This window comes from Cololabis saira, chromosome 16, assembly GCF_033807715.1.
Source record: "Cololabis saira isolate AMF1-May2022 chromosome 16, fColSai1.1, whole genome shotgun sequence".
NCBI classification, from domain to species: Eukaryota; Metazoa; Chordata; class Actinopteri; order Beloniformes; family Belonidae; genus Cololabis; species Cololabis saira.
Window position 1 is genome coordinate 26,491,480 of NC_084602.1, and position 1,153,433 is coordinate 27,644,912.

At 41.1% G+C, this 1,153,433-nt stretch overlaps 30 protein-coding genes, 1 long non-coding RNA gene and 2 other non-coding genes across 52 annotated transcripts; 12 read left to right on the plus strand and 21 right to left on the minus strand.

Moving 5' to 3' along the window:
- Nucleotides 1-8,008: 8,008 nt before the first annotated feature.
- Nucleotides 8,009-13,843, minus strand: zbtb8os (zinc finger and BTB domain containing 8 opposite strand). Its single transcript, XM_061743103.1, has 7 exons — nt 13,679-13,843; nt 13,428-13,452; nt 13,197-13,318; nt 11,410-11,492; nt 8,923-8,975; nt 8,612-8,648; nt 8,009-8,517 (listed from the first exon to the last, which is right to left on the minus strand). Exons 1-7 carry the CDS (start codon nt 13,758-13,760, stop codon nt 8,431-8,433), a joined length of 489 nt encoding a protein of 162 aa, XP_061599087.1. The 5' UTR covers nt 13,761-13,843; the 3' UTR covers nt 8,009-8,430.
- An 809-nt stretch (nt 13,844-14,652) lies between these two features.
- Nucleotides 14,653-21,457, plus strand: LOC133462779 (histone-binding protein RBBP4). 2 transcript variants are annotated; one of them, XM_061744215.1, is made up of 11 exons: nt 14,653-14,780; nt 16,516-16,663; nt 16,751-16,896; nt 18,140-18,313; nt 18,408-18,532; nt 18,696-18,856; nt 18,952-19,078; nt 19,188-19,265; nt 20,379-20,513; nt 20,605-20,715; nt 20,878-21,457. In XM_061744215.1, the coding sequence occupies exons 1-11, from the start codon at nt 14,765-14,767 to the stop codon at nt 20,938-20,940; spliced, it is 1,284 nt and encodes a 427-aa protein (XP_061600199.1). In that variant the 5' UTR covers nt 14,653-14,764; the 3' UTR covers nt 20,941-21,457. The 2 variants fall into 2 exon arrangements, with proteins under 2 accessions (XP_061600199.1, XP_061600200.1); XM_061744216.1 differs by having other exon boundaries at nt 18,408-18,523.
- LOC133462781 (syncoilin-like) lies at nt 20,810-24,018 on the minus strand. Its single transcript, XM_061744217.1, has 5 exons — nt 23,917-24,018; nt 23,240-23,716; nt 21,954-22,364; nt 21,752-21,876; nt 20,810-21,678 (listed from the first exon to the last, which is right to left on the minus strand). The coding sequence occupies exons 1-5, from the start codon at nt 24,004-24,006 to the stop codon at nt 21,612-21,614; spliced, it is 1,170 nt and encodes a 389-aa protein (XP_061600201.1). The 5' UTR covers nt 24,007-24,018; the 3' UTR covers nt 20,810-21,611.
- Nucleotides 24,019-26,454: 2,436 nt separating this feature from the next.
- LOC133462778 (uncharacterized protein KIAA1522-like) lies at nt 26,455-60,693 on the plus strand. 3 transcript variants are annotated; one of them, XM_061744212.1, is made up of 8 exons: nt 26,455-26,692; nt 35,781-36,105; nt 52,998-53,165; nt 53,317-53,360; nt 54,355-54,490; nt 54,923-55,033; nt 55,161-59,528; nt 59,762-60,693. In XM_061744212.1, exons 2-8 carry the CDS (start codon nt 35,805-35,807, stop codon nt 59,773-59,775), a joined length of 5,142 nt encoding a protein of 1,713 aa, XP_061600196.1. In that variant the 5' UTR covers nt 26,455-26,692; nt 35,781-35,804; the 3' UTR covers nt 59,776-60,693. The 3 variants fall into 3 exon arrangements, with proteins under 3 accessions (XP_061600196.1, XP_061600197.1, XP_061600198.1); XM_061744213.1 differs by having other exon boundaries at nt 52,998-53,141; XM_061744214.1 differs by lacking the exons at nt 26,455-26,692; nt 35,781-36,105 and adding an exon at nt 51,925-52,066.
- Nucleotides 60,694-61,643: 950 nt separating this feature from the next.
- LOC133462162 (zona pellucida sperm-binding protein 3-like) lies at nt 61,644-67,362 on the minus strand. Its single transcript, XM_061743303.1, has 9 exons — nt 67,347-67,362; nt 65,353-65,684; nt 63,332-63,444; nt 63,137-63,243; nt 62,852-63,026; nt 62,649-62,763; nt 62,501-62,580; nt 62,322-62,410; nt 61,644-62,227 (listed from the first exon to the last, which is right to left on the minus strand). Exons 1-9 carry the CDS (start codon nt 67,360-67,362, stop codon nt 61,644-61,646), a joined length of 1,611 nt encoding a protein of 536 aa, XP_061599287.1.
- LOC133461953 (sodium-dependent lysophosphatidylcholine symporter 1-B-like) lies at nt 67,184-79,775 on the minus strand. The gene is made up of 14 exons (XM_061742989.1): nt 79,639-79,775; nt 74,781-74,909; nt 74,269-74,393; nt 73,145-73,268; nt 72,999-73,077; nt 72,774-72,919; nt 72,583-72,673; nt 71,820-71,938; nt 71,621-71,704; nt 70,136-70,219; nt 69,828-69,940; nt 69,596-69,739; nt 68,532-68,708; nt 67,184-68,395 (listed from the first exon to the last, which is right to left on the minus strand). Exons 1-14 carry the CDS (start codon nt 79,711-79,713, stop codon nt 68,362-68,364), a joined length of 1,524 nt encoding a protein of 507 aa, XP_061598973.1. The 5' UTR covers nt 79,714-79,775; the 3' UTR covers nt 67,184-68,361.
- A 9,700-nt stretch (nt 79,776-89,475) lies between these two features.
- LOC133462652 (protein L-Myc-1b-like) lies at nt 89,476-93,913 on the plus strand. Its single transcript, XM_061743993.1, has 3 exons — nt 89,476-89,763; nt 90,226-90,799; nt 92,482-93,913. Exons 2-3 carry the CDS (start codon nt 90,274-90,276, stop codon nt 93,117-93,119), a joined length of 1,164 nt encoding a protein of 387 aa, XP_061599977.1. The 5' UTR covers nt 89,476-89,763; nt 90,226-90,273; the 3' UTR covers nt 93,120-93,913.
- A 16,410-nt stretch (nt 93,914-110,323) lies between these two features.
- Nucleotides 110,324-121,212, plus strand: LOC133462032 (cytosolic 5'-nucleotidase 1A-like). The gene is made up of 6 exons (XM_061743128.1): nt 110,324-110,763; nt 112,653-112,820; nt 113,016-113,145; nt 118,712-118,834; nt 119,027-119,211; nt 119,888-121,212. Exons 1-6 carry the CDS (start codon nt 110,647-110,649, stop codon nt 120,257-120,259), a joined length of 1,095 nt encoding a protein of 364 aa, XP_061599112.1. The 5' UTR covers nt 110,324-110,646; the 3' UTR covers nt 120,260-121,212.
- A 3,187-nt stretch (nt 121,213-124,399) lies between these two features.
- On the minus strand, nt 124,400-127,897 carry LOC133462463 (cytosolic 5'-nucleotidase 1A-like). The gene is made up of 6 exons (XM_061743718.1): nt 127,779-127,897; nt 127,599-127,694; nt 127,339-127,459; nt 127,084-127,209; nt 126,765-126,946; nt 124,400-125,354 (listed from the first exon to the last, which is right to left on the minus strand). Exons 1-6 carry the CDS (start codon nt 127,794-127,796, stop codon nt 125,046-125,048), a joined length of 852 nt encoding a protein of 283 aa, XP_061599702.1. The 5' UTR covers nt 127,797-127,897; the 3' UTR covers nt 124,400-125,045.
- Nucleotides 127,898-134,367: 6,470 nt separating this feature from the next.
- On the plus strand, nt 134,368-136,102 carry LOC133462719 (cytosolic 5'-nucleotidase 1A-like). The gene is made up of 6 exons (XM_061744107.1): nt 134,368-134,500; nt 134,652-134,747; nt 134,904-135,024; nt 135,154-135,279; nt 135,445-135,629; nt 135,716-136,102. Exons 1-6 carry the CDS (start codon nt 134,483-134,485, stop codon nt 136,022-136,024), a joined length of 855 nt encoding a protein of 284 aa, XP_061600091.1. The 5' UTR covers nt 134,368-134,482; the 3' UTR covers nt 136,025-136,102.
- A 10,012-nt stretch (nt 136,103-146,114) lies between these two features.
- On the plus strand, nt 146,115-149,367 carry LOC133462460 (cytosolic 5'-nucleotidase 1A-like). Its single transcript, XM_061743714.1, has 7 exons — nt 146,115-146,488; nt 147,562-147,643; nt 147,795-147,890; nt 148,040-148,160; nt 148,290-148,415; nt 148,577-148,761; nt 148,849-149,367. The coding sequence occupies exons 2-7, from the start codon at nt 147,626-147,628 to the stop codon at nt 149,155-149,157; spliced, it is 855 nt and encodes a 284-aa protein (XP_061599698.1). The 5' UTR covers nt 146,115-146,488; nt 147,562-147,625; the 3' UTR covers nt 149,158-149,367.
- An 18,525-nt stretch (nt 149,368-167,892) lies between these two features.
- LOC133462505 (interferon alpha-inducible protein 27-like protein 2A) lies at nt 167,893-169,029 on the minus strand. Its single transcript, XM_061743783.1, has 4 exons — nt 168,898-169,029; nt 168,722-168,751; nt 168,433-168,594; nt 167,893-168,019 (listed from the first exon to the last, which is right to left on the minus strand). The coding sequence occupies exons 1-4, from the start codon at nt 168,971-168,973 to the stop codon at nt 167,934-167,936; spliced, it is 354 nt and encodes a 117-aa protein (XP_061599767.1). The 5' UTR covers nt 168,974-169,029; the 3' UTR covers nt 167,893-167,933.
- A 335-nt stretch (nt 169,030-169,364) lies between these two features.
- On the minus strand, nt 169,365-170,432 carry LOC133462553 (interferon alpha-inducible protein 27-like protein 2A). Its single transcript, XM_061743850.1, has 4 exons — nt 170,332-170,432; nt 170,210-170,230; nt 169,920-170,087; nt 169,365-169,786 (listed from the first exon to the last, which is right to left on the minus strand). The coding sequence occupies exons 1-4, from the start codon at nt 170,354-170,356 to the stop codon at nt 169,683-169,685; spliced, it is 318 nt and encodes a 105-aa protein (XP_061599834.1). The 5' UTR covers nt 170,357-170,432; the 3' UTR covers nt 169,365-169,682.
- A 53,188-nt stretch (nt 170,433-223,620) lies between these two features.
- LOC133462696 (interferon alpha-inducible protein 27-like protein 2A) lies at nt 223,621-229,925 on the minus strand. Its single transcript, XM_061744078.1, has 4 exons — nt 229,913-229,925; nt 229,736-229,765; nt 229,429-229,590; nt 223,621-223,836 (listed from the first exon to the last, which is right to left on the minus strand). Exons 1-4 carry the CDS (start codon nt 229,920-229,922, stop codon nt 223,748-223,750), a joined length of 291 nt encoding a protein of 96 aa, XP_061600062.1. The 5' UTR covers nt 229,923-229,925; the 3' UTR covers nt 223,621-223,747.
- Nucleotides 229,926-296,797: 66,872 nt separating this feature from the next.
- LOC133462527 (uncharacterized) lies at nt 296,798-298,345 on the minus strand. Its single transcript, XR_009784255.1, has 3 exons — nt 297,698-298,345; nt 297,512-297,573; nt 296,798-296,889 (listed from the first exon to the last, which is right to left on the minus strand). It is a non-coding gene; the product is annotated as an uncharacterized LOC133462527 (long non-coding RNA).
- Nucleotides 298,346-327,674: 29,329 nt separating this feature from the next.
- On the minus strand, nt 327,675-331,057 carry LOC133462601 (interferon alpha-inducible protein 27-like protein 2A). Its single transcript, XM_061743924.1, has 4 exons — nt 330,980-331,057; nt 330,806-330,835; nt 330,508-330,669; nt 327,675-327,934 (listed from the first exon to the last, which is right to left on the minus strand). The coding sequence occupies exons 1-4, from the start codon at nt 330,999-331,001 to the stop codon at nt 327,849-327,851; spliced, it is 300 nt and encodes a 99-aa protein (XP_061599908.1). The 5' UTR covers nt 331,002-331,057; the 3' UTR covers nt 327,675-327,848.
- Nucleotides 331,058-364,266: 33,209 nt separating this feature from the next.
- LOC133461869 (interferon alpha-inducible protein 27-like protein 2B) lies at nt 364,267-365,992 on the minus strand. The gene is made up of 4 exons (XM_061742837.1): nt 365,980-365,992; nt 365,803-365,832; nt 365,553-365,663; nt 364,267-364,523 (listed from the first exon to the last, which is right to left on the minus strand). The coding sequence occupies exons 1-4, from the start codon at nt 365,987-365,989 to the stop codon at nt 364,438-364,440; spliced, it is 237 nt and encodes a 78-aa protein (XP_061598821.1). The 5' UTR covers nt 365,990-365,992; the 3' UTR covers nt 364,267-364,437.
- A 3,771-nt stretch (nt 365,993-369,763) lies between these two features.
- On the minus strand, nt 369,764-371,971 carry LOC133462163 (basal body-orientation factor 1-like). Its single transcript, XM_061743304.1, has 5 exons — nt 371,876-371,971; nt 371,708-371,788; nt 371,428-371,507; nt 371,004-371,139; nt 369,764-370,784 (listed from the first exon to the last, which is right to left on the minus strand). Exons 1-5 carry the CDS (start codon nt 371,969-371,971, stop codon nt 370,293-370,295), a joined length of 885 nt encoding a protein of 294 aa, XP_061599288.1. The 3' UTR covers nt 369,764-370,292.
- A 7,429-nt stretch (nt 371,972-379,400) lies between these two features.
- On the minus strand, nt 379,401-383,854 carry LOC133462164 (basal body-orientation factor 1-like). The gene is made up of 6 exons (XM_061743305.1): nt 383,797-383,854; nt 382,535-382,613; nt 382,389-382,434; nt 382,054-382,306; nt 380,780-380,845; nt 379,401-379,490 (listed from the first exon to the last, which is right to left on the minus strand). Exons 3-6 carry the CDS (start codon nt 382,430-382,432, stop codon nt 379,401-379,403), a joined length of 453 nt encoding a protein of 150 aa, XP_061599289.1. The 5' UTR covers nt 382,433-382,434; nt 382,535-382,613; nt 383,797-383,854.
- A 3,101-nt stretch (nt 383,855-386,955) lies between these two features.
- On the plus strand, nt 386,956-393,435 carry LOC133462867 (galectin-8-like). The gene is made up of 8 exons (XM_061744334.1): nt 386,956-387,088; nt 387,258-387,346; nt 390,156-390,366; nt 390,469-390,588; nt 390,688-390,714; nt 391,049-391,137; nt 391,976-392,141; nt 392,249-393,435. The coding sequence occupies exons 1-8, from the start codon at nt 387,023-387,025 to the stop codon at nt 392,396-392,398; spliced, it is 918 nt and encodes a 305-aa protein (XP_061600318.1). The 5' UTR covers nt 386,956-387,022; the 3' UTR covers nt 392,399-393,435.
- Nucleotides 392,965-450,670, minus strand: zdhhc14 (zinc finger DHHC-type palmitoyltransferase 14). 4 transcript variants are annotated; one of them, XM_061744332.1, is made up of 10 exons: nt 450,241-450,670; nt 448,708-448,997; nt 430,174-430,334; nt 417,656-417,808; nt 408,443-408,580; nt 407,022-407,070; nt 405,091-405,193; nt 404,137-404,246; nt 399,530-399,635; nt 392,965-394,881 (listed from the first exon to the last, which is right to left on the minus strand). In XM_061744332.1, exons 2-10 carry the CDS (start codon nt 448,941-448,943, stop codon nt 394,408-394,410), a joined length of 1,530 nt encoding a protein of 509 aa, XP_061600316.1. In that variant the 5' UTR covers nt 448,944-448,997; nt 450,241-450,670; the 3' UTR covers nt 392,965-394,407. The 4 variants fall into 4 exon arrangements, with proteins under 4 accessions (XP_061600316.1, XP_061600317.1, XP_061600314.1 ...); XM_061744333.1 differs by having other exon boundaries at nt 392,965-394,836; nt 450,088-450,670; XM_061744330.1 differs by having other exon boundaries at nt 450,088-450,670.
- Nucleotides 450,671-454,895: 4,225 nt separating this feature from the next.
- Nucleotides 454,896-462,818, minus strand: LOC133462103 (interferon alpha-inducible protein 27-like protein 2A). Its single transcript, XM_061743236.1, has 4 exons — nt 462,685-462,818; nt 462,546-462,566; nt 455,882-456,052; nt 454,896-455,359 (listed from the first exon to the last, which is right to left on the minus strand). The coding sequence occupies exons 1-4, from the start codon at nt 462,692-462,694 to the stop codon at nt 455,274-455,276; spliced, it is 288 nt and encodes a 95-aa protein (XP_061599220.1). The 5' UTR covers nt 462,695-462,818; the 3' UTR covers nt 454,896-455,273.
- Nucleotides 462,819-471,622: 8,804 nt separating this feature from the next.
- arid1b (AT-rich interactive domain 1B) lies at nt 471,623-696,067 on the minus strand. 9 transcript variants are annotated; one of them, XM_061742836.1, is made up of 22 exons: nt 695,972-696,067; nt 637,924-638,127; nt 619,394-619,576; nt 602,727-602,831; nt 543,565-543,865; nt 512,910-512,996; nt 510,118-510,297; nt 500,972-501,281; nt 498,342-498,488; nt 491,732-491,856; nt 490,264-490,367; nt 487,562-487,744; nt 486,756-486,971; nt 485,404-485,629; nt 480,907-481,048; nt 479,664-479,833; nt 478,668-478,800; nt 478,430-478,549; nt 478,240-478,315; nt 475,623-476,358; nt 475,298-475,428; nt 471,623-475,165 (listed from the first exon to the last, which is right to left on the minus strand). In XM_061742836.1, exons 2-22 carry the CDS (start codon nt 638,116-638,118, stop codon nt 473,357-473,359), a joined length of 5,679 nt encoding a protein of 1,892 aa, XP_061598820.1. In that variant the 5' UTR covers nt 638,119-638,127; nt 695,972-696,067; the 3' UTR covers nt 471,623-473,356. The 9 variants fall into 9 exon arrangements, with proteins under 9 accessions (XP_061598820.1, XP_061598814.1, XP_061598813.1 ...); XM_061742830.1 differs by lacking the exon at nt 695,972-696,067 and adding an exon at nt 659,444-661,153 and having other exon boundaries at nt 619,394-619,573; XM_061742829.1 differs by lacking the exon at nt 695,972-696,067 and adding an exon at nt 659,444-661,153 and having other exon boundaries at nt 487,562-487,741.
- A 7,330-nt stretch (nt 696,068-703,397) lies between these two features.
- LOC133462579 (kelch repeat and BTB domain-containing protein 11) lies at nt 703,398-708,697 on the minus strand. The gene is made up of 2 exons (XM_061743886.1): nt 708,243-708,697; nt 703,398-706,953 (listed from the first exon to the last, which is right to left on the minus strand). The coding sequence occupies exon 2, from the start codon at nt 706,858-706,860 to the stop codon at nt 704,935-704,937; it is 1,926 nt and encodes a 641-aa protein (XP_061599870.1). The 5' UTR covers nt 706,861-706,953; nt 708,243-708,697; the 3' UTR covers nt 703,398-704,934.
- A 3,983-nt stretch (nt 708,698-712,680) lies between these two features.
- On the minus strand, nt 712,681-766,009 carry arhgef10 (Rho guanine nucleotide exchange factor (GEF) 10). 2 transcript variants are annotated; one of them, XM_061743012.1, is made up of 29 exons: nt 765,867-766,009; nt 756,387-756,511; nt 751,665-752,048; nt 749,530-749,874; nt 748,866-748,902; nt 748,512-748,600; nt 748,131-748,187; nt 747,360-747,547; nt 746,700-746,816; nt 744,379-744,490; nt 744,132-744,244; nt 743,930-744,007; nt 743,669-743,848; nt 742,861-742,977; nt 742,444-742,536; nt 741,759-741,929; nt 740,876-741,021; nt 739,762-739,946; nt 736,180-736,295; nt 734,001-734,128; nt 731,466-731,566; nt 731,111-731,232; nt 729,556-729,642; nt 729,130-729,356; nt 728,795-728,952; nt 725,385-725,527; nt 723,065-723,239; nt 715,717-715,839; nt 712,681-714,221 (listed from the first exon to the last, which is right to left on the minus strand). In XM_061743012.1, the coding sequence occupies exons 2-29, from the start codon at nt 756,421-756,423 to the stop codon at nt 713,716-713,718; spliced, it is 4,335 nt and encodes a 1,444-aa protein (XP_061598996.1). In that variant the 5' UTR covers nt 756,424-756,511; nt 765,867-766,009; the 3' UTR covers nt 712,681-713,715. The 2 variants fall into 2 exon arrangements, with proteins under 2 accessions (XP_061598996.1, XP_061598997.1); XM_061743013.1 differs by lacking the exon at nt 746,700-746,816.
- Nucleotides 753,201-753,273, plus strand: trnaf-gaa (transfer RNA phenylalanine (anticodon GAA)). Its single transcript has one exon. It is a non-coding gene; the product is annotated as a tRNA-Phe (tRNA).
- Nucleotides 756,157-756,230, minus strand: trnai-aau (transfer RNA isoleucine (anticodon AAU)). Its single transcript has one exon. It is a non-coding gene; the product is annotated as a tRNA-Ile (tRNA).
- Nucleotides 766,010-767,179: 1,170 nt separating the features above from the next.
- cln8 (CLN8 transmembrane ER and ERGIC protein) lies at nt 767,180-771,149 on the minus strand. The gene is made up of 3 exons (XM_061743133.1): nt 771,022-771,149; nt 769,402-770,030; nt 767,180-769,060 (listed from the first exon to the last, which is right to left on the minus strand). The coding sequence occupies exons 2-3, from the start codon at nt 769,939-769,941 to the stop codon at nt 768,734-768,736; spliced, it is 867 nt and encodes a 288-aa protein (XP_061599117.1). The 5' UTR covers nt 769,942-770,030; nt 771,022-771,149; the 3' UTR covers nt 767,180-768,733.
- A 9,036-nt stretch (nt 771,150-780,185) lies between these two features.
- Nucleotides 780,186-944,496, minus strand: dlgap2a (discs, large (Drosophila) homolog-associated protein 2a). 2 transcript variants are annotated; one of them, XM_061743414.1, is made up of 13 exons: nt 944,419-944,496; nt 898,497-898,529; nt 858,767-859,914; nt 838,277-838,491; nt 818,429-818,576; nt 815,637-815,853; nt 808,336-808,395; nt 800,620-801,005; nt 788,584-788,672; nt 787,992-788,431; nt 787,791-787,882; nt 781,970-782,122; nt 780,186-781,280 (listed from the first exon to the last, which is right to left on the minus strand). In XM_061743414.1, the coding sequence occupies exons 3-13, from the start codon at nt 859,844-859,846 to the stop codon at nt 781,074-781,076; spliced, it is 3,087 nt and encodes a 1,028-aa protein (XP_061599398.1). In that variant the 5' UTR covers nt 859,847-859,914; nt 898,497-898,529; nt 944,419-944,496; the 3' UTR covers nt 780,186-781,073. The 2 variants fall into 2 exon arrangements, with proteins under 2 accessions (XP_061599398.1, XP_061599397.1); XM_061743413.1 differs by lacking the exons at nt 898,497-898,529; nt 944,419-944,496 and adding an exon at nt 820,366-820,434 and having other exon boundaries at nt 858,767-859,509.
- An 81,710-nt stretch (nt 944,497-1,026,206) lies between these two features.
- On the plus strand, nt 1,026,207-1,034,659 carry LOC133462425 (glutamate-rich protein 1). 3 transcript variants are annotated; one of them, XM_061743666.1, is made up of 6 exons: nt 1,026,207-1,026,490; nt 1,027,059-1,027,196; nt 1,027,285-1,027,431; nt 1,029,943-1,030,341; nt 1,032,158-1,032,352; nt 1,034,463-1,034,659. In XM_061743666.1, exons 1-6 carry the CDS (start codon nt 1,026,472-1,026,474, stop codon nt 1,034,561-1,034,563), a joined length of 999 nt encoding a protein of 332 aa, XP_061599650.1. In that variant the 5' UTR covers nt 1,026,207-1,026,471; the 3' UTR covers nt 1,034,564-1,034,659. The 3 variants fall into 3 exon arrangements, with proteins under 3 accessions (XP_061599650.1, XP_061599651.1, XP_061599652.1); XM_061743667.1 differs by having other exon boundaries at nt 1,029,946-1,030,341; XM_061743668.1 differs by having other exon boundaries at nt 1,027,294-1,027,431.
- A 2,206-nt stretch (nt 1,034,660-1,036,865) lies between these two features.
- Nucleotides 1,036,866-1,040,323, plus strand: zgc:193593 (uncharacterized protein LOC564090 homolog). Its single transcript, XM_061744046.1, has 2 exons — nt 1,036,866-1,037,068; nt 1,037,784-1,040,323. Exons 1-2 carry the CDS (start codon nt 1,037,018-1,037,020, stop codon nt 1,038,075-1,038,077), a joined length of 345 nt encoding a protein of 114 aa, XP_061600030.1. The 5' UTR covers nt 1,036,866-1,037,017; the 3' UTR covers nt 1,038,078-1,040,323.
- A 2,915-nt stretch (nt 1,040,324-1,043,238) lies between these two features.
- On the plus strand, nt 1,043,239-1,063,458 carry si:ch211-195o20.7 (cytospin-B). 2 transcript variants are annotated; one of them, XM_061744045.1, is made up of 12 exons: nt 1,043,239-1,043,593; nt 1,044,120-1,044,248; nt 1,047,428-1,048,027; nt 1,048,227-1,048,279; nt 1,056,444-1,056,982; nt 1,057,357-1,057,453; nt 1,057,545-1,057,611; nt 1,060,473-1,060,533; nt 1,060,737-1,060,833; nt 1,061,977-1,062,093; nt 1,062,201-1,062,260; nt 1,062,347-1,063,458. In XM_061744045.1, the coding sequence occupies exons 2-12, from the start codon at nt 1,044,209-1,044,211 to the stop codon at nt 1,062,434-1,062,436; spliced, it is 1,821 nt and encodes a 606-aa protein (XP_061600029.1). In that variant the 5' UTR covers nt 1,043,239-1,043,593; nt 1,044,120-1,044,208; the 3' UTR covers nt 1,062,437-1,063,458. The 2 variants fall into 2 exon arrangements, with proteins under 2 accessions (XP_061600029.1, XP_061600028.1); XM_061744044.1 differs by having other exon boundaries at nt 1,043,239-1,043,589.
- A 154-nt stretch (nt 1,063,459-1,063,612) lies between these two features.
- cd109 (CD109 molecule) lies at nt 1,063,613-1,086,055 on the plus strand. The gene is made up of 33 exons (XM_061743306.1): nt 1,063,613-1,063,630; nt 1,065,418-1,065,485; nt 1,065,613-1,065,767; nt 1,066,439-1,066,467; nt 1,066,577-1,066,810; nt 1,066,894-1,067,016; nt 1,067,116-1,067,155; nt 1,069,789-1,069,870; nt 1,069,942-1,070,047; nt 1,070,135-1,070,261; nt 1,070,348-1,070,457; nt 1,070,551-1,070,742; nt 1,071,028-1,071,132; nt 1,071,218-1,071,280; nt 1,072,341-1,072,511; nt 1,072,915-1,073,067; nt 1,074,654-1,074,723; nt 1,074,850-1,074,955; nt 1,075,062-1,075,179; nt 1,075,314-1,075,427; nt 1,075,548-1,075,766; nt 1,075,842-1,075,983; nt 1,079,093-1,079,269; nt 1,080,286-1,080,367; nt 1,080,478-1,080,709; nt 1,080,844-1,081,015; nt 1,081,686-1,081,876; nt 1,082,037-1,082,192; nt 1,082,349-1,082,414; nt 1,083,730-1,083,869; nt 1,084,035-1,084,191; nt 1,084,553-1,084,655; nt 1,084,828-1,086,055. Exons 1-33 carry the CDS (start codon nt 1,063,613-1,063,615, stop codon nt 1,085,028-1,085,030), a joined length of 4,224 nt encoding a protein of 1,407 aa, XP_061599290.1. The 3' UTR covers nt 1,085,031-1,086,055.
- Nucleotides 1,086,056-1,153,433: the final 67,378 nt, after the last annotated feature.

A 1,153,433-nucleotide genomic window follows, 5' to 3' on the forward strand; every position in this document is an offset into this window, starting at 1 on the left:
TCCTATCTCAAAAAATTAGAATATTCTGGGAATCTTAATCTTAAACTGTAAACCATAATCAGCAATATTAAAATGATAAAAGGCTTGCAATATTTCAGTTGATTGTAATGAATCCAGAATGTATGACATTTTTGTTTTTTTAATTGCATCACAGAAAATAAAGAACTTTATCACAATATTCTAATTTTCTGAGACAGTCCTGTATTATACCCAGTACTAGAGTTGTAAGGCAAGGCAAGGCAAGTTTATTTATATAAAGACTTTTGAAAGTCTCCGTACAGTGCTGGCCTACAGAAGCTACGGGTCTGTACTAAATATGGGTTTTCATTTGATATATTGTTCAATTCTAAAAAGAGTGTTGTCATGATTTGCAAAACAAAGGACAACCAGAAACTTATCTTTCCCTCTTTTTCTTTGGCAAGAGAAGTATTAGAGGTTGTAAAGAAGTTTAAATACCTGGGCCACATAATCAGGGATGATTTCAGTGACGATGATGATTTGCAGCGTCAGTGCTATAAACTATATGGCCAAGCCAATATGCTGGCACGTAAGTTTCACATGTGTACGGATAATGTTAAAACAGCACTGTTTAAAACATATTGCACTCCGCTATACACTGCTCACTTGTGGTGCCATTATACCAGTGCTAAAATGAAAAAGCTACAGGTGGCATACAATGATGCTTTTAGAATTTTTCTAAAACTCCTTAGATGGACAAGTGCAAGTGAAATGTATGTGACCAGTGATGTACCCACTTTCCATGCTGTACTGAGGAATTTTATGTTTAGATTTATAATTACACTGAAAAAAATAAATCTAAGCGCATGTAAATATAACATATTTAAATCTGTGATATTAACAATTAGAAATGAAGTTTGTTGCTTTACATGGATACATCTAGTTTTGAACTTAATCTGCATTTGTTCAAAAAACAAGACAATGTGCATTTTTTCCTTAACAAGCAGTATTTATGTAATCCCAGGCAATCTTTTCATTTACACGCAAACAACAAGCAATGATCTTGTTCTATTTACCTTTCCTTAACAATTTTAATCTACTGGGCAGATTGACCAACGTTTAGATGAAACATATCTTGCTTGATCTACTTAAAAAAAAATGACAGCGACTTTTTCGCATGAGATTTTTATGTAGATCAAGAAAGACTAGTCTTTGTATAAACTTCTTCATTTTTAGCTTGTACAAAATTCATTAGCAAGTAAAGTCAACTTCATTTTTTTTTTTCCCTTTTTCTCTTTTTTCCTTTTTTTCTTTTTTTTCTTTTTATTCTTTTTAAAGTCAACTTAATTTTGATAAAGTAAACTTAACACAAATAAGTTGACTGTACTTGCAAAATGTATTATTTACATACATACAATTAAGTAGTTTATACAAAGACTAATCTTTCTTGATCTACAAAATAATCTCATGCAAAAAGTTGCCTTAATTTTTTTAAGTAGATCAAGCACAATATTTGTATCAGTGTATAGCCAGTACTCGAGTTGTAAGGCAAGGCAAGGCAAGTTTATTTATATAGCACAATTCAACACAAGGTGCTGCAAAGTGCTTTACATTCACATTAAAAGCAGCAAGACATAATTAGACAGTAAATAACAAATAAAATGAAATACAATTATGAGAAAAGAAGGTAAAATAATAAAAAGCACAAGTTGCTGATTTAAGAGTACGCTTAAATAACAAATAAATGAAATAAAATGATAAGAAAAGAGGTAAAATAATCATATTTGACAAACCAACAAACATGAAAAACAAAGGGACAGTCCTGATACCATCCCCCGGGACTGCACTCACATTCCCCAGTTCCATTCCTAGGGGCTGGAGCCTCTCCACCACTTCACACCCCAGAGGCCCCAGAGGCCCCCTCCTCCACCCCCCACACCACTGCGACGCCCATCTCTATCCTGGAGAGGGACGTTAATAAAATATTCAAAAAACTGAACCCCCTGCAAAGCTTTACATGCGTTACTCATCTAAAGATAAACAAGAGATAGGATTTGTGAAGATTCTACACGTGGTTACAGTTCAAACCGATGATTTCCACCTCAGGTCATATATCAGTCATATATCCCTCCACCCAACAGCTCCTACACGTGGTTTATTCTACATCCAAACGTTTTAGTTTTGACTATTGTAGAAATTGTCCGATATCTCATCAAAAATCACACTTAAAATTGTATCTTCTTCTTAGAGTCCTGCTGGCCACCAGCAAGATCTTTATGCATGTTAGCATTGACTGTTTACTAAATAACCGTATTCCTCTGGGTTTTAGTTGTCCTTTTGAAAGATTTACTCACGTTACTCTAAAGATAAACCAGATTCAACATGTGGTTACAGTTCAAACCGATGATTTTCACTCCTCAGGTCAGATATCCCTCCATCCAACAGCCCGTCCAGGTGGTTTATTTTACATCTAAACGTTTAAGTTTTGACTATTGTAAAAATGGTCCGATATCTCACCAAAAATCACACATTTTCTTTTCTTCATCCGCTCCCATTACTAACCCTTAAATCCCCTCATTTATTTATAAAACTCTACACAACTCTTTCACAGCAAGATGCGGCTCACATGATGCTTCTGCATTAATAACTATATGTGAAGTTATGATTATGGTACTGGCTCAACCCTCAGAAGAAACAAAACTACACTGTGGTTTCAATACTTTACCACCTTTTATCGGAGCAACATTTTTGCCATCGATAACATTTTCCTTAAATGTCTTGGCCCTTTAGAGAAAAAGGTTTAATTCTTCCACTTCTGAGCACAGCATAGTATTCACTTTGTTTGACCCCAATGAATTGAGAGGTATTGTCATCCTGAGATCAATCCTCAGTCCAGGAAGGTCAGATGATCTTTCTGATCAAGTCTGAGCTGGTTATCAATGAGCCTCTCCTTTGAACGGACTTGGACACCAAAACACAAAGCTCCTTAGAGGCACATTCTTCCCCCGTCAGTATTTGCATTTTACATTAAATTGTCAAAAAATACAGGAATATACCTACACACACACCTGCAGCCTCTCCACCACTTCACACCCCAGAGGCCCCAGAGGCCCCATCCTCATTCCCCCACGCCACTGCGACGCCCCTCTCTATCCTGGAGAGGGACGTTAATAAAATATTCAAAAAACTGAATCCCCGCAAAGCAGCAGGACCGGACTCTGTCTCCCCAACCACCCTGAAGCACTGTGCCGATCAGCTGTCTCCGGTATTCATGGACATCTTTAACACCTCCCTGGAGACATGCCATGTGCCAGCCTGCTTCAAAACCTCCACCATCATACCTGTCCCCAAAAAAACAAGGACCACGGGACTTAACGACTACAGACCCGTCGCCCTGACCTCTGTGGTCATGAAGTCTTTTGAGCGCTTTGTGCTGCCACACCTCAAGAAAATCACCGACCCACTACTGGATCCCCTGCAGTTCGTCTACAGAACCAACAGGTCTGTAGACGATGCTGTAAATATGGCCTTGCACTTCATCCTCCAGCACCTGGACTCCACAGGAACCTACGCCAGGATCCTGTTCATGGACTTCAGCTCTGCCTTTAACACGATCATCCCATCTCTGCTCCAGGACAAGCTCTCCCAGCTGAACGTGCCTGACTCCACCTGCAGATGGATCACTGACTTCCTGTCTGACAGGAAGCAATGGGTGAAGCTGGGGAAACATGTCTCTGACCCTTGGACCATCAGCACCGGATCCCCTCAAGGCTGCGTTCTCTCTCCTCTGCTCTTCTCCCTGTACACCAACAGCTGCACCTCCAGTCATCAGTCTGTCAAGCTCCTGAAGTTTGCGGACGACACCACCCTCATTGGACTCATCTCTGATGGTGATGAGTCCGCCTACAGGTGGGAGGTGGACCAGCTGGTGACCTGGTGCGGTCGGAACAATCTAGAGCTCAACGCTCTAAAGACAGTGGAGATGATTGTGGACTACAGGAGGAACGCAGCCCCACCTGCCCCCCTCACCCTGTGTGACTCTCCAGCAGACACTGTGGAGTCCTACCGCTTCCTGGGGACCACCATCACCCAGGACCTCAAGTGGGAGCTGAACATCAACTCCCTCACCAAAAAAGCCCAGCAGAGGATGTACTTCCTGCGGCAGCTGAAGAAATTCAACCTGCCAAAGACAATGATGGTGCAGTTTTACACGGCCATCATTGAGTCCATCCTCACCTCCTCCATCACCATCTGTTAGCTGCTGCAGCGGTAAAGGACAGGAGCAGCTGCAGCGTATCATCCGCTCTGCAGAGAAGGTGATTGGCTGCAATCTTCCATCTCTCCAGGACCTGCACGCCTCCAGGACCCTGAAGCGTGCAGGAAAGATTGCGGCAGACCCCTCCCACCCCGGACATAAACTGTTTCAGACTCTTCCCTCTGGCAGGAGGTTACGGTCCATCAGGACCAAAACCTCACGCCACAAAAACAGTTTTTTCCCTTCTGCAGCTGTCCTCATCAACAAGGCCCCGGTCCCCCCTCTCCCCCGTCTACCACGGACTGCCCCCCCATCCCACTCTACGTTACATTAACGTAAATATCCCAACCCCGTAACATTTGTACAGACTCACATCCGGCACCTTAAAAACCCCATATTGTACATTTCTGTTTATATTGTACATTTCTGTTTATACATTTTATCTGTCATCTGTCATCCTACGTCTCTTTTTGTAAAGACTCATATCCGGCACTTTATAACCTCATATTGTACATTTCTGTTTATACATTTTATTTTATTCTATCTCTTATTTTATCTATATATATTTGTCTGTTTTTATATTTTTATTTTTATTGTATTGCACCAATCACCACAACAAATTCCTTGTGTGTGTTAACAAACTTGGCAATAAACCCCTTTCTGATTCTGATAAATGTTGAAATAGCAGTAAAACCACATTCATTGATGAAATGACATAAGGGATGGAAAGGGGGGGTAGCAGTTTTACAGGGGGGATGATTTTGACCATTTTTATTTCAGGGGGGATGCCATCCCCCCTCATCCCCCCTCAACTCGAGCACTGGTGATACACTAGGCCGGATTATCCATATACTGAAACAGACGAGGGCCCAGGGGCACCAGCCAATGAGGGGGCACCAAATCAAATGACTAACTGAATGAATGAATTGTCTTTATTTCGGTCATTGTACAAGTTATTTTACAAAACAAAATGAAAAAAATTAAATAAACATTGCTTTTGCCTAAAAGGTGAAAGCTGAAGCCGTTGTTTATAGTGCCTACCCTTATTGTGATCAGCTTAAATCTGAAACATTAGCATTAATCCGTGGAAACAAACAATGCATAAAGAAGACAAAAAATAAATAAGCCAAAATATAAAATTGATGTTTCACATTCTAGAATGTTTTTTGATTATATACTTTATAGTTATAGTGTTTTATATTTATTTACAATATTTTCTTTAAACATTTTCTGAAACTTGTAGATAGAACTGCACATTTTAGGTCGTTGTCACAACTATTCCATATTTCTCTTGCCTTAATTGATGTACATCTCTTTTTAATATTGGTTCTTGCTGTCGTCATCTCAAACATGAGTTTCCCCCTCAGGTCATAGCGGGTTTCTTTTATTTGGAACAAATCCTGCAGTTTGGAAGCAGTTTCTGCTGGGCTTTAAAGGCAAACAAAACAGTTTTCTGCTCTACTATATCATGGCATTTTAGAGTATTATATTTAATAAAGAGATTATTTGTTGGTTCATAATAGTCAGATCTATTAATTATCCTTAAAGCTCTTTTCTGTAATAATAAGAATAACTGGACCATATATGTCATATTTTGTTATTTTCTCTATATATTTGCTGGAAGAGGAGCAAACAGGTACAGCAGTAACCAATGATATAATAAAAATACATGAAAATAATAATAATAAAATAAAAAGAATTGTGTTTGAGTGAGTGAGTGCCCACACATCAATCCCATACTTAAATCTCTCCACTGGCTCCCGGTTTCATTTAGAATACAGTTTAAAATCCTCACCCTCACCCACTGACCTACTGGAACTGTATTTACCAGCTCGCCCGCTGAGATCAAATATGCAGAACTTACTGGCTATTCCTCGCACTCTCTTTAAGACTCGTGGTGACCGAGCTTTCAAGGTTGTGGCCGCTAAATTTTGGAATGCTCTGCCTGGACCTCTTAGATCTAGTTATTTTAGATCTCAAGTTATTTTATGTTTTTTCTTTTCTATCATGTATTCCATGTATTTTATTGCACTAAACTGTTTTTATTCGGTAAAGCACTTTGTGACAAGTGTCTGTGAAAAGCGCCATATAAATATACTTTACTTATTTAACAACTTAACAACCTTACATCTAACAGCCTACACATTGCTATTTTATTAATGTGCTGTTCCCTACCTTCACATCAGCTCATTCACTAGGCCTGTCTGATTGTTTATTTGATATGTTGTAATAGTTTTGCATGTAGTCCTCAGACAGGCCATACATGATGGAAATCATGATAACGTGTGGTGTTACATTGGCATGTGAGTTGAATTCTGATTGGAGCCTCAGTTTAGTATGGCATTTGTAGACTCATGTTTTTCTGTGCTGTTACTCTTAGTTGGTTGCTTGTCTTACATTTATTTGTAGTATGAGTGTTGAGCATGTACTTCAGCAATATGTTCATGTAAATCTATGGTCTTTATAACCATAGTAATTTTCCCGTTTTTAGCGTAAAATGTGAGAGGAGGGGGGCACTTCAAGTGTGGTCACCCTGGGACTTCCCGCAAAACCAGCTTCTCAGCACCACATCGTAGTAGGTGATCAGCATGGGTGGTGGATAATTGGGGATTTAGTTTGAGAAATATGAATAAACCAATACTATTTCCATATTAAATCGAGGTGGTTTAGGAGAAGCAGAAATATTCTATCTGGGTTTCTACTTGGACAAATGCCTGGGCTGGAAATACAACGCTGAAACATTGAGGTTATGGTCTTTTAATATTTGCAGCTAAATGTTGCAGATCTAAGCTGTGACAGAGTCCAATTTTATTTACAATCATTTGCTGGAGCAGTAGCATCAGAGCCAGTGATGCAAACAAACTGAGCGCACTGATGAATATGACTGGCTGGTACCCTGAAGCCCCTTAAACTGATTGTGGAAAGAAGAATGTCGCATCATTTGTAAAATATAATGCATAAAACTGCAATCCTCTCCACAATATACTGATTATACAACAAACTGTCTTCAGCTTTAGGCTTTTCAGGCTCTGCTTCAATAAGGACCTATCCATGATCTATTCCTGTTTATTTTAATTAAGGGTCATAGGGATCTGCTGAAGCCGACCCCCCCCCTCTTTGGGCAAAAGGCAGGATTACACCTTGGACAGGTCACCAGATCATCACATGACCACATAAAGACTGATTTAGAAGTAATAACATTAAATTATAACCCATGCTCAGCACAGATTTAGCTGTTCTTTAACACTTTCTCTGCCACTTGGTTGCCGAGTTGAACAATACCTTATTTATTCCCCAAATGTTATTCTATTGTGGCAATATAGAATATAAATACAGTTTAAAATGTATAAATAATTAGAATCAGTGAAGAAACATTTAGAAAATGGAAGTGCAGCAGAGACCAGGGACTGAAATCTCCAATGACCACAGTGAGGACATTGAGATGGTGCATTTGTTGCCTTGGCAACAATTGAGCTGATGTGGTCACAGCCATCATCATCAAATAACACCGGGGAACTCTATCAGTAGAAAACACAGACAGAAGCTTACAACCAACAGTTCAATAGCTGGATGCAGAGATGCTGCTTTACATGTCCCGTGTTATCTTGCATAATACCATGTCCCACAATGCAAAAGGCCACTACAGGAAAAACCGGTCACAGCGATAACTTGACCACCTTCTGGTTATGTCACAGAATAATATTAGGAAAATATTCTTTTATTACTGGGGTATAGTTAGTATCACTTACATGGGTTATGGATTAATGCTTGTTAAATCAAGCCATGGAGCCCACATAAAAAAATAATAACCATTTATTCATTTTCAGATTTTGAGGCCATTAAAACAATTTCAAATTCATCATAAATTACAAAAACAATATTAATAGTAAGTTAAAATGGAGTGAAAAAAAACATAATATAATTCGCAATCAATGATTTTTGCAATGATGACTTAAAGTAAACACTCAAGTTGTTCCTATGAAATCCACCTTCCCGCATATCAATGCCAGTCATTTATTGATGGTCTAAACATGAAATGATTTTGATCAGAATGGTGAGTCTCATGAAATATCAAAGTCTTTTAAATTATGAAATCCTTTGGCTAGCCAGTAAACAATATAAACAGATTTACATAGTTATTAATCTGTGCTTTATATGAAAAAGGCCACGTAAATAGTAGATTTTCCACTTCCATTAAACCAGGGTGTGAGCTGCCGTCAGATATCAATGATGGCAAATATTTCTGGTTTTTCTTTATCGTGGATCTGCATTGCAGAGTATGTGATAGCTTTCACCTCAGTTCCCTTTAAAGACAACAAAAGACATAAGACAAATTAATTATGGTCATTCTTTTTCAATCACTTTTCAAGTATACATGTACTTTCTTCACTGATGTACCTGTGGATGCTTGGCTAGAGAGAATTCTTCACCCCATCTTTATAAAAACACCAAAAGAATAAGTTGTTATTGTGCAACAGGAGGGAGAAATGATAGCGTAACTATCAAAGTTTTAAATCTGTGGAATAGGAATACATCCAAAACTCAATAACTTCTTCTACATACTACACTGGCATAAACAATACATCTTCCATCAGCCTCTAAAATACACTGAAAAGCAAAAACTTTGCCATATACTTGAACAATATTGCAATAATTCTATGTTTTCAGTAATAACATTCAGGTTATTGATAAAATGTACCCAAACGTACCCAATGGAGCGAATCCTGAAACGCATTCTGTCGATTGACAGAACTTTCACCTCCTATGAACAGATATAACACAAGTGTGAGCCCATGACATAACAAAACTAAAGACGGACAATATTAATAAATAAATAAATAAAAATGAGGTGGGAGTCTTCAGGACTGAAACAAAGATGAAGCTATTTATGGAGCTTCTACATCCCAGTTTTTTAAATTTGTGGTTAAAGGACATTGGTCATGGATTTTACAAGTGGCTGTTGGACATTTCATTACACACACCCAGATTATATATATGGTTCTAATAATAATAATAATAATAATAATAATAATAATAATAATAATAATAAGCTTTATTTGTATAGCACCTTTCCAAACACAGTTACAAGGTGCTTTTACAAAGCAGAATTAAAAGGCAGAATCCAATAAAATAACAAAAATATAAAAACATAAGAACATAGAAATACAATAAAACATTAGAAAATAATAACATTGGATATTATAGAGTACATTATTAGATGTTAAGTAAAAGCACATTTAAAAAAGTGTGTTTTTAAAAGAGATTTATAAATGGACAGAGATGTGGCTCGCCTGATCTCCTCCGGCAGGTCATTCCAGAGCGACGGGGCCCTGATAGCAAAGGCCCGGTCGCCCTTAGTTTTTAGTCGAGATCTTGGAATCTCTAATAGGGACCCGCCGGAGGATCTCAGGCTACACCTTGGCTCGTATGGGACTAAGCAGTCTTTGATGTACTCCGGGGCCAGTCCCATCCGGGCCTTAAAAGTGATCATTAAAATCTTAAAATCAATTCTAAAACGCACAGGTAGCCAGTGAAATGAAGCTAAAATCGGGGTTATGTGTACTCTTTTATTTGAATTTGTGAGGAGTCTGGCAGCAGAATTTTGGATAAGCTGAAGTCTGGAGAGATTATGTTTACTTAGGCAAGAGTAGAGTGAGTTACAGTAATCTAAACGGGATGTGATGAATGCATGAATGACAATTTCCAGGTTCTTGGGAGACAGAAAAGGACCGGATTTTGGAGATTCTGCGTAGTTGAATGAAACAAGACTGGACAGTTGCTTTAACATGCTGATTAAAGTTGAGATTACTGTCGAAGATGATACCAAGATTTCTGCAGCTGGGGGTAATACTGGTGGAGAATAAGCCAAGTTGTGGTGAGATGTGATTGTGTGTGGTGTCTGGGCCTATGATAATGACTTCGGATTTGTCCGGGTTCAATTGAAGGAAGTTATTAGACAGCCAGGTTTGTACTTCATTCAGGCATACTTCTAGAGTGTGTATTTGATGGTTGATGGTAGGGTCGAAAGAGAAATAAAGCTGTGTGTCATCTGCGTAAAAATGGAAACTAATATTGTGTCTGCGGATTATGTGACCTAGAGGTAACATGTAGAGTGAGAAGAGCAGCGGGCCAAGGACTGACCCCTGAGGTACTCCACAAGACAGAGATGCTGTGGAAGATCTGCAGTCACCAATAGCAACATTAAAAGTCCTATTGTGGAGATATGAGTAAAACCAGTCTAAAACAATGCCAGAGATGCCAACCCACTTCTTGAGACGTTCCAATAAAATCAGGTGATCTACGGTATCAAAAGCTGCAGTGAAATCTAAAAGGATTAACTAATGATCTGGCTAATGATCTGGCTGATCTGATCCCAGTAACTTACCATAACAACAACTTCTTACAGTTACATGGTTTTATGTGTCAGGACATTATAAAAATCCTGACAGAAATTTCAGCATGCTTTGTTATGTAATAGCTACTATGTTTCAGTGTTATCCTCTGCTTTTAACCCATCACTCGTTAGACTGGGAGCAATGGGACAGGTTAACCCTAACCCTAACCCTAACCCAGCTATTAGGTTTTAGTTATTAGGGTAAAGGGCCTCGCTCAGGGGCCCAAAGTGGTTTATCCTGGGGGCTTAAACCTGGGTCCTCCAGACCCAAACCAACCTCTGTAACCACTAGACTACCACTCCCCGTGTAAGGATGTTTGAGGAGAAGAAACAGTTGTGCCTCAGCTTAAAACATGTAGTGTCGAGGAAGCAAAGGGTTTTACTGGGATCTGCAGGACAGATCTGAATCAAAGATCACAGTTGTTTTGTTCACTGTCATAGTAGAAATGAACAAAAAGTGGGGATGCTTTCTCCAAATTAAACATCTTGTGTGTTTACACTATGATTTAAAAAAAAAAAAATTTTAATGGAAAAAAGAAAAATGATAAAATACCAATTCTCTGGCCGAGAAATCCACATTCAGGGGGGTTGTGTAAGATCACATCTGTTGTTTGAGCTGTGATCAACTTAGCCTGGAAGCATCTTAGTACCACGTGTGAACATTTTGGCGTGTGTGTTACTTTCTGTGTAATCACAGCATGCACTGGCACTAAGCAGGGAAAACTCAGGTCTGAATAGTTTTAAGACATTAATTCAAGGCTGTGAAAGGGTCACAGACTCCACGAATGGCCAGTGTACTCACCCTGGGAACAAAGAAAAGCTCTGCACTAAACTTGTATAACCAATCGTCTAAGAAGTGGAAGAGAAGAGATTCCATATCTTCACCTTTTGAAAAAGAACAAGGACACAAAGTGTTTAGTGCAGCAGGAAAATACACACCAACTGACCACAATTCTAAAATTACTTACAATTAAAGTGATTTAATTGTATTATGAAATTATATGATAACAAACACACTTGTTAAAAGCTACAAAGGAGTTATACACAAGCATGAGGAGCTGAGCTACTTTTACGTGATGATGGCCACAACATTTAGTTTGAAAATCTGTATAGCAGGGGGTTCTCAATATGTTCTGGGTATACAGCTGTTAATACATGTCAAAAGAACAGATCGAGCAGGGACAAGGTAATGAGGACCCAAGGCTCATTGATATCATGGGAAGCAAATACCTTGATAATGAAGTGTGTGAAAACAATGCATTGTACCTTGCAGGTTTTGGGGCTGTGTTGCAACCATGGTTTGGAGCAGAGCTAACTTTTATTGACATAAGGTGGGAGTGTGACGTTGTTGGCTTGCTGAGCAACATGGCTGTGAAAAACGGGCTTCAAAACTGGTCTTCAGAAACCAATGGGTAACGTGACTAACTGACTCCGTCCTTTGTCATATACAGTCTATGGTTGCAACATGACGTATGCAGACATGCTGACCTGTAGCGGAGCAAGAGGGGGGGCGAGGGGGCGGGCGCCCCGGGGCCCACAAGCTCATAGGGCCTAATGATAGGGCCCCGTTTTGTGTGATAGGTTCATATATAATCGTAAATTGTAGGTTATAATTACGATAAAGTGTGCATTGTGCGGCCAGTGTAGGCTAATTCTTACTTTACAACTGTCCTGAACGCATCAGGGCTGTAAGCCAACGCTGATTGGCTGTAAAGCCTGAATTATGGTTCCACGATAAATCGCCGCAGAGCCTACGTCGTAGGGTACGCGGCGACGCGCAACGTACGTGCGCATCGCCGCGTATCCTACGCCGTAGGCGCTGCGTTGGTGTAACGCGGAACCATAAATCAGCCTTAACAGTTACAGCCAATTTGCCGACTCTGCAAATTTGCTGACATGAAGGAGATGAGCGCTAAACTTTAAAAGAGGACTAAGCATGTACAAAGTTTTATGGAAGAGTCAACTGCCATTGGTGAGTGAGTGTAACCTTCATAAATAATGTCTTTATCAGAATGTTGTGGTATTCTTGACCACCTGCCTATTTGAATGAGCTTTGTGTTGTTGTCAACTAGACCGCCGAGTCTAATCTGTTATAGAGCTCAGAAATGATGTTATAGACCGCTGTGTCTATATCTACCTAAATAGATTGTGTAATTTTAGACCAGTTATGTTTTTTATTGTATTTAAGCTGTATCAAAGATGGAACTGAGTCAGTCCGTGACTATCTGTGATTGACAGCTGTCAGGCCGATGTGTGTGTGTGTGTGTGTGTGTGTGTTCTTCTGCTTTTTGCAGTATAGGCCTATAGGCTTGCTTGGCTCAAAAAAGTGAGAATAAATGTTGATTGATGGGTAGGATGAGGTGTTGTTGAACGTTAAAATGACTATCATAAGGGCCCATGGAGAATGCTCCGCCCCCTCTGTACTGAGACCCGCGCTCTGCCACTGATGCTGACCTTTGGCTACATCCCCCCACAGAGGTCATTGTGATGCTCCGGACAATGTCCTGCCGGGAAACCTTGTATCCAAACATATGACATTTTCAAAAGGACAGAAAACAGGCATTAGCTTGAATCACGTTGTTTTCTCACCTTCTGACTCCACGTCAACAGTGTCAAGTGGTTCCACCGTCTCTGTGTCTGTCATATAACCAAACATCCCCATGGCACACTGCTCAAAAGCTTCCTCCAGAGAGTCTCCCCAGGAGTGAATTCTTGAAAGAGAGAGGAAAGAAAAACAATATTTTAATTAATTATCAATAATGGTTACTAGAGAACAACTGACAAAAACAGGGGTTTACTTAAACAAGACAACACACTTACTGCACATCTGCTGTGTGGTCCAGGTCTGAAATGACAGGCACATAAACTGACATGAGTTTGCTGGAAAACTGAGCTGATTGTTTTTAACCAAGATTATAAATGACAATGAGCTTCATTCAATTACTGATAGGATTAATCTAAGTATTAAGATTATGACAACGAGCGAAAGTTGAGCAATAACACTGACACTGTATATATAGCTGCAATGAACGAGCCAAGCTACCAATTTTTGACCACAACATCAGACTTACATTCATATTTCTTATTGATCGGCGGGTATTTTGATTTGGTGACTTCCATTGCCGCTGTGAGGTCTAAGGGACGGTCGCACATTGTAGCTGTAAACTTGTTTTAAGTTTAAAATGGAGAACCACCATGTCGCTCCTGCGGCTCCACGAGAATACAAGCCGGCCACTGCTGCGTTCACGGACCTCACGTTATTATCGAGCTCTGCGCCCAGTTTAATACATTAACTGCGGGGAAAAGCACTTATGTCTTCAGATTTATACAGGACTGTCTCAGAAAATTAGAATATTGTGATAAAGTTCTTTATTTTCTGTAATGCAATTAAAAAAACAAAAATGTCACACATTCTGGATTCATTACAAATCAACTGAAATATTGCAAGCCTTTTATTATTTTAATATTGCTGATTATGGCTTACAGTTTAAGATTAAGATTCCCAGAATATTCTAATTTTTTGAGATAGGATATTTGAGTTTTCTTAAGATGTAAGCCATGATCAGCAATATTAAAATAATAAAAGGCTTCCAATATTTCAGTCGATTTGTGATGAATCCAGAATGTTTGACATTTTTGTTTTTGTAATTGCGTTACAGAAAATCACAATATTCAAATTTTCTGAGACAGTCCTGTAATTGAGGGGAGGTCTGCCTGCATAAGCCTGTTGGCTTTTTGACCTCTCCTGTCACATTTATTTTACTATTTTGATTGCAAGTGTTACTTTTATTGTGTGCAAACTAATAAAATAAAAAAATAAAATGAAATATATTTTTTTCTCATTTTCCTAATCTTTTCCACTTTTAATTCCTTTAGGATAACGTGATTGAGAATAACTGAAGGAAGATATTGCATAAGATGCCAAATTCCGACATCCTAGTGGTACTTGAGCGCACCACACCACTACCACGCAAAGAAGGAGGTGACGGATGTCGTCACGTCCTGTGGGCGTGACTTCCTGTCGGCTTTGCTCAAAGCTGATTGGTCGGTGGCGTTCTATGGAGTTGGCGCCATTGCGAGGCTAAGAGCTGTCTTCGGAGCGCTATCCCAAGAAACTGCTCATTTTTTGACAGTATTAGCAGTTTAACTGCGGAGCTATGGCGGATAAAGATGGTAAGGACCTCCACCGCTTAGAACCGGGAGATTAAGCCCAGGTGCTGCTGGTGTGGGGCGGTACAGAGCGTGTTGTGGATGCAGCGCTGCGTTGGCGCGCCAGCTCTGCGTCTCTTTCATTGTTAAGACCAGGGCTAGCTGCTAGCCGCTAGCTCCCGGCTACGGGGGATAGTTTTAAAGTATTCACGTGAAATGCACAGCTCCGTTTGGAGTCATGCGTGTCTGTTTCCACGATGCTGGGATGTGATCAGAAATATGATAAATAACGCCAGCCATAAGGGCTTCATCAGGGGAAAAACACCCACATCTGACAGAATCAGAAAAGGGTTTATTGCCAAGTTTGTTAAACACGCACAAGGAATTTGTTGTGGTGATTGGTGCAATACAATACAAATATGAAAGCAAATATATAAAGAGATACAATGTATGAACAGAAATGTACAATATGAGATATGAGCTTCAGTACTGTTAAATTCAGGTGCATCAGAATCAGGTTTATTGGTCAGGTCAAACAAGACAGGGAATTTTACAGTGAATGGATAAATGACAGCTCTTATTAATAAATATGTACACACAACTACAAAAAAAAGTGAAAGGTGCAGCAGTATGAGGTAGACATGGCTATTGAAAGGTGCATTATTACAGCATATGATTGTGGTTATTATTATTATTATTATTATTATTATTATTATTATTATTGAACAGTGGTTGATTACTGAGAGTCTATGAGTGATGAGCAGAGGTGGACAGAGTACTCGACCCCAGTACTTGAGTAAGAGTACAAATACTACTGGTCAAAATTTACTCCGTTACAAGTAAAAGTAGCCCAGTCAAAATATTACTCGAGTAAGAGTAGAAAAGTACTTGCTTTTAAAGGTAATTAAGTATCCAAAAGTAAATGCTTTTAAATGTACTTTTAGTAAAAGTAAAAGAGAGTAAATTTCTTATTTTCCACATCAGTAAATTACTATATTTTTTCTAAATTAATTTAAGTTGTAAAGTTTAAGAGTTAAATGTCTGTGGTTTGTCTGTGCCCTCGTTTTTTACTCTGTCGAACTCAAACATTGAGTTAAGATAAGGCCAAGGATTTTGTGAAAGTCCCTGCTCCGAGTCCGACTCCTTTGACAAAAACAGCTTGTGTCCAAAAGGATTTTAGGGAAGAAGAAAAAAGAGCAGACTTGAAAGTAACGAGTACTTTTCAGCCTTCCTAGAATTTTACTCGAGTAAAAGTAAAAATATTTGTCTTGGAAATGTATTCAAGTAAGAGTAATAAGTAGCAAAGAAATCTAATACTCAAGTAAAGTACAAATCCTCTGGATATGTACTTAAGTACAGTACTCGAGTAAATTTACTCCGTTACTGTCCACCACTGGTGATGAGAGTTCATCAGAGCAACAGTTTGGGGGAAGAAACTGTCTCTGAGTTTTAAATGCAGAGCTCTGTAGCGCCGTCCAGAGGGGAGGAGTTCAGACACTGTCCTGGGTGTGAGGGGTCTGCAGAGATGATACCTGCCCGTTTCCTGGTCCTGGACCGGTACAGGTCCTGGATAGATGGGAGGTTAGTCCCAATTATCCTCTCTGCAGACCTGATTGTCCGTTGCAGTCTGTGCCTCGCTAGTTTGGTGGCCGATCCGAACCAGACAGTGATGGAAGTGCATCACTGTCATGCTTGTTTTAGATGTAAACCAAACAAAGCTGTATTTTTGACTTTTTTTAATTTATATCTATCTATCTAGCTGCGTTTGATGATGCGGTGGAAGAACGGGTGATCAATGAGGAGTACAAGATCTGGAAGAAGAACACTCCTTTCCTTTACGACCTGGTTATGACCCATGCCCTGGAGTGGCCGAGCCTCACAGCGCAGTGGCTGCCAGACGTCACAAGGTGAGGAGAGCCGTCACTTCTTCACCGTTGCCCATTCCTGGTGAGGGGTAGGAGGGATTTGTGTAAATATCACATCCTTCTCCACAGACCAGAGGGAAAGGACTACAGTGTACACAGACTGGTTCTGGGGACACACACCTCTGACGAGCAGAATCACCTCGTCATTGCCAGTGTCCAGCTCCCAAATGATGATGCTCAGTTTGATGCCTCGCATTATGACAGTGAGAAAGGAGGTAAGAGAGGTCACATGTTGTACAATGTCTTACTCCATCATCTTAAAGCAGTGGTAACCGATCCTGGTCCTTAAGATCTACTGTTCCGCATATTTTGGATGTTTCCTGGCCTCAGCCCACCTGATTCAAATTAGGGATGTTAACAATCAATCGATTTTCGATTAATTGCCGTTATGAAATTACCCGATTTAAAATTAACGATTACAATTAATCTATTTATTTATTTATTTTTTTCGTTTAATTTCACCAGCTGGTATTACGCCCGGACCACATTTAATGCGACACTGCACGCTGCACATAAATAGAAGAAAGAGACGGCGGATATGTTTGGTTTTAGTAACATCATGCTCAGGCAATGAGTCTGCAATGGCCCAGACGGGAGAGACATGTAGCTCAGTGCTTAACTTTTATTTTTAATCCACTCTATATTCTTCTTGTTGTTCTCCGATATGTTCCCCTAAAGCCTGAATTATGGTTCCGCCTTAAATCGACGCAGAGCCTACGCCGTAGCCTACGGCGTAGGTTCTGCGTTGTTGTAACGCGGAACCATAAATCAGCCTTCACCCGGTACATACATAGGTTCCTCTAAACTTCTGTTCCCGCTACAGTTTTAACTAAAGAAAATGTGCTCCAATACAGCAGGTCTCATCATTTTATTTTGAACACTGCCAAAACTCTAACTTAAAACGTAACTAGAACTTAAAATTTGCTTGACACAAATGACACTATTATGGCTGCTGCTACTACTAATAGCCTTGAAGTGCACTTTATATTATATTCCTTGTGGTACAAAAATGTCTTTTTGTTACTTTTGTATCAAATAAATATTTGATTAAGGAATACATTAAAATGTCCTTTGTATTTTATATAAGCAAAAAAAATTATGTTTGTATCTCAGATGGGGGAAAAACGCTGTTTATCAACTAATCGATGATCGATCGATAAGGTTATCAACTGTCAATTAATGAAATAATCGATCATTTGCATCCCTAATTCAAATTAACCGTCCTCACCACTTTGTTATCAGGGTCTGGACAGTTCTCTTGTTGACGCAGCTCCTTGTATCACGGTGTGCTGAAGCAGGGTAGCATCTAAAACATGCAGGACAGTAGATCTCAAGGACCACTGTCTTAAAGGGAATGATGGATGACACAAGTTCTTGAAAGTTATTGGGGTTAGATGTGCATTTGACATGTATATTTTCCCCATTCATCTTGTATAACTTTACTTTCATTTATTCCAGAGTTTGGAGGCTTTGGGTCTGTCAGTGGAAAAATAGAGATTGAAATCAAGATCAATCACGAGGGAGAGGTGAACAGAGCTCGTTACATGCCTCAGAATCCTTGCATCATTGCCACCAAAACTCCTACAAGTGATGTGCTAGTTTTTGATTACACAAAACACCCCTCCAAACCTGGTAAGATTGCAGGCAAAACACTCATTTTTAATAGTCTACAAGGAGTGATATTACAGCCGAAGCTCTTCAAATTCTTAATTTGCTTTTGTTGAAGACCCTTCCGGAGAGTGTACCCCAGACCTGCGCTTAAGGGGCCACCAGAAGGAGGGATACGGCCTTTCCTGGAACCCAAACCTCAGCGGATGTCTCCTCAGTGCTTCTGATGACCATGTAAGAAATGTCTGAAAAGTTCTTCTTCCTTTTTTAATTAAATTGATTGTTAAACCATATTCAATTCTAAATCTTTCAAATATATTCTGTTTACACTGTAGCAGTCAAATATGGCACGTGTGGAAAGTGTGTCTTTCTTTAGAAAGTTTTTGTTCTTTATTTATTTTGTCAGACCATATGCCTGTGGGATATCAGCACTGTGCCAAAGGAAGGGAAAATTGTGGATGCCAAGACAATCTTCACAGGCCACACTGCTGTGGTGGAAGATGTCTCCTGGCATTTACTCCATGAATCTCTGTTTGGATCAGTGGCAGATGACCAGAAACTCATGATGTAAGGGTGCTTAGAAGTGACTCCTGAATAACAAATCTGCTTATTTTCCCACTTTTTCCTGAACAATTGGTACTGTTGTGTGTTTTTTGGAACAGCTGGGACACGCGGTCCAACAACACCTCCAAACCCAGCCATGCAGTGGACGCCCACACCGCTGAGGTCAACTGCCTGTCTTTCAATCCCTATAGTGAGTTCATTCTGGCCACCGGCTCTGCTGATAAGGTGCGGATACTGTCCGAAGAACTTTTTTTCATAGCACTTTTGCTGTTTGGATGTTGCATTTCCTCAAGTTTTGAACTGAATCCATTCATGGTAACTGCTTGCTTTATAGACTGTGGCTCTTTGGGACTTGAGGAATCTGAAGTTGAAGCTTCACTCGTTTGAATCGCACAAAGATGAGATCTTCCAGGTACAAAATGAAGTTATTTATATTTAATGCTTGTAGCTGTTTACGTCAGATTGTTATTTTTGACAAGCTATGCATAAATATGTGATCTTGCTTCACAAATGGAGTTGAAAGTCCTTGTTCTGCTCTGTGGCCTCAGTAGGTGGGGTACTGCAGCAAATAAACTCCACCTGTTGTAGGTAGGGGTGGGTATTGGGAAGGACCTTACGATACGCATCACGATACTTGAGCCACGATACGATACACATTGCGATATCCCGATTATGCGATATCCCGATTATTATATTCTACATAGTACACCGAAAAATTTTAAAATGCATTACACATCTTAAAATCCAAGTTGTATATATGTACATCAGATGATAGTGATGGATCTTAAAATCCGAGTTGCACGTTCATCAGATTATAGTGACAATTCATGGGACAAACTGAGTCAAAACAATGTTTTATTATAACTATACAAGCTAAAGTTACAACATATTTGTATATGTTTTTCATATTATTTACATCATATGAAATTAACATTAAATTTAGTATGAGGTTGCTTTAATTATGTGGCAAATGATAATAAACACAAGAAAGATGGTACTAAAACCAAGGACAGGCACAGTGATCAGTCAGTATAGATATAAATCCATAAATAAATAAACCTCTGTCCATTATTTTTCATTTTTTAAGGACAGGCAATTGTGTTATATAAAAAATAAATTATAAAACGTGAAATAAAACCGGAGCTCAGTGCAGGGACCTCCCAGGGTTGGTAGAGAATGGCAATGCCCAGGACTGTTAGGTACGAGCACTGGGTGATATAATGGGGAAAAAAACCGGGGATAAAAAATATATTTAAAAAAAAATAAAAAAATCGATATTCAAATTTTGAATATCGATATTGAATCGGCTGGAAAAGTATCGCCATACATTGCCATATCGATATTTTTGCCCACCCCTAGTTGTAGGTTTTGTTACTGGTTCAAATATGAGCAGAACAAGGGCTTTTTGTACCATGTGTCCTCCTTCATAGTCGAGTCTGTATGTTGGACAAGAAGTAGTTGATTGACATTCAGAGCTTTTACAACAATGACAGGAAAAATAACACCATTTGTTTATTCATTACAGGTTCAGTGGTCTCCTCATAACGAAACCATCCTCGCCTCCAGTGGTACCGACAGACGGCTCAACGTCTGGGACCTTAGTAAGATCGGAGAGGAACAATCGCCAGAAGATGCTGAGGATGGCCCTCCTGAGTTGTTGGTGAGTTATTATGGCTTGTGCTTACACTTGGTGTCTCTTTTTAAATGAAACCGTGTATGGCCTTCTAATTCCCATTTTAATTTCTCTTCAGTTCATCCATGGTGGACACACGGCGAAGATCTCAGACTTCTCCTGGAACCCCAACGAGCCCTGGGTCATCTGTTCTGTATCAGAGGACAACATCATGCAAGTCTGGCAGATGGTAAGAGCTTTACTGTGGTCGTATCACACCCTGTGACTTATAAGGAATCAAATATTAAGTTGGTAATTATGTTAATCAGCAGACATGGATGGGGTGAATTTTTACCACTGTACATTTATTATCCTGTAGATTAACAGTGAATTTTATTTCCGTCTTCCATAGGCTGAAAATATCTACAACGACGAGGACCCAGAAGGTGCTGCAGATTCTGAGGTCCAGGCATGAGTCCCGCCTTCGTGTCTCTTCTTTTGACCTGCTTGTTAAAAATGGATCAGTTTCCCAGCACTGCATATTTAAGCAGTAAAAACCTTTTTGAAATACATTTTGGGTTAACTGAAAGAAACTGAAAGAATAACATGCTGTCTCATTGTGTCATGAGACATTCAAAGTAATGTCTGGTTCGTTCAGGTTTTTAGATGTTTTAGTTTTTCAAACTCAACTTTGACTGGTAATAATACAATCAGACATGTCTGTCATCTTTCAGGTTTGTATTTTTGATGGGTTTTATTTTTTTTCCATTAATTGTGCTAAGACATTTCTATGGAGATCCATTTTTAATACGACTGTACATACTGTAGTTTTTTTTTTTTTTTTCATTTGCTTGATATTTGTAGTGTGAATCTTCCATATTGTGTTGTCACTTGTATGTGTTGTGCTTTTATTTTTTTCCCTTTGTCTGTGCTACATCTGATCTCTGAAGTACCTAAGTATATTCATAATAAAAAAAAAAATATTTACACTAGAGCTGTTTGATTCTTAGAGGTTGCAGTGGATGGAGGAGTGTGTTGTGAAATGCATAAGGATACATGGGTCTGTAGTGCTAAATGTATATATTACACCAGGCTGCAGAGTAGTGATTATGGGGTTGTTGGTTTTTTTTTTAAGTAGCTGCAAATTCAGTGCTGGGGCTTTGTCTCTTTGTGTTGCTCTTTCTCTGTCTTGCCAGTGGCCTCATTCTTGCCTCTGTAAGATAAAGCATTGGTTAGACATCAACTGAATTGCAAGGTAAAACTGAAACGACTGGAATAAGTTTTACCTTAAGAATGTTAGCTCTGTTAGAAGGCCCTCTTTAAGTTCCTCCAAACCCCTCTTGGATTTCCTTTGAACGTCAAACTCCAAATGTAGCTCTCTCAGAATCTCTCTTAATTTTTCGACGGTCACCTGTGCAACAGTTTATTTATTTTTTTCAATGTTCCTGCACATTTTTAGTCTCCACTCTTATGTGACTTGATTCATACCTTGTGCTGTGCAATGCTCTCCTCCTGTTCCGTCTCCATGAGAGTAATCCTGTTCAGTAGACAGGATCTCTGCACCACCAACCTCTGTGTGCACTCTCTCAGGGGCCCCAGCTTGGCCCTCAGGTCCATCGCCTGCTCCCTGTAGTTTCTCAAGGCCGCCTCCCCAGTCTGTCTCCTCTTCAGCTGAACCAGGAGACGAGGCTCGTACCAGCCCTCCAGTGCCTTCACGCTGCCGCTGAGCCTGCGCTGCAGCCTGATGGAAGCCTGCCGACACTGGCCCACATCACTCATGGCCCTGGGCCTGCAGAGCTTAGAAGTCTGATCCCTGATGGAGTTGAGCTGATTCCGATGGGAATCCTTTAACTGGGATAAATCCTCAGTTAGACTTTGGATTTGGGCCTGCAGCTCCTCCTACAACAATAAGCAGAGATATGACTTTTGCAGAAGTAATGCAGAGAAGAGCTCTTGTAAGAGGTGGGAAAAAGCAGTGTTTTCAATAAATGTTAATTAAATTAAAAACAAATGTATTTTATTGTGCAGACAAACATCAGAAAATGCCTCTAACTTGGGACTGCAGAGGCACGTAAGCAAGCATGTTAATGTGTTTTGTTTTTTCCTCTTAATCTCTTAAGACTCCTGATGATTCAATTAAAGTGTAGCATTACAACGATGCTTGCTTCATCCACAATCTTGACACCATCCCAGGAGTTAAAAATAATTTACTTAAATCGAAAATAAATGAAAAAAATTCACATATTTCATTGAAATGTGTTAAAACATCCATACTAATAACACAATCTCAAGATGTATTAAATATTTCATTTATGGCAGGGATTTTAGCCTTTGGTAGCACGTTTTGCATAACTGGAAAAGTTTATTATATATTTATATTAGTTATATGCAATACATCTTTTATAGCATTATATGATCATGAACTGGGTCTTTATAAGTGAACATTTGAAGTTAAGCTATACTACTCGCAACATGGTGGCTATTTCATATGTTGCCAATATAATGTATTCATTTATTTTCCCTTTATTCTTGTTCATGGTCATGGGGGTTGGAGCCTGTCCCAGCTGTCCCCATGTAAGAGGTGGGGAACATCCTTGACAAAGTTTTTTGCAAAACTTGCAAAAACAAACTTTCAGGGATTTTCTACTATCTATCTCTTTTTATAACACATTGTCCATCCTCTTTTTGAAAATGGAAATAAATCTTCACAAAAACAAGCAAATGGCACGAGTCAAGGACACTTAAGCAATGAGAGTAAAGCCAGAAGTGCGTACCTGTGTAAGGGCAGACTGAGCCACCTCATACTTCTGTGTGGCCAGCGTGACTTGGCTCTGTATACAGTCTCTGGCTGTGGCAAACAGTTTACTCTTCACCTGTTGCACGTCCTCATAAACAGTTATATAATCCAGCTGGGCTAGTGTGAGCAGCCGGCGTGTCGCCGACAGCCTCCCCCTGAGGTGCTGCACCACCCGCAGCATGGGGTCCTGCATGCTGAGCAGCTCCTGGATCAGCTCGTCTCTCTTCTTCTCCAGAACAGACACTTGCTGGATGCAGTGCTCGAAAAGTTGCCCCAAAGTGTCCACGTCCATCTGGTCCTCCTGCAGTGCATGCTGTTGTGTGCCCTCAGTGTCTGTTTCAGAGTCGGTGTGTCTGTCTTCAGAGATGTCGTCCACATGAAAATCCTCAACAGATGACCTTTCTTTCCTGGTCTCTACTAATCTTTGATCGTCCATGGTTAACAAAAGACCAATCTAGAAGGAAACAAGTTCCCATTAATCAAAATACCAAAGTGGATACCAGTTTTGATCATCTGATCATTGTTTTATATATTTTGCATAATTAACAGTCACATTTCTGCTTGGTGACAACCTTAAAAAGACTGTCATTTGATATTCAAAAGTTAAATCTCGTAAAGATGATGAGTAACAGCCCATATCATTATCTTACTTACGTTTCTGGACACAGATGTTTTAGCAGCTATGAGCACAGGTTGGTTTTTGCTTGTTGCTGTTCTTGACTGTGTCTGTCTCCAGGAAAACATAGGCGCACTTTCTGTTTATAAATAACACTGTTAGCACGGACAGAAATTCTATCTAAGACTCTCAAACACCCCCCATCGGATCATAAACTGTGTCAGTGCTGGGTGCAGATCGGCCTACATGCTCTGGATGCATTAGTTAGCGCATGTCTGGACCAGTTTGGGTGCCAGAGAGAACTATTTATACAGCTTGACAGCCTAGTGTGGTTTTATGTGCATCTAAGTAGATGATGGGAATATCAGGAGCATGCCTGCAGGGTTGAGTTTAGCTTCCAATAAAGTTTGCATAATCCATGTAAGATATTTGTACATGGATGTCTCACAGACAAATGGACGCAGCAACACAGTAAATAGAAGCTTATAAATAGCCAATATGTGAGCATTTATATTTAATCTGTAACCCTTTAATGCCTGACATTAAAAGGTTATGTAAAGTGACAAATATATATTGAAATATAAAACATTTTCAATTTTGTATTTAACAATTTCACCAACCCAAAACATCTTATTATGCATAAATTAGGTAAATTCATGTATTTTTTTATGTAGCAATTTTATTGTTTTCGTAATTTTTTGGTTTGGATAAAACTTTTTTTCCCCCTTTTTTGATTATGGCTTGGCCCAATGGTCTTAGAAATTATTGCATCTGATATGATATATCTGGTTATATAGGGTTAAAAACTCCAAAATCCACATCAGCAACTGACAGCAAAACAGCTTATTTGAGGTATTTATAACAAATTCCCCATACAAGTTATGAATAACTCAAAAATCAACAGGATACAAACAAAGTCAAGTGTGCCAGTGCTCCCAGCACTGACACAGATACACCACAGTTAAATCTTTTGAAAAATATGTTCCACATATTTTTACATTTTAAGGTTCACCAGGTTTATAGTTTTCACAGGATGACACACATTCAAACTTTGTTTCATCATGGATGTTGCTAGGATTTTGAGCTGTTTTGATATCTGTTTTGATAAAAAATAAAGCAAGACAGTATCTACGCACATGTATGATTAAAAAACAAACTGCTGTAATTGAGATGTAGTCCCTATTTTATTTACTTTTAAATTACACTTATTAGGTCATACATATTTCTAAGATAAATAAAGGAGATCGGAACCGGGAATTGTGTCACATTTGAGCTGTCCTCAGTCCATTTGTAAAGTTGGAAAATGAATCTTTTCAAAAGTGGGCCCAGCAGTTGCACTGCACACATAAACAATAGGCTATAGTGAAAAAAACAAACAAACAAAAAAAAAAAAACAGTATAGTGAAATGTTCACTGATGCATATGAGTTAATATGATTAAAGTATGTCAGGATTGCTAAGAAATGTAAAGAGAGCTCAGTCTTTACTTTGCAGAGATTCATCATAGACACGTTAAATTCTAATATAGGGTAAAAGAGGTTTCACCAACTTTTCGAGTAGGATTGTGACTTGTGTGGATTCCAGACAAATCCACAAATAGGACTCGAAAATTCTGACTTCCGAGTATAAATGCAACGTATCTTAATCAGTGGCGGAGCCAGAACGCGGCTAATGAGTGGGCCTGGAAAAGACCGCATGGGCCTATTTATTAGCACCTCTGCACATGAGGCACAGCCTCATGTGCAGAGGTGATAATAAGTGCATTGGTTGTTTTTTTTGTCTGTTTACAATTTAATTCAAAGGTTTATGAACAGATTTTGAGGACATTTTCAGGATAGGTTACCAATGAGGCAGGGCAGAGGCCAATTGAACGGATGTTGGTGATGATCCGGATTGCTGTCTGGATCCAAGAATTTTTAGAAGGGGGAATGGAAAACTGAGCTTATTGGTGGAGGTCTGTGCTTTTCAACAGCACGATTGTTTTGCTGCTATTTGACGGGAGACATGTTTTTCTCAACACTCACAGGGGTCTGCTGGACCCTATCCCAGCTACTTTCAGGCGAGAGGCAGGGGTTACACCCTGGACAGGTCGCCAGCCCATTGCAGGGTACATTCTTAATGTTCAAGAAAATAAAAAAAAAACACAATGAAACTTTTACAACAAAGTAAATTTAGTAAGAAATATATTTAAAAAAAACTCATGACTCTCACTGGGTGAGCAATCTGTCAATCTGGGTGGGCCTGTGCACATTCAGGCCCACCCATAGCTCCTTTGGTGTAATGCAGAACCATAAATCAGCCGGCCCTTTATTATTAAGATTCTTAATAATATTATTAAGATTATTAATAATAAAGGCTGATTTATGGTTCTGCGTTACACGATTTAACGCGGAACCATAATTCAGGTTTAAATGGTTCACCCTGCTTGCTCCAATCCTCTTGCAGTTCCGCGCTTCCACCACTAGATGTCGCCAGCGCAGCGGCCGGAGCCGCTCCCACCTGAGTGAGCGCAGCCTCCTCCAGGTGGGAGCTGCAGGTCACAGGCGGACACTTTCCCTTCATTCTTGGTGAGTTTCAGTGGAGTGTTCACTGAAACCCCAGCACCCGAGAGCAGAGACCCATATCTGCTTGTAAATCTTCAAAATCCAAGTGGAACCGACGCAGACAAACAAATCCACAAGTTTTGGTGAAGTGCGCCGAAGTTTTCACGGAAATGCTTCACCTGAAATCTTCTCTCGGGAGCTGAAAAGTTTGGAGTCGGAGAGCGAGGACGCAGCAGGGAGACGCTGCAAATGGATCTGTAAAGTTTAACAAGGTATGCCCAACTTTGTTCTAGTTTGTAGTTTTTTGTAACGTAGTTAAGTAGATGTATACTTGTATACTGGTTAACTTTTGATAAGGAACATTATGGGACACATATAAGCTGCCTTTTTAAAACAGGTAAACGTATCTATAATTCAGCATTAAGCACGTTCAAGTTCAATTGTTCAATTATTCGGTTTAGTCAAGTTTAGTCCGAAGTCCAGAGAGCAGTTTTCACATGTAGACATCAGTGACCAACTTGGTAATCAAATAAGGATGTAAAGTGAATACATGCAGTGAAACATGTAGGTGTGGGAGACTGGTTGGATCTGCCACTGGTAATTCAAGACTTGAAGTGTTGATTTTTTTTCCCCCTCTCAGCTACAGATCTTATGACAATAGACTACACTGATTTGGGGGGGGACTGCTGGATAATGCTCAGATACATTGTTTAATCTATCTCTGACCCTTCATATGTGGATCTAGGGCTGTTCGATTTTGCCCAAAAATAAAATCTCGATTTTTTTTCTCTCAAAATCCGATTTTCTATTACGATTACGATTATTTTGTGAATTGACAAAAGGCAAAGAAATTATTTCAAATATGCTGTTTTTTTATTGAACATTTGCCCCATTGGGCTTTAAGTGCAAACTTTGCTCTTATTAAACCAAAAATGAATGAATAAAGTGCAATACTCTGTAAAATAAGTTGAAAAAAAGTTTTTAAAAATATAATAAAATATAAAGTTTTATCTCTGAAAAAAAATCAGCAAATCAGCACTTGCAAACATACAGTAAGTTATAAAAAAAAAGAAGTTTTTACGAGTTTCACGTTTTAACATCGTTCTAATTACATAATCGCGATTACGATTTAAAATAGATTAATCGAACAGCCCTATGTGGATCTGCTGCCTACTGATAAGCCTGACATGGTTCAAAAGGACCATATTAGGAGGGACTCCCCCTTTCTGTTTTCCTCCCTCATCTCCTGGACTTTGGACCAGGGTCAGCTCCAAAAATCGAAATCTTTCTGGAAACTTTGCAGCGCTTCCAGTGACTGGGGGCTGTTTTTTTTTATTTTTTTCATTTCCTTGGCTGCAGCTTAACTTCTTGCACCCTCCGGTAGGTGAGGCTGAGGCCGGGCCATTTGTTTAGAAAGGGTGTGTCACATACTGGTGCTCCTTCTTCACCCAGTTGCCAAGTCTTGTACCCATGGAGATTACAGGTGTGTTATGCAAGCGCTGCTATGGAAGCTCCTGGAGAAGATGATCCAGGAGAAGATCAATGCAAGTATTAAGGCACATAAGGGCAGGAGGGTTGTGACGGAGGAGGAGGGGAGTGGACAGGATGAGGAATATACCAGAAAAGTCTAAAAATGCGTGATTGAAACAGTTTGGATTAGTTGTGTTCACTGTGAGCACTCAGTGGGGGAAAGGTCGAAACTGTTGGTTCAGGAGACACAACAAGAGGAACTATCAGTGTTGTGATGGACACATGACAAACTGGGTGATAAGTGTGTGTCATCCAGGCCTGTAGCGAGGAAATGCCTGAGTCATGAGTGGCAAACAGTGTGCTATTAATCAGAGGGGATAGCTGATGAGTAACTCTTCAGTGGGTCCTTATTGACACTTTTGTCTGTCGGGAGTGAAGAAGTTGGTGTTGCATTTGCACTATTTCCCAATTCAATTGCACCCAAAGACTCCTTTTTTTCTTGTCGTGTTAAGAGTCCTTATCAGTTCTACTTTTAATTCAGGACTTTTTTTTTTTAACATGCCACATTTTTGTCCGACTGTGGGTCACTCAGGCAACCCTCAGACTGACGAGTCCCAGTTTTAAAGGAAAATGTTTTGGACCAGGGAGACACACAGAAAGGTCAGGGTGTATTTTTAAACCCTCTGTTTGCCTTTCTCTGTGAACTGGTCACTAGTTCTGCACAGCAGTTTCTTTATATCCAAGTCTGACCTTCCCGTTCAGAGGTCTTAAACCCCACAGATGCTGCAGTCCAAAGCTGTGACTCCTGGCAACCTCTGGAAGCAATGCAGAGGACACGCTTTACCACCAGTGTTTCTGCTGGCTGTCATCTCTGATTCACTTGAGAGTAAATTGAATATTCCCCTTTTATTTTAAACCCCTACTCTGTGATTTAAGAAAACCTCTACTTTACAACTTAGTTGAGGATATTTACCAAAAATAAATGGTAAATTTGCCTACCCTCAGTCCCATTTGTGACCGTATCTGTCCCATTTCCAAAGAGTTAAAAATTCACACATGCACAATGAACACTAATAACCCATCTACACGCAGACACACACAACCGCATACAGTATTATAATGTTATCTCAAAATGACTCCCATGTGCCAGCCATTATCCCTTTTCCTGACTCTGTTGGCCTCTGTATGAGCCCTCTGTGGTAGTGAGAGGGGTGTGGGGTGGTGGGGAGACCAGGAGCAAGGGTTGAGGGATGGAGGATGTGTGTACGTGTGTTTAGGGGAGGGGTTGCAGATTTGGAAAGAAGAGTTCTTCAGACGGTAATTATCAATCTCTGAGGAATGCAGCTGCCACTCTTAAGAGGCAAGCTGCTGCATGGCTGCAGCCGTTTCAGAGCACACCAGCTTACATTACCCCATCACAGATCATCGTTCTCTCTCTCTCTCTCTCTCAAACACACACTCAGACTGAACACATTTATCCTCTGAGAACCCGGTAAAACTTCACTTTGTTTGTATTCTGTTTGTCTCTCAAGGTTTGTTGTGTTTATTTTTTATCGCTCGTGATCTACATGGTGTTTCTCTGAAACTCTACCTTTCGAGGGCAAACAGAAGTACCGCATAATGTCAGTGAGGGATTATCTTTCATTCCAAGTCCTTTGACGCTACATGTTTCTGCTGATGTGTTTGTAGGAAATCAAGCTCCAGGAAACTTCGGGCCACCCTGGACATTGGGTGTTGAAGTGAAATTGTCAAAAACCCTTTTGGGGTGTTTTCTTTTTTGGTATCTGTATTCTTTAAAAGATTGAAAAACCAAGGCACTCAAGAAGTTTAGAAAAATATAAAAAGCCTTTATTAAATCATGGCTTAGAAAAAGTTAAACTTTTTTTTAAAACTTTTTCTAAGCCATGATTTAATAAAGGTTTTTTATATTATGCTAAACTTCTTGAGTGCCTCGGTTTTTCAATCTTTTGAATCTTTTGGATCCCCATGCCGAAGAGCACCTGAAGTATACTCTTTATACACCCAGCAGCACTCCATGCGTTTGTAGTTGCACTATCTGTATTCTTTGTTTAGTATGCTAAGAAAAAAGAGGGCATTTCCTTTTTAAAATGGGAAATCCTATCATCTCCATTAAATCTTCCTTAAAATGTCCTCATTCATAAATTCTTATGAAACTTCCTCATATTTCTGGGAACTGAGTGCTTCTAGTTTTTCTCTTATAAGTAGCACTGCCATCCATCACGGCGCATGTCTCATGCATTGACTGTTTGCAGATGAATGTGCAGAGCTGTGGTTCAGACAGGGTTACTCAAGTTTGCTCTTGAGTAGCACTGCTCTCGCCTTTGTTTGATAAAGCCTAGAGACAACGCCCTGACTGATGCCTGCAGGTGCTGCGCAGGAACACCAGTTTTGCTTAATACTTGTAAAATGTAAAAAAACAAAAAACCCAACAAACTGCTATATTCCTCACCAGTAGTTCTTTTAAAGCTGACACCCCTGGTTTTCTGTGAGATGACTGGAATGGATCCAAAACATCCTTCCACCTCCTTTGAAGGAAAGTGTTATCCTGCTAATCTGTCATTTCTCTCCTCTTGCTTAGACTAACCTCGCTCAGCCTGATCCCAGACTTGCTCACTGCCGGCTATAAGAGTCCTGTCATGAGAAACTGACAGCTTAGGCATACATGTGAATGGCCTAATGGATAAACTGAGCCAGTCCTAGTTCAAACAAAGGTGCCTGTCCGTATCGCTGCCACTCCTTCTGGTCTTATCCTCCATGAGGCAGCACTATCTGTCCCGGCTGCTTCCCTGTGTGACTCAGTGCAGTCAGAAAGTTGCATTTCATTGGAGACCCCTCCTTTGTCCCCTGGGCCACTTACTACCTGTGAGATTCAGACTGCTGGCGCTTGCCACAGCTGATAAAATTACAGTTTAAAATGAGCATTGTGCAATCTCCCTGTAAGCTCTGAGGGGCTGATATGTATTTATTTATTCATTTATTTTCTCCCTCTCTGAGACTTTAAAGTTTTTATTCCCTGTGATTGGATCAAATATTGTTTTAACCTGCGTTGCATGACATGTTTGGGCCAAGTTCTTCAGCTCTTGAATTCAATTTGTTGGCTGAGAAGTTGAAACAGGAGTGGAGTCACTTTTGCAAAAGTCTATTAAATTGTGTACATTTGCCCTTTTAAAGGCACGTTTTAGATACACTGCTGGGAGTTGCTGTATTTGCAGTTCAGCAAATGTATAACATCCAAGTTTTTTAATTTAATTTTCATCTTTCCTTTTTGCATTTGTTTGTCAGTGACGGCTACAGTCTTAGAAGGGGATATTTATTTTGCACAGTAACTTGTGCAGCAGCACCTTGCTTCAGGGAAGGCAGGTGTTGATGCTCCACATGGCTTTTGCTTTGGTGGCTGCACTGATAAAGAAGAGAGAAAACCAAGATTTCCTCTGGAATTCATTTCCTCGAGCTCCAGCACATATAACTGTCAGACGTACAGCATTTGTACGCTCTGTTTCCAGATACCCCGAGTCAGAGTCTGAGTATCTCTGACATCACTGTATAAACTGTTCTCGGTTATAGTTTACTTCACGTCATTGAGTGCTCAACACCATCAATGTCAGCGTTTCTTTACAGTGATGAGTTGAGGTCTGTGGGCTGCAGCGGTATCTCTTGTCCGATGTGAAGCCTGATGTCTTTTGTAAATGGTAGGTAAGGAGCAAGTCGAGGCACATGCCGGCTCCAGCAGCGCTGGGGCGTGGCCTGAAGCCCACAGCAGCTTCAGTGTTTGGGGATCAGATAGAGCGAGGACACACAGCTGGTTAGTTATTAAAGCGCCAGATGACTTCATCAGGAACATCCTGATGATATGCTTAAAAGTTTGGTCAGACGTTCGGACGGTGGATTTTCCTTTTTATGTCTGAGGTGCAGATAGGTTATGTAATCCCTAGGACAATGAAACATCTCTGTAATCAAGATAGTGCTTTAGTTGTGGAAACAGAATTTGAGTACAGAGCTTGTTTGTACGGTAGACGACTACAACAATGACTTCTCAAAATCCAAATAACAACAGGGTAAAGCTTAAGCCTAATTATAAAGCCAAAAAACAGCTCATTCAGCTGATGATTTTGGAGAATTTCATAGGGTTCTCTTCAATATGATGATGCTTTGTGCGTCACCATATTGAATTTGTTTGCAAAACTGAAAATTACCGGTTGTTTTGTGTGGTACCGCACCACCAGTGGCATGAGTCACCACCTTGAAGACGAAACTACAGATGTCCTCTGGGTGGTCTTCGCCACAGCCCAGCGTTCGCTGCACAGCTCTCGTCCTCCTGTGATTGAACTGACATGTGGAGTTGTTGGACTCTCTGCAGCATGTGGGCTGAAAGTATAAACCAGCCTTCTTCTCCCGAAAGTGCCATCTGATTATTGGCGGGCTGTATCCAGGACTGGTGCGGGTCTTAGTCATGCCTAAATGACTGTAATTTGGAGCAGGAGAAACATGGAGCTAAGTGCAGGGAGAGGCCTGGTACTTTCTGGAGAAGATGCATCCTCTTCCCTGTTATTGGTGTTTCACTGCAGCTTACTGGTTTTTAATGTGTCTGGTACATACTAAGCTACATTTGCAGCAGCAGTGGATAACAAGTTAAATTTGTGTGCAATAAGGTAACAAGTTAAAAATACCCACATTTGTTTAGAGCTTGGATGAGCCTGATGTGAAGAATGTCTGTGTTGTGTGAGGACAGTGTTCATTTTTACCATGGAAATGTTACTTGATGCAGAATGATGTTTACATGTGGTTACTTTCAATTTACTATGCGTTTCTGCTTTACACAGCTAGACCCTACGATTAAAACTTTTTTTTTTTTTGAGTAAGGTTTTCTTGTGCAAAGTGGGAACAGATTATGTAGTTAAAACCCCAGACTGTTTAAATTCTGGGTGTTGTTGGTTAAAAGGAGGCAATTCAGGCAATCATTTTGTAATGTGCAACATTTCAGACTGAAATATCTTTTGATATCGAATGGGTTGTTCACAGATTTTATGTGTGTATGAGAGCGGGAGAGAGAGAGAGAAGTTAATTAGCACCTGTGAATTCAAGACAAAACAATATTTGACCATATTTGCATTTTGTGTGTGCAATTTCAGCACGGATGAAAAAGCAGCACATGCTTAAAATTTACATATTTAAAAGAGATTAAAGTACCATTTATGACTTTGGAAAGGTATTATCAATAATATGTGCAGTATCAGGAGACGGCGCCCTTTTCTTATGGAGGGAAACAATGCTGTTTCTGAGGCTCCTATTTAAGATTGATTATTTTCAGGATCTAAAAAAAGTATTCTGTCCTTCTGCATATAAAATGAAAAAGTCAAATTAGTTGTGGTTCGTTCCAGTAAAACTTCTTCCAGCGTGGACTGAAATATGTGGTCGATGCTTGACCCTTACAACACAAGAATGCATCCATATCACTGCAGAAACATAACTTTTCATCTTTGTAGCTTCAGTGGTTGAGCCTGTCTTTGCTTGCGTCTGTTGACAACCAGCAAAACTCAACAATCCAGGTGTTTCCAAGGAAACGGCAACAGCTCAGTGATAGAGAACCGCTGTTGTGTCCTGCTTGTGTGACAGCAGCAGAATCATTGTTTTGGATAATTTAGCTTTCTTTTCATTGTTCAAAAAGAAAACAGAATTAAATTGGTGAATTTTATATAGGCTATTTTTATAATTAATTAAGGCTTTCTTTAATCTGGTCCTGTGTTAGTTTGCTGATTGACACTTGCGTAGGCTGATGTAATGACTAATCGGTAGTGCAGTATTCAATCATCTATGAAGTTTTCTTCAGAAGTCTTGGGTTTGCCATGTCAGCCTTTCTGGAGTTGGAAGTGATAACATTTTGAGAGGAGGATGAGGCTGAAGAGTGTTTGTTTTTTTAAGCTGATTGGAGATAAATGTTTCTTTAAATGCTTGTATCTACTAGCAATAGACATTTATTTTCAGAAGGACCACAAGCAAATGGTTTTGTCCATCTTTTATAGAGTCAACAGATTTTGTGAGGCAGAATTCAGATGCAGACTCCAAAAGTCCTTCAAGTTTCCAGCCTCCATGTTCACTTCACAAACAGCATTTTCCTAGAACTGCAGCCTCCCAACTGATTATATCAACAACCCTTTCACAGAACAGGGATAAGATTGCTGTCTGGTTCCTCTGGGTTTAGTCTTCAGTTCTACGGTTCAGTACCAACATATGCCTGTGCCATTAGATAGGCTCTAAATGAGACATCGTCGGCCCGTCTCTACCCCGTTGTGCTTGGTTTGGTGGGTTCTGTACTGTTAATCAGACCCAGTCAATGGGTATGGCTTGCAGATTTAATTTGATTGACTGTTTTTGACTTTTTTTTAACTCCAACTGTGAAATTATGAGTTTTTTGATTTCGTCTGAAACTTTTTTTTTCATCACCAGTGCACAGAACATGAGGACTTGGGTGCACATCTGCTTAACAATCTCCCCAATCAGAGTGCTCTTACTTCACATTATAGCTCCCTTTGTTAATTACATCAAGCTGTCAGAATGAGAGCTTTTTTGGAAAAGCCTCTTTTGTAATCTTGAGGGAACAGGACATGGCTTTTTGTGGTTTAGTTGCACATCTCAGCGTACGACAGCAGTGTTCCCACAGATTGAAACATTGTTTGGTCCTATTTTTCACACATTACTAAAAGCAGCTTGCAGTGTTCCTCAAGCATGAGTGAATAGCTACACTGCTGCCAAATCCCTTTTATAAACTTTTTCCACATCACAAGGGATTTATAATTCTTTCATTTTTGACTGGATTCCCACCCTGCTGCAGTCTTACAAGCCTTGATTCTTGTCATCTTGAGAGCTTGTTCCTACATTTAGCCTGTGATTTGGAGATAAATATCTAATAAAGTGCACAGCTGGAAGACGCTCAGTGTAGGCTACGCAGCCCCAGGAGCAAGGCTGGGAAATCTGCCTCATAGTATGGAAGTTTAGTAAGGTGAAGGGTGGGTCGAGAAAGGAAGCAAGCATAGGGAGGGAGATGAGCTCATATGACCAGAGGTTACAAAGAAAAAAGGGGGGGGGGAGAAAAATGAGGCAAGACAATGAAACAAGAAACAGAGACGGCGTGGATATATGAATGCTTCAGTACATGTTGATGTTTATTTTTCTCGTCTTTAGTTCCTGCAGGGTACTGCTGTGCCAGTGTGTAAAAGTGCAGAAGCTTATGGGTGTGGCCTTGGGAGTTATGACTCCACGTTATGGAATGAAGGGAGCGTTGCCAACTCTTTCTTTGAAGAACTGTGGAGTTTGGTTGAAAGGAAGAAGTGAGGTCTGTTGGCTGCAGAGGCTCACCAACCCACCGTCACGCAGTGGAGTCATCCCAGAAATGTGACGCGCATCTGATTTTTGTGTTGCATCTTTTTAATTTTGAGCGGAAAGGCCTGTTAATCTTGTACTTTCGAGGCTTTCTCAAAAATCATGCAAAATTTAAAAATGAAGCAACAATATCCACAATTTTGGAAGCATCTTCATTGAAGAAAGTTTCTTTTTTTTTAATGGAAAACTAGACTTGAAATATCGGATGTTATTAATGGAGTTCTCTTCATTCCCTTTCCTGCTTGCACACAACACCTTAACTCTGCCAACAATAAAGTGATCACTTTGTATATGTGGTCAATGGAAGCAAGCCTCAAGTCCGTGAGCTGGTTTTATTGTCAATATAGATTATTTAAAAAAGGTGAACGCTGAAGAAATTAGATGGCATTAACAAAATACATTTCTAAGTCTTAAGTCTAACCTTCAGTGAAATTAAATCTTTTCTCCCATCTTTTCTCTATTTTCATCCTTTTTTCTTTTTTTTTTTTTCAGGGCGTAGCTCCAGTGTGAGGTGGCATGTCAAACCGTGACTCACTGGGGTTTGGGGACCTGCTTCCCCAGGATGTGGTTGAAGTGTTCGCCCAGGAGAAGCACGGCAAAAGGGGGCTGAAGAAGCGCAGCCGTTCCCTTGGCCGAGCTTTCAGCTGGTTGAAGGGAAGGAGAAAGAAGAAGAAGAAGAAGCTCTGTTCTAACGGGCAGAGCCCCGGTTTAGGTCCTGCACTAGACCTGGCCTTGGATAGACCCTCTGCTGGGCATCAGGGTGGACACAAGGGAGGACAGAAGTCGGGAAGGCAGACTCCGCAGGGGAATAGTCATGGTAAGAACCAACACAGTCCTATTTATCTTATTTTGAATCTTCCCTAGTCTTTATTTTGATCTCAGTCCTATTCAAACACCAATGCTGTTGATGGTTGGAGCTTCATTTTTCAAAGCATTGTTTGTTTTTAACAGCTTCTCAAATGTGTAGGTTTTCATTTACATTGTCTTATATAATTTTTGTCTTTTAGTGCATTTCTTTAAACTTATAATGGTCCTTTTTTTTTTTTTTTTTTTTACTGCGTTAGCACACATCGCCACTTCTGTCCTGCTAATTCCTTTAGGGAAGCACAAAATAATTTCTTCCACGAAAAAGGAAAAAAATATAATATTGGCAGTTTTTTCACTTTCTGTGAAGCATAAAAAAAAGACTATTTATTAGTCTGTTAGAATTATAAAGTACGGTACATTATTACCAAAGAATATTGGTGGTATTGTTATGAATAGAGAAAAAATTAATAGATTCATTTTCTTACGACTAAACTAATTATAGTTTTTCCAACAGGTGAATTAATTTCAAAGACTTTTCTTCTGTTCTTAATCTATCTTTTAACTTTTTGAAAATGGGTTGTTAAGATGGGACGTACTGTAAATGAATCGGGGAGCTTTTTATCTCAGAACACAAGAAATCCCCAGATTTCCATTGACCCTGGCTCTGGAAACTGGAAACAATTAGGATGGGGACAGCCTGTCCCCTAAACCACGACAAACGTTGCTCCAACCAATCACCGACAGGACAAAAGGTTTGTGCTCATGCACCTGAAGTCTGGGGGGAGAGTCTTGGGAAAGTTGACGATGTGACGTGTTCTGTCACATGTGGCCCTGGGGCTCGTAAGGAGCAGAAATATCGTGGTCTGGTTTTGCAGGGGGTTTGCGCTGCGCTCAGGTCCTGCTGGAGGCGTTTTTCAGAAAGTACAGCGCTTCTGATGAATTTGTTAGATTACAAGGTTACCGAAAGGTTTTGAGGTCTTGTGACAATCATACAGTTAATACCTCCCTTAGAAATGCGCATTTCTTAAGTTTTGTTCTCTTGAGAAATATAAAAAGGATGACTAGTGTCAAATTATTTATGCCATTCTTGTGTCCGACTTCCTGGCAGCTCCATCTACTGTGCATACATGTATGTGGCTTAGTGACGACTGGAGGAGCTCAGACTTAATGTGTTATGTTTTTATGCTTTATGTTTCTATGTCAACTAGACGGAAAGGGAAGGGAAGTTCTGCGTTGAGGTTCATGCATCAAAGAGCGCAGGGAAGCATTGCCAAAATGCTGGTGCGTTTGTATTTTCAGGAAGGATTTTTCGTGACCTCATGTGAAACTCAATGGTTTAGTGTTTACCTTCCTATTGTGCTTTTTTTTTAATGAGCAAAGGCATAATGGGAGTTGGAACTGATGGATGTGGAGCAGCAAATGCTTTTATTTTATCGTGGTCTGTACGTCTTTTGAACGAGTCTGGCAGAAGAGCCAAAGCGGAAAAGCTAAGTACCAGAAATGACGCAGTACAGCTGACCAATCACAGCGTCTGTGGCCTCAGGCACCTGTCCACCCATGTCCTATGTTGTTTGTTTGTTTAGTTGTTCTCTTGGACGGGTTGTACTGGAATTATTTGCTCTTCAGGGGTAAATAAAGTTTATTGTATTAAATTGACTTGCATCGATGCATAGTCAGAACATTTTGTCGTTTTTTTCAAACTTTTTTTCAGTTTTTTTTTGTCTGCTAAATGATGACAGTAGTAGTAGTAGTGACGGCGTCAAACTGAGACCTCCTCAGATGTTCATTTATTTACAAGATGAGTCAGAATGAGGTCCTTTGAACCAGTTTAAGTGTCTTGCTCTTAAACTCCCAGGCTCGTTCTTGTTTGAGCACCAGCTCCTTTCTTTCCTTTTGACCTACAGCTCACTTTGTTTGCTTTTCAGAAATCTCTGTCCATCGTGTTCTGTTTTACCATCGCTGACTCACCTGATCCTCGGATTAATTAGAGGAATGAGTGCTGTACTCTTGTTCTGTTCTCTACAGGGTGAGCAGGAAGAGTATGATGCCTTTTAATTTATGTTTACTTATGCACCCCAAGTCCTCAACTAAAGTACAAGTGAACTCGTACACAGTGATTGCGTAGACCTTTCCCAGAGTCGCAGGCCGTGTTTGAACTTGCAGAGGTGCAGTTACATATCAGCAGGCTGCATTATACCAACCCTGTTCCTCTTTGTGAACACATTTTTCCACTGTGGTGCAATGTGAGCTAACAACACAAGCTTTTATTCCCAGATTGATCAGACTTAGACGTAGTAGAACACGAAACACAGAAACATCCCTCAAATAAAAGAAACCTTGTTTTAGTTGAGACTAATGCAAAACAACAGAAGTAGAAACTGTTGTGCAGCTCGGGGCTGTTTTTCAGTATGTTTGTCTGGCAGTACTTATGGCTTTGGCTGAATGCTTTAGAGACAGAGGAGGCTCAGATTGTTTGTTTTGCTGCGTCTTCTTGTTGTGGAAGCTTAGATCTCTGGTGGGAAGGGTGTTGGGGATTTCCACGGGATCCAGCCTCGTTTGGTCTCCCATCGTTGTCAGTTTTAGTCGACGATGAATGCAAACGTGTCAGTCTTGACTAAACCATGTGTCAGTGGGCACTGTTACACAATTGTACTTTATTCACACTTTAGTCACAACAGCTGAGGGTTGTTTGAGCAAGTAAACTATGAAGAGAGATAAGATCTTTTTTTCCTATGCCAAAGTTGGCTTAGAGGTGAACTCCCACACTGGCCAGAGGTCAGAAATCCTCTTTTTCAAACTTGTGTACTCAAGCAGAAAGAACAGTGCAATTTTTCTGGATTTTCTTCTTGTTTTTTTTTTTTTAGAGTTGGAAACAACAGATGTGATGACCGCTGCATTAAATATATCCTTATATTGCATATAATAAACCTTAATGTTACAGAAATACTGTATATCACTGCAAAGCCTAAAGTGCTGATTATGATCACTGGGTTATCTACCAGACATGCTGCTATTCAGGTCTCACTAATAATCAAGTTGTGATGCAGAGGTGTCAAAAGTATTCACATTCATTACTCAGGTAGAAGTATAGATACTAGAGTTTAAAAATACTCCTCTAGAAGTTGAAGTATCAACTCAAGTTTTTTACTCAAGTAAAAGTATAAAAGTACTGGTTTCAAAAGTACTTGAAGTATAAAAGTAAAAGTAATGTAAGGGGGAAAAAGGCCATTAAGGACAAAAGCCATTGAAAATGAATGCATCTTAGTATAATGCAAATATATTAAAGAACCATATATGTGTACTATTGAGCATTAACATGTGTTTCAGGGAGCAGAAGATATGATGACTAGTTGCCTATAAGTATTTTAATGGTGCAAAAAGTCAAACTTCAGAGGCATGTTATCTTTTATCCTAAACTTTATTGGAATGTACATCCAAGTTTAGTTGCAGGAATCTGAGGGAACGGATGTAAGAACAAAACTGGACAAGAACATCTGAAACAACCACAACCAAATTCACTCTATCTGGATGGAGCAATTTAACTGGATAGTTTTTTTTTTAAAGGCCCAAATGAAATAGAGTAACAAGGCTGTTTTTAAAATGTAAGGAGTAAAAAGTACAGATAATTGCGTGAAAATGTAAGGAGTAAAAGTAAAAAGTCGCCTGAAAAATAATTACTCCAGTGAAGTATAGATAACCAAAATTTCTACTTTGTTACTTGACACCTCTGTTGTGATGATACTGCCTAGCAGCGCAGAACGCTCCTCACTTGATGCTTCCTCTCATTAAAGAAGCAGCTGAGCAACTCTACTGTTACAGGACCAAGACGAGGCGAAGTGTAACCCTTGCCCAGAAAACTGAATACCTGCAGCTGAGCCCCTGATGATGATCTGTATCGATGCAAGTGGGCCTCCTTCCCACCAAAGGCACAGTGCCAGTTAAATAAAAAAGCCATGCCAGGACCTTCGCAGTTAGGCAAGAACAAAGACGTGTACAGTCCTCATCGCGCTGAGACGCTGGTACACAGAGTCTCGGGTGGAGTATGTGAACGTATGAGAAAAGGAGGATATTGGTCTGGCTATTGAAGGTCTTCACATCGTGGTGAAGGTGAAACATTCTTATCAGGGGGACTTGCTGCCTTTCTTTTCAATAAGTCACACAGGTGGATGCTGGTAAACAGAAAAGCAAAATCAGTGGTCTTGATTTTTTTCAGCAATTTTGTATTGTCACTTTAAAGGAGCTGTATGTAAGAGCAATAATAAAACGAATCATAAAATGACCCCGATATGTCAACAGACATTTAAAAATCATGTTCATTTCAAATACTTATGTCACTGACAACAGCACTCAAGCCAGGATATTCCAGTTTAAAAAGAGGAGTTGCAGCCCTCAACTGATGTTTATGTTGTCATTTTTTGTTTTGGCCTGAAGCTCCACCCTCCACCTATCTCCCAATCACCAAGTCAGTATTGTTTCTGAAGCTCCACCCTCCACCTATCTCCCAATCACCAAGTCAGTAATGTTTCGGCATCCGGGTTGCCAGCTCGGCTCTAATTATCGCAGCCATGGCAGCCTACGTTCCTGCTGCATTCTGCAGCCTACCTGGCAACCTCTGGTCGGGGGGAGGAGGGGGAGGGTACACGCCGCTCAACAATATTTTGAAAGTGACTGCAGTACCAGTTTTGGCCATTTCTTACAGACAGCTCCTTTAAGCCCTATTATGTTTTGATAGGAACTTTCACTTTACACAGTGGGATTTATTCATATAGACAAAATCACACCCAAACAAAACGGAGAGCAATAACGATGTGTGTTGATTTTAGATCTTCTAACATTTCGACCTGCATATGCATATCACACGGTTAAAAACAACTACAAAGTAAGGCATTAAAGTATAGTTTGGCATTGATTGCAGAACTCAAGCTTTAAAATCGAAAATAAAAGCTTGTACTGATGTTCTCGGATTCAACGGATTCGACTCTTAAGTTGGAGGTTTAACCACAACACGTGAGAAACTCTAATCTGTTTTTAGTTTCACTTAAGGATGAGAGTGCAGGTTGACCGAGATTCTTTGTCAAGGGGAATATCCAAAGCGTTTATACGTTATCTACTCTTTTCCTTGATGGGAATTCACTTTTGCAAAAATGGAGTTTGACCCAAGAGGGAGTACAGCAGCAGGCTTTACACTGATAAACAATGGCCTCCTTGAACTGTCAGTGTGATAAACCTATTGATTGTACAGCTTCTTTTCTGAAACCTTGCTCTATTTAATCTGAATAAAAAAAACAGAGATCATCTGCTTTTGCAGGTTTATTCTTTCCCCTTTAATTATTTGATGTTCATCTCTACGTCAGAGACGTGTCCCCCTGTTGTGTTGTCGATTCGCATGATCCTGCGTGATAGTGAAAGGCAGGCTTCTCTTCTGCATCTCTGGTCTCTATCTTTCTCTGCTTTAAGAGGAATTTCACCATATTTAATTAGAAACAATCTCATTCAAGACTGATTAGGTCATACAATCCTAACAAGGTAGTCTCAGAAGGTCACCTGTTTGCTCAAAACACTCCCTGAGAGATTCTTCGCATTCCTGATCTTTTAGATATTTCTTTGAGGAAGCCAGAAATAGGGAGCTCTTTGTGTTTGTGAGACACTTTGTATTTGGCTTGCATGCCAGGCTCGGGCCATCTAAGGCAATTAAATAGACTTTGTTGTTGAATATTTAGTGAAAAACACTCATTGCGGCTGTAAAACCTGAAAGTAATGAAAGTATCCTCTGCTTTACAATGTGGTGTAAATCCCTGCCAGTCAAAGGTGTTTGTGGATCATTGGGAATCCTTGATGCATCCCTCAAAGACATTACATATCATTCAGTTGTCTGACATACATGAAGAAGTATTGAGTTCACGATTAGGTCAGATTCTAAATTAAATCTGCTAGATCGGATGAAAGTCATAACGGACGATCGCATTCTTAAATAGAAAGTGTCGCTCTGAAATATCAGAGGGAGACTTTGGTCACGGCTTCAATCTTTTGACAAAGGCCATGTGACTTTTGTAGAAATTGACCTTATTACCTTTTATTTTTCTTATATTTTTTGCAATATGAAAAAATGCACTAATTAGAGGAAAGTACTACCATTAATTAAACAGAGCTTTTTTTTTTCCAAAGAAAATGACCTTACCGGTTGACTCGGCATGAAATTTCTGATCTGTTGATTCAGACTAAAGTGGTAACACATACATGATGTACAATAGCTGTGAATCGAGATCAGATTTTTTCTGACAGAGATCTGTGGGGATGATATAAGGATTAAGCGAGTGAGTTGTGCCAACAAATTTTTATTTTAGTTTGTCTTTTCTGTGGCTGACAAACGTTTATGCAGCTTACAAAATCTGTATCAAAATCTGTCTTTTTCCTGTTTTGTTTATTTAATATGTGCATACAAAGCATAAATATCAAATGCAACTTGTTGCATTTTATATGATAATTTTATGATAATTAAAAAAAGGTTCAATTGGAATCAATTAACTCAGACAGACTTTCCTTTTATTCATTTTTGTGGCAAGCAAAAAATAAGCTGTAGCAAGATGTTTGGGTTGGTTTGGTGTTGTGATGCATCACTGTGGTCATCACCAAGAGGGGGCTACATTTGTCTTGCTAGACTGATGCCAACATGGAGGTGGTACTATGTGCGTTCCCCTGGATGACGATGAAGTCAACCACCATAGGCTTTACAGTAGCAATTAGTTTTGGAGAGGTTTTATGTCCATGAAAACTGTACATGAATGATTGGGGACTTTTTTTTTTTCATTTGAGAGTCCCAGCTAAATTGCAATCTATGGCAGTGTTTCCCAACCCTGGTCCTCGAGGCACACTGTCCTGCACGTTTTAGATGCTACCCTGCTTCAGCACACTGTGCAGTGTTGCCAACTTAGCGACTTTGTCACTAGATTTAGCGACTTTTCAAACCCCTATAGCGACTTTTTTTCCAAAAAGCGACTAGCGACAAATCTAGCAACTTTTTCTGGTGTTATTGGAGACTTATCTGGTGTGCAGAGCAGAGCAGAGAGGAGACCCTCACCACTCCGCGTCCAGACTGCAAATGAAATGCGCTTGTGCAAAGCCGCTGCTGGCTTGCAGAGCGGGATGTAAATGTAAACATTTCTTTTTTTCTTTTGGGTCACTTTGCCGGTCCCAAGCCCGGATAAAGGAGGAGGGTTGGTTGTAGAGCTAGCAGCCTACATAACAATCTTTTGATTAAATTTGCTGTTATAACATTTAACAATACAGGACAAAACTGATGTGTGTAATGTGGATCTAGACAAAGCATTAAAATCATTAAATGTTGTTAATGTTGAAATTATTTTTGTACATTTGTAGTTCTAAACATATTTAGGGTGTTTTTTACTCACTTTTGTCTCTCCCACGACGTTATTCCTCTCTCCTACAGCGTCCATTACAGTTATATGCAAATTGCCAATTATGCAAATTAGACGATGATGTCATTTAGCGACTTCTAGCGACTTTTAGGACAGCCAATAGCTACTTTCTTTACTGAGGAGTTGGCAACACTGACACCGTGATACAAGTACCTGTGTCATCAACTTTGTGCAGACCTTGATGACAAGCTAATTAGGACCATTAATTAGAATCAGGTGTGATGATGAAGGGAAACATCTAAAACATGCGGGACAGTGGGCCTCGAGGACCTGGGTTGGGAAACACTGATGTATGGTGTCTATAGCCAACTGTCATCACTTTAGCTTAGCATTATGGGAGCTGTGATTTACCAGCTTAGCGAGCATTATCCCTCGTATTTTAAAGATGATATGGCTTGTTGTGCTGTTAATGGTAGTCAGTTCTGGGTTCCGGCCCAAGCTGGCAGCCTTCCCACCAGGTCAAAGGTCACTAACAGGCTGGAGTCCCAGTGGTGAACACCGCCAGCCGCCTGCTGCTCCGGCCGAGCCGCCCGGCCAGGCCGCGGCTAGCCTGGGCCGTTCACCGAGTGACAGATGGCCATGGCTGCTCTGGTAGAGCTTGGATGGAACTAGGTGGTTCTCGTTTTGATGGATGCACAAAGCTGATCAGAATTAACATAAAATGAGGTTAGCATAATAGATTAACATGAACTAAGCTGAAATGGCTAAATTGTGGAGACTACTGTAAGGTGGGTGCAGTCCAGCTGATTGCCAGGCTTCTTCGCTTCTGGCCATTTGCCCTTTCTGGACAGAGTAATTCTTTAGCTTCTGCTTAGAAACGGGCAGAGCTGGGTAGAGTAGCCAAAGATTGTACTCAAGTAAAAGTACTGTTACTTCAGAATAATGACTCAAGTAGAAGTAATAAATAATACTTGAGTAAAAGTAAATAAGTACTTGATGAAAAAACTACTCAAGTACTGAGTAACTGTTGAGTAACGTCTGATTTATTTTTTTAATGCAACCATTAAAACAGACAAAAGTACAAAATAATCATCTTCAGGCAAATTAAATCAATAAAATAATAAAATAAATTAAAATTAATAAAAAATAGCTTAAATTAAAATAATCTTAAAAGTAAATTCAAGTACTTTAATACATAATAAAATAAATAAAATAATAACAGAATAAAAAAGAAATTAAGCACAAGTAGCACAAAATTTCAAGCCTTTGTACTTTTCTTTTTTAACCAGGCAGAACTAGAACAAGCCCATGAACTCGTATAAATATAATGTGTGTGTTTGAGTCTGTGTATATGTGACAAAACATGCAAAAACAAAAATTTTTCCGAAAGAATCACTCAGTGATGTCATGAGATTGACGCGTACGCGGATAAAAGGGATAAAAGAAAAGTAACAGCTCAACGTAGCCTAATGTAGCGGAGTAAGAGTAACAGTTTCTTCTTCACAAATCTACTCAAGTAAAAGTAAAAAGTACAGTGATTCAAAACTACTCCTAAAAGTACAAAATTTCCCAAAACTTACTCAAGTAAATGTAACGGAGTAAATGTAACTCGTTACTACCCACCTCTGGAAACGGGTCTTTGAAATAATCAGGAACATGTGGATGGAGTCACAGGTCCAGTTCTTAAATAGTTCATGGTCATCACTATATCATATAGCCCTCACTGAAACCTCTACAATTACAAATACAATGGGATTGGAAGCATGAAGGATTATGGTCCGCCTGAAATCAGTCAAGTGTTTCTAAGGATTTCAACAATGACCGGATTTGATCCGACCCACCGGAGTAGACGTTTCTGCAAAGCCTTCACTAGCACACGTGGAAACCTAAATGGAAATGTCATTTCCTGCTACCAGAGTAAAGACGGCCAAATGCAACATCAGCCTTTGACAGATCGCAAGTTGATACGGCTGTTATAAAAAAACGAAACAAAGTACGACAGCCAGTGCTACTCTGGTAACTCGTATGACACAGTGACGATAAACGGCAGGAGAACAGGTTTTAAAAATTGACTTGTGGTTGAGTTTCACTCTCCTCATCTCATTGCAGAAATGAGGCCTGCTTTCTTTTACATTATTGCCTCAAGGGAAAATACCCTGTGAAAGATCCTCTCATTACCTTATTTCATGGGAAAGCAACTTTTTTTTATTTTTTTTTTTTTACATTTTTATTTTTAACGATGAAAGTGCAAAGGTTGAGCAAAGAGAGGTCCATTTTTGTGATACTTTGTCACCTAAAGAAAAAAATCAAAAAATCAATACCAGACTGAGAACAGCTGACACTAACACAATAAATAACAAACAAGTCACTAGAGGATGTAAGAACTGACACGTAAACATTTCCACATATATGCTCATTTATAATAACAGGTTTCTCAGAGCATTTCTTAGGATTTTGTTGCAAAACAATAGAAGTCACCACACCTACAGTAAATGGTAGGGGGGATAATATTTAGGACACTCAAATGTTGAAAGGTTTTCTAAAAGTGCCAGTTTGCCCTCTGGACCCAGTTGTGTGGCGTGCTTGAGTTTCATTTCATCGAGTTTTCTTTTATTCGTGATGGTGTTTGAGTGTTTGGTGTCAATGTTATCAAAACTAAGGCAGACAGTCAATAGCAACAGTGATTATTTGTGAAATCTTGTATTGTTTCATTGTGAAGATATGCAGATATGTTACCGTGGCTTTGCACCAGCTGCACTGACTATTCTCACGAAAGGAAAACGTTTGCCAAGGCTCTGTCCCAGGTCTACAAAGAGGCTGATAAATATGTGCCTGGAGTTTTGTGAGTCACCGCTCATGGCCTCTGCAGTTAAGCCAGACAGTAGACACTTGTGATAGTCTTGTTATAGATAACTTTGTTGGCGTTAATTCTCTAGTGAGGCCAAGTTGAGTAAAGCTGGACACAGTGTTGGATATTAATGCTGTTTTCTTCTCTGAGAACGCACTGTTCTCTTCGGTTTAATTCACAGACAAGAGCTGTTATGAGCCTGAGCTGTGTTTGTATATAATAGAGGTACTTACCCATTTTACATCGGCATAAACTACCGCTTTAGTGCAGAGGGATGTCGGGTTGCTTATAGCAAGCTCTACTTTCTTATTTATGTGAAAGACAAGAGGAGAAGAGCTTACTGGCATACTCTCTGCTCTGTGAGGCTTGTTTTAGATATGCTTACGCTTTGAACACAAATGAAAACCGTTTAAACCATTTTACTTTAGCTTGCTTTCATGTTAATATTTGCTTATAAGGAATAACCATGAAGTTAACCTGAGTAGTACTAATGTAACTAATGTTTTAATTGAACCAATTTCTTGAAACTTCATATGATGATTGATATGAGATTGATCAGTAATAAGTCAAACACCACCTTTTTTTTCTGCTTAAATTAGCAAAGTAAGTGTTTGGAACCATGCAAATACATTTTTATTTCTGACAAATAATGACTAATCATTTTTTACACACGCCGTTAATTATTTAAAAAAGCAAAAAAATTGATTTGACATCAGTTTAGAGAAAGTGTGTGAGCTGCTCCCTTCTGGTTCTTACATGACAGTCTACTGTATTAAAGGGAGGATAAGCAATTCTACACACTTTCCAGCCGGGTTACTTTATGTCACATGGAGTGAATATATCCTCACCATCCACCAGCTGTCCATCTTGTGAGTAAACCTGAAAGAAACCTGGTCTTCATACGAAGTCCTGGCTCCGTACACTGGAAACGAATTGTGTGGGCAGCATCCCCCAAAACAGTTGGAGGCTTGGTAGAGTTCATGATGGGCCGTGTTCTCCCAGGCACCGCTGGAGGGAGGGGGATTAACCAGCTTGCTCCAAGTGTTTTGTTGATGATTTGTTTTAAAAAAAAATCAACAGATCTAAAGTAATCCAGAAAAGTGCTTACCCTACCTTTTAAAAGTTGCCACTTTGACTTACTCACTCAAGGATCTTTACTCTTCTTCAAGCAAAAGCATCGTTATTTGAGGTATTAGCCATTCTGTCATGGATACAAAAATGTATTCTACATGAATGATCTTTAATGACCTTATGTGCATACATGTAATACCTTGAAGGCATTCTTTTCAAGTTTTGTGTGAATAAGTCTGGGCACACTTGGATGTAAAGTTCAGCTCGTCTGATTGGTAGAGGCATTCAGCCCCGAGGTGGTAATTTCTGTCTCATTTACAACACTTAAAAATCTGTCCTTGCTTACAGTTAAAGCCTATGGCAAACGGGTATGAGCAGGTCTGACACATTCCCATTTTGCCGCTTATTTTCTGTGGGTTTTATTTGCATGGCTAGACCCATTAAAACAAACTTTGATGTAAAAAAGCTGACTGAGTTAAAATTTTCCTTGATCTTGGATAAATTATTTGAAATGATAAATGAAACTGTTGGTTGTTTCAAGAGAATAAATATATGCAATGATATTAACTTTGGTGTTAAAAATGAATGCCAGTGGGCCGCTCGGTGGCGCATGTGGGTTAAGCAGCGGCTCATATACTGAGGCTACAGTCCTCCTGCAGCGGTCGCAGGTTCAAATCCCGGCCTGTGCACCTTTGCTGCATGTCATCCCCGATCTCTCTCTCTCTACCCCTTTCATATCTGCAACTTGAATAAAGGGCCACTAGAGCCCAAAAACAATCTTAAAAAAAAAAAAATGAATGCCAGCAAAATAATAAGTACGCTTTGTGTGCACTATCAATCCAGAGTATTTTTGGAGGAATTTGATACACACTGGTGTCGTGGTATGCCATTGGTGTCGTCTTACAGTGTAACCCTACATGCCTCATGATGCAGGTGTATCTGTTACCTGGGTAGTAGGTGCTTCCTTTTTTCCCCCAGCCCTGATGTTTATATTTAATTCAGTGAAATCCAAGGGTGTGACAACAGTCAATGGAGCAGACAAGTGCATTAACCAGGATGGGTGAACACGTGTGTCCAGTGCATGAAGGATATGCACGATTTGTTTTAAAAATGGAATGCTTTTTAAGCCTTTTCCACCATCATCTCAGGACATCTAGTTAGGCCCCTGCTGACTACAACGGCTACAACACCTGGCAGTCATCCCCCTCAGATCTGGAGCCTCTGCACGGTGATCTGCCAGACTGTGAAAAACAAGAGGAAGGTGGCAAGTTGGGACAGGGATGAGAGGTTTGTGTGGGCCAACGCTTGACTCCCACATCAATGTTTGTCAGTACCAAGGACTGAGGCAGACTACAGCATGTTACTCAGGTCTGCTGAGAACTTCATCAGCTGCCATCTCTCACGTATCTATACGCCCCTAGGACTTATTGTGGCATTTAAATAAATATTGTGGCTGATCCTTCTCAACTTCCACACAAACTTTTTGAGTCATTCCCCTCTGGTAGGGGACAATTGTCTGTCAAAATCAAAATCTCCTGCAAAACCTCCAGGGATAGTTTCTTTCCATATGCTCTGGATATCTTCAGTAAGCCACAAGTCTTAAGGTCTGTCTTAATTCACATGTTAACGCACATCTCTGAACCGTTATCCCACTGCGCTGTGCTTATCTTGGTCAATGAACCAATCAACATTCCTTGAGATATAAACCTGCTTATCTAAAAAGATAAATCTGTTTTGATATATGCATACTGGTTTATTTGAAGAGAATAGTTTTCCTGTTTCTAGTTAATTATGATAGAGTACATTGCAAAGCTGAGCAACTCACATTTTCGCGTCCTTTGATTTAACACACAGCAGTGTTTTCAAGCTTTTTTTTTTTTTTAAAGAAAATGATATCTTATTGAACAAACAAAAGATTCCACTTGGATAATATTTAGTCTTTCTTGTGAAATTCCTTATTTCTTGAGGTTAAGAAGACTTGATGTAGCTTAATGTAGCAATACCTCTTCTGGCCACATGGGGACATATAGACCTCCTGTTTTTATGGTGTAAATATAAACTAAATTGACAGCAAATGTTAGTTATATTTTAGCCAGTCTTTTTGGTATCAACAATAAGAAACAGATACAATTTTTTTTTTTGTCATTATTTTGGCAAATAAAAATTTGAGATTGAATTCCTGAAAAAACTATCTGTGCATCAACGAAATGAAGCATCCTATGAAGGAATGGTGTGAAGCTTGTTTGAATGAGCAATAAAGATAGTTAAAAACACAAATTGACCTTGCTTCTTGATAGATATAGTAATGTGCACTTTCTTTATGCACCTTGGGGGAATAAAGAATAAATAAAGAAATAAAAAATAAAGTTTTCTGTATTTCCGTTTGATTTAGTCTTCCTGATAGATTGAGTGTATGCAGGACGAAGATCTGATCAGATTAAACTTATTCTTCATTTCCGAACGACTTAAATGGCTCAGATTGGATTTTGTGTCATCTGTTTATTTTTCTTTTATTTAACAAATAATAATGTTGATACATTTTTGCCAGCATTTTTGTCCTTGTGCTTTAGTTTTTTAGTTATCAGCAACTGACCAGCACATAACGCATCCCATAATGCGGTGGGCCACTACAGTGGAATTCAGTCACATTAGTCCAAAGTAGTCGCTTTTATTGTGGTATTATATATTTACGACCGTCTTACCGGTATGCGTTGTAGGTTACTTTCCTTCCTCAAGCCTTGGCTGTCTGTTTTTTCTCTTTTGTAACCTGGAAAATTCTCAAATAGGTGGCGTTGTCTTTTTTAACCAAGTTAGCAAGTTGGGTGTTCAGCATTCTCAGCCATCCCAGACAGCCGTCTCACCGCTCGCACCCACCAACATCATGAGAGATTCCTACACTTTGTTTTTAAGGATTCATTTAAATGAAATTAAAAAAAGCTCATATAGGAGCAGTATGACAGAAGGTTTTATTGACTTCTAAACTGACTTTCTAAAATTGCTGTATACCTTCCAACCCAAAGGCCACCCGTGCCTTCAAAAGATTGCCTTCTTTTCTAGTCGTAAACATTCGTCATCACCACCACCAGTTTCAGTGGGTGTAATTTGTTGAGACTGTTTGTCAATTTGACATTTCTTGAACCCCCTGTCTCTGTTTACGTCCAGAAGACTGACCAGAAACAAACCTGACATTTGAATGACATGACCACGTAGCATCAAATCCTAGGATTAGTATCCAAATCAGAGATGTAAACAGCAGTTAAGAGTTCATGTTATTATAATTTCCAGCCTGATAATACGTTCAGATTCACACAATCCAGCAGCGACAGATGGTGTGATTAATATGGACACAATTACAAAGGGATTGCAGGACCAGTGGTAATGTGTCCCTTGTTAATGTTCAGTCATGCCCCACCCATCACTACAGGCTTCTCCGGTGAAGTGTGCACTGCCATGGTAACTAGCTAACTGTTGTTTTAGACCAACTTAACTTCACACATGCTCAGCAGCTCTCTGTTTACAAATGTGGGCAGAGGATTCAGCCTCAGCAGCCAGTTCTTTTAAACTTTTTTTTACTCATTACTATGTACCGAGACCTTATGCCATTAATTTTTTCCCCTCGCCCCCCCCTTTGTAAACTACTTTTGTCTGACTCACTCAGTAAGACTATAAACATGGGAATGTTTTTCATTTGCTCGGATGTCATACATTCCATGTCATGTCTGCTCAGCGCACCAGGAAGTGAACAAACCTCACGGTAGCAGCAGAAGTGATGATAAAAAGAAAAAAGAAGGGAAAAAAAAAGACAAAGTATTCTCTAAGGAGATTAAAACATGGTTGGGAGCTCTCTAGATCAGAAAAACCTACCACACATTTTCATTTCCTTTACTCCGCAAGCAAACTCAATGTTTCTGAAAACAAAAGAGAACATTTTTGTCCACATGTGTGACCATGTGTTCTGGAGCTTCAGGCCTCATGTTTTTAATCTTGCCTTAGAAGTAGGTCCTTTCTACGCACTTGTACCCCCTTGTGGTGAAATTGTAAACTTTTTAAGATTAAAGTTGGTCTAAAGTAGCACATAAGTTGATTCTTTTTAGAAGTCTGTTTTGTTTTGAAGATGTGTGATACAAACACAGCCATGAAGTGTTTGTTTACGGAGCTGAAGCTCTTGCTTGAGACATCCTTGATGTGCTCGCACCTCAAATCCCCGACTGTCCCTTGCTCTTCCTGTACTGTGATGTTTACATGTTTGATATTAGTTTGATCTCCATTCTGAGCGTCCAATCCCGGACGAGTGTGCCTGCAGATGGGGAGCAACAGTGAGATGCTGGGTATCTGTTTGACAGCAGAGAGATGGCAGGAATTAGGCTGCTGAGGATTAGTGTCTGAGCTCTGCTCGTCTATTGGCTGTGGACACGTTCACTGCTCTATGTGCACATCAACTGACAATAACAACTTTGTGAAAAACATTCTGATATCTGTGCAGGATGTTTATTCAAACAATGGACTGCAGACTACTTGTTTAACTTAAACAGCTTTTCAAGGCACCGTTTGAGTGTATTTTTGTTGGACTTTTTTTGGATTACATTTACAAGATTTAATAGAGACAATGGTGTTGCTTGTGTTGAGTAACTCCAGCTGTACTTGTGCCTTCTTTCCAACAGTTTTAAAGCGGAAAGGTGAGTAAATAGAAACCGTTAGATGCTGAAGTGGTCGGGTCAGACTAATTGATCCTTCCCTGAATACTGAAACATTTTTATCATGTAAAATCAGGACAGGCAGGATCAACAGGATTGGTTTGACTGTCAGTAAAACTGTTGCTTTAAACCTTGAAAATCGAGTTTCTGTCTGTTGCTGTTGTTTGCTCGGCTGACATATTAGGTAATGCTATTTATAGGTCATACAAAGAAACTTTATGTACACCAATAGATGTGTTTATTTTTTAATGTGTGTATCAGATGGAGGAAGAGAGTAAAAGTGAGCTGCTCACAAGGCTGACTCCCTCTTGTTGTTAGAGCGGCTGTGAGGACAGTAGAGCAGCTAAATGTAGAATGGGTCCCACTGTTGCGTAAAAGTGTTACAGAAGTGTTTCAGGTCGTTGATCCCGGGTTGTGGCATGGGAGCGTCAGGACGCTGCTAGTGTCCTGCCACATGCTAAACAGCATTTGCCCATGTTTATCTATTTTTTTTAAAACCTCAATTTTACACAGATGTAATTGTTTTTAACCTATTGGCTTTTAAATTTCAATCTCAAAGCCAACTCCTCCTCTTTTTTCTAAATCCTTGGTATTTCTATTATTTTTGTCTGTATGTAAACATGTTGGCATATGTTGCCAATGATCGCTTTTTGATACGATAATCCCCTCTGTAAGGTCTTTGTAAGAGTCACAGGAGTTTAATCCCCCGTAAAAGGAAGGGGGGGGTTCAGCCCATTTAACTCACACTCTCATGCATTAACCGTAAAACAAATGGACAGCTTTTGTGCTTAAATGTCCGTGATGAGGACCTGAACGTTCTCTTCTTGTCCACATGGCTCCCTTATGTGCCGCTGCTGTAACGCAGAGCCTTGAGTTGATCCAACCTGATCCCCCTCTCCCATTCTGCTTCCAGCAATCCCGAAGCGAGATGAAAACGACAAGCCCCCGGCTCCCCAGCTGTTCCCAGAGAATGTGTTCATTGAGAGCAGCAGGCCCAAGTACCTGGAGGACCTCCACACCGAGGCTCTGGCGGGGCTGAAAATGATGCAGCAGGAAGGTACAGAGCACACTAATTATACAGGTTGGACATCTGGGTAATAAATTACAGCGGCTCCACAAACATTGATAACCTTTTTCATGTTGCCGATGATGCTCTGCAGTGGAAAGATAAGATCACTGCTGAGACTGGTGAAAAATTGGACAGGTTAATGACTGACTCTGACTCTTTGCAGAAACTGGCAACGGAGTGGAGTACTTGGATAGTGAAAGCACAATTGTAAGTTCTGCACAGACGGTACATGCACAATTATAGTACAACTGATTTAAGTGGAAAAAGACATGTATATAAAATACATAATTTATATAAATACAAAAAGAAAATAAGTTCCTGGAGGTAATAATTGATGATAAACTTAGCTGGAAATCCCATATAAATAGTGTAAAATCAAAAATGTCTAAAACCCTAGCAATATTAAATAAAACGATTTTTTTTTTCTGTCACAGAGCACAGTTTTTGATGTATAACTCACTCATAGTTCCATACATGACTTATTGTGTGGAGGTATGGGGTAACACCTATAAAACAAATACAAACCCTATTTTCCTGTTACAGAAGAGAGCATTAGGGATAATTAATAGATCTGACTATTTTAAACCAACAAATAATCTTTTTATTAAATATAATACTTTAAAATTCCATGATATAGTAGAGCAGAAAACTGTTTTATTTGCCTTTAAAGCCCAGCAGAAACTGCTTCCAAACTACATTCAGGACCTGTTCCAGATAAAAGAAACCCGCTATGACCTGAGGGGGAAACTCATGTTTGAGATGATGACAACAAGAACAAATATTAAAAAGAGATGTACATCAATTAAGGCTAGAGAAATTTGGAATAGTTGTAATAGCAACCTAAAAATGTCTAGTTCTATCTTCAAGTTTAAGGAAATGTTTATATATATAATTATAAAGTATACTATCTAAAACATTCTAGAATGTGAAACGTCAATTTTATATTTTGTCTTACTTATTTTTGTCTTCTTTATGTAATGTTTGTTTCCACGGAGTAAAGTTAATGTCTCATATTTATGCTGATCATAAGAAAAAAGGGTAGGCACTATAAGCTACGGCTTCTGCCTACACCTTTTCGGCAAAAGACATTTTTTTTTTTTTTTTTTTTACCATTTCATCTTGTTCTGCAAAAAAGTGTGTACAAGCCGAAATAAAGATTCATAACAATAACAATATATACTTTTTTTTATCCTCCGACCAGTCAATAATGACTGTCCAAACAGATGGGGAGAGTGGAGGTTTTGTAACAGACAGCACCCTTCCTGACTCATCCTCCGTTGTCTCTATGCGCTCATCCGTCTCAACCAGATCATCTCGCTCCGGGATCACCAGGCAAGGTAACTCAACATCGGTTACACACCATTTACAGTCGGACTTATTATTCCAAATATTTCACACTTATATTGAATGTTTTTGACATTTAAAGCTTACAAAAAAACCTTTGAATTTATTTAAAATTCAAAACTTGAATGATTATTATCTCAATATTTAGATTTTAAGTTAAAGTTTAGTATAGTTTCCACATAGTAAAAAGATGACAAAAATACAACCTATAGATTTATTTATTTAATCTTTATTTATATTTATATAAATCTCTTTTACAAGGAAGTCTTGACCATGATTTTAATATGCATGTTCGAAATAAAGCTCATAATAATAATAATAATAATAATAATAATGTAAAAGCAGCATAACGAGACGGATTAAAAGCATGTACCCATTTTTTTTCATAGTCAATATTCTTTCTGTCTTATATTAATGTCATCCAGGATCATCGTTCAGGCCACTGAATTCTGGGAAAAAGTCAGAAAAAGCCAAAAGGAGGAGAAGACAGAGGAGGACCGTTGTTGGGATCCCACAACATGTACAGAAAGAGCTGGGTATGCAGCCAATATTTTAAATAAGTTTCTCTTCAAAGATCTTTGTGAAATACTTGATAAAAACACAAATTGATGGTTTTATCAGTTTGGTAAGAAGAGTTGTCTAATATTGTTTGTTTTCCATTAGGCTTGGACAGAACTGGCTGGATTCATCCTTTAGATGAGGAGCAGCTTCATAATGGCGAGACTGACAACAGCCCCAGCACTGACGGGCCGCAAGAGGCTGTAGAGTCCTCAAAGGAAGCCGGTACCAGCTTTAAAGCCAGGAACCCCGTCCAGCCCCTCAGCAAAGACATAATCGAGCAGCTCGGCGCTCCCCATGCTGGTCATAGGGACGACCTAGCCCTGCTGGACCGCCTGGCTCCAGACTTGGCGGGAGAACAGAGGCCTCGGAGCTTGGCAGTCCCGTGGATGACCACGGCCTCCAGCCTCCAGCAGCAGCCGCCCAGCCCCGTCATGACCATGTCACCCCAGGCTGCATACATGTCCAAAATCATTCCTAACGCTGTGTTGCCACCTTCCATTGATGTGGTGGAAATCAGCCGAAGCCGGAGTCGCAACAGTGTTCGCACTGTAAGCAAGAGCAGCCTGCTGCTGCCCAGTCCAGCTCCCTCCCGTGCGTCCTCTAGGGCCTCTTCTGTCAAGACCACGTCCTCCCACATCACCTCTGTTTCTCAATACAACTTTCCCAATATGTCCGACACCTCCTGTTGGAGCAATACTGATTCTTCAGAGACCTTGGTGTCCGACTCTTCAACCATCTCTAGCAGCAGCACCCCCAGGCAAAAGAGATCTCAGGATGGGGATGCTTCATCTAAGGAAGACAAAGTGAGCGTTATTTCCTCCAATTGCACGTCCAATAGCAAGCTCCGTATTAAGGGAGACAAGAAGAAAAATGGGCAATTTGTGAGAAGCCTGTCTGTCATGAAGTCCAAGCGGGCTCCGCCTCCCCCGAGGCGCTCTAATTCTCTCCACAGTAAGTCGAAACTACGCCCACGCGATCTGGCAGACGTGAGAGGCATTTCAGGAGAAGCCTCTCTCAATAGCACCTCAGTCCCAGGTGAGGAAAGTGAAAAAGACAAACTTGAATTATCTCAGATACCCTCCAAGACTGTAGACAGCCCTGGCTACCACGCAGACACGAGTTCTCTAGATGACTCCACTGGCTCGGCGTCATTTTCTTTCATCAAATCTCAGCTGCAGAAACCAAAGACAGAGGATGCCAAAAGAGAGACGGAAACAGTTTCCCCAAAAGCTTCACCGGAGAAGAAGGAAACACATGAGAAGAAGCTCAATAAAGTAATCTCCCCATCCAGTGGCTACTCGAGCCAAGATGCAACTTCCCCAAAAGTCTCTGAACATCCTCACAACAACAAGAACAAGAAGGGCATCTTGGCGAAGCTCCAAAGGTTATTTCCTGGGTCTACTTCTGCTGGTTCAGCTCTGCCCGCTCAGACACGGCCAGTACGTCCTGAAATAAAACAATCCAATGGGAAACCTAAACCTGACTCCACTGACGCAGTCAGCGCCAGCCCATCGGTACGGACCCTGAGAGACCTCTTCAACATCCCTCCTCCACCCAAAGTCCACGCTCCTCCACCTCCTCCCCCCGAGGTATGGGCTCACAACAAGCGTACATTTGAGCTGCTCTTAGGACCCCCGGCCCCTGAAAACACCTATGCCATCATAAAGAGGAATCCAAAGGACAGGAGACAACAGAGACAGTCTCCGTCCGTGTCTTCAGAGGGCTCCGTCAAGAGTTCGGTGCACGAAAGAAAGCACAAGAACCCAACAGTAGCTGTGGAGGCCGTAAATGGATCCCCATGTGTGCTGGAGGCGAAGAGATTTCAGGAAAATGGGGTATTGAATGGAGAAACTCCCAAAGAGAACAAGGAAAGATTAGCTGAGAATGGCGGTTTGAAAGAAAATAGTAAAGATGAGAAAGTTAGAGTATGTGATATGTTGAGTGGGGTGTTAATGAAGGCTGTCGAGAAACGTGAGGGACGACTGGCAGCGACGGAAGAAGGAGGTCAAAACACACCCACCCAATCTATAGACGCAAAAACTAACATGGACACGTTACCGGCCATTTCATTAAGACACATTTCTCCATCACCGACTTCAACTCCGGGACAACAGCGTCCTCAGCGGCCCACGTTACGGACCGCCGAACCTGCTTCCATCACATCAGTGCAGGCCGTATCCCCCGAGTCGTCCTGGCCCCCCCCGCCTCCACCAATGGTACCAGTGGGCGTTGGAGGGCTTGATGAGATCGACTACCCTCTTCCACCTCCGCCCCTGTTTGGAGAAGGAGGACTAGTGTTGCCTGTTCAGGTGCCACCAAAGGATCCTGGTTTTGGGGGGGAATTATCTCTAAGAACTGGGTTTGTTAAACCAGAGACAAAAGTAGAAAGTGTGGCCATCCCTCCTCCCCCAGCATACACAGCTCCCCCTCCTCCACCGTGTTCACCTCCCCCTCCTCCACCTACTACATCAGTCCAGGCTTCTTCTGCTGAAACAGTTTCTCTGAAAACAGAGGAGGTTTCGCCACTACCACTTCCTGTGGGGTCTGAAGAGTCCCCTATTTCCGTAGTTCAAGATGCCATCCCACCGATACCAGTAACATCTGCTTCACCAGCTAAAGAAGCCCTCCCTCCTCTGGTTGTAGAGACCTCCCCTCCACCTCCCGAAGAGGTTGCTGCTCTCCCCGCTGCAGAGTTCACCCCCAAACATTCTCCAGAAGATGCCGTTCAGCTTTCAGAAGATGCCGTTCAGCCTGCTGAAGATGCCGTTCAGCCTGCTGAAGATGCCGTTCAGCTTTTTGAAGATGCCGTTCAGCCCGCTGAAGATGCCGTTCAGGTTTCTGAAGATGCCGTTCAGCTTTCTGAAGACGCCGTTCCGCTTTCTGAAGACGCCGTTCCGCTTTCTGAAGACGCCGTTCCGCTTTCTGAAGATGCCGTTCAGCTTTCTGGAGATGCCGTTCAGCTTTCTGGAGATGCCGTTCAGCTTTCTGAAGATGCCGTGCAGCTTTCTGAAGATGCCGTGCAGCTTTCTGAAGATGCCGTACAGCTTTCTGAAGATGCCGTTCAGCTTTCTGAAGATGCCGTTCAGCTTTCTGAAGATGCCGTGCAGCTTTCTGAAGATGCCGTGCAGCTTTCTGAAGATGCCGTACAGCTTTCTGGAGATGCCGTTCAGCTTTCTGGAGATGCCGTTCAGCTTTCTGGAGATGCCGTTCAGCCTGCTGAAGATGCCGTTCAGCCTGCTGAAGATGCCGTTCAGCCTGCTGAAGATGCCGTTCCGCTTTCTGAAGATGCCGTTCCGCTTTCTGAAGATGCCGTTCCGCTTTCTGAAGATGCCGTTCAGTGTGTTGAAGATGCGCCACCTGAAAGTGAACTCCCTGCACCACAAAGTACTCCACCTCCACCCCCTTTGCCATCAGAGCAGAAGATTGATCCGCCACAAGAAAATGTCCCATTGAAACCCGAAACTAACACAGATACCTCTAACAGTATTCTCAAGCCCCCTGAAAGCATTCCACCCCCGCCTCCTGCCTCTCCTCTCCTCACACCTTCACATGTATCTCAGGCAACAGATAAACCAGTAATTGATGGGGCACCCCCGTCACCTCCATCTGAGTTCAGAAACCCGCCTTCATCAGAACAGGCTGAAGAACCGGCTTCTTCTCCAACTGTAACCATGTCTTTGCCTTCAACCTCACCAGAGGTGATCGACATTGAGGACCAGTCTAGTCCTCAAAGCCAAGAGGAGACATCTGCACCTGTTGTAGATGAGCAGCCCACCACCGATACCACACCCTCCCCCCCGAACGTGGTCAACGGCAGCCCTGAACCCCCTGAAGAAGCACAAGAGCAACCAGAGCCGGAGGTCCCAGCGGACCAACAGCAGCCCAGCGGTCAAATCCCAACCTGCTCCGCCACCAGTGAGGCTCCTCAGAAGCCCATCCGAAGATCTCTGATCGTGGCATGTCCCACATCTGCTTCTCCACCCGTTGTTGACGCTTCACAAATAACAGTACCCAAGTCCGTGTCTCCCGTGCTTCCACCCGCGCCTTCATCCGCAGGAGCTTGTCCTGTCAAAAAGTCCCCTCCTGCCACGACCAGCGCACCCTCCATGAACCTGCAGGAGGCCATCCGCCTGAGGACAGCAGCCAGATCCAGAGAGAGCTCCTCATCTCGCTTCAGCCTGTCACCTCCTTCCAAATCTCCTACCAGCACTGCAAGCTTTATCTTCTCTAAAAGCAACACGAAGGTCGTGATTGAGACCAAGCGAATGCCAGAAGATAAGGATACAAAACATAAGAAGCTGGAGGTTTCCTCTGCAACAAAAGTGATTAGTGAAGCAGAGGAAACAAAGAAAGGACCCAAGGTGCCGCCACCTGTTGCAAAGAAACCCAAAGCTACGGGAAAAGGGCTTGAGAGTTGTGAAGTTGTGGAGCAGACTGCAGGACAGGAAGCACAGCAAGAAAGTGTCCATGGTAAGAAAAGCTAAGTAAATAAAAAGAAAAACATACATTTACTTTTCAGCCTCAGGGGTAAAAATGCATTTAACATTTTGTGTCAATTCATCCAATAGCTGAAATATTTCATCTAACACTGACATTCCTAGAGCTATGCTGGCTAAAATTAAAATAATTTTACTGATTTTACCGTCGAGGCTTCTGCTCAACACAAATGTTTGTTTCTTCTTTTCCACATTTTCCAACTTCAGATGGTGTTGAATGAACAAATGGAGCAGCAGGTTCTGTTGAGGAGGGACGGCGTCAGTGTGTCGTCGAGACTGAAGGAGACCAGGGAAGGACTTAAGAATAACACTGAATTTTACTGCAAGTCTTTGTGTGTGCGAGACAAGAAACAGGATTCGGAGAGATGGGATGCTTAATTCAGAAGCTGTTTTGAATTTGATGATAATGGTGTGGGTCTTAATTTCCTGAAGTACTCATTTTGCATTTAACAGCGTAAATGGTGTATATTTTGTTTGCTAGACGCCCTCCTGAGTTTTACTGTTATAAGAGATGGGAATAAAGCACCCTCTAGTGTCAGTGATCGTACCACTCTAAGTATGTCCTGCTGAATCAAAGCTTTAGTCTGTAATTGTAATCAATGGGACTTTTGGGTGTTCATCTGTAAATATAGCAATATTTTTGTATATTTAACATATCTAGTAAGAATGAGTTTATGTATATTTTCCAAAAGAGTTTCCACACCAATTTATTTGTTTTGAAAATAAAATCTTTAAGTTATTATTCCTGTTGTGTTAACAGAAGGGTCTCCACAGACAAAGCTCTCTTTGCAGTCATTAAATCCTAACAGCATATAAATATCTTAGAAGCCACACGCAACTTTTTATGTGCATGGCAATTTCAGATACTAACACTCACATCAAGATGTGCTAGTTTTATAAAATCTGCTGTTACTTTTGGTTTCTGACAAAATGCAATGCCTTTACCCATTACAATTTGTCTTTTCATTTTTAATATGTCAATGGTTTTATAGCCTGTAATGGAGAAAATCATTTATGGTTAAAAAAAAATAAAGGTTCAAGGAGAGATCAAATTTAATTTAAACAGAAGTCTCTGTATTCCTTTTTTCAGGTGTCTCGATCCATTTAAACCTTATATAATAAACACTTTTATCCACCAATTCCCTTTTCACTTTGGTAGCAATAATCACAATATATGGTACAGACCTTTGTGGGCTACAACTGGGACTCGGATTGATGATCAAGACAAAAAAAATGCTTTAATGCAACACTGAAGTTAAAACAACCCTATGTCTATTATTAGATTGTAAGGAGTGTAAACTTTAAAAGAGATCGTATGAATTGAAACAGTTTTGAGTGATTTAAAAATATGGTTTTGCAGCAAAATGGCAATGTTGTCACTAAAGGCAATTGACCTACCGGTATGTCAAAATAAATTGCAATTTTAAACCTCTGAAGATGCAAAAATGCCATTCCACTTAAGGTACTTATAAGCATACCAAAGTAATATTAACTTAGTGTATTAATGGGAAAGTTTGCATCAATATAGTGTGCACCCTTTGATGTAGTCGACTTGTATGCCCTTCTCTCCCTCAAAACTAGCCAGCATTTATCCATGCTGGACCCTCCTATGTGATTTCTTGCTTGTATTCTCTCAGATGCGAGTTTGCTCTGGATAAAAGCGTCTAATAAAAAACAAAACAACTTACTAATTTCATATTGGTCCCCAACAAAACACCCACTACCATCCAATAATAGAGTTCCTTTAACTTCTTTCAACCAATACATGGCATGTGTCAAAACCGTGTTTCAAGTGAGGACTTCAGGCATTTTCTTTAGTCTTCACCCTTTACAGTCCATCCTCAGTTTATTAAGCTACAGTCGACAACTATTGGGGGAACATCAGAATTTCAAGTTTTGCATTTGGGAACAATATCATCCAACACGTAAAGAAAAAGGGTAATGTAGACAAAAGTATTGACACAACTGTAACTTTATTTGTAGTGTCTCAAATAAGAGAAAAAAACAGAATGGTAAGGTCAATGCAATCATATACATTTTATTGTGGTGAAATTATAAGTCAAAGAAAATACTCTATACATTGATTTAACTACCTCCATGGGAAATACCACGTCTTTTCCTCTCCATTTACAGTATCTGTCAGGCTGCTGTCATTCTTCAGCTGCACCTGAGAGTCCATCATCCTTCTACACTTGTTAGCTTTACAGTTATGCGTCCCCTTTTCTGACTCAGACGGATCCAACTGTGGTTCAGTCTGCGATGGTAACGTTTGCTCCAACTTCATCCAGCGGTGATTCATCTCACCTTCTTTCTCATTCATAGTGGTCGCTGGCTTTTCTGAGATCTCCTCGAACCTTACCTCAGCTTCTTCGGGCTGTGAAAACTCCTTCGTTCCATCTTCCCCAAATGTATTGATATTCCCCACTTTACTCTCAGTCCAGTCCTCAAATACCCTCTTCCTATAACCCAACTCATCAAGGTCCGGCTCCCTTCCAAGCTTCCGCTTCTCAATCTCAGCAGCATCATGCTTTTCCATATCTGCACTTTCCCAAATCTCACCATGATGCATCTCAGCATCTTCCTTTCTCTTGACTGCCGAAGGACCGACTGATAAGCTGTCCTCTGCAGTGTACAGATGATCCGAAACCAGTAACGGCCTACTACTGGCAGAGCCTTTGGGGATTTGGAGAGAATAAAGGATCAGATACCACTGTTTAGGCATATTCTAAGTTTAGAGTACAAAAATGTTCTCCATAGGCCGACAGACCTTCCATCAAGGCTCTCCGGGGTTTAGAGGTGACACATCTTGACTCGCAGCATTCACATATTGAGTCATCACCAGAGAGAGCTCTCCAGCTGTCAAAGCAGAGAAAAGTATATTCTTGAAAAATGACCAATTTATTGTGCAAAAATCCGCACTTTTGGCTTGAAAACCCAATCACTCACCTGTGGTCTTTGTAGGTGCAGGATTTGTGTGCCGGTCCTGGTCCTTCTGATGTAACTAGCACTTTGCAGTGAATGCTGACCTAAGATGCAAACAAATAAGCCACCGTTGCTCATGGTGACCACAAAAATGTAGGTTATCCACTCTCACCTCCGTGTCTGGATCAGCTGTGAACTGGAAGGCCTTTAAGGAGAATCTCACGGTATTGTGAGTCCGAGAAACAAACTGAGAGGCCCCTGGGTCCTGCTTGCTGTCCAACATACAACTGCGGATACAAATAATGACATCTACAGTAAAAAAAACAACGAAAAAGACCAAGAGACTTGAAGTGTCCTGCTGCCCACGATACATACCCACAGTTGTCTATGATGGTGTATTTAAGAGATGACTTGGAACCACTAGATGGTGTTGCATAGCAGCTATTGATGTACAGCTTTTCTTCGGAGAGGAGTTGAGGAGCAGAGACTTGGACATTGACTGTTTGTCCAAGCAGGTATGATTGAGTCTTGGCTGGTTCCTCCCATGAATCTAAGAATCATTTGGGCATTTCACAGCAACACAACGTTACTTAAAATGTATCCAAGCTGAAGAGAAAAGCAATGAATAAAAACAGCAAGTCTAAAAAATTATACACATACCGTCCGTCAATTTGATCAGGACACCCATTGGACGCCCTTTCAGTTTTTTGTGCACAATAACAGTTTGCCATGTGGGCTGCACTGCTAGTTGGTGCACAGAGTGGTCCCTGCAGAGTGGAGGGTTATCAAAGTTATACAACATCAACCAAGTAACACAAAATCTGGTGTTTTATATAGTATTGGAGCAAGTCTAACCTTTGATAATGGCATTCAATGTTGACCTCAAGCTGGTTCGCTCTGATCGGAAGTCGTTTTGCTGAAGGTTGATAATGCAATACGTTTTTGTAGACCACATAACCACCAGACAACTGTTTAGAAAAATAAGTGGCTAAGTCGCAGATTTCAAGATTTACAGCAGCATAATTTACCCATGTTAAAATACTGGTTTCTAATTTTATTTGAAAGAATATTTGGTTACTTTTTGGAAGAGTAATCTTGGTCCTAACATCTATCATCCCTGCAACTGGCAAACACACCAAAAAAGGTAACTCTGTGTTAGCCTTTGGGCCAATCACATCAAAATAAATTGACATTTTAAATCAGCAAGACATAAAAAGCATCATAAAACTGGACTGACAATGTGAATAGGATCTCTTCAGGCAAAGCAATGTAATTCTAACTTTGGACATGTACAGAAAGTGTATAAAAAGGACTTGTTTGTACAGGTATCCCTGTTCAATCGACCACCGCATGTATAAACGATGGACACAAGAAGAATGCATGCTCTCTGCTTCCATTGATATCTGCACTGGAAGCAGAGATCATGAACTCTGTTCATAGTTTGTAACATTTGTTAAATCAATGAGGAAGGACTGATGAGGTGGCAAAGAGGAGAAAAACACCCAAACAAACCAATCCATTTGATACACAAAGTAAAAATTACCTTTGTGTGGACCCTGACCACATTTTAGTGGAATGACATTTGGCCACTTGTCAGAGGTATAAAAGGCTTTATTTTGAGGTATATCAATTTCCCTAATATTAAAATTCCAAATTTTGCTCCAAAATCATAACCCTTTCCAACTCACAACTGCTTTCAAGCAATTTTGGTCCCCACAATGTTTTCTCTCTTAGATCTACAAACAAATCGATTGTTTTAAGTTCAGAAATAACACCAGCACACTGACAAATATTGTGCTTGATCTACTTAAAAAAAAATAAGTCTTTTTGCATGAGATTATTATGAAGATCAAGAAATACTAGTCTTTGTATAAACTACTTAATTTTTTGTATGTATATAATACATTTTGCAAGTACAGTCAACTTAATTGTGTTAAGTTTATTTTATTATTATTAGTTAAGTTTACTTTATTTATCAAATTAAGTTGACTTTACTTGCAAATTAATTTTGCACATACTAAAAATGAAGTAGTTTATACAAAGACTAGTCTTTCTTGATCTACATAAAAATCTCATAAGAAAAAGTTGCCTTAATTTTTTAAAAGTAGATCAAGCAAGATATTTTCTGTTCCGTTTAGATGCATGTTTCATCTAAACGTTGGTCAATCTGCCCAATAGATTAAAATAGTTAAAAGGAAAAATAAATACAACAAGATCATTGCTTGTTGTTTGTGTGTAAATGAAAAAAGTTTACCTGGGATTACATAAATACTGCTTGTTAAGGAAAAAATGCACAATTTCTTGTTTTTTTTTTAACAAATGCAGATTAAGTTCAAAACTAGATGTATTCATGTAAAGCAACAAACTTCATTTTTAATTGTTCATATCACAGATTTAAATATACGGAAGAGTATTAGGGCCAGGCAGGAGAAAAATAAAAATATTGGAGGAGGAAGATTTTTTTTTCATTATGCACTTCGAGAAAAAAGTCGAATTGTCGAGAAAAAGTCGAAATGTCGAGATTAATGTTGAAGTACAATTTCGAGAAAAAAGTCGAAATGCCGAGAAAAAAGTCGAAATTTCGTGAATAAAGTTGAAATTTTAAGAAAAAAGGCGAAATTTCGCCTTTTTTCTCGAAACTGTATTTCAACATTATTCTCGAAATTTCGACTTTTTTCTTGACATTTCGACTTTTTTCTCGAAATTGTATTTTAACATTAAACTGGACATTTCGACTTTTTTCTCGAAGTGTACAATAAAAAAACATCTTCTCCTCTAATATTTTTTCTCCTGCATGACCCCAATACTCTTCCGTATAAATATGTTATATTTACATGCGCTTAGATTTATTTTTTTCAGTGCATAATCTAATTTACCTCACGCGCTCCATCACACGCCCTGAGGGGATACTGGAAGAGCAGGTCTCCCTGGGGTTTGAGAACACCGTTGCTCTTGCAGCTCCTGCCTAACGTCAGCTCCTGCGCGTCCGCGCCCAGGCCGTAGAAGGCTGGTTTCACGCGCAGCACAAAGTCAGACGTGGAGCAGGTGACAGAGACGTCCGGGACATCGGCTATGTCGGACTGGATCCTTGCGTCGGGCTCTACGGGAGGCCTGGACGGAGGTGTCACCGGGACCGGGGAGTGAAAAGACGCCGGAGATGGAGATGCGCTCCCGGTCCCGGAGAGCCGCGGCTGGAGAGCTCGGTCTCCTGCAGCAGACGGAGGGACCGGTGCGCCCAATTTGAAGACGTTTTGCTTTCTACTGAACGAATATTCATTTGTGTCCGCTGCAGAGGCGAATGATGTAATAAAAATATACAAAATAAAGAGATGCCACTTTGTTTTCATCGCTACAGTCTGCTGTCCTTCTTCCTTCCACTTTCAGTCCGTGCGTAAAAACCACGCCGTCACGGCTGCAGCGAATTAAACTTAAATTATGGTTCCGCAGAGCCTACGGCGTAGGGTGCGCGGCGACGCTCAACGTACGGTGTGCTTCGCCGCGTAACCTACGCCGTAGGCTCTGCGTTGGTGTAACGCGGAACCATAAATCAGCTTTCAGAGGAGATTGAAACCCAGTCCGTCGTTAAAAGGCCAGGGGCCGGATTCACAAAACATTCTTAAGAAAAAAAATCTTCTTATGTGTCATTTTTTTCTTAAGTTCAGTCTTAAGAAGAAAAAAGAGAAGAAGTCATATTCTCCAAAAAAGTTCTTAAGTATTTTCTCAACTTTCTTAAGTTTTTTCTTAAGAAAAAACTTAAGAATAAATGGTATTCTTGAAATAAAAGTTCTCAAATTTGTTCTTGACTTTTTTCTTAACTTTAAGACAACCTTGACCTGTCTTAAAATTTCTTCTGTGAAAAGGTAAGACTAATATCACCTTTTTCAACACATTTTAGACAAGTTTAGACTAGTAGGTCATAGTTTGAGGATATACTTTGTAATTAATTACACAAAGAGCCTGTTAACTGTCAGTTAGCATGTTAGTTAGCGTGGTAGTTAATTATTATTAATTTCCCCCAATAGCATTTTTTTTTGTACATTAATCTCATCCACCATAACCTTGAAAAGTTCCTGCATCTCTTTTTCTCCTTCTCCATGTTTAGTGAGTGACTGACGGTTAAGACCAAACTACCTGTATAAATGTTGTTTGTTGGCGCGTGCAATGCAATTACATATTTTAAGAAGTTCTTAAGTAGGAAAAATAAGAAATTCGTAAGAAATGACAGTTCTTAAGACGGTTCTTAAGAAAATATTGAGGAATTGCAACTAAGAACTTTCTTATGAACTTCTTCATTTTAGATCTTAAGACATTTCTTAAGATCGTTCTTAAGAACATATTGGTGAATCCGGCCCCAGGATTGCATTTGGTTTGTTTGAATTTAGTCTTACAAGCATTTCTTTTCATTGGGATTTTACAACCGAATTAATAAATTACATCTTGACTCTCTTGACCGAAGAATTTAAAGGTCAATAATGGGGATAAATCGTCTCCAAGAAAACCCAAAACAACAAAGAAGCCACGTTTCCTCATGGCAGGGTGAACTAGGCTGTCTATACAAATCAATACCAATCTCTATAATCAAATATATCCAGCAACTAAGAAATAAATGTATGTATCATCTGAAACAGATGACAACGTATAACAAAATAAAAAGGAAAATATGCCCATTTCATTCACCAACTTAAACAGTACATCAAGTTATCTCTTTAGATTTCTTTATTTGTTATCATGATCAGAATTGGAAAGTTCAAACAATTCATACACGAGCCTGAGTTTGTGGATGAAAAGGACAAAACATAAATATTAGCGTCCTCTGATCATTCTGTGCAATTTCCACGCCCTGAGGAAAAATAAAAAAAGTAGCCTATACCAAGGCACAGAGTCATTTACAGCAGCATCATGAGGGGAGAAGCAAACAGGCATCCTGTTAATAGCATAACTTCTACTTTTCCTCAAAAACAACAACAAAAAATCTTTTCATAGTTTTACAATGTACTGAGTATACTGGACTCAAACATCACTTCATTCAGTCGTCAATTATCAAGCACTCATTGTTGATACAATTATACAGAGACAAATACAACATAATGAATCATTCATTTGTTCAACAAACGAATACTAAAATAATGCATTTTTGGTTCTGGAGAGGTAAAAGTAAGCTGACTTTGCTATGGCAGCATATTCAGGTGAACAGTTGAAGCCACAAGTTCAACAGAAAATCTCATTGCAGCTAAATATACAACACATGTTTGGAACGTTTGATTCAGACATCCTTCACACAGTAATATCAGAGATACAGGGCACGTTTCTCCTCAAGGAAAAACAAGAGCACTTTTAGTTTATATAATACAGTTAAGAAATATTGCACGTCAAACATAACATAACACCCTTGTGACAGGCAACTCCTGTGAACCAGTAAATAAAGGCTACCTAACAAACCATAGCACAAGTTACATCTGTAACCAGACATCGAGAATAAAGAGAGGTTACACAGGAGGAAAAACAACAGAAAGGAAGCTGGCAAGTACTTCCAAATACATAAAAACAAAACCAAACAAAACAAAAACAGTTAATGCCAAAGGTCTCTAAATCTTGCAATGTGTCTTTAGAAATGTGAGAGGTTCCCTACTAGAGAGATATACAAATATTTATGAATTAAAGCAAATATATTTAAAAAAAAGTTAGCCGAGCTTTGTCTTTATGCTCAAAAATGTGTGAATTTGTTTATGTTCTTCTCACCCCAGCCACCCACTAGAGGGAGCTGTAAACCTTTAGATTCATTGTTAGAAGCAGGTTAATGCTGAAATGTGACGTCGTCAGGGCTGATCTGCTGGCGTTTGTTTGGCAGGGAAAGTTGTGGTATGTTTGTAATGAAGCAGCAGTAGTTACGCGGGGCTGCTCAGTTCAGACTCACAATCCCTGTTAAAAGACACAAAGAGAGCCAGAAGTTACAAAAATCAACTTGGGAGTGACGAAACATGATTTCTAATAAATATTGTACAACTGAAATTATGATAAAGCCTGCTCTGAAATATATGTGGGTCTTATTTCTCACTTCATTTCCTGCAGTAGCTTGCAATTGCCTTTCCTCCTCTCTTCATTAATAGGATATGTCTTCAGTATGAGCAGGCCGACAGCGATAAGCACGATGGGGACGGGACAGATCAGCATCTTCAGGGTTAAATTGACCGTCTCAGGCTGCGAGCAGCTCCCAGTCACATAGCCGGCAAATCTGTTGGCAAAAAAGTGTACAAACAGTGAGGGGGGTAAAAAAAAAATCAGTTGAACTGCAGTTTAGCAAAGTGGGTCATTAAAAAATCTGTGATTGTTTACTACATGAGTAATTGAGGGAATCTTAAAAATTATATCAGTGCAGAAGTGTCAAAAGTATTCACATTCATTACTCAGGTAGAAGTATAGATACTAGAGTTTAAAAATACTCCTGTAGAAGTTGAAGTATCAACTCAAGTTTTTTACTCAAGTAAAAGTATAAAAGTACTGGTTTCAAAGCCACTTAAAGTATAAAAGGAAAAGGAATGTAAGGGGGAAAAAACCATTAAGGACAAAAGCCATTGAAAATGAATGTATCTTAGTATAATGCAAATATATTAAAGAACCATATATGTGTACTATTGAGCATTAACATGTGTTTCAGAGAGCATAAGATATGATGACTAGTTGCCTATAAGTATTGTAATGGTGCAAAAAGTCAAACTTCAGAGGCATGTTATCTTTTATCCTAACCTTTATTGGAATGTACATCCAAGTTTAGTTGCAGGAATCTGAGGGAACGGATGTAAGAACAAAACTGGACAAGAACATCTGCCACAACCACAACCAAATTCACTCTATCCGGATGGAGCAATTTAACTGGATAGTTTTTTTTTAAAGGCTGAAATGAAATAGAGTAACAAGGCTGTTTTTAAAATGTAAGGAGTAAAAAGTACAGATAATTGCGTGAAAATGTAAGGAGTAAAAGTAAAAAGTCGTCTGAAAAATAATTACTCCAGTGAAGTATAGATAACCAAAATTTCTACTTAAGTAAGGTAACAAAGTATTTGTACTTTGTTACTTGACATCTCTGCATCAGTGACACAAAAATCACCCCCATAAACCTACTTTAAGCACAGAGTAGAGACACCCAGAGACAATCCGGAGGAAAACTTGATGAAGAACACGTAGTAGGAGTAGAAAAGAGCTTCGTGGCCACAGATGCCTGGGTTTTGAACTTTGAAGTCATCGACTACATCGGGAAGCATTGACCTGAAAGAACAAGCGGCACTTAGAAGGAAGCTTAAGACATAAACCCCACATTTGAGAGGAGTGACTTGGTGGATGAACGTTTGCTCACCAAGGCAGGAGAAACGTTGATGCAACACTCACACCAGCTCCCAGGGAGGCCAGGTAAGAGACGGTCACGTTGCTCTCAGCAGAAACCAGCAGGATCATGAACGGCACCACCCACTGCAGGAAGAGGCAGAGAGGTGTCAGTGGTTCTGTTAAGAAATGACCCCCACCCCCCACACACACACCTCCAACCCCACTCCCACTGCTTGAGTTTTTAACTGAACTCACTTTTCTGACCTCTTCCTGTAAACAGAATTGATTCAAAATCTAGCTCCAACTTTGGTCTGTGAGACACAAACAGCTGATACGTACCAAGACACCAGAGTAAACCGCTGTCTTCTTCCCGAACCGGGTCAGAAACCACTGCCACCATGGGATGGCTATAGTCCCAGACAGCTAGAGGATTCATGACAAAGAGACATTAATGCTGCAATTCTCCTGAAGATAGAAAGATGTAAGGAAAAAAAAAACCCAAACCATTGAAACAAGGTTGACAAATATATTAGATTGATATGTTTTCCTTCTCTCAGATCCAGGAGAACCTGGTTAACAGGTACTAGATGGTCCAACTTAAGATGTGAACTTTCCTTTCTACTGAGACGGCAGCAAAGTTACCTTCCAACTAACGATGTTAGGAAAAAAGAGCCCTGACTAAAGCGTGAATTAGTAAATATTAATTGTCCTAAATGTAAATCCAGTAGCAGAAAATATGTTTCATAAATTGTTGAATGTATAAAGACAGCGTCACTTACGCTTAGTCTCATCACTTCAATACAAGAAACTACTTAATATGTAGCTGTATAGATTAGTTGGTTAAATATGGTGTAAGTGTGTTTACTTTTATTGCCATGCATCATCAATAATAATAGTAGTAATAATAATAATAGTTAATAATAATAATAATAGTTAATAATAAATCTCTACACTGCAACACCCTTCTCTCGACTGAGGCTCTGTGTATTTTATTGCTCGCTCCATTTGTATCTGCTAGTCCAAATTCCTGTGTAGAAGTTTTAACTTGAATGCCCTTAAAGTCGGAACTCAGCCTCACCTACCCCAACTCAGAATCCAACAAAAAATACTTAAATCAACAAAGTAGACACTCAATTTGATTTAAAAGAAAAAAAGAATAAGAAAAGATTGTTATGAATAGTCAAATAAACTGACAAAATAAGGAAGATATTCACATAGCAGTATTTACTTTTCATCCGTGGATGTTTTGCTTCACTCTATTTGGGGAAAGAAACTGAAAAAATAAAAAGACCATGTAGGGAGGAATCAAAATAAAACGTGTTTTAGGAAGGGGTTCTTGGCCAGACTTGAACCAGATATGGTATATTTGGCCTTATATAAAGCAGTTTATTAAAAACCAGAATAACTAACTTCATCTGGGAGCAAATCCCCTGCTCTTACTAATACAAGCTGGAGCCATTTCTTTAGTGCTCCAAGCCAGAAGGAAAACAGCAGAGCAGAGAGCAGCGTAAGGAGCACGGAAAAAAGAGCGCATAGTTTCAATGAACGGTTTGTCAGGCAACAGAAGCTGAACTGTGTGCCCGTCTCTCCTGCAGCTAACAAAGTTTGTGTGTGTAACATACAGCTCAGGGATCGTAATTGAGTCCTCCTTGGCCCTCCTGGCCTTAGAGCCATCTGTATGGAAAGGTCTCAAAAGAAGACCCAATAGCTATTTTCCTGAATCAGACATTACTGACGTCCTCTAAATCTCCCCATAAATCCCATCCTGATGAGAGGCGATACAGGATCATTCAGCCTTCTTTGAGGTGGTGGGGGAAATCTCACCATGATGACCAGCAGAATATTTTGGAAGTCTTTTCTTTGGCCGAGGGCATAGGTGATGAAAAGGGCAAAGTTTCCCTGCATCAGCTGTGAAGAAAAAGGAAATAAGATGAGAAACCCAATACAAGTATCTAATCATTTCCAATTATATGTCAAAAATATGTTCTATACAAGTCAATAGTACATGATAATGGACTATTACCATGAAAGCCAGAGACGTGAAGAGGAAACCAAAGATGAGCCTGATGTACGGTCCGTGACTCAGGATCATTAACAGGCCCCGACGGAAGCTGAGGGGCTCTGCCTCTTTCTGCCCAATCCCTACAATCCAACATGGACAAAGAGAAAGTATAACAAACGATAGAAAAGTGGAAATTTTTCCTGAGGCACAAAAACAACCATCATGAGGGCTAATGATCGGTTACTTTTCTGTCCACAAAGTTTCTATCTGGAAAAGTAAATGAAGTCCTTGCAAGCTTGTGGCCTTAAATGTCTTGATTCCTTTGAATAGTCATACACAATGTTTAAATCTTTAAATGAAAGTGATAATTGCTGTCACGGGTGGTTGTATGAGGACCCAGATGCAGGAGAGTGAGAGGCAGGAGTTCCAAAAAGTCTCCAGGGCAGAACACAAACAGGAATCCAAAAAGCTATGGGAGAACATGGAGGGAGCAAACAGTACGGACTGACAGGGAGCAGGGGATGACGAGACACAGGTGTGAACAATCAGGGCAGTGGGAAAACAGGTGGGGCAGAACAGAAACACAAACTGGGGGAAATGTCAAACACTGACAGTTGCATGACATTTAGAAAGCGATTTACACAGCAAAACTCTGCATGCTTTCTCACGGACGTGAACTGCAATGACAAATGCTCTTTCAATTCCAGCCACAGAAAGGCGATTGTCTGCTGTTGGGCCGAACCGTATCAGCTCTCATGACGGTTAGATTCTCATGGTTTCCTACCTTTTAGTTCCTTCACGCCCAAAAACAAGCCTGCAGCACACAGCAGGTAGATGATGCAGATGACTGCTGAAGCTAAGAAGTACGCTTGTTTCTAATGACAGAAAAGACAGGGTTGTCTTAAAATAACAGACTTGGATACGCACACCATTTACATGTCCCGGTTAAAGTGGGCTTTCAAAGATAGACTTTACCGTTTCATCCAGTGAAGCGATGGTCCCGTTCATTCTGGACGAGTTTGTGCTGTTGGTGTCGTCAGTGGGACAACTGGAGACGCGGCCAACGATCTGTCCCTGGATGGCGGTGGCCAGGACCGTGCCCAGCATCTCCACCGTCATGCCTGAGACAAACAGGGAGGGAGCGTCAACAAAGACGAGACAAATGGAGGGAAATTTACCAGCACAGGTGGTCTGACATACGATAGGCAGTGGCCGAGTCCCGCTCTTTCTGGTCACTGCTGATGAACATGGTGAGGGAAGAATACGGCACGTGGAAGCACTGCAAGCGGACACAAAATCAGGGCGATGTAAACGGCGTGACGCCGGGGACCGAATGAGGTACTGACCGTTAGCATCGACTGGAAGAGGCAGTACAGCACCAAGTACCAGATAACATTTGCTTCCTCAAAAGGAGGCACAAACCAGATCAGGAAGTATGTCAGCACCGCGAATGGAGTGGAGCCAATGATCCTGGGTGGACGGGAAAAGCAAAACACAGACAACAGCACATTTACAAAACAGTTCAGGGGTAAATGTGGTACATTATTTTCATCCTGTTTAGCCGCTGATCACGGTGTTGACAATTTCTCCGCTATAAGAGTGTGTTTAATAAATTCAGCATACAGTTTGTTGTTTTTTTTTTTGCATAAATTGTCTGAATGTTCCAGGACCAACATACATCAGGGACCTCCTGACCCAGTATGGACCTTCCAGAGCCCTCAGGTCATCTGGATCTGGTTTCTTATCAGTTCCCAGAGTCAGAACCAGACATAGAGAAGCTGCCTTGAGCTTCTATGCTCCACATGTCTGGAACAAACTCCCAGAAAACTTCTGATCAGCTGAAACACTCAGTTTATTTAAATCCAGGTTGAAGACCCACCTGTTCTCAGCTGCATTTGAATAAAGCTCAAAATCTGCACTGGTACGTTTGAATTTGAGTTTCAAAACGTCTATTGTTCTTCTTTTTTGTTTAACTTTTAAATCATACATTTTACTTTTACTATGTGATGTTTTCATGTCTTTTAATGCCCTTTGAATCACCTTGTTGTTGAATTGTGCTATACAAGTAAACCTGCTTTGCCTTTCCTATACAGATCACTTACAGTCACTCTTTTTTCTACCATCTTCCTGCTGCTTTTGTGAATAATACGCCAAATATTTACGTGTCAGTTTGTTTGTCAGGAAAACAGGAATGGGCTGATCCACTTCCCACTTGACTACACATCTAACTCTCTTCTCGGCTTTGAGATGACCCACTGAGGTCAGTCAACCGGTGCCACTTCAGCTGCAGGGAATAACACCTTTTAAATGTCCTTTCTTCCTCCTTACCATCCTCTTTATCCTTGCTGCTATGCTAAACTCACGAGCAGCTTATCAATCTGTTTGACTCGCACGTTTCCTCCACTCCACATCCTGGTCTTTTTATTTCTCAGTATCGTCTTTCCATTAAGAAACTGAACCAGAATTCTACCAGGGCATCATGCGGCCGATTCTGGTCCATCTGCTGCGGCACACCAGGAACCCCACGACTGGGTCGGTCACAGCATCCCAGGCCCTGCCCACGAACAGGATGATGGAGGCATAGAAAGGATCCAGCTAGAGGAAGAATAAAAATATATAAAACGTTTAAAAGCTAAACAACAACAGACCAAGTTTGACTGACAACTGTAGAGCAGAGGTAGATGAACTGACAAGAGGAGGAAGCTGGAAGTAAATCGGTGTGTGTTTCTACTGGGGAAATTATGTACTGATAATAAACCTAGCATACTTTAAATAATCTATTTCTGGTGATTAATCATACAGCTAATCTGATAATCTCATTTAATTTCTGGTTCTCATCAAAGTAGTTATGTAACCAGGCTGCCTTTATGAACCAGGAGTTTATAAATACTATTACCCAGGTTTGGATGATAATTACAAAGAATACAGGTGATAGTGATGGTGATTCCACCTGCGCACCATCCTCCTGTTTTTGTCAATCACCTGTGCCACATCAAGCAGGAAGATCTGGAGGAAGAAACCCAACACACAGCCCGTGATTTGGTATGGAGCTCCTCCTATGGCAAATGCCAATTTACTCCACACAGACAGCCGGGTTCTCTGCTCCATTGGCTGAAAGACAAAAATTTAGAGATTTAATGCCTTTAATTTGGCTTAGAAACAGTTTTCTATCTCTGCCTGGGAAAACTGGTTTTGCACCATTTGGGTTTTCAGGGCCCTCCTGGGTACCAAACCAACAGCAGGGTTTTAGCTGAACATTACTGTAGTGGGTGATAATGGAAACATACATAAACGGTCGGAGCTCCATGAAGACGACTCTAGATATCTGCTAATGGAAAATACAGCTTTTATATTAATAAAGTCCCAAACCTGGATAAATGTAGAGGTATGTAGCAGGAAGGGTGTTCTGACGAGTTATGCTATTCATCAAAAACCGCTGTCTAATGTGCGGATGTCTGCATTCATAATCGTAACAATACATACAACAAAACATTCCTACCAATTAAACAGCCTAACTTGAAGAGTTTGTGGATATTGCTTTAAGGTGGTGCAACAAAAAGTAAAAATGTTAAAAGCTGTAAGGCGTTGGTTTCTAATCAGTTTTTTCCAACACATAACACTTGTTAAATTAATTCAAATCTAAAACCATCAGTACTTTATTTTCCTTAAATAAAATGACAGGCATTTGGGAACAAACAGTTGGACGTGGCAGAATGTGTTTGTGCATTTGAACAAAGAATGACACAAAGGTCAAAAATCAAATTAATATGTGAAACACGATGATCCAAAAAAAACAACGCTCAAAACCATGATCGGTCTCCAAGGAGAACACCTCCCTACTTCCATCTCCAGAGATGTCCTTTTTCAGCCCCCACAGAAGCCTGCAGAGACTGATAGTTAGACATCGCTACCTAGTTTCATGAGCATTGATTGCTTCTGTCTGGTTTTTCGGTCTGATTCTGTATTAGATCACAGACATAAAAACCCACCTTGTTACCATACAAACACAAAAAACCCAGAAATAATTAAATGTGTAAATAAGTAAGTAAAAAAGCAAATAAATAATTTATGACCTATTCATTTTTATATTGAATTATGTAGGCACTGAAACTATTGCACACTTAGGTGTGTATTCAGCTCTTGCAGCAGGATCTTGAAATCAGGATGTAGCCAGCAGAGTTTCATCAGCTGCACACAATCGGAAAATCCATTAACACCACAGAACAACAAAATGAAATGCCACAAATGAACTATGTCCTCTAGTGTATTCTTTCCAGCCAAATCCTCAAAACATTTCATTACCAGACTGGATAACCCCATCCAACTAAAAAGGAAACTCAAGGTAAATAAAGACTCACCCACAATTAACCTTTGAGGGAAGATTCCCAAACTAAATGAACAACTCTGCATTTCAAGATGCACTTTGTCATTTTTACAACTTCAGAAACATAAACTGCTTTCTTTTCTTTTTTTTTACATGTTCAGCAATTCTAAGCCACACTATTTTCAAGTGTGTAGTTATACCAGCTGGACATCCTGAATCTGACCTGCTGGATCAGACCAAATAATGTTGCTGAAATGAATCAATTTCTGAATATAGCTGCAGATTTATCCTTGTCACCTGATCGGTTCAGCTCTGACGTTGTAATTAAGGTACTTTCTTTGTCAGAGTCCTCTTTAGAAGAATCCAAAACCAGTGTTTTTTTGTTTGCCTGTGATATTGCTCACAAAGAGCAATCATTAAGCAGCAATACTGTGGACTGGACATGTCAGCCAGTGGATAAAATACAGCACAGCCACACTTTTTCAGTCTAAATACCTGAAAGTGGAATGTTCTGAAAACTATTACAAACACGGCTGTTACCTAATGTGTCTAAATACGCAGAGACTGGTTTCCAACCAATTATTTTAACATTATCAATACCATGATTTAAAATGTGCTCTTATTCAGATACCGAAATGGTTTCTGCAGCACTCAAAATGACAATATCACATGGTCCCGTCCCTTTAAAACCAGTGTATCGGGCTCACCAAAACAGCCCGAGCCAGTGGAGAAGTCGGGGTAAAATAAAAAACTGAACACAGGAAATCACACAAAACTGAAGGCTGGGATCCCTCAATCAATTTAAATCAGTACCATAAGATTTGCTTGACAAATCATTTTTACAACTGAAGAAATATAAGCTGAACCCGAAGGTCAAGGTTAGGTCTTTAGCTTTGAAAAGGAATACATTTTTTTCAAAATAAAAGTTAATTAAAAATTATAGCATTTCAAATATCAACTTTATACATCATTTCATGTTTTACCTTTATTGTTTCAGGGACAGATTTTGTGTTGTAAGAGTCAGATATTTAAAAGGAAAAAGTACATATTTTTGAGACATTCCCTTTACATGTCTCCTTCAGGAAACCTGAGGAATGGAGCATTTAAAAATAACACTGATGATAAACCAAACCAAACTATACTTCGGGTTCCAACATTTTCCACCCCAAAAAAAGTACTGAACGCAGCAGAACATCAACATCAAGCTGGTGTCCTCTCCACGTTCGTTTTTTTTAATAAATACACTTAGGAATCATTACAAACATCTTAAAGTGGATTTACTTTTGTGATGTAGCGACATAAACAAAAGATTAATTCAATTAAAAGGTTTAACATGTTAAACTTTAAATATATGCAAGCTGCTTAGTTCTCACAAGTATATTTCTCAGCTGTCAAACCAGTACCAGTTTTAACTAAAATATATGAATATTGTGTTTAAGCTATGGGTTACTTCTTAAAAAAAGTCAGTGAAGTAACAGGATGGGATTTGTTTAACTTTGGAGGAAGTGAAACGAAGGAAAAGTTGAAAAGGGACTTTTCTCACCAACAAACTAACGGTGGAAAGTTTCCCCAAGTCTTGGGAAAAGACAAACCCTTGATGTGGATGACGTGCAGCAACACAGTGGCAGTAAAAGTACATGAACCCCTTGGACTTCACTGGTTTAATGCCGTATATGTGTTCTGATCTTCATCTAAGTCACAGTCATATCCAAACAATGTGCTTAAACTGATCATTCATTTATTAAACACAACCATTCAACTGGTAGGGAAAGAAATTGAACCCTTGGAATTGATAGCTGGTCAAACATCCTTTGCATCAATAACGTTAAGTTAGCCTTTTACTGACTATGTTCAACATTTAGGACATATTTCTGACCATTTCTCTTTCAAGAGCTGCTTTTGCTCAGCCACAATTGTATTTGTGGCTCTTGTGAGGTCATTTCCCACTTCTAGAGGTGGGGTTTCCTTTTTCTGATGACAATCTGAATTGGATTTTCATTGATGATTAAGGGCCTCATGCTGCTGCTTGTCTTTTTAGCTTTTTCCACTATGTTTGTCTGTTAGTGTGATGTACATGAATCACATGATACGGCAAATGAATGCAAAGAACCAGTCAAGTCAAGGGGCTTCCTATATTTTCTTCTGCTACCATTTGTTAATGGACTAGACCAGTGTTTCCCAACCTCGGTCCTCAAACTCCACTGTCCTGCATGTTTTAGATGTTTCCCTTCATCAACACACCTGATTCTAATTAATGGTCCTAATTAGCTTGTCATCAAGGTCTGCACAATTCTGTTGATGACACAGCCACTTGTATCACGGTGTGCTGAAGCAGGATAACATCTAAAACATGCAAGACAGTGGGCCTCGAGGACCAGGGTTGGGAAACACTGGCCTAGACAACTGAGATGCTTGCAGAAGTATGTGCAGATTCTTTTTCTTTTTTTGTTCTCTAGGGATCAATAAACTTTGGCTAGACTGTCAAGAGGCGGCAGTAGCTCAGCAGGTCGTCCAATGATCGAAGCATTGGCTGTTCAAACCCTGCTCACCCAGTCATCTGTGCTGTGTCCTTGGACAACACACTTCACCCTCCTTACCTCGCATTGTGGTTGCATTGGCATTATGTTGCTTTGATCAGCAGCTTTTCTTTTCTTTTTTGTTCAAAGTAACTTCCAGTGATATCAAAAAAAATGTACATTCAATTACAAATGAAGACTGCTCGGTTGCAGACAAACCATTCAAGTACCTTTACCATACTACAGATTGTACATTTGTTCACACAATACATACTATGTTCAACATTTTGAAAAAATCAGTACATAACCTATAGAAGTAGAGTCCATGTTTTGTTTTGGCCACAGCAAATATAGCTGTATCTTTCTTACTTTTCAATTTGCTGTCATGTCGTTCCACAACTTATGACTAACATTAAATTGTGATAAAATTATAGTACACATTCATCACTCAGGGGACCCTGCTCAACATCATCAGTTCACCACACACTTCTCTCTCACCAGACGAGAGAAACAGTCATAGCTGGAAGGGCACGCTGTGCAACACAGATCGGGGCATTAGCAGCACACCAGACTCTCCTTTAGTGAAACCGTCACTAGATATGAGTGGATGAACAGCGCACCTCTCACACAGTCCAATAATGTTCAGCCACTTAGGTCAGTCCACATTTACACATCCGGGATGAAAAATCTAAAATGTAGAGTGTATAAAACTGAAAAAAAAAAAAAATATATAAAACCCCAAATGAAGGAAAACTATGAAACACAAAAATCTATCCCCTTCACTCTGTATTTTTAAAAATCTTGAAATCCGCTTTTTGCGTTCTTATGTTTAAGATCAAAAGTTAACTTTCTTCAAATTCATTATATATATAAATATTGTATACATTATATATATATATATATATATATATATATATATATATATATATATATATATATATATATATATATATATATATAGAAAATCCAAAAATCCAGAAATCCAACGTATGGTACTTACCGTTTTGATATCTTCGTTTGCCAGTTTTGCTCCTGAAGGCGCATCGAGCTGCTCAGCCTCTCCCGCCTGAGGCATTTGGGAGCCGGATAACCCGCTGCTCCTCTCGGGGTCTCACTGCTGGCACAAGCGGAGCTCTGTGTTTAAACAGTCCCACGACGCTTCTTCCTCAATCTTTTATCTAGTTGGGTTGCAAACTTGTAGGTGCTTTGACGCCACCTTCTGTGCGAATCAGAAAGGAGCTCCTGCTGGCATCCACGACCACAGGACATGTTTACCACTCCTTTATTAGCAAAATCAATAGAAAGGTGGATGCATCTTGGACACAAATAAAATGAGAAACTTTAGTCAGTTTAAATATTTAAGACTGAATAATTTGAACGACTTCATTTAAAATGGAGAAATGTATGTTAATGCAACTATAACAGAAAATGTAGACCCTTCTGCGTGACTGTCGGTAGACAAGAGACAGGATGTGAGAAGTGAAACTGCAGCCACAGAACAAGAAGACATGACAAACATGGTGTAAATGACTGCAGTGGATGGATGGGGAGCTTTGAAGAGATGAGATTAGAGAAATTGTTAGATTTCTGAACCAACTGTTGGTTTGTTATGTCTGTTGTTTGACCTGTTTTAAAATAAGGAGATGACTCTGTGTGTCTGAACTATTTTTAGAAGCCAGGAACCCCCCAACCCTCCATCCCAATCCCCCAACCCCGGTTTGCTTTTACTTTCACTTCAGCAGTGCTGGATGCAGTGATGGTTTACAGGAAATCAGCAACCTTCAGTAACAGTGTTTAAACTGTAAAACCTCACAGTGACTCTGCTGAAAAATGGTTTCATGACTGTGTCTTGAAAAACAGTGAGGGGCTTTGCAACAGTAAAACTTTTGTCTCGCAGCATTTCAGTGACATCTGTTTTCCAGAATTAAAATGGGGTGATGACGCAGTTTCAACATGATTCAGCTTGTTTCCTTTGTCTTCTGTCGTGATAAACATTTACTTATTATTTAATGGTCTCCTTCCAACACAGGATTCCTTTCTTCTTTCTAAATATACACAAACATTTTAATTCTTAAAAAACCCAGGCATTCTTCTCTCACCTGACATTTCTTTTTCAGACAAAGTATTTTAAGATCCACTTAAATCCATAATGCTACAACCAGCATGAGAGATTGTATTTCTCCAGTCTTTTTGTTTGTGTTTATTAGCTCCTAATGAAATCCAGAACAGAGCTTCTGGCTCTTTTCTGAACATATAAAGCAGGAAAGGCCCAAGCTCATTCCTACCTGAAATAACTCATCGTCTCTTAGTATCCCCAACAAACTCCAGGTAAAAACCAACCTTTACTAGCAGTTCCTAGGGTTTCCAAAAATAAAAAAACAGAGGCAGAGCCTTCAATTATTAGGTTCCGCTCTGTGCAATCAGCTCTGTGCAACCATCCATTTATGCTGCTTTTTGCTCTGACTTCTGAGAGACCTTCCGAGGGATATTTGGCTCTTTTCTTATACTGTTCTTTCCCTCTTTTTGTCATTATCACTGAATTTGGCATCGTTCCCTTTGCTATTCACTAGGCAGATATTTCTGGTCTAATCTCTCCACGTTAGTTCGTGTCTCTTTCTTGTCCTCTCAGACTCCCGGTCAAGGCAGACGACAAACCTGAGTTTGGGTCTGCAGCTTTCTCAGAAAGGGCGATTACACCGAAATGAAGATTTGATGCAATGTGCTGGGGGCTTTAGGATGCTTTATGAATTGGTCTTATGCAAACTTTAAATGAGGACTCTGATGGAATTAAGTGGACTAACTTAATTACAATGAACTTGATTACTCTTAATTGGACTGTAGTGAAATTGTTTTCTGTATAAAGTGCCTTCAGATGACTTGTTGTGAAATAGCTTTAGGTTATGCTACTTCGACACAATTATTGCATACTGTTTTTGTTCAGCCTTGTAAAACCTGACAGGAAGGAACGGTACATATTGAAAATGTGTTTGTGGGGTCTCACTTTAAAAAGGTCAGATCTGATTAATTAAAATCTAATTTTTTTTAAACAAAGATTGTTAAAAGTCCTGTAACTATGGGTTGTAGTTCTGGCTGTAAGTTCAGTGCAGTGTAGAGCAGCTTCTTATATCTGTGTTCATGTGTATATGAATTATTCTTGCCATATAACGCCCACATGCACACCCACACACATACCTATGTTCATATGCAGTCAAACAAATAATACACACCATTGGTTTGTTGAACCATCGGTGCTTTTTGTTCCTCCCTTTGCAAACCTCCTCGTCATTAAACACATTTGAACTATATGACTGGAGTTGGCCCGTTCCTCCTGACCAAGGACGACTGAGCTGAAGCATGATCAGAAATCAGTGCAACATTATCTAATAAATGCATATGGAAGCGGTGCTTTTGAGGCACATGACCTTTTCACAAGGCCCTCTTTTGAAACTGATCGTAACTGTGTGACAGATGCTGTGGTTTACTTATCTCTTAGTCATACAGAATATTGGCACAGCTGCAGTGAAACCAAGGGCATACAATAAACTAAAATGTATTCCCTTTTAGTGAAAGTAAACGTGCCATAAATAATGACTTCACTCATGTGGATGACTCACAAGGACAAAAGGGCACTTTCACTTTTCATTGTACATTCTGCTTAGTCTTGATTCTGTTTTTAACAAGATTATAATAAATTAATCATCTGCAAAAGTCAAAACCTAATTATGGGTTTTGTGCAAGATCCACGAGGCTTTTCTTTACTGACTTTTAGTAAACATTGTGACAAGCCTTTGCTTCCCTAAACCACAGCTCCCCTGTATATACAAATGTATTTTGCTCTTGTGGCCAGAGGTGGACAGAGTACTCGACCCCAGTACTTGAGTAAGAGTACAAATACTACTGGTCAAAATTTACTCCGTTACAAGTAAAAGTTGCTCAGTCAAAATATTACTCGAGTAAGAGTAGAAAAGTACTTGCTTTTAAAGGTACTTAAGTATCCAAAAGTAAATGCTTTTAAATTGACTTTAAGTAAAAGTAAGAGTCAGAGTAAGAGTAAATTTCTTATTTTCCACATCAGTAAATTACTATATTTTTTCTAAATTAATTTAAGGATCTTTTAACTATTGTTTCTGAGAATTAACTCTTTGAAACCAGCTGCACTGATGTGCTGCTTTTAGAACCACAATGTTATATAAAACCTGCAGAAACACCAAAAACAAATCAAATGAATGGGATCATAAGAGGACAGCAGATGATGTAGAGTTTATTAACAATCATGAACTGAAACCAAATGAACCTGCACCATCCCACTAAGTCTGGATCCCCCTCAAAAAACTACATCTCTGCTTTCAATAACTCAATGTTGAAGTCACTTAACTTTACAGGAAGGACATGTACCAGTACAATATAGCAATATAGAGCATAACAAACTGTCTCCCAATGTCTGTTTTGTCTGTCTCCGTGCCTGTCTCCCAATATCCGTCTAAAAATAGGATTTTAGGGAAGAAGAAAAAAGAGCAGACCTGAAAGTAACGAGTACTTTTCAGCCTTCCTAGAAATTTACTCGAGTAAAATAAAAATATTTGTCTTGGAAATGTATTCAAGTAAGAGTAATAAGTACCAAAGAAATCTAATACTCAAGTAAAGTACACATCCTCTGGATATGTACTTAAGTACAGTACTAAAGTAAATTTACCCCGTTACTGTCCACCACTGCTTGTGGCAAACCTAAAATTTTATATTTATTACTACTCTGAATGCAGACAGATGCTTTAAGTCCTTATGAATTATACAAAATATATTTGCTGCATTTGAGAATATTGTTATATCATATATCATAATAGAGAAGACAGAGGTCTGAAATGCTGAAATAGTGGAGCAATAATTGTTGGTATTGTGCAGTGGTTCTCAATCCTGGTCCTCGTGGGCCCCGTGTCCTGCATGTTTTAGATGCTACCCTGCTTCAACACACCGTGATACAAGTACCTGTGTCATCAACAGAGTTGTGCAGACCTTGGTGACAAGCTAATTAGGACCATTAATTAGAATCAGGTGTGTTGGTGCAGGGAAACATCTAAAACATCTAAAACGAATAGGAGGTGAGTAATTGTGTTCATTTTACCAAACGTATTAATCATTAAAAACTTTGACTCCTGGCCAAAGATGAGAAAAATACACCTAGTTTGATTTAGGATACAACAATCTGTGAGTCTTCAAGCCCGGTAAAACAAACCTTTTAACAAAGCTGTAACATGGTGCCCTCTACTGGACAGTAATGTAGTGTTACAAGGGGAAAAAGAACTATGACAGCGGCGGGAGGTTCTTTCCATCAGCTCTGAGAAATGATATCCTCTCAGTCTTGTTGTTTTTCTTTATGACGGCTGGTCCCATTATCATGCATAAAGAAATAAGTCGTACTTTTGCTCAAATTGCTGTTTAACATAGACAAATTAATACGTTTTCAATCTTATGTTATACCTTACTGTTGGTCATAAAATTGCTGATAATTTGGTGAATGTATCTTACTTTTTTTTCTTTTTCTTTTTCATTTGGGTCAAGAAGGATTCCTGGGATTGAATTAAACTTAAATTTTTTTTAGGTATGTCTAAGTGTATATATATATATATATATATATATATATATATATATATAAAATGAATACACTTTTTTATTATCACTCAGCATCATAGTGGTACACGTTTTTTTAAATGGAGTAAAAAATAATATAATTAATAATATATTAAAATAATTTAACTGTTAATAAAATTGCTCTGCATGATGCATACTTGTATGAACTGTTCCTTGCTCTTAAAAAAAGACATTAATTCATTGCAGAGCCTGTTTTATTTGCACTTGCATGTGAGTGCTTCTGTTTGTCTCTCCATCTTCATCCGGCAGCAGTCAGCAGGGAGGCGCACTGATTCCTGCATTAGTTGCAGAAGACGACACCAGGTGGCAGCCTGAAACTGTTTCCAGCCGCTGTAGAGTAGCAGCACTCACACAAGTATTCACTGATACGCTCACATATATTGGCACATGTTTTAATTTATATAAACTGCTTATGTATTTTAGTTTTGTAAGGGAACCCGCTTGTTTGACTTTTAAACATTAAGTTAGTGAGCCCTAACCAACGATACACTTTTATTGCTGTGAAAAAACAAAAGTGTGCCTTATCGTAGTACTTTACTCTCTGCTGCAAAGGTCAGTTTAGGAACTTCGACATTGTTCATATCTAACCACCATTTTAACACTTTACTAAGGAAATGATGAGAGAAGTGATAAAATCACCCCTTAGAGCCTGGCGTCACGCTTGCTGCAACAGAAGTAGATTGTTGGTATGTGAGAGCTGCAAGCTGGTAAAACTGGAACCACACTGTTTAGGACTGTAGGGCATCGGAGGGGGTGTTTTAAGCACCAGGGGAGCAACGACATTCGTGTGGCTTATTTACGCGGCCCTGCTCTGCTGAATAACTTTTACTGGATGCCAGTTGACCGGTCACATTTGCAGACCTGCTACAAATTGCTTCTTTTTTTTGAAGTGGGAGGAGAAGGTCGCCGGCCAGGACCGGGGGTTGACCTGCAGGTCGTGGGGAAGAGAAGTGCGCCCTCTTGGTGGAGCACATGGGGAAAATACCTGAATGAAAATACAAAGATTCCTGCGCTGCATTCTTCAGGCTTCAGGGGTTACAAATCACACGGCAGGGCTCGCCTGAGGTGGATCCTGACACCAGACCCTTTTTTTCTTTTTTTTTACCACCCTCACACATATGCTAATATAACAATGAGGGACAATGGTTGGTACTTGAAGTTAAGCTGGGAAATGACTTGGGAGCTGGCTATTGTTGGTGTTAAGCATTGTTCCCCCAACAATGACTCTGCTGAGGACAGAATCTAATGAAGGGACAGAAAAGAAGAGGAGAGCAAAAGAGGAATACATCTCAGATTTATGGGAGCAGAGGGTTTTCTGTCTTCTTTTTTGGCAGGAAGAAATATTCTTAACTTAGAAAGCTGAGGGTTAGTTTGCTGTGTAATTATGGGATGTGAAGCTTCTGGATCTAAAGTCTGTGATCTTTGTTCTGTGGGTAAAAGCACTGCACAACCCCAATCGTGAAACTTGAAATAAGCTAAAGTATCCGTTTTATTTCTTTTCACTCTGTCTCTTTTTGCTTTGGAATAGTATTTTATGGACATTCAACTAATACTGCAAGGCTTTTGCAGTCACAGTTGTCATTTTTGCTTTATTTACAGAGGTTAAAGTCAACTTCTTCCACAAGTTGTGACCTGTGAGCCAACTTTAAGATGCTATAACAACAAAGTGAACAGGAAAAACGGTCTTAGTTTTTGTTTGATTCAATTTATCTTACATAAGCACATTCAGGCAGTCAGTTGTGATTAGGTCTCAAGTCTACAAAAGCCCTGAACTTTGATAATGTACAATTTTTAAATACATTATTTTTGAGCGAACAGGTAAAAATATCATCCATTTAATGGCAATAGATACAATTAAATCCTCTGAGTACCTCTTGTGAACAAACATCTCAGAGTTGTTAAATGCTTCAACATTCAATCTAAGGCTGACCAGTGAGACGTGATCACATGATCACACAATTCTTGGACAAGTGACAAGGCAAGTTTATTTCTATAGCACAATTCAACAACAAGGTGATTCAAAGTCATAGACATTAAAACACCACATCGTAGTTTTGAAACTCAAGCTTAAAAGTAACAGTGCAGATTTGGAGCTTAATTCAAATGCAGCTGAAAAAGGTGTCTCTTCAACCTGGACTTATGAGCGTTTCAGCTGATCAGAGGCTTTCTCGGAGTTTGTTCCAGACATGTGGAGCATAAACGCAGCTTCTCCATGTCTGGTCCATACTGGGTCAGGAGGTCCCTGATGTATTTGGATCCTGGACCCTTCAGAGCTTTATATTCCAGCATCAGACCTTTAAAGTCTGTCCTCTGACGGCATCTTTACAGGTCTAATTGACTTTTTAGGTAAACCTGTAAAGATGCTGTTACAATAATCAAGCTACTAAAGATGAATCCATGAACTAGTGTTTACAGGTCCTGCTGAGGCATCAGATCTTTTAACCTTGATATATTCTGAAGGTGATGGTAGGCTGACTCTGTTATTTTTTTGTTATTGAGTTAAAAAAAAAATTTATGTTGGAAGAGGATAAAAAAGCTCTCTGGTTGATTACCTGCTTTTGTGAAGAAATGTTTTACTGGATTGACATGCAAACTTTATCCTTATTTTTTTTTTAATTAAGTAAGTACGTTTGGACCATATTGACTAATCAGCCTGGGCATGTGTTCGGCCTCTCGCCGTCCACTGAAGACAGATGTCCACCACTAATTAGCGTCTATAGTTTGACCTGCGTTCGATCCAAGGTCCTGGACGTTTTGTTTCGTCTGCAGAAATGGTTAATTAAATAAGTAGAAATACATGCTATAGACCAAGCGGATCAATAAAAATATGTCAGGAGGAGGTGAAGGAAAGCGGTGTTGTATGATTGTGACATGCTGCTGTCAGATGACAAACTTTGATCTTCTGCGCTCCAGGCAGAGTAAGGCCATCAAAAGCATGCAACAAAGAAATGATAATTATATCAATGTTTGCATTAACACAATGACATTCTCTTGGCAGGTGTTATTTTTTTTACTCCAGTCAGGGTGCTGCTGAGGCCTATAAACAAGAATTAAAGAGCACATAGAGTAGCATTTACTTAGGACAATAACGTGGCTGCTGCTGTTGAAACTTGTTCTCAATTCACCAGCTGTTGTAGATGTTTTACCAGGTGAATCAGGTGAATTACCACACTTGTGCTCTTTCATGTTCAGATGTGGATCATTCAGAGTTTTGCAGTCTATCCAACAATGAGAAAATGCTTGATCGTTTAAAACAGAATACAATGATTATAGACTCTTTACCTGGTCTTTGTGAGGAGGCTGAGTATGGAAATGCAGAAACACCGCCTGAATTATGTCTTTTGTGACACAAATGAAGTGCTTCTTCTCTAAAGCAACAACACAGCTTCATGAAAACGCTTCATGAAAACACGTAAACTGATTAAAAAGGTACTGTCAACAATTTTCATAAAATGCATTGATTCCAGCTCTCACAGCAGAAACGGTTGGTCAATTCTCACTTCTGTTAATTTTAACAAGATTAGTGGAAAGTAGGTTAATCTTATAAGTAATCTTTGTTGTCGAGGCTGACACATGTTGGCTTTACATCAGAGGATCACGGTCTTGTGAACAATGAAGACGTCAAACCGCTCTTGAAACGACCCCCAACACAAATGTGACCATTCTGTCCCGAAACCATTAGAATTTAGTGTGAAACATTCATTTAACCGTATGTTGGCGTATCTTGTGTTCTCTTTTGGTGACGGTCCAGTGATGAAAAAGGCATTTAATTAAATAAAAATACTCAACTGGTCCCACTATTTTGATTGTTTTTCTAGTAAAAAAAAAAAGAAGACTTGAGCTACATGAAAAATATGGAACAAGGAAAGCATTGTGGAGACATGTGACTCCTAGTGGGCGTTGTAACATAATTGCTGCTATTACTGCGATTCATTCAAAATCATACAGGATTTTCTCAAAGTTTGATGAAAAATGAACACTCAAACAAAACCAGAAGGGTTTTATTTGGATATGTGATATTTGCTTCACAGTAAAAGAGGTTGATGGTCAGTTGAACCCTTTCTGTGTCCATCCATCCCATCATAGCCTACATACTTACACCTCAAAGCTGCAGATGCAGTGTAACTTGAAATGTAGCTTAGTTCATCATTATAAATAAATATATAATTATATGTGTATGTATGCATATGTATAAATAAGTGTGTGTATATGTATATATATATATATATATATATATATATATATATATATATATATATATATATATATGTCTGCCCAAGAGCTGCCTTGTCTTTTGTTTACAGACACGTATATATGTGTATATGTATATGTATATGTGTGTGTGTGTGCGTGTGTGTGTATATATATATATATATATATATATATATATATATATATATTATGTATGTATGTTGTGTATATATATATATATATATATATATATATATATATATATATTTGTACTTTATTTTTTTTACTTTTTTATATTGTTCTTTTTTAATATGCATATTCAAAATAAAGCGCAATAATAAAAAAAAAATATATATATATATATATATATAATAATAATAATAATAATACTGTTATTTAGCAGTGTGAGTACAGTGTGTGAGTATTTATAAATACGGGTTAAATGATTAGTGAATGGGGGTAGGATTAAATAAGTTTACACTTCTTCCTACTCCTTTTTTGCACATGTAAATTAAGATATCAAGTGTTAAAGGATGAAATTCTTTGTTTTGTTGTTTTGTTTTCTTAAACTTCTCTTGAAGTGTTGTTTTTTACATGTACAAAAATAAAATAAATCAAATCAAATCAAAAATAAAACGTGTGCTTATGTTTTGTTACGTGCCACCACCCCCAGACTTAAACTGCAGCAGTTGTCATTGACAAAAGTTAAACTGACATAACAAAAAAAAGCGTGTATTATAGTGAAGGCTGATTCATGGTTCCGCGTTACACCAATGCAGACCGTACGCCGTAGGCTACACCGTACCCTACGGCGTAAGCTCTGCGTCGATTTAACGCAGAACCATAATTCCGGCTTTAGCGTGGCTGGTGTTGCAGGGGGGAGGCGGTGCTCTGCGCCTTTTCCCCGCCTTTGATGCTAATAAAGGGGTTTACCCGGATCTACCTCTGCAGACATTTGGGAGGCTCCTCCCTGCAGCCTTTATCGCTTTATAACAGGATATCAGACTGGCGCGAAAAACGCAGAGCGTGGCTCTTAATTGTGGGGCGGATCTGGCCTCTGTTGTCCTCAGTCTCGGTGCTTTTGTCTCTTGACTCTTGTCTCCTGGTTTTTTTTTTTTTTTTTATTCGCCTAACCCCTGAAAACAAGTGTCTATACTGCAGTCTCGTCGGTGCATGCGGTGCCAAACCAGGACACTTTCAGCTCCGTGCGCACTGCTGCTGCTGCCGGCTGCAGAGGGGGCTTCAATGTCCTGAATTTCACACTTGGAAGTCCGCAGAAAAAAAGCCAGTGAGTAGTTACATTCTTGTTCGTGCTTGTGAAAGTTTCTCACGAGGTCGGTGGTGGAAATGTGCCGGTGGGGGTTTTTAGCCCACTTTCCTCCCCGGGAGGGTTCATGCGCCGCGGAACAAAGCGCTGCCTGTGTTTCAGGAAACGCTCCACTTTTACGCACAAGCAGTTTGTCTTCTCCTTTTTTAGTCAGAAGTTCTTCTGAATCATATTTATACCCAGTTTCGTGTAAGGTTTGCATACCCTTATTGTGAAATAGTCATAGCCTATGTGTGGTAACAACCCGGTGTCCACTGCAAAAGGGCGCATCCGCAAGATGCAATCAATTATTAATGCGTCCCATTTGTGGAAGCGGCTGTGTCCCATCAGATGGATATTTGGTATCTGATCATATAATGAGGAAGATACTCTTAAAGAGAACAGTGTTAATCATTCACATGTCCTTCTTTTGCTTCCTTACAGTCCTTTTGGGGTCATTTGCTCAAACTGGTGGATTTAAAGAGCCTGAAGATGGAGTTTGATTACCACCAGCCCTATTTTTTCGATGATTTCGACACGGAGGAGGATTTTTACAAGTCGACCGCTCCCAGCGAGGACATATGGAAGAAGTTCGAGCTGTTGCCGACCCCTCCCATGTCCCCGACCCGGACTCCGCTGCAGCTGTCCCCGGGAGACACGCTCAGCTGGCTCTCCAAGATGCTGGGCCAGGACGAGGAGTATGAGGCGCACTTCGTCCCTGACACGCAGGAACTATTCGGCAACCTCAACGCCCACATCATCCAGGACTGCATGTGGAGTAGTTTCTCCGCCAACAAGCAGCTGGAGAAGGTCGGGGGGGGGAGGCTGCTGCCCTCACTGCGACCCGCCAAGGCGCAGTGCGCACCGCCGGCAGCCGGCCTGCTCTCCGCCGCCGCGGCGGACTGCGTGGACCCGGCGGCCGTGCTCTCCATCCCCTCCAACATCCCCAACAACATCCCCACCAACATCCCCAGAAAGTCGGCCTCGTCTGGCTCCGAGTCTCGCTCTGATTCCTCTGGTAAGGAAACAAGCAGCATGCTCTGAAACTTGCCCCACCCTGCTCTGCCCTCGGGATTATACTGGCCCCACTAGAGCCGGATTTATGGTTCTGCGTTAAATCGACGCACGTAGCGGCGTAGGTCACGCGGCGACGCGCACCTTACGCCGTAGGCTCTGCGTTGGTGTAACGCGGAAGCATAAATCAGCCTTAACAATGGGGGTTATTTGGAAAGTTGGGCTGCTGTGATCCACGAGGGGGGGGAAATAATTCACCACCTTCAGCCACTTTAAGGGTGGATTTTATTTATTTATTTATTTTTAAAGGGGACCTATTATGAAAAACACGTTTTTTCTTGCTTTAACATACCGGTATATAAAGTGGTCTCCCCATAGTCTGCAAACTCAGAGAAGGAGGAAAGCAACCAAATTCTGCAGTGTCTGTACAGCCGCCCGAAAGAGCCGTCCAGTCTGATGTGGCTTCTACAAGCCGTTCAGATTCTGCTGATTTTCGTTACGTAACCAAAATGCAAACCACGCCCACAACTAAACACCGTGTCCTAACTGCATGCGAGCATCTGACTGTCGCACTGCGTGACGGACGCTCTCTGTCCATCTCCCTCCAGCAGCTGCCCCTTTATTGGGGTTTTTGTAGTGAAATGAGGAGGTATCTTAGAGATAACTTCTCATTTCAACTAACTGGATCAGTCGTTCCTCAGCCATGACCGTTTCCTACAGCGCTTTCAACCGGCTTTCAACGCGAGCAGCAGGAAAATAGAAGCAGGGCGTCCGACAAATGTTCAGCTCAAAACGGCGAGTCGCGCTGTGCTGCGTCGCTCGCTGCCAGTTAGGATAGTCCAATAGAAAATAAAGCAATGGAATTGATTTTGTCGCTGACGCTCGCATCGCATGCAGTTAGGACACGGTGTAAATCCGCCGGCCAGAGCTTCTGCCATATTTTTGTAGCGGTATATTGCGTAATGCAGGCAGAAAATCAGCACAGTGCCTCATTATCATAGCCTCCCCGCCCACTCAGAATCCTGCATAGAGAATGCGGTTAGAGAATGGGAAGATAAAGACATGGCTCAGAGGCTGAATTTCTAATTTATTTAGCAAAAATAATCAAAAGCTTGTCTTTAAGACATTCCAGGCCTGTTTAAAATAGGTATTAGATGCCATAATAGGTCTCCTTTAAGGGTGGATTTTTTTTTTTTTTTAAACTCTTGCTCAATGCAGCAGGCATGCTTGCTCTGCACACCCATGCTGTCTTTCAAAAACCGCGCCCATATCATTTTTTGCTTGAACCTCCCTCCCATCTTTTATCTTCTGCTGCAATACAATCAGGGTGCGGTATGAGGGGCGGGGGCAGTAGTCTTAATGATTTATTGCTACCACTACACACACATACTTTGACATGAAGGCAAACATTTACCAAAAGAGAGAGAATGCCAACTGCTCTTAGGTCCACTCTTTCCAATGCAGCAGCCAAAATCCAGTTCCTGCAGTTAACATCACTTCCTGCTTCGCCTCCATGGCCAGATGTGATTTAAAGAATGTACTTCCTTATTGTCGGTTTAGTTAAATTTCAATCCAGTTTACTACACTTTGGCGCTTGTGAAATACCATCTCAACGATGACATTGCAGGTTCTTCATGTGCAGCTTTTCTGAGTGTATTCATGAGATATTTTCCTGTGTGATGACAGATGAGGATGATGATGAAGAGGAAATCGATGTGGTGACCGTGGAGAGCAATCAGAGCCGGATGCGACTGGTAAATGTCAGAAAACCAGTCACCATCAGGGTCCGGGCAGACCCCTGCCCCAAACGCTTCCACATGTCCGTCCACCGGCAGCAGCACAACTATGCCGCTCCCTCACCAGACAGCGACGCCGAAGCCGAGGAGGAGGAAGATGAGGATGATGAGGAGGATGATGACGAAGACGAAGACGACGACGACGATGATTCCGATGAAGAGCCTCCGAGCAAGCGCTCCTGCACATCCGCCCGCCAGCAGTCTGGCTTTTCGGCCTGCACCTCTGAGCCGGCATCCCCGTCGGATAATTCCCAAAACTCGGACGTGGAGGACACGGACCGCCGGCGGAACCACAACTTCCTCGAACGGAAGAGGAGGAATGACCTCAGATCTCGTTTCCTCGCTTTGCGGGACGAGATCCCCGGCCTGGAGTCCTCCAAGACTCCCAAGGTGGTCATCTTGACCCAGGCGACTGAGTACCTCGGAGAGCTGCACACCAGGGAGAAGCGACAGCTTCAGGAGAAGAAGCGCCTCAGGTCCAAGCAGCAGCAGCTTCTCCGCAGGCTGTCCGAACTCAAGCGCTCTTGAGATTCAAGTGTGCAACAGAAATAAACTGCCTTATTCACAGACAAAACCTTTACCCTCAAATTACTCTCAAGATGGATTACAAAAGCTACCCTTTTATAATCCAACATGCCTCATGTAAATAACTGTGAATTGTTTTTTTTTTTTTTTTTTTTTAATAAAATCATACGGCTGTGGGCTTCCCTGTGAATTGTGCTGCCCTGTGAGCCTGTTATGGGGAGGAGCAGTTAGATCTGTGCTTTTTTTTTTTTTTTTCCTGTTTTCTGCACAGTTATTTTTTAGTTGTAAACGAGGGAGTTAATGAATTTTTTTTTCTCTTGTCAGGCAAAATTTCCTGTATATCTGTGACGTCATTGCTTGTTTATATTTTACCAGTGTGACAGAGTGCATTAGCAGCTGTTAGGATGAGTGGGGAATTTGGTTTGCATACCTTCATTTCATGATTGCACATGGAGTGTGTGTGTGAATGCCTTTCTGTATATATGAATCAATATGCCTGCATCTGGTTTGTTTGATTACTCTGATGTACAAATCACTCTGTAAATAATAGCTTATTGCTCCTGGTGAGGAAGATTGAAGAGAGAATTGTAACAGAGCTTTGCTCTCCTGTGCTCCCAGACTTCTATTTTGTTAAGAAAGTAGGAAAAAAAAAATGGACAAAAAGTGGAAAATTAGCACTGCTGTACTTTATATTCACATGTCACTTTCTAATTTCAATGCTTCTTTGATATTGGTTGTGTTTTGTTCTTTTGTAAAGCATGCTAACATCAACAGCATCATTAAATTTTTATACCTTATTTGCATTAAGAAAAGCACATTGTTTTTTTCCCTTCAGTTCAAATATTGCACAATGCTTTTATGTGGCAGTTGAATGCTGAGCCACGAGTTACTGTTCCAGTTATGAAATGAGAATCCCAGAACATATTGACCTTGGCATCAAAATGGATTTGCTCTCATTTCGGCTTCCATTGGTTTCCGTGGAAACAGAACTCGGGCTGAACTCACACCCGAGGAAAGGCGTAATGTAAAACGTTTATAGTAGAAGTTACAGTTTCATCATGCCACAAACTGACAGCCGGCGCTGGAGCCAGAATGACCCTGACATTCTGCTGTCCGTGCAGAAACGTGAACCCGGAATCAGCTTATAAATGAGGGAAGATCATCACACTTAGCCTACACAGCTAAATGTCTGGCGTCTTTCTTATATGTGAGCATTTCTCATGCACCAGCTGCTGATCCTCGGGGGGGTAGACTGAGGTTGTCCTTCAGACTTGTCCTTGAGGAGGGTGTGTGTGTGTGTGTGTGGATCCTCCCCTCTGCAGTGGTTGCTGCATGCTGGGCAGCTGATGTACTCTAAATTAGGTCACAGACTTAAATGCAGCCAGTATCTGTAGAGCAGTCCCCCGAGATGTGGAGTGCTACTTGGATCAAGCACAGGTGTGCAGTCAGGGAGGAGCCCTGCTCCATGCAAGTGGATGAAGTTTCCGGCTGCGGTCGGACAAAGAGTCGCTCTCAGCCATTTGCATTGTGTGTGAAGGTGGGTGATGATTTAAACTCCTTACATGCAGCTACTAGAAAACATATTTGTTAATGCTTGTCACAATTAACTCAGAGTTAAAGGCACAATTCTTACATTTATAGAAGAAAAAAGGAGTGTGAAAACCCATGTCACCTTCAACTTTGTCCCTCCAGGGCCTTTTCTGCTGAAGCGGTTCCAGTGCCTAATGTGGAACCAGTTATTTTATTAATTAATTTTATTATTTCATTCTTTTTTTTTGTTTTTTACAGCTATTTGTGAAGAAGCTACTGGTTCAGAGCCAAGAAAACCAGTGGTACACTGGCTCCAGCACTGCTGGGCTCAGTGCAGGCTGGGATTATGGTGACCAGCCGAAGCATTGTGATCAGCATTGTTAAGTCACGTCTGTGTCGAGCTCATAGAGAAAAAAACTCATGAAAAGGAATTAAGGAAGAATGGGCACCAAAATCAAGCAGCAGTTGAATGTGTGACCTTTGTGTCTCGTTGCCCTATGATCTTTGAGTAGTGTGACCAAATTTAACAGAGCATCCAGTCTGAATAAACATCTACAAAAATAAAAAACAAATAGAGCCATCACAGCCTTTAGTTTGCTTGATTCATAATAAAATAAGAGGCACTGTGTCCACAAAAAGCAACATTGGAAGAAGGTTTTTGCATATTCAGTAAACATTGGTGGGTGTTTCAGTATCAGGACAGCAGGTATATATCCTGCCTGTAGCAGTCAGCGTTTGCAAAAAAACTGGTTTTCAAAGCAATTAGTGTTCATTGATGCCAAATGTTGTTTACGACAACATTGGAAGAAACGTGACAAGCAACAACGTGGCTCCAGGGGCTCTGTACACGTGGAGAAAAGGACCAGTTCCTGAAAAATGGTCCAAAGTTGCAACCAAAGTCTCTGGCCTTCTTGTGGTAAAGTCAGCCACGTGCCAAGTGAGACACGGGCCTGAGAGAGCTGACCTGAAGCAGGATTGTCTCCCAAACGGCCCCCAGATGCTGGAGAGGAAGTGTGTTTGCTGAGGAAGTAAGCATTCCTGTGATGTCTATGCTGGGAATAGCTGGGAAAAGGGAGCCACTCATTCACCTTCCTTGCCATCTGCCAGGACTTCCCAGAACCAACCAAACCTGCACATCTGTGGTCTAGTTGAAGCATATCAACGGATGAATAAACGGCACCGGGACCAGAATAACTGAAAAATCTGGATCTTTCACGTAATTAAAAAACAAGAACACAGTATTTAATTAAAAAATTAATCTTTGTAGAAATTGTGGTAGTCAAAGCAGCCAATCTTTAAGGACTGAGGGTGGTGGTGGTTCTGGTGATAACATCTGCAGCAGCAACACAGAATAATTATAGCATTAGTTAAGACAGCAGTAGTATTGAATGGGAGTGATACAATAGAAGAAATTAAATGTTTAATTCCTTAATTAAATTTTGTCATCAGTGTACGCTGAATGTAAAAAGGAAGTGGATTAAGTTGTTTCTATATATTTTGGGTCCTGGTGAGAACTATTTAGTGGTGACATTTCTGATTACAATCAGCTGAATACCTCTGTCTTATCTTTCCATCAGATGCTGCGTTGGAGGATGTGCACTTTCTCTCACATTGTGTGACACATTAAACAAAAACACAAGTTAACTTTCCCATAAAAATATAGTTATGACTATTGTATTGGTGTCAATACAATATACATCCTATTGATCTTTTCACACTAGAACTATGAGCAGACTGTCAGCTTTCTTTCTTTGGATAAAACAGTCCTGAATCCCTAAAACTGAGTGACTTGACACATTTGAGTTTTATGATGCTGCAGTACTGGCGATGACCTCATCAATGACAAGTCCCTGCAGGCCTGGATGATTCAGGTTTTAGTTCCCATCGTTTGTTTAATGAGCTCAAAGCATCCATGCAGTTGAGGTAGTCGAGCCGGACAGACGAGGCTGGCACACCCTGAACTCCAACTGTCCTCCAACGCACTGATCCTTGTTTCTGCTGGGACTAGTTTGTGATCACTCTGTCCAGAGAGCACTGTTACCTGACACAAGTGAATAGGAATTATTTCATTTACTCTACCGATAAAACATCTTGAAAGGTTAAATTAAGAAGCTTACTTTTTCTTCGACTTTAGTATATAGTCTTTAGACCATTCTCTAAAGTTTCCTGCAGAAAGAATTCAAAACTTTCTATTTCTCACCTGATGACTATCAGATGACTCCAGAGATTATCATCAAATGTTGCACTGCTGCTTGAGCGGTACGCTGCATCAGGAAGTCAAAGCAGGTGTCATGTTTTGGAGCAGATAGGACAACATACATGATCTGTTTCCTGTAAACGTAAAGCCACAACATTAATGTGATTTAATTGCGTTAAAAGAGCATGAGATCCAATAATAATGCACCAAAACAGTCTCTCCCTTGCAGGTGTGCTTTGCATTTGACCTCATTTTCAACAAACAACAGCAACATGCAAAGTATTAAATATACTATGTGGTGCATGCAAATGCCAAAAGGTGGTTTTTCATATCTTATATGTTGTGAGCTCTTTTTTTCTTAATTGATCTTTCCCCACAGACAAGTTTAAGACACTTTTTTTATTACAATAGTTGCATGCTCACTGATACTGACAGTCAGTACGTTTACATGCACTAACAGAAAGTCCAATTGTTGCCTTAATCCGGCCGATATCAAACTTTTAAAAGCCATATATTCACCATAGTCAGGCTGTAGTCGAACCGAACTAAAGCTCTTGAGGTCGAGCTTTTAGTGCCAGATAATGCTTCCTAATTCGAGTTATTTTGGCATGTGTACGCAACCCACGCTTAACCGAGCTAGTGACCGCGCAGGACTCCCCCTTCTGGAAGTGACGACTCAGCGACAGCCAGAATATCAACACCGTAGAAGAAGAAGAAGACGAACAACAAAGAAGGAACCGGAAGAATGCCTACGCAAAAATGCGCCACCTAGTATCGCGGATTCGAACGCACCTCACTTAATAATCGATTGTCTTGTTGTGCATATATACTTGGATTTCTTTGAAACTCCAGTCCTTAGCTAGATTGTTGCAAATAGCTTGATTTCGATGTGCATGTAACCGCAGTTGGCAGTCTCATAGTTGGACAAGACTTTTTCCTGAAGCAAACAATGAGGTAAGAGGATCCATGTCCTGTGCGGTGCTCAGTGCCGCACTGACAGTTAACCTGCCAGACCTGATTTTCTGCTACAAGCAACTTCTGAGTTGCATATGTGATCACTTGTACACACAAGTCATCGTCTCCATTTGACAGATGTTTCATCCACTCAGATAAGCAGCTTGTACTCTTTTTCCATCACTTTATCAAGCCTTGCAGTCTTCAGGAGGAGCCTCCTATATTTTCAGTGTTTGTGAGTGCAGAGAGCCGCAGATTTGTCAGAAAGCTTTTCTGATGGTGAGATAAGAGTGTGTGATGTGTAGATTATTTGATTTACACACCGTCTCATATCAGTCCCATGCATCTTTCATTTTTTTGACTTAATTCATATTCGTTGTGATAATAAGGGATGCCACCAGGCCACCTGTCTGTCAGAATAAGATGTATCAACTGATATTTTTTATTAGATGAGAGAGAGCATGCAGAAAATTATCATCTGAGCTCTGATAAGAGGTTATGATAAGAATAATAAAAAAAATGCCCTGGAAAGGTCCAAGAACTCCAAGAACTAAAGAAATGAAATGCTCAAACTCTTTATCGACAGAATGAGAACATTTATTGTTTGTTGCGCATGTATTACCTCAGAACCAGGGACTCCACCTGCAAAGTTGGCAAAAAAAAAACAAACAAGCAGATGAGTACATCTTATCTCGGGCATGTTTCCCTGACAAGAAACACTACCAGTCACACTCGCTGCTCCAGAAGTTCTTGTGGATAAACGAGCAACAAGATAAACCAAGCAGAAATCTGTTACCTAAGCCGGCTTTTAATTGAGCAACAGAGAATTTTATCTGCATTCCTGGAAATAAGGATGGTGAACTTTCGCAATTGTTAACATCCCCTAGCTGTTGCTCTGAAGAATCTCCAACCTCTGCAATTTAAAAGAGAGAAAGAGAAAGAGAGAAAAACAGACTTATTGAGCAATATTTCCTTCATCCTCATCTGAGTGTGTTGTGACTGCCGGTTTGAAAAGCCTGTATACATTTGTGTTTACATAGTAGATCAGATAGGAAACAGACCAAAACCCTCTGCGCTGGTCTGTGGTTCCTGTGCATTGGTTGGACAGACCGCTCATTCCTGACCCACATGTTGGAGAGTTTGTAGGGCATATAATGCAGTCAGAGGAGAACCAGACAAAAAGGATAGCTCTCTGATCTCTTGTGTAAGAATGAGCCTCAGTGGACTTAAATAATCTCCCATTTGGTCTCAGGTTGTGTGGATAGATTTTGGGAGATTACACGCTCCGAGGGATTTTAAGTTATTCAAAGAGAGGAGAAGTGGACTCAGTGTCATCTTTTTCTTACTCAATACTCAACACACACCCTTCCCCTAATTCTATTTTCAAGTGGCTGACAGTCAAGAAAGATGTGGAAAACACAAGCGGGAAAAGACGCAGAAACACAAACACACATCTGGTCGTGAGAACGCACACAGATTCACTAACGCTGGTAGAAAACTTTCCCGGGCCGCATTTGTTGAAGTCTGCCTACTGACCTACATTCCAGCCTGGTTGTGTCACCGAAACGCACAACCAGACGGCCACACGGGTGAATTCAAATGAAGCCGTGCACCCAACGACAGACCACACGGACATGCTGGCATGCACAGAATCTTTCAGTTCTCCCTGTCGGCGGCCCGTTTCCCATGTTTTCCCCGTGTTTTCCCCGTCAGACCCCATCAGTGCGTCAGCCCCTCTCCTGCCCTCTCCTCAGGTGCTTATCTCCTCCATTTGCAGATCTGGGTCAGTCTTCTGCTTTAGGTCTCTGTCCCCCTCTGTGCTGCTCGCCCTCCCCACCCTACGGCTGCTGTTACATAACCATGATGATTCATTTGGAGCGAGCTTTATATGTTCCTCTCTGGATACATCTGTTCCCAGCTGACTGGTGTCAAACCAGGGGTTTTCTTTAAACCGGAGCCAGCCCAACAAATGCTCCTACCACGAAAGCGAATAAAGACACAAGACTTTTTATGTTTTTAAGTAGTGCAGCTAGTGTTGCCAAGATTTTGTTCTGACCTTTTTTTTTTTTTTTTAAACTTCAGCCTTTTCATTTGCACGTTCCTCAGAAAAATAAAGTCTACCTTGCTTATTGTAGTGGTTTAAACTCAAAAGGGTAATTATCTCATCTTGAGCTAATCCTAATCCTGTCAGTGTAAACTCTCGCGCCATCTGGGCCAGTAGAGCCGTGATTATAATGGACCGATCAAAAAGCCTTCAAACCACCTCACTGGCTGAGGCTAAACTCTGACCTGCTTACAACTGTCTACCTGTAAATGAGAAATGATAATCATTTTATGACACTGTGGTGGTATCAGCCATTTTTTTATGGAGTGGTCTGCTGGGGCAGCAACGTCACAGCTGCAGACGGAAGGAGGCTGGACAAAACCATCAAAAGGGCCGGCTCTGTCCTGGGTTGCTCTCTGGACACAGTGCAGGTGGTGGGAGAGAGGAGATGGAGAAGGACTCCCACCCCACGAAGGACACCATCAGAGCGCTGGAGAGCTCCTTCAGCGACAGGCTCCTTCACCCTAAATGTGTGAAGGAGCCGTCTGTTATCTATTTTATATACTGTACCAGTATTTTTTATTATCATTATTATATACCAGTACTGTTTATAGTGTTTCATACTCTGATATTATTATTGTATTATTGTTATTTTTATTGATGCCTCTTGTTTTGCACTATCCCCTTTGCTGCTGTACACTGTGAATTTCCCCGCTGTGGGACTAATAAAGGAATATCTTATCTTATCTTATCTTATAACTCATGATCGTAAAGTGAAAAGGTGAAACATTCACTGTCGGTGTTTCTCAAAGTGAAGGATCCTTAAGGTGTGCATGTCTAAGATATCTTACTGTGAGAAGCACAGGACTGCTACTTACTCCTTCATTCTGGGACATTAAATCATTCTGGGACATTTAAATCAGTGCAGTATGCTTTGAAATGTATATTTGCTTTCAGCATATTTATGTCGGCACTTCAATATGTTTCTTAGATGAATAAAAGTGTGAATTGAAACTATGAATGGCGGTATGGTAGTCAGCTAGAAGCCCGGATGATCCAACACTTATGTTAACTCTTTAACTGCTGCTTGTAGGTCATAATGTAACTCGGGATTCCTGCCGTGATGCATGCATGCCCATTTTGTACGACCGTTCATCCTGTTTTCCAAATCCAAGGAAGCAAGTACAACTTTGAAGCACACATACCACCACCAAGGAGGCATCCTTCGCTTTAGGATACAAGAGTTATCCATATCTGTTGGAAGACAGACGTAAGGTTGGTGAAGTAACCACGATATTGGTCAGTGGTATTAGTTGGGGGGAATCACCATTGACCCTCTATTTCTGCTCCACAAATGCTGTATATGTGTGGATGTGTGCACACTGAATCCATCCATCCATCCATCCATCCATCCATCCATCCATCCATCCATCCATCCATCCATCCATCCATCCATCCATCCATCCATCCATCCATCCATCCATCCATCCATCCATCATACCCACTTCATCAGCCCAGCCCACCCTTCCTTCAGACTATATATTAAAGTGAAAAAGCGGGGGCACGGTGGCGCAGCTGGTAGTGCAGCCGTCTCACAGCAAGAAGGTCCTGGGTTCGATTCCCGCCGGGGGACGCTGTGGGGGCTGAAGTGCGTGTTAGTTCTCCCATGACTTCAGCGCCCACACCCTGGGTGGGGTTGGAGAAAGGGCCTTTCTGTGTGGAGTTTGCATGTTCTCCCCGTGTTCCCCTGGGTAGCTAATGGGAGCTACCCTCACAAAAACATGCACACAGTCCTGGGCTATACATGCCCCCTCTGGCCAACCGGGGCGCCAGATGGGGTGGGGAGGATCTGGCCGGAATAACGTGATCCTTCCACGCGCTACGTCCGGCCGGAGAAACCCCACCCTGTCTGGTGAAAAGATGCGGCCTGCTCACTCCTCAGGTTAAGGAGGAGACCTGAGCTCAGTGCAGGGCCCTCCCGGGGTTGGTAGAGGATGGCAATGCCCAGGACTGTCAGTAGGTAGGAGCACGGGGTGGTAAAAATGGGAAAAAACCGGGATAAAAATAAGAAAAAAAAAAGTGAAAAAGATTACTTGCGTCTGAAAAACACAGAATTATCATATCTTTGAGCACTTAAACACATTTTAGCCAACTGTTTTACTTTTGTATTGGTTCATTCTCAATCTGGATTTGTACTGCAGCCACTCAAACTGCTCAAGGATGAATATATATATGTATGTACAGCTGTGAAGATGGACAACTGCAGACATCACACAACCGTGTTTTTAAATACAGTGTCCATGAGGCATCTGCATGACGGACCCTTATGTGGATTAGATCAGCATCTACAGGGAGAGAATCTGTAGAAAGTCTTCTGATATGTAACAAAAAGTCCTAAAAAATCAAAAACTCTTTCCTAGATTTTATGACTTCCAATTGATGATTTGTTTTCTATCAGGACCATTATTGTAACTTTGACTCTGTCTGAGAAATATTGTTTTTTATTAACACTATTGCCAGCCTATCTTTTTTAATTATATTGTGTTACTGACCAAACAGCTGCTTCTGGAAAGCACCTGGTAAAGGTACAAGTGTGTCAGCGTGAAAGCTGAGACTGTATTGAAATGTTAGTGAACATCAAGTTTAGTTTTATAACACAGTAGCCTGAAAAAAGGTTTGATGCTTGGATGTTGTCACACATGATTTGGATATTCAAGAGTCAGCGTTCATCTAAAATATTAAAGAATACAAAATAAATAAATAAAAAAATATAAAGTCAGCCGATCCATTCAGAGTTGCCTTAGGAAATGGAGTTACGCCAAGTATTTGTGTTGTTGGGAGTATGTCTAAACCTGTTGCCGCTGGTGAGAACAGAGGAGGCCTTCAAACTTGGCTGCTCTCGCAGCAAACGGCCGGCCTTTGTCAGCCAGCAGATGTTCCATTGTTCCTCCTGCGGTGTAAGGTTGCTTCAGTTGAGTTTGGGATTCTTTCTGCATCTTTTGAATTTATCCCTTTCAGTGTCGTCACCAGTAAACCCCCCACTCCCCTGACCCCTCATCTAGAAACCACTTGGAGAGGGGGGGTGTACCCATCCCCCCATCCCCTTTAACCCCTGAAAGACCTCGTGGTTGTTGCCCCTCCACCAACACGCAGATCCCTGCTTCTCTTTTGTCTCTTCTTCAGTCGGGGCCTTCACTAATCACACACCCACCTCTCACACTAGCCAATTTATTGACCAATTACTACACTGTGAGGACTTATTAGCATCAACATACTTTCAAATGCAGAACACAATTCACGCATATCCATTCAGCATGACTTCTCAGACTTATCAGATGGACAATCTTCTGCATACAGATGACTCTTTCCTTTTTCCTTGTTTGGTTAACTGCTGCTCGAATGTGACTGCCGTCGTTGTCAGGAGCTAATGCTGTAAAGCCTCAACAATAATCACTGCATCTGCTTTCCTCCATTGCAACAAAGGCTTGTGTGTCTGAGAGTGAAACACAAGAAAGCGGCAGTGTAATAAGACCTAGGAAACACACAAGCACCACAGGTTTCCTGTTTTTGTGTTCAACCCATTGGAGGCAGGAAGTGAGAGGAACTGCTGCTCTTTTGCTCTGTGACGGATGAATTTTTTGCCACACGAAAAGATAGTGCTCCGTCAGCTGGCATCCATTGATTAACACCCTGGATTTGGGAGGCTGGGCCGACTCTGGGATGCCGCGTCTCTGAAAGCTAATAGCAACAAACCCAATTACGTGACTTGATTGTGGCGTGGCTCCTGTTAATTGTCTAGAATGCTGCATCTGCAAATGACCTTTCTATGGGTCTTTCACCTTTGTGACTATTCTCAGCCAGAAATTTAAAAAAAAAGGCCTCAAGTAGAGATAATAGCATGTATGTGTGTGTGTGTGTGTAGCAGAAAAATGAGGCCGAGTTCAGGCCAAAACCAAGCAGTTTGAAGAACAAAGAATCTGGTGGTTGCAAACATGCCTGAGTGGCTGCTTTGAAGGGCTGATTAAGGTTATAATAGTCATCTGCCTTGCTCCAAGCCTTCAGGCTATGTGTTGGGGGGAGGTGCCTGATTAAGGGTAGGGGGTAGTCCAGGCTGTTACGCTCTTTGTTCTGTCCTGCTCCACTCATGCCTCCTTTTGTCTCCACCCACAGTCTACCACCGCCAGCTTTATCTCCCCAGCAGTCTCGCGCCAAAACACGAGGGACCGGCATGTTGGCTTTCCTTCCTGCTCTCTTTCACAACGTTCCTCCTCTAAGGTGCACTTCACACGTCTCCGAGACAACTGGCGGGAAAAGCGTAGGTGTGCTAAAACTGCTGGGGCTCAGCCTGTAAAACCACTTTTTTTAGCTCTTTTACTTTGTCTGTTTCCCTCCAGCATTTCCCGCCACTGCAGGGTGTACGAGGGAGGGAGGGAGGGCCGTGGTGTCACAGCCGGCATGAAGAAAGCCTGCCTCCTCTGAGCCTCGCGCCAAATGCCGGTGTTATTCAAATCAACCCAGTGGGTGCGGCCCAACTGTCTCCACGTCCTGTTAACCCCCCCAGAGCCACAGTTTTGAACACAAAGACAAGACACAAGTGTGCGCTTGGGTTTTTTTTTGCGACTTCAACATGTGACTGATGTTTTACCGAAAAGCAGAACATAAAGATTTTACGTTTCCAATAAATAGATAAATAATTGAAATAAGACAGTTTATATTCAAGTATCAATACCTGCTTATTGCTGTTCAGGGTCAGGGTTGCGAATTCAATCCCAGACTATCTTTTTTTTGAGCAATTATTAGATGAAGCTGCACAAGTTAAATTTAATCCTTTAAGACACTGTTCGTTATATGCGAACTAAGTCTTCTTTTTTTGTCATACAAACATTTTTACTACCCCAGGCACTGAACATCCCAATAAACAGTTGCATTGCGGTTACAACGCCCAAGTTTAAATGTTTGCAGATAATTAAATACGAAAGGTCTCGGTGTAACTTCCTCTCAAGCAGAATTTCTCTTTCACATCCTCTTTGTCTTTAGCGCTTCAAGGCATGAATGAATCGAGGTATTCAGAGCATGCAGAGGGGGAGAAGCTTATAAACCCTCTGCTACACTCTAGTGGATATACGAATCCAACGCAAAGACTGACAGAAGACACTTTCATGGAAAATGGACTGCATTTGTGCAGCACTTTACTAGTCATGTTGAGGATTTAAAGTGTTTTAAATAAAATAAACAAGGACATATTATACCTGCTTGCTGCATCCTTTAAAATAACACATACACATCAAATTCAGGACTGTTATTTATACCCGAGGACACTAAGGCCCTGTCCCAATACTCCCACTACCCCTCGTTTTCATCCCTACCCCTAAATTTTGCGCGTTCCCGTGAGGGTAGTGGTGTCCCAATTCCTCTTTCCACCTAGGGGTAGTGAAGAAAAGTAGTGTAGTGGCTATGAATCTTTCCCTACCGATGTAAGGATTTCCGATCCTCACTAGTTTTCTAAGGACAGAAACATTTCCCAGAATGCTTTTCGTCGTCATTTGCGGACTGAATAAAAAAAAAAAACATGGCGGACATTTCTTATTTTTTTGTGAATAAAATCAATATTTTGAGTTAGTTTCTGCATAAAAATGCGTTTTGATTACATTTCTAGCAAGAAATATATATTTTACTTTCATAATATTCACTCAGTGAATGTACATAATCACTAGTTTGCCCGTTTGCCGAAGATAATACCAGAATAAAGGCTGATTTATGGTTCCGCATTCCACCAACGCAGAGCCTACGGCGTAGGTTACGTAACCTACGCCGTAGGCTCTGCGTTGATTTAACACAGACCCATAAATCAGCTCCGGAGCCGGCAGGCAGAAATCTCAAAATTTTCGGAGCAAATTTCTTAACAGGCGTAGCTACAACTGTTAGATTTCATCTATTAAACCAACATTTATCTTCCTAAATGATTTATTTCAGCCAGCGGTAATTCTCAACAGAGCTGCAGGTTTCTCCCCGGGACGACGGCGCAGGTTGACCTGGCGATCATGTCTGTACTCCGGCTGCTGCTGCGCCCCGGACCGGTGGCTCTTCTCATCCCCGAAAACATCGGTTCAAATTTCTTAACAGGCGTTATTTGGATAAACTGAGCCCAGGTTGGGGATCTTAACGGTTACTTTTACGCCTGAAAACAGCTTTTGGCTCTCAGCTTCCTGATTAGTGGTGGTGCTGCAAGTAGGGGAAGTGGGAGTATTGGGACAGGCCCCTGGGAAGATTTCAAGTGCCCTAAAATCTGTCCCTTCTTTTTTAGGGGTAGTGAAAGAAAGTAGGGGGAGTATTGGGATTGGGCCCAGTGGATTCAAGAACCTAGAATGACCCTGGGAGGTGATGGTACTGAGTAATCAGGCAATGACAACTGTTGTGTTTCATGACACAATACAAATTATTTGGTCTACACAAGGTCTTAAAGACCTCAGACCCAGACTCAGGTCGCGGTCCGCCGCCGCGGGATCCCTGGCTGCTTCTTTCCGCGCCGTGGGGGCCCCGCCCGCGGGCCCCCTCGGCCGCCGCCGGGTGGGGGGGGGGGCCTCGCAGGCGGTGGGTTGCCTCCCTCCTACTTCTCCCCTCTGTGGGGTTGCCGGTGGCCTGGGTTCCGGGCTCTTCCTTGTCGGCCTCTGGTCTCGCGGGTGGCGGGGTTGCTCCCCCCCCTCCCCCACTATAGATACACTTCAGGTGGAGCTTTGTTTGGTTTATTACACACACACACACACACACACACACACACACATACACACATATAGTCATTTAGTCACATGCATACACACACACACACACACACACACACACACACACACACACACACACACACACACACACACACACACACACACACGCATGATCATATACATACACACACACACACTTAGACATACACACTGGCTTGTTCACCTGCATGCTGGCTCTCTAGTTTTTGGGTTTAGGTAGCGGTAGCGATAGCTTAGCTCAGACTGCGATCAGATCTCAAGATTTAGGTCGATTGCTGTTCGTGTTTTGGTTGGCTCCGTGCCGGTTTCGTGCTTTGTTTGTGGTTTTTTGTTGCAGATTTCCAGTGCTTGACGTGTGTCTCCGTGTGTTCCTGCTTCCTGGATTGGCAGTGGATGCTCCGACTGCGTGGAAGATTGTTGTCGTGACTTAAACCGGGCATACACTGTGCGATTATCGGCTCGTTTTGAGCCGATTTTCCAGTCGTGGTACTATTTTTTGGATCGGGCCGGATTTCGACCCAATCGTTGATCGTGCCTCGTACAGTATACCTGGGGTAACGACGAGAGATTAACACCTCACGACGAGCTCCCGATCACAAATCGTGTGCTCGCAAGAAAATCAAACGTGTTTGAAATCCTGGTCGTGCTACAAGCCCATTATCCTCATCCTTTCGCAGAGAACATGCGCAATCTCTGATGTCACGTCAAAAACTATTATTTGTAGTTTAAAGTGTTGCAAATTCACATTACAAATCATATTTTAATAGTAGAAAAAAAGACCGCATTTCCCACGTCTGCCCAGCCAATTCCTTGTCCAATCACGGCGTTGTCTCTTTTTTCATTTATCGCCTGACAGAACGGCACAAATTGCTAAAGGCTGATTTATGGTTCCGCGTTACACCAACGCAGCGTACAGTGCGTGTCGCCGCGTAGCCTATGCCGCAGGCTCTGCGTTGGTGTAACGCGGAACCATAAATCAGCCTTCAGTGTGTGCTCTGTGCGCTGTTTTGAACACTTCTGTGTTGTGCTCATTTTGATGGGATGCCGGGTCCCTCCACCGAGGCACAACTTTTGCGGTATGCGTTCATTGTTGTCTAAAAATGATGCGCAGTGCCCACCCTATCAGAAACGGTACAGATATTTTGTGATTTTTTTTTAATATATATAAAAAACGAAATTATAAAAAAATAAAGGATCCCCATAACCTTTGATTGGGTGGGCAGGACGCACGTTTGGGTGGACACAGCCCACCCCTGCCCCAAAACCGGCCTCGAGTTCCAGTAACAGAAGTCCGACGTGAAGATTATGATCGTATAGTGTGAGCAGACGGGTCGCATCCGAGCATCGGGTCGTACAGTGTGAGACCATAAATCGTGGGCTCTGAACTTTTGAACTCCGCGATCTAGTCGTGCAGTTTGAGATGGGGCTGACTAAAATATTGCACAGTGTATGCCCAGCTTTAGAGACGGGTAAAGCTACACCGCCAAACACGCGCGCGCTCGCGCTCGCATGCGCGCACATTTACACACTTTTTGGCCCCCGCACTTCTGAAATGAATCCGGCGCCCCTGACCCCAGGACCTCAGACCCGCCTCAGACCCGCCCCAGGACCCATGACCCGGCTCATCTTTTTAGAACGAAGATATTTTTCGGTGTGTCTAATATTTTACTAGCCTGAACAGGCCCGTCTGTTCGGAGGCTATGGTCTCCTGTGCAGCTGGCAGTGGTTCCAGCCCCTTCACTATAAATAAGAATGAAGAAGCTTTCTCATTACAACCCTTCAACATAAGTTATACCCCTTATGCATTAATGTAACTGTAGTGTCACGACCTTTAACATCATACATGCTAACTCAGGCCTTACTAGAGTCCGTGATGTTGGAAATTTAGTTTTTTCCCTCAGTACCGACCTTGGGTTGAACTTCCTGTTACGTTCAGTCTTGGGAATATTAAAAAGAGTCTTGAATGTTTCCCACTTGTAGATTTCACGATAAAATGATGGAAAAAAAATAGTTTGGAAATGACCTTATAACCCTTCCCAGACATGATGGGCAGCAACAGCTGCAGTATCTCTCTAAAATCATAGCTGATGTCTTTCCTCATTTGTGTTGCGTTAATTCAATTTTTCAATTCAATTTTATTTATATAGCGTCTATTATAACAGAAGCTGTCTCTAGGCGCTTTCCAGAGACCCAGAACATGACCCCAGAGAGATTATTACATAAACATAACATAAACAATGGCAGGTAAAAAACTCCCGAAAAACCTTAAGGTTAATACACCGAAAATGACCAGACCATTGTAAAAGTGCTGACACCTATCAAAGTGTATTTGATCTGCTACTTGATATCTCAATTCTGATGGAAGCAATAGTAGGGACCTTCTTTGCCTTGTACACATTCCTTTAACATTTTAACTTGGGTTTTCTTCTACCAGTCATAAACCTATTTTATATATCATGTTTTATTGTTCACCTGACAAGGACCAGATGATTTTCTGTCATGTTCATAAAACATCAATGTTGACTTCATTTTTTAAATGGTAAATGACTCATTGGCATCTGGCGTCATTCCACTTAATATGCATGTAATGTTTTTCAGCCTATGTTGCATTTTCTGTCTGCAGAAAATACAAACATGTAGGGCCACTGAGGTAGTTTAAATGCAGATTCAGGTCCAGGAGGTTCAGGGGTTTCCAGACTGTGAAAGACACATAATCCTCCAGCTGTCTCCAGCTTTTAGATAATCAATAAAAGCTCTTAGTGTCTGAGTAGCCTGGAGGAGAGGGAATGGTTAGTTACACAAACATTGGCCCATCGCTAATATGGGTACTATCAAACATTTCACTTGAGAGATAAGTTTAATCAGTTTTTATTCAACATATTTAATTCCCTGCATATCACAGGAAGTAAAAAAAAAATCAATTAGAATTCAATAGTTAGCATTTGCTTTCTTTTTGTTGCAAATTAAAAAGTTATATCCTTGATTTATGTACCGGTATTTGTTTTTTGGCTATATTTTTTCTTAATTTTTCTTTAGAGACTAGAAACCACTTGTAACGTGTAAATTGTCCCATATTTATGATAAAAGCAGACCTAATACTATTGATGATTAGTTTATGCCCTTCAAAGCCCAACATGCGCTTTCATCTCTGCTCCCTGCATCACCTCCTGCTTCTCGCTGCCACAGACGTTGTCCACTGAGCAAATCAGATCTTTTGTGGATGTCCACAGTTAATCTCACGTCCTGACTGTTGCCGAGCAACTGGGACTGACTGGCTGGCAACAGGCTTTGGGGGGTTACACCATGGATGTATTATTTAACCGGGTTACACGAGAGGAAAGCAAATGAGCCATTATAGACTACATTTCCCACAATGCTGAGCAGGATTATGTAATGGCAAAATATGTGAGAAAACACTGAACACGGTCCACCTTCAAATTAGCATCTAACAGGAAATAATTAGGACCCTTTCTGTAAACTAAAAATGATCTACAAGATGAATTTAATTCGGCTTTTACTCCAGGACAAATGAAGCATGAAGATGTTTCAGGCATCACGACACATGACACGCCGACTCACTCTGAGTGTCATAGAGTTTAAATCACCTGTCATAGATTTTAAATCACGTGCTCTGCTGTAGCTTCAGGGAGTCAGGCCAGGAAAGAGTTAAAAAGTGGGAGGACACAAAGCGGCTTTAAGTCAGTACAGTGTGTTCAAGATAGGACCACACAGCGAGACCAGCACAGACCAGCTGATCAAGGACTTTCATCCATATGATGCTAAAGCCGAGAGGACGAGCTTACAGGTTGAATTTAGTCTTTTTTGAGACTCTGCCTTAAGCATCCTGTAGCCTGCCAGCCCTCAGTCCTGCTCACCATTCTCATGGCATCTCTCCAAGTGCCTCTGCAGCTGCAGTCAGACTGATCTCATCACTTGAGTGCAGCAGTGACTGGGGATTTTGTTGGGAGCAGAGAAAAGTGGACCATCAGGGGGACACGCTGGGACTTGGTGTAAACCTGGCAAGGAGAGGTGAGCTGTTGAAATAAGATGAGCGTAAACAGCAGTCACACTCCCACCGTCAGTGGACAGGACTTGGTCAAGAATGGCAGCAACAGCAGTCGATCGGTTGTGAATCCCTCCACTCCCACTAAGAAACCTAAACCAGTGAGTATGCCTACAGCTTTTCCATCTATTTTCAGCTGCAGCTGCATGTCAGACATTACTGGCAGCCGAGAGGATCATTGTTGCACATGTTTTAAATGAAAAATAGTAACAGTAGTAATAGTTGTAATAGTAATTTGTAGTGGGGAAAACTGACAACAGCAACTAACAGAAAAATAAACACCTAACTCCATCAATATCCATCTTCAGTGAAAAAAGCAAAATAGATCAGGATGGTGAGATAAAAATTACTGAAAGAATAAAACAAGAGTTAAAACTGCAGGCGTATGGAGTTGCCTCAGAGCTTTTAAAAAAAAAATCCTGTCAAGTTTTTTCTGTCCAGGTAACATCTTATTTGGTTTAATCTCATTGTTTACATCTTTTCTCACTGGGGTCCACTGTCCTTGCCTGGAAAAACTAGACCTTGGGCATAACTACCTCTAAATACTTAAATAGTATACTTTCGTTAAATTTTCATAGTATTTATTCATTAATCCAATGACTTTTTAACTTCTATTCACAAAATAGAGGTAGACCACATATACAGGTATTTTAGATGCACCAAACGTAACATATATAGCATAACTTAACCAACAAGGAGACTTGGATGTAATATGTGTGATGAGAAGAGCCAGTTTCCCCTGACGTGGCAGCAGACCAGTTAATGGTAAATATAATGTTTTTATTAGTCCACATTCCCAAAGGTTTTTAGATAAATACTTATGTCAGAAAGATGTGATACTTTTTTAAAACATACTGTGTTTGTGTAGATGAATTTTGGACTAAGTTTAAATGTTCCATCATTTCTTCAAGGTTTGAATAAGACATCTGGCGGACCATTGTCTAAAACTAATGTTACATTCACTGATTTTTATTTCTATTACGTTGTGTGAGAATTTTAATGACAGTTTCAAAGACACTTGTCACTGATTAGTTGCTGTGATGCAGCTAGTTATTTCATAATTTCCAGTACTCAGGATATCAGAGTTTTTCAAATTTCACTGTGGTCCAGAGAAAAGTGTCTCTCCAAGAGATCTGTTGTGTTGCTGTTACCGATACTGATATTTTTCAGATGCAATTCTGAACAAATTGAGAGGTTAAAGTTGATCTAAAGCAGTGGTTCTCAAATGGGGGTACGCGTACCCCTGGGGGTACATGAAGGCACTACAGGGGGTACGTGAGATTTTAAAATATACATATATTTAAAAAGTAGCATCCATGCAAAAATCCTTTAAAAATAAATATTTCATAAATAATTGAGGAAAATATAAGTCTAAATTCATAAAATGAACTTATTATCCTAAAACTGCAGAGTATCCCCCACACCAGGATAGTTCCACCTAACCTGTCAAATGCCACCTGGCTTCACCTGTCAATCACTTGGACCAACGATGGAGTCGTGGTTGAAGCATAGCAGCAATATTTTTATGTTTCATAAATCATTTACTGATGGCACAGTGCTCTGTTTTAGGTCTTTTTTTTACAACCAAAAGTGCTTTGTGCTGGTAAGGGGGTACTTGGCTGAAAAAATATTTCACAGGGGGTACATCACTGAAAAAAGGCTGAGGACCACTGGTCTAAAGGATCAGCAAATCAAAAAATTATGTGCAAAAAGAAACTGCAGGAGCCCCCATAGAGACGGATCCATTCAAACAAGTGTCAGCCTCTGGGAGTCGTGCTCCTGTTGCATCTTCCAGATGAAAGTGTTTTATGTCAAGCTGTCACGTTTTCCACATCAGCTCACTCAGTTCACACACAATTAAATGTCAGGAAACAGAAAATTTCCTTTGCTCCTGTTCAGAGTAAGAGGTACCGTGACCAACATTCAGTTAATTCTGAACCTGATGTAATTATAACCACACGATCCTCTTTTTTTACCTGTCACCCTCCAGCCCAAACCGGAGAATGCCATCACCATTGCCGTGTCGTCCCGAGTCCTTTTCAACATGGAGAAGGAACAACAGATCTTTGAGCAGCAAGGCATGGAGGAGTACATCAAGTATCAGGTGGCGCACGAAACAGAGCCCTTCAGCCCCGGACCTGCCTTCTCCTTTGTCAAGGTCTGAGACTGAGGAGAAAGAGGAGGAAAAACAAGCACATACTTACTGTATATACAAGTCAGGACCAATGCGGTTCCTTGTCGTGACTGTGGAGGCAGTGGATCAAACAAGAGCGCTCACGCTTGTTACCCTCTCTGCAGCAATGCAGTGAGATTTTTTATGTTAATGCAAATCTGTCTTTGGTTGTGTTCCCAGGCTCTGGAGGCTGTCAACACTCAACTGAGGGAGCTTTATCCTGACAGCGAGGAGCTATTTGATGTTGTTCTCATTACAAACAACCATGCATATGTTGGCCTCAGACTCATCAATACCATCAACCATCACCGTGAGTTGCAAATACATACAAATATATACATCAAATATATACACAAAACAGTTATTCTCTGTCAAAAAGAACACTTCCTCTGAAATGCGTGAATTTGTAGTCGGATATTCAGATTTTTGCCTTGAAACCTTCTGTCTTTTGGCTACTTTTATAGTAATCCAGAGAATTCAGAAAAGGACTCCTTTAAAGCCACTGTATGTAGTAATGCTGCTACTACTGGCCACATGGGCTCATGTACCGTATTTTCGCGACCATATGGCGCACTGTGTGGAAAGGCGCACCCTCAGTTTTGTGTGTCATTTTTGGTTTTAAAACACACATATGGCGCACCGACCCAAAAGGCGCCGTCTACGGAGACTGAGCTGCACAGACACGCGTTGCAAAACACACACGCGCTAAAAATACAGCAGAAGCAAAACTTCGTTTGATATTTTATTTCACTTTTCACATCAATTAAACCCTTCAAAGGTTCATATTCTGTTTCTGCATTAAAGAATTTAAAAAAAACACCGGGTTGCTGCACAAACCTGTCTCAGCCACTGATCATCTCCTCATCCATCCAGCCCTTTTCATTTCACTCTGGCTGGAAAAGTCTCTTTAGGGAACGCTTTTCTTTTAAAAATCCCGACCGCGGCGGTCCCGGGTCCCGCTCCCCGTTTGCTCCCTCGCGCTGGACCGGGTCCCGGGTCCCGGTCCGCCCCCCCACCCCCGCGCTGGTCCCACGGCGGACCGGGTCCCGCGGCGGTCCCGGGTCCCGCGTCCCGGGACCCTCGCGCTGGACCCGCTCACACACACGCGCTGTCGGGGAGCCGGTACCGGGGTTTGTATCCGACAGGAGCTCCGTTAATTCAGCTGCGCCACCTTCTTGATCATCATCATCCCTTCATCCAGCCCCCTCTTTTCATTCACCCTTATAATGACTCCGGCTGGAAACCTCTTATGCAAAGTTTTTCTTTTAAAAATCACCATAAGTTTCTGTCCATCAGCTGCGCCAGTCCAGCACCACATAGCCTACACGAGAATCTGTGTGTCGCGCCGCGAATACACACACGCGCATGTCGGGATCCGGTACCGGGTTTGTAACCGACAGATTTGGCTGCAAATCTCGGAAAGTGAAGCTGATCTGACCTGAGACAGACCCCAGAAATCTCTGCTCTTAAAGCGGCCGGGAACCAGGTCATCGGACCCGCTTGGGGAACCAGGAAGTCGGCTGCAGCAGCGACCATCACCGCGCTGCTGCAGCCGCTGCTTTAACCGGGGAATGTGGACGGTTCCGACCGGCCGGCGCTGCAGAACACTCACACACAAGTGTGCTTATTTAAATAGAGCGGAGCAAAACTTAGTTTGATTGTATTTTATTTCACTTTACACATCAAGCAAATCCTTAAAAGTCTTTATCATCTGTTTCGCATTAAACAGCTCAGTGGATGGTCTCATTCAGCTTCACCCGCTGTGGGTACCAGATTGTATTTGGTGCATTTTTTCCCCGCGATGGTATTTTAGTCAGAAGCAGCAGATCATAGTGGAGGTAAAAGGGAGAAGAAACATATACAAGGAATTATCAGAATTATCAGTGATCTTACTGACATAGGCTAAAAAAAATATTAGAGTTAAAATATTTATTAGGGACTATTTTCATTAGACAATTGGAGATTCATCAGTGAGCTGAGAACAATAATAGCCTACTATATGTATAGGGTAAACAATCTTTTGCTTGCTGCAAAGCAGTAAGCAGTTAAATATTTTGATCTTAATAGACATTTTAAATTATCGATTTGCTTTATTACATTTATTAATCATCAGTTTTCACAAGACGGAACGTCATCACGTACGGTCAAAAGCCAATCACAAGACGAAACGTCATCACGTACGGGGAGCCGGGAAAAAAAAGCAGGTGGGAAAAAAAAGCACCGACACCGCCCCCTTCTCTTTTTACCTTCTCATGGTGGCCGACCTGACATTACCGTAATTCAGGTAATAGACACGGCGCACCGTTTCTTAAGGCGCCCGGCACATTTAAAAAAAAAAAAAAAAAAAAAGTTGCGCCTTATGGTCGCGAAAATACGGTAGATACGCTGTTTAGCATATCTTGTAATAAGACTAAAAGTACACCTATTATGTCTTAAGTCATCTTTAGGGCTGACACATGAAACTCATGTTGCATAAATTGGCTTTAAGAAACACGAATGACATGTTGTAGGCTGAGGACAGCAAGAAGAGCTAGCACAGCAGTTACCCAGAAAGTAATAAGTGTATTGGGTTCTTTAAATGTGTGAAATTTGGCTTTAAAATTTCACAAATTTTTAGTTGCATACTGTTTTGTGTTTGAATAAAAAAGACAAACCTGTGTTAAGTTGGTATTAAAATGTTCACCATTTGAGCATTAAAATCAGCCATTAACAATTTTCCAAGAAAAAATAGTCCTAAATAAATTAAAGACTATAAAGACAAAGACAATAAAGACTTTGTGCAAACCTGAAGTCCAACGTTTTATTTGAAAATAATAAATCTCTAAAATCACACTTCTCTTTTTCCTGCCCTTCACTTTGACCAATTTCCTGTGGTCCTGCAGGGTAATTAAATATTGATATTGCTTCACTCTGCTCTGCTTAGTAGACCACTTCAGTTGAGCAGGGTCACCCTTTGTCTTGCTTTTGAGCTCAAGTATTACTCTGTAATCTGAATGATAAATAGTAGCTTGAATTTCATTGGATAAAGTTCAGGCCAACAGGATGTAAGATGCCTGTGAGGAAAGGAGAGTTAGCTAGGTCATGGCGTTTCTAAATTGGATCCCGCTATCGCTGGATGATGAATGCCAGTTTAACGCACGTTGGTAATAAAAACGCAAGGCGTGTTATTTATCACCACGTCTGGACATACGCTTTAATGGCGTCCTCGACTCTGAGGCTGAGCAGCTCGCTGATCTCCTTGTCTTCCCAGTAACTCATCTGACAAATATAGGCACTACCTGTAACCTCCTGCTGCTGTTGTTACTCTTATCAGCTGTTTCCTTATTTTATAAAATAATGATAATAGTTAAAAAAGAAAAAGCTTCCATGGTGGGTTGTACTCAAGTTACGCGATCAACAAACTCCCTCCCTCCCTCGACCCGTCACCCCGCTTAAGTCCTGTTTATATTAAATATTCTCTGTAGTTGAGACTACCCTCCAAGGCGGGTTAATGAGGGCCAGATCAACACGCCACCCAGCAAGGACAGGCGACACGCTAGATCTGCGCTTTAAACAATGTAAAGGGGCTTGTGGCAGTGGTGCATCTGCTGTTTCCAGATATTTCTGATGAGAGTATGTTAAACTAGCAGAAAACTGAAAGCGCTGCTATGCTCAACGGAGAACTGCTGTTTGGGCAAGAAAAATCCTTCTACAGTTTTATCAGCGTTGCTTTTCACAAAATAATCCAATTCCTCTGAATCTCATTTTTATTTGTCTGCATTGTAAATAGAAAATCCAAATTCTTGCAAACAAAGGATATGCATATCTGTGATGAACCCAGCAGTCAGCCAGTTTACTGTATTTGTAGATACACAGCTAAGAGGCATATTGTCTTATATGAGGCTAAATAGGTCATAGTTGGCCTATTTTTATAATTACATTGTTTAGGGCAATGTCACATTTTGCTCCCCTTAAATATCTTCTCTGCCGCATCGTGAAGCCCACAATTTAGACTCAGTCTACAAAACCAAATCAGATTATCAATCTAAAACTTGAAAATTGTCTAATTTATACATGCACGAGTCATTTCTTTCCCAAGATTTTCTTTGTGCACCTGCTTAGTCATCTTAAATTAGCAGCACCTAGCTTGGCCCCCAACATTTGTGATGGTTATGTCAGGATTAAGAAAGAAAAGAAAAGCTAATGAATCAGAGCAGCGGTTTTCATTGTACGTACTTCTTGGCATACTTGTCAAGTTTTGGATTTAAAAATAAGGGACATTTTCCGTCGCTGTCCCACCAGCCCAACTGAGGTCCAGTATCCCTTACATTTTTTGAGACAGGTTTCCAAGAAATCTAAAATAACTACCTGTCAACCACTTACAAACTACAATTATGTGCTCAGAATCTGATAGTTCTACCTTTGTTGACGCTGAAATGCTGTGGACATTCCTAAGTATGTAATTATAATAGAGCCTAAATGAAAACACAAAAGGGAATTTAAAGCACATTTATTTACTTTAAATATTTTCAGCTTATCTGAAGTGAAACATTTACATTTTCTTTTAATTTGTAATTTTCACTTATGTGGCTCTCTGGCATTCATGATGATGACACAGTTTCTGTTGTTTCTGAGCCTCCCGTTGCTGCTGCTGACAGACATCAGTCCTCTCCCGTGAGAAACACTAACATTGCAGTTACACGTCTTTCAGAACGCATAACTGAGCCCCATTCTGTTCCTCTTTAGGAAAGTACATATTCTATCCCTGCTTTTTGGGCAGAAATGTCTTCTCTTTCGTTACATCCATCCATCTCTCTGATTTGTTGTTCCGAGTTTGTTCCCGTTTTGCCACTAACCTCGTGAGAACTGCCGCCCAGGCTACAGCAAGGGGCAGTTCTCGCAAAGCACATGACATTTCAGTTTGGAGAGGCACAGGGATGCTTTTAAAAAAATATATTATAAAACGGGAAATTTACAGGAAAATACTAATATGGGAGGACGGCGGGAAAATGGGATAAAATACGGTAGTTTCCCAGCCAAAACAGGAGACTTGACAGGTATGCTTCTGGTTGATAACAAACAAGACCAAACGGGCAGATCGAACTTGGATTGTTGATGCACTGATTGTGGCAGAGGAGGAGGAAAGATGGAGCTGATATGAACATTAAAGGATCTGACCTTAAACTCCAAAGAAGACAAAAATGGTCATACATAACATTCAGTGCAGAATGAGGATGGGACGGACTCCACAGCTGGTCCAGTCTGTTCCCACACTGTCAGTGACTTCATGACCTGAGCTCTCCCCAGATCACACGGACATCAAAGTGTGCACATGAAGTCAGCTCAATGCGTCACAGTATCCTCTGCTGACTAGATAAGACAAAAAGGGCTGGGGCTGTAACCCCAGAATGCGCTTCACTGTCGTCCTTCACTCTTCTCAGTTGAAGCTCTGTTTGCTCCTCTGTGAGGTCCTGAATATTGACAGACTCCAACGCCGCTCAGGGTCCCTGTGGATGAACTGGGACCGATGCTGGTTACAGTTGGAGCTTTCTCATGGTCTGCACACCACAATGTGACCTCCCCAAGAGTAAATGCTGGAAGTGGATGCTTCTCATTTCACGAGCCAACACTCACACATCTTCCACTAATGAGTGCAGCACCGACTCCATATCACATTTGCATGAGTAAAAACTGGAATCATAATCAGCTGCGATTGGCAGAGTTCATGGACAAATATGCCGACAAGGCAGACAGCAAGTATGACATAATTGTGGGAAAAGTATGACATCATTGTGGGAAAAAAAAGTTAATCGCTGACCATCTGAACTGAACATCAGCTGTGTCGAGTTTTGTGCACATCTGCTGCTCCTTGATCCTTTCACCACTCGTTTCTGCAGATTTGTTCATCGAGCGCTTCTGTATGACTGGAGGAAACAGTCCCATAGGCTACTTGAAGGCCTACCACTCAAATCTGTATCTGTCTGCTGACCCGGTGAAGGTTCGGGAGGCACTTGAGGAAGGTGAGTAAGAGAAAACAAAGACTCTGCTGCTACATAACTATATAAACTTAATAATAAAAAAAAAAGGTGAAATAAAGACTCCCAGGGCTGTGATATTCATGTGTCGAACACCGTCTGTCTGACACTGTTTATCTTGCTTTTTATGCTTATAATTGACCGAAATAAAGATAACTAACTAACTCTGTGACGCAGGAATAGCAGCAGCCACCATGTTCACTCCAGAGAAGATGAGGGCGGTGTCGGAGACTCAGCTGCGCGTTGCCTTTGATGGCGACGCCGTCCTGTTCTCGGATGAGTCCGAGCAGATTTTCAAGGCGCACGGACTGGACAAGTTCTTTGAGCACGAGAAGGCACATGAGAACAAGCTGCTGGATCATGTACAGTACACAGATAATCACCTGTCAATATTGTTTAGTACTTTTAGTAAAAAATAAGTTTGAAATTACTGCTGTTTACTTTGTATGAATGTTTCATACCAACATGTGTGGATGTAAATACACGTGTCAGTATTGTGCTAAAGAGTTGTGGCCTGAAGTCCAGGGGCCTCATTTATAAAAGAGTGCGTAGGATTCATACTAAAAGTGCACGTAAACCCAAAAGCCGAAAATGGCGGGCGCAAAAAAAAATCTGGATTTATAAAACCGTGTGCACGCAATGTTCGCTTTATAAATCACAGTCCAGCTGGAAGGTTGCGCAGGTGAATTCGCCTCATATCCCGCCCTCTACACGCCCACGTCATACCATAAATGGGCAATGCAAAGTAGTATTTGCATATGAATGAGCCTGCTGAGCATGCGCAGCGGCTTCCTGCAGCCTGTTTGGGCGTCAGGATGAATGAGACGCCAACCCTGACGTTTTTTCTTTTTAAATCCCAACCTTTGCCTGGAAGGTGGCTTGCGCATCTTTCAAGCCCTGTTTTGTGCGCAAGCAAGCTTTATAAATGAGGCCCCAGGTATAGTAGATGATTTTGAATGTATAATGGGCCTCAGACGAATGCAGCAACTGCAACCAAATGGACACTATTTTGCTGACTTGCGTGTATTCCTCTTTCAGGGACCACTGAAGGGCTTCCTGGAGGTTTTAGGAAAGCTGCAGAAGAAGTTTTACGCCAAAGGCCAGCGCATGGACTGTCCCATCCGGACGTACCTGGTGACAGCTCGCAGCGCAGCCAGTTCTGGGACTAGAGCCCTGAAAACACTGCGTTCATGGGGTCTTGAGATCGACGAGGCTCTGTTTCTCGCGGGAGCACCCAAGGGCCCGATGCTGGAGAAGATCAGGCCGCATATCTTCTTTGATGACCAGATGTTTCATGTGGAGGGGGCGGCAGAGATGGGGACGGTGGCGTGTCACGTGCCGTATGGGATCGGTCAGAGGCTTCCAAGGAAGGGAGGAAAGGACAAAGAGACCGCTCCCGCAGTCCAATAGCAGGGAAAAGATGCACAAAGATGCGTCTAGAGCAGCCATTCTCAACCTTGGCGGTCCCGACCCCAGTTTCGGGTTGCAAGATGATTTCTGGGGGTCGCCAAATCATTTTTGGAAAAATATAAATGCACAAAATTAATGTAGCTTCCGAGTGGACATTAGAAAGACGACAAGCGGTTGGTCTTAAACTAGCATTTTATTACTCAAAACCAGTTACTGTCGGCCATAACTAGGCTACACCAAAACAACAACAACGAACCTGTGCACTAGTCTCATGTCTGCCCTTGTCATTCACACATCACCGGAGCAAAAAGGTTGAGAAACACTGGTCTAGAGAGACGTCTAAGTTTGGCATTTAGCAGCATGTTGCAGTAACTACTGGAGAATGCAAACACTATTGAATAATAGTATAAAAAACAGATGATGTCTCTTATTTTTTTATCATTAAATTAACTAAAAACTTTATTACTTTGTAACTTTACTAAACTTGCCGGCACTTACTGTATTTATAGCTTTTTTCTTTTTTGTTTTATAGCTGTTAACGCTACATGCTGCAGCTATTTATATAAAAAAAAGATTTTCAGTGTCCTCAGCATCTTTAAGAAAATTGTTGTGAGATGTTTAATAGCGATGATTAGCCAGCAGTGATAACTGCATTATTTCCAGAAGACATGAACTCCAAATGAGAAGTTTCTGATAACGTTATATTTGTTTTCATGATTAGTTTTGAGTTTCTTTGATGATTTATTACATTTTACTGAAGTGAGCAGTTATAATTTATCTGCAAAGAACTCATGTGTTTAAACACCACAATGGAGAGCTTTTTATTAAAATATTTCATTTACATTTGGAAATTTACCTGATATACCAAAAGCTGATTTAATTTTTTGTATGAATATATTTTTCCTGATATTAAAAATAAAAAGCCCTATTCAACTAAATAATTTAGAAAAAGGAAATAAATAATAATAATAATAATAATAATAATAATATCTACATCTAATATCTAAATAGTTATCCAGGCATAATGTTGAGTGATTCTTTTTTTTATAAATCCCAATTTTTATGCAGACTTGTGGATTGTTGCATTCTACTGTGCAAGCAGTCAAGCTGGTGCCTTCGCTCATATTTTTTCCCCCTTAAGTTTATGCATGATGTTGATAAATGTAAGTTGTACATGTTTCTGATGGTTACTGTATATGAATGTATTATAAAATCACCAATAAAATATATGTTCCCTCGTGAGGGTGATGATATCCACCATCTGCAATTGTAATGTCTGCTGCTTGTTCCCAAACAGCCGAATGTTTACTCTTTCCCATATTATGGTCTGTCTGTCTGTCATAGGTGTTGGTATTGATCTCATTGCATATACTGTTGCGTTAAAGAATAAATATCACTTGTAATGTAAATGTAAGGTAAATTATCTTTATTTGTCAGTATAAATCTCACTGAAACACACTGAAATGAGTAGGGGCAGTGGGCTGCCATTTCTATGGTGCCTGGGGAACAGTGGTGGACAGTAACGGAGTAAATTTACTTGAGTACTGTACTTAAGTACATATCCAGAGGATTTGTACTTTACTTGAGTATTAGATTTATTTGGTACTTATTACTCTTACTTGAATACATTTCCAAGACAAATATTTTTACTTTTACTGGAGTAAATTTCTAGGAAGGCTGAAAAGTACTCGTTACTTTCAGGTCTGCTCTTTTTTCTTCTTCCCTAAAATCCTATTGGACACAAGCTGTTTTTGTCAAAGGAGGAGACCTATCACAGTGCACGCTCTCCACTGGGATGTACGTAAAGCGGAAATACGTCAAGCCTCCTCAAAACGATACCGCCAAAGTAGCCTGAGTTTGTCAAGACAGAGCCGCAACAAGTCAAGACATAGCCGCAACAATGGCTACGCCTGCGTCAGGAGAAGAAAGACAATCCGCTGAGTCGTCTGAGTCTGATAATGAGCCGGACTCGGAGCAGGGACTTTCACAAAATCCTTGGCCGTATCTTAACTCAATGTTTGAGAAAAATATAGTAATTTACTGATGTGGAAATTAAGAAATTTACTCTTACTCTTACTTTTACTTAAAGTAAATTTAAACGCATTTACTTTTGGATACTTAAGTACCTTTAAAAGCAAGTACTTTTCTACTCTTACTCGAGTAATATTTTGACTGAGCTACTTTTACTTGTAACGGAGTAAATTTTGACCAGTAGTATTTGTACTCTTACTCAAGTACTGGGGTCGAGTACTCTGTCCACCTCTGCTGGGGAACAATTTGGCTTAAGGGCCTTGCTCAGGGGCCCAAAGTGGTTCACCTCGGTTTCCATCCTGGGGGCTCTGTAAGAATTGGGAAAATGAGCAGTTGTCGTCTGTTTTATGTTTCAAAACTGAAGTCAAATTGAATTGTATTAAAAAAGAAATACTGGAGTTGTGGCCTGTATTTCATTCAATAAAAGAAGACATTTCGTAATTCCTAGCATAATGGAGTTGAAAGTCTTCATAATGATGAAAAATATAAGATTGAAACTGAAAATGAAATAATGCGTGAAAGCGATTTTTTTGTTTCACGGAGTGAACTGTGCTCTTTCCAAGAGGAGTGTGGGGTATAAAACATGAAATTAAATGCAACAATTCTGCTTCTTCACACCAGAGGGCGACAAAGACTAATGCAATACAGTCCGTCCATCCATCCATCCATCCATCCATCCATTATCTATACCCGCTTTATCCTTTGCAGATTCATGGGGGTCTGCTGGAGCCTATCCCAGCTAATATTCAGGAGAGAGGCAGGGGTTACACCCTGGACAGGTCGACATTGTTCATATGTTGGCATCATTGTCCTGAAAATCTGGATATGACTTGTAACAGATCATTCATGCCCAGCCAGTAGATACACTCTCTAACCCTTTTCAGACATCCTTCTACACCCAGGTGTGATGCGTGTAATCGATTTTTGACGTCTGCCCTGCACCAGGTATGACAGCACACACATTTCTGAAGATCGTGCCATCTTGGTGGCGTAACTCTCCTCTTTTCCTGTGGCAGACCTGATATCCTGTAGTCTGTCTGCTGAGATGAGATGTGTTGCTCCATGCTGACACTCTAATTCAGCTTCCACATGTGAACTCTCAGGAAGATCAGCTCTGCTCACAACATGTGTCTCCCTGCCACATACATGACATCAGTTGTATTTTGAATGGAGGCACACTTATTCAACTCGGTCTGTAGTTTACTGTATGTACCGTTAAATAACATTGCCTATATCTATTAACTTAATTTCTTAACTTTAATTTACCATTGCACAAAATGTAAAAGGCCCTGTTTTTCTGTGTTTTATTATGCAGCTATTGTATAACTGTAACTGTCACAGTTTCACAGTGTAGGATAGGGTTTTTTTACTGTTTAACTCACTCCCCTGTCTTTCCAGATCCTGCCACCCTAAATCCACTCATTCCCTTCACCTGTGCCTTCCCACACAGCTCCACACCTGGTTTCCCTCATCAGCAGTTCCCCTCATATACCGGCCCATTTCCACCTTCTAGTTTGCCACATTGTCGAGTGTTTATGCCTCGCTTTTCCAGCCTGATCCTGTTCTGTTTCTGCCTGCCTTCCTGCCTGCCTGCCTGTCTGCGAACCTGCCTGATTCCGGTTTATGGATTTTTTCCTGCCCCTTTGGTTTTGTTTGCCTGATCTGCCTGTCTGCCCGGTTTGACCCCTGCCTGCCTTTGATAAGATTAAAGCCTCTTGGACTCTGATTCTGCCTGGTGTTGTGTCTGAGCCGTGACAGTTACGTGTGTGCTACTGTATGTGTCTGCTGCTGTGACAAAACAATTACTCCTGCAGTCTGTACGGATGTCTGTCTGTCTGATGTTGCACTCACACAGTCAGCCACACTAGTTGGCCAGAGGCCATTGGCTGGAAGCACTTAGTGGAAGCTCCAACAGGGTTTTGGGGTGCTGTGTGGGATAACTGCACACTGGGTTGTGCCACGTTGCCAAAATGAACTATAGTTTGTTGACTTTGTTTCCATTTCCCTATTTGTATTTAATTATTTACTTGTATTTGCTCATAAGATTGTTGCATCTCATTATGTAGTCATTTCTACATAAGGTTGCTTCACAAGTCACAACATGTAAATAAAGACACTTTGGAGTTGTTTGGAAGTTAACTTTCAATTGCTTTGAGGTCATAAGATCATAAATATTCTTGGGCGTGGTGTGTGTTCAGTAGTGCATGATCCTGCAGAATGTCAATTTTCAAGTTTTTCAGCACAATGACGTGACACCAGCATCATATGTAAATATGTAAATAAAAACAAAGTCTGTGGATGCACTCTAATGCTAAGAACCACCATTTATTTTTAGTTTGTCTTGTAAACAGCAAAGTTCACTCTATGTTCACTCTGTTAAAGGACAACTTTGTTTCATGCAGTTTATTCTCTTGTTTTTCAATGTTACGTTTAATTGTCAGAAGATTTTTGAAGATTTCAGTTTTTTATCAGCAGAATAGCCAATTCTTTTTATTTAATAGAAAAATTACACATTAATCATATGTTTTTTTAAAAAGGAAAATTTACAGTTACTAATTTTTATGGTTACCAAGTTAAACTTAGCAAACATTGATTAAAATGATTCAAAGAGATGTGTAAGTATGTATGAATTTCAAAGAAGAATTTACGGGGAAAAATAAACAAACAAAAAAAACCCTCAGGCAACTGGCACTCCTCAGTGATTTGTACTCACTAGTTGTAACCTTTTTAAACATGCATTGCTTTGTGGTTAGTTTCAGTTATTAAGCACGTGACATGCCAGTGTGCCAACTTCTAATGCAGCCCTAACATGCCTCTCCTGATCATCGAAGAAAATATGTGGCCTGATTCTCTGCAGTGTGGGACCTTTCCCAGTTCCCCCTAGAAACACAGCCTCGTCCATCTCCAGGTCCCATCTGTGCAGAGTGTTCAGGGCTCTGTACCCATCACAGCCTGCACCACGAGATGTCACCAGGTAGGTACGGATCATGTTGTTTTTTAGGTCTTTATCACGTAACTTCTTCTTTAGTCTCTCTAAAGACTTCAGGAACCCCGTCAATGGCCCCTGAAGAACGGAGAAGAGAACATTATCATTTTTGATCATCTTTTTATTTGCCTGAGCCAGGGGCGATTCTAGGATCAGAGCTTTAGGGGTGCTGAGCACCCAGAGTGCCGGCCCACGAGGCAAGATATATTTCACTGTTTAGTACATTTTAACGCAATTCTGGACCATCATTGCCACATTTGTGAAAGAAAAGCATAACACATTATGGGTGGAGGAAACACTAAGTAATCCAATACAAAGTTATTCAATTGCTGAGTGACAGCAAAAGAGGAATGGATTGTAACTATAAAAGAAATCTATATCATATTTCACCAATTAATAGACCAGGTGTTTAATTTCCAAAATCAACTTGGACCCAGGCATTTAAAAGAACCAGGTAGTTATTCACTGCCTTTATGTTTACACTAGGGCATTATTGTGTTACTGTCCAACATATTTTTTAGTAAAAAAAAGTACTGTAAGGTATAAGGTAAACATATCTGTACATACAAATATTGCAAACTGTATGTACCGGTATCTAATCAATCGGTAGCCGAGGCATTTATATATTTTACAACTCCAAACTTAAATGTAGCGTCCTTCTTTTTATTTTTCTTCTCTTGTATGTTAAGGTTTATGTCCATGATGTGAATGATACATTCAAATGTGAAAGAAGACTTTCTGTCTGTGTCAATATTTTTGATACTTCAGTCATTTGTGATAATGCATATCTTTAACAGGAATACAGTGGAAGGTAACTAAACTATTCGGATTTTATCTAAATGACACGCTACTGGTAGGAAAAACTTTTTTTCATTTTTATAGTAGTACTTATTTTTATAGTTCTCGTTTATTATTTTCTTATTATTTTACCTAGGATCTTTTTTTAGTGATGGAAACAGCTTTTTCCAACACCAACAGCCGCTGCCTCAGTATACTTCTGACTTTAAAATAAATAGCTAAATAAGTGACTGATGTCTTGTTTTCTTAAGCTATCTAAAATACACAATGTTTTTAGATGCACATTAGGTGTATTCGTACAACGTGGTATCGGTATCGAATCCGTATCGCCGATACCAGGCTGAATTTTGCTCAATATCAGATCGGAAAGGAATTCGGTGGTATCGAACATCACTACTCTGAAGCGTTCAGATGCGGGACAGTCAAGGTGGGAGGGATGGGATGAATAAAACCATTTTCGAAACATGGGGGGTTTTGTTGTACTTTTTTTGTTGAAATATTACGTTTAAACCATATACTGTACATGTTTTTGACATTTCGTCAGCTTATTAAACATGGACATACAGCAAAAAATTAAAATCTCTTCAATTTTAGGGGGGCTGGGGTTCAATTTAGGGGTGCTGCAGCACCCACAAAAACAGGTTAGAAACGCCTTGCGCGAGCCCAATTTTGCTACTATAAATACTGTACCTGATGCATTGGATCTTCAACACGTTTCCTCTCGTGTTCAAGGAAGCCCGCAAGACCACCCTTGAAAACAAGCTCTGACTCATTGGAGAAGATGACCGCATCACCATCGAAGGCCACTCGCAGCTCAGTCTCTGACACTTCCTCCATCTGCTCTGGGATCTGAACAACAGCAGCAGCTATACCTGAAAAAACATTAGTTCAGAGTATCATACACAGACAGACTTCACACCTTAAATTTTCAGTGCTAAAAGGTTGTTTTGTGCAAACTTTAAAGCTACTAGCATGCAGAATAACAAAAAGCTCCTTTCATATAATCGACCTTTACTCAGTGCATCTTGAACCTTGGAGTTTTCAGTAGACAGGTACAGCTGGGTACCGTTTCTCTTTAGTTCTCTGAGAAGATTTTCTTCACTGACAGACAAAGGAGTGATGAGTCTTTCCAGTTCTGCAGACCAGGAAGATGGATCAGATGGAGCTCATTCAATATTTACACTGAAAATTGCATTTCATCAGCGTCTTACTGGTAAGTTTCTTTATGTAAATTTGCCAACAAAACTGCAAAACTCTTCCTCACCGTTATCTCTGATGGTAGATGTTAATGAGCCTGATGAGTTGTCACCAATAAGAAGGACTTTAAAAAGCTCTTCACTCTTTGGGTAATACTGTAACAAGTGACCATTCACTGCTTTCAGAGCCTAAAATTACCGCAAAAAAAAGGAATATATTTTATAATTGATCGAGGAGCAGAATGTGTGTGTGTATGTCCTTGTTTTGTCTATGAATGTGTCTGTTCAACATGTGCTTGTAGAGGCATGTTTCTTGGTGGCATCTCACCCTGATGAAGGAGAAGAGAGGACCAGGTCTCACTGAGTCGCTCTGCTGATCCATCACAAACACCAGGTCCGAAGACATTGCAATGGTCACGGGAATCTTCAGACATCAGAGTCCAAATGATGGTTAAAACAAATGCCAACATTTTGTAATATACCGTTAGATAAAACCTTTGTACATTACCTCTCTACAACGGTCCATTTTTTCTCTCTGGTCCTCTTTGTTTTAATTTCTCTCTTTTTTTCTTTTTCTTGGAGTCATGACCTGAACCAAACAGTGGTAGAAGTTTCTGACGGTCCTTGTTGTAACACAAATATTCCCACCACAAGTACTTATATGGAAATGAAGGAGTGTTTGCAAACCCACTTGGTTATGCCAGCCAATGACTATGTAATACGAGTCATCACTGTCAGACATATTTGGGTGTCCACTCCACCCTTGAGAGGAGTTGAAACCCTGTTTGATCTGGTTCTAAAATATTGAACCCTTCACAACCCGAAACTGATCAATGATCAGTTTAGATGTAAAATATTTCAAATTTGTTTGTTATTCAACTACTACAAAGAAGCAGCTGCCAACACACACTGTTTTTCGAGGTGCAGAGTTAGTTTTTTCTATTTTCCATGTCCTTATTTCTTGTACATTGTACAGCACAGGCGTTTAGCCTGTTTTTGTGGGTGCTGCAGCACCTCTAAAATGTAAGAGATTTTTATTTTTTGCTGTATGTCCATGTTTAATAAGCAGACAAAATGTGGAAAACATTTACAGTATATGGTTTATACGTAGTATTTTAACAACAAAAGTACAGCAGAACCCCCCCATGGAAATAGTTTCACGGCCCCGCATCTGACTGAACGCTTCAGAGGCCTGTGGAAATTGAAAGAAAGCTGGCCTAAGCCAGGATATGTGACACATTTCTTTACTTCTACCATTAAATACCAACAAATTATTATCATCACTGTTTTGTTTGGAAAAACAAACTAGACCCTACTGCGGAACACCGACCCAACTGAACGTTACTGGCTCACCATGGCAGTGAAACCAGAGAGCAGACATCCAGAAAGACAGGCGCCTACGTCTCCCCAAACCAACTGCTGTAGCACGCCAGTTGTAACAACAGCTGCGTTACCAGGGCAATGGAAACATATCAGTCACCAGTCCTTATTTCTGCTGCATTTAATCGTAGATCAAGTTTATGTTGTTAGTTGGGAGTTAGATTATGTTTTTAATTGCTAGGAAATGTTGAAAGTGGTCATTCAACCATTGTCCTCAATACAAATGTTTTTTTAGAAAAAAAAAAGAGAGACAGGTTCAGGTTAGAGTGTATGATTTCCCATTGAAAGCAAACATTAAATTAGAATGGTGTTGTAATTTGGATCAATTTATAGCATTTATTAGAAAAAAAACATTGTTTGGTTATTATTTTATATTTGGACGGTACAAAGAAAGAGAGGAGAAGAAAGGTCTTTATTAGTATTTAGGAGACATTGCAGGCCCAGGTAAGAAAACAGACAGAAAGTATTCACATCATGGACATAAACCTTAACGTACGAGAGAAGAAAAATAAAAAGCAGGATGCTACATTTGAGTTTGGAGTTGTTCATATGTTCATATGTTCATATGAGGGCCTTCATTTACATTTTGTGCAATGGTAAATTAAAGTTAAGAAATTAAGTTAATAGATATCGCCATTGTTATTTAACAGAACACATAAAGTATAGTTGAATAAGTGTACCTCCATTCAGAAATACGAAAGATGTCATGTATGTGGCAGGGAGACACATGTTGTGAGCAGAGTTGATCTTCCTGAGAGTTCACGTGTGGAAGCTGAATTAGAGTGTCAGCATGGTGGAACACATCTCATCTCAGCAGACAGACTACAGGATATCAGGTCTGCCACAGAAAAAGACAAAACATTGCAGCTTCTAACTTAAACAGTGAGGAAGAGCTGGCCTGAGGACAAGTCACAAGTACCGAGTGAATTCACGCCTTTCTTCTCACTACAAGAAGAGTTGAGCCACCAAGATGGTACGATCTTCAGAAATGTGTGTGCTGTCATACCTGGTGCACCGAGGGAAGACATCACAAATCAATTACACCCATCACACCTGGGTGTAGAAGGATGTCTGCAAAGGGTTAGAGAGCATGTCTACTGGCTGGGCATAACTAAATAAACTAATAAAGAACACAAAGAAACACTGATGTCACATGAAGTTCCATGCAGAAGTGGGCAAAGGTGGATGCAGATTTGTTTGTTTTTGATAATAATATCTTATCACTGAGGACTATTTCTCAAACTTTTAGGAAATACATTACCTGGCAGACACCAAATCGACCACAGTGACAAAGAACCTGAAAGCTTATTTTGCCTGCCAAGTTATTCCAGATTCAGTGGTTTCTAACAACCACCCACAATATGTGTCCCAGGAATTTCAATAATTCTGGAAACAATGAGGATTTCAGCATGAAACGTCATCACCAGGCTACAGAGACACAGCAAGGCCAGATTAGCTGTTGACACCCCCAAGTGTGTCTCCATTACACTGTAGTGCCTAGAAGATTGAGACAGAAAATAAAATACTGCATGAAAACGTTGTGTTGTTTCACGGAGTGAACTGTATCTTTCCAAGAGGAGATGGGGTATAAAACATGACATTATTAAAGGCAAAAACAATTCTGCTTCATTAGACCAGAGGGCGACAAACACCAAGGCAATCCAATCCATCCATCCATCCATCCATCCATCCATCCATCCATCCATCCATCCATCCATCCATCCATCCATCCATCCATCCATCCATCCATCCATCCATCCATCCATCCATCCATCCATCCATCCATCCATCCATCCATCCATCCATCCATCCATCTCTTTTTCTTCCTATGTAGGGTCCCAGGGATCTGTTGGAGTCGATCCCAGCTCTCTTCAGGTGAAAGGCAGGTGTAAACCTCAAACAGGTCACTAGTCCGTAGCAGCGCATCATATAGACATACAATCACTAGTATGGACAATTTAGAAACATCAATCTTTTTTAGACAAACATGTTTTGGACTGTAGGAGGAAGCTGGAGTACCTGGAGGAACCCCACACAAACCCAGGAAGAACATGCAAAACTGTTTCTACAGATAAACTATACAATATGTATTTCATATACAGTAACTATAGATAGATAATAATATATATGCCTTTTGTTTGATGGGCTGACGACTCAGTTTAAGTGTGACCTTAAGGTTTTTTTCATGTAATTTGCTTCCCTGCTGCAAATACGTTTCAGTTTTCTTGGAAAAAAAGAACCTGTTCACACGTTATGTTGGATAGATTGTCCTGAAAAACTGGAAATGACTTGCAACAGCCTCGTCCATGAACTAACATTCATCACATTCCATCATAAGATCAGAGTTAGTAATATTTTCCCTTAAAAAATTAAAAAATTAAAAGTTTGAGTTTCACTTGATCACATCTTGGTAGATGAGCTTTAATGGCTTTATATTTTATTTTATTCTTCTCAATAACTTACTTGTGAAATACCACAAAAAGATTTAAACATGTTCATCTTTGTAAATATGCTGCCATGATTATTACTAAAATAATGGGCTAGTTGTTACCAGAGGTTTGATATTACCAGTTGGTTTTAAAAAATATATAATGTACAAATGTGTACATAATCACACAAACTTGACGTTGGTGAAAGCATAGGAATGTTTTATGTTTTAAAGAAATAGCATGGATAGCAATCACTACACCCTCAACTTAATAGTTTGTTACAGTTCAGCAGCAGTCACTGCCAACTAGAGATCTCTGTAGCGCTCAATGAGATTTCTACTGTCAAAAGGTACTACTGTGCCCTTTAAACTTGAGTTAAGCAGTCATTTTGAGGGAACTGATTTAGTAGTACACTTGTTCTTGAAGTGATAAAGCCAATCAAATATCAAACTCACTTGTTCTCACTGCAATGCACAAATGTATTTTAAAACAGCAAATAAAGTACATTGGGATATTTTTAATAATAATAATAATAATAATAATAATAATAATAATAATAATAAGCTTTATTAAGGACACAAGGTCCATAGCACAACAGACAACAGGCAAAGGGTATCAAAAAATAAAGATAAAATCCACAGTAATCACATATCACATGACATTTACATAAAGGCTGATACGCCAATGATTCCAGATTCCGGAGAAGAACCTGACTGAGCTCTGTGCAGGGTTAGTCAGTGTGAAAATTATATTGTTCCCAGAGTCCGACAACCTGCACATACATCTATGCATAAGGTTACGCAGTACAGCAGTGCAGGTGGGCACACCGACACTGAAAAACAGCTGACTTGCACTGCCCCAGCGTGGCACCTTGAGCAACAGCCTCATCCCATCATTGTAGGCTACATAAAGTTTCTGCATACTGCTCTTTTTATAGTGACGCCACAAGTGAGCAGTATACATGGGGGTAATAGCCTCTAAAAAGTGCAGCCTTCACAGGTACAGAGCACACACCAAATTTGCGTACAAGTGTGTTCGCTTGCGCATACAATGCACGACGCTGTCTATAAATGTCCCCATCATCGGACAGGTCGTCATTAATGTAGTGTCCGAAGTATTTGATCTCATTGCACACTTTGAGGACAGTGCCAGACAAAAAGAAGTCAGGAAATGACAGTTTGCTGTCCTCTTTGGTCCTGACGATCATTATGTTGCTTTTCTTTGCATTGTAGAGAATGTCAAAGTCGAGGTCATATTGTGAGCAGACCCTCAGTAGCTGTTGAAGACCAGCACTATATGGTGAAAAAAATTACTAAATCATCAGCGTACATCAGGTGGTTGATGATGGTGTTACCAACCACGCAGCCTGTACCACAGACACTGAGCAGCTTGGATAATTCATCCATATAAATATTAAATAAAAATGGAGACAAAATGCTACCCTGTTTAACTCCATTGCATACTCCAAACGGAGCAGACATAAAGTTACCCCACCTTATATGCATTGCCTGATGAGCATACCAAAAAACCAGAATCCTTAAAAGATACTTGGGAACACCTCTGCTGTGCAATTTATAAAACAATTTTTCATGGTTTACACGATCAAAGGCTTTAGAGGCATCAATAAAACACAGAAACATTGTGGAATTATGCCTGTTATACAGATCTAAAATCTCCTTTAGAGCAAAAATACACATGTCGGTCCCATGTCTGGGTTTGAAACCAAACTGGTTATCAGATGTGAGGACAAACCGTTCTAGCCTATTCAGTAAGGTCCTCTCCAGGATTTTGGATAAAAATGTACCCTCATACATATAAATTGAACTATTTACAGTTTACTGATATCCAGCAACATGTATATTGTATATACACTTGCAATATACTTGTATATTGTATATATATATATACAATATACAAGTATATTATTACTTTTGATAATTTTGTTTGCTGTCAATTCATTGCTTTAGGGCTGTGCATTTGTTTCAGTTTCCTATTAAAGAACCTTTGATGCCGGTTTCACATTTGATGCCGGTGTCACGTCATTGTGCCGAAAAACTTGAAAATTGACATGCTTCAGCACCACGCACTACTTTCAGTTTTCACTTTCAGTTTCTTGGAAAAAAGAACCTGTTCACACGTTATGTTGGATTGATTGTCCTGAAAAACTGGAAATTACTTGCAACAGCCTCGCCCATGAACTAACATTCATCACATTCCATCATAAGATCAGAGTTAATAATATTGTCCCTTAAAAAATAAAAAAATAAAAGGTTTGATATTTACTTGATCACATCTTGGTAGATGAGCTTTAATGGCTTTAGATTTTATTTTATTCTTCTCAATAACTTACTTGTGAAATACCACAAAAAGATTTAAACATGTTGATCTTTGTAAATATGCTGCCATGATTATTACTAAAATAACAGGCTAGTTGTTACCAGAAGTTTGATATTACCAGTTGGTTTTAAAAAATATATAATGTAAACATGGAGGGAATTTTACAGTTTATAAGTCCAATTAAAAAAAAAAACATTTATTTTGTCAGTATGGACGGTTCCCCATGGATTTGCTCTTTAAAAAGGCAACAATAGAGAAAACCTTCTACCTTTGTCTCCCTGATGCTTAAACATTTGAAATGAAGATTAATTGCTTTTAAAAAGACTCAGAATCTTTGTGTTATTCTCTGTGTCATGGTGTTGCAGAGCTACAATCCAGAGCTGTACAATCTACAAGAAACAAGGAAATGGAAAACAGAAAAATAAACTCTGCACCTCGACAAACTGGATGAGTTAGCAGCTGCTTCTAAGTAGTAGTTGATTAACAAACAATTTTCTTTTAAGATTTTGTGGCTCTAGTAGCCTTTATTCAGAGTCCAGACAGGAAGGGGGTAGAGAGAGAGAATGGGGATGACAGGCAGCAAAGGGCCGTAGGCCAGGACTCAAACCTGCGACCGCTGCAGGAGGACCGTAGTATCAGTACAGGGGCCGATTGCTTTAACCACTGTCTCACCAAGCAGCCACATCAACAAACACATTTTATTGGTGATTAAGAGATAGAAGATTCAAATATAAGATCAAGAGGGTTGTAAAGGGTTCAATATTTAGGAATCAGACCAAACAGGGTTTCAACTCCTGTCAGGGTGGAGTAGACACCCAAATATTTCTGACATTGATGAATCGTGTTAAATCGTCATTGGCTGGCATAACCAAGTGGGTTTGCAAACACTGGTTCATATCTATATAAATACTTGTGATGGGAATTATTGTGATGGCAAAAAGGAGCGTCAGACACTTCTACCACTGATTGGTTTAGGTCACTCCAAGAAAAAGAAAGAAAGAGAGAAATTAAAACAGAGAGGACCAAAGAGTAATAACAGTAGACACCGGTCTCCCAGACAGAAACAATGGACCGTGGTGAAGAGGTAATGTACAAAGGTTTTATCTATATGACAAAATCTAAACAAGATATTATTAAAATAAACATTTTAAGTATTTCCTAAATTTGACATAAAAGTAACCACATGACTGTGCTGGCATTTGTTTTAACCATCATTTGGACTCTGATATCCCAAGACTCCCGTCACCATTGCAATGTCTTCGGACCTGGTGTTTGTGAGGAATCAGCAGAGCAACTCAGTGAGACATGGTCCTCTCTTCTCCTTCATCAGGGTGAGATACCACCGAGAAACATGCCTCTACAAGCACATGTTGAACAGACACATTCATAGACAAAACAAGGACATACACACAAACATTTACCTCCTCAAATCAATATAAAATAAGTTCTGTTTTTCTTTAATTTCCTGATTCTTGTTGTAATTTTAGGCTCTGAAAGCAGTGAATGGTCACTTGTTAGAGTATTATCCCGAGAGTGAAGAGCTTTTTAGAGTCCTTCTTATTGGTGACAACTCATCAGGCTCATTAACATCTACCATCAGAGATAACGGTGAGGAACAGATTTGCAGTTTTGTTGGCAAATTTAAATTAAGAAACATACCAGTAAGACGTTGATGAAATGCAATTTTCAGTGTAAATATTTAATGAGCTCCATCTGATCCATCTTCCTGGTCTGCAGCGCTGGAAGAACCCATCACTGTCTTGTCTGTCAGTGAAGAATATCTTCTCAGAGAACTAAAGAGAAACGGTACCCAGCTGTACCTGTCTACTGAAAAATCAAAGGTTCAAGATGCACTGGGGAAAGGTAATGATTGATTATATGAAAGGAGCTTTTTGTTATTCTGCATGCTAGAAGCTTTAACGTTTGCACAAAACTACCTTTTAGCACTGAAAGTGTAAGGTGTGAAGTCTGTTCTGTTGTATGTGGCACCATGACTGTGTGTGATACTCTGAGCTAATGTTTGTGCAGGTATAACTGCTGTTCATGTTCAGATCCCAAAGCCAATGAAGGAAGTGTCAGAGACTGAGCTGCGAGTGGCCTTTGATGGTGATGCGGTCATCTTCTCCAATGAGTCAGAGCTTGTTTATTCCAAGGATGGTTTTCAAGCTTTCATTGAACACGAGAGGAAACATGCTGAAGATCCAATGAAAGAGGTATTTATTATAGCAAAATTGAATTTTTGGGCTTGCGCAAGTAAAAGATGATCAAAAATGATAATGTTCTCTTCTCCGTTCTTCAGGGGCCATTGACGGAGTTCCTGAAATCTTTAGAGAAACTAAAGAAGAAGTTACGTCATAAAGACCAAGGAAACAACATGATCTGTACCTACCTGGTGACGTCTCGTAGTCCATGCTGCCCTGAGTACAGAGCCCGGAACACTCTGCAGAGTTGGGGGCTGGAGATGGACGAGGCTGTGTTTCTAGCAGGAGCTGGGAAAGGTCCCACACTGCAGAGAATCAAGCCACATATTTTCTTTGATGATCAGGAGAGCCATGTTAAGGCTGCATTAGCAGTTGGCAGAATGGCATGTCAGGTGTTTAATAACTGAAACTAACCAAAAAGCAATTCATGTTTAGAAAGGTTACAACCAGCGAGGACAAGTAAATCACTGAGGAGTGCCAGTTGCCTGAGGGATTTTTTTGTTTGATTTTATAATTGCTTTATTTTCCCCCCTAAATTTTTCTTTGACATTCATGTATACTTACAAATCTCTTTTAATCATTTTCATCAATGTTTGTAATCTGTACAAGTTTGAACTTATGGGTGTGAAATGTTATATATAAATAAACATATAAATAAATGTGCCTTGGCTGGTATTGATCCCTTTTCACATTCAACATAACACATTACAGTAAGACACACTAAATGTTGCATAGTTTAGCTTGACTACCATAAAAATGTATTTTATTCTGTATTCTGAAACAGAAATGAGGGAAACAATAAGAGGACCAGACATGAAGTTATTTGGAGGAAGCTTGTGCATTAAAGAAATCAACAACAAAAGAAATCGGCTTATATTTACCAGCAGATTAATTTTCAATCATCATTACTGTAAAACACTGCTGTTTTAATCAACAGACAAAAATAAATGATGACTCTTTAGTTAGAAATTAAACTTTAAATATACAAAGATTAATCCATCTCAAGTCTGCTGTACTAAATATAACAATGTCAACTTTCTTAGAAGATGAAGATTTGAAAAATCCCCCTTAAGATTAGTAGAAACACAGACGTGGACCAATGCATGGATACCTTTCCACAGAAAACAAAGGTATGGTGTCAAAAGGTATTTTGATTCTTTCTTCTTTAAAAAAAAACATGCTCTACATGGCTCAGGTTTAAACTGTGCCCTTTAAACCTAAGTTAAGTAGTGATTTTGAGGTTAAGAACTGATTTGGTGGTTCACTTGCTCTTGAAGTGATGAATCCAACAATAAAATGTCATTATTCTCTGTGCAATGCAAACATTTATTTTAAAACAACAAATAAAGTACAGTGAAATATTTTTTATATACCCTCATACATATAAAATTGAACTCTTTAGAGTCAGTGTCAGTGTTATTGCACTTACTTTTCACATGAGGGATTGTGAAGCAGCTATGTGTTGACGAGAAAAATTGCTAGTGCTGGAAAAAGGAAAAAAATTGAAAATGAAAAATTTGTAACTGTAAAATTTACTTTTGAAAAAACATATATGAATAGCTGTCTGTAATTTGTCTATATATATTTCTATAAAAAAACTGAAAATCTCCAAAAGTTTCTGACAATTAAACATAAGATTGAAATACAAGAGAATAAACTGCATGAAACAAAGTTGTCCTTTAACAGAGTGGACATAGTGAACTTTGGTCTTTACAAGACAAAATAAAAGTGATAGATGATAAACCATATATATGTATATATATATATATATATATATATATATATATATATATATATATATATATATATACATATATATATATATATATATATATAAGTATATTGTTACTTTTAATAATTTGGTTTGCTGTCAAATCATTGCTTTAGTGATGCACATAAGTTTCAGTTTCCTATTAAAGAACCTGTTCACATATAATGCTGGTGTCGCGTCATTGTGCCGAAAATTGACATGCCGCAGGATCACGCATTACTGAACACACACCATGCTCAAGAAGATTTATGATCTTATGACCTCAAAGTAATTGAACGTTAACTTCCAAACAACTCCAAAGTGTCTTTATTTACATGTTGTGACTTGTGAAGCGACCTTATGTAGAAATGACTACGTATAATGAGATGCAACAATCTTACGAGCAAATACAAGTAAATAATTAAATACAATTAGGGAAATGGAAACAAAGTCAACAAACTATGTGCAGTTATCCCACACAGCACCCCAAAACCCTGTTGGAGCTTCCACTAAGTGCTACCACTCACAGTAGCGGACACATAGCACACACATGACAGTTTATATAGTAGCTGCATAATAAAACACAGAAAAGAGGGCCTTCATTTACATTTTGTGCAATGATAAATTAAAGTTAAGAAATTAAGTTAATAGATATTGTCGTTATTTAACAGTACATACAGTAAACTACAGACCGAGTTGAATAAGTGTACCTCCATTCAAAAATACGACAGATGTCATGTATGTGGCAGGGAGACACATGTTGTGAGCAGAGCTGATCTTCCTGAGAGTTCACCTGTGGAAGCTGAATTAGAGTGTCAGCATGGAGCAACACATCTCATCTCAGCAGACAGACTACAGGATATCAGGTCTGCCACAGGAAAAGACAAAACATTGCAGTTTCTAACTTAAACAGTGAGGCAGAGCTGGCCTGAGGACAAGTCACCGAGTGAATTCACGCCTTTCTTCTCACTACAAGAAGAGTTGAGCCACCAAGATGGTACGATCTTCAGAAATGTGTGTGCTGTCATACCTGGTGCACCGAGGGAAGACATCACAAACTGATTACACCCATAACACCTGGGCAGTAGAAGGATGTCTGCAAAGGGTTAGAGAGCGCGTCTACTGGCTGGGCATAAATGACCAGATCTACAACTAAATAAACTAACACAAAGAAACACTGATGTCACATGAAGTTCCATGCAGAAGTGGGCAAAGGTGGATGCAGATTTGTTTGTTTTTGATAATAATATCTTATCACTGAGGACTATTTCTCACACTTTTAGGAATACATTACCTGGCAGACACCAAATCTACCACGGTGACAAAGAACCTGAAAGCTTATTTTGCCTGCCAAGCTATTCCAGATTCAGTGGTTTCTAACAACCACCCACAATATGTGTCCCAGGAATTTCAATAATTCTGGAAACAGTTGGGATTTCAGCATGAGACGTCATCACCAGGCTACAGAGACACAGCAAGGCCAGATTAGCTGTTGAGACCCCCAAGTGTGTCTCCATTACACTGTAGTGCCTAGAAGATTGAAACAGATAATAAAATACTGCATGAAAACGTTGTGTTGTTTCACGGAGTGAACTGTATCTCTCCAAGAGGAGATGGGGTATAAAACATGACATTATTAAAGGCAAAAACAATTCTGCTACTTTACACCAGAGGGCGACAAACACCAAGGCAATACAGTCCATCCATCCATCCATCCATCCATCCATCCATCCATCCATTTTTCTTCCTATGTAGGGTCCCAGGGATCTGCTGGAGTCGATCCCAGCTCTCTTCAGGTGAAAGGCAGGTGTAAACCTCAAACAGGTCACTAGTCCGTAGCAGGGCCACATATAGACATACAATCACTAGTATGGACAATTTAGAAACATCCATGTTTTTTAGACAAACATGTTTTGGACTGTAGGAGGAAGCTGGAGTACCTGGAGGAACCCCACACAAACCCAGGAAGAACATGCAAAACTGTTTCTACAGATAAACTATACAATATGTATTTCATATACAGTAACTATAAGATAGATAATAATATAAATGCCTTTTGTTTGATGGGCTGACGACTCAGTTTAAGTGTGACCTTAAGGTTTTTTTCATGTAATTTGCTTCCCTGCTGCAAATACGTTTCAGTTTTCTTGGAAAAAAAGAACCTGTTCACACGTTATGTTGGATAGATTGTCCTGAAACACTGGAAATGACTTGCAACAGCCTCGTCCATGAACTAACATTCATCACATTCCATCATAAGATCAGAGTTAGTAATATTTCCCTTAAAAAATTAAAAAATAAAAAGTTTGAGTTTCACTTGATCACATCTTGGTAGATGAGCTTTAATGGCTTTATATTTTATTTTATTCTTCTCAATAACTTACTTGTGAAATACCACAAAAAGATTTAAACATGTTCATCTTTGTAAATATGCTGCCATGATTATTACTAAAATAAAGTTTCTGCATACTGCTCTTTTTATAGTGACGCCACAAGTGAGCAGTATACATGGGGGTAATAGCCTCTAAAAAGTGCAGCCTTCACAGGTACAGAGCACACACCAAATTTGCGTACAAGTGTGTTCGCTTGCGCATACAATGCACGACGCTGTCTATAAATGTCCCCATCATCGGACAGGTCGTCATTAATGTAGTGTCCGAAGTATTTGATCTCATTGCACACTTTGAGGACAGTGCCAGACAAAAAGAAGTCAGGAAATGACAGTTTGCTGTCCTCTTTGGTCCTGACGATCATTATGTTGCTTTTCTTTGCATTGTAGAGAATGTCAAAGTCGAGGTCATATTGTGAGCAGACCCTCAGTAGCTGTTGAAGACCAGCACTATATGGTGAAAAAAATTACTAAATCATCAGCGTACATCAGGTGGTTGATGATGGTGTTACCAACCACGCAGCCTGTACCACAGCCACTGAGCAGCTTGGATAATTCATCCATATAAATATTCAATAAAAATGGAGACAAAATGCTACCCTGTCTAACTCCATTGCATACTCCAAACGGAGCAGACATAAAGTTACCCCACCTTATATGCATTGCCTGATGAGCATACCAAAAAACCAGAATCCTTAAAAGATACTTGGGAACACCTCTGCTGTGCAATTTATAAAACAATTTTTCATGGTTTACACAATCAAAGGCTTTAGAGGCATCAATAAAACACAGAAACATTGTGGAATTATGCCTGTTATACAGATCTAAAATCTCCTTTAGAGCAAAAATACACATGTCGGTCCCATGTCTGGTTTTGAAACCAAATTATCAGATGTCAGGACAAACCGTTCTAGCCTATTCAGTAAGGTCCTCTCCAGAATTTTGTATATATATATATATATATATATATATATATATAAAGTATATTATTACTTTTAATAATTTTGTTTGCTGTCAATTCATTGCTTTAGGGCTGTGCATATGTTTTAGTTTCCTATTAAAGAACCTGTTCACATTTGATGTCGGTGTCACGTCATTGTGCCGAAAAACTTGAAAATTGACATGCTTCAGCATGCACTACTTTTAGTTTTCGCTTTCAGTTTCTTGGAAAACACGTTATGTTGGATTGATTGTCCTGAAAAACTGGAAATGACTTTCAACAGCTTCGCCCATGAATTAACATTCATCACATTCCATCATAAGATCAGAGTTAGTAACATTGTCCCTTCAAAATTAAAAAAATAAAAAGAATGAGTTTCACTTGATCAGGTAGCTTTAATGGCTTTAGATTTAATTTTATTCTTCTCAATAACTTACTTGTGAAATACCACAAAAAGATTTAAACATATTGATCTTTGTAAATATGCTGCCATGATTATTACTAAAATAACAGGTTAGTTGTTACCAGAAGTTTAATATCGTTTGGTTACTTTGTAACCTTGGTTCTCTGAGTGAGAGACTATCTCTCCACTCCGTTACATATTCCATATGTACGGGGATTGACCCCCCTGCTGTCAAGGTACGTGGATATTTCTTTAAGACACACCGGCTTGCCCGGCCACGCCCCTAGGTCCACCTATAAAGCACCTGTGCTGGCGTGTAATCAGTGATAGTTTGATCGAAACATGTCTCCGAGCGGCCTGAAAGCTGGAGAGATAGTCTCTCACTCAGAGAACCAAGGTTACAAAGTAACCAAACGTTCTCTATCGTATCGAGACTATCTCTCCACTCCGTTACATATTCCATATGTACGGGGAACCCTTTAAGACACCCCGTGAGGAGACGGTGCAGTTCACAAGCCCAGTACACTGAAAGGTGACACTTCTACACACTTTACATACCAAACAGGACAAGGCCCCACGGACGCAAAGGCCAAGCCTGAGAGGCAGACGGGCCGCTCAGGACAGTCTGCAACCTGCAAGACTGACCAAGAACCCAACAAGAAGTCAAGAACGAAGCGGCCGCTCAGATCGGCCTGCAGACGCCAGGCTGACCGGAGGAGTCAACAAAGGATGTAGCCGCCTACCGTTGAGTCACATCCAGCACCCGCTCACCAAAGGACGGGCTGGCCGTAACAGTCAGGCGGTAAAACCGCAAAGACGTGGACCGAGACGAGCATGTGGCTGCCGCACAGATGGTAGATGGAGAGGCCCCTTTTTACAAGGCCCATGAGATGGCCACGTGTCGAGTGCGCCCGAACCCAGGACGGGACAGGCACACCCGAGAACACATAAGTCTCCTGAATAGTGTCCGGAATCCAGTGGGACAGTCGAGACTTCGATAAGGGTCCGCCCACACAGCTCGCTAGTTGAATCAAAATAAAAAGCCGATCAGCCTTCTGATGGCCTGTGTGCGCCGTACGTATTCTGTCAAGGCCCTGACAGGGCCTAGCATGGGCAGGAGCAACTCAGTTGTCTATCCCACCTCAGAAGGGGACAGTGACCGCAGCCCAACCGTTTGGGAAAGATAGAACCCAGACAGAACCTCAGGCAGGAATGCTGGGTCGGGGCGGAAAACAACCCCCGAGCCATCCGGCAGGAACCTGCAGCAGTCACAGTGACTGGACAGTGCAGGGAGCTCGCTCACCCTGCTGGAAGAAGTCACAGCCAGCAGAAACACGGTTCCAAATGAAAGCCATTGCAAATCAGCAACCCAAGGGCTCAAAGGGGGGATGCTGAAGTGCACCAAGGACGATATCCAAGTCCCAAGGAGGGACTGAAGGTCCAGTCCTACGAACCGCATGCCTCTGGGGACCCTTAAGGAACTGGGAAATCAGGGAGCAGACATCGAGAGACAATGCATGCTCACCGACACGAACTGCCTTTACAGCTGCCACCAAACCTTGCAGGGCGGCAGCAGACGTCCCAGCCTCCCATTGGGACTATAAAGAATCTGACAGGACGCCCCGGGCAATGACTTAACGGGGATCCATCTAGTGGGTCCCACACCAATTGGTAAATACCCCCCCTCGGTATGAGTAGGGCCGCTTGCACAGTCCCCGTGCAAGCCAGGAGCCCGTCCCTCTCAGGGGCCAGGCCACCAGTCCGAGCCCCCGCTGGGGAGGGACGGAACAGGGCTCCGCCCGCCTGGGACAGCAGGTCCCGCCGAAGCGGGAGAACCCATGCTGTGCCGACCAGGAGAGGTGGAATCGCAGGAAACCACAGCATGTCGGGCCAAAAGGGGGGGGGGGGGGGGGTTGGGCACTAGAATCAGCCTCACCCTTTCCACCTAATCCCGTGAAGGAGAGGCTGGAAAAGAGTGAACGGAGGGAAGGCATAGAGAAGACCCTGAGGCCATGGGTGCGCCAGCGCGGCCCATCCCAGGGGGGGGAGATCGTTGCAGACTCCCCTGCCCGTTGATATAGGCCGTTGCGACTGCGCTGCCGGTCCTGACAACGACATGGTGACCTCTCAGTCTTGGCAGGAACTGTCAGAGTGCCAAAGGACAGCTGTCAGCTCCAAGACGCTTATGTGCTGGGACATCCAGCGACCGCTCTAGCGGATGTCGACCCCACAGCCTTCGTGGACAGCGCCTCGGCCTATTCGGGATGCGTCTGTAAACCAGTCGGCGATACACCACCGGTCCCAGAGCACTCCTGTTCGCCCAATTGGCCGGATCCACAACTGTGATCTGGCGGGACATCTGTGGACACAGGCCCAAGCTCAGCAGGCACCATTGGACAAGTCGCATATACAGGAGGGCAAGAGGGACAACCTGCACCATGGCTGCCATCAGGCCCATGAGATGAAGGCAGATACCCCCAGCCGACCCGAGACTGCTGCAAGCGGCCGAGGCAGGCCGAAGCTTGCCATGCTGACTCTCCAGAGTCAGCATGATAGCTGCCCTCCTAGAGTCCAAAACTGTACCCAGGAAGGTCGTCACCCGAGAAGGCCGCGAGCTCGCTCTTCACGTGAGCCAAGCGCAGACCCAGGGTTTGAATGTGCCCCAGAAACAGGGCCACATGGTGGCGGTAGAGCTCCTCCGAGACCGCACAGACCAGCCCATCGTCGAGGTAAATGCGGATGCGGAGCCCCTGCAGCCTCATGGGTGCGAGGACCGCATCCATACATCGGGCAAATGTCCGGGGAGCCAGGGATATCCCGCCTGGCGATCCCTGCACTCCACCTCCCTCATGGCGAGCTTCTCCAGAAGGGAGGACAACTCCTCCCGCAGAGCCTCTGCATGTTGAGAGTCAATCACAGTGGCCAACCTCGCCAGAGGGAGTCCGTGAGAAACTGAAAGTGGTAGCCATGGGTCATGGTGGAAACAACCCATGGGACCGCCCCCAAAGCCGACCACACGTCCCTGTAACGGCCCATCGACAGGGGCCGCCGGCAGGCTGGGGTCTGAGAATAGTCAGGAGGCAGGGGGGGGGGGGGGGGGGGGGGTGCTTGGAGGCAGTCACGCCTACGAAAAGCCTCCAGCTGGGGCTTGAGGGGCCCCCGTTCCCCACGTTGCGGCCTCTAGTGGAGGGACGGCCTCTCTTCTTTCTCACTTTTCTGTGTTCTTGGCCGCCAGAAGCCCCTGGAAGAGCACGACGCCTCCTGTGCAGTGCGGCGACTGGCCGTGCCCGCTGCAACGACTGAGCTGCATATGAACCAAACATGGCTGAAGGTTCCACCGGCAACCCAACCAACAGTCCCGCTCACTTTGCTGGAGCCGAGACTGGGACAGCCGTAAGTGGCGTCCACCAACCCAAGGGGATGCTAAGGCACTGCCTGTAGCCACCCACCTGCTCCTTCGTAATCAAATAGAGGGACTGAGGAAGCAGACCGAAGCTCACAGCAACATCGGAACCCCCAGGACCCCCCCTGCACCTCTTTGGACAGGCCAAAAAGGTAGAGGGACATAGCAGCCCCTGAATTCGTCAGACGGGTCTGAGTAACCATAGCCCTGTGCAGCTTAGCAAGCAGGCTATCCATGACTCCTGCTGGGACAGGCCCACGAATGTGCCGGAGGGAGAGGGGAGCGGACACGCTGCCGTCACCATGAATGTGCCGGTGGGAGAGGGGAGTGCCACGCTGCCTTCACCACAAACGAACCAGTGGGAGAGGGGAGCGGACACGCTGCCTTCACCACAAATGTACCGGTGGGAGAGGGGAGCAGACACGCTGCCATCACCACAAATGTACCGGTGGGAGAGGGGAGCGGACATGCTGCCGTCACCACAAATGTACCCGTGGGAGAGGGGAGCGGACACGCTGCCGTCACCACAAATGTACCGGTGGGAAAGGGGAACGGACACGCTGCCTTCACCACAAATGTGCCGGTGGGAGAGGGGAGCGGACACGCTGCCTTCACCACAAATGTGCTGGTGGGAGAGGGGAGCGTACACGCTGCCGTCACCACGAATGTGCCGGAGGGAGAGGGGAGCGGACATGCTGCCTTCACCAAAAAAGTGTCGGTGGGAGAGGGGAGCGGACACGCTGCCATCACCACGAAAGTGCCGGTGGGAGAGGGGAGCAAACACGCTGCACTCACCACAGGGTTTTGCCAAAGCGGAGTCGGAGGGAGAAACGAGAGGAGAGAGAGCTGGATCCATCTGAGGGAGAGGCCCGCAGGCAACACGCCCCCTGTCATCCATGGTCGAAATCTGAGACACGATGCAGACTGTGTGCACAGCTTCCGGTCGAAGTAAACCGTTCGCACACCAGTTCCCCAAAGTCAGGTAGGAGGGGCACCCGTACCGGTACGGGGCAAACATCCCCGCCCTCTTTAAGCCGAGAGGGCGCCATAATGGTTGCCGCGTCTCCTCTTAGGAAGAGGGGAACTTCTTCTCTTTTTTTTTCTCTTTTTTTTCCCTGCTTTTCACTGGCTTATTATTTTTTTTTTTTTTAAACAGGGATAATGCACAAAAAAAAAACCCATTAATCTTGTAAACAAGAAGAGATGCTTTGAGCCAGGTTATAGCAACAATTGCTAATTTCCGCCTGTAGTCCCTTAGAAAAGCTCTACAGCGGGCCTCACTGGTACGTGCAGACAAATTAAAACAAGTCATGCACGGCCGTGGCTCTCTGTGGCCAAAGAATGCGTGCTGAGGTCGCCATGCGCCCATCACTCCATGATTGCCCAATCACTCCATTATTGCGCAATCACTCCATTATTGCGCAACCACTCCACGATTGCGCAATCACCGACTGCGCAATTGCTCCGCTCCTTCGCCTTTTTTCCTTCTCCCTCTCTTTCCGGCCAATATGCGAGGCTTTGCTCAGATAGCCTAGTTCCTTGTTTTTTTGTTTGCACTTATAACAAAAAAAGGAGGAGAAGTCCGCTGTCAGCCGACCCGGACCCGGCCGGCGCTTAACACGGACTACCACTCTCACCCCGGCGTCTCCTCACGCGTAGCGGAGGCAGACGGGTGTCGGCTCGACTGGAGCCGCGTCTTCCCACCCGCTGTCAGCCGACTTAAACAGTCTGCACACCACGCGGGCCCCACCGAGCGTGTCAACTCATCAGCAACATGAGCAATACGCTGGAGGGAGAATCACGGTCGCCTGACCGGAAGACCAGCACGGATCCAACCGGGCGCGTCAATTCACGGGGCATGAGCGATACGCCGGAGGAGAACCGGGGATCAGCACGGGTCTCTGTGTGTTTTCCGGAGAAGAAGAAGGGAAACAGCAATCCAGGGAGGCTGCCCGCAGACAGACGCCCGACCACAGCTACGGCTGGGTAAGTGGACTCACACTGCACCCACACACACTTCTCTGTAACATAGATCGTTCATCTTCACGTTGTACCTTGAACTCAGGTGGAGATCAAACAATCACTGATTACACGCCAGCACAGGTGCTTTATAGGTGGACCTAGGGGCGTGGCCGGGCAAGCCGGTGTGTCTTAAAGAAATATCCACGTACCTTGACAGCAGGGGGGTCAATCCCCGTACATATGGAATATGTAACGGAGTGGAGAGATAGTCTCGATACGATAGAGAACATCAGTTGATTTAAAATATATATATAATATACACATGGAGGGAATTTTTCAGCTTATAAGAAGATTAAAAAAAAATCAACATTTATTTTGTCAGTATGGGCGGTTCCCCATGGATTTGCTCTTTAAAAAGGTGACAATAGAGAAAACTTTTTACCTTTGTCTCCCTGATGCTTAAACATTTGAAATGAAGATTCATTGCTTTTAAAATGACACAGAATATTTGTGTTATTCTCTGTGTCATGGTGTTGCAGAGCTACAATCCAGAGCTGTACAATCTACAAGAAACAAGGAAATGGAAAACAGAAAAATAAACTCTGCACCTCGACAAACTGGATGAGTTAGCAGCTGCTTCTTCGTAGTAGTTGATTAACAAACAATTTTTTTTTAAGATTTTTTGGCTCTAGTAGACATGCAGCAAAGGGCCGTAGGCCAGGACTCAAACCTGCGACCGCTGCAGGAGGACCGTAGTATCAGTACATGGGATGCTTGCTTTAACCACTGTGTCACCAAGCAGCCACATCAACAAACACATTTGACAGAACCATTTGAGAACTCTCTATTTTATTGGTGATTAATAGATCATTCAAATACGTGATCAGGAGGGTTGTAAAGGCTTCAATATTTAGGAATCAGACCAAACAGGGTTTCAACTCCTGTCAGGGTGGAGTGGACACCCAAATATTTCTGACAACGATGAACCGTGTTACAACACTCCTTCATTTCTCTATAAGTACTTGTGATAGGAATAATTGTGTTGGCAAAAATGAGCGTCAAACACTTCTACCACTGTTTGGTTCACGTCTTAACAGAAATTAAAACAGAGAGGACCAAAGAGGCATTGGAGTAGACACCGGTCTCCCAAAGAGAGAAACAATGTACCGTCCTAGAGGGGTAATGTACAAAGGTTTTTTCTATATTACAACATTTTAACAAGATGTTATTAAAATAAAAATTGTAAGTATTTCTTAAATTTGATATAAAAGTAACCACATGACTGTGCTGGCATTTGTTTTAACCATCATTTGGACTCTGATGTCTGAAGATTCCCGTGACCATTGCAATGTCTTCGGACCTGGTGTTTGTGATGGATCAGCAGAGCGACTCAGTGAGACCTGGTCCTCTCTTCTCCTTCATCAGGGTGAGATACCACCGAGAAACATGCCTCTACAACCACATGTTGAACAGACACATTCATAGACAAAACAAGGACATACACACACACATTCTCCTCCTTAAATAATTGTAAAATAAGTTCTAATAATTTCCTGATTCTTGTTGTAATTTTAGGCTCTGAAAGCAGTGAATGATCACTTGTTACAGTATTACAAAAAGAGTAAAGAGCTTTTTAAAGTCCTTCTTATTGCTGACAACTCATCAGGCTCATTAACATCTACCATCAGAGATAACGGTGAGGAACAGTTTTGCAGTTTTGTTGGAAAATTTACATTATGAAACATACCAGTAAGACGTTGATGAAATGCAATTTTCAGTGTAAATATTGAATGAGCTCCATCTGATCCATCTTCCCGATCTGCAGAACTGGAAGAACTCATCATTGCTTTGTTTGTCAGTGAAGAAAATCTTCTCAGAGAACTAAAGAGAAACCGTACCCAGCTGTACCTGTCTACTGAAAACTCAAAGGTTCAAGAAGCACTGGCGAATGGTAAAGATGATCGATTAAGATTATATAAAAGGAGCTTTTTGTTATTCTGCATGCTAGTAGCTTTAAAGTTTACACAAAACTGAAAATTTAAGGTGTGAAGTCTGTTCTGTTGTATGTGGCACCATGACTGTGTGTAATACTCTGAGCTAATGTTTGTGCAGATATAGCTGCTGCTGTTGTTCAGATCCCAGAGCAGATGAAGGAAGTGTCAGAGACTGAGCTGCGAGTGGCCTTCGATGGTGATGCGGTCATCTTCTCCAATGAGTCAGAGTTTGTTTTTGCCGAGCAAGGTCTTCAAGCCTTCCTTGAACACGAGAGGAAACATGTTGAAGATCCAATGAAAAAGGTATTTATTGTAGCAAAATTGAATTTTTGGGCTCACTCAAGTAAAAAGATGATCATAAATGTTAATGTTCACTTCTCCGTTCTTCAGGGGCCATTGACGGGGTTCCTGAAGTCTTTAGAGAGTCTAAAGAAGAAGTTACGTGACAAAGGCCTAAAAAGCAACATGATCCGTACCTACCTGGTGACATCTCGTGGTCCAGGCTGCGCTGGGTACAGAGCCCTGAACACTCTGCAGAGATGGGACCTGGAGATGGACGAGGCTGTGTTTCTAGGGGGAACTGGGAAAGGTCCCACACTGCAGAGAATCGGGCCACATATTTTCTTCGATGATCAGGAGAGGCATGTTGAGGATGCATTAGCAGTTGGCACACTTGCATGTCAGGTGCCTGATAACTGAAACCAACCACAAAGCAATTCATGTTTAGAAAAGTTACAACCAGTGAGTATGTAAATCACTGAGGAGTGCCAGTTGCCTGAGGGATTTTTTTGTTTGATTTTATAATTGCTTTATTTTTCCCCAAAATGTTTCTTTGAAATTCATGTATACTTACACATCTCTTTTAATCATTTTCATCAATGTTTGTAATCTGTATAAGTTTGAACTTTTTATGGCTGTGAAATGTCATATATAAATAAACATATAAATAAACTTGCCTTGGCTGGAATTGATCCCTTTGCACATTTAACATGATAACACTTTACAGTAAGACACACTAAATGTTGCAAAGTTTAATTTGACTACCATAAAAATGTATTTTAATGGGAAAAAAACTGCCTTAGAAACTCAAATAAGAATAAAAATAAACAAAGTAAATAAAGACATGAGAATGAAAACACAAAAAGCAGATAGTCTATCACCTGAAACAGAAATGAGGGAAACAATAAGAGGACCAGACATGTTATTTGGAGGAAGCTTGTGCATTAAAGAAATCAACAACAAAAGAAATCGGCTTGAATTTACCAGCAGATGAATTTTCAATCATCATTAAAACACTGCTGTTTTAATCAACACACAAAAATAAATGATGACTCTTTAGTTAGAAATTAAACTTTAAATATACAAAGATTAATCCATCTCAAGTCTGCTGTACTAAATATAACAATGTCAACTTTCTTAGAAGATGAAGATTTGAAAAATCCTCCTTAAAAGGAACCCTGGCTATTAAGACATGTAGTCCCTAATTAGTCACAATTGTTCTCTTATACTAAAATATGTTGTTAGAAACACATAAAATAATCTAATTGCTTTAAAAATCTACAATGTTTATCACATATTTTGACCTGCGGGAGGCGCCATGTTTTACCTGCGCAATGCATTCTGGGGGCGATGACGTAGAGCGGTGGCTCTGGGAAGATAAACCGCGTTAGTTTAACTGGGACAGGTATCTAAAACATAGATGAGCAGCACTCTCCCGGCCGTGGAGGCTGACGAGGGAGCCCATAAGACGTCTCGGTTCAGGGAAACTGGATCAAAGGTCTGTGATGCACGGGAGATCTGCAAAAATGATCAATGTCGTGCGCATCTTACCAGTGCATCAGGCTCCTGCGTAGACGGCGTAGCCTACGGCGTAGACGGCGTAGGCTACGCCGTAGCCTGCGTAGCCTACGCCGTAGACGGCGTAGCCGGGGCTTTAGAGCCTGCAGCGCACCACCATCCGCTCTCCGCCATCCGCTCTCCGCTCTCGCCGCCGCCGGGATGGAGACGCCGGTGGGCAAGATGCACGTTTGGGTGGGCATAGCCCACCCCTGCCCCCCCCTAAAACCGGCTTCGGTGCTGGGTGATGACAGACCAGAGGCTGAGGGGACTGGCCCGGGACTTTGACGAAACGGGAGGCGCAGACTTCGCGTCAAATAGGCAAGAACATCTTTATTTAATTTAATGACACCAGATCTGGCTGGGGTTTTTATTGTAGCATCGGCTATCTGCCTGCTGAAACGTGTGGTCGGTTAGTCTATCTGAGTTTTATGGTGTTTTTGTAGTTCATGCTGTATGGTGCGGCACTTTTTTTTTTTTTTTTTTACTTTTTTGTAGGTGCGCCGTCAACTTAATGTTTAGCTGTGTTTTGATCTGTGTTTCTGGGTGTCAAAACAGTGGACGGGGGTTAGCAGGTGCAACCGTCTGACGTCACTACCCAGAATGTAAACAACAATGGCGACCTACGAGTTAAATTATATTTTCAAATTTTATAAAAACGAAGACATCAAAAAGGTTTTTTATATCACATTGTTATAATTGATACCAACTTTTATCTTTTAAGACCTACATGTCTTAATAGCCAGGGTTCCTTTTAAGATTAGTAGAAACACAGACGTGGAGCAATGCATGGATACCTTTCCACAGAAAACAAAGGTATGGTGTCAAAAGGTATTTTGATTCTTTCTTCTTTAAAAAAAAACATGCTCTATATGTCTCAGGTTTAAAGTGTGCCCTTTAAACCTAAGTTAAGTAGTGATTTTGAGGTTAAGAACTGATTTAGTGGTTCACTTGCTCTTGAAGTGATGAATCCAACAATAAAATATCAACATTCTCAGTGCAATGCAAAAATGTATTTTAAAACAACAAATAAAGTACAGTGAAATATTTTTAATGTACCCTCATACATATAAAATGTAACTCTTTAGAGTCAGTATCAGTGTTATTGCACTTACTTTTCACATGAGGGATTGTGAAGCAGCTATGTGTTGACGAGAAAAATTGCTAGTGCTGGAAAAAGGAAAAAAATTGAAAATGAAAAATTTGTAACTGTAAAATTTACTTTTGAAAAAACATATATGAATAGCTGTCTGTAATTTGTCTATATATATTTTTATAAAAAACTGAAAATCTCCAAAAGTGTCTGACAATTAAACATAAGATTGAAAAACAAGAGAATAAACTGCATGAAACAAAGTTGTCCTTTAACAGAATGGACATAGTGAACTTTGGTCTTTACAAGACAAAATAAAAGTGATAGATGATAAACCATATTTATATATATATATATATATATATATATTTATATATATATATATATATATATATATATATATATATATATATATATATATATATATATATATATATATACATATATATATATATATAAAGTATATTGTTACTTTCAATAATTTGGTTTGCTGTCAATTCATTGCTTTAGTGATGCACATAAGTTTCAGTTTCCTATTAAAGGGGACATATTATGGCATTTAATGTATATTTTAAACAGGCCTTGAATGTCTTAAAAACAAAGCTTGTTTTTTCTACATAAATCATAAATCCAGCCTGTGGGCCCTGTCACTAGTTTTACCGCTTCTAACCCTTTTTCTGTGCTCCATTCTAAGGGAAGGGGGGGTATGATAATGAGGCTCTGTGCTGATTGGCTCCCTGAATGACGTGTAGCAGGGGAGGAGAATAAACCTCGCTCCACCAGAGCAGCCCGAGCCTGTAAATAAATCACAACACTGAATTTTCACAAATGGCAACTTTATTGTTAAAAAAATAAAATATGAGTTGTATATAAATAACATTTATGCACTATTTCAGCCGGATCTGCCCGGCGGATGCTGAACGCTGGCCCCGGAGCCACGCCGGGCGCCCGGCGTGGCTCCAGGGCGCATCGCCCGTTACCGGTGATCAAACCGACAGATTTCGCTGAAAATCTCGGAGGGTGAAGCTGATCCAGCCTGGGACGTACCCCAGAAGTCCCTGCTCCCAAAGCGGCTGGGAACCTGGACAATTTAGTCGGATGGATCCCGCTTTGGGAACCAGGAAGTAGGCTGGAGCAGCGCGCATCACCGCGGCTTTAACCGGGGAATATGACCGGTTCCGACCGGCCGGGACCGCAGGAACCCGCCTGGACTGGTAGCAGGGACTCCCGGGGACCGACCAGCGGAATTTCAGCCGGATCTGCCCGGCGGATGCTCCGCGACGGGCACCGCAACCCCACGGCAGGCGGCCGGCGCACAGATCGCCTCCGGGGCGCATCCTGTGCGCATCGCCCGTTACCGGTGATCAAACCGACAGATTTGGCTGAAAATCTCGGAGGGTGAAGCTGGTCCGACCTGGGACGGACCCCCGAGGACCCAGCTCCCAAATCACCCGGGAACCTGGATGATTTAACCGTTATCCGCTCCGCCGCGGCGCCGCGTCCGACTGGCTCAAGGAAGGACCCCTCCAGCCTGCGGAGAGAGCTGGTTGTGGGCGTGGTTTCAGCAGCGGAGGCCGACCTCTGCGCCTCGGGTGACGTCACCCTAGGCGCAGATTTTAATCGGCTCAAAAATAATCACGTGACACTGGGGGACTCTGTAAGGCGGGGGTCAGAGACCTTGCAGAAATTCATGGTATTTTGTCTCCCCTCTGCTGGCAGGGTGAGGGGAGACCACTTTATATATGTTAAAACAAGAAAAAACGTGTTTTTCATAATAGGTCCCCTTTAAAGAACCTGTTCACATATAATGCTGGTGTTGCATCATTGTGCCGAAAATTGACATGCCGCAGGATCACGCACTACTGAACACACACCATGCTCAAGAAGATTTATGATCTTATGACCTCAAAGCAATTGAAAGTTAACTTCCAAACAACTCCAAAGTGTCTTATTTACATGTTGTGACTTGTGAAGCGACCTTATGTAGAAATGACTACATATAATGAGATGCAACAATCTTACGAGCAAATACAAGTAAATAAATACAATTAGGGAAATGGAAACAAAGTCAACAAACTATAGTTCATTTTGGCAACGTGGCACAACCCAGTGTGCAGTTATCCCACACAGCACCCCAAAACCCTGTTGGAGCTTCCACTAAGTGCTACCAGTCACAATAGCGGACACATAGCACACACATGACAGTTTATATAATAGCTGCATAATAAAACACAGAAAAGAGGGCCTTCATTTACATTTTGTGCAATGATAAATTAAAGTTAAGAAATTAAGTTAATAGATATAGTCGTTATTTAACAGTACATACAGTAAACTACAGACCGAGTTGAATAAGTGTACCTCCATTCAAAAATACGACAGATGTCATGTATGTGGCAGGGAGACACATGTTGTGAGCAGACAGCTTGAGCAGAGCTGATCTTCCTGAGAGTTCACCTGTGGAAGCTGAATTAGAGTGTCAGCATGGTGCAACACATCTCATCTCAGCAGACAGACTACAGAATATCAGGTCTGGCACAGAAAAAGACAAAACATTGCAGCTTCTAACTTAAACAGCGAGGCAGAGCTGGCCTGAGGACAAGTCACAAGTACCGAGTGAATTCACGCCTTTCTTCTCACTACAAGAAGAGTTGAGCCACCAAGATGGTACGATCTTCAGAAATGTGTGTGCTGTCATACCTGGTGCATCGAAGGAAGAAATCCCAAATCGATTACACCCATCACACCTGGGTGTAGAAGGATGTCTGAAAAGGGTTAGAGAGTGTGTCTGCTGGCTGGGCATAACTAAATAAACTAATAAATAACACAAAGAACGTGAAGTTCCATGCAGAAGTGGGCAAAGGTGGATGCAGATTTGTTTGTTTTTGATAATAATATCTTATCACTGAAGACTATTTCTCAAACTTTTAGGAAATACATTACCTGGCAGACACCAAATCGACCAGTTTCAGTTTCAGTTTCAGTTTATTTAAAAAAGGACAGTACACATTAATCAACATTACTGTAAATGCGCCAGTTTTAGCCAACTGGCTAATTCGCAACTGTAGTCCTTTTGGCAAGATGTTATAAAACTGTAAGAGACATACAGAGGATCACGGTGTTTATTTGTGCGTGTGTGTGAGGGGGGCGTTTCCCACGGGAGTAGGTGTGTGTGCGTGCGTAAAGGTGCGCTCTCACCAGGTGTTTGAGATGAGATGAGAGAGAGTCAGGGTTGGCAGCCGTAATTTTTGTTGACCGCTTTGTCATTTTTATTCACTCATTCATCACCCTTTTTGTTATCAGTTAAATCCACTGGTTTCTGTTCCTACCAGTTACCATTTTTGTTGCGCTGTGATAGCCTGATGTTTTAAAACAATAAATGCACGCAAAAGGCATCCTGGATCTCAGCTCATGTGTCACCATAACTAGCGCGTCATACAAATATGAATAAGGATCCAACCTCACACTCTCCGGCGGCTAAGGAAAATGTTTGTAGCCGCAACATTTTGTCAACAAAAAAGGCGTTTAATGAAAATCATCAAGCCGCACTAGAAATAACTAAGTCACCACGCACCGACTAGCCCGATAAAGGAGGAACCACAGATAAGTGTCACACCACGCCATCCACTCACCTGGGAACAGGTAGGACCAGGGGTGGACTGGCCATCGGGCATACCGGGCATTTTCCCGGTGGGCCGATGGGGATGTTGGGCCGGGCTGGGCCAAAAAAAAAAAAAAATAATTTTTTTTTTTTTTTTTTTTATGGCCCGGGCAGGCCTATCGGCCCATTTGAATTTGTTTTTTACCTGACAACAACTGGTACCACTGGCCGATTGGTTATGATGAGTTTGTTTGATTGGTTATGGGCTGGAGTCAGGGCCGCCGCAAGGGGTGTGCGAACCGTGCGACCACACGGGGCCTCACGCCCCAAGGGGGCCTCGCGCCCCAAGGGGGCCTCGCGCCCCAAGGGGGCCTCGCGCCCCAAGGGGGCCTATGGGCCGTTTTTTTTTTTTTTTTTTTTTTCCAAATTTTTTTTTTTTTCAAATTTTTTTCGTTTTTTCCTTTATAAATATCAACAGTCACGTTCCATTACAGACCTAAATGTGTACTAGTCTGAGCATATCAATAAATATATGTGCAATGATGCGCGTGTCTGTTGTTCAACACAACTGATCAGACCAAGCGCAGACACAAGCTGCTCTGATCCAGACGATGGAGTTGGAACAAACTGTCACACAATGTCGAGAGAACGAGACAGATTCAGGAAATTTCCATCAGGGGATGAAAAAAGAAAAAAACTAAAGAAAATGGAAGAGTTTAATGTCTCTCTGAAAGGCTCGTTTGATAAATTTGTTACAAAAATCACAGATCCGACCGGGTCTCAAGCAGCCGTGGGGCCCCGCGTCGAGGCAAGCCAAATGATGATGAGGCAGGGGAAGGTATCCAGTATTTTGCTAATTGGAGAGTTAAAATTGCACATATAGACACCCGATCCGACCCGAAAAACCCCAAAAAATTTGGGGCAAGGGGCCCCCCGGCCATTCCACACAGGGCCTCGCAAATCTCCCAGGCAGCTCTGGCTGGAGTAGTCACAACATTAGAGTGCGTGGCTTATTATTGATATTATTATTGATAGGCTACTATTTGAAGAATGATGAGTTCATATTCAATATCTTATATATTCTATAAAACTAAATTAGCAACTCCAAATTTAAGTTGCTTTTTTGACAGGGACAGTGGTGTTTGGATTCGTGATTGTCACTAAATTTTAATAATGCTGTGATTATTAGTGGGTGGGTGAAATAATACATCAATCTTTTTGGAGAAATGTTTACCTACAGTGATGCCATCGCAGCAAAGACTTTGTGTATATATACATATATTGGAAGAACCCCACTGTTTAGGCAATTCATAGTCATTAGTTAGTAAAAAAAGAGGCAGGGCTGCATTCCCCCTGTTTAAAATGGTCAAATATGATGATGTCAGCCTGAAAATCACAGGACTTATCTGTGGTGGTGAAAGAAGTCAGCAGTATGAATTTGAAAGATGTGTGAGCCTCCTTTCATGATAAACAGAGGGGGAACGCATTCTGACAGCAGTATTTCACGCTGTCAGAATGCGTTCCCCCTGTTTAAAATGGGTTAATATATCATTGTAGAAATCTGAAATGTTCTTTTTGACTAGGAAGAATTGAATTACAGATATCTGCAACACATATCCAGTCTAGCTATTAAATGTTAAAACGGCTTGCCATACAAGTTTGCTGGTCTACTCAGAAACAGTACTAAGTACATCTATAACGGGACTGGGGGGGATGGTGTAGGTTTAGGTTTATTAGACAAGAACATACACACCAACAAGACAGTGTACAAGCGGTGTCACAAGAACGTTTGTTTTCATTCATAGGCTTCATTTTCTTTCCATCAATACCTGGTGGGCCGGTCTAGGCTCAAAATGCCCGGGCCGATTTTTTGTCCCAGTCCAGCCCTGGGTAGGACTGAACCTGTAAATGTTTGTGGATTAAGGAATCCGCCTCGATTGGAATGCATCATGAAGACGATGTATTAAACGGATGTTGCTGGCTGGATTGGCGCATTGAGGTGGCGCAGATTTCTCCGTGCTTTATTGGATTCTGATGTCGGGACTTTGTGGCATAAATAAGTGGCGGCTGATGCTGTCTGAAAGCCTAATGCTTGTTGAAATCTTCGGATCAATTTGCTCTGTCAATGAGTCAAATGCAATGTCTATGGATGAACTTTGAATGCGTTGATCTTTAATGCAATGTGATTGTTTTGCTTCGTACAAAATACAATCTAAAGGAAATGAGTCAAATAAACGCTGTTGTTGAGTGTTCAAACATGGAAAAGGAAAAAAGGCAAGTCAAAGTGACGGCCAAAGCTCTGGAAAATAAAATTGAACGGTTGCAACATGAGCGCAAAAGTGCCGTTAACAAAGTAAAGGCACTTATTCCGCAAATAAAAGCGCAAATGAAATCAAAGGGATACGCAAATGAAATTCCCTCACAACTGTACAACTTGAATGCACTGTGTAAAACGGCCACTGACTTACACAATGAATTAATGCCACTGCTTCCTGATGATGAAGAGAAAAACCAAAACGAGTGGTTTTCTAGCATTATGGATTACAGTGATGCGTTCAAGGAACAAGTGGAAAAATGGATAAATGAAAATTTGCATAAATCACCACTTCAGACAAATACCTCTGAGCAACCACCAAAGGAAATGAAACATGTGGAACAAGTAACTGATGGAAAGGGAGAAGATTTGTCTGTTGCTCATCCTCCAGTACCTGTTCCCACTAAAGGTCCTCAGGATGAACTACAGCCCTGTGACAGTGTCTCAAACACAACCAACAGATCATGCTCACATTATTCCTCATCCTTAGCCTCACGTTCTTCTGCTCGTTTAAAAACAGAAGCAAACCTTGCACTTTTGGTAGCAAAACAAAAGACATTAAAGGAAAAGCATGCATTGGATGAAGAGGAGTTAAAATTACGTAAAAGAAGGGAACAGCTTTTACTGGAAAATACAATCGCTGAGGAAATGGCAAAACTAAGTGTTATGAAATCAAAAGGCAGCGTTGGCAGTAAATCAAGGTCAAAGGTTTCAGATGGGATGAACTCATATTGTGAAAAGACGTGTTCAAAACAACTAGATGTCAACGCCACAGAATTTGTTTCATCAATGCCAGTTAAACCAAAATCCAAAGCAATTGAAACCACACGGACAGATGTGAAGCCAAAGGTCACCCACTTACCTGATAAAGGACATCTCCCAGGTCCATCTTACATGCTCCAACGTTATTTAATGGCTCCTGGAGATCCAGTGACCAATGTTACACAAACTGACTCATCACAAAATGACAGTGTGCTAGACATAATGCGAAAACAAAATGAAATTACAACACTCTTAATACAACAACAATGCCTCTCAACACTCCCAAAAAGGGAAATTCCCATTTTCGATGGCAATCCACTAAAATATCATTCTTTTATTAAAGCTTTTGAAAATGGAGTTGAGCAAAACACCCACAACAACTGTGACAGACTTTACTTCCTCGAACAGTACACCAAAGGGCATGCAAAGGAGCTGGTGAGGAGCTGCCAGCACATTGAGTCGGACAGAGGATACCTGAGGGCCAAGGTCCTATTAAAAGAGCATTATGGTAATGAGCAGAAGGTGGCAGCAGAATACATGGAGAGAGCTCTGGTATGGCCCACTATCAAAACGGAGGATGTGAAGGCCCTGCAGGAGTACAGCCTCTTTCTACGTGGATGTTGCAATGCCATGGAGGATGTGCAGTATTTAAATGATCTGGACACACCCACAAACATGGTGGAAATCATCAGAAAACTGCCTTACAAACTCCGTGACCGCTGGAGGTGTCACGCATGTGACCTACAGGAAAGGTACAATAGGAGAGCACGGTTTGTGGACATTGTCAACTTTGTCGAAAAACAAGTGAAAATCTTGACAGACCCTGTGTTTGGAAACATTCAGGACACTGTTGTATCAACCAAACAAATCAAACACAAACCTCATCCTCGATCCAGCGTCAGGGGAACCAGCTTCGCTACCACAGTAAATCATGTGGAGAAAACAGCTCAATCTGTAAATAAAACCATGGACACAAAACCTTCAGCCAAAAAGATCTGTCCCTGCTGCACTGGAGGACACACATTGGATGTGTGTGCGCGGTTGGAAAAAATGGCACACAAAGACAAAATTGACTTCCTGAAGGAAAATGGTGCTTGTTTTCGCTGCCTGTGCATAGGGCGCATCAGCAAGAATTGCCAAAGGAAGATTTCCTGCTCAAAGTGTGGCCAAAGACACCTGACTGTGCTCCATAAGGATAGTGTGGCAGAACCGGCTGAGAGAAGCGTCCAGGTTACAGTGGACGGTACTTTGGTTTCCAGTGGGCTTACAGGGGCTGGTGAGATGGATTGCAAGCTTCCTATTGTGCCAATCCAAGTGAAAGCGAAGAAGGGCAATAAAATCATTTTCACGTATGCCTTTTTGGACCAGGGAAGCACTGCCGTTTTCTGCACTGAGAGTCTGAAGCAGAAGCTTAATTTGTCTGGAAAGAGAGCCAACATTCTTCTCAGGACCATGGGGCAGGAGAGGGTGGTCAGTAGTTACATCGTCCCAGAGTTGGAGGTAGCAGCACTTGAAGATGACCGTTTCATCGAGTTGCCAAAAGCGTACACTCAGTTATCAATGCCAGTACACAAAGCAAACATACCCACAAATAAGGATCTGACAAGGTGGCCATATTTAAAACACATCTCCTTACCACAGATTGAGGCTGGAATTGAGTTGCTGATAGGAACAAATGTCCCACGAGCCATGGAACCGCTGGAAGTCATCCGCAGTGAGCATAATGGACCTTACGCTATAAGGACGGCACTGGGCTGGACGATAAATGGACCGCTAACAGGAAATAGTGGAGAGGCCAATTATTGTGAGCAGACAGTGAATGTGAATCGTGTGTCCATTGTAAATTTGGATGAACTGTGGCAAAAGCAATTTAAGATGGATTTTCCAGAATCTGCTGTGGAGGAACAAGTGGGTCCGTCCAGAGAAGAACTGAGGTTCATGGACATGGTCACAAAGTCAGCTAAGCACATCAATGGTCATTACCAAGTCGCCCTGCCTTTGAAAAGGTCAACTGTCAGCATGCCAAATAACAGGAAGGTAGTGGAGCAGCGTCAAAGCCATCTGAAGAGGAGGTTCCAGAGGGATCCAGTGTTGTACAAGGAGTACATCACCTTTATTAATGATCTGCTGGACAAAGGCTACGCTGAAAGAGTTCCTGATGCAGAGCTGGAAAGAAGTGATGGCAGGGTCTGGTACATACCGCACCATGGGGTTTACCACCCAACAAAGAAAAAACTCAGAGTTGTGTTTGATTGTGGTGCCAGTTACAAAGGACAATCTCTGAATGAAGAGTTGTTACAAGGGCCCGATCTAACCAGCTCACTAATTGGGGTTGTGACCAGGTTCAGGAGGGAACCTGTGGTCATCATGGCTGATATAGAAGCTATGTTTCATCAAGTGCATGTGCCCCCAGATGATGCTGACCTGCTGCGATTCCTCTGGTGGCCACAAGGAGACCTTACCCAGGAACTACATGACTATAGGATGAAGGTACATCTTTTCGTAGCTACATCCTCCCCTAGCTATGCCAATTTTGCCCTCCGTAAATGTGCAGAGGACTTTGGTCATGAGCATAAGAAGGAGACAGTGGACAAGCTGCAGCACTGCTTTTATGTGGATGATTGTTTGGTGGCTGTGGCAACAGAAGAGGAAGCACTGACCCTCTGTCATGAGCTCATGTCTCTGTGCGCTAAAGGGGGATTCTGTTTGACTAAATGGTACAGTAACAGAACTGAAGTGCTCAATGCCATTCCAGAGTCCCGCAGAGCTAAAAGTGTGAAGCAGTTGGACCTGGACCAGGAGCTTGTGCCCATGGAAAGAGTGCTGGGTGTAGAGTGGTGTATCAAGTCGGACACCTTCAAGTTCAAAATTGTATGGCAGGATAGACCACTCAACCCCAGGGGCATCCTTTCTACTGTGAGTTCTATTTATGACCCTCTTGGCATGTTAAGTCCCCTTGTTTTGACGGCAAAAAGGATCTTGAGGGATTTGTGCAGAAGAGGAATTGGCTGGGATGATCCCATACCAGAAACTGTCTCCAAAGAGTGGCGTAAGTGGGTGCAAGGGCTCCACCTGCTGAACAACTTTGAACTGCCCAGATGTTTAAAACCTCTGGAGTTCAGAGACGTTATTACCGCGCAACTACACCATTTTTGTGACGCTTCTGAGGAAGGTTATGGTACAGTCACTTATTTGCTGTTACAGAATGATGACCTCCAAATGCACAGTGCTTTCATCATGGGAAAGTCTCGTGTCGCCCCACTGAAGACAGTTACAATTCCAAGAATGGAACTGATCGCTGCAACAATGGCCAGTCGTATGGATTTCCTATGGAAGAAAGAGCTCCAAATGAGTCTTCAGGAATCTGTGTTTTGGACTGATAGTGCTTCTGTGTTGAAATATATTAACAATGAAAGCTCCAGATTTAAGGTGTTTGTTGCCAATCGTGTGTCAGAGATACTGAAATCATCTCACCCTGCTCAGTGGAGGTACGTGGATACAGCAATAAATCCAGCAGACGCAGCATCCCGAGGGGTAACAGTGGAGGCATTTTTGCAAGACAGACTCTGGCTAATGGGTCCTCTGTTTCTTTGCCAACCTGAAACAGAGTGGCCTGTGAACCCTGAGCCTATGAGATATCTCTCCCAGGAAGACCCAGAGGTGAAGAAAAGTGTTACTATTAACACTGTACAAACTGGAGAGGATCCCACTACTCACCTGATCCATCATTACTCCTCATGGATCCGATTAAAGAAAGCTGTGGGATGGTGGTTGAAACTAAAGGAATGGTTGTGGTCTTGTATCAACAAGAAGAAAAAGACAGCCAATCAGAGTGAAGAGAGCACGACGCAACAGAGAATGAAGGAGCAGAAAAGGTGCATCTTTAAAACCACAACTGTTCTGGGAGCTCTTACAGTGGAGGACATTGACAAGGCTGAGTTGGCCATAATTCAGTTTTGTCAGAGAAGAAAATTTATGGAGGAGTTCTCGTGTCTGGAAAAGGAACAAAATATCAAGAAAAGCAGTCGCCTGTACAAGTTGTGTCCAAGGCTGAAGGATGGAATCTTGCGAACTCCAGCTGTACACGGAGCTGTGTCATGAGATGACGTCATGAGTTCAGAGGTCTTGTTTACAAACGGATTTATTTATTTTATTTATTACACAGACAGCGCCACAATGTTACAACAGGTCCTGGAAGCAGATCTAGTGATTCATAAAAGAAATGAAGAGTTTCGCGGCAATCATGTGTTATTTAGACGCTGCATCGTGTGCAAGGTGTGTTTGTTGCTGGAGAAGGAGGAGGCAGCATGAGGACGTTGCTGACCTCTACAAGGATTTTGTGTTTTCCAGACTGAGCCGGACTCTGCCTTATCGGTCATGGAGACAACCAGAAGAAGGAATACTTTTGGACTTGAACAATTTTTTGGACATTTTTGCATTTGATGACATTGATATGATGATTTATTATGTCTCTTATTGTATTTGGAAATGTGAATTGTTATGTGGGACCTAATAATTAGGGGCTGGTGTGTAAGAGACATACAGAGGATCACGGTGTTTATTTGTGTGTGTGTGTGTGAGGGGGGCGTTTCCCACGGGAGTAGGCGTGTGTGCGTGCGTAAAGGTGCGCTCTCACCAGGTGTTTGAGATGAGATGAGAGAGAGTCAGGGTTGGCAGCCGTAATTTTTGTTGACCGCTTTGTCATTTTTATTCACTCATTCATCACCCTTTTTGTTATCAGTTAAATCCACTGGTTTCTGTTCCTACCGGTTACCATTTTTGTTGCGCTGTGATAGCCTGATGTTTTAATACAATAAATGCACGCAAAAGGCATCCTGGATCTCAGCTCATGTGTCACCATAACTAGCGCGTCATACAAATATGAATAAGGATCTAACCTCACACTCTCCGGCGGCTAAGGAAAATGTTTGTAGCCGCAACAAAAACATTACACCTATAACAGAAGCATTAAAAGTAAAACACAATATTTACAACACAATCCAAAATAATAGTATAAACAATAATACAATACACAATTAACTGATTACATGTGGTCACATGTTTGATTTGTTAATAGCCAGGTCTTGAGTTTTTTTGTAAAGGTGTGGTAGGTAGCACAGTATCTTATATCAGTGGGTATGATGTTCCAAAACTGATTGGCTCTGACTGAAAAACAGGATTGACTGAAGGAGCTGGACCTAAACGGCATAGTACAGTCCCCCCTCTGGGAACATCTTGTGGACTTATTATGAGATGTTTTTTGTTTGACAAAAGTACTGAGAGGTGGAGGGGCCTTACCATTTAAAATTTCAAACAGTAGGCAGGCATCAGTGAATTTTGTCAGGTTTTCCCAGCTGAGGATTCTGTACTTGCTGAGGATGCAACAGTGGTGGTATACGGTTTTCGGTCCAGCACCTTGAGAGTCTGCTTGTACAGAGAGAGAATGGGTTTCATGGTTGTGTTTTTTGCATGGGTCCAGATAGTCATACAGTACATGAGATGGGAGATGATCATTGCGTTCATATAGAGAATTGCAGCAGTAGATGTTAAACAATTCCTCGTGTATCTGAAATTTGACAAGTTGTATCTGGCAGTCTGTATTACTCCTTTTACCTGCTTTTTGAAAGATAGTGTAGAGTCAAGGATAATGCCAAGATATTTAAAATGCGAGACTATTTGGATTGGCTCTCCAACAACAAACACTCCAGGATTACCAGATGTTGAATTTGATTTTGTGAAGTACATACAAACTGTCTTCTGCACATTAAGACACAGTTGAGACTCTGTAAGCCAGTTGCTGACATTCACTATTGCAGCGTTTAGTTTAACAGCTGCCAGTTCTTTCGTTTTTGCATGAATATAGATAACCGTGTTGTGGCAGGGTGGAGAGGTTGATGGGACACACGCACCTGTGTCCCATCTGCCTGAGTGGCTGCCGCTCTCCACCCTGCCGGCCTTATAAGGCAGAGCTGGACAGCAGCGAGGGTCGGAGGAGCTGCTGCTGGTATGCTGATGTGCTTGTGCACGTGTTGGCAGTGATTTGTGGCTAAATAAAAGGGTCTGCATAAAACTCTGTGTCTCTCCATCCTGTCGGTCGGGCCCCGTGGCACTCACACTGCTACACGTGTCATCAGCATACATTTGAACCTCACACTCTGTGCAAACAGATGGAAGATCATTTATAAATAAACTGAATAGGAGAGGCACGAAGATGGATCCCTGGGGCACACCCATTTCATTGCTCAGAAAGGGTGATGTTTCACCTCTGACCCTAACACATTGAATTCTATCAGGAAGACAAGACTTAACCCACTTCAGTGCGCCAATGGAGAAATTATAGTTAGCAAGTTTGCAAAGGAGTATCTGATGACTAACAGTGTCAAATGCCTTCTTAAAATCTAAGAATATGGCACCGACAACACCTCCTTTGTCCATCTTTTGTTTAATATTCTCTAGGAAGAAGCAGTTGGCTGTCTCGGTGGAGTGGTTGGTCCGACCACAGTGACAAAGAACCTGAAAGCTTATTTTGCCTGCCAAGGTATTCCAGATTCAGTGGTTTCTAACAACCACCCACAATATGTGTCCCAGGAATTTCAATAATTCTGGAAACAGTTGGGATTTCAGCAAGAGACGTCATCACCAGGCTACAGAGACACAGCAAGGCCAGATTAGCTGTTGAGACCCCCAAGTGTGTCTCCATTACACTGTAGTGCCTAGAAGATTGAAACAGATAATAAAATACTGCGTGAAAACGTTGTGTTGTTTCACGGAGTGAACTGTATCTTTCCAAGAGGAGATGGGGTATAAAACATGAAATTATTAAAGGCAAAAACAATTCTGCTTCATTACACCAGAGGGCGACAAACATCAAGGCAATACAATCCATCCATCCATCCATCCATCCATCCATCCATCCATCCATCCATCCATCCATCCATCCATCCATCCATCCATCCATCCATCCATCCATCCATCCATCCATCCATCCATCCATCCATCCATCCATCCATCCATCCATCCATCCATCCATCCATCCATCCATCCATCAGTTTTTATTCCTATGTAGGGTCCCAGGGATCTGTTGGAGTCGATCCCAACTCTCTTCAGGTAAAAGGCAGGTGTAAACCTCAAACAGGTCACTAGTCCGTAGCAGGGCCACATATAGACATACAATCACTAGTATGGACAATTTAGAAACATCCATGTTTTTTAGACAAACATGTTTTGGACTGTAGGAGGAAGCTGGAGTACCTGGAGGAACCCCACACAAACACAGGGAGAACATGCAAAACTGTTTCTACAGATAAACTATACAATATGTATTTCATATACAGTAACTATAAGATATAAGTAAGTAGAAGTAGAAGAAGTAAGATATAAGAATAATATAGATGCCTTTTGTTTGATGAGCTGACGACTCAGTGTAAGTGTGACGTTAAGCTTTGCTTTCATGTAATTTGCTTCCCTGCTGCACATAAAAGAGCCTGTTCACACGTAATGTTGGATTCATTGTCCTGAAACACTGGAAATGACTTGCAACAGCCTCGCCCATGAACTAACATTCATCACAAGATCAGAGTTAGTAATATTGTCCCTTCAAAATAAAAAAATAAAAAGATTGAGTTTCACTTGATCAGATCATGGTAGATTAGCATAAATGGCTTTAGATTTTATGTTATTCTTCTCAACAACTTACTTGTGAAATACCACAAAAATATTTAAACATGTTGATCTTTGTAAATGTAATAATGTGAAGTGGATTTGGAATGTTAGAGTGCCTGCCCTCAGGGAGGCAGTAGTGTTCCTTGCAGTTGGAGCTTTTGACAAGGCTGAGAGGAAGTCAGTTCAGTTTTTACTAAGAGTGCAAAGCAAGCGGTGATGCTGTTGTTGTTCTGAAGGTGGAATAAATGTTACGCTGTAAAATAACCAAGTAGTCCATGAAGTTAATACAGTAAATATGCTGCCATGATTATTACTAAAATAACGGGCTGGTTGTTACCAGAAGTTTGATATTATCAGTTGGTTTAAAAATATATATAATATACACGTGGAGGGAATTTTACAAGTCCAATTAAAAAAAAAAATCCTACATTTATTTTGTCAGTATGGACGGTTCCCCATGGATTTGCTCTTTAAAAAGGCGACAATAGAGAAAACTTTCTACCTTTGTCCCCCTGATGCTTAAACATTTGAAATTCAATTCAATTCAATTCAATTTTATTTATATAGCGTCTAATACAACAGAGTTGTCTCTAGACGCTAGAGACAACTCTAGCAATGAAATGAAGATTCATTGCTTTTAAAATGACTCCAAATCGTTGTGTTGATCTCTGTGTCATGATGTTGCAGAGCTACAATCCAGAGCTGTACAATCTACAAGAAACAAGGAAATGGAAAACAGGAAAATAACTCTGCACCTTGACAAACTGGATGAGTTAGCAGCTGCTTCTAAGTAGTAGGCAATTGACCTTTTGAAGATGGGGTGGGAGGAGACCTATGTTTGTTTAGCAGCAAGAAGACTTTGTAGCACCATTAAACTATGAAAAATATAACTACGAGTCAGTTTAAATCACACAGACTTAGTGGAATAAACAAGGTTAATTATTTCCAGCAACAAAACACAAGCATGAGTATGTGTAAATAAATGCAAGTTCAGTCAGTGTGTAACTGCTTACAGTACTTCAAGCTGTTTACGGTTTAGTTTTATTGTACTACATACACACTACTCTCAAGTTAAATGAAATCCCAGCATGTAAGATGTTTGTAAATTTAAAAAAAAACATTATTTACTCTACAGGTTTTGTTATTTTTTTTTTTTATTTCTGAAGCACACTAGATTTCTGTTCACCATGAAAGCCAGCATGTCACTTTAGCCCCAGAGTAACATGTCACAGACCTGTGGTGAAACTAGTGAGGACACGTGCCAAGGCCGGATGCAGCTGCCCAGGGAGAGTTTTCCACTGTTGTCTGAAAAGCATGTGATATTGAAGTGCCCTGGCCTCAACCCAGCCCAAAGATTACTCACTTGTGGACTGTCCTTAGATATATTTGTTCCCCATTTAAAGTTGGAAAGGGTACTACCGTGCATTGTAGTATCTTTTTGCAGCTGTGTATTTTTGTTGAAGTTTATAATGAATGCTGATCTTTTTATAATTAATTTTAGTTATAAGGAAGGAAAAATAGTGTAGTGTAGGAGTTTGGGAACAAACTTTTTGGCCACTACAGAAGTACTCAATAAATAAATATGATCTACATGTTAAGTGTAGTGTATACTGATTACTTAGTAATATTTCTCATTTTAATTATTTGGCACATGAAATTAAAAAATGGCTGCAAGCAGTTGTTTGTATATGCTGGAAGCGTCAAGAGTGGTGTTTGTATTTTACCATTTTGACAAAAAGGGTGCAAGGTTTCAAAACGTGTATGAGCAATGGAGGAAAAGCTTTAGGTTTTGTTTCTTCAGAAGCGAAACTACTCTACAATCTGAACAGAAGATGGCGACACAGAGTCGGGGATTCTCTTGTCTGAGCTGTGAGGAGGCTAAAGGTGTAAACTGGAACATCAGAGACCCCACCCACACACACCCCTATTTCATTAGTAAATTTAACTAGTAGTGTTCAAACTGAGTAAACATTTCCTTCTTTTTATTTTCAGACAGAAACACACAAATAGACTTGCACTTTTTTTTCAACTTCCACTTTATTCTTTAAATTATTCTTCATTTGACAAAATTTTTTACCCAAATATTAAAGTGTAGTTGGCTTTGTAAACTCATCTATTTTACTGATTGTATGTCTGCCAACTGGAAGAAACTTGTAACATTTAGCCAACTCCACGTGTGTTATTCCTTCATGATCTTGGTCATGTGAGTCTCAGACGAGAGCAGCCACCAGTCCACCCACAGTCCCTCCAGCACTCGCCACAGCTGCAGTGGCAGCACCTGACATACCTGCCATACCTGCAGGGAAACAACACGTAAATCATTTGTTTTCTCAGCTCTCTGTTTGATTTTGTCACTTGTCAATCACATACACAGTATTCATGCTCTTAAGTGAGCCACAAGCTCCAGCCAACTGGTCCCTTTTGTATATACACTCAACTATTCTGACACTACAAGATCTCTTGATAATTCACTGCAAGTTAACATGCTGTTTAAAGGGGACTGTTTACAAATCACCCTGCAAAAGTGGTATTTTTCTGTATCAAAGGTGCTTATCTAAGCTATCGCCAAAGTACAGGGCCTGTATCTCTGACTGGTGACATTTATTTACTCATGAGCACATAAGATAAAAGTCTGGCACACACAAGATGGATAGATATGGTGCACACATACATACATATATATACACACAATATATTTCCTGTTTTTACCTGCTGACTGCAGAAGAGCCACCGCACTCCCTGCTGCCACTCCTCCTCCATTGGCTATAGCTGCAGTCGACATCATGCCTGCAGCGTAGGATCCAGCTGCTATCCCAACTGAAGTGAACCCTGCAGCCCCCAGCACAAAAGGAGCACTGACTACTGCTCCTCCTATTAAAAATAAAACGATGTGGAAATGTTTTAAAGAAAAGAGAAAGTTAACAAATGTAGACGTTTTCCATTAGTAAAATGAAAAAAAAAAACCAAGTAAGTCAGAGCTTTTCTGTAGTGTTCTTACCTGCTCCTGCAGCCACGGCAATGTATGTCACTGAAAATACAATAATAAAAAAAAAGAAGCGTCATCTAAATGCAGTTCAGCTGGCATGATCAAGCATTTTCTAAAAGCATAATTGTAAAGGATGAATATGCTGAATATGACTGCAGTCATGCTGACAGCAGCTCAGCCGTACTTACAAAGTCCCATGGTTCCTCGTATCCAAGAATGAGAGTCTGGAGCTGAGACTGAGCCTTGTATAGACCCTTTATACATAGGGTCGTTTCCTGAGAAACGAAACTTAGCCAGAGGATTGCTGACCAGGGCTACTCTGCTGCCCTCCACTGATCAGATGTGGCAGCTACTATCATTTCCCGAGAAATTAAAGCTATTGTCAGCCACTCCCTTCATCCTCCTCAGTAGGATGTTGAATAGGAAGAGCTGAAGCTTAGGGTTTATATCATTATCTGCTGATCTCATCATAGCAAGGAAACACTGTCTTTGACACTATTGCACTTTACATGAATCATTAAAAATATCAGCGTTGTAGAAAAAGTTTTTTAATTCCTTTTTATCCATTAGTGTTTTCATTTTCTGAAACCCTCTGCAGCTTTTAACTTAAAATGTTTGTAATAATTAAATTTAAATATTAACGACACAAAAAACATTATTCATGTTGCATGCATTTTATTTTTGCTTCATACACACACACACATATATATAAATATACATATATACATACGTTTTTGTCTTAAGAACAATGCATTGACACCTGCACAAGTCATTTTATTAAGATAACATGATAGAAAAAATTGTAATATCAGTGATTTTAGATGTGTCATGTATTCATATTTGAATCCCTATATCACACATTATACTGAGTGTGTAGTAATCATGAAATAATTTGTCAAAGGATAAAAACAGTAACTGTAGTTAGTCGGAAGAAGATATAATAGGGGTGGATATCAATGCTGCTGATCATGAATTACGGAGTTGCAGTCTGGTTACAAATAGCTGATAGCATCCATCCCATTGAACCTCCAGCACCTGTCAACGTCCCAATTCCTAACCATGAGAAACCGGCCATACCTGCAGAGAGATTTGATCAGCAAGCCAACTTTACATACTCTTCTAAAATATTTGAATATTCTTGTTTTTCATTGACAGAATGGAAACAGATTAACATTGTGATAAAATATGAAAACTAAACGTTGAAGTTTACCAATTGACTGCAAGGTTGCTACCAGACCACCAGCTGCAACCCCTCCTCCATTAGCGATAGCAGAAGCCGCCATCATTTTGGCAGCAGCAGACCCGGCTAATATCCCGGTGGAGGTGAAACCCAGCGCAGCCAGAGCAGCCAGAGTAGCAGGAGTCAGAAGCAAACCTCCTGCACAAGAACAGAGCCAAGGTAACATTTGCAGACCTAAACTATTCTCTAAAACTCTGAGAATTTGATTGTATACAGGATGCAGTGTGTTATGCTGTGTCATGTTTCACACGATTCCCTACCTCCCACGACGAAAGCCTTGCCTGTTAATGACGTGAGAATAAGACATTTATACATATTTCCCCAAAGCTGATATAGTTGAAGTATAAAGTATCAAAGAAAATATCATATAGCCTATACTTACATATTTCTTCCATATTAACGTCCATGTCTATATGACATCGGCTGATGTTGATGTTAACCTGTAATGTAGATCCGGTGATGTTGTTCAACTTTTATTAGGAAGGATGAGTGGGAGTGGCTTCACAGGAGAGCTTTGCTTTCCGTATTTACATTTGATCGGTCAGTTGATAGCAGGAGAGGAAACCTGACTCCCCTCAACAGGTGTTGTATTTAATGAGCAACCTTTAAAGTATTCTTCTCAATGAATTAATATATAATGTCCTCTTCTTCTATTGATTATAGATACGTTTTTGAGGATGTAATGAGTCGTGTGACTTTGGTCAAAATACCCCAGAGCAACAACACAAAACTTATGTGTGATTCTGTATAAACTAAACAGAAACCAGACTGAACACTACTACCTCCATAAGTAATTTAGGTTGTCCTCACAACGCTATTTAATGTGCAATGTGTTATGAGAAAAAGCAAAATAAAGACATAAAACTGCTGCAATTTCTTCACATAATAAACAAAGAATATGGTGATCACTTATAGCGCAACACTTCCATCTAGTGGCCATCAAGTTATGTGCAGGTTATGAGTGTCGATACTGCAGCAGGCAGCTCCTACCAGCACCAGGCCTGAAAGTTTTGTGGGTCTGAATGAAAGGACTATGATTAAAAGAAGATTTTGCACTCTGGAAGCTTGCCACCGGCTCGAGTATCGGAGCATTGGACACCTTTTTGGAGTCAGCATCAGCACTGTGTGCAAGTGTGTGTCACACAGGTTATGGAGAGCCCAACATGCCAGCACCATAGTTTTGATTAGCTGGATATCAGCATCATTCCTTTTCAGGAGGCAACGCCACCTCCCCTTCAGTCTGCCAAAAGCATTTTCAACAACAACCCGTGCACGACCAAATCTTTTGTCGAATATGTTTATGAAGAATCAACCAGTGACCATTTTCATCTGCCTTGTGGGAGATAACCTGACCTCTGAAGTTTTTTTAGGAGGATGGCGACTCCTGCTGACCTTGAAGTGCCATGGCTGAAGAAGGCAAAATCTCCCCATTGTTTAGACCAAAATAAAGTATCCTCACTCTTGGAGTGAATTTCTTGAAGAAAAATAATATTTGCATTTTTCCCTTTACAGAATAAAAAAAAGCTTTTTCTTTTTGTCATGTCTCTTGGAACCCTTGCATTTACAGAAATGAGAAATATATCATTTTTTAGACTAAACATAGAACACAAAAAAATCAAAGATAACTGAACTGTTGAAGAACACGAAAAATATAGTATCTGCTAGTAGTTACTGAACTTTATAGTAACAGAACCATGAGTATGTTTTCTATTTATAACTCACTTGTTTTGAGAAAAAAAACCTCCCTAGTTTGTAGGTCTATTAGCTGGGAGGGAATCTGTAAAAACAAGTTTGACAAGTTTTTGATATTTGGCATGGTGTTAGTTATGGACATAAGGTTTTCAAAAACCACCGCAAATAAATTGGGACGCCCCCTAGTGGCCGGTTTGCAGGAAATTCCAAATGGCTCCCGCCGAAAAGACCAAAGGTCATATCTCAGCTTCCTAGATTGTTGTATATCGTCACTTTCTCTACTTTCTTGGTGCCACGAATTCAATTCTGAAATACATTTCCTATTTCAAGGTCATGTTGAAGTTCTAATTTAATTTTCAAGGTAATTTTTTGCCCAAAAAACACCATATCTCTAGAATTAAGTCACATAGAAAGATAGGGCTCTAGGCACCTATTTTCACCCCCAAGGAATGCAATTTTCTGTTTATTGGACAGTAGTGTCAATAATCTCACTGGGTGAAAACAGTGACCTTCATTCAGGGTTAAGATGAACAGAACCTCAGAACTAAGGGTGCTTTCACACCTGTCCCGTTTGGAGCAGTTGTTCCGGAACAGGGAACGTTTCCCCCTAAAGATTGGAACGTTTGGTATATCTGACACAGCAATCGCGCTCGGAAACGGCACAAAACAAGCGAGAACCATTAATCAGCCTAAAGCCGGCTGTGGTCTGCGCTGCGCTGAAAGGGGCGTGTTGTTTATCCCGAGGTGCGGAAGAGGAAACTCCTTCCGCGTTCATTTGACCAATCAGAGAGCAGCTGGTTCGCGCATGGCATTTGTTATCAGCTTTGAACCGGTACAGACGTTGCCTTGAGAACACAAACCCCACGAACGAGAAACGAAACAACTGTATCGATTTAGCCCCTGAATCGGAACAAAACAAACGGGCCACAGGTGTGAAAGCACCCTAAAATAACACACAAAAAACATCAGCTGTGCATGTTTAAACTCACTTAACACCTACAATGCCTGCCTCTATCGCCTCGCTTATTGATTCATTTTGAATTTTCTGGGGGATGTCCCAATTTGTTTGTGGTGGCCAAATATCAAAAACTTGTCCCCAAGTGCACGATTTTCATGAATTCCCTCCCAGCTATATCGTGTGACTCTGTCCCTTAATGAACGCATGCAGGCCACGGAACACAGTCTTCGGACTTGCCTTCCTCGCTTGCTCAACTTTCGGCCATACAGCTTACTTGCCTCCCTGTCTTCTTTGGTAAGATCTTCAGCGAAGCAGACATTGAGATTCTTACAGATTGGGTGAAGTTTGGTGGTTCGCCAGAGTTCATCCCTGAAGTGCCTTCCAGTGAACTGCATGATGATCTGACAAGGGCAGCTGTTGTTGTTCAGACCCAGGCGGTGCACAGAGTCCAGGATGAGATCAATCTTTTCCTTCCAGTGTGGAATAATCTTGCCAATGATTTCAGCGATGAGCTGTCATGTATTTACCTCCTTTTCTTCTCCCAGATCTGTCTTAAGTTCCACCTTCTCTTGTAGAATTCCACTTCTGTAGCTCTATTTTCCACTTCTGCAGCTCTCTTTTGCAGCTCTGTATTTTTCACATTGAGTTGTTTTATTTCTACCTCCAGCTCTTTGTTTTTATCCTTGCAGTCTTTGATTTCGGCCGAGTTAAACTCGACCGCTTTTGCGATGTTAGCAGTGGTCAGTGTGTTTTATTTTAGCTCCGTCTTGAGCTCCTCCATCATGTCACGGAGGATACCGATAGCGGCTAAGATAGCATCATTCAAGGTGTCGTCGGTAAGGACCTGGGGCCTCATCTATAAAGCTTGCTTGCGCAGAAAAAGTGCCTGAAAGTTGCGGAAGCCGCCATCTACGCAAAGCCTCGGATCTAAAAAGAAAAAACTAACCGAAAAATCTGCTTATCTTTACGGCAACCCTCACCCTCCCGTAAGAATTTACTTAAGACACGGGGAACTGGCGACGCAGGCTGTGAGGTGGTGAAATGAAGCCAGATTCATGTCATACTCTTAATAATGTCATCACATATCAGACTTATAATATAATAGCGCTGATCGTGTTCCTCTGTGTTTGAAACACAGCGTCAGTCAGGACTCTGGTGCTGCTGCAACCTCCTCTTCACCCACCGCTTTAGGACAGAACAAATGAAGGGCTTCGTAGAGCGTTTAGGGGCTCCACGGAGCCTCTCATTTCTTCCCTAAAGGGACACAGATTTTTTTATATATATATAATGAGTTTTATGCGCGCGTGAAACCTTTAGGTGCGGGTGTAAGCCTAAATTATGGTCCCACGTTAAAACGACGCAGAGCCTACGGCGTAGGGTACGCGGCGACGCGCACCTACGCCGTAGGCTCTGCGTTGGTGACGCAGAACCATAAACCCGCCCTGAGCAGCTCTGAGGGGAGACGGGAGAGGCGGAGGGGGAGCGGGGGGTGAAGCGGGGCTGCCAGGCCCTTCGCACAGGGTGGGATTTGCAGTTAATGGCTGATCCTACCGTTAGTTTTTAAACTATAAAAAGTGGGGGGGACAAAAACATGATTTTGAAAAGACGGGGGGCATGTCCCCCTGTTGCGCCAGGGCACTCACGGCGTTCCGCGCAGCAACGGCGTGCTGCCACTCACTCGCTTTATTTTATACTATTTATTTTTCTACTTTTACTGTGACCACAAAATAATGTCGTTTTCCTGTCCTCCACCTCATCCACAACATCTAGATCTCAGATCTCAGTGAAATTCAGTGGCACCGTGCTCGACACCCTCATTCATTCTGAAGCCAAACAGGTTGCAGGAAGCCAGTGCGCATGCTCAGCAGGCTCATTCATATGCAAAATGATTCCATTTTTGGTAGAAAGTGGGCGTGTAGAGGGCGGGATACCAGGCGGATTCACGTGCGCAACCTTCCAGCTGGACTGTGATTTATAAAGAGAACCTTACGTGTGTTGAGGAATTTACCAAAAACCAGTTCAGAAGTCCGCTCGTGGTATAGAGAGTTTTTAATCAGTAAGCCGGCGGTGGACATGACCAGCACAGATCTAGTCTGTAGTTGGTGTGCCGACCCAAATTGGTTGGTTCAAAGGGTTTTTATACAAAAGTTACAGGAATAAACCAGCCCAGTGAGAGCCAGTCAGAGGTGGGACCCTTTAGCTTTGGGACCACCCCTGAGGGATCAGGAAGTCCGTATATGGTCTTTGTCTCTGTGGGGGCTGGAAGTCTCGGCAGGGATGCAAGACGCCGGACCTTGCGTGACAATGTCCCGGCAGGGGTCTTCAGGAACTGGAACCTGCATGTCTATGTCTTAAGGGGACATGAGGCCAAAAGCAATCTGCAAGGTGTCGTTGTGTCCCTGCAGGGGGGCCAAACTGTAACAATGCTTCATCAATTCACAATTTTTTTTTTTTTTTTTTTTATAGTGGAGTACATCATTTTAGTAATAGTTTGAGTGATACATATGTTTGCAAGTAAACCTTAGACATGTGGTCGGAAACCAAATAACAACAAGCCAACAAAGCAAATTCAAATATCAAGTAACCAACGTGTCCTAACTGTTCTTTAAACCAGTCAACGAGGGCACCAAAAAATCTTGTCCATGGTGTTTGTGTGTGTGTGTGTACAATTCTCTTCTGACAATGTGAACGATTCTCATGGCTGGTACCGCATGGCCCAGACCACATATTCCAGACCAACCGTTTGGAAGATATTCACAAGCCTTCACGCCACAAATCCAGTAAACATCCTTTGGTAGAGGTATGGAACAGCGATTAACCATTGTAGCAAGGTAGCTATAATCCTCAATGGAATCGGGCAGTGGATTTTGGCTTGTTTTAGGCTTAACAAGCGGTTCTTCAGAAGGAGAGCATGTGGAGTCACATCTCGATGCTACACCATAATTGTCTCGCTTGTGGGGGTCTGCGGGGCCTGCGCTGCTCCTCTGCTCCTCCGCTCCTCCGCTCCTCCACCAGTCGTGGAGGTCCTGGGTGTTGGAGCTCAGCTACTCCTGGGCTTTCCCTGCCCGCGTTGCTCCCCTCAATGGCTCCGACGAGGCGCCACAGAAAGAAGAAGGAATCGGCTGGTCTCCGGTGTATGGTCGAGGAGCTGTGCTCCCGCAGTGGGACGCGTGGAACCAGGCCAGCACCCCCACACTTGAGTGTCGGTGGCGCAGGACGTGCTGAGCCCTGGACCAGCGAGGTTTTCTCTGACACAAACCCAGTCTCTGGGTTGTGGCATGGTTTGCCACTAGGAAGAGACTGGACAGCTTTTACTTTTCTGTGGATTGACTGAACAGCAGAAGTTAAGAGTAGAACAGAATGATATCATGGATTCATCCATGGCATGGAAGTCCATCTTCTTCATATATACAGAACTGAATTGCTTGGTATGGTCATAGGTCTACCCATAATCCTTTCATGAGGCGTGAGTTTTGTGCTTCCTAATGGGTGTTAACAGGTGCCAACATTGTCCATTTAAGTCCAGTTTAAAATTCTCTGCACATACAAAAACATTTTCATACAAGAACATTTTCATACAAGAACAATTTCATATCCCTCACATAATGTCTATTTGCAGAGCTTCAAAAAAGTCACGGTGGGGGCGAAGTGTTGATAATGTTTGCAATACTTTTATAGGACGCAAATCTTGGAGCTTATCAGTCTTGTCTTTCAACACTATCTGACACATTCCCCCTTTGCTCATCTGTGATTGCTAACTGTGATCAGCTATGCGACATGCATGCTATTCACGGGTACAAGCAGTGCTTAATTTGTCCATGAAGAGGTCCCGGAACATCGGGGGGGTACCGGGGGGGGGGGGGTCCCCGCGAAATTTTTTGAGCATAATGCATTTAAATGCATCAATCTGGTGCACTTTGGAAAGCTAGAATAACAATAATAGGGTGTCTGCTGCTTTAACTTACCTTGGAAACATATCCTCTCCGGAGCTTCTCTACCCGGCTAAACTAATATTAACTGAATAATTAATAACTAATATTCTCCGCTCCTCTGTTTGTGTGTGAGCACAGCGCGTGCACAGCCTTCACCGCTGATTGGCTGTTTCCCGTGCCTGTCTCTGTGTGTAACCAATCAGATGGTGCTGTGGGCGGGACATTGCTGGACACAGTGCAGTGACGGCAGGCAGAGAGATGCAGCTGCATCTGGTCGGGGGGGTCGGGGGCGTGGTTTGCTGGCCCATCTTTTCATTGCATCAACAAATCTCCGACTCTTTCAAATTACGTTAAATCTTTATAAACAACATGAAATGCTTGTTCTGTAAATGAATTTATGCATATTATTATTTTTTATACATTAAAAAAAAACTTTTTTATATTATTATTGTTTTATATATATACGAGAGGTGCCGGATCTGCCCAAATAAGTCCCGGAACGCAGGGAGGCCAAAATCGAGAGGTGCCGGATCTTGTTCCGGCAGGATCCGGCACAAATTAACCCCTGGGTACAAGGATGTGGGTTTCACAACGCGGCCGTCGTTGCTGACCCACAAATTATTTACATTTTTACAACCATGGGAATGCTACAATCCGTTTTTCTTCACCTCAGTAGTCTCTTGTAGGAGGGCTACATCATTAGGAGAAACCAGGTTGTTAGCGGGTATAGAAGGGCAAGGTTTTACATAGACAGGTAAGCCAAATTTGGCAGTTTCTTTTGCTGCATGGTCAGCTGAAGCATTGCCTAGTGAAACAGGGTCCTTGGTGTGGGCTTCACATTTAACAAAGCAATAGATGAAGGTAGTTGACAGGTTTGTAACAGTTCACCAATCAATTAACCACATTTAACGGGTGTCTCCGAGGATGTGATAAATCCTCGGTTCGCCCACAATATATAAAATTGTGTACACAACCAAAAGCATATCTGGAATCTGTATAGATTGTAACAGTTTTACCTTTTGATCAGTGGATATAGTTTCATCTACTTGGGTGGAGCTGGAGGAGGGCAAGGCGGCGCTTTCAACAATTAAGAATTATCACAAATTGTATAACCTGCGTATGGTATTCCATTTTTATAAGCAGAGCCGTCAGTGAAGAAAACAGGAAAGGTCAGGACGAGTGTTAAAGACAGAGGTGTCAAAAGTATTCACATTCATTACTCAGGTAGAAGTATAGATATTAGAGTTCAAAAATACTCCTGTAGAAGTTGAAGTATCAACTCAAAATCTTTTCTCAAGTAAAAGTATAAAGTACTGGTTTCAAAACTACTTAAAGTATAAAAGTAAAAGTAATATAAGCGGGGAAAAACCATTAAGGCTAAAAGCCATTGAAAATGAATGCCTCTTAGTATAATGCAAATATATATTAAAGAACCATATATGTGCATTATTGAGCATTAACATGTGTTTCAGAGACCAGACACGTACAAACCAATTATGTTTATACTTCTCATCCAACAACAACCAAATTCACTCTATCCGGATGGCACAATTTAACTGGATAGTTTTTTAAAGGCCGAAATGAAATAGAGTAAGGCTGTTTTTAAAATGTAAGGAGTAAAAGGCACAGATAACTGCGTGAAAATGTAAGGAGCAAAAGTAAAAACCATCTGAAAAATAATTACTCCAGTGAAGCATACACAACCAAAATTTCTACTTAAGTAAGGTAATGAGGTATTTGTACTTCGTTACTTGACACCTCTAGTTAGAGATTAGTTTTACATGCATTCAGAGATGTTATAGTTGGCTCACAGACAGATTTCCATGCAATTAAATTATGAAGTTACCATAGGCAGGATAAGATTATGTAAATTGGGATGCTCTGATTTGGCTCACCACAATGGGAGCCGTTCCCATTTTCTTGGTTTGAGACGTGTGTGACATGTGGATTGGTGTGAATGATCATTGGCTGGCTCCTCTCCGCCTCCTCTCAGCGCTCAACCTGTGTAGGAAACACTTTTTAAAAAAAAACATTAGTATTTTCATACATTTCAGATTCCTTTTTTATTGCGTTATCTAGCCCTACCCTTTGTTGAGGGCAATTAGCAAATATATATTTTGCATGTACCCTGGAGGAAATCCATCAATCTGATCTCGTGACAGACCACAATTCTCTTTTGCTGTCAACATTATTTTAGCATAAAGTTCCCTGGGATTATCATCTACTTCCCTATGAACTGTTAAGGCAATGAATATTATAAAAGGTCTGAGCTTGCTCGGTGTGATTTTGGCAACAGCTGTGGGATTAAAGAGAATTCTTCAAGCATCAAGTACTTTACTTTTCAAATCATGTGGCAAAGTTAGTTTAACAGCTGTTTCCTCTAGCCATTTTTGTTTATTTATTTAAAATCTCTTACTATTATTTGGCTCCAAATTTTGTAGGCAACAGATCTTGGATTTTTGTAAAATCTAGTCGTCATCAGAAGTGTCATCGTCACTTGATTCTTTAATCAGTTTCACCGGATAAAGGTTTTGATTTTATCATTTAACTGGTTCTCTAATTTCATTTTTGTCTGCGTTGTGTTTTTAAATCCTTCTAGTAGAGCCATCAGCTTTTTTATTTTGATCAGTAAGCGAAGCTATTTGGGATTCTGCATTACGGCGTCTACTTTCATCCCTCCAAAAATCTGAGGGAGTTTGAAGTGCTTTTTAGTTATTTTAACAATATTTAATACTAACTAAGTAACAAACAAAACTAACAAATAAAACTATCGGTACCGTGATTACCATACATGTATTTAAAGAACTGAAAAACTTCCCAAAAACTTTCCAACTATCAGTCTACTTGAGCATACAAATCATTCGGCTTAATGTAAGGAGAGCGAGTCGATTCTTACTTAAATGAAATATACCCCAAGTATTTGGGAGAGCTAGTCATCCCCATTTATAAAATAAAAAACAGTTCCTCTACATACAGTATATGTCTATTTCTCACAAATATATCAGTGTTCCAACACTTACGGACACCAAGTCCTGCATATGCTATAAGTCCCTCACTGGACTACTCTTGGTACCAACCATGGCACTCTGGCCATTTCTCTCTTTAATGTTACCCGAGATATTAAACCTTTTTAGAAGAGCGAGTCAGATTCTAGGGCAGGATAAGCAAAGCATTCTCGCAACACAATCAAATTCAAGTGTTATGAAATTGTCAGCATTCCTAAACATCTCTACAATAACTTTTCCCAATAACACAAAATAATAAAAAATAACCCTCACAACCACACAGCGGACTTACCTATCATTTCAGGATAACGTCAACTTTCTCTGGCACTCCAGTTCACAGACTTTCGACAACAGCCCAGCAACAATAATTTTGGATTTTGTAAATGGACCCCTTACCTCTGATTAATTTAGATAGAAGTCGCTGGTTGTGTCGTTGGTCTGGAAAAAGGAGTTCCCATCGAAAGTCTATTGTTATCCGGGTCAACGGCACCAAATTGTTGAGGAATTTACCAAAAACGAGTTCAGAAGTCCGCTCATGGTATAGAGAGTTTTTAATCAGTAAGCCGGCGGTGGACATGACCAGCACAGATGTAGTCTGTAGTTGGTGTGCCGACCCAAATTGGTTGGTTCAAAGGGTTTTTATACAAAAGTTACAGGAATAAACCAGCCCAGTGAGAGCCAGTCAGAGGTGGGACCCTTTAGCTTTGGGACCACCCCTGAGGGATCAGGAAGTCCGTATATGGTCTTTGTCTCTGTGGGGGCTGGAAGTCTCGGCAGGGATGCAAGATGCCGGACCTTGCATGACAATGTCCCGGCAGGGGTCTTCAGGAACTGGAACCTGCATGTCTATGTCTTAAGGGGACATGAGGCCAAAAGCAATCTGCAAGGTGTCGTTGTGTCCCTGCAGGGGGGCCAAACTGTAACAATGCTTCATCACGTGGAAGTCTGCGTGCACGCGGTTTTATAGATCCGGATTTTTTTTTGCGCCCGCCGTGTACGTGCAATTTTAGTATGACTCCTACGCACTCCTACGCAAGCCACCAGGCCCCTGGTGGCTTGATGTTTGACGCGAGAATAAGACATTTATACATATTTCCCCAAAGCTGATATAGAGATGTTTGGGTGTTTTTTGTGCCTTTGGCATTTGTGTCCATGTTCTCTGGGGCATAGTAGTCATGCATTTGGAGAGACTTTAGCTTTGCGCTAGCTTTAGCCATTTGTGTTTACTGCGTGCTTTAGAAGGTAACCGGAATGATATACTCAGGCTGCATCCGAAATTGCATACTTCCACCCCAATGAGTATGCAAAATGAGTATGTGAGATTTTTTAGTGCGTCCGAAACATTAGAACGTACTCAATAGTATGCTCTATCCATACTCATTCAGGAGAATTTTTTTAGTGTGGATTGATTGACACTAGCCGAGCAGAAACTTCCCACAATGCAATGCGGTGTTTGGTTGCTAAGTGATACGTATATTCAATTTAATTCAATTCAATTCAATTCAATTCAATTCATACTTTATTAAAGACACATCTTGAAAAGAGGTCCATAGTACCATAAAAAATTATACATATAACATACACGATATAAAAGACAACAACCTATGATATAAAAGACAACAACAACAATAACAAAATAAACACAATACAGAAGACTAAAAAACAACAGTGACACAAAAAGAAAACAGTGTCAGGCGCAAGTGTAGAGACATGAACGCCAGTGGTTCCACAACGTAGATGTGAACCTGACTGAGCTGAGTGCAGGATTCGTTAAGCAGGTGATAATGCTATTTAAAGAGTTAGATACTCTACATATAAATTTGTACATCAACTTCCGTAGCACAGCAGCACAGGTTGGTACTCCAACACTAACAAACAGATGACTAGCACTACAGCTCCTTGGGACTTTAAGAAGCAGCCTCATGCAGTCATTATAAACCACAGTGAGCCTCTGCATGCTGCTTTTCTTGTACCGACACCACAAGTGGCCAGTGTAAAGGGATGTACAATATGTTTTAAACAAAAACATTTTAATATCCACCGAGCACATGCTGAATTTGCGCAGCAGCATATTAGCTTGGGCATACATCCTTCGACACTGTCACTGTCACTGTCTCTGTCATCAGAGAGATCCTTAGTCATAAAATGACCGAGGTAATTCACCCCGTCACACTCGGTGAGAGCAGAGTCTGCCAGAAAGAAGTCAGCAACAGCAAACTTTCTATCTCCCCGGCTACGGACAATCATCACATTAGTCTTCTTTGTGTTATATTTAATGTCGTATTCAGACCCGTACTGAGAACATGTCCTCAGCAGCTGCTGGAGGCCAGCACTATGGACTGAAAATAACCAGATCATCCGCATACATTAAGTGGTTGACAAGTACATCACCTATCATACAGCCTGTTCCACACTTATTCAGCTGCACAGAAAGGTCCTCCATATAAAAATTAAACAGGACCGGTGACAAAATCCCTCCCTGCCAAACACCATTGGTAACATGGAATGGAGCAGATACAGAGCTTCCCCACTGAACTCTCATAGTCTGCTGTGCATATCAGTACACCAGAATTCTGACCAGGTAACCAGGAACACCACTCACACTCAATTTTCTGAATAGCTTTTCATGGTTAACACAGTCAAACGCTTTTGAGGCGCCGATAAAACACATAAAAATAGTGGAGTTTAGTTTCCTATATTTATCCACTATTTCCTTTAAGGCAAATATGCACAAATCAGTGCCATGATCTCGTTTAAAACCAAATTGGTTATCAGATGTTAAAATATAGAGTTCCAGTCTATTCAATAAAATTTTCTCCAGAATTTTAGATAAAATACTAACTAAGGCAATAGGCCTATAGTTTTCTGAGCTATCAAGTTTACCCAATTTATCCTTAAAGTTATTCTATGCAACTTCCTAGAGCTAGCAATAATTTTGAAAGAGGCACCTCTAAGCCCCCCCCATTCGGTCCGAATGATACGGATTGGTCCAGGTCCAGGAAGGGAAAGAACCAATCAGATGTCTTCATTTTAAACCACGACCCCCCGCCCTGTCCCATGCGCGCACTCGCTTCCAGCCGCCCGTGTCCACTTCCCACGGGTCCTCCTGGGCTCACGGTGTCCCAGTGTAACCCCCCTCCCTCGGAGGGGCCACGGAGCCCAGTAGTTATTTCCAGAGCGGCTCGGTCCCGCTGTGTGAGAGCGGGGAGCAGAGCAACGGTCCGGGCTGCTGCTGCTGCAGCAGCTCCTGCAGCAGCAGCAGCCCGCCGGGACACGAAGCTGTATGGGGTCCCGAGCTGCCGGGACCCCATACAGCTCGGAAGCTGTATGGGGTCCGTGGGGATGTAGGCGTCTCCATCACGGCGAGAGCGGAGAGCGCCGGTGCACGGCACGGCACCGCAGCGGCTGGCGGAGCGCTGCGCCAGCCGGGGACGCGGCGGGAGCACACACACACACACGTATCCACAGCTACGCCGTAGGGTACGCCGTAGGGTACGGCGTAGCCGTGGCTTTAGAGCCTGCACCGCAGCGCTGCCGTGCCGTGCACCGGCGCTCTCCGGGTTGGAGACGCCGTTGGGCAGGACGCACGTTTGCTGTAAATGTGCTGTCCAAAATGTTTAATAATCGTATGCGCGTTCGTGTTTGTGGGGGCGTGGGGGGCGGGGCTTAGATGAGGCGCCACTTTCAAATCTTGCTAGCTCTAGGAAGTTGCATAGAATAACTTTAATGACAGGCACTAATAAAACAGATAAAATAGAATCAGGTAAAACACCGTGTACTAGGAATCCAGTGAAACATATAGCAAGCAAGACATAAAGTTTTTTACCAGAAAATTTAAGATGCACGGCACTGATTTTGTCTAAGCCACATGCCTTATTACAACTTAACCCCATTGCTGCTTCCTCTACTTCTTGAGGGGTAACGGTCACATTAGCATTATCTTCTATTTTACACAATTGAAACACATTACCTTTCAGGCAGTTAAACAACTCATGGTACTGCTTCTGCCATAGCTCACATATACTGTATTATCAGAACCACTCACACCATCAATATCAGATGGGAGAGGCAGTTTACAATTATTTATGGCCCTGATTTCTTTCCAGCAATCATACACATTCTTGCTTTTCATTTTTCTAGCCAATGAGTCAGACCTCAACATATTCTTATGCTTTTTAATGTAACGGAGAGCATATTTAAAATTAGCATTAGTATATTTCTTGTATTCAAATATTTCTCCATGCTTTTGTCTACCTGAATCAATCCATGATTTAAAAGCCCTACGGGCCTCAGCATGCAGCTCTTTAACATAATCGTTCCACCCTGGCTTACAACTGGACACCGATTTAGATTTAAATTTAGACCTACAAAAGGGCTTATTGGCCCATATGTCATAAGTATAATATTAAGTATAATAATATTATGATATAATATTAATATTATAATATTCGTATATAATAATGTAATGTAATGTAATCTTGTTTCGGCCAGAATAAATTGGAAAGAGCGGAGCGGAGCGGAGCGGAGCGGAGCGCTGCTACCGGTGCTACCGCTGCTACCGCTGCTACCGCTGCTACCGCTGCTACCGCTGCTGTGACGCCCCCCCCCCCCCCACCTACGGCAGGAAGAGACGTGTGCGCTCTTAATAGTACGTCCGAATTAATGCACAGTATACTTTTTAGTATATACTTTTTAGTATGGCATTTCAGACACACCGTCAGTTCCAAAAGCAAGTCCGATAGATTCCAAACTGTACAAAAAGAGTTTCATGTGAGTTTTTAGTCCAAGTTTGTCGGTTTCAGGGTTCGTTATGATAAACTGTTTATGCCGCGTCCGATCCCTCTGCCATCTGCCCCTCCCGCCTCTCCAAACTGAAATGTCACGAGCCTCACAAGAACTGCCACCTGCTGTAGCCTGGGTGGCTGTTCTCGCGAGGTAATAACAGGAACAAACTCGGTGTAGCAACCCAAGATTTTGAAGGAACAGGCTTGGAGTGTTTCCAGATGGGTGTAGTTTATTGAAGATTTGTGCATAGCACCAGAAATTTAAAGTGACAGTGCTCAATAAACACAACTCACGGCCACTTACACTCCCACCACTCATGTTATACAGAATGAAGACATGGAGCTTCCTGACTGAATGGGTATACATGAGTCTTATGCCTACGTGATTTGCAAGTAAGTACTTCACGCAAGATTTAAGGTATAGACTACCAAACTTATCATTCACTCTCAAGGAGGATAACTAGTTTCTGAATGGGCCTTTCTAAGATCAAAGGTTTAGTTGAATGGTTTTGTTTTCCTAATGTCTTGTCTCCTACTAACACTCTAAAGGCCTTGACACACCAACCCGACTTCCCCCGCTCTCTGCCGACTGCGAGTTGGCTCGCGTCGGGCTGTGTTGGGCTGTGTCGGGCTCTGTCGGGCTCACTAGACACATCGCAAATACAACACCTGACGGCGAACTACACGTACGTTCTGCGCATGCGTGAGAGGTAATCCCTCCATACCAGCAGGCAGCGGTAGTCTGTATTCAGGGGCTCAAGGAGGGGGACATCTTTTTCAAAGCTTTATTGAGAAAACACAAGTGCAGATAAACAAAACTCTGACCAGAACAGATCTGATCAAAACAGACAAACAAAACTCTGTGTAGAATTACTGCTGGCTGAAATAAATCATTTAGGAAGATAAATGTTGGTTTAATAGATGAAATCTAACAGTTGTAGCTACGCCTGTTAAGTAATTTGCTCCGAAAATTTCGGGATTTTCTGCCTGCCGGCTCCGGAGCTGATTTATGGTTCCACGTTAAATCGACGCAGAGCCTACGGCGTAGGGTACGGCGTATGGCGCGCGTCGCCGTGTAACCTACGCCGTAGGTTCTGCGTTGGTGTAACGCAGAACCATAAATCAGCCTTTATTCTGGCGCGGTTTGAAAAAGACAAGCGAGTGATTATGTACATTCACTGAGTGAATATTATAAAAGTAAAATATTTATTTCTCGCTAGAATTTTTTTTTTTTTATTCAGTCCGCAAATGACGACGAAAAGCATTCTGGGAAATTCTGGGAACAGCCAATCACAGAGTGAGTTGTTTGACCGACGACCGACGCCGATTCATGTCGAATCGGCTGAAAAGCTCCCGACGGGCGCCCGACCTGTGGCGACGTGCGGGACACACCGGGGAAACTATGCCGACAGACGAGCACCGACGCTCACCGACGGCCCGACGGCCGATTTTTGGCTTGGTGTGTCAGCCCCTTAACACAGGGGTAGGCAACCCTGGTCCTCGAGTGCCACTGTACTGCATGTCTTAGATGCTATCCTGCTTTTAACACACCTGATTCTAATTAATCATCGTCATCAGCTTGTCATCCAGGGCTGCACAATTCTGTTGATGACACAGGTACTTTTATCATGGTGTGCTGAAGCAGGGTAGCATCTAAGACATGCAGGACAGTGGCATTCGAGGACCAGGGTTGCCTACCCCTGCTCTAGCACAACGCACATGTCCATCACTCTCTTCTGTGGTTCCAACCACTCGACCAAGATGCCATTGGTTTCTTGGGGTGTCTTCCTTTATGATGACCAGGTCATCCACCTTAAGTTTGCATCGAGTTGAGTGCCACTTCCGCCGTGTGGAGATGTTCATGAGATATTCTCTTTTCCACCGGCTCCAGAACTGTTCTACCAAGTATTGGACTCTTCGCCACCTTTTCGTTGCATAGACATCCTCCTTTTCAAACTTCCCAGGGGGTGGGAGGGCGATCTTGGACTTAATCATTAGGAAATTGTTTGGCGTTAGAGGTTTGAGTGAGGTAGGATCGTTCACTCCATTGACAGTTAACGGACGGCTGTTCACAATGGCCATGGCTTCGTAGAACAGAGTTCTTAGGGGCGGATCATCAAGTCTGCTTGAGCACTGGCTGAATGTGGCATTCAGTACATTGCGAACAGTACGGATCTGGCGCCCCCCAGACGCCACCAGCGTGACATACGGAGGGAGCGTTGAAGACGAACTTGCATTGCTTTTCTGCGAAGAAGCTCTCGAGTGTCTCAGCATCATGTTGTTTCAGTGCTTTCCTGAACTCGTTACCGGCTCCCACGAAATTGGTTCCTTGATCGCAATGGAGTTGGCGAACACCTCCACGGAGGCTTATGAAGCATCTTAGGGCGTTAATAAAAGCATCCGTGGACAAATCCTCAAGCATCTCGACGTGCACAGCTCGAGAGGAGAGGCAGGTGAAGATTAAGCCATATCGCTTTTGCTCTTTACAGGCTTTCTTGGTGATGAATGGACCGAAGCAATCAATGCCGCAGTAGGTGAAGGGAGCAGAGACTTCTGTGCTCTCGGAAGCTCAGCCATGCGCTGTTCTTCTGATCAGGGGTCCCCAACCCCCGGGCCCTGGCCCGGTACCGGGCCGTGGGTCATCTGGTACCGGGCCGCACAGAGAGAAAAAATGATTTCTGTATCATCCCCTGATGATGGATGACTCTCAAACTGATGGTTCACAATGTTTTTATTCCTTGGATGTACAATAAATACACTGCAAACACACCGTAAGAGCTATAAAGGAATAAAATAAAATAGAGTTAGTCTTTCTACATTCATATAAGTTTCATTTAACTTAAATACAGACCGACGCAGCTGCTCGCTCGCTCGGTAATAACAGCTACACAGGCTGATTTATGGTCCCGCGTTACACCTACGCAGGGCATACGGGGTAAGGTGCTGTATGCTACGCCTTCGTTTTAACGCGGAACCATAAATCAGGGTAACCATGGCAGCCAAACTCAAGCTCGGCATAAATACGGCATAACATTTGCAAAGAAAACAAATCCTTATCAGCAGGTGCTTTTTGTGTCAGTTGGCCACCACTTCAGCATTCCCGACACTAGTTTAGTCTTTCAGACAAAGTTTTCTACTGCCGTTAAACTTTTACCATTAAAGTCCGAAGCCCCGGATATTTACAAGGTCTCGGCGAGACGCCTTCAAAATAAAAGCACTAAATATCGGTCTCCTTAATAAATAAAATAAAAGCCTGGCTTTAAATAAATTCAATGAGACATAAAAACATTAAAACACATTTATAGAAATACTCATATTAAAGGTAATTTACAATTTCCATTATTTTATTTTATTTTTTCGAAAATTATGTTTTATTATTATTCATTATTATTATTACTATAGAGAAAATACCACAGTTTTTAATGCCGATCTTGTCATTTTTTTAGTTTTTACCAACTACACCTTTAGATTGGGCCGTGAAAATATTGTCAGACATTAAACCACTGCGCAGGGGAGCGGAGTGGCCTAGCGGTTGGGGCTTCGAGCTCAGGATTCGTAGGTCGTGGGTTCGAACCCTGGCACTGGCGTCACTTTGTGTATCCTTGGGAAAGATGCTTCACTCTCAGCTTTCCTCACTTCTCCCAGGTGTATGAATGGGTACCTAGCTTTGCTAGGGGAAGTATCCAGCGATAGACTAGCGTCCTATCCTGGGGATGGTTACCACCTGTTCGTTTGCGCTACAGAATCCGGAGATAAACACCGGCTCTATGGGCCACAAGGCTCGAAAAGGACATACTACTACTACTACTATTATTCATTATTATTATTACTATAGAGAAAATACCACAGTTTTTAATGCCGATCTTGTCATTTTTTTAGTACACCTTTAGATTGGGCCGTGAAAATATTGTCAGACATTAAACCGGTCCGCGGTTCAGAAAAGGTTGGGGACCACTGCTTCTGATGGCCGTCGAAGTCTTCTGCATCTCACACAGCCGTGAATCAACTTAGCAACTGATTTGCTTCCACCGAGGACCCAAAACCCATTGGCTCGAAGTTCTGTTACAGTTTGACTTCGACCTTGGTGACAGATCTTGTCGTGGTAATGAGTCAGGATCAACTTGGTGATGTGTCCTTCTTTGGGTAGAATCACGGGGTGCTTGACTTGTAGACATAGGGACGACTGCTTCAGTCTTCCGCCGACACGAAGTATTCCCTCCTCTAGGATGGGATCCAGGCGAAACAGAGTACTGGAGTTTGGAAGACTTTCTCTGAAGTGTCTTCATTTCTTGGGAGAACGCTTCTTCTTGTACGAGCTGGATCACTACTACAGCTGCTGTCTCACGTTCTTCCAGAGTCACGAGTTCAGTTCTCTGAGCGAATGGATCGTTTCCACTCCCCGTGACGACCTCTAAGGGTGCTAATGCCAACTGCAGTGGCTTCCAATCAACAGTCCCACTTCGCAGTCTTTCAGTGGTGGAAGTTTCTTTGAGAGGTGCTTGAGATGAGGCCACTGCAAAGCTGTCTTTGAAGTCGGAATGTAGGATCTGTCGACTGGGATGAAGTCACGGGTGTACGCTTGACACAGCTGGATTCGTTTCTCAGACTGTAGTCCTCGGACTTGTAGACCAGCGAGATATCACAGTATCAACAGCTGTCATAGTACTAAGCTTCAGCTGTACTGCTTTGGTCTTTACGTTTAGCTCTTCAAGTAGGTCGTCCAAGATGAATGTCGAGTCGCTCTGCGTGTCCAGAAGTGCATACGTTAGAATTTCTTTCTGGGACTCTGTTGCATTAGACGTGAACTTGATTTCCTCCTGCATACTGCTGCCGTCTGTGGAAGTGGGCTTTTTCTCTGATGCTTCCGCAGGCCGGTTGTTTCTCTCTTCATGGAGGCAGGTCGGATGACGTCGGTTACACGTGCCACAAGTGTGTTGTTTTTTGCAGTCCTTGCTGCTGTGTCCCTTTCTCAGGCATCCGAAACAGAGGTTATTTTCACGTATGAAGCCCTTTTTGTCTTCCATCGATCTCGCTGCAAAGATGGGACATTTTGCAACGCCATGCGTTGCAAAATGTGCATCATCTTTGCAGGTTAGACAAGGTGGCTTTGGTATGGGGTTTGACATTTTTTTTTACCTTTACCTCTTCAGTGGAGTTGTTCTTTTCAGTGTTCGTATGAAGTGCTCGAGCTCTCTTGGGTTGTCTGTCGTCTGTCGATTTTATCAGAAATGGGGAGGTGATTGGATTACAGGCAATCCTCGCTTCTGTTTGGATGAATGCGGTGAAGTATGAGAAGCTTGGGTGTTCTCCGGATTCATCTAGACTCTGTGTGACGATTCTGCTCCATTTCCGGACAATCCAATCTGGAAGTTTTTTCAGCAGCTTATGGTTCTCTTAACAGTCGTCCAGGATGATCAATCCTTTCACATGAGGCATTGTTTCAACGCATCCTTGCAGGAAATCAGCAAACTCTCTGAGTGCAGCAGGATCACTTGTACTGATTTTGGGCCACTTCGATAGCTTGTCTCTGATAGCCTTCTGCACGATTAAGTTTTTTAGATAAAACATTTTTTCGTGAGCTGGTAGAGGCTGGCGGTCTATCACTGCCATGAAAGACATCTTCCAGTCTATATACTTCAGGGGCTCACCTGAGAACTTTGGTGGCTCGGGGGCAGGCAGACGATTTATACTGAGTGAAGCTATAAGTGCTTGGGTTAGGCTATATTTCTCTTGAGATATTGGCGCAGAAGTATGCGTTTATGGACGCTGGAATGTTTTAGCTGGAGAAGGCTGGTACATTTTTGCTGGTGTTTTGAACAAAGGGTTTTTTAATGTGGGTTCAGTTTCAGTTTCAATTTCAGTTTGATAAACAGTCCCTTTGATCCAGTCTTTGCTATCATTTTCAACGCTTTGGTCGCTGCTGCTATCCTCACTTCTTTTTTTTTTTTTTTCCCCCATTTTATCAGTGCTCCTTCCTAAGTAACAGTCCTGGGCATTGCCATCCTCTACCAACCCCGGGAGGGCCCTGCAGTCAGCAGGCCGCATCTTTTCACCAGACAGAGTGGGGCTTCTACAGCTGCACGTAGCACGTGGAAGGATCACGTTATTCCGGCCATATCCCCACCCCATAGCTCATATTGCTACCCAAGGGAACATGGGGACAAACTCCATACAGAAAGGCCCACAGCGTCCCCGGCGGGAATCGAACCCAGGACCTTCTTGCTGTGAGACGGCTGCCCTACCAGCTGTGCCACCGTGCCACCGGTCTCGTCTTTCTCTGAGCTTGACCTGAAGCGTGCACCCGGGAGTTACAAGACACGAGAAATTTAAAGTGACAGTGCTCAATAAACACAACTCACGGCCACTTACAATGCAACACACAGTCTCACTCCCAACTCGTCAAAAACCGACGCCTGGTCAGGAACCTTGAGCGACACCTACTGACGCAAAAGGTACCCATCTGCGTCTCTTTCAGACGCAAGTAGACTCCAATAGGGTCCAATGTAATCCCGTCTGCGGCTATATGTGACGCCAACCCAGTCTCACATAAAAACGTACCCTGCCTACGTTTCTCATTTTTTAGTGAAACAAATCAATATTTTGAGTTAGTTTCTGCATAAAACTGCGTTTTGATTACATTTCTAGCGAGAAATATATATTTTACTTTCATAATATTCACTCAGTGAATGTACATAATCACACGCTTCCTCGTTTTTGGGAAGTTGTTTCAGATCTCGCCAGAATAATGTGAAATCGCAACGTTTCAATAATGTGAAATTGCTAAATTTTGGTGCTGGGATACGTGGTTGTGATATATACACGGATTATTACATTTTTATGGTAAATGGCTTACACTTATATAGCGCTTTCCAGCTGTACTCCTACAACCGCAAAGCGCTTTACACTGTAGACTGTAGCTGCCACACACAACGGCGCTGGCCTGACAACCGGGAGCAGCTAGGATTATTACATTATTATTATTTATATGGGGAACGTTTGACAAGGGGAATTCCCTCTGGCAGCCCCCTCTACGACATAGTGACGAGGGGGATCCTGGACACGTGACAGATGCCCCGATCGTGTGCCGTTGACTAAACGGTTAAAATTTAAGATAATTAAGTTTAGAGTAACGTAACATGTCAGAAGTTAACATACATTTTATTTTTCTTGGAAAATGCAATATTTTTCAAGATAGTTTTGGCATTAAAATGCATTTTATTAAGGTTTCTAGCAAGAAATGTGTATTTTATTTACACAATCTTCATTTAGTGAATGTAGGCTATGTTTAGTTTGTCAGTTATTACAGAGATTATGGAGGTATTTCTATCGTTGCTATGGTGCTATGGATGCTGTTATAATAATAATAAATAATTATAAATAATTTGAATTAATTAACCTCCAGAAATTTATTAATAATTTATATTAATCATAATATTAATATTTATTATAATAATAAATACACCTGTAGGACAGGCCAGTGTTTATAGCCAACATTCAGAGACATTATCAGACAATGATTAATGACAACATAAGTAATGTGACATAAGTAATGTTAAGTATACTTAAATTCGGCACACTTTTGAGTAAATATCAGTAGTCTACATTAATTCGGACGTACTATTAAGAGGGGGGGAGTTGTTACCATGGTAACCTGTCACAGCAGCGGTAGCAGCGATCCGCTCCGCTCTTTCCCGTTTATTCTGGCCGAAACAAGATGACATTATGTAATATTATTAAATACGAATATTATAATATAAATATTATATAATAATATTGCATTGCGGGAAGTTTCTGCTCAGCTAGTGTCCATCAATCCACACTAAAAAATTTCTCCGGAATGAGTATGGATAGAGCACACTATTGAGTACGTTCTAATGTTTCGGATGCACTAAAAAATCTCGCACACTCATTTTGCATACTCATTAGGGTGGAAGTATGCAATTTCGGACGCAGCCATAGTTAAGCTTATAGTAACGTAACATGGTGTCAGAAGTTGATATACATTTTATTTTTCTTGGAAAATGCAATATTTTAACATAGTTTCGGCATTAAAATGCATTTTAATAATGTTGTTGGACCACCGTCCATATGATGATGAATTCATGTGTGATTATGGACTCAGAGTGATTATGAATTCATGACATATGTGATTGGGTGAACATTTCCGGGTCTTTGACCAGTAAAGGGCCAAAGCCAAGCTAAAGTTTCATGGTCAGTTTATGACACCTCCGGACTTCCGGTGACGTCATGATGGAGATAACAACCTGAACACGAGGCTCCCGTCTGAAAGTTTCAAATTGATCTTATAACTCGACTCTTTCTACATAAATTGGCTGTGGAAGATGAGCTCCACAAGCAAGCAAGGTAAAATCTCAAGTAGACGGGAAACTACTAGAGCAGAGGTGGAGAAAAGGAGATCTGTAACTCCGCCGGCTAGCCGCGCTAAAGTCAGCAGCGGCTCCTGCGAGGGAATGGAGCTCTCTGACATACTAGGTGAACTGAAGAAAATAAGACGTGAAAACCAAGATGGACACAGCCAAACCAAAACCTCTCTAGATAGGCTGGAGCTGTCGGTAGAGGATTTAAAAGACCAAATTAAGAACCACGAGGGGCGGCTGAACGAAGCGGAGAAGAGAATCGGGGAGGCGGAGGATGTGGGGATGAGACATGGGAGAGCGCTCCGGTACCTGCTGCACCGTGACATGGACCTCACAGCCAGATGTGAGGACCTCCAAAACCGGCTCAGACGCAACAATTTGAGGATCTACCAGGTGCCGGAGGACAGCGAGGGTCGGGATATGATCGGGTTTGTGAAGGACTTAATTTGCGGAGCGCTCCGGGAGCCGCCGGCGGCTGAGCTGAAGATTGAACGGGCGCACAGAGCACCTGTCCCCAAACCCTCCGATCCTAAGGCCCCTCCCAGGTCTATAATTGTGAGATTTCTCGATTTTACAACTAAAGAAACTGTGTTGCGCCTGGCATGGGGCCAGAAACGGTCGATGTTTCAAAATAATCCCATCTACTTTGATCATGACTACTCCCCGGATCTACAAAGGAAAAGAGCCCGGGTCCGCTATGTTATTAAACAGCTGAAGATGAAGGGAATCCGGGCAAAATGCCCATATCCTGCACAACTGAGGATAAGTTTGGATACTGGGGAGAAGTCGTTCTCAACGCTGATTGATGCGGCCCCGACGCTGAAGGAGCTGGGAATCGAGGTGCGGGTGGACGAGCGAGAGAGGCTGGAGAAGGAGCTGCAGGAGGGGGCGTGGTCGCAGACGAGAGGTGCGCGCAGAGGGGAAGCCTCGCTCTCACTCCGGGACTACAGCGCACTCTGTAAGGAGACATCCAACTGAGGATCGTGAATGGTAATACAGACTGGACAATAAACAGCATAAGGATACTATTGGAGTTACATAACATGATGCTCTGTGTACTCCGAGCACTGACTGTTGTAAAAAAAAAAAAAAAAAAAAAAAAAAGAGAAAAAAAGAAAGAAAAAAAGGTTTGACATAGTTGTAAGTGATATATAATTAATGAGAGTTGTTTATAATCAACGTTTTTGAGATCATAGACGGGTTGAAAGTTCGTGTTTAGTTTATCCCATGAGTGAAACACACTCACCCAGTGGCCTGTTCTTTGTAACAATGGCCACACTGGCACTTTGCCTTTACTTCCCAGAGATACTTCGTCACGTATCTCTGCCCTGTTACAACTGGGAGCTGGCCCTGTTGGGACCAGTTGGCAATTTGGAAGTTCTCATTTTTGTTTTGCATATTTTGATTTATTTTGGTTCTACCTTGACAGATGTTCTGGGCATACTAATGGTAATGAAGAGGCAAATACATAATATCTTGCTGGTTTTGAGTACTCTTGCAGATAAAGATATGGATAGAAAACAAATACTACTGGTAAAAACATGGTAATTTTAAAATGTGTAAGTTATAATATAAATGGGATTAATAATCCCATTAAGAGGAAAAAGCTCTATAACCAATTAAAGAGTCTGAGATGCTCTATAGCACTAGTCCAAGAAACACATTTGACTGAGAAGGAGCATTTAAAGCTAAAGCGTGAGTGGGTGGATCAGGTGTACAGCGCTGCTTGTAAGAATGGAAAGAAAAGGGGGGTCTCTATTCTCATTAGTAAAACAGTATACTACCATAATGAAGAAGTGTTTCAGGATGATGAAGGCAGGTATGTGATGATTGTTGGTACAGTAGGAGATGTGAAAGTGACTATATTGAATGTGTATGCTCCCAATGAAGACTCTCCAATTTTTTTTAAGAACATTGCTTCACTTCTGGCTGAAAAGAGTAGAGGAATGATTCTGATAGGGGGAGATTTTAATTGTATTATGGACAGGAGGCTGGACAGATTGCCCATGGATAATGGACCGAGGACGAAGAAAAGTGTAACACTGCAGGGAATGATTGAAGAACTGGGGCTATCGGATGTTTGGAGATTCCATCATCCAAGAGAAAAAGATTATACATTCATGTCTCAGGTTCATGGAAGCTATTCTAGACTAGACATGTTTTTCATTTCAAAAAAAGATTTATATAGAGTCAAGGATAGTAAAATTGAACCGAGCACCATTTCAGATCATGGTCCAGTTACATTAGAATTATGTGTGGGACCAGATGATTGCTTTAAATATTGGAGACTGAACGTGTCACTGCTGACAGACACAGTGCTTCGACAGGAAATACAAAAGGACTTGATGGACTATTTCTCGCTGAATGACAATGGTAGTGTTTCTCCCTCTATATTGTGGGAGGGAGCAAAAGTGGTAATGAGAGGGAAGATAATAGCCATATCTTCAAGGTTAAAGAAACAGAGGTTAAGGGAACAACATGACCTTGAGCTAAAAATAGGCAAATTACAAGAAGAACATAAACAGAATAGGGACAAAAAGACACTTAAATTACTCGAAGAAGCCAAACAGGACTTGGACATGATACTTACCTATAAAGCAGAGGGGGCGTTCAGATTTGCAAACAGAAAATACTACGAAATGGGCAATAGAGCAAGTAGGCTCCTGGCTTTTCAGCTGCGAAAGGCTCAATCAAATCGAGTGGTCCCCAAAATTAGACATCCCACAACCAAACAAATAGTATCACAACCAAATGAGATTGCAGATGCCTTTGCTTCATATTATACAACCCTTTATGAGTCCCAAAACCTAGAAAATAAGACCGAAAAGATACAAGAATTTCTAAAACCACTCAACTTGACAAAACTATCAGTAGAGGAGGCAGCCAAACTAGCTAGGCCCATAACAGAGATAGAAATAAAAGACACTATAGCTAGACTGAAGAATAACAAGTCCCCAGGAGTAGATGGCTTTTCTGGGGAGTACTACAAGACGTTCGTACATGAACTCACTCCAGTATTATGTAAAATGTTTAATTATGCACTGGAAACAGGAGACTCACCTAAAACATGGTCAGAGGCAGTAATAACAGTGATTAAGAAAGAGGGAAAGGATGCTACCCTCTGTGCAGGATACCGACCTATAAGTCTTTTATGTGTGGATCTGAAAATATTGACCAGCATACTAGCCAGTAGAATACAGAAATATATTAAAAAGCTTGTGAAGCCAGATCAAACTGGATTTATAGGTGGCCGCCAGGGCTCTAACAATATTAGAGCAGCATTAAATCTACAGTCAATAGCTATATCTAAAAGACAAACATCTATGTTCCTTAGCCTGGATGCTGAAAAAGCGTTTGACAGAGTAGACTGGGTGTATTTGATGCAGACGCTGCTGAGCATGGGCTTCGGAGACGAGTTTGTGAAATGGATCAAACTATTTTATCAGGATCCAAGATCCAGAGTGAGAGTTAATGGATATTGCTCAAAATTTTTTAAGCTCAAACGTGGGACAAGACAGGGAGACGCTCTGTCACCAGTTTTGTTTGCTCTGAGTATTGAACCTCTGGCAGAAGCCATAAGGCAGAATCCAAAAATACAGGGCTTATTAGACGAAAGAGGGAATGAATACAAAATGGAATTATTTGCGGATGACATTTTGTTACTCTTGCAAGATCCCCTATCTTCGGTTCCTCCGCTCATGGAATGTCTGCATACATATGGTTCAATCTCCGGCTACAAAGTCAATGAGAGTAAGTCTGAGGCGATGATGATTTCTGGGTCTTGGCCCCCCCAACTAAATAACACAGTGACATTTCGACATTCCCAGCAAGGGTTTCGGTACCTGGGTATTACACTTACTCCCATTCCCTCAGAATTATTTAAATTGAATTATGATAAATTATTAAAACAAGTAAAAGAAGATTTAGCGAGGTGGGATGTTCTCCCACTCTCCCTATTTGGCAGAATAGAAACAGTGAAAATGAATATATTGCCAAGGCTCCTATATTTGTTTCAGTCTTTACCCATTTGGGTACCCATGTCTACTTTCACCCTATTGGACAAGCTCATCTCCAGGTTCATCTGGCAAAATAAAAGACCCAGAGTAAGATTAAAAGTGCTGTGCTCATCAAAGGACAAGGGGGGTTTGTCACTACCTAATTTTAAACACTATTATTGGGCAAGCCAACTTACTGCCATAACCCAGTGGATATACAATAACCAAGACATCAGGTGGATTCAAATAGAGCAGAACTCAGTGCAGGGGATTGACCTGAGAGCCTTACCCTTTTTGAGTAAAAATTTGCAGAACAAGCTCAAGATAGACAATATATGGATTAGACATACTCTGCGGGTATGGGATGCTGTCAGGAAGAGACTAGGTGGGGCAGTTTCTCTGTCAAGAGCTATGCCATTGGCAGGAAACATAGACTTTTTACCTTCAGTGTGGGATAGTGGATTCAAACGCTGGGGCTGTAATGGCCTGAAAACAATTAACCAACTATTTGAAGGAAATGAATTCAAACCCTTTTCTCAGTTGCAGACTCAGTTTGCGCTACCACCAAAAGATTTTTTTCGATATTTGCAACTGAGACATTACATCCAGTCTCACACAGAGTGGGACAAGATTAGAAGAGACCCCACAAATGTGGAAAATTATTTTATTATGGTAATTGAGAAATGCCTACCAACCAAGAATCATCTCTCACATATTTATGGTAATATATCACATGATATGTCTGATAATACACTTGATGTAAAGGAGAAATGGGAGCTTGAGATGAATGTGATAATAGAGGATGGGGTCTGGGAGGACATGTTTTTGAATTGCCATTCAGGTATTAACAGTAACCTGTGGAAAGAATTCGAATGGAAAACAAAAGTCAGATTTTTTAGGACCCCACTAGTACTTTCGACATTTTATAAAGATTCAGTGTCTCCACTATGCTGGAGGAACTGTGGGTTGGTCGGTGATCATTCACATGTCTTCTGGGACTGTCCAGTACTGGAAAGGTTTTGGCGAGATGTGAAGGAGGAGATTGATAATATACTGAACATTGTAATTCCTATGGATCCTCTGCTATTTGTACTGGGAGTATTCCCGGACAATGTAACAAGCAGGGACAAGAGATATATATTACGTATACTCTTGATGGTTGCAAGAAAGACTGTAACTGTGAATTGGAAGAAGACACTCCCACCAACAAGAACTCAGTGGAAGATGAGACTGAAACAAATCTATGTTATGGAGCACATGACAGCTAAGCTGCAGATGAAAATGGACTTGTTCCTGCAAAGATGGACACCAGTGAAGGAGTATTTAAATGTATAATCAGTTAAGTGCTATCTTTAAAAAATGTGACTGAAAAGCCCTCTGTCAAGGATTGTTCGAAAATGTTTTGATTTGTCTTTTGAATAAAGTTCAAAAAAAAAAAAAAAAAAAAAAGTTTATGACACCTCCAACTTGGTCTGGAGAACAAAGAGGGGGTGGAAATTTCCGCAGCCCGAAGCAAGGACTAAAGTTTACAACACCGTGGCCACACAGCTTGGAACAATGGAAAAACCCCATTGACACCAGGATTTTCATATGTGGCCCTCTTGGTGATAAGGCACCACACTTTGATTGAACAAGTTCCTCAAGCTGCAGGAAGTAGCATGGACTTCCTGTGCGCAGCTATAAAAGAGCAAGCCCCCCCCTCTCTCGCCTTTTACTCTCCCCTACAGGTCTGCTGTAGCACCAGGGATCCAGCCAAGGGCCGCCCTCCTCCAGGATCGTTGACCAAAGGAGCGTCCGTTTTGCAGCGCTGCACGAGTGACCCACGAGGTTCAGAGCACCAGAAAGCCGAACCAGGGACGCTCTGCGTTGGTGTAACGCGGAACCATATTTCCCCCCTCCGTTTATAAAATAATTTGTATCCACATTACATCGTTTAAAAAAAAAAACCTTCCACACACATAACCGAAGATCTGCGTTTTCGACCACATTCATAAGCATTCCAAAGCTGTAGATGGCATTATTTCCGATTATTTCCCCAAATCCTACCCTGAATAGAAAAATTATCACGCCATTCCTCTGGGAGTACGACTTCAGTCTCGAAGTTTTCCCACCAGCTGGCAGTGCGTCCCGGTCTGACCCAAAAGCGGCGTCGACGATTACGGCGAGGTTCATGCCTAGGTGGAGTGTCTAAGAGGGGGTAAATTACCGGCCGCATCTTGTCCGTCGGCTGTGCTCTTGGAGCAGTAGTTGGGCGTGTAAAATAAAAGAAGTAAATAACGCCCGCACAATAATTAGAACCACCGCAGTTTTCAAGGCATTCATGCTTCTGTAGTTCTGTAGTAAACAAAGGTTGCACGTTAGAAGTCAGAGCAGATTTGTTGTTGTTTTGGCGCATAATGTGACGTTCGAAAACGCAAAACTCTGATTGTCTCGTCTACACCAGGTCTACACCAGAGGAGGCTGGTCCATAGAGGCAGGGGAGGCTGGTCCTCCTCTATTTTTGAAAGGCAAGAGGGAGATTAAAATATAAAAAAAAAAAAAAACAGTAACTGGTTGAAATAAACCATTACCAAATCTCAGTATCATTTATAAAATATTTTTTTCTCTCTTCTTTGGAAGAAAATCCATTTAAAAATGGTTCAACAGTGACACCTGCAGGCCACAGCAGGCAAAAGGAGAAAGAGCAGTCTGTGTGAGGAGAAGGGGGGTCTAAGGGAGGCTGAGGGGCTTCTGTCCTCCGGGGGAGGGTTCTCCTTCCATTGACTCAATGCATTAATTTTTTTTTCATGCTAATCTGTGATTGGCCAAAACACGTAAAACGACGCGCCAAGGGAGGCTAGCCTCCCTTACCAATCAACAACCAGAATACAAGTTTGACATGGTGTTAGTCCAATGACAGCTTCCAAATTTCATCTTCAAAATTCATCATCGACAACAGCCACTCTGCCTTGTGACTTTACAAGATCTAAAGAAAAGGTGAGTATTCATAGTTCAATTTAGTTTCAACTAGTTTTAGTTTTTCCAATCACTATCACGCCTGTTAAGAAATTTGACCCGATGTTTTGGGGGATGATAAGAGCCGCCAGCCCGGAGCAGCAGCAGCAGCAGCCGGAGTACGGACGTGATCGCGCTGCGCCTTCATCCCAGGGGAGAAACCTGCAGCTCTGTGGAGAATTACCGCTGGCTGAAATAAATCATTTAGGAAGATAAATGTTGGTTTAATAGATGAAATCTAACAGTTGTAACTACGCCTGTTAAGAAATTTGCTCCGAAAATTTCTGGATTTCTGTCTGTCTGCCAGCTCCGGAGCTGATTTATGGTTCCGCGTTAAATTTATTCTGGCGAGGTTGCAAAAAACTTAATGTACATTCACTGAGTGAATATTATGAAAATAAAATATATATTTCTCGCTAGAAATGAAATCAAAAAGCATTTTTATGCAGAAATTAACTCAAAATATTGATTTTATTCACTAAAAAATAAGAAATGTCCGCCATGTTTTCTTTTTGGATTCAGTCCGCAAATGACGATGAAAAGCATTCTGGGAAATTTTTTTGTCCCTAGAAAACTATTTTTTTCTTTTTTAAATCAGAGGGTGTTGTGTAAAATTCCCACTGTGACATACTGGGTGCCTTCACAGGGGTTGAACACTGGCCTGCTTCTTGTTACACCTCACATCCTTGATAAATACTGTAGTAGGCCTGTATGGTTCATCTGGAAACAACAGGATTGAATAAAATGATGTTGTTGTTAAGAAATCTTGTAAGCCATTCTTTTACTGCTTAATTTTTGTTGAATATAAGAAAATAGGAATAAGTAGTCAACTAATATAAAATAACATGACGCCGTGGGTTGGTTTTCCTCCAGTCCTCCTCAATTTTTTCAGTCACCAGCCGCCACTGGTCTAAAATCTTCACTTTGCCCGGAGTTTTTTTAAACATTCGTTTATTTGCGTTTTCATGTGGATGACAGGTCCAAACGTAGGAAAATATCTTTAGCAGATACTCGGCTACGTGTGTACAGGGCCTGAGGGGAGAGGGGAGGGGGGGGGAGGGGGAGCGGGGCTGCCGTGCCGTCTTCGCATCTCCTGCGCACAGGGTGTCTTGATGATTTGCAATTACAGGCTGAGCCTACCATTAGTTTTTAAACTGTAAAAGGTGGGGGGGGGGGGGGGGGGGCAAAACCATGATTTTGAAAAGTGGGGGGGGGGCATGTCCAGAGTGGGAAATACGGGGGGGTTCGGGGGGGTCGGACCCCCCCGATTAACCCTTGAGCCCCCCTGAAGGACTCAAAAGCCAAATTTAGGGGGGGTCTCAATGTTGTCAAAAAAATAAATAAATTAGGCTGTATAATATAATATGATAATTTGATTGTCACTAATGGTCAATTAAATATGTTTAAGAGATCGCCATATCAAGTATTCAAAATTCAAAACTTTTATTGGTTTAACACAAGTCCTGCATCTTTATGTATGCAAATTAGCCATGTGCGCCAGCACAGCGCAATGACCGGCTAGTTGAGATGCCACAATAACATGGCTAAGCGGAAGCTAACTCAGAGTCTGTCACTTACACACTTTGGGTTCACATCAAAAAAGGTGTCAGTGGCAGCCAGAGATGAGGAGAGAGACGATGTCACAACAGAGGGTCCCGTTCCTCTCCCACTCTCTGGTGAAGGAAGGTAAGTCGAGGCCGAGTGCTCCGGGGCAGATGCTACTGCGCCCCCGCTGCTAGCAGTGACTTGCTTTAACTTAAGGTAAGAGGCCAGCCTGCTCAATATGGCCTGAACCCACCTGAGAGCTAATGGTTTTTTTAAATTATTGTTATTATTATTTTGCGTTATGGCCTGTTATGAGTGTGATTTGTGAATGTGTAAGCTGCGTGAACCCGCCTGTTGAGAGCCATCATGTTTTTTTTCTTAATTTTGCGTGATCACCTGTTATGAGTGGAATTTGTGAATGTGTTCACAAAGCTGTGTTTAAACATAAATTCCTGGATGGTTACATAACGTTAAATAATCGGTCATCATTGTGCAGGCTGAGGATCTGTTTAAGTGCGCTGATTGCACGTCTTCGATAGTGGCATTTGTTGTTATTACTGTTATTTGAATGCACAATTCATTTTCATTGTATTTTTTTTATTTATCTAAAAAAATACATTAGCCTATTTTATTTGTTTATTCGTTTCTGCAATGCACTGGTCGTGCACCAGTGTCCTATACCTGGTATTTATTCATTAAGTGCACTGTGCACCAGTGTGGTGCCAATTAATGTCTTTTATTTATTTTAATTATCAGATTTAATTTGTAAATAACATTCTGCATCGTAATGCACAGTTTTGCCTCCTGTTTGTAAAACAACGTGCATCTAAAATGGTTAAAAGTGTGCATGTATTTGTCATAGGCTATAGTAGGCTGATTGTATTGGTTTATTGCATAGGGCCACACAACAAAAAACAAAAAAAAATGCGAGTTAGGGACCCCCCCCCCGAATATGGATGGGTATTTCGCACACTGGACATGTCACCCCTGTCCCCAGTGGAAATTGCGCCCTTGGTCTGCGGCACTCATGGCGTTTAGCGCAGCAACGGCGGGCTGCCACTCACTCGCTTTATTTTATAGCCTACTATTTATATACTTTTTCTACTTTTACTGTGACCACCAAATAATGTCGTTTTCCTGGCCTCCACCTCATCCACAACATCTCGATCTCAGTCTCCGTGAAATTTAGTGGCACGGTTGCCTGGCTGGACACGTCTCATTCATCCTGACGCACAGCACGAACAGGCTGCAGGAAGCCGCTGCGCATGCTCAGCAGGCTCATTCATATGCAAATACAGTCATGAACTACTTTGCATTGCCCATTTATGGTATGAAGTGGGCGTGTAGAGGGTGGGATATGAGGCGAATTCACCTGCGCAACCTTCCAGCTGGACTGTGATTTATAAAACGAACATTACGTGCAAGTGTGCGTGCACACGGTTTTATAAATCCGGATTTTTTTTGGCGCCCGCCATTTTCGGCTTTTGGGTTTACGTGCACTTTTAGTATGAATCCTGCACACTCTTTTATAAATGAGGCCCCAGATCTACAACTAAATAAACTAATAAAGAACACAAAGAAACACTGATGTCACATGAAGTTGCAGAAGTGGGCAAAGGTGGATGCAGATTTGTTTGTTTTTGATAATAATATCTTATCACTGAGGACTATTTCTCAAACTTGCAGACACCAAATCGACCACAGTGACAAAGAACCTGAAAGCTTATTTTGCCTGCCAAGCTATTCCAGATTCAGTGGTTTCTAACAACCACCCACAATATGTGTCCCAGGAATTTCAATAATTCTGGAAACAGTTGGGATTTCAGCATGAGGCGTCATCACCAGGCTACCCACAGAGACACAGCAAGGCCAGATTAGCTGTTGAGACCCCCAAAGTGTGTCTCCATTACATTGTAGTGCCTAGAAGATTGAGAGAGAAAATAAAATACTGCGTGAACACGTTGTGTTGTTTCACGGAGTGAACTGTGGTCTTTCCAAGAGGAGATGGGGTATAAAACATGACATTATTAAAGGCAAAAAGAATTCTGCTACTTTACACCAGAGGGCGACAAATACTATTAATACCAATCCATCCATCCATCCATCCATCCATCCATCCATCCATCCATCCATCCATCCATCCATCCATCCATCCATCCATCCATCCATCCATAGCTTCGTTGTAGATATGCTGCTATAGACCTACGCTGCAGAGCGGCACCAACATGATCCACTGTGCAGTGCCCAGCCATCACCCTTCCTTCTCTTCCTTTTTCATTTATTAATTATAAGTATTTCATAACCATCATTGTTCTCCATTGTTCTTGTACTGTAGTTTAGTTGTGCAGGTCTGCCCCCCCCCCCCTTCTCTCCTGTGCATGTTTGCAGGCCAGAGCTTCAGATTCCGCATGCTGACCTGCAGTCCCACCCTCTGACCTTCCCACTGCTTACTTCCACCTGTCCGTCATGCCTGTATGCATATGCATATGCAGTCCCTTGGTACAAATAAATACAGCTCTTCATTCTCTCTGTCTGTTTTCTTATTCTTATTATTCCTTATGAGCCAGGAACCCCATACAAACCCAGGGAGAACATGCAAAACTGTTTGTACAGATAAACTATAAATATGTATTTCATATACAATAACTATAAGATAGATAATAATATAGATGCCTTTTGTTTGATGAGCTGACGACTCAGTTTAAGTGTGACGTTAAGGTTTGTTTTCATGTAATTCACTTCCCTGCTGCACATATGTTTCAGTTTCTTGGAAAACAAAAGAACCTGTTTTACACGTTATGTTGGATTGATTGTCCTGAAAAACTGAAAATGACTTGCAACAGCCTCACCCATGAATTAACATTCATCACATTCCATCATAAGATCAGATGAGTGGCCTTCGATGGTGATGCGGTCATCTTCTCCAATGAGTCAGAGCTTGTTTTTTTTCCAAGGATGGTTTTCAAGACTTCATGCACGAGAGGAAACATGTTAAAGATCCAATGAATCCGGTATTCATATAGCAATATTGAATTTTTGGGCTAGTGCAAGTGAAAAAATGATAACATTTTTAATGTTCTCTTCTCTGTTCTTCAGGGGCCATTGACAGGCTTCCTGAAGTCTTTAGAGAGACTAAAGAGGAGGTTACGTGATGAAGACATAGGAAACAACATGATCCGTACCTACCTGGTGACATCTCTTGGTCCAGGCTGCGTTGGGTACAGAGCCCTGAACACTGCACAGATGGGACCTGGAGATGGACGAGGCTGTGTTTCTAGGGGGAACTGGGAAAGGTCCCACACTGCAGAGAATCAGGCCACATATTTTCTTCGATGATCAGGGGAGGCCGGTTGAGGCTGCATTAGAAGTTGGCACACTGGCATGTCAGGTGCTTGATAAATGAAACTAACCACAAAGCAATTCATGTTTAAAAAGGTTACAACCAGCGAGTACATGTTAATCACTGAGGAGTGCCAGTTGCCTGAGGGATTTTTTTGTTTGTTTTTATAATCGCTTTATCTTTCCTCCTAAATTTTTCTTTGTTTGTTTGCATAATGTTGCATTTGTTCTTTCTTTCTTTACACATCTCATTTTATCATTTTCATCAATGTTTGTAATCTGTATAAGTTTTAACTTCTTATGGGTGTGAAATGTTATATATAAATAAACATATAAATAAACTTGCCTTGGCTGGTATTGATCCCTTTGCACATTTAACATAACACATTACAGTAAGACACACTAAATGTTGCATAGTTTAGCTTGACTACCATAAAAATGTATTTTATTTTTTATATTTTTTCCAACTTTGGGGGGGGGGGGGAAGTTATTCTGCTCACAGCTTTTCTAATTAGTCCTCAGGTTCTTCATCAATGCTGAGTGAGTGAATGTGGTCAACAAAAGGTTGCCAAGTTTTGTTTGCTTCCGAGGACCCCCGACGGGTGAACCTAATCTTCTCCAGCTTAATACAGTATAGGATTTCATGTATCCACCTATTGTACGTGGGCGGAAGCATATGTGTCCATTTGAGGAGGATGAGCCCTCTAGCGAGTAAAGTTGTGAAGGCTATGACTCGTTTCACAGTGTTAGGCATCCCAGTTTGTCGTGGCACTCCAAAGATGGCAGTGAGGGTCAATTGTGCTACCCAAAACCCTCTCCAGCGTATCAAACAGCTCCAATCAAAATAAAGACAATTTCGGACATGACCAAAACATATGCATGTAATCTGCTGGTGATAGTTTACATCTGTTACAGGAGTCAGCCCTATCTGGGTAAATCTTCGCTAATCTTGCATTGGTGTAGTGGCTCCTGTGTAGGATTTTGCATTGAAGTAGACAGTGTCACATATAGAAGACGTGTGTACCAGATCTAACATGATCCCACTGATCATCAGTGATATCAGTCCCAATGTCCTGACTCCACACAGCTCGAAGTGAATCCAGTCTGGTTGGATTAACCGCAAAATTTTACTATAAATGATAGAAATCAACCTCTTAGAGTCTGTCTTCAGAGATAGAAACGGAGGCTGAGTTTGGAGGCTGATTAGGGAATTGCGGGTATTGATTTTGAGCAAAATGTCTAACCTGAAAATAACGAAACCGCTGGGAGTTTGGGAGAGTAAATTTAGCAGCCAGAACAGAAAATTGAGGGAAAATCCCATCAATGTACAGGCTACTGACAGAATGCAGACCTTTCTCATGCCAATCCCGAAATGTTGGATCTGAGTAAGAGGGGACAAAACAATGATTGCGGTAAATAGGAGCCAGACCTGACGATACATGTAAACCAAAGTGCTTTCTGAATTGGCTCCAGATTTTTAAGGTGTTAGTCACAATCGGGTTAATGGAGACCTTGAGCGGCAGAGGTAATTGTGCACAGACCACTGACCACTGTGAGTGCCTAGATGAGGATATCTCCATTTGAGCCCATTGAGGTAACCCAGCTTGTGCAATTCTGGAGTTCCAAAAGAGGAGTTTATTAATATTACACGCCCAGTAATAATGACGGAAGCTTGGTAGCGCCAGGCCACCCTCTGCCTTGGGGAGTTGGAGAATCTCCTTCCTAATACGAGCCTTTTTATCACACCATAGAAATTAGTTAATTATTTTATCAAGAGAGAAAAAATGAGTTGCGTAAGAAAATTGGAATTTGCTGAAAGAGATATAAAAATCGCGGTAGAGTAATCATCTGGATCAGGTTAGCACGTCCCATTAAACGCTCTTTGCAATGCTCAACTGAGGGATCAAAGTTCTTGACAGCTAGTTCTGTAAAGGATTTACTCACAAAGATACCCAAATATTTGAACCCTTCCGAGACTTTCCTAAAGGGAAAAATATTTTGAGGAAGAGCATTAGCCAGATCGTTAACTGGAAAATATTCACTTTTATGAAGATTAAGTTTATAACCGGAGATTTTCTTAAATACCTCTAATACGTTCAAAATTACAGGAAGGGAATTCGGGGGGTCCGAGATATATAGCAGGAGGTCGTCTGCGTACAACGACAACTTGTGGGTAAACCCTTGGCGCATGATACCGCCAAAACGATCTTCATTACGGAGCCAGATAGCCAACGGCTCCACGGCGAGCACAAACAGAGAAGGGGATAAAGGACAGCCCTGTCTGTTACCTCGCGAGAGCGGAAACGAGTTGGAGCGGATTCCATTGACATTGACTGAAGCAACCGGGGATGTGTAGAGTAATTGAATCCAGGAGATAAAATTAGCGCTGAAACCAAACCTGTTGAGAGCATAGAACATGTACTGCCACTCCACCCGGTCAAATGCCTTTTCGGCATCTAAAGAAAGAACGATTTCAGGAGAGTCCGCGGTGGGAGTGTAAATAATGTTGAATAACCGTCTGGTATTAAAGAAAGAATGTCTACCAGGGATAAAACCAGATTGGTCTGGATGGATAAGGGCAGGCAAAACTCTCTGGATGCAGGTGGCAAGGACCTTAGCCATTATTTTAAAATCCACATTCAGTAAGGATATGGGTCTGTAACTGCCACACAACAACGGATCTTTGTCCTTCTTTAATAAGAGAGAAATTGAGGCTTCTGTCAGGGTGGGTGGAAGTCGGCTTTTCTGGAAAGCGTCATTAAACATTCTGACCAGGATTGGAGTGAGTAAGTCTGCAAAAGCTTTGTAAAACTCTGTAGTGTACCGGTCAGGGCCGGGAGATTTCCCAGTTTGCAAAGATTTAATGGCAGTTGTTACCTCTGTTGCAGTCAGTGGTGCACCCAAATCGTCAGCGCTTTCCAAGTCAACTTGAGGAAATGTAAGGTCATCCAAGGGGCTACGGCTGTCCCAGTCCTGTGAAGAGGACTCGGAGGAGTAGAGTAAAGAATAGAAGTCGGAGAAAACATTACAGATATCGGTGGGGTCTGTTTTGATCTCACCCGTGGACGATTTTATATTAGGGATCAGTCTGGACGCGCTAGCCGAACGAGCCTGGTATGCAAGCAGTTTACCTGCTTTATCTCCCTGTTCGAAAAAACGTTGTCTGGTATGCAGTAGCTGTCTTTCAACTTTACTGGAGGCTAACACGTCATATTGCGATTGTAGCATAAGCCGTTTCTTATGCAGAGCCGCTGAAGGGTTTTCTGCGTATTGGGTGTCTAAGTTTCGGATCTCAGTCGAAATTTCTGCCATCTTAATCCGTTCAGATTTCTTAAGATGGCAAATGAAAGAGATAGCCTGCCCCCGAATATAAGCCTTGAAAGTCTCCCAGAGCGTGTCAGATCCGATGCCCGGCGTATCATTGGTCTCAAAGAAGAATTTAATCTGCGCAGTGAGGAAGAACTTGAATCCCACTTCTGAAAGCAAATGCGAGCTAAATTTCCAGTGTTTTGAGGGAGCTTTGCAACCAGAAAACTTAATGTCAACAGTGGTTGGCGCGTGATCTGAAATAACTATACTATGATATTCACTGGAGACAGCGTTATGTAGCAATTTACTATCCAGTAAAAAAAAGTCGATCCGGGAGTACGAGTGGTAAACATGTGAAAAGAAAGAGAAAGATTTGCTGGATGGAAATCTGGCCCTCCAGGGGTCCTCCAAGCCGAGCTGACTGGTGTGAAATTTTAAAGCTTTGGCAGATTTGGATAAAGACGTTTTTTTCCTTGATGATCTGTCAAGGTCTATGTCTTGAACCAGGTTAAAATCACCACCGATTATAATCTGGTGATCATCCAAATTGGGTATGGTGGAAAAGAATTTGGATATAAATTTGTCATCATCCCATGTTGGTGCATTAAGCAAAGCCAGAACCACAGGAGTATTCTGCAACTTGCCTGAAACGATGACATATCGGCCATTAGGATCAAGTACAGATGACTCAAGCTCAAAAGAAACGTTTCTATGAATAATGATAGCCGCCCCCCTGGCCCTCTCAGAGTACCTCGAGTGGAACAGGTGTCCCATCCATGGCTTCTTAAGACGGGACACTTCAGAGGTGCGAAGATGCGTTTCTTGAAGGAAGCACACATCGCCCCCAAGATGTACTAAGTGGGATATCACCTTATTGGCTTTAGAGACCTCATTCACTCCTTTGGTATTCCAGGAGACGAACCGGATATTCCTACCAGTCATTTATGACTTAGACCTGCCGATGTAAAGATACCTGAGCAGAAAATGAAGGGGGTGGTTGTAGCCACTCACACACAAATTCATTCAGGACGAAGGCAGACATAAACAAACCTAGTCCCTAAGGAAACGCTAGACACTTGTATCTTCTAAGATACAGAACTACCTGACTTAGTCAGTTATAAACTTCCCCTACAAAACCTCTCTTCCCTCAGTGCAAAGTAAATCCGTACAAAAGGTAAAACCCCCCAAGAATGTAACAACGTGGCTCGGGGAGGCATGAACTATAACAAGCACACTCATTTATGTGGTGCCGATGGTAATAAATCGACACTTTCTAATAATGCCAATCAGAGCAGTATGGAGGAAATGTGAAATAAAAACAGTCAAAGTAAACAATGACATGTGAATAAACTCGCAACACCACCTAATATGTTAAGCAAGGCATCTTAACTAGCAAGGATGCGGTAATAAATGAAAATTATCATTAATTGTCCAGAAGGAAAGCAAAAGTCCACGGGTAGGTGTCGGACCACGCTGCTCCACTTACAAATCAGACACCTCCGGGAGTGGAAGTGGTGTTCATAGAGCACAGAAAATATGCTGCACAGGTCGTCCCTTCATGGTGGCCCCGTCCAATGAGTAGTGGCAGTTGTCAAATAAAAAAATAAATAAATAAATAAAAAAATAAAATAAATAAATAAATAATGAAATAAATACGTAAAAAAAAAAATTAAAAAAATTAAAAGAATAATAATAATAATAATAATAATAATAATAATAATAATAATAATAATAATAATAATAAATGAATAAATAACTAAATAAAAATTCGCTTCAGGCAAAGTAATAAGAGTCCAAACCAAATGAAATGCGTGCTACCCAGCAAAGGCTCTTCATGATACAGTATGTCAAGATAAAAGTTAATAAAAAAAAATAATAATAATAATAATAATAATAAAAAAATAAATAAATAAAAAAATAAAAAATAAAAATAAAATACATTTTTTTTTAAAAGTGAAAAAAATTTAAAATTGTTCAAGGCACCCAGAGAGAGATCGCTTCAAAAGAAAAAAAAAACCTAATAGGTGTCCATACCAAAAGAAAAGGTGTGCTACCATCACAGGTTCTACATGACACAGCATGTCAAATTAAGAAAAAAAAAAAAAATTTAAATTGTTCAAGGCACCCAGAGAGGGATCGCTTCAAAAAAAAAAAAAAAAAGCGTAATAGGTATCCATACCAAAAGAAAATGTGTGCTACCCATCACAGGTTCTTCATGACACAGCATGTCAGGTTAAAAAAATAAATAAATAAATGAAAAATAAAAATTGAAAAAATTCAAAATTGTTCAAGGCACACAGAGAGCACCCCACGCACGGAGGTCCCCAGACAGTGCAACAAAATGATGTCCCGTGTAGTAAAAAAAAAAAAAAACAAATCGGGTCGCAACAACCAAAGAACATTCAGTTCAAGCACCGCAACAGGTGGCCAGCCCGGGCTGCAGCTCCAAGTGAAAAGTGGTAGAGGCTGCGCTAAAAACAATCTGTTGGCTCCGGGCCAGGCTGATGAGCATGTTAAAAGTACTGCTCAAGTTTAATTACCGTGTCTCAGGTGGTGTTGCGCTTGTCAGCGATGTATTTCTTGGCCTCCTGAACCGACGAGAGCCAAACCGTGCTCCCGTCCTCTGTGGTGATTCTCAGCCTGGCTGGATACTGTAAAGCCGGCTTGAGGCCCAGGTCGTACAGCTGTGACATGACTTCACAATACTCAGTACGGAGCTCAAGCACATCAGCAGGATAGTCCTCATAAAAAGCTATCGGCTTGCCCTCGTAGTGTAGCTTCCCTCTCCTCCGTCTGGCCTCACGCATCAACTTCTCTTTGGTCTGGAAACTGTGGAAGCACATGATAACAGTCCTCGGCTTCTCCGTCGACTGAGGCCTGGCGAATGGTATCATGTGTGCACGTTCCAGTTTTGGTGGTTTGGGAAGAACTTCCTCGCCCATCAATTTTTGCAGCAGAGTAGACAGAAAGGCGGTCGGACGAGGCCCCTCAGTCGACTCCGGCAACCCAATCAGCCGAAGGTTTGCCCGGCGGCTCCTCGCCTCGAGGTCCGAGGCTTTGGCCTTTAGCTTAGCGTTGCTAGCCTCTAGCTCTGCACAGGTAGTCTCCAATCCGGTTAGGCGCTCATCAGTAAAGTTGGCATTTGTCTCCAGCGAGCTGATGCGTTGACCATGGTCTGATACTGTAGCGTGCATCATGTCAATTTTGGCTTCCAATGAGGCCATGGAAGATTTAAATTCTGCCGAAAGGGCCGCCTTGTGGTCTGTAGCAACATTGTTAGCGCCGCCATGCTAACGTCGCTAGCAGCGGCTTCTTCCTTTTGCGAATTGTCCTTTCTTGGTCTCAAAGTGGACATTATGCTGAGCAAACAAGTTTTTAAATAATAAGCCCCATTAAGCGTCAGAAGAGCGGGATTTTAAAGTTTATAACACGTAGTTGAGGGAGCGAGAGAGAAGCGTGACCTCGTCACCCATACCGGAAGTCCCCATAATAATGTATTTTAATGGAAAAAAAAAACTGCCTTAGAAACTCAAATAAGAATAAAAATAAACAAAGTCAATAAAGACATGAGAATGAAAACACAAAAAGCAGATAGTGTATTGGGTAACGTATTGCGTCACGCATCGCGTCACTTCCTGGTGTTGCGGTCTGTGCTGCTGCCGTCTCACGGCGTTTGCAGGCTCAGATCTCTCCCGACTTTTTATCTAAAACTTAGACTGTTTTCTGGTAAAATAGCACTATATCTGGTACATTACTGTCTTTATTTCAACACTCGCTCATTTTCTCTTCCGTAACTTTCACTGTCACCAATCACCGATACATTTTCTGTCCGTTAGCCTCCGTTAGCATCTTAGCATGGCCGCTCCGGCTCCCACCGCTTCACCTCTTTCCTGCTCAGTGTGTGAAATGTTTAGTTATTCCTCTGCCTCCTTTAGTGAAGACGGTAAGTGCTTAAAGTGTAGCTTATTTGCAGGGCTGGAGGCGAGGCTCAGTCAGTTAGAGGTCCGGTTTGGCCAACTAAACCATAGTCCGAGAGCCTCCTCAGCTAACCAGGCTAAGCTAGCGGCGGACCGGCCCGTAGCAGCTGAGCGTAACCGCTCCCCTGCAGCTCCCGAGCAGCCGGCCAGGCAGGGCAGCTGGGTGACGGTTCGGAGGAAGGGTAGTCTTAAAGGGCTCACGGAACACCACCCGCTTCATGTGTCTAACCGTTTTTCCCCACTCAGCGACACATCTGTTGAGAAACAGACCCTGGTGATTGGAGACTCTATTGTGAGACATGTGAAGCCGACTCCAGAGACCTTAGTTAGGTGTATCCCGGGGGCCAGAGCGGGCGACATAGAAGCAAATTTGAAGCTACTGGCAAAGGGTAATCGTAAATATGGTAAAGTTATCATCAATGTCGGAGCTAATGACTCCCGTCTTCGCCAGTCGGAAGTAACCAGAATGAATATTGTCTCGGTGTGTAACTTCGCCAAGACCATGTCGGACTCTGTAGGTTTTTCTGGCCCCCTCCCCAATCTGACCAGCGATGACATGTTTAGTCGCATGCTCTCGCTCCGCCGCTGGTTGTCTCAGTGGTGTTCAGAAAACGACGTGGACTTTATTGACAACTGGAAGACATTCTGGGGAAAGCCCGGTCTGATTAGAAGGGACGGCATTCATCCCACCCGGGATGGTGCAGCTCTTATGTCTAGAAATCTGGCCAATGTTATTAGACACTCCCCCTGACAATGCAGGGTCCAGGCCAGGATGCAGAGCTGTAGTTTAACAGGGCTGGAGGCGAGGCTTAGTCAGTTAGAGGTGCCTAGCAAAATAGAAGTGGTTGCAGTTCCCCGCCCTCCAAAAGTTCACCAGGTGCAGCGTTATAGAGGCGTTAACCAAGATAACCTTGTAAAAATTAAAACCAATGTACATTTGGTACCAATTACAGACCTAAAAATTAGATGCGGACTACTAAATATACGATCATTAAGCTCTAAGTCTCTGTTAGTAAATGATATAATTACAGAGAGCAGGAGTGATATTTTCTGCTTAACAGAAACATGGTTACAGGAGGAAGAGTATGTTAGTTTGAATGAATCAACTCCGCCCGGCTACTTTAATCATCACATTCCTAGAAGCACGGGCCGAGGCGGAGGAGTCGCAGCAATTTATAACTCCGGTCTCGAAACAAAAATTGAACCTAAGTGCAACTATAATACATTTGAAAGCCTCATGCTTGGTCTGAAATTTCCGAGCCGGAAATCAGAGAAGCCAGTTGTGTTAGTGGTAGTGTACCGGCCCCCTGCTGGTGCGTATCTGGAGTTTTTGTCTGAATTTTCAGATTTCCTTTCTGGATTATTGATCAGCACAGATAAATTCATCATAGTGGGTGATTTTAACATTCATATGGATGTTGAAAGCGATAATCTTAAATTAGCCTTCGATTCTCTTCTAGAATCAATGGGTATCTCACAAAAAGTGGATAAACCGACGCACTGTTTTAATCATACTCTCGATCTCGTTCTCACCTACGGTGTTGAAACTGATGGTCTGTTGGTGTCACCTGTAAACTCCCTTTTATCCGACCATTACTTAATAACGTTTGAATTTAATTTTGTTGATGTTGAAGTGCAAAATAGGAGGTATTATTTTAGCAGATGTTTGTCTGATGAAGTTATTGTTAAATTTAGGGAGGCCATTGCTTATCTTACGACAGTGCGAAATAGTGATGTAGTCGAGGCCAGTGACCTGGGTTCTACCTCTGCAGATGTTGATTTCCTTGCCAGTAACACTGCTGATTTGTTGCATTCAGCTTTAGATGAAGTTGCTCCTTTGAAAAGGAGGGTTTCTAGCCACAGGAGCTTAACTCCCTGGTATAATTCAGATATCCGCATGTTGAAACAAAACGTGCGTAAAATGGAAAGGAAGTGGTACTCTTGTAGGTCTGTAGACTCTCATCGTGAATGGAAAGATATTCTAATAGTATATAAAAAAGCCATTCGCAAAGCCAGAACAGCTTATTATTCAACGTTGATAGAGGATAACAAAAGTAACCCACGTTTTCTGTTCAGCACTGTAGCCAGGCTGACAAAGAGTCACAACTCTGTTGAGCCGTGCATTCCTGCAGCTCTCAGTAGTGAGGACTTTATGGGCTTCTTCAACAGTAAAATCGCGAGAATTAGAGAAGAAATCAACCAGCCGGTTGTAGGTGTTTCTTCAGCTTTAGCGACTTCCCTAGGCTCTGACTTGTCTCTAGACTGTTTTGATCCTATAGACCTCCCTGAGCTGACTTCACTCGTTAATAGAGCTAAGTCAACCACATGTATGTTAGACCCCATCCCGACTCGACTATTCAAACATATTTTTTCTCTTATTGGTACGACAATACTGGACCAAATTAACTTATCCCTAAGTTTAGGATATGTACCACAGGTTTTCAAAGTCGCAGTAATTAAACCTTTACTTAAAAAACCTTCTCTTGACCCAGACACCTTAGCTAATTATAGACCAATTTCCAACCTTCCATTTGTGTCTAAAATTCTGGAAAAGGCAGTTTCAAGCCAGTTATGTGACTATTTGTATAGAAATGATCTGTTTGAAGTCTTTCAGTCAGGGTTCAGAATGCATCATAGCACAGAGACAGCACTTGTTCGAGTCACGAATGACCTCCTTATGGCCTCAGATAAGGGATTAGTGTCCATACTGGTTCTACTGGACCTCAGTGCTGCTTTTGACACTATAGATCATGGCATTTTACTGCACAGGTTAGAGCATGTTGTTGGGATTAAAGGGACAGCTCTATGTTGGTTTAAATCATACCTATCTGACAGGTTCCAGTTTGTTCATGTACATGAGGTTTCTTCAGAACAGTCAAGGGTCTGTTATGGTGTTCCGCAGGGTTCAGTGCTAGGGCCAATCTTGTTCAGTTTATACATGCAGCCGTTGGGAAGTATAATCCAGAATCACGGCATACAATTTCATTGTTATGCTGATGATACGCAGCTCTATTTGTCTATGAAGCCGGATGAAACAGAACCGTTAGTTAAACTTCAGGCATGTCTTAGGGACATCAAGGACTGGATGTCCAGAAATTTCCTGCTTCTAAATTCAGATAAAACAGAGGTTATCATTCTTGGTCCAGAGCATCTTAGGAAGGGATTAGATGGTGTTGCGATGGCTTCCAGTGCAACTGTGAGAAATCTTGGTGTTATTTTCGATCAGGATTTGTCGTTTAAACCATATGTCAATCAGGTTTGTAAAATAGCCTTTTTCCATCTCCGTAATATTGCAAAGATTAGGAAAATCCTCTCACAGAGTGATGCAGAAAAACTAGTTCATGCGTTTGTATCTTCTAGACTAGATTACTGTAATGTGTTGTTAGCAGGATGTCCAAGTAATTTGCTGAATAGGCTCCAGCTGATCCAAAATGCAGCAGCACGAGTACTGACAGGAATTAGCAGGAGAGACCACGTCTCTCCAGTGTTAGCGTCGCTCCATTGGTTACCCGTAAAATTCAGAATCCAATTTAAAATTTTATTACTTGCGTATAAAGCCCAAAACGGCTTAGCTCCGCATTATTTGCAAGACCTGATAGTGCCTTATGTTCCTGTCAGAGATCTCCGTTCTCAGAGTGCAGGTTTACTCGTAGTTCCTAGAGTATCTAAATGTAGATTTGGAGGGCGGGCGTTCTGCTATCAGGCGCCACTACTATGGAACCAACTTCCAATCTGGGTTAAGGGGGCTGACACCACCTCCACCTTTAAAACTAAACTTAAAACATTTCTGTTTAGTAAAGCCTATAGTTAGTGTTTAGTAAACCTCTAGCTGGTGTTGGTAAATCTCTAGGTAGTGTAAACTTTAGTGTGTCAGAGTCGCTCCTGTGGTTTCTTGTGCTGGCCCCCCCTTCTCCTCCCTTTTCTCTCTTTTGTCCATGTTGCAGCATCCTTTGCCGGACACCGGAACCTGCAGTGTGGGAGTGAGGGGGGCAGGGTAACGGCCCCTTTTGGGCGGGGGAGAATGTTCGTCCCTCAAGACTCCTCTCCCTGGCCCTGCCCCTTCTCAACCTTTCCCCGACCCTGCACCCCAACCTGGGACTTGATGATTGGGCCGGAGCTTCGGGAGCTGCGTGCTGGCCTGCGGTCCCCACCCCTGGTCATCCCGTTGCTGGCCCCCCCTTCTCCTCCCTTTTCTCTCTTTTGTCCTGCAGGTGGCCGTGGGTGGCTTGTAGCTTGCATTACGGAGCACAAGTCTTTTCCTGACCCTGCACCCCAACCTGGGACTTGCTGATTGGGCCGGAGCTTCGGGAGCTGTGTGCTGGCCTGCGGTCCCCACCCCCGGTCATCCCGTTGCTGCTTCCACCTGCCTGCTGTGCTGTTGCCGTCCCTGACCCACCAGTCTGGCCCTCGGCAGGAGGGTCCCCCCTGATGAGCCTGGTCCTGCTCAAGGTTTCTTCCCTCCTAAAGGGGAGTTTTTCCTTGCCACTGTTTGGCTTAAGGTTTTTCTCCCACTAGGGGAGTTTTTACCTGCCATTGTTTATGTAATAACTGCTCGGGGGTCATGTTCTGGGTATGGGTCTCTGTAAAGCGTCTAGAGACAACTCTGTTGTATTAGACGCTATATAAATAAAATTGAATTGAATTGAATTGTATCACCTGAAACAGAAATGAGGGAAACAATAAGAGGACCAGACATGAAGTTATTTGGAGGAAGCTTGTGCATTAAAGAAATCAACAACAAAAGAAATCGGCTTGAATTTACCAGCAGATGAATTTTCAATTATCATTAAAACACTGCTGTTTTAATCAACACACAAAATATAACAATGTCAACTTTCTTAGAAGATGAAGATTTGAAAAATCCCCATTAAGAATAGTAGAAACACAGACGTGGACCAATGCATGGATACCTTTCCACAGAAAACAAAGATATGGTGTCAAAAGGTATTTTGATTCTTTCTTCTTTAAAAAAAAAACAAAAAAACGTGCTCTACATGGCTCAGGTTTAAAGTGTGCCCTTTAAACCTAAGTTAAGTAGTGTTTTTGAGGTTAAAGGAGCTTGAGGCCGGATTGTGGCAGGATTTATGAAAAAAATCTGTATACATTTTAAGTTTTCTAGTAATAATGTCAGATGAAGCGAGAGAATTAGCTCTCTAGTGTATCTCTCCTTTGCCTTGAACAGGCTGTGTGCTGCAAAATGTGCTGCAATTCGGTCCCGAATTTCCCGCGCTGGGCTGCGGATGTGACGTCACATGACGCTGCATGCGCGTTCTCCCCGTTCTCCCGTGCCGGCTTCACTGTTGGCTGCAGTACCCCCAACGGCCTTCGTGGTGAAGGGTGGCGCTAGAGAGTCTCATTTCTTAAAAGGAGCCTCAAGCTCCTTTAAGAACTGATTTAGTGGTTCACTTGCTCTTGAAGTGCTGAATCCAACAATAAAATATAATTATTCTCAGTGCAATGCACAAATGTATTTTAAAACAACAAATAAAGTACAGTGAAATATTTTAATGTACCCTCATACATATAAAATTGAACTCTTTAGAGTTTGCTGATATACAGCAATGAAGGTTTCTCCCCGCTCTCAAAGTACCAAATAGTCTGATTCTGTCATGTCAGTGTTATTGCACTTACTTTTCGTGTGAGGGATGTGAAGCAGCTATGTGTTGAAGAGAAAAATTGCTGGTGGTGGAAAAAGTTAGAAAAAAAATTGAAAATGAAAGATTTGTAACTGTAAAATTTACTTTTGAAAAAACATATATGAATAGCTGTCTGTAATTTGTCTATTATATTCAAAAAATGGGCTATTCTGCCTATAAAAAACAAAAAATCTTTTGACAATTAAACATAAGATTGAAAAACAAGAGAATAAACTGCATAAAGCAAAGTTGTGCTGTAACAGAGTGAACATACTGTAGTGAAGACAAAATAAAAATGATAGATGATAGACCATATTTAAAAAAATATATATATATATATATATATATGTGTGTATAGAAAGTATATTGCTAAGTGATAAGCTAATCTACCTTATCAAGTGAAACTCAATCTTTTTATTTTTTTAATTTTGAAGGGACAATGTTACTAACTCTGATCTTATGATGGAATGTGATGAATGTTAATTCATGGGCGAGGCTGTTGCAAGTCATTTCCAGTTTTTCAGGACAATCAATCCAACATAACGTGTGAAAAGGTTCTTTTTTTTCCAAGAAACTGAAAGTGAAAACTGAAAGTAGTGCGTGATGCTGAAGCATGTCAATTTTCAAGTTTTTCGGCACAATGACGTGACACCAGCATTATATGTGAACAGGTTCTTTAATAGGAAACTGAAACATATGCACAGCCCTAAACCAATGAATTGACAGCAAACAAAATTATTAAAAGTAATAATATACTTTATATATATATATATATATATATATATATATATATATATATATATATATATATATATATATATATATATATATATATATATGTGTGTGTATAGAAAGTATATTGTTACTTTTAATAATTTGGTTTGCTGTCAATTCATTGCTTTAGTGATGCACATAAGTTTCAGTTTCCTATTAAAGAACCTGTTCACATATAATGCTGGTGTCACGTCATTGTGCCGAAAAACTTGAAAATTGACATGACGCAGGATCATGCACTACTGAACACACACCATGCCCAAGAATATTTATGATCTTATGACATCAAAGAGGTGGTTTAGGTCATAACTCCAAAAACAAGAAAGAAAGAGAGAAATTAAAACAGAGTCCTGGTGACATCTCGTAGTGCAGGCTGCGTTGGGTACAGAACCCTGAACACTCTGCACAGATGGGACCTGGAGATGGACGAGGCTGTGTTTCTAGGGGGAACTGGGAAAGGTCCCACACTGAAGAGAATCAGCCCACATATTTTCTTTGATGATCAGGAGAGGCATGTTGAGGATGCATTAAAAGTTGGAACACTGGCATGTCAAGTGTTTGATAACTCCAAGTGACACAAAGGTAAAAAAAAAATAGAATAATGTTAGGTGTCAACTGTAGTGAACCCCAGCCAGACAATGGTGAAGTGTACTTATGTTTCTCAAAAATAAAACTTTATTTATGTTCAGCCGTCATCCTTATTGTTTGAACACACCGTGAAACACCTTCAGAAAACACTGTAAGAGCAAGATAAAACAGATAAATAAATGCAATTAGCTCTTACAAACAAATAAAACTTGTATCACTGTTAGCTTGGCGGTCATTTTAAACACTTTACCTTGTTCACAATTCCAGCTAGGCGCTTAATAATCAGTAGCAGAACACAATGGCCGGGTTTCCCAGACCAGTTAAGAAGCTCTTAACAGCAAAAGGCTTCTTTCAAAGCTTCTTAAGGAGCCTGTGAAAGAAAAACGCGTTTCCCAGAGTTGTTCTTAGCTTAAGAAGCTCTTTCATTAAGAAGGAAATGTAAGATGCTGCTGACCCAGTCTTTACAACCTTCTTAGTGAACAAAGACTCACAGATCCAGGCGCGTCAGGTAAATCAATATTACACCAAGCAATGAGATATTAAAACAATGCACACCGCACAAATTTTGATCTATTTTATACTTTAGACTTTATACTTTAGATTTATATTAGATTTATTATTTGACCTAAGCCCGGAGGTCCAGTTACTGGCTGCACTGCGTTTTTACGTAGTGGGGAGCTTCCTGGAGGTGGTGGGGGACGGCACCGGACTGAGCAAGGCGTCGGTGTCACGGAGTGTGGCAGCCGTGACACCGATCCTCCTGCGCCATGCCCGAGCGCACATCAAGATGCCACCACAAGGGAGGAGATCCGCCAGGTCCACCAAGGATTCCACGCCATGGCTGGGATCCCCCGGGTGATTGGTGTATTGGATGGCACCTTGATCCCCATCCTCAATCTCTCCTTGGTGGACCCGTGCTGGATTGGGAGGAAGCACTTTTCTGCCATCAACACGCAGGCGGTGGACCACGAGGGCCTGATAACGGACATCGTTGCCAGGTGGCCGGGGGGCACCCATGACAGCTACGTGTTTGGGAATTAGTGCATCGAGGAGCAGCGCTGCGTGTCTCCACACACCCGCTGTGTCTCCAAACATCCGCAAATACAACGTTGATGAATGCAAGATTCTGCTTAATAGTGAAAAAGGTCAAGCAGCTAAATAAACTTCAGAATATTTTTTTTAGGTGAAGGATATTGTTTTACTAGTCAGGAGGATACAATGTGGTCCTATATGCTGATCGTTAAGTTAATTTGCCCTTTCATCCATCTTTCACATTAAAAAAAACAATACATTTCCTCATTATTCTCTACCAAGACTACTTCTTATTTAGTTGCAGTCTTTTTTTCATCATGAAAAAGGGTCATTAAAGTATATTTATCATCTTCGTTTTTCATTATAACACACATAATGCACAGTCAGCAGGTAATTAGTGCGTTAGGTAACAGTGCTGTGTGTGAAAATATGCTGATCGATTGATTTGTGCATTGTAGTACCTGCTGAAATGAAGGCAGGGGCATGAAATGGGAGCATTAAAAGTAATGTTTTCATTTAAAGTAACTAAAAAGTTACTTTTCATAGTAAGGCATTACTTTTTGGTCTAAGTAGCTGAGTTACTGAGTTACTTTTTAATGAAGTAACAGTAACTAGTTACTATTTTTCAGTAACTAGCACAACACTGGTGGAGGCACGCAGCGCCGCTCCTCAATGCACTAATTCCCTGTCATCACACATATAGGTGCGCTCGGGCACGGCGCAGGAGGATCGGTGTCACGGCTGCCTGGACAGCCCGGTCCGACAGCACGTCCAGGGAACTGAAGTGCTGACGCACGAATGCGTTCATATAAACAGTTCTGCTTCGCGCACGGCGACGCGGTTGATTTGCAGCGAGAATATGCTGTATAGCAGCCAAATTATCAAATAAATTATATTCATGATGATTGTTTTATTTGTGCGTAATGCATAAAGCATATACAGGAACACACTTGTTATTCCTTATTTTTCTTTTTTTTTCCCTTTGCTGTCACCAATGAATGCTAAACAATATAAATCTAAAGTATAAAATAGATCAAAATTTGTGCGGTGTGTATTGTTTTAATATCTCATTGCTTGGTGTGATATTGATTTGCCTGACACACCTGGATCTGTGAGTCTTTGTTCACTAAGATGGTTGTAAAGACTGGGTCAGCAGCATCTTTCATTTCCTTCTTAATGAAAGAGCTTCTTAAGCTAAGAGCGACTCTGGGAAACGCGTTTTTATTTCACAGGCTCATTAAGAAGGTTTGAAAGAAGTCTTTTGCTGTTAAGAGCTACTTAACTGATCTGGGAAACCGGGCCAAGGTTAATTATTTCCAGCAACAAAACACAAGCATGAGTATGTGTAAATAAATGCACGTTTAGTGAGTGTGTAACTGCTTACAATACTTCAAGCTGTTTATGGTTTAGTTTTATTGTACTACATACACACTACTCTCAAGTTAAATTAAATCCCAGCATGTAAGATGTTTGTAAATAAAAAAAAAACATGTTTTTTTTTTGTTTTTTTTTTCTGAAGCACATTTGAACTAGATTTCTGTTCACCATGAAAGCCAGCATGTCACTTTAGCCCCAGAGTGACATGTCACAGACCTGTGGTGAAACTAGTGAGGACACGTGCCAAGGCTGGATGCAGCTGCCCTGGGGAATTTTCCACTGTTGTCTGAAAAGCATGTGATATTGAAGTGCCCTGGGGTCCGTTTCACAAAGCAGGTTTAGTGAAAACTCTGAGTCTGTTAACCCTGAAATGAGGGAAACTCTGAGTTTTCCGTTTCACAAAGGGAGGTAACTCAAACCAGAGAAAGAGAGGTAACTCTAGCCTGTTTCACAAAGAGAGGTAACTTAAGCTCTCGGTCAGTTACCGTAGTAACAGACGCTCTGAACCTAACCTGGTCGGGACCAGGTTTATTTCAGCGAACCTGGAGTTTCTCTCCGTCTCCTCCCTCAGTGGCGTCAATTCAGCCAATGGGTCTTTACGCAATACGCATCCGTTTTCTGCACACCACGGACAGTAAGCGGCAGAGTTAGAGAGCAGAAAAAGCGTATCTGACAAACGCAATTTAACTCGTTCACTTCACTATGTCAGTACAACAATATCACAGGGACATCAGATTTTAACTTCAAACAGTTAAAGTCCAAATGCAAAAAGGAGAGGGAGAGTAAAAAAAAAGGCAAATATTTCCCTTAAACAGATGTATAAGAGGATTTATATCTTACTTTGAGATTAACTTGCATAATTAATCCATCAGTGGCTAACAGCCTCGTTAATATCTTCTGGACCCATCACTTGCCTTCTTTTCTTTTTTTTATTGCGTGGTTGTCTGCTTCCTTTTCATTTTTGTAAGTTAACACTGCAGAGCGCACTAAAAACCAGATTGATAGAGACCGCTGTCTTCAGGGACGCTGGGACATTTCAACATATGAGGGGGGTACAAGTGTTGGGAAAGATAATACCTAGTGAAATCCATCATGTTGTTCTGATATGCATTTGTAGTTATTTTATATGTATGAATTAATAGAATAAATCAATACAAATAGATACAGAGTAATTCCATAAATGTATTTAAAAAAGAAAACATTTACATTTTCCCCTGAAGCCTAGGTGTGGCAGCTGCCGTACCCAATTGACGGCCCATCTAAATGACAATAAAATTTCATTTTTTTTTCTCCAAAATATGCTCTCATACTCGCCATATGCACGTATTAACACTTCTAACTCCAGTGGCGTGAAGTATGTGGATCTTGAGATGCAAACTAATGTTTCCTCAAAGGGATTTTGTAAATTGAAAAGATAAATAAAGTTAAAAAGAAAAAAAAGAAAATGTATGTCGCTCTTTTGTGTCGCCGGTTGCCATGGTGAATCCTTGTTTCAGCGCTCTACTGATGATGGCTTTTGATTTCCCTCACCCACGCACTTAACTCCCGGTGAAACTACTTAGAGTTGAGTAAATTACTTAAAATCCGCTGTTCTGGAACCGAAAACTCAGAGTTTCCGATCTCAGAGTAGATCAACTAAGAGTTCAGGATTAGACTCAGAGTTTGTTGAACCTGCTTTGTGAAACGGACCCCTGGCCTCAACCCAGCCCAAAGACAAGGTTACTCACCTGTCCTTAGATATATTTGTTCCCCATTTAAAGTTGGAAAGGGTGCATTGTAGTATCTTTTTGCAGCTGTGTATTTTTGTTGAAGTTTATAATGAATGCTGTTCTTTTTATAACTAATTTTAGTTATAAGGAAGGAAAAATAGTGTAGTGTAGGAGTTTGGGAACAAACTTTTTGGCCACTACAGAAGTACTCAATAAATAAATATGAGCTACATGTTAAGTGTAGTGTATACTGATTACTTAGTAATATTTCTCATTTAAATTATTTGGCACATGAAATTAAAAAATGGCTGCAAGCAGTTGTTTGTATATGCTGGAAGCGTCAAGAGTGGTGTTTGTATTTACCATTTTGACAAAAAGGGTGCAAGGTTTCAAAACGTGCAGATGGCGACACAGAGTCGGGGATTCTCTTGTCTGAGCTGTGAGGAGGCTAAAGGTGGAAACTGAAACATCAGAGCCCCCCCCCCCACACACACCCCTATTTCATTAGTAAATTTAACTAGGAGTGTTTGAACTGAGTTAACATTCCCTTTTTTTATTTTCAGACAGAAACACACAAATAGACTTGCACTTTTCTTTCAACTTCCACTTTATTATTTAAGTTATTCTTTATTTGACAACATATTTTCTTACCAAATATTAAAGTGTAGTTGGCTTTGTAAACTCATCTATTTTACTAATTATATGTCTGCCAACTGGAAGAAACTTGTAACATTTTTTCCACGTGTGTTATTCCTTCTTGATCTTGGTCATGTCTCAGATGAGAGCAGCAACCACCAGAGCACCCACAGTCCCTCCAGCCTCTGCCACGACTGCAGTGGCAGCAGCTGGCAGACCAGCCATACCTGCAGGGAAACAACGCGTAAATCATTTGTTTTCTCAGCTCTCTGTTTGATTTTTTCACTTGTTAATCACATACACAGTATTCATGCTGATGAGGCATTGTGACAGCACCGTGGTTGACCTGAATGTCAGCTTCCTACCACCTGCAGAGACGGCAACTTGGAAGTAGTTCCAGCTTCCTACCCACCTGTAGAGACGACACCTTCCAAGTAGCTTCAACCCAGACTTGAATCACTAGAGCACCCTATGGGGTGATTTGGAACTTAGTGACAGTCATGCTAAATGCCCGATGGTGACATTTGGCCACAGATCACATCCGACTGTGAATTGCTTTTCGTCTGTCACTTGGCCTGTTGATTCCTGCCTTTTGTGCTTTGAATTTACTGTATAAAAGTCCTGTCGTCGAGCCACTCTGGGTCGGCATACCAACTTCAGACACGGTCTGTGCTTGTCTGCCCACCGCCGGCTTACTGAATAAAACTCTCAACCCCACAGTGGATTCCTGAACTGGATTTTATATTATTCTTCAACAATTTGGTGCTGTGGCCCGGATGACAATAGACCTTTGATGCGAACTCCTTTTTCCAGACCAACGCCACACCAGTGACTTCTATCTACATTTTTCAGAGGTAAGGGGTCCATTTACAAAATACTAAATTATTGTTGCTGGGTTGTTGTCGAAAGTCTGTGAACTGGAGTACCAGAAAAGGTTGACGTCATCCCAGAATTTTAGGTAAGTCCGCTGTGTGGTTGTGAGCAGGGGTTATTGGGAAGGTTATTGTAGAGATGTTAAGGACTGCTGGCAATTTTATAACACTTGAATTTGATTGTGTTGTGAGAATGCTTTGCCTCTCCTACCTTAGAATTTGACTCACTCTTCTAAAAAAGGTTTATATCTCGGGTAACATTAAATAGAGAATGGCCAGAGTGCCATGGTTGGTCTGGGTACCAAGAGAATAGTCCGGTGGGACTTATAGCATATGCAGGACTTGAGGTCCATAAGAAGTGTTTGGAACACTGAGATATTTGTGGAAATAGACATATATGTAGAAGAACTGTGGGGTGGGGATGATTTGCTCTCCCAAATACTTGGAGGTATATTTCATTTCAGTAAGAATCTGACTCGCTCTCCTTACATCAACAGGAATGATTTGTATGCTCAAGTAGACTGATGATTGGAAGAATTAGCAAGTGATTTGTGGGTAAAAGTAAGTGTAATTGAAGGTTTTTTGGAGGGATCTTACAGAAAGAAAAATGGGAAGTTTTTGGGAAGTTTTTTTTTCAGTAGAGAGTCAGAGAAAGAGTTGACTGGTCTTATTAAGTACATGTACAATAATTATGGTACCGATAGTTTTATTTGTTAGTTTTATTTGTTACTTAGTTAGTATTAAATATGGTTAAAATAACTAAAGCACTTCAACTCCCTCAGACTTTTGAGGGATGAAAGTAGACGCCATAATGCAGAATCCCAAATAGCTTCGCTTACTGATCAAAATAAAAAGCCGATGGCTAAACTAGAAGAATTTAAAAACACAACGCAAACAAAGATGGTATTGGACTTGTTAACTGGCTCCTCCACAATCACACGCTACAACTATTTATCCTGTGAAAGAATTGGAAGAACTTAAAAACACAACGCAGACAAAAATGAAATTAGAGAACCAGTTAAATGATCAAATCAAAAACCTTTATCCGGTGAAACAGATTAAAGAATCAAGTGACGATGACACTTCTGATGACGACTGGATTTTACAACAATCCAAGATCTGAGGACAAAAGCCAAGAGAATAGTGAAGAGGGGTGGATTATTATAAAAAAAGAGGAAAAATCAGTAAAATTAGCTCCACTGATCACAATGAGGAAAGATGTTGTCTACAAAACTTGGAGCCGAAAGAGAACTAAAAGTAATAGTAAGAGATTTTAAATAAATAAACAAAAATGGCTAGAGGAAACAGCTGTTAAAAATAACTTTGCCACCTGATTGAAAAGCAAAGTACTTGATGCGTGTAGAATTCCCTGTAATCCCACAGCTGTTGCCAAAATCACACCAGAGCAAGCTCAGACCTTTTTACAGTATTTATTGCCTTAACAGTTCAAAGGGAAATAGTACAACAGGTTGACTTTACTCCTCTCACAAAACTTAAACAAGGAAATATTGATAATCCCAGGAAGCTTTATGCTAAAATAATGTTGACAGCAAAAGAAAATTGTGGTCTGTCACAAGATCAGATTGATGGATTTCCTCCAGGGTACATGCAAAATATATATTTGCTAAGTGCCCTTAACAAAGGGTAGGGTTGGATAAAACAAAAAAAAAAGAATCTGAAATGTATGAAAATACTAATACTTGCCCAAGTGTTTCCTACACAGGTTGAACGCAAGAGGACGGGCAGAAGAACCAGCCAATTGATGATTCACACAACAACAAAGACCACACATCACACTTCTCAAACAAAGAAAATGGGAACGGCTCCCATTGTGGTGAGCCAAATCAAAGTGTCCCAACCTACGTAATCTTATCCTGCCTATGGTAATCCATCATGTAAGCACATTGAAATCTGTCTCTGAGCCAACTATAGTATCTATAAGCCTTTTACTACAAATACCACAAACAAGACCTATTACTTCATGTGACAGCTGTTACATTTTGAACTTCAATTCCTCTTATGAGCACTGCACCTGTCACAAACGAGACAATTATACTGTGACATCGAAATGTGACTCCACAGACTCTCCTTCTGAAGAACCGTTTGTTAAGCCTAAAACAAGCCAAAATCCACTGTCGATTCCATTGAGGATTATAGCTACCTTGCTACAATGGTTAATCACTGTTCCATACCTCTACCAAAAGGTGTTTACTGGTGTAGCACGGTGAGTGCCACGGGGGCCCGACCGACAGGATGGAGAGACACGGAGCTTTGTGAAGAACCCTTTTTATTAACTCAAATCACCCAGTGCACAAGCACCTCACGCCAGCAGCACCTCAGCAGCAGCTTCTCCATCTGACTGACCCCAGCTGCAGTCTCCCAGTCCTCCTTATCAAGGCTGCCAGGGTGGAGAGGCTGATGGGACACACCTGTGTCCCGTTAGCCTGAGTGGCTGCAGCTCCTCCACTCTGCCACACACCCCCAACGCCAAACTCGCGCCGGGGTCCATCCGGCCGAGCCTACTCCCCCCCCCCCCCCCCCCCCCCCCCACCGCGGAGCGGGAGAGGAAGCTGTCCGCGCCCCCAGGCCTTCCTGGTTCAGACGGCCGCCGAGCTTCGTCGGGAGGTCGCCCTCGGCGACGGGCCGACCAGCGGGAACGGTCGGGCGGCCGTCCTCGGCGACGGGCCGACCAGCGGGAACGGTTGGGCGGCCGTCCTCGGCGACGGGCCGACCGCCGAGAAAGCCGCTCTCGGTACCGGGCCCATGGTGGCCTCGCGTCAGACGGTGCATCCAGGACCCGCGCTGGCCGCTGGTCCGCCTCCAGGACCGGCTCCTCCACGGCGCAGCCCTGGTCTCGAGCTGGTGTGTCCAGGACCGCCTCCTCCGTCACGCAGCCCTGCTCTGGCCGCGGGTCCGCCTCCGTCTCCGCGGGTCCCGCCGTCGCTAGCGCCGCCGCCTCCTCCGCAGCCACCACCGTTTCAGTAGCCGTCGCCTGGCGACCAGCAGCCTCTGCCTCCCGGCCTGTGGGCTGCTGCGCCGCCAGCGCTGCCGCGGCGAACCTCAGGCGTGGTGCAGGGGTGGGCCCCTCCGTGGGTCCCGCCACCTCGGGAGCCGTCGCTTGGCGGCCCGCAGCTTCTGCCTCCCGGCCTCTCAGCTGCGGCGCCGCCAGCTCCTCCCGCGCTGCTGTGGCGAACCTTGAGCGTGGCGCAGGGGTGGGTCGCTCCGTGGCCACCAGCACTTCTAGTGCCGCAAGCTGCCGCTCCCCCTGGCTCTGAAGCACGGCTGCCAGGTCCGCCATGGCATTGGCGAGCGCCTCCAGGGCCCGCTCCGTGCCTCCCTTCTCCATCCCGTCGGGCCCCACGTTGGGCGCCAGTGTAGCACGGTGAGTGCCACGGGGGCCCGACCGACAGGATGGAGAGACACGGAGCTTTGTGAAGAACCCTTTTTATTAACTCAAATCACCCAGTGCACAAGCACCTCACGCCAGCAGCACCTCAGCAGCAGCTTCTCCATCTGACTGACCCCAGCTGCAGTCTCCCAGTCCTCCTTATCAAGGCTGCCAGGGTGGAGAGGCTGATGGGACACACCTGTGTCCCGTTAGCCTGAGTGGCTGCAGCTCCTCCACTCTGCCACAACTGGATTTGTGGCATGAAGGCTTATGAATACCTACCAAAAGGTTGGTCTGGAATATGTGGTCCGGGCCATGTGGTACCAGCCATGAGAATCGTTACTGTACCACCGAAAGTTTGCATCGTTAAAAGAGAATTTTACACACACACACACACACACACACACACACACACACACACACACACACACACACACACACACACACACACACACACACACACACACACACACACACACACACACACACACAAACGCCATGGACAAGATTTTTAGGTGCCCTCGTTCCAAATTACGGAGTCATGGCAGCTTTGGACCAGATAAGAGATTTCCCATGCAGTCTAGATTTAGCAAACACCACTGCAAAAGGCATGTCTATGCTCTCACAAGAAATGACTGCTGTAAGGATGATGGCCTTACAAAATCATGCTGCATTGGACTACTTACTAGTCTCTCAAGGGGGAACTTGTGCTGTCATTAAAACTGAATGTTGTACATTTATACCTGACCGTAATGCCACCGTCCAAGAAATAACGGATCACTTGAAAGATATTGCCAAAACATTACATACACCTGTCACAACTAGTTTGTTTGATTGGTTTAAAGAACAGTTAGGACACGTTGGTTACTTAATTTTTGAATTTGCTTTGCTTGGGTTTGGACTCTTCTGATCACATGTCTAAGGTTCACTTGCAAAATATGTATCACTCAAACTACTACTAAAATGATGTACTCCACTGTAACTCAAAAAAAAAAAAAAAAAAGTGAATTGATGAGGCATTGTGACAGCACCGTGGTCGACCTGAATGTCAGCTTCCTACCACCTGCAGAGACAACACCTTGGAAGTAGTTCCAGCTTCCTACCCACCTGTAGAGACGACTTGATTTTATATTATTCTTCAACAATGCTCTTAAGTGTGCCACAAGCTCCAGCCAACTGGTCCCTTTTGATATGCACTCAACTATTCTGACACTACAAGATCTCTTGATAATTCACTGCAAGTTAACATGCTATTTAAAGGGGACTGTTTACAAATCACCCTGCAAAAGTGGTATTTTTCTGTATCAAAGGTGCTTATCTAAGCTATCTCCAAAGTACAGGGCCCTGTATCTCTGACTGGTGACATTTATTTACTCATGTGCACATAAGATAAAAGTCTGACACACACAAGATGGATAGATATGGTGCGCACTTAAAAATCCTGCTGTGTACAAGATATATACACACACACAGACATATATATACATATATATATATATACATACATACATACATATACACACATACACACATACACACAATATATTTCCTGTTTTTACCTGCTGCCTGCAGAAGAGCCACCAGACTCCCTGCTGCCACTCCTCCTCCATTGGCTATAGCTGCAGCCGACATCATACTTGCGGCATAGGATCCAGCTGCTATCCCAACTGAAGTGAACCCTACAGCCCCCAGCACAAAAGGAGCACTGGCTACTGCTCCTCCTATTAAAAATAAAACGATGTGGAAATGTTTTAAAGAAAAGAAAAAGTTAACAAATGTAGACGTTTTCCATTAGTAAAATGAAAATGGAAAACGAAACGAAACGAAAAAAACAAGTAAGTCAGAGCTTTTCTGTAGTGTTCTTACCTGCTCCCACAACCATGCCAATGCATGTCACTGAAAATACAATAATAAAAAAAAGAAGCGTCATCTAAATGCAGTTCAGCTGGCATGATCAAGCATTTTCTAAATGCATAATTGTAGAGGATGCAGGTCAGCTGAATATGACTGCAGTCATGCTGACAGCAGCTCAGCCGTACTTACAAAGTCCCATGGTTCCTCTCCTCCAAGAATGAGAGTCTGGAGCTGAGACTGAGCCTTTATAGGGTCGTTTCCTGAGAAACAAAACTTAGCCAGAGGATTGCGGACCAGGGCTACTCTACTGCCCTCCACTGATCAGATGTGGCAGCTACCATCATTTCCCGAGAAACGAAAGCTATTGTCAGCCACTCCCTTCATCCTCCTCAGTAGGATGTTGAATAGGAAGAGCTGAAGCTTAGGGTTTATATCATTATCTGCTGATCTCATCATAGCAAGGAAACATTGTCTTTGACACTATTGCACTTTACATGAATCATTAAAAATATCAGCGTTGTAGAAAACGATTTTTAATTCCTGATTATTATTATGATTATAAAGAATAATTTAAAATCAAACTGAATATGTAAACTGCATGTGCTCACTAATCGAATCTGTGTATGTGTTAAAACTAAATAATCATAACGAAACTGAACATATATAAACTCCATGTGTTGTTAACTAAATGTTTCTCTGTGTGAAACTGAGATGCATTCCTCGGACTTCTCACCATGCTGTATCAGGCACGAGATAAGGCCCAGCTATACACTTGAGGCCACCCCCCGTTTCTTTAAAAGTAATAAATAACCCTCACACACGCAGGGCGGGCAGATCTGTTAGGATGGCTGCGGAGAGCTGTCCTGCAGGTCTCCCTCTGCAGAGGTAATATCTTTAATTGTATTCCAGTTTTGTGTCTTTATTTACCTTTTCCAGCTCAATTAAAGAACCCGGCGTGATGAATTCGATCACAACAATTTGGGGGCTCGTCCGGGATTGAGAAACAGGAAAACAGGTAATTATGAAAAACAGCTGGTTGCGAAAAAGGCGAGGACACGGCCCGCGGCAAATTCAGGGTAAGCAGACCGTTTATCTGCATTGGAAAACACTCAAATCAAGACCGTGTCCAAAGTCTTAAGTAAACACCCAGCTGCTGATTTTAATAACTGCTAAATTTAAGGAATGACAGCTGCTGAATTAATAACTGCTAAATTTAAGTAAACACCCAGCTGCTGAATTTAATAACTGCTAAATTTAAGGAATGACAACTGCTAAATTTAATGAAGAAAGGACAAGGCTGGAATAGAAATAAAGAGGAAATATATAGAAATTAAGTGTACAAAAGGTGTGTTTTACATAGAAAGGGTTTGAGGCCCATAGAGGAATATTTGTTAAGGGTTTAAGTCCCGGAATGTCGGGGTTTGAGGCCCTTTTGAGGGACAGGGTTATTGAAGAACCCTGTTACCGTAGACATTCTAAAGTCAAGAGTCGGGGGACTCCAACCATGACGTCGACGGGCGCATGGATTTTTTGCTAGGTTAGAGGCCTTGAGATTTGGCACCTCAGAATTCTAAGAGCTGCCAAAGAAACTTAAAAAAAAAGTTGATGGTATGCATTGAGGATGGAATAGGATTTTGGAAACTGTAGAGAGGTTTTAAAATGAGAGGTTTTAAAATTTGTGAAGATATTATAAGACCTTAGTTGACATGAGCCTGAAAAACAGAAATGTAAAATTAAGCAGTGGCTGCTGGCCTTGATTAGGTGACGGGCTGTGATTATGTGTGTGTGCTGGTGTGTGTATGTGTGTATGTGTGTGTGCTGGGGTGTGTATGCGTAGATGTGTGTGTGTGTGAGAGAGAGAGAGAGAGAGAGAGAGAGAGAGAGAGAGAGAGAGAGAGAGAGAGTGAGAGACAGAGATAGGGTGTATGTGTGTGTGTGTTAGGGCTGCACGATTAATCGTTAAAAAATCGCGATCTAGATTCATGCTTGAACGCAATCTCATTTCCAAATGACGACGACTTAAAAAAAAAAATCTTTTTTTTTTTTTTTTTTTTTTAAAGATGGCTGCATAAAAAAAGGACTAGGCCTATGTTCTAGGTTGTTGTAGTCCTGTCATGGTCAACTATCATGTTGTCATGTTTGTTATATTTTGTTAATGATTGTGGATTACATTTGGAGAAACATCTACCTTTCTCATCACCTGACACATATTGCACATAAATATTGTTAAAATTGTTATTGTTAAAATTATTTAAAGACAAGAGAGATGTTTATTGTTTTTATGTTCAATGTCAGCTGTTACAGCAAAAAGCAGCCAGAGGAATAATTTGTTGCCTCAGAACTACAGGATCTGTTACAAGTCCCCTTTCTGAAAGGGTATTCAACTCAGGGAGGAACAAATATTGTTAAATTGTTATTATTGTTTAAATTATTTAAAGACAAGAGAGATGTTTATTGTTTTTATGTTCAATGTCAGCTGTTACAAAGTTGATGCCAGTCTTTTATCAGGCACCATCATATTTTTTGTAACGTTTACCTTTTGTATCGGCAGCTTCTTAATAGCAGCAAAAGGCAATGGGGGGTTCATCCCAGCCAGAGGAATAATTTGTTGCCTCAGAACTACAGGATCTGTTACAAGTCCCCTTTCTGAAAGGGTGTTCAACTCAGGGAGGAACAAATATTGTTAAAAATTGTTATTATTGTTTAAATTATTCAAAGGTTTGTGTAAAGAAGACAAGAGATGTTTATTGTTATTATATTTTTGTTCAGCTGTTGCAAAGTTAAAGTAATAAGTGCAATAAATTTTATATTGGAAAAAAATCGTGAGAGAATCGTGATCTCAATTCTAAGCAAAAAAATCGTGATTCTCATTTTGTCCAGAATAGTGCAGCCCTAGTGTGTGTGTGTGTGTGTGTGTGTGTGCCTTTGTGCATTGTACGTTATGTTCATGACATTTTGTGAACAGTTGAAATATATTCTGTCATTTTAAGAGAAAGAAAAGTATGATTTAATTGACTTCGTAGTTGGCTTTAAAATCGGAAATTGGTTAAAGACAGGAAAGGTAAAAGAGGGATTTTGGAAGTTGCAGGTTCAGATGACATGGTCGTAAAAGTCCACTCCTCTCCTCCTCTGAAAAAGGGGAGGGGTTGGTTGGGCCTTTTTAGCAGGGACCAGACCAAGTAATGCTTTAAAAAGCTAGAGATTATGTTGATAATAATCTTATTTAGGGGTTGAATAGGTGACGGATTTTAGAATATATTTGGATATTATAAGATAAAATGTTAAGAAGTAAAAGGTTTAAATTCATATGAGCCTCTCTCTGTTGACTTGGTTAAAATAATATGAACAATGAGCTTCTTTAAATGATACATTCTGTGTCTATAAAGGAGACTTTTTATCTGTTAAAAATACATGAGCTTCAGCTTCTCTGTTGACATTTTTTAAGATAACATTAACAATGAGCTTCTTTAAAGGATGCATTCTGTGTCTAATAAAGAATACTTTTTTATTTGATAAAACATATATGAACTTCGAGAGAGGACTTTTTGGGAGTTTGTTTGTTTAGGTTAAGAACGTTTGTCTGTGTACAACTGTGTGGAGCACCCCCCCTCAGCGAAATATGGTGAATTGGTTAGGGGAGGCTCATATTCCTTAAGTTTCAAGTGAGGGCATAAGAATATTAATGTCTTAGTTGATATAAAGTGTTGATGAATACAGATTTTGGAACCTGTGATAGTGGGATGATGTAATTCTGTCTGTAATTTGTATAGTTGAGGTTACTCTAATTTTTGGGAAGTGGAAGTGCTTTTGCAATCTTTATTTTATTTAGGAAAAGGACCAGATCGAAATGATAAATTACAGATATGGGTTAGAGGTTTTACAATGTTATTTAGGATTTTTCTATGGTTATTAATATTAGGACAGTCAGTGGATAATTTACTTTTACATTTTTCAATAGGGTTTGTCACTTTCTGTTTACTGTATCTGTTGCTGAGAGAGGAAAATATATATGAGTAGGCCTTCTAGTTGGCTTTATGTTCTGATTTACACCATTATCCTTGTTTAATTACCAGTAGGTTGTTCAGGATACCCCAAGTTCCGTTTATATTACGTTTATTTTCATGTAATAACTTTGTATAATATAGTTTTTTGTTAGGTCTTATTATATCTGTTAGTATATTTTGGTAGATTTTATAAGATTATTTTCTTTTGACAAGCATTAGTTAGTCCTCCATTAGTGAACCAAGGACTTTTAAATAAATTTGGATTAATATGAACGAGAAAGAAGCCTAAGGACGCGAAAAAAGTTTACTAGGGAATTTAAAGGAGTGAAAACTGAAAAGCCACTAGGATAAGACAAGGGGGTCGAAAAAGATAACGAAGGAATGTAGGGGTACGGACAGACCAGTCGTAAAAAGCAAAAGGACTCCCTTTCTCCACTAAAACCATGTCGTAAACATGTCGGGTGAAACAGAAACAAAAAAAAAGAGGGGAAACTTTCGGAGTGCCAGGCGCAGGGTCAGTGGGGTGAGGTCAGGCCAAAAGGCACTGGTAGTAGAATCAGGCATTAAACACACACAAATTTTATGAACCACCTTGAGCACCCAACCCCCACATTACCAATACGCATACAGAAGGATGGGTGGACAAAAGGGGGAGGCCCGGGGGTGGACGAGGGGGTTGCCATAGAGACCCAGGAGAGACACGCCCCACAAAGAGACACCAGGGGACTGGCTGCTTCGGAGAAAAAACAGACTTTACCATTCGCATGCCCCCTCAGGATGAGGGTGGGGCGCAAACCCTGAGACATTTTTTTTCTCGTATCACCGCAAGCTCCTTGTGACCTGATGGGGACAGACCAACTGATCATGTTGGGGGTGATGATTCAGTGTGGTGTCGATGGTTTGACGCTGACCTTTCTGGACGGGGGACACGGAGTCAATCAACCATCTGAGTGGACATTGCATGTTATCTCCTCAGCCAGGTCTGGCTGCAGCAGTACAGTATGTTGGACTTTGTTTGAACCAGAAACACTGGCTACTCCTGGCCCGATATACGGTCTATCAACAGTGGCGCCCCTGAGTCGACACCTGGTGTCCTTACGCTGGTTCCCCCAATCCTTTACATATCACATTATTTTACGATACACCTAATGGTAACATGATGCCTTGCACTCACATTATAGACGACTAAGGTGGTATGAACTGACGGATGAGGCTTTGCCCTCATGTATCATTGGCTTTGCGTCTAGGCCATCAGGCTAAGGATTTAATGCCTCCAAAGCAAAATTATAATCACCACCCAATAGTTGTAAGACATGGTGAAACAACTAGGCGTTAGGATTTGGATCTTTTCTGTAACAGGATCATCAACAAGTGATCCTGTTTCAGAAAGGGGGAGTAAGGTTGGTAATTATATATGACGTGTAAACACGACCCTACATGTATACAGCATGTAACAGTTAAAAGAAATTAATCAAAATGGCGAAATGAATCAAAACGAAATTAATCAAAAGAAATTAAGAAAATGAAGCATCAAATATTTCGTACACACACGAAGGATATCATAGGGGGAAAACCACACAAGAGCATGCAAAGAATCGTTCGTGACGATAAAGTCAGGGAAGACTTAGTGAAAACACCACTTGACAAAGCGATTAATTTGTTTGTAGACGGATACTGTTTTAGATACTGGAACGAAGGGTTACAATTAGCATATGCAATAGTAAACGAGGAAGACGAAACATGGGTAACAGTAGATGCTAGAAGGATTGAAGGAATTAGAATCTGAATCAGAATCAGATTTATTAGTCAAGTTTGAACATTGCCCAAGGAATTTGACTCCGGTTATTTCGCTTTCCACTCAGATTTGAAAGTAGCAACAGTAAATAACAAATGTACGGTAGATAAAAGTGTGGCACGTATTAAAATATATACGATTAAAAAAGTGAAAGGTGTAACAGTATAGAGGTAGACATGGTAAAGACAGCTCTTAATAAGAAATATAAATAGTAAGTGGCCTGGAGATGGGAAACGGAGATTGGAATGAGTAGATGTAACCTGAGACCACCTGATATATTGTACAAGCATTATGGGAGTAGTTATATTCTTTAAGGTAAAGAATACCAGAATGGCAAACAAATGGTGATTAGGTGAATTAAATTCAGTCCAGGAGATGGCACGAGTAATTTTTCTTTTTTGTAAAAGGTAAAATTTTTTAGATAGCTGGGATAAGTATTACAGTAAATAATAGTACAGGAATTTAGATGTTGTCCAAACAAAGGATTATAAAGAATAAGAAGAGCAGAGCGTGGAAGCAGGTGTCTCGCTTTGAAAAGGAGACCGACATTTTTTAGATTCTTAGATATTTAGTTTTGCAAAAGTGATCTATATGACGATTAGAGTTTAGACAGTCATCAATGAGGACTCCAAGGAACTTTGTAGAGTTTACTTTCTTTATTTCTTTATCATTTATTTTGATCTGAAAGGCCAGATTTTCCGTATTCTTTTGTTTCTTTATTGAAACTGAATGATATATAATTTGTTTTCTTAATATTAAGGTGTTGTTCATTTTTGATCCAAATATCCACCTTAGAAAGCTCATTGTTAAGGAGATTTTGAATTTGTTATGTGATACAAGAAAGGTTGTTTCATTGAGCATTCCAGGAAAACATGTCAGTGTTTAGCCCCTGAGGCAGATCATTTTCAACTTTATTCTGTACGAAGATATGTCTTTATGTAACATTCAACAGTGAACTACGGAGGAGCTTAAAAGAAGGAATATGTTTTTCAGTTATTGTAATAATTCATTTGATCATCAACCAGTATTTTGGGGCAAATATGCCGTAGTTTCATGTGAGTGAATTATTTTTACTTTTTGTTACGTAGAAATGTCACTTTTTCATAAAGGAAATGTTAATCGTGTGGACAATCCTGAGTATCCCCTGAACGCGTAAAGGATTTAACAGAGTAATTTGCATGTCTGGATTGTTGAAGTGGGTGTACATACAGTGCCCAAAGGGAAAGAAATCAGTAAAGTTCATAAATAAGCAATTATTGCTCCACACCTATCTGTATGAAATTGTAGGATAATGTATTGAATCATCTGGAGTTGAGTATTGTGTAGTGGTTGACATCAGGAAGGCGTTTGGGAAACGCTGGATGGGACATGTGAATATGTAGACTAAATTGGCAAAAATCTGTGCACAGACCAAAATGACATGGGTGAACGCGGGCCACGGACTGACCCGTACGAACTACAGACTTGACGATTTTTTCTAAAGCCGCAGAATGCGCCCTACTTGAAGGAGACTGACGAATAACAATTTGGTCAGAAAGCTCACTTCTCCGAACTGCAAGGTTTGGTATCTGCTTACTCCCAAACAGGTCAGAGACGGACGGACAGACACGGACCTCACAGACAGAATGGGTTCCCCTGTGAGTCATCAAGAGACAGTGGTCGGATCCAAGGTGGACAGGACCCAGAACGGACCTCCCACGTCATCCGACTCCACAGGAAAGGTGACACGTGGTGTCAACGATCGCAGTGGGCAACACCGGACCCCCCCCACGAAGATTAGGACCCCAGATCCGGCTGGATCAGCAGCGTTTATAAAAGACCTTAGCTCTCAAGAAAGGGGCAGAATAATCCCCTGAGCAGGGTCCACCGGGTGATCAGAATAGTCGACCTCTGACTCCTGAAGAGGAACAATAAAGAAGAAAGAAGATACATAGGGTGATCTCTGATTAGAGATCAAAAGGGGGAATATTATGATTATAAAGAATAATTTAAAATCAAACTGAATATGTAAACTGCATGTGCTCACTAATCGAATCTGTGTATGTGTTAAAACTAAATAATCATAACGAAACTGAACATATATAAACTCCATGTGTTGTTAACTAAATGTTTCTCTGTGTGAAACTGAGGTGCATTCCTCGGACTTCTCACCATGCTGTACCAGGCACGAGATAAGGCCCAGCTATACACTTGCCACCCCCCGTTTCTTTAAAAGTAATAAATAACCCTCACACACGCAGGGCGGGCAGATCTGTTAGGATGGCTGCGGAGAGCTGTCCTGCAGGTCTCCCTCTGCAGAGGTAATATCTTTAATTGTATTCCAGTTTTGTGTCTTTATTTACCTTTTCCAGCTCAATTAAAGAACCCGGCGTGATGAATTCGATCACAACATTATCCATTAGTGTTTTCATTTTCTGAAACCCTCTGCAGCTTTTAACTTAAAATGTAATAATTAAATTGAAATATTAAAGACACAAAAAACATTATTTCATGTTGCATGTATTTTATTTTTGCTTCATACACCCACACACACATATATATATATATATATATATATATATATATATATATATATATATATATATATATATATATATATATATATATATATATATGTATGCGTGTTTGTCTTTAAAACAATAAATTGACACAATAAACAATACACAATAAATTTATTATCTGTTTATATATATATATATATATATATATATATATATATATATATATATATATATATATACGTGCGTGTTTGTCTTTAGAACAATAAATTGACACCTGCACAAGTCATTTTATTAAGATACTAGGATAGAAAAAATAGTAATATCAGTGATTTTAGATGTGTCATGTATTCATATTTGAATCCCTATATCATACTTTATACTGAGTGTGTAGTAATCATGAAATCATTTGTCAAAGGATAAAAACAGTAACTGTAGTTAGTCGGAAGAAGATATATTATGGTGCATATCAATGCTGCTAATCATGAATTACGGAGTTGCAGTCCGGTTACAAAGAGCTGATAGCATCCATCCCAGTGAACCTCCAGCACCTGTCAACGTCCCAGTGCCTAACCCTGAGAAACCGGCCATACCTGCAGAGAGATTTGATCAGCCAGCCAACTTTAAATACTTTTCTAAAATATTTGAATATTCTTGTTTTTCATTGACAGAATGTAAACAGATTAACATTGTGATAAAATATGAAAACTAAACATTGAAGTTTACCAATTGACTGCAAGGTTGCTACCAGACCACCAGCTGCAACCCCTCCTCCATTAGCGATAGCGTACGCCGCCATCATTTGGGCAGCATAAGACCCGGCTACTATCCCGGTGGAGGTGAAACCCAGCCAAGCCAGAAAAGCCAGAGTAGCAGGAGTCAGAGCCACACCTCCTGCACAAGAACAGAGCCGAGGTAAAATTTGCAGACCTAAACTATACTCTAAACTCTGAGAATTTGATTGTTCGTATACGGGATGCAGTGTGTTATGATGTATCATGTTTCACATGATGCCCTACCTCCCACGACAACGACAGCCTTGCCTGTTAATGACGCGAGAATAAGACATTTATACATATTTCCCCAAAGCTGATATAGTTGAAGTATCACTCAACAGTATCAAAGAAAATATCATATAGCCTATACTTACATATTTTTTCCAAATAATAGTCCATGTCTCTATGAGATCGGCTGATGTTGATATTAACCTGTAATGTAGATCAGGTGATGGTGTTCAACTTTTATTAGGAAAGATGAGTGGGAGTGGCTTCACAGGAGAGCTTTGCTTTCCGTATTTACATTTGATTGGTCAGTGGATAGCAGGAGAGGAATCTGGTGCACTTTGGAAAGCTAGAATAACAATAATAGGGTGTCTGCTGCCTTAACTTACCTTGGAAACATAGATATCCTCTCCGGAGCTTCTCTACCCGGCTAAACCTATTCTCCCCTCCGTTTGTGTGAGCACAGAGCAGGCACAGCCTTCACCGCTGATTGGCTGTTTCCCGTGCCTGTCTCTGTGTGTAACCAATCAGATGGTGCTGTGGGCGGGACATTGCTGGACACAGTGCAGTGACTGCAGGCAGAGAGACGCGGCTGCATCAACCCCAAAATAACGCAGTTATTTAAAAAGTTACACTTTTTTATATTATTATTGTTTTATATATATACTAGAGGTGCCGGATCTGCCCAAATAAGTCCCGGAACACAGGGAGGCCAAAATCGAGAGGTACCGGATCCTGTTCCGGCAGGATCCGGCACAAATTAACCCCTGTCGATACTGCTGCAGGAAGCTCCTACCAGCGCCAGGCCTGAAAGTTTTGTGGGTCTGAATGAAAGGACAAGGAGTATGACTAAAATAAGATTTTGCACTCTGGAAGCTTGCCACTGGCTCGAGTATCAGAGCATTGGACACCTTTTTGGAGTCAGCATCAGCACTGTGTGCAAATGTGTGTCACACAGGTTATGGAGACCACAACATGCCAGCACCATAGTTTTGATTAGCTGGATATCAGCATCATTCCTTTTCAGGAGGCAACGCCACCTCTCCTTCAGTCTGCCAAAAGCATTTTCAACAACAACAACCCGTGCACGACCAAATCTTTTGTTGAATATGTTTATGATAAGAATCAACCAGTGACCATTTTCATCTGCCTTGTGGGAGATAACCAGACCTCTGAAGTTTTTTAGGAGGATGGCGACTCCTGCTGACCTTGAAGTGCCATGTTTTATTTCTACCTCCAGCTCTTTGTTTTTATCCTTGCAGTCTTTGATTTCGGCCGAGTTAAACTCGACCGCTTTTGCGATGTTAGCAGTGGTCAGTGTGTTTTATTTTAGCTCCGTCTTGAGCTCCTCCATCATGTCGCGGAGGATATCGATAGCGTCTAAGATAGCATCATTCAAGGGGTCGTCGGTAAGGACTTCAGTAGTTGTGGTAGCCTCGTTTCCTTTTTGTTTTTTCTGAGGATCTGGCAGCTTGCAAGGAGATGTTTGGGTGTTTTTTGTGCCTTTGGCATTTGTGTCCATGTTCTCTGGGGCATAGTAGTCATGCATTTGGAGAGACTTTAGCTTTGCGCTAGCTTTAGCCATTTGTGTTTACTGCATGCTTTAGAAGAAAACCAGAATGATCTACTCAGGCTGCATCCGAAATCGCATACTTCCACCCTAATGAGTATGCAAAATGAGTATGTGAGATTTTTTAGTGCGTCCGAAATATTAGAACGTACTCAATAGTGTGCTCTATCCATACTCATTCCGGAGAATTTTTTTAGTGTGGATTGATGGACACTAGCCGAGCAGAAACTTCCCACAATGCAATGCAGCGGTGTTTGGTTGCTAAGTGATACGTATATGTACGTATATGTCATAAGTATAATATTAAGTATAATTAAAGCTGCAAGCAGCGATGAACGGGCCCTCGCACTCACGGCCACCGCCCCCCATAAGCATATCAGAAATGACACCACCCACGACTTCCTATGTCAAACCATTCAAAAGTTATAGCAGAAAAAAGGGACAACCAATCAGAAGAAGGGGCGGGGCTAATTCAGGCCAATGAAGCTTAAGAACTCATTACAGAGTCCCATGACACCACCCACGACTTCCTATGTCAAACCATTAAAAAGTTATAGCAGAAAAAAGGGACAACCAATCAGAAGAAGGGGCGGGGCTAATTCAGGCCAATGAAGGTCAAGGACTCCATAAAGAATCTGATGACAACAGACACGACTCTCTATGTCAAACCATTCCAAAGTTATAGCAGAAAATCGGGACAACCAATCAGAAGAAGGGGCGGGGCTAATTAAGGCCAACGAAGCTCAAGGACTCCATACAGAATCTGATGACACCACCCACGACTCTCTATGTCAAACCATTCAAAAGTTATAGCAGAAAATCGGGACAACCAATCAGAAGAAGGGGCGGGGCTAATTAAGGCCAACGAAGCTCAAAGACTCCATACAGAGTCCCATGACACCACCCACAACTTCCTATGTCAAACCATTCAAAAGTTATGGCAGAGAAAAGTATTCTAGGGGGCGCTGTTGAGCCGTTAGGCCACGCCCATTAATGCAAACCATGAAATATCAAATGTATCGCCAAGTCTGTCTTGCATGCCAAATTTGGTGACTTTTGGAGAACTATCAAATATGGACCAATCAGATTTCAAAATGGCCGACTTCCTGTTCGGTTTCGGCCATGGCTCCAAGAAACTTTTCTTTAAGATGTGCCATGATACAGGTGTGTAGCGATTTTCGTGCATGTACGTCAAACCGTATTGTAGGGCTTGAGGCACAAAGTTTTCCGGGGGGCGCTGTTGAGCCATTTTGCCACGCCCATTAATGCAAACCATGAAATATCAAATTTATCGCCAGGCCTGGCTTGCATGCCAATTTTGGTGCCTTTTGGGGAACTATCAAATATGGACCAATCAGATGAAGGGGGGGCACGCTTTTTGGCGTCTAGCGTCGCCACGGTAACACTTTTGAAAGAGAAAAGTAATGCGTGTAGTCGCAGGATGGAGACGCACATTTGTACGTATAACACATCTGGGTTCACGATACGGTTCGGGCCGTATTAATTCTCGAAGGAATGGCATATATTGCTCCAAAATTACGTGATTAATTCAGAATGTTCAAAATGGCCGACTTCCTGTTCGGTTTCGGCCATGGCGCCAAGAGACTTTTCTTTAAGTTGCGACATGATACAGGTGTGTACCGATTTTCGTTCATGTACGTCACACCGTATTCTGGGGCTTGAGGCGCAAAGTTTTTTCGGTCTGAACCAACCAGATGAAGGGTGGGCGCGCTTTTTGGCGTCTAGCGTCGCCACGGTAACGCTTTTGAAAGAGAAAAGTAATGCGTGTTGTCGCAGGATGAAGACGCACATTTTGATGTATAACACACTTGGGGGCACGTTATGGTTCGGGCCGTATTAACTGCCGAAGGAATGGCATAAATTGCGCCAAAGTGACACGATTAATTCAAAATGGCCGACTTCCTGTTCGGTTTCTCGACATGACGCCCAGAGACTTTTCTTTAAGTTGCCCCATGATACAGGTGTGTACCGATTTTCGTGCATGTACGACAAACCGCATTGTGGGGCTTGAGGTACAAAGTTTTCAAGGGGGCGCTGTTGAGCCATTTTACCACGCCCATTAATGCAAACCCTTAAATATAAAATTTTTCGCCAGGCCTGACTTGCATGCAAAATTTGGTGACTTTTTGGGCACCTTTAGGGGGGCAAAAAGGCCTTCCTTTTGTCAGAACAATAAGAAGAAGAATTAAAGCTGCAAGCAGCAATGAACGGGCCCTCGCACTCACGTCAACCGCCCCCCATAAGCATATCAGAAATGACACCACCCACGACTTCCTATGTCAAACCCTTCAAAAGTTATAGCAGAAAAAAGGGACGACCAGTCAGAAGAAGGGGCGGGGCTAATTCAGGGCAAAGAAGATCAAGGACTCATTACAGAGTCCCATGACACCACCCACGACTCTCTATGTCAAAACATTCAAAAGTTATAGCAGAAAATAGGGACAACCAATCAGAAAAAGGGACTGGGCTAATTGTCACCAATTATGGTCAAGGACTCAATGCCGAGTCCCATGACACCACCCACGACTCTCTATGTCAAACCTTTCAAAAGTTATGTCAGAAAAAAGTATTCTAGGGGGCGCTGTTGAGCCGTGAGGACACGCCCATTAATGCAAACCATGAAAAAAAAAATCTGATCACTCAAATGAACGACGATCATACAGTACAGCTGTATCTCATGGTCCAGAATGTATGATATTATATTAATCTATTATACCATATTATATTACATGTTGTTATTTCATATTAGCGTACCCAGTAATATAGCATATTGTATTATTGCATTGTATGTTGCTTCATTTCATATATTTTTGACTGTATTATATTGTAAAATTATATATCATAGCGATTGCATTATTATATAATTTCAATTTATAACACTAATATACAATTCCTCACACACACACTCCTTCCAAATGTTTCTTTTTTTTCTCCATTATGACAATTGTATGCTGTCATCCGTTATGTTTTTTGTTTTTAAGCTTGTTATGTCTGTTATTCAAATATATTAATACATTCATTAATATGCTATACTGTATTTTATATTGTGTATATTGTGTGTGTGTGTGTGTGTGTGTGTGTGTGTGTGTGTGTATATATATATATATATATATATATATATATATATATATATATATATATATATATATATATATATATATATATATATATATATGTGTGTGTGTGTGTGTATACCTGAAGTGTGACTACCTGCAGAACGTATTTTAGCATGAAAGCTTGCATATTTAACGTACATCAAGCATCCTGTATCATAGCTACATGTCTGCCGTTTGTAACAAAGCAAACCGCGTGAAAATCGGTTGAAAATCAAGTGAGTTATAGTTATTTTACTTATGCAGACACCTCCTTCCACAATAGAAGTGAACGCTCTAGAGTTAAAGCGATACCGATCCAAGATGGCGGCCACGCCCGACGTTCTCAGGCAGTCAATGCGGCGCCTCGACCAAGATGGCGGCCGCGCTGAACATCAGCCCCTCCCCCCGCGGGAGCTGCGCGCGCAAACTCCACTCAAATTCAAAAGTTATGGCAGAAAATCGGGACAACCAATCAGAAGAAGGGGAAAGAGAAAAGTAATGTGCGTCGTCACAGGACAGAGACGAACATTTTGATGTAAAAAAAACACAAAAATTGCTGACAAAAATTTTGGCATATCAAGCCAGGCTTGAACTCTCGACCTCTGGCAGCAAAGACCGCAATAATCTGGCTGAGCTAAGTCTCAGCTATTCCTTTTATTTGACCTAGTGGCTTAGGACAGACCAACATAGCGATAGAATGTCTGGAACTTTTTTTTTCCTAATTTTTTAAATATTTGTAAGTTATAAATATTAGTAAAACCCTACTATTTAAATTATTACTTTTTCTGTAACCATTCTGCCAAGGTTGTAACCGGGCTGAGCCGGGAATATTTCTGAAGTCACCACATTACAGGGAGCTGATTGGTCGGGGGGCGGGGCCGTCATCACCCTACTCGCCACTGATTGGTCGGGGGGCGGCGCCGTCATCACCCTACTCGCCACTGATTGGTCGGGGGGCGGGGCCGCCATCACCCTACTCGCCACTGATTGGTCAGGGGGCGGGGCCGGCAGACGTTTGAATCAGGAAGCGGGAGTCAGCGCGAGAGCGACTGGCGGCTCGCGGCAATTTAATTATAAAAAAAGGACAACCAATCAGAAGAAGGGGCGGGGCTAATTCAGGCCAATGAAGGTCAAGGACTCCATAAAGAATCTGATGACACCACCCACGACTCTCTATGTCAAACCATTCAAAAGTTATAGCAGAAAATCGGGACAACCAATCAGAAGAAGGGGCGGGGCTAATTAAGGCCAACGAAGCTTAAGGACTCATTACAGAGTCCCATGACACCACCCACGACTCTCTATGTGAAACCATTCAAAAGTTATGGCAGAGAAAAGTATTCTAGGGGGCGCTGTTGAGCCGTTAGGCCACGCCCATTAATGGAAACCATGAAATATCACATTTATCGCTAGGCCTGGCTTGCATGCAAATTTTGGTGACTTTTGGAGAACTATCAAATATGGACCAATCAGATGAAGAGTGGGTGCGCTTTTTCGCGTCTAGCGTCGCCACGGTAACACTTTTGAAAGAGAAAAGTAATGCGTGGTGTCGCACGATGGAGACGCACATTTTGGTGTATAACACACCTGGGTGCACGTTACGGTTCGGGCTGAATTAACTGCCGAAGGAATGGCATAAATTTCGCCAAAATTACACAATTAATTCAAAATGGCTGACTTCCTGTTCGGTTTCGGCCATGGCTCCAAGAGACTTTTCTTTAAGTTGCGACATGATACAGGTGTGTATCGATTTTCGTGCATGTACGTCAAACCGTATTGTGGGGCTTGAGGCACAAAGTTTTCCGGGGGGCGCTGTTGAGCCATTTTGCCACGCCCATTAATGCAAACCATGAAATATCAAATTTATCGCCAGGCCTGGCTTGCATGCCAAATTTGGTGCCTTTTGGGGAACTATCAAATATGGACCAATCAGATGAAGGGGGGGTGCGCTTGTTGGCGTCTAGCGTCACTACGGTAACACTTTCGAAAGAGAAAAGTAATGCGTGTAGTCGCAGGATGGAGACGCACATTTTGATGTATAACACATCTGGGTTCACGATACGGTTCGGGCTGAATTAACTCTCGAAGGAATGGCATATATTGCTCCAAAATTACGCAATTAATTCAGAATGTTCAAAATGGCCGACTTCCTGTTCGGTTTCGGCCATGGCGCCAAGAGACTTTTCTTTTAGTTGCGACATGATACAGGTGTGTACCGATTTTCGTTCATGTACGTCAAACCGTATTATGGGGCTTGAGGCACAAAGTTTTTTCTGTTGAACCAATCAGATGATGGGTGGGCGCGCTTTTTGGCGTCTAGCGTCGCCACGGTAACACTTTTGAAAGAGAAAAGTAATGCGTGTTGTCGCAGGATGGAGACGCACATTTTGATGTATAACACACTTGGGGGCACGTTACGGTTCGGGCTGAATTAACTTTCGAAGGAATGGCATAAATTTCGCCAAAATGACACGACTAATTCAAAATGGCCGACATCCTGTTCGGTTTCGGGCATGACCCCAAGAGACTTTTGTTTAAGTTGTCCCATGATACAGGTGTGTACCGATTTTCGTGCATGTACGTCAAACCGTATCGTGGGGCTTGAGGCACAAAGTTTTCAAGGGGGCGCTGTTGAGCCATTTTGCCACGCCCATTAATGCAAACCTTTAAATATCAAATTTTTCGCCAGGCCTGACTAGGGTGCAAAATTTGGTGACTTTTTGGGCATGTTAAGGGGGGCAAAAAGGCCTTCACTTTGTCAGGAAAATAATAATAATAATTAAAGCTGCAAGCAGCGATGAACGGGCCCTCGCACTCACGGCCACCGCCCCCCATAAGCATATCAGAAAAGACACCACCCACGACTTCCTATGTCAAACCATTCAAAAGTTATAGCAGAAAAAAGGGACAACCAATCAGAAGAAGGGGCGGGGCTAATTCAGGCCAATGAAGGTCAAGGACTCCATACAGAATCTGATGACACCACCCAGGACTCTCTATGTCAAACCATTCCAATGTTATAGCAGAAAATCGGGACAACCAATCAGAAGAAGGGGCGGGGCTAATTAAGGCCAACGAAGTTTAAGGACTCATTACAGAGTCCCATGACACCACCCACAACTTCCTATGTCAAACCATTCAAAAGTTATGGCAGATAAAAGTATTCTAGGGGGCGCTGTTGAGCCGTTAGGCAACGTCCATTAATGCAAACCATGAAATATCAAATTTATCGCCAAGTCTGGCTTGCATGCAAAATTTGGTGACTTTTGGAGACCTATCAAATATGGACCAATCACATGAAGGGGGGGCGCGCCTTTTGGCGTCTAGCGTCGCCACGGTAACACTTTTGAAAGAGAAAAGTAATGCGTGGTGTCGCAGGATGTAGACGCACATTTTGATGTATAACACATCTGGGTGCACGTTACGGTTCGGGCTGAATTAACTGCCGAAGGAATGGCATAAATTTCGCCAAAATTACACAATTTATTCAAAATGGCCGACATCCTGTTCGGTTTCGGCCATGGCTCCAAGAGACTTTTCTTTAAGTTGTTCCATAATACAGGTGTGTAGCGATTTTCGTGCATGTACGTCAAACCGTATTATGGGCCTTGAGGCACAAAGTTTTTTCCGTCTGAACCAACCAGATGAAGGGTGGGCGCACTTTTTTGGTGTCTAGCGTTGCCACGGTAACACTGAAAGAGAAAAGTAATGTGCGTCGTTGCAGGACAGGGACGCACATTTTGATGTAGAAAAAAAAAATTGCTGACAAAAATATCTGGATACTGCTGGAATCGAACTCTGGATATCTGACTCCAAAGACGGGAACGCTCTGGCTGAGCTAAGACTCAGCTAATTATTTTCTATATGACCTACTGCCTTAGGAGAGACCAACATATCGATATTTAGTGATGTAAGTCTCGAACTGTTTTTTTCTAATTTTTTTTAAATATTTGTAAGTTATAAATATTAGTAAAACCCTACTATTTTAATTATTACTTTTTTTGTAACCATTCTGCCAAGGTTGTAGCCGGGCTGAGCCGGGAATATTTCTGACGTCACCACATTACAGGGAGCTGATTGGTCGGGGGGCGGGGCCGTCACCACCCTCCGCGCCACCAGAGACGTTCTATAAACCGAGACAGCCCACTAAGGTTCGAGTTTCTGTATCTGTGTCACGTGACTGCCACGCCCCTTTAGGAGACCGGAAGTAGGTCCTGAGTCTATTGAGTCCTATGGGAAAAGTGAACGTGAGCACAGATTATTACCAATTCCTTCGCCCCATAGTAACCTAAGTAAATATGGGACGCATTTTCCAAAAGCCACAAACCTTCTGAACATTCTGACACCAAAATGGCAATTTTCAGACCGTCAGATTAGGAGAAAATTAACTTTGTTTGAGACCTGTCTCTGTCTGAGCAACACACTCTCGCGAGATTTGGCTCTCATCGTTTTCCCATCGGATAAAATGAAGTTTAAAACTAAAATAAAACTTGCTTCTTTGCTTAATAATACTGTTATTTTTATTATTTAAGTCTTTTTGGAAGAAAGTTGTACTCTAGTGTTTTATGTTCCAAAACGATGTGGGGAGAGGGGAGGCCACGCCCACTTAGGAGACCGGAAGTGTATACCATTTCAAACCATTGCCAGTAACGGCAATGCGCTATCTTGTGTATAGAAGATCTTTGGCGCCCCTGATTGGTCGGGGGGCGGGGCCGTCATCACCCTACTCGCCACTGATTGGTCGGGGGGCGGGGCCGTCACCACCCTCCGCGCCACTGATTGGTCGGCGGGCGGGGCCGTCATCACCCTACTCGCTACTGATTGGTCGGGGGGCGGGGCCGTCATCACCCTCCGCGCCACTGATTGGTCGGGGGGCGGGGCCGGCAGACGTTTGAATCAGGAAGCGGGAGTCAGCGCGAGAGCGACTGGCGGCTCGTGGCGATTTAATTATAAAAAAGGGACAACCAATCAGAAGAAGGGGCGGGGCTAATTCCGGCCAATGAAGGTAAAGGACTCCATAAAGAATTTGATGACCCCACCCACGACTCCCTATGTCAAACCATTCCAAAGTTATAGCAGAAAATCGGGACAACCAATCAGAAGAAGGGGCGGGGCTAATTAAGACCAACGAAGTTTAAGAACTCAGTAGAAAGTCCCATGACACCACCCACGACTCTCTATGTCAAACCATTAAAAAGTTATAGCAGAAAAAAGGGACAACCAATCAAAAGAAGAGGCGGGGCTAATTCTGGCCAATGAAGGTCAAGGACTCCATAAAGAATCTGATGACACCACCCAGGACTCTCTATGTCAAACCATTCCAATGTTATAGCAGAAAATCGGGACAACCAATCAGAAGAAGGGGCGGGGCTAATTAAGGCCAACGAAGCTTAAGGACTCATTACAGAGTCCCATGACACCACCCACAACTTCCTATGTCAAACCATTCAAAAGTTATGGCAGATAAATGTATTCTAGGGGGCGCTGTTGAGCCGTCAGGCCACACCCATTAATGCAAACCATGAAATATCAAATGTATCGCCAAGTCTGGCTTGTATGCAAAATTTGGTGACTTTTGGAGAACTATCAAATATGGACCAACAGATGAAGGGGGGCGCGCCTTTTGGCGTTTAGCGTCGCCACGGTAACACTTTTGAAAGAGAAAAGTAATGCGTGGTGTCGCAGGATGTAGACACACATTTTGATGTATAACACACCTGGGTGCACGTTACGGTTCGGGCTGAATTAACTGCCGAAGGAATGGCATAAATTTCGCCAAAATGACACAATTTATTCAAAATGGCCGACATCCTGTTCGGTTTCGGCCATGGCGCCAAGAGACTTTTCTTTAAGTTGTGCCATGATACAGGTGTGTAGCGATTTTCGTGCATGTACGTCAAACCGTATTGTGGGGCTTGAGGCACAAAGTTTTCCGGGGGGCGCTGTTGAGCCATTTTGCCATGCCCATTAATGCAAACCATGAAATATCAAATTTATCGCCAGGCCTGGCTTGCGTGCCAAATTTGGTGCCTTTTGGGGAACTATCAAATATGGACCAATCAGATGAAGGGGGGGTGCGCTTGTTGGCGTCTAGCGTCGCCACGATAACACTTTTCAAAGAGAAAAGTAATGCGTGTAGTCGCAGGATGGAGACGCACATTTTGATGTATAACACATCTGGGTTCACGATACGGTTCGGGCTGAATTAACTCTCGAAGGAATGGCATATATTGCTCCAAAATTACACAATTAATTCAGAATGTTCAAAATGGCCGACTTCCTGTTCGGTTTCGGCCATGGCGCCAAGAGACTTTTCTTTTAGTTGCGACATGATACAGGTGTGTACCGATTTTCGTTTATGTACGTCAAACCGTATTATGGGGCTTGAGGCACAAAGTTTTTTCTGTCGAACCAATCAGATGAACGGTGGGCGCGCTTTTTGGCGTCTAGCGCCGCCACGGTAACGCTTTTGAAAGAGAAAAGTAATGCGTGTTGTCGCAGGATGGAAACGCACATTTTGACGTATAACACACTTGGGGGCACGTTACGGTTCGGGCTGAATTAACTTTCGAAGGAATGGCATAAATTTCGCCAAAATGACACGACTAATTCAAAATGGCCGACTTCCTGTTCGGTTTTGGGCATGACCCCAAGAGACTTTTCTTTAAGTTGTCCCTTGATACAGGTGTGTACCGATTTTCGTGCATGTACGTCAAACCGTATCGTGGGGCTTGAGGCACAAAGTTTTCAAGGGGGCGCTGTTGAGCCATTTTGCCACGCCCATTAATGCAAACCATTAAAAATCAAATTTTTCGCCAGGCCTGACTTGGGTGCAAAATTTGGTGACTTTTTGGGCATGTTAAGGGGGGCAAAAAGGCCATCACTTTGTCAGAAGAAAAATAATAATAATAATTAAAGCTGCAAGCAGCGATGAACGGGCCCTCGCACTCAGGGCCACCGCCCCCATTAGCATATCAGAAATGACACCACCCACGACTTCCTATGTCAAACCATTCAAAAGTTATAGCAGAAAAAAGGGACAACCAATCAGAAGAAGGGGTGGGGCTAATTCAGGCCAATGAAGGTCAAGGACTCCATACTGAATCTGATGACACCACCCACGACTCTCTATGTCAAACCATTCCAAAGTTATAGCAGAAAATCGGGACAACCAATCAGAAGAAGGGGCGGGGCTAATTAAGGCCAACGAAGCTTAAGAACTCATTACAGAGTCCCATGACACCACCCACAACTTCCTATGTCAAACCATTCAAAAGTTATAGCAGAAAAAAGGGACAACCAATCAGAAGAAGGGGCGGGGCTAATTAAGGCCAACGAAGCTTAAGAACTCATTACAGAGTCCCATGATACCACCCACCATTTCCTATGTCAAACCATTCAAAAGTTATAGCAGAAAAAAGGGACAACCAATCAGAAGAAGGGGCGGGGCTAATTCAGGCCAATGAAGGTCAAGGACTCCATAAAGAATCTGATGACACCACCCACGACTCTCTATGTCAAACCATTCCAAAGTTATAGCAGAAAATCGGGACAACCAATCAGAAGAAGGGGCGGGGCTAATTCAGGCCAATGAAGGTCAAGGACTCCATAAAGAATCTGATGACACCAGCCACGACTCTCTATGTCAAACCATTCCAAAGATATAGCAGAAAATCGGGACAACCAATCAGAAGAAGGGGCGAGGCTAATTAAGGCTAACGAAGCTCAAGGACTCCATACAGAGTCCCATGACACCACCCACAACTTCCTATGTCAAACCATTCAAAAGTTATGGCAGAGAAAAGTATTCTAGGGGGCGCTGTTGAGCCGTTAGGCCACGCCCATTAATGCAAACCATGAAATATCCAATTTATCGCCAAGTCTGTCTTGCATGCAAAATTTGGTGACTTTTGGAGAACTATCAAATATGGACCAATCAGATTTCAAAATGGCCGACTTCCTGTTCGGTTTCGGCCATGGCTCCAAGAGACTTTTCTTTAAGCTGTGCCATGATACAGGTGTATAGCGATTTTCGTGCATGTACGTCAAACCGTATTGTGGGGCTTGAGGCACAAAGTTTTCCGGGGGGCGCTGTTGAGCCATTTTGCCACGCCCATTAATGCAAACCATGAAATATCACATTTATCGCCAGTCCTGGCTTGCGTGCCAAATTTGGTGCCTTTTGGGGAACTATCAAATATGGACCAATCAGATGAAGGGGGGGTGCGCTTGTTGGCGTCTAGCGTCGCCACGGTAACACTTTTGAAAGAGAAAAGTAATGCGTGTAGTCGCAGGATGGAGACGCACATTTTGATGTATAACAGATCTGGGTTCACGATACGGTTCGGGCCGTATTAATTCTCGAAGGAATGGCATATATTGCTCCAAAATTACGCGATTAATTCAGAATGTTCAAAATGGCCGACTTCCTGTTTGGTTTCGGCCATGGCGCCAAGAGACTTTTCTTTAAGTAGCGACATGATAAAGATGTGTACCGATTTTCGTTCATGTACGTCAAACCGTATTATGGGGCTTGAGGCGCAAAGTTTTTTCTGTCGGAACCAATCAGATGAAGGGTGGGTGCGCTTTTTGGCGTCTAGCGTCGCCACGGTAACGCTTTTGAAAGAGAAAAGTAATGCGTGGTGTCGGAGGAAGGAGATGCACATTTTGATGTATAACACACCTGGGTGCACGTTACGGTTCGGGCCGTATTAACTGCCGAAGGAAGGCATAAATTTTGCCAAAATGACACGATTAATTCAAAATGGCCGACTTCCTGTTCGGTTTCTCGACATGACGCCCAGAGACTTTTCTTTAAGTTGGGCCATGATACAGGTGTGTACCGATTTTCGTGCATGTACGACAAACCGCATTGTGGGGCTTGAGGCACAAAGTTTTCTAGGGGGCGCTGTTGAGCCATTTTGCCACGGCCATTAATGTAAACCATTAAATATCAAATTTTTCGCCAGGCCTGACTTGCATGCAAAATTTGGTGACTTTTTGGGCACGTTTAGGGGGGCAAAAAGGCCTTCCTTTTGTCAGAACAATAAGAAGAAGAAGAATAATTCCTACAGATACAATAGGGCCTTCGCACTGCAAGTGCTCGGGCCCTAATTAAAGCTGCAAGCAGCAATGAACGGGCCCTCGCACTCACGGCCACCGCCCCCCCTAAGCATATCAGAAACGACACCACCCACGACTTCCTATGTCAAACCATTCAAAAGTTATAGCAGAAAAAAGGGACAACCAATCAGAAGAAGGGGCGGGGCTAATTAAGGCCAACGAAGCTCAAGGACTCCATACAGAATCTGATGACACCACCCACGACTTCCTATGTCAAACCATTCAAAAGTTATGGCAGAGAAAAGTATTCTAGGGGGCGCTGATGAGCCGTTAGGCCACGCCCATTAATGCAAACCATGAAATATCAAATGTATCGCCAAGTCTGGCTTGCATGCAAAATTTGGTGACTATCAAATATGGACCAATCAGATGAAGGGGGGGCGCGCCTTTTGGCGTCTAGCGTCGCCATGGTAACACTTTTGAAAGAGAAAAGTAATGCGTGGTGTCGCAGGATGGAGACGCACATTTTGATGTATAACACATCTGGGTTCACGATACGGTTCGGGCCGTATTAATTGCCGAAGGAATGGCATAAATTTAGCCAAAATTACACAATTAATTCAAAATGGCCGACTTCCTGTTCGGTTTCGGCCATGGCTCCAAGAGACTTTTCTTTAAGTTGTGCCATGCTACACGTGTGTAGCGATTTTCGTGCATGTACGTCAAACCGTATCGTGGGGCTTGAGGCACAAAGTTTTCCGGGGGGCGCTGTTGAGCCATTTTACCACGCCCATTAATGCAAACCATGAAATATCAAATTTATCGCCAGGCCTGCCTTGCATGCCAAATTTGGTGCCTTTTGGGGAACTATCAAATATGGACCAATCAGATGAAGGGGGGGCACGCTTGTTGGCGTCTAGCGTCGCCACGGTAACACTTTTGAAAGAGAAAAGTAATGCACGTAGTCGCAGGATAGAGACGCACATTTTGATGTATAACACATCTGGGTTCATGATACGGTTCGGGCCGTATTAATTCTCGAAGGAATGGCATATATTGCTCCAAAATTACGTGATTCATTCAGAATGTTCAAAATGGCCGACTTCCTGTTCGGTTTCGGCCATGGTGCCAAGAGACTTTTCTGTAAGTTGCAACATGATACAGGAGTGTACCGACTTTCGTTCATGTACGTCAAACCGTATTATGGGGCTTGAGGCGCAAAGTTTTTTCTGTCTGAACCAATCAGATGAAGGGTGGGCGCGCTTTTTGGCATCTAGCGTCGCCACGATAACGCTTTTGAGAGAGAAAAGTAATGCGTGGTGTCGGAGGATGGAAACGCACATTTTGATGTATAACACACCTGGGTGCACGTTACGGTTCGGGCCGTATTAACTGCCGAAGGAATGGCATAAATTTCGCCAAAATGACACGACTAATTAAAAATGGCCGACTTCCTGTTCGGTTTGGGCCATGGCGCCAAGAGACTTTTCTTTAAGTTGTGTACTGATACAGGTGTGTAGCGATTTTTGTGCATGTACGTCAAACCGTATAGTGGGGCTTGAGGCACAAAGTTTTCAAGGGGGCGCTGTTGAGCCATTTTGCCACGCCCATTAATGTACACCATTAAATATCAAATTTTTCGCCAGGCCTGACTTAAATGCAAAATTTGGTGACTTTTTGGGCACGTTTAGGGGGGCAAAAAGGCCGTCCTTTCGTCAGAAAAATAATAAGAATAATTAAAGCTGCAAGCAGCAATGAACGGGCCCTCGCACTCACGGCAACCGCCCCCCATAAGCATATCAGAAATGACACCCACGACTTCCTATGTCAAACCATTCAAAAGTTATAGCAGAAAAAAGGGACAACCAATCAGAAGAAGGGGCGGGGCTAATTCAGGCCAATGAAGGTCAAGGACTCCATACAGAATCTGATGACACCACCCACGACTCTCTATGTCAAACCATTCCAAAGTTATAGCAGAAAATCGGGACAACCAATCAGAAGAAGGGGCGGGGCTAATTAAGGCCAACGAAGCTTGAGGACTCATTACAGAGTCCCATGACACCACCCACGACTCTCTATGTCAAACCATTCAAAAGTTATGGCAGAGAAAATTATTCTAGGGGGCGCTGTTGAGCCGTTAGGCCACGCCCATTAATGCAAGCCATGAAATATCAAATTTAATACCAGGCCTGGCTTGCATGCAAAATTTGGTGACTTTTGGAGAACTATCAAATATGGACCAATCAGATGAAGGGGGGGCACGCCTTTTGGCGTCTAGCGTCGCCACGGTAACACTTTTGAAAGAGAAAAATAATGCGCGTAGTCGCAGGATGTAGACGCACATTTTGATGTATAACACACCTGGGTGCACGTTACGGTTTGGGCCGTATTAATTGCCGAAGGAATGGCATAAATTGCGCCAAAATTACGCGATTAATTCAGAATGTTCAAAATGGCCGACTTCCTGTTCGGTTTCGGCCGTGGCGCCAAGCGACTTTTCTTTAAGTTGCGACATGATACAGGTGTGTAGCGATTTTCGTTCATGTACGTCAAACCGTATTATGGGGCTTGAGGCGCAAAGTTTTTTCTGTCTGAACCAATCAGATGAAGGGTGGGCGCGCTTTTTGGCGTCTAGCGTCGCCACGGTAACGCTTTTGAAAGAGAAAAGTAATGCGTGGTGTCGGAGGATGGAGACGCACATTTTGATGTATAACACACCTGGGTGCACGTTACGGTTCGGGCCGTATTAACTGCCGAAGGAAGGCATAAATTTCGCCAAAATGACACGATTAATTCAAAATGGCCGACTTCCTGTTCGGTTTCTCGACATGACGCCCAGAGACTTTTCTTTAAGTTGGGCCATGATACAGGTGTGTACCGATTTTCGTGCATGTACGACAAACCGCATTGTGGGGCTTGAGGCACAAAGTTTTCCGGGGGGCGCTGTTGAGCCATTTTGCCACGACCATTAATGTAAACCATTAAATATCAAATTTTTCGCCAGGCTTGACTTGCATGCAAAATTTGGTGACTTTTTGGGCACGTTTAGGGGGGCAAAAAGGCCTTCCTTTTGTCAGAACAATAAGAAGAAGAAGAAGAAGAAGAAGAATAATTCCTACAGATACAATAGGGCCTTCGCACTGCAAGTGCTCGGGCCCTAATAATAATAATAAAAAAAATACAAATAATTCCTACAGATACAATAGGGCCTTCGCACTGAAGGTGCTCGGGCCCTAATTAAAGCTGCAAGCAGCGATGAACGGGCCCTCGCACTCACGGCCACCGCCCCCCATAAGCATATCAGAAACGACACCACCCACGACTTCCTATGTCAAACCATTCAAAAGTTATAGCAGAAAAAAGGGACAACCAATCAGAAGAAGGGGTGGGGCTAATTCAGGCCAATGAAGGTCAAGGACTCCATACAGAATCTGATGACACCACCCACGACTTTCTATGTCAAACCATTCCAAAGTTATAGCAGAAAATCGGGACAACCAATCAGAAGAAGGGGCGGGGCTAATTTGCACCAATTATGGTCAAGGACTCAATACCGAGTCCGATGACACCACCCACGACTCTCTATGTCAAACCATTCAAAAGTTATAGCAGAAAAAAGTATTCTAGAGGGCGCTGTTGAGCCATTAGGCCACGCCCATTCATGCAAACCATGAAATATCAAATTTATCACCAGGCCTGGCTTGGTGCAAAATTTGGTGACTTTTGGAGAACTATCAAATATGGACCAATCAGATGAAGGGGGCGCACTTTTTGGCGTCGAGTGTTGCCACGTTAACGCTTTTGAATGAGAAAAGTAATGCGCGTCGTCGCAGGAAGGAGACGCACATGTTGATGTAAAAAAAAAAACACACAAATTGCTGACAATAATCTTTGCATTGAGCTGGGATCGATCCCACGATCTCCCACACGAAAGACGGCGACATTACCGCTGAGCCACGAATCAGCTTGGCTATTTTCTGACTGACTGAGTTAGGAGATACCAACATAGCGATGTAATCTGAGTCCCGAATTGTTTTTTCGTAATTTTTAAAATATTTGTAAGATATAAATATTAGTAAAACCCCACTATTTGTTCTTTTGTGAATAGCATGTTCCAGTCTTTACTTCCTAGACACACACACTGCATGGAAGGGAGCGTTTGATTTATTGTTCACGTAACATTACTTTTATTTTTTCACAACCAAACCACGCACTTTATTTATGTCATTTGCACCGGGCAAGGACAAAAAATAAATGATTCCACCAAAATTCCAGAGATTTTTGTGGTTGGCTGACACATTACCATCATATTTCAAATATGTCAAACCATTCAAAAGTTATAGTCAGAAAATATGGACAACCAATCAGAAGAAGGGGAGGGGCTAATTCAGGCCAACGAAGCTTAAGAACTCATTACAGAGTCCCTTGACACCACCCACGACTTCCTATGTCAAACCATTAAAAAGTTATAGCAGAAAAAAGGGACAACCAATCAGAAGAAGGGGCGGGGCTAATTCAGGCCAATGAAGGTCAATGACTCCATAAAGAATCTGATGACACCACCCACGACTTCTTATGTCAAACCATTCAAAAGTTATGGCAGAGAAAAGTTTTCTAGGGGGCGCTGTTGAGCCGTTAGGCCACGCCCATTAATGCAAACCATGAAATATCACATTTATCACCAAGTCTGGCTTGCATGCAAAATTTGGTGACTTTTGGGAAACTATCAAATATGGACCAATCAGATGAAGGGGGGGCGCGCTTTTTGGCGTCTAGCGTCGCCACGGTAACACTTTTGAAAGAGAAAAGTAATGCGCATAGTCGCAGGATGGAGACGCACATTTTGATGTTTAACACATCTGGGTTCACGATACGGTTCGGGCCGTATTAATTCTCGAAGGAATGGCATATATTGCTCCAAAATTACGTGATTAATTAAGAATGTTCAAAATGGCCGACTTCCTGTTCGGTTTAGGCCATGGCGCCAAGAGACTTTTCTTTAAGTAGCGACATGATAAAGATGTGTACCGATTTTCGTTCATGTACGTCAAACCGTATTCTGGGGCTTGAGGCGCAAAGTTTTTTCTGTCTGAACCAATCAGATAATGGGTGGGCGCGCTTTTTGGCGTCTAGCGTCGCCACGGTAACGCTTTTGAGAGAGAAAAGTAATGCGTGGTGTCGGAGGATGGAGACGCACATTTTGATGTATAACACACATGGGGGCTCGTTACGGTTCGGGCCGTATTAACTGCCGAAGGAATGGCATAAATTTCGCCAAAATGACACGATTAATTCAAAATGGCCGACATCCTGTTCGGTTTCGGGCATGACTCCAAGAGACTTTTCTTTAAGTTGTGCAATGATACAGGTGTGTACTGATTTTCGTGCATGTAGGTCAAACCGTATCGTGGGGCTTGAGGCACAAAGTTTTCCGGGGGGCGCTGTTGAGCCATTTTGCCACGCCCATTAATACAAACCATAAAATATCAAATTTTTCGCCAGGCCTGGTTTGCGTGCAAAATTTGGTGACTTTTTGGGCCCGTTTAGGGGGGCAAAAAGGCCCTCCTTTCGTCAGAAAAATAATAATAATAATAATTAAAGCTGCAAGCAGCGATGAACGGGCCCTCGCACTCACGTCCACCGCCCCCCATAAGCATATCAGAAATGACACCACCCACGACTCTCTATGTCAAACCATTCAAAAGTTATAGCAGAAAAAAGGAACCACCAATCAGAAGAAGGGGCAGGGCTAATTCAGGCCAATGAAGGTCAGGGACTCCATACAGAGTCTGATGACACCACCCACGACTCTCTATGTCAAAGCATTCAAAAGTTATGGCAGAAAATCGGGACAACCAATCAGAAGAAGGGGCGGGGCTAATTCAGGCCAATGAAGGTCAAGGACTCAATACCGAGTCCCATGACACCACCCACGACTCTTTATGTCAAACCATTCAAAAGTTATGGCAGAGAAAAGTATTCTAGGGGGCGCTGTTGAGCCGTTAGGCAACGCCCATTAATGCAAACCATGAAATATCAAATGTATCACCAGGCCTGGCTTGAATGCAAAATCTGGTGACTTTGGTGACAAAAATTGCTCACAAAAAATTCAGAATTCAGCCAGGCTTGAACTCTCAACCTCAGGAATCAAAGACCACAATGATCTGGCTGAGCTACATGTCAGCTTAGATACTGCTGTGACTTACTAGGTTATGAGAGACCAAAATAGCGATAAAATATCTGGAACCATTTTTTCCTAATTTTTAAAATATTTGTAAGGTATAAATATTAGTAAAACACTATATTTTATATTATTACTTTTTCTGTAACCATTCTACCGAGGTTCTAACCGGGCTGAGCACGGGACTATTTCTGACGTAACCACATTACAACAGCTGATTGGTCGGGGGGCGGGGCCGTCATCACCCTACTCGCCACTGATTGGTCGGGGGGCGGGGCCAGCAGACGTTTGAATCAGGAAGCGGGACTCTCTATGTCAAACCATTCCAAAGTTATAGCAGAAAATCGGGACAACCAATCAGAAGAAGGGGCGGGGCTAATTAAGGCCAACGAAGCTTAAGAACTCATTACAGAGTCCCATGACACCACCCACGACTTCCTATGTCAAACCATTAAAAAGTTATAGCAGAAAAAAGGGACAACCAATCAGAAGAAGAGGCGGGGCTAATTCTGGCCAACGAAGCTTAAGAAGTCAGTACAATGTCCCATGACACCACCCACGACTTCCTATGTCAAACCATTCAAAAGTTATGGCAGATAAAAGTATTCTAGGGGGCGCTGTTGAGCCGTTAGGCCACGCCCATTAATGCAAACCATGAAATATCAAATTTATCGCCAAGTCTGGCTTGCATGCAAAATTTGGTGACTTTTGGAGAACTATCAAATATGGACCAATCACATGAAGGGGGGGCGCGCCTTTTGGCGTCTAGCGTCGCCACGGTAACACTTTTGAAAGAGAAAAGTAATGCGTGGTGTCGCAGGATGTAGACGCACATTTAGATGTATAACACACCTGGGTGCACGTTACGGTTCGGGCTGAATTAACTGCCAAAGGAATGCCATAAATTTCGCCAAAATGACACAATTTATTCAAAATGGCCGACATCCTGTTCGGTTTCGGCCATGGCTCCAAGAGACTTTTCTTTAAGTTGTGCCATGATACAGGTGTGTAGCGATTTTCGTGCATGTACGTCAAACCGTATTGTGGGGCTTGAGGCACAAAGTTTTCCGGGGGGCGCTGTTGAGCCATTTTGCCACGCCCATTAATGCAAACCATGAAATATCAAATTTATCGCCAGGCCTGGCTTGCATGCCAAATTTGGTGCCTTTTGGGGAACTATCAAATATGGACCAATCAGATGAAGGGGGGGTGCGCTTGTTGGCGTCTAGCGTCGCCACGGTAACACTTTGGAAAGAGAAAAGTAATGCGTGTAGTCGCAGGATGGAGACGCACATTTTGATGTATAACACATCTGGGTTCACGATACGGTTCGGGCTGAATTAACTCTCGAAGGAATGGCATATATTGCTCCAAAATTACGCGATTATTGCAGAATGTTCAAAATGGCCGACTTCCTGTTCGGTTTCGGCCATGGCGCCAAGAGACTTTTCTTTTAGTTGCGACATGATACAGGTGTGTACCGATTTTCGTTCATGTACGTCAAAGCGTATTATGGGGCTTGAGGCGCAAAGTTTTTTCTGTCTGAACCAATCAGATGAAGGGTGGGCACGCTTTTTGGCGTCTAGCGTCGCCACGGTAACGCTTTCGAAAGAGAAAAGTAATGCGTGGGGTCGGATGATGGAGACGCACATTTTGATGTATAACACACTTGGGGGAACGTTACGGTTCGGGCTGAATTAACTTTCGAAGGAATGGCATAAATTTCGCCAAAATGACACGACTAATTCAAAATGGCCGACATCCTGTTCGGTTTCGGGCATGACCCCAAGAGACTTTTGTTTAAGTTGTCCCATGATACAGGTGTGTACCGATTTTCGTCCATGTACGTCTAACAGTATCGTGGGGCTTGAGGCACAAAGTTTTCAAGGGGGCGCTGTTGAGCCATTTTGCCACGCCCATTAATGCAAACCTTTAAATATCAAATTTTTCGCCAGGCCTGACTAGGGTGCAAAATTTGGTGACTTTTTGGGCATGTTAAGGGGGGCAAAAAGGCCTTCACTTTGTCAGGAAAATAATAATAATAATAATTAAAGCTGCAAGCAGCGATGAACGGGCCCTCGCACTCACGGCCACCGCCCCACATAAGCATATCAGAAATGACACCACCCACGACTTCCTATGTCAAACCATTCAAAAGTTATAGCAGAAAAAAGGGACAACCAATCAGAAGAAGGGGCGGGGCTAATTCAGGCCAATGAAGGTCAAGGGCTCCATAAAGAATCTGATGACACCACCCACGACTCTCTATGTCAAACCATTCCAAAGTTATAGCAGAAAATCGGGACAACCAATCAGAAGAAGGGGCGGGGCTAATTAAGGCCAACGAAGCTTGAGGACTCAATACCGAGTCCCATGACACCACCCACGACTCTCTATGTCAAACCATTAAAAAGTTATGGCAGAGAAAAGTATTCTAGGGGGCGCTGTTGAGCCGTTAGGCCACGCCCATTAATGGAAGCCATGAAATATCAAATTTATCACCAGTCCTGGCTTGCATGCAAAATTTGGTGACTTTTGGAGAACTATCAAATATGGACCAATCAGATGAAGGGGGGCGCGCCTTTTGCGTCTAGCGTCGCCACGGTAACGCTTTTGAAAGAGAAAAGTAATGCGCGTAGTCGCAGGATTGAGACGCACATTTTGATGTATAACACACTTGGGGACACGTTGCGGTTCGGGCTGAATTAACTGCCGAAGGAATGGCATAAATTTCGCCAAAATGACACGATTTATTCAAAATGGCCGACATCCTGTTCGGTTTCGGCCATGGTTCCAACAGACTTTTGTTTAAGTTGCGCCATGATACAGGTGTGTACCGATTTCCGTGCATGTACGTCTAACAGTATTGTGGGGCTTGAGGCACAAAGTTTTCAAGGGGGCGCTGTTGAGCCATTTTGCCACGCCCATTAATGCAAACCATTAAATACCAAATTTTTCGCCAGGCCTGGCTTGCATGCAAAATTTGGTGCCTTTTGGGGAACTATCAAATATGGACTAATCACATGAAGGGGGGGTGCGCTTGTTGGCGTCTAGCGTCGCCACGGTAACAATTTGGAAAGAGAAAAGTAATGCGTGTAGTCGCAGGATGGAGACGCACATTTTGATGTATAACACATCTGGGTTCACGATACGGTTCGGGCTGAATTAACTCTCGAAGGAATGGCATATATTGCTCCAAAATTACGCGATTAATGCAGAATGTTCAAAATGGCCGACTTCCTGTTCGGTTTCGGCCATGGCGCCAAGAGACTTTTCTTTTAGTTGCGACATGATACAGGTGTGTACCAATTTTCGTTCATGTACGTCAAAGCGTATTATGGGGCTTGAGGCGCAAAGTTTTTTCTGTCTGAACCAATCAGATGAAGAGTGGGCACGCTTTTTGGCGTCTAGCGTCGCCACGGTAACGCTTTCGAAAGAGAAAAGTAATGCGTGGGGTCGGAGGATGGAGACGCACATTTTGATGTATAACACACTTGGGGGAACGTTACGGTTCGGGCTGAATTAACTTTCGAAGGAATGGCATAAATTTCGCCAAAATGACACGACTAATTCAAAATGGCCGACATCCTGTTCGGTTTCGGGCATGACCCCAAGAGACTTTTGTTTAAGTTGTCCCATGATACAGATGTGTACCGATTTTCGTGCATGTACGTCAAACCGTATCGTGGGGCTTGAGGCACAAAGTTTTCAAGGGGGCGCTGTTGAGCCATTTTGCCACGCCCATTAATGCAAACCTTTAAATATAAAATTTTTCGCCAGGCCTGACTAGGGTGCAAAATTTGGTGACTTTTTGGGCATGTTAAGGGGGGCAAAAAGGCCTTCACTTTGTCAGGAAAATAATAATAATAATAATAATAATAATAATTAAAGCTGCAAGCAGCGATGAACGGGCCCTCGCACTCAGGGCCACCGCCCCCCATTAGCATATCAGAAATGACACCACCCACGACTTCCTATGTCAAACCATTCAAAAGTTATAGCAGAAAAAAGGGACAACCAATCAGAAGAAGGGGCGGGGCTAATTCAGGCCAATGAAGGTCAAGGTCTCCATACAGAATCTGATGACACCACCCACGACTCTCTATGTCAAACCATTCCAAAGTTATAGCAGAAAATCGGGACAACCAATCAGAAGAAGGGGCGGGGCTAATTAAGGCCAACGAAGCTTAAGAACTCATTACAGAGTCCCATGACATCACCCACAACTTCCTATGTCAAACCATTCAAAAGTTATAGCAGAAAAAAGGGACAACCAATCAGAAGAAGGGGCGGGGATAATTAAGGCCAACGAAGCTTAAAAACTCATAACAGAGTCCCATAATACCACCCACGACTTCCTATGTCAAACCATTCAAAGGTTATAGCAGAAAAAAGGGACAACCAATCAGAAGAAGGGGCGGGGCTAATTCAGCCCAATGAAGGTCAAGGACTCCATAAAGAATCTGATGACACCACCCACGACTCTCTATGTCAAACCATTCCAAAGTTATAGCAGAAAATCGGGACAACCAATCAGAAGAAGGGGCGGGGCTAATTAAGGCCAACGAAGCTTAATAACTCATTACAGAGTCCCATGACACCACCCACGACTTCCTATGTCAAACCATTCAAAAGTTATAGCAGAAAAAAGGGACAACCAATCAGAAGAAGGGGTGGGGCTAATTCAGGCCAATGAAGGTCAAGGACTCCATACAGAGTCCCATGACACCACCCACAACTTCCTATGTCAAACCATTCAAAAGTTATGGCAGAGAAAAGTATTCTAGGGGGCGCTGTTGAGCCGTTAGGCCATGCCCATTAATGCAAACCGTGAAATATCAAATTTATCGCCAAGTCTGTCTTGCATGCAAAATTTGGTGACTTTTGGAGAACTATCAAATATGGACCAATCAGATTTCAAAATGGCCGACTTCCTGTTCGGTTTCGGCCATGGCTCCAAGAGACTTTTCTTTAAGCTGTGCCATGATACAGGTGTATAGCGATTTTCGTGCATGTACGTCAAACCGTATTGTGGGGCTTGAGGCACAAAGTTTTCCGGGGGGCGCTGTTGAGCCATTTTGCCACGCCCATTAATGCAAACCATGAAATATCACATTTATCGCCAGTCCTGGCTTGCGTGCCAAATTTGGTGCCTTTTGGGGAACTATCAAATATGGACCAATCAGATGAAGGGGGGGTGCGCTTGTTGGCGTCTAGCGTCGCCACGGTAACACTTTTGAAAGAGAAAAGTAATGCGTGTAGTCGCAGGATGGAGACGCACATTTTGATGTATAACACATCTGGGTTCACGATACGGTTCGGGCCGTATTAATTCTCGAAGGAATGGCATATATTGCTCCAAAATTACACGATTAATTCAGAATGTTCAAAATGGCCGACTTCCTGTTCGGTTTCGGCCGTGGCGCCAAGAGACTTTTCTTTAAGTTGCGACATGATACAGGTGTGTAGCGATTTTCGTTCATGTACGTCAAACCGTATTGAGGGGCTTGAGGCGCAAAGTTTTTTCTGTCTGAACCAATCAGATGAAGGGTGGGCGCGCTTTTCGGCGTCTAGCGTCGCCACGGTAACGCTTTTGAAAGAGAAAAGTAATGCGTGGTGTCGGAGGATGGAGACGCACATTTTGATGTATAACACACCTGGGTGCACGTTACGGTTCGGGCCGTATTAACTGCCGAAGGAAGGCATAAATTTCGCCAAAATGACACGATTAATTCAAAATGGCCGACTTCCTGTTCGGTTTCTCGACATGACGCCCAGAGACTTTTCTTTAAGTTGGGCCATGATACAGGTGTGTACCGATTTTCGTGCATGTACGACAAACCGCATTGTGGGGCTTGAGGCACAAAGTTTTCCGGGGGGCGCTGTTGAGCCATTTTGCCACGCCCATTAATGTAAACCATTAAATATCAAATTTTTCGCCAGGCCTGACTTGCATGCAAAATTTGGTGACTTTTTGGGCACGTTTAGGGGGGCAAAAAGGCCTTCCTTTTGTCAGAAAAATAATACAAAGAATTCCTACAGATACAATAGGGCCTTCGCACTGAAGGTGCTCGGGCCCTAATAAAAATTCCTGCAAATACAATAGGGCCTTCGCACTGAAGGTGCTCGGGCCCTAATTAAAGCTGCAAGCAGCGATGAACGGGCCCTCGCACTCACGGCCACCGCCCCCCATAAGTATCAGAAATGACACCACCCACGACTTCCTATGTCAAACCATTGAAAAGTTATAGCAGAAAAAAGGGACAACCAATCAGAAGAAGGGGCGGGGCTAATTCAGGCCAATGAAGGTCAAGGACTCCATACAGAGTCTGATGACACCACCCACGACTCTCCATGTCAAACCATTCAAAAGTTATAGCAGGAAATAGGGACAACCAATCAAAAGAAGGGGCGGGGCTAATTTTCACCAATTATGGTCAAGGACTCAATACCGAGTCCCATGACACCACCCATGACTCTTTATGTCAAACCATTCAAAAGTTATGGCAGAGAAAAGTTTTCCGGGGGGTGCTGTTGAGCCATTTTGCCACGCCCATTAATGCAAACCATGAAATATCAAATTTATCACCAGGCCTGGCTTGCGTGCAAAATTTGGTGACTTTTGGAGAACTATCAAATATGGACCAATCAGATTAAGGGGGCACGCTTTTTGGCGTCTAGCATCGCCACGGTAACACTTTTGAAAGAGAAAAGTAATGCGCGTAGTCGCAAGATGGAGACGCACATTTTAAGGTATAAGTCACCTGGATGCACGTTACGGTTCGGGCCGTATTAATTGCCGAAGGAATGGCATTAATTGCGCCAAAATTACACAATTAATTCAAAATGGCCGACTTCCTGTTCAATTTCGGCCATGGCGCCAAGAGACTTTTCTTTAAGTTGCGACATGATACAGGTGTGTACCGATTTTCGTTCATGTACGTCAAACCGTATTATGGGGCTTGAGGCTCAAAGTTTTTTCCCTCTGAACCAATCAGATGAAGGGTGGGCGCACTTTTTGGTGTCTAGCGTTGCCGCGGTAACGCTTTTAAATGAGAAAAGTAATGCGCGTCGTTGCAGGACAGGGACGCACATATTGATGTAGAAAAAAAAAAATTGCTGACAAAAAAGTGTGGATACTGCGGGAATCGAACTCTGATCTCTGACTCCAAAGACGGGAACACTCTGGCTGAGCTAAGACTCAGCTTGTCATTTCTATTTGACCTACTGACTTATGAGAGACCAACATATCGATATTTAGTAATGTAAGTCTGGAGCTGTTTTTTCTAATTTTTTTAAATATTTGTAAGTTATAAATATTAGTAAAACCCTACTATTTTAATTATTACTTTTTCTGTAACCATTCTGCCAAGGTTGTAACCGGGCTGAGCGGGGAATATTTCTGACGTCACCACATTACAGGGAGCTGATTGGTCGGGGGGCGGGGCCGTCATCACCCTACTCGCCACCGATTGGTCGGGGGGCGGGGCCGTCATCACCCTACTCGCCACTGATTGGTCGGGGGGCGGGGCCGTCATCACCCTACTCGCCACCGATTGGTCGGGGGGCGGGGCCGTCATCACCCTACTCGCCACCGATTGGTCGGGGGGCGGGGCCGGCAGACGTTTGAATCAGGAAGCGGGAGTCAGCGCGAGAGCGACTGGCGGCTCGTGGCGATTTTATTATAAAAAAGGGACAACCAATCAGAAGAAGGGGCGGGGCTAATTCAGGCCAAAGAAGCTCAAGGACTCATTGCAGAGTCCCTTGACACCACCTACGACTTCCTATGTCAAACCATTCCAAAGTTATAGCAGAAAATCGGGACAACCAATCAGAAGAAGGGGCGGGGCTAATTAAGCCCAACGAAGCTTAAGAACTCATTACAGAGTCCCATGACACCAACCACGACTTCCTATGTCAAACCATTCAAAAGTTATGGCAGATAAAAGTATTCTAGGGGGCGCTGTTGAGCCGTTAGGCCACGCCCATTAATGCAAACCATGAAATATCAAAGTTATCACCAAGTCTGGCTTGCATGCAAAATTTGGTGACTTTTGGAGAACTATCAAATATGGACCAATCACATGAAGGGGGGGCGCGCCTTTTGGCGTCTAGCGTCGCCACGGTAACACTTTTGAAAGAGAAAAGTAATGCGTGGTGTCGCAGGATGTAGACGCACATTTTGATGTATAACACACCTGGGTGCACGTTACGGTTCGGGCTGAATTAACTGCCGAAGGAATGGCATAAATTTCGCCAAAATGACACAATTTATTCAAAATGGCCGACATCCTGTTCGGTTTCGGCCATGGCTCCAAGAGACTTTTCTTTAAGTTGTGCCATGATACAGGTGTGTAGCGATTTTCGTGCATGTACGTCAAACCGTATTGTGGGGCTTGAGGCACAAAGTTTTCCGGGGGGCGCTGTTGAGCCATTTTGCCACGCCCATTAATGCAAACCATGAAATATCAAATTTATCGCCAGGCCTGCCTTGCATGCCAAATTTGGTGCCTTTTGGGGAACTATCAAATATGGACCAATCAGATGAAGGGGGGGTGCGCTTGTTGGCGTCTAGCGTCGCCACGGTAACACTTTTCAAAGAGAAAAGTAATGCGTGTAGTCGCAGGATGGAGACGCACATTTTGATGTATAACACATCTGGGTTCACAATACGGTTCGGGCTGAATTAATTCTCGAAGGAATGGCATATATTGCTCCAAAATTACGCAATTAATTCAGAATGTTCAAAATGGCCGACTTCCTGTTCGGTTTCGGCCATGGCGCCAAGAGACTTTTCTTTTAGTTGCGACATGATACAGGAGTGTACCGATTTTCGTTCAGGTACGTCAAACCGTATTATGGGGCTTGAGGCTCAAAGTTTTTTCTGTCTGAAGCAACGAGATGAAGGGTGGGCGCGCTTTTTGGCGTCTAGCGTCGCCACGGTAACGCTTTTGAAAGAGAAAAGTAATGCGTGTGGTCGCAGGAGGGAGACGCACATTTTGATGTATAACACACCTGGGGGCACGTTACGGTTCGGGCTGAATTAACTTTCGAAGGAATGGCATAAATTTCGCCAAAATGACACGATTAATTCAAAATGGCCGACTTCCTGTTCGGTTTCGGCCATGTCGCCAAGAGACTTTTGTTTAAGTTGTCCCATGATACAGGTGTGTACCGATTTTCGTGCATGTACGTCAAACCGTATCGTGGGGCTTGAGGCACAAAGTTTTCAAGGGGGCGCTGTTGAGCCATTTTACCACGCCCATTAATGCAAACAATTAAATATCAAATTTTTCGCCAGGCCTGACTTGGGTGCAAAATTTGGTGACTTTTTGGGCATGTTAAGGGGGGCAAAAGGGCCATCACTTTGTCAGAAGAAAAATAATAATAATAATTAAAGCTGCAAGCAGCAATGAACGGGCCCTCGCACTCACGTCAACCGCCCCCCATAAGCATATCAGAAATGACACCACCCACGACTTCCTATGTCAAACCATTCAAAAGTTATAGCAGAAAAAAGGGACGACCAGTCAGAAGAAGGGGCGGGGCTAATTCAGGGCAAAGAAGATCAAGGACTCATTACAGAGTCCCATGACACCACCCACGACTCTCTATGTCAAAACATTCAAAAGTTATAGCAGAAAATAGGGAGAACCAATCAGAAAAAGGGACTGGGCTAATTGTCACCAATTATGGTCAAGGACTCAATGCCGAGTCCCATGACACCACCCACGACTCTCTATGTCAAACCTTTCAAAAGTTATGTCAGAAAAAAATATTCTAGGGGGCGCTGTTGAGCCGTGAGGACACGCCCATTAATGCAAACCATGAAAAAAAAAATCTGATCACTCAAATGAACGACGATCATACAGTACAGCTGTATCTCATGGTCCAGAATGTATGATATTATATTAATCTATTATACCATATTATATTACATGTTGTTATTTCATATTAGCGTACCCAGTAATATAGCATATTGTATTATTGCATTGTATGTTGCTTCATTTCATATATTTTTGACTGTATTATATTGTAAAATTATATATCATAGCGATTGCATTATTATATAATTTCAATTTATAACACTAATATACAATTCCTCACACACACACTCCTTCCAAATGTTTCTTTTTTTTCTCCATTATGACAATTGTATGCTGTCATCCGTTATGTTTTTTGTTTTTAAGCTTGTTATGTCTGTTATTCAAATATATTAATACATTCATTAATATGCTATACTGTATTTTGTATATTGTGTGTGTGTGTGTGTGTGTGTGTGTGTGTGTGTGTGTGTGTGTGTGTGTGTGTGTGTGTATATATATATATATATATATGTGTGTGTGTGTGTGTGTGTGTGTATACCTGAAGTGTGACTACCTGCAGAACGTATTTTAGCATGAAAGCTTGCATATTTAACGTACATCAAGCATCCTGTATCATAGCTACATGTCTGCCGTTTGTAACAAAGCGAACCGCGTGAAAATCGGTTGAAAATCAAGTGAGTTATAGTTATTTTACTTATGCAGACACCTCCTTCCACAATAGAAGTGAACGCTCTAGAGTTAAAGCGATACCGATCCAAGATGGCGGCCACGCCCGACGTTCTCAGGCAGTCAATGCGGCGCCTCGACCAAGATGGCGGCCGCGCTGAACATCAGCCCCTCCCCCCGCGGGAGCTGCGCGCGCAAACTCCACTCAAATTCAAAAGTTATGGCAGAAAATCGGGACAACCAATCAGAAGAAGGGGAAAGAGAAAAGAAATGTGCGTTGTCACAGGACAGAGACGAACATTTTGATGTAAAAAAAACACAAAAGTTGCTGACAAAAATTTTGGCATATCAAGCCAGGCTTGAACTCTCAACCTCTGGCAGCAAAGACCGCAATAATCTGGCTGAGCTAAGTCTCAGCTATTCCTTTTGTTTGACCTACTGGATTAGGACAGACCAACATAGCGATAAAATGTCTGGAACTTTTTTTTTCCTAATTTTTTAAATATTTGTAAGTTATAAATATTAGTAAAACCCTACTATTTAAATTATTACTTTTTCTGTAACCATTCTGCCAAGGTTGTAACCGGGCTGAGCCGGGAATATTTCTGAAGTCACCACATTACAGGGAGCTGATTGGTCGGGGGGCGGGGCCGTCATCACCCTACTCGCCACTGATTGGTCGGGGGGCGGGGCCGCCATCACCCTACTCGCCACTGATTGGTCAGGGGGCGGGGCCGGCAGACGTTTGAATCAGGAAGCGGGAGTCAGCGCGAGAGCGACTGGCGGCTCGCGGCAATTTTATTATAAAAAAAGGACAACCAATCAGAAGAAGGGGCGGGGCTAATTCAGGCCAATGAAGGTCAAGGACTCCATAAAGAATCTGATGACACCACCCACGACTCTCTATGTCAAACCATTCAAAAGTTATAGCAGAAAATCGGGACAACCAATCAGAAGAAGGGGCGGGGCTAATTAAGGCCAACGAAGCTTAAGGACTCATTACAGAGTCCCATGACACCACCCACGACTCTCTATGTGAAACCATTCAAAAGTTATGGCAGAGAAAAGTATTCTAGGGGGCGCTGTTGAGCCGTTAGGCCACGCCCATTAATGCAAACCATGAAATATCACATTTATCGCCAGGCCTGGCTTGCATGCAAATTTTGGTGACTTTTGGAGAACTATCAAATATGGACCAATCAGATGAAGGGTGGGTGCGCTTTTTCGCGTCTAGCGTCGCCACGGTAACACTTTTGAAAGAGAAAAGTAATGCGTGGTGTCGCACGATGGAGACGCACATTTTGGTGTATAACACACCTGGGTGCACGTTACGGTTCGGGCTGAATTAATTGCCGAAGGAATGGCATAAATTGCGCCAAAATTACACAATTAATTCAAAATGGCTGACTTCCTGTTTTGTTTCGGCCATGGCTCCAAGAGACTTTTCTTTAAGTTGTGACATGATACAGGTGTGTATCGATTTTCGTGCATGTACGTCAAACCGTATTGTGGGGCTTGAGGCACAAAGTTTTCCGGGGGGCGCTGTTGAGCCATTTTGCCACGCCCATTAATGCAAACCATTAAATATCAAATTTATCGCCAGGCCTGGCTTGCATGCCAAATTTGGTGTCTTTTGGGGAACTATCAAATATGGACCAATCAGATGAAGGGGGGGTGCGCTTGTTGGCGTCTAGCGTCACTACGGTAACACTTTCGAAAGAGAAAAGTAATGCGTGTAGTCGCAGGATGGAGACGCACATTTTGATGTATAACACATCTGGGTTCACGATACGGTTCGGGCTGAATTAACTCTCGAAGAATGGCATATATTGCTCCAAAATTACGCAATTAATTCAGAATGTTCAAAATGGCCGACTTCCTGTTCGGTTTCGGCCATGGCGCCAAGAGACTTTTCTTTTAGTTGCGACATGATACAGGTGTGTACCGATTTTCGTTTATGTACGTCAAACCGTATTATGGGGCTTGAGGCACAAAGTTTTTTCTGTTGAACCAATCAGATGAAGGGTGGGCGCGCTTTTTGGCGTCTAGCGCCGCCACGGTAACGCTTTTGAAAGAGAAAAGTAATGCGTGTTGTCGCAGGATGTAGACGCACATTTTGATGTATAACACACTTGGGGGCACGTTACGGTTCGGGCTGAATTAACTTTCGAAGGAATGGCATAAATTTCGCCAAAATGACACGACTAATTCAAAATGGCCGACATCCTGTTCGGTTTCGGGCATGACTCCAAGAGACTTTTGTTTAAGTTGTCCCATGATACAGGTGTGTACTGATTTTCGTGCATGTACGTCAAATCGTATCGTGGGGCTTGAGGCACAAAGTTTTCTGGGGGGCGCTGTTGAGCCATTTTGCCACGCCCATTAATGCAAACCTTTAAATATCAAATTTTTCGCCAGGCCTGACTAGGGTGCAAAATTTGGTGACTTTTTGGGCATGTTAAGGGGGGCAAAAAGGCCTTCACTTTGTCAGGAAAATAATAATAATAATAATAATAAAAATTCCTGCAAATACAATAGGGCCTTCGCACTGAAGGTGCTCGGGCCCTAATTAAAGCTGCAAGCAGCGATGAACGGGCCCTCGCACTCACGGCCACCGCCCCCCATAAGCGTATCAGAAATGACACCACCCACGACTCTCTATGTCAAACCATTCAAAAGTTATAGCAGAAAATAGGGACAACCAATCAGAAGGAGGGGCGTGGCTAATTCTGGCCAATGAAGGTCAAGGACTCCATACAGAATCTGATGACACCACCCACGACTCTCTATGTCAAACCATTCCAAAGTTATAGCAGAAAATCGGGACAACCAATCAGAAAAAGGGGCGGGGCTAATTAAAGCCAACGAAGCTTAAGGACTCATTACAGAGTCCCATGACACCACCCACAACTTCCTATGTCAAACAATTAAAAAGTTATAGCAGAAAAAAGGGACAACCAATCAGAAGAAGGAGCGGGGCTAATTCAGGCCAACGAAGCTTAAGGACTCATTACAGAGTCCCATGACACCACCCACAACTTCCTATGTCAAACCATTCAAAAGTTATGGCAGAGAAAAGTATTCTAGGGGGCGCTGTTGAGCCGTTAGGCCACGCCCATTAATGCAAACCATGAAATATCAAATTTATCGCCAAGTCTGGCTTGCATGCAAAATTTGGTGACTTTTGGAGAACTATCAAATATGGACCAATCAGATGAAGGGGGGGTGCACTTGCTGGCGTCTAGCGTCGCCACGGTAACGCTTTTGAAAGAGAAAAGTAATGCGTGGTGTTGCAGGATGGAGACGCACATTTTGATGTATAACACACCTGGGTGCACGTTACGGTTCGGGCTGAATTAACTGCCGAAGGAATGGCATAAATTTCGCCAAAATGACACAATTTATTCAAAATGGCCGACATCCTGTTCGGTTTCGGCCATGGCTCCAAGAGACTTTTCTTTAAGTTTTTCCATAATACAGGTGTGTAGCGATTTTCGTGCATGTACGTCAAACCGTATGTTGGGGCTTGAGGCACAAAGTTTTCCGGGGGGCGCTGTGGAGCCATTTTGCCACGCCCATTAATGCAAACCATGAAATATCAAATTTATCGCCAGGCCTGGCTTGCATGCCAAGTTTGGTGCCTTTTGGGGAACTATCAAATATGGACTAATCAGATGAAGGGGGGGTGCGCTTGTTGGCGTCTAGCGTCGCCACGGTAACACTTTTGAAAGAGAAAAGTAATGCGTGTAGTCGCAGGATGGAGACGCACATTTTGATGTATAACACATCTGGGTTCACGATACGGTTCGGGCTGAATTAACTCTCGAAGGAATGGCATAAATTGCGCCAAAGTGACACGATTAATTCAAAATGGCCGACTTCCTGTTCGGTTTCGGGCATGACGCCAAGAGACTTTTCTTTAAGTTGTCCCATGATACAGGTGTGTACCGATTTTCGTGCATGTACGTCAAACCGTATCGTGGGGCTTGAGGCACAAAGTTTTCAAGGGGGCGCTGTTGAGCCATTTTGCCACGCCCATTAATGCAAACCATTAAATATAAAATTTTTCGCCAGGCCTGACTTGGGTGCAAAATTTGGTGACTTTTTGGGCATGTTAAGGGGGGCAAAAAGGCCATCACTTTGTCAGAAGAAAAAAAAAAAAATAATAATAATAATTAAAGCTGCAAGCAGCGATGAACGGGCCCTCGCACTCACGTCCACCGCCCCCCATAAGCATATCAGAAATGACACCACCCACGACTCTCTATGTCAAACCATTCAAAAGTTATAGCAGAAAAAAGGAACAACCAATCAGAGGAAGGGGTGGGGCTAATTCAGGCCAATGAAGGTCAAGGACTCATTACAGAGTCCCATGACACCACCCACAACTTCCTATGTCAAACCATTCAAAAGTTATGGCAGAGAAAAGTATTCTAGGGGGCGCTGTTGACGCCCCTTAATGCAAACCATGAAATATCAAATGCATCACCAGGCCTGGCTTGCATGCAAAATTTGGTGACTTTTGGAGAACTATCAAATATGGACCAATCAGATGAAGGGGACGAGCGCTTTTTCACGTCTAACGTCGCCACGGTAACACTTTTGAAAGAGAAAAGTAATGTGCGTCGTCGCAGGAAAGAGACGCACAACTTGATGTAAAAAAACACAAAATTTGCTTACAAAATTTTCAGCATAATGCAAGGCTCGAACTCCCGACCACCGGCACCAAAGACCGCAATGATCTGGTTGAGCTATATCTCAGCTGATACCTCACTTTGACTTACTGGCTTAGGACAGACCAAGATAGCGATAAAATGTCTGGAACTTTTTTTTCCTATTTTTTTAAATATTTGTAAGGTATAAATATTAGTAAAACATTACTATTTTATTATTACTTTTTCTGTAACCATTCTACCGAGGTTGTAACCGGGCTGAGCACGGGACTATTTCTAACGTCACCACATTACAACAGCTGATTGGTCGGGGGGCGGGGCCGTCATCACCCTACTCGCCACTGATTGGTCGGGGGGCGGGGCCGTCATCACCCTACTCGCCACTGATTGGTCGGGGGGCGGGGCCGGCAGACGTTTGAATCAGGAAGCGGGAGTCAAACCATTAAAAAGTTATAGCAGAAAAAAGGAAAACCAATCAGAAGAAGGGGCGGGGCTAATTAAGGCCAACGAAGCTTAAGGACTCATTACAGAGTCCCATGACACCACCCACAACTTCCTATGTCAAACCATTCAAAAGTTATGGCAGATAAAAGTATTCTAGGGGGCGCTGTTGAGCCGTTAGGCCACGCCCATTAATGCAAACCATGAAATATCAAATGTATCGCCAAGTCTGACTTGCATGCAAAATTTGATGACTTTTGGAGAACTATCAAATATGGACCAATCAGATGAAGGGGGGGCGCGCCTTTTGGCGTCTAGCGTCGCCACGGTAACACTTTTGAAAGAGAAAAGTAATGCGTGTAGTCCCAGGATGGAGACGCACATTTTGATGTATAACACACCTGGGTGCACATTACGGTTCGGGCCGTATTAATTGCCGAAGGAATGGCATAAATTGCGCCAAAATTACACAATTAATTCAAAATGGCCGACTTCCTGTTCGGTTTCGGCCATGGCTCCAAGAGACTTTTCTTTAAGTTGTGCCATGATACAGGTGTGTAGCGATTTTCGTGCATGTACGTCAAACCGTATCGTGGGGCTTGAGGCACAAAGTTTTCCGGGGGGCGCTGTTGAGCCATTTTGCCACGCCCATTAATGTAAACCATAAAATATCAAATTTACCGCCAGGCCTGGCTTGCATGCCAAATTTGGTGCCTTTTGGGGAACTATCAAATATGGACCAATCAGATGAAGGGGGGGTGCGCTTGTTGGCGTCTAGCGTCGCCACGGTAACACTTTTGAAAGAGAAAAGTAATGCGTGTAGTCGCAGGATGGAGACGCACATTTTGATGTATAACACATCTGGGTGCACGTTACGGTTCGGGCCGTATTAATTCTCGAAGGAATGGCATATATTGCTCCAAAATTACGCGATCAATTCAAAATGTTCAAAATGGCCGACTTCCTGTTCGGTTTCGGCCATGGCGCCAAGAGACTTTTCTTTAAGTTGCGACATGATACAGGTGTGTACCGATTTTCGTTCATGTACGTCAAAGCGTATTATGGGGCTTGAGGCGCAAAGTTTTTTCGGTCTGAACCAATCAGATGAAGGGTGGGCGCGCTTTTTGGCGTCTAGCGTCGCCACGGTAACGCTTTTAAAAGAGAAAAGTAATGCGTGGTGTCGGAGGATGGAGACGCACATTTTGATGTATAACACACTTGGGGGCACGTTACGGTTCGGGCCGTATTAACTGCCGAAGGAAGGGCATAAATTGCGCCAAAATTACACAATTAATTCAAAATGGCCGACTTCCTGTTCGGTTTCGGGCATGGCTCCAAGAGACTTTTCTTGAAGTTGTGCCATGATACAGGTGTGTAGCGATTTTCGTGCATGTACGTCAAACCGTATCGTGGGGCTTGAGGCACAAAGTTTTCAAGGAGGCGCTGTTGAGCCATTTTGCCACGCCCATTAATGCAAACCATTAAATATAAAATTTTTCGCCAGGCCTGCCTTGCATGCAAAATTTGGTGACTTTTTGGGCACGTTTAGGGGGGCAAAAAGGCCCTCCTTTCGTCAGAAAAATAATAATAATAATAATTAAAGCTGCAAGCAGCAATGAACGGGCCCTCGCACTCACGGCCACCGCCCCCCATAAGTATCAGAAATGACACCACCCACGACTTCCTATGTCAAACCATTGAAAAGTTATAGCAGAAAAAAGGGACAACCAATCAGAAGAAGGGGCGGGGCTAATTCAGGCCAATGAAGGTCAAGGACTCCATACAGAATCTGATGACACCACCCACGACTCTCTATGTTAAACCATTCCAAAGTTATAGCAGAAAATCGGGACAACCAATCAGAAGAAGGGGCGGGGCTAATTAAGGCCAACGAAGCTTAAGGACTCATTACAGAGTCCCATGACACCACCCACGACTTCCTATGTCAAACCAATCAAAAGTTATAGCAGAAAAAAGGGACAACCAATCAGAAGAAGGGGCGGGGCTAATTTAAGCCAATGAAGGTCAAGGGCTCCATAAAAAATCTGATGAGACCACCCACGACTCTCTATGTCAAACCATTCCAAAGTTATAGCAGAAAATCGGGACAACCAATCAGAAGAAGGGGCGGGGCTAATTAAGACTAACGAAGGTTAAGGACTCATTACAGAGTCCCATGACACCACCCACGATTTCCTATGTCAAACAATTCAAATGTTATAGCAGAAAAAAGGGACAACCAATGACAAGAAGGGGCGGGGCTAATTCAGGCCAATGAAGGTCAAGGACTCCATACAGAATCTTATGACACCACCCAGGACTCTCTATGTCAAACCATTCCAAAGTTATAGCAGAAAATCGGGACAACCAATCAGAAGAAGGGGCAGGGCTAATTAAGGCCAACGAAGCTTAAGAACTCATTACAGAGTCCCATGATACCACCCATGACTTCCGATGTCAAACCATTCAAAAGTTATAGCAGAAAAAAGGGACAACCAATCAGAAGAAGGGGCGGGGCTAATTAAGGCCAACGAAGCTTAAGGACTCATTACAGAGTCCCATGACACCACCCACAACTCTCTATGTCAAACCATTCAAAAGTTATGGCAGAGAAAAGTATTCTAGGGGGCGCTGTTGAGCCGTTAGGCCACGCCCATTAATGCAAACCATGAAATATCAAATGTATCGCCAAGTCTGGCTTGCATGCAAAATTTGGTGACTTTTGGAGAACTATCAAATATGGACTAATCACATGAAGGGGGGGGGGGCGCCTTTTGGCGTCTAGCGTCGCCACGGTAACACTTTTGAAAGAGAAAAGTAATGCGTGGTGTCGCAGGATGTAGACGCACATTTTGATGTATAACACACCTGGGGGCACGTTACGGTTCGGGCTGAATTAACTGCCGAAGGAATGGCATAAATTTCGCCAAAATGACACAATGTATTCAAAATGGCCGACATCCTGTTCGGTTTCGGCCATGGCTCCAAGAGACTTTTCTTTAAGTTGTGCCATGATACAGGTGTGTAGCGATTTTCGTGCATGTACGTCAAACCGTATTGTGGGGCTTGAGGCACAAAGTTTCCCGAGGGGGCGCTGTTGAGCCATTTTGCCACGCCCATTAATGCAAACCATGAAATATTAAATGTATCGCCAGGCCTGGCTTGCATGCCAAATTTGGTGCCTTTTGGGGAACTATCAAATATGGACCAATCAGATGAAGGGGGGGTGCGCTTGTTGGTGTCTAGCGTCGCCACGGTAACACTTTTGAAAGAGAAAAGTAATGCGTGTAGTCGCAGGATGGAGACGCACATTTTGATGTATAACACACCTGGGTGCACGTTACGGTTCGGGCTGAATTAACTGCCGAAGGAATGGAATACATTTCGCCAAAATGACACAATTTATTCAAAATGGCCGACATCCTGTTCGGTTTCGGCCATGGCTCCAAGAGACTTTTCTTTAAGTTGTGCCATGATACAGGTGTGTAGCGATTTTCGTGCATGTACGTCAAACCGTATTGTGGGGCTTGAGGCCCAAAGTTTTCCGGGGGGCGCTGTTGAGCCATTTTGCCACGCCCATTAATGCAAACCATGAAATATCAAATTCATCGCCAGGCCTGGCTTGCATGCCAAATTTGGTGCATTTTGGGGAACTATCAAATATGGACCAATCAGATGAAGAGGGGGTGCATTTGTTGGCGTCTAGCGTTGCCACGGTAACACTTTTGAAAGAGAAAAGTAATGCGTGTAGTCGCAGGATGGAGACGCACATTTTGATGTATAACACATCTGGGTTCACGATACGGTTCGGGCTGAATTAACTCTCAAAGGAATGGCATATATTGCTCCAAAATTACGCAATTTATTCAGAATGTTCAAAATGGCCGACTTCCTGTTCGGTTTCTGCCATGGCGCCAAGAGACTTTTCTTTTAGGTGCTACATGATACAGGAGTGTACCAATTTACGTTCATGTACGTCAAACCGTATTATGGGGCTTGAGGCGCAAAGTTTTCTCTGTCTGAACCAACCAGATGAAGGGTGGGCGCGCTTTTTGGCGTCTAGCGTCGCCACGGTAACGCTTTTGAAAGAGAAAAGTAATGCGTGGTGTCGCAGGATGGAGACGCACATTTTTATGTATAACACACCTGGGTGCACGTTACGGTTTGGGCTGAATTAACTGCCGAAGGAATGGCATAAATTTCGCTAAAATGACACGATTAATTCAAAATGGCCAACATCCTGTTCGGTTTCGGGCATGACCCCAAGAGACTTTTGTTTAAGTTGTCACATGATACAGGTGTGTACTGATTTTCGTGCATGTACGTCAAACCGTATCGTGGGGCTTGAGGCACAAAGTTTTCAAGGGGGCGCTGTTGAGCCATTTTGCCACGCCCATTAATGCAAACCTTTAAATATCAAATTTTTCGCCAGGCCTGACTAGGGTGCAAAATTTGGTGACTTTTTGGGCACGTTAAGGGGGGCAAAAAGGCCTTTACTTTGTCAGGAAAATAATAATAATAATAAAAATTCCTGCAAATACAATAGGGCCTTCGCACTGAAGGTGCTCGGGCCCTAATAATAATAACGCGAAGAATTCCTACAGATACAATAGGGCCTTCGCACTGAAGGTGCTCGGGCCCTAATAATAAAAATTCCTGCAAATACAATAGGGCCTTCGCACTGAAGGTGCTCGGGCCCTAATAATAACGCGAAGAATTCCTACAGATACAATAGGGCCTTCGCACTGAAGGTGCTCGGGCCCTAACTAGAAAATTTCTGGAAATTTTGATATGGGCATGCCCTACCGCCCATTCGTCCCCTCTCGCCGCTTTGGTTTGGGGCTGTAGTGGTTGTGTTTAGGGTGGTTCTATGTCAGCTTGAGGTGTTTTTACGCTTGTATTTCATTCATTCCTGTGCTCCCAATAGTTATTAATGGGGCGCGCTTTTTGGCATCTAGCGTTGCCACGGTAACGCTTTTGACTGAGAATAGTAATGCCCATTGAGGCAAGATGGAGACGCATCTAACGATGTGTGCCGTGCATGGGTGCATGTTCCGGTTCAGGCTACGTTAACGGATAGGTTTTTTTTTTCACCATGGTACAAAACCCCATCCGAATGAATGGGGCCATTTGGCCCGGATTCTGATATAAAATTTCCTTAAATCCCAGCTTCATGAAATTTGAGTATGTTGAAGGCCACACCGTGTCGAGTCAGGGGATATTTGTACGATGTCTCTACGATAACCTGTTGCCTAGCAACAAGCGTCCAAATTCAAACAGAAATTAAAAAAAAAAATTAAAGGTCAATATCGCAAAAACTGTAGTAATTAGCATAATGAGATTGTAGGGTCCGTTAGTGCCGATCGGGCCGAGTGTTTGAAAGTTTCAACGATGTCTCTACGATAAAGTTCGGCCGAGCAATAAGCGTCCGAATTTTCGCCTTTTTTTTTGCTTTTTGGCGTCTAGCGTTGCCACGGTAACACTTTTTACTGAGAAAAGTAATGCCCATCGAGGAACGATGGAGACGCATCCAACGATGTATGCCATGCATGGGTGCACATTCCGGTTCAGGCTATGTTAACGGATAGGTTTTTTTTTCACCATGGTAAAAAACTCCATCCGAATGAATGGGGCCATGTGGCCTGGATTTTGACATAAAATTTCCTTAAATCCCAGCTTCATGAAATTTCAGTATGTTGAAGTCCACAGCGTGCCGAGTCATGAAACATTTGTACCATGTCTCTACGATAACCTGTTGCCTAGCAACAAGCGTCCAAAGTCAGATGGAAAAAAAAAAAAAATGAAAGGTCAATATCACAAAAACTGTAATACTTGGCATAATGAGGTTGTACGGTCGGTTAGGGACAATCGGGCTGAGTGTTTGAAAGTTTGAACGATGTCTCTACGATAAAGTTCGGCCGAGCAAGAAGCGCGGGAATTTTCGCCCTTTTTTTTGCTTTTTGGCAACTAGCGTTGCCACGGTAACCCCTATTACGGAGAAAAGTAATGCCCATCGAGGCATGATGGAGACGCATCCAACGATGTATGCCATGCATGGGTGCACGTTCCGGTTCGGGCCGCATTAACGGTCGAAAAAAAGTGCGGAATAAGAATAAGAAAAGGGAAACCTGTTCTAGATACTAATATATCGCCTTCATTTTCATGTTTTTCCTCGTTTTTCCGGCCGTGTTTTAGTTTTTGGGGATTTTTTTTTTCCACATCCGAGCGGGGTCATGCTGTACACCCGCTGGTGCGCAGTGGGACTTTTGCGACTTTAGCTTGTTAGCAAAATGCTAGCAACATTGCCCTTTGGGCCATTCTGGACGATTGCAATATGGTCATGCCACTACTTGGCATGCCCATAATAATTCCTGCAATTACAATAGGGCCTTCGCACTGCAAGTGCTCGGGCCCTAATTAAAGCTGCAAGCAGCGATGAACGGGCCCTCGCACTCACGGCCACCGCCCCAAATAAGCATATCAGAAACGATACCACCCACGACTTCCTATGTCAAACCATTCAAAAGTTATAGCAGGAAATAGGGACAACCAATCAGAAGAAGGGGCTAATTCAGGCCAATGAAGGTCAAGGACTCATTACAGAGTCCCATGACACCACCCACGACTCTCTATGTCAAAACATTCAAATGTTATAGCAGGAAATAGGGACAACCAATCAGAAGAAGGGGCGGGGCTAATTTTCACCAATTATGGTCAAGGACTCTATACCGAGTCCCATGACACCACCCACGACTCTTTATGCCAAACCATTCAAAAGTTATGGCAGAGAAAAGTATTCTAGGGGGCGCTGTTGAGCCGTTAGGCACGTTACGGTTCGGGCCGTATTAATTGCCGAAGGAATGGCATAAATTGCGCCAAAATTACACAATAAATTAAAAATGGCTGACTTCCTGTTCGGTTTCGTCCATGGCGCCAAGAGACTTTTCTTTAAGTTGCAACATGATGCAGGTGTGTACCGATTTTCATGCATGTACGTCAAACCATATTGTGGGGCTTGAGGCACAAAGTTTTCCGGGGGGCGCTGTTGAGCCATTTTGTCACGCCCATTAATGTAAACCATAAAATATCAAATGTATCGCCAGGCCTGCCTTGCATGCAAAATTTGGTGACTTTTGGGGAACTATCAAATATGGACCAATCAGATGAAGGGGGGCGCGCTTTTTGCCGTCTAGCGTCGCCACGTTAACACTTTTGAAAGAGAAAAGTAATGCGCGTAGTCGCAGGATAGAGACGCACATTTTGATGTATAACACACTTGGGTGCACGTTATGGTTCGGGCCGTATTAATTCTCGAAGGAATGGCTCATATTGCTCCAAAATTACGCGATTAATTCAGAATGTTTAAAATGGCCGACTTCCTGTTCGGTTTCGGCCATGGCGCCAAGAGACTTTTCTTTAAGTTGCGACATGATACAGGTGTGTACCGATTTTCGTTCATGTACGTCACACCGTATTCTGGGGCTTGAGGCGCAAAGTTTTTTCGGTCTGAACCAACCAGATGAAGGGTGGGCGCGCTTTTTGGCGTCTAGCGTTGCCACGGTAATGCTTTTGAAAGAGAAAAGTAATGCGTGTTGTCGCAGGATGGAGACGCACATTTTGATGTATAACACACTTGGGGGCACGTTACGGTTCGGGCCATATTAACTGCCGAAGGAATGGCATAAATTGCGCCAAAGTGACACGATTAATTCAAAATGGCCGACTTCCTGTTCGGTTTCGGCCATGTCGCCAAGAGACTTTTCTTTAAGTTGTGTACTGATACAGGTGTGTAGCGATTTTCGTGCATGTACGTCAAACCGTATTGTGGGGCTTGAGTCACAAAGTTTTCCGGGGGGCGCTGTTGAGCCATTTTGCCACGCCCATTAATGTAAACCATTAAATATCAAATTTTTCGCCAGGCCTGACTTGCATGCAAAATTTGGTGACTTTTTGGGCACGTTTAGGGGGGCAAAAAGGCCCTCCTTTCGTCAGAAGAAAAAGAAAAAGAAAAAGAAAAATTCCTACAGATACAATAGGGCCTTCGCACTGAAGGTGCTCGGGCCCTAATAATATTATTATATAATATTATTATTATAATATTCGTATATAATAATATTATATAATGTAATCTTGTTTCGGACAGAATAAATTGGAAAGAACGCAGCGGAGCACTGCTACCGCTGCTGTGTAAGGTTACCATGGTAACACCCCCCCCCTCCCTACGGCAGGAAGAGAGGTGTGCGCTCTTTTTTTTTTTTTTTTTTTTTTTTTATTGATCTTTTTATAAGAAACAACATACACTTAAAACATGGAAACGTGTAGTCAAACAGACGCATTATACATTGTCTCCTTTTTTTTTTTTTTTTTTTTTTAAACACACAAAACCTAACAAAGGAACAGAGTCTCTGTAGCGTTAAAAAATAAATAAACAGATGAGCAAGAAATGAAACTGGAAATAAATAAAACATAAAAAAAACAAATTAAGGAGATGAAAAGAAAATTAAGGGGGGGGGGGGTCAGTCGGTGGGTAGAGTCTTCAACGCGGTAAAGTGGTCTATGAACGATTGCCATTTGCGAATGAATTTAGCTGAATTGCCTTTTACCGAGTATCTCACCTTCTCCAATTTAAGAAAAAACATAACATCACTAAGCCAAATAGAAATAGACGGGGACCTGGGGGATTTCCATAAAAGTAAGATACGACGTCTTGCTAAAAGGGATGTGAAAGCCAATACTTCTGACTGTGTGTGGCTGATATGTGAGGAGTCAACAGAGAGTCCGAATATTGCTAAGAGAGGGGCCATAACAACTTTTTTACCCAGAACTTTAGACATGATCACAGAATAATCACTCCAAAATTTCTGTAACCTAGGACAGGAGAAAAACATATGACTTAAATTGCAGGGAGAACCCTGGCATCTGTCGCATAAGTCTGCAACATTCGGATATATTTCCGATAATCGGGATTTTGATAGGTGGGCTCTATGCAGCACCTTAAATTGAATAAGTTCTAGTCTAGCGCAAGGCGTGCTAGATCGTATGCTACGGATAGCTTTATCCCACAGCTCCCCTGTGAAGTCAAGGCCCAACTCTCGTCCCCAACCCTCCCAAGCTTTATCTACAGAATGATCATCAAATGTCATACACAGTGCATATATCTTAGATATCAGAGACTTTTGACTGAGTTTCATAGTTAGAAGATCATCCCACGGTTGGTTCGCAGGAAGGGAAGGGAAGCATGGAAACAAAGCAGAGGCGCAGTGTCGAAGCTGGAAGTAGCGAAACAAATGGGAGGCAGGCAAATTGAACTTTGACCTCAGATCTGAGAATGTGGAAAAGATACCATCCTTATATAGATCCCTGAAGTGCTTAATGCCCCGGTTGTACCAAATCATAAAAGTGGTGTCTATTAGTGATGGAGGGAACAGATGATTCTTAGTAACAGGTGTATAGATGGATGGAGAAGCAAATTTAAAGTGGCGCCTAAACTGTGACCAAATCTTAAGGGAGGAAAGCACCACAGGGCTATTTGTAAACTTAGAGGGATTCAATGGTAAAGAGGAGGAGAGTAGGGCCGTTACAGAGGATGAAGAGAGTGACTGAGCCTCCAATCTGCACCATAATAACTCAGGAGACTGAAGCCAATAAATTAGTTTGTGAATATGCGCTGACCAATAGTAAAGCATAAAGTTTGGTAGTGCTAGACCCCCATTAAATTTAAATTTTTGGAGAAGCGAATACCTCACTCTGGGTGTCTTACCGGCCCATAAAAAGTTGGAAACAATTTGGTCAAGTGATTTAAAAAAAGATTTTGGTAGAAATAAAGGAGTGCATTGGAACAAAAAAAGAAATTTAGGCAATACAGTCATTTTCACTGTGTTAATTCTTCCTATCAGCGACAGTGGTAGGGAGTTCCACCTCTGTAAGTCCGCCTTCACTTGAATTACCAGTGAGGAAAAATTAGCGGTGAAAAGAGAGGTCAGAGTGCGGGTCACATTAATCCCTAAGTATCTAAAGCCCGACGGGCTGAGTTTAAAGGGGATATCAGATTGTTTGAGTTGTAAAGCAGAGGAGTTTATGGGGAAGCATTCACACTTGTTAAGATTGACCTTATAGCCGGAGAAGGATCCATAATTCTTCAACAGAGATAATATTGGTGCAATGCTGGTTAAAGGGTCAGATACATATAAAAGGAGGTCGTCTGCATAAAGTGACAATTTGAGTTCCACATTGGACCTAGAGACTCCGCGAAATAGAGGAAGAGTTCTTAGAGCAATTGAAAGTGGTTCGACGGATAGAGCGAATAGCAAAGGGGAGAGAGGGCAGCCCTGTCTCGTGCCACGTGATAATGTAAAATAAGTGGAGTAGTTGTCATTGGTGTGAATGCTGGCCTGAGGGGAAGTGTAAAGAAGTCTAATCCACGATATAAACCTGTGTCCAAATCCGAATTTATGAAGTGTTGCAAAAAGATAGTTAAATTCGACACGATCAAACGCTTTTTCAGCATCAATTGCGATAACAACTTCAGGGAGTGGAGAAGAATCTTTAGAGAGAATCACATTAAGAAGTGTACGAACATTATAAAAGAGCTGGCGTCCCTTGATGAAACCATTCTGCTCCTCAGATATGATGCTAGGAAGGATCTTATCAAGACGAATTGCTAGTGCTTTGGCTAAAATTTTGACATCCACATTCAGTAAAGACAAGGGCCTGTAAGAAGTGCATGATTCAGGGTCCTTGTCCTTCTTCAAAAGGAGGGCAATGGACGCCTGCATTAAAGAGGGAGGCAATGAGCCATGATCAAGGGACTCATTGTACATTGAAAGTAAAAGGGGGGCTAATTTGTCTTTGAATTTTTTGAAAAACTCAGCTCCGAACCCATCGGGACCGGGGGCCTTGTTGCTTTGCGTAGCTTCAATGGCGGCAGCAATTTCTTGCAAGCTGAAAGGAGCATCGAGGCCATTAGCCACATCCAAATTAATAGTAGGGACAGTGATATTATCAAGAAAGGAGGTCATTTCTGCTGTGTCAAGTGGAGATTCTGACTCATAGAGAGAGGAGTAGTATGACTTAAAAATTGTGTTGATGGCGATTGGATCGGTGGTAAGTGTGCCATTAGAATCTCTAATGCTGGGAATCAGTCTCGACGTTGCTTGCCTTTTTAATTGGTGAGCCAATAACCTGCTTGGTTTATCGCCGTGTTCATAATAGTTGGCATGAGCGCGTAATAGGAGCCGTTCAGAATCGGCTGTCGCTATAAGATCGAATTTTGACTGCAAATCAAGCCGTTGTTTCAGTAAACTCGGACTTGGGTTGACTGAGTTTAGTCTGTCTGTGTCCTGAATTTTAGATGTGAGCTCCTGTAATTTAGCCCTGCGGATTTTACTGGCGTATGCTGAATAAGAGATAATCTGTCCTCGCAAATATGCTTTGAGTGATTCCCATACTAGCGAAAAAGTGGTAGAGTCTGTTTTGTTTAATGCAATGAAATCATCTATTGAAGCAGATATAGAAACATTAAATGCATCGTCGGATAAAAGCAATGGATTAAACCTCCAAGGAGAAGAAAAACGGGGGCGCTCAGACCATGTTATATTCAAAGTTAGGGGGGCGTGATCCGAAATAACAATTGGGTGGTATACGACAGAAGTAACTTTGGGGAGAAGAGAGCCATCAACAAAAAAATAGTCAATACGTGAATATGACTGATGTACTTGAGAAAAAAAAGAGAATTCCTTATCTCCAGGATGTGAGAACCTCCACGGATCAACAAGCCCGTTCTTGACTGTAAAATCGGTAATAGATTTTGACATAGAGGATTGAGTCAAAGTACGAGGATTCGAACGGTCCAAAGAAGGATTAATAACACAATTCAGATCACCGCCCAGTATTGTAATATGCGTATTTAAGAAAGGGAGGTTGCCAAACAGCCTATCCGTAAAATTGGGGTCATCAAAATTAGGGGCATATATATTCACCAACAATACAGGGTTACAGTATAGAGTGCCCGCAACAATAAGATATCTACCATTCTTATCAGATATTGTCCTGGAGACGGAGAAATTGACTCTTTTGTTGATCAAAATTGCTACTCCTCTAGACCTAGAATCAAAATTTGAATGAAAAATATCACCCACCCAAGCTCGTTTGAGTCTGAAATGATCTTTATTTCGCAAATGAGTTTCCTGAAGGAAAGCAATGTCAGTGTCCAAGCGTTTCAAATGTGAAAAAATCTTTGATCGCTTAATTGGATTATTCACACCTTTAACATTCCAGCTAGTGAATGTAATGTTTGATCCAGTATCAGGCTTGTGCAGATTACGATCGCTCATAGGCATTCTCTGAGAGAAAATAAGACCGACTCACCCACCACCCGAGGAGATATAAGGAAAAAAGGTAAAAGGGAAAACCAAAACAAACAAAACTCAGGAGTATATACATACCTACAGAGACAAAAAGCCAACATCCCATAACCCCCGCCCACCCACCCAACGCACATTAGATGATCCCATCCCCAAACGATGGAAACAGCCGTGCTGGCTTCAAAGGAAGCCATTCTCGAAAGGAGATGCTTTCGACTGTAAAGCTAGATACAAAAACGAAAACAAAATGAGCTCCTGCAGAGTTAAAACCTTAAAAAAGATAAATAAAATAAAATATGAGGCATATGAAACCAACAATCTGAGCCATTCTGACGAACGCTGTCTTGTCAGGGTAACAACAAACGTTAATTAAATTAAGGAGATATTTGGCCTATAGAACAATGATATATACATATATGTACTCGCACACCCACACAGACACGCACACACATGCACACAATTTAAGCAAAGACAGGGGTGTGTGCATATTTTCTAATCAAGTCATCATACCAGAGAAATGATTAGGCTTTCAATTTTAAACGGTGTTGTTCCCATTGATAGTTAGAAGAGAAAAAAAAAAAATATATATAATAAAAAAAAAAAAAAAAAAAAAAAATTTACGACATAAAGTCCCATTTTCTGAATTGACTCAGTCACTCAACCCGGGCCAGAGTCCCGCATGGAGGCATATGAAACCAACAATCTGAGCCATTCTGACGATCGCTGTCTTGTCAGGGTAACAACAAACGTTAATTAAAATTAAGGAGATCTTTGGCCTGTAGAACAATGATATATACATATATGCACTTGCACACCCACACAGACACGCACACACATGCACACAATTTAAGCAAAGACAGGGGTGTGTGCATATTTTCTAATCAAGGCATCATACCATAGAAATGATTAGGCCTTCAATTTTAAACGGTGTTGTTCCCATTGATAGTTAGAAGAGAAAAAAAAAAAAAATAATAAATAAAAAAAAAAAAAAAAAGAAAATTAAAAATTAAAAAAAAAAAAAAAAAAAAAAAATTACGACATAAAGTCCCATTTTCTGAATTGACTCAGTCACTCACCCCGGGCCAGAGTCCCGCATGGACAGCAAGCTGGATAAATCGTCCCAGAAAACTAGCTGGTAGTCACTTTTTTTATTTTCCTGATGAATGCCAGGGCTTCATCTGGCGACGTGAAGTCACGTTGCTGGCCATCATGGGTTACACGCAGCCGGGCTGGATACAGCAATCCATACCGGACTCCCTTAATCTCCCGCAGCTGACGGCGCACGTCATTAAAGGCAGCGCGCGCCCGCGCTGTCTTGGCTGTGTGATCCGGGAACACGGAGATGCTCATACCCCGGACTTTTATCCGCTGCCGCTCTCTCGCCTTTCTCAGGATGTCAGCGCAGTCGGTGTAATAATGGAGCCTTGCCACTATTGCGCGGGGCCGCTCCCCGGTCTTCGGTCTCGGCATGAGGGTGCGGTGGGCTCTATCCACCACCGGCTCTGCGTCGAGGGAGAAGGCTTCCGCCAGGAGCCTGGAAACGCCGGCTGCAGATGAAGAGTCAGGATCCTCCTCCGGGACGCCAATAATCCGCAGGTTCTGCCGACGGGACCTTGACTCCAAATCCTCGCATCTGTCCTCCAGCCTCACATATTCTTTCGACAAGTGATCAACTTTTTTCTGGAGAGCAACGATGTCATCTGAGCAGCTTGAGAGCGAGAGCTCGATCCCAGCGACCGTGGCTGCGAGACCCGCGACGTCCGCCTTCATGGAGGAAATACTGCCAGAAAGATCAGCTTTAAGGGAAAGCAGCTCGGACTTAATGGACGTTAAATTCTCGTTCAGTGCTTGCTGAAGCTCTGACCTAAATACAGCCGCAACATCATTGCGAAGAGCGGAGAGAAGTTCGGTTTTAAGCCGGCTGAACTCCGCAGCTGGAACCTGCGCAGCGCAGGTTCTCTCCGGAGGAGGAGAATCACCGCGGGGCGAGGAGACGGCATGAGCAGCAGGCCGCGGGTTAGCTGGAGGGTTATTCCCCGCTTTGACGGACTTTGGAGGCATTTCCGTGGTAAGTCGTCGAAGTAACCGCGTTGAAAATAGGTTGGTTAAAACCAAAGCCGTGGGAGTGATACAAAAAGTGCCAATAAATGCTGAATTAAAATTAACTCTGCAGGAGCTCCGCTAATTACGTCTCACCCCATGTAAAGCTAAGCCGGAAGCCCCGTGTGCGCTCTTAATAGTACGTCCGAATTAATGCACACTACTGATATTTACTCAAAAGTGTGCCGAACTTAAGTATACTTTTTAGTATATACTGTTTAGTATGGCATTTCGGACGCACCGTCAGTTCCAAAAGCGAGTCCGATAGATTCCAAACTGTACAAAAAGAGTTTCATGTGAGTTTTTAGTCCAAGTTTGTTGGTTTCAGGGTTCGTTACGATAAACTGTTTATGCCGTGTCCGCTCCCCCTGCCATCTGCCCCTTCCGCCTCTCCAAACTGAAATGTCACGAGCCTCGCGAGAACTGCCACCTGCTGTAGCCTGGGTGGCTGTTCTCGCGAGGTTAGTGGCGCTAACAGGAACAAACTCGGTGTAGCAACCCAAGATTTTGAAGAAACAGGCTTGGAGTGTTTCCAGACGGGTGTAGTTTATTGAAGATTTGTGCATAGCACCAAAATCGTCGAACACCGTGAAAACTGTGACACAAAATGACACAGGCAAATTAGCATACAACAGGCACACACTATAAACAACAACTGCATATTAGCAGGCAATACAAAATGACAGAGTAGCCTATATGAAATACTATACAAATCAATATATACAGTATACAAATGAATCGTACCTCGCTGCGCTGATCAAGGGTGCTAAGGGGAATCCTTGGAAAGCTGCCACCACTACTGTTGCAAAAAGCTAGTTAGCCATGAACTTTTCTGGCTACACAAACAAAAACAGTCTTCTTTTAAATTAAAATTGCCGATAATTCTATCTCTAAACTGCACAAAAAGGCACACAATAACACTGTTAACCAATGATGAGTGGGGTGAAACAAAATTAAAGACTCATTAACAGTGGAGAGAAGACATTAAAGATAAATTATTATGAGCTGTCTTTCTTGCTAATATCTTCTTCGAGGTTTCGTCTTTCTCTGAGCTTGACCTGAAGCGTGCACCTGGGAGTTACAAGGCATGAGAAATTTAAAGTGACAGTGCTCAATAAACACAACTCACGGCCACTTACACTCCCACCACTCATGTTATACAGAATGAAGACATGGAGCTTCCTGATTGAATGGGTATACATGAGTCTTATGCCTACGTGATTTGCAGGTAAGTACTTCACGCAAGATTTAAGGTATAGACTACCAAACTTATCATTCACTCTCAAGGAGGAGAACTAGTTTCTGAATGGGCCTTTCTAAGATCAAAGGTTTAGTTGAATGGTTTTGTTTTCCTAATGTCTTGTCTCCTACTAACACTCTAACACAACGCACAAGTCCATCACTCTCCTCTGTGGTTCCAACCACTCGACCAAGATGCCATTGGTTTCTTGGGGTGTCTTCCTTTATGATGACCAGGTCATCCACCTTGCGTCGAGTCGAGTGCCACTTCTGCCGTGTGGAGATGTTCATGAGATATTCTCTTTTCCACCGGCTCCTGAACTGTTCGACCAAGTATTGGACTCTTCGCCACCTTTTCGTTGCATAGACATCCTCCTTTTCAAACTTACCAGGGGGTGGGAGGGCAATCTTGGAGTTCATCATTAGGAAATGGTTTGGCGTTAGAGGTTCGAGTGAGGTAGGATCGTTCACTCCATTGACAGTTAACGGACGGCTGTTCACAATGGCCATGGCTTCGTAGAACAGAGTTCTTAGGGACGGATCATCAAGTCTGCCTGAGCACTGGCTGAGTGTGGCATTCAGGACGTTGCAAACAGTACGGATCTGGATCTGGATCTGGCTAATATCTTCTTCGAGGTCTCGTCTTTTTTCTGAGCTTGACCTGAAGCGTGCACCCGGGGGTTACAAGGCACGTGAAATTTAAAGTGACAGTGCTCAATAAACACAACTCACAGCCACTTACAATCACGATCTGATTCCTCTGCTGCAGAAATAAAGACAACTTGTGCCAACGGGATTATTGAGGTGCAAACGTGAGAAATAAAGAGCAAAGTCGCTGTAACTCGGAGTGTTGCATCCGCAGGAGGAGAGACCGGTCTAGATCGTGGTCCATCACCAGAGAAACCCTTTCTGGACCTGCAGCCCCTGCAGCCGACTCGATATCAGACTCTGAAAGTTGCCTAAACATTCAATAAAAACTTTATTCGTCATTGCTGAATCACATCAGTTCGTACCAACCAACCTTTCCGTGACATCTTAGTTTTATTTTAAAAGACAACTTTACAGAACCGGTTTTTCGCTGCAAAATGTATTTTAATGTTTTTCTGTCCAGACACAGTTATGGGATGTTTTAGGATCCGGCTTTTATCTCCAGTAGTCATCCCATACGGTCGTCATGGTGACAGAAATGTCCAACCTGTCAGCAGCTCCTGCTGAAAGCATCATGTTGGTCTGAACCGGAGCAGCTGGTCCAGTTCAGGGCAGAGATCCAGAAAGGATCCTCTTGGTACCTGAACCAGCTGATGATCCAATCTTAGTCCTGGACCAGCAGATCAGTCTGGTCCCTGAAGACTCGCTCCTGATCCTGCCATCAGCAGGTTCCTCTAACGGAGCCAAAGCTGCCATCGGGATTTGCGGGTTCCATTGTTGAGCTCCTGCCTTTAGTTGTTTGTTCAGATGATGTGGTTGATGTGAGATTGTTGCAGCTCCACTCGTATGTCACTTATCTGGTGATGTGGGGACTGTTGTGTCCTTCATGTGGTCGTGAATTTATTGTTGACGTCACGTTTCCTCATATTCTGCACTTCACTGCATCACCAGTGAGTGTCACCAACAGACAAAACCTCAGAAAAGTGCGTACACCAGCCTTAATGTGTGAGTGAAGGACCGCAACTTTCTACGTTCAAGTCATTCTTTGTACATCCGACCATGAGCGTAGAAAGTGGCGAACGCACGTCTTTTGTGCGCCGCACTCTTAGGGCCCGATTTCCTAAATAAAGAGTACTAAATTGCGTGTGCACTGAAAAAGTTTGCGCGTGCTGTTGTTGTGTGTTTTGCGGGTGATCAACTAAGATTGCATGCGCAATTGATAACAGGTGCAAACCGCAGTATTTAAAGGAGCTGTATGTAAGAGCAATAATAAAACGAATCATAAAATGACCCCGATATGTCAACCGACATTTAAAAATCATGTTCATTTCAAATACTTATGTCACTGACAACAGCACTCAAGCCAGGATATTCCAGTTTAAAAAGAGGAGTTGCAGCCCTCAACTGATGTTTATGTTGTCATTTTTTATTTTGGCCTGAAGCTCCACCCTCCACCTATATCCCAATCACGAAGTCAGTATTGTTTCGGCATCCGGGTTGCCAGCTCGGCTCTAATTATCGCAGCCATGGCAGCCTACGTTCCTGCTGCATTCTGCAGCCTACCTGGCAACCTCTGGTCGGGGGGAGGAGGGGGAGGGTACACGCCGCTCAACAATATTTTGAAAGTGACTGCAGTACAAGTTTTGGCCATTTCTTACAGACGGCTCCTTTAAATTAGGTGTTGCGTGTCTTACGGTTTGCGAGCGCAAAATGAAATTCGACGAGTTGGAGTTAGAGATATTAGTGGAAGAGGCAAATTGTTGTGCCGTATTCAGCACCCCTGCCGTGAAAAGCACCCCCTCGTATATTCAATGATAAGTAGACCAAGAAAAAAAACAACACACTGACACTTCAATATATTTATATATACACACTCACACAAACACATACTTAGGAGTTTATATTATATATATTTACAAATATTATGGAAGACAACACAGTAAGCAGGCTATTAATTAATGACATCAATAACCATTTACCCGATTTTGGTTATCTGTGACTGTGATTGTGGGAAAGTATGACTATTGTGGAATCCATGAGCGCATTTAAACATGAATCATTAACACAAAACTGGACGCTAAACAGAACGTGACACTGAATGAGAATATCATTTTTGTCAGACGAGGGGGTGCTTTTCACGGCAGGGGTGCTGAATACGGCACAACACCGGGGTATGACAACTTCAGAACAAGTATAGGCGCACAATAAGAAACACTTTTTTCTCCATGAAAACACGTGATTTATTTATTATCACAAATGAAAAAATCAAGGTGCCTCCTGGGGCAACCTTTTGCTGAATAATACTCGATTTAACATTCAAATAAAATATTTCTCCTTTTGCATGTGGAGAATCCTCACCACAAGTTGAGCCATCCCCACCCCAGTCCTCAAATCAGGCACCAACAAGCATCCCTGCGTAATGCTGGGCAGATTAGCACCTTCCTTTTGAACGTATTAAATACAGACGCAATCACAATCCCCGCAAAAACTTTCAGGCTTGGTAAATCTCATTGCGCGTGGTAAATGGACATATTTGCATTTTCCCGATTTCTGGCGGGTACGCCCCATATTGATTATTCATCAGGGCAAAAGTACTAAATGAATAGCGGGTGCTATTTTGCTCATTTGAGAGGTGCAGTCCTCTTTGCACGCTGTTAGTAGATCAGCTTGCACATTGGTTTGCGGGTGGTCAAGTTTGCACACGTTTTTACGCACGCAAACCTTTAGTAAATCAGGCCCTTAGTACATAACGCCCCAGGTCTGCCACAGAAAAAGACAAAACACTTAAAGGAGCTTGAGGCTCCTTTTAAGAAATGAGACTCTCTAGCGCCACCCTTCACCACGACGGCTGTTGGGGGTACTGCAGCCAACAGTGAAGCCGGCACGGGAGAACGGGGAGAACCTGCATGCAGCGTCATGTGACGTCACATCCGCAGGACAGCGCGGGAAATTCGGGACCGAATTGCAGCCCATTTTACAGCACACAGCCTGTTCAAGGCAAAGGAGAGATACACTAGAACCGTGATTCCCAACCCCCGGTCCCCGGACCGGTACCGGGCCGCAGAGCTGTTCCTACTGGGCCGTGAAATGGCTTGGGTTCCGATCATAATTAGGGCTGCAACGATTCGCTGACGTTGTCGACAAAAATCGATAATCAAAATTGTCACCAGACATTTTTTTTTCCAATGGAGTGAGGCATCTCACTTCACTTCACCACATACAATCTCTGCCGAGAGCCGCACAACACTCAGCCTCTCAGCGCAGCTTTTTTTTTTCTTCTTGCGTCTCAGCGAAGCTGCGGGTAACAAAACTTCAAAAGTTCGGGAGCGTGATAGCCTGGATATGGCGAATAAAAAGATTACTTGCAAGGTTTGCAAAGCAGACCTTGCTTATCACGGGAGCACGTTGTACGAGCGTTTGAAGAGAAAGCACCTCGAACGAAACGGACTCGCCTTGGTAAGATATTAAGCGTATTTTGGCTTTAAAAGAGAGCTTTAACGTTATGCCTGACTGTGCCTGACAAAAGTATTTTAAATTAAATGCATGCAGACCGATGAAGAGCCACCATGGACCCCTTTCTGCAAAAGAAGCAGACGTGTTCCTGCAACAGGAGACTGCACTCACTGATCAATAACTGCAGCTGTATGGGCTCAAATTAATGCCATAAGTATTTTGTATCTGTAAATAAACTTTGTACTTGTAGAAATATTTTGTGCGTGTGCAAAAAATATTTGTACTTGTAGAAATATTTTGTGCGTGTGCAAAAAATATTTGTACTTGTAGAAATATTTTGTGCGTGTGCAAAAAATATTTGTACTTGTAGAAATATTTTGTGCGTGTGAAAAAAATATTTGCACTTGCAAAACATATTTGTACAAGAGATACAAAGCTACAAACGTTTTACAAAGCTACAAAGTTTTTTTTACAAAGCTACAAAATTTTTCACAAAAATAAGAAAAATAGAGAAACATATTCTCTCATTAACAAAGCATATTTTACATTTTTATACATTACATTACATTTTATTGTTATTGTTATTTTATTGTCTGAAAAATGGTTCAAATATGTTATTTTGTTATTTGAATTTCTTTTATTTGTTTTGTTGATAAAAAAATATGTCTCTATTTTTGTGAGGGGGGATATATATTGTTTTTCGGCACTACCTTGTTCTCTATAGCTGATATAACATGAATTACTCCTATGTGGGATCAATAAAGTTCTTATTTTTGCCATCTGAGAAAATTAAATATATTATATTTGGTGCCTAACTGTTTCCCAAGTATGTTGTGCGTGTGTGAATGAATAAATGAGACGTAAAACGTAAATTTCTTTGTAGAAAGGTGCTTTATGAAAATAAGCCAATTTACTTGTATTAGTTTACAGCCCAGTCTTGCCACATCCAATATGGCGGCGACGTCAGTAGGCGATGCAATGTGCTCATTGGCTCTCCAGAAACGCTTTGAAACCCGTGCCAAAGATCGCTGATTGGCTCTTAGTATTGGCACGTCAAAACACTGCCATACACAGCAAAAAAAACAGGGTTTACGGCTGTGTATACCCCCGGTATTTCAGGTGCTAGCACGGGAATTTATGTAAGGTAAACCAGTCGAAAACTAAAAATTTCCCCGGTCCGGAAACACCCGTATTGTACTGGGACCTCCTGCTGTGTTTGGAGTAGCCAGCTCAGCAGGGTGCCATGCTGGCTATTGTCACACAAAGGTGTGACATTCCAGACTTGAGGGGGGCGGGGAACTTCACCCCCCCAAGCCTCACCCCCCCCCCCCCTTACACCTCCAACCCCCACCCCCCCAACCTCCCCCAACCCTCACCCCCCAACCTCCCCCAACCCCCACCCCCCCTACCCTCACTCCCCAACCCCCCCCCCAAGCCCCATCCCCCCCAACCCCCCCAAGCACAGCAACCTCTACTGGTGCAAAAGAAAATTGCACCCGAGAGGATTACTGCAAGCTACCTGCAGTTTACCAGGTTACAAATACATGCACATTTCAGAAATCAAATAAGCAACCACCTCAGTACAAGTAAATGTATTTTATTGCAGAAAATTAAAACACAGTATTCCAAAAAGTTCAGTGTGTGTCCACATGAAAAAAACAAAAAAGGCACTTTTAAAAGCAAATCTCCGACAAAGAGATCAAAACTTAGTCCAGTCAGTGAGCACTTCTCTCTCTTGCAGTTTTTTTTTTTACAGTTTGATCTGAATGGCCCCTGCTCCTCTACCAGACAGGTCAACTTAAGAGTTTAACAGAGCTAAAAACGAGCCATTGTCTCCCAGTGGCGCCGCCCGTTGCGTGGCACCGCTCTGCCCCAGTGACTGTCGCTGCACATGTAGGTATAGGGCTGAACTCTGCTTGTCTTTCCTCTGCTGAAGCACCTGGCATAAGCAGAAGCCTCGTGTCTTTGGGGTGGAGGTGAAACTATCCACACCGCCCGTCCATCTACGACGCCATCTTCTTCTTCTGACATCAGGTCATCAGGTCACATTTCAGCGGGAGTCTGTACACATCTAGCCCTGGAGGCCAGCAACTGCAAAATATAGAGTAGCAATTAAAATGTGTATAATTTTTTACCAATATTCAATTAACACTAAATTAAAAACATCTCAGTTCCATATACTGTAACTCACTAACCCAAATATTGCTGTAACTTACCCTTGTTTTCCGTTGTCTAGTCTTCATTGCATTGTTTAATTTCTTTTTCTGGGGAGCATTTTCTGGCTGATCGAGACGATGGCTCCTTTTCAAAAGACTCAAAATAAGTCTTGCAAGCAGCTAAAGCACAAGCAAAAATACAATTAGAATTTAATTAGTTTCAATATCTATTCAAAGCAATTCTAAAAGAACAAGGATGGATGTGCCTTTCTTTTTACCTGTTATCACGTCGCTGTCTGTGTCAGGAAAAGCAATGCCGACCTGCTCCAACATGTATGTCGTAACTGCAAGGTTATGTGGAGAATTGATACTGTTGGGAAAGAGAGGAGCCATGTTAGTTGATTAAAAACAAACTCAAACCCCAAAGCAACCTTTTATTTATTTTTGTGTGGAGAAAATAGATCTAGATCACACGTGACTACACTGAGCACACGTGACACGTTACTAAGAATACTATAGAAATATTGATTTAATATAAATACCATGTCATAGCTATCTGTTTCTGGTTATTTTCATATAAAAGTACGTTTTTCAATGTTTATAATTATTCACAAGTATGCAGTGTCATAACTACATCTCTGACGTTGATAAAAAACCAAACTGTTTGAAAATCTGTTGAGAATTGAGCAAGTTAAGGTTGTTTAAGCAGTACATGCACCATTAAACACAATGTTAGAGTGAGCGAGCTCTCCTGTGGCAAGATGGCCGCCGTGTGACGACGTCACTCTGCATTGGCAGCAGCGCGGACGAGTCATCTAGCCTTTAATAAAGTCCATAGACATATATAAAGTTTATATATGTCTATGGTCCGACCCATCACTACTAAATCAGTTTGGTTTTTCAACAATTTCTTTCCTAATGCCGTTTATTCATTTATTTTTTATTTTGCTGTGGTAAATTACAGTGATTACAAACAAAAAACATATATTTACCTTTGTTTTGGATCCAGCTTCATAGCGTTGTTTTCAGAATTGTGTAAACGTCTTACAGCCTCCTGTATAGATTAATAATACAAAGTTAGTGTGATTCTAAAAGTATTTAAGCATTATTACCTCATGTGGACATGCAGTTAAATGTAAAAGGAATTGTGCACAGTCCTTAGTCATAAGCAAACTTACTTACAGCAACACGTGTGTTCTTTGCTCTTTTAATCCGTTTTGCGGGTGTGGAATCGGAGCTGAAAGTTTCAACACGATCAGAGCTTAAGTTCTTCACTTCCTCGTCCAGTAGCTCAAATCTGCCGTCGATGTCCTGTAGTCTGCGCTCTATCTTTTCAAATCTGCTGTCTACTTTTTCTTCGAATTTCGATATTTGTCGCGACAAAGAATTTAAAGCATTAACAACAACAGATACACCTGAACCGGGACTTTCTCATGGGGAAGAAGATGGAGTTGACCGTCCTTGTCGCTCTACTGCAGGTCTGGTCGGAGTAACATCTGCTTCAGGTTGATTTGGATAAAAGCACAAGGACCGTTTATGCGACATGTTTTACAACAACGCAGCAGTATCTCCTCAAAAGCAAAAAAAGTTCTACCGGGCGGGAGCAAAACAAACAGTAACTGACTAGGACAAACTTTAAAGACCCCCGCAACTCTCAACGCTGTGAGACAGGAACCAATCACATTGCTGAATCAATTCTTAGCCACGCCCCCGCAATAACATGCGCTGTGATTGGTCTGTCAGGACTGTAACAGTAAAAAGTGGGGTCAGTAAACTCCCGATTACAGCTCAGAAATGGCCGTATTTCACAGTAAACTTCTTTCACCAGTAAATTCCCAATGACAAAAAACAACATTTAGTTGAACAATGAACTAAACATAGCCTGCTCAAACTAAGCAGTCAGACTTTGTGTGGTGTCCCTGAACAGCAAATGTAGCTTTCTGGTAAAAATGTGATTGTGTTGCAAAAGTGTTTTTGTAGAAAGAACACTGAAGTAAATGAGGTCAAGTTTGTGATCTGTTCATGATGGTCTACACATTCCAGTGATAGGCCCTATCTCCATTTGCTATTCATGTGGGCCAATTGGGCATAAACAGGTTGGGGGAGTTTGAATGGTAACTCACAGAAGTGTTGATGGCCGTTTGATGGCTCTCGATGGCTGCATTTTTTGAACAAAGGCCTAAAGGTCCCCTGCTGTTCCTCTACCCGTGGCAAAAAAGTGGGGTCAGTAAACTCCGGATTACAGCCCAGAAATGGCCGTATTTCACAGTAAACTTCTTTCACCAGTAAATTCCCAATAACATCTACATACACCCAGCAAACACGAACATTACCGGTTAAATGCTATGTCAGCATATTCCCATAAACTCATCTTTTCGTGCTGTGATAACTCGTAGTTGTAAAAAAAGTTTGTAGCTTTTGAAAAAAAGTTTGTAGCTTTTGTAAAAAAAACCTTTGTAGCTTTGTAAAAAAAACTTTGTAGCTTTGTATCTAGAAGTACAAATAGTTTTTGTAAGTACAAATATTTTTGTCACACGCACAAAATATTTCTACAAGTACAAATATTTTTGTCACACGCACAAAATATTTCTACAAGTACAAATATTTTTGTCACACGCACAAAATATTTTTTGCAAGTACAAATATTTTTTGCACACGCACAAAATATTTCTACAAGTACAAAGTTTATTTACAGATACAAAATACTTGGCATTAATTTGAGCCCATACAGCTGATCTGTGATATGAGCAGCTCTCCATGGTTGATGCTGACGGGTTTCAACCCCATGGTTTCAACAAATGATGCACCTGTTCAACCCAGAGAATGTCCTGCCATCCAAAACCCATTTCACCCACTTGATGGAGAAAAAATTAGAGACGTTTTATTTTATCATTTATTTTTTATATAACACAATTGCCTGTCCTTAAAAAATGAAAAATAATGGACAGAGGTTTATTTATTTATGGATTTATGTCTATACTGACTGATTACTGTGCCTGTCCTTGGCTTTTTTATTTACTTTTTGTATGAACAGCAGCAAAATTGAATAAAATATCTATTTTTCATTGAAGTACCCATCTTTCTCGTGTTTATTATCATTTGCCACATAATTAAAGCAACCTCATACTAAATTTAAGAAAAAATTACCAATTATCCGATTAATCGACTAATCGATGACTAGTTGACTATTAAAATAGTCGTTAGTTGCAGCCCTATTTAAAATGCATTGTTTTTTTCTAAAATGTTTATTAAAATTGACATAAATTGTCAACCGCTCCACGAGCGGTTGACATACTTCTGCTGGTCCTTGGCACAAAAAAGGTTGGGAACCCCTGCACTAGAGGGCTCATTCTTTTGGGTTTGGAACGCTTCATCTGACATTATTACTAGAAAACTTAAAATGTATACGGATTTTTTTCATAAATCCTGCCACAATCCGGCCTCAAGCTCCTTTAAACAGTGAGGCACTCTACAAGAGTTGAGCCACCAAGATGGTACGATCTTCAGAAATGTGTGTGCTGTCATACCTGGTGCACTGAGGGAAGACATCACAAATTGATTACACCCATCACACCTGGGTGTAGAAGGATGTCTGAAAAGGGTTAGAGAGTGTATCTACTGGCTGAGCATAAATGACCAGGGGCCTCATCTATAAAGCTTGCTTGCGCACAAAACAGGGCTTGAAAGATGCGCACGCCACCTTCTACGCAAAGGTTGGGATTAAAAAAAACTAACTAACCGAAAAATGTGCGTATCTCTATGCCAACCCTGACCCTCCCGTAGGAACAGTCTTAAAGGAGCCGTGTGTAAGAAATGGCCAAAACTGGTACTGCAGTCACTTTCAAAATACTGTTGAGCGGCGTAACTCGGATTCATAACAAGGTCTTTTAGGTTTTGGAAAGCTAGACTTTTTTTCATCCAACACATTCGTAGCGGCTGCTGCGATAATTAGAGCCGAGCTGGCAACCCGGATGCCGAAACACTACTGACTTCATGATTGGGAGATAGGTGGAGGGTGGAGCTTCAGGCCAAAACAAAAAATGACAACATCAACATTAGTTGAGGGCTTCAACTCCTCTTTTTAAACGGGAATATCCTGGCTTGAGTGCTGTTGTCAGTGACATAAGTATTTGAAATGAACATGATTTTTAAATGTCTGTTGACATATCGGGGTCATTTTATGATTCGTTTTATTATTGCTCTTACATATGGCTCCTTTAAGATATGGGGAACTGGCGACGCAGGCGGTGAGGTGGTGAAATGAAGCCAGATTCATGTCACACATGAATCTGTATGTCATCACATATCAGACTTATAATATAATAGCGCTGATCGTGTCCCTCTGTGTTTGAAGCACAGCGTCAGTCAGGACTCTGGTGCTGCTGGTGCCGCAGCCGTGGTGCAGGTCCAGGACACACCGGGCCGGGAACCTCCTCTTCACCCACCGCTTCCAACCGTAGAGTGACTGAGGACAGAACAAATAAGTGCCGGGCCACTCTACGGAGCCCCTAAAGGGACTCAGATTTCTTTTTATATATATATATATATATATATATATATATATATATATATATATATATATATATATATATATATATATATATATAATGAGTTTTACGCGCGCGTGAAACCTTTACGCGCAGGCGTAAGCCTAAATTATGTTTCCGCGTTTAAACGACGCAGAGCCTACGCCGTTGGGTATGCGGCGACGCGCAGCTACGCCGTAGGCTCTGCGTTGGTGTGACGCGGAACCATAAATCAGCCTTGAGCAGCACTGAGGGGAGAGGGGAGGGGAGGAGGGGGAGCGGGGCTGCCGTGCCGTCTTCGCATTGCCTTCGCACAGGGTGTCTTGATGATTTGCAATTACAGGCTGAGCCTACCGTTAGTTTTTAAACTGTAAAAGGTTAGGGGGGGGGGGGCAAAAACATGATTTTGAAAAGTGGGGGGGACATGTCCCCCCTGTCCCCAGTGGAAATTGCGCCCTTGGTCCGTGGCACTCACGGCGTTTAGCGCAGCAACGGCGTGCTGCCACTCACTCGCTTTATTTTATAGCCTACTATTTATATACTTTTTCTACTTTTACTGTGACCACCAAATAATGTTGTTTTCCTGGCCTCCACCTCATCCACAACATCTCAATCTCAGTCTCCATGAAATTTAGTGGCACGGTTGCCTGGCTGGACAAGTCTCATTCATCCTGACGCACAGCACGAACAGGCTGCAGGAAGCCGCTGCCCATGCTCAGGAGGCTCATTCATATGCAAATACAGTCAGAAACTACTTTGCATTGCCCATTTATGGTATGAAGTGGGCGTGTAGAGGGCGGGAATGCCCATCACCCTTCCTTCTCTTCCTTTCTCATTTATTAATTATAAGTATTTCATAACTATCATTGTTTTCCATTGTTCTTGTAGTTTGTTGTGCTGGTCTGCCCCCCCCCCCTCCCTGTCCCACCCCCTGACCTTCCCACTGCTTACTTCCACCTGTCTGTTGTGCCTGTAGTGACCAGTTAGCCATTGTGTCCGTCTTTCTTTCTTTCTTTCTTTCTTTCTTTCTTTCTTTCTTTCTTTCTTTCTTTCTTTCTTTCTTTCTTTCTTTCTTTCTTTCTTTCTTTCTTTCTTTCTTTCTTTCTTTCTTTCTTTCTTTCTTTCTTTCATTTGATGCACTGCACCAGAGTTAGCCTTAGGCTAATTTGCATCAGCTCTTTGTTGATTTCTGCTCCGTAAACGACATGGTAATAGGAGGCACATTGTTCCCACACAAGGAGAACCACAAAGTGACCTGGAGATCACCTGATGGATCATATGAGAACCAGATAGACCACATAGCGATTTTTAGAAGATGGCGAGGAACTCTACAAGATTGCAGAATAAAGAGAAGTGCGGATGTTGGCTCGGACCATCATCTGCTCCTGGCTCCCTGTAGAATACGTCTCGCTGCCTGTAGGAAGAAAGAACAGAAGACATTTAAGTACAATGTGCATAGGCTGAAGAACCCGGAAATAAAACAGAAATTTGTACTCACCTTGGCAAACCGTTTTGATGCACTGCGCTACAATTCAGACGAGGAAGAAGAGGAAGGAGAGGATGACGTTGAAGCGGAATGGTCCATCATCAAAGAAGCATATACAAGCACATGTGAAAAGGTGCTGGGAAAGGTTAAGAGAGAGCGGAAGGAGTGGATGAGTGATGACACGTGGGAGAAAGTGGAAGAAAGGCGCAAACTGAAAGCGAAGATCGACACCTGTAAAACCAGGAACCAGAAGACCAATGCCATGGAACACTTCAACCAAGCAGATCGGGAAGTCAAGAAAAGCTGCAGGAGAGACAAAAGGAAGTGGATATCTGACAAGGCTGCAGAAGCAGAGGATGCTGCTTCTAAACAAGACCTGAAAACCCTGTACAGCATCACCAAGACTCTGAGTGGAAAAAGAAGGCAAATGAACAAACCAGTAAAAGACAAGGACGGAAAACTGCTGGCAACAAAGGAACAACAAATGGATCGCTGGAGAAACCACTTCAAAGAAATCCTCAACCGCATACCCCCACTGGATCCACCAACAGTGGAACCTCCAACAGAAGAGCTAGGTATATGCACTGGACCACCAAGCAAAGCAGAGATTGATAAAGCCATCTCATCACTCAAGAATGGGAAAGCGGCAGGATCTGATGGGATCCCCCCAGAGGCATGGAAAGCGGCAGGAAACCTTTTGGTTGAAGCTCTACACCCGTTACTTAACAGGATTTGGCAGGAAGAAAAGATACCTTTAGACTGGAGGAAAGGCACCATAGTAAAAATACCCAAGAAAGGAGACCTGACTCAGTGCAAAAACTGGAGGGGCATAATGCTCCTTTCAGTTGCCAGTAAGCTACTTTGTAGGATAATTCTCAACCGTACAGCAAACGCCATGGAATCCAAACTGAGAGACAACCAAGCAGGCTTCCGACCTAACAGATCGTGCAGTGACCAAATTGCGACCCTAAGAATTATCGTGGAACAATCTGCAGAATTGAACTCACAACTGTATGCTGTTTTCATAGACTACGAGAAAGCATTCGACTCAATCGACAGGACTACACTGTGGAACATCCTGGCTCACTACGGAATCCCCTCAAAGATAATCAACATGATTAAATTATTCTACACCGACTTCCAAGCACAAGTATCTCATGAAGGAGACCTGACAGAGCCCCTCAACATGGCCACTGGAGTGCGGCAGGGATGCCTCTTGAGCCCGCTGCTTTTCATAACGGCGCTGGACTGGGTGTTGAGAGAAACCACCAAAGAGGGAAGGTTAGGGATTCAGTGGACTTTGACGACCATGCTAGATGATCTAGACTTCGCGGATGACCTTGCCCTCCTGAGCCATACCATCAGCCAGATGAGACAGAAGACACAAAGACTAGAACACAGCTCAGGTCAAGTAGGTCTGGTCATAAACGCAAGCAAAACCAAGGAGATGCGAGTAAAAACTCTGGGGAATGCCAAACCTGTGTGTTGCAGAGATACAGAGCTAGAGATAGTGAAAGAGTTCACGCACCTAGGGAGCGTCATCAGCAGTGATGGAGACACATCCAAGGATGTAGAGGCACGCATAGGTAAGGCAAAGGCTGCCTTTGCCCAACTAAAACCAGTCTGGAGGGCCAGGAACATCTCCCTCAGAACCAAGCTACGGATCTTCAATTCCAATGTAAAGACCATCTTGCTATACGGGTGCGAAACCTGGGGTCTAACACAGCTGAACACTCATAAACTTCAAACCTTCATCAACTCAAGATTACGCTACATCCTAGGCATCTGGTGGCCCAAGAAGATCAGCAACCAACACCTCCTAGAGACGACAGGGCAGGAAGCAGTAGAGATCACAATCAGGCGTAGAAAGTGGAAGTGGATAGGACACACATTGAGAAAACCACCATCATCCATCACAAGAGCTGCGTTAGACTGGAATCCCCAGGGCAAGAGAAGGAGGGGTAGACCCAGACTGTCGTGGAGGAGAGGAGTCAAAAAGGACCTAGAACACGCCAACACCTCATGGCATGAGGCGCAGAACATCGCTAGAGACCGCAGCAGATGGCGACACCTAACTGAGGCCCTATGCTCCAGACGGGGCAAAGAGGATTAAGTGAATTTGCATCTGCAGTCCCTTGGTACAAATAAATACAGCTCTTCATTCTCTCCATCTGTTTTCTCTTTTTCTGCTCTGCCCAGCTGACCTCCCGCAAGAGGGTCCCCCCTTGTGAGCCAGGAACCCCACACAAACCCAGGGAGAACATGCAAAACTGTTTCTACAGATAAACTATACATATGTATTTCATATACAGTAACTGTAAGATAGATAATAATATAGATGCCTTTTGATGAGCTGACGACTCAGTTTAGGTGTGACGTTAAAGTTTGTTTTCATGTAATTTGCTTCCCTGCTGCACATAAGTTTCAGTTTCTTGGAAAACAAAAGAACCTGTTCACACGTTATGTTGGATTGATTGTCCTGAAAAACTGGAAATGACTTGCCTCGCCCATGAATTAACATTCATCACATTCCATCATAAGATCAGATGAGTGGCCTTCGATGGCGATGCGGTCATCTTCTCTAATGAGTCAGATCCCTTTTCACATTTAACATAACGCATTACAGTAAGACACACTAAATGTTGCATAGTTTAGCTTGACCACCATAAAAACGTATTTTATTTTATTTTTTTTTTTCCAACTTTGGGGGGGGGGGGGGGGTTATTCTGCTCACAGCTTTTCTAATTAGTCCTCAGGTTCTTCATCAATGCTGAGTGAGTGAATGTGGTCAACAAAAGGTTGCCAAGTTTTGTTAAAGGCTTCCAAAGACCCCCAACGGGAGAACCTAATCTTCTCCAGCTTAATGCAGTATAGGATTTCATGTATCCACCTATTGTACGTGGGCGGAAGCATATGTGTCCATTTGAGGAGGATGAGCCTTCTAGCGAGTAAAGTTGTGAAGCCTATGACTCGTTTCACAGTGTTAGGCATCCCAGTGTGTCGTGGCACTCCAAAGATGGCAGTGAGGGTCAATTGTGCTGCCCAAAACCCTCTCCAGCGTATCAAACAGCTCCAATCAAAATAAAGACAATTTCGGACATGACCAAAACATATGCATGTAATCTGCTGGTGATAGTTTACATCTGTTACAGGAGTCAGCCCTATCTGGGTAAATCTTCGCTAATCTTGCATTGGTGTAGTGGCTCCTGTGTAGGATTTTGCATTGAAGTAGACAGTGTCTTGCACATATAGAAGACGTGTGTACCAGATCTAACATGATCCCACTGATCATCAGTGATATCAGTCCCAAAGTCCTGACTCCACACAGCTCGAAGTGAGTCCAGTCTGGATGGATTAACTAGCAAAATGTTACTATAAATGATAGAAATCAACCTCTTAGAGTCTGTCTTCAGAGATAGAAACGGAGGCTGAGTTTGGAGGCTGATTAGGGAATTGCGGGTATTGATTTTGAACAAAATGTCTAACCTGAAAATAATGAAACCGCTGGGAGTTTGGGAGAGTAAATTTAGCAGCCAGAACAGAAAATTGAGGGAAAATCCCATCAATGTACAGGCTACTGACAGAATGCAGACCTTTCTCATGCCAATCCCGAAATGTTGGATCTGAGTAAGAGGGGACAAAACAATGATTGCGGTAAATAGGAGCCAGACCTGACGATACATGTAAACCAAAGTGCTTTCTGAATTGGCTCCAGATTTTTAAGGTGTTAGTCACAATCGGGTTAATGGAGACCTTGAGCGGCAGAGGTAATTGTGCACAGACCACTGACCACAGTGAGTGCCTAGATAAGGATATCTCCATTTGAGCCCATTGAGGTAACCCAGCTTGTGCAATTCTGGAGTTCCAAAAGAGGAGTTTATTAATATTACACGCCCAGTAATAATGACGGAAGCTTGGTAGCGCCAGGCCACCCTCTGCCTTGGGGAGTTGGAGAATCTCCTTCCTAATACGAGCCTTTTTATCACACCATAGAAATTAGTTAATTATTTTATCAAGAGAGAGAAAAAATGAGTTGCGTAAGAAAATTGGAATTTGCTGAAAGAGATATAAAAATCGCGGTAGAGTAATCATCTTGATCAGGTTAGCACGTCCCATTAAACGCTCTTTGCAATGCTCAACTGAGGGATCAAAGTTCTTGGCAGCTAGTTCTGTAAAGGATTTACTCACAAAGATACCCAAATATTTGAACCCTTCCGAGACTTTCCTAAAGGGAAAAATATTTTGAGGAAGAGCATTAGCCAGATCGTTAACTGGAAAATATTCACTTTTATGAAGATTAAGTTTATAACCGGAGATTTTCTTAAATACCTCTAATACGTTCAAAATTACAGGAAGGGAATTCGGGGGGTCCGAGATATATAGCAGGAGGTCGTCCGCATACAACGACAACTTGTGGGTAAACCCTTGGCGCATGATACCGCCAAAACGATCTTCATTACGGAGCCAGATAGCCAACGGCTCCATGGCGAGCACAAACAGAGAAGGGGATAAAGGACAGCCCTGTCTGTTACCTCGCGAGAGCAGAAACGAGTTGGGGCGGATTCCATTGACATTGACTGAAGCAACTGGGGATGTGTAGAGTAATTGAATCCAGGAGATAAAATTAGCGCTGAAACCAAACCCGTTGAGAGCATAGAACATGTACTGCCACTCCACCCGGTCAAATGCCTTTTCGGCATCTAAAGAAAGAACAATTTCAGGAGAGTCCGCGGTGGGAGTGTAAATAATGTTGAATAACCATCTGGTATTAAAGAAAGAATGTCTACCAGGGATAAAACCAGATTGGTCTGGATGGATAAGGGCAGGCAATACTCTCTGGATGCGGGTGGCAAGGACCTTAGCCATTATTTTAAAATCCACATTCAGTAAGGATATGGGTCTGTAACTGCCACACGACAACGGATCTTTGTCCTTCTTTAATAAGAGAGAAATTGAGGCTTCTGTCAGGGTGGGTGGAAGTCGGCTTTTCTGGAAAGCGTCATTAAACATTCTGACCAGGATTGGAGTGAGTAAGTCTGCAAAAGCTTTGTAAAACTCTGTAGTGTACCCGTCAGGGCCGGGAGATTTCCCAGTTTGCAAAGATTTAATGGCAGTTGTTACCTCTGTTGCGGTCAGTGGTGCACCCAAATCGTCAGCGCTTTCCAAGTCAACTTGAGGAAATGTAAGGTCATCCAAGGGGCTACGGCTGTCCCAGTCCTGTGAAGAGGACTCGGAGGAGTAGAGTAAAGAATAGAAGTCGGAGAAAACATTACAGATATCGTGGGGTCTGTTTTGATCTCACCCGTGGACGATTTTATATTAGGGATCAGTCTGGACACGCTAGCCGAACGAGCCTGGTATGCAAGCAGTTTACCTGCTTTATCTCCCTGTTCGAAAAAACGTTGTCTGGTATGCAGTAGCTGTCTTTCAACTTTACTGGAGGCTAGCACGTCATATTGCGATTGTAGCAGAAGCCGTTTCTTATGCAGAGCCGCTGAAGGGTTTTCTGCGTATTGGGTGTCTAAGTTTCGGATCTCAGTCGAAATTTCTGCCATCTTAATCCGTTCAGATTTCTTAAGATGGGAAACGAAAGAGATAGCCTGCCCCCGAATATAAGCCTTGAAAGTCTCCCAGAGCGTGTCAGATCCGATGCCCGGCGTATCATTGGTCTCAAAGAAGAATTTAATCTGCGCAGTGAGGAAGAAATTTCCAGTGTTTTGAGGGAGCTTTGCAACCAGAAAACTTAATGTCAACAGTGGTTGGCGCGTGATCTGAAATAACTATACTATGATATTCACTGGAGACAGCGTTATGTAGAAATTTACTATCCAGTAAAAAAAAGTCGATCCGGGAGTACGAGTGGTAAACATGTGAAAAGAAAGAGAAAGCTTTGCTGGATGGAAATCTGGCCCTCCAGGGGTCCTCCAAGCCGATCTGACTGGTGTGAAATTTTAAAGCTTTGGCCGATTTGGATAAAGAAGTTATTTTCCTTGATGATCAGTCAAGGTCTATGTCTTGAACCAGGTTAAAATCACCACCGATTATAATCTGGTGATCATCCAAATTGGGTATGGTGGAAAAGAATTTGGATATAAATTTGTCATCATCCCATGTTGGTGCATAAAGCAAAGCCAGAACCACAGGAGTATTCTGCAACTTGCCTGAAACGATGACATATCGGCCATTAGGATCAAGTACAGATGACTCAAGCTCAAAAGAAACGTTTCTATGAATAATGATAGCCGCCCCCCTGGCCCTCTCAGAGTACCTCGAGTGGAACAGGTGTCCCATCCATGGCTTCTTAAGATGGGACACTTCAGAGGTGCGAAGATGCGTTTCTTGAAGGAAGCACACATCGCCCCCAAGATGTACTAAGTGGGATATCACCTTATTGGCTTTAGAGACCTCATTCACTCCTTTGGTATTCCAGGAGACGAACCGGATATTCCTACCAGTCATTTATGACTTGGACCTGCCGAAGTAAAGATACCGCAGAAAATGAAGGGGGTGGTTGTAGCCACTCACACACACATTCATTCAGGACGAAGGCAGACATAAACAAACCTAGTCCCTAAGGAAACGCTAGACACTTGTATCTTCTAAGAACAGAACTACCTGACTTAGTCAGTTATAAACTTCCCCTACAAAACCTCTCTTCCCTCAGTGCAAAGTAAATCCGTACAAAAGGTAAAACCCCCCAAGAATGTAACAACAACGTGGCTCGGGTAGGCATGAACTATAACAAGCACACTCATTTATGTGGTGCCGATGGTAATAAATCTAATAATGCAAATCTAAAACTTTCTAATAATGCCAATCAGAGCAGTATGGAGGAAATGTGAAATAAAAACAGTCAAAGTAAACAATGACATGTGAATAAACTCACAACACCACCTAATATGTTAAGCAAGGCATCTTAACTAGCAAGGATGCGGTAATAAATGAAAATTATCATTAATTGTCCAGAAGGAAAGCAAAAGTCCATGGGTAGGTGTCGGACCACGCTGCTCCACTTACAAATCAGACACCTCCGGGAGTGGAAGTGGTGTTCATAGAGCACAGAAAATATGCTGCACAGGTTGTCCCTTCATGGTGGCCCCGTCCAATGAGTAGTGGCATTTGTTAAATAAAAAAAATAAAAAATAAATACAAAAATAAAATAAAATGAAATAAATAAATAAATAATGAAATAAATACGTTAAAAAAAAATAAAAATAAATAAATAAATAAAAAGAATAATAATAATAATAATAATAATAATAGTAATAATAAATGAATAAATAACTAAATAAAAATTCGCTTCAGGCAAAGTAATAAGAGTCCAAACCAAATGAAATGCATGCTACCCAGCAAAGGCTCTTCATGATACAGTATGTCAAGTAAAAAGTTAATAAAAAAAAAAATAATAATAATAAAAAAAAAAATAAATAAATAAATAAATAAAAAATAAAAATAAAATACATTTTTTAAAAAAAGTGAAAGAAATGTAAAATTGTTCAAGGCACCCAGAGAGGGATCGCTTCAAAAGAAAAAAAAAAACGTAATAGGTGTCCATACCAAAAGAAAAGGTGTGCTACCATCACAGGTTCTACATGACACAGCATGTCAAATTAAGAAAAAAAAAAAAAAATTAAAAATTGTTCAAGGCACCCAGAGAGGGATCGCTTAAAAAAAAAAAAAAAAAAAAAAAAAGCGTAATAGGTATCCATTAGTGATGCACCGATTGTTCGGTAACCGAAATTGTTCGGCTGAAAATGGCAAAAAAACACTTTCGGTGTTCGGTGGAATAAGTGGGAAAAAAACTGAACAATTAATAACGGCGTTGTAATATAATATGGTCTGGCCGCTCCGTAACTGTTGCGCACCACATAAATAGTTGGCCAACGAAAAACTAACCACATAACGCTCCCGTAATGGTTGCGTACCACATAAATAGTTGGCCAACCAAAAACTAACCACATAACGCTCCCGTAATGGTTGCGTACCACATAAATAGTTGGCCAACCAAAAACTAACCACATAAGAATTTTACCTAACATTCACCAGCAGGTGGAACCAAAACAACATAAATCAATCTATTACAGGCGCGTTTAGATGAGGAAATCAAACAGCGAAGAGCGTGGAGTGAAGTGGTGCGGTGCAAACATGTCAGCAGTGTGGAAGTATTTTAGAGTGGCAAAGAATAATACAAGAATGGCTGTTTGCAAAGAATGTTCTGCTCAAATATCTAAAGGGGGCACATCTGCAAAGTCTTTCAGCACTACAAGTTTGATTTATCATTTGAAATGATAAAAAACCCTGAGCGCTTTAATGCATTTTTATTGTTTTAAGGCCTATGTTACAATGTTCAGTCAGTTAAGCCTAACGTAAGCTCAAAGATGGCCAAAAAATGTATTTTGCTAATTTATTTATTTTAAGTTATTGTTCTTTGCTGGTATAATGTCTGCTGGAATATTTAAGAAATGCTGGGAAATTAAAAAATGTTCAGTTTTTTATGTTAAACAAATGTTTTCTACCTTGTAATTTTGTAAAAGATTTTTTTCTTTTAAAAGCATGCCTAAATCAAATGTATTTGATTTATGCAATGGTGAAAAAATTGGCAAAATAAATGAAAAACTGCGAAGAACCATGTTCGGTATTCGGCCAAGTGTTTATTATTATTTTCGGTTTCGGTTTCGGCCACAAATTTTCATTTTGGTGCATCACTAGTATCCATACCAAAAGAAAAGGTGTGCTACCCATCACAGGTTCTTCATGACACAGCATGTCAGGTTAAAAAAATAAATAAATAAATGAAAAATAAAAATTGAAAAAATTCTAAATTGTTCAAGGCACACAGAGAGCACCCCACGCACGGAGGTCCCCAGACAGTGCAACAAAATGATGTCCCGTGTAGTAAAAAAAAAAAACAACAAATCGGGTCGCAACAACCAAAGAACGTTCAGTTCAAGCGCAACAGGTGGCCAGCCCGGGCTGCAGCTCCAAGTGAAAAGTGGTAGAGGCTGCGCTAAAAACAATCTGTTGGCTCCGGGCCAGGCCGATGAGCACGTTAAAAATACTGCTCAAAGTTAAATACCGTGTCTCAGGTGGTGTTGCGCTTGTCAGCGATGTATTTCTTGGCCTCCTGAACCGACGAGAGCCGAACCGTGCTCCCGTCCTCTGTGGTGATTCTCAGCCTGGCTGGATACTGTAAAGCCGGCTTGAGGCCCAGGTCGTACAGCTGTGACATGACTTCACAATACTCAGTACGGAGCTCAAGCACATCAACAGGATAGTCCTCATAAAAAGCTATCGGCTTGCCCTCGTAGTGTAGCTTCCCTCTCCTCCGTCTGGCCTCACGCATCAACTTCTCTTTGGTCTGGAAACTGTGGAAGCACATGATAACAGTCCTCGGCTTCTCCGTCGACTGAGGCCTGGCGAATGGTATCATGTGTGCACGTTCCAGTTTTGGTGGTTTGGGAAGAACTTCCTCGCCCATCAATTTTTGCAGCAGAGTAGACAGAAAGGCGGTCGGACGAGGCCCGTCAGTCGACTCCGGCAACCCAATCAGCCGAAGGTTTGCCCGGCGGCTCCTCGCCTCGAGGTCCGAGGCTTTGGCCTTTAGCTTAGCGTTGCTAGCCTCTAGCTCCGCACAGGTAGTCTCCAATCCGGTTAGGCGCTCGTCGGTAAAGTTGGCATTTGTCTCCAGCGAGCTGATGCGTTGACCATGGTCTGATACTGTAGCGTGCATCATGTCAATTTTGGCTTCCAATGAGGCCATGGAAGATTTAAATTCTGCCGAAAGGGCCGCCTTGTGGTCTGTAGCAACATTGTTAGCGCCGCCATGCTAACTTCGCTAGCAGTGGCTTCTTCCTTTTGCGAATTGTCCTTTCTTGGTCTCAAAGTGGACATTATGCTGAGCAAACAAGTTTTTAAATAATAAGCCCCGTTAAGCGTCAGAAGAGCGGGATTTTAAAGTTTATAACACGTAGTTGAGGGAGCGAGAGAGAAGCGTGACCTCGTCACCCATACCGGAAGTCCCCATAAAAATGTATTTTAATGGAAAAAAAAAACTGCCCTAGAAACTCAAATAAGAATAAAAATAAACAAAGTCAATAAAGACATGAGAATGAAAACACAAAAAGCAGATAGTCTATCACCTGAAACAGAAATGAGGGAAACAATAAGAGGACCAGACATGAAGTTATTTGGAGGAAGCTTGTGCATTAAAGAAATCAACAACAAAAGAAATCGGCTTGAATTTACCAGCATATGAATTTTCAATTATCATTAAAACACTGCTGTTTTAATCAACACACAAAATATAACAATGTCAACTTTCTTAGAAGATGAAGATTTGAAAAATCCCCATTAAGAATAGTAGAAACACAGACGTGGACCAATGCATGGATACCTTTCCACAGAAAACAAAGATATGGTGTCAAAAGGTATTTTGATTCTTTCTTCTTTAAAAAAAAACAAAAAGACATGCTCTACATGGCTCAGGTTTAAAGTGTGCCCTTTAAACCTAAGTTAAGTAGTGTTTTTGAGGTTAAGAACTGATTTAGTGGTTCACTTGCTCTTGAAGTGATGAATCCAACAATAAAATATCATTATTCTCAGTGCAATGCACAAATGTATTTTAAAACAACAAATAAAGTACAGTGAAATATTTTAATTTACCCTCATACATATAAAATTGAACTCTTTAGAGTTTGCTGATATACAGCAATGAAGGTTTCTCCCCGCTCTCAAAGTACCAAATAGTCTGATTCTGTCATGTCAGTGTTATTGCATTTACTTTTCGTGTGAGGGATGTGAAGCAGCTATGTGTTGAAGGTCGCCAACCAGCTTAACAGCTTAACAGCTTTTACTGCCGGTTCGACTCATCATCATCACCATCATCATCATCACCATCATCATCACCTTCATCATCTTCATCATCATCATCACCTTCATCATCTTCATCATCATCATCACCTTCATCATCATCACCTTCATCATCACCACCTCCCCCCCCTCACCCTCCCCCCCTGCGGCTCCACCATCACCATCCCCCTCCTACCCCCCTGCAGCTACACCTCCACCATCCCCCCCCTCCCCCCCCACTGCCCACCTTTTCACACCTCACCTCAGCCAACCCCCCCCACCTCTGTCTACCCCCCTCCCCCCACCCAAGACCCTGCCTGCACTGAAGATCTCTGTGGAAGACGTGTGCCGGCTGTTCAAAAGGCAGAAGATCAGGAAGGCTCCTGGCCCGGACGGTGTGTCGCCCTCCTGCCTGAGTGCCTGCGCCGAGCAGCTGGCCCCCACCTTCACAAGGATCTTCAACCGGTCCCTGGAGCTGTGTGAGGTGCCCTCATGCTTCAAACGCTCCACCATCATCCCAGTCCCCAAGAAACCCACCATCACTGGTCTAAATGACTACAGGCCTGTCGCCCTGACGTCTGTGGTCATGAAGACCTTTGAGCGACTGGTGTTGAGCCACCTGAAAGACACCACAGGCTCCCTGCTCGACCCCCTGCAGTTTGCCTACCGGGCAAACAGGTCGGTGGATGACGCAGTCAACATAGGACTGCATTACATCCTGCGTCATCTCGACACCTCAGGGACTTATGCAAGGATCCTGTTTGTGGACTTCAGCTAGGCGTTCAACACGATCGCACCCGCAATCCTCCACCAGAAGCTCACCCAGCTCACCGTGCCTGCCCCCACCTGTCAGTGGATTACCAGCTTCCTGAGTGACAGGAGGCAGCAGGTGAGGCTGGGGAGCATCACATCCAGCACCCGCACCATCAGCACTGGCGCCCCCCAGGGGTGCGTCCTCTCACCACTGCTCTTCTCCCTCTACACAAACGACTGCACCTCAGGGGACTCTTCTGTGAAGCTCCTGAAGTACGCGGACGACACCACCGTCATCGGCCTGATCCGGGAAGGTGACGAGTCCGCGTTCAGACGGGAGGTGGATCAGCTGGTCCACTGGTGCGGTCGGAACCACCTGGAACTGAACCCGCTCAAGACTGTGGAGTTGACAGTGGACTTCAGGAAAAACCCACTGCCACTCCTCCCCCTCACCATCCTCAACAGCACCGTCTCCTCCACAGACTCTTTCAAGTTCCTGGGGTCCACCATCTCCCGGGACCTGAAGTGGTCCACCCACATCAACTCCATCAGGAAGAAGGCGCAGCAGAGGTTGTACTTCCTGCGGCAGCTCAGGAAGTTCAACCTGCCACAGCAGCTGCTGATCACTTTTTACACTGCCATCATCCAGTCTGTTCTCTGCTCTTCCATCACTGTCTGGTTTGGATCAGCCACCAAACTAGACAGGCACAGACTGCAACGGACCATCAGGACTGCAGAGAGGATAGTTGGGACTAACCTCCCATCTATCGACGACCTGTACCGGTCCAGGACCAGGAAACGGGCAGGTCGAATCTCTGCAGACCCCTCACACCCGGGACACCGCCTGTTCCAACTCCTCCCCTCTGGACGGCGCTACAGAGCACTGTACGCCAAAACCTCCAGACACAAAGACAGTTTCTTCCCGCAAGCGGTTGCTCTGATGAACTCCCACAAATAATAAGTCTCAGAGTAACCAAACACGTGCAATAAAAATCATCCAGCACCCTCTTTAATAATCATGTCTGCCTCACTCTGCTGCACCTCTCACTTTTGTACTTCCTTTTGTATAATTTTTTGTATTTTTTGTATAATTTGTCTGTTAAAATTGTATATAGGTTATACTTATACTTATTCTTATTTTTATTCAGAACTATCCTTTTATCACTACCTCAAACTGCTGCACCTTAAAATGTTAAAATGTTTATACTGTAGATAGTAATACCACATTTGTTTATTGTTTATTTGTTTATTGTCTATTTTTTTACTACCAAAGAGCGAAATAACCAAATCAAATTCCTTGTTGGACAATGTTCGAACCTGGCCAATAAAGCTGATTCTGATTCTGATTCTGATTCTGATTCTGAAGAGAAAAATTGCTGGTGGTGGAAAATTGAAAATGAAAGATTTGTAACTGTAAAATTTACTTTTGAAAAAACATATATGAATAGCTGTCTGTAATTTGTCTATTATATTCAAAAAATGGGCTATTCTGCCTATAAAAAACAAAAAATCTTTTGACAATTAAACATAAGATTGAAAAACAAGAGAATAAACTGCATGAAGCAAAGTTGTGCTGTAACAGAGTGAACATACTGTAGTGAAGACAAAATAAAAATGATAGATGATAGACCATATTTAAAAAAAAAAAAAAAAATATATATATATATATATATATATATATATATATATATATATATATATATATATATATGTGTGTGTATAGAAAGTATATTGCTAAGTGATAAGCTAATCTACCTTATCAAGTGAAACTCAATCTTTTTATTTTTTTAATTTTGAAGGGACAATGTTACTAACTCTGATCTTATGATGGAATGTGATGAATGTTAATTCATGGGCGAGGCTGTTGCAAGTCATTTCCAGTTTTTCAGGACAATCACATAACGTGTGAAAAGGTTCTTTTTTTCCAAGAAACTGAAAGTGAAAACTGAAAGTAGTGCGTGGTGCTGAAGCATGTCAATTTTCAAGTTTTTCGGCACAATGACGTGACACCAGCATCAAATGTGAACAGGTTCTTTAATAGGAAACTGAAACATATGCACAGCCCTAAACCAATGAATTGACAGCAAACAAAATTACTAAAAGTAATAATATACTTTATATATATATATATATATATATATATATATATATATATATATATATATATATATATGTGTGTGTATAGAAAGTATATTGTTACTTTTAATAATTTGGTTTGCTGTCAATTCATTGCTTTAGTGATGCACATAAGTTTCAGTTTCCTATTAAAGAACCTGTTCACATATAACGTCATTGTGCCGAAAAACTTGAAAATTGACATGACGCAGGATCATGCACTACTGAACACACACCATGCCCAAGAATATTTATGATCTTATGACATCAAAGAGGGTTGTAAAGGGTTCAATATTTAGGAATCAGACCAAACAGGGTTTCAACTCCTGTCAGGGTGGAGTAGACACCCAAATATTTCTGACAATGATGAATCGTGTTACATTGTCATTGACTGGCATAACCAAGTAGGTTTACAAACACTCCTTCATTTCTATATAAGTTGTGATGGGAATAATTGTGTTGGCAAAAAGGGGCGTCAGACACTTCTACCACTGATTGGTTTAGGTCATAACTCCAAAAACAAGAAAGAAAGAGAGAAATTAAAACAGAGTCCTGGTGACATCTCGTAGTGCAGGCTGCGTTGGGTACAGAACCCTGAACACTCTGCACAGATGGGACCTGGAGATGGACGAGGCTGTGTTTTTAGGGGGAACTGGGAAAGGTCCCACACTGCAGAGAATCAGCCCACATATTTTCTTTGATGATCAGGAGAGGCATGTTGAGGATGCATTAAAAGTTGGAACACTGGCATGTCAAGTGCTTGATAACTCCAAGTGACACAAAGGTAAAAAAAAATAGAATAATGTTAGGTGTCAACTGTAGTGAACCCCAGCCAGACAATGGTGAAGCGTACTGATGTTTCTCAAAAATAAAACTTTATTTATGTTCAGCCGTCATCCTTATTGTTTGAACACACCGTGAAACACCTTCAGAAAACACTGTAAGAGCAAGATAAAACAGATAAATAAATGCAATTAGCTCTTACAAACAAATAAAACCTGTATGTTAGCTTGGCGGTCATTTTAAACACTTTACCTTGTTCACAATTCCTGCTAGGCGCTTAATAATCAGTAGCAGAACACAATGGCCGGGTTTCCCAGATCAGTTAAGAAGCTCTTAACAGCAAAAGGCTTCTTTCAAACCTTCTTAAGGAGCCTGTGAAAGAAAAACGCGTTTCCCAGAGTTGTTCTTAGCTTAAGAAGCTCTTTCATTAAGAAGGAAATGTAAGATGCTGCTGACCCAGTCTTTACAGCCTTCTTAGTGAACAAAGACTCACAGATCCAGGCGCGTCAGGTAAATCAATATTACACCAAGCAATGAGATATTAAAACAATGCACACCGCACAAATTTTGATCTATTTTATACTTTAGACTTTATACTTTAGATTTATATTAGATATATTATTTGGCTTCCGGCTTAGCTTTACATGGGGTGAGACGTAATTAGCGAAGCTCCTGCAGAGTTAATTTTAATTCAGCATTTATTGGCACTTTTTGTATCACTCCCACGGCTTTGGTTTTAACTAACCTATTTTCAACGCGGTTACTTCGACGACTTACCACGGAAATGCCTCCAAAGTCCATCAAAGCGGGGAATAACCCTCCAGCTAACCCGCGGCCTGCTGCTCACGCCGTCTCCTCGCCCCGCGGTGATTCCCCTCCTCCGGAGAGCACCTGCGCTGCGCAGGTTCCAGCTGCGGAGTTCAGCCGGCTTAAAACCGAACTTCTCTCCGCTCTTCGCAATGATGTTGCGGCTGTATTTAGGTCAGAGCTTCAGCAAGCACTGAACGAAAATTTAACGTCCATTAAGTCCGAGCTGCTTTCCCTTAAAGCTGATCTTTCTGGCAGTATTTCCTCCATGAAGGCGGACGTCGCGGGTCTCGCAGCCACGGTCGCTGGGATCGAGCTCTCGCTCTCAAGCTGCTCAGATGACATCGTTGCTCTCCAGAAAAAAGTTGATCACTTGTCGAAAGAATATGTGAGGCTGGAGGACAGATGCGAGGATTTGGAGTCAAGGTCCCGTCGGCAGAACCTGCGGATTATTGGCGTCCCGGAGGAGGATCCTGACTCTTCATCTGCAGCCGGGGTTTCCAGGCTCCTGGCGGAAGCCTTCTCCCTCGACGCAGAGCCGGTGGTGGACAGAGCCCACCGCACCCTCATGCCGAGACCGAAGACCGGGGAGCGGCCCCGCGCAATAGTGGCAAGGCTCCATTATTACACCGACTGCGCTGACATCCTGAGAAAGGCGAGAGAGCGGCAGCGGATAAAAGTCCGGGGTATGAGCATCTCCGTGTTCCCGGATCACACAGCCAAGACAGCGCGGGCGCGCGCTGCCTTTAATGACGTGCGCCGTCAGCTGCGGGAGATTGAAGGAGTCCGGTATGGATTGCTGTACCCCGCCCGGCTGCGTGTAACCCATGATGGCCAGCAGCGTGACTTCACGTCGCCAGATGAAGCCCTGGCATTCATCAGGAAAATAAAAAAAGTGACTACCAGCTAATTTTCTGGGACGATTTATCCAGCTTGCTGTCCATGCGGGACTCTGGCCCGGGGTGAGTGACTGAGTCAATTCAGAAAATGGGACTTTATGTCGTAATTTTTTTTTTTTTTTTTTTTTTTTTTTTTATTTATTTATTAAATTTTATTTATTTTTTTTCTCTTCTAACTATCAATGGGAACAACACCGTTTAAAATTGAAGGCCTAATCATTTCTCTGGTATGATGCCTTGATTAGAAAATATGCACACACCCCTGTCTTTGCTTAAATTGTGTGCATGTGTGTGCGTGTCTGTATGGGTGTGCGAGTGCATATATGTATATATCATTGTTCTATAGGCCAAAGATCTCCTTAATTTTAATTAACGTTTGTTGTTACCCTGACAAGACAGCGATCGTCAGAATGGCTCAGATTGTTGGTTTCATATGCCTCCATGCGGGACTCTGGCCCGGGGTGAGTGACTGAGTCAATTCAGAAAATGGGACTTTATGTCGTAATTTTTTTTATTTTTTTTTTTAAATTTATTTATTAATTTTTTTTTATTTTTTATTTTTATTTTTTATTTTTATTTATTTTTTTCTCTTCTAACTATCAATGGGAACAACACCGTTTAAAATTGAAGGCCTAATCATTTCTCTGGTATGATGCCTTGCTTAGAAAATATGCACGCACCCCTGTCTTTGCTTAAATTGTGTGCATGTGTGTGCGTGTCTGTGTAGGTGTGCGAGTACATATATGTATATATCATTGTTCTATAGGCCAAAGTTCTCCTTAATTTAATTAACGTTTGTCGTTACCCGGACAAGACAGCGATCGTCAGAATGGCTCAGATTGTTGGTTTCATATGCCTCATATTTTATTTTATTTTTTTTTTAAGGTTTTAACTCTGCAGGAGCTAATTTTGTTTTCGTTTTTGTATCTAGCTTTACAGTCGAAAGCATCTCCTTTCGAGAATGGCTTCCTTTGAAGCCAGCACGGCTGTTTCCATCGTTTGGGGATGGGATCATCTAATGTGCGTTGGGTGGGTGGGCGGGGGTTATGGGATGTTGGCTTTTTGTCTCTGTAGGTATGTATATACTCCTGAGTTTTGTTTGTTTTGGTTTTCCCTTTTACCTTTTTTCCTTATATCTCCTCTGGTGGTGGGTGAGTCGGTCTTATTTTCTCTCAGAGAATGCCTATGAGCGATCGTAATCTGTGCAAGCCTGATACTGGATCAAACATTACATTCACTAGCTGGAATGTTAAAGGTGTGAATAATCCAATTAAGCGATCAAAGATTTTTTCACATTTGAAACGCTTGGACACTGACATAGCTTTCCTTCAGGAAACTCATCTGCGAAATAAAGATCATTTCAGACTCAAACGAGCTTGGGTGGGTGATATTTTTCATTCAAATTTTGATTCTAGGTCTAGAGGAGTAGCAATTTTGATCAACAAAAGAGTCAATTTCTCTGTCTCCAGAACAATATCTGATAAGAATGGTAGATATCTTATTGTTGCGGGCACTCTATACTGTAACCCTGTATTGTTGGTGAATATATATGCCCCTAATTTTGATGACCCCAATTTTACGGATAGGCTGTTTGGCAACCTCCCTTTCTTAAATACGCATATTACAATACTGGGCGGGGATCTGAATTGTGTTATTAATCCTTCTTTGGACCGTTCGAATCCTCGTACTTTGACTCAATCCTCTATGTCAAAATCTATTACCGATTTTACAGTCAAGAACGGGCTTGTTGATCCGTGGAGGTTCTCACATCCTGGAGATAAGGAATTCTCTTTTTTTTCTCAAGTACATCAGTCATATTCACGTATTGACTATTTTTTTGTTGATGGCTCTCTTCTCCCCAAAGTTACTTCTGTCGTATACCACCCAATTGTTATTTCGGATCACGCCCCTCTAACTTTGAATATAACATGGTCTGAGCGCCCCCGTTTTTCTTCTCCCTGGAGGTTTAATCCATTGCTTTTATCCGACGATGCATTTAATGTTTCTATATCTGCTTCAATAGATGATTTCATTGCATTAAACAAAACAGACTCTACCAGTTTTTCGCTAGTATGGGAATCACTCAAAGCATATTTGCGAGGACAGATTATCTCTTATTCAGCATACGCCAGTAAAATCCGCAGGGCTAAATTACAGGAGCTCACATCTAAAATTCAGGACACAGACAGACTAAACTCAGTTAACCCAAGTCCGAGTTTACTGAAACAACGGCTTGATTTGCAGTCAAAATTCGATCTTATAGCGACAGCCGATTCTGAACGGCTCCTATTACGCGCTCATGCCAACTATTATGAACACGGCGATAAACCAAGCAGGTTATTGGCTCACCAATTAAAAAGGCAAGCAACGTCGAGACTGATTCCCAGCATTAGAGATTCTAATGGCACACTTACCACCGATCCAATCGCCATCAACACAATTTTTAAGTCATACTACTCCTCTCTCTATGAGTCAGAATCTCCACTTAACACAGCAGAAATGACCTCCTTTCTTGATAATATCACTGTCCCTACTATTAATTTGGATGTGGCTAATGGCCTCGATGCTCCTTTCAGCTTGCAAGAAATTGCTGCCGCCATTGAAGCTACGCAAAGCAACAAGGCCCTTGGTCCCGATGGGTTCGGAGCTGAGTTTTTCAAAAAATTCAAAGACAAATTAGCCCCCCTTTTACTTTCAATGTACAATGAGTCCCTTGATCATGGCTCATTGCCTCCCTCTTTAATGCAGGCGTCCATTGCCCTCCTTTTGAAGAAGGACAAGGACCCTGAATCATGCACTTCTTACAGGCCCTTGTCTTTACTGAATGTGGATGTCAAAATTTTAGCCAAAGCACTAGCAATTCGTCTTGATAAGATCCTTCCTAGCATCATATCTGAGGAGCAGAATGGTTTCATCAAGGCCAGCTCTTTTATAATGTTCGTACACTTCTTAATGTGATTCTCTCTAAAGATTCTTCTCCACTCCCTGAAGTTGTTATCGCAATTGATGCTGAAAAAGCGTTTGATCTTTTTGCAACACTTCATAAATTCGGATTTGGACACAGGTTTATATCGTGGATTAGACTTCTTTACACTTCCCCTCAGGCCAGCATTCACACCAATGACAACTACTCCACTTATTTTACATTATCACGTGGCACGAGACAGGGCTGCCCTCTCTCCCCTTTGCTATTCGCTCTATCCGTCGAACCACTTTCAATTGCTCTAAGAACTCTTCCTCTATTTCGCGGAGTCTCTAGGTCCAATGTGGAACTCAAATTGTCACTTTATGCAGACGACCTCCTTTTATATGTATCTGACCCTTTAACCAGCATTGCACCAATATTATCTCTGTTGAAGAATTATGGATCCTTCTCCGGCTATAAGGTCAATCTTAACAAGTGTGAATGCTTCCCCATAAACTCCTCTGCTTTACAACTCAAACAATCTGATATCCCCTTTAAACTCAGCCCGTCGGGCTTTAGATACTTAGGGATTAATGTGACCCGCACTCTGCCCTCTCTTTTCACCGCTAATTTTTCCTCACTGGTAACTCAAGTGAAGGCGGACTTACAGAGGTGGAACTCCCTACCACTGTCGCTGATAGGAAGAATTAACACAGTGAAAATGACTGTATTGCCTAAATTTCTTTTTTTGTTCCAATGCACTCCTTTATTTCTACCAAAATCTTTTTTTAAATCACTTGACCAAATTGTTTCCAACTTTTTATGGGCCGGTAAGACACCCAGAGTGAGGTATTCGCTTCTCCAAAAATTTAAATTTAATGGGGGTCTAGCACTACCAAACTTTATGCTTTACTATTGGTCAGCGCATATTCACAAACTAATTTATTGGCTTCAGTCTCCTGAGTTATTATGGTGCAGATTGGAGGCTCAGTCACTCTCTTCATCCTCTGTAACGGCCCTACTCTCCTCCTCTTTACCATTGAATCCCTCTAAGTTTACAAATAGCCCTGTGGTGCTTTCCTCCCTTAAGATTTGGTCACAGTTTAGGCGCCACTTTAAATTTGCTTCTCCATCCATCTATACACCTGTTACTAAGAATCATCTGTTCCCTCCATCACTAATAGACACCACTTTTATGATTTGGTACAACCGGGGCATTAAGCACTTCAGGGATCTATATATGTATCTAATGTGGAAAAGATGGTATCTTTTCCACATTCTCAGATCTGAGGTCAAAGTTCAATTTGCCTGCCTCCCATTTGTTTCGCTACTTCCAGCTTCGACACTGCGCCTCTGCTTTGTTTTCATGCTTCCCTTCCCTTCCTGCGAACCAACCGTGGGATGATCTTCTAACTATGAAACTCAGTCAAAAGTCTCTGATATCTAAGATATATGCACTGTGTATGACATTTGATGATCATTCTATAGATAAAGCTCGGGAGGGTTGGGGACGAGAGTTGGGCCTTGACTTCACAGGGGAGCTGTGGGATAAAGCTATCCGTAGCATACGATCTAGCACGCATTGCGCTAGACTAGAACTTATTCAATTTAAGGTGCTGCATAGAGCCCACCTATCAAAATCCCGATTATCGGAAATATATCCGAATGTTGCAGACTTATGCGACAGATGCCAGGGTTCTCCCTGCAATTTAAGTCATATGTTTTTCTCCTGTCCTAGGTTACAGAAATTTTGGAGTGATTATTCTGTGATCATGTCTAAAGTTCTGGGTAAAAAAGTTGTTATGGCCCCTCTCTTAGCAATATTCGGACTCTCTGTTGACTCCTCACATATCAGCCACACACAGTCAGAAGTATTGGCTTTCACATCCCTTTTAGCAAGACGTCGTATCTTACTTTTATGGAAATCCCCCAGGTCCCCGTCTATTTCTATTTGGCTTAGTGATGTTATGTTTTTTCTTAAATTGGAGAAGGTGAGATACTCTGTAAAAGGCAACTCAGCTAAATTAATTCACAAATGGCAATCATTTATAGACCACTTTACCGCGTTGAAGACTCTACCCACCGACTGACCCCCCCCCTCCCTTAATTTTCTTTTCATCTCCTTAATTTGTTTTTTTTTTATGTTTTATTTATTTCCAGTTTCATTTCTTGCTCATCTGTTTATTTATTTTTTAACGCTACAGAGACTCTGTTCCTTTGTTAGGTTTTGTGTGTTTAAAAAAAAAAAAAAAAAAAAAGGAGACAATTCGTCTGTTTGACTACACATTTCCATGTTTTAAGTGTATGTTGTTTCTTATAAAAAGATCAATAAAAAAAAAAAAAAGATATATTATTTGACCTAAGCCCGGAGGTCCAGTTACTGGCTGCACTGCGTTTTTACGCAGTGGGGAGCTTCCTGGAGGTGGTGGGGGACGGCACCGGACTGAGCAAGGCGTCGGTATCACGGAGTGTGGCAGCCGTGACACCGATCCTCCTGCGCCATGCGCACATCAAGATGCCACCACAAGGGAGGAGATCCGCCAGGTCCACCAAGGATTCCACGCCATGGCTGGGATCCCCCGGGTGATTGGTGTATTGGATGGCACCTTGATCCCCATCCTCAATCTCTCCTTGGTGGACCCGTGCTGGATTGGGAGGAAGCACTTTTCTGCCATCAACATGCAGGTGGTGGTGGACCACGAGGGCCTGATAACGGACATCGTTGCCAGGTGGCCGGGGGGCACCCATGACAGCTACGTGTTTGGGAATTAGTGCATCGAGGAGCAGCGCTGCGTGTCTCCACACACCCGCCGTGTCTCCAAACATCCGCAAATACAGTACAACGTTGATGAATGCAAGATTCTGCTTAATAGTGAAAAAGGTCAAGCAGCTAAATAAACTTCAGAATATTTTTTTTAGGTGAAGGATATTGTTTTACTAGTCAGGAGGATACAATGTGGTCCTATATGCTGATCGTTAAGTTAATTTGCCCTTTCGTCCATCTTTCACATTAAAAAAAACAATACATTTCCTCATTATTCTCTTACCAAGACTACTTCTTATTTAGTTGCAGTCTTTTTTTCATCATGAAAAAGGGTCATTAAAGTATATTTATCATCTTCGTTTTTCATTATAACACACATAATGCACAGTCAGCAGGTAATTAGTGCGTTAGGTAACAGTGCTGTGTGTGAAAATATGCTGATAGTGATCGGTGATCGATTTGATCGATTGATTTGTGCATTGTAGTACCTGCTGAAATGAAAGCTAGAGGGGCATGAAATGGGAGCATTTAAAGTAATGTTTTTATTTAAAGTAACTAAAAAGTTACTTTTCATAGTAACGCATTACTTTTTGGTCTAAGTAGCTGAGTTACTGAGTTACTTTTTAATGAAGTAACTAGTAACGGTAACTAGTTACTATTTTTCAGTAACTAGCACAACACTGGTGGAGACATGCAGCACTGCTCCTCAATGCACTAATTCCCTGTCATCACACATATAGGTGCGCTCGGGCACGGCGCAGGAGGATCGGTGTCACGGCTGCCTGGACAGCCTGGTCCGACAGCACGTCCAGGGAACTGAAGTGCTGACGCACGAATGCGTTCATATAAACAGTTCTGCTTCGCGCACGGCGACGCGGTTGATTTGCAGCGAGAATATGCTGTATAGCAGCCAAATTATCAAATAAATTGTATTCATGATGATTGTTTTATTTGTGCGTAATGCATAAAGCATATACAGGAACACACTTGTTATTCCTTATTTTTCTTTTTTTTTCCCTTTGCTGTCACCAATGAATGCTAAACAATATAAATCTAAAGTATAAAATAGATCAAAATTTGTGCGGTGTGTATTGTTTTAATATATCATTGCTTGGTGTGATATTGATTTGCAGAGGTGGAAAAAGTACAAAAATATTGTACTTAAGTAAAAGTACAAATTTTCTGCTTGAAAATTACTTAAGTAAAAGTAAAAAGTACCCATTAAGAAAATTACTTAAGTAAAAGTATAAAAGTACCTCAACTTAAATATAATAAAGTACAAAAAGTACATGGGTTAAAATGTACTTAAGTACAAAAGTAAAAAGTACAAAGTACAAAGTACAAAGTACAAAATTCAAAGTACAAAATTATTTTCAAAAGGATTGCAAAGAAATGAAGAATCCAAGAATTTGCTTACAACTCTAAATAATGGTGATATTATTCTGACCCCTTTAGTGTTTGTTTCCATTACCCAATTTTAATTTCTCCCTTTGCTCATCACTGCTGCTGTACCCCAGTGGCCCCGCTGACAGGTCCACCCCCCCTGCGTCGATTTAACGCGGAACCATAATTCAGGCTTCAGTCCTCCTCGGTACTCGACGCGACGGCGGTTCCTCCGGCCTTCCGGCCCGCCTCTGCGGCGCAACTCTCCCGGGAGCTGCGGCTCCTTCTCGGTATATCCACGCGCCCCCCTTCCTTCACCGTCCGCCTCATGGTTCCGCGTTAAATCGACGCACACCTTACGCCGTAGGCTACGGCGTAGATAGTGCGTCGCCCCGTACCCTACGCTGTAGCTCTGCGGTGTAACGCGGGACCATAAATCAGCCCCCGCTGTGCTGTTCTTTAATTTGTAGCGAGTAACGACGTGTCCAATTTTAAATGTAGCGGATTAAAAGTACGATTATTTCCTTGAAAATGTGACGAAGTAAAAGTAAAAGTACAGAAAAATGAAAGTATCAATAAAAGTACAAATTCTCAAAAATCTTACTTAAGTAAAATAACGAAGTACTTGTAGTTCGTTACTTTACACCACTGTGGATTTGCCTGACACACCTGGATCTGTGAGTCTTTGTTCACTAAGATGGTTGTAAAGACTGGGTCAGCAGCATCTTACATTTCCTTCTTAATGAAAGAGATTCTTAAGCTAAGAGCGACTCTGGGAAACGCGTTTTTCTTTCACAGGCTCATTAAGAAGGTTTGAAAGAAGTCTTTTGCTGTTAAGAGCTACTTAACTGATCTGGGAAACCGGGCCAAGGTTAATTATTTCCAGCAACAAAACACAAGCATGAGTATGTGTAAATAAAAGCACGTTTAGTGAGTGTGTAAGTGCTTACAGTACTTCAAGCTGTTTATGGTTTAGTTTTATTGTACTACATACACACTACTCTCAAGTTAAATTAAATCCCAGCATGTAAGATGTTTGTAAATAAAAAAAAACATGTTTTTTTTTTTTATTATTATTATTTCTGAAGCACATTTGAACTAGATTTCTGTTCACCATGAAAGCCAGCATGTCACTTTAGCCCCAGAGTGACATGTCACAGACCTGTGGTGAAACTAGTGAGGACACGTGCCAAGGCTGGATGCAGCTGCCCAGGGAGAGTTTTCCACTGTTGTCTGAAAAGCATGTGATATTGAAGTGCCCTGGCCTGAACCCAGCCCAAAGACAAGATTACTCACTTGTGGATTGTCCTTAGATATATTTGTTCCCCATTTAAAGTTGGAAAGGGTGCATTGTAGTATCTTTTTGCAGCTGTTTATTTTTGTTGAAGTTTATAATGAATGCTGATCTTTTTATAACTCATTTTAGTTATAAGGAAGGAAAAATTGTGTAGTGTAGGAGTTTTGGAACAAACTTTTTGGCCACTACAGAAGTACTCAATAAATAAATATGAGCTACATGTTAAGTGTAGTGTATACTGATTACTTAGTAATATTTCTCATTTTAATTATTTGGCACATGAAATTAAAAAATGCCTGCAAGCAGTTGTTTGTATATGCTGGAAGCGTCAAAAGTGGTGTTTGTATTTACCATTTTGACAAAAAGGGTGCAAGGTTTCAAAACGTGCAGATGGCGACACAGAGTCGGGTATTCTCTTGTCTGAGCTGTGAGGAGGCTAAAGGTGGAAACTGAAACATCAGAGACCCCCCACACACACACCCCTATTTCATTAGTAAATGTAACAAGTGTTTGAACTGAGTTAACATTTCCTTTTTTTATTTTCAGACAGAAACACACAAATAGACTTGCACTTTTCTTTCAACTTCCACTTTATTATTTAAGTTATTCTTCATTTGACAACATATTTTTTTTTACCAAATATTAAAGTGTAGTTGGCTTTGTAAACTCATCTATTTTACTGATTGTATGTCTTCCAACTGGAAGAAACTTGTAACATTTTTTCCACGTGTGTTATTCCTTCTTGATCTTGGTCATGTGAGTCTCAAATGAGAAGAGTCAACAGTCCACCCACAGTCCCTCCAGCCCCTGCCACGGCTGCAGTGGCAGCAGCTGGCAGACCAGCCATACCTGCAGGGAAACAACGCGTAAATCATTTGTTTTCTCAGCTCTCTGTTTGATTTTTTCACTTGTTCACATACACAGTATTCATGCTGATGAGGCATTGTGACAGCACCGTGGTCGACCTGAATGTCAGCTTCCTACCACCTCCAGAGACAACACCTTGGAAGTAGTTTCAGCTTCCTACCCACCTGTAGAGACGACACCTTCCAAGTAGCTTCAACCCAGACTTGAATCACTAGAGCACCCTATGGGGTGATTTGGAACTTAGTGACAGTCATGCTAAATGCCCGATGGTGACATTTGGCCACAAATCACATCCAACGGTGAATTGCTTTTCGTCTGTCACTTGGCCTGTTGATTCCTGCCTTTTGTGCTTTGAATTTACTGTATAAAAGTCCTGTCGTCGAGCCACTCTGGGTCGGCATACCAACTTCAGACACGGTCTGTGCTGGTCTGCCCACCGCCGGCTTACTGAATAAAACTCTCAACCCCACAGCGGATTCCTGAACTGGATTTTACATTATTCTTCAACAATGCTCTTAAGTGTGCCACAAGCTCCAGCCAACTGGTCCCTTTTGATATGCACTCAACTAGTCTGACACTACAAGATCTCTTGATAATTCACTGCAAGTTAACATGCTATTTGAAGGGGACTGTTTACAAATCACCCTGCAAAAGTGGTATCAAAGGTGCTTATCTCTGACTGGTGACATTTATTTACTCATGTGCACATAAGATAAAAGTCTGACACACACAAGATGGATAGATATGGTGCGCACATACAAATCCTGCTGTGTACAAGACATACATACACACACACACACAGACATATATATATATATATATATATATATATATATATATATATATATATATATATATATATATATATATATATATATATATATATATATATATATATATCAATCTTTTTATTTAGACTCAGGTCTATTAAAAAAGACAAACAAACATACAACAATATTTAAAAAAGACAGTCATACCAGTGTTTCCACATAGCAGACTGGTACCTTACAGCACTGAGGACTGGGTTGGTTAACATCATAATAATGGCATTACAAGAGCTATTAAGTCGACATATGAATTTGAACATCAATCGCCTCAAAAGTGCATGAAAAGTGATAACTTGTGCTTTACAAAAGAGTTCACTTGCACTAGACCATCTTGGTTTCCCAAGCAAAATACGCAGACAATCGTTGTACGCAACCTGTAATTTATGGATGCTGGCCTTCTTAAATTTAATCCATAAGGGTGCAGTATAGAAAGGGGTACAGTAAGCCCTAAAAAGACCCACTTTCACCCTCTCTGAACACCAGGAAAATCTTCTGGTCAACAAATTAGCCTGCATATATAAAATACGGCGCTGTCTACTCATATCTTCATCATCTGTCATGTCATCAGTGATGATGTGTCCCAGGTATTTAATTTTAGAGCAAGCAGGAAGCAGTTGTCCAGGTAAAAGGATGGAAAAGTGAGGTCCTTATCTCCTTTTACTTTGCAAATGAGAACAGAACTCTTTTTAGCATTATAATTCACATCAAATTGTACACCATAATTAGAACATATATTGAGAAGCTCTTGTAACCCAGCACTGTTAGGTGACACAATTGCCAGATCATCGGCATACATAAAATGATTAATAAGTTCATTGCCAACCATGCAACCTGTTTTACAGTTTCTTAACTGGTCTGAGAGATCATTCATGTAAATATTAAAAAGGCACGGTGATAAAAGCCCCCCCTGTCTAACGCCATTACTTGTCCCAAATGTAGCAGAGACAGCATTTCCCCCATTTGATCTGCATACTCTGGTTAAAGTACCAATAGGACAGGATCCTTATAAAAGTGCCAGGCACTCCTCTCTGATGTAACTTTAAAAACAATTTAGAATTATTTATGCGATCAAATGCCTTTGATGCATCTATGAAACCAATGAGTACAGTAGAATTCTGTCTTCTGTAATTTTCCACCATCTCCTTCAGAGCATAAATACATAAATCAGTACTATGTTTAGCCTTAAAGCCAAACTGGTTAGCAGAGGTGCATAGATATACAGATAGTCTGTCAAGTAATATTCTCTCAAAAACCTTCGACAACAGACTGGCTAGAGCAATTGGCCGATAATTATCCATACACCCCACCCGGCCCAATTTATCCTTGATGATAGGTACCAAGGTAACGGACAACATGGAGTCTGGTAATACACCATGACACATAAAGCCTGTAAAACAAATAGCAAGGAGAACTGCTGCCCTCGGGCTTGCTAATTTAAAATGCTCTGCAGACATTTCATCTGGACCACAAGCCTTATTATCAGCTAGCTCTGAGATGGCATGAAACACTTCCTTAGCTGTGATTTGCATAGTGTCCGAATTTACAATCTCACCTACTAAGTAGGGGTCTCTCTTAAGACAATTAAATAGAGTAGAGTAATGTTTCCTCCACAGTTCAGCTATGTATATATATATATATATATATATATATATATATATATATATATATATATATATATATATACACACACATATACACACATACACACAATATATTTCCTGTTTTTACCTGCTGCCTGCAGAACAGCCACCGCACCCCCTGCTGCCACTCCTCCTCCATTGGCTATAGCTGCAGCCGACATCATGCTTGCGGCGTAGGATCCAGCTGCTATCCCAACTGAAGTGAACCCTACAGCCCCCAGCACTAAAGGAGCACTGACTACTGCTCCTCCTATTAAAAATAAAACGATGCGGAAATGTTTTAAAGAAAAGAAAAAGTTAAGAAATGTAGACATTTTCCATTAGTAAAATGAAAAAAACAAAAAAAAAAAAAAAAGTAAGTCAGAGCTTTTCTGTAGTGTTCTTACCTGCTCCCGCAGCCACGGCAATGTATGTCACTGAAAATACAATAATAAAAAAAAGAAGCGTCATCTAAATGCAGTTCAGCTGGCATGATCAAGAATTTTCTAAAAGCATAATTGAGGATGCAGGTCAGCTGAATATCACTGCAGTCATGCTGACAGCAGCTCAGGCGTACTTACAAAGTCCCATGGTTCCTCGCATCCAAGAATGAGAGTCTGGAGCTGAGACTGAGCTTTTATAGGGTCGTTTTCCTGAGAAATGAAACTTGGCCAGAGGATTGCGGACCAGGGCTACTCTGCTGCCCTCCACTGATCAGATGTGGCAGCTACTATCATTTCCAGAGAAACGAAAGCTATTGTCAGCCACTCCCTTCATTCTCCTCAGTAGGATGTTGAATAGGAAGAGCTGAAGCTTAGGGTTTATATCATTATCTGCTGATCTCATCATAGCAAGGAAACATTGTCTTTGACACTATTGCACTTTACATGAATCATTAAAAATATCAGCGTTGTAGAAAAAGTGTTTTAATTCCTGTTTATCCATTAGTGTTTTCATTTTCTGAAACCCTCCGCAGCTTTTAACTTAAAATGTTTGTAATAATTAAATTGAAATATTAACGACACAAAAAAAACACACACATATATATAAATATACATATATATATATATATGCGTGTTTGTCTTTAGAACAATGAATTGACACCTGCACAAGTCTTTTTTTTTTTAAGTCTTTATCATGCTGTACAAAACACCACAGAACGCACTGTTAGAAAACGATACATTACCCCTCAAGTAGCCACAACTTTCTCATCACATGTTATAGCTTGCAAAAATACAGTTCTACCATCATCCTGTGAAATTTTAGTCCATGATTTTAATCATAAAATGAAAACAGTACTTGATGCAGTCGCTCCTATTAAAATCAAGAAACTAACTACGTCGGCAAAAGTGTTGTTCCATGGAAAAATAATCATACCATGAAGTTAAAAAGAGAATGTAGAGCTGCAGAGCGCAGATGGCGAAAAACAAAACTAGAAATTCATCAAAAAATACTTACTGAAAAACTTAAAAACTACAACAAAGAAATTCGAAAGTCTCGCCAGGATTATTTTTCAAATTTGATTAATACCAATATCCATAACCCCAGACTGCTTTTTAGTACAATAGATTATATTTTAAATCCAAAAACAAATAATAGCTGTAAGCTTCCAGCCTCTAAATGTGAAGAGTTTGCTGGCTACTTCAGGGAGAAAATAAGAAATATCAGGTCTGGTATCTGCCAGCAGAACAAGCACACTGCACTTTTACCAATATCTTGTATAGAATGTGACGTGAGGTATGAATGTTTTGACCAGGTTGATGTTGACACCCTGAGGAAAGTAGTAACAGAACTGAAACCCTCCACGTGTTCCCTTGATCCAATCCCAACCTCCCTTTTTAAAACAATTTTTAATTCACTATCTGAAAACATACTTGCCATTGTAAACCATTCCAGTGGCGTAGGGATAGTCAGTGCAGCACGTGCAACCGCACTGGGGCCCGGGACGCACTGGGGCCCGTGCGACTTGCCGTATTACTCCTATAGATATCGTGAAACCAACCGTTGGTAAAGTCCCAAGTGGTGGTTTTTCACAAACGACGAGCTCTGTCAGGAATGTGCCAAACACTAATTGCCAACACAGCCTATCAAAGCTGCAGCACCGAAAGCAAGTTCGGAGTAATTTGAGAAATGCGTCCTCGTCGAAACGATTTAAAGGCTGATTTATGGTTCTGCGTTACACCAACGCAGAGCCTACGGCGTAGGGTACGCGGCGACGCACAACGTACCGCGGAGCTATGCCGTCGATTTAATGCAGAACCATAATTCAGGCTTTAAAGCCAAACGAGGATGCACAACGTCGTTTCGTCGCTTTAACAAACCCCGACTTCTCCACAACAACAAGCGGGCGCCGCAGTGGACTTGTGCAGCAGCCTGCAGCAGCACACCGTCCGCTTCAACTGGTGTCTGTTTGGCACTAAAGGACGGGACTGAATGTAGTTTTTGCATATGGGCGGCAGTCACCACCGTAAATACGCGTTCTGGTTGCGGCATCAAAGGAGGCACACAAAAAAAGCGCCCCATCTGCGCTCCTCTTGTTGCCGGTGACAGTGGCGTCAGCTGAGAGATCATTCTCAAAGTTAAACATGATTAAGACATACCTGAGGAGCTCCATGGGGCAGGAGCGGCTGAGTGACTTAGCTATCCTCTCCATTGAAAATTTAAGAGCCGGGGAGTTGGACATTTGGGGATGTAATCCAGGATTTTGCCCAGCGCAAGGCTCGTAAAATGCCGTTTCACTGAACTTATAAATTAATCTTTTGTTTAGTAGGCTACACCCTGTGTTAAACCTCGGGTTCATATTCTAAGAACCTTTTCTTACATTTTTTCAAGGAGTTAGTCTAATATAGCCTACAGCAGAGGTCTGTTTTTCACGTTACGCGCTGTTGCAGTTTGGTCGGAAGATCTTAAAATAAAGTGTAAAAAAACAAAAACAATAATCTCTCTTCTGTCTTGTCATGCTATTGTTGACTTAATGTTTATTATCTCCTCTTGCCTTAAGCTTTATCATGTAGCGATGCACTCTTGACTTTGTAAGAAAAATGATTTTGTGGTCATTTCAGCACCGCCATGTATTAGACAGCTCCTCCCGTGCTGTCTGATGCGATGGTGAGGTTTGTTGACCTGCAGACTGTTGTGCACAGGTGAGTCAAAGCTGGGCTGTTACATTTAGAATCTTGACCTCTTAAAAAGTTTCTAATAGGCTACAATAACCCAAGTCATTTATTTGATTGTAAAATTTAACAAACTGTTGGTAAAATCTATATAGACCTCATAGTGGGGGTGAGTGCATGTATGTGCGTGATTGCGCGGGTACGCCTAATTAGTAACATGCACTTAGGGCCCGTCAATATATCTTGCACTGGGGCCCGTGCTGAGGTTGCTACGCTGCTGAACCATTCCCTACAGCTAGGTGTCTTCCCCACTGATTTTAAAACTGCTTTAGTTAAACCTCTTTTAAAGAAAGGGAACCTGGACATTTTATCACCCAGCAGACCAATAGACCAATTTCTAATCTTCCATTTTTAAGTAAAATTTTAGAGAAACTAGTTTTTATCCAGTTAAGTGCCTATTTAAATTCAAACGCTACATTAGAAATGTTTCAATCTGGTTTTAGGACAAATCACAGCACAGAGACAGCTCTGCTAAAAGTAGTAAATGATATCAGAACAAACCTTGACAAGAATAAACCTTCAGTTCTGGTACTACTTGACCTGAGTGCTGCCTTTGATACTGTTGATCATCAAATTCTTTTAGATAGATTAAGCAAGCGTGTTGGCCTGGCTGGAACTGTTTTAAAGTGGTTCACCTCATATCTCTGTGGAAGAAAATTTTTCATCTCAATAGATAATAATATCTCCAAACAGTATGAGGCTACCTAGGGAGTACCACAAGGGTCAATTTTAGGACCATTACTTTTTTTGTTTTTTTTTTTGTTTTGCAGGTTTTTATTTTCTTTCCTTCTTAATTTTTTTTTATTGATCTTTTTAGAAAAAAAACCAACATACAATGACAACATGGACACAAATAATCAAAAATTCGAATTATGCATTATACATTGTCCCTTTTTATTTTTTTTTTAAACACACAGAACTAAGAACAAAGTCTCTGTAGAGTTAAATAAAAAATAAGCAGATGAGCAACAAATGAACAATGGAGGAGAGTAATGGATGAGCAAATGCGGCATACAAAAACAAATGCAGTGGTAACTGCAAATGCCCATCACCAATATCCCATTAAATGGAAATAATAAATAAAACATAAAATGCAGCATAAATAACAATAATCAAAACAAATAAATAAATGAAAGAAATGAAAAGAAAATTAAGGTAAGGGGGAGGGATAGGTCGGTGGGTAGAGTCTTCAACGAGTTAAAATAATCTACGAAAGATTGCCATTTACGAACAAATGTAGCTGAGTTGCCTTTTACTGAATATCTCACCTTTTCAGATTTTAGAAAAAACATAACAACACTAAGCCAAAGAGCAATAGACGGAGACTTGGGGGATTTCCATGAGAGTAGGATACAACGTCTAGCTAAAAGAGATGTGAAAGCCAATACTTCTGACTGTACGGGGCTGATATGTGAGGAGTCAACCGAGAGTCCGAATATTGCTATGAGAGGGGCCATAACAACATTTTTCACCAGAACTTTAGACATGATCACAGAATAGTCACTCCAAAATTTCTGTAACCTAGGACAGGAGAAAAACATGTGACTTAAATTGCAGGGAGAGCCCTGGCATCTGTCGCATAGGTCTGCAACATTGGGATATATTTCAGATAATCGGGATTTCGATAGGTGGGCTCTATGCAGCACCTTGAATTGAATAAGTTCAAGTCTAGCGCAAGGCGTGGTAGATCGTATGCTACGGATAGCTTTATCCCACAGCTCTCCTGTGAAGTCCAGGCCCAACTCCCGCCCCCAACCCTCCCGAGCTTTATCTACAGAATGACCATCAAATGTCATACACAGTGCATATCCTAGATATCAGAGACTTTTGACTAAGTTTCATAGTTAGAAGATCATCCCACGGTTGGCTCGCAGGAAGGGAAGGGAAGCATGGAAACAGAGCAGAGGCACAGTGTCGAAGCTGGAAGTAGCGAAACAAATGGGAGGCAGGCAAATTGAACTTTGACCTCAGATCTGAAAATGTGGAAAAGATACCATCCTTATACAGATCCCTGAAGTGCTTAATGCCCCGGCTGTACCAAATCATAAAAGTGGTGTCTATTAGTGATGGAGGGAACAGATGATTCTTAGTAACAGGTGTATAGGCGGATGGAGAAGCAAATTTAAAATGGTGCCTAAACTGTGACCAAATCTTAAGGGAGGAAAGCACCACAGGGCTATTTGTGAACTTAGAGGGATTCAATGGTAAAGAGGAGGAGAGTACGGCCGTTACAGAGGATGAAGAGAGTGACTGAGCCTCCAATCTGCACCATAATAACTCAGGAGACTGAAGCCAATAAATTAGTTTGTGAATATGCGCTGACCAATAGTAAAGCAAAAAGTTTGGTAGTGCTAGACCCCCATTAAATTTAAATTTTTGGAGAAGCGAATACCTCACTCTGGGTGTCTTACCGGCCCATAAAAAGTTGGAAAGTTGGAAATTTGGTCAAGTGATTTAAAAAAAGATTTTGGTAGAAATAAAGGAGTGCATTGGAACAAAAAAGAAATTTAGACAATACAGTCATTTTCACTGTGTTAATTCTTCCTATCAGCGACAATGGTAGGGAGTTCCACCTCTGTAAGTCCGCCTTCACTCGAGTTACCAGTGAGGAAAAATTAGCGGTGAAAAGAGAGGGCAGAGTGCGGGTCACATTAATCCCTAAGTATCTAAAGCCGACGGGCTGAGTTTAAAGGGGATATCAGATTGTTTGAGTAGTAAAGCAGAAGTGTTTATGGGGAAGCATTCACACTTGTGAAGATTGACCTTATAGCCGGAGAAGGATCCATAATTCTTCAACAGAGATAATATTGGTGCAATGCTGGTTAAAGGGTCAGATACATATAAAAGGAGGTCGTCTGCATAAAGTGACAATTTGAGTTCCACATTGGAACTAGAGATTCCGTGAAATAGAGGAAGAGTTCTTAAAGCAATTGAAAGTGGTTCGACGGATAGAGCGAAACGCAAAGGGGAGAGAGGGCAGCCCTGTCTCCTGCCACGTGATAATGTAAAATAAGTGGAGTAGTTGTCATTGGTGTGAATGCTGGCCTGAGGGGAAGTGTAAAGAAGTCTAATCCAAGATATAAACCTGTGTCCGAATCCGAATTTATGAAGTGTTGCAAAAAGATAGTTAAATTCAACACGATCAAATGCTTTTTCAGCATCAATCGCGATAACAACTTCAGGAAGTGGAGAAGAATCTTTAGAGAAAATCACATTTAGAAGTGTACGAACATTATAAAAGAGCTGGCGTCCCTTGATGAAACCATTCTGCTCCTCAGATATGATGCTAGGAAGGATCTTATCAAGACGAATTGCTAGTGCTTTGGCTAAAATTTTGACATCCACATTCAGTAAAGTCAAGGGCCTGTAAGAAGTGCATGATTCAGGGTCCTTGTCGTTCTTCAAAAGGAGGACAATGGACGCCTGCATTAAAGAGGGAGGCAATGAGCCATGATCAAGGGACTCATTGTACATTGAGGGCCAGCTTTACTAAGATCCTAAATAAAGAGTACTAAATTGCGTGTGCACTGAAAAAGTTTGCGCGTGCTGTTGTTGCGTGGTTTGCAGGTGATCAACTAAGATTGCGTGCGCAATTGATAACAGGTGCAAACAGCAGTATTTAAATGAGGTGTTGCGTGCGCAAACTCTGCACCATGGAGAGTGGATGGAAAGCACAGTCACAAGTCACAAGCGCAAAATGAAATTGAACGAGTTGGAGTTAGAGATATTAGTGGAAGAGGCAAATAAACACATTCATGAACTACAACAAAGAAATTTAAACATTACCAAAAGAAACGCAATATCGGAGAAAACCTGCGATAGAATAAATGCAGTTGGTAACACAAAAGACGGAAAAACGTCTGGTTTTTCATATTTCAATTTTAGGCACAGATCAAAAATACGAAATAGAAAAAAGGGCCACAGGACCGAATTTGATTTTAATATTGAATTGGTCGGCTTTGCGTGACCCGGCGGTGCTCGGCATGATCTGAGGAGGAAAAGACATCGGCTATATCAGACGCAGAGCTGGAGAGCGCTTTGATTCATCTATTTATGAGTGTGAGAGGCGACCCGTGAGCGGCTGGATAATGTTGAACAAAGTTTGACAAGATGGTCAGGTTTCCCCAGGTTCACATTTTTTTTATTCACTCACGTTGATGACAGTAACAGTGAAAGATGTAGCGTAGTACCATAGGTTCGATCAGTCAACCAGTCAGATGTAAAATGGTGCCTTTTATACTGTGCTTCCAATCACCTACAACAGATTCTTCCACTACAAAGGTAAACTTAAAATATTGTCCAATGGCTAATTTACCAAGTGACACTTTCCCCTTTACCTTTAGCTTCTAAGCTCCACTACTTCTCTGTTACTGATTTACTCCAGCCAAAACCTATAAAATATATTTACAATAAATAAGAAAACCATTAACACTTTAAGAATTCCCCCCCTTTCCTATCCGGCCACTTGGTCTCTCCCGGAACCTTTATCACCGTGCCCATGCACCCGGGGGAATCTTTTGGACGCGCACCCTGGAGCAGACACAGGACCAGACAGGTAAGTGTTAACACAAACAACTTCGTACACACACAGCATTCCCACTTATCCCACACGATATTGCACCACACATATTCATCAATACTATGCACACGCTTCAGACTTATACTTGCAATTACACAGTCTTCTGTTGAAGCTCAACTTTGCTCTACTCTCTTGCAGGCGGAGCCGAGTGCCGAGTGCCGCCCCTGGCCGAAGGCATGCAATCACCTAATAAATAACTTCAATAAAATATACAATAAATAGAGCAATTTCAACATCTGTATCTTCAATTAATTATCTTCAATAAACTGTGCAAATACGCAATGTGCAAACTGTACTGTGCAAGCCTTGGTAAATAAAGTGCTATCGTGACTAAAGTGCAAAGTGCCGTTATTCATGTACATTATTATTGTGCCACAGAAAATAACCCACATGTGCAAAATGTACAAGTAACGAAATGCACTTCGTTACACTTCCTCCCCCCTCTCCCGAAGGAGAACAGTACCTTAGTCCTCAGACATCCTTGACAGACAGTCTGCCACCACATTGAACTTCCCTGACCTATACTGAACCGTGAAGTCATACGGCTGCAGGGCCAGGTACCACCCTGCAATACGCATGTTGGCATCCCTCATGCGGTGCAGCCACTGCAAAGCTCGGTGGTCAGTCTCCAACCAAAAATGTCGTCCCAGCAGATAATATCTGAGGGTGTCAATCGCCCACTTCATCGCCAAGCACTCCTTCTCCACCGTCGAGTATCTTGTCTCCCTGTCCAACAGTTTCCGACTCAAGAACACCACCGGTCTGCTCTCTCCCTCCACCTCCTGCAGCAGCACCGCTCCCAGGCCGACTCCAGAAGCATCTGTCTGCAGGGTAAAAGGCTTGTCGAAATCCGGACTGTGGAGCACTGAGTAAGCACAGACGGCATCCTTGAGGTCTTGGAAGGCTCTGCCACACTCCTCTGTCCATCGCACTTTGTTGGGTGCTGAGGCTTTGGTCAGGTCATTCAATGCCATTGACCTGTCGGCAAAGTGAGGCACAAACTTCCTGTACCAACCGACCAGGCCCAAGAAACTTTTAACCTTCCTCTTCGTGGTGGGGACCGGGAAAGAATGGATGGCCTCAACCTTCCCCAGTTGTGGCTTGATCTTCCCAAACCCAATGATGTAACCAAGGTAAGCTACTTCCCTCTGTGCCACAGCACACTTGCAAGGGTTAATTGTCAGGCCAGCTGCTTGGATTCTCTGTAGGACTTGTTGTAGGTGGAACCTGTGCTCCTCCCAAGACTGGCTGAAAACCACCACGTCATCCAAATACGCTGCCGAAAAGTCACCAACATCCCTCAGCACGTGGTCCATCAGTCTTTGGAATGTGGCTGGCGCCCCCTGGAGCCCAAATGGCATGACCCTGAACTGATACATCCCAAACGGCGTCCTGAAAGCGGTCAGTTCTCTAGCCTCTGGTGCCAAGGCTAGCTGCCAGTAGCCTTTGCTCAGGTCCAGCGTGGTGATGTACTGAGCTCTGCCCACTCTCTCCACCAGATCGTCAATTCGGGGCATGGGGTAGGGATCAAAATTAGAAACTGTATTCAGGTATCTGAAGTCAATGCAGAATCTGAGAGAACCATCTTTCTTTGGCACGAGCACAATAGGACTACACCACTCACTACAGGAAACCTCGATTATCCCCAGCTCCAACATCAGCTTGATCTCTTTTTGCAGAACAGGAATCAATCGCTCCGGGATCCTGTAGCTCTTCTGCTGCACTGGAACATTTTCCATCAGCCGTATGTTGTGCTGGACCAACGAGGTGAACCCTGGTGTCTCCTTAAAAAGTTCTGGGTTCAGTAGTGGCCCGACCTCTGCCTGCTGAGTAGGAGACAGATGCGACACATCAACCTCCAGGGGTTCTGCTGCAGTGGTGTTTGTCGGAAAAAATTTCTCATTTGTGTCCTCATCCTGAACAGCCCGCACAAACAATTGTTGGATCACAGGCTCCGGCCGACCCTGGAACTCTTTAAGCAGGTTAACATGATAGTTCTGGTACTTTTTCCGCTTTTCTGGCATATACAGTTCATAAGTGACCTTACCCACTTGTTTGGAGACTTCATATGGCCCATGCCATTTTGTCAGCAACTTGCTGTCACTGGTTGGCAACAGTAACAGCACCTTTTGGCCAGGCTTGAAGACCCTCTCTCTGGCCTTCCGATCATACCAGACCTTCTGGTTTTGCTGAGCCGACCTCATGTTCTCCTGTACCAGTGCTGTCATTTCCTCCAGTTTCTCCCTCATTTTGACCACATATGCCACCACATTGTCACTTTCTGGCTTTGGGCTCTCCCAATAGTCCTTCAGCAGGTCCAATGGCCCCCTCACTTGGCGGCCATACAAAAGTTCAAATGGGGAAAATCCTGTCGACGCTTGTGGAACTTCTCGGTAGGCGAACAACAGGTACGGCAGCCACTGGTCCCAATCAGCACCTGTGTGTGAGACAAACTTGCGCAGCATGTTTTTCAGTGTTTGGTTGTAGCGTTCCACCAGACCGTCCGTCTGGGGGTGGTAAGGGGTGGTCTTAATGCCCTTTACTCCTAACACTTGATACACCTGCCCCAATAGCTTTGACAGAAAGTTTGTCCCACAGTCTGTGAGGACCTCCTTAGGGATGCCTACCCTGGAAAAGAACTGTAAGAGACAGTTTGCTACCTGTCGGGCCTTGATGGTTTTAAGAGGAAAAGCTTCTGGGTAACGGGTTGCATAGTCACAAATCACCAATATATAGCGATGACCTGAGGAGCTTCTCTCTAAGGGTCCCACAATGTCCATGCCTATTCTCTCAAACGGAGTGTCTATGATTGGTAAAGACTGTAGTTGGGCACGTGCTACTCCTTTAGCTGAGGTGAGCTGGCATGTTTCACAAGAACTGCAGAACTGGGAGACTTGGCTATACATCCCCGGCCAAACAAACCGACCTCCAATTCTATTGAGGGTCTTTTGGAACGCCATGTGACCGGCCCATGGGATAGAATGACCAAGCTCCATGACTTTATTCCTGAACTGCTGTGGAAGTGCTAAAGTCTCAGTATTTCCCTTCCGCTGGTACAACAGTCCTTCTTTAAGCACATAGGTAGCCTCATCTAGCCAGCCTGAGTTACCCTGCTTGACCCCCTCAACCTCTGTCACCTTGTCGAACCACTGTTTCAGTGTGGAGTCCTGTTTTTGCAACATCTCCAGATCTGGGGAAAAGTCAAAATCTAGCATACCAGGGGGTTTGGTTGGGCCCTCCGTCTCTTTCCTAGGGGCACCGAGCAACTTTTCTCTCCTTCTTTGTGCTTTCGGCTCTGATGGTTTTACCGGGCCTGCCTCCCAGTCTTCCCCCAAAAAAGGCAACTCCCTGAGGATTCCCTTTACACTCTGTGCTCTTGTCGTGACATTACAGGGTTTGACTGTTTCTGAGCCCTTGACCTCCTCTTCACACCTGTCAGGTCCACACTCTGCCTGTGACCTCTGAACCTCATCAGCCCTCATGTCCATCTCAACATCTGCCTGCTACACCAGGTCATAGAGAGTGGGCACGTCGTTGCCTAGAACTACTGAATAAGGCAGTGTTGGCGCTAAAGCTACAGCCAGAAGAAATGTCTGGCCTCCTGCTGTCAGATAGACCTCAGCTGTGGGGTAAACATCTTCATCTCCATGAATGCATGCTATCCTCGACCTGTCCTCACTCCACTTTTCTCTGGGCACCAAACTAGACACAACCACTGTCTGGTAGCATGCTGTATCCAGCAAGGCTATCTCCCGCTGCCCATTTATCAGGACTGGTGCTGTTCTGCCTGCCTTACTCACAGTTTCTACTCTGGCTGGCCTTGGAACTGAACCCAGGGGAGCTGGCTTAGTGTGATTCATCGTTGGGCAAAATTGTTTGGTGTGGCCTAACCCGTTACAGTGGTAGCACCTGACTTCCCGTTTGACTGATCCTGGTGTTGGCTTTTTAACAGGGCTTAGGGCTTGGGGAGCAAACTGCTGATTACTAGAGAAACCCCTACTCTGTGGCTGACCAGACCCCTGTTCACCCCCATAGGACTTACTTGGATAGGTCTGGTGGTTCTCCCAGCCGAACGTGGCACTCCGGCTCCCTCTTCTGGCCGACATGAAGACCTCTGCAAGGCGAGCTGCATCCTCTGCTGTCTTGGCGTCATGTTCTTTAAGCCATATCTCCAGCTCTGGATGGACCATCCTCAGGAACTGTTCCAGGATAATAGTCTCTGCAATTTCCTTTACAGTTGATATTTCTGGCTTCACCCATTTGGAGAACAAATCTTTCAGCCGAACATACAGTTCTCGTGGAGTTTCACCTGGATCAATCTTCAGGGAACGGAATCGTCTTCGGTAGGTATCTGGAGTAATCTCGTATTTTGTCAGTATTGCCCCTTTAACTTTGTCATAGTTTTCAGAGTCTTTAATGTCCATAAGAACATAGGCACTACGAGCTTTTCCAGTGAGTAGGGGAATAAGGCGCATGGCCCATCCCCCTTTGGGCCAGCGGCAAACATAGGCCATTCTTTCAAATGTAGTCAGAAATTGTTCGATGTCATCCTCTGCTGACAAAGGAAGCAGTTTAGGCTCCCTGTGGGCTAGGGACTCCCTCACTGGCCTGAAACTTTGGCTGGTCATCTCACCTAGAACTTCACCATCATCTTCATCGTCATCACCATCATCATCGTCATCGTCGACTTGGTTCTCATGCTCATGTCCATTTTCTTCTCTCATGAGGTTTACTTGCTGCTGTATTTGTGAAAATTGATGTTGCATGGCCTTCCATCGCTGTTCTTGCCGAGCAGACTCTTTTTCCATCTTTCGTTCTTTTACAGTCTGAGATCGAACAAGGTTTTTCAACAGACCTGTCAGCTCTTCCAGCTTCTCTTCTGCTGTAGCCTCTGCCCCAGGACCTGGATCAGCTGATGTGCACGCTCCATCATCTGGTTCCTGCTGTTCATCTGTCTTTCCTTTCCTTGTCAACATGCTTATTTTCTTTCTTTTTGGTGTGGGCCCCAACTCCTGACACCACTTGTGAGAGGCGACCCGTGAGCGGCTGGATAATGTTGAACAAAGTTTGACGAGATGGTCAGGTTTCCCCAGATTCAAATTTTTTTTATTCACTCACGTTGATGACAGTAACAGTGAAAGATGTAGCGTAGTACCATAGGTTCGATCAGTCAACCAGTCAGATGTAAAATGGTGCCTTTTATACTGTGCTCCCAATCACCTACAACAGATTCTTCCACTACAAAGGTAAACTTAAAATATTGTCCAATGGCTAATTTACCAAGTGACACTTTCCCCTTTACCTTTAGCTTCTAAGCTCCACTACTTCTCTGTTACTGATTTACTCCAGCCAAAACCTATAAAATATATTTACAATAAATAAGAAAACCATTAACACTTTAAGAATTCCCCCCCTTTCCTATCCGGCCACTTGGTCTCTCCCGGAACCTTTATCACCGTGCCCATGCACCCGGGGGAATCTTTTGGACGCGCACCCTGGAGCAGACACAGGACCAGACAGGTAAGTGTTAACACAAACAACTTCGTACACACACAGCATTCCCACTTATCCCACACGATATTGCACCACACATATTCATCAATACTATGCACACGCTTCAGACTTATACTTGCAATTACACAGTCTTCTGTTGAAGCTCAACTTTGCTCTACTCTCTTGCAGGCGGAGCCGAGTGCCGAGTGCCGCCCCTGGCCGAAGGCATGCAATCACCTAATAAATAACTTCAATAAAATATACAATAAATAGAGCAATTTCAACATCTGTATCTTCAATTAATTATCTTCAATAAACTGTGCAAATACGCAATGTGCAAACTGTACTGTGCAAGCCTTGGTAAATAAAGTGCTATCGTGACTAAAGTGCAAAGTGCCGTTATTCATGTACATTATTATTGTGCCACAGAAAATAACCCACATGTGCAAAATGTACAAGTAACGAAATGCACTTCGTTACAATGAGTTAAGTTTTTATTCAGATGTCCACAGTATATTGCAAATATTATATATTATATATCAAACACTGACAGTAAATGTGTGACAGACGGGACCATCATATGGAAAGAAGAGAAGTGTTCAGAACAGCGCACAGAGCGCACACTAAAGGCTGATTTATGGTCCCGCGTCACACCAACGCAGAACCGACGGCGTAGGGTACGCAGCGACGCACACCGCACCGCGACCCTACGCCGTAAATTTAACGCAGAACCATAATTCAGGCGAAGCTGCAGTCTCTGCGCTGATCCTGACACAGCGTGTTGGAGCGGATTTGGTCATGATGTTTAACCTGTGTTTTGTGATTAATAAGCACGGGTTTTAATTAAATGTAATTTACGAAGGATGATTTCATGTTCAATAAGATAAGTAATCAATAAAATACAAAGTTTTGGCACAAAGGCTTGGCCTGCTTGTGGGCGAGTGGAGGGGGGCACATTAAAAGAAGGTGGCAAGAAGGCGAAGAACTAAAGAAAAAGTGGCCTTTAATAAAATTTGTGCAACCATTTTTAAAATAGCATGCAGCAGAATAAAGATTCTCTCTCTGCGTATTCTTTGATTTTGGATGTCGCCTCCTTGCCACAATAACGGCAGCAGCAGATTAGCACCTTCCTTTCGAACGTATTAAATACAGACGCAATCACAATACAATTACTTTCAGGCTTGGTAAATCTCATTGCGCGTGGTAAATGGAGCAATTTGCATCTTCCCCTCCCAGTATTTAGGATTTCTGCCGGGTACGCCCCATATTGATTATTCATCAGGGCAAAAGTACTAACTGAATTGCGTGTGCAATTTTGCGCATTTCAGAGACGCAGTCGTCTTTGCACGCTGTTAGTAGATCAGCTCGCACATTGGTTTGCGGGTGCTGTCAAGTTTTTTCACATGTTTTAACACACACAAACCTTTAGTAAATCAGGCCCTGAGAGTAGAAGGGGGGCTAGTTTGTCTTTGAATTTTTTGAAAAACTCAGCGCCGAACCCATCGGGACCAGGGGCCTTGTTGCTTTGCATTGCTTCAATGGCGGCAGCAATTTCTTGCAAGCTAAAAGGAGCATCGAGGCCATTAGCCACATCCAAATTGATAGTAGGAATAGTGATACTTTCAAGAAAGGAGGTCATTTCTGCTGTGTCAAGTGGAGATTCTGATTCATAGAGAGAGGAGTAGTATGACTTAAAAAGTGTTGATGGTGACTGGATCGGTGGTAAGTGTGCCAGTAGAATCTCTAATGCTGGGAATCAGTCTCGACGTTGCTTGCCTTTTTAATTGGTGAGCCAATAACCTGCTTGGTTTATCGCCGTGTTCATAATAGTTGGCATGAGCGCGTAATAGGAGCCGTTTAGAATCGGCTGTCGCTATAAGATCGAATTTTGACTGCAAATCAAGCCGTTGTTTCAGTAAATTCGGACTTGGGTTAACTGAGTTTAGTCTGTCTATGTCCTGAATTTTAGATGTGAGCTCCTGTAATTTAGCCCTGCGGATTTTACTGGCATATGCTGAATAAGAGATAATCTGTCCTCGCAAATATGCTTTGAGTGATTCCCATACTAGCGAAAAACTGGTAGAAACTGTTTTGTTTAATGCAATGAAATCATCTATTGAAGCAGATATAGAAACATTAAATGCATCGTCGGATAAAAGCAATGGATTAAACCTCCAGGGAGAAGAAAAACGGGGGCGCTCAGACAATGTTATATTCAAAGTTAGAGGGGCGTGATCTGAAATAACAATTGGGTGGTATACGACAGAAGTAACTTTGGAGAGAAGAGAGCCATCAACAAAAAAATAGTCAATACGTGAATATGACTGATGTACTTGTGAAAAAAAAGAGAATTCCTTATCTCCAGGATGTGAGAACCTCCACGGATCAACAAGCCCGTTCTTGACTGTAAAATCGGTAACAGATTTTGACATAGAGGATTGAGTCGAAGTACGAGGATTCGAACGGTCCAAAGAAGGATTAATAACACAATTCAGATCACCGCCCAGTATTGTAATATGCGTATTTAAGAAAGGGAGGCTGCCAAACAGCCTATCTGTAAAATTGGGGTCATCAAAATTAGGGGCATATATATTCACCAACAATACAGGGTTACAGTATAGAGTGCCCGCAACAATAAGATATCTACCATTCTTATCGGATATTGTCCTGGAGACGGAGAAATTAACTCTTCTGTTGATCAAAATTGCTACTCCTCTAGACTTAGAATCAAAATTTTTTTTTTTTTCTTTTTTTTTTAAGGGAGAACAAAATTAAATAAATATTTAAAAAAAAAATAAAGAATAAAAATAAAAATAAAAAAATATATAATGGCAGCAACAGCGATATATCAAACTAAATATATATATATATCCGTATATACATACAAACATACATACCTATAAGGCACAAGTTCGAAAACAAAATAAAGATACTCATTGGTCCCCTTTGGAAAAATTATCCAGTTTTGAGAGTAATGGGATCCAAAATTCTTGAAAAATATGAGCACGGTTGTATTTTTCTAAAGTTAATTTTTCCAATGGTAAAAAAACTGAAATTTGATCCAAAAAAAACTTGAAAGTTGGAGGGGAATCATCTTTCCAAAGTAAAAGTATGCATTTCTTAGCGAAGTATGTGATCATAATTAATATCCTGGTTTTTTTCCGGTCTAACTGAAGATCCAGTGTGTCGTTTAATAAATACAAATTGGAGCTTAAATCAAAATTAATTTCTAATACTGATTGTGTGAAGGAATGAATTGATTTCCAGAAACTTATTAAAATATCACATTCCCAAAACATATGTACAAATGTTCCATCGATTTTTTTGCATCTTGGACATTTTGAAGAGATATCGTTTGAAATTTTGTGCATTTTAATTGGAGTTAAATAAAATTTGTGAATAAATTTAAAATTAGCCTCTTTAATTTTATTACTAGTAAAAGGAAAATTTATATTTTCACATATATTTAACCAAGTGTTTTCTTCAAAGACCATCCCCAACTCCTTCTCCCATATCTTCACTAAAGTTTGGAAAGATGACAAACCTCCTTGTGATAAAATATTATAAAATTCACTGATCTTTCCTTTAATTGTGTCTGAAGTTATAAATATGTCCTCTATTTCAGATAGTCCAAGTCGAATTTTATTTGCTTTGATAAGTGATTGAACAATGCTCCGTATTTGTAAATATTTAAAAAAATGTTTGTCAGGGATGTTGTATTCTGATTTTAAGTCAATGAATGATTTTAATTGCATGTTCAAATTAAATAAATCCTTAAACTGTTTTAAACCAGAGTTTGCCCATTCACCTATGTTGATATGTTTGATATTCAGATCTGGATTTTGATAAATGGTGGAATGAATTGAAGTGCAGGTGGTAATACTGTTTTTTTTCCTACAATCCCTCCATGCTAACAGGGTATTAAAAACAGAGAAACATTTGTCTATGTTTTTTATTTTTTCAAACTTATTCATAAAAATAAGAGAGACCAGTGGCAGGGGTTCGAAAAACTTTGCCTCCATTTGGACCCACCGAGACTCTTGTCTCCCCAATGCCCAAGATACCAGATTCCTTAACTGGGCTGCCCAAAAATAATATTGGAGATTGGGGAGGCCAAGACCTCCCATGGATTCTGGTTTCATTAGGGTCATTAGACTGATCCTAGGTTTTTTATTGCCCCAAATGAATTTTGAGATGCCGCTATTTAATGGTTTAAAGAACTCCATAGATAAAAAGCATGGTAACATCTGGAAAAGAAAAATAAATCTTGGTAGAACATTCATTTTAATAGTGTTTATGCGCCCTAATAGTGACAGTGGAAGAGAAGACCATGTTAACAGGTCTGATTTTATCTTGTGTACAATTGGGGTGTAATTTTCTTTAAACAGATTATCTAAATTGGGAGTAATATGTATACCCAAATATTTAAAGCCCCCTGGTGTCCAATGAAAGGGACAAGATGTAAGCATTTCTTCTGTTGGTGTCATGTGTAAGAGAACAGCATTAGATTTACTGAAATTGATCTTATAACCTGAGTAACTTCCAAACTGTTTAATTGTGTTTTGCAAGTGTGATATTGATTTCTCTGGGTCCGTGATGTATAAAAGAATATCGTCTGCATATAAGGAAATTTTATGTTCGTTATTATCGACCTTTAAACCTTGAATACTTATGTTGTCTCTTACACTTGCCGCCAAAGGTTCGATCACCATTGCAAAAAGCAAAGGTGACAAAGGACAGCCCTGCCTTGTCCCTCTAGATAAAGAAAAAAAGTCAGAGCACCTGCCATTGGTTATTACTGCAGCTTTTGGACAATTATAAATCATTTTAATCCATTCAATGAAATTAACACCTAAATCAAATTTATATAAAACAGAAAAAAGAAATTTCCACTCAACTCTGTCAAAAGCCTTCTCTGCATCTAAAGAAAGAAGAAGAGAAGGCTCCTGGCGGTTGTTGAGAGAATTAATTATATTCAAAACTCTCCTTATATTGTCAGAAGCATATCTCCCCTTTATAAAGCCGGACTGGTCTGGATTGACCAACTTAGGCAAAACAGAGTCCAGTCTTCTTGCTAATAGCTTAGTGATGATCTTATAATCATGATCCAAGAGACTTATAGGTCTATATGACGAGCACTGTAGAGGATCTTTACCACTTTTATGTAAAACACTAATATGTGCTAAATTCATTGATTGAGGAAGTAATTTTTTATAACAGAAATTGTTCAACATTGTCAAAAAAATAGGTTTAATCTCTGACCAGAATTCCTTATAAAATTCAACTGAGAAACCGTCCGGTCCTGGACTTTTATTTATAGTCATTGAATTGATTGTATCTAGAATTTCTATTTCTGTAAATGGGGAATTCAAAAGGAGTCGATCTTGAGCACTTGCTTTTGGTAGATTAATATGTTTAAGATAATCATTTACTTCATCTTGTGAATATCCACCCTGTGACTGATAAAGATTTTTATAGAATTCAAAAAAAGTTTGGTTTATCTCTTTTGGGTGATAGGTTACCTTATTTTCCATAACATATATAGCTTTAATAATCTTTTCTGCTTGCTCCTTCTTTAATTGGTGAGCTAATAATTTACCCGGTTTGTTTCCAAATTCATATTCCTTTTGTCTAATATAAGTCATTTTTCGTATGATTTCATCTGAAATCTTAAGATTTAATTTTGCTCTAGCGACAGTTAATAGTATCCAATTATCCTCTGTGGGTGCATTCTTATGGAGTTTTTCACATCGGGCCACTTCATTCTCTAGTTCTTTTCTTTCAGTTAGTTTCTCGTATTTTTTAAATGAAGCATATGAGATAATGAGTCCTCTTAACGTGGCTTTTGCTGCTTCCCAAATAATGTTGGGATCTAAGGAAGGATCATTGTTTTCTTTAATATAATTTGTTATCCACGTTCGCATTTTTGATTTAAATTCATCATCTTTCAGGAGAGAGGAGTTGAATTTCCATCGCTTGGATATAAAATGTTCATGATCAAAATTAATTTTTAGATGGATTCTAGAATGATCTGAGAGGATAATTGGATTTATTGTACACTTGCTTATCATATGGATGTATTTAGAAGGTACAAAAAAATAATCTAGTCGGGAGTAAGAGTTATGGACGTTTGAAAAAAAGGTATAATCCCTAACACCTGGATTTAACTCCCGCCAAACATCAATCAAACCACAGTTAACACCTAACCCCTGAAGAACCTTAGCAGATTTAGGATTGGAACTCTTTACTTGATTAGATTTATCTCTTAAACACATCGTTAAATTTAAGTCTCCCCCTAAGACTCCCAGCCCTTTACAATTTTCATTGAACAGTAGAACCATCTTTGATATAAATGATGGTTCATCTACATTAGGAGCATAGACATTTAAAAAGGTTATTGGAGTATTGTTGATAGTGCCTGAAATCATAACGAACCTACCATTTGGGTCTGTGACAGTTTTTTCTAATCTAAATGGTACGTTTCTGTTTAATAAAATACTTGTCCCTCTACTATGTGATTTGTATGATGAAAAATACACTTGACCTACCCAGTCCATTTTTAGCTTTGCATGTTCACTGTCAGAAAGATAGGTTTCTTGTAGGAAGACAACATCTGCTCTATCTTCTTTTAAAATGGATAATATTTTCTTCCTTTTGATGGAATTACCTAGACCTTTAACATTCCACGAAATAATATTCATATCATACATGATGGGTACTGTTCGGCATAAGCGTACCTTTTAATGTATACCACTGAACGAAAAATCAACAGGTTGCTGCTTTTATTTAGGAATTTTACCCTAGAAAAACAAACATAAAATAAACAGGGGAAGAAAAAAAACCCATATATATAAAGTACCCCAACCCACCCAAGTTGTGAGAACCACAACACCTCTTTCATAATAGGCCAGAGGAAGCAAAGATCATAAAAAAAAAACATACCCATAAATACTAAAATAAAAAGAAAAATTAAAAAAGAAAAATATACTTAAGTACTCCTTAAAGCTCTGGCAACTTGGAGCACCCTTCCTCAGTGCTACCTAATAAAATAAGAGATCAAAAATAAAAGTTTAAATATTTCAGAAATAAAGCTGAGAGGTGAGGATCAAATTTGATTAAATTATACTATTTTTTTAATGTCCAAAAAAGAAAAAAAAATAACAAACATAGATCATAAAGAGAAGATTTGAAATATATATATTTTTTTAAATTATTCCTTTTTTCTCCCCATTGGACCTCCCCTCACGTCTGTTCATGGTATGATCCATCCATTTTTCACCCGTTCAGGCAGAGAATAGATTACAGTGGGGAAGAAGACGAAAACACAAAATTCCCCATAACTGTTCTTATTTTTATATCATGGCCGATCTTATTAATGTTTGACAGAGGAGTTTAAATGACTTTTACAATGTGCATCGTAGTCAGTCTGTCTTATCCCTCCCCTGGTCACCCCCTTTCTAGTTACACAAATGATATTGTCCACTGTAGCGTCACTTTGTTTCCGGAAATACCCAGATAGCCGGCAAGATGAACGTAAACTCCCAAAACTTTCATTACAGTTGTCAACGAAAAAGTAAGGAAGGGGTTTACCAGTCAATATGTTTAGAAGAAAGATCGATTACAATCGTTGTAAGATGGGAAGAAAGCGTCATCTTACCTCCACTCAGATCGTGGGCTTTTAATGATCAGTCTCTGCTGAGTTTGTATCAGCCTGCCGTTTCTCCAACTTATTGATGAAAGCCTTCGCGTCAACGGGACTATCAAAAAACTTGATAGCACCCTGATGAAGAACCCGGAGCCGGTACGGATATGCGAAGCCTCTGAACATACCTTTTCCAAGGAAATATTCAATCGCTCCTGCAAATTCCCTGCGCTTGCGACGAACCTCTGCAGAAAGATCTTGACGTAAGGTGAGTTTTACCTCACCCTCGCATATTGGAGTTGTCTTCTTTTTAGCAGCTTGTAGTATCATCTCTCTGTCTCGGAAGCGTAGAAACCGGATCAGGATGGGTCTTGGTGGTCTGCCTGGGTCCGGAGGAGGTTGCAGAGTGCGGTGGGCTCGCTCCACCTCAAGTGGTGGATCCGTGGTTAAATTAAGCCACTCCGGTAGCTTCTGTTGGATGTACTTGAGTAAATCTCGACCCTCAGATTTTTCGGGGAGGCCCATCAGAACTAAGTTCTTCCTTCTCCCTCTGTTTTCTAAGTCATCCGTCTTAGCTTCGAGTGTTTTTATCAGCTGTTGAGATCGGTGTAGGTCCCGTTTGGTGGAGAGCAGCGTGTCCTCCAGATCTGAGATCCTCTGTTCTGCTGCGTCCACACGCTGCTGTTGTTTGACAAGTGTTTCCTTTGTCTCAGTCAGTGCATTTTTCATAGTTGATATCTCAGTGGTAACTTCTTCCAAACGACTGTCGATACCATCCAAACGGGTCATTATATGACGACGTTGAGATTTTAATTCAGCCATGATATCATCCAGGCCATATCCCTCAAAAGAGGAGTTGGATGACTCCTCCTCATCTTTGTTCTTTGTTTTAACAGTTTTAGGCTCTCTTTTGCTTCTTGGCATGGTTCTTATAACTTAAACTCACGAGATCGGGCAAGATAAGCTCTATAAATTACTTGGTGAAAGTGAAAACTTCAAATTAAACACTGAGGAAATGTGGTGCTCTCAGCTCAAGCGGCCATCTTCCTTCCTGGTCTCCTTTCCCTCCCTCAAGAATCAGAATAAAAATTTGAGTGAAAAATATCACCCACCCAAGCACGTTTGAGTCTGAAATGATCTTTATTTCGCAAATGAGTTTCCTGAAGGAAAGCTATGTCAGTGTCCAAGCGTTTCAAATGTGAAAAAATCTTTGATCGCTTAATTGGATTATTCACACCTTTAACATTCCAGCTAGTGAATCTAATGTTTGATCCAGTATCAGGCTTGTGCAGATTACGATCATTCATATAGGCATTCTTTGAGAGAAAATAAGACAGACTCACCCACCACAAGAGGAAATATAAGAAAAAGAGGTAAAAGGGAAAACCAAAACAAACAAAACTCAGGAGTATATACATACCTACAGAGACATAATCCCAAAGCCAACAACCCATAACACCCGCCCACCCACCCATCGCACATTAGATGTTCCCATCCCCAAACGATGGGAACAGCCGTGCAGGCTTCAAAGGAAGCCATTGTCAAAAAAAGATGCTTTCGACTATAAAGCTAAATACAAAAACGAAAACAAAATTAGCTCCTGCAGAGTTAAAACCTTTAAAAAAATAAAATAAAATATGAGGCATATAAGACCAACAATCTGAGCCATTCTGACAATTGTTATCTTGTCAGGGTAACAATGAAGATTAATTAAATTAAGGAGATCTTTGGCCTGTAGAACAATTATATATACATATATGCACTGGCACACCCACACACATACACACAAATTAAACAATAGACAGGGGTGTGTGCATATTTCTAATCAAGGCATCATACCAGAGAAATGGTTAGGCCTTCAATTTTAAACGGTGCTGTTCCCATTGACAGTTAGAAAAAATAAAAAAAAATAAAAAAAATTATGACATAAGTCCCATTTTCTGAATTGACTCACCCAGGGCCAGAGTCCCGCATGGACAGCAAGCTGGATAAATCGTCCCAGAAAACTAGCTGGTAGTCACTTTTTTTATTTTCTTGATGAATGCCAAGGCTTCATCTGGCGACGTGAAGTCCCGTTGCTGGCCGTCATGGGTTACACGCAGCCGGGCGGGGTACAGCAATCCAAACCGGATCCCTTCAATCTCCCGCAGCTGACGGCGCACCTCATTAAAGGCAGCGCGCGCCCGCGCTGTCTTGGCGGTGGGGTCCGGGAAGACGGAGATGGTCATATTCCGAACCTTTTTCCGCTGCCGCTCTCTCGCCTTTCTGAGGATGTCAGCGCAGTCCGTGTAATAATGGAGCCACTATAGCACGGGGCCGGTCACCGGGCTTGGGCTTTGGCATGAGAGTGCGGTGGGCTCTGTCAATCAGCGGCTCCGCGTCGAGGGTGAACGCTTCTGATAACAGCTTGGACACACCGGCTGCAGATGAAGAATCAGGATCCTCCTCCAGGACACCAATAATCCATATGTTCTGACGACGAGACCTTGACTCCAAATCCTCGCATCTGTCTTCCAGCCTCACACATTCTTTCGACAAGTGATCAACTTTTTTCTGGAGAGCAACGATGTCGTCTGAACAGCTTGAGAGAGAGTGCTCCATCCCCGCAACCGTGGCTGTGAGTCCCGCGACGTCCGCTTTCATGGAGGAAATACTGCCAATAAATGAAGAATTAAATTAACTCTGCAGGAGCTCCGCTAAACGCGTCTTACCCCATGTATCGCTAAGCCGGAAGCCATAAAATAGATTTTATTTTATTTTTCAAATGCTATCTTATTTAATTTCTCTACCAGCAGTTTGAATTTCCCCTTGTCTTTGTTAATTGTCTCAACACATTTTTATAATAAATGAATATAAACACATCTTAACAATTGAACAGTTTTGCAATTTCTCTTTCTTCCCCTCTTATAATCTTATGCCCCCACTTTCTGTTGTTCAGTGAGAGATCTGAGCTGTAATTTCTCCTGCCAGAACTTAAATCTGGGCTGGATGGTGTCAGGATCTCATACACATGTGGAGGTGCTCATTGGTGAACCTGGAACAATATTTAGTTTTAATTATGTTCACTGTGGAGAAAGCTGCCTCACAGCTGTATGTGGACCCAAACATGGTCAGGATGTTTTAAGATGGTCAGCTTATTTTCTGTGACTTCAGTTCAGACTTGAGTGGATATGTTTGATGAAAAACTTTGTGTTTTGTTTCAGTGGCGTTTCACTTTCGCACTTTGAACGCCACGGTCTCTGAACGTATGAGACACTGGTTTTGTCCCAGTGGGAAGACTGAACAAAGATGAAGCTGTCCATTCAGGGTTGAACTTTCCTTTCCACCTGTTACGCTTCTCATCTCTGTATATAGAGTCAAGCTAATTATCATATTTTGACGACCATTCGGTGCGCCGCGTGGAAAGGCGCCGTCTACACACACGGAGCGCCGCCTTACAACACACACACACACAAGCATACAAGTGGGCATATTTAAAAATAGAGCAGGAACAAAACTTAGTTTGATTGTACTTTATTTAAGTTATTTACATTAATCAGTTGTCAGGACTCAGCGTGTCGGGTTTCATCCGAGCCTGATCGCGCTGAGACCGGGAGAACTGATCAATGAGACCGGGAGAACTGATCAATGAAACTGGGAGAACTGATCAGCTGCGAGGGGCACGAGCCCGCAGCTCTCTGACCGCTGACCAGCCGAGTCACTTTCCGATGCTTTTGCGAAAGCCCGGACAACAATCCAGCCCAGCAGACACGTCAGCCCACGCATCGACAATCCTTCAGTAGTAAACGACGGAGCCCGCCGACCGAGCGGCAGCCGACCTCCCCGGCCGCAGGGACGCGTCGGGATAAATGATCACGCCGCGCTCGCTCTCCCCTGTTGGTGGGCGCAGACCCAAGTAGTAATCGATCCCTGATCCTGGCGGATCTAAACGTACTCTGTGCAAAATGAAGGATTTACTCTGTAAATACATACCATTTCTCTTCACACGTACAAAATGTCATTTTTTTTACGGCCCTCTACGTGGCGCTCGCGGCCCAAGTTTGGGCGCTGCCCTATGTTTAAGAATCACTGAGATAGATAATAATATAGACATGCCTTTTGTTTGATGAGCTGACGACTCAGTTTAGGTGTGACGTTAAAGTTTGTTTTCATTTAATATGCTTCCCTGCTGCACATAAGTTTCAGTTTCTTGGAAAAAAAAGAACCTGTTCACACGTTATGTTAGATTGATTGTCCTGAAAAACTGGAAATGACTTGCAACAGCCTCACCCATGAATTAACATTCATCACATTCCATCATAAGATCAGATGAGTGGCCTTCGATGTCGATGCGGTCATCTTCTCCAATGAGTCAGAGCTTGTTTTTTCCAAGGATGGTTTTCAAGACTTCATTGAACACGAGAGGAAACATGTTGAAGATTCAATGAATCTGGTATTCATATAGCAATATTGAATTTTTGGGCTAGTGCAAATGAAAAGATGATAAAAATGTTTAATGTTCTCTTCTCTGTTCTTCAGGGGCCATTGACGGGGTTCCTGAAGTCTTTAGAGAGACTAAAGAAGAAGTTACGTGATAAAGACCTAGGAAACAACATGATCTGTACCCACGTGGTGACATCTCGTAGTCCATGCTGCCCTGAGTACAGAGCCCTGAACACTCTGCACAGATGGGACCTGGAGATGGACGAGGCTGTGTTTCTAGGGGGAACTGGGAAAGGTCCCACACTGCAGAGAATCAGGCCACATATTTTCTTCGATGATCGAAAGAGGCATGTTGACGTCGCATTTGAAGTTGGCACACTGGCATGTCAGGTGCTTGATAACTGAAACTAACCACAAAGAAATTCATGTTTAAAAAGGTTACAGCGAGTACATGTAAATCACTGAGGAGTGCCAGTTGCCTGAGGGATTTTTTTGTTTGTTTTTATAATCGCTTTATTTTTCCCCCTAAATTTATCTTTGTTTGTTTGTTTTTTCTTTCTTTACACATCTTTTTTTTTTTTTATCATTTTCATCAATGTTTGTAATCTGTATAAGTTTTAACTTCTTATGGGTGTGAAATGTTATATATAAATAAACATATAAATAAACTTGCCTTGGCTGGTATTGATCCCTTTTCACATTTAACATAACACATTACAGTAAGACACACTAAATGTTGCATAGTTTAGCTTGACTACCATAAAAATGTATTTTAATGGAAAAAAAAACGCCTTAGAAACTCAAATGAGGATAAAAATAAACAAAGTAAATAAAGACATGAGAATGAAAACACAAAAAGCAGATAGTCTATCACCTGAAACAGAAATGAGGGAAACAATAAGAGGACCAGGCATGAAGTTATTTGGAGGAAGGTTGTGCATTAAAGAAATCAACAACAAAAGAAATCGGCTTGAATTTACAAGCAGATGAATTTTCAATCATCATTAAAACACAAAATATAACAGTGTCAACTTTCTTAGAAGATGAAGATTATAAAAATCCCCCTTAAAGCAGCACTATGTAACTTTTCCACCTTAATATAATATTTCCCGAAGTCATTGTGATGTTACATCAACTTACAACAGGCTTAATGACACCTCTGTCATGGTCTGAGGGGTCTGTATCGCCTTCACTGGCACTATGTAACCTCGAGGTGGATGGTAGGAACCCTTCCACACTACTGGTAAAGCACTACCGCTTTTGTCCAAAGGAGCCGCCAAACTCAACAAAAGCTGAAAGTTACGTTGTGCTGCTTTAAGATTAGTAGAAACACAGACGTGGACCAATGCATGGATACCTTTCCACAGAAAACAAAGATATGGTGTCAAAAGGTATTTTGATTCTTTCTTCTTTAAAAAAAAAAAAACATGCTCTACATGGCTCAGGTTTAAAGTGTGCCCTTTAAACCTAAGTTAAGTAGTCATTTTGAGGTTAAGAACTGATTTAGTGGTACACTTGCTCTTGAAGTGATGAATCCAACAATAAAATATCATTATTCTCAGTGCAATGCACAAATGTATTTTAAAACAACAAATAAAGTACAGTGAAATATTTTTAATGTACCCTCATACATATAAAATTGAACTCTTTAGAGTTTGCTGATATACAGCAATATAAATATGAAGGTTTCTCCCCGCTCTCAAAGTACCAAATAGTCTGATTCTGTCATGTCAGTGTTATTGCACTTACTTTTCGTGTGAGGGATTGTGAAGCAGCTATGTGCTGGAAAAAATTCGAAAGAAAATTGAAAATGAAAAATTTGTAACTGTAAAATTTACTTTTAAAAAAACATATATGAATAGCTGTCTGTAATTTGTCTAAAAAAATGGGCTATTCTACCTATAAAAAACAAAAAATCTTTTGACAATTAAACATAAGATTGAAAAACAAGAGAATAAACTGCATGAAGCAAAGTTGTCCTGTAACAGAGTGAACATACTGTAGTGAACTATATATATATATATATATATATATATATATATATATATATATATATATATATATATATATATATATATATGTGTATATATATATATATATATATATATATATATATATATATATATATATATATATATATATATATATATATATGTATATGTATAGAAAATATATTGTTACTTTTAATAATTTGGTTTGCTGTCAATTCATTGCTTTAGTGATGTACATAAGTTTCAGTTTCCTTAATAAACCTGTTCACATATAATGCTGGTGTCACGTCATTGTGCCGAAAAACTTGAAAATTGACATGCCGCAGGATCACGCACTACTGAACACACATCACGCCCAAGAATATTTATGATCTTATGACATCAAAGAGGGTTGTAAAGGGTTCAATATTTAGGAATCAGACCAAACAGTGTTTCAACTCCTGTCAGGGTGGAGTGGACACCCAAATATTTCTGACAATGATGAATCGTCGTGTTACATTGTCATTGGCTGGCATAACTAAGTGGGTTTGCAAACAATCCTTCATTTCTATATAAGTTGTGATGGGAATAATTGTGTTGGCAAAAAGGAGCGTCAGACACTTCTACCACTGATTGGTTTAGGTCATAAATCCAAGAAAAAGGAAGAAAGATAGAAATTAAAACAGAGTCCTGGTGACATCGCGTAGTGCAGGCTGTGATGGGTACAGAGCCCTGAACACTCTGCACAGATGGGACCTGGAGATGGACGAGGCTGTGTTTCTAGCAGGATCTGGGAAAGGTCCCACACTGCAGAGAATCAGGCCACATATTTTCTTCGATGATCAGGAGAGGCATGTTAGGGCTGCATTAGAAGTTGGCACACTGGCATGTTGGGTGCTTGATAACTGAAACTAACCACAAAGCAATTCATGTTTAAAAAGGTTACAACTAGTGAGTATATGTAAATCACTGAGGAGTGCCAATTTCCTGAGGGTTTTTTTTGTTTGTTTTAATAATGGCTTTATTTTTCCCCCTAAATTTTTCTTTGAAATTCATATATAATTACGCATCTCTTTAATCATTTTCATCAATATTTGCATAGTTTAACTTGATAACCATAAAAATGAGTAACTGTAAAATGTGCTTTTGATGGGACCTGGACATGGACGAGGCTGTGTTTCTCGGGGAACTGGGAAAGGTCCCACACTAAATTATGGAATCATTTTTCAAAATGTTTCAAAATATGCCTATTTGTGGAAAAAAAATATGTAGTATTTGAGTTACATAAAAGCTTGTTATTTGTTTTGTTCCTAATTGTCCTTGTGGTCAAGAACCCCCAACACAAAAATGGTTTGGCCGCTGATCAAAATTTGATGTTATCATTTAATGAGTCAGACTCAATGTCTGGTCAGCACAAGTCCGGTGCTCAGAAAAGAAGAGAAAAGAGAAGAAGAGAAGAAGAAAATAGAGGCCTCATAGATTCTCTACACAAATATTTTAAAAAGGGGGTGATGGTGAAGCTGGAATTAATAAAGTCAGCGTAGAGCAAGGTAAGAAACAGTGCAGCCAACGTTTACCAACCTTGTAACTTAACCTAACTGGCTATCTCTAATGTTAACGTCCATTACCTTGTATAAAAACCTGAAGAGCAGAGGGAGAGGAGAGGAAGAGGGAGAAGGAGAGATCCGTGCGCAGGGGGGCCCATCTTAGATTATTTTGTCCCGGGCCCCGGCAGGACTGTCAGCTGCCCTGATGTTAGGTGTCAACTGTAGCGAACCCCAGCCAGACAATGGTGAAGTGTACTTATGTTTCTCAAAAATAAAACTTTATTTATGTTCAGCTGTCATCCTTATTGTTTGAACACACCGTGAAACACCTTCAGAAAACACTGTAAGAGCTACATAAAACAGATAAATAAATGCAATTAGCTCTTACAAACAAATAAAACCCGTATGACTGTTAGCTTGGCGGTCATTTTAAACACTTTACCTTGTTCACAATTCCAGCTAGGCGCTTAATAATCAGTAGAAGAACACAATGGCCAGGTTTCCCAGATCAGTTAAGAAGCTCTTAACAGCAAAAGGCTTCTTTCAAACCTTCTTAAGGAGCCTGTGAAAGAAAAACGTGTTTCCCAGAGTTGCTCTTAGCTGCTGGATTGGGAGGAAGCACTTTTATGCCATCAACACGCAGGTGGTGGTGGACCACGAGGGCCTGATAACGGACATCGTTGCCAGGTGGCCGGGGGGCACCCATGACAGCTACGTGTTTGGGAATTAGTGCATCGAGGAGCAGCGCTGCGTGTCTCCACACACCCGCTGTGTCTCCAAACATCCGCAAATACAACGTTGATGAATGCAAGATTCTGCTTAATAGTGAAAAAGGTCAAGCAGCTAAATAAACTTCAGAATATTTTTTTTAGGTGAAGGATACTGTTTTACTAGTCAGGAGGATACAATGTGGTCTTATATGCTGATCGTTAAGTTAATTTCTCCTTTCGTCCATCTTTCACATTTAATAAAAACAATACATTTCCTCATTATTCTCTTACCAAGACTACTTCTTATTTAGTTGCAGTCTTGTTTTCATCATGAAAAAGGGTCATTGAAATATATTTATCATCCTAATTTTTCATTATAACGCACATGCAGCAGGGAATTAGTGCGTTAGGTAGCAGTGCTGCGTGTGAAAATGCGCTGATAGTGATCGGTGATCGATTTGCCTGTCATCGATTGATTTGGTTTCAGAACCGCGGTGGTGGACAGCTCCTCCAAAGAGCTTCTAAAAGAGCGAAACTAAAGAACGGTGTTAAGAAGTCATCTGGGAAACACCCGTATCTTAGGGTCCTCTCTTAGTTGAAACCTTCTTTGAACCTGCTTAAATCCTTAAGAGAGGTCGGATCTGGGAAACCCGGCCCTTGTCTGTGTGGTTTACACTGACAAGTAGTTATATTTTTCATAGTTTAATGGTGCTACAAAGTCTTCTTGCTGCTAAACAAACATAGGTCTCCTCCCACCCCATCTTCAAAAGGTCAACATGCAAAACAGGATCTGTAATGTAATTCACTGAAACAAGTGTAGAGTACACAGTAGTATGAAAGACTTTCAGTAATTGCACCTCTTCTGTTTTCTGAATCTCTGGATTCTAGTAGAAACAGAATCTGTTAATGTTTAGTTGAATATTCAAACCTGATTTTCTCATTTTTATGTCGTAAACAAAAACATGGTCCGTGATGGTGGCCCGAATGTCCTTCGTCATATCCTGGGGGTGACGACATCCACTGCCAATCCAGGAAGCAGGAACACACGGAGACACACGTCAAGCACTGGAAATCTGCAACAAAAAACCACAAACAAAGCATGAAACCGGCACGGAGCCAACCAAAACAATAACAGCAATCGACCTAAATCTTGAGATCTGATCGCAGTCTGAGCTAAGCTATCGCTACCGCTACCTAAACCCAAAAACTAGAGAGCCAGCATGCAGGTGAACAAGCCAGTGTGTATGTCTATGTGTGTGTGTGTGTATGTATATGATCATGCGTGTGTGTGTGTGTGTGTGTGTGTGTGTGTGTGTGTGTGTGTGTGTGTGTGTGTGTGTGTGTGTGTGTATGAATGTGACTAAGTGACTATATGTGTGTATGTGTGTATGTGTGTGTGTGTGTGTGTGTGTGTGTGTGTGTGTGTGTGTGTGTGTGTGTGTGTGTGTGTGTGTGTGTGTGTGTGTGTGTGTGTGTGTGTGTGTGTGTGTGTGTGTGTGTAATAAACCAAACAAAGCTCCACCTGAAGTGTATCTATAGTGGGGGAGGGGGGGGAGCAACCCCGCCACCCGCGAGACCAGAGGCCGACACGGAAGAGCCTGGAACCCAGGCCACCGGCAACCCCACAGAGGGGAGAAGTAGGAGGGAGGCAACCCACCGCCTGCGTTTTTCTTTCACAGGCTCATTAAGAAAGTTTGAAAGAAGTATTTTGCTGTTAAGAGCTACTTAACTAATATGGGAAACCGGGCCAAGATTAATTATTTCCAGCAACAAATCACAAGCATGAGGATGTGTAAATAAATGCACGTTTACTCAGTGACTACGTTTACATGCACTCAATAAGCCTTTTAAAACCCGAATTTTGGCAATAACCCGAATTGCCATGTAAACACTTTGAATAACCCGAATTTGCTCATATTCCGGTTTTTAAAAACCCAAATATGACCCCTGGGTTACTCCTTTTAAAACCCGAATATTCGGTCATATAAACGCCAAATGGAATATCCCCATCAAACGGAACATGAATTTGTTTTCTGCGCATGCTCTGTTCGCAAGGAATCCTGGTCTTTTGAGTCCAGGACGTACTTCTAAACCAGCCTTTCTCAACCGGGGTGTCGCGGCACCCTGGGGTGTCGTCAAAAAATGACCTATTCTGACATTTCATATATAAATACCGTATTTCCGCAACCATTCGGCGTGCTGTGTGGAAAGGCGTACCCTCATTTTTGTGTGTCATTTCTGTATTTAAAACACACACACGGCGCACCGACCGTAAAGGCGCCGTCTACACACACTTACAACACACACGCGCGCTGCAGAACACACACACAAGCACACAAGTGTGCTTATTTAAAAATAGAGCGGGAGCAAAACTTTGTTTGATTGTACTTTATTCCAGTTTTCACATTAATCAAACCCATCGAAGTCCTCATCCTCGGTTTCTGCATTAAAGACCTCCGCTAAATCAGCTGTACTAGTCCGAATTTCCTCGCTGTCAGAGTCACTTTCCGTGCCGGCTTTTGCGAAAGCACGCAAAATAGTCCCAGCAGACACGTTAGCCCACGCTTCAACCATCCATCTGCAAACTGTGGCACAACTTGCCCGGCGCTGCCTTCCTTCCACTCTTGGTGAAACTGTGTTCTCCCTCAGTCATCCACCGCTCCCACGCCGCTCGCAGCTTAAGGCTGATTTATGGTTCCGCGTTACACCAACGCAGAGCCTACGCCGGAGGGTACGCGGCGACGCGCACGTACGGTGCGCTTAGCTCCGTACCCAATGGCGTAGGCTCTGCGTTGATTTAACGCGGAACCATAAGGCTTCACTTTGAACGGCCGGTTCACACCGACGTCCAGCCGTTGGAGTTCCTTCATCAGACACCCGGAATAACAGCAAGCATAGCGTTCATATTTTTCACTTCTTTTTTTACATTGTCTGTGAAATGGGCGTGCATAGAGTCACAGATCAGCACCGATGGTGATGTGTGGAAAAAACCACCAGGTCGCCTTACATAGACCTGCCTCAGCCACTCGATCATCATCCCTTCATCCATCAAGCCCTTTTTGAACATTTTGGCATTTGTGGGCGGTAGAAAGTACCGGGATAGCGAGATTTACAAGAAGGTGAGAGAAAAGTTCCGCGAAGCAGCATTTGTTTTGAATTTGGATACAGGAAAAAAAAGCGGAAATGACGGTAATTGCGTCATCACGTTCTCCGTGCGTCGCTGGTTTGATCGGGATATCCCGAATGATTAATTACCATGTATACAGGGATAACCCTGTTTGCTCACGCATGTAAACGGAATATTTTGAATGTTTCAGTAACTGGAATATTAGCAATAACCCGAATTTTGACTACATGTAAACGTAGTCAGTAACTGCTTACAGTACTTCAAGCTGTTTACGGTTTAGTTTTATTGTACTACATACACACTACTCTCAAGTTAAATGAAATCCCAGCATGTAAGATGTTTGTAAATAAAAAAAAAACATGTTTTTTTTTGTTTTTTTTTCTGAAGCACATTTGAACTAGATTTCTGTTCACCTTGAAAGCCAGCATGTCACTTTAGCCCCAGAGTAACATGTCACAGACCTGTGGTGAAACTAGTGAGGACACGTGCCAAGGCCGGATGCAGCTGCCCAGGGGAGTTTTCCTCTGTTGTCTGAAAAGCTTGTGATATTGAAGTGCCCTGGCCTCAACCCAGCACAAAGACAAGATTACTCACTTGTGGACTGTCCTTAGATATATTTTTTCCCCATTTAAAGTTGGAAAGGGTACTACCGTGCATTGTAGTATGTTTTTGCAGCTGTGTATTTTTGTTGAAGTTTATAATGAACGCTGATCTTTTTATAATTAATTTTAGTTATAAGGAAGGAAAAATAGTGTAGTGTAGGAGTTTGGGAACAAACTTTTTGGCCACTACAGAAGTACTCAATAAATAAATATGAGCTACATGTTAAGTGTAGTGTATACTGATTACTTAGTAATATTTCTCATTTTAATTATTTGGCACATGATATAAAAAAAATGGCTGCAAGCAGTTGTTTGTATATGCTGGAAGTGTCAAAAGTGATGTTTGTATTTACCATTTTGACAAAAAGGTTGCAAGGTTTCAAAACGTGCAGATGGCGACACAGAGTCGGGTATTCTCTTGTCTGAGCTGTGAGGAGGCTAAAGGTGAAAACTGAAACATCAGAGAGACCCCCCCCCCCACACACACACACCCCTATTTCATTAGTAAATTTTAACGAGTGTTTGAACTGAGTTAACATTTCCTTTTTTTATTTTCAGACAGAAACACACAAATAGACTTGCACTTTTCTTTCAACTTCCACTTTATTATTTAAGTTATTCTTCATTTGACAACATATTTTTTTTACCAAATATTAAAGTGTAGTTGGCTTTGTAAACTCATCTATTTCACTGATTGTATGTCTGCCAACTGGAAGAAACTTGTAACATTTTTTCCACGTGTGTTATTCCTTCTTGATCTTGGTCATGTGAGTCTCAGATGAGAGCAGCCACCAGTCCACTCACAGCCCCTCTAGCCACTGCCACAGCTGCATAGGCAGCACCTGCCAGACCAGCCATACCTGCAGGGAAACAACACGTAAATCATTTGTTTTCTCAGCTCTCTGTTTGATTTTTTCACTTGTTAATCACATACACAGTATTCATGCTGATGAGGCATTGTGACAGCACCGTGGTCGACCCTGAATGTCAGCTTCCTACCACCTGCAGAGACAACACCTTGGAAGTAGTTCCAGCTTCCTACCCACCTGTAGAGATGACACCTTCCAAGTAGCTTCAACCCAGACTTGAATCACTAGAGCACCCTATGGGGTGATTTGGAACTTAGTGACAGTCATGCTAAATGCCTGATGGTGACATTTGGCCACAGATCACATCCGACTGTGAATTGCTTTTCATCTGTCACTTGGCCTGTTGATTCCTGCCTTTTGTGCTTTGAATTTACTGTATAAAAGTCCTGTCGTCGAGCCACTCTGGGTCGGCATACCAACTTCAGACACGGTCTGTGCTGGTCTGCCCACCGCCGGCTTACTGAATAAAACTCTCAACCCCACAGCGGATTCCTAAACTGGATTTTACATTATTCTTCAACAATGCTCTTAAGTGTGCCACAAGCTCCAGCCAACTGGTCCCTTTTGATATGCACTCAACTATTCTGACACTACAAGATCTCTTGATAATTCACTGCAAGTTAACATGCTATTTAAAGGGGACTGTTTACAAATCACCCTGCAAAAGTGGTATTTTTCTGTATCAGAGGTGCTTATCTAAGCTATCTCCAAAGTACAGGGCCCTGTATCTCTGACTGGTGACATTTATTTACTCATGTGCACATAAGATAAAAGTCTGACACACACAAGATGGATAGATATGGTGCGCATATAAAAATCCTGCTGTGTACAAGACATATACACACACACACAGACATATATATATATATATATATATATATATATATATATATATATATATATATATATATATATATATATATATATATATATATATATATATATATATATATATATATATATATATATATATATATATATATACATACATACATACACACAATATATTTCCTGTTTTACCTGCTGCCTGCAGAGGAGCCACCGCACCCCCTGCTGCCACTCCTCCTCCTCCAGCTTTCATCCCAACTGCTACAGCCCCCAGCACTAAAGGAGCAATGGCTACTGCTCCTCCTATTAAAAATAAAACAATGTGGAAATGTTTTAAAGAAAAGAAAAAGTTAACAAATGTAGACATTTGCCATTAGTAAAATTAAAAAAACAAACAAAAAAAAAAAACAAGTAAGTCAGAGCTTTTCTGTAGTGTTCTTACCTGCTCCCGCAGCTACGGCAATGTATGTCACTGAAAATACAATAATAAAAAAAAGAAGCGTCATCTAAATGCAGTTCAGCTGGCATGATCAAGCATTTTCTAAAAGCATAATTGTAGAGGATGCAGGTCAGCTGAATATGACTGCAGTCATGCTGACAGCAGCTCAGGCGTACTTACAAAGTCCCATGGTTCCTCGCCTCCAAGAATGAGAGTCTGGAGCTGAGACTGAGCCTTTATAGCGTCGTTTCCTGAGAAACGAAACTTGGCCAGAGGATTGCGGACCAGGGCTACTCTGCTGCCCTCCACTGATCAGATGTGGCAGCTACTATCATTTGCCATGAAAGTTAGGGTCAGCCACTCCCTTCATCCTCCTCAGTAGGATGTTGAATAAGAAGAGCTGAAGCTTAGGGTTTATATTATTATCTGCTGATCTCATCATAGCAAGGAAACATTGTCTTTGACACTATTGCACTTTACATGAATCATAAAAAATATCAGCGTTGTAGAAAAAGTTTTTTAATTCCTGTTTATCCATTAGTGTTTTCATTTTCTGAAACCCTCTGCAGCTTTTAACTTAAAATGTTTGTAATAATTAAATTGAAATATTAAAGACACAAAAAATATTATTTCATGTTGCATGTATTTTATTTTTGCTTCATACACACATACAAACACACACACACACACACACACACACACACACACACACACACACACACACACACACACACACACACACACACACACACACACACACACACACACACACACACACACACATACATATATACATGCGTGTTTGTCTTTAGAACAATAAATTGACACCTGCATAAGTCATTTTATTAAGATAACAGGATAGTAAAAATAGTAATATCAGTGATTTTAGATGTGTCATGTATTCATATTTGAATCCCTATATCACACTTTATACTGAGTGTGTATTAATCATGAAATCATTTGTCAAAGGATAAAAACAGTAACTGTAGTTAGTCGGAAGAAGTTATAATATGGTGCATATCAATGCTGCTGATCATGAATTACAGAGTTGCAGTCTGGTTACAAAGAGCTGACAGCATCCATCCCAGTGAACTTCCAGCAACTGCTGCCATCCCAGTGCCGAACCATGACAAACCGCCCATGCCTGCAGAGAGATTTGATCAGCCAGCCAACTCTAAATACTCTTCTAAAATATTTGAATATTCTTGTTTTTCATTGACAGAATGGATTAACATTGTGATAAAATATGAAAACTAAACTTTGAAGTTTACCAATTGACTGCAAGGTTGCTACCAGACCACCAGCTGCAACCCCTCCTCCATTAGCAACAGTGTAAGCCAACATCATTTTGGCAGCAACAGACTCGCCTGCTATCCCGGTGGAGGTGAAACTTACCCAGCGCAGCCAGAGCAGGACCCAGAGCAGCCAGAAAAGCAGGAGTCAGAAGCACACCTCCTGCACAAGAACAGAGCCCAGGTAACATTTGCAGACCTAAACTATTCTCTAAACTCTGAGAATTTGATTATTCGTATACGGGATGCAGTGTGTTATGCTGTGTCATGTTTCACATGATGCCCTACCTCCCACGACGAAAGCCTTGCCTGTTAATGATGCGAGAATAAGACATTTATACATATTTCCCCAAAGCTGATACAGTTGAAGTATCACTCAAAATTATCAAAGAAAATATCATATATATAGCCTATACTTACATATATCTTCCATATCAACGTCCAATGTCTATATGAGATCGGCTGATGTTGATATTAACCTGTAATGTAGATCCGGTGATGGTGTTCAACTTTTATTAGGAAGGATGAGTGGGAGCGGCTTCACAGGAGAGCTTTGCTTTCCGTATTTACATTTGATTGGTCAGTGGATAGCTGGAGAGGAAACCTGACCCCCCCCTCAAGGTGTTGTATTTAATGAGCAACCTTTAAGGTAGATAAGATAAGATAAGATAAGATAAGATAGTCCTTTATTACTTCCTCAATGAGGAAACTCACGTGTTAGCAGCAGTACACTTAACACAGACACACGCTCATGCTGGGAAGGGGGTAAAAAAGTAAAAAGTAAAAAAGTAAAACATATATATAATAATATATATAATTATTACAAGATATAAATATATAGATATAAGAAGAATATAATAAGATAATAATATAATAAGATATATAATAACATTATAGTAATAATACTATAATAAGATATAATATAAATAAGATATAATTACAAGATAAAGTATTCTTCTCAATGAATTAAGATATAACGTCCTCTTCTTCTATTGATTATGGACTATAGATTATAGTTTTTTTGAGGATGTAATGAGTCGTGTGACTTTGGTCAAAATACCCCAGAGCAACAATATAAAACTTATGTGTGATTCTGTATAAACTAAACAGAAACCAGACTGAACACTACTACCTCCATAAGTAATTTAGGTTGTCGTCACAACGCTATTTAATGCGCAATGTGTTATGAGAAAAAGCAAAATAAAGACATAAAACTGCTGCAATTTCTTCACATAATAAACAAAGAACATGGTGATCACTTATAGCGCAACACTTCCATCTAGTGGCCATCAAGTTACGTGCAGGTTATGAGTGTCGATACTGCTACAGGCAGCTCCTACCAGCACCAGGCCTGAAAGTTTTGTGGGTCTGAATGAAAGGACTATGACTAAAAGAAGATTTTGCACTCTGGAAGCTTGCCACCAGCTCGAGTATCGGAGCATTGGACACCTTTTTGGAGTCAGCATCAGCACTGTGTGCAAGTGTGTGTCAAACGTATGGAGAGCCCCAGATGCCAGCACCATAGTTTTGATTAGCTGGATATCAGCATCATTCCTTTTCAGGAGGCAATGCCACCTCCGTCGTCTGCCAAAAGGATTTTCAACAACAACCCGTGCACGACCGAATCTTTTGTTGAATATGTTTATGAAGAATCAACCAGTGACCATTTTCATCTGCCTTGTGGGAGATAACCTGACCTTTGAAGTTTTTTAGGAGGATGGCGACTCCTGCTGACCTTGAAGTGCCATGGCTGAAGAAGGCATTATCTCCCCATCTTTTAGACCAAAATAAAGTATCCTCACTCTTGGAGTGAATTTCTTGAAGAAAAACAATATTTGCATTTTTCCCTTTACAGATTAAAAAAAAGCTTTTTCTTTTTGTCATGTTTCTTAGAACCCTTGCATTTACAGAAATGAGAAATATATAATTTTTTAGACTAAACATAGAACACAAAAAATTCAAAGATAACTGAACTGTTGAAGAACACGAAAAAATATAGTATCTGGTAGTAGTTACTGAACTTTATAGTAATAGTCCTATTAATTACACTGTGGAGACATCGTTTCTCTTTAGGTGACGTTCTCATTTATTGCACAGACTTAGTTCAGAAAAAAGAAAAGTATATCAAATGATGTTGCTGACTCAGATGTTTGGGGTTGAACAAAAAATGGCCTCAGGCGAGCGGCGGCTGACGGTCCCCGGGACGCGCTCCTCTCTAAACAGGAACACAATCATCATTGTGCAATTCTACAATACAACAGTACTAATACATAATATGGCACAGGCGTTTTTGAAGCAACCACTTTTCTTTTTCAGCCAAACATGTAAGATGGAGAGCTAGTAAATCTGCACAGAATTCTAAACTTCACAGGTGAGGTGACATATTTGTTTCTATGCATTTGTTTTTGCGTCGTTGTTATTAAAGTGCTTTTACCTCTTAGAGCAAGTGCACAAGGCCACATCTTTGTACAGCTTCCTGCCGGGAAACAAGCAGAGTTGTAGTTAAATACAAGACATCACAGTGAAAAACATGTTTAATAGCAGGTTGCTGTCTTTTCACTCAGGTCTACAGGACTCCTAAATGGTTAATCTGGGTCAACACAACACACACAGATTTGGATGATGATAAATTACTTTCTTCACTTGCCAAAATATTCTACTCTTGTTCTGCACTCTTTCTACTGCAAATCTGAAGGTACTTGTCGTCTTGCCTGCCTTATGTCACACATCTAGATGCTGAACATACTCCTTCCTGAAAATCATGTGACAGCTGTTTTCTAATCACAAGTGGTCAGATGGGACTATCTGTACAGTGTCACTGGCCATTGCTCTTCACAGTAATTTAAGTCCATTTTAGGCAACCAGGAGGGGTTACTGCCAGGACTAATTACAGTTACAAAGATGCTTTATTACCTTTCCTTCTCTCCATTCATTGTAGCAAAGATAAGTTGCAGCACTTGTTCCTTCTGCTCCCAAGTCAGATCTGAGAGCTGAACTTCACTGTCTGGGACCTGAGACCTTCAAACAACAGAAATCCAAACCCTCAACCTGTTGATGTTCATGTACTTATCCAGAATACACAGCAGCAAGATGAACTACAATGAGTAGAATCTACTTTTAAATATGCTGGAAGTAGCTTTAATAAATAAAGAGGTATTAAAATAACACATATTCAACCACAGCAGTAAAAGTAATGGAGAACTACCATTTTGCAGCTGATTTCATGTCTGAGTAGACGGAGTTGGTACTGTGAGGACTTTCACGGAAGGTCCGGATGGGTGGAAACTTTGTCGTTCCTGCAGTGGCTTCCCTAAAACTTCTACGATAATCCTGCAATGCCTCCTTTTTGTATCTCAGGCTTTTGGTGGTGATCTCTTGCCTCACGTGATCCAGCGCCTCATGGAAGAACTTCTCCATCTCTCTGTGTTTCTTTACAAGGATGCTTACCAGCTGCTTCACATGTTGCATTTCCTTCTCCTGCTCTGTGAGAACCTTCTGGATTTTCTCTATCTCTAGCTGGCTGTCCTGAATGGAAACCAGATGGATCTTCTTCTTGTCCATCTGCTCAAGTTTCACATCCTCTTGTTCCAAGGTTTTCTCCATAGAACCAACCTTGGCCATAAGTTCAGAAATATTTTGATTTTTCACCTTTATCTCAGTGGCTTTGTTCTTTACCGTTGACTCGAGCATTTTCTGAGTGAGAAAGCATACGAGCAAAACAGTAAAACTGATGAGACTGAAGTTCCACTGGAAAATTAATCCAGGGACATCACAAGTACACAAAAGAGGAAAAAAATATCCCTCACAGATCTGATAAGCATTTAATTACACATTGTGAAGATAAATGTACTCTATCCAGGAACGGTGCTTAATAATTGTATTCATTTCTGCTGCGCTGTGGTTCCAGCATACCTTCTGTCGTCCCAGTATGATGTTTTCACTAAACACTGAGCGTATCAATTTCTCCAGGTCTTTTTTCTTCGTTATGGAATTTTTCAGATTGCTGCTTTGGACATCATACTCTGTTTGGAAGGCTCTTTCCAACTGCCTAAAGAGTTGACAAGGCAAAACAACCACTTGAAACTTGTCTCTAATTATAAACACGGCTTTATGAGTCCTGATTTTCTTCAACCTTCATGGGGCGGTGCTCAAAGAAAATTAACAAGAAACTTGGTGGTATATCACACATTTTTTCTTTTAGCTTTGATAGATTTTACAGGGAAAACTGAGTCAACTGGATTTCACATATGAGCGAATGATCACATACTGTATGTGATCTGATTACATACATTTATAACCATGAACATTTAAGATGAGCAACGTTAAACACACTCACGCAAAGGCTTCACAGTGTTCCTGCTTTAACAGCGCTATCTGTTGATTGTATTGTTCCAGTGCTTCCCTCTCCAGACATATCTGCAAAGAAATTTAGATGATTGCACTCTCCCACCTGGGGAAATCTAAGATTCCTTTTTACAAATATCCCTTTTCTCATATTCTCATTAAGAATACACCAGCTCTATCTGACAATATATTTTAAAATAGTGTCATTTTTTTGGACTATTAGACAAAATAGTCTTCCATCATGGGACAATTGCGGGTTTCCGACCCAATACCTTCTCCTCAGAGAACTTGTTCTCCAGTTTGATTAGATTTTCGCTGTGATCCTTGTCAGCATTTTCCTGACTTACTCTAATCTAAAAAAGGAAAAAAAAGAACATGATTTATTTTTTCATCCTCACAAACACTGGTCTCTTTTTTTTCTCTCTGATGATTTTCCTCACATCATTTAGTTCCTGCTCCATTTGGGCTTCCCTCTCCTTCATTTTCTTCACTTCATTCTGGATCAGGTATTTCTCACTGACCTTCACAGATATCATCAACAGAACAAAAATTACTTCAAATATTATATGCATGAAAAACGCATCCACGCAATGAAACAATACATTTTTAGTAAACCTGGTACAAAAAAAAAGTTTCAAATGCAGAAACACTGTTCTGCGAGTAATCATTGATGAGACTTGTTAAAGGTATTGTGACATCATTTTTAGCTTTTAACACTATTAAAAGTCTTGGCCAACATCCCTCAAATGTGTCTAAAAGAGTGTAACAAGAAAAACTTCACTCTAGTACTCTATTCCTGGCTTTTTATTACAGTGTTTTTTTGCCCCGTGAAAAACGCTTCCTTTCCCCCCTTTCCTGTCAATCATTGCCCCGCTCCTCCTCCCAACCTCCTCCTCCTCCAGCCATACGCTCACAGCGGCGTCGGAGAGTTAAGCCAGGAGCGACAGGCGAAGCATGCACGGAAAAGCAGGAGGGCGAACCAGAGCAAACAATCATAAAAATAAAGGCATGCAAGCAGCAGTGTCCCCTTATCTTAAGTCCAGTCAGTGGCCGCGGGTCTTCTTAGCAGTTTTCCTCCGGTGATTAGAACAAAAGAGGCTCTAAACACCCGAGCGCGTCGCCGCGTAACCCTACGCCGTAAGCTCTGCGTCGGTGTAACGCGGAACCATAAATCAGCCTTTATGGCGCACTGGAGAGGAGAGGAGGCAGGGAGCTGGGTGGAGGGGGCGGTGATTTAGCGGGCCCTGACGTCACGGCCCGCCACCAAACCAGGTGCGCCGTTTTTGCACAGTTATGCGGAAAATCCCAGAAAGCACACAATACACTGAATGTTAAAAGTTTGTTGTTTTTTGGGTGTAATTGATGTCAAGACACCCAACAAAACACAAAAAATCAAGAAAAATGTGTTTTTCATGTCACAATACATTTAAGTGTCACTGTGGAGTTGCCAGTCAGAGCAAAAATTCTAAAAACTAAACAAACTTGTGACAAACTTGCGGGACAAAAGAGGCTGTAACAAAGAGGCTGTAACAACATTACTAAAGCATGAAATGAGAGATATCTCCTGAGACTGTTGCCTCTGTCCACACTGAAACAGCACAAGTAGATAATTGTACGAGAGCACTGGGAGTCAAAAAACAAAACATGTCGAAGGCCGAAGAACATAACCTCCTATCTGCAAAATTGTCTGAATGGTGTTTTTCACTTTAGATGACATCACAAGGTGGGCTGCACCTAATCAGCCTGTCTGTACTCTATTTCCACCCATATAGGTATCCTTAAAACAAAATAGCAAACACAGTTTTTTGTGTTTTCCCAAAAAAGTGACATTTTCAGATAGGAGGTTATGTTCTTCGGCCCTCGATGTGTATCTGCCTTTATAACAGGTGTTAAAATAGATAACAGATCACATGTTATTGGTCATTTTCACTTACAGAAAAATAAACCCAATCAGAAGAAGCAAATTTCAAACTACGATCTTCTGCAAATCCGGATTTTGCTCTTCGCTGCTTCTCCTACCGTACTATTCTATCAATGTGGTGAGTGGAGAGACGACGTTGGTCCTAGATTGGTCTGTACCATAGATTAACTTTGCAAGATCGCTGTCTCTCTCTTAAGATTGTACCGGATCTCCATATAAGGTCATGAAACGCCAAACTGAGCCAACTTCTCAATGTGTTTCTCTTTTTAATTGCCTGTCTTTCTTTTATGAAATAATTAGTCGTTTTAAAATATTCTGGGTGCAAAGCTACTCTTGAGATACCAAGAATTAAATAATGTGATTGGAAATGATCATAATCCGGCAACGTAAAAAAAAAAACTGCTTGTTTCCAATAAACTGAAACTCGTTTTTGCTTCTCATCTCTTGCTAAATTACATTCCCTCTGCATAAACGATTCTTTTCATGGTTCATTGTTCACATCCCATCACTCAGTCCCACAACTGTTGTATTGTCTTAGTTTTAGATACTGACATCAAGTGTGTAGATGTCACCTTGGATCAAGTAATCAAATTGAAATGTATCACGGGACACGTAATTATAGTCAACGTATGGCTCTGAAACTATATAGAATATAGCATTTATTACAATTTAAGTCCTGTCTTTGCAAGTTCTCATGGCCCAGATAAAATCAGGTTACTGGATTTGGTCTGCAGGCCTTGAGACGGAGACATGTGGACAAACATAAAGCTAAAACCTCATGAAAACAAGGACGTGTGTCTAAATTATTGGAAAGGACATACTGTATGTAGGAAGGCAAGTTACAGACACAAAAAGACATTGTGTTGCATTTATTGCTTCCTGCTTGTAAGTTTAAGGACACTGAATGTAACTTCATCTTCCAGGCTAAAGATCAGGGGTGACCGGGCTTTTGCAGTAACTGCCCCAAACTCTGGAATGAGCTGCTACTGCACATACGCCTGGCTTCTTCTATGGCTGTTTTTAAATGTCATCTTAAAACTCATTTTTACTCACTAGCTTTTAACTCGCCATTGTTGTATTTCATTTATGTGTTTTTTGTTTGACGTTGTACTGTAGCAGCACCGCTCCGCTCTTTCCCGTTTATCCTGGCCGAAACAAGATGATATTATATAATATTATTATATACGAATATTATAATATTAATATTATATAATAATATTATTATACTTAATATTATACTTATGACATATACATATCACGTAGCAACCAAACACTGCTGCATTGCATTGTGGGAAGTTTCTGCTTAGCTAGTGTCCATCAATCCATACTAATAAATGTCTACGGAATGAGTATGGATAGAAAATACTATTGAGTACGTACTAATGTTTCGGACGCACTAAAAAATCTCACATTGTTGGAGCCATATTCGTATAGTTTGTATTTTGTGAAGGTGGTGCCTCCAAGTGGTACTGGTGATAAGGTTGACTGATTATTGAAAATGGTGAATGGATTGTTATTGTTATTGTTTTCTGCTGCTCACGTCCTCCTCCTCCGGGTCGGACCGCCCTCCTGCTGTGATTAAGGAGAGGTTCAGCCGGGTGCGCTGGCTCTGGTTTTTGTATTGAAGGAGTGAGGAGTGAGACAGTTTTTCTACCGCTAATTAAGTTCTGGTTTTTGTGATTATTGTAAAGTCAACCACGGAGAATATTTAAGTTGAGAAAATAAATTCTAAGTTTTTTGAATCTGATCTCCGCGAGTGCTTAATCCATTTAGCGAGTCATAAACCTCCTCCTCAGACTACTTTGCTATTTAAACATTTTTTATTGAATGCAAGAGTAGCCATAACAAGTAGAAAAACTCCACTAAAGACTCGAAGGAGAACGGAGAGTCGGTGAATCCAGCCGATCACTCTTGAAGGACGGGCCGGCGAGCCGTGAGTAAAATCAGCTGATTGACTTTATGAATGAAAGCGCCGCTGCGCTCTAAAGGAACACTACGGGAGGAAAAGTTGTGGATTGTGGATGTGGATTGCAATAAAGCAAGATGTTGGATGGATGTTCATGGATGAACTGAAGGATTAAATAAGCGGCGATTAAAAGAACTTTTGTGATTACCTGGAATGATGTCCAGCACATCTGAGACCGCAGCTGAGGCTGAGGACATGTTGAAATCATGCATCGCTTCCCGCAGAGGCAGATTGGGAGCATGCACGAGAAGGTTAAATGAAATAAAGGCTTTGATGACTGATGAAAGAAATATTGATAAAGTCAATGATGCATTTGAAGTGTTTAAAGGAGCTGTGGATGAATTTAAAATTGCTCACAAATCTGTGCAAGAGCTCTTATCAGAAGAGGAAAAGGAAAATGATTATTATGACTGGTATGAACCCAGAATAACTAACCTGAATTATTTTTTGAAGGATGTTGAAACATGGAAAAGAGAAATTGCACAATCAAAAGTAGGACCACTGGACAGCATATCAAATGTATCTCACAAATCAAAGTCTACCACTGGATCAAAAGCCTCTAGATCATCCTCAGTCTCCTTAGAGTTAAAAAAGGCCAAAGCAGAACAGGCTGCTGCGAGGGCTCGAGCATCTGCATTGAAAGAAAAACACACCTTGCAACTGGAGGAAATGAAACTGAAAGCAAAGATGGAGCAAATGGAGTTGGAAGCAGACCTCGCAGCATCAACTGCTAAAATAGAAATCCTCCAAAGTGATTCACCTCATGAAAGTGACGATGGGGCTCAGGAAGCTCCGGGTGATGGCATGACTGAGTATTATGACTCCCATCCTGAACCAGAATCTGTGGAGAAATATGTGGACTTTGTGCAGTTAGGTGCAATACCCAAAACCCCACTTCACCAAACCATCCTAAGTCTCCACAGACCTCCATCTACAAGGAGCACCAACACACAAGAGGATCGAAACAAACCTCAAAGCAAGAATGCTACTAAAAAACACAGTGCAAGCCATACTCAAATAATAAATCACCCTGCACAAGAAAATGTCAATATTAATGCTCCTCATGGTAACATGGGTGTGGTTATTCAAAGACAAAGTGACATAGCAGAACTCATTGTCTCACAGCAAAAACTGTCTCTACTACCTGCAAGAGAGATTTCTGTGTTTGATGGTAACCCGCTGGAGTATCAGTCTTTTATCCATGCATTTGAACACCTGATTGAAGACAAGACTAAGAATAATCAAGACAGACTCTACTATCTCGAGCAGTTCACCGCTGGTTTGCCAAGAAACTTAATCCGTAGCTGTTTGCACATGGAGGGGAGTAGGGGCTATAGTGAAGCGAGACGCCTCTTAAAAGAACACTTTGGAAATGAGATGAAGATATCTGGGGCTTACTTGGAAAAAGCCATGAATTGGACAGCGATAAAAGCTGAGGATGGGAAAATGTTGCATGCATATGCAATGTATTTGAGAGGATGCTGTAATGTAATGCAGGATTTAGAGTATTTGGAGGAACTTGATATCCCATCAAATCTAAGGATAATTGCATCCAAACTACCGTACAAACTCCGGGAAAGGTGGCGAACCACAGCCTTTGAGACACAACAGAAAACTGGCAGGAGAATCAAATTTCAACATTTGGTGGATTTTGTGGAAAAGCAAGCCAAGATGCTTTTGGATCCCTTGTTTGGTGACATTCAGGACCAAATAATAACCAAAAGGCCTCTCCCAAGAAGCAAAGGTGAACCCATGGCGATAAGAAGCAGAACCAGCAGCTTTGCTACTTCAGTAGCTGTGAATATGGAGAAAGCAGAATACGCTGTAAAATCTTCATCTGTCCCACTACAACGTGTACAGACCACAAGCAGTGCTAGTATCCCTTTATGTGGATTCTGTCATGGGAAACATGCTCTTACCGACTGCTCACAATTCAAAACACAGTCACATGACATCAAGGTTGAATACTTAAGGAGTCATGGATATTGTTTTGGTTGTCTGCTGAAAGGTCACCTAAGCAGAAATTGTAGAAAAAGATTAATGTGTCAGGTCTGTCAAATGAAACATCCTACTGTACTTCACATTCCCCGTGAAAAAGACCCAAAGCAGGAAGATCAACCGAAAGCCACTGCTGAGACAGAAGAAACCCCCATAAGCAGTGCTCTTGTTTCAGCATGTGATGCTACTGGGGCCGGGAAAGACTGTGCACTTGCGATTGTTCCAGTCAGAATCAAGGTGGGAAAAGGGAGCAGGTACATCCAGACCTATGCCTTTCTCGATCCGGGCAGCACAGCAACATTTTGCACGGAGAAATTAATGAACCGACTAAATGTGAAAGGACGCAAGACAGAAATTCTTTTGCGAACCATGGGACAGGAAAAGCCTGTAGGGACCTATGAGGTCAGAGGACTAGAGGTGGGAGACTTGGAAGGCTGCATATATCTGAACCTACCAAAGGTTTACACACAGGACAAGATCCCTGTCTTAAAAGAAAACATTCTCACAGAGACTGATTTGAAGAGGTGGCCACATCTTAGTGGTGTCCAATTACAGGAGATTGATGCAGACATTGAACTTCTCATTGGGACTGATGTTCCTCAGGCAATGGAGCCGTGGAATATAATAAACAGTCAAAGGAATGGTCCGTATGCAGTCAAAACCATATTGGGATGGGTGGTAACTGGACCACTCAGTGTTGAGAGTACTGCAGAACATGTTGGGCCCATTGCAGCATCAGCTAACAGGATCTCTGTAATGGAGCTGAAGGACCTCCTCATCCGACAATATAACCAGGATTTCTCTGAGAACATATATGAAGAGAAAAATGAGATGTCAGTTGAGGATAAATGTTTCACAGAGATTGCCTCAAACTCAGCATTTATTAAAGATGGCCACTATCATCCACCACTACCTTTTCGAGATAAAGGAGGTCTATATAAGAAAACAGATGCAAAAATCTCAAAGACCCTTCAGCCCAAACTCGCGAGTAACTTGTCAGAATCTGCATCATCTGATGAGAGGCACAGAAAGACGAGTGGAAGCATATCAGAAAATTCCTGTGACACAAAGAAGCTTCCAGACAAAAACTGCACGCACTGCTTCATCCTGGAGCTGGAGCAGGGCTCCCGAGAGGCTCTCAAACAACGCTCAGTTGGGAAATTTAACCGCTTGTCTCGTAAAGAACCTCATTCCAAAGAGCGCAGGGACAAGGACCGCAGCCTGCCTGATGATCGCACCAAGCTCAAACTGAAGCAGGAGAAGAAATCTGAACATCAGGCCGATGAATCTCAGCACAAAGAAAGCGCAGCTGTGAAAGTGTCGTCTGAAGAAAAAGGCGAGAAGAAAGCTAAGATCAAAAGTGAAAAAAAAACGGCTCGAAATACAAGAGAGGGGAAGGTAACAGAAGGGTCGGCCGAAGAGGGAGGCTCGAAAGATGCCAAGAAGATGAAGGGAGGGTCTGTGGAAAGTGTCAAAACTGAGAAGAACAAGGGGAAGGACAAACCCAAATCTAAAACAGACAGTGAGAAGGAAAATACTAAAATTGACCCAAATAGCCAAAGGTTACACAAGTCAACCCCTGACATGGACAAAGAACCCAAAAAGGTTAAGCTGACAGAAAAGGGAAAAATACCAGAAAAGTCAAAAACAAGACCCAAAGAGGAGGCGAAGACCCTACTGAAGACCGATAAGAAGTTTCAGAGGATTCAAAGGATATGGCCAAAGATGATACAGGGTCTAGAAGAAAACACAGTTCAACAACCTATAGATAAGCTCTGTCTTCTAATGGAGGCAGCATGATGAACTGAGGGGAGCTACAGTTGTACAGCCTCCACAACAGACTTTTTCCTATGGAATTTGATTGGACTAATGGTCAAGTAACATACTTGTACATTATGTAATTGTTCTATTTTGGCTCCTTTGAATATTATTTATGTAATTGTCTTGCTAAAGCCCGCAATTAGGGGCCGGGATGTTGGAGCCATATTCGTATTGTTTGTATTTTGTGAAGGTGGTGCCTCCAAGTGGTACTGGTGATAAGGTTGACTGATTATTGAAAATGGTGAATGGATTGTTATTGTTATTGTTTTCTGCTGCTCACGTCCTCCTCCTCCGGGTCGGACCGCCCTCCTGCTGTGATTAAGGAGAGGTTCAGCCGGGTGCGCTGGCTCTGGTTTTTGTATTGAAGGAGTGAGGAGTGAGACAGTTTTTCTACCGCTAATTAAGTTCTGGTTTTTGTGATTATTGTAAAGTCAACCACGGAGAATATTTAAGTTGAGAAAATAAATTCTAAGTTTTTTGAATCTGATCTCCGCGAGTGCTTAATCCATTTAGCGAGTCATAAACCTCCTCCTCAGACTACTTTGCTATTTAAACATTTTTTATTGAATGCAAGAGTAGCCATAACACACATACTGTTCTTGCATTAGGGTGGAAGTATGTATATTTTCTGACGCAGCCTGTGTCTTTGTGTTTGAGTTCTGTCTTGACTTCCCTGTGTCCCATCTGCCCTGATTGTCCACACCTGTGTCACGTATCCTGCGTCGCGCGTACGCGTTCTGAACGGCAAGTATATACATCCCTTTAACCCTTCTGTGTATATCTGGTCTTGTTTTCCCCTTGTTCCGTATTGTCCGTAATGTTTCTACCTCCATGTGTCATTCCATGTTTTGTTTTTTTGGCTTAAGTTTAGGCTCTTGTGTTTTGGAATCCTGCTAAGCAGCACTTTTCTTTGATTTAAGTACAATAAATCACTATTTTTGGAACTCCTGCATCTGGGTCCTACTCCATCCGCACCCTGACACTTTATAAATAAACTTGAACAGTCTTAAGTTGTGTATGTTTACGTGAATCTTGAATATGTTACTTTGAATGCATGAATGCATTTATTTCGAACATGTATATACAAAATAAAAATAAACAGTAACATCTTCATATGCACATAGGTTTGAAAAAGGAGAAGGAAGAAGTTTACACTTTTTCCTAGTTCCTACCCCTTTACATTATTGCTATTATTATATCTACACAATATCCATATAAATATAGTCTATATAAATACTACGTAAACATGCCTATTACTACATAATTATCCATATAAGTATATAGAAAATATAAATATTACATAAATATTATATCAATATATAGAACATACAAATATTATATAAATCTATATAAATATACACTATATAAACTACATAAATATCCCTATAAATATATATATGCTACATACATAATAAATATATAACATAAATTACATAATTATAACTATCCATCTCAACATATAATATATACTACATACATATCCACATAGATATCTAAACATATCTTAAGCAAGTAGAACATACCATTTTTTTTTTCTATTTTATTTGTTTATCACACGCCTCGTTTCCAGTCGTTTCAACAGTTTGTGTTTTGTTGGCTCACTAAATTACACCTCAAGTTGCATTTCTTCAAACTCACCAGTTTGTTCTTCTCTTCAAGTGCAAGTTCTGCTTGTTTTTTGAGTTTTTCCTCCAGCGTACCAATCTGTGAAGAGCAACGGTTTGTTAGAAGCTGTTTTAGTTATATTCTACATTATTAAGCCTTGTAGACTATGGAGGTAGATTTGTGTCTTAATTATTCAATAAAAAAATGGCTTCAATCAAAAAATATATTTTCAATTTAAAAAAAAATCACTTCGATCAAAAAAATGATTTCAATCAAAGAAAAAAAGTGTTTGAATGCAAAAAATTATTTGAGACTCAAAAAATGCATTTGAACACATTGTTTTTCTTTGATTGGAAATGTTTCTTTGTGAAGTTTTTTTAGCTTGAAGCAACTTTTTTGATTGAAGTAGGGTTTTTTGTTTTTGGGCCATATTATGGGTAGCCATTTATGTCTTTATCATTTAATCAAAAAAGAAGTTGCTTCAAAAAGAAAAAAATATTTAAAATCCAAAAAAAAAGTGTTCAAATGCAATTTTTTGGGTCTCAAATATTTTTTTGCATTCAAACACTTTTTTTCTTTGATTGGAAATTTTTTTTTTTATTGAAGTGATTTTCTTTTATTGAAAATGTTTTTTTCTTTTTGAAGCAACTTCTTTTTTGATTAAGTGATAAAGGCACAAATGTCCTACCCATAATATGGTCCAAAGTATGGATCAGCTCCTTACCTCAAGGAGCTGATCCATACTCAGCCCCCCACCCGCACCCATTCAGCAAATAAGAACAACCTCCTCAAACCCATCAAGACTTAAACTGGTCACTATGGGAGACCGGGCCTTCTGCTCTGTTTCCCCTAAACTGTGGAACGCCCTCCCCGCCCACCTGAGAGAACCACAGTCAATTGACTCTTTTAAGAGAGGACTTAAAACCCACCTTTTCAGCAAATCATACGCCAGCTATGATCAATGATCTGCCAAATGTATTTATTTTTTATCTTATAACTTTTTTGACCTTTTTCTTGTAGCACTTTGAGATTCACCGAATGGAAAGTGCATTATAAATTAAATTCATTATTATTATTATTATTATTATTATTATTATTATTATTATTATTAATAAACACAAAAAACACTTCTTCAATCAAAAAAGTTGCTATTTTTTTGCATTCAAACACTTTTTTTCTTTAATTGAAATGATTTTTTTTTATTGAAGTGATTTTTTTAAAATTGAAAATATATTTTTTGATTGAAGCAATCTTTTTTTTATTGAATAATGAAGACACAAATCTACCTCCATATAAACAGACATTACCTCCCTCTCCTTGTCTGCAGCTTCTCTCTCCCAGTAGCTCCTTGCACCGGTGGTGTCTCTCTCCACGGTGTCCAGCTGATGGCTCAGGTACTCGCTGACTCGGATCAGATCACAGTGGGCTCTCTGGCAGGCGGACAGATCCTGGTTGGTGCTGCTCAACCTCAGCTCCCAGGTGACGGAGTCCACCCTGGGCGTCTTCACATCCTGATCCGTGCTCGCTTTGAACTCCTGTTTGCTTCCTTTCTTTCCTTTCCTGGCACGAAAATAATACAACGCGTTTAGTTGTTTAGTTTTGGTTAAATGCATGCGCAGAACAAGCGCAGGGCTGCTCTTACCCGCCTTTCACCCGCTTCCCTCGGGACGGTTTCGTCGTCGGCATCACTGCCACAACAGAAACAACAAATGTGAAATTCTGTGTCTGGAACCACAACACAGCTGCTTACCGAATTTTAAACACTTTTTAGTAACATTATCTTCTCACCAAAGTATACTGGTACCGGTCCGGGAGCGTGTTGTAGTAAGGGCTCTTACTCAATGTTTGGGTCGTTGCCATAGAAACACTGTAATCGTAGTCGGACAAAAATAATTAATAATTAATTAATTATTTGTTGTCTGAAAAATGGTTCAAATGTTATTTTGTATGAAAAATGGTTCAAATGTTATTTTATTGTCTGAAAAATGGTTCAAATATTATTTATTGTCTGAAAAATGGTTCAAATGTTATTTTGTTACTTGAACATTTTTAAACATGTTTTGTTGATGAGAGGAGATGTTTCTCTATTTTTCTTATTTTTGTGAGGGGGGGTATATATTGTTTTTAGGCAATAATAATATAATAATACAGAATAAATATAATAATATTTATAATACAAATATATATATTATATCAATCATGTCTATGCCCGTAACCACGGTAACTAACTAGGCCCCTGAGGCACAACACTTACTAAACAGAACAGAACAGTTTAACATTCAACTCAGTTCGTTACACTATTATTGGTGTTACTAATATACCAAGCCACAAGGGGGCAGTAATCACCTTGGTGACTTCACACAATCAAGTATTAAATAGACACAGGTGTGTGGGCTCCGTGTGTTTTGAACCACAGAGAATAACGTTTCTTGTGGCAAGTTAAACCGCACTTTTAATTACATGTCATACAAACCACGGGAAAACAACATCCCACAATAAGCAGACAACAAAACAAACCTAAAGTGCGTGTAAAGAAAGTTCAATCAGTTCATTCACCACCAATTAGTCATAACACGGTATTATCTGAAGTGATAGATAAATAAAAATGCATACCATTTACAAAAACTGTAAAATAGATAAATAAATAAAAGTAAATGTATTCTTTTTGCAAGCCTTTGGAAACTTGACTGCATTATGCAATTTTCAATTTGGAAATTATGTAGGAAGACATTTTCATGGCCCTTTCATACTTTCTTGCTCTTGCATCAATGAAATTTGGTCAAAAACTACCTTGAACACTGCCACAATCTGTTTATGGGTTTCATAGGTCTATCAAATAGACTGTAGTTGGATTCATACTTACTAACGTGTCTCTGGGAGATAGACATTTAAGGTTAAGTGAATTTGTTCTTATTTTTTGAAATTCTCATCAAAACACCCAAAAAGAAAAAAATAGACAATTCATTTATGGAATTTGCAAAAACAATTTAGTAACATCTTTTACATTTTATTTCCCAATTAATTACTCAAGATAAAAATGCTCCAATTACCATTGAAGTGGTCTGGTCCTCCATACAAAGATGGCCCAGCGGCGCAACCTGGTTCTCCCTGTATTTGATTTGATTTGATTTGATTTTTATTTTGTACATGTAAAAGACAACAATTAAAGAGATGATAACAAAACAAAGCAAACAAAAACAACAACAAAACAAAGAATTTCATACTTTAACACTTAATATCTTAATTACATGTGCAAAAAGGAGTAGGAAGAAGTGTAAACTTATTTAATCCTACCCCCATTCACTAATCATTTATTAACACGTATTTATAATAACTAACTTTACTATAATTATACTCACACACTGTACTCACACAATTACCTATACATACACACACACACATAGTTGAGTATTTCTATATATTTATACACACATCTGCTCTATATCTATATACCGGTATATACTGTATCTACTTACACACATATAATTAGCTGCCCATGTGAACTTTTATATGTATTTCCCCAAACCTCTAAACAGTAACTTAAATAAGGCAAAACCAGGGAACAGAACAGAATTCAGAGTGATTTACAGTATTATCCAGGAATTGCTTAGCTCTGGCCAGAACTGAGATGCCTCTAGATACTTTGTTGTGGATGTATTTAATATGAGATTTCCAGCAAATCTTATCATCTATAATTACCCCTAGAAATTTAGTTTCATGTAATCTTTCAATGTTTACGCCCTCAATCTGTACCTGTGCTTGATTGTTTCCAAATACCATAATTTTTGTTTTGTTCAAGTTTAATGATAACTTGTATTGTCAAACCATTTTTTGATTTTGCCAAATTCTGAAATAAAATTGTCCAAAAGTTGCTGTAAATTCTCACCAGAATAAAATATGTTTGTATCATCTGCAAATAGTATGAATTTCAATATTTGTGATATTTTACATCAGAAAGAATTGCCAAGTCAGACATAATCAGACGAGAGAACTTGACTCCGGTTAACACCGCTGGCACCATTAATACGGACGCCATTATGTCATATGTCATTAATATAGATGATAAATAGTTTAGGACCCAACACTGACCCCTGGGGGACTCCACACTCAATGTCCAAACATTGTGATGATTTTCTCCCATCTTCACAAATTGTTTCCTGTTCTTTAAGTAGCCTCTGACCCACTGTAATGCACACCCCCTTATCCCGTATAGTTCCATTCCATTATTTGTAGCATGTAGGAAACAATTCATAGTTTAATTGTTGTGTATGTGTTTAGTTTTGTTTTTATTTATTTGTTTTGCCATTAGTGGAGCGAAGGCTCACTGTGATGCTGTCAGTCACACAGGTAATCAGCAGCTGCCCACTCACAAGTGTTAAAGGTTGGGGATTATCACCAGTCAGGGCAGAGCGGTGGTGAAGACACATGGTCTTACCATAACCCAGGATTTGTGTTCAAGCCAGCAACATCATTTGATATACAAGTTTCTTTTTTACTGAACTAAGTCTGTGCAATAAATGAGAACGTCACCCAAAGAGAAACGACATCTGGACAGCGTAATTAATAGGACTGGAATATGCGTAAAGGACATTCCTAATTATGTTTTTGTTTTGAGATAGTCACCACATAGTGATCTGCTGTGGGGAACTATATCAGGCTACAATACCACTAAAGTTAGCACACAAGAACAGGTGGGTATAACTTCACTTCCAGCAGGCCAGTGACCTGGTGGAGCTCCTTGTTTGGCAACATTCATTACATAATTTCTGTAGCGACACCTGATATGATCATGTTTAGACTAGTTTGATAAGAACTTATGTAAATTAATATTAAATTGGCATCCTAGCACACACTCAGTCAGACAAGCCAACTGTGTATGACATAAGTGGGGATTTGCTCATTGCACTCATTTCAAAGATGGTACTGCACACTAAATTAATAAACTTTATGTTTATGGCACTTTTCACAGATAAAAATTCAAACTGAAAAAATGACATCAAAAGCCAGAGGTGTCAAGTAACGAAGTACAAAAACTTCGTTACCTTACTTAAGTAGAAATTTTGGTTATCTATACTTCACTGGAGTAATTATTTTTCAGACGACTTTTTACCTTTACTCCTTACATTTTCACGCAATTATCTTTTTACTCCTTACATTTTAAAAACAGCCTCGTTACTCTATTTCATTTCGGCCTTAAAAAAAACTATTTGGTTAATTTGGTTCTGGTTGTGGCACAGATGTTCTTGTCCAGTTTTGTTCTTACATCCGTTCCCTCAGATTCCTGCAACTAAACTTGGATGTACATTCCAATAAAGGTTAGGATAAATGATAACATGCCTCTGAAGTATGTTTTTGCACCATTACAATACTTATAGGCAACTAGTCATCATATCTTCTGCTCTCTGAAACACATGTTAATGCTCAATAGTACACATATATCGTTCTTTAAAATATTTGCATTATACTAAGATGCATTCATTTTCAATGGCTTTTGTCCTTAATGGCTTTTTCCCCCCTTACATTACTTTTACTTTTATACTTTAGGTAGTTTTGAAACCAGTACTTTTATACTTTTACTTGAGTAAAAAACTTGAGTTGATACTTCAACTTCTACAGGATAATTTTTAAACTCTAGTATCTATACTTCTACCTGAGTAATGAATGTGAATACTTTTGACACCTCTGTCAAAAGCACATAAGCACTCTTCAGCAAATGTTGGGTGGGTGGTAGTTGCAGGGCGCTGACACATAAAACCTTCTTGGGATAGGCTGCCCCCATGTGGTCAAAAATGATATTGCTAAGAGCTTTATACACATACTGCCGGTAAGCCATTATTAAAGCAACAGCTAAATAAAGGTAAGATTTATATTATTTACACTTCTGTTTACAGTCATATAATCGGTTTTAATCCATATTTTAGTAAATTTCCCACACAAAATAATCATTGTAAAAGCAGCCCCTTCAGCTTTAAATGCGTTTACCGTAATGTGTCGTGTAATTCAGGCTTTGAACCAGAATTATGGTTCCGCGTTAAATCGACGGCGTAGCCTACGGCGTAGGGTACGCGGCGACGCGCAACGTACGGTGCCCGTCGCCGCGTACCCTACGCCGTAGGTTCTGCGTTGGTGTAACGCGGAACCATAAATCAGCCTTAAGTGCGCACACCAAAATGAGCTGCGTTGACTGAGTATTTCCTCCAGTCCCTGTTTCCCAGTAGTGGCTGGCTGGACGGCGGCTATTTTTCTACATATTCATAGACACTTCTCAGCAGCTGCATGTCGCAGACTGACACAAAGAGCTCGATGTCCGTGGCGAATGCCAAACACACTGTGCGGAATCCGGTAAGAAGCTTATTGCTGTTGTTGACAGGCCAGTCCTCTGTTAGCGCCATAGATGCACCATATTCCACCAAGTAGATTGGGTCATTGTTTATATGCTGTGCATGAAGTGGTCAAAGGCAAGCAGAACCAGCAGGTTTCATACATTTCTCTGGATTTCTCTCCATTTCAGGTGGTCCCATACACTGGAGCCATACCTGGAGGCCTGCACCCAGGGGAGATCATCATCATCCAGGGCACAGTGCCCACAGATGCAGACAGGTAGAAAAAAAAAAACCCAAAAAACCTTCTCATGTCACTAATGTCTCATGGATTTGTCAGATTACATTAGATTTTAATGTCGAAAACATTACCTCTGCACCTATCTGTGAATGTTCATACTCATACATTATCTTTTCAATGACACTTGTAGTCTGACACTTCAAGCATTCACTTTAAATTAAAAAAAGAAGTATTTTTTGTGTTTTTCCTCTTTGTCAAGGATGTTTGTCAACTATCACAGGCTCATTTTGGACGTATTTTATTTTTTAATCATTTATAACAATCCACAGATGCATCTTCACACACACACACACACACACACACACACACACACACACACACACACACACACACACACACACACACACACACACACACACACACACACACACACACACACACACACACACACACACACACACACACACACACACAAGCTTGGCCTAGAAAGTAGCTGGACTGGCAAACTGAAAGGAACATAGAGATACAATTTGTGGTTGTGTTTTCCCAAACTGGTCAACTTGGCAGATATTTGACTCATTTCAAATCCCATTTTTATTATTTTGTTCAGTTATTCTTATTTGTGTCTCTTTCTGATCATTTTCCACACGAGTTTGTGGGTGGGTGTGACCCAGGCTTCATTGGTATGCACCTCTGCTCATGTTGTTTCTCTATGGTTAAATTGCCTTTCTTCATAGTATTTTTCCTTTTCCCTTTTTTGGTCCATTTCTGGCATCATCTTGTTGCAGCTATGCTCTTTATTGTTCAAAATTCTGTTTACATTTCCTGCAAAAAAAAATTGCATGACATTGTAGCTTTTTTTTTTTAAATAAAATAAATAAAAAAAATGGATACAGACAGATAGGGTATAACAAAATTACATTTTCCTGTGTGTTTTTTTTGTTTTTTTATTAACTCTTTTATACGGTAATCTTTCCCCCACCAAATTCTTCCTCAAAATCCCAAAGCAAACCCGAGCTCTACAAGGGGGCTTTTCTCAACTCGAAAACTTTAAAGAAATTAAAAACATAAGACCAACTCAAGTACTCCATTTTAGGGATTGTTATATTTTTCTATCAGTTTTTACTCTATTTGTCTTCATTTCCTTCTTGTCTTTATAATTATTATTTCCTTCTGGGTTCTACTGTTTATAGATTTATTTTACAAGGATAAGTCCAGGGGTCCTCTGGGTCTTGTGAAGTTCATTAAGTCATCTATATTGTTTTATATTTTTAATGTGAGGAGAGAAACAACTGAAAGAAATCTAAGCAATGTGGTTAAAGGTGGACTTGAGCCTTTAGAGCTCGACATCATGGCAGAATTCAGAACCTAAATTACAATTAACCAACACTTCACGCCCAACATAATCTCATGCTTGTGTTCTTTAATGACATTTGCTCCCTGTACTGGGAGATCCCAGGTATAATTGAAGTTGCTCGATGTAGCAGCACCAATTCTGACTGTATTGGGGATCACAGAACTGTTGTTTTCAAAAATAATCACTGATAAGCTGCGCTAATGAGTGGGGGATGGTCCAGCTGATCTTGTAATACTACTTTGTCCCACTAGTGTTGCACTTCTTTGTTTCTTTGCAGCAAGGGTGTATATTTGCTCTTGTCATTGGTGGGGACATGTATGAATCCCCAATAACAGGGGTGTCTGATGTCAGTCCGTGATGGCTGCTGTCCTGCATGTTGCAGATGTTTCCCTGCATGAACAGATCTGTTTCTAATTAATGGATCATCATCAATTGTCATCAAAGTCTGTGTAAGTCTGTTAATGGCACAGTCATTAGTATCAGGATGTGTTGAAGTAATATTAAATAAAAATGACAAATTAGTAAGATGGTCACACGTCACTGCCATCATAATGAAACCTTCGTGTTTGTCACCAAACTTCTTTGCATGTCAACATAACAGGCTCTGCAGGCCAATACTTTTTCATGCACAAAACAACCTCCTTGTTTCCTTTTGACACCCATATGTCTCACACTTGGCATTACGTTGTTACTTTGAAAAATCCTTCATGCACAGATGTGGCGCTGCTAACTGTGATGGGAAAAAAGTGTTTCCCATACTTGATGAAACCCAAACTGCTGAGAACCTCAGGCTGACTACAGGTGCAGACTCGTACTCTGCCCAAACAAAGATTAGCGGTGGGAACACCAATGTTTTGTCTACTAGAATGAATCACCCTCTACGCTTTGATATCAGTACGCTCGTCTGTTTTACTGTCATTCTGCATCGAGATGCCTGATGGATGTTCTGGCCCTTTTTCATGCAACTGTTTAATTAAATCTACCAAAATCTGGATCATTTCTCAAGTCTTACTCCTGGTAACGTAAGACACTCAGCTTTCAGTCTAGTTATTCACCTAGTTGGAAAGAACATGGGAGTTGAGGACTTGAGTTGAGTGGAGAATGCGATTTAAATTTTTGTCTACCTCTAGATTGACAGGAAGTTGACACAGCGTTTTGTTTTATTTGTTTGTGTTTGTAAAGGGAGGAGTCAAGACCATTGGGAGGGAGGATTTAATAATCGCTGGATATTGGTGGGGACATGTCCCCATTGTCCAGGTTAATTCTACGCCCTTGGTTTGCAGGGTCTAACACACAAACATTATTGCGGTATGCTGCCCCCATGTGGTCAGAAGTGGTTTTGCTGCACGGTGGTTTTAACCACAATTAATTCTTAGACAAAAAAATGATTACAAAATGATAAGGGCCATCAATTCTCCAACAGATGTGCAGCCTGTCACATCTTCAATGTGCAGTAAACAGCAGGTGACTGGGTGTTCGCCTTCTCTGCAGATTTCGTGTGGAACTGTCAAGTGGCTGCAGCACCAAACCGCGCTCTGACGTCGCCCTCCATTTCAGCCCTCGGTTCAAAGGCTCACCTTGTGTGGTGTGTAACTCCCTGCTGCAGGAGAACTGGGGCAAAGAGGAAACGCTCCACCAGCTGCCGTACAAACGCGGGGCTCCGTTCGAGACCATCATTCTGGTGCATGAAGATGTGTTCAAGGTCAGTAAAGATAAAAATATGAGTAAGCCTGGACAGCACGTGAAGGTATTTACTGGCAATTAAAGTTATGTAGAGCATAACTAAGTTCCCCTTCAACTGTAGGTGGCAGTAAACGGTGCTCACCTGCTGGAGTACAAACACAGAATCCCTCTGAACAGGGTTGACACATTTTCTATTTCTGGGAAAGTCAGGGTCCATGCTATTGGCTACATCCCAAACTCGGTAAGTACATTTCCATCTCCCGTGTTTCTTGTTTGTCCTTTGTTTTGTTTCCAATTTTTTTTGTGTGAATATTTTAAATGCAAGTCCTCTCTCTCTTAGGCAATATATTCAGAATCAGGTGACTTGGTAAGTTCCTCTCTTGCATAATCCACACAAAACTGCTCAGCTTAAATGCCGTCAAATGTTTGTTTTTCTTTCCTGCAGGCTGGTTACTCGGTATACTCGGATCCTTTTAAAGGGCAGTTATTATAACTCATGTCAGTTCTTGAGCTAACATATAAGTCAATAAAAATAACTTATGCAATCTGGAAACAAAGCTACAAATTATTTTGTACCGGTCCCCTCCTAATACCTTCTCCCTTTTTTTGTGTCTTTTTTACATAATATGTCAAGTTCAGTTTATTCAATAAATGATTAAGTGAGGAAAAGCCTAAAATGTATGGATATGTTGTCGTTCCAGAGTCTCCCTTACAAAGGAAGTATACTTAAAGGATTGAGCCCAGGACAGCACATCACAATTAGAGGACAGGTCAGCCTGTATCCTCACAGGTAAACTCCCAACTGATGAAACTAATCCTGATCGCTTACAAATCAATAAATACAATAAAAACAATGTATATACACAAATTATTGCTACCTAATGTGAGTAGCAAAGGCACCAGGACAGCAAACAACCCCTTTCAAATCGGTTACCCTGCATTCATACATGTATGAATCCCGTGCTTCGTCTCTTGGGGATCACAAGCTTCCATTACTTTTTTGCTTTTGGGGAAGTAAATGGCATCTTTGCAACACGTAAATCTAAATAAACTTACATTTTTCTTATTAGGAAAACATACCCATGTGCTGTGGTTGGGAGAGGAAAACTGAAGACCATAAGATGCGTGATTATTAAATCAATACGAAGAAGGCAGTTAACCTGAAACATAAATATTTGACCCTTATACTGAGGATGTGGGGTGGCAGTGTTTTATATGATCAGATCCTCTATGATGAAACATTTTAATCTTGTTTGTAACATCCTTCAGGTTGACAGTGTCTCCGCATTAAGGACAAAAGTCATCTCAGAATTGTGTGAATCATTTGATCAATTTAGGCATTTTCAATTTCATTATCAGATACTGTGTACCGTGTGCATGTGTATGTGTATATATGTGTATATGTGTATATGTGTGTGTGTGTATATATATATATATATATATATATATATATATATATATATATATATATATATACATACACACACACACACAGTACAGTACAGTATAGGTATGTACAGAGTAGGACAGTTCTCTTGAGTTCTTCTAATGGCACCATGTATTGGTTTTGTACTTTAATGTCATGTACCTTTAGTCCTTTACTTACCCTTAGTACATGTTTCTTCCAGTTTTACAGTAAATCTCTGCAACAGCAAGACACAGAACATCGCTCTCCATCTGAACCCTCGTATGAAGTCCAGCATTTTCACAAGGAACTCGTACCTGAGTGAATCGTGGGGTCAGGAAGAGCGGGAACTGCCTTTCTTTCCTTTCTCACCAGGGGAATACTTTGAGGTAGAAACCAGCTGCAACTCTCAAGGTTTGTCATGTTCTGGGTTGTATACTGGACTGGCTCAATAGTCTTCAGCTTTTGTGTGTTTTTGTGTTTCCTTTACCTCCAGATTCTGCTCCTCTGTCAGCCCCATCAGTTCAAGCTGGCAGTGAATGGCTCACACTTGTTTGAGTTCAGGCACCGGGTGCAGGACCTGAGTAGCATCAACCAGCTGGAGATCATGGGAGACCTGGAGCTCATCGATGTGAAACTCTGGTGACTTTGTGCTAACGGGGAAGTCGGCGTCACCGATACTGTCACGCTCTGGTTATCAGTGCTCAGTTAGTTTAGCTGCAACAACCCAGATGAAGGATGCTGAACACGAGGAACTCTGTGCTGACAGGTTCAGATTTCAGGTCAGGATTTTACTGTGCCACATCTTAAAACTACTCCAGCACTGTTACTAACCAAAAGCTGTGGACAGATTCCTGCGTCTGATGAAACGGTTCGTCTTTCCAGCCCTGATTACAGGGCTGATGCATGATGTGACATGAGGCCGAGAGGCTCCATGAGTGTGTACCGCTCCACGCTGGCTGTCCCCTTGGTCATTTCTGATACCGTCTTTAGTCCACCCTTACTGTGGTACAACCTGTAAAACTGGACACACATGTAATTAAGCACTTATAAGAAAGTTGGTAAACTCATAGTGAATAAAGTCAATCCGTTCAGTTTTTTTGGAGCAATGTTCTACATAGAATATACAAAAGATAAAAGAAAAAAAAGTTTTTTGCAGCATCATTTGGCACAATAGTACTTTTTCTTTACATAAAATTACAGCATTTTATAAAAAACAAAACAAAAAAAAAAACAAACCCAAATCATTTTCAAACTTTTTACATACTCAATGTTACTTTTTTTTCTAAATAAATCATTCTATATTCAAATATTTTTTAAATATTTGAATGTCTCGTTCACTTGATCGAAGAACTCATCGTGGAAAGTCGAGCACACTGTAGTCCAGGGTATATGAAATCATGACATTACGATGCGGTCTTGATCTATAACCAACAATGCTTTCAGACATCAGTTACCAATACAGCCCCAAATAAGATCAATAATCTAGCTTCTCTTTACAGCATGTTCTTTTGTAAAAGAAAAAAGAAAACAACTCTGTATCATACATTCTTTAATAACTAATAAATGTGTTACTGTTATCGTTTTGTAGCAACGTTTTATTCTTTGAGTTCAGCTTCTTTTAAAGTTGTTTATTTTTTGCCAGAGATGCAACATCTGCAGTACTGCAACTCCACCACTAGGTGTCACAAGACGCGTGACAATAAACACCCTCTCATCTTTCAGGCACCAACACATGACATTACTTTCAATAGAAATGACTGGAAACTGAGCTTCTTTAGCACATCTCCCTTCATTAAAGGTCAACCCAGGACTTGTCAGGATGAATGAGACACCAACCTGCTCAAAGAAAAACCTTAACATTGTTTGTACATCTATGAATGTTCACCAATATTCATCAGTCTTGTTTTCATTCTGACTCAGGTCCAATGACCATCGGCATTGGTCACAAGATAAACTTATCCCCACATGACTCGCACTCACACACACTACTGCTTGGATATGAATGCACTAGAGTCTGATAAAAAGGTGGTGTTTTATTAATATACACAGGAAATATAATATGAATTTTAATAACCATGGAACAGTTCTTTTCTTTTTACATAGAAAAAGCATGATGATATGCAACATGAAGACAATAACCATTGCACTGCTGAGATTTCCAAGAAAAATAAAAAAGGCAGAAGACACTCCAATCAGCAACAGAAACAGGCTCGAGTCTGTTTTACAAAAAAAGAACAAAAAAAAAAAAATTCCCACAGAAACTCAGCCTTTGGACCAGAACTGTCATCAACTGTCAAACAGGTTATTTTCTTTATTTTTTGCTTGAAATTAATGTGAACTCTTCCTATGCAATTTCCAAGAGAAACTGTATTAATTTTCCCTCAAAGTTAGAAAAAAAAAAAAAAAAAAAAAAAGAAGTTTGTCTGAGATGTCATGCATATACCAGGAAGTCGCTCTCCCTAGTTCCAGCAGACAAGTTTGGCAACGCAATGGCTTCCCTCCAGTCCAGTTAATTTCCACACATTTCCTTGGAGCTGGAGTTAAACCGCAGGCTGTAATTCAAGGGGGGAGTCAGGTGATCCAGAAGTGGCACAGGGGAGTTTTATGTCTTCAGAAGGGGGGTTATGGGGGGAGAGGGCATATATCCCATTGTCAGACGGAGCTGAGCTTCACCAGTCCCCGTACAGAGTCCTCATGTAGTGAGTCTTGGCTGACTTGGTTGTAAAAACCGGTCTGCATGGGGTGGCTGGGGCCCAGGGGGCTGCCGCAGTGAAGCATACCCGGGGGCGAGGGTACTTCCTCCGGAGTGAGAAAGTGGTGGTGGGCCACCTGCTCCTGGAGGGAGTGGTTGTGGTTGTGTGTGTGGCTGCCGTGTCTGTGGACTGGCAGCATGTCGGCGGCCTCGTGGCAGCTGAGGCTGGGGGTGGATGTTGGAGGGGTGGGCTGGCTGAGCGGCAGCGGGCTGCACGGGCTGCCGAGGTTGAGGGAGGCCCGGCCAGGTAGAGACGCTCCATTCTCGGGGGAGGCCGTTAGGATGACCGGCTCGCTGTTCTGCTGCTGGAGGAGAGGCGTAGCGGCGACCTGCAAAACGAATTTGGTGCTCTGAATGCACTGGTCTTGGTCACACTGAGAGGAAGCACCGAGGAAGCAAGAGGGAAAACAACAGTGTGGGCAGAGATATGGAAGAGGGAGATAAGGTGCCAGAGGAAAAGGATGGAAATTAAGGAGAGGCAGCGTTGAAAATTAGGTGGAGGACAAGAGAAATGAAAGAACAGAATTAAGGAAAGGAGAAGATGGAAAGATAATAGAGGAGGGGTAAGTGATTGGGTAAGAGGGAGAAAAAGAGAAACACAGATGTTAGTGCCTATGTTAGGATGCAGAGACGCATACAGAGCCCACACCAGCTTGTGTATCCGCTCCACTAAAAACAGAGCTGAAGTCAATAGACAGAGCTGAAAACAAAAAGCTATTAAGTCACTGCTTCATGGCCTATTGATCTCTACTGCATTGCTTTAGAAGTGAAATCACATGTAAAAAACTGGAGCGTGGTAACTGGGTTAGAACATGGCGAGGCAACATAGCAAACATGAGTGCCTGAAAGATAACCGTGGACCCCATTAGCCGGCTGTCACTACAGAGCAGTCGTGTTGGAAAAGCCAGTCCCAGATGTAAAATCACTAGTTGTACAGAGGTGACAGGAATTAGGAAGCCCAATTAACAAACGGCATTGGCGTTTAATGCCCTTCCTTCATCCCACAGCATCCCCAAAGTCTGACTGACACGAAGCACGAAGGTCGGGCCTCGACATCTCACCTTTCTGTATCCGTTTCTCTAAAAAGAGCAGATCACAGATGTGACTTAAAGAGAAGCTGAGCTGCCGCTAACAGCAGAAAACATGTCGGAGGCATAATCAACTGCTCGCCTTTAAAACGGGTTGTTAAAAAGGTCTAAACTGGTGAGTTATTGCGCCGCCAGCACAAAGAGCTGGATATTAAATAAATATAGATCACTTCATCCTTACGTGTCTATTTTCTGAACCCTAAGTGCTCTATAAGGTCCGGCTCGTTAGCAGACGGCAAGTGATGCAGCGAATGTGATGTTTCTGAAACATGGAGATGATGTCACAACACGCACCCCTTGACGAATTTAAACCTAATTTAAAAATCACTTTTTCCAACAATGAACCCTCGAAACCCAATGCTCCATGGTATTGTGTATCTGATGCAAAATTTTAAATCTTTTAAAAATGAGATTGAAATCCAGCATTAAAAAAGGTAATTAGCAACAAAAGGAATTTTTGATTATAAATTTTAAATGAAGTCATTTTGACAAGCTGATAGTGGAAGAGAAAATCAATCAAGAGCCCAGGACATCGTTAATCAGTTATAAAAATAAAAACTATTATCTATTCATTTTCTGGTATGTTAGACATTGAATGTTCTTAAAGGGACTATTAAAGCGTGAATACAGTTTTCATTTTGAGAGAGAAAGTGAAAACAATTCCGACCAACATTTCATAACAGAGAGGAGAGGTATGATCAAATAAAACTAGCTGATGAAAAATGAACATGCTGGGCATCCAGAGAGAATAAAACAGCTAATTATGTAACTAAAGGAACCTTCAAATGGAGCTGCGTGTTGTCTGGCCTCATCTTTTATCTTTAATTAGACAAACATCTGCAACAAAAGATTGCTAGATCTTGCTAGACTTCAGGAGCGGGAAGAAAAAGAAAAGGAGGGAATTGAGGACATATTGACAAATAAAATGCTCACTAGATTAATCAAATGAAATGTTTGTAGTGCTCAAATGATATCAGGGCTGAGTGGATTTAAACCAGACTGCAACCAACAATATCAGACACATCAACATCAGCATATAAAACTACCAATTCATCTGTCTCTTGAGTATTCCTTTTAGATATATATATATATAGTCTTTGAATAAACATATATTTTTTTTCAAATCTGTGAAAACCAGAGCCAATAGTCTCACTAATAAATAAAGAGAAAATGATACCTTCAGAGAAGTGAGCCTTTAATATTGATGACAGCTGTCACGCAAAGATGTGCCTACCTCCCCCCCGTAGACCCAAACCATAACAGAGGCTTTGTTATCAAGGTGTAATGTGACTTCATATCGCACACTGTTACCATGGAAACAGCTTAAAAGGCTCCTACATAGCAGGCGTTCGATTTAAGCTGCATCACAGACTAAACGTGTCGCGGGGAAGCAGAGCTTTCAGCGACGAACCGCAAACGAATGTCTCAGCCTGGAAGAGATGGCGGATGTGTGATAGGGAACTCATAAGTCAAGCTGGAGATGTTAACATGTTTGGTTTACTTTGCTGAACATGTCTCCATATCATATATCCTAGCTGCATGAAAAAATAAATGATGTTAGTGCTCAGTGCAGCCTTTTAACATTGATCTGAATGATTCTGCTCACCATGTGATCTAAGTAGCAGGATAAATCTACTGCGACGTGTCTTACAATAACAATAAGGATAGATATTCTCCTCATCTTCTGTTTTTTTCCCAGACCTCAGTAGCAAACAGAGAAAAGTAATCTATTTTGGCTGTAATTATTTTATCAATTCACCTACTAATATCTCAAACTATTGGATGAAAAGTGGAGGATGATAGGAGAGAAATTAAGCACACAGCTGATTGTGAGTGCAAATGAACAGCCAGTAGCTGGTACAACAGCACACCTCTAGCAGCAGATCATGCAGCTAGAACACAGATGGCAGTTATTTCTGTACTTGCAAACATCGGGGAATGTTTCTGTGGCTTTGTGCCCTCCATCATTGGTTCATTCAGGACATTAAGACAGAGGACAATAATGTTCGACATCTCAATGAGAACAATCAGGATGAAGTCGACCACAAAAAGATGACTGTGGCTCGGGGGTGGGGGGGGCAGTGAGAGATGTGTGGTAGCCGTGTGTGTAGAGGCCTCAAATCTGACGTGTCACAAGAGTGGGCCAGTCGCTTCATTTCAGACGGGAGAGAGATCATGAACGAGCAGCTTCGTCTTTGCAACGTCAACTGTCCTCTCCAAAATTGAGGGAGACAGCTTTGCACTGCAGAAAAAAAGCTGCTTGCTGATTCGTGTAATTTCTGATAATGAGACTGAAAACAAATTAACCTTCTCTGGTTCATTTAAATTATCAGCGTGATGTCAAAATACACACAACACCTTTAATCCTTCACCTGGGGGAGAACCCACCACTGATGATAAAATCATAACTAGGACTGCAATGTCACCTTAGCGCCAGCATCACACGCTCTTGACCTGATCTATAAACAATACAAAGCACCAAAAGCATAAATGTAAACATCTCTGACTCACTGAATATAATCCAGAGCAATTTATCAATTTCAATCTCTCTCTTTACTTTCTATCTCTTTACTTTCCCAGATCTAAAGTAAGTCAGATGTGTCGTGTTTGTGACTTTGAGTGATGTTGCTTCAGAAAAAAAAGGCACAAAGTCTGACTTCATCCAAGCTTTACTCTCCAAACTAAAGTTATCTAAGGTCAGTCTTTAAAACAAAGGCTAGTATTTACAAAACAACAGATTTGAGTCTCTGCAGTTTAATCTGCATTCCATAATAATGACTTCAGAGCGTCTGAGTTTTCCGTGCAAAAAGAAAACTATGTTGCTGAACTTGAAAGACTCAATATTACTGACCCGTACAAAGCTCTAGGAGTACTTTTTAAAAGTATCGAAACTGCAACAGAGCTGCCAGACCTCCAATACCCCAACATCTTCAACTACACGATCAACTTTCCCCCGTCCTCCTCCGGGGATTCTCTTAAAAAATTACAAAAGCCTGGAGGGTATAAATGTACGTTACGCCCTGGATCTGTGAACAACTTTCAGCTTTGGCCTCTGTCAGCGTAGGATTCTTTCATCATTACTGGAAGTGTAAGTGGCACTTCATTCATTTAATTAACAAAGGTGCTAAATAAAGGCACAGCACTAACACAGTCAGTGCAGGTTATGTAATCGGGATTTTCATTAGAATCAAATTTCACCGTTGATTTTCACCAGATAAATTAGACCGTTTCCTGTGGGAATTAAAATTTTAAGGCACCACCTCATGCGTTGATTTCCTATGTCTATGATGAATAGTTTTCATGCACCTTTTTTGTTTATTTATTTATTTATGCGAGTCCTTCACGAAGACTAAATGACCCTCATATGAAGGCAGCTTCTCTCATGTGTCAGCTGTCTTGGGTGTGTTTTATGACATAAATCTGTTCATCCTGCCTCATCCTTCCTCTATCTGTTCCCCTTTTTTAATATTCTAGCATCCCGGTGCACAGCAGCTATCAGGCATTTTTTCTACCGTTTCCCGGCGCAGAAACGTCCTTCTCGCCTGCTTCAGTTTTACTGCCAAAATGGCTTTGTTTACATTCTAGAGTGGTGCACGCTGGGAAATCTGACATCACGGTCCAGAACACTGTTTCCTTATTTTATCTTACAAAAGTCTGCCTGTATATTTTATAAGCGGTTATTGCTTTGACAGTGAATCAGTCACAGACAATGATGCACTGCATAAATGTAATGGTTTATTTATGCATCTACAAAATATGTTAACTCATATCTAGTTTTTTTTTTTAGGAGCAGCCACAGAAAGTACATAGATGAAGGGCTGATGGTGAAATAATAAACATCTGAAACTCTTCAACAGTGGGCTATTAACTATCTACTCCTCTCTGTTTTACTCTTGAATGAAAAATAAATTTCCGTGTGTGGTCAGCATCTTACCATGTGGCTTTGCTGAGACTGCGTAGCGCCATACATAGTGATGCCATTGGCTGGTGGTGCCAGCTGCGGCGTGTCTGATTGGACAAAGCCCCGTCTGTCAAGAAGACTAAAAAATAAATAAAATAAAAAGAGAGAGAGAGAATAGAGTGGTCAAAGAAATGAGGAGGGCGCATTCACAAACATAACATGGAAAATCAAGGTTCAAGGTTCACTTATTTCAGACATGCTGAACATGAAAAGAATGACAATTTGATACTCAAGTCTCCATGACAACCACATAAACAGATAAAAATGTTGACAAGTACCCTAGAAAAAAATGAGCAATTGCACAGATTTAATTCTTGTTTTGCTTTTCTGCCAATAATAATGTCTCACTGTGAATTAACTAACCTAATTCAGCAAGTTAAAGTAATTTCTGTCTGACAGATTCCAGCCTGATCATTTAAGTCATGAGTCCTCATCGCTACCAGAGTTGCTCTGGAAGTTACGCTGGCTTTTGACTGATACTTTTAGCTTTATATGTGCTTCTGGTATGCAGCGCGGTATACATTTCTACTGATATGCAGATCAGCTCTGCTCGTCTATAAAGCCAGATAAAACTATTCACTGGGACTACAGGTATGTCTTAAAAACATATAGGAGGCCTTTTATTTTCTGCCTGTTAATTTGAGAGAAACCCGAGGCTCCCGAGTGAGTCGCTGTCTGTCTGTCTGTCTGTCTAACCAAGTCGTTGCTATGGCAGCATTACTTAAGTATCCAGTTCTTCTGAGAGTTATTTTTGACCATGATGAATCTTATAACTGGAAGATAAAACACATTTCGAGCACTGCCTTCTTTCATGTTCATAATATTGCCAAAAAAAGGACCATTCTGTCAGAGAGTGACAGAAAAAAAATAAGTCTATTTGATCCAAACTCCTGTAAGAAGAGTTTCAGATGAGAGTTAGCACAAGATCATATGTTTCCAGCCTCTTTTCGCTGGCTCCCTGCCTAACTCAGAATCAAATTTAAATATTTTCTCCTTAGAAAATAACTCTCTAAGGGCCACGGGCCGAGCTGAATCACATCTTAAAGACCTGGTAGTTCCATATCGTCCCAACAAAGGCTCCTTCTCACACTGCAGCCGTACTTGTGGTTCTTTAGACTTTCTGAAAGTAGAATGGGAGGAAGAGCTTTGAGCTATCAGGAACCAGCTCCCCGTTCGTGTTCAGGATGCAGACTCGCCCTCTACCTTTAAGATTAGACTTAAAAATGTATTTTATTGTATTTATATAATGCTTATAGTTATAGCTGAATTGGATGTCCCTGAGCCTTTCCTTCAATTATGCAGCTTTAGGCGTAGACGGGGGTTTCCCATGACATCCTGGTCATCTCCCTTTACTCTCCTCCCTTTACTCCCCATCTGTGTAGATACAAATATTTCAGTTCCTCTCTTCCATAGCAGATATTTCTGGCCTCATTTCCTTGTGTCTGCAGGCGTCCTTGTCCAGTCCGTCCACCTCTCCAACTGGTTGAAGCAGATGGCCGCCCTCCCTGAGCTGGTTCTGATGAAGGTTTCTTCCTGTTAAACGGAGGTTTCCTCTCGTGTCGTCTGCCACCCAGTGCACAATCAGAGCGAGGGACCAATGTACAGTAAGTATTTGTTGCAATCTGTTGGTTCATGTGGTCTGGATAATTTAATGAATTGCCATTAAATGAATACATGTATAGTAGGGATGGGCAGTATGGACTAAAAAATGTATCACGATAATTTCTGGCATTTATCGCGATAACGATTAAAATGACGATAGAAAAAATACCAATTCAACTCCACCTTTGTAACTATAAATCTATCACCACATTCAGTCTTTGGAATCCCCAAAACACTGCTCTAAAAGAATACTAAATGCTACTAAACTACACCAATTAAATTGAATAAAAACCAATTAAATGAGTCCACCTGTACTGCAAAACTGTAATGACTCAGATCCGCCATGTTTGTTACACAAAAACGTCATCAATGGGAATTAATTTTTCCTTCCTTCCTTCCTTCCTTCCTTCCTTCCTTCCTTCCTTCCTTCCTTCCTCTCCTTCCTTCCTTCCTTCCTTCCTTCCTTCCTTCCTTCCTTCCTTCCTTCCTTCCTTCCTTCCTTCCTTCCTTCCTTCCTTCCTTCCTTCCTTCCTTCCTTCCTTCCTTCCTTCCTTTCCTTCCTTCCTTCCTTCCTTCCTTCCTTCCTTCCTTCCTTCCTTCCTTCCTTCCTTCCTTCCTTCCTTCCTTCCTTCCTTCCTTCCTTCCTTCCTTCCTTCCTTCCTTCCTTCCTTCCTTCCTTCCTTCCTTCCTTCCTTCCTTCCTTCCTTCCTTCCTTCCTTCCTTCCTTCCTTCCTTCCTTCCTTCCTTCCTTCCTTCCTTCCTTCCTTCCTTCCTTCCTTCCTTCCTTCCTTCCTTCCTTCCTTCCTTCCTTCCTTCCTTCCTTCCTTCCTTCCTTCCTTCCTTCCTTCCTTCCTTCCTTCCTTCCTTCCTTCCTTCCTTCCTTCCTTCCTTCCTTCCTTCCTTCCTTCCTTCCTTCCTTCCTTCCTTCCTTCGCAGAACCATAAATCAGCTTTACACAAAAACGTCATCAACGGGAATTTATCGTTTTTACCGTGAGATGGCAAATTCTTACTGTGGGGAATTTTTTGGACGGTTTATCGTGAACGGTAAAATATCACCCATTCCTAATGTATAGTAAATTGTATTGGATAATTTTCCATCTCTTCTTTCTCCAAGATGCCTTTGGTTTTTGCTGTTACTTGGGACCGTTATAAGTAAACTATACTGAATGAAATAAGTTTGAACATCCACTCATCCTTTAAATAACCTTGTATATGTCAGTATTGCCACATTGTAAACACTTTGGTGTAGTAAGTTGTATACAAACACCATCATTCAAGTGTTGACCATGTAGGACATAGCGTGAGTGTATGCACCCCAGTTTCCACTCACATGCACACATTTGCACAAGCCCATAAAACCCCAACTGAGTGATAAATCGCTGTGGTCGTGCAGGGGAGCAGCTAAGTGAATCATGGTTTCTGTCCCAGCGTTAAGGCTGCAGAATCCTGATGGAGCTGCTTAGACAACAACCTGCTGAACTCTGGTATGCATGTGCACGTGTGAGAGCTCATGTGGTAACATACTGCAATAATGGGCTGATTATCAGCTCGAAAGGAGTTTATCAGATACTGAGCAAACTGTAACACACACATATGCAGCCGTCCGAAGTGTCAAGCGGCATAAACGGGGAAATCATCTAACAGAAAAATACTGACGGCGATCTCCGGTGGGTCTCAGCTCAAATCAGGCAAAAAAACTATTTTGAAGACATAAGCTTTTGAGAAGATGACAGCAGCGGCCTGTGTTGACGGTAATGAACGGAAAGTCTGCAGATGTGGTTAGGCGGAAACGGGCTTGAAAACATGCAACAGAAAATATGAGTCAGTGTCTCAGCAGGGAATTAAATGCAAAAAGGCTTTTGTCTAAATGCGAGGGGCAGCTTTGCTCGCTTAGTCTGTGGGTGAAGGTAAACATTCCTCTATTACTGGTGGATCCAGCTGTGCAATGCCTGTGGCGAGTCACACACTTGTCCAGATGGCAGCCACCTGTGCACCCAGGACTCTCCTCACCACCAACTGGAATCATTACTGGAGATTTATATCTTGTGACGGCCCGAGCAGATCGCAGTTAAACCCCAGGATTAGAAAGTTGCTAAAAGTCTCCATCACTGCTTTTCTTAAATTTGCATAAATATGTACATAAATATGTACAGTACAGACCAAAAGTTTGGACACACTTCCCCCTTTGAGAAGGTGTGTCCAAACTTTTGGTCTGTACTGTATGCTTGAATTAAGAACCAGAGAAGACGTAGTAAACTAGAAACCAAGGTTTACATGCAGAGACTTACAAAAGTCACTATGTTTTTTGACGTCTTTACAACGCAGGCTTGAGTTTTGCATCCTTCACATGGTTACAGTGGCCAGAAAAGATAACGGCCTACAGCAGGTATATCTTCTATGGGCACTCATGGTCCCACCAAGATAGAGAGGACGAACTAGAGTTTTGAAGATTAAAAACAAGAGGTGTTTGGGCAAAATGCTGAAGTGAGAGGAAAAAGATGGGACGTGCAACATCTACCGTTGGTTAAATGTTGGTGTGACATTTAAAGCCACACGAACACTACAATGTAGTTAGCTGCTCTGCATATGGGCAGAAAAAAGACAAAATCTAATACATCGAGGCCATCTTTGATCTTGGATTCACTTAAAATGGGCCTGAGAAATTCTTTACACTCTTGCAGAACGTTTTTGCTATGTTTAGAAAAAACGCCTGCAGGCAGGCTCATTTCAAAGAACCTCCTCACATCAAGCAGAGTCTTGACTAACAGTTCTGTTTTGGCCTTTGGACAAAATGGAAAATTACAACAAGGACGAGGGAAAAGAGGAGGTACTGAACTACTCTACTGAAGCTGACAACTGACTGACAAGGTTCCTCTGAGAGCGAGCAGCAATGGGGTTTTACATGCCATCCTCTTGGCATCTGGAAATATGTAGAAGATTGAAAAATATAAATAAACATCCGCAAACACAGCATACCTCGGGGGCAGGGGTCCACACAGCGCTGCACAGCAGTTGGAGAATATATTGCCATGGCTGTATGGGTTATAGTTGTCCTTCCCTCTTTTAGAAGACCATGAACCTTTTATCTGGAGAAGGAACAACTTCATGAGTCACACATCTCAACAGATCAACACTTTGAAAGTTTGTCATTTGCGTAAGTCACTCCTGGAGCTAAAAATCCTGGTCAACCATTCAAGTTCTCTCTCTGAAACTCGTTCACAGCTGTTTCCATCAGTGCAGAACGTACCAAACCGATCGCAAAAAAGGCGAGGGGGGCTTTGTTTATGACTCATACAGGAGCATGCAAGAGCCACTTTTCTAAAACAAACAAGATGACTACAGAATTGCTAGTAACACCTTAGATTAGTGGTTCTCAAATGGGGGTACGCGTACCCCTGGGGGTACGTGAAGGCACTACAGGGGGTACGTGAGATTTTAAAATATACATATATTTAAAAAGTAGCATCCATGCAAAAATCCTTTAAAAATAAATATTTCATAAATAATATGGAAAATATAAGTCTAAATTCATAAAATGAATTTTATCTTCAGGAGTAGGCTATTCAACTTATTATCCTAAAACCACAGAGTATCCCCCACATCAGGATGGTTCCACCTAACCTGTCAATGCCACCTGGCTTCACCTGTCAATCACTTGGACCAACGATGGAGTCGTGGTTGAAGCATAGCAGCAATATTTTATGTTTAATAAATCAGTTACTGATGGCACAGTGCTCTGTTTTAGGTCTTTTTTTTTACAACCAAAAGTGCTTTGCGCTGGTTAGGGGGTACATCACTGAAAAAAGGCTGAGGACCACTGCCTTAGATCACAATTGTAATCCAGAGGAACCAGACTGCACTGAAGAGGAAAATAATTAAATGGCTGACCGAGATGGGAGCTACAGCTGTGAGCGGTGCGTGCATACTCACGTCCTCATTGGTGGTCTGGTTGGAGCTGATCAGGTAGGTGTGGAAGCCTGAGAGGCCCACTATGGACCAAACGGAGAAGAAGCACACAACCACCTCCAGCACAGTAACAGCATTAGGTTAAAGAATAACACTTTACATTTGATTTTAATATAAGCTGTCCTCGCATTTGGAGCAGCAGACAATGCTATGAAAGCTCATATACAGCTATTCACACACTTATGGAAGCAGCACTGATGCAAAAATGCAGTTTTAGCAGCTAGCATATTGCCCTATTGCCTGAGGGCTGGCCTCATCTTGCCAGTAACCCCCCGTTACCAGTTCATTTGGCTGCGACTGTAGAACGCTGCTCCTTTTTTTGTGGGCCACATAAATCACAAAATCCAGACACTGTTTAAGAGGAACGCTTTTACATTTATAAACATGAACTAAAGTGGACCTCAGCACATGAACTAAATCTTTATAGTCTCTAAAATATTGTTTTGTTCATAAAATGACACAACAAATTTACCGTTTAGTTCCTCAAATACATGCCCAAGGACACAGTCAAAACCCACTGGGTCAGCGTTTAAACTGTAATTGAAAAATCAACGAAATACTTTTGCTTTCCCCCTTTTTTGCTCTCTTAATCGCCATCGTTTTGACTCTGTAATATCCTCCACCTGAGGGCAAGGACAAAACCTGCCATCATTCTTCTAGTACAAAAGGCTGCAACGATATCATCGACTGCAATTCTTCCTTATTAAAAAGTCCTGTAGGACACAGGATGTTATCACCCTGGCTTGGCACATATTTCTCAGTCAGAGAATGTTATCTCATTCAGCCTCAGAGACGAGGGAGGAAAAAAGAGAGGGACTGTGTCTGAATTTGTTTTGTGGCTAAGAATTAGTATCGGGTATCAATTGGAGTCAATCAATTCTGATTCTGAATCACCAGAACAACTTGGATCAGATGCCTGTAGTGTTATCTAAGTGTGATAAATCAGCAGTATTTTGAATCACTTCTTTTTATAGGCCACCATAAATAGTCACAGGGTGTTTTATGGTTCTTTTTGATTAAAAGAAAAACAAATGAACCTCAAGTTCAGCTGTTTCTAGTAAACCAACCACAATGCATAAAATATACGGGAAGATACTGACGTCAAAGGGTCAGACACTTAACTTATCTGAAATGAAAGCGTTAAACATTTGAGTTGTGTGGATTTAACACAGTCAAAGTTATTGTCTACGGTGTTCTGCTGAGTAAACAAGCTGTCCTGCAGTGTTTTGGTAACAGCTAAAGCTAAACGAGTCCCAGACAAGTGCTGTTTACCACCTCGACTAACAAAGTCTCAGGTCACCTCTCTAAAGGGAAAGTGGTGAGTTAGAGCCAGATGAAATCAAAGAGTGGAGTATCAGTAAAGAGATGTGGTGATCAGAGCTTTCTTGTGTTCTGCTGTAGCCAGACGAGACAAGAGTAATCAGACACACAGGGCTAGTACAGACAACTATCTATAATGTAGGACCATTGGAAAGAGAAGCTGAAGCTACTCCTACTGACTAAACTGAAGACTAAAGTACACACGGCTGTAAAGTTGGAGGGAAAAAGGTCAGCCTGAACTTGCAGATGGGAGCTGTTGAGGGAGGAATTGGGCATTTCGTTCTCCAAGCGGACAAACAGCACATTATTTATATCAATGGTCATGTGAGTTAAATTTATTTGTTTTTGCACAACTATTTCCATCTTCGTCTGTACATTAACTTGTTTGTTTTTTTTTTTGTTTTTTTTTAGGGGAAATTGAGGAAACTTGAATAATTCAAGATGCCAGTGGTGCCCGAGCAGGTCTGTGCATTATATCAAGACAATGAACAAGCAAATAATGCAAAAATCTGATAAACCCTCACAGAACGCTGTGCACAACAGGAAATGCCAGTCGGAGTTCAGTGAAAGGATATCTGGCAGGACTTTCTTTAAGCGCCTTGAGGAATCCTTCTTGATGTGAGCCTGTGAACACAGAGAGGCGGTTTCCATTAAGCCGAGTTTAGAGGACACAATTTCCAGTTTCAGATCGATTTGTGATCATTAATCAATATTCTTATTTTAGGAGGAACTTTGAAGTTATAGTTGCTCAACGTTACATGACAGGTGACAGATGGTAAAACGCTTCAAGAGTTTTCTATTGATTGACTTTTATGACTGATATTTATCAGTTACAGCATTAGACAGACACGTCTCTCTCTAGTCATTAACCTTACATCATGATAGAAGCCACTTCTAGTGAAGCAAGCAGGGTTTTTTCCAACAGGTTGATGAAGAGGATTGAACAATGTATCTTCATGTTTTCTATGTCTCTCAAGTCTGTGATGATACTGCAGGAGATTAGCCAATCAGAAGGACTGGGGCTCGATGCCTGTCTCCGTATTCCAGATGTTTTTCATACAGTGAAATTAAAACCACTGCGGAAAAACTATTGACTAAAAACATTTTAGTCAATAGACTAAAATGAGGTGTCAGTTAACAATACCGAAAAAGAGCTATATAAACAGGATCAAAGGACATATGTGTAAGAGCTAGCAGTTACGTCACCTAAATGTAGAAATCTGTGCATGCAACAAAAGAAAAACAAAAAGACCTGAAAGTATGTTGTCCTTATGAGAGCTTTGCAGCCTTTTTTCCCCCTCAGCAGGCCTCTTTAACCAAAATTGCTTAAAGAGTCAACATGCTGAAGTGAGCTAAATCCACTTCATTTGGGATTCCTGTTAACTTCCAAGTGTTACGTTGGAGACCAGAGCTGTATGAAAGATTACAGAATAGGTCCAGGCTACCTTTATGCTGCTTTACGCAGCAGTTATTGAGTAGGGTTTGAAATCTTTTATTATTGAATGTATTGTAATAAGTGAAATGCTACGATGATAAGCAGAAGAAAACTACAACCAGCCTTCATTCAGGCATTTTAATGCAGGTCGTATCAGCTGTGCGTGGTATACATACTCTAAAACTGAGCAATGAATAATTTGCTAATATTAAATGAAAACCTTTAACCAAATGTGTCGGCCCTTGCACTCAACACAGCATGTTACAATCAAAGGGAGGGAGAGCAACTAAATGTGTAGCAGTCATTACTCTTGCCCCATATTATTCAACATGATCCATTGACTATCACTTCAACATGCACATGCACATGCACGGGGACAGTGAGTCCAACGGTCCACTGCCGGCTCCCAGCTGGAAATGTGGAAACGAGCCAGAAAGCTGCAGCTTTTCACACCGCCCACTTACAACCTGCTGGTTTGAAGCACACAAGAGCACAGCCAGAAGGAGTGTGCGTCTGCACCGTGCCTGACAGCACATGGCCCATTTTCCCCGAGCTACTTACGTAAAATGATGTGTGTGATGACGAAGGCGAAGATGAAGATGGTGAGGAAGGAGAGAGAGAGGATGAACATGTAGAAAAAACGGTAGTTCCTCTTTCCTACGCAGTTCCCCACCCAGGGACAGTGGTGGTCAAAACGCTCTGCGTGGACATCGAGAAAAAGAAGAAGCGGTTTAGTTTGTAAACGAAAATAAAAGACAAGTAAAGTATTTTCTTTTGTGTCACCTAATTATTGTTTCAGTGATACTTGTTCTACTGTCTGAAATCCCTCTGTTGGGTATAACAATAAATAAAACAACAAAACAAACATTGAAAAGCCCAGAAGATACAAAAGTAAGTTACAATTAGCTGAGAAATCCCAGTTTTCTTTTTTTTCCTACCACAAATCTCCTGTCAACCAGGTTTTGTTAAACAAACTTCATGAAGTTTTAAAAACATAACAAAGCTCCTTAAGTACACACAGTTTAAATTGAGAGTGGTGGGAAATTAGAGGAAGTGTCCCTCTGGGTCTTGTCACAACATTATAAAAATGTTTCACATAGTGCAAAGTAGCTATTTATAACAACTAGTCAATACAGGCTGGCATGACTGTCTCAGGGTGAAAAACGTCCACTGTCACTGTAGAAGGACTGAGGGGGTCACACAAGCTCTTTGATGGGTGGACATATAAAGCTGTGCTGCTAAGGCCTCAATCTAAAAGTATTTGATGACACCTAAGAAATCACAAGTAACAAGGGAACAGATTATAACATTTAGTGTGTAGCACAGTGAAGCATCCACAATGGATTCAGACAAACAGCTCCATCATACATGTAGTTTCACTGACCACACAAGAGTATGGTTCTGCCATCTAATCAGCCTCTGTGCCACAGTGCAATGTTAGTGGTTGCACTACTGGCTGTGCACAGTGGGAGCTACTTAACTAATTAATCAGAGCCATTATTAGCTTAGTGAGGCGAAATGACCCGCTTTTGTCTTCACTGATCAATGCCTGGATGAAATGTGTCTGGGAACCAGAGCATCTAGCCACAGGGAGGAGATAGCTACTATGACTAGTCAAATCTCATTATCAGAAGAGTCTTGCCATTGGTGCTTAATATGAACTGACCAACTATATTAAAAGGGAAGACGAGAGTATTACCCCCTTTTGAGAGCTGTAACGGTGAAGACAAGAATGCAATTTTTTAATTCAAGATCTTTTTATTAAAATTTTCACAAAGTAAAACAGGTGAAATGCTGAATGTCAATTACAAATATTTTGAGGCATGTTAATCATAGCATACACCAGTGTACAAAATATAAAAAACAATTAAACAGTATGAAAAAACATAAAATAGTAACAAAAACAAACTACAGACCAAACTAATCCCTCCCATGTCACTGCCAGATTACTAATCACAATATGAGGTCATTCTAACATTAAAAGCCTGCACTAGGAATACAAAAGAAATATGAAGTATAGTTCACAGGGTCTGGAATGCTTCTAGAAAAGGTCCCCACACTTTCTGGAACTTATTTGATTGCTGAAGCGAGTATCTAATTTTCTCCAGTTTTAAGCAGGACATGATGTCTTCCAGCCATTGTGCACGAGTAGGAGGGAAGGGATCCTTCCACCTGAACAGAATTGCCCGACGAGCCAAAAGGGAGGCAAAAGACAAAGTGTGCCCCTGTGCAGTGGTTAACTTCCTTCCTCCCTCCATGACCCCAAACAGGGCAGTCAGTGGGTTTGGTTCTAATCTGATTTTAAGCACCAGAGAGAGAGTATGAAATACTTCCATCCAGTATTTGTTTAGACATGGGCAGGACCAGTACATGTGGATGAGAGAGGCTTCTGCTACTTTACATCTTACACAGTATGGACTAATATCTGGGTACATGGAGGATAACTTTGCCTTGGAAATATGAGCCCTGTGTACCACTTTAAACTGAATTAAGCAGTGACGTGCGCACAGGGAGGTTGTATTAACCAGTTTGAGTATAGACTCCCAGGTATCCTCTGATAAGGGAAGCCCTAAGTCCTGCTCCCATGCTGCTTTGAGTTTATCTGTAGGGGCACTCCTAAGATCCAGCAACATGCCATAGAAAGACGAAATGAGCCCCTTTTTGAATGGGTCTGTGGCAAGAACTTTGTCAACTGTGGTCAAGCCTATCGATGCACCAGGGCTGGGTGTCTGGGAAAGAACAAAATGTCTAGCCTGAAGATACCTAAAGAAATGTGATTTTGGAAGGCTGAATTTACTACTTAACTGCTCAAAAGATGCCACGGTGCCGTCTATGAACATATCTCTAAAACAAGTCATACCCCTCCTGTGCCATTCCTGGAAGGTGGGGTCCTCAAGGGATGGTTTGAAAGAGTGATTTGATGCAATGGGGCTAAGAAGAGAGAAGCTGTGAAAACCAAAAAACTTCCTAAATTGGGCCCAAATTCTAAGAGAATGTTTAACCACTGGGTTTTTGATTGATTTAAGTGAAGGAAGTGGAAGTGAGGAGCCGAGTAGGGCAGGAATTGACAGGTCATCAGTTGGATGTAACTCCATCGCCACCCAGTCAGGGCGGTCAGCGCCGTCGCAGTAGAAGGACCAGAATGCAAGGCAGCGCAGGTTAGCAGCCCAATAATAATAACGAAAGTTTGGGAGGGCCAGACCACCTGCAGACTTAATTTTTTGAAGGTGAGTTTTGTTCAAACGTGGCCGTTTACCCCGCCATAGGTATGAAGATATAACTGAGTCAAGGGACTGAAAAAAAGAACCAGGAATAAAGAGTGGTAAGGTCTGGAAAAGGTACAAAAATTTAGGTAAAATGGTCATTTTAACTGAATTGATGCGACCCACAAGAGACATTGACAGGGGTGACCATTGTGTAAGGGTTTGTTTGATCTCATTTAACAATGAGATAAGATTCTCTTGGAGCAGGTCTTTGTGTTTCCTTGTCACAGATATGCCTAAATAGGAGAATTTGTCATTTACGATTTTAAAGGGAAAATTGGAAAGGTCTAAAGCATGCGATTCGAGATTGGTAGGGAAAAGCTCACTTTTGCTGAGATTCAGTTTATAGCCTGAGAGTTTCCCAAACTGACTGAGAAGTGACAGCGCAGGGGGTAATGAGGCCAGAGGGTGAGAGATGAAAAGCAAGAGGTCATCGGCATAAAGCGAGACCTTATGTTCCCTGCCACCTCTCCAGATACCGGACACATCCTCACAAGATCGGAGCGCTGTGGCAAGCGGTTCGATAGCCATGTCAAAAAGCATGGGACTAAGGGGGCACCCCTGACGGGTTCCACGATGCAGATTAAATGGTTTTGACCGTTGAGAGTTAGTACGAATTGAGGCTGTTGGGTGTAAATATAGAAGTTTAATCCACAGAGCAAAGTTCGGACCAAAACCAAACCTGTCCAGCACAGCAAAGAGATAATCCCATTGGACACGATCAAATGCTTTCTCTGCATCCAGAGAGACAACGCATTCAGGGATAGCCTCAGAGGCAGAGTAGATAATATTGAACAGTCGCCTTGTGTTAAAGTAAGACTGCCTACCTTTAATGAAGCCAGTTTGGTCTTCAGATATAATTGTGGGGAGGGCATTCTCCAGCCTATGGGCTAGGACTTTAGCTAGGATTTTAGCATCTGTGTTTAAGAGGGAGATGGGCCTGTAGGAGGCGCATTCAGTAGGATCCTTCCCTTTTTTAGCTATGAGGGTGATACAGGCCTCTGAAAAAGAAGGAGGGAGGGAACCGTGGCTGAAGGATTCTGAAAGAACTGTAGATAGCAGTGGGGAAAGCAGAGTAGAAAATTTCTTTAGAAATTCCGCCGGGAAGCCATCAGGGCCAGGACATTTACCCGACTGCAGTGAAGAAATGGCTCGAGTTATCTCCATCAGGGATATCGGTTCTTCTAATGTCTTCCTTAGATCTGGTGAAAGACTGGGAATACTAAGACTATTTAAAAAGTCCGCAATCTCATCTCGATCAGTCTGAGATTCCGAGGTGTATAGCTGGGTATAAAAGTCCCTAAATGCTTCATTTATGAGTAAGTGATCTGTAGTTACATGGCCATTTGGTAAACGAATCTTAGAAATATTTTGTTTAGCCTTAGAGCCTTTAAGTTGGTTGGCTAATAATTTGTCAGATTTGTCTCCATAAACATAAAACCTGGTTTTACTTTTCAGAAGTGACTGTTCAATTGGGTGAGTGGTGAGCAGGTCAAATTTAGTTTTAAGTTCTAGACGCTTTTTGTAAAGATCTGGGGATTTAGTCCGAGAATATTCTTCATCGACCTCTTTGATTTGGCGGGCAAGGTCTGATCGCTCCCTATAAGATTTTTGCCTCACCCTAGCAGTGTAGGATATAATCTGTCCCCGGAGATAAGCCTTGAGGGAATCCCAGACAGTTAGACTAGACATTCCTGGAGTCATATTCGTGGATAGGAAAAAGGCTATTTCCGTTTCCATTAATTTAACAAAATTTCTGTCCGACAGCAAAGTTGAATTGAATCGCCACTGTCTGTCTCTTTGAGGTAAGTCAGGAAGGGACATGGTTAGGACCACAGGAGCGTGGTCGGAAATGACAATGCTCTGATAAGCACAGGAATGAACCAGGGGAATCAGTTGATTATCAATAAAAAAATAATCAATCCTCGAGTATGTGTGGTGCACTTGTGAGAAAAAGGAGTATTCCCTGTCACATGGATGTAAAGAACGCCACACATCACAAACACTGTAGTCAGAAAGGAACGCCTGAATAAGACGGGCTGACTTACTTGCTGTGCCGGGGTTGGTAGAGGATCGGTCTAGGACTGGGTCAAGCCAGCAATTAAAATCACCACCCAGTATGAGAGAATATGTATTAAGGTCAGGGAGCAGTGAAAACAGTCGTTCAAAAAAGACTGCATCATCTGAATTAGGGGCATAAACGTTCACAAGTACGACCAATGTATTGAATAATTTCCCAGAAACGATCACGTAGCGACCAAACTTGTCAGAAATCACGTTGTGCTGCTCAAATGAAACATCCTGACTGATCAGAACTGAAACTCCTCGGGCCTTAGCTTGAAAGGAGGAGTGAAATCCCTGCCCTGACCACCTCGGGAACAGGCGGCTATTATCAGAACTGCGAATATGAGTTTCTTGTAGAAAGGCTATTTCTGTTTTAAGATGTTTTAGATGTGAGAAGACCCTTTTCCTTTTAACAGGGTGATTCAGACCCTTAACATTCCAGCTCACCAGCTTCAAGAATCTATTCATAATATTTAAGAAGAAAAATTAGGAGGTGAGCACAATGACCTAGGCAAAAAAAAAGAAAACGGAAAGGAGGCTGAATGTGACCCACATTAAGTAAGGAGTTGAAAAGAATTAATGCAAAGTGTCTGGCAGTGACATATCCCCCCGACCCACCCACCCCAAATAAGACAGCTGCTATAGAAAAAGAAAAAAAAAGCAGCAAGCTCTTCAAAACAAACATAGTGCAATAACACATCTTCCTGTCCTACACACTAATAGCTTTTGCTCCCGCATCATGAATATATGAAATTAGCACCTCAAAACGTGTAGATATAAATAAAAAAAAAGAAATACCCTCTCAAATCTTGACTTGGAAGTCCCGATAAGAGCCCAGAAATATCTGTACAAAAATGTAAAATATAAAACTTCCGACTTAAACAGCGTAAAAGTAAGGTTAACAGCTTACAATTATTACAAAACTTATAGGTAAATTGGAAAAGCTTTTATTTTTTCGCTTTTTTCTCTCCCTCTCCAGCAATTATTTTTCCCTTTTTTCCCCCTTCCCTCAAATAGCCAAAAAGAACTGCAAATTAATAATATTTGCAAAGGGGCAGTCAAACTAACAACAGAGTAAAATAAGGTTTTAAATGAAAACTAAAAGATTTCAGGCAAAAAAAAAAAAAAAAAAGACTGAAAAACAAAAATGTTTGTCGCGGGGTACTCACCCTCCCCTCAGGAATATTGTAATGACTCACGTGAAAAAAGAGAGAGGAAAAAAAAAAAAGTCAGTCAGTGAGCGCCAGTGAACCACACCGGGCTGCAGGCGGAGCCGTGAAAGCCTCCAACAGTCCCATTACGGCGGGTTTGAGGATTTGCTGCGACTCGTGATGAATTTGCGCGCCTCATCCACGGAGCCGATCCACTTCCTGACCCCCCCGGACAGCGTGAGCCGGAGCCGGGCGGGGAAGAGCAGAGCCGGCTTCAGACCCAGGTGATATAGCTCCGACATAACTCCGCTGTATTCCGCTCGTTGGCTGGCAACTTCGGGGCTGTAATCCTCCAAGACCCGGATGGGGTGGCCGCGAAATTCCAGCTTTCCCCTCCGGCGCGCTTCCCTCACGAGGATATCCTTGGTCTGGAACCGGTGAAGGCGGATGATGACCGGACGCGGTCTCTGTCCCGGGGCCGGCTTGGCGGCGAGAGAGCGGTGCGCTCTGTCTATTTCTGGCGGTGACGGCAGCGTATCATTCCCGAACACCTCACACAGCAGCTTGGAGAAGAAAGCCGTTGGAGACCCGAGCTCAGTAGACTCAGGTAAACCCAGGATCCGGATGTTCTGCCTTCTGCTTCGGCTCTCCAAATCCACCACCTTAGCCTTTAGCCGAGCATTATCATCCCGTAGAGTCGAGCAGATGCCTTCAAGGTCCGTAACTCGCTGGCTGAGGTCTTCTGTGGCGAGTTCAAGGGACGAAACACGTTGGCCATGGTCCTCGACCGCGAGCCGCGTTTGGTCGAGTTTGGAGTCGAGCTGACTGAAAGTATTTTTGAACTCGGCGGCCAGGGCAGCGCGGTGTTCCTCCAGCAACGTGGTAATGGCCGCCAGGGTTAAGACAGCGCCAGCCTCGTCCTTTTTGCCCGACTTGCCGCTCTTCGAAGCCATCTCGGAGGTAAGTGGGCTCGTTCGAGACAAAAAAAAAAAAAAGAAAAACAGGGAATCCTTTTTAAAGGAAAAAGTTTGAAAGTTTGAGGGCTTGGTGGTTTAAAAAGTTTGGCACTCAGGGAGCACTCGCGAAACGCGTCTACTCCATCTGCTCACCAACCGGAAGCCCCAAGAATGCAATTTTACCAAAATTCTCATTTGATATTTGAGAAACAATGCCAGACACCTTCCTTCTGTTTAAATATTTTAGTTTAATGTGAAAGGTGGTGGAGCCAACAGCTAAAAGAAGGTGTGTAAGAAGGTCTGCAAACTCTGTGGCATTATACCTCTGATGGTGGTGCTTTTTGAAATGAAACCATGAGCTTGAGATACTGCTGCAGTTTCATAATGATCTAATACAATCTTCTTTATGTGCCAGTATTCTTTTGATGTATTAAATTTCTGCTTACATAACATAATTCCCCCAAGGGGATTATTGAAGCGTCATCTACATCAAAACGAGTAAATAACAGCAAAGAGCATTAAAATTGCCCTTAAATATAACTGATTTCCACCCCTCTCTTCGCACAAATAAGCAGCAGTATTCATGGAGACTTACAGACTTAAAACGCAGTCTGACCATTTTATCCTCCGGTATAAAGGAAATAACAGCACATAACTACAAGGGAAGTGGTGTGTGTATCGTCATTTTGAGCTCTCGTAAGCTTCTTCCATCACTCTCAAGGGGATAGTGGACTGAACTTAAAGGAAGTGACTACCATATTTACACCATCCACGGCCACCAGGGAAGGCCGATCCATTCTGGCTTCTGACTTATTTAAGAGCGTGTTATCCCCTGGCTTTTACAGCAGCATAGATGGAACGAGAGAGACAGGAAAGCCCTTGTACCACTTTTCCTTTCTTTCCTTTTTTTTTTTTCAAATGTCCAGTCATCCCTATTTCCATTTCATGTGCAAATGTCAACGCTGCTCATTAAAAGACAGTAAGATAATAATTTTGCCTAAAAAAAGAGTTCAAGTCGTTCACAAACTTAAACCCCTTCGCTTTTTTATTTCTGAAGGACTTTACCTCTCAAGGATGCCATTTTTAGACCCAGTAATGTTATGTTAAAAGAAAAAAAGTAGTCATATTTTTTGTTTTATTTTACATTTTTCATGTTCTACACAAAAGCCCATCTGCCACCGGGTTATAGAGCATCTTAATGTTGGATGGAGACTAACGGCTTTGAAACCAGGCTGAAAAATAAGAGACCCCAGTCACAACTTACATTCATCAGCAGAGTTTATCAATCCCTGTATGGGCGGTCCAACTATATGTCAGTTTGTTGTTTTCATTTCCCTCCCATCCCTGGCTGGCATTTCACAAGTCAGATTTAAACTCTGTGTCTAAACCTTATTTGCAAGGGTCTGAATTTTTAAGTCTGTAGTATTTTTACCAAGTCAGATCTTGCACAATTCTTTAAAGCATCTCCTGTGTGCTCATTACTGTAAATCAGTGGTTGTGTTTACGCAGGACATCGATGAAAAAGCTAAGACTTCCCTGATTCCATTTTTGAATTTGACCATCCACTTAATATGCTCAGAAAAGGTAATTTTATTTAACAATATACATTGCGTTTATCAGAATCTGCTCTTCCATCTTTTTGATAGCTTCTATTTTCCTTCCTGCCAGTGTGTATCTGCTGCGTCTGATTACCACCTACTCATCTTTTTCCTGTGTTGACTACTTCCTCATCTTTGCTTTAAAGTTTCTCTAACAGGCCCTCTTCTGAAGAAACATTGGACATTCAAAGGCACTGCTGCCTCTGGAGGTATGAAGATGTTTATACAAGAAACACCAAACATGTAGAGGAAGACATACAGGTTTGTGGATCTCTATCTTTTAACAACAGACTGTCTTTGCTCTTCCATTGATGCACAAAAACTGAAAAACTCAACCTTTCTAGGTTGTCGTTCTCACTACAAGTGTCTCTTGATGCTTATTCCAAGTAAGCTGTGTATACAGATAATTCCCTGTATATTCGTGCATCAACATCCAGATAATTAGTTTGCTCATGTCACCAGCAAATAAAATCCTTGCAAAACTGGTGTGAACGTGAATGGCCCAAATTATATGATTTGTGTGTTTGTGCGCCGTCATTCGTGTTAACAAGTGCAGCTGCGATGGGAAAGCTGGCTAAATAATGCATAAACTGCCATAAGACTACTTTTGAAAATACATGTGAACCTAAAACTGGAAAGTAGGGTAGCTGGATGTTGTGGTGACAGATTTGACTGCTTGTGGTAATTCTATTGAAGCCTTAAAATTCAAAACTTGCATCAGAAGAAAGACATCATAACTCACCCACACAGTTGTCACAGAGGCTGCAGTGGGAGGCACGTGGTGGTCTGAAGATTTTGCATGTGAAGCAATATTTCAACTTGACTGTCTGGCCGTTGATGACCACCTCCTTTGTCCTGGGAGGAGGTCTATAGCCCGTGCTGCCGTTGGCAACATCTGAGGAAAAGTAAGAATGCTGTAAAAACTCCATTGGTAAACAAAGGTGGTCTCATTATTGAAAACCCTATAGTTTACAGACCAACAGTACATTAAGAAAGGGGGTAATTAAACTCATTGCTCCCTAATAAGCTGAAAAAAAATACACAATTCAGTTGATTTTTAGTAATAACAGTAAAATAAAGTTTGATATACCTCAGATATTGGATATAAAGTGTGTTTACAACCATCTCTGGACAGTTTGAACTTGAAGTCACACCTCCCTCAGAGAACCAGAGAACCCTGGGGACACATTTTGTATGCTTCCCTTTACTTTTGTTGCTTTCAGACTTCTCTAAATAGATGTTGTAAGATTTATTTTTCTTTTAACGCTGGTTTGTGAAACCAATTAACATAATCATGACTCCATAAGTATGTAGGAATAGAGTAAATTAGCAAGTAAATGCAAGAGAGATAGAGGGCCTCCTCTTCCAAGGTCAGTCTTTTCAAAACAAAACAAAAGCCTTTGTTTGATTTTTCCAAGGCAACTCAACAAGGCTTTGATCAAATTAAATCTTTCCTGATCCGTAGTAATGTTTAGCTCCAGTAGTAATGACATAACAAATGAACCCACTTCCCTCATTAATGTTAGTGATCTCCCACGTTTGATGTTATTTGTGTCAATTCTGCAGGAGTGGGCTGAGTGAGAGAACAAGAACCGAGCTTTCGTGCCACCGTCAGAGAGCCAGGAGCTCCATCTTTTCAGATTAAAAACTGTTACACTAGACTAAAATTCTAACCTATTTCAGGTTATAACAACATAAATCTGGAATTAACTGTGCACACAACTTCATAATCCCAAGACTATATGGTAAAAAAAGAAAAGAAAAAAAATGGTATCAAGCTGAGAAAGAGAGCAATCATAACGATTTATAAGCCAGGAAAGGTACAGTCTTTGTCCTATAATTGCTCTGCTGTCTTTGAGGACGGTAACGCATGCTAAGAGTAGGCAATAGTGTGTAGGAGGATAATTTAGATACCATCTCAACGCCCTTAGTAATTCCTTCAGAGTGGTACATGTGCATGTCATGGAAGAAGTGGGTGGTGGGGCTTCTTTTGTAACCACCAGCTCTCGCCTCTCTCCACAGTCCCTCTGTTTCACTACACTCTCAGCGCGTTGCTCTCAACTCTCCTCATTAATCGTTGTCGCAATTTGGAGGACAATTCAGTTTTGGCAGTGTTCAACCATCAGGGGATGTGTCACTGTTTAGGTTATCGTGACACAATACAAGCTACGGTAAAATCTGTTGCAGTCAAGAGAAATAAAGAGCTGTGGCGATCATGAATAGAGACTTCTGAAGCATTAAGACAAAACATCTCAAAGGCATTTTGTGAGATCTCTCAAAATAATGCTGGCGGGTTGGAAAGATGCATACTGACATATATAGGTCATACAATACGGATAGTAATATGAGGCAGCTGAAGAGAAAAAAAAATGTGCATGTTAGCCTTCTAGTTCTGTTAAAAATGTGAATATAGTGGGAATTTTGGCCACTATATTCTTCATTTGACAAAAATCTAATGACAGGGGGGGGGTCAAACTGTCTGCTAAGCCACTGCTTCTGCCAGTTATACCACAGCAGTAACGCTCCACGAACATCAGGTGCAGCCAGCTACATGTAAGTGTGGTCACTATGAAGGAACATAAATGTTTTATTTAGGCTTCAATTCTGCATGGCTGGTTTGTCTTCAAAAATAACAAAAGCACTGCTCAATATTTCTAGACAGAATAAAAGAGACCAAAAAAATAAAAGAGACCACACACACACACACAATTCACATTCTGCTTGTGGAATAGATGGCAAAAAAAGAACAAACGAATTATATTTATGGCACAAAGTATTAATTGTGCTTTTCTTACTTTAGGGTAAAACAATCAGACAACAATACGGTTCCATATAAGTGCAGCCTGAAAGCAAGTCAACATTTCAAAATGCAAATTAATTAAATCGGCTGGTAAATAAAGGACCAAATATAAAGGGAAATTTGCTTATTTTGTAAGCCTATTTAAAGCAGTTTGCAAGATGCAAATAAGTTACAGTTACAGTCAAAAAATATCCATCTCTAAATGTCACTATTTCTGTAAATCTGGCATCATCTCCAACAACTAGCCACTGCTAGCCTAGTGGAGGGGTGCACACAGTGCCATCTGCATAGTATCAATATCCAGTATGCTTCACTCTGAATTAGGGCTGGGCGATATATCGAGATTTTAATATTGATCGATATATTTTCAAACGCGATATTGTACGAGACAATATTGTTTATATCGATTTAAATTTATTTTTTTTTTTATGATTTTGATATAGCTTATTTTGTGACAAATTGACTTGAATGTTTTATTTGAGATTTGCACAAATGTTTTGTTATTTGCACAATTGTCAACCTCAGTGGAAAAGTCTGCCTGTTACTGTCTACATTGTATTAATTGCACAGTGTATTTTAATTTAATTGTTATGCAGGAAAGGGATATTTGTTTTATTTTATTCAAGAAGCATTTTTATTCTATATATGCAGGCAGTTTATTTTTATTTCATTTGTTTTATACATTTTGATATTGTGCAGACCACTGTTAATAAAGGTACCTGTGTGACATTTGGCACGAGGCTTTGTATTAAAACTGACTGTTTTTTAAGGGTTTGCCTCAGAAAAAAATGAAGCTAACAGAGATGCTATGCTATAATGCTTTGGGGGAAACCCCAATTATGGCACAGAAAAAAAAAATATATATATATATATCGAGTATCGCCATTCGACTAAAAAATTGAGACCAACCGCCAACCACCCTACTTCCACATCGAGGCTTGTGCTGAACTAAGATTCATTGCAGTTCCTCAACTGACCAATAAAGACTAGCTGCAAAAGCAAGTCCATCTCCATTGACCTCCATGTTGAAATGTCCAACTTTAGAGCAGAAATAAACATATTTACACCCTGATTCAGAACTATTTTGGTCCCTATCGTTTGATTTCACACCCATGACAACTCTGAGGGGGGTGAATTTTTTTGTACCACGCCATGAGTGTTTATATCCAGCAATAAATGTATTTCTAAAATGATTGGCAGTCAGCTCAGCCACTGGCTAGACATTGTCACAATCATCAACCTACCGCCCTTCACAAAGCAATCATCCGTTTGTATGAACCCAGCGTCGGCGAAAAGCATTAGTCATTTTTGTTTTCGCTGTTGAGTCGACATGTTCAATGCTATATTTCCCGCTGTAAATGTCTGACGGCACCTCAGCAGATATTTCGGTGGGGTTCGGCTGAAGGAGCTGGGACTTTGACTGACATATGGTGGGCGTGTTTCCGCCTGCTTCCAAAACAACATGACGATGCCCCGCATCAAGAAAAACAGGCTTCAAAACCAGTTTTCAGAAACCAGTGGGTCACGTGATCGAATGCTTCATCCATTGTTTCATACAGTCTATGGTTGAGATTGATGCAGATGGATCCAACGGTAATACCATCAATGAGATCCGATAGCAACACAGTAGTTATCTTTGGTGTTTAAAACAGAGACCCAATGCAAGACTACATTTCTTCAGCCATTTTTGTAATTATACTCTTTTCAATTTAGCTGTCTACACACTTTCACCTTTACTTCCATACCAGCTCTAAGCCATAAGAAATTTGGACACGTCCAAGTTAAAAGGTCAAGTGTTTTTTTTTTTACTGGAGCTTCTGTCCAAAAGCTGTATACCGGCTACATATAACTCAGCAAATATAAGTGAAGTCAAACATGAATGTGGCCTAGTGTGTCTGCCTTCACTGAGCAAGAGGTCACAGTAGCAGTTCAAGTGTCAGCATAATTTGAAACTGGATGACCATTCAATAGGACAGTCAAATCTGTATCGTGGCAAGAGTGAAATTAGTATTCAGTCACTCAAATAGGAAACTGTGCCTTTGATATAACCAGTCTCTGCAAGGACATCTTTAGACCACATCAAAGTCACTGATGTATTTTGGCTGATTTATTTTTCTAATTTAATATAAATAGGGTTGGCCGTCAAAAGAAGGTCTCAGTCTGTGAAACTCTGTGAACTTGAATTGGTGCATGCTTTTATGTTCAGAAGTATTTAACAGTGCAGTGCTCAGCATTTGGGAGATAGAAATGCAAAGATAGAAAAATACAAATAGCAACCTCTGACATGTGATGTTAAACAAAAAGGCACACAAGCTTATTCAGGGTTTATACAGCAATCCTTATGTTACATTTAATACCAATTTAATACCTTTTTCACTACCTTCAGATTTAAAAAAAAAAAAAACTGTCACAACATTAAGTGTTAATCACGGACATTTTAACATTAATACAGATTTTGAACTATAGAACACTATACAGAACAGATTTATAGACTCATTGATGTTGACCAGATGTTTCACATTTATTTCACTTTGTGAATGACAATAAAATAGACTGCTTAAAATGTAAAAGGTAAAAAATAATACCAATTTAAAAAAAATAATACCTCTGACAGTGAATTTAACACTTTTAATGGCCTTAAATTTGGCAATTTTCATTTATCACTTTTTAATACTTTTTAAAACCCAGCGGAAACCCTGTTATTGTACAATCACAAATTTAAATCTGGACAAAGAAATTCAACATTAAAAGCTGAAAGCATGTTTGCAGTGTCTTTGTGAGCGGCAACTAATTTAATTAGATTGGCTTTCTTTTTAGAAAGTGGCCAGATCTGGTTGATCTCTTGTAACTGGTTTACTGAGCTGAACATTTGAGTTTGTTTTCTCAAAAAAAGAAAAAAAAAGAAGCCAAATATGATACATTTTTTTTGCCTTTCTTAACCTCGTCAGAGAAAAGTACATGTTTTATAGGGGGAAGCACTATAAGATAAAAACATTTTCCCCTGCAATATACACAGAATAAGTCATCATATCAAAGCGAAAACCTATTTTTCTCCAAATGTGACTATTATATGTGGAGGTACATAACTCAGAAACAAATAGCCCAAGTCAAATAGCATCCTCCTACCCTGATAACGGCATTCTTTCTCCAACGCTAAAAGCTCTAAGCCTCCCAAAGTTTATTTTCTCGTTTTGCTCAGAGTCTGGCTGGCGGAGAAAAAAAAATACGGAGGCTGCCCTGACAATAGAGCTTAGATAGATAGCTTCAGATAGTTTACAGAAGTGATGCTCAACAGGACTACCCAGAGGCTTGATGGGAGGGTTTGGAGGACCTGCTAACAAAATGTTGCAGTCGGAACCAAAGTTTTGACATTGGACTCGTCCCGAACTGGGGACTAATTTTCATTACAACATTGCATGTTGTAGCAGAAATAGTGGCAGCATTTCCAGTCCTGACATATCGGGCATGCAGGCAGCACTGACATGTCAACATATGTCAATGTTAACTTGGATGCTGTGCTGCTTGAAAAGCGTCTCTTGGTAATTCTGGCACTTTGTAACATCTTTTTAAGACCTTTTTTAGATAAAGCTGATTTAAGCTTTATATAGCCCAAACACTATGACATCAGACTCCATATCCAGACGGGTGTTTCACAAAGACATTTTTACAGGACTCCAACTATAAACTAAAATGATTTATTCATGATGATGTTTGGAGATTTAAATCAGACATCTCTACTTCACTTGCGTCAGATTTTGTACAACTGCTTTTTGCATATCTTGTACTGTAAGTTATTTTATTGATTCCTCTAACCATCCATCCATCCCCAGAAGGGTATTATGTAACAATACGGTTTATCTTTAAGGATTTATAAAGATTTAAATGTATTTCAATTAATAGGTATACTTGACAGGCTTTTCTCCAGGATTAAAATTCAAGATCGTAAAAAAATGGGGTCAGTAAGTTAGAAAAACACAGTAATGTCTCATGTACTTGTCATTTATTTTTAAACAGTATAATCATGCCGTATTTGGGTATGTTGGGATTTATTTTTGCACCCTTAAGTCAAAAGCATTTGGCAGACACCAGAGATGTCTGGTCACAACGATGGTAATACAAGACTAGCCACAAGACTTCCTTTCTGGGATACTGTGAGTGTGAGTACACCCATTAGGTCCTACACAGTTTAGTCAACAGATCAATAAAATGTGTATTGAACCTGAGCCTTGTAGCACTTTGCCTTGAAAACATTGTTAAATATTTATGAGACTTCTGCTGAAATACAAAGCTTGGGCTTCCGCTAGCTGCAGTATTAAGTGATTTAATATGGGGCTGTACACAGATTAATAAAATACATTATCCAAATCAAAATATACTGGAGAATAAAGGGACTAAATTGTCTATTTGTAAGACTTTATTATCTCCTCTCAACTAGGATTTGCACCAAAAACGTTATTCAACAAAGAAGTGTGTCATTTTAATCCAGTGAGCATATGATATGCATCAACTAAAAGGATAAGAAGGTAGCAACTGGACAGATTAAAAACAGGAGGATTGTCTCAATCCAAAAATGAAAATGTATTGGAGATGAGTCATGTTTTAAAAATGACAGTAGCATGCATGTGCAGATGAACCAAACAAAAATGTAATACCTATATTGTGACAACTTTCACAGCTAATATATGCATTTTAATCAGTGCTAAAAGATGAATGTACAAAGGAGTTTGCTCCTGGAACAAAAATGTGAGACTGGTTGATGTTCAAACTGCCATTTCATCACAAAGAGTAAACAGCCTACATATGCCTACAAACAAACCAAAAAAATAAATAAAAATCACTCTAATTAAGGAAGGATAAGAGCACTATTTAATACCTAGTGCTTTCCATTGAGCTTAGAACAACTGAGCATAAGTTTCATCACTAAATTAACCTGTTGATTTATTAAGAGCTAGCAACCAGCTGAAGCCAACGTTGTTAAAAACTGGTGCAGAATAGCGTGATTTGGCCGTCATCTGTAAATTGCTATGAGAAAATTTGAGTAAAAACAAATGCTCCAATGATAACCTCTATAGCTGTGTTTCCATTAGCGGGATTCAGGATAAACCCATCAGACAGGGCCGACCCCCCCCAGCTCAACGCCAGTTTATGGCTTCCTCAGGTCCAAGGCTGAGTAACTCCTTGTCTCCTCAGTTACCTGTCAACAAATAAGGGCCCTACCTGTGACCTCCTGCTGCTGCTGCTGTTACTCTCATCAGCTATTTCCTTATTTTTTGAAATAATAATAATTAATTAAAAAAACTAATAAAAATAAAAGCCTTCCTTGGTGGGTTGTACTGTACACGATCCGCCACCCCGCTTTAGTTCTGTTTACATTAGACCTGACCCGCGGTTAAGAGTACCCTCGGAGGAAAGTTATTCATGGGCCAGCTTGACGTGCCACCCCACGTCGGTCAATGTAAAAGGGGCACGGCAGCGTGTTAAACGCGGGGTAGTCGCCAATGTAAAGGGGCTAGAGACTGAACAAATAACACCACTGACCACGAGATGGCCGTAATGCACATTTTCTGCTGTTTGCAAACAGCCACTGGCGTAAAAGGAGACAAAGGAGTAGAATGCAACAAAAAGAAAGAAAAGAAGAAGATGCACATAAAAAAAGGGATGCTACTTGCATTTTTGTATGCTTCTTTGGTTTTTTTTTTAAAGCTACATTGTGGTGGTAGTGACTGAGAATAAAGAAAATCATTATTTCGTGTATTCTCCAACTTTATCAAAGGTAGTTGCATCAAAATCTTACTGGTCCAATAGGTTCAAATGATTTGTGTTCATACGATTTATGTTCATCTAAGAGGGTCAATACAAAATACAGGGGGGAAAAAAATCCCTTCAACGCCATCAACAAACATCTCTACTACTTCCACGATATGAGGTTTGAATATGAAATTGTAGACAAAACAATGGTAATATAAATGAGAAAAAATTGGGGATTATTTTTAATAAAAAATGCTGTTTTACAAAATATTTGTAATATTGGGACCAGTAAAAACTCAGCGAAATGGAACTATTTAAAATTTTTCTTAATAGAATAAAAACAAATAGAATGCGTTTTATTTATTCATTCAATCTGAGATTAAATTCTAATCTTGGAAAAATGTTATCCATCTCAGAGTAGATTTAATCCAAGTTTGAGCAGTGTAAATATTGTGGTTTTTGAATTGGACCTGGTCTAAGGCCTTATTGCTCTAAGATGCCGTGAAACGGCCCTTAATGGCGCTTTTCCACTAGTACCTACTCAGCGCGACTCGACTCACCACGCCCCCGTTTTGCGCTTTTACACTACGGGTGGAGGCGGGTGAAGGCGTGCAGAGTAGATACTTTTTCTGTATCTATTCTGCCGAGGTTCTGAGCGTGCTGAGTCGGCCCTGTATCTGACGTCATCACACTACAGGCCACCGATTGGTCGGGGGGCGGGGCCGTCAGACGTTTGAATCAGGAAGCGGGAATCAGCGCAAGAGCGGCTCACGGCGATTTTATTCAACAGGCAATGGCAGAACAAAAGTCTGTTTCGTGATCCAACTCCGAGGTGCAGATGTTCATAAACCTGGTGGCTTATTAGGAGAGAATTAAAAAAGGGATGCAGACGGGCGATAAGGAACGACCAGATCTACCAGGCGCTTGGTCACTTCTCAGCCGCTCGCGGTTACCAGCTGACTTTTCATCAGCGCCGACACCAAAAAGCGCCACCGCTTGAAGCTTCTTTCACTCATTTTTAACTTGATATCGAACACAAGTCACAGACCAAGCAACAAATATATATCAGCTCCTCCAGGTTCTACATCTTTAGTGTTGTTGTCTTCTCCGTTTGGATCACACAATCAAATACGTAACAGCAGCTTCACTCCAACTTCTCATCTGGGTGTCTAAAAACAAACGAGGACAAGGCGAGTGGAGGCGAGACGAGGCGTGGCGAGTCGAGTCGCGCTGAGTAGGTACTAGTATAAAAGCGCCATTCAGCGGTCTTGCGGTGATTCAGAAGCTAACTTCAGTGCCATGTCAACTTGCTACTTGAGATCTCTACTGCTCTGTTTCAAAGTGGAACACTTAAACACCAATAGGCTCAAAGAAATTCAATATAGATCTGACATTGTTAAGCACCTCTTTTCAGCATCACATACATTACTGATATCTTACTACCGATCTGTAAACGAACGAGAATTGAGACTGACAAGTGACGACAAGCCTCTGACTCACTCAAAGAAAATGGAAAAAAAAGTGATTTTTCCCGGCATCGCGCTCTAGAATATTGATCAGAGTTCTAGTCAGAGCTCTGATTGACAGATAAAGCTCTTAGTATCCAATATTCCACCACAGTCAAAAAACTATAAAAGGAGTTTAATTGTCATAAGTGTTGAAAATATTGTTTTAATTATTCAGAACCAGGGTTCAAAACTAAGAACCGAAAATGTTTGTCGTTTAAAATGTGTTTCACAATGCAGCACCGGCTTATGTCCCGGGCCTTTTTAACCCCTAGTAGTTAATTGCAAAATAGGTCACTTTCACACTGAGGAAGAAAGGGTGTCCGCGTGTCTGACTGATGCTTTGTCACTGAACCAATGCTGCATCACAACTATTGCAGTACAATGCTTCCCCTTATTGTGCATCCAAACAACTTTCAATGAATATGGAGGTAGGAGGAGGGTTTTACAAGTTTTAGATAAACGTCAGTTACCTTTTGCATCATCTCTCAGCGTTCACTTGCTCTGTCCCTTCACGTTTCATGCTGTTAAGCCTTGTAATGGGCATGGCCCTTCTTTTCAGTGTGCTCAATCACTAGAGTAATTTCATTAAAAACATAATTTCAAAAGATTTGCTCACCGAATCGTTCTGTACTTTATCAGAACACTGATCAAACTCAATGAACTGAAACACAGCTGAACGGTTCATGACTCAGCTCATGATCTTTGGCTTCCTTCATACACAAGAATCCTCTTTAAAATCTTGGTATTATAAAACTTTCCTCATTGAATGTTGGAGATGAATACTGGCTTTAAATTCAGTCTTTTTAACTGCTCTACAGTTTGCCACTGCTCTTGGACTTGTTGACCATGATCTGGCAGTGTGAGCTGCTGGTTTCTCACTGAATACTTGTGCTGGCTTTAAGTACATTCGGTTTTTTGAGGTCTGTGAAAGCGACGGGAAACCAGGAGGTGTGCGTTTGTGATTTTGTTGGATACTGATTCAATACTCATTTATCTCAAGAAAAACAATCATGTTGGTTCAAGCTCTGCTTGCTGCCTTGTCCACACGTGAACTGTGACATTTCAGCAAGTGATTCAGTTCAGTTTGTTAATGAAAAGATTTTTCTTTTTCTTAAATAATTTGACATTAACACACATCCCACCCCATTGAATGAATAGAGGTGTGACGTTTCCTCCATGCAACATTGTGGACAGGTCAGAACCTGACAACAGGAACAGGAATGATCTTTCCTGTATGAGAAATGAAGCTTGGGGCTTTAGTGCGTTCAAGGCTTGGCCCAACCTGATAGTGGGAACGCTGCTAGGGGCAGCTGGTTGGAAATGAACAGAAAATTACCGGTAATTTCCTCATTTCATCTTCTTTGCACAACTAACTGCCTATAAGCAAGTTTTGAGACTATACTGCTCACCCACTTCAGTAGTTAGTAACTGACTTGCAGTTGATAGCAGTCACAATGTTCTCAATTTGGGAAATCAAGAATTAATTTTGATGAGAGCACTAAACAAGCATCAATCTACTATTTAAAAAGTCTTAAACCTTAAACTTCATAGCCATTTGGATGAACATTATATTAGACATTATCACCACGTCATCTATGATCCAGACAGTTATGTACTTTGTCACTACATCGTCTTTACAGCAGAACATCTGTGCCGCAGCCCTGTTGTTTTGTTAGGAGCAAAAAGAATTTACTTGCTTTTAATGTCCCTCTAATTACCTTTAGTCACACAGGATTCAGCTACAGACAACCAACAACAACAACAATGATCCGTGAGCAGGACTTTATTTTGTAGCCAACTATTACTCTTAGCGGAGAAAAAAAAAAAAAAAAAAAATCGCTAGTCTGGGGGCTGGATATTTGGGTCAACATTGCATTTTAATCCTTTGTTTATCCTCTGGAAAAAGAATTAAAAAAAAAGAAAATCCATAATGCTTTTACAGAGTGCTGTCAAGCCCACAGCTCCAAGCTCTCTGTTCAGTACTGTTCCTCAAGAGGCTTTTAAGTCTTCTAATGAGATTAATTAAGCCAGTTCAGAGTTTGTTTAATGTGGCTCTAATGGCCTAAAGCAAGAAAAAAGGACTACGACTGAGAGACAAGAGCTTTAAATTCAAAATACAAGAACCTAGAAACTTGGAGATGCCGTAAAAAATGCAGCTCAGCGTAGTTTTGATAATGCATTTAGCAGTCCAGCAGCTGCAGGTCTAGGAGATTGCTGAGGCAGTAATGTGACTTTGTGATTTAAATCACAGTTAAACTTTGGTTTCAATTAAATTAAGAAGCACCGTGTGTGACCGCTGTCACCTTGCAGTCACGTTTCTGCAGATAAACAATGATGACACCACTCAGTCTCTTGGTTTCCGCCCATAAAATTCTGATAAACGCTTATGTTGAAATGCATGTTTAGCTGCATGTTTTTTTTTTTCCTGGCCCAGATTCTCCTTCACAACATCTTGTGACTTGTATGCTTTAGAAACAGCCCTTTAAAATGTGCCGTCTTTGCTGCCTTCTTACCTCTTATCATTTCTGAAGTGATGAAAGTGACAACAACATTTTTAATGGATTGTTTTTCTAGATGTCTTCTTATTAAGCAGTTTGCAAAGTTCGGAGTACTGCATCATGTAGATGAAATAGTACAATTTAGAAAGAAAAAAAAAAACCATGACTAAAGCATTAGTGAGTTTCATTAATAGATCTTTATCACAAAGTACTCTCAGATAGTTCTGACTCATGGAAAGCTGTCGTCAGTGTTCTGCTTCTAGTAATTCAGTTATTCTCTATCAGGAACTTCTTAGTGCACCAACAGTTTTACCTTTCACATCATAATGAGATTAACTCATTCTCAAATGGCTTACAATACATCGAATGAGCGGGATCTTAAGAATGTAATGAAGAGATAAAAGGCCACTCGGTCAATGCAGCACCATACTTCATCTCGGCCTAAATGAAGAGTGCCTTTTAAGTCCGTGGAAACTGCATCCCCATTGCTTTGGCTTCATAGATAAAATCCAGACACACCAGCCAGATAATGTGCCAATGAGGCTTTAAAAGCCCATACAGCATTTCTCTATAGCTATAAAGACAACCCTTTCCTCAGATATAACAGAAGGGATGATAAGGGAAGATTTTAGCAGGACATGAAAGAAGAAAAAACTTTCATACTCATTTAATGTTTTCAAAAAGGATTTACAAAGTGTTTTATTACCTATTTGCCTCTCCAGATCCGCTGCCTCATCCGTGGAAGCTCTGGGCAGCACCCCGGGATCACTGAAGCTCGTCCTCAGAAGAGTCCCCAGTACAAACAGAAACAGCACACCCCCTATGACTGGGATGACCGCGGTCAGGTGATCCGCCAGGTATGGACAACTGGTAGGACAAACAAATATGTGATTGAAAAAAGATGAACTAGCAACTACTAAACAAAAAAAAAGTAATAAATCTGTCGCACTGTGGATGTTTATATGCGAGGAGTGATCCAAAATACATTACAACCTTTTTATTTTCAACAGCTGCAAACAAGACAAATACTGTGCAAACACTAGGATGTTTGATTCAATTTGGATTTGATGATTTCTTTTGGACAGTAGGAATATATAATAAAAGCCATAAACACATTGAAGCGGAGGCAGCAAGTGCATATAACCACTTAACAGACAGAGCCACATGAAGGTCCATGGCCTGTCTGTTCTAATTAAACACATGCACATAATCACATTAAATATTCAACAGTTCAGTCAGTTATTACACTGATTACATTTAGACCCATAGGGTTGGTGCACGGGCTGCTGTATCCCATTTCATTTGCGAGTCTTGTGGATCAAATTTGTGGACAGCAAAGAGGAAACAATCCAGACAAAGACAACTAAATGAACATATGGTACCAATCTGCTTTAAAGGATGCTGTTGAGGAACGTAAAGCAAGTTAAAATCGTTCGAGTGGACTAAAGGTTCCACAAAATACTGGAAATTATTAAGAGGACCTTGTTCATCGGTACAATTATTTTATTAAAGTTGACAAACGTTCGGACCATCATTTGGTTGTTTTTTAAAGATGTAATATACATTTACAACACAGTATTTCAAAATGACTAACTGAAAGACTTACAGATGTGCCACTTATATGATGCCTGATTTACACAAATCTTAAATCTATACAGGACTGTCTCCGAAAATTAGAATATTGTGATTTTCTGTAATGCAATTTAAAAAAAAACAAAAATGTCATACATTCTGGATTCATTACAAATCAACTGAAATATTGCAAGCCTTTTATTATTTTAATATTGATGATCATGGCTTACAGCTTAAGAAAACTCAAATATCCTATCTCAAAAAATTAGAATATTCTGGGAATCGTAATCTTAAACTGTAAGCCATAATTAGCAATATTAAAATAATAAAAGGCTTGCAATATTTCAGTTGATTTGTAATGAATCCAGAATGTATGACATTTTTTATTTTTTTTTAATTGCATTACAGAAAATAAAGAACTTTATCACAATATTCTAATTTTCTGAGACAGTCTGTATAACTCTCTCTTTCTCTTTCTAGCACATTTTTTTGATCTGCTGATGGTACATTAGTATCATACCATCTCATCAGCCTTCAGATGGCAACACCTTAGGAGGGCAGTCACATCCGCTGATCTGTGCCAACACCAGTTAATCTAATGAAACACGCCAAACTATGTTAGGGCTTGATAAAACCGATGATAAAAGTTTGAGTCTGTACAATTTCAAACCAGAAGCTTTTACTCAAGAGTTACGTGCTCCTTAATCTGGAGGGAAATTCAGTCAACATTTGACCACATAGTGACAATCATGACTGTCACACCTTGTCCATCGTTTCAGGGAGCCAGTTCATTATGGAGGAGTTCATCCATCATATATCTCACCCAGCATGATGAGGCTAAATGTGCAGCTTGCCCTGCTGCTCTCTACATGCGGACTGACACTGCACTCAGCAAAATATAAATAAATGAATAACTGGCCTGTCTGGAACATCAGCAGGGGCCGCGGTCAGGAAAACACCGTTCAGCTATAACACCTCTTCAGGTTAAAAACTTTTCCAAAGTCAGCTGACTGAGAGCTAAACCTCGTCTCATTTATAACTTACCTCACATATTTCCTGAATTAACAGACGTAGGGCTGCAGCTATCGAATATTTTAGTAATCGAGTATGCTACTGAAAATTCCATCGATTAATCGAGTAATCGGATAAAACATATTTTTGTTTAGTTAAAGAGCAATTATAAATATACTAAGACTAAATTATATAATACAGTAGGTTCATGGCTGTGCATTTAAAAACCCTGAACTTACACCAGTTGACCAAATTCACTGCCTTCACTCAAAAAACTAAGGATCTTACCAAGAAATGTTCTTATTTCTAACCTAAAAATGCCATTACATCTGATAATACACATCACTTAAAAGGTTAGGTGTTTTTCCCACGTCTTTCAATTTAACTTTCATTTGTGTCAAGCACATTTTAAATTCTAGTTAAGTTTTAAGTTAAAGTATAAGATTTTGAGTTTTGGCAGTGTTCAAAATAAAATGATGAGACCTGCTGTATTGGAGCACATTAGGCACCAGTGCTGCTTGTTTTATCCATGAATGAATACAGAGCTAAAATTTAAAACTACCCAGTTAGCTTTATTACGTTTTTATTTTTCTGACATTTTCTGCCTTTTCTTTTAGTTAAAACTGTAGCGGGAACAGATGTTTAGAGGAACCTATGTACAGTATGTACCGGGTTAGAGGGGGAACATATAGGAGAACGGACCAGAAGAATATAGCGTGGATTGAAATTAAATTAAATTAAACGATTCCTCGAGGCAGAGAAAATTCCTCGATCATTTTTTGTAATCGAATTATTCGAGGAATCGTTTCAGCCCTAAACAGACGTTTACATCCCTGAGTGCTTTACAAGTGGTTTTCTAAATAAGGCAAGATTGTATTTGTCTATATTTTTTTAAATAGAGTAAAAATGTCTGGGTACCAGACTTTTTATTTTCTCTCTAAAAATGTGTATTTGTTTGAGAGATCACTGAGATGTACCTTGTGAAGAGGTGCAAATTTCACATCTTTTAAAAACACTTTTAGAAGAAATGAAAAGTTTTGTGTTTTAGCTTGCCAAAATTTCTGAATATCTTTGTGGGAGATACTTGTAGGCTCAAAATGCAGTTTCCTATATTCTATGTACATTTTCTCATGGAAGACAAATAATTTTGTTGACATTATTGAGCATGTGTTTGATTTGAGGTGTGACCGAGGCTGTGGCGGTGAGGGATTCTAACCAGAAATACTTTTGACTCGTGGTATGCAATGCTGCATGATCACAGTCATAATTCTCTGTCCCACGAGTGAGACGGTGGGATTGGGGATAACAATTTTCCAATCTAAACATTTCCTCAGAAATGTCTGTGATAGGGCGTTGAAGTTAAGCTCCCCTCCCCAATCAAACAGAATCCATACAAACAAACATTAAAAGGAACCGTCTGTAAGAAATGTCCAAAACTGGTACTGCAGTCACTTTCAAAATATTGTTGAGCAGCGTGTACCCTCCCCCTCCTCCCCCCGACCAGAGGTTGCCAGGTCAGCTGCAGAATGCAGCAGGAACGTAGGCTGCCATTGCTGCGATAATTAGAGCCGAGCTGGTAACCCGGATGCCGAAACAATACTGACTTGGTGATTGGGAGATAGGTGGAGGGTGGAGCTTCAGAAACAATACTGACTTGGTGATTGGGAGATAGGTGGAGGGTGGAGCTTCAGAAACAATACTGACTTGGTGATTGGGAGATAGGTGGAGGGTGGAGCTTCAGAAACAATACTGACTTGGTGATTGGGAGATAGGTGGAGGGTGGAGCTTCAGGCCAAAACAAAAAATGACAACATAAACATCAGTTGAGGGCTGCAACTCCTCTTTTTAAACTGGAATATCCTGGCTTGAGTGCTGTTGTCAGTGACATAAGTATTTGAAATGAACATGATTTTTAAATGTCTGTTGACATATCGGGGTCATTTTATGATTCGTTTTATTATTGCTCTTACATACAGCTCCTTTAAAAGAGTGGACACCAGACCCACACATGCATCCTGACAACCAATTCGTCAATGACTTTGGAGCATGCAACAGGTGCTTGACTGGGGTGGGAACTAGTAGGGGGTATGCAGGGGGGCAGTGAGACCCAGAGTGAGTCTGCACTGAAGCCTTGAAATAGTGAGGGAAGGTGGGTGGCTACAGCCATGAGGTTAGCTTATCTCTGTCTCTCTGCCACTGAAGACAGAATGCTTATCTATAGTTTCATAAGCAGCCTCTTCTGCATGTAAAGGCTTAACGCACTCAGGTAGAGTTCATTCGGTCTCCAAACTACCAGGACACCAGTCTGACAGGTCATGATGGTATTAGCGGGAAGCAATGCTAATACAGAAATCACAATCCACAGGGTCCAAGATGATCTATTGCTAACATCTGAGTGCCAGATACTCCAGAAGACTTGATATGTTCTTAGTCCAGACTCTGTGACTGGTCAGAGCTTTTTACTAAGACGCGCTCAATAAAAGCGTGTGGTCATATTGTTATGGTTGATCTTTTTTGCCTTTATTTAACATTAAATGGATGCAGTGACTGATGAAAAAACAAAACACTGAAGTTGTTGTAGTTGTTTGACATTCACTATAATAAGTATATCAATACTATAGTTTGATTATTTCAACAGTTCTAGCAAAATCTGCAACATTTAAAGATCTTTCCTCTTCATAAAAATATAAAAGTAGAGAATATTCCAACCACACTCGATTTCATCTTTACGTAAAAAGAGCAACAACTTGTGGATTCCAACTTACTTCCATAGAAAGCATCATCTTTCATCATCATCATGCTGGAGATTGCAAGATATTTGAGAAAAATGACACAGACCAGCGCTTTTGTCCTCTCTGAGCTGTGTCTCGAAGCGCCTGACTTCATGAACATGATGAAACAACAGCGTTGTGTGATATAAGGAAACATGTCAGTAACAATCAGAGATTAAACAAAACTGTGGACGCATCAAGTCTGTTTCCACTAAAGGCATAGATCAATAGACATATATGGATATTCTCCATGCATAGTTACAGCTATGCCCTAAGAAGATGCTTCAAAAACAATCTATCAGTGATGGAACGTGAGCAATAAAGCCCACATTCAAGTTAAAACAACACCCTCTTCTTTTAGGGACTGCCAGCAAATAACAGCAATGGTACATCTTTAGTTCTATTTGCTTCAATTCAAATCTTATATTTACTAGGATTTTAGAGGCGACGTTGCCATAGAGACGGACAGTATCCAATGTCAGACATGGTACATTTCAAAAGAAAATGTGGTTACCCTGGAAACAGCCACAAGAGTGAGCCAAGGCCTCAGAGGAAAAGAAGGGGAAAAAAGAAAGACACTGAACAATATAGAGACAAGTCACTGACATTCATATATCTGAACTAAACATTATGTTGATAAAAAACACCAAATTACTGTTGGATATGATAAAGAAATAATGCATGATGCTGGTGAATAAAGAGTGATGTTGACCACAGAGGAAGGTTGCATTAGAGACTTAAAAGACAGAACAAAACGCTCAGGAGCTGGTTCTGAGTAATAAGTGGCACGATGACTAATAAAACCATGTGGACCCTTCCAGCTGCATGTTTGATACCGACACAGGCAACCAATTTTACTAATGCATCTACTATTTAAGTACAAACAGGAGAAAACATTTGGATTAGTGTTGCCCTGATCCAGTTCTCAGGGGCCTCTGGCCCTCATGTTTCATATGTTGCCCTGCTTCAACACAGATATAAAAGACTGACTATTGTTCAGACCTTGATAACGAGTTGATGATCAATTCATTTGAATTAGGTTTGTTGAAACAGGAAAACATCTAAAACAATTACTCTCAGTGAATCTCCAGAATTGTTTGGTTCGAAGACACTTTATGAGTACAGGTCATCAGGGCTTATGACTTCCTCTAGTTTCCCTTCACAGAGACAAATGCAGTTTGTGAGACTTTAGCTCTGCTGCCCGTACTCTTCACATTATCGATTTTTTGAAGAAAGTTTTTGCTTGAACTTTTAAAGTTCCTTACCAGTATTTCCACAACGGCAAAACACACATACAAATAATTTAATTATTTAAAACTGAGGACATCCGTGAGCTTGAATTCAACTGGCTTTGTGAAATGAGGAGCCCTTATCCTGTGATGTCCGGGTCCCAAACTGCATCTACATACTTCAAGTGACAATGATAGGAAGCATTCACTCTCCTCTCAGTGGAGACAGTATGCTTAACCTGTTTATGAAAAGAAAAGAAAGGAATTAAGAGCCTGATATCTAGATAGTAGGGCTGGGCGATATATCGAGATTTTAATATATATCGATATATTTTCAAACGCGATATGGTACGAGAAAATATCGTTTATATCGATTTAAAAAAAAAAAACTTATTTTTTTTTTTGATTTTGATATAGCTTATTTTGTGACAAATTGACTTGAATGTTTTATTTGAGATTTGCACAAATGTTTTGTTATTTGCACAACTATCAACCTCAGTTGAAAAGTCTGCCTATCACTGTCTACACTGTATTAATTGTACAGTGTATTTTAATTTAATTGTTATGCAGGAAAGGGATATTATTTGTATTATTTTATTCAAGAAGCATTTTTATTCTATATATGCAGGCAGTTTATTTTTATTTCATTTGTTTTATACATTTTGATATTGTGCAGACCTCTGTTAATAAATGTACCTGTGTGACATTTGGCACGAGGCTTTGTATTAAAACTGACTGTTTTTTTAAGGGTTTGCCTCAGAAAAAAATGAAGCTAACAGAGATGCTATGCTATAATGCTTTGGGGGAAACCCCAATTATGGCACAGAAAAAATATTGAGATATATATCGAGTATCGCCATTCAGCTAGAAAATATTTAGATATGACTTTTGGTCCCTATCCCCCGGCTCTACTAGATAGGATTAGAAAATGAAAAGCTCTGAGAACTACTGACTTGATGAAGGGCCACTGACAGCAAAAGAAGCAATTACATCGGAGTAAAGCTGCTTTCCAATAGATCCAATCTGACAACCATCGATGTGAAAGGTTAGAACAATTTTATCAAGTATTTATTGCACAGATTGTGAGTGATGAGTGTCTGCCAAGTCCTAAGTATGACATTTAAATATACTAGAGAAAAATAAATAAATCATATAGATGACAAGATGTAGATAATTGATTTTTTTTAATAGTTTTTAAGCAGGTTGTTCACTCCTCTGTTGAGATTATTCTATTCAATTATTTCTCTATATTTTTTGGCAAGTACACACATGACATGTACAGCACTCGGAAATCTTTTTTTAGAGTTGTAAAATGCATCAGCTTTATGACGAATACCACTTCTCACTTGGTTAACACATAATGATGAGAAAGTGTGGATTAGCATGTATACTGCAAAGTATGGGATACCTACAGACAGAAACAGCCGGTAAGGTAAATAAATGAATATGAAAAAAAAAGAAGAAAAACAGAGATTACCAACAAAAATGTATCTGGCAGCAAGAAAATTATCTCACCAAACAGGATCAATACTATAAACTAAAAGTGGAGCCAGCTATTGCTCCATTCATCTAAATATATATAAATCCTGGAAAATAGTTAACTGTAACTGGTCAAGAAAATTGTAAATAAAATGCTCAGCTTCATTTTGTGCTAGAAGCATTTTAGTTCTCAAAGGGAAAACCGAAGAAAGCACAATAAATGTCAATTAACAGATGCTGATTAACATTTAAAAGAAAGAAAGAGGAAATTAATTTTGAATATTTTCCTCAACAATTTTCTTTTGCATCTATGGGAAATGTCACCTGGGTATGCTGAAATGAAACCACAACTGGAAATGATTCTTTAGATATTTAACAACATTGGATCTAGGGCTGCATGATTAATCGTTAAAAAAAATCGCGATCTCGATTCATGCTTGAACGCGATCTCATTTCCAAATGACGACGATTTAAAAAAAAAAAAAAAAAAAAAAAATTTTAAAGATGGCTGCATAAAAAAAGGACTAGGCCTATGTTCTAGGTTGTTGTAGTCCTGTCATGGTCAACGATCATGTTGTCATGTTTGTTATATTTTGTTAATGATTGTGGATTACATTTGGAGAAACATCTACCTTTCTCATCACCTGACACATATTGCACATAAATATTGTTAAAATTGTTATTGTTAAAATTATTCAAAGACAAGAGAGATGTTTATTGTTTTTATGTTCAATGTCAGCTGTTACAGCAAAAAGCAGCCAGAGGAATAATTTGTTGCCTCAGAACTACAGGATCTGTTACAAGTCCCCTTTCTGAAAGGGTGTTCAACTCAGGGAGGAACAAATATTGTTAAATTGTTATTATTGTTTCAATTATTTAAAGACAAGAGAGATGTTTATTGTTTTTATGTTCAATGTCAGCTGTTACAAAGTTGATGCCAGTCTTTTATCAGGCACCATCATATTTTTTTAACGTTTACCTTTTGTATCGGCAGCTTCTTAATAGCAGCAAAAGGCAATGGGGGGTTCATCCCAGCCAGAGGAATAATTTGTTGCCTCAGAACTACAGGATCTGTTACAAGTCCCGTTTCTGAAAGGGTTTTCAACTCAGGGAGGAACAAATATTGTTCAAAATTGTTAGTATTGTTTAAATTATTTGAAAGGTTTGTGTAAAGAAGACAAGAGATGTTTATTGTTATTATATTTTTGTTCAGCTGTTGCAAAGTTAAAGTAATAAGTGCAATAAATTTTATATTGGAAAAAAATCGTGAGAGAATCGTGATCTCAATTCTAAGCAAAAAAATCGTGATTCTCATTTTGTCCAGAATCGTGCAGCCCTAATTGGATCCTTACCGTTTCATTTCATATCAGCCACTCTGTTGAAATCTGACTTCATTACCAAGACTGACTATCTAAAATAATATATATGGACAGAATAGGCACAGAGATTAGTTGCAAGATTAGGAAAAGGTTGCTCTGATTGAACCTTCTGTCTTCATACGGATCTGTACTGAGTACCACTTTGAACACTGCAGCTCGATCTAATGCTAAATGAGATCGTAAAGGAAGCACCTTTCATTAAGCATTCAGAGTGGCCACTTAGGTATAGTCTCGTTATAGGAACATTCATAAATGCAAAAACAAGGAATTTAAACTAGCCATTCAAAGATGTCTAATCTCATCAATAATCCAATCCAGATTACAATTATCACAGTTTTCATTTAATCTTCATATGATGCCAAGCATCATTTCAAAACTCAGTTGGGAGTTATCTAGAAAGACTTTGATCCCAGTTTGATTCAGCCAAGTGGCACTTCACTCACATGTACTTTCATCGTTCCTGGTGATAAACATTCAACTTTGAAAGCAATCAATATCATATTATCTATAAAAACAAATCCTGTCAAACACACTTTAGTATTTTCTCCAGTAATTGCGTGAGGGAGGATATCCTTAAACATTTGGCTTCGTGGCCTTTTGGTTTACGGCTCATTACTCATCTGGATTCGACAGAAACTGATTTTAATGATTTTTTTTTTCTGAGCACAACTGAACACAACATAATTTGCAAATGTGGACAGGCTGTTTTAATGGATTCGTAACCTCTAAAACGTTTCACATATATGACAGCTGTGAACAGTGCAACATTGGTAATTCATGTAAGCAAGAGTCCTTCAAAACTCAAAGCATAATATTTTAACATGCTCCATGCCCTCATTTACCCCTGCAGCAGGGAGCAAACGTAGCTCCGAACAGCTCTGTGCCAAGCAGAGGGTAAAGGGTTGATTTAAGGCTTGACGTCCATCAGGAACAGGAATCACAGAGCCAAAAACCTGACAGTTGGACATGTTTCCAATTACAAAAGAGCCAAGGTGAAACACAATGACACTGAAGCTTCTGACAAAGTTGCATTTAAAACATATCTGCTTCTGGAGTTATCTATATGTGGCAGTCTGATATTTACACATGCCAAGTAGGCCTTTGGCATGCCAGCTGTCCTTATTTATCCCCTACAAAATGACTGGCAGTATTTTATAGAAAAAAAGAGGTATTTTTCTCTGTGCTACATATCAAATATTTTGTTTCTGCCATTTAGCTGGATATAAAAGCCAGTGAGACTAAATCTAGAGTGGCACTGTACTCTAAGTTGGCTTAGGGGGGTGTAAACCATGCCTGCGATGGGTGTGACTGTTTGAATTATGTAGACAAAGAATGTTTCACAATAGTTTGCTTTACAACTCTTCTAAAGCAGACTTATTTCAGTCAAGCATGCAGCAAACATCTCTCACTTTTCTGGAGTGTAAAAGATAGAAAGAGTTAACATTTTACCCATTTTACAGCTCGGGGTTCTGGAGAGTTATTCTGTTCTGTGAAGAAGCTCCCTCACAACACCAGCTGTACTCACAAAAAGGGTTTTCTTTCATCAGGTGTCAGCACAAGCTTTCCCGTTCTATTTACAGAAGAGATGCTTGTTTAAAAAGAGCAACACCTCTGAACACTTGTTCATTTACAGAGGTCTTAACAGGCCACTTTATCAAACCCACAGACAGATATTGTTTTAAATTGGTATTGTGCCATTATATCGGTTATTTTCTTCTAAGGAAAAAAAAAGAAAATCTGTGAAGCATCTGAGCTTGTTTGTGTGGTGTGTTTGGTTTTTATCCTGAAGAAAATCAAGACTTAATATCTCTACAACATGGAAAAGCTAGAATAGAATAGAAAGATAGAATAGAGTCCATTAAATCGCTTGTAATTATTCAAGACAAAAAAAGGCTAACTTTGTAGTGTTTTCTGCAAATGTTCCTTTTTGTTATGCAACAGTCAACCACAGTATTACCTAAAGACTAATAAAAGGGCAAAACAAAACTGTTAAAAGCACTTGCAGCAAAGAGTGAATCTCTTCTGCCACTGTGTTGGAACAGATAAACGACCAGTTCCTAAGCATCCTTTGCTGTGCACTCTGGAGATGTTATTTACACGAATTAAGGCTGTCAGATTGCATTCATTCCCAAACAATGTACAGCTCTCAATAGCCACCATTAAAAGAAAACTGTTGCCAAGGTAAATGAAATAGATCAAATAGAACCTTAATAAAATAATACAAAAAAACTTCACTAGTCCTGGTATAGCAATATATGTGCAGTTGGCAAATTAAACCTAAATCAAATAGATTTTTTTCTTTTGTATTTAAGATGTGAAGTTACACTTAGTGTTAGCATTTCCACAATAGTTCACAAGTGACGAGACTATTTCAGTTTTCCTTCAACATCCAAACAGTCATGTAGAAAGTTAAGTTTCTCTTGTTTTAAAAATATGTTTACAACTGCTCACAGAGAGACAAAAATTAAAGTTTAAAGGAGTTTAGACATAAATGCAGGTGCCAACAGAAAGGCAGATTAGAATAATACTGGAATTCTGACTGCGTTGTTAGATAACACTATCTGGGAGGCAAATTCTTAACTCAGTTTCACTAAATGACTATTTCTGAAGCCAGTCAGCTCCAGTAATTGCTTTCTGCTTTGATCATCATGTAGTTAACATGTCATTTTGTTTAACCTTTTTCATTTGCAAGCGGAAAGTAGTTTTTTTCCCTGCCCTGGTAGAACTAGTGAAATGGCTCAAGTAAACTGGAGACTCTCTGTTTTAGGGTAGTTTCATCAGTATTTTTAGGGCTTAACACAGACTTAAGGATGCAGGTTCGCCTGCTATTAGTTGCGAATCACAGGTTTTATTTGAGATCTTTAATTATCGTGTAGGATTATTGATTAAATTTATTCAACAATGTTTTGTGATAAGACTGAAAATTAAGACAATATAACAGATTAAGACAATATAATGGACAATATATTTCACTTTTTTGAGGAATAAGGTGGATTTTCATTATGAATTTGGAACACAGGTACCATTGTGGGGGGAGTCAGAGTTTCCATCCAGTGTAATTTTCTTAGTTCTCTCTCCAGATCTCCATAACTCACCATATCTTGTCCTGCAAGACTTCTCTTCAAAACAAATAAATAGAAAATCTGGACTTCTAAGAAGATGGACGAAAACATCTACAGTTTTGGACAAATTATTGCAAAACAGCCGCTGTCGCTGTTGCGAAAATAGTCAACAGAAGAAGGCAGCAGTGGATGATCATTAAAATAGTTATTTAAAAGGCAAAGCCCTATATAACGATCAAGCAGTGTTACAGCAGAACTACTTTGTATAAACGGGGACAAAAATGGCTGGAAACTATACTATGTCACATCCAGTGGTAACTGAGAAATGCAAATGTTCAAAAAAGTGTTTCCAGTACACTTTTGCAATCAACTTCATTATCGGCACGTTGGAAAAAATCGCCTTGTAAAAGCTAAAAAATGTTGTGATATTTGGTAGTTTTTGGGGGTTTTTTTCTCGAATTATAGGCATTTCCATTACATTTTCTCTTCAATTTTTAGGTTTTGTGCAAATCCAGCAGTGACGAAATAACTATAAACACCAGCACTTTATCACATCTCAACAACTTCAGTAGTGTTGTGGTTAAAGTGAGGAAGAAAGTAGGGGCTGAAGAACAATGCCATAGTGGCCCTGTTTGGAGAGGTTATTGCACTCCTACCTTTTCACATATGGTTCAGGTGGTTTTATGCCTCGTCACTCAGACCAAACATGATGAAAACCCTGTTCATTCAATGTCTGCTCTAAAACTGACTATATTTTGGGCCTGTGGATAGATTACATTTCTTAAATCTCTGTCCACAAAAAGACTGATCATACAACATCATTTGTTTTTATTCTGTGGTAATCATCGTTTTCTACAGATTTCCTTATTGTTTATAACTCTTGTTATTTACATTACAACAAAATCAAAAGGACAGCTACATTTTCTCTCCCTCACTCGCACTCTTGACAGTCTGTTCAGTGCCTCATTGAGCCAGTGAACTGAGTACAGTCGGGTATGCGGCTGCCATATTTACTTGATCATTATGGTTAAGCACAGATACCAGGTCTGCCTCTCTGTTACTGCAACAGGGAGGAGCAGTGCTACAGACTTCCTTATTTAGGAATTAAGTTTGCATTTTGCTGGCTATTCTAAGCAACAGTGTAACCTGAAAAATTTTCCTCTCATGGATGATCGAGTATCGATCCAGTCTGTTTACATTTAATATAATATATGTTTGTTTAAGGCACCTAAGAGGTGAGGGAGTCAATCAAAGCTCTGCATATGTGAATGGGTTGCCAAATATACTTTGTAAGCTCTTAGAATATACTGAGGGTCCAATTTAGGTATCACCATTGGGTGAGGAAACCCAAGAGATTCCCAGTGAAAGACAGAGGGGGCTAGCAACTACTTGTATTGTTAATCTTGTATCCTTTGTTAGCTTCATAGTATAAAACGTGCATTATCATTCTATGCAGCAACTACAAACATAGCCTCCCTAAAGGACCTACGTTGTTCTTGGGGTTTTTGTTTGTTCATTATCGTTTGTGTTCCACTGTAATTGTTCATTTGTTTCCTTTTTTCTATGCATCTCAGACATAGCAATGGAGCAAATAAGGCATATCCTAAGTGAGTTGGAGCTGATAAGTGGTGAGCAACAGTAATTTTTACTGTTATTGCAAAAAGAAATCCTCGTTTAAAAAAAAAAAAAAAAAAAAGTAGTAGTAGTACCTGGAAATACAAACGAGTAGAACAATGCCAGGAGCACCAATCCAATTTATTGCAATCTACTTTGACCTGATGCGTAGTAACATTTGTAGAGAGGTTCACGTCAGGCTATGGCCTATCTTACAGTGCAGGATTCCCCACTACAGTGTACATGCATCACCAATGTGACATTTAAGGATAAACCAAGCTTAACACTGGGTATATTCCGCAGGACTATGGTCTTTTAAAAGTTGGATGACGTTTGTTGTTCAAAATGTTTTAGTTTTTGTTAATCGATTTCTATTTTTGTCAGTGCTACACAATAAAGTGAGGAAGGTCATTTAATTGGGGTGGGCTGGATTTATAACTGTATTGTACTTTAGATTTATTGTTATAACTCTAAAATGCATTTTGTTTTCTATCTTATTCACAAACCAATTAACAGCTTGTACCAAATAAAGACACTATACAGCATGTACTGCTTGCCCTGTCAGACTTCAGAGTTGCAAAAGCATATCAGTAGTAGTTATTACCATCTACATTTTCAGTCTGAAACCTAAAAATGAGGTGTATGTCACGTTCAATGTTACCTAATATATACTGAGGCTTTTTAAATGGCGAAAGCAGGAGCATTAGCTAAGAATGCTAGATTCTACCACAATTACACTGTTGCAACTACTCACTAATGATAATGATACTGATGATGGTACAAGCAGCACTTAAAAATTCTTGAAGGGGATTTTTTGTGGCTGTGGTACCACTGGGGCAGGTCAGTTTGCCAGTGCATAATTGGCAGACCCTCATTGCTGCACACAACGGAAGCCCTTTGACAGATTGTTAAAATGGAAACTAAGTAAAAAGAATTTGATAAATACAAAAGGCTGCAGACAATAATTTCCAATAATCATGATTCAACTGTTGACCAGAAAAAAAAAAGATTTTTTTTTAATCCTGTAATTAAGCAACCCTAATCTTTCCAAGTTTACATAGCATTCACATGAAAAAAATACAACTCGTCAAAAAAGTAAGAGGGGGTTTTCAGCTTATTTTTCTTGGAGGAAAAAAAGTAGGGCTGGGCGATATATATCGAGATTTTAATATATATCGATATATTTTCAAACACGATATGGTACGAGACAATATCGTTTATATCGATTTAAAAAAAAAAAATAATAATTTTTTTTACATTTTTTTTTTTTATGATTTTGATATAGCTAATTTTGTGACAAATTGACTTGAATGTTTTATTTGAGATTTGCACAAATGTTTTGTTATTTGCACAACTGTCAACCTCAGTGGAAGAGTCTGCATGTTACTGTCTACATTGTATTAATTGCACAGTGTATTTTAATGTAATTGTTATGCAGGAAAGGGATATTTGTTTTATTTTATTCAAGAAGCATTTTTATTCTATATATGCAGGCAGTTTATTTTTATTTCATTTATTTTATACATTTTGATATTGTGCAGACCTCTGTTAACAAAGGTACCTGTGTGACATTTGGCACGAGGCTTTGTATTAAAACTGACTGTTTTTTTAAGGGTTTGCCTCAGAAAAAAATGAAGCTAACAGAGATGCTATGCTATAATGCTTTGGGGGAAACCCCAATTAAGGCACAGAAAAAATATCGAGATATATATCGAGTATCGCCATTTAGCTAGAAAATATCGAGATATGACTTTTGGTCCATATCGCCCAGCCCTAAAAAAAAGTAATAAAAAATAAAAATCTCTTTGAAGCACTTCTGAGGAAAGCACAGTAACTGTGGGAACACAATACAGCCATGTCAGTCATTTGGTGATTTACATCAACTTGCATGTAGTCACTCACTGCTTATTGTCACAGTCTAGTCTAATTTACTTTAATTGTAATGATCAGCGCATTACATTTTGTCCACCTAAAAAAAACAACCTAAAACTGTGTTTCATAACATTTTTTGAAACATCTGTCACACTGAACTTTCATCACACATCAGGGAGAGAAAGCAACATGTGCAACAACAACCCAAATGGGCGTCTTGGGGGAGCCAGCAACAGAATAATAAACAGACCGAGGTCTGCTGGTCACTAACAGGGTTTATTGTGCATGGCTGCTCGCCCCCCAGACACAGACAAAGAAAACAAGCAAAAGAAACACTGAGATGTACCAAGACCTCTGGTGGATTTACTGTAGACGTCTCCCTGCCTAAACACTTGCCATCTGTTGACTCTTCCTGTACGTCAAATAGTCAAGATTGTGTTTAAACGGATACAGACCACTACAGTCTGATGTAAAATATTAGTCAAAATACAGAGGAAGCCTGTACAACCTGAGCAAGAGCTGCACTCCAATGTGCTGACAACCTGTGAATGAGGTTGGGAAGACGCAACATATCGAAACACATTACAATGACAAGAGAAGCCAACGTGCAGGTCTGCTGACTATCGTCCTGTCCGATTAATGTCTCCTTTCAGCTGATAGGAGAAGGGTTGGGGGAGACAGAGAGGAAAGTCAGGAGGACTCTGACAGCCTGGGGGTGCAGCAGTCGACTACAGCAGACAATGTTTAGCTGAAAAGTGGATTTGTGGTTGCATGGTGTTCCTGAAAAATGTCGCCTGTAGTCACAACAAACAGAAGACAGTACACAGAGTACAGCTCCATTGACTGATCCCAGTGTAGGAAATGAAGATATTTTAGGAGAGAGAGGTATCATCAGGAAGCGTCTGGCATCCTACATGTCAGTACGTACAGTAATAATATTCAACTTCACACAGATGCTCCAGAAAGTCAAACTTCCATTTCTAATCATCTGTTTCATATTAAGGGGTGTTAGGCCTTTCATCCCACATTGCCTTAACTTTGCTCATAGGTTATGCCTGTATCTCTGCTGAGGTGACAATGCACTGAAAGACAACGTGCTCCAGAGTTCAGTGCTGATAGATGTCTCATTCAATAACTTCACAACAAGTTCATCCAAAACAGACATAAAGCAGTGGTATGGAATAAAATATACAAAAAATATAGTGAGTTGAAGACCTATGCTAAACAGTATCTGGTTGATGTTTTGCATTTTATCTATTAAAATGACTGCTGAGCAACAAACATTACACTTGCAACAGGCAGTGATTAACATTTTGGACTTTCAATGAATCATTTGGTCTATGAAATCTCTAATAAGCTGCTCAAAAGTGTTGATTACAATGATCCAGAGCAGGTGATTATGCCTTTTAATATTGTGTAATTTATCTTATTGGGTTATGCAATCTAGTTCAAAAGCTCGGCCATGAATTTCACAAAGTGTCTTAATGACGGGCTCTAACTCCACCTTGTTTACAATCGTAAATATACTACATTTAATTTCTTTTTTTTTTTTTAAATCTTAACAACTCAACATGTATTAGTCTACAACCCACATAACTCCATTGAGATATAATTACATGCAGCTAATTTATTTTATTTCCAATCCATGATACTGAAGTTTTTCTAATATTTAACTACCGTAGCACTATCTCATAAAGTCGCAAAGGAGTTTCTATTAGTAACCTCAGTCTATCTTAACAGTGCAGATACTGTGCAGCAAGCATCAACCACTGCACATATTTTGTCTATTAAGCACTCTCTGGTTGCAGGGCACTTTACCGTGATAAAGATTTGCTGTCCATTCAAACCTCATGCAAATTTCATGACAGAACAAGTCTGTTATCTAGCAAAGATGTGTGCTTCTGAGCTGATAGCTGACACAGTGACGAGGTAATGACCAAGAACAGAGTGCACAGTGTCTTGTGCTACACTCCTGTGATGGCACCCCTCAGGTCAGTGTCCACATGCTGCATCATACAATTCAGTCACAGTGGACAGCTTAGGGACATCTGAGATGAAGTGCAGATGAAGGCGAGATGGTGACGGATCAGCATTCATACTACAAAAAGGGATATTTCGTTTAAAATTAATGTTTGCATGAAAGGCCAGCACATCAGTGCAGCTCACACTCAACACTGTTAACCAGCATTTAAGATGAGAAAACAATGAAAGGGCGTGAATCACCAATAAACAAATTAAGCAAGAGAGGACGTCTACATCATTTTCAAAAGAACCACAGAAGTGTTTAAATCAACAACAGTTACTTGTGAAAATCACATACTCTATAAAAAAGGCACATTATGTGAAGTGATGCTTGAACCTAATGTCCAATCAGTTTCCACTGACATCCCTCTGACCCCGATCAAGGGAAACACGCTCACTTGAGAGTCATGCATGTGACATGAATGCCCTGTACCTCAACTCTTTGTTTGGTGTCTGAGTTTATGAGATGAAATCCCTAATCCACAGTGTTACATACCTGTCAAGTCTCCCATTTTGGCCGGGAAACTACCGTGTTTTATCCCTCTTTCCCGCCATCCTTCTGTGTTAGTATTTTCCCGTAATTTTCCCTTTTATAATATAATAATTTTTAAACCGCAAACTGAATTGTCACTAGTCTCGCGAGAACTGCCACCTGCTGTAGCCTGGGTGGCAGTTCTCGCGAGATTAGTGGCGACAACAGGAGTGGACTCGGAACAACAAATCAGAGAGATGGATGGATGTAAAAGAGAAAGAAGACATTTCTGCCCAAAAAAGCGAAGACTTTATGTAAATATCTCTAAAAATGGGAAACCAAATTTACTTTCCTAAAGAGGAGCAGAACAGGGAACAGTTACGAGTTCTGAAAGTTATTTCAGCTAGAGACACAGAAACATGCGTCTTTGTCATCAATTTGTCATTAATGCCAGAGCCCCATGAGTGAAAATGACAAATTAAAATAAAATGTAAATGTTTCACTTTAAGACAATCAATGGGTATATAAAGCTCATAGTTGTAGTTTGTAAGTGGTTGACAGGTAGTTATTTTAGATTTCTCGTAAATCTGTCTTAAATGTAAGATACTGGACCTCGGTTGGACTGGTGGGACAGCGGTGGAAAATGTCCCTTATTTTTAAATCCAAAGCTTGACAGGTATGCAGTGTTACCTCACAAAAGGTAAACAGTAGATGTGAACACAAAGAGATAAAATGAATATCTCTCAAACACACTTACTCAAAGACGAAGAAGAGTCCACAGGTCACAAGAATGAGGATGAGTGTGAGGTAGAAAACCCCCGTCTGCTTGGCCATCATAATCCTCCCATCACAGTAAAATTTATTCCGACCTGGGAAGGTCTCCCACTTCTTCCTCTTCGGGCTCTTCTTTTTGTAAGGGGTCTCCATGGGTGTGGAGCTGCGAGTGCTGATCTGGCTGTACTCGCACTCTCTCATGGACTCCCCAAGATGCATCAATAGCTGATTCAAAAATCCCAGAGGTGAATAAATCCAGGGATAGACCAGCCTCTGTGGGGGGAAAACAGCAGAGCATACCTGTCAAGTCTCCTGTTTTGGCGTGGAACCTACCGTATTTTACCCCTCTTTCCCGCCGTCCTCCCGTATTAGTATTTTCCAGTTTTATAATATAAAAATAATTAAAAAAAAACATTATTGTGCCTCTCCAAACTGAATTGTCACTAACTTCGCCAGAATTGCCACTTGCTGTAGCCTGGGTGGCAGTTCTCGCGAGGTTAGTGGCGACAACTGGAACACACTCAATACAACAAAATCAGAGATGGACGGATGTAACGAGACGAGAGTGAAGGCATTTCTGCCCAAAAAAGCGAAGACTTCGTGTAAATATCTCTAAAAATGGGATACCGAATTTACTGTCCTAAAGATGAGCAGGATGGGCGATGTTAATGTCTCTCTGTGTCATCAATCAGTAAATGCCAGAGAACCACATGAGTGAAAATGTAAATGTTTCACTTGAAGACAATCAATGTGTATTTAAACTTAAAATATTTAATATAAATAAATGTGCTTTAATTCTCTTTTGTGTTTTCATTTAGGCTCTATTATAGGAATTTCAGGGTCAACAAAGGTCGGCCTATCAAATTCTGAGCACATAATTGTAGTGTGTAAGTGGTTGACAGATAGATATTTAACATTTGTTATAAATCTTTCTCGAAATGTAAGATACTGGACCTTGGTTGGGCTGATGGGACCCTTGTTTTTAAATCCAAACTTGACAGGTATGCAACAGAGAGTCTTAAAACTTTGACTTCGGAGTGGGAAAAGTTTGAGAAGTGCACTTCCTGTTATTAAAAATACCTCCGCTGACGCCCACGTTTCATTCGTTTTAGGGGGTAAAAACAGCGATTTATGCACAAGAAAAACAAGAAATAATGGAACTTATTAAGTGACACGTTTTATATACTATATTTCAACCTAAAACGCGTCTGTCTGTCTGTTTTATCAAGGGTAACACAACACACACTAGATATACAATGTGATGCTAACAAGCTAAAGTGGCTAACAAGTTGACAAAATAAATATAAATTAATGTAAATATTGTACAAATTTGGTCAATTCAGGGGCGATTTACTTTACCCACGTAATTAAAGCCACTGAACTAGCGTGGTACTTTCAGTAGTAGCACTGAAGCGGAGCTATAAATGTGGTTTCAGTGGTCCTCGGCTGCTCCGTCCGCCACAGCGGGGCGGTCGGGTTTCTGTGGCCGACGAAGAGGCTCGAAGCGCCGGCTCACCGGAGCCGAGCAGCGCCGGGCGCGGAGCGCGGGGGTCGTCACGTAGCACGTCTTTATCCAGGTTTGTTTCGAGCCAGCGCGAGGAAAACCATCTTTAAAACTTTAGAGGGAAACAAATGACTTTGAAAATGGTGGAAAACTTGGTAAAAAAAAAAGAAATATATAAAAATACAAAAGGAAATCCAGGAAAAAAGGGAGCAGAGAAGAAGCTCTCAGGCGAGCTCCAGCATCATCATCCCGGCGGACTGGTCGGCGCTTAGGCGGAGCCTACATCCACATGGACCAATGTTTCGTGACAGCCGTCGTGAATTAATAAATTACAAGCGTCCAGCCTCATAATCCTGGAAAGTTGCAGCCGTCCACGGCTGGAGAAGCGTCTGGGCAGGCCACTCACACGCAGCCCGGCTGCGGTCGAACACACTGACTGGTGCAAACAGCGATCAGCCGAGCAGCCGAGCGGAGCCGAGCGGAGCTCCGCCCGCTCCGCCCCTTCAGCCGGATCACGGAGCTGCCGAGGAGGACGAGCTGGTCCACACTGCAAAAACTCAAAATCTTAACAACAATATTTGTCTTAATTCCAGTACTCGAGCTGAAATAAAAACGGTCAAAATCATCCCCTCAGTAAAACTGCCATCCCCCCTTTCCATTCCTTATGTCATTTCATCAATGAATGTGGTTTTACTGCTATTTCAACATTTAGAGTCATCACCAGAAAAATAACACCAGAAAAATAACTTATTTGACAATTTGCACTTGTTTCAAGTACATTTTCACTTAAAATAAGTAGAAAAATCTGCCAGTGGGACAAGATTTATCTTCTCATTACAAGCAAAAAATCTTGTTCCACTGGCAGATTTTTCTACTTATTTTAAGTGAAAATCTGCTTGAAACAGGTGAAAATTGTTGTTTTTTTCCAGTGATGAGTCTTGTTTTGAGTGTAATAAGATTTTTTTACTAAAATGAGACATTTTAACTAGAAATAAGACAAATATTCTTGTTAAGATTTTGAGTTTTTGCAGTGATCCATTTTAATTATCCTGTGAAGGACAGAGGCATATTGATAAGTTCAGAAAACTGTTTTTTACTGTTGTGTTTTTATGTATTTGATGTAAGCCCAGTGGATATTTAAAGCTTACAGAAGGCTGCATTTAACTGCTGCTATGTCATTCCTGCAGTAATTCTGCAGGTGTTTTGGTCAGTGCTATTATTTGTAATATATTATATTATTTGTAATCAGCACAAATTATCTGTCCCCATATGATAAAATCCACCATCCCCACTGATTTTTTTTTTTACAACTCGAGTACTGCTTATTTCTAGATAAAATGTCTAATTTTCAGTAAAAGAAAAATCGCATTACACTTAAAACAAGACTCATCACTGAAAAAAAAACTATTTTCACCTGTTTCAAGTACATTTTCACTTAAAATAAGTAGAAAAATCTGCCAGTGGAATAAGATTTTTTTGCTTGCAATGAGAAGAAAAATCTTGTCCCACTGGCAGATGTTTCTACTTTTTTCAAGTGAAAATGTACTTGAAACAGGTGACAATTGTCAAATAAGTTATTTTTCTGGTAATGACTCTTGTTTTAAGTGTAATGAGATTTTTTGACTAAAAATGAGACATTTTAACTAGAAATAGGACAAATATTCCTGGTAAGATTTTGAGTTTTTGCAGTGCAGGGGTTCTCAACCCGGGGTCCGGGGACCCCCCAGCATCCGCTGGAAAGGATGTCTGCTCGGGAGGGGCTTGGGAGGACTTGGGTGGGGGTTTAGTTAAGTAATCAGAATCAGAATCAGGTTTATTGACCAAGTTTGAACATGCCAGACAGGGAATTTGACTCTGGTTGTTTTGCTCACTGTACAGTAAATAGACAAATGGTACTTTATTACAGACTCAAAAGGTTCCATATAAAATACATTAAAATACATGCAAACATCTGTTCCAATGTTTCCATAGTCCAGATGTGTACCTTGTATCACTCCGTTTGATGTTAGTGAGTGCAGTTATTAGACAATTTTCTGACTCATGGAGTCAACACATAAATTTAAACAGAAAATTCTTCAGCAGAGCATGGAAGGTGGGGACATAACAATTAACAAATAAAGTGCTTGCACTTGTCCATCTTGGAAGCTTAAAGCAGCACAACGTAACTTTCAGCTTTTGTTGAGTTTGGCGTCTCCTTTGGACAAAAGCGGTAGTGCTTCACCAGTAGTGTGGCAGGGTTCCTACCATTCAATTCAATTTTTCAATTCAATTTTATTTATATAGCGTCTAATACAACAGAGTTGTCTCTAGACGCTTTCCAGAGACCCATACCCAGAACATGACCCCCGAGCAGTTATTACATAAACAATGGCAGGTAAAAACTCCCCTAGTGGGAGAAAAACCTTAAGCCAAACAGTGGCAAGGAAAAACTCCCTTTTAGGAGGGAAGAAACCTTGAGCAGGACCAGGCTCATAAGGGGGGACCCTCCTGCCGAGGGCCAGACTGGTGGGTCAGGGACGGCAACAGCACAGCAGGCATGTGGAAGCAGCAACGGGATGACCAGGGGTGGGGACCGCAGGCCAGCACGCAGCTCCCGAAGCTCCGGCCCAATCAGCAAGTCCCAGGTTGGGGTGCAGGGTCAGGGAAAGACTTGTGCTCCGTAATGCAAGCTACAAGCCACCCACGACCACCTGCAGGTTCCGGTGTCCGGCAAAGGATGCTGCAACATGGACAAAAGAGAGAAAAGGGAGGAGAAGGGGGGGCCAGCACAAGAAACTACAGGAGCGACTCTGACACACTAAAGTTTACACTACCTACCATGCTCCTCAAAGTTACATAGTGCCAGTGAAGGCGATACAGACCCCCTCAGACCATGACAGAGGTGTCATTAAACCTGTTGGAAGTTGATGTACCATCACAATGACTCTGGAAATATTATATTAAGGTGGAAAAGTTACGTAGTGTCGCTTTAAGGAGGATCCTGAACGCATCATTATATGCTACCTGCAACTTCTTTAGCTTGGCGGTGGTAAAATTACACCAAAGGTGAGCTGTGTAAGGAGGTGTACAATAGGCTATGAATAGATTTACTTTAACATCCGCTGTGCACATATGGAATCTACGGGCAAGCATATTGGCCTGAGCATAGAGCTTACAGCACTGACGGTGGTCTTATTAAAATATATACAATTTTTTTTAAAGTGAAAGGTGCAGCAGTATGAGGTAGACATGGTTATTGAAAGGTGCATTGTTACAGCATATGATTGTAGTTATTATTATTGCACAGTGATTGATTACTCTGAGACTCTATGAGTGTTGAGAGTTCATCAGGCTGAAAAGCCAAAGCAGGAAACACCACCTCACCTGTACAATGAACTCAGCAGACCAGTTTCCCTCACCTCACCTGATGAAGGTGTTTGAGAAGCTGGTTCTGACCCATCCGAGGTTGCAGGGGAGGAAATATCTGGACCTGCTGCAGTTTCAGGTGGATTTGTTCCGTGAAACAACTCTGAAACTCATCATTGCAGTATGACTACCGTATTCATGTGGATAAGTTCACTGTTTTATGTCAGCTGCTATTTTCCAGCCCCATTCAAAGATCTTTGCAGGATATCAAAAAAACTATTACATTAAATAAATCAAATTTGACCAATGTAAACATGTGAGTTTGTATGTACGTGTAAATGTATATTATACACCAGTAAATGTAAGAAAAATCATCATACTGATTAGTCAATCAGCTTATACCTTTACCTTAATCAAAATAGAAATGTTGAAGCAAATGTGACAGTTTTATTGTCAGTGTATTTGTTCAGGGATCTTATTTTCTACCATTTTGTAGCTTCTTATTTTCAGCAGCCGTCGTGAAACTGAGCAGGTCAAAAGTTGTCTTCTCAAAAATGAAACTTTCTCCTCGTAGTTCATGCAGGTCACTCTCAATTCACATTTCCGAACTTCAACTGGTGGGAAAGCAAGCTTGCTGGGTGTCCACTGACCAGTTTAGGAGACTCTGGCTGGTTTTGACCCATCTGAGGTTGCAGGCAAGAAAATGTCTGGACCTGCTGCAGTTTGCCTTGCGGTCACATCTTTTTTCTGCTGGGAGCTCACTCACATCTAGATATTGGTGGCAGCACCGTGAGAATCACCTTTCTATGATTTCACACCATCTAGCCGCTGTAAATGAGTGAAAAGCTGCAGCTCATGATCATGATCAAGGACACCTCCATGACCTCCTTGTCAGGTGTCTGACTGGCCTCAGGTAATCCATCTGTGTATTGTGTATTATTGGATGTGGTGGTCACTTTATTTTATTCCTTGTGGTAAATTCTGTCCAGAGTAAATTGCCAACGTTGGATTTGCAGAGGGGGGACAAAAACAGTCACCATGATGACATGATGTTGTTACTGCTGCAGACAGCGCCTACCAGCACACACCAGGCCTGAAACCGTTGTGGGTCTAAATGAAATGGCTACAACTAAAAGAAAAAGGGTTGCAAGAATAACTTAGGCTGTTTTCAGCAATATTGTGATTACAGAGGATTTTAGGCACGAGTTCTGGCATTTCAAAGATAATTCAGGGTTGATTAAAAACAAGCAAAAATCAGTCTCCACAATCTTCAGTTGCTCAGTATCCACATGGGCCATCAAAAACACATTTTCAACATCTGATGTTTTTTTTAATGTTTAATTGGGAAAACAATATGGGTTTATGCGACTTGCAAATCATTACATTTTTATTTTGCTCTACATTTTACAAGGCATTCCAGCTTTTTTGGAATTGTACTGCTGATATTTCGAGATATTTGTCTGTTATTCATTTTGTTTTCTGTCTGTGTATATTTTTTTGTATCAGAAACCATTACAGAAATTATCACTTAAACTTAGCATGTCATTCATACCAACACTTCTGAAAGTGTAAAAGACCTCTTGAAGGTGCTAAAATTACTATTCAGATTTTTCTCCTTTATTTTATTCTTCATTTTTAATTCTTCTTCATCATCATCGTCATCATCATCATCATCATCATCATCATCATCATCATTCTATTTACTTTAAAAGGCTCGTCACCCATCCTATGGCTGCTCCAGCACCGGCCACGGCTGCAGTGCCGGCCGTTGTCAAACCAGCGGCACCTGCGGACAAAACATGACAAGTTTGATTAGACTATAGAGCAGCAGAGAGCCTCTAAGTGGTGCACCACAGTACTAGTTAAGCACAGTCCAGCTTTTCCTCTTGTATAAACCAGATTTGTCCAATCCAAAACTTTCAAAATCCAAAAAGTAAACGCTTGGTGGTTCTCTGATTTCTTTGTGCTCGCATAAAAAGGGGTTCTTTACCACGTCAAATGACAGGCAACCCGGCACTTATTTCACTAAATTCAGGCGATATAAAAAGGAAAAACAGGTGTAGCAGGCCTACAGACTTTAGCAACTTCACAAATAAGCCAATACATTAAAAAAAAAAAAAAAAAAAAAAAAAAAAAAAAAAAAGAGTAAAAGAACTTTGATTCAGAACGGGAAGGCTGCTTGTGAATAATGCAAACTGTGACAGATCACTAGCACCTGTCAATCAAGGACACATGGAACACAATGAGTGGAGATCTGTCACAAAACCATTAATACGCAATTATTAGAGCACCAATCAAATTAAAATACCTGCAGACTGCAAAACCGCCACCACACCTCCAGCTGCCACTGTTCCTCCATTAGCGATGGCTGCAGATGACATCATACCTGCAGCGTAGGATCCTGCTGCGATTCCAGCTGATGTGAAACCAATAGTTGTCAAAACAACAGGAGCCAAGACCACCGCCCCTACTGCTCCCACTGGAGATGGACGAGACAAGACACACAAAAAAGTTCAACTTTTTAGAGATGTGCTGCTGGCATCAAAAATCAAAGTTTCAACATCTGATGGGTTTTTTTATGTTCTATTGGGATTAAAATACGGGTTCAGGAGATTTGCAAAGCATTGCATTCTGTTTTTAGTTACATTTTACAATCATGAATCACTGAGTATAAATACAATCTTATAATAGTTACTGGCAACTGCTAGCGCTCTGCATATGACTGCCTTGATTGTTTCTGAAGTATAGCTACAGCCGTTTTGTTGGGTTTTTTTTTTTTTTAAATGAGAGAGCTAATCAATTATTGCAAATATTGCAATAATCAAAACTGTACAATAATACAGCTGTCTACATGGAGACAACGGAAAACATAATGTGACCCTTAAACTATAAAGTTTCTTCCTAAACCTAGATATAGATTACAATAACACCAGTGAAGAGATACTTGATTTTTTGTCATCGTTGTTTAAGGAGACAAATGGAAAAAAAAAAAAAAGAGTGGATATTGTCTTGTTTACAGGTTCCGGTAAAGTTGGACAGATATTCGCAGATTTCCACTTCTGGAGTCAATAACTCCAAAAACAAAATATGTAAAAGCATTAATCTTACCTCTGTTCTACCACTGAAACACAGAAAATAAGCTACAAACTGACCGTTAACAAAAGGAGACTCTGTACTGCACAAAAGATTGATTTCAACATGCAACTGGCTGTCAGAGGCTGACTTAGGGACCATCTACAAATTGGGAACCCAAATATTCAATAACGTCAATGTCACCAGAATTTTGTAAAATGTTTTATAACCAAACACATTTAATAATTTAACCATCACCAATTGTAGTGTCACCAAAATAAAAGAAAGCATCAGTGATGCTATGTCAGTTATACTAAAATATTACCTTTTTAATATGGCAAAGCTGCATTGAATTTGCTAAATCTGTGTGTAAAACACATTTAATAGTTTGGCAAGTCACCAAAATCTGCTCAGACCATGATCCACGATCTCCTGTTCATGATACAACAGTCCGATCTTAAACATGTGATCTACGAGAATTTTTGACTTTTTTTTTACTATTAAAAACATTCAATACTTCACTTTTACTTACTGTAGTGTCACCAAAATTACAGTTGATACAAGGATACAACCGCTTGATGTCAAACATGTAATAAATGTTATTTTGTGTAAGTAAAAAAGTGTTCTGTAATTTCCTCATTGTGTGCAAATACACAATAACTTGAGCACTTCAGAATGTGCCACCATCAAAATCTGCCTACACATCTGTGGACCCCTGTTGGTTATACACATACATAAGATCTGAGAATCATATTACATATTCCAACTGTTCTTAGGAAGACGCACACGCGCACACACACATACACTGAATATAATCTTAAACAAATTCCCATACACTGAATCATTCAGACTCGTGAAACTGGCTCTACATTCAAAGTTTTATCTTCAAATGAAATGATAAAGATAACTGAAGATTCCCTCTATACTTTCTGCTAATCATGTGTGATTAGTTTCTCCATTGCAAGACATTTTACGAGTTGACACCTGGTCACCTACTTGATTCCTGGCATGATAAGATAATAAGAAGAAAAGAAGAAGAAGAAGAAGAAGAAGAAGAAGAAGAAGAAGAAGAAGAGAAGAAGAAGAAGAAGAAGAAGAAGAAGAAGAAGAAGAAGAAGAAGAAGAAGAAGAAGAGAAGAAGAAGAAGAAGAAGAAGAAGAAGAAGAGAAGAAGAAGAAGAAGAAGAAGAAGAAGAAGAAGAAGAAGAGAAGAAGAAGAAGAAGAAGAAGAAGAAGAAGAAGAAGAAGAAGAAGAAGAAGAAGAAGAAGAAGAAGAAGAGAAGAAGAAGAAGAAGAAGAAGAAGAAGAAAGAAGAAGAAGAAGAGAAGAAGAAGAAGAAGAAGAAGAAGAAGAAGAGAAGAAGAAGAGAAGAAGAAGAAGAAGAAGAAGAAGAAGAAGAAGAAGAAGAAGAAGAAGAAGAAGAAGAAGAAGAAGAAGAAGAAGAAGAAGAAGAAGAAGAAGAAGAAGAAGAAGAAGAAGAAGAAGAAAATAGGGACAACCAATCAGAAGAAGGGGCGGGGCTAATTCAGGCCAAAGAAGGTCAAGGACTCAATACAGTGTCTGATGACACCACCCACGACTCTCTATGTCAAACTATTCAAAAGCTATAACAGAAAATAGGGAGAACCAATCAGAAGAAGGGGCGGGGCTAATTCAGGCCAATGAAGCTCAAGGACTCAATACCGATTCAGGTGACACCACCCACAACTCTCTATGTCAAACCATTCAAAAGTTATAGCAGAAAATAGGGACAACCAATTAGAAGAAGGGGCGGGGCTAATTTTCACCAATTATGGTCAAGGACTCAATACCGAGTCCGATGACACCACCCACGACTCTTTATGTCAAACCATTCAAATGTTATGGCAGATAAAAGTTTTCTAGAGGGCGCTGTTAATCCATTTTGCCACGCCTATTAATGCAAACCATGAAGTATCAAATTTATCGCCAGGGCTGGCTTGCATGCCAAATTTGGTGCCTTTTGGGGAACTATCAAATACGGACCAATCAGATGAAGGGGGGGGGGGGGGGGGGGGGGGGGGGCATGCTTTTTTGGTGTCTAGCGTCGCCACGGTAACACTTTTGAAAGAGAAAAGTAATGCGCATAGTCCGCAGGATGAGACGCACATTTTGATGTATAACATATCTGGGTTCACGATACTGTTCGGGCCGTATTAATTCTCGAAGGAATGGCATATATTGCTCCAAAATTCTGCAATTAATTCAGAATGTGTGACTTCCTGTTTGGTTTCGGCCATGGCGCAAGAGACTTTTCTTTAAGTTGCGACATGATACAGGTGTGTACCGATTTTCGTTCATGTACGTCAAACAGTATTATGGGGCTTGAGTAGGGCTGGGCGATATGGCAAAAAAAAGTGATCACGATTTTTTTTCCCATATTGAACGATCTCGATTTTTAATCACGATTTTTTTAAATCAGAAGATCCCCCCCTCCCTTCTGGAATAAAAAATAGAAAGAAACCAGAGATTCGTTTTTTTTTTTATTAACAAATAAAGCAAATAGCATGTTTTAACAAGAATCCAGAATGCTACCAGTGGTACCCACCGAAAAAACTAGGGATGCACCAAAATGAAAATTTGAGGCCGAAACTGAAGCGGAATAAAATTTAAAGACTTGGCTGAATACTGAGTACCGAATAGCCTACGGAATGCGGTTGTTCACAGTTTTTCATTTATTTTGCAATTTTTTTCACAATTGCATAGATAAAATTGCAATGACATTATTAAAAACAAAAACAGTAAACTAATATGATTTGAGCCACTGTCAAGCAGCTGGCGATGCGGTTGCTTAAATTGACCAACAGGTGGCTCTCTAACATCACTGTTTGTTTACTGTGCGTGACTCTGACGCTGGTTGGTAATTAAGGAGTTAAAACTCACTCGCCACTTACAGGACTCAGTAGCCAGCAGAAACGGCAGTTTTATTACATTTATTAACTGTAGTACCGCTATTATGAGAGGTTATTTCTCACAGTATTAACCTAAAGGGACTTAAGGCGGCTGATTTATGGTCCCGCGTTAAGGCTGAATTATACTTCTGCGTCAAAACGACGCCGTGTCTACGGCGTGTGGTTTTTGGACACGCAGAGGACACGCCGTCACATGCGCCGTCAGTGACGTGCACCTCCCGAAAATTGTAACTACGCGTCGAGGAGACGCCGTCCACACGCAGACCGAGAGGGCTGTGATTGGTTCGTTTGAAAGCGAAGCATTTCCGGTTTCCGGTTTGAATCAGTAGTGAACTTCCAGGGCTTTTTTCTTCGTTTATATATGATTTTTTTGTTTTTGTTTTTTGCACAATAGTTGTCCTTATTTCTTTGATTTACTGTGACCGGAAAAAGTCGGATAAACCATTCAGAAAAAGATCGCTAACTAGTGGCCGCGGGGGGTACTGCACCGCGACCAAATGGAGAGACGGAGAACTCTGAACGATTCGTGACGGCACCACGGGTGCGCCGTGTGCTCTGCGTGTGTGTGACGCAGAACCATACCCGCACCTTTACACCAACGCAGAGCCTACGGCGTCATCTGGTGAGCTCTGCTTGTTGCCTCCGCGCTCCGACACATTCACTCCGCTGAGCGCGCGCACACACACACACACACACACGCACGCACGCACGCACACACACACACACCCATGTCGGGGCCGCGGAGTTTCTGAAGTCGGCGGTGATCAGAGTAATTTGTGGTACAAGCAGAGCGAATCACAACTTTAATGAGTGCGGTTCGAATACACAATACATCCATCACGAAGGGCATTTTGTCAATCCATCACACCCTCCTCCTGTACGCTCGGAAGAAGTTGTCCGGCGAAATAAATAAATAAATAACCGCTAACCGTGAGTCCCGGTCGGCTCGAAGCTAAGCTAACGCTAGCCTGCGGTTGTTGTCTTGTAGTTTTATTTTCTCTGGTCACGCTTGCTCCCACCAGTGCAGGGGAGGCAGATGTGACTACTTTACTGCCTATGGTCATGCAACTTGCCGCGGCATGTCATGCATGATCAATTAATGCAGACAGCGCGGTGCCAGGAAAGCGGGTTGTGATTGGTTGTCGTGCACTTTGCTGCAGCATGTTTTGCACGTGATCGAGAAAGTAGACCCACAGCTGATCACCGTGATCGAGCTTAATTTGATCGCGATCACAAATAGAGATCGTATAATCGCCCAGCCCTAGGCTTGAGGCACAAAGTTTTTTCTGTCTGAACCAATCAGATGAAGGGTGGGCGTGCTTTTTGGCATCTAGCGTCGCCACAGTAACGCTTTTGAAAGAGAAAAGTAATGCGTGGTGTTGGAGGATGGAGACGCACATTTTAATGTATAACATACTTGGGGGCACGTTACGGTTCGGGCCGTATTAACTGCCGCAGGAATGGCATAAATTTTGCCAAAATGACACAATTAATTCAAAATGTGTGACTTCCTGTTCGGTTTCGGCCATGGCGCCAAGAGACTTTTCTTTAAGTTGCGACATGATACAGGTGTGTACCGATTTTTGTGCATGTACGTCAAAGCGTATTGTGGGGCTTGAGGCAAAAAGTTTTCCGGGGGGCGCTGTTGAGCCATTTCGCCACGGCCATTAATGCATACCATTAAGTATCAAATTTTTCGCCAGGCCGGTCTTGCGTGCAAACTTTGCTGACTTTTTGGGCACGTTTAGGGGGGCAAAAAGGCCCTCCTTTTGTCGGAAGGAAGGAAGGAAGGAAGGAAGTCATTCAATCATTTACGCAGTGAAATTCAACATGAATCTACAGGAAAGGCTCCCACCTTTAAGTCACTGAAAATGATTTTACTCTTCTACTGACCGCCGAAACTGAACAGGTCCAGGATGTCGGCCATTTTGAATTATTATTATTATTCCGCCACCTAAAAAATATTGCTAGAATTAAGGGTATTCTGTCTAAACAAGACATGGTCTGTCTGTGGTATCCGGTGCATGTGTCAAGTCTGAGCAGCTGAGCCGAGCCAGCTATAAAATTACCAACCGCAAATTTCCAGCTCTTTGATTGGTTTGAAGTTCATTTAAAGCGGCACTATGTAACTTTTCCACCTTAATATCATATTTCCAGAGTCATAGGAAGGAAGGAAGGAAGGAAGGAAGGAAGGCAGGCCTACAGCAGGGGTAGGCAATTCCGGTCCTCGAGGGCCGGTGTCCTGCATGTTTTAGATGTTTCCCTGCTTTAACACACCTGATTCTAATTAATCATCGTCATCAGCTTGTCATCCAGGGCTGCACAATTCTGTTAATGACACAGTTAGTTTTATCACGGTGTGCTGAAGCAGGGTAACATCTAAGACATGCAGGACACCGGCCCTCGAGGACCGGAATTGCCTACCCCTGGCCTACAGATACAATAGGGCCTTCGCACTGAAGATGCTCGGGCCCTAATAAGAGTCCTTCAAGATCACACTGAGTCAGAATGAGAAACAGATGAATTAAATTACTTAGAACAACAACAGCGCCCTGATCAGAGTAATAAAACTGATAATAAGTAATAGAACTGATATGCAACTAGAAATCATCACCATGCAGGGTTTAAAGAGAAGGGTGTGACAAGAAAGAGCAGAAGTGCATTTTAAATATCAAAAGAGATCAATCATCCAGGTTATGGTAACTCTAAAAAAAAAATTGAAAATAAGTAACAGGACGAATTTTTCTTTGTTCTTGCAAAAATCTATTTTAAAAACAAGACAGATCAAACACAGCAACATACGAACAAACTAAGACTGATACTTACTTCTCAATGCAATTAAGATCCCCCAATTCACTAAAAGTCTGTGTTTCAGTGGGTCTGTGAAACATTTATGTTTCACACACTTACCGGACATATTTACAGCAACAATTCAAAAAAGCGTCTGTGTGAAAGAAAATCATAGGCCTACCTGCTCCTGCTGCGACTTTTCCTGAAACAAAACAGGACAATTCACATCAACCAGTGACTGAGCTTCATACAAAACACTGTAAGCAAGCACGTTTCAACAAATAAAAATAATCCAAGTTATTCTGATAATGGCTACTCACCAAGAACCATCTTTTTTATCGGTAAGGCTCAGACACTGACGACACTGCTGCAGCGGATTATAATTGTTTTATTGTGGAGAAAATGTGGAGAAAACGAAACTTAACGCGTGCTGCATTCATGGCACACACCAGTTGTGGGAAAAGGGGAAGACATCCCTTTTATATTTCTGAGCATATCCGTCAAGTCTGCTGTTTTGGCTGGGAAACGCTGGGAAACGACAGTATTTTACCCCTCTTTCCCGCCGCCCTCCCGTATTAGCATTTTCCCGTAAATTCCCCGTTTTATAATATAATACTTTTTAAAAAGCATCCCTGTGCTACTGCCACATGCTGTAGCCTGGGTCGCAGTTCTCGCGAGGTTAGTGGCGACAACGTGAAAAAACTCAGATCAGAGAGATGGATGGAAGACATTTCTGCCCAAAAAGCGAAGACTTCATCTAAATATCTCTAAAAATGGGATAAAAAATTTACTTTCCTAAAGAGGAACAGGACAGGGGCTCAGTTACGTGTTCTGAAAGATGTGTGACTGCGATATTATTGTCTCAAGTCACCAGGGAGGACTGATGTCTGTCAGCAGCAGCTGGAGGCTCAGTGCGTCTGTGTCATCAGTCATTAATGCCAGAGAGCCACATGAGTGGAAATGACAAATACAAAGGAAATGTAAATGTTTCACTTGAAGACAAGGTGTATATAAACTGTAAATATCTAAAATAAATAAATGTGCTGTGGTGACTATCTCAGAACAAAAACTTAATTAGTCACCTGCAGTGGTTAGGAATGACCCTTACGCATATTCCAGTCCTATTAATTACACTGTCCAGACGTTGTTTCTCTTTGGGTGACGTTCTCATTTATTGCACAGACTTAGTTCAGAAAAAAGAAAACCATTGAGGGTTTGAACCCTGGCACTGGCATCACTTTGTGCATCCTTGCAGGGGCAAGGTATGGCAGCCACCACACCTTGTCTTCAAGGGAAAATGTAAATGTTTGTTTTTTTAAATACATTTATGGAATTACTCTGTGTCTATGTGTATTTATTATTCTATTACTTAATACATATAGAATAACTACACATGCAAATCAGAACAACATGATCGATTTCACTAATTATACACTGCAAAAACTGAAAATCTTAACAAGAATATTTGTCTTATTTCTAGTTAAAATGTCAAATTTTTAGTACAAAAAAAAATCTCATTACATTTAAGACAAGACTCAAAACCAACATTTTTCACCTGTTTCAAGTAGATTTTCACTTAAAATAAGTAGAACATTTTTTTTGCTTGTAATGAGAAGATAAATCGTGTCCCACTGGCAGATTTTTCTACTTATTTCAATTGAAAATGTACTTGAAACTGGTGAAAATGGTCAAATAAGTTATTTTTCTGGCGATGACTCTTGTTTTAAGTGTAATGAGACAAAAATGAGACATTTTAACTAGAAATAAGACAAATATTCCTGCTAAGATTTTGAGTTTTTGCAGTGAGCGAGACTGCATTTGAAAAAGTTCCAATTTTCTTGACCACACAGATAAGCTACATAGCAGACTTCTGTGATGAGTATTTACTGGACGTGTTGATTGATACTCTAAGTTCTGTGACTCGTAACCTTAGCTTCGACTGAATTGACGCCACTGACTTGAAGACAAGGTGTATATAAACTGTAAATATCTAAAATAAATAAATGTGCTGTGGTGACTATCTCAGAACAAAAACTTAATTAGTCACCTGCAGTGGTTAGGAATGACCTTTACGCATATTCCAGTCCTATTAATTACACAGTCCAGACGTTGTTTCTCTTTGGGTGACGTTCTCATTTATTGCACAGACTTAGTTCAGAATAAAGAAAACCATTGAGGGTTTGAACCCTGGCACTGGCATCACTTTGTGCATCTTTGGGAAAGATGCTTTACTCTCGGCTTTCCTCACTTCACCCAGGGTATGGGTACCTAGCTTTGCAAGGGGAAGTATCCAGCGATAGACTAGCGTCCTATCTGGGGGTGGTTACCACCTGTTCGTTTGCGCTACAGAAACCGGAGATAAACCCCGGCTCTATGGGCCACAAGGCTCGAAAAGGACATACTATACTTCCCACTAGAGGAGCGAAGGCTCACTGTGATGCCGTCAGTCACACAGGTAATCAGCAGCTGCCCACTCACAGGTGTTAAAGGTTGGTGATTATCACCAGTCAGGGCAGAGCGGTGGTGAAGGCACTTGGTTCTTACCATAACCCAGGATTTGTGTTCAAGCCAGCAACATCATTTGATATACTAACCAATCGGTGGCGTGTAGTGTGATGACGAATAAAAATACTAAAGGTGACAATGATTGATGTCTTGTCTACATATCAAAAACCTGATTAAAGCATATTTTCTTTACTCCATCCATTTTCTGTACCCACTTAATCCTGTATTGGGTCATATCACAGGTGAAAGGCAGCAGTACAGCTGGACAGGTTGCCAGTCCATGGGCAACTTAGAACTGCCAATCAACCCAACATGCATGTTTTTGGACTGTGGGAAGAAGCCTGAGGAAGTGAGAATGTGCTAACTCCACACAGAAAGACTCCTGTCAGGCCCAGGAGCCAAACCAGGAACATCTGGCTGTGAGGCAATAATGGTAACCACTAAGCCACCCTGGTGCCCTTAACTCTTTATGGTGCTTTTCCACTAGTACCTACTCGGCTCGCCTCACCTTGCCGCTTTTCACTAGGGGTCTAACGGTGCCGAGTAGATACTTTTCTGTACCTACTCTACCGAGGTTCTAAGCAGGCTGAGTCGGGCTGTATCTGTCGTCATCACACTACACGCCACCGATTGGTCAGGGGGTTGGAAGCAGCCCCCGGGTCTCGCACTCAGAAGGCACGCCGATTTTTCCCAGTGGCCAGCCGCGGTACTGCAACAAAAAATCCCATGTGGCCCAGAAAGCTTTTTTCCCATAGACCGCAATAGTAAAAGAGAAGCCTCTAAAACTGTTCACAGGACACCTCCAGCTGTAATCACCGGCAATTACTAATCTTTGTATTCTATATTTTTAAGTCATGGACTTTATATCCGTCAAAAATGTTTTATAACGGCCAGAAAAGTCAAAGAAAAGTCTCTTTCTGGGCGTGACGTCACGGCTGACGTCACAGCCGTGTCCGTGCACTCCACGGATGTATTATATTAATATATATTATGTAATTATATTATATTAATACATTAATAATATATGTCATACTATACATGTAATAATATACATTAATTTACATATTATATTAATACATATTATATTAATATTCGCATCATTGCCCCGGGGCATGATGGGAGGCCCCAGAGCATCATGGGAGGTGACTCAACTGCGCATGCTCTATGGGCCCCACAACGCGGAAGTAAACCCGGAAGTCAGGAACTTTTTCAGCGTATGCGCTGGCTGAGCAGAATGCATTGAAATGAATGGGCGGCCATTTTCGATCTCCCATCCAGTTCTATAATACATCCATGGTTGGAAGTCAGACGTCTGAGGCAGGATCTGGACATCAGCTGAAGAGCAACTCTGACTTCGTGTTCATTCTACTTGACAAGAAAAAATCTGTTCTGGTCCAACTGTGAGGTGCAGACGTTCCTAAACCTGGTGGCTGAGGAAAGAGTTCAAAAGGATCTAGATGGGGCGACAAGGAAAGAAAAGATCTACCAGAAGCTTTGTCAGTCCATAGCTGCTTACAGCTACCAACAGACTTTTCCGCAGCGCTGAGACAAACTAGAAAAATAAATAAAAAAAGCCTTGCTGCTTGAAGCTTCTCCCACTCTCATTTTTTAACTTGATATTGAACACACGCCACAGACCAAGCAGCACATACATATACCATCTCCTCCAGGTTCTACATCTTTGGTGTTGTTTTCTTCTTCTTCGTTTGTAATCAAGTACGTCTTGGCAGCTTCACACCCACTGCCTACTTCTGCTCCGGGTACTGGATTGTAGTGGAAAAGAAACTAGGCCAAGTTGAATCGAGCCGAGTTGAGAGGAGTAGTGCCGAGTTGGTACTAGGGGAAAAGCACCATCCATATCATAAAAATCGATGTTGTGTTGGAGGACTTGTACTCTTGAGAAAATACCTCTGCAGTCATGAATATGAAAAAGAAAATCTATTGAAGGGAAAACTTGGCCATTCAGTAAATTGTGATTGTCTGTTGACCTAATTTTCTGAGCAAATAACATGATGGAATCTCAAAATACTCAAATATATATCATAACATCACCAAGAAAGGTTTGCGTGGGATGCATCCCTGCTCCCACTCTTCTCAACCTGATGCATCCATTTCCCTGGAACAGGGTAAACACTGATTTATCAGACCACATGATCTTTTTCTACTCCACCAGAGTCCTATTTTTATTTTCCTAGAAAATTGAGGCAGGATTGTTTGATTATTTTCTAACTCCATTGGCCAATATATATTTTTGCTTAAAATAAGACAATTTTTGACATGATTTATGGAATATTAGGCTTATTTCTAAATTAGCTGTTTTTGCAGTGTAGCACTCAAATACCCCAAGTTCTCCTTGTAATTCAATTCAAAATACTTTATTAATCCCCAAAGGTAAATTGATTTTCCAGTACAGCCCATCCCAGAGAGAACAAAAAACAAACAAACAACACATACACATACAGGTGCATGCAGGGACGCTCTTACTTATATAGAATATAGAATATTAAGCATTACCGTCACTCCGGTTGATTATCCTCGATTAGATTTCACCAAACATTTAAGTGATCTTCACTCTGTCATTTATTTTAATTTACTGTTATTGTTCTTTAGACATAATTCTTCCTTGAATATTCACCACTTTCCTTTCCAAATTTCCGTTATGATTTGGATGCTGGACCCAATATCAGTAGCTTCAGTGATCACCTCGGTATTTATGTTTGCTTTATGCACAACAACAACTGAACCGCTCTGAAACAGCGTAATGTCTTTTACACAAGCATAGGATGAGTCTTCTGACATCATTGTTTTAATAATCATAGTTCAATGAAACAGGTAGGGTTAAATAACTTATTAACAGCTGAAACCTTAATAACTATTTGATTTGTTAAATCCGGGTGGTGCCTGTTTTCATTTGTCGAGATAGCGTAGTCACATCAATCGGTAAAAATAAGAACAAACTGCGATGAAAAAATAAAGATATTCAAGTAAATGTATCTTATTGCCACTACTCATTGATAATTTAAAACACATTTTGTTAGTTTACTGTACAGAATGTTTCCAGAAAAAAACATATGAGGTGAATGTGAAATACTAATAATTAGTTGTTGGTGTCCTCAATTAACTTCCTATTGCTAAAAGATTCCCTTACTGTTCTGTTTGCCCTCTTCAGTGACGTCTTCTGGAAAAGAAGCTTAACAGGAAAGACAGTTATTGAATGAATCCAGAAGACCGAATGACTGTAGATGGTCAAATAAACATACTGATAGTAAATTGCTCAATAAAAGGAGGCACTGTTCATCATATTGACCATGTTTCAGCTGAAAGCAGAGATAATGCTGCCACACAGTTCGTGCCCCACTTGCCTGCCAACCACAGTCCACCAATGACGCAATTTCCTGTTCAGCTCAAGTAGTGGCGATGACTCCATCAGCGGCCTACAGTTGTTCTGTCCACCTTCCTCCTCTCAACACCTACGCACAGACGGGGCGTACGCACACCTCCCGGTACTCCTCAGAAATCACAGAGCCAGTTCAGTTCATTCACCCTCACAGCTGTGCAATTATCCACCTTCTTCAAGAAAAGAGGGCTGCCTGCTTCTCCTAGCAACGCAAGCAAGCTTCATTATTTAAATTCAAAGAGCAAGCAACAGGAAAAACATTTCATACTTACAGACTGCCACTTGTTGTGTGTGAAGGCTGGATTTCATCTCAGCTATCAAATTGGAAATTAAACCCATCAGACACAAACTAGATTGCTTCAAACATAGGAAATGGACATGTGTGGTGCTTGTGTCTTCATCTGCAGGGAGAGCCTGGCCAGATGCCAGCATTGGGCATGTGAAGCAAAGAGTGACACATACAACACTTAGTGTCTTGGAAAGCTGTGAATGTTTTAATGGTTGCAAATGATCTGTAAGCCCCCTAGACTAATTCCTTCAGAATGATGCTCATTAAGAAACATGATGGCATATGGGCGAAGCGGTGTTTGTGCAGAGAAAACCATGAATATGAAAAGAGCCCTAGGAGTCTGAATCCAAGAACAACATGAATCACGCCTGTCAAGACGTCATAGACGCATTATTATTTTGTTTTGAAACTGGCACCAGATAAAAAAGACATAAAGAGATCAAAAGTGTATTAACCTCCTAAGACCTGATGCGATTTTTTTTAATTGTTGCTTTGGGCCCCTGTATGACATAGACAACAAAACATGTGATGTCTACGTGTGCGTACGTCAGGTCTTAGGAGGTTAAGAGGCTTGTATACACCTTATACAGTTATTGAATAAGGCCAAATCTAGCTTGCGTCACTGCTACCACACTGAAAAGGTCAGTGCAGGCTTTTGTTTTCAGGCAATAGTCATTTATCTACCTACCTGCTTCAGCAGTGAGAGGCAGCCCAGGAGGGTTCACAAGGCCAGCGATAGCCAATGACAGACCCATCCTCCCCGCAGCCACCACATCCTTCCTGTCAGAGCTCAGTGACTCAGCTTTTCAGATTCATGGGAATGTGGGTGTTTTTTTTCTCCTGCAGTTGGCTTCCTACATTAAACTCGTTTCCCACTGCCGAAAAAGTACAGCAGCCCACTTTCCCTCCAAACTTCAAATGACAAAAATTGCTTCTAAGTGCAGGTGCAATAGTACAGCTACTTCTGAGGTGCCAAGAAACACTTTTCATCCAAAAAAACAACTTTTGTTATTAATCAATCAAACTGTTAACCACCTCTCAGGCATGCTGTGATTTATTTTAGGGTGTCAGTAAGATTTTAATAAGCTGAAGATGAGTGATTGTGCAACTCTGCAGCTCAGCGACCCAGCGAGCAATCTTTGTTTGATGCTGTGATCAGACAGCTTATTGTTTGTGTTGTCAACCTCAAGAATGCTATTATTAAGGCTGCTTAAAATAGGACTTCATCTGGTGCCTGCATTTCCCCTTGTGTACAGAAGAGAAACCTCATACCTCATATTTTCCAGTAGAGGAAGTAACAATTGTTAGAGGGGAAAAAAAGCATGTTCATTTCTTTTAAAGAAGTTCTCCTGATATTTAATAGACACACATAATAAACACGATATAAACAGACTGTTGGAAATGGCAGCAAGTGCATTGGATTTGTATTGGATTTGTATTATTTATTCATTTATTTATTATTTATATTTACAATATCTGTCTTTTGAAAGTATTTTATTGGCTCTCAAAGCCCGTCAGTTGACCCCACTGAGAGAATCTCAGCAGTCTTTTTTATGAGATCATAATAAAATAACACTAAGTTGGAAATGCAACAATAACACGTCATACTAAATTTCATTATAAAATGTGGTCTCTATTTATCATAACAGTATTATCTTTGATTTGATACAGAGAAACTTAATGGGGCCTGGCTAAAGAGCCAAGTTTCCAGAATTGCAAATAAAAAAAATAAAAAAAAGCTGTAGTTGGAGTTGTGAAATATGAACTCGTCACGGGGTTTCAATATGCAATTCTTAGAAACATACTTTTGTGTTCATCTGCTGACAGAAGGAGATGATTAATTAGTCCTGCAGATTACTTGAGGAGTGTCAAACATCTTTCAGCAGTCTGTAGATTTAACAACACGACAGCATTCACAGAGAAATATTCGTTCATTTAAAATGCTGCAATTAAATCAGTAAATTCACATAAAAAACCCAAGAAAACACAAAGCAAAGTTAACAAAAACAATGTAATTAACTGTTTATTTTTTCATTCAATGTTGAGCCATTACTTTCTCACGTGTAAAAGATAAGCAGAAATGTTCATGTTATCTTCTTCGAGAGCAAGATTCAAGCAGTCGCATCAAGCACAAGCATTGGTTCATCAACAGAAATCACCCAGCGTCCACTTGAATGAAAGATTAAGATAAAACATCCAATGCTGCAGTTAAACAGTTGTACTGGGGTTCTGCTTACATTTTGGTTGTTCATGACTGGTACAGTAACTTGACCAAGGTGTATTCCTGTTTGTTGCTTGAGGACAGCAGGATTAGGCACCAACAGACCCCTGTGACCCTAGAGGAAGAAGCAGGTATCCATCCATCCATTAAATGATGACTGGATGGATGTGGAGATGTTCTGTAAGACAACCGGCACTCTTGGTCAGGAGCACCTCATGAACGTAACTGAGCTTCATTGTTCTTGTAGCTTGTGTTGGTGGTCTACCCCCACTTTTTCTCTTCTGTGCATGTTTGCATGCCACAGCTTCCAGAGCTGCATGCTGACCTGCAGTCCCCCCTCTGACCATCCCAGTATTTACCTCCATCTGCCTATATAGATGTCTCTGTTGGAGATCTACAAACATGCTGACCTGCAGTCCCACCCCAGTGTTGCTGTCGCTGTCTGTAGTACATCAACTACCCATGTATCAGTCATAATATAAGTTCTCCAGCTAATGGGTAATTATTACTAATATATTTTGTTCTTTATAATATTGGCAATATCTTTGTGTCTTCACCCTCTCCGTACTATCTCCCTCCTTGTTTCTTCGTCTACCAGGCTGGATTTCGGCAGCAGGGTCCCCCCTCACGAGACAGGTCCTGCTCAAGGCTCAAGGGGTTTGGAGGGGGGATTGCTTCAGCTAAGGTAGTTTTTTTTACTTGCCATTGTTTCTGAAAATCACCTAAAGACTACTTGTATTGTAATAGATAAATACAATTGAATTGAATTGGTCAGGTGTGAGAGGCTTAGAAACACCACAAAATTGAGCTGGTCTAAAAAAAAATCAGACAACTCATTTTCACAGTGTATCTGAAAAAGATTTATGGCAGTTTTCGTTTCGTAGCACCTACATGAGAAGTTCCTCCTTGTTCAATACATCATCCAAGACACAATGACCTTTTCTATAAAACATCCTCTTCTGCTTTCCTTTTTCGGACAGGGATTTCCTTTGAAAGGAGAGAACTTATTAACACTTGTTAGCAGGCATCATTTTTGAGTGGGTTGTTGCATTTGAGTTAAATGCTGAGGTCCTTTTATCACATGTCTTATGGACTCTTACATGCGGCCGCCTTTTGGTCACCGTTCAACAACACTTTGGGGCTAAAAACATTCGTCTTTACTCTTATGAAACGAAATTTAATGAGATCAACAAAAGATCTAAGCAGTTGATGCTTGTTTTATTGGCCTAAGATTGTCTGGACATAATGCAACGTCTTCAGTGCTCAACAATGTTCATCGTACATTTATTTGTGACATGTGCAGCACAAAGTATAAATGTGTATACGGAATAAAAGACACAAAGTCATACAAAAAAAGGAGGCAAATATTACAATGAGCTTTCAGGACATTTTGAAGGTTTTTTTTTTACACATGTTCCTTATAGAGCTTTATGCAGGTTCGAAAATATGCCCATTGACATGAATGGAGGACAGTAACAAATGGAAAAATGTTACGTTTTCTCGTGTAATAATTTTCCTCTCACCCTGGCACTTCCACGTTTGATTACCAAAGCGATTGTTTTCTCAGCTATAATACAATGCATACAGGAAATTTTTTACAGTGAAACATCAGTTACATCTGCCATGTTCAAATATTTGACCCCATTAACAAAATATGTATAATAACAATACCAAATTTTACCAACAATAAAAGCATTTTTTCTATAATAGTCAGAAAGTCCCATCTCCGGCTATGCTTGGTAGAGCATGAAATAACCATGTGCCTCCATTGCACAAAAGTTTATATACATAATGATGAAAAAATACAGACATAACACAAGTGTTCTGGAAACACACAGTTCATCTGTGAGTCCTTGAGGCCGTGATTGATAAATTAAACACTTCTTTTGACAGATGCGCTTCTCTTTTGTTGATTGGCTGGTGCAAGGCTGCCTCCTACTGGCCTGAAGCAAACACTGCGGGGTTCAGACGGGTTACATCCTCCTGTTTTCAAAAGGGACAACTTGCTCTGGTCCTATTGCACAATTTATATTCCAGCGATGGAGACAAATAGATTTCACGTTTTAAAAAGTCAGTGTTTTATCATTTTCTTATTTTTCAACCCGCCCCCCCTCCCCCGCCCCCAACAGCTGTTGGCATAAAAGTTCATACGACTGTACAGTTTCACATTTTAAATAAATACTCTCCGTTAACAAAATGTTGATGAGCATATTGGCATTTATAAAACTCAAAAGAATCTCATCAACTCAAAATGAAATACGTAATTCAGCACCAAAATCTGGTGGCAACTTTGGCTGAAAAAGTAAACAAACAGGAACAAAAACAAAAATATCAAACATAACAATCCGACACCAGTAGGTATTAAATATTTATATTAAAATGAGTTTCAAATCCCAAACCCACTTTTTCTTTTTTAAACAGGGCCCAGAAGCTATACATATATAGAGACATTTTGTTTATCTGGATATTTCTTTAAAAAAAAAAAAGAAAAATCTATCATTTTGATAAATAAAGATAGAAAACCACAGGGATATCTTGTTAGCCTTAGTGTCTGCCGTGCAAATCCCACCTCTCGTCCTGTCATAATTTCCCCAAGTGAAACAGAACCTGGCAAATAATGGCGACTACTCCTGCGTTGAGCACCGAGGAAATGGAAATGTCCAATAATCTGCTTTCGTACAGTACAAACTCTGTCTTGTTCTCCTCCACTTTAGCCATAGCCAACAGGCCTTTAGCTGCCCTGCACATCATGTTTATACTAGGCGGGTCCATAGGAGGGTGTCCCATGTGCAGCAGGCTGTGAGGGTTCTGCTGGTACTGCGCCATGCTGACACCATCCTCCAAGAAGCTTACCAAATTACCCACACTCCCCTTCTGCAGGGCGATGGCACGGGCCGCTGTGGGGTCTCCCTGTGCCAGATGGGAGAGGACGGCCACTGCCATCTCCCGGTACACCTGCGCCTTCCTCTGACCCACATAGCGCACTAAGACTGTGAAGAGTTTGTCCTGTCTGCTGAAAGGCGGTGTGGCCAGCAGGAGGTCCACGTTGCTGTCCTGGATGCTCAGCTTGCAGAGACACTCCAGCACCAGTCTCTGCGGGGTGAGCTGGGAGTGCGGCGCCGCCGAGGGAAAGGGGTCCTGGGCTTCGGACGAGGGGCAAACCATCCAGTGAAGAAGCCCGTCCAGGATGGGGAGGCAGATGGTGTCTGGATAGGTGGAGAGATCCAGCTGGCCTGCAATGTTGGCCAGTGTGACCATGGCGTTCTCCCTCAGTAGACTCAGACACTCCCACCACCACTCCTCTTTGTTACTGGACAGCCCCCGGTCCTGCTGCTCGTCCCTCTGGTAGCTCGGGCCCGACCTGTTCCGCTCAGGGTGGAGGTGGTGCAGCAGGAGCAGCCGGCCCAGAAGGAGAACCAGAGCGGGTTGGCGGGACATGTCAGTATCGTTTCCGGGGATGAAAGACAGGCTCCGGATGATGTTGGAAACGCAGAGGCATCGCTTCGACAGCGAGTCCTGCCAGGCCGAGGTTGTGCAGAGCGGGGCTTCGTCCAGGCAGCGGGGCTCGTCCTCCAGCAGGGTGATGTGGTCCTTCTCCCCGTCTGGATGCACCCGGAAGGGGTAAGATGGCAAGGAACGCGCAGGGTGTGAACAGGAGAGGGCATCAACCCTGGCGCACAAAACATCATCAATAGTAGCGGTGATGTGTTTAACCATTTCTTTATTTTCATGCTCCATCTTGTTTTCCTGCTTGTTGGGGTTTCTTTTATTCTCTTCTGTCCTGGGATGTGGGTCGGTCCGTGGTTCAAAGTGTGTCTGAATGTATGTGGTGGTGTCGCCTCCACCTGCCTGCCAGTGTAGTAGCCCGCTGGTGAACTCCGTTACATAACCTAGGCGCTCAGTCATGTCCTCAATAAGGTCCTCTTTGTGCACGGTCTTGATGGGGAATTTATCGTATTTGCTGGCTTGTTTTGGTTTAGGTTCCAACATTGCAGGAGGCTGGTCCATACAATCCTTTTTACACTCTTTCTCCTTCTCCTCTTCCTTTTCCTCCTTTTCATCTTCTTTTTTGTCCTCCTTTTCCACGCTGACATCTGCATCCTCCTTGTTGCTGTGCGCCACAGTTTGCTCAGTTTTGACGGGTGGAGTTTCTGCCTCAGCATCTCTTGTTTGATCCTCATGCATCTCCGCTGGCGGGGAGGATTCAGGTCCAGGCGGGGCAGTAGCACCTGTTTCCTGTTCAGGGGTAGATCCCTGTTCCTGGGTGGAATCAGGATCCAAAAGGCTTTTCTGAACTATAGTTGCTACTTCGAATTCCTCCAAGATGCCAAAGATTTCAATCAGGCAACGGCGAAGGTACTCCACAATGAGCTCGAGGAATCCAGGCAGCTGGCCAAACAAAGATAAATTACCATCAGAGTCAGAGAACATAACCCAGATTTGCAGACCGATGTTTAAAAATCTCAAATATATCAGCTCTGACAGTTGCTAGCTAGGTGAAGTCATCAGACGGCTTTTTACCTGGGAGAGGTTAAAGGAGGCCACAGTGCTGTCGTCATACAGAAGGATGTTGATGGTGTCTAAAGCCCACGTGCTCTCAGCCAGCAGCCCGGACTTCAGAGACATCATCACACGCCAGGCTTCAGGCGTCCCTGGGATTCAAACAATGGAAATTTAAGAAAAATCAAGAGTCGATCAGAAGGATTAAAGGGATGCTGCTTTAATCAAAAGTATCTCCTGCTGTGCTGTGTTTATCTTTGAAGCAGCATTTTCATTGTGCATAACATTTACTCTCTGAAAAGAATTTCCATCTACTCATACAGAAAATGTTGGAGCTCCATCTTACCGCTGTCCTTAGAGCTGAGCTTACGGCGAGGCTTCAGAATTGGCATGGTGGCTTCAACTGACCCCGGTGGGTAATTGAGGTCCCTCCTCAGGTTAGGAGGAAACTGACCAATGGGTCCACCGGCCTGTGAGCCCATCATGGCCAAACCGGGCTTTGGCATCTTCATGGGGGACATGAACGGCGCTTTGCTGGGTGACATTCTGTGGTCCATGGATCGCTGGAAAGCACCGGGGCTGGGTGCTCTGGGCAGGTGGTTACCCATGGATGGGGAGCTGGAATAACACGATGGCTGACGTGAAGACAAGGGGGGCATGCCACCTGATGACGACATGTACGGTGACTGGCGGTGCCATTGGTCCTGCCCGGGCCGACCGTCCATGTCCTCTCTGCAAATGGAGCTATACGGCGGCATTTGTGACGGCGGCCCCTGTCTGTTGGAGTAGGGATAAGTGAGGTCTGTTCTCGAAGGCCACATGTTGGGCCCGTCGGTGACATGATTAGGAGTCGGCCCCCCGCCCATGATGCTGTGCTGGCTCTGACCCGACGAGGCCATACGGTCTCGGTGGTAGGGGTAGGGGAACTGTCCCTGGATGGGTCTGTGTTCGGGGCCAGAGTACCCGGCCCCATAGTGGTTGTACATGTCTGACTGCTGGTTGGTGTACTGCATGGCATACATGTCGCCCTCGTGTCTCTTGGGTGGGGGGCCATACATTCCCTCCATCGGCCTTTTGTAACTCTGCAAAAGAAAAGACACATTTTCAGTTATTTCAATTTTAGTTGCAAATGTATATGACTTAATTTTTTACATTTTGACAACAAAAAAAATCAGTGAATGCAGAAGTTTATCAGCAGATTCATCCAAAAGTGTACAATATAGTACAGTGGATAGTACAATGTACCGTATTTTGCTGACCATTAGGTGCACTGCATTATAAGGCGAAATATTAATGAACGGGTCTATTTTCATACATAACGCCCACCGGGTTATAAGGCTCATGATGAAACATATATGAAGTGAAACAAAACAGTCTGGTAAGTCGAACTTTATCCAACTCATTCACAATAACTCAGAATACTTTCAGTTGTAACTAATACAGAAAAATACGCTCACATTTGAAATCATTCATCTTCCACAAAACCATAAATAAAAAGTGGAGGAAGTAAGTGTCATACTACGTACAGTACTGTTCTCTGATTGGTTCATCATCTGAAGTTAGTGTGAAGTTGGAACAACGTTGTATTCCAATATTTGATTATAACTGGTTTATGATACAGATTTGAGACTTGAGTTTACATTAAAAACCTAACTTTGGCTTGACGTTTAATTAGTGTAAGGTAACTTTGACTAGATGTTGGATGATGGTTGCTTGCCAGCGCTACATAATTAGTTATCTAACGTTGTCTGACGTTGCAGCCCGTATCCAACCAAGGACCGACTTTAATGTGGCAGCTGAACGGTCCGACAATCAATCAAGCGGAGCGGCTTCGTCGCTACCAAAGTCGCACTAAAACATTGACAGATTTTTGAGCGCAGTGCACCACATAAGACTGGTTCCAGGTCAGTAAGCACAACAAAATTCATACCTAAGGCGCACCTGATTATAGGGTGCACTGACGGTTTTTGAGAATAATTAAGGATTTTCAGTGCACCTCATAGTGCGGAAAATAGGTACCTAATGTCAAAGAGGCTGACCTTGAGGAAAAGGGGGTGAAGTAAAGGAAAATAGGCTTGACTGCTCACCATGAAAAAAATTGCTGCTGTAAACAGAGCTGTAAAAGCATGACTCAAAAGGGGGATATCTACTGTATCTCTGTGGTATTTTCATCAATTTATGTAATTGTGTGTTACACCAGGATGCTGAGCAGAGGTGTCAAGTAACAAATTACAAATACTTCGTTACCTTACTTAAGTAGAAATTTTGGTTATCTATACTTCACTGGAGTAATTATTTTTCAGACGACTTTTTACTTTTACTCCTTACATTTTCACGCAATTATCTGTACTTTTTACTCTTTACATTTTAAAAACAGCCTCGTTACTCTATTTCATTTCGGCCTTAAAAAAAAACTATCCAGTTAAATTGCTCCATCCAGATAGAGTGAATTTGGTTGTGGTTGTTTCAGATGTTCTTGTCCAGTTTTGTTCTTACATCCGTTCCCTCAGATTCCTGCAACTAAACTTGGATGTACATTCCAATAAAGGTTAAAAGATAACATGCCTCTGAAGTTTGACTTTTTGCACCATTACAATACTTATAGGCAACTAGTCATCATATCTTCTGCTCTCTGAAACACATGTTAATGCTCAATAGTACACATATATGGTTCTTTAATATATTTGCATTATATTAAGATGCATTCATTTTCAATGGCTTTTGTCCTTAATGGCTTTTTTACCCCTTACATTACTTTTACTTTTATACTTTAAGTAGTTTTGAAACCAGCACTTTTATACTTTTACTTGAGTAAAAAACTTGAGTTGATACTTCAACTTCTACAGGAGTATTTTTAAACTCTAGTATCTATACTTCTACCTGAGTAATGAATGTGAATACTTTTGACACCTCTGATGCTGAGACTAACAGAAGTGAGTTCAAGCAGATGAGCCGTTTCTCACCTGTTGCTGTGGGTACATCCCAGATGAATGCATCCCATATGGCATGCTGGGATACTGCTGTCCATAGCCATCGTGTCTGAAATCAAGGCAACAATAATGCATCATTCACCGATTAACAGCCAGCAAAGACTGGCACAAGACAGTTCACTATACTTTCACATAATCACACATGTAGACATAAAATACTGACCTCTGCTGTGAAGGGTATCTGCTGGGAGAGTACAAGCTGCCTTCACTGTTGGAAGGTCCCATGTTGTTTTGGCTCCCAGGTGGGCCCATGGTCCCCTCCATTCCCATGATATGGTCAGGCCTGAGGATTAAAAGGGACAGTCTTTGTGTTTCACCTACATGATTTACTCTTTACCCGACTGCAATAGAAACAACTGAATTCTGCAGGTTCACCGATGCCTCTGGGTGTATTTTCTTACCTCCTGTCATATCCAGGCCCGTACGGGTACTGAGACCTTTGGCTCATGCTCAGAGCTGACTGGGGCCGGCCATACATGTCCTGCATACCGCCGCTGGGCATCTGGCTTGGTATGTAGGGATCGACTCCGGCCACTGTGAAAGAAAGAAAGTGAATAAGCTGAGGCCAACTTCACAAACGGCACCTCATATAACAGTGAGTGACCTCCAATACACAATATGAAAAAAACAAAACATGCTTTTGAAGCTTTATCATCCGCCAGCAGATGGCAGCATCTCCCTGTGAATATTCACCCCTATCCATGAATTAGACCTATTGTTCAGAGGGTGTTAAGTGTTGTTATGCAGCTTCCATCCACCATATTATTCATTCAGAGCCCATTCTGCTCAGCCTTCAGAGGAACCGCCATTCTTTCGTAAACTACTGTTTGTTCTGTCAACTAAACCACATGACTTGGTCAAAACAGGTGCGTCTCAGCAGGGTGGAAGGGAGGAAGGGTTGAGAACGAGGAGGATGAAAAAGGATAAGCAAAGCAGGGATGAGGCGGAGGCTAAGCTACATGAAGATCAGAAGAGCCGTTGTGTATCCGTTGAGGGGATTTGTGGTGTAACAAACAAGTCTCACGTCCTTTCATAGTTCTAGCAGTAAATCAGACCCGCATCTGTCCCGATCTGAGACGACACGGTGACTTGACAATGAATTCAAACATGACGGATGAAAGAGCAATGGCTTTTGGACAGGTCTCCTTTTAGGTACAAACCATATGATTTTATATTAAGTTTAAGCTACAGTTTCAACTTTACATCGGAATTAATTTTAGTATATTGAACAGAATATATGAGATGATTAAAACCCCAAATTATTTTTGGCCATAAGGAAAAGGAAAAACACTTTGTATAAGTGTATATAAGTTGCAAAGAAAAGAAAATCTAAAAATGGCGAAGCGTGTTTAGGCCTTGTGTTTCTAGTGGAGTGTCACAGCATGTGCCTCACTCACTCTTCCTCATCCCGGCGAAAGGGTCCTTGGAGTCGTACTGCATCCTCATCATCATGTCAGGCATGCTGAGGCCCTGCTGGTAGGAAACCGAGGGCGGCAGTGTGGTAGCCCGCTTCTGAAAGGCCGGGTCACTCACCTCCGAGAAGGGGTCCTGCACACTCACAATGCCCCTGGACAAATGCAGGAAAGACGAGGATCTAGTATGAGAGCGCTACAAACCACGGACTGAACACGCTTAAAGTTCAGGAGGATAGACAGCTTTATATTTCCAATAAAATGCCTTTAGTTTTTGGGGAAACAAATGGTTTCATTTGTAGGTTTCATTACCAATTTAGGTCTAAACTACACAGATATTGTCTGATTAGTAATAGTTAATGACTTTATATACATATGGTTGTTCAATCTCATAATACACAATAAAATAGTCTATAAATTATTAATTTAGCATACATAGAAAACCTTTATCAGTAAATATTAAAGCATTAACGCATTAACATTAACAACAGGACTCCACATTGTGTCTCTCCACACATTATCAAGGCAAAGAAATAATTTAAGAGACTAATTTCATTTTAACCCCCAAGTAGATTTTTATATTTATTTTTTTACGGTATTCCTCTGATGCTCTTCCTTCTTCATAGCCAGTAAAAATGTGCGCTACACTTTAAATGATGACTAAAAAAAGCTAGAATTACACAGTACAAACAGAAATACGTGACCACAGTCCAACACGAAAATAAACTGCATAAAATGGTTTATTTTTTTTAGAGAGGAAAAAAAAACTCTGGAAGTGTTTCACAAAACATTGGCTCAAAATAGTCCAAATGTGGTTTTGCAGTGGTTAAACAACACTTGTTATACATGGATATTACTTCTCACAATATATCACAAAGCAGGCAAACAAAGGACTGCGACTGCAAACACAGCTGTCATGGTTTATAATTAAAATCAGCAGAGATGAAGGAGGAGGATTCATAAAAAGAACAGAGAATCCCAAATATCTGAATTTTGCATAACTGTGGTGATCTTTACACAAAGATCTTTTTCTTCCACTCAAATTCAGCGATACCCATCTTTTTTTTTAGAGGAGGTGCTTATATGGCTTATGATATGTCAACAAACAATGATTCTTCATAGGCTACTGTTTCTGTTGATGCAAAGGAAACTTATTTTTGAAAAAAGAAAAGCGATAAAAAGCAGACTGCATTGATCAGCCGTGCTGACATTAGCGTCAGTCTGGTACCTGTTGGGGGGGAGCGGTGTGACCTGTCCCAGTGGGGTGGTGGCTGGGGTCGGCGGTTTCAGGTCGCCTCCTGCCTCCACCGTGGAGTTGCTGCCGGATGACTGGGGTGTCTGCGGGCCTTGAAGGGAGCCGCCAGAATTAGCTGGGAGACAGAAGAAGCGTTTTTTACTAAATCTGGATGAGTCACAGACTTCCTGCTAAAAGTCGTCACACATACTGTACACCGACTGCTCTGTCCTCTGCTGCGAACTTGAATCGGGTTGGAGTTAGAGCGGCCAGCGAGGGATTTCGCCTCAGCAAGGTGCTGTATTAGGGAGATAACTTTGGCCTTAAGTCTAAAGTACTCGCAGTCATGCCCGACATGAGAACTGAGCTCGAGCAATCAGGCCACATGCGGCCAGAAGAGACGGCAAAGAGGGAGTGTTGAAGCCGAGGAAGAGGGGAAAGGAAGAAGAAGCAGGCTGACAGGACACAGTACGGAACGGATTTACAGAAAATATCACCACTTTGAGTGTGTTTAGTGGCAGCACAGCTCTTAATTTGAAAGCTGTTTAAAGATGGTTTAGCAGGCTTCTATTTTGGTGTACTGTGGATCTGTTCATGTAGAGGGTTACAATTAATGGCAAAAATACAAGATAAATTCAACTGAGTAATATCAACTATGGACAGACAGAAAAGAACAAAAAACATCTTCTTAATTTAAGATAAAAAACTGACAAGGATTGTGCTGTTAAATACGACGGAGTATTAGGGCCAAACTAAGACAAAAAAAATTGGAAATTACGAGAATAAAGTCATAATATAATGAGAATAAAGTCGTAAAATTACGAGAATAAAGTCGTAATGTTGCGAGAATAAAGTCGTAATAGAATAAAGTCGTAATATTATGAGAATAAAGTCGTAAAATTACGAGAATAAAGTCGTAACATTACGAGAATAAAGTCGTAATGTTGCGAGAATAAAGTCGTAATATTATGAGAATATAATTTATGAGAACTCTAACAGGAAGAGCTTCTTCTCCCTGTGTTAAAATGAGGAATATTGAGCATCTTGTGAAGTTATATTTATATATTTATAATATATTACGACTTTATATTATATATATATTTATTTATATTATATATATTACGATATTATGACTTTATTCTCGTAATTTTACGTCTTTATTCTCATAATATTATGACTTTATTCTCGTAATTTTACGACTTTATTCTCGTAATTTTACGACTTTATTCTCGTAATATTATGACTTTATTCTCGTAATTTTACGACTTTATTCTCATTACATTATGACTTTATTCTCGTAATTTCCTTTTTTTGTTTTTTTGTTTGGCCCTAATACTCCGTCGTATTTAAGACCTTTTGAGAAAGAAAGAAAAAACACCAGCCTGAGATTCAAACTGGGGTAATTGGGCTCTATTGTTATGACATCACTCTTCTGTGACTTTCTCAGTTCATTCATTTTCTTTAAGAAGTTATAGGAGTGCAGAACTAAAATAAAAATAAAATAAATAAAACCACGGGATATAAACCTGCAGAATGAATGGACAATGTGGGCCGTTCCAACTAAAAGATGACAAAGACAGAGAGAGAGAGAATACTAAAATAGCCATATAACCATTTAATGCAAGCAGACTCTCTCTGGGACTTACTCAGTGGCCTTTACTTGCACACATCTCCTCCGAAAAAAAAAAGAAACCTGTAAGACTTAAGCTTTTAAAAATTCATGTTAATTCTGAATAATTCAATGATACCTCCAGCATCTACATCACAGGAGACAGGGAGACAGGCAGACAGACAGGGGTAGATGGTGTCCCATGATGATGAGCACAGGTGGGAGAGAGGGCAGAGACGGGTCAGCGAGCATTAGTGATTCCTCACTTCCCGGGATATCCCGGTGTCAGACCGAATGAATATGCACACGCATGCACATGTGGAGAAGCTCCACCAACGGTGGGGTTAGCCAAGGTTAAGAGGTTTGCCATTCTTCAAGAGCGGGCCAGACGGATCTGTAATACAGAGGAGTTGAGGTATGAAGATGGAGGAGAGGTGGAAAGGAGAGGGAACTCAAGTGCCCTCTGCTCCGCATTTAGAGCGAGTAAAAAAAAGGGAAGGACTGGGGAGAAAAAAAAGTGTGTGTGCCTTCAGGAGGCTCAGAGCTGATGTTTGATGTGTGTGCGCATTAGAGCCTGCATGCGTGTCAGTGGGTGACATAATCCAGAGGGGTGGTGGTGGTGGTGGTTAAAGGGGGGAGGAAAAAAAAAAAGAAAAAAGAAGCCAGTCAGCCGAGCTGGTTTTGTGAATGAAAGGTGACTGCGAGGTCGAGTTTGTTTACGTTCTACATTCCAGTCCTCATTAATCACTCCCCACTCTCCTCCACCAGCGCCACATAAACACACACGCTCTCTCCCAGCCCCACCACCCCCGCCAGCCCTCTGGACAGGCTCCCTCAGTGACATCACTGAGCTGTCAGTCTATATATAGGCTGGCAGGGTGTCAGGAGGGCAGTTTGCACTCTGGAGCAGGCAGAGGTGGAGAGCAGATCAACGGAGAGGTACACAAAGGCAACAGATGGGGTGTTTTTTTTTCCCCCCTCAGCTTTTACAAGATCTGGCACTGACTTCTTTCCATAACTAAATTCAATCTTGAGTTTAATCAAAAGCATGATACGCTAAAGAAGAACCATAATATCAGTCCATAAATCGTGGATAAGAGGGTTGTGTGTGCACAGTTTGCAGCTGTGTAACATGGTTTGAGAATCACAATTGTATCTGTCAGGTAATAAGAAAATATCTATAACATAGTAGTGCTTAGGGATGGGCGGTATGAACTAAAAAATGTATCACGATAATTTCTGGCATTCATCCCGATAACGATAAAAATGACGATAAAGAAAATATCAATTCAACTCCACCTTTTTAACTATAAATCTATCTCGCTCTCAGATCCGCCATGTTTGTTACACAAAAACGTCATCAACGGGAATTAATTATTTCTTTCTTTCTTTCTTTCTTTCTTTCTTTCTTTCTTTCTTTCTTTCTTTCTTTCTTTCTTTCTTTCTTTCTTTCTTTCTTTCTTTCAGGCTCATTTCCTTCCTTCCTTCCTTTTTTCCTCCTGCTCTCTCCTTCCTTCTCCCCTTCCTCTTTTCTCCCTTCCTTCCTCCTTTCCTTGTTTTCTCCCTTCCTTCTCCCCTTTCCTTCCTTCCTTCCTTCCTTCCTTCCTTCCTTCCTTCCTTCCTTCCTTCCTTCCTTCCTTCCTTCCTTCCTTCCTTCCTTCCTTCCTTTTTCCCTTCCTTCCTTCTTTCCTCCTGCTCTCTCCTTCCTTCTCTCCTTCCTTCTTCCCTTCCTCCCTTCCTCCCTTCCTTCCTTCCTTCCTTCCTTCCTTCCTTCCTTCCTTCCTTCCTTCCTTCCTTCCTTCACGTATGTTGTGCGTGGATTTAACGCAGAACCATAAATGAGCTTTACACAAAAACGTCATCAACAGGAATTTATCGTTTTTACCGTGAGATGACAAATTCTTACCGTGGGGAATTTTTTTGACGGTTTATCGTGAACGGTAAAATATCACCCATTCCTAGTAGTGCTTCCATCAACTTTCTGCACTAAGAAAATCTGGTGGCGCCCTGATGTTGGACATAATAGATTCTGTGAAACCGAGGTGTTTGGAGCTGCTTGAATTAAGGAAAAAGGGACTTTATTATGAATTATCAAGTGCTGTGAGAGAGCTGGGGCACAAAGTCATTATGCATTTATGCACTTGCTTGCACTCCTAGCATCCATATATGTGTCTGTATGCAAATGAAGGCCAGATGCTCTTTTCCCATATCCACAATGAGAAAGCAATGATTTGCACCAGTATCCTATTTAAAAGCACGGGTCACTCTCCTCATCTCCACTGCAAATGAGAGACACGACCTGCGCGGGGAGACTCGCCGTGTGAACGGCTAAAAAGCATCTGTTGTGCTGCTGTAGAGCACCAAAACAGTTTCACTTAACCCTTGCAACACGCCGTAATCCAATAAAGGCAAATCTGGTGTTGGATGTACAGAGGGAGTTTGCGTCATAATTCACCTCCATTTATATTTGAATCACCTCATCAGAACATTGATCACTGTCACCCACTTCACCTGGGTGTTAGTGTAATGTAGTGCCACATTCATGGTTTAATTTGGTCTTTTTATGTTTTTTATCTTTATGTTACAATGTACTGTTATATTCTGTAGTGCTAGGTTCAGTTTGCACACTAACTTTAGATTATTTGTCTTAAAATAAAACAACCTTGGCATGAATTTATCTGTAGACAGGACATTTTCCCCGAGATCTCTTTGGCAGCCGTCCAGGATGCAGACGTAGTAGCTTTGTTCACTGTACGACTTTTTTTAACACAGCTGAAAGGATCATAGATCAAATCGAGTTTGATCAACAGCACCTGCTGTATGGGTTGTTGACAGATGGGATACGGCCAATAAAAAGAAGAGAGGTGGCGACCAGGACTCACCAGGTGACGGCGGCTGGATCTTGACCTGCTTCCTGTTGTCTGCTCCGACCAGGCTGCTGTTGCTGTTGCTGTTGCTGTCCGCGGGCGGCTCCTCTCCTCTCTCCATCTTGCACTCGTAGGCGAACAGGTACTGGATGTACTGCTTCTTCAGCGTGCTGGCCGCGCTGCTGGAAGTGCCCACGTTCATGGTGCTGGACAGCTCACGCCACTTTTTGTTTTTGTTGACCTGGAGAGTTCAGAAGGGATTGAGAGAATGAGGCACGAAGCACTCATCACAAAGACATTCCAGGTTACTTTTACTACTCTAATGTCGTCTCTTTGACCTTGAGTTTGAGGAAGGAGACACAGTTATTGAATATATAAATTCAAAAATCACTGCACTGGAAATGTATTTTGCAAAACAATTTCCTTTCAAGACTTTTTTTTAGGTTTTGCCATTGTTATTCACTTCATTTATGAAGCAGTGGAGATCGTTATGGAGTAGGGATGGGCGATATTTTACCGTTCACGATTTACCGTCAAAAAAATTGCCCATGGTAAGAATTTGTCATCTCGCGGTAAAATGATACATTACCGTTGATGACGTTTTTGTGTAAAGCTGATTTATGGTTCTGCGTTAAATCCACGCACAACGTACGTGTGCGTGAAGGAAGGAAGGAAGGAAGGAAGGAAGGAAGGAAGGAAGGAAGGAAGGAAGGAAGGAAGGAAGGAAGGAAGGAAGGAAGGAAGGAAGGAAGGAAACAAGGAAAGAAGGAAGGAAGGGAGAAAAGAGGAAGGGAAGAAGGAAGGAGAGAGCAGGAAAAAAGAAGGAAGGAAGGAAGAAAGAAAGAAAGAAAGAAAGAAAGAAAGAAAGAAAGAAAGAAAGAAAGAAAGAAAGAAAGAAAGAAAAAACGATAAATTCCCATTGATGACGTTTAGTAGCATTTAGTATTGTTTTACAGCAGTGTTTTGGGGGCTCCAAAGACTGAATGTGGTGATAGATTTATAGTTAAAAAGGTGGAGTTGAATTGGTATATTTTTTATCGTCATTTTTATCGTTATCGGGATAAATGCCAGAAATTATCGTGATAAATGTTTTAGTCCATACCGCCCATCCCTATTATGGAGGCACAATCAATTGTCACAATCTTGCCCCAGTCATTTCTTGATTCACAGAGGGTCTCAGAGGTTGCGTCCCATTAGACCTAAGGTTAATCTACTAAATTAATTTTATAAATCTCCTTCTCCTGACTACCTCTGTTAACTTTTACAATCACAACATATGCCGTTTAGCACACGCTTCGGAGGAATACAAAACAGCCCACACAAACGGCCAGCGTCAGATGACTTTAACCCCGTTCCTCGAGCGTTACCATGGCGAGGCCTCCAATCTCTCGAACAGCCATGTAGAGCTTCCAGAGGTCTAGCGGTTTCTTTCCCACAGCCGGGAGCTGGGGGACAGGTGTGCCACGGTCCTCCATGAAGGTCAGGTATCGCTCCACCCAAGGTCGTCTCTCGGGCTCCGAACCCAGCTCGTACAATCGCGTGATTCGCTCGCCACTTAGGGCGGACGGGTTCGGGTTGGCTTTCTGGTGAAAGATGGAAAACAGAAAATAAGAAGAGGAAACAGATTTTAAATGGTAAATACATCTTAATTTTACTTTTCTTATACTTAAGACTGAACACTAAATAAACACTAAAGTTCTTTATCAACTTGAAAAATGTGGACATATGATTTAAATAATTTTACATATGAAAGAAAGTGTGAAGTTACACAAAATGTGCTCTATTGTGCTCTATGCAGTTTCTCTTCTTGCTGCTGTTCTCTGTAACAACCCACTCATCCACTTAGGACCATTAAAAATGTATGGCTTATTTACAGACTCTGAAGTGGATCCTTGGTTGAATGACCAAGCAAAAACAAACTTCTTTATTGCATTTTGTTTGGTCTACTGCCTGTGTTTATTTCTAAGTCCATATATAGAACAATACATATCCCTCAAGTTCAAATTGAAAGATGAAGTTGATCCCACAGAACCGCCTCTGGCTTCAGTCCAGGTTCAGCAGCCGGTTTCGGTGTTTATGTCCAAATGTTGTCGATAAAGGTGTTATATCTAACTCCTGTATTTAGTAAGTGCATTTACAAACATATCAGACGAAGACAGTTTCCTTTTCTTACAGGGCTGGAGGGGGTCTTGAGAGGCCAGGGGGGGCTGCTGATGCTGTCGCTGTCATCTCCGTGGTAGGAGGACAGACTGGCAGGGCTGGGCGAGAGCGGCGAGGGCACGGGGAGGGCGCTGGCGGGGGTGGCGGGCTGGGACACACTGCTGCTGTTATTGTTCATGTAGCCATCCTGGAGCTGCTGATAACAGATCAATGCTATTAGAGCGTTGCACTTCAAACTTTGACGAACATATAAGACAGTCTTGTAAAACATGACGTTCTCTTTATGGATGTATTAAATACCCAAAAGTGATTTGAATAATGTAAACCAAATATAAAAAAATGAAATTCCTAAAAATACTGAATATTTGTTGAAAATAAGACATTTTATTGGGTTTTGAAAAAAATACATCCTATAATGAATTTGTCAGGTCGGGTTGGTAGAAGTAATATCTCAACTTAAAATCATAATATATACTTGTAGGTCATTTGAAATTTTAATAAAAAAAGTAAATCAATAAAAAAGATTTGAAATGTGGGTATGCAATCTCATTAAAGATGGATACAAAAAGGCAGTTGGCAAAATTTAAGATTAATTTGAAAATCATGGACACTCAACTTATTATCAACACACACCCCAAAAAGCAGAATCTGTGTTAGCACAAAACTGCATTAGTGCACATTGATGATGGAACATAACACATTTTCTTCCATAAAATGGAATTGGGGCGGCAGTAGCTCAGGTGGTAGAGCGGGTCGTCCAATGATCCGAAGGTCGGCGGTTCGAATCCCGCTCTGTCCCAGTTTGCTGTCGTAGTGTCCTTGGGCAAGACACCTTACCCACCTTGCCTCGTGTGAATGTGTGTGAATGTTGGTGGTGGTCGGAGGGGCCGTTAGGCGCAATATGGCAGCCACGCTTCCGTCAGTCTGCCCCAGGGCAGCTGTGGCTACAATGTAGCTTACCACCACTGGTGAGAATGTGTATGGATGAATAATGATTTCAGTAAAGCGCTCTGGGTGCCTAGAAGGGCGCTATATAAATCCAAGTCATCATCATCATCATCATCATAAAAAAAGAAACCTTTTTTTATTAAATCAAAAGTGTCCTGTCACTGACTGAAAACATATAGAGCGTTATGAAACTAAAACTACAACTAACGGGGCCGCTGGGTGTTAAAGAGCTAAAATTCTGTATGAAGTAGGAACTGGAGACCTTGTTCCTTCAAAAGGAAAGGAGTGAGAATCCTAAAGGAGGTAAAATACAGAGTTAAACAGACGCTGTCCCCTGCACACCCCTGTTTTATTTTTATTTTTAATTTTCAAATACATTGCTAGCATTATATTTTTATTCATAATAAGCTATTTCCTATCTCGTGATCTTTTCAGCTGTTTTCAGTTAAATACATTCATTTTACTTAAATTTTAGAGCAACATTTTTCAAAACATGACTACAATCAGCACTGTATTAGTAATTTTGAGTAAATAATATGACTTATACAGTATGACACATTCCAGGGGCCTTGAAAATGAATATTACTCACAATGAAGCATGTTCTGTACAGTCCTTTGATTTTGTGGCTAAGATTTAATTCTTTTATGACTAATAAGAGTCGAGCTCTTAGTTAGCGCAGCACAAATACAGCTTCCTGCGTATCCTGATTATGTGGTTAAGAGTGAAACATACCGTATGTGCACAGCTGTTTTTGTGCATCGGTGCACAAACTGCAGAGCTCATATTTGTATGCTACTGGCTACATCCACGGATCTCAAACCGGCAGAAACTCCACTTTGTGTAAATCACTACATGTTAGTTCACATGCATGTGTGTGCACGTTTGTGAACATTTATATGTGTGTGTTTGTGCGTGTGTGTGTGTAAAAGAGACTGCGAAAGAGGGAACAACAGCATGACAAGTACTTCTGGTCTGTTTTCAGAATGCTCATGTCAGCAAAACCTTATCTTCTTTGGACCTCTCTCTCTCCCCCTGTTTCTCTTTCTGAATCTCTAACTCGTTTTCTTTCTCTTGGCAGACAGATCATCTCTTTTGGGAGCACTGGGGGTCTTTCTGGCTGTTCAGGCTGCTTTAAATAATTCAAAAGGCCCTACTAACGTAATCAGCAAAAGAAAAGACAGGGATTTGGTGTGTGTGCCGAAAAGGAGTTGTAAAGCAAAAACAGGGGGGGGGGGTTAGAAAAGAGCAAAGAGCAGAGTTTTGTTGTTGCTGAGCTGAGCCAAGCCGAGCTGCTATTGTAGGTCAAAATGAGAAGTCAGCATTATGTGTAGACACGTGTGCACGTGTGTGCGTGAATGAAAGGAGGCACAGAGGAGCAAGGATGGCGAATTTCTTCTTGTTTTTCTGTGCACATATGTTTATATTTGCATGCACGCGTGTACTGAAGATGCCAAGCCCTCTCCCTCGCCCAGCGATTCTGTCTTTACTGCAGCTTGAGCTGCGAAAACATTCACGAGAAGAGAGCGTTTCGGGCAGAAACAAAAGCTAGGGAAACATTAGGAATGGCAAATGTTCAACAAATCATTAAATGCGGTGAGAAAACAAGAGCGCAAGAGCCCACTGTGCTGAGGCAGCATATGCTGATCAGATTTGGTTTACTTCATTTAGATCAGACGACAACATCTAGAAAATGAACAAGCACTGGTGTATGGAAACGGGAGGGAACTGCGAAGACAAACAGGAGGAGGAGGACGGTTAAGGACTACCTTTGGCTTATGTGGCTCGTTGCTGGGGCTGCTCTCGTCTTTGACTTCGGTCTTCGCTTTACCATCGGCACTCATTATGACATCTCCTGACAGCACCATGGCTCCTTTAACAGGAAAAAGTGCACATTAGAGAAAAAAAAATAAAAATACTCAGTGTTTAACAAAACCGTTCACAAAATGAGAACATTTTTATTTTTTTGTTGCTGTATTGTAACCAAATTAAATGTAGGTGCAAAAATTTTGTTTCCAAAAAGTGTTTCTACAATCGGTCTACTGTAATCACACAACAATACAGGCATTTACTTTTTTGTATTATACTCAGATTCAATTAGTTTTAACTCTTTTACTCTCTGTGCAAGCTGGAAACCACTTTAAAACTCTGTAAATACAGTAACATTTTAGACAAAGTCAGACAATGTTCTTACTTTCTGTGGTCTCAAGGCTGCTCTTTGCCTTTCCGACATTCATCTCAAACAGAGAGGAAAGTTTATTGTGGCTATGTCTTTGGTTGGACATGGAGAGAAAATGAGATAAGACTCCAACAAAAGCAAGCCAGCGCACTTGCAGATCCTCAGCATGGAGGAAAACGTCCACGCGGACACAAGAAGGTGGAAGACTCGCTCTCAAGTCATGTTGACAGACAACAGTGTGTATATTTTTATTAGGATTCTATTAAAATAAAACCCGGGATGCTCAAGACTACTTTGAATAGTGTTAACTGACTCTTTATTTCATGGTAAAGTCCTGCACAATGATGAGAAAACTTACGGTATTCAACTTCTTCTGAGAAGAATTTTAAGGAGCTTTGGCATAAAAGTTTGTTTTCCAGATGTGGTCCCCATTGTTTGGCCTCAAATTGAAGACACCTTCCATTTTAGGAGCTCCAGATCTCTGCATGCATTTAGCAACACCCTGGCACGAAGGCTGACATGCTTAAAGAAAAACTCATGCACCAATTAATTTTTTGGTCCCTGAAAGTTTGGCCGTCCAAGAAGAATAAAAGCAGAGAGTGCAACCCGCAAACTCTTGATTTATTCACTTTTCTGGCTTTTTGTTTCCTTTTCCGAGTCTCTGATTGGAAACGTTCCCTTCGCAGGTCCTGAGGAAAACACTTCAGTCTTGGGGGAACAGCATTTTGTCCACTAGCTGGGCTGTGATTTGGGTTCTTTTTCACTTAATCTACATAAGTTCTGCACATTGTAAAACATAAAAAGCTCAGACTACATATAGTAGATGAGGTGAACACCTCATTTTTAATCCTTATATATCAATTAAAGGTGAACCGTAAAAAGGCTGCACATGTGGACTTGATTGTGAGGAGGAAATGTAACTATTTCTCCCAACATGTTTAATAAGATGACAATTATAAGCACTTACAATCGTGCATGTCCTCTCTGTGTTTGTCAACTGAAACCAGTTCTCACATCTTGACAACCATGACCTTTTGTAGCCGGCATGAATCAGATACCTGAGGAGGGCCCGCTGTAGCCTTGGCCTTGCGCGTTCCCCACAGCTGAACTGTTGTTTCCCATCGGCTGACAGTGGGGGACGGTGCTCGGCTGGTTGCTGCATGGACCTTGGTAGCTTCCCTGCCTGCTCCACACAAAAGAGGAACACATTAGAAGGTCTGATGAAAATGAATCAAGTTAGTTTCACAATGTAATGATGGTTCTGGAGAGACGCGGGTAACCATGGAAGCTGCAGATGAACACAAGTCAAAAAATCACAGGAAGATATTTGGCAGCGCTCACCGCCATCCTCCTTTACTGCTGTAGTAAAAATTGAGCAGCATACACATCTCAACGTCACGTTAAAAAGACATTGACACGTCCCTGTTTGATCATATGGCTTTTCTCAAACAGTGATGACGGGTGTGCAACATTACAAAAGAAAAGAACATCTCTCCTCTTTACCTTGCACATCCCCCTTCCCTTTTCTTCCTCTCCCTTCTTATCCCACAAGTCATAATTTAACTAATTAAGGTGTGCCTTTGGAGAGGATCATGTTATTTGTTGCCATGGTGACAGCAGGAATCAATGCTGCTCAACTCCCCTCACTCAGCCTCTTCTCTTTATCTCAGGCGGCTCATCACATGGTGTTGCAAGTGACATTGGAGGGGCTTATCTGCCACCTGGTGAATACTAGGCATCCTATTTTTATGTGTGTGTGTGCGTGTGTGTGACTGAAGGCAGAGTCTAGCCTTGCATGTCAGACAGGCCACGCTGGTTATGAAGGGGCTGCAAGGGAACACCGTGTTTGTAACAATTTGGTCCATCTCCTGCTGACGCAAGATGATCTCCTGGGCAACCTTGTAAAAAACAACTGGGAGTACGAAAAAAAGACGCCTGAGGTGAGGAGAGGCAAAGACCCACATGATGGAAGGAAATGTCTCTGATATGAAGGTGAAACACCGTCAAAGAGGAAGAGGCTGAGAGCTATGAAAGTCAAATGGCAGTAATGCTGAAAATGAAGCAAGAAACAAGGGAAGGGAAACGCGATGGGACACAAGGGGGAGTATGTGGCGCAAAATATGAAGCTGTTTATATAGACTGAAAGAAAAATGCTGTCCGGATTTACGTGTCAGTCAATTCGCTCCTAACTGGCATCTTTCTCTCTTTCACACAGTCACACAGACATATAATGTAATACCTCGTGTTGGAACCGAAACACATTGCCTGAGAGGAGGGATTGGCTTGGTAAACCTCCCTATAATCTCATCTCACAGATGTAATTAGTCATAGAGCACGGCTGATGATACATATGTAATCCCTCTATGGGGGATGAGGTGCGCTGGGGAGCTCCATGGCAAAGAAACAAGCACACCAAATCCACACTTATCTGGCCCCATTTTCCTATAATGGGGGGAACATAGACTCCTTCGTTTGCTGCCTACGTGTTCCCTAAAAAGCTCCGTGTGAGTCAAAAACACAGAAATAAATTCACCTTTTGATTGTTGCACCTTTTCAAGCGAGTCAAACGCATATTCTGCATGCTAACTCCCAGGAAAAGAGCGTGCCAGTCAGGAAAAATAAGTTCAGAGATGCTCAACATCTTCAGACCTCACTCATCCAGACGCTGAAAATTCCCTTCACCCACCGCAAGCAAAATAAGCACAAGTTCATGTTTGAACGCTGAAAAAAACCCCAAATCAGCAACAACAACAACAACGGCAGTGGTTGGTGTTTTTTTTGACTGTGGCGCTCTCCCATTATGACTAATTCATGTCATAAAAAAGCCCATTAGAAAGCACTTGATGGAGGCACTGCACAGCGTTTAATCACACTTAATATATGCATGTGCCGCTATCAGGGCTGGGGGGTAGAGGGGGCGAGGAGAGGGGGGGGGGGCGGCACAGCACATTCATCTTGCTCTTGGGCACCTTTGTGCTGGCAAAAAGAAGTATCCTGTTGCTGCGGAGAGAGAAAGAGAAGGAGTGAAGGAAGAGAAGGGATAGACGATGGAAACGGAGGTTGAAGGAAAAGGAGGGAGGATGGGAGTGAAGGCAAAAGTGACAGGAAGGCAGAGGAGTGCGAGTGTGAACCTCCGGTGAACCGATGGGGGGCGTATTTTCAGCTCACGCCCTCACAGGCAGAACTGGCTGCTCTTCCATGAGACTGAGCCTGGGGATCAAATATCCCAACACGCATGTAAACACACACAAAGGAATATGGAAAGGGTCTTTCCGAACACCAACGGGTCAGTTCACTCTCAGTTTGTTGTCTTGGAGAAGCTAAAGGAGGAAAAAGAGAGGAAAAGTGCAGGGGAAGTATTACCTCTAGTTCACTGGGCTTTTTGACTGAACTGTATCAAAATACTATATTTTTACCCCCAAAGTCCTGCCTTCTTCTTCTTTCTATTGTAATGTTACACTCTGACCTATTTCCTTGCTTTTCCCCTAACCATGTGCACAGCCATGTCTCTCCCTTTTCTCTTCAGTTGCCATGTGTGAAGGGCATCAGAGAAGGCTACTTTCAAACCGTAGTCAGAGTGTGTGTAAGCGTGCGATGTGGAAATGTGTTTGAGCTCGTCCTTGTGTTTGTGTGCGGGGATGGGTGCTGTTGCCAAGGGGATGCCATGGTTACTAGGTGCCAGCCAACCAGCTGACGGTTCCTCTCTAGAAGTGGCAGCGCCTTTGTCCTTCATCCGTGGTGACAGGCCACGCCGATGCCTCCCAGAGCCGCTAACAGGACGAGACAGCCCAAGCGCTGGGACTGCAGGACTGTGTGACGGCTGAGAGGCCCTCCCTATCGATCCCTCTGCTCGGTACGTGCTCGAGTGTGTAGCAGGAGAAAGCGAGAGGAAAAAGGAGCCGGAGAGAAGCTGCTGGATGGAAGGATGGACTGAATTGGCTGGAGGCTATGAATTATATATGGACGCAGTCTGTTCTCAGGGCAGCATGGGCTCCTCCGTAGTCCTGACTCAACTGACAACGCACACACACACACGCACACACGCACGCACACACACACACACACACACACACACACACACAAATGCATACAGACGCAAAGCAACACAAAAAATAAAAGGACGGCTTTTAACATATTAAATCCAGAGAACCCCCCCCCCCCTCCCTCCCAGACATCAAACAGCTCAGGATGGATGGATGGAGGAGAAGCCATTTATTTTGCCCATCTAATGAAAGCCGAGCGCTCCACAGCGCTGCCAAGACTGCGAGCGACAAAGCGCCACAGGCAGCATCTCGCGTTCTTGACATTCAAGCACTGCTCTTATTTATTTAGCAAATTTACTTACTAAGGAGGTCAGAAATGAATTATTTGGCGAGGATTTGCCTGGGAGCACTCTCCTCTCCGCTCTTCTCTTCTTCGCTCATCCGGCAGTTTTTTTTCCCTTCAATTTCCTTTTTTATTTACTGCTTTTATTATTTACTTCTCTCTCTTTTTTGGAACTTTGCTCTTCTTTAACTAAGTGCTTATTTTTACGACAGATCTCCTGTTCCTACAGCTCCAGGAACTTTCTGTAGCGTGTTGCCGGCAGCGCTGGAAAGTCATTTGAAAAGCCAATTCTATCCTCAGAAGCCTACGCCAAGAAAAGCTTATAACGTTTTAATACTTTGTGTTCTCTCTTATCCAAAAAGAAAAAAAAAAAAGAAATTCAAGACATCAATCTCCTGCTCCTTAAAAATCATGTTCCAAACATCTTCCCCACTGACACCGTATGTGTTGTTTGAACATGTTACACTGATAAAACTGCAGCTTTCTAGTTCAATTAAATCATCTTTTTCTGAGGCTAGTCGTCTTCATAAACTGAGCTGAAGGTGAAAATGATGCACCTCCGTTGTGCATCAATGCTCCATGTAAGTACGGCTGTGAAACGACGCACCACTGATATCAACAAGATTTATTTTTGCTGCAACGTGGTCTGATCACGGTGTAAAAGGGGCTACTGATGAAAAATCCCCCAGATTACCAGACTGACTGGCCCTTTTCTAAAGATTAGAAGCATGAAAAACAAATTTAGAGTTTCACTTGTGTTCCTGGAATACTAAAGTGATCATGAGCAAGTTATTTAGAGACTTGCTGCAAAACAAATCCCATATTAACTAAGATAGGACCCTCCCTAAATGAATGGTTTGATAAGTACAAAAGAATTGTTATGAGTTTTAAATCAAACCATCGATACCAAAACAGTTTTGAACAAGGCTGTAAATATGTTTATTTCTGCTCTAAAGTGCAGATATGGTCAGTGGAGACTGACTCGCTTTTGGAGCCTCTAGTGGCCAGTTGAGGAACTGCAAGGAAACTTAGAAGTTAAGACGGTTGGTGCTTGGTGTGGACGTGTATGAGCTGGGAGAAGTTGAAGATACAGAGTGAATGGCAGAAATGTGGAGGCTTATTGGTGGGAATAAAGAAAAGCTACATTTCAAAGAAAACAAGGGAAAAGAAGGAGAGACCAGCCCATTTTATAGCCACTAACTAACTAGCCCATGATTTGGGAGGTTGGTATGGGGTTGCTGTAGCAGCCAGGCCCGATTCATCAAAGAGCCAAACTAGACACATTGTCTACGGCGAACAAGTTGTTCCTCAGACGGAGAAATGTTTCACAATGTTGCACTGAGATCTGGAGCGCAAACGGGGCGCGGGAGCCTTTAACTACAGGTTTTTCTGAGGCCAATTTTCTCCTGATCTCCCTCTGATGTTCTAAAGTACGATCTGAGAGAGAGAAAAAAAAACATATCAAGGCTGCGTTGGAGACAGCAGAGAACAAAAAAGCAAATTGGAAGGAAGAAAGACTGAGACATAACGGTCTGGGCGCGATAACAGAGCTGCACAAAGACAAAGCAGGCGATACAGTTGGGAGAGTTGGTAAAATGAGTGAAACAGGTGGGAGGAGACAGAGGAGAAGCAGGCAAGAAGGGATGAAAGGGGAAGAATGAGCGACACCAGACAAGATGAACAGTGAGGGAAAGACAAGCAGACACTCTCATGCAGACATTTCTGTAAAATTGTCCATCATAGCAAAGGAGTCTGACACACTTTTGCTTTAAATCAGATAAAAAAAGAACATTCACCCATAAATAAATGAAAAAGCTGCCACTAGAAAGCTGATATAAGCTCATTATTTGCGTCCCCACCCCCCCTACTGCTCAGTCAATGAGGCCGTGCTATGATTTAAACAAACACAGTAAAAACTGGTAAATTTCCATACAGCTAGAGAAAAAAGAGAATTAAAAAAAAACATTTCAGAAACAGAAACCCATCAGTTCGGTGGACTTTTGGCTTCCAATGTGATCTGCTTAACGCCAATAAAATGACACAAAACTCCAAAGAAAAGAACCCGGGGACACTTTCACACATGACAGAGAATCAAAATGGATCGCTTTTCAGCCAGATCTGTAAAAGGAGAGTGCAAGAACCGGAGAGAGAAAGCTGGCTCCTGCAGCAGCAGCGCAGTGAGCGACACCTCTCTGGTGTCTCGGTGAATGTTAGGATGTGAGGAGAGACTGACAGCCAGTCTGATTGGTCCCAGCAGTGGGGATCATGTCACGCTACTTCTTATTGACAGCCCAACCATCTCTTAATGGCTTGTCCAACATTTGCATCGCCGTGTGTGCACATACAAGTGTGTGTGTGCGTGTGTCACTGGACCTCCCGATGCACATAATTAATCACACATACTGTGTACTGGACAGCCCCCAACCCTCCCAGACACACACACACACACACACACACACACACACACACACACACAATTGTTGCGAGGAGTGCACAGCAATGACACAGCGAATGTGTGTGTCCAAGTTAGGGCTGGGCGATATGGACCAAAAGTCATATCTCAATATCTTCTAGCTGAATGGCGATACTCGATATATATTGATATTTTTTCTGTGACATAATTGGGGTTTTCCCCAAAGCATTATAGCATAGCAGCTTTGTTAGCTTCATTTTTTTCTGAGGCAAACCCTTAAAAAAAAGTCAGTTTTAATACAAAACCTCGTGCCAAATGTCACAGGTACCTTTATTAACAGAGGTCTGCACAATATCAAAATGTATAAAACAAATGAAATAAAAATGAACTGCCTGCATATATAGAATAAAAATGCTTCTTAAATAAAATAAAACAAATATCCCTTTCCTGCATAACAATTAAATTAAAATACACTGTGCAATTAATACAATGTAGAAAGTAACAGGCAGACTTTTCCACTGAGGTTGACAGTTGCGCAAATAACAAAACATTTGTGCAAATCTCAAGTAAAACATTCAAGTCAATTTGTCACAAAATAAGCTATATCAAAATCATATTTTTTTTTTTAAATCAATATAAACGATATTGTCTCGTACCATATCGCGTTTGAAAATATAGTGATATATATTAAAATCTCGATATATCGCCCAGCCCTAGTCCAAGTACGACAGCATACGTGTTCTTGTTCTGTTGCCAACACAATGACTCAGAGATGGCTGTCCTGATACCCATGACAGGAATGATGATGACGAAGGTGATAATGGCAATAACAATATGAACAACGGTGGCTCCCATGACCCGCCACCACGTCCAGTCAGACGCACAAACAAAACACAACTCACACACGTGATGAAGATGCTGAGACCTACCTATGCTGGTGTGAATGTGGGGGTGGCAGAGTGGGAGGATAGTGAGGTCTGGATGGAGGTGAGGGTGGCAGACAGGTGGAGGAAGGGTGCAGCCAGTGGGCGGAGGTGTGCTGCATGTGCACCGGAGACCTGGCATACGGAGGCAGCCTGGGGACCGCCAGCACAAGATAAATCTCATCTGAAAGACTGAGCGGCTCATAGTGTTCAGTTTGACTTGTGTTACGAGAAAAAAAAAAAAAAAAAAAAGAACATTGACAAATTTTAATCTGCCACGTCAGCCTGCGGAAAAATAACAGAGACTGCTCCCATGCTGCATTTAAAAAACAAAAACAAAACATGAACTGATATGAGAAACTCATTCTCCTTCTCAGGTGACAGGCGTGTTTTTTTCACAAGTTTCCCCGGCAGGGTTCAGCAGAAGTTTAAAGCCCCCCCCACCCCAAATAAATCCCACTACACCTCCCATCTCCAGGATAGAAAGGATAGAAAGAAATAACATCCCTGATCAACTACAAACCGGATTCGGTTGAAGTTGGGAAATTGCGTAAAATGTAAATAAAAACAAAATACCACGATTTGAAAATCCTTCTCAACCTATATTCAATTGAATACACTACAAAGACAACATATCTAATGTTCAAACTGATAAACTTAATTGTTTTTTTTGCCAAATAATAATTAATTTAGAATTTCATGGCTGCAACACGTCCAGTAGAAGTTGGGAAAGGTGGCAAAAAATACTGAGAAAGCTGAGAAAAAAGCTCATCAAACACCTATTTGGAACATCCCACATGTGATCAGGCTAATTGGGAACAGGTGGGTAACATGATCGGGTATAAAAGGAGCCTCCCCAAACATGCTCAGTCATTCACAAGCAAGGATGGGGCGAGGGTCACCACTTTGTCCACAACTCTGTGAGAAAATAGTTGAACAGTTTAAGAGCAACAATTCTCAAAGCAAAATTGCAAGGAATTTAGGGATTTCAACATCTACGGTCCATAATATCATCAAAAGGTTCAGAGAATCTGGTGAAATCACTGCACGTAAGCGCCACGGCCGGAAACCAAGACGGAATGATCGTGACCTTCGATCCCTCAGACGGCACTGCCTTAAAAACCGACACGAGTGTGTAAAGGATATCACCAAATGGGCTCAGGAAAACTTCAGAAAACCACTGTCAGTAAATACAGTTCGTCACTACATCAGTAAGTGTGGGTTAAAACTCTACCATGCAAAACAAAAGCCATTTATGAACAACATCCAGAAACGCCGCCGGGTTATCTGGGACCGAGCTCCTGTAAAATGGACTGATGCACAAAGGAAAAGTGTTTTGTGGTCTGATGAGTCCACTTTTCAAATTGTTTTTGGAAACACTGGACGTCGTGTCCTCCGGACCAAAGAGGACGCGGAACCATCCGGACTGTTATCAACGTAAAGTTCAAAAGCAGCATCTGTGATGGTATGGGGGTGCATTAGTTCCCATGGCATGGGTGACTTACATTTCTGTGAAGGCAACATAAATGCTGAAAAGTACATACAGATTTTGGAGCAACATGTGCTGCCATCCAAGCAACGTCTTTCATGGACGCGCTGCTTATTTCAGCAAGACAATGCCAAGCCACATTCTGCACGTGTTACAACAGCGTGGCTTCGAAGTAAAAGAGTCCAGGTTCTCCCCTGGCCCGCTTGCAGTGCAGACCTGTCTCCCATTGAAAATGTGTGTGAAATATGAAGTGTAAAATACGACAGAGAAGACCCCGGACTGTTGAACAACTGAAGCGGTTCATCAAGCAAGAATGGGAAAGAATTCCACATGAGAAGCTAAGGGAATTAGTCTTCTCTCTTCCAAAACGTTTATTGAGTGTTATTAAAAGGAAAGGTGATGTAACGAAGTGGTAAACGTGCCCTTTCCCAACTTCTACTGCGCGTGTTGCAGCCATGAAATTCTAAATTAATTATTATTTGAAAAATAAAATAAAGTTTATGAGTTTGAGCATTAAATATTTTGTCTTTGTAGTGTATTCAATTGAATATGGGTTGAAAAGGATTGTCAAATCATTGTACTTTGTTTTTATTTACATTTTACACAATTTCCCAACTTCAACCGAATCCGGTTTGTATTATAGAATCGAAATGTTTTGTATTTGAAGGCACTTTCACAATTAAAACTGAGATGTACTGCTTTCATGTTCCGACACGACTGAATTCACGCCACACTGCCCTCCTGACTAGCCAATATCTGTTTTCCTGGAACAAATGGCACTTGGTGTGTAAAGCCATCAAAGTGCCAGGCGTGTGAAAATAAGAGTAGTTCCATAAATGTCTCACAGGAGTGGAAGCCCTCAGAGCAATCTCTGCAAATATTACATTTTAGTACAGAGCTAACACATAAACGTGCTGCAGTAATACCCTCCATAAAGTCTGGGCCATTTCTGTCGTAATGACGCATCTTTTGTTTATTTGGTCATGAACACGCTGGAGACTTTTATGGCACATTTAGTGCGACTGTGACAGATGAACAGGCTGATATATTCAGATATATTCACACATCCCTGTGCATTTAAGATTCTGTATGTTATTCTCTAAAATAATATAAAGGGGGTGGAGCTCCTGAGCCCTGACACTCTTACCTGTTGTGAACTGAGTTGGTAGATCCCGGCATGCCTGCTGCCTCGTGGGCCTTGCGGTTGGAGCTACCCAAAGATGGAGGACCCATTCCTGGCCCCCCTGGTTGCGGCATACTGGGGGAACTGGGACCTATGGACGGGTACGCCCTGTTCTGGCTGCCTGGGCCGTGGCTGCGTCCTCCCGGTGTGGGCTGCCCCGGGCCCTGACCCTGCATGGGGCTGGTAGCGTTCAGTCCCAGACTGTTGGCCATGCCGGGGCCGCTGTAGCCGGCACCGGCCGCCCCGCTGTAGTTAGAGGATCGAGGGTAGTTACCTGGAGAGACATGATGAGGCACTCAGCAAGCAGAAGCATAAAAATCAATGTTCACATTACACAATATTACTTGAAAGGTTAAACCCCTGTCAAATAGTATGGAAGGCATATTTAGGTTTAAGTACATTTTACAGAGTCAGAATATTCTGCCTTTTTAATATACAGTGTATACCTAAAGAAATGAATAAAACTGTTGACATTTTTGAACTTCTTTTTTTTCCCAGATTAAGAGAGAGAGAGAGAGAGAGAGAGAGAAAAAGAGAAAGAGAGAAAAGGAATTACTTAATCCTGAGGAAAAACTATGGGATCACCTTGTAATTTGCACATCTAAAACAAAAACCTGCATATGTATCAATGTGCAAATGAGGCTGCAGTTAAAAGAAAGTGCTTGCAGACATAAATAAACGGTTGCACCTAAAAGGAAAAGGATTATTAAAACGAAAAGAAAAGTCAACACACAGGGAACCAAAAGATGTTGGTTGTTCCCAGTCAGCTGTAATGCCTAAAATGTCTGAAATGTGGGGCAAGTACAAACACTGTGTTGCATAAGAGAAAACCACAGGCTACTGGGAAGACATCAAAGCGTCAGGATAGAAAAGCGAGTGTTAGCTGGCTTGAATCTAATAATACAGCAGGTCTGAGCCTGCGCGATGGTCCCGTTGGTTTCTGTATGACCCTACCAGCAACTAATGACTGGCCCGGAGTGCACCCTGTTTCTCGTATGATAACAGGTGGGACAAGGCCCCATGAACACAAACAGTATGAAGCATTTAAAGAAAACAGATGGGTGGAACATGTGTCAACTCAATTATTTAGCAAGTTAACACTCTTGTGGAAAATGTAAAGCAGAGGTGGATAAAAGAAAAAAAAAAGTCAGTTATGAGGCTTTGTGAGGCCAAGCTGATCCTTCCACTGCAGTACAAGAAACCTGGAACCTGATTAATGGAGAAAATCATTTTTCATTAGTGAAGTTCATGCCTCAAGGAACTACGTTGCCATAAAAGCCAGAGGAGATCAAACTAAGTACTATGTTTTAGTTCATTATGACATAATTCTTACCTCGATATGATTGTGGAAAAAAAAAGGTCACTGGAAGCAACAAAGCCAGAATGTTCAGCTGCGCCGCCCCCCCCTTTTTTTTTAACAATGAAAAATGAAAATCATCCAAGAGTGGAGGTTCCATATTTCTTGCCAGGTGTTGTAGGCTGTTGTCATGTTTGTATGTAACTTCATTTCTTTGAATTTGAAAGATTGCATATGAGAAAGATGGAGCAACTTCTGCTAAATAATGTAGTTGCAGACTGCTTCCATGAATCACCTCATTTGAGAGAAATGGAGCGTGCTTGTCAGCTTATAAAGTTGCACCTAAAACAATGACACATGCAACCATTTCATCCATCTAGAAAACAACACCGTGACAGGTAAGTAATGAGGAAAGTTGAAAAAAGCAGAACTAAATTCTCATTCGTGACCTCCGCCAACTACAGTGGATGCAGGGAAAAAAATATTTAGGGTTGTTTCTGCTGACATTTTTCACAGTTGCAGGTTGCTGGATAGCCCTGGGAGCAATTGCAAAGCTTAAGGCTGACTTTGTGAAACACTTAAGAGGAGCTCTAATCTGCAGTAAAATGCTTTCTTGCTGCCCTGGAGTGCCACACGACTGTGATGCCAGAAGCTTTCCTAAGGCACATTTAAACCCCTCTATTTTGGCTTTAAAAGCCCAGCTCAACTCCATCTGCAATACAAGCTGAAAGAGAATCACCAAGCTGTCAAAGACAAGATGTACATACATTCAGGCATAGTTGAAGATAACTGCTGCACATGTGAGTGCTGTACACACCCCCACACAAAAAGCACATAACGTTGTATTCCCTCTGCAGGCACTGAGGCTTTTCCACTGTGATATTTCCTCCCTGGAACAAATCCCCTGCAAAATAGAAATGGAAAATGTGCATCCTCCATTGTGAAGGGAGCTATTTATTTTGATTTGATTAAGGGTGCTTTAGTTGGGCCTCACTGCTTAATCCCCTGAGAATATGTCTGGAAAAGGGGATCAAGTTCTTTTAAAACCTGAAGGTTTTTCTGCACACTCAAACGAGGGAAAGTTAAATGACAATATTCCACATGGGGGTGGAAGCTGGGGCTGGGGGTTGGCTTTGGAAATGGCTTCCCAGTGTCCTCGAGCCGCTTCAGCGAAGCCACTTTCCACATGACATAAGCCTGCGAGGTCTGACAGAGAAGCAGAGGAAGGGAAGGAAGCAGGAGGATGACATACAAAAAGAAAAGGGGGGGAGACCCCCGTCTCTCCAACCCTCGAGATAGGATTTATATTAAATCAAAATAAAAGTCTTTCCTATAAAAGTCAGCAACTCTGCTAGAATTTGTCCAGACATTGTGATGAAATCTACTGTGGGAGTGGGGGGGGGGGAGAGGCAAATTATTTCTGGGGAGGCTTTGGTGAGTCGGTGAGCTGAGTACAGCTGACACCTGTCAAGGGTTTTGGGGCTATAATAGGGAAGCGTTCAGGAAGAAAGGAGGTCTGCTAACGATCGCAGGAGGATATGTGTGCTGCGCTGTACATGTGTGTACGAGCGTGTATCCGTTCCACTGTGTGAATGCAGATATAATACTTTAGGGACCTCGCAATCACTGAATGACATATTTCCATGTTTCTTCTAGTCCTAGTCCTAGTGGAAAATCCTGGGAATGTTGTATCGAAGCCGCCGTGCTCTCAGCTCAGCAGGACGGGCTGCTCGCAGATGAACGAGGCCCCGGCCAGCGACCTCTCTCAGCTCTCTTTGGACAGCTGTGGACACCCATGGCTGCCTGCCATCTATCCTCAAAACCCGAGGGGGGGGACACTGTGGTTTTTGGCCCTGTGGCCTACTGAGGGTTCAGTACACCTTGCGGGGAGATTGTTTATGTCATCCAGTCCCAACTGTACAATCTGCATGTTTTGTTTGTTCTCTCCATTTGGCAGACTGGCCAAAGCCCCGAAAGTTTCTTGGAACGAGGAATTTTCTTCAGTTTGAAAAGTATATTATCACGTAGAAAAGTAGAGGAACTTATCAGTTTCAATGCACTGCAGTTTAAAACCCTGTGGTTCTGGCCAACGTCTGCCTTCGCTCAGAGGAAAGACAGAGCAGCTGCTAATGGAAAGCTTTCCTATGAGAGTTTTGCTTCGTCCTGACAGGAGTGATTCACTTCCTGAATGATTGGCGCTGCGCTAGAATGCCTCTTCAAGGAGAGATAGCGTGCTAACCCACTTTTTAAAAATGACTGAGAGCTCAGCCTCAAACTCCAAGGTGTTTTCATAAGAGCCTTCTATGATTTTGATGGTGCTATTAGATTATATCAGATGAGAAAAAATGGATCGCCGCTGAGGAAAAATGTGAGATTTTTTTTGTAAACGAATATTTGCAAAGCTTACAAAGCTATTATATACTGGAGATATGGGTGATCTTTTCCTAAAAGAATGCACCCAAACCTGGATGAAAAGGATAAATAGTCCATGCCAACAAGGTGCCTTTTATGCATCTCTTCTTAGACTTAACATTAGCGAAATGAAAGGACGTCTGAATTCAACTTATTATGAAACAAACCGTTATAAGGTTATGTTAACTGCACATTTTAGCATTACCGTGTGCATGCAGAAGTGTACACCTCTGTTCCAGTTGCTCTGTAAATTAATCAAAGAGGAACACAAGGAAATAGGACAAGGAGGATGTGATTTCTTATTTGCACCTTATTGTGTCCTTCTTTCTCAGTATTAGTTTTGTCTCAGCATTTGGTCTCTTTTGGGAGTGTTGGTGATAATTATAGCATGAGGAGAGGTGGGAGGGAGGAAGGAGAAGGACTGCTCATGGTGCTTCTTTCACAATTATAAAGAAATTCCCGTCATGGTCACGCATTTGGTGGACGATATATCCGGTGCCAGGTTTAATCCCCGTAGTCCCGCAGGAGAGCTGGAGTGTGACCGTTCAGATTACCGTCTACTGCTTCTCCAGCTGAGTGGACCGGGCCACCGTTAACAGGCGAGGCAGCTAGTCTCCCGTCTACGCTGGAATAAGGTATGATGGTGCGGCAGCGCGCCCTCCGGACCTGTGAACTTCATCAATAAAAAGTGAAACGCAGATTACACGGCTACATGCTTTAGCTGTCAAGGATAGTAGCGTGTGCTGGCTGATTGTGTCTACATGAAGCTGCAGACGAAAGAAATGAATAACTGGATTTTTTCTTCACTTTTTAACATCTGTAATAAGGAGTGAAAATGCCATTTTCAAAACTCAGTGGTTTCTAACAGTTTAATACCTTTTTTAGGTGTTTAGATACCATAAAATCATTTCCAATGATTTTTTTTCTTTACTTGCAGTAAGACTAATTATTAATTACAACTTACTGAGAAAAAACTTTTATTTTTCCTTTTGAAGCAGCTCTTCTCAACCGTCACTCAGACATCCTTTCCCAGCATCTTCAGCAGCTGCAGCACCTTTCCTAGCGGTTTCTGAGCCTGAGCAGGGCTGGGCTACGCCTTGGGGCTGCTGAGCTCCACACATTGTCAATTTCCTCCGAAAAACTCCACTCTCTCCCAAGGCATTGGCTTGAGTCATGATTTTTTTTTTTTTTTGGCTTACACTGCAGCCCCGGAAGGCACCATGGCTTTAAAGTCCTGTCTAAAACATGGTCATTACCAGCGGTGTGCTTAACCCCCTCGGGAGAGAGAGAGAGGAGTGGTATGTGGAAGAAGAAGCTTTGTAATCGGTGGGAGAAAAAGCAGAGTTGAGACAGGCTCCACATCTCTTTCTTGTGATGGCTGAACATCCTCCTCGCCAATTTGACGCCATTCACCATTCTCAATATGATCCATGTCCAAGTGCATGTCTTGACAACAGCTGTTGGAGTTATTTTACTCAAAAGAGAGCCTGATACCAACATAAACAGTCAGAGATTGGTTTAACTTCAAATGAAGATGGCTTTGAAAGGATAGTCATAAACATTTAACAACTTACAGCATTTTTTTTGCTTTTTTTTTTTAAATCACTGAGCAGAGTCCTCACTACAACGCCTGTAATTTATTCTGAAAGGTAGATAAACATTTGTGAGAAAACCTCTGGTTTCACACTTATTTCATCAAAGATTCCTGGAAACAATTGCATTAAAAAAGTATTGCTTTTAAGGGGGCTGTATCCTGCTGCAGCCTCATGACGCTTATGTGGTCAATTAGACATCCATCCTATAGTTGTTTACCACTGATAAAAGAGCGTACTTCCAGACTTCAAAGCTACATAATATCTCAATCTTTTTTTTAATGGCCTTTGTTGAGTTCCAAGCAGTCTTTTTGTATGTGGCGTTGCTAAAAATGTCATTTTCCATGCGCTCCCATTACAGACAAGCCAAGAAAAACAGCAGAGGAGAGTTCAGGGACTTGGAGTGAGTTTCTGCGCTAATTTGCCAGTGCACATGGTGGAGGGAAGGGAAGCAGATGGAGCGATCATTAAGAACAATGACCAGCAGCTGTCTGCCCTGCTCACCCTGCACAAACCCCTGACCGAGCGCTGACTATGTCCTGGAGTACATGTGAATCCTGGAAATCTGAACTAAAACTGAGTTTATAACAAGGTAAAAATGGCAACAACACCATAAAAAGTAAGGTTGAACTTGGCTCAAGTTTGGCCAAAAGCATAATATAACATCATCCAAGCACTCATTCCTGATTCAGTACATATGATCCAGTTTCTTAAGAACACATACATACTTTCTGATGTATTTTGTCCTCTCACAGTAATAGTCCTGTTCAATGCCTTTTTAAAGCACTATTATGTTCTGACTGGCTGCCAACAAAAAGCTCAAACAGATTAGATCAGAGAGAATGTGACAGATCTGAAAGACTCATTACGGTTAAGGCAGGGAAATGCATTAGGAAGTGTCACTTTTGGCTAAAATAAAAGCAGCCTTTTTGAGTTTCTTGACCAACGCAACCACTGAAGCACTAACTCTCAACATACTTGCTGCATTGCTGTCTGAAAATATCTCTGATGCAGTTGCATGTGTTTTATATTTGAATTAAATTATGCACATACCAAATTTACACTGTATGAGTGTGATGAGGACACAGCAAGCCAGCGCTGTTCTGTTTTTCTGATGGGAACATCGCTCCCATCATCAAACTGAGATTTCACGCTCATCTGCCTGCAGAGCTCCTTCCAGCCTAGTCCGCCTCGCTGCCACTCTCTGCTGACTTATTTTTGTCTATTTCTCTTTGCTTACTGGGCTGTCAGCCCAGCCAAAGTCGCATTAAAAGATAAGAGTGGGAGGAGAAGGGAGACCAAATACCAAATGCATTAGGGCTATTAATCAGCATTAACAAATGTGAGGAATAGGCTGCAGATTTGAAAAAAACACAAGCTCTGATGATGGCTGCGTTTATCAAGGAGACACATTAAAACCCACAATCACCAAAAAAATACCCCAATGTTTTGTCTGGTGTGCCGCCAAAGGCTGAAAACGAAGAGCAACAGCAGATGTCGGTGTTTGTTGGATGTCTGAGAGTTCCACATTTGTGGAGAATACTTAATAGTATTAAATGATCCAGACATTTTTTCCCTCCTAAATGTCCTGGAATGTGACTCTAATTACTTGAAACTGTTAGTACGTCAGCCCATCACTTGTAAAAATATTACGTCAATTAACAACATGAGAAACCACCATGAGTTTGAATTAGTAGAGAAGTTACATTGAAAGTCTTCTGGATTAACTGGATTTTTTGTTGAAAAAAAGTGAAGGATTATTTTTAAACACATAAAACTGAAACTTATAATGCTCTAATAAGGCCTTTTGTTGACACTTTGTACATTTTGGGACAAAAAAAAAACAAACTGTCCCCCATGATATTGAATTGTTTTACTGGTTCAATAAATTGCATTTAAAGTAGTCATGGTATTTATAGATGCAAAGAACGGGTAGGAGGTTTTGATGTATTAGGCAGCACTGCCCTGAGTCTGCTCCCCCGTGGTCTCTACGCCCCACACCTCTCATCTGCACCCTCACCCACACTCATTCACAATAAATCAGAGACCAGACGCATGGACTCCAGAGGCTCTCCTGTTTTTTTTTATCAATAAATGAACGCAAACACTCCCCCCCACTCTGTCATTTGCATTTTAAAAAATGTTTCCATCATAACTGAACAAACAAGGGAATGAAAGCAACAGCAAAGAACAAAAGCAATTTTTACAGTCTGTGAAACTGGGACACTCGCTGGTGAAGTACAGACAAGGAAAAAGGGTTCGTTTGGAGTCTCACTTCTGGAAACACAACTGATACAAACTACTGAATAGAAATGGTAATAAAAAGTGAATTCTCAGAGAAAAGGGCTCGGTTACATAAAGTCGGTTTCTGTGTACACACATTTATTCACGCTCTGTGTTTAGCCGTCTACAGACTGTAATATTGCTCAAAACAGATATGTGTCCATCATTTTTATTTACTTAGAGTAAAACATGTTTATAGTTGAATATAGACCCTGTTACTGTTCAACCATAACCAGAATGCAGAGTTGATATAATATCTCCAATACTATTGAGCCAGTTTAATAAAGTTTTAGGAACAAAAGAGTTAAGTTCCTATAAAATATTTTCATAATGCATTCATTAGGAAAAAAGCAACTGAGAATAGAGCTGGGCTCGGAGAAACGGGTACTTGTATTGTAAAACATAAAGACGGTCGTCACGTTGATATGCTGACTAGAATCGTAAGAAGCTCTGAGTACATAAAAAACTATTTACAGCTTTTCTATTCTATGAAACGCATCCCCCATTTTTAAAGCCACACTGGGCATACTTACTGTAGTATTGGTCTTTAATATGTACCGTGACACCGTAAAGGCAAATTGGCATCCATTTCCAGTTTTGGACAGCAGAAGTAAACAACAGCATGGAGTACTGCTGTATGTACTGTGTAGTACTTCGGTTTTATGCTGAGATGATTTATACTAAAAAGATTCTTAGATCACATCTTGTGCCTTCAGGATATTATATATTTGTACAAACAGAGCCGTCTGGGAGATTTGCGAGGCCCTGTGCGAAATGGCCGGGGGGGGGCCCACGCGAAATTTTTGGGTTTTTCCAAAAACCCAAAAACCCAGAAATTTTTGGGTTTTTCGGGTCGGATCGGGTGTCTATATGCGCAATTTTAACTCTCCAATTAACAGAATACTGGATACCTTCCCCTGCCTCATCATCATCTCTTGCCTCGACGTGGAGCCCCGTGGCTGCTTGAGACCCGGTCGGATCGGAGATTTTTCTAACAAATTTATCAAACGAGCCTTTCAGAGAGGCATTAAACTCTTCCATTTTCTTTAGTTTTTTTCTTTTTTCATCCCCTGATGGAAATTTCCTGAATCTGTCTCGTTCTCTCGACATTGTGTGACAGTTTGTTCCAACTCCACCGTCTGGATCCGAGCAGCTTGTGTCTGCGCTTGGTCTGATCAGTTGTATTGAACAACAGACACATATATTTATTGATATGCACAGACTAGTAACATTTAGGTCTGTAATGGAACGTGACTGTTGATATTCATAAGGGAAAAAACGAAAAAAAAAAACGAAAAAAAAAAACTTTTTTTTTTTCAATTTTTTTTTTTTTTTTTTTTTTCAAAAACGGCCCATAGCGCGAGGCCCCGTGCGGTCGCACGGTTCGCACACCCCTTGCGGCGGCCCTGTGTACAAATACCTTTAGCACCTAGATCTTGGACTTTGCATAGAAAAGCATGTCTGATTTAAGAAAATTCTAAGAGATTGAGGCACATTTGGAAATAAAAAACATAGAAAGCACAAACCTTGGTGTCCATATTGTGGTCCCTGAGGCCCGTAAGGTCCTGTGGAGCTACTCTGGGAGTATGGACCCATATTGGGATACAAGGGGCCCCCAGGTGATGGGTGGGGGGACACGGGAGGGCCAGACTGTGGAGAGGCGAACTGGGAGCCAGACTGGTTCCTCTGCATGTTGGACATAAACCCTGAAACACATATACGGTATAATATTTGTAAAATTCCTCAGCTCAGACATTTCGAGTCATGACTGGAGCTACTCAGTGAAATGATCTGTGAGCTGAACAACTGAAGGAAGGTATTTGCTCTCGAGCAACAAACTGGAATATATGTCAAGTTCCTTGTATTGGAAGAGACATCTTTCTCGATGAAAGCCTTGATCTTTCGCCGGCATTAGATTACGTTCTGCATAAATGCACTTCGGTGACTCTTACAGCGAGAGCTGGCCATCAGCCAAAACATATATGATGACAAGAAGCGCCTCAGCAGGAATAAACCCGCACAGGGAGAATCCGGTTATGACTGACAAAAGCTCAGGTGAACACCTGTCCTCGAAGATGCCCGTGGCTTCAAAAGCTGAGTGTACATACGAAAGAGTGGGAGTGCTTTGGTTAAAACATGTGCTCCACTCTCCACAGAAGAGCCACTGATTTGGCCATGGCTACTTTGTTATTGTAAGCTGCTCCGTCAATAGATGTGTCAAAGCCTCTCAGGCCCAAACTCCCCTGCACCATTCAAATTGACATTTGGAGCGATCCTCGCCTGGGCCTCGCTCTTTCAAGCCGTGCCGCTCGTTTTCAAAACCCACAGAAAGGTCTCCCAATCCGCCACGAACAGAGAAAGGTCGCTGGACGGCCATGGAGGGAAAAGAGGGGCTGTGTGGGTGTAGAAATGTGTCTGCGGACTCAGCGTTGCAGATTAGGTGTAAATGGATTGGGCCCGGATCGACTGCAAACCTTGATACCCTTCCACTTTGTGGAACGTGTGCGCACAGGCCCACTCTTTAGTGAGTTTGGACTTTAGGAAGTGGCGGAAAAGCACAAGCTGATGCCAACAGAGAAAGAGAAAATGTGAAGAAAGGGAGAGTGGGGCACAAGTTTTAAAATGCTGTTCACTACAAACTCGCGTGAGCATACATAGGTATACATATTTGTGTTTCTGAGTGTGTGGGAGAGATAAAGTAAGGGAGCAATAAAAGCTTTGTGTTTGTTTGTGTGTGCAGTAACCAAACGAAGGCCAAGACAGAAAGCGAGGCAGTGAGAGAGGAAGTGTGTATGTGTGTGTGTGTGGGAGGGAAAGAGCGATTGGGGCCTGAAAGTGCTTAGGCTGCGAGTGCTGGGTTTAAGGAGCGAGGACATTATTGTAATGTTTTGCTTCCATTAGGGTAAGGGGATTCTGGGAGAGAAGGAGAAAAAAATACAGTGTGTAATACCGCACTTTAAATTGCCTGGAAAATGGATGGGGAGAGGAACATTGTGCAGACAGTGCTAAAAGCAAATAACACATTCAGGGATTTTTCTCTCTCTTTGCTTCATTCCCCTTCCACATACACACACACACACACACACACACACACACACACACACACACACACACACACACACACACACACACACACACACACACACACACACACACACACACACACACACACACACACACACACACACACACACACACACACACACACACAATCTCCCTCTCTTTCTGGCAAAGTGAACGAAGCGCTCAGTCGGACAACAACAGACAGGCAGCAAAGCACACGAGAGAAAGCGGAGGGGGAAAAAAAGGGACATTCCACGGATTTATGAAAATGAGGAGTAGAGAGGCTCTTAGGGAGGCCAGCACTTGAGCAAAGTGGGGAGTATTTGTAGAGGAGAAAGAAAAATAAAAAAAAAAAAACCTAAAAAAATAGCCAACTCTATTAAGGGCACTGTGCTGTCCTGGACTCAGCTAGAGGGAGCTCGAGCTTTAGAGGCAACAGAGAGCAGAATTAACTCTGCAACTTGATTTCATCAGGTTGGGAAGTAAGCTTTCACCCTTTTACTTCTTCTATCCACTCCTTTCTCAGATGTTAACCGGGCTTTGGAGGGTGATAAACAGGGGACGTCACAATCGTTCCTTTCAGGTACTTCCCAGTCTTTTGGGATTTTTTGCAGTGTATCATGGACATGTCTCTATTTTTTACAAGAGCAATCCTGCAGTTTCTTGTTTTTAAAGTAAAACTCGAGAACTGACCATACTCGCCAGAACCAACTTCCATTTTATGTATGTGGTTTGTGGGCTAGCATTCGTGTAACAAGGCTTTGGCGAACAGTTGTAGCCAAAACTGATTGAAACAAAGTCCTGGAAAACTTGAGTGAATATTTACAGTCGCAGTTTCATCAAACCACAATTCATCACTTTTAGTTTGGCTACAAATGAAACATAATGCTGGCAAAGTGAACTGAATCTGGAGGAGTTTGGGAGGATTTGAATGTGTAAAGGGCAAAGGGAACAAGCCTAAGCTAGATCGCACAGAACTGCATGAACCACGGATTTCTGTGGGAAACCTTTTTCAAGCAATATGGAGCTACAGTCACCAGGATAAATGGTATATTGATAAATAAGAATTAAAAAGAAACATGAATTATTGTGTTGATTTACAGTCACTGCAGAGCAATCAAAGCCAAAAAAACATCTATACAACTGCATTTTTCATATAATCTAAACACGTTTCTTATTTGTAGCCATAGACTTCTCTGTTTACTGCAACACAAGGCCACACTCTTGATCATCGCTCGTATTCACATCGGCCTACCTCTCTCCTGGGCGACAGGCGAGCGAGTGATCGGAGGGTGAGCTCCTTCTGGTCCATTTCCGGAGCTCTGTGGAGCCATAGTTGAACCTGAAGACAAACACGGAGACAGAAATGTACGTTTCAGACTCGTGTGACACGTAATCAGGGTTGAAAATGCAAATCCCTGAAACAAAAGCGGTTACATGGAGGGGAAAACATTTTGTATGAACTGAATTCCCTTCCTTGTTTGAAAGTGAGGTCAACAAAAACATGATTTATATTTGCTTTCCATCTGCCTTGCTTGAAACTTGAACTGGATGCAAACAATCAATACCCAATGAAGGACAGCTTTTGTGTTTCTTTCTATATTTCTTTCCATGGTACAAAAGTAACTTGTTCAAACAATATATTTTTTTAACTTGACAGAACAAAAAAAAAACAAAAGAAAAACCTTGTCGTAGAAGTTTTGATGTTCAATTGAGCTTTTACATGCATCCCCATAGAAATACGGAGCTGTTCATGGCAAACTATTACCTGAATGACAAATACACTTGAAAAAGGACAAGTCATTGGACACAAGGCCATTTCCTCGTGTAAGCATGAAAACCAGGGTGACCCCCCCCCCCCTTTACAGAAAATCAAAGGCATTTCAGAATCATGGATTAGGTGATTGTGCAGATCTTTGCTCTGCTTCTGTTCCATTGAAATCCAATAGCGGGTTGAGCGTCTGAATTAGGACAATGGCGGACACAGACTATGGTGGATTGATTTGGCCTGAAAGGCAAAGAGGTGGCAAATTAAACTTTTATCGTTGGATTCACACAAGAGAGAAAGAGAGGAAAGGAAAGGATGTGATGTCTGTCACTGAAGTGGGCTGTGCACTGGTAAACAATTTCAAATAAAAAGTAATTCAAAATTCAATGAAATGCAATTCAAACGGAACAAGGTCAGACATGAGGAAAATATATACGTTCAATAATTACCGTATGCCGTTTCGCTTGCCTCAATAGAAATAGGAGCACGCCTCAAGTATTGTTATGAAATAGAGTTAGAGCTCTGCAATGGCAGTCTTATTGCTACGCCGTCCTTAAAACTCAACAAATAAGAAGCCCAGATTCACATTATTCAATCACTCAGTGGAACGTGTGCTATTTTGAGATGTGTGTGTATACATTGTGTGTGTGAATTGTCCGACCGTGCCAGCAGTAATACATGACTGGAGGTGACACACTCTCCACATAAACAAACCCAATTAAGTCAACATAATTGCTTTGCATAAAAATGCATGAACAACATTTCCATCCACCACCGCCTACTCACACTCAAACACACACACACACCCGTAACATCCACAGACACAAAAGTAATTGCATAAACAAGTGTAAATAAACACACCAAAGCACACAAGGAGACACATATAAGAGCACAGGGCCTCATAAGATTTGTAGTGAAACACACACACATACACAAATACACGCACACACACATAAACCTCCTGCCTCACACTTGAATAGATCCAGCGGCACTGCTTCAAAGAGAGAATATTCGATTAGTTAGTCTGTCACCATGTTGCAGGAGGGAATGGGAAGCATTAGTATGCAAACGATGAAACAACTTGGTGATAACACAAGAAACACTTGCTACATGCTTTTATGTGTGTCTGTACTAGCAATGAAAAAAACCCCCACTCTAATTCATTGCTGAAGTAATAGTTATACTTTATTCCAAATCATAGCTCTGCAAATCATTTTCAAAGCTTAATACCCCCGCTTTTAATCCTATGTCTTTTGTGGGACAGTATTAGGCATGTGGAACCTCAGACAAGACACAACACATAACTTTTTTCACTCTGCCATCACTGGAAATGTGACATCCTGGTTCACAAATACACCACAAATCAGTCATAGAGCGAGCAGCGGGTCCGAAACAGAACATTACAGGAAGCTGGTAATCTCCCAAACACAAAGCAAAACCAAAAATTGCTGCACAGCTCCAGTTTGCCTCCATGGTAATCCAGAGTAGTAACCTGTAGGCCTGTGTTGAAAAAATCGATTTCCCAATTCTAAATCGATTCTCATATTAATTCCTAAAAATCGATTCATATGTCTAAAGATCAATTTTTTTTGTTTTTTTGTTTTTTGTTTTATTTATTTATTTATCTATTTTTTTTTCATCATTACATTACAACTCTTGGTTATTTTTTTGTTTATCCCCAAAACAGGAATGTTTTGTTGGACACGAGAATAACTGGTGCCATGTTTTTGCCTTTAAATATGTTTAAAGGTATGAAAACATTAAAGTGTTAGGTTATAATTGCATAAATTGTCTATATTTCATTACTTCATATACTGTCTTGGGGTTACATTTGCAAAAAATGCTAAAAAACAAATGCTGAAAAATTAAAAACCAAAATAGACCGAAAATGGAACAAATAAAAACGGAATGTGGGAAAAAATAAAACCGATTTCATCCGTCTCTGTTTGCTGCCATGGATCTGTTTGGTAATTCTGACCCACAAGATGTTTCTGAAAGCAGTTCTATCAGAATTCTGGGAGCTGATTGGTCCTTACAGCATCATTAGCTGCCAATACTTGCTGTTGAATCTCAATATAAAATTAAAGCTGCAAGCAGCGATGATCGGGCCCTCGCACTCATGGCCACCGCCCCCATAAGCATATCAGAAATGACACCACCCACGACTTCCTATGTCAAACCATTAAAAAGTTATAGCAGAAAAAAGGGACAACCAATCAGAAGAAGGGGCGGGGCTAATTCAGGCCAATGAAGGTCAAGGACTCCATAAAGAATCTGATGACACCACCCACGACTCTCTATGTCAAACCATTCCAAAGTTTCATTCATTCATTCATTCATTATCTTACCCGCTTTATCCCTTGCGGGGTCACGGGGGTCTGCTGGAGCCTATCCCAGCTTATTTTAGGTGAGAGGCAGGGGTTACACCCTGGACAGGTCACCAGTCCATCGCAGGGCCACATATAGACACACAAACCATGCTCACAATCACACTCACGCTCACACCTACGGGCAATTTAGAATCACCGATTAACCTAAATATGCATGTTTTTGGACTGTGGGAGGAAGCCGGAGTACCCGGAGGAAACCCACGCAAGCACGGGGAGAACATGCAAACTCCACACAGAAAGGCCCCTACCGGGCCTGGGAGTCGAACCGGGGACCTTCTTGCTGTGAGGCAACAGTGCTAACCACTAAGCCACCGTGCTGCCATTCCAAAGTTATATCAGATAATCGGGACAACCAATCAGAAGAAGGGGCGGGGCTAATTAAGGCCAACAAAGCTTAAGGACTCATTACAGAGTCCCATGACACCACCCACAACTCTCTATGTCAAACCATTCAAAAGTTATGGCAGAGAAAAGTATTCTAGGGGGCGCTGTTGAGCCGTTAGGCCACGCCCATTAATGCAAACCATGAAATATCAAATTTATCGCCAGGCCTGGCTTGCATGCAAAATTTGGTGACTTTTGGAGAACTATCAAATATGGACCAATCAGATTTCAAAATGGCCGACTTCCTGTTCGGTTTGGGCCATGGCTCCAAGAGACTTTTCTTTAGGTTGTGCCATCATACAGGTGTGTAGCGATTTTCGTGCATGTACGTCAAACAGTATTGTGGGGCTTGAGGTACAAAGTTTTCCGGGGGGCGCTGTTGAGCCATTTTGCCACGCCCATTAATGCAAACCATGAAATATCAAATTTATCGCCAGGCCTGGCTTGCGTGCCAAATTTGGTGCCTTTTGGGGAACTGTCAAATATGGACCAATCAGATGAAGGGGGGGTGCGCTTGTTGGCGTCTAGCGTCGCCACGGTAACACTTTTGAAAGAGAAAAGTAATGCGGGTAGTCGCAGGATGGAGACGCACATTTTGATGTATAACACACCTGGGTGCACGTTACGGTTCGGGCCGTATTAATCCTCGAAGGAATGGCATATATTGCTCCAAAATTACGTGATTAATTCAGAATGTTCAAAATGGCCGACTTCCTGTTCGGTTTCAGCCATGCCGCCAAGAGACTTTTCTTTAAGTTGTGACATGATACAGGTGTGTACCGATTTTGGTTCATGTACGTCACACCGTATTCTGGGGCTTGAGGCGCAAAGTTTTTTCGGTCTGAACCAACCAGATGAAGGGTGGGCGCGCTTTTTGGCGTCTAGCGTCGCCATGGTAACGCTTTTGAAAGAGAAAAGTAATGCGTGTTGTCGCAGGATGGAGACGCACATTTTAATGTATAACACACCTCGGTGCACGTTACGGTTCGGGCCGTATTAACTGCCGAAGGAATGGCATAAATTGCGCCAAAGTGACACGATTAATTCAAAATGGCTGACTTCCTGTTCGGTTTCGGCCATGTCCCCAAGAGACTTTTCTTTAAGTTGTGTACTGATACAGGTGTGTAGCGATTTTCGTGCATGTACGTCAAACCGTATTGTGGGGCTTGAGTCACAAAGTTTTCCGGGGGGCGCTGTTGAGCCATTTTGCCACGCCCATTAATGTAAACCATTAAATATAAAATTTTTCGCCAGGCCTGACTTGCATGCAAAATTTGGTGACTTTTTGGCCACGTTTAGGGGGGCAAAAAGGCCCTCCTTTCGTCAGAAGAAAAAGAAAAAGAAAAAGATTAAAGCTGCAAGCAGCAATGAACGGGCCCTCGCACTCACGGCCACCGCCCCCCCATAAGCATATCAGAAATGACACCACCCACGACTTCCTTTGTCAAACCATTGAAAAGCTATAGCAGAAAAAAGGGACAATCAATCAGAAGAAGGGGCGGGGCTAATTCAGGCCAATGAAAGTCAAGGACTCCATACAGAATCTGATGACACCACCCACGACTCTCTATGTCAAACCATTCCAAAGTTATAGCAGAAAATCGGGACAACCAATCAGAAGAAGGGGCGGGGCTAATTAAGGCTAACGAAGCTTAAGGACTCATTACAGAGTCCCATGACACCACCCACGACTTCCTATGTCAAACCATTCAAAAGTTATAGCAGAAAATCGGGACAACCAATCAGAAGAAGGGGCGGGGCTAATTCAGGCCAATGAAGGTCAAGGGCTCCATAAAGAATCTGATGACACCACCCACGACTCTCTATGTCAAACCATTCAAAAGTTATGGCAGAGAAAAGTATTCTAGGGGGCGCTGTTGAGCCGTTAGGCCACGCCCATTAATGCAAGGCATGAAATATCAAATTTATCACCAGGCCTGGCTTGCATGCAAAATTTGGTGACTTTTGGAGAACTATCAAATATGGACCAATCAGATGAAGGGGGGGCGCGCCTTTTGGCGTCTAGCGTCGCCACGGTAACACTTTTGAAAGAGAAAAGTAATGCGCGTAGTCGCAGGATGGAGACGCACATTTTGATGTATAACACACTTGGGGACACGTTACAGTTCGGGCTGAATTAACTGCCGAATGAATGGCATAAATTTCGCCAAAATGACACGATTAATTCAAAATGGCCGACATCCTGTTCGGTTTCGGGCATGACCCCAAGAGACTTTTGTTTAAGTTGCGCCATGATACAGGTGTGTACCGATTTCCGTGCATGTACGTCTAACAGTATTGCGGGGCTTGAGGCACAAAGTTTTCAAGGGGGCGCTGTTGAGCCATTTTGCCACGCCAATTAATGCAAACCATTAAATACCAAATTTATCGCCAGGCCTGGCTTGGGTGCAAAATTTGGTGCCTTTTGGGGAACTATCAAATATGGACCAATCACATGAAGGGGGGGTGCGCTTGTTGGCGTCTAGCGTCGCCACGGTAACACTTTGGAAAGAGAAAAGTAATGCGTGTAGTCGCAGGATGGAGACGCACATTTTGATGTATAACACATCTGGGTTCACGATACGGTTCGGGCTGAATTAACTCTCGAAGGAATGGCATATATTGCTCCAAAATTACGCGATTAATGCAGAATGTTCAAAATGGCCGACTTCCTGTTCGGTTTTGGCCATGGCGCCAAGAGACTTTTCTTTTAGTTGCGACATGATACAGGTGTGTACCGATTTTCGTTCATGTACGTCAAAGCGTATTATGGGGCTTGAGGCGCAAAGTTTTTTCTGTCTGAACCAATCAGATGAAGGGTGGGCACGCTTTTTGGCGTCTAGCGTCGCCACGGTAACGCTTTCGAAAGAGAAAAGTAATGCGTGGGGTCGGATGATGGAGACGCACATTTTGATGTATAACACACTTGGGGGAACGTTACAGTTCGGGCTGAATTAACTTTCGAAGGAATGGCATAAATTTCGCCAAAATGACACGACTAATTCAAAATGGCCGACATCCTGTTCGGTTTCGGGCATGACCCCAAGAGACTTTTGTTTAAGTTGTCCCATGATACAGGTGTGTACCGATTTTCGTCCATGTACGTCTAACAGTATCGTGGGGCTTGAGGCACAAAGTTTTCAAGGGGGCGCTGTTGAGCCATTTTGCCACGCCCATTAATGCAAACCTTTAAATATCAAATTTTTCGCCAGGCCTGACTAGGGTGCAAAATTTGGTGACTTTTTGGGCATGTTAAGGGGGGCAAAAAGGCCTTCACTTTGTCAGGAAAATAATAATAATAATAATAATAATAATAAAAATTCCTGCAAATACAATAGGGCCTTCGCACTGAAGGTGCTCGGGCCCTAATAATAATAATAAAAATTCCTGCAAATACAATAGGGCCTTCGCACTGAAGGTGCTCGGGCCCTAATTAAAGCTGCAAGCAGCGATGAACGGGCCCTCGCACTCACGGCCACCGCCCCCCATAAGCATGTCAGAAAAGACACCACCCACGACTTCCTATGTCAAAACATTCAAAAGTTATAGCAGAAAAAAGGGACAACCAATCAGAAGAAGGGGCGGGGCTAATTCAGGTCAATGAAGGTCAAGGACTCCATACAGAATCTGATGACACCACCCACGACTCTCTATGTCAAACCATTCCAAAGTTATAGCAGAAAATCGGGACAACCAATCAGAAGAAGGGGCGGGGCTAATTAAGGCCAACGAAGCTTAAGAACTCAGTACAAAGTCCCATGACACCACCCACGACTTCCTATGTCAAACCATTAAAAAGTTATAGCAGAAAAAAGGGACAACCAATCAGAAGAAGGGGCGGGGCTAATTCAGCCAATGAAGGTCAAGGACTCCATAAAGAATCTGATGACACCACCCAGGACTCTCTATGTCAAACCATTCCAATGTTATAGCAGAAAATCGGGACAACCAATCAGAAGAAGGGGCGGGGCTAATTAAGGCCAACGAAGCTTAAGGACTCATTACAGAGTCCCATGACACCACCCACAACTTCCTATGTCAAACCATTCAAAAGTTATGGCAGATAAAAGTATTCTAGGGGGCGCTGTTGAGCCGTTAGGCCACGCCCATTAATGCAAACCATGAAATATCAAATCTATCGCCAGGCCTGGCTTGGATGCAAAATTTGGTGACTTTTGGAGAACTATCAAATATGGACCAATCACATGAAGGGGGGGCGCGCCTTTTGGCGTCTAGTGTCGCCACGGTAACACTTTTAAAAGAGAAAAGTAATGCGTGGTGTCGCAGGATGTAGACGCACATTTTGATGTATAACACACCTGGGTGCACATTACGGTTCGGGCTGAATTAACTGCCGAAGGAATGGCATAAATTTCGCCAAAATGACACAATTTATTAAAAATGGCCGACATCCTGTTCGGTTTCGGCCATGGCTCCAAGAGACTTTTCTTTAAGTTGTGCCATGATACAGGTGTGTAGCGATTTTCGTGCATGTACGTCAAACCGTATTGTGGGGCTTGAGGCCCAAAGTTTTCCGGGGGGCGCTGTTGAGCCATTTTGCCACGCCCATTAATGCAAACCATGAAATATCAAATTTATCGCCAGGCCTGGCTTGCCCCCATAAGCATATCAGAAAAGACACCACCCACGACTTCCTATGTCAAAACATTCAAAAGTTATAGCAGAAAAAAGGGACAACCAATCAGAAGAAGGGGCGGGGCTAATTCAGGTCAATGAAGGTCAAGGACTCCATACAGAATCTGATGACACCACCCACGACTCTCTATGTCAAACCATTCCAAAGTTATAGCAGAAAATCGGGACAACCAATCAGAAGAAGGGGCGGGGCTAATTAAGGCCAACGAAGCTTAAGAACTCAGTACAAAGTCCCATGACACCACCCACGACTTCCTATGTCAAACCATTAAAAAGTTATAGCAGAAAAAAGGGACAACCAATCAGAAGAAGGGGCGGGGCTAATTCAGCCAATGAAGGTCAAGGACTCCATAAAGAATCTGATGACACCACCCAGGACTCTCTATGTCAAACCATTCCAATGTTATAGCAGAAAATCGGGACAACCAATCAGAAGAAGGGGCGGGGCTAATTAAGGCCAACGAAGCTTAAGGACTCATTACAGAGTCCCATGACACCACCCACAACTTCCTATGTCAAACCATTCAAAAGTTATGGCAGATAAAAGTATTCTAGGGGGCGCTGTTGAGCCGTTAGGCCACGCCCATTAATGCAAACCATGAAATATCAAATCTATCGCCAGGCCTGGCTTGGATGCAAAATTTGGTGACTTTTGGAGAACTATCAAATATGGACCAATCACATGAAGGGGGGGCGCGCCTTTTGGCGTCTAGTGTCGCCACGGTAACACTTTTAAAAGAGAAAAGTAATGCGTGGTGTCGCAGGATGTAGACGCACATTTTGATGTATAACACACCTGGGTGCACATTACGGTTCGGGCTGAATTAACTGCCGAAGGAATGGCATAAATTTCGCCAAAATGACACAATTTATTAAAAATGGCCGACATCCTGTTCGGTTTCGGCCATGGCTCCAAGAGACTTTTCTTTAAGTTGTGCCATGATACAGGTGTGTAGCGATTTTCGTGCATGTACGTCAAACCGTATTGTGGGGCTTGAGGCCCAAAGTTTTCCGGGGGGCGCTGTTGAGCCATTTTGCCACGCCCATTAATGCAAACCATGAAATATCAAATTTATCGCCAGGCCTGGCTTGCATGCCAAATTTGGTGCCTTTTGGGGAACTATCAAATATGGACCAATCAGATGAAGGGGGGGGTGCGCTTGTTGGCGTCTAGCGTCGCCATGGTAACACTTTTGAAAGAGAAAAGTAATGCGTGTAGTCGCAGGATGGAGACGCACATTTTGATGTATAACACACCTGGGTTCACGATACGGTTCGGGCTGAATTAACTCTCGAAGGAATGGCATATATTGCTTCAAAATTACGCAATTAATTCAGAATGTTCAAAATGGACGACTTCGTGTTGGGTTTCGGCCATGGCGCCAAGAGACTTTTCTGTTAGTTGCGACATGATACAGGTGTGTACCAATTTTCGTTCATGTACGTCAAACCGTATTATGGGGCTTGAGGCGCAAAGTTTTTTCTGTCTGAACCAACCAGATGAAGGGTGGGCGCGCTTTTTGGCGTCTAGCGTCGCCACGGTAACGCTTTTGAAAGAGAAAAGTAATGCGTGTGGTCGCAGGAGGGAGACGCACATTTTGATGTATAACACACCTGGGTGCACGTTACGGTTCGGGCTGAATTAACTGCCGAAGGAATGGCATAAATTGCGCCAAAGTGACACGATTAATTCAAAAATGGCCGACTTCCTGTTCGGTTTCGGGCATGACGCCAAGAGACTTTTCTTTAAGTTGTCCCATGATACAGGTGTGTACCGATTTTCGTGCATGTACGTCAAACCGTATCGTGGGGCTTGAGGCACAAAGTTTTCAAGGGGGCGCTGTTGAGCCATTTTACCACGCCCATTAATGCAAACTATTAAATATCAAATTTTTCGCCAGGCCTGACTTGGGTGCAAAATTTGGTGACTTTTTGGGCATGTTAAGGGGGGCAAAAAGGCCTTCCTTTTGTCAGGAAAATAATAATAATAAAAATTCCTGCAAATACAATAGGGCCTTCGCACTGAAGGTGCTCGGGCCCTAATTAAAGCTGCAAGCAGCAATGAACGGGCCCTCGCACTCACGGCCACCGCCCCCCCATAAGCATATCAGAAATGACACCACCCACGACTTCCTTTGTCAAACCATTGAAAAGCTATAGCAGAAAAAAGGGACAATCAATCAGAAGAAGGGGCGGGGCTAATTCAGGCCAATGAAAGTCAAGGACTCCATACAGAATCTGATGACACCACCCACGACTCTCTATGTCAAACCATTCCAAAGTTATAGCAGAAAATCGGGACAACCAATCAGAAGAAGGGGCGGGGCTAATTAAGGCTAACGAAGCTTAAGGACTCATTACAGAGTCCCATGACACCACCCACGACTTCCTATGTCAAACCATTCAAAAGTTATAGCAGAAAATCGGGACAACCAATCAGAAGAAGGGGCGGGGCTAATTCAGGCCAATGAAGGTCAAGGGCTCCATAAAGAATCTGATGACACCACCCACGACTCTCTATGTCAAACCATTCAAAAGTTATGGCAGAGAAAAGTATTCTAGGGGGCGCTGTTGAGCCGTTAGGCCACGCCCATTAATGCAAGGCATGAAATATCAAATTTATCACCAGGCCTGGCTTGCATGCAAAATTTGGTGACTTTTGGAGAACTATCAAATATGGACCAATCAGATGAAGGGGGGGCGCGCCTTTTGGCGTCTAGCGTCGCCACGGTAACACTTTTGAAAGAGAAAAGTAATGCGCGTAGTCGCAGGATGGAGACGCACATTTTGATGTATAACACACTTGGGGACACGTTACAGTTCGGGCTGAATTAACTGCCGAATGAATGGCATAAATTTCGCCAAAATGACACGATTAATTCAAAATGGCCGACATCCTGTTCGGTTTCGGGCATGACCCCAAGAGACTTTTGTTTAAGTTGCGCCATGATACAGGTGTGTACCGATTTCCGTGCATGTACGTCTAACAGTATTGCGGGGCTTGAGGCACAAAGTTTTCAAGGGGGCGCTGTTGAGCCATTTTGCCACGCCAATTAATGCAAACCATTAAATACCAAATTTATCGCCAGGCCTGGCTTGGGTGCAAAATTTGGTGCCTTTTGGGGAACTATCAAATATGGACCAATCACATGAAGGGGGGGTGCGCTTGTTGGCGTCTAGCGTCGCCACGGTAACACTTTGGAAAGAGAAAAGTAATGCGTGTAGTCGCAGGATGGAGACGCACATTTTGATGTATAACACATCTGGGTTCACGATACGGTTCGGGCTGAATTAACTCTCGAAGGAATGGCATATATTGCTCCAAAATTACGCGATTAATGCAGAATGTTCAAAATGGCCGACTTCCTGTTCGGTTTTGGCCATGGCGCCAAGAGACTTTTCTTTTAGTTGCGACATGATACAGGTGTGTACCGATTTTCGTTCATGTACGTCAAAGCGTATTATGGGGCTTGAGGCGCAAAGTTTTTTCTGTCTGAACCAATCAGATGAAGGGTGGGCACGCTTTTTGGCGTCTAGCGTCGCCACGGTAACGCTTTCGAAAGAGAAAAGTAATGCGTGGGGTCGGATGATGGAGACGCACATTTTGATGTATAACACACTTGGGGGAACGTTACAGTTCGGGCTGAATTAACTTTCGAAGGAATGGCATAAATTTCGCCAAAATGACACGACTAATTCAAAATGGCCGACATCCTGTTCGGTTTCGGGCATGACCCCAAGAGACTTTTGTTTAAGTTGTCCCATGATACAGGTGTGTACCGATTTTCGTCCATGTACGTCTAACAGTATCGTGGGGCTTGAGGCACAAAGTTTTCAAGGGGGCGCTGTTGAGCCATTTTGCCACGCCCATTAATGCAAACCTTTAAATATCAAATTTTTCGCCAGGCCTGACTAGGGTGCAAAATTTGGTGACTTTTTGGGCATGTTAAGGGGGGCAAAAAGGCCTTCACTTTGTCAGGAAAATAATAATAATAATAATTAAAGCTGCAAGCAGCAATGAACGGGCCCTCGCACTCACGGCCACCGCCCCCCATAAGTATCAGAAATGACACCACCCACGACTTCCTATGTCAAACCATTGAAAAGTTATAGCAGAAAAAAGGGACAACCAATCAGAAGAAGGGGCGGGGCTAATTCAGGCCAATGAAGGTCAAGGACTCCATACAGAATCTGATGACACCACCCACGACTCTCTATGTCAAACCATTCCAAAGTTATAGCAGAAAATCGGGACAACCAATCAGAAGAAGGGGCGGGCTAATTAAGGCCAACGAAGCTTAAGGACTCATTACAGAGTCCCATGACACCACCCACGACTTCCTATGTCAAACCAATCAAAAGTTATAGCAGAAAAAAGGGACAACCAATCAGAAGAAGGGGCGGGGCTAATTTAAGCCAATGAAGGTCAAGGGCTCCATAAAGAATCTGATGAGACCACCCACGACTCTCTATGTCAAACCATTCCAAAGTTATAGCAGAAAATCGGGACAACCAATCAGAAGAAGGGGCGGGGCTAATTAAGACTCACGAAGGTTAAGGACTCATTACAGAGTCCCATGACACCACCCACGACTTCCTATGTCAAACAATTAAAATGTTATAGCAGAAAAAAGGGACAACCAATGACAAGAAGGGGCGGGGCTAATTCAGGCCAATGAAGGTCAAGGACTCCATACAGAATCTTATGACACCACCCAGGACTCTCTATGTCAAACCATTCCAAAGTTATAGCAGAAAATCGGGACAACCAATCAGAAGAAGGGGCGGGGCTAATTAAGGCCAACGAAGCTTAAGAACTCATTACAGAGTCCCATGATACCACCCATGACTTCCTATGTCAAACCATTCAAAAGTTATAGCAGAAAAAAGGGACAACCAATCAGAAGAAGGGGCGGGGCTAATTAAGGCCAACGAAGCTTAAGGACTCATTACAGAGTCCCATGACACCACCCACAACTCTCTATGTCAAACCATTCAAAAGTTATGGCAGAGAAAAGTATTCTAGGGGGCGCTGTTGAGCCGTTAGGCCACGCCCATTAATGCAAACCATGAAATATCAAATGTATCGCCAAGTCTGGCTTGCATGCAAAATTTGGTGACTTTTGGAGAACTATCAAATATGGACTAATCAGATGAAGGGGGGGGGGGGGCGCCTTTTGGCGTCTAGCGTCGCCACGGTAACACTTTTGAAAGAGAAAAGTAATGCGTGGTGTCGCAGGATGTAGACGCACATTTTGATGTATAACACACCTGGGGGCACGTTACGGTTCGGGCTGAATTAACTGCCGAAGGAATGGCATAAATTTCGCCAAAATGACACAATGTATTCAAAATGGCCGACATCCTGTTCGGTTTCGGCCATGGCTCCAAGAGACTTTTCTTTAAGTTGTGCCATGATACAGGTGTGTAGCGATTTTCGTGCATGTACGTCAAACCGTATTGTGGGGCTTGAGGCACAAAGTTTTCCGGGGGGCGCTGTTGAGCCATTTTGCCACGCCCATTAATGCAAACCATGAAATATTACATTTATCGCCAGGCCTGGCTTGCATGCCAAATTTGGTGCCTTTTGGGGAACTATCAAATATGGACCAATCAGATGAAGGGGGGGTGCGCTTGTTGGTGTCTAGCGTCGCCACGGTAACACTTTTGAAAGAGAAAAGTAATGCGTGTAGTCGCAGGATGGAGACGCACATTTTGATGTATAACACACCTGGGTGCACGTTACGGTTCGGGCTGAATTAACTGCCGAAGGAATGGAATACATTTCGCCAAAATGACACAATTTATTCAAAATGGCCGACATCCTGTTCGGTTTCGGCCATGGCTCCAAGAGACTTTTCTTTAAGTTGTGCCATGATACAGGTGTGTAGCGATTTTCGTGCATGTACGTCAAACCGTATTGTGGGGCTTGAGGCCCAAAGTTTTCCGGGGGGCGCTGTTGAGCCAATTTGCCATGCCCATTAATGCAAACCATGAAATATCAAATTTATCGCCAGGCCTGGCTTGCATGCCAAATTTGGTGCATTTTGGGGAACTATCAAATATGGACCAATCAGATGAAGGGGGGGGTGCATTTGTTGGCGTCTAGCGTCGCCACGGTAACACTTTTGAAAGAGAAAAGTAATGCGTGTAGTCGCAGGATGGAGACGCACATTTTGATGTATAACACATCTGGGTTCACGATACGGTTCGGGCTGAATTAACTCTCAAAGGAATGGCATATATTGCTCCAAAATTACGCAATTAATTCAGAATGTTCAAAATGGCCGACTTCCTGTTCGGTTTCTGCCATGGCGCCAAGAGACTTTTCTTTTAGGTGCTACATGATACAGGAGTGTACCAATTTACGTCCATGTACGTCAAACCGTATTGTGGGGCTTGAGGCGCAAAGTTTTCTCTGTCTGAACCAACCAGATGAAGGGTGGGCGCGCTTTTTGGCGTCTAGCGTCGCCACGGTAACGCTTTTGAAAGAGAAAAGTAATGCGTGGTGTCGCAGGATGGAGACGCACATTTTTATGTATAACACACCTGGGTGCACGTTACGGTTTGGGCTGAATTAACTGCCGAAGGAATGGCATAAATTTCGCTAAAATGACACGATTAATTCAAAATGGCCAACATCCTGTTCGGTTTCGGGCATGACCCCAAGAGACTTTTGTTTAAGTTGTCACATGATACAGGTGTGTACTGATTTTCGTGCATGTACGTCAAACCGTATCGTGGGGCTTGAGGCACAAAGTTTTCAAGGGGGCGCTGTTGAGCCATTTTGCCACGCCCATTAATGCAAACCTTTAAATATCAAATTTTTCGCCAGGCCTGACTAGGGTGCAAAATTTGGTGACTTTTTGGGAATGTTAAGGGGGGCAAAAAGGCCTTTACTTTGTCAGGAAAATAATAATAATAATTAAAGCTGCAAGCAGCGATGAACGGGCCCTCGCACTCACGTCAACCGCCCCCCATAAGCATATCAGAAATGACACTTACGACTTCCTATGTCAAACCATTCAAAAGTTATAGCAGAAAAAAGGGACGACCAGTCAGAAGAAGGGGCGGGGCTAATTAAGGCCAAAGAAGCTCAAGGACTCATTACAGAGCCCCATGACACCACCCACGACTCTCTATGTCAAAACATTCAAAAGTTATAGCATGAAATAGGGACAACCAATCAGAAAAAGGGACTGGGCTAATTGTCACCAATTATGGTCAAGGACTCAATGCCAAGTCCCATGACACCACCCACGACTCTTTATGTCAAACTTTTCAAAAGTTATGGCAGAGAAAAGTTTTCTAGGGGGCGCTGTTGAGCCATTAGGACACGCCCATTAATGCAAACCATGAAATATCAAATTTATCGCCAGGCCTGGCTTGCATGCTAAATTTGGTGGCTTTTGGAGAACAATCAAATATGGACCAATCAGATGAAGGGGAGGCGCGCTTTTTGGCATCTTGCGTCGTCACGGTTACACTTTTGAAAGAGAAAAGTAATGCGCGTAGTCGCAGGATGGAGACACAAATTTTGATGTATAACACATCTGGGTGCACGTTAAGGTTCGGGCCGTATTAATTGCGGAAGGAATGGCATAAATTGCGCCAAAATTACACAATTAATTCAAAATGGCCGACATCCTGTTCGGTTTCCGCCATGGCACCAAGAGACTTTTCTTTAAGTTGCGGCATGATACAGGTGTGTACCGATTTTCGTGCATGTACGTCAAACCGTATTGTGGGGCTTAAGGCACAAAGTTTTCCGGGGGGCGCTGTTGAGCCATTTTGCCACGCCCATTAATACAAACCATGAAATATCAAATGTATCGCCAGGCCTGGCTTGCATGCCAAATTTGGTGCCTTTTGAGGAACTATCAAATATGGACCAATCAGATGAAGGGGGGGCGCTCTTTTTGGCATCTAGCGTCGCCACGGTAACACTTTTGAAAGAGAAAAGTAATGCGCGTAGTCGCAGGATGGAGACGCACATTTTGATGTATAACACACCTGGGTGCACGTTACGGTTCGGGCCGTATTAATTCTCGAAGGAATGGCATATATTGCTCCAAAATTACGTGATTTATTCAGAATGTTCAAAATGGCCGACTTCCTGTTCGGTTTCGGCCATGGCGCCAAGAGACTTTTCCTTAAGTTGCGACATGATACAGGTGTGTACCGATTTTCGTTCATGTACGTCAAACCGTATTATGGGGCTTGAGGCACAAAGTTTTTTCTGTCTGAACCAATCAGATGAAGGGTGGGCGCGCTTTTTGGTGTCTAGCATCGCCACGGTAACGCTTTTGAAAGAGAAAAGTAATGCATGGTGTCGGAGGATGGAGACGCACATCTTGATGTATAACACACTTGGGGGCACGTTACGGTTCGGGCCGTATTAACTGCCGAAGGAATGGCATGAATTTCGCCAAAATGACACGATTAATTCAAAATGGCCGACATCCTGTTCGGTTTCGGGCATGACTCCAAGAGACTTTTCTTTAAGTTGTGCCATGATACAGGTGTGTACCGATTTTCGTGCATGTACGTCAAACCGTATCGTGGGGCTTGAGGCACAAAGTTTTCCGGGGGGCGCTGTTGAGCCATTTTGCCACGCCCATTAATGCAAACCATTAAATATCAAATTTTTCACCAGGCCTGGTTTGCCTGCAAAATTTGGTGACTTTTTGGGCACGTTTAGGGGGGCAAAAAGGCCCTCCTTTCGTCAGAAAAATAATAACGCAAATAATTCCTACAGATACAATAGGGCCTTCGCACTGAAGGTGCTCGGGCCCTAATAAAAATTCCTGCAAATACAATAGGGCCTTCGCACTGAAGGTGCTCGGGCCCTAATAATAATAATAAAAATTCCTGCAAATACAATAGGGCCTTCGCACTGAAGGTGCTCGGGCCCTAAAAAAGAAAAAGAAAAAGAAAAAGAAAAAAAAAAATTCCTACAGATACAATAGGGCCTTCGCACTGAAGGTGCTCGGGCCCTAATAATAACGCGAAGAATTCCTACAGATACAATAGGGCCTTCGCACTGAAGGTGCTCGGGCCCTAACTAGTAGTAATATTTTGCAGAACTACAGTCATATAATTCATGCAACAGCTCAAAAAACTGTTTTAATAACAGTAACCCAAATCAATATCGGAATCGAATCGAATCAAATCTTGATAATCGATTCTGAATCGAATCGATTCTTGACATTTGAATCGATCCCCAGCCCTAGTAACCCGTAACCAGCCCCGTGTATTACAGAGCTTTCAGACATAAAACATCCTCCCGAAGCTGAAGTACGGTGGAGGGAGCATCATAACTTGGCCTTGCTTTGCTGCCTCAGTGGTTGGACCACTTATCATCTTCTAAGGGGAAATTAATTTGCAGGTTTATCAAAACATCTCACAGGATAATGACAGGGTGGCTGTCTGCCAGGTGAGTCTTAGTGGAAGTTGGGTGATGTAGTAAAGATGTGGCTGAAAGTCAAGAGAGTATTCACACTTGATGTCGCACTAATGTATCTGGGCAGTACTGTAAAGAGCAACGGTCTCCTGAGCCTTGAACAAGTCTGATCCAGGACCACGGAAAGTACTTACTTTATATCATATCTGCCAGAGGGGTCACTTAGCTTTTACTTCACCACTTTGAATCTTTAAAAGGGAGTGTTCAATAAATTCACAAGAAAGCACAATTGTGTCTTCTGTGTCATCAGTTTAAGTACATTGTGTTTATCTATTATTGTGATGTAGAATAAGGTCAGTTCAGAAAATCTATTCTCAGGGGTTCACATACTTTTTTTTGCCACTGCAGTTGTATCTCAGGTTGGTGTGTTTGAATGTGACAAGACCCAAAAGCCTGTTATACGGTAGTTAAAACTAGCTCATCATATGGATTAGTTCATAATCCAGATGCGTTTTGAATGCATCTTATTACATTTATTTTCGTGCATTGAACACTACAAGTCAAAATTACTCTTATGTACCGAGTACATTTGCTCAGCAGGTAATTAGACGGATCTCTGCCCCTCAGACGGATCTGAGTCCGACAGAGCCAGCGGTGATTTACCCACCAAAAGGACAAGACAGACAGATGTCCACAGACGGTCCTGATGCTTCTGAAAGGCAGTTGTGGAGTTGGCATGTATGAGCTCTTGTCTTGACTACGTTTTAAAGGGTCACAGCCACTTGTTGCCAGAGGGAGGGATTTACCTGCAGCCCGGGTTCAGATTGGGAAGTAATGAGAATGAACGTTGCCAGCGGCAGTTTGCTGAACCCTTAAACTAAGGAAATTGACCTTACGATAAAGGGTGTCGCGTGTGTGTGAGTGAATGTGCGTAGGGATATTTGTCAGACACCTGCTCTACTGTCAGATGATGTTTGCTTGCTTTGCCCGGTGGGAGTGGCAGCAGCTTGGATTGCTTGTGTGTGTCTGTCACTGCAAAGGTAGTAATAGTGAAAGAGTGCCCTCCTGCTTCGCTAGTCACTCCACATATCAGTGTAAACTGTCAACAGAGATGAATTTACTGCTAAGACACGTGTGTCTGTTTGTATGTGTGGAACAGGGACGAGAAAGACAGGACCAGTAAGAAAACTAAAGAACCTGTCCGAGTACAGGAAACTGAAAAACAATGCACTGGTGTGGTTAAGGACAACAAGCCCCCCTGCCTTCTTTCTCTCCAATGAACGGGTAAACTTTGCACGCTTTGTAATTATTTCACTACCAATTACTGTGAAAACAAAGTCTCTTCTTTCATTTTATTTCTTCCCTTCCTCCCTTACCTCCATCCTCTCTTCTCTGTAATTTTTAACAAGGTGCCATTAAATAATTACGTCCAAATAAAACAAACAAGCTCCACGGTGAGTCCTGGCACTTTTAATCCACACCATTAATAATTCATAGGCTGGATCTTTGACGTGCTGTTCTTCTTCGTGTGCCGCTGAGAGAGGAAAGGAGGGAGAGCTAAATGTCAGCAGGAGCTTACTGTATACCTTTCCTTGCCCGCAGAAAAATTGTCTGTACTAGCTATGAATAAAAATGTAAAACAAATAAATGGTATGGAAATGCTGGTGCCGCTCAGGGGTTAGATGCATAATGTAACTGTGTGCAGATCCACGACTAAAACCGTGCGGCAGAAATGTCCATACGCTCTCTTTATATCTGATTTATAAACCCCTTTGTATGCATGGCCATCTTATTGTAAATCTCTAAATTTGAAAGCTGCAGCGACACACTGAATGTGAACCTTATTTCCACTCCAGTCTCAAGCTGGAAAATACTGTTTGCTCCACAACTTGGAGACACTCACTGGAGATGTGAGAAAAGACGATGTGTTTTTCCTGTTGATGCAGGGTTTGAAATCCTAGACAAAACCAAAATGACTTCATAGTTTTATTCTCTTACCCTGGAAAGGCTGCCAATATTTTGTCCGAGCTGCCAATGTTTTGTCCAGGCTACAAATATTGGCAAAGTACTCTATAACCGCCACAGCTGCCATTCTTGCATGACTGTAGCTACTTAGAGCACCACAAAAGCTAATGTAAGGCCTGTTGATCTTAAATACAGAATAAATCACAATGAGGTCGGGGAATTTTTTTTAACCTTCAATGAACAAGAAAAGCAGAACTATAGAAATTTAAAAACATCTTTTACAAGAGTGACCCAGCCAAGTTTAATCGCAGATGTTAAAAAAAAAAAAAGACAAGTTATGTGGAACTGGCCGTGGTGCTTTCTATGTCAAAAATGTACTTTATTTTAAAGGGAAAGAATCAAGTTTTTCAAGAGAGGTCAGAAGTGAAAAGTCAAATCTTTTTAACAGCAAATTCTCATCTACAATTTTAATGCGCTTAATTATAAACAAAAGGTATTAACTAATGCTTTATATCAAAAACAAGGAAATCTGTCAAATTTTGGCATTCAATTATTGAATTATTTATCAAATACATGTTCTCGTTCTCTTGACACTGAATAAGCCACCAATAAGGCACCATTTCGACCTTGTGCATTAGCCGCTGGCTGGCTGCTATGTTACTTCAGCGTTTTCTTCGGAGATTAATGTTTTAACAACCTGGGTCAGTTCAGTGTGTGAGCTGATATAAGCTTGAGCCAAACTGTATTTCGTGTTCAAATTGAAATGTGTATTGTAATGCAAATCTGTGCAATGATCTCAAATAAGTCACATTAGAAATGAATGTGGATGTGGTTTCAAGTGCCTCTTGGCCTTAAACAGGATGCCATGAACAGAGCTGAGGCTAAAGCACATCATATAAATATGTCTGTTTTAATTAGCACAAATCCTGCTTGACATGCTCGAAAAAATGTATGTGAAGTATGTAATGTATGACACAAGCACATTTCCATCCTCTCTTTAGGTATACTAGTTTCTGTGTGGAGAAGAGGTGCAGTCTTGGTTCTGTGCATATATTTTTGAAACATCAAGCCTCAGGTCATCTTCTGCTTATTTCAATACTTGTGTTGGTCCAAGTGTGGGCATATCTGGCCGTAAGGATGTATGACTTGTTACCCTTTTGTACACAGTGCAGTATGTGTGATGTTTAAAGATTAATTTTCCGGCATTTTGCCTTTTGTTTTTGGAGAGAATTAAGCAAAAGATGACCCTAACCCCTCAGCCACACAACTCCTTGAAGGTATATTTTCATAAACTTGTGTTTATTTATTTATTAATATTTCTCTTGGACATATCATTTGGGTGTTTTTCTTTTTTGTTGTTTTTAGCTTTAGTGTTTTTTAATTTTTATGATAATTCTTGCATCTTTCTGCACATTTTTGTAATTTATTGAAGTACTTTTAGCAATGAATGTGTGCACAATTGGGTGTGCTTTTATTTCAGTGTGAAGAAACACATCTTTTGTGTGTCTGTCTGATAACAGATTTCCCACTGGTACTACATTACAATTAGCAATTGTAACAACCAGTGGTGTGGCAATATGCTCTCTTGGATCACTCTACGTCTTTATTTCCCGTCAGTAATTAACACCTTCACAAAGATCAAGCTGCACAAAGTACTCAAATATGCACATGTGTTTATATAACACATCTTGCCACTCACCTTCATACATAGATGCACCTTAAAGCAGTAGGGATCAAATATGAGTACTTAAGTTTCTTTTACTTCAATTTTCACGAGGACATTGGGAAAGGTGATAACTATTGGAGGGCACCTAAAGAGTCAAAAGGCTTATTTACTCAGTGTAAAAAGTCCAAACTCCCCCATTTTCAACTTTTCCCTCACTACAGAAAGCAGGTCTGAAAGTAACGTGAAATTATTGTATTTTTCGAGATAATACTCCTTGCTAAAACCCCAACACACACTTTAAATTTCATTTGCACAAGGACTGTCGATGCAACCCTGAGTCTCCTTTGAAGAGAGGGAGTGTGGTCTTTGAAGCTTTTTTCATCCTGGTTTCAAACGCAAATGCTGATGAAGTTCAAAGCCTAAGGAGAGCACTTGTGGCCATATTTCTGTTTTGTTTCAGGGCCCTGGAAATATAAAGCTTAGGAGTTGCTCTGTATAGGTGTGTGTGTGTGTGTGTGTGTGTGTGTGTGTGTGTGTGTGTGTGTGTGTGTGTGTGTGTGTGTGTGTGTGTCTCAGTGAATGATGTTGATTAAGAAAAGCCTGACAGATATTCAATGAAAAGATCCATGACAAAGCAGTGCAGCTGTGTGCTTGCTCACATGTGCGTACATGCTTGCAGAAGCCCGTAGACAAAGAGACAGTGACGTTTTTTCTTGCTTGCACACATTAACTTAAGTACACTTTTTAGGCATTTCTCACAAAAGCAGAGCATCTGGAGCAGCGAGGGCCATTTCGGATAAAGTGAGGCAAGTGCGGAGAGCACTAATAGAGTGGCACAGAAGACAAAGAAAAGGCTGCTTCAGCAGCATCTTCTAATACAACCCTTAGGCCAAAAGGCGCGCACACCTGCGCCACCCAACAAACACACACGCCGAGGTAATACCCTCAATTTGAGGTGTCTTTAGGGGGAAGAGGCAGATAAACAGCGGGCTCCAATAATGGTGGTTTAGATCTCAATGGGTGCAAGTCAATGCCTCTCCAAGCCGGGGGCTAATGCCTGTTAACTCTCCCTGTGGGGGACGAACACAGGCCTGCAGTGGCTCGCAAAACAAGCTCTCTCCCAAGATCCTCATTACTTCCAACGCTGAGTAGCACTGTAAGTAAGGTAAAACTGCAGCTTAAGCTAAAAACAGAGGGAGAGGGAGCCATGGAGCAAAAGAAAGCAAGGAAATAGGTGTTGGGCAGGGAAATAATTGCACACTGTGCTCCTGTTAGGGTTTACCAGCCAGACAGATTTACAGTAGAATGGGATTTCTCTAAATGGCTAACGCAGCAAGCAAGTTCTTCACCCCAATTTTGGGCCGATGCAATGTTTTGTGAATATAATGCCCGGGCATTTTGCTGTTTCACTTTGAACTCAATTCGTCACCGAGGGGAATACAGGAATGATGGGAAAGAGTTGGATGGATGGTGGTGTGGGTTGTGAAGAGTGGTTGAGAAGGGAAAAGACAAAACAAAAAAGAGAATACAAGAAGGAAAAAAAAAGAGCTGGGGGGAAAGATGTAGAGAAATAGGAGGGAGGCAAAGAAGCAGAGATGTGGATGGAAAATTCAGTCTTGTTCCTCGGTGGGAGGCCTGTACCGCAGCCACGCTCTGAGCGAAGAAAGCAGATACAAACAGAGATGGGGAGGAGAGGAGAGGGCGGGGACGAGGGAACGAGAGACACTAGTAGGAACATAAGAGAAAGAGAATGGTAAAAATAATGAGAGAAAGAGAGAGGGACAGGCACAGCCAGAGGCGGTGTTCCCACCACACAGCCTCTTAGGGAGTGGTGTGACAAGAAAACTCGCCCAGTTCCACACAGCCCGCACTGCAAAACAGACTCACATTAAATCTCACCCCCACCCTCTGCTGCTGCCTTTTTCAGTAACTTTCACCACAAGCAAAGGGAAAAAAAAAAAAAAAAAAAAAATCAGGTTTAAGTTGAATATCCCTGTGGCGTTTTCATTTGCATATGAAAACTTGTTTTCTCTGTCGTCGGGGAAGTCGTTTACTGACATTGTTTTTAAAATGGCCTCCTTTAAGTAAGGAATCTCTGGATCCTTCTAGGCATTAACGCATGACCTCTGACCCCAGCGTGGAAAAGGAGCAGCACAACTGCACTTGTTTTGTCTCTGTGTGCACTTCTCATTACCATAATAAAGATAGAAATCTGTTTTGTTTTAATACAAATTGAATGCAAACCACAGGCTATGCTTGGGGATGATGAAAGCAAATATGAAGCCATTTGGAAAAGATCTGTAGAAGTAAGGACCCTTTAGCTACCAAACTGGACAGGTCTGACCTTCTCTTTGACCCTCCTTTCCTTCTCTCTTCCATTTGCCCTGACCTTTCTGTCCTTTTTCTAGGCCCCGGAAGCTCTTAAAGCGAAGCACAGATAAACAGCTTAAACTCTCCCAAGCGCTCGTCTGAAAGCTTCCATCACCTTATTAGAAGAAAACAAAAAATTTGCAGGAGAGTTGAGGAAGAGGGAGAAGAAAGACGATAGCTGAGTCGGGGAGAGCGGGGCGAGTACTGCTAACTGGACCTCGGAGGAGTTTGGAGGGAAAGAGACAAAGAAACAGAAAAACTGGGGGAGAGAGAGGTGTTTGTGATTTTCTGCAGCAGGCAGAGATGAGCTGGGCCGCGGAGGAGCGGGGATGTGCTCTGTATCAATTAGTGGCTGCAGAATGAGTAAAATATTCCAGTTTGGCTTTCAAAGACAAGTAGGCCCACCGACTTATGACTGTGAGTGTAAAACAAATAAATTGATCTTCATGCTGATGGAGACACCGAGATATTTATCATCTAAGTGGTTAAAATTGACAGCTATTTCTTTAAACACAGCTGGACTGGAGGACACTGGAGGAATTAAATGTAAAATGTAACATCTCTTCATGCTTAAACCCACATTCACCTAAAATCTCTCTGCATATAATCTTAGATAAGTGAATGAATGAGTAGAAAGTATTTTCAAGCAGCTTATTAAGAGGCACAGAGCATCAATCTCTTATTAAGACCTCCAGTTATAATATACCAGCACCCTCCTAGACAATTTAAACCAATTTTGCTGCATCAAGAGACTTCCAAGATAACTTTTAAATCCAACTGTGCACATGACAGCTTTAATCTTTTCAGATGTTTTTCAGCAAAATACTGGGTTGGTGTAAATACCTGGATTACTACATATGATTACCACATATTGTTTAAAGTGCATCTTAAAAGTTGATTTATTCATAGAGTATATACATGAAATTTTGTGGAAAATCATGTTTGAAAAGTTACTGATCATCATGTATTTTATGAGACATAAAAACTATGATGAAAAAGTAGAAATTCTTTTGTTTAAAATCAACATCTCATTATGTAACACAAATAAATAGCTGTGATTCAACGGTCTGCGCACTGTAGGTTATATTGACGTTTTTGTTCTTATGATGAAGCTAATTGCTCTTTTTCTTTTGTCTTTCCTCGTTTTTATAATTGTGAGTCCACAGTTTCCTTCTACTAATGGAGCTCGCTCTCCTGCCCAGAAGCATTTTCTGCAGATTCACGGCTGCCTCATCATTTTAGACCGGAGGATTATGTATCCAGAGAGCTGATGGAGTTCCAGATGGGATCTAAAAACCAAAATCATGTAAGATTTATAGCTGGCAGCTGTTTACTCCCAAGAAGTTGCAGTGTGTCCAATGGCAAAGGGCTGCTATGACACCGGCGTCCAAACCAGGGGAATGACTGTGGCAGAGCGCAGCAGAAGGGATTGTACTCTATTAAAGTTCTTTTAAAACATAACATTGTGTCTTCGGTTTCTCTTTACCCTGGTAATGAATATGTCCGAGTCATTTTTTGGCGGGATGTGCCAGACCTTCTTAAGCTGATTCCTGCAAATCCTGCTAATTCTGATGTCAACTTGACTTTTCATGAGCCCCGAACTGGATGACTCCTCTGAACTCCAGCCATAGTTCACAGTCGCTGATGGATGCTTTAACGCTGGCGCTCTCATTCCAGCACACCATCTATCCCCAACGAGTGACAAATATCTGCCTGTGTCGTCCTCGATATCTCATGGAAGAAGCAAAATATTCAGAGGATGCTGTGAAGCGCTTGAGAGACTTTTAGAAAGGAAGGGAGCGCGCATGTATGTTTTTGCGTGTGCGCGCGAGCTGGAAGAAGAGGAGGGGGAGGTTGGCGGTTGAGCAATGTGATTTCTGCTCGACTGTCACAAATCTAGCGCAACAGGAAAATCAATTTGGCCCTGTGTGTGCCTTTTTGGCTCCGGGAGAGAATCCAAATAGCAAGGCGAGGCCCGGATAATGTTACAGTGTATTGGATTTGCCTCATGGAGAGACAGACAGAGTGAGGGGGGGGAGCGAGAGAGGAGGACGAGGAGGAGCAGCGAGGAGATGAGGGAATCACAGGCTTGCTGTGGAGCTCCGACAAGATAGATTTGTGCTTGTGTATAGGTGCATGATAGGCTGGCAATCTGTCAGCATACCCCTCTTTAACACTCTCACTGTCTGACTCTTTTGTCACGCTCTCACACTCACACTCACACACACACCAACACTTCGCTGTCACTCATCTACGTGCCCATATATACAGAGATGATTTACATGGACAACAATATGTGAGCGTGTCAAACCATGAAATAAATATTTTACAGGTATATGTGGTCTTTTCTGCTGCTCTGTGTGCTTCCCTGTACCACTGTGTTATTTCCTGGTGTGTACATGTGTGTGTGTGTCCACATTTGTTTGACAGCCAGGTGAAAAGATGACATAATGAAATTGCTCTCCTCTGACCGCTGTCAAAAGGGAACGTGTGTGCTCATCCATGTGACATGTCGCATCACTCCAGCGGGTGAGCCTGACTGGTGTGCAGACTGACACACAAACATATGCATATGCATGCCAGCGCACACACACAGAAAGCTTGGGGTACCATTCCTCTGCATACTTTCACCTTTTACCCCTTTAGATCATCACTGTTATTATACTTAAATAATGTGCTTTATTTAAAGTGACAGACCGACTGACCAAAAAGATCCAAATGAGCATTTTGTAATCATTTCAACACTTGTCCAAACTCCATGATATCCTCTGGTGACATTTGTAGCACAGTTATAACTTGGTGAGAGGTGGGGGTCACCCAATGTCAACTGTCAATGCAAAGAACAGACATTTTGACAGCGCTTGAGGAGCAGAATCCATTTAAAAAAGACTCACAATTTCCATTTCTGCACTGACAATAGTCTTGATAGAGTCTCAACTTAAAAGTTGTGCTTTGATGTTTATCTTTATAGAAGCTGCAGCTGCATTTTCCCCCCCAAATGATTAAATTGCTTATTCGTGATTTTGATTTGAGAACATACTTTGGTTGAATAGTTGGATTACTTTTTCATGGCCACAGATGTAACAGTAGCGGGGAAGCGTAAAGTGCTCATATTAAGCCTTTTCATGTTTTATGGCAAATCTAAAGTGCTAAAATGTTGAATTGTCATCTTGGCGGTGAGGCTGAACAAATGAGGTAAATGTTCACATCGTTAGAAATCTCCTATGCATAAAATACAGGGTTTTCTGAGTGGTCTGGGGGTTTCCTTCTGCAGGATTTGCTCCCCATGACATCGTAGAGGGTGTAATTTCCTTGAATCGTCACATGGTACAGCCAATGAGGATCCACAACAGCAAGAGCTTCAGTGGAAGTTTATATTTGCACACCAAGAACCATACATGATGTCCATTCTGGTGGATCTGCTTGTATTTCTTACAGAGCATTTTGCTCTTGTTTTCAAGATGTCTACGAGGAAATTAGTTTCTGGTTGAGGCGGAAAATTGGCTGGCCATGGCTCAGCGGATGCAGTTTGACTTTCCTGGGGCAAATGTAGCAAATATACTTGTTTTCTCATGACACTTTACAGAGGACTGTTTTATAAACCAGACCCAGAACGCTGCTAGATTTCCAAAAAAGCTCAAGCTTACAGTCCGTATGGTTCCAGCATTGGAAGCCTGTGAGTCCGGGGCGAGATTCATATCTTGAGTATGGTGTTCATAGTTGCCGAATGTTTTATGCTCCGTCTCATGTTGCAAGAAAAAACAATTAATTCACTTCAATCATTCTCACTGATTGTCATGCAAATAAAGCTTCATTTCTTGGCAGCTTTGGAGCCAAATGTAGTGACAGCATCAATATCTACTCTATTTCTTGGCTGCAGACGGTTTCCCTCATCTGATTAACTTGACAAACCAAAATAGGACCCAATCTGTAAAGTTAGACAATAGCAGGTAATAAGTGCAGTTTTTATAAAACAGAGACGTCCAGCTATAATGTTTTTTGTTGTTGTTTGTCGTGTTGTCCATTTTCATATCTGGTTTGAATTTCTGGAAATGCATGCAAAGATTCAAGGTGTTGATGACATTTATAATAAATGTTGAAAATGTAGCATGTCGTGCTAAAAATGCACGTATCTGACCAGCAACAGGAGCTAATTTATTATCCATTAACTCTCCCCATCAGCAAGCCTCCAGGAACACAGCCAATCAAAAATCACTTAAGCCAAACGTGCTTGCTTTCAGGAAGAGCCTCTTTTTGTGATTGTTGGTCTTTGTTATTTAGAAAGAATTACAAGCTTTTACAATGATGGGTGCAAAGCAACTCTAAAGGTACCACAGATTTAGATAAGTGAAAATGAGAATGACCTCTTTAAGGTACAAATCTCAGAAAGCCACTCACACCTAAAGACACCATATAGCTTTCAAATTCTTGTCTCTCCTCACTCACTTGTACCAAAGTAAAGGTACAAAATTAAATGAAACGCCCTAACTTGTGATGAAATCTTACAAAGTGGGAGTTAGTAATCAGATGTAGGCTAACCACATTAGTTCTCCTGCGTCTCTCTGAAGATCGCTGCTTCTTGATCTAATTCAAACTGATTGTAGTACAGCCGCTAAAACATGCCAGATGTTACTCACTGCTCACCATTTATTTGGCATGGGGAATATTTTTGAAAATTATCTTATTAATCATGTCCCAGCGATCGGTTTCGCTTCCCATCTTTGCTGCCTCATTTCAGATTCTCGTCATGATTCTTGGCACGAGTGCCAAAAAAAAAAAATAAAATAAATAAAAAAACCTCAACACTGTCCCAGTTTTTCATTAATGTCAATCACTGCGGTAAGCGGCTGAGAGGAGAAGAAGGAGAAGAGGAGGAGTTGGGATCTCACTCGAGACACTTTGCCCCGCCTCATCAGAGTGATTGGCAGGTCTGAGACACACTGATGGGCCAGTCAGCCACTCACCCATGAAGACAGGTGGCAAGATGACATGCAGGCCACACACACACATACAGTATATATATATATATATATATATATATATATATATATATATATATATATATATATATATATATATATATATATATATATATATATATATATATATATATATATATATATATATATATATATATATATATATATATATATATATATATATATATATATATATATATATATATATAATATATAAATATATATATACGTGCACAGACACACACACTACTGTTTCAGGAAAATCAAATAATGTTTTCTTTATAATACTCAGTGTTATTTGCTCTGCTATGGCCTAACAAGACAAACATCATTTCTTCTTTACCCTGCTATACCTAAGATAAGGCTGCGACTATGACAGTTCTTCCACAACTAGTAAGTCTCAATTTATTAACACTCAGAGTGCAGAGGAAACAGCGTGTGTGGACATACATTTTTGTATGATCCATGGGTAGTCCAAGGAGGGAAGCCTCAATATCCTACTGAAATATAGAGAAATGTTTCTGCGATGGTTTCCACACACTTAACAAATCTCTACAACATAGCCAAAATAAATAGCGAAAGGAAAATGAATGAGACACGCTCCACAAGGAGCTGTGCACTATGAAGTGATAATCTTCAACTGTCTAAACCATGATTTCAGATGGACCAGAAATATCAAAGTCTAGACATGCAGGATAGATATTATTTGCTCCTCTATTGCAGTGTGGTCCCATCTTTGCTCTCTTGTGCAAACTGGGAGGATGGAAATGAATCTGGATGGATTACATAGAGAGCTGGAGTTGAAAAGGCGAGAAAGCAGATAATATATAACAAAGATCTGGTCAACTCTTTGCTATTTATCATCTGGACTGCTAATCTAACATGCAGTAGCATCACTTTTGATCATATTAAATTAAGACCAAGGGTGAAGTTGTTTTTTTTGTTCAGATGCTGTTGTGTGTGTATATAAACAGCTACGGTGCAGGAGCCTTATTTTTTCCACAGACTGCTGCAAAAGCCAAGCATGCAACATTTAAACCCAGTCATGTTGTTATTTGTGAAAATGTGTGCATCTACCGTCCACTGAGGTTAGTGTTTTACATGACCTTTTTAAAACCCTCTTTAAATGCACATATTTAAAAACAAATGAAAACAGCAACATAAATGTAAAGGTCAAGCAGAAATGTGGGTGTGATAACTATGATAGGTTTTCAGGGGCAACAAGTGCACCGATGGTACAATATTATTTTTACACATCAGGAAAAATAACACAAAATATTAACACAAAGCAACACTAAGCAAATTTTTCTCTAACTAACAAATTAAGCATTTCAACCACATGAAGTTGGGTTCCAAACCTAAAATAATGCTTCTTAGTGAGAACCAGAGTCCAGTAGGGTTTGAATGGAAGTAAATAACTGTTATGTGGATGCAAAATCTACAAAAAATGTACCTGACTTTAGTGTGGAGCCGGTGGAAGTTGTTTTTGTGTTTCTGAAGACAAATAACAAATCACAATGTGCACAAACAAGCCAACAAGCCCCAGGAACAAAAACTGATTCTGATTCTGCAACACCATAAAACAATGATGGGTCAGCTTTTTCTATTCTTTTAATCAGTTGTCCAATACACCTTATGTGCATTCAGTGACTTAGGTATGATTCGTTTGTTTTCTCATATGCTTTTCAACATGAATTGAACATGTTTGAGGGTACTAAGAAATTACCATTACAGGACTGTCTCAGAAAATTAAAAAAATGTGATAAAGTCCTTTATTTTCTGTAATGCAAAAATGTCATAAATTCTGGATTCATTACGAATCAACTGAAATATTGCAAGCCTTTTATTATTTTAATATTGCTTATCATGGCTTACAGTTTAAGGAAACTCAAATATCCTATCTCAAAAAATTAGAATATTCTGGGAATTTTAATCTTAAACTGTAAGCCATAATCAGCAATATTAAAATAATAAAAGGCTTGCAATATTTTAGTTGATTTGTAATGAATCCAGAATGTATGAGATTTTTGTTTTTTTAATTGCATTACAGAAAATAAAGAACTTTATCACAATATTCTAATTTTCTGAGACAGTCCTGTATAGCTGTACAGCATTTTGATTTATCTCCTAGGGAGTTCAACATTTTGGCACAAAAAGGTAAATTCAGCAAGTGTCTTGTCTTAGTGGCAAATCTGGCCAGAGATAGTCTGCTTGTGGTGAATAAAGTAATGCAATTACCTTCCTCTAAGTTGCACCTCTTAATCATGTTTAAATCAGATCATGAATATGCATGTGCACACATTTTTAGAGGCTCTAATGGTGGCCCTACCTGGCGCAGTGGTGTTTGTAGAGGGTCCGCTGGCGGGAGAGATGGGTCCTGAACCCGACCTGGACTGCTGGGACTGAGTGGAGCCAGTAGGGGAACCCACTGGGGAGGGAGAGGGCCCACTCCTCTGGCTGGGAAGGATAGGGGAGGCGTGAGGGGAAAACGGGGACTGTCCCTGGTTACTTGTGCCTCCCTGCTCCCCTTGGCTACTATTGTTGCTGCTGGAGGATCCACCAGCATTCATGGCTGAGCCCAGACCAGCCTCCGTCCCAGTGGGGAGGTCATCAATCGAGCCAGACAGATCCTGGAACAAAAGAAGAGGCTCACAGTGAGTATTTATGAAGCTCATCCAAGCATTTGATGAGAGCTGACATGCAGCAGGTGGCAAATTTAAATCTAAGCTCAAGCAAGCACATCATTTTCACACTGCACATTAAGTCATCATGTTGCAGTGCAAGTGCAAAGATTATTGTTAAAGATAACATACAGTATATTTCTGATGCCTTAATGAGCACCATAAGATAGAAACAGTCATGATAGAATAGAATAGAATAGAATAGAAGACTTTATTGACCTCCCAGAGGAGAAATTCAGTCGTGCAGCAGCCAAAACACACACACGCTTTATACAAAAAATGTAAAATAGAAATAACCAATAAATAGTTAAATAATAAAAAAGAGCAATATAAAAAGTAGAAAAAGAGTATGTACAAGAGAGAAAAAAAAATACAAAGAATTTACAAATATTTTCAAAAATACGTGAGGTATTTAGTGGTTATTGCACTTATAAAGATCAACTACATCCTTAAGAAAAATATAACCATAGTCTCACTGACCGCAGTAAATGTAGTAGCAGGGCACAACATCCTGCAGAAAAAGCCAAGACGCAGGAAAAAATGAATGTTATCGGGCTTTCATTACAACCATCGGCTAGTTCATATTTCAGTTTCCATTGCCTGTGGTTAGCAGAGTACTGTGTGGGTACTTCATTGAATAGATACTTCCTCTTGTCAAGTTATTGTAGGGAATCCATAATAATATTGGTAAGATTACCGACCACATAAAAGTGCACAGCACTTGGGGAAGTCAGACAATAGACAGGGAAGTAAAGATTAGAGCAGATGTGAGGTGATGAGACGGAGTGCGGCGGCTGCCCACCAACCACATGTCCCACACATTCACAGCGCTGTAGCTGTGCCTCAGCTGCACATGACTGTGGGGGGAAGTCACCTGTAAATGACCCCTGATCGCTGGCTGGTGCCCGCTCAGGGAAGAAACGGAAGAGTTGTTGGTGCATGCCAGCTGATCCTACCTGCTATACCAGGCCTGTTGACTCTCCGCTGTTGTCCCACCTGAGCCCCATGCAACCATCACTGTCACCACAGATACGTGTCTGCCCGTGTCACACAACCACATGCTTGTTGTAGAATAACACCAGGGTGCTGTGTTTCTGCCTCAGTTCATTGATAGGTGGCAACAGTGCACATATATCTATTTTTCATGCTGCAGTGGAGACAAACTGCAGACTTAAAAACTGTGAAAATTCTCACTCTCAAGGATTCAATGTAAACATACAAGCATCATCAGAGAATCCATCTGCCAAAACTGTGACAGCTCTGATGCGACATCACCTCTGAATCAGTGAAGATACTTTTCACATCACATTAGCACAATGCAATATCAAATAGATGAGGGACGCAGGCTCCCCTCGTCTATTTCCGTCCAGGGCGCTTGGCCTCGCCAGTGGAACAGACAACCAAATCAGTGTGGCAGTCTGTCCATGCCTGCTTGTTTTGGTTAATGCAATCTCAACTGTGACACATGAAGCCTTTGTCTGTGTATTATGCAGCCCTGCATGCCCACCCGCTCCGCTGGCCCGCCAGCCGGTCGGCTGGCATTATCTACCTTCATTTTACTCAGCACATGAGGCACTCGCTGTCCCTTCCTCAGCCGTGGTGCCACTCCCTGCCACAGCCAATCAAGTCACGCAGTGCTCTGAGCCCAGTGATGTCACACTCCGGCTCCGCCAATAGGACTGAATGTTATTCTTGAACCAACCGGCTGCCTCGGGTGCATGCCATTTGACACAGAGAGGTTGCCACGAGATTCAGCGTAACCATGGCTTTTCCAAAAACACTGGAAGCTAGCCGGATGCACAGCTAGGTTGTTAACCTACGGGCTAATTGTGTGAATGGATGGGAATAATTGCATTTCACCTAATTGGTTGCTGTTGCCAGCTTTTCCAGAAGCAGTTTAGGGGTGGGAAAATGTGTATCAGTAATTTGTTTAGAGGCTGTTAGGCTCATTTGGATTATACACACACTTGAGCACAGCTGTGTGGCCCAAGACCAAAAAAGTATCAGCTTTAACGTGAGAAGGTGGGAGAGCTCAATGCCCATAGGCCGCTAATTGTAACCTTCCCATAAAATCAAGTATCATATATTATCATTACATACTTCCTCCCTCAACAGGGTTCGTCTGTGGCCACAGAACTGTAACATGGCTAACTGGCTGTTATTAAGTCATGTGTAAAGAATCAAAGCCAGCTAACCAGCCAGGCAGGCATGCTGATCTCAGGATCCAAACGCCCAACAATCTGGGGCCCCAATCCAAAGTGGCCCAAATCCAATTTGTTTGGCTCGGGGCTGCAAATTGCTCTGTGTATTGAGTCTCCAAATAGCTGTCAACCACTCCCGCTTGGCGTCCTGTATCGCTTAATTCGCTCCTGGAGCATGTAATTGTCATAATAAGAAAAATATTGAGGTGATAATAACCAGTTACTTTGAGATGCACCCCGCCCGCCTCAAGACACACACACACGCGTACACACACTCATAATGGACCATCTACACATTTCACACAACATTGGAGAGGCAGTCGCTCGTGACCCTTCACCTTGCCAGTGTTGGAGCCTGCCTGCGCCCTCGCTCACTGCTCCTCCACTCGTGTGTGTGCGTGTGACAGGAACATAGGCCGCTCCGCTGTCACAGCAAGACATGCTTGAGCACTGATATGGCCGAAGGGATAGATGAGGCTCCGCACACACACACACATACACACAGTCCCCGGCCCACTCCTCATTCATGCTGCTGACCCACACACACTTACGCACACACACCAGCAGGGTATAAGGCATCAGAGTGAAGCAGGGAGCTGTCACATCCAGGAGACTGTAGGCCTTTTCCCCTGACCATGGTGCTGATGTTGTCTCCTCTCACCGCACACTGGGAATTAATCAAAGTTGCTATGGTAGAAGGAATCAAGTGTGTGTGTGCGTGTGTGTGTGTGTGTGTGTGTGTGTGTGTGTGTGTGTGTGTGTGTGTGGAGAAGTGGTTCTCTGTCTAGACAGGGAGGAGTCAATGACTGCAGCCTCCTGAGCTACAGGAAGAGAGGGCGACTGGAGAAACTTGCTGCACCACTCTTTTCATTTCATTTCCTTTCTCCCTATCAAGCACTCTCTCTCTCTCTCTCTCTGTCTCTCTCTCTCTCTCTCTCTCTCTCTCTCTCTGATATTTCAAGTTTCCATGTTTCTGTCTCTCTCTGTCGGCCTCAGTCAGAGGCGTACTATGGCTGAGGGCTCTGCGGCAGATGGCTAGCCAGCTAACTAGAGCCTGAAACACAAACGCAAATATAGTAACTGAGCACTGTGAGGAGCAGCAGTCTGAAACAACCTCCCTTAAGGCTGCACACAATGTTGCACTGTGTTCATATTTGTGGAAGACAGAAGTGTGACTTTTGCTCATAAAACAACTGAAAGTGCAAGTATTTCATCAGCTGATATGCAGAGAATATGTGTTTACTGTCACGTAGAGTCGGTGCAAAGAAGCTTATTTTACCCACTATTCTGAGATAATTGTAGCCATACTGATAGCTTTGACATCACTTTTTGTGATGTGAGATTCATGTCTGCAAATTTAGTTGGACTCTAATACAGTAAAGGTGAAATTAATTTTCTGTGCAGCTCAGTGACGAAAAATGACATTTTAAAAATTCTTCCGAAACGGCGCACCTCGACTGAAGATAATTGAAAATCAGATATCAACTGTGTAACAAGGACATTTTTCTGTTTCTGGAAATGAAGGTGCTGCTTTGTTTGAACGCTACTTTTTTAGTCCTGTGGGCGCACTGCGGATGCACCACAATTTACTTCTATTGAACTTTGAAAAGTCACAGAAATGATACCGTAGATGTTTTGGATTTTGTGCCTTACTTCTGAATTTCAATATTGTGACTGCAAGCTGAAATGTAATTTTTCAGGGTTTCTCAGTTTCAGTTCACATTTTCAGTGGAGGCACGATACAAACATATTCTGTCTTCAATACTCTGACTCTTCAGCTGTTAGAGATGGTAGGTTAATTTGGGGCTTTATAATCTCATACAAAGACTGCTGCAAACGCACTATTATTGGGTCTAAAACTGAGGAAATGCTCGTTAAAGCGTCTGAAAATTGAAATCCTTTCACATTTTTCATTGTTATGTATAAGGATTTGAAAAATGAACTCTTAAGATGTTATATTCCTGTTTGATAACGCAGGTTTAGCGAGCAGGATCTATTTGCGGTACCTCATGCGAATTTGCAGTGCGTTCGCTGTTTCAGGAGTCAGATCAGGCTTTAAGGACTACCATGAAAACTGTTTTTCTGCTTGACTTTTCAGGTTTTCTTTCAGTCGTGTTTTGCTCGTCATGCTTGGTAACTTGCCTCTTTCTTTTTTGTGCAAAGCACTTTCAAATCAAGGTTTCAAAAGGGAAAAAAGTGGTTTCTTTTTAAAAAGAACTATATTCAGAGACAGTCCCCTCACACTGTGCAGAAAAGAGTATTTTATGTCTCCTTTAGCATGTGTATAAACACCAAAGATATAGTAGCAGGGCATATATAATATACAGTGTGTGCATGTATCCATGCAGGACCTGTGTTTCCACTGTTCAAGAGAAAAACCCATGATCAGTTCACTGTGGTACAGTATGCACAGAAATAACACCTTCCTGACCTCAGAGGAAGGTTTTATTCGCTTCTTCTTTTTTCTGGGTAAATATAATGATGTAAACTGTAATTAACTCCAATAGCTATCATTTGTAAGCTGAGGGGCCTGAGGGACAGGTCTTCTCATGGCAGCGCTGCACTCATTTATCGGATCTGGGCGATGTACTTTTTATCTTTATGGTGCACTAGAGACTTAGAGAAAATGCTATTACACCAAGATGTTTTTCTTTAAATTTTCCTCACCCCAAACCTTCGATTGAGGCGAAATCCAAATGAAATGCCATGCAAATGAATCCAAATGGACTGCTAAATGTCTCTGTGTGGGTCTGTTTTAAAGAGGGTTTGAATGCAATGCCCCATGCAGAGCGCCGACTGTAATGCCCTTCAGTAAGTACCATTAAGCAGGGAAGAGGAGTCAGAGTTTGTGGAGAATTTCACACAACTTCCTCATCACAATTTCTTCCTTTCATGTCAGCCAGCTTGAATGTCCACTAAGGCTGGAGTTATGGTGAGAGTTGCAGATGATGATGATATAAAAGATGATTATTTATGCTTCAGCATATTGATCAAAACGGGACTGCCTACACAATACAGTGCTCCGTACAACTGCCTTCTTGTTTTCTGTTTACTGTCAGCGGGTCTGTGCAAACACAGCTTGATGGAGTATGTTTTTGCTGGATAGTGTGGCATTGAGTGTGCAAACAGGATGTGTGGAGATACGACTCACTGGTGCACCCCCAGAGGGTCTCTAAAATGTTCTTTGAAGCAAGGAGTCACAAGACAGACAAGCACAAGGAGGAGCATTCTTTGCGAACCACAGAAAAAAGGTTTGGTGTGCCTCAGGCTTGCCAAAAACTCAAGCACCAAACAGGCAGTCAAAAATGTTAGCATGCGACCCATAAACCTGCGTTCTGCAACAGGTTTCACGGATGAATAAGTATAAAGTGTTTCAAGTTTCCAACTGTCATTCACTTAAGTCTAAAAGCAGGTGTAACCCCCAGAGAACCAGAATATGACTGAAGTTACATTACATAAGACTGCAATAAGCAGGTCAGAGTGTAAAACCAAGATAATGACCACCGTCTTGCTGCCATTGAAACTGCTCCAGACTCAATAAAACACCATATCAAGTCAGAAAGACTGAATGAAACTATTTTGTGCTGCAAGTAGTAAAAATAAGTATAAAGGCCAAAGATGTGGAGGGAGAGCCACTGTTGAAAGAGGTCCCCTTTCTTTTCGAAGCCTGATAATTAAAATCCATTTAGATAATAGATACACAAAGAACACATGTAGACAATGTCTGTCGAAAATAACATTACATAACAGGATGATGGTTTGAATGCACATCGGTTTGGGACTATGCACATTCCGTCTCATCTGGAAAACAACATTGCTGAAAACAGTCATTTTGTTCTCCCTCTCTCTTTTTGTTTTTCAGAACAAAAGCCATCTAAGAACCAACTGTTTGGGGCTTCCCAAAGTTGTTCAGAGGAGAGCCGCGGCTGCACTGAAAAGCAAATGTGCTTTTCTTTTCAATTCTGCTTCTGCACACTTCACAAAGCCCAGACAATCTCTTGATAATACTGCCGCATCTCCATAAGAGGAAAAGAAAGCTCGCTCTGTGTTTTCCACAAGCAGATAAAAACCCCAGAGCGGTGCTGGAGTCAGGCGAGAGGGTCAGTCAGTCTTGCAGACTCCTGACTCACGATTCCACTAGATTTGCAGAATCGGGTAATAATGCTAACAGCAATTCTGCTGCTTCAGTAATTATTGTTTGCTGTAAGACAAGGGGTTCCCTGAGCGATAACTACCCCGGCTCCTAAGCCTTTGGTAAGGTGAGGATATGGGTAGGACCACTTTGAAAGTGACATTTGAGGCATTATTACCCCTAAGCCGTTAAAGATGGTCCAAATCTGGCACTTCTTGTCTCCAAACCAGAGGGATTAGTGTTGAGTTTCACTCCAATTTCCCCTGATAATATGCCAAGCAGCTAGAAGAGCTTAGCCAATGGGCCATTTTCATTTAAAGCCCTCCACACCTAGCTTCCTGCACCAACAATAACCCAAGTGACTGCTTTAATGGGCTAAAAAAAAACCCAAAGGTCGATCCCTAATTGAACACCCAGGTGTTGAAGTTAAAAATGCCACGCAGTTCACTCTCACCCACCCACAAGTTTGCTTTTTGTTTTTTACTTGCAAGGTTGGATTGTTGGTATTCTTGCCAAAAGAGTGTGAATTTGCTCTTAGTTTAGATAGCACATTTAAAGGCCCAGCCCGCTTACTGTCGCAGCAACTGAAACTTTTCAACATTCATTAGTCCGCAAAGGTTCTTCACACTTCAGTTTTTAATGCACGAGCCGGCCACTCACCAGCTTCACTTACGCCAACACACACAAACACACACACCCGCTCACTCTATTTGTTCTGCACATATTGGTTCCACTAATGTTTTTATTTATGGCATTCCAGCATGACATCCTGCCATCCACCCTCCACCTCCTCACCCCTCCACTCATCCAAGAGGGAGCTGAAAAACAACACATGACACAGAGAGTGGGAGAGTGAGCACATGTGTGTGTGTGTGTGTGAGAGAGAGAGGGATGGAAGGAGAGGAGCAAAATAAAGAAATAAATAAATGGCCCAAATTCCTCATTTCTAATTCAACTGCTCGTTCAGCTTAACCTCTCTCTCCTCAGCAATTAAAGCGAACACCACATCCTTCACGCTGCGTACAGCCGAGGCTAAATAATGCAGGGGGCATCCAGCACCCGCATCCTTTATCATCCCAAATGACAGCCATTTGCATATCTCCCCAGTCAATTAGAGCGCGGCGGAATAATCAGCCCATAATTGGGGGAGAGCGTTGGTAATCACCCGCCCTGGCACACCGACAGGGCCATAGGAGGAGTAATGGGGGGGTGCATGTGTGTGTGAACGTGTGTGTCACTGGAAGACAGTCCACCCAAGTGCAGACTCTTCTTCACTTCAAACTAACTCGTCCAAACAACCACTCCAACTTCTCCCCGGTTCCCTCTAAAGCTCTCTGTCCTCCCTTCTACTAATATCCAAGTATACAGACTCCCTCGGACTAACGCACTTCAACACATTAATACTATTTGTTATCCTTTGTCAAAACGGCTCTGTGAGGTGCTTTCTACGGCATTAAAAGTGATGTACGAGTGACAAGTTTCATTCCAGATGCCGTTCAGCCTCAAATGTTATCAAATGTTAATTTCTTGCCATTTACATAAACATGAATAATGACATCCTCTTTTGCTTTGCTGCTTTATAAGCGAGATTCAAGGGTTCATGATTGTTAAGGTCAATAACGAATTGTATCTGTCATGCTGTGTCCAAGGTAAGATTTGTCCTGTTAAATGTAGGCATTAATTCTTCGCATGTAATCTAATACTCCAGCTTTGGTTCAAAATAATAATAATAAAAAAGGAACTACACATTTTTCGTCCGCTTACAAGTCTTCTGTGAGAGCTATTAAATTCACAGTCTACTCCTTTTATATAGCAACAAAGCGTAACATTAAGAACAGCCAAGACCAATGGGAAAAAGTGAGCGCTGAGACACCAGGGAGAAAATCCCCCGCTTGTCCTCTTTAGATGCAGACAATCAGAGTCGTTTCATGGGAAGTTTTCAGGGCAGCTTTGAAGTGCACTAGCTGCACAGCCTCTGTATTTCCTGCTGAAAGGGGAATGACCATTTTTTTTTTTGTCAAACAACATTTCCTTTAATACACTGTAGCCTCCCATTCCTCAGATGCTTTGGTGCCATCCTCTGAACGAGACAAATAAAAGGACAAGTTGAGAGAGGGAGAAAGAGGGGTTGACAACAATGGGTGCAGTGGAGGTGAGTGTGTGTGTGAAGGAACATCAGAGAAACCCAGGCAAGGTTAGTTCCCATCTGTAGCTCCATCCTTTTGTCTCTCCGTGGCTGCTTTCTTCATGCCTTTGTATTTACTCTAACCAATCCAGTTCAAGCCTGCGCTGTGTTTTAGCTTTACTGTTGCTTTGGAGAGATGAATCGCATGCCATTCGCATCACTCAGAGGGAAAGTTTGAGACAGGAGGAAAAAAGGAGGAAGAGGGAAGCAAGGACAGAGGAGATAATGATGGTGTTGATTTGCTTTGATTCAACCGGTACAGTTGATTTAACCTGTTACAGATGAGGGACACATCAGACCAAACCTGAACATGACATGAAACAGCTGAAACACACACAGAAAAAAATCGGTTTTGAAGAGAAAAGTCCACAGAAAACATAAAAGTGGCAGTATCCTGAAACAGCTCACTGTCCACAGAGAGAGGAAACATTGATTTCCTTTTCAGTTTTTTTTAAAGGGGGTGTCTTTCTCTGTTTAATCCCCCATTCCTCTACTCTCAGGGGATCCGTGGCATTTCCTGCCAGCCAGCCTGCCCTGTGCTGCAGAGACTTATGCATCACTGTCAAAATGGCTCTGATCAAAAGAGGGGGAAGGTAGAGAGAGGGGGGGGGGAGTTGTCTGATCGGTGCATGGCAAAACTCTTCCCCCACTGGACGTACTGCCTGTCACTGTGTCCGCCTTGGTAATCCATCAGCCTGAGCTGCTGATCAATAAGGGGAGTGGTGAAATTTGGAGATATATCTTGTCGTGGTCCGTCTCCATTAAGAGTACGGTGCTGTAAAAACCCAAATTTGACTCTGCCTCTCTCTGTCATCTGGACTATGCAATGCAGAAAATCAGGAAAATGACAGATTAGATGTATGAGTCTTCAAATTTCACACAAACATGCTGACATTTTTATGCATATTAGTTAACTTCACCATGCAAACTATTCCTTTTCAGTTCTTACATGTATACGTATATATATATATATATATATATATATATATATACACACACACATTTGGTTTACTTTTAAATCTTTTTTTGGCACCAGTAATCGTAGGCAAAGTGACTAATCCGACAGCTCTGAGTGAAAACTTGAGCTGTTAAAAGTTGAGAAAGGTCTTCTGTTCCTGACCTCTGAGCTTCCAGCAGCGAGTTGTAAGAGAATATTACCCATCATAAATGACTAAAAAAAATGAATAATTCTTTTGTTATAATTCTTCTATTTCACTGTGTTATTATGCCATATACTCTCTCTTAGGAAGCTCTTTAATCAAGAGGCTAACAGAAGAATAAAGAGCAGGATTCTCATTTCAGGTTAACAAAGTCAGACAAACCGCACGCACGCACGCACGCACGCACGCACGCACGCACGCACGCACGCACGCAGGCACGCACGCACGCACGCACGCACGCACGCACGCACGCACGCACGCAGCACGCACGCACGCACGCAGGACAGGCATCATCATCAACGTGAGCCCAATTTCAGAGCATTCAAACAAACTTTATGGAGGTGAAAACACATTGGGCTCACCATCAAAGAGACTTTTCAAAAAGCCATTTCTCTATGCCAGTTCAAAAGAAGCCCGGTTGGTAAACAGGCACGGAGAATTCACAGTGCAAGATGTTGCAGGATGTACAAACGGCTGGAGCTTCATCACAACAAAGGCAGAGAAGAAGAAGTGGAGTAATTCACAAGGCACTCAACAAAAGCAAGTGTGACTGACTGTCCGTGACTAAAGCAAGAAAACATCAAGAAATTCTTTTTAATTGGAGAAACTGTTTTTTTGTTTTTACTTCAAACCCACTTGATCCATTGTTTCTCGATCCCACCGATTAGTTGCTGTTCAGTTTGTCCTTGGCCTCTTCGTCTCCTCCGTAATATCATTCTCTCCTCATTTTTCTTCTCCCCTTCTCCACCGTCCCTTTTCTTCATTAAAACAACTGTGAGTTATTCCAGTCTCTGACTTAAATTAAAAGACAGCTTGAGCTGCAGGGAGAGACGGAGTGAAGCGTAGAAGAGGAGGCTAAAGAAAGGGGCCGGAAGGGAAGAGCGGGGAGGTTAGGAGGAGAAAAATCCTCTGGGTCCTTTATGGCTTGTGAGATTTCTTAACAGACAGCGAGGCAGACAGAGGCCTGCCTCCGTATACCATCTCTCCATCTACCTCAGGCGAAATCTCATTTGTTGGGGATTCAGCTGAAGACCAGAGGATAGAGAGAAGGAGATCGAACGCGAGCAGCAGCGGCTGCAGACTGGAGCCCGCCCCATCCACCGAGCCGTCATTAGCTATGCACAAGACAAACTGCTGACACAAAGTCGCACAGCGTGCTGCGCTGGGGCTTCTGGGTAGACAGGAGGAATCCATCCCTCCACCTGTCTATCGACATCCCTGGCTCTCCCTTGTCTGCCTTCGGTTTTTGCAATTACAATCTAACGGCAGCATCCAGGCCCCGGAGCACTGACTGACGGCTTGGATTAACGGAGATGTGGAAGGCCTTGGGATGGCGTGTGTGTGTGCGCGCGCGCGAGTGTGTGTGTGTGTGTGTGTGTGTGTGTATCTCCTTGTCAGCAACTCAGCTTGTTTGTCTCTACTACATTGCTTTGTATGTGCAGCATGTTTCAGCATCAGCATTGATGTGTGTGTTTTGTTGTTTTTGTCTCTTCCTGTCTGCCAGTTGATTTTTGGATGTAAAGTGTGGACTTGTCTGTGTATAAACGACAGGGGACGTGGTATGTATGGAATGATGCTTCAGTTTGAAAGCAGCGTGAATCACCATACAGCTACACATTTTAATTAAATCCAAATCTTTGATGTGGTTGGCCAAATTTGGAAAGTGTGTGAACAGCACATAGCTTCAAAGGCTGTTAGTAAGTGTAATTTCTGCAGCATTTGAACAACTTTAGCCAATTAAAGTCTCCACTCAGATATAATTTGCAAAATAATACATTTCCAAAATGCTTTTTCATTGACATTTTCTTACAAGTCCTGAGCAGTAATTTGCAGAACAATCTGAACTCGGCATTTTGAAGTTATAACAAACTGGGACGTGGAGAAGCGTCATGAAAAGTGACAACACCAGTAAATCTAAAATTTGACAATAAGGAAAGAAATCACAGGGCTGTCAGAAATAAAAGAACAAGCACACACGGCGTGTGCACCCTCTGAATTAACTTCACTGTTACGCTGCCACAGTCGAGCAGACAAACATGCAACCTACAGAAAAATCGTTCTTCAGGAGGCAGCGAATAAAGTTTGAGGAACAAAAACATGTCAATCTGCCGGGTCCAAAAGAATCTGAGCTGCTCTGCCGTGTCCTCTGTGGGATTGTTGCTTTAACTCTTCCCTGCTCGTCTTCGACGTCATCCATCACAGATGACAAATGTGACATGACAGGTCTGCTTAGGAAGCTGCAGTCACGACAGACACAGAACTAGATACAGGATGCGCAGCGTGCAACAGTGGGAAGTTTGTCACAGCAAAACTGCATATTCAAATCCAAGATTTTTGGTTCATACTAAAAAAAAGAGGGCCAGCACGCTTCAAGTAGAACAACGCTGACAATTAACAGATGGAGCTTAATTAGTTTGACATGAATTCATAGATTCCCATAAATAATATACTCCTCCCTTAGAAATATGCCAGAACTGTAATTCTAATTTTCAATATTTTCATCATAACACGTTTAGAAAATTGGTAAATTCCCACATGAGGCCCTTAGGGCATCTGAAATAATTGAATTTCTAGAAAAAGAAACCTTTTTTTCAGAGAAAGCATAATGCTTTTGGCGCATAGTTGTTGTATTTTGTGTCGTAGAAAGTTAAAAATCTATTTTTGACTCGGCCAGTTATTCATAATAATGAATTACTTTTTTAGGGCTTACTCTGATGGAAAAGGTCTAAGTGATAAGGACAAAAGATACAAAATTGTGACATCTGCAGAATGCATCCAAACAATAACAATAATCGTTCACACTCCAGATCCAGCATTCATTTCATATATTCACACCGTGACTTCAGATGGAAAGTCATCCTTCCTGCTCTTTTTTTACCCAGAACAGAGACTAGCTAACAAACCAGTGTCCTCATAGAGCTTGTGCCAGTGGTTGAAAGGCTGTGTGCGCATGAGTGTGTGTGTGATGTAAGCACAGGGAAAGGAGAGGTGACAGCGGTGCGAGGCTGATCTAATAAAATCGGAAGATGAAACGCTGTCAGATGCTGCGGCGAGCAGCTCAAACGCCAGCAACGTTTGGTAAAACACACACGCGTCTCCTCCTAGACTGTCGTCTTTGCTCACACACTATCTCTGCTTCTGGTGCGTATGCACGCGCTGATTCTGACACACATTTCTGTGTGATAGACAGTTTCATAGTGTCGTAGCTGAGGTGTTGGCCTATAAAAAGCAGTGCTGATATGATTTAATGGGTGAGTCTTATTATAAGACTGTCGCTGGGCCAGTGTAATCTGGCTAGTGCTCCGGGGCACAGCGCTGAGACACATGCGCTATAATACTCCGCAGCAGATAATATTGCTATGTGCTACATTGCTATTATAAGATAGAGCCATTTGCCACACTGATACGCTGCGTATAAGACTGTCATTTGGGAAGGAGTGATTTATGACTGTGAGGCAGGAGAATAAAGACAGATTATTTTTATTCATATGTCTTTAGAGGCCAACTTCATTTCTCTTTTGTTTGCACTGCACTTATTTTTACACTGAATCAAAGGGAAATCGACTCACTTGCAAAATACGTGCAAAAACATATGTGCTTTGTGGTATTTAAATGATCTCTGCAGAGTCTGGACCACCCACTCAAACACTGCACAGTGTCACTTTGACACTGATTCTGAATCTGCACTTAATGGAACATGATCCCTCTGTTAGCTGTCTTCCAATTTTTGCTGAGACTAAATTGCTATTAATTATAAATAGCGGTGCAGCTGTCTTAAAATAGATGACATATCTTCTACGGTATTAGACGCTGTGGTGATACTGCCTCTCCTGCCACTTTTAATATCAGCACCCTGGCTCCAATCATGGCCTAATAATGGCTTCTCATTATGAGGTGCACGTGTGAGCGTTCATGTGTGCGTGGGATGGGGGTGGGTTCAATTTCACTTCTCAAAAGCCACAGATGACACCTTGTAAAAAGTTAATTTCATTTTAGACATTGGCAGAATAGGGCTGTAAATTCAAGCTCTCGAGGTGCACCATAAGTTATCAGCTCAGATAACCGAGATATTGAATAATTAGATGTAAGCAATTTATTATGTTTATAAAAGCAAAGCAGGTGGGAGGGAGTTTAAAATCCACCTGACAACTATTTTCCACACATGCCGCTGTAAGAAGGTGAGAAGAGTTCTCTTCTTTTTTTCCTGTGGCCAGAGGAGGAGAGATGTCACTTTTTTTCTGCGATGCAGTTGTGGAGTTTAACAGGAGATGGCGCTGTGCTTTCTGAGAGTTCAGAACCACATGCCATCAGATTCACAGGGGCAGACTTGGGGGGGCGTTCAGGATTAGGAAACATCACTATCGGTTTCATAATGGGATTCTAACTACTGACATGAACCGTCATGACTACACATCACATTCAGAAACACAAAGTAAACAGCAAAATCACGATAATCTATCGCCATTTGTGAGATCTCAAAAGAGCTTATGGACATTTCATGTTTGGCCCAGAATGACAGTATTCTTAAAATACGGAGACTTATCTTTGGCAAATGTGCATAGGACTCATACAAGACTTTATTGTATGATGGTTTTCAGGGATTATATGTTGCTTTTGATAAATCACTTAAAATGATGACTACTTAACGTCTGCATAAATGCAACCTCACAAATGATAAAAAAAGTCATCTTCGCACAGTCCATGGTCATTAAAAGACAAGAGAAAAATCTATTTCTTTTACTTGAGTCCGCATTTCCATCTGCCTCCCCTGTTCCCCAGCCTTTTATTCCTCCGATGGCTCCTTTTTTAATGCAAAAAGGCAACAAAGGCAAACGCTGCCAGATCTATCTTTAAACTGCTTTAATTTTTTTTTGCTGTCAGATGAGATTGGCTTCGGTGAGAAGAGAAAGAAGAGGAAGGCTTCCACCTGGCTCCCTCTCGTGAACACACCATCCTTGCTCTTAGTCCCCCTCCCCTTCCCCCATCCCTCTCTCCCCTCCACTTTTCTCTCTCATGGCCTCTGTCTTAATTTCACAGGGGAATCATTTGACAGATATTGCCCTTGAAGAGGAAGCCTGTGCCTCACAACTGAGAGCAATGGTGGGTTGAGGGTTGTGAGGAGGAGGGGTGGCGGTGGTGGTGGGGGTGCGGGGAGTGATGGAGGAGAGGAAGCCACAACGACTGAGAGTGACGGGGAGAATGAAGGATAGGGGTAGGCGGAGGAGGAAGAGAGGGGTAGAGGAGGGTAAAAAGTTATTAAGTGGATGTGAAAATGCAGCGCAGCCAAAAAGGTTAAGTCTGGAATAGGAAATTAAAACTTGCATCGCTTTTGGCTTTAAATAGATTTGGTTTCATTACGGGCGCCAAGGCCAGTTAGAGTCAAATCCCTCTGGAGAGAGCGAGGGAAGGAAAGAGAGTGTGGAGGAAGTGAGATGGTGACATGGGGAGGCATGGGGAGGCAGGCGAGAAAATATGGAACAATTGGAGAACGAAAGGAGGCAGACTATCATCCAGTTCACATTCATTTTCAATCTCAGCATGTTTTTTTCCCCAAACCCCCTTCAACAGTCAAGCGAATACCAATTCTACATACCATTACTGATTTAGTACTTAGACTTAAGTGGAATCCAAGGCTGCCGTGAAGCCTGAATACAAAGCGAGCGAATGGCATTGGCTAACAGGTGTGTGACTATTTTTCTCAATCGCTCCCTTTCCCATTTGCATCGACATTTTATGAGTCTTGGGTATCTTGAGTTAATTTTTTGACCCTGGAATCTGAGAAACCTGCTCTCACCTGTCTGCTTATTTCTTTGCATTGCTTTTGTCGGATAGGAATATAAGGAAACGTAGGCCTTTCGCAGCTTATAGTCTTGTGCTCGGTGCATCTTAAAATTGCCTCATACATGATATGTATGAGGTGAAGGACAAGCCCATTTTCCCATTACACTTCAAGACTCCTCAAAGGGACCGAGCTTTAGTGGCTTGGTGGGTTTTATACCAACAGTTTGCGCGCACGCACGCACGAACCCGCACACGCACGTACACAACTGCATGGGTTACACAGACTGACCCTCTCACAGCTCTTATTTATTGCCTTTGTGGTCTCTCAGGGAAAGACACAATAGAGAGGCGTTATATAGATTGAAAGAGAATAGATGAAACCGAGCGGGGGAGGAAAGGATAGAGGAGAGACAGTAAAAAAAAAAAGTTTGTGAAAAAGGCAGCAGAGGAAAACGTGATAAAGATAGTGAAACAGAGACACAAAGAAGATGAGACCGCAAGGAATTGTGAGAGATACTGTAGAGATGGACATGGGGAGGATGCTCTCCATTTGCAGGTCTTTATCAAACAGATAAAGACCTTGACGTCTGCAGGTGTATACTTGAAAATAGCACACAGTTTAGAATAATTCAGGAGAGAGCAGTTGTCTAATGTTCTTTGTCTTTAATATATATATATATATATATATATATATATATATATATATATATATATATATATATATATATATATTAGGGATGGGCGGTATGGACTAAAAAATGTATCACGATTATTTCTGGCATTTATCCCGATAACGATAAAAATGACGATAAAAAAAATTCAACTCTCAGATCCGCCATGTTTGTCATCAACGGGAATTTATCTTTCTTTCTTTCTTTCTTTCTTTCTTTCTTTCTTTCTTTCTTTCTTTCTTTCTTTCTTTCTTTCTTTCTTTCTTTCTTTCTTTCTTTCTTTCTTTCTTTCTTTCTTTCTTTCTTTCTTTCTTTCTTTCTGTCCTTCCTTCCTTCTTTTTTCCCTTCCTTCCTCCTTTCCTCCTGCTCTTTCCTTCCTTCTTCCCTTCCTCTTTTCTCCCTTCCTTCCTCCTTTCCTTGTTTTCTCCCTTCCTTCTCCCCTTTCCTTCCTTCCTCCCTTCCTTCCTTCCTTCCTTCCTTCCTTCCTTCCTTCTTTTTCCCCCTCCTGCTCTTCCCTTCCTCTTCTCTTTTCTCCCTTCCTTCCTTCTTTCCTTGTTTTCTCCCTTCCTTCCTTCCTTCCTTCCTTCCTTCCTTCCTTCCTTCCTTCCTTCCTTCCTTCCTTCCTTCCTTCCTTCCTTCCTTCCTTCCTTCCTTCCTTCCTTCCTTCCTTCCTTCCTCCCTCCTGCTCTTTCCTTCCTTATTCCCTTCCTCTTTTCTCCCTTCCTTCCTTCTTTCCTTGTTTTCTCCCTTCCTTCCTTCCTTCCTTCCTTCCTTCCTTCCTTCCTTCCTTCCTTCCTTCCTTCCTTCCTTCCTTCCTTCCTTCCTTCCTTCCTTCCTTCCTTCCTTCCTTCCTTCCTTCCTTCCTTCCTTCCTTACTTCCTTCCTTCCTTCCTTCCTTCCAAAAATCAGCTTTACACAAAAACATCATCAACGGGAATTTATCGTTTTTACCGCGACATGACAAATTCTTATCGTGAGGAATTTTTTTGACGGTATATCGTGAACGGTAAAATATTGCCCATTCCTAATATATATATATATATATATATATATATATATATATATATATATATATATATATATACACAGACACACATATACACACACATTTGTTGCTTTCATTTACTTTTAGCTATTAACTGGATTTCCATACGTTGTACACAGCAGAGTCATGTAAGCAAGTAAAACTACAACAGTATCCTAACATGCCATCATGTAGATGCAAGCTCTGTGTTAACCAGACAGATATGGCATGAATAATTTATTTCCAGATATTACATCATCTAGGAATGGTAGAAGATTTATATTTTATGTGATTTTAGTTCCGGCAACAATAATCTTAATGTGAGTGTGCTAATGGACACTTCAGCTGAAATGCTATTTGCTTCTCCCAGGCAGGGATGCAAACAGCAGCATCGCCACGTAGAAGAAAAGACAACACGGCGACGAGAAACTCTCCTAACTCTCCTATACTCTCTCAGTCCCTTCCTCTGTGCCTCTGTACACAAGATTATGCAAATGAGAAGGGGCCAGTGACCCCACAACACTCCAGATAAATAAAAAAGAGAGAGAATGTGTACAGAAATAATGAAAGACAACACTCTGGCAGAGGAGCCGCAGCATAAACACTCCTGCCCAGTTTATCTAATGGGAGAAAATAGGCTCGACAGAGGAGTCAGAGGACGGCTCTCCAAAATTAAAACAGAGACACAGTCACCTCAGTGGTAGAAGTTATTTACCATTCATCCTCTCTAAAGAATAGGTTATAAATACTTGATGAAAGCAATGTGTGCAAGCAGCACTGGTGCAGAGCTCAATTACAGCATCACATGCTGTTCCCTCACTGTTGTGATGTGTGAAATAAATGTCTCACAGAATATAATGCAGTATATCTGTGAATCTAGCAAATGTAATTAGAGATGTGTTGATGTGCGCAGAACATTTTCTTTGGCTTGTGAACGGTGATTTGCGTGCGTTTGCTCATTTTCCATCTTTTCTTATCTGTTGTCAGAGTTCTTTTTTTAGGGCTGACTACAGACTTGCCGGCTGTGGTGGCTCATTGACAAACATGAGTTGTGTTGCCATAAAAACACTTGCTCCACACAGGAGGCAGATGGGAAGGTATTACATTATTTCAGAAGGACTGAATGGACAGTTTCTGTAGAGAGAAGAAGGTAGTGAGGTGGTGGAGTGAAAGAAGAAGGTTCTGAGATTAATACAGGAGCTGAAAAGTAAGAGCTGACAGCAGCAGCTGCCACAATGAACGACATGAATGACATAACATCCATCCATCCATTATCTATACCAGCTTTTTTCTATTTAGGGTCAAAGGGGTCTGCTCAAGTCTCAGCTCTCTTTAAGTGAAAGACAGGGGTACACTCTGGACAAGTCACCAGTCCATCACAGGGCTAAAGGACATAGCAACTAAGGAAATGTCTTTTCAAAGAAACTGTCTAAAATGATTGATTTACAGTTCACACTGTTATTATGAAGCAAAACCTTCGTCAGTGCTCGTCTTTGCTGTACTGGCTGTGAGTGCGTTGTGGTGGTAGTTTGCTACATCACTGGATCCTACCGAGTCAATCACTTATTGGAAATGCAATGGCCAAGGAGGAGGTCAGCTCTGCTACAACTCCAGCCTATGGTTTTATCCAGGACACTTGGGGCCTCATGTACAAAGAGTATGTGGATTTCATCGTGAATCCTTGCATAGAAATCATCCCAATGCAAAAATATGGATGTTTAAAACTGCGTATGCCCAAATCCACGCATGTTTCATTTGAACATCACAACCAACGTGAAACTGAACGTGGATGCGTGAGCACGAAACTCCTCTGTCTCCTCCCTCAAGTAGATCAATTTGAATATGATAATGAGGATAAATATCCATGAAAAACCACTCATCCAAACAAGGAACTTGCAAAATATAAATTAATACATCGACTGTGAGCTCGACACATTCCCCTCAGAAGTTGAGGCCTGGAAAAATAATTTATTTGGCGGCATGACGGCCTGATAGACATGTGCTGTGAATGTTACAACTATTTAAGAAGTGAGTATAAAATTGTTTGGAGAGTTTACCAACAAAAATTTCGACGTGTGATAGCACAAAAAAGAAGACAAGCATAAAGTAATACTTGGAAAGAGTGTCCAGAGTATTACAATTTCAGTGTCTGTACTAGTATGCTTGTCCTGCAACGGATCAAAATGTAAATAAAAGATGGCTAAAACAGAAAATCGGTTGGTTTATTCAAATTAAAGGCCCTGCACACCCACACACACACACACACACACACACACACACACACACACACACACACACACACACACACACACACACACACACACACACACACACACACACACACACACACACACACACACACACACACACACACACACACAGGTGTTTTACCATATTGTGTCTAATCAGACTTCAGTTTGGGTGAGTGCGCACCGACTGTTCATGACTAACATTTCCCTCAATCCCTTTTAATCTGTTGCACCTGTTAGAACATAATTTCCAAAATAATACCTCTGAGATTCATACTCACTCCTAAATACAGTGACAGTACATTTCAAACACACTCTTCACTATTTCTAACCTGTGAAAGCTGTATTTGGTGTGAACTGTTTCTACACTTGAAGGCAACCATCTCTTGCATCCTTGTTTGCTTTACACTTAAAGGAACCTCCCTTATTAAGGTTAAGCAGAGCTGAATTCATTTATTTCTCTCCAGCTGTCAAACCTCCCTGTTAAACAATGATGATACTGCTATCTCATAATGAAGTCCAGGTAAAATTGTGTTTTTAGTTCATAAAAAAATATGTATTTATTACGCAGGAAGCTCAAATCAGATACTTAGGATGGGAAAACGAAGGTCTTCTGATGCTACAGTTTTCTGGAAACACAGAGAATCACAAATCTGGCGAGGCAGTGTTGGTGATTGTGTGCGAAAGACAAAGAGCACAGGGTGAGGATGGTAAGATGTGGAGGCTGGGCTCCCTTTCAAGGCCTATACTTTGCAGGCAGGGAGCCGAGGCCAGGATCCGTGCTAAAGTGTCTGTGCTATCCTGTATATCATACAGAGCACATGCATACAACCTTCACAGAAAATTGGATCGACTGAGAGCTTCAAAAGGGAGAAAAGATAAGAAAACAAGGAAGACGTGCAGAGCAAGGAAGAAGACAGAAAGGAGAAGGGTAAAGATCAAAAAGAGGAAATGAGTGGAGAGAAAGGATTAAAGATAGGAACAAAAAGTGAGATGCAGAAAACAATTAGGGGAAGACACATGAGAGGCAACATAATGAAATCAAAAGAAGAGATCATAGGAGAGATTGCAACACAAACATGTCTGGGGGCTTCACTATAATAATGTTTAACTGATACTTTCAAACTTGATATGAAAGTTAAAAAAAGTGGAGAACATGATAACGGACTAAAAGAAAGAGGGATGAAAAACACAAGGAAATATAATGGTAAAGAACGACGGGACTACTAAAGGCTTGTGACAATTCAATATCTCACTTTTATAAATTATACAGGAGGCTGCTCCATAATGCATTTGCAAACAAATGCAAGAAAACCACAATCACTGCAGCTCAGTGCTCCAAATGTATCACTTTGCATGACAGATAGCCTATACAGACGGCATTACGGGAAATCACCTTGTGTCCGTGGGTGACCATGGGGATGTGGCATATAGGCGCCACTGTTTCCTGCTAACGGCCTCATCAACAGTGGCACGAGCACAGTTACCAGTCCAACCACTCTAACTAAATCACCAGAGTGAGCCGTTCGTGTTCATGAATACTGACAGAGTGTGCATGTGTTATTAAGTTGCAGCATGTTTATTTTATGCACGCATGTGTGTGTGTGTGCATGTTTTGTGTGTTTGTGTGTGTGGCATGTGTTATACAGCAACGGATAGTTGTACATCTGTATGCACCTCTGGCTGCCTATTCCTATTCCTCCTCCCTGTGTTTCCTCTCCATACAGCACCATCATGATGAAGTCCGTTGCCGGGTCCCGGACCCAATATCCAACGCCTAATAAACTAATACATCATTAATGAGCGGGAGGGAGGGAGAGATGGATGCTGGGAGTCCACTGCCGGGCTACAGCCAGCTATTGCTCCACAGCTCAATAGGCTTTCTAACAAGGCTCTGTCCTTGAGAGAGGCTGCATACTAAAAACTTCGCCGCCAACTGCCGTGCCGAGCAAGGGGAATTCATAAATAGAGGACAGGGAGGAAGGGAAGAAGGGTGGGGGAAGTAAAGCAAAGGAGATGAGAGAGAGGTTCTTAGAAATGAGAGAAAATGAGAGGAAGGAGGAAGGAAGATGAATTATGATGTGCTATAATTGTCCTTCTCTTATCGGACTGTTTGGTTTGGGTCAGATTGTACATCTGACGCAGAGTAATGACACGTGATCAATAACCAGTTTATTAGTCTGTTTGACTGACTCACAATGTCCTCTACTCCTAATGTGTGTGATCTTGTCAAAGAGCAAAACCCCATAAGTGGGTAAGAAGAAGGCAGCAGTTGCATCTTTGCAGCATCTCCATAACAATTAGTGAGGGGAAGCCTGGGATGAATCCTATCAGGTTGTGCACATACATATACAAAACTCCTCGGACATTACTGGACACACACACACACAGCTACACACACAGACTGTGAAATGATGTGAATTTGGAGGGGACATAGAGAGCTGAGCACCACTCCCGTCAGTAAGACTCATGCATGCACATAACGGCACACACACGCACAAACGGACCTTTCTAAGCAAATACAGCCGCGAGACTCATCTGAATAGAGATAATTGAAAATCAGACTTGTTTATCAGGCTAAATAGAATGACAGACCCTCACAAAAGAAGGCAGAGAGAGCGAGCTTAGTGAGTATTAGCATAATGTTCATGGCTGAATAATTTCTTGGTCCATTAGGCCAAGGAAGGACATTTGAGAAGTTCACTTTTTATAGCAGGGCTAAACGCTGAAATGCAGCATGAATTTGTTTTCAGGTTTTTTTTCCTGAAAAAAATTACGGATTGGCATTTTACTCCTGACACTGGTGTTGCAGCGAAGTTCAGGAAACATGATGCAATTAAAAGAAAAGGATCGAAAAAGAAAGGAGCACAGGGAGGATAATTACAAATACTCGAGAGAGATTTGGGAGACTGTCCAAGACTTTCATTATCTTTGATGTAAATGATCAGACCCCATAATTAGGCCTCTCATATCGCTCTCTCTTATTTCTCCTTCTACTTTTTCTGTCTCCTTGTGATCAATGAAGCGCAGCATGCAATGAAAAGGGGTGCCGTACCCCTCTTATGGTGTTTGTTTCTCTCGGGGCCCCTGGCACGGCTCTACGCCTGGTTGTTCCTTTCAAAATAAGTCGATCGCTGATAAGAGTGTGTTCAAATAGCCTCAAACACGCACACTATGAATGTGAAGCATCAACAGCTAAAATTGGAAAGGTAATGTTTGTCTTCATTACAAATTGTAATTAATTTAACTGTTGAAGTGAAGCATGACAAACAGACCGGGTGCTAAAAGGAATAGATAAAAAAAGAAACAATCAAAATGTTGTGATATCTGATAACAAAATTGAAAAAAAGAGAAGAAGATCAGGCCAGAATAACTACAAGACTTTGAAACATCAAGAGGGAAATTTATCATAAAGAGGAAATCTTCAAGCCAAAGCTAGTTTTGCCTCAGGACAGGCCTCGATTAATTACTGCCCTTGGCTTAACAAATTAGACCTACCCAAGGAAAAAAAGAAAAAGAAAAAAATCAAACCACCTGGAAGGAAAAACACAGCAAAAAGCAAAAAAAAAAGCATGTCTGGCTATGTCCTGTGTTTCATGGGGAATGATATTGTGTTGAGTAACATGAGAGCAGCAGAAGAGCAACAGCTGGGTGAGACACAACAGATAAACAGAAACACAGAGACTGAAGAGAAAGCAGCTAATGCTCTTATAATGTTACAGCTACATGTTCTCCCGAACTGAGCCCTGTTAAGTGCACAAACAGATGCTATTGATGCAATAGTGACCATAGAAGAGCCCAAAGTTCCTAATCTGGCTGAAAATGAGCAGATTGTGCAACACCTGAGAAACAATGAACCTCACCGAAGTTTTATAGCGCTTGCTCAATTTTCAGAGAAGCCAGTCTGTGCAAAGGTTCACCCATTTCTCCTCACTGCTAAAAACTGAGTACAAGTTTCTCACTTCAATCCGATAAGCACATGCATGTGTCAGTCATTACAATAATCAATGCTTCAACCAGAAGTGGCAAACAAAGATACAAGCTCCAAGCGCCATTTTAGGGGAAAGTTTAGTTTAATTTACAAATTGGAAAAAAGAGAAGGGAGTTTCGGGACACACTGTCTGAAATTAGCAGACAAAAACTGGACACAATTCTGAGGTAATCAGCTGTATTGTCAAAAATATGATAATCAAACACGTCGACAGGTGTGATGAGAGACCTGTCCTGAACAGCGACCTCCATGAAGACCCTGCAGCAACCCGGAGAAGAGGACTGACTATTGATTGATAAAACTGTATACAGAAAGTTGCCATGGTGAAACCCTCCAGTGAAACCATATATAATTCAGTAAAGCCAACCCTTAATTAAAATGATAATCCAAGATCATGATGGGGTCTCATGCATTTCTTAATACCTTTTTGTTTCAGCTTCTTCAAGTATGATGGGGAGAAGTAACAAAATTAAATCATTAAAGTAGAGGTGATAAAAACCAATGTAGACTGAAAATAGAGTGATATTAACAAGTGATGTGATGAATGTTAATGCTGAAATGTAGTGATATAAAAACAAAGCCATTTTTGATCATCTTCCTTTGAAATATTATTTTCAATCATTCACACCCCAACGTTGCCCTTTATCATTTCAAGACAGAGAAATGCAACTTATGTGAAAACTAGACTGTAATTTCCCAGTTGATGTGATGAACTTCATTGACATTTCATTTGATATTGTGCTGTTGTGATATTCTCATCCAATGTCATTTTATTCTTTATAACATTCATTGCTCACTTCATACTCTTTTTTAAAACCTGTAATTTTTGTTACTTCCATCACAGAACTTCCCAAAGCAGCAAATCATACCCGCCAAGTCAGCTTGGACTCTTTGACTTGAGCCCTTTTCATAAAAAGGTTGCACCGCGGTTTTGTAAATATTCACAATAATATAAAGTGAGTGGTGAACAGAAGATTTTAAAATAAAATGTCAGTTCGTTTCACTCTAGCTTTCAATTCATCTAATCCCAATAGTACTCTTATTTTAAATTGCAAGCCTTTTATTTTTCAATAATTTCTATTTTCACCATTTCTTTTTTGTTACTTTCATCCTCAAAGCCTCTTTCTTGAAATGATAAATGTTGACTTTATGCCATGAATGGTGAACTGTAGTAAAGGTTCATCTTAAATCGCTCTTTAATGCCAGTTAAATATATTCATTTGCTCAGATCCTTTTTGCAGGAGGCTCCACTGTTTCTTCATCATGATTTACATAAAGATCAACTAATAACCTTTTGCCAATGAGAGAAACGCGGCTGGTGATTAGTGTGTGTGTGAGTGTGCGTGTGAGACACCTGGCCGGATTTATCCTGACGTTTCAGCTTCAACGTCGAGGCATTGGACAATAGATATGCATGTGTTTGAATATGCCCTGCAGAAGATTAGAGGTGTAAAAGGGAAGACACGGGTCTTCATCAGCTGTACATATGTGTGTGGTTTGGGGGGGAGGATTCCCCTTCTTATCCCTGCGATAGGTTAATGGAAGGATTAGCTGTCTTTGTGGAGGAAGGGGAGCGGTGGGAGCCATCTGGAGGACTCGCTGCTCTCCCTCTTTTTTCTCATCTGCGATATTTATAGTTTATTTGGTTTAAATGTGGCTTTAATCAAAACAAAATTTCAAAGGAAGTGCTGTGAACATGACAGATTCACAAAACAAAAGTGAGTCAGATATGATATATGTGAAAGTAATAAATCAAAAGAAAAGCACATCTTTCCAAGTTAATATCCTAGCTCAATGCCCTTGTGTCAGTTACAGCCATCTGAAGATAAAAGTCAAGCTTCCCATTTCCCAGGTAAGATGGGGTCATTAGCAGAAAGAAGAATAATGGCAGAGTGGAGAGATGAAGGAAGTGAAAAAGGCTCCACATTAATATTTAAATCACTCTACAGCACACACAAAAATGGAAGAAGCTTAAGGTGTTTTAATAAGGAACCAGCTAAATATGAAGCAAGCTACCCTGGAAACCCAACACGTGTTGCTAAAGCAAAAGACACAGGCAGATGAAGTTGCCAAGAGAAAGAAAGAAAAAAATAAAACAGAGCAGACTGACACTTAACCTCCTTTTGGAATAGTAGGGAGGAGCAGAGGAGGGAAAGACAAGGAGGTTGTTAAAGACATGGAGAAGAGGAGGAGAGGGCAATTTGGTTCCCTCTCTACTCTAATCTACTATCTATAACGGTGACTGATTCTTGGTCTTAAACCAGAACCCCAGACGGAGGGAAAGGGCACCAAACTTCTCCACTCACCCAAGGGAGATGAACCAAGGAAGGGAGATGAGCTGAAGAATGAGGGAAAGGCAGAAAGGCTGAGCAAGAAAGGCAAAATAATGTGTCAGCTCTTGTGAAAAAGAGCGATAGAACCAATTCCAGAAATAGGAGCGAAATATTCCCAGAGCTTGTGCCTTATTGCCGGGATGTTGGACAAAGCAAATTTCTAACACAGTGCAGTGAATCCTCTGAAGGTGTCAGCGAATGTGTGTGTGTTGGCATGAAAGGACAGGGACTCCATAGAGGAGCACCAAACTAATTCTTCACACCACCGCAGGAACAAGCTGACTGTAAAAGGACATAAAGGTTTTTATATTTATATATATATATCTATGAGCCTGTGTGAATCTGAGAGTCTCTTTTGGAGACTTTCACTGTAGCAAAGCTAAGGCTAGCAATTTGCCCTTTCACAGTTCACAGACTGAAAAAAGACTTGGACGAAATGGGGAAATTCTGCTATTAAGACTTCCCAAATCCCCCTTTTCACCCTGGGGGCAATGCCCAGTATGGCTAGTATTTGCTTTGAGAGACTAATACCAACAGAATTGGCACGTACACACACAGACACACAAACACATGTGCACACATAGCTACAGCCGTGGCCCTGCATTCTCCATTAGCTTATTGATTTCAGGAGAGAGAAAGGGTTTAGGGCAAGCTATCTCTATGGGGGATGGCCCAAAAGGCAAGGTCAGCAATGCAACAGTGCTTAAAAAAAGAACACACATTGTTTTATCATCCTGTGTATTTTACACGATTGTTAAAATATTTTAAAAATAAACATCAATTTGTTAATATATACTGTAAATGCACACACACAAAAACAAGGCTTCATTTGTAGTAGCTCTAAATATCTTGTGAAAATGTTATAATTTATTTTAATGTGATTTAAAATAACTAACATAAGTGCCATGACTGCAGTCTACTAACAATAAAAAGATAGACAACTTCAAGTAAATAATAATAATAATAATTATTATATTATTATTAATAATACATTATTATTATTATTATTATTATTATTATTATTATTATTATTATTATTATTATTATTATTATTATTATTATTATTATTATTATTATTATCATTATTATTATTAATAATATTATTATTATTATTTGCCACCTGGATTAAACTTGGATTAAATCCTTTATTTTAGGAATGATAAAAAAAAGGCGGACAGACATCTTTAAACACAAGGTGCACTTCCTCTGTCGGAGTTACCCATAAAATGAAGGCTCACTGAACAAACTTGAAAACAAATGAAAACAGAATATGACATTGAGCTGATGCTTTTACCCAAAGTGGAGAAGAACATTCAATCTTCACTATAATAAGAAAAACACATCATACACATCCATCCATCTATCCATCATCTAAACCCATTTATTCCTATTTAAGGTCACAGGGGTCCGCTGGCTGGAGCTTATCCTAGCTCTCACAGTCATACTCACTCCTATTGGCAATTTTTGAATCACCACTGAACCTGACATACATGTGTTTGGAGGAGGGTGACGGAGTACCCTGAGAAATGGCAAGCATGGGGAAAACAAAAGCAAAGAAAAATTGATTTATTCAAATGCCAGAATAGGTCCAAAAGATACAGGACTTACAAGTAAATGTAAGACCTGTTTGGATGTAAAGAAAGGAGCTGGTCTCTTAAAAGACATGTCTTCAAGAGAGTTCTTGAAGGTAGAGACGCCCCTGCTCTGAGAACATTTGGTAGTTCGTCCCACCGTTGTGGGAGCACAAATAAGGGCTGTCTGGCCCTCATTTGCTTTGAACATATGATTTGGCAGTGGATGAGAAGGGGCATAAACCTTTATGACTGAGTTGGATGCAGAATCTGCCGTCACTCTGTCGGGAAGCATTAGTGACTTGAATTTGATTCTGGCAGCCATTGGTGTCTAGTAAAGGTCAGTGAGTAGTGGGGTGACATATGTTCTTTCTGATTGATCAAACAGTAGATTTGCATCTACAATTTGGACCATCTGTAGGGGTTTCACTGTCCATAATGGGTTAACTGCACAGCATAACTGAAACAAAACCTCAGCATGGCAGAAAATGGACATCTTGTGCTCAATCATGATACCTAGGTGTTTATTTGTAGCTAATGAGTTTGTGTCCATGTGGAGATGTCAATCTGACATACCTGCTGAGATCGTGGCATTCAAAAGAATGATAGGCACAGTTAGGCGTCATCTGCATAATAAAGCCAATGTGAGCAGATGACTGGGCCGAAGGAAGTAATGTAGGGATTTTCTTTTCCAAACAGAAGGGGCGCCCAGCACAGAGCCCTGGGGCATCCTTGATGAGAGGTATCGTGCCTGAAATGCCAATCCCAAAAAGTGGACATGGTAGGATGCCATTATTTACAAAAGTCAAAAGCTGTAGAGATGACAAGAAAGATGAGAATGAAGAACTGTGCTGTGAGCTACAGCTGCCTTTGTCACGGAAGGTAGAGTGGTCTGAGTCGAGTGGTCACACTTGAAGCCCAATTGATTTGGATCAAGGATGTTATTTTTCTGAGAGAACTCAGAAATGTATTTGAAATTCACCATTTTGATAAGCATGGGTTAGGAGCAGGCATAGCAAAACTGGTTGAAAGCTGTCCGATTGATGTTCGTTGTAGGCTTTTTAATCTGAGAAGTTATCCTATTCAGAAACGTGCCATGAAGTATTTATTAAGAGGTTTTGGGCACTGGTGGACACTGAGTCCAAAATACATGTAAAGGGACCAAAAGAGAAAAGAGAAAGAAATTGTGACAGGTGTGACAGTGAATCACTGGGATTGTATTACTGATAATCTAGCCTTGGTTGAGGATATGTAGCCTGCATGTGTTTCATCTTTTTCCCATATGATCTTCAGAATACCATAATACAACAGTGTCCCATCTCTACAGCCTGTGCAGCGCTTTTTGAAATCAGGTCACATCAACTACCTCTCTGACAGACAAGTGCACTCATATCTCACTCATCCTCAAGTGGACAAAATCCAACACATTCTTAATCCACAATGGCACATGATGGCCCAATCTCTAATGCAGCCCCCACAAATGTCCCTCACAGCCACTCTTACATTCTCACAATGCCTTTGCAGTGTCAAATCACAGCACCATCCAACCATACGCCTTTGAAGAGCACAGAGACAGAATCATTTAGGCATTTGGTGTGAATAATGTGGAGACACACACACTCTTGAGTAACCATGTGTGTGTGTGTGTGTGGGTGTGGTAGTGTGTGGTAAATATTCAGTATGTCAGAGATGAGTAGCCATGCACAGCTCTCAGATAAGGCCTGTTACGGGGGCCCTTAGAGGGACAAGCAGAGCAGGAGAAAGAACATCTGAAAAGGCACATTCTTGTGTGGCAATCAGAGGAACCCTCATTCACACAGCCAGCTCTTATCTGGATCACTCTCTATATTTGCTTCTTGCTCTCTTTTTTATTCTTACCCTCATTTTACCTTATCATTTTTCACTCCCAAACTGAGGAAACATCCCTACTCCTGAAGGTTGTTTATTTTAGTGTTTACTCTATCCTGCAGGAGAAAACACTATGATGTCCTCCTGTAGCAGGGGATGTTGTGATTTGTAAATTATATCGTTCTGTGTTTTACATTTGTGCAGCTGAGAATAAGAAAGTCAAAAGTGAGTGTTTTACATTTGTATCAAGGTTTATAATTTATGAAATATTATGTTAAGTTTGAAATACTCTGTGTTAAACTCGCTCTCTTGGGGGAGTTTAATCAACTTAATAGACTAGTGGGAATGTAAAAACAGCAATGTACAACATGGGAAATATAACTCACCTATATGATGAAGGTGGGGCACAATGCACAGCGACAAAGACAAACAGAAAGAAAGAAAGAAAGAAAGAAAGAAAGAAAGAAAGAAAGAAAGAAAGAAAGAAAGAAAGAAAGACCACACTTATATTGCAATCAGTACTATGATACCACTGTAATTATTCATACATTCTATAGCATTTGCATATAATTATTTCCATGTAAAACACGTGCAATTCATTAATTTTACATGCCTGCTTTACAACAGGCTATGGGTATTTAATTACATATACTCCCAGGAATGTTTTCCAACAGTGGTGACACTTTATTGTGTGATTTTGCATGTGTGTGTGTATATATGAGAGATGTACTCTATTTAAGTGGCTGTTGGATCATTAGCGCTTTTGAGATTCACAGTAGATTTCACAGTCCTGTAATGACTGTGTTTCCACATGATGTAGTGAAAAAGAGGGGGGAGAGAATTAGTGTTATTACCATAGGAATGCGGGGATAAATTGGATGATACACAAATAATCTATATATAAACATAAACTGTGTAATGAGCGCTCGAATATGAAAAAAGGGGAGAAGAAAAGGAATTTTCTCTGGCGTACTGATTGGGTGGTGTGATGACGGTCGCTAATTTAGTTCAACAGTGCGATAGGAGCCATCCACCATGACCTCAGCTCAGCACGTACGAACATGTATTCGCCTTTTTCTATTTTTTTTTTCTTTTTCTGCTGAACCTCTCAAGCTCCCCGTTTCTCGCCTCATCTCCCTCCATGCCTTCACTCCTCTTCTTATTTTCAATCTCCCTGCTCTCATTTTAATTACCCAGAATGATGGCGACAAGCCTTCGCGAGAAATTAAAAAGGAAAATGGAGAGCGGGGGAGGGAGGGGCGGGAGGGAGGGAAAGACAAGAGGGAGAGATGGAGTGAAAGGTAAAGAATAGAAGGAGAGAGGAGGTTTTTGTACTTTCAGATGGGATGATAAACAATCTATCCCTTTTAAGTGAATTAGAATCGGTGAAGGGGGGATTTAAAACAGATGAGGAAGGAGGAGTGATCTTTATCTGGTGATGGTGGCAGGAAAACGAAAAAGCAAGAACACAATGAGGTCAATCAGGATGAATACAAGTCAGAGGCAACAGTAAATGCAGTTTTAATTACTCTACACACGTACGCTTTTCTTTAAATATATTTTTTTATGAGTTTGTATGCAAGTAGCACATATAAGTGTTTGTTCCTTTGCCAGGCCTCACAAGGATAGACTGAAGTGTCCTTTTTCCCCAGGGTGACTGCGTCCCTGTATTCTGTCATGCTGAGCATTTATGTGCGTGCGTCGCTCCGAGCTTCACTGCTGGCCTCTGGATTTCTTTCAGCACGTCTGCGTAGCTACCACTGTTAGCCAGGCGTATAACTCGTCCGCACACACACAGCGACAGGAAGGAAGCAAAACAGAAAGGGGAACGGGGATGTGATTTCAAAAGCGCTGAAACGAAATCCTCCAGAGTTGAGATCACAGACACACTATAAAAAGAAAGAGATGAAAGTGCACTCGCTCTCTTTTTTGGCATTTTTTTTTCTAAGGTAAAAACTCCACTATCAGTTCTCCGTTTGAAAGCTCTGTTCGCCTATTACTCTTTTAGCTGGTCCTCTTCTTGTGTTGGAAAAATGCTTCACAACTCTTATCCCCCTAAAGACTTTCAATCATTTTTTCACTTGCCATTCTCCCTCACTGTTCTGTGATTTTACCTTTTAAAAGTGGAAGGACAAAGTTATTATGGCCACATTCACATTCCTTGCTGCCTCTCCTTTTTCTTCCAACCTGCCTTTCTCTCGTCTTCTCGAGAGTGAATGACACAACGGGATGGAGGAAGGAGAGGGATAATGAGTGTTAAGTGTAGAGAAAAAGGCTTCCGTGTAATAAATAAAAGTCGCTGGACAGTGAGTTCAATCCGATCCACGGCGAAAGAACGAAGGTGGCAGACAACTGACAGAGATGAGAACAGAAATGAAAGGGAGATAGTGAGAAAGGAAAAACAGAACGGAAGGCGAGAATGGAGCGGTCAGACAGCGAAGAAGCTGGAGGAAAAAAGCAAACATGAAATTGGGAGATGGTAACCTGGATTCAGAGATAGAAACAACTGTCCACATTTCCGATTTATTGAGTAATTCAAATCACTCTTGTGCTCAGGGACACCTGTTTTCCCTGTGGGAGAATAAAATAACTAATCAGTGTTTTGGTGAAGGAAATAAGGAGAGAGGATTCATCTTTCTTTACAAGGAAAAGAGGTTTAAGATGACGGGTGAAGAGGTTAAAATCAACCAATATATATCCCTTTCTCAGGGGAACAGCTCCTGTGGCTTGATGAAGACGGAGCTGAATGAAAGTGTGTTTTTCTACATGCAAAGACCAATATTTAAGTTTTTAGCTGGATATTACGGTAGCATTTGCCGCTTGACACAAGCCACAGATTACTGAAATGGATTTTGGAGTGTTAAATGTCTTTTGATGACATGGTGGACAGGAGGCACCAGAGGGTTTCTTGGTAGAAATAAACACCAGGTTTAAAAAAAAAAAAAAATCTAATTACGTGAAATTTACATATTTCTTTGACTGTTAAGATTGCAAAGATTCCATCACTGTTGATTAACTTAGTATTGACTTAAAACGGCAGTGATGAGATCGACGTATTAAACAATCAAACCTTGTTACAGCAAACAAACACAAGTTACCAAAGAGAAAATGCCTATCAACAACGCTCTGATTATGCTCTCTGAGCATTCAGATCTTAGTTGGTGTAAACTCTATCAAAAAATAAAGGAGTCAATTAGAAATGGAAATACAGTTAAATTATTAGACTAAAGAGACTCAGAAAAGTAGAGATTCATTAATTTAGGATATAAACTGGGGATAAGAGAGCCAAAAAACACAACAAATAGAAACTCAAAACAGAGAGAAAATCCCTGACAGGAAGACATGAAGAAAATGAAATATTATAATCAGAGAGATGATATGAAAGAATTATGGTTAGGGTAGGGTATAACATATGAGAAACTGTTAACAGATAAGTTTTAGAAGAAGGTATAACACTGGAACAAGACTGTAATACAGGCTCATACTCAATGTTGCATTAAGACCAGAAATTCTGGATTCATTATGTCATACTTTCTGACTTGGTGAATTAAAAAAAAATGTTTCTTGCATTCGAAGTAAAGAAAGTCAATCTGTTCACCTCGATATTAGTTCACTGGTGAGTAGCCACCACAAGAATGGCTCTTCATGTGCACATAAATTTGAAACTAATTGAAACATGGCTGCACGGCTGACGGGAGGGTATCTTCAAAACCCAGATACTGATAACGTTGTGATTTTGGGCCAAAATCAACTGAATCCATCAACTGCAAATCTAATTTGATCAAGTGACTGACTGTAGGCGTCATGTATCAGATGTGCACCGCCTGTGTGGAAAAAGTGAGTTTTTAAAGTCATAATTTCTGACTTTATAAAGTCAGAATTGTAACATAACAACACACGGCTCTGTTGGAGCGGAGATGCTCGTGTCTTTAATTTAGTTACCTTTTCAGTTGGATGTTAATATAAAGAGAAACTTGTTCAAAAGGGTCGTTTGCACATCTGTACTCTGTTGAGGAGGAAAGGAAACCTGGTTAAGCCTTTAAATAAAACTTGAGTAAGCGCCAGATGTGTGGCATTGAGCCAGTATTTATCGTGTTACTAAGTTTGTATGAAAAACAGATAAACGTACGTCGGCATTGAGCCTAAAAATATCAGCATGAATTTTTGTCCATATCGTCCAGCCCTAATTAAGGTTGTGCATCTAGGCTGCAGTGCGTGGGTTGCTCTGTCTGAACACAGCAGGAAACTCAGTGGATTGGCGTGCTTCATTATGCAGCCGAGGCACGGCGGACTCAGGAGCTGCCTGTTTATACAGCTAAACCAAAACGCACAGTCGACTTGAGTCCATCCGCCAGACACGCACGCCCGCACAACGATAGAAGCACTTAACACGCAAGCTTTCATATTGAAATTAACCTTTTTAAAATGCCCTCTTTCACACACAGACACCTTCAGATGACCCGCATCAAAGCTACATACATTTATTCTAGACGTAAACAGGTCAACTGTTTTCCTAAGGTTAATGTAAGCAGGAAAACTTGCAGAATGTTTACATTTGAATAAGCGCACACAGGGAAACTAAATGCAAATACACACAAAGAGAGCCATGCAGAATTAAATCTGACAGTGAAGACAACTGGAACACCACTGATACATTTTTGATGTTTAATTAAAAAATGAAAAAAGAACCAAACACGCAAGCAAAGGGGTGAGACAAAGAAAGACAGACTCTTGAAAGTAAACGTAAAAAGAAGAATAAAAGCAGTAAATTGCAAACTCTGTTACAGCACACATTTTTTTCCCCATAAAGCTGATTACGGTAAATGTGTGTACGTCTAAGCCTGTGCTGCCTCTCCTTCGACAGTGACGAATCTTTTTGTCTTCAAATTCACGGATCATTTCCCAAGGAGCTTATAGTGAGATGAAGAACAAATGGATGGTTACACACCAGCACTCCGCCATCGCCACACTGACACACACTTGCACACAAGCATGACGAGCAACATACGATATGAAGCGTGGATCCTTGCAAGTCAGAGCATGCGGAGGCAAAAGGTGGCAGGCTTTCAGGGAACGGTACACACACACACACACACAGACACGCACACCCACACACACACACTTGACAGCTCAAACACACCTTTGCCAGAAGATGCCAAATACAAAATAAAAGCAGAAAACACACAGAAGTAATTGTAACACACACATTTGCGTGATAAACAAAGATTTTCAAACTAAAAGATGGGACCTACTTTCTGTCAAGATACAGTATGTGATGCAGGCATGTCAGCTCTGATATAATGCACTTATTTATATATATATATATATATATATATATATATATATATATATATATATAAATGAATTGAATTGGACAAGCTTATATTTATATATATATATATATATATATATATATATATATATATATATATATATATATATATATATATATATATATATATATATATATATATATATATATATATATATACATAAATATAAGCTTGTCCAATTCAACAATTATTACACTGATATGTCTGAATTGATGTCTTAGCTACATGTTGCTTTATATATATATATATATATATATATACATATATATATATATATATATATATATATATATATATATATATATATATATATATATATATATATATATAATATAAGCTTGTCCAATTCAACAATTATTACACTGCTATATCTGAATTGATGTCTTAGCTACATGTTGCTTTTTTTATTATCAGTTTATCAGTCATCAAGTTTATCAATTGTGCCCTTCTGATAGACCTGTTTTCAGCCCTCCATAGCAACACTCAACTGTTGGAGTTATAAAGTAGAGGTGCAACGATTTGTCAGTGTTGTCGACAAAAATTGTTAATAAAAATAGTCGCAGAGGAATTTAATTATCAACTATTATCTGCAAAAAAAAGTAACACATTGAGGCATCTCCTTTCTTCCTTCCTATCTCTGCTGAGAGTTGCACATGCGCAATAGAGTACAGCGCTAGGTAAACAATATGGCGGCGGCCGACAGCGACTGGCAGTAAAGTTCTTTAAAAGATGTATTTTTGAATCGAGTGTCTATCTTTCATGTCTTTAATATATTTATATTTAGTACATCATTTCAACAGCATAATCCCAAATTTAAAGCTGAGAGCTAAATAAGAGCCATTTAATAATTATGAGATTCATGATCCGAAAAGTCGACTAGTCGTTTCAACAGTCGATGACTAATCGACTATCAGAATAGTTATTAGTTGCATCGCTACTGACAAGAACAGGTTCAGTGGAGCATGACTACAAAAATCTGTAATATAGACTTTTATTTTGTCTGTGTGGGTCAGAGAATGTAATCTAAATATAGAGACGTGTAGTAAAATTTAAAGACAACTGTGATACTAATAAAAAAAGAAAATGATTAGTTCTGATATAAATCTAAATACCGATAATTAAAAATCCTCTCTGAATAGTCTATACTGTGCTGGAAAACAAAGCTTATGGAATCAAATAAACTCTTTTCAAACACAAGACAAAACCTCAGCTAAAGATGAATTTATTCCAATAATTTATTTATTTATTTTCTTCCCCAAAATAACTCTGGATCTTGTTTACAGATCCTAATCCCTTAGATATAGCAGCCAGTGCGGCTGTGGTTTGGTATGTCTGTGCTGGCGGATGCGTCTAATGAGCGATCCTTTCCTTCCAGCGCTCCCAGTATCAAACATCTCCTTCCACTCCAGTCATTTACCCGGGGACTGATTCTCTATGAAGTCAATGCTCCTGCTTGTTCCAGCGCTTCGGCTTCAAACGCCAGCGTGCCTTTTGGGGCTCCTCACATATCTGCTCTCTTCCTCTTCCTCTCCCCCTCTTCCTCTCTTTCTCTACTTTTTGTTCCCTTTTTTCAAGTCTTCCCAGGCGTCTTTGTCTTCTCCCCCTTTCTTCTTTCAAGTCAAGACAGGTGGGAGCAAACAGCCTGGCAGTTTTCCTATCCTTTTTATCCTTTTTCTTGTTTTCTCTCTGTGGCTGCTCCTTCTTTTTTCTACCTCTCTCTTTTTCTCTAAATTGAGCTGGGAGAAGTCCTTGATCTACCATTTTGAAGGAGGGAGTTCAGCTTTGGTGTATTTTTGCATGCACATACACAAACACAAAGCCTCGTGGATTTGCCCTGCCATGCACAGACACCCGAGCACAGAAGCAAATAATGTGACTGAAACATTCATGAATGCTGAATCTGACAGTCTGACACACGTTTCATGGGTATGACCTATACCTTATTTTCTAGAAATCGGGGCCATCAGCACATTAAGTAAATACATGGTCGAAAAAGTTTTCATAAATATATCATCTCAAAATCAATTTTAGTAGTGTGGAAATCCCTGGTAATGAAGAGAACAGAAAGTGTGAATCAATTTTCTAAATAACTGAGAAGTTGATGCAATGTACACAGCCATGAAAGTATCTAGGGCTAACACAGGAGCCTGTGTCAACATAAAAGCATCACTAAGCCGATAAAAACAGCTATTTAACCACCCTACAGTCATCATAAGATGCTTAAAGCATTCATATACTACATCTGCACCTGCTTCAACTCTATTCAGGGTCACAAGGGTTTACTGGAGTCTATCCAAGCTGTCAACAGGCAAAAAAAATGCAGTATACATTATTTAAATAAAATAATAATTATCATAATGAAGAGAAAATCTTGAATAGATGAAATCATACTTGACAATCGTTCATTATAAGAGACCATCTGTGAAATATATTTTGTACTTTAACTTATTCATTCTGTTTCAAATCCCTGACAAACAGTGAAGCGCAGGAAGCCATACCCCCAAAAGAGGGCGGACCCATCCCAAAGAGAGAGAAATGAAAACAACACTCAGTAAAACTACATTGGATTCAAGGCTAAAAGCTTCACTTTTTCCCAGTGTTTTCCCAAAAAGAGAGAGGAGCAATAAAAGGAGAAATATATTTCTTCATCCACAGTGCACAGTGAAACTGTGAGCCAGCCATTACTGTATGAATCTAGTAATCACTTCATCACTGGTCATTAAAAAGTAATTGATCCCGATGTTTAGAATCATAGTAGTCAAATGTGATGCTTTACTGAAAGAGCACTGCACCACCTGGTAGCACATCAAAGGTTCACATCCTTCCATCTCAATAGTTTTTCTGTATAATGTGGGCAATCGTGGCTCAGTAGCAACATTGTATAATTTTATACCTACCAGGCCTTTTGATGGTTTATAGCTACCAAACAACACCTTCGTGTAAGAGTTATTGAGGATATTGTTGAAGTCTTATTGACCACCATTCAAGTGTGATGTGTTGTTCCCAACCCAAAAAAAGATTGGTCCTGAAATGTGTTGTTGTCCTTTATAATGGAAGGAGAAGGTTGTATTAATCTGAGCTTGTACTTGGCTTGTACTTATAAAACACACAGTGCTGTAAATTCAGGTTATTTGTTGCAAGCCTGGCTGATCTCCCAAAGCCAAACTGATGGCTTTTGGACAGCTGTGGGGGTTGCCGTCATCTCTATGAGTTATAGTGTACTGCAACAGTGTCACCATTTGATATCAGCAAAATAAAAGACTAGATTACTGACTGACAAACACACACATACTTCTATCGGCTTCAGAATTTCAGAGGCAAATTATTATTAGGGATGTAATATTGCAAAAAGATTGACCTAATCCTCTGAGGTCTAGTTTTAATGCATTGTCAAACATTCTTCTTTTACCAAATTGCACACAAGTTGCCACGCTAGCCTCATTTGCATGAAACTCTGATCTGCACCTCTCCCCTCTTTGCTCCACACACACTGTACCTGGCATGAAAGCAGAAAACTAAAAAGCGAAACATATTCAAGGTCAGAAAAAGAGCAGCATGTCGCAGCTCAAAGCTACTACAAAGGTACAGAAGATGCTTTTAAATGTGACTTTTTTCTTCTTTAAACCAAGAATAAAACAGAGAGATGAATATTTAATAAATTCTGTATTTTCCACCAGAACGTCTTTTTTTCCCCATGAAAAGGAGATAATCCTTTTTCTTGGACAATTGAATTTCAGTTGTCAAGGAAATATAGGTTGTGGTGCATTTAATAATAAAACAAACTGAAGAAAGATATAATGGAACAGTGAGTGGTCAAACAGCAGACTCGCCCCTCAAGTAGGACTGAGTTAATTTATGAATAAAAATCCTATTACTACATGTCTAGTGGCACAAAGCCATCAGAAATAAACACAGGGAAGAAAGCTCAATTTAAAATGAAATGCAGTGTTTGAGGGGGGAAGAAGGCTCGGTCTCCTGCTTTCATTGCTTCCTCTGAATCCTTTTGTTGCTCCCCTCCAAAATCATCCCAATTACGGAGCTAATCTTAGCCTGCAGATGGTGTGTTTTTACCTCTCCAATAGATCGACAATGAGGCTTAATATAGACGGCAGAGGTCGAGCTAACTAACCTTTCTCTGGGGTTCACACGCCTCACAAAGCGTAACAATGAGCTGTGTGCGTTTTTGTGTGAGAAACCTATATATAAATATATATGAAAACAACAGATGCAGCACTGTGTTCTCCAAAAAATGTGTGAGATCAGAAGACACCCTGCTTGCATGAAGATCCCCAGACTTTTGACTGTACATCTGTGTGTTTTGAACCTGGTGCATTATGTTGTGACGTGTTTCTGAGTGTACACAACTGCCAAAATGTCATTCCAGTAACACACCGATCATCAAAGCCTGCGTCATCTATCCTAAAGACCATCTAGTGATATTCATAAAGAGCATAGCAGATAACAGCCTTGTCATGTTAGTTTCTCTACAATCCAGACATCTCGCCTTTCATCTATACCAGTGTGTGTGTGCATGTGAGACAGAGAGCTGCCTGGAGAAGATGATCATGTATGCTCCTGTTGTTAGGGCTTATCTCAGAGATCAGAGTGATGTCAAAATAGCTGTGCGCTGGCAGGTGACGACACATACACACGGATGATGGTACACCAGGATATGTTCGCTGAAATGGTCCACGTGTTCACACATCACTAGGACGTGCACACCTAGCCTCATCAGCAAAGGTACACACATATTCCACAGTGTAAATTTAAGAAGACGAGGCACAAACAAATGCATGCACGTACATGGTTTTCCCTCTCCAGACAGGTGTAGTGGAGTCAGTCGAGGTATTTGAGCTGCTGTAGCGCAGCCAGCAACAGCCTCAGTCTAATTACCTCTGGGACGCCAACATCCTGCTAGCAGCAAAACCAGCTATACGTGTGTGTATGTGTGTGTGTAAGTTTAAAGAAAATAAATGCGAGTCAAGACTGAGTGTTTGTTTCCAAATTGAAATGTACTTTAAGGGAAAGATGTTAATAAAAGCATGGATCAATATTTCACAAACCACAGCTGACTGTCCTCTTAGTAGGCTCTCTGTTTTTGTTTTTTTGCAGGTTAAAATAAAAAGGAAAAAAAAATGCTGGGAAAATTACAGAACAAAATCTTTCTAGTGTGAAACTTTAAAGCAAACAAATGTCTCCTGTGGTGTTCTTTTATATCTAATTGGAGACTGATTAAATCTTTTAGTACAGCTGTTCTACAGTCGCAAAATTGCTCATTGGTAGAAACTTTCCCACCCACCCAAGTATCCTCTGCAACCATGAAGTGATGCTGTGGAGGTAACAGAGATCAGCTCAGTGGTAGCCACCGTAGCTAAACAGACAAAGAAAATACTTAATCAACAGAAAATACAAGGACGATCGGCATCACCCTGCTTAGCTACGGAGAGGTGTGGGAATACAAGAAAGATGTCTAGAGTATAATCATAATAACAAGAAAAACCTCACAATGTTACTGTTTCTGTGTTAAATGTGTTTTGCATTCGATGCTCTATGTCTATATATGTGAATTGTTGCATGTTTCAGCATTTCCATGAGAGATCAGCAGCAGCCTGCAGCCCAGTCCAATCAATAGCTTGTTACTGCGGCCTAATGTCTTTCACTGAGAGGGCAGACACACACAGAGGAAGATAAGTATCAGTGCACACACATACACTAACATGTGCTCAGGAAAACACATTCATTTATGCAAAGGAAAAAGCACACACACATGAGCGTTTCAAGCATCAAAATCTTTGACAACAATGTTTTCTCTAACGCTACCTCCCCTTATAAAATATGCTAATTTCCAAGGTCTCCAGTAAACAAATGGCTCTCAGGAGGGTGTATTTCAGCTTTACGGCCCAAACTCGGTCAGCCTAGAGGAGAAGTGTTAGACTGGGTTTAAAAAAAAAGAGAGAAGTGGAAATGAATTAAATAGGAGGAGGAGGAAAGGAGCCATTAATATATAGGAGAAACGAAGCAGGAAATGAAAGTTTAGATTCCTTCCTTCATCTTCTGAGATGAGCCTCATGGCTAAAACCCATTTTAGGAAGTGGATCTGTCATTATATTTATATGAAGAGGGAGATATTGTGCTGAACTGACATCCTCCTTTTATGTTTCACTTCTACGTACAGCACAGAGCTCAGGAAACAGCTTCATTTCCTTCTTTTAATGACTGTCATAAAAAGGTCAAAGGGCAAGCCATCTTGTTTTTACAACCTCCCTATGATCAATGCCTAATCAAGTAAAACAATAGTAATGAGTTAAGGTAGCCGCATACTGTATCGACAAAAAAAAAAAAGGGTATTGTTTTCGAGGGGAGACAAAGTGAGTTTTCAACTCATAACAGCAGATGCTGAGCGACTCTACTGCTCCAACTGGACTTTTAATTTCTTCACAGTAAACAAAGTGGGAACGTCTCTCCAGCGGCCCCTCTGCTGCTCACTGTAAAATAAAGACTCACAGTAGGAGACAACTAATTTGTGTGTGCTTTTTGAGAGTAATCATCACTGATATGCAACAGCTAGACACAACAAGCAGCAGTTAGATGTTGTGAAGTGGACGCTATCATTGTTAATCAAAACTACAGACGATTTTGTTCCAGCTCATTTGAACTTCTGTATCCAGTACAATACTGACCATTGTTGCTTGGCAGTGCACTGAAAGTACTAATTCAAAAACGCACAAGCACACATACGACTATCCGTTCCTCTTTTTACTTCCACTTCTGCACGTTTGCAACATACACACACGGACAACAGCACTGCATCCTTTTGTTTGAGCCTTTGTTTGGTCGTTTCTACGTTTTCTCTGGCTGAGGGTTTGAAAGTGATTACCGATGCGGTCCACTTCATTAGCATGAGAACAAAAACAGTGTGGGGAACACATTATCACTTCATAGAGAAAAGACTGAGAGCTGTCTGCCCGTTTGTTTACACTGTTGCGTACGGACATTTTCTAGCGGTGCTGCCACTGCCGTCTCACAAGGACGGTTTTCTGCAGCAGAGCCAGGAGGCATAGGAGGAAGAAAACACCAGTGGATAAAGACACAAACAGCAGAGGTGTTATAATAAATGTGTTTGTGTGTGCAAAAACAACGGCATGAATTAGCCAGAGTGGATATTCAAATATTAAAGCTAAAGAAACATGTTCAATAATCTCCTGCCCAGTTGGAACTAGTTTATTATTCACTAATGAACCAGAGCATTAAACCGACCTGTCTAATACTATGCAGGTGAGAACTTCCCAAAACTGCTCCGACCATTTGGGCCTTGGACATGAGACACTCCAGAGATGCTGAGACCTCATTCTGACACTCAACTAAATTTGGATCTGGGGAGGCCACATGAAAACATTTGGCTTTTTGTGGTGTAACTTGAACAGTCAATAAGCAGTTTGTCCTGCTTTGAGGGAGCTCTGTTGTTTTGGGTAGGGAGCTTGGCAGCAATTTGAAGGTTTGGGTGGGTGATAAATCTTAAAGTAACATCTACATGAATGCCAAGGACCAAAGCTTCCCAGCAGAGCATCGCATGGTAAAAGGAGATCATTCACATTCTGTCTTTAAGTGTATTTTGAGGAACAGATACATGGATAAACATTACATTCTGTCAAGTCAATTTATTCCACTGGTGGCAGTGTGTAAAGACCACGTGGTAACAAACCTTAGAAATATAGTACTGAAGGCATTTCGTCTTTCATCCAAAAGCCTTTCTCACTTCCTCAATCGAGAACTGAAGAAACCTTTTGGATGAATGGTGAAATGTCTTCAAAACCAAGAAAAGAAGTCCAGTTGCCTCCAGGTAAAGATTTTAGGATTGGAATGACGAGACGCTACACCAGCATATGCATGGCAACACCATAGCATTGCTTTTCCTTGCCGAGACCAGGTGTTTTAATAGCTACTGCAAGGACCGGTTCAAACTGGCTCAGAAGCAGCACTGGAACCAGTTCGACCTAAAAGAACTTTGACAAAATAATCCAAACTCAAGTAGACATTGTATTAGGCAGAATGCCTTGTTGAAATGCTATTTTAAATGTACTTTTCAATGTTTCTCTTCCTTTTTTTGCTTTGCCTAGCATTCAAACTGTAGGTTTAGCCAACTACATTGAGGGCAATTAAGCATGTCGAAATTCTCAAGCACAAGTTAAGATTCTAATAAATGGATAGATACCCGTGAAGTTTTACTGCACAGATTCTTAGCCACAATCTGGTTCAAAACCACAAAGAGCAATCTTCCACATTTATTTAAAAGTGATTAGCTGTAAGTGCTGCATAAAGAGATACAGTATAACAGCAGAGAGCAACATCTACACTATCCAATCTTACACTCATAAAACTTAGATTTTGTGGTATAATAAATTGAAATAATGCCTTGTTTTACTAGTCACATCAAGGACAGGACAGTTGCCATAAACCACAGCATAAAAAACCACAGGCTTTCTAAACTTTAAGGCCTATCCTTCAGTCCATCCCACTCTCTCTCCTCATCCTAGACAGCAGGAGGTGCGCTGAGGAAAGAGGGGTGGAATATAGAGCAAAGACGACTGTATCACTCCAGAAAAAGCTATTTGGAGCTGGTTGACCCTGAGGTCAGCTGGCTGGCTTGCTTCCTGGTTAAAGGGGATTGGTGGGAAATTGAAGCATCCAATCACAATGTGCTGAGCAGAAATCAATGAGTTTCCACAGAAAATGTCAGCAGGGATTGACCTTTTGGAGACTATAGCCTCCTGAGTCAGAGAGGGAGAGGAGGAGCAGGGGGAGGGAGGAGGAAGGCAGGAAATAAAAGGGGATGAGGTCAAAAGGAAAGAACAGAGTAAAGAAGAGGATGAGGTAGAAATAAAAGAAAGGAAGGATAATAAGAAATGAGAAATATGACAGGGATAGGTTACACGTGGAATGATAATAGTAATCATTATTTTTAAGAAAATCATGCATATGAAGTACCGTATTTGGTTGTGTTTTTGTGTCTGACATGGCAGTACTGTATTTAAGTGTGTAACTTATTTCAGTGTCATCATGCTTTATTGATTTTACTGCCTTATTGACACAGCAGATGTAAAAATCAAATACTTCTAATAACCCAACTTTTAATTTCGAAAGAAAATAAATTATAAAAATGGGGCCATCATCATAGTTTATGGTTTAGTCTTATTTTTTTTCCCCTTATTGCCTTTGTCCTGTGTTTTATTTTGAAAGTATTTGTCTGCCTTCCTGTCTGCCCCTACGTCTCCTTACCTTCCTTGATTGTTGACAACTGTGTCTTGTCAACTATTGTGACAATTGTCGGACTGTCTTTGTATTTGTTATACTCTCCAGCTGTGCAATCTGGTCTCCTGCCTGCACATCTTTGTATTAGTGTTTTGTATATTCTGTTGTGAGAGGGGTTTTTGTTATATATATTTTATTGGTTAATATATTTTATTGGTTGATAAAGAAAATTAAAATTACTCCTACATCCTTGGTTTTCTTCATTTGGATCCTCCACTTACTATTCATGACAGCCTCCAAGTAAACTAATGTGGTGCTTTTGTGCGATAATCGCACACATAAACAGGAAACTATAACAATCAGGATGTAAGCATTCCTTTACAGAAAAGATTCAGGACTTTTGTACTCTGTTGCATCATTTTTTTTTTCTTGCAAGGCTCTAGCATTTTTTTTCTCCCACCACAGCAGCAGAATTAGGTTAGCCAAAGAGTTTGAGTGAAAATCATTGCAGAGATGGAAAAATTGAGCAAAAGAAAGAAAGAAAAAGACAGGTTGACCTTTATTGTCTCCTTCCCTGCTGTTTCCTCATCTTAAACCAGCATCTGTGGACCCAGGAGGAGTGAGTAAGAAAGACAGAGATGAGGGAACACGCGCTCTCCATCTGGCTTGGTGAGGATGTGAATATTTTCTTTCTTGCAGTCCAAATATCTGGTCTGTAGCGCACGGCTATTTGTCTCTTTAACTCCCAAGATTTTTAAAACTCACTGTTACATCTTTCAGTTAGGTCTTCCAGCTCTTAATCATTTGTTCCCATCTTTTTCTTTCCCTTTTTAGTCTTTCCTACCTGTCTTTTTTAATATCGTTATGCCCGTAGTCACATTTGATAATCCGCTGTAAAATCACGTACTGAGCATCAATCTCAAACTGTCCATTGGTATCAGTGGGTGACCTTTACGTCTAAAATACTCCAACTCTCAATGCACAATTGGGTATGTGTGTTTGTCTGTGTGCACCTGTATGGGATGAAATTCATGTGTATGCACTGATGGAAATACATTTCAGCAGTACATACACAGATTGTACAACAACTCTGTGAGAAATGGCTTAATAAAGACCAAACACAGACTTTTGCACATGTGATTCTCAAAAACACTAATCACCAAATGTTCCACTTTGGCTCAAAGTAGGAGTCAGTGAGTGTCCACTGATGTAAAATCTCCATTTGGGAAATGATTCTCTCAAAGTTTCCCACCTCGGTTGTTGCCCTGCCCTGCTACTCTTCGGTCCTGCGCAGGAACAAGAAGGTGAGAGGTCACTGAGGCCCAAATGAAAACTGCTCTCTGCTTTTTCTCTCTGACATCACCATGATTACAACATCCTGAGTCGATTCACCTCCCCTCCTGTCACTCCCTCCTTTCCTTTGTTGACCTTGTTTTCATCCTCTCCCTCCCTTCCCGCTCTCCTCCGTCCCAGGTTGGTTTTAATTGGAAGGCGAGGTGATGGGAGAAGGACGAGCGCTCCTCTAAGCCTGGCTGCTCTTTGATGACGGAAAGAGAGTGAAGTCCTTTTACCTCTTTCCATCTCAAACCCTGCTGCCATTCCTTACACACGGAAGCACCAAGGAAAACTCTCCCTCTCTCCCTCTACCACACACACACACACACACACACACACACACACACACACACACACACACACACACACACACACACACACACACACACACACACACACACACACACACACACACACACACACACACACACACACACACACACACACACACGAGAAGGCATTTCTCTTTGAACTGAGTACTGCAGTGTGTTCAAAGCAAAGACGAAGGCAAAAATGTGGGGGTGGCGAGGGGAGAGAGAAGGACACTTCAAGGTGAATTTGATTTCCACTTCGTTTTAACCCACAAACAAGCCGACACACGTGCATGCAAACTCAAACGTGCTATTCAAGCCAAGCTGGCATGTATGCGTGTGCTTGCTGCATTACCGCCAAGCAGCCACATGCATTCAGCTACATACAACGACTGACGCACGTGCAACATACTTCACTATTTTAGTCCCTTATGTGTTGATGAAATTAACTCATAACACAAGATGCCCTTTAAGCATCTATTTTCTTCAAATTGTTTGTATCTGTGTACATATTGTGGGTGCAGGAGCAGAATGATTCATGCAAAAATTGAACTGAGGGAAACAAAATAAAATAACACATTTGCAGAAACTGTTGCACGGCAACACTATTTGTGTGTGTTGCCTATTAAAGGAATCAAGTCAAGTGCAGTTCACACGTTGTGTTGCATATAGAGAGGCTGGGCGACCGCAGGCCACCATGCCAAACTCCTCTGATCCCGGCGTACACTTCAATAACCAACGGCAACCAAAACCATGAGGTAAACACACCACTTAGCTCCGCTGCAGTCCGCACACACGGACACCCACGGTTGCAAACACTGGCTTGACAGAATGACAAATATTTCCTTCCATCCAGAACGAATGAGGTAATGACAAAGGGGTTAAAAAAAGGGAACAATCAACGGCTCATTAGAAAGATAAAAAACCTCCCAAAGCCTGGAGGATGAAAGAGAAGGTGATGAAAACAAGAAATGAAAAAGAAGAGAGTGAAAAAGACTCGAGATGATGACAAATCATAAGAGCTGTAACTCAATTCGGGGGCCCCGCTAAAGATGGCTTTCTTCATCCCTTTCACTCTCTCTTCATCTTGTTGTGTGTCTCGCTCTCTCTTGCTCCCGCTCTTCTCATCCCGGCTTCTTGGTAATTTTTCCCCGCTAACCAATAAGCCATTATGTGGCAGTAATATGATTGCTAATGGATGCACTGACCTGGGAGGAAGCACGCAGCACACCATTAGCCCAAATGCTATGCAACGCTATCACAAGACTTTCAAACTTAGTTAGATGGTGACTGTTAGCGTGTGTGTGTGTGTGTGTGTGTGTGTGTGTGTGTGTGTGTGTGTGTGTGTGTGTGTGTGTGTGTGTGCGTGCTTGACTCTATCCACAATTCGTGCAGCCTGGACTGTACCATCATGGATAATCATCTCGTGGTTCTTCTGATGAGTGTACTTTTTTGGCTGGATAAACTCATCTTTTCTTTTAATTTTTTTTTGTGTTTACATAGGATGATGACGTGAGAGATGACGCGAACAAACGCATTCACCTAATCAGAGACATATGAATGTACTGTGAGACTAAAAGTAGATGTCAAATATAATGAAATGTAAAAAGACATTATGTCTTGCATGGTCTCTTTCCGATTGTTATTCAATCAAATATGTAATTTAACTGGCTAAACTGATACATTTTGGTCAAGACAGAGCAAAGCATTACAAAATTCCTCATTGTGTTTATTTCTTTTAAAGATATGAATGAATCTTGTATTTAGAAGCTTAACAGGGGATGATAACCAAGAATTATCACCCATCTATTCACTCTCCTGGAGCTCTATAAAACTTTAGTGTTTTGTCTGTTTTCTGCAAAAAGCACCCTTTGTTCCACAGCACAGTGGACATTCACAACAGAATCCCACCTTAACAGACTGAGTATTGTAAATATCAGAAACGCCATTGAAAAAAAACACACACACATGAGGAGTGAATCGTTAACTTAGATTTTTGAGGGAGACAGACCCAAAACCTAGACAGGATTACAGCATATTATACGTGTATATACTATACATCTAGAGTTATAAGGGAAGACTTTAAATCTGGGATATTTTGGGGTCATTGTTTATGCGACCATAACCACATTCCTTTGTGAATCAATGGAAAACAATGTCTAATTGTTTGCTGCGTCTTGGAACGCCACAGTTTGTATCAGACAAGACTAAAATCTGGTAAAAATATTAAACATGTGGGATTTTATCCCAACACCTGGTGCATGAATGCAAAGGCCATAACTTAGCATGTCATATGGGCTACATTTATTCTTACAAGAAATCTCCCCCATTCACATTAAATATCGTAGAGGTCTGTTTGAATAAAAACTAGTAATAGATTTAAATATCTTTACAATATCTGTGCTTAATTGAATAAGATGGACTACTGCTACTCTTTTTACCAGGACTTTGGAGCTTAGATGGACTTAGAGGAAGAACGTAATACATTATGAAATAATGAAAACAATTCAAATGTTCTCAGTCATTAGAGGGACAACAATTAAAACTTAATAAGAATTAATTATAAAAACTAAAACTTACTTAGAACACGCAAATAGATTTGCAAGAATTAGAGCGCATAAAAAATCCATTAATACAAGATGTTTTCTGTGAAAAGAAGCAAGATTGTTTCTTAATTTCCAGCGTGGCGCATTCATCTAGAGATGGCAGTTTTATTTCAGCAAAACAAAAGACTACAGAGACACAAGCACACCGTTGGCAGACACGGTTTCCATGCCTCTCGGAGGTCACAGGTTGTTGATATGTGCAGAGAATCCAGTCACACACACTCGGAGAGGGAGAGAGGATTTGTTTAATCGTTCGGCCAACTCGGACAGATGGTCATGCTTTTCCAAAAGAGCAGTGTGACTGGAAAAACGGCCCACCGGTGACCCTCGCGGTGCGCGTCTTTGTGTGCGCTTATGCATGTGTGACAGTGTTACAAAAGCAAATGTTACACAAGCATTGTTTCCGAGACACTGTAACCCACGGCCAAGCCCCGACAGTAATAGGCTGGCAGAGCAGTAAACAGTGGAAGTGGTGCTGAACAACAGGCATCAGTCAGGGCTGAATGCCACGAGGACAAAAAATCCTCTACACTTCAATGCCTTTTCCTTCTCCTCTTTCCGTCAAAGTCTCTTCTCTCCACCTCCACCTTTCATTCTGTCTCTTTTGTTTTCCCTGCACCTTCCAAATACCACAGCTTTCTTCTTCTCCTCCTCCGATGTTGTTTCAGAGGTTATTTTTCCCTGTCCTTCACTCCCTCTTTTCCTACTTTTTCATCAATTAACATCGTAAACTTGTCCATGTTTAAACACGCACAAAAAAAGAAAGAAACACACACACACACACACACACCTAAGATATCACACACATACTTCTGGGACTAACACTTAGTAACATAAGCAATTAACACACAGCTGAACTGGCCTTGACATGAGCCCAGAGATCAATTACATATACACAGAGCAAAAGATCATGCACACACAAGGGCGTAAACAAATATTAAGCACTTTGGTGAACACACACACACACACACACACACGCACACACACACACACACACACACACAGTCTGGCCGGTGTCCAGGCGGAGTCTCGTTGCTTGTGTTTATAAAGCCCTGAGCTCCATATCGACAACTGTAATAACTGTGGCTGACAGGAGAGAGCAGATTACAGCAGCAATCTTAAAACTCACTCACTCACTCACTCACTCACTCACTCACTCACTCACTCACTCACTCACTCACTCACTCACTCACTCACTCACTCACTCACTCACTCACTCACTCACTCACTCACTCACTCACTCACTCACTCACTCACTCACTCACTCACTCACTCACTCACTCACTCACTCACTCACTCACTCACTCACTCACTCACTCACAAATATATATCTTCTCCTTTTCCTGAAAGCTGTCTCTTTTTGTCAACAAAACAGCTACACACACGTCAGGTTCATCCAATAACCTTTAAAGTAATAACGTTATTGCAGTGGACAGCAGACCGTCTACGGCTGGTCCGGCGGTCGGGGAATATGACTGAAACACGTGTAAAGTTATAGATTTCAGAACAGAAACTAAGAGTTATATAAAGAGTTATTTACAGGATTGCAGATGTTGTTTGGCTCTGCAGAAAATGGTAGCCTGCTGGGCTAATGGCTGAGTGGCTTCGTTTTTGTTCTTACACAAGCATGACATCCACGACCATAGAGCCAAATCAAGGCAGGAAAAAGGTCTTTAAAGAAAGAGGGAGCAATATAAACTAGTCAGAGAAAGAGCGAGCCGGTCGGTGAAGCTGATCATCGAGGGTCTGCAGCAGCAGCCGAGGCCACCAGTGGAAAATGAAAGTGGACTTTACTGGAGTGAAGGGAGCAGGCTGAGATTGGGGTCATAACTATAAGGTGCACGGGTAAAGGAAATACGGGAGAAGAGAGAGAAGAAACGTATAAAACACCCATTGCAAAGAAATGGCATATTATTGTTATGAAAACATAAGTATGCCGTTGTATTCAGGAATATTCATTTACTAACTCTTCCCCTCCTTCCTCTGCCGTTCCCACCCTTCTTAAATCTCGTCCTTCCTCTTTGTACCTCTTCTGTCTCTCTCCATAGGCCCCCTGACCAAGGAGAAGCAATTTGCAGCAGCAATCCGTCGCTAATTCACGCTCAGCATTCATGAAAAATGTATAGCAGGCTGACTGAAGGGAGATGCAGATTGGTGCCGGGCCCTCAGCAAGAGACGGGCTCTGCATTAATGGAACATTATTTTTCCTCTCTTCTTCCCTCCATCCAACTGCATACATGCCTCTTCTCCTCCGCTTTCTTGTAATACTGTCTCTGTCTGTCCATCCATCCATCCGGATCTCACAGAATCTGACAAAAACCCAAATCCTGGCGTATCCCAGAACCCGGTGTAGCTTTAGCAGCTTAAACAACCCCAAACACTTTTATCTGCAATCTGAACAACTCCGCATGAGCACGTGGGTTATCCGAGTGTGTTTTTTGCGCGCGCATTTGCCTGCGAGTGCAGTGTGCAGCCGGCTAAACCTTTACAAAGATAATAAGAGGGGAAAAAAACAACTTTATCTTAATCTTTAAAAGGCACGACATGAAGCTCGGATCCAGCTGTGAAATGGGACGCGTGTGTGTCTTGGCATGTGCGTGTGTCCTTCCTGGCTTGAACTCGCAGACGTGTTGGTGTGTGTGTGTGTGTGTGTGTGTGTGTGTGTGTGTGTGTGTGGGGATGTTTAAAACACACACATCTTACGAGAGTAGATTAATAACACCACTGTAATGCCATCAAGACTAGTCACAGTGTGGATCATGCATAATAAACCTCCCAAGGAGTATACGTAAACACACACACACACACACACACGCACACACACACAAACACACACACGCACACACACGCACTTCCTATCACTATAGCAACACTGGAACTGTTGCTGCCCTTAACTTCAAAGTCAGATGTAATTTCAGCCTCCCAACAGCCAGAGGGAGCCATGGTGATGACAGATCAGCCTCTGATGATTCCTCCTTTCTTCCATCCCTCTCCCTCCCTTCCTTTACTTACTCCTTTCCCTCCCCACCCAGCCCGCCTGCTGGGAGTCCGGTCACACAGGACCACACATAAAAATAAACCCAGCAATGCGGGTGACTGAGGATCAGGAAATGGAGAGTGGAAGAGGAAGGGGAAAATAAAGAGGGAGTTTAATAAAGCAGAAAAGGAAGAAGGGAGATCATGTCTTTTACTTGTCCTCTCCCGGTACAGCAATTTATCATTCTTGTTCCTCCCTTTCAGCCAAAACACAGAAATAGGCCACAGACAAGGTGGAGTGAGAACAGAAAGCCACTATCAGCTACAGCAAATGTCATTCAGCTTCAAATATTTGCTATTTCAACACACATTATCCGCTGTGGACGAGACATACTTGTAGATTCATACACTGACGTGGCATTTGACAGTGAAAACTCTCCACATGCAAACTATTAATGAATATAAAATAGATGTTTACAATCTTCAGTTCAGATTGAAGCCATTTTAACAGTTAATTTAAATATTAATGTGCTAACAAAATCCCCCTTATAATGGAAGGCTCGGCGTCAGAAGGGTGTATTTGGCATTTAATAGAGGGAGAAAATGAGATCTATATATCAAGAGAGAATATTTTCAAAAAAATATGACCAACTGAACTGAGGTAATATCTAGCCAGTACCTTAGATCAAGTTTTACCTTTTCAGAACAAAACTAGATGTAACACCCGCAGAGAACAAGCAAAAATGGCAAAGCACGCGGAGTGCCATGTCCACTTATTGTGCACATTCAACTTCCAAATATAGCAGCCTCTGCTTTCACGCCCTGTAGAGTCCACTCTCTAGACTGTCCTGTAGTGAAACAAGCTGTTAATGACGGTCCTGTGCTCCTTGAAAACTGTAATAAACACACTCGTACCGATGTGTTCTTTTCTTTTTGGATTTATCACCATCAGATACACAGATGCATACAAATGCATGTCCTCTCAAATACACATATGAACTCAGACACCGCTCTTCACTGGGTTGGTGTGTGTATATGTGACTTTGCTCAAGGAAACTAACTGCAAAAAGCTGCTGCCTCTCTTTCCTCCTTTGTCCTGAATTTGAACTAGTCTTCCAAATCTATTAGAAGAAATAAGGCTTGACAAAAGACACGAGCCAGGGGAGAGGAACTGATGGGCAAAAGATTTAAAAAAAAAGATGCAGATGGGGAAGATTTTTCTCCTTGTAGGGTCAGTCTTTGCTTTTCTTCCTCCTTCTCCTTCCTTATCTCTCCCCGTTGTCTCCTCCTTTGTAGGAGAGCTCGGTGGAGAGGCGCCAGTGGAGCTGGATGGGTGTTTTCTTAACCAAGTTCATCCCTCTCCATTTTCTTCTCACTCTCAAATCATACAGTTTGACACACTGGGAATGTACGGATGTGTAAGCATGGGAGCGGGTGTGTTTGAAAGAGGAGTACTTGGACAGAGTATGTGTACAAATCCACACAGGTTGACTATCTGCCCTCCGCTCTGCTGCACAAGGCTTCAAGTCAGTCGTCCTGTCAAGGGTGGTTGGACGTTACCGTGGTTTCCTCTGCAACCAAGGAGCTTCTCCCCACGCCTCCCCGTTCCACTGTTGCTCAGCCTTGTGTTACCCGATAGCTTTTACAACTTATACTGGTCATTCCTTGCGGCTAAAATAGTGTGCATCCATTAAATTTAACCATAACACACAAGTCAAATCCAATCCTGCAAGAAAAAAAAAAAGATTTCCACAAAGAAACTCCTTTTTGGCTCATCTCTCCTCTGCTGGGGATGAGAGTGCAACGTCAGCTACTCAGGAATGCTGCTAGGGATTATGTGTCCCACTTAAGGACACTTTAGCTGTCAAATACTAAAGTGCAAAGTTTGAACTTGCATGACGCAAGTGTAGATTATTTTTGTGGTCACCGCTTCAAAATTGATTGTTTAATTGCAGGCTCAACATGCTTAAAGGCAAGTATAAAGCAGTTAGCTATTTGATAATTCCTCCCAAGTTTTTAATGATTTTAAAGTAGTTATTAATAACAGGAAATGTAACTGCTGAGTAAGAACTGAATTTGTCTATGAATCAGATTTAATTTCAGATATCATCGCTGTTGAAATTTCTGGGTTCAAAACTATTTTGATGATGTTGTAAGAGATTTCTCTGCAGATCAATTCCACTTCTTGCACATCTGTGTTTTCAAGCTGTAGGGGAACAAATGGTGAGAGCCGGCAAAAACACATGTTCCCGCCTCTTGAGGGTCAAAAAAACTATGCACGTACATGAAACTGTGTGTGTGCACTGAATGATTCATGAGCGGCAGGCCGCCATAGAAGCGGAAAAACAACCTGTCTGCATTTTAGATGAAGTCAGAGTCGTTTGACTTGCTGTGTCATGATACCGGGTCTGCGGTGAAAACACAGACTGTGAACTTGGTGTAGTATATCAACATAATGTGAAAAGCATCAGTGATGAAAAGTGAAAGTATAGTTGAAAAAATCTCATTATTGCACATTATAAAATCCTTTGGAGCAGCTAGCTGTAGCCGACTCGTCTGCCTTCATCTTCCCTGAATGCCAGAATTTGCAGAAATTGACAGCCTACTCAGATTGCAGAAGAATAATGAGAAAAGAACAAGAACTGGATTATTCTGGGCTCTCAAAGTTGTAAGGTGACATTGCAGATGTAGGACTACACACCAGCCCGGAGAATCAGATTTGTGCTTGGATGGTTGAACTAGCTGGGTCCTTCAATCAACAAAGAAGTTTTTAGGGGCACGCTGGTAGTGCAGCCGTCTCACAGCTAGAAGGTCCTGGGTTTAATTCTCCCCCCCATGACTTCAGTGCCCACACCCTGGGTGGGGTTGGCGAAAGGGCCTTTCTGTGTGGAGTTTGCATGTTCTCCCCGTGTTCCCTTGGGTAGATAATGTGAGCTACCCTCACAAAAACATGCAGCAGTCCTGGGCTCTACATGCCCCGTCTGGCCAGCCGGGGACAGATGGGGTGAGGAGGATCTGGCCGGAATAACGTGATCCTTCCACGCGCTACGTCCAGCTTCTTTTCACCTGTCTAGTGAAAAGAAGTGGCCTCAAGAAATGAGGAGACTTGAGCTCAGTGTAGGGCCCTCCCAGGGTTGGCAGAGGGAGAGCAATGCCCAGGACTGACTTAGGTACGAGCACTGAGTGAAGAAAATGGGAAAAAAATCAGGGATATATGATTAAAAAATAAATAAAATAAAAAAAGGGGTAAAACTTCTTTGTTTTTTTGTTTAAAAAAAATGTAAAACGTTTTTTTTATAATTTATATTTTTATCTCTGGTCTTTGCATGCAACGGAGTAACACAATGATTTTTGGAAACAATTTAATTAATTAATTTAGTCACAAGCGAATGCTGCACCGCGGGGTTTAGAGGCCTACGCACCAACTGAGAAAAAAATAAGGTAAAGGCCTGAGTCGATGGTTAATGGACTCAAAGTCATGAAGAGTTGATGACAAAAGCCAACGTTTGCTTTAATTTTTACCTGCTAGTTTAACCAGTTTAATTCACCAGGACAGGTGAGAGATTCATCGCTGCCACATTTAATCACAGCCGGCCCGACTCCCTCTGCTGGTCACCTTGTCTTTTATTCACTAATCCCACAGCTTGAAAGTAAATGCAATATTCAATATCCGTAGCGTTAGTTTCTGATTTCACCTCTAAACAGTTTGTTTTTGTTAAGAGAAACTCTGCTCTGTTTGTCCTATTAGCATCGTTCATTTACGCTGATCAGGGAGCCGTCAGCATCCTCAGCAGACACGTCTCAAGCGTCTCAAGAGAGAGTGCTACTCATCATTTTGAAACCCAATTTTATAAATTTGGTAACCGCTTCAATCATTTATGTTTGGCTTGCTGATTAATGACATACGTTCTCAGATTTTATAGCTAACGTGACCATACCGTACACTCCAGTGTGAGACTGGTTTCAGATTATCTGTCCTTTTCTCAGAGACATTATAGCAGCAGTAGCAGGGAGCTGCTGTGGCCTTTATTGCTGCTGTCTGTTCTAAGAATAGGCAGCAAACAGTTTGGCTCTGCCTCCTTCTCTCCCCACATACCCTCCATGTGCTGACAGTATATTTTCTAACCATTCAACACCTATATCCATGTAATACATATGCTGAATCATTTGTATCTACAGTATCATTTACAATTTATACAAAACACATTCTGATTTACATGGGAAAAGCATCTCTTGCATTTCTTTGCTCTCACGACTCCCTTCCCCTCCTTTTTCTCCTCTCCTACCCCCTGAGCACTAATATGGAGGCTGAATCTAACCGCGCTGGATGACATTACTCTGGGCTGCCTGCTGGCCCTGTCTGTCTGCAGGGGGACTTTAAAATAAAACACAGCGCTGGGAAGAGCCACATACTAGTGAGAGCACATACTGTATAGGCAGCTTGACTGACATGCTCTGACAAACTACACACACAAACACACACACACACACACACACACACACAGTGTGTGTGTGAAAAAGGCTTGCAGAGGACAGTGTGCATCAAAGTATGGACTGAATGGGCATTTGCGCGCCAAGAGAGCTGTGCGTGTGGCTGCCGTGAGGGAGAGGGGAGGGGTGCAGGCCTCTCCAGCTGTGCCCTGTCAGTCATTTATGACCTCACACATGGAAAAACAGAAAAGGGCAAGGTGGACAGGAGTGAGGGAAGAGACAGTGATTATGTTTCTGAATTTTTCCTTTTGTTTGATGGAAAATAAGTCAACGAGGGGCAAATGAGCGCTGAATGACCTATAAAAACATTTTTTTTTCCCTTCATTGCGTGCCTGTGTGCATGTACGGGTGTGCATGAGAATAAGAGAACATGTCCTAATGTAAAAAAAAAAAAAAACTAAACACACACACACACTACTGCCAGAACGCCATAGCCTGAATTCAACATCCCTCACCCTGAACAAGTGACAAAAAGATAACCACGTTTCACTTCAGCGCTTCACGCCCTTTCTCTCCCCCCCTCGCTTCCTCACCTCACCCTCCCACCCCCAGCTCTCACTCTGTCTTTCCACATGGCTGGCCATCCTCTCCAATGTCCCAGAGGATGGGAGGCTGTGCGGCAGCTTGGCAGGCTGTCAGGGGAACGCAGGAGAGCAGGGAACATGTAGTGACTGGAACAGGGTGGTGGTGGGTTTCGGGGGAGAACCGGAGGAGGGAGGGGGGGGGGTCTGGCTTGGCTTAGATACTGAAAGCTAAAGATGCAAAGGGCTGAGGGTGATGAGCTATCACTACTTCTTTTTTCTCTCCTCCTAATACAAAAACATTCACTGCCACACAGAGCTGGAAATAACTAGGTAGTGGACAACGTGTCAGATGGTGCCAATCATGCAGTCCAGCTCTGACAAAATGTCAGCAGCCAAACATGTTAGCTTTTTATTGACCTGCAATTGCACACATCCTGGGGAAATCAGTCATTTTGGAAATGGCAGCACTCGGCAGAGAAAAGCTCGATTCCATCAAGTCCACATCCAAGCTAGGCAGCGACTTCTGATGTATAACAATCAGAGAAAAAATCCTCCCCAAAGTTATGGCCTAAAAGTTTCAACATAAAATCAAACCAAAACCGATGGCAGCCAAGGAGAAGTAAACAAATGGGTGTTTACGGACAACATTTTTGGAAAAAGGGAGTTTGCAATCAAGTCTTACTTCCTCTCAAAGGTGGATGTTTTCACTTGATCAGGCAGCTGATGTGATGATTGTGTGGAAATGGAAGAATAGACTCAGCGAGACTACAGAAGAGGCTGACACTGCTGAAAGAAGCTGAAATGCTAAATCCTCACTGAAAATCAGTTAGTAAAGCTATTGTTAGTTTAAAATGATGCACAGAGCCAGATGGTAAGCATTGCACATGCCGACAACTGAGGAGAGATGCTTGTCAATAATAATCTATTCACAGAAAACACCGCTTAAACATCAATTCTGATAGAAAGTACAAACTTATTTCCATGTAAGTTGAATTAAACTATTTTAATTTGATACCAGCACATTAAGGAATAAAGATACTGTACGTGGGATGCAAGGTCTTCTGTGTCTCCAACTCATTACAATAAAAAAAAAAACAAACACAAAAAAACAAGCTATGAGGCAGTGAGACTTGCATCTGTTATAAGCTGCTAAAGGACTTTTCTATTTGGTCTCCCTTCAAAAATCCCGCCACATTATACACCAGACTACTCCCAAAACAACAACATGACACTTTGCCGACCCGCTCTCCCTCGCTCCTGCTAGAGAGAGAAAGAGGGAAAAAAAGAGATGACAGCAGCTTTAGATCTGACATCAAACGCCGGCGAGAGAGAGAGTGTGTGTTGGGGGGGGGGGGCAGTTACATCTCTACTGTGACAGCTTGCTGGAAGAGCCTGGCAAATGCCGAGCAATTTCTCTCTTCTTCTCTCCATCCCCTTCTATCTATCCATCTCTCCCTCTCTGTGTCCCTCTCATCAAAACTTGCCACCGATTAGGATCTTGGCGAGCCACAGGCTTTGGATGGGATGTGAAAACACACGGAGAACCCAAGGGGTAAAGCGCCAGGATTAAAGTGCTGAGGGAATACGGGCCGATAGTAGTGCTGGTTCAAATAGAGCGGCCCCCGCGACGGCAGTGGCTCCTCGCCTCTCCGTCTTCTCTTCTTACAAATTCACACAGTTATACATCAAGGCACTTTCTCATTATAGAATGAGGAGGGGGCAGAACTTTCATGATGCTTCTTAACAGAGAAATACAAGGGCAGAGGGAAGAGAGGGTACAGAGTGTGGAAGAATGAAAATGAAAGAGTAAAGGAGAAATGACGAGATAAGGCAGATGACAGTATGTTAAGAACAAAAAGTACGGAAAGAGTGTGCCACTACCAGTGTGTGTGTGTGTGTGTGTGTGTGTGTGTGTGTGTGTGTGTGTGTGTGTGTGTGTGTGTGTGCATGTGGAAGAGATGGAACAGGAATCCCTTGACAAACGACAGATAAGTCAGTGCTGATTTAAAACAAAGAAAAGTTAACCATCAGAGTGTGTCGAGGCGACCAATACACACAGACTTTAAACGCATCACTATATGGAGAAAATTGTGCCTTAATTGGAGTTTGAACACTTAATTTAACTTTTCTTGCAGTTTATTTCTGCACTCGTGGAAATGCCCCAAAGTATCTGGTAAATTAAACTGTATTCACCCCAAGCGGTGCCAATAATTGTGACCATTTGCACATGTCTATTTATTCTACCCTTTAAAGGCCTGAGGAACTTATGACAGGGACTTTAGAGTAATAAGTGATTAATTTAGCCAAAAAAAAAAAAAAAAGTGAGTCCAACTCTCATGCTGCAGATCAGCCTGGTCACACCATTTCTTCTCAAATACTCCTCCAGCCAAGCTGCGCTATGTTTTTTCTTTTAAATCACATAAATGCCAAGAGGATGACTTTGAGGGTTTGTTTCTGCGTAGAAGGGATGTGCTGGTGCATATGCTTCACCAGGCACGTGGGTGTATGGTGTTCAGACCATGGGAGGACACTGAACATTTGATTCTTCTGCCTTTGGCGTATACGCCAGTCAAAATACAGATATAAGCTCTTGAATGAACAGTCAAATCCAATCAGATGTCTGACAAAGAAGCAGGGCAGAAGAGTGTGATTGGACAAAAGAGCTCAAAGCTGAACACGGCTGGGTCAGATGGACAAAAAAAAACGAAAGCGTTGAAGAAAGTTGTTCAAAAGTAGTTGACTAGTAAAAACACTTTGTCACCCTTACACAAATAAAAGCCAGGTCTGTCTCAAGTATCAATATTACGGAGCTCTTGGGAGGACACGTCTGATCACTCACCGGCAGACTAGACGGGCGGTCATGGGAGACGCCGTCGTCATTGTTGGTCTTCCCAGAAATCCCTGGAACAGAACCTCTGATGCTGTAGTTTTCCTGCTGGGCCTCCTAACAAGACCGACGCAGAGAGAAGACACAAAACATGAGGAGGATAAACACGCGTGCTTCCGATCATTATTATCTGCACGTGTAGCTTGATTTCTACTCAGATGAATTCTTCTTTTTTGAAGAGAGACTTAAAAAAATAAGATTTAGTGAAGTAAAAGGTATCCTGAATTAGGGGATCATAAAATCCAACAAGTGTGAACGCTGATAAAAGAAGAAAGGAGAACCAAGTCATTCAGCACAGTAAGAAGTGTTTGGGGTAACTTCAAAAGAGTCATGTTGCAACATGCTGCGTCTATAGACACGCTAAGAATAATAATTTCACGGTTCAGTTGTAAAATAACATGCCTTCAGGATGTATTTGTTGCAACTCTTTGATATACAAATTTGGCCATCTAAACGTATATATAAAAAACATACATGAGTATCTTTGAGCAAAAAAGAGCAAACTTTTCATAAGAAACATTAGTTACGTCTCATTAAGCGTCTTCAATGACACACACGGCTGTGACAACAAGGGCCTCGTGATTGTGTTTGAGAGATAAGTCAAAGGATGGGTCTGGCGAGCAGTGTGTCTTGTGTTTCCAGGGTGGTAATAGACTCCCAGATTCCCCCGTTAGATCAAGTCACGACACAAAGAGGCGTGCTGCAAGGAAATACACAGACATGCATGCTATTACAGCAGATCCAGGCTGAAAAACCGCCAAACACACACACCCATCAGCACACTACACCCACCAATTCATTTCAACCAAATCCCGGCCTAACCACTCACTAATCCTCGAAACATACACACTCAGACAGAAGCCAACATCAAGACACACACTCGGTCCTATTGTTCAATCCGAGTCATTTTCTTTCCCTCTGTAATCACAAGCCTATCTAGTGTAAACCAATTTTCTCCACATTGACGGAGGTGTTGCCCTCTCCCTCTCCGTCTGTCTGAATCTCTCCCTCCTTCCCTCTGCCCATTTCTTTTCATTCAGCACCAAGGTCATTTCTCCATCATGTTAAGCGTCAAAAGCACAATGGCAACTTGTTAAAGAGCTCCGAGTGGAGGGATTAGTGATAACTGATCAGCGAGTTGCAGCAGGAGATCACATGCGAGTGCTTGCACACACGGCCAGATGCAACATGCATACACACGCAGCCACACTTGTAATGTGACACACACACATCCGCGCAGGGGTGTCCTCAGGTTTATGCTCTCAAAATCCATTTCTCCCTAGCTTTTGATTTTTTTATCCGTTGTGTGATTATGTAGTAGGTGAGCAATATTCCTGTCAGCTGGGTGATATCATTTTATAGCTGGAGATAATCCTTCACAGCAGGAGATGTATCAGGGGAAAACCGAATTATTATTAACCGTGTAATCATTTGTGCATCCAGGTTATGTATCATGTTAAAATGATCAGCGCCTTTGTAGACTGTTAAGATTTCATTTCTTTCCCATGCACACATTTTGCAAACTGCTTTTAAACCGACATAGGAAATAAAGTAAATGCATTCACCCGTCAATTATTAGTAATGATGTCGATGTCTTTATAAAATAAACATTTACATTTGAGAGCTTCTCATACATGTGTTAAACTATAAGTCAAATATATACATGTCTCCATCCCAACAATGATACAAATATTAGTCTTTAAATGTGATGTTTCACAGTTTGTCACTTCGCCGAACACAATTGCTCTCTGGGAAGCGCAAACCGCGTCTGTGTCCATTGAAACGCTTCTTAGGTTTTAAACTGCAATAAAACAGTAGGAGGAGAACAAAGTGTTTTGTTTTTTTGGATGGAGTAGCCATATTCACAGCTTCTGAGTGGCAACGGTGGGCGGTTAGATTCAGTTACCCTACAACCAGAATATCATGCGACTGATTCCCAGCCCTGTCAAAAGGCTCCTGGGCAGAACACCGAACCCCACAGTGGCTAGACTTCCCCGTCCACTGAGGAGTCACAGACAACCGGTGGACTGTTTTGTGTCAGGGTGTGGGAACCACCATCTCATCTTCTCCGTGAAAAAGACAGAGGAGATGATTGTGGATTTTAGGAGAGACTAAAACCCCTTTTCCACCAAACTGGTTCCAGGACTGGTATTGGGCCAGTGCTGAGTTTGGAACCGGGCTTTCTGTTTCCACTGACAAAGAACTGGCTCCACATAAGGGGAGGGGGCAGAGTTGTTAAGACCAACAGCAATAACAAGACTGCGAGATGCCGACATTTTCAAAAAAGCGACAAATGAATATAGATGCAGCAAAGCAGCAGTGATCTGTGGAGGAGACAACCTGTCTTTTAGATATCGATACGGTCCACGGAGGTTGCTACGCGTCCAAGTCCGTATTAGAGCAAATACGTTGTTGTTGCTTCAACTTTCGCGCCAATGCAAACGCAGTCACGTACCTGATGTTTACAGTGACGTAATGACGTGGCTCCCTTTAGCACTCGAGCTATGACAAAGCAAACCGGTTCTCAGCTGGTTCGCAAGTTGAACGAGTTGTGAACCAGCACCAGCACTGGCCCAGAACCAGCTCTGGAACCGGTTTGGTGGAAAAGGGGTATGAGTGGAATAGTTTTCTCCATTATGGGAAAAGAAGTGGAGGTGGTGGAGGATAGTAAATACCTCGGTGTTTACCTGGACGACAGACTGGGGATACAAAACCGATGGTGTCTACAAGAAGGAACAGAGCAGAGTATTTCTGGCGGAAGGTTAAGTCTTTTAGTGTTTGCAGCAAGATGTTGAATATCTTCTACAAGTGTTGTTGAGAGTGTAACGTCATGTGCTGTCATCTGTTGGGGCAGAAGCAGCAGAGCCAGTGACTTAAAGAAACTGAGCAAACTGATAAATGAGGCTGACTCTTTTCTGGAGCTTTAATCAACACCAAGCATCCTCTTCACAATAATTCATCAACAAAGCGTCTTCAATCAGCGAGTCTTCAAATCTATCCAAACACAGACGGCTACAGGGGACCATTCCTTCCCACAGCTATAACCGTCTGCAATGATTCTTTGAAGAAACGTAAATAGACATTTACTGCAACATGTAATTTCCCTTTGGGGATTAATAAAGCCCTACTGAATCGAATAGAATGAGATAAAAAAAAATTTTGGCTGCCCTCTTAGCTTTTTTTTTTTTAAAGTGAATACTTCAACAAGTGCTCGTAAAAGTTCCCTCTATATTTCTTTGACATTTGCTTGTTGTCTATACACAATGTGTATTATGTGTATTACAAGAGTACACACAACTTCAAGAACTGATAAGTAAACATCGCCTATCATTATTTTCATATTTCTAACTAAAAGAAAGAGGGTCTTACCAGTCAGCAACATCCACATTTATTTATATTATCAATAAATAAAACAAAGCGTCATTAAGCATTTCAGCTTAATCCCTCTGAGCGGAGGGGTCGCCACAGCAGCATCATAGTCTGCACATCAATTTGGCCCATTTTTGTGCCGGATGCCCTTCCCAATGCGACCCCACATGCACAGGTAGAAACTAACAACACATAACGCTCGCACAAACACACCTACTGGCAATTTAAAATCAACCTAGACATACATGTTTTTAGACTGTGGGAGGAAACCGGAGTACCTGGAGAGAGCCCATGCAATCACGGGAAGAACACAAACTCCACAAAGAAAGTTTTGCTTACAAGTTAAAAGGTAACACAGTTTTCCTGTGGGAGCTTATTTCTATCCCAAAAAGAGTCAGAAATGTCACACGCTTACTGACATGTTGTGATGTGAATAATGTTTTCAAAAAGAGGATTCGTCTTCTGTTATGGGACATTTATTCATTTCAATACAATCCAATTGTTAACAAACAATAAATGTAAACTACACTGATAATAACTGCGATTATATCTGTACAAGTAAAATAACTGGGGGATGTTCATGTCTACAAGCTGAATATTTATCTGATTGATAACTGTGTTGTGTAAATTAATTGTACTGTTGCGTTGCCGACTGCTCTCGGATCCCTCCTGCAAATTCTAGATATATTTCATGACAAACACTGTATTTCTTTCAAACACAAAACATGTTTCTCACATTGAAATCAGTTGTTAAAATGAATTTAATAAGCAGCAGCAACATGTCTCTTGTTTCAAGAACCGTTTTTTCATAAAGGAGCAACCAAAGGAAGAAGAGAAACTCTGGAAACCCAGATTGGGTTTAATCAGAGCGTCACAGATCCTCCCAGAGGTGGGAGGGTGCAAACAGATGTTTGACAACAGGAGCACAGCACAGAACTGAGCCCACCCCCCCAAAAAAACAAAACAAAAAAGCTATGTTGGTTTCCTTGTCAAAGCCCTGAGCAAGCTGTGTGTTTGTGTGCCCTCCCCCTGGACTTGTCCTGGATACATGCCAAACATCAGGCTTTTATTACACGGTCACCAGTGTTTCGTTTGAAGCTGAAACCCCGCTCGGACACAAGTACACCTCCACGGGTAAACAAAAGGGAAGGGAAGGAGGGAGTAATCACATTGGAGGTGAAGAGGAAGTAGATGTGTGCTGGTCTTCTGATGGGTGGACACACACGTGCAGAGTTTCAGCTCCTAGGCAAAAATGCACACACAGTGAAGTAAGAAAAGAAGACAGGCTGCTGACCCTCGTCCAATATTTACCCACACAAGCCTTTAGTGTGTGTGTGTGTGTGTGTGTGTGTGTGTGTGTGTGTGTTTGTGTGTACTCTGGGGGACTTTTGGTTTGATGTGGGTCAGAGTTAGGTTAGCATCATACTACTGTTTACACTCTTGTTCTTACATCATTACAAAGCTGTAATGTGAACAGAGGGCGAGGAGATAGGGGCTGCAAATTTGAGATGAGAGAAAAAAAAACAAAAAGGTGAAACGGAAAAAGAAACAGAGAAAAAGAAACGGAGGTAAAGCGGCTTATGAAAAGGGGACTGATGAAAAAAAAACAACAAAACTTGAAAAAGTGAGAGCAAGAGAACATCAGAGGCAAATGAAGGAGTGCTGCGAGTGCATCCTTTCATTTGAGTTTTTTTCCAGTCCATTGTCTCAAAATCCCATTTCCCAGTTAATTTAGAAGCCTCTAAAATACACTCCACTCCGTACCTTAAGCCTAAGGCCAAAGCTAATCCTGTCTTCGCACACATGCACAGACACACAGGCACGCTCATTCATCCTCTGTGCTTTTGAAAAGACTTCATCTTGGCATAGTAGAAGCGAATGAAGGATATTGAAGGCAAGCGTTTGAAGTACATGAGGGAATGCAGGAATCAAACTGAGAGTTAAATGCTATTAGACAGCAGTGTGGAGAGGCAGTGTAATATTAGATTTGATTGAATAGATGACTGCTGAATGTGGTGTAATATATAGAGTCGGAAAGGCTTTATGCAGAAGTAAATCAATATTGCAGTACCACCTTGATCCCAGCCACTCAGGAGGGGAGCCAGTAAGTGAGTGGTTGGTGTTTGGAAAGCAGAAATATGACACTGTTGCACACAGACGTTTGTTTTTGAGTGACTTGAGTGCACCTGCTTTCAAAGTCAGAGTCCAGCTTTTAAGTAAATTGGTGTATTGCATTATCTGTTTGTAATGCATTGTTTATCATTTCACATACAGATAAAAAAAAGCTTGGCTTTCAGTTCATTAGCAGCGGAGGCAACAGTAGTGCGTCAAATAGTTGTAATGACGGAATCAGGTTTTTTTCCATTAAAAAATGTTGGACTGGGAATTTTTGGGTTGGTTGACCTCTGAAATTATTATTTTAAACAGAGAATCAGGTGAAGCACTGCCGTGTTTTTCGTGTTTGATTGCCTGTTGTGGAATAAAAAAGGAGTGAAACTGGCAAGAGAGCAAGCAAATATTTGATGCCACCACTTGACAGAAGAAGAAAACGCACAGAAAAATTCCCAGTTGTTAAGCTGAGCTGATTTTGATCTTGATCTTTGTTTCCATTGTAGTGCATAGTAGAATAAGACTCCGCTTTCCGGTCGATCTACAGTATGTTCCTACTAGGGCTGGGCGATTTTGGACAAAAATAAAAATGTTTTCTCTGAAAACCCGATTTTCGATTTCGATTTCGATTTTTTTGGTAAAACTACAAAAGACAATGAAATAAATTGTTTCAAATATCTTATCTTTATTCTTAAAGAAAAATAGCAAACAAATTTCCCTATTGGGAATTAAGTGCAATTGAAAGATACTGTAAATCCTCCTTGAGTTTAGTAAAGTGACAACATTTACAATTTTCTTGACCAAACAAAGATGACTAGACGAGCTCTGTCTGTAATGCAGCCAGCTGCAAAAAAGGAAAATCAATTTTCCGATTTTCCTTTTTTTAACATCGATTGTGATTAATAAATCCGATTTAGATTTAAAATCGATTAATCGCACAGCCCTAGTTCCTACCCTCACCTATTGTCATGAACTGTTTAGCTGGAGTCTCCCTTAGGGAGAGGGTGAGAAGTTCATTCATCCGGGAGAGACTTGGAGTAGAGTCAATGCTCCTCCACATTGAGAGGAGCCAGCTGAGACCTCCCTCAGGAGACGTTTCGGCACGTCCAACCAGGACGAGACGGCGAGGCAGACCAAGGACACGATGGAGAGTTGATATCTCTCAGCTGGCCTGGGAAAGCCTCGGTGTCCAGGAAAAGGAATGTCTGGGTCTCTCAGCTTAGGCTTAGATGTAATTCGCTGTGGATAAAAGCATCTGCTAAATGACAGTAGTAGTAGTAGTAGTAGTACTAGTAGTAGGCTGCTGCGCCCACGACCCAATCTTGAATAAGGGATAAGGGAAAGTTAACATATATAAAGCTCAGGTCCTCTTGAGGGCTATGCAAAGTATTTTCTTCTGTTCCTGGCCACTCTCCCAGCTTGGAGGACACAGTTCCCAGTGCTCCAACAACTATCGGCACCACTGCTGTCTTCACCTTCCAGATCTTTTCCATTTCCTCCTTCAACCCCTGGTACTTCTCCAGTTTCTCGTGTTCCCTCTTGTTGATATTGCTGTCAGTTGGGATTGCCACGTCAAGGGTCTTGTCTGGTGCATAGGCCCTGGCCTTCATCACTCTAGTGCTCAAGGCCTGTTCTTGTGTTGCAATGATTAATGCCTCCGTGCTGTCCTTCAGTCCAACCTTTTCAAGCCACTGGTAGGATTTCTCAATGGCACCCACTTCCTCAATCTGCCGATGGTACCGTATTTTCTGCACTATAAGGCGCACCTAAAAGCCTTTAATTTTCTCAAAACCCGGCAGTGCGCCTTATAATGTGGTGCGCCGTATATAGGATCATTACGGTAATTTCTGTTATTGTAGTCAGAGGGATTGTGGGTACTGTAGTTGGTGTCGGCGAAGTAACGGCGCTAAAAATGGCGCTAAAAATGGCGCTAAAAAAGGCGCTTAAAAAAATGTAATTTATTACAGTCCCAAATCACTTGTGTAAAGACCCCCTTTAAAGAGACACGTTTATGACGCAGAGTTCAAACTCAAGGCTCAAGCCGGGACCATGGGCTGCTGCACTCGCCCAGCTGTTCTATTCCGACACGGAAGAAGAAGATTTCGAGGGATTCGTGACTGGAAAAGTTCCCCTTCGCGTTTGTTTTGGGAGTGAACAAAGTTTTCAGAAAGCTGTCTTTTATTTTGTTAATAAAGTTTTGACTTATTACTTTTTTTCTTGTTTTTTTTTTATTTTGTAGCGTATCCTGTAGCGCAGCTCCATCAGGTAGATACGTAACTCAACCCCAGCCACTGTACTACGGTATTTTACCGTATATTCCGTGCGCCGTATAATGCGGTGTGCCTTATATATAAAGATATTTAAAAAATATTAATTTATTGATGGTGCGCCGTATAATACGATGCGCCGTATGGTGCGGAAACTACGGTACATGCCGTCCAAGGGCTTTTCTGTCCATGATGGTTCCTCCTCCACATCTTCTTCTGCACTGGATTTCTTGTGTCTGAGACATTGACTTAGGAGCCTATTCTTAGGGGTCATCTTCTTTATGTATTCCTGGATCTGTATTTCTTCATCCTGCCTGGTGGATTTGATACTAACTAATCCACAGCCTCCCTCTTTCCGCTTTGTGTTGAGTCATGGTGTAGGACTGGGGATGAAAACCTCTGCGCAACGCGAGTTGCGTCCTTGTCAGTGGCTTCCACCTCTTGGTGGCCAGGTTACCATGCCAGCACATTACCTGATAACTGGCGGGGCATACGTGTTGATGGCCTGGACTTTGTTCTTTCCGTTCAGCTGGCTCTTCGGGATCTGCCTGACTTTTTTCAGGTACTTGTACGTGGCCGACTTCCTTGTATTCCTTGTAGTTGCCATTTGCTTGCAGAATACCCAGTTATTTGTAGCTGTCCTGAACATCTGAAATGTAACCCCTTTGGTAGCTCAACCCCCTCAGCAGTGATCATCTTGGCCCCTCTTCTCATTCGCAATTCCTGCCCCCAAACTGATCACTACCACCTCCATCCACCTGTCCTCTCATAAGTAACATATGAATTTACTCCTCCCTCTATCTCTGCATCTGGTCTGACGCACATCTCCACAAAATGTCATGCTAATGACATTAATATTCATTAAAAATTAAGATTAATTGCATGTCTTACAGGCCTATATTCATGCAGCTGACACTGTCTCACCACACACACCGTGAACACCAGTACAATTGGCCTCCACCATGTGCCACTTTACATCAAGGACAAGGGAACCTCTGTTTTCTAGGTGCCCTCACGTTTGTACGTGCACAAAGAATTTAAATTTACTGGGTCAATATTTTAGAAAAAGTCTGTTTCCTGGTCAGACAGATGATATATTTTTTACTATCATTTAACTTCCATTTGGCTGAGATGTCACTAAATGTGATGCTAATTGAAAAAAGAAAACATGAATGGTTTTAACCTAAAAAAAACCCAACATAGCATATACTGTATATGAAAAGGTCCTACAATCAAGAAGAGCGATGAGGAAAACATCCATATATGCACCCTGGGTTCACACACGATGCTTCTGACGTCGACATAAACACACATGTTCACACCAATCAGCTTGACTCATGACTCAATCATAATTGAAGCAGCAATCAGAAGTGAGACTCCACAACATCACCCTTTGACAAAGGGGAAAATCAGGATTTGATTCTGTTGTTTTTGTCTTTCATGATGTCTTTGTGTTTTAATTCATTTCAGAAAATTTGTCCAAGATTGCAGCTTCTGACTATAGCAAGTTATTAATACTTGTAGGGGTATTACTAGTTTTGTCTTTAATGTTAGAATGGAAATAATGTGTGTGAGGATGCCTGTGTCCATATAATGGTGAGCATTGTGTGTGTGTGTGTGTGTGTGTGTGTGTGTGTGTGTGTGTGTGTGTGTGTGTGTGTGTGTGTGTGTGTGTGTGTGTGTGTGTGTGTGTGTGTGTGTGTGTCCAGCCTATCTTAATAGGTCCATTTGTAGCAGGGCCTGTTCTAGTGCCGTCCTTCAGATTGGATTCTATCTCGGCAATCCCCCTGACCTTTAGCACAAAGACACTACAAGAGAAGACCAAAGCTATGACACAGGATGCCACACACACACACACACACACACACACACACACACACACACACACACACACACACACACACACACACACACACACACACACACACACACACACACACACACACACACACACACACACACACACACACACACACACACACGCCTTCATATCTGCCCATGCAGAGAGGAACACACAAACACTTTTGCAGATTCAGAGGGAAATTAACATGCACACGCATGTGTGCATTTCAGTTTTCTCACACAAACACACACACGCACACGCATACACACACAACCGTATGTTTACAGGCCTTACCTTAGGGATGCTGTCAGTCAGATACAGCTAACACTGTTAGCTGCACTTGCCATGGCCAGGCTTTTCATTCCTATTCGTCTACACGAGGTAATCAAATAAGAGCCAGCCTTTGTACAATCTTTACTTCATACACTCTTTGCAAGTGCCTTTCACCACCAACCTCCATCCGCGCATTCACTCCAATTGCTTTGGCACACCGTTAAAGAGGACATTTACTCAAACTGTTGCACACCCACATGACTTTTGCGAAAGCAGAGAGGAAGGATAGCGGTGAGTTGGCAAGCTCGACTTTGACTGTGACATTTTTGGGGTATTTTCTCTTTCTCTTTATGTGTGTGAAGTCTTTATCCAGGAACAAATGTAGCGGCATTTCCTAACAAATGGCAGCTAAATGAGGCCCCGAGGGGTGCCGCGCCGCTAATTATCGGGCCCCTTTTTTTCTGAGCCATTATGATTGTCCTAACCATTCCAAAAACACCTCTCTCGCTCTCATTCATTTGCATTTGAATTGCAGCTCAGCTGTACAAAAACAAACATAAATCAAAAAAAGAAAAAAAAAGGAGGAAAAAAAACATTGGTGGATTCTGGCCGAGCAATTAGTGTGTGTCAGTCAATGTGGAGGTAAAAAAAACAAAAAACAAATTAAAAACACAGTCTCAAACGCGTGCAAACACACACACACACACACACACATACACAGAAAAAACAACTGACATACTGTATACAGCTTATACATGACGTTTTTTTTCTTTTTCAATTTTTATCATTTAGTTTAGAAAACTCATCAAGCTTAAGTGCTTGTCTGCAGCAGCCAATCAGAGTCCAACAGGCCCAGGGTTGCCGTGGTGATACGCAGGGACATTTAGAGGACTCCGATAAACTCTGCCATTTAAAAGGTTATGACAATTAACGCAGCTCTCTGCAAATTACCACTGCCAGACCTTTACCCGCGGACGTCTCTCTCCCTCTTATCACCTCGTGCCCAGCCTCTCTCGCTCTCTCTGCCTCCTCCTCTATATCTCGCCATATGCCCTCCATTTCCACAGCCTCTCCTCCCTCACCCCCGCCCTCCCCCTGTCCACCCCCTTCCAGCCAGCAGCACTTTTATTATCCCCGTAATTAACAGACTTCTTCACCTAATATTCAAATGCTGACCAATTAATGACATTGAACTTTAGGTGCTCCACCCACATGGCACGCCGTCACCTACACACACCTTCGCTTCAACCCCCACCACCACTTCACACACACACACACACACACACACACATTGCTTCCTGTCTCTCATTTCCTCTGTTTCGTCCCCATCAACCTCCCCTCCAACACCAAGGTGAGCTCCCGTTTCCGTGTGATTGAAAGCGTGTGCATGAGGAGGAGCGGCAATAGTGGCTGAGGCAGCAGAGCCAGTATACGATGAGGGGGTAATAAAGCCAGAGAGGCAGGCCGCAGAAAGGCACGATGGCCTTTTAATTAACCTGGTGTGATTAAAAGCGGGGGTGGTGAAGGATGAGGAAAAGGGTCTGATGCTGCAGCCGGATGCAGGCTGAGAGGTGACAGACAGGAAATAGAAAATAACACTGTATTTAATGAATAGTACGAGATCCAGCTGATGTACCAGTGTATGAGCAAGCTATAGCTTTTATAATAGTCAAACTTGACAAATAATCACATCAATTAAACCGTTCCAACTTCTTAAACAGAGAATTAAGAAAAAAAAGTTAAATGACAACTGAGCCAAAATTGTCAATGAGTAAAGATCACATGACATGATTTTAGTTTTTTTTAAACAAACATCTATTATGTAAGCCTTTTGATATGTTTGAAAACCGTTACAGTGTTTGTAATTTGTATCTGGGGGACTTCCAAAAGTGTGATTCATAATTTACCATACTACCTAAATCAAGAAAAGCAACCTAAATAAAAATATAGCCAGCCAAAACACTGAACACAGAGCTATTTTTGAAAGCTTGACCTGCAAGCATGAGAGCGTTTAGTTTGTTTTTTTGTGTGTGTTTTTATTTCTTTTGGTGGGTTTGTCAGCTGACGTGGGTGGGAAATGTGTGTTTTGTCCTCCAGAGCATTGCTGAGAAGCATGGAACCCAAGTGAACCGACTTCCACGTCCCTGTATGGAGAGCGTGTCTCCTCCAGTCAGCTCGGAGTTAATCTATGTGAAAGTGCAGCCGTCCCCAGAGCCTACTCCCAGACAGGAAGAGGAAACAGTAAAAAGTCAATAGAGCAATTGGGATCAGTTTCACACAGGAGAGCAGATAGGTAGTTTTTAGTATGAGGAGTGACTCTTATAAGGACCGACTTCCTTTTTCAAAGACGAGCCAAATTCTGACAACCGCACTACCCACCCAAGTACATCACATGGCATATCCCACCATAGGAGTTTAAATAGCTCTGAAGCGCGGCATGGCTACATTCTGTTAAATGTTATTACTCTATAAACATCAATTTAACACACTGTTTCTCAGTGTAAAATTAAATGGTGTGTGCTCTACGGAAAAGCTGATCAAAGCCAGAACCATGTTCTCACAACATTATGAGTTTAAATCTGGCACTTGGCCAATGTTGCATTTCAGATCCTTTCTGTCTGCACGGGCTATCCTGTCACACTCTGCTGTAGCCAGCCCGTAAAGCAAACATGCCATAAAATATTATCTGCAAATTCTTGAAATTATAGCTCTCTCATTTCTGCTTTTATGAGCTTGGATGTATTAAACAGTAACACAATATAACGTACTTCATCTGCTAAGTGTTCCTGTAGCCACAGAGAGAGAGTAAAAGCACAGGGGTTGCCTCCTTGTAAGTGATTTTCTTCATGTTGTAACTGAAGCCATCACACTAAAACCGTTTGATATTTACAGTGTATCTACAAACTAGAAAAGGGTATTTAAAGTGTTTTTTTTCTTCATAGGATAAATTATTATTTTAATTACAATTTAAATGGTCTCAACAACTTAAAGCAGAAGGCGTGTGTTTGCATATAAATATCACGGATATGACTTCGAAACATCAGTCTTAAATGTAACAACACGCTGTTTCTCAATCAGTTTAAAAATATCTGGTGCTCTCGCACACAAAAGGCATTTAAAATCCAGCAAACCACCCACATTCATTTTTTTATAGCCTCCTCCCTGATGCAATCTTCCATATTATTTTTTCTTTTTTTCTGTGTGGGCCTTGATGTCTTAGAAAAGTCTTTTTAGCTTGCTTTGCTCCTTGCAATCAGTGGAGGTCACAGCAGTGCAATAAACTCAAAGAAAGGCGGCATTTTCGCTTCTATTTGTTACAAAACCAGCTAATAGCAGTCAGTTGCAGAGCAAATTCTGTGTCAAAGGCAGCTGGAATGGTTCCATCAACTGGAGGATGTCCTCTGGCTAGGGTTAATGGGAGTGTAGTGGGGGGAAAAGGAACTGCTGAGTGCCGGAAGACCAAAATAAAGAACTTTTCAGCTTGGATTTCTCAGAGTAATGCAGGGTCAAAAAACAGGGGTCAAAACCACAATGACATCGTAATCTGGCGTGCGCTTGCAATTGTGTGTATGTGTGTACGCGTAATCCGTTCTGTACGGCTCACATCATGTCTCATTTCAGCCCAGAATCACAGACAAAGGTCACTGTTTGACCTTTTCACAGCTCAGAATTGCTGCAGTGCACACTCGGCTGATTGGTGTACACACAGACAGGAGCGGACGCACTCATACGAAAACTCTGCACATCCGCTCAAAAACAGAAAAATAAAAGAAGTACAACAGACAAAGTCTGCAGAAGTTTTTGTAATCCTGGCCAGTCGCACTGTGTAAGTTCAATTTCCGGACATGCTTACCTATGGATCAAAAATAAATAAATAAAAGGCAGGAATGCGGTTTCTTTCTCATGTAAATTCTTTTTGTTGTATTTTCTTGTATTTTCATTCCCGGTCTAAATTCCTCTCACGCTCAATCAATGAACAATTAACGTAGTCTCAATGCCAGCACACAAGCTTGTTTTTGTCCTGTGTAAAATGTCATAGTTTTTAATGATCAATAACGTATATTTTCAGTAATTACTCTTGAGTTTAAAGTGCAAGCTTGAACCTGGATTTTACACTCACAGTGGAACTGGTACAACTGAGTATACAACAAGACCGTTGATTAATAATCTGTCTGATGTAAATTTAAATGTTTGGGGCGCCAGGAGATGGAGAAGAATTCATTTATTGAGCAGACAGAAACCAGGAGGAGTCCATATATATCGCTGCTGTGCTGCCGGGGCATAGGATGCTGTATAGCTGCAACTCATAGAAAGGATTTCTTGATTATAGATAAAGACAGCAGGATGCAAAATTGATGCTGTGGCTGCTGAAGGTGCTGAACCTTTTATGCAGCTTTAGCAGGAATGTGTGCTGATTGAAACATCTTCCTTTTACATAGAGCCGCATGCATGCATTCCAATGAGAAAAAGCTGGGAAACCAGCTCCCTGGTCACCCCCAGAGGTTGGCATAGCAACCAGTCTGGCACCTATCAGCACAGGTGAAACGGGGCTTCGGCCAATCAGAGTGGCCGGTTAGAAGTACCTGGGTCTGTAAATGTCAGCGTGGGTCAATTGCCACCACATCATCAGCGATGATGAAAACACACCATTACTGTCACAAAATGTCAGTGCGGCCATGGATCTCAGCCTCTCCTTGTTAGAGTGAATAATGTTTGCTCAGTAGGCTGCGCAGTCTGTGTACGTGAGAGTGTTAAGTGAGGAAACAAGTCTTTTTCAGAGAGACACAAAAACCATGTTGGCTGAAACTGTTAAAAAACTACAATGCTAGTTGATGCAGTGACATTTGACATTTGGCTTTTCTGATACACAAAGTGTGCTGAATATTAAAGCCTGTATAAATGGGAGTTTTTCCCATTACTGTTACAGATGCCCCTTTATATATATATTCACCCATTTATATATATATATATATATATATATATATATATATATATATATATATATATATATATATATATATATATATATATATATGTACGTACACACACACACACACACACACACACACACACACACACACACACACACACATAAAGTAAAAACTGACCTTTACAAGCAGCATGTTTCTTCGAGAAAATCCTGATTTATGAAATGTTTTATCTACTGTTCAGTACAATTACTGTCAAGACATGGACTTGTCATCTGTCAACATGATTATCTACACCAAACTTCAAGGGCTAGAATCTGTGTATTCTACCACGAGTAAGTGTTACCAGCAAATAATGACAAAAAAATGTAAGATATCAAATAGCTGAACAGTGTAGATATTGTTCATTGCAGCCGCTGGAAGTTGTGTTCCTAACAAAGCTTCAAAATTAATGTAATTTTTACGCATTACATTAACACAATCTCATACTGGCACTATAATTTATTTTCTATTTCTTTTATCTCTACAACCCTCTTTGAATCAGTTAGCTTGCTGTATAATGCCAAAAACACCACTAGCGCCTGTCCTGCCAATATTACATATGACCATACTTGCAGCTTTATGCCAAACAAAGTCCGTTATACACTCTAGTTACACGATACAGGATCAGTCCTATCCAAAAATGAACCCTGTGTTGAGCTCTGCTTCATTACAAAGTTTTCATTTCAGAAAAGTTTCGAAAAGTAAAGGAGTCATGACATTCTCATTGTTTGACATCCCGTGTAGGATACTCTTCTAAGTCTGTATAAAATAGTATTGTAATTAAATTAAGGGCTCAAATACAGTAATTGCTATGGAGTATACAAGTAGAAAAATAAACATACATTTACTCTAATTTTATATTAATTCAAAACACTACTGCAACTCAAAATGGGGCTTAAGAGCAAAGCAGATTTACTGCCATGTTCTTTGATGCTTTTCCTGTTTGCAGCTGTATGCATTACAACTGGATATCGACTGATCCGCCTAAACAAGCTTTTACCAGAAATGATGCCAGGTTTGCGTGAGGGCCTCGAGGAAGCCCCACTTTACTCGTCTGTCCTGTTTAAATTTATCTTGTCTTCTGCTTTCCGCTGTGTTCTATCTGATCTATCCTTTCCTGTCCAGTTCTGTTGCACATTCCCCGTCTTGTCCTGCTCTTTCTCTTGTTCCGGTTTGTTCTGCTCAGTAATGATCCAGCACAGGGCTGTGACCCAGAGTTACTCCACTCAGGCTCATAGACCCCGTTGGCTGCAGAGTGGATGAGAAACACATGGGAAGCCTTCACGCAAGTTACAAAACAACTGCTTGAATCCCAACTTCAAAATGGAAATCTTTTACAGAAAAGCATACTCCAAATTGGCAAAACAATTCCTGATCCATATCTGCACACTGGACCATTTTGTTGCTTTGAGAATTTTGTTTGCTCTGATGGAATAAAGTGCATTGAAAATGTTCAACAAGTGTGTATGTGCAACAACTGGCCTGTCTGTGATTATGTTTTGCATCGACTGTTTATTGATTTAGTGTTTCATCTTACTTACCCTTTCTTTTTTCCTTTTTTTTTTTTCTATTTTTGGATAAGATTGTCAAATAATACTGCTTATGAATGGAATGAGGAAGAGATGTTCCTTGCCCTTGCACAACGACATGGACACAAATGCACAGACACATTTATTCATTGAGTTGTGGTTAATTCCCACGTTTGCTCAAGTAAATGTTTGGCTTGCTCTCCTCACAGGAAACCGCTGTGTGCGTTACTAGTTTGGGCTTTTTAGTGTGTGTTTGCACCTGTTGTGGTGTTGGTCGAGGCTGCAGGTAGGAACTGGGGGTCGGGCCTGGAGGGGTCTGCTGAGGGGGGCTGAAGTATGGAGGAGTTCCCTGCTGCCCCCCCTGGTGCTGCTGCTGCTGCTGCTGCTGCTGCTGCTGCTGACTGTAGCCCCCCATCGGCTGCTGCCCGTACGGTGCCACCTGCTGAAACAATCAATCACGCAACGATTAGAGGGCAGATATTGGGTCAGGACTGAGATCATCACAACAGTTTCACTTTTAGTTAAGGCAGCATAGATCGGGAGATCAATACGTATGATATTACAGCATGCACTGGGTAGCACGCTTAAGAAATAAACAAAAAAAAGAGAAAGAGGACTGGAGGACTGCTCTTAGAACGAAAATCAAACCAATCTCATAAGGGGCCTTCACAAACTATCCCAGAAATATTTTCCACTTCTTCAGCTACAGACTTAATTTAGCTGAGAGCAGGCCGACACCCGTCTCCCAGCAGCCGTCTTCCTAATGAACTCACACTGCAGAAACCTCTACATTTATGTCCTCAGGCTGGGCAAATGCATCCTCCTCTTTACATTATCTCCATCTCAGTCAGCTCACAGATGGGATGATGTGTGTTGGATATTACTGCGGGCCCGTCCCAGGCCGTAACCTTAATGAGAGACACATGGGTGAATTCTTCAGTCCAGGGCAATGCAGTTAAAAAAAAGTGACTCGCAAGGACGAACCCTCGCCGAGTGGCACTGCTGCATTACGCGGTGGCTGTGAGGGAGATGGGGAAGAAGAGGGAGTGTGTGTATCAAGTTGGCACAAATACAAATGTGGTCTTAATCCCTTCTTGTTGTTTGTTATGACTACAGACAGTGCCAGGTGCTCCTCACTGCTGTAGGGATTTCCTGCGGTGGATGGGGTTTTCTTATTTTTTCCACACACAGCATCAGCGGAGACACATTCACCCAAAGGCCAAGAAAAGATTATCGAACTACATTTACGACCACTTGGGAAGCAATACAACAGCATTTTTTTTATGTGATATTTCTTCCCCGTCATGTCAGGTTTTTTTTTCTTGTTTTTTTTTTTCTTATTCAGTAGACAGAGCTGCCACAAGCTCATTAAATGTACATACAGGCTGTAATTTGAGTCATTTGTCAAGCTTGTAGTCCACTTCCAGCTTCTGCCCTAAGTCCTAAACTTTTAACATGCCACCTTAAATCTTCCTTTGCAAAATAAAAGTCTCACACTGGGGCTGATTTATATGGTAGATGACGGCGTTATGAGGGGCCACTGACATGACGTAACTAATACACTGCTGCCTTGTCAGATAAGAACACACAGCCTGTGCTTGAGAAAACCCGCATATACAAGTCATGATGAAACTCCTGGCCGGAGTCGAATATAGTGAAATTCAATCTGGTTGCAGAGCAACAGTGGAGATTAATACATCTGAAACTGTTTTGAAGAGTACTTCCCAGTGTTCTCTAAATGCTAGTAGAAGCTTTTTGACTCTGAGTGGAGATGATTGGACAGTGTCGAATACTTTTCATTTCATGGAAATATGATTAGCAAGGACAGGTTTGTGTGTGAGTGCCAGTGTTGTGCTTCGAGTGTGAGAGTGTGTCATTAGGCCAATGAGACGGACAGACAGGGTGAGATCAGTCTCGCTGGCAGAGAGGTTAATAGCATGGCCCTGCACATGCCAACAGCAACGCTGGATTCATTACAACCAGCCAGACACACACATTCGCACATGCCTACACACACACACACGCGGAAATTAGTTGATTGTGAAATACTTAAATGAATGCGTTGCAGGCGTTTACTAAAGTGAGGAAGACAAACTACAGCTCTAAACCTCTCACACACATACGCATCATTAGATGGGGATCAAAGCCATTCATTTTTTTTTTTAAAACAGCACTATCCAATGATCAGTGATGACAGTCTGGTGCAACACAGTGAGTCTCAACTGTTCTGGGATTGTTGAGGATAAGGTCACCATGGAGATGGAGACCAGACAACTGTGGGTGGGTTCCTTTCCTGCTCAGACGGATGCAATGACGGGCAAACAGATAGATGCAGGCCGATTGTGAGAGGTAGAGGTATAGTTTCCAAAATCAGACAAATAAAAAAAACAAACTCTTGCAATAAATTACAATGAATCAAAATTAATACAGGATAAGCCAGATTTTGCTGTCTGTTTAATCTTTAAGCAAACAAATTGAAAACGATTAAACGTAACACATTGATGCTACATCTGATGGCTTTTGTTTTTAACCTATAAGAGTGAAGTCACTGCATGGGTAAAAATGTGTAAATATAGTTTCTCACCTCAGCGTCAAGCCAGGTATTTATTTATTTAGGTATTTAATTTAGATATTCCTTTATTCATCCCTCAGTGGGGAAATTCACATTGAGCAGCAGCAGTACACACAACACACACATGCATATATATACAGAGAAAAATTAAAAAATATATATGGTATATACAGAAGAAGAAAAATTGTGCATTTATTTATTTATCTATGATGATTTAAATTTTTATGATGTTCGTGATTATATTTTAATGTCCATGTGGGAGGGTGTATGTGTGCTGTGTGGGTATTAAAGTGAGGATGTGTGTGAAAATTACCAGATGTGTGTTTTTAACCATGAGTGTGTGAGTGTTTCTATGTTAAATGTTGATTTTATTATGTAAAGCACTTTGCGTTACTCATTTTATAAATAAAAGTTTGATTTGCTTTGGTAGCCATGTGATGTCCTGGATTTGACTTAATTTGGGGCCAGTGAGGTGCACACCCGAATCACAGCTGTTTCAGATTCAGATTTCTCTATTGTCACTGCAATGAGTGCAACGAAAGTAAGGTGCAGGCCTTTCAGTGCTGACATACTGTACAAAAACATAACTTTAAAATGAATGTACAAAAAAAAGCAACATAAAAAACAATATGACTTTATATTTAAAGAAAAGAAGAAAATGATAGTGTTTAACAGATTAATAGAAAACTTGAAAAGCACAGTTGTCATCAACAGCAGTCACAGCTATGGGAAGCTTTTTTATTTTTTCGTTCCTGGGGGGTTTACGGTGTGCTGGCACCCTGACAGAGGTTACTGTGACCGTTCAATGGCCAAAAGCTATTGTTAATGTAATTATTATTATTAATTAGTACTATATCAACCTCTCCTGCTATGGAAATAGGACTATTTTGTCCTTTCAATAAGCTTTTAAAATGCCACTCTGTACCAGGAAAGGTGCCACTTTATTTGTTCTTACTTTTTATTTGTACTCTTTCTTTTGTTTCTCTGCAATAATCTGAATTCCCTTTGAGATTATTAAAGTAGCATTCAGTTCATTTCAGATTATTTTAATGCTTTTTAAATCAACTTCCCTCCCCTCATGATACTCTGAGAACCCTCCATTTTGAACGCCACCGATTGTGTGGAGAATATATGTAAACAGACACAGATGAACTGAAAGAAACAAAGCCTTTTCAGCTTTTGCACCTTCGTGGGATGATTATAAACTGCAGAAGAAAAAAAGACAGCAAAATCCACTCAACATTTAAGAAATAATAATAATAATGATTATAAGACAACTTTACAAAGCAATTACAGGAAAAACAATTCGGCTTAAAGGAATTAACCTTTAAGCTGTTTGAAAAGCATTGGGTTTCACTAGATAGGAAGTGAAGGTCCATTTGATTTACTGATCACCCACTGCTCTTCGGCAGCTCTATGAAGTAAAACTGTCTAGCATAGTTTGTTGTTATATCATCGTGAAGCTGATCCCTTGTACTGTATATCATGGTAAAATGTAATTATTCCACGGTATAAACGGTAAAAAGTGTAAAAAAAAAACCTATTTCTTTAGATAAACTGTTTACTGGAGCATCTGAACAGTGTCTGTTTTCTGCAAGTGAGTGACAAATATGCAAGCAGGAACTAAGGCAGGCAACCAAGTTAGCGAGCGGAGAAGCGAGACACAGAGACGAATGTAAAAGGAGACAGAAGAATCACCAGCTAGTCAGTCAGTGAAATAAGCAGAAAGGCAGCAGGCAGACTGGAAGTCTAACAAGTAGTAACCTGTCAAAGTGGCTTTGGGAGAGGAAAAAAAAAGAAAAAGAAAAGTGCTATTCAAGAGTTATTCAAAAGCTGCTTCTGTTTGATCGCTGGGGCAGACTGCATTGCTGTACCGTACCTGCTGAGTACACACCAGCTCAATGAAACCTGATGCCATTTGACTGAGAATATGCTTAGTGAAAAACAGACTCGCTGTGCTGCTGTTACACCAATAAAAATGACTGCTGGAAAGGAGAAAATAAGACCATTTTCTGCCTTTTGCTTTCAATCAGGTGTGTGGAAGAGGACTAAATAACAGTGTGATTTATCCGGAGTGCCTTGGCAGGCACACAGCGTCAAATAAATGTCTGTAATGAAATGACAACAGATATGAAGTGCTGTAGGGAGAAATGACAGAATAGATGTCCTGTGAAGCAAATAATTCAAAATAAACTGCAGCAACGGTGTGATGGAAACAAAAGCCTCGGTGGCACAGTAAGATACAAAGAACGAGAATAACCATCAAAAATCTATCATAGCAAAAGTTGTATTAAAAAGAAGGTAATAACGTCCTTTATAGAAAATAGTGAAAATAAATAGCTGTACTAACCCCGTTTCAAGGCGAGCTGTGCGTGCACGTTTTCAAAAGAAAAAGAAAAAAAACTTGCCACGGAACAAGGCAATGCTTGTAATTCAATCGAGCCAATAACCAGGAGACAGGAATCTTCATAATTCTGTCAAAATATCGATACGCCTGGCTGGTGACCGGGACCAGAGGTTGACCCGCTTTGAGTGACAGATGGGCTCAGCCAACCAGAGGACTAAGCGCTGCCACCGACCCGAACCTTCTCGCATACACACACTGACAGGTCTGACAGGCACACACACATCTGCCCATGCATCACCCTCAGCATTCGCAGCAGTGCTCAGCAAGCAGCACCGGCTTCAAACCGAAAAACAGCAAGAAAAGTGCAGCGGACAAAAGGAAGTTTGGACACAAGACAAATTACATGAAAACGACACGACAGAGTGGCAAGGGAAGATGTTTAGAGAGATAGAGATGGAGAGATAGCCACAAAGGAGATAGAGGACGAGTGTTAGCACACTGAGATACTTAAAGGCAAAGATAAGCGATGTTGCAGAGGATAAAGACAGACAGAGACAGATAGAGATGCTGATGCAGACAGAGAGATATGTGGAGAGAAAAGGGCGACAGAAACAAGAGCACATGGAGAGCACAGAGGAGAAGCTGAGATTTAGAGGAGGGATAGGGACCATGTAAAACAGGGACGTTGCATGAAAGACAAACATATAAGGAAAGGAGAAGGTGAGGCATAAACAAACAGATGTACAGACTGGTGGCCCCCCGCTGATCAGTATGGCGGCCTGCAGAAAACAGCAGGTAAATGTAACTAATCAATCACTATTAGAAGTGGAGTGAAAAATGCTGCACGTCTCACATAACATGTTAATGTCTGGCAGTATCTAAGAATTTAAAACACAACAAAATGAAGAGCTTGCATGCTTAAAGCAATTCTTTAAAATATAAATTAGCAAAAGTGTAACATTGGAAATTTATTTAAACAACAGTTCACGTAATGCTGTTTTATTTTATATTTCTGCATCATCCTAGGGATCAGTATCTACGTTTTGGATTGATTTGTAGCACATCTGCTGTGATTCCTCATACATACAGTATCTGCACTGTTTACTGATGGAAATCTTTCTTAGTTCCACCTGCACCTACAAACTGTTTGTGTTTAGAAAGAAATGCTTATCAATTTCCTCTGCATTAAGCACAATGAGACAACAATGGCCACCACAAGACCACAAACACATCTAGGAGTAGGTTTACTGTGAATACTTGCTTCTTCATCAGCGCAGGGCGGAAGGAAAAAGGGGGTTTATTATACTCTTTGACTGTCTACTACTGTCTGTCCTTGTCAGTGGTCTGTGATTTGAAACCACTGATGCATATTCTGTTATGTCTGCATGTTCACTCTAAAAGCACAACAAATTTAACAAAATGAATCTATAGATGTGAGGAAGTATAACAACATTCTCCTGGCAGCCAACTGCTCTTTTCAACAAAGTTCCAGCCACATGGCTTCACTGCGATACCGCTGGAGGACTACATGCGAATATGCTGAAGCCAGTTACATTTAAATGATCACATTTGCAAACAGAGTGCAAATGGAAAAAGATGATTTATTCATATTCACGTTTCCCCGCAGTTCGGTAAATCTAAAAGCAAACTTAAGGGCAGATTATCAAAGGACATTTCAGCAGGGAACACAACAGGGAAAAGGTAAAACAGGGATGGCAGTGTTGACAGATGTGTCAGTCAGGAGAATGAAAAAGTGTGCCGCTATCAAAATAACTGACAACTGTGGCAGTTGGCTCACTTTTTTTTTTCTTCTTCAAAGCTACTTTGCTGCAAGTGGTTGAGGTATTTGAATAATCCAACAGTGGCAGTTTTCAGTTGACCTGCACTGTTCGCTATCCACTAACTGTCCCACCTATCGTGCCCTTAAGGTAAAATTAAGAACAAAAAGAGAAGAAAAACATCTCAATAGGTGAAATATTGAAATAATGTAATAATACTCCATTTGCAAAGTTATAATTTCTAAATATGGATTTAAATCAAAATACAGAGTTGAAGTTAAGGGAACTGAAACAGAGTAAAACTACAAAAAAGTGTATGTTTCCATTGTGGAGGGGATGGGGGCTTTGCCTGTGAGGTTTGTGAGTCTAGAGGTGTGAGAATTGGGTGACCTGAAGCGGCACCAGAGGGCAGCAGGTCAAATAGGTGATGGGCAGGATGTGACGAGTCCCCTGCGATGGCCCTGGTTTTTCTGAGACAGGAGACCTGGAGAGGTTCTCCAGGGAGGGCAGAGGGCAGCCGGTGATTCTTTGTGGCTGTTTTTATTTCCTTCTTTGCAGCCTTTCTGTTTTCAGCAGTGGAGCCGGCGTACCACACACCCAGACGGTACGAGAGCACGCTCTCCACTGAGGACTGGTAGAAGACCAGCAGCAGCTTCTGGTCCAGGTTCCTCAGGACACGGAAGAAGTGCAGCCGCTGTAGGTCCGTCTTCACCAAGGCGTTGGAGATCAGCAGAGATGCCGGTGCCCAGAAACGTGAAGGGGAAGACCGTTTCCAAGCGCTCTGCATTTATGGGGGGGTGTGGTTCTGTCTGTGTTTCCTGAAATCCACTATGAGCTTGTTGATTTTGAGGACATTCAGTTTCAGGTTGTTACTGTGCAACAGAGGGACAGATAGAGTTTAATAAGTAGCCTACAACTAATACTTCATCATGTTTGTCTCATTTTATATAAATATTAAATATATTCTAAATCACTACATATATTTTATATACTATTTTGCAGCATTTACTATTGATCTATTCATGGATTTTTTAAATATTATTAATGATTTTTGCACTTTAATTCCTCAAAAAGGTCTGGAGGTGATTAAAAACCAAATCTGTGAGGATAAAAAGTAAATACGTTTCAGTCAGCTCTAACAATGAAGACTTCAGTTGCTTTCTTTATGATAAAACACAATCAGTTCTTATTTATTAGCCATGTGTAGAGATATTGGGGTTCATAAACATAATTGAACGCCCCTCCCCAGAATCAGCACCTGCTATTACAAAAGACATGTATTAATTCTGTTCCTATTTTTACTGTATTTGTGTTCTTTAGATGTTCAAGTACTTTGTTTGCCTCATTTGTGGGTTATTTTTACTGATGCAAATGTAACAGGTTGTTGTATTATTTACATTTAGCTGAAGATGTCTTTTTTTTCCACATGTTTAGAAAGTAAAGCTTTGTGGGAATTTTACCTTTTCTCAAATTTTAGCAATTTAAATATTTTTTGGCATAATTGCATCCGTGCTTTGTTGACTGAATATACATTTCAGTTACACATATAAAAGTTAGAGAACATAAGGAATTATAGTCACATGATACAACACACAAACTGGCTACTGCTGGAGCCTGTCATTTATGTAACATATAAAGTTTACTAGAGGTTATCATTACTCTCTGGAGCAAAATAAATCAACCAGCTTCCCCAACATTGTGTGGTGATAAAATCAGACTGTCGCAGCCAAAACCCAGCACAGTCGTGAATCATAGACGAAGGTGAGTCCCATCATGCCGTGTGAAGTGTTGGAGGGAAGGATTAGCATCAACAGGCTCATGATTAAACATGAGGAAGAGAAGAGGGAATGCATTATTGTTCTCGTCATCGCTCTTGTATCTCTTCCCCAAGGTGACGCTGCTCTCCGTCTCTGTGCACCCCTCTTTCATCTCTCTTTCTCTCGCTCTGGTCTCTCCTCCTCATACATCGGGAGGCCCTTGACACCTCAGGAATGAGCTGCCCTTCGAGGAGTGAAAGAAAGAGTGATGGGCAGGAGAAGCGATATGCAAGACTGAATGGTGGCATGCTCGTATCACGCGAGGCCAAACTGAATAACCAAACCCGCTGGAAAAACTAGGGCGCACATGAAATTGCTGGCATTTTATTTTTTCCATATAAAGAGCACGTTGCACTTGATATACTGCAGTATTTTCATTCTCAAATGAGAACCCCAGCCTGTCTATTCAGCGAACGTAACTTATTGACCTGTTGATAAAACTCCCATCTCACAGCACATAGTGAGCACATAGTGTAGCCATCAACTGACACACGTGCTTTTTATTTTACATTTTTAACTTGGACCCTTTTTTGAAGACAGTCGAACGATGCTCTCCGTGCCCTCTCAGTCCTTCCCTCACTCTAATTTTCAGGTTCTGCCGGCATCAATTGATAAAACAAAAAGGGTCTGCTTGTTGCAAGCGCTTTATTGCCGACTGACTGCAACTGGCAGTGGATTTGTTGTTCCAGGCAGAGCCGTAATGGAGGCATTTGGAGAGGCAGAGCAGGCCAGGTTAATGCTCTCCGTAATGTCAGTGTGAACAGTGATTTATTTATTTTTTTACTTTTTTGCAAGAGACTCTGGGCTCTGTGCCACCAGCTCAAAATGTTTTTCCCCTACTAAACTCCTGACCCCAATCTGGGCCCGCGCAAGACAGGGGAAAGAGGAGAAATTGAGAAAGAGGCATTTCTTTTGGGGTTGGGAGGGGGGCAAATGTGATTCAGTGAGGGGTCAGAAATGAACCTGGAGTTAAAAATGCTTAGCCTTTGATATTGAGGGAGCTAATGGCAGTTTTTAAAAAGTACACAAGAGACTAACAAATTGATCCGTGATAAACTCAAATGCATTCACACAGAATTTTACGGTGTTGATACGAGTCATTTTAGAAGGGAATCTAACACAAAGTGTAGTCTTGACAGATAAAGAATAATCATCATTACAAGTGAAAGAGGGCTCGTGACACATGTAAACACCACAACTGAGCACTCAGCAGCTCTAAAATATCTTTCAGATCAATCATTTCTGCACACGGCAGCTCGGCTCATTTTTCACCTCTAGCTGCGATGACAGGCTCCAACTCGTGTAGGAGTCATGTCAATTACATCTAAACAGGGAAAGGGGGGGTGGGGGCTCGGCACTGGGGGGGTTTCAGTTGAAATACACTTTTACACCATCAGCGGTCACCAGGAGCTCAGGGTATTATACTTGGATTCTGCATCTCCTGCTGCGAGGCTGTCTCTTTTGTATGCGGACACATAGGGGCGCCACTTTGTTGAATGACAAGGACACAGTGAATTGTTGAGCTCCTCTCTGTTACAGATGAATCAGCTGTTGGTGATGTGCTGATATCAAGGTTAAAGGGTGAGGGGCAGGCAGCCATACACTCTCCATGACACTTTTGGATGGATCAGCATTTAAAAAACGGACAAAAAAAAGGCTACATCAGTAATTAACACCAACTTACTGAATTAGTGAATTCATGCTGAGCTGCTCAAATGTGTGGCTGTAATTCCTGCAACACTGATTCTGCAGGCATGGCAATTTGACGAAGGCATATATTTGTATTCAGGCTTTGACTTAACAAATTTTGCACAGAGAAATTTCATGTGACTCTCGGTGTCCTCTAAGAAGCTTTAAGAAACCCTCACCCAGTTAAATCTTGTCTGTAAAGCTGAGACACCAAGATGTCCTATAGTCGGTATACATCACACGTGAAAATCTACAGTCCTCAGGCAGCCGTCTCAGGTTCAAATCCAGGTCTGTGCCCCTTTGCTGTGCGAAATTTCCTGTCTAATAATTGATAGTAAAAGAAAATATAAGCCACTAAAACCACTAAATCTTAAAAAAGGAATAAGCTGATCAGAATAAAATTATACTGCGGGGGTTCATCAGGACAACGTTCCTACAATAGGGCCAGAAATTAATTTTCCAAACCTTGGAGCAATTCCCATTTTATGTAGGGGGAACTAAAGGAGACTTATGAGGGTGTTTCTTTCTCAAAAATGGACACAATTTGCTGAGTTTTAAATGAAATGTCTGTGGCATGCTTAGTGAAACATCTTTTCAGCTCTGTTCACAGCAGCAAGTTTCTGGGGGTGGAGTTAGCAGCTTCACTCTAGTCCCTCCCCTTCTGTGCTTCTTTTCAAAATTGCAAAACAACTTTGCACAACAGAATTCACAGGCAAACGCTGCAACATGTGCAATTAGGAATAGATAGAGATGAGTAAACTGGATATTGCTACTCTGATCTGGGTCTGTGATGTCATAATATCCTGCAAATCTCAACCACTCACTGAAATGTAGCTGTAGGTAGCTCAAGACAGGTTTTTTTTGTCAACACTCACTCCAGACAGCCACACATATGCCTTTAAACACATTAAGAAAAAAAAAGTCATAAACTGTTTCAAAATAATGTAAATATTCTATTTTTGTGCCTTTAAATCCTTTAACTTATTATTATCCTGGATTAAATATTTGTCAGTGATAGATATACATGTGCCTTCAAATTCAGACTTTATAGCTGTATAAATAGACCCTAATCATCATCCTCTCTTCACGCATCAATCTTACAGCAGCTGGATGAATGCAAGCAATGCGTTTAAATCTAGGTAACACCTTGATCCTCACAGTCTCTTGCGTCTCTGATCTGTTTTCAAATGTTGATGATGTGTCACATCTCACTTCCCCGTTCAGCAGTACAAATGAAGAAGCTAAGATGCCAGAGCAGAGTTGACCTGCGTAAAAATCTATCTCCAAACTGATATGTATTCTCCGTGAGCCAATTAGAGCAGCAACTAATCCCCTTGTAACTCGCTAAAGATGTGAAACATCCCTTTCTTTTCTCCTCCTTGCTCCCTCCATTTCCCTCCACTTTCATCTTTTGGCTCTTTTATCTTATCAATAGACACATATATAGCGCAGCAGACACAGAGCGCCGAGTCTGGATCTTTCAAAAACACGCTGCTTGAGATGTTTTACATCTCTTGCCTGAATTTGATGCCAAATTATATTAAATTTCAACATGAGTTCACCTTTCTGAGCAAAAAATGATGGAGCTTGCACCTCATGCAACTAATGCAAGAGGAAGAAATACATGACAGCTGAGTATGCAATACAACTGGTTTATTGCATCTACTTCCGCCCACTTATATTATGTACATCATAACTTACCATTACATATTATTCATGCTCTGAAATTGATAGCATTACTTAAACCAGTCTGTGAACAAGGATGGGGATTCTCCTCCCTTTTCACTTAATAGCCACATAGCAGGGGCTTCACGTGGTATTTTGGTTGGCTGAGAGCCGCTAAACCGCAGTGAGGTAATAAAAGTTACAAATGAGAAGAGGCTATTAGAGTCATTGACGTGCGTAGGCTAGCTTGCTAATTAATTGATCTTGAAACTTCATCTGTTCTGGAGTCAGATAGGAACCCTTAATTAATCAACATTTCCAGATCGGTGTTCTCCTTTCTTTCATTCCTGTTCTCCTGACTCTTTTACCCCCTAATGTCTTTTTTAATTATGAGTGAAAATACCCAGGGTCACGTGCGTCTCTGTGAAGTGCAGGTTTGGTATTGTGGAGGGGCCACTAGAAAGGGGAAAAAAAAAAAAAGTGTGTCATGTGCATCAGCATGACAAGATGTGCACTTTGAACAGAAAGCCTGCAACGTTTCAAGAGGCTTTCAAAGAGGGAGGGGCTTTAAGAGGCTGGAGTGCTCCCCTTTGTAGCGCCCCCACCTCTCCTCTCCCTCCATCTTTCCTGGCAGAGGAGCTGATTTATTGGGGCTTCCCAGTCATCCGTCAGAGCCAGCAGCACTGGCTGCATTAACCCCAGAGACAACCCGAGCACCCGGGCCTGTAAGTGCTTCCAAGTGGCCCTCACTCGCCACACTGGTGAGAGCCCCCCCACACCACCACCACCACCACCCAACCCCTTGTTCAGACTCAATCGATGTTATAAATCGACCATCTAACTCCTTGAAGTCAAAAGCCCACAAAATGATGTTTGGACAGACAGGGATTTTTACAGCTTTTTCTTGTAATGGAAACATCAAATCAGTTCTTCCTGCTAATGTGAGGTTTTATTCAGTACAATTTCAAAGTAAAGCCGATTTTAAATCATTATTTAATGGGGCTGTATCTTCAAATATTTTCACACATATGTAAATAATAAAAGGAATGACAGCCGAATCCTCTTTGGTTTCGTCAGTGTCACGGTGCAGGTTTCACACGAGCATATGAGAGCAGGATTGCAGAATAAAAATGTCATGTTAAGGTGGTGAAACCCAAGCAACAGGCTTAGAAAATAGTTCAGTCATTTTATTCCCGCTTGTGTGCTCACAAGTCATTACTAGTGTTTCCTCTGTCCTTGTCAGTATGTAGAAACAGAAACATGGTAAATGAATAAACCCTCTCTAAACAATTATAACAGTTATTGATGCTCCGAGTTCAGACCTGTAAATATTGCTCTAATTAAGCATCTATGGAGAAAGTACAGAATATACCCTTCTCTGTTGATGCCAATGCTTTTTCTGTCTGTTAATGTTGTAGCAACTGACCTTCAGCAAACCCGACGTTAATAAAACGCTGGTTAAGAGTCCCACAGTGGCCTGAAAATTTCCAGCTCTTCAATTATTCTCTAATGTCTTAATGTTTACACTCAAAAGTACAGAAATAAACTATGAAAGCATCAGCCTGAAAATATTTTCCAACCATTTACTAATTGATTACTTACAATATCATCTGTGACAGTCTGTTTTTTGTTTTTGCAGACACTTTGAGTTGTAAAAAACACAGAGGTGTGATGTATAAAAGGCGCTTTGTGATACTATACCACAAAGTGAGACGTGTATCTAATTACAGTTGCTGTTGAACCAGTTAATTTAAAGCAAAGTTGCTTCATTGAGGGTCTGCAAAAGCACACTTGACAGCTGCTTGCTGGTTCATGGTTACAGCTTCAGATGTTTTGCATAAATGTGACATATGAAGTGAATAAAAGAAGTGGAGCCATCACTGGATGCTTATAGTTTAGGAATGTACACAGCTGTTGCCCAGCTGAAAGGCTCACAGACACGATATTCGCGATACAGATGCATTATTTTCCTGCTTCATTCCACTAATGACTATTGAATAAAGAGACAGCTAGAGAACAAATCTTTTAACAAAGATCGGGGCTATTAAAAGCTGCACAGAGCTATGAGGGACAGTGGTAAAGTCAAGTGGAAATGTGGTTCTCGTGTGTACAGAACAGGTGGCGGGTCGACCACATTTCCACTTGACTTTAAATGCTTGGCCCAGCGTGGAAGGAACAAACAGCCAACACTGGTAATGGTTTCTGCCTGACTCGTTGACACATTCACCTTCCTCCATGCATGCACACACACACACAAACACACGCACACACTCCTTCCTTTGCTTTCTTTCACTCAACTATTTCCCAAGATATCTTTCTTCTTCTGCTCTCTTTCTCCCACACCATCACCCCTCCCTTCTTTTCACATCAAACACTAATGTTTCCTTCAAATTCCTTTTCCTTTCCGTCTGCCAACTTTGACATCACAGGAAATTATGCTTGGAATTGGCGTCAATGTGTTTTTTTTTTAGCTTTTTTCTTTTTTTATTCCATTTTCGACTTCATTCCACTTCCCAAACAGACGCTTTTCTCGTGTGACCTGTCATCCCCAAGACACCCGCCTCCTTCTTCTACTTCCTCTTCTTTTTTTTCTTCAGCTGATATATTTGTTCTGGCTTGCATCACGCCACATAAACACACACGGGGCTTCTCTCGCTGTTTCACAAGCACACACACACACACACGCACACACACACACACACACACACACACACACACACACACACACACACACACACACACACACACACACACACACACCACAGACACAGACACACACACACACACATCATCTCTTAGCCCCCTCTGACACACTCAACCTGTCTCTCTCAAACATGCATGCAGACCCAGCTTGACACTAACTACAACTAATGCAAGTTCAAGGCTTATTTGCTGGAGGCTGGAAGGTTTGGGAAGCCTGTGGTTTTGGGGTTGTTGTTTTTTTTTTTCTTTTTTTGAGCATCAGCAGTGAGACTGGTGTTTGTGTTTGTCTCCTATGGGTGGCTTAAGAAAAGGAGGCCAAGAGCAAAATACTTACTTAGTAGTGAAATGCAGTGGTAAGAATGACTGTGTGTATAATCAACAGCCCAACATTGCAGGATTGAGGGCCTAAATAGCTAAACCTAGTTTAGCACAAAGCTTAACTTTTAGCTTCAAGATATATATATATATATATATATATATATATATATATATATATATATATATATATATATATATATATATATATATATATATATAAATAATATAATAATTCAGCAAGTCTATATAGTCATTATAATGAGAACAACCTCATTATAATAATAGCTTAGTCACTGTGGACGACCTAAAAGTATGTGTCTCTAAAACATTGCATATAATAAGCATTTCCTGTAGTTATTAGTACTCAAAGTTTGAGATTTGTATTTTTTTTTCTCAAATACATCATGTTGGCTATATTTGAAATGGGACACTTCAGATTTCCTGAAAAGGTATTTTCATAAGGAAAATAATATTATTGACCTCTGTTACTCTGAAAAATATATACATAACTCGCTGTCAATAGTATTTGACAGCAAAACCATTTCTCAAAGAAAGGTAGTCATTTTAATATTTCATATCAAAGGAATCTAAGATTTCATCTACATTTAAGAACCAAATATGAGGAAGATGGTGTGACAAAGACAAACTAAATACCTGGTATATAGTGCTACTCTAATCCGATGTCATCATATAATTCTGTGACCATTCTGAAACCAGTCAAATAAGGGAGTTGTGGAGATTTCAGCCTTCATTATGGAGAGATTAAGCAAAGGAAATGTGGATGAGAGAGGAGGAGGAGGAAGTCACGTGCAGTAAAAGGTCTGGGGTCAGAATCAAAACCCAGGTGTGCCGTGGGAAGGCTTCAGTCTCTGGAGCTGGGGTGCACACCTCACAAGGTGAGCCTCATGAGAGTATTACTCAAAAGACAGAGGTGAGCTTCCACATGCAGCCAAGAACTCAGGTCGATAAAATATTGCTGTGGAGAGCTTATCTAAAAGGAGGAAAGCTTGATTTTAGCAGGAATATAATCACAGTAATGAAATGTAGTCAAAAAAGACTTTTGGTTCCAATGTTAAAACCCTTAAACGCACATATAAATACAGTTGTTGAGCCCCAGAAAATTCAGTAAACACATGCCTTTGTTGACGTCACGTTGCCTGGCAACATCCCAGCATGCTTGGCTGTCACAAGCTGAGGTCTCAGCCCTGAAGTGTGATGCATCATGGGGGATGGTGTGTTGCGTGTCTTACATCACCGACATTCCCCCTTGCTGTTGCAGCTGCAGTCGGGATTGGTCTTTACAGCTGATCCTTGAAAAGTTTCATAACATCCAGGCTGATGGGAAGGCGTACGGGTGGGAGGACATCGTTTCTGCTCCTTCTAACAGCTGCGATCATGTCCGTCATAACTGCATTCGGAGCATCTTTTCATATGTCATTAACAGCCGTTTCAAGAATTGATACGTTGTACATTTTGCAGGACACATTTGGAACACTAATTTCCTGTCCCTCTCTGCTCCTCCCTGATCAGACCCCTGACCGCTTTTCTGTAGGTGAGACTCATTACCTTCATCTGAGAATGTGGAATTAAACCTCCTCCTCCGAACTCATTACTGTGAGCTAGATCTCACCGGCTGCAGATAGGCAATGTGGTGGTGCTGCTTTTAAAGCCAGAGCCAGATAATTAGAAACTTTAGAAGCGCAGTTCCCATGGCTATAGCCAGAGCGAACAACTAATTCTATTTGAACTAATTACATTCCATAACGCTAGACAGTGATTGCTAACCCAACCACAGTATCCCCTATGTAATACACCGGAGGATTTCTTTGTGAAATAGTACCAGAGATGTATTTTTTCTGTGTGTGACTGGCTGCACATCCTCATGCATTGGTATTACTCTCTAAGCACGGCAGGTCTTCCCATATACACCCCCGCTTGCTCCCCATTGTGTGTATTTCATAATGCAAAGCCACTTACTGGGTTCGGTAATTATAATTTTGGGAGTGTGTTGTTATCACAAAAATGCATCAGAGGGTGTTTAGACCTGCAGCAATAAAGTCTGAGATAAAGTGTCTGACTTGGGACTGCAGTATATTCATCCACCAGGACAACAGAACACCACAGACACACATTAAATAATTAAAAGAAAGCGACTTTGGAACCACAAAATATGGCAATCTTTGTTGTCTTAACACGTAATGAAAATTACTATTTAGTACATCTTTTTTTTTAAAAAGGCATCTTGTATTAATGGTTCATAAGAGCATAATTAAATAATTTGAGAATCTCATAAAAATCATAATTTATACACAAAGGGACCAAAGAAATAACATTTTATAATTTCATGAAAAATGTTTTTTCATTTTAAAATTTGAAAAAAGTTGGGATATGGGCAACAAAAGGCTGGAAAAGTAAGTGGGACTGAAAGGAAACACCTGGAGGAACATCTGGCAACTAATTAGGTTAACTGGCAACAGGTCAGTGCCATGATTGGTATAAAAAGAGCATCTTAGTGAGAGAGAGCCTCCTAGGAGTGAAAATGGGCAGAGTTTCACTTTACTATCATTTACAGCACATAATTATCATTATTGAACTCCAAGAAACCTCTAGACACCGGACAGTGCCACAAATTTGCACTGAATTCCAGTGCTCTTTGGTGGTATTGCATTAAAAACATGATTCTATAATGGAAATAAATGTATATGCACTTGCAGAAATTATTGCCTAAAATGCAGTTTGTTGTAGCATCCAAAATAAAGATTTACAAGAAAGATCCAGACATTTGACAACATCCCTCTTCTTCCACTCCGACAAACGGTCTCTTTAGTTCTCAGGAGTACATGGATTAGTACTAAAAGAAAAGAGAGTCTTCTCCCAAACTTTAAAATGTTTTTCTTTCCTAAAGATGGTAAAGTTCTCATTTTCAGCACATTTTCAATGCTCCAACCTGAATAAATTGTTGCTTTATGAGTTCTGAAAGTCCCTACCTTCTGTTTTTTATCAACATTTTTCAGAGCGTTATACCTTTACACAAATACTGTTGCATAATCACCCAACTGTTTTCTTCCCATCACGCCACTGTTTTCTTTAAAACAATATAGTAATGAAAGGCGCATTAGTGAGAACTGTGTAAGAGCTTTTTCTCTGTCACAATATGTGAGCAGATTTGTTCAATACTTTTAGACAAAGCGGTAAGTCTGTCGGCCCATATGTGCTCCTCTCCTTCTCTTCTTGTTGTTTTGCTGTGTCTGGAAACTAAATAGCCTCAATGCGAAGTCTCCAAGTCCACTCCAAGAGACCAGGGTCTACTAAATATAGCACCCAGTGACAGCAGGAGACACCGCGTCCCCTCCCCGGCCCTTCTAACTACACTGATGAAGCCAAATTGTCATCCACACGCACACATACACGGGAGAAGTTCCCCGTCTGCCAGAAATGTGGGACACACGTCATCCACACAACACAAAACCATATTTTCTCTCTGTAACGCCATTTGCTGAAGCACGAAAATAAACACACATACACACACATCCTTTCAATCCAAATGGGATTTACTTAAGACTCAATAAGGCAGACAGAAGCATTATTGTCTCAAACACAGACCTATTGTGCTAAATAGAGATACCAAGACGTGGGCTGATGATACTCGTGAGCATTCTGTGTATGCACCCACAGAAATCCAATAAGTGTGCATATGGACACACATAAACGCAGCCGGTATGATGTGGAAGTTAATAGAAATGCTAAATTAAGCATACAAAAAAAAGTGAGAATGAACATTAATCATTTTGTAAAAGCTGCATTGATATTCGCAACAAAACTGCCGGGTGGGAGGGGGCCCTCTAATTCACTTAGAGGAACACATCGTCAAAGTTTTAGCCTTTTTGCTGGTTGACATACCTGCTGTTGAGGATATTGCATGCTGCCCAAACCCATTTGGCTTCTCCCCTGCATGTTCATCGAATATCGATGTGGGGGAGGCGAAGTATATGGCTGGTTAGAGGGGTAATGCCCACCTCCTGCCTGTGGAGGGGTGGAGTAAGGATTGCTGGCCATGCCATACAGCTGTGAGCGCTTCATAGCCATGAAATCCATGGAGGACACCTGTAGAGGTAGAAATAGGATTAATCATCAACAACAAGCATTTCTTTATTAACTAATATTTCACATTAATTGATACACGTGATTAGCCGAGATCCATTTAATGGCTTCGATCAGCCATCTGCAAAGTTGGAACTTCTAACTGAAGTCCACTTAGTCCAAACCACAGCCACTGCTGATTTATTTTGTAATTGCACAAGTGGAAGTTTCAAATTGATGTTTGCAAATAAAAAAAATAAAAAAATGTTTAAATTGCACAACAAATGGAATTAGGCAAGCAAAGATGTTTATTGCTCAGCTACTCAGAGCAAACTGTTGGAGGGGGGCCAAAATAAAATGATTTAATTAAAACCTAAACCTTGTATCTTTGTTTTAATGTATGAAAAGGTTTTAAAGTGTGGTAAATGTTATTTAAAGTGATGGGAAGCAATGGCAATAAAAACCCCTTGGCCTTGTTCCCATAACCACAAAGCAGCGATGCCAATAATCACTGTGCAGTGCTCCCTTTTCAGATGCTATGTTTTTGCTCATAGTAAATTGGCAGAAATGGGATGGAAATAGTTCTTACATTTACGTTTAAGCGTTCACAGGAAGAAAAAAAAACGGAGTTGGGAAGGATCCAGACTTTACATTACATTTGAGACAAGGCATTTCAAGCTTGCAGGTTTTAATCCCAGGAGGGAATTCAGAGCAATCAAGCAGTCAGTAGCTGCTTTCAAAAGGCAAGAGACGCACCTCGAGAGCTGCTTTCTTATAGATTCACACACAGATTAAAAAAAGATAAATAAATACATAAATGAAAGGTATGGAAGGGAAATTGTCAAGGGCAATTTATTCCATTGTATATTAAGTATTTCTGAGCCATTGCAGGAGCCGTCTGGGGTCTTAAGGAGCCACTGGAAAACTCCAGTCCAGAGTATCGGCCTAATGCTAATTCGTCACCAACTGTTTGTCTGTCTGCCAGAGAGATAAACCGATGTCCTTCTTTCATTACTTTCGCCTCCTATCCACTCTCCCTTTTGTCTTTGCCATGTAGGATCACGAGTGATTTATTACATTTTGCTCCTGCTGTTTCTTACACACACTTCTGTCTCACTCGTCTCCAACCACCCCCCACCCATCACCACTGTCCTCCTTAGTTTCCACTCCTCTTCCCAACTCAATATCACCTTGTCTAGTGTAGAGGAGAAACAGTCGCTTCCCTTATATTGCGAGGCTAATATCAAGAAGACATGTCGGGGGAAGGGAGCACTTTATTCAGCAGGTTACTTGTGGACAGCAAAGGCGCTCCAGCTTTAAAAGGGTTTTGCCCACGGAGGCATGTGCATGGGGGTTTGGACTACTCCAGAGTATGGAGAGGGAAAAGAGAACGAGAGTGATTATTAAAAGAAAAAAAAGAAAGTAACAGGACAGAATGGGGTAAGAAAGCCTGAGAGCCATGTACGAGTGCTCTCGAGTGTCTGAAATTATTTCACAGCATGGAGGTGTACGAGAGCGTGAGGAGGCTTATCCTGCAAAGATTTTCATGACCAGGATTTCAAGAGTCTAAAAGATGAAAAACATCTTCCTGCCTCCTGATTCTGTGTGTTAATACATGGTTGCTGTGCTAATTATAAACTGTAGCCACTAATTTCTTTTTACTTAATGCATAAGTGAATTATTTCCAGTTTTCCAGAAGATCACAGAATTCAGCAGCCGTTTTGGTCCAAGATGAAACACCTAAATGGGCATTAGAATAAGACCCATTAGAGTCATCTTTGTTGTGATTTGTAGTGATTTTTTTTTCATCCAATAGTACTTTGAAATTATAGAGTATGAAGTAAAATTGATCCCAGACAGCATCTTTTCAGAGAGAACACTTTATCACATTATTTGTCTTTTGCTTCTCCTTATTTATCAGTTAGACAGTAAAGACTGAACAGGAACAAGTTATTAATTTAATTCAGAGTGCAACCATAATTGAGTTAGTCTTTAAGTGCATTGGAACGGAGTTAAACAAACTGAAAATCAAAAGAGCGATTTGTTTTTAGTGTTCTTGATGTGCTCAGATTGATGCTGGTCATGTGTTTCCAATACAGTTATAATGGTGTTTTGGAAGGGGCGCAACGCAGCACATGACCTGCTTAAACTGTACAACAGCCGCGACCTTCAACGAGGCAGATGCGCCAAGTAATATCTGTAGTAAATACGGCAGCACTCTTGAGTTTCCAGGGCAATATGCGCCTCATGATATTGGACACACATAACCCTCCATTTCCCAAACTCCATCCAGTTTACCGATCCATTCTCAGAGGTCTTCCGTTTGCCAAAAACGCTGAGTGCAACACACGTAAATCCCTTCACACAGACGCCAAGTATACATGCATGCTAGGAAAAAATTTAATAAAGAATTAAATGCTGCACTTTAGAAGGCACTGAGCATAGAAATAAACCTCAGAGTTTGGGGAGTTTTTAGGAGGAGTGGATTAAACGCACACATGCACACACATGCAAGCACTGCAAAGCCCTCATCTCTGTCTCGCTTTCTCACAAACTCAGGGAATTATTCAATATAACACTCACAATCAAATTATATCTGTTACTTTGGACCATCTTGCACGCATGGCATCATCCACACTCATCCGCAGAGGGGGGGGGGAGGAAAAAGAAAGAAAAAAAAAAGGTAAAAATCTCAAATCTGCTTTCGTGACAAGTTCTACTAAACGAAATTTCAGCCCACGACAGCCTTTTTCCGCGAGATGTGCCCATCGTAGCCAGCACCAGGCACAAACAACAATTCTTGACAAATTGGAACTTTTTTTTTTCTTACCTCAGAGAAATGACTGTATTTACAAAAAAAATATATATATATAAATATATAGACGAGAAATATATATATATATATATATATATATATATATATATATATATATATATATATATACATATATATATGAATATGACACACTTGAACAAATCATGTTTGTCCCAGGAGGGACAGCTTATAAAAACCAGAGGGAGTACAATGAAATTGTTTTCTTTTTTTCCTGTCACTTTTGTTCATCTGGCCATGCCATTCAATGCGAGAGCGGGACGAGGCATGGAAGACAATAGTAATTCACCAGCTAAATTTAAAATTCAATTTATGAACTCTTGTGAGCTTTTTTTCAGGCAAAACAAAGCCATTAAAAGGGAACATGGGTGAAATTACCGTGGGGTGAAACCTGCCAAATTGCCTCTCTGAGCTCAATCGACAATATTTTTATGTTGCAAAAATGATTTTACTCCTTCTCGCTTTAATGTGCTAAGTTGTTAATCGGAAAAAGACACAATACTCGACAAAAAGAGGCTTGGATACCTGGATTATAAGGCACACACTGGGATCAAAGAAAGATAAAACAATATTAGTAAATGGTTATTATTCTAATTTCATTTTGAATGCAGGAATCGTTTGAAAGAAAGTCTACTCACTGATTAGCCTGGGTGAACATGGCCCGGCACACACACACACCTTCAGGATCTCTGAAGGTGTGACAACTTTTACCCTATCTTTGTGGCCATCGTTCTCACTGGCTGTGTGCATTAGTCCTAAATATCACTGATTAACTATTCAAACACACAAATCAAATCAAAGGAAGAAAAAAAGGCAGAAAGGCGCATAATAAAAATAACTCTTCCCCCACAACTTAGCTAGTTCTTGGTAACAATATAGAAAGTTACAGATTCCAGCCTTCAAGGCTGTACTGTCGCCACCGAAGTCTGTGCTTTTCCTGTAATCTCTATACAAACAGCAATGCAATAAACGATGTTCCTTCATATGTTCTTTATGGGCTACAAGCTGCTTTATTGAGAAACAGCTACTTCAGAAATTGGCTAAACCCCAGAAGAGCAATTCAGGGAACTCTTGTGATCTTGTGATGTTTTTTTTCTTTCTTCTTTTCTCTATTAGACAGGTCAGAGCTTTTACAGAGCCATTTCAGACACATTGAACTAGTGGATTCAGTCAGGGTTCCTATTTTCCGCCATAAGTGTGTTTCTGGCACCCACACGGTGCAAATTAGTACAATTTTGAGGCAATTTCATCACGTTAAAAAGAGGCATCAAACATCATTTTGTATGAAAACTGGCCTCAAGATGCCTTTTAGTATTGATTATTTTCTCTTCTTCTTAAATGGACCTTTCCACAATGCCGCCTTTAACTCGTGTGTAATGAAATCATTTTAGCCTGTGTGTATCTGTGAGAAGAAACAAATACGGATAATTATTGTCAACAGATCCTCTTTATCCTCGCTGCTACGTCCGCCTCTGGAGATTCAGCATGCTGCAGCCAGAGTTTGCCGGTCTGCCGGGACGAGCAGCTTTTATCTTTTTATGTTATTTGTTTGCAGCATACAGCCGAGCACGCTGCGTTTTTTGTTGTTTTTTTTGCACTGTGGGGTCCAGAGATGTCTCGGCCTCAAGAACAAAGCTCCACGTTTCAGTTTTGAAACCCTGTGCATTGGGGCCTACTGTCTCAACACAGATGAAAAGAAAAGGGTGGAAAGAGAAAGATGGGAGAGGGGGAGGGAAAAGGGGGGAGAAGATAAACTACAGCAGTGGGCGAGTCCAGATCGAGTTCCATATTAATGTGTGCAAATTCCCCCGCTCCTGCTGACTAAGATTAGAAAAATTAATTTCATGGATGCAGAGACAATACTGATGTCATCAAGCGGAGAGGAGAGGAGCAGCAGCGCGCTGTTAACTCCTCCCTCCCCGGCCTCCAGGAGAAGCACATAACTCAGTTCATCACTTTATTTTGCTGCCAAGATTCGAGAAAGCCGAATAAACCCTCACAACAAAACACAGCTCTCGACTTTCACAGATTGTTCTTATAAATCAGTGTCACCCTAAAAACGGGACTTATTGTGCAAAGACGGAGGGAGGCAAAGTGAGCTATGTGTGTTGACATCCCCATGTGCCTGCTGCATCACCAAGAGGAACAAATCCGCTGAATTATGTCTTGAAACACAATCTGATCCTGAGCCTCAGCATTCATGCCTTGTTAGTAAAAAGGCTCATAATGAACGACAGTGTGAAGAGCAGTGCTGGTCTGCGGGGAGTTGCGAAGAGCCAAATTGCGTTTCCTCAGTCCAATATGCCTGGATGGCGCAGGCAGCTCCCTAAGCAACGGCAAGCATGGAATTATCTCAGAAGAGAGGTGAAGGGAGTGACAGTCATAGAGGAGGCGGGCAAGGTGGTTACATGTTTCCCAGTGATGCTGTGAGATGAGGAAAGGCAAACAAAAAAGAAGCCAGATAAAGAGAGTGTTGTCATGCAGCCGATCGGTACTGGAGTGCTCAGTACAATACACATAATTGCCCGCTTTTCTGCATCATCCTTGGTGGAGCTGGTGATCGGTGTGCCCTCTCCGTTTGACACCAATATTTACACCACACACAAACACATACTCGGAAACTCATCCACCTCGCTGAAAACCCCTTCCATCCATGAGCAGCAGAAAAAGTTGCAGAGCGTTCGGTTCATCACGGACCAGGACAAAGACGTCATTAGGAGAAAGGATGAGGGAAATGGAAGAGAAGACAGAGCAGGGAGGGAAGAGAATGCGAGAGGCTGCTTCATCTGTCTCAAGTGAGATTGGGGTCATCGGGTCGCCAGAGCCCCTTTTCATTCGCTTAGAGTGAGAGCTAAAGAGGCGGCAGGAGGGGGCCAAAAAAAAAAAAGAGAAAATCTCAATGACAAAACGAGATGCAGCTGACATGCCTGTGACACGTCAGAGAAAACGAAAACAAATAAAATGCAATCGTCTGCAAACAGTCAAGGAAGAATGTGTGAATGAACACACACTCCCATTTTGGCAGGAGAATCTCACTGCCTGGATGCCGCTTCGCCAGATGGAATTCATTCAGATTTCCACTGTATAACAAGAAGGCACTCATGGATGAAAACAGATAAACATGCACAGGTCTAGTTAGAGCATGAAGCTTCATTTCCAAGATGCAATCTGCAGGGTTTAAAGCGCAATATTCCTCCACTCAACCCCAACTGTGCTCAGACGTTTGCTTGGTTATTCACAAGATAACATCCTGTGATAAAAATCTTCACAAATCCACCCTAAATAATAACAAAACAAAAAAAATATTCAAGACAGAGTGATAGTCGGAGTATATTTCTTTCTGTTAGCCCCTTCTCATGGTACCTGCCACTGATATGAAGATAATATGAATGAGTAAGAGCTTATATATATATATATATATATATATATATATATATATATATATATATATATATATATATATATATATATATAATTATGTCTTGCCGCTTAATTATGTCTTGCCAATTTTAATGTCAATGTAAAGCACTTTGAATTACCTTGTGTTGAATTGTGCTATATAAATAAACTTGCCTTGCCTTGCCTATATATATATATATATATATATATATATATATATATATATATATATATATATATATATACAACTTTTTATTTTTTAATCCCTCAATATGGTTAGCCAAGTGCTACTAGACCTCCCCCCAATCTCATTGACAAGTCCTAGTGAATGAGAGGAATGCACCTCTCTCCAACTTCCTCAGCCTCCAGACTCCTCAGAGAGATGCTGTTACACAAGCAAATGAAAGAGAGGAAAAACGGGGAGGTCGGAGCATAATAACAATAACTCTATTTGGCGCACAGAGAGACCGGGCTTTTAGAGTAAATGTTCTGCCCTTTTGCTTCCCTCGTCTCCCGGTGCCAAGCAGTAATGTTGGCATTAAATATGCAGGCTAAATTCCTTCTTTATTCAAGGAAATCGCCACCTTTGCTGAAGAAATCATTTGCGGGGGTTACTGCCTTTCTGCTTATGAATGAGGTCCTGCATCACCAAGTGTGTTTACGATTAGCAGTGGTTACTCATGCTGTTTAACTCAGAGAAGGATGAAAATACATAAGTGAACTCTAAGCGAGCCGGCCAGCAGAAATGATGCTAAAGGTTCCTGAGGGGGCTTTTCTTCCTCCATCCATTAGCCTTCCTGTAAGGCAAATCTTAACGAGCTCTTCAGACCGGGAGACTGGCCGTTGAAGACGTGGGAGCTGTTTAAATTATGAATATGGAACCATCTAAAGCAAGACCACAATAAGTGCCCCTCCCCTTTAAAAGGCTTGTCTCCATCCTCCCCGCTTTATTTTGATTGGCATTTCTGAAGCACAGGTGGAGTTTTTCAATTAATAAACAGCAATTAGGTCACTCCTGCGGTGCAATCAAAGCGGTTCTCCACTCCATATGCTAACGATTTACATTCAGGCTGTTTGTTTTGGATCACTTCCCCATCCCTCTAGGTTGAACCCTCCATATCCCTCTTACAGGTGATCCATCACTTAAAAAGAAAAACACAAGTTATCAAAATAGTTATCTGGACTTTCCATCCTCAGGCAGATATTAGATACTCATTAAAAGTCACCTGAAACATTATGAACCTAATTGATTTCATTATCGGACTCGGCACGACACGCGGGGCTTCCACGTCTGACAGCTCAGCTGGAAATATACAAAGTTAATTAAAAAAAATTGATTTTCATATAAATGTGTCCCCTCTGCTCCGCTGCTGTAGAGGGACATGACGAGAGGCCTGTCGAAGCATGACAGCAGTGATGTTCACTGCGGAAGGAAACGCAGCAGGTTAGAGGTTTGAACATAGTAACTGGAGAGGGAAAATGTATCCCTGCTTTCAGGAACTGTGGGACTGCGTGTGAGTGTGCGGCTATGACAAATTGTGTAATAGCCCGTTAGGTAGTGTTCCTTCTCCTCAAACCCCCACACACCAATGTCTCTTTACCTTTTAATCTCCTGCATACCTTCCCCTGTCTCCCCCCATAGCTCCACACAGTGGCTGCAGCAGCAGCAGCAGCAGAAGCAGCAGCAGATGTGGCCTTAATTTTCTCCTTTAATGAATGTGTGTCCCATCTCTCCACCCTGCTGTGAAGCCTTCTCCAGAAATTGTCTCCTGGATTTGGATTTGGAGCCCTTGAAATAGGTTTCTCTGCCCCCACAGTCCCTTTAGGTCGCCCTCTGGGAGGCCCCGGGCTCTGTCGGCCCAGGTCAGGCTTCCCATCTCCTGGGCTATGACTGGGAATCAATCACTGAAGTTGTCCAGGAACGTGAGGTGGGGGATGCTGGGTCAATCAATGAGGGGATCCAGGCCTGCGGGAGCCTTGATGCATGGCCTGGCTGCACATACACTCTGACTCACACTGAACACCACCATTTACTCCCATTATTGCTTAGCCCCAGGGCAGCTATGTTTAAGGTGGACTAGCTTCGCTCAACCATATGAATAACATATGACTGAGAAAATTGGGTAATAGTGCAGTTAAAGAACTTTAATTATAATTCAGCATAATCAAAATGAAAATTGCATGTGCATCTCTTGTACTCACCCGTATACAGTATACTGTATATGAAATGGGTTTCCATTAATCTAATGTGTTTTTTTACGAGATAAAAGATTAAAAAAAAAAAAACGACAACTGCTAAACATGCTATACATTTTGCATTTCCAAAAGTGAATCCACTCACTGAATTTCCTTCAGAGGGAACCACTATAAGTTACCCTATCATCATCTCAAACATGAACCTTGACAGAAAAAGTTGATGTCCAGCTTTATATCTTCAAGTCTGACTAAATAAAGTTTGCTCCATTACACTGGTTACGTGTGCACAGTTTTGTATATGCAGTTTTGCATTTATTTTCACTACTATAACTAACATGAATTAACTATGTCGGCATGTAAGAATGACTCGCACGCAGAAAAGAGTGTTTCAAGCAGCTGTGAATACAAAGCATGCCTCTGAATGACTGCCAGTGGCAGTAAAACATGTATTCTGTGTGTGTGTGTGTCTGAGTGCGTGAGATCAGTGCACCATCTGTGTCCAGATGTTGCGTAGAGTGCAGGCTGCGTGGACAGCCAGACAGTTGGCAGGCCTTCTGATAGGCCTGTGTTCCTTATTGATAGAGGGATCACAGAGACAGAAGAGTCAGCCGTGCTCAGCTAGACCACAATATTGTCCTCTATGCTGTTATTCATCTCAGCCGGCCAAGAGAAAATGGGATGTTCTGAGCCAAGTTTATAGCTGTCAGAACCGGGCCAAATAAGAGTTGAATAGATTTCCAACAATCGGAAAACAGCATGAGGAACGTTTGATTTGTCATACAGATGCGGGCAGATTCTTGCATCAAAGCTAAAGATTTTTCTTTACAAAAAAAAAAGGCAGGCTTTTTTTCTTTCTTTTTTTTTTAATACAGGCAATAGCAAAGCTGAACGTCTAATGTGTTAAGTTCATGAGGGTGCAAGGCAAAGATAAACATGTTGACAGAGTGGATAAACTAGTTCCTGAGTCTTATAATAATACCTGAAGCTATTTGATTGTCTGCAATGCTTTCTAGACTTAACCCAATGATTCATATGTGTTTATATGCCTGGTATGCAAAAACACATTCAAATATCACCTTTATAAATAGATATGTTCATAAAAACCCCCTCAACATACAGCATGGCAATAAAACAATGAACTAAAGCTTGAATCTTTCTGCACGAGACCCCAGTCTCTACTTTTTCATGTTTTATGAAAGGCATCTGTTGACTGTGCAGTTTCCATTACTGCCTTGCAGAACTGCCTCCCTGACCCTACACCTTATGCCATCTTTCTTCCCTCGGCTCCTGCCAGACTTATGGAGCAGCACCGATGTTTATGGAGGCCAGACACTCTTCCAAGAGCTTTGATCCAGAAAGTTCTATAGCATATAGTTTTGCAGGGGTCATCCACGGAGAGCAATGTGGATAGCACCGTTGGTAAGTGAAAGCACACTGAGCAGCTTGTTTTGAGGGTTTATGAGGTACGTGTTGGATGGGTGCGTGTGTGTCTGTAAAGACTACAAATGTTGCATGTATTTTGCTAAAAGAGAAAAAGATACAACACAACATAAATCCAGGAGGAAAGAAATGCATAGAAAATCAAAACAAGTGCCAGAAAACTGAATCAGAGGCCAACCCCAAAAATTTCATCAGGCAACATAAGGACTCTCATATCTGTCATCTCTCTTTCATCAAACTCTTTCGTCCCGTGTACAAATTATTCATGCTACCAGCTAAATATATTCATACCATTCTGTTTACTTTATTACTCCACTTTTATTCGTCTCTTTTCTCCACATTTGTTTACAAGAATAAAAGCCTACTCTGACAGAATTATCCCTCTGCACAACAAAAATAAATCACAGCGCTTGCACACACATCATTCACATTCAAAGAGCATGGCTAAATTATAGATGGCCCCTTTCTCCCCAAATATGCATTTCATTAGCATTTCCTTCGCCTGTTGTCTTTTTTTTCTTCTTCTTCTGAACGCCTGAGCACAAGAACCGCTGATGTGTGTGGGTGTGTGCATGTGTGTGTGTATGAGTGGAGAATGAGAACAGACTTGCAGCAAAGCAGGACACGTCCCCTTTCCCAAGCCTTATTTAGGATTCAATTACAATACTCTTTAAAAAGCGTCGACTTCGCAATTAATTATTTTAAGATTAGCTTGACAGTAATGGGCCTCCCACTGACACTAGCTAGTGTGTAACGCTTCTGGAACACACACACACACACACACAGTATATATATATATATATATATATATATATATATATATATATATATATATGTAGATTCACCAAATATACATTATATATGACACAAATCTCCCTCCTCTTCTCCCTCTATTCTTTCTTTTTCTGCCCCTTTGTTTTTGCTCCATTACACTTTGTTTCTTTTCACAATGTCTTTTTCCTCCTTTGTTTATTTATGTTGTGCGTTTCAATACAACAAACTACTCTTTATGACCCACAAGGGTCTTCTCCCACATCTTCCTGCATTCCCAGGATACATCACGTGCACATGCACACAAACATTCGCACCCGTACCCTTGTGCGCAATCATAACCGTCTGTCACCGCTGCTGCCAGGCGTGAGCGAAAAAGCACATCACCCTCCTCCACCCTGCAATGCTTTTTCTTTGCGCTTCATCTCCACCACTGCTGCAGCTTTTCCTCCCACTTGCACCTCTACTCTTTTTTTTTTTTTTTTTCCCCCTCGGTTTGAAAATGAATGTCATCATCCATCCCCATTCCTCGAGCCGCTACAATTCCCACCCCTCACCCTCGGGCTAAACTCAGCCAAAGCCCCTGATTCTGTTTATTTAAATATTTGATATGTAAGCAGTCATAAAATAAATGTTAGGAGACGGAAGAGGAATTATTATGCAGGGTTGAGGGGGACAAGGCCATTATGGGTAATGATGTTCTCTTATATGTGTCGCCCCCACATTGTAAACCCTCCTCTCCCCCCGCCAACAGCGGCATACAGATCGACCTGCATATGACAGGGCCTCAAGATGCAGAAGCAACAGGGGAATAAAGATGTAGAGGTGGCTTGAGCAGCGTCAGCGCATGTGTTTGTTACAGAGGTTGAGATGCAACAGCTCCACACACACACACACACACACACACACACACACACACACACACACACACACACACACACAAACACACACACTTGTTTGGCTAGTGATATGGAAAATAGAGACTCCCATGCACTATTGACTTCTAATACATTGTATACTCTTCAAACCATCCATTTACCAGGTATTGCAATTTCAGGGCTCTGAAAGCAGCACTCTGCTGGCACTGTGCAAAGTATCTTGAAAAAATATCTGACCTCCCCCTCTCAGTAACTGCCAATTCTACGATGCCTGTTAAAGTAAGTGCACAACATTTCATTGAGGTATAATGAAGAGATTTTCCATGTCGGGTACAAGAAAAGACTCTATGCAACCTGCTATGACCAAATGCCAACTATGTGCATGGCTGAAAAGTAAGAGTCCCCACTAGTGACACCAAAAGGATTACATGCAAGGAAAGAGGCGGGTCATGTAAATCAAACGCAGTCTCTGAGAAGGAGAAGAAGTGTAGAGGAAGAGTGTAGTCGGAGTCCCTCGCTGAACAACCTTGAGCTTTTCTTGATGCTGACATGCTGAAATAAGGCAGATCAGCAGAAATAAAATCCCCAATTAAGAACAAAAATGATCACAAAGCATTCATTAGCGCTGGTGGTATATTACCTTGGCATTTTGGGCCCTTTTACTCCAAGACCTAACAATCTCCCAGGCTACACCAAAGAGGGGAGGGAAAATGACTTGACATCAAGGGTCAAAATTCAAAGAGGAGTTGCCCGTTATTGACCTTGTCACCTCTGATTACTTAAATGTGTTGGATCCCGATGATATTTTCCCATCTATCAGCATACTTACTCTTATAATGAACCTAAAAAACACGCACATACTTCTCAAACAGCTCCTTTAAAACTCACATTTTCACACCCGTGAGCCCATTCCCATCACAATAAACCATGCATGTACACAAAAAAAAAAACATCTTCCATATTTTATCACAATCACAGAACTGATTCATTCTCCCACATTAGAATGCAAATCTATAATCACCACCCTTATCGCATAAATTCATGTCCAAATACACACATTTCCATGCTTCTATAACTAAATCTCCTTCACACACATGCCCCCTGCTCCTGTCTGCCCCTCCAGAGTCCAGGTCAGGGTGCCCTCCAGAGCGCATCGCCCTCTCCGCTGTTAATTACCACTAATTGGCCCTGCTCATTTTTCCCCCTCCTATAATGGAACCATTTATCTTTACTACTTAATGAGTAGGCACTGTAGTCACCAGCCAAGGTCACCCACAACTTGCATCAGAGAGAAAGAGAGACAGAGACTTGGAAACAGCTACATGTAAAAAAAGAAGGAAGGCAGAACAGAAGGGAAAGATGAGGGTTGTTCATATTCTTCTGCTCATATGGATTTGCAGAAGTCTCCACACATGACTTGGCTTCGTCAAAAACATGACCAATGTGTAAAGGAAAGGAGTTGGGAAATGCCTCAAAGATCTGGGATTCTGCAGCGTCTGACAAAAACCACAACACATGCAGTGAATCTCTAAAGACAGACTAATTAAAATATGAGTCATGTGGGAGAAAACAATGAACTCCTCAAAACAATGCTGACCAGTGCAGTCAAACCGAGTTACAAATATAGAAAAGGCTTTATTCCAAAAGCATTGAGAGTCTTCTTTGTGGCTTGTGCACATGTACGTATAAAACATTCACCCCAACTGTTGGTGCAGACTCCAGCCTCAGAGAGTGAGAGGGCAACATGTTAGCTGTCCAAAACCATCATAAAACATCTAATTAACAATGAACGCTTTTAATCCCTGGCCAGCAGTTGCTTTGTGTCAATTTCTGTAGTGCTTCCAAATGGAAGAAAAAAAACCCCAACAACTATGGATAATCTATTTCTATAGTGATACTAGAGTGATTATGGAGAAATAATCCCCTTTCTTGTTGGAGAAATTAAGCTCAAAAAAGGTTTAGTCTTATTTAAACAGTCGTCTCACTGTCAATTAACTTAAGATTTCATGGTGCAGCACAAACTTCTGACACGTGCTCCCAGAGGCCACGAGGTCAGACGAGACAAAAGTTTCTTACATGTGTCTGGTGTTAGAGTAATGTAGAATGACAGTTTCTGTCTTAAATGTAGACATTTGAGGCCTCTTTCCAGAGAAGTGCCATTGTTTTGCAGCTCCCCCCCATTTAGTTTCACGCAGCGTAGCAGAGGCATGAGCAGTCATGTGCTCCAGCAGCGCTATGGCGATCAGCCCAGCATGGCGATGTGTGTAAACGGGGCAGTCTTCTATGGATTATGCTAATGTGGTATTCCACGCTCCCCTCTGGCATGTGTCTGACATTACAGTAACCTTTGCATGTTTAGCCAACAGTAACTACGGATGTTCATTGAGCAAGGGGTGCACACATCCGTGCACTGAGAAACACAGAAGCACGCTTGCAGAGGGAGATTAACTGTGCACAGCAAATATCTGCTCCGGCGATTTGTATTGATATCCTTTAGACAGAATTAACATCGTAAAGGAATAAGACATTTATACTTGAAAATAAAGTTCACTTGTGTCATGGATGTCATGATCCGGTTCATCCGGTTTATGTCAGAGCAGCGGCAGGAATGTTGAAGACAAGTTTGGCCATATCAGAGAGATGCGAGAACTGAAAGAAAAATACCATGAGCGCTTTGCCGCTCCTCTGTGCATATGTCTTTGCAGAGAAGAGGATGTGGTGTGAAGTTGCCTCCTAAATTGCCGAGTTAAAATTGATCTGAATGAAGAAGCATCCTGCCAAGAATGACCACAAGTGTCCTGTTGTGACCACAGTCTATAAATTACCAGTATATTCCCACACACACACGGACACTAAGCTGTAATGGACTTGGAATGGGTTTGGTGGGAGAAGTAAAAGATGACAAGAAGATGTTGTGGCTCAGGAAAATACACAATCGACCAGTCAGGACAGAACACTGAGCTGCAAACACAATAAATCACAACTGATTGGAAATCTGGCTGAGGGAGAAACTTCATGGACGACCTCACTAATCTCAATAATGCTTGCTCTTCATGATATGAAATCCAAGTTTGATAATAGGCCACAGGACAGTCTTAAAATTGTTGAGCGAGTAAGGTAGCAACCCCACTTGCTCTCATGTAATCTACGCAAACAGGAGGTGAAAACAGCATAGAAACCTGAAGCAACAACCCGCCGTTATATCAGAAATACTTTGCGGCGAGACAATAGATGCACAGAACTAAAAGAGTCAACAGGGGTTGTTTATTCTTCGGTGAGAACTGGGGGTGAGATTTTGAACATCAGTTTTAATTTTCAGGAGACGCTAATTAGCCTAAAGGATTGTAATTGTTTGGCACGTCATCAGCTGCTAATCCCTCAAATTTCTAGTATCCCAGGAGGTTCGAAATGTGTTTCTGTAAAAATGCCACATTTCCTAAGTTTTAAAAACAGATATTTGAGAGACATTTGGAACAGAAGATTGGGGGTAAAGGGCAAGAGGTCACTCTATAACACTTTATGACCCCACAGATTTGAAAGCTGCCTAAGTTGTGGGGATAAAATTAGATGTTTAGGGATAAAATTAGATGTGTTTAGGTATTTAGTTTTGAAGGAAAAAGTAAAGTTCAAACCCTTGACACTACAGCCTGTTAATTTTGATATTAAGATGTGTTTAAGTGTATCAATGAAATGCGTTCCTCTGGAAAGAGCATTACCAAAAGAGGTTAATTAAAACTAAACTATAACTGGGAGACAAAAAGAAACATCCCCAAAATCTAGACAAAACTCATTAACAAAGATTTGCTGCACTCTTATTTGATCATTTTGTCCTTATATGCTTAACAAATGATGGACGCCACTGTGCTGATGTTTGGTTGTGTGTTTCAGCAAGAAAAAGAAAAAAAGATCTCACCGTGCCAGTGCTGATTAAGATCAACTCAAACCAAACTGAAAGATGTGTGACCAACTTGCACAGCCTACAGTCTGGTAAAAACATTGAGAAGTGCTGAGGCTTTGATGTGTGAAGTGGCAGATGATAGTGGTGGTGGTGGTGGTGGTGGTGGTGGTGATGATGATGATGATGATGATGATGATGATGATGATGATGATGATGATGATGATGATGATGATGATGATGATGATGATGATGATGATGATGATGATGATTATTATTTTCTCCCAGGCTTGTAAGAGGGTGGTTGTAGCATGAAATTCACACACACAATTATAGGCTTTGGTGTTTTGTGTCGCACTTAAAAAAGGCAATCACTGAATGTTTCCTGAATCACACATAAAAAGCATCTCAACTGCAACCTTTGATTTAACTCCCGTGGTCCTAAAATCTTAAGACCAAATTCAACCCTTTTCAGGTAAAACTAAATTCAAACAATGTAGGGGCCAGATAAAAAATAACAATGGGTGCCAAATAAATTCTTCTGGTTTTCAGTAAAGTAAAACTTCCAACTAAAATTTGCCAATTATTTCTCTCCCATTTTCTTGAGCTGAACTGTTTGACTATTGGTTTTATTACACGGGGGAAAAAGTCAGGGCAGACCTTAAGAGTGGTCATTAATTGCTAATTTAAGGTTAAACTGAGTTGGATATTTCCTTCTGCCTCATCTGTTGACTTTAGAGGGGGGAAAAAAAAGGCTGCTTCAGCAGTCCACAGAACGGTTCAGCTTTGTGTATGAATTTTCGATAGGATGTGCTTTTTGTCTAAATACCTCTGAACTGACTGCCGGTCCCTTGGGAGACCTGGATAGCTGCTGACAGCCAGGAGTAGGGAGGGAGATAATAGAGTCTATTTAGAGAGAAAACAGAGAGAAGAAAGCAAGGCTTTGAAAGTGAATGTAATCATTGTAGTGGGCCATCTGTTTAGCGTGTGTCCGGTTTTCTCCACCATACATTAAAGAAAGAGAGGAAGAGTAAATAAAGTAAGGACATCCCCCTCTCCTGGGATGGACGGAGAAGCTGGGGTCATTCCATTCAGGAGCGCCACGTGGCTAATTAGCATGTGTTAAGTTCAGGGTGGGGGCTGTGGTGGGGTTGGGGGAAGTAGGGGACACCGCCACCTGGCACCGTGCCCACCGCAACACACATACAATTAAATCACACATTTGTGTGTGTGCATGTTCAAGGCTGACAAGTCATAAAAACTTCTCTCTCTTCTCATCGCTCGCAAAGCTGAAGTGGGGTAGGATCCAGAGGGAGAGGATTTTAACTGTGCTGACATTTGCCAGAGTTCACTTACTGATTCTCTGTCTCCCCCTTTCTGTCTCTGTAAAGTCGGTCAGGCCCATTCCTCAGAAGTCAGCAGCTCTCCATGTGACTCACTTCAAATATCGCCTGCATTTCCACATCTCCGCCCCTCCCACTGTGTCTGTGTCTCTGTGCTCACACAGACAACACAGCCATGAAGTCTTTCTGCATGCGTGTTCGGGAGAATAAGGAAAAGCAACAACGTTCTCAAGGCTACTTAAATGTTTAAGGAATGCGTGTTGAATTTGGCTGATTTAAAAAAAAAAAGGGCTAAAAGCAATTGATATTTCCACTGTTTTAACAGAATTAACCTCTATGGGTCACAAAAGAACTGGCAGTAACACATTAATAACTGTCTGACTCCAAACCTGACAGATCCTGTAAAATTTGAGATCCATGCAATCCAAGATTGAGAAACAAAACAGTAGCCATCAAATAAATTCCAAAAGAACTTGGACTGTTTGATCAAAATGGAAAAGTCAAATACTACCATATGAATGAACTTTCTTTCTAAAAGTGCTTTGGTTTCTGTTTTACAGCAGCCCCCTGTCTCAACATCGGCAGTTTGGATAAGACAGACCTGAGAAAAAGCTGACACAAAATCAACACCCGCTCGGAGTAATTAAATCCTCTCTTCAGGGCGTTTACACACAAACCTTCCACTCAAGGGGATGTCATGAATACATAGTGGAACAAGATAAAAAAATTAAAACAAGAACATTACAACTAGTTTATCACCCAGCTAATAATATACGAGCAACTATCCAGTGAGGCAAATGTATGGTTTTTTTTTATTTTTATTATATTTTTAAAATGAGAAATAATTGGTGTTTTGAGGACAGCGCACACAGACCAAGGATAACCCCGGCCTGCCAATTACCTGAGCCTGCTCCGTGTTTCATCCGAGGAAGATAAAAAACGCTGCACAGGGCCCTTATCTGTGCAACGGAGCAAATTAAAATTTCACTTTAGTGTTGCTAATCAGCACAGCGCTGGCTGGCCATCACAGAGTCGTAAACAAAACAACATAAACAACCGGTTGAAGGGAGGGGGCAGAGAGAGAGAGAGAGAGCGAGAGAGAGAGAGAGAGAGAGAGAGAGAGGACCACGAAGGGACGAGAGCTGTCAAGAACAGACACACACTCAAACACACACACTAACGGAAAATCTCAAGGCATGTTCAGAAATAAAGCGAAGCCCCCGAACACACACACACACACACACACACACACACACACACACACACACACACACACACACACACACACACACACACACACACACACACACACACACCTTAAGGCTCACTTCCTGACCAGACCCCGTGGGCTGTCCATCTGATGCAGAACATGTATCATAAATTAAATTGCAGCAGCCACAGTCAGTCCCATCACTATGCACGAGGCTCCCTGAGATATCCGCATAATACAAAGTGACATTGATGCATTGCTCCCATTATAAAGTCTTTGTTCATATCACACTAATAATTCATAAGAGAGAAATGTAAACAGTATGCACTGGAGAGCACTGCGAGCAGGGATCATTTAGAGCTAAGCATATTACCGAGGATGGGATTGGGTCTAGACTTTGATATTCAGACCCACTGAGCTTTGATTTCAAATCTGTGAGAAAAAAAAACAACAGAAAAACATTGAGAGTAATAGTGATATATTAGGGGAAACTGTACCATTCATTTTTATTTCATTAGGTCAGACTTTTAAGAGTTGCTGTTGTAATTATCTGTGCAACAACATTATTTCTCACTCACTAAACCCTCATTATTATCTACTAATTACTTTTACTGTTTTGTGCATGTGCTCTGATTAGTTTATAACAGACGGGATGCTTGTTACACATAGGCCTGAAATGTTTCATTTATGATGTAAACGGAGTAAGCCATTAAAACAACACATATGGTGTTATGTCACTGCTATATAGGTACAGGCTGTACATGAAGGAGAAACACGGAGCCAGACACTAAAATGGCCCAGATGGATTTAAATAAAGTGAAAAGAAGAAAAACATCAGGCGGAAAAACTGGACACTGAAGACTGTTCAGTTCTTCCAAAAAAGAAAATACAATTTGACTGGTAAAAGGTCATTTTCACGAGACTCCATGTGTGACCCATGCTTTGAAATATCTCAGCTACCTCTGAGGTTTGCAGATAGAGAAGAGACATGCACTCTTGTGAGGTTCTGTCTTCATTCTGATGAGCTGCTGGAAAAGTGAGTGTGAGGGAGTACGGGGGGGGGGGGCAAGCACTGCAAATGAGGCACGGTCCTTTCGCTCACAGCTGGCTCCTGAAGAGAGGCAGTGGGGAGGGAAATTGAATTTGAAAGCGGGGAAACTGTGCCAACAGGTGACAGAGGCGTTCTTCGACCAAATGCAGTCTGAAGTGAAGCGCAGTCATATCACGGGGCCAATTTGGAGGCAGCATTATGCACTACACCGCTCGCCTTTTTTCACACAGCCTGTCAGCGCACAGAAGAGCAATGCTGCTGCTCCAAATATGAATTAAACATAGGGATTTTTGTAGTGTGAATATACTACTGCTCGAATTTTGGTGGAGTCAAGAAAAAACAAGCACTTGATCCTAAAGACGAGACATGCTTAAAGTGCAGAACGAACTGCTGGGGCAGGAATTTCTGCATCATCTACACTTAAAGTACTGAAAAGATGTGGATTACAGCTTATATAACTATGATTTGGTTAATGTCAAGAATTAATTTAAGTGTATTTTATGCATTTACATATTAAACACTAAATCAATGTAGAGACACTGTACACTAAGAATTGCGTTTACTGCTTGTTTCTTGTGATCATCTAAGCATAATTTCATTCAATCAATACTACAGCAAGCCCTCCCCCTCTAACACATCCACCTCATTTCCTCAACAGCCAACACAATTTCCTTTGATTGGAACAATGTAAGCCAACACACTGCTTTTGTTTTGCATTAGGCAGATAGTATGCGATACACTCAACCTCCTTGCCCTCCAGCCGTCCAGATGTGCCATCCAGCAGCGCGTGTAATTTGGTGCAACAAAAACAACAGCAAAAAAAAGAAAAAGGAAAAGGTTCTTCCTGAAGAAGCACTATGATGTTTTGCTTCAGAGTTCTGAACTGGCAACAGAGTTTGGGGGCTACGTAAGGACCCTTGAAGGCAGTACCCCAAACAGAGAAAGGCTTCTTAAATAATTAGCAGCACCTGCATCCCTTCCTCTGCTAAGGTGGCCTCAAGGGAGGCTTTAAGCCTTATAGGAGCAACAGCAAGGAAAGTGAGCTTCAGCTATTGTTGTGCACAATTGTGGTTGTAAATAAAGTACCTATATGGCAGAAAATGAGTCTTTGCTTTTATTTTGAAATATAATAACAATGAAGTGCATTTACATCTAATGCAGAAAATAAATCTGAAAATGTCTTTATGAAATAGCTATATTTGGATATATGTTTCTTTTTTTTACATGACAAAGCCACCTTTGGTTGTGTGTGGGGAAGAAAAGAAACCTGAGATTGATTATCAATGGCAGGACGATATTCATAAAGCATCAGTTTTTGTTTTGGACAGCTGCCAAGTGTGAATATTCCCACTGCTCCTGAACGCAGCATCACTGACAATACCGTGGTCAGAAATCTGCAAAAAATCCTCCTTTTTCCTTCTCTCTCGCTCTCGCTCTGAATGCAGTCTGCCCAGCGGGGCCAAGGGGAGCCAATCAGATGGCAGACAGGGTGTCAACTGTGAGACATGCAGCGCTTTTAACCAGTTTACCTCCACTATTCAAATTCTGCGCGGAGCTGCAGGGGAATAAACGAGGCGCACGGAAGCGCTCCAGCCGACACGGAGCGCACGAAGGACGGGCGTTTTTCTTCAACGGCCGCAGTGTCTAATTGACACGTAAGAAAATGTTTGTTAAAAGCAAACAAAAACAAAAGCGATGATATTACAAAATACTACAGCTTTTCAACCCTGAACATTTGTACTTATTAATTTAAATATTTCACTTTGTTCGTGAACGCCTCAAACACTGCACGTCCCTGAAACAGGGCGTTTCGAAACGTGTCTGACACCACGTCGACAGAGCGGTGGATTTACCCGACAGTTTACTATTTTAATCAGACAATATAAAAAGCATACACACATCTGAAATATAAACCCTAAGCCAAGACTGTTGTGATAGATAAATAACAAAATGTCCCCTTCATCATGAGTCCACACAGCCTGTGGCTTTCCCGTGAAAAAAGTCACACTTTGGCGAGTTGTAAACATTGCTTCTAAAAAATCTCCAATCCCAAAATGTAACTTTTGCAAATGTTCATTTCACTCTATTATTTTTGTCTATCCACACACAAATGACTAACGACATCGCTGAAGAAATCAGGCTGACTAAAGGCTGATTTATGGACCGCGTTACACCAACGCAAAGCCTACGGCGTAGGGTACCGCGTCGACGCGCACCCTACGCCGTAACCCTACGGCGTAGGGGTCTGCGTCGCTTTAACGGGGAACCATAAATCAGGCTTAAAGCGCACCTGAGCTCCTGAGTTGAAGTTTCCAAAAACTCACCTGCGTCCTCCCGAGGCCCTGCCCTCCGCCGCCTGAAGGGTTCATGGAGAGTGGATGGCTCCTCTGCTGGCCCCCCCAGGGGCCCGAGGTGGCTCCGTACTGTGGCCCCCCCACGTCCTTCCCGAGGCCCATGCCGGACTGCTGCTGCGCCGCAGGGCCGCTGTAGTCTGGATAAGTCCCTCCGTAACCCCGCATCATCGGGCTGGGGGCCGTCAGCAGCTGGTTGAGGGTCGGAGTGGCCCCTGAGGGCCCATGCTGCTGCTGCTGCTGCTGCTGCTGCTGACCCTGGCCCGGATACCTCTGGAAGCCACCCGGGGCCGCTCCCAGGGGAGACTTGCCATGGCTTGCTGAGGAGTTGCTGCCCACCATCATCATGCCCCCCGCCTGCCGGCCCCCAGAGGGGCCCCCAGAGGGGCCCCCCATCACCCCGTAGGCCCCGCCGCCGTACCCGGCCCGGTACGCCGGGTACTGGCCGTACTGGCCGCTGTGGAACCCCGCTTCGTGGGAGTTCTCCATGCTGTTGTGCCCCATCCCACTGCCTTGCTGCTGCTGCTGCTGCTGCTGCTGGCCGTGTTGATCATAACAGGGCCTCGGAGTGTAATAATTGTTATTAAACTCGGAGTTGTTGCCAGGTGGCCCCTGCAGGTTGGAGTGTTCAAACCTGGCGCTCATCATCCTCTCCGAGGGCTTACAGGTGAGGGCCCCCTCACCTTTCCCCGGCATGTGCTGCTGCTGCTGGGACTCGTCCTGCCCCCCCAGCAGGTTCTCCTTGCCCCCGTGGTGCTGCTCCATGCCCCGGTCCCCCCGGTCCCGGTGTTCCCCCCGGTCCCCTCCCCGGACCTGGCCGTTGTTGTTGGCGCTGTTGTGACTTTGGATGTGTCGCTGCTGCTGCGGCGCAAACTGGTGGAAGTGCGGCTGCTGCTGCTGCTGCTGCTGTGGCTGCATGGGGGGATCTCCGCTCCCGACGCATTTCAGCTTCGCTATCAAGCCACTTTCCATCGACGGGGTGTTGGAGTTGGACGCCGACGCGGAGGTGATGGTATTCCCAGCCTTGTCGCCGTGGCTCGCCGGAGTTGGATGGACCATGCTGAGCTCGCCGCGGCGGTGATGGTCTACATGATTCAGAGTCCCATCGCCCGGACCCAGCATCGGTCCAGCTCGCTGCCCGGTCCCTCCTCCTCCTCCTCCTCCTCCTCCGGATTTCCCCGAATTGAGGTCGGGACCCAAACCGCCAGATAATTTCTTATTTTTATTAGTTCTGGTCGGAGCCGATGCCACTTGCGCAGCCATGGTCACTCCAACATCTCAGCGCGCAGTGACAGCAAGCCCCGACCAGCCTTGCGCACAGAAAAATACTACAAGAGGGGGAAGAAAAACACACACACGCACGCACACACAAGCTGGGAGCTGAAAAACACACTCAATGGGAAATGAGCCTTGTTCCTGTATCGCTGTTGTTGTTGCTGCGGTGCAGAAATGGTGCGTCAGTGAGGCTTCATGATGAAAGTTTCTCTGCCAGGTTTAAACGAAACTTTTTTCCTTCCCCCCTCCGCCTCTTCTCCATCCCGGTTCTCAGTAATATGAAGCAGCAGTCTCCCGGAGCCCTTGTGGCCCAGCATGGCATGAGAGAGAGCGGCTCCACCAGCCTATCCACCTCCAGGGCTCCGGCGCGCCTCACATGCAAAATCCGGACTGGAATCACGAGCCGCTGCGCTCCATATGCGCGTTTCTCGCTCTGTTTCCCACTTATTTACCGCGTAAATGCATAAAAAACAATTTTTAGACTACTTATGTTGCAGAATAAATCAAAATGATGTAGTCTGTATGTCACTATTGTCATGATAAGGGTCAGAGTTATTGCAATAGCACCTCACATGGGGGGAATTTTAAGCCTTCTTTCCATTTTGGGGTGTATTTCTACTTGTAAAACAACCGTGACTGCTCGCACGGGTCAAAATTACGCACCTTACGTCTTTCACCACTCCACAGTGATCATCCATGACCTCAGCGAGTTGCTACTCCATTATCCAGGTCTGCTTTTCTTTCTCCCCAGCCTCTCTGTCCCTCGGCTCCAGCCAGTTTCTCTGCAGCTCTGACAGCAGTCGGACACGCAACCACAAATGCTTTGCAATAACGTTGACATTGGAACAGCGCAAAAAAAAAAGGAAAGAAAAAAGAAAAAACGATGTAATCCCACTTTAAAACAGCTACAACGCAGCAATATCAGAGTTTTCATAAAAGACGAATGTTCCCGTGCTAAAAAAGAGGATTAGATACCTTGTAATGTGAGGGAGAGCTTTTCCTGTAATAACTTTAAATATATCGAATTATTTGATGCAACTATACATAATAGGGCCACATAAACTTCAGTTTTGAAAGCAATGCGATTAAAAAAAAACAATAAAGCAAATCTAGATTGCTACATTGTTTAATTTACCCAAAAGATTTAGTTTATCAAAGCTGAATTTGTATGAAATGATCATGTAATTTAAAAAAATGATGCAAAAGAAAAGAAAATAACCTCAGGCTGCAGTGTAGGACCACACAAAACCAAAGTCTACAAGATATTCTATCCCATCGATGGTATTCAAACATGAATGTAAAATAGTGCTTAGTAAAGAAGCCAGGGTGTCTGTTGGGACTTGAATGAGCAGAGGGTCCGCTTTGATGAGATCAGATGCATTTGATCAACAGAGGGAGCTGTGGATGAAAGAGGAGTGGAGGGGAGGATGGAGGCGGTGGGAAGAGAGGGTTTTGGGGATGAGAGTTGTGCTGAGGATGTCTATGATAATGATGATGAGTGGCTGTGGTGGGATCAAATGTGAGGAAGATTGTTATGTCAGTTATGGAGGTAAATATGAGCATTACTGACATGATGACTACAGGGATGGAGGTGATCATATTTTAATAACATCTGTCACTTGTGAAAAAAAAAACAAAAAAAAACGGAGTGTTACTTTCTCTTTTCCTGTCATGATAGAGTTTGTTGTGGGATAATTCCCTGAAAGCCATGGCCACGACAATGGGAAGACCCCTGCTGGACACATAGTGTTAGTGCAAGCTGAAGGTGGGCAAAAAATATCCAAATAAATATATAACACAAGAAAATCCCACCTTTAGTTTCAACAGGGCACTGCTAAGATAATGAAAAAAAATCCTGAGTTTTTTCCATGTCACAAAAAAAAAAAAATAAATCACATTCATATTCCAGCATGATAGCGAGAGGTTTAATCCCACCGTTCTAAATGGAGCTAAGTCATTGGAGACAAATAAAACACAGCAACATCCCTGGAAACCTTTTGCAACCGCTTGTCTTTATGAGCCCATATGGCAGGGGATAAAAGCAATAACGCTCTTATAGTGCAACTACAAAGTCTCCATGGTGTTCACATTTAGTATGCTCAGGCCTTGCCTATAGCATTACAGGGCCAGATGGCTATTTATCTATAGTGCACAGTGAGAAGACATCGCATTTACATCCTATGTTAATGGGAGTATGTGAAATAATCTGTGCAAGTGAAAGAAAGGGACAGACGACAGTTTGTATGTGAATATATAAACAAAATTATATCTCTTTGAATAAAGTATATTAGTGGTTAAGTGCTAAACTACAGATTCCTTGTTGGTTATGGCTTTTTTTTCCCCTTACTTTTCTTTTTTTCTTTTTTTATTAGAACAAGCCTCAACTGCGCTCTTCCTGCTATCTGTACTTTGAGCACGTGATGATTCTGGCGCTCATCAGCATCCCAGATCAAAGCCTCAGCGCTGATCTCATCCAGAGCAACACTAAAGCTGACAGTGAGGGGACCTGGGGCATTAGCATATTCTATGATGGCGCCTAGCTTTTCAAGCCGTTGCCTCGGCTGCAGCTCTGGGTGTGCCACGCTGTGGCTTTGCAACTATAATTTCCCTTTCTTGCTCATTAAAAAAAAGCCCACTGTTCTCCTATTAATTCACAGACACACTGATGTGTTTGAAAGCTGAAGATGGGTGTGTGTGTGTGCGTGTGTGTGTGTGTGTGTGTGTGTGTGTGTGTGTGTGTGTGTGTGTGTGTGGGAGGGAGGAGGGAGGTAGAGGAGGGCAATGGCTCAGCGCATTTGCATTTATGTTTAATTTATAACCTTCAGGGGCCCCCTGATGCAGCAAGATTGAAACAATAACTCCAGACAAACAGAGGGAAGAGAGGAGGAGCCAGAGGAGGGTGGATGGAATTAAAAATATACAGATACAGGATGGTCGGCTCTTTGAATGTGTGTTTGAGTGCAGTTGTGCATGGTGAAGGATGCTGTTTCTGTCTATGCACCGTGTGCATTTGGTGAGTTTCCGTTTTTTTGCATCTGCATCAAGGTGCATGTGAGACACACACACACACACACTAACAGAGAGGCAGAGGTCTCCAATCTGCAGAGGGATAACATGCCACGGTGAGTGTCTGTCAGGAGGAGAGCTGGAGCCTGTTCACGGGGAGTCTGCAGGGATCTCCCCCTTAGCAGCACAGTGCAGCAGACAGCAGCAGCACAAGCCTGGCCAAGCACAGAAAGTGGGTCATCCCAAAACACACACACACAAACATCCACGCATGCACACACACAACTCAGATATATGCAGTCCTAATGTCACAGTGTGGGTGTGTTTGAAAGAAAAAAGACAGAACGAGGGTGCAGAATGAGAATGCACAGATGATTGTGTGTATGAGATACAACGTAGCAGTCTATTTTGCATTGGTGATCTTGGAGGGTGTGTGTGTGTGTGTGTGTTGGGGGGGGGGGGGGGGGTCTTATTTAAAATGAAGACTGGATGGCTGAAGAAAAGGAGGAGGAGGTGTAGCTGACACAAAACCCAACCAGCCATTGTGAGCACAGTGTGTGGAAGTGCATCTAATTGATCCATAGTCTTTTCATTTCAGGCTTGGGTAAATAACAGCATTTGCATTGATCATTCTGCAAAACCAGGCAACGGTGGTCTTGGGAGCGTGTGCTATGCGTGTTTTGGTGTATGTGTCAGTGTGGCTCGTAACAAAACACATCTCTTATTTCGTTCAGTTTCTCACAGAATTGAGGGCCTCAGCAGAGCCCTACAAGCGTCAATGATGGATAAAAGGTTTTCAACAGCATTTCAGAAGAGTGGATGCTATTATGTCCGCCTGTATACTGAAACACAAAATCATAGAATTCCCAGGACACCACATGCTCTATTTATGTGTTATGAAAAACATGACTCAAAAGAAATCGGAAAACAGCCATGCTCCACTTTCACTGTCAGCTATCATGTGAAGTGTGAAGGAGGGGATGAGAGTGAGACAGAGACAGGGAGAATGAGAGTTGAATGATTTTCTTCATCCACAGAGCCCATACTGACGGTAACAGGGAACTGGGCTCTCAGAAACCCCACAATCACCCCCTACGCACCCCATCCACCCCACACCTCCATTCCCTCCTCCCACTTTGATGCCTGTCACTACTTACTCCCTCCCTTCTCCCGACTGAAGGAGTGTGTGAAGTGTCCCCCCGAGAGGCACTGACTCAAAGACGGTATTTACAAGATCCACACTGAGCCCACTTTTAACTGCCTGTGAAGAGCTTCTCCCGCTGCCTTTGATGTGCCAACCTAATGGGGAAGCGCTAGCCGGCAGTCATTGCATATGTTAGCGAGTCAACGTGAGCTAATCCGCTAGCATTGCAAGGTAGACTTTATGCTGTTTGCAGCAAGTGAACACTTCAAATGCTGTACAGCCTTGGTGCATTGCTACGTCTGGTAAAATTCCCAGTGGCCAACAGACGCTGACGCTATGCGTCAACTTTTTTTACAGCAAATTAGTGACACCAGCGGGGATAATGCATGCATTTTCCTGGTTTTAGTGAGGGCTCTGCATATTTATGAGTTGATATGGACACACTGTGTAATAATCAAGACAAAATTAAAAATATAATGGTGCGAAAACCAATGACAAGACTATTTCTCGAGTTCACATTCATTAGTGAATCCCATAGATATTCTTTATTGTTGAAAAATGGTGCAATGAATCTGCTGGAAACATCAAGAAATGTATCAAATAAACAATAAACCTGCCTAAATGAAAGGAGCTCGAGCTGGCAGGCGATGCCCCCCTACCCAACCCCACAGATGCCCTTTCTGTCCATTTAAGGCTCAACAATCATGCAAGTTATCTAATCTGGTACCCACATACTCACACAGACACAAACTGCACTCACAGGCAAATAAGCAGAGGTAGCTCGCTGACGCTCGTCCAACTTAGTTTTATTTTTAACAAGGGTAGTGAGAAGGAAGGCTTTCATAACAAAGTGAGGCATTTGGAATGATTCTGAATTAGGCTAATTAGGTTTGTGTTTTGTTTGTTGTTCAGGAAGCATGATCAAAGTGATATTTCACCAATTTGTGTCAGCCCGCGAGTAGAGGAGGAAGAGTTTGGAGAATGCTGCCTATTAATCTCCCCAGGTTTGGCGCACTGTTGCATTAGGGATGGTAATCAAAACAAGACAATTATTAATAATGAAAAGTGTTGATCAGAAATTAAACAAAATAGTAGATTTTTGTTTTATTAGAGGTTTATTAGTCACAAAATTAGACGATTTCAATGCATGCCCAATCCTCCATGCTGAGACATAAGTGAAAAGAGAAAAATCAAGAGCAATGTCAATGACTTGACCATGGAGCTCAAAGTCTGGGAGCAACTGGCTGTTTTGATCTTATCTTATATTTATGAATAACTTCCTTGATATTTCCTTCACTCTATGAAGCCGTCTGCTTTTACAGTATTACACAATGATGTCTTCAAGGGGCAATGACGAAGATCAAACGGGGCCTGGGCTCAGAATACAGAGCGCTTTCTCTCTCTACATTGCCTGCGAGGAAACACAGCAGCAAGCTATCTAATGCTCTGTGATTGAAATACAAGCTCCAATAGACTGCAGCATGCACTCTGATGATATTTGTATTTGTGTCCCTGTCTAAGGAATTTGAGCACAGAGAGGGAAAACACTGGCACGATTTGAGCTTAAATGTGTATGAGTTGTCTGCAGCTGATGTGATTCTGAAGCCTGTCTTTTTGTGGGTTTTCACAGACACAGCTGCCACAAAACCATTCAAGGCTGTTTGGATCAGTAATGGCCTCAGATGCTTTTCACTATCTCTTCTCAAAAGTCAAGTGTTCTCAACATGTTATTTTCCCAAAGTGGCCATGTTCCAAGGCTCTATTGTTAGCCTAATGGAGGCAAGATGACACTAAGACTCTAATTATGGACACCAACGATCAGCCCTGATAATATTTAGAGTAAAGTGGGTAATTTGTGGCTGTTGTGTGGAAGGGTTGAGGGGTAGTCGAAGAAAAGGGGTGGGAGGGGAGAACGAAGGTGAAGGAGTTGTTTTCTTGTGTCATCGTCTCATTGTCTGTCAGCCTAATCATTCCCCCAGAGCAAAGAGCAGAGAAGTGGGCACAGCAGGAGAATATTAATGAACCTTGTGACATTATGGTTCCTGCCCATTCAGAAGATATGTTCTTTTACAATGCAGGCCATCAACAGGTGATTTCTCACTGCACACTAGAATTCATTGAAGTATACTCCTATTTAATAATGAGTCATCCATAACACAGTTCAAGTGCCCATTTATCTTATACAATACAGAGATGCAGAGGCCTCGGAGTGGATGGTGATTTTAGATCTTTTTTAGATGCTCACAAACACCGCTATATTTCATCTCAGCACCCTTAAAAGAAGAGCTATATAATTATTAATATGTTTACTTATCAAAATCAATTTAAATGCTCTGTTACATTCCACAAATGTGTCGTTTAAAGAAAAGTGTTTAAATAGGTACACGTGGTGCTGTGCAGCTCAACACTGAGTTGGTTTAATACTACATTAACATCAGACAAGTGTGCAGTATTGCAGAGGAGATGATAACAAAAGAAAGTTGAAAAGTTAGCAAATAAAATTGCTGAGTGTTCCAACTGACATTGTCAGTATTACAGTGAGTTTGAAATTACCTGGCTATAATCTGGGACTGAAATTACCACCAGCTTGACCATTTTTGGCTCTCTGAGACACGGTTTTGCACACTTGCTAACAGAGTTACATCTTCTGTACAGAACTGTAATTTACAGTTTTTGAGATAACCATTTACGTTTGCACTGCAACTGCACAGTGTTTCTTCTTTTGATAGGGAGGAAATTTAAAATATATTGACAGTGCAAAAGTAAACAGTGAATGGAAGCACTGCAGTGAGCATCATCTATGAAAATACAAATATTTTCATTGATAGATGGTTCATAGATCTGTCTTAGATCATTATATCTGTATATCTGAGTGTGCTTCTTGTTTTACTGAACAAATTGGACAGATGTGTGTATTATAACGTGCTTTTTACACTCTCCATGTGGTCAAGATGCCTAAATGATGTTTTCTAAATTTGTCTGCATGTCCCATTTATTGTAAGATGACAGCGGCTTTATATTTGAATATAGTTATTATTCATCATTAACAATTGTTGTACGGTACAATTGCCTGGCTTTTTAGGCTATTTGGGAAGTAAACAGTGAATCTATTTGTTGTCATTAGGGCTGGGAGGTGATATGAGGGGGGTCAAACCCCGGTGAACATGTTTGCAAGGGAAACATTTACAAGATCCGAGGTTGAGCCCCGTTCCCCAGGGTCTGATCCTAGATTAACCCCTACTCACACTTATAGCTCAGTGCCTTGTTTGACACCAGGTTTCCTCAAATTTATCTAAAAGACAAACCCAAAGGAATGAATTGTCAGTTAAGATTTGCATATCCAGAAGTCAAGAGCAATAAGTAATCTCTGCAGGATTCCAGCACTTTCTCGTGACAAATTCTCCCCCAGCAATAGCAGCCGTGAGGGGCTGGACAGAGTTTGGCCTTTAACTTAAATCCAGCCTGAGGTAAACAACCTATCATGATCAATAAAGTGCAGTGACAGTAATGGCAAGACAGACACCAAAGTAACTCAGCAAGACTGTGCTTATTCTGTCAACACCCAGAATCAAAGCCTCTCTCTCTTGAGTGATCTGTCCAAACAATTAAAATGGAACCTCTTTGTACCATCGCACTTAACATGTCAGACAGAAAAATGAAAGGAGCCTCGTGTATTGGAGCTGCATGCCGTGGTGCCTCCTGTGACAAGCCCCACAGAGAGAGCGGCACACCACAGGAATGACGGCACTGTTCAAATTTTAAATATGTTTTGACACAAAATCAAAAGTTGCTCACCATAATGGGGTTGAGCCCCCCCCCCGCTTCTGTGTGATCACTTATTAGACCCCAAGGTGAACCAGCCAGAAAAACTGACACCTGAATATTCTCTTTGCGCTTTCTTTGACATTTCTCATTTAATAGATCTGGGAATCATTTCAGATTGGGAGATATAATTTCTAACTAAGATTCAAGCTCTGATCCTTCCAAATCTGAGGCCCATGAAAAGCCATCAGTGATCAATGAGGTTTCCTATGTGAGTTGGTAGGATTTATCTTCCTTACACTCCCACTTCTGGTGTCCGGGGCTGTGTGTCTGTTGATGTTCAGTTACTCATGATTCTAATAAAGAAGATCTGACAGCTTGACAGCAAATGTTGGTCTATTTCTAACAATCCTGAAAATACACAGAGCGAGAATTACCAGGATAGTGCTGTCTGGTAGAAAGCTGATTGGTTTAATTAATTTGATCCTGGAAGCATAGTGAGTGGACAAGAACTAATCAGCCGCACAACCCCATCACTCAAAATAGATGCCATCTTGCTTCGTTTAAATAATAAAAAAAAAAAAAATCAAATGACAGTGGTATTACGTAAAGAATAATACATTTTCCTTGAGCATTAATAAGCTTGAATGGTTTGAAACATAATGGAAAGCAGTCTTTTTCATGGGGTTTCAGTGTAGTATATGCATAATCCTGAAGATGAAATTCCTAATCTTATTCCAAACAGGAGAGAGGTGTTTAAAGTAAGACCCCAATTATGCCCAGCTTCAAATTAGCATGTTTAATGCAGCAAAATGTTTTAATAAAGAATAAAAGCATGGCGGCAGAAAACAAAAGGCAACTGGGTAATAAGATTATCTCTGCCAGGCGCCCAGTGCACATCATTGTAGTTCACACAAATGGAAGAGATTATAAATCACATTCAAAACAGCCTAATCCGTGAAAGACTTGCGATATGATTACTTTCTATTATGTTTGGTGACTGAGTGCGATGGACTTATCTGAAATCCTGAGGAGTCTTTAAAGTACAGTTGGACATAAAGGCAAAGAGCCAGTTGAAGATTAGTTGAATCCATCTGTGATAAGCTTCTGCAGTTTGTCCACAAACAGAGATAAACACAAATCTGAAGACCAGATGATATAATACACATTCAACAGATATGGATTATCCCCACAGATCAGAAATTTACATAATGTATCAAAGGCACTTTCCAAAATACACAAATGTATTATTTACTCTTTTCTGACAATCATTTGTTTTATTTTAAAGTTTTCAGTAACTACACATCCACGTGGATGTCACCTTAACTTAACTAATGTTTTGATTGTAGCGGTGCCCTTTATGATTGTTGTAGGTGTTCTTCTGCTGTGTCACATTTCTCATGGGACTATTACAGCCTCCTTCATCCCTGACCTCCCCCTTAGTTCCTGACAAGGTCAAACATCTCCCATTAGGCAGAACCAGGCCTTGCCTTTTGCCAGCGTATCCGAGTCATACATGGTGAAGGTCAGGGGCTGCATAATGAACTGGAAAATGTCAGTTATATTACTCCTCATTTAAATAGCGGATTTTCCGGCACCGGGAACAAGGGTGATATTTACCCTTTTTTCCTGTGCAGGCCCGGAGCAAAGAGTCCTCTTAATCCAGCTAAGGGTGTGAAATTGAGTCGTATGTGTGAAGGAATGTGATTTCCTGGTTTCCAGAGCAGAGAGTCTGCTGTGTTACAGCACACTAGACTCAAGTCTCTTCAGCAAGAGCTTCGCATAAAGAAAAAAACTGTAATTCCCTCTTACCTGTACACCAGCGGTGTCCACCTTTTTCAAACAGACAATTTTCTGCATCAGTTGCTGTTTGCTAAAGTACAGAAATGATGACAGTAATCATCACAGGAAAATAGCTAAACAGGGTATTGAATACATGACTGATATCTCTTATGCCACAATATATGCCTACTGACCCAAGTACTAGTCAAAATATTCACATCTCCCAATATATTTAACATACTGAAAAGAATCTATATGGTTGCATACAATAGCGTGAGAAAAAACACAGTCGAGCAGGCAAGGATGAGATGACAAAAGGGCATCCACAGGACAATGTTAATAATGACTCTTCTAAAACAATTTCCATTAATTTTCAGCTTTCTCGCCTGGGAGTAATATCTACATGCCCAAGGCAGGTTTAAATTGCATAGTCTGCCTGAGAAAAGAGACAAAGGCTCCCCAGCGTCCGTCCACTCTCATCAGAACAAGAAGACTCGGGGAACACCCAGGAGACAGCACCAAGATAATGGAAGCTAAGCTATTAGCACAGAATCACACCAGAGAGAGTTAAACCTGGACGGGCAATGTTTTGAAAGATGCTGTGAAACAGCCTACGAGACATTTGGAAACTTCTGCTGGATTTCCTCAGACACATTAACTCAGGTGGACAGCACTGCCAGATTGTAGCTCTATCTTTGCTTTCTGCTGCACAGATAACCGACAATGTCAAAGGTAGGACATGAATAATACCATCATTTCATATTCTGACTCCCTGCCAGGGAGTATGTCACTTGGACATCAGGTCACATACTCAGTCAGTGTGTGAAGGTGGAGCTGGGGCCGTAAGCTCTGCTGAAAGGAGAGGGAAAGCAGCCAGCTAATGTCATGCGTATCAGCGTCAGAGATGCTCTGAGTACCCCCTAAAGGTATTCTGTGGCCAAAGTGAGCCCACTTTGATCGGTCACACTGGGCAGGTCTCCCGGGTATGGACGCACCTGGCAGACTGTCAGCTGGCACAAGTTTTTAGAAAGGGCAAGAGGGGCAAGATGGAGGTGGAGGTGCTCTGGGATATCTTAATGCAAGAGACTTCTGCCTGCTATATAGAGTAAAAGTCCTGCTGAGTGTAAATCAGAACACCTTTGAGTCCTTTGACTAATGTTTGTATTGACAGCAGCTACAAATACTGTATCTAACAAAAAAGAAGTACTGTATAGTATATGATGCAATTTCATCTTCTTTATCAGCACCGGATAGATTTTATATACATCATTAACAGCTTCATATCTCAGGCTGAACACAGTGTTGGTAGCAGAGTGTGCAAAAAATAAGTAAACACTAATACTGCAACATGGTTTCTCCGGAACAAAGATAGAAGTCTTCTTTTTTAACTGCTGAGTGTCCCACATGGTACATAATTTATTCTAAACTCATCTAGAAACATTGAAGGAAACTCTTGAAATGCACAATCTTCAAATTTTAAACTGAATATACAGATATTTCAGTTAGGGCTGCCACTAACGATTATTTTCTTGTCGACTAATCTATCAATTATTTTTTTAGATGAATCTTATGATGATTCCCCCCCCCCCCACTTTTTCATATATCTTTCTGTTAAATGCCGACAAATAATACATTTTACTATTCTCACAATTTTTTACTTTTGAAAAACTAAAATAAGTTTCATACATAAGCCAAAAGTGTCTTAGGGCATCATTTGGTTCATTCAGAATAATCTCCATAAATCTAAAACAACTTATTCAAAGCATAAAAAGTGCAAATACTGTTTAAGACATCACTTTGTGTAAAAGTCCATAATTCTAACATAAATTATGCCCAATGTTGTAAGTCTGTTTTCCATCACAAGTGTTAATCACTGCACAATTCACGTTGAATATGTTACTTTTTAATCTTAAATTATATTTTACCAGGTGATGGTACAAAAAAGAATGTATATTAGCCAATGGTTATACTGACAGACAGCACAAACGTACCATTAATAGATATCAATATTGTTTAGTTTTAAGTGCTCAAAAAACACCCAAATAGGCTGGAACACTTTGAAGAAGGTTACCTGTTAGCATCTAACAGCAATTAAATCTTTTACACCAGAAAATGATCACGACACAACTTAGATGTGAAAACTATCAAATAAACTACAATTAATGCAGCTTATGCCTTTCCTGTCACTTAATAATTAGGTAAATGCTTATATTGTTGTAGTGTCGTCACTTTGAAGTTTGAGGATGTTTTCTTTTGAGATGCTTACACAGGGCGTTTGTGTTGCTGTGATACGTTATTTCGATTTTACTGAGCATACAGAGCAACATTTTGTTGGATTTCTCCCTGAAAAAGTCCCAAACCTGATACTCAAATACGATTTTAAGAGGTAAAAGTTTCATGGGATTAATGTACTTGTACTCGCCATTGTCAAGGTGTTGAGTACAGTACATGCGGCATGTGACGCATCGACGCACGCTATGCAAGTCGACGTATTTACTTAATCGGCGTAATCGATTACGCCGACGTGTCGTTGCAGCTCTAATTTCAGTGTTAAATTCCAGGATGATTTGAGAATCTTGACTTGCCACAATCCACACATTTATCAGATATGAAAGATTCACATTAAAGATCAATTTAAAACCAGTCAAGTGCAACAGAAAATAACTGAACACCATGCACATTTAGCCTCTCACATACTCCAATCACTCACACAAGAACCTATAATGAAAAAATCCTTTTGGAAAAACCATTTATAAAACCCTGTCCCTCGCCAGCACCAACAGGTTGGATTGTCTCATTTGCAAGTGAGGGCCTGGAGGAAAGACGGCTGCCCAGCAGCGAGTCTGTCACACAAGCCCTCGGGGAAGAGCGTGCGTGCGAGTTCGAAAGAGTGTATACGTGTGTGTTGATTAATATCAGGAGGGCAGGGCAGTGCTCAGACTGTGGCTGTCGGTCAGAAGGAGAGAGGACAGTTCTTTTCACTGTCGCCCAGGGAGAAGTCTGCTGGCGGAGAGGGTAATGAGCCAGAAACAGGCAGAGAGCAGAGCAGTTGAGGAGGCACAAGGACAGGCCGCTACGCTCCATCACTGACCTCGCACATACACCCTTCACTCAGTCTCTCTCCTTACGGTGCACCCCCCTGCAGGAAGCAAAGAACCATCAAGGTTTTAATTTTTTCTCTATTTTTCCTTCACCATTTCACTCCCCTTCTCTACTTTCCCTCTGTGTGACTCTGTCTGTTCTGCTCTAGATCACACACTAACCTGAAAACTACATTTGTATGTGCTTCCACGCACATGGTCACAGGTTAGGCATATACGCATCCTTGCACTCCTTTTCACATGGGTCCTCTCCACTGAGTAAGGTTACATGCACGCTATGCACAGTACACTACACCCAATTACTGTGGATAAGGTAGCAGTTTATCAAGGTTGCTTGGTTTAGAATAAAATGGTTTTACGAAAAATTGCCCTTAAATATTTGTGCATTCAGGTTACCGTTGTGGCACCAGGCTGAGTTTAAACCAAGCATGAAAAAAACATACATTTGCCTTCAGCAAAATCAAAAAGAGGAAAGAAAGAAAAACACCTTCCAATAACTATAAGAACAATGTACTTTTTCCTTTTTCTCTCTTGCATTCTCCTTGCTAGCTACTAGGCTGTCACATTCTTTTTGGAGATCTTCAAAGGTTTTGTATTCACAGAACAAACAGTGGAAAGGGATGTTGGTGTTTGTTGAAAAGGTAGATACAATTATCCATCCATCCAATCATTTTCGCTAATCCATTTGGCTCATGGGAGCAGCGGCCAAAGCCGAGGGGAACAGACTTCCCTCATCCCCGGCACCTCTACCAGCAGAAGAAACGCATCCGTCTGCATCCACATTCTTTCAGTCACTTTTGCACAGTTTGTGACCACAGGTGAATGAAATGCATGTGTATGATAGAAAAGAAGTCTTTCATAATAATAAACCAAACTCAAAATATCGTCACACTGTCCTTGTGTCTTTCAGCTCATTGTTTTGGCTATTTTTTATGTTTCAGGTTTTCCATCCATTCATACCAGGCTGTTAGTTACAGGAAATTATTATGTAAAACCAACATAATATACAATGTCAGCAAGAAGTGTTCTGGTTTGATTATTGGCAAGGGGTTTCTCTGCTTGGAGTTTGCATGTTCTCCCTGTGCTTGCATTGGTTTTCTCTGGGTTATGTTGGGCTAATTAAAATCTAAGTTGTCCATGGGAGGGCGTGTGAGTGGCTGTTTGCATGTTATCTATATGTGGCCCTGCAGTAGAAGGGCAAACTGTACCCCTGGCTTTAGTCCCGAGAGAGCTTGGATATGCTATAGCAGATCTCACATGACCCTGAATTGGAATAAGTTAGCAGAGAGAACAGATGGATGGATAACAAATAATATGACCCACACTCCACGGGTCATGGGCCTTTTAACATAATACTAAGTAAACAAAGTACTTCCATGTATAACCCACAGCTGCACTCAAAGATGAACATGACTACAGTGTCAGAACAAGTAAAGGTTTAGGTGATCCTCAATTAAACTATCTGGAAACCAGTATGATGCAATGTCATAAACCTGCAGGGTCAGTACACTATTTATGGAATAATTTGTTTCGATGGAAAATTGATTTCACATCCACAAAAATTTAATATTTATTTAGTGTAATAATGGGACATCTATTGAATCCTGTAGTCTTGAAAGTGTTTGAAAGGAAGATGATGTAATGATTTTATTGAAAGCATCTTTTCAAGCACTTAGTCTGGCTCGTGTTTCTATTATCATTATTGTCGCACTGACACTTTAACGGGCACTTTAAACTACACAAACTGACGAGACATGGAAGGGCATCCCAGTAGCCTTTGCCCTGTTAGACTCATTTACCCCAAAAGGTCCTGTTGAAGATTCACACTTCAACTGGAACTGATGGCGCTGACAGAGCTAGCAGTGTAATCGCCAAGCGCCATCATTGCAAATCATTTATAGCATAGATGATGTGTGTGCGTGTGTGTGTGTTTCCATAGTATGTGATGATCCCGAGGAACTAATGATGCATTGCAAACATGTATTTGTCAGCTGGTCTTCATTTTAGAGGTAGCACGTACATGTGCGTGAATATTCAATTCATTTCAACTCAGCTTCATTTATACAGCCCCAATTCATAAATGTCATCTCAAGGCACTTTCACAATACAGTTCAACACGTTTCAAGGTAGTCCAATTGATACAAAGCCATTAAAATAATACTAATAATTGGTACTTGGCAAAGGAAACCAACAGAATGCATCAAACCTTTTTTTTCGATACAATCCCCTGTCCTGAGCACCGGGCGAGTGTGGAAAGAAATAACTACATTTTAACAAAAGTACATTTTAACAAAATAAGTTACTTTTGTTAAAGAAATTATATATAAAAAACTTACGGTGTTAAATGTCTGCTTTGGATTAAAATGCAAACTTACCAGAAGATCAACGTTTACATTTGTTCTAAATTAAATTAATGCTTTTGACTCAGCTAATGTTACCCGGAGTTATTTATTTGCAACATTATGTTGCAACACAGCCTTGCCAGCAGATAAGTTAGCGAGCCAAAGTCAGCTAACATCGCCACTAGTGTTCAGAGTTTACATCAGACAACGAGGCTACCAAGCACCAGGCACAAACTTTAAATCTAGTGCAAGGTAGGTAGCAGTAGGCTATTATGTCTGCATAATTTCAGATTTCACGCTAGATTCTTAACAACAGATCTGAAGTTGTGTAGTGCAGAAAATTCAGATGTACTTCTTGTAGCACCAGATGTGAAGTTCTGTAGCACAGTAGATTTGAAGTAATGCCTTTCCAAATTCCACTAATCAAATATAATCATTTAATCTTACCCTTTGGTGCATAAGCAGCGTTGATCCTGATGTTGTCATATGCAGTTGTGACAACTGTAAGACGAGGCTCCCACTTACACTCATCTGCAAAACCCTCGCCTGCAATTTAGTCTCTTTACCAACTACTGTAGATCTATTTTTAGATTTTGAACATATCCCTCCATGGCATATTTAAGTTCCATTTGAATGCTCCTTGATGAAAATTGATTCTTCTGTGTCCTATATTTGTAAGGTTTTCACACATCGTCATTGTAAAACTGTATACAATGCAGATTGTCCAAGTTAGAGCGGGACTTACCGTTATTTCAGTTGAGATCAAGCTCAAGCAAAGTTGGAAACTATCTAGTAAGCATAAATAAGCATTTAGGAGATGGGATCCAAATATTGATGAGTATTGGCCTTAAAACTGAAAAGTAGCTCTTATAGTAATCATTTTGCCAAATGTGTTCAGGATGGCTATGCAGGTAGCTGCGTGGCAACATGCTCTCTATGACTTATATCATAAGTCAACATTGGATTTACACCTTGCGCCGCTGCCCCCATGTGGCCAAAAACATCCAGCTTTGGAAAAAAATGTAATTAAAAGCCTGAAACAGTTAGACTGCTTCACAACTGAATGAAGAAAACTATGTCTTGAGGCCCTGTAAATCTCTCTGACCACATCGTCTGTTGAACAACACTCATAATATGATGGCTTGAGAGCAGTAAGCCATAAAAAAGATACAGCCACAGGGTAAAATGGGATAGCATGTGCCTTTTCACAGTGGCCAGAGGGCGACGGGGTAAACAAAGGCCAGAAATGACGATTAAGAACGCACGTTCAATGTTGAGCCAGGGTCATCATGTCAGGGGCTAGCCGTGCTGTCGGGGAATATTACCCTGCGGATGATTTTTTTTGTTTTTTAGGACTATCTCAACAGAGGGGATGCACTAAGACTTATGAGGATGAGTTGGCCACGAGGGGTGAGGGGCAGGAAATAACATGAGCAATTTCATAAATGGAAGGGAGCGGCTGTGACTTCCTAAATTGTCTGTGAAAGACAGAGCGGGGGAGATTGGGTAGTGAACAACAGACAGAGAGATGGAGGGAGGTGAGAGTGAGCGTGACGCAGAGTGTGAAAGGGAAAGAAGGGAGGGGAGGGGACAGTCTCGGGTTGGTGGTAAATGGATGTAAGTGGGTGAGGGAGGCAGGGGCCAAGTGAGAAAGAGAAAGGTTGGAGAGATGAAAAGATGTGGAGGGCAGATTTGCCACCAGCTGAGTGAGCACCTCTATTACTCTTCCACCCCACCCTACGCTCTCCTTCCCCCCTCTCTATCTCTGTGTCCTATCAGCCTCAGTGTGGCATCCTCTCACATCAGATTAGCTCCAGCCCAGAGAGACGGTTCAAACTCCTCTGTCAAAGTTATTTAAAACACATCCAACACTCCATTCTGCTCCCTCCCACCATCCTTCTTTCTCCCTGTTTGTCCTTGTCACGGCCCAAACTTAGGCTGAGGCTGGAGCGCAGTCCTTGGCAGCTCAGCTGGGACGCATATCTCCCCATGGCGTTGAAAGTCACTATCAATCAAACATGAGGGTGCGGGGGAGGACCTGGGTGTGGCAGGAGGCAGGAAGGAAGGGACACTGCAGGAGACCGACATAAAATCACCAACCAGGGAAGAGATGTCAAACATAAACAAGGCATGGGTGTTCACAAAAAACAATTTATAAATGACCAAAGGCAAGATTTACATCTTCATTGTTTTCATCCCACTGAGACATTTGATGGTTACCACAGAGCATAACAGCTTACTTGGTGGAGTGTCCACTTTTCTATGATTAAAACATATAAGGGGGTAGAGAACATGGCAATTCAATAGAGCATTTAAGGGAACTTTAGCTGTATTCGTGGACTGACCAGAAAGCTATATGGATGACTCCTGTAAGTAAGAGGAACAGATCACATTGTGTCACAGAGCCATTGTATCAAGGTTTCAGTCCCCCAGTGAGAAAGGCAAGTTTGGTGTGGCACAGCCCAGGCTGGTTTTCCAAGAGAGACGACGGTTTGAGTTCTCCAGTCATGGCCTTAGTGATGAATGGCCTCCTCCGCCAGAGAAAGAAAGGAAAAGGGGGCCTGGGAGCTCTCGGAGGATCAATACGTACGTACGGGAGGACCTGCTTCGCATGTTAAAAACCCTGATCCAGCCCCAGCCTCCCTGCTCTCTCCCTCCGCTGTCTCCTGCATCACTGATGGACAAACCGTTGGGAGCAGGCAGGCAGGGAACTGAGGTGAAGGGAGGGCTTAAGTGTGTGTATATGAGGGTGCATGTGCTTCTACATGAAGTGTGTCAGCAGATTTCTAGAGAGGCTGGCATGTCAGCAAACTCAAGGTCAAGATCGCACGCCGAAGCACCAAAACCCATCTCACACAACTCTGCAAATCCGATACCCACTGTTGATGCTTTGAAAGGGGCCACACTGTGACATGGTAATTCAGAGGTGTCTAAGGCGATGGATATCCTATTAATGAGCCCAAAACAATGGCTAGACTAATGAGATTATAATGGGAATATTGAATGCATGGGAATGGGATTGGGCCTTGTGTGAGCCAAGAAGCGGGGCCATTGAACGAGAGCCAATGCGAGAAGGCTAGAGGGCTAAAAGCTTGAGACGAATACAAACTTCAAGGGGCATCTCTGAGGCTGGAGGGGTAGGGCTACATAGAGGGCTGCACAGTCAACCCAAATCAATACACCACTACCCACATTGCCTCGTTGGGTCTGTGATATACGAGAGCAGGCAGCTTCACTGACCATAAATAAAACATGAAAATACTACAAATTATCAGGTCGAATGGACAGAAATCTATTTATTCAGCAATTCTGCATTTTTTTTCTATTTGTCAGACCACTCTGGGGTAGAAGGGACCGAGGGTTACTCTGCATCCAATTTGTGACGACGCATACTGAAATGTAATTCAGCCTCTGTTTGTGAATGAATGAATTAATCAAAGATCAGCTAGTTGAGAAGGGAGACGAGAAATGAACCAAGGAAAGGTGGGGGGGGGGCGACAAGCTGCGACGGGCTAATAGCTGGAAAAGAAATTACAGTCCAATTGCTCCATCTTATTCTGGCCCTAATTTTGCGGGGGCCCTTTGCGGCAAACCAGACAGCCCCTCCGTGTGATTTGATTCCATTTGGAGAGCCTTATTTTCCTCTTGATCTCACACATTAAGGACCTTGCTTTTCACAAGAGAAGGAAAAGGGGGAGGAGAGTCGGAGCAACGAAATGGATTAGCACACAGCTGTTGAGACCGGTCAGGTCAACGTTTTAAATCTCTGGCCCTGTCCAGTTAAATCTGCTGGACTGTTCTTCAGAGACACTTGTGGATAAAAGGATAAATAGCTCTGAGCAAGATGGGAGTGAATAAAAAACCTCTGGACTTGCAAAGGGCTGAGGTGCTGCCCTGGTTGAAATGGAGTTTAGTGGCAAAGTTAGATAATCCACATAAGTGGTTTAAAAACAACAGAGGCTGCAAGGAACAGATCCTTATGTGGAGCAGCTGACTCGTCCTGGGATCTCAAAAGGAAATCTTACTCAAAGTACTGTCTGTACCATAAAGCATAAAATCTATCCTCGATATACTGGGCGCTTTTGGCCTGTCGTCTGCAACTCCGTCTTGTTGTCCCAGATAAAACGCTGACCTTCATCGTACAGATGTCTCGGCCATGTGTCTGCAATGCCGGGCTACGGGACAAACATTACCAGCAGTGCATGTCAACCCGCAGAGCAGCCAGCCAATTATTCCTCTTAATTATCTATTGACGAGATGGAATTGATGTTTTTGGAGCGCTGATTGGATAATCAGGAATGTTGGCCACAGTTATTCTCCTTGGCTGGTCTCACTCATCTGTCCAATCTGGTCTCCTTGTTTCAGTAATTTGCTCAGCTGCACAACATATTCCTGCTGAACAATAATTCATGATCACAGTGAGAGGCATGGGAGATGTTTCATTTTGCTACAACCGTTAAAGTTTATGCTCTTGAGCGTGTGTATTTAGTGAAAGGCCTTACAGGGCTTTCCTATTAGAGAACCAATGTATTCAGTAGCACAAATGGCAACGTTTTCAACTCTTCTTCACTGATTAACCTTCACCTTTATCTGCAGCCAGACACCTTTCTTATAGTGCTTGATTCCCAAAACAAAAAATGTAGCCAAGTTATTTACTACACCACCTTTTTCTCTATTCATATCAGCTTCCCATTTTCTTTAAATTCTCCTGGAGAGCGTGCTGGCACAAGCTCTGGCAGGAAACGGGAACACGAGCGTGAGTGACACTGATTGTGCCTCCTCTAATTAAACCCTTCCTGACCTTAGTGTTGGGACATCATTAGTTCTACCTCATAATCATCACACAGCAGCAATTACATTTTGTTTGGTCCCATTTGCATTTCACAAGATTTCCTTGAACAATCAAAGAAGGGTTTGGAAAAAAGGAGGAAGCCAAATAAAGCACAGAGCATTAAAAACAGCTAGATTCAATTTCACAGCACTACAGAGCAATGGATTGTTGTAAAATATCACGGGAGTATTGAAAGTAAAGGTTGAACAGCCTGAACGTGATAGGCTAGGATTGTAGTTGGAACATTTTCTCAAAAAGCATTAATCCTTTGGGCATGCTCTCAGGTGGGTCCTTATACACAAAAACTATGACTCCAACAAAAAAAGATAAAAGGAACTTATTAAGGTGCCAATAAAGGATAAAAACAGGTTTACTTTAACCTTTATTTCAATGCAAACAGCAAGATTCAAGATACTTTTGGTTTTATAATTGCTTAATGAAATTTATTCCATTTGTTAATATACTTTGTTAATATAATATACTATATTTTGGCGTTTCAGGCCTGAAACCCATTCTTAACAAATTTGAAATGACAATGATATCACCATTTTGCAAAGGTCCTCATCTTTCCATGAACACTTAAAAGACATTCTGGCATGGAGAGACAAAGCAGTGATTGTTTTGAAGCAGTATGGGGTCTTGGTTATCACAATTTTCCACACCTTCTCTACAGGGGACAGTTAAGGACTGCATACAGGCCAGTGCTTTACCCCCTGTTTCCTTCTACATGCCTTTATAATGTGTTCAGAAAGTGGTCTTTCTTTGTCTTGCTGAAAAATGCACGTATGTACCTGGAAAAATATTGTCCTAAAGACAAAATATGGTGCTCTACAATGTCAATGTTCTTTGTTAAGTAATGTCGTCATCACCGAAGCGTGAACTGCTTTTTTCAGCGGCATGGATACAGTCCCATACAATCACAGACTGGTGTTAGGACTTGTTCCTGCAAAGTCTGGATGTTTCTTTTATGTTACTTATTTTTATGTTTCTATGGTGTGAAGAAAACAAAAGGATCTGGAATGATGGTTTATCTGACTAATTTACACGATACCACTGTGTGATGGTCCATCCCAGAGGCCTCTGAGACCAAAGACTTTAGCACTACCTATGGACAAAGTTAACTTTTCTGCAAAGCAAAATTTGGCATTTGAGAGTGAGGCGCTGAATTTTAGTGCCTGACAAAAATGTCTGTGATCCATTATGTCAGCAATCCCTGAGTTATGCCATCTGAGAGACCCGAGATGACAGCTGTCCAACTTAGATTTGTGTCTTTGTCCTTCAAGCACTAAAATTCCTCAAGATTCCTTTCAATCTTTTCATAAAAAAACTGCACTGTTGAGGCATTCATATACAAATCCCTTCCAGTCTGTCTATTTTACTTTTCATTTGATGATTTCTCACACATTTGATAGCTCTTTGTTGATTTTGAATTTTTTACCAAATTATGTCTTCAATCACATGCTGATATCACCCAAAATGAAATATCGTCACTTTTTTTATTTGTTTTGACCTCTTTTACTGGTCCTAAACTGACACCATTCTAACTTTTTGGGGAATGTGATGTTGGCCTGAAAAAACAAAATGTTCAATGTGTTCAAGTAAATCTGAGAGCTACTGTTTTCTTTGCATTATTTAATTTTTTTCTGATTTGGACTTGTACAAAAGAAAAAACATGTCACTAAACAAAATGAGAATGTTTGTGAGCAATTCTCCCAGGACCAGAAATATATTTTTCAGTCAGATGGCTGCTTCAGCTTCATACCAGAAAGATGAGGACAAAAGGAAATGCATGAAGCATATATCTAGCCACTTCTAGTAAGCAAAGTGCACACATACACACACCAGTGCATCTATGTAAGTATGTACATCGGGCAAAGTGCACAACAGTAGATTCTCCATCTGCACCGTGGGCGACTGCAGGGTTGTGCTGGAGCAGCATTTCTCTCCCAGAGATGCCGTCGAAACACAGAAGCACTCATACGTCACAGACATAAAAGAGAGCCCTTTGAAAGCTCCTATGCACAGCTGGCATTCACACAAGCCCAAGACTGTTTCCTACCAGCTCGTCTCAAGTGTCTGCTGTTACTAAATCTGACAACAACAGCAGAGTAAGGTCGATGTGTTGAGATGAGAATTATGCTGGAAAAGACCCCTGGGGCCTCTTGCTTTCTAGGCAGAAGACAATCAGATGAGCATTCTAATTTTCATTCTGCTCAAAAAAAAAGAAAAGGAAATTTTCCATTGACGTGGAAATTAAACCACACTATTAGGAAAGATGAAAAAGTGAGATTGGAAAACCCAACACTTGTCTTTCGTAATATTACTCAGGCAAAGATCTTAGGAAGGCAGCATCCTGAAATCTTCAAGGGAACAGAGGAACAGTCATAATCCTAATTCATGATGTTGTTACCATGGTTTCCGACAGAAGAAAAACAAGCGTGTTGATACCAGCTGAGCCAGAAAAACCTAAAAACAAACAAAAAAAGTCCCGTCTTCTACTCCTTTACATCACAGAACATAACCCACATATGAATTCAAAGAATGTCTGTAAGTGTTTATTTTTCCCCAACAGCCTTAAAGTTAATGTCACCAGTATAGTTTAAAGTAATGCCTTTTGGCAAGTGGATTAGAAGCCAAGTTTGGGATGAACACATCTGTGTTATAAACAACTTATTTTACAGTCATTTCACTGATACACAACCACTTAACATCACTTCACCTTCTCACATGCTCTAAACGGATTCATCTATTCTGAAACCAATCTCATCACACCTGCTTTGATTCTTTGATTGCACAGAAAAATTATTAAGAGATGCACCCATACATGTGACTTAAGATTATGTGACAAAGATGGTCTCAGGTGCATTTATTTGTTTCAAGTATGAGCTTTGAAATCAGGACATGGTTGCACTGTGACGCCTACAGACTACATTGAACTCTGCTGCACGGCAGTTCAGTCTGTAAAAACAACCAAGAGCATCAAAAGGACACTGCTCAGCAGGTGTTTCCAAAGTCTGCTGGAGGTAGCACTACTCAGTAGCAGTTATCAGATACAGGTACCACTCTCTTGGTGTACTTGAAAGCACTCATGTTCATGCACCAATACAACACGCGGGCAGCCATTCACCAAGACCATAGATCTCCCTATGAGTTAAAAGAAGCAGGCTCAACATGATCCTAGCAACAAACACTATTTAGTGCCTTCAAGTTGAACTTTGGAAGATTAACTGTAAAACTGAAAGTAAATATTTCCACTCCTCATCTAGCTGGAATTAAACTAATAAGAAAGCTGTTTCTCCTCTTCTTTTTTTTAGGGGGGGCAACTAGCACTTATTTTCATTGGGTATAAAATCAAAAGCCAAATAAAATATTATCAGAAAATATCTTCTACTTCTGATAACATCTAAGTAGCCCTGGGATGAACTGGCCTCGACCTGTCCAGGGTCCACCCCCAACATTTGCCTAAAGATCTGGAAAAAGCTCCAGCAGGCCCCTGTGACCCTGAGTAGGAAGAAGCCGTTATAGATAATAGATGGATGGATATTTCACATCTTCACATTGTTATTATTATTCATGCTCAATTTTAAATTAAGGACTTAACTGTTGTATTTGTTTGATGGTGGAGTTTATTTTTAACCATTTTTATTCCACAAATTGACAAATCCTTATTTTGACTCGGATAAATCTGGCAATTATTCTTCAGTTTGGACTTAGAGCTGTAAAAGTAAGAACATACAGACACACAGCAATAATCCTCTAAAATATGCTTTTTTCTGTCATTTTACTGGCCAATTAATCAACTCATCGTTTTAGCTCAACTGAAAAATCATTGTGTAAAAAAAATAAATAAGAAAAAATATCTATATACATAGTTATGAAGTAAAAAGCACAGTATGTCTTACTGAGATGTAGTGAAAGAAGAAAAGACTCAAGTATGTCAAAATTGTACTCGTGTACTCTATTTTAGAAAATGTGATTAATTTAATTCCATCAGTCTTTGACAACTAGATATTTTGAACGCTCAAACTTTTATACAAAAAAGGCATATGCTGTATGAGATATCATGTCATATTACCTGAATTACTTAATAGGTTAAGTCATTTTTAAAATGGCTGTCAGTGAATTTGTATTGATCAATTAATAAGCTAATTGCCAATCCTTTGGTTAATCCTTTTTCTGCATGTGGTGTGAACATCACAGCTCATAATGTATAGCTAATAACTGTCAGTTATTAGCAAAAGAGATAATAAAATCCAAATTAGAACAAGGGAAATGAAGGCTGCTCAGTGACACAGAAAATGATCTTATTTCTTCCTGCATTCCAGTGCAACTCTATGAGTTTGGTGGCAGCTATTTTAATCTTGGCATTTGATGATGCAACCATTTGTAAAGAGAATGTGATCATTTGAGAATAATCCGTTATTCCGCTTGTATCAGATAGGGACTCAAATTAAAAAGAGCTTGGTCAGTCTTAAAAAGGGAACCACAGTGAGATATTCCAAAAAAAACCTTTACAAAGTGATAAACCCTGATTACTTGTAGAATACATCAAAAAGGAAAGAGGAACACATTATTGTGTTGAAACTGAGTTTGATGAGCATTACCGTTTATTCAGTCCTTATATTTTTACTTCACTGGTCCACAATAATCTATAAAATAAAATGAAACCGTTTTGGAAATTGCAATTACTTCTGAGGAAATTAATCATATAAAAGGAACAGCGTGATAAGAACTGCTTAGGTTATTACAGCAAGCCGTGTTCATCATGAATAAAAACTCACCTCATAGCATCACGAGAGAACGTTCTGGAGCCAGAATTCACATTAAGGCAATTTAAAATATTCCAGACTGCCTAATTTAGAGGTCAAACTTCTGTGTAACTTAATTTGACAAGATTAATTATACAATTAAATCCAAACTTCTCTCAATTATGTGGAGAAATGTTGCCTGCCTGCTCAGGCCGACCCTTCACCTTTGCTGAGGCGAGGCACCTGATAAGCATAATTTTAAACAGGAGCAAAAGAAATTGCTGCCTATTTTGTTGCTGCGCTTGACTCAGCACATTATAGTTCTTAATTGCTCTCAGACTTCGCAACTGTGCCCTTGACATGGAAAAGGAAAATGTTATGCCATTCATTGGCACATTACCGAAACGCGCAGGAGCTCTTTCCTGATTGACAGGACAATCCACTCAATCAAAAGGTTTAATTGTGTGTCAATTGATCCCGTAATTGCAATTGGCAGTTTTGCCACTTCTGCTTCTTTCATCTGTGACGAGCAAATACTTAATGACATAAAACGGTGTTAGCGCTGTAGAAGTCAAGGTTATCTCCAAGAAGTGGGTCAGGCTGATTTGACACACTAACAGCAAACTCCCACATGTTTATGTTTAAAACTCACCTTTTGTAAGAAAAAACACAAATGAACAAACACACTGACTAACATTTACTTCTCACTGCAGACATTATGTACACAAGATATTTTATGTTTCTCCATCTCAACTTCATTGGATTCCTTAATATATATTCATATTGGCATTTCAGGCAACACACTGCAACTGTAACACACTCCAAAAAGTGTTGGGATGGGACAAACAGTGCCAGTAAACAGGCAAAAGAAAAAAACAAAAACATTATTTCAAAACAGGTGGCAACTTCAAGCTGTTATAATAAATGATTAGGTACATAAGAAGTATCAATGAAAAGCTGAGGAGCACAGATCCACAAATACATGAGATAATAACTCTGTTCAAAAACAGTTCAAAAACAATGTTCCTCAAAGAAAGATTAGTTGGTATTTGTATATCTCTACCTTTCATCACAAAACATCAAAAAATTATGAATAAAAATAAATGGCAAATAAAGGGCATGGGTTCAAGCCGAAGATGAACACTTGTGATCTCTAATCCGTCAGACAGCACTGCATCAAGAAGTGTCATTTCTCAACCGAATAGAACAGCCGTTATTGTTATTGCTCATAACAATGATAAATGGGCAGCATGGTGCTCTGGCTTCCTCCCACAGCCCAATAACATGTATGTTAGGCTAAATGGTGGTTATAAATTGCGCATAGGAGTGAGTGTGAGAGTGATTGTCTGTCTTTATACGGTCCTGCGATGGACTGGGGATTTGGACCTGTCCAGCCTGTACTCTGGCTTTTTGCCCAAAGGTGGCTGGAATGGGAACCAGCAGATTCCTTTTATCAAAAAATAAATATAGGCAAGTATAGATAATGAATGGATAGACAATAAAAAAATAAATAAATAAATATACACAGTCATCATAATCAGATGGGTTTAAGACAAATTCATAGATCCTCAGTGCATCAATGCATGGACACAAAACAGTTTTTCTTCTCTGCATTTAATGTATTAAAGCACAGCAGTAGGGGTGGGCAAAAATATTGATACGGCAATATATCGCGATACATAGTCTCCCGATACGATATCGATATTCAATGTATGTATCGCGATATATTGCCGTATCAATATTTTTGCCCACCCCTAGCTGCACTTTATTTTGTGATTTCAGTGTGGGTGAGACACTGCATTTTATTTTTGTAATTTTAAGTCAGTGGCAAGTAGCTGCACTTTATTTTGTGATTTCAGTGTGGGTGAGACACTGCATTTTTATTTTGAGTATTTTGTATCTAAGAATAATGCACACACTGCACTTTTCATTGTGTTTCAGTTTTTTTTTTCATGCAAATATGTTGCATAATTAAAATGGAAAGTTTGAATTACATTGTTTTGACTCAGTCTGTCCAATGCATTATCACTATCATCTGATGTACATATATACAACTTGGATTTTAAGATGTGTAATGCATTTTTAAATTTTTCGGTGAATTATGTAGAATATCGCGATATATCGGGATATATCGGGATATATCGCATAATCGGGATATCGCAATTTGTATCGTATCGTGGCTCAAGTATCGTGATGCATATCGTATCGTGAGGTCCTTCCCAATACCCACCCCTACACAGCAGCCTGCATCATTTTGAAATGGAAGAAGTTCAGAACCACAAGCAACCCTCTAAGTTTTGACCACTGAGTAATCAGGCAGAACAGGCTTTGGTCAGGCAGGTAAGCAACAAGCCAGCGTTCACTATGATTCACACCCAGAGTTCCTCTGTGGTGATGGAAGAACTTCACATGCAGACATGGACCAGTGCAACACTCCACCAATCAAGCGTTTATTGTTGAAAGGCCAGCCAGAAGCCAATCCCCACTGAGCATCACGCAGGAACATTACAGCCTGCTGGACTATGCACTGACGTTTGAGAGCGTACCACACAGTTACATCCTCACCGGATCCAAAACACAAACACGAGAAGTTCCAAATGATTATGGCAAATCTGTTTGTGAAGAAAAGTATTGTGATCTCCTCAAAGCCTTGTTTGGTGAGGATTAACTGAAAATGTGGAGGCTTTGGTCACTGCTGAGCTACACCAGTATTGCCAGGACACATTCATCCCTCCAAACTGATCAACTGGACTGATGCAGGAAATGCAATTTGCGAGAGATGCAATGAAAATACCCACATTGGACAAAAATATATAAAATAGCACAGGCCAACTTGTGTTTAGGTCCCTCTGATGGTCAGCTTCTATGCTAGGAGAAAGTGTTTTTTCTTTCCTGGGACAGGACTTTTTCATCGTATTTTGTCATCGTAGAAGTGAAGTAGAAGTGTGCTAAAAAATTAAAAAGCAAGAGTGGAACATTCTTCTTACTCAGGTCTGTTTGGAATTTCTTAACGTTCAAATTTTATTAATAAAGCTTAATTAAGGTCAGCACACGTTTCACTGGTGCATGAACCTTTTAAGTTATATTAATATTAATACCTCAACACAAGGCCACTACTAACCCCCTGCTCCCACCCCGCTCCCTTAGTATGTATGTTGAGCTGAACCAGCAGGACTGAGTTAGAAAGAGCAGGTGGGCTCATCCTCCTTGAAAAGCAGCCATTATCAACACAGTTCTCTGAGTGAGAGAGGAAAACCCCCAGGATGGTTGTAAAACCTCTTTCAAAGACCTTCAAAATCCCACTTTCTACTCTCGTCCTCTCTCTCTCTCCCAATCCCTCCTTGTCATCATTTTATTCGCCCTCCCTCTGCTCCCTCCAGAGCAGAGCAGAAAAAGAAGGTGGGGGAACGGTTTACTTGACCTTAATCTCCCCCGTAGTGAGTCTCAGTAAGATGACATTCTACTTCAGAGGTAAAAGGTGGTTGTTTTTCTTTTCATGTTCGTTTTCCCCTCAGAGCAAATTTACAGAGCCCAGGTATTTTTTCCTAAAACTGGGAAATAGTTACGGTTCTGGCTCTTCTTCCTATTTAATTTCCTACATTCTTCCTTTAACAGAGCTCAGCGGATAAAGTGGTATTTGCATTTCATGGATTGCTCTATATGTAACATATAATGATTTTTTTTTTTTCTGCTTCCAGTAAGGGCTTATTACAACAAGTAAATTATAACATGAATCTCTCAGATGCCCAACAACGACAGAGCGTAAAATGCTAATAAGTAAATAAATCCAACTGGTGGCGTTCTGCCTGTGGACGTGAATAAGAAGTGCCATCAGCAGCACTGGATGAGGCCTTATTTATGCCTCTGGAAAGCTGCATCAAAACCCAGAAAACAAGAACCTCCAGGACCGACTGCAAAGTTTTAACGAGCAGACGCAGGAAAGCAAACAGATTAAAGCAGCATATTAAAGGAATTTTGTTGAGAAGTCTCTTTCAAGTTTGATTACGTGTACCTGTGTGAGCTGAGAGAAATGTTAAAAATTCCCATTGAAGGATGTTTCAGAACTGTTTAGGTCAATTATTTTTTCTTCTTTAAATTTGAGCCACATGACTGAAGGCTCTCCGGATAATTTAACAGCGAAAAACTTACCAGGTGAATGGATAAAAAAGAACCACATGAAAACATATTTTTATAGCTGGACTGATATGCTGGCAAATAAAAATAAGCTCGCTAGCTCATGCCGGATGAGCCAGAAGCGAGACTATGGCTCAAGTAGCAGCTCTTTCTCATGAAATGCTTTTAGAGTTCAGGAACAATTTTGTTGTTCCTGTAACTATTGGAAATAGTCCCCCGGCTGTGTAAGCACCACATGAATTTGTACTCTTTTGTAACTGCTCCTCCAGGGTGGCTATTCCTCCAGGTTGACAGGAACTATCTGACACATACAGTAAAAGTACAATGGCTGGTTCAGACAGTAATCGACTGAATATGTCAACGTAAAACTGGAAACTGCAATTACAAAAAACACTTCTAATGTCTCCAACAGTAATTCAGTCTCCAGTGTCCTCATGTTTAAATGTTCAACCTTGCAGAAGGAACAGACATTAAAAAGGCTGGTTGAAAAAACAGTTTTTCTAGATTTCTACACATTTATGCCTGATTAGGGGCATGCTTTTCTTATTCTAGTGACAGCTCAAAGCTACCTGTTGTGCTCACAGACTGCTGCAATCTGCACTGAGTGGGCCTCGGAGGGTTCAGAGCAAAGGCTCTGCAAGCCTCAAGGGAGGCAGCGAGCACTTCAGCAGCAGAAGTGGCAGTCAAATTGGCCTTCTGCTGGGGACGACTGTCGAGGACCAGCTGGCAAGACACCTTCATCCCCAAACCATTCAAGAGCAACCTGGACGGGGCTAAGTGGTAGCTGCAGTCCAACTGCTGCAGCCCAGCTGGAGCCATCTAAGTTGACCGAGGCTAGGCTTACAGGGGCGACCAGAGTAGGTCAGTCAGAGGTCGCTAGAGCTCCAATAGCCATCATGTCAGCTCTCGCACTCCCCGTTTCAGATGCCACTACCGTATTGACATCTGAAATGAAGACAGATTCAGTCTGAATCTATTTAAAGTAACTTAGTTTAGCATCATAGGTTTATATGAGCTACACTTAAATAGGTGGCTTTTGACTGGCAGGCTTGTTTGTCCTGCTAATTTGAGCTATTTTGATTAATTGAGATTGCCACCTATAAACTGTTATATAGTCTATGCTTGGAAACCAGTGGTTGAAAAATACTCCTATGGACTTCAAGAACAACATCAGTAGTCTCTGATGGCTTTCACATAAAGGCCGTGTTTTGGCCACAATTTGGGAGAAGAGACCACCTTTGGGTGTCTCTTTTGAAAAGAAGTGGTACGTGGTATACCGTGATGCGTTTCTGGCTGCCGATACAATCTTTACTTGCAATGCCTTCACCGTGTTGACTGCACCACAACTGCACCAATTCTGATTCTGTGTCCTGAAGCTCATAAAGCTTAGTTTATTTTATGTTTTGCTATTTTTACAGGAGTTGCGCTGGGTCACGTTAATATGTTATTTCAAGTCAGATTTTAATTGACTAGTCAATACATAGAGATGTAGGATTTCAGGCACGGTCAGAAGATTTAATCAGACAGGAATGGAGATGCTACATTCTGCACTGTATTCACAGGTGGTTATTTTGCTCATAAACAGCAGAGAGATGTCAACGAAGATCTGAACAGTACACAACATTGTTATCATTAGCATTTATGGAAACCAAGATATCAATAGATGGCAGGTGATAATTCAGTAGAACAATAAACTAGACGATTCAACAGCCGTCATAATAAAGTAATTAAGAAGTATAATGAAACTGTTTAAAAAAAAAACTGAAATACTCTGAAACTGAAAAATTCAGCATTGTAAAGTGTCAGAATGCAAAACTTCCGCTCAGACTATCCCACTAAGTCAGAAAAAGCTCTAACGTTTTTGCCAAGTGCTCATATAGAATAGTCAAGAAGTGATGCATATTTAACAGTGTATAAAGGCAGAGAAATTAACAGAGATAAGTCTTTTGCTGAGCCAGTGTGAGCCATGAATTAATAATTTGAACCGAAGTTATTAACTTATTTGTTAACAGTAAATATTCTGCATGTGTCCCTGAGAGCGCAGCTTTTTAATAATTCTGAGTTTTTAAACTTTAATGTTTTTCCCCCATCCTAGAAACAATGGTGCTTAGTTGTAATTGATTCTTCCGGCATGGAGTAATTATGATGGCTGTGTTAAAGTGAAATTTGATCAACTTCGCTCTGGGTAATCGGAGGGAAAGAAAGGGATTTAAAAAAGAGATTTAAAAAGACAAGAAAGAGAGACAGCATGGAGATGTAGCTTTGTGTGTATCTCTTGACAGACAGCCTGACTGTGGTGGGAATAGCCTCTAACCCTGAGCTATCCATCTTCTTATCCCACTGTTTTCAGGCTTATTCAGTGCAGTACTTCATATCCGCTGGACTTGTTTATTGAGATGGTTTGAGACTGATAAATTCCCCTCCATGTTTCTCTCCATCCTTATATCACTGGGAAGGCCACTCTTGCCATCTTTGCCTCTGGAAGGATCCTGTTGCTGGTCGCTATGCCAACAGGAGCAGACAGAGTCGGTCTCAGTTGGGGGGTACTTAATCCATCAGGGTTTGAGTGTTAATTACTCACACAACCACAGGGCTCTTAAGTGAGGCTGGGTTGACATCTTGGCACTGGTCTTTAAATGAAAGGATCCTGCAACATGTGCACAGGCTGTCTTTAAACTTGGTACAAACGGAGATGCACAAAACATTCTCTATGACCACATGAGGCTCACAAACTTACATAGTTTATGGAAGGTCAGCAAAGTAGATGAAGCTAAAGTAAACACACATGGCAAAATCTCCCTTAGGTAAAGATGGATGGTCATCTGCGACTGACGGGATTTCCCACAGGTCAGTGAAACACACACACACACACACCGTTTCATGGGGGACCACCAGGAGAAAAATGGCAATTGTCTTGTAGGCCGAGTCTCAGTAGCCAGTACACAGACATAGAAACACACACAGTGTTGTGTCTGGAGTGGTATAACAGGCCCTGGTCGCAGCTGCTCTCCCCTGCCTCGGGAGGAATTGCTTCCATTTGGCCTGTCACTTTGGCCAGGGCCACTGCGGCTTTTCTCATTTGTCAGAGAGCGGGGGCGATCCTCTGGCACTCATGGCTAATTTGCAGCCACAGGCTAGAGGAAACACACATGCTCACTCTTTTCTCATATATAGTCCTGGTTCACAAGGGTCTTTTTTACTCTTTCCAGTCAGTGGAGGGTAGACAACAGCAGCAAACAAGAGACAGAAATAGAAAGATGTCAGCTTTATCAAGGTCAAAGATACAAGTTCCTTTGAATAGCCATTTGAAACTGAAAGATATTATTTACACTGACTGAATCCTGATAACATTACTTTCTGCAATGTAAGGTCATTCTTGCTACTGACTTGAGGAATGACACATGGATAATTGGACATGGTTTTTCAGTAATTATCCTCTGATGGAGAAAAAAAAAACCTGTTACTCTAACTGTGACGCCAAGGAGTTTTTCATTTGTGGATGACCATGAGTGCTCAGATTGCGCTCGGTGAGGAAGAAATCATTCACTATGCCTTGGAAAGTGGTACCGAGGCTCAGATGAACACACAGTTGCCGGTTTTCATATAGGGCTCCTTGATTATCTTGGAATAATTACAGCACAACAGCGCAGCAATACTTCCTGGTATTGTGTTACAGCTGAGGGAACGAAGCTGTCCAATTAAAGAGCTGTCACACATGGCTTTGAGGGAAACGTTGCCAACATGCTGTGCCAAAACCAATCCCGTCATTAGAGGCTGCCATCGCTTTGAGGTACAAATGCTTTCAAGTCTGTCTTTAAGGTAGCTTCCGCAGCAGTCAACAGGTGATGGCTCTAGTCTAATATCAGTCTGCCTTGAATCTACTGCCATCAGTGTGCGGCTACCTGTGAGAGCCATATTAAAATGAAAATGCGATCCCATGTTCAAAGGCAGTTCAAAACCGGTGTGTCCCCCAAGGTAAAAACAAGCAAGTCAAGGTTCCCTTTATTCTTTTAAGACAAACAGATCATTTGTCTGTACAGTATAAGTTAGAGCTATGGTGTCAAATAAAAGTAGTTCGAAAAGTTACACGTTTGCAAGCTTGTTTTCTATTAATACTGTAGAAAAAGCTTTTGCAAACCACAACTTTATTCACAAACACTTGAAAGTTGTACAACTCCCTGTTTAGAAAAAGCTGGGATAGTGTAGGAATAAACTAAATATTTCTAGGTTCTGCATCAGAATTAACCTAAATCGAAGTTCAGCATTTAAAAGTTAAGCCTTTTTATCATAAAATCATGGATTTTACATCTGACAGCAGCATCAGTCTCTAAAACGACAAAGAAAAGAAAGATCAAGTGATCATGTATCTTAGCAACTACCCATTGTGCCACAAACCGTGATCAATGTCTCATTTTTAATTTACAAATTTCTGCAAAAATATGTTTGAGGAAACATAGTTTGACTGATGATTACAACTTTTTAAGTCTTTCTGACAACCTTAATATATTCCCAACTTTAATTATTTCTTATTATTGACATTTCTAATTAAGCGGGATAATTGGAAAGCCTGTGCACAGTGGCAATCACTTCTGCAGTCGCTGAAAAATTAATATAAAAATTATTAATGAATACTACCCCTTTTAATTGCTGTGTACCCATATTCATAATTGCTGCAGCATCCTCCTTGAAATGACATGATGACAAATACAAGTGTCATGTCAGCGCTTTCTTCCTTCATCTCGCACCTCAATCAGAAGCTAATCCATTTCACCTAGCAATGAACACTGAAACAAATTAAAGTCCCATTTCATTTCCCACCTTCATTAATGCATCTTGTTTCCTAGGTTACAATCATTCAGTAACAGTGGAAAAACAAATTTAAAGAAGCATGCGCTTTTTATATTTTGAGTGGAGGACGTGGAGCTTACTGGGAAAACAAATCAGCACAGAGTTTTAATCCTCCGGGCTCTAAAGTATTCTGCACATTTATCACAACACAAAGCCTTTTTCATCTGAACAAACATTTTAATATCAGACTTTAGAAGCTTATGCCCACAGAATTATGTTCATGATTTAAACTTTGCCTTGCCAATCCTACACAAGTACATCCTGTATCCACAGGCAACTGCACAGTGTCATTATATTCATGTTTCCTCCTGCAGTGTGATGTGCAAACACAAACACAATGGCCCAGTTTGCCTGAGTGGCTGTACGGGGGCGCCAGTGGTGGATCGCAGCATAAATACCTCACAAAAACAAAAAAACAAAAAATATATATAAATAAATATGTATGTATATATATATATATATATATATATATATATATATATATATATATATATATATATATATATATATACACACATATATATTACTAGTATGTATTGCAAACTGACAAAATGTCATATTTCCAGACTGTTTACTTGCTACATCCTTCTTCATTGGTAGCATGTAAAGAAAAAAGATAGAGAGCCTACAGAAATTAAGGGTTGGAGGTGGTGGGGGCACTGATGAGTTCTCAGACTAACCTCTTTCGCATGCAAATTATATCTGAATTTCTCATTAGCATAAATGCATGAGCAACTTTAAATGCTTTTAATTTTCAATCTCGCCAAGCAGAGGAGTAATTTGTCACTGTCAAGATGGGAGACTAAAAGGGGGGGACCAGAGGGAGCCAAGGACTCCACGCTAAACTGGAATCACAGAAAATTTCTGATTTACTAATTGACTGATGTGTAGCTCAGGCGAGTTGCCTTGAAGGTGTAAATAATTTTGTGTAAATTCAAAGCGGCAAAAATGAGAGACTGCGGGGTGGATACGGAGAAAAAAAACACATTACATGATGCTTTTCCTCAGGCTATACTTTTCTCTGGTGATTCTAATTTCCTGCCTTTTCCATTTCACTCTGTCTCTTTAAAGGGGTGCAAGTTTGCTGTTTAAGCACATAATCACAGATAATCAACTGAAAATTAAAAACAAAATGTCACTTTTTTTTTACATCCTTTCCATTACAGAAAAAAAGAGGTTGTTCAAAGGTTTTCATCAGTGAGGCACAAAATCATCTCTGCAGCTTATCATAGAAGCTGTTGGACATCATACTTTCTTTTCCTTCATGCTTTCAAGATGTATAATCAATTGACATTGCCCTCTGAAGTCTAAACTACTAAAGCCTCATTTAAAATATATATAAAAAAAATGAAATTGAGATTCAGATAGACCTCATTAGCTAAATTTAGCTGTAAGTAAAAACAAGCACAGGAAAAGCAATGGCAACTGCAGGTTCAGGGAAACCTTTTACCACAAAAGAATACTCCATCTGAGATGTTGATGGACGTACCATAACTGTGCCACAGCTGATGAAAACGCATGCACTCACCACATACTGTAGGTCCTGATGTTTGAGCTTGAGACTTGTTTTGGTTCCAGAACCATGAGAATTCAGGGAAACCAGACCAGATCACCAACATCTGTTTTACACCTCTTGTTGCCATTTTAAGGCAAACTTAAGAAAATAAAAAGAAACAGCAGAGTATTAGTAGAGTGTGTGGTAATGATCAGTTAATCCTTTAAAGGAGACTTACTGTAATGAAATGTTTGGAATTTAACATTTTCAACCCTAAAGGGTTATCATGAAATCTTACTTACTTAACTTTTTAGATTTTGTAATTTTTCCCCAGGATTTTTTTAGTTTATGTATGTTGGCTGAAGCTGCCAAATATGGAATTTGACAAGTAAACGTTTAGAACAGCCAAAAGAGAAACTTGTATCCCATAGTTAAGCTTTATATCAAATGTAAGTTAGTCAGAGCTTTTAACGCAGTGAATGATAGTTTCAGCTGTTTGGTTTTAATCAAAAGGCAAAACGTACATTTAGATTTTCCCTTGCCAACATCAAAGTTTGAATTTAGTCACAAGTATAGCTGAAACAATGGTTTTGCATTTTGCCTCACTTGAATTAGTTTACATACAATAAAAGAGCACACAGATGATAAAGAATAAATAGCTTTTTGATCGTTTGTGATAAACTGTGTGATTTGCTGATAAAAGTTTTTTTTTCTCATTTTCCTTTTTTTTGAACACCATTTTAATGCTAACCTTTAATCTGGCTATGATTAGACAATATTAATTAATCTTCAGTTACTTCTTTACCTATTATCTAATCAATATTTTCACATTAAAACTGTTAAGTTAGTATGGGATGTCAAATATGACCGCCCCCCTCTCTAACAGCAAGTAGCCCTTTTGTTAATGATGCACAGTTTCAAAAGATACAAGTTCATGAAAATTAAAAGAACATTTCTAATAACACAACTAAAAAAGCCTAACAAAACTAAAAACAAAAGTTCATTAATATGTTACAATATTTTCCAAAGTCAACAAAAATGGAAATCATTACTTTATATAAAAATTTTTGATTGATTGAATTGTTTATTTCGAACACATAAAAAAATATAAGATTTTAAAACAAATTCAAAACATACAGAAAAAAAAGCAACAACAAAAAAAAAACGTAATACAAACAGGGGAAAAAAAAAACAGTGTCCGAAAAGGAGCAGGTTGAAGTAAAACTTAACTTTATATAAAAATAATATGATCTTTTAATTACAGTAACTGTATTATTTTGAAAGTGTTTGTGTTTTAGACTTTGCAGATACTGAAAAGACTTTCTCCAATGACGGACTACTGTACCTTCGCTCATAACTCCTCCAGCAAACCTCCGGGTGCATTTCAGGAATTGAGGCAACCTTGGAAACCTTTTGCTGTGATTGATTTTTGTCTCAAAGGCAGGAAAACTGAGGAGAATTTCAAGGAACACAAAATTCAACTAATGAGACGAGTTTATGGCTTCAGAAATGTTTCTGTTTCATCCATCTATCTTCGGCCACTTATCCAGGACTGGGCTTTAGAGGCAACATTATGAGCAGACATCTATCTTCCTTGCTCCATCCTTTAGCTCTTCTGGGGTCACCAAGGCTTTCCCAAACTAACATAGAGATGCAATATGTTTCCTGGGTCTGTCCCAACACATCCTTCCTGTGGTCCATGTCCGAATATCCTCCCTTGGGAAGTGCCTGGAAGTTTTTTTTATTAAAAACACCAAAACCACCTCAACTTGCTACTTTTAAAGAAGTGGTGCAGCAACTCTGCTCTGAGCCACTCTGAGATGACTGAGCTCCCAACCTAAAAGTTAGTCCAATCATCTTTTGAAGGATGCTTTTTAGCCACTTGTATTTGTGACCTCCTTCTTTTGGTCACTACTTTAAGACTTCATGACCATAGGTAAGACCTAACCATGAGTCAAAGGCTAAATCAATAGCTTTGACTTTCAGCTCAGCTCTTGCGTCACCATAACAGAGTGGTATTGGGCCTGTAATGATACAGCAATGCTGCATGTGAATCACTACATTTCACTCCCAAAAAACAAACACAAGAGGCAGTTAAAAACCCTAGTGCTTTTTAAGTGAGTTTTTTTTTTTTTTTTTTTATTGCACCTAAGGGATACTTCACACTACCAAGAGTTTATCTATCAGGTGCATTTAAATTTTTTTTGTTCATATATATATATATATATATATATATATATATATATATAAACAAGAGATATATATAAGGTTATAATAAAGGTTAATAAAGGTTTAATTGAGCTCGTTATGCCAATGGGTTAATTAGCAAACAGCCAACAGCTGTGAATAGCACATAGCCTACTAGCTACTGTAAAATTAGCTTAAATTAGCATGGGCTATTGGATAATCTATCTCGGCCCAAATGTAATCAACTTCATCTTAAATTTTCAATCACATTTCACTGAATTCACGGACAAATGCAACTAAATCAGGCATTGGCTACTTCTGTTAACAACTTTAGCTACTCACAGTAGTCCACAACGTCAGATTAAGCATCGGTCACGTGACCGGTTTGAAGCCCGGTGTTCTGCCAATCCTTGCTACCTGCCGAGAAATGCTACTTTGTGGTTCTGCGCAGAGCTGGGTAGAGTAGCCAAAAATTGGACTCAAGTAAAAGTACTGTTACTTCAGAATAATATGACTCAAGTAGAAGTAAGAAGTAGTCATCCAAATAATTACAAGTAAAAAAGTACTTGGTGAAAAAACTACTCAAGTACTGAGTAACTGTTGAGTAACGTCTGATTTATTTTTTTAACACAACCATTCAAACAAACAAAAGTACAAAACAATCATCTTCAGGCAAATTAAATCAATAAAATAAAGTAAAATTAATAAAAAAATAGCTTATATTAAAATAAGCCTAAAGTAAATTCAAGTACTTATAAATAATAAAATAATAATAAAATAAATAATAAAATAAGAAAAGAATAAAAAAATAAATTAAGCACAAATAGCACAAAATTTCAAGCCATTGTACTTTTCTTTTTTAACCAGGCAGAACTAGAACAAGCCCATGAACTCATAGAAACTCTGTGTGTGTTTGAGTCTGTGTAAATGTGACAAAACATGCAAAAACAAACATTTTTCCCAAAGAATCACCCAGTGATGTCATGGGATTGACGCGTACGTGGATAAAAGGGATAAAAGAAAAGTAAGAGCTCAACGTAGCCTAATGTAGCGGAGTAAGAGTAACAGTTTCTTCTTCACAAATCTACTCAAGTAAAAGTAAAAGTATAGTGATTCAAAACTACTCCTAAAAGTACAAAATTTCCCAAAACTTACTCAAGTAAATGTAACGGAGTAAATGTAACTCGTTACTACCCACCTCTGGTTCTGCGCACGCACACAGTCGACTTTCAAAGTTTGCATAATTTCTTGCACGATGTAAAATTGATAATATGGGATGTTGAGTATTTGAGCCTTCAAAATACACTACCCATGACATGAATTGCATTACACTTTGTGAACATTATACGATAAAGAGAAAAAAAAACAATTATATGGCTTTATTTGATATTCATTCAGTCATTCGCCTGTATTTAGCCAGGCAGGTCATTAAGAACACATTCTTATTTACAATGACGGCCTGGCAAGCGACAAGGACCACTTGCGGGGAAAAGGACGTGGGCTAGGGAGTAAAACACAGTAAAATTGAAGCTCTGCAAAGGTAGAAAACCATAAGGTAGCATTTTTTGGCAAAGCAGCAGAAATTGTCAGAACACTGGCACAGCCGTCAGTGCATGTCAATCAAAGTTGGCTTTGCTCCCAGCTCCTTCAGACGAATCCCACCAAAATATCTACAGAGGCGCTGTGAAATGTTTACCGCTGGATATATCGTTTTAACATGTTGACTCGACGGTGAAATCAAAAATGACCGTTGTGTTAAGCGTGTCCAAAACGCGGTACTAGCGTGACGATTTTGGATGAGGAAGTGATGACAGCTCGCCATTGGCTGAGCCGACTGCCAATCAAGTATATTCTAAATAAATGTATAACTGTACTTGAAATACACAAAATTCATCTTCCACCCTCTGGGTGTAAAATCAAATGTCATAAACTAAAATGTTTTTTTTCACCAGGTTGTAAATATGTTTATCTCTGCTCTAAAGTCGGACATGTTAATATGGAGATTAATGGATATTGACCCGCTTTAGCAGCCAAGTCTTTCACATCTCACTGTGTATCATGTTCTTTCATTTGACAGAATAAACGACAAACTATAGTAATACTAGCAATCAAACACCTTTCTTTTCTTTTCTTTTTTTAAAGAAAAACACCAGACTACTGACTTACGGTGTGGTTCAGGTGAGGAGAACTGTCAATCACTGGAGCTCCATGGTAACAGGGTGGAGGAGAGTTACAGGTACATGTCTGCAACATTATCCTCATGAATCATCAGCACAATGAATAAGTATTAAATATTCTCTCTTCCTGATATTTAGTTGCAGTGAAGCTATGTTAATTCTACGTACTATATATATATATATATATATATATATATATATACATATATATATATATATATATATATAATACAAACTCCACAGCTGTGCTCAAGATATTTACATATTTATCTAAATATCTAACAGCGAACTCTCAAAACTGAATCAATGACACATTGATGTAATAGATGAAATTATTAAATTATGAGATGTGCATTGCTTTAGAAATTATTCAACTTTATACATCTATGAGGCTGGCTGAAAAGGGTTTGGCCACAATATCTGTGAAAGCAACACTTTCATTTTTATTTGACTACAAATCAACTTTGATGTCGACCATTTGTGACAGAATCCAGTTCGATATGAACCCGAGTAGCTGCAGTACAGCAGACCTTCAATTTATGCTCATACTGACCTCCAGTGCTGGTCCAGGACATTGCAACTGTAAACCATTTCAGGACGACGATGGGATTAAAAATATATGCTTTTTTAAAAAACAGTGAAATGACCAAACAATCACAAAGAAAAACAATATTTATGTGCTGTCATTCATGATGCAAAAATATGCAAAGGGCTTCACACCCTTGTCAGTATTATTCCAACATGACACTTAAGGGCAATACTGCAAATGAATTTGTAATATATATAAATATATATAGATATATACATAACTACTTGATTATTATATTTATAAAAGTTCTGCCCATGAATTGCTCTGAACGAATACCTTTAGGGGTATCACTTTTCTTTTAAATAAAATAAAGCATGCAACAAGTTAAAACTTCTTTTAAGACTATGTCCTGCCTCCATCTGCTGATCTTCTCTTGTCTTGTGACTAAAGCGTTAAGTGCCACTCGCTCCAGGAAGGATGACTATGATGATGATCATGTGGGTGTTGACACTGCTGAACGATAATGTTCTGTGAGGTAAAGCACATGCTGCACCCTCCAGCTGTAGCAGGGCTCCAAAATGGACTTCGATGACCTGCTACCGAGGCTCTATGTTTCACTGAGAAATAAAAAGAAACCCTGAAGTGTGTGGATTCATCGGAGGCTACAAACGCACAAGGAGTTAGGAGAATCTACCATTTTTAACAGTCTTTTTGGAGAATAAACTATGTTTGTGTTTTCATATGAGTCGGTATCAGTTGGATGATTTCATGGGAATAGTCTAAGAAAACATCAATAAAGAACAAACAAACTTCAGAGTCTATTTGTGCAAAAGATCACTTGGCACACTTGACAGTATTAGTCACATAAAGCATGATATATTTTTTTAACTGTTCGCAAAAACACTCAGAAAGAGATTTCAGCTATATTGTTGTATTTTTGTTGTTGTTATGGTGTGCACTTATGATTGTACATACATATATATATATATATATATATATATCCTTTATTTCTGTTCTGTACTGTCTTCATTAAAAAGCCTGATGGATGCAAATGATGGATGCAAATGAATGTCAGCTACCAGACAGCTACATGCAAATATATTCAGTCTCAGTTTTTATTTAGTACCATTTAATCCTTTGTAGTCATATGACCTGCTCCCATGCTGCTTGTAAACGTTCCTTTATCCTTTATCTGACATAATAATTTGCTTTCATTTACTTATTAAGCTTTACCATTATTGTTTTACTATTCATCTAATACTTTCCTTAATTAACTTGAGGGCGTTTGTAATTGCACAAACACAAATGATTTCAATAACGTCCCTTAGCGCATGGTCAGAGGATTTGTTTCTACAGTCTAACATGAGCTAGTGTGTTAGAATGACTCATTTTCCCATTACTTCACAGAAAAAATAATAATGTTAGTCAATTTTCTATATGCTTATGATAACAGTCCACTTTAGTGAGGTCACCTTCAGACATTTAGACGCAATGAATGATTATCTTAGAAAATAAAGGGCTATTGTGTCCTTATCCTAAAATATACAACTAAAAATGTCTTTCTCTCAAGCCTGTAATAGACTCAGGGGTAGACTATTTCTGAGTCTGAGATACTATTTCTGTCATCATTTTCATTATAATGCCAAAACGCTTACAAGGGGGTGAGATTGAGTGCATTCACAGAAGTACCAATTCCCCACGCTGCTGTGTGCACTAATGAACCATCATACCATTGGATAGCAGCTTTTGGATGACGCATTCTGGAGTGTCCCCCTCTTCCCTAGTCAGGAAGACGGACTCCATAATTTTCCAACAAGAATGTTTGATTCGTCAGACCACAGGAATGTTTGCTTCACCCCCGTCTCTTAAGACTGAGCTTTGATCCAGAGAGGGCACTACCACTTATGAATGTTGATTATACGGTTTTATATTTACGTTTACATTATTGCAGGAACATAGTCCTGAACGTTCTATATCATATCACATTTTTCTTAAATGAAAGCATAAGCAATTTGCTCACCAGAGCCCACTGTAGAGGATGCACATGTAATTTGAGAGGCTGAGAACGGACTGGTAAGTAAACGGTTAAAACAGACTCTCTATTAACTAAGAATTTTTTATTTGTATTTTTTTTTATAGATTCATGTTAAATATCTCTTGAATATACCAACTCTGAGCCCCAGTAATAATTTTGACATACAACTGTATAATCAACCTCATAATTCTAAAAGGCCTATATGATGCAGTATATTAACATGCAATCTATATTATAAGGTAATAAAGCTGTATAAGTAATTAAAACCACTATGAAAGTCTTGAAAAGTGGTTGAAACATTGATTTAATATTCCAACAATTACTGCACACTTATTGTAAAGAAGTAGCCGATAAACAAACACTGTTAATCTTTTGGGAGGTGCACAGATTATTCTTGTCTCATTGGATGCGTTTACAGGTCATAACCACTAGGTGGCAATGTTACTCCATGCTTGGTCAACCAAAATAAATAAAAAAGACACATTGGCCCTTTCCCACTACTCAAAACTCAAGATATTTGAGAATACATGATTTTCAGACAGAAAATATTTTATTTGAAGCACTTCGTTTCAACTGATAATCATTATCCAACAGCTAATTTGATAGCCCACTTCAAGCACCGTTAATAGGAAGTCTTTCACTGTATGCTGTTCATCATAACGGCAGATCCAAAAATCACCAACATCCAAACAAAAGCGCACAAAATTACAGATGCCATCCAGCAAAATATCAATACCACATTGATTTAACCTGAATCAGATCAATACTTTGATTGAATATTGACAAAAGCACTCTGTTCCAATAATATACCAGCATTAGCTTGCATACAAAACTCCCACTGTGCTATTGCAGCTGAAAAAACAATACTGCAGTTTCTTTACAAAAAAAATGCAACAAAATAAAAATTTCAAGGGAAATCTGCATAAATGTCTACTGATGCAAGAGGAATATGGCTTATTAGTGTCATAATGAAGAGAATGGAGCTGTATCAATATCATATTTGATTCAACGTTTGACTTGGAAGAGCACACCAGTAACCTGGTAACAGGGGAACAACCAGCAGATTATTAAGGGAAAAGAAAGATGGCACAAACATCTCTTTTGTGTTATGAAAAACCACCATTCCCTTTCAGAACCTGTTAACAGCATAATGAGCTTCCTCATCTCAGTAAAAAGGCTATTGCTTTAGATCTTATGTGTGGTGGCATGAGTTGCAGAAATATCTTATTTTATTTTCTGAATAATTTAAGTCTCAATAAAATTTAGTTATTCTCCCTTAATATCTTCTGACTGGATGGTTGTTTTTGGTAAATGTGCGAAACGCAGGAACTGTTGACCCATTAGTGTTCACTGTTAGAAAAATATAATGTTCTGAATTAAAAAATATATGCAGTTTATGAACTTTAATAATAATGTGTTTAATTTGAGTTGACAATGTTTAAATTATAGCTTACTGAAAATATCATCTGAAGAGTTATAGGTATAACAAGCTTCTTAAATTCCCTAAAATAGATATTTGTCTCATAAGGAGACAACTTTGGATGATTTCATCAGTTTGTTTATATACGTTTTTATGGCTCTGATTTACAGATTTAATTAAAAGCTGGGTCCACTCAAAGAAACTACTAAACAGCATGTTATTACAGAGAACCCACCAGCATTTTTTAATTCATTTGCATAGGGCCTGTGTTGCATCGCTCATAAAGCGCACTAAAACACCTGTCCTTGTTTGCAAAGCCACCAGGCGTCTATATGCTTTAAACTGCTTCTATTCTAACTACAAAAGGGCACCAAACAAAAGTGGACACAAAAAAATTATCACTTTCATAATGTCATTGTCTACAGTCACATACTGATACTGTTGCATTTACTCAAATAAAAAAGGTTTTCTTTTAAGGCTTAACCCTGTAGATGCATTAAATAGCCATGCAAATACACACATTCCATTGTAAGCAGGCGATGAGAAAACAGGAGAAAGAGCTGACACTGAAGACTTTAAGGTCGCCTGCTTATTGCAGTTAAGCTAAACCACATTTATTTTTGTTATTCTGGATCACATACACACACACTATGTAGCTTTTTCCGGCTTTTCAGGCAAACTAAGAACAAAAGGGAAAAGAATGCCCTTCGCCTCCAGAGGTGCCCTCAGGGTCTCCTCCACGAAGTAGGCGTTCTCCTCCTCCACCACGAACTGAAGAGTTTGACTTTTGTTCACACAGTAGATGCAGTTCCCGATGACGGCACACCTGAAGGGCAGGTGACTGCCGAGCCTCTGCGACGCGCAGTCGTGCCACATTTTCACTATGGTGTTGTACTTGAAGACGGTGATTCCCTGCTCGCGGTTCACGTCGAAGCGGTAGATGAAGCTCTTGAGCGCCACCATGTCGGTGGACTTCTTCCTGCTGTTGTTGTAGGGGCACTCCTGCCAGTCGTCCCGCTTCGTGTCGTATTTGAGGAGGCGGTAGAAGAGGGAGCCGCCCGAGACGTAGAGTTCTCCGCTGCAGGTGGTGGCTTCGTGGGCCACTGCGAAGGCTCCCTTGGGCAGCGGGGCCACCGTCGTCCAGCGGTCCATTCGGGGGTCGTATTTTTCCACCGTAAACAAACATTCGCCTCCGATGGCGTACAGATAGCCATCCATAGACACGAGCTTTAGCTGGGCGCGTGCTTGATTCAGAGGTCTGATCTCAGCCCAGCGGTTGGTGATGGGATTGTAGTAGAAGACCTTGTCTGAAACCTTCCCCTTATCTCCGAGGCCTTTTATTCCCCCTGCCACAAACAGGTAATTGTACATGGTGCAGATCCCACATCCTTTGGTGTTGACGTCCTCAGGCATCGCAGTCAAAGACCGCCAGTCATTTTGTGCTTCATTATAGTAATAAATCATGTGATTCTCTTCCAGAGACCCAACAGACAAGGGGCTCTGGGGTCGGCTGCCGCAGCGACTCGGCGGGCGACTTCCAACGCGATCGAACACGTCGTTTATCTCTGCGGCCATCAGAACCTTCCTCCCGTCCATTCTCTTCTTCAGGATCAAATCCCTCTCCGAGCCAGTCAGACGACCGTAGACACTGGGGTCTTTGAGGATCTGAAGGAAATTGTCGCTCATGAACCCGTACGCCGTCTCCTTCAGCTCACTGAGTCGCTGCTTCTTGGCGATGGTAAGAATCTCGTAGCAGTTCCCTGCAGTGACCTGCTCAGACATGGAGTCCATAGCTGCCTGGACGGCACAGGGGATCTGCAACACTTTAGCCCCTGTAATGACATCAACCACATTTTCCTTGCTGACATGGATTTGAGAGGTGTAGATATAATCTATCAGTGTTGACAAAGTCTTGTAACTCAGGCCCTTTACTTTCAGGATGTTGCGTGACAGCCGCGCTTTGAAATAGTCACTTTTCTCCGCCAGGACAGATTTGTGTGCGTTGATGGTCTGCCCACCCACTTCGATGACTAAATCCGTCTCCTCTCTAGACTGTGCATTCTCATCTTGCAGGCTGCTGCTGTCTGTATGTTCGTGGTTTGATTTTAGAAAGGAACCACCACCGTCTGATTTAGCCTCGCTGGGCGAGAATATGGAAGAATCTGCACCAAAAGACACATTTTCTCTTCCTCCATTGTGGATTTCTCCACTTGCGCAACTTTTCTGCACGCCAGCAATGTGATTGGACACAGCAGAGTCGGTGTGACGAGGGTCATCTGGAGCTTTTTTATCTCTATAAAGATGATTTGGATCCCCTCTTGATGTGAAGGAGCTGTTACCTTCCTGATGACCTATATGGTTATTATCCATCAGTCTTCCATCCAGCAGGTATTCCCGCTCAAACGGTGGAGAAGAGTTGAAATCCGGGTCATTCTGAAGGAATCCGTGGACAAAATCGGGACATACATTCCTGTTTTTATCAGTAAGCGTGACGAGGTCGGGATTCACTGTGTGGAGGATGGAAGTGGCTGCCACGGCGACATCCCTTCCTCCCTGCCTGTGACCCTCATCCATATCACTGGTGCTCACTGGTAATGGGAGCCGGCAGCTTCAACGATCATGCTGGGTGAACGGACCCACTTATGACTGTGCTCCTCTTTTCTGCACCTACATGGAGAGAAACAGGGAAGGAATTTACCCAGGAAGGGGGGGGTAAAAAAAGCTTACAGCTGCAAAGACAAATTCATTCTCCAAGGGGCGCCCTTTCCCTAATGACAAACACCTTGGAAACCCCAGAACCTGGGGAAACTAAACGAACAGGGCTGCGCTTGCCAACACTGCAGGGTCTAGTTATACTAAGCTTCCTTTGTCATCCTTTAAGCCAGAATTTTCCCACCAACGCTGGCGGTTTAGTAACAGGAATAAAAGCCATTCCAATACATCTTCTAGTAGTCGGCTGCATTTATGACTTGACCCCAAAAAAATTCTAACAAAAGGTTTTTCAGTGGATTATTGTAGTACTAGGTGTACTTAATGACATCCTAAAAGTCTACCAAAATCTGACCACCAGAAAGGTGTATTTTTCAAGATAGCGACCAAGTTGGCCAAGAAATCCCAGGTGAATAGGGTAAAATTTTTAACAAACAGATATCATCATGAAACTTCCCCAGTTAATTACTTACATGAAGACAAAAAAAAATAGCATTGGAAGTTTTTTGAAATTGTATGTGTAACTATGCAAATTAGGCGTATCTCATTGAATATGCGCCAATTCGCATAAAATAACCATTGCTCCTTATTCTTTAACAGAGGCAAGCATTTTTGGTGCCAAACCCCATGTTTTTTGATAAAAGCATCTAATTAGAATATTTAAATTATAGTGACATTAATAGCCATTTTTTTTTGTATTTTTATGTTTTTTTTCATTGTTTTTTTGTATTTTTATCTTTTTTTTTTACCCTATTCACCTGGGATTTCTTGGCCACCTTGGTCACCATCTTGAAAAATACACCTTTCTGGTGGTCAGATTTTGGTAGACTTTTAGGATGTCATTAAGTACACCTAATACTACAATAATCCACTGAAAAACCTTTTGTTAGAATTTTTTTGGGGTATGATGGTTTTTTTTCATATATGCAGCCGACTATAGTGGCTGCAAACTGACCTACTGCAATAATAATCACCCTACTGTCCTTACATGTGTTAATCTGGACACATCCACGACGCATGCGCAAATGGCGTTGCTTTGCTGGAAGAATTTTAATCTTAAATGACTGTTTGACTGCACGTTTTTGCAATTAGATCGACAACTTGTAACGTAATCGAAGACGGTGTGCGGCAAAATGTGGAAAAAGAATGCACGTTTATAAAGACATGTGATTAGAAAATCGTTTTTGACGACGTTATAGATTTGCAGGCTGCGCGTCTTAGTTAAATGTGCGGATAATGTGACCTACCTGCGCGTCCTGGTCGGCACCGGCGCTCCCGGTTCCCTCCACGAAGCTCCCTTACGTAAGACTGAGCTCCGTGTCAATGACTTCACCCCTGCAGACGCGTTTATCCCTCCCGTATGCGCGTATAGGAGCAGCTCCACGGCCGCGGGTCGCTCCTCCGAAGCGAGTCCGACTGGAGGGCTCAGGCTGCGGGCGCAGCTCCCTCACAGGAGCCGTCGCCGTGTCATCTGCTCCCAGCACTCGCAGCCGCTGCGCACACACCGCATCTTCCTCGGGAGACTCCCAGCTGACAGCTGATGCTTTCACTTACGTTTGTTAGTTGTTGTTTTTTTTGCTTTTCTTTTCTTTCTTTAACAGATTGATCAGAAACCCACGCCCACTTCCGACCGTGTTAACCCTCCTCTCAACTCCACGATGCTCCATCTGTCGGAACATCCCAGATGCAGCAGTCATTCCTCCACGCATCATCCCTGTCATGAGGACCACGATGAGTGCGGGTGGGAGGGGGGTGAGGGGATTAAATATCCCACATGAAGAGTCCCACTCTCCCACAGTACTAACACACACCAGTCTCTCGAGAACCTTTTTACTTAAGGCAAGGCAGTGTGTAATAAAATAAAAATGAACGGGCCCTCGCGCGTGCAGTTTTCACCAATAAAAGTCAAGTACTCAAAACTAAGTCTGATGACACCACCCACGACTCTCTATGTCAAACCAATCAAAAGTTATGGCAGAAAATAGGAACTATCAAATATCGACCAATCAGAAGAAGGGGCGGGGCTAATTCAGGCCAATGAAGGTTTAGTACTCAATACCGAGTCTGATGACACCACCCACATTTCTTTATCACAACCCGTTCAAAAGTTATGGCAGAAAGTAGGAACTATCAAATATGGACCAATCAGATGAAGGGGGCGCGCTTTTTGGCGTCTAGCGTCGCCACGGTAACACTTTTGACTGAGAAAAGTAATGCCCATCGTCGCAGGATGGAGACGCACATTTTGATGTATAAACACCTGGGTGCAAGTTACGGTTCGGGCTGCAGTAACGACTGAAGAAATGGCATAAATTGCGCGCAGATTACACGATTAATTGAAAATGGCCGACTTCCTGTTCGGTTTCGGCCATGGCGCCAAGAGACTTTTCTTTAAGTTGTGACTGATACAGGTGTGTACCGATTTTCGTACATGTACGTCAAACTGTATTGTGGGGCTTGAGGCACAATGTTTTCTAGGGGGCGCTGTTGAGCCATTAGGCCACGCCCATTAATGTAAACCATTAAATATCCCATTTTTCTCCAGGCCTGGCTTGCGTGCAAAATTTGGTGACTTTTGGGGCACGTTTAAGGGGGCAAAAAGGCCCTCATTTAGTTGGGGAAAAAAATAAAAACAAGAGAAAAAAAAATTCCTACAGATACAAGGGCGAAGGGCCTTTGCACTGTAAGTGCTCGGGCCCTAATAACAAAAGTGTACAGATAGGGACAACAGGTCAGGTCAGTGAACTACTCTGATATCAACAGCAAAGGGAAAGCCACATGGCAAGCATTGGAAGTGCACCTCCATCAAAGGTCCCAAATATAAGGCAAGGCAAGTTTATTTGTATAGCACAATTCAACATAAGGTAATTCAAAGTGTTTTACATCAACATTAAAAGTAGCAAGAAACAATTGAACAGTAAAAAACAAATAAAATGAAATAGAATGATAAGAAAAGAGGACAAATAATAAAAAGCACAAGTTGTTAAAAAGTAAGGGCAGTAGAGTACAGCAGGTAAGTATTTAATTTAAGAATACGCTTCAGTAAACAGTAATGTTTTTAGGCCTGATTTAAAGGACAGATGAGCAGACCTCAGGTCTACAGGAAGTTTGTTCCACCGGTGAGGAGCAGAATAACTGAACGCTGCCTCACCTTGCTTGGTTCTAGTTCTTGGGACACACAACAAACCAGATCCAGATGAACAGATCAAGCTTGTATTTTGGTCCAAGACCATTCAGTGCTCTGTAGACCAGCAGTACGATTTTAAACTCTATCCTTTGACTCACTGGAAGCCAGTGTAGTGATTTCATGACCGGTGTAATATGGTCCAGTTTCCTGGTGTTTGTAAGGACTCTGGCGGCAGCGTTATGGATCAGCTGCAGCTGCCTGATTGATTTCTTGATAAGGCCTGTAAAGATGCCATTGCAATAATCCAACCTACTGAAAATGAAGGCATGGAAGACATGGAAAAACTTGCATGAATGCATGCAAGTTTTCCATGTCTTGTTTAGACAGAAACCCCTTCATTCTAGCAATGTTTTTCAGGTGGTAATAGGCAGATTTAGTGATAAACTTTAGATGGCTGCTCAAGTTCAGGTCATTTAAACACGTCATGGCAGAATCTAAAAAACAAAAACTGTGATTTTTGAATTTGTTTCACTTTTTATTTCATTTGAGTCAGTATACACCCAAGGCAATTCATGTTTTGTCTTGTCAACTTCATTTTTATCTGCTAGCATACCCTCATATTTTGAATTTCAGACTTGCAACACCTTCAAAAAGGTCTTTCACCAACAGTTGATATAACCACGTTGGTAAGGGATTACTGTGGAAAACATTGGTCAAGTGCAACAATGTAAAGTAACATTCAGAAATGTTACTTAAAACCTTATACTGTGAAAAAAAAAACAGTCAGTCGACATTCCTGGGGCTCAGAAGTGTCTGGGATGGACTGTCACACAGTGGAAACATGAGTTGTGGTCACGCAAATCCATAGGCCTATTTTTAATAAGAAAAAAAGAGTCAGTGTGCACTCCAGACCAAAGACAAAAAGGGTTCTTCAGAGATTCTGCTCTCATTAAAAAAGGCTTGATTGGGAAGACAAGTCAGAGGTCTTTCCCAAACTGAGAATCTGTGGAGGATTTTGTAAAAACAAAATCCACAAGTTCATGTTCTGTACCGTAAACTGTGTTTCCAGGTGAAATGTGACACGATGTAAATGTATTTTATTTGTAGTAAAGAGGTATTACAACATTCCAGAGTCATAAAACCTTTATCCTCCCAACTTTTCTGCTTTGAAATGCATTGCAGGGCTGCAAAAAAATATGGATTGGGTCCATGCAAAGTAAATGTAAAAGGATAAAAATAATTTATGCAAGGCCACTTATACTAATTATATTAAAGTGCAAAGGTGCAGCTGGTAGGCTTAACTTCAAATATCTAATTAATCTGAGCCACACAGGAATTTCCTTTCTAAGGCCTGTCAAAGATTAAACCTAAAGCAGCATTCGTTGCCAAATTAATAATAGTAATAATGACATTTGTGAAGGCACACTTGTGTTACACATAAACCACGTGAAGCACATCTGCATAACATGTGAAAAACCACAACTTCACAAAGCACCAGCAGTTCTTTTGTTCTCCTTTATTTCATGCAGGATCCATCCCAACATCTTCTCCATGGAGACTGCCCCTTCAGATGTAAAAATAAAGAGGAGCTGCTGCGAGGGCATCCACGCAACCGTCCGCCCAGGAGTTTTGAGGGCATGCAGCAAAGACCCTTTAATGTCAGATGATGAGAACAAAGACTTGCAGAGGACTGATACACACACAGAAATAACTATCACCATGGAAACCTTGGGGTCAGGAAGAAAATGAAAGGCTTCCAGGAGCAGAAGTGCCAGATAAACTAACTGGGTTACTTTCATAATACAGTGAAACTGAATGAATTCTTTATTTTCCTTCTGTTTAATTAAAACATTTCAGGGTTCATCTACAAGAGTGAAACGTTATCTTATAGGCGTATGTAAACATGCAACATATAGTACTGGGTGCTAAAAATATCTGTTCCGATGGTATTTTGGATCAGCCCTGGGTGGCTGGAGAACAAACTCTAACATGAAACTGTTATCTTTTAAAAGCTGACAATGCAGTGAAACACGGTTGAGCAACAGTGGACGTGGGTGTTGCAAGAGAGGAAAGGCTCGACCCACTCAGTTCAGGAGTAGGAGAAATCCCAGAAGAGCCGTATCGAGTTCAGTTCCTCCAGGCCCTCGGGCGCATTGCTAGTCCTGGCATGTACTGACTGCTGCACACAATCACACTGGAGTACAAGGTTGAAGGAGTGAAGAAAAGAAGCCCCGTCGAAACTCTCGGGTCTTCTGTTAATCTCTTAATTCACTGTTCCTTTTATCAGAAGACACAAATTTTGACTTCGGTCTCGCCAAAGCTGCTGATGAGTTTCCACGTATTCTGGTGCTTTGCTATTGAATTTTGACAAAAATGGGAAGACTATTGGTTAAAAAAGAATACTGGGGAATTGCAAAAAATGCTTAGTAAACTCCCTCTAAAAAAAAAAAAAAAAAAACTGACTTCAAATAAGTACACAGATTTGCTCAATAAAACAATGTTTATGGATTTATTAATATACATAGATACATACAAGTGTGCCCCCCCCCCCCCCCCTCCCTCATCCTTTTTCAATAACCTTACAAGATGCATTAGAGTTACAAAAAAAATCTCTTTGCGATTACAAGTTCCCTCCGTTAGAGACCTGGCCAGCCAGGGATGCTCCTACACCTCCTTAAACTAACCCAGCCGCGCTTCGGTCACTGTTTCACTTCTTTGCTTCTACAATCCCTTATTTCTGTCAACAGAATCGTTGCAGCACCGACTCAGCTGTCCCAGAGTGATTCCACATTAAGACAAATTCACTCTCTGACTTGTGTCCGTTGCACTTTAAAGTGTCAATTGTGGTGCTGACAGATGGTCAAAACCTACTAATCACTCTGATCTCAGAAGACACAAACAGTTTCCAAGCTCCATCGTTACCTTGCAGACCTCGCGGGCAGGACAGCAACTCCTTAATTCAGATATCTTTTCAACACTGATTTAAATACAACCGCGCCATTCAGTCAAAATGTCCGGCACAAACATTGGAAAGTAAAGACACGTATTAGATATGTTACAGAAGATGACATTAGACACTTTCAAGCAAAGTACATCCTCAGTTAAACAGTATATCTTTGACTGGTTTGTAGCTGCGTTTCATGGATGTTTATTTTCTAAGGAGCATTTGGGGAATATTGCATATACTGAGTGTTGATATACTTGTTTTTTTCTGTCTTGGACAACCGACTAGACTCGAGATAAAACAACAAGGCTGCTTACAGGAAGGGACAAAGCAGATTCTTGAGAAAGCTTAGGTCCTTCAGTGGTTACAGCAAGATGTTGCAAATCTTTTAACTCTGTAAATAAATAACAATGTCTTCAGTCAGAGAGGTTTTCTTCAGCTTTGCTGCAATACATGCCGGTACAGGAGGTCATTTCTCCTACGACGAGTATTTATCTTGACTTTATAATACTGATTGAGTATGAAACCTTTGTTTTGAGAAATGTATGTAGAGCTTTTGGTTAAACTTGGGGAAAAAAGCAGAGGATGAAAGAAAGTGAAATATAAAAGTCTCATATATGCAGATTTGATTTTTTCCACTCATGTGACGTTACATGTTTAGTAGTGGGATCTGCCAGATCATGATGGTGGAGGTGGTGTCCTCGTGGCGAGACTGTTTGGTTTTCTTGTTAACCCGGCGGTGCCCCACCCCTCCGGACACCACCAGCACAGAGCTGACATCCACCTTGCTGGAGCGCCGGCCCCTCTGGTGATAGGCCGGGTCGTGAAGCATGTCATAAAGGGCCCCGTCTTCCGTCCCGTGTTCCAGGGACCCCTGGGAGGGGGCGAGGGAGCCGCAGGATGAGGAGGAGAGAGAGTCCTGCAGGGCCATGCTGGTACAGCCCGCCTCCCCCAGCCATACGCCTCGCCCTTGAGGAGTCAGGGTTGAATCTGCAGGAGGCTGGTTGCTCTCCGCTTCCTGCGACTCCGACGACGGCGGGGGCAGAGATGGAGGGGTGGAGGATGGGAGGCCAGATGGCGTGTTACACACTGCAGCAGCCATGGTGAGGAACTTGACAGGTCCGTTGTGTGCGTGCAGCGACACCATACCTCGACCTAAGAAAAGGTTAGAATATCAATGCAGGATATTTTTGTCCTGTTACTCACTAAATAAATATATATCCATCCATCTATTATCTATACCCGTTTTTTCCTGTGCAGGGTCATGGGGGTCTGCTGGGGCCTATCCCAGCTCATTACAGACAAAAGGCAGGGGTTCAATGTGAACAGGTCGCCGGTTAGAATCATCAATTAACCTACTATGCATGTTTTTGGACAGTGGAAGGAAGTCGGAGTAACTGGAAGGAAACCCATGTAAGCACAGGTGGAACATTTGCAAGGCTAAACATAAAACAAATGTGTATTTCTGTTACAGGTGTAAAATTATGGCATGGACAAAGCAAGGAACTGAAAAGTTGTATCAGCTTAAGAAAATGTTTAAAAAAGAAAAGATAAGTGCCTACAAAAAAGAAGAAGGAGAAAGAGAAAAAATAGATAGAAGAGTGGTATTTTTGTTTGTTTTCTTGTTATAAATGTGTATAGATAGATTGGTGTTCAGTAAGTCAACGTAATTGTATTAAAAGAGAAGGGCAGGTATCATAAGTTTTCTTCTTCCTGCTCCTTTTCTTTCATGGTGAAAATGTGTACTTCATGGAATTTTGTACATTATTAAGAATATATACCATGAATGGCATAAATGAAATGAAATGGAAAAAAAAGAAAATCATGCAAATTCCATACCTAATTCTGTGAGACTGTACCCGATTTAAACCTTGCATAGTGATACCCGTCTCCCAGCGGAGAAGTTATAACGGGATCATATTAGTGTCAAAACAGGGATCCTTTAACTATACTTTATTTATGTGGAAAGAGGAAGTTACAGGAAGTCCGACTGGGTTTGTAGAGCAAGAGGTGTGCGAGGATTGTGTTGTTGAGGTGGCGAGTTGGGGACAGTTGAGGTTGTTGTTGCCAAATGTTCTTGGCAGTAGAACAGTAGAGTTGGAACTCAAAACTGACTGCTCAACCTTAGAGGATGGATTTGGAGTTGACAGGCACATAAATGTTGAAGAATATGGTGAACTGGTTGGTCAGAGCCACGAGTTAATGCACCTTCATCAGTCATGGAGACTGACAGCTTTAAAAAGCTTTAAGAAGTGACCACTTCAAAGGGGGGCAGGTAGTTTTTAGTTAGTTCATGTTTTTACTGTCCATAGACCTTTTAATAGCATACAGTACAATAAATGAAACTAGTTGGTCGCTAGATATAGAAGGACAACCCAACTCTCTCTTAAAGCTTACAATCTGACCGACATGAATTATGCAACAATTCCTTTGCTGTGTGAAGCGTATGTGCTAAAACAATGAGGTTAAGCTCATCCAAACAACCACTCAAGTGATAAAGGATGTGGAAGACATTTCTTGGCTGCAGCATTTAAAAAAATGGTGTTTTCCTGCTTCTCTCTTTTTATATGAACATACTGTAACAGAAGGAAAAATCCTTTTATGGTACATGCTTATGTTAATAAGTGATACAGCTGTGTTTGGGTGTTACCTGTTACTTTGGGGATGCCTTGCAGTCTGGGGACAGAAAGAGCCACAGTCACTCCAAGGTTGGTCCCCACCAGCAGCAGACCGTGGCAAACCAGCAGGCTGCTCACTGACACTCTCTGGTTCCCTGCAGAAAACCACAACATCAGTCTAGTTTTACATTCATTAAAGAGCTTCTGAGAGTGACCCCGTTCAAAATTGCATGTGAAGATACCGAGCTCGGTAAACACGTACTCCCACACGGGGTCTCCTGTAAAAATTAAAAGAGTGCGCAATTAATGGCCCTTTCACCAGAGCTGAATACAGCTCTCTGCTGTTTGCTGGCATTTCTGTAGCAATGATGTTCATCAAAGCTTGTTTGTCTCCAGGGCAACGTGGAGAGGAGCCTGAATAAAAGCAGCCCTTTTCTTTTCATGCTTCTGAACAAAGAAAAACACGCTATTGTGGTCCGCTTTGAGTCAAACAAACAAATACAAAAGTGTTATGTAAGAAGACAAGTGAAGCGTAATGCTGTAATTAAGGAAGGAGGCCTGCCTCCATTCTGAAAACGTTGGGCTATTACAACTAGACGATCTGACCAGACCTTCCTCCTTCCAACTGGTTTAGAAAACTACTGAGGCTTCTTCAGATTGAAAAAACTGAGATTGTTCTGTTAACAATAACCTTTCGGCACGTAGGGCGATAAAGTCCGGGTTGCTGAGAAGTCAGCGCTAAGTGACCTACAGTGTGGAATACGATGCTCATCGGAAACCACCCTCACATGGGAGCTTTGTCATGAATTAGAAATGGAACAAGTGGAATCTGGCCAGATATTTTTTATCATTTTTTTTTTTTTTTTTGAATTGTAATACGAATCTAGATTTTGTTTCTTCTCAAGCCTGCTATGTGGGAGGCGAGTCTGTCATGAGTCATTACTGCAGTAACAGCTTGACTTGAATTTCCTCCCTCAAAGTAATCCTCTTGGGCTTTGGGGGGGAAAAAATTACTGCCAGGCTATCTGTCTGACCCCCCCTCACTAGAGCTGACCCCATGCATGGGGCTCACGCACACACCAACGCACACACACACACACACACACACACACACGTTGCCATACTTCAGGAATCCGACCAGAGAGGCAGGCGGGTACAGTTTAAAACTAAGTTTTGCCCACATGTGCTTCTAATGAGGGCCAAGAGTCAGTAGAAACACACGGACTCCTGGTCAGGGGGCCTTGCTCAACTTCCTCCTTTCATAATATTTTGAGTTCCCCACCCAGAGGGTGAACTAAAATAAACCCTAAGAGAACGTCAACACGTCCTGGCTCTGGCCCTGATCGCAGACCAAAGGACCTCTTTGATCCGCACTTAGTCCTGACACCCAACAGCAGGAGGGAGCAGTAAATCCAAAATAGTGCAAAAATACACTATGTCAGCCAATCACTCCATTCACTCAATCTAGAAATACTTCACATCAGCACATTGTTAGTAATTGCTGTGTCAGTTACCTTGGCTGAAATCCACACCTTATGCCTCCATCGCTATAAACCAATGTTTTCTTTATTTTCATCATTAGTTCATCAAAAACCAAATGGGTTCCTCAGTCATTTTACATTGTAGTTACAGTCATACATACTGTACATACAGTATGTATGCATGCATACATACATACATACAGTCATCATACATACATATATATATATATATATATATATATATATATATATATATATATATATTATATATATATATATATATATATATATATATATATATATATATATATATATATATATATATATATATATATATATATATATATATATATATATATATAATACAAACTCCACAGCTGTGCTCAAGATATTTAGATTTAAATATCTAACAGCGAACTCTCAAAACTGAATCAATGACACATTGATGTAATAGATGAAATTATTAAATTATGAGATGTGCATTGCTTTAGAAATGATTCAACTTTATACAACTATGAGGCTGGCTAAAAAGGGTTTGGCCACAATTTCTGTGAAATATATATATATATATATATATATATATATATATATATATATATATATATATATATATATATATATATATAGCAAGGCCCTTAACCCTAATTGCTCCCAGTGGGTTTGTTCTCTCAGATGTAAGTCGCTTTGGATAAAAGCGTCTGCTAAATGACATGTATATATGACAGTATATATATACATTATACAGTATATATATACATACAGTATACAAATATATATGTACTGTATGTACAATCGTGGCACACAAAAAAAGAAGTGGAGGTTTTATTTACTAGACCCCTGATGTTTGTCTCCCATCAAACCATGCATGGCTGAATATTTAGGTCACAGAGCAGCAGACAGACAAAGGCAGACCCTCATCACAGCGGCCACTACCATCCTCTGAGAAATCATCATGTGTTATTTCCTTTGATTGTGGAAAAACCATTACCTGTTCTTTAGAAACTTCTAAATATATTATTATAATATATACTATATACACATATATGTATATATATGTATATATATATGTGTGTGTATATATATATATATATGTGTGTATATATATATATATATATATATATATATATATATATATATATGTGTGTATATATATATATATATATATATATATATATATATATATATATATATATATATATATATATATATATATATATAACTATATATATATAGTTATTACTTATATATTATGTAGTACTATTTCTTACTTGTGTATAACATATTACACCGGGTGACTGGCTTTTTTTGACTGCAGATAAACTAGGTCTCCATGTCCTGGTCTACTTACAAAGATGGATTTCATGGCACCAATTTTCTCCTAAGTGATTGCTATTACTGCATATTATCCAGCTGGAAAGGGAGTTGGCAGAATTGCTCCAACATGCATGAACATGAGAAGGGTAACTCCACCTAAAGCACCCCCTGTGTGCAACATTGCACCATGAACAGAGGTAGTCACACTGAGGACAACACCCCATGACTCTTTCTGCAGTCCTGACAAACTGGCCGGATTAATTACGATAACGATAGATGATCCCCAACTGCATTAGGACCTCCAGGGACGATTAGATCTCAGTAAAACTGAATGAACTTGCTTCCTACTGATAGAATGACGCTGCTACTGTGAACGTGTGAGTCAGTTTTAAACGGACACAGACTTGCAGATAAAAGACCCATCATTCCTTGCTTCCAACAAATCAGTTGCAGATCCAAACAGTTTGGCTCACAGTTACACGAGATCTTGTTGAGAAACTACACATTTTTGTCTCCGTTTGTTCCGCAGCAGCAGCCAGCACTGATAAAAGCAGCGGTGAAACACTCCAGAGGAGCTCAAACTTCAGGATAAGACAAAAGCGTGGTAGACCAGCCGACTTCAACCGCACAGTGTTGCTGGTGTTCATTTGAGTTTTACATGAGTGGCACTCTTAAATCTCAACGTTGTTATCGGAGGAAGTGAAGTCTTTGTGAAGAGACCCGGAGGATGAAAGCTTTCATGTGTGCCGGTTTCTCCCAGAACCAGCTTCCTCTGTGGTTTCATGGATTCTATTAGCTAATAAGGAGGGCGAGGCCCCACAGCAGACTGCCTTTTATCATCGTCATCTGTCAGACAAAGAGTTTTCCACATGCACCTCTAAACACTGTGGCGAGTAAATCCAAGTTAGGTTCCCCCACAGTGTCAGCAGAGTGTGCCAAGTAGTTGGCCGGTTCCTACATTTTTACTTTCAAGCAGGGAATCCCTAAAGAGGATTTGGGCTCGTAAATTATGTATAAATATAGTTTCTTTGCAGCCAGGAGCACTTGCATTCATAAGTGGCTTCAGAAACAGTTAAATCAACCGCTAATAGAGTTCTGATAGTTCGGCCAATTAGTCACTGCTGCTTTGGAGAACAGAAGAGCTACTGTGATGTAACAAACATTCATTATGTTTATTATATTACAGCTGCTGTAAATATTTTGATGTGTTGTTTAATGTCGTCGCTATCTGGAGGCAAAAAAAGGAAAATTTAAAGCCAAATTGCACACACAAGCAAGTATCTGTGGTCTAAAGATAGCACTGATGCTGATGCTGAAGATGAAATGGGGCCATGCTAATGCAGGCTTGTTATCCAAGTCCTATCAAAGAAGAGCCAGACAATTTTGTAAGGAAACATGTTATATGTGTTCCACATTTGTTACTTCAAATATAAAGAAGGACAGAGCACTATGACACATTGTTGAACTGTTTCCCCATGTATCTTGTGAGCAAAAGTTGACACTACTTATAACTGTATTGTTAAAAATAGGTTTATCATAATGCGTCTAGCCTCTGTTGACTCAGTCCTGCCATTCAGATGAGTGTCTCATACTTAGATAGATAACTTTATTTCTTCAGCAAAGAAATGCAACATCCCAGGGTGGCAGAATTCACACAACTTCATTGCAGAGGAATAATGAAACGAACGAATGAAACGAAGAACGAAGAAACGAAGAATGAGATTAATATTGTAATATTGTGTTGAAATGAAAAACTAATTATAACTACATTCCCAACATTCCCGCTGTGTGCTTGTCAATAATCCAGGTTTGTCCGTTTTATTTACCATCCACATCCACACTTCCTACGACCATACAAGGAATGAGGAAAACCCTTGTCTCTTACCTTTTGATCCTGACTACATCCTCCATATCTTATGTTATTCTCTTTTTTTTTTTTTTTTTTTTTACCTTGTCTGCACACATATTAATGATTGATACCATGCAGGTAAAAACCAAAGGCATATATATGTGCATTATTGCTATATTTAATATATATACATATATACACATCTTATGTTATTCTCATCTGGGTATGGGGACTCGTTCTGGAAATTGTACGTTTTAGAAAGCTCAATCAGCAGTTTCCACTGTCAACAACTTCCCCAGTGTTGTTGTTACGCAACGTCAAATATGTTAAAAGAGGCAAGAATTAGCAAGAGAAAACACAAAAGCAGGACAAGATCCAATCGAATAAAAATAATAAAAACGCTTCAAAACCAGTGTTTAATAGAAATAAATAGATAAGACATGTCCAGATCTGCTGCTGCAGGCTGGCACTTGTGAGTTGCGATTCTAGGACTAACTTCTCCAGTGTGTCTGTCGTTTATTTCTCATCTAAGTAGCTTGGTGTGGTTAAAGCGATGAAAAGTCCAGCTGGTCTCAGATCTGTCCGTTAACATTTTCAGCAGAAAAACTGTGTCTTTTTCTTCATGATTTTGAAAGCTAATTATTGTACAAAGTTAAAACATGCATATTTATTTCTGCTTCTCACTGTAACTGCAGATATTACCATCCAACCAGTACACACTGCCATCTAAAACTCATCAAGCCCCATGAAAGCTTCAAAATATAATATAATTCTAGTCCTAAGAGGGAAAAAAATATGGAAGACATTTATATAACATTCAGTAAAACCAAAGCTGTTTACGTCACACTGCAAGAAATACAGAGATACTGCAAGCAATAATGAACGGACTGCACAAATTTAAACTCCCAACCCGCTGACATAATCCCTCTTCAGCAACTAGGCATGATTTTAGGCTGTGTGCTTTTTGGGTCAGCCTGATATAATTCAGCAGATTACAAGATCCAAAACGGCAGGTCAAACTTGGATGATTTTGCTCCCCCCATAACATCCTCAGCAACATTGTTTGGGCCAAACATACATGGCAAGAAACTGCCCCGGTTTCACAACCAACTGCTTCATTCTGAATACAGTATAAACTACTGTTAACAGCAACATTTGCCATGGTAACAAAACAGTGCTGAACAATACGCCCGCAAATTTAAAAGCTGTGTTTGGGTATGATGATGCAAGCTCATTAGCTCAGGGTGCACACCGCATGCAGCTTACACGGTCCGTTTAATGTGAGTGTTCATTTTCAAAGCCCTTTAAAACAAATATTTGCTTTCCACAAAAAAAAACCTCCATCAGCATTGAAATGGTCTGTTAGCCATGGCTCATTTGTCCTGCCTGTGACACTGCAGCCTCCATATCACAGCCAGTTAATGACAGGTTTACAGCTGCAGTGCCTTACACAATCACAAAGCATAGGTGAACCATTATGATGGAATGCTTTAAGTGAGGTAAAGTTCTCGTCAAAGCGACGATAAAGCGCATTTCTCAGATTTACTGTATCCAGTAGTTCACTACAGTCTGCTGAGGGGATCAAAGGACTTCAGATACTCATGCAGGAGCTTTAATTTAATTTAAGGCTAAGTTAGCCCCAAAGTACAATTATTTTGCTTTTGGCTACTTCCATATAATTTGTAGCTTCTTCGCCATCCAGCAGCACAACTGCATACAGTATTCATTACTATTTTAGTTTATTTTTGTTCAGTTATTAAAAGGGGTGATCGTTTCTGTGCTTTTACAAATGTTCAGTGTGAGACTGGGTTTTTAGCAAGCAAAGCCGCCTTGAAATCAACCTGACAAGGTCAATGACTTGTTTTTATAAAAAAAAAAAAAACAGTGAACAGAGACAAAACAACAAGTTCCTACTTTATCATTTGGACAAAAAAGCCTTTCAAAGACAACTGCAGCAGGCCAAAACTGCCAGAAGAAAAGATATCAGGAAGAGCACATTCATTACCGCTAATACCTGAGTGAAGCAGTCCTTTGAAAATGCCATGTAAAGAAAGCAAATGTAGAGCTGTAATTTTATTTTACTAGATGGCCACAAGATCGGATATCAGCAGGGAGACCAACTATGCTTTTCTGTGCTTTCTCAGACAGTTTGACACTCTGCAAGTATTTGGGACTCTGTCAGGCATACAGATCACATTACAGAGTGTCACAGGAGAGGAGGAGAAGAAAACAGAAAGGTAGCAGTTTGTGAAAGGTTGTAATTCCACAAAATCAACAAGACTTCCTTGACTAGTTCCAGACCTTATGATCTGTCTGTTTCGTGAAAAGGAGGCAGAGAGCAATGGTTTGAAATTTCTGTCTGGTATCAGGCTGAAAAACTCCACAAGGTCACAAACACACAGTTCAATACAAAGTTATTGGTCTATATAGTCATAAACCACATGGAGACTACACAAATACAGAAACAGAGCCCACTCTCGAAAACTGAAAATGAATGAGCAGATCCTGCACTAACTCCATTTGTCAACAAAAAAGAGCAATGCAACCTTTTTAAATTCTGTCTTTGATTAAGTAAAGACGTGTGCATTACTAAACTAACGTAAAAATCAATTTATTTCCAAAGTAGACCATGAAATTGTGACGTTCCAACTAATGTAGATAAATAAATGAGGTGGATTTAATAATTTTCTCTTACGCTGTTTCATTTGAATGACTTGTAGAGCTTGACAGTCTTACCAGGTAGAATATTGTTAACAGGTGTGGCGATGTTTATGTCCTGAAGGTGCTCCAAGGTCTCAGTGTGGAAAAGGCGTAGCGTGGAACCGGAGCTGAATGCGATCCAGATGCCCACTCCAGCCACCACCATGTGCGACACCACCATGCCCTCTTCCTGATGGGCCTCCAGCTGCCTCTACACGAGGGAAACAGAAAAAAGATGACAAGATCGGATTATAACGCACATCTTACGCAGACTGAATGGATACTCTCTTGCTGAGGTCATAGTCCCCTCGAAAAATATAAATTATGCAAATCACAAATTCCTAAGACACTTCCAATATCTCTGTGGGGAATACATTTGTCAACATTTATACAATTTTCTGAAGGATCTGTTGAAACTGTGGAGATAATCTTTGTTAGAGAAATTTGAATGTACAAATTAGGTGAAGCTGATGATGCAATGCGTAAAAAAAATTGCTGTCTGCAAAGAAATTAAGTCAAATCTAAGAATTGCTTCTCTTTTTCTTTTATTTGCATTTCCACACCTGCTTTAAGATTTTTGTAAACATGTAATCGAAACTATTGCATTAGCTTAATCACTCTTAAACGAATAGTCTAAAAATCCAAATCTGAACACAGAGCGCGAACACTGTTTGGTTTACTGGGTTAAACTTACTTTTGTCTGCAGAGTAAGATCTCACCTGCCACATGCTGGCTGTGTGCGACTGCAGCTTAGTGGGAAGCTCCACGAAACCCACAGAAACTTCTCACCACACTTCTCAGTCTGTTTAGACTGCAGCTGCCCTTGTATTATGAGCGTTTGTTATGACTGCACACGCAGATTATGCTTTAAGAACATGATGAAAAGGCCCAATAGACAATGTGGTACGCTGGTGTGAAACTAGTTTCTCTTTTCAGGCCATGTGGTGAATTCAGTTGGTAAATCTCAAATGAATGACATTTTTAAACACTGTTACCCTAACTTTTGGCCTTCTTTTATTGCTTAATTTGGATAATAAAGATTTCAAATAATTGCAAGCTATTTCTTTTGAACCTTGTGGCAGAAAGTCAAATATGAAATAATCTGTCCAACTCCTGGGTATGTCCAGTCCTTCTTCCATCTCAGGAGAGAAAACTGTAACTGAAATTCAATCAAGCACATGCTTAATGAAATATATTCAATATCTTTTTCTTCAGCTATCTGATTTTTAGTCATTATTCTGAACTAAGTGTTTGGACCGACTGTCTCTAACTGCAGGTCCTTAGTGAGGAAAGTGAGCAAATAAGGCTGAAGTCTGACATAATGAGCTTAATGAGGCTAAACTGATTATAACTGAGCGCATGTCAGAGGATTACTATTCCTGTACGCATGGCAGGTGCTCCCATTCCCCAAACCAGGCCAGGACATACAAGGAATTCTGTATTCCCGGATATAAAATATGGGAATAAAAATTAAGCAGCATTGTATTTTTTTAGCATTCAAACCAATTCAGTGCGACTTTAACAAAGTAACATATTTCCAGCGTTTTTAAAAATTAACTCATGTAACTCTTGTCATTGTACCAATAGATATACTATTGATCACAGAACTCTGCAAGGCCGTTTTTAATACACTATTTTACATTAAAAGCAAAAAAATCCCTTTGTTTTCCTCTTTCCCTTTTTTAGCTTTTGTGTCTCATTGTGCCACTGAACTGACCATTGTCAGCTTTTCAGCCCCCACATTTACTTGTTCCTTATGGTTTTACAGAGCCACAGTACCCACCTCTTTGCTACTCAAGCAGAGTGGAAGAAAGTCAATGATAATCTTGTACAGAAGGTAAGGTAGAGTTTGTTCAAAGGTCACAACTTGTTTCGCAAGTTACTTCTTTGAAAATATAGTTGCTACGAAAGATCTGAAGAGTTTACACTTGTCAAACCTATTTGAAGATGGAGTAACTCCCAGATCATTCATCCTGTCCATATCTGTGTATTTATCAGGTGTGTGTACATCAGATGTAACAAGTGTCCATTTGTGTAAAATGAGGGACTGAATGCAGTTCTGCAGCAATGAGTTTTACTGTTTTGGTGATTATGTGAATGGGTTTCCAAATGTACTCAGGCAGCTGTTAATACAGGACCCTCTTTAGTTTCAATAATGTGTGGGAAGATCTAAGATGATTTTTTATTTCAGCTTTGTTTGCTGTGATTAAGACAAGCAGACAGGAGCAGATACACAGACTGGAAAAGAGATAACCAAAGTTATTTACTCAACACACAGTCTGTCATTTTAACTACCCTGCCCATGTTGTGATGTGGTGTAAGAGCAGTCGGGCCTTATCAGACCTGGCTTACATACCTCCACGCAGTGCGTATGGGTGCTGATGATAAAGACTTGTCCACCCGATGTGGCCCAAAGGTGCTCCTCCACAGCCAGCATGGCCTTGACAGGGAGGACTCCCAGCTTCAGTAACTTAGGCTTGTCAGTGCTCCACAAACCATCTAAGAAAGCAAACAATACATTGAATAAATCATCAAATAAAACATCAAAAGCTACAACAAAATAATTCCATCTTTGTTGTAAACTCTCTGCAGTATAAATATAGATCTACATTTCTCAAGATGAGGGGAAAATGGTTTGTACAGGAAATAAACGATATAAAACAGCCAATCTGTCTTTATTAATGTCATCACTAAAGGTTATCTGCATTTATAAATCTGCTAATGCTTTATGAGAGGCCATTGATGGTTTTCACAGCCTTCACTATGAATATAGATGGGCTGTGAAGCATTAGTCAGAGCTGAACTGCATCCCACAAGCACATCCCACACATTCTGTCGTACATGTGCCTGGACAGAGTGTGATCTCCACTGAAAAAAATGAAGGAAAATAATTTAAAAAGAAAGCCCCTGCAGACTCTTTATAAATATCAATCCTTCTCCAACCATTTTATTTACTTAAAAATTCAATCCGCAGTCATACAATGAGAGGATACAGAAAGCTATTCAATGCCGTTAACACACACTGACAGGAATAAGTGTAAGTTTTACAAAACACAAGTGCAGGTAGCTCTATTACTAAAGCCTTTAAAGTTTTATGAGGACCCATCAACCTTGAATCAGTGTTAAATCCACTGTTTTACAGGCCCAGAGTTGAATACAAAGCATATTTCATCCAGATACCACATCCCCTCAGCTAATCTGGGCCAGGAAGTGAATGAGGCCTCACTGATCATGTTTGTTTAATCAAAGGGACAAAGGCGAGTATTGAGAGGAGGAGTGCCGTGCAGTGATAGATGTTGTTTTAGAGGGACAGTAATCACCAGGGAAGTAATCTCCTCCTGAAGTAGTCAGGTGGGATCAGCATTCCAGCAGTGTCCAGTGTATATTATTGTAATAATGACCCAGTGTAGGTGAATGTGCAAGAAAGGAAAGGGAAATGAGAAAAAGGAAAAGGCGAGTGGTAGAAAAAAAAAAACCAGCAGTGCCAACTTGAAGGCTTATGTAACTCCTCTCTGCTGCCCACACAACTTAATTTTAAACTGATGTGTTCCTTCATGTCATTACCAGTTGTAGAAAACTGTCAAATGTGTGTATATACCACAAATAAAAAAGATGTAATCCAGCAGGGAATTTATCCTTATTTTTAAAGAATGTTTGCGTCTCCCTCTCTCTCTCTGGGAAAAAGGTAAATGACAGAAGGGTGGCTGAACAGAGGGAAATAGTTGATGTTCTGACTGGCTGACTGTGACCTGCGAGCTGTGCTGAATCATTGCCTCCCTCTCTTTCAATTTCTCCTGCAGTCACTCACTTCGGAAATAGCAATCGTGGCAGAACTAGGCTGCCGGCTTCAGAAACACCGCATCAAAAACAGTGCAGCATTTCCTTGCAGAAACCCAGCACTGAAGGCAGAGAGGACAAGACGGCATTCCCATCTGCACAGTTCACTCTGATGCTCTGCCAATATTCACTTTTGATCAGCTGACATTTTTTAACACAAGTTCTCTCAACTCTCCTCTTGTCAGACAAGTAAACAAGTGTGAGTTGACCTAAAATGTTAATCCTGAATGAATTATCCATGAATGACAACAAGCAGCTTTTAAAAATATTCCAACAGTCACATACAAATGAAAGCTATCCTGCTATAGAGTGATATCTTGCTCTATGGGACTGGCTGAGTTCTTTATTGGGTAGTTTCGGTTTTGACTTTGCATTTCCATTTGATGTTGTACTTCCTGTTTCATCATGAATCTGTTGCTTCCTGTTTTAGTATCACAACAGCTCTCTTTTAAAAACAACATATAATACTATACTACTGGTACACAACAGAGTATGCAGTATGTGAAAAACAATAAATACCACGATGGTTTGCTATTTCAGCAAAGATTTCCAGTATGCTTCTGAGCAGTTTACCCTGCATTATGTATCCCATAATGCAATGAGGCAGAACAGCTGAAGATGGTCATAGTGATTATGTAACCGGCTTTAAGTTTTGCAGTAATATAGCTGCTTTTCTGGAAGCTTACTTCCTTCCAACAGCCACCGTATCAGTATGCACCACTTACTACAATATGCAAAAACAACCCTTATCACACATGCTGCTCATTTGTGTTTACTTTCTTTGGTGTTTATATGCTTTGAGGTTATTTTTGGTATCTGCCAAACTATTGTCCCACAACCTCTTTGGTTCAGTCCCAAGCCACCGTGTCTGCTCAGATGTTTTGAATTCTCGATTTTGTTAATTTATTTCTTCTGTTATGCCCTGCAGCAGCTTTAGTTTTGACCTGTGCATTTGTTCCGGACAGCGCTGATGTGAAAACAACAAAACAAGGTGTAATTAGCTGTCTGCAAACATCTCAGGACAAATTAATAAGTCCTGAATATATCTTCCACACAGCCTGACAAGGGGAAGAATTAAAAGTAATCTGACCTCAGGTTATTATCCATCTTCTGTCTCTGTCTGTGTTCAAAGCTGAGCTATTCGGTCTCCGTACAGTACACAGCATCAAACTACACCATGGAAGCTCACACTCAATCCTAAAGTATATTTTAAAACAGCGATCAATCAAAAAAATGCATGTGTTTGGAACTGTGGGTGGAAGCAGAGCCCAGGAGGTAAATACTTTGCAACTAGAAATACCGGTACTGTAAGATAGTAAAAGCAATATTTGCATATTTGACAGCCAACAGTTACATAAATTCACATTGTCCCTACTTTAGAAAAAATAAGTCTTTCTTCACTCATATATTAGTGAGGATATGAGGGATACAGACTCAGGAGAGATCCCAGACATCCTTTGTCTGCACTGCTATGAAACAAAACTGAGAATGTAGAAAAAGTGTGGGAAGAGTGTTGGCCCAGATTGTTGGGTCTGTGCTGGGGAGCAAAGGAGGAAAGATCTCAGGTCACAGCTTCTCCCAGACAACAGAGTAAACAGAACAAAGGAAATGCGCAGCGGAGGAAACCTTTGACCTCAAGCCACACATTGTGACTGACTTACATAGACAACGTCAAAAAGTCAGTAACAGTGCTCTTATTCATTCAAAAAACTGTCCCACACAGAGAACACGGGGTTACTGAATTTTACCTAAAAACACAGTTCTCAGCATACTTTTACACCCAAATATAATTACTTTAATGAATGTCTTTCTGTTATGTACATTTAATGATTTCACCTCATGACTGGTGTTATTAAAAATATTTAAGAATATAAACAAACTTTACAAAGCAGAAATCAAAGAAAAGTCTCTTTCCACTCTGAAACGCACCTTGTGATCTGCAGTAAACTGCCACCGAGCCGCTCACCAGGCCGACGAACAGACAGTGCTTCTTGTAGACCAGGCTGGTGACAGTGGACTTATCGGGGGTGAAGAAATGTTGCAGGCGTACCTTCTTGGACCGTTGACTGCTTTTATACACAATGATGCTAAATTGAATGAAAGATAAACTTAATACAAAGATGCATAAACACACATCTGCGTTTCGTCATTTAACATTTTGGAAACAGATGCATAAAACAATGTTGCTCATTTTTTTCATATCCTTTGACATTTGGTCTAGTACAGCTATTAATTCGTTATTACTTGCAGAAGCACATCTGTACCTGCCCTCCTCCATGCCTAAACAGACACTGGGGGTGTCAGTGGCCTTTGCTGAGGGAACCTGGTTGTTCTCGGGATGGTTTTCACCATTCACTTGAAGTTGCTCAGCTGGGACGTACGCCATGCAGAGGATCCGAGACTCCACGTTGAAACATTCAGTCACTTTAGGGCTGGAGTTCTGCATTGCCACTATCGCTATCTGAGCCATCTGGTTGGTGCAACTTGCAACCTGAACAAAGACAAAAAACCATACATGTTTTTATCATAGTTCATCACTTTAACATTAATCAACTGTCAATAATGATTTAACTTTATAATAATACAGTTAAGCATAAAAAAAACAAACTAGTTTGACATTATGTTAAGTCTTCTTTTATGTCCTTGTTGTAAGATAACACGTTACTCTACTGCACAGAAGGATGTCTCACCCAGACACATCCATGGCCCACAGCAGGAGAGTCAGCTGTACTGTCTGTGTTGACGTGCGGTTCTGGATTATGAACAGCACATTCCACCTACCGCAGAACAAGACAGGAGAAAAGATGTACAAAGTCAGATGTGTACATGTTTTCAGTCCCCGTAACAGAAAACTCTGAGTAATTAAAACAGTTTCTAGGCTGAGTTCAGCATCAATGCTGAGCCTTCCTGTACAAGCAACGTTTAAATCATTTTAAACAGATGCGTCTATGCTCCTGCTCAATTTACCTAGAAGTTTAATAACAGGGGAGACGGTCAATAATGTTGGTTACAAGTATAATGCAACCAAAACTACTAGAAGAAACCAGCTACCAATTTTTAAACAATATTTGACTAAGTCCAACGCCTTAATGGTCACAAGGTAGCTCACTTGAACTTTACCAACTATTTATTAATATTAGAACAGATCTGATATCAACACAGATCTGAGTCAGGGTGTTGGTACAAAATCCAATCCCAAAAAAAGGAAAAAAATACAAACTACGAATAAAAAGCAAAACCACATTGTCCTTTTAAAATGAAAAACCATTACCACACTCACATTTCCTCAACAGCAACATCACATTCACCACTAACATCCCACTCTCACTTTTATAAATGAGAGCCACCTTGAACTTTCCTCCCTCTGGCCAGGTGTGATATTAGTAACATCCTGTTAGAAGTGTGGGTCCATGTGTGCATGAAGAGTTGCTGGAGCTCAACCTTATACATGTTTCCAGTTCAGCTGTTTAGTTTACGTATGAAAAGCATGTTTGCCCTGCTTGGGGATTCATTTCAAGGTACACCATTTCAATAGGGAAAAAAATAATAATTCATTTATGTCAGCAAGGATCAGATATGCTCCTTCTCAAGAAGTGGAAACAGTTTATAAGTCATGCAAGTGAAATGCTTAGTAGGTCCAAAGGTATTAGGACAAGGGATTTCACCTTTTCTCAATTCCCATCTCAGCTTTTGTGTAAATGGGAGATGGAAACACCTTTAATGCCAAAAAAATTTTTCCAGTCCTTATGGAAAACATGTTTTGAAAATCTTCTCCCACGTGTGACTTTGGCTGAAGAGCTGCATCCAGATTGATGGGAACAAGGCTATTTTTAAAATCTGACAGTTGTGAAGGAAAAAAGCCAAAGAAGTGGGGAAATCAAGCCACAGCACAAATTTATTTCACGGCGTGGCAGAGCTTGATTTTCAACTACTTGTTCTGGAATAATATCTGAACAAATTATTTACAGGTGTCAAATCTTATTGATTCTAATTTGAGTCCATCCTGGGCTCACAGAGGTAATCAAACCCTGACCTTTGCATTATCAGGACCATGCTCTTTGCAGCTGAGCAAACCAGCCCAACAAGTCTCTTCGGAGTCAATAATTGTGTGAATATTTGAGTTGAAATGTGTCAGGTGCTCCAACTAGCATGTAATCTATCTCTCATTCTGTCAAATCAAACTGGTCTTCATGGAAATTACAGCGTCAACCTTGTTATTGACAAGATGGAAAAGAAACTCCTCACCTTGAAATCCTGCAGTTTTGACATGACGACAGGCATTTGTCGAAGCAAGAGAGGGTGTTTCTGCTTTTTAATCTGATTTCCATCATCTTCTGCAAAGAACCATCCCTGCAGGTTATCCTCCTCTGATGAAAAAACACACAGACAACACACTTCAATATATACAAAAAGCAATAAAGCAAATTACTTCCTTTAAAGAATGGCTCTAGGGTTTATATTGTAATACTCCAATGATTACTTTAATGAAGTAAATATGACAAATAAATGAGTCAAAAAAGACAAATGAAGCTATGATACTGTATTGTTTTCAGCCACACTTGATAGGAGTGAAAGCTCACAGAAAGGCAGTATACCGTACCTAGAGCCAGTTTAGCCATCTGCAAGTTACTGATCCACGACTGTTTAATGGCCGGGCTGAGTGTGTTGAACACTGCACTGAAGTATGTGGGTTTACCCGTCCTGCCAAAAGAGAAGACAGAACAAATACAAAAGGGATGAGAAAAATAACAAGATCTTTCTAATTTCCCCTGAATTCCTTTTATTCATCTAAAGAACAACATATCAGACAAAACTGGGGAGGTTGGACGTAAAATTTTGCTACAATCTTGACAATGAAAGATTAATGCAGCGGTTCAAAAGTAGGAGAGATCAAGAAATGCAGGCAGAGCGGCAACCAGTTTTTAGTGCACGACAATTTGAATACATTGTTTTTGAACTTTTACCCGGTTAAAAAAAAGTATGAAGTTATGTTTTACTTTTTCTGTCAAGCCATAAATCTGGGAGTGGTTCTTGACTCAGACCTGACTTTTAACAGCCACATTAACACAGTAGTGAAGTCTGTTATCGCCTAAAGAACATATGGAGGATTAAAGAACTGGTGTCTCAGCAGGACTTGCAAAAACTTGTCCATGCTTTTATCTTCAGTAGACTGACATATTGTTCTCACGGGTCTCCAAAGAAATCCATCAAACAGCTGCAGTTAATTCACAATGCTGCTGCCAGAGACCTTGCCAAGACCAAGAGAGTGGATCATATAAGTCCAGTTCTGAGGTCTTTACACTGGCTTCCTGTCCATCACAGAATAGATGTTAAAATCCTGCTGTTGGTTTATAAACCTCTGAATGTTTTAGAGACAATATATCTCTGATCTCCTTGTCCATCATGAAACAATCAGAACCCTCAGGTCGTCAGGGCCATGCCTACTTTCTGTACCCAGAGTTAGAACCAGACTTGATGAGCCATTGTTCAGCTTTTATGCTCTTCACCTGTGGAACAAACCCCCAGAATGCATCAGGGCTGCTGAAACTCTCAGTTGCTTAAAGTCATGGTTGAACAAACCTTTTTATTTACTGCTGCATTTCAGTAATCCCTTATAATGCACTGCAACCCTTAGTTCTTGCATCGCATTTGTGTAATTATTTTTAACTGATGTCTGTCTGTCTTTAATTATCCTTTTAAACTCTTTTACTTTTTAATGGATGTCTTTAAAATTATTTTTTAATGTAAAGCACTTTGAACTATTTTGTACATGAAATTTTCTCAAAAATTTCTCAAAAATTATTTTGTTTAGTGCTTTTGTCTTGTTCGTTTTTGGCCTGTTAGTGTGTTATTGTGTCTTGTGTTATTAATGCTGATGTTACTGTTGCTGCTTCATGTTGTTTCTGTTTTCGTTTGTAGCAATTGTCTGTTGTTGAGCTTATGTTAACCTGTGTGTGTATGTATTTTAGCTTAGTTTCTTACCTTTTAATCTTTATTCTGATATAGCCTTTTTATTTGGAAATGTTTTATTGATTATGTCTTAATCATTTTTCTTTTAGGTTGACTATTTTTACACCAGTCCAGGGACAGCAGATGCAAAATAGCCTTTTTGGCTAATTCCGGCACATTTTACATTTGTTTAAATGTGTTATTAATGTGCATTGTCCCTGTTATCTAAACCTTTAAATAAATAAATAAATGTGCTTTACAAATAAACTTGCCTTGCCTTGTCAGGAAAGTCCTCACAATGTGTTTTATATGAAACGTTTGCATCAGTGAAGCAACTGTGGAGCAAGAATTGCCACTTAAGTCTCTCCAAAGGTTTGTGTGAATGTCAAAAAAAGTAACGTCAAAAAAATCTTTAAAAAAAATAAATAAAAAAAGGAAAAAGAACTAGCTACCCAAGTCAAACCGCACTTTTTAAGGCAAATGAGTCTGCCTGGTCAATAAGGAGATCGAGTGTGACAGATGCCAATGTCAATTATCGCTTCTATAAGCAGCCCTTGCAGTGTGTGGTCATTAAATGTGTGTGCCTGCTGTGTATGTTTGCACGTCTCAAATGATTTTTCCCTGTTGCTGTCGGGTGGTGAGAAGGGGCTGTATTCTGCAATGGAGGGATGAAGCAAGGAACGAGAGCAGCACAGCTGTGTTTCCAAACATAACCACGGATAATCTCAGCGGTTAAATGCAGCAGAGATGAGTGATGAAAAGAGAAGTACAAAGAAAGGAAAGGAAAAGACAGCTGTGGTCATAAATAATGTGAATGGTTCCGAAACAAGACGACCCCTTGGGAAAACTGTATCAGGGCTATAATGTTGTGGTGATGTGTAACAGTATAATTGTGTTTAGCAAAAGCATCCGATTTTGGTTGCAAACACTGACGTGTATTTCCTTTTTTGTGATTCAGGCCTCATATTAGAGCTAATGGGGAAATGTGTTTATCCAAATATCCCACTGTGCTTTAATACACTCTCATAAAGCTGGAACAGCAGGGTAAAAGCAGGGTAAAAGGGGATAAAGACAACACTAGGATAAACAGAACAGCCCCAGAGACGACACTGCTGTTATGTTCTGGCAGGACCACAGTCGGGCACAAGTCGAACATGCGTGTATGTAATTGCATATATAAACAGACTTGTCTTGTTTGCCGGGCAGCTGAAGTTGGATCCTACACCGGTCAGCTGCCCTGATCTCTTCTTCCTTCTTCAGTATGAGCCTCTGGAGACCTGATACCCAGTCCTGCGCCACGGTGGGATTCACATTCTGCACGCAAGAGCATAGGTAGACCAGAAAAAGAGAGGGAAAGATGAGGAGAGAGAGAGTAATGGCATTCAGGGGAAAAATAATTAAGAGGGTGAGAAAGAAGGAAGGAGCAAACAACACGCAAAAAACATAAATGAGCAAATAAACACTTGCTGTTCTTTTGCCTTAATTTAAAGGGGACCTATTATGGCATCTAATACCTATTTGAAACAGGCCTTGAATGTCTTAAAAACAAGCTTTTGATTGTTTTTGCTAAATAAATTCAAATCAAATCAAATCAAATAAAATCAAACTTTATTTATATAGCACTTCTCATACACATAATGCAACACAAAGTGCTTAACATAAAACAAATAAACATAAAACTTATTAACGACTAAAATATTTAGATAAAACATGAGATTAAACAAAAATAAAATATGATAAAAAAGGATAAACTAAATATAAAACAGAGCAGTAAGATCCAATAAAAATAAGGGTGAGCATAAGAAATTTAAAAGAGTTAAATGAGTCAGTTAAAAGCCTGATTAAAGAGATGGGTCTTGAGCCTCTTTTTAAAAACATCAACAGTTAGAAATTCAGCCTCTGAGCCATGTCTTTATCTTCCCATTCTCTAACCGTATTCGCTATGTGGGATTCGTGAGTGGGCGGGCGGCTATGATAATGACACACTGTGCTGACTGGCTGCCTGACACGATGACGCGAATGACGCAATACACCGCTACGAAAAAATGGCGGAAGCTCTGGCCAGCGGAGTTAGTTGTGGGCGTGGTTTCACGCATCGGAGGCCAACCGATGTAAATCGCGCCCGTCGTTACGTAACGACGGGAGCAGAATCGCCACATCACACTGGATGGCTCATCCGGGCGACTGTACAGACACTGCAGAATTTGGTTGCTTTACTCCTTCTCTGAGTTGGCAGGTTGAGGGGAGACCACTTTATATATGTTAAAGCAAGAGAAAACTTGTTTTTCATAATAGGTCCCCTTTAATGAAGTGATTCGCCATCTCAGCTGGATGAAGCGGGTCACGAGCTATACTGGATTCGCACATCTGTGCAAGTATAAGATTCTTATTGCGAGAACATGTCACAGGAAATGTGGCCTTGAAGTATTTTACTCCAATGCAGCATGACCCATAAACCGACGAAATGCCTCTCATTTCACGTGTAATATTTAAATACTGTCCATATCATTGAAGAGGCAAAGTTTAGTGTTAAATTCTTGGCCCCTTTTCCCTTTGCCTTTGCATCAGTCTCCATCCCTCCTTCCGTCTATTTGGAGACATATCTTTCTGAGAGCTCTTTCATTACCCTGCCACCAGCAGAGCACACCACAAACACAGCCTTTACATACTCAGGCTGTGCTCTGCAGACCTACACCTCAATTTCACCAGCACAGGCCCTCTTGTGTGGGCACATGATATGACAGAGTTCACTTGTTTCAAACAGGTCTGAAGAGACTCCTGGTAATTGACTAAGGTAAATGAACCATGCCGGTGCATTCCATAGTCTGAGTATTATATGCTCACATAACAGCCCAGTCCTTATGAACATCTGAGTAGAAACACAATGAATAGGTTTTTAATTTAGCAAATTTAGCCAAACTTAATGGTCTGTTAATACATGGCATAAATAAAGTAAAAGATTTCCTCTGAAATCAGAAAAAGAATAGATAACATTTAAATTTTTAATTAATCAGGGTTAAAAGCATTACTGTTTACTCAAGCGTACTCTTAAATTAAACTTACCTGCTGTATTCTACTGCCCTTATTTTTAACTGCTTGTGCTTTTTATTATATTACTTATTTTCTTATTCTTATTTACTGTCTAATTATGTCTTGCCGCTTTTAATGTCAATGTAAAGCACTTTGAATTACCTTGTGTTGAATTGTGCTATATAAATAAATTTGCCTTGCCTTGCCTTGCCTAATTCTTCGTGTCTGTGATGACCTCACAAACCTTTGAAAATATACTAAACATCAGTTTAACTTCCACAGAATTGTATTTCACTGATTTGACAGTGTTTGCGTTTAAAGAAGTCATACGGTACCTGATAGTTTCCTTTGAGGCTGCAGATCATGCTGGAAATCTGATTGACCAAACTGAGATCATGAATTAGATTCTGCAGATCTTGGTACAGCTGACCCGGGCCCACGTACAGCTTGTCTGCACAAAAACACAGTTGTTGTTTTTTAATTTGCAAGTTATTTACATTAAGTGAAATAAATGTGAATCTCTATTGGAAGGTACAAAACTTAACCCAAAAAAAAAGTAAAATATATACATATGAAGCATGACACCAGTTTAAACCCACAGATACAGAGGTTTTTCTGCGATCTAAACGCATCAGCTGTCAACAGTTCCCTCACGCAGAGCTGGATACGCAGCCACCAGTGGGCGAGGACAGTCTCACGAGATCAGATGTTAGAAATGGGACAAAGATCAATAAAGAGCAATCAGTTACTCCAAAGGCAGCAGAGACAGCTCTGCAAATGTGTCAGTGATTCACATCCATGTTTCGCTTGTTGAAACACTGTTATCTGCTGTCAGCTTTCAAACGCCAGCTTCTTTCCATTTTGTTCATATTTTTTTCTTTACTTTATAGCTGCCAGAACGGCTTTGGTGCAGTATATTTGCCTCTCATCATTTCTACATTTAAAGCATCAAATCTAATGATCCCGTGTGATGTAATCAGAATAACTGATGAGTTGTACATCTGTACCAAAAGAAAATGACGTGTTTCACCGCAGCAACAGAAAATATTCAGGATTATGTTCCAAGTGGAAGACTTTCAAAGGAGGCAACAAATGCTTGGAATACATCGTCTAGCTGTGGGGATGATGCAGGATGATGAATGGTCCAAAATGTTTTCACATTTTCTCATGAGTGTGCACAATACGACTGTTGATGTTGAGGAAATGTGAGGTGGTTCATCATTTAATGTTAGGAGGTTCTGAAGCCACTTTACAGTATTCTTAAATAACAAGATTAGTATTTTTTTTTAACGTTTTTTTGATCACCAGTTTAATTGTGAAGAGCAGCACCCAGAGAGTAGCAGGAGAATTCCTGTCCGTTGGTAAACGTTGCCACCAGACAAATAGTTGAGGTCGTCTGTTCAAAATGGCTCATTTAACAGGAACAAGACTTTTTCAAATTAGATTGTACTGCGTAAATCGTTTTCATTCCTGAAGACAGCTAACGAGCACACATCAGTGAACAAGGAATTAAAATACATCAGAGTGTTTGGCACCTAAAAGCCTTCAGCTCAGCTCTTCCTTTGCTTCTACATTCCCCTCATCATTGTCTTCCACAATTGCAACTCAGTCGAGCTGGCGCTTCTTCTCCATAGCAACCCAGTCCATTGTCCTCCTGAAGGTCTCCCTAGCTGAGTACTCGGGGATAACTTTATCCCTGTTTGTGCATCACCAAATGCTGCATTCGGAGTTGCTTCTCTGAGAAAATGTTTCTAAAATCTTTGTTTGTTTGCAAAAGGCTCTCAGAGAAAGTCTGCTACCTTTACACATGTATGAGCACAGATACAACAGCATCCTGCACGGCATATGGATTTTAGATAATGCTGTCATTTTCATGCTCAATGGCATTCTATATTATGTCAACGGCAATGGCACACATACTAATCACTCCGCTAGTCTGATGAGGTGTCTACCTTTTGCCAGCATTTTTGTGTACAATTGAAATAACTGTCTGGTTTAAATGAGTTCTGCAACTATCGTGGCTTGTTAGTCTCTTCAAATAAGGAGCTAAATACAGGTCTTAACATATATCCTGACTGTACCTAATTGCTTCACCCTCACAAATAAAGAAAGAGCAGATGTAGCACCGCGCAAATCAGCAACATGGATGTGCTGTTTACCGTTTGAAGTATCAAGTACAAATAATGAAAATAAGAGGTTAATACAATCCAGATATCATTAAGATCACTATTCCCACAGACTAGACAGGTTCCGTGCAGTCCATCCCAACTGGGATCCAACTTTCTGAAAGGCTCTTTGTGCGAGTTCCAAACGCCAAAAGCTTTCCAACAAAAATGGTCCTGGGAGCATCTTCAGACGGAGGCCAGTCTTCTTTTCAATTACACACTTCTTAAAAGCAAACAATGTATCTAGAAATTACATACTGTGCTCGGAGGGGAAGTAGGAATATGTGACTTTAAATGACAAGTTTGCAGGGTGGTCCCACCACTGTGCTGCATAAAGGTGAACTCATCCGAAAAGCATTCAAAAACATGACATCATGTGCTGGAGTCTTTTCAGTGCCTCCTAGCTGGTTCATCGCTAAGCTGCTTTTGGCTGAGCGCAGACAAGTGAGAAACTGTTGTTTCCCCTTGTTAAAAGTTTCTGGACTATGAACGCAATTCTAAATATACACAAACAATCAGGCTGATCTTATTACTGATATTAATTTAAAACAATGTGATGATGGATAATCTCTCCAAATCAGCTTCCAAGACCTCTAATTCATTAAATGCAATTTGTAGAAAACTATAGTACAGTGACACCCAAATGACCTTTCATAGGCTTGAGGAGAGTACGTTTATTACGCTTGTATGATCACAGAAGGTCAAGATGAGGTTGTGAACCTGTCTGTGATTTGCAAACCGAGGAAAACCTTCCAGCCAGACCAGATGTTACTCAGGTCTGCTTCTGCCATCTGTTAACATCCATCCGTCTAACAGCTGGACTCTTGGTTTGGCTCAGTGACGTACAGGCAGAGGGATGCAGATGACCTGACATGAGACGGTGCAGAGAGAGCACGCTAAATGGAGCTTAAATGAAAAAGAGTATGCCGGCAGATAAAAGGAAGTACACCATGGTGGTGGAAGAGGGGCTCATCTCTGAGCACGAATTAACCAAAGCTTTTTGTAATGAAACATGGCTGATGGATTGTATGCTGGACTACAAACAAAAAATTGCAGGATTTTATTGAGATATACACCTAAAAGAAAAAGTTAGTATTAGGTTAATGTATAATACAGAGATGGCAATTCCAGGCCTGTGTCACGGGCAACCAAAAATGTGAAACTTTGACCTCAGCTTGAAAACTCATAACCGTTGACGGGCTGAGGATAATACTTTATTATAGCATTCACCAGCGCAGCAATGACACCACACTGCCTTGAGACAAACATACGAACACAAGAAGCAAATCCAGGAATAAAAACTGCAGTGCTGTGCCCACAAAATCATACACTCTCTTTATGTCTCTTGTTTGTCTGATCTGGGCCTTTTAAAGTGGTGGAGCAGCTGTGTGTGACAGAGTGGAAGCCAGTGGAAAGACTGAAATCATTGCACTCAGTAGCCAGCAGACCAAAGGGCTGCAGAGAGGAAAAATACACGCTTAGTTCCTGGAAGCTTTGTGCAGGCCTGACACAATTTGTTATTTGCATTTATCAAGGAATATTTTAGTAGATTTTTTTCTTTATTTCCTATTCTGAATGAACAGAAATCAGACTGTTCAATCAAATGCCTAAAACCTAGTAATTGTCAACTTAGCAACCTAAAGCTGTTACTTTCTCTACCAACCCTCTTGTCTATCCATCTATCACAAAGTACGAAACAATTGCTCGAAGACTGCTGATTTAAGATAACTAATGGGCCGCTGTGTTTCATACTTGGCTTGGCGTTGATTACGACCTTCTCCCCAGAATGAGGGACTGGGTATCGGTTGGTGTCGACCATGTCTTCACTGGAGCCAAACTCCAGAACCTCCACAAAGCTCAAAGGGACACTCCACTTCAGAAGGAACTTCCGGTCGAGTGGAGCGTTTCCACCAACGCTCCCAGTGCCATCCTGACATCTGGATGGATGGAAAGACGGTTAAAAGTTCTGCATGGAAAAGTGCTCTTTCATATCAGTTGATTTGAGATGGTCAGTCAGGAAAGTAATGCACACAAATAAGACTTAAACAACAGTTTCACACATTTATCAATTATTTTCTGTAAGAAGGCACTAGAGACAGTTGATAGTAGGCCTGTGTTGAAAAAATCGATTCTCATATTGATTCCTAAAAATCGATTCATATGTCTAAAGATCGATTTTATTTTTCTTTCATTTATTTATGTATTTTTTTTTTTCATCATTACCTTACAACTTTTGGTTATTTTTTTGTTTATCCCCAAAAAAGGAATGTTTTGTTGGAGATGAGAATAACTGGTGCCATGTTTTTGCCTTTAAATATGTTTAAAGGTATGAAAACATTAAAGTGTTAGGTTATAATTGCATAAATTGTCTATATTTCATTACTTTATATACTGTCTTGTGGTTACATTTGCAAAAAATGCTAAAAACCAAATGCTCAAAAATTAAAAACCAAAATAGACCGAAAATGGAACAAATAAAAACGGAATGTGGGAAAAAATAAAACCGATTTCATTCGTCTGTTTCCTCCCTGGATCTGTTTGGTAATTCTGATCCACATGATGTTTCTGAAAGCAGTTCTATCAGCATTCTGGGAGCTGATTGGTCCTTACAGCATCATTAACTGCCAATACTTGCTGTTTAATCTCAATATAATACTAGTAGTAATATTTTGCATAACTACAGTCATATAATTCATACAACAGTTAAAAAAACTGTTTTAATAACACTAACCCAAATCAATATCGGAATCGAATCGAATCGGATCGAATCAAATCTTGATAATCGATTCTGAATCTTAAGAATAATCAAATCGATTCTTGACATTTGAATCGATCCCCAGCCCTAGCTGATAGTGGCCTTTCTTACCGGATATTGGGTGTGGCACACATGAGCACGTCGTTGAGCAGGAAGAGCCGTCGCTCTTTGGTTTTGAGGATTTCACCACGCTCACTGTACACCGTTTCCACCATGTCGTCTGAACGTATCAGGTATCGGCTGCCGTTACTCAAGAGCTGAGAGATGGGGATAATAAGTCAGCAGGGGTTTGGACCCCTGATGTAAGGTTTTGTGCAAAGACACCGCAAACAACAGGTAGCTCAGAGAAGGAATGGAGATGTGCAAAAGACCAAATGCTCTCAGATTTCATGAGGCTTTTAACAATATTCTCACTTTTCCTTTACATGTGTCCAGAAACTATCTTATCGATGGCTGAATAGCAAAAACTCCCATTTCCAAAATGATCCCAAAAACATGGGGAAAGTCTTTGCAACTCATTAATACCTAGACATTATTGTTAACACACAGTATTGTAATCTTGTCCAAAAACAGTGCATCATTTATTGGGTATCCATAATAAATATATATATAAACAAAAAAGAGAGTACATTTTTCTGGTAGGAGGCTTTGTGTTTCGGCTGTTATATTGATACAAGTATATAAGAAAAAGGGACTTTGGGGAATTAAAGTCTGTGAGGTACTAAACTGTACAAGCTCATGAAGTGCAAGATGTAAAGAAAAAGTAAAAAAAAGGGCGAATTTCGTCCGGGCAGAATAACTGCATAAATATGTGCAAGCGGTGCAAATAATAATCAGTACATTATTAACTCTTACACACTCGCTTAATCAGCATGTAGATGGGACAAACTTGAAAAAGCAAGAAGATAAACTCTACTGGGGGTTCACAACATCATGTGACTCAGTTTCAAACGTTCATGGTGTCTCACGGAGCGACCAAAAGAAACGGGCAAACCTTATTGAGGTAGCGCTCATTCATGGCCTTCGCAATGTGACGGATCTCGCAGCGCTGGTCAGCTTCCCTCTTCTTCTCGTTGAGCTTCTCAGCCAGCGTTTCCAGTTCAGTCAAAGCCATCTGTAGGGGCAGACGGTCTGCATGGCCCACTGGTGTGTTCTTCAACATGTCCTGATGAGGACGAGGGAATGAAGTCAAGCATTAATGAAGCAAGAGCAGCACTACGACTCTCACTAAATCTGCAAATTGTCTTCAACAGTTGATGGAAACGTGTGGTTTCTTACTCATCCATTTTTTTGTATCCATGTTGCTTACATTTTCAGTACTGATCAAGATTTTAGCATTCTATGTGCTAGGAACTACTGTATTTTGGTATTGTATCTTTTATCTACAGTTATTACGCTCATGTTATACGCATGTATACAAAAACAGAGAGCATCCCATCACCTCACATTTTCTTTGAAAAGGGACACAGAAAAACCCCCACTAGTCTAAAGGGAAGCAGATTTGAAAGATGAGTAAATCATGTCACTTTAGAGCAATTTCCTTACCACCATTGAAAAACAAATGCTCTCATTTCTGTGTGTCCTGCTCCCCCTGCTGGCGAGTTTGTATACAACACTGTTTTCTACTGTTTTAATGATAATAATGATATATTTTTTTTACAGTAAGAGGTTTCTTGTACCTGAAGAAGCAAAATGAACTGTGGGAATCTCTGAATAGGTTTCATCATCAGGCCATAGAGAGTCATTCGGTCACTGCTGGTCTCCTGACGATGCTGCGCGTGAGAAAAGGACATTACTGCATCTTTATAACACAAGTTATTTACCTATCTTTATTTATTGTAAGCACCTGTTATAATATCAAAAGGCAAGACTCTGGAAATAAAATCAAGAATTTAGCTTCATAAAAAATTAAAACAAATGTAATGCTTTTCCATTGAATAGCATTCAAATAAAAATGATGATCACAGTGAGTAAATATGAGTTTTTCCCAAAAATAAAAATAACATAAAAAGATCCTGAAGCAAGACAAATATCTGTGTCTCTGTCATTTGAATCTTACATGATTATTTTTGCCATAAATTTGTTATTTCTAATACCTTGAGAAAGTCAAGAAAGCCAGGTTTGGAGACGCACGTCTTCCTGACCACTGCCATCGCAGTGCTGAAGTTATTCACGTACTCACTGTAGGCGTCCAGCACCATGGACTTTGAAAACTGCAGAGAAATAAAGACCAACAATATAGAAATATTCGTATAACAAACACAGAAACGTAGTACATTTGGAAAGCATTTTTTTAAAGAACAGTTCAAAGCAATAAATATAACAGTTAATGTGAACATAGTGATGTGAGAATCCTGTAAACATGATCCCACACATGGACAGTCCAGCCGAGCGCCCAAAGTCAGTGTTGACAAGAGGAATTGCAAGAATTTACCACTGTGTTACTAAAGCTGTTGTTTGAGAAGACAAATCTGACTATGTTTTACGAGTTAACATCATTCTGATGACATCCTGGCAATCACCGTAGGAAACAAGGCATTAATAAGACCATTTGTCAGTCTGTGGAAGTTGATTTAATCCTTTTTTTAAATACATTTTTATGGCCACTCTACAAATGATAGTTTTTGTGTCATACATTTTTGTTTTTTTAACCATCTTTTTATAGTTATACTTGTTGTTTCTGGTTTGGAGGGCCTTATGGATCTCTTATCAATACTCTTTGCAAGTTCTTTTTATCTGCACTTGGGAAAACTGCAGCTTCAACAGCTGTATTTCACTCAATCAATGTTAAATGTTCAAAGGAAACAAAATCAGCAGAATTTGAACGATTAAGGGTTATCGAAACAATTCTGCACAGTTTGTGAAATTCTGTGTTTTTGTTTTTAAACAAAGGTTTCTGCTCACCGAGGCCACAAAGACATCCCCGATCATCTCCAGACTGTCCCACTCAGCCACACGGCTAGCTAGTGCGATCTGGAACAGGAAGTGGCACTGCAGGATCTCGCGCACGCGATAGAAGGTTATCTTCAGCTTCCTGTCACTGAGGAGTCTGGGCTCAATCTGGGACAGTGGCTTCTCATAATGCTGTTAAAATCAGACAGCACAACTTGTAATAAGCACCACTGCAAAAGTACTTTGAAGATGACTGCAACATTACTCGTTTACCTCCAATATCCTCTTGAGTGCATCAAGATAGTTCTTTTCACTTTCCAAAATAGACCCTAATATACACCTCCTCACCAGCTGTAGAGATAAGATAACAAATCGTTGGTCTTAAAATGGGTCTTCAGGAAAAAAGGGTTTTCTCAAGCAGCAGATTCTAAAAGTTACACGATGGGAATAAAAGTTAAAGGCCATTTTACACTACCTGCTGCTGTGAAAGACCTTCTGGTGCCGGACATAAAACTGGCTCAACATTGAAGCAGTCCACCTCAATGAAAAGCTCAGACTCCTCATCCTCAAAACAGGCTGACTTTCTCTCTGAAACATAACGACAGAGCCGAGATTAAATTTTAAGAAATGATTAAATGACTTTAACACGTCGACATTGAATCATCAGAAAAGTGAAGGACTAAAGCATGATGTGAATTGTTGAAGGCGGACATTCTCCATACCATGATAGAAGGACTTGGTTTTGATGAAAGAACGGCCCTTCTTCACTGCAGCTTTCGTTTTCTCAAGCCCATCTTTGGTCCCTTCCTTTGCAGCCTTCACCAGCTTTTGCATCTTTGATGAGCAGAAGAACCCCAGGGAAATTAAATCATATACATAAAGGATATATGTAACACTGAGTTGTTTTTCATTAACGCGATTGTCAGTCAAACTGAAGTTTAGTTCACTTTCTCTAAACCTACAACTAAAAGCTACAGGACTGAGCTACATGGAACGGGCGCAGTGTTAAGAGTATTGATTAAGATGGACAGCAGAGGGTCTAATAAAGGACATCAGGAGAGGAGAATGACAGCAACTGGGACATCAGCTAAAATCTACAGATAAGATGCAGCTTAACTACATTCCGCATTATTTTCTGCAGTAATTTATAAGATAGTATGCTACCTTTTCAGGTGCAACCCAATTTTAGAAAAAAAGTTGGAATACTGTGTGAAATGGAAATATAAACATAAAGCATTGAGATGGATATATTATAAACAGGGCTGCACATAATTATTTTGGTCTGGTGCTCAGAGGAGCCCCTGGATATGTGACTTGGGCCTCCAAAAACGCGGTGACCCGTCTCGCCGGATCGATAAAAGAGGGATGCAGGAATAAGTTATAAACCCACATATCATTCACAATATAAGACGGAAGAAAAAAACAATAAAAAGTTAAAAATCTGATATTTTACCAATTCCTAAAAAACATAGAAACACATTATGGATTCTGCCAGTGACTGGCAACCTGTCCAGGGTGTACCCCTGCCTTTTGAGAGCTGGGATAGGATCCAGCAGACCCCCATGACCCTGAATTGGAAGAAGTATGTACAGGAAATGGATAGATGGATGGACATTTTGAATTTGATGGCAGCAACACATGAAATATGGGAAACAAGAGGCAGCAAACGTATGTAGTTCTATAGAGAAATGCCTGGAGGAACCTGTTGCAACCATTTAGGTTCATTGGCAGCAGTTAAGTGACTGACTAAAGGATTGGCTCTGGAAAGACCTTCTTAAGGCTCCTATACACTGAACGAAATCTACAGTTGTATAATACATTATACCTTAGATTGTTCCACCCTTTAAATAAGTTATAAACAACAATGCTTTACCGAAACACAATAAATACAAACTATTTAAAAAGGAGAAGAGAATGTGGTCCCAGTCATGGTTATTTCATGTCTACTAATGCAGGTTAAAGCTTTACTAAGCAACCCTAGTCTTGTTGTTTTATCAACATGTAAATGACCATCCCTATTTATTGTTCAATGGATTGACAGATTTTTAGCCATTTTTCAATAATCATTTGACTAAAAAAAAGTTAATTTACACTAAATTAAAGCACAAAACACTCAACCAAATTACTCTACCAGCAAATGTGAGTGTTTGGCTTTAGTGCCGTCAAAATAGGCCGCTTCCACTTCTCCTGCCATCACCTGGAGCAACATATCCTCCCATCTAGCCGTCTTTTCCAGGGACCACCTTGTAAGTTTGCAAAACTTTATACTAATTCAATCCATACCAAAAGTATGACGTCCCAATAACAGATCTTCAGTGAAATGTCCTGCCAGCAGTCTGCGTGTATCAAGTAACAAAAAGTATGACAAAGACCCGGACTGTAGAACTGCACCTATATTAGTCAAACATGGGACAACATTCCTCTCCAAAAATTCCAACAATAGGTCTCCTCTGTTCCCAGACATGAATGAATTGCTGTTAAAACAAGCGCAGCCACACAATGATAAACATCACGCCGTCCCACCTTTTTTGAAATGTGTTGCTGCTATCAAATTAAAAACTACCTTCTTTTTTGCCCTCTTTTCTTAGGATGGTACATTTCCTAGGTTTATACGTTTACTGTCTTCTACTGTGAACAAAATATGGGTTTGTGAGACTTGCACACCATTTGATTCTCATTTTTAAATCCATTTTATACAATATTCCAACTTTTATGGGATCTGAGATTTACTTTAAAAGTACTGATTAAGAACTCTGATGCCTCAGTTCAGCGTGGAATGGTTTTGTTTTGTTATGGTATGTTACGTCAGAATATACTGAATCCTAACCTTTACATCATCCAGTGGTTAAACATTTAACAAGGGAGGTAAACAAATTAGACAACGAAGCAGACCCATCACCAGTACCACCACCACAAGTTCAGAGCGGGATGAAGGTATCAGGTCAGTGACAGGATGCCAAGAGTAGATTATGGCAGAGTGAGAGTAAACGCCTTGACAACTTAATCTAGCACACACAAACCGGGTTAGCCTCAGCTAGTTTACCTTCTGCTCGTGTTTCTGTTTTAGCTGCTGCAGCTCTACTGTTCCCACTGTATTTGCCATTAGATCTTTCATCTTTTTCTCATAGTGCTCTTTCAAGCGTGTCAGATCTTGAGACAGCTAAACAGAAGCAAAGCAAGCATTACTGGTTATTTGTTGTGGATGAAGTGACATCTCAGGGTCCCAGCACACTTGCTTTAAAATGTGCAAAGTTATTGGAAAGACTGATGACTTTATTTTATTCTGACATATCCTTTTCTTTAGTTCATTCAAAATGCACCAGAGGGAGAAATTATGTGAATATTTTCATTTGGATGTTCATGGGTACATTAATCCTTCTTAGGGGGAGAGAATTATAGCAAAATGCACTTTTTCCAGCACACTGGAAAGTTATAAATTATTTTTCTAACTAGTTTCAGACATATTTTTTGCTAAAGTAACAACAATGGACACATAAATGGAGTGACTACCTCCGCAAGTTAGACCAACTTATAATATATCAACAGATATAGAGGTAATTTATCCTTAATGGCTTCATGTAAAGCAGATATATGGAGGACATAGTAAAAAAAAATATGCAAGCACTGTTCAATATATCGACCGAGTTCCTGGTTACGGGCAGGAAGCCAGGCAAGGAAACGGGAGGCTGAGTGTTATACACACATGGGTCTTCCTCTGGGGTGGTTTTCCTCTCATGAAGGCGTGGGGTAATCCGTTCTCAGAACGACCTTCCCCGTCACTGGTCTCGTCGTAGCTTTCAAACTCGCTGGAGCTCCAGCCGTTGTCGAGGGAGCTACTGCAGCCGCCCTCCTCGCCCAGCTCCACATCGTCATAGATCATCTCATCTGGATCTGTATGAATGAAGAAGAAAATCAGAACGATAAATAAAAGAATATCAAAGTTTGGCTGTACTCAACTAACAGAGCCGAAACAACTACTTGCAGGTTTGTCCTATCAAATGTTCATAGACCTGTACTTGCACTGTGTTACATGAAAAAAATAGTAGCTTTAAAATCCCAAAATAAATATCTTGCATTGCATTTTTTTTTTTTTTTGCTGAAATCAGGTAAAAAAAAAGTGCTGATACTGCATGATTATTGGGTACATGTTGGTACAAAATGGCATTCTTGCATTACAGGTTCCTGTATATTGTGAATAACTTCAATAAATGTTGAACCACTGAAGCCATAACCTTATCAAAAGTCAAGTGATGTCAACTGTAAATTACAGCCATCATGATGCATTATAAACAGTCCCAAACATATACTTTTTTTTAGTCTGAATCTTTCAAACAAAATGAGTCAGAATTCCATCATTAAGTAAACACAAAGCAAAGTCAAGAAACGAAAGAGTGCAGTGGTGCCAGACTGCCAGTTAAATACAGGAAGTTTCAAGCGTTTTAGCAGTACTGCATAAAAATGAGAGCGTACAAACCTGTGTTGGAGTCAGAGTTCTCATTGGGCACGTCATCGTAGATCACTTCATCAGGATCTGAAGCACATGCAAAACTAACAATAAATTCATAGCTTCTCACATCACACAGCTCAGCTATTCACACAACAACCAGGACGTCATATAAGTAGGATCTAAGAAGTGAAAAAAAAAAAAAAAAGAAAGGCCACATGCAAGGGCCTGCTTCCTCAAAAAACAACAGGGAAGGAAGTGTCTGGGAATTCAGTTGTGTCAAAAAGAAAATTAGAAAAAATAAGACCAGCTCTCTGAAGACATGCAGAATGGTCTGAGATGCCAGGAAAAAGAACGGAAACAGCAGCAGTACTGGAATATTTCTAGGAGATACAGCTCCTCATTCCTTACTTTCCATCCATGCGGTGTTGGCAGGATCTGACGCCCATTTAGCTAAAGCATCCTCTTCTGTAATAGTAGGATTCTCTTCACTGAAGACACTTGAAAAAACATTAGAACAAAATGTTAACCCTGTATGTGCACGTTCATACATCTTTAACCATCAGGAATCCAAGAAATCTTTACTGATAAAATTCTACTGACACTATATTAAAAAATATGTCTTGGTTTCTTCTGTTTTCTGTGGCTGCACAGAGAAGAGGAGTATACTTTTCCACAGATTCCTCTCTTCAGATACAGTAAAAAGGAAAAAGCTTAATTAAATAAATACATAAATGTTCACTGGTTGTTTACTATTGGACTCACCTGTCAGCAGAGGTATGACCGGTCCCTGAAACTGTCACTGAATGAGGAAAAACAGAAATGTTACTTTGAAGTTTTTATGTAGCGTGACACTTTTTTTTTTTAAAGGAACATCAGTTAACCCAAAACAGAGAGTGACCAAGCCTGTTGTTAGTGCACCATATGTGCAAATACAACTATGGGAGAAGAGTCTGAGTGGTTGTAAAAACATTCATGACAAGGTCTAGGTCATCAAACACCTCAAATCCCTTTACCAAAAAAAGGAAACTGTGTATTCTGACAAGGTCCATGGACCTTGGACAGATAATAACCATGCAATTAGACTGCAAAGCCTGCCAACCCAAAGGCCAGAACATAGCTCCTGCAAGATTTTAGGGAAAACCGGAAAATCCTCACAGCCAACACAGATCCTCGGGGAGAGCTAAATTTAGTCCTTACTTCCTTGTGGCAAGGCTTAAAGGAAAAACAAAAGACAAAGAAAGGACAGGGGATGGAAGTGGCTAAGACAGCTTTATGTGTCAAAGCTTTGTATATCCAAATCTTAGTGTAGTAATGAGCATGTTTCAAGAATATCTGCAGCATTATTTATTTATTATCCATATTTGATGAACTGTTATTATGAAAGATATTTCAGAGGTTCCCCCCACTGCTGTCGGCTCTACTTTACCCTCTTCATCCACAGAGAGATGTCGAATGATGACAGGTGTGGTGTAGGTTGGTGTGATGAGCGGTACACCAGAGGGGGTTGCATAGTCATATGGCACTGGCACTGAATATCCTGAAGTAATGCCAGGAGAACTTGTGTGGAGATCCTGGCCTCCTCCCTCTTGTTCGTTTGGTTCCATTTGCAAGGAAGTAGAAGAGGAGGACTCATGCTGCTGCTCAGATGTCTGCAGTGGGACGGGACTGATGTCAATCACGGAGTAGGGGTTGACTTTGCCCTGGGAGGAGCTCTGTGGGATGGCCTGCGGAGGGGGAGGTTCATTCATGGATGCATTCTGGCTTTCAAAGCCTAGTGAAAGAGAGAGGATCCAGTTCATTCACAGTTACACATGCAATTACACTCAGAAGCACTGTGCAACAACTGCAGCAACAGAAAGGTCAGATAGGCATCAGCTTACTTGTGATGAATTCTACAATAACTAAACTACTAAATGGATCATTCCGACATTTAACAAACCACTGTACACAGGTACTGGGTGTAAAAAATTACACCACTGTTAGATATGTACTGCTTTCCATTATTCCATCATGTTAGTTTGCACCAGCAATATGACAAGTAAGGCTTAGTAATTAAGCTCTTTTTAGACATGAGGAATCAAATCTGGACAGGGATTCAGGTGAGGTACATCACCATAATCTTCAGGGAGTCAGATTGTATTGCTACAGATAGCAACTCATCTTAGCATGGAAAAGTGCACAGTGGTTGTGTGAAACAACACAGTGAATAGAAGAACATACAAGCGTATTGCATAGTCAGTGTTGTTATTTTATATTCATTTGTCAGTCTTATTCATTAAGATTCAATTGCAATTGTAACAGAATGCTGGAGAAAAAACATGACTCTTCTTCAACTGAATGAAATTCACACTTCAATACACAACTGCATGTTGTTAAAGTCCTTATCAAGCTCTCATGGATGCTATAGTCTGTTAGACAACAAGGTGATGGATGAGAGCTCATGAAAACACTGTCATACATGTATCATGTAGCATCCTGTAACTTTTGCACAGACTCATATCCGGCACTTTACAAACCTCATTGTATATTTCTGTCTATACTTTTTACCTATCCTAAGTTCCTAAGTCACTTTTGTACAGACTCACCCAGCACTTTAAAACCTCATTTATGTAAATTTCCGGTCTACATTTTATTTTACTGTTTATACTTTTTATTGTTGTTTTATTGTTTTATACATTTAATTTTATTTTATCTCTTATATATTTGTTTTTATATTTGTATTGTGTTGCACCAATCCCCAAAACAAATTCCTCGTGTGAAAACTTGGCAATAAACCCTTTTCTGATTCTGATTCTGATTCTGATCATCAGAGAGCAGAGACTTCAGCTGCAGCTCAAACACTTTTAAACAGTTTCTCTCATGTCCAATTGCCTCAGGTTCCAAGAAAAATATTTTCTTTTAGATGCGTGTTGAGAAGCCAAATTAATCTATTGCTGAATGTAGAAATGTTAATTTGACTGTAAGCTGCACAAACTTGTTTGTCTCATGCGATATCTCTTGTCTTAAAAAGGACGATGTTGGTTGGATGAGATTTAGTTCCAGACAAGACGTGACTGGCGGTAAAGCAGTGAGCTTGAGTATGCAAATCCTGGAGGGTATGAACTCACTAAAGTATTGCCTCAACAGCTGGACCACAGTTTAGCATTAGCATCTCTGTCCTTCAATATAGCAGAAGTAATGAGTAAAAAATATGCAAAAGCTGATCCTGCCTACTGCTGCTGTCGTGACTTTCACTGATAAAGTCAGACGATGTCCAGCACAAGCCAGCCAGGGATGCAAGGTGTCACCACAGAGACAGACGGGACTTTTCTACAGATAACTTTAGCCTGAGCTAAGCTGCTGGACCGGAGCCAGATAACACAAACAAAACATGGTAAGAGAATGTTCAGAATTTTTGATCGCTGCCAAAAAGTAAACATATACTTTATTCCAAGCAACATTTATAATGGACCCCTTTCTCAGAGCTAATTCAGTATGAAAGCCTTCCTCCCACAATGAAAGGCTAAAATAAGAGTAAAAAAATCATATACTCTCACTATGTCAACACTTGGGTTTGCAAACCTGTGGTTGCAGGATCTGTCTGTATGTTGATAACATCAAGAGGAGCGAGTAAAGGTGGCGGTGGCGGTAAATCTTTCTCCCTTTCATTAGCCTCCGCTGCAGCAGATGTCCCCTCGGCTGCTGCTGTTGTTGTTGTTTCACCTGCTGAGGAGGATCTGCTTGTGAGAACTGTTGTGTCTGCTGATAGTGGAGCTGCGTTAGATGTGGAGGAAGGTGCTGGGGGGTCCAACAGGGGGGGATGAGTCACAGAGGTGTCCTGGCTCTGATCCTTGCTTGTGCAGTCCTGCGGAGCCGGCGGAGCATCAGGGATCTCTTCGCCACTGTCATCAAAGTCGAAGGCCTCTCCCTCTTCTTCATATTCAGGCGGGATGCCATCTGCCAACACTGGAAACCAGAAGTTTCAGAGATATTGAGTACATGTTTAAATATTGATCCAGAGAGTATGAGATCAGTATCATCAATATTGCTTGTTTATATTTGAAGATAGGAGATAAATAACCATTTTAAGTTATTAAATTTACTTTTATCCATAATCCATCTCAGATTAATTCTGAGAAATTGTACAATATCAGAATACACACTGCCACCTTTACCAAAACCATGACAATATTATTTGACAGACCTTTCACAGATGCGTTGTGTGTGGCTTTTTGAGTTAGTGAACTGAGCCTCCTGCAGACCTTTAATTAAGGGTGGGGTCTACTAAAGTACTATGTACTCTTAAAGAAAGTTTTACTTCTAGGGCTAGCAGCAAAACACATCAGTAGCTTTACAGCCAACATACTGTGGCAGAACAACAAGCTGTAGTTAACGCTTGAAGGCTTCACATTCAGATCAGAGAAGTCATAGCTTCCTAGACAGGAAGGCAACGACAAATATCTTTCCAGTTTCCACTCTGCAATTAGGGCAGCAGGAAAGAGAAATGTTACTCCCTTCAGTGGGTTTCCAGCTGGAGTTTATGTAATCTTTCTGAAGTGATGAATAAAGTGTGGGTTTGAATCAGGAATCAAGGATAAAGAAAGTTGAGAATCAACTTTCTCCTCAGCTGGCTTCTATGTTTTGCCCCGGGATTTCTAAAGACAGCATTGTGCATTCGATTTAGGACTGTTGTCAAACAGAGAGACACAAATAAAATCTTGTTAAGCTTTGTTAAGCAAATATTTAATAAAAAAAGATGATCAAAAATCAATTTTATGATTGATAACTTAATCATTTTAACAGCGTATTAAGAAAACATATGGCACTCCTACCCACACTATCCTTCTGCTGATTTAAATATTTACAACTGCAACTTTTAGGTTAGTTTCACTTCAGATCATTTTACCTCTGTCACAGCTCTTACTGCCAAATACCTTAGATTCTTTGTGAGCAGATTCAACAGTATTAATGTCTGACAGTATTAACTAGCAGTCCCAAGTCTTATCTCAGCCTTATCTCCAATATCCTGACTGCGTCCTGGATAAACAGAGACTGTCCCCTGTGGGGACGGTTTCATTTCCACAATGTGTGATAGTAGCTTCCCCAGGCAGTCTATGTGCCGAAATAGCTCAGTTGGGAGAGCGTTAGACTGAAGATCTAAAGGTCCCTGGTTCGATCCCGGGTTTCGGCATTTTGACCCCCCTAAAGGGATTTTCTTTCACCCTACACTTAAATCTGCGTGAGACCCTTCACAAAGCTGTCTGAGCCAGCCTGTGCTACATACCATTTTACTTGCCTCATAAAAAAATATCTCAGACATTTCATTTCTCATTTCAAGTTAGGCTGATTCGATTATTCCAGATATATTCAGTTACCAGCAAATTCAATGCTCCAGCTGTTATGTTAGGCCATCAGGTCTGCGTGGTTAACTGAGAGTGACCAAGTAAATCTTTACTAAAAGAAACTTGCAGCAGCAAACACATCTTAAAAGTCCTTCACGTGGCTCTAAATCACCAGCATGACTCCCTTGGGGCTATGACAGACAGTTACTCCACCTTTAAAGTGTGTGAGAAATACTCTGTTCGGGGTCAGCTTTTTAACTCCCGTGCTCCTCTGTATCCACGACTGGTGGTGCGAGAAGAGTGGGGGGCAAAACTGAGATGCTATCTTTCTTTTTCCATCATTGCAGTAATGAATGGTGTAGGGTGCAGCGTCAAGGCACGGAAAGTTTGCTACAAGTCAACGGAATTCCAGGACAGCAGAATCCATAATGACACGTTTACAACGCCAACAATGAGCCATAATGGAGCAGGTCTGGATTTGATTGGATTTTCCAAACCCATAAGTCACAGCTGGCCATTTACTATCACATCTAGTGAACTACTATGAGTAAACGGGTGACTAATAGCTGTCCACATGGGTGTAACTTAGTAACAGAGTTTTCTAGATGCTGACGTTACTGTGTAAACAAAGACTTAACAACGCAACTTGTGCAGAACCTTTAGCTGTTTTAATCTGTTTTAGTTGAATAATCTGAAACTTATATGAAGAGAATCCTCACTTTTGAGGATAACTTTTGAAATAACGCACCAACAATATCATACTAAAATTCAGTCTTATGTAAAAGTACATCCTTATGATCTACATGACCTATTGCAAAGGGTCATTTCTTATTTTATGATGTGTGTGTGTGAATAACATCCTTAGTGCTTCCATAAGAATTGAGCGGGTGAGTAGCAGCCAGTGCTGCTAATCAAATGCACAAGCACAGCTTATGAACAGCAGGTGTGAGCACCTCTGTCAAAGCAGAGGTTAGCTGTTTGTTAACACAAAGGCAAGAAAAAAGAAACAAATTGGTGATATATATTACTGTCTTTAATTAAGAGCTTACTCTTTCACTTTGAGACCAGACTTCTCATTTTCAAACTTGTTCTTCTCTGCTGTCCCTCAAAACCTAGATTTTTTTTTTACTAAAAATCATTAGTTTCATTTCAAAACTGCATTGCTGGATTCATATTGGTCTTGTTCACCACTTTGAGGCCTTTTTGCACTTTGATTTTTTCTAATTTTTTGACAATCCTGTCAAAAATATCAACTGATGAGGTGCACATTTATGACACTGCTGTCATTCCTCCCCTGAAAGTGCAGTTGTTTGCAATTGTCACCTTCCGACTCATACATAGATATCTATTTGTAAGATCTATTACGACCCAGTTGATTTTTACTGTTGAATTGAAAAAGGGCAGTACTTTCTCTTTAACATGACTTCATACATGCAAATGAGAAACACAGACATGGAGAGGTTGCCACTGTCAAGTCATAATGACAATATGGATTCTGTTCTGAGGACTTATCTCCACTGTGCTGCATAATGGTCTGTTCAAATGAGTCAACGGGTTACAATCCATTCCTGCATCCCCCTGGCAACAACACAACTGAATGGGGAGCTGGAGACGAAGCATTTCTCTGGCCTGTCTCTATCCCCAGAGGCGGTGTGTGTGTGTGTGTGTGTGTGTTTATGCATGTGTGCTTCTGCAGCAGTATTCAGCCTCGTACTGAGGGACAATGTCTGGTATTCACAATACCGCAGTGCATTTTACCCTCCTTATTCCGTTCGTTCCTCTGCCCACACACTCAACAGTGGTGGAGGAGAGGAATCTGCTGTCTACTCATACTGTTCAGCTTCAGCAAAAACCTCCTGGAAGTGATTGGCCATGCCACAGTGTCAACACAAAACTATCTGACTTTGAAGACACGCTTTTTCATTTAGTTTAGACTTTGTATGTTGTCCTACTTATTCTTTGTTGGTTTTTAACACTCAGCAAAGGAAAGTGTAAACACAGAGCTGCAACTCACAACTCACTGTCAGTGATTGAACTGTTAACTTAAAATGTTTTGTTATACTTTACAGAACATTTAAAAGTCTAAATGTAATCACCTCGCAATCCCAAATGATTAAAAAAAGTAAAAGTCTCAATTTACATTCTTCAGAGATTATCTAAAAATGTTGCTTGAAATAGGAAATAACCATGATAATATTATGTGTATTCTTCCTATACTATGTAAAGTTCTGCTATGAATTTGTTATGTGCTGAAATATTTACAGTAATTTCACAGTACAAATGGCTAAAAAAGGTACGAAAAGGAGATGTGTCTCCATCGTTGGAGTTAAATTCTGGAATGATGCCAACATAAATTTAAAAACATGTCATTCTTTTGTTGTATTTAAGAAAATGGTTTGTAAAGCTATTTTTGAAGCTTATAAGTGCAATTGACCATCTGTTAATGTTTCTTTGCTTTTCTATTGTTTCTTTGCCTTTTGTTGTTTCTTTGCTTTTCTATTCTCTTTTTGGTAGAATAGAATAGAAAGTTGGTACTATAGGATAGGCTTTTATAAGCAGTTTGCTTCTGCCTATGCCTTTTCAGTTATTGTTCAACACATTTTTTTTTGGGTTTAATAGTTAATGCTGTGTACAATGTTTTTTTGGTGTTGTTTTGTGTTTCAATGACTGAATAAAATTCATTCATTCATTCATTCATATTAAAGGAGTAGTTTTAAATTGACAAAATAAGATGGCCCGTACGGGGATCGAACCCGCGACCTTGGCGTTATTAGCACCACGCTCTAACCAACTGAGCTAACCGGCCCACATTTGTGCCACTCCCTCACCCCCTCCCCTAGCCACACCCCCTCTCTACCATGACTACGGTACATTAACTTCTCATTTTCATATAATGGTATATTATGAAGCATATGAAGACAAAACATGCCACAAGTTAATGACAAAGCTTTCTCCACTTTACTTTCAGGAGGTGGAGGAGGAAAGTCTTCCATGTCCATGCTGCCTGTTGGTCTGCTGCTCCCAAACAAGAAGATCTCCAAAGAGCAGCGCTGGGGGGGATCAACTACTGCACACCGGTACACATTCCTAAGGGAAAAAACAAATATAATTTACAGACTATTAAACAATACAAATGAATAACAGGCAGCTTGGTGCACATAGTAAATAATTTGCAATGAGTTAGGTATGACTGTCCACATGGATGCGTCATGTCCACAAGAGCCTAACTCCACTTGTTAGGTTATTTACTGAAAGCAGTGTGCACCAGCGGAGCATGGCTGTGTGGCTACAGTCTGGTATCCCTTCTGTCAACATCAGAATCTGAACCGAAGCTAATTCCAGCAAACGGGGGAGTGAACGAAAACAAAAGAAGTTCTTACGGGGCTTAGGGACAGTAACATGTGTTTAAACGTGCACAACAATGTCATGCTAATTGTAGGTGTTTGTAACATCATGGGTAAAAGGTTTCTACACGACCATCGTAATGGATAGATTGCACCCTATGGAGTGGTAATTAACAGGGGGAGGGGGGATGTTTTTTAACCCTTAGATCTGCTAAGTGGTTTAATTTCGTATGCCTGTCATGCTTTTACTGAAGACATTAAATGTTATCAAATATAGATTACGCAATTAAAAATAACCTAAGGCAACAATTGGGTTTGGGTTTAACTCCTGGTAATAAAAGTCTACCACCATGTTTGTCAGAACAGCTATGAATGAATGAATGAATGAATGAATTGTTTATTTCGGTTACATTACATTATTTGCAATTCAAACTGTGTGTGTGTGTAAATGACAAAACACTTTCATACAAGTTTACACTCATCAGTTTCCCACAAAAAATAATAATAAACTCTGTAACCGAAAAAGGAATAGGCTGAAGCCAAAGCTTATATTTGCCTACCCTGTACTTTCCAACAGAAAACCCAGATTATCTGCAATATGAAAAGAAACAAAAAGAGAAATTTCCCTTTAAATTGTTCTGCTTAACCAAATTATACTCCAATCATTTAGCATTGTAATCCTTAATTATTCTACTTTTCAATATTTTTTTTAAATTCAACAGAGATTTACACAGTTTCACTTCATCACTAAGTTGATTCCATAATTTGACTCCCAAAAATGAAACACATCTATATTTAACATTAGTCCTCACACGACATCTTTCAAAGACCCACAGCCTTCTTAAATTATAATTTTTTTCTCTTAATTTAAAGAAATGCTGAAAACAAGCAGGAAGGCTATTATTCTTAACTCGAAACAAAATTTCTAATGTTTTTAGCTATTTTATGCTATATAAAAATACTGTGTTTTAGCATGTTCTTATTTGTATGTCTGTCTTTGTATGATGACTGTTTCCCATACTGCTAAATGAATTTCCCCTCGAGGGACAATAAAAATGACTCTGACTCTGAACCAGACCCCCAGTATCCCATGGCTATAGATTTCCTCAAATAATAATAATCTACTAATAGAGAACTTTTGACGGACCGACTGAAGACATACGACTACGACAGAAACAAGTACTTAGGTTGCAGAGGTCATTGTCACATTTTGACTTAAGTACACATTCAGGCCCCGGGAAATATCATCAGCATGCTGAGGCAGGAGAGACCTTTGGACCTGCATGGGCAAGAGAGACATCGCATTCCTCAGCAACACAAACGTTGCAGATGTACAGTTCACATACATGGATGACAGTTTCTGTCAAATGTCTAAAGCTGGGCTATTTCCTGACTTCTTCAGCTTGCCTATATCTTTACAAACAGATGACAGAGGCATGACATCATGCTTTGGCATAAAGAGTCCTTTGTTGTGGTTATGTATGTCAAATATTCTGTCCGTACAATCTCCTTAGTTTAATACAAGACACAACATAAGTTTACAGTCAGTCTACTTCTGACTAAGACAAAGCTACAGTACAGCAGTGCAACAAACAACAACGATAACTCATTCTGAGACTCAAAGCTTGTTTTGTCTACAAATAATGTGAAATCCACTGCTTCTTTGTCCTCTGTCCTACTTGGGGGGCACAATGCCAGAACAGAAGATGGTGAACATACAGGGTGACTGTCTGGCTAACGCCTTACAGCCACAGACAATGTCAGCAGCACCAGCTCAGACAGGTAGACAGGTAGAACATTGTCTGTTAAGATATAAATGTTTCAGAAAAGAGTCACACAGGAGCGGCTACTATCTTATGCAATTGTACAACAACCGTTGAAACCATTTTGAAGGCACTCCCTTCCCTGGCCAGTAAGAGTAATAAATAAGTACGACATACAGGGTTGGTATCTTGAGGTAAGAACTAATAGCTTATTCCTGACAAGAGATTTAATATGAGATTCATCTCTCCCTTCAGATACACTGTTCAAGATTTAGGACAGCAGGAGTGGAAAAGAATTGAAATATTCATGCAGGGAGCTTATGACACAAAAATGCGAAGAGGAAGAAAAATAATATTTTAATGAACCTCATTTAGGGATGGGCGGTATGGACAAAAAAATGTATCACGATAATTTCTGGCATTTATCCCGATAACGATAAAAATGACGATAAAAAAAAATACCAATTCAACTCCACCTTTGTAACTATAAATCTATCTCACTCTCAGATCCGCCATGTTTGTTACACAAAAACGTCATCAACGGAATTTATCCATCCTTCTTTCTTTCTTTCTTTCTTTCTTTCTTTCTTTCTTTCTTTCTTTCTTTCTTTCTTTCTTTCTTTCTTTCTTTCTTTCTTTCTTTCTTTCTTTCTTTCTTTCTTTCTTTCTTTCTTTCTTTCTTTCTTTCTTTCTTTCTTTCAGGCTCATTTCCTTCCTTCCTTCCTTCTTCCCTTCCTTCCTTCCTTCCTTCCTTCCTTCCTTCCTTCCTTCCTTCCTTCCTTCCTTCCTTCCTTCCTTCCTTCCTTCCTTTTTCCCTTCCTTCCTTCTTTCCTCCTGCTCTCTCCATCCTTCTTCCCTTCCTCTTTCCTTCCTTCCTTCCTTCCTTCCTTCCTTCCTTCCTTCCTTCCTTCCTTCCTTCCTTCCTTCCTTCCTTCCTTCCTTCCTTCCTTCCTTCCTTCCTTCCTTCCTCCATCTTCCTTCCTTCCTTCCTTCCTTCCTTCCTTCCTTCCTTCCTTCCTTCCTTCCTTCCTTCCTTCCTTCCTTCCTTCCTTCCTTCCTTCCTTCCTTCCTTCCTTCCTTCATTCCTTCCTTCCTTCCTTCTTTTTTCCCTTCCTTCTTTCCTCCTGCTCTCTCCATCCTTCTTCCCTTCCTCTTTTCTCCCTTCCTTCCTTCCTTCCTTCCTTCCTTCCTTCCTTCCTTCCTCCATCTTCCTTCCTTCCTTCCTTCCTTCCTTCCTTCCTTCCTTCCTTCCTTCCTTCCTTCCTTCCTTCCTTCTTTTTTCCCTTCCTTCCTTCTTTCCTCCTGCTCTCTCCATCCTTCTTCCCTTCCTCTTTTCTCCCTTCCTTCCTTCCTTCCTTCCTTCCTTCCTTCCTTCCTTCCTTCCTTCCTTCCTTCCTTCCTTCCTTCCTTCCTTCCTTCCTTCCTTCCTTCCTTCCTTCCTTCCTTCCTTCCTTCCTTCCTTCCTTCCAAAAATCAGCTTTACACAAAAACATCATCAACGGGAATTTATCGTTTTTACCGCGAGATGACAAATTCTTATCGTGAGGAATTATTTTGACGGTTTATCGTGAACGGTAAAATATCACCCATTCCTAACCTCATTTTCTTGGATTTCTGTTCTTTCGTAAAATAGCTTCACTATTATCCTCTAAATTTGATTCAGCTCTTGTTTTTCTTGTACAAAATGACACCATTGCTTTTAGATCAGGATGCAAAATCTTCCACTCCTCCCTTTTTTTCTCTCCAAATAATCGCCTTTTTTTCTTTTACTTGCTTTTGAAAGAAAACGACACCCTTCCAAACAATGCATCTCGCTACATCACATCCTGAACTGCACCACTGGTGCAACTCAAATGACGTGCGCACCAAGCAAACACCTATCTCTTCCTGTGAAGATGAATAACCAAACAAAAAGATCATGCTGCAGCATTGTGAAACAATGTAAATGTGTCAATGTGTAAACTGTGTCACACCTGAGTGAGATTGACTAAAATGCTTTAATCTTAAGGGGAACATTGGCCATTACAATCAATTCATAATCACTCTGCATATGTCTTAGTGTTTAATTAAAAGGAACTGCTTCACCAGAGACTAAGGACAGAGAGGAAGACACCAGAAAGATAGTCATCCCAACACTTTATGATAGGATCAGCTGAGCATGTCATTACACGCTCAGAAGGCTCAGCTGTGTCATGCAGACATGAAAGCAGTCACCTGGAATGCTAGTGTAGGCAATTTCCTCAATAATGTATTGCTATGTTGCTGATATAATCCAAAATTTAAAGGATAAATTGCCATTTGAGTTGGCTACTGGAAAAGAAGAGAAGAATCCGACCGTGTTATGTGGACAGGAATAAAACTTTCTAAGATTACTCCATATTTTTTACGATATTTCAATAAGTTACGATAGTTTTACTGTTTTACTTCACAATCAGGCAAAAATCAGGCAAACAATCTAATCCAAGTGAAATTTTAATCTATTTGGAATACCAGAACTTCTCTTAACACACTTTCTCCAGTTTGTTTGTCTTTCTACAAAACAGGAACTAAGGATCTGCAAGTTCATACTTCTGTGTAATGCCCTGGCTTGGTAAGAGGCTTTGGGTCTTCTTTGGAGTTTCCTGGTGCACATTTACTGACAAGTGACATTCCACACATGAGCTGAAATTCATCAACAACAGCCAAGACCAGAGGGAGGGGACGTAAGAGAGGGAGATTTGTCTGCTCTGAGTGTCTGTGAGTGGCTTTCCAGCTCTTGAGGTGGCTGATTTCCTTGGCTCTGTGTCTTTCTTCCAGGATTACAGTAATAAGGCTTCAGCCAAAAACAGAGGATTCCCAGGCCTACAAACAGTGAATGAAGAAGCCTAACAAATGCTGGAATGTATTCGTGGGTTGGACAGCACGGTGCGTTACGGCATACTGAAAAGGAGAAGAGGCACCTCCCTCTAGCTGCTTCACAAATAGAGTTCAAGAAAGAGCTTTTACTGATGATTTGTGCTGTTTATGTGAAGAAAGTGAAGGCTGGTTCGCTCTTCAATCCTCATTGTTGCTTGGGCTGCATTCATGTTTTCACAGGCATTTAAGACCAAAAAGAAGTGTGTCCTATACAGGGATCGGTATCAAAAACACACTGTTGTAGTTCTGATTCAACAGTAAGCAGCAATGTTCCTAACATGTATACAATCTTGCAATGAAAAACCTTTCCATTGGCTTAAAGATGACAAATAATGAAAACACTATCTGTAGTTGATACCTTTTCATCTGGATGACTGAAGGGTTTTCCCAAACTTGAAAATGAAAAAAACGTCAAAAAAAAGGAACCCTGTCATAATTCTATGAATTAACGAGCCACTACATCTTTATTTCCCTTCTATTTCAACTTCAAATCCTCAATAATTTGCTTCTGCTTTCTGCTTTATACTCTATTAACAGCAATTGTCATCAACAGTTATTCACTTAACACCTTGTTTCCACCAGTTGACACATCAGTTGGTTCATTCACTTTAAAGTAAGCTTCTCTCATCTCTGACATTGTTGCAAAACTCCTCCTTCCAGGGCTTTGCAGTGTGTCCCTCACACATTCATGTCTGCAGCTTCCTCAACGTTGCTGTCCAGCTGAATTGTGGGTTTGTGCATCACATGTTTCAAAAGTCTTTCTTTTAACAAAAAATGGTGAATTAGGAACTTTCCACGCTTTGCCACAAGCATCAGCCAGCTTCAACAAGTCAATGAAATTTTTAATTGGGTTTTCTTTTCTGTAAAAAGGTACGTCTTATACATCACAATCGAGCGTTGATGTACCGCTGCTGTGGATTCTGGAGGGACAACAAATACTGCGATAGCCTCAGGTCCTACCTAACACAGTTTGAATAACTGCACAATGAATACACACATATTTTTCTAAAGTGTGTGTTTAGTAGTGTTGTCCCGATGGATCGGGCGGCCGATCGATCTGGCCCGATCACGGCATTTTCAAAACATCAGTATCTGCCAAAAAAGTATTGGGACATACCTAGTTATTAATATTTTTAATATATATTAAATCGCTTTAGATATCGTTGCATTTAACGTCACTTCTGGCCGGCGGCCGGAAGTGACAAAGTAAGCGAAACTAACATAGTTTACATGTTTGAATTGTGAAATTTGATATATGTTCATGTTGCATTAAGCTGCTGTTATGCATTTCATGCCATTCAGAATGTTGCACTAAGGTTAAGCCAAAAAGTATTTTAATTTTGTTGTGTTTGTGAGTTTGACTGGATGTCATTCATTCATTCTCTTTTGAAGTTATTTTTTATTTTTATTGCACTATTATGCACTTTTTGTTTTAGTTTACAATTTCATGTTTTTACATTTTGTGGCACCAGTGCTGATAGGCTGAAAAAGTGATCGGATCGGGAAAAATCGGGATCGGCAGATACTCAAACTCAAGTGATCGGGATCGGATTGGGAGCTAAAAAATCCTGATCGGGACAACCCTAGTATTTAGAAATATATATATATATATATATATATATATATATATACATACATACATACACATAAAATAACTGAATACCTGGTTATCTGCTGCAGCCTCTTACTGAGATGTCAACTCATAAAAGATGGAGCTCATTTCAAATCAGCCTTGAACAGTACAGTACAGACAGTATGTAGGCCAGGGAGCTCTGATAATACTTCAGTCTTGAGTTTACAAACAGCTGACTATCAAAAGAACCTCTACTCCTGCTAAGTTGAAAAGACAATGATACTGGTATTCCTGTCATGTTCCAGCTTTAATTATATATTAAATGGCTGTAGATAGCAGGAAATACTCTTCAATAATGAGCCCCACGGGGCTGCTTATCTGCTTTCAGATATCTGATCAATTGGACATGTGAGGCTACATGGTTGAGCTAGATAACAACCACAGAGGCTTTGTTTCTAAACTGAATGTGGCCCATGCTATGCTGCCACAAGGATTTATTACTGATTATCATCCATCACATTAACACATATAACTTAATATTGTGATTCAGAGTACACTCGTGTCATTTATACTACCATAAAAGCACAATATATCTGGAGATTTCCACAGCAAAAGCTCTAAATCTTTTTTTTTTCTATTTTGGCGATAAATTCTGTTATTTAGTAAGAAAGATGATTAACTTTTAAGGCATCCCAGCTTGGGAAACACCAGATGGAATAAATACTAGAACTGCATAACATTTTCAATATGATGTTCATTAAAAAGCAGAGACTGTCTTGACTGACACTCCTTACTGGTTTCTACCCACCCAGTAAGCCACAGTAAAGCTTCAAGATTGCAACATGTCAACTAGAAGAACCCTATTTAGTGTGTGGTGAGCAGTGGATCAGCAGCTGCTCCAAAGAGATTTTGTTGCCTAGCTGGGTCTGGAGGAATCTAAATATGAATAGAGCAATTCAGCCATGTTACAATAAATCACTACAGGAAATTGCTTCAAAAAGTTGAAGAAAAGTTCAGAGACCCAAACTACAAAATCTCTCTGGTTTCACTCATCTGTAAACAGCTAATAAGAACTTTATTTCATTTATATATTTTTGATACCACCTTCATCTGGTCCAGGGTTGACCCAGAAAAGGTCACCATCCATCACTGTATATATATATATAGTTTTCCTCTTTAGCCCAATTCAAAGCATGGTCCTAAAATGGGCATCTGAATAAAAATATCTGGTATCACGTAGTCTGTGGTGCCTACCATTCAGCGGTGGACTGTAATGTTCTATTCTGGGTCTAAATTTAAACTTGTTCCCAGCTGCTAAATGAGTGTGAAGTATGTGATTTCTCATATCCACCTGCAGATAAGCTGCAAGTTTTCTTTTTGCCAGCTGTTGCTGAACTATTTCGCAAATCCAGTTCTTGTCTCAGTGGATCACTGGCCTGGTGGTGGGAACAAATGCCTCCACATCAGCCTTTTCTAAGAATGAATGGCATGCACATCAGCCAAACTGGTGTGCACTCCGGGATCCAAAGCCTGGTCATGGTAAACAGACTGTTGCCAAAGATGTTTTTTTTTCTGGTCAGATATGCTTTACAAATTAGCAATCTGCAGTCTTTCCCTAGTGAACCACATCTGTCTTCACGGGCAATAACAATGGCAGCAAAAGATTAGTCTGGGTAATTCCACACTTTAACATGAGCTTTTACATTAACGACAAAGGGATTTATAAGACACTGGTTTACATAACAGTGTTAGAACTATAAGATTTTGTGTCAACCTGGCTGACCTAAGGTTATATAAAAACACTTAAAATTATTGACTGTGTTTCCTGCATAGCCTTCTTGAATTGTTATTACAAGCAGGGGGAGGTGTAAAGCATCTGTCCTGGCAGCCAGGCCACCCTGCTTATTTGCCAAACAAATAAACGGAGGACTTCTGTGTACAGGCATGTGTGTGTGCATGTGTGCATGTGTGTGTGTGTGTGTGTGTGTAAAACCCCCAACCCCAAGTGTCACTCCAACTCTCCATTGTGTAAGCAGAACAGACTGGACATGCATGACACTAAATCATTTAAATGAATCAAATCAAACAATTTTTAGGAAGTTTACAGAAGATTAAGGGCTCCTTGAAAGCACTTTCCTTCTGAAGCACCAAAAAGGCAATTACTGCCTGAAACAGTTGAATTAAATCATGGTTTAACTACCTGTGAAGCCGGGTCTTCCAGCTGACTGGAGCTGTGCAGTGCCCTAACTGAGGAATGCTATGCATGACTACTTGAATTTAAAATTGAGCTGCAGCTCTGGAATAATTGTCCATTTTAGGTAAGTGTGAAGACCTGGGGAAATATTATATTTCTCAACTGTTGGGTATGTGTGTTTTGGCCCCAATCAATGCAACTATCCTTAAATCTTATGATTATAGATGGTTATTGCTCATGTTTGAAGCAATGTGCACTGTGCAACTGCATCCTTGACCAGAGAACCGGCTGTTCATGAAACTGTGATCAATCACAACACAGGGCAACTCAAAGTGTGAAGAAATAGTTGTCCACAAACATCTCATAAATCACCACTCGTTGCTTCATTTGGACACAATTACCATAAATGTGAAGCTAATAGGCGACTTGTTTTACACTGCTCTGACTAGGTTGGCAATAATGCAATGTTATCTGAAGCGCCACGTTACAACCATCTCCCAGCACACAGTTTTAAAATCAAAACACACTTAAGAAATGCATACAAAATGCAAATGTTACGTATTGCATCTCGCTTTTTAGATGTTAAAATTTCAAGGCAAACTGGAATCCACAATTAGCATAACACCAATGTTATTAAAACTTTGTGAGACACTTAGAAAAAACTCCAACTCACCATTATATGACTTTTCCACAGATTAATTGCTTTATCCCTTCGTAATAATGCTGTATAATGATAAAATATGAAACATTTCAGACTGTAACACATAAAAAACATCCACTTCTCATCGCTCTTTTAACTTTGCTCTCTTCGATGTAAGCGGACTCCATCCATGAAAACTCTCCCCTCCCCTCCGAAGCTGATTGGTCGGCTGCTGGTCGGAGGCGAGCTGTGATTGGATGAGGGGAGTGTCAATCGAAATTCCAACGCCCTCTCCGGTAGGAAGGATCTGGGGACTGGAGCTCCAGCAACCTGCCCACGTGACGTGTAAGGTGGCTCCCTTCAACACAGCTGTTCACAGATGTTTGTCCAACTTCGAATACCTTACAATCTCAATATGACACTTCAAAGGATTCCGATTCATAAAAAAAAAAATTTGGCTATTGAGAAGGCTTTTTTTTCTTGTTACACATACTTGGAATAAAGGGTAAAACAACAACTTTAGCTTTGTTTGCCCTGGGGGGGAAATAAGTTATGTAACCTGGAAGTAATACGTTTAATAACGATGAATTAAATGAAATAATTTAAAGCTCTTAGCCTTTAATGTCAGATATATAGTTAATAGTGCACAGAAAACGATTTTTAAAATGTGTTTATTATATAATTGAAATCACCCCTAATTTCATCTTTAACAGTTTTATTTTTTCTTGTATCTTTATGAATACATTGAGTATTCATAAAGATACAATGTATATGTGTCTTTAGATCTACTTTGTAATTGAATGGAATAATCGTTTAATTGTTTTATGGGGTTGGACAGTGGTCTCAGAAAATGTACTGTATGTATCAAATATGATACATCAGGCATTAAGGGATTACACACTTCATACCAGCTTAATCTTTAAACTGGAGTAGCTAGAAACGACTTTAGCATCAGTTGGGTCATTTAATTCCATTCATTTTCTAAACATTTTTTTTTCTTTTGAAATTTACATTTTCCCAAATTTTGAACACAACCACAGTCAGGAAAACTTCATTCTGAAACACATTTGTCAGATAAACCTGCAAATATATTGAAATTTTAGCTATATGGGGAAAGAAAAATTACTCTTATACTGCCACCAAGAGGCAAAGGTTTTGTAGTACAACCTTGAATTTGAAGCAAATACAAAAAAGGGATATATAGTGTATGAGAGAGAAAAATAACTTTTATTTAGGTGAGCAAAGAAAAAAAACATTTTTCCAGTACCCACGCACGCACACAATCAATGTTTTGGTGGCACTGAGAATGTAGGAAATCTCTCATTTAAACCATGATGCTATTCATATCAATTTCATTGTTTAATTCATTTATTATTTTGAATCAACTTCTTCGGTCTCTGCTGTCCATCAATATACAGGTTAATAGTATCAAGACAATCACAATGTGTCAAACGTAGCTCACTTCTGTTTACATCAGCTCATGTGTCAAATTTATAGAGCATATGAAACTCAGCAATTACACCAGTAACAGAAAATGTTAAGTACACTGGAAAGAAAATGCTCAGAGGCTTAAAAATAACAATTTCCAAAATGCTAAATAAATACTTAGTTGCGCACATCATTTTTTGCTTATTGAATAACATCTTTCAGATCACAGTCAAGAGGTAAGATTGCATTATTTAAGACTCATACTGTAGATTAATACTGGTGGTAAAAATGAAATGTACTTAAATCATGACACTATTAACAAAATGAATTGAATGCAGCAGTTATGTTGTGAAGAAATGTCTGAAATTGCAAAAGAAATGTGAATGTTTGTAGCAGGAACAAATAAAAAGTTTAATTGGCCCGAGTTGAGATAATTAACACGCATCATACAAGACAATGATGTGTTCAAAAGTAAAAAAAAATCTTATAGAATTCTGCCAATGAATCTTTAAAAACAAAAAAAAAACATTTCCTGCTTAAACCATTTTGCCTATATAAATACATTGTGGTTTAAATGTCAATTTATTTTACTTTTGTCAACTCTGCTTCAGTTTCACTGCCCAGTATCTCTGTGTTGAACAATAAAGCTTTTGTAACTAAGCTTTCTTCCACCACAGAAAATCCCGTTCCTTCCACAGCAATGAAAAAGAAGAAGAAAAAACTGCTTCTCTCCCTGGAGAGGGAGTTAAGATCCAAGTTAATATAAGTTTAAGTGCTGAGTTGAAAAAGCTTATTCTTTAAGTTTAATTCAATTTAAACAGCATCTCGTGCACTGAGTTAGAAAAAAAAGGCAGCACCACTTTATTGACTTCACCATTCAGAAAGGAAACATCTACCCTGTCTGATACATATCACAGCCTCTTCTGATTTAGTAGAAAACTTTTTGTACTAGATCATCATCAAGAGCAACAAACCACACACTGCTGCTGCAAGAAAAAAAAAAGAGATAACAGGATTTTGTTTCTCAACTACTGTCTCAGCAGTATTACAGCTTTTTCTGCAGATCGTTGATGGTTTTTCCTCTCACTAAACAAAACTTTACAAACATGTGCAACCAAGTTACTTTTCAAGAAAGAAAATGATCTCATACAGGTTTCACGTTAGGAATATCAAAATATCCCCCACCCATTTTGCTTGAGCGGGTGATGCAAACAGGCAGGCCCTCATTCCACTGCCCATAACCCAAAATCTAAAGCCTAAAATACAAAAAGAAAGGTAAAAAAAAAAAAAAAAAAAAAGCAAGCCTATGTCAAAACTGATAAAGAATATCTAATGGAAGACTGTGCTGTAACCCTTTGCATGATGACACGGGATAATTATTCTTGACCTCACAGCAAGAGTGCTTTTGTTTCTCATGTTAAACAAAGTCTGTCTTATACAATTCGTATAAGAAATTAGCACTTTGATGGTCCTCAGTTGGAATGGGGTTTGAGAGAAACCTTGGACTGACCTTCTGCGGTACCATTCATTGGTGCCGGGGTATTGCCAAAGTTCCAGTCCACAGGATTTAGCAGTTGCATGGTCTTCTTGTGCGTCCAGATGGGGTTGATGACAAATGTGAGCAAAGCAAGTCCAGAAAGGAAGAGAAGACGTTGGGGCAGGGCCACGTAGGTGTTAAACTCTTCCCACAGGGTCACCGTTACCCACCACATGTAATACGTGAGCACCATGCGACAGTGGAACATGTGGATCATCACCCACTGGTTGGCTCGCCAGAACAGTGTGTGGGCCCAGCCAGCCTGTCAGGGACAACAGAGACATGGTTATGAGGACATGAACAATGTCACATGACTGTAAGTTATGTACGAGGCAAATATCTAATTAAGAGAAAAAGAAAAAAAGTGTCTCAAAAGCAACTTTTGCATGGAACTTCCTCTTCCTAGGAAAGCTAAATTTAATCTGCTTTCAATCTCAGCCACAAGACCAAAGAGGAACTGATACTTCTTGCCACTTAGAAAACAAGCATTGACATTACAATCTATATTTACAATTATAGACAGGGGTACTGATTGGGCTAAAACAAATTAAAAAAACTCTAAAAAATTGTTTTATTTGCCACAAAGAGAATAAAAGCCCTTACTTTTAGCAACATCCAGGATATACAGGTGAATGGAGTACTCATTTCCAGCAGGAGCGTAACCATGGCCAGATAGTGGCCCTGGGAATCCCACACCACTGCCCCTGCAAATCCAGACAGGGCAAAGAAATGGTGTGTGGCCAACGGGAGGTCAAATGACCGAAATGCCACATTGGAAACATGAAGTGCTACATTCTCAAACACAAAGAAGCCTGTGGCTGTGAGGACGTGGAACCAGGACCAGTCCTCCTGACCCCGCACCCTGCGTCTGCTCAACGCAGAGTCCTCGGTCAGAGCCCGAAGGCCAGCTACGGAGCTCTGGATCCCAAATGCTGCCCGGGTGGCTGCAAGGTTCCAAAAAACCTTCTCTTTGGCTGGTAGAGAGTTGTACGTGCGGGACAGTGTCAGAGACAAGAGGTGTGAGAGGAGGAAAACCGAGGAATAGAAGCCAAAGCCCAAGCCAATGAGCTGGAAACGAAAGTCCCATGAAAAATAGGCAGCACTGGGCTGAGGTGTTGGGCTGCTCAGGTGTTCAGGAGCCATCCTGTTTGAGGGAGAGCACTGGACCCGGGGTGGGGAGGTTCACCTGGACACGGGGGCTTCAGCTGGGACGTGCATGGTGCGTGGGCCACCTGAAAAAAAAACAATAACAAGCCACTGAAGTAACAGAGGTGTCAAGTAACAAAGTACAAATACTTTGTTACCTTACTTAAGTAGAAATGTTGGTTATCTATACTTCACTGGAGTAATTATTTTTCAGATGACTTTTTACTTTTACTCCTTACATTTTCACGCAATTATCTGTACTTTTTACTCCTTACATTTTAAATACAGCCTCGTTACTCTATTTCATTTCGGCCTTTAAAAAAAAACTATCCAGTTAAATTGCGCCATCCGGATAGAGTGAATTTGGTTGTGGTTGTGGCACAAATGTTCGTGTCCAGTTTTGTTCTTACATCAGATTCCTGCAACTAAACTTGGATGTACATTCCAATAAAGGTTAGGATAAAAGATAACATGCCTCTGAAGTTTGACTTTTTGCACCATTACAATACTAGTCATCATATCTTCTGCTCTCTGAAACACGTGTTAATGCTCAATAGTACACATATATGGTTCTTTAATATATTTGCATTATACTAAGATGCATTCATTTTCAATGGTTTCTTCCCCCTTACATTACTTTTACTTTTATACTCTAAGTAGTTTTGAAACCAGTACTTTTATACTTTTACTTGAGTAAAAAACTTGAGTTGATACTTCAACTTCTACAGGAGTATTTTTAAACTCTAGTATCTATACTTCTACCTGAGTAATGAATGTGAATACTTTTGACACCTCTGTGAAGTAATGGCAGGAACATACCGTACCCAAACGCACCACGAGCTACAATCAAGTGACTACTTCTGTTTTTGAAAAAGGTTAATGTTTCACCAGTAAGACCGAAAATACACTATTTTGTAAAACATGTGTACGAAAAAGCAAACAACTAACTATACAAACATAAAAACGTGTACACCAAGTCGTACGAGGAACAAGATGAGTAAGAGAGAAGAACCACGACTACATAAAAGGATCAAATACCGGCTAAAATAATATTTAACGATTTGTACGTTTACTCACCGTAAAGCTATATATTTAACATTTTATTCCCGGGTAGCAGTGTTCCACTTGGCACGTCTCGATCAATATTACACAAGCTGCAACAAGAGCAACAACACGAAACCTCACATCACACGACTCCAATTAGGTCACGTGACAACACAATAGGAAGTCACGCCTTTCTTTTCTACATACGGGCTTCTCATTGGTCAGCACTGGATTGAGAATGAATCTTATTGGTCATCTTCTCTTGACAGCTACAAATACCTACACACATTTAGATTTAACACTATTTGTTTCCATCATGACATTTTTTGATACTTTTTTTTAATTATTTATAATGCTTATAGCCAGTACTCGAATTGTAAAAAAAAATCAGGGGGGATGGTGGATTTTATCATATGGGGACAGATAATTTGTGCTGATTACAAATAATATAATATATTACAAATAATAGCACTGACCAAAACACCTGTAGAAATACTGCATGAATGACATAGCAGCAGTTAAATGCAGCCTTCTGTAAGCTTTAAATATCCACTGGGCTTACATACATCGAAACACTTAAACAGTTTTCTGAACTTATCAATATGATTCTCTCCCTAACAGGATAAGTAAAATGGATCACTGCAAAAACTCAAAATAACAATATTTGTCCTATTTCTAGTTAATATGTCTCATTTTAGTAAAATAATCTTATTACACTTAAAACAAGACTCATCACTGGACAAAACAACAATTTTCACCTGTTTCAAGTAGATTTTCACTTGAAATAAGTAGAAAAATCTGCCAGTGGGACAAGATTTTTTTGCTTGTAATGAGAAGATAAATCTTGACCCACTGGCAGATTTTCCTACTTATTTCAATTGAAAATTTACTTGAAACAGGTGAAAATTGTCAAATAAGTTATTTCTCTGGTGACGACTCTAAATGTTGAAATAGCAGTAAAACCACATTCATTGATGAAATGACATAAGGGATGGAAAGGGGGGATGGCAGTTTTACAGGGGGGATGATTTTGACCGTTTTTATTTCAGGGGGGATGCCATCCCCCCTCATCCCCCCTCAACTCCAGTACTGCTTATAGCTTGACTTTCGAGAAGAATGTTTCATTATTTTGCCTTTTCTTTTTTCAAATCTTATGTCAGTTGCTCATAGGTCTATTATACACTGCTGGCACTTTTTCAATAGCTGGTGATTAAAGTTTTGGTTATGTTTAAAATTCATAGTATTTTTCATGTGGTGTTAAATTTAGAGGTTTTTTTACCCCATGTTTCCTAAAACACAGCATAAAAACTACTAATGCAATGAAATCAGTGTTATTGTTGATCTTTGGAGGGAAGAGTAGGCTACACAAGATAAAAAAAGTTCTTCCTTCCTCCATCTTTAAATGCAAAATAAAAAATAAATAGTAATAAGAAAATAAATAATAGAACAGGTGGCATCATGTGTTATGCGTTCAAACTATTATTTAAAGTGTTGAAATCCTGGAAATTATGGTATATTCGGTTTTTGACTTGACGATCCCCTGAGGGTAGTGCATTAGAGGGATGCACAAGGGTTTAAATGTGTATTCGAATATTTTAATGTTGTTTTATCTTAAGTTTGCTCTGGTGAACCCCTAAATGTCTGATTACATTGCTTGCCTTGTATTTGATGCACAAACTGAACTAATCCTACTCAATAAATAAATGGAGGCATACATCTACTGAAAAGACCAAAAATTAATATGTGATCAGCTTTTCAGCAATATTAACGGAATTGTGCTGCATTGATATCTTTTCCCAGATTATATTGCACATTGCTTATTAGTGAAGTTAATTATAAGCCAAGATAAAATGAAATTCATTGAATTAGATTGCATAGTTGTAAAAATAAATATTTTTTGACAAATTATAGAAAAATAAACAAAGGAATATGTATGAACTCAAATATTGTAAGAGACAAGTCGACCAAACGGTGCATTACTGTCTTTCCACACGAGGGGGCAGTGTTGACTGCAGGTGAGGAGCACTGACTGGGCGTACTTGAAGTTACAGGACTTTCAAATGAATTAGAAATGACAAAAGAATACAGATAAACATATCTTATTCTTAGTTTTGAATTGCTGAATTTAATTATTTATTTCCTGAAAATAATCATGAACTAAAATAGCACAGTCAAACCATCATATCTAAAAGAAAGAAAGCTTAGCTTCGAAGACATTTCATGTCAACATGCTTCCACTGGAAGAACTTCTTTCCTGTCAGTCCTTTTAGTTTTATTGGGCACAATGTGCTCCCTAAGCTTGGCATATTATCTCATTTTTGCTTGCCCAGCATGCTGCACTTCAAAAATCTTCAGGCGGTAGCAAATTTAGGAAAGTAAACCCTCCCAATTTCTAGCAAATGGCAGCTTTATTAATTTTAATCAGTCCCTGGAATTTCACAGACTCCTTGAACTGACAGCAAGTGCTGTCTAAACAAAACTTTTCCACATATGTCAAACATTTGTAACTTTACAGCATGAAGTTTGAAAGTGTGGTCCTCATTTGCTGCAGCAGTTATTAAACACTATTGCACGTTGCAGGAGTAGCTACTCCTGGAATCAGCCACAGAATATCATGCATAAAAGCTGCTTTCCTGTTCTTAGCCGAATGATGTGACCAGCTAGGTTGTACGTTTCTTAATTTGCCATGACTTAAAAGGCGCTACATATTAGAGATAAAGTGTTTACCCGTATAAACTCAATTAAAGGGATTTAAAGAGGCCCGGAGCACATTTTTGTAATACAAAATCAATCCGTCTCCAATGTGTCTTCACAACTTGGGGCACAATTAGGGCTACACAAGGCTCAGTCTTCCTGTCTTGGCACCTGTAAGTATCTACATTTTTTGGTTATTTTCTTTTAAATATACATCTCCACTAACATTGCCACTCATGTTCTGTTTTCAGCGTTCCATTGTGCTGTCAGCATGACGTTTGGTGACTCAAATGCTATTCATAATGTGGCCATTTTGACCCGTTTGAAAATAATCAATTCTGCTGACCCCTGATAAATAAATAAATAAATAAATAAATAAAACCACCATTTATTCATTATTGTCCATCATATCATTCTATGTTTGATATAAAAGCCAAATCATTGGTGACCTTCCTTGCATACTCTACCAAGAAAAGTGAAGTAAAGGCTCCCTTTTCCCTGAGAGATGATACAGGGGGGGCAACAATTCACCTTCATCACATGTGTGGTTTGGTTAGGAGGCTTCACACAGATATAACATGCAGGAGATGCCAGGAACATTTGAATAAATGCATTGAGTCTCCCTCCTCCAAGGAAATTTAATTCCATCAGGAATCCTGTTAGTCCAAGCATGAAAAAAAACCACTATTGTTTTCAATTGCCCACTCTGGTGGATTCAATTTAGTTTCATGGCCAGTGATCCAAAAGGCTTCTTATATCAGTTTATAACACCTGACAAACACCAGTACGCTTGGCGAGCGGTTGAAATAAACAGCCACCACACAGGCGAACTTGTCCAAACTTTTTCTCCAAAAATTTAATTGCAGAATTATTTACACAGGATGACCTAAGGAATGATCAAACTATTCAAAGTGGCAAAATCTTCAAGTAGCTCCGCTCAGACAGAATGGGGTGAAATGCATATGTTCAACTCAACTCATACAAAAATAGCTCAACAATGGGATGTTTCGCACTGAAACCGCACACACTGGGAATGAAGAATCCTACTTAAATCAATGCAAATCCACAACGAAAAAAACAAACAAATAAATAAGCCAACATTCAGAATCAATGTTTCGCATGCCATCATATCAGCTTCTAAATAAACCGTAAAGTAAAAATGACAACAGTACAGGAGAAAGAGCAGAAAATAGTTATGTTTCATTGACAGATATATTATATATTTATATATCTATATATATCTTTATATATATATATATTTCTTTACAAATAATTAATATTTGGCATTATATTCATCCTCACTATAGATATAATATACAGGAGATGAAAATAAGTTTTAGCTAAACAATTACCTTTTTCATTTTATCTAGTAATTAATTGAGTTTTCTCACATTCCAAGTTCAATGACGTGTTGTATCCATCTCAGTGATGCTCATTCCATGGTGTGGTTAAAGAAAACCCCAGAAAATAAACAAAGTTCCCTCGAAATATTTCACACAATAGGTTCCAGAGTCAGAATGCAGAAATACAAGCTGAATGGGGGTTTTACAGGATGCCGGATACGTCAAAATCACAAGACTCATCAGTAATTCCTGCTCTTTTGATATTTAATGTGAAATTGTAACAATTTGATGTCACTCCTTTCTTGTTCTTTTCTCTCTTTTTTAGGTTTTGGGAAAAAAAAACATAATTTGCAGATGACTCAAGTTTATTCCGGCTAAAGAGATCCAGCATAAGTTACCCTTCAATGAAACATGCTTTGGCCTTGTAGATGTTTGTATAAAAGAATGAAAAGATGAAAGAAAATGTTTTATGAATGCAGGTTAGCGTTAGGTTTGGGTCAGAAAGGAGTTTCACTCGGAGAGAAACTTGAGCCTCTCATTACAACAGATTTTGATCATGGTTTAAAAACATGATTTGCAAATCTAGTTCATCTAAGATTTCCTTGTCTCCATTTTTGCACAAGGATTCGTTAGTTCTGGGACTGATTTCATTTTGCCACTTGAAGTGGTTAATTCATGTTCTGACTAGATAAATGGCCTCATTACAATTAGTGCTTCTTGGAGGAGCCGGCGATATGCTTTGAACTGAACCCAGTTGGTGGATACGCAACATTTCGTTACAGCCCTGCTCCACTTGCATAATAGAGAAACTCCACTGCAGCGTCAGTGACAGACTTATCTGAAACTAGCCCAGCGGAGACTGACGGAGGCAAATACACATGATGCTGATGTTCAAATTCTCCAACACAGGCGGTTATTCAGCAACACATTTATCAGCACAAGCTCTGATGGACCCTGAAGGATGTTGTTTTCACCAAGAATCCAAAATCTTACATAAGCTGCTTTACTTAGTCAAAGACAGACAAAAGAAAACTATCCAGCACGGCGCCTGGCGGCCCTCTCAGAATAGCCTTGCAGCTACAGTACTAACAACATACAGCACCAGCAGTTCGGGGCTCAAAGCGGGCCTCTCGTCTCCTTTAAGCCAGCATATGTCACACTGAGTCTGCCTCCCTCCTGCCTGCTTGCCACTCTGGCAACAGCAGGGAGACGTCTCTGCTCTCTGCCAACAGCCTGGCATCACACACAGACACACTTTCCAGAAACCCACTGTCATACTGTTTCAGGTCCACTACAACGAAGAAGGACAAAAAAATGCAGAATCATACGTATATCAAGACTTTGGTTATACAGTGAGTTGTTGGACCTAAAATACTGACTGTGTCGCGTCATAGGTGGATAGCAATGGGAATAAACCAAAACAAATTGATACCAAATTCATATTCTCTTATTCTCTACACACACACACACACAATATTCACATCCAGAAAAAGGAAATAGGATTTTATATTATGCATCTCTTTGCTCTTTTTCTTCATGGAGCCAGGCACTCTGGCGTAAATACTGCATTAAAACCATAAAAGTCATAAAAATAGATTTTAAGTTAATGTATTGATCATCTGACAGCGCATTTAGTGGAAGTTGATTTATATGGAATACTGAAAAGCAGCGCCATCATCGGAGGTTGAGTACCCTGCGGTTTGAGAGGGTGATTTGACAGCATTACAAAAAGGACCTCTTCTGACGCCTCAATGAAATTTCTTGGGATACGAGTTGCTGCGAGGGTGGTACTTTGTAAATGTGGGTGAGAGCAGAAGTAGCTGCTCCAAAACAAGGGTGTGCTAACTTTAGAGAGATAAAGTGCTTAAAACATAGTTTTCTGATGGTGAGTCGTGTTCGAACTATGGCAACAAACAGGAAGTCACAGTTCACAAAGCTCCCACATCTTTGGGGGACGAGAGCGTGCTCCAGTTATGGTTGGTTGTGCTATGGATAAATATAAAAACCACCAAACTAGAGACAAAAATCTTAAACTGGTTCACTTTCCCTTGGACAAAATGTTGTTGTGTAGGGGGCGCTCGCAGATGGACTGGAGGTGATTGTTTCTTTTCTATCTCCTCATCTCCTTGTCCTGTCTTTTGTCCAGGAGTTTTACCGCCGTGCACTCTGACGAAAATAAATATGATTGCAATCCAATTGAAATACCTTATCCTCGTGAAAAACAGCTCGGCGTACTGCCCTGACCAGTGGAGATGGTGACTCACACTTCCCCGATATCAGAGAATCGCTAAAACAAATAGTCACCCTTTTGTAAACATCTCATCAAATGCTCTTCTGTGCAAATAACACAGGCACCAGAAGGGACAGAACCACCGAGGCTGGGTAAAATGAAATGTAAACAAAAAGAGGTCTATCTCTGTATCCATCCTCTTGATGATGTTGTCATACACTGATAATGGCAACCTGACCTGCGTGAGCCTGTGAGTTAAAAATAAGAGCAGTCATACTCTGCAGCTGTGCAGAGATTCTTGGTCATGAAGTCTCAATATGACTCTTGACTACACAGATATTATGCCTTTGAGACATTTACACCCTCATACAAGATAAAAGAGGGTTGAAGATTATTCTTTAATAAGGAATAACGGTAGTGGGTTTTCCATTCTCATTTTAGCGACCAATGAAGGGGCTCAGGAGCTCCACTTCTGTCTTATATCACTGAATCCTTTATAATGGAATCAATTCTTACCATGAGACACTGTTTTTTTTACAATCTGGAGATTTAGAGCATATATGCGTATTTATTTGTCATATATTACATTAAATTAAATATAATGTGGGCCAATTCAGGACCTAGAGGAAATCCTTGGCATAGATGTTACAATGTGGGACTGGAGGGACAAAACGCCATCCCTTAAAAAGTTAGTCCTCCAGTTGGGGTTTTGATGATTGCGTTGTCTAAGATGGCTCAAAACGTCCACAGGGGTTCAGCTGGACTGAGATCTGATGGCTTTGGAGGTCCTTTATTTTTGTTCTCATCAAATCATTCAGTGAACCTTCTTCCACTATAAATGGCACCACTGCCATCCTGGAAGAGACCAATCACATCAGGGAAGAAACGTTCAGTCCCAGGATAAAGGTGATCATTCACAGCTGCTTAGTATTGATTTGCAGTGACTCTTACCTCTAAAGGGATAAGGGGACTCAGTGGTGGCAGCACTGAGCCACCCAATCCCCTTACTGTAGAGTTGAGGAAAGATAGATCTTTAAAATGGTCATATTATGCTTTTCTGTGTTTTTTTGCAGTCTATAGTGTTACAATTATGAATTATCATCTTAGACATGATTGAAGGCTCAACAACAGGCCAATATATGTTACAGTATTCACTTACAGTAAAATCCCAGCTTTCAGGGAGCTAAAAACATTGTCTTCTAGAGAGTTTTTTCAACTTTGGCTTTCAATGACTTCATCAAGAGCGGAAATTCCTTATATGGTCATATTCTCAAAGCAGTGCAGGGGTCATTTTAAAAGTGCGAGTTTACAACTGCATTGCAAGGATTGAGTATATTTTTCCATGTTTTCCCTACGGATTTGCTTGTGTTTCTTACTTTTGTTTCAGGGAAGCTTCCAAAAAATGTGTTTATGGTGTTTTTGTTGGTGATAGAAAGTTGGCCGATCGATCACAGCTCATTTGATACCGTTTGTTTCTCTCCCACTATAGGAGTTTTTACCTGCCATTGTTTATGTTTATGTAATAATTGCTTGGGGGTCATGTTCTGGGTCTCTACAAAGCCCCCAGAGACAACTTGTAATGTAATAGACGCTATAGAAATAAAATTGAATTGAATGGGGTGGACAGTGACCATGGTTGCAGAGGCTCGGAAAAAAACGAAACAAAACAAAAGCATGTCACGTCAGTGCATTTCACGTAGAAACAAAACAGCTTTGATTGTTGGCAACTACTGTATACACTATATAGTATCTACTACATAGTCTGAAGACGTTTGGCGACTGCAACATTGGCTTTTCTTTTTCATGGTTGCAGACAGGCCTGAAGGAGATATAATCTGTAATATCACATAACAGCAGGTAGCATTATATTTACCAAAAATAACTGTTCAGCTGTTACTTTTGTTGTGCTGTCCACTTTCACATTCTGAATCAAATTCTGACTTGAACATGAAAGCAGGAAGTTGAAATTTTGGAGGTCATTTACAGGAAATGTTGAAAGAGTAGCGCACATAACTGTTGATACGCTGAAAACCTGCATGTCTGACCAGCACCAAGAGTTGTACGTGCTCATGAGTTATGAGGTCCGCCCATCAACAAGCCTCCAAGAATCTGACCAATCAGAAAACACAACAGAACACACAGCAAAATCTGCTCATTTTCAAGAAAAGCCTCTCCTTGTGATTTTTCAGTCTGTCTCAGTCTAAGTGTGAAATAATTACAGGCTTTTAGAGTTATACTGGCTGCAAAGCTACTGTAGATATGCCAAACATTAAAATGGGATTATTCAAATTAGCATAATATGGCCACTTTAACTCGTCACCCATCTGTATAGTTATATTACACACCACTCTTGAGTCTGCATTGCCACAGGCAGATAATAACCCTTTCACCTCTTATATTTCCTTTGAGTAAGGTACTTGGAAAGTTAGAGTTGTGTGGTACTTGCTACTCGGATCTCTCTTGAAAGCCTTTGCCCCAGTTTTACTTCATTACTTCTCATCCTTTCCCAGAGGGACTCTCTTCTCATAGCTTAGGGAGCCTTTCACCAGCACAGAACTTTTCAAGAAATTTTAAAAATCATGAAGCATTTCATAGATTAAAGAAAGTAGTATGCAGATATTTTGTTTATGTTTTGGTGCTTATTTCTATCATTCCTCATTAGCTGTGGCTGAGGGCGCAACTTGAAAGGGACTTAAGAAAGATGAAAAAGCAGCAGCGCAATTTTGTGTGCATGATCACATCACTGCTTGTATGCAACAATTTCAGATTTGTCAAAAGCAAAAAAAAAAAGAGGGCAGATAAGCAGCTGGCATGACGAAATGAAAAAAAAAGCATGATCTTCCCACTCACAATTCAAAAATACAACAGTACTATTGTGAACTTGGGTATGTACATTTCCCTTGGAAATAGAGAGAATTGTAATAAGTGCATAAGTGCATTTGTCTATACATTTTGATCTACGGGGTTACATAAACCTTCATCATTTTTTTTTCTCTACTGCATTGACATAATGGAAATGTTGGCACAAGACTTGCATGTTTTAGCTTCAAGTAAACATTTGAAAGTTGCCAACATGAGATATATAGGAAAGTTGTGTGGAAGGTGCATGTTGATGTGCCGACAGATGTCGTTCCTCCGCCAATCCCGTCCATGAAGAATGGTTGACTACAACCAGATTGGGTAGAAAGCTGCATTTTTCAACACTGACCAGTCCAGAGCTTATTAGTGGCTGCCTGAATAACCTTGAATGGGTGACTGGTGTCACGTGCATGTAGTTGAGGTATTTCAAGCATTGGCACTTTGCAGAGTTTAGAACTTACAACAAATTAGTGATATTTAGCTCGTGGTTAACCCTCTGAAAGAGGGCAGGAAAGAAACGGATCTTAAAAGATTGAAAAATACTCAAGGGTTTGATCAGTTTTGAACATCTTGAAATAAACATATTTACTAATTTTTAGCACGAAGGCCTGGTTGCTGGTAGGTTCTCAAAGCTGCACTTTTTAAATGGCACTTTGCAAATGCTGAAAAACTACAGATGTACCCATCCATGACATGAGAGAGCTCGTAAGCCTGGTATCATGATCACCAGCACACCAAGACAAAAATCCAACCAACCCATGCCAGACATATGTTTTGGGCGATGTGAGAAGAGCCTTGGCACATCCTACAGTCCAGTGGTGTTGGCGATGGGCACTGAGGATGGCTATCAGACAACAAATGGATAAAGGAGGAGAGTAGCAATCTAGAAAAAAGGCTAGTTGTAAAGTTGTTAGAACGCGGGAGCAGGGAGACGTGTCGGCCCCTGACCCTACATTTTCTCAAAGTCTAGTCTGAGCCTCTGGGATATATATCTCGATGCTGTCCGCTCGCTCTGAGGCAGAGTTCTGCCGAAATGAGGCTGCCCGCTTGGCGGCCATGAGCCGTCGGCGGGCCTCCTGCCGATGTCTGTCTGGAAGGTCCAGGGATTTCTCCCTCATCACTGCACTCCTCTGTCGAACTGGCTTCTTTGGTACAGGAGCTAGTGGCTGTAGAACACACAGACAATAATCAACAGGACTATACAATCCTTTTTGATATTTTCCCCCAGCATTTCTTACATACTGATGCTTAAAGGGCTAGGAATGAGATTTTTTTTTTTTTCTCTCGCTATGTTGAATTTTCTACGGAGCCCCTCTGGTGATATTTGAAAAAAATAAAATAATGCGTGGCCACACATTAATAACTCGTGGCCACGAGATAATCAATGCGTGGCCACGAGATAATCAATGCGTGGCCACGCATTATGTATCTCGTGCCCAGGTATTATTTTACTCGTGGATGGCATTATAACCTACTGTCTGGACTTCGTGGATGCAACTTCCTTGGTCAATTATAGTCTATTTATATTAAAGAGCAAGAGTATTGTCATGGCGAGTGTAGTAATAACATGTGACATTTGAAAAAAATAAAATAATGCGTGGCCACGCATTAATAACTCGTGGCCACGCATTAATTATCTCGTGGCCACGCATTGATTATCTCGTGGCCACGAGTTATTAGTGCGTGGCCACACATTATTTTATTTTTTTAATTTATTATTTTATTTAAATTATTTAAATTTAAATGATTTAAATTTATTTTATTTTTTTCAAATGTCACCAGAGGGGCTCCGTAATTTTCTGATGCTAAAGCATAATTAAAAAAAAAACAAAACCTCTAGAGGCTGACTCCTCACCTTCTTCTCTGGACTATCAATGGGCCTCCAGTTGTTGTTCTTGATCTGCTGCAGTTGGTCAAACTTCAGGTTGACGTCATCGATGGAGAGCTGCAGCAGGTCCCAGAAGCCGGCCAGGTCCTGAGAGGTGGGTCGCGGCATGGCACTGGGGTCCTATGGGAAGTAAAGGACAAGAGGATGACAGTTGCTCAACTACAGTCTCTCTGGCAACACTGTTTACTGCACTTCAGCTTAGATCCACCAGATGTCCTTATCAGACTAACCAAAGCAAGCACAGATACCAATTTGGGAACTTTTGGATAAGAAATTATGATGGAGACCAATTATTATTTTCACAAATGAGGTCTGACATAATAAACTTCTGTTGACAGTTCAGTCCTTTTCATGCTTTGATTCGTGAGATGAAAAGAAGATCAGACTGAAAGGCGCTTCATTGTCCCTAAAACTGGCTTCTTGAATATTTGAATGAGTCATAGCTTTTTAATGTTTAAATGCTCTTTTGTGCTCCAGTTTTCTGCCAATTAAAAAGTTCTTGTTAACAGGAATGTTAATGTGTTTATGATAATGGGTAAATAAAACCGGTTTATCAGTAGACCAGACTTTTGGACCTCAAGTGACCTGAAAAAGAAGGTGCAGGGTTTTATACATAATAACACATGTAGGACATAATAAAAAGATCCTGTTGTGGTTTTGGATTTCAAGTCGTGTTTCTTAATTTTTTTTTTAGGTTCTCCTGTTTTCTTGCATTCCTTTGTCTCCAGTTTTATTTGCCTGTTGCTTTCCTTCCTTTTTTAGTTTATTTCCTCGCATGATAAGAAGTTCCGCTTCCCTTCCTCTCATCTGTCCTGATTGTTCGCACCCGTGTCCAATTACCCTTTGAGTCGGTGTGAGTGTCTGTATCTGTTATCGTCTTTCTGTCCAACCTTCTCTCTGTGATTCAGCTCATTGTATTCTCCTTGTGTTGCCTTGCTAATTTGGTTTTGGAATAAGAAAAAGTACATTCAAGTGTCCTTATAAAGATGTTTTTGTTTCTTCGGTACACCACACCTCACTCATACTTGATACAGCAGCAGAATGTAGATAATAACACGCGCACTCACACATGCTCATATCTCACACCAAACACACACATACACACGATATTTCTGCTTTCGTTTAGATTCGTTTCATAACTGTTCAGAACATTGGGTAAGCTTGTACTTGTACTATCTTTGCTGCATGAGCAAATCAAAGGAGAAGTGCTGTGTAATAAAACTGGCTCCCTAAGAATGAAACGTTGAAGAAGACACTAGGTGCTGCAAAGCAAACACGTCTCATTAAATGCTCACAAACAAGTGTCAGCGGTGTGAAAAGTTTTGATAGATTGCTGGTTGCTTTCAGGAGCATGCAGGTGTGTGTGTATGTGTGTGTTTGTGTGTGTGTGTGTATAGAATACCAGGTTTCAAATAAATCAGCAATGATTTTAGAGAAACAGTTGTTATTACCAATCAATCTGGGAAGGGTTGATGAGGTTAATAAGCATTAATTAGGTCAATAAGGTCAAGTGAAAGACATTCAAGGCAGTTGCCAGAAGTGGATGTCTCAAGAAAACAGACAAAAAAACAACAACAAAAAAACAAAAACAAGCAACATCTGCATTCACACTGAAAGCGTCAAAAATGGCCTTGAAAATGGCAGCATGGCGCTGCTTGGTGCATTCACACTGAAAGACTGTCGACGCCTGCAGTGGGCGGGGCTAAAGCTGCGCTGCAGAACTGGAGGGAACAGTGTACAGTATATACCCTACACATATCTATATATAGCGTGCACATCTTCAGTTTCCTATTTCACCATAGATCACACTTTGGGACGCCTTCTTTATATTTTAGCGTTATTTCCGCGTAGATAAGAGTGAGTTTGATGCTCCTTAACAAGTTTGGTCCGCGGATCAACAGCAACCGTGAGAGCCGTTGGTCCCGGTGAAGCTGCAGTCTGTCTGCGGTGAACACTGACACACCGGGTCGGAGCAGATTTGGTCATGATGTTTAAACTGTGTTTTGTGATTAATAAGGTTTTTTAATTATTTTGCGTTGGATCGATGTAGCAAATAAAATCGTTGGGACCATCCAGCTCCTCAACCATCAGTTACGTGTTTCACATGAGCAGTTCAGGTAAAAACGGCAGTCAAATCAGCAAAAATGTCAGTTTGCTGGATGAAATATATTAATTCCTGATAAAATAAGTTTGTTAGTGCACAGCTCTGCTCATACGCATGTGAATGAGTGTACGTTTGTGTGTAGCCTATACACGAAAGTACAATCTGCATTGAGGCTTCTCGCTTCGGGAATCCCGGTCTGTGATTGGACGCTGCCTCGGCAGTGCCGCTGCTCATTTGCATAAAGTTCAGATTTTTCAACTTCAAATTGACGCGCTGCTCCGGCTGCTCCCGCCGCCTCTGCTGCTCTTGTTGCTCCCGCTCACTCTTGAAGCGCGCTTTCATAGAAAATGAATGGCAGCCGGCTGCCTATGACGCCCGTGACGCTTTCAGTGTGAATGCAGACTGCACAGCCCTCAGTCAGCATGTTAAGCATGTTAAATGACAGGTCAACTAGAAGAAGCCTAGTCTCAAGGTATGACCAATATGTCAACGGATGACAGGTGAGACCAAAGTGGAGGAGCTTTGGGAAATCTACCAGCAAATCTACAAAGGAATAGTTAAGATCAAAGCGTCAGTGTGGAGGGATTCAAATGAGATGATAAGAGAGCGGTGCAACAAGAAAGTCTTGAGCCTCAATAAAATGAGGCAAAGTTGGAAAGAAATGTGTGTGTGAAAATAAAATGAAAAAATCTTTCTTGATGATTTTCCAGAAGAAACTCATTCTATCTGCAAGCTGTCGCATCTTGCTTCTGTAATTTGGCCGAATGTCAGATATCATATTCTGCTGTTCAGCTGAAGTTGTATTTATAAACCTTAGAATAAACCTTAAAGCTCAGAATTGAAAAATAGTGAAAGTTTACACTACCCCTTTGCACATAAAAAAGAAATGCAAGAACTTCTTTAAGTACAAGTACTAGCGGGTTACAGCACTAAGGAAGCTCCGCCCATTCAGGCCTTATGCTTAAACGAAAGACTGAATACAGAGAAAAGGACCCAAATGTTATACTGCAAAGGAAAGTCTGATATTCCTAAATCTATTCTAAAATGGACTGCATTTTAAGCACAATATCTCTGCCAATGGGGTAACAAAAAAATATTCTTGACTAGAATTCTTACAAGTAGCAAAATAATCTAAAATACTCTTCTGAAACAAAAGCATTTCAACCAAAGACTTTAATGTCATTCATTTTATGCCCATGGTGCATTATTCAGACAAAACACTGCATTTTAAACATTTACCTGAACATCATATTAAAACAGTTTAGCCTGTCATGTCCTTTGAATCTATATGTGAGGCTTAAGAACGATAAAATGCTGCATATTTGTGGAAATGATATAGAACATAAAGCAAGTAGAGTCTTTATTTGTGTCCTTATTTATTAAAACCCAAGACTAGAAATGTAATTAGTGAGACTGATTTCTTGCTCTCTCACAATTTTACCATACAACTCACCGGCAGTGTTTCTAAAGTGTGTTGTTGGCAGCGTTCTTCCTTGCCTCTTTTGAGCTATTTTACACGATTCCATAATCCAGATAAACCGGAATCAGGATTTTTGTACAGATTTCTGCACAGATCCAAAACAGCTTTAGCTGCATACCGCTCGAGATGTGTTTTGAACATCCATGATGAGATACATCAGTTCAATAAACCCAGCAATACACGCGCTCCAAGCCTTTTGACATTTAGATGATGCGGCCACTGAAGGTTGCAGCTGTCTGATGGTCCAATAGATTTACAGTTTGATAGCAGGGTGTGACATTTTCTGAACTACAGTCACGGATGATTTATTGCATTATACTCATGTTTTTAATTCATTTCGGATCCAAGTGTTCTTAATATATCCCAATCTAGCACCCATCCCCTTACATCATAATGTTATTAAGAAAATATACATCAAGTAGAAGGAGGACGATGTCAAAACGGAATTTAACTCCAAACATTCTTGAACCCATAAAATTAAATGTAATGCAATCGCATTAATTAAAAGCGATAGGCCTCGATTTTCCTTGATAATTATAAAGCATTATGGGATCAGTATAATTCTCTTTTGTACAGCAAAGAAAATGTATGAAAATGAGTCTAGATTTTAAATGTCATCTAGCGTAAGCCTGAACAGAAAACACTCCTGTTATCTGTAATTACCAAGTGACTGCCTCTGCACTTCATCAGCTTTATTCTGACCCTTGAACGTGATGTTCTGTGAGAAAAAAAAAATTGTAAGATTTTGAATATCTAGAGCTGGCAGATTTAGCAAAAGTGTCCTAAGCGGTGATGGGTTCAGAACATGCATTTAATCCAGGAGCTCGTCCCTGACAGACGCCGCGCGCTTGCCATCAGTCTGTACGGCATTTTAAACGAGATTTTCTGAAAGTTAAAGGTTGAAAAGAAGCGAGCTGATGAAACAAGATTAGAAGCCTTTTTTCAACGCATCTTATTTGAAAAGCTTTCACAAACACAGCCAATGTGTGAAGAGAGTTTGGTACCCACGAAAGTTTAATGCTGACAGGGTTGCCGTGTTATGTTATGAAAAAGCTGATGCCTAAATTTACATAATGCAGTCTCTTTAAGCTGGAAAAATGACTTGACTTGCTCTGAAAGAAGTGTGTCTACTCCCCGTACTGTCCCAATACTACCTGAATGTGCAGTTCCTGCAGCATGTTGCAAAAACAGAGAAACTATCTGCCACAACTTCCCACCTGCTTCAATTAAAAAGATTAGTTATTCGGCTCAGATCAATAAAACGACTTATGGGCAGTCCAAGAAATATAAAAAGCAAGCAACCCGGATGCTGTGAACTGTACAAGGAATTTAACTTTCTGCTTTTTGTAAATGACTTCCATTGCAACAATCTTGGTTGTTTTCTTTGAATGAGAAGGTGTGTTTTTGGTCTGTACTTAGTCTTAAAGTGTCTTAAAAATATAGTACCAATATTTGCATCTCTCCAGGCTTGACATGTAAGCCCAAACATGGGTCATATTGAAGCATAGTGGTCTTAACTTCCCCCTCAGGACAAAGCTGCATCAGTGAATACACACTCACACTTGGTGCTCTTGTCAGAATATTCCTATGAAGGAGCTGAGCACCACAGCTTTTGATTGTCACCTTTTAATGTATCATTCAAGGAAAACATAATCTTTTTAACTTAAACTGTAAATTATATGAAGTAAACTGAACAGCTGCACCTCTCCACAGCCATTCAGGAAGTTCTGATTCCGTTTGTTAGAGGCAGCTAAAGCAGTAAAGCATTGTGTTTTGAAGGCTGAACAAAAGTTGCGAAGAACCATCGCTGTGTCGAATGATCGATTATTATTTTATTGTGCAGTTAATGCTTCATACTGATGCCTTTTTTAAACATTTGAAACAAAGCCATGCTGTGATTTATGTAGTCACATTATTACAACATTACAGCTAACCATAAAGGTTTTATATGTCAAAAGCTGAAATGAAAGTTATCACGAGCGTATGAAAAACAAAAAGCTGGGAAATTAAATACACATTTCCAAATGAATGATGCGTTTATTTGGGTAAAAAAACATGACATCCTCTTCTTTCATTTACATCTCTTAAATGTCCTTTCATCAGCTTTTTGGGCTTTATATCTCAGTAGTCATGGATAATCATGCAGAAAGTATGCAGAGCTCAGAACAAAGACCTTTTGTCCCTAATAGATAATCACGTCTTACCAGGTTTTGCTGACACAGCCAGTAGAATTGCTGGAATTTCTGAGACATGAGCAGCTGAGCACTCCCCACCGCACTTCGGATTTTACCTAGAACTGCAACACACACAGCTTATCTGTACAACAGACACAGTAACACACTTAAGTGTACGTCAAGACATCACAACCTTAAATTGGACTCCCAGGTTTGAGCAAAAACACTCACTGTCCTCTGACAGATCGTTCTCCTCAGCTTCTGCCTCCATCTCTTTACACCAGCCCTCCATCCTCTTGGTCTCGGTGTGGAGCAGCTGCATGAACCAGCTCCCATCCCTCCGGAGGGAAGGGGACACCCTCCCCGTCTCACCTGGTGAGGTGGCACTCTCCCGAGAGGAGGGGGGTTCTAGCTGCCACGTGCTCTCGCTGATCGTCTCTCGAGGACTGGGGGGCTCAGCGGGGGTGCGGTAATCCTCGCGGTAGCTGAAGAGGCCCTGCGTGCGAACGGTACGCACCGCTCCGTATTGGGTGGGTGTGCTGGGCTCCGAGTGACGCTGGAAGCCCCCCCCAAACTGCAGGCCCTTGTCCTCCATCGTCGGAAAGCCCTCCAGCTCCAAGTCAGCCTGCACAGCTGCGGTCACACTGTTGGAGCGTTTGAACCTTCCCTTTCTGAGCAAGCACAGAGTTGAAAGGCGTGGATGAATATAAGCGAAATGAAGAACAAAAGCAGTAACAACAGGGCCATCATTCATAACCATGAGGCCAGAACATCAAAGACCGAATTTTGAAATGGGGTTAAAATCGAAGAGCCATTAACTCACCCTTTCTTGTCATCCTCTACCTGGGTCCCAACTGAGTGGTACTCGCGTGAGCCTCTGCTTTCAGACTCAGAGTCTGTGGCTGCTTCCACCTAATGTGAAGAAGGAACGCAAACCATGTCAAGCTTCGTGCCCTCATCAATCAGACTCATAAACAGCTGATCTTACCTATTCATTTTTGTACCCGCTTTTATACATATTTTTTAAAAATCATTGTATTTATCACGCACTTAACGGGGGACTTATATTTTTTATCTCTCTTTCTCTCGTATTTTATCTATGCTATGGTTTTACAGCATCTAAGTCCAGCAGTATTTGTGATTGCCCAATGTATGTTGCTTTATATTGATTGTTTGGTTTGTTTCTGTACTGTCCTGTTGCATATGTTATCTGTACACGCACTGGTGCTGATGCTTTTCCACAAATGAAGTTCCTAACGGATAAATAAAGTTATTTATTTTATTATTTATTATTAAACCAACAACAATTCTCATTACACATGCAGTCACCCTCCTGTACGTCTACTGGGTTGGAATCTAACTTTAGGTTGTTTGGCAGACAGAAAACATTGTGCGATGTATGCGCGCTAGAAAGCCTAAAAGACTGAAAAGGTTGGCTGCAGTGCAGTTTAAGTTTGTATAGAAATGAATCCCAAGAATGGAGCAGGGTAGGTAACGCCATACACAACGGAGTACACATTACTTTTGTGTTTGGGCTTGACAAAAACTGACAAAAAACATTTTCAGAGTCTTTGTGATGGAAATGAGTAAACTATCTAGAAATGAAAGCTGAAGACATCAAAATGTAGAATTTATACATAATTTCCCCTTTTAATAACACTTGTCAAGTCATCATTTGGAGCTTTTGCAACAGATTTGACACATTTTGCTGAATACTTGCTGCTGCTTCTCTTCACCTCAACAATGATGCTTGGGCATCTTTCTCACTAGTGAAGAAACGTTATGCATCTGAGTTGGTGCAGCGGGGGATTGAACCACTGAGCCATCAGCCTCGTACTACTGTCCGAACCAACTGGTATCGGACCCTTTATCTTGGTATTTGGGTATTAAAATCACTTTGTCTGGTGCCTCAAATTCTTAATGTGAAAATATTGTGTTGTGTTTGCAGCCTGTTGCACGGCACCCAAATTGTTTAACAACAAATAAATCAAACTATGGAGCAGTGGTTCCCAAACTGTGTGCCGCAGCACACTGGTGTGCCTTGAGGCAAGTCCAAGTGTGCCGTGGGATTTTGTGACAACCATAGCCTACTGCAATATAGTATACAACTAGACAAAAATAATTATTTTAATTTACTATATACTACTTTGAATGCACTCATTCCATAATACAGAGGCAAACTCTTTATCTAAAAACTATTTTAAAAAATCCTCCTGAAATGGGTGTGTTTGATGAAGCCCAATTTGATAAAGTTTAAATATTTTTGTCAAGTATTTTGTTAATAAATATTTCATGAGTAGAATAGTTGTCTTTGTCATATCTTATTTGGCATTAGTAAATAATAAACTTAACAGATAAACAGATGATATTAGTGATAACACGTGTTATAAGGCTATTTTGCACAATAGATGTGCCTTGAAATTTTTATTTGTCCTTTGGTGTGCCTTGGGCACAGAAAGTTTGGGAACCACTGCTATAGAGCTCTAAAATACTCATTAAGTACCTAATTAATGCAACCAGGAAGACATTTAGTATTCGTGTAGATTGGTATTTAAAAAAATGCCAGAAAATCGTATTATTAGTGAATACAAGGGGTAATTGCTGATGCAGGACTGCATACAGGCTCTGAGACTTTTCCTCGCTGCCTGAACTATTCCCTGGAGCCTCATCTTTTAAGGGCTGTAGGAAAAACTTGTCCGCATCACCCCTTTTGTTATGCTCTTCCTTCATTTTCCTCTTGTTCCTCTGTTTGCTCATCTCTGTTTAATTTCTGTCTTTTACATCTCTCTTTGTCAAGCGTTCACATTCATTTCCTGACGGCTTATTGTCAGGGCCTTCTTCTCTCTAAGCTGACTGAAGCTGCTCTTTGTGCTTTTTTTAAATGTCATTTCAGTCTGTCGACTTTGCTGCCCTGTTATTTCATTTCTATTTTATTCTAATTTTTACTTTGACAGCCTGATAGTTCCGACTGCAGATTGAGAGAGACAGTCATTGTTTGGCGAAAATGTGCTTTTCTTTACCCGTTGCTCACATTAACTTTTCCAGTTCAATATCTATTGCCTATATGCAAAGAAAGCTACTAGAGTAGTGGTTCCCAAACTTTTTCTTTTTATCTTAGTGATCTCAGCGCTGAGGTGGACATCGGCCGGCTCTGCTTCAGCAGCCGCTGGTGCGCCAGAATAAGTGCTCAGAACTTGTGTGTATTTTATTTCAGTATGTTCAATTCTTCAGAAAATATAAAACACATATTTAGGAAAAGACAGGGAATGACAGACCTGTAGATGTTGTTTACATAAAGTTATTCTCATAATAAAACCCCTAACTGTCCGTGAGACCGCCTGGTGGTTCTAGTGCCAAATAAAAAAAACAAACAACAAGGATTCAAGGAAAATTTATTGTCATTCGCTTTAACTTTTGCATGAGGTGGAACGAAATTGCCTACGCGCGGCCCCGGACATCCAAACATTTTAACAAGTAATAAAATAATAAAAATAATATAAAGAAGAAAAAAAGTAATAGTAGAAGTAATAAAATGTAAAAGAGTGCAACAGCCTGAGCATCAATATGGAGTGTATATATAATATATGGAGTGTAGACATAATAAATTATAATTATAGCAGCAAAAATGAAGGCTTGATGACCGTGACAGTGTTGGTAAGGTGTCAGTAAAGTGTCCGTATAGTGATTAGAGCTACAGTGGCAATTTTGTGTCCATTTGTGTTGAAGAGTCTTACAGCTTCTGGAATTAAGCTGTTTCTCTGGTGGTTTTAAAATTGATGCTCCTCAACCTCCTGCCTGAGGTGAGCGAGACAAAAAGTGTGTGTGCTGGGTGAGTGAGGTCCTTTATGATGCAGGTGGCCTCTTTTCCTGCATCTGGAGGTGGATGGTGGGAAAGCTGGATCCGACGGTTCTCTGTGCAGCCTTCACCACCCTCTGCAGGGCTTTCCTCCCTGCTGCAGTGCAGTTTCTGTACCGCGCGATGATGCCGGACCACAGAGCACATCCATCGAAGGATGTGAGGACGGAGCTCCCAAGTTCCTCAACCGCCTCAGCAGAGGTGGGTAGTAACGAGTTACATTTACCCGGTTACATTTACTTGAGTAAGTTTTGGGAAATGTTGTACTTTTAGGAGTAGTTTTGAATCACTATACTTTTTACTTTTACTTGAGTAGATTTGTGAAGAAGAAACTGTTACTCTTACTCCGCTACATTAGGAACGTTGAGCTCATCACCGACTGATTCTTTGGGAAAAATGTTTGTTTTTGCATGTTTTGTCACATATACACAGACTCAAACACACACAGAATTTCTATGAGTTCATGGGCTTGTTCTAGTTTTGCCTGCGGAGCCTGGTTAAAAAAGAAAAGTGCAAAGGCTTGAAATTTTGTGCTACTTGTGCTTAATTTATTTTTTTATTCTGTTATTATTTTATTATGTATTAAAGTACTTGAATTTACTTCAAGATTATTTTAATTTAAGCTATTTTTTATTTTTCATTAATTTTAATTTATTTTATTATTTTATTGATTTAATTTGCCTGAAGATGATTATTTTGTACTTTTGTCTGTTTGAATGGTTGTGTTAAAAAAATAAATCAGACGTTACTCAAGAGTTACTCAGTACTCGAGTAGTTTTTTCACCAAGTACTTTTTTACTTTTACTCAAGTAATTATTTGGATGACTACTTTTTACTTCTACTTGAGTCATATTACTCTGAAGTAACAGTACTTTTACTTGAGTACAATTTTTGGCTACTCTACCCAGCTCTGCGCCTCAGGAAGTAGAGCCCCTGGTGTGCCCTTCTGACAAGACTGGTAGTGTTGTTGTTCCAGGTGAGGTTGTTATTTAGGTGTAAGCCCAGGTAATTGTAGCTGGCTACTACTTCCACCGCAGATCCTATTTATGCAGAGACTGATTTTCCTGCACCAGTCCTCCAAATGTCCCACCTCCTGCCGGTAGCCAGACTCATCGTTGTTTGTGATGCATCCAACCACCGCTGTGTCGTCCGCAAACTTCACAATATGACAGCCTGGAAGGTTAGGTGAGCAGTCATATGTAAGTAGTGTGAACAGGAGAGGACTGAGCACACAGTCCTGAGGGGAGCCAGTGCTGAGGACTATGGGAGATGAGGAGACATTGTGGATCCTCACAGACTGAGGCCTGTTGGTCAGAAAGTCCAGAACCCAGTTACAGAGAGAGGAGCTCAGTCCAAGAGTCAAAAGTTTGTTAAAGGAGCATGAGGCTCCTTTTAAGAAATGAGACTCATTAGCGCCACCCTTCGCCACGACGGCATTCGGGGGTACTGCAGCCAACAGCGAAGCCCGGCACGGGAGAACGGGGAGAACGCGCATGCAGCGTCATGTGACGTCACATCCGCAGGACAGCGCAGGAAATTCGGGCCCGCAATTGCAGCACATTTTGCAGCACACAGCCTGTTCAAGGCAACGGAGAGATACGAGAGGGCTCATTCGTTTTGGTTTGGAACGCTTCATCTGACATTATTACTAGAAAACTTAAAACGTATACACATTTTTTTTCATAAATCCTGCCTCAATCCTGCCTCATGCTCCTTTAATTAGGGTCTGAGGGATTAAATGCAGATGTGAAGTCCACAAAGAGCAAACGGACCTACAGTAGGAACCTTTCCACTCCAGGTGAGTGAGAGAAGTGTGAACCACAGAAGAGATGGCGTCCTCTGTGGATCGGTTCTTGCGGTAGGCGTACTGGTGTAGGTCCTCTGTGACATTGATGGTGGCTCTGATGTGGGCCACGATCAGTCTCTTCAGGCCTTTTGTGACGATCAGCGTGAGGGCTACTGGCGGTCTTTATGCAGGTGGGGGCAGCTGCCTGGATGAGAGAGGAGTTAAAATTGTCTGCCGGACCTCAGAGAGCTGGTCAGCTCAGTTCCTCATCACCCACCCAGGGATGTTGTCTGGGCTGGCAGCTTCGCGGGGGTTAATCCTCCCGAGGGTCCACCTCACTTCAGCTGAGGGTTTCTTCTCCTGGTCGAGGGGAGAATCTAGTGCTGGGCAGGGACGTGTTAGGCCTGGTATATATACTTGCTAGGGCTGTTCGATTTTGCCCAAAAATAAAATCTCGATTTTTTTCTCTCAAAATCCGATTTTCGATTACGATTATTTTGTGAATTGACAAAAGGCAAAGAAATGATTTCAAATATGCTGTTTTTTATTGAACATTTGCCCCATTGGGCTTTAAGTGCAAACTTTGCTCTTATTAAACCAAAAATGAATGAATAAAGTGCAAAACTCTGTAAAATAAGTTGAAAAAAAGTTTTAAAAAATATAATAAAATATAAAGTTTTATCTCTGAAAAAAAAAAATCATACAGTAAGTTATATTTCCAATTAAATAAAACAAGACATTTTCTAATTAAACTAAACTGGGTCTTTGCATGCTAAATAATAATGCAACCCATGAAGGAGGTAGAGGTGTGTAATGTCAGTCATTACATTTGATATTCACATTTGCAAGTTTTTTGCAAGGAACACGAGCCGGTCTACCGCATCTGGCTTGAGGGATGCCCAGTGGCATGTTACAACGCCCCCTCCTACACTAAAGAGCCTCTCCTATGGGGCACTTGTCGCAGGTATTGAGAGGCATTTCCATCAATCATTAATTTGTGTGCAGACAAGGTAAAAAAAAAAAAAAAAAAAAGTGAAAAATCGATTTTACGATTTTCACGTTTTAACATCGTTCTAATTACATAATCGCGATTATGATTCAAAATCGATTAATCGAACAGCCCTAATACTTGCTGTTGGTGCTTGCGTTCACGTCCGTTCGCGTGCACCACCAACCGCAACGTCGCTTGCGTAGTACGCGAGGAGAGCGCGTCGTACAGGCGGTGACCAATAGGGGGCAGTAAGCAGAGCAACAGTTGGAAAAGTGAATATTTAGTAGTAGCGGTAGTAGCAGCAGTAGTAGCAGTAGCAGATTAGAACAACAAACAAGTTTACATGACAACATTGGATGATGTAGGAGATTATAACATTACTTTTGTTGCAATCTCGGCAAAGGAAACGGCGCCAGCGACCTCTGCCTTGTCACTTGTGGCCAGCTGGTATCTGACCGGGACCAGTGCCACTCGTGGCCACAGCAAGAACTGCAGGTCGCGTACGCGTTCAGTGTCTTTTTTAAGAACGTGCACGTCGACGCGCCAAATGAACGCGTGGCGGCCATGATGCGGCGTACGCGGTCTGAACTTCAAGTATATCTCAGACATTAGGGTCCTGGAAGCGGGCATAGAACCCGTTGAGAGCCTGAGGCAGAGAAGAGTCCCTAGGGCATTGTGTATCTCTGGTGTTGTAGTCTTAATAAATTCCTGGGAAGAGAACTGTCCCTGAATCTTCTGTGCATATGTGGCTTTGCTTCTCTTAACGCCTGCAGTCAGTTCTCTCCTAGCCCTCCGGAGCAAATGATATTGTACCTGTGATGGTAGTGCCCCCCCTACGGGGGCGCGGCCCCCACTTTGGGAACCACTGTACTATAGCATGGTTACGTTAGTTTTAGTTGGCATATAAATGATTGCATATTGATGCAATGAATATCCCTACATCTTCCATTCCTTAGGTAATGACAACACCATTGGACACACCAGTAACCTAGTGACAGCATCAGCACAGATGTGGAAACTGAGAACATCAGCAAAATAGATGAAGGAAGCCACGGCCGGCTTTCATCCAACGCACTCAAACACCGCCAATGACTGCGTTTAAGGTTAATATCTATGACTGCTCTTCCACCCCCCCACGCAACATCATTATAGCGCCAATTAAAATAGTTTGCTCAGTATGAATCAGCCCCGTTGTGTTTCTAGATTAGAAAGGCAGCAAAAGTGCAGAAAAAAAGGCTTTAAAGTGTTCCCTAAGGGAGGAACCAGAGAAAGTTAAAACAACACAAGGTTGCATAAGTCAATACAGGGAAAGGGTAATTCAGGGTAATTACACCACTAGTGGTAGGTGAAGCAATAATATGATGAGGAGGTCCACGGCTGCTGTCGGTGATTAATCAATATTTTACAAGTTCAAAGAGGTGCTTACGGTAGCAGAATACACATCATTTTCCCATACCAGTGTTTTCTGTCCATAACTCCTATCATGTTTGGAATGTGGCTGTTTCGTGTTCAGTGTGGATGGTTGGAAAGCATCACGACAAAAAAAAACTGCAATGTTTGGCAAGAAATAAGTGAAGAGGCTGGCTTGCCATGTAGCCTGTTAGTAGGATTGATATTTATTAGTGAGATAGTGATTTCATAAACAACGCAGCATGAGACATATTTAGTGATAAAAATAAGTATAAAACCTTGTGGCTGGACAGGGCTAGAAAGAACTATGGGTCTTGGTGTTTGTGTGTGCAGCAAAGGTGCCACAGTTTTGACAAAAACTGAATTTGTGTGTTTGTGAGTTAAGTTGTAAGTTGGTGTCCTACAATCCTCCTTTAATATTTCCTAAATTAGCAATTCATTTTTTTTGCTGTTGCATTTTAATGGAGGTGTTGTGTGAATTCGCCAATTATTCAACTTGAGGGAGGAATTACTGATTCTCTGTGATCATTATGATAACGAGCAGGATTTATTTTGCAGAAAAATGTTTGAGAAATTAAGAAATTATGACCCCAATTAAATTAGTTATGACCATTTTTTTTAATTATACAGCTGCAAGTCTGAATGCTCTTATACCTACCATGCCACAGGGGATGATGTTCAATTTTAAGGTTGTAAATGAATGGATTCAACTTAAACGGCCTGAGCAAAACTCTGCGGTCATTCACATTCATACAGATAAACAATTCAAAAGTGGTGGCGGAGTGAAATGAGCTTATATTGTACATCCACTGGGGACAGCTTTTTTTTTTTTTCTTTTAGGTTTTTCTAAACATTTTTTATTTAAAAAACCAGCACTGTAATCTAAAGTGCCCTCGTGGATTTTTACACATAAGAATTCAGCCAATTTCAAAGCCAATGCAATCTTCAGCTGCCGTCACTCACAGAGACACAAATGCACACATTTTCTTCAGTTAACCTAAATTCACCCACATCTTCTGTCAGACTGGGAATAACAGCGGCCTTTCCTACGCCGTGGATACATCAGTCAATGTGCATTTAAAGAAATGAATGAGCAAAAAGAGTGAAAAGACCTGCACTACTTTGGAATGATTGTGCCATGATGGTGCATTGTCAGTCAGAGAGGTTTTGATGTTACAGTTTTGCTTTAAAAAAAAAAAAGAAGAAATTACCACTCATTAGCATGATTATGCCATCCAAACATTCCCACAAGACTGACTCTAACCCAAACTAACAGGAAGCAGAAAGTGTGATGACTGTTAGTCTGTGTGTGAGAAGGAGATATTGAGCGTCTTAGAGAGAAAGCAGAGCACCACTGGGAGGAGGATGGGGTGAGAGTGTGAGTGAGGATGTCTTATGTTTTAAATAGATAATTGAGTAAACCAGTCAGGGGAAAAATGTTGGCGACAGAATAAGCAAATGAATAAATACACCGGCGAGGTTTTGCATGTAAGCGAGTGGACCCGTGTGCTTGTATGAGCCAGGAAATGAATACAGCCGAGCCGGGCGCCTGTGAAGCCTTCATTTACATTCAGCTGATTTCTCTCCTAAAAACAACTATGAAAAAGAGAACTTTACACGCATCAGTAATAACTGCAGACGGCCCCGGTGTAAATATATTACTGACACGCGCTTTCATTTGAGAAACCAGATTATTTCTGCTCTTTTGTTAAAGTGAGTTTCTTCAAGCCTGATTAAAAATCTAATTTTCATCACACTATGAATATTTCTTCAGTTTTTACTGCCAGAGAAGAAAAACAGAAGCACACTTAGTTGGACACACACAAATTTACCCTTGAGAGCAATACTGATATGTGTAGTAAAGACATAGAGCATAAATGAAGGTAGCTGATCTGCTAATTCATTTGAGAAACACCAGTATACCAGCAACGTTGTCTATGTTAATGCATAATACAGATCCAAAAATACACACAATGATTTATATGTTATTAAACTAGCACACTCCCAAATATAGTCAGAGTAAAGGTTATTCAGTGCCCACTTCAGATCTGGGAAATTAACGTAATTTGTGGTGGCTGCAGTTTTTTATTGAAGTGTGAACCAGGCCTATCAATGCGTCTTGTGGAGTTTGAGTTGCCTTTCTGATAGGTAAAAAATGCAGGTAAAACCTGGAAAAAAAAGGCAGACCCCCTTAAGGTTAAAATCTTCAATGCAATGAAGGCCTGAAAGCAACCTCCAGCCATGGACTTTGTTAATATCATTAAGATATTGAGTTGTACTTGATTTATTTCGTTAAAAAGAGAACATGACGGTTAAATTCAAACGGCCTTTTAAAAATGGTGCCATTCCTCTTTCAAATGTTTCAAAGGATTTAAAGAAAATTTGTTGAGTGGATTGTCGAGCACCAACGCACGTGTATATGCATAGATTCATGTGCGTGAAAGAGAACTAAAATTGAGCTGGAACACAAGGGAAACATAAACAGAGGATGTGGACAATAAGGGAATAATAATGATAAAGAAGGATGAGAAACTAAGTTACTAGGTGAACCCCAAAAATACAAAAAAAAAAATGTATATACGAGAATTTTTTTCAAAAACAAAACCAAAGCAAATGGAATAATGTTTTTTGGCAAAAAAACAAGAAGGTTCCTGATTCAAATTCCAGCACGGTTCCAGGTAAACCCGCCAGACAGGACCCTCTTCCCAGCCCCTTCAGGTGGTGTATCTCCATTACACTGTAGCGCCACAAAAGAAGTTTAGACTGAAAAAATAGAACAGGGGACCACTAGGTGGAAGTAAAGTGAAATTTTTGAAATTTTCACAAACGGCCAGCAGCATCAAACCAGACGAAAAAGAAGAATGCAGCAAAAGAATAAAGAGAAAAAAACTTAAAAACAATGGATATTACTTGTGTTTTTTTTGTAAACATAGAATGCGGTTGTAGCGATTGAGATAAAAAGAAATGCCCCGCCAAACCTCTACATTGGCACAATATGCCAACAAGACCTGAACCGACTCCCTGTTCCAGCTATCGTTTTTCTTGTAACCTCCATCTTCAGCAAAGTGTCTCTGGGCCAAACGGTTCTAATGAGTTGTGCTTACATGATTATGTTTAACGTGAGAGTGTTGAACGTTATTTAGAAATCACCATTAGCAGAGACCCCCCCGCCCCGCCAGGAGGTTCCTGTTGGCCAACCTGAGTACCTTTCATACTACAGGGACTTGTAAATGGAGAGAAGCGCCAATGATCCAGCCCCAAAAACCCACCATGGAACTCCTGCTAATATAAACTCCCTTCTGTGTGGAGTTTGCATGTTCTCAATATGCTTGTGTGGACTTTCTCCAGGTACTCAGGAACCCTCCCACAGTCCAAAAGATCATTTCAGATATATACAGTACATTGCCTTTCACCTGAAGAGAGCTGGGATGGGCTCCAGCAGGCCCCTGTGAAAATAAATCTAACACTTATTTAGCTATTTTCTTCAAATGCCACATTGTTTGGTATGTTTTTGTGTCAAATGTGTTTTCTTCAGAGTTATGTTTTCTGTTCTGTGGTTGGGATTTTGAATTGTCATTGTGCTTTTACTCATTTATTTTCTTGTGAAATATTGCTTGTTTTTTTTAATATTGTGTTTTCAGTTTTGTTGTGTATTCTGAAAGCTTTTCTCTCTGAAATAATGTTTTTGTGAAGTGCTACATTTATTATGCAACCTTGTGTAGTTTAAAATCTCATTGTACAGTTTCGATGATGGTTTTGTCGCTGTGTTTTGGGAAAATTCTTTCTCTAACAATTTGTTGTACTGTTTTTCTCCATAATTTCATTGTATTTTCACCGCTTCCATCAACAACGGCATGTTTTAAGTGCTCACTTATGGTTAGCTCAGTTTGCTGCACGCCATGGAGCATAAATGCTACGAAAAAAGTTATATACATTACTCATTCCAGGCTCATGATGCCCTCCATGACAGCTGATGCGGAAAATGTAACCGCAGCATTTGCCAGACATTATGCAAATCCTTATTTTTTGAATCAGTGCATTTAGTCATCACTGGAGTACTTTCATCCGACACGCGACATGCCAGCCGCTGTCAAACCAGCAGCCTTATCCCTGATGACATGTGACAGACTGCTTCACACTGCTCGGTGAAGAACAGCGTGTCAGTAAACGTGTCACATTCCAGTAAATCAACTGTATGTTTCAGGTACATGACATTCTGTATCATTTCCAGAAACTGCAGATCTCTTTCTCTTCACACCAGAGCACAGTTGACATCGTAGTTACAAAGTTGTGCAACCAAACCGAGTGACGTCATGTTGAAATCTGCTCATTTTGTACCTTAGAGCTGTGGGAACTTAGGGACGACCCTCTATGGTAATATTTTCAGTTAAATCCTCACAATCAGACCACAAATGAGACCCAGGAAGATTTGGAGAATTTTGGTTACAAATCCCACTTGAGATCATACAAAGTGGGAGATGGACAGAAAAAACTGGACAAGACAAGGACACGGATAAGAAAACTAAGGGAAACATCAGTGGATTTAGAAACAAAAGAGAGAGCTGAATGAACCATCTAGTGAACTACCATTCACCAAAACCTGCTCCAGCATGAGTTGAATCTTAATTAATGGGTTGCAGTGAGATGACTCACTCTTGCTATTTTTAGCCGCTGAGGGGAACTGAGGTACTGTTTCTCCACTGGATATGTGTGTGATATTATTCTGTAGTATTATATAACTGCATATATTTGAAATGTGAACACTAAAGTAGTTTCTTGTTACGAGGGGGAGGCAAACACTCATCCGGAGACTAACCTGTATCCCTATCGAAGATCGAGGTGTTTTCAAGTATTCCTCAGCCTTGGACACCAGAACGGCCTTGTCGCACGTGAGCACCGAGGTGTGAGAGTCGGTGGATGGGTGTCTCTTCCCGGCCATGACTCCGGCCGCCTCCATGGCTATACTCACGGCCTTGGCGCTGTCCAGGCTCTCGGTGGAGTTATAGTGGGTCCTACCTGGGCCCAGCCCCAGGCTGAGGCCGTCAGGGGCCCACATCCCGCCACGAGAGTGTCTCTCGTCGTGGTAGGCGTCCTGAGTGGACTCAGTACTGCTCTGGGCCGTGATGGAGATGAGGGGCTTGGAGGTGGTACGGGGCGGGACCGGAGGAGGGGTCTTCTTGTAGCTCGGGGTGTAAGTGATGGCTAGAAAAGATGGAGAGGCATAAAAAGAATTTATGTCCAATTTATCTGATAAAAGCCAGAATAATCTCAGCCACCTCCTACCTTATGATTACCTTAGAAGAAGTATACGATAAATCCTTACGACTGTAATAAATGTAAGCAATGGATACAGATGAAAACGTATTTAGAGCTCCGTTAAACGTTTAGAACAGATTTGGGACTTACTCAGAAATAAAGGTATATTTATGTTTCCTGACAGAAGTGGAGCCTGGTGTTGTCTGTCACATTAAAAGAATAATGTGTAATTTTAAGACTTGGTGATTAAGATGATCGGTACAGGTTATACTGCAGAGTTTGAAGTAAGGCATTTTCTGCAGTTCACCTGTGGCAATGGACTGGTACAGATGTCTTTTACATAAAGCAATAATTTAAAGCAAAAAGTCTGAAAATGGAGTTAAGAAGTTGAACTTTGACAGAGAGAAAGACTTAATCGTCACATACCTTATATATACATTTCCTGCTAAGTACTATGTATTACTGTCAATAAAACCAGACTACCATCGGTGGGAACTTTCATTTTTTGCATAGCAGCCCTGGGGTTGGCTGGGGGGTCCGAGGTGGGGGAGACTGTGAAAATGGAGGCGCAAGTCCATGTTCAACAGCTAACATCTTTAGCATCCATTAGCAGTGCTTGTGTCATTACCTTTATTACCAGAAGGGGAAGACAAAAGCTACTCACTATAGGTTTCAGTTATATGTTTTTTCCTATTAATAACATTGCTTTCCATCCAAATGTATCAGATATATTTACGTAAAATGTGATGTAATCCTCTATTTTTCTGCTAGTATTATGCCCAATACCAATACACCCACTACTTTCTACCACTAGCCCTCCCTCACTACCACTACCCCTAAAAAAGAAGCCACAGATTTTAGGGCACTTGAAATCTTCCCAGGGCCCTGTCCCAATACTCCCACTACTCCTAATCAGGTAGCTGTTTTAATTTCCACTGTAGCGCTGTTAATATGCCACTTTATTAAGTTTTAATATTTTTTCAGGCGTAAAAGTAACCGTTAAGATCCCCAACCTGGGCTCAGTTTATCCAAATAACGCCTGTTAAGAAATTTTCTCCAATGTTTTCGGCGATGATAAGTCCGGGGTGCAGCAGCAGCAGATCACGTACAGACGTGATCGCCGGGTCAACCTGCGCCGTCACCCGGGGAGAAACCTGCAGCTCTGTTGAGAATTACCTCTGGCTGAATTTTTTTTTTTGATTCAGTCCGCAAATGACGACGAAAAGCATTCTGGGAAATTTTTCTGGCCCTAGTTCAGCTAGTGAGCATCTGAAAACCTTCGATCCGTAGGGACCGATTCATAGCCACTACACTCGTTTTCTCCACTACCCCTAGGTGGAAAGAGGAATTGGGACACCACTACCCTCACGGGAACGCGCAAAATTTAGGGGTAGGACTGAAAACTAGGGGTAGTGGGAGTATTGGGACAGGGCCTATATCAGGTTCACTGAGATAAGTGAGAGGTGGAACCAGCTTTCCAGCACTGAGGAAGCCAAACAAAGGGTAGTGCCAGTCAAACCTATAACAATAATAATGATAATAATTTATAGTTATTATAATAATAAATCATTTTATGGAAAACATGATGCTCTATAAGATAACAGTGGAGAACCGATACATATGATCCAACTAAACGCTCTTAAAGCTGATCTAATAGCAGCTCTTTACTTCACTGAACTCTTTGATTTTGGCTTCTGCAGTTAAATTTTATCATTTAATCAATTTAAGTGATAATACATGTGTTTAAATGGTGGATACATAAAATTCTACCTCCAGCTGGACACAGACACAACCAGACCTACAGTATATCCTTAAAGCTGCACTCTCACTCTCTGTCGTTTATTATTTCCTTGTACTGGTTTGTGAATAACTCCAGTGCTGTTAATGTATCAGTCAGATGGTGAAGCTACATGATACAAGGCATGCACATATGTAGACACTCGCCAAACCTGCTTTTATTACCTTTAAGGCAGAAGTATAGCACCAATATGAGCTACTCGGGTTCAAAAGCATTTATCTGACAATTTCATAATTCCAGCATGGTACCATATATACTAGGAGAAAGAAAAAATACCCCAAACTTGATGAGGTTGATTTTATATCTGAACTTAGTGCTTTAAGCTTCCAGCTTAACAACTTTTAAAGTGGTATTTTGCACCTCTCTGAATAGAAACACCTCTTACTTTCAACACTCAGATGAAAGAAAGAATAGCTGGACATTTCATAAATATACAGCATATTTTAAAGAAATCAAAACGACGACTGAGTAAGAGAACATATCAAAGCCTTTTTTATATCTGAGTCCCGTCTGACACGGAAGTCCAGGGATGTATTAAACAGCTCTCGTGTAAGGAGCACCTTTATCAAGGAAGGCTGACAACTCAGCCTCCGACTCTGTCCATCTCCTGACAAAAAGAAGACAGGTCATTTTCTTTCAAGTGCAAATGAGAAGATGGACAATCCAAAGAGAGAAGACTGGGGAATGGGTCACAAACACCTTTTCTATGTACGGTCACGTAAACTCCACTGATGTAACAAGACATAAAAGGAAAAAAAAACACCATCAGATGCTTACTAAACCCTAAAATACTTAACGACATATGTCATATAACTTTATCATTAATTATTTGACAAAGATTATAGTAAAATGCAAAAGAAATGAAAAGCTAAACACACCTCACCCTGCAACAGCTTATAGAGCCACCTGTAACTGATATAACTTAAAGTTATTGATTTCTGCATGATGTTAACAGTCTCACATCATTCTGGAAGAAACTCGACCCACTCTTATTTAATATATTGCTTTAGTTTATTGATGCTGTTTTCCCCCAGGCCTTCTATAGAAGTGCTTGGAATGATTGTCCCGTTGCACGACTCACTGTTGTACTTTAGCTGCTAGACAGATGGCTTTGCATCTAACTGCTCAATACGTTTGTACACAGAGGCGTTAGCGGTCAACATAATGACTGGATGGTTCCGGTGTCCTGGACTGTAAAAAAAGCCCAAATCATCACTCCACTCAGGTGTTTGTGCTGATTAGCTGTGCTTTGGTTTTTAAATGTGACACTGTTCATTATGGCCAAACGTCTTCGCTTTGGCCCTTGGAAGGCTCTCCCTAGGCCGGGGGTCAGCAACCCGCGGCTCTAGAGCCGCATGCGGCTCTTTAGCGCCGCCCTAGTGGCTCCCTGGAGCTTTTTCAAAAATGTTTGACCTTTTTTTTCCTTTTTTTCTTCTTCTTTTTTTCTTCCTTTTTTTCTTCTTTTTTCCTTTTTTTCTCTTTTTTTTCTTCTTTTTTCCTTTCCTTTTTAATCTCGACATTTTGACTTTTTTCTCGAAATTTGGACTTTTTTCTCGACATTTCAACTTTTTTCTCAACATTTCGACTTTTTTCCCGAAATTTTGACTATTTCCTCGACATTTCGACTTTTTTCTCGACATTTCGACTTTTTTCTCAAAATTGTACTTCAACATTAATCTCGACATTTCGACTTTTTTCTCGAAGTGCATAATGACAAAAAAAATCTTCCCCCAGTTATAACTAATATAGATACATGCAGCATGTGTTGCCTTCATTCTAAGGCTGATACAAGACTTTTCCTTTTTTGCGGCTGCAGACATATTTTCTTTTTTGTGTTTTTGGTCCAATATGGCTCTTTCAACATTTTGGGTTGCCGACCCCTGCCCTAGGCGAATGGGTCCTGGAGGATGGGCCAGACCAAGAGTGGTTCAAATAGTCTCAAATGGAAAAGAAAAATAAAGCGTCCCTCCACCTAAGTGTGGGTTGTCAGGGTCTCGCACTTGAAATGTCCCCTCTCTTATGGGGGAAAGAATCTTAGGTAGTTAGTGAGGTTGGGAAGTACTGCACAGATATAGTTGGGTTCCTGTCAATGCACAGCATGGGCTCTGGAACCATTGTCCTCGAGGGAGGCTGGAGCTGGTTCCTCTCTGGAGTTGCTCACAGTGAGAGTTGGTAATGATGGTGTTACCTGGAAAGGTTTGTCCGGGAGGAACAGCCTCTCCGATTTGAACCCTAGTGGGGTTCTGTCTATGGACAGATTGGTGCAATCATATGACATTCAGACAAAGAGAAGAGCTGAGCTATCAAGTGATCACTACCTGGTGGTGAGTTGAATCAGATAATGGGGGAGGACGTCCTGCAGTTCTGATTGACCCAAACATCTGGCCGAGGGGCCTGTGAGAAAGAGCTTCAACTCCCATCTTAGACAGAACTTCAGGGCACATTCATATATCTAATTTTAAGACCCAATAAGGACCAAAAGATTTTCTTTTATACCCTTTTAGAAATGAGAGAAGTTGTCCTATCTTTTCATGACAACGGTAGTATGACTAGTGTATTCACCGTCAGCTCACACCCCCATCATCAAGGTTTGTGCGCTTGCATTTGTATTTCAAACACAATGTGTTACTTTCTCGATGTTGTGTTGAACAGGTTACAAGACAGCATAAAGGTCTTTGAACAAGCTGAATTAGTGAGTTAATGCGTACTAATTGTGTTAGTCTAAATGCTGAGTAATACAGTCACTTTGGAGAAAGAATTGTGACTTCCCTTTGCATGACTCGCAGGTTAAAAATGGCTCCTCTTTGATCTTCCTGTTGAATCATGTCCTTGGAAAGAGTCATCCTTTCCTCACTGATTCAACGTTGTAATCATTATCCACCCACACAGTCACATACACACGCATGAAACAAACAAACAAAAAAAAACAACATATATTTTCACCCACTTTTCCTGCCTGTCCCATTTCATTTTTAATTATTTTACATTTTTCTCTGCCACTCTTCAAGCATACATTCACTGACAATGGGTTAATATTGTGAATGGACAGCAGTGTGAGTCATTAACAGCTTGGAGCAGAACAGACTTCACATATCAGACATCTCTCTATATATAAACACAGCCAAAAACAGGCGTGGGGGGGAAAAAAGGCCAAAAGGTGATTTAGGGGTTGAGGAGAAGCCCTGGGTAAAAAATCTTACAATACATGGTACTTTTTTCACGCTGAAAAAAGAAAAAATATCTGTTCGAGAGAGCAGTCTGTTTACTCTATAATTGCAGTATTCAGGCTCGAGTTTAATTGCAGTGACATGCTATTAATTCTGTCCTAGAGCTTTTAGGGGGTTGCACGGAACTCATTAGGACTCAAAATAGGTCAGATTGAGTGCCATGAGGCCATCTCTAGTTGTTTTGTTGTGATGTAAGCATTCGTAAGACCGAAACGCAGAGTTCAACACATCTTGCATTTTTGTCAAGGAATATTAGAACCTACATCTCTACCTTAAAGGGGTGTTCATCCCTTGGATCTGAAGATCCAGGCACACGCTCAGCTTTGACCAAGAGCATAAAACACAACTTGTGCTTTACATGTTTCAGCCTGCAAGCTTCCCTCAATGCATCACATGAAGATAAAAAAACAAGTACACCCTTTTTCATTTTTATGTTTATAGATATCAGCACACGATAAAATTATTATCTGTTCTATATGTGGTCTTAAACTAGGCAATCATAAAAAATAACTAAATAGATTACACTGTGACATTATTGAGTTACCAAAACTAAGACTTAATGCAGACAGAGTATGTGCCCTTCACTGCTTCTGAGGGAATTGACTATGCAGCCTGTTAATCAAATGCACTTAACTTATTAATCCATAAGTTAGCGCCTTTCTCAGTTCTGGCCCACAAGTAGCACTTCCCTGCATGTTTTATGCGTTTCCCTGCTCGAGCAGAGATAGCTCAAATGACGGGTTCATTGACAGACCTCTGCAGACCTTGATACCATGCAAAAGATGTGATCCATTCATCTGAACCATGTGTTTGCACAGGGAAAGACCTAAAATGAATCCCCATGGGAGCAATAAATCAAAAGCATGCAGCAGGACTAACGCTTTCCACTTTTCAGAGAATAATACAGGATCAAACACTTGCTGAGGACATTTTTCTGTGTTTCAAAAACACCGAAAATTCAGGGCTTTGCTGGTAAACTCGAAGCTCATAACCAGATGATGTCATGGTTTCTCCATGGGTTTCTTTGCCTATGATCATGTTTTATATTTATAAAAAAGAGGCACCTGTCATACAAGTCTGCTGAGAGTTGACACTCTCCTTGTCTCTCAGTGTCTTTCTCCTTGATTAGAATTATCTCTCCAAAGGAAATGCAACATTTTGTTTTCCCGCAGGCTTTTAAGGTTATGTAAAGGACTTGGATGGAGGGAGGGGAAGATGGATGGTGAAGTGCTGCAGACAGAAGCAATGCAAAAATATCCAATAAAGGATAACAAAAAGTAGACTGGATGAGTCATTACTCAAACTTACCAAACCCTCCCTGATGGATTGTGAAACTTTAAAAGCATTGAGTACAGTGATTAATCACTGAGCACAAAGGAATTCCTTGAATCAAAAGATTGCCAATATTGTCATTACATGGCTAGGTCTTCGCGAGTTCAGACGTCTCAGACGCTGTTCTATTGTTAGTGAAAACCACACTGTCAAGTCCGTGTATAAATAAAGGCCCTGCAGATGCTCGAGGAGGCATCCCTCCCGCTTCATGTCACCAGTTAGATGCATGTCACTATGTTCTTTCCTCAACCTTTGTGAAAACAAATTGGCATCTTGTCAAATAGATCACTTGAGATCCCAGCGGGGGCTTACAGCATTCATAGTAGTGTGTGAGGACGTGTTTGAGTGATATTACAGATGTCAGGATGGAGGAATGTAAGAAAGCAGGCTCAAGAAAATGATGAAATCATAAATATGCCAGGTGACAGCAGAGAGAGCACTCTCAACAATTACGTCTGTCAAGACTAGAGTGACTCTTAGTCAAAAAGCCTGTGCTTTATAGTCGACTGATGAGCATGTGTAGTGGAGCCACTTTCTCTTCTAGTCAATCTAGCTATAATAAAAAAAGTTCCCTAAGAATTAATGAATAACAAGTAGGCTAAAATAACTCATTTCTTCAAAGAAAGAAGTCTTTTTGGGGTGATGAGTCTTATCTGCGCTATAAACTCACAGCGTGTTACACCACACTGATTTGTTCTTCATTATTTATACAGAAGCCATTAATAATGCTCACGTTCTTTGAATGTTTAAGCATCTGCAGATCCTGGGCATCATTCAAAGAAAAAACTAATTCTCTATTCTGTACCCTTATATTCACAACAACTACCCACAGGACAGCTCATGTCACAGTGAAATAATTTCTTGCACTCTTAAAAAAAAAATGAAACGACAGCGAAACAGCCTCAAGTACTCGGTTTACCTGGGGTTGGCTGAGGACTCCAATCGATGCTGCAGGTGGAGGGGAAGCAGAACTGGATCCCTGAAAACAAGGGAGTGGGGGGTGACATTCAGACGAGTGGGCTTATTTGCCCAAACACACAGTAGGAAACCTGACATAATTACAAAAGACATACTCATATTGGCTCTGGGAAGACTGTCCAGGCTAAGAAGATCACCCTGGAACTGCATACTTTTTCTTTGGGAAGTTGAAAACCTGACTATACAAAACTCCCACACTGGAGTGGTAAAATTGACTTTTACATTTAAAAACATAAAGATATATAGCCTCATGAATATACAGTATCTGCAACGTTTCTTTTTTCTGCCCTGTAATGCTATTTTAATGTCTATTATTATAATGCACATTTTTTTAAGAAAGATGAGCTCACGCATTTATGGTGAAGCTCTATGGGAAATGACGAACAAAATACTAAGGAAAAAAAAACAAACCTGGAGGAGACTTTCTTTGCAGTACACTTTATGTTAAAAAAAAGAAGAAAACTCAGATTCAGCCAATTAAGAAAAGTCTCCTAAAGTGGTGCATGCATATATTAAAGAGGACACAAGGAAAAATAATTTTCAGTAGCTCACTTATGTTAGAGATCCTCTTGTTTGAGTGCACTTTATTAGAGCACAGACTCCAGTGGGAGATTCCACACAGAGCTTGTTAATTGGACAGATAACACAGATACCATATGTGACTTGCCTACTGTTCTTTGCTGGTTACAGAATTCTGCATCTTGGATGGTATCTAGACTGCTGTCATTGTGCTGAATGCAGGGCTGGTATATGATGAGCCCCCCCCCCAAAAAAAAAACGGCAGAAAAATTAAATACTGGCATAAATTAACCTGGCACAGACCTGTCATCTGCATTATTGACTTATTATTAATTATTAACAAAATCCTCACATGTGGATGAGCATAGCCTGATGGTTGATAAATAACTTGGTGGCAAAGCCGGATATTACGTCATCCATTTGGGCACATTTTGGCTTTGAGCCCAATGAAAGAGGGCTGCCAGAAAATTCAGATGATCCTATTTGCAGGCTTTTTTTCCCACATAATTGTAGCAGTTTCACGCGAAAACGCCAATACTTTGCGAAGGCATATGCAAATTAATCCCTGGCAACATCCACGTCCCCTGCGCCTACAGTTTAGGAAATCAGCTGACGGTGTCTCAAAGCCAGTGTCTTTCTCCGTGGGTTTCTTGTTCCCTCGGCATCCTCTGTGTGTGTTATCACTCCATCGGTATATATCCACAGGTCTCAAGATAACAGCGGATTTCGGACTGACCAGCTGATCCCTGTTGTAAACAATACAGGCGTCTTCGGATTCCAGGCAACACCAAAAACTAGTTGCAATGCAGCTATGATGTCAATAAAAACCCAAAATATTTTATTGGCTAATGATGCAGAAAATGTAAAAAAAAAAGAAAAAACAAAGCCACGAGCTATAGGTTTTAGTTTAGTTTTAGTTTTTTGTAAACCGCATTTTTTTTTTTATCGCGGTATTAAAAAAAAAATGTAAATCGCCCCTGCCCTAGCTGAATATCAAACTGGAACCAAATAAGGAGGCACAGTATATGAAATGCACAAAATACTGAAGCAATCCGTCATGCTCCTTTACAACAATTATTCTCCACAGTCTCACATGTTAAAAAATAGCACAACGACACACACTTTTAGTCAGGAAGAAAGCATTTCAACAAGTAATTACTCTACACTTATGTCACATTTGTATTACATTGCCAACTTTTGATTCCTGAGCAGAAATATAATACTTTACAGTAAAAAATACATAATTGTCTCTCAACAGTTTTTTTTTTGTGAAACTATCAGACAAATAATGTCTTTATATCTTTTAAAATAAACATATCCATACATATAGTCCAGCAGAGATGTGTGTGTATGTGCAGCATGTCGATAGCAAAGTGTATGAATGCATGGAGATAATATGAAGTTGTGTATTCAGAGAGGCTACATACCAATACTGCACTTCTTTGCAATTATATTTGAAAACATGTGTCATGAGTAATATTTCCAAATATATTACAGTTGTATGCAGAAATTTGAAATTTGGACAGCCCTGTGCAAAAGGGTTATTTTTACCATCAACAGTTCTGGATCTCATCTAATTTAACGCAATAAAGCAGTTAAATTGCATTTTCATTTGAAGAAATGTTCATTATAAAGCTCTGTCGCAGGTGACTGTTTTCACTCATTTCCTAATTATGACCAAAATAGAGAATTTGTCAAACATTTGCATACAACTGTAAAGGTACAGTGTTCCATCTTTATCCAGGATTGTGCAAGGAGCATTTCACAGCATATCATCCATTTTCTTTTATAAATACAGTCAAATACAGCTCAAACAGTAAACAGTACCTCTGTATAGTTATATGATAACTGACAAGATTTACCACACTCCAATAAAGAGTGGAAAAAACGAAAAAGTACAAGATAGAACAAGGAGTTGAACATTTCTTTATGATCGCTTTGAGGATTGTCGAGATCTCATATGGTTCAGACCATCTTGTCCATAGTTTGTAACAAAGCTCTTAAAAAGAGTCTGTTAAGGTCATTTTTGATGTGGTGACAGTACAATAACATTCAATAGTAGCTTGTTTGAGGATTTAAAGCAGTACACTTAAATAAAAAAGTCTTGGAAGATAATTTGTAACAGTGGTGGTAATTACTTCAGTAAAGTTTATCCAGCTTTGAAAAAACAGTTTTTTCAGTACATTAATCTCCTCGGTGAGTTCAGGAGTATCTTGCTGCCCAAAAATGTACAGTTCAACTGCAACCAATGCTGTCTTGGTTTAGGTAAATATTAACATGGAATTGTGAGTGCTTTAATGTTCGTGATCTCTGTTGTTGCTCTACATTGCACTTGCAACTACAAACCATGAACTAAATGCTGAGCTACATTTCATCTGCTGAGCTTGAGGTATGAGCTCATAGAGTGAGAGACACATATGTGATTTCTGAACTGTTGAACTCATATCTACCGCTCCACAGTTCCACACTGGAACTCCTCTGCAACGAGTCTTGCCTCTGGGCCCTTTTCTGCCATCTGTACCACAGAAAGCCGTACTCGCTTGAGGATCTCTCTGGACTAGTGGGGGTCGCCTCTTCTGGCTTTTCTGTACAACTCACACACTCCTGTGATGCAGCCACATATTCCAGTGTCTCTTCCATAGCATCACTTGACTCCACAAGTTCTTGCTGAAGATCTTGCGATGGCAGATCTTCATGAGGCTGAGGAGAATCTGGAGCTGGGCTCGTAGGTCCAAAGTCTATTTCCACTGATGTATCAGGAGATACTGAACTAGGAGGGGATATTGTAACAGTGACCGGTGGGAGTGACATGCCAAGGAATCCAGAAGCTACATTGCGAGACAAGTCAGCGAGATTATACTCTGTAGATGGACCCAAACAGACAAACTCTGCTGAACAGTCCTTAAAGCATGTGGTGTCAGGATCAACACTTGATAGTCGGGAACTTTGACAATCGAAAAGCTGTATGGATGGATCTAAATCCTCCGCATTAAACGATGAGTCCGGACTTAGATCAAAAGGCTCCGGTTCAGGGTCCATAAACACAGAGTCGAGATCATCTTGATCTAACGAAGTAAGCATGACTAAGTCAAAGTGGACCAGATCTGCATGAAATATGGGGGTGGTGTCCAGTGGTTCCGGCAGAGGTGGCCACTCTGAGTCTTGGTACTCCAGTTCAGGGTTTATTGGGGTTTCATCTAAACTGGAAGAAAAGGTTGAGTATGATGTCATTTGCTCTAAAGGAGGGTCAGAGGGTTGATCAGGAAAAGTGACAATGGGATCTGGATTTTTGTCATGGTCAGTTGGACTTGCTGGTAAGTCTGCATCAAGGTACTCTGACACCACTATAGATGGACAACTGTTTTCAATCGGTAAGTTACATGGCACAACAGTTTCATGATCAAGTGAGGGAACTTTACAGACTGATGGTGGACTAAAAGGGTTAGGTGTAGAAATTATGGCCTTATTTGATGCTTTTGGTTCTTTCTCTGTTGAATCTGAGTGATAAGGGTCTTCTAATACTGAAAATGGTAAAGACACAGTAATATCTTGAGAGACAGGTTTTGGGTCAACCACAGCAACATGTTCTGGAGACTCCGGATCTACAGTAATATCTTGAGAGACAGGTTGTGGGTCAACCACAGCAACATGTTCTGGAGACTCCGGATCTACAGTAATATCTTGAGAGACAGGTTGTGGGTCAACCACAGCAACATGTTCTGGAGACTCCGGATCTACAGTAATATCTTGAGAGACAGGTTGTGGGTCAACCACAGCAACATGTTCTGGAGACTCCGGATCTGATGTCAGGTCACACTCATATTCCTTTGGTGGAGAGACAGTAACTATAGGGACTGGATATGGCAACTGTATCTTTTCTCTTTCAATTTGTTCTGACTCGATGGATTTCATGTTATCAGGGTGAGACTGTTCATTACGTGAGAGGGACACATCAGCTCTGCCTACATCAATTAATCGTGGAGTGATTGGCGTTTCCCTTTCTGCTGTCGATGAATCATCTAAGCTTTCAAAAACAGTTTCTGAATCAAGCAACTTAGCATCTTGAGTAGCAATTGGCTCATTGGTGTCCATGTCAGAAGAACTCTCTGGATCTGGCGTATCTGTGGATGGAATTGCGGTCAAGACAAACGTATCTAGCGGGATTGCTCTAACAGAGCCAGGAAGTATTGGATCCAGTGAAAGAGGAATAGCACTTTCTACAAACATTGACTGTGGACAGGCAAGGATGCTTGGGTCCATCGAAAGCTGTTTTGGCAGATTTCGGCGAGCACCTTTATTTTCGTCCTTCTCTTCAGGACAGTTGACAGCTGCATCTGCAGTGCTTTGTCTGACTAGGACTTTGCTTCTGGCCTGAGTGCCCACAGACACTTTAGATACCTGGGGCTTCTTCTCTCTTTCTCTACCAGTTCTTCTATCTGAAGTTGAGGCTCTAGTTCGTCCTGTCCCTCCTTCCCCTGGGCCAGTCTCTGGTCTTGTTCCTGTACCAGGTCCAGCTGCTTTGTCAGAGCCTGCAGAAGCTCCTGCTTCCATGTTAAAACCTTGGGGAGACCATGTGTTGTAATGCTGTGTAAAAGTGTTGAAATTACTGTTGAAAGCACGAAGTTCTTTACATAGGTCTGTTCTGAGTTCAGCTAACTCTCGACGCATGGCAGTAACTTCTTCCTTCCACTGCATGCTGATAGCTGCAGCCAAGGTGGCTGACTCTTTGATGCTGGCCTGGATGGCTTTTGGCGATGGCCGTTCTGGGGCACTCGATCTGGGGGATCTGAAGAGGCTTGGAGAAACAGGTGGCCCAGACAAAGGCTTTGCTGTGGCTCCCGTGTTATCTTGGTGGTAAAGCCTGTCTCTTCTGATGGGGCAGCCTAGATCATCATGAGTCAGTGGGGCCGTGTCTGCCAAATCCTCATGTATACTGGTCTGGTCGGGTAAACATGTGTCTTCATGCACATAATTTCTGTCTGGAAGACAAATGTAGATATGTATCTGTAATATGGGTACCGGTGTGAGCAGCTGGAGAGAATGTGCTTTTTATTGCCACATAGCAGTAACATCAAGTCATGCATCGAATGCCATGAGTCAAAATAAGATAAACAGCTGAAATCTGCAGCATCCACGTTCTAAAGTTATTATTATCGTCCCAATTTGTTCCTCTGCATCATTGGCATACCGTGGAAGGAGGATTTGTATATTATAATTTCAAATACATAACTAGAAACCAGTATTCCATTGAGAAAGCACTCCCATTTTGACTCATTTCAAAAAAGTGTTTACACTGCCTTCTCAACCTTAATTTGAAGCATGCATTCTTCGCATCTTTTCAGTGCACAAAGCAGAAAGTCCTAGATTCCCGAGCAAATCACAAAGAATGGACAAAGCAAATTAATGAGGTGTTGGAAAAAATAAATCCTTGCACACTATTCTCCTTTTAGTTCAGGTAAAGATAAGTGAACTTTGTGCAGTGAAAAGAGGCAAAGATGAGCAAAGTTTCCAAACATTTTTGTCATAGACCAGGAAGTACAGTATGAACCCTATTGAAATTGTCAGGTCCAGTATGACCGATTGAATCAAAGCACTAACTGTCCCATGTCCAAAATGATTACAAGGTTCTGCATCTTAGATATGCAAATATATTTGGGTTTACTGAGAAAGCAGTGTAAGCAAATATTTGTTATGAAGAATTAAGCATAAGCACACCTCCAGATGTTCACACCTCTAACTCTCCCTACAATTACCCAACGCATATTGGCTCATAAATCTACTATGGGAGGAGATGGAAATCCTTTAAGACTTCTTGTCCAGGTAGCTTTTCTTCATGTCTTCTCATGGTCTTCATCTTTACAAGGTAGTATCATTTCTTCTGTGAATCCAGCAATCAAGGGAATTGTTGAGACCACCAGCAGCTTACAAATTACAGTCAAGGCCCAATATTAGAAATAAATGCATGTGTCAGCTGAGTAAGCGTAGATTATTGTGTTATATATATGTAAAACTAATTGGTGAGACAGTTCATTTACCTGTGTAGTCATTGTCAGCTTTAGATTATTAATTATCAAGGTTTAGACACACAAATCTGCAACTCTGCCAATGTCAGTCGGAACTGTGTGTTTCAAGATGATCTTTGAAATCAGATGAAATAACTTGTACGGAACAAACAACCTGACAAGATTTAACAGCTGTGACATTGCTGTTTTTGTGGCACAGCCTAAACTAAGTTTATGGGGAAAAAAAGGAAAAAAATACTCTGCATAAGATTATTGAACCATTTGTCTTCCCTAAAATCCACCGTGTGGAAACATGAAAGCCAACACAATTAGACTTCCAAAGTGTAGTGGAAGAAGTAGTGTCCCTGTTCTGATCAGATCTTCATGTCAAACATTTGCAACTTTCAATAGGGTTCATAGCTTTACTCTCTGATGCATCCAGTGTGAAGAGCAGATGAAGGACTGTATTCAGAATACAGTAGGATGAGCCAGCACAGCTTGCTGCAGCGATCATACCTCCATAAAATATGGAAACATACGAGAGTAATTCATGCAGAGACACAAAACAGTTTACGCTAACTTTTCTCTGTTCATTCATTAACCCACATCAGTGTCACATTTGGTATTAATTTGTCTGTTTTCTCAGGCAGACTATAAAAAAAAAAACTATGCAAGATGTAATTTTTATGTTCGGATAAATGTTACGTCTAAATGTGCTTACCTGTGGTTGACCTGACGGTGGAGGTGACGCTGGACGCCATAGGTGGGATGCAGTCGTCATCTTGGGAGTAGCCGGCCTGGATGGCTCGCAGGTAGCTGTGGCTCCGGGTTCTGAAGCAGCCGGGTAGATCCAGAGCCTCCATGGCCTGGGATTCCACCTCACTGAACACCGACTCGCACACAGACTCAAACTGGCCATTTATTTCTGTTTCACTCACCTACAAGAATAACAGAGCTGTAAGCAAGCTTTCTTCATTGTTAAGAGATAAACATGTTTTTCTGTTTTTTGGAGGAATTAATGGTTTGCTTATAAAACTTTGTGTAAAACATTGTTTTTTGTTGTCTTTATCACTCAAGATAAAAACAAAAGGATATCACATGATTTACTAACCATAAAGCAAGGCGGATAACAGTGAAATAGCTGTTTTCCATAACGGCACAAGGCTACCATGATATATTTTTTTATTTATGTGTTGCCTGGAAATTGTTTCAACACCACAGAATAACCTGTGGGTCAGTGCCTTTTTTGTGTGATCGCAGTATGTCTTGCTTTCTGCAAATACCAAGCAATGGGATATAAATTTTCATGAAGTCAAGGTCATACTGTGCTGCGGGGATGACATGCCTGGTAATGTATTTGATACTGATTTATTGCAAATAGACACTTAATGAGTAGACAGGGTTTGATTTTCCCATCTGGCAAAAGCAAGGACCAAAGACAAATATCTTGTTCTTCTGGGATTTGGAATTAGTAGGGGCTTAGTTGAGCTTTTAAGATGCCAAACAAATCAATACACCTCTCTTTCAAGGAGGAGATAAATATCTCGACAACCCCTGCTGGAGTTGTTTAATTAATCCAGATAAACAACGTGAAACGAATTGCTGTATCAAGTATGTGCAACCAAAATTAACCCTACAGTAGACCTCTGTTCATTGCCTAAAAGGTTCACTGTGACTGTGTAGTCCCATGAGTATCGGAGACTTAATGCAAGATTATTAAAATATTATGGAAAGCCTTTTAGTTTGATTGTAATACCAAGTGAATACTGTTGTGACAAAAATTGCTGAACAAGATTCTATTTAAGTACCAGCAACAACCATTGATGCCATTTTCTCATGCAGCCATCATACTGCAGAAATGTTCCAACCTAAAGTAAATACTTCAGGCCAGTATCATCGTATCACTGGACAACTCTTCTATTGGCCTTTGTGTTGCTTTTACTTAATTGAGTTCAAATATCTTAAATAAATACAACTCATCCTTTTTTCAAGACTGCAGCATTTTTATGGGCTACAAGTAATAAAAAAAACTTTTCACTGAAAGTTTTTGTTAAACTTTGGTTAAATTGAGGATGTACAGAGGGGACTGGAGGCAGAATTGTGCCACTGCATGGAAACTGATTCTGGGTTTTGTGGTCTCAATTAAAATGTGTTTGTGTGTTTGTGACCAAGTTTACTATTTTGAACTGCATAATTAATCTATGTGAATCCACATTCAGTCATAGCCTGCTGTCTCTTATTATGGAAAGGTCTATGGTTATGTCATAAAAGACTGTATTATAAATTGCGTTCAGTTTGGTTCAATATGAATCTGCTTACAATGTCATTCGAGTGATACAGGTTACATCACCCGGCCCTCCTAGGCTATTAGTGTCAGCCCTTTGTGTCAGCCACACGAATAACCTCCTGACACATTGAGACAAGTTGATCATATCATTATAATCCAAAATGTCTGGCAATTTCCTTACTTCTCCAGGGAGATATCTGTTGTTCTATGAAAACAGACCAATGACACACATGAGTGACACTTAAACAAACAAACAAACAGACAAATAAACAAGCCAAGAACGCAGGTTACTGGGGCAGCTTGGCCTGTCAGTCATTGGCGAGAACGTTCTGAATCATATGATTTAGGCACAGCCTATTAAAATGACACGCCAAACAAAACAAAACAATCCAACTCATATTCAGCGTTAAGAAAAATTAATTTGTGGCTTTTTCACCAGTAAAACTGCTAAATGTTATTAAGGAGATATAGATGTGGGCTACGCGCAAACAAATAAAACATAAAAAAAAATTAAAATCTATTTAAAATGCACAATTACAGTAATATAACTGGTACTGGTACTGGAACTGAGTTCACCAGTGCAACAACTCTGTTTTTCCTCTCAAAGGATCTGTAAAAATCTGCGTCTTTTCTGGAGACCAACTGAAACTTCCTCAAGACTTGCTCTCAGGGACAGAGTTATCTGTAATAACTGAATTTTTACATATTATATACAAAAATTATGATTTATTTTCCTTTGACCTCATATAATTACAAATATCTCCTATTCAATTTTTCACACCTATCACATTGTGGGTCAACACTGCACTGCATTTAAAAGTAGGGTAAGGAATTTCTGGATCATCAAATCTGTTGATATGAGCTGGTTCCTCCTTCCAACTCCCTCCTTAAGAAAGAAAAATTCCCATCACAAAAAAACTACCCACTTTTAATGTACTTTATTCAAAGCAGATTAGGCAAAATAATTTACTCACTATCTGAAACTCTACAAAGGTAAGACCAAGATTAGTTTTATACTGTGTGGAAGCCAGGCAAAAAAAGGAGCCAAAGATAGATTGTTTGCGACGGTAGATGAACTGATGGATATCGTTAATATAAATGATTATTAAAAAAAACAAACCCCAAATCTCTGTAAATCAATCGCGCATTAAATTATTTTCTGCGTCCCAGCAATCCCTAGCTTTGACAGACGTTGTAGAGTTTACGTGTGCACTCACCTGGCTCACCTGGCTAACACAGCTAGCCTGACTGAGTGTGCTGACGGCTCGCATGTAGCTCTGGTTCCTGGAGCGAAACTTGGGAGAGTTGTAGTTGGTGGAGGGATCCAAGGCAAGGCTGGGGTGTATTTCCCTGCCTTGCATGTGGTAACTCTGACTGAATGAAGAGAGAGAAGGAGAATCAGAGAATCAGATGGGGAGTGGGTGTATACATAAGAGCACGATTTAGTAAACAAATCATCTGAATGTAACCTAACCTAACCTATATCGTTTTGTGCTTTGCATCGTTTCTCTATTTGCAGCACGTTTGATGATGCTGCATTTGTCTTTGTTTTTTGCAGCACGTTTTTTTATTTGCACCACGTTCCTCTTTTTGTACCTCGTTTTGAGTTTGTGAATTTGAATCGTTTCTGTAATTGAAGCCGTTTTCATTAACTGAGACGTATTAGACCGTTGCAGTGCGTTTGGCCCTTGTCGGCCACCGTAGGTTACGGCTTTAACATCATGAGAAAAACAATTCAATTCAATTTTATTCATTCCATCCATCCATCCATTATCTTACCCGCTTTATCCCTTGCGGGGTCACGGGGGTCTGCTGGAGCCTATCCCAGCTCATTTCAGGTGAGAGGCAATTTTATTTAATTAAATTCAATTAAATTCAATTCAATTCAATTCAATTCAATTCACTTCAATTCAATTCAAATCTACTTCTTTAATCACCGAAGATAAAACGTATAAACTGTTGTAAGCCATGTCTGCAGACTTTTAGGGGGGGTCATCCCTCAAGATGTCACAGATGTCATTAGATTTCCTGGTGGTTCAGAACTTTTGAGGAATTATGTTAGGCAACAACTCCTGCATCCTACCCAGAGGAGCCACTTCCATCTGAAAAGCAAATGTGACTTTTTTTTAAATGTCATGATATACCTGTAGTTGCAAAAAAAGGTGTTTCCATTGCAGTTTTGCAAAGTATTCCTTTTTTGAATAGCCAGAAAACCACCTTATGCAAGCATAACTCCGCAGTTTTCGTAAAATCGACACATTTCAATTTAGTGTAGTTCCTATTTGCAATTCTAATTTGCACAACTTCAAGGGTAACTGAGAGAAGACTTGTCTCTTTTTGCTATTTTCCCCTACTACAGTCATCTGTTCATGGGTAACCTTTGAAAGGAGTTTGATTTCTGATGTGCTGAAGCATCCAATCAATGCTTGTAAATGAGGGAAATGCAAATCAGAAGCTAGTTAGTGAGCAAGCACTTCAGACAGAGCACCCCAGTGTCAGCCAGGTCAATTAAATATGCTGGCCAAGAGCGATAATCAGAAAGCCATGACTAGTTAGAAAGCTGCTGGAGGGAAAATGAGGGAGAAGTGAGCTTTTAGTAAACAGAAGACTACTATGTGAGTCATTGAGGGAATAACAAAGCGAGGTTTGCTCTATCTCTAATGGCAGGCAAGGATGAGTCAGCAGTTTCTGGTCTTTTTATAGCGAATGTTTGACAGAAAAAAAATGCAGGTGTGATATAAAAGTCCTCCAGTCATCAGTGTATCAAAAAATATTATCAACCTCTGAAATATGTGAACAATTCCTGGAGCTGAGATTAAATGTATATAAAGTGGTTTACACGATGAAATGCCAAGTAATGTGATTAGACTCTTGCATGACATGTAAGTTTTAGCAACGTTTGGTAAAAGTATTTACTACCAACCTGGTGCAATATATACGGTGAATTATGTCTTATCTATATTGTATTAAACATTGCCTCACACTTTGACGGTATTAGCAGATTGCTCTAGGTGACCTTTCGTTGAGTGGTCTTGAGCGTTTGATCTGTGAGGTGTCCATATTGAGTATGTCAGCAGGGCAGGAAGCCAACTGGCTCGGAGAATTGACCACTGCAACGAGGTAGCAACAGAGAGGGAAGAGAAGGCGCTGTGGCTGTATTCACCTTAAGTCTGCAGCAAAATTGGTGATGTAGTTACGCATGTCACTGTTGATTTTATCCAGGCGGTAAGAGCTGTGGGTAAAGAAAAAAACACAGTTACTGGGTCCCTGAAGTGGGAGTTGGATGGATGTGACGCTCTTGAGAGAAAGTCTAATGGAATTTGTGATACACTCAATGTTTGCTATGGGAGCCTTCACCAAACTGCTGCAAACATTAGGGTGATACAATGACCAACATGGCCTTGGGAGATGAGCAAAGTGGGAGAGTGTTACCATTAAAATTAGTTGCCAAGGACAACTGTCTGGTTAGGGCATTGTTTTCTAAATGATATATGTATAAAAACACATGTGACTTAATGAGGTGTGTGTTATGAATTGCGTGGGTGCACAAATGCAATGTATATTCTAACAACTCACCAAAAGTGTTTGATGATGAAATACTCCCAGCGCAAAACAATTACACTTCATCAAAAACCCTACGCTCTTACTCTGTGTGAATAATTATATTAAATGCACAGAACAAGAGTGCAATGAATGTTGGTAAAGCTTTTAGCTGACAAGATCGTGACATGCAGTAAGTGCACAATCCAAGGCCTTTCCCTGCTTGCAGTGATAATATCATCAGATGAGTGAAGGGAGGCTGTTTTGAGAATGTGTCGGCCCTTTTTATCAAATCATGCCACAGCAAATTTCCTCTAATGTTTCTGATTGGTGCTAATGTACTTCCATTGTCAGCCAATACTAAGACGTGGGATAATTGGAATCTCACTCTTCCTACCTTTGATGCTGCGAGTGAAAGTACTTAGTAATTCATTCATAATGCATGGATGAAAAACCATGTGACAAGATCTGAACAATAATAATAAAAAAAAAAAATCATGATGATTTTTTCCAAAATTCCAGTCTGGTCAACAAGGATGCATCTTTTCTTTTTGACAGTCAACAAATGAATCAACAAAAGCATAAATGAATAAATGATAAAAGACAATGCTGGAGAACTGTGTATAAAAGATGAACATGGGCATTATACCAGATCAGGGGCTGCATTCTTTCAAGGACAAAATCTAAGAAGACCTGTCCTTTTCAAGCCACAAGGGCCAAAGTGAGATTGGTGAAACACGATGGTCTAGCCCTCCGAGACCTTCCGGTTTACGCCACCGGTGCCAATCCTATCATAGGAACCTAACAGCGGCAGTTTTTGTCTCCTTAGATGGAGCCAAAAATTCTCACGTGTGTTATTATTGTATATAATCAGAAGAAATGTAGACACTTTCCTACTGTGTTCAATTAATTTCAGGCTGCTGTAAAAACTTGAGATATTCAAAGTTGCAAAGGATTCAACCCTGAAACGATGCAACGCCCATAGCTCTATCCTGTTGTCAAAATTTGAAAACATCTCTTATTTCCATAAAGACAAAGATATTGATAGCTGAAACTCAAACTCATGCAACATACAATTGTAGAAAACCACTGGGAGTTGCGATGGATAAGTACCCGCTGAACAACAACTGAAGATGTTATCTAAATTGGACTCATTTAAATAGATAACTATTTTGTGCAAACCAGAATAATGTTGGCTCTGACCTAATCTCTGTCTTTACAGACGGCTTTTTCTTTGCAGACAGCTGTTTAATCAGTTAATGAAAATGTAGTAATTGCCTCTCTGTATTACCCGCCCTGAACACAACCTCACAAGAGGAGTAACTGTCCTTTTTCTGTAAGAACGCCGTCACACGTTTGCATCTTCACAATGTTTACTGTATATTAACAAGTTCTATTAACAAAACAACCAGAGGTTTGCAGTCTCTTGGAAGAGAACACCAGGTATAAGAGTATAGAAATGTCACCGTGCTCAGTGTTACATTCAAACAGACATAATAATGTAATGAAAAAAAAAACCTGGCAAACAGAGAATCTGCCTGGATATGCACGACACGTCCGCTTCAGCCACAAATCAATGCGCTGGAATTCTGCTCTGACCTTGAGAACTTAGGCATGCTCATGCATAACACTAATGTAATCGAGTAATTATATTATGCTAAATCTAGAATTATCAAAAGCTTTGCTGCTGTTAAAGGTGATTAATTACAGTTTGCAATAAGTCAAGTATTGATACACAATCAAAAAAGGAGTTATTTTTGAATCTGTCACAAAAAAAGGGATTTGTGATTTGACACAAGGTCCAAGATATTCAGAAAAGTTGGCGGAGCTGGATGTCAAATAACAATTTTCCTTTTAAGCATGTGTTAAAGCAACAAATTATCAGATAAAGTACAGAAATAAGTCATAATGACTTAGACTGAAGCTTGCAATATGTCTTTATTTAAACATCTTTGTCTGATCATTACTTGAGAAAATTAATTCATACTGAGTTTAGCACATATATTATTTCAACACCTGACAGACCCAGAGCAAGCGTGGTGGGAGTTTGGGTAAATGGTCATTAATTAAAACATTCATTGACACTAGCTTTACTTAGAGGGCGCATGCTGTTCCAACTCAGTGGTCCTGTGACTGTGATGTATTCTTTATTGGTGAGCTGTACAAAGACCCTGCAATCTTCAAGAGTGACAGAGAGCTGGAAAAAGGAAAAGACAGAGGGAGGTGACAACTTGACAGCCTGTTCTCACTTTAACATGATTTGCTTCAAGGAGCTGCTGCTGTCAAATTTGTGTGTGGCCCATTTGGACAGCCCACAGGGACACCAAATTGCTACAGGTGCAGAGGAAATCCAACCTACGCCACTTCTGTCTTCAGTCCAATCTAATTCCATCCCATCATGCCCAATGAACCATAATACTACGAGAGCTCGCATGTCAGGGAGCCCTTGTATCTCTGACTCCTCTTATGTTTACTTAAACAGACCAAAGCAAAAACAGGTCAAGAACAGTTAAAACTGCCCAACGTTTCCAACAATAATCAGAGCAGTTCATAAACTGATAATGCACATTTAAAGTGGAACAGGAATGGCACAAAATCTAATCCTCATCAGATGCAATACTTTTTATTCAAGTGAGTGATCTCAAAAGCATATCACAGTTGTTGGCAGTACTGAATTCACAGCTTCATTATCTTTGATTTCTTGCCTTGCACAGTTGGTATTGTGCATGCACGAGTGTGGCATATCATGAAAGAAGATTTGAAATAGCTTGTTTTCAGACTTTTTTTCAGTCAAAGAGGTATTTCAAATGAAACTGTGTCATCATCCAATGCAACATCAGGAAAGAGCCCTAAAGAGAGTGAATTTTGAACATAAGAAGAAACAACTAAGAAACAGTTGAAGACAATGGAAGAATAGATGGAATACAAATAGTTCATATATATTATACAATATATCTACAGAAAATAATAATTTGATGAATTTAGCTACTCTGCATAAAAGTGGACAACCAGGCAAAATGACTCCAAATGTAACAGGGTATGCTCAAAGTTTGCACAAGATCCACTGACACTACCTTGAAGAAGTTTTGCAGGGATGTATATTTTTGGATAAAAAAGTTTGAAAAGAGGAAACAGCACCATATGTCATGAAAAGGACATTGCATGCAAGACATTATCCCAAAGGCAAAGACAGATGGAGGCTAAAACATGATTTTGGGCTGCTTTGCTGCCTATGGACCATCTCACAAGCATCAAAGACAGAAACAAGCTTCATATTTCTTTAAGCTGTGGTTCCCAAAATGTATCTAAAGAATAAAAGTAAAATATATATATATATATATATATATATATATATATATATATATATATATATATATATATATATATATATAGTGTCTCCAGTCTGAGCCAATAATGTACCAGATATACTATATGTATATACAGTGTTTCTGTTTTTTGTCCTTCAGAACGAGGATGTTGGAGCGTCGTCACAAAAGGAAGTGCGTTATTGAGTTATTTTGGATGAAAATTCCCCATGACCGCCGTCTAGTGCAGGTAACACATAAACTATTCATAAGGACTTCACACAACCCGCTTCAAAAGAACCAAGTTTAAAAGAATATGGAGAGTATACTTTAGTAGTGCTGCTTACTAGGGGTGTAACGGTATTTGTATTTGTCTCGACACAGTAAGAATGAAATCTTAAAAAGATGCGTGCACTGTGCCTCCAGGCGGTTTTATCTAAATTGCAAATTGTTTTTCTTCTTGTAAAATCCATCATAGAGTGAATGTGCCTACGTATTCCACTGTACCGGGGTGAAAGTGGGCAGGAACGACCCAGAACTTTGTTCCAGTAAAGGATCATTTGACAGAATGCTTTTCCAGTAAATGTTGCACCCCGTGACAACCATGGCAGCAAGAAAATAATCAAGTCATTCTTTTCTCACAGCTCTGGTTTGGGCGTTCTTGCAGCTTGTTCTTGACACATCAGTTGGGCTGACTTTTTTTCTCGCATGGTGACTGAGAACTGTTCTGTGATTGGTCAGAAATGTTGAGTAGGCATGGTTATAATATATATATATATATATATATATATATATATAAAAATATAAAAATAACAACAAATCTTCCTCCTCGGATTATTCTCATCCTTTATCAACTCAAAATCTGTGATCGCCATCACTTGCTGTCACTGTTTTGTTGTTTCTGTTGTGATATGTATATGCAGGGTTATTATTATTCATTCATTATGAAGTCACTAAAATATCAGGGGTCATGGGTTGCAGATTCTTGGACTTGCTTTTTGACGCTGTGGTTTGTTTTGGTCTTGCACCTACTGTATCTGCTGATTCACCTTTGCCTTGCGTAGCATCTGTGATTGTGCTTGAAATCTAACCAACGTTTAGGAGGAGACACGTGCTCAACTCACTGCAGTGCATGGCTGCTCATTAATGCTGCTCAAAGTACTGTAGCATTAAAATCTCACACACTTAACTGTACACATCTATACATGCCATATCTCCTTACTTTTAAATACCGGTAAAACATGACACTTAATACCGGCAGTCTCTGAGTTACCGACATGTGACATCATGTAGAATTGGGCGTAACCTTATTCTCATTCACTCCCTCCAGTGACATACACACTCCCCTCCCCAATCTGTTGCCCTGACACATATTCACTCTTGCACTGATTCATTTTCATGATACAAAACCACAAGCTTTCATTACACTAGGGTTTTCATCTTCAAACAACTGTTGCTTATTTTTATCGCAATATCTGGCAACCCTCCCACATGTAGCAGCAGTGGGAGAATCCGGTTAGGGCTTTCAGGAGTTCTGCAGTTGAATTTCTCGTCAAGCATGAAATATCAGAATCAGAATCAGAATCAGCTTTATTGGCCAAGTTTGAACATGCAATTCAGGGAATTTGACTCCAGTTATTTCGCTCACTTTACCCAGATTTATAATAATATAAAAAGCTTGCAACCACTTTAATAAGCTATAATGAAAGATCTATAATGAAAGATCTCAACACTGACTTGACACTTGAGAACAATATAATATAATATCCCGGCCAGAACAAACTTTGTTCTTGGTCATGCCATCTTAACAAAAATAACAAATGTCCTTGTTCTTGTGGAGTATGTAACAACCTTAAGAGAAGATATCTCTCCAAACTCACATTCAAAACCAGTAACGGTAGCACTTTCAATATAGAAACACATTTGCTGGCATTGTGCCACCTTTAACAGCACATGTTTCTTTATTATGTGCTTCTAAGTTGTTGGAAAGCAGTGTTTCCCAAACTTATTCCTCAGGGGACACCATCCTGCATGTTTTAGATGTTTCCCTGCTCAAACACACCTGGCTGAGTCACTGATTCATACTGATCCATACTGAGCTTGTCATCAAGGTCTACACAAGTCTGTCAATGGCCTACTAATTTGAGCCAAATGTGTTGAAATGTGTTGAGCAGGGCAATATCTAAAACATGCAGAACAGTGAGGCCAGAGGAGCATGATTGGGAAACATTGTTCTCAAGTCTCAAGTCAGTGTTGGGATCTTTCATATAGCTTATTAAAGTGGTTGCAAGCTTCCATCAACATGCTGCAATCAAATTAACTTATCTCCAACATTTATAACCATAACCCCCTAACAGGGTTTTCAAATATTAGACTGTGACACAATGTTTGGATGATTTGCAGTCTCTTAGCTCAACAGACGACATCATCATATACCTGTATGTACTATATTTGCTCTTGAAACAAGCTAAAACAACAAATGATAGCTAATCATGGGACAATACAGTCCCCACCTATACCAAAAATATAAAGGAAGCATTGTACAACTTAGGAGTCACACACAACAATATAAATCTTTGTGTACTATGTACTATTGATCATCCTGTAGTACAGTAGTACACTAAAGTAGTACATCCTTTAGTACAGGTGCAAAACTGTTTTTGGTAACCTTTGTGCAGTACAAACTTCACCTAGTCCCTGTGATCTGTGGTGCCCTCTTACTGGTTAGAAACTCCAGGTTTTGCAACAACCGTCTTGAAGGGGGATTCTTCAGAAACTAGAGCTTGGAAAGAGTTGAGTGATGCAGCAGGACACTTAAACTAAACATTTAAAGGGGACCTATTATGAAAAACACGTTTTCTACATATGGTCTCCCCTCAGCCTGCCAACTCAGAGAAGGAGGAAAGCAACCAAACTCTGCAGTGTCTGTACAGCCGCCCGGATGAGCCATACAGTGTGACGTGGCTTCTATGAGCCGTTCAGATTCTGTTCCCGTCGGTACGTAACGAAAATGCGATCTACATAGGTTGGCCTCCGATGCGTGAAACCACGCCCACAACTAACTCCGCTTCCGCCATTTTTTCGTAGCGGTGTATCACGTCATTCAGGCAGCCAATCAGCACAGTGCCTCATTATCATAGCCCCGCCCACTCAGAATCCCTCATAGATAATGAGGTTAGACACTGGGAAGCTGCAGACATGGCTCAGAGGCTGAATTTCTAATTTATTTAGCAAAAACAATCAAAAGCTTGTTTTTAAGACATTCAAGGCCTGTTTAAAATAGGTATTAGATGCCATAATAGGTCCCCTTTAATTAAACTGTGCTTACAGCTTCACAAATAAAAATGATGTAAACATGTACTTTACGCCAGTCGGGGGTCTTTGAGACATGAGTACGGAGTTATGTCAATTGCAAGGAGGGTTCATCAGCCACAGCAGCAAGATCATAATCCCAACAAAATCTGCCTACCTAAACTCTCACTTCTAATTTACAGAGGTGTGCTGAGACCCGGTATTCAACTGCAGGAACCAGCTATGTCACACTGCACAGGATAACTATTTCAAGACTTTCATGGTATTGTGTTATACCACTCGCCTGAGGAGTGTGTTTCGGTTTGTGGCTGGCGACCAATTAAGACTCTCTTGGGCTTGAGCGGCCTCCTAGAAATGTTCAATGTGGGAACTCAAAACTGCAAGAGAGACACTGTAAAATAATATTGTGTAGGTCTGATGTATAGCACTTCTTTAAAAACTCATTACCAAGGTGTGTTATTACATTCTCTGATGTAATAAAACCAACTCGTTCTACAGGAAACCAATCCCATACAGCTGAAATCAGAAAAATGACACATCATAGCAGTGGATTTGCAGGACTATCAGGACTCTTCCGTAATGACTCTCTTGGGAATTTCTGCTGGCGTTTAAAGTAAAAGCACAAACAGCTCTTATGCTGCAGACTCAATAATACTGCTGCTTCGATGGACTCAGAAGCAAGCCATACTTTCTGAGCCATGCTGGTCAATATCTTGCTTTCAGAAGCACCCTGCAGACTCCCAGACTTATCACAGAAAGAACCGTTTATTCAGAGGGCCCTCGGAGTACAATAACTGAAATTGATATCCTTTCATGCTGTTGCATCCTCATAAATCATTCACAGTTTGCAGCTATTTAGAATGGCTCGTGAGGGGCAGCGGTTAGATGAGAAAAAAAAAAAATCTGATAAATCACTGTGGCTGAACCACATGGTACAAAATCATCAGAGAGCTGCAAATGACTGCTTCCTCTGTAACAAAATACCACCATGATCCTCCCTGATCACATCGATGAGGGAGGATCATGGTAGTGTCTGTAATATCCGATTTATCATTGTACATTCACAACAATGACTATTTGACCTATTATGTAAGCACAGAAGGGAACTATTTAACAATAATATCCGTTTTTTGGATCTTTACTCTCCTGTTATTGTCCTTCCATTCAGAGCCTCAATAGGTTCACCATTACTTGTCTGTGTGCAGGGGTGCAGAGGGTCGTGTTAACAAAGGGGATGTGTATTAAAGCATTCTGTGGGTGTTTCCCACTGCACTTTCCATAATTCAAGGGGAGAAAAAGCATCCACTTTGACAACCTCTGCTGAATGGAAATTAACTTTATTTTTTATTTTTTTTGCAGCCTGAGAGAAAGAGGATCATAAGTGGTAGTCAGAATGTGTTATTTTGTCTCTTTCTGACATCACACACTGCAGCTTTCTTACTGATACAGGCCCCACTCTGCAGTGGGGTTGGATGCAAGGTCGTCTTTGCATAATGTCTGCAGTTTATGTCCACAATTTATGTCGTATTAGTTGTCAGATTATTGGCCTTCAGGCGAATGCAAATGTAGAGATGAGCAGGCACACTATGTGATTTATGCAAACGTTGTAGGGACCCTATGAGGAGCTTTTCTGTCCTGTCCTGCCAGAGTATAAAGCAATATAATAACAATATAAAGCATAAAGCATATACACACACACACACACACATATACATATACATATATATATATATATATATATATATATATATATATATATATATATATATATATATATATATATATATACACAGGGCTGCACATAATTATTTTGGTCTGGTGCTCAGAGGAGCCCCTGGATATGTGACTTGGGGCTCCAAAACCGCGGTGACCCGTCTCGCCGGATCGATAAAAGAGGGATGCAGGAATAAGTTATAGGCAAAACGATATTTATTCACTTATAAAGATGAATGGCTCAATATTGTCCTTTACAAAGTTAATTTATTTCAATAATTCAACTAGAATATGGTGTAAAAGTTAATTTAATTCAATAATTCAACTAGAATATGGTGTAAAAGTTAATCTGAAACTAATATATTACCTAGTCTTATTACATGCAAAGCAAGATATTTTGAACCTTTATTTGTTATAATTTTGATGATGGAATTGTTTATTGATTTCATAAAATATTCTTTAATTTATTTTTTATTAGGGGTTTTCATAAACTGTGAGCCATAATCTGAGAGCGGCGTCTTGCTGGTGCAGGAAACTGCTGCACGGAGATGAGTGACGGACACTGGCTGATTTATGGTTCTGCGTTGCACCAACGCAGAGCTTACGGGGTAGGATAGGCGGGAACACGACGTACGGTGCGCATCGCCGCGTAACATCATGCAGTCACTTCTCGGCGAACACATGTTTTCTGTTAGATTCGGGTAGTGGTTCAGTTTGGCGTCTCTTTGTAGTTGGTGGTGGTGGAACGCCAAAATAATAACTTAATGGCGCTTGCTTCTTGGACATTTTGACGAGACGTGTCGGGGTTTGTTCAGTAACGCTGATCCTTACCTTTCTTCCTGCCCAAACCACCGCCGCAACGAGCATGGAGGGGGAGTAAGGACGCGCTGTGATTGGCCAGTACCAACTTTGAGTGGCAGTTCTGGGGAAAAGCTCTCCCAATAGATTTTTTAATATTAGTATTCTGGTCTGGCCACAACCAATAATATGAGCCCCATACGGCGCATGCGCTCTGGCGGCCCACTTATGTGCAGCCCTGTATATATATATATACACATATACATATGGGATTATATATATATATATATATATATATATATATATATATATATATATATATATATACAGAAACAAAAACAACCCCAGCAATAACTACAATAATAAGTCATATCTATTCTTTTTATAGAAACAACTTTAGCAGTCATACTCCAACAGTTTTTGACAGTGTTGTTAATTGAACTGTTCACTTCAGTGGCGCTGTAGATTACCCACCTAACTCTGCATAAACACATTCTAGTAATTCTGTATTCACCTGTCTCCTATCCTGTCACATCTCCAGCCCCACATTTACTTAATATTTATTACTCTTAGAAGAGAGAAAATAAATTGCTTGAACCTGATAGGATAACATTTTGTTGAGGGCGCCACATAGCTCAGTTGACCGGGCGCACCATGTGGGGAGGATATCGTTCTCCCGCAGCCGGTCCAGGTTCAAATCCCAGCCTGTGACCCTTTGCTACATGTCTTCCCCTTCTCTACCCCAAGTTTCCTGTCCAGCCACTTTCAAATAAAGGCCATTAGCGTCCTAAAGCTGGGCATACACTGTGCAATATTTTAAATCGTTTGAGTCAGCCCCATCTCACACTGCACGACTAGATCGCTGCGTTCAAAAGTTCACAGCCCACGATTTATGGTCTCACACTGTACGAGCCGATGCTCTGATGCGACCCGTCTGCTCACACTATACGTTCATAAGCCTCTCGTCGGACTTCTGTGTACTGGAAATCGAGGCCGGTTTTAATGGGGGGGCAGGGGTGGGCTGTGCCCACCCAAACGTGCGTCCTGCCCACCCAATCAAAGGTTATGGGGATCCTTTATTTTTTTATAATTTAATTTTTTTTATATAAAAAAAAATCACAAAATATCTGTACCGTTTCTGATTGGGTGGGCACTGCGCATCATTTTTAGACACAACAATGAACGCATACCGCAAAAGTTGTGCCTCGGCGGAGGGACCCGGCGTCCCAGCAAAATGAGCACAACAGAGAGGTGTTCAAAACAGCGCACAGAGCACACACTGAAGGCTGAATTATGGTTCCGCGTTCACACCAACGCGCAGCCTACGCCGTAGGCTCTGCGTTGGTGTAACGCGGAACCATAAATCAGGCTTTAGCAATTTGTGCCATTCTGTGTGGCGATAAATGAAAAAAGATTAGACAACGCCGTGATTGGACAAGGAATTGGCTGGGCAGATGTGGGAAATGCAGTCTTTTTTTTCTGCTATTAAAACATGATTTGTAATGTGAATTTGCAACACTTAAACTACAAATAATAGTTTTTGACGTGACATCAGAGATTGCGCATGCTCTCTGCGAAAGGATGAGTCCAATCGGGTCGTAGCTGCTTCAACTGTGCGATTCCTTCATGAGGAGCGATCAGGATTTCAAACACGTTTGATTTTCTTGCGAGCACACGATTCGTGATCGGGAGCTCGTCGTGACGTGTTAATCTCTCATCGTTACCCCACGTACACTGCACGAGGCACGACCAACGATTGGGTCGAAATCCGGCCCGATCCAAAAAATAGTCGCACGAGTGGAAAATCGGTCGATAATCGCACAGTGTGTGCCCGGCTTAAGACCTGGTGTCTTTTTTTTTTCTTGGTGTAAAGGTTCTGGTGTAATTAAATATTATGACATAGACAACAATACGTGTGATGTCCACATATGTGTACGCCAGTTCTTAGGAGGCTAGAGCCACAAAATCTTTAAAAAAACGAATAATATTTTGTTGAACTTTTAGCAACTTCAGCATCTATATATAACAGCTGTCCAAGTGTATCATGTCAGGTCAACATGAATTGTTGTACCTGAATTGTGAAGTGTTCCTTTTTAATCATAATGACAGACTATCCTGGACAATTAAAGAAAATAAATATGAAAACAACCTACAAAATAGCTTAAAAATATTTTTTTATATATGAGAAAGTAAGTCAGTTGAAAATGTGGGATTTTAAGTCCTATTATTATTATTACTGAAATGTTGGTGAAATGTGAAATGTTTACCATGTTTACCATTACCACCAAAATTACCACCAAAATTACCATATTTCATACATAAGTAGATATACATATAATAAAAAAATCCATAAAATAAGTAGCCAAATTTAAGTACTATTCTCCAATAAGCCTTTATAGTTGAATTTTCAAAATCCAAAGTATTTATTTGAATGCCTCAGAAAGAGTTAGAAAGCAGTGTCTAACTGATATTTGATATGGTCTATTTATGGCCAAATTACCTTACTGCTTTTGCTTGCAATAATTGCAGAACCAACCTACTTCTTTTCCATCACAAAAGCTAAAAGTGCAAAGCAAAATTATTTTAAAAGCTGGTGCACAAAACATATGAATGAATTTCTCATCCAGAAATGAAGTTCCAAATGGTCCTGCTTTACTTTAAAACAGGCTCCAGGCACTCGTTTATCAGAGAGCATTTGTATTTTCATCTTGAATATTTGTTTTTCAGTGAACCCTTCACAGAAGCACAACACCTGACTATCAACTAAAAGCAACACACAATACGGACTACTGCCTTTGATTTGAAGCGGCAGGGCTTTAACGGTGACCCCCACATTTGGCTGAAAACGTAGTTTCCAAATGCGGTTGATTCAAACAAAGAGAAGCAGATAAAACACTGTTGCATCTGTTTTGAAGGCAGGTAGGATTTTTATTGTTCCACATCAATAAAACAGTCTCATAAGGCTGTAATTTTTGCTTTCACATGATGCTGTGAACAAAAATGACTGGGTCTATTGAAGAGGGAACAAAAACGACTTTGCTTTTTGGCCACTTCTATTAAAATTACTGTGATGTGAATCTGTTGTAACCAATGAGATAAAACAACAATAGCCATATTAAAATGATAATAGCCTCCATTATGGGCTAAAATTGAAAATAAAAGAACTAAAAACCTGGCGGAGGAATTGAGCATCTTTTGTGTCCATAATTGCAGTTTACTTGCTACTACAGTATGTTAAAGTGAACTTGGTATAAAAGAATAAAGATGGACAAAGAATGAAAGCTGAAATAAATGGTGAGAGAATTACAGAATGAAAATGCTCTGTGAAAAATATAGAAACATTAAGAGATACAATGCAGAGCCAGAACAGAAAAAGAAATTAAGTTCTGACTTGAAACAACTTTAGCGTAATCTCTGCTGTGAGTCAGTGCTGTATAAAACTCCATTAAACCTGACCTTGTCCTTTCTATTTGTTCCTTAGCTGTATTTAATAAAATCTCATGGATCTATGAACTGTACAACCCTTCCAATAACATCTTTTCTTATTTCCTATGAAAACGTCATCGGGGAGGGTGCACAGTGATGTGGTGGTCAGGGCTGTTCAGTTGTCAGCTTGAGCTGACAACTGAACCCCTCTCTGAGGGGTGTTTTGCATGTTCTCCATACTGTATGTCTGCATGGTTACTCTGGCAGTTCTTTCCATAGTCCCAAAACATGCATGTTAGTGTGATTGCTGATTCTGAATTCAAGGAGAGTGTGTGAGTGGGCATGTTTGCCCCGTGATGGACTGGGGACCTGTCCAAGGTGTACCCCGGCGCCGATGACAACTGCAGGGCCTCCAAGTCTCACACATTCACTGTGAGAATCACACCGTTCAACGTGTTCACACACTCTCATGTCATACCTCTGACATCTCACGCTGAGAAACCCATAAATATTAATAAGCGCTGTATATTTTAACACAAAAAGCAATGAGGTGTGCAAACGCTATTTATGATTACGTAGTAATTACACAATAATTTGATGCCTGTTCATGCTCTTGTGCAGAGGGTACAGGACTCGTGGTTGCCCGGTTACCGTAGTCACCATCAACTGTGAATGCAATGGATGAGGCATCAGCCACGTGATCCATATCTTTCTGAAGAGCTGTTTTAAACCTCGTTTTTCCCCGAGCTGCATGCCGTCATGCTGCCCAGGAACCCAAAGGGAACGCGCCGTGATATGGCCGACATTTACAGCACAATATCCCATTTCAGATGTTGTTTATGTTGCAAAATCAAAGATCAGAGTCACCCTGTGTCATCGTTTAGCTGATTCTATCTTTTGATTTTGCTGATTACGTCACTTGGCTTTGTAGCATGACGATGACTGGTGAGGAAGTGATAATGGCCGGCCATTGGCTGAGTCGACGGTCAATCGGCATTAATAGAAATACATGTATTGCATATAAATTCCCCCCCCACACACACACGCACACACACAAATCATCTGTCAATCAAGGGGCTGTGGGCTTTCTCTAGTATCGAGATGCTTCATCCTGAGTTACATGTGATATTCTGCACTGGGTACGGGATACTCAGAATCTTGAAACTTGGACTCTAGTCATGAACAAGCCAACTGGATTAAATGGGTTTGTGAAGGTATTTATCTCTTTTTGGTTGTAAGATAAATCATGTATTTCTTGTTCTGTCCCAAGAAAGTGTTATTGTAAAATGTTTATCCTCGATGGTCATGTTGAATGAGACCATAACACATGCCATAACTCCAGACGAAGATACATTAACTCACTCTGAACCTTCATGAAACTTGCAACTGGAATATGCTCCAGCGCCCCCGCAGATAGGATAATGCAGGTACAGCAAATGCATTAACTTTCATCGGCTTTTCTCATCCTGTAATCCTCTTATTAGTGTTTAAAATAAATATACCCTCACTGTTTATTCAGACAAATCCCACAAGGGATGTGTCTCGCGCCACTTTCTAACAGCTGATATGAATTCCCATAAAAGTTATTCTGCTGACAGCTGGGTTCAACTATGAGCGGCTTGACACTGATGGGGTGGTGGGGCGATGCATGAAACAAGAACACTACTCATACTGCGAAAAAGGGAATGTGCATGAAGAGGCAATGGATGGGTTTTGGTTCAAAGCAGAAACTGGTGGTGAGCTGACACTAAATGCAATCTTATGATACAATCTTTGAATAAAAACATAGAGTTCCTCTATTACCAGGATGTAGATTTTAAAGCAGCACAACGTAACTTTCAGCTTTTCTGAGTTTGGCGGCATCTTTTGGACAAAAGCGGTAGTGCTTTACCAGAAAGAACACTACGTTTCCCATGAGCACCAGCGCGTACTGCCAGAAAGATCCTGTCCCGTCGCGCGCAAAAAAAAGATGTTAAACTGCTGGAAAGGAACTGGAATTTACCGGGATATCTTAAACAAGGAAGCCAGGGAGCGGTATATGGAGAAAATAATGATTATTAACGGTCTGGATCCATAAGAAATCCCTAAGAATGGAGCTCCTGGTCGGAGCGGCACTCTTTAGAAAGATTTACTGCCGCAGTTCTGCACAACCCACGTCTTAGGCTACCTTGTTTAGGAGTGTTTGGCAGCTGCTTTGGTAAATGTTTGACTCGCCATGTGTTTCAATAAATTAGTATAATAGTACAACATACAGTACATGTTTTGTATTACTCTTACTTTTCTTTTTTTTTGACTGCTTTGAAGAGGCTCCGAGGCGTGAGCAATATTTTTTTTTCCTCGTGAGATTATTTTTTTCCTCTGCAGCTACAAATCAAATAGTTAGTAGTGGGGAATAAAACCCGTTTGAATGATCCGACCCCGGTCTGTGAGTGTTTGTTTGTGGTTTAATAAACCCGTGTTTTGATCCGACGCCCGTCTGTTTGTTTACTGAGGAACGTTATGTTTGGTCGGACTCGTTACAGCCGCGATCCAACCGAGCAGACGACTCTTTCACTCTTTTACTCTGTTATCTCAGGCCTCCGTGGTTCTGCCTCCGAGCAGGAAACCGTTGAAAAGTTAAACCATTAGCGATCTTTTCCCCACGTCTGTTGTGTGGAGCTGCTGCAGCCACAACGCAGCAACGGGTTACCAGCTTCTCCTGAGCTCTTGCTCCACGCCCCGCCCACTTTCGTCTCGACTGCGAATCGGGAAGGAGGGGGAAGTGACGTATGCCGTAAAGCAGTCAAAGCCGTAAAGATTTGTAGTTTTTTAGTGTGGCAGGGTTCCTACCGTGCTCCTCAAAGTTACATAGTGCCAGTGAAGACGATACAGACCCCTCAGACCATGACAGAGGTGTCATTAAACCTGTTGGAAGTTGATGTACCATCACAATAACTCTGGAAATATGATATTAAGGTGGAAAAGTTACGTAGTGTCGCTTTAACAGTCTTGTGGAAGAGAAAGTACACTCTCTTTCACCTCAGAGGTTTTAAGTATCAGACAATACTTATAATAAAACAATCTGGTAATTACCAGGTTTTAAGTTGAGATCAATACATCTTCTAATGTGCAATATATCACAGTGTCAATATTTATTAAATTAAAACTAAAGCAAAATGCAAAAGCAGTGTGTGATAAATTATGTACCATTCCTCATTACCTTGTGAAACCATCGTTAGTGCACTAACTTCAAGCAATTGTTCTCTATATCATGAAAACTGCTGGATATTTTAATGCCCTCTAAGCCATCCATTAACTGCCTGCTAGTTTTTGCTTTGATTATACACGTTCCTGTGACAGGGTGCTGGAAGGCAGAACTCAACAAAACCACCCTTCTGGTGTTTCCTCCAAAATTGACATTGCCATTTATTTTTGTATGGCACTTCATCTTCAAATATTTCACAAATGCCATATGTGAAGGTTATTGAGTGTCACATAAGGCTGTGAAACTGTAATAGGACATTGTAATGGGATTAAGGTGTTAACATTCAGTAACGTGACTATATTTGGATGAAATCACTGTTTATATGTTAGTTTCTCATTCATATTATTAAAAATAATAATTTTAATACTTCATTTAATTTATTTATCTTTACCGCATGAACACAGTAATTGCAAGGCTGAAAATCATGGTGTTCCAAGTCAAAATCATCACCCTTCCACCACTGTCCTTGACAACTGTTAAGAGATTTTGCATATATGCTGTGTTTGATTTTTGTTAAATGTTTGCTTCCTGTATTTTAGTTAAACGTCTTTGCTTTTACTGCATCTCTCCAAAGGAAATTTCTCCACAGATCTTTGTGATTTGTTCAGATGAAAATTTGCAACCCTAAACCATCCTGTAATGTAACTCTTAGAGAGTTTATGTCCTGGGAATCCTTCCAAAAAAGCCATACTTTGTGAGTATTTGACGAATTGCACTCATGTTAACTTTAATGCCTAATATCCTTAATGAGGCCAGTAGAGTCCCATTTGCAGTTCTTGGGTATTTTACAATTTCTCTGAACAACGCTCAACTTGGTGTTGGGGTTAAGTTGCTGGGACGTCCATTTGAAGATGCCTGAACATTTTGCGCTGGAGAAAAACCTTTCACACCTCAGAACAATTCAAATTGTTTCTTAATCGTTTCATTATCCTATCTGGATTAATGGGAAGTTTCTCTAACACTCCTGCTAATGTCTCTCCTTCTTGGCATTGTGTCAATGCACGCCTAAATAGTCCAGACAAGCATGTTGCCAAAACTTTTAATTTTATAGAGGTAGTGTTGAGCAGTCATTAATTGTCCACTTACTCAATAAAGTGCTTTGGAATACCAGCACCTTCCATTTAGCATCTTAATTAAGAGCATACTTAGTTTTTAGTCGAATACATTATATATCATTCTTCATTTGAGGTTAAGATCTGAAACCTGGTAAGGACAAGATTTTTTTTAAATATATCTGTTTTGACCAAGGAAAGCTGGGATGGGCTCCATCAGGTCCCTGTGACCCTGAATGAGTGGTATAATATATATATATATATATATATATATATATATATATATATATATATATATATATATTTTACGGGGAAACTTCATCTTCAACCCTAGTGGTGGAATGAAAATGTCAATTCCCAGTTCAGATCCCTGTGGAATCTCATCCAGAGATGAAAAGGGTCAAACCAATACAAGAAAAAGAATATAAATATAAAATATATATATAAATATAATATAAAATATAATTTAAAAAGGAAAAAAATACATCAATACAACAATCAAACAAGTAAAAAAGCTAAATCATAAATCCTACATCAGATAAAATTGTCATAAAGGTTTTTAGGGCCAATGTTGTGTTTGTGCCAACACTGGAGTTGTTTTGAAACACTTAATCAAACACATCGGGGGAAAAGAAGATAAAAAGCCAAAGCTCATGAACAACTGATTCTTGATCGGCCCCATACCTCTGGGTGTCCAGCAATTCTCTGGGTCTAATGATCGCCTTGACCAGGGCGTCTGGCCGCACCGACTTCTGAGGCGATGTCTTAGGGCTGGAGTCTGACTCTCCGCTCTCCTCATCCCCCATGGCTTTGACATAGCTGCTGCTCCGCATCCGACGACAAGGGATCTCATCATCTTTCTCACCACTAGGATAACCTCCCCATTCATCCTGGGGCACCTGGTTGAAAGAGAACGAGAGAAGAAAACTCATAGAATGTGTTTATCTGTAATATTCAGGGTCTATTTTTCCAGACATAAATAGATAAAAAGTCCTGTAAACATGTTATCACCTCCAGAGGACGCATTACCAGCAATACATGAGACATTATGCATTTGATTTGGAAAGCTTTTTTCTTTATAAAATAAAATCCCACTCAGTATGTGGAAGGACTTTTTTAATCAGTACTAAAATAAATAAATAAGTATATAAAACAAAAAATAAATCGAAAAGAAAAAAAATGCAATGAAATGAATCCTAACATTAAAAAAATGATTGAAAGAATTATCATGTTGCAATAAATCAGAGTTTTACTTAAAATGTATTGGACAATTATTGTTTTATTAATACATTTATTATTGGACAAATTTAATTCATTTCAGAGTACTCTTGATTGATAAAGTAGAGTCCCTTGAAATAATGTAACGTGTAGATATTTTCCATTTTAGAAAGAAAAAGAAAGAAAAAGATTTGTTCATTCTACTACAGAACTGTGATATATGATTTACACTAAAATGAAAAAAACTGGTATTTGATACACTTTTTATTTGATACACCTGTGGCAACATTCAAATTCAGTTAATCAAAAAAAACTTAATTAATCTTCAAAGGAAAATGAATTGTTGGAGTAGTTTTAATGAATCCAGTCTCTAATCGTTCATTGCTGCAACACAACTGCAGAGTCATCCGAGCAGATGATAAGACTGAACAGGAAATCTGAGGTGTACAACATGTACAGAGGAATAGTGAGAGTCCAGCTCTCTACAGCAAACCAACTGATGGTCGAGGTATCTCCTGGAGTTTTTGACATAGTAATACTATAATACCTGATTTGGCCAGATGACTGTGGGTTTGTTGAAGCAAGTGTATGATTGGCGTCTCTGACTCCAACCCCACGCTGATGAACGAACTGCAGTGGGTCCTGGAATGTGCTTGTTTGCTTATTCAGGTGGGCCAGTAAAACTTTCTCTCAGACTAAAATGTAATCCTCTGATCTTCACGTTTTTATGTCCCTTGTTGTGTTTACTGTAAAGTACTGTTATAATTATTTATGAAAAGGGCTTTAATTGGCCTCACTTATTTGAGTTCAGAACTATTCCTTTAAAAGGGATCAATAACCTTTATGGATCTTTTTCAACTGCTCTGTATTTTAAATATAATTTAGTTGGGTGAGAGTGGGGACAACACTTCAACGAAAAGGCTGTTGTGCATTTAACTGAGGTGATAATCTTGATTTTGGTAGAAGAGATTGCAAGACTACAGAATCTGCATTTGCTCGCTCTTTTGTAGCTACAGCATCTCTCATAAAAACAAGCCACCAGAAAACATGTTCAAAAGTGTTTATCCTCCCTGCTAAAGGGCACATTTCACTCGATAATATATTTTGATCTAATGGTTCTTCATTGTACAGCTCTTCTACTTTAAATAACTTAATATTACTAGCGCTTACGAGAGACAAAATGTTTTCAAACCTGTTGAAACCTTTTCCGTTGCCAAATCTCTAATGGATAAATCACACCATGCTAACAATAGGTAGTGTATTATAAAGAAAGAAAAAGTAAATTAGTAGTCAACATTTTTATAAGACTATTATCAATTATTTTTCTTAATAGGTTCTTTGATTGATGGTGGCATGAATCATTGAAAGAAAACAACAAAACTGGTTAGACAGAAATCTGAGATAAAAAACAAAGAAATCTGATGTTTTGAAGATTCTTCCACAGATATTTAGAAAGTATCTCAGAATTAAGTTTCATATAATATCGTTTTCGTTAATAATGTTTTTAATTTATGTGGTTACTCTTTGGTGACCATGCTAGACCTGTTAATATAAGGAATTCCTCTACATGTACATTTGTCTACATCTACTGCATCATCTTTTTAAGACTCAATGAATAAAAATGTAGGATTATGGGGTTGTGACTTCACATCATCTTAAGGCCGGGACACAGCAATCTGATAATCGGGCGCTGGACGCCGTCGGGCGAGGTCGGTGACTTGTGTCGGTTTGAATTTGGCTTGTGTTTGATTGCATTATATCTTCCTTATTAGCCATCTTATTTTCGACCCTTCTTGGCTTCTTTCAGACATGAAAATGGCGGGGTCAGTTCAGAACTCGAGACGGTTGTTCATTTTTACTTTTGTTTTTCTGCGACATCACAGATTAGCGCCGCCTGCAGTTATGGGGGTGTATTACGCCGCACACAAGCGCAGAACGTAGACTGTAGTCGGCGTCGGGTTGGTGTGTTTGGGAGTATTTTTTTGTCCAATTCGGGGAGACGAGGGCCGACTTTCAGCCGTCGGGACGGTGTGTCCTGGCCTTTAGTCCTCAGTCTTTTCTTTATTTCCTCTCTGCTGCATAAGATCAACCAAAAAGAAAACTAAAGCAATCACAGAATTTATAAACTTAAAATCTATTTATAATCTAGGAGATGTACAGAAAACAAAATGAAAACCAGCATTACCACCAACCCAGAAGAAAACAAACTATGGGATGAACAGAAGCAATATCGGGGTGGGATTTTCAGTCCAAGTGATATTCTGTGATGAATCACAAATCTGCACTGATCAATGATGCTTGAACTCTTGTTTGGTGCATGTCCAATGAAACATAAAGATGACTACCTGAATACAACAAGCGCATTTCCACCCTCAGTGAGGTTATTGCATTATTATGCATTTCAAGTCCAGACCCAGGGAAGGTGCAGTGATTCAAAAAGATCATGAACAATGTTTAGCTCAACAGGTCCTTGATTAAATGTGGACGCTGGCTAAAAAAACTGATGTCATATTCATTCATGCCTGAAACAATTCAAGTTATCATGAAAGTCACAAAAACAACAAAACAAACAAAAAACACCATTAGTTTTATTGGGCCCGAGCACTTACAGTGCGAAGGCCCTATTGTATCTGTAGGAATTTTTCTTTCTTTCTTTCTTTCTTTCTTTCTTTCTTTCTTTCTTTCTTTCTTTCTTTCTTTCTTTCTTTCTTTCTTTCTTTCTTTCTTTCTTTCTTTCTTTCTTTCTTTCTTTCTTTCTTTCTTTCTTTCTTTCTTTCTTTCTTTCTTTCTTTCTTTCTTTCTTTCTTTCTTTCGACGAAATGAGGGCCTTTTTGCACCCCTAAACGTGCCCCAAAAGTCATCAAATTTTGCACACAGGCCAGGCCTGGCGAAAAATGTGATATTTCATGGTTTACATTAATGGCCGTGGCAAAATGGCTCAACAGCGCCCCCTAGAAAACTTTGTGCCTCAAGCCCCTCAATACGGTTTGACATACATGCACGAACATCGGTACACACCTGTATCATGTCGCAACTTAAAGAAAAGTCTCTTGGCGCCATGGCCAAAACCGAACAGGAAGTCGGCCATTTTGAATTAATCGTGTAGTTTTGGTGCAATTTATGCCAATCCTTCGGCAGTTAATACGGCCCGAACCGTAACGTGCACCCAAGTGTGTTATACATCAAAATGTGTGTCTCCATCCTGCGACGACACGCATTACTTTGCTCAGTCAAAAGCGTTACCGTGGCGACGATAGATGCCAAAAAGCGGGCCCCCACTTCATCTGGTTGGTCCATATTTGATAGTTCCTACTTTCTGCCATAACTTTTGAATGGTTTGACATAGAGACTCGGACTTGGTTTTGAGTCCTTGACCATAATTGGTGCAAATTAGCCCCGCTCCTTCTTCTGATTAGTCGATATTTGATAGTTCCTATTTTCTGCCATGTTTTTTGAATTGTTTGACATAAAGAGGCATGGGTGGTGTCATCGGACTTAGTTTTGAGTCCTTGACCTTTATTGGTGAAAATTGCATGCACGAGGGCCCGTTCATCGCTGCTTGCAGCTTAAATTTTATTTATTATTTCCTGCTTATTAGTCCATGTGTCCTTCATTATTGAGGGATTTCATATATTTTTTCTCTATTAAACACCTAAAAGTAAAAAAAAAGAAAAAGAAACAAAAGCAGAAATACTATTAAAAAGTTACGCAATTCCACATGAGTTGTAATACAGAAGACTTTCTGTCTCATTCAGAAAATTGCTGCTAGCGGTCCATTTTTTGAGACAACAAAAGGTAAAAGAAAGAAAAAAAACCTATTGCTCTAGTCAATAACTGACAGGGGGACGGTTCATGTTCATGGTCATCCTAATGACAGGGTGCGTTTTCCCAGGAAGCACTGAGGGAGGGAAAGAACAGCGAGCTCTCTGTATTTTGTTTCAAATGTTGACTAATGTGATGTCCTCTAGAAATGCCTTACCCTACCTTTAACCACAGGCATTTTATTAATCCCTTTTGATGTGTGTTTTTTGAGTTGTGAGTCATAGGTTTGATTTGTTTTTCTTCTTTCTTTTTTGGCTTCATGAACATCCCCAACAAGTTCACCAATGTCACTTTGATGTTGCGTGTCCCCTACTGTAGAGTGTTTACCAGCAAACACCTATTTTGAAAAAGAAACATCCTCAAAATCCAACTTTAGAGTGTAATTATGGGTTTAAAAATAATGACTTTAAATAAATATTACTACCAAAAATGATCTACCTATTTTCTTTTAGTAGTTGTGAAATGATTCAGGACTACGTGAGCGCCTCCGACTGTAAAGTCGTTACAGGTTTATACAGCACAAATAATATCAATCTGGCCTTGAATTCTGAATGTGAAGCGAGCGTGTAAACATCTTTTATATGGGCAGAACAGTGAGTAATGATTAATGTACTTTGATACTAAACTAATAAGCATTTTCAATATTGTAATCAATTCCAGCAGAACACGTGTAACAGTTGAATAAGAATACAGATAATGTTGAAAATAACAATGTGAGTCCTTTACAGTATGACATTACACTGTACCCAGTAATGTTATTATATCATCTTAATAGGTTTGGTACCGAAGAATGTGGTAAAGCTGATTAAAATCTGTGGGGTTAACTTCACCTTCTTTAATGAACCAATGCTTATTCTTTGCAGTGTCATTCCACACAATGGGACAATTTCTCTTCATATCTCTGCATCCTGCCCTTTCTCTCCTATGCGTGCTCACGTACACACACAGACGCGCACACTTTTCTTTCATTAAACAAAGCAACAGAGCTTAATTATAACAACAGCTGAGTCAGGATCTTAGCTTCTCTTACGAGGGAGCTGATGTCGTACTGCAACACACAGCTGCAGAGACTCTCCAGTGTCACACAAGTGCAGTCTGCTGCCTGTATGCGATCTTCAAAGCTCGGCTTAGGTCATGCAGTCATAAAACATGACATTGTCAGTTATCATTAAAGTCTATGAGATGGTTTAAGTCTTCCCAGGCGCTATAGGCATTCATCACTTTAACATCCTGGGAACCAGAATGTCCTGACAACAATTCAAATCCATCCGTCTTTAGATTTTATGAAGTGACATCTGAGCCTTGTTCATATGTCTTGGATCTAATAACTCTGGAGACGAGGTTCAGTCATGAAATATTTTAAAGAATTGCCCCCAAACCACTATGAATAATCAAAATGTTGGACGAATGTTTTATACTCATAATACTGATAATGCGTTTCCCTCTGCCGAGCCGTGACTAACTCACTATTTACAAGTTCACGGAGAACGGGATGGCCACAGACAGTGTTTGGCAAATGTCAGTGGAAGACAGGGTACATCCAAATGTCACCAGTGCATCAGACAGACAACATCATTTTTTTTGTGATGCAAATGTGAATGAAAATGTGATTGTCATTCAAAAGCAAGTGAGAGCAGTTGTAAGCCTTTCCAGTACCAAATGGTGCAAGATGAAAACACCTTTATATGATGAAATCCTAATAAAGCTTTGAGTTCTCAACAGAAAAATGTGATTAACTGTAAACTGAAATGTGAAAACCAACAATGTCACACTGTATCTCCTGGGGAAGACAACGGCTTCTCTATGACACTAATAAATGCACGCTGATCTGCAGCTGCTCTTGTGTTAAAGCAAATCAAAATGTCTTGAATTACTGATTAATTAAAGCTTTCCAGTCAATCTTTGTTCACGAGAGGAAGTGCTTAATGAAAGCTGCCTTTGATTTTTACGCTGTCGAGCTAACACGGAAGAAGGTGGGACTGATGAAGTCAGTCTTGGTCTCTGGAGCTGGCATCTCAGATTTGATAATTACAGCCTGACAACATGGGAAACAATGCCGGCATAAGTCTGTGATGCACAAAATGAGATATTTCCGTTACCAAAGTCAAAGAAAAAACACCCAAGTGCAAAAGGACACACTGTAAATATGGTTTGATGAATCAAACCTAGTTTTATGCCTTTAATTCTAAACAAATACTCGACACGGACATAAAATTACTCATTAGAACACAAATGCACACTCAAACACACACACACTGATAAAAGTCATTCATCTCCCTCGCCATGTCAGGCATACACCATCTACCAAATGGAGTCGATGGGTTAATTAAGTCTTGAAGGGCTTTGATATTTTTAGACATCTAATTAATGAAAAGAAAGCCAGAGGACAGACGCATGCTGTGGCAAGATTTGTTTAATTTAGATTTGATGATAAACTGACTGTTGTAGGATGTGAAGATATAAAAAAAAGCAGTGGACAGCGTGGCGTGCTTGTGCTGACTGCTGTAAAAAAACATATCATCAGAGCATTGTTTGAGGAGATAAATTAGTGCTCCAAAGGAAAGCTGTCAGAGCATTTCTGGCAGCTTTCCACTCTTCAAACTCATCTCAAAATAGTTTTATTAATGTTTTCCTCATCAGTCGTAGGACAATTCTCCACAATGACCAAGCAAAAGCAGATTTTGTAGTTTTTTTTTTCATTTATTACAAATTAAACAGTGTAATGTACCGTTTACAGGCAACATGTATTCAGAGCCCCACAATTTTCTTCTTTCTTTTCATTTATCCGTAAGATTAAGCTTTAGCTTCACCGAAATCCACTAGTGCCTATGTTGGACATTGTTAAGACAAACACAGGTCTATAAAGCGTCTCCCAGTTGCTTGTGTATATATACACATGTGAGACTGAATTTTAACAAAGCATGGATTAGAGGACAGATAAAAGATAATTTCCATAGTATTTGAAATGCCAAAAGCACTGCAGCCATTATCATTCAAAAATAAAAGAAGCTTGGAGCCATCAAGGCGTAGAGATCTGACTCCCTGGCCACACCATGAAAGTGAGAATGATGGCTTCGGCTAAACAGGACACCAACAAGGCAGTTGTGACTCTGAGTGAGATCCAGAGTTACTGTGAGGAGAGAATAAGACCTTCCATCAACCAGGCCTTAATGACTGAGTGGCTAGACTGAAGCCATTCCTCAATAAAAGACACAGGACAGGCCACAGGGAGCAAACCAACAGACACTTGAATTACACCCAGACCAGTAGAGTCATTGTTCTAAGTTGTATTATTGTAGGGAACTACAATATTAAACCACAATTCCCAATGTGGAAAAAGCAGGTACGACTTGCGTTTCCATTACACTTTTCACAAAATAAAAGCAGAAACTGTGTTTTTCTGTTCATGAGCGTAACTCTCGTAGTTCTCTCTGTATCTCTTCCTGCAAAACTTCTCTTCAAAAAAAGGAAAAAGAAGAAAATAGGAGAAAACATCTTTAATCCTGGACAAATTATTGAGATTTCTACTACTCCTGTTGTGAAAATAGTCAAAAGACGGTGAAGGCAGCGGATGGTCATTCAAATAATTATTCAGAGGCAAAGCCCTTAAATAATCCAGTAATGCATGATGATTAAGTAGTGTTATCGCACAGCGAAATCGTGGTAATGATTCCAAAAACAGCTGGAAACAAGATTTTGATTACTTATATTGACTCCCAGTGCTGCCAGAGATGTGCAAATGAGCAAAAAGTGTTTCCCTTACATTTTTGCAATAAACTGGATTATTGACACGTCTGAAAAAACACCTCATGAAAGTGTAAAAAAGGCGTTTGCAATATTTGGCAGTGTTTTCATAAACGTTATTTGCTGTTTAGGGTTTGCACAAATCTCGGGATAATGGAAACGCGACTACTGCTTATCTCCTGAACAAGATTCCTTTAGTAAAACACTGATGCCAACGTCATGTTGTGAGGATGTTTTCTGCGATGGGGACTGCTGGACTTGTCAGGATAGAGGACAGACGGATGAACAAAAATACAGAGGAATCCTGATTGAAAAATGGTCTTCAGGAAAGAGTTAAAGGTTTAAATTAGAACAACACAACGACCTGAGGCAAAGAAGCCCTAAAATGTTCTGGTAAGGTGTTCTGGTCACTATTGACACGTATGTAGCAACTGCTCTAGACATGTTGTGGACTTTTTCTATGCATGCCCCTCTTGTGAATGTGAAAGTAAATATTCCAACAAGTGAGCTCTGCAAGTACATTAGCAAGCGTGCATGCTGGTATCTTCTTTACAAGATACATAAAGTGATGAACACAAAAACAGTCATCAAGGATTCAGATCTACACAGCAATTTTCTACAGTGTAGTTTTTGCATCATGTATCGCCTTGTACTGAATGCATGCTGCAACACCTGCCTCATATTTTCCACTGTGAGCACATCCCCGGCAGAGAATCCTCCATGGTGTCGTGGTCATGCGAACAGTGCACTCGTGTAAAAATATCTTAATAAAGCAGTGGAGTGGATTCAGGGTTAGTTTTTTTTTTTTTTTAAGTTGGAAAATGATCCACAGCCAGAATCTGGACCTGGACCCAACACAGTACGTGGGTCCGAATTGATGCCTCCCAGTTCACATTGTTGAACTCAAACTACAAGAAATACTGTATTAAAAAAAACAACTCTTAAAATGAGTTGTGTCCAAATTGTTCCCAAGCAGAAGGGATGTATTGTTGTATTGTATGTTAAGATGAGTCTAAACAAAAATAACATTTGGAAAATTTTAAAAGGTGGCTAAAAACTTTTTTTAGCATGATACTGACGCAAACCAACACGGACTTTGCTGCAAACATTGAACAAAAGATCCCTCCGAGAGCTGATGAACTGTATTCTCCAGATATTAGCATGCACAACTGAACATTCATACAAGCTTAAACCCTGTAACTCTATTGTTTCTAAATGAAACATGAGACAATCCTCTTCTGTTCAGTGGCCCTTTTTTGGCAGTGACGTAAACCTATTTGTGAATATGAGCCGAGGTCTGTGGGAGCCGTGTGAAAATTCACACTGAAAGTGTGAAATTCCATATTTAAAGTTATACTTTAACAATGAAACGACTACATTTATTTTAATTAACTGTATTTTACCTAATAATTTTGAGATTTATCATAAAGAAAATTATCTTGATGAAGGATTTCTTGTTTCTCACTAGGATGTGACTGAAACCTTGGGTGTACAAACAGTTTTGGCCCTTCAGCATTGCTTGGTTGAACCGGCTCACCAACATCTCATTTATAGCTATGAATATTGGGATGTTAGTATTGTGGGATGTAATCTGTGTGTGCTCTGTCTAAGCACCCACCATGAAACATAAGTCACCGCTATTAGGTAAAGAGATATCGTGGCATAAAGACAGAGAAGGAGTGACGGTATGGGTGGAGTACAGGACTGGAAGATGGAGAAAGGGTTAAGGGGTGACAATAGAAGGCAGAGTTAGAAAGCTCTTAAAGCTTCAATCAGTGGTAATCTAAGGATTTTCTCTCTATGTCTTGAATTGAATTGAAATCTTTATTTCAAGCATAAAATAATTATAAAGACAAAAAAAACAATTACACAAAACATCAGAAAAAGAATACAAATAAAAAGTCATTAAACAAAATCAAAAGGAAATAAACCTCCATGCCCAAAAAGGAGTAGGAGGAAGTAAAAACGTATGAGGTCCTACCCCTTGTTTCTATTTCAATTTTGCTCGAATACAAAATAAATAAATAAAAAAAATATAACAGCCAGCTTTATTTGATCAAAAAAATATACCTATTACATTATAAAAAAAAATATAAATATATTTTTTATTTTATGTTTTTCTATGAAGTCGTCTAACCTACTGCAAAAAATGTTTTCAAGAATTAGAAAACTGTGGGAGAATAAATACAGGCCTGTTGTTCGTGAAGAGATGTTTGTCACCAGTTTAAAACAGAGGAATGACCGTGGCTACTTTCATACTGTTGGGAAATTGACCGGTTTGTAATGATAAGTTAGATGTGAGTTAACGGTTTGGAAATCCCATGAATGACCTTTTTTACTGTTTTGATATCTATGTCATTATAATCCATGGATGTCTTGTTTTTGCAGATGTTTGCAATGTCTATTATTTATTTTTCTACGACAGAAACTCAAACTCCATTTTCCTCAAACCTATCTATTAAAGGTATAGTCAGTAATGCTGGAGAGCTAGCAAGATTTGAAAGTGGCACCTCCTCTAAGCCCCACCCCCTCCTCCCCCTCCTGTCAGCGCTCCGTCCAAAGCCACGCCCCCACAAACTTTGGGGAACGCGCATTTGCAGGAGTCAAGTTTTCCAGGACATTTTGGACAGCACATTTTCAACAAAACTACCCCATGTCTCATTCACCTGTAAGCGAGGCCGGTTTTAGGGGGGGGAAGGGGGGGGCTGTGCCCACCCAAACGTGCGTCCTGCCCACCCAATCAAAGTTATGGGGATCCTTTATTTTTTTATGAATATAAAAAAATATCACAGAATATCTGTACCGTTTCTGATTGGGTGGGCACTGCGCATCATTTTTAGACACAACATGAAGGCACTTAAAATGAAGGCATCTGATTGGTTCTTTCCCCCCTGCCAATCCTCTGGTCCTCCGACCAATCCGTGCCACTCTGTGCGCAAAAAACAGATTGGTCAGAGTTTTTACAGGATTAAAGCTGTCAGAGAGGTCGGATTTTTTTCTTTCCTTTTTCTGAACACATTATTCACTGGCTACTCTCAGGATGGAAGGATCATTTCACCCAGTATAACAATAAATGTTTTTGAATACGATTACAGACTATACCTTTAAGTTATCATTATGTATTCCTGTTTCTTGAATTTCATTAGCTAATTTAGGTTAATTTCTTATGATTATTTGGATTCAATACATTTATATTAATATTTCCTCTGATAAACATGATTTTCTGATTTCTAAGTGCAAAGTGTTCCTCCATCCAGTTTTTAAATATGTCCACATCTGATCCAGGTGTGTTCTATATATGCAAATTACGATTATATTTTTTATAGCTCTAATTATTTATTTTTGTCACACACTCCAGTACATTGTCTACAACCATTGACATATTTTCAAAAACCTTAAAGCTATAGTTTGTGTCTACATATATGGCTACGCCACCACCATTTTTTTTCCTGTTCATACACAACATTTCATATCCTTTCATTTCAAAGTTCATACCTCTGTCATCATTGATCCAGGTTTCAGAGATTAATATTATGTTGAATGGCTGCTTCAAATAGTCCTTTATGCTGTGGAAGTTGGCATACATGCTTCTACTATTGAAGTGAATCAATTGTAATCAGTCGTGAATGTACTGTTGAATTTTTCGTCCGTATAGTAGTGGCAGTCGTTGTTGATGTTCAAAAATAAGTTGTTTTCTGGATCAATGTCATTGATATCTATGTCTGAACGCCTAATGTAACACAGTCACTCACAGTCACTCACTGTTCATCATCCGTGCTCCTTTTTCCACACTTATACACCTACACGTGTGTGTAGGTCTATATAATACAAAGTGGCATTTAGAAGTCTGTAGGGTAATCATGTCTTATTGTCTGACATTTAATGGGATGGGATGCTTGGAGAATGATGTACGTAGACACAAAATAAACTGAAAGAAAAGAAAAAAAACAACAACAAATGCAATCAATCATCTTCCTGTTTCATTTCATCCGTCCAGCCATCCATTAAAGTCAGTTTATCCCAGTAGAGGTTGTGGGGGCAGCAGCTTAAGCAGGCCCAGTCTCTTTCCCTGTTCACCTCCTCAAGCGTTTGAGGCGTTCCCAGGCCAACCAAATGATCTAATCTCACCAGAGTGTGCTATCTCTGCCTCCTCCATGTTGTGCATTCCCAAACCACCTCAGCTGCCTCCTCTGATGTGGAGGAGCAGCGACTTCACTCGTTCACGACTGAGGGAAGAATGAACGAGAGAGTGACAGGCAAACTGCTGCGTCACACTCAGCTGCAAACAGCTCCAAGGAAAGCTGAAGATCACATGAAGCCAACAGAACCACATCATCTGCACAAAGCAGAAATGGAATCCTTTGGCCATGAAATCAGACCCCTTTGCTCCTTGCTCCCTACAAGTTCTGTCCATAAAAGGAGGAACAAAACTGGTGGCAAAGGGCAGTCCTGAAAGACTAACGAAGAATCCGACTAACTGCCAGCAAGCAGCCCCTCACGTTATTTGTGTGGGGACTGAATAGCCAAAAACAAAAAAGTAGAGAAATGAGAACCATTTCTTTTCAGTGGCTTTTGTTGTGTTAACACAACTGAATGCTAAAAAGGCACCGACAAATAAAATGCATAATTTTTTTTTGAAAACAACAGAAAAAAAATAAAACAATAGGATAACAATGTGCTAAACAGTGTATAACTTCTTGTAATGAATTAATCAATCAGTCAGTCAGTGCGGTTACATGCACATCTAAATCAAGGTATTGGCAACAATATAGCTAAAGATGTCACGGTTTCCCAGTTGGGGATAGAGTTTTTACTTGTTAACTCACTTTCCTGTCATTCCAGGTCCTGCCACCCTGATCAGCCAGACAATCCACTCATTCCCATCACCTGTGCTTCACCAGCTCCACACCTGCCTGGGAGTTCTTTTACGGTGACCAAGTGGCGTTCTACCACCGTATGGTGAAGGTGATAGGGACATGCTGCCAGTCCCAGCCTGTTGCTGTTCCCGAGGTGGTCCCGGACCCACCACAGCCTCTTCCCCCTTTCTGGGGAACACGTCTGGCTCGAGATGGGCCCAGGAGCCTCCAGCTTCAGGGGAAAAGATGGCGGAGGCAGTCCCAGCCTGTTTCTGCTCCGGCGGTGGTCCCAGTCGCATCGGCACCTGCTCCGGCGGTGGTCCTGGACCCCTCAGCTCCAGCTCCAGCCTCAGCTCCTGCTCCCGTTCCTGCTCCGGCGGTGGTCCTGGACGCATCACCCCCTATTCCTGTTCCGGTGGTGGTCCTGGACGCCTCAGCTCCAGCTCCTGTTCCCGTTCCTGCTCCGGTGATGGTCCCAGACCCCCCTCAGCCAGCGCCACGGGCCCAGGTTCCCCCCTCAGGCAGCTCCAAGGACCCGAGTTCCCCCTCAGGCAGCTCCGAGGACCCGGGGTCTCCCCGAACCAGCTCCGGGGATCCTCTGTCCCCCGAAACCGGCTCCCTGCATCCCGTCTGCCCCGAAACCGGCTCCCTGCATCCCGTCTGCCCCGAAACCGGCTCCCTGCATCCCGTCTGCCCCGAAACCGGCTCCCTGCATCCTGTCTGCCCCGAAACCGGCTCCCTGCATCCCGTCTGCCCCGAAACCGGCTCCCTGCATCCTGTCTGCCCCGAAACCGGCTCCCCACATCCTGGCTGTGGCGCCCCCAGACTGACCCCCTGACCCGCCGGCTACGTCCCCAGACCGACCCCCTGACCCGCCTGCTAAGCCCCCAGACCGACCCCCTGACCCGCCTGCCAAGCCCCGAGACCGACCCCCGGATCCGCCTGCTACGTCCCGAGGGCGGCCTCGGGAACTGTCTCGCCGGTCGGCTCGGCCCCGAGGACGGCCCCGAGGAACCTTGGCCGTGTGTTGGCCTGGTCACTAGTTCGGCTAAGCCTGGGTTGTGTATACATGCTGAAATAACTCGAATTAGGACGCATTATCTGGCACTAATAGCTCGATCTCAAGAGCTTCAGTTCGGTTCGACTACAGCCCAACTATAGTGTATGCATGGCTTTTAAAACTTTGATATTGGTCAGGTTAAGGCAACAGTTAAAATTTCTGTTACTGCATGGAAATGTAATGAGTGAGTAAAATAATCAGTAGAGGCAGGGGAGCAGCATGAAGGTCCAATAATCTGCTACTTCACTGCCAACTTGTTCACTTATTCCCAGAGACCATCACACGTGAATCTTTTTCGAGAGAAGGTTGGCAATGACTCGTTTTGGCAGAATACACAGTAATGTGTGAGTGCTGGCAACCTGTACTTCACAGGTGGGGGCAAGGGGGCAGAGTGTTGAACTCCTAACTCCTTATTGCACCACAGCAACTTTCCATCTATGCTTGTTGCTCTCATTGATGTGCTGTTGTCAGATAATCCAACTTCTTCTTTCTTCCTGTCTGCTGGATGCCTGCATCCCTAACCAGCTCTATTTAGTTCCACCCTGCCCAGCTCCGTCTTTGCTTGTTAAAGAGTTCCTGTCAGACGGCGAGACTCTTCATTCCTTCATTAGACAAGTCAGCTGAGAAATCAGAGTAGACTGGACAGGAAAAAATGTATTTCAGCATAATATGGATGCTTTAAAAATATCAGGACAAAATTGTAATAAGCACAGGTTTATAGTCTTATTTCTAACATGAAATTAATTTACTGGGATGTTAGGAAACACCTGGGGAGTGCAGGTGGTCACTTTTTTTTTGTGCTTACTTTGCCAGTGGTCTTTCTGCTACTTTGCACTTCCCTTCTGTAGTTCAATCAGCCGTCTCTCCGCCTCTCAAGCTTCACCTTTGGCAAGCCAACATGGCAATTAATTGGCTTATTAAATCTCTCTGCAATGCCCTATCAGCAAAACTATCAAAGTCTAATCCTCCCTTTGTTCTGCACTACTGTATACAGGAAGAGAACACTCTTGTCTGCGCCAGAGCGACTGATTTAATCAGAGCCCAAAGTTTTCAATGAGGTACAGTTATTGTGTTCTGACATAATTTTCTCTGCCTTTTGGAACCTGGAAGATGCAAGAACCACAGCTATCAGAGCGAGGGTGACCCACATGTCTAACTGGAGTGTGATGTTTCATAACGGGTCTGACTTCCCAATAGTTTGTTTCAGGAAAACAGAAGAAACAAAAAACTGTTACCTTTGTTGTTGTTGAGGAGGACCCAAATGCAGGAAACTGAGGCAGCAGGAGTTTCAGACATAAGTCCTTTCATTTAACCATAATAGTGCTGCCCCCCCCCCCCCCCCCAATAAACAATTATTCAGAGGCAAAGCCCTTAAGGCTGAATTATGCTTCTGCGTCAAAATGGCGCCGTGCCTACGGCGTGTGGTTTGCATCGACGCAGACGACACGCCGTCACATGCGCCGTCAGTGACGTGCACCTCCCGAAAATTGTAACTACGCGTCGAGGAGACGCAGAACAAACGCAGACCGAGAGGGCTGTGATTGGTTCGTTTGAAAGCGAAGCATTTCCGGTTTCCGGTTTGAAGCAGTAGTGAACTTCCAGGGCTCTTTTCTTCGTTTATATGTGATTTTTTTTGTTTTGGTTTTTTGCACAATAGTTGTCCTTATTTCTTTGATTTACTGTGACCGGAAAAAGTCGGATAAACCATTCAGAAAAAGATCGCTAACTAGCGGTCGCGGGGGGTACTGCACCGCAACGAAATGGAGTGACGGAGAAGTCCGAAGGGTTCAGCACGGCGTCACGGCTGCGGCGTGTGCTCTGCGTTGGTTTGACGCAGAAGCATAATTCAGCCTTTAAGTAATGGAGTAATGCATAATGATTAAGTAGCATTTTAGCGCAACTACATTGTATCCATGAGGTCAAAAACAGCTGGAAACTTGACTTTGAGGACTTATATTGACCAGCGGTGTCACACCCATCACTGACGTTCAAATGCACAAAAAGCGCTTCATCACATATCACGATAATTTGGATTACTGACAAAACCATCTTGTAAAAGTGTAAAAAGGTTTTTGCGATATCGGGCAGTTATTTTCCATTACAGGTTTTCCTTCACGATATTTGGGTTTTGTGCAAATTTAGGAGTAATGGAAAAGTGACTGGGTAGCACGGTGCTTGGTGGTTAGCACTGTTGCCTCACAGCAAGAAGGTTCCCGGTTCAACTCCCTGTCCAGGCGGGGGTCTTTCTGTGTGGAATTTGCATGTTCTCCCCGTGCCTGCATAGGTTCCCTCCGGTTACTCCAGCTTCCTCCCACAGTCCAAAAACATGCATACTACCGTAGGTTAACTGATCATTCTAAATTGCCCGTAGGTGTGAGTGTGAGGCTGCGTCCCAATACTCCCCCTCGCCCTCGTTTTTTTCACTAACCCTAACTTTTGCGCGTTCCCGTGAAGGTAGTGGTGTCCCAATTCCTCTTTTCACCTAGGGGGAGGGGGCATAACGAGGGCTAGGGGCTGAGAATAGCCCCTTCAAATCGAGGGATTTCAGATGCTGACTTGGCGAGCGAGGGGGTATGAAAATGTCCCAGAATGCTTTTGCCGTAGGTTTTGCGTCGATTTGACTCGTCTCAGAGAAATAGAGAGAAATAATCCTGTGACTCGTCAGATTTGTTTTGGATGTTTCTGATATAATAGTCTTCAGAAACCACAAAGTAATCCAGCTGTTATCTGTGTAATTTACACACTTTCAGATAAAGTTGCGGAAGATCACGCCAGAATAAAGGGATTTATGGTTCTGCGTTACACCAACGCAGAGCCTACGGCAGAGGTTATGTAACCTACGCCGTAAGGTCTGCGTCGATGTACGCCGCGACGCGCGCCGTACGCCGTACCCTACGCCGTAGGCTCTGCGTCGTTTTAACGCGGACCCAAACTCCGGAGCCGGCAGACAGAAATCTCTAAATTTCGGAGCAAATTTCTTAACAGGCGTAGCTACAACTGTTAGATTTCATCCATTAAACCAACATCTTCCTAAATGATTTATTTCAGCCAGCGTAATTCTCAACAGAGCTGCGTCCCGGGTGAGAGTTTCTCTCCCGGGGCGACGCAGCAGCCTGACCCGGCGGACACGTCTGTTCTCGGGCTGTGAGCTGAGTCTGCTCCCCGGGGGCGGCGGCTCTTCTCACCTCCGAAAACATCGGGTCAAATTTCTTAACAGGCGTTATTTGGATAAACTGAGCCCCGGTTGCGGATCTTAATACCTGAAAAAATATTAAAACTTAATAAATTGCCATATTAACAGCGCTACAGCTGAAATTAAAACAGCTTTTGGCTCTCAGCTTCCTGTTCAGGTTAGGGATGAAAACGAGGGGGAGTAAGAGAAATGGGACAGGCACCTGGGCCAAGTGCCCTAGATCTCAAGTGCCCTAAAATCTCCCCCTTCTTTTTTAGGGGTTAGGGAAGAAAAGAAGGGCGAGTGGAGAAAAGAAGGGCGAGTGAAGAAAAGTAGGGGGGAGTATTGAGATTGGGCCTGAGTATGTCCAGGGTGAACCCCTGCCTCTATCCTGAAAATTAGCTGGGATAGGGTCCAGCAGACCCCGTAACCCTGCAAAGGATATAGCGAGTATACAGTAGATAATGAATGGATGGATGGATGGAAAAGTGACTTTGGACCAGCAGGGAGGAAGGGGAAAGCCAAGACAATATATAGGGCTGACGAGACATACGTGCAGGGGGGACTGGAATCATAGTCAAGTAAGAAGTAACCCCCAAAATTAAAAGGGAAGCTAACTAAATTTAAAAAACAGAAACAACAGAAACCCTAGATCATGATCAATAATAAATCGGTCTACAATTCATCGACCCATCAAACAAACACCCTCACTCTTCCAAATTCACACAAAAAGATCCCTGCAGACATACTGTACATGCATGCATGTAAAGCAAGTCTCTGGTAAAAATGTCCCACTTTTTCAAAACTTCTGAAGTTTTTAATTCGCTATTTCGTCACCCAAGGATGCAAACAAGGTGACTAGGACATCAAACCATCTGGTGTGTGATTAAAAAAGAAGAAGAAAAAAACAACTAACACCTTCTCACTTAAACTCTCACTTACACTATGACAGGCGGTCAGTGCGTGCACCGCCTCGGAACAGTCTTTCCTTGTTACAGTACAGACAGTTGTGGCTAATACTAGTTCATGAGCAGCAGGAAATGTGTACTTCTCAATGTGACCCTTCGGAGTATCGTTACTGACTATTGGTTCCATCTCTCTGCCTGACTGCTTCTGGTAATGAACAACAACAATAGCCACGGGGAGGAAAAAAAACAGCCATCTCATTTGCTTTGTTTCCTGTCTCTTCTGCTTCCTGGAGTATCTCGGTGCGCTCACAGAGGCACAAACCTCAGCAGTATGCATCTCCAGCTGCCCTCTCCCTCCATACGTCTTGTCTGAGAGGCCCCTGAGAGGGCATTGATTCTTCTCCAGGGAGGGTAGATGTGTCTCACCCTGCATGGATTGGATTGATAATGCTGAGCTAAATATAGCCCTGCGGCAGGGAGCAGGAGCGGAGGTTATTTTTAGAAGTGTTTATAGCGTCAGTGACTCGGACATCACTTCAGCTGAATGCCCAAACAGAGGGAGGGAAGAAAGGGGTGGGGACATCAGTGCTGCAACTCCCTCTTAGAAGTATTACTTCACTTACTGCAACTGCTATAAATCTGAGTGGATGGGTACACCCTTGGTTCACATCAAATTGATCATCAGTTAAGTTTAAATATATGCCTTTCAAAAATGACATAACTTTGTGTTGATGTAAACGCAGACTGAGCACTTCCTTTGGCTGGATTGGCTGATTTGAGTAATGCATTTGTTTTCCATTTAAAACAGTCTCTAATCCATACAATAAACCCTTTACTCAAAGCAATGACTTTTCAAATCTCCCTTTTGCTGCTCTGTGGAAGTGCTTGCTTTATTTTGGCCGCAGGTGGTACTTGCATGATGCTATCAGATATCACACTGTTATCCATATGAGGCTTTATTTTGACAGAATCTCCTTTTCTGTTACACTTTGGGATTTGAATTTATACCTTCTTGTTTTATACACCCTTTAGCCTGTACATTTCACATATGAAACACATCTGTGAGAATTTCTAACTCATTCTGAATTGATTTCCTGTAGTGTAAGGTCTCCCATAGAGCAGAATCATGTAGCGTCTGAGCTCAAGACTAACCTCTTCCAGAGTGAAATCTATGCAAAAACACACCAAACAACAATATAGAAAAAAATCAACATCGATCTCTGGTGTTTTATTCTTGTTCTACTACCTCTTCTCCCTCTAGCAGAGATCATTTACAGGGTTTATTGATTCGTCCTGCTGTGCAAGTCCTTTCTAGCGGCAACCACATGCTGAGCTGTAGGACAGGTTCAAATTTGAATATCTCAGGGAATGACAAAGAAAACACTGTCTTTTACAACAATCAGAAATCCAGCAGAGATGAGAAGTCTGTCTTCGTTGTCTATTGACTGATGTGGAAAAAGAAGAGTTCATGCTTTTCCAAGCATATTCTGCTATTCGGATGTGATTTCTGCATTTGTGTTTCAGTGTGTTTGTAGTTTTTGTGAAATTTTACATTCTTTTGAATTGTTTTTTTCCCTCATCTGTTTGATCATGTTAGTACGGAAGAGTATTAGGGCCACTTAAAAAAAATAAAAAGAATTCTGAGAAAAAAGTCACAATTCTGACTTTAATCTCAGAATTCTGAGAAAAAAGTCAGAATTCTGAGAAAAAAGTCAGAATTCTGACTTTAATCTCAGAATTCTGAGAAAAAAGTCAGAATTCTGAGAAAAAAGTCAGAATTCTGAGAAAAAAGTCAGAATTATAGGCCACTAAAAAAAAAAAATAATTCTGAGAAAAAAGTCAGAATTCTGAGAAAAAAGTCAGAATTCTGACTTTAATCTCAGAATTCCGAGAAAAAAGTCAGAATTCTGACTTTAATCTCAGAATTCTGAGAAAAAAGTCAGAATTCTGACTTTTTTCTCAGAATTCTGACTTTTTTCTCAAAATTCCGAGATTAAAGTCAGAATTCTGACTTTTTTCTCAGAATTCTGAGATTAAAGTCAGAATTCTGACTTTTTTCTCAGAATTCTTTTTATTTTTTTTAAGTGGCCCTAATACTCTTCCGTATGTTAGTATGGTGGAACCTGGGTGCAGAAAATACAAGACCAACTCTGAACAGGCCTGCCCACACTCTCACTTCTTTTAAAGGTTGAAAACCTTTTTGTTTACGGCTACATTTCAATAATATCCAACTATAACCTTTATTTATTGGATTTCATTAGTTTTTTTTTTCAAACATAAGTCTGCCTTGCTTTAATTTTTTTTACTCTGCTTGAAACTCTTTTTCTTTTTTGAGGAGACGAGAGGGAAAAAAAAGTCAAGGAAGCTGATAAAGAAAATTCCAGCTAAACTCACCTGTAGATAGTTACACGGCCTGAGGTTAGACTTGAGGTCGGTGGGTGTCATGGGCTTCTCCAGGTTGAGAGAGGACTTCCTGTAGGCCTCCTTGGCTTGGCTGACCGTCAGCGTGGACCAGGAGCTCCTTTTCATGAACTTGCCCTCAGGTGCCATGCTTAGGCTCTCACAGGCGGAGCATTTGACGTCGTTGTTGCTCTTGGACGTTTTAAGCGACAGGTCTCCCGCTAGGTGGCCGTGCATTGAGTCGGGGTAACAGTGGCTGATGTGGTCCACGTGATGGCGGGACATGATGCTCGGTGTTCTGTACGTGCTGTCACTGTCAAGATTGTCATCTGAACTCCACCATCCTCCGGAGCGCTGTTTCCCAGAGCTTTCAGATTTACGATCTTTGCTCTTGCTGCGTTTGCTGTGTTTGTGGTGACCCTGGTGGTGGTGATGGTGGTGGTGCGAACCGTCCCTGTGCGAGTCGCCTTTGGTGCCATTCATCTTGGAAGAACCTTCCAAGGAATGTGACTTTGTAAAGAGTTTCTGTACAGAGTGAACGAGGTGGCGGATTCGCCCGGGGCTTTCATTACGCTGCTCTGTAGTCGTAGTGGTGGTGGCCGTGCGTTGGTACTGCAACGTGTGGAAACCATCCCGATGCAGCGGCATCTGTTTCTCAAACTGGTCCAAGAGGTTTGCTGGGATTCGGTTCATTTTCCCACTGCCACCGTGTGAGGATGAGCCACCATCGTCTCGGGAATCCCTGCCGCCAGAAGTGTTTCCACCGCTGTCCCGTGAAGCGCTTCCGTAGTGCATGCGAGGGAAAGTGCTACTGGAGATGGAGTGGTCGGTGGTTGATAAGGACACCGGCATCATCATGCACTCAGAGTGGATGGAGCTCCTTGGGGAGCAACGGTGGTGACCATCAAGGGGGTAGCTCTCGGTGGGGCTGAGGAGGTATGAGGGAGACCGTGATTCACCATGGTGGAGATGGTGGTCTAAGGCGTGATCACATTCAGCCAGACCACAGGTGTGAGCGGAGGTGGGGGATGTGAGCTGGAGCTGGGGAGGGCGGCCACCAGAGAGACCCTTCATGTTCCTGGGTGGAGGAGAGTAGCTGTCCTCATCGAAGTACTGCGAGGGCGACCATGAATACTGCTGGTCTGTGAGAGAAAGAAACACAGACACACAGACTACATTAAAAACACATTTCTTTTCCTATAAAAGGAATGCATTTGACATTTAATGATGAGGGAGTTAAAAAAGCTTTATAATTTGGACATTATCCACTTGTCTTCAACTACAAAACAAAAAAAAGCCATAAAATGTGGATGTAAAACCCACAGATTGCAGAGACAAAATCTCAGGGCTATTTCAGGGGTGAAAAAGAAGAGAACACATAAAAGAAGGTGGCCGGCGACAGGTAGAAGCCTGCATTGTCATTTACCCAATGCAAAGAGAAATTATGGCCTATCACGCCACGGTGCGGGTGTCATCCATCAAAGCCCTGAGGGGTGCGCTGCGAGGTGTACAGACAGATAAGAGTCCTTGGGAGGCAATCACCAAATGCAGAACCCCTCCCTCGTTTTGATAGTCATGTAGTGTTAGATTAGGAATCAATTCTTTATGATCGTTCACCAAGGGCAAACATCACACCACTGTGTCACCAAATTATTCGACTACACATGAGAAAATGTTAATCATTAAATCTCATCACTGTCTTCTCTTCCTCTGATTTGTGTGTCTTCCATGTAAGTCGCTCATTTCTTGAAAATCTTTCAAATGAGAACATCATGTTCATTAAAAGCACTCCCTATTTAAAACCTATCCGCATCCCTGTCTTGTGAAATAGGAAACAAACAAAGCTAAGCTCACTTGCCTTGATACGCCTCATAAACTCATGGTCTCGAGCTGTAACCTCATAAACTGAAGGAGAGTTTTTATGAGCTACAGCCGGGGGGGATGTGGAAAGAGGGACGTTTCACTTTTAAAGTACACCGAAAACTAAATCCTTAAACAAAATATATTCACAAAGCAAAATGTTCCACCTTAATATAAATATTATTAAGGAAATGCACAAATGGACCCTCATGACCACCTCAGCCATAATTATTCTCACTCTAATGAACACTTTCTAGTGCGGCGAACGGAACGCCAGCAGCAGACCGGTCCATTTACTTTGATTGCTGACTGAATAATAGTTGATCACACAGGTGCTTTTCAGTGATGTTCTCAAGATTAAGGCACCAAAACCACCTCCTATGGGGGGTTTTGGAAGACTTTCTAAAAAATCATAACAAAAAAGGATGAAAGCTAATTTATTTCCTTTATTAAAGTGTTTTTCTTATGCTGTTATTTCCCGCACATCAACACCAGTACATGACCTTTGTCTTAATATTTTCATCATAGTGCATCAGACATCATCTATTTTTATTTTTTTATTTGTGCTGCTGCTAAGTCACTTCTATTCGGAAATGATTGATGATTCTCTATGAACATGATTCACCAGCCTACCGTTTTATCAAGAATTAGTGTGATTTTTCTGATCCTTTCCTCAAAATAACCAACTAGTTTTGGTACTTTACCTAAGTCTAATCAAACAAAGTCTGCAAAACAATATTAATACCCAAAAACTGAATAAAAAGGTCTCATCTATAGTCCCTTATACATTGGCAGATACCCCGGGGTTAACACCCAAATCCATTGCTTGTCCTTTTTTTTTTTTTTAACATTAACTGACATTGGGTGTCGTTGGAGCTGGCCCCACCAGTAACTCGTCTCCGAGGGCACATTTCATCGCGGATGAGGCCAAATGTAAACAGTAGTGATGGGTGGGGGGGTTCAGGTTGTGGATGGGATTGTTGATGACAAGATGAGGATTAGCTCCTCTTCCACAAAGCAGCACAAGCCATAAATCGACATATCGCAGAAACGTAATCTGCAACTGTAATTTTGCAAGACAGGAAATTTGGGGCATTAACAAACTGAACAGCCTTAGGCCCCGTTTACACGGGGCAAAAACGGAGGCGTTTTCATGCGTTTTGGCCGTTCGTTTACACGAAAACGGAGGTCAAAGTCCCCTAAAACGATCATTTCTGAAAACTCCGGCCAAAGTGGAGATGTTTGCGTCTAAACAGAGGAAACGGAGGAAAACGGAGATTTACGTCACATTATGCGACAGAAACGTCCCCAGCAGCGTCATGAGTGCGACCTGTGTTTACAATTTGTTTGGCCACCGTCAATATTTTCTTTTATTTTACCTGTTTTAAATGTCTCAGACTCTCGTTCCGTCTTGGAAGTAAAGCCTGAATTATGGTCCCGCGTTAAATCGACGCAGAGCCTACGGCGTAAGGTACGCGGCGATGCGCGCCGTACGGTGTGCGTCGCCGCGTACCCTACGCCGTAAGCTCTGCGTTGGTGTAACGCGGAACCATAAATCAGCCTTAACTGGAAGTTACACGTGTCATTTGTTGATGTTTTTCCAGGATTCTGATTGGCTGGCATGACGTTACCAGCGTATTCATGCAAGTTCGTGTAAACGAGGATATTTTTGAAAACGTAGAGGGGAAAATATCCGTTTTTGTAAATACCCGGCTACGTGTAAACGTGGCCTTAGAAAGAAGTTATTTGTGGTCAATAAAAACTGGGGAGGCAGAAGGAGACTGCTGATCATACTTGTGGAGCACGATTTGGGGGAATTTGGCACAAAAATCCTGTTGTTATTCAGCATGGATTCACCCATTCCATCTCGTGCATCAGACAGTGCAGGCAACCAAACAGACACCGGAGCGTCATGTTACGTAGTACCACTCAATAGCGCCTCCCGAGTCGTCTTCCCTCCCCTAAACTTGGGTTCAGGCACTGGGGAGGCAATAATATGCCATGTGTTTACAATGACATGTGCACATTAAACACGTCTTCATCATCCAGGGATAACAACAGAGTCTAATGTAAGAAAAGCCCATGACTAATGGTCCCATTTGGGAAACAGATAATCTGTGTGTGCTAAAAAAGCAAAGCTTCTCATTGACTTTCCTCTGGGAGTGCATCGATGCCACTGGGAAGTAGTGATACACCATCCTGTGGCATCACGGCAGAGGTCATGGGCATTTCATGAATTCCTGACGTTGACCTTGATCCTTTGCCATCAGTAGCCATATAACTAACCACAACATATCCATACTGTGCTCATTTGGTCCAAAAAAGAATAAATCTAAGCAAAACAGATGCTTCGTTCTTCAAATATTACTGGAAATTCTTTACTCTGATATAAAATGTCCAAGCATTTGCCTCCCGTCTTTGTTTTGGAGACTGTTTACAGAAGATTTTCCATTTGATGAATTCGTCAACATTATGTGAAGTTTTCTTGCTGGAATGTGACTATGGGTGGATGTTCCTTTTCATCCATCACAGAGGGTGAAATGTATCCAAACTCCCAACTTATTTTTTAATGAGGTTTAAGATTTCAACCCCTGTGGTGCAGCCATGCTCTTCTCTCGCTATCATCCTCCATCTGTTGAGATGAAAACAAGTTCCCGTTGTTTACCAGTCTTTCGTGAGGACCTCTACTTGGCGGCCAGATCTAAAACTGAACTCAGGCTAGTCTGAGCATTAAAGAGGGGCAAACAACAAGACATACTCATCAAAAATATTACTCATGAATATATTCAAACAGGGCATACCATGTGAACTTGCTTAGTCTGACTCAGCTCGGTTCACGGCTGCTGGTAGAGGGAGCAAAAGGATGACATTGCATTATTGATTGATCCGATACTACATTGCTGCCTGATGTTATGTCACTGTCTTACTTCAAGGCTTTCTTTGATGGCTGACTATCCCCTGGGGAATGCAGGGAGCTGCACCAAATAAATTATCTACCTGCAGCGTTGTGGCACTTCCTGAGATTATACGACAGATGACAGACTCATCCGCCCTCTGTGTCCCTTTTCCGCGTTTTCACCTCTTCCACAGCTGACACAGAATGTATCATTACCGGAAAGAAAAAAAGTGGAGTGACGAAAGAAATAAGTGCAATGAAACATTTTGAAGGTTTCCTAAGATTTGAATAAAGCACACCGAAGGAAGGTAGTTGTCTTACTGAGAGCTCATCACCCCGTCAAATACGAGGAAAACATGCATGAGTGACATTTGTAGGCATGGACACGGCTTGTTTGTGCTCTTATAACGCCACTTACCATCATATTGTCAGGCTACTAACAAGGTTTCAAGCAAGCTGCTTAGATGGACCTCTGAGGTAAACAGCGAATACCAAAACCTGTTCCAAATCAAAGTGTTTGGAAAAAAATATATAATTCAACAGAGATTATGACTTTTACTCTGACTTTTACTCTCCCGGGAACAAATCACCATCTAAAAAGTAAATATTTCCTCCCAAAAAGTATTAAAATGTGCCCCGAATTAACACCTCAGCCAGTATTAAGCTCTGTGATGTTGTGAAAGTCTCGCTGGGCTCAACTATGAAAAACAAGCCTCATACGCGGCACGAGGTGAACAGAGACAGGAAACAGAGTCAGAGGAAGAGGCTTATTTATTAAGAGCTTCTGTTTTGTGTTGCTGCTCCGCTGTGCTCCGCCCGTCTGCAGAATGTGAGTAAAGGTCGTTTTGCTCCTCTTAACACATTAGCATTTAAATAGCATTATATCTTCGCTGAGTATCATTGACAGCTCCCACTCTTCCCTGGCCCAGAGTCTAACTGGAGTTGAAAACAAAGTTAAAAGATAATAAAGCGATGCACTAAACTGAGAGATCAAAGACATGCGACCTTCAGACTTGGCATGCGCTAGCGCTGTGGCTAACCATGTAGTCAGAGCACTGTTTTACAGAGGATTAGGAGGAATTTATGCGTGAGCCCCAACTTTGAGGTGATGGAAACATCATTTCAGGCATTTTTATTAGCTGAAGCTTGTTGTTTTTAAGTCCTCATACATCAAATGGCCCAAAACGCTTCTTTACATCAATGAGGTTGGTTATTTGTAACAAATATTCATCAATGTGACAACAGAGATGACAAAAATAATTCAAGCATTGTCGAAAGTCTTTCACACCAACTTTGAAACACATGACAAAACTATTTCAGTGCCAGCTTCAAAGCATCTGCCTTGTCAAATTCTGTCATATATGCTTACTTTAGAACACTAAATTCAGGAATCCTTAGATAGGAGGAAAACACAACAGGAGGAAGAGGAGGAAAAAACAACATTTCATTTGACAGGGAGAGATAATTGCTTCAAACAGCCTTGTCCACCTGATTCACACCAAAATGACTTCCACGCCCCTTATTTCTGAGAAAACCAAATAGGCTTAGCAGCTTTTTTTTAATCAATCTCCCAAAGGTTAAACACAGTTTCATGAGACTTCTGGCCTCTGTTTAGAAAAGCTGAGAAAGGGAAGTGGCGACGTAAACCCTCTGGGCAAATTAGCAGTGGCCTGAGCTATTGGATTTGAGATTGAAGAAGTCACGCAGCCAGCAAGCCACGTTATATCTCCCAAACAAAGCCTTGGCTTTTATCTTTGGCCTCCATCCTCTTTATTTCATACGTAGCACATGCGATTAAGTGAAACATTTCAGTGTTTCAGTTGCTGATGCAATATTATCTCACTACTGGAAGCTAATATGTTGTCAGTGAAGAATGTTGTCACATTTCATTTGTATTTGGCTAAAAGTGGCAACTAAAATGTCAGAAGGTAAGTGATCTTTTTTTGCGAGCTGCTATGACTGACACCGAAAGACGAGACATGAAAACAATGACTTTATGAACTTAATGTGTGTTCAAGCTATATGCTCAGTCTAACAAAAACAATGTAGAAGTGTCACCACACCCAACCCACAATCATATATTTATTCAAATATACATTTGTCCATGTATTTTTGTCCCCTAGGACTGATGGTGTAGCACTACTTCAATCTCTTTTTTGCTCTTTTTTGCCTTTTTGAACATGTGATAGTTGCAAAAAATTACATTAATGACAATTCTCTGTCATGCAAAGTATGGAACTAATTATTTGTTTAGGAAAACCGATTTTTAATCATAAAATGTGCAAATATTACAGTTTTTGATTGTGCATGACTGTTTTATTAAATGTGAAATTGCAGCATACAGTAGTTTTATATATATATTTTTTATCTTGCACAATTGACTAATAAAGATATTACATGTTCCAAAATGATTTAGCGTTAAATCTGGGCATGCATGTTTGTTTGGCAACGCTTACTCTTACTCATTCAGGGAGCATTTGGTTTCACAATTAGCCTTGAATCAAATTGGGAATTGATGCTTTCCCAATTAGAGTCACTGTCAAATCAATGCCATAACAGTGTCTGTACCATTACCAGTAGATCGGCAGCCAACATCTTCTCTTCTGCTGGATACACAGCTTTTAAATGTAGGGGATAACATTTCACACCATATAAAACAATAGAATAATAGCTCCTTATTTTTTTTAGCTTAATTCATGGAACTGCTATGCCTATTCCGTAATCTATAGTACCATTATTTTGAAAAGATTTGATGAGGGCTGAAAAGTTTTTGGACAAACTCAATTAACTCACTTACAAAAAAGTCAGCCGTGTAAATTCTTGGTACCAAAGCCTTGTTTAATTAATTGGACATAATTTTCAGTAGTTAACATCGCACATTGAGCTTTTATGTTGCAGATTGTAAAGCGGAGAAAAGGAGATAAAATAGCAACGAGTTGAGGGAAAAAGGCAAAAAAAATGACAAATGAGCTGTACTGCTGTCAGTCCCAGACTGTGTGATAAGAGGGTATGTACTAATCTTTTCTTTGTGCATCCAATAATCCTGCCTGACAAAAGCCTAGCAGCCTGGCTCAGCATAGCCAGTAGAAGTGGATTGATACACCTAGCATTAGCAACAAAACAATGTTCCCTGCTCGTTCCAAAATACTCTTGTTTATATATTGTACAATTTATATTGTACAGTGTATGTGTACATTTATCTTGTGTAGAAATAACTGTATAAAATTAAATGCAAGAGGACCCATATCTTGTTGAAGCACAGCTAAACAGTACTCTTACTGGTCAGAATATATAGCAGAATAAAGTAAATGTAAAACATGTATTCAGACTATTATAATCATTTACTTGATGATCCACCATCAGTGAGGTATAATTGATGTGGAACATCGATTTATGTATTTCATTTTAATACATCCTGTATCCTGGTGTGCTAAAGTAAAATGGAAATTCGTCTGTAGATGTGACACAAGAGAGTTTGTGCTCTGTCCTCTTCTCCAGATATGTCAAGCCTTGCCATCAAAGGCAGCAACTGGACTCATTTACTGCTGCAAAGCCATTCAGTTTCTGTGTGATTATACTCCATTAGATATTAAAGTCCCAAGTTACCTGGCAACAGCACTGCTGCAGGCAATCACTACACACAGGAAGCGGATACGAATCTGTTTACACGATTGTTGCATCTCATTTTACATAGTTACTTCTGAAAAGGCTAAATGCACGAGTCACAAGTAAACAAAAACGTTTGGGAATTGGAGAGAGGTTTATGTGCACTTTTTACTTGTAGAAGCTCATGAAGTATGTATGCTATACCTTTTAGTTGATCATCATATAATCTCTTTGATGAGGCAAAAGCGTTTTTATATTGAATTGCTTGAATATCTGATGGGACAATCAAAATTAGTACTCAATAAACAAAATAACTAATACTGAGCCTTATAGTTGATTAAATATCTTGCTGGTTACGGTGTTAATATCTAACCACACGTATTTAAAAAAAGGGAGCAGACACCTTACTATTTGCTATGAATTTGGCCAAAATCCACAAAAAGATCAGTATGATTTATTTTTGTTGTTGTTGTTTTGGTTTATTTTTCCATTCTTTTCTTCTGCAGATCTTCAGTCATAGGGATCAAATATTTATTGGATATTTTAAAACTTCAAACTGAAGACCAACTTTGAAATAATAATCTTCCAGATACATGAATTTGAAGTTGTAGGCCTCCGTCCCTTATCCACGGTGTAAAAAACAACCAAACACACAGATAACATTCTCTGTAATCTACAGAAATTAATTTTTAAACTTTATAAAATAGCTTTTATATTAGTGTTGTGTGCTTGTTAAGATGTTGTCGACCAAAACGGCGAGGAGTTGTGTCGCTTACATGCAGCTCAGCTTGTAAACAAGGGACAAAAACGAACCAAAACTGACATCTGAACATGGAAGAACCTAGGTATCTCAGGAATTATTGTACCGACTCTCGACGTGCAGAAAAAAACAAAGAAACCCTTGAGCACATACCGAGCGAATGTCTCCACATATACAATATAACAAGTAGCACCACATGGACGTTCATGTCAATGTGCATATGAGAAATACTTTGTGAAGGGCTTCATAGAAATTAAGCCAAGTAAAAAAAAAACAAACCCACACCATTAATGAAATCCTCAAATATGAGGATTTCATCTGATGATTCTGATGATTCTGATGAAAAGCAGCAGCCTGCATGTATACTGTGTTATACCACATGTAGAAAACCTGGTAAAAACACTAAGACTGAAATTGGGATTCTTTTTCCATCACAGATCTTGCTTTTCTTTTTCTACCGGGAAAAAGTTAGTTACTGCCACTTTCCTCCCTGTACTTGACTATGGCGACCACCTATATATGTATGCCCCTGCAAATTGTCCGCGTTCTCTGGACACTGTATCATGGTGCCTTAAGGTTTGTCACTGGTTGTGCCACTGCACCTTATATGCTCGAGTTGAGTGGCTCTCTCTGGCATCACGCCGCCTTATACATTGGCATATTTTTATCTATAAAGCTATCTCAGGTTTGCTCCCCCACTATTTATGTGATTATTTCTCCAAATCATAAAGCAATTACCGCTTGCGATCCAACAAGTTTTATTTATAAAACGTGCCTAGAGTAAATTCTGAATTTGGTAAGCACTGCTTTAAATACGCTGCACCTGCTGCTTGGAATGCATTGCAGAAAACTCTAAAGTTAAAGGAGCTCATCAACCTTGTATCTCTAAAAACCCACGTGAGAGAAATTGGAGCAGCTTCAGACCGCATTGCAACACCTTGGCTACCCAACTGGATTTCTGAGGTTGTGAGTTTACCCAAAAGTTATGAGATCACATAAAAATGATGCTATAATGGGATCATGTATAGACATAGGCCTCAACATGTCTCGTCGTTTTTGCTATTATACTTATTAAAAAGATGTGATGTCTCAATTAAAGCAGGCTTTTCGACTTGCAACATTAACCTCTTCTCGTATGTGGCTGAAATGTCTTGTGAAACAGCCTTTGCAAGGAAATGTAATGTTGACATTCGAGTCAGAGGCTGCTTGAGATTTTTTTTTATTGAAAAAAAAAAAACACCCGGCTCCTTAAAGCCATTCGTTTTTATTCTATATCTGAAATTGAGGTTTCTAATTGTGCTTTTAGCTGCACAGTCACGCTTGTTTGGCCCGTTGCAGTGAAGCCTGTAGAGGTTCCTGTTGCACGGAGCCCCATGTGGTAATGCTTACACACCTGAGAGCTGTCTGGATGTGAAGAACGGCAGCGGGAGAGAGAGACTCCCCACTCCCGCCTCTCCATAGCAATCAACACCTACGTCCCACCATCTCTTTCTCTGCAGGGTAGTGATTTCCCTGAAAGCATGTAGGGATAGATTAGAGAAAAGAGTAACAGGCAAGTAGATATTGTCTGCTGAGCTTATGTTAACAGCAGTAACACTCAAGGGAAGATGGTTCGTGTGTGGTTGTATGTTCAGGGAAAGTCTGAAGAGAATGCAGGTTCAGTACATTGTGAAATAATTCGGTTAAATAGTGAACAGGAGTTATTACAGCAGGTATAAATAATCCTGAGCTTTGTGCACAAGTCCATCAGCTTTGGCATTAATCTCTTCAAAAATTATTCGACTACTGGCAGACTGTCCCAATAAATGTAAAATGGCTGTTTCTCCTCTCTTACACACAATTTCATCTACTGTGTGGGCACGCTGAATGTCACCATACTCAAGTATTTAGCTGCAGAGAGATTATAGTGGCCAGATAAGGAAAAGCCGCTGAATGCCTGAATACTTATCGTGAGTCAGCTAATGATGAAGTGTTTTATCTGTGCTGCGCTCAGCGAACCCACTGAGCTCCCATTCCTGCTGCCTTTCAAACAGGGGAAGGAATAATAGATGACGGAAGAAGAAGTCTCAGGATCAGCATCCTTTGTTTCTACAAAAACCACAAACTTTTATTTCCTTATATGTATTTTGTAGTGAACACACATTTTAACCTCCAGTAAATTCATCCCACACATCACCACACTGCTGCAAAATATCATTTTCTATCTTTTTCATTATTTGGCATTCAATCAAAGATTGCCTACAATTTTCAAAATCCTCTTTTCGTTTTAACAGAAATGAACTTGAAGTCCAACAATGCGGCCCATGCAAATACTTGCAAAGTGGCGTTGATTGCATGCGTTTGCATTTACACAGTACGATCGTAAATCTAGTGGGAGCTATCCAGCTATGAATAAATCATGCTGAATGTGAAATTTTGCCACAGGAAAAGCCCAGTGAGTGTGTTTGGGAAAAAAAGAGAAAAAAAGAGAGAAAGTCCCATCTTATGTAACGACCAGAATTGCATTCTGAGGCAACTAGCTGGAGGAAGCCTCAGACCTACCGTTGCTGTAGCAACGCGCTGTGAAGATCACATCTTTTGTTGCTTTTGTAGCCAATAAGGAGTTCAAGGGACAACAGAGATGATTTGTCACTGTCATGCTGTCTATTTGCAAGGATGACATAAAAAAACAAAAATAATCATGCAAGTAATATACAGTCTGTTTAGCCAATCCTAATCTAATATGTGTAATGCTTGGGTCAACAGCAGGTTCATACATTACCTTTTCAGGCTACACTTCATGTTTTCTGACAGGCAAGACCGTCCACACAGGCCCTGAGAGATGATCATGCTACACAACTGCTTTTAAAATGCAATTGGAGCTGCTCAGCCAACCACAGTCCTTAGTTTGAAGAAGAAAACTCAAATCCTTTCCTCTATAATCTAATTTTCCTCTTTCCAGATCCCAGCAGTGAAGGGTGGGGGCCAGTCATTATGACTTTTTGGAGATGGCAGTGATACTGACGACCCAGACAAGTCCTTGTTCTTTTTTGGCCTCTTTTTTTCCCCCCCATTGAAAGCTTTCCAGCAAACTCGAGGCACAAAGCCAAAGTGGAGAGAGATTTGCCGTGATGTTAATCTGACCAACAACAAATCAGAAAAATTAGGACTATTGACAACAGTTAAAGTGTGCTGCTGATAGAGCAATTGACTAAACACCCAGAGGGGGATCTCTATTTCAACGGAGTTCAATGCGTTAACAAACACAGAGTCATCCACATGTTGATTTGGACTGACAAAAGGCTGCATGCCGCTCAGGGGACTAGTGGTGAACCAGGAAACATCTGCCAGTAAATATAATTAGTTTAAGTAGCTGTCCCTTTATTTTATTGCCTTAATTTCACAGTGGTGAAGAGAAAGAAGGGCTATTGACAAAGCCCTGGGTGCACTCTAAACACATCAAATAGAAACTATAGAATCACACGGAGGAGCAGCCAAAAAGCAGAAATAACCTCTCCGTGCTGTAGTAGCCATGAACTAGTTTAGTGATGTACTAACGCTATTATCACTGCGGTCAAAGTACATTATGTGTTTGATTTTCATTACAGCAGTCACATCAGCCCTGGTGAGAGGGTTAAAGGCTGTTTTAAAGCGCATTAATATACTTATCATATAAAGTCTTTTCGAGCAAATAATGAAGCCCATGCACGCATATAGTTCTTTCTTCTGAATTTCAAATCATTAAAGCCTTAAACTTGTATGGACGATCCTGACTTCTAATCCCATTTTAGCAGTAAATGGAAATTTCCTTATTTAGTAAGCTGAATGTAAAAACAGCAAAAGCAAAAACAAAGCATCATTTGACCAATTGTGTAACTGAGTCTAGATGTACATAGACCGAAATTTGTTTCAGTTCTAGAATCATGAATTGAACAAAACATGCTGAATGAAAAATACCATATTTTGTGGACCATTAGGTGCACCGCATTATTAGGCGCAATATCAAGAAACGAAACGGCTCTATTTTCATACATAAGGCGTACCGGGTTATAAGTCATAATTAATCTATATAAAGCAAAACAAAACCGTCTGGTAAGTCAAACTTTATCCAACTGTTTCACAATAACTCAGAATATCGTTAAATTGTAACTAATACAGAACAATAAACTCACATTTTAAATCATTCGTTATCCACAAATAAAAAGTGGCGTAGTACTACGTACTATTCTCTGATTGGTTCATTTTTGCCAGCGATAGCAGACACCTGAAGTTAGTGTGAGGTTGGAACAACGTTGTATTCCAACATTTGATTATAATTGGATTATGAGATAGATTTGAAAATTGGGTTTATTCTATAAAGCTAAAGTTGGTTTGATGTCTAATTATAGCGAAGTAACATGGACTAGATGTTGGATGATGGTTGCCAGCCAGCGCTACATAATTAGTTATCTAACGTTGTCTGATGTTGCAGCTCGTATCCAACCAAGGACAGACTTTAATGTGGCAGCTGAACGGTCCGACAATCAATCAAGCGGAGCGGCTTCGTCGCTACCAAAGTCGCACTTAAAAATTCGGACAGATTTTTGAGCGCAGACAGTGTACAACATAAAACTGGTTCGAGGTCAGTAAGCACAACAAAATTCAAACATAAGGTCCACCTGATTATAGGGTGCACTTACGTTTGTTTTTGGGAAAATGTAAGGATTTTAAGTGCACCTATAGTGTGGAAAATACGGTAATAATAACAAAAGGTACCAACTCTCCAAATGTATGAAAATACACTGTACAGTTTTTATTAAATGGTTGTAATGGAAGTGAGAGGCTAAAAACCCATCACCTAATTGAGTGGTGCATCAGACTTGCCTTTTAGCCCACACTTGTTCTTGATACGTTGTCAGCTGCAGAGCTTGTCCACTATGAGAGTGCAATTTGCTGGAGTTATCACTGACAACTAACAGCAGGTCTGAGTCTACCTGTTTGTCTACAAGTCCAGTCAAGTGCACCGAGTGTGCATGATATGAGTACATGCAACTACAAGGAAACAAGCAAGACATCAGGTTGATTGACAGAAAGAGCAATGGATTATATCCCTTAGCTCTCTAAATATACCTGGGTATGTTAGATATTGTACCCCAGCCTCCACTGATGACAGATATTTATATTAATCTAAGAATGCTTTTGAAGTGATTTATTATAGGAATGCAAAAAGGATATAACCATACAAAAAAGCTTCTTAATCGGCTACTCAGCCATTAAAGTCTCATTAGAAGGTCTTCCAACACTGGTGTCATTGCACATAATCATTATGCATGGCCGGACTTATTTACATCATACATAACTCAATCCTTTCCTCTCTAATGTAATATAAATTATAATATTGTGGTAATATTTTTTAAATCCTTGTTTTCTTTTATGTTGAATCTGGCTATTTTCCACAATTTGCACTAAACCATGTGAGGTGTAAATTATTATTTAACGTTTATTTACACATGATCTGTTTGTGTGCAGGAAATGGGGTCTGCATGTGTTTGTTTACGTGTACAAAAAAAAAAAAAAACAGATGTGCCTGGTGTGCTGATCCGTTGCTGTGAACCTATAAAGAAGTGAAGGTTACTAAAACATGAAAATGCAACGGGTTAGACTAAATTTAAACATAGAAACAAGGAGCTTAATATGAGCTATCGACCATGACAAATTCAAACAGTATCAGTTGAGTTTCATTTAATATCCTAAGCTTTTGTGTCAATATTCTTTATAGCTTATCTGATAGGCTGTATAAAGAGAACAGCAAAAGACTCCTGTGATGTCGCACACACAGGTTTTTTGAAGCCAGTTTCTTTAATCTTATGCATGATGCCATCCTGGCAGAAACAGACTCCTCCCAACCCTGCTTCATCCAAAAATGGGCATGTGGGCTGAGCATGGCAAGTATGGCCGTCAGATGGAACACACCCAACTTAACTCACTCACCACAGTCTTATCTGTGTGATCTTAATTTAGTTAATGTTAGCCTGTAATGCTAGATAATGCCACCTGACTTTTATTCTTACAGAATCTGTCTGGTCCACGTGTCGCTTCCCAAATTACATTTAAAAAAGAGTGAGAAATGATGACTGCCAAAGCTTGGGCTGAGCTCCACGAGTGATAACGTGACCATCCATCAGTACCAGACCGTTCCAGATTGGCCTTGAATGGTGCAGGAGGGAAGTTGAAGCATTGACCAGCTTAGCTACAGTCCAGCTGGTTGTCAGCGGCTGCTTCCAGACAAAAGGATGATTTTGGCCGTGGCCTCAAGTCACAGCTTCTGGCAAGCCATATCATCTTGAAAAGGACAATGATTATGTTCTTTTAGCCAATTATTCACAGCTCAGATGACAAATTCGGCGAAAGCGCTTAGTCCTAGGTAGCTAAATTGATGACAGCTAGCCGTGAACTTTATAAACTGCAATGCAAATGTCATTCAAAAATACATGTAACTAATTATGCATAAAATCTTGCCTTTATTTGATTGTACCTGATGACACATACACAGAAAAAACAACAAAATGAAACAAAACAAACAAAAACAAATTCTACAAGACTTTAAATATGTTTGTTTCTGCTGAAAATGTCAGCATTTTATTTTGGTGGCCAGTTAAGATCCACTCACTTTTGGAACCCACCCCTAGTGGCCAGTCTAGGAAAGTGTACTTTTCTATATTTAGGATCAAATCAGTTTAACAAGCCAGATGTGGGCTCTTACCTTTAACTGGAACTAGCTGACACCGTGCATATCATTTCTCAGTTTCATGGACGTCCATGAACATCTCCCTCCAAATGGAGAGCATGCCTTCATGACGAACGTTGCAGTGATGCAGTTCTAGATATACAGTATCATGAAGTAATATATCATATATCATTAAAGTGAATTGAATTTAACTTAATATCCTAGGGGACCCCTATGATATTAAGTGTATGTGTATGTGTATGTGTATGTTTATGACCCCTATTAGGGGTCATAAACATACACTTTTTGAGTGGAGTGATATTCCAGGTAGTCTTTGCATAATTGATGCACCAGTATTGTCTCCGGTCTGCATTAGTCTCTTTATAAATAAATAAATGGATTAAACTTTCTGAAATTGTATTTGCTAAATCTTTATGTTTAATGGAAGTGCTTTAAATATCTACACTTTTAGGTACTTATGTAGATCAGATATTTAAAGTTTTACTGCTTTGATTGTAAACGTCAGTGCAAAAAATGTCCTTTTGGGAACATAACAGCTTTCATCTGATTTCCCATGTGGTTTCTAAAAACACATGATCGCAGTAAAAATACACAGGAGAAATAAGGCTGTTTGAGTCAGCCACCCCCATCCCCAAAAGATCCATCAGAAGGAGCTGTAATGGGATGAAAGGAGACAAGGAAAACATGGATATTGGCTTTAGGAGCAGCCAGACTGGATTCGAATTAAGGATGGTGGCTGTCAAATATTGTTTGGCACTAAAGTGAAGAAGAGTGGCAGAAACACACAGGATCAAGGGAAACATATCAACAGCAGGTGTTCAGATTGATTGGCAACAGACCAGTCTAGTTGCCCATATGTAGTTGATGTCCCTACTTCACACTCGTTTTATTCTCACCCCCAGAGGTCTCACTACAGCCGCTTCCATGAGCCGCTTTTGAATCTCTGTGATGCGAGCAGGAGTAATTCATCATCTCAGACTGGCTAGCACTAATGTAGTTGTGTGTGGCAATCTGCGGGCTGCCAGACTGAAGGGGGCAGAATTACTGTATGTGAAAGGGAAGGGGTGAAAGTCAGGTCACCGGGAGCGCAAGGATTTCTCAAGACTAGCCACTCTGTAACAGTCGTCTCTAAAAGATTTGGCTTGGAGTTGCAGAATAACTCCTATCTTTTAGTGGGAATGATAATATGGATTTCTGGTTAATTAGCACTCAGTTCTCAGTCATCCTCATTGCTGCTTGGTACATTAGGCCCATTATAGACATGTTTGGGATTCTTTCAACTGTTTGGGCTGACATTATGAGAGGCTGCGAGGCTGACCACTTTCCAAGTTCAAGATTGCTTCACAAAGCCATCTCTGACTTAACTACCACTTAAACAGACACTTTAAGGGGAAGCACTATCACAAAAGACAACAGTCCCCCCATCCACCCACCCAGGCAAGATTCTACAGCAACTCTCCTCGTTCATTTATTTTCTGCTTGGAGGAAATGAACGAGGAGAGTTGCTGTAGAATCTAGGATCAAAGGTATAAAAAAAAATCAAAAAAAAAAAAAAAAATCATACAAATGTTTAAAAACAACATCCCTTGAAGAAAAATTTGAAGGGATTTGCATACATATATTTCTAAAGTGCATAATATCATTAAATTATCCAAAGAATCTGCATAAAACACAGAGGGCGCAAGTCCAACTTTGACACATCTTTGATCACCCAGATGGGACTGTAACAGAAATCTTATCAAATACTTTGTAGAACTTTACTTTGATAAAAAGAGGCTTTGTGTTAACCTTGTCCAGAGGCAGTGTCAATGTCTTTGAACTCAGAGGTATCTGGGATTGGTCATCACACAGTAGAAACATGAATAGTGGTCAAATAAATCAGTATTCTATGCCTCTTTGGGAAGAAGGAGTCGACTTGTGCTCCTTAGTAAAGACAAAAAAGCTAATTCAAATTTCATTCAGAAATTTGGGTCCTTGGGACCGAAACCAACTTCTCTGGATGTGGCTGCAAGAGGAAAATGGAAGAAAAGCTGAAGTGACTGACAATACAAATGGTAACCAAAGAGCTAATAACATCCAAAGAGATTCAAGGTGAACTGCAAGGTCAAGGTACATCAACGTTAGATCACACTATCCATCACTGTTGGAGCCAAAGTGGGCGACTGAGGAAGAATCCACAGTTGAAAGCAAATTATAAAAAAGCAGAGGGTGGAATTTGTCAATATGAATAATGACAAGCCACCAAGCTTCTGGGAGAAATTTCCTTTTGACAGATGAGACAAAACTACAGCTTTTTGGCAAGTCACATCAGCTGTTACAGTTTTTTTTATTTAGTTCCTGTTTTATTTTGAAACCTGTGTCTTTGTTGCAGTTACTGACTGCCCTTGTTCCCATCTGTACTGATCGTCTGCACCTCTGTCTCGTCAACCCTTCTGTGTATATCTTGTCTTTTCCTTGCTCCCTGCTGGTCCATACTATTCCTTCCAACTTTCAGGCCAGGCTTTTGTACTTTGTCATATCCATGTTCTGGTTTCTTTGCAATCCTGCTAAGCAGCACTTTGAAATAAAACACATTTTCTGGAACTCTTGGTCTGCATCTGGGTCCTATCTCCACATCCTTGACTTCAGCGCTTTGTTCAAAGAACCAAAAAAGCTTTCTAAGAAGAGGTCTGTAGCTACTGTGATACATGGAGGAGGCTCAGTTATGCTCTGGAGCTGCATCTGGTGCAAGAAGCCTTGAATCTGTGCAGGTTATAATCTCAAGACAACCGAGGCATTCTGGATATGCTGAAAGCTTTGTCTCGGTTACAGTTCATGACTCCTCCAGAAGGATAACAACTTGTGAAATCTGAGGAAGAAACCCTTCAAACCTGAAACAGCAGGAGCAGTTTGCTCACCAGGAATGGATCGAAACACCTGCCAACAGGCACAAAAGTCTTGAGTTACAGTTGTCGCTGTCACATCTGCTCCATACCTGCCGCACTCGCCTACCAGCTCCGCATCCATGTCACTGGTTTCTCCCACCTTCCACACCTGGTCCGCATCTGCAATCAGCCCTGGGCTTTTTACCTAAGCACTTCCTTCCCACTTTACTGCCAGATTGTTCTTGTGTCATGCCTGACTTTCCAGCGTTTTTCCCCAGACTGATCACTTGTTGCCGACCCTCCCTGTCCCCGACCTGTTCGCCTGTCTCTGTCCTGGTAATAACCTCAGCCTTCTCTCCCTGCCCATGAGTTCTGCCTGAGCGTCTCTGGTACTGTTTGCCTCCCTGGGGTGCCTGGAGATTCCTCTGACTGACTGGCGTTTCAGTTCCTGTGTTCCAGCTTCCAGATCCACTCAGCGTTCATACCAGCTGTTTCTGGTGTTTGCTGTCCTGTGATTCTGAGCGTTACCACGATCCTGAGGACTGAACTCTGCTCTATTGCCTGCTGATGATTTTATTAACGAGCGAAACCTTGATTTTATGTTTTTAACTGAAACTTGGTTAAGTCAGGATAATAGTGCCGCAGTTCTTATTGAGTCAACACCCCAGAATTTTAGTTTCTTTAGTGAAGCAAGAATACATAAGAGAGGAGGCAGAGTTGCCACTCTGTTCAAGGACAGCTTCCAATGCAAGAAAATGTCTTATGGTCAATTTGATTCCTTTGAATATGTTGCCATTCAGTTAAAATCCCCCTGTCGAGCAATCTTAGTGACCATCTACAGACCCCCCAAATATGATGCAAGGTTTTTTGATGAGTTTGCCAAACTACTGTCAATTATGTGCATGGATTTTGATTGTGTTGTTTTAGTGGGTTATTTTAACATTCATGTTGATAATCCCAAAGATGGGTGTGCTAAGGAACTTTTAAATATTCTGGATAATTTTGGGCTTTCCCAGCATGTCAAAGATTCAACGCATAACCAAGGATATGTTCTAGATTTAATTATTTCCAAGGGTCTTAATATCTCAGAGATTGTGGTGAACGATGTTGCTCTGTCTGATCACTACTGTGTATTGTTTAAAATGACCACCGTTGCCAATCCTATGAAAGGTGAAGCAGAGGTAATCAGAAAGCGTTATATAAATGATAACACCTGTGCATTATTCACCCAGGGTTTTACACCATCACAAACCCATTCAGTTCTAGTTGATGACCTCTTTAACAGTTTCAGTTCCAATGTTATGACTGTTATTGATTCTATTGCCCCAATTAAGTTCTGTCCGGGAGGAAAAAGTCACCCTGGAGAAACGCCACACTGGTTAAAGCACAGAGAAGGGTATGTACCTGTAGCACAACGCAGGTGGCGCAAAAACAAACTTCAGGTATATTACAACATTTATAAAGAGTCTTCGCAACTATAACCAAAAACTGAAGAATGCAAGGCAATCGTATTTTTCAGAGAATATCGGTAGAAACAGTAATAATGCTCGCACACTGTTTTCTGTGGTAGACAGACTGACAAACCCCACAGCCTCAATCCCCCCTGAACTGCTGTCTAAAAAGGCCTGTAATGACTTTGCTGCCTTTTTCACAAACAAAATATTAAAGATAAGACAAGCAATGTGCAGCTCCAGCTCAGGAATAATAACACTCTGGCCTTCCCATCCTCTAGTAAAGCTGGGACAGTTCTGCCCCTTAGATTATACAACCCTAACAGAAACGGTTTCAAAATGAAAGCCCACAACATGCTGTCTTGATATTCTGCCTTCAAACTTTTTTAAAACAGTTTTTAACTGCATAGCTCCAGATGTATTGCAGATAATAAATACTTCTCTTCAAACAGGCCAGTTTCCCCAGGCCTTGAAAACTGCAGTAATAAAACCTCTTCTAAAGAAATCAAATCTGGATGCTACAACACTTAGTAACTATAGGCCAATATCAAATCTGCCATTTTTGGGGAAAATCATTGAAAAGGTAGTTTTCCAACAAATCCATGCTTTTATGATGCAAAACAACCTCTTTAATGCATTTCAGTCTGGATTTCGGCCACACCACAGCACTGAGACTGTACTCATCAAAGTCTTAAATGATATTCATCTGAATAATGATGCAGGCAAATCCTCTGTTCTGGTACTACTGGATCTCTTTGACACAGTTGATCATTCTTCTCAGCAGACTGGAAAAGTGGGTGGGACTTACCGGCAGTGTGCTTCAATGGTTCAAATCTTACTTGCAAGATAGGGCCTTTATTGTGTCAATTGGAAACCATGAGTCTAAGAGAACCAAGATCATATGTGGGGTTCCTCAAAGGTCCATTCTCGGACCGCTTCTATTCAACATCTATACGCTACCGCTAGCTCAGATTATGGAACAACGCAACATTTCCCACCATACTTATGCCGATGACACACAACTCTATATTTCAGTGTCACCACATGACTACAGTCCCCTACTCTCATTGAGTAACTGTATTCACCAATCAATGAGTGGATGTGCCAGAATTTTCTCCAGCTAAATGCAGAAAAGACAGAGGTGATAATTTTTTGGCCATAAAAATGAAAGGGAAAAGATCAGCCCTCACCTTGGCTCCATGTCATTGACAGCTACAAATCAAGCCAGAAATCTTGGTGTAATTATTGACTCAGACCTGAACTTAAATAGCCATCTGAAGTTTATCACTAAATCTGCCTACTACCACCTAAAAAACATTGCTAGAAATAAGGGGATTCTCTCTAAACAAGACATGGAAAAACTTGATTGATTCTTACATTCATTTTCAGTAGGTTGGATTATTGCAATGGCATCTTTACAGGCCTGAGCAAGAAATCTATCAGGCAGCTGAGCTGAGCAGAGTCCTTACAAAGACCAGGAAACTGGACCATATTACACCGGTCATGAAATCGCTACACTGGCTTCCAGTGAGTCAAAGGATAGAGTTTAAAATCCTACTGCTGGTCTACAAAGCACTGAATGGTCTTGGACCAAAATACATGCTTGATCTGTTAGTTCCCTATGAAGCCCCCAGACCCCTGAGGTTCATCTGGATCTGGTTTGTTGTGTGTCCCAAGAACCAGAACCAAGCAAGGTGAGGCAGCGTTCAGTTATTCTGCTCCTCACCGGTGGAACAAACTTCCTGTAGACCTGACGTGCCGTTGTGCTGCATGCAGGTCCGCCACATTCCCTTGTCAGTCGCTTAATTGCAGCAGTTTCATTTTTATTTTCAATGAGTCAATTGAACCCTGATTAAAATGCAATGCTTGATAATCACTTAATACTTTTGTCAGTTTCAAGGCATTATAGTGGAAATTGTAATTAAGTACCAGCACATTTGTCTAGTCTGTCTAAGTAACCTGCCTAAAAGATGATGTTTTCCAGGAACCTCCTGGGAACTTTTCACAATACAGTTCAAAACCATATTCTGAATGCATTACAATAGTATAGGTGAGTACTGGACCAACCGATCTGCAGCCCTGATCCATCCCCAGCTGAGGAATGTCTAGATAAAATAAAAGGAAATGACAACTCTCTACTGTTGCACACTTTAAAATGCTCTCCGTATCCTGGAAGGAATGGTAATATTATATGCAGGGTTCATACTCATAAAATACCCAAAACAAAAGATGATCAGCTTCATATATCCAGTCCTGCTCAAGCCCCTCACTTCACTGTCCAATTAATGAAATGCGGTCCGTTCTTTGACTTTGTAATATCCCTGCCAATCTCAAATCTGCATGTGGCATATCTCGGCTAGGCGTATCTCGGAGGCTAACAACCACATAGTTACAGCTCACTGCTCCTTGATTGGCCTTTAATTTTTTTCCTTGAGGCATGAAATTAATATAAATAAATAAAATAAAACCCTCTTACATGTAATGTGTACATGCGCTGAAAATAAATGAGTCTAAAAAGGAAAGATGTAGTTTTGGAGGGAACTGGTTTACCTTTGTTGCCCGTTTTTTTTGGTCTTTAACAGAGATATTACACAATGATCATGTGATCACACGGGTAAAGAGAGCATGTGCTGAACTGTCCTACATTGTTTTGTTTGGGAAATCCAGCCTATCGGAGCAAAGCACGGGGATAAATTAGCACTGAACAAAGTGAGACAAGCATGAAGCCAAGCCTGTTTATGATGGATTATTGCTGTTCTGCATGAATTAGCAAGTGATATATGTAACATGCAGCAAATCTGTTTCACTCACTGGTCAATTTAATAGAATTTAATATGTAATTATGTTTTACTTGTTCTACTTTAACACCGCTTGAACGTTAACAATGAGAGGTGATTTCATTTACGCTCATTGAGCACTCTGATAATGCCATGGGATTTGTCGATTGATAAAGGCAGTAGATAATAACTAATTCCCTTGAGTTATTAATGTTGTGCACTCTCAAAGTAGCAGGTAATCTTTCACAGAGGCCTATTGGGCTGCTTAGTGCAAAATCTGATCACTAAAAGATTGGGAAGGATGCATTTGTAAACACGGGTTCACCAAAGGGAAAGAGTTGAGCTACTGTATATGGGGACATAAAGTTAATGGTGCTGGGACTAATTAAGGTGTTTATGGGTTTTCCCATAAAACCAAAAAATATTTTAAGGTTACCAGATAAATCTGAAATGAGTCAACAGTAAAGGTCAGTGTCTTGACTTCACTTCTGCTGCTTTCTTCTCTCTCTTTCACATCGTCAAGCAGTTTCTTTTGACTTATCCCTTTCAGGGTCGGTACATCGGATCAATGTGTTGTGCATATTGATTTAGCATAGGATTTACATCAGATAACTTTCCCTGGTACAAACCGTCCCCGTTCATCAGCGGTTTGGGTCAGCGATATGAGAGTACCGGCTTGTGACCCTAGTGGTTGGTGGTTAGCATGAGCTGGGGCAGAGAAAATTGAGTTTCTTTAGTTTTGATCAAACTCTAGAGCTGTTTTGTGAGTCTGAGGACGACTGAAGTTGACTGGGGGCAGCATGACACGGCTAAGAAACACAAAACCAACCAAACAGTGACTAGACAATTAAACAAAAAAGTAGATGAAAGTCCAAGAAATGCCCATAAAAATGGTCTTCCTCTGCCAATAGCTTGTCCATCTTAAAAGAGAAAAAAAGGGCTTGGCTTTGTGTTGATGCTCATTTTTCACATCTCAGGTGCAGGGTTGGTAAGTGGCAAACTTTTTCAGTAAAGGGAGGTCGTTTGGGTCCCATACAAATACAACAGGTTCTGTACAGAGGTGCCTGTAGAGGCAGACAGTGATGAATTGTTTGATTTTAGAGTGAACATTAAATAGGGCTGTCTGACAGAGTGTGCACGTATGTTCTGTACTTTAAATTGCACCTGAGCTTTAATGGAGTGACCCTGCTGCTTCTGTATGGGAATATACAATGTTTTTAGGTTTCTTTCAAGCTTACTGAATTTTTGTGATGGTATTACATATGAGTTATACACAGACAACAGCTTGAGTTATGTCGCACATCCATCATCCATCATCCATGCCTCCAGTTAACACCTGCCACAAACATTAACCCACAGAGAAGAATTAATTTTTCCTGACGTCTACAGTGGGCCAGGCATTAATTGTAATAATGACCCCTCAAGGAAGTGGGGTCCTCCAGGGTGAGGGTACACACTATTAACCCCTGGATCTTGGGTTATTGCCAGGCGGGACTGGTGGAAGTTATCACACACATGCTTGACTCCTGCTTCCTGAGGTTAGCTTGCCACAGGAGGTAAATTGATTGAACCCACTCGCTGACAACAGAAAGCTGTGCACATTACACATGCCAGGAAGACGGGGTGAATCTCCTGAACAAAGAAATCAAATATGAAGCAACGACACCGTTTTGTTCAAATACCAGCGTGAATAATAAACTAGTTTATTAAAAAAAAAAAAAAAAAAAACTCTTTCATTCTGATTTTCTAATAACGCTCCAAAATAAGCTTGTGGAAAAATAATCATTTGTGAGGAACTCAGCTTCTGTCATGGATGATTCAAATGTTCCCTGATGGGGTGGAGAATGAGTGAGGAAGCAAAGGGATGGGAGCTACAACTCAAAGCAGTTTTGTCATGACAGCCCATTGTAGCAGCTCCAGCAATGAGAATTATTTTCCTCCTATTTTGTTTTCAAATGAGTGTGTTTTTTATTGAGTGTCAGGGTTGAGAGGCATGGGTTATTTTTGGCATGAAAGTACTTTTCAGAATCAGGACTGCACCCCTAAGAGACAGAGAAATCTCTGTCATTATCTGAAATGAGCAGTGGGGTGCACTAAAGATTTTAGGAATGATTGTGCTTTTAGTTCAGGTGCAAAAAAGAGAGAAAGAGACAGAAACAAATTATAGACTGCAGTCGGTTATTGGCCTATAACTCCAGTTTTGTTACCATGACAATTTTCTCAGCATCACGTCAAAGGCAAATAGACTGTTCCATGAGTGCAGCCATGCGTGCACGTTACTGTATATGCTTCAACCAGCTCTCGAACTTAATCTGTGTTTACCTGAGTTGTACTGAGGTTAATAGTTGATAGAGCTGCAGAGTGGTCACTGAAGTACTTTATCCTCCAGTTCCTAAACAATGGATGCACACAGTCAAACAAGTCACTATTAAAGAACATGCAAACTCTGATTCGGAAAAACCGTGGAAAAAATTGTATTTGTCATTCCTTGACATGCTTTTAAGAAGTCAGTATCTTTTCCCTGTTATTGGGCTATTGGGCTACAATAAGAGGCTGCTGTGCATGATAATGTCACAGTAACATACTGTAAGTGCATAGATTAGATAGTAACACAAAAAACAGAGGTTATTTTTGACAACTAAACCAATGTGTCTTCGAATTGTGTGTGTACTGTATTCATTATCTCCCGCCCCGCGTCATGGTGATTCAGTGTAAGCATTTGTCATAGGGCGCCCAGGACTGAGTCTCACTGTTACATAAAAAGCGATTGTACTTCTCTGTGACCTCAAGCTGTTTGGGCTTATCAAGTTGTAAACATTTCACCAAAATAAACTGATGAGCACTATGTCACTGAGCAACAGTCCTTGTTGTTTAATGAGCTGCACTAGAAGCTCACAGTCAAATGCCAGTTTGGTGCGAATAAATGAGCTCAATTATTCATTCTTCTTTTACGTAAAAAAAACAAAGAAAAGAAGAAAGAACACCCTCTTTTAAGATTTAAATATAAATAATATTGTGGCTTATTCAGATACAACTTTTCAAAATGTAGCTGTGGCGCAATGTTTCTTGATTTCCTCAAGGAAACCCGTCCTAACCAGTTATTCTTGTGCAGTCTTCTGTTCAGTTGGATGATCATGAATTTTTACATGTTAACTAAACTGTTTGAGATGAAACACAATTCTCTCTCTCTCTGAATTAAATAGTCTGGGACCTAATTTACTGAGATGGTCACTTCCTGAAACACTGTTTTTCTTGATGTTTTCCACGAATAATCTTTGAATAATAATAAAATAAATGATTGACTCAAATTATGAGGGAATAGTCTTATATTGTCAAGGACAGTGTTTTTTGTGCCTCCCTCCGGTTTTGCCCAGCTCTTTTGTGTCTTGTTCATGTCGGTTGTCTGAATGTGTTGGCTAGTTTGGTGTGTCTTCTGGTCATGACAGCTCCCACACACCGGTTGCAAATCCATCAATGAAGCCAACCATAAATACCTGGGGCCTCATTTATAAAGCTTGCGTGCACACAAAACAGGGCTTGAAAGATGCGCACGCCACCTTCTATGCAAAGGTCAGATCACGCTTCCACATAGATAAATGTTGATGTCTATTTGGAAGCGTGATCTGACGGGGTATTTTCATCTGTCAAATCATCATACCTGCCAATATCTATGTGGAAGCATGATTTGCCGGGTTTTTTTCTTCCGCCGAAGCGTCGTACACATAGATCTATGTGGAAGCACATTCTGACTTCCTGCTGTTAAGTCGTCTATTTGCATGAAAAAGCCTTTGAAAAAAAAGAAACTGAGAAAAAAGAAACAGAGATCGTACGGTAGTATTTTCTGCCGAGGTAGGACATCTCCGCAGAACATCGGCTCGACATATGTCTCATTCATCCCGACGCACAGCAGAAACAGGCTGCAGGAAGCCGCTGCGCATGCTCAGCAGGCTCATATGCAAATACAGTCATCAAGTAGTTTGCATTGAACATTTATGGTATGAAGTGGGCGTGTAGAGGGCGGGATATGAGGCGAATTCACGTGCATAACTTTCCAGCTGGACTGTTATTTATAAAGCGAACATTGCGTGCAGATGTGCCTTCACACGGTTTTATAAATCAGGATTTTTTTGTACGCACGCCATTTTCGGCTTTTGAGCGCACGTACACTTTTAGTATGGATCCTACACACTCTTTTATAAATGAGGCCCCTGGTCGGTGCAGCCATTCATCACTAGATTGTTCCTCACCTGTGGGGTCAGAACCTATGGCTAACTGAGTCCTTGTGTTAAACCCCGATTTGTTGGCTTGTATTTATGCATTTTCTCTTTATTGTATTCAGTGATTCTGAAAGCTCTATCCAGCCATTACCATCTTTTTTACCTGCCTCCACCCAGTCATCTGGTCGCCGCTCTCCTGCATATTGTCTGGGAAGTTGATCACAAGCCCTTGAAATTTGCCTGCGTGCACCATTGTCAAAAAAAGACCTTCTCAACCCGAGCTCTCTTATTAAAAACATGTACTTAATCCATTTCCTGGTGTTGGAGTCAATATGTGGATCGCCTTAGTTGGTCAAAACATATATATTTGGTTCTGTCAGAAGTTACTTCCTGTTGCTGTTTTTTTAAAAAGGGTCATCGGATGCACTTTTGTTGTTTTTTTTTTAACATAATGGTGTGTTGGACATGTGTGTACACATCCATCCTATAGTGATAAAATCCAGCAAGCTAAATCAGGCTGAGATTCTTGACAAAATAATGTAGTTCTGTACAAGCCCCTCCCACGAAAGTTGATTGACAAGGCAGTCTTACCTTAGCCCCGCCCCGAGTGAGCTATCAACACAGTCCGCCATTCTCTCACCGCTGGTCTCCGGAGCACAATGTCTCACTCGCGACTGAGGTGCTCTGTTCTCGGATGTTATGATGAACACAAAATCATCATTTACTTCTGACATCTGACCCACTGAAAATGCAGAATGGTATGTTTATTTTATTTTCTCTTTCTTTTCTTAGCACTTTCCTGAGAACGGCCCGTTTTTAGAGTTTCTTCTTCTCTGCAGTAAAAGCGCACCAAATATGATGTGAAAACCAGCCATATACAAGTTCTCACAACTCTGGTTTTGCTACACCTATAAACATGATTTAAAAACTGGCATAAAGTTTAAGACTTTTGAGACAAGCTGAGACTGAGCAAGGCTGTGTCTCGCTGCTACTTCATTGTAAATTGGTCACATGATTTGGTGCGTCTGTGGACTCCAGAGGAATAATATTTCCCTCACTATGCTACCCTGCCAATACATAAAAACATAGATTAAATTGAAATAAGTTAGCCAACCATTCAGAAATGTCCAGGGCAAGTATTAATTGCCAATCATTGTTGGTGGCCTCATCTTTTTCTGGGTCCGATTCAGGTTGAAATTGATATGGTTGCATATGTGTCTTCAGAGCTTCCCGCTGCCATACTTTCCATAAATTAAATCCTCAACTGTCATTCAGACAACACTGCATGTGTACTGTGTCAAAAACGACCCACAAAAGAGAGCTCATTAACATTTAAAGGGAAATGCACGAGATGTGGGTTGATTTATGAGGAACCGATTTTGATGAGTTAAAACAATTGTTTTTTCAACACTATTAAGAAGAATTCTTAATCAAAGTATTTTAGTAACCTTTCACCAAGACCCTGAAGAATAATATGAAGTTATAGTTAATTGGCATCCAGAGGTGTATAATCCAGGTGCCATAAAGTAAAAATCCAGTCCAGTTTAGAACAGGTGTTTTCACTAATGACCATCTACCTGCAGAGGAGCTGGTTTAGTGATGGTTGGAACAACTGCTGGACTGGATTTTGACTTCATGGCACCTGGATTATACACCTCTGTTGGCATCTAATGACCCCTTTAATAAAATTGAATTGTATGAATAAGGACTCACCTAAAATCAATACGTTGATTTGAATAAACTGGACTGTATTTTATTTGTTTGAATAGATATATTTTACTTTTTTGTGCAAAAGTGCTTTGAGATTAATCTTGTTCAGTTCAATAAATTGAACTGTATTGATCAGCAGCAACGACTGATCGCTTCAGTCAGCAAGATCATTGCTGATATCGTTCTTCCTTAGCATCGTTCCTCCTTGGCATTGTGTTAACAAACTGTCAAAATGTCTGCTTTTACAGAGGTGGTCACACTTTTTTGTGACTCTTGTTTTCCACTCCTTGTTTTTCTTTGTCACTTTGTTCAATAAAAAATTAGATATAGTAAAATGTCAGGTGTCATTGTTCATCTTCTGTTGTTGCTTACTTCTTTTTCACATGGTTTATGAATACACACACACACGCAAACAGGCAAAAAAGAGACAATTAATCCATGCAGTGGAAATATAGAAATGGAAAAACAGATGGCTGAAAAGAGGACCACTCATAATTCAGCCCTGCTGCCTGACAGCAGCCATCAGTCCAATATTCTGAGCCTAAACATAGTAACAGTGCTTGTGTTTTGGCAGAGATACTGTGCACCATCCAGTATCTCTGGACTTATCTGTCATTTGCTTGGCCAGGTAATGTGTCTGCAGACACTTCCTGAATAAAAGCGCATCAATAAATTTGATTAAGATAAGATACGATTGTCATCAAAAAGCCTGTTGAAAGGTGTCAAACTAAGTGAGTTTATGGTGCTTTATAATCAAAAAGGTCTCTAGGGTGTCATCATTTCAGAGAGCAGAAATTTATGTCTACGAGGCTCACTTAGTTTTTCTTGTCATCATTTCCCAAGAAAAAGTAAGTGAACGCTTTGGATTCATCTGTTCTGATTGTCATATAGTCACAATGCAAAAAAAAAACAACATAAATGTGTATCAGTCCACAACACACAATTGTGATTTTTACTGTCACACCCATAAATAATATTAAAAAGACCTAATTAGCGTCAGTCGTTTGCAAACCTTGAGTCAAATTAATAAATTAAATGTGGAGGCGTGGTTTAAGCTACTGCGATTGATAAAAGACGCATGGATGAGACACAAGAGGCACAATGCAGAATCATCAATGAGGTAACGACGAGGCCTGGAGTCAGAGCTGAAAGCCTGAAGATATCACTGGAGTGTCATGATTTGGATTTGCTTCAGTGCTTTAGGGCATAGAATATTTGCAATTATTGAGGGGGAAAATGCATTCAGACGTCTATCAAAATATCCTACAGGATAATGTCAGCTGGAGGAGGACTATAACCATGAACATAAAAGTCAATCAACCACAGAATGTCTTCAGAAAAAGAAAATTCACTTCTGGAGTGACCCAGGCAGAGCCCAGACCTTAAAACCACAGAGATGCTCCAAATCATAGAAATGACCTCGAGAGAGCCACATCAGACAAAAGAGATGAGCTGAAGTAGTTCTGGGAAAACAGAAGAAAACAGAACTGCAACTGTTTAAGGTCTCAGTTACAGCAAAAATAAACGTTTGCTGAGTTTATTTCAGCAGTTTAAGGATGAAGACCAGGTTAAAAAAGACGTTAAGGGGATTTTAGACCTATTAAGGCAATTGGTTCTTATTGCTGAAATATTTAAGTTCATGGCTGAACAAAGCAGAGGAAAATAATCCAACCTTTTCCCCCTGTGTATGCCTAAGAGGAAAAGGAACAGGAAGAAAGAGAAGAAGGATAGCATGAGAGTCACAGAGGCCACATTTGTCTTTTTAATAAGGAAGTCTGAAGGAAAAGGTAGAGACTAGAGAGCGAAGACCCCAACGCTCGTGACTGCAGCAGTGTGAAACTAAGGACATGCTCATATTACAGAGACAGAGGCCAGACAGAAAGAGGTGAAACTGTGTGGATGTGAAAAAAAGACAATGGTGACATATTATCTTTCAAATAGAAGAGGTCTAAATTTTCACCTCAGCTCCATAATGCAGAGGTAAAATCACAGGGAAGTGAAGTAAAGAGAGGAAGTGCATAAAAAGGTAATGGACGGAGCAAAAGTCAACAAGTAAGGCATGGTAATGGAGAAGGACGTGTTGATCATTAAAGATTACTTTCCCTCCTGAATTGAATTGTTCAATTCAGGACACGTTGACACATTTCGATGCAGTTTTTGGTTTAAATATTTAAAGAGATGGAGCAATGCCAGTTCAGTGCGTAATATATTCAAGAAGAGGTCAAATTAGTTCCAACACCTGATTTTAGCTGCTCAAATGATCAAGTTGTTGGCTTATAATAACTGAAGGTGAGTGACATCTCCATCAAGAGCAGAGTCATGACACCTGGCTTGGACGATTCATAGCTCAGCTCCCTGTAGCCGTCCTCTTGATGAGACTTTATTCACGCTGCAGGGAGCTGCTGTAATTACATGGACCTGAGTTAAAGGCAGTAATGAATTCAGGAGAATCACCCCAATTTTCCAGAGTGCGTTCTGCCTTTGAACATAATGCCTGTGAGTCTCATGACTGAAAAATAAAACTATTACATTTACGTCAACAGGTTCCTGCTGTTTTTTTTGGAGTTTATCAATGGAAGTGCTCTAAGAATCATTCTCCTCTTAGTTGTTTCCAATTTTTCTCAATGTTGCTGCTGCTCATCATTCAGTACATTTACATGCACTAACAGAAAGTCGAATTGTTGCCTTAATCCGACCGATATCGAAGTTTTAAAGGCCATGTATAGACCTTAGTTGGGCTGTTGTCGAACCGAATTGAAGCTCTTGAGATCGAGTTTTTAGTGCAGGATAATCTGGTCCTAATCAGAGTTATTCCGGCATGTATACGCAACCTACGCTGAACCAAGCTACTGACCCCCCCTTCTGGAAGTGACGGTAATTGTACCGGAAGAACGCCAATGCGAAAATGCGTGTGGTGACACCTAGCGTCGCGGAATCAAACCCACCTCACTCAATAATTCGATTGTCTTCTCTCGCATGTATACTTGGATTTCTCTGAAACTCCAGTTTAATCTTTAACTAGATTGTTGCCAATAGCTTGATTTAGATGTGCATGTAAGCGAGTGTTGTTTACTGAAGTGATGTCACACAAGAATATTGTATCTGGACCCAAACATTTCACTCCCAAGGTTTTTATTCTCACCTGCAGCCTGATCGGGAGTGTATGGTGCGGGTTCTGGTGTTGATAGCAGTGGAGCAAGAAAGAAGAGGAAAAGCTGTTTTCATTTCAGCTTCTTCTAAAGTTTCTTCTCGCCAGCTCTCAGTGAAGTGTCCGTATCTTCACTTTCTCAATGCTTTAGTGACTGATTTGGCAGTGCCGGTGACTCAGAGGCAGACAGATCGATGGCAGCAGAGTGTGAGAAAGGGTGAGGTGTTCTATTTCAATCTGCAGAACAGATACATCCCCGCACATTTGTCATGTACTCAAACTGAGGCCAGATTTGAAGACATGTAATATCTAAGGCAGCGCCAGCAAATTGCCACAACTTTCTCCTCATTATGCTTCCCTGATAAGATTTCATATGCCCGGGTAGCTCTTCCCAAGAAGTTCACTTTGAATGTAGCGAAGAAGAATATTAAGTGTTACAAAAAAAAAATCCAACCAGGAGTAGGAGGGTGCTGAGTGACAGTAAGTGGTGGTTTTGTGATTTTCTGTGTGTCAGTGATTCTCGAGAGAAATGCGGGTGGAGAAAGCTGAATGAGCAACTTTGGTTACTTGTGATAAGCTCAAAGGATTGACCGCCTGCTGCACTTTTCCCTGGCGCCTGGTGAAGAGAAAAAAAAAATTGCCTGGGGTTTAAATAGCATGTTTTTCTAAATCCCTGCGCACTGGTCAGCTGCAGGCAATCTTCAGATGTCATATTTTCTTCCTATTTTCCCTACTCGCTCCCACTCGCTCTCTTTCAAATGACTGTAAGTGACAGAAAGCTGCTGCTTTGTCAACCTCTCCAGCACTAAGCTGCGGAAACATTGTCTTAGCCCCCCGGGGCTGGGAAAGGCAGCGCAGTCAGCCCGCTGGCCATCAGGCTGCCTGGTGACTACCTGTGGAGCAGAGCCAGATCTGCAGGAAAACACCAGTAAAACTGCAGCTAGTGATGTAAGCTGGAAAACACAACTCGTCAAGCTGAAGGCCAAACAACTCTGGATACGAAAACCTGGAAGTTCAATATGATATTCCTGCATGAGGATCCAAACTTAAAGGAGCTTGAGGCCGGATTGAGGCAGAATTTATGAAAAAAATTCATATATGTTTTAAGTTTTCTAGTAATAATGTCAGATGAAGCGTTCCAAACCCAAAAGAATGAGCCCTCTAGTGTATCTCTCCGTTGCCTTGAACAGGCTGTGTGCTGCAAAATGTGCTGCAATTCGGGCCCAAATTTCCCGTGCTGGGCTGCGGATGTGACGTCACATGACGCTGCATGCGCGTTCTCCCCGTTCTCCCGTTCTTGGCTGCAGTACCCCCAACGGCCGTCGTGGTGAAGGGTGGCGCTAGAGAGTCTCATTTCTTAAAAGGAGCCTCAAGCTCCTTTAAAACATTTAAAACATTTTGCTCCCCCCTTTCTTTTTTAATGACGCTGATGCTTTTATGTTATAGTTACCATATAAATAAATTGATAAAATAAGCAAACTGTTTAATTAACTAAATGAATGAATTACCTAAATGGCAATAAACTGAAAAGATGGTTCATCATTTACACAACAAAGTTTCTTTTTTAGATAGAGGAATGAATAACGACTCGTGAATAACTGGCCCTATTCAACATTACTTGCCTCTCTTAGTCTTAGAGGCAAACATCTGCCCTGCTGAACAGGCATATTAGTGTATTATGTCTAATGTACAAAGATGGCATTACTAAGAAAACTAAAGTTACTAAGAAAAGACGGCGCTCCTGACTTACTGATTCTGGCTGAGAGTTGAATGTAATACTGTATGTTCAGCCTTCTTATGAACACGCTGATCATTAAGGGGATTTACTTTCTCCCCCAACGACCAACATCCATGTCAACTTAAAGCCCTCATAGATTTATATTTTTGCAAGCATTTTGTTTTCATACTGAAGGGTGCGGTTCCCAGAGGTCCCAAAAGTTAAATGAGAGATGTTAAGGTCTCAGATTCCTTTCTTTTGGAAAAATCTCCCAGTTTGGATTCTGGAGGCAGACACCCCCTCTTCCTTTAAGATTTTTCTCCCTTTTGATGGTTTCGGCTGGCGAAGATGACTCATTCATTCCTGTAGTTACGCTGCCAAAAGCCTCAACTACTGGGAGGACATTCCATAATGCACTAGGCCAGGGGTCGGCAACCCAAAATGTTGAAAGAGCCATATTGGACCAAAAACACAAAAAACAAATATATCTGGAGCCGCAAAAAATGAAAGGTCTTGTATAAGCCTTAGAATGAAGGCAAATGGTGAAAGTCAAAATGTGGAGAAAAGAGTCAAAATGTGGAGAAAAACGTCAAAATTTCCAAAAAAATGTCAAAATTTCGAGAAAAAAGTCAGAATGTCAAGATTAATGTTGAAGTACAATCTCGAGAAAAAAGTGTAAATGTTGAGAAAAAAGTGTAAATGTCGAGAAAAAAGTGTAAATGTTGAGAAAAATGTCGAGAAAAGAGTCGAAATGTTGACCAAAAAGTCAAAATTTCGAGAAAAAAGTTGAAATGTCAAGATTAAAAAGGAAAGGAAAAAGGAAGAAAAAAAAGTGAAAAAAAAGAAGAAAAAAAGGAAAAACAGGTCAAACATTTTTGAAAAAGCTCCAGGAGCCACTAGGGCGGGGCTAAAGAGCCGCATGCGGCTCTAGAGCCGCGGGTTGCCGATCCCTGCACTAGGCAGATCTACCTCTGTGCCCTGTTTAGTTTTTAAGATAAACCAATTGATTGACTTGTGTTCAAAATCAATATGTGTAATATACATTTTTGTTCTGAGTTGGGTCATAGCCTAGAAATCTAAACATATTTAGCAAATTTAAGTTTGCTTTTTCAGGTACAGCTACTATCTGGAGCTCATTAAATATGCCCTATACTCTTGGGGAGCCAGTCAAATCAGTCTATCCTTGTAGAGAGTCTCTGGGTGGCAGGATGATGACAGAGCGGTGCCGTAAATTGGATGTTAACAGTGTAGATGGCTGCAGTTGAGGATTAACAGCTGTTTGAGTTGGCCTTGGTGCAGGCAGTTAAAGATTTTGACTTTTTCTTTGAAAATCCAACAAAAGACAAAAAAGTTTGATGTATTTCTTGTTTTGTTGATAGGCTACCGCAAATTATCTTTACCTTCCTACACAAGACAGTCTCCTGTTGACTAATTTTCGTTGCTCTGACTACGTCCCCTTATTTGTTCCAACTGTGTGCAAAGGGAGATCAGTAAGCGACTATTGGATGGGAGGCCTGTATGGATTGTTTTCGGACCCTACATCTTTCTAGATGTGGGTCTGATCTATCAGGCTACATTGGACAATCAAAGTCCAATAAATAAGATTTCTGGGAGGAAACTGTAAGGATAAAAGTAACCCATGCAGAAGCAAAAACATTTGGGGCATCAAGAGCATCACTCGGTTCAATAAAATGTGGGTAACCAAGGCTAAGATGTTGAAAATAAAGTTTTTAGAGCACAGGCTGCAGATTTTATTTTCTACTGGTATCAACCAAAAGATACAAGTAACATCAGTGAAGGATGAGGTCAGTTAAAACGAGAAAAAGGTTAAGGACCTGTAATTTGGTGCATAAAGGGATATATACAGTATTTCCCGTTTTGTGAGCTTTAAGACAAAAACTTTTACCTGGTAACCTGAGGCACTTTTTCTTCTTGTGGATTATCTTTGATACATAGATAGATAAAGGATCCTGTAACCTGCTGCAATTTTGAAGAAAATGTAGAGGTCATGTACTAGTCGTAGTAGTATTGTTTATCATAGCGCTCTCTCTCATGTATATATATATATACACATGTGTATATATATATATATATATATATATATATATATATATATATATATATATATATATATATATATAGATAGATAGATAGATAGATAGATAGATAGATAGATAGATAGATAGATAGATAGATAGATAGATAGATAGATAGATAGATAGATAATAGGATGAAGTAGGTATTGAGAATATACTGTATACTGTAAAAGTAGATTTGATTCTAAATGTTCATCTTCATAAAAACCTTCAAGCATTCATATAATTTGTACGTGACAATTTCAGACAGAAAGCATATGGACATCCAGGGATCACAGGGTGCATTATTATTGATATTGAACCTCAATGTTTTATATCATTTACAGCATCAGTACTCCCCTCACACCCCAACAAGTCTCTTCTATATTGGACACTGACCTTGGCCAACAATCTGGCACGCCGCAAATCTCATTTGTCTAGCCAACATACAATGTAAATGGTTTTTGGAAAATTAAAAATCCATGCTGCCCAATTTAATATAGGACAGAGCTTCTGGGCACCGGAGGATATGCATTAAGGTCTAATGATATTACCTATAACTCTACTATGTAGTCTACTCCCCAGAGGAAATGCCCAGAAACGTCACGCTTGAATATGGATGCAGATGCACAACATAACATTACTGAATTACACTGATTTGCAGTTTTGACCAAAAACGACAGGTTGTTGTTTAAAGTATAGAATAAATTAAATTTTTTCGCCACTTTTCATCACTCCTTCTGACACACTTGAGCAAAAAGATGTTGATAATTTTATTTGAACTAAGATGTTTGTAAAATATAGTTGTTAAGATGTATATTATCATCATATTATCAACGTCATATATTTTAATCCGTGTAAAACATGCTGTAAAGAAACTTAAAAAAAAGTAAATGTTCCTGCTGTCTTTTCATTCATGCGAGTGTCTTCATGCAGAAAAGACAGTCTGCTTTCTTTTTTACTATGTTGCTGCTTGTTCATGCAGAATGCTTTGTTAGCTCCTCCTCCTTTACCTACCAGTGAAAATCTTTATGTTATAAATATTTTGTCAGCATAACCTAAACAACAATTACTTAATAAAACAAACAAATAACTAAAAAGTATATAAACAAATAATTCCTGCAGATGGAACTGCCCTCTCCTTTCTCCCGCACTGAGGCATCGTGCCCTCATCACTTTCCTCTGCCTTTTCCTCTCAGGCAAATTCCCTGCTTTCTCTTCTTCACTGTAAAGTCCAGGGCCCCTGTGAAGGTCTGGTTAATGATGAAATACTCCTCCTGTCATTTAATGGCAGTGAGGGAACTGTCATGCTTTGCTGCTGCATCAGACCAAGGATGGGGCTCTAATTTTAACTATAAAGCAGCTGTGATCTCTTTGTCATATGTCCAATGCAAATTTGTGTTTTAAACTATCTGCACCAACTTATGTGCCTACATCATTTGATGCACTAATACAAATATTGCACAATATATTTGATTAATTATATGAAATATTGTATTTAAATAATCTGAAAACTATTCAAAACAGCAATAGAGAAAGCTTATGCATGAGCTGTTACAGAGTAATTATCATTTCTTATAATCTTTCGATGTGTTGGCGTGCTATAAGGGACAATAATCTTTAAGGTAATGGGTTAACAGTATTGCAACACATGCAGCCTCTGGCTCAACGTTCTGCATAAAGACAAGGAAACAATAAGTGCAAATGGAAATGCTTGCGCTTCCTTTTTTCTCTTCAACGCTCTCTAATCACACACTCTCTCTCTCTCTCTCTCTCTCTCTCTCTCTGCCCATCTCAGTGGATTATCACCTGCAGGCTGTAGGGCCTTCGTTGGCCTCGTAAATGCGTTAAGCTCCACTTTGACAATTCCAGCCTGGACTCACAGCAGTATGTTAAACGTGCACAACTTCTTAACATGCTGGAAGCATGTAATTTAATTGGCACTACTGCAAAAATTAGCCCACAGTTATTTTTCTGATGTGGCGACGCGGTTCAATACTTAAGATTTACCCATAGCCTGGACATAGAGAACTCAACAAACCCTTCTGATGTGCAGTTTTTGGACCCGTGAAGGCATCTTGGCAGGAGCTGACTGAGGCCATCAGCTGGGGGGGGGGGCTCTCTGCTTTGGGTGAAAGCGGCTGCCAGCTGCACCAGCAGAGCTGGCAGCCGCTTTCGGCAGCTCCAGCCTCGCCACCGGACCCTTCTGGGCCAACCTAGACCCAGTCCCAGAGATCTGTTAGTGCAATTAACAGCACAACAAGCCAACATTTCTTGAAAATAAGAATGATTATCCTCTCTAACCTCTTAATTCACAGCTCATATGCCAAGTTTATAAAACATGTTAAGTGAACCTTGAAATTAACACTGCACCCTAAAATACAGCTGTCACTCAAAAACACACCCTTGATTATGCACATATTTGTGCTGTCGTGTAATTTAGTTGATGAGTTATATAATCTGTTTAATCAGCTACCATAAAGAGGAGTGCAAAATCAAAGAATTGTAAAGATATACAGTATTATGATCAATTTTTATTCTAAAAGGATGTGGGGAAAATAAAGCACAAAGCTTGTCTGTTTATATTCGGAAACAAGATCTTGTTTGCACTTACGGACTACATGCATGCCGCTCTCGAGTCGTGGAACCAGTTTCTTACACTAGAGTATTTTTCATAAAAATATTTATCCTGGAAAAGTGCTGCTAAAGTATTTCTGGTAAAACTCTGACATTCTTTGGTTGTGTTGTATTTTTTTTCTGTTTCATTCTGGCTCTACCTACAGTAAATACTGTAAATACTGGATCTTTTATTGTGACCCAGATGAAGACCACAAGCTGTTGGTGGCTGTACTTTGAACTTCAAGTGTTGCTGGAGTCTTGTGACCTCCCAATAAAGCTTCTAGTATAAATTGTTTCTCTTGACAAACACATCTACTCTTGTGGGTTGGTCTCCCTGTGGAAATTCAAGAAAAGCCACACTCTATGTGGCTCTATGGCCCTCGAGCCCCACATGGGATGGACTAAAAGCGTGGAAATGCCTGAGGATCACCCCTCTGGTCAAGTTTTTGCTCGTAAAATGCAACACACATGCCATGCACACTCCCCGTTCTTCCTGCGGCCTTCCATCCTCTCTCCTCCTGTCTCAGCAGGAAGGTCACAAGAACACAGTTATCATGCTCAATTTGATTACATCTTAATCTAATCAAGCAAAGCAGAGAGAGCCCCATTGATTTTTTGGGACACAGAGTAATGTTTATTGGGCTTAGAGGCACATGGCTGATTCCTCGACAAGGTTAAGTCTACAGTGAAATGTCACTAAGTCTATCAGAAAACATGTTATTTATTTACAGCTCTCTCTGCAAAATACGAAAACTGTGAGCCCCTCCGGTAAAAAGACATGGAACACAGCTGAGCAAAGGGATCAAGGAGGAATCCCCCCCCTCAAAAAGAAAAACATGCAAAGAGATGTTTATGTAATGAAATGGAAACGAACATATGGGAACTTTATGCACGTGATCTCTAACTCAAGATCACAGCAGCTTACAGCCATTCAGCTATGTGATGACTACTTCATACACATATGAGCACGAAATATGTGCATGAATATGTGTAGATATTCATGAATGAACTATGAAATGTGAAACAGAAGCACTTGTGGTCAGTAAGAACTCTGACGATGTGTCCTTCAGCCTTCATATGGTCAACCAACCATGGGTCTACGTACAAAGGTGGTTGCCCATGCCAACCTTCACATGTGACTCTTGAAAATCCCAATCCCAAAACCCAGTAGGATGCAGCCTGAGATGAAGACTGGAGAACATTGTACACTGCAGCGAAGCGTCGCCCCCGCTCCGCTTCCCACCCTCCCCTAGCAGCAGGAAACAAGCTGGGAGATGATGATGACGAGGGCTTTTATGGAATGGCGAGGCCCACTCACCTTCTGGTTCACCACACAGTGTGCACTGTGATTCTAAACAAGGACCAAAGAGAGACAACAGGAGATTAATAGAGGCAACGCATATGTGAAAGTCCACGTCTTGTGCGTGCGTGTGTGGCGACAAATATTTGAATCCACGTCCTCCATGTGACAATATCATCTGTTATTCAAGGTTAAGCATTTCTCTCGCTTTCTGTCAGAAACAAATAAAACTGAACAAACAGAGAACAGCAAACTAGCTCAGTGCTCTGAATGCCTTCGCAACATATGAAAAACCCCAGCTGCCGTGCAGAATATGACCCTCACCCACATGCAGCTGCTTGAAAGGAAAAAAAAGAAGAAAAAATTATGCAGCGACAAGTTCAAATAGGGTAAAAGAATGCAAATCATATTGCCTCAATACATCACTCTTATGTCCTGCAGATGGAGTGTGTAAACACGGCTCACCAACCTGAATGAGACTAAAACTTAAAATAAAAGTCATTGATTTAAATCTGTGCACTATCGATTATCTTCATGAGGGATGCTGCTCTCATTTTAATGGTATACCAACATTCCCATGCACCATGCATCTTAAAGTAAACTGATAAGTAACTATTGTTGGTATGCTTTTTACGCCATGCAGATTAGCAGAACACACACCGTGAGGCTCACTATATGGGCATCACTGTTAATGAAGTATGAGTCCTTCCCATGAGCCACGAGAATGCAAGAAGCCTCAAAGAATTGTTCTGTGATTACTTTAAACAAACAAAGTTATTAAGAGGGCATGTTTTGAAGTGTAAGGCATAATGAGCAGAACGAGGATGAAACTGAGCATCACGTCCTCAGGCCTTGTTTTCCCCAGATGGCTTCAAAAACAGCTGTGCTGTGTCAGAGTTTGTCTGTCATCCCCGACATGCCCAAAAGAAGCCACGTTGTGTTTTCTGTCAGGGCCCCTTCTTAATTTAATAGCCACTAATTAATGACTTAATGAGACCAGCAGCAAGCTTGGACTTGTTGATTGTCATATTTTGGTGAAAAGTGAGACAGCTCTCTTTGATAGCTCCAATCCTTAAATCCTCTGGGACACAGACATAACAAAACATAACTGTGAATGCAATTTTTTTTTCCCCTTTCCCTTTCTCTACCCAGATGACCTTGCTTAAGGGCAGTGAGGATGAATGAAGGATCCCTTTTTCAAGCAGTTTTAGGGGTTGCTGTTCTGGTCAGTGTGGGGTGGTTGTAAATTGTCACAGCCTCGCTGCCGTCTTTTTAAACTGCCTGCTGGCTATTCCCTGGACATCATGATCTCATTCTGCTTTAAATTTTTACAGCAAAAATTTAATTGCTCTGCCAGAGCACCTCCTTTATATACTAAATGCATAACTTTATGTTTACTCTAGCTCAAAAAAGCCTGGCTTTATAATTTAATTGGCTATGAGAATATGCTGCAAATTCACACCGCACAAAGACTGAACTGAACTCTACGAACAACACAGTTTGTTATGGCCACCTTGGAGAAGTAATTGCATTGCTTTCTTGGGAGGGCAGGTAGTGGCTGGGATCTGTGGGGTTGAGCACAGCACAGTGCCACAGGTGCAGTGGCAGACAGGAGACGCCTCGAGAGAATTTACTGGTTTAATTAGCCTTTTTACTTCCCACTCCCCACAGTACTATTCCACAGAGTCAAAGCAATTGGCTCTATTAGTCTGCCCCTGCCTGTTTAAATTTAAGGCACTCCTGAATTTCCCCATGTAGAGACCATATTGATTTGGTCGGGCTGTTTTTACAGTAGAGGGAAGTGTTCTTGGGTAATTCTCATTTGTTCTCAAATCGGAACTGTAAAGTGGCTGACAACTAGTGGCCTTCAGGAAAATACATCCAAGTCTAGCATCTAATTCCAAAATAATAGAATTTGGGTCACCACAGTACATCATGAAAGAGTAAGAGGCTTTGTCATCTTGCTTATCTATTCTTACAAGGTTTGCGCTGGTTGTCTTGTTTTACGAGGGCACAGCTTTCTTCTAAACGGATGACGCTGAATATCTCGACAAAATCAGAAGTTAAAAAAACCTTAAAAACGAACACAGTATCACTCCTGAGCCGTAAGAGCATCCATAGAGCCGTTTTTTTTTACAATAAAGGCTTAAAGAATAAGATAAATACATCAATGACAACATTTCTAAGGCTCCAAAAGTGTGTACGCTTTGGGCTTTTAAGAATCAATACTTTGCGGTCAAAAAGACAATTAAATAAATGAAGAATAAATAAATCATGCTGGGTTCTTTTCATGTCCAAAGAAATGTCTGTAAGGAAGTCTTATGACTGAGGTGTGGGGAGGACCCAAATGCAGGATATCCGGAGACAGAAGAAGCCAACAAAAGTGATTTACAGTATTTAAATTTGTCAAAAACAAAAGGCAACTACTGAAAGAAAATCAAACTAAGCTGCAAAGGAGAGAACAGGAATAAGATAGGGATTTGAAGGGGAAAAGGAAAGAGACACAGACGTGAACAATCAGGAGAGATGGGAACAAGAGAAGTCAAACCAGACCTTACCACAGAAAGAGTTTCAATCTAAAACAGAAAGCTAAGCAACCAGCTAACACACCAACATCATGAGAACAGGTCGGGCCCCAACCCTATCCCCTCGTCTCTTGTAATTACTCTACATGTAGTTCTTTAATATATATCATTAAGATTCTGTATGAAAGCTACTTAAACATGGTCATGGTTCACATCCCTTCACATGAATGTGCCACTACAACTCTTCCCAGATTGATGAGAAGCAACAATTTACTCTCTTTTCTAGAGGTGCTCACTTGCAGATGATCAATGGATCGGGTGTATTTGAATCTTTTCACTCTAAATTCCTTCAAGAGAACCTGTCATGATCCCTCACCCGATCACCTGCCTGCGACTCCCACCTCATCAGCTTCACCTGTGCTCCCTCACCAGAATAAACCCACTCAGTCTTACCTGATTGTCTTAGCTCCATGCAAAGCCTTCTAGCATTTTTCTCTGGATTGTCTTGTTGGCTTCGACCCTGCTTGTTCCTGACTACTCTGCCTGCTCGTCGCTTGTCTGGTTCCTGGTTGCCTGAAGGTTTCTGCATCTAAGGACTGATTTTTGGTCGGTGCAGGTTGTGGACTACCACGTTCAGCTTTTGCTTGTACCACCTTAATCTTGGTTAACAAATTGAACTGTTCCATCGGCCTCGTTCTGTGCTATTCTTGAATTCAATGTCATGCCCATCACGGTACCTTGTTCTGCCTTTTTTCTTTCCTTTTCAGAACCAAAATCCAGTTTCATTGGCAAAGTCAAAACACACAAGGATTAGTTTTTTTTTTCGTTTTTCTTTGTTTCTGGCTCCTGTTGTGGAAAATAATATATGAGAATACATACTACACACGCGATACACAAAAACCTGCACCTTTGTTATTTACATACTGTATAGGACTGAATAAGAAAAAAAGTAATGTGCACACTTAACTAGAGAGATAAATGACAATGAATGCAGTGTGTGATTGCAAACACTGTTGTCTGATAAGTGTATATTGAATATGGATGGAGCATGCCAGGAATTTATGCCCGTGATTACACTGACAAAGAAACCGCTTTGTGTCTAATTATTTCCAAGTTCTGTATCTTTCAGAGGGATGCAGATGGAAAAGGTTGTGTCCTGTGTTACAGCAGTCTGTGGTGATTGTCCTCAGGTTGTGTTGGTAAATACATAACAGATAGTAAATGTGTTATGTTTTATTCACCTGAGGTTGTATTTACCGAATTTGAAGACCTCAAGAATGAGAAGTTGTTTGACTATGTCCTGAAACGTGAAACCTTAGAGCTCGTTTCAGAGCTTTACCACAAAAGCGGTGTCTGTATGTTGTACCAGATACTAAGGGCCAATCCCAATGTTCACCCTACTCACTACCACTAGCCCTCACTCACTACCACTTCACCCTCAAAATGAAGCCACAAGGGGTAGGACTTTGTAATCTTCCCTAGGGATTGGGACACCACTTGCTACGTCACTGCGTGGTTTACGTTCGGGTACGTAAGCGACTGCGTAGTTACCTATGCACATACGTCACACCATATCAGGAAGCCGAGAGCTAAAAGCTGTTTTAATTTCCGCTGTAGCGCTGTTAATGCCACTTAAGTTTTAATATTTTTTCAGGCATAAAAGTAACCGTTAAGATCCCCAACCTGGGCTCAGTTTATCCAAATAACGCCTGTTAAGACATTTGCTCCGATGTTTTCGGGGATGAGAAGAGCCGCCGGCGATTTCTGGTTCCGCGTTAAATCGACGCAGAGCCTACGGCGTAGAGCTTTACCACGCCTACGGCGTAGGTTACGGCGTAGATTATGCCGTAGGTTACGCGGCGACACGCACCGTACGGCGCGTGTCCCCACGTAACCTACACCGTAGGCTCTGCATTGGTGTAACACGGAACCATAAATCAGCCTTTATTCTGGCGAGATCTGAAGATACAACGCAACAATGAGCAAGCGAGTGATTATGTACATTCACTGAGTGAATATTATGAAAGTAAATTATACTGTATATTTCTCGCTAAAAATGTAATCAAAACGCATTTTTATGCAGAAACTAACTCAAAATATTATATTATTAAAAATATATATTCACTAAAAATTAGAAATGTCCGCCATGTTTTTTTGTTTGATTCAGTCTGCAAATGATGACGTAAGCATTCTGGGAAATTTTTCTGGCCCTCGGTCGGCGAGTCAGCATCTGAAATCCCTCGTTCTGTAGGGCTAGATTCATACACCCTACCCCTCATTAGGCCCACTACCCCTACATGCAAAGAGGAATTGGGACACCACTACCTTCACGGGAACGCGCAAAATTTAGGGGTAGGGCTGAAAAGTAGGACTAGGGGGTGTATTGGGACTGGCCCTTAGTCTATAATTGAAGGATGAAAACATATAAAAGTAGCATTAAACACGTGATTATAACCAGTGTAAGTTGTCGGAGTTAGTTGTGGGCGTGGTTTCACGCATCGCTCCTGTCGTTACGTCACGACGGGAGCAGAATCTGAACGGCTCGTAGAAGCCACGTGACACTGGATGGCTCATCCGGGCGGCTGTACAGACACTGCAGAATTTGGTTGCTTTCCTCCTTCTCTGAGTTGGCAGGCTGAGGGGAGACCACTTTATATATGTTAAAGCAAGAAAAAACGTGTTTTTAATAATAGGTCCCCTTTAATTACTCATTTAGAGTTAGGTTTTAAACCTTAAAATGATCTCTGTCTGTTTTGAATCAGTTTCACTTACAGTATGACAGCACCAAAGACCACTGACCACAGTGAAAACTATTTACATCCTTCACGTAATACATTTTGGCCTTGTTTGAAAGTGAAACCAAGCTATAAAAACAGATTTATTTTCATGTTAGCTAAGATACTATAAAGGGTTTCCAAGCAACTGCTTTTTAATTTCATACTAATATACAAGGAAAAAGAAAGAAACTCCAGGAGGTGGACAGAAGTCACTACAGGGGATCAAGGACTTGGAGAACTGCAAATGAAGCGCTATAGCCATCTGTGCATCATACTTTTATCTTCATATCCTGCTTGAATTAAGCTCATGGGTATTTGTTAATACAGTGACGGGGTCTGTCTATGGTGTCCCCTGGAATCAGCCAATCTCCAAACACAACATACACGGGGAACAATTCCTTAGCCTTGATCTGATAATGTATTCATCCATAATTAAAGCTCTCATTTCCATATCACGCAGCTTGCTCACACCTTCCCCAGCGGCTGATCTCACTTTTAGCATCACTCCCTCCTTCCTCTCCTTTTTCTTCAAGCCATATGATGAGATACAGGTGATAATTAGCAATCGCAGTGCTAAAAATGCTATGTGGTGTGTTTTGGAGAGAAACACATGGTTATATAAGCTAAGGTGAGATGGGGATTGAAAGCTGACGTATAATGCAGTTAGTGTGAGGGTATAAACACTTTGCTCAGGGAGTTAATATGTTTCATCGATGACTTGGGATTTACTACAAGAAACAGCCTATAAGCTCTATTTGTTTTAAGGCGGGGAAGCACACCGACTGTGACAAACAAGCCAAATAGAGGCTTGTTATAGGGGCAGTTTCAATAGGTGGTCAATAGAGAGAAGTACACAACAACTGATGCTGAAGAAATAACCCAACTGTTCACTAACAGGCATGGCCTCACACGGACAAAGATATAATCACAAATGTATTTCAAAAGAACATTATGGTCTATGCTTTCCACTTTTCCACTTATGGATGTGGATGCTCACCACTTCTAGTTTACTTTCCTCTCAACTGGTGCAATCTATCTTCAGTCGGGCCCCCTGTATACCTGCAGCCTCCTCCGGAGCTGATCCAGCATTTCTTAGAGAGGATGCTTTGCTATGAAAAAAAGGCGAGAGAGAAAGCTGTGAGTGCAAGGATGCAGGAGAAACCTGGCAGAGTACTGGAAGTCCCTCCTGGCTCTTCAGACGTTACTTACACCGCACTGTCACACACGCTCAAGCAGTACGCTGCATAAAGACACATTTTGTGTTGTACAAGAACAAGCTTGCATGTAAAAATCTATCAGCATAATACCTAATATTACTTGTACTTTATGGGATCATATATGAATGACTATGCACTATGCTATAGATTTAAATTATTTAAAACTAAGGGAATCATTTTTATCCTTCTTTACCTGGATAAAGGGACAATTTATTGGTGTGATGGCTTGCACTATCGCCTCACCACTACAAGGTTCCCAGTTTCAGCTGGGTGTTTGGATGTTCTCCATGTGATAGTACAGGCTTTCTCCGAGTGTTACAACTTTTTTCCACAGTCAAAAAACATGCATGTTAAGTTGGCTATTGTTTTTTAAATCAACTCTTAATGTGAGTGAATGTGTCTCCTTTGGCCCTGAAAGTAGGTATAAAAAGACAGATGGATGAATGTTCTATCTTTGACTGAAAACTGATACCACTGTCATTTATGTGGAACTAATAAAAAATTAAAGCTGCAAGCAGCGATGAACGGGCCCTCGCACCCTTGTGCACGTTCAGGCATGCTGCAGTGGAAGCGCTTGTATGACTTTCATGTAGATTCTTCAGGCCTGGACATTTAGCGGATGACGCCAGCCACGACTCGCTATGTCAAACCATTCAAAAGTTATAGCAGAAAATAGGGACTATCACATATTGACCAATCAGAGTATCAAACAACCAATCAAAGTAATGCGCGTTGTCGCATTATGAAGACGCACATTTTGGTCCATAACACATCTGGGTGCACGTTACGGTTCGGGCCGTATTAACGGCCGAAGACATGGCATAAATTGCGGCAAAATTACACGATTAATAAAAAATGGCCGACTTCCTGTTCGGTTTCGGCCATGTTGTGACATGATGCAGGTGTGTACCGATTTTCGTGCATGTACGTCAAACCGTATTGTGGGGCTTGAGGCACGAAGATTTCTAGGGGGCGCTGTTGAGCCATTTTGCCACGTCCATTAATGCAAAACCATTAAATATCGAATTTTTCGCCAGGCTTGGCTTGCGTGCAAAATTTGGTGACTTTTGGGGCACGTTTAGGGGGGTAAAAAGGCCCTCCTTTCGTTGGAAAAATAAAAATGAAGAAAGAAGAAAGGAAAAGTGCTTGGGCCCTAACAGTTTTACCATTTATGGCACCAGTTTATTAAGGTCCTCAGACCAGAATATTTTAGATGTTTCCCTGCTCTGACACATCTGGCTCAAATGAACCTGGTCATTACTATAAAAATGTTTTAAAAGCATATTCAATACTGTAATTAAAAAGTGGGTACAGTATGTATACTGTATACTCTAGCCCAGCAGTTTTCATTAGTAAGTAGTTTTTATGATGGTATATCACCGTAAAAACGACTATGCTACAGCATAAATGGAAGCTGTGTCCCACTGCAGCGGTGCATTGCATTAAGAGATCTACCATGCGATAGACTGGTAAGTTGAACACAGACTGTAAAATACAATGGACGAAACAAGTAACTTGACCCATTGGTTGACGAAGACCTTTTTTCTTTGTACCAGATGCAGCCATGTTGCTGTGGAAGCTGACAGGAACACGCCCACGGTAAGATGGTTGGAACTTGTGTGCAACCAATCAGCAACCATCTAAGTCCCGGCTTGAGGTTCATCCAGAACTAACATTTGTTGCAGTTTCTCGGCTGGCTGGTAAAGTCTGGCTGTAAAAGCGAGTGACTCCCACGGATTCCCATGTTAAAATATCCAGCTTTAGAGAAGAAATAAACATATTTACAGCCTGGTTAAAAAAAATCACATGAGTTCACAACCCTAACAACTCTTAGGGGGTGAATATTTTTGTAACATGCTAGGAGAAATTATATAGAGCATTAACTTTATTTTTTAGTATGATTGAATGGCACTGGGCTCAGCCAGTGGTTAGCAGCTATCACTTCTTCATCTGTATTTGTTATCCCACTGCGGTTAGTGAAGCCACCAGCCATTTGTACAAACCCAGTGTCGGCTAAAGGCAACCGTTATTTTTGATTTCACCGCTGAGAACATGTTAAACAGTATATTGTGCTGTAAACGTCTGCCAGGAGCACTGCAGATATATTTCAGCGAGGGATGGTCAGCGTGTTCCCGCCGGTTTGCGGGGAACATGGCTACGCCCCGTACAATGAAAAATAGGTTTCAAAACCCCTTCTCATAAACCAATGGGTCGTGTGATGTAATGCTTTGTCCGTTGTTTTATTATAGTGTGTGGTTGCAGACTGTATAAGAAGAACAGGACAAACCCACTGTGATTTCACCCGTTGGTTTTACTGAAGTATGCGTTTGAGGCATCCTTTACTGTCGTACTGCATGGCGCCACACAAATTGGCAGAAGCAGCAGGACTGGAGGCTGGCTGGAACACAATCACTTTAGTTCAGTTACCAAACGTTGGCTATGTAGCTTGGCTACTGATTTGGCTTCTGATTTCACCACTGAAACAACATTTGAAACAAGTAATGTCAGAGTTAAAAAGAGGACGGGGTGAAATCAGAAAGCACAGGGCCTTGGACAAGTTGTCGCTAAATGATATCAACCTTGCAGTCCCCTGGAGCCTCGTCACAACTGGCTCCTGGCTACTTCAGCCACGGTATTAGAGAGGAGATGTGGAGCCCATGGAGGAGCTCTGTGGGACCACCTTTTTCAAATGTTGCCTGTTTTTTAAACCAGGCTGTAAATATGTTCATTTCTGCTGCAAAGTTTTAAAATGGAAATTAACTTGCTTTCGGAGCCAGACCCCAGTGGTCAGTCGAGGAACTGCAAATACATTCACTGCTGTTCACATCAGACTAGCAAGCTGGATCAAACCCCATTGGTTGCATGGTAGACATAGTATTTCTCATATACTGCAAAAGGTACAGTCAGTTTGTAGTACCGTGCATGCTGTGTAGAAAACTGACAGGACCTGGACTGTACTACATTGTATAGTAAGTTTATCACGACAGATATTAATTGAATTTCAATGTTCATGCTTGTTACTCTGTCATACATCGGTCAATATTAGAAGGTTTTTCTTCATGCATAGAAGGAAAAGTTCACAACAATAAAAGGGTAATAAAAGCAGCATAAAAATCATATTAAAACAGGTTGTAGATCTACAAATGTCCCTTTTATTAGCACATACACGGAAATAAGAAACTGAATAGAGTGCAGTAATGAGGAGCACATTTTCAAAACCTCTCTTAATAATCTCTCTTTTATGAGGAAAACTGCAGGTGTCCTACATCAAACAGCGAGGGTCTGAAACCAAGCCAGTCATAAGTGTTTGTGGGTAAAGACATTGTGAGGCAACTACAAACGGTTTCACCACAAAAAGCTGCATCATAGCAAGTTGTCAAAAAGAAGAAAAAAAAGCTTTTAATCGACTCCTGTGTGGGTGGTTCGGTGTGACGCGAGTGCGGGTGTAACCTCGACCTTCAGTTAGAGACAAACCCTGTCATCTGTGGCAGCTAAAAAGGCATCGCCCATCAAAATGCATCCCCTGAGTATTCAAGAAATCTGTTTGTGTGGGTACGTGAGAGGCTGTGAGGCCATTAATGCTTGAAGCAAGCACATCTTTCTCCAATGAGACAACTGTAAGAGTGTTGGGATTACGGTAAATATCTTGACTGTTTCATTTATATCAAATAAAAATGAGAATATAACAACAACAACAACAACAACGAAAAATGCTTACTAATTTTCAGTCACACTGAAAGAAAGTTTTATTTGTATGTGTATGATTAAGAGTTAGAGGTATCTAAATGCCCACTAGCAAACTATAATATCTGAACCCAGAATTGATGAGGTGATGAGCTCAGTCAGATGCTCGGAGCAGAGTCACCAGTCCTGGAAATCAAAGGGAGACAGATGAGGTGGTTTGAGCATCTGGTCAAGATGCCGTCCAGACACCTTCCAGGGGTGTTGTTTCGATATGTCCGACCACAAGGGGGCCTCAGGGCAGACTCAAAACCTGCTGGCCCAGGAATGCCACAGTGTCCCCCCTGCAGGAGTGAGAGGTAGGACAATCTCTGACTAGACTTTTGACTCTTCAACTTGCTCCTCTAAAAGGAGTATAAAAATAATAGATGAAGAATCCCAAGAGGAATGAACTAATTAAATGATGTCAGTTTTAAAAATTGAGGATTCTTCTACTTTTTTATTTCGCTTTTGGCAGCCTGTCTTGATTGCATGCTTGTAGACATACCAGGAATGTGGAAAAGAAAGAATACGACTAGTCACAAAAGAGAAAGTGAGCACTTGACTGCTCAGTATCACGATGATAAGCATCTTATCTATCACCCATGTTGAGTTGATAGTATCTATATGGTGTAAAACCAAGTGAAGCAGAACTTGGTTAAAGAGAGGACAGTTGTGATTAACATTCAATGGAATAACGGCTTAAGATAAAAGTCTTCAAGTGTTAAAAGCACAGGCTACAGAAATGTAACCACTTTCTGATTGTGGAGGTGACAAGAGATTACCGGCGATATATTTATCACTATAATCTGTCTGCTGGTCCAGCAGAAACAGTGATGCTTCTTTGACCCAAAATCTTTGGCTGAGTGCTTCTTTCCAAGTTGGTGGCCTTTTGAAAAAAAATTAAAAGATGGAAGCACGATGAGCTAAAAAACAAGATTTTTAGTAGTATTTAGTAATCATGAAAGTTAATTCAAAGGAGAAATCCAAACCCATTTCCACGTGAGGTCACAAGTAATCACCCTGAAGAGCTACGTTTTACTGCCGTCCCCTCGGCTCCTCTACCCACGCCCAGTAGGGATGTCTCAGCGTACTTCTTCATTGAAGTTCAAGTGTAATTTCATGCAAATACATTTTAAAGTCCACAATATGTGGTTGCAACATTGGTCCATAGCTGAAACATTGACATTTAACAAAAAATGCTAAAAAATGCTACTATTACTACACTTCAGTAGATTGAGTCATTGTATCCACACATAAGATTTTCAAACTCATATATCTGTGTTTTACATTAAAGGAAACATCAGGCATGAGCCAAAAATTTGCCAAAATTAAAAAACATTTTAACATTTTAGGGGCTCAAAAATGTTATATAAACATAACTTTTGTAAACAGAAAAGTCTACATTTGGGATCAAATAAAACTGTCATAAAACTCATGCACAACTATAATATTATGAAATACACCTTTTAAGGCGGGAAGATGCGTGTAGGTGGCATCACACAGCAGAATGAGCCAGAGGTCCATCTGGTGTGATATATGTCAAATAATATTTGAGTTTTTGCCTTGCTCTTACTTGTTGTTGGTCAGGTTTGACCATGTAAAAGAGCATTAGTTGGGTTAATGGTAGGGGTGTAACAATATATCGTGCCACGAAATTTCGCGATACAAAAACGTCACCATACGTGTCGTGGAGGTGACAAAGTGTATCGCGATATTGGGTTATTAATATTAATCTATTGTGTTGACTAGTAACCATGTATTATAGAACTGGATGGGAAATTGAAAATGGCCGCCCATTCATTTCAATGCATTCTGCTCAGCCAGCGCATACGCCGAAAAAATCTCTGACTTCCGGGTTTACTTCCGCATACACGGGCCCATAGAGCATGCGCAGTTGAGTCACCTCCCATGATGCTCTGGGGCCTCCCATCATGCCCCGGGGCAATGACGCGAGTATTCATATAATATGTAATAATATAATATATGAATTCATGTATATTATTACATATATAGTATTACATATATTATTAATGTATTAATATAATATAATTACATAATATATATTAATATAAACACCCGTGGAATGCACGGACACGGTTGTGACGTCAGCCGTGACGTCACGCCCAGAAAGAGACTTTTCTTTGACTTTTCTGGCCGTTATAAAACATTTTTGACGATATAAAGTCCATGACTTAAAAATATAGATTACAAAGATTAGTAATTGCCGGTGATTACAGCTGGAGGTGACCTGTGAACAGTTTTAGAGGCTTCTCTTTTACTATTGCGGTCTATGGGAAAAAAGCTTTCTGGGTCCCATGGGATTTTTTGTTGCAGTACCGCGACTGGCCACTGGAGAAAATCGGCGCGCCTTCTGAGTGCCAGACCCGGCTGCTAGTAGTTACGCGCATCCGACCACGCGTGATGACTGCGCCTCGACCTGCGGACCAAAATCTTACTCTCTTCAGAAGAAACTAGTCCCGTTTTGCAGTCCCGTTTTGAGCTCTGAACCTTTACTTATGTAAGGCTGGTGTAGAGTTAAGCCTTACCTTATTAAATTAAACCTTTTTCGGGTCGTGAGTAGGATAAACAGGGGAAAACTTCTGCGTGAGTTCGAGTGTACTTCAATGTCCCTCAACAGTGTAGGATTTTAGATCATCAACACAGCACCTAGTGCTGTATCACTCCGCCCAATCTAAAACAGACTAACAATTACAGAAAAACTGACAAGTGTCATTATAGTCCCTGATTTACTGAATATAAAGAATATATTTATAAAATAATGAACCCTGAATTACCAAAATAACCTTCTAAATAAATCTCCTCTTACACTTATAAGGTGAGCATGAATCAGTGTTTTTTATGATGTAAAATTGTATGTATTTATTTACTTTTATTTATTTATTTAATTTTAGTTGTTAAATTTCTGGAAAAGAAAAAAGTCAAATCATACATGAGAGAAACTATTCAGTTTGTGGCTAAATATTCTTACTTGTATGAAACTGAAGATGCATAATGCAGACCTGACATTTACTTTTAGTTCAGTTTGTGGAAAATGGTTGTCCTGGCTTTCTGTTTAAAACTTAAACAGTTATAAAGCATTACAAACTAACAATAGGGCAAACACACAGCATTGTTTTGTATTTTGTGTCTTTCAAATAAAAGACAATTTCTTCCAGTCATATGTTCCTCATTCAAGGTTGTTAAAAAAATACTGCTATAATATCGTATCGTTATCGTGACCTCAATATCGTGTATCGTATCGTACACCCCTAGTTAATGGATACATGGTTAAGGGTTATAGTATGTACATCATTATTACATTGTTGAATACCTAGGTTGGCCAGTATGCTGCCCTAAACAAAAACAACATGCTAAAGATAACATTATCATCTAGCAGTTACTATGACACTACCATACTTCGAACATGGTAACCACCTCATTTATTATACATTTTCTTGATGGACTGAGACATCGTTAGTCTGCCCAGCTACTATACTTCTTATTTTCCTTTTTCGATTCAACAAATTCATCTGGTTCCTTTCCAGGGAGCGGTACCAAAGGAAGTAGAAGAAACTGGCACACAGTCAGCCAGAGAAAGGACGAATGTGATGGCAGCCATCTTAGTTGCCGTGAAGAGTGGCTTTGGACAGCCCTGTATGAGTCAAAAAACAAACTCCATGCCATTGTGACTGGCTCAGTACATTTTGCACCAGTGGAAATGGCTGGAGCAGAAGGGTTATCAGATGTATTTTCCCAAAGTCAATGGTTATGGCCGACCTGGCTGGGTTATCACTGAAGCAGGAGTACAAGCGCTGAGGTCAGCAAAACTATTACTCCTAAAAGTTAAATGCTTGTTCTTTTTTGTGTTGGTGAGTACATATTTCAAAGGATCTTTATTTGATGTATTATACTACATAAGGTTCTATTTCTGTATGAATGCAATCTTGTATCCACAGGGGCGTGTTTACGCTGTGTTTTTGTTGTACAGTGTGACTGTGGATGCACAAAGTGTCTCTTCATTTTGGGTGTTTGCCCATGTGCATGAACATTTCATTTAGCACTTCGTTCCCCATGCTGCTCCCTGAGCCTTACACACTGTAACAGCCTGACTGTGATGATAAGAGTAGGGCAGAAAAAGCAACACATAGGGCAGGCGTGAGAGATTGATTTGGTTGAGAAAGGCAAGAGAAGGCTGGGAAAAAAAAAGAACAAAGTAAAACATCCAATTTTTTTTGTTATATACATCTTACCCATGGGCCCCAGGTCAGATTTATCTGTGTCTTCCTTTGACTTCCAGGTGGCAATAGAAGTCGAAAGAGAGTAGGAGAAAAATATTTTTTGGAGGAGCAGAAGAGTGAAGCATAAGGGTAAAAATATATATGAGACATTTGGCCATTCTCAGTTGTGCTGAAGTGAGAATGATGGGGAGAGAGGTATATGTGTGTTAAAAAGAAGGGGATGTGATGGAAAATGATGGGAGGCCAAAGTGAAAGGGAAAGAGAAGTGTACAGACAAATGCAGACAGGAAGACTTGAGCAGAGAGGATATTGATGGGCTCCTTCACGCCCCAGCAGCCTTCATTCTTGCTGGAGCATCTATCAGGAGTGCTCAGCCTCATAGATGGCCGAGGATGAGGTGTCGCCATTAGCGGTTTGTAGTTCACTTGTTTTTCCCATTCATTGGCACGTCCCTTTTGCTTACATCTTCCTCACATCTCACTTATTTCGCTTCACTCTTCCTAATGATTGTCCATATGGGAATGTAACATCTTTGAACCAGTGGTAACATGACTCAGGACATTTGCATCCGTCTGTGGTCTAAGCTCAGCCGGTGAGAGGGTGACAGACGTGTGATGGGGACTGAAGTGGGCTCGAGGTCATATCGTCCCAAGTTTCAAGCTCTTCACATGCTACCAGAGGGTTCCTCGAAGTGTAAATCATACTAAACTGAGTGTGACATGTGAACGTTTGTGTATCATGCTGTATGGCAGTCTTGACACGTTAGTCAGTTATCTTAGGGTTGCAGTCGATTCACATTTAATTTTACCAAGGGAAAGTTATGACAAGCCGCTCACATCTTTAGCTGCTAAGAATATTAACACAAAGAAAATCTTGTGTTAGAGCAGTCTCAGTGCTGTGCTCACCAAAGCACTGAGACTGCCCTTGTCAAGGGGTTCAACGACGTCCACATAAATACGGACTGTGGAAGACCCACAGTGATGGTTTTACTGGAGCTCAGCACAGCATTTGACACCACTGACCATGGCATATTACTAGAATGACTGGAGAATTGGATTGGACTTTTTGGCATAATACTTGACTGGCTTGAGTCTTTCTTGAAGGACAGGGACTACTTTGTGTCTATTGGTAAATCTACATAAGAATCAACAAAAAAATACATGTGGAGTTCCCCAAGGTTCTATCTGAAGACCCCTCCGATTTAACATCTAGGTGCTTCTTCTAGCTCAGATAATAATAAGTAACAAGATAAGTTACCATAACTACGCAGATGACACAGAACTTTACATTACAATGTCACCAGGAGAAAATTATCCCATACTAGCGCTGAGCAGGTGCATAGAAGAAATCAATGTGTGGATGTGCCCTAACTTTCACTGTTGAACAAAAACAAAACTGATGTAGTTGTCTTTGGACCAAAAGAAGAGTGCTTATAGGTATAGAGTCAGCACACAGCTTCAGTTATTACAACTACAAACCACTGATAAGGCCCGAAATCTGGGTGTAGTCATGGACTCAGCTGAACCTTCGGAGACACAGTAAAACAATTACAAGGTTGGTCTTTTATTACCTGTAGAACACTTCCAGGATCAAAAGACCAATGTCTCAGCAGGATCTTGAAAATCTCATCCATGCGTTTATATTCAGTCGAATTGATTACTGCACCAGTGTCTTCAAAGGTCTGCCTAAAAAGTCAATCAGCTGCTGCTCGAGTCCTCATCAGAACTGAGAAAGAGAGCCATATTATTCTGGGTCTGAGGTCCCTTCACTGGTTCCCTGTATCTCAGAGAATAGACTCTTAAAATACTTCTGTTATTTTATAAATGACTGAATGGTTTAGGACCAAAATACATCAGAAACTTCTTGTTGCCATATCAACCATCCAGACCTCTCAGGTCTTCTGATTCAGGTCTGCCCTCTGCCCAACCAAACTTCCAGAAAACTGCACGGACGCTGAAACTCTTAGTTCCTTTAGCTCAAGGTTAAAAACTCACTTGTTTACAGCTGCCTTTGGTTGAATTATTTAAATCATTCTGAATTTAAATTGAAACAATGTTCATTTCAGTACTACTGTAACTCTATCTTGAGTCTAACTTTTCTTTATTATGTCTTTGCTCTTTAACTCATGATTTTTTTCTCTTTACCTGTTTTCATTAAGTAAAACACTTGAATTCCCTTGTTGCTGAAATGTGCTACACAAATAATGTTGCCTGGCCTTTTCGTTTATCCAGACTATAAATAGCCAATATGTTATTTGTTTTAGCTACCTGAAATTAATGAAAAACCGCTATATTTTTCTACAAATTCCATTTGCTCAGATAATCTCTGGCAGATGTCTAATAACTGTTATTTCTAAGAATCAATAAATGTAATCATGATTGCGCTGTGTTGCAGTCTGTTGGCCCGACACGTGTGCTCCTTTCTGCTCAGTAACAGCAGGTGCTGGAGCAGAAAAGGAACTCTGTCAAGCGTGAAAGTAATCAGTTGGTCATTGGAAGTGGGGCTACTCTCTATAATTCTTATTCATTGAGACATTTTAGTTCTGTAGATACAAAGCAAACAAGACACACAGAAAGGAGAAAGTTGAAGACGGGGTAAACAGAGACAGGCTGGTATGGCGTGCGGTGTGTGGGCTGTCCTGCAGGCCTGCCTTTCTAACCTCCTGAGAATGGTGAAAGTTAGGCTCTATTGGTTCCTGCAGTAGTTCTCCTTTTTGAGGAAAATTGTGTTATTTTGTCAAGTAACTTTCAATTATGTATGAAAATAGTGCCAGACAAACCATTGCAGGGCTCCTGATTAACTTTTTGGTGTAAGTTTATTTGCATTACTTTAAAGCACTTTGAATTGCCCCTGTGCTTGAACTGTGCTTTATAAATAAAGTCGCTTTGCTTAGTAGCACTGGGGCTCCTTACTGAATATTTTAGAAGCACCGGTACTGCATATCTGAAGAGATTTTGGCATTAAACACAATTTAAAGAAAGAGCAAACCTCCATCCAATTTTAAATTGAAAAACTTCACAGAATTAGCTAAAAACAGTAGATCAGTAGTTCTGTAAATTGTCCATTCATTGCTAAAAGACTTCTTAGTAATGCAGTTGAGATGTAGGCTCACCTGCATCCTAATAATTTTCCTGTTCCATACAAATAATTAGTCTGGTTTCTCTGGATTCTGCTTTGATTTCCAGGGCGCCATGTAGCAATGGACACAGTGGAAACTGCCACTAGACGCTGTTGGATTAGCATAACAAACCATGTGACAAAGGCAGAGCATGTATCAAAAATTACATTGTGAGCAGTTGAGTAGGAACAGTAAATATTGCTGATCTTGCAGTGAAAACTTTGTTGTTTCAAGGTGCTGTATTACTTCTTCTCGTCGTTTTGAGTTGTGGCTATATACCTTATATATATATATATATATATATATATATATATATATATATATATGCAGTAAATTAAATATATGCTTATGCAATGAGACAGGTAGCCTATAGTCAATGACCTTCTGTAAACAACACTTAAATATAACAAAATACTTTCAACTGTTTCAAGTACATTCCAGAACATGGAAACACATTAGAAAACAGAGCACACTTCCATCCATCCATTTTTTAAAACAAAATTTCCCATCCAACCAACGAGACCCTTTTCGTCTGCGACCTCATTCATCTTTAACAACTTAGCTTGTGTTATGACGACGGCCGCACTTCGCTGTAACACTAATGCACGTTGGTTGCAGAACCCTTGAGAGAGAGAGTTGTAAAACGCTTTGATCTCGCCGCAGAGCTTACAATGGGAGTCGACGTACAGTAAGTGTCATAACTCTCTCGGTGCGTCCGAAATGCCATACTAAAAAGTATATACTAAAAAGTATACTTAAGTGCGGCACACTTTTGAGTAAATATCAGTAAATATCAGTAAATATCATTAGGGTGGAAGTATGCGATTTCGGACGCAGCACTATTTTTTTCTGTAATTAATTAATCGAAATTAACGCGCTAAAGTCCCAGCCTTAATATATATATACAGTGGGGTAAAAGCCCCCAATTGGGAAGTTCTCCCACTTAAGAAGATGAGAGAGGCCTGTAATGTTCATCATAGTTAACTATAAGAGACAGAATGACGGGAAAGAATCCAGGAAATAACTTTGTAGGATTTTTACTGAATGAATTGGTAAATTCCTGGGTAAAATAAGTATTTGGTCACCTACAAACAAGCAGGATTTCTGGCTTCCACAGACCTGTAGCTTCTTCTTTAAAGGTATTGTGACATCATTTTTAACATCTTTTAACACTATTAAAAGTCTTGGCCAACATCCCTCAAATGTGTCTAAAAGAGTGTAACAAGAAAAACTTCACTCTAGTACTCTTTTCCTGGCTTTTTATTACAGTGTTTTTTTGCACCGTGAAAAATGCTTCCTTTCCCCCCTTTCCTGTCAATCATTGCGCCGCTCCTCCTCCAAACCTCCTCCTCCTCCAGCCATACGCTCACAGCGGCGTCGGAGAGTTAAGCCGGGAGCGACAGGCGAAGCATGCACGGAAAAGCAGGAGGGCGAACCACAGCAAACAATCATAAAAATAAAGGCATGCAAGCAGCACTGTCCCCTTATCTTAAGTCCAGTCAGTGGCCGCGGGTCTTCTTAGCAGTTTTCCTCCGGTGATTAGAACAAAATAGGCTCTAAACAGCTCCGTGTTAAGCCTCATTTATGGTTCCGCGTTAAATCGACGCAGAGCCTACGCCGTAGGGTTCAGCGTATGGTGCGCGTCGCCGCGTAACCCTACCCCGTAGGCTCTGCGTCGGTGTAACGCGGAACCATAAATCAGCCTTTATGGTGCGCTGGAGAGGAGAGGAGACAGGGAGCTGGGTGGAGGGGGCGGTGATTTAGCGGATCGTTACGTAACGATCCGCCACCAAACCACATGCGCCGTTTTTGCATAGTTATGCGGAAAATCCCAGAAAGCGCACAATACACTGAATGTTAAAAGTTCGTTGTTTTTTGGGTGTAATTGATGTCAAGACACCCAACAAAACACAAAAAATCAAGAAAAATGTGTTTTTCATGTCACAATCCCTTTAAGAGGCTCCTCTGTCCTCCACTCGTTACCTGTATTAATGTCACCTGTTTTAACTCGTTATCAGTATGAAAGACACCTGTCCACAACCTCAAACAGTCACATTCCAAACTCCACTATGGCCAAGACCAAAGAGATGTCAACAAAATTGTAGACCTGCACCAGGCTGGGAAGAATCTGCAATAGATAAGCAGCTTGGTGTGAAGAAATGAACTGTGGGAGCAATTATTAGAAAATGGAATACGTACAAGACCATTGATAATCTCCCTGGATCTGGGGCTCCACGCAAGATCTCACCTTGTGGGGTAAAAATGATCACAAGAACAGTGAGTAAAAATCCCAGAACTACACGGGGGACCTAGTGAATGACCTGCAGAGAGCTGGGACCAAAGTAACAAAGGTACCATCAGTAACACAGGTGTCCACCTGCTTAAGCCAGTACATGTCCAGGCCCGTCTGAAGCTGGCTAGAGAGCATTTGGATGATTCAGAAGAGGATTGGGAGAATGTCATATGGTGAAATGAAACCAAAATAGAACTTTTTGGTAGAAACACAACTTGTCGTGTTTGGAAGAGAAAGAAAACTGAGTTGCATCCAAAGAACACCGTACCTACTGTGAATCTTGGGGGTGGAATCATCATGCTTTGGGGATGTTTTTCTGCAAAGGGACCAGGACGACTGATCCATGTAAGGGAAATAATGAATGTGGCCATGTATTGTGAAATTTTGAGTGAAAACCTCCTTCCATCAGCAAGGCATTGAAGATGAAACGTGGCTGGGTCTTTCAGCATGACAATGATCCCAAACACACCGCCCGAGCAACGAAGGAGTGGCTTCGTAAGAAACATTTTAAGGTCCTGGAGTGGCCTAGCCAGTCTCCAGATCTTAACCCCATAGAAAATCTTTGGAGGAAGTTGAAAGTCCATGTTGCCCAGCGACAGCCCCAAAACATCTCTGCTCTAGAGCAGATCTGCATGTTTGACCTCTGTCATTGCGAACAAAGGGTATATAAGGGTATATATAAGTATTGAGATGAACTTTTGTTATTGACCAAATACTTATTTTCCACTATAATTTGCAAATATATTCTTTAAAAATCAGACAATGTGATTTTCTGGATTTCTTTTTTTCATTTTGTCTCTCATAGTTGAGATATACCTGTGATGAAAATTACAGGCCTGTCTTATCTTTTTAAGTGGGAGAACTTCCACAACTCGTGTCTGACTAAATACTTTTTGCCCCACTGTACATATACACACATAATGTATGTTTTTGCTTCAAAACAATAATATAGTCTCATTTAAATGTGATGAAAGGGAAAGAATGGCTCAGAAGACAAGTGAACACTTAAGAAAAGATCAACCAAGTGGAAAACCTACTGAAAAAAAGGTAGACATGTCAACACTAATTCAAGTTTAAAGCCGAACTCAATGATCATTTTTTGCAGTGTGTGGTGCCAGACATGCACACCCTCCCTTGTGGATGCATGAACGAGTGTGTGTCGGCCTCAAAAGCAATGGCGCGGTGTCACCACTCTCAATTTGCTCACCCTCTCAAAGGATGATGTCACTGGCACCGACCCTGGCTGTAGGCCCACCGTACTGAGGAGACCAACTCTCATTACCTCCAGTCCAGATTTATGGAGCAACTGTGCTCATATTTTACACTGAGGGACACAGAGAGGGCATAGAGGGATAGACGGAGATGGAGAGATGGAGAAAGTGGGAGTGGCAAAGAGCATTTGCTGATAAATTGTACTACCCAGCGATTCACTATTTAAAGAAAACTTTTCTGGCTCTCAGCAGCATCTGATATCAAAGTGTGCGTCTGTGATACGTCATGACAAACAGACACATCATTCACATCATTTTCTCTAAAAGCTTCAAAAAGTAGAGACATTTGAGGTGAAAACAACCAGATTCTGCTTCTACCTCTGCATACTCCACCAGCAGAGGTCCCTACCTGTGCCTAGAGTCCTTCCTGTCTGGTTAAACACCTGCAACTGCATCTTCTGTTTACTTAGTCAAAAATTCAACATCTTGACCCCAAAAAAATAGTAGAAAGAAGGCTAAAAATCCCCAAGAGAGAGGTACAGGTGCAACCAAGAACTTGGCACAGCTGATATTGTCCTTGTCCTGTCCTTCCACCAAGCTCCTGCTCACTCTCTCCCACGTTGCAATCATGTCACAACATTGTTCCATGTGATTGGCTATTTGTGTGATGATTACAGATTGGCACCTGGCACCTCCACAGAGCAGATCTCAGCAGCTGTCCACTCGCTGCCTTTGGCACCGGCTGCTTCTCCAGCAAATATACATCATACAGATGTGGGAGAGCACAAGTATGTGTGTATATGTGTTTCCGTGCACACGCGTCGCCAGTATTGTCTGGAGTATTGCATTATGCACCATCCCTTGGAATGGGACCTAATGAACCATGAGGAGCAAGCAAACGAAGCAAGCCCAGAGGCCCCGCAGGATATGTCTAACACCTGGTCAGCCATGTCACTGGGCGGCCACGTCCAAGCTGTGCCCGGTCCTTCTGTCCCTTTGTTAAATGGTAAACCCATGTTGGGGGGGGCTGGTGAGGCTTTCTTCAGACTACAATAGTACAATTTAGACAATAACAGGGATTTTCTTGAAATCTACAGCTTTATAATCCCCAATTCAACTCCTATAGCCCCAAGAAGCTGGTTTCCACCAGCTGGAAACACAAGAGGACACAGGAGATCTGATAAGCTCCCTTCTCTCTTACTACAAGGTCCCAAAATGAGATTTTATTTCCCTCACACTAGTTAGACATAACTGGTGATTATGTAAGTTTCATCCCCTCAGTCTGTTTATCAAGGACTGCATATCTTCCTCTGGATGTAAACTAGAATATTTTTTGTCTGGATACCACTCCCAGAAGACTTTCACATTTACTTCCTTTATAAAAAATTGAAACCCATAAGCAGCATTTATATGGGAGTATATGAGGGTCTTAAAATAGCGTGTATTATTTTCCAAATAGATAAAAGTCTGTCATATTTTTCAATTTTCAAAACCATGCTTGCCCACTAGAAATGTCCTGGATCTCGTGCAAATATACTCTCCCTCATGCAAAAATCTCTTTCTGCACTCAGTCTTTATTGTTTGAACAAATGTCCTGCCCTCCGGTTTGAACCCTTCTTGCACTCATGCATTTTCAACGCACATCTGAAACTTCTGCTCTTTCAGTCCTTTTATTTCCACTTCTTGATAATCCGTTGGTGTGCCCTCTCTGAAATAAAATGACAAATCACAATGAAGTCTTGGCACCAGTGTCATATCTCCCACTCTGTACGCGGTGATCTTTGACCGAGTTGAAAGGTGACAGTAAAATGTAAAAATCCAACACCTCTAGGTCCCGAGGTTTCACAAGTTTACAGATGAGGCCTATATGCATGAAGAATAGCTTAAAATGGAGAGCGGAGCGTAGCACATGCTGGTCCAGACTTTTTTTTAAGTGTGAGGAGCAAGTTTTTATTGAGTGAAGCTCAATATCTCTGCATAAAACTATGAACGCCTCCTCTGAACATGAAAATATACACTCTTGATTAAACTCCACTGACTTTGAAAACTTCTTTTAACATGTCAAAGTGAAATTTGAAGATGTTAGAAATAATGGCTGCAACATCAACACAAGCTTATTCAGGTGTAAAAACATTTATGATGCAGGTTATTGACTTGCCAGTGTGTGTGTGTGTGTGTAGGTGCAAAGCTGCCACCCCAGCAAAAGAAAATTAGAGCCATATCACATTATAACGGTGAACGTTTATTGTTCCAACAGTATCTTTTTATCACATTATTACCATCTATAATTTATATGGTAATATGGCGACAACAGTGGCGGTGCAGACAAGCAGTTGAGAAAGTATCTCGTCTCGAGGACTTGTTTAAGTTCTGTTTAAGCCAGCCGCAAGTTCACAAGGGTGAAGGTTGTACTCCTCTACGAGGAATTAACATTTTAGCATGTAAAATGTTTTACTCTCTAAAAATACGTTATATCGTGAACATTTTATCGTACACATTTGTACAATCTATTATCACATTTTAACAAAGTGAATACAGTTGTAGTTTAATTTAAAAAAGGAAGTGTTATTATTTGTGAAAAAAAAGTCTGTTCATCCCAGTGCAGCTTACCCACTGAATTTGATAAACTACCTCTACATTGGACAGATTGACGCACAGAAGTTCTTTTTCTTGGATTTGGATTATGAACATTTGAAGGAAATGTCCTGAATCTAAATTAATGTTTATTTTTATCTCATCTCTCTTTAACTTGTGGACTGCCTCAAAAAAGTGTAATTTTTCTTCTCTGTTCACCTCAGAGACAACATTTCAGCCATTTCTTAACTGTAGCTGAAGGAAGAGGAGCTTAAATATTACAAATCACAAAACAACTAATGCATTCTTTCACATTCATCTACTAATTATACTATTTGTAAGAGTTCATTTGTAAGATTTTTTAATATTCTTCCTTTACCAAACCAAGAATTCAGAACTCAGAATTATCCACATTTATTATTGTTATTAATTTTCATAAAAATGCACATATTAATTGTTTTTACTTAACTTTACATCACTGGAACAAACATTTCAGCTCAAATTATTCATGAAGTTTAAGCGATAACAGAGGGTTGCAAAATATTTCACAAGGTTTTCTTAAATGGTATTTATATAAAACTCACTTTGTAAAATAAACACGCAGAAAATCAGACATCACATACATTTAGTACTTTGAGCTAATTGCATTGTTTTCAATAACATATGTGTGAGAATGGTGAATACTTGTGTGAATTACCCTCATTTTTAACAAAATTTATGACAACAAGAAAATACACATATATATATATATATATATATATATATATATATATATATATATATATATATATATATATATATATATATATATATATATATATATCATCTTCTCCCGCTTTATCCGTTACCGGGTCGCGGGGGCAGCAGCCTCAGCAGGGATGCCCAGACTTCCCTCACCCCAGACACCTCCTCCAGCTCTTCCGGGGGGAGTCCGAGGCGTTCCCAGGCCAGCCGAGAGACATAGTCTCTCCAGCGTGTCCTGGGTCTTCCCCGGGGTCTCCTCCCGGTGGGACATGCCTGGAACACCTCCCTAGGGAGGCGTCCAGGAGGCATCCGGTACAGATGCCCAAGCCACCTCAGCTGGCTCCTCTCAATGTGGAGGAGTAGCGGCTCGACTCCGAGCTCCTCCCGGGTGACCGAACTCCTCACCCTATCTCTAAGGGAGCGTCCAGCCACCCTGTGGAGGAAACTCATCTCGGCCGCTTGTATCCGCGATCTTGTCCTTTCGGTCACTACCCAAAGTTCATGACCATAGGTGAGGGTAGGGGCGTAGATTGACCGGTAAATCGAGAGCTTCGCCTTTCGGCTCAGCTCCCTCTTTACCACGACGGTCCAGTACATCGACCGCATTACTGCGGACGCTGCACCGATCCGCCTGTCAATCTCACGCTCCATTGTTCCCTCACTCGTGAACAAGATCCCGAGATACTTGAACTCCTCCACCTGAGGCAGGACTTCTCCACCCACCCGGAGAAGGCATGCCACCCTTTTCCGGTCGAGAACCATGGCCTCGGTCTTGGAGGTGCTGATTCTCATCCCTGCCGCGTCGCACTCGGCCGCAAACCGCCCCAGCACATGCTGGAGGTCCCGGTCTGATGAAGCCAACAGGACAACATCATCCCCAAAAAGCAGAGATGAAATCCTGAGGTTCCCAAACCGGATCCCCTCCGGCCCCTGGCTGCGCCTAGAAATCCTGTCCATAAAAATTATGAACAGGACCGGTGACAAAGGGCAGCCCTGCCGGAGTCCAACATGCACCGGGAACAAGTCTGACTTACTGCCGGCAATGCGAACCAGACTCCTGCTTCGATCATACAGAGACCGGACAGCCCTTAGTAGAGGGCCCCGGACTCCATACTCACTCAGCACCCCCCACAGAATAACAGAATATATATATATATATATATATATATATATATATATATTTATGTTGGGAAAAATTAGAGGCAGCATCTCCAGCACCAACAGGGTGGTAAAACCCCCACTTCCTTACAGCATTAGCAGATGTGCTTTTGATCAACTCTGACAGATGCAACCACTTAAAACGATCAAGCCCACAGACTCGCACTGTCACAGAAAGGCCAGTGAGGACACACGTGCTTGTAACGGAAAACATTGCTGTAAGGAAGATCTGGAAGGATTGGGAAGGGAAGGGACACTTTGATGCGATGAGAGCAAATTAATCCTTACTACAAAACTGCAGTTATTATGTCATCTATAGTAAAAAAAAAAAATGCATCTCAAGAAAGAATACATAGTAGAATGGTGGAACGGATCAATATCAACTCCTTGGTTGCCTCCAGCAGGTGCGAAAGAGGAAGTAAGGAAGTACATCTGGGAGTCTCACACCCACACATATAAATCACTGTCTAGAAAGAGGTATTTGCTTTGACGTTGTTGAACGCATACGGCTGTGTTTATACGCTCTGATGCCTGATGAATAAATGTAAACACCATCCCACTGTTCACTGAGCTTTCCTTACAGCATGTTGTTACTTCTGCTGACATGTTATCGCTGCAATGCTTGTTGGAGGGAGAATATATAACTGCTTTTTCCCACAGCATAAATGCATTAGTTGCTGAAGGGGTAGCTCCCAGGGACAAATGCTTACTCTGCAAAAGCCAAATGGCTACAAGAAAGCTTAATCAGCCCAGGCCCTGTTTATTTGCATTGCTCGGAAATCACACGCAAACTGGGGAATACCTGCAGCAAAGCGTGTGGAAGCCTTTTTTCTCTGTGCATGTGAATCAAAATGCAGTGACTTCAAAAGCGCTTTCATGCTAAAGGCCATCCAATATGACAATTCATATTTGAGGAATTCTTCACAGATCCTCCACATCCCTCTGTAGCCTAGCAACCCCAGTACAGCTCTTTTTTCCTCTGGAGTGCCGTACATCGTACATGGAAAGCAATGCTACTGCCTTACTGTAATGAGACAAAAGGGAGAAAAAAAAAAAAAAAAGAAAGCAGCCCAACGCCCAGAAAATAGGAATGACATAGCATAAAGTGATAACAGATCATCAAGAAAGAGTGAAAAGAAGAGGGAAGTGGTAAGAGACAGCTCAGAGAAAAAAGCAAATGATCCCCAGCTACAAAACACAAATCCTTTAAGACTTTCTTCCATATGGGCACTTATCACATGCTTAGAAAGTCATTGCAGTTATGTATTTTACAAAGAAAATCTCACAAATTGGAGCATCCCCAACCACCGTTTACTCTCTCAATTTGAAGACATCCCGTTGTCATGGCAATGGACAAGGAGGGAGAAGAGGCAAGATGTTTGTGGAATCGCCTTCCAGTGTTCAGCGTATTTCCTCACACTCGCTTCCACAGAGCAGATGTGTAAGCATGAAGCAACTCCGCAGTCTCCGTCAGGACTGATTTAACGTGGCCCACTTCCATTCCAGATGAGGAAGATGTGCAAGGAAGCAGGGTATTCTTCAGCCCTCTGTAGGATCTGTTGATTATGCCTGATGTCAGAGGCTGAAACATGGGGAAGACCTTATCTCTGACACAGAGCTAATATTACATAGTGTAAGGTCATCTTCGGTAGATATGCGTATGAGTCTTGCAGTTGTGGTGGAGCGGTATTTGAAAATACGATACATTTTACAAAGATAGCCTCTTTTATGTCCTCTTCACAACTTCATCGCCCTGGTCATCTATCAGAGCGTGGTTGTTCATTCAAAGTCCGATGCCAAGGGGGCTGCAGAGATTAAATCGTGCACTTATTCACGTGGCCGTTTATTTGGCTTGATGTGCTTGATTTGAACAAAGTGTGAGCACATCTGCAGGTGTGCTAGGTAAGTGATAAATGTGGGAACGGTCTGCTGATGCAGAGAGTCTGCTCCATAAAATCTCCCACTGTTCCCCTGGATGCTCTCAAAGCATTGATCAGTAGGTCTTGTGGATAGATGGGCGGTTGTGGGGAATCACGGATTCCCCAGATGGCTCTCAGTTACGCAGTAACATCAATGCACTCAATCAGATGCATATACAGTATACACACACATACAAACCAGCTTAAACACAGGTGTGCCAAATCATCTGCCTTGTAAACGTTTACACGCTATATCAATCAGAATCTATAGTAATTCATTCAAAGAATAAATTCGGGTAGAAGTAGCCTATTGTCTCAGCTCTGCTCCATAATAGATTGAGAGTCTGTTTAAAATACTTGTAAAGCATATTAGCCAAGTCCTTGTATTCAGTCTGGTCTAACTAGCTCTAACGAGCAAAGCGACAGCATGGGAGTTCATCTGAGTCGTCTTCAAGTATCCATGACTAAGTGGTAGCCCGCTCAAGTTGTAGGGAGACTATGCTTTTTCCATGTGACAGAGGCTGAGCACCTCTCACAATCTGGACTGAGTAAAAACGTAAAAGTAAAAGTAAAGTAAAAGTACAGCACACCAGCATGTCACAGCCAAAATTCGCCAAAGTGTTACATATTACTTCTTATTCTTGCTCTGAGGGAATTTTGCATAAAACTCTGACATTTGATATGAAGTGTCACGGTACTCGGCCTGCAATTATTTCTTTTTTTTGTGTATATTTAAATAGGAGTTCCTGCCTTACAACAATCACCAAGCAGCTGCACTTGAATTGACGAATATAAATGTGCTGCAGTGAGCGTGGCATCAACAGGAGACCAGTTTCAAGCCTTAGCACCGTGGCGACACTGACAGCTGTCGACCACCTGAGGGCCTCTTTACAATGCTTCAATTTAAATGCCACCACTGTATTTTTACTTTTAAAGGTAACAGTGACTGATCACAGCGTGAATGGAAATAAAAAAAAAGAAGAAAGGAATATTTTTAAAGCACTTGGGACCATGTTTTATTTTTAAATAAAATGAAAATGTATTTTTTTTAATGCGTCAGACCTCCCAGTGAGTGAGGTGACGACAGAAAGAGGCCAGCATGGTGGACTGGTGATAAGCACCATATCAATCAGGACTTGTGGACTGCCTCCCGAGCCAAACTTCTCACAGCCCTGCAGCTTCTGAGCAGTTTGGATACAGAATCAGGACTGAAGAGTAAAGTGACAGCAGCACCCAGTCAGCTTCAGGATGAGGACGAGGCTACACGTGTAAATATCCCATTCAGCATCAATGAGACAGAGTTTTGCCTTGCATTGCCTCGCAACTATTCTTTTACACACATTTTCTCTCACCTGTTGTGTGGGTTTTGTGTCTGAAGCAACCTTAGAGAACAAGGAGAACCTTATAAGGACCTCTTCTAAATGTAACCCGTTTAAAGAAACAAAGCAAACCAAAACAACGTTCACTCTAAGGATAAAACAGGACCTGAGCACCACTATATGCTCCACTAATGTTCATTAGGTCAAGATTCAAGGTGTAGATGTTCTCCTGGTTTTCCAGATACTTCGGTTTCCTCCCACACACCAAATATCATGCATGTTGGGTAAATTGGTGACTCCTTCAGGGCTCAACAGCAGTGACTTCTTCATCTGTTTTTTTTTTTTTTTTTTTTTTTTTTTTTTTATCCCCGATTTTTTTACCCATTTCATCACCCCGTGCTCATACCTAGACAGTCCTGGGCATTGTTCCCCTCTGCCAACCCAGGGAGGGCCCTACACTGAGCTCAGGTCTCCTCCTTAACCTGAGGAGAGATGGACCGCTTCTTTTCACCAGACAGGGTGAGGATTCTCCGGCCGGACGTAGCGCGTGGAAGGATCACGTTATTCCGGCCGGATCCTCCCCACCCCATCTGGCGCCCCAGTTGGCCAGAGGGGGCATGTATAACCCAGGACTGTGTGCATGTTTTTGTGAGGGTAGCTCCCATTAGCTACCCAGGGGAACACGGGGAGAACATGCAAACTCCACACAGAAAGATCCTTTCTCCAACCCCACCCATGGTGTGGGCACTGAAGTCATGGGGGAACTAACACGCACTTCAGCGCCCACAGCGTCCCCGGCGGGAATCGAACCCAGGACCTTCTTGCTGTGAGACCGCTGCACTACCAGCTGCGCCACCGTGCCCTTGACTTCTTCATCTGTTACACTAATCTGTAGTGATGTTAACTGAACCAAGTTCTTTTCAGGTATTTACACCAGGCTGGATCATCTTCGCAAAAAAATATAACATGAAGGAGAATCCGGTTAAAACTTAAGTAAAGATGGAGGTTTGAATATTCTAAATACATTTTGTCTCTCACTAATTTACTATTAAAAATATTTAGAGATTTTCTTTAGACACTCCGGGCTTCTTCCTACGGTTCAAAATGATACATGAGCAGAACGTAGCGGGACCAGAATAGATAGAAGTACCAAATCTTACAAAGACAAGACTGCTGCTTGTTAGACAGTTGCTGGAATGTTTGTCATGGATGACGAGTCAGGTAATTGGCTGGTGACATTACCCACTGATTGATGCGTAGCACTTATTCTCTTCCTTTTTTTGAAACAGTGAGAAGTGGATCTGACTAAGGAAGACCAAAACTATGAGCTCCTGTTAGGAAGATTTGTCAATCACATTGTGGACCCCCATAATTATTATCCTCTCTTTTACTCTAATGGTGCTTTTCCACTAGTACCAACTCGGCTCTAATCATCTCAACTCGGCTCGACTCAACCTGGCCTAGTTTCTTTTCCACCACAATCCAGTACCCGGAGCATGAATAGGTGGGGTTGGAGCAAAGCTGCTGAGACGTACTGTACTTGATTGTGTGACACAAACGAAGAACAAGACAAAGACATCAAAGATGTAGAACCTGGAGGATATTGGTAAAGTATATGTACTGCTTGGTCTGTGGCGTGTGTTCGATATCAAGTTAAAAATTGAGAGTGAAAGAAGGATTCAAGCGGCAAGGCTTTTCAATTTTTTTTTTTAGTTTGTCTCGTGGTGCTGAAAAGTCCGTTGCGAGCAGTGAGCAGCTTTGGACTGACAAAGCTTCTGGTAGACCTTTTCGTTCCTCATCGCCTCGTCTAGATCCCTTTGAATTGTCTCCTCAGCCACCAGGTTTAGGAACATCTTCACCTCAGAGTTGGACCACAGTGTTGTCATTGCTTGTTGGATAAAATGAACAAAAAGCTGCCGTCAGAGTCGCTATTAAGCTCATGTCCACATCCTGACTCAGACATCTGACTGGCCAACCTCCTGACCAATTGTTGGCATGTAGTGTGATGACGTCAGATACAGCCCGACTCAGCCTGCTGAGAACATCGTAGAGTAGTAGCATGGACTGGAAAGTCTACGCCAGGGTACTGGAGAGAAGAATATAGCCGATAGTTGAACCTCGGATTATGGAGGAACAATGCGATTTTTGTCCCGGTCGTGGAACACTGGACCAGCTCTATACCTTCTGTAGGGTGCTTGAGGGTTCATGGGAATTTACCCAACCAGTCTACATGTGTTTTGTGGATCTGGAGAAGGCATTTGACCGTGTCCCTTTTGCCATTCTGTGGGGGGTGCTCGGTGAGTATGGAGTCCGAGGCCCTCTATTAAGGGCTGTCCGGTCTCTTTATGATTGGAGCAGGAGTTTGGTTCGCATTGCCAGCACTAAGTCAGACTTGTTCCCAGTGCCTGTTGGACTCCGGCAGGGCTGCCCTTTGTCACCGGTTCTGTTCATAATTTTTATGGACAGGATTTCTAGGCGCAGCCAGGGGCCGGAGGGGATCCAGTTTGGGAACCACAGGATTTCGTCTCTGCTTTTTGCAGATGATGTTGTCCTGTTGGCTTCATCGGACCGGGACTTTCAGCATGTGCTGGGGCGGTTTGAGGCCGAGTGTGACGCGGCAGGGTTGAGAATCAGCACCTCCAAAACTGAGGCCATGGTTCTCCATCGGGAAAGTTTGGCGTGCCTTCTCCGGGTGGGTGGAGAAGTCCTGCCTCAGGTGGAGGAGTTCAAGTATCTCGGGGTCTTGTTCACGAGTGAGGGAACGATGGAGCATGAGATTGACAGACGGATCGGTGCAGCGTCCGCAGTTATGCGGTCGGTGTACCGGACCGTCGTGGTGAAGATGGGAGCTGAGTCGAAAGGCGAAGCTCTCGATTTACCGGTCAATCTAAGCACCTACCCTCACCTATGGATACAAGCGGCCGAGATGAGTTTTCTCCGCAGGGTGGCCCTTTAGAGATAGGGTGAGGGGTTCGGTCACCCGGGAGGAGCTCGGAGTCGAGCCTCTGCTCCTTCACATTGAAAGCAGTCAGCTGAGGTGGCTTGGGCATCTGTATCGGATCCTCCTGGACGTGGGAGGGAGGTGTTCCAGGCATGTCCCTCCGGCAGGAGACCCCGGGGAAGACCCAGGACACGCTGGAGAGACTAAGTCTCTCAGCTGGCCTGGGAACGTCTCAGACTCCCCCCGGAAGAGCTGGAGGAAGTGTCCGTGACGGGTGAAGGAAGTCTGGGCATCTCTGTTGAGGCTGCTGCCCCCGTGACCTGGTTCCGGATAAGTGGTGGAAAATAGATGGATGGATGGAAAAGCGCCATAAATGGTACCATAATTTCCCAAACTGGTATGATGATGCATTAAAAAGATGTGAAACTAACATTTAAGATCCTAAACACATTAGGAAAATGTTTACAGTGGTTAAAAACAACCTTAACGTTCCCACAGACTTCTCACTGGCTATATTTTTTCATACAAATCTAAATTGTCATAAATAACAGGTTAAGTATTAACTATTTCCTTTGATTAAAGAGAACATGTGTAAACTGCTTGTAGGCACTAGTTCCTTCCCATCAGTATGCAAATAAATAACAAGAATACTGCAGTATGACACATTTTATAATTTACAATTTAACTTGAAACATGTGACTATTGTTAAAGGAAATATTCATAAACTGAAGCCTTATTACACATAAAAAGTGTATAAATGAAGCTTTAAATTCAGATTAATGGTCCCACTTTTTTGGACAAAGTGGGATCATCAGTCCCAACAGTGACGACGATCAAAGAGGGCAGATTTGTTTTCTTTACAAGTGAAGAAAACCTTAAAGAAAAAACAGGGATTCAAGTTTACAGCTTCCCCAACACGGCTTTGAACATTTAAGAACAGATGGGAAACTGCGATTGAAAAAAAGATTTTTGCATTAATATTTCATCTTTGCAACAAAAAGACGACCCGTCGGAGGTGTCATCTGCATCATGCATGATGACAGGAGGAGTATGCTCCACCTAGCCCCTCACAACCCTGAGCAGTACGAAGGGAACAGAGAGAAGGTGGATGGATGGATAGATCACCATTTCACAGATGGTCCCCTTTTGATTTCAAGTTTAGTGGCCCATGCATCAATTTCACTGTGAGAAAGAGATAAAAAAGAAAGAAAGAAAGAAAAAAGTTGAGTCTTATCTCCATTAGCCTGTGGTTTCTTTGGAGACAGCACCAAGAGATTTATGGCCCAGTGAGAATAAACAGCTGGAACTTATGGGAGCAGTCTGTCTGTGTCAAAACCAGCCTTGAATTTTAAAGGATAAAAGTCGAGTCACGACTTGGTGTGTGAGGGTCAGAAACACGCAGTGAAACATCACTCTATCAACCAATTTGCAAAGTGACCCTGGGACAGAATATTGACTTGGGGACGAATGGGCCGGTTGGTGGCATATAAATAACCTTTCACGCTACAGAGATAATTACATGAATACAACACTGGCATTCCAGGGAAAAACAGTATTCAGCCTGTGAAATGTATGAATCTATGTGTGAATCAAAGGCAGAGCTACTGTGAGCCATAAAATGCAGACATGAAGTTCTGTGGCCGTTACAAAGAGACTCTAAATCACGGTGACAGAGCTGTGCAGAGTAACTCCATCCGATCAGCGAACTCTCTGGGGAAAAGCGCACTTCGCTTAGGCCCCATTTGCATTTTTCACCACAATGCTGATGATTTACACTCCTCAAATAAAAGCCATCATCCACCGGCAGTCTCTGGCCCAGAGTGATTTAATTAATGGTGGCCACATCGACTCCTGCATGCGGGACATGCCTAGGAGTTTGCTTGTCGATCAGCATCTGCCACCCCTGCAACAAAATATGATTCCAATCAATGCAGTAATGGCTTAGAGGCCTTGGACCTAATCATCCTGGCAGAAGACGCAAAGGCAGCGGCAGCAAAGATGGAACACTTAGTATCTGTGCAGAGATGGCTTTGAACCAGCCCATCTTACCACAGATGCTTTCATCATATGAATTGAACTGTGTTTACTGATGTCTGCGATAGGATGACTTACACATTAATATTACAAGAAAAACCTTTAAAGTCAATGTAAATAATATAGGGGGGGCAGGGTAAGTGCTTAAAGGAACACTTGAGGATTCACAAAGGTTATAAACAGATCATATCAATATGACGACTGGACGAGAGACAGTAGATGAACAGCTGATAGAGGCCGTATTAGCACATTCTTTCTAACTTTAAACTCTCTAAACCCTTGTTTTTTCCCCCTTTATCCATATATTCCTCCTATGGAACTAAACTGATCTATTTTTACAGTTCATGTAGCAGTTTTTTTATACATGATTAAGTACTTCCTAGGAACTGTAAAGACACTGACCAATGTGTAAAGTCCTTAAAGGTTCCATATAAAATCAGTCTCTGTTAAACAGTTTTAATGCACAAGTCTTTGAAAAGAAGGATATATAAGATATATAAGAAGATATAAGAATGGGTAGCCGTTTATGCAAGAGGGAAGATCAGCAGTCGAAGTAAAATCATCGAATGATGACATCACATTCACAATGATACTTAAATCATTCAGACTGGCACAAGCTCATGAAATTCCCTCATCCCTTCCTACTAGATGTTATAAAAATCAGGAGAGATGCTCTTTGAGAGATCTACCTATAGTATACAGCACAAAATGAGAATTGTCCAAGTCTTAATGGTAATTATCTGCTAAGCACCAGTGAATATCATCTTTTAGATTTGTTCTATATAGGTCCCAAAACAATGCCAGCAAAATATAGAAAAGATGAGACAAGCTCTAAATGCTCTGGTCGCCAGCCTGGATGAAATCATAAATGCAAGCCTTTTAAAAGCCCCACGGACACATTCAGAGTTTGCTTCATATGCCTACTAATGAGAGAAAAAGACCAATGCCCATCTGCACGGTGCATGTGCTCCGTGAAATCACTCACGGACAAGTTCTGCAAGCAGACACAATAATCCCCATTGTCATTCACGGGGAGGATTTATGTTTTGGCTTGCTGTTTTTGTTTCACAAGTCTTCATCAAGAGTGAGAGTTGCCTCATTTATCATGTATATCCAGATCTAACTCATTGTTTCTAGCGCGCTGCAACAGCCCAGCTGGTGCTAAAGAGATGCAAGCATCTGGAGATGTGAAGGCAGGTCAGCTGTGAAAGTCACCACAGAGAACATTGAAATTCAAATTAACAGTCACAAGTCTGCTCCTCTGACCTTTCTGGTAAATGCAAACTTTCCAAAAGAGACCATTCCTGCGTCTAATTGTTGGGGCAAAGGGGTTAAGTCCTGATTGTGCTTTACATAAAGAATGATTAATGATCCCTGTATACTATTCTATCGTCATGCCTATAGGTGTTAATGGCAGACATGTGCTGCACAGTGGGTACCACAGCAGCACCACCTGGCCTAATGACCCTGCCTCTTAGTAGTCAGCGGGTCTCTGGCTCGACCCGCTTCAGACAAGTGTGAGAAGGAGACGGCTGGGGTGGTGACGGCTGTGGATGTGTGTATCCTCAGAACACACAAACCAGGAGGGAAAAAAGGTGTCAGTTCACCTCCACGTCATACCAGCAGTGTCACATGTCTACGGAGACACACACAGAAAAAAAGGTGTAAATTGTGAAAATTGTTTGTCTTCGGAGGCTCAGAACTGCACACCTTTCTAAGCAGCGGAAACATGTTGAGACTTTCTGTTGCATCACTGTTATTCCCCACTGGAATCACACTCACACCAAACTAACTGGATGCAACTTTAGCAGCGTCATGGACATGTCACACTGATGATTTATCTGTGGTTATTAATAGGGGCTGTAAGGGAGTGGGTGGAAATATATTGTGATGACTGTCTGCATAATGCAGTGAGCAACAGAAGTAGACGGCAGCGACCTGACTCATATGTTAAGAAAACACAATGCCTTAAAACACTCATGAAATACACAATGTGCAGTAGGGGTGGGCAAAAATATCGATATGGCAATATATCGCGATACTTTTCCAGCCGATTCAATATCGATATTCAAAATTTGAATATCGATTTTTTTTTTTTTTTTTTTATCCCCGATTTTTTCCCCATTATATCACCCAGTGCTCCTACCTAAGTGACAGTCCTGGGCATTGCCACTCTCTACCAACCCTGGGAGGGCCCTGCACTGAGCTCAGGTTTTATTTCACGTTTTATTTCATTTTATAATTTATTTTTTTATATAACACAATTGCCTGTCCTTAAAAAATGAAAAATAATGGACAGAGGTTTATTTATTTATGGATTTATATCTATACTGACTGATCACTGTGCCTGTCCTTGGTTTTAGTACCCATCTTTCTTGTGTTTATTATCATTTGCCACATAATTAAAGCAACCTCATACTAAATTTAATGTTAATTTCATATGATGTAAATAATATGAAAAACATATACAAATATGTTGTAACTTTAGCTTGTATAGTTATAATAAAACATTGTTTTGACTCAGTTTGTCCCATGAATTGTCACTATAATCTGATGAACGTGCAACTCGGATTTTAAGATCCATCACTATCATCTGATGTACATATATACAACTTGGATTTTAAGATGTGTAATGCATTTTTAAATTTTTCAGATTTATTACAAGTGACCTAAGTAAGAAAATCTTCAAGTTTGACAATGACAAGAAGGGTTTTATTTTTTCTTTTGTTTTGTATTGTATTGTTTTTATTTTGAGCATACAGTGAGATTAAGTTAGGGCAGAGTCTAGATCTGTTGCCATGTGTATCAATAGTCACATATATGACTATGCCTGTGACACCTGGCAAATGCACTTGTAATCAGTTAACTGATAAATACCTATAAAATATGTATATACTGTATGTGGGAAAAAAAATGAACATACAAACTAACAGTAATATATTTAGTATTGAGCTCACGCATGAACAGGAGCAAAACAGGGTGGTTAAAATAAAACAACAACAAAAACAACCCAATCCAACATCAGAGCTCACTCATACTTTGACTTTAACTGTGAACAAATCCCATTATTCTCCAAAATAGCTTTAATGGTGGTAAACATTAGTAACCCTGCAAGTGAGAGGAAAAAAAAGGAATCAAAAAATCAATTTCAACCGACAATTTCAGAATTCAACAGGGCTTGGCCCCTTTTCCTCTTGAGGTCACATTAATATCACAGTCACGTTTTCCATCCGCACAATTCCTTCCTTCATTAATTCCTGCTTACTGGACATGCTGTCCATGATGTCATCCACAGGTTTTCGGGAGAGTGGTTTTGAAGCCTCTTTTTCCTCATACTGTGTGATAAGGTGACAAAAAATGGGTGGACAACACAGGCCTAAAGGTATTTCTTAAGATAAATTCCCCTCATGCGGTACTCAAACAATTCAGGGACTGACAATCTACAGGAGCCAGCCTCCAGTGGTCAGGCGAGGAACTGCAACCTTTGTTACTTTGGGTCTGGCTTCAACTCGGATGTTAGATCTTTGCCAAATTCATGCAAGTTAGGTTTGGATCAAGGAACCTGAAAAGCAATCAATGACAAACTTGTTGGTAAATGTTCTTAAAGTAAACTGCATCCACCAGGGCCCCCTTCGAAATGCTGGTTGTGATTTGAACAGGTGAGCTCAGGAGATCATCAATCAGCTTTGTGATGCGGTTAACTCATGCCAGTTCTTTTCAATGCAACATGCAATTTCAAAACTTGACTCTTGACATAGTACTCAGCCTGTCTCACATGAACCGCATTCGTTTTCAGTTTTGTGTTTTCAAATTAGATAGATAGATAGATAGCACTACACTGAGGACATCTGAATGATTTGGGTAGGAGCTCCTCATTTGCACTGACTTGTGTTAATATGAGAAAACCTAGAACAGTTTAACATTTTTTTTCCAAGATCTACCTAATAATATTCCACTTTGCATGTGTTTATACTACAGGAAAAAGTACACAGTGTAAATAAGGATAAAGAGAAACTCGACTGAAATGAGAAAGATATTGCAATATCAATAAGACAGAGACAGAAAAATATCAATTTCTTTTTAGCTATTTAGAGAGTGCTGTGTCCACTGGCAGCTTTGTGACAAATTCAAATAGTTTCTGACAGTCAGTAGCTTGCATCCATTCACTGTATCGATTCACCATGAATTGCGAAGACTATTTGTCTTTGACGTATTTGCCATGGTTTTAGCAGGAGAAGGTAGTTCCATATACATAGAAAAAGAAGCTGGATCTGAACCAGCTGTTTGATTTTTCTTTTGTTATTTGTTATTTCTCTAAAAAGAAATTTGCATCGACTGTGACTGAAACAGAGTGAATCATGCTCAGAGGGCTATAACCAAGAACAGACAGTTGCCTGGCCCTTGAGCATGATAGATGCAAACAATAACTCACATTTTACTATTTATTCAATTTCTTCTCTTCAACTCTCAGACTCCAGCAATGATGACTCAGTTTTCTCCAGACAGTGTATCCTCACCTCTGACCCATCTCCTCTGGCTGCTTGTCTGCAGGGAGCCCAGCGTGACCGCTGCACATCAGAGTTCATACTACTATCTGTTACAGGCCCTCTGTGATAGCAGGCTTTGAAAAGCAGGGGGTTTTCATACGGGTGCTGTGCAGCTGCCATTTGTTCAAGACTTTTAAATATACGAAAGCCAAGGTCCAGGAAATATATCTCAATTTTTGTGCAAACTACAGTTAACATCGCTCTGTAACACAAATGATTAGGCTGTGCACTGGAATAAAAGGATAAAGATAAGGTACTATCAGATGCAGTGATCTATACATATGCGTCACATATAGGTGACAGATTCTGTTTTCATATCCCCATAAACAGATAGTAATGCATCCTTTAAAAAATCCCAAAGCCGGATACCCATCCGCAAGGTATCCTGAAAATATCTCTTTATTTGATCTCCCATGGATCCTACTTTAGATCTTTCTGCATACCGGACGGTTGAAATCATTCAAGCATTGATGCAGGATTCTTTTTTTTTCTTTTTTTTTTAAATGGCAAAGAGCCATTTTGTGGATTGTTTCCGTCCTCATCAAAACATAGTAAAATATACCTTAATTTGCTCAAAATAAATAACACATGGCAGACAGCTGGCCAAAGCATAATTTACTTCAATATGTATTAGCTACAAAGAACTTCCTAATCAGGATTTAATGGAATTAAAAAAATGCCATCCCAGTGAAACCTTTAAAAAAGCAGAACAATTAAATAATCATAAAAGCATTTAATAAAGGATGACATTAACAATATTTTTGACGGAAATTACATGTGAAGAGTGTCCAGCTGTGACATCTGCTCTCCAAAAACACATTGAAACGTCTCATCTACACAGGACCAAAGATGTCGTAGCATCATTTTCTGTTGTTCAAGTTTATATACAGTTTATATTTGTACTACATATTTTTATACAACACATTAAAATATTTGAAGGGATTCATTGAATAAAGTGGTGCTGAATTACGTGAACATATTCACTACCACAGCCACAAACACTTAACAATTTGTTAAGAGACATTTTGTGTCCCAGTGGTGAAAATGAGAATATTGGCACAGCGGATAAACAAAAACTGGGTCAGACACAAGAATTGTTTACAGTAAGGAGCAGTTTGAAGGAGCAGTTAACTATTTAAATATTAATCTCTCCTTTTTTATAGAAGAAAACAAGTCACCAACACTTTACAGCCCATTTCGAGAATGTCAAGTCTCGTGGTTATGAGAGGAAGTCTGTACTTGGTATAATACAGCATGAACTTGCTTGAGGTGATGCAGTGAGAAACCCCTGAGAGGGAGCAGCAGAGATCAAGCTGAAGGCAGAATAAGCTGCACTGTTGCGGCATCTCTCCACCCACACACTAACCCCGATCATTCACATGTGCGTACTCCAGTCATCTCTGCTGACGGATGCGCATGTACAGTCCCAGCAAGTCTGATCGGTGTGTATCTGTGTGTGTGCACGGTGCCCCACTCTCATTCGTCATCAATTCCTCTCTTTCTTCGTTTATTTGTTCATTTTCATGATCCCACCCACCTTGTTTTGATCTCTTTCTTGTTTTCGCTCCCACTCGGTCTCAGTCACTAAAATATGCACATGCACCCATCTATCCACCCACGTACGCAGTTGGCACAGGAGAGTCCCCAACAAGCAGCACGGTTTGGCATGGGACTATGCAAAGAAATACAAAAATCATTGCAGCACTACTGCCTAATGGTGTCTCCATGGCAACTAAGGGAGCAAGGCCCTGCGATACGGTGACTAGCAAACACGGGATTTTAAACCTTTGCAAACACATGAGCTGCATCAGTGGTTTTGCATCATTGTTGTATCACTGAATATAACACACTACTCATCAACGCACAATGTTTACTATGCAGAATGCAGTTTTTCCTCCTACATTTACTTAAGTTTTTGAGAGATTGTATTTCTCAATCAAGATATATATATATATATATATATATATATATATATATATATATATATATATATATATATATTGAAAACAGTTTGGAGGATGGAATAATTGGATGTTTTGATGACGCACCAACTGGATGATTGTCTCTTTGAAAATGCCAACACGTTTCTCTTCCATGACATTTCATTGGTGGTTCCTACATTTTACATATTTGGGACAACGAGAACTAACATTGGCTGTCAGGCGACTTAAACTGATTGAAAAACTTTGCGCTGCCCTACAAAGATAAAGCGCCTTCAGGAAGATGGCAAATACAAGCATTTCGCAAGACAAATTACATTTTTATATTCTAAATCTTCTCTGTCAATGCCAAACCAACCAGCTTCCTGAGAAAACATGACCCATCATGAAATCTTCCATGCCTGTCACACCTCCCCCATTTCATGGGCTTCTGCTGGAACAATGTTTTAATATTTCTTAGTTTAAATACTACTTTAAATACCAGTTTTCTGTGTATAAGGACCGTATTTTGTGTTCTTTTACATTTTGTTTAGATTTTTTCTCTTTCTCTCAACTGCGTACTCAGGAGATCGACAGGTAATGGATGTTGCCGAGACATCCAAGCAAACATTTCTGGGTTAGAAAGTGTAGAATTGCTTACCCTACCTTTAATTTGCCAGTTATTCTTAGAACCATGATGGGGATTTACTGTCATTGATGAGATGATAAGCTTCTAAAAATCAAGTTCTCACCTATATCTGATAGCAACATTTCATTGATCCTGACTGAGTGTGTTTTGTGCCTATATCTTAGTTAATCTTAACCTCTCTAAAATTGTTTTAATTGTGAAATGTCACCCAGTCTGTAGTGGTTTAGAAAAAGCTTGAACTGTTTATATATTTTGCTATTCAGGACTTTGTAAATTTAGTTGACATTTAGAATAGAATTTGATTAAACTACTACCAAATATAAATATATATATATATATAAATATATATATATATATATATATATATATATATATATATATATATATATATATATATATATATATATATATATATATATATATATATATATATATATGTGTGTTTATACAAACTGTGTAGACAAAATGCAGACAGTGTGCAGGTAAAGCTGTTTTTTGTGTAAACTTTTTCCTCCTCTGCTATAGAAATTACACATCCTTACACACACACACTCTCTCTCTCTCTCTTTCACACACATACACACTCTTTGCACCTCACACGAAGGGAAGGCAATGCAACAGAGCACCAATGGTTTATCATCCTTTGACTCGCTACCAGGGGCACAAAGGTGTGTCAGAAAACTGCTGGTGGAGGTAAGGAGAGGAAACGCATCGCAGCTGGATGAGCTTATTCTAGCACAACTCTCATGGAGCTGGCCCAAGGAGTGCTCCCATGTAGCAAAAAGGTTGTTCCTTTTCAGTCCATGAGTCAGTTGGCTTTAATGCTTAACCTGTGGCTCAGATGGTGAGTTCTGGCAGTGGCTCCGGTTTGCATTGCAAGTTATTGACAGACAGGAGATGGATAGAGAAGAAATAAATCAGAGGACGACAGAGAAAATGGAGAGAGCTGGTGAGAAGCAGAGAGAAAGAGCCAGAGGGATGCTGCGGCTCTAGAAGAAGGGAAGGCTTTCTTGCCTTGTTTTCTTTTTGGGTTCATTTCAGGATTCCCATTTGAAGGAAAGCCTTCTCTGAAGAGCTGGCTGTTAAGAGGCTCAGAGGCACTCCGTATGTTTGCTGCTGGTTTATGTGTGTGCGTTTTCTTCCTTTTCTCTCTGCATGTGGGTATGTGTGTTTTAAGTTCTCCACAAAGAGCAGAGAGGAAGGAATTAGTTGGACACAGTTTGAAGTCAAAACCTTTATTCCGCAAGACAGATATAAACAAATGCACATCCAGTAAACATGAACACCACAAATAATAAATACACCAGCAGCTAATCCTCCTCATCCCACAGAGGAGCCCAAACTGGCAACTAATGTGACAAGCCAGAACACCATCTGCAATGTGACATCAGTGCGTGCACTCTTGCACAGCAGTGCAACATTATCCTCATTGACTATTCCCCCAAAAAAGTATTTTTTTATCCACGTCGGCTGCTGAAGCGATGAAACACGCCTCTTTAGGTACATAACCAGTTCTTGGAGGCACTTTGCCCCTACTGTGTCCTTTGAGTCTCTGCTTGCTACTCAGTTCTGACAAGTCTCCTTAAGTGCTGTGAATCAGCCAAAGAAGCCTTTAAACTCTGACATTTGAGTGCCCTCAACATGATTTACTGCAAACAGATCTTATCATCTTTAAAAAGATGTCTGCATTACCTTATGGGTTCCAGGCCAGCAACTGTTTTAAGATGTTTTCCTTAGCTTTGCCTAATTAAACATTTGCACAACTGAATGTACTGCTCCTTGTCAGTCACATCATCATATTTTATACACATGGAAACAATATGGGATGGCAGGGCAATATCCTGATGCCAATCTTCCATGCATGATGCTCGCTTCTACATGTCAAGAAACAGTGACGGTAAGCTGTGAGAATCCCATCAACGCTGTAACTTCCTCCCTCTGATTTGTATCCAGCTGACAACTGTTGTATTGTTTGCAAGCTTCACTGTTGGAGCTTCCACGACGATTGCTGTCATGAGCTGCTGTAAGACCCGTCGTTCCAGATTTTCAATGAGAGCCGCCAAGAACACCAACAATGGTTTCCTCCATCTGTGCATCCTCTAAAACCCGATTACACATTTGTCCATTTTTTGTAGTTTTCACTGGCAACTACTGAGAAACACTTGCTTAATTAAAGAAGATAATTAGTGCAGTGCATCTAAAAGAAATGAAGTAAACACACAACACATGTAGCGAGGACTTCAGAAAAACAAACAAATTCGTAAGAGTTTGTGTCAGATTTAGTCGACACTCAAGAAATGCACATTTTGTTGAAAAAATATAATGGCGAAATTTCCAGCGAGCCAATACAGTAGCTTTATCTGCCACAATTTCATTCTGGCGGGCTGAAAGGCTGCAGAGAGAGACAGACCAACTAGAGCCGGCGTCTGACAAGACACTGTCCCGCATACGCTGTCGCTGCTAGACTGTTAGACAGGTTGAGGGGCCAAAGGCTAACTCAGGGCAAACTTTGGGTATGGTGGATAAATAAATTGGGGGTCACTGGGGCTAATTAGCCTGCAAATCATTTGAAATGACATGTTTATGTGTACAAACTGAGACCAATGTGAATCTTGCTGCCTCCCATATCTTCAATGATGTCAGTAAATGAAATAAGAACAAGTGCAGCAATGTGATTAAAATATGAAGAAGAGGAGAACCAACCAAACAACATCTTGCAAATGAGGGGTAGAATATAAATGGCAGAAACTGAATCTAACTCTGATACTAACACAGGAGTTCAGCTGCACTGATCAGTGTACTGTTCTTAAAAAATGCACATAGGGACAAATAAATTCTGTCAAAATATCCCAACTAATGTCATAACGAATGCAGTAGGCTATGTGCAAAGGGTTTGGAAAGTAAACGCTGTTAAGCATATGTGCCAGTATCAAATCACTTTAAAGAAATGGCTCCACTAATGATAGGGATGTGCAAGATGTGTCAATGATGATTAAATATTTCTGGAATATAAAACCTTGAGGTTTTATGCAGGATGGCAGCAGCCCATGCCACTCAAAGCTGCTTTGTAAGCATCTTTTCAGGGTTTCTTTTGCTTTTGTTTCATCTTCTTAAGAATGAATCTTCTAATGTTCCATCTTTCAAATGTGTCAGCTCATCTAGAGATACTGATGGCAGCGTGATATTTCATTCCTTTCACTGGAAAGAGAATTAACACATTTTCTCAGTTTTTGCCTTGAGGATGATTATTACCCGAAAACATTACATTGTAGAATGTGGATTTAAATTCACTACAGACCATCAGACATTGCCACTTTAGAGTTACCCTATGCATTTGTCCCCTAAACTGTTTTCCAGCAATGAAACTGCTGTGATTTCCAATAGCAGTTGAAGATGAAAGTGGAAAAAAAAACAAGACGTACCTGAGTGAAAGCTACAATATGTGGCACAGAACCATTTGATTTAGTGATTATTGAGCGTTTTCATACCAAGGCACTTCTGCATAGGCATAGGTTTCCTTTTGAGTCAATTAAACACACTGAACACACATGGAGGACGCAGCTAAAAGGAAGTCCCAATCAGGATCTTTTAATTTGTGGAGGATCTCAGGAGGGGCAGCCAAGCTGCAGGACCTGCTTTAGTTTGCACACATTATATTTGTTTAATCTCTCAGTCAACAGCAGAATATTTTAGCTACGATATTATTCATGCATGAAAATAATAACATCTGCCATGGGTGATAATCAACAGAGGACAGGTTCACTTGCATTATGGAAAACAGCACAAAGCCTGCTGGAAGTTACTTTGGATTAAAAAGCTTCCCTGTTCAAATAGCTGATAGATGAAGAGCCTCTCAAATCAAGCCTACGCTGGCTGTGGCTGAGAGTTGGGCTGCCTCTTAGCAGATTTGGTGAGAGAGGGTCTGCAGTGCAGCAGTGAACATGAAAATTCAAAGCATCTCCTCTGGCTGGCTGCAGTGGCTCCGTGCTTCACGGATCAGACTGGTGCACACCAGGGGATGAGAACCCAGGAACCCGGGTCTGTGAGTCGTCACAGAGTTGCCACCCACTGTGGAACACCACCCAATACGTGACGGAGGAACAGGACCTGTCGAGTGACCTGCCATAAGAGGGTGTGTGCTGCTGACATGTGCACTCACGTCAACAGACAGTTGATAGTGCTCGAAGGGAAATTCACACACACGCACGCAGACACACATACATACAATCACTCACAATTGCGCAAACATGCACTCTCCCTCCTCAAACAGAGGCTAAAAGCACTCCATTCACAAAACGACGCACAAGCTGCCCACGCAGAGCTCACCTCTGAGACTTTTTATTAGACGCATACGGCCTCCCACACACACACATACACACACGTACGTGCAAGTGCGCACTCACTCACACACACACACACACACACACGAGTTGTGCCCTCTCGCCACAGAACTGTAACACAATCTCCCCGCTTTCATCTCTGGTCAATTGCTCTTCAGTAAGTGTAAAACATCAACTGGGTTTCCCTCAAAACAAGCAAATAAAAAAAAACAGAAAGAGACAAATTAGATGAAAGCAGCTTTTTTTCATCCTATTTCTCCTTGAAACAAAAACCAAAAAAACCCTCAGAACAAATAAACAAGAATAGCCTCCTGCTCCCGAATTCAAAATGAATAATTGAATTACAGCGTGGAACATCCAAATCATGTTAAAGTACAAGTGGGTAAACACAGTTGCTTCACTAGAGCTAATAATCTGGAGTTGCTGCAGTAGAAAAGGGATTTATTGGAGAGGTCTTTGGGATATTTGATGGAAGCCTATTGAAGAGCACTAAATTGCACTCATACATATATGCGTGCACATAATCCTGAATGCCATGTATTACTTGTGGTGTATGTTTGATTTTTCTAACTTCTGTCACAATAACATTGCTTCATCAGAACATGTCAACTCCCTTCGGGGGGAAACAGGCAAAGGTGCTTCTCCGGCAACTACATCAAATGCAGAATTAAAAAAATCAAGCCAAAGAACTTACCTCTCACAGAGTCTAAAAGCAGGAGGCATCTAAGAGTGCAATGCTCTCTGTCATCCAGAGATAACAGGAGATCACACAGTCATATGTGCAATCTGGGTTGGATTGGAGACTTCTCGAGCTCTCTCATCTATCCTATGACTTTTCCCTCACATTTATCCGCACCCACTGACGACGGGCAGCTGGATGGCAAAGAAGAATGACGGCTAAAACGGGGGGAAATAAAGGTGGGAAAAAAAAAAGACTGAGGGATGCTCAGACCTCCTCCGCTGAGACGAGTTGTGAGCGCGCTGTGAGGACCATCCACTGCAGCAGAGCAGAGCAGCGCGCAGCAAAACAGGGAGAGGGAGAGGAGAGAAGAGCGAGGCAGGCAAAACAGGCATTTACTGCTGCTGCTGGTTCCAACAGCTTGGCTGGAGCAAAAATCTGGGACTGGAGTCTGGATCTTTATTAGGCATCTTCCCAAACAGATGAAGAGGAATGGAAACAATGGGGGAAACAGACAGAGAAACAGAGCGTAATTTCGTAAAAGGCATACAGCTTCTTTTCCCTTCTTCGCTGCATAATTCCTGTGGTTAAACAGTTGAACTGAAGGTATATTCAATTCTATTCGCAAAAAGCCTTCCACCACCCTGACCCTATCATCACCGCTGACGATAGCCATTTTATTATGTTTTCTCTCTTTACTTCTACATTTAGCGTTTTTGCACTCTCATTCAGCAATATGTGACACATGTGTAGCTGGTCACTTCCTTCTTTTTTATTTTTTTTTAGAGCAATGTGGTATATTTAAACATCAATCAATATCTATTGTATAGCAAGTGGCCCGCATGGTTGAAGTGTCCCTTACTTGTTTTAACAGGAGAACAGGCTTTTAGCCGGAGTCCTTCGGCCCCACAAGGGCTCAAGGTCGCTTGGCAGAGCATCTTGCCGGCAGCCCAAATCCTTCAATGATTAACAGTGGCAGGCGGGACAGAAAGGCTGTCAACCCAGATCTACAGTCTCGGGCAAGAGAGCCGGCCGGCCGGCCAAACGCCCCTGATTCTTACATTAAGGCACCAGGTAGAGCAGGGATTTATAAGCCCATTGAAAAAGAAACTCATTACCCTTCGGCGGAGAGGTGCGTGCACACATGATACCGATAGTAAACAAAGAGAACAGGGAACAAGATGAAGAAAGTGGGATGGGTTGCCTGGGTTTAGAGTTACACTGTACTGCAGATTTAAGACTGGATATAATAATCTTTATTGTAAATCGTTACTCAAAATACATGCAGCACATATTTTTAATTGAGTTTAGATCCACTCTAACCCTGTTATACTTATTATGTGTATTTTTATCTCATTTATATCCTCATGTGTAGAGTTAGAACTTTGAAATTGTACCTCATAAATTTTATTAGAGGTGAGCAACATGTCCCTTCCTTAAGTACAGTAATTAGAAAACAAAAGAAAACGCATTGTTTTTTAATGATTTTTCAAGTGGTTTGAACCTATGAGTGTCCTAGGTATGCCAGCTCCAACATAACAGCGAAAGAATTTGAGCAGTTATACAATTATATAATATATTACATAATAGAATTATACCGTTTTATTAAAGATTTACAGCCTCTTGGTTATCTTGCTATTTGCATTTATTACATTTACCTTACCTTTTTTACATTCCTCGCCTCTATTCACGGCCCCTATTCTTTCCTTCCTCTTCATCTTGTGTCATTCTGCAAGCTTTATGCATTCAGACCTTACAATACCTCCGCTCCAGATAGTCAGCCGTGTCTCGGTTGAAAATCAGGCCTTCTTCTTGGTGTATAACAAATCTCATCTCACAAAAATATTAATTTCACGGGTGGCTCTCCCATACAAGCCCATAACCACGCAGAGAGAGGTATTAAGCACCATTCCCTTCTCTATTTAAATTGGGAACAGTGAAGTAAGGCCACGCCAAACACATCAACCTCCTGCTGTATGCAGTTTGTCCTTGTAATGAGGTTGTAGCCACAGCTAACTATTCATTCTGGTCATTCACCTGTGGGCTTTATCATCGCTGTCGAATGACTTTGGGTAAATGATGTGCAAAAGAGGCACGTCTCACCTGTCTTGTTGCATTGGGCTGATGCTCTCTGGGCTGTGTCAGCCTTTAATGATACACATGACAAACCCCACAAAGGCCACTTATTGCTGAGAGAATTATTCATGAGAGATGTAGAAAAATGTAAAAATATGTGCGTTCTCTCCTTTTTGAAAGCAGATCCCAAACAGGATGTATGATGAACCCAAATTGGTTGACACAGCCCACACTTCCACTATTTCTAAGCTTAACAGTTTGCCTCTTTGTATTTCTGACAGGGTGAAACGTTATTATCAGCACTATCGAACTTTAAAACCGTAAAACAATAGTTTATAGCAAAAGGGGCGGCCATTTGATTTGACTGGTGGTTGCAGTAAATCTTGATTAGATAAATGACTATTTGGTTGACACACATGTTCACAGAGCGCTGTCTTTACAGTAACCAAAGAAACAATTTGGTAACTTAATCATATTTGTTCAGCAACAGCCACATTACCCACTGATGTAGGGAAAAAATTAAGATATTATTAATGCCAGCAGCAGAGAGGTTATCGTTTTATTGTTGATCATGAAACAGAGCTCAATAAGTCAGTTTTACTAGGTTCAGAGCAGAAAGGACATTCATTTTATTATAAGATATTTGATGATGCTCTGAAGTCTTTCGATATAACGATACAATGTTTTAAGAGGACTGATGACATGGAAGGGAAAATATAACACTGATTGCAGCCATTAAAGCCTTGAACTTGAGCATCCCTTGCACAGACGTAAATATTGGCGGTGCAACCGGTGCAGCTGCACTGGGGCCCAGCCGCCGTCAGGGGCCCATGGAGGAGGAAGGAAAAAAAGGGTTGCTTTTTTTTGATCACCTTAATAGGCTACCTGTCAGTCATGTTATGTGAGTGATGGCCGGATGATGTCACGTGAGTTTTCAGCACAAAAGAAAGTAAACAAAAGAAAATGGAGGACAAAAAATAGCCTAGCATCACGTTTAGCAAGCCCAAACAAAAAAGCGGTGCACAAAAGACAATAGAAAAAAGAGCCAGGATCATGTTAAAGCAAAAATGACTAAATTGGATACGTTTTTTTTACTGCAACTGAGGAAAAAGCCAGCGTCCCACTGGAGGATAGCTTACCAGCTACCTGCATAAATGAAACGGCGTTGACGTGACGCCAGGGTGCCAGGAGGAGACTTCCCCTGCTTTGCAGGGTGGGTGTGGGCAGTCACGTTTGCCTGCATGGTGACAATAGCAGCTCTCTATAGTGGCTGTGCATGTGTGTGTGCATGCGCTGTGTGTGTTTGTTTTGGTCAGGGATGGGGGCACAAAAATATTTGCATCGGGGCCTATCACCATGTTACGCCACAGATCCCTTGTATATTTTAAAACGTGGTTGGAGACAGTGTTTATTCTTTAATTGTTAATAAGGTCTCACCTATTCTTCCTGAGAATGTCAGCGAACTAAAAATAAATATTTGCATACAGTGTGAAATATCACCCGCTTTGTTTGTCTTTGACATTTCGCACTCATACAAATTCAGTCTACACAAACAAACTAATTCACGGCAGATTTGTGCGCGGACGCGCGTGTGTGTGTGTATGTTTCAAGTCAACTCATGAATACTCCTGTTGTAAATAAGCTGCATTATAAATAGTCTAAAGCTTTAATCGCGCACTTTCCGTCCCCACCATTCGAACATTCCTGCCTGCCAAATACTCGTGTTTCTAAGATGTTTAATCTCTGGCCGGATGACGAGCTACTTGTGCAGTATCACTTGTATATTTTGGTCAGAACTGACAGAGGCAGCTGCACAGCCATGTATGACATTACGCAGCTATTTTCACAGACTGAGCAGTAAAGTGACTTTGACATCTAACATCGCCAGAGTACCTTCCCTTGTTAGTTACATCAGCTCAATGCTTTAAGAGTAGTCTATAAAGACAATAAACAGCTCCTTCTCTCATCGTATGTGTGTGTGTGTGTGTGTGTGTGTTTTCCCCCTTTGGATCTTAATTATCACTTGTTTACTGGCCAAGCAGCGATTTCAACTATCATAATTAACCAACCCCACACACTCATGCAATTTTCTGGCACACTGCTTTATTAGTGCACATTACCTGCTCAATATCAAAATCACTAAACCACAGTGACATTAAATGTATCCAAGAGGAACCATCTAGGTCTCTGAGACAAATCAAATCCGAGTTAATTTAATACTCTCTGTATTCCTGGCATATCTGGGTCTGCTTCCAGCCAAAATAATGGCTCTCTATGTCTATCTGCTTTCTCTGATCTCATTTACTCTTACATTGTGTTTGTTTAGATGGTGTGTGCTTGCCTCTTATGTAAGAACTGTACCCACTGTTGTCGTTCAAGGTGATGTTGCCAACAGGATTCACGAGGATATTTCACACAGACAAACCTCGAAAGGCACTAATAGGTCTAGATTACGAAGCGCTGCATCAATCATTGTCGCAGCTGGTTGTAGCACATAGGGGACGGCTGTAAAGTGTCTACTTAGTATCTTAATAATTTAGAGCAGATTTAAAACATTCAACACCGGCGGTTTCTGGAGGGTTCACATTGGCTCCTGTTATGAGAACAGGGAAACGAGGATTACCGTCACATATGTGTTTCTCAAGTTTATCTGCATTTCGTCATTTGGTCGAAGGAATGCTTGATGAATGAAAGCAGGTTTGGCTGTAAGAAAAACAATGTGCTGAAAATTCTGTTAGCAGGTGAAGAAAGCGTAAAGAAATGGCCGAGCAGGTGATTACCCGGCTAGATTAAGTGGCGTGATGGATTTTCTTGAAGGTAATGACGCGGCCACGGAATACAAATGTGTGAGCTTACAGCTCCACGACCGCGTGTGAATAATAAAAGAAAAGGCAGGCATATCGATGCACATACACACGGATGCACAAATTTGATGTGAGCGAAAGATTGTGGTGAAAACTGATGTCAACTTGATAAATACCGTTTTCTGTGTATTCTCTTTCTAAAAGTATTGAGCGCAGACTTTTGATGGCCAGATAACTTGGTGTCACGTGAGACATTTTCTTCTGACTTTTTTTCTCTTGACATCTTAAAGCTATTTCCTTTGGAGCACGTTCTGTTCAATAGAAGTGTTTTTATTTTTCGTGATGAAGACAAAAGCATATGATGCCCACCTTTCACTGGACTTGATCAGAAGCAGACATCCATCTAAAGTCCTCTGCGTCTTGTCCAGTTTCTGATGAGCTTTGTAAATACCCATAATGTGTTTGCTTATTCAGAGCGCTGACTCAGCAAGCCACTTTGTGGCTGTGGCCCAACAGTCAGGAGACCTTCAGCAATTTGTCTCGCATTCATTTCAATCATTAGTTCAATAAAGCACATGCTGAAGGCCAAATGTTTCTGCCCAGGAGAAATCAAAGGTGTATGTCAGGGGTGGTGCCAGCTCCTCCTCTGAGGGGATGATGGGAAATATGATGAGTCCATCGCAAACTAGTTCTCTTCAGTGTGAGGAATGAGCCTTCTGTCCCTTTCGGCAACAAAGATAGCAGTCCATGTACGTACTTCACATAACTGTATCATCACAGTTTCACTGATTTTGAAACACATTTGTTATTTAACTTTATGGAGCAGAAAAAGGGGAGTCAGTCAAAATGCTTTCGTTTTCAATCAGTCCTTTGAAACCCTTCACGTTCAGGGTCACGTCTTGTCGCGCATGTTTCCACGCCTCCCCATTTTCTGTCACCTGTCCTTGAATGACTTGAATAAAAATCTGAAAAAAATACTTCTTAAGTGCTAAAGTAAATTCAATGATTAAATGTGGTTACCCTAACCCTTTGAAAATGGATTTAAGAAACGTACCATATTAATTGTGCTGGTAGTCAGAATGAGTTATATGTAGGAGTAGCGGTTATCATCCAACAGCTTAGCGCTGCAGGGCTGAAATACACAGTAACTCCAGGAATTGTAGCAACTGATTTTTTCTCTGATAGAAAAGAAACTGAATAAGTCAGATAAGGTCTTAAAAACACAATGTCCTACAATCGGGCCAATTTCAGCAGCACACACACATGTACTTTAAAACCCACAAGCACATGCCCCAAAATTATAACAGCCTTTTAAACAGGGACACCAAATTTGTTGGAAAAGCATGGTGTACTTAGGGTTGCCACCCGTCCCGTAAAATACGGAATTGTCCTTTATTTGAGAAAAAAATGTTGCGTCCCGTATTGAACTAAGACGGGACACGATTTGTACCGTATTTTCATTAAATTTTACACCATATTCTAGTGGAATTATTGAAATAAATTAACTTTTACACCATATTCTAGTTGAATTATTGAAATAAGTTAACTTTTACACCATATTCTAGTTGAATTATTGAAATAAATTAACTTTTACACCATATTCTAGTTGAATTATTGAAATAAATTAACTTTTACCACATATTCTAGTTTAATTATTGAAATAAGTTAACTTTTACACCATATTCTAGTTGAATTATTGAAATAAATTAACTTTTACACCATATTCTTCACCTGTAGGCTATATTACATCTTGGCTGATGTGGACATACAGAGCATTTCAGTTACTAGTATGCTATTAAAGCACTTTAAACTTTAAATCAAAGCATTTTGTTTTTTCATATAAAATAAACACATTTTTATTCAGTTTAGAAGTTTTGGGGCTTTTTTTTTTGGCTCCTGCGCTGCTGAAATCGGGGCGTCCCTTATTTCTATTTCTGAAAGGTGGCAACCCTAGGTGTACTTACCTATTAAATATTCCTTCTGGGAGGGAACTTGCTTGGGAATAGCGGTAACAAATCCAAAGGAATTTAATTTTGGGAGCTCTGCAGTTTTCATCTGTTCTTTTCTTTCCTATATCATCTTACAACCACTTTCATGTTTTAATGTCATGTCTATGTGTGCAGCTAAATATTTGGTTGAAGATGGTTGCCTTGTCTTTTATCATTTGGCAAAACTGAATATGTGATTCTCAATAATATGTTGTTGCCAAGCCTTTCTAATTGAACAAACTTTGGGAATCAGAAAAACTCCTGTCGGGAGAGTCTGCTCCTGAAAAACGGAAATGATGCGCCCTCGAGACTGAGCCATGGAGATTATTGTCCTACCGACGTGAGAAATTATTTGAGGAACAAGCGTTGAACCTAATAAAGGAAGCCACAGGATGCAGAGGAATACTGCTCCATGGGGAATTCAAAATTGTTTTGTCTCCATAAGCTGAGCTACAGAACATCACTGTATAGCCTGTTGGGACAGGGACCTCATTTAGATGGGGAGAAGATTTGTGAACTCAATAAAGGGTAAATTGGAGAGATAATACTCATGGGATCTTGCTAATGCAGGTTTGAGTCATTCCGGTACAGACTTTAAGTCTAAAACAGCAGACCAGCTAAAATGAACCGTTGAACCATTGAATGTTGACCGTCAGCTTTTGGTGTGAAATGAAACTAAATAAAAGTTTGAAAAAAAACAATAACCCGCATTTACAGTTATGTGTGTAACATAGCATAAGTTTAATGATTGAATCATCCGTCCACTGTGTGATAGCCAAGCGCCAACCATCTGACTTCCAGGTTGAGTCTCTTGCAGAATAAAGATCCGTTCCATTTCCTCGACTGGCCGCGGGACGCTGGCTCCAAAAGCGAGCGAATCTCCATTGAGTCCCATGTTGAAATGTCCAACTTTAGAGCAGAATTTAACATATTTACAGACTGGTTCAAATATCCATTTTGGTCTCAATCATTTGATGTCACGTCCATGACAACTCTGAGAGGGTTACATTTTTTTGTAGTACTCCAGGAGAATTTATATAAAGCAATACATTTATTTCTAACATGATCGATTGACAGTGGGCTCAGCCAATAACTAGCAACTATCTCTTCCTCATCCATAATCCTCATACTACCGCGTTAAGCTAAGCAACTAGCCGTTTGGACGAACCCAGCATTGGCTAAACGCGACAGTAATTTTCGATTTCAAGATGAGAACATGTTAAACAGTATTCTGCTGTAAACGTCTGCGGCAGCTCTGCAGATATTTCAGTGGGAAGCTGAAGAAGCTAGCCAAAGCTAACTTTGATTGATATCTGGTGGGCATTTTCCTATTGGTTTTTCCGGGCAACAGGGCTGCACCCTGTATGACGAAAAAGAGGCTTCAAAACCGGTCTTCAGAGACCAGTTGGTCGGTCATAGTCTGGATCTGTCAGCATCAATTTCTTCACCTAATGTAAACTTAGGTACCCAGACTAGGTGATTTTTACAAGTGGTCATTTCATTTATAACTAAACTAGTTAATTTAGGGCTGTAACCTAGGTTACAGTGGAAGTTGGTTGGCCTTCAGCTATGCCCCGCCCACCAAAATACTTTATACTGTTTACAGACAAAAAAGGGGTCTAACTGTAATGAAAAGGAAGTGTGGAAAATGGAAGTCTATTTAGCCTTTGGTGTAGCAAAAAATTCAACAGCAATGCAGTTAATCTGTGCCCCAATCCAGAAATACATAAGTCAATTGTCATTTCCTAAACTGTTCAACAGCACTATCAGTAACAAAGTTATGTTTTTCTGCATTGAGCTGGTTAGAAACTGGATTTCTTTCCATCATCTTGTGTGTATAGCAATCAACTAAAATGTCCTGTGTTTTTTATCTTTTGAAACAAGTGAGCTGGAAACACTTCGTCCGCTGCAGACAATCTTCCACCACCTCATAGAAGTAACTTTTGCTTAATTAGCTTTCTGAAACTAATACAATGTGTGTTCATTTGTTAAAACAGCCGACATAAACTGGTCATTACTGGCAGTAAATATGGGTCCTTCTTTTGTCTGCTGCTGTGAAAAATTATTCACCATGTTATAAAGGTTTCAAGACTTTGCGTCTTCTGGTGTTTAATGTGCCTAAGATTATAGACTGCATCTGTGCTGTCTGAGTGAAAACTCCAGTAGATTTAGAAATAACTATTTGAAAAGCGTACACTATATTAAAAATGATGCACTGGGTAAAAAGTAATGTTACAAACTATAAAATAATACAAATGAGTGAATACGCCATAATCTTCATGCTGATAAACAGAAATGTCTTTGCTTATTGAGATTTGTTCTCACCTGTGTCAGATCACCGATTAGCCAGTAATTAGCGGGTGACTCATACTCGTTACAGAGGCCTCTTGCAGAAAATTCTGCCTCCAAGTTTGACCCTGCATCTGCTACTGCAGCAGAAAGAAATATTAGAGGTCATCTGTTGATGTTTGCCAAGGAAAATTAAACAAAAGGTCCACATGCGACAAATTAGCTTGACGTATTGCGACAAACCAGCGCTCAAGAGAGGTTTGAACGCTGTTGGCTTTCCTCGATGCAATCTAAAACATAACAAAATATATCCGCGACAAAAACACAACAGATGGCGCCATAAGAAAGAGAACAAATCCACGTGTTCTCCCAGGGGCTGCATGTTTGGTAACGTGATGTGAATTTGTGTGTTTGTGTTGCTTATTGAATTAAATTCTTCAATTGGCTTGTGACAAGGGAAATTAATTTTGCTCAGCAAAAGAAAACCATTGTAACACTGGTCCTCCATGAAAGCCATGAGGTGTACAGTTTTATCTTTTTATAAGCCCCAATACCTGGTGAAAGCAGCTGATTATTAGAGAAGTAAGGATATCCAAGCTGCTGCAAGTAGCTATATTCCAGCCTGCTTTAAATAAAAAACAGACAGAAACAAAAAAGTAAAATATCATTTGTATATCTTGACTTAGCAATCGTGTGTTATAGTGTGTAAGCCTCTAATCAATGTTAAATCTTATGTATATTTGCTTGCTTATTGGATAATACCAGCAGCAACGTACAAATGTACAAACTTACAAAAGGATCATGCTGGTTGTTATGAAACTGTGGATTATCTGATCCCAGTCGCTACAAGAGCACAGATTGTTCAAATACAAAGAGATAAAGATGCTGCTTTCTGCAGAGAGCATAGTTGACTCCAGTTGAGATGAGCTCAAAAGCATGTGAAAACAAAGATACAATTAAAACAGAGACTTTATTTCATAAACTGAGATGTGAAGCGTAAAAAGAATTAAATTCAGTTCATATTCTATTCTATTAATAGAAATACAAGGCAGAAGTCATATCAGCCGAATTTAACATGATTACAATTTACAAATACATATTGATGGCAGGTTTAGCTTTAATTTGAGGAACTTTTTAATCAGGGGTCCTAATTGGACAACTGATTCAAAAGCTGTTTTTTGTAAAGGTGTGGGCGATTAACCTGACACGCCAGGTGGTTTCTTCCAAAACTCCATCTGGGAATTACTCAAAAGAAAATGGTAGGCACTTCCAAAGAAATACTTAGCAGGTGACTGAATGAAGCTTCACCAATTTCAAGTCACAAGTGAACTCCAAACACTCGGTTGAACCAAGTGGAACCACATGGAAAAGCCCACAGTTCATGATGGATTGGGCTGCACATATATCTGACTTGTGTAACTAACCTAACTTGTGATATGCACAGCTCACAAACAGCACTGTCCTGCAAGTTTTTCACTTCACAAAGCCCATAAGGTAAACTGAGATTGTTGCCAAACAAACCTCTATCGTGGGAAAAAGCTTCTTTTTTGTCTAGTAAACCCTGATAAAAACAGCTCGCATTTACCCCACAACACTGAATAGGAATAGATAGGCCTCTCTCACATCAATCCGAAAAGAAAGGCTTCTCTGAAACAGTCTGAATTATTTCTGTTAATCAGTGCCTGGAAGGCTACCGAAAGGCCACCTGGATTAACGACACACCCTGCTGCTTCACCGTAAGAGCGCAAACAGCAAGACGTTTATTATGGGTGAGCTAATTCAGCTCATCCTTTTGGTGAATGTACACTGCATAGAGAGAGAAAAGGCATGTGGTGGGTGTTAACCCCTGCATCAAAAGAGATCTACAGAGGCCTGGCTGCATCTCCACCATCTGTTCCTCTACCTAAGAGTGACGCTTTCACTCCTGATGCAGTGGATTCCCGTTATTACAGATATGCACCCCTATTCAAATTCCTCATATTGTCAACAAAACAAGTATGGTAGTAGTTATTTTCTGATTGGCTTGTGCAGCAGCAGCAAACAGGCACCACCTTGGCAGCTTTTGTAGGCTATCGCCATGGAGATGCCTGTCTTCACTGAACATGGATTTAAAATAAAACGAATAACATTGGCTGGAACGCCAGCAAATTTATACCAAAAACATTGTTTGTGACCACGGTTCAAGACCCTTAGTAGCCAGGTTCACAAACAGTAACATTTTCTCCATCTTTGAAGTCCATTTTTAAAGTTTTCTCATCTTGACAGATGACCAGCTGTTAAGTTGCTGGGTGAACCAGGAGGCGAGAGCGTGCGAGTGTGGGTGTGTGTGGTAAGGAGAAACAAAATATTTGTCATTTTTATAAATTGTAGAAAACAAAGCTGTTTAGCATCCTGCTGGTTCTGCAGCAGATGCCCCTGCACCATTTCCTGGAGGATAGAAGGGGAAACATATTATTGGAGAGGGGATGAAGGTCCTTAATGATGGAAATAGTCTGTCAGTTGCAATGATTGTAGATCTCCAGCATGCAAGGGATAAATTCTGTCAGAGGTTTCACCCTTTTTTTCCCTTCCACAGTTGCCTGCCTGGTGCTTACCCAGGATGGAGGATTATGTCGAAGGAAGGTTTTGATGCAATCTGTTGACTTAAATTGATTTGGCTTGAATTGAATTGAATTGAATTGAATTGAATTGAATTGAATTGCATTGAATTGAATTGAATTGAATTGAATTAAATTAAATTTGCTGGCTGTTCAGCATCTTCTTGTTGCATGCTTTGGAGCTCCCAAACTAGAAAGTACAGGTGTGTGTCAGGATGCTTTTAACGGTGGGCCTGTAGAAGGCAGTGAGGCGATCAGTGGGGAGATCTGTGTCTTTAAGGCCTGTGTATGTCTGCTGTGCTGCTGGTAGTTCATGTGAGGTCGTCAGCTAAGTGAACCCCTTCACACTGCGGTAACCTTCTCCGCTGCAGCGCTGTCCCTTTGCAGCAGTATATGATGGCGTTTGCCACCCCTCTCAAACTCAATCACCAAGTTTTGTTCACGACTAAGCACATCATGGTTTTACTAAATCCTTTCAAGGATGCATCAGCTGTCATGGTAACCCAGGATGCTACTGCGCCCAGTGGCATTCTGACTGTGAGTCACTGGGTTTCTCTATGGTTGAAGAGCCATTATGCATACCCATCATATTTCTACTCTATATGCAATGATGTGACTCACTGCTGAAAATCCATCTTCTCCAGGAGCCCCAGCTTTCAAGCTATGGATGGTACGGGGATTAAACAACACTTTTTGTAGTTTATTTACTTGGAGCCAATCCAAGTAATTTTGCCCTGCTGGTCTTAGTAAATCCTAGTCCAATGATTTCACAAGACTCCAACTTCTTTACAAAGCTAACCCTTTGTTTTTTCTCAGCTAGTTAATTAAAAGACCCACAATATGAACACACTACATGCAATCCTCCTTTTGGTTGTGTGTTATAACAACCATGCAGACTTTTAGCAGTAGACTGTATTAAATTGTTTTTTTTTTTTTAAATGAACAAACCTTCAATTTCCTTCAATTTCTCAAATATTGGCCACTTGTGTAAAGCTGTTCGTAAAAGGCTGTGTTCTTTTACATTTCAGCACATGAATAAGTATCCAGGTCCTGCACATGATCCAGGTCCTGCTCAAGGTTTCTTCTCTCCTAAAGGGGAGTTTTTTCTTGCCACTGTTTGGCTTAAGGCTTTTCTCCCACTAGGGAGAAAGAGTTTTTAGAGTTTGTACCTGCCATTGTTTATGTAATAATTGCTCGGGGGTCATGTTCTGGGTCTCTGGAAAGCGTCTATAGACAACATCTTTTGTATTAGACGCTATACAAATAAAATTGAATTGAATTGAACTACGTTTTACTGATATTGTTTGGATCAACAGTTAGAAATGAATGGCTTAAATCTATGAACAGACACATCACAAATGGACGCGTTGCATTCACTGTAGGTAATCATCCTGTAGCAACTATAGTTTTTTTTCTACACATCCCAGAGACAAGAAAAGGGCATCAGAAACATCATCACCAGGAGCTCTTTATCTGCCATTCAACCACAATCTTACAAGGAGTTTGCGATGGCTCACAACTGAAATTCAGGTATTTTTCTCAAAGTGAACCGTATATTACCTTTAATGATTTATCTTATAGAAAAACAAACAAAAAATAAATTGTCCGATATGGAAATATGTTACATGTTAACAATTGTTCACATTAAGGAGTAGAGCCAGAACAAATAAACAGCCTTTCTTTCTCCATCACTCTGGCTGGTTCTATGCTAGGTATTGCTGAGCTAACTCTGGATTTGATCAGTATTTCAATTCACATTGGATCAATAAAGAAGAGTGAAGAAGAATTGATAATGCTCCCAAATGACCCCTTAAGAGCCCTTTTGCCCTAAGTACACAATCCTAAGTCCACGTCATGTATTATTTCAAGGTTTCAAGAAACAATTCAATTATCTGATTTAATAAAGTTCATTTTTTCCATGGCTTTACAATTTAATTTGCTAATTCTTTTTGTCGGACAAGCAATTTTTAGGTTTTTTAAATACCTGACATGTCCCAGCGATTCCTTTCGCCTTCATCAGAGTCACGAGATGGTGTTTGTGACCAGTCATTTATCAGTTGATAAATGACGGGTCACACACATTAAAAAAAAAACTAAAATTTTCTTGTCCAACAAAAAGAATTAGCAAATTAAAAATATTCAATTATCTGATTTAAACAGAAACCACATTATTGCAAAGTTTCCAAAATGCATTTCAGAGATACAGATATGGCAAAAGATGTCACATGGAACATGTCCTCAATACTGTCTATTCATTTTAGACCGTTTTTTTTTAAATTTTCTGTCAAAATTAAAGGATTGTGTAGATTTAAGCACTTTCATCCTATCCCAGCTTTTTGAATGTCCCCGTTCATATATACAGCTCACGTTAGTTTTTATATTATTTTATACTATACCATTTACAATGGATTATGCATCTTAATTTAAACCATTTTATTACTGAACAGAAATATCTGTGATTAAGTGAAATAATAAAGGAAATGTAGTACAGATCCATTTACTTTGACAGAGACTTGCTTCCTTCTAAGAAGGACCTAAAAGCCCACAGATTTTTCTTTTCATAACTATATTTGAATTATAACAGCCCAAAGTTTGCATTCATGTGACCCACTGGTAACGGCTGAGCTGTTTTATGACATGGTATCTTGTAAAACACAGTAGACCGCCAATAGCTGGGACTATAACGAGTCTACTGCGCCCTCAGTTGTGGCTCTGATTATGATCGCAGCCATGGGAGGCCGTAGCTGTCTATGCAACTGTGGCCACATCTGTGCTTCAGTTGTTATAATTATGGCTGTGACAAATGAGCTTTTAATGGGTGCAACATTGTCTACATGCAGTGCTTGTGTGTGTGTGCAATGATGTCTGTGCAATGATGTCGGTGCAGACTGGATCATTCTTTACACTACTGAACTCCGTCGGTCAACGAGGCCGAGCCACGCGGTAACGGCTTGAAATGCCTACAGCGCCATTCACTCGGAGATAACCTTCAAACCATAACCATATCCACCCAAATCTTGACGGTGACTGGCAGGTGGAGCAGGTGGAGCAGCTGGAGCCGTGCTCACAACCAGCAGCTGGGACCCATCAGAGATAAGCCTTTTAAAATGTGTAGGGGCCACTAAATGCATCACAAAGTGTCATATCCTCCATCATGTAGTAGGGCTGGGCGATATATCGAGATTTTAATATATATCGATATATTTTCAAACACGATATGGTACGAGACAATATCGTTTATATCGATTAAAAAAAAAAAATATATATTATTATTTTTTTTTTTACATTTTTTTTTTATAATTTTGATATAGCTTATTTTGTGACAAATTGACTTGAATGTTTTATTTGAGATTTGCACAAATGTTTTGTTATTTGCACAACTGTCAACCTCAGTGGAAAAGTCTGCCTGTTACTGTCTACATTGTATTAATTGCACAGTGTATTTTAATTTAATTGTTATGCAGGAAAGGGATATTTGTTTTATTTTATTCAAGAAGCATTTTTATTCTATATATGCAGGCAGTTTATTTTTATTTCATTTGTTTTATACATTTTCATATTGTGCAGACCTCTGTTAACAAAGGTACCTGTGTGACATTTGGCACGAGGCTTTGTATTAAAACTGACTGTTTTTTTAAGGGTTTGCCTCAGAAAAAAAATGAAGCTAACAGAGACGCTATGCTATAATGCTTTGGGGGAAACCCTAATTAAGGCACAGAAAAAATATCGAGATATATATCGAGTATCGCCATTTAGCTAGAAAATATCGAGATATGACTTTTGGTCCATATCGCCCAGCCCTATCATGTAGTGTATCATAAATGGAAACCACGAACATAGCAACTGTTACATGGATAGATATGTGGTTAAATAATTGCAAAGCATTCCAGTAACAGTGGTTGTAGGAAAAATGAATGAAAAATAAACTTTTTTTAGCAGACGGTTTCACTGGTGTTCGAAATGTTCTCATTCAGAAATGGTCCAGGTTCGATCCAGGACCCTTAAAAACATACTGGAGTGTTCTCATCAGGGGCGTCGCTAGGGATTTTGGGCCCATATGAAAATAATCTTTACAGGGCCCCCAACACAGCGGCAACATTTTTTGATGCTATTTGACATACAATTATGCATTTTAATGGTATTTTTGACTATCATTACCATATTTGTGAAAGACAGTTGACATGCACAGTAGGGGAAGAACTGAGCGCTCTGAATATTGTCTGTGGCAAACCGCTGTGCTGATCCAGTCGGACTGGACCATTTTACATAAATACAGTTTTCAAAACATATAAAGTTATTGTTACCGTATCATTAGGGGGCTCTCTGGGACCCCCTCAATCATGAGCCCCTAGAATCTGTCTCTTTTACCCCCTCTTTTCGACGCCAGAGGTTCTCAGGTGATCCACCGAAGTCAGAGCTGCTCTTAACGGCAGACAAGTACAGTATTGTGTTGCAGCTCTGAAACCACTGGTGTGTGTGTGAAGGAAAATCACTGAAAAAAGTGTTTGAGGGGAAACTCACTCGATAAGTGGAGAGCTGGTAAGGTTATAAGTTATTCTAATTAGGGTTCCATATTGAAAGTAAATGTACAGCCTGCATAGAATACTTTCACAGGGAAAATCAGTAGTAATCATGACTTTATGGTAAATAGGGGCTTATAATATATTTTGGCAGATGTGAAGGGTGGATGCACTGTAATTCCACACTTCTGACAGCAGGCAGTGGTATAAGTAAGCCAACTGAACACTAAGTACCCATATTGTGCAAGCCTATGGATTTTTCCCTTTTTTCCTTTTTGATAGCAGGCATCTTGACATTTTGAGTATGAGTGAAACACAAGGCTGTTCCACTGTCTGCTCAAAGAAACTATGCCAACGAGACTCAGCTCAAATCCCGTTTAAGAGACATGCGTAAGTTTTGACTTCAGTGGATCTCTACTGTATGCAGAGGTGGACAGAGTACTCGACCCCAGTAATTGAGTAAGAGTACAAATACTAATGGTCAAAATTTACTCTGTTACAAGTTAAAGTAGCTCAGTCAAAATATTACTCGAGTAAGAGTAGAAAAGTACTTGCTTTTAAAGGTACTTAAGTATCCAAAAGTAAATGCTTTTAAATTTACTTTAAGTAAAAGTAAGAGTAAGAGTAAGAGTAAATTTCTTATTTTCCACATCAGTAAATTACTATATTTTTTCTAAATTAATTTAAGGATCTTTTAACTCTTGTTTCTGAGAATTAACTCTTTGAAACCAGCTGTTGAGTTGTTGAAAGCAGAGAGGTAGTTCTGCTTCGGCAGACACAATAAACATTTGAAAATAAATGTCTGTGGTTTGTCTGTGCCCTCGTTTTTTACTCGGTTGAACTCAAACATTGAGTTAAGATACGGCCAAGGATTTTGTGAAAGTCCCTGCTCCGAGTCCGGCTCATTATCAGACTCAGACGACTCAGCGGATTGTCTTTCTTCTCCTGACGCAGGCGTAGCCATTGTTGCGGCTCTGTCTTGACAAACGCAGGCTACTTTGGCGGTATCGTTTTGAGGAGGCTTGACGTATTTCCGCTTTACGTACATCCCAGTGGAGAGCGTGCACTGTGATAGGTCTCCTCCTTTGACAAAAACAGCTTGTGTCCAATAGGATTTTAGGGAAGAAGAAAAAAGAGCAGACCTGAAAGTAACGAGTACTTTTCAGCCTTCCTAGAAATTTACTCGAGTAAAAGTAAAAATATTTGTCTTGGAAATGTATTCAAGTAAGAGTAATAAGTACCAAAGAAATCTAATACTCAAGTAAAGTACAAATCCTCTGGATATGTACTTAAGTACAGTACTCAAGTAAATTTACTCCGTTACTGTCCACCACTGACTGTATGTTCCAACATGTATGTGAAACAGTGACTATGTTCCCTCATAGCTGCTCACTGTTTATCCGCCTGCTTTCCCAGCCATCATCCAACTCACGCAACATGCTGAAGAGACCCAACTTCCTCCACACAGTCTGTCTTTTCCCGTTCTTCTCTTTCTGCAAACTCTCTCCATGTCTCCACTCCCCCGGTGCTCTAATGCCGAGCCGCCTGTTCCCCTCGCAGCCAAAATGGCAACAGGCAAAACGGAGAGCGCGACTTGACATTATTACAACACGATGGAGCATTTTTGTCAGAGTTCTGGATGAATCTGATTTTAAAAGAAGGAGCGATCTTTTGGAAGGTCTTGAGAACTGAGGGAAAATGTCTGACATTCAATTTCGGGTATGATTATAAAGCTGGGTGGGAGGTGGTGTGCAAAATTCACAGTACTTGAAATTTCCATCCTAAAACAGATAATTTCCTTTGGCCCAGACAGAGTTGGAGGGATGCTGAAATCTATAAAACAGCAGTGGAGGGAGCAGGCACTCTGCTGGGATTTCATATAATCCTTCAATTTTATATGTGAGTGATAACAGGGCCACTCCATCTGCTGCACACTACTATGACGTTCAAAAAGAGAGGGAGAGAGCAAAAAACCAAAGACACAGGGTCAAAAGATCACATCACGCAATTAAGATTTCACTTCAGAGGTCAAAAGTAATATATGAGAGTGAATGTGCCAGGCTGGAAGGCACACAGCTGCAGAACTCTTCTATGACGGGGAATGACAATGAGAAAGAGAGTTCATAACAGGATGTGAGAGTCAAAGAAAGATTAAAGGGACAAAGAAGGAAATTCATAGATCTGGTAAACTGGTCATCATTACCGATGAAATGTACAAATGATACAACCCTGGGAGTTATTTCAGGCAGGCAATCTCTGCAGTGCGTGCACCTGCTTATACTCCCCTCTGAAAGAACATTACAGATGCGTTTGTAGTTATTCTTTTCCATCCCTTCCGAGGGCAACCTTTTGGTGTTGGGTGGAACGTTCAATACCATTTCTTGGTCAAGTTGACTTTTGGTTGCCGTGCTAGTCCTCACGTCTTTGACGCAGTGGGTTGGACTCTTTTTCAAGTATTCAGACTCCCCTTTTATTTCTGGGCATATTCTCGACTGTCTACTGATGCAAGCCTGCCGACAAACTCATTGCTATGAAGTTTTTTGATACCAGAATGTATTAGCTCTTGAAAATTCAGCATTCCAGGCAGATTGCTGAGATTATGATTTATAGCTGGTTTATGTTTATATATTTACCCCTTTTAAGCTTGACCTTATGACAGTACTATCGCTCGCATCTGTGCACGGCTCATATATGACTGTCAATAGAAGTGTGTTCCGTTCGGGGGGCTGCGCCCGTTGGGAACGGCCCCACGGTCAAAGGTGCCGGGCCGCACATACAGTAGCAGTTCCAGTTGATAATACAACACTCTGGAAGCTGGCTTTGGCTTTGGATCATAACACAATTATATAGAGTCTATGAGTTTAATGCAATAGGTCAATGCATTTTATTCACATATATTGTATATACAGCTGACTCTTAGGCCCTGTCCCAATACTCCCACTACCCCTCGTTTTCATCCCTACCCCTAAATTTTGCGCGTTCCCGTGAGGGTAGTGGTGTCCCAATTCCTCTTTTCACCTAGGGGTAGTGAAGAAAACGAGTGTAGTGGCCATGAATCTGTCCCTACGGATCGAGGGATTTCCGATGCACACTAACTGAACTAGGGCCAGAAAAATTTCCCAGAATTTCCCCCGTCGTCATTTGCGGACTGAATCCAAAAAAAAAACATGGCGGACATTTCTTATTTTTTTGTGAATAAAATCAATATTTTGAGTTAGTTTCTGCATAAAAATGCGTTTTGATTACATTTCTAGCGAGAAATATATATTTTATTTTCATAATATTCCAGGCGTTATTTGGATAAACTGAGCCCAGGTTGGGGATCTTAACGGTTACTTTTACGCCTGAAAAAATATTAAAACTTAATAAAGTGGCATATTAACAGCGCTACAGCGGAAATTAAAACAGCTTTTGGCTCTCAGCTTCATGATTTTAGGGCTGGTGCTGAAAGTAGGGGTAGTAGGAGTATTGGGACAGGCCCCTGGGAAGATTTCAAGTGCCCTAAAATCTGTGGCTTCTTTTTTAGGGGTAGTGGTAGTGAGGGAGGGCTAGTGGTAGAAATTGGGCTAGTGGAAGAAAGTAGGGGGTGTATTGGTATTGGGCCTTACATTTACATCTCACTTTTCCTGTATTTTTGGGGGTTAGTCCTACACCCCTGTATTTATGTGTAAGCCTGATAAACTTTGCTTGAATGGAGCCTAAACGCCAAAGCCAAATATGTGTTACAATAAAGTGTTTTAAACTTAGGCTACTACTAGAGAGAGTTGTCTGACTGAAATACTGTCAAAATGGGAGCGAATCCGGTGCTTTGGGTAAATTCTAACAAGTGTCCCTAGTAGCGTCCCCCGAACCCTAACCCTTGAGTGCATACGGGTTTTCCACCTCATCTCAGTCTGTCCTGCAGCAGGAGCAGCGACGCCGTGAGCTCTAACTGTTAATTAACATTCTCAAAGTCAATTTACATGTAAATACAGCTGAAATCAAAATGCAGACCTCTTTCCAGACCTGCGTCCTGTTCCTGTTATGAAATGTTTTTTCTTTGCGCCACCTGACTTGAAAATACTAGTGTTGCTCTGTCTTATTGCTTCTTCTGTTTTTCACATGATACGTGTCCACAGACGGACATGCGGGATGAAAGCACCTTTACGCAGTAATCATTGTCTCCTGATATGGTGGTACTTGGGCAGGGATTTATGATAATTAATGAACAATGCAGCATTTATGGTCAAAGCAGAAACACTAGGGGGGCCGAGCCTTTTCAGTTGCCGGCCCCAGGCTCTGGAATAAGCTCCCCTGTGAGTTACGCACCATCTCTGACCTGGGCCTTTTTAAATCTAAAATGAAAACTTATTTATTCAGGGTGGCTTTTAATACCCAGTAGTGTGGCAACACTTTTTTATACTTGATGTTTTATATGTTCATATGTTTTATTAGGGCCCGAGCACTGAAAGTGCGAGGACCCTATTGTATCTGTGATGTTTATTAGGGCCCGAGCACTGAAAGTGCGAGGACCCTATTGTATCTGTGATGTTTATTATTAGGGCCCGAGCACTGAAAGTGCGAGGACCCTATTGTATCTGTGATGTTTATTATTATTATTATTATTATTATTATTAGGGCCCGAGCACTGAAAGTGCGAGGACCCTATTGTATCTGTGATGTTTATTATTATTATTAGGGCCCGAGCACTGAAAGTGCGAGGACCCTATTGTATCTGTGATGTTTATTATTATTATTATTATTATTATTATTCTCGCCGTAAATAAATTGCCTTTTTGGAGGCCTTAAAATGCTGGAAAACTCACCAAATTTTGCACACGCTTCCAGAGTCGCGTAAAATTACGTATTTTATGGGCGACAGGCATGGGTCCACAAGAATGGGCTCTATAGCGCCACCTATTTTATGTTTTTTGACGAGCCCCACAATATGGTTTGACTTACAGCAATGACCTTTATGTGTGTATTATATTAGACAAAGAGTTACAAAAAAGTCTCTTGGACCCATGCTCTAAGTTACACAGGAAGTCCGTCATTTTGAACAGAAAATGTCATTTTTCATGAATTCTGATCATTTCTAGGCCTCGTACTTTAACGAACTCCTCCTAGAGATTTTATCAGATTGGCTCACAACTTGGTTTGTACAATCTAGACACATGGCCGACGCTAAATTGCGAAGCTTTTAAGTTTCTGCCAGAGGGCTTGACCGTAGTGATCCGCCGAAGTTTGAGGTCATTTTTAAGCTTCGCCATCAAACATCAATTGGCTGTAATTCAGCAATACATGATTTGATGTGGTCGAAAACGTATGTGCATGATTGTAGGTTGAGCCTGAACCCATCTATGGTGGAATATTCAGGATCGGTTGTAGCGCCACCTGTTGGCACCAGGAATTGTCATGTCTTCTAGTTTGCATCTGTGCTCCAAACGAGATCAGTTTCTTGATCTCAAAGTTGGTGAGATAATAGGTAAGGCATTGACGATGAGTGACAGAGAAAACTGTAAGTTTGTGTCAAAGGGCGTCGCTGTCAGAGGTTGTCAAATTTCGGGGTCTCGCCATGAACATAAAAGTTGTTGTAACTTAAACATAATTGGTCAGAATGAACCCAAATTCAATACATTTAATCGGGCTTGCATTCTGAACAAGTGGATATGACAATCTTGGATGAACTCCATAGCGCCACCTTTTGGTCAGGTATACATTTTTCATCAAATTATGTGCTTTAGTTGCTGTTTGGTTTATCCAATCTTAATGAAATTGACACATTTGATTGGCAGTAGGTTCCTTGTTGACTGTGTCGCGTATCGTGGTTATTTCTTGAAAGGAATTGGCATTTTTATGTCACTCTGTATTTCTGGAAAAATATTAATTAAAAATCAAAGATTTTGTGTAAGGAAAATCAAATGACAGTTTCAGATAGCTTACAACAGGACTAAAAAAGCATACACTGTAACATATTGTTTTTGAAAAACTTGGTCACTCTAAAAATTTAAAAAATGAACTAATAACGTAAAAAGCTATGTCTTTGTCAATAAATGTCATAGACATATGGGACTTCATAAGTATATTGTTTACTGTATTTTGAAAATGTCCTGTGATTTTGATAAACCTAATCATTAGACGTGATTTTAAATGAATATTTATGTGTGATCAGACTGTGTCTCAGTCAGATCCAGCAGGACTGCTGCCGCTGAGAAGACTGCTGCACCAGCACTGGGAGGGGAGGGGAGGGGTTGAGCTCCCGCGGGGGGAAGGTGGGGGGATGAGTGCAGTTTGGAATGCGCGCGCAGCTCTTCGGGGGAGGGGGGTGGGGCGCGGCCGCCATCTTGGACCGGGCGCCGATCGATGCGGCCGCCATCTTGGACAGGGCATTATCATTTCTACTGAGCAAGGTTTCTCCCGGACTATAATCATTCATAACTCTCAGACTCTTTACCCGATTTCCACACAGTTTGGTTTGTACAAACGGCAGAGATGTAGTTATGATACAGGATGCTGTCACACGTTAAAAATACGTACATTTATTCTGAAAGACTTTGTATTATGCTCTTTTACAAAGACATATGGTTTTTGTATAAATTGTATAAGGAAATAAGTTTGATTGTTTATTTGAATTTATTTTAAGAGGAGAGGGGTGTGTTGTTGTATTTATATATATATATTTATTTATTTATTTAGTTGAGAGTGAGAGTGACCTCATGCAAATATCTGAGATTAATTCCAATATCTGCTCAACAAACCACTTGCTCAGAAGTTGTTGTCTGTGTTTTGAAATATGTATACACTGTTGACATCCCACTTGCATTGGTTGTCGCTGTCTTGCCTGTCTCACTCACTGTTTTTTTTTTGTTTGAGTCATTTTTCTTTCTTTTCTATTATTATCATAGCCTGTAATTCCTGTATATAATCGAATTGAATCAATGTATTTTACAATTAGCTGTGATGTACAATAATTGTCATTAAAACCGATAATATTCCTATTTGTTTTAATTGAAATGAGAGAAAAACATTTAATTTTATTAAAATAGAAAAATAATATTTATAGCTTATAGGCTATAAAAATAATGTTCATTAAAGCAGTATATAAATACCATGTTATAGCTATCTGTTTATTTTCATATAAAAGTAAGTTTTTCAATGTTTATAATTATTCACAAGTATGCAGTGTTATAACTACATCTCTGACGTTCATAACAAACTAAACTGTTAGAAAATCTTTAAAGGGGGACCTATTATGAAAAACACGTGTTTTCTTGTTTTAACATATTTAAAGTGGTCTCCCCTCAGCCTGCCAACACAGAAAAGATGAAATCCCTATGAAAATCTGCAGTGTCTGCTCGCCCCCACCCTTACAGAGTCCCCCAGTGTCACGTGATCTCTGTGAGCCGTTAAGATTGGTGCATTTTCTTTACGTCACCAAAATGCACACCACCCCTCGGTCTCCTCCGCTGCTGAAACCACGCCCACCACCAGCTCTTCCGCTCGAGCTGCAGCCATTATTACAAGCAGGGGCTGTTTCCACAGCGAGGGAGAGTTAAAATGAGGTTTTGCCTCGACAAGGCGGTGCCGAGAGGGAGAGAGAAAAAAAAGGCGCTGGAGGAAGACACGGCCAAATGTCAAAAATTGGTTGATTTATTCAGCCCCCTCCACAGCAAAGATGCGTCCGCACGTAAGTTGCAGTTCACTTTCAGGCTACACAGTGTAAATATGCAGCCTATAAACCCTGGCCGATGGCCGTTAAATAAAAATAAGGATTGAGATTTTAAAATTATTGATTTATAAGACACTTTATTATAATCAGTACTCGAGTTGAGGGGGGATGAGGGGGATTTCCCCCCTGAAATAAAAACGGTCCAAATCATCCCCCTGTAAAACTGCCATCACCCCTTTCCATCCGTTATGTCATTTCATCAATGAATGTGGTTTTACTGCTATTTCAACATTTAGAGTCATCACCATAAAAATAACACCAGAAAAATAACTTATTTGACAATTTTCACCTGTTTCAAGTACATGTTCACTTGAAATAAGTAGAAAAATCTGCCAATGGGACAAGATTTATCTTCTCATTACAAGCAAAACAATCTTGTTCCACATGCAGATTTTTCTACTTATTACAAGTGAAAATCTACTTGAAACAGGTGAAAATTGTTGTTTTTTCCAGTGATGAGTCTTGTTTTAAGTGTAATGAGATTTTTTTACTAAAATGAGACATTTTAACTAGAAATAAGACAAATATTCTTGTTAAGATTTAGAGTTTTTGCAGTGATCAATTTTACTTATCCTGTGAAGGACAGAGTCATATTGATAAGTTCAGAAAAGTGTTTTTATTGTTGTGTTTTGATGTATTTGATGTAAGCCCAGTGGATATTTAAAGCTTACAGAAGGCTGCATTTAACTGCTGCTATGTCATTCCTGCAGTATTTCTGCAGGTGTTTTGGTCACTGCTATTATTTGTAATATATTATATTATTTGTAATCAGCACAATTATCTGTCCCCATATGATAAAATCCACCATCCCCCCTGATTTCTTTTTTTTTACAACTCGAGTACTGATTTTAATTATTTACTGATTTTGAAATTATTTATTTGGGCAACAAATGGGATAGCCTATAATCATTCAATTAGTATGTATATGAATACAAGGCCAAATCAAGTGAGACAAAGGCTACACTATCTTCCTGTATGAACTATACGTGTATGAAAAAACACTGTAAGCATATTGGCTGTTCAAAGGTGGTGATGGTGATGACACCAGTCCTGCTGTTGCTTCAGGTATTAATGTTTTACTACCTCCTCTCGAAACACTGAGCCAGGCCTGGTGAAAAATTTGATATTTAATGGTTTGCATTAATGGGCGGGACCTAATGGCTCAACAGCGCCCTCTAGAAAACTTTGTGCCTCAAGCCCCACAATACGGTTTGACGTACATGCACGAAAATCGGTACACACCTGTATCATGTCGCAACTTAAAGGAAAGTCTCTTGGCACCATGGCCGAAACCGAACAGGAAGTCGGCCATTTTGAACATTTTGAATTAATCGTGTAATTTTGGCGCAATTTATGCCATTTCTTCGGTCATTAATACGGCCCGAACGTAACGTGCAACCAGGTGTGTTATACATCAAAACGTGCGTCTCCATCCTCCGACACCACGCATTACTTTTCTCTTTCAAAAGTGTTACCGTGGCGATGCTAGACGGCAAAAAGCGCGCCCACCCTTCATCTGATTGGTTCAGACAGAAAAAACTTTGCGCCTCAAGCCCCATAATACGGTTTGACGTACATGAACAAAAATCGGTACACACCTGTATCATGTCGCAACTTAAAGAAAAGCCAGGCCTGTCGATACATTTGATATTTCATGGTTTGCATTAATGGGCGTGGCCTAACGGCTCAACAGCGCCCACTAGAATACTTTTCTCTGCCATTACTTTTGAAAGGTTTGACATAAAGAGTCGTGGGTGGTGTCATGGGACTCGGTATTGAGTCCTTGACCATAATTGGCGAAAATTAGCCCCGCCCCTTCTTCTGATTGGTTGTCCCTATTTCCTGCTATAACATTTGAATGTTTTGACATAGAGAGTCGTGGGTGGTGTCATGGGACTCTGTAATGAGTCCTTGACCTTCATTGGCCTGAATTAGCCCCGCCCCTTCTTCTGATTGGTTGTCCCTTTTTTCTGCTATAACTTTTGAATGGTTTGACATAGGAAGTCGTGGGTGGTGTCATTTCTGATATGCTTATGGGGGGCGGTGGCCGTGAGTGCGAGGGCCCGTTCATCGCTGCTTGCAGCTTTAATTATTATTATTATTATTCTCGCCGTAAATAAATTGCCTTTTTGGAGGCCTTAAAATGCTGGAAAACTCACCAAATTTTGCACACGCTTCCAGAGTCGCGTAAAATTACGTATTTTATGGGCGACAGGCATGGGTCCACAAGAATGGGCTCTATAGCGCCACCTATTTTATGTTTTTTGACGAGCCCCACAATATGGTTTGACTTACAGCAATGACCTTTATGTGTGTATTATATTAGACAAAGAGTTACAAAAAAGTCTCTTGGACCCATGCTCTAAGTTACACAGGAAGTCCGTCATTTTGAACAGAAAATGTCATTTTTCATGAATTCTGATCATTTCTAGGCCTCGTACTTTAACGAACTCCTCCTAGAGATTTTATCAGATTGGCTCACAACTTGGTTTGTACAATCTAGACACATGGCCGACGCTAAATTGCGAAGCTTTTAAGTTTCTGCCAGAGGGCTTGACCGTAGTGATCCGCCGAAGTTTGAGGTCATTTTTAAGCTTCGCCATCAAACATCAATTGGCTGTAATTCAGCAATACATGATTTGATGTGGTCGAAAACGTATGTGCATGATTGTAGGTTGAGCCTGAACCCATCTATGGTGGAATATTCAGGATCGGTTGTAGCGCCACCTGTTGGCACCAGGAATTGTCATGTCTTCTAGTTTGCATCTGTGCTCCAAACGAGATCAGTTTCTTGATCTCAAAGTTGGTGAGATAATAGGTAAGGCATTGACGATGAGTGACAGAGAAAACTGTAAGTTTGTGTCAAAGGGCGTCGCTGTCAGAGGTTGTCAAATTTCGGGGTCTCGCCATGAACATAAAAGTTGTTGTAACTTAAACATAATTGGTCAGAATGAACCCAAATTCAATACATTTAATCGGGCTTGCATTCTGAACAAGTGGATATGACAATCTTGGATGAACTCCATAGCGCCACCTTTTGGTCAGGTATACATTTTTCATCAAATTATGTGCTTTAGTTGCTGTTTGGTTTATCCAATCTTAATGAAATTGACACATTTGATTGGCAGTAGGTTCCTTGTTGACTGTGTCGCGTATCGTGGTTATTTCTTGAAAGGAATTGGCATTTTTATGTCACTCTGTATTTCTGGAAAAATATTAATTAAAAATCAAAGATTTTGTGTAAGGAAAATCAAATGACAGTTTCAGATAGCTTACAACAGGACTAAAAAAGCATACACTGTAACATATTGTTTTTGAAAAACTTGGTCACTCTAAAAATTTAAAAAATGAACTAATAACGTAAAAAGCTATGTCTTTGTCAATAAATGTCATAGACATATGGGACTTCATAAGTATATTGTTTACTGTATTTTGAAAATGTCCTGTGATTTTGATAAACCTAATCATTAGACGTGATTTTAAATGAATATTTATGTGTGATCAGACTGTGTCTCAGTCAGATCCAGCAGGACTGCTGCCGCTGAGAAGACTGCTGCACCAGCACTGGGAGGGGAGGGGAGGGGTTGAGCTCCCGCGGGGGGAAGGTGGGGGGATGAGTGCAGTTTGGAATGCGCGCGCAGCTCTTCGGGGGAGGGGGGTGGGGCGCGGCCGCCATCTTGGACCGGGCGCCGATCGATGCGGCCGCCATCTTGGACAGGGCATTATCATTTCTACTGAGCAAGGTTTCTCCCGGACTATAATCATTCATAACTCTCAGACTCTTTACCCGATTTCCACACAGTTTGGTTTGTACAAACGGCAGAGATGTAGTTATGATACAGGATGCTGTCACACGTTAAAAATACGTACATTTATTCTGAAAGACTTTGTATTATGCTCTTTTACAAAGACATATGGTTTTTGTATAAATTGTATAAGGAAATAAGTTTGATTGTTTATTTGAATTTATTTTAAGAGGAGAGGGGTGTGTTGTTGTATTTATATATATATATTTATTTATTTATTTAGTTGAGAGTGAGAGTGACCTCATGCAAATATCTGAGATTAATTCCAATATCTGCTCAACAAACCACTTGCTCAGAAGTTGTTGTCTGTGTTTTGAAATATGTATACACTGTTGACATCCCACTTGCATTGGTTGTCGCTGTCTTGCCTGTCTCACTCACTGTTTTTTTTTTGTTTGAGTCATTTTTCTTTCTTTTCTATTATTATCATAGCCTGTAATTCCTGTATATAATCGAATTGAATCAATGTATTTTACAATTAGCTGTGATGTACAATAATTGTCATTAAAACCGATAATATTCCTATTTGTTTTAATTGAAATGAGAGAAAAACATTTAATTTTATTAAAATAGAAAAATAATATTTATAGCTTATAGGCTATAAAAATAATGTTCATTAAAGCAGTATATAAATACCATGTTATAGCTATCTGTTTATTTTCATATAAAAGTAAGTTTTTCAATGTTTATAATTATTCACAAGTATGCAGTGTTATAACTACATCTCTGACGTTCATAACAAACTAAACTGTTAGAAAATCTTTAAAGGGGGACCTATTATGAAAAACACGTGTTTTCTTGTTTTAACATATTTAAAGTGGTCTCCCCTCAGCCTGCCAACACAGAAAAGATGAAATCCCTATGAAAATCTGCAGTGTCTGCTCGCCCCCACCCTTACAGAGTCCCCCAGTGTCACGTGATCTCTGTGAGCCGTTAAGATTGGTGCATTTTCTTTACGTCACCAAAATGCACACCACCCCTCGGTCTCCTCCGCTGCTGAAACCACGCCCACCACCAGCTCTTCCGCTCGAGCTGCAGCCATTATTACAAGCAGGGGCTGTTTCCACAGCGAGGGAGAGTTAAAATGAGGTTTTGCCTCGACAAGGCGGTGCCGAGAGGGAGAGAGAAAAAAAAGGCGCTGGAGGAAGACACGGCCAAATGTCAAAAATTGGTTGATTTATTCAGCCCCCTCCACAGCAAAGATGCGTCCGCACGTAAGTTGCAGTTCACTTTCAGGCTACACAGTGTAAATATGCAGCCTATAAACCCTGGCCGATGGCCGTTAAATAAAAATAAGGATTGAGATTTTAAAATTATTGATTTATAAGACACTTTATTATAATCAGTACTCGAGTTGAGGGGGGATGAGGGGGATTTCCCCCCTGAAATAAAAACGGTCCAAATCATCCCCCTGTAAAACTGCCATCACCCCTTTCCATCCGTTATGTCATTTCATCAATGAATGTGGTTTTACTGCTATTTCAACATTTAGAGTCATCACCATAAAAATAACACCAGAAAAATAACTTATTTGACAATTTTCACCTGTTTCAAGTACATGTTCACTTGAAATAAGTAGAAAAATCTGCCAATGGGACAAGATTTATCTTCTCATTACAAGCAAAACAATCTTGTTCCACATGCAGATTTTTCTACTTATTACAAGTGAAAATCTACTTGAAACAGGTGAAAATTGTTGTTTTTTCCAGTGATGAGTCTTGTTTTAAGTGTAATGAGATTTTTTTACTAAAATGAGACATTTTAACTAGAAATAAGACAAATATTCTTGTTAAGATTTAGAGTTTTTGCAGTGATCAATTTTACTTATCCTGTGAAGGACAGAGTCATATTGATAAGTTCAGAAAAGTGTTTTTATTGTTGTGTTTTGATGTATTTGATGTAAGCCCAGTGGATATTTAAAGCTTACAGAAGGCTGCATTTAACTGCTGCTATGTCATTCCTGCAGTATTTCTGCAGGTGTTTTGGTCACTGCTATTATTTGTAATATATTATATTATTTGTAATCAGCACAATTATCTGTCCCCATATGATAAAATCCACCATCCCCCCTGATTTCTTTTTTTTTACAACTCGAGTACTGATTTTAATTATTTACTGATTTTGAAATTATTTATTTGGGCAACAAATGGGATAGCCTATAATCATTCAATTAGTATGTATATGAATACAAGGCCAAATCAAGTGAGACAAAGGCTACACTATCTTCCTGTATGAACTATACGTGTATGAAAAAACACTGTAAGCATATTGGCTGTTCAAAGGTGGTGATGGTGATGACACCAGTCCTGCTGTTGCTTCAGGTATTAATGTTTTACTACCTCCTCTCGAAACACTGAGCCAGGCCTGGTGAAAAATTTGATATTTAATGGTTTGCATTAATGGGCGGGACCTAATGGCTCAACAGCGCCCTCTAGAAAACTTTGTGCCTCAAGCCCCACAATACGGTTTGACGTACATGCACGAAAATCGGTACACACCTGTATCATGTCGCAACTTAAAGGAAAGTCTCTTGGCACCATGGCCGAAACCGAACAGGAAGTCGGCCATTTTGAACATTTTGAATTAATCGTGTAATTTTGGCGCAATTTATGCCATTTCTTCGGTCATTAATACGGCCCGAACGTAACGTGCAACCAGGTGTGTTATACATCAAAACGTGCGTCTCCATCCTCCGACACCACGCATTACTTTTCTCTTTCAAAAGTGTTACCGTGGCGATGCTAGACGGCAAAAAGCGCGCCCACCCTTCATCTGATTGGTTCAGACAGAAAAAACTTTGCGCCTCAAGCCCCATAATACGGTTTGACGTACATGAACAAAAATCGGTACACACCTGTATCATGTCGCAACTTAAAGAAAAGCCAGGCCTGTCGATACATTTGATATTTCATGGTTTGCATTAATGGGCGTGGCCTAACGGCTCAACAGCGCCCACTAGAATACTTTTCTCTGCCATTACTTTTGAAAGGTTTGACATAAAGAGTCGTGGGTGGTGTCATGGGACTCGGTATTGAGTCCTTGACCATAATTGGCGAAAATTAGCCCCGCCCCTTCTTCTGATTGGTTGTCCCTATTTCCTGCTATAACATTTGAATGTTTTGACATAGAGAGTCGTGGGTGGTGTCATGGGACTCTGTAATGAGTCCTTGACCTTCATTGGCCTGAATTAGCCCCGCCCCTTCTTCTGATTGGTTGTCCCTTTTTTCTGCTATAACTTTTGAATGGTTTGACATAGGAAGTCGTGGGTGGTGTCATTTCTGATATGCTTATGGGGGGCGGTGGCCGTGAGTGCGAGGGCCCGTTCATCGCTGCTTGCAGCTTTAATTATTATTATTATTATTCTCGCCATAAATAAATTGCCTTTTTGGAGGCCTTAAAATGCTCCAAAACTCACCAAATTTTGCACACGCTTCCAGAGTCGCGTAAAATTACGTATTTTATGGGCGACAGGCATGGGTCAAAAAGGATTAGGCTCTATAGCGCCACCTATTTTATGTTTTTGACGAGCCCCACAATATGGTTTGACTTACAGCAATGACCTTTATGTGTCTATTATATCAGACAAAGCCCTACAAAAAAGTCTTTTGGACACATGCTCTAAGTTACACAGGAAGTCCGGCATTTTGAACAGAAAATGTCATTTTTTATGAATTCTGATCATTTCTAGGCCTCGTACTTTAACGAACTCCTCCTAGAGATTTTATCAGATTGGCTCACAACTTGGTTTGTACAATCTAGACACATGGCCGACGCTAAATTGCGAAGCTTTTACGTTTTTAGCAGAGGGCTTGACCGTAGTGATCCGGCGAAGTTTGGGGTCATTTTTAAGGCTCGCCATGAAACACCAATTGGCTGTAATTCAGCAATACATGATTTGATGTGGTTGAAAACGTATGTGCATGATTGTAGACTGAGCCTGAAGACATCTATGGTGGAATATTCAGGATCGGTTGTAGCGCCACCTGTTGGCACCAGGAATTGTCATGTCTTCTAGTATGCATCTGTGCTCAAAGGGAGATGAGCGGATGGATCTCAAAGTTGGTCAGATAAATAGGTAAGACATTGACGATGGCTGACAGAGAAAACTGTAAGTTTTTCTCAAAGGGCGTCGCTGTCAGAGGTTGTCAAATTTCGGTGTCTCGCCATGAACATAAAAGTTGTTTTAACTTTCAAATACTTGGTCCAAATTGACCCAAAATCAATACATTTAATCAGGCTTCCATTCTGATATCCATTCTATATTTGGGACAGTTTGTCACCGACTTTATTCAAAATATGAACTCATTTTGAAATAAATCTTTACTTTGTCATGCAATGTCGAATTAACTTCTAACTTCGTAAAAATATTGTTGAAAATAATATGATTTGAGCATTGTATGTGCAAGAGGCGATTTATAATGAATGTTTTGAGTTGGATTAGAAGCATGAAGCTGTCTGCGGGCCGCGTGCGCGCAGACCGCGGGAACGCGCACCCGCAGCTCCTGGAAGCTGCCGGGGGCGGGGCGGGGGAGGGGGGTTGTTGCAACTTGCAGCAACATGTGGAGTCACGCCGTCACGTCACGTAAGTTGTATTGTGGTTTTTTAATGCGTGTTGCAATTATTTTATTTTATTATATTATTATATTATTATTGAGCTTCCATCCGCGATCCCGATCAGGAGCGCGCGGCCGCGCGCGGCCACGCGCAGAGCCGAGAGCCAGTTTCTGCCCATTTCTGCAGCTTTGCCAAAAAATGCTACCTAAAGGTTTTCCACCTTTGTAGAGCCACAACTTTACTGTGTTTTACTCCCTAAACCACTTCCTTTCACCCCCAAGTGGTCCTTGTCTCTTGCCAGGCCGTCATTGTAAATAAGAATGGTCTTAATGACCTGCCTGGTTAAATAAAGGCGAATGACTGAATGAATATCAAATAAAGCCATAGAATTGTTGTTTTTTTTCTCTTTATCGTATAATGTTCACAAAGTGTAATGCATTCATGTCATGGGTCGTGTATTTTGAAGGATCAAATAATCAACATCCCATTATCCATTTTACATCGTGCAAGAAATGATGCAAACTTTGAAAATCGACTGTGCGCATGCGCAGAACCCAAACGTAGCATTTTTTCGGCAGGGAGCAGAAATTGGCAGAACACCGGCTGGGACGGACCTGATGCTCTGATGCGACAGGTCTCTGCTCACACTGACTGTACGTTCATACACGGACGTAATATGGGGGGGGGACATGTATCCTGCACTTTTTCAGAAGGCAGTTTTGGTCCCCTGCAGTTTTTACCGTCCAAAAACAATGTTACGCTATATTAAATGGAGACAGTTCAGCACTAGGACCAAGCGGAAAACGGCCGCTCAAGCTGAAGCCTGTTGTTTGGTCTGCCTGGGTCACGTCAGCTAGACAGATTTTAAGAATAAGAATAAGAATTACTTTATTAATCCCCAAAGGGAAATTCCTTTGTATGGCAGCTCATCTACTGTACCATTTGCAGAAGAGAAGCTCTTCTGAATATCTCTTGGATGAGTTGATTATGTTGAAATGTTAATAGATAACCCTCCTGTGGTCTTTTGGTCAAATTGACCCATATTCACTTTTCTTTTATATCAAAAATATGATTTTCATCCATATAACTGCCTCTGTTACACTCATTTCAAATAAAATTGATGATCACTACCAGAGCTGGTAGAGTAGCCAAAAATCAAGTAGAAGTAAAAAGTAGTCATCCAAATAATTACTTGAGTAAAAGTAAAAAAAGTACTTGGTGAAAAAACTACTCAAGTACTGAGTAACTGTTGAGTAACGTCTGATTTATTTTTTTAACACACCCATTCAAAAAGACAAAAGTACAAAATAATCACCTTCAGGCAAATTAAAATCAATAAAATAATAAAATAAATTAAAATTAATAAAAAAATGAAAAATAGCTTAAATTAAAATAAGCGTAAAGTAAATTCAAGAACTTTAATAAATAATAAAATAACAGAATAAAAAAATAAATTAAGCACCAGTAGCACAAAATTTCAAGCCTTTGTACTTTTCTTTTTCAACCAGGCAGAACTAGAACAAACATGAACTCATAGAAACTCTGTGTGTGTTTGAGTCTGTGTAAATGTGACAAAACATGCAAAAACAAACATTTTTCCCAAAGAATCACTCAGTGATGTCATGAGATTGACGCGTACGCGGATAAAAGGGATAAAAGAAAAGTAACAGCTCAACGTAGCCTAATGTAGCGGAGTAAGAGAAACAGTTTCTTCTTCACAAATCTACTCAAGTAAAAGTAAAAAGTACAGTGATTCAAAACTACTCCTAAAAGTACAACATTTCCCAAAACTTACTCAAGTAAATGTAACGGAGTAAATGTAACTCGTTACTACCCACCTCTGATCACTACTTGCATTGAATTATGGATATTTTATTCAATTTCTCCTCTCCTGTGATATTCAATGTGACCCACCAACCACTGGCTGGTGCTGGGTGGTGGTCCAAACATTTTAAATGATTTCATTTCATTTTCACATATACCCGTCTGTGATAATCCATCAATTTATATGCCTCTGAGTTTAACTATAGTCAAAAAAATTCAGAATTTCGGCTTATCTTTATCCATCTCAAAAATGAGCTATGATTTTATGTAAATGAGGTCTATTGACCATTCATTCCAAAAATAAGTGTAAAATTGGTGGTAATGAGTTGGAGTGAAGTTGACTAACAAGGTGAAACACAGAATTGGGTGATAATTAAAGCTACATGCATGATAATTAAAGCTACATGCTTTACAACCAGTAAAACCACAAAGGGAACAGTAAACTTAAAAGTAACAATAGAAAACTAGAAGAACTACTAGAAAACACAGTGAACTGAAAGAGTTTGAGTTTTCTTTTTTTTTTTTTTTTACCTTGTCTGCACACATATTAATGATTGAAACAAGAGGAAAATTGGTTCAAAACGAGCCGGCAATGGCACAGTGTCTGCCCGGCTTTAAACAGAACCGCAGCCAGTACTCGAGTTGTAAAAAAAAATCAGGGGGGATGGTGGATTTTATCATATGGGGACAGATAATTTGTTCTGATTACAAATATTATAATATATTACAAATAATAGCAGTGACCAAAACACCTGCAGAAATACTGCAGGAATGACATAGCAGCAGTTAAATGCAGCCTTCTGTAAGCTTTAAATATCCACTGGGCTTACATCAAATACATCAAAACACAACAATAAAAAACACTTTTCTGAACTTATCAATATGACTCTGTCCTTCACAGGATAAGTAAAATGGATCACTGCAAAAACTCAAAATCTTAACAAAAATATTTGTCTTATTTCTAGTGAAAATGTCTCATTTTAGTAAAAAAACCTCATTACACTTAAAACAAGACTCATAACTGGAAAAAAAAAAACACCATTTTCATCTGTTTCACCTGTTCACCTGTTTTCACTTAAAATAAGTAGAAAAATCTGCCAGTGGAACAAGATTTTTTTGCTTGTAATGAGAAGATAAATCTTGTTTAATTTTATTTTTTTTTTTACATTTATCGTATTTTTAATATTCTCTTTTTGGGGGGGGCTGGAAGGAGGGGCGTTGGCCATGAGTGCGAGGGCCCGTTCATCGCTGCTTGCAGCTTTAATTATTATTATTATTATTATTATTATTATTATTATTATTATTCTCGCCATAAATAAATTGCCTTTTTGGAGGCCTTAAAATGCTCAAAAACTCACCAAATTTTGCACACGCTTCCAGAGTCGCGTAAAATTACGTATTTTATGGGCGACAGGCATGGGTCCACAAGAATGGGCTCTATAGCGCCACCTATTTTATGTTTTTTGACGAGCCCCACAATATGGTTTGACTTACAGCAATGACCTTTATGTGTCTATTATATCAGACAAAGCCCTACAAAAAAGTCTTTTGGACCCATGCTCTAAGTTACACAGGAAGTCCGGCATTTTGAACGGAAAATGGCATTTTTCATGAATTCTGGTCATTTCCAGGCCTCGTACTTTAACGAACTCCTCCTAGAGATTTTATCAGATTGGCTCACAACTTGGTTTGTACAATCTAGACACATGGCCGACGCTAAATTGCGAAGCTTTTACGTTTTTAGCAGAGGGCTTGACCGTAGTGATCCGGCGAAGTTTGGGGTCATTTTTAAGGCTCGCCATGAAACACCAATTGGCTGTAATTCAGCAATACATTATTTTATGTGGTCGAAAACGTATGTGCATGATTGTAGGCTGAGCCTGAAGACATCTATGGTGGAATATTCAGGATCGGTTGTAGCGCCACCTGTTGGCACCAGGAATTGTCATGTCTTCTAGTATGCATCTGTGCTCAAAGGGAGATGAGCGGATGGATCTCAAAGTTGGTCAGATAAATAGGTAAGACATTGACGATGGCTGACAGAGAAAACTGTAAGTTTTTCTCAAAGGGCGTCGCTGTTAGAGGTTGTCAAATTTCGGTGTCTCGCCATGAACATAAAAGTTGTTTTAACTTTCAAATACTTGGTCCAAATTGACCCAAAATCAATACATTTAATCAGGCTTCCATTCTGATATCCATTCTATATTTGGGACAGTTTGTCACCGACTTTATTCAAAATATGAACTCATTTTGAAATAAATCTTTACTTTGTCATGCAATGTCGAATTAACTTCTAACTTCGTAAAAATATTGTTGAAAATAATATGATTTGAGCATTGTATGTGCAAGAGGCGATTTATAATGAATGTTTTGAGTTGGATTAGAAGCATGAAGCTGTCTGCGGGCCGCGTGCGCGCAGACCGCGGGAACGCGCAGCCGCAGCTCCTGGAAGCTGCCGGGGGCGGGGCGGGGGAGGGGGGTTGTTGCAACTTGCAGCAACATGTGGAGTCACGCCGTCACGTCACGTAAGTTGTATTGTGGTTTTTTAATGCGTGTTGCAATTATTTTATTTTATTATATTATTATATTATTATTGAGCTTCCATCCGCGATCCCGATCAGGAGCGCGCGGCCGCGCGCGGCCACGCGCAGAGCCGAGAGCCAGTTTCTGCCCATTTCTGCAGCTTTGCCAAAAAATGCTACCTAAAGGTTTTCCACCTTTGTAGAGCCACAACTTTACTGTGTTTTACTCCCTAAACCACTTCCTTTCACCCCCAAGTGGTCCTTGTCTCTTGCCAGGCCGTCATTGTAAATAAGAATGTTCTTAATGACCTGCCTGGTTAAATAAAGGCGAATGACTGAATGAATATCAAATAAAGCCATAGAATTGTTTTTTTTTTTCTCTTTATCGTATAATGTTCACAAAGTGTAATGCATTCATGTCATGGGTCGTGTATTTTGAAGGATCAAATAATCAACATCCCATTATCCATTTTACATCGTGCAAGAAATGATGCAAACTTTGAAAATCGACTCTGCGCATGCGCAGAACCCAAACGTAGCATTTTTTCGGCAGGGAGCAGAAATTGGCATAACACCGGCTGGGACGGACATGATGCTCTGATGCGACAGGTCTCTGCTCACACTGACTGTACGTTCATACACTGACGTAATATGGGGGGGGGGGACATGTATCCTGCACTTTTTCAAAAGGCAGTTTTGGTCCCCTGCAGTTTTTACCGTCCAAAAACAATGTTACGCTATATTAAATGGAGACAGGTCAGCACTAGGACCAAGCGGAAAACGGCCGCTCAAGCTGAAGCCTGTTGTTTGGTCTGCCTGGGTCACGTCAGCTAGACGGATTTTAAGAATAAGAATTACTTTATTAATCCCCAAAGGGAAATTCCTTTGTATGGCAGCTCATCTACTGTACCATTTGCAGAAGAGAAGCTCTTCTGAATATCTCTTGGATGAGTTGATTATGTTGAAATGTTAATAGATAACCCTTCTGTGGTCTTTTGGTCAAATTGACCCATATTCACTTTTCTTTTAATCAAAAATATGATTTTCATCCATATAACTGCCTCTGTTACACTCATTTCAAATAAAATTGATGATCACTACCAGAGCTGGTAGAGTAGCCAAAAATTGTACTCAAGTAAAAGTACTGTTACTTCAGAATAATATGACTCAAGTAGAAGTAAAAAGTAGTCATCCAAATAATTACTTGAGTAAAAGTAAAAAAAGTACTTGGTGAAAAAACTACTCAAGTACTGAGTAACTGTTGAGTAACGTCTGATTTATTTTTTTAACACACCCATTCAAAAAGACAAAAGTACAAAATAATCACCTTCAGGCAAATTAAAATCAATAAAATAATAAAATAAATTAAAATTAATAAAAAAATGAAAAATAGCTTAAATTAAAATAAGCGTAAAGTAAATTCAAGAACTTTAATAAATAATAAAATAACAGAATAAAAAAATAAATTAAGCACCAGTAGCACAAAATTTCCAGCCTTTGTACTTTTCTTTTTCAACCAGGCAGAACTAGAACAAACATGAACTCATAGAAACTCTGTGTGTGTTTGAGTCTGTGTAAATGTGACAACACATGCAAAAACAAACCTTTTTCCCAAAGAATCACTCAGTGATGTCATGAGATTGACGCGTACACGGATAAAAAGGATAAAAGAAAAGTAACAGCTCAACGTAGCCTAATGTATCGGAGTAAGAGGAACAGTTTGTCCTTCACAAATCTATTCAAGTAAAAGTAAAAAGTACAGTTATCCAAAACTACTCCTAAAAGTACAAAATTTCCCAAAACTTACTCAAGTAAATGTAACGGAGTAAATGTAACTCGTTACTACCCACCTCTGATCACTACTTGCATTGAATTATGGATATTTTATTCAATTTCTCCTCTCCTGTGATATTCAATTTGACCCACCAACCACTGGCTGGTGCTGGGTGGTGGTCCAAACATTTTAAATGATTTCATTTCATTTTCACATATACCCGTCTGTGATAATCCATCAATTTATATGCCTCTGAGTTTAACTATAGTCAAAAAAATTCAGAATTTCGGCTTATCTTTATCTATCTCAAAAATGAGCTATGATTTTATGTAAATGAGGTCTATTGACCATTCATTCCAAAAATAAGTGTAAAATTGGTGGTAATGAGTTGGAGTGAAGTTGACTAACAAGGTGAAACACAGAATTGGGTGATAATTAAAGCTACATGCTTTACAACCAGTAAAACCACAAAGGGAACAGTAAACTTAAAAGTAACAATAGAAAACTAGAAGAACTACTAGAAAACACAGTGAACTGAAAGAGTTTGAGTTTTCTTTTTTTTTTTTTTTTACCTTGTCTGCACACATATTAATGATTGAAACAAGAGGAAAATTGGTTCAAAATGAGCCTGCAATGGCACAGTGTCTGCCCGGCTTTAAACAGAACCGCAGCCAGTACTCGAGTTGTAAAAAAAAATCAGGGGGGATGGTGGATTTTATCATATGGGGACAGATAATTTGTGCTGATTACAAATATTATAATATATTACAAATAATAGCAGTGACCAAAACACCTGCAGAAATACTGCAGGAATGACATAGCAGCAGTTAAATGCAGCCTTCTGTAAGCTTTAAATATCCACTGGACTTACATCAAATACATCAAAACACAACAATAAAAAACACTTTTCTGAACTTATCAATATGCATCTGTCTTTCACAGGATAAGTAAAATGGATCACTGCAAAAACTCAAAATCTTAACAAAAATATTTGTCTTATTTCTAGTGAAAATGTCTCATTTTAGTAAAAAAAACCTCATTACACTTAAAACAAGACTCATAACTGGAAAAAAAAACACCATTTTCATCTGTTTCACCTGTTTTCACTTAAAATAAGTAGAAAAATCTGCCAGTGGAACAAGATTTTTTTGCTTGTAATGAGAAGATAAATCTTGTTTAATTTTATTTTTTTTTTACATTTATCGTATTTTTAATATTCTCTTTTTGGGGGGGGCTGGAAGGAGGGGCGTTGGCCATGAGTGCGAGGGCCCGTTCATCGCTGCTTGCAGCTTTAATTATTATTATTATTATTATTCTCGCCGTAAATAAATTGCCTTTTTGGAGGCCTTAAAATGCTCCAAAACTCACCAAATTTTGCACACGCTTCCAGAGTCGCGTAAAATTACGTATTTTATGGGCGACAGGCATGGGTCAAAAAGGATTAGGCTCTATAGCGCCACCTATTTTATGTTTTTCGACGAGCCCCACAATATGGTTTGACTTACAGCAATGTCCTTTATGTGTCTATTATATCTGACAAAGCCCTACAAAAAAGTCTCTTGGACCCATGCTCTAAGTTACACAGGAAGTCCGGCATTTTGAACAGAAAATGTCATTTTTCATGAATTATGGTCATTTCCAGGCCTCGTACTTTAACGAACTCCTCCTAGAGATTTTATGAGATTGGCTCACAACTTGGTTTGTACAATCTAGACACATGGCCGACGCTAAATTGCGAAGCTTTTAAGTTTCTGCCAGAGGGCTTGACCGTAGTGATCCACCGAAGTTTGAGGTCATTTTTAAGCCTCGGCATCAAACATCAATTGGCTGTAATTCAGCAATACATGATTTGATGTGGTCGAAAACGTATGTGCATGATTGTAGGCTGAGCCTGAAGACATATGTGGTGGAATATTCAGGATCGGTTGTAGCGCCACCTGTTGGCACCAGGAATTGTCATGTCTTCTAGTATGCATCTGTGCTCCAAGCGAGATGAGTGTATTGATCTCAAAGCTGGTCACTTTAATAGGTAAGACATTGACGATGACTGACAGAGAAAACTGTACGTTCTTATCGAAGGGCGTGGCCGTTAAAGGTAGTAAAATTTCGGTGTCTCGCCATGAACATAAAAGTTGTTGTAACTTAAACATAATTGGTCAGAATTAACCCAAAATCAATACATGTAATCAGGCTTCCATTCTGAACAAGTGGATATGACAATCTTGGATGAACTCCATAGCGCCACCTTTTGGTCAGGTATACATTTTTCATCAAATTATGTGCTGCAATTGCTGTTTCGTTCATCCAATCTTAATGAAATCGACATATATGATTGTCAGTAGGTTCCTTGTTGACCGTGTCGCGTATCGTGGTCATTGCTTGAAAGGAATTGGCATTTTTATGTCACTCTGTATTTCTGGAAAAATATTAATTAAAAATCAAAGATTTTGTGTAAGGAAAATTAAATGCCAGATTCAGAGACCTTTTGGCATGACGAAAAAATCATACACTGGAACATATTATTTTTGAAGAACTCTGCCACTCTCTTTTTTGAAAATACCAACTAATAATGTAAAAAGCTATGACTTTGCCATAAAATTATTTTATTGACATGTGACTTCGTACATATATTGTTTACTGTAATGTGAAAATATTGTGTGAATTGCTATAAAGTCCTTCCAATATGGGATTTTCTATGAATATTTATGTCGAATGAATCATTGCCACCCTGTCTCAGCCTGTCTCAGCCTGTCTCAGACACGTGAACGCGCAAACTGCAGTTTTGAGTTGGGGAAGAGAAAAGGGAGGGGGCGCGCTCCCGGAGCTCCGAGCCCGGACTGCGTGATGACGTCACTCACAGTGACAGTGTCATGTGGTTTCCACGGGCCGTTGTGATTGGTGCATTTTCTTTACGTCACCAAAATGCAAACCACGCCCTCGGTCTCCTCCGCTGCTGAAACCACGCCCACCACCAGCTCTGCCGGCCGCTCGAGCTCCGCCATTGTTCAGCAGCGCTGGCTGTTTGAACAACGAGGGAGAGTTAAGATGAGGTTTTGCATGGACATTTACCCTCATAAAAGGATCAGATCCCACAGCACGGACCCGGGAACTGACACGAGCCAGCGGTAAGTTCCGGTTTTTTTAATGTAATTTATATTTGTCTATGAGTAGCCTATGATCTTTGCATGGGCTAAGTATTTAGCTTAGCTCCGGAGCCCCGGCGCCGCGTACGGAGCTGCCGGAGCTGCTCACGGACCAGCCCGTCGAGGGGATCCGAACCCGTAGGCTCCGGGGGAGAGCCGGGAGAGCCAGCTCTCCCCCGGAGCCTACGGCGTAGGGTACGCGTCGTTTTAACGCAGAACCGTGGACACGCTTTGCTACGGAGCGACGCTTCGTCTCCTCCCCTCCTACACGTCATTCAAGCAGACAATCAGCAGAGCCTCATTATCATACCCCCACCGCCCTGAAAATGAGCCACAGATTAGATTAGATTGTTTTTAAGACCTTCAAGGCCTGTTTAAAATATACATTAAATGCCATAATATGTCTCTTTTAAGCCTGAATTACAGTTCTGGGTCAATGATGTATAAGGCCTATTTCTTAAAATACTTAAAATAAAGATATATTTGGCCATTTTCCAAACATTTGGAATGTAGTGTGCATATATGTGAAAACTTAAAACAAAGGTATTTTAGTATTTTTAAACCTACATTAATAGGGCAACGACCTTAAAAAAGTAATTGGGGGCGACCCTTATTTATCTCAAAATTAATAGATTTCCTTAACAAAATTTATATTTTAATAAGTATCAGTAATTAAATTAACTGTTCAAGAAAGATAGACTCATGTGTCCTTTCATTTTCGAAAACCATTTTTAAATACATTTTATCTATAATGGAAGTGTCACCCTCATAAAGAGGGTTAAGATTTGAGACAAATATAAAGACATTTTATTAAAGAATCAGCATAACTATGTCGTTGTATGTTCCTATGTTTTTCATAATAGGTCCCCTTTAAAGAGGGATAACCTTCATTTATAGTTAGAAGAACCATGAACATTCTTAAGATGTTTTGCAAGACGTGGACCCACATTTATAAAGAAATCATTGAATTTATTAGCAATTTGTGTATGCTCTGTTATCTTATGCGCCATCCTGAAATGTAGACTGGGCTGGAATAGATGATTTTTTTATCTTGTTGAGTAATTCTTTCAATATTTTCCATAGATCATTTATTTATTTCTAATAAGATGGTTGTATTTATTCCTATAATTTTTGTATGTAGCACAATTTCAAGGACTAGGACTTTGAAAATGCCTTTTATAAAGCTTGTTTTTGTTTAAAGCAGATTTCCTAAGTTCTATAGTAAACCATGGTTTGTTAAAAGGAACCCTGGTTATTAAGACTTGTAGTCCCTAAGCCCCCGTTCAGACTGCAGGCAAATATCCGATTTTTAGCCCATCCATATTGAAACTGGATGACTCTTTTGAAGTCTGAACAGTCCCAAACCGCATGATATCCGATTTTTGCAAACCAGATGGAAACCACCTCCAGGACGAGGGAGCCCATAAGACGTCTCGGTTCAGGCAAACTGGATCAAAGTTCTGTGATGCACGGGAGATCTGCAAAAATGATCAAAGTCGTGCGCATCTTACCAGTGCATTAGGCTACGTAGCCTACGCCGTAGACGGCGTAGCCGGGGCTTTAGAGCCTGCAGCGCTCCGCCACCCGCTCTCCGCTCTGCGCTCTCCGCTCTGGCCGGGATGGAGACGCCGGTGGGCATGATGCACATTTGGGTGGGCATAGCCCACCCCTGCCCCCCCCCTAAAACCGGCTTCGGTGCTGGGTGATGACAGACCAGAGGCTGAGGGGACTGGCCCGGGACTTTGATGAAACGGGAGGTGCAGACTTCGCGTCAAATAGGCAAGAACATCTTTATTTAATTTAATGATGCCAGATCTGGCTGGGGTTTTTATTGTAGCATCGGCTATATCTGCTAGTTGAAACGTGTGGTCTGTTAGTCTATCTGAGTTTTATGGTGTTTTTATAGTTCATGCTTTATGGTGCTGTACTTTTTTTTTTTTTTTAACTTTTTTGTAGGTGCTTCGTCACCTTAATGTTTGGCTGTGTTTTGATCTGTGTTTCTGGTGCGCCGTCACCTGTTTAGCTGTGTTTTCATCTGTTTCTGGGTGTCAAAACAGTGGACGGCGGCTAGCAGGTGCCACCGTCTGACGTCACTACCCAGAATGTAAACAACAATGGCGACCTACATGTTAAATTATATTTTCAAATTTTATAAAAACGAAGACATCAAAAGGTTTTTTATATCCCATTGTTATAATTGATACCAACATTTATCTTTTAAGACCTACATGTCTTAATAGCCAGGGTTCCTTTTAAGGTTTGACGGTTTGACGTACATGCACCAAAATCGGTACACACCTGTATCATGTCACAACTTAAAGAAAAGTCTCTTGGCGCCATGGCCGAAACCCAACAGGAAGTCGGCCATTTTGAGCATTTTGAATTAATCGTGTAATTTTGGCGCAATTTATGCCATTTCTTCGGTCATTAATGCGGCCCGAACCGTAACGTGCACCCAGGTGTGTTATACATCAAAACGTGCGTCTCCATCCTCCGACACCACGCATTACTTTTCTCTTTCAAAAGTGTTACCGTGGCGACGCTAGACGGCAAAAAGCGCGCCCACCCTTCATCTGATTGGTTCAGACAGAAAAAACTTTGCGCCTCAAGCCCCATAATACGGTTTGACGTACATGGACAAAAATCGGTACACACCTGTATCATGTCGCAACTTAAAGAAAAGCCAGGCCTGTCGATACATTTGATATTTCATGGTTTGCATTAATGGGCGTTGCCTAACGGCTCAACAGCGCCCACTAGAATACTTTTCTCTGCCATAACTTTTGAAAGGTTTGACATAAAGAGTCGTGGGTGGTGTCATGGGACTAGGTATTGAGTCCTTGACCATAATTGGCGAAAATGAGCCCCGCCCCTTCTTCTGATTGGTTGTCCCTATTTCCTGCTATAACATTTGAATGTTTTGACATAGAGAGTCGTGGGTGGTGTCATGGGATTCTGTAATGAGTCCTTGAGCTTCTTTGACCTTAATTAGCCCCGCCCTTTCTTCTGATTGGTTGTCCCGATTTTCTGCTATAACTTTTGAATGGTTTGACATAGAGAGTCGTGGGTGGTGTCATCAGATTCTGTATGCAGTCCTTGACCTTCATTGGCCTCAATTAGCCCCGCCCCTTCTTCTGGTTGGTTGTCCCTTTTTTCTGCTATAACTTTTGAATGGTTTGACATAGGAAGTCGTGGGTGGTGTCATTTCTGATATGCTTATGGGGGGCGGTGGCCGTGAGTGCGAGGGCCCGTTCATCGCTGCTTGCAGCTTTAATTATTGTTTTATTTTGTTGTATGTTATGTAAAGCACTTTGGTTCACCTCTAGGTTGATGTAAGGTGCTATATAAATAAAGTACATTTACATTTACATTTATGAAATGCACACATCTGTCTGAATAAATTCAAGTTTACACAGCAAATGTTTTTAATAAGGAGGTGATTTTTTTGAAAAGATTTCATGAATAAGGCCTGCTGACTGCTTGCTAACGTGTAGATTTAAGATGCATTATTCCAGTTGCCATTTATGACTCCCTGAGCTGGCTTTTAAGAGAAGAAGTAAAAAGTGTATATAATAATAGCTTTATTAGAAAAATTGTTAAGATAACATAATGCAGTCAATGATGGCAGAAGAAAATCAAATAAATGTTAACGGTGACACAGAATGACAGTAGTCAAGTAAAATCAACTTTGTTTACAACAGAACAAACGATGACACACAGCAAATACGTTATATAGTAATAAACAGTATTACAGGGTAATAAAATCCCATCAACTAAAACATTAAAAGGAAAAAAATAACCAAAGGAGAGAATATGAGTCGACAATGAGTTAAAAAGTCTTTAAGTTCAGGAGGATGTTCATGATTTATGTTCAGGAACCCCAAAAACCTCGACCCCCCCTCATTTTAAATGTTGTCCTGGGTACCTCTAAAAGTAACTGATTGGATGACCTTAACGCTGAAGTCAGCGGCAAGAACTCAACACTGGCGCCATGTGGCCGCTCTTCCTCATCCCAGTTAAAAGGCAAACATCCACATCTCGCTCCCGGCTGCAGGATGAGTGGTCCACGCCCACATACAAGACATTACAGTAATCAAAGCGACATGTTATTAAAGCGTGCATCGCTCTCTCCTGATCTTAAAGGGGGAGCGAGGCATTGGCTTTAGTGATTAGCCTCAGCTGAAAGAAGCCTGACATTACCACAGAGGAAATCTGTTCATCAAATTTAAAAGCATTATCAGAATGTTTGCCAGGAGTCTTGATTTGAGAACACAGATCAGGCGAAAGTGGACAAAGAGTGCCAACATCCAGGTAGAATGCAAATAAGGTGTTCAAAGGAACTGTAATCCATTTTAAAATAGAAAAACACAGAAGATACATACACCATTCTTTCAGAAAAGTCTGTATATGACTTCATGATTTTTGAAGGAATATATCTACAACGCCAAAATAAGGCGGACAGCCCTTGTTTTTAAGGGAAAGAAAAGCCTCACAGTCAGGCCAGCACTTTTCATCCCCTTGTTTCTCCTGCTCTCTGGGCCTCAGGCCAGCACAGATGAATGGCAGCTTAAGCCTTCTTGTTCCCTCTGTTTGGATGCTTCGTCCAGTACAAAGACTGTATGGAGTTGATGTGCGAGAGTGCTTCTGCAAACTACACATCCTCAAATAACTCTTCACACATCAGCAATTTCCCAAATTCCTGCCCCAGGGACAGACAACACAACATCTCCGAGCAAAATGAGCTTTCGGCATTAAATCAGAAGGCACCATGTTTCTCTTATCAATAGGAAGAATGAATGTGTTCCTTTCTCTCTCTCAGGTGAATCTGAGGGGGAAACATGGGGATACAAACCCTCTGAGATGTAACCCACCTGGCTTCATCCTCACATTTCATTGAGCCCCCTAAACTAGCACGTTTTGGCCTTCTGTCTTTTTAGTGAGGAAATCCCCAGCTACAAAGCTTGGGTTTGAAATAGCTAATTAATAATTAAAGTATTTAAAAGGGCTTTCATCAATATATGCTGACTCAGGTCTCTTCTTGGCAGTGCGTGATGGCAGTGGGGTGTCCCTTCCATGATAAATTACCTCAATTATGCAAGAGGTCCAGGTACAGCAGCAGGGAAAATTGCTTTGAAAATAAATAAGGAACAGTGAGTACGATACAAGATTACTGATTTAGACCTTGTGTGAAAGAAGACGCAAGAAAATGTGGCATTCAGAGTAAAAAGGCATACAAGACTTGTTCAACATGAGGTAAAATCCTGCACGTCTGTCACTTCTGCTGCGTTGAGTCAATCACTCCTCAAAGTCTGTGACTGCCACCGCGTTTAAATCAACTTGACCTTGCAGGTTTTAAGTCGGGTATCTCAAATGTGTTTAAATGGGTCTGTGTGAGCACAGCCAGCAGCAGGGTTGAGGTACAAAGCTGATATGTGCTAAAGGCACACGGACTGAATGCTTGATAAGCTCTAGGCCTGCTCTGCTAGCCCACATCCTGCTGCCGTTTCCTCTCAGGTTCTCTGCACGGTCAGAAAGTGATGGAAAAACATTTTTCAGCGAGGGGCTTTTCACTGCAGCCTGAGGTGCAACCTCTCAGTTATGAAGACTGGAGATAAGCTGAGTCATCGTGCATGACAGGTGAATGTTAAGCAGCATGACTGAATCTTATTTTGGGGCCTTAGGAGTGAAGAAGTGGCTACAGGAGTTCTTTCAGGGCTGCAGTTCCGTATGTCCTTGCAGAGCCCTTCATCCACGGCAACAGCCTCTTTCACTTCATCATATCCACATACAGGCTTCTGAGTTTGAAAAAAAAAACAACTAAAGAAAACCCTTCAGGTCATCAATCTGTATTACTCAACATGAGCCGTAAATTAATGGCGCTATTAGAACCATTTGTCACAGAACTATACTGTTTTTTCCACAAAGCAAATATACCATTTCAGACACATAGCACCATCTTATGGTCTCACGCAGAAATTCGTCTGTCATCATATAAGCACAAACCAAACATCATTGCATGCATGCTTTTCCAGCATGACAAAAGGATGCCAAAAACTATGCGGCGCTTGTGCAAAACTAATTTCTTTTCAGCTATGGGACTAACTCAATGCCAATAAATCAATTTTGAAAAGCTGCTTTGAAGAGTTGCGAATCCAGTGAAGGTTGGATCTTTCAAGACCAAAGATAACAGGTAAAAATGTCCCCCTACGGCATTGGTACATTCTTAGTTTAAACAGAATTTACGCACGCATACACATTTTTTAATTCAGCAGCACCCACAGCATCCATTTGTTTTTCATCTGAATTGTAGAACAGTTGAGCAGGACCTAATGTGTCGAATCCAATATTATAACCAGCAACAGGTTCAGACACGCCTGTCGCAATTTAACCTGCCGTATCGGGAAACGAGGCATTAAAACACATTTCAAAAATCTCAATAACAACAGAAGAAATCCCTACAGAAGTAAATACATTTCCACAGCACGGCATGTGAAATGATCAACATTTAGTTTAATCCCTTAATTCCAGTGACAATCACTCTCCTCCCTCACACCTTAACCATTGGTCATCATGATTTCTATACGATTGTCAATCATCAAGTCCTTAAGATGAATATTAAATATTTTGCCAACTTTCCAGCTATGCACCAGCTTGTTGTTAAGTTTTAAAACTTTCAGGGATGCAGCGGGGCGAACCAAGGGAGAGGGGGCTCCCAGTGGGCGCACATCCCTCTAACCTCTGCCGTAAGGTCCTGACTCCTCTACAGTAAACCCATGCTTTGTCAATCACACGACAAGCAGTGCTCGAGTTGAGGGGGGATGAGGGGGATGGCATCCTCCCTGAAATAAAAACGGTCAAAATCATCCCCCCTGTAAAACTGCCATCCCCCTTTTCCATGCCTTTTCTATGTCATTTCATCAATGAATGTGGTTTTACTGCTATTTCAATATTTAGAGTCATCACCAGAAAAATAACTTATTTGACAATTTTCACCTGTTTCAAGTAAATTTTCACTTGAAATAAGTAGAAAAATCTGCCAGTGGGACAAGATTTATCTTCTCATTACAAGCAAAAAAAATATTGTTCCCCTGGCAGATTTTTCTACTTATTTCAAGTGAAAATCTATTTGAAACAGGTGAAAATTGTTGTTTTTTCCAGTGATGAGTCTTGTTTTAAGTGTAATGAGATTTTTTTTTACTAAAATGAGACATTTTAACTAGAAATAGGACAAATATTCTTGTTTTGAGTTTTTGCAGTGATCCATTTTACTTATCCTGTGAAGGACAGAGTCATATTGATAAGTTCAGAAAACTGTTTTTTATTGTTGTGTTTTGATGTATTTGATGTAACCCCAGTGGATATTTAAAGCTTATAGAAGGCTGCATTTAACTGCTGCTATGTCATTCCTGCAGTATTTCTGCAGGTGTTTTGGTCACTGCTATTGGCCGGGTTTCCCAGATCCAACCTCTCTTAAGGATTTAAGAGAGGTTCAAAGAAGGTTTGAACTAAGAGAGAATCCTAAGATACGGGTGTTTCCCAGATGACTTCTTAACACCGTTCTTTAGTTTCGCTCTTTCAGACGCTCTTTGGAGCAGCTGTCCGGTTCTGAAACCAAATGAATCGATGCCAGGCAAATCGATCACCGATCACTATCAGCGCATTTTCACACGCAGCGCTGCTACCTAACGCACTAATTCCCTGCTGCCTGTGCGTTATAATAAAAAATTAAGATGATAAATATAATTCAATGACCCTTTTTCATCCAAACGGTGTGTTACTCCGTTATTTCTGGCTACAGTGAGGCTTTTTTTCCCCACACACGGAGACCGGGAGTAAACGGGGTGGGCGTGTGTGTGCGTTCAAAAACATGAGCCAAGAGAAGGCGAGTTTCGTAAATCGCAACGTGGAATTACAGCAAACCCTGGTTTTTCGCAGGGGTTATGTTCCAAAAAGAACCCGTGATAAGTGAAATTCTTTTTACAATTATAGAGGGCTTCAGATTGCAGAGATCATCCCCGCCTCGCACGTATTCCTCCTCTTCTGAATGATGCTGCATCCCGCTGTATACAGCGCGAGTCGGCAGGTGGGTTTTTTCAAGAGAAGAAAATAGTTATGGGTCGTTGTCTTCGCTCTTTTTTCTTCTGGGCAAAAAGATTCTTTAATATAAACCGACACCATTGATTATATTTGAGACTGTATGAACGATTCATCAAAGGATCTCGTTCTTCAGCTGCTGCTTCCCTGTCATCACATAGGTGCGCTCGGGCTCGGGCACGGCGCAGGTGTCCCGGCTGCCTGGACAGCCCGGTCCGTCAGCACGTCCAGGGGACTGAAGTGCTGACGCACGAATGCGTTCATATAAACAGTTCTGCTTCGCGCACGGTGACGCGGTTGATTTGCAGCGAGAACATGCTGTATAGCAGCCAAATTATCAAATAAATGATATTCATGATGATCGTTTTATTTGTGCGCATAAAGCATATACAGGAACACACTTGTTATTCCTTATTTTTCTTTTTTTTCCCCTTTGCTGTCACCAATAAATGCTAAACAATATAAATCTGAAGTATAAAATAAATCAAAATTTGTGCGGGGTGCATTGTTTTAATATCTCATTGCTTGGTGTGATATTGATTTGCCTGACGCGGCTGGATCTGTGAGTCTTTGTTCACTAAGATGGTTGTAAAGACTGGGTCAGCAGCATCTTTCATTTCCTTCTTAATGAAAGAGATACTTAAGCTAACAGCAACTCTGGGAAACGCGATTTTCTTTCACAGGCTCCTTAAGAAGGTTTGAAAGAAGTCTTTCGCTGTTAAGAACTACTTAACTGATCTGGGAAACCCGGCCATTATTTGTAATTTATATTATTTGTAATCAGCACAAATTATCTGTCCCCATATGATAAAATCCACCATCCCCCCTGAATTCTTTTTACAACTCGAGTACTGACGACAAGTATATGCTATATGCACATATGTCCGAGCCGCAACTGCAGTGCAAGATGGTTAGCTTGCGTTTCTAATCCATCAGTTATAAATCTGAGCCTCTGAGCTGGTGGTCTCAGGGTGCAACATTTCAACTTTGCTCTTCAGTGTTAATCCAGTCACTCTTCATCTAATTTTTCTGCCAAATGAACCGTAAAGGATGTTTCCATACAAACTTCAGAATTTGCTTCGCTTAAACTTTCATCTATATTTGACTATAATCATAAACAACCTTACTTATCTAGAAGCTCAGGAGGAAAACAAAAGCTGTGGAGTAACTGTACATGCTGTTGATGTTGATGTGGCGTGATGGTGGAATAGCATTACTGCTGTCTTTATGAAAATCCAGCAGGTTTTATCCCTGTGATGGTCCCAGTGGGACCATATTTCAGCCCTTCTCCATCAACTACAGCACATAGTGAAGATAATGGCCATCTGTCTTCATCACGGTCGTTTTACACCACAAAAAAGCGATATTTGTTTCTCCTCCTGAACTTTCTTGAGTTGTAATAGTATGATTTAAGGTAAACATCAGTGAACAATGAACTCTTGAACAAAGAAACAACCTGATGAGGAATCAGCTCAACACAAACCCAGGAACACATCTTGTGGGTATCTTTGATGTTTGAAGATGACTCGGTTAAATGATGCAAGCCTGTCACATTTCAAAGTAAAGCACAACTGCTGAGGTTGTTTTTTAGTGTAATCAGTTTCAAACCTCAGATTGTGAGAACACCTTGCTTTTTTTCCCTGCTACCTCCTCGTTCAAAGTACTGTAATACACCAAAGCATTTCAATTCTTTTGTTTTTCTTAACTGAAATACAGCCATGAACCCGAGCCAATTAAACCGTTTCCTTTTGCGAGTAGCAGCATCTTCCCCATCGCTGCCCTGAGGGCTACAAAATACGGAAATTGAGTTACATCAAGTCACTACATCTCAGGAGACAAGCCTTTAACCTTCAACAACATGAAGAGTTGGCATTTCACAACAGGATTGAAATAAATAGGTGAGTTGCTGCTGTCAGTGTCAGAGACTCCACATGAGAGTTTACACCCAATAAACTTGAGTTTCTATAAAAGTGAGCTGTGTCTCACCCTTGCATTCTTAAGTGCATGAATCTTGTTGAAAAAGATTGACTTTTCCTTCAGATGAACTCAATCAGGGCAGGTGCTTGCTGCACCTGGAGTATTGCTTTCAATTAGTGCAAAATTCATTAGAAAAGATCCACCAAATCCATCATGTTTTGAGGGATCAATACCAAACGAAGAACAATGACTGATCTGTGTTTAGTTTTGTGACAAACTGTCTGTTTCTGTGCACAACAGGTCACACTGATATGTGAGAGTATGAACCTGTTCCCTGCAGGTCAGATAATTAAACGTCTGATAGAAAATGTCTCGTGTCAGTCTTTCTGAGTTTTCAGCATGTTTTGCTTGATCAAATTTCAGCAGACTTCCATCAAGGAAGGTTTAATCGATGTCTGGAGAGAGGGAAGAAGCCTGAGGTGAGACGCCTGTCATATTATAGTAAAAACGTCACTGTATTTGCTGCTCTAAGCGATCGGTCGTGAATGGATTTCTCTGCAAATGCTGTGTTCATAACTGCGGAGCATTTATCATAGATAATTATTTGTCAAACAAAGTTAGAAAGTACGTAATGCTACATTTAGTCATTTTCTTTCACTTTTGCGAGACAGTGCTGCTGTTGTGACCAACCAGTCTTCTTAAAAAAAAATGTTCATAAGAGGAAATAGTGAGATTGAACCCTCTAAAATTTCCTTTGATCCTCAACATGCTTTTTTTCTTTCATTCCTCCTCACACACACACACACACACCGAAAGACACACCACATTTTAGCCCTGAGCAGTGAGTAATCCTGATGAGCCGTAGAATGAGCTTGATGCTGGTCGTCTTTTATCATCTGCCCAGCTGGAGGTCAGACTTTGGTCCTGAGGGGAGCAATCAGGCCGACAGGGCATCATCACCGAAGCACCCATGTTCATACTGGCCAATTATTCCCTACATTGCTCTTCTCTGGAGCGAAAACCATTATTTGATTGAGACAGGATGAACTAAAAAGCATTTTTTTAAACAGAAATAATACACAATGTCACATGCTATCCCACACACCCCTTTGTCTTTTCCTCTTCTGCTTATCAGAAAGAGAATGTGCTGCTGCATCCTCTTTTCTTTTCTTAATAAATTCTCAGATAAACAGAGCTAGTGGCATAAAAGCTTCCCTGCAATCTTAAATTTAGGAATTAATAAAGTTTAACAAAACAAAACTTTTTTTGTGCTTGCTCTGTAGTTTTTGGGGTTAGGTAGCGGTAGCTTAGCTCAGACTGCGATCATATCTCAAGATTTGGGTCGATTGCTGTTCATGTTTTGGTCGGCTCCGTGCCGGTTTCGTGTTTTGTTTGTGTTTTTTTTGTTGCAGATTTCCAGTGCTTGACGTGTGTTTCCATGTGTTCCTGCTTCCCGGATTGGCAGTGGATGTCATCACCCCCCCACCCCCCCCAAAAAAAAACAAAACACTGGGTTTGTATGTGTATATTTATGTATGTGTACGCATATGTATGCGTATATATATGTATATATATTAAATATAGTAATAATGCGCATATATATACCTTTGGTTTCTACTGTCACGGTATCAATCATTAATATGTGTGCAGACAAGGGAGAAAAAAAAAAAAAAACTTTTAACAAACTAAGAAGCTTATTTTTAAGCAAAATTTAGAAAAATAAATAAAATCAAAAGAAGTCGGTCACAAAAATGATCTTTCCTCCTGACGTGAAGTGCAGAGAGCTTCTGTTGACGTTTCACTTTCTCTGCCTTCAAGAGGAAAACCAGAAACAGAACAAGTAGTTGGTATTTGACTTTACTTGACTGTAATATTTGTTGTGACTGTGCCACTGCATAATCAAATAACAGCTAGCTTCTCCCGACTGCTAGTTTCCAGCCCGCCGGTTACAGCTCCTCCGCAGATAATGTCCCTTCCTCTGAAAAACAGACTGATGTTGTAACCAGGCATGGCCACTATTATCTGTCACAGGAATCACAGAAAAAAGTACATCAGCCTATAATACGAAGACTACAATCCCGGCTGACAGGCAGAGAAAATGTTTCTCTTGTTGAAATGTGATAGCATGACTTATCGCCTCCTTCTCAGAACCTAAACATCTGACAGTACAGAAAGTGAGACAAATGTATGCACTGATGCTGACCTCTGCAGGTTTAATATCTTACCGTTTCACACAGCAGTGGATCTACGTGCACACACATACGAGAGACATTCAATGATACATGCAATGCATAAGAAAAGCTCTTCGTATTCTTGTATTGTTCACCTGCAGCGGGTTCATTCAAACATGTGGAGCCCACTTGTCAGGTGTCAGGGAGCTCCAGGCTGCCAAATGAAAGCCATTTAGTCAGCATTGCTGCTGTGGTAATAATGAGGACGGTAATGAATGGTGTTGCTTTAGTGTAATTGCAGTAGTGGGAGAAACATGTTCAGGACAGTGAGTACAATAACAACACCGGCTGAAGAGGCTAAAAAAAAAGAGGAAAATGTACCTAAATGATTTCACTCCAGGCCTCTCCAACTTATTACATAAATGCTTCATCACAATTATTTGAACCGGCTGCAAAAAAAAAAAAAAAAAAGAAGAAAAGAAAACAAAAAACCAGTGGGCTGAAACTAAGGGAATGTCTTACTTCATCACCGGTTCCTCATCATTTTCAACAAGTTGGGCTTTGATTGGTATTCTGGTATGATGTTTCTCCTTCTTCACTTGTTGCTAGTGTCTTTTCTGCCACCGAGCAGCATTCGAGGCAGACACACAGTACCAAACATTGTACCGCCCCTCAGCTCCTTCAGACAGAATCCGTTTCACTTAGTCAAAGACTTGACTTTCCTCCCTACTTCAGTCTGACCCTGTAATTTAAAAGGATCAGATCAATTTCCTCTTAACTAAATCTGGTAAACCAGTACTTTACAGAGGATAGAGTGAACGGTCATTCACAGTGAAAACTATAACGATAAAAGTGTCTGCACTGCTAAACGATAATATTGTGTGAGAAAAAGCACTTGCTGCAGCCTCCGGCAGCTTCCAGGTTCAGAAATGGACTTTGATGACCTTTAACTCCTGCTGTATGCTGCACAGAGGAAGAACTTAGAGATTTTTGTTTTATTACACTGCAAAAACAGCTCCTCAAGAAACAAACTTAATATTCCTAAATCCAGTCAACAGTGTTTTATTTTAAGCAGAAATATATCTGACAGAATATTCTTCTAATTTTCTTTAAACAAGGCAAACTTTACTTCACCTTCTTAGAAATTAGTTTTTGCAGTGAAAAATACTCAAAGTCACAAGTTTAGCTAAACTTAGTTGACTGCAGACATTACCACCATGGACAGTTCCTGATGTTTTGATAGGCTCACTGGCATCGTCGGAGTTAACTGGAGCTGTGGGTCTGTTCACAGCCACGCCTTCAAACACAAGGACCTTATTATATCATATCATATCAAGGGAAGCTCCCTCCTTCTTGTCCCTCTGAGCAAACTGAGCAAAGACATTATTGTGAGAAGATTGTGGAGGGCTACCCAAAGTGATTTAACCACTTTAAACAGTAGAAAGGCAAGTCTACAAAATACCAACATAGTGTAGTGGTAATAAAAGATAGTAATGTAAATGAATAAATACAAAGAAAACTAAGAAAGCTACCTCACGCAGTTTGTTTCTTAAGAATGGGCATACAGATAGTGATTTTAGAGGGGGATTAGAGGCAGATGCAATGAAACAGACTGAACTGGTTTGGGACTGTTTTTAACTGAAATGCACTGAACTTGCTTCGTACTGTGTCAAGTGCATTTAGATGACTTTTCGTGTGAATTGGCACTGATATCTAAAACTGAAGTGGAACTCATAGACAGTGAATACTAAAACAAATTCTGACCTTTTAGAAACAAAAGGAATATATCTACATCAGATATTACATTTTTCTTTCTTTTTATATATACCTTTCACTTTAAATATATGTATGATAATTCGCATAAAATACTTGTACAGCAAATATTTGTATAGCAACTTTTCTGTGTCAGTTTTCAACACAGAAAAAGTGAGAATTAAAAGCTGCAGCCACTTACCACACGCAAAACTGGTTGTCATTTTCACCTTGTGTAAATCCAGATTTCACATCAGCTTTGTTTGAACAATCTAGCTGGTCAGCCACATGACTCAGATAAGCTTTTCCAATCACCCTCCTCTGTCCCTCTGTGACCCCAATTCTGTTTAGCAGTGCTATGGAGACATCAGGCATTAACTTGCAGGGAGATGACTATCTTCCTCCTGATTCTCCTCACATAAATCATCATCTCTGTCTCATTTCCTTTCTTCCACTTCTCCTCTTGCATGTACAAGTCATGCAGACATTAAATCAGGCTTTAAATGTGATCATGGACAATTAAGTTAGATAATAGAAAAGTTTGATGGGAATCAAACGAGACAATGTTTTGTTTTGTTCACAAAATGCAGTCTTTTTCCGGCAGCCTCGCTCTTTGCGTCACTATCACCTCCATGTTTCTACCTCTTTACTTTTTTTTTATTTTTAGACTGTTTCCCCACAAATGAGAAGGAGAGGCTTCTCCGTACCGCTTCTTACGGGAGAAATCAATCTTCTTCCAGAGTTTTAGCTTTAACTCTTATTGTCTTGATGGTGTCCATCGCTCTTCGGGAAAAACCTCAAAATAATCAATCTGTGTTTGTCGATAGAAAAAAGACTTAGATTGTCAATTGATTGGCTGATGAGCTCAGCATCATAAACTTTTATCGTGTGTGTGTGTGTGTGTGTGTGTGTGTGTGTGTGTGTGTGTGTGTGTGGAGATATGAAGTTAAGGGAGTGAGGAGATAAACAGTGAAGAAATAAATAAACATTAAAGCTGCAAGCAGCGATGAACGGGCCCTCGCACTCATGGCCACCGTCAAATCATTCAAAAGTTATAGCAGAAAATAGGGACAACCAACCAGAAGAAGGGGCGGGGCTAATTTTCACCAATTATGGTCAAGGACTCAATACAGAGTCCGATGACACCCGCGACTCTTTATGTCAAACCATTCAAAAGTTATGGCAGAGAAAAGTATTCTAGGGGGCGCTGTTGAGCCGTTAGACCACGCCCATTTATGCAAACCATGAAATATCAAATTTATCGCCAGGCCTGGCTTGCATGTAAAATTTGGTGACTTTTGGGGAACTATCAAATATGGACCAATCAGATGAAGGGGGGGCGCGCTTTTTGGCGTCTAGCGTTGCCACGGTAACACTTTTGAAAGAGAAAAGGAATGCGCGTAGTCACACGAGGGAGACGCATATTTTGATGTATAACACACCTGGGTTCACGATACGGTTCGGGCCGTATTAACTGCCGAAGGAATGGCATAAATTGCTCCAAAATTACGTGATTAATTCAAAATGTTCAAAATGGCCGACTTCCTGTTCGGTTTCGGCCATGGCGCTAGGAGACTTTTCTTTAAGTTGTTTAAGAAGAAGAAGAATTCCTACAGATACAATAGGGCCTTCGCACTGCAAGTGCTCGGGCCCTAATAAAAAAAGAAAGGTACGTAAAGACGCCATCGTTCATCCGCTGACGAGCAGGCTGGAACAGAGTAAGTCGGTGTTAAATCCAAACTTACTCCCAGTGTGGTCATTATGTCAGGGAAAGGCCGGGACAGAAAGCCCACAGAGAGCAGCTGTCCTCCAGACTGACACTATGCAGTTAATGACAGAATCCCCTCCTGAGGGACACACAGACACACACACCGATCAAGCATAACATTACCACCACCTGCTTAATACTGGGTTTGTGCACCACTTGCCACCAAAAGAGCTCTGATTAGTCACAACGAGGTCAAAGAACATTTAAGGGTGTCCTACAGTGTCTGGTACGGATATGATTTGTACCTGTGTGTTACGGAGTGGAGAATTTTTGTGCCGCTGGGTTTAACTCTCACTGATCCCATCAGATCGGTGTTTGGGGAGAAAGCACTCTGCCGTTCTGAAGGGAGAAGCGATTACTGTCAGGGGGTACCGCTGAGACGTGGGGGATGAGACTCGTCTGCAAATATGTTTAGGTAGGTCAAAGATCAGAACAACATTCATGTGTTGCGCTTTGGGCTGTAACAGGATGAGCAGTTTCAGTCATCTCATCTGCCAAAGGAGGAAGTATTACAGTCATCAGCAGGTAAATGGACTCCACACTCAAATGCATGTCTTTTTAGGCAATATGATGAATAACAGTCTGTCCTCTTGTCCACATGTGTCTTAATATGTCTTAGCTATCACTTTCTAATTGTATGTGCCATAACATACACACAAAACAAAACTCAAAGCAGTGACTGACCTCGTAACTACTATCTCTCCATCACAAACATTCAGCTGAACTGCTGCATATTAACTAGCGTGTTTTCTTTGGAGATTCCGGACAGAAAGTATCGCTGAGTTCCTCTCTGATACATTATGCCTATGTCATATTTGCTTACAGTCAATTTGTTGCTGCTGCAGTGTAGCTGCACGGGGAGCAGGAGGCCTGGAGAAAGAGACGCCGCAGAGCCGCACACTCCTGTAACAGCTCAGTGAGTGCGCCTTCGTGGTACCATTGTCAAGGGTGTACAGGCTCGGAGCAGAAATTGGGAGGACATATGTTCCCAACTCTCTCAGCCATGTGCTCTTCCCTCTCTTTCTTTTTCTATAAATATATTTCAATTCATAAATATGCTTGGTAATGTTGTAGCAAAAGCTTCTCTTCCTTTTTGGGCATCCCTTTTTTGATGGTTTGTCATGAAGCGCTAACAGAGCTGGCGGTGACAAGGAGAGAAGCTTCAACTTGCTGTCTCGCTTCGTTACAGATTGATATCAAGTGTGCTGGAGGACACATTGTGTACATGTATGCGCACCGGCTGTGCGTGTGTGTCCATCAAGCATGTGTTTTTATGTGCAACGTGCATGTATGCTTTAACGAAACCAGCCTGGGATCACTTAGTGGGAAAAGCGACAGCCCGCCCGTTAATTACGCAAGCTAATAGAGCAGCTGCTGATTCACTCTCGTGTCAGAGAGATTCACAGCGGGCAAAGAGGCTCAGGCAGGACATGCAGAGCATTAAAATGGACGTGCTGTGACTCCAGACAGAGGCTCCATAAGGTGGGGAAGAGAGGAGCCATTAAGACTGATGTAGTTCAGGGACTTCCGTTGTCTCTGAACAGGGACGCATCAGGAACTTTCCAGACAGCGGATACGAGCAGAATTGTGGGCACCCGTAGGATTAAATTGGAAATTGTTGCCCTTACTTGAAGGGCTGTGAGGTTGTAGACTTTTATAACTATATCTCATACATATTTCATAAATCATTCACCACGTCAGTTTGCTTCTATAGCAAAGTGTCCCAAGACAAATGATTCAAAACTGGGTTAAAATAAAAATGGATGGAGCATGGTGGCGCAGCTGGTAGTGCAGCCGTCTCATAGCAAGAAGGTCCTGGGTTCAATTCCCGCCGGGGACGCTGTGGGCGCTGAATGCGTGTTAAGTTCCCCCATGACTTCAGTGCCCACACCCTGGGTGGGGTTGATGAAAGGGCCTTTCTGTGTGGAGTTTGCATGTTCTCCCCGTGTTCCCCTGGGTAGCTAATGTGAGCTAACTCACAAAAACATGCACACAGTCCTGGGCTATCGGCAACCGGGGCGCCAGATGGGGTGGGGAGGATCTGGCCATAATAACGTGATCCTTCCACGCGCTACGTCCGGCCGGAGAAGCCCCACCCTGTCTGGTGAAAAGAAGCGGTCCATCACTCCTCAGGTTAAGGAGGAGACCTGAGCTCAGTGCAGGGCCCTCCCGGGGTTGGTAGAGGATGGCAATGCCCAGGACTGTCACTTAGGTAGGAGCACTGGGTGATATAATGGGGAAAAAATCGGGATATAAAAAAAAAAATGGACAGCAGCTGCTGTGAATTATCCAGCTCATTTTCATTTGTAGGTACATTTTTAAGTGAATAATTAGTGAGAAGACTACAGACTCAAGCCCTGCTGGAAGGACTCAGACCTGAAGCTCTTCCATATTAAGAGGTGCCAGCTGAGGAGGTTCAGGCATCTACAGTTGTTAGGACGGCTCCTGGACGGCTACCTGCGGAGGTGTTTCGAGCATGCCTAACAGGAGGAAGCCCTGGAGCAGAGCCAGGACATGTTGGAGGGACTGCAACACTCAGACGACCAGAGAACATCTCTGGAAGAGATAGCCAGGGAGAAGGAAGTCTAGTCCTCTCTGCTCTGGATGGATGGATGGATGGATGGATGGATGGATGGATGGATGGATGGATGGAAATTGGTTCATTGTGTACCACTCCAACAAAAAACCCTAACAACAATAAGCTTTGCAAACATCAGGGGGATTCCTGCTAACAACGGATCCTTCTAGAACAGGGGTCGGCAACCCGCGGCTCTAGAGCCACATGCGGCTCTTTAGCACCGCCCTAGTGGCTCCTAGAGCTTTTTGAAAAATGTTTGACCTTTTTTTTACCCTTTTTTCCATTTTTTTTTTCTCTTTTTTTAATCTTCTTTTTCTTCTTTTTTCCTTTTTCTCTTTTTTTCTTCCTTTTCCCTTTCCTTTTTAATCTCGATATTTCAACTTTTTTCTCGAAATTTTGACTTTTTTCTCGACATTTCGACTTTTTTCTCGAAATTGACTTTTCTCTCGACATTTCAACTTTTTTCTCAACATTTCGACTTTTTTCTCAAAATGTCGACTTTTGTCGCAAAATTGTACTTCAACATAAATCTCGAAATTTCGACTTTGTTCTCGAAGTGGATAATGAAAAAAAAACTCTTCCTCCAGTTATAACTAATATAGAAACATGCAGCATGTGTTTCCTTCATTCTAAGGCTTATACAAGACTTTTAATTTTTTGCGGCTCCAGACATATTTGTTTTTTTTTTTGTTTTTGGTCCAATACGGCTCTTTCAACATTTTGGGTTGCCGACCCCTGTTCTAGACAAAGTCAAGTTCTCTAGAAACAGCAGTAAAGACATAGATATTCAGATGAACACCCACTACTTTTTGTTCCAAGGTGATTTCCTACTTTTTGGCATGGTGATATCACTTTTTAACAAGAGTTTAGGAGGAGTCACTCTCATCCAAGTGTTAAAGGGACACAAACCTGCCCATGGAGTATCATAAAGGCTGAGTGATGCTCAGGGGATGTGTAAAGACAAAAATCACATTGAAGGGTCTGATCATTTTGACCAGCTCAGCTTTTACTTCATTTTGTAGGAAGAAAACCGACATACTATTTCATATATAAAGTGAACCAAATGAGGCTGTAACTTTGGAGAAGGTTTTACGATGTAAAATTTACTTTGAATAGTGCAGTTCTTGGTCTGTTTGGGAAATGTTTTATAGTTCCTCTCAGGCTTCGATTTTATATTAACAAATGAAACGATCATTTCCTATCCTCCCTAGCCATTCGGGTTTGTCACATATAATAGTACCTATTACGAAAAGAAAGAGCTTCAATTTAGCTACTTTGATCATTTTTCATGCAAAACAGATACATCAGAACTGTTAACCTACAACTCAGGAATTTCATTTGAAAAGCATGCAGTGACTGCTCTCTTATAATGTCAAGTGCATGCAATGAAATAGAGATATGTATTACTATTGCCTACGACCATCTTCTGGTTGTAAAATATGCAAGACAATAACACTGAAGTGCTCCATTGAAAGCAGGGATTGGAAATGGAGGCAACAAGTAATGAAAATGTGTGCACTTGAATGTGAGTATGATACTCTTAGAGGTGGTTATGGTACTCAAAAGGAAATGAGACTCAATGGGAATGAAGCCATGAATACAAAACAGAAGGGCCCGTACAGTGTAAAGGATGATGGAAGAGTTTCCCAGAGTGCAACAGTCAGCATGTCTCTCCAGAACACTACAACTTTAAGTAGAAATGCATTAACAAAAATCAAAATATAGAATGAAACACAGATCCAAATTTACTAGCTCTGTGCAACAAAAAGAATCACTCGGGAATTTATTCTGTGGATGCAAACATGTGCTTAGTCTTAATGAGCGCCTTTTTTTAAATTTAATTTTTTCAAAAATACCAAGATTTGTCAAGTTGGGGCTTTGGTGCAGGAAGGTTCAATAATAGTATGCAAAACATTCAGCATGGACATGAAAAGTGGCAATAGAATGATTAAATATTCACACACTAATTAGTGTCTATAAATAGGAAAAGTCGGTGAATGAGAACCGTAGAAATGCGGAGTGCTCATCAGCACGAGAGGTTCTGCATATGGAGTCCATGTGGGGCAGAGGGACGTGCTGACAATGGTGAGAGTGACAGATTACGAAAAGGCTCATCTCTTTGCAGAGCAGAGATCAGAGGTAGGAAACAGACGCAAGAAGTTTCTGAGCACAAGCTGGACTCGTGAGAGCTAGAAAGCTTACCAGGAGAGGGCACCCTAATTTAATGTAGTACAGTAGAGAGGAGCGCATGAACGGAGACAGACACGCATGCTGTGCAGCGGCTTCATCACATTCACATCATGAGATACACATCAATTCATTATTATCACTTTCAAAGTCCCCTCTAATTATTCGCCACCATCAAGCGCTACACAAAATGCTGCTTCATGCCTCCCACTGATTCCACACTACTGTACTCGTAATTAGCATCATCACTCCAAGCCCAGTGTTAATTTATGGCATCTGGTTTTCATATGCAAATCTGACATCATTCAGTCACCGCAGAGGAGTAATGCTCCTAACAAACAGGCCGAATGCATCCTTCGCATCCACTTAGGCCACAAACTGTGTTGCCATGGCAACAGGATGCCAAAGTAGATGTTTTGGGGTTTTTTTTCGCTGCAAAAGCCTGGTGTGGAATTTGAGATGTGCCTCAGCAGTAATTAGTGAATCTTAGTGAAATGGTTTTGACAAGGTCTGAGGTTTGCTGATGCGCCGCTGCTGAGAAGTACTGCATATTTCCTGTCGGATGGAAGACATTTATAGACGTAGAAGGTTTTTTTCAAATGAAATGGAACTTGCAAGCAAGTGGGGCCAAAGTATCTGCACTGTGAAGGTAAAATTCATGTGAACATAATGCAGCCTGCACACAAATGCTGCTCCAGAACAGCAGTCTGAATCATGTGGTATCTTCTAAAAGCAGACAAATGGGTGGATTAAAGCATTCAGGCTCAGAATGACACTGAGAAAGGCAATTCGCAGGTTTGTCAAGTTCTTTTTCTGCGTTAGTACAGTTAATATCACCACTATGACCCATCAAAGATTAATTTTACACTGTGCGGAACATCAAAGGTGTCATAAGCAACTCTGATTTCCAAACACCAACCGTAACGCCGCTAACAAGTCTTGCATTACCCCCAAGGTTGATGCACTCTTGCTCAGCTCCTCAGATGTGTGTGAGTCACACCTGGTAAGAGACCACTTAATGTTCAGCAAACAGAACAAACTGCATAATAGAGGTTCACCATTGATAGCTGTATTACTTTGATGACAAAATGTTAATGAGGCTGACAAATGGGCTTTGTTAGTGGCATGAATGGTGTCTGAGCTCATGTGCATGCAGTCTCAGTGCAATCAAGAGGTTAGGGAGGCTGCGTTGGAAAAATAACACACACACAGAAGAAAAATAAAACAGCATTGAGATGACTGTGGCCAGGTACCTGAGTATATCTCCCTGTTCTTAAATTTCATCAGCAACCTCTTCATACCTGCAACAATGTGAAGAAGCTTGTCATTCATCATAAGTTTGCAACAATTTCTCACAACTTTCCCCTCCCTCTTGCATGTAGTTAGAGAAATTAGGCCAAAAAGAGAAGCCCATTTCATTTTCTCACCACTTTGAAACACATTAAATTTGCCAATTGAAAGAAAAACAGCTCTATAATTGGAATGACGATGGTAAGTAACGATAACACCAGGGAAAAACACTTAAAAAAAATACAGATACAGCCAGCAGACAGGTCAAACTCATAAACAAAACAGAAAAACAGGGAGGACTACCTATTCTCTGAGTACTAATCCCCAGCATCACCACCCACTCATTAATCTCAGACTGGCTCCCAGCATCTGTTTTTGGACAGATTGGTGTGTTTAGTGGAGAAGGGACCTCAGTTTAATCCTTACCTCTGTTCTTGTCTGGTAAGATACAGCAATGTTTCTTCAGTATGGCTGGCAGCACCTTTCAGAGAAAGAAGAGCCGGGGAGGGGAGGTAGGCAGGAGGGGGGGAAAGAGGGGAGGTCAATATTACATAATGTCACAGCAACCAAAAAGCAGATAAACAAGGTGGAGTCTGGAAAAAACACACCTAAGCTTGAATAGACTCAGGTTAACAGAGAAGTGGCGGTTTGCTTAAAAAGGAGCACCTTCCATATCCAAAAATCTCCTTTCTTTCTCCATTTCCCACCTGGTCTGAGTGGCACGGAGCTAAATGATGATTGCAGCACGGGTATACAGATGCACGAAAGGTTCAGTTCCTTTGAACTTAGTGTAACACCGTCAAAGTGTGTTAAATGTAAAAAGCACAGTGTTAGAATCCAGCTGGTGGTAACTTCAGGAGTTTGATTTGCTTCATCAGCCGCCTTGTCTAGCCAGGGAGTTGTAGCTGCAAACCAACAACCACCAATTACCCACAAGCCTGAAGTGGTCACAATGTTCAAAAACACATGTCTGGAATTTATTCTGCCCGGTGTTCACTGATAATTTAACTGTTAAATCTGTACCATGGATATGTTCCAACTCCATTTGTGTACTCCTTCTGAAAACAGAACATCATGTTTTGATTTCTCAGTTTCATCACTGGTGTTCACAGGGAACAACATGTTCAGTATTTCCAGCATAAAAGAACAAAATACAGGCAAGACTGAGATATGAAGTGGCTCCGGAGGTGCTTATACTGCGTCTTTGTCGTTGAATGTGACTGATACGCTCGTTGCAATCCAAAATGTGTGTCGTACTTTAATATAGACAGACCTCATCTCGTCTTCAGCTTAATAGAGTTAATATTCCTTTACATTTGCATTTTTCTTGTTATCAAGTCTGTCAGTCAAAGTTATTTCATTCCTCTGAGGGACTCAATAAGAATCATCACATAAGCATCTCATTTAATTGAAGAGGGGGATATATAGGATAGCACCTCTCGAAAAGGACGAGAAGAGAAGATGTAAAAATAGAAACAAGCTCAACAGGCTTATCTCTGCGGGAAATTCAGTAAACCCTTACAAAACAACATCATTCGAACAAGAAAAGAACCTTAAACACGTTCTCTCATCTTTAAACACTCATTCGTGACTCAATCGTTTTTAAATTCAAATAAAATATTCAATAAATTGACGAGCTGGATGTTTGTAACTTTGTAACTTGTAACGTAAACGCAACACCTCAGACAAAAACTGATTCACCTCAATGACAGAGATCTCTGGGCTTGCACAGTTCAGTGCAGTAAAGAGTCAAGCGAACATAGAGGAAACTATTTCAGAAGCACAAGACACGTTACAAGAAGCAGCTCCTCAGGTTGAGTCTTAGCTGTCCACCTGCATCCCACGGATAAGGGACACTCTTCTGAGAATAGTGATGCACACATTTTTGGCAAATGGTCTGAAAGAAGACTGAAGAAACCCAACTGGAGAAACATTTCATTTAACAGAGGAGGCGGCCTCAGGTCATCCCAAAAACCAGACAGACTTGTCTCCAGTGAAAATTAGAATCGTGGAAAACCTTCACAGCCCCGCCATGTTACCGCCTTATCCCCCACCTGGACCCTTAGATCAAGAAAGGGTAAACAGAATATGTCCATCCATCCATCTTCTTCCGCTTATCCGTTCCCGGGTCGCGGGGGCAGCAGCCTCAGCAGAGATGGCCAGACTTCCTTCACCCCAGACACTTCCTCCAGCTCTTCCGAGGCGAGTCCGAGACGTTCCCAGGCCAGCCGAGAGACATAGTCTCTCCAGCGTGTCCTGGGTCTTCCCCGGGGTCTCCTCCCGGAGGGACATGCCTGGAACACCTCCCTAGGGAGGCATCCGGTACAGATGCCCAAGCCACCTCAGCTGACTCCTCTCAATGTGAAGGAGCAGCGGCTCGACTCCGAGCTCCTCCCGGGTGACCGAACTCCTCACCCTATCTCTAAGGGAGCGTCCAGCCACCCTGCGGAGGAAACTCATCTCGGCCGCTTGTATCCCCGATCTTGTCCTTTCGGTCACTACCCAAAGTTCATGACCATAGGTGAGGGTAGGTGCGTAGATTGACCGGTAAATCGAGAGCTTCGCCTTTCGACTCAGCTCCTTCTTCACCACGATGGTCCGGTACATCGACCGCATAACTGCGGACGCTGCGCCGATCCGTCCGTCAATCTCACGCTCCATCATTCCCTCACTCGTGAACAAGACCCCGAGATACTTGAACTCCTCCACCTGAGGCATGACCTCTCCACCCACCCGGAGAAGGCACGCCACCCTTTCCCGATGGAGAACCATGGCCTCGGTTTTGGAGGTGCTGATTCTCATCCCTGCCGCGTCGCACTCAGCCTCAAACCACCCCAGCACATGCTGAAGGTCCCGGTCCGATGAAGCCAACAGGACAACATCATCCGCAAAAAGCAGAGATGAAATCCTGAGGCTCCCAAACTGGATCCCCTCCGGCCCCTGGCTGCGCCTAGAAATCCTGTCCATAAAAATTATGAACAGGACCGGTGACAAAGGGCAGCCCTGCCAGAGTCCAACATGCACCGGGAACAAGTCTGACCTACTGCCGGCAATGCGAACCAGACTCCTGCTCCAATCATACAGAGACCGGACAGCCCTTAGTAGAGGGCCCCGGACTCCATACTCACTGAGCACCCCCCACAGAATGGCACGAGGGACACGGTCAAATGTATTCTCCAGATCCACAAAACACATGTAGACTGGTTGGGCAAATTCTCATGAACCCTCGAGCACCCTGCGGAGGGTATAGAGCTGGTCCAGTGTTCCGCGACTGGGACGAAAACTGCATTGTTCCTCCTGAATCCGAGGTTCAACTATCGGCCGTATTCTTTTCTTCAGTACCCTGGCGTAGACTTTCCCAGGGAGGCTGAGAAGTGTGATCCCCCTATAATTGGAGCACTCTCTCCGGTCCCCCTTTTTAAAAAGAGGGACCACCACCCCGGTTTGCCACCCCAGCGGTACTGTCCCCTTCCTCCATGCAATGTCGCAGAGGTGTGTCAACCAAGACAACCCTACGACATCCAGAGACTTGAGGTACTCAGGGCGAATCTCATCCACCCCCGGTGCCCTACGAACTACCTCAGTGACCTGGGCTTGGGTGATGGATGAGCATCAGGCTAAATCTGAACTAAACGCAGCAAATATTGTCATGACAACCACAAACTATGTCAAAGTGAAGATCCCATGAGCAGTTTTGAAACCGCCAGCTGATAATCAGATGTGTGAAAACAGCGTAGATGTTTGGGGAAGTATCTAGCGATAGACTAGCGTCCTATCCTGGGGGTGGTTACCACCTGTTCGTTTGCGCTACAGAAACCGGAGATAAACATCGGCTCTATGGGCCACAAGGCTCGAAAAGGACATACTACTACTACTATACATACTACTATATATATATATATATATATATATATATATATATATATATATATATATATATATATATATATATATATATATATATAAGCAGAACTATTCAGCTTTTCCCAGTTAATGAAAAAAAGCCAATGCTATAAACATGGCATTTTTTTCTTTTATAATGTTTTTTTGTTATTTCACAGTACAATAGAGTACAGTATGGCAGTATGCCACCAAAGTCAACATGTACTCGCATTACGTACTCTCAAGAATAAATCAAAGTCGCTGGTATCCGTACAGCTATATCTACTGCATGTACCCCACTGAATATGGACCGGAGAGAGAGAGGTCTGAGGAGCTCCAGTAGAAAATTATAGACAAGCATGTCAAAGACAAGGACAATTTATTTTACAAGCAGCTTTCTATTCTTATGAGTACATTTTCAAACATTAGGAAGTATGAAGCTCATGAGTCTGAAGCCAACCAACGTGGCTGCAAGCGGAGATACAATCAAAGGTTGATCAGAAGGACAGTGCAGAAGCAGGCAAAGCACGAGGATTGAAAGATCCAAAGACATTAAAGCTTAACTCCAAGTTGAAGGTAGTTCGCTGCATCATTGGACCATCATTTTCTTTATGAGCAATGATGAGAGACGCCGACCCAGGAGGACTAAAAGAAGAACTTGTGAAATAGATAAATATTTAAAAAATGTTAAAAGCCAAACTGGAATTGAAAAAGTGGGACAAGATAAAAAAAAGTTTCTGGTAGAATCAGCTTCAAGCTGATGAGACAAAACGGGTCCTGTTAGAAAGTTAGATCAGCTCAATGTTCACAGATGCAAAAGCAAAGCTTTTAAAAAGAAACAAAAGGCACACCAGATATACTGTGGAACTTGTTTTGCTGAATCTGGTGCAAAGAGCCTTGTTTCTGTCTACGGTACAATGAAGACTATGAAGGGATCCTGAGGTGAACTCTACCGTCACCTGTTGGGAAGCTCAGCCTGAATCAGGTCACAGGTCCTCCCAAGGGGATGACGACCCGAAGACACACAGCTAAAAGCAACAAGAACGGCTGTTGAAATCACTGGACTACTTTAAATGGCTCTATAAGCGCTGAGCACCCTTCAAACCCGGGACACCTGGAGCAGTTTTCTCAGGAAAAGTTGACCAAAACACTTGTTGCAGATGTCTACATCTCGCTGAGAACTGCAGTGGTCGTTTATTGATCGCTGCTGAAGATTGTCCACCAAAATATTAGGTTGAATGAATCTCTCTTTTATTTTGAGATGCTGTTTTTGTATTCTGTTCTAAAATAATGATAATGGAAACAATATTAATTGCAGTCTTTTTTTTTCATGTGGAAGGTTTCCAAAACATTTGCCCATTCTATCTATTTTTAAGCTCATTTAAAAAGAAAACACATTCCCGAAATAATAAGTTAAGTCTCAACCCGAAGACGTTGCTGTCAGTTTACAGTGCGGTGGTGTATTTCTCTTCCTCTGGTGGTATTTTCCATCTCGCCTCTTTATTTTGTTCTCTTCTGTGTGTTTTCGGGCTGGAAGCTTCTGGCAGAAGCACAGCAGCTAATGACAGCATTTGAGTGTGAGGACTTTCAAGCCACAGCACTTAGATCAGTTCACCATCTCCTGCTGCCTTGTGGTTTTTCTGTGGAGACATAACACACACGCACACACACATTCACGCTCCATCAGCAGAACGTGGGCTTTAAAATAAATTCCAACGATGCGGCATCTTCGCATGGGGTTGTGTGGAGGTATTTATTTGTTCTCTGGGACTTTACAGCTGTGGAACAAATGGTAAATTACCTTTAATATCTCTAATTTACGGCTTTGTTCTCTGACTGGCAGCAGTCCCTGATCTGCAGCGCAGTGGAAGATGGGCCAAGTCTTTATGCTGCTTTTCCAAGCGATAACCACTTAAATAAAATTAAAAAAAACTTGGCTTAAATGTTTTATGAATTTGATCTCATTAAACATCCTCAAACCAGATTTTTTGGAATAACACTTGCATGTCCTTGTGTTAGGGTAACACAAGGAACAAGGAACAGTAACACTGTTACCTGCGTGTTCCTTTGTACACTGATTAAGCTGACCCAAGATGCACTGCAAATCATTAAACAAGAGGATAAAAAAAAAAAGAAAAGCTGATGTACAGATACAAATTGATAGCACTGCAGAAATGACGACATCCCAGTTTGTTTGTAATAAATCAAACACCAACCACGTCGTACAGATGTAAGTGATGCTGCTGGCTGGCAGAGATGCTGCTGGGGGAGTGTGGAAAACAAGCTGTCAGGGACTCTCCCGCCGCTTGCCTCTCATTTATGCTTTAAAAGGACTGGAGTCTGGAAGCACGGTTTATCATTTCTCATACCATAAAGCCTTAAGCATCTGTTTTGTCCTTTTAAGACTGGGGAAGATCAAAGGATGCTTTCATACAAAAGGGCAACACAACAGTCAGACACATGGACACATACAGCTGGGACATGTAGAAAATCAATCAGATTTGATTGTCTAAGGTATTTGGAAAGACTTAGATTAGGGCTGTTTTCACTCAAATAGTTTGATTTTACACCAAAAACAAACTAATCGCATGACCGCGTGGTTTCTATTGGAAGTAGAGAGGTGTAAATCCTACGGCAAAAAGTGTGAGGTTAGAGAGGGGAAAGCAGTGTGATGCAGTGGCTTTCTTTTGGTCTCCTACAATTCCTCTGTTTCCTCCCACAGTCCAATGTCGCGCATCTTAAGTGACTGGCAATTCTAAATTGACCATCATTATGTGCATGGCTATCGGTGGCTCTAAATTACCCTGATAATCAGCTGCCCAGGGTGCTAACACACCTGGCCCAACCTGGACCCCGAACAGAGTGAAGATGGTGAAATTACATTCCAATGCATGGAAGTAAAAGACCATATGTTTCTCTAACATCTTAAGCAAATTTGGTTTTATATTTATATTACTTACAGTTTCAAAATGATTTAAAAAAAAAGGCTCAAAGGCTCAAAGCAGAAATTAGCCTAGAGTTTTAGTACCTCAGTACCCGGGATCGTTGGTACTTACATCCACTCTGGGAAGTATTGCAACTTGTGAACACTTGGTGTAGAAGCTTGGAGTTGTTAAGTTCCTTTTTGGGCTATTTCTGTGTATCCTTCCTCCAAAAAACTTCACAAGGTTGTTGGAACACATTGTATCTGGTTCTCTTTTGAGGTGTAAGGCGTTAAGAGTTTTTTTTTTTGTTTCCACCTGCAGCCTGTTCGATTATGCATTACATGGTCGTAGTTTTCCCTGTTGCTGATGTGCATTTATGAAAGAAAGTCATGTTGGGTGTTGTTCTAGTACTTGTTTACCTAAAACATCCTTGTATCGGCCGCTCTGTGGCGCAGTGGGTTAAGCAGCGGGCCATATACTGGGGCTACAGTCCTCCTCCTGCAGCGGTCGCGGGTTCGAATCCAGCCCGTGCACCTTTGCTGCGTGTCTTCCCCGTTCTCTCTCTCTACCCCTTTCCAGTCTGCATCTCCAATAAAGGGCCACTAGAGCCCAAAAAAACCTTTTAAAAAAAAAAAAACATCCTTGTATCACCTGTTAAGTGATAGCTATTAAATCCATCTTGCTGGGAAACTAACGGCACTGAAGCTGCTTTCTAATTATGGCTTTGTGATCAGCCTATTACATGGTAATAGCAGCGTATAAGTATGTAAATGACAGTAATTTCTGTCTTTAATTTTTGCGGGAAGTGAAAAAAATTGAAACATGTGTATCACAAACATTTACATTTACATTTACTAATTAAAATTCAACATGGGGTAAAATCAAAGACACCATTGTGCAGGAGTAGGCAAGGGGGATTAAGATAACAGTCCCACCCAGGGCTCAAATGTGATATTTGCTTTAATCATTTGCAGGTAATTGATTGAATCAGTTCGCTAAATCCTTTGTGTCCTGCTGGCTCCCAGACAGGCCAAAGTATGATTGATCGACTCCTGCCTTTGACTGTTCAGAACCTTTTTCCAAAATGCTTTGGGCTTTCTAGATGTTAAATTGTACATTTTTGACATTGGATTTTCTGCCAAAACATAACCACCGAGCGCTGAGTCCCCCTGAAGGTCATTTGCAGTCGGAATGACGTTTTAATTTGCCTCTCTAGAAATCTTGCGAGTGGAAGTGTCTGACAGTTCTCAACTTGAGCCACACTTCAGTTTCTTAATTTGTTATCTTTACATTTTGAATAGAGAAAAACGCTGCATGAATACACTTAGCCACCTACTTATTGCTTTCCGCACATTTGTGCAGTACATTTATTTTAGTTGTTGGAGTCTAGACAGCCGCCTAATGAAGCCGGTGGATAGCAATTGTTGGGACAAGCTGCAGGGACATTTTCATCACCTGGAGACATCTGCATGAATCATGCATGCACACGCATTCAGCTATTCAAGCACCCACACAGCTATTTATAAGTGAATAATATTTGCCAGGGTGTGCACATTCTCTGAGTGCTTTCCAATTTAAGGAAGTCAAAAAAAGTTACGTAATCCAACAACAAACAAACTGATGATAAAACAACAAAAAGTTGATGATAGGTATTTTTTTCTGAGTTGCTTTTGCTCACATGTTTTAATAATATGCAGTCGTCTGATTTAATAATGCAGGAACGACTCATATAGTTTAACGTCAAACATGCTAAGTCGACTGGTGATTGTAAACGCATCGCGGCAGTGGGCGTTTTTATCTCGTTTGTTTCAGTGTGGCCCTCTGATGGAGCGGTGACCGGTTCAGGGTGTAACCCTCCACTCTCTGTGAGGGCTCTAGGTCAGGCTGAAGCATCCTGCTTCAGCCTGGAAAGTTTGACATGGTTAACTGTAGAGGCCAAGTTAACATGTAGTATCATAAAGTTTTCCAGAAATGCAATGATTGAGGGGAAGCCAGATTTCTTTAGAGATCAGTTACTAAATGCTGGTCTAAAGCATAATCATAATACTAGACAGGTAAGCTTAGGTTATTTGACACTTCCAAAACCAACTTCTGATATACTTAAAAGATCTGTTATTTTTAGAGCCACCCAACAATGGAACACATTACCTGCAAATATGAAAAGTATCAAAAGCAAATATTTATTCAAAAGATCTATTAAACAAAAATTTATGAGTGAGACCACACAGTTAGAATAATCAATGTTTTTGTACATGATGCTTGACAAATGTTTCTCTATTTTTATATCTCTATTTTTTTTATTATTGCCATTTTTAATGTACTTAGATTTAGACTGACAAGTGTCAGTTTATTTTGTATGTTGTATTGTATGTTTATGTGATGTTTTATGTGGACCCCAGGAAGATTAGCAACCACGACAGTGGAAGCTAATGGGGATCCGAATAAAGAATAAAGAATAAAGAATAAAGATAGATCGGCGGATTTATTCATGGAGAAAACCAGAGTTTGGACATTGTTGGAATTTTCTGGCACCTGGCTGGCTAGTGCACCGCTTAAGGATTTTCAAGGTCTGTTAAAGGTCAGTCCACAGTGCGTTCTCCTGGCAGCTGTGTCTCCCTCCTGATCATCTCCCTGTAAAGCTGTGTAACACAGTTCGCAGACGATCTGTTCATTAGTTCCTCCCTTACCCCTGTTGCTTTCAGCTGATGCGCTTTTGAGCTATCTTTTGTGATATGTTTCTCTTTTCATATCCCTTCAGTTTAGTTTTTTTAAGCCATTTTATTCTCTATTTTGCTATTTCAGAGCTAAAACCAATTCCCTTCCTCCCTCGTTCTTTCCTCTATTTCACTGATGTTTTTCCTCCGTTTCATAATTGGTAACATGCACTTCTACTTTGCTCTTGTTACAGTCTCATGTTTATTTAGTTTGGGTGCAAATCATATGCAAATTGCCAAATAGGGACGTGTCCTCAATCACTTTTGTGTGTAGGACTGAGATGTACAAAAGAAACCTCACACTTCAAAAATGTGGCAAAACAAACACACGTGCAGATCTGGTTTTTGTAGACACAGTTTTATGCCTGAAACTGTACAGAAGTCTACGCACCTGAACCTGGACTTTTTAAAACATCAGCGTAAACATGGCACAGTTCTAAGCCAATTACAGACGTTTTGATGCCGTCTTTACAGAGGTGTTTAATGTTTTCAGACATTTTCCTTCTTCTCACTCACTCATCGTCCGCCGCTTGTCCGTTCCCGGGTCGCGGGGGCAGCAGCCTCAGCAGGGATGACCAGACTTCCTTCATCCCAGACACTTCCTCCAGCTCTTCCGGGGGGAGTCCGAGGCGTTCCCAGGCCAGCCGAGAGACATAGTCTCTCCAGCGTGTCCTGGGTCTTCCCCGGGGTCTCCTCCCGGAGGGACATGCCTGGAACACCTCCCTAGGGAGGCGTCCAGGAGGCATCCGGTACAGATGCCCAAGCCACCTCAGCTGACTCCTCTCAATGTGAAGGAGCAGCGGCTCGACTCCGAGCTCCTCCCGGGTGACCGAACTCCTCACCCTATCTCTAAGGGAGCGTCCAGCCACCCTGCGGAGGAAACTCATCTCGGCCGCTTGTATCCGCGATCTTGTCCTTTCGGTCACTACCCAAAGTTCATGACCATAGGTGAGGGTAGGTGCGTAGATTGACCGGTAAATCGAGAGCTCCGCCTTTCGGCTCAGCTCCCTCTTCACCACGACGGTCCGGTACATCGACCGCATAACTGCGGACGCTGCACCGATCCGTCTGTCAATCTCCCGCTCCATTGTTCCCTCATTTTCCTTTTTTCTTTGAATTTTATCTGAAGGTTGAAGCCACTTTCAACATCAGCTTTATGTTTGTGTGCGGTCCAGTATTTGATCAGACAGCAGATTAAAAAGGAAGAAAAGTGAGGATTAAGGAACTTTCCATTTATGCATTGTGGCAGGGTGGAGGATTGGGCGTGGTCTGCAAGGAGCAGCACACAGGTGGCGCCTGGTTCAGCTGATTGGGCACACCTGTGCCCAATCAATCTCTCCACCCTGCCTGGCTATTTAAACAGCTGCTGCACACCAGCAAAGGGTTCTGCTCAGGGGAAGACACGGAGCTACGGTGTGCTGGTCCTCGTCTGCGTCTTGAGTGATTCAAAATAAAACACGAAACCCTGTGTCCTCCGTCCTGTCGGTCGACCCCAGTGGAACGAGATTGCTACATCATAATGCATATATTCATTTCTTCTTTCAGGGAGTTTTGAGGAGGAATGAACTGTACCCCAAATGCCCCACTGCCACATAGCAAAACGGGTTGCAAGATCTTTCAGTGTTCCTGTTTAGGGGGGAATCAAGCGAAAAATATTTTTTCATCACAGAAAATACAGTTGCCAGTATAGTTACAAGCAGTGGTGGACAGTAACGGAGTAAATTTACTTAAGTACTGTACTTAAGTACATATCCAGAGGATTTTTACTTTACTTGAGTATTAGATTTCTTTGGTACTTATTACTCTTACTTGAATACATTTCCAAGACAAATATTTTTACTTTTACTCGAGTACATTTCTAGGAAGGCTGAAAAGTACTCGTTACTTTCAGGTCTGCTCTTTTTTCTTCTTCCCTAAAATCCTATTGGACACAAGCTGTTTTTGTCAAAGGAGGAGACCTATGAATGAATGAATGAATGAAAAGATTTATTGGTCACCACCAAGCATGTACACTTAGGTCACGACCAAAGGGGCAGGGCTGAAGCCTCGGCTTATGAATGCCCCCCCTTCTTACATATAAATATAAATGAATACAACAACTGAATAATAGCTAACGACAACAAAAAACATATGCATATTTACATGCATACCTAACTACTTACGTACTAACATACGTACCTACACATATATCCATACATGTACATACATATATACGAGCACATTACATATCCACATACATATGTACACTACACATGCTTACAATACACTTACATACATGCATGTATCTGCAGACACACATGTTAAAAAAAAAAAGGATTATTTAAATTATTATAAAAATGATACTCAATATACTCATCCTTTTGTTTCCTTTCTTTATGCCATCATTCCATTACCCGGGAACAAGTCTGTACTTATCCATCATCATGTCTTTATACCTTTTTTTAAAATTCAACACATTTTTGCTATATTTTAATTCTTCTGGCAATGCGTTCCATAACCTCACGCCACAGACAGAAATGCACCTACTTTTCAAAGCTGTATTCCAGATCGGTTGTTTCCAATTGAATTGTTCTCTGAGGGCATAACCCCCCTCTCTCTCTCTGAACATGGTTTGTATACTGGGAGGAAGTAGATTTTTTCTGGCTTTAAACATAAACAAAGCTGTTTTCTGATCTACCAGGTCCATGAATTTGAGTGCTTTTGACTTGATAAATAATAAATTGGTGTGATCATAAAAACCAACATTATTCACCATTCGTATTGCTCTTTTCTGTATTGTGCAAACTGTCTGTAGTGTGGTCTTGCAAGCATTACCCCAGATTTCAACACAGTAAGTCAAGTAAGGTAGAATAAGTGTGCAGTATAGGGTATTCATAGATCTAAAGTTAAAAAAATGTCTGACTTTGCTCAATACTCCGATACTTCTGGAAATTTTTAATCTTACCTGGCTTACCTGTGGTTTCCAACTGAATTTATGGTCTATTATTATCCCCAAGAAAGTGTTCTCATATACTCTTTCTAAATCAACTTTTTCTATTGTTAAACCTACCTGAGTTGTTAAATGTGTTTTACGGTTTCCAAAAATCATAAATTTGGTTTTGTTTAAATTCAAAGATAATTTGTTGATATCACACCACATTTTCAGTTTGCCTAGTTCAACTGTCACCTTCTCCATTAACCGCTGTAAACAATAATCTGAACAGAAGACAGTTGTATCATCTATCACAGTGCACGCTCTCCACTGGGATGTACGTAAAGCAGAAATACGTCAAGCCTCCTCAAAACGATACCGCCAAAGTAGCCTGCGTTTGTCAAAACAGAGCCGCAACAAGTCAAGACAGAGCCGCAACAATAGCTACGCCTGCGTCAGGAGAAGAAAGACAATCCGCTGAGTCGTCTGAGTCTGATAATGAGCCGGACTCGGAGCAGGGACTTTCACAAAATCCTTGGCCGTATCTTAACTCAATGTTTGAGTTTGACCGAGTAAAAAACGAGGGCACAGACAAACCACAGACAAAAAAATTTAATTAAATTAAAATTAAAAAATATAGTAATTTACTGATGTGGAAAATAAGAAATTTACTCTTACTCTTACTCTTACTTTTACTTAAAGTAAATTTAAAAGCATTTACTTTTGGATACTTAAGTACCTTTAAAAGCAAGTACTTTTCTACTCTTACTCGAGTAATATTTTGACTGAGCTACTTTTACTTGTAACGGAGTAAATTTTGACCAGTAGTATTTGTACTCTTACTCAAGTACTGGGGTCGAGTACTCTGTCCACCTCTGGTTACAAGTGTATACTCAGCTACATGACAGATACACAAAGACTGTTGATGCAGATGTGGAGAAAAAAAAAAGAGCGAAAACCACCAAAAGTATGCTCATTAACTGAAGTGAACAACCAAAGTCTGCAACCCAGCTGAGTCACACTCCATTTGAGTCTGAAAGGAAAACTTTTCTCTTTGGCATGAGCTATCTGAAAGTGGCCCTAGATATAGAAGCATTATTACTTTTAACAATGAAAATGCATTCATGCAGAGACTGATTTTTTCCCCTCCTGGACTGTTAGGTACTCCCTAATGAGACCGAAGGGTGAAGATGAAGAAGAAAAAAAACCCTCTGTAATTGAATTTGCGGTAAATGGATGCTCTTCTGGACCCCTGATCCTCCTCTCCCCTTGTTGTAATGGACTCTAGTACTTTACACTGACACTAGGGGCAACACAGCCTTGTTTGTCCACTATAGAGATGAACATTCATGAAATACATATTCTTCTTCATGCTGACCACATTTCTGACCTTGGTAAAGAGCACAGGCAATTATCACAAGTGTTGGTGTATACTAGAATATCTTTCCGCCTGCTTTTGAGGAGTACAATGCACCACTCGGTGAGCTTATGGAGATCTGAGAGGATAAAGAGGAAGTGGAGTCACTCCAGTACATTTCAAAGTTATTCTAGTCTACCTGAGCATCATTTGCCCCCTCTCCTTCTCTATCCAGTCAAGCAAGGAAATGCAGTGGGCAAGGTATGAGATCTGCACTCAGACCTGACCATCAGTGACCTGACATACAAGCACACTAAGAGATATAATATATAAGAAATAAGTTGATGGGTGTGACACTAAACCCTGAGAGTTGAAATAACGCCACAATGTTATCGATAATGTATCATCTTCATGAACTATGCAGATGTAGGACACATGATGCAGCAAAGTTATTGTGTGAACTTTCCTTTTTTTAAGTGCATAACGCACCAAAAGGGAATTGTAAAGATGTGCAAATGAAGCGGTAAAACATGGCACCTCCAAATGCTCATGAACAGACAAAGGGCGCAGAATGCAGCGATGTGTCGGAGGCCTGGATGAACGTCAAAGCCGCACGTGGAACAACATGCTGCGATGCCTTTATATTTAATGTAAGACCGGAGCATGAAAATGTCAGCCTGTGCGAGCAGGCTGTCAGCCAATATGCCAGACATTTTGGATTTTACTACTACTTTTTAAACCTGGAAATGGAAAACAGACACTGAGTGAGTCAGCCGGTTAGATGTCAGAAATAATGCACTACACTGAACACAAAAGAGCACGAAAAGTGTTTTTTTTTTTCCTCGGCTCCTCAAGATTATCATGAAAATGTCCATAAATGAAGACTGACCTCAAGTTTGTAAAATCTCCCCTTTGCGTTTTGGGTTTCTTGAATCTGTGGTTCTTACTTTTGCAGTAAATTTTATTATCAATGCTGTATTTCCCTCATAATTTTACCCTTCTTATTTTTATTTTTTTTTCCAGTACTGAACTTTTTTCCAGTACTGAGACCACCTCTCAAATGATGAAAACCATATATCACAGTGTCATCACACTATGGAGAGCATATTGTATCTGGTCTCTGATTTTTTTTTTTTTACAGGTAACCCTATCCCTTCTCACTCTGAACAGACTCGATAATGTTACAGTAGCAGAAAAATGCATTAAAAAGACTAGCCATATCAAGCTAATCAAAAAAAATTATCTTTCACTTGACAATCAAAGATTCTGCTTCCTTGATTGTCTGCCATTAGTGTGATTTGCTTTACTTTTCTGATATATTCAACTTCATTCCTCGGTGTAAAGGGTCTAGCTAAGACAGGATTATAAAGGGGCAACGCCTTTTGCCCGCAGTGATGGCGTTATTGAATTCATCTATTCTTTACTGGGAAACTCAAGTAGATTTGAAGTTATATGGAGTTTTGCACTTGTATTAGGATCAGATTTATTTATTTTTTAAAGTATTAACATAGGAAGCTGTAAGGAGAAAATTCCGAATTGGACTTGGATCATGAAATCGTATCTTTGTCTCCAGCCAGTTGGTTTTAAAGGCTTGCAGCTGATGAAAGGCGTGGGTACGCAGCTCTGCACGGTGCATGATATAATGATGAATATATTTTCTTGCATAAGCAAATTGGTAAAATCATTATCGGTGCTGATACAACAAGTTAGCTGTATTTACTGCAGTACCATGGCAATTGATAAAAAGGTTTCACATAGTGTAGGTATATATATATAGCATAGTATACTGTAGGTATAGGCCTATGTGGTATCTTCTGCACCATGGGACCAGTGTGCTGTTTCACCTCAAAGCTTACACACTGAGACGTGTTGTTGCACATTGCACATGCACACAAAGATTCCCACATGCACACTTGGATCTTGCATGTTATTAAATTCAAATAAAGTGGTCTCCCATCCGTCTCCTGCAGTCCCTCTGCACCCCTCTACTGAAGGCAAACTATTACAGATGCACAATCGCCAGTGAATGGAAAGAGGCAAAACAAGAGAGAAACTCGGAGAGGCAAAAAGGAATGGAATTGAAAAGAGTGTCTGGTAAAAGAAGAAAAAACTACTGAAGTGAGAGCAAAAGAAAGAAAGAAGAATTAGGTATGGTGAGAGGAAAGCAGAAATACATCTTTCAGGGTGAGTGGCTGAGTAGAGCCTCCTGAATGTTTCAACATTTACTTTGAGTCTGACCAGTCTACATACCCTCTGTTTCTCTCCCCCGTAAACCCAGATGACATCACTGTGCACATAAATGCTTTTCAAGTTGGATGTGCATCTTCAAACAGATCATAAGAGCGTAATCGTGTCACTGCCAAGTCAGGCCAAAGGCTTCGTATTGACGACTCTTACGTTTGTTGGAGGCATGTATGTATTTGTGTGCTTTTTAACCAGCAGCCTTTAAAAAATATCCTAAAAATGACCAGCTATGGTACTTTTTTTGTCTTTCATTCATTTAATATTTAATAAGGAACTTTTCACTAAGCTGTCTTCTATTTTTAAGGCATTCTCATGGGGCACTGATGCAGATGGGATACCAGATGGGGATCCCTGAAGCTGATTAATGATATTTATTTGTATTTTTCCGTCTCATAGGAACTACAGTGACTGTTACCTGCCCATTTATACGTTTCCGCACTCTGAACAGCCAAACACACACATGAAGTATTTGCATATGTACTTGTGTATAGCACTCATCGTCATTATCTTCATAATGAAAAAAATACATTTTGCAAAGAGTCCCACATTAATGTTTGAGAAACTTAAGTCCGGTATAGTATGAGCTTCATATCCAATGAATTCTTATACAAGTCCATACACACAGAAGACTCATGCATACAGTGTGCCATTGAAGAAAAGATGGGTAACCATCACGGCCTAAAAATACAAGCCTTTTTATATCATTTAGCAGGTTGAGAGTTCAGCATTAAAGAACATTCTGGTTAAAGCTTCAGACCACCAGGGTGAACGCCAATAACTCCACGGAGCAACCAAAGAATTGCAATGAATATGGCCCCCTATTTATAGTACCTCTGTGATTATGTTGTCTGACTACGTGAGTGCTGGCAGCCAGCACTTTGTCACTCATAGTGCATGCTGTGCATTTCGTGTGGATTCAGCAGCAGTCCTTAAGCAGGTACTCAACCCTGCATGCTTTCTTTTTGTGTCATTCAATCAAAGGAATCTTTTGAAGTTCAGAAATCAATACTCACAATGGCATTGAGTCTTGATTAACACAGCTGAAAGTGAGGACAAGATTTTTGCACAAACAAAATGGTAACTAATTCCTCTTATACAATGTTCACACAGCAACAAAATTGCTGAACTAATTTCCACACTGTGCATATAAGTGCAAGTCTCACTACGACTAAGAAGTGCAGATGGTACATATACTGTTCAATGCAGGGTTTCTTTTTTTATCTTACAAATCCTGACAATATTCCCATGCCTTCCTATGCTGTACTGTAAGGAGCTCCACTTTCATTCAGGATTTTCAGTGGTGGACGAGGAGCTCAGCCAAACCCATTCAATGAAGCTCGTCCACCCACAGAGACTAGTCAACACGGCAATTATAGTATTACATGACTGTGCACAAAAGGAAGAGTCTGTGGGAAATCAAACATAATATAACATCCATTTGAGAATTTTTTTTCACCTAAAAGGGATATATTTTTATCTGGAATGCTCCTCATTAAAGTCCCTTCTTTACGTAAATCTAAGTGGAATAATATGCAAGATCCATAAAAACAGGAGTGATGGACAAATCCCATGTGCATGCAAAAGTGATGCAAAGATTACATTATTATATTACTATCATGATAGAGCTGCCTCATTAATAATACACGTGACTTCGCCTATAGCTGACTCCCCTGCACAACAAGACAAACCCTGCAATCAAACTGTTCAAAGACATCTTGTTAATGTAAGGGATGACTGAATGTGTGCAGAAGGGTTAAGAAGGAATGAGAGAGCAGGACTTACCTTCTTCAGAGCTGACATTCTAGGTGGATCCTCCTCCTGCAGAGCACGTTCACATGCTGAGGTCCCAAGCCAAGTTTGGTGGGTGCGCAAAGCTGAACTCAGCGCGGTGCTGATGCTGAGCCGTGAGGCGTCTGCTCAGTATTCTCATCTCTCTCCTCCAGCGGCTCGGGCTGCGCACGCTCCTTAAGGCTGATTTATGGTTCCGCGGAGCCTACGCCGTACCATACGCCGTAGGCTCTGCGTCGATTTAACGCGGAACCATAAATCAGCCTTTACTGCACTCAAACACACGGGGAGCTCTACCCGGAACAAAAGTTAACTCACCTTAAAACTAAACGACCGTTCATTTTGTGTACGATGACATAATTAAACAAGTGCCCTTAGATATGGGCTGTCAAGCGCAGTATAATTCATCCTACTTATAATAAACTGAATCAAAATGTGTATGTTCTACCCATGAAATGACATCAACCATGTCTAAATCAACAGCCGATTTGAAAAATAGGTTTGACTTGTACATGCAGTGCAGAAATTGGAGATATATCGTGGTCCTAATTGTTCAGACGACTAATTCAAGTTTGAATTGGTGATATTTTGACTGGAGATCCGCGCAGCAGCAGCAGGGCGTCTGTGCTGAGCAGCAGTGCAGCACATGGTTCTGACCCGCTGAGCGTAGTTTAGGGTCTTTCAGGCTAATATAGGGTTATATAATGAAGCAGAAGTGCAGAAGCAGGCTGTTATGTCTGTGTGTGAAACTAAATGTTATATAGATGTGAGGTAACTTTAAAAGCAAGCGTGCTTGATAGCAGAGCTAGCTCGTTAGCTGAAGTTGCTGATCGTGTGCGGGGTAAATGCTTTGTTTTTTTTTCGTTCCTGTTCAGTTGGATACGATATGGCACAAAGGAAGACAGGTGAGCACCCTTTTTTTTTAAAAGATACTAAAACCTATAAAGAAACGGAAAGGAGCGTGTACGAGCCAGCTACTGCAGCTAGCCGCTGGCTAGCTTTGATGTAAACAAACACACGTGCTCCACTGATATTGATATTGAAGTCTGAAGGACCAAACGCCAACAGCGTGCAGTTTATTATATATATATATATATATATATATATATATATATATATATATATATATATATATATAATGTCATACATTCTGTATTCATTAAAATTCAACTGAAATATTGCAAGCCTTTTATTATTTTAATATTGCCAGAATATTTTAATTTTTTGAGATAGGATATTTGAGTTTTCTTAAGCTGTAAGCCATGATCAGCAATATTAAAATAATAAAAGGCTTGCAATATTTCAGTTGATTTGTAATGAATCCAGAATGTAGCACATTTTTGCATTATAGAAAATAAAGGACTTTATCACAATATTCTAATTTTCTGAGACAGTCCTGTATATACATATATGCACCAGATGAAAATATTTTGTTAACTCAACATCTGTTTTTACTATTTTTCTTCTAACTAGTATTTCAAACAAAAGTTCTGCGGAAGCTTTACCCTGCAGCTCCTGCCCGGGCTGAAGATGACGGCTCCCCACACGCAGAAACACTTACTAAAACCACACACGGGAAAAGAAAAACTTCTGGAAAGGACAGAGTGTGTGGTAGGTTCAAATCGCAAACCTTCAGGAGTTGCCATCTCCCTGCTCTTTGTATTTGCTTGTATTTATTTATTTGTGATGGTTGTTTCAGGGAATGCAGGGAAGAAGAGGCTTTCAGCCAATCCAAGCCCTCGGATTTACACAGTTTTACCTCCTCCCCCAGACTACAATCTGCATTCAGAGGAATCTGTCACACTTCCTCACCTGGAAAGCAGGACTGGTACAGAGGATCCAGCTGGTAAAACAATACGATTCTTTATATTTATAGACTAGCACTATACACCGTTTATGGAGATTTACTGTCTGTCTCCAGATTGGCTCCCTCCATTCTCTATTCTCGTTCTTTTCTCATTGTCTTTGTTATGTTCCCCCTAAAAGACGTATAACTTATCTAGAAAATATTTTATCTTTATTGTTTTCATCTTGTACTGCGATGTCCAGGGTGTGCCCCTGCCTTTCACCTTAAGAGAGCTGGGTTAGGCTCCAGCAGCTCCCTGTGATGCTCAAACAGAAACTATATATATTGGCTTGAGCTTTCCTTATTTTTTTATTTATTTTATTTATTTTTTTTATCCATGATGAGTTCAGGGTCTGCAGTTTTATTCAAGGATCTCACGCCTTATGCAACTGTTATGCTTCTTTTAAAAACTTATTTTTTTGTTTTTATTTTTTATAGCAAAATGACCAGGCTGAAGTGAAACCAGTCAAAGCCCCGATTCATTACACACGTCTCTATGGTCATGCATTAATATTGACCTCCACTTCCATCCAGACTAATGTTTACCTCAGTGAAATGAAAAATATTCACTGGCTTACATAGGGTGTGGTTTGAGTTTACTCACTCGAATAAGTGACAAGGTTAAGTTTGATTAATTGCTCTTGTCAGCATAATGGATCATAATTGAACATATTTTTGATTTAGTGGGTAGTGAGCCTTCAGTGGAATTGCAATCCTGAGTGCTGTTTGAGGTTAAATAGGATTTGATTCTCATAAAGGTTAATAAAGCCATCAATATCATATTACAGTAACAGTGCAATAAATCTAGTTGAGGTGGTAAAGTAATGATTAATGTCTTATGAAGATAAACAAAAACCTCTGTTTATCAGATGCAGTGTTATGCTGGTATGGCGAGGCTACTCCTGCGCTCCTAGAAGAGTCACAACAAATCAAATCAAACGTTCTCACTCATCTGTAATGAAACATTTTCATCATAATTGGAGGGTTTATCCGAGGTGACAATGCAGTTATCAGAGAGCACACATAATCACTGACTGATTTTGAGTTTAAAAAGGGATGTAGTTGCCTTGGTAATTACCAGTCCTCAAACACATTTCAACGGTTGAGGGTTTGTGACTTATGAGACACCGTTCTTCAGCAGTCATCAGAACATTAGATGAGCTGATTCCTTAGATGATTGTTGTTCCATTCCTTTGATAGATTTCTAAACATGCAGGATCAATGCCGATGCTTATTGAAGTACTTCTGTCCACTCGTCCATATGTCTGTGTCCTTGGGAGGAGACTGAACTCCACATTTTTTCCCTAGTGCATTGATCGGTGTGTAGATTTGTAGATGGGAAAAGCAATACCTAGACACACTAAAAAGAGAAATCTGTGTAGATCTCTATAGACTAGAATAATGTGAATGAGTGTGTAGATGTGAGTGAGTGGAGTATAAAAGCACTTTAAAGTGGCCGTTTACCATTTTAGAGCCACTTTCATACATGAACAGCTGACAGTTTGAGGAGAATGTGTGAAAAATGCCTACTACTTTTTCACAGTGATGAATTCTGTCCTGGATATGAACTTTTATGCGTTTATAACTTTTATACGTGAAAATAGTGGGAGGGAGTGTTGGAGAGTCCCTGTCAAGGGCCTGCAGAGTCAATCGTGTCTGTCTGAGCCTGCGAAAAAGTGTGCTGTGGAAATTTTGTTAAAAAGATGTTGATTTAGATGTAAGTTCTGAATGACGGTGTTTAATTCAGTGCCATGTGTATTTAAACATTTCAACAATAGAAATGTGAATGAGAACAAAAATACAAGACAACAGAAACAGATATGAAGTAGGAAATGTTCAACCCACATAAGATGAATAAAAAGATGCACTCAGCAGATTGTCCAGAAATTTAATTTTCATTTATGTATCTGTGAGCGGTGTCTTCTCCAAACTTTTTCCCAGTATTGTGATCACATGCACTGCCATCTCCCTGCCAACCAATCTGCTGCTCACTGCTGTGAAAGGGTCATCAAGAACTCAATAGGAGCTGCTTTCTAGGTCTTCTCAGGGCATCTGGCTGTTAATGAGTGCAGAGACGTGGCCAAATGCCGAGGGAGCCCTTCAGCAAACAAGACTCTATTTTCTGCACCGGCTCCCATGTCAGCCAACAGAAAGATATTCAGCACTCTGAAGAAAAACAATTCCTCAGAAAAGAGCTGGCAACTGACAGAAGAAAGGAACAAATTAAATTGCTGTGTGGATTTCCATAAATTAAGAGTAGTTTGGTAATCTGTAACCTGTAGTCCTTTCTCAAGTTTTAACATCTGTTTTCGATTGTCGGTGATTTTTATCTGCTTGCTAACACGTGGCAACAAAGGAAATAATCTCACTAATTGTTCATTTGAGATTGATATTTAAGTCTGATTTAGATTGTTTTTTCCCCCCAAAACAATATGTTCATAAGGAAACCTACATAGATTCATTTTAACAATGTATATAAACAATTCACACTCATACTTCCTTTTTTGCCAGCAGAGGAGAGTAAGATTGAGAGCAATGAAGAGCCGGTTGAGGAGAAAGAGGGAGAAGAGCAAAAACGGAGGCGGAAGAGGAGGAAGAAGAAACCAGCTGCCCTTCAAGACTGTGGGGAAGATGGGGCATCTCTGGGGAGTGAATCCATGACGAGTCAGAGTCAGGTGTCCTTAGATGGAGGAGGAGAGCATGTTAGCAGGAACAAGAAGAGGAAACTAAAGAAAAAGAGGCACAAGGAGAAGTTGCTGTCCATGGGTCTGATGCCTCGAGCTTCTACGTTGGAGTTCACCTACCAAAAGGATGGAGATGAAAGGGAGGAGGAGGAGGCGGAGGATGAGAGAAGAGTTGCTGAGCTGTCAGGGTTTCTGAGGACAACAACGGAAATCTATATGTCAGATAGTAAGTATTGATTAGATTGTTCTGGCATTTTTGGACAATGATCATGCTGTCTGTACTAAATCCTGTAGCTGCAAACTCACCATTGAACTTGGGGGTCGGGTGAGGCTCCACTCTTGGTGGTGCCCTTCCGCCAATACCTTTTACGTTTCAGCTGTGCAACCAATCAACCACCCATTCGTTCTTAAATATAGTTTACAATCACAAATTGAAATTCTGACAAAAGCTGAAAGTGTGAATGAAACGCAATGACATGATTCGATCAGCCGAGCTGTCTGTGACTCAGCAAAATTAGTTAAAACACAGATTGATAACTGGATGCAAGTTAGAAAACTAAAACCTTAAAACAATACGAATGTATTAGATTAAAAATATTAGTAAAATCAATACCAGTTTTGTTTACAAAGAGGTGCAGATTCCTTCAGCCGCTGGGGGTTCGATCGAGGATTTGAACTCAATGAAGAAGGCGATTAAGCTCCAAGGTGCACCGTATCCCCCGGCGATAATTTCATCAAGTGTGTGTGTGTGTGTGAACACATAAGTGAATGCAAATGCACATTAGTGAGTCTGTTTGGGATCTATTTTATTCATGGACACTTGCAAACTGAATTCCCCTCCCAGAACAAACAGACCAATGTTATTTTCTTACCAGTAGGATATACATTTTTTCGTTATTTAATTATTACATAATTTAATTGCAATTCTTTCTTTATTTAATTAGTTTATGTAAATGTATATATATCAGTTGGAAGTAGATCCAGCCAAGCAAAGAGGAATCACATGCAGATTAGCAGTTAAATATTCTTGTAGGTCTCATTTGTCATTATTGATTTGTTGGAATAATATTGGAAATTGGAAATTGGAAATATTGGAATCACATTTACATACATCCAGAAGTAAAGCCCAGTCGATTATCCAGCAATCATCACTAATCTGTCATGGATTTAGGATGTTTTTTTTTACTAAGAAGGAAAATAGTCCAGATCCTCTTTATGGCAGAACAAAAATGTTCCCAAGTTGAAAACAAACTGAAATACAGTATTTCTGAATGTTAAGCAAACATTTTGTTATGCTTGTGGGAATATCTTATATATGGATGAATACTTATGTAACAACTGTTAACAAGCTATTATATTGTAGTTAAGATCAGTAAAAATAACATTTCTAAAATAATACCTGCAATAGACCTCAGCTGTCTGTAAATAAGGCCAAAACATCTAACTTTTGTCACAAATCCAACCTGAACCTGCCAGCTATCAGACACTTCCATTCCCAAGATAATGGAGACATAAAATAATTGAATCTTCATTTGTGAACATCATCTGTGAAACAAAAGTAAACAGACAACACCTTCAATAATTGTATTTTTTAATTGCCTCAGTAGTTTATTAACAAATTGTGTTGTGAACATTCAGGATAAAATTTTAATTCACATTATATAATTCAATTTATATCACGAGAAACTTTTTATTTGTTAACCTTCAAGAAGTAGCTTGCTGTAGTTTAAGAATCATAATGCACATGTTCTGACTGAAGGTAAATCTGATAGTTTGTCCATTTATTATAATTCCTCAGCTTTTAATTTGAAATGTTTAGTCTTGTTATTAATAAATTAATTAGTAAGCTGCTTTACAAGAAAAGCATACTGTAGGCTCCAAATAAATCCTGTGATCATATTAGTTCTTGTTTTCTTCAGTCTTTAATACCACAGGAGTTTTGCATCACCTCTTGAAAAAATAACTACTTTCAGTAAAAGCAAAGTAGCTATTGATGTCTTATTTAACATGTTTTTTTTCCTCCTTTTTTATCGTGCTTGCAGCCTCGCCGCATGTAGTCAGGATCCCTCAGCTGTCTGCTACGCTGGATGACCTCATAGACGGCTTTGCAAGCGAACGCAAGCCAAACTCCGTCTTAAATCAGCTATACAGTCTCAAGACTTTTATTCAACAGAAAGAGACAGAAAACCTAGAAAAGGCCCTGAAAGAGCTCAACAACAACCCCTTCATGTCTGCAGGTGAGTTGGAATATGAAAGATTAAAAAGAGATTTTCCAGGAAGGGTGATGGTAACGGGGCATGCAGAGGCTCATATCCAATGAAGCTTCATCGCTGCTGCGCGCATCATCTCATCTACCGACCAGTCCACACCGGCCTCTTGATAAAACTTGCCCCTAACAGAATATTGACGTGTTAATACTTGCCTGTGCTTGTCCTTGTTTGCGTGATATTATTTGCTCTTGACATTAATATTTATTGCTCACCTGGGTTTACTTGCCCTCACTTGTTTTTATCTGCCGCCCGCTACCTGCTCACACTTATTCAGTGTTGGAACCGGTCTTGTCCGTGTTGCATCCTGCACACAGGTTATCCCCACCATGAATTAACAAACATGTTTTCAACCCTGTCAACACCCCAAACTTCTCCAGCGCCCCCAGACTCTGAGGTGTAAGGTGTTTGTTGGTACGTTTGCTGGCAAGCCTGCCGTGTAATAGGATCAGCAGGGGCTTTGGTGCCATTACACACACACACGCACACACACACACACACACACACAGCGTGTGTGCGTGTGTGTGTGTGTCAGAATGAGCTTGAGGGAGACCAGCCAGTGTATTCAGCCCACGTTTTTTTCAGTGGCGCTCCCTGTCACCAAGATGATTCCGAGAAAGAGCTGTGCTTCCGTATCACCACTAAAGCCCACAAGAAATGTGGAAAACCCCTCCACATACCTGTCTCAAAAGGGTTTTATGCACCACCTCACCCTCATTTTACTGTACAAGTCTCTAGCTTTAACAGTTTATTAAACATTAGCTTTTTAAGACGGATTCTAATGGAGTCAAAGAATTTGTCCAAAAGCTGCATTTCAAGGATTTATTTACAGATCAATCCTTTTGTGTTTCTTGTATCTATTCAGCTGTCTTTGCTTTAGTGTCTTCAACTTTTGCACTTTAACCAGAATGCACAATGTATGATTATTTCAACATCGACATTATGAAACCAACAATTGTCACATGGAAGGTCGTGATTCAGTATTGTCATGCTAGATCCTAATTGTTGATGATGTAAACAAAACCTGAATGGTTGTCATGGACTTAATATATACCATTTTATGCAGACTTCAAGAGCAAAACCTTGCGTTGTTTGCTGGTGAGCGACATGCAGAGTCTGCATGGATAACTACACGAGGGAGCAGCAGAAGAAAAACTCTGAAAAAGAACATTAGATTACAGGAAGGAAAACAGGAAATTATTGATGCGAGTCGGTGTATCCGCAGACGTAAAGCGGCGGGGCCTCTTGTTATAGCTGAACTGTTTGCTTGCGGATGAGTCCTCAGAGTCCTCTGAGGAGCCCACCTGAGCCTCCCGAAGTTTAGAGGAATTAGGCTCATCTGTCTATGCATCTATGCATCTGTACAACCTCCTCTGACTTTTTGCCAGTTTGCTGTTTGCAGTCAAGATGACAAAGCAACATTTAAAAGATGGTAAAAAATCACCCTGATTGAAATTCATTACATCCAATTAAATCTGTTCAAATTATTCCTTGTAGAAATTTAACGTTGCATTGCAGATAAAGGATAATATTCAAATTTCTTCAACATGTGACTTTATATTTGTGAATTTGTGAACATTTTGATTCACACTGGTACCATTCCAACAGGATTTTACTGGTAATTGTAACTCACTGCCATGGAGTAGCTAATCTAGGTGGGTGCGTGCTTTTAAAGCCCTTCTGGGCGAGAGTCTAAAGCTTTCCTTTTTCTGTCTCTTCTTTGCGGCAGCAATCAATCGTCCGCAGGAGCCAGTTTAAAATAGATTTCCTTTAAGCATGTTTTAGCACATTCTGGAGTTCCTCTCATGTAATGTACATCCACATATCATGTAAATGTATCTTCTGCACAAGCTGAATTGAGCTCTAACTTCTCAAGAATAAATTTAAACAAAAAAAAAAGATTCTGTCTCAGGTGGGAGGAAGATGTCTGGATAAATGTGCAGGATGTGTATTTAGACATTTTGATGTGAAATGTTGAAAATACAATGACAAGTCCTTCGGTGAGTGTTATTCTGCTTTTGTGTTGTCAGAACTAACTGAAATTTTTTTTTCTTTTTCCTCTATTTCTTTGCTATTTTAGAGGAAACCACTGCAGTCGTTGCACTGTGCAAATACTGGATCACAGATATTCTTCCCATGCAGAGACACAAGACAGCGGGACTTCCAGCAACACACCCATGAGGATGTCTTTGCAGAGAAAAATAGACACTGGGATTGATATTTCTGTAAAATGTGAATTATTTTAATAAAATCTTTTTAGGTTTTTTATTTTCTGTGTCCAGCCTTTTTACTTGCATAAAAACCTTTCTGTTCAGACACCAAAGTTCCCGTGTTTTCTTAGTTAGCGACATAGTTCAACATACATTGCTACTCACTACTCCGTTGTAGCTCAAATGAATCGAACATTGGTTACAGCTTCACATTCATTCTTCTGCGCTACTATTTTAATTGCCAGAGAAGCAAATGTCAGCCACACCAAGAGCTCCTATCTTGTTTGGAGACGCTTTGACATTTAAACCCAGACAGTTAACCTAATTGTCCAGTTGTCTACGCTTTACTCCACTGTTCCTGTTCCTCGAGTTGTTGTTTTTTGCATTGAAAATCTTCAGTTTAAACCACATCCCATGATGATTAGCGACGGACGGTAATCGGTCCAATCGGTTACATCATCACAACAACAGCTCTTCTTTGTCTGACTGTGGGCTTAGTATGGCTACGTGGGCCGCTGTGGATGGACGTTTTAAGACCACAACCACCTGTGGAGATTGTTGCGTAGTTTCTGCATGAGCTGCATACCTGCCTGCAGCTCAGGGAAGCTATTTTAATGTATTTGTCCATAGCTCAATGCCAGGTTACGAGTTCAGGAATAGGGCAAAGAATTATCTCAGTTGGACAGCGGTATTTTGATGACCAGAGTTAGAGCTGCCTGCTATTTACCAACTTCAGAGGAACTGTTATTCTAGACAATTGATGCATCAGTAGACAACAGCTTATTAAACCTGCATTGAGAGGCACAGAGCTCTGGGTGTGTGTGTGTGTTTGTGTCTGTTGAAAAGTTGCAGTGAATCGTCTGACCATTAATAGATGTTAAAAGGTGCCGTATCTGATGGTAGATTATGTATTTTTTTTTCTTTTAATCCTCAACTATTGTTAGTATGTGCAAAAATTTCCACATAACACGCATTGACCAGTTCAGCCCCTGACACATCTGTCCACTTGACTATCATTTCTAAGCGGTTATTTGTTGTAGTTTGAGCTCTATAACTGCAATATGATTTAAATGAGACCTATAAGTCTAAATTGGCTTATTTAATAAATAATTTCCCCATTGCTGAAAGTTTAGGGTTTCTCAATCATATTTTCAACAAAAGAAAAAGAAAAATCAATAAAATAGAAGTATGTAAAGCGTGAAGGTTTGGTTGTTTTGATATGAAATGTCCTTAGGAGATGGCTATTTCATTAAATTGAGAGGAGGGATCCAAGATGTTGAGAGGGTGGGTTGTTTTGGAGACCCGGTCTCATTTCCTGGAGTTCTGAAGACATGTTCAAGTTTTACTCTGCAGTTTTACTCTGCAGTTTACGGACAATGCAGTTTGCTCTTTCTGTCATCTGAGATGTGAAGCTGTGTTTTAGAGGCAAAGGATAGTGAATCAGCCATTACATCCCTCTGCTTTTCATTTTATTTCTCTTCTGCAATACTTTGAACGTGGTTGCATCTTGTACATAACTCCTGTGGGCTTCTGAAGTTCAAGCGGCATCATAGTTCTGCAGCATTATTGCCAGAGTGTAAGATTAATCATGCTCGGGTGAGCTTGAATGCAGACTTGCATCCTGTTAATGAAGATGAGAAGAGGATGATTGCTGGCTGCCCTCGCTGGAGACAAGTCCTCTCGTCCAACATGAGGGAAATGGTCAGAACCAAGCGGCACAGCTGCCTCATTATAAGACTCGGATCTATGCACCCGAAGGCCAAGGGGGCTATTAAAGCTTAAAGAAATTTGCTGACATGTATACAACAGCAGAATCAAGCAAGAAAAAGTTTAAGTGGGTTCTGGTGCCTCTGACCTAGAATTACTCTTATAAGAGCTTCGGTCGTCAGAAATATTTGCCATGAGATTGGTAAACAGCCTGTTTTAGTAATCAAAGGTTATTTAATATTTTTTATTTTCATTTTAGCAGGAAGAAAAGGTTCAGAATGACGACTGTTCCCTGCTGCTTTTGTTTTGACAAGGTTGTATGACTTAATGTATAATTTAGCCTAAACTTGAACCCATAATTCTCTCAGTGCTCTCATATTTTCATAATTCTTCTCAAAGTTTTTTAAATCAAAACATGATCGGACTTTACACTACAAGCCGTTCTTATATTTATACAGACGTCTTTGTCCCTGTGAGCCAGGTCCTGTAATCCCATTGGTCTCACCCCCTGCAGCCTCTCTATTATGTAATCACGGGAAAGAGGCGATTTAAGGGCTCACCCGGCTATTCTGAATCAGACGGCTGAGCACAGGTTGGAGAGTCGACACACACACAAGCGCGCGCCCAGACAGAGCCTCTGTCAGTGGGTTCCTGACCCAGGGAGTCGAGGGAAAGTGTTATCTGTTTTAACGGGACGACCATCGTGGAAGGCTCTAAAATGTTTGCCAGAATCCCGAGACTGACTCCTGGTTATATCAGGCTGCTGCAGGTGAGTGGGATCCGCTAAAGAGGGTTCAGGAGAACAGTATTTAGGATGCGCTGTCTCTACTAAACCTTCAGAGATAAGAGGAAAATCTCAGAGAAGATAACTTGGTATGTTTGTTTGCAAGATAATGGTTTTTACATTTATGCAGTCTTATCAGCAAGAGGAAGTTTATACACGACATTTGCCTCACTAAGTTTTATGTGGGCTAATATTCACATAAAACTTTTTCACTCCATTGTCTCAACAAATTCAGCTGCGACAAGATGATGAAACACGGCACCATCACATTATACATTCACAAACCACAGTCAGGAGATATTTCCAGGCTGGTGTCCCAGTAATTGCGAAATGGCTTATGTTTTAGCTCAGTAGTAGTCGTGTTTATCACAAACAATGAAGAAACTCAAGCTGTGACGGTCCATTGCAATGTAACTAGAAATGGGAAATGGATGAGTGAACCACAGGAATGGCTTCTTAACTGCCTGTGACACAGCTCCATTAAAAACTATGAAGTTTCCATTATTCGCTCCTCTATGCGCTTCATAATTGTCAAGGGCCGCGGAGGAAATTGACCATGTTGCAAGATAGATGAGCTTTTTGTTTGTCCAAAGATGCACACCACAATTTAGTAAATGAGAAGAGATGGGGTCTTAATTTCCCCGGCATATTGCGCCGCACCCATTTCACAGAGACACTTGTCACTTTTCCCTCCTTTCAGACCCAGGCCTACCACAACGCGCCCGTGACTGCTCCAGCAGAGAAGTCTATGCCTGGTATGGCCATGCTGCTGGGGGCCGTGGGGATCGGGGTGTGTGGGTACAGCTCCAGGCAGCTGGCCCTGCACCACCGGCCCTCCACCCGCGTGCTGCACTGGGTTGGCACCCACACCGATGCGAGCAGCGTCGGCGTGGGAGGACATCGCCCCCCGGTTCTGGATGTGACTCGCAGAGCTGCTGCATGCCCGGAGATCCCGCCTCCCTCATTCGTGGGCCAGAAAGTTCCCTTCCAATAACCAGTGGATATAAAGGATATAGATCGGCCAGCGATATCGATTAAGTCCCAGTAGCTATACTTCCATACGTCCACGATTGTAGCCATGCAGGCCCATCGCAGCGATGTGGCCCATGTGCTCTCTGAAGACGAACGAGTGTGGCTACCCAACTTAATAGATATGTTGGCAGGAAACTGGAAACTATGGTAATGTGTTATTGTGATTAGTGCAATGAATACTGATTAGGAATAATTTAAATTCCGATGGGTCGTATAACTCATTCACTAATAGACTATTTCAAGCATTGATAGCAGTTAGCAATAAGAGCTATCATGTTTAATTTGGAGACATTGTGTGTCTTCTGTAGCTCCGGAGGAAAAAGGGACAGAGATTTGGCAGTGGGCTTCTGTGCACAGATGGTTTTCTTGTTGAGCGCCCCCCTCTCCATCCTTCCATCCCTTCCCGAGCAGAAAGCCATGTGTAAGTGCTTGAACAGCCCACCCCTGCCCATGACTTCGATTGATTTCCTCTGAGGAGGAGCAGGTGCCATCCATCAACCAACCTATGTGGGTTCTGGCACTTTCTGCACTGTTTGTCAATCATGGAAGACACAAGAGGAAGTCAGGGATTTTTCTTTTTTCAGAAGAGAGTGAAGTGCACGTGTCTAAATACGGCATCTAAACATGAGTAGACAACACTCGCATGTCTATGACTTACTGGATTATGAGTCCTAATTTGTGTGTCTGAGACGCTACGGTGTGCAGGTACAACAAGGTGAACAGGGTGATTCCTCTAGGATAAGCTTATGCCCTCAGTGGGGATTAATCCTTGTGGAAAATCAATCCTGGCACACACAGTCATTAACCTAATCTGGTATTAGAGAGCCAAGGACCCGTGAGAGACAGACAGTCACCGTGTATCCAAAACATTGTGCCGTCCCCCCTGCAGTGTCCACCATTCATCTCACTGTCACCGATTGGTTTATAGATTATAAAGGCGGTGTCTCTCACTGCATAAGAGAGGTAAGAATAAAAAAGGGGACTTGAGATGTGGCGAGACGCTGAGCGTGGTTGAGAACGCGTGCTGTGCCTTATGGATTGCGCCGGATTACGCTGTCTTTCTGTATTCTTGGGAATAGATTTGTTGAGAAGTATTACATAACCTGGTGACACCAGTCGTTAGAGGCGAGGCTTTCATTTCTCCGCGAGCAAAGATCGGGAGGAATTTCCCTCACTTTCTGCTGTGAAAAGGGAGGATGGTGAGGAAGTTGAGTGTCTCATCAGTTAGAGGTCAGCCAGACCTTGTAATCATAGCTGAAGCATTAATAGCTGAGGAGCCAGCTTTGTCTGTATGCCAAATCGGACAAGTGGTGAGCCGGAGCAGATTGGGGCTCTTTAGAGGCCCAACAGAGGCCCTCCAGAACAGTAGCGCAGCAAGTCTCCGACAGAATTGTTGTAATCCACTCAGCAGAAGGGGCGAGTGGCTCCAACTGGCCTCGTACGCAGAGCAATCACTCATTTTGCCCTGTACGGAAATCAGCTCCTGCAAAAACCGTTTTACACTGGCGTTTAACGGAGACGAAACAAATACAATTTAACTTGTTTGTTGTTTTTAACGTGTTTAAATTCCACGTCTGACAGATTTTATCATGCCTACTCCCAACTGCATTAGGTAGTCAGGCTTTGCACCTCAAGAGTTGTGAAATCGATGTGGTTATGGGCTGGAGGCTGTGTAATGCACCTGACTGGTTTTGATGGATTCTCTCTATACTGCAGTGGTGCACAGTGAGCACTGAGCGCTGTGGAAACCTATTGATCTCAATCAGAGAGTGAGGGAGGAGAGGCTGTCTCCGCTCTGCAGCAAAGCTTCACTCAGCGTTGTGCATTTTTAAAGGAAAACAGCTATGACAGTGCGATGGTTCCTGTTGGATCTGGAATCTTTGAAGGCCCGGTGTTCACGTGGTACTTTAGCTCGTAGTCACACACCAGTGCTCCTCCGGTTCAGTCAACTGTATGTTCCTCTGCAAACTTTAGTTCAGCTGTCTCCATTAAAAGATACATTTGTTCTGTTTGTAGAAGAATTCATAACAGATCTGTGTTAGAAAAGATACGTGAAATAAAAGCATATTGCAAACAAACTGCTCTTCCGTTGCACTTTAGTCACAGACGTAATTCAAGCTGTATTTGCACACCTCTGTGAAATGAAATGTTTATTTCCTTCCTTCCTTCCTTCCTTTTTGTACCAAAAAATAAATATTTTTAGTCAAATTGTAGTTCCTGTAGTTTTGATGTAACCAAGGGGATTTAACACTCAAACATTTCCTCTATCACAACAGAATTGCTAGTAGAGAAAAAAAGTATGTGGAAAAAATGACATTTAATTTACTGACAAGCATCAGATTGGTCTTTTTTTTCTTTTTTTTCCGATGTCTGCTGCTACCAAAAAACTAATCACAGATAGATACCTCAAGCTCTTTTTTAGTCACAGCATTTCTGTACATACGTCCATCCACCATCTATACCTGCTTCTTCCTATTCAGGGTCACGGGGGTTTGCTGGTGCCTATCCCAGCTCTCTTCCAGCAAAAGACAGGGCTCCAACCCTCAGGTTCTCCTTTTTCTTCAGTATATTCTAAAGCTCTACTGCATATGCAAAAACACTTAAAAGTTGCAAAGTGCAAACAAAACAGAGTTATATTTTCTTTTACAACAGAAGACATAAGCCTCCTAAACTTCCTGAAACGCCTCATCGACAGTCCTGACTTTTCTGCATCGTGTTGGATATTTATACAACGGCTCAAAGAATAGGAAAAGCACTGACACCTGAAAAGTCACCAGATTAGAGAAATTACTGCCAAGGACACTTAGACAGGTGTAATTTTTATTTGTTTATTTATTTTTTTAGAGGGTCATTATAATTACTTTTTGTAATGGCTGTTATGCGCAGGATTCCTTTTGTCGATGAATGTAAACCTGTTCAAGCAGAACCTCCAAATCAGTCACAAATTTGTAAATGAGCATAATATTGGCTCTTAAATGCCATTGTGCCGGAGCCACTGTTAAAGGCTGCACGGTGGCAGTTACTGATCTGAAAAATAAAGACTTGGACGATCACAAGTACATTAATAAGCCCAGAATGGGTTTACTGAGTCATGTTACTTAACCCTAATGTAGCAGAGACAAAGCAGGCAAGAGGAACAATAAAATGTCAAATATTAACGTTCAGCCCACATTCATAGATGGTGTATATTTTGAACGGTCCACATTGTGCATGCATAGAGCAGAAGAGCAAACTATTCAGCTTTATGTGTAAACACTAATATCAAAGGCTTATTACATTTACCCTTGCACATATGACTTTCATTTTACCAGAATGATGTGGCAGCCTTCTCTTCGCTAAGGCTTTCAGACCTAAATAAACTGCTGACCTGGCTGATTGATGGGAAACACAGGCCCAACAGGAGATCTGTCAGTTGAGACGATGGAAACGCTAAAATAAACTTAAAAAAGGTTAAACTCCGACTTTAGTGAAAGATGTCAGTTGTTCAGAATTAGCTGAGTGAAAGCAAAGTAGTAACGAAGACCATCCCACCAAGAACCGCACCAAGTTGCTGATCACTGGAGGTTACAGAGAGGTTTGTGACACACTTCAGCTCTATTTTATTAATCTGATTCATGTTTAGACCTTGGGCTTTTCTGAAGAACAGTGAAGAAAAAACAAACAAAACAAAAAAACACTGGTTTGTTTAGAAGCCCAACCCTAATCACAAATATGATCATTATCTATTCCTACATTAGCCTGTCCCAAAACATGTGACAGCAGTCATAAAGAATAGGCTACTAATTCCCCCCTATAATGACTGTGCTTTGTAGAAATGATCAAGCAAGTAGGAAATTATCATCTATTCAACTGAACTTTAACTGAAATATCCAGAGGTGTCTCACTAAAAGAAGAAAAAAAACAAAAAAACACGAAATCTTTCAAATCAAAGTCAATGTGTAGATCACGTGATGTGAGAGTTTTCCGATGATAAACACAACTGTATTCTCTTCTGGAAAGTAAAACATCAAGGTTAGATTTTCATTCTAAACGCATTTTAATGGTTTGATTAACATCAACAAAACATCCTGCTTCCTTCTTGCATTTAATGATACTATATTTAGCACATTGAGTTTTCAGTGTTGTCTTTATCGCATGGGATTGTCCAAGATGACATGTGATAATGTAGTTTACCTTTAAGTAACTTTGTGTGACATTGATATATACCATTTATAAGTATATCTTTGGGTGTATGAAGGTGTTTAAAAAACTAATACAATAAAAAGAGTGGTTACTATGACTACAAGAAGTATAATGTTCCTAGGTGGTAAACCTGATACAGACAAGGATGATTATCCAGTATATATGAACATAGTGGATAATCTCTTTGGACCTTTCTTGTATAACAGAAGTTGTTCTTTTTGTTCTACTTTAAAAACATATATATATATATATATATATATATATATATATATATATATATATATATATATATATATATATATTTTTTTTTTTATTTATTTCAGATCCCCATTAGTTGCTGCCTCAGCAGCAACTATTCTTCCTGGGGTCCAACAGTACAAATATACATTTCTAAAAACTTTTACAGTACACTATAAAATGTTAGTTAAACAGAATAAAACAAAGTAGATAACAAGTACAAAGAACAACAACTAAAAAGAAAAACAAGACAAAAAACAAAAACTAATAAAAACTAAAGATAATAAGAAGCAGAAAACAATGAAAAAAAGAAAATGAATTTTCCTAAATGAAAAAACGAAAATGAAAAAAACAAATAACAACCAAAAACAGATAGATTAAAGATAAATCCAAGTACAATTAAAGATAAATAAGTGCATACTAAATGAGGCAAATACAAAAACAAATCTTTATGTGTTCTTCATTTGTATACTCTTTTTTTAAGTGTTTTTAGACTCTAAATAATCTGAGCACATCATGTAACAAAACTTATAAAACCGAGTAACTAACAAACCATCCACCCATCCTCTTGAACATTGTGAATGGCAAACTTGGAATGTGAAAGTTTGAACTTTTTTTTACGCACCCTTCATAAAATACCACTTTAACTCCTAAAGCGTGTTGTGTTGGACGTCACTTGGTTAACTTCAGCTTCAGAAGCAAGTGAAGACAGAAGTTAGGGTGGGACACAGTCTGGGAAAAAGCAACAGGTTTTTCCTCCCACAGCCTGACTGTGCCACCAAGCGGACACTTCCAGCAGCCGGTGTCGGTCATTCCGGCCAAAGTTGTCTCTCGGGCTATTGTGCTGAATAAAAAAAGGAGACTTTGTTTTCTTATCGAGATGCTTCCCGGATCACGATGTGGCATGGATTAAAGTTGTCGGAGTGCGAGCAGCAGCTGTGCGTGAGGAGAGCAGGGAGGCGGTGAGCACGGAGCGCGCAGCGCCAGGGAGGCGAACAGGAAGGTCCACACACGCTCCTCTTCAGATCCGGAGGATTATTAATCCCTTCTCGAGGGTATGTATGTATCCACTTTCTGAGGCGTTTCTACTCAAATGTATACGTTTTGACCTGGAGGAAGGGTATTTCGTTTACTTTTCCGCTCGACACTGGAGTAAAAACCTCGTTAAAGTTGTTGATAAAAGTTCCAGTTGCGCGTCTGGCGCTCGGAAGGAACCGACGCCGTCTGCGACACTGTCTGTAACTAAACAACACGCATCTACAAGTCGTGTCCGTGGCGTGAATTGTGAGAATAGCTGCTATTCATTCATATAAAACGTATTTGTTTGCCCTTTGTTGTTTTGTTTTTTTGCGTGTTTTTCTCTCTGCTGTGGTCACGCCAGAGTGTCCTGCCTCAGCTTTCTGACCGCGTCCACGAGATTCGGTCCTGGTATGCAAAGACGCCGATTTTCTTACCATGCAAATGAGAAAAGCATGAGCTCGATGAAAACACCCCTCAACGCCCTTCAGGATTGCATTGAGCGAGCTGTTTCCCGGCCTGTGCAATGACTTCACTGACTGGATGTCCTGTGCTCGTGCTCGTGTAGGTGACCTCCGCACGGGAACGCGCTTTGGCCTGGGCTGAGTGACAGAGCAACACGCACCTGCAGGGCAGCATCACTCTGCTACTGCAGTAATGGGCAACTTCTCCAGCAAGGACAACCATGGAGGCACAGGTATTTCAACACACACATGCACACTCTCTTCATGTCTCCTTTCATTCCAGTTTCTCCTTTTTTATTGATATATTGAGGGGTTTCAGCCTTTTAATGGTGTCTCCAAGTGTTTCTTTTCCTCTATCGAATATAAAAACCCTGATTTATGCATGAAAAGCCAAGATGTGAGATACAGGAACATCGAAGCACGCTAGAAATCTCTGTAAAGTGTGTGTGTGGTTGAGGGACAATCATGAAACTGAAGGCAACAAAGGGATAGGCAGGTGGAGAAGCAGTGTGTTTCTGTGTGTGTGTTGGACCGCAGGAATCTTGGCAGCCCTCCCGTGTGTTGCTCAGTGAGTGGTCATTCTCCTCGCGTCCCCGTGTGATTCGTTCTGGCCCCGCCGGGCCAGCTGTGATGAATCGGCAGAATTCCCCCGTACGGCACAAGGGCAGCAGATTAATCATAGGAGGCCTAATGCTGCCTGACACACACATACACACACACACACACCCACAGAGACCTTGGTGAAAACACACACGTATTCTCACTCATTCTGTCAATCTACCACCGATGTACACGGCTGGGAGAGCGCATTTAGCTCTGGAATGTGGAATAAAAGGCAGGGGTGGCATTAGGGTGTTATTCATCTATCCTTTCTTTCATTCTTTCTCAGTGATTCTGGCCTTGCAGCAGGAGTGCATAACTTTGCAAATGCTCAACTGGTGCTCTTACATCACATATGAAAAAAATTACTTTGCTAGCGGTGGGGCTTTTGTCCAAACAAGGAAAAGAAAGACAGAAAGAATGAAAAGAAGGATGCCCATGGGTTCCCATAACTCCCCGAAGTCATTATTAATGGTGTGTTGTGGTGGGCAGAGAACTCTGAATGAAAAAAGTGGAAACCACTTGTGTTATTGTGTCGGTTTAGGAAATTTATTGAGAGCTCTGCTGCAAGTATGTCTCTGTTTCGGAAACACTGGCTCTCTCTGTGTGTCTGCGTGTGTTCCTGAATATGGGAAATGAGTGTCCCAGCAGCATAATGGATGAGCAGTCCGAGAGGAATGATCGTCTCACTGTGTTGCTCTGCTCAGACAAGGCCCGGCTGCTTTGCCGGTCAGTCACAGCACTGTTATTTTGGTCACCTCATTGAAAATTGTTTTCAGTGTCAACATGCCAGACTGGTGGGGACTAATCAGTTTCACAGAAAACCCCAGAAACACATTCTTTAACATATTGAAGCCTGACATTAAAAATATACTTACCGGTATCTTTTTGATTAAATATCATCTTATAATACTGTTTATACAAGTCCATAAGTTTGCTGAAGCAACACACCAGAAGAAAGTTGCAATAATATGATGTGATGTGATACATGTAAACTTTAAGAGAACATATTTTGGAAAAATCCGATGTTCTCTGTAGGAATGTGTGTATTTCAGTGTCTGAAGTGACTAACAAGTCAAAAGTCCCGTCATAAAATGACATCACTCAGTGAGTAATTCAGATCTGCAAGGCACTCTGACATCACAGTGATACATCAGAGTGTGATAGTCCAGCTTTCCCCATTTTCATCCCCACCCAGCTTTAGATCATTTTGCATTTGTTAAAAGTTAGAAGTGGGTTGCGTAATACCAACTTTTAAAAAAAGGCGCACCTTAGAGTGGGGGCTCATGGTTGAATCTGCCCCCTAAAACCAGCCCCTATGAGCAGAGTTGTAAAGACGTGGCTGCAGTAGGAACTTTTCCACCGTATCCCTGCGGCGTTTCGACCAAAACATGTCATGTTCATTCATTTGTCAAAATATTGCTCTGCATGTGAAAAAACGAGTGCGATATGCCTCCTTTCAACCTTTCATCTCTGTTGTGACACGTTGTGATACATGTTGCATCACACAAGTTGGTGCAAATAAAAAGAAACAAAAAAACATACAGATATACAGCTGAGAAAGTAAATGTTTTACTGGATTTTTATTTTCACCCAGAAAATAAACAAAGTATGAAATCTTGTTGAGGAAACCATCTCAAGCATCATTTTAAGCTGGCTCTCACCCCTCTGCATGCTTTATTCCAGGTCCTGCATGCTCATAGGTTGTCTTGCTGCTGAAACATGCCAGACAAATAAACTTGCCTAGCCTAGCCTAGCCTAGCCTAGCCTAGCTTCGGATGCCTCTCATCCACCAAGCTCCCCCGAAAATCCTCCCCAGAGTCTACTTGTAGCCTCTGATTGTATGAGTTGGAAGTTCTGTTCATCGTCACCAATATCTCTAAGTAGTTGAAGCCTTGATGCCAACACGCAACCGTTTTACATTAAGAGCGCATTTAAAGTCTTGATTGTGAGAATTGGCCGACTGAACTGTGCCATTTTCTGAATTACTTTATTTTAACTCCAGTTTCTTGAAGTTTCTCCTCCCAAACAGTCCAGGCTGCTCTGATTAGTCCAAAAAATGATAAAAATTTGGAAAGGAGCTGTTCATGCTTCATTTTAGGAATGCTGAACTTGCTCCCAGGCAAGCATGATGCAAATGTGCCTGTTGTTGGTGGAAGAAAGTCTGAAACTGTTTCATAAAACTGCAGAAGCCTTTTATACATGAAAGCTGAAATTGTACATGTACATTCTTCTCAAAAGATATATAAAGTTCAAGCGCATGGTCCTCTTTCAGAAGTTTACATCGTCTTGAAATTTTACACAAGTGCACAAAACTGATTTCTGAGGGCTGGAGCTTATGCTGTTTCTCAATGGGCTGGAGGTAGGATGCACTCTGGACCAAGTTGCTGCTCCACCACAAGGCCACACAGAAACAAACACACCCACGTCTGTGGACAATTTACAATCATCAGTCAACCTAACATGCATGGGAAAACCAGAGGAAAAACAGGCACAATGAAAGAAGTGTGTACTATTAAAATGAATGTATATGACCAAAACCGCAGTCATGCATTGATAGTGAAATTAATTTCCAAATTGGAGAGTGCTTGAAGCCTGTGCATCTGCATGGACAGCAGTATCCGCGAGGTGTGTACATTCATACTGCACATCCTTCCTTTGTTTTGGTGTTTGTGTGTACATGTTGATCATGCATCTGACCCTGGGCAGCAAACTTGGCATTTCAGAAAGGACCAATGTCTTCTGCCCAGATGGAAGTCTTTTCTTTGGATAAATCTAACAAATCTATACGTTTACGTTCTTTTCTCTCTAGGAGTTCACGTGGACAGTTTCCACACGCCACCCTCTTCTCCACAGAGCGATGGCATTGGTGTCATACCCAGTGCTGTCCGGTTTCAAGCTTCACCTGCTGTCCCGGCTTCATCGCCACCTCCAGCACTGGCCGTCACACCCAGCGGGAAGAAATCAAAGCACGGCCCCCCAACCTCTCCCAGCACTCCCATCCCACCCCCTGACTGGAGGCCTCCTCCGCCAGTGAGCTCAAACGCCTCCACGATCGACCCTGGAGTTAGCCCGCTGCACAAAAAATCAGGAAGTACCGCGGCAGGCAATGGGCAGGCCTCTTTGGGGAAGAACGGGGGTCCTCCGATCTCTTCACCAAGAACTTCAGTCTCCCCAGTGAAGAATGTGGCGGTCAGTCCCGTTAAGAGTCCTTCCTTGGTGTCGAGTGCATCACCTACTGCCAGCTCTTTGGGTCAGAACTCAGGGGGAAAAGACAGTGGTCCGAGTCAATCTCTGGTGTCACGCCATGAAGATAAGGATGTCCACAGCGAGGAACTGGTGCAACTGTTGGAGGAGTGTAGGAAAACACTGAGTATTGATGCCAGTCAGGATGGGACTCCAAACACAACAGGCAAGAATGATCTGAGGCTGTCACTAATCCAGTTTTGAAAACACTTTTTTCTGCCCTGCAGAAGTTTTGTTTGAGTACTTTAACTTTCCGTCCCCTTGTGGGTCAACCTTTGACTTTTTTTAAAAAGGGCAAGTCCATTTCCATTTTTTTGTGTGACATGCATGTGATGTCTTCTGACATTTTTATATCCCTTCCTCAGAGACATTGAAGTGTCTGCTGGCAGAAGTGAAGACATTGAAGAACGCACTGCAGGTGAGATGAGCCTCGTGATCTTGTTTTTTCACGTCGTCAGCTGTGAGTTTATTGAACTGTGATCGCAACTGCGGTGACCGCTCGGTAAACCCTGTAGTGAGCAGAGGTTAGAACATGTCCATATCGGGGCCGCACTGCCAGAGAAAATACACCAGCCATCTGAAGATTATAGGCTTAAGCTAAAATAAGCAGAAATCTTTGGTTTTACTCACCACAAATAAAATACTCCATGCTGGTGGAAAGTTAACATTTATGTGCAACCGCGTTTGTGAAAACAGTCATGTATGAGACAGGAAGTCATGCACGAGCCTCAGCCGTTCTTATGACCTTTCGGCCATGGGATGACACCGACACACACTTTTCGTCACCCCCCCCACAACAGACCCTGGAGTGGCCTTGCTCGGCCCCCTGGGAGCTGCAGCTTTGCTTATTAACGTTCTTCCTGTGTTCGGCTTCTCCCGAGGGGCCCGGAGGAGGAAAATCATTGAGATCATCTTCTGTAAGATAGTTTTGACATTTGTGGCTCCCTTTGAAGGGAAATTAGATTAGATCATAGCAGGACACCGCTTAAGTAAGGACTTGGAAGTCAAACGCCTGACTTGAAGTTCAAGCGGGTAAAAAGGACGCGAGTTAAATAACCAAAGAACAATAACAATAGAATGAAGTTCTTCAGTCCAGTCTGCCATGGTTATGTGAGGACGGTGATATTCTGTGGTAATTTCCTGTCAGTCACTCGTTCCAATTCCTGACCCTCCCTTTTGAGGATTGTAGCCGGGGGCTCCCTGTTTCCTTCAGATCTGCCTGCGATTTCGACAGCAGGGCTGTGACCCGCAGCGAGCCTCTCCCACATCTGTTATTTTTTTAGATTATGCTTAAATAGCTGTATTTCTGTAAGTACACATCTCAGAGACATGCCTGCCATACCTTTTCTACACAGCCGTCTACCTCCTATTCGATTTCGGGCACCCTCGCTTTGTCTCCGACTTGTAGATTTTCCCACGTAAGCCTTATACGGGTTAGCTGAGCCCCCCGACTGTGAGCCAGCTCTGCAAGGGAGCCATGTCGTAGAAACGGAGACAATCCAGCACTGTGTTTACGTAGGCTCTCAGCGGAGCGATATGAGCAGGCAAATCTCGACTTTATGAGTGCTCTCGGCCCGCTCCGCGGTCCCGGGATCCTTCTAGTGGAGAATAGAATTGCAGGACGGAGGAGGGGGGTTCACATTCAGCTGTTTGGGACACAAAACCTTTTTTGTTTTGCTCTGTGTGGTGAGGTAATGGGGGCCGAGGGTTGCAGCTCCGCTCCCACCAGCCATGTGTTTTTGTGTCTGCAGTGCACGTGAGACAGAAGACTCACAAACATGTACAAATGGACTGAAAGCCTCCCTCCCTTCCTGCTTCGCTTTCTGTGCTCTGCCTCTTCTTTCTCCATCAGAGAGCGGACTGCTCCTCCCTTAGCACAAAACTCCAACAGTTATTACCCTCCACATGCTGCTGCAGTGCCATCCTCTATCTCATGCATTTATTCCTCTCTGCCTGCCCTTATTTCTTGCCTTCTCTTCTCTACTTACCTCCACTTTTTCATCTAAGCTGAGCTTGCTGAAGCCTGTTTGCCTTTCAATACACTTTAGCATCAATGCACCATCTATCTGTGCTTATGTGCACAATCAGTCTTCAATTGTCTTAACTTTGAAATATGAAAACACTCATTCACCGGGGAGGACGGGTGGGGGGGGGCGGTTTGGGTGTGGGGGCCGGCTGGTCAGATTCCCTTCAGTTGATCTCAAAGCCGCACTTTGGAATCAGTTCCAGGTGAATGCTGCCAGAGATTTTCAGGAATGACCTTCAGGTTGTCTCTGCTCTCTTTTTCTTCCCGCTGGTCTGCTCCTACAAGCCAGGCCTGAAAACGCTCTGTATCTGGAGGTCACGCAGCCTCGGTCACATGTTGGGGGAAGATTTAGAGTGTCGGGGAGGATAGGGAGAGGGGGCACCGACTGGTCTGCATGCTGGGCTGGGTTGTGTTTGCAGTAGGGCTGTTCGATTTTGCCCAAAAATAAAATCTCGATTTTTTTCTCTCAAAATCCGATTTTCGATTACGATTACGATTATTTTGTGAATTGACAAAAGGCAAAGAAATGATTTCAAATATGCTGTTTTTTTATTGAACATTTGCCCCATTGGGCTTTAAGTGCAAACTTTGCTCTTATTAAACCAAAAATGAATGAATAAAGTGCAAAGCTCTGTAAAATAAGTTGAAAAAAAGTTTTAAAAAATATAATAAAATATAAAGTTTTATCTCTGAAAAATAAAATCAGCAAATCAGCACTTGCAAACATACAGTAAGTTATATTTCCAATTAAATAAAACAAGACATTTTCTAATTAAACTAAACTGGGTCTTTGCATGCTAAATAATAATGCAACCCATGAAGGAGGTAGAGGTGTGTAATGTCAGTCATTACATTTGCTATTCACATTTGCAAGTTTTTTGCAAGGAACACGAGCCGGTCTACCGCATCTGGCTTGAGGGATGCCCGGTGGCAACGCCCCCTCCTACACTAAAGAGCCTCTCCGATGGGGCACTTGTCGCAGGTATTGAGAGGTATTTCCATCAATCATTAATATGGTATCAATCATTAATATGTGTGCAGACAAGGTAAAAAAAAAAATTAAAAAAAGTGAAAAATCGATTTTACGAGTTTCACGTTTTAACATCGTTCTAATTACATAATCGCGATTACGATTTAAAATCGATTAATCGAACAGCCCTAGTTTGCAGTGGTAGTTCCTTGTTGCCGTTTGCAGGCAGTCGGGCAGTTTCCGTTTGTACACATTTGCAGTTACTGTGGATGGAGTGAAGTGGGTCTTAACGGGTTCAGGAGTATGTTATACTTTATACTTTCTGAATACACAACACAGGCTGTGGAAAACTTGAGAAGGAGTTGAGATATTCCCCTAACTATGTATTTAAAAAAAAAAACTGGGTGTGGAGGTGAACTAGGGACAGATTGTTGGAACACAGAAACACACACACGTATGCACAGCCTCCAAGTGTACTGGACTCTTCCCAGGAAGGTTTGAGATGTGGATCAAGAGTATTGAAAGCTCTGTCTGCTCGTCAAGGCGGGATACCACATCTGGTCCTGTTGCGGTTCGCGAGGTCAGCCCTTGAGGGGCCGAGAGAGCGTGTATGTATAAAGAGACAATCCACACCCTTATCTCAGTGTGAGCTGAGGAGCACCCCTTCCTGTTTCCTTAAGCGGACATGCTCCAGTTGGAGTGTCCACATCCAGATAAGACCACGACATCCCCCAAGACCCAGCGGCCGTTGTGGAAGGACTCGATATAGAACTTTCACTGCAAGCGGGAAGCACCGTGCCGCTGCTCGCTTCACGCTGTCAGACAGCGGGTGCTCGGCAGTGTGGTTCGGTGTTGAGGTAAAAGAGAAAAAGAGAGGGGGTGTATGTGTGGGAGAGAGGAAATGAATATGATATGATGTGTGTGTTCTTGTGCATGTGCATACATGAAGTGTAATCAAGTCCAGCTGTGGTGTTGAGTCACTTGGTCAGATGAGGGAGCAACATCGCCTCCTCCTCCTCCTCCTCCCCCTCCTCCTCCTCCACATCTCCATTCATTTTTCATCTAATTACCGACATTCCCAGCCCCTCCACTTTTCAAAACTCCATCACAGTCTCTGTCTCGTATTACTCAGAGTCTGAACGCTGCCTCCAATAAAACCTTTCCCTCTTCATATATTCTAAACCACTTTTATTCTGCTCAGTCTTTTCTTTACCGTATCTCACTGCTTCTTTTTTTTTTACACAAATGCTTCCTTAAGATTTCGAAAGAGTCTGTTGCAATTTACTTTTGATATCTGGTGGTCGTGTTTGTACGTGTTTCTCAAAGAATGAAAGTGGAAACTTTTCCACTCACCCTCAAAGATACAGAATTGAGTCTCTTTGAGAGTGAGGTTCTCATCATTTTCTAAAAGGTATAAAAGAAGGTATTGGATCAAAGCCACAGCGAGAAAGCAGTTTCACAATGTAATCTCCGTCTAGCCCAAACTTTTTTTTTTCCCCCTTCTTTTGCTTTTTCTGTGTACAAGCCTGTTTGAGTTTATGGGTTGTTTTTTTTTAATCTAAAAGAGAGAGGGGGAAAAAAGGACAAAATTCTTTTGGCTCATGATTCAGTTATGCCTCATTAGAGATGCAGCTTGTTTAGACTTGCTGTGTGGGGGCCAAATGGATATGTGATTGTTCATTTGATTGTAATCATTTTGTGGGGTTAGCTATCCTTGCTAATGCTATTCGGTTTAGTTTTAAATATGACACACATTATGTTCACTATCACATATCAGAAAGTAACCTTTCTTGATTTAAACTGATCAGTGGGATGTTCACACATAAATGAATACCTATTATAATCAGTCATTTGCTAAATGAGTTCAGGCGCTGCTGATTCAGTTGATTAACCCAGGTTGAATATTTCTCTATTTCGTACAATGTCATAGTTGTTGTTGTTGTTGTTGTTTTTTAAATCTGGTAAATCTGGTGACAAAGCACACAGGTGAACACCGTCATACTTTATTTGCCAAAGGGGAGCAACATGGAGAAGGTTCTTTTACTCCAAGTCACCAAACAAACATTTCAATTAGAAGACGGGTTGAAGTCTGAAGTGTCATTTTTATACTTAGTTGCATATTCAAGAAGATACAGCTTAAACTAATGGTAAGTTAGGCTGGTTTTTTTACATCTACTTTGTCACCCAACTGTTCCTGTCTGATGACTGTGTTTGTAACTGGTTGAGTACTAAAAGGAAAATAATATAAAATAATCATTTTACATCATACATTAAGTCACTGAGCAGTAAATGAAGTGAGTAAAACTTGCTCCGACTGCAAGTACTTTAATGAAACAGTCATTCATTATAGTTATATTGACATAAATGAAGCTACACTGTGGATTTAGTTGGGCAATAAACTATAGTCGTGTCTATAAACTGTAATTGACTGGTACAACAAAGGAGATGGGTGTAATTGTTAGAGAGCTAGGCTAATAGGTGCTCAGAATCAGAGCAGAGGAGTGAATTTTTTTATCATCTAAAACAAGACAAACCTTATAAAATTCAGTGTGAGTGAACGTTGCATTGGATGTGTTTACTTAAGCGGGAGATTTAGGAACCTCAGTTCCAATAAGGTTGAAACGTGTGAAATTCAAATAAAATCACAAAACGATCTGCACACCTTCTCAACCTATTTTCACTTGGATATAGACGAGATTTTTAATGTTCAAACAGAAAAAAAAGTGTTTTTTGGAAAACAATATTTTCAACTTTGACAATTGCTGAAAATATATTGAAAAAGAAAATCTAAACGTTTCCTTAGAAATGTTTTAAAAAGCCAAACTTATTATCAGAAACATCTGAAAGTTTCAAAACCCAATTTTTATCTAACCTTTTGTCAGACAATAAACACAGACCTCAATTTCTTTTTAAAATTCTTAATTGTCTGACAAATTCCTCTGATTCGAATGGTTTTGTGCCTTCAGCCACTCTTTGTGACAAATTTCTATAATTTTTCAAAGAAAAGTTTCCTTTGATTATGTCTTTTCCCTCCATTTCTGCCTCAAATCCTCCGGCTTCTCCTGTATGTAGTTTGAGAATTATTTCACCCTATCTGAAATTGTCCAGCACGTGATCATTTCACTGTCTCTCAATCACCATCATACCTCTCCTTTTTAAGAATGTTTTTAACACCATTGAGCCACGTGTTGTGGATCTAATACATTCTTCTTTGATGTCTGGTTGTGCTCCAGATGCCTACAAAAATGTTGTGGTACTTCTAATTTCCTTCTAATTTCAAGCTTATATCTTAATGCCCCTTTTGCACTAGTCCCGCTTCACCTCGGTTCTACCCGCCACGGCCCCGTTTTGCGCTTTTGCACTAGGGCTGAGACGGGTAGAGCCGCTCCAAGCCGATACTATTTCTGTAACCATTCTAGTGAGGTTCTATCCGGGCTGAGCCGGGACTATTTCTGACGTCACCACCCTCCGCGCCACTGATTGGTCGGGGGCGGGGCCGTCAGACGTTTGAATCAGGAAGCGGGAGTCAGCGCGACTCGCGGCTCGCAGCGATTTTATTATAAAGCGCAAAACGTCTGTTTGGTGATCCAACTCTGAGCTGCAGATGTTCATAAACCTGGTGGCTGAGGAGAGAATTAAAAAAGGGATGTAGACGGGCTGTTTTACTCTCAGCCACTCGCGGCTCCAGCTGATTTCTGATCAGCGCCGACATGAACAAAGCGGTTGCGCAATCGAGTACGTCACAGCAGCTTCACCCAAACCTGCCCACTTCTCCCCTGGCTGTGGAAAAACAAACGGGGACAAAACGGGTAAAGGCGTGACGAGCCGAGTCGGGCTGAGTAAGTACTAGTGGAAAAGCGCCATAAAGTCCCTTTTCTATCTAAGCTCTTAGAAAAAGTAGTTTTTAATCTTTTACAGTCATACTTGACTCAAATGGCCTTTCTGAGAGGTTTCAGGTTTTCCCGTTTTATTTGTCTGGTAGAAGTTCTTCTGTTAATTTAGGCCAGCATTCTTCGGAAGTGCCCCCACTTTGTTATGGGATTCCCCAAGGCTTCATACTGGGCCTTTTTATATTCTTTTTTTTATATTCTTCCTTTGAGGTCCATTTTGAAAAAAGACAGTATCTCATTTCTTTGTTTTGCAGATGATCTTCAGATCTATCTGCCAATAAAAGCAGACAGTCATATTAACATTCAGGCTCTGCTAAACTGTCTTCGAGATGTGAACACATGGATGGAGTCAAACATCTCAAGCATTAACAAAAACAAAACAGAAATGATTTTATTTGGAAAGCCAAACTGTAGATTGGTATGACAGCGTTATCAGCTGGCTAGATTCTTGCTGCCACCCAGCTGCAAAGAACCTCTATATGATGTTTGATGGTGCATTTAGATTTGATAAGCAGTTGAGTGGTTAAGACTATCTTTTTTTTTCCTTAAGACTCCTCAGTAAGACTTTGAGAGAGCTATTCCCATCTCTTTAGACTATTGTCTACGTCTTTGTATAACAGTCTTGATCATCCTTCACTTCGCTTTCTACAGTCTGTACAAGACTCAAGCAGGTTCAAAAAGACGTGATCACATCTCTGCTGTACTGGCCTGTTTACACTGGTTTCCTGTCCATTTCAGGATCCATGTTGATTGGATTTTATTGATTGTTTTTCAAGTTTCTTAAAACACACAGCACTACCTTACAGTATGTGCGTGAACTTCTGAACCCCCCCTCCAACTAGAGCTCTGAAGTCGAGGTTCCCAGATTCAGACTAAAGATCAGAAGTGACAGAGTGTTTTCAGGTGCTCCTCAGAATGTGAAACAGTTTATCTTTTTAGTATCAGAGCTGCTAACACATTTAATCATTAAAAAAAAAATATTTTAAAAAACATGGATTTTCTTTTGCTTTTAGTAAAAACTGAGCAAAAATTAATTTTAATTAGTATTCACAGTTTTTATTGCATTAGGTTTTATTGTTCCCAGCTTTGTATTTATGTTGATATTGATTTTTTTTCTGTGTGCAGTTTGTCTTGCACTGTGGTCAACACTTTTAAATATGCTATAAAAATAAACTGACTTGAGTATTCAATTGAAAATAGATTTGTAGATTTTTAAATCATTGTAAATCATTCTGCTTTTATTTACACTTTACTCCCTGTTCCAACTTCATTGAAATTAGGGTTTGTACTCTGTTACTATATTTTCTTTTCTGCAAAACATATGTATTCTAAAACGGTCTATGGTTCACACAACACAGGCCATGTTAAAATACCATGTTGCCAAGCAGACCTATTCAAACATAACGTCTCTCTGTGATTGTCTGATTCAACAGTGACGTGGTTTTAAACTACACAACATTGTGTTCATTTTTTTATTTCATTCTGAAATGTGTGACATTGACTTTTCTTAGACGAATGGAAATGTTCCCCTCTATGGCCCTCATTCTAATTTCCAGGGTGTTTCTACATCACAAATTTCTCTCTGATTCGCCAAAATCTCAAGACACTGTTGGTGCTGTAGAAAAGAGTCTTATTCTTTGGATTGTGTTTGCTTTAAAATAAAAATAAAAAAAAACCCACACTGTTTCCCCTCCAGATGGAGCGTGGGGAATGGCTGCAGTTCCAGGCGGACCTCCAGGTGGCGGTGGCAGTGGCTGACCGTCTGAGAGCTGAGGCGGAGGAGGAGCTGACGGCGCTCAGGGCGGCTCACAAAGACACGGAGAGGGAGCTCGTCGCTGCCCAGCAGAGACAGAAGGAGGCTGAGGTGCAGCTGGCGACCGTGCAAGGAGAGCTGAAGGAGAGCAGGCAGAAACTGGCCACTGCGATCCAGGCTCAGGACAAACCAGAAGCACAGTCTTCCTGTCAGGAGCCAGAGAGACCAAAACGAGAGTACAATTCTGAAAACAAAGAGGGAACAGAGCGGGGCAGGGGGAGAGGCTTGCACAGGTTGGGAGGAGTAGGGGTGGAAACTGGGAGTCAGAATGAAGGGATGAAGAGCGTTGATGGGGAGGGTGCCAGGATAGACTGTAAAGGTGTGGCTAAGCGTTACCTGAGAAATGTGACCAATGAGGACAGAGATGGGAAGGACGTGCGATCCAGTGAGACACGAAGGATGCTGACGACAGAGAGATCAAGGTAAATTTGAGCATCAAACACTTTGAGTTCATAAGAAAATACCCGGTGAAAACAATTAATTTCTTCTTCCACGTGCACAAAATATAAAAAAAGTGTGTTCTCATCTGTTTTTGTGTCGCTGGAGCTTCAGTTTGCTCTATAATGTGACAGATTTTCTCAGCCTTCCACATTTCTTTCTCTGGCACGCAAAGATGAAGGATAATTACCGAGTCTGGTCAGGACTGTGGTTGTGGGTTTTCTTCAATGTGTGACACTCAATCCAGACGGCTTCCTCTTGAGGGCAGTTTAATTTACAGCTGGAGCCGAGTGAAACAACCGTTCCAGACGAAAACACAGTGTGTTTAACCAGGTCCTTTTCTCTTTGTTTGTTGCAGAAGCCTGTCCAGATTACCTGCCTCCTCGGACTCCTTTACTGTGCAGAATGGAACATCCCAGTCCAACTGTGCGTCAACTCTGGGGTCTACAACCAAGGTGAGGTACAGGACTTCTCGCAGGAGATAGTTCAGCATCCTTCAAGTTAATGATCAGTACCTGATTTCAACTTTTTTTTCCCCCCTAAAAGAACTTTGGTGAACTAAGAGGACGTAAAGGTCTGGATTGGCAAGAAAGCAAGTCCAGCAGTGACACAGGTCAGTGCACGGCTGTGTTACAGTGATACCCCTTTTACACCAAGCTGGTTCCAGGGCTGGTGCTAGTGCTGGTGCTAGAGCTGGTTCGCGGTTGGTTCTAAGTAAGAACCGTTTGCTTTTACACAGCTGGTGCTGGCCAGGAGCTGGCCAGAGAGCCACGTCATCACGTCACCACTCCCCCTCGTTTTCATCCCCACCCTGATCAGGAAGCTGAGAGCCAAAAGCTGTTTTAATTTCATCTGTAGCACTGTTAATATGGCACTTTATTAAGTTTTAATATTTTTTCAGGTAAAGTAACCCTTTAAGATCCCCAACCTGGGCTCAGTTTATCCAAATAACGCCTGTTAAGAAATTTGCTCTGAAAATTTCGGAATTTCTGGCTGACTGCGGGCTCCGGAGCTGATTTATGGTTCTGCGTTAAATCGACGCAGAGCCTACGGCGTAGGGTACGGCGTACGGCGCCCGTCGCCGCGTAACCTACGCCGTAGGCTCTGCGTCGATCGTCACACCATATGAGGAAGCCGACAGTTAAAAGCTGTTTTAATTCCTGCTGTAGCGCTGTTAATATGGCACTTTATTAAGTTTTAATATTTTTTTCAGGTAAAGTAACCCTTTAAGATCCCCAACCTGGGCTCAGTTTATCCAAATAAGGCCTGTTAACAAATTTGACTCGAAAGCCAGCAGCCCCGGGGGACAGCAGCTCCTCTCCTCTCCTCAGGAGCTCCGCCGTAGGCTCTGCGTTGGTGTAACGCGGGGGAACCAGAACGGCGGGCTGGGAGGCGTCCCCGCGGGCCGGGAATTTTTATGAAATAAATGGATGGAGCTGCGCTGCATCGGCGGGCTCCGCAGCCTCGCGTCCAAGCGTCCCGGGGCTGGAACGCTCCCCCGCGGGCTCGGACGCGAGGCTGCGCCGCTGCATCGGCGGCACGGAGCCCGCAGACGTTACTGTTGGTGGATTGTACCGTAGACCACTGCTGCTTCTGTTTTACATCCATTATTAAATAAATGGATGTAATAATAAAAGAGTCTACTAACTTAACCACCGTGTTCAACGCTACGTTGTTTAAAAACGGCGCTCTTCCGGGTTTACTCTGCTCTGGTTGTTCAGTAACCCCGTCCCCAGCCCCGCCCCCAGCCCCCAGCGTAACTGGTTCTTTGAGCTGGCCCAGCAGCTCAAAGGGGCTGGCGTAGCACCCGTTTTGAGAGCCAGGAGCCGGCGCTTAGGCTGTGTAAAACCAAAGAACTGGTGCTAACTCTGGCTCTAGCCCAGAACCAGCCCTGGAACCAGCTTGGTGTAAAAGGGGTATGAGTCTACTCCACATATTGTCTGATGTGAAATATGATGAATTCATAGCTTACAGCATTCTAGCATCTTTCATCATCTTTCGTCTTACTTCCGTAGTCGACAGCATCGCGTTGGTTCGCTCGGCATTATTTTTAGTAGGAGGTAGACGTGTTCATCACAACATTTCTCATCACCGTGAGCTCTACTTGTTCAGCACCAGAGAGCAGACAAAGTTAGCTGCTGCGTGTTTGATCAGTCGCTGAAATGTGCTCGGCAGTCGGAGAAAACCCCAAGCCGGAAGGAGAGTGAGGCCTCTTGCACATCAAACTGACACGAACAACCAGCGCTGGCGTGTCTCCTCGTGTCTTCAGCATCCTCGGAAAAAAAAAATACTGCACTTGAACACGCCACAGAGATGTGACTTCTAAATGCCAGCGAGGAGTTTGAAAATGGCTTCGCAGCCACTATTTCGGGTTCTCCAGTCTGGAATATGTGGAACAAGCTGAGGTGTTCTTGACTTTTAGCTCGGCTGAACTGTGGAAAAAGACAGGATTTATAATGAACGGAGACATGCTTTGTAGGGGAGTGAAACATAGTGCAGTGCAGCTATTGTCTGTGCTCCTCCCCTGACCTTCTTTGTTCTTTACCCTTTTTTGGTGCTTTGCTCATTTGTGAGGAAGTGCGTCGTCGCTTCGCTCCTCCAGGCTCAAGCTAACTTGCAACTAATCAGCATTCAACCTTTGTCATCTCCCAGTTATGTGCTGTTAGCTTTTTTTTTCTTTTTTCTTGGAGTTCTGCCCACAAGCCCATCTGCATTGTTGAATACTCACAATCCTTCACTCTGCGTGGGGCGAGATCAACAGGCAGATACCTACATGCTAGCAGCAATGACCCCTTGGATGTGCAATCCACACCTACACAAGAGAACAATATGTTGCATTATTCAGTAAGGCAAAGAACATTAATTAACATAACAATGTTGTTAGGTTCATTATTATTTCAGTTATAAGGAGCCAACATAGCTGTAGCTTAGCCATGTTGGGATGTGGTTGTTTTACAGTTATGATTTTATTAAGATCCACACACCCAAAAATAACACCTAAATGGTTAGAAGTGTAAACTTTCATTAGGGACCCTGAATACTGTGTGTACTTGTGTGTAAATAATTTTTTGTATTTTTTATATATTTTTATTTCTGACTTTTCAGTCTTTTTACCCCTCCCCTGCATGTGTGTGCTAAGTGTACTGCTGACAACAAAAATAAGTTTCCCCACTGAGGGAGAAAGTAAAGGATATCTTATCTTATCTTATCTTAAAAGCACTGTTTTCTGGAGCACAACTTGTTCTGCTGACCAAAAAAATCATTCATCATTGCGTAAAACATGTCCATGTTAGTGTGTTTAAGTTCATATTTCAGATTGTGGTGAGGCTGCAAGTGTTGTTTAGACCTTGATCAGTTAGAAAACTGATTCGTTAATATTTTTTATACATTTTTTTTCACATTTAATAGAAAAAAAGCTGAAATGCAGCTGAGTAAAATCAGGCCCGTCTTTAAAGCTGTTGCTTGCCTCTGCAGGAAAACGAGAGGAATCTCTGAACAAGTACAACTCAGCTCTCACCGAGCTGCCACCCTCCAGGTGAGTACACACACACACACACACACACACACATTGCACTGCATCAATTGAAACCAACCTCACCGAAAACATTTTTTTAAGATACTTCCTTGTTTTAATTTTCTTTGTGTGTATAAAGCTGCAGACCACAGACATCTTTTACCCCACTGACAAGAATCTCGGCCCAACTCATAAATCTCACTTCCCGTTCACCCTTTTGCCAGGTCCCAGGATGGTTTCAGCCTGCTGCTGCGTCGCCATGGCGGCTCCAAGAGAAACTCGCTGCTCCGCTGGTGTCAGAGCCGAACACAAGGCTACAAGGTGATCCTGGGGCTGATTTGTTGTACAGCTCTGGTGCCTAACTCATGCAGCTGGCACGATTTAAACACAGAGGAAGTAAAACCTACCCTGATCTAGGGATGGGCGGTATGGACTAAAAAATGTATCACGATCATTTCTGACATTTATCCCGATAACGATAAAAATGAGGATAAAAAAAATACCAATTCAACTCCACCTTTTCAACTATAAATCTATCTCGCTCTCAGATCCGCCATGTTTGTTACACGGGAATTTATCCTTCTTTCTTTCTTTCTTTCTTTCTTTCTTTCTTTCTTTCTTTCTTTCTTTCTTTCTTTCTTTCTTTCTTTCTTTCTTTCTTTCTTTCTTTCTTTCTTTCTTTCTTTCTTTCTTTCTTTCTTTCTTTCTTTCTTTCTTCTTTTCTCCCTTCCTTTCTTTCTTTCTTTCCTCTTTTCTCCCTTCCTTTCTTTCTTTCTTTCCTCTTTTCTCCCTTCCTTCTTTCTTTCCTCTTTTCTCCCTTCCTTCTTTCTTTCTTCTTTTCTCCCTTCCTTCTTTCTTTCCTCTTTTCTCCCTTCCTTCTTTCTTTTCTCCCTTCATTCTTTCTTTTCTCCCTTCATTCTTTCTTTTCTCCCTTCCTTCTTTCTTCCCTCTTTTCTCCCTTCCTTCCTCCTTTCCTCTTTTCTCCCTTCCTTCCTCCTTTCCTTGTTTTCTCCCTTCCTTCTCCCCTTTCCTTTCTTCCTTCCTTCTCCCCTTTCCTTTCTTCCTTCCTTCTTTCCTCCTGCTCTCTCCTTCCTTCTTCCCTTCCTCTTTCCTTCCTTCCTTCCTTCCTTCCTTCCTTCCTTCCTTCCTTCCTTCCTTCCTTCCTTCCTTCCTTCCTTCCTTCCTTCCTTCCTTCCTTCCTTCCTTCCTTCCTTCCTTCCTTCCTTCCTTCCTTCCTTCCTTCCTTCCTTCCGTCCTTCCTTCCTTCCTTCACGTACGTTGTGCGTGGATTTAACACAGAACCATAATTCAGGCTTTACACAAAAACATCATCAATGGGAATTTATCGTTTTTACCGCGAGATGAAAAAATCTTATCGTGAGGAATTTTTTTGACGGTATATCGTGAACGGTAAAATATCGCCCATTCCTACCCTGATCTCTCATGTCTTTTGTGCACATGCAGAATATTGACATCACCAACTTCAGCAGCAGCTGGGCCGACGGTCTCGCCTTCTGCGCCGTCTATCACACTTACCTCCCGTCTCACATCCCCTACGGCACCCTCACTCTGGAAAACAAGGTTGAGACTGTGCACTTACTTTGTGATGGACTGGAGAAAGTGATTTATGGTGTCCTGCTTCAGTCTTTTTATTTATTTGCTGTTTTCTTTTTCTTTTTTTTTTGTAGAGGGAGAACCTCAGTCTGGCATTCAAAACAGGAGAGAGCGTGGGAATTGAGCAGTCTCTGGTAGGCTTGTCTGCAGCGCGCACAAAATAGTTTGTCTGTGTAAAACACACCTCTATTTGACTTTTTCTGTTTTTTATTTTTAATAGACGGTAGAGGAGATGCTGAGAGCAGGAGGTCCTGACTGGCAGAGGGTGCTGAGCTACGTGGAGAATATTTACCGCCATTTTGAGATGTGACTGCCGGAGGTACGCGCAAAACGATTGCAGATGGGATGCTGATGGACGCTACCGAGGAGAATACAAACGTTTTTAAAGATGGCTGTTTTTTTTACATTTTGCTGGATATAGGTGACATTTAAAGCATCAAAGTGCAGATTGTCGTAAAAGCGACAGCAGCAAACAGCCTGCACGGCGACAACGCGGAGGCACAAACGGTCATCTGTGCATTTGCATCTTTTCTGCTCAGTTTTTATGCGACTTCAGAGATGCTGGCTCACGCAGTGGGATGGGGTTGGTGTACTACGGAAGTATCTGCCCAACTGAGGAGGAGCAAGAGTATTTACAATAAGGAGAAAAGGACGCTGTAAATGTCTCCACACTGGTACTTATCTTCCAGAAAGTACTCTATTACACGTGAATCTGTAAGCAGTCCGACTGCACATGGTTGTATCTGTCTAAATATTTTGCCTTTCACTTTTATATGTGATGTTTTCCAACAACGCTTCGTTTTCCCAGACCTTTTAGCTCTCTGTAAACATGTGCCTTTGCCAGCACTTTGTTGGTGTCAGGTTCCAGCGGTGGACAGGACAAATGTTCTCGTGCTCTTTTAAGGACCGGACAGAAAACAAGGCTACAGACCGGTCAGAAGTCGCCATTTGTAAAAGATCGAGTCCATGTTTATGACTGATGGTTGCCCGTTTGTCACAGATAACATGCTCACTAAGTGGCTGTTAAAGTGCCTTTACTTGTTATTAGCAAGTGAGACAGCGCTACGTGAGTGCTGCGAGCTGTGCGTTGCCAAACACGCTAGAGGAGTACAAGCCGGCACAGGCTTCAGCATCCAGTTTCAACATCATCTCACCTCTTATCTGCATCTTCACACGTGAACAACAAATATTGTTTAGACACGTTTGAGGCTGAGCTTGCTGCCAAAGTTGGACATGCCAAAATTTTGAACAAATATGTCTTACATTGTAAAATATGTTCATATGTAACTAGTGTGAAAAGATTCTTCCAAAGCAATAAACTGTTGAAATGTTGTTGAGTATTGTGTAATAACGTTTACATTTCTAGGGAAAGAATGGACATAAACATGCATTTGGAGGGTTTAGTTAAATGAGGTATGCTAGGGGGGGGTATTCCTGTTTAGGGGTATGTTAGGATTCACTGCCACCTGCTGGTAAAGTAGGTGCAATGCAGGCAGCAACAGCGGTAAAAGCTGGTTTGTACCAGGCTCATGTCCTCCATGCTGCTGTTTTCCTTCTCATTCATCCATCCATACATTTTCTATACCAGCTTTATCCTTTGCAGGGTCACGGGGGTCTGCTGGAGCCTATCCCAGCTCATTTCAGGCAAGGGGCAGGGGTTACACCCTGGACAGGTCGCCAGTCCATCGCAGCTGTCACATTCATTCAAATCAAAATAAACAGCAATAAGGCGTCAACTCCGCAGTTTCATATTAACATCCAGTCTCAACAGTCAGAGGTGGAAAAACCACTTCAATCTTCTACCAAAGTACCCATCATTCAGCTATCCATCCATTAGATTCCATTAGATGGACCCATTCATTTTATGTACACCCTGGACAATCAATAGTAGTGGCCACATGTAGAGAAACAACCACACACACACACACACACACACACACACACACACACACACACACACACACACACACACACACACACACACACACACACACACACATACACTTACAGTCCCTCCTATGCAGAGGTGTCAAGTAACAAAGGACAAATACTTTGTAACCTTACTTAAGTAGAAATTTTGGTTATCTATACTTCACTGGAGTAATTATTTTTCAGACGACTTTTTACTTTTACTCCTTACATTTTCACGCAATTATCTGTACTTTTTACTCCTTACATTTTAAAAACAGCCTCGTTACTCTATTTCATTTTGGACTTTAAAAAAAAACTATCAAGTTAAATTGCTCCATCCGGATAGAGTGAATTTGGTTGTGGTTGTTTCAGATGTTCTTGTCCAGTTTTGTTCTTACATCCGTTGCCCTCAGATTCCTGCAACTAAACTTGGATGTACATTCCAATAAAGGTTAGGATAAATGATAACATGCCTCTGAAGTTTGACTTTTTGCACCATTACAATACTTATAGGCAACTAGTCATCATATCTTCTGCTCTCTGAAACACATGTTAATGCTCAATAGTACACATATATGGTTCTTTAATATATTGGCATTATACTAAGATGCATTCATTTTCAATGGCTTTTGTCCTTAATGGCTTTTTTCCCCCTTACATTACTTTTACTTTTATACTTTAAGTAGTTTTGAAACCAGTACTTTTATACTTTTACTTGAGGGAAAAACTTGAGTTGATACTTCAACTTCTACAGGAGTATTTTCAAACTCTAGTATCTATACTTCTACCTGAGTAATGAATGTGAATACTTTTGACACCTCTTCTCCTATGGTCAATTTAGAATCACAAGTTAGTCAAACGTGTTTTTTAACCATTGGAAGTAACCAGAGGAAACTGTAAACTCTATAGAGCAAATATTGATGATGACAGACCAACTCATTTCCAGCAAGTTTGAGAATAATAGCACATCTTCAAAAATGTACATGTTAAACTGTTTACGTAAAGCATGAATATGGAGATAAGAAACCAAGAATTGAACTCTTGGAATATTGTGTTTCACCTTTGTGTGTGCGTGTGTTGTTTTTCGTGAGTATGGGTGGATACAGTATCATTTGCAGATGAGCCGCAATTGTCTAAGTCTGTAAAGACAGATGAGGTTACTTCCCCTCGACAAAGGTGATAAGAATTTGAGCACTTCCTCTTCTTTGCTCTATCATTGACAAAGAGGCCACGTCACAAACTGCGTCCCGGTGTAGCCATGTGACTTTTGCCTCTCTGTGGCACTGGCATCGGGAAACGGGTGGAGTTCTGTCACTTACAAGTGCAGGCCGGTTTTGTTGGGTGAAGCGGTGGAGCTTTGAAGTGTGACTGTGAAGGTAGCGGGACAACATGAACAGGATCTGGACCCTCATTTTGTCTCTTGCTGGTTGGACACAGGGTTCATCCAGGTAAATTGGGATTTGTTGCTCTGTATTCTGACTGTACGAGACGCACCTTTATGACATGCATGATTTGACCCGGCATGGCAGTCTTGTTTGACCAATCACAGGTGTTCTGTTCCTCTCTGTGTTTTAGTACGACCGTGTTTCTGATCTCAGCTCCAGAGGTGCTGCGTGCTGGGACAGCCGCTCCGCTGGCTGTCACTGTTCACGCCAACTTCTCCAGCAGAGTGACAGCTGAGGTGGCACATGGCGACTTCAAAGTAGCTCAAACAGAAGATTTCAAAGGAGGTGATCATAGAACTATGCAGACATATAGAACCAAGCTTGTAGCACCCTATAATGTAATAATTTCCTGAAAATGTAATAACGCCTGAAAAAGTAATAAAATTTGCACTTAACTCAATTGAAAATGTAATAAAATCCAATAATGTAATAACTTCACCAATCATGTAATAAAATATCCTGACTGATATTGTAATAACATTGTTACCGATAATGTAATACATTATTACATTATTGGGAATTTATTACATTTTCAGGTGGGTCTTTTTTTTTTCTCCAAAACTGATAATGTAATACTTGACAAATAATGTAATATATGTTCATTTTAAGTAGTTTTAAGTATCTAAGAATGTTATACTGGATTTGAAACACCAGAATGACTATTGGGTTAAATTGCAGACTTTGAGTACCATGTAATAAATTCCCAATAATGTAATAAGGTATTACATTATCAGTAAAAATGTTATTACAATATCTGTCAGGATATTTTATTACATTCTTGGTGAAGTTATTACATTATTGGGTTTTATTACATTTTTGATTGAGTTAAGTGCAAATCTTATTACATTTGCTGGCGTTATTACATTTTCAGGAAATTATTACATTATAGGGTGCTACAAAGCTGCTCGGTGAGTTTCTGACTTATAGATCACTAAAACATCAACTCTTCTTTTAAGGTTTAACCAGTGTCCTCACTCTTCCTGCTGTGAGTAAAATTTGCTTTTATTTCAAATTACAACCCTCAGAAAATAGCTCTAAGAAATTAAGTCTGTATTCTGATGTCACATTAAGTCAATTTCTGGAAATCTCCACAGCTTCCTGGCTCTATATCACAGAATTCCCTCCTAAACCTGACGGTGCGGGGCTACAAGGAGAACGTCCTGATTTTCACCAACACCACCACCGTCAGCTTCAACCTCAGGAATGTCTCTTCCTTCATCCAGACGGACCGAGCACGATACAAACCAGGAGACACAGTCAAAGTTCGAGTCATGTCTGTCCAGCTGGATAACCGTCCCTACAAAGGCAGGATGGGAATTTCTTTCCAGGTAGGTTTCTGTTGTCTCTGAGAGAAAACAACAGTTGTGTGATGGGAGGACTGACTGATGATTGATGTTCCTTTGTCATGCAGGATCCCAGCGGGAGAGTTGTTGACAGAACGGAGTCCACCGGGAATCTGGGGATGGTCTTACATGAATTCCCTTTATCTGAGACGTGTCCTCTTGGACACTGGAAGATCACAATACCAGTAAATGCAGAGTTAAACACAGCAATGTCCAGACTTTGTGCCAAGAATGCTGTCTGACGTGAATTAAAAAATATATCCTTTTTCCCCTTTTATCCTCCTTCATAGGGCAGGACTGATGAAAAAACGTTCATCGTGGAACATCATGGTAATCTATCAATCTATCAATCAATCTATCTATCTCTCTATCTATTTGCATTAGTTTGAGGCAATTTTCAATAAATCTGGAAAAGTCCTGTCCATCAGATGATTTTTTTTCTGTACAGCCAGTTAAGAGCTGTATTGAATCCGATTGAATGATCCTGACTAAACAACACCGGACTGATGATACGTTGAAGGACTGTATGTAACATTTCATAAGACACTCGGGTGATGCTCAGAATGTTCCTTGAGAACAACCAGTGATGGAGAGATTACTGACCGGAGGCACGAGTTTCTGTTTAAGGTCAAGAAACGAATACGCCACTTTTAGATTTGAAACATATTCTTCCATACACATATTTTAATGTATTGAAAATATTCAAAACACGTTCAAAACATGGGATAGAAAACAAAATTCTCAAATGCTTAACTTGCAAAGAAATGTTTGCCTCCAATCTGAGATGTCCATTTTCCCCCTTGAAAAACGAGGGCAGGTGGAAATGACAAAAATGCTTCGTTTTGACGGACCAAATGTGTCATCTATTCTACATGACTGATCACTAGGGCTGAAAGTGGACCAGAATACCTGGGAAATAAGTTCTGATACAGGATTCTGTTATGTGACCAAGAGAGCAGCTGCAGCTGCCAAGCACAGCAGCGCCGTAAAGCACAGAAAGGTTTGTCACCTGTGTCATTCGGCTCTTTAGGGTGAGCGCTCGCTGCCAACAGCGCTGGATATTTCAGAGAGAGGAGTCATCGGCCACTTTTACAGAGTGAAGTTTGATAAATCAACAGATGTTCTTTCACAGTTAATATAAAAAGAACAAATGTACTTGAAATAAAATGGAAGGAGCCCTTAGATAAAGAGGTACATCACATGTTTCTCCTGTAGCACTAAAGTATGACTCAAGTTTGGAGTCGCTGGGTTTAAGAGCTATTGAAAATAAAAATACTACAAAAACACAGGATCCAGGAAAAAAAAAAAAGAAAGCAGAAAGCAACTTCACTGTTGTTCCTGCTCCTCCAAAAGTGACTTTTAAAGCCAGTCATAACAGCACTTTTCAGCAGCTGAACACATCTGCTGACGTTATGCCATCTTAAACAGCACGGTGTCTGTTTGTCAAAGGTTTCTCTTTCTTTATTACTTCCGACTTGTCTGCGTTGTGACGTTTCACTTCAGCTTGTTGAAATGAGGGTCAGATTTTCTGTTACTGCAGCTGAGTGGACTGATATCCAACAATAACTCAAAACAAATGGTAGAAGACTCAAAATAATACGAAACGCTTTCAGGAGACTTACAGATCTGGAATTTACTCAAGTCGACTCCTTAAAGATTTAAATCTTTAAATCCACTCAAGTGGATTTATAGATTTAAAGAAGCTAAAAAATAAGCGAGACATCTCAATTTAAGTTGAGTTAATGTAATAATCCCAGAGAGGAGTTAAGAACATGTTGCACAGACAGTAATTTGCTATTTTGTTGACTTTAAAAACCTTTGCTTGTAATTGAAATAAGATCACTTCTAGGGATGGGAATCGAGAACCGGTTCTTGTTCAAAAGTTTGCAGTGTTTCAATTCCTTGGAATAATTTGCAAATCTTGCAAATGATTCCCTTTTCAATTCCAATGGACACAAAGACATCATCACGCATGTTGCGTAGCAGTCAATAGTAGTTATGTTATATACCACCGATTTCCTTTGCGATCAAATATTGAGTCAAATTCAGGCTGGTATCGGCGATAACTACTCCTAATGTGCCTGGTAAATCTAAAAAAATTGGTGTATTTTAGATAGCTTAAGAATACAAGACATGAGAGTCACTTATTTAGCTATTTATTTTAAAGTCAGAAGAATACTGAGGTAGCGGCCTCGTTCACAATACAGCAGAGCTATTACAACAACAGAAAAACCAGTGTTGGAAAAAGCTGTTTCCATCACTAAAAAAAGATCCTAAGTAAAATAATAAAACCATTAAAATAAATAAGAGAATAATAAACAAAAATAAGAACTGCTATAAAAATGAAAATGAAAAAAAGTAGTTCCTACCAGCAGCGTGTCATTAAGACAAAATCTGAATAGTTTGTTACTTTCCACCATATTCCTGTTAATGATATAGATTACCACAAATGACTGAAGTGTCAAAAGTATCGATATTTTCATTTGAGAATCAAATTTAGAGCATACAGATCTGGTATCGGAAGTATCGATATTTCAGTATCGATCTGCACATCAATTGTCAATAATAAACATGGCGTCTAAGCGGTACAAATGCTCCAAAGTCTGATTAGATTTCAGTAAAAAAGATGACGACAGGGAAACTTGCAATACAGTGGATATTTCGTCAAAGGGATTAAATACTACCAACATGCAAAAACATTTGCGCACAGAGCATGCAACCCTAACCCTTTTTCCAAATGTGAACTGATGAGGGAATCAATAAGGAACCGAATCCTTAAGCAGAATCGAAAATAGAATTGGAATTGTAAAAATCTTCTAAACATCCCATATAACTTCATATAAAGGAAAAAAAAGAGTGTAACTAGCAATCCTCCCTTTCATGAAGTCATGTTGTAATATCTGCAGTAACTTCTGACTAAATGTCCAGTTGTAAGTATCAATATGTGACGCTTGCTGTTTCAGAGGATGCTCACTTCAACGTGCTGGTCAAGACGTCTCCACAAGTCCTCATCGGGGAGGACATCTCAGGATCAGTGAGAGCTCTGTGAGTTCAGTTTGAGTCAAGAGCTGCACGTCCTTATATGTTTTAGTTATTTACAGTGCGTTTCTCCGCAGTTACCCCAGCGGACAGCCTGTACTCGGAACATTAGTAATTAATGCCACTCTGAAGCCCGATGTCAACAACGCAGCCTCATCATTCCTGCTAACACAAACTAAGGAGGTGAGCTTCTAAATGTCTCTGTTGCTCTTTTATTCAAAGTGACACCACACAACGAGGCATTCAGTGCAATCCTTTAACCCCTTTCAGATCCAGGGTTCGACGCAGTTTTTCTTCAGCGAAGATCATCTCCAGGCTCTGCTCACTTCAGCAGTAATTAGCAGCAAAGGTCACGTTGTTGTAAACATTGCTGCCTGTGTTAATGACACCTCCACGGGTATGCTTTCTTTTAAACCACTGCTGCTTCATATATCAAATATATAATCAGTGGTGATGCCAAGAAAAACATTATCTTTGCTTTAGGGTTTGAAATGAACAAAACAGTTGAAGTCCACATCATGCAGGAAAGGTACCAGCTTATGTTCCTTGATATTCCACCGTCATTAAAGCCATCCTTGAACTTTTCTGCAAACGTGAGTGAATTACTCTTTACAAAATATATCAATTTAAGAGATTTTAAACTAGAATGTCCTGGATTAATTATCTTCTTTCCTTGCATCCCACAGCTTAGGATAAGTAGATATGACCGAAGGCCTCTCAGCTCGGGGGATCTCATGCACCCCGCTGTGGTTGAGGTCACTCAGAGAGCCTCTTTGAGTAATACAGAACCCACGACTCTCACGCTTCCTGTGCCCAAGGATGGACACGTCCTAATTCAGTTGAAATTGCAGAATCAAATAGCAGTGCTTTTTATCAGGGTGAGTATCCTGAGTCGCAGCTAATAGAATTACAGCCGGCCAGCCAAAGAAAGTACCAGTCAGCAGTTTCATTGCATGTAAGAAGAGTAGTTTCAGTGCAGTCGTTTTCTCACACGCGCTATAAAGAAGACGACCCCAGGACATGGATATCATATTAGCTTAAGTGTAGAAAGCCTCTCCAGATTGTAAAACGCCAAACAAAGAACAAGGACATCTACTGTGGAGCCAAAAGTGATCGTTTTAGTTTAGTTTAGCATTTTATTGTTCTCTTACTTTTCTATTCAGGCCACATTCCAGTCAAGCGAGGAGACCCTCGCTGTCTACACCAACTACTCCTCCCCTAGTGGCTCATATATTCAGATCTCGCCAGTCAACAAATTACCTGCAAAGGTAACTCTGAAAAACACACTTTTAAAAAAAAAATCATCAATGCATAAAAAAAAATAAAAAAAACAATCTTATCTTTAATTTTCAGATTGGATTCCCCCTTCAGCTCCATGTGGAGAGCACTTTCAACCTGGTGACACTTCACTTTGTGGTATGTTATCCCAGATTATAGCCACTGTCGTTCAAGAAAACCTGCATTAAATAGAGACATTTTTGCTATTATTTTTAGTTACTGCCGTTTTGGGAGCAACCCTAGATGTCATTATTACTATTCTCAAATCTTTCACAGATATCAAGCTTATGCTTTAATTGGGATTTTTTTCACCATGATTGTCACCAGAGGTGTCAAAAGTATTCACATTCATTACTCAGGTAGAAGTATAGATACTAGAGTTTAAAAATACTCAAGTTTTTTACTCAAGTAAAAGCAAAAAAGTACTGGTTTCAAAACTACTTAAAGTAAAAAAGGAAAAATAATGTAAGGGGGAAAAAAGCCATTAAGGTCAAAAGCCATTGAAAATGAATGTATTTTAGTATAATGCAAATATATTAAAGAACCATATATGTGTACTATTGAGCATTAACATGTGTTTCAGAGAGCAGAAGATATGATGACTAGTTGCTAGTTGAATAAGTACCGTATTGTAATGGTGCAAAAAGTCAAACTTCAGAGGCATGTTATCATTTATCCTAACCTTTATTGGAATGTACATCCAAGTTTAGTTGCAGGAATCTGAGGGCAATGGATGTAAGAACAAAACTGGACACGAACATTTGTGCCACAACCACAACCAAATTCACTCTATCCGGATGGAGCAATTTAACTGGATAGTTTTTTATTAAATGCGAAATGAAATAGAGTAACGAGGCTGTTTTTAAAATGGAAGGAGTAAAAAGTACAGATAATTGCGTGAAAATGTAAGGAGTAAAAGTAAAAGTAAAAATAATTACTCCAGTGAAGTATAGATAACCAAAATTTCTACTTAAGTAAGGTAACGAAGTATTTGTACTTCGTTACTTGACACCTCTGATAGTCACGTAGTGAGAATGTAATATTAACGACAGCCGTCATACCAAGAAACGAAATCCGTCTGACCTTTCTCGCAATCTATAACCACTACTATGAATACTCGTATTACCGTTTAAAAAAAGATTATGTGTTTTTTCATTCGTTGGATATATTTGGTTACCTCTGTATTTTCAATCTCTAGGTGAGCTCTAATGGTCAGGTGGTGGCTGCTGGAACCAAAAACTCCTCCACTTTCTCTGTGACCCCAGCGCCGTCCTGGTCCCCTCAGGCCTGTGTCACCGTCTACTGCATCCTCTCTGACGGAGAGCTCGTCAGCGACACGGTGCACATACCTCTCCATCCACGCAACCTTGTATGATGCTTTGTTTTTCTCCTCTCTGTGGTTCAGTTCAGGCTTGCTGGGCCTGTAGGTGATAGAATCAGAATCAGAATCAGAATACTTTATTATCAGTGTACCTGGGTACAGTGAGATTTGAAGCAGCATCACCTCTCCAGTGCAAGACAAATAACAGTAGTGCAAACAATAAGAAATATAAATAATATAAAAAATATAAAAAAGGTTAAGGTCCATTTGAATCGTTTTTTTTTTTTTTTTTTTACAGATGACAGTATATACATATGTAGGAATATTGCACAGAGTCCGGGAGAAGTATTGCACAGTTAGAAAAGACAGTAACGAGGATAATTTACATGTTGTTCAGGGTGATTATGGCTTTGGGGAAAAAACTGATAGATCATCTGCTTGCTCTCCTAAGGTGACTCTAAACTGGAGCAGCGAGGTGGCCCGCCCGGGCGAGAACGTATCACTCACTGTGGCTGCCAGTGAATCCAGGTTTCGGGTAGCAATTGTGGTTATGGGGACTAGTGATGATGCCCCGATGTCTGACCTGGACGTCACAGACTCACAGGTATGATAGCTCTTTGAAAGGACAAACACTTAGAGATTGGTTAATGCTGTTATTGATTTCCAGTCACCAGATTCATTGTAATCGTCTTCCTTTCCGAGCTGACTGCTGAAATCATGCATTTGTGTAAATGTTGTTCAGCTTCCTCTGACCGCGCCATGAAACCCCCACTGCAGTTCTGTTAGAGCCTGAGTAAATATTAAGTCAAACAGATTTCTGTGAACCCTGATCAGTAAGCCACTGCTAGAGTTCCGTGATATCCCCTTTTTTGTATCATTACAAAGGAAAACGTCTCCGGTTATCTTAATCCCTCAGCTCCGATTTTACAGTAAGGCACTCGAGTGTATAATGAGGATGACCTCCACACCGGCTGCTCGTGATGTAACATATCCGCCGGCTTTGTTAGGAGGTGTCTTCTTTTTCTCAGAGCTGGAAACTCTAGCGTTTTAGGGGCAGGGCCTGCGGGTTATTGATGGCAGTAAAGGCAGGAAACACAATTCTTTTTCCCAACACCATATATCTGGTGCCTTGTATTGTGTGTAACAGAATAGATTATTTAAAAACTCAAACCCCCCCAGGCCTTTGAAACTACATTCCAGGTTATATTACCTACATTCATGGGCTTCCATACTAACAGTGCTGGAATTGGACCTTTACTTCTACAATTTCTTACTTCTACAAAACAAAGCAATCCTATTTTTTTTTTTATTTCACAATAATTTTCACAATTCACATTTACACATTCACGATTTCTATACCCACATTCCTACCCTCTCTACGACGGAGTATTAGGGCCAAACTAAGACAAAAAACTTACGAGAATAGAGTCATAATATTACGAGAATAAAGTCGTAAAATTACGAGAATAAAGTCATAATATGATGAGAATAAAGTCGTAAAATTACGAGAATAAAGTCATAATATTACGAGAATAAAGTCGTAAAATTACGAGAATAAAGTCATAATATTACGAGAATAAAGTCGTAAAATTACGAGAATAAAGTCATAATATTACGAGAATAAAGTCGTAATATTAAATATATTATATATATAACTTCACAAGATGCTGCTCAATATTCCTAATTTTAACACAGGGAGAAGACTGCTCTTCCTGTTAGAATTCTCATAAATGACCACTTTATTTTCATAATATTACGACTTTATTCTCATAAATTACGACTTTATTCTCGTAATATTACGACTTTATTCTCGATAATATTACGACTTTATTCTCGTAATGTTACGACTTTATTCTCGTAATATTACGACTTTATTCTGGTAAATATACGACTTTATTGTCATTATATTATGACTTTATTCTCGTAATTTCCATTTTTTTTTGTCCATAATTGCCCTAGGAAAAAAAAAAAATACATTAAGGGAGAACAAAATTAAATAAATATATATAAAAAATAAACAAATAAATAAAAAAATAAATAAAAAATAATGGCAGCAACAGCGATATTAAACTATATACATATATCCATACACATAGGATATACATACATATAAGGCACAAGTTCGAAAATAAAGCAATCCTTTTGATACAATAACATATTTAGTAGTTATAAATCTTATTCCCCTTTTAGGAATGTCATCTTAAAATGCTGACGAATGCAAGACAGTATAAGAAGCAGCAGCCAGCAGGACCTACAAATGGTAAAGTTAGATGTCCCTCTTGTGGTCATTTAGGATAATGACTACATCTCACAGTTTCATAACTTCTTCATATATATTATATAAAACTGCGGTCTGAGTTCTTCTGTTTGGGATGGCTTTCAAAAGATGAATCTCTTCCAGACAAAGCAAGACGTGATCTCATGGTAGAGACGTACTGGAGCCACTGGCCAGACACCGCTGAATCCCTGCTGTGGTTGGATGCTGACATTAGGTGAGAGCTGGAAGCTGCACATGTGGAGGGGGGATTTTAAAGATCACAGTGCAATATAAACCTACAGCATCAAGTCTAAAACATACTTTTCCTCCGTGTCTGTCAGTGATAAGATATGGACCAGTGGGGAAATAACAGTGCCGGATGGTGTGACTTCTTTGAGAGCCGTGGCTGTAGTGATGTCAGAGAACCTGGGTTTGACCTTCACTGCGGTGCCACAAAAGGTAACAGAGTTCTGCCTTTATAAGCCGGTGCTGTCCCTCAATTCGCTACCCTCTGAATGCAGACATTCATCAGTCCAAGCTAATCTTGTTTTCTTCATTTGTAATATCCGTGGACGATGTCCTGTTATTGACAGCTGACCGTCTCCAAAGACTTCTCCTTGTCCCTCGCCGTCCCTCCACACCTCATCAGAGGAGAGGAGATTGTCCTGGAGATAAAAGTCATCAACCATTTAGAGCATGACATCGAGGTATGTTTGGATTGAATTGTTGGTAGCTAAAATGAGATTGGGACAAAGAGATAGGCTCTCTTCATTATTAGTTTTAAAAGATTGTGTCTTATACCTTTAAAATATTCCGTATCTCCGTAGGTCATTGTGCTTTTAGCTCAAAGTGAGGCTTTCAACTTTGTTTTGATGGACCGAAAGGACGTGTCTGTAATAAATGCCCAGAAACTCACCATTGGGAGTCATGCCTCTGCATCAGCCCTGTTTCCCATCAGGCCTTTGGCCCTGGGCGAGATGGAAATATCTGTGGACGCCGTATCTGCAGAAGCCTCAGACGCACTTGTGCGGAGAGTATTGGTGAAGGTGAGTGTGTCTTAAAAGAAAGGGGATCAATTTATGTAGTGCATGTAACAACGCGCTGCATCCATGTTCCTTTAGCCTGAAGGAGTTGAACAGTCCTTCTCACAAACTCTGTTTCTGGAACTGGCGCCAGAGAAGAACAACAATTCCAAGTCCATCTCCATCTCCTTCCCACCTCGTGTGGTACCGGGCACTCACAGGGCCCATGTGGCTTTGGTTGGTGAGTCCACACTGCAAAAGCTCATTTCTAACCCACTGTTTTAGACGATATTGCTAGTTTTAAGAATTATAGTCAAGAAAAGGTTTCTTACCCCCCTGGTAAAGATTTAGTTTCTTCTTAAAATAAGTCAATTTAACTATATTTATGGAATTTTAGGCTTATTTCTGGAGGAGCTGTTTTTGCAGTGTACCGTTTGTACTCCCTGTTATGCCAGTGGAGGTCCCATCTGAGAGCTGGTGATGTTTACCTTTAGTGAGTTACACATCTGTAATGTGGGCTCACATTTTCCTTTGTGTGTAGACGATGCATACAGATATATACTGGAGGTTGTAAACTCTTGAGAAACTGTCACAGCTGTTGGATATTGTAACAGAGGAGGCAGACACGTGCAAGCAGACACACACCGTCTGGTTCTTATCCCAAAACTACTAAAGGACCAATTAAATAATAACAAGACACAAGTTGAAAGCAATATTTTGTCAAAACTAATATTCCTCGGCCTCTGCTGTTAGCCAAAAATACCTTCGATAACAATCTAAACGGTAGATAACAGAAAAAAGCGAGCAGCTTTAAATTAATCTAGCATAGAAGTCATGCATCAAGTTTCATCAATCAAATCTAATGAAGAGAAAAACATTTAAATGTAATCATTTCTTGAGGATGTCTTGCCTCCTTTTCCCTCTAAAAGGTACATAATATGATTGACCCCGGCGTCTTTAATTATTCTTGTACAGATATGTTTTCACTTTGTTTCAGACGAGGGAAGAACTAAATGGTTTTGACTAAAGGTTCATTTACATTTAGGTATTTATTCTGCAACTGTAGTCCTGCTGATTATTAGCTGTTTTTTTGTCATTCTTAAACTGAGGCTGGTGTTAAATATTCAATAACCAAAAGTTTGTTGTCAAACTGCAGTCCCTTCTTATATGACTGGCACGTTATACAGTATAACTGCCTGGATGCACCGAAAAGGTCCCTACAGCAGCGCTTGCAGAAGTCCCATTATGATCTGGTCAAAATGTAAAGTGAAGATAGCCTCTCTTAGGTTTTCTTTGTGTTTTATTGTTTGTTTCATATTAGAGTAAGAAAAAAAAGCATGACAAGAAGCAAAGCACTGAATTCAGATTTTAGACCTTATCGCTCCATCAGCAGCTGGGCAACTTTGAAATATTTTATTAAATACAGACAGAAATCTCAGTCTTTTTACATTTTTAGGCTAATTTTGTAGGCATTTCCTCCCTTGCCTCCTCTGAGGAGCAGCTGCTCTTAAGATGGACATGAAAGGAGAATAATTGAAGCGGGGATATTCTGAACCGCTATTGGCCGGGTTTCCCAGATCAGTTAAGTAGTTCTTAACAGCGAAAGACTTCTTTCAAACCTTCTTAAGGAGTCTGTGAAAGAAAATCGCGTTTCCCAGAGTTGCTCTTAGCTTAAGTATCTCTTTCATTAAGAAGGAAATGAAAGATGCTGCTGACCCAGTCTTTCCAACCATCTTAGTGAACAAAGACTCACAGATCCAGCCGCGTCAGGCAAATCAATATCACACCAAGCAATGAGATATTAAAACAATGCACCCCACATAAATTTTGATTTATTTTATACTTTAGATTTATATTGTTTAGCATTTATTGGTGACAGCAAAGGGGGGAAAAAAAGAAAAATAAGGAATAACAAGTGTGTTCCTGTATATGCTTTATGCGCACAAATAAAACGATCATCATGAATATCATTTATTTGATAATTTGGCTGCTATACAGCATGTTCTCGCTGCAAATCAACCGCGTCACCGTGCGCGAAGCAGAACTGTCTATATGAACGCATTGGTGCGTCAGCACTTCAGTCCCCTGGACGTGCTGTCGGACCGGGCTGTCAGGCAGCCGTGACACCGATCCTTCTGCGCCGTGCCCGAGCCCGAGCGCCCCTATGTGATGACAGGGAAGCAGCAGCTGAAGAACGAGATCCTTTGATGAATCGTTCATACAGTCTCAAATATAATCAATGGTGTCGGTTTATATTAAAGAATCTTTTTGCCCAGAAGAAAAAAGAGCGAAGACAACGACCCATAACTATTTTCTTCTCTTGAAAAAACCCACCTGCCGACTCGCGCTGTATACAGCGCGAGTCGGGATGCAGCATCATTCAGAAGAGGAGGAATACGTGCAAGGCGGGGATGATCTCTGCAATCTGAAGCCCTCTATAATTGTAAAAAGAATTTCACTTATCACGGGTTCTTTTTGGAACATAACCCCTGCGAAAAACCAGGGTTTGCTGTAATTCCACGTTGCGATTTGCGAAACTCGCCTTCTCTTGGCTCATGTTTTTGAACGCACACACACGCCCACCCCGTTTACTCCCGGTCTCTGCGTGTGGGGAAAAAAAGCCTCACTGTAGCCAGAAATAACGGAGTAACACGCCGTTTGGATGAAAAAGGGTCATTGAATTATATTTATCATCTTAATTTTTTATTATAACGCACAGGCAGCAGTGAATTAGTGCGTTAGGCAGCAGTGCTGCGTGTGAAAATGCGCTGATAGTGATCGGTGATCGATTTGCCTGGCATCGATTCATTTGGTTTCAGAACCGTACAGCTGCTCCAAAGAGCTTCTGAAAGAGCGAAACTAAAGAACGGTGTTAAGAAGTAATCTGGGAAACACCCGTATCTTAGGATTCTCTCTTAGTTCAAACCTTCTTTGAACCTCTCTTAAATCCTTAAGAGAGGTTGGATCTGGGAAACCCGGCCATTATCTCTTTGGCTGGGCTAAACTTGGCTCGGTGGGTTTCTGGACAATTGTAGCGTTAGAGAAACAAACTTTAATTATTATTCCCAATTAAAGCCAAATTCAAGGTTTCTGAGCTTATCAAACACCAAGCAAATGTGCAGGCTCAGGGTTATGTCTACAGTGCTGTGTTTTTCCTCTTGCCCTGATTGTTTTTTGTGTTTTTTTTTTTTTTGATTTGTCAGTCTGATTTTCCCATCTGCGGTTTTCTCCTTGGTACAGTCCAGATTTTGTTTAACCGCCATCTGCCCCGTCTGCTTCGACCTCCTGATGGTGGACATGTTGTGCAGCTGTCAGTTTTTCCCCTCTCAGCCACATGTTGTTTCACACAGGTGATATCTTGGCCTTGTCCATCCACAACTTGGACTCGCTGGTCCAGGTCCCTGTAGGGTGTGGGGAGCAGAACATGATCCACTTTGCTCCAAGTGTTTCTGTTCTTCAGTATCTGGAGATGTCAACACAGGACGACAAGGAGATCAGGAGCAAAGCTCTGCGCTACATGAAGGAAGGTAAGCGACCTTTACTATAGTGCAGGGGTGTCTAAAGTGCGGCCCGCGGGCCTCATGCGGCCCGAGAGAGGTTTTCATGCAGCCCGCGAGAAGTTTCCAACGCAAAAAAACGAAATGTTAATTTACTAAAAAGGAAGGCATAAATAATTGCCATGAATCGCAGCATATCCGATAATATGTTTCTTCTACAAATCCATCGTTATTCCACAAATAGAGCAGTTTTTGACATTTTTTTAGTTTTCTAGAATGCATTTGCCGATTTTATTTCTTTGTAGACGGTCGTTTATTTTTATTAACTGACTACTATTATATATTTTCGCAGGAAAAATATCACCGCTAAAAAAGATGATAGAAGATATTTATTCGGATAATTTCAGTTTTGAATACGAGGATAGTGACAAAGTAAAACAGTTAAAAAAGAAATGCCAATTTTTAAAAATAAATACACTTAATTGTACTGGAAAAATCTCTAAATCAAAAAGAAACACTCTCGGATGTAATAAGAAAGATTTTGCTTTTAATTAAATTTCCTATAAAAAAGCGAAATATACAAAAAAAATACTTGTTTCTGTTTATCTTTGTAAAATGATATTAAAAGTATCTTACATAATTTGAAAAAAAATGAGAAATTTCAAGAAAAGATCCTGAAGAAATATATTTTACATAATTAGAGTGTAAACAAAGTGCATATTTCCTTTAAAAATAACTAAACTGATATTGGATTAGATAACAATAGTAAAAAAAAAGAATTAGAGAAAACATTTTCCGCACCGTTTTTGTTATTTTGAGCGTGGCGCTCGCGAGAAAAAAATTGGTCAAATCCGGCCCGCCAAGCAAAATGAGTTTGACACCCCTGCTATAGTGTCTTTGGTCACAATAGCACTGTATTTTATGTCATTATTTGGAATGATTTTCCTTTAAGCTATATTTTTGTTTTTCATTCCATATCAAGTCAGAAGTTAATTTATAGATGACATATCTGACTATATACAGTGGTGTTGTAACTTTTGCTGTAGGGTATCAGAAACAGCTCTCCTACCAACGAGGTGACGGCTCCTTCAGTGCTTTTGGGATGAGCGACCCTTCTGGTAGCACGTGGTGGGTTTTTAAACGTGGCACATTTTCATCCAGAGAATATTTGATACAGATGAAATGTCTTTGTGTCTGATGCTCCATCTCTCCTCCCACTTGTTGGACCGTGGTGCCAGGCTGACGGCCTTTGTGCTGCGGTGCTTCCTCCAGGCCCGGCCCTACACCCAGGTAGACCCGAGGGTCCTGAGAGCGGCCGTGGCTTGGCTGCTGAAGCGGCAGGGCCCTGCGGGGGAATTCAGCGAGGTGGGCAGACTCATCCACACGGAGATGCAGGGAGGGCTGGATGACAGCCCTGTGGCTCTCACTGCGTTTGTGCTTCTGGCTTTCCTGGAGGACGAGGCCTATTCGGTGAGTCGGGGGAACATCTAAAAAAGAAAAAAGGATTTCTGATTACTCTTTATGTTAGAGGCAAAACTGTTTCCTCAAGAGAAAAAAAATAGATTTAGTCTTTTTAGCTTTTGTTTTTCCTCTTCTGTTAAAAGGAAATGTATGAAAGCAATGTGTCTCTGGCCCTGAGATACCTGGAAAGCAAAGTGGCTGATGGTGTGGTCAGTAATTACAGCCTGTGTCTGGTGGCTTACGCTTTATCTCTGGGCAACAGTCCCGTAGCTGGCAGAGCGCTCACTGAGCTCAGCATGAGAGCTGACTTTAGAGGTAATTTAACAGGCTTTTTTTCCTTATAATGTTTGTATCTGTGATTACATTCAGCAATTGCAACCATCCCCTAACACCCTCTAAAGCTGCAGCTGGGGTGACGTCATGACGAGGTTGTGATGGATTTTTCAGTTAAGAGAATTCAGTTTAGCACCTTCCCCATTTGAAATTTACTAGAAATGTAACATGCTGCTGCCGTTTTAGTAAAATAACAAATACAACAACTTTCAAATGAAACTTTGTGGCTAAAACCCACACGTTATTTAAACAAGGTTTTTTAATAACTTTTATTTTGAAATGTACGTTTGGAACGAGCCTCTCAAAGCTTTCTGCTAGTAATTGCCAAGGAACTAAATTTAAAACCAATCATCGTGAAGTTTTACAGATTGTTGGAACTAAACCATCTTAGCAAATATTTGAGCTTTTTTCTTTCCTTCTTAGGTCCAGATCCCTTTTTTTTTTCTTTTCTTAAGTAGGAGCATCAGTTGCTGTGACTAAAACAAAAACCAGATTTCACCTCCGTGTGGGTGGTCAGGTCTTAAATGTTGAAAAGTTTCACTGAGGCAGCTGTGAAAGCAAGATGGGGACATCCAGATTGCATCGATTTGCTCCAGTGTTTGATTATGAAGTATCAGTATCTGTATTTTTTATTCTGCAATTTTTTCCAAAGATGGGGTCATGATGTGGGCATCCTCTGCTGGCCTGGAGTCACGTGACGGGCAGCCGCGCTCGGCGCAGATCGAGATGACCTCCTACGTGCTGCTGGCTCGCTTCAAGCTTGGCAGCATCTTTGATGAGATTGCACTTATGAAGTGGTTAAGTGCACAGAGGAGCCATCTAGGAGGCTTCGGGACAACTCAGGTGAGACTAGATGTCTTTTTTCCTGTTGTGTTAGGAACTGCTTTATCAATATGAAGCAGGGAATTGGCGATAGCCAGCCGGTCCCGTTTTACTAGAAGATCATGTACTAAAAATGCTGTTCTACTGTAACCCAGATGTGTTTTCCGTGTGTTTTCTGCAGGACACAGTAATTGCTCTACAGGCTCTGGCCTATTACGCAGCGTTCAGCGGCGCCAATGCCATCGACCTCAGGTTCAATATATCGTCGCCAGCATCTTCATTCGTGTCACTGTTTCACATCAACTCCACCAACTATAGGATGTATCATAGCCAAGAGGTAGCCCTGTGCTGTATCTCACTCTTGTCTGATTAAGTGATTCAATGACTGATATGTGTGTGTGTGTGTGTGTGTGTGTGTGTGATGTATAAACAGAGTAAGATTCCTACCAAGTTAAAAAGGTAACCCACTGTAACCCACTCTTTTATTTCTCAGATCAATGCTGACAGAGACTTACCTTTAAATATATACTTTGAAGGAAGAGGATTTGCTTTGTTTCAGGTAATATTGAATAAGATATATTTACTGTGATTTCAGTGTATTACATGAACTCATTTTATGAGCCAGATCTTGGCACAGTTAGCAACTACCGCCTACGCAGCAATGATGTTTCCATACATTCATCATGTGCAGCTCAACGGCCATTCAACAGATGGTTTCACCGCTGGAGCATGACCGCAGTTGTGCGTGACAATGCCTCCCGGCAAAATGCCCAACATTATAAATGCTAAATCAAAACACCGATTGCAAATGTAACATAATAACAGACTCAGTAGTTAACATCTGGGATACAGACTTTAGCTGTCTGCATTCACTGCATCCAGATAATAATAATCAGTTGGAGGGAAACCATGGCAGATGTTTAATCCTTTAATAATGTTTGGCATAACAGCTTTATTTTAGATTATGTGCTTTTAACCCAGGTGTAACACAAAGGAGAGGTGTAACGTCTTCTTTTTCAAAAGTTGACACAATTTCCCAGCATCTCAATAGAATAGAATAGAAAGCCTTTATTATCATTATAATGATACAATGAGATTAGGCAGCAACTCCATAAAAAATGCAAATATGCAAAGACTATGTAAAAGAAAATCTGTGTAAAAAACAAAATAAGAAACAGGAAACATAAATATATATATATATATATATATATATATATATATATATATATATATATATATATATATATATATATATATATATATATATATACACTATGACAATGAATGAATGAGAGAATAAGGCGCATGAATGAGTGAAATAATATTGCACTTGAATGGATGGAAGAATATTGCACATAGATGAGTGAAGAATATTGTAAATAATGGATGAAGAATATTGCACAGTATGAGGAGCATATTGGTTCAGAATGGAACGTCTGACAAACTCATCACAGGGATACAGTAGAAAAGCCCCTTTTAAACCGTGTTCTTCACACAGCTGTACACAGCAGCTGGTTTCTGGGGCTGGAGTCAGTATCTTAACACCAAACACCACTCCCTCTTCTGTGAGGTGTACCTCTCTTGAAAAACGATTACAGGTGTCTGCTACAAACCTCCAAGGTGCAGTGAATGCAAAGTGATGTCAAGTAGGCCGAGATAAAGATGAAGCTGGGAAAATTACTCTGACGTGGGTCCGTGATGTCACAGTACCCTGCAAACTTGAATAGCTGGCTGAATTACTTAGTATCGGACTGAGACGGTCACAGAGTGACCGGGATGTGCTATGTTTTATTTTTGAACTTGTGATCAATTCAACCAATGAAAATCTCATTTTTATCATATTTTATTTCAACCATTCCCATGATTCCATTCAGCTGAATGTCTTTTACAATGTGGAGAGCGAAGCGTTTTCACAAACCCTCCGGCACACACCAGACGAGGAAGCCTTCTCGTTAGAGGTCGACCTCACTGATGACGGTGACGGCGGTCACGTGCTGTTGTCTGTATGCACGAGGTAGGCACAACAATGCAGATCAATGTGCTGACAATATCAATGTCATTTTTAAACTTATATCTAAGAAAATTCGGCAAAAGCGTCATTTATAATTCTTTATTCTGAATCCTTTATGTCGGCATGATGGTTCACAGAATCATGAAGATGTGTGTTCGTCCCCTCTAGGTTAAAAGACGATCAGCCCGTAGCTCTTACCGGCATGGTGATACTGGAAGTGGGCCTGCTCAGCGGCTTTACTCTGGTGCCTGGAGCTGCTGTCCAGGGAGATCTTATCAGGGAGGTGGAGACAAAGCCTGAACGGGTCAACCTCTACCTGGAATCGGTGAGTATTTCATCTCCTTCCTGTATGCACTCTCTTTGTGTTCATCATTGAACCCCAGGCACCAACGACTCTTATCTCCAGTTCCTTAATTGTTAACGGTGTAACCATCACCTTGTCAAAGTAAATGCCCTTTTTGCCCCACTTTTCACACGTTAACTTTAAAAGTCTGCGAAATCCTTCCCTTTGATGTGTGCCGTTGTACTGAGATAATACAAAGTTATTCACTTCACTTATTAGTGATATTAAGGTTTATCTGTGATCCGTGTACACATGCTGGCACATATTAAAGGATAAAAATGAATGCCTAACTCTGCGTGACTGACATCCGTATGTGAATTCACATTCTCCTTGTAATTTTCAGCTTACCAAGGCAGAGTTCTGCATCAGACTTCCTACCGTCAGAAATTACAAAGTGGCTCATGTACAGGATGCCACGGTGCGGGTTTATGACTACTATGAACCCAGTGAGTACAAATGGAAACGCTTTTATTGTAAATTCACATTATTCTTTTTCTGTAGCTGCTTCAGCTGTGACAGCAGTGAAAGTCTGTTGCACAAGGAAGCCTTATTTTAAAGTGATAGACCCCCCCTGAGCATAACGTCACCGCATTTCTTTTTTTGTTTCTTTTTTCTTAGCAAGGAGAACAACTGCCACGTACAACTCAGACTTTCTTCACAACACGGAGTCCTGCTTCTTCTGTGGGGACAACTGTGATCTCTGCAGGCCGGGAATCACCATCACAAAGACCTTCCCGTTGTCGGATCAGACCGTTAGCAGCACTTCTTCCAGCTTGAGCTGCCTGTTTCTTGGAGTCGCCGTTCTTCTTATCCTGGTGTGATAAGATTATTTTATATAAAACGTCGTGAAGAATCATTATAAATCGTGGGAGCCGTTTTCCTTTATCTTCCTTTAAATTGACTTTTTTAGTCCAGCTTTATGAAATTATATAGCGTCTCAAAAACAAAGATCATCCCTACAAATCATCGTTGTGGTTAATGTCTTACTTGTGAGTTGGAAAAGTCTAACTTGATTGAACCAGATCCAACAGAGTTATAATGTAAATAAGCTTGGAGGGTGTGCTTTTGATTTGATCTGGAGTGAGATAAAGCCCATCTAGTCGTATTACTGCGATCCAGAGGAATGCATCCTGCCCCACCGAAGTGTGGAGCGTGAACAAACACATGGAAATCATCTCCACGTGTAACAGGGTTTGATATCACCGACGTTATCGTGAAATGTGAATGTTATTGTTAGATTTTATCCTGCTTTGTTCAGTCCGGGGCACATTTTAGCAGCAGGGGACCATAATGCTCAATTTTTTTTAACTATGTTTTCCCGTCCGGATCTTGAAAATGGAAATATGTTTTAAACATCAACGCCGTCTGTCATCAGCAGCTGGAGGTTTGCACCGCAGCTGAATGTGAACTACAACATCTTTGGAGGAAAAGAACACTTGACTTCTTTTCTTTGTATAAATACACAGTCTTGATCTTTCGTTTTACTGGCAATGGATGTCTGGTTTTTATGTGTTACATGTTTTATAGGCTCTTTGGCAAAGTAGTTTCCTTCTAGGGACAATAAAACATTTTGTCCATGAGCAAAAGCAGACATGGGAAGGAGGATTGTAGGTGTTACTCAGCAAGCAAAACAATATTCCCACAAACATGTGGATGTTCAGCCTTTGACGTGTTCTGCATGCAGTTAAGACTTCCAGCATGTGGGATGTCCCATAATGGTTCCCTTTGCATTGTTCTCTCCTTCAAAATGAACTAAAGCTCAGCAAGTCCCTCAGTTGTGGTTTGATTGAAAGGCAATCAATTGAAAAAAAGACTTTTGTTATAGAAAATAAACAAATGTGTCATCCTGAGACTCATGCTGCTTGCATATGTTCCTGTAGTTGTATTGCATTACATTATAAAAGCTTGTGGTGCTGAATAATACTGTATCAGCAGTAGCTGAACACCGATTTGAACCAAAATCTGGACACACCTTTCCAGTTTACCTTAAAGCTAATCTATAAAGGCCCCATAAAGGTCTCCAATGCTGCACTTCTATATTTATGAACACTAGATGGCAAGCTTGTTTTCATAATAGTGATGGTTTTGAAACTGGAGGGAGAACTCATGAAGAAAACACTTACACACACACTTTTTATATGTTATGAACTTTATCTTTAACTGGGAAATAAAGCATGTACACCCGCAGAGTTATCATCCCTTTTTTGGACTCAAGATAAATGAAGAGGCTAAGACACGTCCTATTAGCTGCAACATCATTTATTGCTGTTTTCACTTCTGGTTTTATTACATCTGTGGGAGCTCTTCCTGTGTAATCAACAGCCTTTCTGGAACGAGGAGACCTAATGGGGGTTCAGGGTGTGAACTGAAATACAGTGATGTTTGGGGTTGGTTTAGGTCATCCTAATAAGGATTTGCTGTCCAAGCTCTAAATATGTGTTCATGTGGGATGGCTGCACACACATACCGGTCACAACAAATGGGCCTTGCTAACCTGAGACTTCTGCTGGGTCAAGATACATAAACAAGAAGTCAGTCAGAGGCATATAATGGTCATGATGTCATGCATTTACTATGTCTGAGAGCTGAGAACCGAACTAAAGGCAAGAGTAGCTGACACGCAGCTTTGAGTTTGAAGAGGAGTTTGAGCCTTCCTCAGCAAAAAAGGTTTATGCATCTTTAACCACTTTCTCCCTGAGTTAAAACAAAACAAAACAAACAACACAAACTTAATTTAATCTGATGACATTTATTATTTAAGCTCAATATATTTGTGAGAACAAGAATCTTGGCAACATCCCTGTCACCAAAGAAATGATGATGGGGTAAAGAGAAAAGATGCTGATTGAGGAGTTTCATTTCCTAATCAGAGACATAAATTGATGAACTGTTAAAATATATTAGATTAGATAAATTTAGATTAGATTAGATAAGATAAGATAAGATAGACCTTCATTAATCTCTTGGGGAGGGGGACTGCCAATGGAAATTAGCCTTTTGGCTACAATTGGGTGCATTTACATTTTTTTTTTTTAAATGTTCATTAATGTACATTGTCCCTCTATAAATAAAAATAAATGAAATGAAATAAAATGAAGTTAAGGGTGGAATATACAAAAAAGGAAGTTAAATAACAATGCTGCTTTTATTTGGCTGTATTACATTTATATAATATGACATTGTAACAATAAATTGCATTTAAAAAACTCATCTGACTCCAATTATTCAGTGTAGCATGATGTGATGAGGAAGTGCTTCTGGCAAATCTGATGCTTTATTTCGGTAACACATTCACTTCTTAAAAAAAAAATACAAATTGCTCCCCCTGGTCCTATTCCAGATTACATCAGTAGGAAAGAATCATTATTACAACCAACAAGCACGTCTTCTGGAAACCCACTGTTGTCAGGGACGTGGAGTTGCAACTGTGACAAAGATGAATTAAAGGGGAAAACGTGTAACTCCCCCGTGAAGCTACCTAAACGGCTCCCTATGTCGATCGGGACGAGGATGACTCGTTTTGTTTGGCACGGCATGCTTCATTCACTGGGGGAGTCATGGAAAATCCCTTTGAGCTCCCATCCCACCCAGAGTGAGAGTATATTTACACAACCCCTCTTCAACCTTGTGTTGACTGGACCAGACAGACAAATGTGTCCGTGACGGGGGGTGGGGTGCTCCATGGCAGCACGGTGGACCTGACTGTGCTCTCCGTCAGCACTGCTTCAAAAAGGAGGCAATCCCAGATCTTATCAGCGCAGTGTCATCACCTGCGGGCAGCACATGCTGACTGATGGGCTGTTGCTGCTAAACGTGGTGTTTGGGCGATCCGTGTCTGTGTGTACAAACACAGGTGAACCGATCACCTCGCATGAGTCACCGTCTATTGGCGTGTCTGCAGCTAGTCATCTGCAAGTGTCTGCGTCCGGATTGTTAGTATTTGTACAACGAATGAGCTCCTACAAGCCCAAATGAGCAAATCCAAATACTCTCGCCCAGAGCCGTCTGGGAGATTTGCGAGGCCCTGTGCGAAATGGCCGGGGGGGGGCCCGCAAAATTTTTGGGTTTTTCGAAATACCCAAAAACCCAAAAATGTTTGGGTTTTTCAGGTCGGATCGGGTGTCTTGCCTCAACGCGGGGCCCCGCGGCTGCTTGAGACCCGGTCGGATTGGTGATTTTTCTAACAAATGTATCAAACGAGCCTTTCAGAGAGGCATTAAACTCTTCCATTTTCTTTAGTTTTTTTCTTTTTTCATCCCCTGATGGAAATTTCCTGAATCTGTCTCGTTCTCTCGACATTGTGTGACAGTTTATTCCACACTCCACCCGTCTGGATCAGAGCAGCTTGTGTCTGCGCTTGGTCTGATCAGTTGTATTGAACAACAGACACGCGCATCATTGCACATATATTTATTGATATGCACAGACTAGTACACATTTAGGTATGTAATGGAACGTGACTGTTGATATTTATAAGGTAAAAAAGGAAGAAAAAAAAAATCAATTTTTTTCTTTTTTTTTTTTCAAAAACGGCCCATAGCGCAAGGCCCCTTGGGGCGCGGGGCCCCGTGCGGTCGCACGGTTCGCACACCCCTTGCGGCGGCCCTGCTCTCGCCTGCATCCAGAATCATATCAAGGTACTGCATGTCTCTCTCCTGGAATATGAACATTTAAATCACAGATGCTCATAAAAGTTAAAAATGATAAAATACTCAAAGCAGTTGTTGAAATGCTGCATTATAAAAGAAGCTGTCTTTCCTTCACCAAGTGCTGACTGAAGTGGGGTCTTTTTTCATCATCTGTAACATCAGTTGGATATACAAACTAACTGAATAAATACAGTGTTTCATGGTTTTCCCCCTTAGAATGGTGTATGAGATTCAACACTCAGGACTGATGAACCCATCAGTTTTGTTATTCTACTTCATTCATGCTGCAACGTACACGTTATATTTCCTGTGTTTGAGGGAATGAGCACTCCACGTCCTTTCCAACCTCAATAACATACGCTACTACGGCAGAATTAAGCTGTTTTCACGATGGTGAAGGCGTTTCATTAGAAAAAGGCTTCTTCGAACTTAGCCCCTGGAGTGTGATGGATTGATCTATTCAGTCTGGTTCAGGATGTCCTCTTGACTCACAGCGTCCGTGCTCCTTCATCCACTCGTGCACTCTTCAGCCTGCCCCTGTGAGTCAGTCTACTGCTGAGGTTTAGTTAAATCTGTGTGTGTGTGTGTGTGTGTGTGTGTGTGTGTGTGTGTGTGTGTGTGTGTGTGTGTGTGTGTGTGTGTGTGTGTGTGTGTGTGTGTGTGTGTGTGTGTGTGTGTGTGTGTGTGTTAAGGAGCCACTCAGAGAGTGAGCAATTCCCAGTAAGAATCAGACTAAACTTTAGCAGGAAATCTCTGCTAGTGTGACCTCTCTCAGCCAAGTTTTTTTTTTTCTATCGTATTTCCACTAATTTTTCACCAGGGTCGGTTTTGCTACCCTGGATTCAGCAGTCATACATTTCTGCTACTAACTGACTCATTAGAGTGATCAGAAACAGGCAAGAACGGGTTTACCTCAGAGCTCCTGTATGCATATCTGCAAATGTGTTTGTGCATGAAAATATAAGACAGAGCAGTAAAAGAATAGACGAGAAGAAGCTAAACCCTGACAGACTGAGCGCATGGTGTTGTGACAGCAACATGTGTGATGTTTATCACTTACTGTCTAAACCACAGAGGGAGTGGGTGTTCCTGGTCTCAGTGATCTGCATTTGTGCTATCAGCCTCTCTCATTACTCCTCTAAGTGGAGTCTGCTAATCTTTTGTGACTTGAGGGCTCTTGCTTTAGCAGGGATCTTGGTGTTAATGACTGGACACTGTGGTTATGTGATATATGGCTCAAAGATAAGGAGCAGTTGAAAAGGCAAGTCTGAATGTGGCTGGAAGAAGAATAGATCAGCTTCTGTATGGAGTCGTTTGTCAGCACCTCATTAATTTCATGTCATAAAATGAAACAATCCTGTATTTTAGATCAGAATGGTGAATCGTTGAAGGGCGTGTTGGATGAGTGGAAATATTCTCTGCTGTCTTGGTTTTCTTTTTCCACTTTTAATAGAAATGCAACTCTTAGGTACTTGAATTTTGCTTTAATATGCAATAATTCACTGTTTTATGGCCACTTGGCGTGGAAGTTACACAAGATATCATCAGTAAAGTTGGAAAATGGATTTTGGTCCTTGACATTTCGTAGCAATCCCTTGAAGCGTATGCTCTGAGCTGCAGCAGCGGCTAGCTAGTCTGAGGTATGTGAGGCACTAAAACAATCTGCTCTGTTGAAAGTTTGTTTATGTGATGTTGTCCAGAATGGTTATATGTGTTTCTGTTGGAAAACAATCTGTTGTGAAAAAAAATTCAAATAACATTGGTGTTATTGATGAGTGAAATTACATTGTTGATGTGAAAACCTGCAGTAACTTGATATGAAAAAATGAATGAGTCAGTTAATCACATTTAAAATGAATTGCATCATATGTGCAAATGCCTATTTGTCTGCTGAAAATGTCATATTTTGACATGCATGACTACCCAACATTGTTCTTCTGAAAGGTTTACTTTTAATAGCAAGTCCATGTAATCCACACTCACCATCTGCCTGGAGGAGATCAAGGCGTGGATGAAACAACACTTTTTACAGATCAACAGCAGCAAAACAGAAGCCATGCTCATCAGCACCCCACACCAGGTCAAGTCATCTCCCATCACATGCATCACCTTTTCTGGCCAGGATATCCCTCTGTCATCCGTCATCACCAACCTGGGTGTCAGAATGGACCCCCACCTCAACTATGAGGCCCACATCAATCACCTCCGTCAAACATCCTTCTTCCACCTCAAAAACATCGCCAAACTCCGCCCCATCCTGTCCCCGAAAGATGCAGAAAAACTGGTCCACGCCTTCGTCTCCTCCAGGCTCGATTACTGCAATGCACTTCTCATCGGGATCCCAAGCAAGAGCCTTCAAAAGCTCCAATACATACAGAACAGTGCTGCTAGGATCCTGATGAGAGTGCGCAAATATGACCACATCACTCCCATCCTCCACTCACTGCACTGGCTCCCCATCTCCTCCCGTACTGAATACAAGATCTCCCTACTCACCTACCAATGCATCCACGGCAACGCTCCCCCTTACCTCAAGGAGCTGATTCATCCTCAGCCCCCCACCCGCACCCGTTCAGCAAACAACAACCTCCTCAAACCCACCAAAACTAAGCTGGTCACTATGGGTGACCGGGCCTTCTGCTCCGTTGCCCCTAAACTGTGGAACACCCTCCCCACCCACCTGAGAGAACCACAGACAGTTGCCACTTTTAAGAGAGGACTTAAAACCCACCTTTTTAACAGAGCATATGCCAGCTATGATAAATGATCTGAAGATTTTTTTTTTTTTTTTTTTTTTTTTTTTTTCTCTTGTAAGCACTTTGAGATTTCCGAATGGAAAGTGCATTATAAATTAAATTCATTATTATTATTATTATTATGTAATAGATATGGGAAGTGGCATTTACCAAGCAAACAATATTTTACTGGTTAGACTGAGCTTGGAAGATCTATTCTCCACTTATAGTGCACTCTTTCAAAGAAATGAACTAAATAAACACATTTAATGCTGCACAAACCTCCGTGTTGGTGCACAGTCTGGGACAGCAAAGAATAATAGGCACATTTTTAATCATGCCTACTACTAAAGTCTGTTTTAATACGAAACATCTTTTGCAGATGCGGACGATTGCGTAAGAAAACTTTCTTATGGTTTTATAAAAATCGATCATCCGGCTGTGCTATAGTCTCTTTCGTTCTGTCTGTACGCAGTTCTGTCTGGGCCCTCGTGTCTTGTGATTTCAACAGTGCTGATCTTGTTGTCTAAATATTTCCTGTCACAGGCGGTTTAAGCAGTTTTGCAGGAGGACTGACGCTATAAAACTCAGAGGCATAGCACCGAAGGCCCAGAAAGAGTGAACGACAGAGTTATAAGGAGGAACCCTGAGGAGACACGGGCCAGATAAGCAAAGCTGACTCTTTGCGGTGTTAACTGTTTAAGGAGCAGGGATGTTTACGTGTTATGAGGTGCACACCCAGGAGGGGCATTCATACATGTGATTCTGTGTCCACAGATGATAAATCCAGATCATTAACAGCCTGGAGCCATGTGTGTGTTCAGGTAGAATGTTTAGGGGTCTGATCAGTGAGGACATCCTGGATGCTACAGCACAAGAACACAAGGGCGATGTCTCTAGAAACCCTATTATGTCTGGTGTTTTGAGAAACCAAAATGTTCATCCAGTTCTCTTTTACAACCTTAATGGAGCTTGAGATGACTTCTGCAATCCTTCTCTCAACTCTGCTTCCATGTCCCATTAAATTATATTTTGGTGAAAACAAACAGATTCTGGATGATATTTTGCCAAATATGCTCTTTCGTGATATCCTATACCCATTGTAAGAGTTTCTCATTATATGACCTCAAACCAGAAAAAGATGGAATGATATGGAAAATGCTAAAAATAACCCAACCTTTTTCTCTTTTTTTTCTACACTGTATGAATTGAGAATATTGCTTTTTTCTCATCAAAAAAAATTTCAATTGTTAATAATCTTCCTTTTCTGCATTTCCAGCCTGCAACACATAAAAAAAAAGTTAAGTATTGTTGACGCACCCACCAAAAAGACATTCTGGGTAAAATTATTGTAAATGATAGAAGTGTTTCACTTCTTATTTCTTGTAAGGAGTGCAACAGTATGGGGTCATTGATGCCCCATTTTCTTTTTTTTAATTTTCCATGAATACATTTCTCTCTGATGACAGCTGACAGTTACCCTCTTCATCCTCAGCTTTTGTACTTTGTCCAGGATGTGGTTTTTCATTGTCTTGTTGGTAAATCCATGGACTCCCCTGGAAAAGCTGTGATCTGTTGGCCTTACTGCTGATATTATCATCCTTTTTGTCTTTGGTCTGGAGCTCATGGAATCCACCTCTTTCGGAAAAGATTTGGTATTCTGATTCATCTGATCGCAGTACACATGTCCCCTGTGTGATAAATCCCGCAAGATTCTTCCGAGCCCAGTTGTTTAACACAAGGCTTCTTTGCACTGCCAAGTTTTCAGTGGCATTTCATGTGAAGTCAGTCAGATTTCTTTATATAGCACATTTAAAAACAACCACTAATCACCAAAATGCTTTGCAGGCTAATAGCAACAATATTAAAATGAATGCCCATAAAAAGACAGCAAAGTATAATAAAGTGCTTACCAGATTTTCAGCTAAGGACCAACGACAGCAGATGAGCCAGATGAGTTAGAAGTTGTTACTCGCAATGGTCTCTTTCAAGAGAACGGGACCAGAATCTGAAAAAGCCTGGTCACCTGCTGTCTGAGGGATCAGAGATCAAGAGTGTCCAGCTTAGGCTATCCCCATTGAAATTACCCCAGAGTTCTTGAATTACATGTTGTTTTTATTCAGTGATGAAGGAAAAGTAAGCATATCCCATCCAAATGTGGAAAAGCATTATCTGTAAGCATTTTAATGTTTTTTTAATGCACATGTTTACAAATTTGAGATCCCGTTCCCGTCTTTAGTCCTCAAAGACTAAACCTCTAATCAATCACCTGTTAACATGAGTCTTTTTAAATGACATATTTTATTTTCCTTTCGCCTCCTTATAAACATTAATTTGCCCCTGTCTCCACTTTAAAAAAAATGTTTTGCAGGCCTGCAGAGTAAATATCAATTTGTATTAACAAATGCGATAAAACACAATAGATAAAAACACAAAAAATACAAATAAAACACATATCTTGGATTCATACAAGCTGCAAACAAATACAACTGAAAGTAAGTTTAAGAATCTGTGTTTTGTGTCTTTTTTATTTTTTTTAATTAGTCTGAAATTGCACAACACAGTGCTGTGTTTGTTCTTTCTGTGTGTGGTATCAAGCTCCAGTTGTGCAAATTCAGACAACGCAAATAGTTACACACCCATACAGTCAGACAAAATACCCAAATCTAAGCCAGTCACTGCTGTTTGAAGGTGTACCGCTTCAACGTGATATCACTTCAGTTCCTTTAGTCACAGACAGAATTTGTATCTACACGTCCGAATGAAGGCGTGAGCGAGCACTCCACCCATGTGGATGCTCCTGATACATCAAACACCTCGGGGGAACACACATGCCCAATCTGCTCCTGATTCTTACTCAACTGTAGATCCCTTCCTGCCTGACTTATGGTGTTTGAAGACAAGCTGACCTCTTGCTGTGAAAGTCAAGCAAGGAATGTTTTTCTGAAGAACACATGTGCCGAAGAGTGGAAGGAAATCAAGCTGCGACCAATGGACCAAAACAAGAAGCCCCGAATCTGTCATATCTTTATTATGCATTTGGTAATGCAACAGAAATGTGGCATGTATAAAAGTTTGTATGTAAACATGAAATCAACTCCATAATTATGACTGTGTGGAAACAGACACCCATACCATTATGTTTTACTTGTTTTGTCAGACCACATTGGAATATGTGTGGTGCAGTTTAGATTTCTGGTTGTAATTTTCTTCCACTCCATACAGCTAAGAGCGATTCAAATCTTCTTCCCTTCTTAAAGTTGAAATGGGTTTAATTTCAGATGATCAATCTTTTAACACACATTTAAAAGAACAATGGCAGGTCCTTTTGACTGAAGAGAATGCATTGGTTAGATTAAGTTTCCTGCCTATACCTCTGTGAGTAAAGACGTAGGATTTCCTAATGTTATTGGATGTATTGATGGTACCCATATTCTCATGGAAGCTACTTCAAAGATTATTCCTTTGCCAGGGTAAATTGTTATCAGCTGATCCGAGACTTTCTGGGAGTTTGTTCCTGATATGTGGAGCATAGAAGCTGAATGCAGCTTCTCCATGTCTGGTTCTAACTCTGGGAACTGATAAAAAAACACATCTACATTCCACCACTTGTCAGTCATTACAGTTAAATACTGAAATTGCTCCCTCCACAATTTCTCTCACACCAACTTTTTCTTTGCCACTGTAGTGGTGGTACATTTCCACCCTAAAAAAAAAAAAATACAGCCATTTTTTAAAACATTTTAAAAAGTCAAAACAATAACACAGCAGATAAAAGTTACACAGAATGATGTCTGGAATTGAAGGGAGGGAGGGATTGGATGTCACAGCTGTCCGGTGGGAGTGAATTCCACAGTTCAGAGCAGAGTGACTGAAGGCTCTACTCCCTGTGGTGCTGAGCTGGGTGGAGGGCACACTATGGTGGAAGGAGGATGATGACCTGAGGAAGTGGGAGGAGGTGATAGTGGAAGATCTGACAGACGAGGAAGGGTGAGGTTGTGGAGGGCCTTGAATGTATGCGGGAGGATTTTGAATTCTATTTTGATTTTAACCGAGAACCAGCCTGCAGGACTGGGATGATGTGGTGAAATTAACAGGTTTTGGTGACGACACGAGCAATGGAATCCTGGGCCATTTGAGGAAATGTATTGCAATTAACCATAAAGTAAATCAAGGAAACGACACTCCAATTATGAGACCGTTTTTGTATGTGTTGTGCACACGCTTAACTCATGGTCAACATACTCCAGAACCCACTCCTAACTCTGATTTGAAACTGGAAAGTCACTGTTTCTCATCTCAGGGTTTGTTGACTCTAAGTTAGTCATTTGTCGAACCTCCCTTTTGAAAATAGGTGTTAAACGCCTCAGTGATGTACAGTATGAAAGTCACGTGAGCTCTGCCGTCAGCAGCTTTAGTTTAACCTGCAGCTGAAGGTAGGCCAGATCTTACTTGCTGCATTTTCAAAAAAAAATGACAACCAGTAACAGTATCTTATGGGTCTCTGCAGATACTTTAAACAAAAAGAGCTGTTCCACAAGGATCATAACCAGCAGTGGAACGAAACAGATTAGCTACGAAACACTGTAAGACATCATACTGACTTAAAAGACAACAATGTTGCCACTTCATGACCTGTAAGTTTGCAAAATGGTTCTGTGCGCACTTCTGGTCTCCAACTACTTCAATTGCAAATCAACTGAACCCATGCTTTAGGATGGGAATTGATACGATTTTTACGATTCCAATAGCATTTTCAATTCTACTTAACGATTCGGTTCTTTATCGATTCCCTTATTGATTCTCATTTAGGGAGAAAAGGACAACAATGGAGCAAATGGTGCTAATATGATAGGCCGTGTTCGTTAGTTAAATAGTTACGAGCAGTATTATTAGCAAAGGACATGCTAACGTTGCTGCTGCTGCTGCTGCTGGGTTGAGAATTACTGACGTTGGTCCGGAGCGGAAAACAACACATTCATTGATTGTTATTGCTGCTCGAGCGTTTGATCCCCTCGGCGCCATGTATAATATTGACTGCTGGCTTTTGCAACGTGCGTGATGACGTTCGTTCCGACGGGAATCGAAAAGGGAATCGTTTGCAAAATTTCCAAACCATTCCAAGGAATTGAAACACTGGGAACCGGTCGATTCCCAACCCTACCATGCTTGTTGTGACACTGACTGCAGTTACATTCACCTTCAAGTGCAGCTGCAGATTAAACCCAACATATTGTGTTATAGAACTACTAAGTCATCTGCTAACTGACAGCACAATTGGAACAATACACATACGCTACAGGGACATTTGGTACTTTTATCTGACAGACATCCATGGAAACTTGGAAACACTTCAAACTTTCTCAAGCATATGAGTTTTGTTAAAAAAAACCCAAACCATTAAGAAACAAAAATATACAAAATATGTGGTAAATTGGAAACACAAAGGAATGTCCTGTCTCCTCTCAGATAGCGGTTTATTATCTGAACGTTTGTGTTGTGGTCTCTGTCCACCATCAGAGCACAAAAAGTAACACGAAGAGACCGATTGATGAATGGTGTTTTGTTGTCAGGTTTATGCTCAGACTCTCATGTCCTGGACCTGGTGACCCAAGGCTTAAATAAATATCCCCTGTTTCCAGAATGGCTAATCCGGAGTTTAAGGTATAAAGTAGGGTTCCGGCCTCCCTTTGACCTCACCCGCTGCGTGTGAAACGACATGCCTGCTGAAATCTTCACTTACAAAACTGTCATCCATACTGCTGCTGTTTCCTATTCCCTCCCTCTGATCTGCTCTTTCTATACCATACGCTGTCAAAGTGTTGCTGTGCTCTGCTGCTGCTGCTGAATTATTGTTTGTACTCAGAGGAATTCTCCTTTTTTGGCGGCTTCAAACATCTGAGGTCCACATGAGGCTGGACGCTCATCTGCCATGGATCTTCTTAAGCAGCTGCCTGAAGTATGCACTGTACTTCCAAACACATCCAATTTAGTATGCAACATTTGATGGATAGACTTTATAAAACAAACACGCACAATAAATAAATGTCTGCTGGACTTGCTCTCACCATGACACATACAAGCAGAGCCGTCTGGGAGATTTGCGAGGCCCTGTGTGAAATGGCCGGGGGGGCCCTTGCGCGAAATTTTGGGGTTTTTCGGGTCGGATCGGGTGTCTATATTCGCAATTTTAACTCTCCAATTATAATACTGGATACCTTCCCCTGCCTCATCATCATCTCTTGCCTCGACGCGGGGCCCCACGGCTGCTTGAGGTGATCGGGTCGGATTGGTGATTTTTGTAACAAATTTATCAAACGAGCCTTTCAGAGAGGCATTTAACTCTTCCATTTTCTTTATTTGTTTTTCTTTTTTCATCCCCTGATGGAAATTTCCTGAATCTGTCTCGTTCTCTCGACATTGTGTGACAGTTTGTTCCAACTCCACCCGTCTGGATCAGAGCAGCTTGTGTCTGCGCTTGGTCTGACGCAGTTGTATTGAACAACAGACACGCGCATCATTGCACATATATTTATTGATATGCACAGACTAATACAGATTTAGGTCTGTAATGGAACGTGACTGTTGATATTTATAAGGGAAAAAACGAAAAAAAAACGATTTTTTTTTTTTTTTTTTTCAAAAATGGCCCATAGCGCGAGGCCCCGTGCGGTCGCACGGTTCGCACACCTCTTGCGGCGGCCCTGCATACAAGTATCACATGGTCCATATACAGTATACTGTAATATTAACTGTTTAGCTCCACTCTGTTATGATCCAAGTGTAAGGCACTAGGAAAAAGAGCAAAATGACAAAGAACACTCAACACGTAGCAAAACAGACAGACTGACAAGAGAAAAGGACAAGAAAAGGACAAGACAACACTCTGGGGCTGAGGAGACACAGGTGTGAACAATCATGAGAGATGAGAACAAGGGAAGTCAAATCAGAACTGAATGCAAAGAAATATGACTTTCAGAGTCAAATGGGAAGTAATACAACAAGTTAGCACACAAAAGGGCAATTAAATCTGGGATAAAACTATACTGAGGAATGGAGTCTTAAGTGTAGCATAAAGGAAATCCAGACTAATTTAGAAAAACCCCAAATTGAATTAAAACAAAAACAGAGGTCCTTAAGCAAACAGAAAAACCCAAACCAACAAAAACTAAACAGGAAAAACAGTTTTGAGATCCATATGACATCCTCTTGCTCAACACCAGGCTGCCAGACATCATTATACCAATGTTTGTGATGCAGATTTTTTACATTCTGGTCATTAGGTTCTACGGAGCCTGTAAGAGCTCAAGTGAAAAAAAAAAAGTAACTTCGTGGCCACGTTAAAGTTAATCGAGAGCACGTTATGTGTCATCGTGAACACAATTTATTAAAGCGTGGGTACGATTAACAAAGCGTGCGTGGAAAATTCCAAAATCTCTCCCAATCCGACGGCCGGGTTGCCCCATGCTGGACCCCGGGGGGGGCGGCACGTTCCCCTGCTTCAACACACCGGATTCAGATGAATGGATCAACAGCAGCTTGTGATCAAGACTGTTGTAACGAAACCTTCATGTGAATCTGTGGTTCCCTGCGTGTTGAAGCAGGGAAACATCTGAAACGTGCCAGACACGGACCCTCGGGGCCCTGAGATGAGCAGCCACGCCCGACAGGACTGATCGTCACCTGATCAGATCACGGTTTAATGATATTTGATTGTCAGTATTGCTGTGTTCAAGTGATTAATTTAGTCGATGGGTTAAAACTCCAATAATATTACCACTGTGTTTTCACAGCTCAGTGTTTGGCAATCATCTCCTGCAGCGCAGTGATTTCCCTTCATGTCATCTGTGTGTTTGTTTGTTTGTTTCTTTCAGCACAGATTTGTTTAGTTTTTTTCAAGATTGGGAAAATCTCTCTCGTGTGCACGTTTTATCAACTCGTGAGCACATTATATTAACTTGTGCGCACAATTGAATTAAACGTGCACACGAGTTAATAGAACGTGCACACGAGTTGATAAAACGTGCACACGAGTTAATTAAATGTGCTCACATTTTATTAAATGTGCTCACATTTTATTAAGAATATATTGCATGATCCTTCATAGGCTCCGTAAGGTTCCTCAAGTTAGACCAGCTAAAATGACATTTCGCAATCATTCCTCAATTATTTTATTTTACCAATGTAATTTGTTTGTGGAGTGACATAGCAATGTTAAGCTTGACAATTACATGTTTGTTCTGAGATTAGACAGGAACTGGACATGTTGTCACCCACTTGATGGATATTGGTCTCAAATTTCATGTTACATAAAAAGTTAAAGAAACTGCAATGTAACAGTAACTTCCAACTTAAAGCATACTTTCCTCCGAAGCAACTTGGAGGGGAGGGACAACACTGGGAAGCCAAAGAAACTCCTGACTGGTGGTGTCTACCTCCTGAACCACAGCCACCCCCTGTGTACAGTCCCTAGCTACTTTTCATTGTCTTAACCGTGACCATGCAATGTTTGATCATGAACAGCAGGTGCAGACAGGCTGCCATTCGTACTTCATACACAGTAGGGCTAGGATTCTTGGGAAGGTCATTTCTTCTGACAGCAAACACATAAAAGCACTCAACATTCTCTGAAGGGTTTCTCTGAAAGGCTGACTGTAGTTTTTGCAGCCAGCTTGCAGTTCATCACAGATTGAGCTGTGGCACCATGTTGATGTGCCGTGCCAAGAGTTGTGGTATGGACTGGTGTGCACATGGAGTTCCTTTTACCTTCCTATTCCAAGAACAATTAACAAACATGGAACAGGAATTCTTGAGGACTGGATTGGTGTCTTGCCAGGTGTGTCGTGCCACTTGTGTGACCTTGTACTCTTTGAATGAAGTTGTGGTTAGAAGCAGATTTCCAAACACAGCCCCACCTAAAAGTAGCAGTTTCTTTCTTGGCTGTACACCTTTGAGACTTGTAATGTATTTAGTCAGTGAGATCACAAGTTTTTGGCTAATGGGGTCTCACCACGGAGCCTTAGCAGACAGGCAGGTGGTGAAATTTCAATTCATATTTCCAAATGAAAGGAATAATATTTTACTTTTGGTAAAATATACAATCTATATAATTTCTGAGCCAGATATTACAGTCTCAGGCTAGAACTCTTCCAACAGTGAGACTTAAAAAAGAAAAATGCACGGTTGTGAAAACCTGTATTTTCTTAGCGAAGCCAAAATATTTTGTTAATCTTAAAACGTTTTGCTGCCTAAATGAAACTAATCAGAAACTAAGAAAAGCCAGACTAAAAAAGGCAAAACCAAAAAAACCCAATGAGCTCAACAAGTAACTTAAAAAAATTAGGAGCGCAACATCCAGTAACACCCAACCCAGGAAGCTGATCACATCTTATTCCAGTGTTATCTTTCTAAACTCAATGTAAATATTGCTGCTGGTTGATAAGTCACGTACTTGTGTATGCTGCCAATGTGTTTGCTGTCAATTAATACCAGCATGAAAAAGTCAGATACATATCAATGCTTTGCAAAATATAAAGTGCTAACTTTTTACACATGGATTGGATTGCAAAATATCGGCAATATTCAATACTGGAGGTGTTTATGAATTCAGAAACCAGATATGACCTCACTGCCAAAATGTTGTCAAACTGTGTAAAATGTGACAAAAAACATAATTTGCAAATATCAAAATCCAAATTTTACCAGAGAACACATCAAATCAAATCAAATCAAACTTTATTTATAAAGCACCTTTCATACATAAAATGCAACACAAAGTGCTTTACATAAAACAAATAAACATAAAAAGTATTAATGCCCTGCCCCCCTCCCCCCTCCCCGCACACACACAGACAGACACAAGCACACCACAATTCCCCCAAGTTACACACACAGACACATACACAGACACACACATATCAAATATATGAAATGAAGAGATATGCCAGCATAATAAAATAAAATTAGGTGATTAATTTGATGGCATGAACGGCTCAAAAAAGCTGGAGCAGGGGGATGTTTAGTACTGTGGTGTGTCTCAGGGAAGTTTTGCCCCGTTCTCATCTGATATAGGATCTGAGTTGTTTAACAGGCCGATTACATGTATTGTGATGCACTGAACATTTTTAATTGGATAGAGGTCTGGGTGGCAGGCAGGCCAGTTCAGCACCTAGACTTTTCTACTACAAAAACCTCTCAATTAGTTGACAGGATTGATTTACTTTGTGTAAATACAATGGGTCCTGGAGTGCCTTAGCCCATTAACCCAGTCATGTTATTGACCTGTTGACAGCTGTAACTGATGCAATATGTGGTCTACCCTGTTGATTACCAGAGCCCCCTGCACAGGGGGCACGTGAGATTTGAGAGCAGAAGCCTGAGAACAGACTTGTAAGTAAAGGGTTAGCATTGTCTTGCTGAACGATGCAAGGCATTCCCTGAAAAGAAATGGCATAAATGGGTTATGTTTCTCCAGAATTTGTGTAGAACTTTCAGCTTTGATGTTTTTTCAGTTGTACAGAGGCTGCACATTTCCAAGGCACTAATGTAACCTCAGACTGAGAGAGATGTAGGCTTTCCATAACAGGCCAGGTCGTCCCTCTTAAAATTATGATTCATCTGACCTACTGTAGGACAGATTTCCACTTCATCATTACATTTCCCCTCTTTTATGATATAGCTGCAATTTTCATTTGTAGATTTCAGAAATCATTGTTCATAGACAGTGATTTCAAGAACTGCTTTGCTGATGCAATGATTTCCATTATCAAGTTGTTTTTTGTTGTCTTTTTGTAATACAGTTCCACCTGAGGGCCAAACGATCATGTCTATCTTGATTTCTCCAGATTCTGTGAACCCTGTAATGATATTAGGTAGTGTAGATGATGAGATATTTAAAGTCTTCTCAAGCTTTTGTCTTTGGCTTTTTGCTTCTGAGAAGTTCTGCCTTTATAAGAGGCTATTTTTTGATTCCAAACCATGTCACTGACCTGATGCCAGTTAACCTATTTAGTTGCCAGATGTTGTTCTTAGTCACATCAGAACTTTTTTTGAGACTATTCCCTGCCATCAAATATAAAATGAGCTAATGTTTTTCATGTAATTATAAAACATCTCAGTTACAACATTTGATATGTTTTCTGTACCCCATTGAGATGAACATATGGGTTCATGAGACTTGTAAATCATTGCATTCTGTTCTCAATAGACAATTTAGAGAATGTAACCCTAGATTTCCTCCGCCTGCTAAGTGCTGACAAGCAAACAAATGATGTGAGAATCTAGAGGAATGTTTGGAAGGTGTTACATAGAAAAGGTCTAGAAAAAAAATCTAGTTTTTCCTCTCTGTGTTGTATCATTGTCTTCCTTGTTTCCTGAAAACTATGTTTCATACATAAGGCAGAAACATCTACATGATGGAGACAAACGGAGCCAAGGCACCCTGAACTCCCTAAACTGCTGAGGTAAGGAACAAGAGTTGAAATGTAATAGCTTTGACCTAAATAGATTTTACAGCCACGCTTTCAGAGCTAGGGGAGCCGACATATGCAAAAAACATCAAGGGAAGGTAAGCAGCAACAGGCAGTATCTTTCCCCTTCCTTTACATAGTATGACATGAAAAATACTTTGGTTAAGCTCAATGCCATACTGGCTTCCTGTGGAGAGTGGGTGAGAGCTGTGCAATCCAGACATGTCAAATCTGACATAATCATGCCCAGTCAGGCTGATTCTGATCCAGGTAACCCCTGTGGTTTCTTAAAGAGTTAACTTCCAGAAAGAAACTCATCATCTCAAAAAGACTATAAAAGAAGTTTAGCTGGGGGTGAATGGGAGAGAAACATGAGAGTAACACAAAAGATAGGGATGATTGATGAAACACCATTTCTTCTCAGTGTAGCAGGAGCCGTTATGCTGTCTAGATTTCTTTAAATGTACGATGGAAGCCTGGAACACTGAACCCTGGGGAAGCAGAGGATACACATTCATCTATGTCCTACACAACCATCTCCCTGTTTCAGGCCGTTTTCCAGGAGACGCTGCGGAGCCTTCATGGTGAACACCAGAAGCTGCTGAGATTAAGTCATGGAAAAATCTGGGCTCCAAAGCTTGTAATTACTTAATTTGATAGCCGCACTCCCTCAACTATTTCTCTAGTCTTCCTTTCCCTCACGAGTGACAAGCATTGATGAGAACATAAACCAGACAAACGCTGTCGGACAGTGTGTGTGCACGGCTAGAGGCTGTAGGAACCGTAGGCTACGGCAGTCTGCCTATGGTTTTGCAGATTTTCAGACATTTTTCCACTTCGGACCGCAGGGCTCACATGCAGCTGGGAGAGGGGTGCGTGTGTGGTAAGTGTTGGGGGAGGGTGATTTATGCGTTGCCTCTGGTGACCATCAGATTTACAGCCTATTGACGAGCGTTACAAGCACAGAAAACCTGATCAGAATAGTTTCACTCCAGTTTGTCTCTCGTTGTTTTTCTTAGTGTCAAAAAATAAAGGAATGACAATTGACACATAAAGTCTTGTAAACTACTATATCATTCTTTAGTACTCTTTGGTATAACTGTTCATCATCAATGCCAGAGTGGTATTATTGTGATAACCCCCCACCCACATTCACACTACTCTTGACATCAACACTGGCTCTTTTGGGGGAACACCCAGGTGAGCATCCTTCCTGGCCAAGTCATTATGCCATTTGAGCACTGAAGCGTGGGGAAAGTCTCCAGACCCTGCAGCTCCAGAGCGCCAATGTGAGGAATATTTTGATGCTGCAGAAACAAAAAGAAAGAGGTATTAAAGTGTATTAACCTATGAGATCTGTCATAAGATAACACGTTCTGAGGAACAAGGCTTGCCAGGAGAAACGGTTTTGAGATCAGACTTTTCTGAATTTCTTGTAGTGATGAAACAAAGTCTTGATTTTATTTTTTTTTTAAAGGAGCTTGAGGCTCCTTTTAAGAAATGAGACTCTCTAGCGCCACCCTTCACCACGACGGCCGTTGGGGGTACTGCAGCCAACAGTGAAGCCGGCACGGGAGAACGGGGAGAACGCGCATGCAGCGTCATTTGACGTCACATCCACAGCCCAGCGCGGGAAATTCGGGACCGAATTGCAGCACATTTTGCAGCACACAGCCTGTTCAAGGCAACGGAGAGATACACTAGAGGGCTCATTCTTTTGGGTTTGGAACGCTTCATCTGACATTATTACTAGAAAACTTAAAATGTATACGGATTTTTTTCATAAATCTTGCCACAATCCGGCCTCAAGCTCCTTTAAGGATGATTTCAGTTGATTTTAATTGAATTTTTCCACATAGATAACAATCAACCTCCTGTAACAGTTTTGACTCTGTCTGTTCTGGTATGAAGTCATTAAAAGTCCTTGGCAGTCTGATAACAAATGAACACACTCGTTCTTTCAGCTCAGGTTTTATAACTGTTCAACGGATGTAAACCGAGTGAAAGGATTTCCTCTTGTCCTAAATTTCAACCAGGAGGGGTTATGTCATGCATCAGAATTGATGTCATGATTGTGTAAAGATTTCAGCAGCAGATGAAAAACCTGCTTCAGATACAGAGCAGGCCCTTTCTTGAGCATGCATGGCTTAATTTCAGAGTTATGTTCCTGACTGGAGCTCAGCGTACAGATGTGCAGTATATGCCCTGCTGCAAATTACATTAACTGGTCTTTTCAATGTAAGAGTGTGATTGTGTAATTGTTAGATGAACCTTGACGGGCTCCACGAAATAGTAGCTGATATTAAAATCTCACCTACTCTCAAAGCTTCTGAACTGTACAGTAATGATAGCTGTCTGGCTTAAAGTAAGTATTGACACATTTATTGCCATAAAGCTGAAAATTCTTCTCCTCTGAAGAGATAGAACAACATTATTATTGGTAGAAAAGTGCCACGATGGATTTCCAACTTTTCCACAGCAGAGTTATGTGGTTGTTTTCATTGCAGGCAAATTAACAGCTGTTCTGGGAGTCTAGCTAACAAAACCATCGGCAGCAACCATGTCTGAGAAATGAAGTCATGCATACAAAATCTCCGGCAAAAAGAAAACACTTTAGGGAAATCTTGAAATGATTTTGCTGAATATTATCTTGTGATAAATTTGTATTATTTGGATTTTTTTTTTTATTGCCCTGGACTGAGCTTTCAAAGATTGGAGGTTCTGTTGTCGAGGACGGAGTAAAGAGAGTTCAGCTGGCTCTGAGACAAACAGGATGCTTGAATCATACTGTGTACGTTTGTAAGCTACCACACTTCAAACCTTTACAAATACAACTAGACAGTTTCAAATCTGTTTTTTTTCTTCACACTATTTCTATTATCTTAGTCACAAGACTGAAGAAGCAGCATTTATTTAAAAGGTATGGTGTCCTCAGTTTCAGAAATAACTTAACCCTTTTATATACGTTTAACCTTCATTTGGGAATACAAGAACTCAGAGTTAAGTTAAATGTATTCATCCTCCGAAGAGCAATTTGTTGTGTAACAGCAATTAGAAGAAAAAAAACATGGTGTTTGATGCATATTTTATTCAAATAGCTATTAAAAAAGTCACTTGTATTTTAAGTAAGCAAGAACTGAGTTAGTAATTGTTTTTATTTATTTGTTTACTTACCTGCAACATGAAAAAGAGCTGAAACCTTGTCAAATACATGACTCTTATTAAAATTACAAGCAACAGTGTTTTATTGCTCTCTCTAAAGAAGTAAAGACAATTGTTTATCAGATTCCAGCAAATTGAAAGGTCAAAATGTAATTGGATTAGGAAAAATAAACATCTTGCTCTCTCTAAAGAAGTAAAGACAATATTAATTTAGTCTTTATTTATCAGATTCCAGCAAATTGAAAGATCAAAATGTCATTGGATTAAGAAAAAATAAACATCTATGAAGGTCTAAACTGCATGTACATCCACTAGGTTTATGCATCTACTGTATGTGTTCTGTATTTTACTGATTCAGTTCCAGAGTTCACATGAGGTGATTATTTGACTTGAAAACACCTCAACAGATGTTTCTAATTTTCACATTGGTCTTAATGGCTCATTTCGAAATGTTCTCTACTTGGATTAAAAAAGGAAAAAAAAAAAAAAAAGTTTCCACAGACACAGACATAGTGACAAATGCAATGTCTAGCAACATTCCTGGACCATATTGATGTTTTCTCTTTCTTTTTTCCCACCCCAGTCCGTACCTGGAGTCAGACACAGAACTGATGACAATGATTTGTTTTACACCTTACTTTTTATTGATCAAATACCAACAGACAAAAGAAAAAGTAAAACCTGAGGTGATTAAACAAACATACACCACACTATTTGTGCATGTTGTTGTCCCTTAACAGGGAGGTATTTCATTTTAACAGGCAATACTGCAGCTGCTATCAACTGTATAACAATAATTTAAAAAAAAGATGCTTAAACATTGTATGAAGGACAAATCTTTCTGTGACATAATCTCTAAGTCTCATTTCGCAGTTTTGAAGCTTGATTGCGAGCTCTGGATAGGCTACCTCAGGTCATCTTAGCTATTTTAGCTCAGTTTAGTTTTCATACGTTTTCATTCATTCTTATCGATTCTGTCCATCCATCCTCGCTTCAGGTGTCGCAAGCAAAACAACATCTGAAACAACGAACAACGAAAAACGCTCCAGCTGACTGTTAACACAATTAACAGCTCAACAAGCCACCTTTAAAGTAAAAAAAAAAAAGGTTTATTCTGTGTTAGTTCTTAATTCACAGTTCAGAAGTCAAATGCAGTGAATGTAAGGACTGCTAGCTGGACACCATAGCCTATATTGCAATTGAGCTATCTAAAGAAGCGGTTCCTTAACTATGCATACATTTGTGATCTAATTATACCCTCTCCCACAACGGTCATGGATGTTAAAATAACTATGGAGACCAAAAACATTTTTTGTTTCAGACTTTATATAGGTTTATTTTTGCTGTAAAGTTGTACATTTTAACAAGGGAGTCAATTGCTGCGGACACATTTTTAGAGCTGTCCTCTAGTGGTCATTTGAAGAACTGCATTTCCACAGGTTGCCACTTAGATAGCTACACCATACAACACAATAAAAGCCAAAAAAATGAGCTCCAGTCAAGCAATTGAAATAAATTGATATAAAACTATATATCTGGTATTATGGTTGAACATTCACCTGTAGCTCCTACTGGTGACAAATGTAAAACGGAAATCTAGCACAATGAAAATGATTAACTGTGTGAAAACAACAGCTTTCATTAAGTAATCCGAATAGGGAGTCATTAAGGGGTCCAGTCTGCTTGCAACATGATGTAAGTGGAAAAAGAAGCTCTCTTGCCAAGAGAGGTGTTGAATTTTGATCTTTTAGCACATTATCGGGGGGGTATTAAAATATTAATTTAAGTCATTTTTATAATTCACAAAATATTGTGGTGTTAATGGATTTCTCATCAGGACATTTCTTACTTTTGATTCCCTCCCCCTTTAAAAAAAAAAATAAAAATCATTTGTTTCTAACCATATACTTTAAACCAGGTCACACAGTTTAACAGTGATAATAAAGGCCAAGTTGTTTATGGGCTTAATTTACTGTGAATAATAGGCCCTCCTTATTTCCAAATGTGGCCTAATGATCCCACCGTGACAATGGGATAAGCAGACAGGCATTTTCTTCTTTTCTTCTCATTGGAAAAATTGCAGGGAAAAAAAGTGAAGTTATGACATCAGTGCAACCCCACAGAGGCAACCCCATTAACAGTCTTTGCTTCTGACACAATCTGTCTGCCTGCAGTCTGACTTCATTCTTGATTTAACACATGGTGAACATGGCTAAATGGAAGGTGCTGATAGCAGTAATGTAGAAGATAGGATTACCGAAGTGATGTTTCCTAAGACAAGGCAATGAATTAACACCACCAAATGACGTCATTTCGTGTTTTTTCTCTTTTGTACATGTGCAAAAACTTGTGTTGAAAGTAGTTGTTCTCGGGAATTTGAGTCTGACAACTGCAGACAGTTCAGAGATTCTTTTCCAGTGCCCATCAGGCTTCACGATTAGTTTCCAAGCCTTTCAAGCAAATTCAGCTCCCAGGCTCCATTTTCCACTCATTAAAAACCTGTCTTTAAAACTCTGTTTTAGAATGACAAATCTCTCTAGTCATGACATTTCTCCACTAAACAATACAACTGCCCTTCGACACAGCACTTCCTCTTCATCCCACATTTGGTTACAGTAGGACTTGTTCTCTGGCCTTGACAGCTTATTGACTGTCGGAGAGAAGATTTAGAAGTGCTCGAGCCACGAATACACACACACGTAAATATATATTACATCACTGCCGGGTCTGGGAGTTGGCTCTTCACCAGTGAGGTTGAGATACCTGCTGCTGCTCTAATCATCTTCTATCCTCTAGTGATCTGAAACGTTTTCTACTTTCCGCTTCTTTTCAGTTATGCTCATCTTTGTAGAAGGAGAAAAAACCCCACGATGAAAAACAGTTGCCTCAGGACACATTAGACGTGTGAGAAACATTATTCTTGTCATAAAAACAAACTAAAATTTTTCCAAAAGAGTTTCAATGATTTGAACTCAACAAGAGTATGAGTATTATTACAGTTTGGCAGCAAGCCTGGAAAGATAATTTGCAGAAGGGGATCTGAGGATTGTCTTGTGAAAATCTGCAATTTAAATGATCAAGCCAACACTTTTTCAAGTTCTTTCTGTCCATGCTAGTAGTAGCTATACCCTCATCATGTCAATAGGTGGGTGTGATGGACCGAGCGGTGAAGGACACTCAGGCACAGGTTAAAAGTCCAAAAAGGTTGTTTTTTTTATTAAATTAAGAGCTTCACAAAAAGTAATATATCCAATCATCAAAAAGAAAATGGGCCCGTACGTACAAGAGGTCAAAGTAACCAAATCCATGCTCAAATAACTGATAACAAACAAGACCTTTTCAAACAAACCGACCTACCAAATGAGGCAATAAGGAGAAACTTAAAGTGGCTGATCTCACAAAAAGAAATACAAGGGGTGAACCTCCCCCAAATAACCTGACACTAACAGAAGCAAAACCTCATTCCCCCATGACACTGAGGTTTAGTTTGATCCAATTAGTCTGCTACGCCCTGTGGCCACCTGCTGGTTCTTCAGCCAAGGACCGGAGCCGCTGCAGTAACACATATGGTTATGGATGCAGCCGACACAGTAGCCAAGACCAAAACATAATCTCATCCAGTATAATGAAACGGTGTTGCATCATGACCCCTCGGAATGAACAATCAACTGTCCGTGAATGCACTCTTGGCATGTACCAATATTTAAATGGATGGTTAACATTCATTTGAGTGCCACGACCCAAAGTTTCATGGAATACCTACCGAGATCAAAGTTACAGCATTAACAAGCTGGTGGTTTTATTGCTGGACGGTGCAGGTGACTGCTACTCTGCTTAAAAGCTCAGAGGCAGTCAGGAAACCCCTAGACCTGGACTCTAGGGGTTTCCTGATCTAGCAAAAAAACGCAGAAGCTTATTGTTTTTTGACATCTGTTTATTCGGCTGCAAGTTCAGCATGAAGTGCAGACACCACAATGTCAAAAGCTATTTAGACAGATGGAAAAAAGGAAGGCAGAAAAGGAAGACGGCTTTAATTCGTGTTACATGGCCTCACACTTTCTTCTCTAGACACACGTTCTACTATTAACTTTCTTCTATTAAATTTTATTGTATTTTATCCATGTATTTTAATGTGTTCAGCCCTCCACTCACAGATATTTATACAGTAAGGATTTGCTATATTTGCTATGTGGCCCCATGATAGACTGGCAGCCTGTGCAGGGTTTACTCAGTCTCCCATGATGGACTTAGCAAGAGCTAAGTTCATCCATGCTGGACGGTCCAGTTGATGTTAACAAAGGTAATGAGACTGCACTGACGGTGCATGAGTTTTCATTTTCTAAACGCCAAAACTGGAAATGGTCTCTCTGAATATCTTCAAACTCAACTTAGCTCCATCCATCCATCCATCCATCCATCCATCCATCCATCCATCCATCCATCCATCCATCCATCCATCCATCCATCCATCCATCCATCCATCCATCCATCCATCCATCCATCCATCCATCCATCCATCCATTAGGGGGATCCCAAAGCCAGCCAAGCGACATAGTCCCTCCGGCGTGTCCTGGGTCTTCCCCAGGGTCTCCTCAACTGAGCTGTTACCTTACATTTATTTAATTTAGCTTGGTTGCACGGTGCATCTGATTTGCATGTTGTCACACCATTGAACAGTCAATGTATGGTTGGTGCTTAATGTAAATGATAATCCCTTCGCCTATGCATATGCTGCACTGTAAGCTATGGCTTCAAAAAAGTCCAAATTACTACTTTGTCACTGAACTATAGTGTAATTATTGTTATTAACAGTCATTCTTTTGTGTTATTGTTCTTCAACCTGAATATATGATTTTTCTATTCTTAATAAGCTCACCATGTTTAATTTTTGGGGGAAATATTCAGTTTCCCTTTTGTTGAAATCTCTGTTTGTTGGTTTTTAAAAGCTAAGTCGAGTAATTTTTGCCGTGAAATGTGAAAAAATATTAATTGAGGAAATATGTAAATAAATTCTTCACCATGAACATTTTATTATTATTTTTAAGATAAGCCACGTAAAGCTTTTCACCTGGTCGAATGAGAATAACCTTTGCCGTTGCTGCTGTTTCGCCCTGCAGGACTTTGAAGGCGATGCATTTCGGTGGAAGGATTCTTAGGTCATTAGGAGATGGAGTGTGTGTTGTCATCCCTGTAAACTAATAACATGTGGAAAACCACTTACTTTTCAGAGCTTTCATCCGTCTGACTATTTGAAATCTCTGACATGACCGCAATGTTTGAGCATCTTGACCAAACCGATCAGCGACTGAAAGCTAAAACCTAAGTTTGAAATGTACTGGTCTGGAGAGGAGACGAACTCAGGCTTTCTGGAGATCAGTGCTTGGGTTTAGTCCTAAGTCCACGCTTTCAAGTTCCAACCGCCAAGTGTGGACTTTTTCCTCTTAATTTGAACAAATCTGTATGTCTCTTACACCAGGGGTTCTTAACCTTTCTGACCTTGGGGCCCAATTTTTTCAGTACAGAGTGGCCCGGGGCCCATTAAATATAAACACTGTATAGCAGGGGTATTCAACTTTAAGAGGTCCATTTAGAGAAAATGTACTCAAGCGAAGGTCCAGAACATCATTATATATATATATATATACCGTATTTTCTGGACTATAAGCCGCTACTTTTTTCATAGGTTTTGAACCATGCAGCTTATACAAAGGTGCGACTATTCTGTGGATTTTTCTTCCACCGCTAGGGGGAGTGCTAACCGGAATTAGAATAAAAACTAAGACAAAATAAATGCAAAGAAGAATACGCTAGTTCTTCTTTAGCAGATAGAAGTAGGTAGAAGCAGATTTCAAACGGATAAATAGATAAATAAATAGCGGTTATTTTCTCTTGGTTCTGTCCCGTTTTAATCAGCAAAGTTGCTGCCGTGTTAAAAGACACTGTTAGGAAAGATCTATTTAGGTACAAACATGTACATCATTTACAGTTCAAAATCCTTCTGTACATGTAGTAAATATCTAATCTAACAACAGAAATATCTGCGGCTTGCATATCTTTTTTAAAAAATAAAAGTGGGTGCAGCTTATATACAGGTGCGGCTTGTATATCTTTTTTTTGTTGTTTTTTTTTAAATAGAGCGGGTGCGGCTTATATACAGGTGCGGCTTATAGTCCAGAAAATACGGTATATATATATATATATATATATATATATATATATATATATATATATATATATATATATATATATATATATATATATATATATATATATATATATATGTGTGTGTATATATATATTCAAGTAGCCTCATAGTTGTATCAACATCTGCATCTGACTGTTATATTAAAAAAAAGTACATATTTGCCAATTAACATGTTTAACTTGAATTAAACATATTTTTTTCTCTTAAAAATAAAGTAGATTTTATTTTATTTTTCAAATGCTATCTTATTTTATTTCTCTACCAGCAGTTTGAATTTCCCCTTTTCTTTGTTAATTGTCTCAACACATTTTTATACTAAATTAATATAAACACATCTTAACAATTTAAGGTTCAGGTTCAGGTTCTCATATGCATGTGGAGGTGCTCATTGATGAGCCTGAAACGATATTTAGTTTTAATTATGTTCACTGTGGAGAAAGCTGCTTCACAGCTGTATCTGGACCCAAACATGGGTGTTTTAAGATGCTCAGCTTATTTTCTGTGACTTCAGTTCAGACTTGAGTGGATATGTTTGATGAAAAACTTTGTGTTTTGTTTCAGTGGCGTTTCACTTTCGCACTTTGAACGCCACGGTCTCTGAACGTATGAGACACTGGTTTTGTCCCAGTGGGAAGACTGAACAGGATGAATTTGTCCATTCCGGGTTGCATATTTAAAAATACAGCGAGGACAAAACTTAGTTTGATTTTACTTTAAGTTATTTACATTAATAATTTGTCAGGACTCAGTGTGTCGGGTTCATCCGAGCCTGATCAGCTGCGACGGGCACAGCCCGCACCGCAGCTCTCTGGTCGCGCTGCAGCAGTTACTTTCCGATGCTTTTTCGAAAGCCCGAACAGTCCAGTCCAGCAGACACGACAGCCCACGCATCTACATCTACCATCCTTCAGCAGTAACGACGGAGCCCACCGCCCGAGCGGCAGCCTCAGCCGACCTCCCCGGCCGCGGGGACGCGCCGGGATAAATGAGCACGCCGCGCTCGCTCGCTCTGGGCGCAGACCCAATTAATCGATCCCTAATCCTGGCAGATCTAAACCTACTCTGTGCAAAATGAAGGATTTTCTCTGTAAATACACACCATTTCTCTTACTATTACACGTACAGCTAGCTGAGTGTCTTCTTCTCCTCATTTGGTTGGGAGTTGCTATGCAGTCCCGCGGCCCTCGCGGCCCACACGTACAAAACTGAATTTTTTTTGGCGGCCCACTAGATGGCGCTCGCGGCCCAAGTGTGGGCCGCGGCCCTATGGTTAAGAATCACTGTCTTACACCATTGTTCAGATTGTGTCATATTTTGTTGTCTATACTCAAGCTTGTAACTGATTATAATGTTCGGAGTTGAAAGTGTCATGTCTTTCAGGAACATGAACAGCTGAATATCTTCAAACCCACGGAAAGACACGAAAAGCAATTAGCATGTTTGAGTCAGAAAGGGTGCTCACCACAATTTCAGCTGCAAAGGATTACAGTAAACTGTCACCTGAGGCTGTCTGCAGCCTGTCTGCCTCCGCACCGAAAACGGATCCGCTAAGCTATTTCTACTCTCTCGTAAGGCATGAGGTCAATAAACTCAAACCCAAAATGTTTGATCAACACAGACATAGGAACTGGCCGCAGGTGTTTCATGAAGTTTAATCTTCAGATGACAAGTTTATTCTGAGGTTAAAGGGAGATCTGGTGTTGGAGAGAGAATCTGCAAAACTATGTATAGTAAACCACAGTTGGGGTGAACACAGCTGCAAAAAACTAGCCTTTATTTTTAGTAGGCTATACCTAGAACCTTGTCATGGATATATTATACTAGAAATAAATGATTACTCCCTGTTTGGTAACTTTATTTGGTCCAAAGGGTCCTTAATGTTCAATGAATCCAGGGGGGCAAAAAAAGCAGCATTTTGAACTGTTTCCCATCTGTTGGACTACTGAGTACAGCGCCATGGAGAATAATGCATAACTTAAGAGCAATTGTATTTTTTTCTTCTCTGTTTCTTAAATCTTTAAAGGGGTCATGGGTCAAAGTGTCTGCCCGAGGTAAGATGCAGACAGTTGATTAGGCAGAAGAAGAGACATTGCAGACTCTTCATGGTAGCATGAGAGGAGGAGAAGCTGGTAATGGGATCCGAAGTGGTGAGGAATGATGTCATGAGGAAAGACAGGCGGGCAGCCAGGCCAGTAAGCATGCGGACAGATAGATAGTGAGTGAGGAAACAGTTGACAGATCGCAAATAAAATACGCTGAACATTTGATCCTGTTCTAACATTTAGAGATTGCATTAATCCTTCTTGATTAACGTCCGTTAAGCAAACATGCGGGATGAGGTCAGTTGGGGATGAAATGCACTGAAACAGATGAAAAGCAGATCTAAAGCTGAAATATGAACAGTTGGTGAGCATGGATGTTCCATATCCTTCCAGTGGTGTCATATCAATACGATTTTTATAATAAAGCGCTCTGCATGTCATGTAAATGTATCTCCCACATATATAATCATCTAAAACTGTGTGTGTGTGTGGGGGGGTGCTCTCCCTCTCTTTCTGCTGCTCAATTGAAATCTCCCTTGAAGGGATGAGTCCTCAGTATGTTAAATAATGACTCCTATCTGATTTGGTTCTGGCTCCCTGTGTTCAGCTGACTGACCTTGAAAACCATTATGAAAAATATACATAAGCAGTTCATTTTTCTTATGGACATATTTGTCTATGCCTTGATATTACTGGGGTATTTCTACTAACTTGGCATTTTGCAGCACTAAAAAATGACCGGATGTGTGTAATTTTTCATTTCGCTGCCATTTCAACTAACCTAGTTGGCTACCAATTAGACACACACACGCACACAAGGGATTCTGTCATTAGCACACACCCACTACCAAACTAAAGTAAAGCTAATATGCTTAATTGTCCAAGATTTATTTTCCACAAATAAGCATTTTTTGTAACAAGTTTTTGTTTTTGTTTTTGATCAAAACTAAACAAGTTTTGACTTTAAAAGAAATGAGACACCAGTCAAACTGAACATTTAAGTCATAGTGATAATTACTAGCCTACAAAAAAATCTGGCATCAAATTCCCATCAAAAAATACTTCTGGATATCTCAGTGGCGTAACATCATGGTGATAGGCCCCAGTGCAAATATCTTTTTCGTGCCCCCACTCCTGCCCTAAACAAAAGCACACACCGCATGGACCCACGCATGCACCCACACATGCACACACACATGCACACACACATGCACATACACATGCACATACACATGCACACACACATGCACAGCCACTATAGAGAACTGCTACTGTCGTCATTCAGGCTAACGTTCTGACTGGCCACACTCACCCTGCAGAGCAGGGGGGAAGTCTCTTCCTGGCCCCCTGGTGGTCGGGTTAACGCCGTTCCATTTATGCAAGTAGCTGGCAAGCTATACTCCGGCTGGACGCTGGCTTTTTCCTCGGTTGCAGGCTCTTTTTGTTTTTTCTCTTGTGCACCGTTTTTTTGTTCGGGCTTGCTAAACATGATGCTACGCTATTTTTGTCGTCTATTTTCTTTTGTTTTCGTTTTCTTTTTTTTCTTGCTGAAAACTCACATCATGCATCACGTCATCACGCACACAACATGACTGACAGGTAGCCTATTAAGGTGATTTGGATTCTTTTTTCCCTCCTTCACGGGCCCCTGACGGTGTCTGGACCCCACTGGTAGCTGCACCGGCTGCACCGCCGATATTTACGCCTGTGAGATATCTCTCCTGAAACAAATTGTCATGCATGCTCCTCTCATGCTAACACGGCCAGCGTTGCCAGTCTTCTGATCACCGGTCCTGAAACTACAACTCCCAGCATTCATCAGTTCTCCACTTCATGGATTGCACCTGTGCCCTCATCTCCTTCACCCATGTCACCTGCGGTGCGTCCAAAATGCCATACTAAACAGTATATACTCAAGTATCCTTAAGTTTAGCACACTTTTGAGTAAATATCAGTAGTATGCATTAATTCGGACGTACTACTTAGAGCGCACACGTCACTTCCTTCTGTTGGGAGGAAGTGACACAGCAGCAGTAGCAGCGCACCGCTCCGCTCTTTCCCGTTTATCCTGGCCGAAACAAGATGATATTATATAATATTATTATATACGAATATTATTATAATATTAATATTATACTTATGACATATACGTATCTGCGCAACACTTAGCAACCAAACACCACTGCATTGCATTGTGGGAAGTTTCTGCTTAGCTAGTGTCCATCAATCCACACTAATACATTTCTCTGGAATGAGTATGGATAGCGCATACTATTGTGTACGTACTAATGTTTCGGACACACAAAACAATCTCACATACTGTTTTTGCATACTCATTAGGGTAGAAGTATGCAATTTTGGACGCAGCCCTGGTCTGATGCTACTTATAGGCCTACCTGCACATTCCCCAGGTCTTCGTGCAGTATTGTTTGGTTCTCATGTTCATCAGTCTACACCGATTTACCTGTGTCACACTGCGTTTTACGTATTGTGATTTCTGGATTAAATCCTACTTTAGTTACTGTGCACTTGTGTCCGCCTTTATTAAGACACTGACACAAATCTTAAGTGTCAGTTAAATATGAATTAGGCTTATAGCTGACATTACACACACACACAACCACACACACACCCCTCCTGTCCTCCTCTGTCCCCTCCCACTCACTGACGCTCTTCTATAAGCTCCTTTGAGTGCATTAACAGTCATAAATTGGGCTATTTGCCTAACTGGAATGCTGATTAAAAAAAAATAAAAAAGATGCTGACTTTGTAGAAAGCAGGAGAAATGTCACTTTTCATGTTACAAACTTGTGCTTGTTGAACAAATGAGTGATGTGAAAAAATTACTTAGTGACATTTACACATGATGTGGTGAGGAGCTCCTTAATCTGTCGCTCATTGAAAACCACTGAGCTGCTGCTCATAGATGCAACATCTGGACCAAACCACTTTAGGGGGGTGGGAGGGTATAATAATCTTTTAACAAGGAAAAATCACATTGTTTTATTTGTATGATTTACAGCGCTTTTGTTCAACATTACTACATTGTTGATCAAAAATGTGTTTTTGATGAAATGTGTATCCCCTATGGATTTAGCATTCAAGCACGGTCTTTTAATTGAAATAAGGGTTACAAAAACACAATGTGAAAACAACAACAAAACCATTATTCATTTAAATTTTTCCCTTTTTTATAATGGAGTTTAAGACTTTGAACTTAACTAAACCATACATCCATTTCCTATACCTCCACATCGGGGTCAGGGTCGCAGAAGGCCTGCAGTCCGTCCCAGCTGTCGCCGGGTGTGAGGTGGACTGCAGTCTTGACAAGTCTCCAGTCCATCACAAGACCACACGGAGATAAAGAACCCCATGTGTTCACACTTGCACCTATAATAAAATCAAGTTAATCGGTTTAACCTTTAGCATACATGTTCTTGGACTGTTGGGGGAAGCCAGAGTACGTGGCTTCCTCTGTATGGGGTGCTGTGAGGCTACACCGCTAAACATCGCTCCTCTGCGCTTGCCTGAGCACTCAGTCAGACAGATCTGTTTACACGAGCTATGTCAGCAGAAGTGTAAAATGTGGATAAGGTGGAGTAAATAACGGATCGTCCCCAAGGGTGGGGCTTGCCTTGGGAGGTGAAGAAGGTGGGGTTGGCTGAAAACGTTGGCCAGCAGGTGTCACTGTTCATCTGCTGCACCTCCTCCATGAATTATCGTAGGTTAAAACAACTGAAAGGTTTAGGATCATACACAGGTAGGGTGAAAGCTCCCGAGATGTCTTGACAAACTGCAACTTGCACAAAAGATCCTAAAATTCTCAAGAGGCCCACATGGGAAGTCTGTGACTTATTTGAGAAAGTGTGACAGAAGACAATATTTTTTAATGTTTTGATGTCAAACTTAAGTCCAACTGTCACAACATTTGTGGACATCTAAAACGTTTCTAAGCAAACTAGACGAAAAACATAAGAAACTCTTAGTTTCACACTGGAGTTCAGTTTTTTTCACTCATTTAGAGGCTAAAAGTTCATTAACTATTAGAGCCTTACATTATTATTTTAAACTTGATGGTAAATGCTGACCAGAAGGACTAAAATGCGTAGTTAGAGGCTTTAACGCCTCCTTTCAGAAGCAGGTGCACATAAATCTAATAAAAACATCTTTAAAGGTGAATGTTACCCATTCGTCAGGTTGAATAGCAGGGTCATTCTGATTTAAGAGAAACTGTAGATGCACGATTGTTTATAAATTACACAGTTCATCATTTCAAAGAGAATTCAATGGATTCAGACGGACATTTTCTTGACCGTGCAGAATTACTCTTGTGAATACTGTATTATAATTACAAGTAATAGGCAATAAACGCTCCAGCAGTAACTGATTCAGTCTTCCCAACATTTCTGAGGCAGTTATGTCATTTGGTTTCATTTGAATCGAGTTTTTATTACACACATAAAAGCGAACGCTTTGAGGCCTCCTCAACCAAGCTGCTGTGTACACCATTACTTTAAAACGTCCTCGTAAAAATTACACACACAGAACTAGATTGTTGTCAGGTGACATATGAAAACCACACCAGAAAATAACGCAGTCTCATAAGTCATTTGATAACAGGACATTTATAACTTTTAATTGAATTTATTGATCTTTGTCTTGAACCTAGTTTTCAGTGTAGAAGGACCACTCCTGGAATCTGGGTCAGGATGGTCATCAAAAGTGAAACAACAGGGAACACCTCTTTAATCGCTAACTGAGGCAAGTTTACACGAATACTCAGTTTTTTAATTTTTTTTTTATATTCATTGTGAGATCTTTACACTACAAGTAAAGATTTTGGTATTTCATTCTTTCAATCTCGATGAAAAGACTGTTACTCTGGAACAGACATAGTTCCAGATGTTATCTCCTTGTATTTTCATCATTGCTCAACTTTTACTGGCAAGAATTTCAGACTGTGTTCACTGCACATGTGAAAACCCCAGTCATACCATCTATTGATTTCCATACAATAATACACTGTCATTCTTGATGGTTTATTTATCTACTTATTTATTGTTCAGTACACTTTCCTATACAACTATACTCTCAGGTTTTCACTGTATCACTGTATAGTCGTTGGGTGAGGCAGTTTTGTGTAAATGTGGGTGGACACTTTAATGTCATCGTCATCCTCCATACAGAGCCATAGCCACAGGCCACATGAAGCCTGTTTCCCTGGAACACATCTGGAACATCTGGATGTTGCAGGACACATTAAACACTCATGCCCAATTAGTGCCTCAGACCGACAAATGTTTGTGGACGATCATCTTTTTCTTATTTAACGCATGTGTGCTGGCACAAATGTGTTTGTGTGTTAATATTTGCAATAAAAGTTCAGAAAATAATTCAAAATTAAAAGAATGTGGATCTTCTTCCTTAGAATTGTATGATATTTATAGTTTCAATCTCAAAAAATAAACTTTTGGACCCTGAAATGCATGTGAAGGCAGAAGAGACCATCCATCATACGAGAATTTCAACATACCCAGAGGCTGGTTGTGTCTAAAACTCTTAAACACCTCAAAATACTCTCTTAAGAAGCTTAAAGAACTTTAATGGCCCTTAATTGGCTATGTGCCAAAAGGGTTGACCAGTATGTCAGCGTTTTTCTAGATAGCAAGCCTAAACACGAATGGAAATTGTTGCGTTAGTTGAAGCTTGAACGCAGCAACTGCATTATATTCACTGCAGCTGGAATGCTGTTGTTGTGTTCCCAGATGCTTTCATTGCTCTTTGTGCTGTAAACAAGGTTAGAAAAAAAAAAGTCCAATGAATCCCTGCTAGACCAAGGAAAGCGGAAAAGACACTTAGAATGTAATTAAATAATCAAATTTTCAATTTTATAACATTTCCAGAGGTTTTTCTTTTTTGTCCTAAAGAAAAGTTCAATTTTTTTCTACATCTTCATTCAAATAAAACAATTGAAGTATTACCAACTGTGGCCTTTATACGTTTTCTAATAGCTGTGTTATTGTGGGTGGTGTTATGGAGCTATAATAGAGGCAAAAAAGTCAAATTAATACCCAGAAACCAAACAGCTGTGCTTCCACATTCTGACGCCCTTTCTTCACCAAAGTCTATAATGATGGCCAAAGAGAATGCCTCCCTTCTGTGTTTCTTCTTTACCGGTTTCTATATAGGGGACATCAGTTTATATAAGCGACCAGACCAAAAGAGGAATCTGTGGCCAACTAGCCCTCAGTTGTGGCCTTAAAGGGGGGTTTCAAGAGGTCCAAGATACCCTGCTCAGACACGAACCCTGAAATTTGCTCTATGCGTCGCTCTTTCCATCTGCCCAGCAATTTTGTTAATGATTACAGATGCTCAAAGACCAGCTGATTAAAGTCCATGTGGCCTGCACCAAGAAAGGCTCAACATAACAATATTTATGTTATATGAACCTGCCCTACAGAAAGTCGTTCCTGTAGATAGTCTTGATCCATTAGACTCGTCTGGGTTCCATGTTTGCATGTTCATTTGGGAGGATTACGGTTTGGATCAAGCAGATGTAAGATGATCCTGGGTGTCTAAGAAGGACAGCTTTACACGGGAGTCAGGGGATTTGGGGTCATTCATCAGGTTTGGTTTGCAGAAAGACATTTTCCATTCGTTTGGACACAGCAGGTCCAGCTGCTCCGCCGCCTGCGTGGTGTAAGCACAGAGTGCCCACATAAAAGAGAGCCTGTTTTAACTGAATCATGCGTCCCCTGGTGTTTTACAGTCACTATCAAATGTTTTATTCTGGGTCACTTTATAATACCAAAGCAAACCTTAAACTCTAAATTTAGCTGCTTGCTCATGTTAGAGATAATTAGGTGTTTAATGAAACAGCAGATGCTTTGCATCCTTATCACCTGCAGGGAATCAGTGAATCAGAGTGGGTTTTCATAAAGCAGTGGGAAAAGCAGTTTGATTTATTCTTTTTCTTTTTCTCTACAACGTGAAAAAAAAATAAGCCAAAAGGTTTTGGTGTGCAGTGTCGGCTGGCTGGACACTTCCATATATTGAGAGGAAGCTTGGTATGAGTTCCCCCTATCAGTCTTTCTCCTTAAGTGGCCAGGTTATTAGACCACCCGGGTATCTGATTCATTGGAGATGGAGTTGATTACGTCAAGGTAGGATAAAAGGCATCTGGACTTCCTTTCCTTGGTTATTTTGAAGATGTTCTGCATCTTATCTTACCGGCTTCTTCACTTCCAGCATTAATACATCTACATTTTAGCATGCATGAAGCTTGGCCCAAGCAGTCTATATGCCTGAAAACTCCCCACCAGTCTGCTACAACTGGAGATGAGAGTTGAGACATCTTCAAGAACCGAGGAAGAAAGTTCAGTTGCCTTTTATCCAAGCTTTTTTCAGGATGTAGAGATGACTGAGAATCTACTGCAGCATATGTTTTGGTTCCTCTTGCCATCCTCACCTGGCTCTTCGGGAACTGCCTCAGTCTTTGTGGTACCTGGTACCTGGTTGTGTCTGATTTCTCTCAAGTCTCGTCATTTACCTTCGAGACCTAAGGCTGCGTCCCAATACTCCCCCTCGCCCTCGTTTTCTTCACTAACCCTAACTTTTGCGCATTCCCGTGAAGGTAGTGATGTCTCAATTCCTCTTTTCACCTAGGGGGAGGGGGCATAACGAGGGCTAGGGGCTGAGAATAGCCCCTTCAAATCGAGGGATTTCAGATGCTGACTTGGCGAGCGAGGGGGTATGAAAATTTCCCAGAATGCTTTTGCCGTAGGCTCTGCGTCGATTTGACTCGCCGACCGAAGGCAAACAGGCAGACTCGTCTCAGAGAAATACAGAGAAATAATCCTGTGACTCGTCAGATTTGTTTTGGATGTTTCTGATATAATAGTCTTCAGAAACCACAAAGTAATCCAGCTGTTATCTGGGTAATTTACACACTTTCAGATAAAGTTGCCGATCATCACGGCAGAATAAAGGGATTTATGGTTCCGCGTTACACCAACGCAGAGCCTACGGCGGAGGTTACGCAACCTACGCCGTAAGGTCTGCGTCGATGTACGCGGCGACGCGCGCCGTACGCCGTACCCTACGCCGTAGGCTCTGCGTCGATTTAACGCGGACCCAAACTCCGGAGCCGGCAGACAGAAATCTCTAAATTTCGGAGCAAATTTCTTAACAGCCGTAACTACATACGTAACTAGATTTCATCTATTAAACCAACATCTTCCTAAATGATTTATTTCAGCCGGCGTAATTCTCAACAGAGCTGCGTCCCAGGAGAGAGTTTCTCTCCCGGGGCTGACGCAGCAGCTTGACCCGGCGGACACGTCTCTTCTCGGGCTGTGAGCTGAGGTTGCTCCCCGGGGGCGGCGGCTCTTCTCATCTCCGAAAACATCGGGTCAAATTTCTTAACAGGCGTTATTTGGATAAACTGAGCCCCGGTTGCGGATCTTAAGGTTACCTTTATGCCTGAAAAAATATTAAAACTTAATAAAGTGCCATATTAACAGCGCTACAGCTGAAATTAAAACAGCTTTTGGGCTCTCTGCTTCCTGATCAGGTTAGGGATGAAAACGAGGGGGAGTAGGAGAAATGGGACAGGCACCTGGGCCAAGTGCCCTAGATCTCAAGTGCCCTAAAATCTCCCCCTTCTTTTTTAGGGGTTAGGGAAGAAAAGAAGTGCGAGTGGAGAAAAGAAGGGCGAGTGAAGGAGAATTGGGATTGGCCCTTAATCTCCTCCCTGTACTTAATGGTAACTTGTGAAATTGAACTCTAGAGATGACTTTCTTAAGTACAACTAAGTTTTTTTATGGCGGTTCGTAATGTCCTCTTTTTATAGAGCATTGAGGGTTCCAGTATCCATTTCATAGGCTTTCTTGTAGTAAATTCAGATGGTGGACGGATTTATTTAAATAATCTAAGTCTTAAGAAGCTGTCCCATCCACCAGCAGTGGGTGATGTGCTCCTCTGATATTACCCTCTGTCCCCTTCTGGGCCCTGCTCGTCCTGGCCTCTGGCTTTAATCTTCTGGATTTCCATCCAGGTTTCGCCAGTCCTCTTGTTCCTGTTTAGGTTTCTTGTTTTGGAAAGGTTTTAGTCTTGTTTTTTTGTAGCCAATGCTTTTCTTAAGCTCCCATTTTGTGTTTAAATAAAAGCTGTCTAAATCTGGTAATCACCGTCTGTGTGTGTCACTTGTAGTTTTGCTGTCTTTTGTCTTCCTGCCTTTGTTTTCGCCTGTGTCTTATTATCCAATTAGTTCCTCAGTATGTGTATGCAGTCTTGTCTCTCTCTCTGTGTTCTGTTGGACACTCCGTCCAGCTTCCTGGGGTTTTCTTGCCAAGACACCAGTTGGATGCAGTCTGTTAATCTTTGTAGTTGAGCTTCGGTTCATTTTACTGCAGTTTGCCCTGGTTGTGGAGTGTTACATTTTCAAATCCCTGTTCGCCTTCTGCCTGATTTTTATCTTTTTTTTCTGCATTCCTGCATTTTTGCCATTCTGTGCTTTAATTCAGACCTGCCTTTGTCTAGCCTTTGTCTAAATTTGAGTCATCTGACATCACACACAATACTGCTCTTGTATTAAGCCATATGCTTACTCATCTCCTCCTCGTTGATGCCAAGGATTACCATTTTTTGGGAATCCTCGAGGGTTCCAGCCTTGGGTTAATCATTCCACTAGCAGGTGGTTCATTTGTTCTGTGGGTCATTTATGGAGTGCAATCCAACATTTCATACTTGAGATTCTTTCTTGGATGACTGCCTTTGTGATAATCACACATGTGCAGGAGTCTCAGGACTGCTGTGGTCAGCTATAGAAAAGAATAGAAAGTGAGATTAAGCTCCGTACATGTGCACACACATTTAGTGGGTGGTGTCTTTGAGAAGTTTCTGGTCCTGCTGAGACAACAGGAGTTGTAGATGTCGGTCAAGGAAGCCAGAAGGCAGTGGATGATTTTTTTTTTGTGTGTGTGGGATTTGCATTCCTCTGCAGTCTCTTCCTGTTTGCCCCCGCGCAGCTGGAGCGCCACCCTGTCATGGCATAGCATCATCTCTCAATAGTGGAACAGTAGAAAGTCACCCCCAGCTGTGTGTTTAGTTGCTCCTCCCTGAGCACCCTCAGGAAGTGTTGGGCCGTCTTGACCAGCGCTGTGGTGTTGACCAACCAGGAGAGGTCTGCAGAGATGTGCACGCAGAGGAATTTAAAGGACTCAATTCGCTCTACGACTTCACCGTTGATGCACATAGGGGCTGTGGCAGCTCTGCACTGTCTGAAGTCCAGGATGAGTTCCTTGGTCTCAGTGATGTTCAGTGCCAAGTTGTTTAATGCACACCACTCACCCAGTTTCAGGACCTCATCATTGTAGAACACCTTGTTTCTTCCTGTAATCAGTCCCAATACCGTTGTGTCATCAGCAAATTTGACGATGATGTTCTCTGGGTGGACGGGACTGCAGTCAGATGTGTAGAGGGAGTAGAGTAGTGGGCTCAACACAAAGCCCTGGGGAGAGCCAGTGCTGACAGTACAGAAGGAGGAGATGTGAGGACGCAGCTTCACCTCCCGGGGTCGGTTGACTAGAACATTATTTATCCAGGAGAAGGTGGGTGGTGGGATCCCCAGATTAGATAGCTTCGGGATCAGAATGTTTGGTATTATTGTATTAAAAGCTGAAAGGAAGTCAATGAACAGCATCCTGACGTAGCTCCCCTGTTGTTCCAGGTGACTCAGCACTGAGTGGAGAGCAACGGCGTCTTCGGTGGATCTGTTAATTCGATATGGAAACCGGTGTGGCTCGAGGATATCAGATCTATTGAGGATTGGTGCTGTTTGATTCCTCTTTTTCCACATGCTTGTCCAGTTTTGTTGCATCTGTTGGATCAGCCTTATGTCAATATGCATTTTTTCAATAGTCTATCCGGTGTCTTTAAAGGAGCTTGAGGCCGGATTGAGGCAGGATTTATGAAAAAAATTCGTATACGTTTTAAGTTTTCTAGTAATAATGTCAGATGAAGCGTTCCAAACCCAAAAGAATTAGCCCTCTAGTGTATCTCTCCGTTGCCTTGAACAGGCTGTGTGCTGCAAAATGTGCTGCAATTCGGGCCCAAATTTCCCGCGCTGGGCTGCGGATGTGACGTCACATGATGCTGCATGCGCGTTCTCCCGTGCCGGCTTCGCTGTTGGCTGCAGTACCCCCGACGGCCGTCGTGGTGAAGGGTGGCGCTAGAGAGTCTCATTTCTTAAAAGGAGCCTCAAGCTCCTTTAACTCTAAATTCATTTCTAATATAATTTTAAATAATTTATTCATCTTTCTAAACTAAAGTTCAGGAACAGCAACCTTGCCTGTGCAGTAATCGGTTTCCTATATCCACATATATACAAAATCCAAACCCGTTTGTCTCATTTCTTAAACCTTATCCCTCAAACCTTTCTTTTTTCCATTTAATTGGCATCAACCAAAGTGGCTATAAGGGCAAGTTCTCCAAGATGTACCCCGAACACGAGTCTGGTTTCCATCATATTTCTCAAACTTTCTCATCTTTTTCCTTGGAGCCTCTGATCCCATCGCCTTCCTCTGATTTACATAAGCAAAAAAAGTCCCTCACACAACCACGGCCTGGGCTTTGTTAGTGAGCTTGGATGCAAACTACTTCATTGAAAACCAAGCATGCACTTTCCTGAAGGTTACTATGATGCTAGGAAATCTTTACACTTTCCTGAAGGTTGCTATGATGCCAGGAAATCTTTACACTGTTAATTAGGGCCCGAGCACTTACAGTGCGAAGGCCCAATTGTATCTGTAGGATATTTTTTTTAATTTTTTTTCCGACGAAACGAGGGCCTTTTTGCCCCCCTAAATGTGCCCCAAAAGTTACCGCGAGGCCTGGGGAAAAATTTGATATTTAATGGTTTGCTTTAATGGGCGTGGCAAAATGGCTCAACAGCGCCCCCTAGAAAACTTTGTGCCTCAAGCCCCACAATACGGTTTGACGTACATGCACGAAAATCGGTACACACCTGTATCATGTCGCAACTTAAAGAAAAGTCTCTTGGAGCCATGGCCGAAACCGAACAGGAAGTCAGCCATTTTGAATTAATCGTGTAATTTTGGTGCAATTTATGCCAATCCTTCGGCAGTTAATACGGCCCGAACCGTAATGTGCACCCAGGTGTGTTATACATCAAAATATGCGTCTCCATCCTGCGACGACGCGCATTACTTTTCTCAGTCAAAAGCGTTACCGTGGCGATGCTAGACGCCGAAAAGCACGTTCTCCCTCCATCCCCCTTTCATCTGGTTGGTCCTACTTTCTGCCATAACTTTTGAATGGCTTGACATAAAGAGTTGTGGGTGGACTCATCGGACTCGGTTTTGAGTCCTTGAACATAATTGGTGCAAATTAGCCCCGCCCCTTCTTCTGATTGGTCACTATTTGATAGTCCCTATTCGCTGCCATAACTTTTGAACAGGTTGTGATAAAGACATGTGGGTGGTGTCATTGGACTCGATTTTGAGTACTTGACCTTCATTGGGCTGAATTAGCCCCGCCCCTTCTTCTGATTGGTCAATATTTGACAGTCCCTTTTTTCTGGCATAACTTTTGAATGGTTTGACATAAAGAGTCGTGGGTGGTGTCATCAGACTCGGTTTAGAGTCCTTGAACATAATTGGTACAAATTAGGCCCGCCCCTTCTTCTGATTGGTCAATATTTGATAGTTCCGATTTTCTGCAATACATTTTGAATGGTTTGATAGAGAGAGTCGTGGCTGGTGTCATCAGCTAAATGTCCAGGCCTGAAGAATCTACATGCAAGTCATACAAGCGCTTCCACTGCAGCACGCCTGAACGTGCACAAGGGTGTGAGGGCCCGTTCATCGCTGCTTGCAGCTTTAATTATCTTTGATTCTTGATGTACAGTATCAATGGTTTACTCCTCCCTATGCTTTTTAAAATTAGAATTATTTTTAGGAGCGCTTGCACCATCATTTAGTGTTTCTGAATCTCACCAAAAATATGTGTGCATGACTAGAATAGTGGTAAATTACTATATGAAATAAGCTGTTTTGTGGTGAAGTGTCTGTGTGAATCATAGTGGGATGAGACTTCAAAGCTTGGTCCTGTTTAATTACAATCACTTACTGTTCTCCTGTTGCGAAGATGCAAAAGCTTTAACTGCTCCTCTTATAAATAAAGCACATTGTTTCGGCTCATAGTTTTGTGGTTTTGATGAATATGATTTGTCAGTAAATTTATGTAAGATGTTTCCTAATTTGAAACTGAGCAGGGTGACATGGGTGGAGCTTGTGAAGACAAAAAAAAAACCAAATCATAAAATGATAATAGCTTGTTTGCCACGAGACAAACGTATCTGCCCATAACAATAAAAAGTATTTTTGTTACCTTATTTATGTTGTACATTTGGGCACATATAAATAACACAAAGCTGTGGGAACAAAAGCAAAACAAGTGGATTAACGTGCAATCAGTCAGTGGACGATACGAAGGTCACATCGTAATCTGAGATACTGTGAAGAGGTTTGATTTCTGAGAACTATTTGAAGTACTAATGCTCAAACTTGGCAATCAAAGCGATGTGTAGTTTGATTTACATGCACCGAGAGGTGGCAGTACACAAAGTTGGAGCTGGAGAAGGTTTGACAAAGGTCCAGAGAAATCTTTGGAAGAGCACTCGTAAAAAGGGCACGAGACCCTTAAATGTTAAGAAAATCCACATTTTAAAGCTCAGTGTGTCTGAGTTTAATTTCCAATTTAACCTTTCATCTAAAGTAATTGGCAAGTGAATGAATAATTTTCTTTTAAAATGACAGCCAAAAGAAAAAAAAAGATTTATTCTTCATACTTTGCACTAAGAACATTTAGATTTGAAATATCACTTTGCAGACCAGATGTAAACACTTTTAGTGTTTGACAGTGCCATCTGGATTACAGTGAAAACAGTCACTAGAGCGGGCTCTGTACGAGAAGATCATCCAGAAATTGTCAGCTCAGCTCAAATTTCTCTGCTGCTATTTCCCCCTATTTTATCTGCAGATATTCACAGCTGCTGATAGTAGAGTGTTGGCTCGACCACGGTGGTGGTTCAACCCAAGAAACAAGCTTGCTTGTTCCTCAGGATTTGGGGAAAGAGTTTTACGTTCTGAAATTGTTTTGCACAAAATTCTTTTTAATTACATACAGTTGCCTGACTTGGTTTACCATTTCCTTTTATGCCTGTTTATGTTCTTCAAGGAACTTTTAGAATACAATAAAATAGACACATGGACTATGCTGATCTGTTCTTGGAGTTAAAAAGACCAATTTACGTATATATATATATATATATATATATATATATATATATATATATATATATATATATATATATATATATATAAAAATCAATATAATCAAAATTTTACTGCTTAATCTATTGCCTCTTCAAAAGAAAGCTAGATGACCTGCAAACTGGATATATACAATTTTAAATCAATCTTGAGGCTTCAAAAGAGAATAAAATGATAATATGGGAGCTGTAAAGGCACACTCATACTACCCTGGTTGTAGAAGAGAGTAGCTTCAGCAACATGGCAATCGTAAAAAATTTGAAACTAAACAAAATGTAAATGGTTTCTAAAACGCATTCAAGAAGGAAATCCAACATGAAATGTGACAAATGGCTCTTGGTTGTTCAGACATCTGTTTCTAAAAGCAAATTGGGAATGTAATAGATAAAGAAACCTCCAGGTAGATCCAGGAGGATGTCAAAGGAAAGGAAAGTCAAGAAATGTCCCTTGAAAGTAGAGCATAGCCAATAATAATAATTAAAAAAAAGAAAAACAAATGAGCAGAAAAAGGGCGCTTCTGGCATCTGAAAAGGAGAAAACAAGTATGGTGGACTGAAGAGAAACAGTCTTGGTCCGTGAATAATTGGATAAAAATGATATTCAATGATTAATCGTGGCTCTACACTGAACAAGAAGATGATGTTAAAGCTTTTATTTTGTCCAGGTCCAATAAAACCTTTTACCAGTAACGTCTGGGGGAAAAAAGTGAGCTAAGCTGAACTGCTGTACGAGAAAGTTGGAGCATGATGATGACTAATGTTTTTCATTAGTATGATCCATGCCTCAGAGAACGGCATGTTATCAGACACTCAGGGGCTGCAACAAATAACCCAGTTTTGTGATGATTCAGTACATTTTTAATAATAAAAAAAAATGCTAGTGCTTAGCTGCATCTTATTCCAGTTTTGACGTATGAAATAACGCAGATTTGTATCATACCTGTGATTTTTTTTCTTTTAAATAAATTCAAATCTGTAAATTAACAAAGGGTTGATATATTTTTGACAAAATGTCTACATTAGAGGGAATTTCTGCACATTACGGGGCATGGCCAGCCCATGAATATAGAATTGTTTAATAGGCTTTAAAAAAAAAAAATTCTTTGCCTATTTTCTTTCATTATTAGCTGTACAGTTTCTCATTTTCAGGATTTATTGTCACAGCTGAAACTGGTTTGGAATGAATACAGAGTTTTAACTGTCAGTTCTTGTGTCTTTAGTCAGTGTGGGTGCAGCTGCCACATCCCACATCCATCATGCTCAGTTTTTTTTTCTATCATAAAGCATCTCCCTTCTTTCATAACTCCTGCTAAAATACAGCTACCAATGTGACTCGGCTGAGTCTCAACCCTGATTGTATCTATGCGGAAGTTTAGGTCTCTAAATTCAGGATTTTGCTGAAGGGGCAAAAACCATTTTTCCTGCAGTTGCTGTGTTGCCGTATTTATGACATTTAAAATGCATAGAAAATGTTGATAGTGGATGTTGTCATCTGTGGTCGTGACGATAGTTAGGTGAACCTCATTACCAGCTGTATCTGTATTTTTACATATCCCTCCATGACATATGGAAGTCCCGTTTGAATGCTTCTCCAGGACAGCAGGTCCATTTGTATCCAAAATTTGTCTAAAACACCTTGGAACATTTTCTTCACACAGGCAGTTCCATTTGGATATATTGCATATTAACAATGACAGTTTTTCCGATTTAGCAACAGTAACTAAAGAGCTTGAGGCTACAGGTCAGTTGAGATCGGATAGCAGACAGTTTGTTCCCTTTCTAAACTATCTTTAATCCACCTGGCTGTGCTGTGTGAAACGCGCGGAGGCCAGACACATAACATTTTGCTCTGCCACTGTTCTGCTTCATTTTTCATTTTGGGAGAAGTTAGCAGATCCAGATCGAGCGAAATGATGGCTGCAAACTCTGCAGAGGATGAAATCAGTCATAACATCATGACAACGTTGAGAGGTGGCTTGTTGTCAGGACCCCTACCAAAAGAACTTCAAGAGCATCACTGCAAAAAGGGACAAAAAGCCCACGTGATGAGCAATTTAAAGTCAATTATCCGCAATGATTGGAAAAGCAGAGGTTGACTGGAAATGCCATATTATGAACTTTGACGTGGTGCAGTAACTATTCAACAAACTATGATGCATTGCTAAGCAACCTGCAGGATTCACCATCTGCAGAGGCCGATTCAACTTTCAATGCAACTCTGTCAGTGACAGCAAAACTGAGCCCTGCACTGCTACAGGTATGTGTCCCACTGAAACAAGCTGGTATCAATGCCGCACTTATTATGCACTGGGCTTCATTTAAGTACAATTAAATGCAGTCACCAGAAAGTGACTCGAGACTTTAGGGACTTGCAAGTGGTTGTGGACCAAGAAGAAAAGAAAAGGACCCTTTTCCGATTGCAGAATGCCTGATGATTGCTTTAATCCTATGAATAAGTTATGAAGCAGCAGAAAGTAGAGTGTTCTGTCAATGATTGCAAGCCATCCATTCGTCAAGGTACAAAACAGCCCCAAACTATGATGCTCCCCCCACCATGCTTCACAGCTGGCAGTCATTACCACAAAGGGGCACATTCTGCTTGTTCTTGCTTATTGTTCATTATTCTGTTTTTTTTTTTTAATGTGCCAGTTTAAAAGGGTCCTCTTGTAGTTTATGGTTTTTGGTGTTTTTTTTAACAGATTTACACTTTTAGCTCTTAAAACCACAACCTCCTCAAGGACTGAAAGACTGAACGCAGCTGCCGCATTACGTGATAGAGACAACATTGACCATTTCCATGCCCTTTCCTCTGCGATGCAATTTCTACAAGGGCCTTGAGCTGAAAAAGTAATTATGAAAACATGGGTTCCACTTCAACTGGGAGGCTTGGAAATTTGTTTCATTTGTCATCTACAAGAATCGCAAAGAAGACATGTCAACAGTGCAAAACGTCTGCACTTGAATCAAACTCTTGTTGTTTCAGCTGCTTGTTTGTCTTGACAAGCTGGTGTTAGCCTGCTTTCTTATCTGATCCATGAATGTTTACGCTTACTAGTGCTTTCTGCTTTGCAAAAAGAGCAAAATTTTACACTCATACTGAGTGGAAAATAATTTTGGATGAAAAATCAGTTTTGTATTTAATTATTTTTGAAAACTCTCATGATCTCAAGAATGAGGAATGAGTCATTTGATAACTAAAGGTCCAGAGCCAGAAAAGATTTATTCACAGGTTTCATATCATCTCAACTCTGTCATTTACTAGACTGCAATGCAATATGTAAACTGTGGCCCATTTATCTACTGGATAAGTGCCCTGCTAATTGAATATACATGCCCATCCTTCCTCTGTTTACTAAAGTTGTAAGCATCTAAGGTACGGTATATCTTCAACCATCCAGATGAGACTCTTTAAAAACCATCTGGACCTGGGTCCACCTGCGCTTCTCCATTCAGAAAGTAAACACCAACAGTACTTTGTCCATTACCATGTTAAAGTAATACCCATGGAGATCTGTGCAACAGGGGGACAGATGCAGAACAAACAATTTAATGTTACGTGACAGGAAGTCCTTCAATTAATTATTGAGCTTTGGAAATGTGAGTTTTGCTAGTAATTAAACCCCAGGGACATTTTGCTATTTCGTTTTTTGGAGCTTAAGCTATGTGACAATGTTCACGCTGCTTAACCAATGCACTACATGTGAACTTTGACAGTATTTTTATGCAGCTCCAGGAGGCGTTCTGTTTGGAAAGAAAAGAGAAAAAGAAAATTCCACATGTTCACCACATGCAAATCGTTTCTTGTTAATTTAACATTGATCCAGATGTATCTTTTTTTGCCGTGTCCTTAGTTGATTTCTGTCCTTCTCGATGGGGTGAAGATCTCTGGAACTGAAAATATCAAAGTTTTTAGACAAATACAGGGTCTTCTTCAAATAGAAAGAGACATACAGGTACATTTCTTTCAAGAAGGCTGTAACGAGGTAAGATAATAAGCAGTTTGCGTTGATGATGGTGTCCAAGCCCAGAAGTGAAGGTTATTAAGAAGCACAGTTGAAACCTTCTTTTTAAAAGCCTTGTTTGTCTGGATAAACAGTGCTTTTGCACCTTAAACTGGAGAATAAAACCTTTTGTTTATGTTCTAAAGCAATCACAAACTGTTTTGTTTTTTTTATCTAGTTTGCTACTGTCTTCACAGGCCTTTAGTGCTGCTTCCTGATGAAAAAGGTGAAATTCAGTGGCATTTCACTCTAAAGCCTGTGAGTAATCCATTAATCAACACATAACTATGCGAAATAAAAACAAACAAAAAGTCTAGCCATTCATTTTCGTGGCACAGCTGCCACCCTGACTGCAAAATGTAGATTTATAGAGTAATTATTGCCCACAGAATGGCTTTATAGCCCATGTGTGTGGGCGCTGCTACTGCTGTGCTCTTGTTGTGTCTTCAGAGAAGAAAAACTGATCATTTTATACATATATTTTCTTATGGCAAAGTCAGAAATCATTTTGTGCTCCGAACATGAACGGCCTGTGTAGCCAGAATCTGATTCACAAATGTCATTCACCATTTATGAAGTACAGCTCTTTTTTATGCAAAATGTCTCCATTTGGAGAGCCTCAAAACCATTTCAACAATGTGTTGCACAACTGTTCAAATAACCATCATTTTTAATACTTGATGAAAATCCTTTGCAGTCAAAGACTCTTTTGAAGTCTGGAGCCCATGGTCGTCAGTTAAATTCTGCTTCCTCCCTGGAGATGCTTTAACCAGGCCTTTATTTCTCTGCCTGTTTGCGGGGCTTTGTGATATGTCTTCAGTAACTGAAAAGCATGCTCTTCTGACATCAGGCGACAAACTTGGCCCGTGAAGAATATTCCAAATTCTATCCAAACCTTTTTAAGCCTGTGAAAACTGGATGTACTTTCCTCAAAATGGTTGTGATTCCTAAATGATGAACACCATACTGAAAGCTGAAGGTCTACACCCTTGATCACATCTTGACGGTTTTATATAAAATTCTGTGTTGTGGTGTTTAAAGGCGAAATCATAAAAAAAATCTGTCATTGGGTAAATACTTCTGGACCTTACTGAATGTATGGCCCTGCAATGCGTGAAGACTGCTGCAGTCGGCTCCAGCAGACCCCCTGTGACCCTAAATAAGAAGAAGCAGGTATAGCTGGTGAGAAGGTTGGACATAACAAGTAGATGGGGGATCACTTTGTGTTGGGTTTTTTATCTGACATAAGAAAAAAGACAAACAGGATTACCTAAGTATTATCATTGAAAATACAATTCTACATTTGTTTGATCCAACTTTACTAATTCAAAACTTAAACTGTTTAGTAAAGGTCTATTTTGTAATTTCTCATTAGAGCTGAAAAAACATACCAGAGCGTGAGAGGTCTTTACTTTCCCCCAAACTCAATGTGTAATGAAAAAGAAGGGAACAACTGGCTGGAATTACATTCTATAGAGATTAATGTGGTCTGGAAAAAAGAAACAGTACCAGTGTGCTGCTGAAAGCTTTTTGCCTCCAGAAATTTGGAGCCTCGTTGAATTATTCCAGACTAAGAAAAATGGAGTCTTTGATGAGATAATAGTGCCATCCCAAATTATTCATGACAGCTTGTTTTGGATGAATATCTTGTGATGACGTTTGGATGGTAATGAACTGTCCTGGAGGGGAAAATCACTGTCATTTCTTTCAAAGGACGTGGCCGTCAACTAGCTAGTTGCTTCATCTTTTCACACATGAAGCGACAAGTGAGTTCATTAACAGCTGCTACCACAGTTCCTGGAGACTTTTCCAGCAAACTGCAGCATGACTGTTGCTGTTGCACCGTTTCCAGGATTCTCTTTGGAACAACGAATTGGAGTTGATCTGACTGCATTGCTGAAATAGACAGGTGGCCCAGTTGAGTAAGAATCATCCAGTGATACCCGCAGCTATAGGCCCGTTTTAAGTACAGAAAAAACACAATTGTGGAATATGCAGAGCTACAATCTCCATTTTGATTTTAACACAAGATGAAATTATTTATTTATTTTTTTCATACTTTTTCTATAATGTGCCACACCATAGTGACGTTCAGTATAAAGGCTGAATTATGGTTCTGCGTCACACCAACGCAGAGCACACGCCGCAGCCGTGACACCGTCATGAACCCTTCGGACTTCTCCGTCACTCCATTTGGACGCGGTGCAGTACCCCCCGCGGCCGCTAGTTAGCGATCTTTTTCTGAATGGTTTATCCGACTTTTTCCGGTCACAGTAAATCAAAGAGATAAGGACAACTATTGTGCAAAAAACAAAAACAAAAAAAATCACATATAAACGAAGAAAAGAGCCCTGAAAGTTTACTACTGATTCAAACTGGAAACCGGAAATGCTTCGCTTCCAAGCGAACCAATCACAGCCCTCTCTGTCTGCGTGTGGTCTGCGTCGCCTCGACACGTATAATTTCGGGAGGTGCACGTCAGTGACGCCGCAGGTGACGGCGTGTGGTCTGCGTCGACCCAAACCACACGCCGTAGGCACGGCGCCATTTTGACGCAGAAGCGTAATTCAGCCTTAACAATAACAGAAAGACAACTAAAATACATATAGACATAAGACAGACATAGACCTCAACATATACACAAAAAGAAAAAAAAAATATTAAAAGGACATATCTAAACAACAACAAACAAAAAGAGGCATAACATGCCTTTAAATACCTTCTAACCCCCTGTTACCTCCCTCCCCTATACATCCCTTAAACTTCGTTTACAGTATTGTGAGGCACCAGAGCGACCTCCCCACGTACAAGGGGATCAGGCAAACTGGACCAGGGGCCTGTACTACGAAGCAGGATTTGGGGTTAGCGAGGTAACTTCAGGTTTAACCCTGGGTTTTCAGGACTACGACGGTGGTTCACTTCTCACCGGGGTACATCGCCATGGTAACTTATGCTGAACAGCTAACCTGCTCCGGAGCAGGTTATGTTCGAGATACAGATCGCCGGGTATAAAAGCACCGCCCACTGACCAATCAGCTCTCTTGGAAAATGGCATGCCCTTTCGAAGAGAATCCAGTGGAGCTCGGTGCGTGGATCGTGAGAGGAAAAAAAAAAAAAGAGTGGGCTGACTTTCAACAAAAATTGAATTAGTCAAGAAACTAAGCAATTCCTTTCATACCCAAGTATCAACACTTTATCATTTCTTTTCTCCTGACAGAGAGGTATGCAAGTACGTTTGTCTTTGCTGTAGCTACCCTCACTCCGTCTTTCTAAGAAAACTACTTTTGCAAATAAACCTTTATGTACAAACTGTAAATATACTGTAGAAACAAGGTATGAGTCATTTGAGAGAGGATGAAATGTCAGACCTCGTTTAATTTGAACACGACATGAACTTTTAATTTCAAGTCTAAATATTAAGTTAAATCACAGTGTAATTTATCCTTTGCTCTTCGCTACTGAAATAAGCGGCTCTGACAGCGGACTTCTCCATGCTTGCGATTGGTCATGCGCTGAAAACACCGCCCCTTTTATGTGCACGCGCTCATATCCAGATTGGAGAAACCTGGGTTGATATACCGAGTTGATAACCACCGTCGTGTGACCGCTTAGCGTGATTCCAATTGTCCGGGTTAGTGAATCTGGATAAGGAAAAGATATCCTGGGTATGTTGAACTTGCTTCGTAGTACAGGCCCCTGGGTGATGAGGTGTAAAGGACAGACCCCGCAGAGCGTGGAATGCCAAAAAATAAGGCTTTTTATTGTATGCAAAAAAGCACAAAGACATACAGGCGAAGGAAAAATCAGTATTCTAAAAAAAAAAATGGCACATTGAGTATAGCCTCTCAGCAAGCTACCTCCACTCAGCAGCCCCCTTTCTGGTATGCAGCCACTGGTAATGAAGCCAGGCAGGGTGGGGAGGTTGATTGGGCACAGGTGGGCCCAATCAACAGAACCAGGTACACCTGTGTGTTGCTCCCCCGCAGACCACGCCCAATCCTCCACTCTGCCACACACATTAAAAAAGTCCGGTGACGGTGAGAAGGGGAGGGGTTGCTCACTTTCTCACAAGTACTGTATGTATATACTAAAATTCATATTTTCACAAATCCTCATTTCCATTCTTATTTCATAAACACAATACGACTGGAGGGAGAGAGACGCACCATGAGAGCAAGTAAGCAAGCACCATGAGAGCAAGTAAGCAAGCAAGTACATGACAATACCTGCAAAGATAACTTAAAAAAAAAAAAAAGACAAACAAACAAAGAACGTTAAGTGCTCCCCGTTCAGTTGTTGACTCCATAAATCTATCCGTCAAATAATCCATTGACCTCCTCAGCATTGAGAGTACTAAGCTTTTAGGTGCAGACACCTTCATAGAGTACAAGAGAACCCAAACAGTCCAAGTCCTGCTTGCATTTGCTCCGTGTTTTTCCGCTCCCGCCTGGCTCCGCGCATGCGCGGTCTGAGCGGCGGAGCGCGGCTCTTTATTGACCCCACATAGGAGTAATTCATGTTATATCAGCTATAGAGAAGGTAGTACCGAAAAACAATATATATCCCCCCTCACAAAAATAAGAAAAATAGAGAAAAATGGAAAAATAGATCAACAAAACAAATTTAAAAATTTTCAAATAACAAAATAACATATTTGAACCATTTTTCAGACAATAAAATAATTGAAAAAATCTGAGAAATAGTTAAAATATGTTATTTTGATACTTGAAAATTAAAAAATATGTTTTGTTGATGAGAAAATATGTTTCTCTATTTTTCTTATTTTTGTGAGGGGGGATATATATTGTTTTTCGGCACTACCTTGTTCTCTGTGCAGTTAGATCTCTTCATGTCTTATATTATCTAAGCATTTCACCCCCATTTTTTTATACAGCTCATCACATTTAGCCCACAGCATGTGTCTCATTCGAAGATTTCCTCTGATTTTACATGTTAACTGCTCCATTTCTTTTACTTGTTCCATTAAGTCTCGCCATTTCTCTAAAACCGGACTTAATTTCTGAAGCCAGTTTTTTGTTATGAGTTTAAGAGCTGTTATTCTTAAACTTCTTGCAAGGTACTTATCTTCATTTTTAACTATATCTTTGGGCATTTTCCCTAACAAAGCAAACTCATAATCCATATTTAAGTCCGATTTCAAAATACAACAGATTTCTTTACAAATACTTGACCAATACATTTTCAAAATAGGACAGGACCAGATGTGACTATAACCAGCATGGTTTTCACCACAATCCTGCCAACATTTTGATGTTGCTGATTGCTGGAATTTAGCTTGGTGAACAGGTGTTAAAAAATATCTCATCTGAATCTTCCATGCATATTCTTGCCAAAACAGAGATGCAGTTGTTTTATTTGAGGATAAACTTATATCTTCCCAATCGGGTTTAGATAAAATAAGATCAAGTTCTTCTTGCCATCTTATTTTTTGTCTCAGTTCTTCTGGTTCGTCATCACTTTCTAAGATATTATATAGTACAGAGATATGATGTTTAACATTCACACACTTATAATGCTTGACTAAAAATAGAATCAAAGGATGAAAGTCTCTAATTGTTTTCTACTGTATATCACTGTTTTCCAGATAACTTCTAACTTGTAAATAACTATATATAAATAATAAATAAATAATACTGGGCATCCTAAGGATACTGCCCATATTAATATGGGAAACAGCATGCTGTGACTTAAGTTCATGAGTGTTATCCCCTTTTTTTTATACACCCCCCCCCCCCCCCCCCCCCAACTCCCCTGTTCACAATTGCAATATATATTGAAAAATAAAATCAATAATTTCGTTATGTTCTCATTATTCTAACAAACGCCCTTTTTATACCAACATATGTTTAAAGGAGCTTGAGGCTCCTTTTAAGAAATGAGACTCTCTAGCGCCACCCTTCACCACGACGGCCGTTGGGGGTACTGCAGCCAACAGTGAAGCCGGCACGGGAGAACGGGGAGAACGTGCATGCAGCGTCATGTGACGTCACATCCGCAGCCCAGCGCGGGAAATTCGGGACCGAATTGCAGCACATTTTGCAGCACACAGCCTGTTCAAGGCAAAGGAGAGATACACTAGAGGGCTCATTCTTTTGGGTTTGGAACGCTTCATCTGACATTATTACTAGAAAACTTAATGTATACGGATTTTTTTCATAAATCTTGCCACAATCCGGCCTCAAGCTCCTTTTAATTCTTAAATTGTATGTATTGTTAAAAAAAGCTAAATATATATGATATACTGTACAACAAGATGAAATTAACTGACAAAACAGACAAAAAAAAATGCCAAATTTCCAGAAGAGCACCTAAAGCTGCTATATTTGGAATAGAGCTTTGTGTTACAGTGAAGTAATATGGCCCATACAAGTTAAAACTGCAGATCTGTTACAAATGTACTATGTTATGTGGATTCAATTAATAATCTTTTATATTTCCTTTGTGGTAGAGGTTTATGTCTCTCAAGCTTTACTACAGCACTCAGCGGCAGACATACGATCTGATGGCAGAGACATTACAGCCTCCTCCATGATTTCTAGATTAGTCTGAGGGGTTTTCTTTTCCTTAACCTTCAAACGAATCCAACGTGAATCAAACTTATGTTTTCTTACTTGTACACGTCACCCACTTGGCACAGTAAAGACCCACCAAAACAGAATGTTTAAACTTTAACATACAGCTTTAACAAGTTACTCGAACCATTATGTGAAAAGAAATGTTGCATGAAGACGTGTTCTCTGTTTTTAAAAGAAACCTTTGCATCACAAGTGATATCAAATACTTCTTGTTATAGTATTACTTTAACTGTGGTTCCAATGCTAAATCGTAGCATGCATGTTTGAGTCAGCAAGAGGAGTAAAGCTGAGAATAGACCATCGAAATAAAAAGAATGTTGAATTGTACAGAAAAAACTGTCGTATACTGTATTCAGTGGCTTTTTTATCAATGCAGATGAGTGGGTGCCGATGAAAGCATGACAGGAGGATGTTCACCATGGATAAACCATGAACAGACTTAAAACTGATTTAATTAAGTTACCGAACCAATCTGATTAGTTGGAGTTGTGTCTGAGTAAAATACATTCAATTCAATTTTATTTATGAAGTGTCTATTACAACAGAAGTTGTCTCTAGACGCGTTCCAGATACCCAGAACATGACCCCTGAGCAATTATTACATTATTACATGACATTATTACACGTAATATTGAGAAGAAAACAATGCATTAAAAAAAATTAAGTACTGCATTCAGACAGGGCTTGCAACACAGATGATGGAGACCTTTAAATGTCCATGTTCTTTGTAATTTCTCTTTTGATTTGTGTTCTGGCCCAAACCATTGCATACTACACGCGGCTTGTTTCTTCCCATATTTTCAAATAATCAACTCCTGCTTTGCATGTGGTTACGCTTTATTGTTTTATTGACAAAATATGGTTGGAAAACCAAGTGGGTTACCAGTTAGCTGTGAGATCATATAGAGCACCCCCCCTCACACACACACACACACACACCCATCACCCATCATTTATGTCGTAAGATTGCCAAGACTTTTAAGACTCACTAAAAACCAGACAGTCATGTAGTCTGAATAGCACATAAATCTGTCCATATATGAATGTCCCATCTAAATCTTGGCATGAAAGTGTGCATTTGCTCATGTTCTGAAACATTCCTTCAGTGATAAATGACTCTAGGGGAAAATGTCCAATACATTCCATTAATGTAAATAATTAATTTAAATTATTTGTCGTAAATTTGTTGTTTACTGTAAAATCATAGAATGCGGTTGCATTTTGCCCCAAATCATGTAAAATTAAATTCAAATACCAAAAAAGCATAAGCTAGGTACTGTAAGGTACAGATGTGTGGGCCGTGTCGTTATGTTCTGCAGGAGCTGTGTACACTGTAATTAGCAGACATCACAGCAATCATTTTTCCGACTGACTTCCAGCTCATTGGCTCATGCATCTCAGCGGCGGAGGCAGAGCAGCCCTTTGTTGTGGGAGCGCCACATCCTCATGTGAACGAGCTGTTAAAATTCACAAGATGATTGACGCCCAGCAATCAGAGAGGGCCAGGGGGTCTGTTTGTGTGACTGGTACCAAAAATAAACCCGTCGAGTACAGCTGAGGGGGAGAGAAATGGAAAGTCTTGCAGGAGAGACCACCGCACGATAAGCATCTGGAAATTAAAAGCAACCAAACCAATAATTACATGGAGGCTTTAATTTGAAGTTCTGTTTCACGTCTAAACATCTGCAAAGTAAATGCACCTACATGTCACACTGGTTCAGCTGACTTCAAATATCACTACAAATCTCCTAAACCCCTCTCAAAATCAAAATGACTCCTCTTCCACCATTCCAACAGGCTTTTTTTTTTCTTTTTTTTTTTCAACTTCAAACAAATTTTCAAGATTCATACCAGCAGTCTTCAAAAAAAAAAGAAAGAAGAAGAGCAGTGAAACCATCCACTTTCACATTCCTAAATCTTGGATTTGACTTTACGTGACCTCTGTGTAGTATCGCTGCCAGGGATTTCACGGGATGTGGAAGATGAACACATGTCTGCTTTAAGATGTGGGGAATTCCCTCGCTGGAAGCACCTTTGCAGCACTTTTCTACCTTTTTCCTCCCACTCAGAGTGGATGTGCTGCATTTTATTTCCTCTAGAGGCTGTAAAAGAACACAAAGAGCATGTTTCAACTTGGGAAAAACAAGATGGGTTCTTTACACCTGCACAAAGCAGTGATAAAAAGGACTCCGCTTTTCCTTTTCACTGTGTTATTACAGGTATCTTTACAGGTGTTGCATGTCAGAATTATTGCCAAAAACGAAATACCACCATGATTTTAATGACAGATTTCTTCTGCGCGGTAGCTTTTACAGTTTGTCAGGACAAGCTGTTGCTGCAAATTAAAACTATTTTGATATCATTTAATGGCCTCTCAGTACCTGAGGAAATTTATTTTTACTTTTAATTTAAGTCCAATGTAAAGCTGAGATCATGAACAGAATTTGCAGAATAGTGAAGGACTGGAGGGATCAGTGTGCAAACTGAACCGCGAAGAAATTGATATATTCCATTGCGATTACCTTATCATATTAAAAAAAAAAAAAGTAAATCAGAAGGTTTGTTGATGTGGATGCAACTTCAAATAAAACCACCACAACAGTTACACAGAAATCATTGCAAAGAGCCTGAGGCAAAGATATGTAAGAATCCTGTATGACCTTTTTTAATTTCTTTTTGCATTTGAGGCCTGCATTAAATTCAAAAAGAAGTTAGGGCAATGTGAAGTTAGGACGCTTTAACCATTTTGTAATCCTGCTATTCCTTGTCACAGCATTTTAAAGCCATTTTCTTCTATTTAGGATTTAAAACTGTAAAGCCTCTCTGTTCATCCTACAAAAATGTTCAAAAAGTTCTGTTCAAATATGGATAGATGGTGCCGGTAAGATGGATGGCTGCTAGCACTCCACAGATTTATGTATTTTTCTTGTTTCCTTATAACTTGTTATGCGCTAACAACATACATCAGACATACTATTATGGACATTCAGAAAAATTAATGATCTGGAACTGTACCCTCAGACTTTTCAATAAATATATTACAGGCTGTAGTGAATGTTACGGACATAATTCACCTTGTTTATTAAGTGTGGTTCTACACACTGTTCATTATTAAATGCAGCATGTTGTCCTTCATGCAACTATGACTGTTCAGGGATCGTGGTCATGACGTTGAGCTCCATGCCGGTTGGGTTGCTGGACAGCTCCATTTTGTTGATTCAGTGTTCTGAGACTTTTCAATAAACAACACACGCTTTCGTATGAGAAATTGTCTGCTCTATTTTCTGCAATTTCCACACTGGTGACCCCGACGTTGGTCTGCTGGACGTATCCAGAGACACGACATGATCATGTCCACGAACGCTGTTACCCTCAAACTCCCCGAATTCTGGGAATCGTCGGCATCTGCATGGTTCGCCCAGACTGAAGCGCAGTTTGTGTTGCGTGACATCACCGCCGATACAACTAAATAGTACTACGTTGTGTCGGCTCTCGGAAATTCAACAGCATCCAGAGTGGTGAGCTTTCTTAAAAATCCTTCGGCAACTGAGAAGTATGTATATAGTGCTCAAATCCCACCTGTTGAAGACATTTGAACTGTCGGACGCTGAGAGAGCCAGCAGGCTTTTCTCCCTTCAAGGGCTGGGTGACAGCAAACCATCCAAGCTCATGGACCGCATGTTGGATCTCTTGGGTGAGCACAGACCCGATTTTCTTTTCACCCAACTTTTTCTCCGTCAGCTGCCCTCCCAAGTCAGGCCTGCACTGGCCAACACCGCGATCACTAACTGTCGGAAACTGGCTGAGGAGGCTGATACATTTTTTCTTGCGAGTCAGGGAGAGTGTGTTGCCACACTTTTCCCCGCGCAGACCGCTCCGTGGGCCGAATCCAAACTCGTTGCTGCAGCCACTTCTCGCCGGCAACACTCTTCTGCTCCACAACAGTTTTCTGGTTTGTGTTTTTATCACGCAAAGTTTGGAACCAAGGCTACCAAATGCTGTTCGCCGTGCAGTTTTAGCGGGCCGGGAAACGCCCGGGCCGGCGCTCAGTAGTGGCCATGAGCGTCGGCCGTGGAGGCAGGCTGCTTTTCATCCGTGACAGCATCTCCGGACGATGTTTCCTGTGTGACACGGGCGCACAGAGGAGCATCCTTCCTGCATCCCGTTTGGACATGGTAACTGACAGCCACGGCCCATCTATGGAAGCTGCCAATGGTAGCCCCATCCGCACATACGGAACAAGGTATGTTGAATTTTGTTTTGGAGGACAGCGGTTTGGTTTGGACTTTGTTATGACAAAGGTTGCTTTTCCCCTCCTCAGCGCCGATTTTCTGTGTACACATGGACTGTTGGTAGATGTAAAGAACCGCTGTTTGATTGACGCTGTCACGTTTTGTTCTTTTACATGTGAGCTCAGTGGGACTGAATCCATACAGCTGTCTAGCATGCTCTCGACTTCGGATGATTTCCACCGTCTCTGTAACTCCCTCCAAGCACGGCAAACACAAGTGGTTTCTTGACTGATTTAATGAAGGCAATCTTCATTACTCCTCCATTACACCGTGAAACTAAAACAAACATATAGTCAATATACATGAAGTTAACAATACAATTACAGAAAAAATAAAGACATGTACAAATACCTCGTTGGCTGCATGCACAAGAGGGAATTAAGAGTCCTTTGCACGTGGTAAGGTTGTTGAGCTTATCCTTGCAACTTGGGTGATCAGCTGCCTTTGTTATCAGCATTAAACTATCATGACCGCAAGGTAACATGAAGTCCATCCATGCTCCCATTTGTTTGGAGCCGAAACCGGAAGTTAACAGCCGGAAGAGGTCCCAAACAACGCGAGACTTGAAAACCCGCGAGACTTGAAAACCCGCGAGACTTGAAAACCCCGCGAGACTTGGAAACACATCACAGAAAATAGTCCCAAATAAACTAATCACGTTTTCTTCAAATTACAAATAAATACAGAAAACAATGAAAGAAAAAAATAATAATATTAATAAATTATATGCACCGTTACATACATTTCATGAATGCATTTACACTCCCACCAAATCACACAAAACTAACAATATGTGGGATTTCTTAGAAACCAAATAATCTCATCTCAAGGATATTTCTTAAAAATGTAAAAGATACTAAATAGATAGCCTAGGTAGTGAATAGGCAAGTGCTAAACTAGGTCTAGTACTTTACTCTGCTTCTATCAAAGTAACAATTTTGTGTATCGGTCTTTCTAGATATACTGTACCAGTTGTAGCTTTCCCTTTACTATCGTATGATGTGTGGCTAACTAGCAGCTTCAGCTTTCTGACCCGACCATCTAGCCCTGGGTAGACTTCAGTGACTCTTCCCAGCTTCCACTCATTACGTGGTGTCTGTTCGTCTTGAAGAAGGACGATGTCATCGACCTTAGAGTTCCTTCTGCTTTTACACCACTTCTGTCTTGATTGCAGGTTCAGAAGGTATTCTTTCCTCCATCTGGTCCAAAACTCGTTGGCCAAATACTGGACTCGGCGCCACCTCTTTTGTAGATAGAGATCTTGTTCAATGAATTTTCCAGGTGGGGGCAGAATGATCGTCGACTTCATCGTTAGAATGTGGTTGGGGGTTAACGGTTCAGGTCCAGCTGGGTCATTTAAATGCTCAGCGGTAAGTGGTCGACTGTTGATGATAGACATGACTTCATAGAGGTAAGTTCGGAGAGAGGTGCAGTCAAGCCTTTGTGCAGAGTGGTCAAGAATTGCACTAAGAATGCTCCGTATGGTTCGGATCTGCCTCTCCCATATACCACCCATGTGGCTTGCAGCTGGAGGATTCATAAGAAACTCACATCCTAGAGCCTTTAGTCTTTCTTCATCCATTCCTTTCATGAGTTCCGCAAACTCTCTTCTTGCACCAACAAAATTTGTTCCTTGGTCACATCTGAGCTGGCGAACATTTCCTCTGATTGCAATGAATGACCTGAGCGCATTAATGAATGCATCAGTTGTCATGTCATCAATCACCTCTATGTGAATGGATCTTGAACATAGACAAGTGAGTATGAGTCCATATCTTTTCAGATCCTTTCTTCCTTCCTTGATGTGGATAGGGCCAAAGCAATCCATGCCTGCATAGGTGAAAGGTGGGGTTGCTTCCATGCGATCTGAAGGTAGGTCGCCCATTCTTTGTTCTTCAGTGTGTCGTCTGTATGTTCGACATTTGATACATTTGTAAATGTGCGATGAGACAGCACTGCTGCATCCCAAGATCCACCATCCATTAGCTCTGAGTGTATTTGTAGTCATTCCACGGCCTTGGTGTTGTATCTTTTCGTGGTGGTGCTTGATGAGCAAGGATGATATGTGGCCTTTTTGTGGAAGTATTGCCGGATGCTTTATGTGCGGGTGTAGTGCAGCTTGACCTAGACGTCCACCCACCCTGAGGATTCCATCTTCATCAAGGAAAGGGCTTAACCTTTGTAGCTTGTTTTCCTTTGTCTTGGCAATTTCCTGCTTTTGCTTGAGTCTTTTGATTTCAGCTGGAAATGCTTGTTCTTGAAGTTTCTTAATGATAGCAAGCTCTGCTTCCTTTCGTTCTTCTATGCTTGTCCCTTCATTGGTGTGTTGCTTCAGACCTTTGTATTCCTTGACCACACGCCGTAATCTTGCCACTGCTCTTACAGCTCTTGTCCAGTCAGAGAACTTCTTCAGGTTATCTAGTAAAGATCTTGCTTCCTTTGTCTCAGTCTTGAAAACAAGAGTCTTTCGGAGTTCAGGGTCATCTTCATTGACTTCTCCCACCTTGCATTCTCTCTGAATTGGACTTTTCTGCCAAAGAAATCTCGGACCAGTGTACCAGTTTGACGCCTTAAGTTGATCTGCAGTCAAACCTCGAGAAGCGTAATCTGCAGGATTATCCTCAGAAGCAACATAGGACCACTGTTCAGGTTTTGTACTTGACTTGATTCTTTCGATGCGGTTGGCGACATAAACTTGAAATCTCCGAGCATCATTATTTATGTAGCCAATAACAACTTTGGAATCCGTCCAGAAGAACTCTTGTAAATCTTCAATTTCAAGCTCATTCCGGACCATGTCGCTGGTTCGAACTGCAACTACTGCAGCGGCGAGTTCGAGTCTGGGTATAGTTGTGACTTTCGTTGGAGTAACTCTTGCCTTTCCAATTACGAGACAGCAGTGGACTTCATCAGCTTTGTTGATGGAGCGCAGGTAGGTACATTCGCCATATCCTGAATTGCTTGCGTCTGCGAAATGATGAAGTTCACAGCCTTTGACATCGCCAAAATCTGGAGGTAAGTAGCATCGGTTGATGTGTATCCCAGAGAGATTGGGCAAGTCTCTGAGCCATGACTCCCACTGAGGTCTTAGGGCTTCTGGTAGATCTTCATCCCAGTCGACTTTGTCTCTGCACATCTGCTGGAGAATTTGCTTCCCCACAAGGACAAAGGGCGCCACAAACCCCAAGGGGTCATATATGGAGGCCACGGTAGAGAGCACACCTCTTCTCGTTAGTGGATGAGGCTTTACTTGGACTCTGAACTGGAAGGTGTCAGATGTGATGCACCACTCTACTCCAAGAGCTCTCTCCACATGTTGTCCTCCAAAGTCCATGTCTTGTTCCTTCACTGCAGCACATTCCTCTTCTGGGATGCTCTCCATGACAGTTTTGCTGTTTGAGACAAATTTGTGCAGTCTCAACTTCCCAGTGCTGCAAAGTTCTCTTGACTCTTTGACAAGTTGCATAGCTTTCTCTTTGTTTTCCACACTTGCCAGACCATCATCCACATAGAAATCTCTTTGGATGAAGCGTCTGGTTTCTTCATTGAACTGACCCTTTCCGTGTGCTGCAAAATGTTTGAGGCCGAAATTGGCACAGCCAGGAGACGATGCTGCCCCAAACAGGTGAACCTTCATTCTATAGACTGATGGTGCAGAATCCATGTGGCCATTCTCCCACCATAAGAAGCGGAGGTAATCTTGATCTTCTTTCCGCACTTCAAACTGGTGGAACATCCTTTCGATGTCACACATGACTGCAACGTGGCCTTTACGGAAGCGGCAAAGCACACCAACCAGTGCGTTGGTCAGATCGGGACCAGTGAGCAGATGGTCATTGAGGGATGTTTCTTTGAACCTGGCAGAACAGTCAAATACAATGCGTATCTTTCCTGGCTTCTTTGGGTGATACACCCCGTGATGAGGTATGTACCAGGCTGGGCTGTTGTCGATTTCGTCCTCAGGGACTCTTTCAGCATCACCACGGGAGATGATATCATCCATAAAGGTGCAGTAGTCCTTGTAGTATTTAGCATCTTTTTTCAGTCTTCGTTCAAGACAGTTCAGACGGTGTATAGCGCTGACCTTGTTGTTAGGTAGCTCAGGTCGTTCCCCTTTGAACGGGAGTGGCATCTCATAGTGACCGTTCTCCTTTTGTTTGATGTTGTTCTTCAGCTTTGACAGGAACTTCAGGTCGTCTTGTGAGATGGGGTTATTTTCCTTGGCTCTTTCCGAGAAGTCAGACTCGAGGACCTTGATGATTTCCGTGGCGGTGACTTCTTTCACTCTGATCCGGCTTACATAATGTACTTCTGTCCGAAGGTTGATAGAAGACTCAGGAGTGACCTGTCTCACTTCTACATGATGACTTGTACCAATGGCATCTCCATATTCTACACAAGGACTTCCACATCCCACGATGCTCCACCCTAGGTCAGTACGTTGTGCGTAAGGCTGATTGGCTTTGCCAGATACAACGTCTCGTGGTAAAAGTGCTTGGGAGCAGTTGTATCCAATGAGCAGACCTACCTCGCAGTCTAGTAGGGGCGCGATCTTCTCCTGAAGGTGTTGCAGGTGAGGCCAGGCTTTAGCCTTTTCGCAGGTTGGTATGTGAGCTCGGTTGGCTGGAATGAACTCCCTTGTATAGGCTGGGGGTAGCGAGATCTTCTTTTTTGAGTGGAAGCCACGTACTTGTAGTTGTTTCACTCTTTGTGAGTTGACTGTGGTAGTTGCGGTCATCGTGGTGAGCTTGAGCTTGATCTGGTCCTTGTTAGCCTTTAACTTGTCGGCTACTTCACTTAAAATGAACGTCGAGTCGCTTTGGGAGTCCAGCAGCGCATACACAAGAAATTCGTCTTCTGGAACCGTTGTAGATGAAAGCCAGACGGGAAGTATTGCTGACGTATGTGTGCCAGGATCACCGACTATTGCTCTGTGTGAAGTAGCTGCTGTACTTTCTTCAGGAGGCGACGATTCAGGCTCCTCTTGGCTTTGCTTTTCTTTAGCTTGAGCCGGTCTGTTGTCTCCTTTGGCTCTATCCAAGTGCAAGCAGGTGGGGTGCTGCTTGTGGCACACATCACACTCACTTCTGTTGCTACATTTCTTCGAATGGTGTCCAGGCCTGAGACAACCGAAGCATAACTTGTTATCTTTGACAAAGGCTGTTCTCTTTTGAACTTCTTCCTTCATGAACTTCCAACATTTAAGCAAGGTGTGTCCATTCCTCTTGCAGAAGACACATGTGATGACCTCTTTGTCATCTGAGCGTGTAGCCAGGACCTTGGCTCCTAACATCCGGCTCCTACTGCCTCTTGCTTGCTCTGCGTCGCCTTGCTTGAGTGACTGCAAAGAGGTGATAGGATGACAGGTGATCTTGACTTCTTTGTTAAGGAATGCAACGAACTGACTGAAATTAGGGAACTGACCATTGTGTTCTTCAATTTCTGTCGACTTGCGATTCCATCTAGCCGTTAGCCAGTCTGGTAGCTTCACTAGAATCTTCCTGTTCTCATTGCTATCATTCAGGATTTCCAGAGTCTTTATGTGAGTCATAGCTGCTTCACAACTGCGGAGGAAATCTGTGAATCTTCTGAGCTCAAGGCTATCTCTGGGTCCTATCTTGGGCCACATGTGGAGCTTGTCGCGATAGGACTGTGCGATGGTGAATGGATTCCCATACCTCTCATCCAAGAGTTCCCATGCTGCAACATAGGCTGAAGGGGTGCCCAGCAGGAAATAGCCTTCAATCGCTTTCTTTGCATCTCCATTCACATATCTGCGGAGGTAGTAGATCTTCTCATTTTCTTGGATGTTCTTCTGATCTATCAGTGTTTGAAATGACAGTCGCCAGTCGTTGTACATCAATGGATCCCCACTGAATACTGTAGGTTCAGGAATTGGGATTCTACTGGTACTCACAGCATCTGCTAGCATTTTGACAAGCTCTGCTATACCATCAGCTGGGGAAGGGGTCATGGTTTTTTGGGCAGAGAGCACATACGGCGAAGTAGGACTTGTGGGAGCAGCTGCTTGTTTTACTGTTCTCAGCCGTCTCTCTAGTATGTCTCTCTTTTCTTCTTTGACATCCATGTGATCGTAGACTTGTATTCTTGCTTGGGCTGCATTTAGGTTTTTGATTGCCTCCAATTGCTGTACCTTTCTTTTCTTTTCATCCAGCGTTCTTTGGAGAGCAGCATGTTCTTCCATCAGCTGAGCTTTGATCTTAGCTTCGTTCTCCTCTCTTTGGATTCTAAGCTTAAGCTCTTCAGCTTCTCGTTCCAAGCGGCGTTTTACCGCTGCTGCCTCTTCGTCAGCGATTCTTTTCTGAGCTACTTCTTCCAGTCGCTGTATTTCCTGACGTTCATGTTCTTGCTCTTGTGAAACTTTCATAACGGCTTGAATAGCAGCGGCCTCGGCGGCAGCTTCTTGACGTCTTTCTATAGATCCAGTCGTACGTGACGAGCTTCTTTTTGAGCCAGAGATGAGAGAATTGACACTAGAAGCAAACAGAGATCCTCCTTCGGGCCAATCGTCTTCTTCGGGCACATGTCCACCAAGTCGTTTGGAGGCTCTGTTGAAAATTAGATGAGATACTTGGATGCACTGATCGGTTCTTCGACGTGTTTCCTGGTCTGGTGTAATTACTTTCCTTAGTTCTTCATATGCACGCTGCACATCTGAAGATAGACCTTGGTCTTCACTAATTATTTCATGGAGCTCCTCATCAGTTATTGGCTCTTCTTGTGAAAGTGTCTTCTTGGCAAATCTCATGCTGAATTTCCATTTCTCATAAGTGAAATTGAACCTTCTCTGAAGACCTTTAATCTTCTCCTCCAGCATTCCTTTGCCCTTCTCTGTCAGAGTTCTTGGTCTTTCACTCCGTCTTAACTCCTCATTTTCAGCAATGTCACCAACTTCGCTCCTTTCAGGAAGTTCTTGGGAATCATTTTCATCACGAGTGGCAACCTGCTTTTGAACTGTACGTTTTCCTGTGCCTGACATGTTATAATGCTTGCCAATGTAGACTAAATTTGTACCCGTTACTATGTAAACCTAAAGTGAATAAAGGATTTATAAATCAAACCTTTTATTGCTATTGTGAATTTTTTTTTTTTTTTTTTTTTTTAATTTATTTATTTATTTATTTTTTTTACTTTATTTTATTTATTTTTTTAATATTTTTTATTTGTATAGGCTAGACCTATGAAGTTGTATACATCAAATAAATATACCCAATAAATTATACCAAACCTTAGAGGACAGTTATTTCAATGTATACATCAAATGAATTCAGTCAGCTTTGGTTATCATAAAAGTCGCACAAAACACAGGCTGGTTACGTAAATGCTTCAAAACGTGGAAAATTGCGCCCTCTAGTGGTAACTTAAAATTACTGCCTTCTTTTAACAACCCACACTTCGCAATACACAATTCAATTTAGTACATTCATAAAATCGCCCTTTTACTTGGTTCACAAACTTGATAAGTGTCCAAGCTCCTTATGGCTTCTTATGAAATGTAGTTCCTTTGCAATCTTCTTGCCTTTATTTGTGTGTTTGAAGTGTGAAGTCAGCTTAGCTTTCACTTGTCACCGTAGTCCATGCACCGCCGCATAGCCATGAAGAGCGATCAGAGGGACTCTGGCGCCATCTTCCTTTACACTTGCATTGAAACAGTGTCGAGTTTCACTGTAACTCCCTCCAAGCACGGCAAACACAAGTGGTTTCTTGACTGATTTAATGAAGGCAATCTTCATTACTCCTCCATTACACCGTGAAACTAAAACAAACATATAGTCAATATACATGAAGTTAACAATACAATTACAGAAAAAATAAAGACATGTACAAATACCTCGTTGGCTGCATGCACAAGAGGGAATTAAGAGTCCTTTGCACGTGGTAAGGTTGTTGAGCTTATCCTTGCAACTTGGGTGATCAGCTGCCTTTGTTATCAGCATTAAACTATCATGACCGCAAGGTAACATGAAGTCCATCCATGCTCCTATTTGTTTGGAGCCGAAACCGGAAGTTAACAGCCGGAAGAGGTCCCAAACAACGCGAGACTTGAAAACCCGCGAGACTTGAAAACCCGCGAGACTTGAAAACCCCGCGAGACTTGGAAACACATCACAGAAAATAGTCCCAAATAAACTAATCACGTTTTCTTCAAATTACAAATAAATACAGAAAACAATGAAAGAAAAAAATAATAATATTAATAAATTATATGCACCGTTACATACATTTCATGAATGCATTTACAGTCTCCTTGCTGAGTTTCCAGCGATCACTCGGCCCACATTTTCTGCATCTGCTGTGAAGTATGGTGTGGAGCACCATCTCGCCACTACTGGTCCACCCATCTATGCCCGCGCTCGGCGCCTCGACCCGATCAAGCTTGCCATTGCAAAGGCTGAGTTTGCAAACATGGAACGCCTGGGTATAGTCCGTCGCTCCGACAGCCCCGTGGGCGTCGCCTCTCCACATTGTCCCCAAGCCGGGGGGTGGCTGGCGCCCGTGTGGTGACTACCGGCGGCTTAATGACGCAACGACACCTGACTGATACCCAGTCCCTAACATACAGGATTTTTCAGTGCACCTGGTTTTACGGGACTTGCCTTTTCTTTTCGTGTACCTGGATGACAGTTTGGTAGCAAGCATGTGCAAATCTCAGCACATGTCACACCTCCGAGCTCTTTTTTAGTGACTTAGCCAACACGGGCTGATTGTTAACCCTGCCAAGTGCCAATTTGGTCTCTCCACCATTGACTTTCTGGGACACAGAGTTACTAAGGACGGTGTAGTCCCTCTCCCATCAAAAGTGGAGGCGGTCACGTGGTTCCCACGCCCGCTAACTGTCAAGTCCCTACAAGAGTTCCTCAGCATGGTGAATTTTTACCACCAATTCATCCCTCGAGCCACTCAGCTCATGCGGCCCTTGCATGAAGCCTTGAAAGGTAAGCCCAAGCACCTTGTAAACTGGTCTGAGTGCATGGACCAGGCTTTTGCTGCCACCAAAGCAGCCCTAGTGGACGCCACTATGCTGGCGCATCCTTCTCCAACAGCCTCCATCACCATCACCTTGGACGCCTCAGATTACGCTGTCGGTGTGGTCTACGAGCAGTGGGTAGACAGAGCCTGGCGGCCACTGGCTTTCTTTAGATGTCAGTTGCGCCGCAGCGAGCGCAAGTACAGCACTTTCGACCGGGAGCTGATTGGTCTCTACCTCGCCATCAGACACTTTCATTCCCTGCTTGGAAGGGCGACATTTCACTGCTTTTGTGGACCACAAGCCGCTGACTTTTGCCATGGTGGCTGAGCCGTAGTCTGCTCGCCAGCAACGTCATCTGTCGTTCATTTCCGAGTTCACTACGGACTTGCAGCATGTTGCCGGTAAGAACAACCACGTGGCAGACTGCCTATCATGGGCTGTGGCAGGAGCAGTCCATCTTGGCTTTGATTACAACCACATGACAGCAGATCAAGCCACAGACCCAGACGTGCAATTACTGAAGACCTCGACTACAGGGCTTAAGATTGAGGATGTTGTTTTTGGCTGGACTCAGAGCAAGTGTTTTGTAATGAACTAGAAATCTCAGAGTTACCATTCATTAGTCAAAGTATCAAACATCATCAATGTTTCGAAAGCATTAATATTAGCACAACTTTATCAGCTTGGTGGGAATTTCTTAAAAAAGCTAAAATTTCACTTTTTCCATGT

Excerpts from the sequence above, each read along its gene's own strand:
- LOC133462163 (XM_061743304.1), bottom strand. The coding sequence starts at position 371,971 with ATGATATCTGTGAAGGTCAGTGAGAAATACCTGATCCAGAATGAAGTG. Across the intron at positions 371,508-371,707 it reads ACAAGTTCTCTGAGGAGAAG|ATATGTCTGGAGAGGGAAGC; the intron begins GTATTGGGTCGG and ends ATTTCTTTGCAG. Across the intron at positions 371,140-371,427 it reads GAACACTGTGAAGCCTTTGC|GCAGTTGGAAAGAGCCTTCC; the intron begins GTGAGTGTGTTT and ends TCAACTCTTTAG.
- si:ch211-195o20.7 (XM_061744045.1), top strand. The coding sequence starts at position 1,044,209 with ATGGGCAACTTCTCCAGCAAGGACAACCATGGAGGCACAG. Across the intron at positions 1,056,983-1,057,356 it reads CTGACGACAGAGAGATCAAG|AAGCCTGTCCAGATTACCTG; the intron begins GTAAATTTGAGC and ends TGTTTGTTGCAG. Across the intron at positions 1,060,534-1,060,736 it reads ACCGAGCTGCCACCCTCCAG|GTCCCAGGATGGTTTCAGCC; the intron begins GTGAGTACACAC and ends CCCTTTTGCCAG.
- LOC133462601 (XM_061743924.1), bottom strand. The coding sequence starts at position 331,001 with ATGCGAGGAACCATGGGACTTT. Across the intron at positions 330,836-330,979 it reads GCGAGGAACCATGGGACTTT|TGACATACATTGCCGTGGCT; the intron begins GTAAGTACGCCT and ends TTGTATTTTCAG. Across the intron at positions 327,935-330,507 it reads GGCTGTTCTGCAGGCAGCAG|GTATGGCTGGTCTGCCAGCT; the intron begins GTAAAAACAGGA and ends GTTTCCCTGCAG.
- zbtb8os (XM_061743103.1), bottom strand. The coding sequence starts at position 13,760 with ATGTGCGACCGTCCCTTAGACCTCACAGCGGCAATGGAAGTCACCAAA. Across the intron at positions 11,493-13,196 it reads TGTTGACGTGGAGTCAGAAG|GTGAAGATATGGAATCTCTT; the intron begins GTGAGAAAACAA and ends CTTTTTCAAAAG. Across the intron at positions 8,976-11,409 it reads AGCTTTTCTTTGTTCCCAGG|GAGGTGAAAGTTCTGTCAAT; the intron begins GTGAGTACACTG and ends ATCTGTTCATAG.
- LOC133462779 (XM_061744215.1), top strand. Across the intron at positions 18,314-18,407 it reads AAAACACCCCTCCAAACCTG|ACCCTTCCGGAGAGTGTACC; the intron begins GTAAGATTGCAG and ends CTTTTGTTGAAG. Across the intron at positions 18,533-18,695 it reads CTGATGACCATGTAAGAAAT|ACCATATGCCTGTGGGATAT; the intron begins GTCTGAAAAGTT and ends TTATTTTGTCAG.
- LOC133462463 (XM_061743718.1), bottom strand. Across the intron at positions 127,460-127,598 it reads CTCTCTTCTCCTTCATCAGG|GCTCTGAAAGCAGTGAATGG; the intron begins GTGAGATGCCAC and ends CGGTAATTTTAG. Across the intron at positions 125,355-126,764 it reads TTGAAGATCCAATGCATCAG|GGGCCATTGACGGGGTTCCT; the intron begins GTACAGTATTTA and ends TCCGTTCTTCAG.
- LOC133462032 (XM_061743128.1), top strand. The coding sequence starts at position 110,647 with ATGAGCGTAAACAGCAGTCACACTCCCACCGTCAGTGGACAGGACTTG. Across the intron at positions 110,764-112,652 it reads CCACTAAGAAACCTAAACCA|CCCAAACCGGAGAATGCCAT; the intron begins GTGAGTATGCCT and ends GTCACCCTCCAG. Across the intron at positions 119,212-119,887 it reads AGAACAAGCTGCTGGATCAT|GGACCACTGAAGGGCTTCCT; the intron begins GTACAGTACACA and ends TTCCTCTTTCAG.
- LOC133461953 (XM_061742989.1), bottom strand. The coding sequence starts at position 79,713 with ATGCCTCAGGCGGGAGAGGCTGAGCAGCTCGATGCGCCTTCAGGAGCA. Across the intron at positions 74,394-74,780 it reads TCCTGCTTGATGTGGCACAG|CTGGATCCTTTCTATGCCTC; the intron begins GTGATTGACAAA and ends TTCTTCCTCTAG. Across the intron at positions 71,939-72,582 it reads GGGCGTGAAGGAACTAAAAG|GGATTGGGCAGAAAGAGGCA; the intron begins GTAGGAAACCAT and ends GTTGGATTGTAG.
- cd109 (XM_061743306.1), top strand. Across the intron at positions 1,075,180-1,075,313 it reads TCACTGCGGTGCCACAAAAG|CTGACCGTCTCCAAAGACTT; the intron begins GTAACAGAGTTC and ends TGTTATTGACAG. Across the intron at positions 1,084,192-1,084,552 it reads TCAACCTCTACCTGGAATCG|CTTACCAAGGCAGAGTTCTG; the intron begins GTGAGTATTTCA and ends TGTAATTTTCAG.
- LOC133462652 (XM_061743993.1), top strand. The coding sequence starts at position 90,274 with ATGGAGTTTGATTACCACCAGCCCTATTTTTTCGATGATTTCGACACG. Across the intron at positions 90,800-92,481 it reads GTCTCGCTCTGATTCCTCTG|ATGAGGATGATGATGAAGAG; the intron begins GTAAGGAAACAA and ends GTGTGATGACAG.
- LOC133462162 (XM_061743303.1), bottom strand. Across the intron at positions 63,027-63,136 it reads CCTGATCAAATTGACGGACG|ATTCATGGGAGGAACCAGCC; the intron begins GTATGTGTATAA and ends AATGATTCTTAG. Across the intron at positions 62,581-62,648 it reads CAGCTGATCCAGACACGGAG|GTCAGCATTCACTGCAAAGT; the intron begins GTGAGAGTGGAT and ends TTTGCATCTTAG.
- LOC133462696 (XM_061744078.1), bottom strand. Across the intron at positions 229,591-229,735 it reads TGGCATGGTTGTGGGAGCAG|GAGGAGCAGTAGCCAGTGCT; the intron begins GTAAGAACACTA and ends TATTTTTAATAG. Across the intron at positions 223,837-229,428 it reads GGCTCTTCTGCAGGCAGCAG|GTATGGCTGGTCTGCCAGCT; the intron begins GTAAAAACAGGA and ends GTTTCCCTGCAG.
- LOC133461869 (XM_061742837.1), bottom strand. Across the intron at positions 365,664-365,802 it reads TGCCGTAGCTGCGGGAGCAG|GAGGAGCAGTAGCCATTGCT; the intron begins GTAAGAACACTA and ends TATTTTTAATAG. Across the intron at positions 364,524-365,552 it reads GGCTCCTCTGCAGGCAGCAG|GTATGGCTGGTCTGGCAGGT; the intron begins GTAAAACAGGAA and ends GTTTCCCTGCAG.
- dlgap2a (XM_061743414.1), bottom strand. The coding sequence starts at position 859,846 with ATGAAGGGTCTCTCTGGTGGCCGCCCTCCCCAGCTCCAGCTCACATCC. Across the intron at positions 788,673-800,619 it reads GATCTTCGATAGGGATACAG|GTGGAAGCAGCCACAGACTC; the intron begins GTTAGTCTCCGG and ends TCTTCACATTAG. Across the intron at positions 781,281-781,969 it reads TTGATAGTCCAGAGAAGAAG|CCACTAGCTCCTGTACCAAA; the intron begins GTGAGGAGTCAG and ends TGTGTTCTACAG.
- LOC133462719 (XM_061744107.1), top strand. Across the intron at positions 135,025-135,153 it reads ATCTACCATCAGAGATAACG|CGCTGGAAGAACCCATCACT; the intron begins GTGAGGAACAGA and ends CCTGGTCTGCAG. Across the intron at positions 135,630-135,715 it reads CTGAAGATCCAATGAAAGAG|GGGCCATTGACGGAGTTCCT; the intron begins GTATTTATTATA and ends TCCGTTCTTCAG.
- LOC133462103 (XM_061743236.1), bottom strand. Across the intron at positions 456,053-462,545 it reads AAAAGTCGCAGCAGGAGCAG|TGGGAGCAGTAGGGGCGGTG; the intron begins GTAGGCCTATGA and ends GTCCATCTCCAG. Across the intron at positions 455,360-455,881 it reads GGCGGTTTTGCAGTCTGCAG|GTGCCGCTGGTTTGACAACG; the intron begins GTATTTTAATTT and ends TTTTGTCCGCAG.
- zdhhc14 (XM_061744332.1), bottom strand. The coding sequence starts at position 448,943 with ATGCATCTTGGGGAGTCCATGAGAGAGTGCGAGTACAGCCAGATCAGC. Across the intron at positions 417,809-430,173 it reads GGATCTGGAGAGGCAAATAG|ATGTTGCCAACGGCAGCACG; the intron begins GTAATAAAACAC and ends ACTTTTCCTCAG. Across the intron at positions 404,247-405,090 it reads ACCAGACCACCAATGAGGAC|ATAAAAGGTTCATGGTCTTC; the intron begins GTGAGTATGCAC and ends TTCCTTCTCCAG.
- LOC133462553 (XM_061743850.1), bottom strand. The coding sequence starts at position 170,356 with ATGGACGTTAATATGGAAGAAATAT. Across the intron at positions 170,231-170,331 it reads CGTTAATATGGAAGAAATAT|GCAAGGCTTTCGTCGTGGGA; the intron begins GTAAGTATAGGC and ends CGTCATTAACAG. Across the intron at positions 169,787-169,919 it reads AGCAACCTTGCAGTCAATTG|GTATGGCCGGTTTCTCATGG; the intron begins GTAAACTTCAAC and ends ATCTCTCTGCAG.
- LOC133462781 (XM_061744217.1), bottom strand. The coding sequence starts at position 24,006 with ATGTTTTCCTGGAGACAGACACAGTCAAGAACAGCAACAAGCAAAAAC. Across the intron at positions 21,877-21,953 it reads AGAGCATTGCACAGCACAAG|GTGACCGTCGAAAAATTAAG; the intron begins GTATGAATCAAG and ends ACTGTTGCACAG. Across the intron at positions 21,679-21,751 it reads ACAGAGCTAACATTCTTAAG|AGGCAAGAATGAGGCCACTG; the intron begins GTAAAACTTATT and ends TTTATCTTACAG.
- arid1b (XM_061742827.1), bottom strand. The coding sequence starts at position 660,733 with ATGGCTGCGCAAGTGGCATCGGCTCCGACCAGAACTAATAAAAATAAG. Across the intron at positions 510,298-512,909 it reads GCCTGTCGCCCAGGAGAGAG|GGTTTATGTCCAACATGCAG; the intron begins GTAGGCCGATGT and ends TATGTGTTTCAG. Across the intron at positions 478,801-479,663 it reads TTTCGCCGGGATGAGGAAGA|TGGCCGGAGTCGATCCCTAC; the intron begins GTGAGTGAGGCA and ends TTTCTTTCACAG.
- LOC133462778 (XM_061744212.1), top strand. The coding sequence starts at position 35,805 with ATGTCAAACCGTGACTCACTGGGGTTTGGGGACCTGCTTCCCCAGGAT. Across the intron at positions 53,361-54,354 it reads TGGATAGTGAAAGCACAATT|TCAATAATGACTGTCCAAAC; the intron begins GTAAGTTCTGCA and ends TCCTCCGACCAG. Across the intron at positions 55,034-55,160 it reads ACATGTACAGAAAGAGCTGG|GCTTGGACAGAACTGGCTGG; the intron begins GTATGCAGCCAA and ends GTTTTCCATTAG.
- LOC133462867 (XM_061744334.1), top strand. The coding sequence starts at position 387,023 with ATGTCGCAGACTGACACAAAGAGCTCGATGTCCGTGGCGAATGCCAAA. Across the intron at positions 390,715-391,048 it reads ATTCAGAATCAGGTGACTTG|AGTCTCCCTTACAAAGGAAG; the intron begins GTAAGTTCCTCT and ends TTGTCGTTCCAG. Across the intron at positions 391,138-391,975 it reads GTCAGCCTGTATCCTCACAG|TTTTACAGTAAATCTCTGCA; the intron begins GTAAACTCCCAA and ends TGTTTCTTCCAG.
- LOC133462164 (XM_061743305.1), bottom strand. The coding sequence starts at position 382,432 with ATGCCGACGACGAAACCGTCCCGAGGGAAGCGGGTGAAAGGCGG. Across the intron at positions 380,846-382,053 it reads CTGCAGACAAGGAGAGGGAG|ATTGGTACGCTGGAGGAAAA; the intron begins GTAATGTCTGTT and ends TGCTCTTCACAG. Across the intron at positions 379,491-380,779 it reads TTGAAGAGAAGAACAAACTG|AGCCAGCGCACCCGGCTGAA; the intron begins GTGAGTTTGAAG and ends TACAAAAACCAG.
- arhgef10 (XM_061743012.1), bottom strand. The coding sequence starts at position 756,423 with ATGGACATGGAAGACTTTCCTCCTCCACCTCCTGAAA. Across the intron at positions 744,245-744,378 it reads AACCAAGTCCTTCTATCATG|AGAGAAAGTCAGCCTGTTTT; the intron begins GTATGGAGAATG and ends GTTATGTTTCAG. Across the intron at positions 723,240-725,384 it reads CCCATACGCACTGCGTGGAG|AGGCAGCTGGAGGCCCATCA; the intron begins GTATGTAAGCCA and ends TCCCTCGTGTAG.
- LOC133462460 (XM_061743714.1), top strand. Across the intron at positions 148,161-148,289 it reads ATCTACCATCAGAGATAACG|AACTGGAAGAACTCATCATT; the intron begins GTGAGGAACAGT and ends CCCGATCTGCAG. Across the intron at positions 148,762-148,848 it reads TTGAAGATCCAATGAAAAAG|GGGCCATTGACGGGGTTCCT; the intron begins GTATTTATTGTA and ends TCCGTTCTTCAG.
- LOC133462425 (XM_061743666.1), top strand. Across the intron at positions 1,030,342-1,032,157 it reads GGAAATCTATATGTCAGATA|CCTCGCCGCATGTAGTCAGG; the intron begins GTAAGTATTGAT and ends TCGTGCTTGCAG. Across the intron at positions 1,032,353-1,034,462 it reads CAACCCCTTCATGTCTGCAG|AGGAAACCACTGCAGTCGTT; the intron begins GTGAGTTGGAAT and ends TTGCTATTTTAG.
- cln8 (XM_061743133.1), bottom strand. The coding sequence starts at position 769,941 with ATGGCTCCTGAACACCTGAGCAGCCCAACACCTCAGCCCAGTGCTGCC. Across the intron at positions 769,061-769,401 it reads TATCCTGGATGTTGCTAAAA|GCTGGCTGGGCCCACACACT; the intron begins GTAAGGGCTTTT and ends TGTCCCTGACAG.
- LOC133462505 (XM_061743783.1), bottom strand. The coding sequence starts at position 168,973 with ATGTATAAAGGGTCTATACAAGGCTCAGTCTCAGCTCCAGACTCTCAT. Across the intron at positions 168,752-168,897 it reads ACGAGGAACCATGGGACTTT|TGACATACATTGCCGTGGCT; the intron begins GTAAGTACGGCT and ends TTGTATTTTCAG. Across the intron at positions 168,595-168,721 it reads TGCCGTGGCTGCAGGAGCAG|GAGGAGCAGTAGTCAGTGCT; the intron begins GTAAGAACACTA and ends TATTTTTAATAG.
- LOC133462579 (XM_061743886.1), bottom strand. The coding sequence starts at position 706,860 with ATGGATGAGGGTCACAGGCAGGGAGGAAGGGATGTCGCCGTGGCAGCC.
- zgc:193593 (XM_061744046.1), top strand. The coding sequence starts at position 1,037,018 with ATGTTTGCCAGAATCCCGAGACTGACTCCTGGTTATATCAGGCTGCTG. Across the intron at positions 1,037,069-1,037,783 it reads GTTATATCAGGCTGCTGCAG|ACCCAGGCCTACCACAACGC; the intron begins GTGAGTGGGATC and ends CCCTCCTTTCAG.